A 1074227-nucleotide genomic window follows, 5' to 3' on the forward strand; every position below is an offset into this window, starting at 1 on the left:
AAAAAAATCATGTTTTATGACAGTAGTTGAAAAACGGCAGCTGTTCAGAAAGCAGAGAATGTGGCGATATAGGGTGGTCTGGTCCCCAGCAGCCACAGAGAAGAGAAGCAGAGAGAACCCAGTGCTCCCTCTCCTCCCCCCTGCATCTCTCATCCTCACGCCTGAGCAGAGGTGCAGGAAGCCACGGACTAAAGTGGCACAAGTGACGCAGTTCACAGGCAGAGCGTGCAGTTCTTCAACTCAGCTGTTCCCAGTGGCGAGATACAAGTTTGCGATTATAACAGGACCCCCCACTTCTAGTTTCTGCAGTTTTGGTAAAAATCAGAGCATTATATTCAGGTAAGTACGGTAGTTCCTTAATGTAGTTTTCTGGCTGATATATTGGTGTACTTTTGCTTACATCCATTAAAAGCAAGGTTTGAAAAAAAATTTTTTTTTTTTAAATCGAACACAGTATTTTGGTTTGAACCAGGTTTTTTTTTAATTACGTTAGTTATTTTGGTTCACAGCGTGTTAAAATTTCACTAGCCTGAAAATACAATAAAAACTGATTACAAAACTCCACTCCCGCGGGAAAAGAACCATCCCAGCACTTGCTTGCAAGAAAAACTGATTCAGAATGTATGGACCAGACTTAAGCCCGGGAACTCGTTAAGTGCCTGATGTTTTATGGTTGCAACACCTCTGTGGGTGAGCTGCCTTCATCAGATCTCTTCAATAAACATTTACAGACTACATTGACATGAAAACATTGCAACTACAATTTTTCAATGTGTAACATCTTGGCTCTCGGTAGACTGCATTTGGTAGGAATGATTTAGTACATGGAACAGAAGTGTGTAACCATGGTGCTGCCATCTGTGGCGGATGGCACCAACCAAAGTTCACAAAGCCAAAGGGAAACTTTAAAAGTTTAGCTGTTAATGAATTTTATTAAGATGGTTAGTATTTTAATAAAATTCCTTGTAAAAAAAACAGGACCATTTTCAGGGTTCCCCCCCCTCCCCCCTTTACTCGTCTTTTTCACTTGTATCGGAGCCGTTTCATTATGTAGTTTAACACTTAGCTCTGCAAACTGAATGTTTCGATAATCGCCATAGGTGCTTCAGCTGTGAATTCTATTGGCAAGTGTAGAAACTACGGAGAGAACAAATGAATTTGCTCAATACCGAGGTTAGATGTTACATCACTGGTGCGTACAGTCAAACTTTTTTTTTTTTTTTTTTTTTTTTTTTTTTTTTTTTTTTTTTTTTTTTTTTTAAATATCTGAAAGGTGTTTAACCCAGGAATCTATGGTTTGGCACGTTCTGCTAATAGGGCACCAAACAAGCCGCTCCGGTTAAGATTTTATGGGTTAATTGTGTCAACCTTTGTTGCCAGGTTGCTCACTGTGCTATCCTGCATTTTTCGTTCGCACAGCGTTCATCGTTACTGTCAGTTTTAATTTCAGTACAGTGTTTCCTGTTTTCTGTGAAAGATTTGGTAGACATATACCGGTTGTTTGACAACTCACCCCAAATATTTTGGGAGGTGATTTCTTGTAGAAATTGGAATAGAGTTTTCATATTCCACTTAACAGCCTAGCTCAGTTCCTAAGAATGATATTCACGCTTAAAAAATTCAGGTGAGAAAGAAACAGTATTTGTGCGAAATATAGAAAACTATTTGAAATTAAACATCATTTCTAGAAACTGTGTTTTATGGTGTAGAATTCTTCACTGTATTACCTGACTTCATAAAATAATAAGAGGGTGGTACTTAGGCCTGTGTGAATGCTAGTTTATTGATGTATAGCGAATATCAAATCGAAAATGTTTAAATATTTGCAAAGTCAAATCAAATTGCAAATTTTGTTCTCGGCGATGCTGTACTAAACTTAATTTATAAAAAAACAGGATTGAAGAAAAAAAATTATTTAACATTTGTTATGTTTGAATTGATTAAGTGATTAAACAATTGGGCCATATACATATATAAAATTTAATAAAAAATTAAAAATAACCATGCATATTATTAATATTGAGCATATAAAAAGCAAATGGAGTGCCCCTTTCGATTTCTACAAGTAACGAATCTTATTCAAGCACAGTATATACAACAACAACAACAACAACCAAAACAACAACAACAACAAAAAACTAAATATTTTCATGAGCGAATGTCAGGCGTCCAGTATTTTAAAGCTTTGCAGAAAATGCAAAGTTTCACAAGCTTTGCATCACAACCAAAATTCAAATAAAACAAATAGCAAATTTCTTTGCGAAGTCAAACTGAATGTTAAAAAGAGCTTCAACTGATTAGCATAGTCGAAGTACCCTTGTTTTTTCGTAACTTTTTTTTGCCCGACAATGTTATAGAATCTTGATGCAGTTTTATAGAGGTTTGTGACTCGACCTTCATAGCAGTCGGTCACACACGTACTGTCAATGTGAGGGGTTATGGGTTTGAGTCTCAGGTAAGGCAGGTGTAAAATTTGTACCCTAGAAGATATTCTTGATATAAAGATAGTGGTGAAATGAAAAGTAAAAAATGTTGTCTGATTGTTGGGTGAAAGCTGTAAGACTATTAATTTATTAATTATTTAAAAAAAAAAAAACTTTTGTGACCTAATTTGCAACTCATAGGATGCACACTTCGTGCGTATCAGGCATGAAAAAGTTCTCTGTGCACGCAGAGGTAAAGAATGGTATTTGGTGTGGGGAAACACACTGATTGTCACCAGGAAATATTTTTTTATTCTTGTAGATCGATAAGACAGGGCAATGATAAAAAAACTTTTACCTAATTCTTATAGTTCTGGGTGTGCTGAGACAAAAAAAAAGTATAATCTACCAGTGAGTCTCATTTTAATATTCAAAATACGAAAAGTTAATTTTTTACATATAATATTTGTGCATTTTATTACATTTATACACACAAATAAAATGTTATTAGGTTGGCAGATCTGAAAAATGAGACAGCTGTTTTCAGTGTTTGGCCCATGTGCTCTTAAGTGTGGCTAACAGGGGGTATAAAAATTGTCCAAACACTTTTCGTTTGTTGTATATGTGGTGAGTTGGTAGTTCAAAAGCATCAAGGGAAAAGAAAAAAGAAAAAAAAGAAAAAAAAGAAAAAAAAAGCTTATTTGGGCGTAAAAATCGGTTATCAAGAAAAATGTTGGGCTCCTCGCATGGTATAGTAATGTTTGTGTCCAGGATTTTAGCAAATAGAAAGCTTTTCGATTAGCATTACCCATTGTATGGAGAAAGCAAAATAATAATTCAAATGATTTGTTATTTTTGCAGAGTTGATATTTCTGGGTACAACTACAAAAATAAGAATGTAATTGTCTATGCAACCTTCCTTCAGCTGATCGGCTAGTAGAACATGGACCGGGACTTACTGTCCCTGAGCCAACTCATTATGTTGATGGTTTATATTTTTTTGTTTTGCCTTTTTGGGGTGATGCCGATTGAGGTGTCTGTCTCTCGCCCCTCACCATGGAGATTCGGGTTTGATTCCCGGCAGCGTAGAACCGGGGTTTTTCGCTTGGTGGACGTTGCCACGAGCCGGAGGGTTTTCTCTGAGTGTTCCCATTTTATCCACTCATTCATTCCATCAATACCCCACATAAATTCACCCCTCATTATACATTAATGACCACAGTGTCAGTTGGACATAATGCCTTTAAGTGACTCGCCAAGATAGGTGTGTATCTGTGTTGGTGAGGCGGGATGATAAGTGCGACACTTACTGGTGCTTTTAAGTGCGGTATCACCTCTAAGCCCAAGGCGTAGTCGTATCGTAGTGCATAGGGTAACTGTGAGGTTTGAGAGGTAACTGTAACATTATATGGCAGGTAAATGAAGATAAAGATGTCATGCAAGACCCTTGAGTGTTTTCAAGAATCTACCTGGCATTCCGTGTCTACAAATTGTTCTGAAACAGACCCCGCTTGCATATCGTGAACTGTTTTGAAATCGCTTGATTTCTTCTGAAGATCTGTACACTGTATGTATGTGTACCCATTAGGCAGGAGCCTTAATAATATTCATTCATTACTCAGTTGTTTATTAGAAGAGAAGAAACTTCATGATCTACAAATCAAGGCTCTAGTTTGGTTAACATAGAAATGTACAGTTAATACCGAAAAATTCTGTTTACGCTCCTGCCCAAATGTTAATGTTAAACTAAATTTGCAACATCAATGTGCAAACTAGTATTTTGTGTTAAATTAAAATGAACAGCTTGCAATTGAGAAGTTCCTTTCACTGTCGTTGCCCTCTCTACTCCCACCCGGTTATCACCAAAAATTGGTAATTTTCCCCTTTCTGTTCTCTACAACCCTTTTTATCTTCCACTTGTGATCTCTTCTCCCTTTGTACAGGGGCGTACAAAAATTTAACCAAGGTTTAACTTGTTCAAAAAGTTAAAAAAATAAATTTGGACAAATTGGATAATGTGCATAGTAAGGAAGTTACTACATTTTTTTTTAACCCCTGTTTTTTTTTTTTGTTTCTCTCATCAATAATTGTTCTAGCAAAAAGTTTTGGATAACATTTCTTAAAATAATTATAACATAATTGATACTAATCCTACTAAAGGTGTTACATCTTTTATTTTTTTTTTGGTCCTTCGACCTATTATTTCCACCCCTTACAGAAATGATTGGTTGTATCAAAATTGACTTTAAACAAAACTTTAGATAGTATTTACAATGTTCCCCAGATTTCCCCAGCCACCCCACTCTCACAGCAGGGGTGACTTGAGTCGGGCAAACACCCCACACCCAGCGACTAGCGAGGCCCAGCGCTATCTGTTTCCATTTTCATTTTCCTCGTTTGTCTAGTTTTCTGATAAAAATTACTTGATTGACAGTAAAGGCAGAATTTAATTGTTACTAGCACGTAATTTAAAGTGCTAGTCAATACTTTACGATTACAATTGAGTTTTCATGCAAAATGAAATATCCCAGGGCCCCGCCAAGTCTAGGGCCGCCCGTATCGAACAGTCTTAACCAGGCTTCCTACCCACCTGTCCTGTATCAATCCCTACACCAGATTACCACATCTCTCAGTTATTCAACTATTCAACTACATATGCAACACTCAACATTCCACAAACTAAATTGAGCTTGGCTAGAACTACGGGGTGCTAATGTTTCAAACACACCCTCTACCTTTAAGTTTATATACACAAATACACGTATAAATAGGAAAAATATTACTTCTGAACATAAATATTTATTGTCAAAATGAATTATAATTAAAAAGTTTCAAAGTTAAAAAAAAAAAAACAATAAATTTCTCTTAAAACTTAAAGAACCATTCCATTTACTGATGGTCATGGGCGTACATCCCGCAGGGGGAGGGGGCAGGGGGCCTAGCCTCCCCCCTCCGGGAATTAAGAAGCCCACTTGTGCTTGCAAAATCGTGACTGTGAAATGGGGTTGATAAACGTAAACGTTTAAAACTATGTTTCATGGAAAACTTTCTGTATATTTTAAAGTTTTCTGCTTATTGCATGCATATAGGCCGGCGTACGACTTGTTTCGATTAGAACCCATGGCGTGCAAAACTCTTGGGGCTACAGACCCCCTCCTGCAAATTTCTCCCCCCCCCCCTCCTTTCAAAATCCTACAGATTTGTGCCCTTGCCAATGATACTTCCTAATGCTTAAAATGTTGGTTCCCCTACTTTGAAAATCCCCGTTAGCCACTGCCTTCCATTGCAAATGCAGGTAAAAGGATTCAAATGTCGTCGGTCGAATAATTTTTTTTTCCAAATCCAAATTATCCCCCCTCCTCTACCACTTCTTCAATAATGGTTGTGGAGTGTTCACTGCACCATTCTATGATTTCTGTGCTGCGTGAGACTATTAGCAAGAAACCCAATGCTTAGAATCAAGATTAAAATCAGTAAGTTAACAAAACTCTTGTTAATGAAAAAAACAAACATAAAGAAAATTTTAATGTTTCATTTGAATGAGATTTTTTTACAGCAAAAATCTGCTAAGACTTGTGGTGACCAAATGCCAGCGCGGGTAACATAGCACGACTGTTGTGTGGTATAGGATGTAAAAGAAAAGCGGGGGGAAAAGGTGGCGTGAAGGCAAAGTAATATTTGAGAAAAATTAGCAAAATTTAGAACTGATGCAGAGTTGAAATTTCCTGGGGAGATGGGTTCGGTGTTGGGGGTGGGGGGGGGGGGGGGGGGGGTGGGGGGGTTTTGCAGAGGCCTGATAGCTAAAAAAAAATTTTAAAAAATAAAATTATATTTTTTAGGAAAACGGGAGAAAACAGTTTCTGAACATGATCTTCTGATGCCAGTGTGTACGCCATTTGTATATTGTACTTCGTTCAGTACTTGATCTTATAATTTCCACTTGCAATTAGACTTCCATCCGATGGCAAGGTGTCGTCCTCAATACTTCACTCTCCCTTTTACCTTAGACTCTTGCAGTGGCGTAGCCAGGTTTTGTGTATGGGGGGTGTTAAGAAGCATAGCCCCCCCCCCCCCCCCCCCCCCCTCGTATTAAAGCGGGGGATCCGAGGGTCCTCCCCCGGGAAAATTTGAATTTAAAGGTGTAAAATAGTGCTATTTTAGCTGTTTTCAGTTCTTAAATTTAAATATTGTAAGGGTAAAAATTTTATTTATCTTAATATGAAATTTGTTTGAGTGATGAATAAGAAATTAATTAAAGATTTGGTGCTAGGGGGGGGGGTTTGAATACCTAACCCCCCCCCCCCCCTCCCGGGCTCTTGACATCTTTCACTTCCAATATTTCTCCCTAATGCCCATTCCACTCCCTCCCTGTCCTCATAAGGAATGAGCGCCTCCCTCTTTGCGTTCCCCTCCACTCCCTACGGAGCTTCCACTCTTTATTCCTTCTTCCACTATGCACCTTAGTATGCTTTCCCCAGCCTCCCTCCTCCCTTTATCTTCTTGCACATACTTACCAACCTTTACACCCTCCTCCTCTCCTGTAATACTTCCAGTGCTGCCAACTTACAGGCACATCTATTAGGAATCACATTTATGCAAACAATTCAAAACTTGCAAAACAAACGGTGTGAAGAGTTTACGCCAGATACTAGACTCTACAAAGTAATCAACAACACTTCTATACAGTAACAAGATAATACCTACATCTGCCATAATAAGCCAAAATAGCTTTCAGGTTTCATATTTATGTTAACTATTTTACAAGAGCTACATGACCGATATTTACTGTACAAAATGCTGATTTTTTGAGATATCCTTAAGTTTATCTATTTTCTTAATAAAGATATGCCACTCCTTAACTCCATAACTGGACGTCTAAATCTGTAATGACTACTGAAAATCCGTGATACATGGCAGTACTGCACTTCCTACCCCAGTTCCCTGCTTTTTTCTGATTGTCCATGCATCTCCCCCTCTTGCCTCTCCCTACTCCACCAGATACCCGTGACCCGACACGCTGCTCTGCGCTGCAATTTCTCCAGCTCCCTTATCTCCGTCACCGGGCGTGGGTCCCAAACCACTGTCGCCAGCTCCATCATTAGCCTGACTAAGCCACACCCAGAACATGTGTTCCTCCCTATAATTTACTACTTTCAGCACCGTAGAGTTTCCCTACAGAAGCATGTGACAGTAGCCCTTTAGGCAGGGGCGGCTCCAAGGCAGGGCAAGCGGGCAACTTGCCGGAGTCCCGCATCGACCTCTGTCACTACTGATAACCCGGGGCCCCGTTCACTGCACTGAGGGGAGGTGAGAAAGAACGTGTTTTGGAGGTGGAAATAGAGGGGAGCACCTTAGCCCACGGAAACGCCTGCCACGTTCCACCAGCGGGTGGCAAGGTCGCGACATGAACAAGGGTAGGGCGACGTACTCAAAAACAACTGCAAGACTTGATGGGGTTATTTAATTGGCTGCGGACGTTCATTCCTCACATTACCACCCCGCATGTCAGTAGCAGCTCTGGTGAGAAAAGCCAGAAGCTTTCGAAGCTGGTTTACTTCTCCCCCTCCCCCTCCCTCCCTCGACGGGCTGGCGAAGCCCGGTCTTACCCCACGATCAGACCCCCGTAGCGTGTTTGCACCCCTAGCGCTGGCAACGGGTCCACATTTGTTTTACTCATGTTTTATTGTAGGCATAAATGTGATTACTCTGGAAATTGATGAGAAAAAGAACAATTAAATTGTAACTACCATGCAATTTAAAGTGCAGGTCAATAACTTCCGATTTCAATTGGGTTTTCAGAATTGCATATAAGAAAATAATACTTTCAAACATTGTATTGCCTTATGTAATTACGTGATTTTTTGGCATTTTTTAAACCTAATCAGAGTTTAATTTATCAGGAAAAGAATTTGTAAATTTTTTAGTTTAATTTTAAATTTTTCCTTTGTGGAGCCCCGAATGCCCTTTTCTCTGGGAGCTATTTCTTCCCCCTTCCCAGGCCCCCAGTAATGTCCCTCCTGGCAGTGGCGTAGCCAGGATGTGTGTATGGGGGTGGTTAAGAAGCAAGCCCCCCCCCCCGTATTAAAGCGGGGGGTCCGGGGGTCCTCCCCCGGGGAAATTGGGATTTTAAGGTGTAAAATAGTGCTATTTTAGCAGTTATCGGTTCTTATATTTAAATATTGTAATGGTAAAAATTTTATTAATTTTAATATGAAATTTGTTTTGAGTGATGAATAAGAAATTAGTTAGTAAAGATTTGGTGATAGGGGGGGGGGGGGGAGTTTAAAACCCCTAACCCCCCCCCCCCTGGCTATGCCCCTGCCTCCTGGTAAGATATCAGGACCTCTTAAAAGTAAATGGCCCAGGGCCCCGCAAAGTTTAGGGCTGCCGTATCCTTTAGGGCTCCATAGTATGTCTAGGTTCTCACCTAAATTCACTGTCTGCATACATCACGACACGAGGACAACTTCAGAATCACCTTCTTGAGCGAACTTGAGATGTGTTGTGGTTTCTCTCATTGTGATGTTGGTTGGCTGGGGTTTACATGCTAATAATTGGGTGGAATTATTCATAGATAGATCAATACCTGATACACATTTGTTCAGGTGCTGGTCCAAAAAAAAAGAGAGTGGGGAGGTGCGGTTGAGGGGGGGGGGGGGGGATAGCCTCTTAAAAGCCCAAATTTTGTGTATTTTTTATTTTGAAAGGTATATTTATGTTTATCTAATTAGTACCGGTACTTAGTGTTACAGTTTTCTTTTATCAAAAGTTTTATTGAAGTACACAAAGAATTTGAGACCGAAAATTTTTAAATCTCGGCCAATCTCTGGATTATTTAATGTCATGGTTTGAAACTGCATCCTCCTTTGCAAGATAGCCCTATTATTACATCTGCTATTATTATAATCATACATATGCCTATACATAAAAATTATTTGCACACACATACAGAATTTTTTTAAATCTAACATTTAAAAAAAATAAGATTGTAAGCTTTATTTTATTTTTTTAGTTCTTCAGTGTTTCTGCTATACAGAACTTTATGAGAGTAAAAACGGCTCTGGGTATGAATCATCAATGAGGGGGTGGTAATGAGAAGTGAACAGGAGGGGGGGTGAGAATTAAAAAGCAGGGCGTGGCTCCCGGAGGGTGGCGCGGCTGTCTGTTGTAAATGAGGACAAAAAATTATTCTGGGGTCACCCATTTTTATTAAGTGTAAAGGAATATGGTAGCAGCCAATGAACATTGAGCAAGTTCGTGCAAATAGTCCTAGCCCACAAAAAAGAAAAGGAAAAAAAAAAGTGAGACCATATAAATACTTTAATAATTAGTAAAATATTACTGTGATATTTTCTTTTCATAGAATATTTCTCATTAGGTCTTGTTTGCACTACTTCAGTCTACTTGCAGTAAACTTAATTAAAAAATAAAAGGCTGAGAATGTATTAAAACATTAACAAAATTATATTTTTTTTTTTCAATACAGAACGAAATCATTTATTCTAAAGTAGATACAAAAAAACCACAAACATCAGCTGTGTGTCTAGTTTGAAAATTTAGAACCTTTTTTTGTGCATACCTTCTTTGATACATTCTTTCATGAGTTAAAATTCCACTTAAGCAACAAATACTGTCTGATATACTTCTTCGCGAATTAAACAAGTTACCTTAAGCAAAATTGAAAAGTTTAAAATTAACAGAAAGCCACTATTTATAGTAACTGAAAACGCGGGAAAGAACGGCTTGTGTCGGCTCATGCGCCCAAAGGTTTATGTTTGTGCATGTGCACAGTAGTGTGTGTGTGAGGTCGGTGGAATCTAACAAGCTGTCTAATGATTAGGCAAAGTTGTTTTATGATTGGGACTGTTGTTGATTACGCATCATTGACGTAAGTAATATTAATATTAGAATATTATTACAATGGTTATACTCACCACAGTAAAAAACTCAACAACTGCAACATAAAACAGTTGTGTAGATGCGAAAAAAAAATTAACACCTTCTGCTAGAATCTGAAAATTGTTTATTAATTTCGTTTTATTTTGTTATTTAATGCACCAGTGGGGTATGTATTGTTAACTTTTAAGAATTCTCCTATTTTAAGTATTTTTTAGGGCTTAATTTCCTTGAGATTTGAGTGTAAACGATTGAGATAGTGTTCATGCTTGAAAAATGATTGTGCCAGGCATGAGGAAGCACAATGAAAGCAAGTAGGTTCCGGAGAAATTGTGTTTTCTATATGTTTGTTCATAATATTCTGAATAATGATGGTACATCACCGCATAAAAACATTACAATCCTCTAATATGTATATATTTTCTTTTTCTTTGCAGGTGTGATTAAAAGTAACATGTAGGTGTTCATGAGTGTTTTTTTCGAATTTGAAACATGAGTGGTGAAATTGTTGATGCTGATTGTATAGGATTTAAATCCTCATTAATGATGAACTCTGATTCGGAATTGACAGACACTATAAAATTGGATTTGTGTGATGATTCCAATGATGAATTAGAACTCCAACCAGATGGCCTGATCGAAGATAACCTCAAAAAAGAGTATGACGAAACAGAAGTTATGGGAGTGTATGCGAGTGATATAACAACAGAATCAAAGTCTTCACCACTTTCAAAAAGCCGTTACGGGCGAATTCACAAACCAAAGATAGATGAGGACTTCTTTTCGACCGATAAGAAAGTTGGTGCAATACTTGGGCTGAGCATTTTCTGCACGCCGCAGAAAACCAGTGGCACCTCTAGCAAGACTTCTACACCCAGGAAGAACTTGCAGTCGCCCAGTGGATTGGCCAGTGACATCGCGACCACGGATCTGGACACGAGCGCGGAAAACCTATCCAGAACCTACAGGGAGCTATGCAACATCATATTCAGTCCTCAGACGGAGAACTTCAAAGGCTTCAGCAGGGACGTGAGTGGCGCCATTCTGTCGAGTTTTAACGACATGCCGGAGTGCAAGTGGATGCCGGGAGATCTGGCGTGGGCACGGGTGGGCAGTCACCCTTACTGGCCCTGCATTGTCACCGTGGACCCTGCGGTGCAGACATTCAAGAAGATAGGTTTGCGAGGTAAGTACCTATTGTACTCGCAGCACCATGACCTAAGTTTACATCTTGTGTTATGTGTGTGCCCAATCAAAGAAGGTTATATTATATTTAGTTTGTGTGTTTATCCAAAATCCATGATCTACCATGTACCTATACATAACTGTTTTATTACAGTGTGTTTCTACGTGATCTACTGCATCACATACAGTACCTACCATGAGTAAATAGTACATACCCATAGTAAAATGTCACATTACGAACTCAAATGTACTGCACACAATATTTATAATGTTGCATTCACGTCAATTTAGTGACATAAACTTTTCTTACCTCAAATTCCAACCATCTACAATTTGATTGTCTGTGGATTAGTTGCTGTTTTTTGGGAGACAAGAATTTATGAAAAGTTAAACAACTTGTCCAAAGCTGATCAGTTTTGTTATGTTTGCAAATCAATTTAAGGTATTGTTTGCTTGTCTAAGGCTAATGTAGATACTCCATTGTAACCATTTATATCAAAATTAGTGTATTTATAATATAGTCTGATAAACCTAAGTACCATACCTACGATTTTATGGAGTGGCACACTCATTTTTATAGTTGACTTAAATATAGCTTACCTTTGGTATTGATGACAATATTTCAAACATGATTAACCTTTTTTATGTTGGAATTGTTGGTGTAGGCACAATAAATAAAACAAAAAATAACTATAGAGAATGCAAAATTTCAAGAGAAAATGCAATAACAATGGACTAACTTATAACTTATTTGCTATTTATTTAACGTTTAGGTATTTTAATGGATGACTTTGTTTGACCTACTTGTTATCCTAGAAGTGGGATTAAAGAAATATGACAATGTGTTACAGTAGTGTGTCGACTAACCGAGCTTTTATCATCCACACCGACCTAAAGTGTCAATACCAGCAAATGACTTGAAACATTTGCTTTAGGACCTAGACAGTGAGTGCTCTGACTTGCTGAAAATTCAAAGAAAATTAACCTCAAAGATACCATTTACTTGTTAGGCAAATCATGGAGTTACTTATAGAATCTACAATGAAGAAAATCTGAGAAAATGTCACCTTGAAAACTGAGACCATTGTGCTAGTTGAAAAATCAAAATGATTTTCTTATTTTATCTGGGTCATCCAAGATTTTGCTTATTTTTTTACTGCAGTACACCTTAACTTTGTTAATCAAGGCACTACTGTAATAGCATACAACCTAGGATTCACAGCCTGGCTGTGACACAGTTGCTACAAACCCAAATAAATTATCTTGTTTATACTTAAACATAGACCCTAATCTAAACCTAACCTTTAATTTCATAATTAATCATTGTTATTGAATATGAATCAAAGAGATTGTATTAGATGGTTACCTACCTTGTTAACATTTTATTTTTGTTATTAACATTTGTTAATGATTTAAAACCATACAAACTCTTTTATTTTAAAATTCAATTTAAATTGTATTTAGTAAATTGTAATAGAATATAGGACTGTTTGATTGTTAGTTCTTAAAATTTAATATTTGTTAAATTCTTTGATCTTTAGTTGAATTGAAACATTTTTACATCTAAGTGAAGTGAATATTTTTTTTTTGCATTAATAGTAAGGTTATTCAATAATTTATTAAAATTAGCCAACCATGTGGTTACCTTTGTTCACATTCTGGAGAGACTGTGAAAAGTCAGAGAAGTCAAAATTGGTCAGGGAAAGTCAATGATTTTATTTTAAACCCTGGAAAAGTCATGAAAATTCCTTAGTGATAGTAATTTGAGGGGGAAATTGTCATGCTCTAGTTTGCCATCACCCATACTGTGAAATAATTTATTTTTAGATGGTGTTGTAGTGCATGGTCATACATAATATAAAATTGCATTTTCAAGGTGACTACCATATGTTTGGTTCACTGAAGTATGCATAAGGGGGGAAATATTTGAAGATGACGCTATGGCCGAACAGTTCATGCATAGTTGGCTACTGGGTTAACCATCTTTTTTTCATGATGGGATTTGAAAGCTTCCTATCCGATGGAGGAAATGTATTTCTGATTAAGGAAACTATGTAGAAAGATAAGGTATTTCATTTGTATTTTCGTATATCTTTATAAAAATATTCCTGTAAATATTTTAATGACAATCTATGTTACCTTGCAAGATTGATAATTGAGACTGGGGAAAAAGCCTGTATGGACAGGGGAAACTGAAAAATAAAGGAAGTTGTCTAGGGTAAGAGAGTGGGAATCCTGCTAACTTTAGTAAAACATACAAAATGACACAGTGAGCTGAAGCTTTGAATATATATACTGTATAGAAGTCGCCAGCCCAGGTTAAAATTTCTAATACGGTTTTGAGGTAGTTGGTTAATTCACCGCCGCAATCGCCACCATCTCTAGGGCATCGACTTGTGGTGGTCCCTAGCGGGCAAGTGTCGAACTCTTCAAACACCCCTTCCCCCTCCCGTTGAACGAACTCAAGCTGCAGTGAATGATAGGTGGGGGGTGCGGGGAATGACAGCGGGCGACAGTGCTGCGCTCTAACGTGTAAATAACAACTAAGACGATACAGGGCGTTACGGCAGCGCATTGCAGCGGTGAAGTTCCCAAGCTGCTCATCATACGCTTCTGAAAAACGTAGAGTAAATCCTATCCACTCGCGACTTCTATACAGTATATATATTCAAAGGCTGAAGTGAGTGAGGAAGATTGAAAGGAGGGTTGGCTTGGTCATGAAAAAAAAAAATGTGAGAAAGTCCTTCAGTCACCAGAAATGTGTAACTTCGAACCTTGGTAATGAGCAAATTCATGTCATCTCATGTTGCAGATACACTTGTGATACGAAAACTCTGACACAAAACTTACATATAATTCTCTAAAATAATGCCAAACATGATAACTGTGTGCAAATTGTGTTTCAACTAGATTTCTGAACGTGAATCACACACAGTTTTGGCACCCACCACCAGAATTCACTGCTGGAGCAGCTACGTCGACTACTGAGTCATTTCATTAGCATTAGCAGAGCGAAATTTTAAACTATATATATGAAAATGGCTCCCATAGAAGTGAATAAGACTAAACCCAGGCCTTGGGTCTTATTTTTTGACGAGCAGTTTTATTTAAATACTGCTTATCTTGTTAAAATTCACTGAATAGTAAATGCTACAAAATTTCCCTTGTCTTTGCGAACTTTGGTTCAAGTCATCTGCCACAGATGGCAGCACTGTAGTTTCTGTTCCATGCGACATTCAAAAACATTCCATTATCTATAGCACTGCAGTAAAATAATACTTTCGTAAGTTTGGTAAATTATGATTAGGAATTAGGAGAAAATACGAAAAATTATTCAAGGTTCATGATTCAAGGTTTGCCCTTGCCGCTATGCCCCCCGTTTTTTGTTTGTGTATCCACCAGTGCATTAAACCCGCAAATATTACTCCAGCCCATTGTTATAGGTTCACAAAATGACTTCCACCAAGTACCACATGCAGAGAGCTAAGATGAACCTGTGATGCTCCGGCAAGGCATGGCTCCTGCTCAGCAGTGCTACAGACGCCACATTTGTGCTGGGTTCTATGCGAGTCACGTGTCCGTTTGTTTGAGGAGGCGTGCTTGCCTCGTTCAGGACCGACTCAGCACGGCATCCTCTTTACAGGGTTTCCAGCGGGTCACAGAAACAAAAGTCCGGAAATAATTACATCAACTGTGTTAAAAGTTGCAAAAATATTCAAGTTGCCAGCAGCCTTTTTTCTAGCTGTCATTTTGTTTTGGACATCTTACTTACTACATTATGGTCACACGCGTAAAAATGGATGTTGGTAAATATGGCGTTAACTCCGACACTGTTTGACCGATCACCGTGAAAGTTGGCACGTCAAAAGTGTTTTTTTAATGAGAAGGTTTTTATGCTATATAGGTTTTTTGTAACCCTCCACTAGATGGTGCTGCAGCTCATCAGCTTATATACCGTTCAACCAATCGCCATGGGTAAATTAATTTTTTTATATCAGGAAATCATAGGTCATAGATATACAAAAAGAGTGATTGTGTGTCATTTCTCTATGTCCGCCACATGGTCGTATAGTAAGGTCTGGCAACTTCCTATCCTTCTCATTGGCGAGACCAGTCCCTCAGTGAAGCTCGCGGCAGCTAGCGAACTAAATGCGATAATAACAGTTTAGTTTTGAACTTCGTCAATAAATGGCCCGGGTACAATAGCTAGTTAAGTATAGATATTCAAAGACGCTTCTCTTTAATCATGTGAAAATTGCCCCTAAAACGTTTTGACTTTCTATCATGAAAAAAAAGTATGTTCCAAGGAATCTTAGATCTAATTTAATTTCATTTTGCTTCTGATATGCAAACACACTCTTGTTATATGGAGAGAGGAAAAAAGAAAGATGCGGAAAATGTCTTGAAATCAGTAAAAGGCACCGTAGTGGTGGAAAGCAGCCCTGATACTTTGCAGCTTGTTGGTCAGAGGGAGGGAATGCCACTCCTGCTACTGCTAGGTCTCGTAAATATCTCAAGAAAACATGCAACGCATCACACGCATGCATACTGAGATTGCAGCGCGGAAGGCTGCACCCTTCCTTTGCTGCAGTGTCGACCGTGTGTACCCCAGGGACACGCACGAGCACAGGGCGACGACAACACACGGATCTACATTTTCTCAGCCCCCTCTCAATTTTATCTTTTATTAGAGGAACGGGATGTCAACATTATCTGGAAAAAAATTCACAAAAAAAAAAAGTAATGAAATGAATGGTAGTGTTGGTGGAAATTATGGAAGTTTTAATTTTTAAGAAGCCATCCATCGTCATGTCGTCATCCTCAACTGCTTCCAGCCTGCGACCAGGTCGGCGAAGTAAAATGCCTCTTAACTCCCGGTCACTCCCACCATTCCTCCTACTTCTCTCAGTTCCATTTTTCTCCTCTCTCCTGCACTCCTGTAACTATCTGCTCTTCCCACCTCCTGGGTCTGCCTTGGTGTCTTCTTCCATCATTTTACTTGATTTATGTATTTATTTATGTTTTGTTACATACTTACCATCGGCTTATAGCCTTAGGTGGTAGACGCTGTTGCAACACAGGCCTCCCAGCTAGCTCGAAATTGGTCTGAATTGTACATACATCAAAAAACTTAAATTTGTTGAGTTTGTAAATACTATTTACATTTCGTAAAAATGTTGCTCTAGGTGATCATGATGAAAATAGTCTGTAGCGAACAAAGATGGATTTTTACTGCTTTTTATTATCCTTTACACAAAATTCACATCACAAAGGCCGTCATTTTCCGACCACAACACTGTTCCAGATCATTCACAAAACATAGTAAAAACAAAAACAAAAGTTAGTTGCTTCCAGAAAGACAATTTATGTTATAATGGAACCGAAATATCCAGTGAAAAGATTATTTAGTGCTGCTATTAAAGCTCGTGATTTCACACGAACTCATGGTACAATCCAAAGCACTTGCATACTTGGACAAGGACAAAACGTATCACGTTTGGCTCATTAAGGCCCTGCTACAATTGCCATGTCCCTTGGTCCCTTGGTCCATCATGGCAGTTTGGCCCATGCTCTCATGAAAATGTGCTGCCACAACAGTTATGTCCCAAGTTGTCCAAATGTAAACATTTCAAATACCACCACTAGAGTGCAGTAGTTTTGGGAGACATTTTAACGTTACTTTTTTATATTTCTGAAGTGTTGTGGCCGTTTATTATTTGAGAGGCCACAAAATCCCGAAAGAAATTAATGTTTTGTAAACAACGAGCATAATTATAGTTTTTAAAGTTTCTGTCTTTGATGTTGAACAATTCCGGGCGTAATTGAACAGCAATTATTAATATCTCGTCCACCTCGTCCTTAGTTACTTCCATTTTAGCTTCACAGTAGTCAATTCACAAACAATTCACTAAAATTACTTTGTTTATTTTTGTATACTACACCACTACTATTTTCCTGCACGCTTATGTATTTACATTTTTTTTTTTTTCATTTCATCGATATTTGTTTACTTCTTGTTCGCATGTTTTTAAAGTTCTTCCAGCATGGGACACATCAATAAGGGACAAAATTATGAAAGTTCGCCATCTGCATGGGATACGGTGGGATAGGGACGAAGGGACAAGAGACATGACATCACAGGGTCACGTGGACCAATCGGCGAGTAGTGTCCAACGGACATTTGCATGGGACAAGTCAATTGTAGCAGGGCCTTTACGGGCTTAACACAGATGACTGCAGTCAACTAATTCTAGATAAAAAGTCCAAAAATGTTTATCATTCGGCACCGCTCGGACAGCAGCCGCGAAATTTACTTTTCAACTACATAATTACATTTTTTTTTTTTTTGAGCCATAGCCTTTACTCGGCCATTCGGCACCATGATCACACCATGACTAACTAGTAGCTATCGACCTGACTACCTCCGTCCACGAAGGAGGGAAATGGTCACGTGTCACCCACAACCAATCACATTCAAGCCGTAAGACCCAATTTCAGACAATCAGCCAATCAAAGCACAAGTTACAAGAAATGAAACAACTCTGCATACACATATCCAGGGTCTTTCCCTTTTCTGTCTCTTTCCAGTTTTGATGGTACATTTGTCCCGGAACCACAGTTTCTGTCTCTCTTACACTTCAGGGTATATCTGCCTCACTCTTTCCCTCTCTAGCACTGGTTGGTGTAATTTTACAGTCACATTGCATCATCGTGCTTTCAAACAAAGGTAATAAAAAAACAAGTAACGGAAAATATATGACTACAATTAACCGATAAGCCAAATAGGTGATAACAAATTTTTGTGGCATTTAAAATAAGTAAATTTACATACTTAAAAACATGAACTAATGAGAAATAGAGCACTTTGCTAACATATGACTACCTCTGAAACATATAATCGGCTGTTATTTACACTGTTTAAACCGAGAACCTAACCAATTATTGAAAAATGATACAAAAATCATAATAAAATTATTTATGCCAAAGTTTTATATCTAGTGAAGGTAAGGGCTTTGTATGCGACATCACAATACAAATAGCATTAATACATAAAGAAAAAGAAAACAAAAACTAACAGACAATAAAAAAATATACCACTACAGAAAAAAAAAACATTGACACTAAACCAGTTAGTAGACAACAAAGAAAAAACCACATATATTGGACATTTGATAAAACTGAAAAATAACTATGGGATAGTAAGATTTTTTTTACATTTATTCTGTTATCTTATAAAGGGAAGTCCCTTCCATACCTATTGAAATTTGTGAAGTTTCTGTATAAAATTTCATTATTTCTGGTTAGTGAACGTATTAAAGTTTGACTTTTGAATGTAGGTACTCTAATTCCAGTATTATCATAATCTTGGTTATTTTTATTTTTGTAGCAATTATGTACAAATCGTGCATGTAATATTTCTCTTCTTAATGATGAAGACTGAAGTAGGGAGTGTAAATCTACATTTTCATTTAAATTCCTATTTAAATGTATAATTTTGATTAGTTTGTTTCGTACTTTATCTATTTTGTCACTGTCAGTTTTGAATAATGTTGTTTATTTAACCAAGAAAATGTGTAATTTTTGGTGCCCGCTTCACTGGGCCGGGGACGCACCACAACGCCGAATTACCACAATGCCGAAATACACTAACGCCGACAAATATCATTGCAGGACTGCCACAAAGGTTAGGTTATGTTAGACTAGGTTAAGTTAGACTAGGTTCGGTTAGGCTAGGATAGACTAGGTTAAGTTAGGTTATATTACGCTAGGTTAGGTTAGGTTAGGTAAGGTTAGGTTTGATTGTGGTATTTCGGCGTTAAGGTACATTTAAGAAACACACACAATTTCATTCAGTTGTTATTTCGGCGTTGTGGTACACAGCAGTTTTCTAGCTGTCGGTGTTGTGGTCAATTTTGACATTCAGCGTTATGGTATTTCGGCGTTGTGGTAACGACCCCACTGGGCCTCTAGTGTCCTATACCTGGCTGGTGGGGCCGGCACCTGTAGAAGGCACTTTTAAATTGCAGCGTGCTGATGTTGTTGCAAACTATTCGATTGAGCACCTTCGTACGAATCGCACTGCCAATATGGTTGCCATTCCTGTCGTACACTGAATCGACTCCACAGCGAGGAAGGTTATTGAATGACCAGAGACAATTAACACACAATGTAGTTTTTCAAGAAGTTATTCATTAATAACAATTCTTTTGTCAAATATTTTTTACCATTTTGCATAGTTATAAAATTTTTAATAAATATTTCATTTATATTAAAGTGTTTTTTATATTTATCATTTTTCAACGGGCGCCGTGGGGATCTTACAACTACCTAACTAGTAAATAAAATAATGGTCGTGGTTTCCAGCTGGCCCGGTAGTATAATTTTTAGGGGTGATGTTTTTCCAGCTTTTACATTTAATGTAAATTCCTAAACATCATTCCATGATTTGTACAATCGGTAGATGGCATCTTCAAGGTTAATTTTCACTAGGCTTTCAACAGCGGTTAGATCATTATCTAGGTCCTTAAGCAAATTATTCAATAGTGTTTACTGGTAATTTAACTTTAGGTTGGCATGATGAAACATTGGTTAATGGAAGTTCAGTTAATCGAGACACTACTGTTTTTTGTAACGAAAACTTATCAAGAGATCTTGAAATAATATTCGCAGGCTTTCACGGCCATTGTCTGAAGTAGCTTGGCTTCTGGGTTGTAGCCGTGTCCTTGGCGAATAATTCACCGACGTTTCGGTCGACATTGCAGTCGCCATCATCAGGGAGCAGTTACCTACAGTTACCATTACGTAACTGCTCCCTGGTAATGGCGACTGCAATGTCGGCCGAAACGTCGGTGAATTATTCGCCAAGGACACGGCTACAACCCAGAAGCCAAGCTACTTCAGGTCTTGAAATAGTCGTGAAATTGGTGAAGCAAAAAAAAAAACACTGTTTTGTTACGTTGGCCTGTAGTGACAAAGTGAGTGAATCAATAAATATTTCCAGGGTTGAGATGTCGCCTGCTGATCCACGTTCAGTTCTACGGCGACAAAGGTCGCCGGAGCTGGCTGTCGTCCAGCGCCATGCGTGCGTACGAAGGCCTCGACGCTTTCAACAAGCTCTGCGACGAGATGATCCACAAGGTTTGTCCCACTCACCTCGTCTTGGAACTCCCTACTGATATTATAAATGCGAGAGTGTGTTTGTCTTGTTTCTTTCACGCAGCAACTGAGCAACGGATCAACGTGATTTTTTTGAAGTTGTTTATGGTCTGGAGTGTGACATAGACTACATCTAATTATGAAATCCCTTTCCTAACGGAGTGTAAAAAGAGGTAAATTCAGTTTTATAATAGAAAATCATAGGAGGTAGGTCATAAGAGACACAAACAGTGAGTTTGTGTCATTTCTCTGTGTCCGCCACACGGTCGTATGGTAAGGTCTGGCAACTTCGTGTCCTTCTCCTTGGCGAAACCCATCCGCTTAGTGAAGCTTGCTGCTGCTAGCCAACCAAAGGCACTAATAACAGAACTTTGTCCTGCCTTTAATTTGTAACGTGCTATCGTTTGGTGCGTCCATCACGTCTTGTCCAGGGGTTACCTGCTTTCCCACAAAATGAAGCTGAAGATTGGTGTCCTGGTTTTGCTGACCGCATAGCCTTGATGCACTGAAATTGTGCAATCAATGGGACTTTAAATTCAAAATTTCCCTTTTTCAAATGTATGTATGTCCTACAGACTTAAAACTTGGTAGTGATGTTCCTTATATTATTGATGTGATTAGCCTGAGCAACGCCAGGTACTTCAGCTAGTATTGTATATAGCCTAAGTTATGAAAGGTACCTTACATGTATTTATCTACTAGCTGAGCTCGCTACTTCATTTGCTTGGAATTTGGGAATTTGGTTAAATGGGTGCAAAAACAAAGGTTTGCATCCTTTAACTCGTCGGGATCAGTGGCGGTAGTAACGGCGATCTCCCCCCCCCCCCCCCCAACCCTCTTCCATAACTCCTTTAACTAAAAATAAGTGGAGGTATGTAGAAACAATGACTTTTTAGCATGTCAGAAATATGTTTAAATGGCCTAAGTGGCTATTAATTTTCAAATATCCAACCCTCCATTTTACCACCCCAAACGTTTCGGTCATTCTCTTAACCACCCCCCCCCCCCTCCCCCCCTCCCCCCCTCCACCCTTCCTTTGCATTTCACTGCCCAAATTGTCTCTCCCAAAACTTGAACCTTGGTCTGTCCCCAATCTGAATTAAAATTATTGTAAATGGTACTCCATAGCATTTATTTATCTCTTCGTAAAAAAATTTTTCTCCCTCTTTCGTTTTCTATCTACTCTCGCCCACAAATTATTTTTGTCTCCCCGTACTGCCAATCGGTCTACGCTCGCTATGGCTACTGTGTACATGCATGAACGTAATGATAAACAAAAAAATTTCAGGTAAAGCATAATATATGTGTGAATGTAATAATTTGTGTGTGTGTGTGTTCTAGTTCAAATGCAAGTACCGGAAGCTGCGTGACCCTTACATAGTCAGGCCGTCGTCAAAACCAAAGTGGGACACTGCAGTGTGTGAGTCGGAAGCTGTGCACTCATTAACACGGTAAGAAATGTTCAAGGCGTGAGAAGTGTGATTAGATAATATAATTTTGTGTCACTCCGGATTTGTCTTTAACGGGGAAGGTCTGCCCATGTCACATGAATGTTACTTCTTAGTTTTAGAAGTATGCAGGTTGCAGGGTGAGCCTGAATTTGACTGTAAAAAAAACTTCATAAAGTACAAATTAAAATTGAAAAACTTGAAAAAAGTGCAAATGAAACTATCAAAATCGTAAATCAAAAATTTTTTTTTAAAAATGTAGATTTCCACTCCCTTCTTGGCTATTTGTCATCAAAAAGAGACATGTTTGATAAATATTATAAATGTAGTTATTTTCTAGAAAACACAGTCATAATGAACCAATGTTATATACTTAAAAAAATACATGTATATAATATAAACTTCAATAAATATAATAGCTTAATTCCCTCAATTAACAATAAATCTAATACAAAGAAAATATTAATAATACTTAAATTCTCTACTCTATATCATTTATCTCTAATCTATGATCAAATCAATGAGTCTTTACTTCATGTATTGTCCAGTTTTGTTTTTAGTGTTGTCTATTTTTGTGTACTTTATTATTATTATTATTATTATTATTATTATTATTTCATGTCTTTAAACCTGTGTGTTTTTGTAGTTTTGTGGATGGTATTTAAGGATTTGTTTTGTGCCTTTCATCTAAGGCATTCTTGCCTTTCGTAGGCATTTTAAAACTACAAAGAAACCAATAAATTAAAATAAATTTTGGCTGCATGCATGTTATTTATTTATTTTTAATTTGTCACAAGCCCACCACCAGTCGCTAGGGACTTTGGTGTTGGGCATGACTAAAAGATAAAACACATGACCACTTTAGTCAGTCCAAGAATGTGACCGCTGCCAGCCATTATGCACCAGACAGGCTGGCAATACCTGGAGGGGGGGAGGAACCCATCGCATAGGCACTACAGTAACTGGACAACTGGGCAACTGGGTACTTTCTTACAGGGACTGGTACCAGGGTTGGTTGATTTAAACCACAGTTTAAACCAAGTGAGTTTTATTTAAAAAAAAAAATTAAATTAAGTATTTTTAAATAGAATATCCTAATTTTTTTTTAATGAAAGGTATGATTCCATTCTAATAACAACAAAAGTTTGCTCATTTTTATTTCTTGTGATTTACAGGAACAAAAAAAAACTATGTACGAATCTAGATCTTATCGTTTAAATTGTCTGATTAAGATGTAAATTTTACCCAGCTAAATACTACTTTAAAATTAAATAAATTTATTATTTTTTTAAAAAAATATCCTCCTTTGTGAGAAATCCCCGACTGTACTGTAAATCCTTATTCAGTGGGAAACATTCATTCTATGGAGACTCCTCATCCTGTGGGGAAATACCTTTTCTGTGGTTTAGTCCCAGTCAGACGTGCAGATTTGCTGGACTTCTGTTCTTTGATGTTATAACTTTTCTGGTGCTCAACATGAGTGGCAGAAAGCAGGATGTTGTATGGCTTTCATCTGAACATGCTGAGAACTAAAATAAATAATGTAATAAAAAAAGCTGATTTAAATTTTAAAAAAAGATTTGTTTGGTTTTTTATTTAAAAAAAGGTGTTTTTTTTACCATGACTATTACAGGTACACACACGAAAACAAAAATACAATGAAAGGACAGAAAAATACTCACAACAAATGAAAAAAATAGAATAGTGACTTAACATTAACATAGCAGCAAAAAATATAGATAGTTGAGCACAAGCTAAGTATAAGTATTTTGATTCTAATAAAGACAATGGACAAGCAAAAACAACAGTTAAATATCACAACAACTAATAACAAATTAAGGATAAATAAAGTAATAGGGTTTGTAAAGCTAATCAGAAGGTTACAGGAATTATAGGTTTTGTTTTAACTAACGAAATTTCAAATCAACTTTGAGTTTGAAATTAATCTGTAGATACTATCATTATTATTGTGGACTGTACACAAGGAAACGACTAAGCAGCTGTTGAATTGGGGCACTCTAAGGCCAGGATTATCTAAAATATAGTTACATTTGATTCTAGTATTATAACAGTTAAAAGCAAAAAGTGTATCTTAATTCGCTCTACAATCTGAAACAGAAGTTAAAGAAGGTTGAGGAAGAAATATTTAGGGTTAAAAATTTGATAATTTTTTTTGAACATCTTTAATTTTATTATTATCGGATCTGTTAATGCTGTTTCAAATTAAAGGGCATTCTAATTTAATTCTAATTAACATAAAGTTAAAGAATGTAAGTGGAATTAGTAGCATGAAATGTGATGTATGTAATTAAGGCAAGTGTTCTTCAGGAACTATAAATTAAATATTCAACATGTTGGTGAAAGTATAATTTTGAGTCTGAAGTGATGCTAAGGGCTTTTATCAATGATGTTTTGGAAATAGAATCTTTGTCTAATTTGTAGTCATAAATAAGAGGTTTTATATTTCCTTTTAAAATAAATAATTTTGGTTTTTTTTTTTTTATTGTTAAGAGTAACTAAATTCCATTTGCATCACAAAAAAATTTAATTTATATCGTTTTGAATTCGTTGACGGTCTTGGAGTGTTGTGATTGTTCTATAAATTTTTAGATCATCAGTGGAAAGACAACTGTGGTGTGGTTTAAAACTCGGGAAATATCAAAATAAATATGTTACAAAGTAGAGGTGACAATGTATCTCCCTGAGGGACTCCTGAGCTCGCTTCAGACTGGGAGGAAATTTTGTTGTTAATTTGATACATAAAAAGGATCTGTTATTTAAATAGCTGGAGAACCATTTGACTTATTTTTTCACTAGTACCCAAGTGTGATAACTTTCCAAGAAAACTTGAATGATCGACTGTGTCAAAAGCTTTAGCAAGATCAAAATAGCATTAGGATTAAGGAAACAATTAAGTTGGTGGAAGTAGTCATTCCTGGTTTGAATCTATGTTGATTAGTGGACAATTTATTATTTACTTAAAAATTTGATTTTTTTTTTTTTTGTTTTGTGATTTTAGTGTATCCACTTAGTAAGGATATGGTTCGGTAATTGGAGACATTTAATTTAGAGCCGTTTTTATGAATAGGTTACTTTGGGTATTTTCCATTTATTTGGGGGGAAAAACTTAGGAATTTAAACTGGAATGAAATAAATGATTCAAAAGAGCTACTAGTATGTTAGAGTGAATTTTAAAATGAAATTGGGCGTGCCATCAGGATCTGTTGACCTTGAAGATTTGAGGTCCTAGGTACCCAGAGAACAAGGCTTTCTGAAATGAATGATTGATATATAGTGATAGTTATCTTTGGTGAAGGATACAGGGGGATTTTGCATAAACACTGGAAAAATACTGAGCGAAAATATTGTATATATTTATAATCAGTTTTAATGATAATATTTTTGTAAGTTAATTAGAAGTGATTTTATTCCTCTTTGCTTTACAACTTCAAGCCTCATTGCAGTTTTAAAAAAACAGCCTGTTTATAGTTTTGTTGTTGATAAAGGTTGAATCAAACCTTTCTTCCCTGCACTTTTGGTGTGTGGGTTAAAATTTCGGGTCTTGGTTGTTCATGGTGGTTCAGTTCTTGTATTGGTTTGTGTGTTCTTCGCTGTGCCAATCAGCATGGTTGTCAGTTGGCTATGGGCCTGAGTTTTTGAAGCAGTGAGGTAGATAACTCTCTACCCCCGCTCAGTGAATATGCCAGCATGTACTCATTTCATAGTAAATGCTTCAGCTTTTTTTTGAAATTACTAACTCTATAAAACAAGAACCTGTAGATTTATATTGGAACTGAGTAGCTTTAATTTTGTCTATTATTATTATTATTATTATTATTATTATTATTATTATTATAAGCTAGAATTATTCATTTGTTCTTTGATTTGAAATTGGTGTGAAACCATTTAATATTCTGCTTTGCTTTTCTAAAGGACTTAAATGTGTGTAGATGCTAAGTGATCACATTTTTGCATGCATGTTTTAGTTTCATGAATTTATTCTCCAACTTAATGTTTTAATATGGTGCACATATAACTCAGTCAAGATAATTTAAAAGAAAATTATTATTATTTTTTTGTGCAACAGTAGGATACTTGTTAGTGTGTTCCTGCGTGTAACACTGTTATATTATTTAAAAACCCAAAATTGTCCATAGTAGAAAGGCAAGAAAATTTTCCTATGTGAAACATTTTATTATTCTATGTTTTCATTATATTTGTAATGTGCACTTGTGCTTGTACTTAACACTATTTTTTTTAAATTGGTGACATATTACTAGAGACAAGATTTTATAGTTTTATTATCAAACCAATTTCGTTTTTAAAACAATAGTTTTAGATGGTGGTGTTTTTGTATTTTATGAACTCTTGTTCATTCATAAAGATAGAATTTTCAACAATTACGTTGCTTAATTGTTCAATGATTCTCACTTCACAAAAAAGGTGTCATTTTGACTGATACATAATGCACTTTAAGAATATAATAATTTGTAATAAGCATTTCTAACTACTAGGAACAATAAAAATAAATCAGCACATATATATATATGTACATTAGTCAAATGTTCTAATGTCATAATGTAAAAATAAGTTACTAATAATTGTAGCAATATAAAAAAAAATTTCCATCTATTTAGTACATCCATTTTGGTAAGTAGGTAATTATAGTATGTATGGGGACACCGGTGGGTGGTGGGGGAGCCGGGGAGCCACGGCGGCCATCTTGGTTTACGTCACTTCCGGCGACCATCTTGGATTACGTCATTTCCGGGGGCCATCTTGGATTACGTCATTTCCGGCGGCCATCTTGGATTACATCACTTCCTGCAGCCATCTTGGATTTGACCTTGACCTTTGAACCCGGAGGCCATTTTGTTTTTCTAGAACTTTCCTCCATTTTGTTTTCTAGATCATTCCGCCATTTTGAGTTTCGTCCGCCATCTTGAAAATCTTTATTTATTATCCGATTTTAATGAAAAAAATTTAAAATAATTAAATAATCAAAATTTTAAAATAAAATTAAAAACATTATTTAATAAAATTTTAATTAAAAACCTACGCATCGAACACCCCACTCCTCTAAATTACAAATACATCATCTAGCACCCCCACCCCTCTGTTACAATGACATCGTCATCGAACACCCCACTCATTCCTGTTACAATTTTTCGTTACATCCACCATCTTGGAAAATCATAATTATTGACTTAGAAAATCAGGAAAAAAAATATACCATCGTTGTCTGCTGGAGGCAGCCATCTTATTTAGTGGAGACTACCATCTTGATTTCATCTGGTGGGTGTCGTCATCGGTTGTAGGTTTCTAAAGTATGTTAGTGTATGTAAGGTCGAGTTACAATTCTCTACCAACATTGTTATGAACCTTATAGACCAAAATCCACAGAATCCACAAGATCCACAAAATCCACAGTCACTTTGTTGTTGTAACCGACATTTTTTCTTAAAGTCTTATCACTTATAGGTTTTAACTAAAATATATGTTATCAATACTGTCGTTGTGGATGCGTTAGTTAAAGTAATGATAATTTAAAAAACATTTATTACTCCATCTTAGCTGACCAGAAATTTTTCATAGTCCTATCATACATGTAAACATACTAAATAAATTAATGTTTGTGTATTCGTGTTTAAAACTGCATGGAAGCAGATATTTAGGTGTTTGTGTATAATATCATTTCTTAGTGTTCGTGTTTGCGTTCCTGTGTTTAAAAGCTGCATGGAAACAGATATTTTAGGTGTTTGTGTCTAATTACATGATCATTTTACGATATCAAATTAAGTATAAGTACCTTGAGGAATATAGGGCATTAATTAAAAAAAATAATAAGCGATATGTAGGTAAAATTATATTTACTGAATCAAAGAAATATATTGTACAAAACAAAACCCTCAAGGAGAGAAAAATATACTTGTCAAACAAAGCTATAAAAAAACAGAAACTATATACAAAAACGAAAACTGTTTACAACAAAAAGACTGGAACTATACAACAGATAATTCATCTCCAACATAGCCGTGGGGAACCGTATGGATGCCATCCTCACATATTTGGCGCTTATCATCCTCCCATGTTATGGCCAGCTTATTTGTGCTCTCGCTATAGAGCACCTGCTGCCTCGAGCGTATGGCCCTAACTGCTACTCGTCGTGTGTGGTGATCGTGCAGGGCATCCAGGTAGTCACTGAATGTTATGCGGTTTTTGACCACACACCGCTGGATACCCTTGGCCTTCTTCTCAACTTTGTCACCACACTTGTATGCATACAGTTTGGCCCGCAGACCGACAAACTCACTCATCACTTTCCCCCCACACTCATCCTTAAACTTTCCGACAACCTTTTTGTTGATGGGGGAGAAGCAAGGGTGGTCGGAAGGGTAGCAGCTGGTGTCGAACTTCTCCATGAGTGTAGGATCGGCTTTGAGGTCATGGTAGAAATCATCGGTTTGTATCTCGTATACGAAACTATCGGTGTCCATGTATGCCAGATGAATGTTTTCTGCATATCTGGGTTTCATTGTGCTGTAATGGAAGTCGTACATGAGTGTTTTTGAGAGATCAAGTACTGCGAGTCCGGCATAGATTGGCTTATCGAAAATTATGGTCTCATGGTTCAGATGGACTAGAGTCAAGTTCGGTTCATACATTGTGCGGTCCTTGAAGGATGGACGACACACCAGTTTCTTGAACCGCTTCTCGGAACATACCAACTCAATTTTGAGCCTCCGCCTCTTGTTCTCCATCAGTTTCCCGAAAGTACTGTTTACAACGAGCTTAAAGAACTCCTTCTCGAATTCGTTGGCTGCAGCCTTGCGCTTATTGGTGTTGAGCTTAATGTATGGCTCCAACCACGCCGACTGCTCAAACTGGAGGACTCTGTGTACCTTAGTAACTATCAACCCATGTGATACTGCTTGCTGGAGGTTTCTGTAGTGTACAATGTAATGTTCCTTAATTTCTAGTGTTGTCATGAGCTTTGATTGTTTGGAGCCGGGCGGACATTGATTGATGGGGAGAAACGGAAGGTCTTTGTGACTTTCGTGGAGTTCAGTAGGGTACTCCACGTCACATTCGATAATGTACCCGATAGGAGAATTTTCTGGAATAGTCATGACATCAATAGATGTGTCTGACCATTTGAAATGTCGAATCGGAAGCGACAGCGACATCGCCCACCCGTACAAATTATTTGCATCAATGTACTGTAGATATGTGGATGGCTTGGACACATCATGTGTCTCAGGAACGTATTTGTTGTTACCCACACAATGACGTTTGATGCTTTGCGCTACACCCCCACGAATACCTGCTTCCACAAACATATACATATCGTAATCTGTCAGAAGCTCGAGTTGTACTCCTGTGGTGCGAAGCATCGCATCGAAAGCGAACCCAGGACAGGAAATGTAGTGTGACGGGTCTAGACTGTACGTCTCCAAGCAAAGACTGCGAAAATTCTCGAATACGTCCGCCAAAATCAGGACATCCGTCTTTAGGTACAAGTCAGCGTACTCCCCCAAAGTAGCACACTGAAACTTGTCCCAGACATTTTGTGCGTGAGAGTAATCCGCCTCGGAAATACCAGAATCAGTCAGAATATTAAAGAACTCATCGATAGATGGAAGACTAGTATCGTCTAGTCGAGCAAAAGAATCAACGAAGTCGTAGGGGAAGACTCCCTTGCGAGTAACCAACTCCAACTCATCAGGAGCGAAAAACTCAGCAGTACTGACAAACTTGTCTGCAGGCAAGAACTCTGCGAGCGAAGCAAGACCCCGACTCATGAAACGGAACGTATCGACAAACTGAATGCTGAACTTATCATGCAACTTCTTGGAAAAAGTTATCAACTTCTCTTCCGAATTAGGAATGATGAAGATGTCTTTAGTGTCGTACCCCAACTTCCTGATAATGAAGTTCTGGTCGTACGCCAGGTTGTGGAAGAACACAATCATCTTTTTTGGTCTGCGCCTGAGAAGGTTGCAGTCATTACATGCAGGTCCAATAAATTCGCCGGTGAAGTGATTATGATCACGAACTTTCTTTACGACCCCTCCAAACTTTCCTCCACAGTAGCAACAACACCTTGCTTGCAGAAAAGCAGTGTTTTGTGCATGTGTGAGCGGAGTCATAGGAACAGACATAGAAAATATTTTCTGCACGTCATGTCCAATCTCCACAATGCGGGATATGAATTTATCTTCTGCGTCACAACCGCGATACACTTCAGGCTGTGAAGGAAGTGAAGAAGTGAGGTGTACTGGAATCACGGAGTTATCTGCTTTCACGTAAATGCAGTAGCTGTACGCTTTATGCTTTTGATACTGCAGTGTGTATGCTTCATCAGGATTCGGGTGACATGTATGGATTTTCTCCAGAATAGCTTCAAAGTCGCAATATACCACGATGGGAATTTTATCACTGTGATGGAAGTTTTTGAACTTCAAAACAGGAGGCAAACCATTTTCATCAACCTGGGGCATTTCCATCCTAACAGCAGCATGCTGTTTACAGAGCTCACTGTGTTTTTCCAAACACTGAAGACCAGTAAGCCCGCTAACCCTATCCTGATCATCATAATGCTTGAAGCATCTTTTTCAAACATGAATAGCCTCAGTGTGTGTAGTGATTTGGGACCGAACCAGAGCAGAAAAATTATTGATGTAGGCGAAATGGGACGAATTGTCATTGACCAAGAGCAGAAGATCGAAATGATGTTCTTTTTCTTCAGGAGCGACTCGTGCAGGAACAACATTCAGATTCTCGTCGATACTGTAAATGTTGATGGAGACTCCGGGGTTCTATTTTTCAAACAGCGGTATTTGCTTGATTGGAGTAGGGGAGTCAATGTTGTTGAAGTTGAACTTCCCCTCCAAGTCATGGTAGCGCTGGTTGACACGTTCAGGATGCTCACCTTCCACGTACTTAACAAGAATTGACCACTTGAAGCACATGTGGTCTTCGAGGTTTTGCGGATTGATCACAGCGTATTTGTCTTTGATGGAAGTAGGTAATTCAATGTAGGAGCTGGCACGGAGTGGATCAAGCTTGTTTATTCGGAGTTGAAGTCGCTTAACGGCCGACAAAGTCCATCCGGACCCCTTACCCATGTAATCTTCCTCCTCCTTGCAGATCTTGGAGATGGACTCGGTAACTGCCTCCTCCACCTCATGAACTGCGTAGAGGGGAACATTCATGGTTTTGAAGGCCCTCTTGTCTTCACAGGCATCTACTGGTTTTTCGTAGTCGCACTCAAGAACGACATTAAACTTCAGCAGTCCATTCTCTTCAATCTCCTCCTCAAGTTGGCTTATTATTTTTGCCTTGATGGAGTCCAGGTACGTACAAATGTCCTTGGCAGAACTTGACGTATTTACAGCAGCATAAGTCTTCAAGTTACCCTTGAATCCCACTTCGGCGGTGATGAAGCCATGGGTATTGGCCAAACCCGCGCCGGTCACCACCTTTGTTCGGCTGGTCGATGGTTTAGGCAGTACTGCTGGCTTAACTGCTGCCATTCTCTGCTTCTTTGTTGGAGGCGGAGCAGGCCCCTTGCACACCTTAATGTGGTTGCGAAGAGTGTCAGCCCTGACGAACTCTTTAGCACAGTTCGTGCAGGAATGTGCTATGCGGTTAGGGTTAAGACCGCAAGCCGACTTCTCATGTAGTCTGGCGACATCAGCACGGGCGAAGGCCTTATAGCAGAAGCTACACCGGGTGCCTGATGTCGTGGCGACAGCACCAGTACATGTTGACAGGTGCTGCTGCATCTTGTCGCTGCGTGCGACCATCTTGCCACATAGGTGGCACTGCTGGTAGTCACGATGCTGGTTCTCGGCACACTGTCGCTCGTGCCGGTAGCGGTTCTTAGCTGCCGTGAAGGTAGCAGAGCAGAAACGGCATTTCTGCGCGGTAAATGCCATCTCGACAATCGGTAGACTGGTCTCAACGTACGGAACACGCGAAGGAAGCTCGACGTACGGAGAACTATAACATAAGAATAAAGAAAACAATGTAGCTAGATGTTACATGAAAACAAACATATCCTCAAAACTCTAGCCTCAAGCTTTCTAACCTAAACTACTAGCAATGTTACTAAATAAAAAAGTTGCAAACATAACCTCAAAACTCTAGCCCTCAAGCTTTCTAACCTAACTTGATAGCAATGTAATAAATAAAAAAGTTACAAACATAACCTCAAAACTCTAGCCATCAAGCTTAATAACCTAACTTGATAGCAATGTTACTAAATAAAAAAAGTTGCAAACATAACCTTAAAACTCTAGCCCTCAAGCTTACTAACCTAAACTGTTAGCAATGTTACTAAATAAAAAAAAGTTACAAACATAACCTCAAAGCTACTCCTTCATTCATGTACAATCCTAAAAATGGTAGAATATTTAAAGTACTGATAAAAGTCAAAGCTGAAAAATATTCAATGTTAACTAAAAATGATTGATTACATAACCTCAAAACTACTCTAATGCACAACCCAAAAATGCTAGAATTTTAAAGTACTGTTAAAAGTTTAAGCTAAACAATTCCTGGTTACCCACACATAAGTGTACAGAGAAAAAAACTAGTTAGCTGATAACCTACGAAAAAGCTGAGAAACATTCAATGTTAACGAAACATGTAGCATACCTCAGAAAAAGATGAAGTGGAGCTGTAGAACACAAAGTAGCGTTGGCGGTAGAAATCGTGGTAGCAGCTAAACTCACACACGAACTAGCTCACTCAAACTCCAAGATTACAATGAAGCTCCGACAGCTAATCCCGGCCTTTTATAGCCGCGGACCTGCTTGTTCTTGGAAAAACCATTAGGAACATAGTATTTTTACCGAACCTACCAATAGGAACATAGTATGTGGAGGGGAAGTACCATTGTCTTCGGAAAAACCCAGCATGACTCATGCGCAGGTCGTAGCAGGTCTGTGAGGGGTGGGAGGTAGAAATGTAGGTAATAACTTAACATAGGAAACCACTCTCGGGTAAAACCACTAATGACCTAGGTGATGAGAGATTAGGTCGCGAGGCACTTCATGCATCGTGACTCATCACTCAGAAATGTCGTCTCGCAGTGCCGAGGGGACCCGAACAATAGACTTGACCGTGCATGTCACAACAGATCCATTAGTCGCCCGACTTTGTGGCGCCATGAGGCGCTCAGGTAGCAGTCATGGTCTACGGCAACAGACTCGTTAAAGTGTCATTACGAAGCACTCAAGCTGAGTTCGAGGAAAATACAGCTAAATATTCATTATAGATATGTAAGGAAATAAATAAAAAATAAATCGGGTAAGTTTAATACATTTGTTAAAAGTAAGAACACATTACAAAACTACAACATTAAAAATTTAACCTACATTTATTATGACCAACATTCGTTTAAAATTTTTTAGCATTTCATTGCGAACAATCAGTTGAACATCCACAGAATGACACATTTTGCTGATGTTCCAGGAACAAACCCTTTTCACAACCATTTAAGGAGACTTTCCTTAAGCTCTCTTTTCATTGGTCAAATAAAACATCTCCCTCTCTTCCCCTCATACAATGATGCTGCTTCACCATCACGCTAAAATTCTGTAAGACCAAACAAAATATACTTCCCTTAAACCTTATGGTAGAAATTTCATCCTAGGATGCTGTTACTGCATCTAGAAATTAAAAATTATATTATCTCATACAGGTTTTATTTACATGTTAGACTTAACCATCATACCACACACTGGCTCACACTTACACACACATGCGTGCGCATGCGTGCACTGAGATTAAATACATACTTGCCCACATAATGTACTTTTATTTACAAAGGCAACATATTAAAACACATAATATTTAAATTTTGTGTAGATTGGATGGTACCAGGAAACCATACTGCAAAACGAGCGGACAACACTTGAGTCTTTACTATGATTGGGCTGACGGATTGCCTCTGAACGCCCTTACCTTCAACGACTTAGAATTAATACTTTTATCCATCAAAAAACAAAACAGTTTTACTAAGCAAACATACACCCCACACCCCTCAAAAAATTGTTATTACACAGGGCATTATTTACATGGCAGGAGACCGCACATACGAAGTGCGCAGCTTCAGGTTAGAAATATTGATTAAAATAACTGCTAAAGATGATAATTTGTTTATGAAAAAACTGCACATGAAATACAGACACTTGGTTATTTACACACACATACATACATACATACATACATACATACATACATACATACATACATACACCCTGCATCGCTTCAGATGGAAGTACGATATTTTGAAAACCACTCAAGACTTACATCTGTTTATGAAAAGGAGCTAAAAATTAAAAATTTTCAAAGTTAATTTTAGAGATGAAACATCATGTGCAAGTCCTTGCATGCGAGAACATTTTATTACGCAATTATCTTCATTTTTCCCAAACCATAGGTCTGATGTCTGGATACCACACAAATCTCATACTTAACATATGCACTACGAGATGACTGCGCGCCAGTCCAAGCCCCCTGCGCTTAGAGACGAAACTGCACTAGAAGCATTAGCAAGCATTGCAATTATCTCGCTTCAGTAATGCAGATTCACCTCTGACTAGGTGGACCTCCTGAAACACTAAACATAGGACAGTGAAACACATTAAAATAATGCATTTCAAAATAATTGAATAATATAAAACACTGCATATTTCTCTAGAATCACCACGCAACTGACAGCCCTTTCAATCACAATTCTGCGAATGCTATCACAGAATGCTATATTAAGAAAGAAAGGATCATTCATTCCTTCATTATGGAACACAGTAATACATCACATGAAGAGAAACAAAAAAGGAACACACTTCGTTCTTAGACTCGTGCCGCCTCCTTGACAGAGAGAAAAGTTTTTACACATAAAATAGTATATATTTCTTTTCCAGCGATGAAGCTGTACTAATATCACCTTGACAAGCTTAGATGATCTAGGGAGAGACAAAGTAAATTAATTAACAATAAAAAAGTCGACTAAAATCATTTACAAACAATATACTTAATATTTCTTCGATTACATATTTTTCTCAATTTAATAAATGTGTGAAGACAAAAATTTCCTTAAATCACTATTTATCAATTTTTAACTCTCATGTACATCAGGAAAAAATATATAGTTTCAGGCATTATTAGTTGTAATGTAAAAAATTCAAAACAGTTTCTTTGTGGGATGTGGAATGCTCACTCACGATCGAAAAAAGGAGGTGCTTCGCTGTAACACAAGGGGAGGGGGAAACCATCTTTAAAGTTGTCGTTGCTCATATATTTGGATATATAGTAATCAAGCAAGTAATAACATTTGGTGGTATAATCTCCGGCTGATTAAAGTTTATTTGCTAACATGAATTCACAAATTAAACGAATCTCTAAGTACATTTGCTTATCTTTTATAGAAAAAAAATGCACAGATTGATTTTTTATCATAAATAACCAGGAGCACACTAAAAAAACCAACGAAATTCTCGCCAATAATAACCAACAGCACGCGAACAATAGAAAAAAAAACATTTTCTCAGTAATCATATACAGCATGCGGAGAAAATCACCAAAATATTGTCAAGAATATCCATTAATACATGTAGAATACCAATAAAGTCTTGACATAAAAAAGGCTGAAGTGCACAGACAAAAATCATCAAATTCTTGTCAGGTAAAAAAAGCAGAAGCACATGAAAAAAAAAACCCAACAAAATTCTAACACAGTAAAGTTGAAGCACACGTAGAAATCTATCGAAATTTCATGTGAAAAAATAGGAGCACTCAGAGAAAACCATCAGGGAGAAGATGTTTAAAAACATCATAAATTATCAATTGTTTAAGCAAAGAGTTCACAAGCTGACTTGTGCTAGAACTCTCATGTTACTTAAGCAAAGAGTTCACAAGCTGACTTGTGCTAGAACTCTCATGTTGCTTAAGCAAAGAGTTCACAAGCTGACTTGTGCTAGAACTCTCATGTAGCTTAAGCAATGAGTTCACAAGCTGACTTGTGCTAGAACTCTCATGTTGCTTAAGCAAAGAGATCTGGCACAAGTCAGCTTGTGAACTCTTTGCTTAAACAATTGATAATTTATGATGTTTTTAAACATCTTCTCCCTGATGGTTTTCTCTGAGTGCTCCTATTTTTTCACATGAAATTTCGATAGATTTCTACGTGTGCTTCAACTTTACTGTGTTAGAATTTTGTTGGGTTTTTTTTTTCATGTGCTTCTGCTTTTTTTACCTGACAAGAATTTGATGATTTTTGTCTGTGCACTTCAGCCTTTTTTATGTCAAGACTTTATTGGTATTCTACATGTATTAATGGATATTCTTGACAATATTTTGGTGATTTTCTCCGCATGCTGTATATGATTACTGAGAAAATGTTTTTTTTTCTATTGTTCGCGTGCTGTTGGTTATTATTGGCGAGAATTTCGTTGGTTTTTTTAGTGTGCTCCTGGTTATTTATGATAAAAAATCAATCTGTGCATTTTTTTTCTATAAAAGATAAGCAAATGTACTTAGAGATTCGTTTAATTTGTGAATTCATGTTAGCAAATAAACTTTAATCAGCCGGAGATTATACCACCAAATGTTATTACTTGCTTGATTACTATATATCCAAATATATGAGCAACGACAACTTTAAAGATGGTTTCCCCCTCCCCTTGTGTTACAGCGAAGCACCTCCTTTTTTCGATCGTGAGTGAGCATTCCACATCCCACAAAGAAACTGTTTTGAATTTTTTACATTACAACTAATAATGCCTGAAACTATATATTTTTTCCTGATGTACATGAGAGTTAAAAATTGATAAATAGTGATTTAAGGAAATTTTTGTCTTCACACATTTATTAAATTGAGAAAAATATGTAATCGAAGAAATATTAAGTATATTGTTTGTAAATGATTTTAGTCGACTTTTTTATTGTTAATTAATTTACTTTGTCTCTCCCTAGATCATCTAAGCTTGTCAAGGTGATATTAGTACAGCTTCATCGCTGGAAAAGAAATATATACTATTTTATGTGTAAAAACTTTTCTCTCTGTCAAGGAGGCGGCACGAGTCTAAGAACGAAGTGTGTTCCTTTTTTGTTTCTCTTCATGTGATGTATTACTGTGTTCCATAATGAAGGAATGAATGATCCTTTCTTTCTTAATATAGCATTCTGTGATAGCATTCGCAGAATTGTGATTGAAAGGGCTGTCAGTTGCGTGGTGATTCTAGAGAAATATGCAGTGTTTTATATTATTCAATTATTTTGAAATGCATTATTTTAATGTGTTTCACTGTCCTATGTTTAGTGTTTCAGGAGGTCCACCTAGTCAGAGGTGAATCTGCATTACTGAAGCGAGATAATTGCAATGCTTGCTAATGCTTCTAGTGCAGTTTCGTCTCTAAGCGCAGGGGGCTTGGACTGGCGCGCAGTCATCTCGTAGTGCATATGTTAAGTATGAGATTTGTGTGGTATCCAGACATCAGACCTATGGTTTGGGAAAAATGAAGATAATTGCGTAATAAAATGTTCTCGCATGCAAGGACTTGCACATGATGTTTCATCTCTAAAATTAACTTTGAAAATTTTTAATTTTTAGCTCCTTTTCATAAACAGATGTAAGTCTTGAGTGGTTTTCAAAATATCGTACTTCCATCTGAAGCGATGCAGGGTGTATGTATGTATGTATGTATGTATGTATGTATGTATGTATGTATGTATGTATGTGTGTGTAAATAACCAAGTGTCTGTATTTCATGTGCAGTTTTTTCATAAACAAATTATCATCTTTAGCAGTTATTTTAATCAATATTTCTAACCTGAAGCTGCGCACTTCGTATGTGCGGTCTCCTGCCATGTAAATAATGCCCTGTGTAATAACAATTTTTTGAGGGGTGTGGGGTGTATGTTTGCTTAGTAAAACTGTTTTGTTTTTTGATGGATAAAAGTATTAATTCTAAGTCGTTGAAGGTAAGGGCGTTCAGAGGCAATCCGTCAGCCCAATCATAGTAAAGACTCAAGTGTTGTCCGCTCGTTTTGCAGTATGGTTTCCTGGTACCATCCAATCTACACAAAATTTAAATATTATGTGTTTTAATATGTTGCCTTTGTAAATAAAAGTACATTATGTGGGCAAGTATGTATTTAATCTCAGTGCACGCATGCGCACGCATGTGTGTGTAAGTGTGAGCCAGTGTGTGGTATGATGGTTAAGTCTAACATGTAAATAAAACCTGTATGAGATAATATAATTTTTAATTTCTAGATGCAGTAACAGCATCCTAGGATGAAATTTCTACCATAAGGTTTAAGGGAAGTATATTTTGTTTGGTCTTACAGAATTTTAGCGTGATGGTGAAGCAGCATCATTGTATGAGGGGAAGAGAGGGAGATGTTTTATTTGACCAATGAAAAGAGAGCTTAAGGAAAGTCTCCTTAAATGGTTGTGAAAAGGGTTTGTTCCTGGAACATCAGCAAAATGTGTCATTCTGTGGATGTTCAACTGATTGTTCGCAATGAAATGCTAAAAAATTTTAAACGAATGTTGGTCATAATAAATGTAGGTTAAATTTTTAATGTTGTAGTTTTGTAATGTGTTCTTACTTTTAACAAATGTATTAAACTTACCCGATTTATTTTTTATTTATTTCCTTACATATCTATAATGAATATTTAGCTGTATTTTCCTCGAACTCAGCTTGAGTGCTTCGTAATGACACTTTAACGAGTCTGTTGCCGTAGACCATGACTGCTACCTGAGCGCCTCATGGCGCCACAAAGTCGGGCGACTAATGGATCTGTTGTGACATGCACGGTCAAGTCTATTGTTCGGGTCCCCTCGGCACTGCGAGACGACATTTCTGAGTGATGAGTCACGATGCATGAAGTGCCTCGCGACCTAATCTCTCATCACCTAGGTCATTAGTGGTTTTACCCGAGAGTGGTTTCCTATGTTAAGTTATTACCTACATTTCTACCTCCCACCCCTCACAGACCTGCTACGACCTGCGCATGAGTCATGCTGGGTTTTTCCGAAGACAATGGTACTTCCCCTCCACATACTATGTTCCTATTGGTAGGTTCGGTAAAAATACTATGTTCCTAATGGTTTTTCCAAGAACAAGCAGGTCCGCGGCTATAAAAGGCCGGGATTAGCTGTCGGAGCTTCATTGTAATCTTGGAGTTTGAGTGAGCTAGTTCGTGTGTGAGTTTAGCTGCTACCACGATTTCTACCGCCAACGCTACTTTGTGTTCTACAGCTCCACTTCATCTTTTTCTGAGGTATGCTACATGTTTCGTTAACATTGAATGTTTCTCAGCTTTTTCGTAGGTTATCAGCTAACTAGTTTTTTTCTCTGTACACTTATGTGTGGGTAACCAGGAATTGTTTAGCTTAAACTTTTAACAGTACTTTAAAATTCTAGCATTTTTGGGTTGTGCATTAGAGTAGTTTTGAGGTTATGTAATCAATCATTTTTAGTTAACATTGAATATTTTTCAGCTTTGACTTTTATCAGTACTTTAAATATTCTACCATTTTTAGGATTGTACATGAATGAAGGAGTAGCTTTGAGGTTATGTTTGTAACTTTTTTTTATTTAGTAACATTGCTAACAGTTTAGGTTAGTAAGCTTGAGGGCTAGAGTTTTAAGGTTATGTTTGCAACTTTTTTTATTTAGTAACATTGCTATCAAGTTAGGTTATTAAGCTTGATGGCTAGAGTTTTGAGGTTATGTTTGTAACTTTTTTATTTATTACATTGCTATCAAGTTAGGTTAGAAAGCTTGAGGGCTAGAGTTTTGAGGTTATGTTTGCAACTTTTTTATTTAGTAACATTGCTAGTAGTTTAGGTTAGAAAGCTTGAGGCTAGAGTTTTGAGGATATGTTTGTTTTCATGTAACATCTAGCTACATTGTTTTCTTTATTCTTATGTTATAGTTCTCCGTACGTCGAGCTTCCTTCGCGTGTTCCGTACGTTGAGACCAGTCTACCGATTGTCGAGATGGCATTTACCGCGCAGAAATGCCGTTTCTGCTCTGCTACCTTCACGGCAGCTAAGAACCGCTACCGGCACGAGCGACAGTGTGCCGAGAACCAGCATCGTGACTACCAGCAGTGCCACCTATGTGGCAAGATGGTCGCACGCAGCGACAAGATGCAGCAGCACCTGTCAACATGTACTGGTGCTGTCGCCACGACATCAGGCACCCGGTGTAGCTTCTGCTATAAGGCCTTCGCCCGTGCTGATGTCGCCAGACTACATGAGAAGTCGGCTTGCGGTCTTAACCCTAACCGCATAGCACATTCCTGCACGAACTGTGCTAAAGAGTTCGTCAGGGCTGACACTCTTCGCAACCACATTAAGGTGTGCAAGGGGCCTGCTCCGCCTCCAACAAAGAAGCAGAGAATGGCAGCAGTTAAGCCAGCAGTACTGCCTAAACCATCGACCAGCCGAACAAAGGTGGTGACCGGCGCGGGTTTGGCCAATACCCATGGCTTCATCACCGCCGAAGTGGGATTCAAGGGCAACTTGAAGACTTATGCTGCTGTAAATACATCAAGTTCTGCCAAGGACATTTGTACGTACCTGGACTCCATCAAGGCAAAAATAATAAGCCAACTTGAGGAGGAGATTGAAGAGAATGGACTGCTGAAGTTTAATGTCGTTCTTGAGTGCGACTACGAAAAACCAGTAGATGCCTGTGAAGACAAGAGGGCCTTCAAAACCATGAATGTTCCCCTCTACGCAGTTCATGAGGTGGAGGAGGCAGTTACCGAGTCCATCTCCAAGATCTGCAAGGAGGAGGAAGATTACATGGGTAAGGGGTCCGGATGGACTTTGTCGGCCGTTAAGCGACTTCAACTCCGAATAAACAAGCTTGATCCACTCCGTGCCAGCTCCTACATTGAATTACCTACTTCCATCAAAGACAAATACGCTGTGATCAATCCGCAAAACCTCGAAGACCACATGTGCTTCAAGTGGTCAATTCTTGTTAAGTACGTGGAAGGTGAGCATCCTGAACGTGTCAACCAGCGCTACCATGACTTGGAGGGGAAGTTCAACTTCAACAACATTGACTCCCCTACTCCAATCAAGCAAATACCGCTGTTTGAAAAATAGAACCCCGGAGTCTCCATCAACATTTACAGTATCGACGAGAATCTGAATGTTGTTCCTGCACGAGTCGCTCCTGAAGAAAAAGAACATCATTTCGATCTTCTGCTCTTGGTCAATGACAATTCGTCCCATTTCGCCTACATCAATAATTTTTCTGCTCTGGTTCGGTCCCAAATCACTACACACACTGAGGCTATTCATGTTTGCAAAAGATGCTTCAAGCATTATGATGATCAGGATAGGGTTAGCGGGCTTACTGGTCTTCAGTGTTTGGAAAAACACAGTGAGCTCTGTAAACAGCATGCTGCTGTTAGGATGGAAATGCCCCAGGTTGATGAAAATGGTTTGCCTCCTGTTTTGAAGTTCAAAAACTTCCATCACAGTGATAAAATTCCCATCGTGGTATATTGCGACTTTGAAGCTATTCTGGAGAAAATCCATACATGTCACCCGAATCCTGATGAAGCATACACACTGCAGTATCAAAAGCATAAAGCGTACAGCTACTGCATTTACGTGAAAGCAGATAACTCCGTGATTCCAGTACACCTCACTTCTTCACTTCCTTCACAGCCTGAAGTGTATCGCGGTTGTGACGCAGAAGATAAATTCATATCCCGCATTGTGGAGATTGGACATGACGTGCAGAAAATATTTTCTATGTCTGTTCCTATGACTCCGCTCACACATGCACAAAACACTGCTTTTCTGCAAGCAAGGTGTTGTTGCTACTGTGGAGGAAAGTTTGGAGGGGTCGTAAAGAAAGTTCGTGATCATAATCACTTCACCGGCGAATTTATTGGACCTGCATGTAATGACTGCAACCTTCTCAGGCGCAGACCAAAAAAGATGATTGTGTTCTTCCACAACCTGGCGTACGACCAGAACTTCATTATCAGGAAGTTGGGGTACGACACTAAAGACATCTTCATCATTCCTAATTCGGAAGAGAAGTTGATAACTTTTTCCAAGAAGTTGCATGATAAGTTCAGCATTCAGTTTGTCGATACGTTCCGTTTCATGAGTCGGGGTCTTGCTTCGCTCGCAGAGTTCTTGCCTGCAGACAAGTTTGTCAGTACTGCTGAGTTTTTCGCTCCTGATGAGTTGGAGTTGGTTACTCGCAAGGGAGTCTTCCCCTACGACTTCGTTGATTCTTTTGCTCGACTAGACGATACTAGTCTTCCATCTATCGATGAGTTCTTTAATATTCTGACTGATTCTGGTATTTCCGAGGCGGATTACTCTCACGCACAAAATGTCTGGGACAAGTTTCAGTGTGCTACTTTGGGGGAGTACGCTGACTTGTACCTAAAGACGGATGTCCTGATTTTGGCGGACGTATTCGAGAATTTTCGCAGTCTTTGCTTGGAGACGTACAGTCTAGACCCGTCACACTACATTTCCTGTCCTGGGTTCGCTTTCGATGCGATGCTTCGCACCACAGGAGTACAACTCGAGCTTCTGACAGATTACGATATGTATATGTTTGTGGAAGCAGGTATTCGTGGGGGTGTAGCGCAAAGCATCAAACGTCATTGTGTGGGTAACAACAAATACGTTCCTGAGACACATGATGTGTCCAAGCCATCCACATATCTACAGTACATTGATGCAAATAATTTGTACGGGTGGGCGATGTCGCTGTCGCTTCCGATTCGACATTTCAAATGGTCAGACACATCTATTGATGTCATGACTATTCCAGAAAATTCTCCTATCGGGTACATTATCGAATGTGACGTGGAGTACCCTACTGAACTCCACGAAAGTCACAAAGACCTTCCGTTTCTCCCCATCAATCAATGTCCGCCCGGCTCCAAACAATCAAAGCTCATGACAACACTAGAAATTAAGGAACATTACATTGTACACTACAGAAACCTCCAGCAAGCAGTATCACATGGGTTGATAGTTACTAAGGTACACAGAGTCCTCCAGTTTGAGCAGTCGGCGTGGTTGGAGCCATACATTAAGCTCAACACCAATAAGCGCAAGGCTGCAGCCAACGAATTCGAGAAGGAGTTCTTTAAGCTCGTTGTAAACAGTACTTTCGGGAAACTGATGGAGAACAAGAGGCGGAGGCTCAAAATTGAGTTGGTATGTTCCGAGAAGCGGTTCAAGAAACTGGTGTGTCGTCCATCCTTCAAGGACCGCACAATGTATGAACCGAACTTGACTCTAGTCCATCTGAACCATGAGACCATAATTTTCGATAAGCCAATCTATGCCGGACTCGCAGTACTTGATCTCTCAAAAACACTCATGTACGACTTCCATTACAGCACAATGAAACCCAGATATGCAGAAAACATTCATCTGGCATACATGGACACCGATAGTTTCGTATACGAGATACAAACCGATGATTTCTACCATGACCTCAAAGCCGATCCTACACTCATGGAGAAGTTCGACACCAGCTGCTACCCTTCCGACCACCCTTGCTTCTCCCCCATCAACAAAAAGGTTGTCGGAAAGTTTAAGGATGAGTGTGGGGGGAAAGTGATGAGTGAGATTGTCGGTCTGCGGGCCAAACTGTATGCATACAAGTGTGGTGACAAAGTTGAGAAGAAGGCCAAGGGTATCCAGCGGTGTGTGGTCAAAAACCGCATAACATTCAGTGACTACCTGGATGCCCTGCACGATCACCACACACGACGAGTAGCAGTTAGGGCCATACGCTCGAGGCAGCAGGTGCTCTATAGCGAGAGCACAAATAAGCTGGCCATAACATGGGAGGATGATAAGCGCCAAATATGTGAGGATGGCATCCATACGGTTCCCCACGGCTATGTTGGAGATGAATTATCTGTTGTATAGTTCCAGTCTTTTTGTTGTAAACAGTTTTCGTTTTTGTATATAGTTTCTGTTTTTTTTATAGCTTCGTTTGACAAGTATATTTTTCTCTCCTTGAGGGTTTTGTTTTGTACAATATATTTCTTTGATTCAGTAAATATAATTTTACCTACATATCGCTTATTATTTTTTTTAATTAATGCCCTATATTCCTCAAGGTACTTATACTTAATTTGATATCGTAAAATGATCATGTAATTAGACACAAACACCTAAAATATCTGTTTCCATGCAGCTTTTAAACACAGGAACGCAAACACGAACACTAAGAAATGATATTATACACAAACACCTAAATATCTGCTTCCATGCAGTTTTAAACACGAATACACAAACATTAATTTATTTAGTATGTTTACATGTATGATAGGACTATGAAAAATTTCTGGTCAGCTAAGATGGAGTAATAAATGTTTTTTAAATTATCATTACTTTAACTAACGCATCCACAACGACAGTATTGATAACATATATTTTAGTTAAAACCTATAAGTGATAAGACTTTAAGAAAAAATGTCGGTTACAACAACAAAGTGACTGTGGATTTTGTGGATCTTGTGGATTCTGTGGATTTTGGTCTATAAGGTTCATAACAATGTTGGTAGAGAATTGTAACTCGACCTTACATACACTAACATACTTTAGAAACCTACAACCGATGACGACACCCACCAGATGAAATCAAGATGGTAGTCTCCACTAAATAAGATGGCTGCCTCCAGCAGACAACGATGGTATATTTTTTTTCCTGATTTTCTAAGTCAATAATTATGATTTTCCAAGATGGTGGATGTAACGAAAAATTGTAACAGGAATGAGTGGGGTGTTCGATGACGATGTCATTGTAACAGAGGGGTGGGGGTGCTAGATGATGTATTTGTAATTTAGAGGAGTGGGGTGTTCGATGCGTAGGTTTTTAATTAAAATTTTATTAAATAATGTTTTTAATTTTATTTTAAAATTTTGATTATTTAATTATTTTAAATTTTTTTCATTAAAATCGGATAATAAATAAAGATTTTCAAGATGGCGGACGAAACTCAAAATGGCGGAATGATCTAGAAAACAAAATGGAGGAAAGTTCTAGAAAAACAAAATGGCCTCCGGGTTCAAAGGTCAAGGTCAAATCCAAGATGGCTGCAGGAAGTGATGTAATCCAAGATGGCCGCCGGAAATGACGTAATCCAAGATGGCCCCCGGAAATGACGTAATCCAAGATGGTCGCCGGAAGTGACGTAAACCAAGATGGCCGCCGTGGCTCCCCGGCTCCCCCACCACCCACCGGTGTCCCCATACATACTATAATTACCTACTTTGGTACTAACTCCATGTTAAATAATTTACATTCATTGAATTGAAGACATTAAAAGATTACATTTCTGTAATCTGAGATGAGTTTTGATAAAATATGCTGATTAATTTAATGATTTTTTGTTGCATTTCGGTGCTTTATAATGTGTTATCTTCCATTTTGGTTTTATAATGGTGTGTGGTCATGTATTTCAGTGTTATTTTGGCTTGATTGTAATTCACTATATAATCTTGTCCCCTAAATATGATCCAGATTTTGCAGATACCGAATGCATCACATATTAAAAAGGCAGAATTTCATTAACTCCTGTTCTAAAGAATTATTTGTAATTGCTCCTTGTCTTGTAAGATTTAATAAATATCATTTTAGTGCTCTGATAAGAGATTGTATTTTCAGGGAAATGAGACTGCTGGACTTCATTTCGAGGTACCCCAAAGTCCAAGGAGACGAGGTTATTGTACTCAGTCCGGAGCAGGAAAGAAACGTTCAAGTGAAACGTAAAGCAGTTGTTTCGCCTGGGTTTCCTGTCTGGAAGAAGGTAATGATGAGCCAGTTCAATTATTTTTTTTTAAAATGTCATATTTAAATTGTTGAAAATGTTTTAAACATGTTTACCTGATTCCGTTTAGACTTGTCATAATTACATTGTGCTGTTAAGTACGTGAAGGTGGATAGACTTCAGAGTTTGTAATGATTCTGGATATTTTTTTTTTTTTTTTTTTAGTAATTCTGTCCTGCTCCTTAATTAGCTTTACAGTTGTTTCTACTTTAGCTGAAAACAACAACTGTGCATCATATTTTTTTAAATATTTGTGTCACTTGTCATGGAAATTTTGTGCACGGTTTCAAAATTTATGTATGAAAGTGGGTCATTGAAAGCCAGCCATTTTAAAGCAACTAGGGTTTGGACATCTCGATTAAAGTCATTAAATTCCTGCGATTTTTTAGCTTTTGTTTGCAACGTTTACTTACCATGTTCTGTAATTTGGATTTAACTTAAGGAGTTTCAGTGCTAAGTTCCAGTCCAATGCTCCTGATTTTAATAATCCACAGTTTTCCAAAGTTACTTCAAGCAAATACCAGGTTGGTTCAGAACCAAAGATTATGGCCAAATTGTTATTACCCCTTTTTTTTTCAGTTGTGTAGTATGTCTGCATTTGATGGTCTCGCTGTTAATGTAATGTTAAACCACATAACATGTATACATCAAGGGGTGGCAGAAGGTGTTCATCATTAGAAAGTAAAATTTTAAAAATATAAATTTTTTTGTATATTTTATGTTTGTTTTAAATTAAAAATATAAAAGAACATACAACAAGTTCAACCTAACCTGTTAACATTGCCATACACAAAATTTGCATCGTATATATACATTAAATTTTTTTTAACAAGGAAACTGATACTGTTTATATACAGAAGTCAGTTCATATTAAGTCTTGAAACACTGTTGCAGATTGCGGTTTGGTTTTCCCCCTGACGATCTGACTCTTAAAGTGCTAGATTATTAGAGGGTTTATGACTCCCTCTGACCCACTGGTCCTGCCATCCCTGGATGAATCAATAAATCAACCAGTTTTATCACATGTTGTATTCGTCTAGGCACGAACTGCCCGAGAGAGCGAAGGAGGTCGCTCCGTGCTGGTGAAGAAGAAGCTGTCGCTCTCCGACGACGCTGCCTCTCCGGAGAAGAAGAACAGGGTGCAGTCGTCCCGCGAGGACGTGAAGCCGCCGTCGTCTCCCGAGGTGCGGACCGTGTCGTCGTCGGAGTCCCCACCGGGGAGGAAGAAAGTCCAAGCCACTCTCGACCAGTTCTTCTCCGTCTCCCGGCCGGCCGCCGCCGACAGAAAGACCGACGATCCTCCCAGGAATGAGGCGCCGCCAACCGAAGAAACGCAGTCGGAGGATGAGACGGTGCCCGGGGCTGAACCCTCGGGACAGGACGAACTTCCGCAGACCAGCATCGCTCTGCCTGGCGTCGAGGAGGTACCGAGGCGAGAAGAAGATGTGCTTGTGGTCGAGGAAACATCCAAAGGAGAAACGGACGAACAGCTGGTGAAGGAAGTACCGAAGCATGAACCGGACGACGTGGCACCCAGGGGCGACGTTCCCGACGGGCTGACTCCGAAAACCAGAAAATCCCGCAGGCTCAATTTGAATTCGTCCGTGGGTGACGAAATCCGTGTGAAGACCGAAGCTCTTCCCGTGGACGATAGCTCGGCCGTCCCCAGCTCGCCGGCGGAGGCGTCCCGGAGGTCCGGGGACGACTCGGACGACGACGAGTGGCAGCCGAGCAGGCTCCGGGAGCGGGCGGGGCCCGGCGAGAAGCCCCAGGCCCCCGCGTCGCAGGGGGGGGAGGAGGCGTTCTACCAGTTCAGCCTGGTGCACACGCAGATCGTGCTGGACGACAACCCGGGCTGGGGGCGGGACAAGGTGGACTCGTACGTGCGCATGCTGTGGAACAACCTGGACGACGGGGACAAGACCAAGTAAGCACCGTGCAGTCTGGTTGTGTGTAGCGTAGTGGCCGTAGTGGTAGGACACCTGACTCGCGTTTCAGATCCCCTGCCCGGCAGACGGCATTCAAGTTTTTCCGTGGTCTCGTGAATGAAACTGCAGGATGTCCATATTCTGGGAAGTCAGACAATAGTCAGGGAAGTTGAAATTTATTATGGTATTGATTTTAAAATCTGGAAAAGCCACAATTTAAATTTGAGGGGTAAATGTCATGCTCCAGTTTGCCATCACCCAGATATTGCATACATTTTTTTTTTTTTTTTTTTTGATGGTGGTTTTAGTGCATAGTCATAGTTCTGTGTGAACTAGTAAAATTATATGGATGGTGGAAGCTGGGTTATCTTTATGTCTTTCAGAAAATTGCAAAATAGCTAAATTATTTTTTAGAAAATCATTAGTTAAATTTGTAATTTAGGTCATGGAAAAGTCAGGGATATTTTTCTACTGATTTGTGTGGACACACTGAAACCAATATTTTAAAAGGGGGAAAGTTTTTGTTCTGACAGTTATTTCCAGAATTGATTAATTGAACAATTATGCTTTCACCAGGCTAGATTTTTTTCTCTGACTGCTTACCCTTAATTCACTTTGGTAGTGTTAACATAATGAGTCCACTCCTCTCACAACAACAATATTGTGAAGATGTTGATCTCGCAGCTTTGACAAGAAAAATATTCAAATGTCTTTTTACGCAGTTGAATTTTGAGCCCCACACTGTTCACCGCGTGAACCTGCTGTGTTTTAAGTAGTCGGATCACACGCCTCCCACCGAAGCGATCTGGACTCAAGTTCCAGCTGGGCTGAACTCGAATGTTTCACGAGTGGGTAACATAACGCATGTTTATGTGAACCGTGGGCTTTCACGAGGTACTCCTGTTTGCCCCATGTGTTCATTCCGCCAATCCTCCATTCTAATCTAATTCAACACCATCTCAATTAAGCCATTCAAGATCGCCAACAACACATGCCAGCAACACCACCTTCCGAACTTGGCAACTGTCTGCCACATCGTCCGACAACTCACTACCGTTACCTACCTCTCAAACGTATGAAATGTGTTCAGGAGGGGCGAGAGAGAGATAGAGTGATTGGGGGGATCAGAGAGGGGGTAGGTTTAGGTATTTGGGGGAGGGGAAAAAGATTGAAGTCACCTTCTAGATACAAACATTCAATTTAAACTGAGTATTTGATTTTAAAAATTAATAAGTTATTATAAAATGTTTTGCCCAAGGGGGGTAAGAGGGAAAGCAAATGTTACTTCCTGTGTTAGGGGAGAGGAGGGAGAGCAATGGAAAAAAATGGAGGGTTGGAGCAGAACCACCTTCTTTCCCATACTTATCTACAGTTGTTTTGCCCTATACTTTCCCAGTGTTCATGCACCACTGATTCTAATAACCAGCTCACTTCAGGACCAAATACTGTGTCTGATAAAATTCAATTTCACTTCATGTCATAGGATGGTACTTTTGGGGCATTAAATATCTAAAATCCACAACGTCAACTGGGCCAGATGGAGTAGCTAACACATATCTTGGAAGGGATGTTCGCAACAACTCGTGCCTTTGCTGCAACATATACTTAACAATAGCATCAAAACTTAAGTTTTCCTTGCCAATTTGGTAAATGGCTAACGTTAAGTCTTGATTCATTCATTTTGTCCTACGTATTACTGATTTAAATTTTTACTCTGGGTGGCAATTATGTTTGCGTATGAGTGTTAGTTTTCATGTTTCTCCTGTTGTTGAAGGTACGGGAAGAGGACGGACGCGGAGAACAAGAAGAGCGAAGGCGTGAGGGCGGAGAAGCCGCCGAAGCGGCCGCACGCGCGGAAGAAGAAGGAGGTGGAGGCGAGCGATGACGAGAGCAGCTCGTCCGCGAGCAGCGAGGACCAGGACTTCGCCAAGGGGGACGCCCCGAGCGCGCTGGCGTTCCGCGAGCGCAAGCCGGCCAGCCTGTTCCGCGGCATGAAGAAGGAGAAGGTGTGCCAGGTGTGCGAGGTGGCCGGGGGCACGGTGAGGTGCAAGGGGCCGTGCCTGGGCGTGTACCACGCGGCGTGCCTGCCGGGGGCGGGCGTGGTCGCCGAGGCGGCCGTGTCCAGCGACAGCGGCGTGGAGGAGAGTGACTCCGACTCGGGGCCGTCCAGGGGCGACGCCGGGGCCAGCTCTGTCGCGGGGGCAGGGTCCCTGGGGAGGTCTTCGCACAGGGCGAGTCGAGAAGCCCCGCTCCTGGCCGCCGACGGCGAGTGGGTCAAGAGACCTGTCAAGAAGAAGTCGAGGGACGAGGACTCGGAAGAGGACAAGTCCGGTCTGAACTTCTTGTGTCCTAAATGCGCGCAGGGCGTAACGCCACCTTGCTTCGCGTGCGGCAGGGAAGTCAGCGAATCGGGAGAGGAGAAGAAGCAGCGCTGTATCATAGGTAAAGGCAATCATGTTTTAAAAAATTATGTTTTGGCCTTAATGAAGAACGTAGTAATTTTTTCGAGCGTGACAACCATTCAGTTAATTTGTACCTATCGTTTTATTGGTTTTAAGCCAATCTGTATGTACGTAGGCATAATTTTCACTTGTATAATGTTGATAGCTTTTATTCCTGACAAAATATTTTAATAAGGTTCCGTTAGGCTAAAAAAAAATTTTTTCCTTGATTCCAGACAATCAACATCTTTGGCATCTGAAATGTTTTTTGCTGCTAGCGTAATATAGGAAAAGATGATAACCCATCTTAGGATTTCTGGGTTAAGTAAGCACCGATTGGACGGGGCGTTAGAATATGAAAACCTAATGGTAGGAATGTTTTTTGCTTCAATTTGTATTTCTTTTTGTGGCTTAGGACACTTTGGAAGAGATAATTAGTGGCACATGTGAATTAATCCATTGTGAAATAATCCATCAGTGCAAGTGGTGTGTGTCATCTAGAATTAATTATTAATTTGGAAGAAAGCTATAGATTATGTTATACCTGCTCTGACATGCCAAAAATCCTGCAAAAATTATGCATGAAGTATAAAATTCTAAGATGGCAAATTCTTTGCTTTGGACATCAGCCACTAATGTACTGCTTAAGTGGAGGTCTCCAAAGTCATGCTTACCATAAATATTATTTTTAAAAAATAATTTAACCCTTAATTTTTACACTTAATGGACGAATTTAAATTGGACGGAGCCAAGCCGTTCAAGTAACGGCCGGTTGAAGCGTCACTGGCAACTGTGGAATACAAAATGTAAAGAAACAGTCACTGTTAGTGGAATAGGCTATATTGAAATAGTTGTCGTCAATATCACTATTAATTTGAATTCTTTCGAAGTTTATTTAAGGATTTAGCGTTTTCTATGATTTGGGAAGCAAGAGGTTTTAACGTAGAGCATAGTTTTCATGTTTCCAAGTATTAAAACTATCTGAATGGCGAAAGGCTGTCAGGACTTGTTTGGGAAGTAATGTAGTTATCCACATCATAGAAAATAAAAAGGCCGAATTTATTTATTTTTGTGGAGAGGAAAAAGCCAATGGTATGGAAATGCCTACCTTCATCCCGTCTTTACCTACGTATGGGTCACACATTTTATGCCGATTTTTAGTTTAAAAAAAAATGTAGTGAGATTTATGAGAATTTATAACTTTTGATATTATATATGTATGTATATATACAGGGCTAGATTTTAAGGAATATTTTAACCTGCCCAACGGACAGGTGTAATCGAAATTTTGCCTGTCCGCCATCCAATTTGCCTGTCCGCTGTTTTACCCAAATAAAAAAAAATTCAAAGTCGCTGAAAAAGTGAGAAAAAAGGATTTTTGCTATATTTTGCACCTATTTTTATCACACACTTAACATTCTTATTTAATAATCATTTTCAGACGAGTCACTGTCTGAGTCACTGCACGAATTACTTGGCTGATTCTGTATTGAACATCTTCGATAAGGAGGCTGAAAGGGTCGACGTTTTCTCTGAACATTATGATACCAGAGATTTATTGCTGGTGCTGGATCAAACTCACTTTCAGAAGGTGACTGTATTTGAACACGCATGAGGGCAGACAGTGTATCATCATTTAGACAGTTTCGCCAGTCTGTCTTTATAGACTTCATGAGCGAGAACCCTCGCTCACAATCTGCAGTGTGAGCTGGCAGTGATAGCACAAGATCGATGAGAGAGAGTACATTTTCATACTCAGTGTGGTATTTGAGATTGATATCACTCCAATTTGCTTTGGTTACTGGATTATACAGCTGGTAAACTGTGGTCTTTAGACTATTCCATTCCAACTCAATCATTTCACACTTTACTCCATTATTCACAAGGGAGGGAGAAAAAAAGTGTATCAACCTAACGATGCAAGTGTCACCAAACTCTGGCTGAATGCTTGTAGGCCACGTTTTAAAACTACACACATTTGTAGCAGTCAGTAATTCACAGAGTCCAGTTTTCTTATCTCCAAGGCGAGATTCTAAATTTTCAACAATTGCATTTATAACAGCTGTTTTCTTGGGTGTCTGCAAAGGAGCTCCTTTCAACTGCTTAGCTTCATCTTCAATTAATTTGTTGCATGCACGGAGATGAAAGCCATCTTTGTCACAGAGCTTCTGCAACATGGTGATAGTATCACACAGTGACTTTTGTGTTTCTGCTACAGTCAAATAAGGATGTTGCAAAAGTTGTGAAAAGTAACTCAAAATGGAGGTTACATCGCAAAAGAAGTGAATATACTGAAAAAATTCCAAATTGTTCAGTGCATCTTCAATAAATTTGCATGAACCAGCAGTTGATGCATTACACGTTGATTCCTGGCGTAAATTTTCTGCAGTGAGGATAAGTGCAGGAACAATCTTGAGCACATTTGTCAAGGCTCGTTTGGTGTGAGAAACCCAACGAGTGCCTCCAACTCTGGTAGGTACGCAGAACTTGATTCTCAGAGTTTCACAATATTTTTTCAAGATCGCTCGGTGCACTGGACTGTGGTGGAAGAATGCATATAATTTCTTCAAGAAATTTTCCACTTTGAGATTCAATGGTATTTCAGAAAGTGCAGCCTTCAATGCGAGTTCAAGACGGTGTGCTAGACAATGTATAGCAACCAAATTGGGCTGAATTGATTGTTTCAATTTGGTACTAACTCCATTATGCAATCCTCGCATCACTGCTGCACCATCACTTGCAAAGCCTACCAAATGCAGCTTTAAATCTGAAATGGTGAACCCACAATACTCATTTAAAACACACAATATGCAGTCATAAATCAGGGCTGCATTAGGCCTTTCTACATGTTTAACACCTACAAACTTACAATGTATTACCCCTTTAACAGCAAACCTTACATAAACAATGACCTGTTCTTGTACAGCACTGTCTGTAGACTCATCACACATTACTGAAATATATGGTGCACTTCTTAAGTTACTTTCCAATTCCTGGCGTTCTATTTCTGCAATGGAACCCAGAAATTCTTTGCACTTCTTGTCAGTGCGGTAAGTATTACCAACATCCAGGCCTTTCTTTGTGTCAAGTATACACTGCCAAACAAAGTCTGTGAAAGGTCGCCCATGTTTAGCCAGGGCATGAGACGTACGAAACAATATTTCCAGTTTAGTGAAAACATCCTTTTGAATACTTTGTAAGGTCATCTCTGCTTTGGATTGTCCAGGTTTTGTCAGTATTGCATCTTCCATATCTTGAGACTTGTTGTGGGCACTGCTTGTAGCATGCGACGTTAGGTTTTCCTTGCGAAAACTTGAGCAGCCCGTAACAAAAACTGATCCAGATGATTTTGAATGCGTTTCGCAGACTTTGCAAAACATTTGTTTTGTTTCTGTGTCGTAACGAAGCCAAAGAAACTCGGAACACCAAGACGTTAAAAAGGTACGGGACCGGGCGATTTTGTCATATTTAACATTATATTCTGACTTGTCCTCGTCCGTTTTTCTTTTCTTTTCTGGTGGTTTTGAAGCACCAGTAATGAATTTCCACATTGTGTAACGCAGTTAATTAAATACTTAAACAATCGCCGTGACAAGATAAACTGTAAAAGATTACCGTGTCCTCTGTAAACAAGTAATGTTTTTTTTTGATGCAACAGTTGACAGGCGAATTTTCAAGCAGTCGTAGTCACTGCGGCCACTGTCAGCTGCATCTGGAGTACGCCGTGAAATGTTAACCACGCGAAAACGCTTTTCTGTTAACAAACTATGTTAAAGTAGAGCAAGGAATTAGTAAAGTCGCGATTTATAAAGACAATAAATTTAAAAAATTATATTTTGAAAGTATACAACGGTAAATTACGTAATTGTTGGCTTAACTGCAACGAAATTAATATTAAAACATGGCAACAAAAACAAACATCATTGGTGTGAGACGTTTTGCATCTCTAGCATACGAATACGACTATGTTACGTGAATCATGACGTGAACGTAAGATTTTAAGAATTATGATTCAGAAGATTTCATCACGGTTTGTACATAACCTACTTTTTTTTTTTTTTTTTTTCCCGCGGTGTACAATAGCCAGAGTCGTCCGTCACAAAAGAGCAGCCATTGTTTATTTATAGATATTGTCAAAGACGTTTTATTTGCGGTCGCGGTCGCATAAATGTTATTAATCACCTCTGCTGCATTAGTGCGTGCGAATAACCTCGGCGTCACAAGTTGCACCTGTCCACCGGACAGTTGCCTTTTTTATTTTGCCTGCCCGGACGAGATTTTGCCTGTCCCGGGCAGGCGGACAGGCGCTAAAATCGAGCCCTGTATATATATATATATATATATATATATATAAAATTGTGGTGTCTCTTGAGTAAATAGCTCTCCTATGTTGGTTTTTAATAGTATGTTACGAGTAAGTATAAATTGTTTAGTTAAAATATTGGAACAGTTCATGAAGAGTACTATGCATGGTGCCATGTGCTTGTCTGATTCGGCTGGAGGAGTGGAATCTAACAATAAACCAGTTAGTTTGTGGTGTGTTTTTCATTTTGGGTGTGTTTTTGTTTTTTGTGTGTTTTTCATTTTGTGTTTTTTTTTTATTTGTGTGTGCATGTGGGGGGGGGGGGGGGGAAGCATGTAATGGTCTTGACAGTTTTCCCTCCCTCCCTTGTAGTTGTAAATTTCCGTGAACTGGCACAATCGCCACATGTATATTTCGACAGGTTTTTTAAGGATGCGACTGTGACCCAACATAATTGTTTTCTTGCGTGAGATACCTCAGCTTTAAAATGGAACATTCCGTGAGCCATCGTTGGTGCTTTGAAAGCCGCACTTCAAAGTACTAGCTTTTTACATTATTTAGCACCCTCATGAATTTTTTGAACTTTTAATTGACCTGCGCGCTAGTTTTCATAAAAGAAAATGACAAGAAAAGGTAGCTTGCTGCTTTTTTTTTATTATTGTTTACATGCGTTTTTTGACGTGACAACGTCTAATAAATCAATGAACGCCGGCTGCACGACGAAAAAGTTTCCTACTACGGATGCGTGGCATCTCTCTTCATGCTCATTGTACGCATGCGTGGCATCTCTCTTCCACTCGATTGGAACAACCATAGATTTGACTTTTCAATCATATTTTCGTCGTTTGAATTATTAATTTTTTACGTAATTTAACGATCGTCCACCGATTTTTAGCACAATCGGTAAGGTTATTTAACAGTAATGTTGAATATTCAAATACGTTTTGAACCAACAATGGTGTTTTACAGTTACACATAATAATTCAAATTACACCCGGGATCTTTTGCACAATGTTTTAAAAAATATTGTAACACATTATAAATAAGTTTGGTGTATTTGGGATGCGTATTTGTTATGAAATTGTGTTATAAAACGAAATAATATTATTCCCCTACCGTGAACAAATTTTTTTTTACTAGTATATACCATCTAAAACTATCAATTTTCAAGATTGGCCTCGTGGTCATGCGGTTAGCGTGGCTAATTTCTAATCCGAAGGTTGTCAGCTACGAAATTTTTTTTTGTTCTTGTAAAAATAAATACGACGTACGCAACATTTCAAAAGTAGTAAATATATTTGAATTAATGAATGCAAATAAAAGTAAATTTATTAATTAAATTTTACATTTCATTTCACTCCTTCTTTGTATCCATACAAAATAGTGATAATTCAATAAAAATGATTCGATTTTTTTCGTAAATATATGCAGAGGTAGATTTTATCATTCAAAAGATAGAAAAATTAAAAAAAAAATTTTCCTCAAACAATATAACATTTTTAATGCCTAAATGGTTTGGTTGAAAAACCTATTACGGCTCAGTGTCAGGCCGAATATGATATTTCCTTTTCTTCTGGATCAATCATTTCATCAATGTTTTGTTATGACGTTGTCAAGTTAAACTATCGTCCGTAAACCTACTTTACATACAACCATTTTTTTTTTTTTAAAGGGAATTGGAAACTCGAATATCGTGAGTGTTTTGTTGTTATATACTACCAAAGGACACAGATTGGGAACAAAAATTTTAGGTTGACTAATGTATTCCTACTAGGGAGCTTCAGACCATCACCCACACAATGCATGACGTCAGAGGGTCACGTGAACCAATCAGTGATAAGTGCCCGTCTGACACAGTTTACGACATTGCAGTTGTAGACAGGCATATAATGGCTTGAAGAAATTTCATCCACATAGGTAATTTGAATGTAATTTTAATTAGCATATCTTGGACATAGGTATTTCCTTCTTCACTTCTATAGCGTAAAATTCTGGTAACTCAAAAACGTTGCCTGTTCTAATTTTTTTTTTACTGAGAAGCACTTGTTACTACAAAATACATATTTCTTTTACCCTCTGTTCATTAGGAATTTCCAGGTATTCACATAATTTGATAATGTAATTCAGGAGTGTCACAATTTTTCGATGGAAAAAAATGCAAAAAAAAGGGGGGGGGGGATGATTTTTTATGTAATTCTAATGTTTTTTTTTTTTATTTTCCCCCAACTAATGGCATTACTACTGGATTCTGAAATACTTGATTGTGTGGAGGGCAATAAATTCCAGGGAAATGGTTAGATAAAAACTTTAAAATCTAGGAAAATATTGAAAAGAATATAATAATTGTAATCGTAAACAGTGAACCCAGAAATACCATTTTATGACTTTTATCATTTTTGCGGAAAAGCCGCTGCCCTCGATAATTACCACTTCTAGGCCCTGCTGCAGGTCTTGACGTGTACAGTTTTCACCTTTTAGCTGTGTTTTTAAATGTTGTCTGCACTGATAATTATAGGCTAGGAAAATGAATACGTGCAAACTTTGCAAACTTATTTTCTACACTTGTTTTGTCTATTACCCAGTTGTGTTATATCTAATATAGTAGTCACAGACACAACTGCGCGAATGTGGCAGGCTCTTTATGCTGTCCGTATAAACGCATGGTTTTAATCTTACTTGTAGTGTTTGATTTTCAGTGATCTAAACATTTGACCTGGAAACAAAGTTTTCTGCGTGGTGAATGGGAATTTAAAATACTGGGAACGGTATACTTCTTTAAAAATTTAACGGCGCAAACAACGTTTCTGTAGTCTGCAGCAACGAAGTGATTAGAGCACACATGCATGTGCGCGGAGAATTGTACTTGAGTGATCGCCCCTGCAAACTTTTATTTTCATTGTTAAAAATATTGTTTTTTTTTTTTAAGGTGTGAAAAGCTAATTTTAGGCTTAAAACATGAACTTTATAATGAGGGTGCGAAACAATACTGTACCATTATTTAAACGCGTGAACAGAAAAATATTAAATGTTTCTTTGCGGCCATACACAGCATTAGGGAGCTAAGTGACTGCTTTGTTTCCCGCAAATTTTTCCCTCTCCTAGTGTGTCATGTGACAGTGTGACGTTAGAGGCGGGTACCTCGAGTTGTCCATTGCATTTTATCCACATAGTGGTATTTCATTAATGCTAAAGTAATACAATATTTGTTTGAATCTAAGAACTATTGATTCTAAGTTGCATAACATTGTTGATCTTTAGTTTCTCTATTAATGGAGATAGATTGCCAAAAAAAAATTTACACACTTTAGCTAAAGTAACATATTTATTCGTCAAAAATAATTGATAATACTGGTGCATTAATTTTTTTTTAAATAGTGAACTAAACCCTTAGTACTGCGCAACAGGTTTTTTTGCACTGGCTGTATTGGTTCGGCTGTTTACTGAACTAATTGTTTCAGTTTTAAATGAGAAAGGGTTCTTCCTTAACATGTAAATTGCTAGTGTCTTTCTCATCATCAAAATTTTATCCGAGTGTGACGGTTGATTAGCCACTGCTGTTTCTTGTTCCATGTCCTGAATTACCATCCCACTAAATGACCTGCCGTGTTTATTATCCCACAAATGCTAATGAGTTTGCTTATAAAATGTTTCAACGTGCACCTCATTTGAAGATATAAAAAAAAATTCAATGATTAGTTGCATCTTATAAATAAAATAATTTCGTTGAATTCCTCAGTGATGGTAATTTTTAGGGGGAAATGTCATGCTGCTACAATATGCCATCCCAAGCTGAACACATTATTTTTTTTTTCTTTCCAGATAGTATTTTAGTGTATGGTCATGCAAACTGTAAAATGGAGTTTTGCAATGTTTTGTTTGAGTTAGTACAGATGTAGTGATGTTGGAGACTGGAGTGTCCTTATTTCTTTCAGAAAATTCTGGATTATTATGTACACCACCATAGTGCGAGATAAATATCGATGGTTCATGTAGCTCACGTAGTGAGAAGGTTAACATTTTGAAAATTACTTTCAATAAATAAAATTCCTGAAACTTTTTTAGCTATAAAAAAATGTAGTTTTTTCGAAACATGTGTAATTTTTAATTTATTTATTGGATACTTGTAATTTGGGTTACGGAATGCGCCGTGGAAACGTCAGGGAAATGTTTCCACAGACATGTGTGGACACTGGTAGAGCCTGAGTGCGGGAGGTTGGGGTTTGGTTCTGGCCCACAGCGCAGTGCGGCAAGTTCTACCACCCGGGCTGCCTGAACCTGTGGCCCCAGGCCTTCAACAGCTGCATCTCCCGCAGCGGGCGGCCGGACGACACCAACCTCACCTGCCCGCAGCACACCTGCCACACCTGCGCCTCCGACGATCCCCGCAACTTCAACTCCCGCTTCACCAACGAGCGGCTGGTGCGCTGCGTCCGCTGCCCCACCGCCTACCACTTCGGTGAGTCCTTTCCCCCGATTGAGCGATGCTAGTCATCACCGGTTCCAGACATATTCATTCATCACCCGAACAGAGAAGCATGACTCTTTTATCCACTGCCCCACTGCCTACCACTTGGTGAGTCCTTTCCCCGCGTTCTGTCATCACCGGTTCCAGATGTATTTATTTATCACCCGAACAGAGAAGCATGACACTTCTATCCGCTGCCCCACCGCCTACCACTTCGGTGAGTCCTCTTCCCCCCACGTACGCGATGCCAGTCATTTTTAACATGTTGCCATCCGGGGCAGTGAGCGTGGGCGAGGCCAGAAACCGAAGTTTCTATAACTCGCCAAGTGCATTGTAATTCAGGTGCACCCCCGCACTGGTGGAGAATCATTTGAACCGACAGCCGGGGTGGCGTGTTTTGTGGGATAGATTTGGCACACGGGTGCTGGTCATTACCGGTTCCAGACACATTCCTTCATCACCCGAACAGAGAAGCATGACATGTCTGGATAATTGTGTACACCGCCATAGTGCAAGATAAATATCAATGGTTCGTGTAGCTTACGTAGTGATAACGTTAACATTTTGAAAATTACTTTTAATACCTAAATACAATTCCTGAAACTTATTTCAGCTATAAAAAGAAATGTAGTTGTTGCCAAACATGTGTGATTTTTTAATTTATTTATTGGATAATCTTTATTTACTTTTTTTTTTTTTATTATCTCGCTTTGGGAAATTTCTGTTCGGGTGGATTTTTGTAATTAAATTTTAATTGAGTTCCTGGTGAGTTTTAGGCTGGAGATTTTGAACATAGCTTAGGTTTGAATGAAAATGCAAGAACATGAAGAGAAAGAAAACATGGAGACCATAAATATAAATTAAAATGAAAAACATAACCTAAATCATTAATGAAAGCATGGAGTGAATGATTGGTAAACTTGAATACGGTGGTAGCATGAAGGATGGCAGATGTGACGTAATTGAAGTCACCATTTTTACCCCGCCATCGCCGTATTGTTTCGCCCAAGGATTATCCATTCTGCCGAAAACGTTGTGGAAATGGTGCTTTGTGACGTCTGATGATGGCTGTAAGTATGAATTAGTAACTCAGTTGTAAAAACAGTCTCTGTCATCAGAAAATATCTTTTAAAACTGTTAACACAATGCAAACAGCAAACACTACACTTCAGGCCAATGTTCGGTACAGATTTTATAATCGATTTGAAAGTAACTTCTTGATGAGCGAGAGACTTGAATACCGCTTACTTCTTGTTGACAGATAAACATAAGAAAGCAAATTTTTTTTATCTAGTTCGTTTTATTTTTCTTATTACATGTAATAAATACATTTTAAAAAAAATTATAAATTTTTCTCAAAAAGTTCTAAAATTGGTTTACCAGTCGTTTGTTGACACCTTGATATGTGGAGAGGGTTGTCGAGCAAAGAATTTTAATTGGGATTAGGATGGGGATTTCTTAAATTTAACTACCTATTAGCTATTAGTACAGTAGATTCCCGCTAACACAGACCAGATAGGACCATACCCTTTCCAAATCACCGAAAGCTTGTATTGAATATAATTTTTGCCTTCAAAATGTATGTAGTACATGTTTTCGATAAGTGAAACTGTAAAAAAAATATCTCATAATTAGCACTTTTCCAACAGCTTAATTTTAGTACTGCATTATATGAAGAAATAAGACATTAACCTACAAAATTTGTCAATTTACCTTTTTTTAAATCCAATCCAGATTAACAGGATGAGCAGGGTCCCGATTAGCGAGACACTATTTAGACAAATTTTTTCGCTCACAGTATCATTCAAGAACTATATTCTTAACTAAAGCAATGTCACCCTTGCAATTCCGGAATTTTACTGACTATTCTACAAAAGCTTGCTATTTTTAACTTCTCTTAACTCTTAAGCTATTTATTTCTTATTATTAAAATATTCAAATCATGTTCAATTTTTAATGAATTCATTTTTCAAGAAGATCATTTGTCATCGTTAAAAGTGTCACAAAAACTGCCATCTTTTTGCATGTGGTATTAAATAGTGGTGCACCGATATGACTTTACCGATTACCGATTATGAGAGCAATAATCGGCAGATACCGATTCAGTTACCGATTATAATGAAGAAATTTTTTTAAGTGTAATAATGCACACAAAAATTTTTATTCCCATGTGAATTTAATAACAAGAATAGGTAAAGTCGAGAATACAGTTATAGGTAATAACAGTATAAAAATATATAAAATACACTATTAAGTCATTGCAAAGTGTAAATTAAATTAACTTCTATTTATATTTGTTATTGTAAACAACATGAACTACAGTCTAATAATTGTAATTTACAATGGGTAAGTTTTTGTTGCGGAAAACTAGCATTATTATTGACTATCACATAAGGTTGCATCAAGAAATTACCGTTTAACAATGTAAACATGCTGCTTTATTTTGTTCACTTGAGTTTATAGAAAAATGTTTCCACACTTCACTTTTTTTCTCCCTACTCGCCATCTCACTATAATTACATAAAAATGACTAAAAACCAATACTAGCACATGTGATTTTATTAATGTTGACTGAATATATAAAATTATAAATACTTTTTCACTTATCATGTTGCAGCGTGGGGGTATCCAGTTAAGCATACCACCAGGGTGCATCCATGCGCCACCAAACACTCCTACTGATTATCCTACTCATGCAAGCGAAGTGTATGGGGGCACAAGAAAATCGTGTGTGGGGTCTTTGCTAGAAAAGACAGTTAAGCAGAAAGTGATAAATCATAAATACAAATAAAGAACATGAGTCGCACTCAACAACGTTATAATTTCGCAAACTTAACACATATACATACACTGTCAACGGATTCGATGCCAGCTAGAGGCATGTGCGTAGCAAATACAAATTAGCATACATTTACTGAAGTTTATTCCCTTCACAATGATTTTCACTCCTTATGTCTTTACTGAGTCCTTACTTATGGAAAAAACTAGGGTGAACCTTGTGCCCAATGTACTCTGATTCAACAAACAAACTACTACTGCGTATCTCTTACAGTCGTACGAAACAACAAGCAACAAGCAACAAGTTAATATTCTTTCTCTCTCTCCGTTACAAGTTGAATTTCCTAGGCATGCCCTGGATCATGCAGTATAAAACAGTCGCCTCTGACAATGGGGATAGACATTTGCTCAATTTCTGTGCGAAATTATGACTCAGTTACCACACACTATAAGAGAGGAGAGAAACCAATATTCAAGTATACGTGCGTACGCATTACGTTACGGCCCGGAGGCGAGCGAAGACCAAAATCATAGTGAACATTATGTCATTACACACGTGATTCACAAGACGTACGTTGCTGTTAACAACTTTAGGAACTGACTCAATATACATACAGACTATACGAGCGGTCCAAACACGTGTAGGGGCAAGGAATTATGTACTACAAAATAAACCAACACCTAATATAACGTTAATTGTGCACTCCTCGAAAAAAACATATTAAATATCTATTACTCATAGAGAGCGTAGTCCCGCGGACAGAAATGCAAGCCCAAGAGAGAAGCGAGGGATCGGTTACATGGTTTGTTACAGCTACAATTTTCAGTGGGTCTCGTCATGATGACATTCACTGCCAAGCCTAGGTAAGCGTAATACAGAGAAGTGCTCAAACAAAATATGCTAGATCACGGGGGGTATGCCTTAACCAAATGGCTCCGGTCGGGGGTACAGCTGGGAGGAAAAGAAAGAGGGCAAAATCGAGGCAAAACGATGCGTAAAATTACGTCATACGGAGCTGAAAGCTCTTATGAAAAAAAAATACAAGGGCGGCATCGGGCACTTAACGTGCTTACTTCTAAACCAAAAGCAATCAAAGCGTGGTCTGGATGCCGTTGAAATAAGTTAAGAGTCCACTGCCGACAATGCAAGTCGCGCAGCAACTAAAATCAAAACCACATGCAGGAGGGAGTAAGCAAATGCTTCCAGCAGAAAGAAGAAACAAAAGAAAATATTACACAGAAAATAAATTAAGTGAAGGTCAAAGTCAAAAGGGATGGCTACATGAAAATCAAGGCTGGCAAGCATATTTAATATTTACGTTACTCGCACGGCCATCGTGTGCACACACTAACTCCATCTCCTGAAGAATTTTACCTAGACGAGCTGCCCCTCGACCGGGCCAGAGACGACCTGCTTCCACCAAGAGAGACCCACGAAAATGGACAATTAAAAGTTATACGCGCTCATTTATACTATTCGCTAGATGGCGTTGCAGTCGCTACAATTGAGGAGAGGCTAGGGGGAAAGAAAGGGAAGGGGAAATTGGCACCTTGAGGCGGAGAGGGGTTAAGAGGGGAGAAGGAAAGGAAGGCTGCGGCACGGAGATGACGTCACAGAAGCGCGGCGGGCGCTTCAACGTCATACAAATAACAAACGGATAATGTTACCAAAGACGCCCATAACGAGTTTGTAAAACGCAGTGATAAAAACTAGAAGGCATCGGGACCACGATTTTGAACCGCTACTACGACTCGAAAAGATCGATTGTCATAGAATCCACTGCAACTGTATGTGGTATTTTGATTGCGTGCCATATATTTTACGTCTCTGGCTATAGGTAATGTACAAGGCCACTAAACAAAAGACGAAACGTAAATAAACGTGTAGGAAAAATGTCTTTTTTATTGTTCGAGGCAATGAGATTTATTAAACTTAACGAAATATCTGTAATTATATGACGGGGTTAGATGAATTTTGTAATATATACAAATATTACCGTATTTCATCCTAAAATGTGTAACAAAATATTACACAGTAAAAACCTACTTAATTACGCCGGGACGTAAATAATCGGCAAAGTAATCGTTAAGATAATCGCCGATTACGATTAATCGGTAAGTACCCATAATCGCCGATTACGATTCATCGGTATCCGCATCGTTGCACCACTAGTATTAAATGTACGTGCTGTTTCCAGTTAAAAATTTACTATTTATCAAGTTCTAAAATTTCTTGAATGAAATTTTTCAGTTTTATTTTATAAATACTTAGTACTGTGTATGTCAAATTAAATCAAATAAAAAAAATTAAAAAAAAAAATGTTTTTTAATATAATGTGTTTACTAAAATATTTCTGATAATTGAGTAGTGTGTGAATATCTATTTCATTACATATTTACAGTTTTCATTTAATTCAGTCTTCAAAGACAATCCTCACATATTTTTTAAGCTTTAATTCACTCCGTTGAATGCAATGGATTGCATTTAATAAATGTTATAATGATTGGTCAAATCCTAATCTTCCCAAATCAAAATCTCAGATTTGGATCAACAAAAAGGACATCTAATATAGCTCTCGAATCCTAATCTGGGTTTCAAGGTTAAATAAAATCATGCACGAAAATAAAAAAAAAAACAAAATGTTTATAATGGTACGTTACTGAAATATTCAACGCTTACAATTTTTGTTTTGCATTTAGTAGTATTCCCAGACCTGCCAACTCTCATGATTTTGGTGTGAGGCTCACGATTTTAAGGTCCATCTCATGCCCTCACACCAAAATAGTGTTTCCTCACGATTTTTCGGGGCCCCGAGATTTTGTTTGTAAAAGTTACAAAAAAAGTTTTACGTAAGCTTACAGTAACGAGTTTCCATCAATACTCGAGTCACGTAAAGGAAGAAATTTTGCGTTTTGTAGCGTGTGCCATGCTGATTTTTCTATCTCGAATAGTGGAAGAGGAGACATTGTGAAACATGTCGCTAAAAAAAAAATCCAACTAACACGTGAAGTGTATTGCTTCCAATAAAAAATTTAATTTTGCTGTGAACAGTGATAATAGTGTTACACTAGCAGAATGTTATTTTACATCTTTTTTAGTTGTGGCCTTGCATGATCATTACACGACAGCTCTAAATTATGTTCAACTAAATTAAATCTGCAACTTATAATTTGTTGAAATAAATTTTGAAGCAGAGACCATGTAAATTTATGTACAGGTATGTCACTTAAATTTAAAGATTCTCATTTGTTGTTTTTTATATCTAACATGTATTTATGGGCCAGAAAATTTTTATCGAGGACCTCATGATTTTTTAAATTTGATGTTGGCAGGTCTGTATTCCAAATCAATAAACATAGTAGTTTTATACATATGTATTTAATTACATACTAAAAGTACAATATCATGAGGAACGATAGTAGGATATGTACAGGGAAAAATACAATTAAAGCTAGTAATTTTCAGAGTTGACAGTGTGGAATTTTTTTTAAAATTTACTATATTACGTCTAATATTTTTTTAATATTTTGCCCTCAAATCTCAAATAACCTGTAGATCCAAGGGTGTTAGATTCAACTGCTCGTTCCTAATAAATATTTTCTTGTGTGTGAAGTGTATGTCTCCCAGCCAGGGATGTAATAAATGCGTTGGTGTCTTGCAGGCAACCACTGCGTGCCGGCCGGCTCCATCGTCCTCAACATGACGCAGATCATCTGCTCGCGACACTGCAACCCGCAGCGCAAGGGCAGCCACCACGTCAACGCCGCCTGGTGCTTCATCTGCGCCATGGGTAGGTCCGGTCGAGGCGAACGCTTGCCTTGGCTTCTTGACCTGTGGCTACGCTTCCCCCTCCTCCGTTCATCTCCGGGTGCGCCCTCCCTCCCTCCGTGTTGTAGAACAGTGTTCGCACATTCCATTTCTCATACGGGTTTATGTCTCGTGTTACTGAATTCGGTACTCTGTTTAGAAGATACGCCGCAGTATTAACTGCTTCTGCCCATAAGTACTGTGGGATATCTTTTGAGTAGAGCATTGACCTTGCACTCTCCATAACAGTGCGGTTTTCTCTCTCTCTGCTCGCCCGTTTTGTTCGGGCGAGTATGGTGAAGTTGTTTCCATCACTATTCCTTGTGAACACTGGTATTCTTTGAACTGGTTATTAACAAACTCACTTCCATTGTCAACTCTCAATCTCTGTAGAATTTGCCAAATTTAGTCTTGCAGAAGTGTTTTTTTGGTCAGGGGACACCGGGAGCTTTTTTCCTGAAATCCCAGAAAAGCCTTGGAATTCTGTAGTGATATTATTTTAAGGGGAAAAATTTCTTGCTTCAGTCCGTTTTCACTGTGAAAGCATTTTTTCCCAGTGGTTTACAGTTTTTTTTATTTATTTATTTATAGACGTTAATATGGTGTTTGCAAGGTTCTGATTGAACTAGGTCAGCTATATGAATGGTAGATGCTGTATTTTCTTTTTATTTCTTTTAGAAATTTGCAAAATAGTTAAAAAAAAAAAATTTATAAATTTCAGATCGAGTCTTTCGGTACTTGCCAGTGATGTGTAACATCTAAACTCCTGAACTGTTACATTCATATATAAATTTATCACAAAATATTGTGTCTAATATTTGCCTGTTGACAATTTAGTTCCCTCTGCATACAACAATTTGCTGTTTAAGTGTCTCGGGAAGTCACAAAAAAAAAGTAACAAAAATAACTAAAAATGTCTTTAAATAAATCTTAATGTGCTGGATTTCGTGGAACTTAAAATCGAGCAGCCTTTTGCTATCTTGCATGTTGTTTTTTTTTGACACCTCACCTCAATTAATTACATTACTGAAAAAGTTTTAGCTTTTTTGACATAAAAAATTGGCACGTACCTTCAAATGGTAGATTTGTTTTTGTGTTGTATTTATTATTTAAAAAAAAAATTAAAAACCATGTTATAAAGTAAAATAAAGTCATAAGAAATTTTTTTTAAAGATATTGAAGTCCTGTAATTGGTTCATCATGTGTGTGTGGTCTTTGTGGCAGGCGGGTCCCTGATCTGCTGTGACCTGTGTCCCACTTCCTTCCACGCGGAGTGCCTCAACATCTCGCCCCCGGAGGGAGGCTACATCTGCGAGGACTGTGGCACAGGCAGGTTCCCGCTGTACGGGGAGATCATCTGGGCCAAGCTCGGCAACTACAGGTCAGTGCGCCCTTCCGTGTCGTGCGTGCACTTATCAGCCAAGGAGCACAATCAAGCATAACATAAAGTATCTGATGAGTAGAGGCAATACTAGATGATGATATTATTAGGACTAGTGGTGCACCGATATGACTTTACCGATTACCGATTCGATTACCGATTATGAGAGCAATAATCGGCAGATACCGATTCAGTTACCGATTATAATGAACAATTTTTTTCAAGTGTAATAATGCACACAAAATTTTTTATTCCCATGTGAATTTAATAACAAAGTTAGGTAAAATCGAGAATACAGTTATAATAGCAGTATAAAAATATATAAAATACACTATTAAGTCATTGCAAAGTGTAAATTAAATTAACTTCTATTTATATTTGTTATTGTAAACAACTTGAACTACAGTCTAATAATTGTAATTTACAGTGGGTAAGTTTTTGTTGCGGAAAACTAGCATTATTATTGACTATCACATAAGGTTGCATCGAGAAATTACCGTTTAACAATGTAAACATGTTGCTATATTTTGTTCACTTGAGTTTATAGAAAAATGTTTCCACACTTCACTTTTTTTCTCCCTAGTCGCCATCTCACTATTATTATATAAAAATGACTCAAAACCAATTGTAGCACATGTGATTTTATTAATGTTGACTGAATGTATAAAATTATAAATACTTTTTCATTTTTCACGTCACATACAAATAACACAACAACGGATAATGTTACCAAAGACGACGAAGACAAAGAAGACGACCATAACGAGTTTGTAAAACGCAGTGATAAACTCTGAAAGGTATCGGGACCACGATTATGAACCGCTACTATCGACTCGAAAAGATCGATTCTCATAGAATGCACTGCAACTGCTTGTGGTATTTTGATTGCGTGCCATCTATTTTACATCTCTGGCTATAGGTAATGTACAAGGCCACTAAACAAAAGACAGAACAAAAGACGAAACGTAAATAAACGTGTGGGAAAATTGCATTTTTTATTGTTCGAGGCAATGAGATTTATTAAACTTAACGAAATATCTCTAATCTTGATATGACGGAGTTAGATGAATTTTGTAATATATACAAATATTACCGTATTTCGTCCTAAAATGTGTGACAAAATATTACACGGTAAAAACCTACTTAATTACGCCGGGACGTAGATAATCGGCAAAGTAATCGTTAAGATAATCGCCGATTACGATTAATCGGTAAGTACCCATAATCGCTGATTACGATTCATCGGTATCCGCATCGGTGCACCACTAATTAGGACAGTTTAACTTTAAATGAAGGTTTTTTTTTTAATTTTTTGACGTGACGTCTAATAAATCGACGAACGCCGGCTGCACACACGGAAAAGTGTCCCGTTACACACATTGTCACGTTACGCTGTGTCCCGTTACGCTCATTTTACGCTTGCGCCGCATCTATCTCTCTTCCACTCGATGGGAACAACCATCGATTTGACTTTTTCGAGGCACATTAAACTGGAAACACTCCCATTCTTTTCCTACTTTTCCTATCATCGTCCTATCCTTAACAGAATAACACAGATTGGAAGAAGTTAAATAGCAAACATGTATAAAAGTTATAGTTAAAATAATCTCTTCGTTAAAGTAATAAACGTATTTGAATTAATGAGTGCAAATAAAAGTAAATTCATCAGTTAAATTGTATATTTAATTTCACTCCTTCTTTGTATCCATACAAAATAGTGATAATTCAATAAAAATGATTCAATTTTATTCATAAAAGTATGCAATCATCTCATCAATATTTTGTTATGACGTCACGTTAAACTATCGTCCGCAAACCGACTTTACAGACAACCAATTTTTTTTATGTATAAAAAAAGTGGAGGTATGATAAATTACTCATTTTAAATTTTTACAAAATATCATTTGTAATAAATAAGCTTCTCTGAGAAAAATTTGTGCCAAAAAAAAACAAACTATATGAGCGAGTCTTTCAGTTCTCCCCATAGATATGTTACATCTAACCTTGTTAACAAGCAAATTTGAAAATACGATATAATAAGAAACTTGGCCACAAACTTAACGTGTCCATAGTGTCTGGAAAGCGTAGGAAAATTCAGGGAAGTCAGGCCACGTGGCAGGGTAGACTGTTCTCCCTCCCTCTCATTGTTGTAATGCCCCGTGTACTGGCAACGTGTCTACCTCGACAGGTGGATGCATGGCACAACTCTCCCCAAACATTGTTGTTTTCGCGAGAGATTTCCCCATGCTTGCATCTGAACACTCCGTGATAAAAAAACTGCAGCCATCGTTGGTGTTTAAAAGTGCACCTTATGTATTCCTCCAGCCCCGCTTAAGTTTGCAGGTAACGTGAGTGCTAGTTTTTATAGAAGGAACCGCTAAAGAGTAGCTTGCCACCAAAAACCAGGCACACTATATAATATCAAAATGCACACTATACAACAAAGCAAAGCAAAGCAAAGGAAAAAAAAGAACATATTTTTTAAGATCTTATCTTTGAAATCAAACTTTCATAGTAAGGACAGTTTGATTCCACATTTATTCTTTGATTCCACATTTATTCTTATCCAATTTTGATTACACAATGTTCCTTGATTCCAGGTTCAATTCAGATTCTAATTTACAATTATTCCTAATAAAATTAAAATAAACTTCCGGGAAGCAAGGGTATAAAAAAAATAGCTTATCCTTTGTCTTTCTGTTAGGTAGTGCGGGAACTGGAAGGGTTAATATTTAAGTGGAGGGGGAGGGGAGTGGGTCGTCGCACACCCACCCGTAGTAAGCTGAGACGCACAACACAAAGACTCTCCACTTGTATCCGTGGAACTTTAGTGAAGACTGAGATATGGTACGACCATTATTCGAGGGCAACCCTTACAGACAGACAGAGAGAGTGATTGAGAGAGAGAGAGAGAGAGAGAGAGAGAGAGTGAGCGTAAGAGAGAGAGAGAGTGCGAGAGAGCGGATAGAAGTTCGAGAGAGCGGATAGAAGTGCGAGAGAGAGAGAGAGAGAGAGAGCGGATAGAGAGTGAGAGAGAGAGAGAGAGAGAGAGCGGATAGAGAGTGCGAGAGAGAGAGAAAGAGCGAGAGAGAGCAAGAGAGAGCAAGAGTGTGTGTGTGTGTGGTTTTTTTTTAATCAGATGCATCAGGGGTTTACCTTCTGTGGGTAGAGATGGTCTTGTGAACACCCGCGGAGACGTGTCGTGGGACTGGGAGGCAGGTGTAGAGACCGACCGCGCCGTGTGCCGTGCGCAGGTGGTGGCCGGCGCAGATCGTGTTCCCGGACCAGGTGCCGGAGAACATCGACAACCTGCAGCACAGCGAGGGGGAGTTCGTGGTGCGCTTCTTCGGCTCGCACGACTACAACTGGGTCAACCGGAGCCGGGTGTTCCTCTACCAGGAGGGGGTGAGTCCCGGCGCCTCCCACCGTCGGGGTATCTGCGGGCATGTTGCGGAGCCAGGGGGGGGGGGGGGGTATTAGGGGTTCAACCCCCCCCCCCCCCCTGCCCCTTAGCACCAAATCTGTAATTAATCTCTTATTCATCACTCAAACAAATTTCATATTAAAATTATCAAAATTTTTATCCATTACAATATTTAAATTTAAGTACCGAAAACTGCTAAAATAGCACTATTTTTAGAGGCACTGGAAAATAGCGTTTATAATGGCTGTTCGTAGCATTTATATTTTGCCATATAGCATTTATATCGCTTTAATTTTAATGCTTCTCCCAGTTTAAGCGGATGTTGCAAGCTTTGCACATAAGTATGTTAGTGTCACTAACATAGAAATGGTGCGACTTGTATTCTCTGCACGTGAATGCACTGTAACACATTTTGTTTGTCTCATAATGGTAAAAAAAAAAAAAAATAAGTATAGTTCTAACTGCATTGCACGCGAACGCGATACAGAAAACCGACTTTAATAACATTAATTTTATTGTGAATAGCAGCGCAATATTTTAGTTTCACAGATTACCGTTTGTTTTTCGGGTTAGGAAATTAGGAAAACGCTAGGTACGTTCAACAAATGAGCGAAAAAAGCATAGTTCTACATTGTTGCCATCTTTTTTTTTCCCCCCGTTAAAGTGCTAACGATTTTGACTGAAGTAGATTTTCGTAAAAATATTTTTGTAGTTGCCAAATATAAGCTGTGTGTGTTGTAAACTTAAATAATGCATTTTTATATTTTAGTTGTTGTTATTGAACAGTAAATAATTTGATTGCTTGTGTTAATATCACGCACGCACACGTTGGCAAACATGGCCGCTTCAATGTTTTCACTTTCTCATGCGCGTAAATAAAGGTCTTTTTTTTAATCGTTTACATTTGTTTGGGTCGTACGTTACGTTTGCCGTTAACCAAGTTTCCTTGCGAGCCTATGCGTATTTAAGTTGGGTTTCGTGTTATTTACAAGATTCATAGATCGTGTTGATTGTTTACATGGCTCGCCATCGTCACCGTTTATTAGGTAATCTTCAAACACGGTAAGAAGATGCATAAAATAAAGAATGTTCTTTATTGTATGAGGTTAGGCCGTTAATAATAAGAAATGGTTTGTTTAAAAATATTAGGTAAACCTAAAATTTACTGGAAATTTTAATATTACTTGAAATTTTAATAATTACTTCTAAAAACAGGATTGTAGCGTTTATTCGTCGGTAAACCATTTTGTCGCTTTTATTCGCGCCTATATCGTTTTTACGATTTTCCAGTGCCTCTAACTATTTTACACCTTAAAATCCAAAATTTTCCCAGGGGATGACCCCCGGACCCCCCGCATTTTAATACGGGGGAAGGGATGACTGTAGAGGGCACATTGAATTAAAGAAACATGCGGAACATTTTATAGTCATTACGAGTAATAATTCCATATCGTAGTTTTTTCGCTACATCTGAAGAAACGAAAGTAAAGAATGCAGAGTTATTCTTTACAAGTTCTTTTATTTGTCTTCTGTTTGTTTATAAGACAGTTCTTATCCGACCAGGATAAAAGAAGCAAATAAAAAGACAATTGTTCAAAAGTATAACTTTGAATACTTTGAATTGAAGGTTGAAAATTTCCTGTAAAGTTATTGAAATTTCTGACATATTCAGATGATTGTATTGTTCAAATATAGTTTTTTTTTTTTAATTCATTAATTTTTATTGTATTAATATACATAGGCCTACATTTTTCATTTTTTTTTGCATATTATTGTCCTTGTTTTATCTTGTGTGTGTCATAATTCCTCAGGAAAAATTTATCGTGCATGATTTACACGTACTTTTTTCATATAATTGTCATTACTGATGGGTGTGATTTGAGGTTGGCAGCTCTGCCTACAATGTGTCTCCTGACCATAGACAAAGCATCAGCAGAGAGTATGTGAACAGGTTCTTCAAGCGGCTATAGACTAATGACTGAGATACTGAACCTTAGTACACTTAAGGTGTTTCATGTGTTTATCGGTATACATATTTATAATAGTGATGGGTCGATTCCGATTCCGGAATCGGTCGGTTCCACCGATTCCAGTATAATCGTGGGATTCAGAATACAATGGTTTTGGAATCGACCATGACCGATTCCTGCATTGTTTTTAAGTTTGCAAAATACATCTCCTACGCAACGTAAGAAAATATTAAAATGCATGCAAATATAATTTTTAAACTACATAATACAATCTTTTTTTACGGAACTGATTTACGAATTACGGTGATTAATGTATTTATTTACTTGCACCGCTATTTTCCCAACAGTACAAATCTACAAATGCAGTATCTACTTTCCCGCTTTAAGCGAAAGCATTTTTCGGAAATTACGTTGTAACAGCACTGCATTTAATAGTAAACCTTCAAAAATAATTAGACAAAACCATAAATGTTTAAAGAAAATTATGTAAATGTAAACGGCAAGTAAAATAATGTAAACGTTAACTATTTGATCATGGCAACTACATTTGCCATTGTAAACAACCTGATTTTTTGTTTGTGCTACCTGCCATGGTAAACCATACGGCCATTAACCAAATCTTTGGTGACGTGAACGTGAAAATTAAGTTGTTTCACATCTCCGCACTTTAAACTTTAAATAATTAAAATTAAATAATTTTTTAATGAGATTTTACCCAAACTCACAGTGAATTACTGCGACCATATTAAAAAAAGTTTAAAACAACATAACCAAATTGCTGTACATCGGCGTTCTTGTGCGTGTTCAGCGATGCTCGTTTTACATTAGATATATTTTGGAAAGGCAGTTGGCTAATCTGAATTTCCAAACATTGCTGCTGAAACGTTCGTAAATTTTTATTACCAAACATAAACAATCTTTTGAAAGTAGTTGTGTTAATTTAACAGAATTGTTTCCGATAAATTTCTAAAATGAATTAAATTTTAACACGCGATTATTTGAAGAGTTTAAATATTTTGTGTAAGAAAATCTCACCATAAAATGTGGAAATTTTGAGATGCTAAAACATGCACAGAACTTTCTTACTCAAGAACCAAAATTTATTTTCTCTTTACGGTTGTGAAGAACTGCAAGACTGGATGGATTTATTTTCACCAAGTGAGATAATTAAGTTCTAGGTAATATATTAAAACGTAAGCATCTCTGACATTTTATTTTTTAGTGTGATGCATATTTGTTTCTTGTAATTTCCATCATAATGAGATAATAAAGTTTTATTTTTACATTTACCTCTTATTATTTTTTTTCGCCCTGGTCCCTTTAAATAGGTATGTATAAACGAGGTTACATTGTCATTTTATTTGGATCATTATTTAGTTGTGCTTGAAAATAAAATTCTTAACCTAACCGTACAAACCTCTTTTTTTTTCTTTTTTTTTTTTTTTCAATTAATTAATTGAGTTGATAATGTAAGGTATTTAAAGTTGGTTAAGTTATAACATTATTTACAATTTACGTCATAAGACATCTTTGATTATTGGCAGTGTTTGAACACGTGTTTTGTCTAACTATATGCAAGGTTAAAAGGCCAAATTGTGCTAGAAATTCAAGGTAGCATAACTTGATGGTAATGAACTATGAACATACTTTTTAACATTATATAAGCTGTATATAATGTTAATTTATGCACAGAAAATGAAACACAACACAATTACATTTTTAAAATCATAAACAACCTTTTTTTTCTGAGTATATTACTCTTTTGAACATTGTCAGATAAAAATTAAGGAATCGGAATCGGAATCGGATTCAATGAATCGACCCTTTAATTTAAGAATCGAAAATGGAATCGGAATCGGTATATTTTAGGAATCGGCCCAACACTAATTTATAACAATGCTTATGTTTCAGTATAAAGAACTTCAGTGTAACAAACTCAACTATTTTTTGGTCCTTTCATGTTCTTTATAGTGAAGCTTTCCTGTACTATAGTGAATACTTTTTGTGTCTGTTTATTGTATGAACAGCAGTAATGATACAGTTTGTTCCTGCCATACTTCTTTGCTCTGGATTCAAAAAAAAATCTCTTGTTAATAGTTAATATTTTTGAGTACAGGTATTTTGCAGTGGAAACTGTTAAGGTGACAAAATACTCAAGAAACTATGTAAAAACCTGTTTTTTTTTTTTTTTTCCATGAAAAAATTGGACTTAATTACTTTATTAGAATGCAGTATGGTATGCCTGTGCCAGTGGTTTTGTCCTTGTTATTTAGAGCTGGGCCGATCACCTATTTTGCCGATCATGCCGATGCCGATCATCTGCTGCCGATCTTGCAGATCTTCTGAGCCGATTAGAGCTATGATAATTTTATTGCCCTTCGTTCCCCCAGTGCCGCCAACAAACTTTCAATAATTCCCGATTGTAAGTTAATTTGTGAATACGAAATACAGTAGAACCTCGTTAATTCGTGATGGTCGGGACCCCGAGATAATCACGGATTACTGAATTTCACGGACTAGCGATTATAAGCCCAGAAGGTCTTGTCAAGCTTCTCAGGCACCGGCGTGCAGCTGGGTTAAGGCCAAGGTCATGTGACGTAACATCTCCTGAGGCTTACTGCGCCTTGGCAGCAGATGGATAAAAATAGTACACTCCCCATTATTCGTGTTAATTGGAACCCGCCAATGCCCGGATAATTGAAATTCTGTATAAAAAAAACGGATAATCCGTTAACGGTAAGGGCCACCTTCGAATTAGTGTCTCTGCTTAAAAAAATATGGCACTGCCTAGCCATTAGTTCACTGTCATTTTTACAACAGCCGAAGAGAGAAAGATAAGATCGTGCTGACCTTTCACACATAAATTTTGTGTGTGCCCCCAGGACTCGGCGTACAAGAAGACGGGCAGGACGTCGGTGGACACGGTCTTCCAGCGCGCCGTGCTGGAGGCGCAGGACGCTCACAGGGAGCTGAACCTGGCCAAGGCCACCCGCGAGGCGGAGCCCCGCCAGGCCCTGGTGAGTCCCGCCCGTCTTCTCGCTTCAGTTCTTGGCTCTTGGGGGTCGTCCATTAATCACGTGATGTTTTTTTTATTTAGCAAATTTTTAACACACACACCCCCCTCCCGCTTAGTGATTTGTGGTGAGGTTTCACAGTCATAAACACCCCCCCCCCCCCCCCCCCCCCCCCCCCCCCCCCCCCCCCCCAATAAATCACATGTAGTTATTTTTTGGTACAAAATATTTTTCAAAAATTCAGAATATTTATCTTTAAATATAGGTATAATATAATTTAATTCTGGAAAATTAAGCACGGTGATAAAAATGTCCAGACACACATTAAGGTGTTGCAGGTTCATTCTCACTGGCATAAATATAATAAAGGAAAGGCTTGTATGTGATTCACGCATGCATTCGGCGCCAAAATCGCAGTCTTAAACTGGCGACTGGCAAGCCAGGCCGGGCGGCTCATGTTGCGGCGGGCGGGGATAGATATTGTTGCCTGGCTACGGCGAGTCAAGGTCACGCGTCGCTTTTCGGTTTAGTAGAAATCGCGCGAAAAAATAAATACACGTGATATCTCTCTACACCCCCACTCCCCCATTGTGATATTTCGTGATTTTCCCGACACCCCCCCCCCCCCTCCCCCCTTTCGAGCCTCACGTGATTAATGGACGATCCCTTGTCTGATGGCTGTCCATACCAGTTTTGCATTCTTTGTTCTTGCCGTAAGAGTGCTGTTAAAATGTCGCAACCTGAGTAAAAGACTATCGTAACTCAAAGATCAGTACTTTACTATCAAAACTCAAGGTGCCATAGTCTTGCACATATTCTTATATAATTTTTTTCCAGAGTGCAACACTACATTATTTGCCATAAGTCCCATAAAAGTAAATATAATATTGCGATAGTCTTGCAGTGCCTAGATAATGATATTTTCCTGCTTATGGTAAAAATATCTCATAAACTCAATTTTTTGAGTTACGATAGTCTTGTACTCAGGGTGCGATGTTTCAATGCATCCATGAAAACTCTTTATGTAAATACTAGACCTGTGCAATTATTTGAATTTTGGAATGTGAATACGAATTAATAAACTACTGTATTTACCCGCATACAGGCAGTACATTTTACGCTGATTTTTAGTTAAAAAAAAAAAAAAAAAAAAAAAATAGTGTGATTCTCAAGCGTATTTATAACTTTAGGTAAAAAATAAAATTAATTGCAGTGTATCTTTGAGTATGTGTGTTAATAAAAATACCTACTGTGTGGGTTTTTTAATAAGTTTGTTACAAGTAAGTATAAATTGATGAGTTAAAACACCAGAGCAGTGCATGAGAAGCACCATTGTGTTTGTCTGCCCCGCCGCCGTGAGAGTCGCCCAGCCGACGCCAGCAAGTGACGAAACTTGCTGGGCTGCCATTCAGTCGGAGGAAGGGAAATGTTAAAAATCCCTCCCTCACACTTGTAAGCTCCACGTGTCTATTTCGACAGGTTTTTAAAATGCAGCTGTGACCCAACATTATTGTTTTTTTGTGGGAGATTTCTCAGCTTTCAAATGCAATAATTCATGACAAAACTGCAGCCATCGTTGTGCTTTGAAAGCTTCACTTCTAATCTTTGTTTTATACTTTCCTTCAGCTTGCACGAAAATTTCTGGCACAAATTTCTCCCTAACTGTAACATGCGTGCCAGTTTTTATAAAAGAAACTGAGGAATGAAGGATAGCCTGCTGCCTTTTTTTCTCTATTCTGAAGAGGACTCGATAAAAAAAGAAGGGATACTGGAGTGTCTTTTTGGCACCAATAAGCTGAGACGCGGCACAAAGTCTTCACTTATATCCTTCTGTGACTCACATTCAAAGGCGACCCTTGGCGAAAAATTTAGATTTAAATATTGCTTAACCAGAAAGAAGCCAGTGTTGAATTGTTCACTATCGCTGTCTTTTGATAACTACACTTAACGTTGATAAATAATGATTTTTCGGTACGTTAAGTATTAAATGCAGTAAAGACAAGACAATTAAGAAATATAATTTCTATGAAGTTATTTATATGCAGTAGATGATGATTTCATTTATTTTATAATTCTGATTAAACAAAAGCCCACATAAAATAAAATAAACTTTTCTTTTTGTTGTGAATGTTGTAAACAATAACAATGCTTTTAAGGAAAAATAACCTTCCCCTTTTCAGGTTTTATAATAAGTAAGGAATTTAATTTTTTTTTATTTTGTGCATGTTAATAAATAAATGATCATCTACCACTTATGTTTTGTTTTCGGATATTACCTGGTAAGTTTTCATATTTAGTTCTTGAGATTGCTCTTTGTTAATGGGTGTTCATTTTCTTCTTATATTTGTACTGTTCTGAACTTAAGGTAACAAACTATTCTGCGCTTTTGAACATATTTAATAAAATTTACATTAATGAGCACGTAAATGTGTCATAAAAATTCTAAAAGCAACATGCGGAAATGTTACGTCGTCAGCCAGTCAGTAAATGCGAGCAGTTCGCACCTCGTGCTTGTGAGGAGACTGGGGCAGTGGTTTAGATCACATCGCAAGTGCAAGGCAGGTATTTCTGGCTGCCGTCTGCCCTCCGCTCCAATCTTCTCAAGTATTCATCTATTCACAGCATTCCACGTCTCGCCCGCTTGTGTGAGCGATGAACAAGCGATGTTACTGCGCTTGATATTCTTGACCTCTCTGGCGTGGTGCGTAGTTACGACCCACATCTAGGAAATTTACATTTTAATGAAAATTCCTTTCATTTTCCTTATGGCAACAATGTCGAATAGACTTGGCACTCGTCTTGTAAATTTTGTGCCAGAGACAGCTGAACATGACTTGGTACAAAAATGGCATATTTTGTGTACAGGTGTTAGGGGAGGGTTAATAATAGGTCCAAAATATGTTTTTACCCCTCCTCCTCCTCCCCCTTTTTCTTCCAATCTATTATGACTATTACCATTTTTTCAAATCATAACATGAACTTGTTGTTTTGTTGTAGTGATAATAAAAGAACATTTAAAATTTGTAAATTTTTTTAAGAAGATTAATTATATGGATATGTTTGAGTTTTTTTTTTATTAGAATACTACATAGCACAATTTTAAATTTTATTTTATGCATAGATGGATTCTACTTAATTAATACACTTAACATATTTACACAATTATACTACTACAAGAAAATCGTAAATTTGAGCCTTAAAATTGTTTTGTATCTTTTTTTCTGGGATTGATATTTTGATTCAAATGGCCTTTTTATGAAGTTGGAAGCAGAGTTAAACAGGATGATCTAATTAGAATCACATTATCCAACCCATTTGTGGAGACAAGATTTTTATGGTGAATTGCATCAAAACAGAATAAACTAAATCATGAAATAAAATAAAAAATTTTAACAAAATTTTATTAGTCAGCATTGTTAGCGTTCAAAACTCGATGAAAGCAATCATGCCGATAATCTGAGACGTGGAAAACACAAACTTCATGTGCATCTATGGGACTCTACTGCGGTGCACCCCATGTTCGAGGATAATCTTTATGGTGAAAATGTTGAGTTTTTAATGGCTAAAATTGTAGGTGCACCTTGTATGGAGGGGGCAAGTAGTCACGGTGTGATCTTTGCGATGCTCGGGGTTTGCAGAAGCCGCCCCAGTACGTGAAGATCAAGAGCAACAAGCCCGTGGGCGGCGTGCGTGTGATGGAGTGCGACCCGTCCAGCCTCGTGCCGTGCTACTGCGACCCTGACAAGGAAAGTCCCTGCGGTCCGGACAGCGACTGCCTCAACAGGTGGGCCTTCCGCCTTCCCCCTCTTCAGCCCGGCCCAGCATCTTTGGGTCATGGCACCCTTAACCGTGAAATGCTAATGTTTGGTGCTTAGTGTGAACTCTTGTACATAGAACTGTGTTGTGAAGTTAACTTTGTGGCTCTTGTACCGGGCCAAGTGATAGACACATTTTAAATCACCCCGCGCCACAACTTTCTACAGTTGGCACCATGTTGGAACACTGCAAGTGTTGGCGTCCATAAACCGTGAGAGTGGCATCCCTGCAGTGAGAAACAAAAGACAAGTCTTCGTTTGGTTCGGCATGAAGGCGGTACGTCGCAATGGTGCGGGCGATTGCCATCGTGTAATTTATGTGGCATCGTCGGTTAAAAATTTTTCGATACAGTCCACATATGTTTATCAACATTAACTGCTAAAATAGGTTGACACTTCCTTTTTAACGCACAGCAATGCTGCCAAGTATTACAGCTTTCCCGTGATCATCACCGACTTAGAAGTCCACCTACGGACTTAACGTCATGTTATTAATTTTTTTAACGAAAACAGAATACTGGACGATGTGTGAAATTAAGTGTGTATCAGTGTTAAGTACGATAAATAGGCTTATACAAATACATTTTTTTTTCCATTTGAATCAAATTTTGAATCGAATATCAAGTTATTCAAGAATAACGAATATTTTTTTAAATAGAGAATGCAAAAATTCAGTTAAATCTTCTCAGGAGTCCAAGAAAAAATTAATGCCAAACACAATAAAAAGAAAGATTGATAAATATGTACTGAAATAATTAAAACACACTCTTAGGCCTAATTTTTGTATAGGAAAACACAATAAAAGTAAATTCTGTTGTAACTAATCTTGCCCATAGCACAGGCTTGTAAAAAGACAACAAATTCATTATATTTTATGTGGGCCGAATGAGCTAATTTTTATTTGAATAGGTCGTAAAATTTCTTAAATATAAATATTACTGATGGAATTAACATAAATAAATTATAATTTCAGGTTAAATTAAAGTGTACGTACTAACCTATTGGTGTTTTTAGTTTCTGTGAACAATACAAACATTTTGGATAACCGTCCCCTTCGTAATATTCTAAAACAAACTGCACTTTCTCTAATATTTTTTTAATTTGGTCATAATGATAACTTTAGGTCATGTATTTAAAAACTCTTTTGACAATGAAACGAACATTTTCAAACATGCATGACGATGCCATATTCAAAGGATTTGGTATGTTAGTTTAAAACTTCTTTTAACAGTGCATAGTATTCCACAGTTTATTTATGTAAAAAAGATATATATATATATATATATATATATATATATATATATACATATACACACACACACACACACAATATACAACTTTATTTTAATGCATTATCTTGAGGCATTGCTTGGGAAACCACAGTCCTGCCCCTTGGAACATAGTCATTTCTCTTGAGTTGTGTGCTATTAGCATTCTCTGATTACTGATAGTGAAAACAATACACTGCAGATAACTGTTGCATCTGCTAACTGTCTCCTACCTTAGATAAATATCTAAGCAGTCTCACATGTAGTTTTTGCATTGGCTGCTAGAATTTGCTGCCAGAGCAGCTAAAATATTGACTAATGAATCATTTGATTAGCAGATCGAAATTTTGAACTATGGAATGGCTCCAATAAAAGCGAAAAGATTTGAAAAAATACCAAACCCAGCTTTGAATATGATTTTCAACAAGAAATTTTAATAAAATACGGGCCATCTTGATAAAATTTGTTCAACAGTTCGTACTATAGTTTTCCTTTGGCTTTATGAACTTCGGTTTGCGCCATCCACCAGAGATGGCAGCACCGTGGTTACACATTTCCGTTCCATTCACTCAAGTGCTCCTACCAAATTCAGTAGACAGAGAGCTGAGATGTTACGTATCAAAAATCCATGTTGGAGTCACTTTGTTGTCAGGGCACGAAGTTGATGATAGTAACCAAATAAAAATGACGATGTTGGAAGTCATGAAACCTAATCATCAGCAGCTTTTCGTAAGCTTAAATTTAGTGTATTGATGCCTCATTTTAATGTTTTGTTACACATTTAATATAAATTGTTGGAGACAGTCCACTCGTGGAAATTATTTCTAAAAAAAATTGTTTTGGACGCGATGTGAATGGGAATTGTGAGGAAATATTATTTAAAGGTTCTGAAATAATCAGTCACTGGTGTACATCCTGCCTGGTGGTGTGTTCGAACCCCAGGATCCTGATGGTGGAGTGCAGCCCGTCCGTGTGCCGTGCCGGGGACAAGTGCAGGAACCAGCGCTTCGAGAAGCGCGAGTACCCGCCCCTGGTCCCCTACAAGACCGACGGCCGCGGCTGGGGCCTCAAGACGCTCGCCGACATCAAGAAAGGTACTAGCTGGCAGCTCGCAGTCTCCACGCAACTGAAACTTACTGTCTAGGCTTCTGCGGATACTTTAATTCAAATATCTAATATTTTTGTATTCAAATTTCGACATAGTGTTTGTGGTGGCTTTTTTTTTTCCCCCCAAAGAAGAAATTGATTGAAAATACTGTAAAATAAAAAAAAGAGGGATGTACATGAAACCATAACAAAGAGGTTTGTAATGTAGTGAAAATAAATAAAAAAATCTGGCACAAGTTAAATTTTAAGTTTGAAAATAGTTTCCTTCATATAACTCATTACCTATTTGTTAAATTATCACAAAGTGTGAATAATGTTACATAAAAACAAATATAATTTTCTAAATAAATTATCGTAGCCTCATACATATTATTATTATTTTCTTTCTTTCTTTGAATGAATCCCATGTGGTGTAAGGATATCGAATAGTAACAAATAATTAAAAAAATATATAGATATATGCAATTTGAAATGTCACATCGAATACCAATTTATTCAGAAATATAGAATATTTTTGAAATACTAATACACCTCTGCTAACCTCTTAGCAACACATTTTGGTACTATCACTGCGTTATGTATGTCGATTTAAGTTTGCAGCAGTTCAGGAGAAGTAGTTCCATGCAATGACATCTCTTAGAACTTGTATTTTTTTAAAGTCAAAGCCCAATAAAGTGTTTTTTTTTTTTAAATTGTATATTATACAGTAATATTTCTTTCATTTAGCATGTTTGAGACCACTGCTATGCTGAATTAGAGATTTTGCTGTTTTAATGAATGTCATATATTCAGTTAAATAGTGATGGGTGATCTGATAGGGATTAAAACCAAACCAGATCCAATTACCGGTAAATTTCTTTAACAGATCATAAAACTACCTTAATCCTTTTAGTTAACTGTCACAGTGCAAGTCTCGCGAAGTTCAGTACTTTTAAGTAATAAATCAGGACCTTAATATAATTATATATATATTATACGGATTTTCGGTAAATAAAATTTGTGCATAGCATAAAATACACATTATGGTTTTGACTAATTAACAAAACATAACATTCTAGTTTTTTTTTCCAACCCTGGTATGTACAAAGTTCTAGGTATAAATCTGAATAATTACAGTCAAAATTTGGCATATTATAAATTCTTGTTTCGAATATTCGCACACCCCTACCCCTAACCTATTCAGTCACAAAAAAATGTTCGGTGAAAAGAGTATTGAGTAAATTCTCTTAAATGAAATTTTGTTTGAAATATTATAGAATAGAATTGTATGTTATTGAGTGCAACTCAGAATAGCAACCTCACATCACTTGCCAGTGCTAATGTGTTTCGTGATTTTGTTTCACAGGTGACTTTGTCATAGAATATGTTGGTGAGATGATAGACGAAACGGAATACAAGCGCCGTTTGGAGAGGAAGCACTTGGAGAAGGATGAGAACTACTATTTCCTCACAATCGACAAGGATCGTATGCTAGATGCCGGGCCCAAAGGCAATGTATCCAGGTGTGTTACTTTGTATTTTTAGAATTGTTTGTAATGCGCCAGGTTAAATAGTATTGCCATTATTGAATGCCCCCGTTAGTGGTGAGTAGGATTCCGGGCTTTTAAACCTAATACAAATATTTGACTAATTTAAATGAAATACTTTCTGGTCTCCATTTGGAAAGGCCAAAATTTTCTTCCCTCTTAATATTTCTCTTCCTATTACCTATTACAGTAAAACCATATTAAGAATATCTCACTAAAAAAAAAAAATTCTGGTTCATGCAATAAATAATTTTACCTTTTTAATCCAATTTTCTTGTTAATAAGTCTAAATTTTCAAGTTCCTTTAGAAACTTCATAACAGGGATTTGTGTCAAATTGTGATAAATTCAAAATAAAACCAAAATGGTTAATACTCCCAAAAAAAAATTCAGAATGCAAGTAATCGTTGCATAGTGCCGAATTGCAACTCAAATCATTAAATGAATCTGAAATTTAACAGAACATTCCTCACATTTATTAGTTAATGTAGTATCTGAAAACCTAATATTTGGGATTAATGAAGTATTTTATTTCTTGACACCTGGACTGATGTGGTGTTTGATGTTACTTTACAAGTTTTTCTCCATTTCCTTCCACATTCAGAAATGACTTGAAAAACAGCATGTCCATAAAATGATGTCCCAGTTTCAATTATATATTATAACAGTTTAATGAAGACTAGTTATAACAAATCATACATCAAATTGAAGGTAAACTAACCTAGTTTTTTTTACAAATGTTCAATATATGCACCATTAGTAGGGCCACGATTATATGGTGAATCGCGAAATCGCGAAATTTTCCACGAATTGATATGAAAAATGCGAAAAAAGCGATTTTTAAGAAAAACCGCTAAGTAACACCGAAATTACACAATACAAGTCTCTTATAATTTAAAGTGAAAAGCTTGATAGTCAAGACTTGCCTGGGTCCTGGTTGATATGCTGGAAGAATGTCCTGCCTTGCATTTCTACATGCTTCCTCTAATCAGCTTTAGGGCGCCGTCTGGTCAGCGTGTGTGTTAGTGAAGCGGGATGATAAGAGCGACGCTCAATGGTAGTTCTAGCGCGGTAAAACCTCTAAGTGCAAGGCTCTGAACTGGCGTGCAGTCATCTCGTTCCCGTCAGATAACTGTGAAATTTGAGGGGTGACCGTAACATTATATGGCGGAAAAATAAAGATAAAGGTGTAATGCATTTCCCTCTGATACTTTCAATAAATTTGTAACAGGTTTTTTACACCTAAAACTTCGAAAACATGCCTTTTAGCCATTTTATCTCAATAGAACCAGTTAGGCATTAACAAATTCTTAAATGCTTTTCGTAAACAGACTCCAGTCGGATATCTAGTGTAGTTTGGAAATCGCGTAGGTATTTTCGTGGCTGTGCGCGGCACACGACCGTAGTTGCCATGCGTCACGCGCCGAGAATGTTTTCCGGCAGGAAGGGCGAGTATAGTTAATTAGCGGTAAAAATGAATACTTTTACGGCCCTGCTAAATTTTTCCATTAAAGAAATTTTGTTCAGTGATTTTCCAGCAGAAATAATGTGTAACTAACAAATTGTATCAAAATAATTAACGGTTAATGGCTGTCGCGGGAGCCCTTAAAATTTTTTCATTTTACCAGAAATGGACTATACAAACCTGGCTTTCGTCGCACGCAGTTTGGAGAAGGGGAGGAAGGATGTTAACAGTTTCACATGCCAAAGGACGTTCGTGGTGAGGAGGGGGAGAGAGACAGGATTGTTTGTTTGCCTGGGAGGGATGAACCTTGAAGTCTTGACAAGGGAAGGAGAGGTAAGCCGTATGACGTCATGCATAGAGTAAATAAAGTACTAGTACAGAGTGGACACTCAATGCTATTGCAGTTCTACGTTTTTTTTATTCAGAAATGCGCTAGTTGCTATACAAAAACGCAAACTTGACAAACATTAAAACGAAGTTGCAATAGCTTAAAACCGAGATAAAGTACCTTCTGGAGTAAGACTTACGTTTCAAATTATAAGTAAATTTTAATTTAAATACAACATTGATCCTAGAAAGTACAATTTGCAGTTAATATGCTTAAAACACTAATTTGAATAGTAGGGAAATTTGCAGCTTCAACTGAATGTTGGCAAGCTTGTGACTTGTTTCGTGCATGCATTAATATTTATAAAAATATTGATTTTATTTTTTTTTTTCCTTATAAGCAAATCATTTAACTAAATATCGGTAAACGTAACATATAATGATTTAGGAGAGCAATATTTTTAAAACAATAAGTAAATTTCTTACCTTCGGGACAGTGTTTGACTTAACCTCATTTCGGTTAAAAATGTTTTCTTTACGTAGCATAACATTTGTTAAAATGCATAACATGTAACATATTTTCGGATTATAATAAATTGCTGCCTTTTTTTATGTCCAAGAAATAATTTCTGTTCTAGTAGAATCACGTTGATTGAAGTTAAGGTTAGGATTTTCGTAGGTACCTACCGAATTGCATTACAAATCGCAAACAAAATGCATAAAAAAACGTGCAGAAGTATATAATCAGTAACACAGACAATGTGTATTTCTGGCAAATTTAACTGCCTATGATGTACAATTTTTCCACAAAAACTGAAATGAAGCTGTTACCAATGGCATCTAATTCTTTATGGATTAGGTGAAAGTACAAATCTTTATCGTATCTTCACTTCTTGAAGACACGTGTGTAGCAATAAATTAAGAAAAAAAAACCTTGTTTTCAACATAAAAATTTAAGACACTTCATTTTTTCGCAACCCTCACCTCGGTAATTGTTCCGTATCACGTATCCAAGTTTATTCCTTGATCCTGTTGGCATGATCATGTATGATTTATCCGGTGGCACATGATGCTTGCTGTTTTAATTAATGTTAAAACAGCAAGCATCATTACCACAGGATCAATGTATTCAGGATCATGCCATTTATTAGTATCAAGGGATAGACTTGGATACGCAATACAAAATTTTTACCCACACCTCCCTCTCGACCTAAAAATAAAATTCATACAAAACATTTAGACTAATTAAAGTACATAAGCAGCAAGTTTGAGCAGAATTTGAGACTCATTGACATTTAGAACAGTACCTAAGTATTTATGTATTGTGTGCTTGTCCTCAATGTGCGACTACACACTACCTAAAAAGAGGAAATTCTGTAGGGCATGAAAACAAAATGCTCATCACTATTTTAATTACACAAAACTTTTATTTTGTTTCGTTTTAATAATTTACACATATGTACCTAGTTTCGTCAAGCGGAAACTTAAAGTAAAGTTAATTATTATTATCTCTTCTCTTGTTGTAGCAGTAGTTAACACAACACGTAGCCGAATCAGGCATGTTTCATAACAGTGATTTATAAAGCAGTTCATGAAATCATTGATATTATTTAACGAGATTACTATTTCAACATGATTGAAACAAAATTTCCTTAGAAATTTTTTATTAACCTAATATCACTTAATTCAACGCCGACGCCATTAATTATGGTGTTGGATAAACAAGTGGTTCAACGTGCCAACGAAAACTCGTTTATTTTCTTTTACGTAAATATATTATTTTCATTTCAACAATATCAATTTATGCCATAAATTTGATAAAATGTTAAAACAAATGTAATAATTATTTAATCAACGTGGTATTTTGATTATAATTTTTGTGCTCAGATGTTCGATAAAGCTGTATAGCAACTAGAAAAATGTGTTTGCTATACACTATGAAGTGTCCCCCCTGACGTCATGCATCCGCCGCCTGTGCTGCCGCCAGCCTGTCTAGACGATATTCCCGCGCTCCCACTTACGTTGCACAAGCTACTGCTGCCGTATTTTTAAGCAGAATGTCCAATTTTTTTTTCTCTTCTTATACGAACATTAGTACGATTATTATAAACCCACACAAAATATGTGCTGCGTGTTAAATAATGGCTTTTTATAAGCTTTTATTGTGAGTTTTACAATTTTTTCCCCAATTATTTTTTTTTTGCCAAAATATCAGATTTTTTTGAAGGTTCCTGAGAATGTATGGTACTTTTTAGGAGAAAATGTTTAACCATAACCATAACATTAAAATGTTGATTACATGTGATTCTAAACAACGCAATAGGCCCAACTGCTATTTTTTATGTCACAATCATGAAATATATTGTGTAAGTACCACGAATAGCTTAAAAAAGTCATATTTTTTTAAAAGACGAAATAACGACGAAATGTGTGATTTTAAATGACGAAATCAGGTTCAAAATAAAACTATATAATCTTGGCTCTAACCATTAGTTATACAGCACACATCCAACCTAAAGTCCAATTCTTCCCACACTTTGGCTTACAAGTCTGGAGTAATGGAAGCAATAGCTTCTTCAATTCTGTCTCAATTCTTACAAATCATTAGGTAGCGGCGGAATATAGACACGTATCTTTTATAAAGCTCGAAAGGAAAAAAGCACAATGTGTTACCCTCTTTTATCGCATAATCGTCACACTTGCATAATCGCGCACCAATATTTTAGGCCGTCAAAATTGGGATAAAAAAAATTCTCGCGTAAACTCGCTGATGTTTTTGGTTCCACTAGTAGATGGCTTTGCTTTGCTAAGGTATATTTTCCGTATAAATCAATGTATTTTAAAGTATAAATCTAATATTTATTTGGTCATTACCACTTACTTATTTTATTAATGGAAATACGAAGTTGTCTGACGTGTAAATTTTATTTTAAAGACATTTTTAAACATTTCCTTTATATGATCTTCTGCGTCCCCGCGGTGTACCGCTTATAAAAATGTAGCCAGCGGCCCAGCGCATCATTCATGGTTGGTTATGTTGCTTCCCGCATAGAGCGCGCGCACGTAGTCGAATATCGATATCTCGCCGATTGCATACAACGCGCGCTCTCTGTCAGGTGCCGAGTTAACTACATTTGATGGCCCGCATTCTTTCGTGGCAAGTGTGTACTTCGACACGTTAGTTCACGTCAGATTCAAGTGGCGTTAGAGTTTTGGTTATTCTATTTAAAGTTAAAGAAAGGTTTTTGTTTAATGAATTATTAATACAAATTGTTTGGCGTGCTCTTGTATACTCCACCTTTTTTTTTTTAAATACAGTAGAATCCCGCTGATGCAACCTCTCACGGTTCCCGGATAAACGGACTTATAAACGGAATGGTCGCAACAGAGAATTCGGGCCAATTTCCCCCCCCCCCCCCCCCCCCACCAAAAAAAAAATGATTTCGCGTCACGCGAGTTTGGCTATGCTAGCCGGCTGGTTGTTATTTTCATTCAAAACGTGGCGAAGGATCTTGTGTGGATCAGGTAGAAAACATTCGGCTATAAACGAAAGATATAAGAACAATGCTATCCTGAAATGCTGTGACATGTTTTTGGAGTAGATAATCACAGCGACCGACCGACAGGATGCGCTCCCGCCCTGCTGTCAGTGATGTTTATTTTGACAGCTCAAGCAATTATCTTTTCCACGTCCCTTCGCAGCGTAAAAAAAAAAGAAAAGAAAAAAACACGCTGACAGTTTCTCACGCAGAAGGTTGAAATAAGGGAGGGAATGTGTTGAAATGTTAGTTGGAAAAGGAGGGGGGGGGGGGGGGGGGTTGTTTTTACATGGTTTGTGGCTCTGGGAGGGATGAGCCTTGAAGAATTAGCAAGGGATGGGAGAGGCAAGCGTCACGTCACGTATGACGTCAAGCCGCCGGGCGGGTAAGATAACATGACAGCTGAGACGGCTTTTCGTGCGATAGTGGAAGCGCCGAGCTCGGCTAGACACTGCCGCGTGGACAGTCTAGAGGGGTGGTATCTATTTTTAGCCGTCTTTTGTATGCCTGCCTTCTTACAGTACATCTCCCGCCAAGATAAACGTGAACACATAGCGCCCAACAAAGTGTAACAGACTTGTTTTTCAGCCGATTTTACTCAAATATTAGACTTTCTCTGCTTAAATTTTTCACGGTTTCTCAAAAAAAGGTTGTATAAACGGAATGGACGCATCAGAGGGGGGTCGCATCGGCGGGATTCTACTGTAAATGTACTTTCTATGAACGGGTTTTGTTTTTATGAATAATTTTACCTAACAAAATTTTTTTTTCCGCATAATCGTTGCAACCATACTTTTCAAACTTCATTTTAGAATAAAATGTGCGACGATTATGCGAGAAAACACGGTATGTCAGGTGAACGTGGAAACCAGCGGAAAAGAGCTCTTGTCGTCTCGAATCGGCCATCGGCAGAGGTTTTTTTGCCACGTGGGGGATCACAATTAGCTTACTGTGATGCGTGGCGGGCCCGCAGGTTCATGAACCACTCGTGCCGCCCCAACTGCGAGACCCAGAAGTGGACGGTGAACGGGGACACCCGCGTGGGGCTGTTTGCGCTGGAGGACATCCCGGCCAACACGGAGGTCACCTTCAACTACAACCTGCAGTGCGCCAGCACGGACAAGAAGCAGTGCATGTGCGGCGCGCCCAACTGCAGCGGCTTCATCGGCTCCAAGGCCAGCAAGGTAGCCCCCCTCCTCCTCTTTCTATTTATTTATTTGTCTTTTGTTTGGCACGGTTAAGGCTTGTACACCTTCTCTTACACTAAACCCATGAGACATAAACTACATATAATAAGTTATAGCTAGGAATCATACCTGAAAATCACAAAATACAACATTACAGCAGTTACTGATGAATCATATACCAATTTAACATCCAATTTAAAATACTAACATAAACCGTATGAAATGAATGTATTAAAAATATACATATATATTAAAATGTAATGAAAAACTAACCTAAAACTTATTAAATATGGTTTTAAATAGAAAAACATTAAAATATAATTATGTAATTCTCCAACACACACACACACACACACACACACACAAAATTCTGTATTCCTTTGGTTATGTGTTTATGAATTCAGAGAGCCAGGTGTCTAGCATCCTGGTTGACCACAGATGCAACATACCCTCTGTTATCGCATAATCTTCGCACCCATATTTTAGGGCGTCAAAATTTTGATTAAAAAAATCCTCTCGCTTAAACGTCATATGATGTTTTTGGTCCCGCTATTAGAATCCGAGCGCTTTGTGTGGGTATTTTTTCCGTATAGAACGATGTATTTTAAAATAGAAATCTAATATTTATTCATAAATTACCTCTTACTTATTTAATTAACGGAAATACGAAGTTGTCTGATGTGTAAATTTTCCTTTAAAGACTTTTTCAACGTTATAACCTCCATCTATTCGTCTGCGTCGCCGCGGTGTACCGCTTACAAAATTTTAGCCAGCGCTCGTTTCAATTATTAATGTTTGGTTATGTTTCTTTCCATATAGAGCGCGCACATGTAGCCGAATATCAATATCTCGCCAAGTGCATGCAGCGCGCGCTCTCTGTCTAGTGCCGAGTTAACTACATCTGATGGCCTGCTCCCTTTCATGAGTGTGTTTTTACTGCGGCGATTGTTACGTGTTCGTTCGGCTTGCGTTTGGATCACAGATTTTGTTTTTCTATTTAAAGTTGAAAGGTTTATGTTGCACAACTTATTAATTTAAATTGTTTGGCGTGCTCTTTTATACTTCACGTTAAAAAAAAATTTCCGCATAATCGTTGCACCCCTTCTTTTCAAACTTGGTTTTAGAATAAAATGTGCGACGATTATGTGAGAAAACACAGTAATCTCGGAGATGTACTTTGAATGATTTTTGCAATGGAAAAGATTGATTTGAAACATTTTGTAAAGTTCAATATCTTTTACTCAATAGTTTCAGGAGAATCGTTACTAATGTGTAATTTTGTATTATGTTGCAGAAGACAAATTCAATTTTTCTCAGTACTAGTTACATTTTTTTAAAAAAATTTTATTGATTATAAGTAGAGACATGCAGTTTTGGGGTTTATTTTATAGCAAAATTCGTTGTTATTTACCCTTAAAAGTGGTGTTATCATACATCAAAAGCGGTGTTATTTTTTAAATAGTTTTAGCACTATAAATTAAAAAAATTAAGCTAAGCATACCTTGAAATTTTGGACACATTCTTGCATTGTACAGTTGCACTAGCAGCAGTAATTTACAATCGAATTTACACATCACTTTTTACATACAGTAATTGAAAATATTTTAGTACCTAAACCAGCAAGAATAAATATGAAGTCTCTAAAATAGTGACATAAACACATGGAACAAAATCCTCAAACTTTAGCTCTCGAAAGCAAAAGTAGCCATGATACACAAATTAGCCTCACTTAAATTTGTCCTGCGGTCTGTTAAGACTGTGTTATATGAGGACAAAAATCGTTCACAGTCAACGTTTGCAGAAGGCATCCAGATGGCTTCAAGGCAGCTGGAAGCAAACAATGGCTGTGACAGCTTTACTACATTCAATGACTTCACTACGTCCACTGAATTGTCTGTTTCCATTTGTTTTGTAACAATGTCCTGAAGCTGACCAAAACCAGCTGTTAATTCTTCAGTGCTTATGGAGTAGAGACTATGGACAGTTTTCAGTTTCTGCACCATTTCTGGGTTTAATTTAGCAAGCAACAAACTTTCCTGACTAAAAATTTGAATTGCTTCAAATCTCTTTCTACTTGGGTCAGTTGTCATGAGAGAGTTCAGTTTGGAAAGGGCTTGTGTTGCTGTTCTTGTGATGGACACTTTAGCTTCAGCAGCTTTAGCGGGGGGCATGTTAGACAAAGCTCTACTGGTTGCCTCAAAATAAATGCCACGAGTGATGTTTTCAAATTTTTTTTTTATACCTTGCAAGTCCCCATATAGTGAATGGGCAGTTGGATACAAAGAACCTTCAAGTTTCTGTATTAGCTCTACAAGGCTCTTGGCATGCTCTTTCACAAAGACAGCTTGACAAAGAATGAGAGAAATGTCATTTTCTGTGAGTGAACACAGAAACTCAACCCCTGAATTTTGTGTTGCCTTTAGTTCATCTGTTTTGCAGAAATCAACAATGTCATGTATGTAGTCTGCTACATAAAAAACGCTGTTGAACCAGGAATTCCATCTAGTAACAACAGGAAGTGGGAACAATGGACGTTTCTCTCCATGCTTTTCTTCAAGAAAGCTAGCATACAGGTGCCTTCTTTTCCTGGTGTTGTTGAACACATTTTTTATTTTGCTCATAGCATTGTTCAACTCAGGCAACTCTTTCACCCAGACATTGCCAACTAGATTTAACTTATGTGCCCAGCACTGGACATGCGTTAACTGGTCTCCAAGGATTACTTCGAGAGTACTAACAGCCTTGGTCATATAACGAGCAGCATCGGTTACTACTGAGAGCACATCACCATACTGTACATTGTACATTTTGAGTGAATCTAAAATTGCCCTCACACAGTTTGTGGCATTAGCAGCTTCAAGAAAGTGAACTCCTGCAACAAATATTTCTGGTTTATCCTGTTGAAGATTCAGAATTCTAAATAAAACAACAAATACACACCTACCCATTTTATCTGTTGTTTCGTCGCACAGTATGTCAATTTTTTTGTCCTTTAATGCAGTTTTGGCATCTTCAATTCTGCATTTGGCTATGTCCCCTACATATTTCTCACGGACTGTTCTCGCAAGTGGCATGTCTCCAGCACCTTCGATGTATTTGTTCAGCCATGCCCTGATATTAGGATCATCAAGCTTTTCAAGGGGTATATTTGCCTTTATAAAGGTCTCTGCTGTTTCCTTTATAAATTCCAACTTTTTGTCTTTTTGGACATTATTTTTTGCTGTCTGAAACGCTGAAGATATTGACGACTGGCGTTCAGACGCACTAGATGAGCCTTGCAATGAAGAGAGACGCTTCTTGTGTTTTTCACTGCCTACATGTTTTTCACATGAGTCTTTCCTATCCCAAGAGACGGTGACATTACAGTGACGACAAAAAAGTGTGGTTGAATCACTAGCATAAAGTCCGTGTTGAGAAAATTCAGAGGCTCGCTGTTTTGCAGTTACCGGCACTTTAGGCATTTTAATAGGCCTAATGTTTTAGCCGACCTTTAAATTGTACACCTTTAATTTATTTCACAGACGTTGAAAACTATCTGTAACAAAATTCGACCCGTTAAACTTTAACTTGCGCACAACAGAATGTTACGAATCGTCACCGTGTTTGCATTTTAAATTTGGTATTTGGTTAATAAAAATGGACGCAATGGACAAACAACGCTAAAGACTATATAAGAGAACAACGCTTCGAGAAACAACCTGCTGTAAACACCGTGATAATCGACTGTCCAGGCGAGCCGAATATCAAAATACAGCAAAACCCCTTATTTGCACTTTTCATGGGGACAAAGTAAAAAAGTGTAAAAAGCGGGAAAGTGTAAATAAAGGGAAAAGTAAGAAATACGTTAAAGTTAATTAAAATACAGTCGCATCCTGCCGCGTTCAGAACGGGCTACATTACACAGTAAAAATAAATAAAAAAGGGGCGCAAATTGATGAAAATTTACCGTCAATTGCGCGCCTTGCGCGGAGAAAGGTCATTGTACTCGATCATCTGTTGTTACAGTGCGGCCCAGTGCGGCGTCTGTTCTCTGAGCTGCGCATGCGCAGTATAACTCATTCAATGCTCCGCCCAGACTCGTGACCTTCCATCAGCAGCCAGCCAATAGAAGCGAGCCTAGCGGAAAAAAATATAAGCTCCACCTCCCGTGTACCAGTTTTGTCCAGTTCTAATACCAGTTTATTGGTATACGCACCCGCTTACTCGCTGCCGTGACATGTTCAAGTTTACGTTCATCTTGATGTCTTGATACCAATAATTAATAATTTACGATCCCCACAAATAAATGGTTAGTTTAAAAAATATGCGTCAACAGTATAATACTTCCGAAATTATATAATACGTATAAAACAGTTACCAAGATTCCACTCATTTTATCTTGTGAAGTTCATGTCTCGTACCAGTATTTCGGCTAAGTTGTGACATAAATACAGTATCAGCACTTACAATGTTACGATCAGCCACGTAATATTTCCGACATTTCCGTTACGTTTCTATATTCGTGAGTTTACGTTTTTCCCTAGTACATTAGTACATTAGATTGTCTCCTGCTGTAATTACTCGGACTTTTACACGCCTAGGCTTAAATTGTTACATGTTTAGAAATAAAAGCAACTTTTCATGTTATAAAATACACTGTGTGGGTAGTTATCTTTGGTTTTTTGTTGTTTCACGTTTGTTACTGTATTTACAAATTGAATTGCCGTGTTCGAATGAGGAAAATGTTCTGACTGTTCGCCGAAAATTCAAGGATTTCGCGTTATTATCCAAAATGTGAGAAATTCGCGTTATTCTTAAAAATGTACTCAAATTCGCGTAAAAATTCGTTTTATCGCAATCGCGAAATATGCATGTCTCTAATTATAAGTCCCACTATCTGTATCCATCATCAAAGAATAAATAAATAAATAAATAAATCTTATTTGAAATATTGAATTGATTGCAAAATGGTTGAGAGTGTAGTACTCAGGACAGGGAAAGTATGTAACGGGACTCGCCCGGCCGGTGCTCGAAGGTCGTGGGCGAGGAGAGGAAGCCGCGCGCGCCCCCCAAGGGCAGGAAGAAGGTCCGGAACAGCGCGGCCAAGCAGAGCGGGGAGTGCTTCCGGTGCGGGGAGAGCGGGCAGGTGATTGCCTGCGACAACAAGACCTGCCCCAAGAAGTACCACCGCAAGTGTGTGGCCCTGTCCGAGCCTCCCGGAGGTGAGACCACCTCGCCTCGCCGGGTCCTGTCGGCGCTGTATAGAGCAGCGCGGCTTGCCTAGCTTTAGGCCCCTTTTATGCACGCGTTTTGTGTCGCGCGACAGGCGACGGCAAAGGCCGCAAGATTGGTATATACGGCGTTTCGTGTCGCGCGTTCATCCGACGGCAGGTTTGCGCAAAGTGGTTGTAATCAATGCTGCCACTAACAGCCATTCGCGAGTGAAAGATGGATCCGTGTGTAATATATTTAGCGTATAAACATATTGTAAAGAAAAGACGTAAGAGAAGATGGGCTGTCCATTCTATCAACGCTCCGTATTGAACCCCATTATACTACTGAACTAACACGTCACTCATGCACAACTGTGAACTGAATGTTTATGTCAGAGCGATAGGCAGCAATTCCTAGATCGCAGTCGGCAACAATGTTGCGCGTCTGCATAAACACATCTACTGGGAGCAATACATTTAGAACTCGTCAGGCATTTTGCCAGCAGCTTTTTGCGGCGGCGTTCTCTAGATCACGACGGCATGTTTTTCAGAACGCGACCGCACAAATGCGGTCGTCAAAACGTGCGACACTGTATAAACAGGCCCATTATCTCCCATGCAGTTACAAGACGCGCGACATAAAACGCGTGCATAAAAGGGGCCTTACACTGCAACTCCCGTATCCCTGCAGACAAGATTCTGTGGTTTTTATTGTTAGTCTGATTTAGTTTTTAAAACAAAAGATTTTGTTGTTTTTGTTTTTATATAAGCTGTTTTGTAATACTTACTCCACCAAAATAATTGTAAAATTAATATGCTGCATTTTTACAACAAAATAATTTGTAAAAAATTGGTTCTAAACAGATATTCAGAACAATAAATTTAAATTTGCGAGCACTGATTTACAGTTTTGGATATGTGTCACAGTGAGTCTACAATAAAATAAAATGCTTGAAAATATAATAACTTCCTCAAAAAATTTTAGTTTTAACCTTCATAAAAAAAAGGCCTATCTAGCTCTGGCAGAAGTAAGAAATTGGGTATACTGCTTGACAAAAATGGTACAATCAACTCACATAATGCATGCCATCGGACTAGCACGAAGCAACACTGCCCCTGGACCTGATCTCATACTAGCAGAAGTTCTGAGGCTTATTGAAGAAGATCAAATAATGATGTTAGTTGACTTGTAAAACTCAGTATACATAACTGGTGTCATTCCTAATGAATGGTTACAATCCATCCTTATTACAATACCCAAGAAGGCAAGTGCACTTACGTAACTGCAGTGACCACAGATCGATCAACCTGATAAACCATACGCTCAAAACATTTCTAAAGATCATCCACCTCCGGGTCTTCAGGAAGCTTGAAAAAAAGACATTGGTGAATCAAAGTTCGATCTTTGGTTTGCTTTAGGGACGAGAGAATATTTGTTTCCTGTCAATGTGTCACACAGATGTTTGGATGTCTACCAACCTCTTGAAAAATTGTTTAATTTTATGCTGGTATTTATTTTTTGTGTAATTCAAACAAAATATTATACTTTCGACTTCAAAAATTTTCTAACAAGGTGAAAATGGTTTTGTCTTCACGTTTTATGGCTTTAAAATAAGACCTAACTGCTGGGATTGTATGACTGCGCTACGTTAATTTTAAGATGACACCTGCCTCTGCAGTTAAAATGAAAATATTGCTAACGTTAAAATTTTTCCTATGCTAACCAGCCAAACCTTGTTCTTGATTGAGAAATATGTTGTCTGTAATTGGCATTTAAAGTGAAGTTAAAAATACCTCTCGATAACAAACCCATAATGAATATAGGTCTTGAAAGTCACCAAAAAGTAATGGAACTAAGCACAAAAATCAAAAAAATTTCCAAAATAAACAGAAGTGCTGGAAGTAGCCTTTGGTAACTTTTTGATGCCTCACTTCAGTGTATAGTGGTATATAAATATTAATATTTGAAGACTATCCAATGTGGAAGTAATCTCTGAAAAGGTTTCAGCTATACATATAAAATTAACACATTCTTACGAATAGTTTGTATTGTGTTTAATTTAACTCATATATATATATATATATATATATAAAAAACAATATTGTATGATACATCGTCACTTAAGAGAGACCACCACCAATGTGACAAAATGCAATAACTTTATGTGCCATGCTGGAACTGAATGATAGCCTGTGTTAGAAAAAAGACCATAGCAGCGCATTCTGTAGGATTTTCGGTGAATTGACTTGGTGAGAAGATGCTAAATGCTTAAGTTTCCATTGGGAATTTTTAAAAAAAATGTCACTTAGGTGGCGTTGTTCCTTAAATGATGATGATATGAAAAGTTGTGAGAAAATTTTTTTCTAGTGGTCCTGAATATAAATTGTATGACCCCGTGTTTTGGTTGCTGTGGTTGAGCCGCGCTTGTGCGTGTGTGCACACAGGCAAGTGGACGTGCCCCTGGCACCAGTGTAGCGTGTGCAAGAAGCATCGCACGAGCAAGCGCTGCTCGCTGTGCCCCAACGCGTACTGCGCACAGCACGAGGAGGGGAACATCCGGTCGACAGCCAAGGGGGCGTACTGCAAGGAGCACCAACAGGTACGCTGGGGATTCCCTCGGACGTCGCCTACCTGCCGCAAAGCAGGGGTGCCTCCAGCCATGTGTTAACGGACTCCGCTCTTCGTCCTCTTCCCGTGTGTCTGTCCGTTAGCATGTGCCGTGTTTCATCACGTAATCGTCGCACCGTCATTTTAGAGCATCAAAATCTAGCTTCGTGTTTTGGGTCCTGCTGTTACATTCCGAGCACTGTATCTGGATAGTAAACATGACACGATAAAGCGCCATGGCATAGCATTTTGAACGGCATTCGGTTTTCAAGTTGCAGTCAGGCAGTTTGGTAGTTATAGTGGGTAAAATACAGTACAGTACAACCCTGTTATAACATTCTCCAAGGGACCAAATTAAAAAAATGTTATAAGCAGGAAAATGTTATAAGCAGGAAATCATAAAATTACATTTTCACTTAGTATAAATTACGCGTGGATTGATTAAATTAAAGAGTATAGGTAAAACAACACAAAGTACAGGAGTAATGCACTAAGTATAGCAATAGAGTGGAAAATTGGTTAATTTTATTTATAGATAATACCTAATAATATGCTAAAGAAAAAAATGTTTTGTACGATACAGTTCAGAGTCGAAACAGAAATATTTAACTCTTTTGTAATCGCAACACGCGTTTTGTTGGGGTTCCTGTCCACTTGGTTAATAAACTGAATTTTTTCAGCTACAAAATATGATTTTCGCGTATATTTATCGGCCATCATAGGCGTACAATAACCTGAATAAAATTTCAATACGGCGTATTTTAATTAAATACGACCGTGACTACAATAAGTAAGTGAAAAAAAATTACGGTTAAGGTTAACCACAAACAAAAGCCGTGAATATATCCATAGAACATTTAACCATCTCAAGGTGTTAAACTTTAAAACAAAAAACCAGCACTATAGAGTACAGTAGCACTGTTTCCGACCATGTATCAGTGCACAAAATGCGCATCATAAGTATAACGGAACAAGTCATAGGCTAACGAGCGCGAACAGGACGCCATATTGATAGTGGATCCGGTGCAAGTTGTGGAGTGCGTGTGTATCACGTCTATGGTGAACTACACAAATGTAAACATCTGATGTTTGTATATGCGTGCTGTATTTTCTAGCTATGGTTTCGCTCTAAATTATGACTTTGAAGGAGGGATACTAAAAATTGTGGCCGTTATCAAAGCAAATTTGAACGTTAAAGGCGGGAATGTAGAAATTTTAATATTGTTACAGGCGGGAAATTAAAGCATTGTGATAAATGGAGAAATGACGGGACCATGAAATTGTGGTATTATAGGCGGGAAAATGTTAAAAACGGGAATGTTATAACCGGGTTGTACTGTATTACAATTTAAGTAAAACTTTTTTTATTATGTACCCACAGAATACAATTTCCCATCCAATATGGCCAATTGTTTTAGTCCCACCATTTTCTCAATAAGATAGTATATATTGCACCCAGTACATGTTTAGTCGTTTCTGGCACGAAACTGACAAGTTTTAAAAATTAAATATAAATTTATATAAATAGCAGACGTCTTCCGAAAAGAAAAAAACAATTTGGACCACCTATCAAAATGAGCATAAACATGGTGCAATATGCGGCACAAACTTATCTTTTAATGAACGCTAAGTCCACGTGACACTCATTTCATAACGAAAATTTTGATTTATTAGATGCGGGCTGCAATTGTATTCCATGCCAGAGAGGTCAAGAAGGTTAAACACCGTGACATCGCTCGAATGAGCTGGCTTTTTTTGTTGCCTACTTACAACTGGTGACGTCGATGGCGGCGTGCCTACGAACTGCGTCACTAATGCCTGTTTACTTGCTGCCCCAGGATTATTTAGCGTTTGCCATTTTTTCAGCCGGAGTGTGTGGACTTTAGTACCGTCCTTACCGGAGGTTGTGTAGGGCGAGATGCAGCGGAGAAGGGACGAAGGGCTTCAGCGACGGTCGGTGCACTTCGGGTAGACTCTGCTTCCCTTCTCTCCCAGGGCTTCGGAAAGGTGACATCACCCGATTGCGTAGCGGGTTGCCAGCCTCCAGGCACCGGCAAGGTCTCGTGCGCACGTGGGGCATTACAGTTTGATAGTGGTGCAGACGTGCGACAAGTTTTGACATTTCTAATATCCAGAATTCAATACATTTTCAATTTAGCAGCCACATCTGTAGCTTTTTTAAGTCATATTTTTCGGCAAATCTTCCAGAAAATGCATTTATTTACAAAATTAGTAGAATCAAACTGTGTTTGTGTTCGCGCAGGCAGCGTCAGCAGACGTAGGCTCGCCGCACTGCACGTCAAGAATGTCTGCGGAAGGATCCGAGGGCAGGAGCAAGCACAGGACGCCCGCGGAACAGAAGGCGGCGGCGGGCGTGGGGAGAGCCCCGCCCTTCGGCCGGACGAGCGAGACCCCGAGCCGGCGCAGCAAGGAGGTGGTCATCATAACCGAACTGAGAAGTGACGGGAGAAGCCCCGGCGCCGTCAGGAAGTCCGCGAGGAAGTCTCTGTCTTTGCACCAGGGTCCGTTCCAGGCAGAGCTCCTGAAGAGAGGAATGAGTCGTGCAGACGCTGTTGCCGACGGGAAGGACAGCGGCGAGAGCGAGCGGGCATCGTCCTCCGGCCCGGACGAGTTCCCCGACGAAGCGACGTACGCGTTGTCGTCGGACGCTTGCCTCGCGTTCCCGTCCGACGACGAAGCGTCCGGCCAGGGCGCCGTGGCCAGGGACGAGTTCTGCGAGTTCCAGGAATCTCGGAGGAAAGATTTGATCGAGATGCGCAGGGCCCAGTACAAGAGAATCGGCCAGAATGCCCCCGGATTGTGTCACGCCGCAAGTCCGGGGACAGACACGAAAAGCCTGGATGTCGCTTTAAGTCCAGTGCTTAGTTAATTGTTTGTTATTTGATCTTTGTACCAAACTATAATATATTTCGCTGCATATTTTTGTGTGATTTGTATATATTTGGTAGCTGTTGCGCTATTGTTGTTTTACCTCTCCCGTGAATTGATCGTTTGAAATATCAAATAGTAGTTGTAACTTATTTTGCGCTCTCATGCAATCGTGAATATCCATTAGATTGATCAATTACATGTGTTGAGGAAAAACAAGATCAAATTAATCTACTCAATTATACATTATGTATATTTCCATAAATTTAATTAAATAAGTTCATTTGGATAGAGAGCCAGTACCAAGATAGGGATTTACAGGATTGAATATTATTTGGTGCAATTTCTCTGTTTTTTTACACAATCACTTCCAAACAGAAACAGCACTGCATTGCAAAGAGAACATGAAATAAAAACAAAATATTAAAAGCTTTACTTGGTTTGTTTTTCTACCAATATTTGTATTTTTCTTTTCTCTTGTTCTTTTATTTCTTCTCTTTGTAAAGCACAATGCTGTTTAGGTTTGAAAGTGATATTGTTAATAAAATGTGTCGTGCCTTATAATAGTTCACCCTGTGAAAGCTATCCCAGTGTATGGCTGAGTCTAGGTATACAACACAGGTTTTCTTCATTTTACGCATGAGAGACTACATTAAAATTTTAGACAAAACCAATCAACGTAAATCAACAGTAGCCCCCCTACCCCCTACCCCCCCATGGATAATATTTCACCAGTGATGATAATGAAACACATTCTGTATATTTGTATGGCTTTAGCCTGATTAGTTTGTAATTGACTTTATGCAATTATGTTTTTATTGCAAAGAACACTATCACAATACTTTCTGTATGTGTAATTTATTGCGGATTTTTTCTTCTTCATTGAATCAGAATGTGATTAAACATTGATTACATTTAGGCATAAATGTGAAAAATTATAAATTATTTGTGATGGGTTTTGTGCTATGTTTATAAAAGTAAAAGATTTTTAAGTTTAAATAAAGTTTTTACTCTTATCATCTGGACTTACAGTGAAGCATCTATTTGTACTCTTAAGGACCAGGAAGTTACATTGCCAAAAAAAAAAGGAAAAGGAAATTAATGATGCTGTTACATTTTTTCAAGCCACAGAAAACTGTTGTATAGAATGTTCAATTCTGAGGGTGAAAGGTGTTCCACTGTATAAGATTTTTTTTTTAAGTGCACTTTCTTAAAAAACTTGCACTGGTTTTACTTTTTATACATTATTGTACTGGAACTTGCAACATATACTGCCAAGATTTTTTTTTTTTCCATATAATATATATGTGTTGCAATTATTGTAGGGTTATAGTTATTAGAGAACTGAAGTCTAAGTAAGTAGTACAGATATTTTCTCATAGTGTGATTTTAGGAAGTTTTTTATTGTGTTCATTTGGAATTTTTACATGAAACATGTAAACATGATAAGTGGAATTCTGTCTTTTTTTTCCTCCTAAATTGGCAAATTTAAAATTAGATTTTTTTAGAAAAAACTACGAGTGTGCTATTTAATTTCTTTATGTACAGTTATTATAAAATACATATATATAAAAGTTGGATTCTGCATCATGGTTACGTTCAGATATAAATCAGCCATTTTGAAGTGCCGTTAATGAACAGTAAGGTTAGGGTATTTCTAAACATTATCAATTCAGTTTTATACTTTTGTAATCAATTAGTTCTTAACTAATTATTTAGCACATGGTTTTTGTGTAGCGTATATGTGTGTTACGACATCAAGAGTAATCTTGTGTACCATGAGAGCTGTCGTCTAATTGAACAGAGGGTTATTCCTGCGATAACTGATAAATGTGTAGTATGCCATAGTTGTATCTGTAGGGCCCCCCCTCCCAAATGCACAATTTTGTTTTCATATAAATTCAGTGCAGTTTCCATACAAGGAAAATGTATTATTTTATTCGAGGCACGCCTTGGGGCTCTCTCTACTATGGAGTAGGGTGTGTTTGAATGTCTGAAGGATGATAAATTTGTGATAAATATTGTCTGGTAGCCTGAAATACAAAGAGTCTTTCATTCTCCACATGAGGTTAAATGTGTACACGCAGTAGATTTGTCATAGATGTGACATTTTTATCTGTGTAGTAAATTGAGGATGTGTAGGACGGTGTCACTAATGATGATGGTTTGTTGGTGACTAGGACTTGGGATTAATTTATAAATTACAGGCTTTAGGTGACTAGAAGCCCTGTGCGGAATGCATCTTGACGTCAGGCTTCCATAAAACAGTGTGGATGTTACCAAGCCAACTAAGGATGAGTTGGTTCAATCAGAGTTCACTTTTGCCAAGTTATTGTTTAGAATATCTGATGGACTAAGCCCCAAAATAAATTTATTTGCAGCTGTGTTACACTTTGTTCAAAAGCTTTTAAGTTCAGCTAAATTGTTTAAGTTATCACGTTTCATATCTACTGAGTGGCCTTAACTGAGACGAAAGCACTCAAAAGATAGTCTTCTGTTGCCAAACCACAGTAAGAGAAACAAGACTGTTGTTTTTTTTTCCAGAGAAATAATATTTATAGGTATAAATTTTAGAATCTATGATGGCCTGAGAAATAGTTGGTTTAGGAAAATTCAAAATTTAATATTAGATTGTTTCAAGGATCCTGTTGGATCTAGGTAATGATTTTGTCTTTCTATTTTACAAGGTTTAGAATACATAAAAATGGCAAAATATTTTTTAATTAAAAAAAAAATATCACTAAGGAGCATCAAAATATTAACTCATTAGACTGCTATAAAGTGTGCTTGTGCTAGCGATTCTTCCCTTGTAATTGGTGGCCGTCTGCAAGAGGGCAAGATCTGGCTGTAATTGAGAACTTCACATTAATGTTGCTTTGCTTGCGAAACTACTGGTGACGTGTGAGGGCATAATGAAGAATGCTAAGTACATGACTGAATCGACTATGATTTCAATGGCTTGAAGGGAATTTAGGATTTGATTTTTTTTGCTTAATTTTTCAATAAGTTTTAAGAAATTGTAATAACCCTATTGTACAAAGTCTCCAATAATTGAAAATAAGTTACAGTATGTAGTTGTAACTTTTACAAAATAATGTTTGCTTAAAACCCACGTCTAGGATTTGATTTTCCCAGTGATGAGCGGAGACTGGGCTAGACTTCTTAGGGTTGGCAATAGTTATTGGGAAACTATTGAAGGACATTTGAAGTGCAGTTAAAACGTTTGTTTACATGAGACTTGAGTTCGTATGCTTTATTCTGTCAACACCTGTATATGCCAGGTACTAATTATATTTAGCTAGTATTCAACATGCTAATTTACCTGTGTCATAGCAATTAGTGATGTACCAATGTAACTTTTAGTTTCAACATCAGCAGATATGCTGAATTTTTTTATTTCCTATATGATTGTTTCCAAACGATACTTAAAAAATTGATACACATGAAAAAAGTACATATTCATCCATTCAGAAGTCATCCATTTTTTTTCTGTTTACCTGCTAATAGTTTGGTAGGCATATTTTTCTACTATATTTCTGTAATATAATACTATATTTTAATGTTGTGTTTGTTAGTCACAGGCATAATGTGTATTGCACTATGCACTAATTATATGTGGTTAAGTATTTTTTTATCTACCAAAAATCATTTTAATAAAGAATTATGTTCAAGTACTACCATGTTACTTACAAATCTTGAATTTCTGGAAACTTGGCAAAGTGATTATTTACTATAAAAGTACTGAACTGTGTTGGTTATTGGATCTGTATCAGTTTTTATCTGTATCGTCGATCACTAATAGCAACTGCATCTGTTATTTTGACACACATTACACTCCTACGTTACGTTAATTTTAATTGGTACACATCTACACATACTAATATTTTTATGGGGTTCCTATGTTAATTGAAAAATGCATATTTGTATGCCTTAGTACCTAGAAACAACTGTTTGCTGGAATGTAAATTGAGTAAGAATATAAGCTAGGAATGTTGGATACTGAATGAACTTTTGGGTGTAACTTTTGAAATCTTGTTCAATAGAGAAAAATAATTATGGAGCATAATGCAAATACATGTGAAACCATTGTCCATTAGTTATATAAAAAATTATTAATGTGAAAATGAAACTGTACAGTATTAGTGAATAATATGCTTTTGGGATGTAGTAGAGCATTTATTGTAAATCCTGATTGTGATTTTTAATGAATTTTTTTTCTCTATAAAATAAAAGTTTGTAATTTGTACATACTGCAAAGTATAATATTTGTAAGAGCATGAATTTAAAAAAAAAAATTTAAAAAAAAAAGATATAGGAAAACGTGTACTACTTCAAATGGTGGAACAAATTATTTTTACACTGACTTGATGTTCAGCTTTCGAAACAAGTAACGGTATTACGTAGTTCACAAACTGTTGTTTGATTGGCTGTGTTCGTCACTTGTGATCCTAGCAGCCATACAGTGTACTGCAAGGAGGCGGGTAGTTTTGAACTCTCGACTCAGCAATACAACCATGGGAAATGTGCTTCTAAAGATGGGACGAAAGCGTACTAGTGTTTAATTTGAGGCAGAGATAGCTAAGAACCACGGGTAACCAACTACTGTTGTCCTATTGAAGACACGGGTTAAGCCAGTAAAATATTGAAAGAGCACATCCACTAAACAGTACTAATATTTCCCGTCTTGTGTGCGTGCAGTTTCAAGTCGAAAAACGTACCTACTGTTTTCCGTATCTTTTTTTAACTTGTGTCGTCGATAGCTTGTGGCCGGTTTTGTGACTTCTCTTTTGTCAGTTTGAGTAATGCCTTCAAACCCTTTGCATGGGCATTTTAAGGGTCAAAGTGGAGAGATGCTTAGTTGGATCAATGAAAGTAAATAGTTCATTAACTTCACACTATTATTTGGTTGTGTGATATATTTAGGTGAAAAGAAAATGCATGGGATACCACAGTGTAGTTTGTGTTAGTTTTTTTTTTTTTTTTTTTTTTTTAGAAATGGGCAATGATTATGTACAAGCTTCAAGCAATTTTGTGCAATTGACCTTGTGAGCATCCAGATTGATTTCAGAATAAATGTAACAAAGGCATCTGATGACAAGTGAACCGTTTCAGTTATTGACTGTGGCCCTAATTTCCTGTAATAAAAGAAAGTTGATTGTTTTTTCATAAATGAAAATTCTGTGATCTTAACTTGTTATTGCAATGATGCATTAAAAATTTTGTATAGAAACTGTGAAACTGATTGCTTGTGCAAGCAGTATAACATGATTGTGGTTAATTTATAAGCTCAAATAATGGGATAATCTTGAATGGCGAATTAAAAAGAAATTGGGAGACTGCCTGGTGAAGTTATTTCGAGAACAGTTATAGAAGCTTGTAAAATGATAGTACACGCAAGAATTTTGCCAGCACTGACTTGTGAAAAAGTGATACAATGCTATATTACTATTCTGATTTTGTTACCATGAACACCAATAAAATGAATTTTGTCCAAGTATTTAAGTACAATGTATTGAATTAGTGTTACTTTTCTTTTACAGAGTGATGTGATTTTACCTTGACGACCTTAACTTATACTGACTGTACTGTAGACACAAGATCTTATGGTATGTTTCATACCACATATTTTGACCAAAAAAATTGTGTTGTCAACCATTAGAAATTACACATTTGTATTTTCAAATAAAATATACATGTTAGGATGTATTTTTATATTACATTCAACAAAACAAGTAAGTTTGCATTTTATGAAAGTACCATCATGTTCGAGTAAAATAAAAATGAATTATTCAGCAGTGCGTGATATCCATGATACCTAGGGACAAGATTTTATGGTTTTACTTTTAGGTCAGTTTTTAAAACAAGATTTTGGTGTTACTGTTTTTTCATACATAGTATTTGTTAAAAAAAAAAAAAAAAAAAAACACATTATTCAACTAACGTGAAACTCTATTATTTCTTAGTGTGAACTTATTTAATCAAAATAGTCTCATTTTGACTGACTTATCCCATCAAATCATTAGTAAAAACTAAGTATGTATAGAAGAGAATAAAATCTTTGTGATTGAAAAATGTGCCAATGTCAGGAATGCACGATCAAACGCTGCAGTATTAATTTTTTTCCAATCTATTTAGTTCATATATTTTTTAAGAAAAAATAATGTTTAATAATAAATTATATTCATTGTATTTACAATATTAAGAGGTAAAATTTTTGAAATTTGAGTTGCGGTGTGCAGGAAAGGAAATTGAGCTTCAGGAAAAATTAAGGAGGTAAAATCAGATTTCACTCGGGGAATCGGGAAAATACATAGTTATAGAGCGTGAGAGCAAACTTATAATTTTTTAATGTTTAAAAAACATTAAGTTCTAAAAAAAAATACCGCACTGGTGAGTTAAAAATTTCATGAACTGAACCTCAAGAAACTAAACAATATACATCATCTTTCAAGGAAATGTTTCTGAGCAGAAGTTAGCACTATCCGACTGCTCGGGACAACAGCCTAAGTCATTCCACACAAATACAGCAATTTCCAACCAAGTTTCAATATTTTTACATGAGAATGAGCAGTTATAGAACATTAGAGAAGTTACATGGTGACCTTCATACGTGTGTTTACTATCAATAAAAATTAAATTTAGAGTGTAAACCATTGTACAGCTTGCACTAGGGCCTCTGAAAGCCTCCAAAGAGTTGTTTTCATGGAGTATAGCCCAAAAATTTTTTCCCGCCCTCTTTGACCATTGGTACCGATATAGTTGATACATAAGGTTTTGTACAGAGGAGATATGCTCTAGTGTTAAGACCTATCTGCTAAATGTATCTCTTGTGGCACAGAACAACAAATCACACCTTTATTATGTATATTATTTATTTTTGGTTTATAGATATTTACATTTTTCTCAAGCACCTTTTTACTGTGCATAAATTAAATATCCACCTACAGAAAAAAAGCTAATACACATAACTAGATATTGTCATGCTGCAGTATTTATGTACTGTGCTCCTGTAGCCAATGAGATGAAAGAACCTGTGCTACCTTCGTACTAGGTGACTTGTTTGTAGTCGGATCACGATAAATTGAGTGCTGATACATAATTTTGAACAAATAAAGATGCCATATATCAGGACTAAACTATATCTTTGGTGTGGCAGGAAATTGAGTGGACCACTAAGAACTAAGAAGGGGGGCGGAGGGGGGGGGGGGGGGGGAAGTAGAGCCAAAACATCACTACTTTAAATAATATTTTACTCACAAACTCCTGGAGGTGATATGATGTTTTCATGCTCTTCATCATTGGTTTCCATCAGAGTGGCAAATGTTTTCAAATGAAAAGTTTTGAAAACAATGCTTACACAGCAAGATGTTCAAAATACAAAAATAGTTTTCAATTTTAAAAAAAATATTTTGCTCTCAACCTGGTGGCGTGCAGTCTCTTATGCCGTCCTGAAGTATCTGTAAGGAAAAACAGTATTTGTTACAAGAAGGAAAACAGGCAGCCAAGCAACTAATTTAAAAAGGAAAAATCTGCAGGAACACGATGCAAACAAAGTAACCAAACATACATTTTATTTGTGCCTGGGTGTTTGCACCAACTTACGAGTACTTGGGTTCTCTGTGTTTCTCCAAAAATAAAAGTTCTCAGTTTTTCCCTCCAAGAACGCACGCACAGTACGACAAACAGGAACTAAATCTGTAGGGGAAAATCGACCCTCCAATTTCCAAACACACTTTGGGGCAAAGTGTAAAATAAAAAAATTTGAGTAAGATTACCGCACCACTGCACAGTTGTCGACTGGGTGATGAAAGAAGTCCAGTGATATAACAAGCCCTGCAAGAGACGTGGGAAACATTTTGCTTCATTGAACATGAATATAATTTTTTTTTTGGACAGTGAACGGTGGCATCTTCCGAGTGATTTTTGGGAAAGCTCGGAAAACCAAAACTAAGATGACCTGACCGAGACATGAACCAGGGACCTCTAGAGCAGCTATAGCCAATAGGTGGCCTGCATCATTACTTCGTACAACGCACTTAACCCATTGCTCAACAAAGAAATATCAGGTACACTGTCACGTATTATCTGCCTTTGGTTTCATTTGCAGAATACGTTGTTAGCAGAAACACTTAAGAGGCCATCATATTCTCACACAAATTTGTGTGTATGAACTTGCATATCGGCTTTGAATATATATACTGTATAGAAGTCGCGAGTGGATAGAATTTACTCTACGTTTTTCAGGAGCGTATGATGAGCAGCTTGGGAACTTCACCGCTGCAGTGCGCTGCCGTAACGCCCTGTATCATCTTAGGTTGTTATTTACACATTAGAGCGCAGCGCTGTCACCTGCTGTCATTCCCCGCACCCCCCACCTATCATTCACTGCAGCTCAAGGTCGTTCAACGGGAGGGGGAAGGGGTGTTTGAAGAGTTCGGCACTTGTCCGCTAGGGACCACCACAAGTCGATGCCCTAGAGATGGTGGCGATTGCGGTGGTGAATTAACCAACTACCTCAAAACCGTATTAGAAATTTTAACCTGGGCTGGCGACTTCTATACAGTATATATATATTCAAAGATATCGGTGTTACCTCATGTTATTTCGGTTTTATCACAATTCACCATGCAATCTTGTCCCAAGTTACAACATAGAGAATAAAATGACTAGGTATATAATATATTATATTATTTATATAATGTAATAAATGTCTTTTTTAATGGTTATTCTTATTTAAGTTTTTTTTATGAGAATAATTTTATTTTTATTTTTTATTTCACAGACCATATAGTTCTCACACTCCAGACTAGCTCAAAACTTATCTGAATTGCACCTACATAAAGCCACCATTTTCAGAATAGAACACTTTTCCCATCTGCTACACAGAACCAAGTTATTAAATTCTCAAACTGCCTCTCAGCCTTGACTTAACGGGTTGCCATCCGACCACAACCTTTCAGCCCTACGACCACATGACTAACCTGAGGAAAGAGCAGAGATGCTCATATTATATGATTTCTGACCAATCACAATTTAGACAGAAAAAATATCCAATATTGGCGCATGGCAACAGCATTTCAACCACATCACGAGTCTTTCCCACGCTTGCCAATCTCTTGTCTGTTTTAACTCTTACATGACGCAAACTCAGACCTCAGACAAAAACCACAGCAAAAAATATTTAAAGAAAATTATGTGAACACACAAATTTAACCAAGAAAAAATTAGGTAAAAATACCTCCTAAAACTTTTTCACAATAAAGAAAAACAAATAATCAAAACATTTTTAAAAAAAATTTAATATATGTAAACTAAGTTCATAAAAATTATGCAAATATACTACTCTTAAAAGAACAATGCACTATTATTTAAATAATGATATTAAACCTAAATATTATTTCTGATTATAAAAACATTATAAACTTTTAGTAAACTCATCTACATAGTGGGAAGGGCAGTGACCTGAAGTGCCATTACTAGGGACCCTTTTATTTCGCGAATGGTTTATTCACGAAATTTTTATACAAGCATATAGGGTCAACATACCAACAATTTATGTTATTTTTATTGTGTTACAAACCGTTTATGCGTCGCGAAATTCCGCGAAATTTCACGAAATTTGCCATTTTTCTCGCTTTGCGCGAAATAGGGTTAAATTCCTCTATTTCACGAAATTTCGCACGAAATAGTCCATTTAAAATCACTATTTTTAAGATTTGCGCAAGAATATGTTTACAAGTCAAAGATAAAACTCCACACTACACGAAAATATTTTACAGAACGACGCCTAGGCAAATAATTTTTTCACTTTATAATTTAATAATATAAGTAACTTCATATTTTAACGCCCTCGGGTTCAAGAAACGGGTTTAATACGTTTATTAACCTAACAATAACACAACTGTTTTGTTTTCTTTCGTTGGCCAACGGGTTTCCTAACGGCCATAACAAGCCATAGAAAACAAATTACATAAACACTTTATCATTGCGACGCCATGTTGAATTTTTTAATTTTTCGCTGTGAATCTATACTTTTTTCTTTCAAACCCCATTTATACGGAAAAAAGTCTTAATTTTCTAGAACATTCACAATATATCTGAAGTCAAAACCGAATTACGGTAATTTACAAAAAAAAAAAAAAAAAAAAAAAAACAATAATTTTACCAACATGGCGTCCTTCCATACAAAATGACGTCCTTGATGTATTGTGAAGAAAACTTACACACTTTATCTCGTCTTCTCTGAGACGTTCGGAGAAACATTTATCTTTGGCTCAGAAACTCCGGGCTTTGTTTTGATGCTGCTTATTATTGAATACACACTTTTTATATATTTTTTTAGATTGAAAAGTGGATTTAAGTGTTACTCTTGAATTTACATATTCATACATTTATCTGAAACAGTAATTTAGCTAGTACTTTGCCCTCGAATGAAGCATGTAATTTAAACAACAGTTATACAATTGCAATTCGCCATATCTAAACGTGTTACAAGCGTTTAAATCATGCCGAAAATTGTATCAATTTGCAACTGACGGATTTTATGTATTTGATGCAAATAATCAAATATTGATGTGCAAATTTTGCAACTTCCCAACAAGGGTTTATATTAATATTACAATTTTAAATGTGTAAATGTTCAAGTGTTTAAAATAGCAAGATGTTTTCAATATTATCTCATAATGAAAGTTAAAATTTAACAGTTAAGTTATTTTCACTTTTCCTGTATTCTCTCCCCCCCCCCCCCCCTTACATTAATGTACTACGTGTTAAGCGAAACAAATTTTATTTACCGCTTTATTAAAAATTTTGACTTTTTACACCGCTTCTACTGGTTTTTTTATACCGCTCTTACCAGGGGTTTTTACACCGCTTTCACTAGTTTTTTTGCACCGCTATTGGTAGTTTTTATTTACCATTTTTCAGGGTCCCTAGCCATTACTAGTTTTCTGAAGCAAAGTGAATATCAAATCAAATTTTTTTAAATATTTGCAAAGTCAAATCGAATTGCAGATATTGTTCTGAATATAGCTTTATTACACTTATATTATAAAATACATTTTTTTTAGTACAGTAACCAACTTTATTGAAATAAATACACATAACAAAAAAACTAAATATTTTCATACGCGAATCTTACGCGCCTAGTGTTTTAAAGCTTTGCAATACATGTGAAATGTGACACAACTGAAGCTTCAAATAAACCAAAAAGCAAATTTCCTGGCGAAGTCAAAACAAATTTTAAATAGAGCTTCAATTAATTTGATAGTTTAAGCTTCGCACAGGCCTAGTTGCTGCATAGTGTCTTTTAGTTTACGCTAAAAAATAATAGGACATTAAAACGTTGTATTATTTTGTATTCATAATAATGTGTATAGCCCTAGGATTTACTTCAAAAATGTTATCTGATTCCTGAAAAGTTTAAGTTGACCATCACTGCTCTAGAGTGAGAGTTTACTTTTATCACTATGCACCTTCGCGCTACATTGTCAAGTTGTCTACAAATACCTGGTGGACAAAATTCATAATAAATTTTGAAGCCCCAGGGTAATTTAACATGTTATAAACAGAATTAAACAAAAAAAAGAAAAAAAAACAAGCAACGCACACAGAATCAGATGCGGCGCGACGCCACAAAACTGTTGCGCCAGGCATGGAGCAACAACATCGAGTGACTGCTCCAACTTTTGTCGTGAGCAGACCCTCTCTAATGTTCTGTGCATGCGCGAGTGTACAGAATTCGTTAACAAAGGCATGCCGTAGTGTGTTTATAGCTGAGTAGTCAAAGACTATTTTTTATTGTTACTTTAATTTGAGTAAGTATGCACTTGTGAAGTATTTAGTTGATTTTCCCTCAGCATGGAGCTGGATGCAGATGATGTTTGTAACATATTTGATTGTGTGTGCGGTGAGTAAGAAGTTTATACGAGTGTGAAGAATTTATTTCCGGCATGTTGGTAGTGAGTCAGAAACAGTAACAATGGCTCCGTAAGCATGCGTGTGCGGGATGAGAGTTCTGAATACTGGGTCGCAAGTGGGCATGGTCCTCCGAAGAAATGACGGTATCTAATTCTAAGAAATGGCGAGACAAGACAGGGGTAAGATAACGACTGGAAACAACAGGAAAGACCTAATTTATACAATCCATGTTATGGAGTATCAGAAAAACAGCAATTTGATTCCAAGAACGTAGTGATGTGGCCGGTAGGTATCGTTAGCGGATAGATAGAATTAACAGTCGCCAGAGTGCACGACCCGGTAGGCGGTAGGGACTCGACTCGGGGTCGTGACGTCACCCGTGTTGAGGTCCTCTGGACCCAGCCCGCTCTCAGCGTCGGGCGTGCTATGCCGACCGCAGCACTTGGGCTCTTACTGCGTCCCACGTGCCGATGGGCACTCTCAAAACACTCGTCACGTGAACGAGGCGCAAACACGAGATAGGTGAAATAAGAGATTTATTGCACGGCGCTATATACACATCACTTGTACAACGCTTATAATATGAAAGTTAAAACTGTAAAAAAAAAGCTTGAGGATGGTTCGAACCACCTCACGGCTAAACGATAGAATCGCGTTGGTGACAGAAAAGTCCATCGAGCAGTTACAAAGCAGTCGTGCCACCGAGGTAAGATGGCTCGACGGCGCCCTCTTGCGGTTGTTCGGGCACACTCGCACATCGCTTGCGGGGAGTTCCAATGCCATAAGGTGCGGTCTAGGGAGGGTGGCGACATATCGGGCTCTGTGAGAAGAAATAATTGAACAAGAACGAGGTGTCAAGTCGTCGCAAGGCACCGTGTGGTGTCGTGTCACGCCCAGCCTCGCTGTGAGAGGGAGGGTGGCGACGTGGCACAGTGTGGTGTCGTGTCACGAGAGAGGGGGGGAGGGGGCGGAGTCACCTGGAAGGCGGCGGAGACGCGCGGCCCCGCGACGCCCTTGAGCAGCACGGCGGCGTGCCGGCCCCCGGGAGGTCGTCCCAGCAGGAGGCGCTGGTTGACGCGGTGCGCGAAGCTCTCCCCCTGCGCGGGTACCAGCCGGCTGTCTCTGCCCGGCACCACGCGCGTGTTCAGCTGGTTCGTCACCACCACCTGAGCACGGCCAGCCGCCACGCCGTGCCTGGGGGCTCCGCTCCACCCGTCTCCAGCAAGCCCACTGTGCTCGCCCATGTCATCACCCACATGCTGTTCAGCTTACCTACGTACAGGGATAGATTTTAAGGATTTAACTGGACTGTCCAACGGACAGGTATAATTGGACACTTACCTGTCCGTAACTAATTCCACCTGTCCAGCTTACGTTAAAAAAATTACTGGTTATTAACTTGATATATGCTTAAGAACATCACTGTACTCAAAACAAGTCAGTTTTACACTATTTTAAGATTAATAATGAAGTTTTAAATATTGATTTAAGTGTTTTGCACTAAATCACTGGTTTAATGTGTCTGAACTACTATCAGATGAACTGTCATCAGATGCATCTTCCTCATCTTGCTGCAGCCTAGCTAAGCACTTTCTGTATGGGGGCTGAAATGGTCTGCACTTTCTCTTACCACGATTAAACCAAAGTTCAATAGCCGGGTGGGTAGGATCAAAATCACAGACACTACTTCATTTCATCTGGATATGCATCAGTGATGATAATGTATCTTCAAGTTTTTTGCGCCAGTCCGTTTTGGTAGACTTCATCAAAGAAAATTCTCTTTCACAATCTGTGGTATGAGCAGGCAGAGACAACACAAGATCCACGAGTGAAAGAATATTAACAAATTTGTTCTTGTGTCTTGTGTTTATTTCCCTCCAACTGGCTTTGTACACAGGAGTACAATCCTGGTGAACAACAATTTTCAGAGCTATCCATTCTGGCTCCACCATTTCACACTGAACATTATTGTTCACAAGGGATCTTGAAAAATTCTAATAAATCGATGAACGCCGGCTGCACGCACGAAAAAGGATGACTCATTGTGCCGTTATGCTTTGTCCCATTACGCTCATTATACGCTTGCGCCGCATCTATCTCTCTTCCACTCGATTGGAACAACCATCGATTTGACTTTTTCGAGGCACATTAAACTTGAAACACTCCCATTCGTTTCTACTTTACCTATCATCGTCCTATCCTTAACAGAATAACACAGATTGGAAGAAGTTAAATAGCAAACATGTATAAAAGTCATAGTTAAAATAATATCTTCGTTAAAGTAATAAACATATTTGAATTAATGAGTGCAAATAAAAGTAAATTTATCAATTAAATTGAAGATTTTATTTCACTCCTTCTTTGTATCCATACAAAATAGTGATAATTCAATAAAAATGATTCAATTTTATTCATAAAAGTATGCAATCATTTCATCAATGTTTTGCTATGACGTTGTCACGTTAAAATATCGTCCGTAAACCGACTTTACAGACAACCAATTTTTTTTTTCGGCGGCTTTGAAGCGCCACTTGCATATCGCCACATTGCTGCACAAAAAACTCTAATGTATAATATTAAAATATTGAGCGCCTTTGCGTCATAAACACCTGTCAAGATAGACACGTTAATTGTTTAGGGTGCCAGTTACCACGTGAAACGAATGAGAAGGAAGGAATGTGAAGAATTTGTGTCGGGGGAGAATGTAGAAGGGGGGAGGGAGGGAAAACCGGTTATCACTGTCATATGGCCGCGCACGCACACAAACACACTCTCCCCTCTCTGGCTGGTTTATTTTTAGATTTCCCCATCACTCCCTTCTACAACAGCCTTGCTAGCGCCGGGCCGGTGGAAGTCGTTGAAGAGAAAGGGAGGGGTCAAGAACGCGGAGTAGAATAACTGCGCTGTAAAAAACTCCCGGAAGGGTCGCACCATATTTTATTACTCAATAAATCGGCATAAAATGTGCGATACTTGACCCTTATGCGGGTAAATACGGTACTCCTGACGGACTTGTGTGGACTACTGAATGTTACGTTGAAATTTAATAGTAACCTGTCCCCCCGGACAGGCACGTTTCGTTATATACCTGTCCGAACGGAAATTTGCCTGTCTCGGACAGGCGTTAAAGTCGAACCCTGCCTACGTATGTATGTTCCGGTAACTTTTCTTTATCTATAAATCAGGTTTACTAGGTTAGAAGTTTATAAATATAAAGACCTATTATAGCTAAGATGGTGAATAATCAAGATGTGAAACCCAATCGAAAAACTTATATCTGTACATATATATATAACAAGAGCGAACTATCAGGCTGCAGCGAAAGCAAACACATAGATGTCCTCGAAAGTGCGATGCCTGTTATTTTTTTGTTCTACTATTAATTTTCAACGCTGGGTTCACATGTGCGTCGCTGGGTTGTCATCGTGGTTTCCACGTTATCTGATTGTCATCATTGTTGGGTTCATCTGTATCTCACTGTGTTGTCCGAGGTTAGCATCGGAAGCTCCTGTTTTTAAAAGAACGAAAGTGACCTGAAAATAAAACCATAAAATCTATAACTTACAGTGAAAACGCATCAGGGTACTAACAGCACGCCAAAACCGAGGATTATCTACAAGACTCCGTTATCCGACGTCTTTCAGTTCTCACCATAACACGTGAGGTGTGTTGGTAGAATTTTAGCATTTGTATCATTACTTAATCTTATACACGTTTACATTTGTTTGCTTATGTCAATTGTTGATCGCTTTGAAATTTAATTTTATCCAACCAATTTCATAAATATTTAAATTGTAAAGAATGGCTAGAAGAATTATTTATTTGATATACTCTACAGTCCAGTGTTATGAGTTAAATGCTAAGAGCTAGTTTGATCATTAATTTGTTTTAATGAAAAGATATTGATTATCATTTCATTGTGATTGCTTGAACTGATACAAAACTTGACGTAAAACTATAACATTGTTGATTTCAAGAAAATATTAATTACTTTTTATCATGTTTGATAGTTTATAGAATCAGGTAATAATTTATATTTTACTCATATGTTGTACTTTTCCTGGTTGTGACTTATTGTCATTCTGAAGAATGTATACTTGTATGCAATTAAGTATGGCATCCTAAGGGTTTATATTTATTATATGGATATCCAAGTGAGCAAAAATAGATTAAATTTAAAATGCAGAATGAAATATCTGATGACTAGTGAAATTTTATTGTTTGAATTACGATAGACACTAGGCCTGTGCGAATACTAGTTTTTTTTTTATCCAAAGCGAATATCAAATTGAATGTTTAAAACATTCACAAAGACTATTCGAATTGCGAATACTGTTCTCAGCGAAGCTATATTACACTTATTTTATAAAATACAGGATTGAAGTAAAAAAAAAATAATCCTTAAATATTTGTAATGTTTGAGCTGATTAAGATAATAACCAATTGGGCTATATATATAACATCAATAAAATTACAAAATAACCATGCATAATATCAAATTAAGCATTCATAAAAGCAAATGGAGTGCCTTCTTTTATTTTAAGTAACCAACTTTATTCAAGCAATACATATAGAACACAAAAATAAGAACTATAAATATTTTTACGAGTAAATGTTGTTGAGCTTTGCATCACAACCAAATCTTCATATAAAACGAATAGCAAATTTCCTGGTGAAGTCAAATCAAATATTAAAAAGTGTTTTGATTGATTTGCTTAGTCAAAGCTTCGCACAGGCCTAGTGAACACGTTCAATCAACCAACCTTCACACAACTGTAATATTGATTACCTATATAAATGTTTACGAAAAAATGACTTAATATTAAAATCGCGTCTCAAAATCACGTTAAGTAATTAGTTTTGTGCCGGAAATTAGGCATTTCGTCACCTTTTTTAATTTTTTCTATAATTTTAAAATTTTTTGGGGTTTCTTATTTTTTTAATTTATCTGGTTGTTAATGGGGGTGTTTACTTTTTGTTAGGCTGGTGTACGCCACGGATTTAAACTTTGTGCCAGTGGACCGAAGCCCCTTCCCAGGGGGCCAATCTGATATTTTGCTGTCTAATGTGGACATGGTCAGCCCGGTTGAAATTTCTCTCGCTTGCAGTCACGTCCCGAGTTTGTAATTTTAATTCCCTGCATGACCAAAACTGCATAGAGCATCTCCTGGGCTGCAAGCTGCTACCTTGTAGAGACCTGCTGAGAATAGCATGTCTCGTCACGCATGGGGATCCAGTGGTGCTGTGTTCCCAGCGGAGTGGTGTTTTCTGTAACCCCCCCCCCCCCCCTACACTCTCCACATCACTTTAGTTCTGAGAAATCAAGCTAGGAGCAGTGACCGGACGGGACGATGGCCTAGTTCAAAAACCTTCTCCCTGGTCCGACAGACACATCCCCGACATCTAGCGGAGGAAAATGTAACCGCGGGCCTGGTCGCCAGCGTGCAGAGCTTACCCTCATGACACCTGGTGGCAAGTCAGCTCACCACCTCAAGTAGTTCACCCTTACGCCGCTAGAAAGCAGCGTCGCGGCGCCATAAGGCACTATGCTTTCTTCTCGCGGCCTGTAGAAGTCGATTGTTCGTTGCCTTCGTTTCTGTCCGGTAGAGAGCGCGCATGTCGTGTTCTTGTCACGCCCGCCTCGGACTCCTTCGGAAATTTTCGGCTTAGAACCGAACCTTCCCCCCTCCTCCCTAGGGCTTTAGCGCCTGTTTTAATTAGGAGTTTTATCCGCCATCGGGGCACTCAGTCCTGATCGCGGCTACTGACCACGTCTTCTCGACGTCCTCTGCGCTAGGAGGTTTTTCGCGGGAATTTCGAATTCGGGTGCAGAAGAGATGTAGTCAGTTGCTCTATGGGATGTGATCCCATTTGTTCAGTAGTCGGTCAGTAGTAGTAATTAGTTCAAGTCATGTCTCTAATTTTTAAGTTTTAGTATTTTTTTTATTTTTTTTTCTAAATTTTCGACTTTGTTCGCGCATCCGCGTCTTCTCGGTCCGCGGCATCCTGATGTCGGCGCGAGACACCTAGTGAGCTCCGAACTCTACACCCTGTTTGGTGAGTAATCTGGCCTTTTCCCCCACATTCCCGTTTGTTGGCCTTTTGCGCCGACGGTGTATGACTGTCTGGAAGCAGGTCTAATTCGTTTTGAATTTGGCTTGGTTTTCAGACAGGGTCGAAGTGCTGGAGAGACAAATTGCTCCCAGCTCGTGGTCCTGCACCTCCACTGCGGGTAGGCATGTGCGAAGCTTCGATAGTACAAACGAATTTGAAGTTTTTTTAATATTCTATAATACTTCGAAACAATATGAACTATTCGCATTAAACGAAGCTTCGTATCATTCAAGTCTTAACGTCGCACGTACGATTTATTTTCTGTTAACTTTGGAAGATCGACCTCTCGCACAAGTGTGACTTCATAATCGATTAATCTAAAGAGTTACATAACCTATTGCAGCACTGTGTCGCCTACTGGGCTTATTAATTTCGTCTAACGAAATTATAAATGGATAAAGGCGCAGAGGGATGATCACAATCTAGAGAAATACCGTCAAAAGGAAAAAACCTAGTGCAATATGGAATTCTTTTCACATATGTTGGAGATTGTTCCGCACAATTCGATAAATGCAAACAATTGTTCAAATGCCCGCGTGGTAGGTTATGTTACAATGATAATTGTATTGTTTTTATAAATTTGTGGGTTGTACACAGCGATATAAAATATTATATGCGTGGTAATAACTGTTCTCCGATTGTAATGCAATATCCAGCGGTAAAAAAGACAAAGTAAAACGCAATTATGTCACGTTGCAACCACTCTTGAAATGTATTTTTTTATTAGTTTTCTTATGCCTTCAACCTAATAACTTTTCATGTTGACTACTTTTAGACAAGATTTTCGTCGTAACGTTCATAATAACGGTTTTGCGGGGACGTTTGAAGCCATGATGAAGTAATTTGCTATAAAAAAGTGTTTGTGTAATAGATTGATATTGTTTAGATAGCGAATTTGGAAATTTTACTATCTTTCTACAATATGAATTTTCCCTAAAACACGTATCACAATTATCGCTAGTTTTTCTTTTTTCGTGTAGTTTTTCGATGTGGATGAAAAAATAGCAAATATTATTAGACTTTAGTGATCTGTGAAATTACTAATTATTCTAATTTTGGTGTTTTTCTAATACGGTTAGAGCTAATCCAAAAAGTTAAAAAATACAGAAAATGGTATTTTTGAGTAGACTACTACTTGTCTTGAAAACCACAAATAAGTATTTTTAATGTTGCTAACCTAATCTAACAATCAATAGATGCCAACTGGCAGTATTTTAATTTGTAGTTAAGCTTACCTAACCAATGGTTCAAGCATTTAAACAATAGGGCCTATTTTATATGTAGTTAACACCCTAACCACCCATTTAAATGATTTAGAATAACTTAAATGTAGCTAAGCTAGCCTAGCCTAACCTAACCTAATAAACTGTTAAAACTGCAAACGATTGATTAACAACTTGAAATACTGCAATGCAGTTGACCATAGTCATCAACTGAAATGAGAGAAACTCAAAAATAAAATTTCTATAATGTTGTTTTTCAGAAGAATAACTATTTTAGAGTATTGCACTATTTTTAATTGCCATATGAGGGCAGTTTCATTATTACAGATAATTTCCATTTAAAACGTGAGAACTGTTGAATGCCCCGTGTTTAAATATTTAAAATATCACTTTATTTTTTAAAAACACATCTAGTACATTTTATGTTATACTGATTGTACAAAATAAATAATTTTCTCAAGAAAATGAGTAAGACATACAAAAAAAATATTTCTTGCAGGCACTACAACGACACTCCAGAACCATTTGGGGGCCAAACACACTTTCAGAAACTTCTGCAAATAAAAACCACAATTTCTACAGTCTACTTTATCGACTATGTTCAGAAGTACACAGAAGATGTCACCAACCGATCCTAAAGCACAAAGTATTACAAAACAAAATGCCAAAATGTTGGCAACAGAACTTTTGCCTTATGAGTTTGCAGAAGGGCGTGGGTTTCAAGATTTAATGGGACACAAAAATGTTGCACCTACATGTACAGTACCATGCAAAACTACTTTCTCTGAACATTACATCGCAGCACTTTATGAGAAAAAAAACCTCAAGGAAATGCTTGTACAAGATTTACATCTGATAGCTGGACTTCATGTTCATCGTACAGTTACATCAGACTTACCTGCAATTATCTCCGACACCCGACTTTACTTCTGTGTCATTTACAATGATCAAAACTGTTGTAAATGAATCCCATACAAGTGTTCATGGGGCTGCTACCCTACAAAATGTTCTCATTGACTGGGGAATCGACCCAGCAGTGTCGCCTATACCATTATTCTGTATCACTGACGATGCTCATAATTCCAGACAGGCTTCAGCATAATTATTTAAAGATGGATCAAGATCATATTTAGCTCATACCCTTCAAATTCCAATTGAAAACAGCAAGAATGATTGCCCAGGTACAAACACACTTCTTAGTAAGGCCAGGAGTATAGTTGGTCATTACCGAAGAAGCACTCGTGCTAGGAAAAAAACTAAACACACTCCAGGAGCAGTTGAACATGCCTAAACTAGAGGTAATTCAGCATGTTGATACACGTTGGTGCTCAGAGTACCAAATGCTGAAGAGACTGCTGGAAATGAAACCTGCTCTTGTTCCCGACAACGTGAACTCTGGTGATACAAACATGCTGATCGCAGTGGAATGGAAACTTGCTGAGAACTTTGTTCAAGTTTTACCACCACTTGCAGAGGCCACAGAAGAAATGAGTGGTAACACTTACCCAACATTGTCTATGATCATTCCAGTACTTCACTGTCTTCTTTGTAACCTCGAATCGCACATCGCTACCAAAAAAGATGGAGTGACACTTGCAAGAGCGTTGCATAAAAACGTAAGTCGAGGTTTCCAAACTACATGCAAGAGCCCCTACAGCGTGCTGCAATGTTGGTAGATCCCAGATTTAAAGGTGTTCTTCTATCAACAATGGAATCACAAGCCATTGTTGTGTCGGAAATTAAAAGTATAAAAACGAATTCCATTCATGCAGTTAAAGAAGTTAAATCTAACATTTTTAACTCTGCACCAACGTCTTCTTTATGGGCTATCTTGGACAGTATTCCAACGCAAGACAATAAAGATTATGATGAAGGAGAAGAAGAGGTACGACAGTACTTAAAAGAACCCCACATCAGCAGACATTGGATTCCATTGTAATGGTGGCAAAATGAAGGCACAAAGTACCGATATTTATCCTAAGTAGCGCTAAAGTATCTGGAGGTTCCTGCCACACAAGTAAATTCAGAGCGTCTCTTTTCAGCAGCTGGGAATGCTGTTTCAGCACGAAGAGAAAACTTGCTTCCTCAGCATGTAGAGCAATTGGTGTTTTTACATGCCAACTTAAAATAAAAGCTAAACTGCTGAGATGCTATAACTATAAATTGTGTTTAAATATTTTATTTACTAAAAGATTTAAATGGGGTTTTGTGTGTATATTTTTAAATAGTTTTAGTTTTTTCTTTTTTGTTCTTGCCCCAAATGGACATGGGAGTTCAATAATTTTCCCCGGTTTAGAAAAAGTTCATTATACTTAACAATGGACATTTTTTGAAGGCTCAAAAGAACAGTAGTTCAATTTATGTTGTGTTTATAAAACTATAATTAAATTTTACATATAAGAATTTTTTTTCAAAATAAATGGTTTCATGTTTTTAAATAAAACAGATTAAAACTGCAATTTTTTTTATGTGGGAAACTTTATTAATGGGTTTGGGAAGTTGAGATAAAAAAAAATGCAACTATTCGCATTCGATTCGACTTCGCACAAATAGTTACTATTTGCTTCGCAATTCGATTCGCAACGAAAATTTAACATTCGCACATGCCTAACTGCGGGTCACGTTAGAAGAGATGTTTCCGCGACCCGACGTTATCTTTTGAAGACCCGGGTGGTAATGTAAAATCAACATCCCCCCTTTCTAGCTACGAACTACATTAATCGAATGAATAGCCTACCAGCGAACAGTGCTTTCCTCAAGAATATGTAGAATCAATAAAACTAATCATCGATGGAATAATTGGACAAATCAAATTTTGGTGTGATACTTATAAATTTTTTGTTTATGTAATTGTTTGTTGTTAAAGTTGAGTATGTGTTGTTATACTAATATAGGGCCGGCCCGTTCTCGAAAAACTTAAGTATATAATTAATATATTAATTGGGAAACTTATAAATGCCAAATCAAATGAAAACAGAATTCATTATTTACATTTTTAAATAAAACAGGGAACCTATAGACCAAGCTACTTGTGTACTGTTAATTTATTTATGATATACCTTCTTCCCTTAAACGATCCACCAGCTCCCCAGTTGCTTGTGTCAGGGAGTTCCAAATTGTCTTGTTCTCCACCTCGTGCCACCTCTGGTCAATAAACTTATTTTTCTTATTATTCTTACCCAGCAAGTTTCCAAGGCTCTTTTTAATTAATTTAAAATAATTTAATTTTGAGGCACGAGAGGCGTTACAGTTTAAAGTTCGTTTTTATACGCATGCCAGACTTTCTTTTTGTAAGTTTTATATTTTGCACATAATGTACTGTCTTCAGCTTCAAAATCTATGCATCTCTCACCAACCTCAACGTTATGAAACACCTGGTAATAATGCACAGCGTAAAATCCCACATCATAATCGTCCTACCCAGTTAATAATACAATTAGACGATGACCTTGCCACAACTCATATCCTAATAATTCTAACTGACACGGTGCGCTCACCGCTATCTTGTGGGCGGAGGCCATGGCGTGCAACTTGTCCATCGCAACGCTGAGCAGCCGCGTCTTGCCCAGCGAGTTGGCGGCACTGTACTGGAAGGGGAACGTCAGGCTGTCCACCACCAGCAGCTTCACCTGCGGAGCACCACGCTCGCGTTCAGCCACAGTTCAACCGTTCCAGCATTCCCGACGCCCAGCATTCCCGACTGGAAGTCAGTGGGCCACTTACAGGGTTCCCAATCTCTGACTTCACGCAATTTCTCCGAGTTTTTCATGTTTTCCCATAAAATATTATCCCTATTCCATCCATCTGGCAAAAGAACAGATTTATCATAATACAAATCATTATCAAAACACATTTAAAAAAAAAACATAATCAGCAGAATAAACTATAAAATGTTTTCCTGTACAATTCAGTCTACACTTTTTTTTTTATTTCCATCAACACAACATAACAAACAGCTAGTATGAAACAGTAATATTTATTTATTTATTTAGTCGAATTTTGAAAAAAAATATATTTTTGATTGCCATCAGTCAAAATACTATTGATATAATAATTTGATAGTACTTCAAATAAAGACCTAATGGTTTCCATCCCTTAAGTTAGTTGGTAAATATCAGATAAGAATTATTAACAGCATAAACACACGACAGTTTTAAGACATACCTACCTCAAATCATGCACTCTGAGTGCACCAGGATGTGTTAAGGGGGAGAGGCACTCTTGGTTTAATATTGACTATTTGGCTTCCTAAAGGCATAGAATATAATTAAGTTGAATGTCTGAAGTTCATAGTGACTGGTTGCTACAAATAGTTTTCTTATGACATCACTGGTGTTAAGTATTGTTTATCCAATTTTTTTTGCAACACTAATAAAACTATTAATATACCTCATATTGTGGGCTTAGTGGAAAAAGTTGGTAAGTCCACTTTTTTTTGTGAAAAAGAGTTAACTTCACAGATGAAGTTGTAAGGGCAATATCTTTGCCAAGAAAACGTTTGGAAGTCCAAATAATGAATGATTGTGGACGTTTTCTTCTAGCTTTATTTCGGAAAGTCCATTACAACGCTATTCTAGGCAAGCAAAACTTGGTAAGTGAATTAACAGTCTTTTTTCCAGAAATTGGACTTACCGACTTTTTCCACTAAGCCCACAATATGCTGAAGTGCGATAAAACCGAAATAACACTGCAAAGCATGTAACAGGTAACTCTGAATTGCAAGTTAATGCACCATTCAGCACCAAAATGTAACTAAAAACATGAAATCAATAAGTAATATGACAAAATTTAACTCAAACCACAAATGTGTTATCTTTTATTATCTTAAATTCATGGAATGTAAGTATTTAGCTTGACTTTTGTACCAAAATGTATGAAGTAAATGAATTAGAATAAAATTTAAATCATGTCTGATCTTAAACCTCTTATTAGTTACAAACTTTACATTATTCACATTGGCACATTTTTCAAAAAACTCAATAATATGTTAATTTAATTTTAATTTTCTGAGTAGTTCTTTTCGATAGGTACATGCTTATTGCTTATTACAAATTGTTTTACTGTATAAGTGCATCACACGTCAGTTAAAATGAGACTGTTTTGGTGAAATAAGTATTTAGAAAAGTTTAAGTTTAATATTTGTTAAATAATACACTATTATTATGAAAATGTATAAAAATATATTAAAAACAATAACACCGAAATCTCCAGTTTTAAAATAGAAATTGACATAAAAATAAAACCACAAAATCTTGTCCCTAGTAATGTTAGCTGTTAACTAGTTAAGTGATTGTAATTGCCTATAAACCGTTGGAACAAAGGTGACATTGTTCTGTTCCTGTCACTTTCTCTTGGGTCTCTCTCTCTCTCTCTCGTGCTGGCAATGAAAGCGAAATGAAATTATTACTTCCTCAGTTTTAAGATGTATCAGGTTCAGGCTTCTGCATCTTGCAATTTCAAGTATATTGATACCACTTGCAATAAAGCTCCAGTACTTACTAATAGTTGTGGTCGCCAATGTGAAATAATATATTATTTACTTCCAGCGCTTACAGACTAGAGGCTGTTAGTAAATATGTGGTCGCAACAAGGTACAGAAGGTCTGGGAGGTATAGGTAATTTATGCCTCGACATGCCAAAAACTGAGATAAACACAGTAGACTCTCGATTATCCGAGGTAATGACTGGCAAAGGGGCCATGGATAACCAAAAACACATACACATACACACACACATTCCTTGAACTGTGTTTTTGCCAGTCATTACCTCGGATAATCGAGAGTCTACTGTATTTATCTCAGTTTTTGGCATGTCGAGGCATAAATTATACCTCCCAGACCTTTTGTACCTTGTTGCGACCACATATTTACTAACAGCATCTAGTCTGTAAGCGCTGGAAGTAAATAACATATTATTTCACATTGGCGACCACAACTATCAGTATTTTTTTTTTCTTCAAAATAATTTGTTCTCCAAATAGGTAGGTAGGTGCGTGTGATTGCTGGCTATCATTTTAATCAAGACGCTACTCCCGTTAAAATTCATTTACAGTACTAATATGTACCTGGATACATTTGAAATACATTTAAATAAACGTTGAATAACATTCAGAGCAAAAAGATGGAAAAATCCAAGATGGCTGGACCTACGCTCCCTTATGGGCCATATGGCTGTCTTTGATGCGACAACACTGTGCAGTGGGCTGGAATCTAGGCGTGGAGCTCACGAGGGAGCTTCTGCAAGCAGGAATGCGCCGGAACATGTTCCACACACGAGACGGCAGTGCATGCAAGCAATGTTGCGTCGAGCCAACCGGGGAAGAACCTCATTCCACCCAACAACTTCATCCCAAGGGATTGTCGTCCCAAAAAAGACAACTTGATGTCATTCATGTGAAACTTGAAAGGAAGTGGTCATTATCTATTTTTTATATGATGGTTTGCTTTAGAGACTGTAATACGCAAATGTAATACAAACGACTAAATGAAAATACTACATATAATGCAGAATATAAATAAATGCATATTAAATGTTTTTGTGGAATTTTCAAATTTTGAAATATCAAAATGAATTATTAATTTTTTGTTTTACATTTGATTTCAAATATTTATAGACTTCAAAATAATGAATAAAATTATTTTTTAAAGTGTTAGTCACTGTTGTATAATATTAATATGTACATAAACAGTCCAATTTAGTAATGGTGATAGGTCTAATACAACTAACACTTAGAGTTTATATCATCAGGGCCTGATAAACAGTAGACAGGGAGGATACAATGTAATCCAGAAATTATTTTTTACGTTAAAAACAAGGTAAGCAAACAATAAGCTGTTTGCAGCACTACAAAAAAAAATAGCTGAGAATTCTAAAGTATCTTATCTTATAGTAGATTTTTTAAGTATTTATAACCATTAACTTGAAAAACTACATGTAAGTATGTTAAATTATTACTTTAAAAATATCATAAAGTTGGATGGAAAGAATTTTTCCAATCGTTATTCAATTCAAATTCGTTTTTAAGATTATATTTGTATTTGAATAAAATATTAACTGAAAAAAAATATTTGGACAGGCCTAACATTAACATATCAGAATAGACAGGCCGGAGACTGCGGGCTTTACAGGAAGAAGATACTACCTGAGTACTACTGCTGAAACCTGCCGTTCAGAAAGGTGAAAGTGTACGATTTTATTTTTTTAATTTCTTGTTGATGATAAGGTCATTCCAATGAGTAAACAAATGAACGAACTCAGTATTCACATTCAGGTGATCACAGCTGACGAGAAGTGGTGAGACGATAGTGGACCATTTGAAGGAATGCTAGGACAGGGGAGAGGGGAAGGTGGATCGGAAGCACCCAGAGAGAACCCACCGACTCTCGCTGCAATGTCTTGTCACATCTACATGGTCACGATGAAACCCCTGTCAGACTCGCGTTGAGTCAGGGGCATTGGGGTGGACTTGCCCACGGCACATTGTAAGAAACCATTCAAAGCACGATGGTCGGACTGGGAAACAAACTCGGATCCTTACACAGGGTAAATCGGACATTTTCGAACCACAAACAAAATGTAATAAACGCTTCAATTATTCTAAATGTATTAAAATTGTATTCGAAAATTTAATTTGGCCCTCCCCTGACCCTTACTGATCTGCCCTTGCGGTTGCAGCGTTCTCCGCTGCAGTTAAATCCCGCGCATGTTCCGATTTCCCCCCCCCCCCCCAACTCTCCTTTGTCTGTCCCTCCTTACCCCTCCTTTCGCTTGCTGTCTTCCCCTCACTTTCCCTCACCCGCCGTGCGCTTGAGCACTGTCTGTCTGCGATGCCTTAAACTTGCGGAGGACCTGGTTTGACCCGGCTTCTCTGTCCACCGCTTGTCTGACGTAATATAACAGGAAGCACCGTAGCACTTTAGGTGGTTCATTTGCGAAGAAAAAACTATGCACTTTACGTCTAATAACCGTCTTCACAAAATCATCACAAGTTTTTATAACAGGATACTCACGTTTCCTTTTCTTCCCGGAAGATGTTAATGTCCCGGTGTCCTGTAATTCTTTCCTTGCACGAAGCACACTGCTCTTCGAAACACCCATAAATTCCGCAGTTAAACTCGCGATATCGTGCAAACAACAATCCGGATATTTGTCTGAAAATGTTTTAACATTCAACACAATAGTTTTCTGTGCACTTTTCAAAGGCTTTCCCGTTCTATGTTTTACAAAACTCGGTCCGACGTCAGCCATAACAAACCGTGCGCGCGCGAATCCGAAATGCAACTGTTGCGCCGGGCATCAACTGTACACTGTACGGTACCTTTTGTCTATGCCACCGTACACACGGCGTCTGCTAACATAATTGTAAGTAAATACTTGCTAACACATTAAACTGTATTGGAAATTAATGGTGAAACGCTATAATGCTATATATCAACAATTGTTATAAAAAAGTCAGTGTAAAAATACTTACAAATGGTACGTAACCAAGGGACTATTTCTTGCGCACGATTAATGTGCGTGGCGCCCGGCAGCCAATGAGAATGTTTGTTTACAAGAGGCTTTGTTTATTCCAAAACTGAGGTAAGAGTGAACGGAGAATAGTGTTTGGTAGCTTCGGCTTGGGCTGATATATGTAGCGAGTGGACTGCCATTGGGTGCAACGAGAGTTCCGACATGGCCTGAGTGAGTTTGATTTGCATTGGTTCTGTTGAGCGCATGGCAGCTGCGCCGTAACGTAGATTTAGTCAGTGTCCTTCATTTTGTATTCTGTTTCGGCTCGCTGTCTCTAAATTTAGTTTATTTTATTATGTTCGTATTGCTTGAAGGTCACTGCGAGAATGTGTGATCCACCCCCGGCCATGTCGGCTTCCAGTATCTCGGATCCCTAAATTGTTTTGTAAATTTCAAAAAAAAAATTTTTTTTTTGGGTAAGTTGTTTTCGCCTTTGTGCAATTTACTTTCTTGGCGCGGTTAGCGTCTTGCGCGATCTATACTGTGACTGTTTATGATGAAACCTGTTTGAGCCGTTTTCTTGTTAATTGGTGATTTGAGTCACTTCTTACTGTTACTTTCCTATTAGATTAGGGTTCGCGTGACGTTTCTGCCCTCGTTTTCTTGCTTTGTGCAGACTATTGGACAAACTAACGCTTCCTGTAACATAACTTTGTACATTTCGAACCTATGTTAATCATGTTCTATGAAGCTTTTTCTATGGAAACGTGTGTAATGGAATACACTTATGCCCTTTTTAATTTTTTTTTTTTTTTAGCTTTGGCACCACTGTGCCCTGTTCCAAATTTGACAGTAATTTGGACGGATGATTCAAAACTTTAAAACACGACAGATGGCAGCACCTGCGGATCGTCGCGGAGACGGCGATGGGCCAGGTGCAGGGCGGCCATCAGCTGCGTCACGTCGTGCGTGGCGACGTAGGAGACACCACGTAGCAGCTCGTCCACGGTCACCTCCCGCGAGTACGCCGCGCGGCAGTGCTCCGCCCACGCCGTCGCCATGTCTGCGCCACACACCACCACCGGGGACACTACATGGCCGGTGCAAGGTAAATTGGCGCCCTAGGTGAAAAATATTAATGCCCGCCCCCCCCCCCCCCCCCTCGCCAAGGACACCCCCAAAAAAATTTTCCTTGCCTCAAAATACATCACGTAAGCCTAATATTCTGTCGACAATCGAATGTAAACAGGCTTTTTTTTTTTACTTTTTTTACTTATTACAAATCATAAACAGGTCACCGTGGACTTTAAATAATTACTTACACCAATCAATATAAGCATTCCAAACTGTTACAAATATTCCATTTTCATCTAGTTTCGATAATCGTCAAACGTGTTGTATCAGCTGTTGTGTGTGGTGCTGCGCCGCCCCCAGCTACTTGGCGCCCTAGGCGGATGCCTAGTTCGCCTGTGTGGACGTGCCGGCCCTGCCTACGTGGTAGATCATGAGAAAACAGGTATTCATTCATGACTTGATGTAAGCTTTTGGACATACGCCACTGCTTAGCACAATTTCTTCCACAGACACGCATGTGCTAAGCAATGGCGTGTGTCCAAAAGCTTACATCAAGTCATGCACTCCCATTGCACAAATCTTTCAAAGACAATAGGTATTTATTTATTTATTTGTTTAATATTTGTCGCATGCCTACCTACAGCTTATGGCCTTGGGGTGGCAGGCACGATACAAACAAACCCAGATACATGCATGCAGACAGAACAAAACAATACATAAATACAAGACAACAAAACAAAAAAAACAATACACACAACATGCAACATTAAAAAAATTAGTAAATAATTTCTTTACAAATGTACAATGTAGGAAATAAGAATAACAAAAAAATAAATAAATAACACCGGAAAGCATGTCATGACACCGAAATGCGCGTTAAAACACCACAAAGCACTGCAATGCAAGCTATTATCATGGAATTAAGTTGAATTCAAGCAAAAATTAATTCAAATCATAAGAAAAAAAAAAAAAAATGAATCTTTTAAATTTTTGAAATTCAAGGACCGTCGTTATTTCCGGACAAAAAAGCTGTACCAAAGTGCATGGATCAGAAAAGTTATTCAATTTGTTGTATTGTGCATCTATAATAATTGTATTAATTTTAAACTATAAATGCTCGCTAATTTATTTTTATTGTTCTGAATGTATCTGTTTTAAACAAATTTACTCAAAAAAATATTTTTTTTTGCCATAACAATACAATATATAAATTTTACCACTATTATGGTAAGTATTACACAACAGCTTCAATAAAAATAAAAACAATAACACCAAAATCCTCTATTAAAAAAAAAAAATTGGACTACAAATCAAATCATTAAATCTTGTCTCTCATCACTACTTGTTCCTTGCGGCAGGGACAGATGGTGTGTCACACTCACGTGGCGAGTCGTGGGTTCAATTCCAACATGATTCCCTGAGTGCGGTTCAACGCCCTCTGCGATCTCGGGAACTCCCGTCGCGCTTCTCGCGCTGTATCCCTGAGAGCTAGGCTGCCTTCTCGTCGCGCATGGGGCGACTATGATATCTGAGCGGTAATTGTAACGTTATTTGGGGAGAAATGAAGATTAAGGTGTAATGCAAGTCCCTTATGTGCTTTCATGAAACTGTACCAAGCCTTTCAGTTATAAAAGTTACTCTGAAAAATATTCTTTTTAGCCATTTTCACTCTTCTAAAAATGTAGTTTACAACAAAATACGGTAACAGAACAACTCATTCGCCCACAGCGGAATTCTAAAATTCGTTTCGTGAACAGGTCCCACTCAGATATCTTGTGTTGTTTCATCGGAAGCTCCGCACACACACGTGCTCTTAGAGAGGATACCGGACTAGAAGCACCCGCGAGCGTAGCACTTATCGCCCCGCCTTGCTAACAAAGGTACACCCTTAATTAGGTGTGCCCCTTTAAGGGGGAGGGAGAGTTATCAAAAGACAACATTTTGGTTTCAAAATTTTCACATAATAATAATTTTTTATAATGTATGTAATTTTAAAAAATTTGGCTTCATTGAAGCACAGTACATAATTTGGTTCTTTTGTCACCAAGAACCATGAGAACATGAGATACAAAATTTATGGAAAACTACAATAAAAATAGCTTGATTTTTAATTATCTTCTTGACAACACTAGGATTAAAGTACCTTCTTTCAACAGTCATCAGAAAACTTCAATATATACCTTAACCAAGATAAATTATATTTTGTACAGAATCATCACAAGTTTCAACCATTATGAAAATGATGATTCGCATTCAGCTGATTCAGTCTTGTTAAATTTTATTTCCTATTTTGTTGGTTTAATCTCGAACGTGTCACTTTTATGAAAATTTTTAATTAAGTTAACTTTATTTGTATTGATCAAGGAACGAACGAAACACCATTATCGTTTGAATCAATCAGTAAATTAAGAAGTGATTTTTTGATGAATTTTGAAATTTTTTTCCTGTAGGTACTTCCAGTTTAATAATTACAGAATTTCAAGATGGTTGCCAAAACGGGCTAAAATATGGTGGCCAAAATGGCCGACAAAATAGTGTTTTTTAATGTAATAAAACATACTGCACTCTACAGGCTAAAAATGAAACTAACATGACGGCAACACACTCTAATAGGTGATGCTTTACTACCTTCAAATTAAAAAAATTACAAATACGAATATGTGTGTTCTTTTTTAATACCTTTTTAATTCTCGGTCTGGTAAATGTCTTCATGGCCATGCGATCAAAGGCGTACATATGTTTTCCAACCCAGAGGTCCAAATTAATTCGGTTACAATGTATTTTATATAAAAAAATTAATTTTAATATGTCAATAAGTACCACAATAATATTAACACGTAATGGAACATCGACCTTACGTGCATGACAGTGTCATACTGGTGCTCTCTAAGAAAAAACAGAAACAAAATGTCGGTATCGAAGATGGCGGCTTCCAGCAGAACAGAAAAACCAATATGGTGCCCGTGATGTCATCCAAGATAGCTGCCTCTAGCAGACAACAAGATGGCGCCTGTGTCGCCAGAATCAAAAAATGTGGCTGTGATGTGAGATCCAAGATGGTGGGTGTGATATTAGAATTCAATATTCTGGCCGTAGCGAAAAGTGCAATGTTAGGGGATTGGGGCTCTCGATGCCAATATGGTGACCATACCAAAAATTGCAACGTAACTGGGAGTGGGTTGTTCGATTTGAAGATGGCCGAACTCAAGATGGCGACTGAGGTCAGGGTCAAGGTCCAAGGTTAAGGTAAAGATTATCCAAGATGGCTGCCATGACATCAGGGCGGTAAGTCATTAAACCCATCCACATCATCCACAACCTGGAACCTGTTTCCGGATAAACATTTATAAACTACTTTTAAGCAACAATTCTTTCTTACGACGCTTCACCGAAAGTCATATTTTCCATAGCGTATAATCAGTATTTGGCAGTGTGATAGGCTCATTAGTCCTACTATTACTACTAAACGATGCTGATACTTCCTTATTGCTAAGATAAGTATGACGTATTTCGGAAACATTCAGACAACTTCTAATTTATGACCTTTGGGAAAGTTAAGTTTGTGTGTGGCATCGTCACATTCAGTAATCTTGGCTGTTTCTTGATTTTCAAAGTTTTCCTTTGAACTAGTATTGTGCATATTCCGAACTGCAAAAAAGTTCAAACAGTTCTTCAGTATATTTTTGAATTTTCTGTATTAAAATGATCAGCACATATTACATAATGTATTAATGAACAAATTGAAAGTTCTGAAAGCTTATCGTTTCCACTCCTCAAAATCAATTTGAGACATCTAAAATGAGAACACATTTTTCTTAAATTTTAATCTGTTTGTGCCACATACAATTTTCCATTTTAATTTTTATACACAAAGGACAGTGTTGCCTTGCAACATGTTTTGGTAATAAAATTAAATATAAACTTTATTACCAAAAATTTTAGAATACTGCATTGTAAACATATTTGTTTATACTAATGTATTTTATAAGTAAAAAAAAATCATTTTATTATAAGGTACTCTTTTTTGAACATTAGCTATTGTAAAATATTCCATTGTAAAACTTAAACAAACAACTGATACACATGCATTCACTGACATGTAGAGAGGTTTACAAATCAGTGACTCGTTCAAAAATTTAAGTGTTGTTTTAGCATGTGTGAAATGTGTAAAAATATGATCGTGTAAAACACAAAAAAATAATCTAACGTCAAATGTTAGGACTAAATTAATTTACCAGAAACATTTATTGAAAGCTTTCAAACTAACAATAGTTATAAGGAAGGAAGTGTTTAGTACCTACTGTTTAGAATCTCAAAATAAGTTTTAAGTCTTCCGTTTTAATTTTTTTTAGATTAATAGTTTAATATTTTTGAATATAAATAAATATTGTTTATGAATAGAGGTAAACAAAAACAGTATTCAATGAATTTTAAACTGTTAAATCTACTTTAATTATTTACAAAAATTAATACTTACTGTGATGGTTTTTTTAGGCTAGTCTATCCACTAGATTTTTATTTTTTTATTTTTGTACAAGACAAAATTTTGAACTTGTTTGTCTTACACTGATGCACTAACAAAGTATGTTCTCTGTTTGGTAAATAAATTCACTCTATTTCACATAAATGTTTCTGACAGTGACTCATAGCTATTGACATCTTAATATTGTAAAAATACTCATTTAGCTCCATTATAGATAATCAAAAATCATTCATTATTTAGTAGATTTCTTAAGCACATTTAATGGTAGAATTCTAGATTTTTGTTGAAACACTTACCAATGAAATATAACTTATGTGAAACATATAAAGTGGGTAATAATTATTAAAATTTTAAAATTTAACTTTTAAATTATTAAAATTTACAATAAAAATTAACTAGTGTTCACACAGTTACTCGGTTGTAGTCAAAACGAAGAAATTTAAATTATGTGATTGTTGTAATCTAATTAAATGATATTTTAAAGTAAAATGTGGAGATATTTAATAAAAAAAACTAAAGGATTACATACATTGATAATTTACATTAAATAGTTTAGGACTTACATCGCATACTCGCGTCAATTTTTTTTTACACTGCATCTATCCGATAAATAATGTAAAACGAAAATACGCAAGTAATAATCCACAACCTAATTGACCTTGTTTCTACCTTACAAAAAAAATGGAATATTGATGTGCCTTGTGAACTGTTCCTCACATTCAGACAAAACATCTATGGACATTTATTATCCTATATAATGTATAAAACTATCAATGTGAATTAAAGTTTTAAATAAGAAAGTATGTATATTTAACTTTTCATAGTAAAACCATAACTTAGAGCAAGATTGACTGTAGGCCCGATACAAAGTTTGTAGGAGCTAATTTTCACGTTAAAAGTAAACGTTAAAAAGGGTACAAAATCCCAGCCGAAGATCTCAGTGGCTGGCTTCCCTTGGGGTTTCATCGTTCTCAAGGCAGAGGTAAGGAAAGCTTCTCTTCAAGGTCGCCTAACGGTGCTGATAGCAGCTGCTGAGATATTAGAACCAGCAAGACTTGGGATAGGGGAGGAGGGTGGTGGCATGACTGGGCTGGTTAACCTAGTACGGCTTAAGACCGCTAGGGGTGCGCACTGCCGATACCCAGCGATTGAAGCAATCGCTGCGACGGAGCTTGCTACTACAACAATTCTTCTTCGAAACAGGCCAGAAAATCTAACCTGGACTCACGTCTTCTATACATCATATATATTCAATGACAGTAGTGACTGGCCGCTACAAGTATTTTTCTCCTAGAAGTCACTGGCATTTAGTATGGAATTCCTTTTTAAGACTGACTACAACTTTAATAATACTGTGAAATATACACTGTGTTATGGCCTTCGAAAATCCCTTGTTTTGTGATCTCGGCCTTGAAAGATGAAAAATTTTAAGTATCAAATGTTAATAACATTTTAATGGGACAAAAATTGTTGAAACCAATATGGTGTCTTTCGAATCCTCTCCTCCCCTCCCCCCCCCCCCCCCCCCACCACCCTTCCAACCCAAGCCTCTGTGCACTGTGCCAAACCATACAACATAAAAACATATAAACTCCAAATATGTTGCAGGTATTTGCCCAAATATAATGAATGAAGCAATGTATCAATAAATGTATCAATGAACTAGCTGCCTGACCCGGCTTCGCACGGCTATACTAATGGAAAAAAATTAAGCCACATCACCCATTTACAGTAATGGTAAATTAAAAAAAATTCAGTGAAAATTTATTACAATGCTGTATAATGTACAGGAGAGAAAATGAATAGCACCGATGGTTTCCCGACTCGTGCACGCAACGTACAACTGATGTACCCGTACTTCGCTACGGCAGTCTACAGGCAGATCACTCTTGCACCGCTCATTATACATGCCCCTCCTTGTGGGCACGCCACTGCCGCGCGATGCCCGTTGCCATGGAGACGCAGAAGGCATGAACAATGCAAAATCCTGTTCTCATGCAGACAAAGTACCCACTGTTGCCTGGTTTTAACCATCCATGGGATCCCATTTTCGGAAAATGTCATCCTGCGTAACATAAGGTACATTACTGTGAAGTTTCAAGTCTGTAAAATATATATACATGAAAAAAAGGGAAATTTTTGATATTTAAAGTACCCGCAAAATTTCAACGATGATGAGGACTGCACTAACAAAGCCGTTGCCATAGTGATTTCCTACCAAAAACTGGAAATTTTGATATATTACGCCCCCGAAACTCCCCTTGGGATCGGATTTCCGCAGAATCCGTTCTTAGTGAGCGTCTACATCACAAAATGAGTAACTATGCTAAATTTCAAGTCAATCGGGTGTATAGTTTTAGAGATCTCGTGATGAGTGAGTCAGTGAGTGGTATTTCGCTTATATATATATATATATATATATATATATATATATATATATATATATATATATATATATATATATATATATATATATATATATATACATATATAAGACTTCTAGTGCCTGCGGCATTGTCAACACACACTTCGTACGTGTACTGCATGTTGTATCTAACCCCCTCCAACACATTTGATTCTAAATTGGACTTTTAGTAAGGATCCATAATGTTATTGATAATATAATATAGCCTATAGCCTTCCTCGATAAATGTACTATCTTTGAATATATATACTGTATAGAAGTCGCCAGCCCAGGTTAAAATTTCTAATACGGTTTTGAGGTAGTTGGTTAATTCACCGCCGCAATCGCCACCATCTCTAGGGCATCGACTTGTGGTGGTCCCTAGCGGACAAGTGTCAAACTCTTCAAACACCCCTTCCCCCTCTTGTTGAACGACATTGAGCTACAGTGAATGATAGGAGGGGGTGCGGGGAATGACAGCGGGCAACAGTGCTGCTCTCTAACGTGTAAATAACAACTAAGACGATACAGGGCGTTACGGCAGCGCACTGCAGCGGTGAAGTTCCCAAGCTGCTCATCATACGCTTCTGAAAAACGTAGAGTAAATCCTATCCACTCGCGACTTCTATACAGTATATATATTCAAAGGTACTATCCAACACTGAAAGAATTTTTCAAATCGGACCAGTGGTTCCTGAGATTAGCGCGTTCAAACAAACAAACAAACAAACAAACAAACAAACAAACAAACTCTTCAGCTTTATAATATTAGTATAGATAAATCAATGAATGAATCAATGTATCAATGAATAAATCATAAATCAATGAATGAATAAGAGCTCAAAATCTCGCCGACAGCGAGGTCACTGGAGAAGACGAGGAGGGAAACAGGAGCAGTGATCCCAACTTCCACGCACACCCATCAGTAATTGCATTCATGTACACAATATAAAACAAAAGCAACCAAAAATGACACAATTAAATAACACTCATTAATATACTGTAATGAGCAAATCAGTCCATTAATTTATTTGAAAATCGGTTGTTTGCAAAAAAAAAAAGCTAAGCTAGGTTTCAGAATTTATATTCATGTTTAGTTCAACTTTATGCTGTATGGGCTACATAGGTTTCTCTGTTCCCGTTAAAAATAAATAACGCTACGTAATTTCATAACTGGACTTCTAGTTCGTAAATAACTACGGAAAATCAGTGATGCTTGGCAGCACAGCATTCGTGAAATGCATGGAAGGAGGAAACGGAAATACCCCGAGGAAACTCTGTGGCTCGCGGAAACCACTGCCAAGTTTCTTGCTTGCGAAACAGGAGACGACATTGACAACTGTGGCCTTGGAACAGTAACCGAACTCACGTTGTTTAGAAGACAAGTACCGTATTTACTCGCACATAGGTCGCCATCGCACATAGGTCGCCATCGCATATAAGTCGCACCCATAATTTGAGGTCTTGAATTTGGTATTTAAGATTCCCCCCATATAGATCGCACCGGTAATTTAATGACGCGAACGGCCGGCGCGCCGTGCACGAAAGAGTTAACGGGTACTGTAAAACTCCGCTACTACGAGAGCTGATAATGGCGTGATAAATTGTTGTAACAAGTACTCGTAATAACCGAATATAGAAAATTGAAGTCAAGTTAGATTCCTGACTTCTTAAAATGTCTTAATTGCAGACTATAACTCGAAAACAGTGCTTTGTATTGAAAAAATGCACAGAATAAAAGATGTAGTAAATTTAATTACGAATAAAACAGGCCTGTCATGATTTTTTATATCTACAGCGGTTTTCGTTTTAAAAGTGAGATTGGTCTGACGCGTGAGGAAGTTCCCGACATAGATAAGATAGTGGCTGGGGAAACCATTGCTTCTCCCCTTCCCTTTTTCTACTTGTTTGCCATCCAGGTGCAACATCGCCCTTCGTTTACCATTTTTTTTGTGTGTTTGATTTCTTGATATGAAAATTCGCTTGGTTAATTAACTATGCGTACATTGTAAATAAATTTGCCTATACAGTACACTCCCTATTTAACGCGGTTGTCGGGGGACATAACTTTTACCCGCGTTGTTGCATAACCGCGATGTTTCGATGTGACCAAGGTCAAAAGGCATAAAACACCGCCTGTGTTCTAATAGGTCGGCAAGCACGCACAGTATAGATAGACGGCCCACCGTTGTGCGGACTTTGCATCCGCAGTTTTCACTAAACGCGGGTGAAAAAATAAAAATAATAAATTTTAAAGATAAATATTAAATGTTGAATTGTTTTTATTTTTCCGCGTGCCGCGCACAGTTTGTCGCACGGCCTACGAGCGCGCCACACGCCGCCATACACACGTGCGGCACACAAGCTGCTGCCATTCTCGTGGTGTCAGCCACAGTATCTGCTTCGTCAGTGTCCGTAACAAAGTAAGTGCAGTGTGTGCGGTTACACACGATTCTGTGGTCGAAGTCTTCTAAAAAGAAAGGCCGTAGTGATACTTCAAACCGAATATGAATCGCAAAGTACCGAGTTTGATTGACAAAATAAAAATTCTATATTTACTTACAGATAGCTTGTCTTTTGCAGAAGTAGGCCGCAGATACAGGAAAAAACTATTCTAGCATTCGTACAATAAAAAATAAAGAATCGTCTATCGTGTCAAGTGGTTAAACTTTATTATCCATGCTTACAGTAAATTATAAATGGTCACGTGTGGGAAACAAAAATTGCGCCAATTTAATTTTAGCGCAATCAGTGACGCCGTATTAAAAACCGTGTTAAACCATGTCTTTACTTATTTCACCAAACACTGTGTCGAGTTGCTGAGTGTGTGTTGCTCGGATCGGCAAGTATTATATTCCCCAGCCTCTGGTTAAAGGTCGGGAGACCGCTACACATAAACATTTCCGGGAATTGTTTACTACCTCACGGCAAACGTGGTACAGTATGGTTCACGTAAGTATTGGACCACTGGGAATTCCTGGGCAAAGATTAAAAATACGCTAGCTGATTTACTTTACCATTTAATGTTAAAACATTATACCAAAGTAAAAAGATGAACGTGTATAATACAATGAATTACCCAATAATATAACGTCTGTAGGTTTAAGTTGTAACAAAACATTTATATACAGATGTACCAATTATGATTCTGGAGTGGAATTTTAAACACCGGACTACCTGATTTTGCCTTGTACGCAGGGACGCTGCTCAGTCAAGTGACTCATGCTCTGCCTGTGTGCTGCGTGAACACATTCCCTCCCCCACTCCCCCTCGACCTGTTTCTGCCCGCTCTAATCTCTACCTCTCTCCATATTCTCGGCTCGCCTCTCCCTACCCAGCGCTTGCCGACAACCAAGCCTATCCAACATCAATCCCCAGCCTAGTCACGCTGGATAATGTTGCTGAACGGTGGGCTTTATCAGATCCCCTGCTTCATTTGTGAGATAAAGCGACGTTAAGAACTAGTCTTTCAGAAAATATCACTGGGCTGGATTGGACCATAATTTGAAAACACTACAAGATAGAGGAATAATGTACGGAGATATCTTGTTTAGAATTTCACTGCGGACATTTTCTACGCCTAGGCTTTTTTCTGCCCGATGCTTAGTTTGTTAGTTACAATGCAAAATTATCCTAATCGGCTATCAACCATTTATTCCATTATTATTCATTTCTGACTGGGGGACATGGTTTGACCCGCGATATACCCGATTCCGCGATCAATCGGGGCGCGATATACCGGGAGTTTACTGTATCTATATACTGTAAACTTCTTTTTCGCATTTTAAAGCAAAATATTGCAAAAAAAAATTCCTCAAAAATTTAAAAAAAATTTTCTTCACATATGGGTCGCACTTCATTTTCCCCCCATAAAATCTGGTAAAATTGCCGCGACCTATATGCGAGTAAATACGGTAATGAAATCACTGCAAGTCTCGACAACCAGCATGCAAAAGGCGGCGAGGTCTGTCGTGTTGGCGAGGTGGCTCACCCGCGAGCCTGGACGGCGTGAAGCCACTCTTTGTGTCGATGTACATTGCTGTGCCCTCCACGCCGCCGCAGCAGCGCGGGATCTGCACGTCCACACACAGCTGCAGGCTGGAATCATTTCAACACACAGCTGCAGGCTGGAATCATTTCAACACACAGCTGCAGGCTGGAATCATTTCAACACACAGCTGCAGGCTGGAATCATTTCAACACACAGCTGCAGGCTGGAATCATTTCAACACACAGCTGCAGGCTGGAATCATTTCAACACACAGCTGCAGGCTGGAATCATTTCAACACACAGCTGCAGGCTGGAATCATTTCAACACACAGCTGCAGGCTGGAATCATTTCAAACTTCGTATTTCATTCGCATCAAGTCACAGCTCTATCAACAAACTTTTCTCAAGTGTTACATACATTGTATGTGGCGATCATAATAATGTGAGGCACATTTACAAATAAGTTTCAACTGGTTTCCTAATTTGTAAGTTTTCACTGCCAGTGTAGTAAATCTTTCTAGAATATAATTTAAAAATATAGGTATGAAAGAATGAAAATATTATGATTATTATCACTACAATCATCACAAAAATTACCATGCAGGGCCAACACAAAAAATTGTTCTTAAAAATCATAATTATTATCTAAAAAATCAGTTAACAATGCTTGGCTTTATAATTTTTACAGTATTCCAAGTCTTTAATAATTAAAAAAACCAAAGAATTACCAATCCTGTTAAAATTAAATAATTAATAGTAAAAATATTTGTCAAAGAATTTTTATCTTACTTTCTCATTAAATGTTGACACCATTCTTGTTTCCATATTTGTAAGATTGCAAGCTGATGTTCATACAGTCAAACCTATATAACAAAAACCTGAAGGGACCATAATTTATCACTTTGCAATAACGAGATTTCAATGATTACAAAATTTTATCATAATTTTTATATTATTTCTAAATCAAATTAAAACAAAGGTAGATTTTTTTTTCCATCTATTACACAGATAACACAACTTAAAAAAAATTGAATAGGCCTATGCTTAAAAAAAATTGCGCACAGTTTTATACAGCACCAAATGTCATTTTTTTTTTTTTTTTTTTTTGTATTGTAAAATACAATTTCAGGATGGCTACACCTGCGAGCTACACCTGTAACTCAAAAACATATTGTCCTTGGCAACTTTTAGAGGATTTGTGACAGAAAAATAAAGAAAAGGTTTATAAACTGACCTACCAAAAATCATACTATAATTTTGGAAAAATATGTAATTTCCAAATTTCTTTCCCTAACCTACACTGAACTAAACAATGGTATCAATATTATTCAAGTTAAAACTTCACATTGTTTCCTTAAATTATCCTGGGATATTTGTATTAACCATCCTTTACTACATTAATTGTTTACCTTTAGAAGAAAAACTATTTTGAAATAAATAATAACATACTTTTGTATTAAAAAATTAATTTGCACTGTAACTCCTATGTAATTTCTAGGGACTGTGAAAAATACATTGTATTAATGATGATAATTTTGTATCAACATGGTTTTTATTAATGATGTTTCACTGTACCTACAGGCAGTGTTATGAACGCATGTGTAATCCGCAGCTCATTCTGTTGCTTTCCGATCACACTGACGGTAACACTCCTTTCTTTACTGTGAATCACTGTTGATTTCTGTACGCTTACCGCTTGGCTACATCGCTCACCAAGCTCTAAGGTGTCGACATACCTCATTGGTCACGCCCCAATGATACACATTCCCTTCCCCTACTTGTCATCCGTCTCGCCTACCCCTCTCACTGACAGATCACAAGATGTCTAGCCAGCACTACGAACAAGGTATTTACATCCAGCATTGCTTTTCATGCGACTATAGACCATAAACACGTTCAAGAAAGAACAAGCGGAGCTGGACTTCAGAACCAGAGCCAGGGACAGTGTCCAAGAGTTCATGACATCCCCCATCCCCCACACTTTTTTTTTTCCCCTTTTTCGCCCAAATCCTAACTCAGCATTACATAGACTACTATTTAATTAATGTGATCGAATAATTTTTTTTGCAAGTTGCATGTTTTGACAAGGTCAGAATTTATTTTATTTTTGCTTCATAAAGTCACAGCTTTTAAATACAAAAAATCTTCGGTTTTGGAACTTTGTAATCCACTCTAGCTTCTTACCTACTATTTTGTTTTTCCGGGTGGATTGGGACTTCAGCCAATCTCCAACACCAGCTAATACTGTCGTGTATATTTTTTTCTTGCCATAGAGTAGCTTGTTACAACTTGTTCTAAATACCACTTTAAAACTATGCTGACATTCAATCCGGCACGACAGTTCGCCGCCTGAGTATTGGAGTGTTCTTTGTCCACTTTTTAGGTTTTTTATGCTATGGACACTAAATTAATATTAGTATTCATTTTTACTATATCCACACACGTCTACGCACATAAAAATGTTTGTTCTCAATTTAAGGACCAATATTATTTTGCTCAATGTCACGCTATTCATAGTTATTTGAACTATCAAATGCTTATATCTTAGTTCCTACTCCGATTCTCAGGCGACGGAGTCGTCCCGAAGCTCACCACATCTGGGTCTTGCCCGAGCCGGGCGCCCCGCACAGCTCCGTGACGCTCTGCAGGGGGACTCCGCCCCCCAGGGCGTCGTCCAGCTCCTTGCAGAAGGTCACGACGCTCCCCAGGGAGCACTCCTCCTGCGGACCCAGCGGACACACCTCTTCCTCCAGGGCAGACGCGCTCACCACAGAATACATGAGTGATTAGTAGGGACCGGAAAAATATCGCGGATTCAATGACCTCTAGGATAGCCTCCATTATCCTCTGCACTTCTCAAGTATGGGTTCGTCCATTTAATCACGTGAGGCTCGAAAGGGGGGGGGGTCGGAAAAAATCACGAAATATCAAAATGGTGGAGGGGGGGGGGGGGGGGGTGTAGAGAGATATCACGTGTATTTATTTTTTCGCCCGATTCCTACTAAACCGAAAAGCGACGCGTGACCTTGACTCGCCGTAGCCAGGCAACAATATCCCCGCCCGCAGCAACATGAACCACCCGGCTCGGCTTGCCAGTCGCTAGTAAGACTGTGATTTTGGCGCCGAATACATGTGTAAATCACATATAAGGCTTTCCTTTATTATTTTTATGCCAGTGAGAATAAACCTGCAACCTTAATGTGTGTCTGGACATTTTTATCACTGTGCTTAATTTTCCAGAATTAAATTAAATTATACCTATATTTAAAAATATTTTGTACCAAAAAAATACACGTGATTTATTAGGGGGGGGGGGGGGGGGGGTAGTCTAAAACTTCACCACAAATCACTAGGGGGGAGGGGGGGGGGGGTAAAAATTTGCTTAAAAAACATCACGTGATTAATGGACGACCCCTAAACACGCGTGTTCATTGGTTACTAAATTGTGAGTCATCTCTACTGGGTAGCTTGTGATTCGAGACGTTTCTTTGTTCGATAGTCTCTCATTGGCCCAGAGAGCTCCAGTTAAACCGCAAGCCAATAGCAGAACCAGCAGAATTGTACACATGTTTGAATTTCAGCCTATCACGAAATGAATCCGCGAATTTTTCCGGTCTCTAGTGATTAGGAGCAGCGACAAAATGAACGGACGAAAACACCCTGCGAAAATCCAACAGTTCACGGCAACTTCTGCCAAGTTTCCCAATAGCACAAAATCATGGTCTGACCACCACAGTAAATCGAAACTTGGATTGACTTGGTGGGCCGTGAGTGATCTTACCGCTCAATCGCCATGGCTCCAAATAAACAATATTGATGATGATCTATATGTACTTGTTGCTCGATTCTGTGCATTGTGACCCAATGTCCCTGTGTGGTGGTTTTGTCAATGCCTTCTGCAATACAGGGATAGATTTCATCTACTTTACCGGTGTGTCCACACAAACCTGTAAAAAAATTTTCCCTGACTTTTCCATCACTTTCCATTATCAAAATTACAAATTCCCCTAACAAAGTTGTAAAAATAATTTACCTATTTTGCAATTTTCTGAAGGAAATAAAGATACTCAAGCCTCCACCATCCTATATTTGTACACCATATTTATTTCTGAAAACTGTGTTTTAATTATAAAACTTAAGAAATATATCAATTGTATTTCATTTGTTAGCCTACATTGCTGCTGTGATGTCATGCCCAATCTGAAATCTGAGAGGAGAGGAAATATAAAAACCCGAACTTACCCGAGTGACTTAACGATTACCTACTTAGAATACACTTGACTCGCTTTAGATATTTTCTATCATTAGAAACCCTATCGAGGCAATTCGATGTTGCGATGATTCAATAGATATAACAATATACATACAATAAGCACCTTGAGCATGAATAGAGTACTAAGTCTATTCCTTACACTTAAAATATATTATACAGGTACATATTATATTTAGTTAACAGTAAAAAAAATGTTACCTACAAATCAACAAAATTGGCGTGAACGTTGATAAAAAGTTTTATAATATATTACAGTCTTCTTACTAAATAATACAAGATTACCTATGTAATAAAATAGGGAATGTGTAATTATTTTAATTTTTTATATTAAAAAGAAAGAAGTATGTATTTTAACATTTTTTTGCCAAATATCCTTTAATGATTAGAGCAAAAACAATTTGCTGTATTTAACCCCTTCATTGATCGTTTCTCTTAAGATTTTATTGATGACGAGAACAGATGGGTTTTCAACTATATGTGAGTTTGTGATCAAAATATCGAACTTTTTAAGAGAGTACAAAACCACAATATGATTTAAAAATTACAAATACAGTTTGATTTAAAAATATTTGTCAATTTCGCTGTGTTTTCGCAGGTTTTGAAATCATCTTTAGAATTCCTCAAGTTTTCAACGATTCCCAGATTTTTTCCTTTCTTCAGGAATCCTGCACTTGTTTTAAGTTCCCAGGGCCTTTCGAGCCCGCGACGGGAGCCGCAACTTGCCTGCCAGATGTCCAGAGCCGAGCGCGTGACGACTGACGATGCCTGCAGCTTCATCTGCTCGCACGCGTCCGAGCCCCACGGCCTCAGCAGCTCGTTGGCATCTCGCGTACTCGCTGCGCTTGACAGAAAAAAGGGTGTGCGTGGAGTCCACGTGCGACTGAAGTGAAACTTCTTGCTTATTGTATTATTAGGTACAGGAAACATAATGCTCTTTGGCTGAGGTCGCAGATCAAAAAAATATATATATGTAATGTATGTGCGCGCTAAATTATGCTATTGGGCAAGTCTATTCAAGTGTTCAAGTATGCAAGTATACAAGTGAGCAAGTATGCAATTGTGCAAGTATGCTTAGTCATTTCTACCTTTTCCCTTCCATTTCTTCCTCTACCATTTCCATTATTCCTCTCAAGCGATCAGAATTCTTCGTAACGCTCGACAATTGTAACCTCCTTAGCAAAGAAGTTTCACTTTAAAAAAAAAGCATCACAACAATGCATTCCCAGCGGGATCTAAACCCGGATAGTTCGTAGTCGAGGGAAATACGGCAAAGTTTCCAAGGGCCTGTGGGTTTTCGCAGGGTACCTACTGCTGTTACCTCTGTTCCTCCCCCAAATTTCATTCCATCGCTACTCCACACCCACCTCATCTCACATCATGCATTCTTCAGCCCGGCCGTAACGACCGGTCTGTCCCTGGGATACGAGTCACCGGCTCCTGTGAGTGTCAGCCCCATTCCAGGCATGTGGACCCTGGTTCAGGTGGGAAACTACATGTCAATTTTCATTTTTATCACCTCTGTGGCTGGAAATGATGCCGCTCTGTAGGAATAATTACCTTTCCACCTAATAGTTCTCAGGTGAATCCTCAACCCTGAAGATGCCTACTGCAATGCAAAGCGAAACGTGTATTCTATCTGCAACTTTGATGCATCTCAGCCTGGAAATCCAAGATAGTTAATTGTTTGTCCCCATGGCTTATAATAAAATTAATAATGAAATAAAGGCGAATCATTTTGTAATTTCAACCAACATTGTCCTTGAGAGAAGTTTTAAATATAAATTAGAAAATGTAATTAATAGTATTTTTAAAGAGATAAAAATATTGGCTCGAGGTCGGATGGCATAGAGAATTATGTCAATCCAGTCTAGGAACAAAAGATAATACCCCACATTTACCATCAGTCGTTCTTTCCTGTACAGCGTCTCTCAAATTTAGGCTGCATTCAAAACAATGTTTTGAAGGGTAAAAAGACTTAAAATAAGGTAACACATTTAATTTAACGTAGGTACTATAATCAACTACAAATATAATAATGCTACTGTTCAATAAAAACGTTTTACCTTCGTTACACCAAAGATCTTCACAGTACAAAAATCCTATTTCCAGTAATTTAGACAGAGCAAAACCTGGAAAAGGCAAAGTTTGTATAGGCTGGAACATTTTAATATTAAATCACAAAATATACTAACGCAGCTAAGTAAAACAATGCACAAAAACCGACCAACGACTGAACCGACATTCCAATGTGTATTTATTTATAAACAACTACACAGTACACATTCAAATTAGAACAAAAAAATTTAAATCGACTTCACGTCCAAAGATTTAGGTATAGAAATAAATTAATTTATAGAGTGATTAAGTCGCAACAAAAATATTTCCGTTTCAAGACACTTAAGACATTACTAATAATATGAAAACTAAATGAAAATACTAATCGTACTAATAGTAAAGATCAATTAAAACAAACATGGGCTAAATATTAAAAATATTTTTTTCTCATCAAAACAATTTTTTTTATAATTAACTAAATATATTGACTATCTAATTGACCAAAGAAATATATTATTATTTTTAGGTGGGAACCTAAATGTGTTAAAGCAAATATTGTAATAGGTAAAACTGATAAGCTCATAAAAAAAATAAAAGGAATAATAATTATTCAGTGTATTCTAGCAGCAGCGCCTGATCGTACAGAGTAATCTCATTTGTCATAAATTTATTTTAACTATTTTAAATGTCCTTTTTTCCAAGTGTTTTTGCAGTTGTAGTTATTTAATATGACTAGCGGGGACACTTACATCCAAAACTTGGGGTCCGGTTCATCATCAGGCTACTATTTTTGGAATGTTCATATCAGACGAGCTCCTATTCCAGGAAAATAACTATTTTATCATACCTTAAAAACTGTTTTCGAAACAATTTTTCATCAAAAATTAATATCAAGGACAAGAATATCACAAACCACTTACTGTTCTTCATTTTAATTAAAAATTTATTTTACAAAAATAACTTTATTTTCATGTTGAAACCAAGATGGACACTATGTGTACCAGGAGTTACAAAGCAATTACTTTTACTACTTCTAGTTGTTTATTATTGTTTTGAATGGGGATGTCAATAGGAAATATTTGTGAAGTACAGGATAATGTCCGAACATGTGCCTACTGGAAACCCGTACGATATTGATGGTCAACATTTTAACCCTGATATGTACATGCAGAAGCTTCTCAAGGTAAATGCAGTATATTTACAATTATTGTCATACGCGTTTTGAATAGTGGAAATCAATTTTATATTTCTGAAGTAATTCGTGTAAAAGCTGTTACAATTTAACATAAAAAGGGGCAATCCCTAAGGAAAGTTACTTTTCTGAATAAAACTTCAACAATTTTTTCCTTCTTGACATGTTTAACAGTTATTTTCTAAAAAGGGCAGTGTGATACTTCAAATACTTAACCAATTGTTTACGTTTTCAATGAGTAGTGAGGTTAATTTACCTATTACCAAAATACTGCGATATTGTGAGAACATTGATTAGGTTAGAGGCTGCTTACATGAAAAATACTTATTAATTGTGTGGGCTGTTGGTTAGGTTAAAATAGTGACCTTTTAATACTTAGAAATAGTGGGCAGATGGTAATGTCAGGTTAGGTACATTAAAAACACTATAAAATCGTTTGAACAAATGGTTAGGGATTACCAATATACTTAAAATTTAACTAACGTAACATCCTCACATTTTATGCCATGTTACCTAACCAACCATACACTTCTTAATTATTTTAAATGTCACTTAGAAAACCTAACCTATCATTGTCACAATTTTACGTTATTTTTAATGGACCTAAGCTATCAACTCTGTGAAATGGTATATTACTGGTTAACTTCACAGTATCAAAATTCCCTCTCAGTTAATGATTGGAAAACATATCAAGAAGTAAAATATTTTTGGGGTTATGATTATTATTATTATTATTATTTTATTTCGTATAGAAAAGTGGCATTTCTTCAGAATTACCTAAACAAATTTATTTGTTGATACACCAAGCTGAGTTAGTCAAAAGAACCTTGAAATATTTTCATGATTAGTTACTTAATGCAGCCTTGACATTTAAGATTATGATCACTAAAGTTAAGGCTACTTCTAATGAATGATTAATCATAATAGCACTTGAAAATGGATCCACCGACATGATATTTGTGTTTCACAATCCATCTGCCACTTCCACAATGCATGAAAATGTAACAAATCGCAACCAATGAGATTAAGTTACTTGATTATAAAATTAATATAACTAAACAAAATTTATATACAAGAGAAAAACACAGTCAGGATTTACACATACGAGGTGTGTGTTCAATAAAAGAAACTGAACTTTTGCTGTAACAACTTTATTGCTCATTGTGAAACATGTTAAGCACTGTACCCCTCAAAGTAGCCCCCTCCACTTTCAATGCGCCGTTCTCAATGTTTCTTCCATTTTTGAGAAGCCTCCTTGTATGCACTTTCTGGGATGGCACGCATGTGGTCACACGCACACGCACACATTCTAAAAGCTCTTTCATTGTCTCTTTGGCACTAATCCGATGAACGACGTGTGTATGTGCTCACTTCAGCGGCTGTAGCTCGCCAACGAACGATCTTGTAGCGGAGCGTAGCAAATAGCACTTTGTGACTAAACCTGCCACTAGATAAGCTCAGTAGCTGCAGCATGATTCCTCTCCCGGTTGGTGCGCTATTGTAAAAGTTTGGTTTTATTCTGTACACACCTCAAATAATTAAAATAAACCACAAAGAATGATAAAACAACAAGGTATTCTTGTACTTAAAAAACAATTTGTAACATTTTTAACACCTGAACAAACATGGCTGGATACTCTACTTCTGTCGGTCACGTGGAGAAACGTAAACTGTAAAGCTGGTATTTGCCAAGCTTATTCGTTCGGTTTCTTGCCTGCGTGCTTGCCATTGTAGATTCTCTGTTCTTTGAGCTCTGTCTCCATATCGGTGTTATTGTAGAGTAAGCCTTTCACAATTACCACTTCGTATTTTTCAATGTGGGCTGTATTATAATTAAATGTTTTCTGTTTTTTTTTATTATTGTTCTCATTTGCAGGAATTTCCCCTGAAGCAGATAATGGACAAGGAGAATGAAATTGTACGTGAAACCCAGGCACTACATTCTGACATGCAGACATTGGTTTATGAGAACTACAATAAGTTCATTGCAGGAACTGATACTATACGAAAGGTATGTTTTCCTTTTTCTTTTCCTGTTGATTTTCTTATGCCATGCTGGTTTGCCAGATTCAATTTGGGTCCAGTCACCTCTAACATTGTCAAAATCTTGAAGAAAAAAAATGGACTTAATTTCAAGAAAGATTAATAAAAGAAATCGAGGGCTGGCTTATTCAAGGGTTTATTTGTGTTAAGCGGGATAAGTGCGGCGCTCTCTGTTGCTTCTAGCACGGTATCACCTCCCAGCATAAGGCTATGAACTACTAAATTTGAGCGGTAACCATATCATTATATGGCAGAGAAATTAAGATAAATGTGTACTGTAAGTCTGCATTACTCTCAAGAATCAGAACCGGGAGTTTCATTCCTAAAATTTACTATGAAAACAAATTTTTTTATACATTTTCACTTTTATGAAAATACAGTTTAAAAATAAAATGTGTACCTACCTAAATGTAATCCTCTTTCAGTGTATTAAATGCTTTTTGTAAACTAACACTACTTGGTTGTCTTGACCAGTTTTTAAATTCTGTTTTTTTTTTTTTTTTCTGAAGCTTTGCACACATTATCTTGAGTTCAGGTAGGCGGCCCCTTATTTACGTCATACAGATTTAATGAAATTAAATATGAATTTTAATTTCCATAAGAAAAGAAGGTGTAATTGAAGTACTATTTACAATATTAAAATTGTATTTACTAAGTTAAATGCTTAGTGAATGATAAACAATGAACGTTCGCCTTTAAAAAAGTTGTCTCCAGCAAAATCTAAAGATACTCTTGCCAGATAAAAGAATCTAAACTGTATAAAGTTCATCAAAACTGCCAAAATAAGATATTACAGAGTACAAATTATTATTATTTTTTATCCATATATCTAATTAGTTTAGTATTAAATGCCAGGATTCCAGTTATCTCATTAAATGATTATGATAGAGCCAGAATTTAAGAAGGAGTAATTTATCTGGCTGGTTATGGAGAAATGTTTAAAGAAACTTATAAACACTTGAGGTGTTACAAGAAAGATTATGAGTAATTTTGGTACCACATTATTGTGATGTAGTTTATTCCCCAGCATTAACTGAATTTACTTAAATGGTCAAATCAGAAGAAGAAAAAACGTTCAAACATGTTTATAACTGGACCAGATGTAGAGCAAAAAAAAGAGAGAGCCGTGGCGGTCGAGTGGTTAGAACACTCGCCTCCCACGAGGGTGATCGGGGTTCAGTGCTTGGCGAGTTCTAACCCGGATTTTCGCAAGTGGGAAAACGTGGCGGACATTGCAGTGGCCTGCGGGATTTTTCTCGGGGTCCTACTCCTGTTTCCCCCAGCAGTTCATTTGTCGCTGCTCCATCTCCCATCTCACCTCAACTCACTCATTCTCCAGGTCTGTCCCTCGGGTAGGGCAGCCGGCTACTGTGAGTGTCAGCCCCGTTCCATCCATGTCGATTCCTGCCCCCGGCGGGAAACTGAATGTCGGTTTTCATTTCATGTAGAGGATAAAGTCTGTACTATAGTGATAGGTCTTCAACCCAGCATTCTGTGGTGAATATCCTGCAATCCGGCACTAATTGAGCTACTCTATTTCAGTTTATTTTGCGCGGATTCCAGCCTCTGATCTTGACCGCCAGGTCAATCACTGCTCTGGCATCGTTAAGTCTATTCTGGGTGGTGTCAAAGATGCTCACCCTTTTTATCCTTTCTAATTATTCTCCTCTTCCCCTTCAGCCACCTAGCTGCACTCGACTGTACCTATTCGCAGAACTTAATGTTGTTATTAGTTAGTCAAAATTAGTATCAGGGAGAACAGAAAAAACCTGGATTAGTTTGGGAATATTGAATTTCTGGAAAAGTGAGGGGAAACAATAGAAATATGTCATGCCAGGGAATTTAAATTAAATGGTTAGACCAATTCTAATCTACTATCATTAACCCATTAACTGTGTCATTCACATAGTATTTTGGGTTCTGGCTTTGATTCTATGTGGTGTGCCACCAAGTAAAATTGGACAGGGTTGTAGTTTTTGGCACATGAAGTCGAGTTCCGTGTGCGTTTGTGCTTCAGAGTGTGATGTGAGAAACATTAATTTGTGCATAGTGTCTTGTTTTTTCCCTGTTTTTACTATAAACATATTACATGTTTTAGTTAAAAAAAAGTTATAAAAGACCCAAAAGTCAGTTGGAATTCTGTTCGTGGGTTGTTTTTTTTTTATGACACCATATATTTAATGTACATTCTTGCTATTTCAGATGAAAAACGACTTCAAGAAGATGGAAGATGAGATGGATCTGCTTGCCAAAAACATGGAGTCAATAACATCTTTTTCGGATCAAATATCTTCCACTCTCCAGGTGAAGTAGTGCTTGGTTGTCCGCAAACGTGCGCGGATTCCTGGTGAAGGTTCATACTTTGGTCCATTTTTTATGACATATATTTGACACCATGCCCATGATGTACATTTTTTTTAACTCTGTGCATTGGTATAGAGCACTCATACCATTATGTTTGAATTGCAATTTTTACATACAAAGGCCTACAGCACCATTCCCCAAAAGTAATATTTTTTTTATCACAACATGAAATTATTATTTTGAAATATAATTTTTCTCTAATGAAACAGTTTAAGGATAATGTGTTAAATTTTTAGAAAGCAAATTTCTTTATGGTGAAGAAATCTTAAAATAATACCAGTTGAAACAAATGGAGAACTTGGTCTCCTTAAAAGTTACCAGTGTGTGACATGATGTCCTTTTACCTCCAGGGTATGGATACCATATTTACCTGAATATAATGCTATGAGTTTTACCAACGCTGTGGAAGCTGAAAGTGAGGATCACATCACTCGTGTCACTTTTGTTTTGGGGCATCCTGCACCTCTGCACAGGCATGAGGATGAGAGATGCTCCGTGGCTGCTGGGGACCAGACCACCCTATATCGCCACAGTCTCTGCTTTCTGAACAGCTGCCGTTTTTGAACTAGTCGTAAAACACGATTTTTCTTTCCGACTGCAGCTTGGTGTTTGAAAAGTGACATATTGTAAACCACTTTAACTGACGAAAGTGGGCACCAGAAAGGGTCAAGTACATAGGGAACAAATTCAATAATTTAAATAAAATTTTCAAGTGCTGTGTACTTTGATTACGATTTCCAATCCATATAAAAAGTCTTTTTCCACAAACTCACCATCAAAAATAATTTTGGGGTGGCGTTATTTTCGGGCGAACGCAGTTGTGTGTGTTTGCGCGAGCGTGTGTTGAGAGCAAACTAAAGGGAGAGAGTGGTCGGCGAACAGGACACGAGGCAGAAGATCACGAAGCTGTCGGGCGTGCACTCGCTGCTCAAGCGGCTGCAGTTCCTCTTCAAGCTGCCGGGCAACCTGAAGGAGCGGATCCAAGAGGGCCAGTACACACAGGTGAGGCGCGCCGCCCCCCCCGCGGGCCACGGCGGGGAGTCTGGGGAAGTAACCTCCGTTCCGTTCCGTTCCGTCGCCGGCGAGGTCGCGGGTACTGCATCCACCCATGTATGACGGGGTTGCACTTTTCATGCCAAATTTTTTTTGTTTGATAAAATGTACTGCGGTCCATATTTATTTATTTATTTAATATTTTTCGCATGCCTACCTACAGCTTATGGCCTTGGGGTGGTAGGCACGATACAAACAACACAGATACATAAACTTGAAACAATATGATTATTAACCACAAAAATGAAAGAAAAATATGTTAGGAATAGTTATATTTTTTTAAATTTTATTTTGCTATCTAATTCAGGAAATAACCTTGCATATTTATTGTAATTTTTAGTTATTCTGTTTAATAGATAATTTGTTTTACTTAAAGTACAAATTAAAGATTGATTACGACTATTGAAAGTAGGTATGCTAATTCCAGTATTGTGAAGAAAATAGTTACAATTAATGCAATTTTTTTTTGTTACAAAAAATATGCGTAAATAACTAGTCTGTGTTAGTTTTTAATAAATATGTTACGAGTAAGTATAAATGTTTTTAATAAAAATATCTTAGCAGTGTGTGTAAAGCATCGTGAACTGCGCCATTAGACTACTTCTGTCAGGCCGCTACAAATATAATGATGCTACTGTTAAATAAAAACGTTTTACCTTCGCTGCACCAAAGATCTTCACAGTACAAAAATCCTATTCCCAGTAATTTAGACAGAGCAAAACCTGGAAAAGGCAAAGTTTGTATAGGCTGGAACATTTTCATATTAAATCACAAAATATACCTACTAACGCAAGCGACGTGGCTGTCTGCCGCTGGGCTGGTGGCGCGGCGCTCGGAGAGAGGGGAGGATCTAAAAAGAAACCGGCCGAAGAGTGAAGTAGGAGGGGGAAGGAAGGTGTGTGTGTGTGGGTGGCCACGCTGCATTGTTTATGGTTCTCCCTCCCTCTCTCATTGTTTTAAATGTCCGTGAACTTGACACCGTACACAATCATCACAGCTGTCTTGACAGGTTCTTGTGACGCAACTGTTTCCAAACGTGGTTTTGGCATGAGATTCCCCATGCCTTTTTACTGCAACATTTCATTCATGAAAAAAGAAACAAACAAAAAACAACAGCAATTATTTGCTTAATTTGTGTTTATTGTCATTTGTTTTTTGTTGTTTTCTTCTACAGACATACATGAGCATAGCAATGGCATATGTCCAAAAGCCTGCATCAAGTCAAACAAAAAACAATCACAAAACAAACACAAACAAACAAAAACAAATTATAATACACATTTAATTTATTTTAAGAAGTATGTTATTTAAAATTTTTATTTAAAATCAAATATATCTATTAAAAATTTTATTTAAAATATCCTAAGTACTTAGCAACTAATTGAAACCAAGTTATCTATTATTTATTGTTTTCCACAACCTTGTACTCATGTTATTGTGTATAACAGTTCTGGCACTGGCTTTGTTGAAATCGATGAATGTACTGCTCGGTGAGTTTTCCTCAATTCCATGTAATGTTTTTTTTATACACTAGAGATCCGCTAATCCAGACCCTGCTCAACTGGGCATCTGTTTAATGCGGACAAAATAGATGTTATTTTTTTTTTAAATCCTACATGAGTTAGTAGGTTGAAAACTTAAATCTGTAGTAGTATTAGAACTAAAATTAAGTTGTAGGAAAGGTTGTAATCATGAAAAAAGAAGGAAAAAACTGTGTTTGTTATTGTTGTTTCCATCTAAAAAAAAAATTTTAATGCGTGCATTTTAAGGCAAATTCCATTTAATCTGGACTTGTGGTGATCCGGACAGGACCAGGTACCATCCAGTCCAGATTAGCGAGACTCGATTTTGGTGTGTGCTGTTTCAGTATAATTTATTTGATAAATGAGTGATCTTTTTTTTTAACACTACAATAATTTTTTATTGAAAACTATCCTTCGTTAAGGAAGAGATGTCTTTCCTTCTAGTACATTTGATTACATGTTAAGAGATTTTCAAAGATAATTACAGAGTGTCTGTCAGTAGTATTATTACTGTATTACCAAAAGAATGAATCCAAAACTAAATGGCAATGACTGACAGGAAACACTATTTGTAGCTACCAGTCTCTGTTGACTTCAGGCTTGCCACTAAATTATGTTATGTCTGTGTGTAGGTACTATGTTCAGCAAAGCAAATTTTGAATTATATAAATAAAAATCTAAATGTTCGTTCAAAATCTTAAAATTCCCGAAAGTTTTTCATAGTTTGCTTTGAAATTTTGACGCAACGTTGCATTCGAATATGTGCATGTTTTTATATACCTGTGTATGTTCACACCTGTGACAGGTAAAAAAAAAAAAAGATAAAAATAAAGATAGGTGAAAGTATATATAAATTAATGTTTGTGTGTTCAACATCTGTTATACAAAGATAAAGATAGGAATATATAGATAGATGTATAGAGAGATATATAGATGTATTATATAGAGAGCTATAGGGAACGTGATGTACAGGAACATAAAGAGATATAATCAGGGATATAATATATAGATATCTAGAGATGTAGAGATATAGGCTGTATCCGAATACTGGCCTAATAGCCACTAAAAGTGCATCGTAGTGGATGCGGCCATCTTTGTGTTGAATCCGAATTATCACAAGGGATGCCGATGCATCCCTTCACGCATCCACTAATTCGAGATTTCTAGGGATGCGACACTCGCATCCACTAACGCGTCCCTACATCCATTAACTTCGTAATCGGGTTTTATTTTGTTTGTGTATAATATTACTTCAGATTTTCAGCATAAGATTTGTTTAAAACATTATAAGTGAAAGTGATAACTTAAGCAGAAACAAATGAAGACGTTAATAAATATAATAAAAATACGAATTTAAACTTAAAGGATAATTCAAAACTCATAAGTATTTTTAAAGTTTACAATTTATAAAATGTATATTATTTGGATCGCTAACATGTATAACATACACGTTACGTTATTTTTTAATTGGTAGGTATTTATTATTTATGTTTTTCTAGAATATTCGTAGATATCCCTACACAAAATGGCAGCGTGAACATTAGTACGACCGACAGTCCACAGGTGGTGCTAGCAGTAAAAGTATTCGGGTACTATCCATCCATTAGAAATGCGTCCTCTACGTTGTGGCCGCATTTGCTAAGGGATGTAGGGATGTGTGTGCTAAGGACACATCGCTATGTATTCGGATACAGCCATAGATTAGGGAGCTATAGATGGATTTATATATATATACAGAGTAATATAACCAGTATGGCATCATTGTTCTCCTAACTCGGTCGTTGAACTAGGATATTCGTGCAGTGCTGGCGGGACGGAGATGCGAGGCGGGGACGGGTGTTGCAGGCAGTGCAGGACTACATGCACGCGCAGCGGGTGCTGCGCAGGTACAGCGACATGCCGTCCTTCCAGGGCATCCAGCAGGACTGCGAGGCCATCGTGGCGGAGCTCAAGGCCCGGCTGTACCGCCAGTTCCAGGGCGAGGAGGTGCGTGCGTCGTCGTCCCCCCTCCCACTCCCCGGGCGAGACGCCGTCACCGGTAGCGGATCCAGAGGGCACGGGGGGCTAAGGGTCTCAAGGGCCCCCTCCGAAAGCATCTGGGTCCAGGGGCGTAGCCCGGAGGGGGGGGGGGGGGGGGGGATAGGTGTTCAACCCCCCCCCCCCCCCCCCCTAGCATCAAATCTTTAATTAATTTCTTATTCATCACTCAAATAAAATTTCATATTAAAATTAATAAAATTTTTACCATTACAATATTTAAGTTTAAGTACCGAAAACTGCTAAAATAGAACTAATTTACACCTTAAAATCTAAATTTTTACTGGGGGAGGATGCCCGGACCCCCCTACCCTCTTTAATACGGGGAAAAGGGGGGGGGGGAACTTGCTTCTTAACACCCCCCATACACAAATCCTGGCTACGCCACTGTCTGGGTCCACTATTGTTTTAGTGTTTGCCTTGATAAAGCCTAGCCTCAGCTGGGTCAAGGCCCCTCCTCCCGAACCAAAATCATGGATCCGCCACCGTCCGTCACCGGACGTTCCATGTTTATTTTCTGCATTTAAAAAATTATTTAAGGACACGAGAGAAACACCTAACACGGCAAGGGCTGTCAGTGAATCGGGTGAGTCGATCCTGAAAAAGTTGAACCACGGGCTCTGAGGTAATGTTAAGTGTTTCTCTCGTGTCCTTAAATAATTTTTTAAATGCAGAAAATAAACATCCAAACGTCTGGTGACCGAATGCACGCGGTCACAGTGTTTTGTCAGTATCGCACAGAAAAGATATTTAACAATCTCGGGAGGATGTTACGGTATTGACCTAAATGTAATGCTATGGTTTCTATCAAAACTGTGGAAACTAGAAATGGGGTCCTGTTATAATCGCAAACTTGTATCTTGCCACTGGTAATAGCTGAGTTGAAGAACTACCCGCTCTGCCTGTGAACTGCGTTACTTGTGCCACTTTAGTCCGGGGCTTCCTGCACCTCTGCACAGGCGTGAGGATGAGAGATGCAGGGGGGAGGAGAGGGAGCACTGGGTTCTCTCTGCTCTTCTCTGTGGCTGCTGGGGACCAGACCACCCTATATCGCCACAGTCTCTGCTTTCTGAACAGCTGCCGTTTTTGAACTAATGTCATAAAAAAACTTTTATTTCTAACTGCAGCTAGGTGTTCAAAAGAGACTTTACTGATGAAAGTAGCACCAGAAAGGGTCTAGGAAATACCAAATTCAATAATTTAAGTAACTTTCATGTGCTATGTACTTGAATTGCAATTTCCAATCCATAGTCTTTTTTATAAACTCATAATCAAAATGTTTGGCGTCTCGTTATATTCAGAGTCGCATTATTTTCTTGTTGATATGGCATTTACCTCCAGCCTGCCGATTCAAATATTTGGATAAATAATTTAAAATTTGAGTTTTAGCGAAGTAAATTGAACACTCAAGGTTGATAAGACTAATCACCGTCTGATGCTAAATCATTAGCAGCCAATGGTTGCTTGGGAGCCATATTTGTTTTTTCGCACTGGAAGGAAATAACTGCATGACGGCTAAATAAATTAGAATCAAAGTTTCATTTTGCAAATCATACTTTTCAACTTGATTAGATGTGAACTCTGATTATGTGGTTGATTGCGATGGAACTGAAATAACACCGCGAAGCACGATATCAATACACAATATAACACAGAAATGCAAGTTAATAGACAGTAACAAAAAAAAATTTGAAATCAGTCAGCAGTTTGACAAAACGTAACTCAAATTGCAAGAATTTTATCTTTTGTGATGCTAAATACATTGCATGTACATAATTTATTCAGCGTGATTTTCGTACGAAAGTGTATGAGCTAAATGGATTGGAAAAAATATTAATATTACATTGTTTGATCTTACATCTGTTATTATTTTCACATTAATGACATTGGCACATTTATCAAACACACACAAAATTTGTTGATTTATTTTTTATTTTACTGGGTGGTTCCATTCTAGATATGCAAGTGTGCAAATAATGCTGCGTCATTTCTACCTCTCCCCTGTTGTTTCTTCCTCTACCCTTTCCCCACCATGTACCTAACTATTCCCTCCTCTCTCGGTTCCCCCACCACGTACCTAACTATTCCCCTCATGCGATCGGAATTTTCGTAAAGCTCGAAAATTGTGGCCCCCCCCCCTCAGCAAAGAAGTTTCTTTTTTAAAAAAAAAAATTCAGGCAGAAAGATTTTTTTTAAATTTGTAGTCGTAGTGGTAGTCAGGCCATGGGCGTCGCAAGGATATATTTGTTGGGGGGGACTGTAATTGATTTAGTTGTAAAAAAAAAATGGGGGGTCCAGGGGTCCTCCCCCGGGAAAATTTGGGGTTTGAAGTTGCAAAAAGGTGGTTTTTAGGCATTTTTCTAGGCATTTTTCTTTCCTAAATATTCTAATTATAGTTGGTTGCAATATATGATTTATTTTTCAATAAAAAATATTTTCAGAGAACAAATTTGTAAAAACACAGTGCCCACACATTACCACGATTGGACTAAATGCACCATGCGCAACATATGGGTTATATCACATAAATCATATTTTTAATATAACTACGAAATTAAATATATTATTGGAGGGGACGAAATGGTTAGACTCTTATTATTTGGGGGGGGGGGGTATGCCCCCCCCCCTCCTTGGTTGCGACGCCCGTGGTCGCGGGCTGAGAGAGGGGGAATGGTGTGTTTGCAGGCGACGCCCGCGGAACTGGCCCAGGCGGTGGACCTCTTGCTGCAGCTGCGGGAGCCTGCGCCCGAGCTGTGCTCCCGGTTCCTGCTGCACGCCGACGGCCGCCTCGCGGGGCAGCTGTCCCTGCTGGGCGCGGCCGAGGACCAGGTGGGTTGGCCCTCATGAGCAGGGGCGTAGCCAGGGGGTTAGGTGTTCAACCCCCACCCCCCACCCGCTAGCACCAAATCATTAATTAATTTCTTATTAATCACTCAAACAAATTTCATATTAAAAAATTAATAAAAAAATTTACCATTACAATATTTTAATTTAAGTACCGAAAACTGCTAAAATAGCACTATTTTACACCTTAAAATCCAAATTTTCCCGGGGGGAGGGGGGGGGACCCCTAGACCCCGCCACCGCTTCAATACGGGGTGGGGGGGGGACCATGCTTCTTAACACACACCCCCATACACAAATCCTGGCTACACCACTGCTCATGAGTACCTCGAATGTACAGATTAGGTCTCCCTAGGGTCAACGAAACAATGCACAAGGAACAAACGATATCAAAGTATGGCGTGGAAACGTTTAAAACTTAAAATGTTTGTTTCACAAGCCCAGTTTCTTGAATCAGTACGTACTTTTACGGTTTTTTACTTAGGTAATTTGTACGGAAAATAATCTACATTTCGGTTGTACGGAAATTCTGAATATCTTACGGTTTTCAGGCTCACAATTTATTTCGGCCCTTTTAAGAGACGAGAATGAAAGGGTGAGGGAAATGGGAGTACTCCGAGGAAACGCACAGAATCGCTGCGACATCCGCCACGTTTCCCGCTTGCAAAACTGATCCGGGGAATCGAACCCGGGATTCTCCGCGTCAGGAGGCGAGTGGTGTGGCCGCTCAGCCACCAGTCCTACGTCTGTAGTTGATGTAGTCTGAACAGCGGGGCGGAATTATTTTCTCCGGACCGACCGACGTTTCGTGTCGCCCGTTGCGTTGGCTGCTCGCAGGACATCATGGAGTTTGTGGACCGGGGCAGCAACGGCTTCCTCAGCGACCTGTGCCTGGTCGTGGCCTCCTACACGGACATGTTCGTGAACCGCCCTCGCGACGGGGACTCGGAGGAAAGGTCAGAGCACGCATGAAAAAAAAAACTACAGGCTGTTTACATGCCACAGTTTCACGTCACACGATCATCCACCGAGATTTAAGTAGCATGGAGACAGGAACCGAAGGATGTATTGGCTTTGACTTTGTGTAATTTTGATTTTCAAAAATTTGGCTCCGTTAATTCATAATGTGTTGGAATGCTGAAATTTAATAGTGACTTGACTGCTACAAACGGTTTCCTCCAGTGAAGTTATCGGCGTTTTTTAATCGCATTCATTCCTTTGGAATCGCTCCAACTGTAACTGAATAAACATTATTAATTTAGCTAAATCTCTTTTTTATTAAATATCTCGGTGTCGTTCTAGACTCCAAATTATTTTTTTTCAAGGACAAGGTTCTGTCAGTAAACTTAACATTTTAAACAAGACAATAAAATATTTGCATATTGTAACATGCATGCAGAATGGGGAAAGAAAAAAAAATGGGGAGGGGAGGGGTAGGAAAGAAATAATTTAATAATACAGTATCCTGTGTGACTGTGTGTGTGTTTGCGCCCCTCCGGCAGCGACGAGGCAGCGTCGGCCGCCGTCTCGCAGCTGGGCCCGTTCGTGCTGGCCAACATGGAGCGGTACCTGGAGCTGGTGCAGGCGCGGGTCGACGGGGAGCCAGAGGGGGGGGACACGGCCGTGCTGGTCCGCGCCCTCGACCGCTTCCACCGCCGCCTGCAGGCCATGAGCACCCTGTTCTCCGACGCCGACTTCGCCAGGTGCGCGATCGGGGGCCCGTGTCGGGTCGGCGCTGCTCAGTTCCTTGGGGCTCCCTCTGCCTTCTGTTTGACTGTGCTGGTCCATCCAAAAAAAAAAAAAAAAAAAGTCTTCCAGCTTTCCGAGTTGTTCGAACAACATTTTTATCATTCCCGGTTTATTTGATGTAAGCTTTTGGACATACGCCATTGCTAGTTCTTAGCAATGGCGTATGTCCAAAAGCTTACATCAAGTCATGCACTCCCATTTCACAAATCTATCAAAGATAATATTCCTGGTTTATGAGAGAAGTGATTTATTTTTTTCCATCGATGTTTAGTTCCGCGAACGTCCGTGTCAGTCGAGGACGGGCGGTAGGTGGTTGGTCGATGCCTCGGTGTGCAGGACGGGGACGGAAGTGGTGCTCCGCGCGGGCCGGCGCCAGTGCCGCGGCCGCCTGCAGGCGCTGAAGCTGCACTTCGCCGGGACCCTGGCGCGGGCGAGGCAGGCGCTGGCCGCCCCCCGCCCCCCCGCCACCCAAGCCGGCCGGGAGGGCGACGGCTCCGGGGGCGGCCAGCTGCTGCCGGAGCTGCTCGCCTCGCTGGTGCTGTCCACCGTCGAGAAGGTCAAGGGCGTGCTGCAGGACCTGCTGGTGAGCGCTCGCTCCTTCCCCTCTCTCTCGATCTCTCTCTCCCGCTGTCTGTCTCTGCGTCTTGTTCTCTCTCCCGCTGTCTATCTCAGCACTCGCTCCTTCCTCTCTCCCTTCTCTTTCTCTTGTTCTCTCTCTCCCACTCTCTGTCTCAGTGCTCGCTCCTTCCTCTCTCTCTCTCCCACTGTCTGTCTCTGTGTCTTGTCCTCTCTCTCCCGCTGTCTGTCTCAGCACTCGCTCCTTCCTCTCTCCCTTCTCTTTCTCTTGTTCTCTCTCTCCCACTCTCTGTCTCAGTGCTCGCTCCTTCCTCTCTCTCTCTCCCACTGTCTGTCTCTGTGTCTTGTCCTCTCTCTCCCGCTGTCTATCTCAGCACTCGCTCCTTCCTCTCTCCCTTCTCTTTCTCTTGTTCTCTCTCTCCCACTCTCTGTCTCAGTGCTCGCTCCTTCCTCTCTCTCTCTCCCACTGTCTGTCTCTGTGTCTTGTCCTCTCTCTCCCGCTGTCTATCTCAGCACTCGCTCCTTCCTCTCTCCCTTCTCTTTCTCTTGTTCTCTCTCTCCCACTCTCTGTCTCAGTGCTCGCTCCTTCCTCTCTCTCTCTCCCACTGTCTGTCTCTGTGTCTTGTCCTCTCTCTCCCGCTGTCTATCTCAGCACTCGCTCCTTCCTCTCTCCCTTCTCTTTCTCTTGTTCTCTCTCTCCCACTCTCTGTCTCAGTGCTCGCTCCTTCCTCTCTCTCTCTCCCACTGTCTGTCTCTGTGTCTTGTCCTCTCTCTCCCGCTGTCTGTCTCAGCACTCGCTCCTTCCTCTCTCCCTTCTCTTTCTCTCTCTCTCCCACTCTCTGTCTCAGTGCTCGCTCCTTCCTCTCTCTCTCTCCCACTGTCTGTCTCTGTGTCTTGTCCTCTCTCTCCCGCTGTCTGTCTCAGCACTCGCTCCTTCCTCTCTCCCTTCTCTTTCTCTTGTTCTCTCTCTCCCACTCTCTGTCTCAGTGCTCGCTCCTTCCTCTCTCTCTCTCCCACTGTCTGTCTCTGTGTCTTGTCCTCTCTCTCCCGCTGTCTGTCTCAGCACTCGCTCCTTCCTCTCTCCCTTCTCTTTCTCTTGTTCTCTCTCTCCCACTCTCTGTCTCAGCACTCGCTCCTTCCTCTCTCTCGTTCTCTCTCTCCCGCTGTCTGTCTCTGCGTCTTGTTCACTCTCCCAAGGTCTATCTCTGTTTCTCATGTTCGTCCAGTCTCTCTCATTCTCTAGTTCTCTCTCTTTCTCTCAATATCTTTCTTTTCTCTCCCTGGTAGGCTTCTGCAAAATCTGTTTTTTTTTTTTTTTTAATTTAAATTTTATTTAAAATTAAATATCAAATTATTCACGAATAGCTAATATTTTACGAATCAAATTAAAAAAAAAAACAGCTTAACAATTCTTTACGCTTTACGGACGCATAATATAGTACGATAATATATATGTGTGTGTGTCTGTAACCACAATGTGGTGCAAAATGAGGAATGGGAAAAAAAAAAGGGTATGTGTTCGTATGTACGCACATTCATACTTATACACTCTTGGAATAATAAAAAAATAACTTTAATTTTACATGTAAATAATTAATGTAATTAAGATAATAAAATCACTGTAGTGATAGTATAAATATGATAAAGTATTAATTCAGCAAATTAAAAGTTTTCAGTATTAATATTGTGGTATAACTTGTTTTATAAAATGCAATATTGAAGAAAAAAAAAATTGTTTAATGTTTGTAATGTTTGAACTTATTAAGTAATTAACTGATTGGGCCCTATGTATAACATATATCAGTAAGAATTTTAAAATAACTATGCATAAAATTAATACTGAGCATTTATAAAAGCACACAAAATGCCTTCTACTGATAATGTCAAGTAAAAAACTTTGTTCAAATAACACACAACACAAACAAGAATTTAAAATATTTTAATGATCGATCCTTAGATTTCCAATGTTTTAAAGATTTGCAACAAACGCAAAGCTTCACATCAGATGTAAAGCTTTGCAACACATCCAAAGGTTCAAATAAAACAAATATAATAATTTTGTGGTGAAGTCAAATCAAATATTAAAAAAAGAGATTCATTCAATTCACTTAGTCGAAGCTTTGCACAGGTCTTCTTAAGAATCATCCAACAGCTTAAAAATGTGTTTTAAAATATTATATTTTTAAAAAAAATTATTCTGGGAGAGGATTTTTGGACCCCTTGTGTTCCTTCGGGTTGTTCGTTTCACCCTGTACACCCTAGAAGCATGCCTATCCGAAGTACAGTCAAACCTCTCTGAAACGACCCCTCACGGTTCCCAGGAATAGGGTCGGAATAGAGGGGGGGTCGTAATAGATGTTTTCCGAAATTTTCAGTTGATTTCAACCCCCCCCCCCCCCCCCCCAACCCCTTTTCCCAAACCGCTACTCGCTAAGAAACCAGCCATACAATGGCAGGATGCTGTCACTCACAATGCTAGACGGCTGTGCTTTAAACCTTCATGACAAGTCCGTCGCCCTACAGGCCACCTCTAAAGAAAATATGTCAATAGACAGTTTATTTTTACTGGTTAGATTACATGTACGATTTCTTGCTTGCCGTAGTTAAATACACTAGAACCCCGATGTCACGAACCCCGGATTTAACGAAGCAGTGATTTTACGAATACATTCTCGAGAACCGTCAAAAAATTGGACATTTTGACCAAAATGTGAAAATCAGAAGAAAAAAAATTTAAAACAAAACAAAATGAAAGATTATTAAAATCTGTTAACTTTAACACACAGCGTATTTTTTGTGTCGGCTTTAATATTTCCAATAATGTTCATGTGAGAATAACAAAAAAATAATGGGACATTTCCTTTAAAAATACGGCAGCAGTAGCTTGTGCAACGTAAGTGGGAGCGCGGGAATATCGTCTAGACAGGCTGGCGGCAGCACAGGCGGCGGATGCATGACGTCATACGGCTTACCTCTCCTTCCCTTGTCTAGACTTCAAGGTTCATCCCTCCCAGGCATACAAACCATCGTGTCTCTCTCCCCCTCCTACTTCAACGTCCTTTGGCATGTGAAACTGTCAACATCCTTCCTCACCTTCACCAAACTGTGTGCGACTAAAGCCAGGTTTGTATAGTCCAGTTCTGGTAAAATGAAAAATTTTTAAGGGCCCCCGCGACAGCCATTTACCGTTAATTGTTTTGATACAAATTGTTTGTTAGTTACACAACATTATTTCTGAAGGAAAATCACTGAAACTTCAAAATTTATTTAATGGAAAAATTTAGCAGGGCCGTAAAAGTATTCATTTTTGCCGCAAATGAACTTTACTCGCCCTTCCTGCCGGACAACATTCTCGGCGCGTGACGCATGGCAACTACAGTCGTGTGCCGCGCACAGCCACGAAAAACCTACGCAATTTCCAAACTATACTATATATCCGACTGGAGTCTGTTTACGAAAAGCATTTAAGAATTTGTTAATGGTTCTTTTGAGATAAAATGGCTAAAAGACATGTTTTCGAAGTTTTAGGTGTAAAAAACCCGTTACAAATTTCTTGAAAGTATCATAGGGAAATGCATTACACCTTTATCTTTATTTTTCCGCCATATAATGTTATGGTCACCGCTCAAATTTCACTGTTATCTGACGGGAACGAGATGACTGCGCGCCAGTTCAGAAGCCTTGCACTTAGAGGTTTTACCGCGCTAGAACTACCATTGAGCGTTGATCTTATCATCCCGCTTCACTAACACACACGCTGACCAGACGGCGCCCTAAAGCTGATTAGAGGAAGCATGTAGAAATGCAAGGCAGGAAATTTTTCCAGCTTATCAACCAGGACCCGGGCAAGTCTTGACTATTAAGCTTTTCACATTAAAATATAAGAGACTTGTATTGTGTAATTTCGGTGTTATTTAGCGGTTTTTCTTAAAAATCGCTTTTTTCGCATTTTCCATATAAATTCGCGGAAAATTTCGCGATTTCGCGATTCACCATATAATCGTGGCCCTAGTTATTGCTCGCGCGAGAGGAGAACGTGGAATGTTAGAAGAAAGATAAATGCGGGGTAGACAGACGGCAGCCAGTGTGTTTCCTGCGCGGGGAATAAGTGGCGTAGCCTTTTTTTTTATGCTGGGTGAAGCGACCTTTTTCTATCAACCCACGGGAAAAATTAATTGCTTGAGCTGTCAAAATAAACATCGCTGCGGCAGTTAAAACAAGTCGAGGCGGGCGTGCATCCAGTCGGTCGCTGTGTATTGTCAACCGATAGTAATCAAAATCAAGAGAAATCCAGCAGGTAGCTTTGCCTTAACTGCGTACCACACTAGACACTCGCAATAAGCTAAACGTAAACACGTTGCCACAAAAACCTTTATCTGCACCCTGCCGACAAAGGGACGTGGAATGGGGGTTGTTAAGCGCTGACAGCGGTCGACAGGAAGCACTCGGCAAGAGAAACGCAACAACACGTTACTCACCACAAGAAACTTATTTTCTGTCTGTTTATCTTCGGATTTTCGGCAATTTTTTCACGGTTCCTCGAAATCGGGTTGTAATAGAGAGGTGGTCGCAATAAATGGGGTCGCAACAAAAAGGTTTTACTGTATATTCTGAAAGTAGTTCCCTTCAACCCAACATCTTTCACAAATCCTGGCTATGTCAAAGACGCCAAGCCCTAATGTGTTCATTCACTATTGCTAGAGACCTGAAAAATTCGCTGGTTCATTTCGTGTTATGCTAAAATTCAAATAATTATACCTTAGTGCTGCTTCTGTCATTGGTTCACTGTTAATCTGGAGGACTGAGTGCCAATTAGAGACCCCTCACTCATAGAAGTGTCGAATCACAGGCCGCCCAGTCGAGACGACTCACAAGTCAGCAGCCGACGAACAGTTGGTATTTGCCCGAGTGGTGTAGAGGATATTGGAGTCTGTCCTGGAGGTCACTGAACCCCGCAAATTTTTCTGGTCTCTAACTACTGGTTGTCGGGGTGCGCAGCTGTTTGCGCAGCCAGACCTGACGTTCGGGCTGAAGCCGCACTTCCGGGAGAGGTTCTGCGTGGAGCACGTGCGGGAGGAGCTGGTGGTGGGGTTCCTGCACCACCTGACGGCGACGGCCCGGGGCTTCTGTGGCGCGGGCGACAGCAAGGTGCCGCCCATCCTGCTGCTGCTGCTGTCCAAGGTGTGCCTCGAGCTGCAGGCCTCCAGCGTCCAGTACCTGGTGAGTCCTCCGGCTGTCAGTACCTGACGAGTCTTGCACCCTGTTCCTGGTGAGTTCTTGAGAGATGTTGTCTTCGACATCCAGTACCTGGTGAGACCTCCAGCAGTACAAGTCTTGCACTCTGTTCCTGGTGAGTTCTTGAGAGATGTTGCCTTCAACATCCAGTACCTGGTGAGTCCTCCAGCATCGAAGGACAAGTCTTTCAAAATATTGCATACACATCCAGCACCTGGTGATTCCTTTGACATAGTTTCTCAAGTGTTCTTTAGCAGATTATTTATAATAAGGAGTGTTCAATTTTTTCCTCTTGATACCTTCAGAATTAATTAATTGGTGATTCCTCTAGCATTGTTCATCCAGCATCCAACAACTGATGAGTCTGTCACCACTTGGTGAGTTTTTGTATTCCAATGCATTATCATACTTCTGCTAACTTCCCTATCCAGCAGTTCGTGAATCGTCAAGCGCAGTACTTCCATTATCCAGTACCTGATGCCAGCAGGATTGCATTTTAATTTGCCTTGCTTGTGCTGATGATCAGAGACTTAAAAATAATAATAATTTTTAAAATTAACAGCACATTTCTCACTTTTGAAAAGTCCAGTTTTACCCCATCAAGAAATGGGACCTGGATCATTATGGTAGGAGGTGAGATCTGACTACTTGGACATTGTGGTCATCCGCATTACATTAAAGATCCAGAGCTCTTCCTACGTAGGCACACACACGGTGTGCGGTGTTTCAGAAAAACCATGCAACTTGAAAATTGCTCATGATATCTGAGTGGTATCTGTTTACGAAAACCATGTAAACATACCCTGAGGGGGATGGGTAGTTCTGTTTCCGTATTTCACTTTTACTTCAGAAGAGTGAAAATGGCTAAGAAATGTTTTTTCAGGATAATATTTAGGCATGAAACACCTGTTACAGATTCTCGAAAGCACTCAAGGGATTTGCATTACATCTTGACTTGATCTTCATTTCTCTGTCATATAATGTAATGGTTACCATTCAGATCTCAATAGTCCACAGCCTTGCGCCTGGAGGCGATACTGCGTTAAAAGCACCAGCGAGCATTGCACTTATCATCCACCTCGCTAAACGTTCGTGTCGTGATATTCATACAAGAAAATTTCTCCAGATGTTAAACTGTTCAAGCATTGTATTTTGTAATTTTGTGTTCCGTAGAAATTTTTTTCCCGCCATGCTAATTTTTACTTGTTTTTAAAAAAGTTACGAAAATTTTTGTAATCACAATTTCTGCCTAGCTACGTATATCACAGCCACACGAGTTCGTGTTCGGTGGATTCCTGCAGCATTTTCGAAATATTTCTTCACGTGCAGTGAAGGGGTGGGGGGGGGAGGGTGTTTGTTCACCAACAATATGGCGCGCATAATTCCAAACACCACCAATGATTGCACTCTTTTACTCGGATTGCACTGCAACGACATGACAAACTTTTTTTTACTAACATTAGGTATAACAACGACAAAACGACTGATTTTAGATAGAAAACACGTCACTTCCGGGGCGCCAGGTGGACCACCTGTTAAAAACCGAAAAGTCCCCAACTTTCGGGCAGGCTGGCCAATGTGACAGTTTTGTTTATTTCTTCAGGCACTGCACTGTTTGCACTGAACAGGGGTGGGGGGTGATGAGCCTCGGCGAGTGAGCGCGCGGTGCCGGTGTGTTTGGCGCAGCTGCGGCAGACGGACGAGTGGTTCGGCATTGAGGACCAGCACGGCACGGGCGTGCTGACCGGAGAGGAGGAGATCTGCGCCGGCATGCGCGCCGCCGCGCAGGAGCTGCTCAACTGCTACGTCCGGACGCAGGGACTCGGCGTGTCCCAGGTGAGGGCCCCACTTTCCCCGCCCGTGCCAGCACTTTCGAAATTCGCCCTTGGGGAAATAAATCGATGCTCACGAATTGGGACCGAAATAACTTTTTCGCACTCTGGTTTAAAACCCGTTTAGGTTATCAGCTTAATTAAAGTCAAGTTCAGTATTGTCGCTCTTCTCCTTGATGGTTGGGCCTGAAGCTGAAAATACCTGTGTGCACTCAACATGTGTCCCGGCTGAATCAATTATTAAAAGTAATAATTAGCGTCTTTCACGTGTGAGGGGGGGATGAGAAGAAAGTAAACATTAAAAATAAATTGAATAAAATCAAGTGTAGTGTATAAGTGTGTTGATTGCTGCCAAACACGAAAGGCTATGTGTTATTATGATTTATCAATTTAAACTGTTTGACAGGCCTGAAATAAAGACACAACTTAATGCTCATTGAATTATTTGTTTCGTTAACTAAGGCCCTTTGACTGTTGCCAAATTTTCTTCATAAAGTTACTTATATTTAAGCACACTGACTGGTGTATCTTTATTGTAATTTTACTCTTGCATTAGGACATCAGATATAGGATCTGATTGTAGCAACACCAGATTCAATGTGTACGATCCTGTGTTGGATAATACACCAAACTATAATAATGTGAAATCAATATGATGATTCACTACACTAGGTTGGAATTTCAGACTCTCAGGTAATCGGCAAGGTAGGAATTCAGTGGCTCAGGACCTCCAGGTTGTAAGCACAGTCTGGTGCTGGCTGAAAAGACACCATTCGGAAGCTACGATGGTAGCTATCGTATGTGTTGATTCATCTGCTTTTGTTAGTCCTCGGGAGCTGTAAAGTTTTAAGACTTTAATGCTCTCACCAAAGATGACAAAATCGGCATCAGCAACTGAAGAATATTGGCACCTCGACCAATTATGCGGGCTATACGAACGAATCTCGCGTGACGCGGAAGCTTAGTCACTGCACGGTGTTCAGGCCTGTGTCTAGCAAGAGAAATATTGCCAACATCCTGAAAAAAAGATTCTTTCAGATGACAAAACTACCACTTGTGGTCATCATGGAAGTCTTCCTCTGATCCATGCAGGTTTCCAGGGACCCAGAATTGCCCCACATGCAGATGACGCCATCAAGGATGAATTTGCTGCTCATCATTCTCATACTCCCTAATGCTTCCCTTTAAATTTCGTTCCAACACCAAAGAGCAAGCATGCCGAGACAAATACCGGATGACGTGCAAACCAACTGTAGTAGATATTATATTCCTATATGTATCAAGGAAAAATAGATTATGTGTATTAACGTAGGTTAATATAAAAATTTAATCATAAGAATAAATATATGAAATAACTGTGCATAAGGAAATCAATAGAAGAGCAAAAATTAAATGAACTAACTGTGATGTGATGTATTGTTACTCCTGATCTGACTGTCCCAATATACCGTATTGGCCCGAATATAAGGCGACCCCGAATATAAGGCGACCCCGAATATAAGGCGACCCCGAATATAAGGCGACCCCGAATATAAGGCGACCTGCAGTTTCAGGAGGCCAAACAAATGTAAAAGTAATTTTTGGTAGAAATTAATGTGAAAATTCATTAGACATACATTTTGTGTTGATAAATCGTTTTTGAATTTATGTATAACAATTAATTTATATTTATCACATTACTTATTTAAAATAAGTTTGAATGGCCTACCCTAAAAGTCAAAAGAAAACAATTAGAAAATATTTACATTTTTAAGTATTACACTATAAATTTTTTCGTATGTTTACTCTAATGAAGCTGCATAATTGTCATCTTCAGAGCTGTTTATTTGTCTAGACCTCGTTCCCCGCCATTCCACTGATGTGTGATTGTTCATTTTTCACAGTTTACTGTATCTACGAATTTAAAATTTTTACAATGGCTATTAATCACTCTTAAAATACAGCAATTAACTTTCCGTTTGACTTAAGCTACGTATTACCACAGAACAAGGCGTATTACTATTTTGTAGTGTGTTAAACGTAAAAAAAGCAAACAAAGAATGCATCTTGCCGGAACAAAACAAGTGGCTAGCTGACATGATGAAGCATACGGCCAAGAATAACTTCGGTTACGTGACCGCGTATATTTGTCCATATTACTCTCTGACAGAGAGAGTCTGTTCTATGAATTTGAAAGAATAATCTATTATAATTATGAAAGGTTTTTACATAAATAAGGAGTGGATTATTAAAATAGCTTTTGAAGCAACGTACCAAATTCCTGTTAATATGGCGTCTTCGTGCGTGTTCGGCAATGTTCGTTTTACAACAAAGAAATATTGTGGAAAGACAGTTGGCAGCCGTGAATTTCCAAACATTACATCCGAAATGTTTGTAAACGTAAACAATCGTTCTGAAAATAACTGTGATATTTTAGTACAAATATTTCCGTTAAAAATCTGAAGATAAATTACCGTAAATATTAACACGCGGTTGTACACAAAGTACAAATATGAATTGTGAAATAAAAGGTTGCCATTTTGAGATGCTTCAACTTCAAACAATTGTGAATTACTGCAATATTAGGTGGATTTATCGTTTTTCTCCGTGTGAGGTAACAAAGTTTTAGTTAATATAAAAAATCGTGAACGTTTTGTTAAACAATGTTTCTACTGTAGCTTTCAGCTTGGAACTAATGTTTGCGGTTCTGGCGTCTTGGGTGCGAAAATAAGGCGACTTCCAATTTTTGCATCTCTCGTTTATGTAAAAATGGTCGCCTTATATTCGGACCAATACGGTATCTGATTTTACATAATTTTCTCAATAAAACAATCGATACATTTTTAACTTTAAACAAATACAAACAAGTACAGCATGTAGGGTAGATACCACTTTATGGGGAGTTGTGATAGCACCGGACTGTGTGTCAGTAACCAGTGGCGTAGCCAGGGGGGGAGGGGGGGGTTAGGGGTTCAAACCCCCCCTTTCCCCCCTTAGCACCAAATCTTTAATTAATTTCTTATTCATCACTCAAACAAATTTCATATTAAAAAATTAATAAAAATTTTACCATTGCAATATTTAAATTGAAGTACCGAAAACTGCTAAAATAGCCCTTTTCTACACCTTAAAATCCAAATTTTCCCGGGGGAAAACCCCTCAGACCCTCCCGCTTTAATGCCGTGGGGGGGGGGGGGAGGGGGAGGCCGGCCATGCTTCTTAACACCCCCCATACACAAATCTTGGTTACACCACTGTCAGTAACCCATACATAACTGGCACGTCAGTAAAGGAAACGTAATCGTGTGAGTGCGTGAGCGTGTGTGCGGGGGCCCAGATGCTCCGCAAGTCGGTGGAGACGCGGGACTGGCTGCACAGCATCGAGCCGCGCACGGTGCGCGCGGTGATGAAGCGGGTGGTGGAGGACGTGGCGGCCCTCGACGGCCAGGTGGGGGCGCTGTACGAGGAGGGGCAGCGCACCGAGCACAGCTCCGACTCAAGCCGGCGCACGCACAGGTACGCACCGGTCCCTCGGGCGTTAGCGACCTTCCGGGAGTTTCTTGGCTTCTCGCCAGGGCCGGCGCGTCCACACAGACGAACTGGGCAACCGCCTAGGGGCGCCAAGTAGCTGGGGGCGGCGCAGCACGACACATAAAACAGCTGATACAATATGTTTAACAATTATTGAAACTACGTAGATGAAAATGGATTTTTGTAACAGTTTGGAATGTTCATATTGATATAAGTAATTATTTAAAGTCCACGCTGACCTGTTTATGATTTGTAATAAGTAAAAAAGTAACAAAATAAAATCACAAGCCTGCTTTACATTTGATTGTTAACAAAATCTTAGGCTTACGTGATGTATTTTGAGGCAGGGAAATTATTTTTTTTGGGAGTCCGGGGGGGAGGGGGGGGGGGAATTAAGGTTTTTCGCCTAGGGCGCCAATTTACCTTGCACCGGCCCTGGCTTTTCGTTATAGGTCTTGCGACGTTCCGGCAGTCATTGCAGCTGCCATCATCGGGCAACGACTGCCGGAACGTCGCAAGACAATTAGCTGACGCGGCCTGCGCCCAGAAGTCAAGAAAATGCAGACAATGACCGTGAAAGCCTGCCAATCCTTCCGAGAGTTTGCGGCGCCTCTCTCTGTCTCGTCTGGAGGATTCTGGGAACTCCCGGAGGCCTGACTGGGTGAAGCGGCATGACTTGGACATCATTGTTATCGCAGCTTCACGTTAAGTGGGGGATTCTGATTACCAGAGCCATCAATATAAACCAAGGATCGGAAAAATACCTTTTTTTTTAATGTACAATTTTTGAAACCCTACAATAAAAAAAACTAAAGACTGAAACATAACCATAGCCATTAATTAAACAATAATTTTTTTAACTACAATCATGTATTTTACAAGTGTATTTCAGCTTTGCTGAGAACAATATTCACAATTTGATTCGACTTCCCGAATATCTTAAAAATCTGGTTGTCATATTCGCTTTTGTTCAAAAAAACTGGTATTCCCACAGGCCTACCACTGCACACTCGAATAATTTACCAGGTGATAACATACCACACAAAGAATTTTTAGACGTCATGTTGATTTGCAAGATTGAGCTACTTCCATTCTGAACAGTGATAATAGTGTTACATGAGTAGAATGTTATTTTACATCTTTTTTAGTTGCGGCCCTGCATGATCACTACACGACAGCACTAAATTATGTTCAACTGAAATCTGCAACCTATAATTTGTTGAAATAAATTTTGAAGCAGAGACCATGTAACATATGTACAGGTATGTCACTTAAATTTAAAGATTCTCATTGGTTGTTTTTTTTATCTAACCTGTATTTATGGGCCTGAAAATTTTTATCGAGGACCTTATGATTTTTTAAATTTGAATGTTGGCAGGTCTGGATGTGTATTTTGTAATTTCCGTCAGTTGAACTGTGTCACCTGTCTTGCGTGCCGCGCCCTGTCGCGTGATTGGAACCTCGGTGACCCTCGCAGCGTGAGTGCGTCGCGCCACGCCTACCGCTCCAACTGGTCGTCGTACACGCCCAACCAGCTCAACGCCAGCCTGGCCACCAACATCCAGCGGCTGTTCTCCGAGCGCATCGAGATCTTCTCCGCCGTCGACTTCTCCAAGGTGTCCATCCTCACAGGCATCATCAAGATCAGTCTCAAGGCGAGTTTCTGTTCGTCTCTGTTCCAGGTCTTCATAGACGGATGCACCTTGCGAGAAAGTGTCATGAAGCTGGAGGACTGGTCAGGAAACAAACGGAAAAATTCCCGGGAAAAAAAAACAAAACAGTTACAGTTCTGGAAGTGACGAAACATCAATTCCCGGCAGCCATCTGCAAAAATTGCATTATTTTCTTGGCGCCTCACCTAAGTTCATAGTTACACATTAAATTTAAATATTTGGAGATTGTCTCCGTAATAAGTCATGTGTAAATTATGTCTTACAATGTTTAGGTTTCTACTTTCTAACATGAAAATCGGAAGATTCCTTTGAATGATAGATCTGTTTTGTACTAATCTATGATTTTTGTGCTCTCTTTCTCTCTCTCTCTCGCTCTTCTCTCTCTCTCTTCTCACTCCTCTCTCTTCTCTCTCCTCTCTCTTCTCTCTCCTCTCTCTTCTCTCTCCTCTCTCTTCTCTCTCCTCTCTCTATCCTCTCTCTCTCTCTCTCTCTGTGTGTGTGTGTGTATATATATATATATATATATATATACACTCCCACATATTCACCAACACACACACACACACAGCATTACATTATGTGCAGCCCACTACGTAGTTGAAAATAAATAGATTTTTTTTTTATCCTTCTGTAAAGTTACATGTTAATTAAGGCAGTATTGTTAGCTAAGCAGCAACGAAATCTTGCTTGTTGATCGAGAATGAGCGACAGTTGTCACGTTGCAGCACGCTGTTATGTTCTAGTTACCACCCAGGGTTCTCGTGGTTTACTTAACCTGAATGCAGAGTAATTGTCCCGCGTTGCGGTGGGAGTGTGTACCGAGTCTGGCTGTTGCAGGGGGGAGTCAACTCATGATTGGACAGCTGCCTTCGTACAGACTTCACATTGCGAGCTTAAGCGATGGTATCACTAGAGTCTGCGTTATTTTCACGCTAGTGTTTACCATGAAGTTTTCTATCCAGTAATATATTTAAAAAATAATGCAACATCAATACAGAACTTCTGTTTTATTTTTGTAGTCTCTTAAAATTGAAGTAGCAGTTGTGTTTAGCATTCAAAGTTGATATAGAAGTACTAGCTAGTATAGAACATATTTAATACTGACGTGTGTGGAAATAAATAAGAAAATAATGAGTAATTACTTTATTCCATTTCTATTTTACTGTCACAATACATATGTTGTTTTTTTCAAGTAATTAAGTTTTTTATTCTATAAGTGTGCAAACAAAAACTTTAATATTTCAAACCACAATTTTCTAAGCAAACACAAAGAAAATCATCTTGAAAACTTTCTGAATATGTAAAGTAGTTTTCGTATTCATCCATAATTAAAACCAAAAAAAATGGACTATATTCATAAAAAATTGACAGTTTAAGTAGTGTGTGGTGTGTGGCACTTAAATAGCATCTTGTGGGTGTACCTTTCAGTAATTTTTCCTATTTGCAGACTGTCTACTGACCACGAAAGTCATGGAACCGTTCCGAAATAAAAAGTAACAGTGCTGGAAATCATGAAACTAAAATTTGTAGCAACCTTTTGCTAACTTGCATTTTTTTTTTTTTTTTAAATTCCTTACTTCAGCTTATAGTTAATCACTAAATATAAATAGTTGGAAGACACAATGGCGGCGGCTTCAGGATGACTTTTCGTGAGGGGCTATATCGCACAAAGAAAGGTCGTAGTTGCAAAAAATGAAAGTGGTCAGATATTGGCCTTGGAATATTATAAACAAATTACAGGTTTACCTTAGTAGCTCCATGCAACTTTCAATGAGATAAAAGTTTAACATATGAAATTAAATATTTAAGTAAACATAAATATACACTAATCAATAAAATTGGTCTCGGGAGGGGCTATCGCCCCCCCCCCCCCCCCCCCCCCCTCTGGAGCCGCGCTGGGGAAGACATTACACTTTGTCAAATGTAAATTTGCTCTGCAAATAGTAGATCTATTTGGTATTATGTTTAATTGTGCTTGTGATATATAATAGTTTTGAAAAATTACTGAAATTGGTTCACCAGACACACTGATATAATCTTGCGTAACGAACGATACCAACCATTGCTGTGCCTAGCCGTTACAACGTAAGTAAAGCCTTCAGGCCTGAACGTGTGCCCTGCAGACATTCCTGGAGTGCGTGCGGCTGCGCACGTTCAGCAGGTACGGTCTGCAGCAGATACAAGTGGACACCCACTACCTGCAGCTCTACCTGTGGAGGTTCGTGGAGGATGAGAAGTGAGTACAGGGACGTTGCCCCTCCTTCTGCGGCCTCCATGCTTACTAGGAATGTTCTTGTTCTGATGCGGGAGGAGGGGGGGGGGGGAATTATTGTCTGGATATGCATTCTGAATATACCATATTCACCTGAAAATAAGACGAGAGTTTTTCATCGAAAGACCACCCAAAGTATCGGGGGGTCATCTTATAACTGGAGCAAACTACGTTTAAAAAAAATTTGTTTAATTGCAAAAATTGTTTTTGCTTTTTTTAATTTGCATTGAATAGAAGCATTACTAATGACGTTAAATATTTTTAATCCTCACAGAGATTCGGACAAGATTATAAAAAAAAAATTTTTGGACTAATTTTTTTCTCGGAGATTTAGTGCAGCGACGTGCTACTGAGGAAGGAAAGGAAAAAGGTAGGTACGTTAATAATTTTTCTTGGAACCTTCACTTGCATAATTGGGGGTCGATTACATTCAGGGTAGACTTATTTTCGGGTGAATACAGTACATTATTCGACATTCAGCCTGTTATCTCAACTAACAAATAGAAATTAAATAAAATTACGTTACTCAAAAAAAACTATTTCTCAAAAATTTAAGATTTTTTTTAAAATTTAATACGTTTAAGTATTACCAACTATTAGTAGCATTTTTTTACATTGTTAATTTTATCTGTGATGCTTATTTTGTGAGTGATAATTTCTTAACCCTGATTAAAATTTGTGTGTATTCAGATCAGTACATCACAAGTGTACGGCTTGATTTTTATTTTATTTTAAAAATCAAAGTAGAAGTGTAAAGAAGTCAGCAGAAAAGAGTTAAGCCTGCATTATGATGAAAACACTGTTATAGCGGCTTGGGAACGCAGTAAACAGACGAGGCGCGTGGACCCAAGCTGGTGGCTGCAGGGAAGCGGGAGCGGGATCTACACATAACTTAGAAACACACAACTTGGAACACTCGTATCTTAGAATTCTCTAAAAAAAAAAAAAATCCACGTAACTTAGAACTGTCATAAGTTATAACGATCATAACTCAGAAAAATACAACTTAGAATTTTTGTAACTTAGAAAATGATAACTTAGAACATACACAACTTAGAAATAACTTAGAAACATGCAATGCCAAACCACATAGCTTAGAAAACATACTTTAGAACTATAATAACTTAAAAACACAAAACTTAGATGCATACAATGCCAAACCACATAACTTAGAAAACACACTTTAGAACTATAATAACTTAAAAAAACAAAACTCAGAAACATACAATGCCAAACCACATAACTTAGAAAACACGATTTAGAACTACAATAACTTAAAAAAACACAAAACTTAGATACATACAATGCCAAACCACATGACTTAGAAAACACATCTTACAACTATCGCAACTTGGAAACGTGCATGACTTGGAAGACTGCATGCTGTGTGTTTGCGAGTTACGCCGGCAAGAGGGATGGAGGAATGGGGCGGCCTGACCTGGTGGCCGTGGTTGGTTCGCAGCCTGGTGCACTTCCTGCTGGACGAGATCCTGGGCAGCGCGGTGCACCGCTGCCTGGACCCCGTGCTCATGGAGCCCGGCGTCGTCGAGATCATCTGCGAGCGCGGCTGAGCCTCTCTCTCAATAAACACCTGTTTGAGAATACACGCTCGTCTGTCTTCTGTTCATTTCACTTCGCCCCGCTTCTAGTGGTTGTAGCACGTGCATGGTCGGGAGGGATTTGTCGGGACGTTCAGTAAAGCCAGTTGCAGTGTCGTTGCGAGAGAATAAGCAGAGAAGTATTCAGAGGGGGCAGACAGGGCTTATGGCCCAGGTGCCACACTGGGGGGGGGGGGGGGGGGGGGGCAAAACTGGCAGAGCAGAGGAATGTTTATGTACATATATATTTACTTTAATTTTGTATTGTTAGAACACACACAAAAAAGTTGGAGGGCAGATGAACTCAATTATTTGTATTGAAAGCTACATACATGTATGTATATCTTAAAAATATTTTAAAACTGGTATTTTTTGCGTACTATTTAACTTGCGATGTATTAAAAATTAAATAAATGGAAATAAGTTCAATAAAATTTACAACCCATGCATAACATTGATATTGAGCATTCTTGAAAACAAACCTGAGTGGCATTGATTTTTTTTTTTTTTTTTAACCAAACACTTTATTTTAGCAGAACATACAACACAAAAAAAAAATACGTATTTCATGAGTTACTCTTAGGCTTTATTGTTTTAAAGCTTCATAACAAACGCCTAGCTTCACATCAGATGCAAAGCTTTGCAATACAACCGAAGCTTCGAATTAAACGAATTGCAAATTTCATGGTGAAGTCAAATCAAATATTAAAAAGAGCTTCAATAGATTTTCTTAGTAGATGCTTTGCACAGGCTGGAGGCCCCAATGTCTTGAGCAACTATGCATAAGTGTGCATAAGTTCTTCCCTCCAATCCTTTTCTGGTGTTAAGCCTTTCGGAATAATATTTTTAATTTAGTGCTGGGATAGCTTCGGGAGAAGTATTAAAGATCAAACAAAGTACTTCAATTGGATTGCTGATATATTACGAACACTGCTGTTTCTTGGTTTTTTAAAATAAAAAGAAGGTTAAGTCTTGTCAGTTACTTGGGAAAGGAAGCCATATGGAACGTAGTGAAGCCCCTCCCAACTCCCCCCTGTGAAACTTAATCAGCATCTCAAGGGTCAAAAATAAAATAATGTACAAGAAATAAATGATGTTAACTGTGGTAATGAAACATTTAAACACTTAAAATGTTCACTTCATGAACTAAGTATCCCGAATCAATACAGTAATGGATCTTTTAGAGTTTCGAATGTTGAATTTTCTACGTTTATTCCTGGTAATTATCGTCGAATCTTTTTTTCCTCGTTCCAACTATTAAAGATTTGATGGTGTTGCAGGATTTGAGAATATTATTGAGCCAATAATAAACTTTTTTTTTCCCCTTCTTTTTTTAAGAAGCTCAGGAGAGTGCTATGCTGCATCGCCATGACGGGGGGTCATGCTGTGACCTTGTGTGTTGGTCGGCCTCAGTTAGAGAGGAGCTGTGTGGCGGTGCAGAAGCTGCAAACAGGATCCGACAGATGCCAGGGTCCCTGCCCGAGAGCCTTCCGCCGCCGCCGTCGTCGTTGACACACTTGTGGGGCACAATGGGCGACATGTGGCCGAGTGTGTTCGGAAGGAAACGTGGCGGAAAAACAGCGGCATTGTCGCCCCCGTGTGTTGTCCTCCCCCCTTCCCTCTGTCGGCGCCGTTCACTTGCGGAGGCACGTAGCAGATACCGCCTGCGTGCAGAGGCAGCAGCAAGTTTTGATCACGCAGGAGGAAAAAAAAAATTTTTTTGCAGAGATATTTTTGCATTCTCAGGGGGGGATTATTTATGCCGTGACTTGCCAACAATTGGGATAGATAGTTAAAGATTAGAATTATATCAAAAATATGGACCTAACCATGATGGCAGAGCCTAATCCCCAATGCATTGAAAAGTGATATATTTTAATTTTTTGATCATTAATTAATTTAGTAAAAATTTTCTACTACTGAATATATCTATCTCTTGAATAATGTAACATTATAAGAGCAGATTACTTTACTCCTGTAACACATTGAAATCTATACCTTGGAGTCATATGAGTCTAAGTCCAATTTTGGAAAAATATTTTGTTTTTATTGTAAGTTTTGTCTTGAAAACTCATTATTATCAAGCATATAATTGTAACTCAAAAATTTTTATAAATCATTTTGCAAGCGTTATAGTAAGACCCTAAGTCTTAGCCAAATTAACGTAAGTCCAGTTACAGTGGTATGCACATATGGCTGTTTAAGGAAGTACCCAATTCTGAAGAAAGTAATCTTAAGTACGTACCTTCTTGCCAACCATATGCATATGGTGGTTGATGGTAAAAACAGAATCATTGAAAGAGTAGTTTTTTTTAATAAACATTCTGGTAAGTCAATTGTGACATAGACTTAGTTTTCTCTAAATGATGTAACAAGGTATAATATCCTGCTGAAATTTCTAGGAACATTATTTCTCGATAGTGGTGCAAGACTTTGGTTGGTTAATAACACACAACAAAATTGGTTATAACATGATCTTTAGCTGACGTTCATTGGAACAATGCATAAAAATGAACTGTCCCTAAAATCTCAAACCTTGAAATTATATCAAACAAATATAAGTCCATTCTACCCAACTAAAAAATTGTCCAAACTATAATGAGCATAATTTTTAATATTTTCACATGTCATGAACTTATTAGTTTTATCTGAACTCTTGTATAATTAAAAAAAAAAGTATGTATATAAAATAACTTTAAAATACCGTGTTTACCTAGCTATAAAGCTATGATTTTGACCCGAAACTGTGGGAACTGTAGGGGTCGCATTGTGATCGCAAACTTGTATCTTGCCACTGGGAACAGCTGAGTTGAAGAACTACCCGCTCTGCCTGTGAACTGCGTCACTTGTGCCACTTTAGTCCGTGGCTTCCTGCACCTCCGCACAGGCGTGAGGATGAGAGATGCAGGGGGGAGGAGAGGGAGCACTGGGTTCTCTCTGCTCTTCTCTGTGGCTGCTGGGGACCAGACCACCCTATATCGCCACAGTCTCTGCTTTCTGAACAGCTGCCGTTTTTCAACTACTGTCATAAAACACTTTTTTTTCTAACTGCAGCTTGGTGTTTCAAAAGAGACTTTGCTGATGAAAGTGTCACCAGAAACGATCTAGTAAATATGGAATAAATTCAGTAATTCAAATAATTTTCAAATGCTACGTATGTACTTCAATTGCAATTTCCAGTCTATAGAGTCTTCTTCATAAACTCAATCAAAAAGTTTGGGGTCGCATTATTTTTAGATTCACTTTATTTTTTTGGGTAAATACGGTAATTCTTGATCAGAAATAAATAGAGCAGTGATGAAGAAAGCATGGATTGTATAGCTTGTTGCTATTAAAAAAAAAAACATTATTCTTGTAGTAAGAATTGATCATGTAGAATAAGCTTTAAACTTTTAATTTTACCATACAGAAGACATCAATTCTATCGCAGCTAAAATATCTGTGCAGAAGTTTCAGCGAAAATATTTTCCTGCTGGTTATAAATTACGTAAATGTCATTAATGGGCTTGGTATTTTTTGTTTTTATTTTTACGTTGGCTGGCTAGCTTGCTTACGTTCCGCACGTTTAAACTTGCCAACTTTTGAGTGGCTGTTCATTCACGAAATGAAAAAAATAAATTCAGTATGACCTAATTTATCCGTGACCCGATTAACTGGGCATTCGGTTAACTGGGTTCTCAATTAAAATTAAACACATTTCTTTGGAGGGTTATTCATTAAACTGCACGTACCTATGCATATCAAATTGTAAATAAAATTCATATTTTTCATTGAAACTTGTCTTTTAGGTCATGACAAATAATTTCATTCATACATATTTTTAAAAGTTAATAATTAATGTCCGTATTGTGTGTACATTTGTTTTGTATAAATTACTTATGAAATTTTTCTGCAATGTATAACCTAAATAAATTTTAATTCAATTATTGTTGATTTTTGCTTATCCGTGCTGACCTTCCCCCCATTATTCTGGTTAATCAAGGTTCTACCATATATGTATTGCATACTTTTTGCATAATTTATTAGCTGCCAAAGTTGCATTTTTTACATTTTTGTGCATTATTGATAAGGAGAATGAAATGAAATAGGAAACTGGAACATTTTTAGGTTTAATGTAAATTTTACTATCTACTATGTGATATAATTTAATTTATTGCATAAACAATATTTCACTTTAGCTAACTTTTTAAAATCCTCAGACTTTTTATGACTTATAAATTTAAATAATAATAGTAAAAAATTTATTAAAGAAATTTGAAACATACCACTCAGTAGCCACCGCTATTGCCTTTAAAACCAAAATTTTCAGTTTTTTTATTCCATTTGTTTTTCATTATCCATACTGCACAAAAATGTTAAAAATTAAACTATACCAGCTAATAATGTAAAAAGTATGTACTGCATATATATATTTTTTTGTTCAAATTCTGCCACTAATTCTGTCTACAAGTTTAACAATGTTAAATGTAAAAAAAATAATTGGAATGTGGATGTACCTCCCTTAAAGATCACAAACTATGAACTTTTTTTCAATTAGACTAATTTAAAGTATTCAGGCATATCACTAGTTCTTTAAATATATTTGACACAAGCAGTTTTTTCCTATATTTTACTGCTTGAATAACGTTAATTCAGACACACACACACACACACACACACATGAAAATATTTTCTATTATTTCAAAAAAATTGTGACAGTGTTGTAAAATAGAAATTTTTCCACTTTAATTGTGTTAGAAATTTGTGTATGATGTGCTTCTAAACCCTTCTTTGGTGGAACTGTGATGATAAAACTATGATGTATTCACACTCCAAAAATAACATATTTGTATCAGTAATACACGTGTACATTGTCGGTACACAAATTAGAGGATTTGCATTTCAAGCAGCTGTCATTTCTGTTTAGAAGTGGTTTTTAACAACCTTCTAGTTCTTGTGAAACAGCTTGTCACTCTTACGTTGTCATGACTTCAGATTGTAGAATTTACTTATTCCAAGGTTAGTGATGAGGGTGGGGAGGGGTGTGTGTGTGTGACGTAAATCGTGACTAATGACCCACACAAGTAGAATCCTAGCGATGGGTTGAATTCTCTTTTTCTCATATCCAAAATTCAAATGAGATTCTTACAAGTGGCCCCTGTTTCTCAATCAAGCTCTCAATAGTCAGCGCAATAATATGTGAGCTAATGTTCTAAACTAATATTCTTCCCACTCAGAATTATTTTATTAAAGAAATAATTCATATTGACATGTTCAGGACACAAAATATTTCTTTTCTTTGAGTCAAATATGTTCCCTGAAGAGCTTAACAAACATTCCCAGAGCATTGTAGCTGGTGGCACATACAAACATTTCTCTGATAGCTTCTGTAGGGATAAATATGTAGTCATCATCAACTACGCAGGTGTTAGTGTTGTGAAAACACAAATTTTCATTTCCTCAAACATTTTTCTTCAAATCTTTTCCCTCAAAAATAAAATTTTTCAAATACTTAATATTTGATGGTACTCATTTGAGGATTTGGCTGACCCACTTGTACAAAATACCACTCCATCTTTCTGGTCGACGTGACAGTGCTGCTACTAGCCTACATAGTATTTATTTACATAATTATATACATATAATTTTTAGGGACAATACACAATATAACACCAAAATACAACTAAAATCATATTAATCAGCATTTTTAATCAAAATGTAACTAAAATGACAAAAACCTATCTTATAGAATAATATATTATAATAATTTAATTTATTTATCAGAAAATTTGTACCAAAATGTATGTAGTAAATAGATTGGAATATTTTTTTCTCTTGCAACTGTTTTTGGAAATTAATTTTTACATTATGGCAGCGATACATTTTCAAAAACACAAATACTTGCAAATTTAATTTTATACAATAGCCGAAATTTTGTGTCATAGTTGTTTAGTAATATGCTACATTTGCAAATCAACAGAATTTTGAAAAAAATAATAAATATAGTAGCATGTAAATCTCCTGTTTTAAAAATAAAATTAGCATGGTAACAATAAAACCACATAATCTTGTCCCTAATTATTTGTGATCACCTTTATCCAGGGATGTCGCAAGGATTAGGAAAGACGAGCAACCGAACGGGCCCCTTTTATGTAAATATAATTTCTTTTAATTACATGAGAATATATTGAAGAGATTATTTTTCAAATATTCCAGGAGCTATTCCATACCCCTTCCTACCCAGCCCCCTCCCCCCCCCCCTTCCACCCACTGTAAGTACCTTCTTCGAAATATTAGTGCTCCGCAAAAGTAAATGGCCCATGGCCATTGAAATTGTAGGGCCGCCACACTGCCTTCACTGGATATAGATTGGTAGATGAATGAATATCATATCTAAGATGTATGTAATCAATAGACACAAGATTTTTATGGTTTTATTTTCAGACCAGTTTTGTTTTTAAAACAAAGAGATTTCAGTGTTACTGTTTTTTTTTTTTTCTGTTTATAGATAAGGAAAAAAGAACCATTTCCAACAAATACAGCACTTAATTGTTCAATGATACTTGCTTACTTCACCAAAACAGTGTCATTTTGACTGCTGCGTGAGGCACTTTTGCCACTATGATAATTTGTAATACTACTGGGAACAATAAAAATAAAACAGCAAGTATGTGCATTTGAAAAATGAACTAATGTAGTAATGTAAAAATTAATTACTAATAACAGTTGCAAAATAAAAAAAAAAGTAAAGATTTTTCTAACCTATTTAGCACATACATGCTAAACAATTTACATTAATTTAATTGAATGTATTAAAAGGTTAGGTTTTTGTAATTTCAGATGAGTTTTGATTAAATATACTGATTAATTACATTTTTTTTTTTTGTTTAATTCCTGTACTTTATGTAGGGTAGGCCAAAAGTCTCGAAGGGGTTAAAATTGTGAATAACATTTCTATTTATCATTATTTTCCATTGATTAACACTAATTGTATTCTACACAAACGTGTAGTAATCAGTCTGCCATTCTTGGTCTTTTAAGTCATTGAAAAATCAAGGGAAACTAATATTAAATTTAAAAAAAGTTACTTAATTGGCCCACCATGTCGGGTATTAAGTTGCATTTCGTTGTTACATGGTGTACTGACATGCTATTCGAAGTTATTTCTGCTTAATCGCAATTCACCATATGTAATCTCGTCCCTAGTAATGAACCATCTGTAACCCACTGTGATGGCACGGTGGGAGGGGGGACTCCTCTGATGAAAGCTTGCTGCAGGCAGTGTGCAGGCACCTGCGGCCGCGGCGTGGCAAGGTGGGGAGGGGGGGCGGGGCAGGTGCAGGCAGTCACCGCCTGCGAAGATAACAAACGAGGAGGTGAGGTAGGGAGGGAGGGAACTGGCGAGCGGACATGTGGCACTGTGCGCGAAGGCAGCGAGGACGTTGCAAGCTACCTGAGGAGCACCTGGGCCGCCGCCCCCCCCTTCGTCACGGTAACGACCCTGCTGTGGCCATGTTCACAGCTCGGTCCAGTAAAACCACCATCAGAGCATTGTATTTTTAATTTACGGCATGTGGTCAGGAGCATAAAGCAGAATTTCATTTCTGGTTGGAATTGAACCTCTTTGCCTGCTGTTTGCTTTCAGGTTCTTTCCTCGTGTTGGTTGGGAGATGATAGATTTTTTTTATTTTTAAAAAAAGGATATCGGGGCAGGGAGGGATATATGCCCCTGCACGTGGTTTACGACTGGTGCGTAATAATTCACGCGGAAAACAAGTACCGCAAACTTCCTTCTTGACTTTAAAGACTTAGTCACGCTTGATTGTTCATTTAGTTTCCTTTTGATCACTAACGTAAATTCAACGCTGTAGCTCTCTTGCGTTCGTCGTTCGGTTCGCAAATTTTCGCCGCCAGATGATTTGTTGGTCCGCGTCTGCACGCCGTAAAATATTTTCACAAGAGAGATTGTAATTATTAACACTTGCACAATATTTTTTACAGCTGTTGGCTATCAGTTGGTAAACATCTGGTGACAAAATTTGTGAGAGAAACATAAAATGCAAGAGGCCTATCGTTTGGTGTTTTCAGGAAACTTACTTATGTAATGGTAACGTTGAAAACTAAACAACCAACGTACGTAGCGTATGAAACTTGAGTCTTTGGTAACAATTGAAAGCCTTTTCTTTTATCTTACTCCATAAACATTAATAGCTTTCAGCCACTTGCTATCTCCTGTTTTTGCCTCGGTAGGTAGTGCTTCAGCATTTATGTACTAATTTCCTTTTCATTTCAAAACAGTAAGTTATTTTTTATCATCTTATTTTTCTATTTTATTTTCTGTTTCATTATTTTAAAAAAAATCTTCACCCTTTAAGACTTTAAAACTGGATAGTTATTACACAAGTTTAGCATTTGTTGGTTTTATTCATGATTTGTAGGAGTTATTTGCAATTTTTTTTTTGTAAAGAGAGTAAGTATCTGAGCTAATCCCTTAAATATGCTACAGCTCCTATCAAATTGCATGTCACTATTTGTACTACTTACAGAAGTAACTAGTTCAAAGGTTTAGCAACTAAACATTGTGCAAACACAAATAGATAGGTACTTTTATTTGTGCTATAGTAATAAGGTACAGAAAAAAAAACTTTCAAAGTAACAAATGGTCAGGTTACTAAGATAATTTATTGCTGGCAGCAGCAGTAGGGTATCTTCGGAAGAAAAAAAATTTGTAGTTTATATTATTAAATTCCAAAACAAAACTAGAGTAGAAGAATATTAGTAAGAGTAATTTTAATGAACTGGATATTGGTGAGACTGAAAACAAGTATACAGTTTTAATATGTTTTTAGAATTTTTGGGAAACTGTAATTGAGTTCTATTAAAATTGCTTTAATAAATTGGTGGAAAACTGTAAAATAAATGAATTTGAATATTGACTCATGTAAATAAGATAAACAGTTACCTACTTTCCATTGCTGGTATTAAAAAAAATTAAATTAAAATTCTCTCAGGAGTTAAGAAGAAATATTGCGCTTGCAAGTCATTTGGAGTTTGGCTGAATCTAAGTAAGTTTAACATTTACAGTAATACTGTGCGAGACTGTAAGGCAATTATTTTATCCAATTGCATCAATGAAGGGAAGAGAAACGGGGGAGGCATTCAGGTTGTGTGCCACATACATTAGATTTGGCCTGATTATCGAGCATCAGTTTATTATTGTTGAAGGAAATACCGAAGAATAATTAATATAAGGTGAAATTATATTTAATCAATGGCAAAATGAAAATGAGTATTATTGAAGGGGGGGAAAAAAAGCCTGTGATATTATGGTCAACAAGGCCGAAAAATATTTTCATTTATGGGGGCAGCTCAATCAGTAGTGGATTACAGAATAAGCCAAAACAAAGAGTGCCGACTGAACTATAAAATAATTAAGCGGAAGGTTTACACTTTGGTGAGTCCTTTCCCTGGGTGAAATTCGAAAAAGATCCAGGTCTAGCATTAATATGAAAAAAAAAATTACAACCCAAGTTTGATGAGTTTCACTATTTTGTACTTAGTACCTAGCATAAATTCACAAGCCAGGATAAAGAGGGTGACAAATTTTGTATGTTTTACATATGTTTTAGATATGATTCTTTACTCAAAAGAATTTTGCTATTCATAAATTCAGAATCATATTTTGGACTTCCATTTGAACCTTAATGTTGATTAACGGAATATGCCGATTGCAGAACTTATTTTTAAATGTTCAGTTCTTCAGTTTCAAAATATTTTTTTTTCTAGGTGATGATCTACCCAATGCACCTCCCTTTAATCTTTGCCTAATTAAAGAGTTCAAAAATGGTTTTTAGATGCAGAGATCGTAGCACGAAAATTCAACATTTAGGGCACTGCTTTGTGTGTGGTCACATTTTGAAAAAAAAAATACCTTTCTGTTTCATGTAGTTGAGAAATAAGTACTATATGCAGAGATTAAGGGCGCTGTCTTCCCAAACACAGATATAGTAAGCATTTAAAAAAAACAATGCAATTTCAAAACTACTCAAAATATCTGAGTAAGGTCTGTTTACGAAAAGCGTTTAAGAATTCGCTGAGGGCCAAAAAGTACTTTTGATTTCCGATTAAGTTTTCAATTTAAATGTGTTTTCAGAAGAATGAAAATGGCTAAAAGGCGTGTTTTTGGAGTAATTTTTTAGGTGTAAAACAACCGGTACAGATTCTTGAAAACACCTTTATCTTAATTTCTCCTCCATATAAAATTACGGTCACTGCTCAAGTTTCACAGTTTTCCTGTGACGACGAGAAGACTGCGCGCCGGTCCAGAGCCTTGCGCTTAAAGGCGATACCACGCTAGAAGCACCAGCGAGCGTCGCTCTTATCATCCCGACTCACTGACACACATACACCCCTGACGAGGCGGGCTCCTTAACAGTTTCCATAACGTCAATGAAATGTCTTAATTTATAATTTGTAAATTTAATTATAAGTAAGAATCAGAAATGAAAATTAATAGAAAAAAATATTACACATGACTGAATGACTTGTGATTCAAAATTTAACGTGGCTTGATTCAAAATATAAGTAGTTAATTTATAAAAAAAATTTCTTCTTAAAACATTTTTGTTCATAGCTTGTAAATTTCAGAGCAGGTTTACAAGAGATGTAATAAAGGAATGTTTACTAAACTTTTCACTAGTTTTTCGAGCACTGCATTGTATTTTAGTGTGGCTAAAGAGAAAAATGCATAAATTTTTTATTTGGATTTAGTCTTTCTCGTTTGGCGAATTTTGTTAAAATTACTCATCAAAATTTGCTTCATATAAAGTACTCTAATTCACAGAATCAGCATTTTTATTGGTCAAGTCCATTGGCTTCAGACTAATGATATTGCCCAACATCTTTTCATGTAGATTGTCTATTATTCTGACAAAGTCGCTGCTTTCGTAGGTCAATTTGTGAGTGTTGAATCAGCAATGATTGCAATGCTGCGTCAGCTTGTAAAATATTGCTGCTGAGATATCATTAATAGTTATAGAGATATTCTATCTACGAGTTACAGTCAAAGTGTATCAGCACTTTTCCTGTGCCTTTTAATGATTTATTTCATTCTAATTCCTCATAATGCACTCATATTAAAAAAAAATTAATCAAGGTAGGGCCTAAAGATTTTTAACAACTTATTGGAGTCACTGCACTTACATTTGGTATAAATTTTACATTCTCCTTCTAGATGTGATGATTTTAACAAGGAAACTTCTACTTACTATTCCGAATATGGCAGAGATTCCAGAAGTCATATAAATAATTTTAAAAAAAACTGGATTATACGAAAGTTGTATTTTGGAAGTTTTTATTTTTAAACCATTTTATATTTTAACTCTTTTCACTCACACTTTGTCAGTTTGTACGATGAACATTTATTAAAATAACTTTATCATAACTAAACTATATTTTGGTTGGCATTTTTTGTTTGGTGATAACGTACACTATAATATTAATGTATAATTAAGTATGGTAATACTAATAAAAGTAAAATAATGTTTTTATCATTCAAGGTTTGATAAACTCCATGTATCATTGAGGTATAAATTGGCTACATTTCATCAGGAGCATACCTATGCAGGGGAGGATATGAGGGGGTGGATGGCAATATCACCCTCTGAAATCCTAAAAAAAAAAAACTGTCATTCACATTAACAAATGGAAACATATTGAAAGAAAACAGCAGGAAAAGTGGTTCTATCCACCCCACCCATCCTCCAACGAAATGAAATTCTGCATTTTATGTTCAAAATTTAAGACATGGCAAATTGATTAAAATACTTAAAAACCCATAGGGTCAATTAGTATCTTCTACCAGTTTCACAGTATTCGTCGCCCCTTCCACTATTTTATTTTAATTTTAGTTTTTAATACATCAATTTAGAAATTTTAATAAAACATCAACTTAAACCATGTATTATATTCAATGTGATCATAATATTTCAATTTTATTTAAAATCTTTAAAATAAAGTTTTTTAAGTCTCTTGATGCATGTGCATGACTAATCACTCGCTCATCCTCCTAGGCTGAGCTAACACTTTCGCACAAATACCTGTGAGTAATTATTTTAATTAAAATTCTGCCTGACTGCTTCATGCTAGTATCTAATATTAGTTGCCTCATATTAGCGTGGCTGGCAATGTGTTGTGCGAAACTGTCATGCAGTGTAACTGCACTCATGATTGAGATACTTCCACATGTGTGGTGGGAATGTATTAGATGGTGGGACATGTACCTTTTCCCCTCCCTTCCCCACTATATGTATAATATATAATATTATATATATAATATATTATATATATAACACCCACAGCCAGTGTAATCAGGGCATTTATTTCTTCAAAAATTAAGTAAAATGCTAAAAGTTGTAATTTAAAGCTAACTTTCGTTAGTAAATTGTAAAATTGTACCTAACAGTGAGGGATAAATATTTCTGAAGTGTAATTTAACATTGTTATTGAGTTGGGCACGTTTCTTGGTTGAGTCAAGGTTTGTGAGAGAGAGACCAAGGAAAAATAGTTTGATAAATTTTTTTGGATGCTGTATTTTGAACATACTGTGTTCTTTTAATGTGCAAATCATCATTTTATTTTTACTAAACCTGATGCTAAAATAAGTTCAATACAGTTTCTGTTCAGAGTTACTTATGCTTTAGTCAGGGATGAAGTTGACCGCAAGGAACTTGCGACAACGCCGACACGAAGAGGACCAACGGAAGGACAGACGACAGGAGGGATTTCACTTTGTGACCGTTCTGATGGGCATGTTTGCAACACTCTCGTGGTCGACACTTGAAATTGCTCATTGTGACGTTCACATTTTGAACACCCTTGAGTTACAACAGGCTGCAGTGATGTCCTCGTCAGGAATCTGCCTGCTGCTTTCAACACTGTGCTTACTGTTAACTGGTTTGTAAGTTTGTTTTTTTAATTTGTGTTTCACTTTGGTTGCACTGATGAACATTAGCTGTTAAGGTGGGTTACGGAACAAAGCGACACGAAATGAAAAATTAATTTGATTGTAAAAAAAAAAAATTCTCTCTGATACAAAACCACTTGTTATGTCTTAAGTTCAACTAGCAAAAAAAAAAAAAAATTAAAATATATACTTATCTAAATGTGTAGTACTCAGGTGTACTTTTATGTCAGACTGAATTTTTTTTTTGTATTTGTCAAAGGCATGTTAATTTAAAATTAACAGTAGTTTTTTTTCTAGCGTTTAAATTCTATGTTTGAAAACAGCTTAACTGTTTAAAATTTTATGAACATCACGAGCACTCTCTCTCTTACTGCAGTGAAGGTCAGATATAACAATAAGGTTATAACTCGTTCTTGTATTTACGTCTCTGTTTGAATAAGGTTCATGTAAAGGCTAGTTGATTTCATGTATGGCACAGCGATCAACATAGCGAACATGACAAGGCAGAACCGTACTATAGTACCTAATAATTTATTTATTTATTTATTTTCTGAGCACCCAATAGACTCAGTTGACGAGCTGTGGCTCTCTGAATATAGGGCTTGTCAACATGGTTAAAATTTTTTTGAAATACATGTATATGATTACATACACTATTTCTAATATATGTACAATATACACATTAGCTAGCGTAAAAGTTATATTAAAAATTTATAATAATGGATATTATGTTAAACAATTGAAACTATTGATGTGTAACATCTTAGCTCTTGGTATACGACATTTTAGTAGGAATAATTTCATGAATGGAACGGGAAGTCGAATGAACAGAAATGTGTAACAAATTGCCTAAGTAATCAAGATGGCTGACTCACGTGTAGCTTCATAAACCTGTATAGAGTCACTTTTGTAAAAAAATTAGGGGACATACCAAACGTTGGTGTGCCAAATGAAACTTTATGATAGTGAAACTACCTTGAAATATATTTGGTAAACTAAAATAGCCATAGTAAATAGTAATTATAAGTTTTAAAATACATAAAAAAAACTGGCATTACAATGATTATAATACATATTCTCCCTGCAAAATTCCAATAGGTTCAGTAGCACAGTGATAGAGTACGCACTTGTAAAGCTCAAAGATGAATTATTTGCATGTTTGAAACCTCTTCACTGGAAAAAATTTTTACTTGTTTTAATAACTTAATAAGAAAATTATACGTAATAATAATGATGGATCAGCTCAAGGTTTGGTTTTATGAAGTATTTACAGACTGATTTCAGTCATTTAAGCAAAAACAACTAAATAAAAGTATACTTAGTGTAATTATATGTGTTTTAAAATGTTTCAGGTTAATATTTTAGTAATGCCATAGAAGTATAAATTTTTTTACGTTTGCAGAAACTTTATAGTATTAACTGTTTAGTGAAATTTAACAAGATGGGTAGTATTTTACTAAAATTCCTTGTCAAAAATCAGGTCAAAATCCATGGTTTAGGAATTTTTCAAGTCTTTTTTAACTTTTATCAGAGCAGTTTCTAAAAGTTTACAATTTCCGTCTGTTTCGTGCTGCCATCTGCGCGAGACGGTGGCAAGCAACGTTTACGATTCAGGCAGCGAATTCTAGCGGCGAGCGCAGAAAGTATGTGCGTGGTTAGCATCCAGAAATGTTGGTATTTGAAAAGACAATATATTTTATTTATCAGTATATTTATAATGCTAAAAATTATTTTTTTAAAAAAAATTCTACATTAAATTTTGATTCAGAATTGCGTATTATAAGTTGTTTTGCAACACGAAAAACATGAGAACACGTGAAGTTGTTTGTTACTGATGTTTAAACATCACTGGCAAATACTGAAAGACTCACAATTTTTTTTTTCTTTCACAGACTCTTGGTGAGGAAGAAAGTTAGCATCTAAACACTGCTCACTCCTTCACCCAGGGTCTAAAACAGAAGGGGACAGATCAAGGTGGAAAGAATCGGGAAAGGGGGGGGGGAGGAGGCCCAAATCTTTGGGGGCCTGGTTGAGTTTGATTACTTTTAGGTAAATAACTTCGAAGAAATACTACCCATTGTAGCCATTACCGTGGTGTGACTTCCGGAAAAAATTTATATAGTTTTTTTCGTTTCGTGGTCCCTAGAACCCCAAAACCATCGTCAACTCAAAAAAAACTCCAAAATTTATCCATAGGCTATATGTAAATGAAATTCAGACAAAAAAAATTCATTACTCAGACGATTCTATACTACCTAAATCTGAGAATCACTGCCCCGCTAGATGATTCCCTTTATCTTTGAGGTATAGCGAAGCCCTCCTTCTCTTGCCACTGTGAGTGAGCATCCTGCATCCCGCATAGAAAATAAATAATATTTACTTCAACACAGCACGTGGCGATATCTGTTGGTAAAAAAATGCAGAATTACTTGGCCATGAATCTTTCAAAATAAAAAAATTAGTTAGGAGAATTCACAATATTTAAATCAGAGCTAAATGCAGTTGTAGCCAAAAGCTGTCGTAGTCAAATTTGCAACAGTTATCGTGTCCACAATAAAGTTCTTTTGACGTGACAACATCTAATAAATCGATGAACGCCGGCTGCACGCACGAAAAAGTGTCCCGGTACGCTAATTGTCCCGTTACGCTAATTGTCCCGTTACGCTCGTTTTACGCTTGCGCCGCATCTATCATTTTATCAGTGTTTTGTTATGATGTTGTCACGTTGAACTATCGTCCGTAAACCGACTTTACAGACAAACAATTTATATATATATATATATATATATATATATATATATATATATATATATATATATATATATATATATATATACACACACATATATATATGTGTGTGTGTGTGTTTTTGTGTGTGTGTGTGTGTGTGTGTGTGTGTGTGTGTGTGTGTGTGTGTGTGTGTGTATAAAATCTAGTAGTGGAAACATGTGGAATGCCTTACCTCAATGAAGGGCGTGTGACGTCAACGGGCGCGTGACGTCAGTGGCCGTGCAGGGCTGCCAACCCGCTCCGGATATTGCGCGCGTCGCGGTCTTATCTCCTGCGTGTTCGCAACAATATGAAATTAGTTCCAAGCTATTCAATGCTGGATCCCACTGAGTTGTGAACATTCAAAACATTTTCGCTGCATGGAATATGAGAAATTTCTAGGGACAGGAAAAATTCGCGGGTTCAATGACCTCTAGGATGAACTCTATAGTTCTACGTACACTCGGTCAAATGTCACCCTCTCATTGGCTGCTGTCTTGTGAAGGTGTCCCCAATGTAGCAGCCTGTGATTCGATACAGCTTCGGTTGAGTGTTTCTCACTGGCCCAGAGTCATCCAGGTGAGTTGTGAGCCAATAGCAGAGGCAGCACTGAGGTATAACTATGTGAATTTTAAGCTGTCGTGAAATGAATGCGCGAATTTTTCCGGTCACTAGAAATTGTTTTATCAATAATTTTGGAACATTGGATAACACGTGGGATGTCACGTACATTAAGTTCTTAAATTGTTCCTGAAGTTTATAGAAGTTCCCAGAACGTTTTCAGAAGAAATAGGTACTTCGAATATACCTACCTACCTACCTACACCTGTAGGTTTTGCCAAAAGGGATAATTTTTTTTTTATGTTTGAGTTTACCCTGATAGTAGGAGAAAAATTTCAAGTCTATTTCCCGTAGAATTAATCTGATACATTACAAGTCATGCGATATGTGCAGACCACGAATACAGTTGCGGCCATTGTAACGTTTTAAAGTCTTAAGATATTTTTTTTTAAAAGCTTGAAGGTTTGGAAAATTATACATTTAGGTTTGGTCTCACACTCAGTGTTTTTTTCCTTCCCCCAGCCCTTACCATTGTATTGTCATTACTGCTATTTAAGGTCACTTTCTGAATTCTAAAACAATACCTCACTTGCATTTGTTGTTCTGCCACAAATATTTTCAACTGATATTTACAAAGTATAATTTAATGGTTGCGAAAAATCGTGCAAGTGACGATAATTACGAATACTTGCAAATATTTTTACACCCATTGTATTACACTAACGAATATCTGCAGAATATATTAGTGACAGAACAAAAAAAAAAAAGGGTGGTCTCGTGTAAAATTTCAGCAATAGCTAGCAGGGGCGTAACTAGAAAAAAAAAGGGGGGGCAGACGGGACTTTAGCTCCGGGCACCGCATTTGTAAGTGTGGTGGGGGGGGGGGGGAGGATAGGCCCTAAACTGGCAGAGTAATTTTTACTATAGATATTTACTTGAATATCGTAGTGTTAGAACACAAAAAAAATGTTAGAAGGCAGATGAACTTAATTATGTCTATTGAAAGATACATACACGTATATTGTCAAATATTTAACAGCCGTAATTTTTTTTTCACGAATACTATCCGCTATTGTTGTCAGGTATTTAAAAACTAAATGACTGCAAATAAAATATATTTATATCCATCTAAGTAGAATCACAAATACGTTTATAATAGTATAGTGGAACTAATGTGTGGTGTCATTATGAGGTATTGCGGGAATGGTTTTGGTTTGGTTGGTTTGAGAGGGGGAAAAATGGGTGGGGGGGCGGTGAGATGAGTTTTTGCCCCGGGGTGGGGGGGGGGGTGGGGGGGGAATAGTCTAGTTACGTCTCTGATAGCTAGCCCTTTGATAATAGTAATGTCGGAAAACTTAAAATTAAAATAAAAAATTGGTTGTCTGTAAAGTCGGTTTACGGACGATAATTTAACGTGACAACGTAATAACAAAACATTGATGAAATGATTGCATACTTTTATGAATAAAATCGAATAATTTTTATTGAATTATCACTATTTGGTATGGATACAAGAAGGAGTGAAATGAAATCTACAATTTAATATATAAATTTACTTTTATTTGCACTCATTATTTCAAATAGGTTTATTACTTTAACGAAGAGATTATTTTAACTATAACTTTTATACAAATTTGCTATTTAACTTCTTCCAAAATCTGTGTTATTCTGTTAAGGATAGGACGATGATAGGAAAAGTAGGAAACGAATGGGAGTGTTTCAAGTTTAATGTGCCTCGAAAAAGTCAAATCGATGGTTGTTCCAATCGAGTGGAAGAGAGATAGATGCGGGGCAAGCGTACAATGAGCGTAACGGGGCACTTTTTCGTGCGTGCAGCCGGCGTTCATCGATTTATTAGACGTTGTCACGTCAAAAATAAAAATCCACATGCCATTAGACCGAGCATCAAGTTGCTGTTCCAATGTCGAGCTCGATGGACAGTTTACCGTCGACATCGGGAACCGTGACATCAACACCGTCTACGACGACAACCGCGAAGAACTCGACGGAATGTGTACCATCGTCACCGATAACTAGAGACCTGCAAAATTCGCGGATCCATTGACCTCTAGGATAGACTCCGCAGTCCTTTAAATACTCGCGGAAATGACGCCTGTCCATTGGCTACTGACGCGTGAGACGTCTCAACTAGGCTGTCCGTAATTCGGCCACTTTCTTGGTTTAGTGTTTCCCATTGGCTCACAGTTACGCGGATAAAATGTGGGCCAATCGCAGAAGCGGTACGAAGGTATAGTTGTTTTGATGCTAGCCTATCGCGAAATGAATACGCGAATTTTGCATGTCTCTACCGATAACATTAAAGGAGACTTCAACAGGCACCAGAAGAAGAGATTTTATTTTTTTTAAATTCCTGCAATACTGGCTGCGGAGGAAACCTCGATGGATGAATGAATGACGTTTCGCCGTCGATGGAGATGTCAATGGCTGCAGTAGTACCAATATAGCATCAACGATGTCCCCGGACCCTTTAAGTCGTGCCCTCACCCTAGGTGCAGACTACTAGCTCTCTGTAGGAAAGGTTTTGATGGAGATTAAAAACTGACGAAAACTAGCTTCTACCTTTGAATATATATACTGTATAGAAGTCACGAGTGGATAGGATTTACTCTACGTTTTTCAGAAGCGTATGATGAGCAGCTTGGGAACTTCACCGCTGCAGTGCGCTGCCGTAACGCCCTGTATTGTCTTAGTTATTTACACGTTAGAGCGCAGCGCTGTCGCCCGCTGTCATTCCCCGGGGGGGGGGGGGGGGGGGGGGGGGCTGAAATGTATCCAATCGGAATGGTTACCATTCCGTAAATTATACATCCTCATGTGCCCAGAGCAATCCGGAATGGTTACCATTCAGGATTTACTGGCAAATATCGTATAATTGCAAATCCTGAAAAGTATCCACTGTATGAATGGTTACCATTCCGGCTTTTACTGCAAACGTGCTGCTAGAAAAAATCCGGAAAAGTGTCCGCAGTGTGAATGGTTACCATTCCGGATTGGATAGTTTTCCGTGTTCGTCTGCAAAATACGGAAAAGTATCCGCTGTCAGAATGGTAACCATTCCAGTTTTGTGTGCGCAGATATAAAAGTAGCTCCTAAAATCCTGAATGGTTACCATTCCGGTTTTCCTTGCCAATGCACTTAATTTAAAAATACTGAAAAGTTCCCGCAGTGTGAATGGTTACCATTCCGGGTTTATTTGACAATGCACTTACTTTAAAAATCCTGAAAAATGCCCGCAGCCTGAATGGTTACCATTCCCGTTTTCGCCGCTGTTGCACATCTCATAATAATCCTGAAAACTATCCATTAGGAAAAGTATCCGCTAAGGGCGTGCAGTCGACTCATTTACCTGTTGCTAGATGGCAGCAGTGTTATCTGTACACGAGATATGGCGTGCACAAAACATTTGTATATGTATTTATGATAAATTATAATATATTTTCTTTTAGAAAGATTTACTACCTACCCATATCTGTGTTGCGAATAACTTGATAATATCAACTGAAAAATATTTAGTGTGAACAATATGTTTTGTAAAATATCTCTAAAAATGTATTTTGATTTACGGGACTGGATTTGTCTTTATCCTAAAAACACGCAATTAAAAACATTGTACGTATTTTAAATTTAATTTTTTTATATTTCAGAAATAATATGCCTACTGCCAAATTATACTTGAGTGTTCATGAATACAAAAATATCTACACTAATGGAGTTCTTAAAAAAATTTTTGTTTGGGCAAAGGCAGAATGTTAGTGATAATATTTCTGTCATCGATCAAGGTCTATATAACCAGGTAATTTCATCCCGCTATTTTGTTGTTATTGGTTAATCCTGTATGACGTACATGCCAGACCACATTACCACGGGAATTCAAAATTTACATGTGACTAAAAGGCCCGTGCTCAAATGTTCGTACTTCTTGTATAATGTTGTCAGACATGATGTATGTGCGCCCTGCTTTTCTTGTAATACCTACTTTTAACAGCACTGCGTAATTTAATGCTAATCTGTTAATTTTTTTAATTGCCTTCGAAATAAATAATTAACATTGCTGAAAAATCATATTCAGTGTTATATTTTTACCACAAATGCTACAGTGTCAATAAGCAATAACCATTTGTAGTAAGTAGTAAACAAAGCTGCTCTGTGTATCAATGAGATTTTTTTAGCATAGCAGTTTGTATGATAGCAATTATTCTTGAAGATTAGTTGAGCAATAATTGGCTCTGTAAATCTTAAATATCATGTTTCTGTGCGGCAAAATTATCACACTTTTGGCTCGACTTCAGTATAAGCATTAGCTTTTTTTTTCAAATATGCACATTTCCTTTAGCCGAGTATCTTGTTTATTGCGTTTTTAAAGTGAAAATGTACCTAATTTGATATATCTAATCCCAAATACACCAAACTTATTTATAATTTGTTACAATATCTTTTAAAACATTGTGCAAAAGATCCCGGATGTAATTTGAATTACTATGTGTAACTGTAAAACACCATTGTTCGTTAAAAATGTATTTGAATATTTAACATTACTTTTAAATAACCGTACTTACCGATTGTGCTGAAAATCGGTGGACGATCGTTAAATTACATAATATTAATAATTCAAACGACGAAAACTTGATCAAATCGATGGTTGTTCCCATGGGCGTAGATCCCGGGGGGGCCAGGGGGGCCCGGGCCCCCCTGGAATTAATGGGCCCCTCCTTGGGGGGGCCCACTTCGTGATTTTAAAGTTAATGGTGTACACATCATATATATCAGATTATTATTTACAACGATGACAGACACTTTGACATGCTTTACATTCCTACCTTCGAGTTCCGTAGTTATTTTCCCCTACCCCTTCTGCGAAAGCCATGGTATGGAGTTTTCCAGTGAGAACTTTGAAACCCTTAATTCCTAGAAACCGTTCATTCCAAAGGACGAAGCTAGGGTAGGGTTCCGTTAGCATTTCCTCCCCATTGTTACCCACACTACCTTGTCCTCTGAAACGACAGTATTATAGGTTTCAGGTAGTCTGTTTTTAAAGTGGTTTTGCTCTCGTGTGCGCCAGTCTTCTGCTTTCTTGGCAAACATCAACATGGATAATTTCGTGACGCGGAAGAAACGGAAAACAGAATCTGATTCTCACCTGGTAAGCTTGATTGTTTTATAAGTAGTGACTATTATTTAGGTAATATATTTTATTTAAGTGATTATGTAACGTTATTTTTTCCAGTAAATAAACAACTTAATACTTTAACAGTAATTATAGCAGAATTTAGTTTATTTACGAACTTAAACTTATATACCATTTTCTGGAATTTTTTTAGCTCATCTCCATTCTGTAAGGCTAGCTGCTCTGTACGTTACATGTGAATATACAGGGAATAATTTTTTTCCTCGTCAATATGGAATTTAAAATCACTCCCCTTTTATTATCAAACGATAATTTTCACAATTCATGGCCGATAATCACTTTATAACATTTGTTATTTGATAACTGTAACACTGCACGAGTAAACAGAAGTAAGATTGAGAAAGAAGTATTTAAACGTTACACATCCGTAGTTAAGTTAATAAGGAAGCAAACGCGTCTCTTTAATAACTAATCAAGCGGTATATTTTAACTAAATAATATTCACTGCCAAAATACTGATTATACTAAAAATAAGCCGAGAAATGTATGTGGTTCAATTAGCTGTAGGATAAATTTCATAGTTCTATCACCGAGATTTTTCATTTGTGTCATTAAGTTTTTTTCTTTTTTACCTGGTTGATGCCTTTACTAAATAAAATAGTCTTTAAGTGTTTTAATATGATTCGTTCATTTGATGTTTATCCGTTTATTAGCTTTGGAGCTTTGGGTTTTTAGGGCGCATCAAAAACTGTGAACAAAGAATTTCACGAACAGCATTTGAATCGCAGTAATTATGTGATGCGAATCAAACTCGCGCACAAAGGGTTCTGTACCATTATCTATAAAAACGGCAAAAAAAAATCATGTCTGTTGTATGGGATTGGTAGCCCCACTTAAATATTTATTTTATTCTGTTTTAGAATTTCTTGTTATAGCGGCAACAGAAATACATCATTTGTGAAATTTTATTCTGTTTTCACGTTTGTTGTATTTTAATTTAATCATTTATTTTAAAGTGAATATATAACTAAATATTCTGTGAATATTTCAAGCGTCTACCTGTTGCCGTTTTCAATATCGAGCAAAAACGAACAAAAAAATCACGTTGGTTGCATGGGAACCTCCTTAAATATTTATTTTACTATGTTTTTAGTATTTGTGTCTAACTATCGCGGTTCATGAGATACAGCCTGGTGGCAGACGGACATACAGACGGAAGGACAGCGTTATATTCACGTATATTATTTTAATAGATTTTTTCATGGATATTTTATGTATTTAGGTTAGCAAATTATTCAAACATGTTTGAGAGATCATTTCTTATAGTCATTAATTAATAATTACTAAAACATATGTTGCTCTGCTTTATTGTTAATATCACTTACGTAAAAATTAAGTGTATAACATACGAGCTTATCATCCAGAGAAGACTTGTTTCGGTTGACCTCTAGCGCAAAATTTTTAAACCACAGAATTCACGGGCCCCCCCTGGAAATCCTACAGATTTGCGCCCATGGTTGTTCCAATCGAGTGGAAGAGAGATGCCACGAATGCGTACAATGAGCATAACAGGACACATCCGTAGTGGGACATCCGTAGTGGGACAATGTGCGTTACGGGACACTTTTTCGTGCGTGCAGCCGGCGTTTATCGATTTATTAGACGTTGTCACGTCAAAAAGAGTGATTAAATGACGCCACGTGTGTTTCAAGATAATTCCCGCTGGGAATATAATAGTTTGGCGGACTATTATTAAGTGATTTTACTACGAATTATACGTTTTTTCCGAAGGGAAAAATGTGAGTTACCACAACTATTGAAGGCAAGTTGCGGTACGCATTTTACCGTGAGTTACGACGGTAATATAACTGGCAACTTTCTACTATCAACCAGGTATGGCTGTCGTGGTTAATCACTAGGGACGCCAACGTATTTTTGCAATAATCGTAATGCCGAGACAGTAAACTTTGACTATCCGACGGTAAATAAGTGATGTGCATTGAGTAAACATTAAATTTAATAATTTTTTTTTCTACAACACAAACAATCTTAATCACACATGTCCAGAGGTCCTGAGTGCTAGGAGCTTGAGCTAACCGGAAAATTTATAATTAACAATCAGACGCTGACATATTTAAATAAATTAAACAATTAATTTAATTTTTTTTGTTGGTTTTCTGAAATATCTGGACTTTCTACAAACTGTTCTATAGATTGTGATCAACATTAGTTAGTTAATATTTGAGTTTAATTTTTCCTATTTATTAACTGGAGACTGATTGTACTTTTGATTTGTTTAATCAATAAAATAAACCTTTCATATTTATTAGTGAATTAACATTTGTTGTATGTCATTTCTATTGTTTTCTCAGCTCAGTATTATATTTGAACAAGCGACCACGGTATTTAATTACTTGTTTATGTTCAGTCCTTTTAATTTTCTTTTTTTAAGTACGTTTGTGTACAGAAATGTGTACGAAATACACGTTTTCTTTACGAGACCATTCTACCTATTGTCAACAACTTGTGTACTTCAGACGAGAACGAGTATGTAGACCTACTTTCAAGACATCACGCTTATTATAAATAAAGTTTTGGAGTCCTCAAACAGTCAAAAACTGTGTTCAGACAGCCATATTTCAAAATATAACAATATTGTCTTGCATTGAACTTTTATACATATTACGAGAAGGCTATGCCTTAACATCGCCATTCCAAAGACAAATAAATATTTTATTATTTGGTTGCTACTGAAAGTCACATATTAGGCAAGAACAACACATCGAAAAAACACTAAGTTCAGAGCCTTGCGTGTTGAGGCGAAGGTACACTTGGTGCGTATAACCGTGTCGCCTTATCGCTCCCTCGTCCCAATACCTCGCACGCAAAAAATAACCACATTAACCTCAATTGTGCCGTTTTTCCTCAAATTAAATAATTTACATTCAGCATTTCTTACACATTACTATCATTAACAGTGGGTCTATAATAATGATACTATAATTAGGCGCTTAGAATTACTTAATTTTGAAACACAAACGGTCATACCGTTCACTTTATTGCAAAAAAAAAAAACTGGAGTGCGATTAACTTTTGGGTCACTCCCGACTTTCCTTTTTAGCAAAAGTAGTATAGGCTGCTGTTAACTAGTGTATAGATTCGGTTCTTCCATTCCGCCATCTCTTCATTACTACATCAGGTGTGACGATACTGATGTGGCCGTAAATGCCACGTAGATGAGCATACATGTTAAAATACGAAACACGTGGCGTAGCCCGACTCGTTCTTAGGCGTTTTCTACAATGACACAGACACGTAAAAGCTCCGACACGGAACACGTAAGCGGAGCAAACTAGACGGCTAGGACAAAAAATTGTTTTCTACAACACAAAATTAATGAATGGCAACCTTTGAAAAACCAAAGATAATTGTTTTGAAAACAACCAAAATCCTACGTTTTATAAAATATTCAACGTGCTTCTGATATTTGTTTATTGTTTTATAATTATAAATAATATTTAAATAAATGTTAATGCTTTTACGGTTACAAAATACATCAAAAACCATGCATATTACTTTATGTTTTTAATGTATCTATCAAATACTATAACTCTTTGTTTACCTTATTAATATTTTAAAAAAAAGATAAAGTGCCGAAAACCTATTTTGTTCAGTTGTTTATCTCCACCGTTTTCTTCTACACCAAAATGGTGCCGAAACACTTGCTTCCTATTGGCTATATACGTATTCACGGGCACGCAATAGTTGGGAGTTGACGAGCTTTCTTCCGCGAATACGTATTTTTCCGTGACCGGATACCTCCCACTGTGGAATGAACACAGACTACTTAACGTTTCGGCTTACGTGATCCGTGTTCCGCATCCGTGGAATTGTAGAACGGGCCTTGCAGAGACCGAGATAAGATAACGGCAGCCATAACAAAGAAGTCACCCTAACAGATAATTAAAAATGTACAATAAACCATTATATTATTAACTTAGCCATTTCTAAGCTATAAGCTAATCATTTTAAATCGATATAATACTATTACATACACAGTTACTTCACGTGTTAAGTAATTCACATTGTGATTTATTGAAGTTTTATGTTATTGTGATGTTGGTATACGAGGATGTGTTAATGCTAAATATGAACATTGTAGATTGAGTCCTAGCAGCTGGTTTGCAAACACTAAACAGTCATTTTGTGCTAGCCAGCAAGTTCACCCCACTTTGTTTTCACTCCCCCCTCCCAATCCCCTTATTCGCCAACACTTTAAACACGAGGCTGGCAGCGAATTAGTGCAACAATTACGTGACTCATCCCCATTCAGGTATCTCCGAAATGCAAACAATGTTCGTGTGAAATCACAGGTCTGTGTGAGATGCTGACTTCTTGTTTATCTAAGACCCATTGGGGAGGGGGTTTGAGGTAGGGAGAGAAAAAGTCATGCAACGGTTTTGATACTTCAATGGATTATGGATCTCTAAAAGCAAATAAATTACATTTGATTATAAATTCATATGCAACTGACTTGTGCAAGCGATCTCTCGTGTACAGTTAACACTGCTGCCATCTAGCGACGGGTAAATGAGTCAACTGCACGCCATCACAGGATAGTTTTCAGGATTATTAAGAGATGTGCACCAGCGGCGAAAACGGGAATTTGTTCACCCCACATAATTTTTTTTTTAAAAAAATGGGCTTGTTGTATCTTCAAAGAACTTGTATGGTTAAAAGAACAACAAGCCCCTATAACAAGGCGCAACAGCTTAATCTGAACATTAAATGTAATCTTTAATTCCATTGATCGGAATAAGTGCGAAACCGATGATATTTCGGCATTTTGCAAGTGGAAATGCCATTGAATAAGAAGAGTTGGTTGGTGGTTGAGGTTGCTGCTGAGGGGTGCGACTGGCCTTCGGTTGGCTGCTACAAATAACTGAGGCGTGGTTTAAATTCGTATGGTCGAACGTCGCTGGCAACTCCTTCCAACAGCCGGAAATGACAATTCGCAAGGTGGGGTCTAGGCAACTAGTCGCACTGTAGAAACTGGCAATATAGTAAGGATGGTAGAAGTAACTAACAGCGACGTTGCCATAATCCCTGGGTGGACATATTGACGAAAGGAAACATGTCTCATCTAACCACAAGTTACAGATTTATTTCAGGTCATTTTAAATTTCCAAATGTTTTTAAGGGAACGACACTAACGAACTGTCTATATTAATTTACCATACGCCTAAAATATTATGAACTAGCGGAAGTCAAGCCAGTTTTCAAAACGCGTTCATATTTTTATCGTTTTCGTGGCATTATTATATTCAACTTTCGTGAAAGAATTTTAACTGTTCCGTTGTGTGCCACAAACTTTGAACTCTTTTCAGAAACTTACCGGTAAACAAAAAAAATCAAGCAAGTGGATTGATTGTGAAAACACGCTGAAATATAGTAATAACGAAATTAGAAGACATCCGCCAAAGGTTTGAGAATATTTTATTAAACGTTAAGAAATTAGTGTTATAAGATAAAACAAAGATTAAAAAAAAACCACTGATATTAATCTATATTGTTTATTTTCACATTACTTCTTGAAAATGAAATTTAGACAAAGATCTAATTGCCATATTAAACTGTTTATTATGTTTATTATGACAAGTAACCATTCCCCACATTCACCTATTAAAGCAAACGTAAGTTAAGTGAAACGTCAGTTAAGTTACCAATTTCATTGTGATCATTTGTAGAAGTATTTAATTTTTTTTTTAATTTTAATGAAATAAGTAATTGATCATACTAATAAGATGGTACATTTTAAAAGTTTGCAAAGGAATACATACACAAGAAGGATAAAAAAAGTAATATTATATTGATGTAGTTTTCCGAAAACATATTTACGAAAATAAACACCAGAGGAGGTGAAAGTTGGGCGCGGGTGTATCGAAAATTAAAACAATAATAATTTTTTTAACTAATCCTGAAGACTTGTTTGACCTACCAATATCAGGCAATAAGTATTAGTAATTAAGGCTACTTTCCAAGATTGTACACACAGAAATCTGATGACAGTTAATTTGGAAGCAGTGCTAACGTCAAAAGCACATTAAAATATGTAGTGCTATTGAATTTTTTTCATTACGCAACGTGAAAATATAAACTAAAAAAGAATAACTACGTCCAGCGATATATTTGTTAGATTTGCTGTTAAAGTTCTTTTTGTTTTTTAAACTATAATTTATTTCTTGATTACAGGTATCCTATGTCATTTTCTGCACCTCTGACAACGTGTAAGATAAATTGATGTTTATCGGTTGAGTAGTTAAAGCGTAAAAGCATAACAAACAAACAAACTCACATTTGCATTTATAGTATTAGTGGGCTAGTAGGATTCTCAGTGTTAATGGCAAGCTTTAAACCCAGATTCCACAGCACAGACAACCTTGGTGACAAGACTGCCGATTAACTCATTCCAGACCCAGGTTCAGACCGGTTCGAAGTGTTACAATGTAGGAAGTAATGGTTTTAACGAAAAAAAATTGGTTGTCTGTAAAGTCGATTTACGGACGATAGTTAAACGTGACAACGTCATAACAAAACATTAATGAAATGATTGCATACTTTTATGAATAAAATTGAATTATCACTATTTTGTATGGATACAAAGAAGGAATGAAATGAAATCTACAATTTAATTGATAAATTTACTTTTATGTGCACTCATTTATTCAAATATGTTATTACTTTAACGAACAGATTATTTTAACTATAACTTTTATACATATTTGCTATTTAACTTCTTCCAATCTGTGTTATTCAGTTAAGGATAGGACGATGATAGGAATAGTAGGAAACAAATGGGAGTGTTTCAAGTTTAATGTGCCTCGAAAAAGTCAAATCGATGGTTGTTCCAATCGAGTGGAAGAGAGATAGATGCGGTGCAAGCGTACAATGAAAGTAACGGGACAATGTGCGTAACGGGACAATGAGTCATACTTTTACATGCGTGCAGCCGGCGTTCATCGATTTTTAAGACGTTGTCACGTCAAAAATATATTAATGTTGATGAGCAAGTTTTTATTGAATTCTTTCTGTTACCTAGCCTTCAAATGAAATTTTAAAAAATTCGTTGTTAAGTAAACAATAGTTTACATGCTCAGATTTGTGTGTGCTAGCACTGTTATTACATTGATGACCGAAATATTGGCTGTATCCGAATACCTAGGGATGCGTACATTAAGTTCACGTCCCTACATCCCTAAACAAATGCACCCACAATTTAAAGGTACATTCTAAAGTATGTACGATATCCGAATAGTTATACAGCTAGCACTGCCTGTTGGTTTGTCATTGTACTAATGTGGATTGGCCTTTTATATTCATGACATCTAAAGGTGGGCAAGTAAAACGTAAATTAACATTCAAATTTCTAAACAATTTCAGATGATTTAAATTATTGTTGGGAATTAAAATATAGAATAAAATTTGAATCGGGCACTTGTTATTCCTACAAATAAAATTAATTTACTGTTTATGTGAATTATGTAACATATACTTATAGTATAAGTATTTATAAGTACCATAGTTGCATTTTGTGTGATTATCTTCAAGTTCAAGATCCATTTTTATTAAATATCTCGTATCACACTCTCGTTTTCAAAGGGTTATAGTCACAATAACAAAGCTAAGGGATGTATGGCCATATCAGTGGATGTGAGAGTCGCGTCCCTTTAAAATCTCGAACTAGTGGACGCATGAGAGAATGCATCGACATCCCTTGTGAGAATTCGGATACAACTCAAAGATGGCCACGTCCATTACGATGCACTATCTATGGATCCCTTAGCTAAAGGATCCATTAGGCCACTATTAGGATACAGCTATTATCACTTATGTACTTTCTGCCTTTGCCCAACAAAATTGATTTTAAGAACTCCATTAGTGTGGATATTTTTGTATTCATCAACAATCAAGTATAATTTGACAGTAGGCATATTATTTCTGAAGTATAAAAAATTAAATTTAAAATACGTACAATGTTTTTAATTGCGTGTTTTTAGGATAAAGACAAGTCCAGTACCGTAAATCAAAAGAGATTTTCAGAGATATTTTAAAAACATATTGTTCACACTAAATATTTATTTTCAGTTGACATTATCAAGTTATTCGCAACACAGATATGGGTAGTAAATCTTTCTAAAAGAAAATATATTATATTTGATCATAAATTCATATACAAATGTTTTGTGCACGCCATATCTCGTGTACAGATAACACTGCTGCCATCTAGCAACGGGTAAATGAGTCAACTGCACGCCCTTAGCGGATACTTTTCCGAATGGATAGTTTTCAGGATTATTATGAGATGTGCAACAGCGGCGAAAACGGGAATGGTAACCATTCAGGCTGCGGGCATTTTTCAGGATTTTTAAAGTAAGTGCATTGTCAAATAAACCCGGAATGGTAACCATTCACACTGCGGGAACTTTTCAGTATTTTTAAATTAAGTGCATTGGTAAGGAAAACCGGAATGGTAACCATTCAGGATTTTAGGAGCTACTTTTATATCTGCGCACACATAACTGGAATGGTTACCATTCCGACAACGGATACTTTTCCATATTTTGCAGACGAACACGGAAAACTATCCAATCCGGAATGGTAACCATTCACACTGCGGACACTTTTCCGGATTTTTTCTAGCAGCACGTTTGCAGTAAAAGCCGGAATGGTAACCATTCATACAGTGGATACTTTTCAGGATTTGCAATTATACGATATTTGCCAGTAAATCCTGAATGGTAACCTTTCCGGATTGCTCTGAGCACATGAGGATGTATAATTTACGGAATGGTAACCATTCCGATTGGATACTTTTCAGTCGCCCCCTTTTATATCTGCGCACACAAAACTGGAATGGTTACCATTCCGACAGCGGATACTTTTCCGTATTTTGCAGACGAACACGGAAAACTATCCAATCCGGAATGGTAACCATTCACACTGCGGACACTTTTCCGGATTTTTTCTAGCAGCACGTTTGCAGTAAAAGCCGGAATGGTAACCATTCATACAGTGGATACTTTTCAGGATTTGCAATTATACGATATTTGGCAGTAAATCCTGAATGGTAACCATTCCGGTTTGCTCTGGGCACATGAGGATGTATAATTTACGGAATGGTAACCATTCCGATTGGATACTTTTCAGTCGCCCCATTCCCCGCACCCCTCATCTATCATTCACTGCAGCTCAACGTCGTTCATCTGGAGGGGGAAGGGGTGTTTGAAGAGTTCGACACTTGTCCGCTAGGGACCACCCACAAGTCGATGCCCTAGAGATGGTGGCGATTGCGGTGGTGAATTAACCAACTACCTCAAAACCGTATTAGAAATTTTAACCTGGGCTGGCGACTTCTATACAGTATATATAGCTATTCAAAGCTTCTACTGCGCAGCTTAGGTTCCCCCCTCCCTTCTTTTTGCGACAGAGAATTTCCATCACTCCCCTCTCTGTCGCAAAGAAGGGAGGGGGGAACCTAAGCTGCGCAGTAGAAGCTAGTTTTCGTCAGTTTTTAATCTCCGTCAAAACCTTTCCTACAGCGAGACATTAGTACCTGTCTGGCTCAGGCCTACTCCACAGCGATACGGGAACAGAGAGGCAGTTCACGAAAAAAAGAGTGTCCACAACAGAGCACACAGAGAGACGGACCCCGCACGCATTAGCTCAACAATGCTGAGGCTCTTGCGTTTACGTCGCTCCGTGCGACCAATAGAAGCCGAGTATTTATCTAAATGCGCTAAAAAATTGTTTTTAAGTGCAAGAATATCTAGTGTTCTGTTATTACTATTTTTTTGTTTATTTCCATTATTTAATGTAAATTCTGACCGTGCTATGATTTCGAAGCATTTTATATGTATAATGTGTGTGTGTGTGTATGTGTGTGTAGTAAATATTACTCTGTCAGTTTAGCCCCCGTTTGCCGCACCCCCCCCCCCCCCCCCCCCCCACAACACCCCGCATTTTTTTCCTTTAGTTCCGTCCTTGACGCGAAGAGTTGACTTGCGTTATGCTTCAGAAGCAGGCAGGGAGTGGTCTCATCTGCAGGATTACATTTAGACGGGTAAAATGCCCCCCCCCCCTTTTTTTATTTTTTTTTTTATTTTGGTCTCCTCTATGTTGGTTAGACGTCCGAAAGAAAGAAAAATTGGCTGAAGTGTAGTGTTTGCGTTGCGGGAAAAATGTTTTTTAAATGACTGTGTTTGACGAAGGAGGTTAGAAATCCCTAGAGACATGCAAAATTCGCGGATTCATTTCGCGATAGGCTAGCATCAAAACAACTATACCTTCGTACCGCTTCTGCGATTGGCCCACATTTTATCCGGGGGAACTGTGAGCCAATGGGAAACAACTAAACCAAGAAAGTGGCCTAATTACGGACAGCCTAGTTGAGACGTCTCACGCGACAGTAGCCAATGAACAAGGTGTCATTTCCGCGAGTATTTTTAGGTTACTGTGGAGTCTATCCTAGAGGTCAATGAATCCGCGAATTTTGCAGGTCTCTAGAAATCCCTATATAAGTTGAATTAAAATTTCTGTAACCTTGAAATGCTTGACGTGTTCCCGCACAAATGGTGGAAAATGGTGGAAGCAGCAGAAGCGACGGGAGAAATGTCGTCCCGGGAGGTTGCAGCTCGGAGCGCTAGTGTAATCGCTCCTCCGGGCATTGTTCCCTCCCCTGGGAGCGCTGAGGGGGGTGGAGGGGGGCCCGTGTCAACACGGCAGGAGAATGTTGTTGCGAGATAACGGCAAGACTGGCGGTCGGCACGGCGACCTCCGGAGCAAAGTCCTGGGTTCTTTCTGCCCTCCCTTTATGGAGGGGGGGGGGGGGAGGGTAGGGGTTTCCCACATGCAAGCGAAGCAGGGACGTAATACCGGCTCGCTGTAGGAAAGGTTTCGATGGAGATTAAAAACTGACGAAAACTCTAGCTTCAACTGCGCAGCTCAGGGTTCCCCCCTCCCTTCTTTGCGACAGAGAATTTCCGTCACTCCCCTCTCTGACGCAAAGAAGGAAGGGGGGGAACCTAAGCTGCTCTGGTAAAAAAAAAAAAAAAAAAAATTGGTTGTCTGTAAAGTCGGTTTACGGACGATAGTTTAACGTGACAACGTCATAACAAAACATTGATGAAATGATTGCTTTTATGAATAAAATTGAATAATTTTTATTGAATTATCACTATTTTGTATGGATACAAAGAAGGAGTGAAATTAAATCTACAATTTAATTGATAAATTTACTTTTATTTGCACTCATTAATTCAAATAAGTTTATTACTTTAACGAACAGATTATTTTAACTATAACTTTTATACATGTTTGCTATTTAACTTCTTCCAATCTGTATCATTCTGTTAAGGATAGGACGATGATAGGAAAAGTAGGAAACGAATGGGAGTGTTTCAAGTTTAATGTGCCTCGAAAAAGTCAAATCGATGGTTGTTCCAATCGAGTGGAAGAGAGATAGATGCGGCGCAAGCGTACAATGAGCGTAACGGGACACAGCGTAACGGGACAATATGCGTAACGGGACACTTTTTTGTGCTTGCAGCCGGCGTTCATCGATTTATTAGACGTTGTCACGTCAAAAGTGACTTGAAATACTTCTGACAGTTCCTAACTCCATGTTCAGAAGCCTCTGTGTGTGAGCCTATTGAATTCAGTTGTGCGTGGAGTATGGCGGGCAGCTGTGGTGAAGACATTACAAGGGAGTCTACATAATACCCAATGAACCCAATTCACGACTTTTTCATCACATTTAAATAAAGTTTTCTTACAACTCCTCCCATATCACTAGGCCTATTTATATATAATAATAGAATGAAAGAGAGAGAGAAAAAAACAATACGAAACAGGTCTACCATTCGCAGGAAAGCTAAAACATTATCAGAAATAATAGCCATCGTATTTGTGTTAGCGAGGCGAGATGATAGGGGCGACGCTCGGTGGTGCTTCCAGCGCGGTGTCGCCTCTAAGGTCGTTCCTGCAGTGGCACGGAAACGTAACAAATGGCAACCAATGATATTGCATTTCAAGGTTACGAAATAATTTTAATTTAAAAAATATATAATGCTTCTATATAATAGCAAGGGCTAAATTTACATACGTAATAAAATTAAACCACAAAGTAATTATTAGAGACCTGCAAAATTCGCGGGTTCAGTGCCCTCCAGGATAGACTCTACTACACTCTACACACTCGGGCAAATGCCACCTGTTCATTGGCTGCTGACTTGTGAGTCGTCTCGACTGAGTGTCTGTGATTCGACACTTCTATGAGTGAGGGTCTCTAATTGGCCCTCATTAATCCAGATTAACAGTGAACCAGTGGCAGAAGCAGCGCTAAGGTATGATTATTTGAGTTGTAGCATATCACGAAATGAATCCGCGAATTTTGCAGGTCTCTAGTAATTATAGAACACTAAATGCTATTGTACTTGAAACTATTTCTAACGTATTTGGAACATAAACATAGCTACCGTCGCAGCCAAGCACTCGGCTTCTATTGGTCGCACAGAAGAGCTCACAGTATTGTCTTCGTCATAAGGGGGCCCGCCTGGTCAGGGGTATGTGTGTTTCTCGTCGTGCCGTAGGACAACTATGAAAAATGATCGGTGACCGTAACATTAAATGGCGGAGAAATAAAGATAAAGGTGTAAAGAAATGTTCCCTAAAGGCTTCGAAGACTCTGTACCAGCTGTTTTGTGCCCACAAATTACATACTCTGAAACCGCGCCTTTCAGCCATTTTCACTCTTCTAAAAATACAGTTTAAAAACTTAATCCGAAAAACAAACTACTTATCGGCCCTCGGCGAATTCTTAAATGCTTTTCGTAAACAGACCCCGGCTCGGATATCTCAAGTAGTTTTGGAATCGCGTTGTTTTTTTCCTGAAGCTCTGCGCACCGTGTGCGTGCCCGGGCAGACGGGGGCATTGTCGGTCTCTTCTACTAACGATGCAAAACTTCCATCTTCTTCGCGCTGAAGTTGGGCTTTTAAACAAGTGCAAAAACATGGAAACAGAAAAAAAATAATAATTCGCGGGTTCGTGGGGCCCGCCTCGTCAGGGGTGTGTGTGTGTCAGTGAGGCGGGATGATAAGCGCGACGCTCGCTGGTGCTTCTAGCGCGGTGTCTCCTCTGGACCGGCGCGCAGTCTTCTCGTCGTCACAGGACAACTGTGAAATTTTAGCGGTGACCGTAACATTATATTGCGGAGAAATGAAGATAAAGGGGTAATGCAAGTCCCTTTAGTGCTTTCAAGGGTCTGTGTGGGTTGTTTCATGCCTAAAAATTACTCTGAAAACATGGGTTGTAGCCATTTTAACTCTTCTAAAAATACAGTTTAAAACTTAAATCCGAAATCAAAAGTACTTTTCGGTCCTCGGCGAACTCTTAAATGCTTTTCGTAAGCAGACTCCACCCGGATATCTCGAGTAGTTTTGAAATCGCGTTGTTTTACACGAAGCTCTGCACACTGTGTGTGTGCCCGGGTAGGCGGAGCCCTTAAGGCGGGAAACAAAATACTCTCCTCGGCTAGCGATGCGCATCTATCGCGATGTCGACTCCACGACTGGAAGCATCTCCGGAAGGTCTTCAGCTGCTCTGTGGAGTCCTTCTCTGTGTCGGGAATGGCGTCAGAACATTTTCCTTTCAGCTCTACCCATTTTTCTGGTTTCGCAAACTAAACTTAACGTTAACGTGTTGTTCCAAATCTATGATTAGACACACGGTAATTTCGCTCATGTTTAGGGGCAGGCATTTTTCGCGAAAAGATCTGAACACTTATTAGACTGCAACAAGGTATACCCTCACCTATGGTTTCTTCCTTGTGATTGGAAGAGACAGGAAAAATTCGCTGATTCATTTCACGACAGCTTAAAATTCATATAGTTATACCTCAGTGCGGCCTCTGCTATTGGCTCACAACTCACCTGGATGACTCTGGGCCAGTGAGAAACACTCAACCAAAGCTGTATCGAATCACAGGCTGCTACATTGGGACACCTTCACAAGACAGCAGCCAATGAGAGGGTGATATTTGACCGAGTGTACGTAGAACTATAGAGTTCATCCTAGAAGTCATTGAACCCGCGAATTTTTCCTGTCCCTAATGATTAGACACACGGAAATTTCGCTCATGTTTCATTTAGTCGCAAGCTAGAATGAAAACCTTCACTCTCTCGCCATGATTGGACCGCAGTTGTTTGGATACGCCCCACTACGACCGTGAGCCAACGATGCTCAGCTAGGAGAGAAGTGAGCGAATCAGGCGGTGACAATTAACAACGATGAAAACATTCTCATAAAAAAATTCAACCAATGGGAAAGGAAACATGGGTTGAGCACACCTATGACTTAGAATTAAACTCCGAGGCCAGACGAATCCGCGGAATGTCCGGGTCTCCATCCATGACGCGCGACAGACACGGTAAACACGACCTCACTCTTCCGGCTCTGGAAGCCGACTGACAAGTCACGACTTGTTCAAACTTGACACTGACTGTCTCAACTGGATCAGGCTGTCGGGATTATTACTTCAAATAGGTGAAGAGTCAGCAGTTGTTGCTATACAAATTCAGTCACCGTATTTTTTTCATCACAGAACCGTGTGTGATTGGCCTTTCAACTATTCTCGGCTCGACATTGAGTTCTGGAAATTTCCCGGAAATTTCGCGGATTCCTCTGGCCTCAGGATAGAATTAAAAGTTATAGGTGTGCTCGACCCATGTTTACTTTCCCATTGGTTGATTTCTTAGCGAGAACATTTTTATCCTTGTTATTTGGCACTACCTGATTCGCTTACTTCTCTTCTAGCTGGACATCGTTGGCTCACGGTCGTAGAGGGGCGTGTTCAGATAACTGCGGTCCAATCATGAACACAGTGCGACAGTGTGGAGGTTTGCATTCTAACTTGCGACTAAATGAATCCGCGAAATTTCCGTGGCTCTATCTATATGTACTTGTCTCAGATAGTGAAATCAGGAGATCTGGCCAAACTGAAAATGATTACTAAGTAAACGAATCTTTGTATTTCTTACGTACTCCCACTTAAGGCCTGTTCCACAATGACACGGAAACGGAACAGATGGAAACGGAGACGAAAACGGAGTATTGTTCCGTTCCGTCCGTATTTTTCTCGTTCTACAATACACGGACCCGTAAGAAATCTTGGCCAATAAGAAAGAGCGAGCGTGACGTAACTGAAAACTACGAGTATCAAGTGAACTACCTGTTAAATCGAAATGTATGGTTGTTAACTTGGTAATGTAGTAAGTCGATTTGTTATTTTTTTTTTTTTTGCATTGTGGCGGTGGTAAAGTAGTCCTTCTCCGTCTTGTCATATATAGCAGGTATATCTTTAACCATGAAAATTAAAAGTTCATCAAAATTCGTCATGATGAAACCCACGTGCACAATTCAAATTTCAAAACAAATCTTGTTTTGTTGTTCACGCATAAAAAAATTAGTCGAGAAATACGGAAACCAACATTAGTCAAAACTAATATCTTAATTAACATGAACGCGCAACTGTAGCTTGACAACTGCAGTGAATAAATAACGTGCTCCTATTGGTCTAACGGAGTAACGTAAACGGAAGACTTCAGCACTGCTGAGCAGGTCCATACGGGTCCGTCTCCGTTTGCGTGCTATTGTAGAGGCTCTGTTCCGTGAAATCCGTCTTATTTTCCGTGTTCCGTCTTCGTTTCCGTGTCATTGTGGAATGGGCCTTAAAGAAACGTCGCCATATTGAAAAAAAATGTTTTGCATGTTATATTTGACAAAACATTCCTGAAAACTCATTTAAGGACGGACATAAAATGTGCCTAGTTCATAAAGGGCCTGCCACATTCGCGCAGTCGCGCGACAGAGCTGATGACGCGGGTGCGGAATTGGTATTTGATTGGTTCACGCGACCTGTGACGTCAGGTGCCGATGGTACAGTCGCGTTAGAGCGGACACGTCTGACCAGAACTGGCATCTGACGTCATCAACAATAATCGCCAATGAGAATCATGACGAGTATAAACAAACTGTAAAATCGTGTGAAAATAATACTTTACAAAACGAAAGTTTTAAGTCTATGTTTATATAATTTCGTCTTGGGCACCAATTTGTTTATCGTTCAGTCGCTATGTAACAGGAAAACGAAGTACCCGAAAAAAGTAAATCAAATGAAAGCGTTTGTATGCATGAAAATAACAGGTTTGGTCCAAATATAGGCTATATTAAACAGTTAGTTAAATTTTTTAAAATAATTCGAAATTTCGTTCATACATATTTACATTAATCTCTCTTCTGTATAAAGCTCTCGAGTAAAGTCAAAACAAATATCTACAGCGTTCTACCGTGCTGCCCTCTATGTATGATCAAGTGAATGTGGCACGTTGCTACAGAAAATTCATCTGACAGCATGGTCGGACAATTTGGGCAGTCAGGACGGGCAGGCCGATGCGGGAATGTTGCAGGGCCTTAAAAACAATTAAATAAACCCTTCTTTAGTAAAAATAATTATTTTTATAAATAATCCAGTGTTTTTATATAATTTATTTAAAAATAATGTGCAAAAACACGAAATTTTAAAGGGAAAACAATTTAGAGAACTGCCCCTTGAGTGCAGGACAAGAGGAAGCTTTGGAACAAAGTTTGGGCTGGCATAAAAGTTTCCACCACAAAGAAAAAACATTTTTTTGTACTTTTACAAACGATTCCTTTGCCGTGAAACAGTTTTTTAACGCTACAAGAAATATATCTTAATTTTGTACAACATGTGGCTATAGTTAATTTTTGCATATATGAAATACGTTTTTTTTTCTCGAGATAACACTGAGTATTTTTAGGAAAGAATTTGCGCATAATTTTATATTTTCAATCATTTTTTTAAAAAACCACGAAGAAGGTAATCGAATATTCAACAATTGGACTTTATTTTGTTGCATCGTGCTTATTACGTGCATAGTTAATACTGGAAAGTTATTCAGGGAACAGTTGAAGGTACTGGGGATAACACAACACAAAAATCCCCGAGTAAGAATCCAAACATAGTGCTACCGCGAACGCTATTTTATAGTGATAAAGTTGTTTTCACGTAAATGTACAAATTTCTGCAAATTTTCATGAATATTTCTGTTACATTCACAAAAAAAACTAACTTGCATGCATGGGTCGGGTGTTTGGATTTGAACGCCAGCATTGAACTTTTGGACGGACCAGGTTTTGGTATTCAGTATCACGTGGCGTTTTAGGGCGCGGTTACACGGGAGTCTGAACTACTTCAGGTGAACATGTTCAGCTGTTGAGTGCGGTTACACACAGTCTGAACATGTTTCGTTCGAGGCCATTTCCCATTTAACTTAAACAGGTTGGCAAAGTAGTTCAGATCGACATATCTTCTACATTAGCCTCTGATTGGCTGTTTAGAATATAAACAGTCTCTTGCAGAAATTCGAGATGGAAAGTGTTTCTGGCACAAGTTCGAGTAATATTTTACCGAATGCAACAAAAAAAAATCAACAGAATATTATATATATATATATTTAATTGATCCTGACCTTAATTTTCTTAAAAATGAGATAGGTACTCTCGCTCAAAAATAATAATAAATAAGTTTAAAAATTTTACTGTGCATGTTGTTTGAATTCCCGATTTGTAAAAAAAAATATTGAGCAATATGAAAACACATTCCATTTCTGCTGATAATGCTGTATAAACAAGTGAGAAAATCCCGCGTTTTCTGGATACAATTACAAAATAGAGATCAACAACACAGTCATTCGTTGACAGTAGACAGTCGGTTTTAGAGCTAAACACACTTTTCAGCAACGACCGTGTAACCGTACACTTTCGCGTTTGTAAACGTTTTTACTTAAACATGTTCACCTGAAGTAGTTCAGGGTCCCGTGTAACCGCGCCCTAAGTCATCCTTCCCGTCCCCCCCCCCCCCCTAACCCTGCGGGCAGTCAGCTCCTGGAACTCTGGCAACCGCGGAACAGTCCGGCAACACCGCAGCTACGTGTCGCGAACCTACTGGCTGCGCGCCGGTGCGGAAAAACTTGACAATCGCGCCGCTATCAGCGCTCTTCGTGTGCGGTTGCGCGACAACGTGAAGTAACGTTCGTCCGCTGGAATCCTTCCGCGGATATAGTGCGTGTGCAGAGACCTGAAAAAAATATTAGCGTTATTTGCTGTTATGTGCTAGTTTGTAGTCCGCACAGGGCCGGATTTAGAGGTCTGGAGGCCTCGGGGCAACAGAGGAGCGGAGGCCCCCTGGCCCCAAATTATTTTCCAAATAAAATGAACAATTTTTTTCAGTCGAGTTTTCCAATAAATAATTTATTGTGAAATCAAGTAGATTCTCTTAGTATTTAAAAAAAAACATACATAAATATAATCGGAGACAAGAATTATATGAAATTAAATTTTAGTATTAATGAATATTTCTGTTAATACTTAACAATAATATAATTATGTATGTACAAAGTACTGTAGGTAAAGGTAAAACAGCGTAAAAAGAATATCAAAGGATTTGTGGGGACCCTCCGTTTGTGGAGGCCCCGGGGCTTTCGCCCCTGTTGCCCTCCCCTAAATCCGGCCCTGACTTCGCTAGCATTTACAGTCACTTCTGCGCCGTTTATTCATTGGTTGTCTGTGCCTTCTGTCACAGTGCCAGTAGTAGCCCCTGCGGCACCTTAATATTTCGGAGAGCGGTCTTATTTGGGGGGCCTGGGGGTACAGAATTACCCCTCCCCACCCAAACCAGAGAATAATGGTATTAGTAGAGACCTGCAAATTTCGCGGATTCATTCGGTGATATGCTAGAATTCAAACACATTTACCTCTTAGATAATTTTACTATTGGCTTGCTGTTCATCTGGAAGAATCTCAACCAGTTATAAACCCTCAACCAAAGAAGGATCGAATCACAGACAAACCAGCTGAGACGACTCACAAGTCGGCAGCCAATGAACTTGCGTTATTTGCCCGAGTTTACAAGGGTATGTGAAGTCTATCCTGAAGGCCATCGAAACCGCGAATTTTGCAGGTCTCTAGGTATTAGGAGTACCGCCCCCGGAAGATAGGAAAAAATAAACTCTTAAAAGAAAGATTTTTTTTAAAAACAACCTGGAACTTAAATTTCGACAATGATTTCGCTTAATATTTTTTTTTATATTCTTTCCTGATAAATAATTAATATTTTTTTTTTATAAATACTAATGGTCAAAATCTGTGAAATTGCATCATTATATGAGGCAGTCAAATCTTTAAAAGTTTTTTTTATATATAATTCGAAACCACGGAAACTTAATTGAAATCGAAATTATCGAACATTACTTTGAATTGCATAGTAATTAACAGTTTAATACTTCCTATTCCAATTAATGTCAATATTTTTTTTCACATATGAGCTAGAGAAACAAGGAAAACAAAAACAAACAAAAAAAACTGAAAATGGGTTGAGAGGTGCCGGATCAGACCACGGATAAACACGACAGAATTTATGTCCACGTTTCCCATAAATTGAGCATGTGATCAAGTTATTATTAGTCATTGGTTTCCTATATTGTGGGGCGTGCCAAATATCGTACCAACAAATCATGGGTGTCAGACAAATGCAAAGGATTAAACAATCTAGCCCGTTGCCAAAAAAAAAGTCAATTTTAATTATTAGAAAATTCCAAAACACGCGTTATTTTCTTGTGTCAGGCTAGAACACACACCTGTCCATAGTCAAGTCGATGCCATGTATTCGCTGGATGATGCCACATCTCACATTCTCACCTGGTTGCACGTGATTACGAGGCGTGATAAAAAAAACGGTGAATAATTTGATTACGAAGAAAGTAATAAGCTTACATCAGATTTGAATTAATATTTTTCAAAATACTCTCCTTGGCTAGCGATACGCACTTTTAACATGACTGGAAGCATCTCCGGAAGGCCTTCAGCTGCTCCATGGAGACCCTGTCTGTGTCGGGGATGGCGTCAGAAAGTTTTCCTTTCATCTCGACCCATTTTTCTGGTTTTACGTTTCGCAAACTAAACTTAATGTTAACGCGTTGTTCGTAATCTATGATTAGACACACGGCAATTTCGCTCATATTTAGTTGCAAGTTAGAATGCAAACCTTCATACTCTCACTCACACTGTGCTCATGATTAGAGACCTGTAAAATTCGCGGATTCATTTCGCGATAGGATAGAATCCAAATACTTTTGACATTATTTTGCTTCAGTGATTGGTAGAGACCGGAAACCAATCAGCATATGTAATTTGCACGAGTGCGTAGAGGATCATGGAGTCTATCCTTTAGGGATTTGAAATCGCGAATTTTACAGGTCTCTACTCATGATTGGCCCGCAGTTATTTGGACACGCCCCTCTACGACCGAGAGCCAACAATGCACAGCTAGAAGAGAAGAAGTGAATCATGTAGTGCCAATTAACAAGGATAAAAATATGCTCGCTAAGAAATCAACCAACGGGAAAGCGAACATGGGTTGAGCACACCTAAGACTTTGAACTCTACCCTGAGGCCAGACGAATCCGCGGAATGTCCGGGTCTCCATCCATGACGCGCGACAGACACGGCTGTGGAAGCCGACTGACATGTCACGACTTGTTCCGACATGTCACGACTTGTTCCAACATGTCACTGTCTATCTCAACGGATCAGGCTATCGGGCTTGTTACTTAAAATAGATGTAGCATCAGCAGTTGCTGCTATAAAAATTCAGTCGCCGTATTTTTTTTATTACACTTATGTTCTCCTACACTGTGAATTTTTTTTTCCATTGTAAATGGAACAGAAATATTCATATAAAATTACAGAAATTTATAAATTTTTGTACTTACATGAAAACCACTGCATCATTTTCAAATAGTGTTCGCAGTAATACTGGGTTTGTATTCTTACCCGGTCATGTATGCTTTGTGTTGTCCCAGTACCTCCAATTGTTAAAGTTATCTGTATACAGTTCGCCTGAATAGCTTTCCAGTATTACCTGCGCATATAATAAGCATGATTCGACGAATAAAGTAAAATTGCTGAATATTAGAAATATTTTCCATGGTTTAAAATAATTACGCTTGAATGGAACATTGATTAAAATATAATATATTGCGCCAATTTTCGTACGAAATACTCATTATTATCTCGAAAAACGTATTTCATATATGCAAAAATTACCATAGCCACATGATGTACAATGTTGCAATACATTTCTAGTAGTATTACAAACTATTTCTTGGCAACTGGTTTTCAAAGAAATCTTTTGCGAAAGTACGTGATTTTTTTCACCTTCTGATTTTAAGGTTTACATTGATTCTAGCCCGTCAGGGCGTGTCTAAATGATGGGTAGAGATAGGAAAAATTCGTGGTTTAATTTCGTGATATGCTAGAATCCAAATGTGTTTAACCTTTAGCTGCTTCAGTGATTGGACCACAGGTTGTCTGAAGGAATCAGAGCCAATGAATAATCCTCAACAAAAGAAGTATCGAATCAAAAGCATTCTAGTTAATAGTTGTCACGAGTCAGTAGCCAATGAGCAGATGTAATTTGTCCGAGTGCATAGAGGATCTTGGATTCTATCCCGTAGGTCATTGAATTTGCGAATTTTTCCGGTCCCTAATGATGGGCAATCCAATGAGTGGAATGAACAGTGGTGTCATTCAAGCAATCTACATTGTGGCCAAATAACAATGCTCATTTTACGGGTCTGTCTTAATGAGGATTTATTTCATTACATTTTCTCAAAAAAAAAGAATAATTATACCTTTTGTACTTCTTTTGATATTGGATTACAGTTGATATGTAGGACTCTAGGGCCAGCTAAGGCACCCTCAGTCAAAGAAGCATTTGTATATTATTCATGTCATATACTGCAAGAAGAGACGATGAATTAGCGTCTGGAATTGCAGCTGTGTGTAAGTGTAGTGTTTATTTATTTATTTACTCTATTATCATAATATCAGGGGCAGGTATTTTCCGCGAATAAATCTAAATGCCTATTAGACTGCAACAAGGTATACCAGCACCAGATGTTTCACCCTTGTGATTGGCGGCCGTCTGCGAGAGAAGTCGAAGCCTTGTTTGACCGAGCCACTCATAGACGCGCTCACTTTCGCAATGAATTACCGTGATTGGTGTTGTAGCAATCGACATGTGCCTGAAAGTAATTCACCCAATCACGAAACACAGACGATGCTACCGTGTTTTAACTTATAACTAGTCTCGGAATCTTTTCGCAAAATATGCATGGCCCTAGTTATTGTTAGAGACTTGAAAAATTCGCGGGTTCATTTCGTGTTATGCTGAAATTCAAATAATTATACCTCAGTGCTGCTTCTGTCATTGGTTCACTGTTAATCTGGAGGACTGAGGGCCAATTAGAGACCCCTCACTCATAGAGTGTCGAATCACAGGCCACCCAGTCGAGACGAATCACAAGTCAGCAGCCAATAAACAGTTGGCATTTGCCCGAGTGTGTAGAGGATATTGGAGTTTATCTTGAAGGTCACTGAAACCGAGAATTTTTCCGGTCCCTAGTTATTGTGTATTTCTCGGCTTATGCCATCTGTACTCTCTTTCCGCTAAATAAAACAGTTTATAAAACCAAGCCAATCAAGCCTTCACAAGCCAGCGGCCAATGACCATGTGGAATTTCGCCCGAGTGGATGCATAAGAGGCTTGTGGGAGTCGTTGTAACAGCAAAAAAATTTTTTCCCCGGTTCTTTTTTTTTTCCCTTGACGTGTGACAGACCGCCAGCCGTGGCGCAGGTGGATTGTCGTCGACGACTTCCCGCCGCGATAAGCAGCTATCGCCCGCCGACACTCGGCGCTATCGCCCCGCTTCTTCCGCGTTGGGGCGGGGACGCACCACAACGCCGAACGTACAATAACGTCGAAAACCATAACGCCGAATGCCAAATTGACTACAACGCCGACAGCTAGAAAACTGCTGTGTACCACAACGCCGAAATACATTAACTCCGAAAAATGTCATTGCTAGAGACCTGCAAAATTCGCGGATTCATTTCGTGACATGCTAAAATTCAAATAATTATACCTTAGTGCTGCTTCTGCAATTGGTTCACTGTTAATCTGGAGGACTGAGGGCCAATTAGAGACCCTCACTCAATATAAGTGTCGAATCACAGACACTCGGTCGAGACGACTCACAAGTCAGCAGCCAATGAACAGGTGGCATTTGCCAGAGTGTGTAGAGTGTAGTAGAGTATATCGTATATCCTGGAGGTCATTGAATCCGCGAATTTTGCAGGTCTCTAGTCATTGCAGAACTGCCACAAAGGTTAGGTTAGGTAAGGTTAGCACACAAATTTATTCAGTTGTTTTTCATTTTGCTCCTGTGGTCCCCCCACCCCGCAGCAACATTTTTCGGCGTTACTGTATTTTGGCGTTGTGGTACACAGCAGTTTTCTAGCTGTCGGCGTTGCGGTCAATTTGGCATTCGGCGTTATGGTATTCGGCGTTATTGTACGTTCGGCGTTGTGGTAAACGACCCCGTAGAGGCCGTAGAGGCGGAAGGAAGGAGGGTGTTTAAGGGGGTGCCTCCCATTTCAGGTCAAGATATTATATTTACAGTAATTACAGATAAACTTTTAGAATTTTTCGATGGTTTAACTTTCACGAAATGAAAAATATATCCAGCGCATACTTTTTGCATTATTAGTAGAGACCGGAAAAATTTGCGGGTTCAATGACCTCCAGGATAGACTCCAATATCCTCTACACACTCGGGCAAATGCCAACTGTTCATTGGCTGCTGACTTGTGAGTCGTCTCGACTGGGTGGCCTGTGATTCGACACTTCTATGGGCAAGGGTCTCTAATTGGCCCTCAGTCCTCCAGATTAACAGTGAACCAACGACAGAAGCAGCACTAAGGTATAATTATTTGAATTTTAGCATAACACGAAATGAACCCACGAATTTTTCAGGTCTCTAGATATTATATTTACAGTAATTAATTACAGATAAACTTGTAGACATTTTCAATTGTTCAACTTTCACGAAATGAAAAATACAAACAGCGCATACTTTTTTTGCATTATTAGCTACCAAAGTTACATTTTTAACGTTTTTTGGGTTGTACAAATAATGATAATTTAATTTATTGAAGAACTGAATTTTTTTTAAGGTTTAACTGCAATGCCACTGGCTACTTCGTGATGTCGTTTGCATTTATATTACAAAAGCTCATTTCATGTTTCTTGGCTGTCAAAATCGTAACAAAATTTGAGAATTTTTAAATGCCAGGTAAAATTAATTAATATTTTCTGAAAGAAATTCAAACATCGATGAGTCCAACTCATCAGTCGGACCTGAACAGTCGGAACTGTCACGTGTGCGCAAGGACGGTGGACTTGTGGGTCGGAACTGATGGACTGACGAACGGAACATCAAATAGGACTAGTCACTAGTGGGCTCGAGAGCCCTGAGTCCAAACTGCCGTGTGTGGAATCAGCGTCTTGTAGTAACAAACTGTCAGTCCATCAGCTGAGTGTCGGGGTAGACATCTTTTGTTTATACTCTTTGCTAAGTACATTTTTTTTTTGACGTGACAACGTCTAATAAATCGATGAACGCCGGCTGCACGCACGAAAAAGGGTCCCGTTACGCACATTGTTCCGTTACGCTGTGTCCCGTTACGCACATTGTTCCGTTACTCTGTGTCCCGATACTCTGTGTCCCGTTACGCTCATTGTACGCTTGCGCCGCATCTATCTCTCTTCCACTCGTCTGTCTATAAAGTGAAGTGAAAAGTTAATATGGTTTTCATTGCTTATTACAACAATATCGACAATAAAGGTTAATTATACTTGGATTTAAATAAATCTGATTACTAGTATAATTTCAAGTATTTATTATTTTATTATTAAAATAAAAATGATTCAATTTTATTCATAAAAGTATGCAATCATTTCATCAATGTTTTGTTATGACGTTGTCACGTTAAACTATCGTCCGTAAACCGACTTTACAGACAACCAATTTTTTTTCTTTTACTTGTTCTGACTAAAAGTGCAACTGCAACATCCAAAGAGTTTCTTCCATTTTCCACGTTGAAACGATACACCCAACAGTAACAGCAACCACAAGACTGATCACTGTGTGTGTGTGTGTGTTAGGGGGGGGGGGGGGCCTTAAAAGCGCGGGGGAAGCTAAGGGCGACACTGGCTGGCGCATCACACGCCCCTTCGCCTCTACGCGCCCCTTGTAGGCCTGTTTGAGAATTATTTTTATTTATTTTATTTTTTTAATTTTGAGTTTACTCTGTTAGTAAGACGAAAATCGCGCATATCACGTTTACAGTTATAGCCACAGTAAGGTTTTAATTCCTTAGCTTGTTGATACGTAACATATTAAATCTCGGTGTACGGCATTTGCTAGGAGTAATTTCATGGATGGAACGGATGTCGCATGGAACGGAAACGTGTAACCACGGTGCTGCCTTCTATGGCGGATGGCGCAAAAAAAAAGTTTACAAAGCCGAAGATAAACACTATAGCATTTACTTTTTAATGAATTTTAACAAGATGTGCATTTACTTTTTAATGAATTTTAACAAGATGTGCAGTATGTTAATAAAATTTCTTGTGAAAAATCAGGTTCAAAGCCGGGGTATTTTTTAAAAATATTTTTTCAAGTCTGTTTCGCTTTTATCGGAGCCTTTTCATTATATTGTTAAAAATTTCGCTCTTCAAATGGAATGATTCGGATAATCGACGTCACTGCTCGAGCAGCGAATTCTGGCGGCGGGTGCGGTAACTACGCATGTTTCGCGTTCAGAAATGTAGTTGAAAACACAATAAGTGTATATTTATCATGCTCGGCAATATTTTTTAAGAATCCTACGTACAATTCAGTGTCCGAGTTTCGTATTACAAGTGTATATGAACGCTCGAATTCGCTCGTTACCGAGGTTAAATGTTTACACGTCACTGGATAGTACTAAAAGACTCGCTAACATTGTTGCTTTTTTTTGACGTGACGTCTAATAAATAGATGAACGCCGACTGCACGCACGAAAGTGTTTCGTTACGCTGTGTCCCGTTACGCTGTCGGCGAGTGCAGTAATAATAGGTTATGTTACAATTGACTAAAAAATTATGGTGATTCATATAATTGATGATATATATTTGATTACAGTTCATTTATATGAAAACTTGTTCATAATTTTATTTAAACTTTATAGCTAAACGCCAGTTTTTAAAATTAATTACAAGTCATCAACACGTGAACTGTTTTGTCGACTATTTATAAAGTGAAGTGAAAAGCTAATGTGGTTTTCATTGCTTATTACAACAACAATTTCTGCAATAAAGGTTAATTATTCTTGCATTTTAAAAATCTGATTACTAGTATAATTTCAAGTATTTATTCTTTTATTATTAAAATAAAAATGATTAAATTTTATTCATAAAAGTATGCAATCAATTCATCAACGTTTTGTTATGACGTCACGTTAAACTATCGTCCGTAAACCGACTTTACAGACAACCAATTTTTTTTTCTTCACGTTTCTAAAGGCAAATGCGAGAGGCGCCAAGCTAGAGCCGAGCATTTTTATCACACTCGGCCAGACGCGTGATACACTTTCGTATCGTGACGTCATCGAGTTCCAGTCACGATACCAAGAACAGCGATTAAGACTGACTACTTTGTCAGGGAGGTTTAGTCAGGAAGTAGAGACACGACAATTTCGCTCATATTTAGTCGCAAGTCAGAATGCAAACCTTCATACTCCCGCACTGGCTCATGATTAGACCGCAGTTATTCGGACACGCCCCTCTACGACCGAGAGCCAACGATGCTCAGCTAGGGAGAGAAGTGAGCGAATCAGGTAGTGCCAATTAAGAAGGATTAAAATTTTCTCGCTAAGAAATCAACCAATGGGAAAGCGAACATGGGTTGAGCACACCTAAGACTTTGAACTCTACCCTGAGGCCAGACGAATCCGCGAAATGTCCGGGTCTCTAGTCAGGAAGGAATCCGTACACTTGATTTTTTTTTTTTAATGGAACAGAAATATTCACGCAAAATTACATATTTTTGTAAATTTGTACATTTACATGAAAACAACGGTATCACTAATAAATAGAGACCTGAAAAATTCGCGGGTTCATTTCGTGTTATGCTAAAATTCAAATAATTATACCTCAGTGCTGCTTCTGTCATTGGTTCACAGTTAATCTGGAGGACTGAGGGCCAATTAGAGACCCTTGCCCATAGAAGTGTCGAATCACAGGCCACCCAGTCGAGACGACTCACAAGTCAGCAGCAGCCAATGAACAGTTGGCATTTGCCCGAGTGTGTAGAGGATATTGGAGTCTATCCTGGAGGTCATTGAACCCGCGAATTTTTCCGGTCTCAACTAATAAATAGAGTTCGCAGTAATACTGGGTTCGGATTCTTACCAGGGAATTTATGCTTTGTGTTGTCCCAGTAGTCTATCTCCAAAAGTTAAAATTATTTGTAAACCGTTCCACGAAAAGCTTAACAGTATCAACTGCGCACATATTAAGCATAATAAAACAACATAATGTCCTATTCTTGTTCGTTTGGTTTGTAGGAAAACAAAACAAAATTTGTAAGCGAGTGTTTCAGTACTCACCAGAGATGTGTAACATCTAACCTGAGTAACGAGCAAATTCATGTGTTCCCGTGTTGCAAATACAATTTTAATACAAAACTCATGACACAAAACTAAACAATGCCGAGCGTGATATTTCGCTTTTTTCCAGATAAATTACTTTACATGTGACATTCGTAACAACATTATATTACCTAATGACCTTTATATTATCCAACATATATCTAGCCATTTTAAAGATTTGTCTGGACGACTGGAAACGCAAGCCACTACCGTTTTCGCTTGGCAAGGTCCTGAGTGGCTGATTTCCGTCAAAAATCTATCACGTTTTAGAACCAGTTCCGTGAAAGAAAATTTTTGACGGAAATTTGGGGTCATCCAACTTGCCAAACAAACATGGCTACGGTAGTGAAATTTTTCAGCCACGTCAAAACTCTCCAACGTAACTCGACCAACTTTATTGGAAGGTGTTGGTTGCGACAGTTGGACAGCGTGATACGGGCCTTAAACAAAGCGTGTTGAAGCCAAAGGCCGGGTTTGTGAACCACGCGCGGGTCACAAAGTCGCGACAACGCATCACACAAACAATGCTAATAAATCACGAACCAGAAGCTTTACGTTTTAAAATTTTAAGGGATTTAATCCCCGGCGAACAAAATTAGGCCTCTCTGAGGAAAATTACGCTTTCGGGTTTTTTTTTAAATAAAAATATGTCAAATCTCCCCTCAAAAAGAGAATTTTCCCCTCTAAACAGGGAAATTTTTTAGTCATTTTGAGAATTATTTGGGTGGGGGGGAGGGAATGGGAATTTTTGCCACCGAAATGGCTGCCATGACGTCACAATCCAAATTGGCGGCAGGCATCTCGGCTCCTCAGTGTGAAGGCTTTCCTCGGATCGGACAAAACATACAAAACATATGACGACAGTCAATGTTCAGCGCCACTTCAATGCTCAGCGCCACTTCAATGCTTTGAGCGTAAGGCGATACCGAGGCGGCATTAAAATTGCGTTTACGTAGGGGCCTTAACCCAGCACCGCCTGAAGTGTTTTGTACATAGGGTAGACCCCGGTTGAGGGGGGGGGGGGGGTAAATAACAGGCTAACTTAGGCTACACTTCACGGTTTCTGCACAATCGCGAAGACCTTTTTCCGGAGTCTCATTTATGCTGTACTCACCGGAGCTTATCAGCGTGAACTCTTATCCAGCTCATTTCCGCTACCTTTTTTTTTTTTAATGGAAGGTAGAATAGGTTGTAACGGGTTACCTGTACCGTTGCAGAGACAGGAAATTTCGTGAATTCATTTGACTTCAGGCTAAAAGTAAAAGGCTTATGTTCGCTCCGCCAACGTTTGCTTTTCAGTTAGCTCATTTCTAGAGACCGGCAAAATTCGCGGGTTCAATGACCTCCATGATAGACTCCAATATCCTCTACACACTCGGGCAAATGCCAACTGTTCATTGGCTGCTGACTTGTGAGTCGTCTCGACTGGGTGGCCTGTGATTCGACACTTCTATGAGTGAGGGTCTCTAATTGGCCCTCAGTATTCCAGATTAACAGTGAACCAATGACAGAAGCAGCACTAAGGTATAATTATTTGAATTTTAGCATAACACGAAGTGAACCCGCAAATTTTTCAGGTCTATACTCATTTATAACAGAGAACGTTTTTTTGTTCTCATTAATTGTCATTAAATTATCTGGTATCAAACTATTAACTTATTATTTACGACGTTTGAAGCACCGGAGGTTTTTTCTCTCATACACTTGTATAATTTTTAAATAACATTTCCAAGAGATAAGAAAGTTATTTTTGTTGTTATAATGTTGGTTGTACCGATTCACAAAAGTTTGCCGATTTGCCGATTCAACTGTTGTCATTTCACCGTTTTCGGACCCATACGGTGGGGAAATACATTTTGGTTGAAAAAAAAATTAAAAATTAATTAAATTTACTCATTCTACACTAATTTAAAAAGCCATACACTGGCTCACTACAGATAAAAAAATTAAGCTAAACTATCACCAATTACAGAATTCTTAGATTTTTATTAAGAAAACAATTGTAATTTTTCCGAAGAATGTCTTTTGATGCCATATAAATTTTACAAGTGCTGAAAGGTCTCTCAGATGTAACACTAGTAGCAGGTAGCTATACACAGGTACTTTGCAGCAAATAATACATACTAATTTCTACTTAACAGAAATTACTTATTTAATTGTATTAACTACTCTCAAGCTGATACCCGCAACTGCATAATTAATTGTGTTTAGTCTATTCACAAAACAAACATTCTCCGTTTTCAGTTTATAAACGGAAAATGACGCCTCTTTTTTTTTTAACACGCTTTTATTAGCTTCATACGTATGTATGTTAGTATGTAACGGAAACTTTGAACATGATTTTGACCCCCTTCAAAACGTCGGATTAACTCGAAATTTGGCATATGCAGCCTACTTATCAAGGACCGATGACAATTCAATATTTTAAACAGTTAGACCCGTTATACTAACTAGGATAATCAGGATTAGCGATTTTTTGTTTTACTAAACTGGCAGTGTCTCTGCGCCAAGACCAAGAAGGGAAACTACCAGACAAGCCGATCACCTATTTCTCGGATAAGTTACCGACTTAGAATGAACATAAATGACTTCCCGATTTTATTGAAAATCATTGATTTTCATAGTAGGATATTGAAAATATTGTGTATTATAGTTCTTCAACACGCTATATCGAATATATGTTTTAAAAGCAGACAATATATAGTCAAAATCACTTTAATAGTAAATTGGTGTAATAAATAAACAATAGTTTTAAAAAACTAAAAAAACGCGCTTTTATTAAATCCAACTAAAAAATGAAAAATAAATAATAGTTTTCAAAAACTACAAAACACGCTTTTATAGAAAATCCAACTAAAAAATAGAAAATAAATTTTAATAAATTTGAAATAAGAATAGTGTAAAATTTTTTAATAAATATAAATTAGGAATAGTGTAAATAAGAAAAAAGTATTTTATTGTAAAAAAAAAGCGTAGGGTGCTTTTAAAGATATTATCAAAATGATAATACTAGGGCCTACTCATATCTGTCCATTAAATATTTATTACTATTGAGACCAAGCACCCCACGCTTTTTTTTACAATAAAATACTTTTTTTTCTTATTTACACCATTCTTAATTTATATTTATCAAAAAAATTTACTCTATTCTTAATTCAAATTTATTAAAATTTATTTTCTATTTTTGAGTTGGATTTTCTATGAAAGCGTGTTTTGTAGTTTTTTAAAACTATTATTTATTTAACTCGTATTTTAGGCTTGTTTTCATTTGTTTGTTGCCGACCCGTTAGTTGCTTAGTTAAAAATGAAGTTACAAATGGAGGCTGGAAAGCTAATTTCCGAAACTTTGTACATTATTACAATTATTCAAGAACGGGAATATTAATACCAAACTAACGCGTGCACTGCACGCGTTAATTGTGCAGTGGCGGCGAACATTTACGGTACCTACCAAACATTTATACGGAAATGCGTTTCATGTGGTCACTTTGCACGGGAAACAGTAAACTAAAGTTATGTTATGTGAAGCCTTATAATATTCCGTTATTTTTTAAAAACAAATTTTAAAAACTGACTTAAGTTAATTTAAAAAATGTCTTTGTCACTTTATTACGAACATTTATTTGCAGACAAGCTATTCATTGGCCAACTGGTTTCCAAAGGATTATTTTGTAAAAGTGCAGATTATATATATACACACACACACACTGACACACACACACACACACACACACACAAACTTCGGCCAATGTTTTGGGTGTCTAGCCAACATGGAGGAGATCACAAGCAAAAAAAAATGGGGTTGCGGCTGTGTCATGGACACGGCCGTGTGTTGTACGTGAATACGTGTACGTAACAGGTAGTATTTTCTATACAAAATATAAAATACGCTATTTTATGTATGTTATAATCAAGTCTGAACACTAAGAAGTCGCGTATAGGCCGACAATATATAATTTTGATTATGTATTTTTATTTTATTTTAACACCATATACTTATAAACACTGTAACTATTTTAAATTAATGTTTTATGTACGCAATCGATAGATTTTGACAAGAGCTGACGATTGAAACCCAAAACGAACGTCGTAGCTTCTCCGAGTCAAAAGTTATGCTAAATGGAAATCTCTAGTCGCAGTAAAAATGACCTCAAAATGGCGGCGCTTCCCCCTCCACCGCGCGCGATGCGTAACAGTCCTCACTTAGCGTAACGAATTCTTTGATCCTCTAGCTATCCAGGGGTGTAATTGATTTTGGACGGAGATGAAAGATGTGTCGCTGCAACACGAAACTGTATCCCCCGATTTTGTTATCATTGTTTTTTTTTAATTGCCTCCCACCGTGGAATCAATATTTTAAAAACGTATTCACGACAAGGCAGACGTGAACATGCTCGAAACTATACCGAGTTAAATGACGTCATCCGACGAGCAGTCCGTGAGCCACGAGCACAACATATGGGAAGCCTTCTTTTCACAGACGAGAGAGCCAAACGTCCGATCGTGCATCTTCGGTTTTTTTTTTTTTTTGGGTTCATTGTAACTCATGATAACTAATGGTCAATTAGGTTAGGTTAGCTACATTATAAATACTTTAAAACATTGTGGACGGTTGATTTGGTTAGGATAGCTACATTAAAGATACTGTGAAATCATGTTAACGGTTTCCTAGCCCTCTATAGCTACATATTAAAAAGTTATTTTCTAAGCAACCATAAAATGATTTTACAGTATTTTTTAATGTAGCTATACTTACCTAATATAACCAACCATCCACAATGTTTTAAAGTATTTATAATGCAGCTAACCTATCCTAATCGACCGCAAAATTTAATGCCACACCGGTTTATACAATGAGATAGAACGAGGGGGAAAAAAGCGAGCATGAACTTCGGGGAACTTCGGGTGTGGCTCTCTCGTCTGTGAAATGAAGGCTTCCCGCAACCTATGGCCGCGACAACCGGAATTATTTGCTCTCCATTGTTTACGCCGAGGGGGAGCTGTTTGTCTGCCCCCGGGGGCGGTCGGCAAACAAAAACAAGATGCTTCCGAAATGATAGTCTCCCCCCCCCCTTCCCACCAGAGGAGCTGTCGACATCCGACGCGACGAACGGCGAAGTCGTCCGTCCAGGCCCGGCCCGAGAATACGCGCGGGACCCGTTCACTCAGGTACAGGGAGACGGATCTCCCAGGAACCGTTCCACCGTAAAAATTCAATCACGAAATTATTTTACTTAACATGGCTTCATATATATGTAATCTAACAATTTATTGTGTTTCTACAGTATAGCGACCACTGCGCTATCTCTACATGTCAATGTTGACTAAGTATTTCAAAATTATAATAAGTATTTTTTAAAGTTGTCACCCATTCTTTTTCTGACTATAAATTATATCAAAGTTTTAAAATATGGTTGTACTATTATAAAGTTAGTTTGGCACACCAATACGCTTAATACATTTCCCGATTTTCGCAAATTTAATATATATGTACGGATGAATCAGGTCCAAAGATGGGGTTTTATCGTAGCCGTTTCTAATATTTTAAATTTTTATGGTTTGTTTTGAGCTGATTGGTACTTACGATAACCGGCATGATTGTTTTATTTTTCGTAGATCAAATTTCTTACTAAGAGTGAGACCTCTCGACTGTATGTCCATTGCATGTCTGGTGACTGACCACTGCGTGCATTGCGTGACCATTGTGTGTCCAGTGTGTCCATTTTGTGTACAGAGTGTGCACTGAGTGTTCTTTTCTTTTGCTGATTGTGTGTCGTTTCGTTTAAAAATTTTCGTATTCAAGTCTGCAATAAGTACTGAATATTTACTGGTTCAAAACCACTTGGTCTTGATAAAACATTTTTTTCAGGGATTCTTTTAGTAAGTGAAAAGTTTTCTTCGTTAGTCTATTTGCTTGTAATTAATTTTGTCGATACTGTAGGCCTGACAGTTCAGACACTATGTCTTATCTGCTTGAAATATGTTATACTAGCTGCAGTACCCAGCGTTTCCCGGGCTGAACACAGGGTGAAGGGGAACTGTTTATAGATCAGATGTAGTTAGTAATTGTCTTCTTAATTTGAATGTCAAGTGTGCAAAATAATTTATATCACTTTCAGATCCCGACAGACGTTGTTCTGCCAGTTTATAGTTATTTACCTGGTCTGTATGTAATCTAGACTCTATAAAGCAATATAAAAAAAAATTAAAATATGAGGGATTACTAATATTGAAAAGATTCCATTATCTTGCTAATGCTCGGCATGCATTGCAATGCCTCATTCAGTTTTGTTTTGTAATATGTTTGAAGTAGTTACACATATACAAATAATATATCCATGTCTCTAAATATATATTTATCTCTATCTACATCTATAGTCCTATATATCTATGTACCTCTCTATCTGTATTTATCTCTTTATATCTACATATATACCTCACACTATCTCTATGTATTCTATATGAGGGTACTGATTGCTTCGTTGTTAATATCACACTGGTGTTTTTTACTTGTATGGGAAAATTAAGAATGATAAGGCATCTAGTGCGTGGCAACTTCTAGCGCCTGCGGCATTGTCAACACACATACCGTACGTGTACTGCATGTTGTATCTAACCCCCTCCAACGCATTTGATTCTAAATTGGACTTTTAGTAAGGATCCCTAATGTTATTTATAATATAATATAGCCTATAGCCTTCCTCGATAAATGTACTATCCAACACTGAAAGAATTTTTAAAATCGGACCAGTGGTTCCTGAGATTAGCGCGTTCAAACAAACAAACAAACAAACTCTTCAGCTTTATAATATTAGTATATATTTGCTAGATATACATAAGGTATCTTGGTCCGAACACTCTTGGAGCTTAGGCCTTGTAATCAGCCTACATGTTTGTTGTTGGAATTATATTTAAAACAGTTCACAGAAGACAGTCTCCATTGCACGCGTAGTGAATTCGAGTAACATATTTATTCAGCCAATATGAGTGCTTGCTTGCTGTGAGGATGATTAATTAAATAAATATTTAAGAGTATAAATTATCTTTTGAAACGACCAAGGATAGAACCAAGCCATGAATAGATCGAATCAATAAGTACATTAATAAGTGATTCTTTTTATAAATTTCAGAACTTTTCCCGAATTTCTGGCTAAATAATTACCAATTTCCAAGATGGTGGCTCAGATGGCCGACAATATATCGGGCACCTTGGCAATAAATACTACTGCACTCTATCGGGTAAAAATTAAACCAATATAATGGCAGTGGACTCTGGCTGACGACGTGTGTGCTATGTGAAACTAGCACTCCTTGTATCGAGTACTGAAAATAAGATGGCGGCTACGCTCTCTAGCAAGCGACGTGTGTACTACTTGACAATAGAACTCCTGGAATCAAGTACTAAAAATAAATATGGCAGCCTCCAGCAGACAAAAACAAGATGGTGGATCCAAGATGGCAGACGCGACTTCATACTGGCTGGTGATATATCTACCTTGGCATGGTGGGAGGTCAGTCTGTCGATGACTTCCATGGAGGGAGAATCCATCGCCATATTTTTTTATTTTTTTTCTCTAGCTGAGTTCGAACGAGGACTGCATGACATAAGTTTCACTATCATAAAGTTTCATTTGGCAACACCAATACGTTTGTTAAGCACATTACACATTTACCAAAGCGACGATTTACGTGCGTGCGTACGCCATCTTTTCGATGTTTCGCAGACGCAGCACCGTTGTCTCTCATTTCCGTTCCATTTTCATGAAATATACTCCTACCAAATGCCGTGTGGCGAGAGCTAAGATGCTTATAAAAAATTGGTTGTCTGTAAAGTCGGTTTACGGACGATAGTTTAACGTGACAACGTCATAACAAAACATTGATGAAATCATTGCATACTTTTATGAATAAAATTGAATCATTTTAATCGAATTATCACTATTTTGTATGGATACAAAGAAGGAATGAAATTTAATCTACAATTTAATTGATAAATTCACTTTTATTTGCACTGAATAATTCAAATATGTTTATTAATTTAACGAAGAGATTATTTTAACTATAACTTTTATACATGTTTGCTATTTAACTTCTTCCAATCTGTGTTATTCTGTTAAGGATAGGACGATGATAGGAAAAGTAGGAAACTAATGGGAGTGTTTCAAGTTTAATGTGCCTCGAAAAAGTCAAATCGATGGTTGTTCCAATCGAGTGGAAGAGAGATAGATGCGGCGCAAGCGTACAATGAGCGTAACGGGACAAGGCGTAACGGGACAATGTGCGTAACGGGACAATGTGCGTAACGGGACACTTTTTCGTGCGTGCAGCCGGCGTTCATCGATTTATTAGACGTTGTCACGTCAAAAACATATGAATAGTTTGTTTCTGTTTTTCGTGCAACAAAATATTTCACGTTCACGGTAATTCAATATTTGCTGTCGCGTCGCGTTCGTCGCGTCGCGTTGATGTGCCTCATCCAATCCGATGACAAATCGGAGCTGATGGTGCAGATACGGAAATGGCATTCGACAGATTCACGTGACCAGTGACGTCAGATGCATTCGCGGGTAGATAATTGAGTCAGACTGCGCCGTTGCGTATTGTGTCGTTGCGTTCGTTGCGTAGTATACGTATGAACCCGGACTAAGGACTACGATTGAGAATGAATTAGGGAGCGAAGGAAACGAAAAAAAGGTGGGGGGGGGGGTGAAGCATGTACTCCTGCCCTTAGGGCCGTGTCCGAATTCAAGTACGCAACTGCGTACTTGCGACCTTGCGTACTCCACTTGTGTACTTGACACTAATCGGGACGGGATTAATGTTTGGCCTCTTCAAACGGTTTTAGCCAGCCGAAAAGGTTGCTTACTTTATTTTTTTTCAACAAATAAATTTTGTTGCAAAAAAAATGTTTAACTAAAAAGAAAAATTTCTTGGTTTTTTTTTAAACATATCATTCAAATTCACGCATATTTCACAAAAAAATTTCGATCACTGAATGAGTTTCCTTGCAGCCATGTTGTCTTCTACGTATCATAAATTTACAAGTGCAACAAGCTGCGAAAGTAGCTATATGAAAGTTACATTTCTCATGTTTAAAAGGAATAAAAATTTGAGATTTTTATGAAGTCGAAAATAAAATTCCCAGTGTCTTAAATTTGAGCAGAATACGATGGTTTGGAAAATTTAATTTATTTTTCCAATGTTCAATTTAGCGTTGAGCTGTTAAGGGAAACTGACACACTGTAAAAATTTGTAAATGGAACTGAAATAATCATGTAAAATTTACAGATATTTATGAACTTGTACATTTAGACGAGAGCAAACGCATCGCTGCGAAGAAATATTCGCAGTACAGCTGGGTTTCGGATTCTTTGCATTGTCGCAGTACCCACACTAGCTAAAAGATGGGTACATTTGTGAACCGTTCACCTGAATAGCTTTCCAGTGTTAACTGTGCACATTTTATATAGCCCAACTGTTGAATATATTCGATTACATTTCCAAGGTTAAAAAAAATATATCCTTGAACGAAACATCAATTAAAATATAAAATAATGCGCCAATTCCCAAATAAATATTTAGTATTAACTCGTATAGACATGTTTTTGTACAAAATTTACAATATCTTTCTTGTAGTATTACAAACTATTTCTAGAAAGGTTGGTTTCCAAAAAAAATTAAAAAAAAATTATGGTGTGTGTAAGTTGTCGAGTTATTTTTTTTTTTCCCCCGTTTGGAATCTGCAGCCGAGAGTTGGTCGGTGGAATTCGGACCTACGCTGTGTACACTGTTGGCGAAGGGGGGGTTGCGTGTCGCAACACGAGCAGGGGGTGTAGTGGTGTAGAGAGGGGGGATAAGCAAGGAGGGAGACTCGTGTGTGTGTGTGCTCAGTGATATCGGCTGTGACTCAGGGAGAGACAGAGAGAGAGAGAGAGGTTGGTGACTTTCTTCCACGGGAGATCCGAGCGGACGCGCGGCAGTCCTCGCTGGAAGGAGATCGCGCGAGAGTTGGGTCCCTAGGGCGCTAAGTAGTAGTGCCGTAGGTAGTAGGGTGTCGACTACCTGCGCACGCCTGCTTACCGCCCTGGGTAGCTCCCCCCGGCTCGCCCGCATACCGCACACCGCATCCAGACACCGTCCTCGAGTGCAGAGTGGAAACGGTGCAGTATCCAGCATGTGATCACGTAGTGAATATTGCTACAGAAACGTAACACCAACACATCTGCAAGAAATTAAAGGTAAACTTCATTATAACCAAAAAATGATTTGCTATACAGACACTAAAAAAAAAAAAAAAAAAGATTATAGGACGGGGACGCAGGGCCGGATTTAGGGGAGGGCAACCGGGGCGAAAGCCCCGGGGCCCCCACAAACTGACTCATACAAAAAGGACTATGGAAAAGACCAATCTCCGGAACTATTTTACTGCCAAATTCTCGCAGATCAAAATTTCAGAGCTACATCTCCAAACCTTGAAATTGCATTGAGAATGTATTTGGTTTTGATGGTTTCAAATTGCACTGGAGAGCGCTCATTTTCAAAAATTAAAATTATAAAAAATAGGCTCCGAACGACGATGGGACAAAGCCGTTTATCGAAGCTTTCTCTCCTGAGCATTGAAAGCGGTTTACTCCGGGAATTGGATTTCAGCGAAATCATCAACGATTTTTCGGCGAAAAAGCTCGGAAGGTTCCGTTCATTAACACTAAAATTTAATTTCATATAATTCTTGTCTCCGATTATATTTATGTATGTTTTTTAAATATTAAGAGAATCTACTTGATTTCACAATAAATTATTTATTGGAAAACTCTACTGTTAAAAATTGTTCATTTTGTTTGTAAAATAATTTGGGGCCAGCGGGCCTCCGCTCCTCTGTTGCCCCGAAGCCTCCAGACCTCTGAATCCGGCCCTGTGGGGACGCATCAGTGGATGAGATTGTCGCATCCCTCCCTAAAATCCTTGCTTTTAATTGACGGATTAAGAGATCCATCGGCATCCCTTGTGAGGATTCGGAAGCAACGCAACGATGGCCGCTTCTACTACGATGCACTTTTAGTGGATCCCTTAGCTCAGCTATTTCCAATTTTTTTTCCGGCCAGTGAACCCTATGATTAGAGACCCGGAAAATTCACGGATTCCTCTGGCCTCAGGATAGAATTCAAAGTTATAGGTGTGCTCGACCCATGTTTACTTTCCTATTGGTTGATTTCTTAGCGAGAACATTTTTATCCTTGTTATTTGGCACTACCTGATTCGCTTACTTCTCTCCTAGCTGGGCATCATTGGCTCACGGTCGTAGAGGGGCGTGTCCAAACAACTGCGGTCCAATAATGAACACAGTGCGACAGTGTGAAAGTTTGCATTATAGCTTACGACTAAATGAATCCGCGAAATTTCCGGGTATCTCTACCTATGATAGATTTTTCTTTTGGCGGAACCCCAACTACTTCAAAGGAAGTTATTTGATAATGATTTTTGCCTGCTTTAGATAACATTCGTCCTTACTCACGTAACACCTCTTGGGAGCCGCTGCCTTAGCTAAGGGATCCATTAGGCTAGTATTCGGATACAGCTTGTATCACCACACAATATTCTTACCCGTGCATTCATGCTTTGTGTTCTCCCATGACCTCCAACTGTTAAAGTCTATTTGTGCCTGATGTCGGGAACAGATGCCAGTTTTCGAAACTGTTTCTTTTTGTTGTTGTTTTTTTCCATAGGAAAACTACTGTGTTCGTCTGTGTTACGTCGTTGTAGTGCTCATAATATCTGTTTATCTTCATCGTTATGTTCGTATATTTTCTGCATTGTCCAGGTTTTGCTGTCTCTCCGCATTTATTGTTATTGTTGAAACTGTCTCGTCGTTGTGTTCATATGTGCTGTTCGATCTTAAATACTTTCTCTATTATTTACGATATAAATGTTGTTCAGCTCCAACTTCAACGACACGTACCAGTCTTTGAAAAACACTTTATACCAAAATAAGTGGTAATACGTAGAGACCTGTAAAATTCGCGATTTCAAATCCCTAAAGAATAGACTCCATGATCCTCTATGCACTCGTGCAAATTACATCTGCTGATTGGTTACCGACTCGTAACACCTGTTGACTGGAATGATCGTGATACGCTAATTCTTCTGTTATAAAGATTTTTCATTGGCCCAGAGTCCTTCAGATAAACTGTGGCCCAATCACTGAAGCAAAATAATGTCAAAAGTATTTGGACTCTATCCTATCGCGAAATGAATCCGCGAATTTTACAGGTCTCTAGTAATACGTTTTCAACTTGTATTTTCGTGATGAAACTGTAACAGAAATTTGTCGGTCTAATTCAGACTCATCCCGTATGTTAGGTATTTTTAAGCTGTAAAGGGCCAACACACAATTATTAGAGACCGGGAAAAAAAAATCGCGGATACATTACGTGAAAGGCTAAAAATTAAATAATTATAACTGCGTGATGCTTCCGCTATTGGTTCACTGTTCAACCTGAAAGGACAGTAAGCCAATTAGAGACACTCGATCAAAGAAGTATCGAGATCACCCAGTTTAGACGCCTCACAAGTTAGCAACCAATGAACAGGCGACGTTTGCCCGAGTATGCAGATCGTGGAGTCTATCCTGAAGGTCAATGCCAACAGATGGGGACTGGAGAAATTCGCGGGTTCAGTGACCTCCAGGATGAACTCCACGATCCTCTGCACAATCGGGAGAAAATCACCTGTGCATTTGCTGCTGACTTGCGAGGCGTCTCTACTGGTTGATTCGATACTTCTTTGATTGAGGGTCTCTGATTGGGCCACAATCCTCCATTGTATTAGTAAACCAATAATTAGGGACCGGAAAAAATCGCGAATTCAATGACCCACAGGATAGACTCAAAGATCCTCTATGCACTCGGACAAATTACATCCGCTCATTGGCCACTGACTCGTTAAAACTATTAACTAGGATGCTTTTGATTCGATACTCCTTTAGTTGAGGATTATTCATTGGCTCAAGAGTCCTTCAGACAACCTGTGGTCCAATCACTGAAGCAGAAAAAGGTTAATCACATTTGGATTCTAACATATCGCGAAATGAAACCGCTAATTTTTCCGGTCTCTACCAATAATGGAATCAGCACAAGATATATTTATTTGAATTTCGGCATATCACAAAATGAATCCGCGAACTTTTCCGGTCTAAACCCATTTAAACATCATCCAGTGGCTTTTAAAATTATTTTTTTTTTTTTCCAAGATTAAAATTAGCTAATAACAAATCGGAAAACATGTTAGCTGCAGTTTTCTGAAGCAATCACAGTCGCTTAAAAGCACCGGGAGTCGCCACGTAAAAGCAGTGCTAAGTGGACGTCCGTTGGAGCTGTCCCAGAGCTGAGAGCTAGCTGTACCAGATCTGCGAGGGAGCTGTCACAAAGCTGAGAGGAAGCTGACCCAGAGCTACGATGTAGCTGTCACAGAGCTGCGAGGGAGCTGCCCAGAGCTACAAGGAGCTGTCCCAGAACTGCGAGAGTTGCGAGCGAGCTGCGAGGGAGCTATAGCGTGAGAGCTGACACATTTTTGCGGGACAGATGTCCCCGACCTGTGAATGAGCTTTCCCAAAGCTGAGTGGTAGCTGTACCAGAGCTGCGAGGTAGCTATACCAGAGCTGCGAGGTAGCTGTATCAGAGTAGCGAAGTAACTGTACCAGATCTACAAGGTAAATGTTCCAGAGCTGCGAGGTAGCTGTCCCAGTATTGCGAAGGAGCTGTTCCTGAATTGCTATATAGCTGTCCCAGAGCTGAGAGGTAGCTGTACCAGAGCTGCGAGGTAGCTGTCCCAATATTGCGAAGGAGCTGTCCCTGAATTGCGATGTAGCTGTCCTAGAGCTGAGAGGTAATTATCCTAGAGTTTCGAGGAGCTGTCCCAGATCGGCGAGGTGCTGTCCCAGATCTGCGAGGTGCTGTTCCAGATCTGCGAGAGAGCTGTCCCACATCTGCGAGGGAGCTGTCCCAGAGCTGAGAGGTAGCTGTCCCTGAGTTGCGAGGTAGCTGTCCCAGAGCTGCAAGGGAGCTGTCCCAGAGTTGAGAGGGAGCTGCCTAGAGCTACAAGGAGCTGTCCCACAGCTGCGAGGGAGCTGTCCCAGCACGTTTTAGCACTACCCTTATCAGAAGCGAACACGAATATTCCGGTGCTACTTTGTGCACAGGGAAAGTATCAGTAATCTGTTTGACGAAACAGCTATTATTATTTATTTTACTTAAAAGACCATGAAAAGCTTCAAGTTTATTTATTCATCACGTTGAAAAATCAGTAAAGCATTATAATTTAATCTCTGAACCTATTTTTATGTTATTTACATTTTCGGTCTGTATCTGAATTTTGTAGAACATCAAATATAGCAACAGAAAGTTTTGTGTTACGGTTTTAATGTAAAATATTGTAAAGTTTTTTTAAAACCCTGAGAATAGAAGCCACAAAGTAATGGAAAAAAACCAAATATTTATTCCCAAAGTTCATAAAATAATAGCACCTATTATGGTCATACATACATATCAAACAATAAAATATTAAAAAATATTTAACTTTAATAGTAAAATATCAGACATTTTTAAAAAAAAATTGAAAAGTCTTGTGTAAATAATTATAAATCTGACAAACAAAGAAAAAACAGAATGTTATTTTTTTTTATTTCCTGTTGAAGTTTTGGGTTTTTCTATAAATGTTGTGTCCTTTTAAGATAAAAAATAAAACAATACTGCAGGGTTTTAAGAAAACAATACATCATCTTACTTCGTTATATTGAAGTACCTGAAGTCAAAACATCTGATTAAAAAATCTCATAAGAAAAAAAAAGAGTTTATTTGTACGTTTAACTGAACAGCCATTGTAGGGAAAACTAAGAGCTAGTCATGCCCCTTAAAGGAATATTTTCTTAAATTATTTTGCATCTACAATTTGGTGCTGTTTTTTTCTTAAGATTTTAAAAAATAAAATAACCATTTAAATAGTTTAAATGTTTTCTATAAATATATAATGTGTTTATTTAATGTTTTGGATAAGCTTAAAGATCAATACATATTTTAATACTGTCATTAATGAAGAGCGTGAAATCGTGTGATTTATAGTTTACAATTGTGTGCTGGTAAGTAGTTATTTATTTTTAGTATATCATCCGTGACTCAATAGAAATTTTATTTTACAAAAAACCTATAAATGATCTCATTTCTAGGATTTTGGTTTAAAATTATCAATTAAAATTAAAGTGTTTTGCTGTGAATCTTACATGCAATAGATAATTCTAAGCAAAGCAATACACAACACGATTACATGCCTATAAAGTCCATGGAAGGATTGATCTATAAATTGTTCTTAACATTTCTCAAAACTATGAACAAATCTTTTTGAATGGATATAACCTTTTTTATAATTAACTATTGTTAGGGACCGGAAAAATTCGCGGGTCCAATGACCTCTAGGAAGAACTTCATAGTTCTACGTACACTCGGTCGAATGTCACCCTCTCATTGGCTGTTGTCTTGTGAAGGTGTCCCAATGTAGCGGCCTGTGATTCGGTTGAGTGTTTCTCACTGGCCCAGAGTCATCCGGGTGAGTTGTGAGCCAATAGCAGAGGCAGCGCTGAGGTATAACTATATGAACTTTAGGCTGTCGTGAAAAGAATCCGCGAATTTTTCCGGTCTCTAACTATTGCTATGTTTGAATTTCTATAAAATCAATAAAAATACAAAATTACTGAAGCAGAATAATTTAGGAGACCGATCCTTTAAGAGGCCGCTTTATCTGCAGTTGTTTGTTATGCCCGTTATGCAATGGTACGGTAACAAGACGGATCACGTAAACTGATACGGATTTCCCTATCGCGTCTGCTGCTTCCACAATGCACGGAAACATTACAAATGGAAACCAGTGAGATTGCATTTAAAGGTTAAAAAATATTAATTTAATCTATATATATTATTTCTCAAATTGTGTTTTTGTCAATACGCCATATCTTCCTATAGTTGAAGATAACGTTCACCGCTAATAACGAAAAAACTAAAACTAATTTGAATTTTTTCGTTTAAGAAAAATTATTCTTCAAACGCCATATTTATCTTTATTTTCATCAAATTTATTTATGCTAATGACAAAAAATAAACAAATGGTTGGAAGTCAATGTTTTCGTTTAAAAAACTATTTCAAAAATATTTTTACAAATACCCCTTTATTTGTCATAAATGCAGCGCCATTTGCAGAGGGCGCCATCTACTGACAAACTATTTTTTTAACTAACATGCACGACAGGTGTTGGATTTGTTTTTAGATTCTTTACGAAAGCGCAAATAAACCGAATTTAATCAACGTTTCTTATCTCAAGTAAGTACCACATACTTTTATAACTTAATTTGTACCTTAATTTATTTAACTTTATTTGTCATCAACTTACAGCGTTTTCGACGTTACGTTATATTTATCCTAACCTCAATAACTTTGATATGCCGTTTTATATTTTTCCTAAAAATTTGTGAGATCTGAGTCACTAAATAGATGCTTTCGAAAAATGCTAAAATTATGTTAATTAGAAATATTAATGCTAATCTGGCGCAAGATTAGTGGTAACTCATTTTGGCGAGTACATCATCACTCTAAATTCATTCACTCTGATAGAACTGTGATTACACCCCGCATTATCTTCACACCTGCTGATCCAACCATGTCTTTCCAAATGATGAGAAAACAATTCCCAAAAAAAAAGGTAGTCTTCGCTACGACCATTAACAAAGCACAAGGTCGGACTCTTCAAATGGCAGAATTATATTTATCAGAACCTGGTTTTTTCTCTCACATGGACGGTTATACGTGGCTTTTTCACGAATTCGTAGATTCAGTGACATTTACGTTTCTGTTAAACACGCGTACAGCCAAAAAGTAAAGGATGATCACATTATAACTTCTAACATTAAAAAAAAAAGTTTTGTATAAAGTAACAAATATTAAAATGAATATCTAATAAACCCAATATCTATTTTTTATTGATTTATCATACCCTTTAATTAAAAATTATTTGCAATTACTTATTTCCCCATTATTATAATACCATTCGGTGACTGATAAAGATAAAATGTCAATTATTATTCGCACGGGTCAACTAGTTATAAAATATGTTAGGCTTCGATATCATAACACGGGCAGAATTTACTTGTATAACACAAACTACAAAGTTATAAAATAACACATGATATTCTTGCCTTTGAAAAAAAATTTAAACGTATTTAGAACATAAACAAACATGGCTACCACCGCAGCCAAGTACTCGGGTTTCTATTGGTCGCACGGAGCAACGTAAACGGAAGAGGCCAGCATTGCCGAGCTAATACGTACGGGTCCGTCTGCGTGTTATTGTAGACAGACACCCTGTTCCATGAGATGTCTCCGTTTACGTGATCCGTCTACGTTTGCGTGTTATTGTACACACCCTGTTCCATGAGATCTGTCTCCGTTTACGTGATCCGTCTCCGTCTGCGTGTTATTGTAGACACCCTGTTCCATGAGATCTGTCTCCGTTTACGTGATCCGACTCCGTTTGCGTGTTCGACCACATCAGAAGAGGTGAAAAGGCGGTCAGCTTCGTTTTATTATAAAAGTGTAAGAGTAAACGCTGGCATATTCTTATTGAGAATGAAACTGGGGCATGGTTCTCAATTTTGTTTTTAATCGGCTACCTCATAATATGGGAAGACGTTAAGTGTGATTTCGCAAGGTAAAACACATTCGAATACACTAAAAAATTAAAGAGGTTTTGTGCATTACCTCTTTATAAAATATCATTCTTAAATGTTTTGTTATGAATTAAATCTTATACATCCTGATTATTTATTGTCTGCTTCTTTAGTAAACACGTTTGGAATTAATCACAATGTTATTGCATACAATGGTTAAATATCTACAGTACGTACCCTGGAATTGAGTGAGCGAACTCATGCGGGTTATTAGCTAAGTTTACAATAAACTCATGTCCAACTTCAAAGGTGTTATACCAGGCTATAATTCGTAATTATATGTTTTCATTTATATTTTTCGTGAAAGATCTGCAGCTCAGATTGTCAGACTCATACTGGTGTATAAGTGCGCTTGTACTTACAATTTTGGTAGATATATCTTCCATCAGAGGAAGTTTTGAAAGTGACTCAGTGTTTTGGTGTTTCAGTGCCTTATCTGCTGCAGTGTTTGGAAGGCGTCTTCAGTCTACAGTACATCGATCCCTGAAAGGAACAATGCCACATCTCCGATACGAAAACTATACTTCGGTCAACGAGATAAGTATTTGTTTGCCTCAACGAAATATTTGCTTGTACGGGTCAGAAGTAAGAAGTCCAGAAATGAATATTTCAATGGAGGGATGATTTAAACACAAAAATTGGGTTTCATCGAATGTATAAACAATTTTTTTCTCATAATTTTTTTTATTTATTTTAGCCACTAATATATCCTGAATATATTTCGTAATATACGATCCTAATTGACTCAAACAAACCTTCTTCACTACGATACATAAATTTATTTCAACTTTTCATCTCGCTGGCTCAACAAACGTGTCCACACACACACACACACCTATACACACACATATACACAAACACGTTTAATTATGTTTCACACTCACCACAGATACGCCCTTGTCTTTAAGGACCTCTCACAGGGTCAAAATTTCGCTTCCAACACCTTCCAATATGTTGTCTCAATTAAAGTTGGAGGATTATGACGTCACCGAAAACATCACTAACGCAGCCATGTTTGTTTGACAAACTTGGATGACTTGAGTTTCCGTAAAACATTTTGCGTATAGGGCAGGTTTCTAAAATATGTTGTATGTTGGATGCAATTAGACAATAATAAAAGCTTGTCCTAGAGAAAACGGAAATGACATCCGTTTCCGTCTCAACGGATCTTTGAAAATGGCGAAGAACGATTGAGTAAGGGTAATATTTTACTACAGGTTGGTTAGATCAATGTTCAAAGTTTGGCACACTAAATCTAATAGCTTTAAGAATTATATATATATGTATAACAAAAACTAAAACTAAATAAAAATACTATTAATAAGATATATTATCTGTAGAATATTTTAAGGCGTGCACTCCCGGCCCCTGCAAAGCGTACACATAGTGAAACACGTGTCTTATGTTATATATATATATATATATATATATATACACATATACATAAGTATATATAGTCTGTATTTTTTTTTTTGTTTTTTTGGTTTTAGGTGCTGCCTGGAGCCAGAGTGCCTAGTGTATCCACTCACCAGCAGGGGCGCTTGCGTCCCTGGACACATCATAAATCCAGTCCTGGATGAAAATATAAAGCGGACCACGAGTCCAAGCTCCCATCCCTCCTCACGATAGACTCTTTTCTACTCTGTCCAACACTTCATCCACATCATCATCCTCCTTGTCTCCTGTATTCTCCCCACACACCGGTGCATGCAAACTTGCACCCCGCATGACAGACAGTCCCCCTGTGTCTGCGCAGGTTTCACCTGGGCCCAAACCTATCTCTAGGGATATATAGCCTATGAGTTAAGAGTGAGGGACATAAATCGCTGTCATGGCTGGCCAATCCCCTCCTAGCACACAGGCCCCTCACACCATTCGGGGTGCCCCGTTTCTAGAAGTCATTATGCCCTTTTATAACAGAGATAAAAAAAATGTTTTTTCCTTTATGTACATTGTTTTAGTTGTATATATTTTTTAACCTTTTCACAATTATTTTAAGAACACATTAAAACTAGTTTTAAGTCAGTGTTTCGATTGTCAACGTAAATTTATTTTGAATAATGGCAAATAAATGAGTGTAAGTGTTCTGCACTGTCAACACGGTGTCACGTCAATTGGTGGTGGTTTTGTTACTCACAGTTGTAGATTCAAGACACGTTCTGTACGCACAGCATATTCCGAATAATATTACAATGGTGTGTAATATTTCATCGGTAACTAAATTTAGGCCTTACTGTTTAATTGTTTTCTATGATTTATTTAAAATTGTCTACTTTTTTTTTGTTTTTGACCCACGGGCCCCGTTGCCATAGCAAGGTAGCACCGGCCCTGCTAGCACACCATGCACCACGGCGATCCTCTCCAGGGGCGTAGCCAGGGGGGGGGGGGGTTTAGGGGTTCAAACCCCCCCCCCTTAGCACCAAATCTTTAATTAATTTCTTATTCATCACTCAAACAAATTTCATATTAAAATTAATAAAAATTTTACCATTAAAATATTTAAATTTAAGTACCGAAAACTGCTAAAATAGCACTATTTTACACCTTAAAATCCAAATTTTCCCGGGGGAGGACCCCCCCACCCCCCGCTTTAATACGGGGGGGGGGAGGGGGGGCATGCTTCTTAACACCCCCCATACACAAATCCTGGCTACGCCACTGATCCTCTCCCTGCGTGGCTGATCCCAGCATGACCAGGCATGCGGGATTCATGCGGCTGTTTTCGTGGGACTTCACGGCTCTACAACTCAATTCGCTGCCACAACACAAACAAAAAAAAAAAGTAATGCCGAACAAAATCACACGGCCCAATCGCAACACGTCCTCAACCTGCGTGCTCGCAATCTACCATTGCACAGCTCCGTGCTTTTTTTTTTTCAATAATCAATTAACTAAAATAATTTTGATCTGTTTTATCAGTAGAGCTCTACTAATGACTACCGTATTTTTTTTTTAAACACGTGTTTTTACCCCCATAAGTTGCCTTTATTTTTAAAGACGTCATGGTGAATATGTGAATAAAATATTTTGATTTTATCTCGGTTTTTTTATTATCGTCTTATAATTCCACGTAGATACAGATTGTTCCGACCTACTGCCGGCATTCTCACGGTCCCATCCAACATGTGCGCCCTATCAGGGTAGGGTGGGAGTAACATTCCAGTTCGTTTATACATTCCAGAGCTATATAAATTCAAAAAAACACTGCTAGGGATCGCTCCCTGTTTGATCGGGAAGGTGTTAGGGCTTCGGCAATGACCAGCGACTAGGGTCCACGAAGATACAGAGAAAATACATGTTGCGGCTCTCTCAAAAAAAATTATTTGGAGATTCTGTCTACTTAATATTGAACTTTTCTCGTTTGAAAGTCCGCCGACCCCTGGTCTAGGAGGCCCGCCCACCAGGAAAATAATATTTCGTACCAACTTAGGCGAGAAAAAAAGTACTAGATTTAAAAAAAAAAGTACTAGATTATTATTTGTTATGGTTTTAACAATTTAGGAAGTTATTATGACATTGCAATGCTCTAACTTAAATATATCACACCAAGCACACACATACCTACATTCCATAGTTTTTAAAAATAATTACGCTTAATAATAAAACATATTGGAGTTACTGTAATAATATTATATTAAAGAAAAAAGTACTAGATCTGTACTTGACCACTAAAAAACTTATAAAAGTACTAGATCTAGTACGAAAGTACTAACTGTGGACACCCTGCCGCCCACTTGGGAAAGTCGGCCTCCGTAGCGGTAGTCAGCATCGCACCCTTGTCCCGGTGCGGGGGCCTTGGGTTCGAATCCCGGGTGACACATGGACGTCATTTGTGTCGTCCTCATTGTCCCTGAGGCGCTCACCCATACACCACAGCAACTACAAGAACAACTACACAAACGACTAGGGGGTTTCCTGAATAAATACAACACCAATGGAATTGATTTGGCCACACTGGGGACTGTCAAACTTGCCAGTATGCCACCCATCTTAAAAAAAAAAAAAATAAATAAAATACTTGGTCTAGTGACAGCCGACGTCCGTAGCGTAGTCGGGCGCGCACCGGCCCACGCTTGCGAGGGGCCCTTGGGTTCGAGTCCTGGTTAACGCATGGGGTGTTAATTTGTAAACGTTTAAATTTGTCATCGATTTGTCAAAGTCGATCAAACTGCCACACTAAACTGGTGAACTATAAAATAAATAATAAGTAGATAAAGTGGTGATGATTGGCTAGTTGCTGACGAATATCACCAGCCAGCCAAACATTTTATATTATATAAATTAAAAATAAAATTTAAAAAATATATATATAAAAAAAGTGACTAGTGTGTCAGAACGGAGGGTCAAGGGATCCTGGTTCGATTCCCGGACAGGGAACGGATTTTTACGACCTCCTCGCTGGGTTAAGGCCTGAGGGGGAGGGGGGGTTTATATGTCCCTTCATCCCGCAGAAGGCAACGGCAAACCACCGCAGGAGTCACCCTGCCTCGGCAAGCATAGTGACGTCACCACCGTCACTCACGACACACCAGCAATGGGTCAAACGACTCATTAATCATCTAAATCTTTTTTTATATGTCGGGGCCATTTAAAAACCTGCAAATAATTGTTTAAGACGCACCATATACAAATTCTCTAAAAAAAAAAAAAAGGGGGGGTGGGGGTGTTTGTCTGTAAAGTCGGTTTACGGACGATAATTTTACGTGATAACTAGAGACCTGAAAAATTCGCGGGTTCATTTCGTGTTATGCTAAAATTCAAATAATCATACCTTAGTGATGCTTCTGTCATTGGTTCACTGTTAATCTGGAGTAATGAGGGCCAATTAGAGACCCTCACTCATAGAAGTGTCGAATCACAGGCCACCCAGTCGAGACGACTCACAAGTCAGCAGCCAATGAACAGTTGGCATTTGCCAGAGTGTGTAGAGGATATTGGAGTATATCCTGGAGGTTATTGAACCCGCGAATTTTTCCGGTCTCTAGTGATAACGTCATAAGAAAACATTGATGAAAAATTGCATACTTTTTAATTTTCAAATATTATTTACAGTTTTTTACAAATTTAATTTAAATAATTTGTTTAAATATAATCACGAACAATTAGTTAAAAAGCCCTACCTTAACCTGTTTGATATTATAGAAGATATTTTCTCGCACGGTGTTTCGGCCGGTTCTTGCACGCTCGGCTCAGGCGGAACGTGACAAATAAGTCATGCCTTTTTCGTGCGTGCAGCCGGCGTTCATCGATTTATTCGACGTTATCACGTCAAAAAAAATTGGTTGTCTGTAAATTTGGTTTACGGACGATAGTTTAACGTGACAAAGTCATAACAAAACATTGATGAAATGGTTGCATACTTTTATGAATAAAATTGAATCATTTTTATTTTAATAATAAAATTATAAATACTTGAAATTATACTAGTAATCAGATTTTTAAAATGCAAGAATAATTAACCTTTATTGCCGAAATTGTTGTAATAAGCAATGAAAACCACATTAACTTTTCACTTCACTTTATAAACAGTCGACAAAACAGTTCACGTGTAGATGATTTGTGATTAATTTTAAAAACTGGCGTTTAGCTATAAAGTTTAAATATATATTTATGAACAAGTTTTCATATAAATAAACTGTAATCAAATCTCTATCATCAATTACCTATATGAATCACAATAATTTTTTAGTCAATTGTAACGTAACCTATTATTACACTCACCGACAGCGTAATGGAACAATGAGCGTAACGGGACACAGCGTAACGGAACAATGTGCGTAACGGGACACATTTTCGTGCGTGCAGCCAGCGTTCATCGATTTATTAGACGTTGTCACGTCAAAAAAGCTTAGTTACATAACGTAAAAATCAACGACAGCACCGTACTGAACTAAATCACTATGTCTATTTAGAGCAAAAACCTGCAGTCATTCAAATAACAGGTAATAATGATGTGTTAGCAAAAAGAGCGGTTTAACCGTAATGAAATGGTGTGACGGAGTAACTCATGGCCCACACATTCGATTACGGGCCCCTGGACCCAGGATCGGAGACAGACAAACCCCCCCCCCCCCCCCCCAATTTACAGTCACGTGCTACATTATAATTGCATGTTTATTTCTTCCTTACACTCTTTTTAGAATGTTATTTAACCTAAAAATACAGGGTATAATTATGGTTACTAGTTTATAGGTAGAGACCGGAAAAATTCGCTGTTTCATTTCGCGGTAGGCTAGAATCCAAATGTGTTTAACTTTTTGCTGCTTCAGTGATTGGACCACATCAGGTTGTCTGAAAGAATCAGAGCCAACGGAATAATCCTCAACGAAAGAAGTGTCGAATCAAAAAAAAGCATTCTAGTTAATAGGTGTCACGAGTCAGTAGCCAATGAGCAGAATGTAATTTGTCCGAGTGCATAGAGTATCTTGTATTCTATCCTGTAGGTCATTGAATTCGCGAATTTTTCCGGTCCCTATTTATAGGTACAAATTAAGATTTATCCATAAAATTATTTTTCTTTAAAATAACCACAGCGGGTATGTACCTGTATTTATTTCACAAACTGAGATAAGTCCCGGGACCCAGGGGTCTACCCAGCCCCACCCTTGTGAGGGCCATGGAGTACGTAATTATCTTTATTCATTTATTATCTGGACACGTATTTCTAGGGACCGGAAAAATTAGCTGTTTCAATGGCCTTCAGGATAGACTGCACATTCTCCTGTACACTCGGGCAAATAACGCGCAAGTTCATTGGCTGCTGACTTGTAAGTCGTCTCAGCTGATGGTTTGTCCGTGATTCGATCCGTCTTTGATTGAGGGTTTAATAACTGGTTGAGATTCGTCCAGATGAACAGTTAAGCCAATAGCAAAATCATATAAAGGGTATATTATGTGTTTGAATTCTAGGCTATCGCCGAATGAATCTGCGAATTTTTCCGGTCTATAAGTATTTCTCATGATCACCACATGCAGGTAGTGGTCACGACTTCATGGTTACACGGTGACCCAGTTTTTTTTTCTTTCTTTCTTCAGCTCATGGTCTGCGCGATGTTCGCTAGACGCCCGAAAATAATTGGCTGAAGTGTGGTGTTCGCATTATGAAAACAGTTTCAGTAGGATTTTTATTTCATGAAAGGGGCTGTTCAACGACGGGAATTCTAGTTCACAACTTATCAACCACCATAATGCGTCGTCAAGCACTATTTTTGTAATGTTTTGAGCGTTTTTGATACGGCGATGGCAGGACCGTGCGCTAAATTTTGTTCCTCTCAAAGAACACAAATAATGTTGAAAAAAAAAGTAGTTTCATAGTTAGTGAAACAATAGCATAAGTAGCAAAGAGGCATAACTATCTGAATTTCAGCATATCACGAAATGAATCAGAGAATATTTTTCGGTTATTACCTTTAACCGTTATTAGAAGTAACTACAGCAAAACGGTAAGGTGCTTGAAAATTTATACTTATTAACCAATAAAACATATTTAAAATGGTAAAGTTCCATGTATTTATATCTGAAGTGTTAGATTTTTTAAAACTTACCGTGCAATAAAACTTCCTTAGTAGGAACTTCTTAACTGAGATTTTCTTTAATTATCTTCTTTCTCTTTTTTTTTTTACGAATTATTGTTATAATGGGTATGTCTCAATATGATTAAGCAATAAATAAAATCCTAAGAAATTCTGCATACCAGGATGAATTCCATATTTGTAATAATTTATTTTAGGGACTGGAAAGATTCGCGGGTTCATTGACCTCCAGGTTAGACTCCACGATTCTCTGCTACTCGGGCAAACGTCACTTGTTCACTGGCTGCCGACCTTTTTGCTGCGTGGGAATTTAAGATTTGCTAGGGCTCGATCAGCCCTTGGTGCAGTCTTAGTTGCTTATTAATAATAATAATAATAAAAAATACTGTAATTCACCTGTAGTAATATAAAGTATTAATTCCCATAGATATCTTAGAACATATGTATTTTGTATGCAAATTTAATAGCAAAATTCTTTGTGTTAATTTTTTTAGAAGTATTTTTTATTTTGTCTGTATTCACTTTTCAGTGTCTTGTGTATGATTGCTTGAATATCCGCGTCTGCACTACACTTTCGTTTTTTTTTCTCCCCTTATTTATTTCCTATATTTATGTTTATTCTGTTTTTTTTACTTGTATATTGCCAGCCTGTTTTGGATTATTTTCTGTTGGCCGGCGCTTGGTAGATGTATTAATAAAATGAAATAAACTTCGGCGTTTGTGGTCCTGCTACGGCCCTGGGCGCAGCTAGGAGAGAAGAGTGACTTCAAATTGGTCACAGCATGCAGTGACCATGCTTGGGATCCTTCCATGGAGATACCAAGTGTCAGGAGACGGGATGCTGCGACGCAGTTAACAATATTGTCTCGCCAGAAACAGACTGTCTGCATAGGGAGTTCTCCCCTTTTGGTTTGTTAACCCAGCCCTCTTGGCATAAGCGCTACCGGCCTGGGGCCCCATACGGGCGTGGATACGGAATACGCCGTATACGCGAGACAGGAGAGGTGTTGGAGACCCAGCTATGTCCAGAGGCTGAGGCTACCCATCCCAGTTTAGACACCACCTTCAACCCCTGATAACGTCCAAGAGTTTAGGACGCAGTCAACTGTCTGGTCAGCTGAGTCAGGCGGGGGGTTGAAGGTGGTGTCTAAACTGGGATGGGTAGCCTCAGCCTCTGGACATAGCTGGGTCTCCAACACCTCTCCTGTCTCCTAGAATGCTTTTGATTCGATACTTCTTTCGTTGAGGATTATTCATTGGCTCTGATTCATTCAGACAACCTGTGGTCCAATCAATGAAGCAGCAAAAGGTTAATCACATTTGGATTCTAGCATATCGCGAAATGAAACCGCGAATTTTTCCGGTCTCTGCGCATCGGGCTAGAGAACCCTTTGGAGAAGGGCCGGTGCAAGGTAAATTGGCGCCCTAGGCGAAAAACCTTAATTGCCCCCCCCCCCCCCCAACCTGACACCCCAAAAAAAAAAATTTCCTTGCCTCAAAATACATCACGTAAGCCTAAGATTTTGTCAACAATCAAATGTAAGCTGGCTTGTGTTTTTTTTTTCTTATTACAAATCATAAACAGGTGACCGTGGACTTTAAATAATTACTTATATCAATATAAACATTCCAAACTGTTACATAAATCCATTTTCATCTAGTTTCAATAATCGTTAAACATATTATATGAGCTGTTATGTGTCGTGCTGCGCCGCCCCCGGCTATTTGGCGCCCCTAGGCGGTCGCCTAGTTCGCCCATATGGACGCGCCGGCCCTGCTTTGGAGTTTGCTCCAAGCGATCGGAGCACCACTACCAAGTACGAGTCCTACCCAATCTGAATCCTGGGCCATGGAGAAAACCATCTTCCCGCCCGAAACAGGGCGTAAATGTGATAACGTCTGATGATTGTTAGTAAACGTGTATTAGACTCTTTTCGTCGTTAAACAAACGTCACCTTCAGTACTCGCCAGAGATGAGTTAACATCCACACCTCGGTAACGAGCGAATTCACGTGTTCTCCCGTCACAAATACACTTAACAATACGAAACTCGGACATTAAATTTAACGTAGAATTCTTTAAAATAATACCGAGCTTGACAAATATACGCAAATTATTATTTTTTTTCCAACAACATTTCTGGACGCGAATCACGCGTAGTTCCCACACCCAACCGCTAGAATTCGTTGCCGGAGCAGCTACGTCGACTATCGAATCATTCCGTTCGCGGAACGAAATTTCAAACCATGTAATAATGAAACAGTTCCGTTTAAAGCTGAAAAAAAAAACCTTGAAAAAAATACTGAAACCCGACTTCGGACCTGATTTAAGAAGAAAAAAAGTAATTTTATTAAAATACCGCCAATCTTGTTCAAATTCATTTAAATTAATACTAGAGACCCGGACATTTCGCGGATTCGTCTGGCCTCAGGGTAGAGTTCAAAGTCTTAGGTGTGCTCGACCCATGTTCGCTTTCCCATGGGTTGATTTCTTAGCGAGAAAATTGTTATCCTTGTTAATTGGGCGTCGTTGGCTCACGGTCGTAGAGGGGCGTGTCCAAAATAACTGCGGTCCAATCACGAGCACAGTGCGAGAGTGTGGAGGTTTGCATTCTAACTTGCGACTACATACGAACGAAATTTCCGTGTGTCTAATTAATACTTAAAAGTTTCCCTTCAGCTTTCTGAACTTTGGTTCGCGCCATCTCCTGCAGACAGCGGCACCGTCTGTTTCACATTTCCGTTACTTGGCTTCCGTCGCATTCACGAAATCAACCCCCCACCAAATGCCGAGCACCGAGAGCACAACATGGGCGTCGCAACCGGTGGGGGGGGGGGGGGGGGACGACGACGACGACGGGAGGGACACGTCCTCCCCAATAATAAAAGTCTTCAATTTCGTCCCCTCCAATAATATCTTTAGTTTCGTAGTTATATTAAAAATATGATTTGTGTGATACAACCCATATGTTGCGCATGGTGCATTTAGTCCGATCGTGGTAATTGTGAGCACTTTTTAATTCGATCTTCGTGTAAAAATCAAAATCAGGTCCGATATCGAAGCGCGCCGATAGCAGAAAGCCGAGACGAGTCGAGCCGATCTGATCAAATAAATTATGTATTGAAACTGACTATAATTAGAATATTTAGGAAAGAAAAATGCCTAAAAACCACCTTTTTGCACCGTCAAACCCCAAATTTTCCCGGGGGAGGACCCTCGGACCCCCCCCCCCCCCCCCCCCCCCCGATTTTTTTTTTTTCCCCCAGGGGATGGATATTCTTCAACAACTTAATCAATTGAAGTCGTCCCCCCGCAAAAAATATATATATATATATATATATCCTTGCGACGCCCATGAGCACAAGATGCTGCACAGAGGCTTCACCCAGTCGTCACGTGATCGCCCAGGACGCTGCCACCGGGCTGTATCCTCCCAGGTCCGAGCGAGACGTCACGTGATGCGCCGCCGAGAGAGGGTGGGAGAGGGAAGGGGGGGCAATTACCCTCCTCGGGACACGTGGGACGGCATCATCATCGCCGCCGCTGCCGTCGTCGCCTGGGAGGAGAGTGAGAGGGGGGGGAAGGGTCGAGGGGCGAACACCTACACTGCCCGGAGGTACAGTCCCTGGGCCGCGGAGGAGACCTCGTGCTCGTCCTCGGAAGGAGAAGCCGGGGACCCGGTGTTTGCTTGGGCGGCGGACTGTACGGGAAGCGCGGACTTGAGACACTTGTCGGGTCGGAGGCGCACCACGTGCAGTTTCCGTGGGGCGGGGCCAACGGCCTTCGCTTGGAACTGCCCCGAATAATACCAGCAAGCTAGACTTAAAACATGTATGTGTACATCCTCCAAGAGCTAAACATGTACACATCCTCCAAGAGCTACACATGTATACTTCCTCCAAGAGCTGAACAGGTACCTATTCATCCTTTACGAGATAAACATGTATACACCCTCCAAGAGCTAAAAATGTAGGCCTATACATCCTTCACGAGCTAAACATGTATACATCCTTCACGAGCTAAACATGTACAGCTACATCCTCCAAGAGCTACACACTTACACATCCTCCAAGAGCTACACACTTACACATCCTCCAAGAGCTAAACACGTTTACACCCTCCAAGAGCTAAACATGTACACATCCTCCAAGAGCTAAACATGTAGGCATCCTCCAAGAGCTAAACATGTATACATCCTCCAAGAGCTAAACATGTAGGCATCCTCCAAGAGCTACACATGTATACATCCTCCAAGAGTGTATGTAGAATTTATCAGGAAAAAAAGGGGGGGGGGGGAAGAGAGAAGAACCACTTTTCTGCTGTTTTTCACTTAAAATTATTATTTTTTATTATTTTTTAGAGAATTAGGGCGGGAAGGGAGGGAGGAGACGTAAGTCCCTGAAATCATCTTCACGTTGATGACTGTTGCTAGTTGTAAATAGGTAGAAATCGGGAAATTCGCGGATTAATTTTGGAATAGGCCTGAAATCAAATACACGCATCTTTAAGCTGCTTTTGCCATTGGCTCACTGTTAATCTGGGCTAATTTGAGACAGTAAGAAACCCTCAAACAAAGAAGTATCGAATCATTGGTAAACCTTCACAATATATTTCTCGCAGCATTACAAACTATTTTTTGGCAACTATTTTTTCCAAAGGAATCTTCTTTAAAAGTACAATTTTTTTTCTGTGTACAAGTGTTTGTATACATATTAATATGGCGGCCTATATGACATCAGCATCTTACTAAAGGCTGGTAGATTCTGAATTTAAGCCTCTTTTAGGTTATTTCATAATCTGTTTTAGCAAAAATAAGTATTTTTAACCTAAAATTATTTCATCGTACAGGGATTCTAACCAAGGAGTTAAATTGAAAAAAAAAATCAATCGGTATATCAAAGAACAATTTTTTGATGAATTTTGGAAATTTTTCCAAATTTTAAATTAATATTTACAGAATTTAAAGATGGCGGCCAAGACAGCCTACAAGCTGGCGGATGCTACGCCAGTCTGGTAATAAATACTACTGCACTCTAACGGGTAAAAAATAATCTAATATGGCGGTAGTGCCCCTAAAAGATGTGTCTAGCACTCCTGGTATCGAGTATCGAAAACAAGATGGCGGCAGCTCCCTCTAGCAGATGATGTGTGCACTACGTGCAAGTACTGAAAATAAAGATGATGGCAATGTCCTGTTGCAGGTGCTGCTATTATTCCTTCAAATTAAAAAAAATAACAAGTCCGAATATGTGTGTGTTATTTTTTATGCTTTATTTAATTATTGGTATAGTGACTTGGTCTAGCCGTTGGTCCAAGGCGTATGTTTTCCAACCCAGGGATCCGATCTTCCAATGTATTTTGCATAAAATAGAATATTATATTTCGATAAGGGTCACAACAACACTGTCAGGTAATGGAACATTGACCTTATGTGCATGAGACAGAGCGATGTTGGCACACTCTAGGAAAATATAGCAGAAACAAGGATGGCGGTATCCAAGATGGCGGTCTCTAATAGAAATAAATGATGGTTTAAAAAAACTAAAAAAAACACGCTTTATATAGAAAACCAAACTAAAAAATAGAAAATAAATTTCAATCAATTTTAATTAAGAATAGCGTAAAAAAATTATAAATATAAATTAATAATAGTGTAAATAAGAAAATAATGTATTTTATTATAAAAAAAAGCGTGGGGTGCATGGTGTCAATACATATAAATATTTTATTGACAGATATGAGTAGAAGGATTATCATTTCAATAATATCTTAAAAAGCACCCCACACCTTTTTTAAATAAAATACATTATTTTCTTATTTACACTATTATTAATTTATATTTATAAATTTTTTTACACTATTCTTAATTCAAATTTATTAAAATTTATTTTCTATTTTTTAGTTTGGTTTTCTATATAAACCTTTTTTTTAGTTTTTTAAACTTTTATTTATTTTCTACTTTTTAGTTTGGTTTATTTATAAAAGTTTTTTTCCCCTCAATTTCTTCCAGGTAAAAATCCTTAAACTATAAGTTTTTCTCTCTATCCAAATATGTTTTTTGATATATCATCTGTCAAACTTATCCATATTTTCCGTGTTTGATGTCTTTTATTTAATTATTTACTGACGGCATAGTTTGGAGTATTTGTAACTGCTTGGTGTAGATTTGCAGGTTGGTGATCGATTGGAATTTCAAAATTCTGCTTATCAGGTGTAGCTATTGAGGTTATGCATATGGTGTTTGATTTCCCATCTGCTGTTGGTTTCACAGCAAAATCAAACCTCAATTTTTCCATGTTTCGTGAAATATTTGCATAAAATGTTGTTTTATAAAAATGTTTCACTCTTGGTTAATTGGTAAAATGAAACAAAGACGTAATTGTGTTTCTCTATTTAACGAAAGAAACAACATTTAAAGCCCTTATTTTAGGTTGTTTTTTTTTTCATATTTTTACAAATTTAGATAATATTCTCTTCAAGAAAGTATATATTGTTCACAATAATCATAACCACTCTCACTTTTCATTTAATTAAATGTCACAATATTTAGTAGGCTTTGTTTATATCGCGCCAAAGACAAACTGAAAGAAAAGAGTTCGCACATGAGCGAAATGGTTTTCTTAACATATATGTCTTTGTTTCATTTTACCAATTATATAAATTGACAAAAATCTTATTTTGCAAATTGATTAATGGAATAATCTTATCAAATTAGTGTATTGTCATCGGTCCTCGATAAATCTACAAAGTTTCAATGAAATCTGGCCGTTTAAAGTGGGTCAAAATCGCTCCCAAAGGAGTCGGTTACAAACATACAAACAAACATACAAACAAACATACAGGTGAAGCTAATATAAAGCGTGTAAAAATCAAGATAGCGGATGTGACATCATCAAATATGGCGGCCTCCTGCAGACTAAAACAATATGATGGCTGTGATGTCATCCAATATGGCGGCCTGCAGAAGGCGAAAACAAGACGGTGGTCGAGACATAATGAAATAAACGATTGTGATAAGATGGCGGAAACCAAGATGGCTACTGAGGTCAGGTAAAAGGTCAAAGGCAAAGGTAAATGTCAAGGCCAACATCAAGGTCAAAGTTCGAGATCTGTTATCAATGTCAAGGTTAAAGGTCATCCAAGATGGCCGCCGTGTCATCACAATCCAAGATGGCGGACACCGGCAACTGCACATCACTCCGACTCCAGTTTCCGGAAATACTTTTATATAATACTAACATTATCCCTTATAAATTAACTTTCGTAACATCGGGAGATGTACGAAGCATATTGGTGTGTAAAGTAAACATTATGGTAGTGAAATTATTCTGGAATACATTTTGCAAACTTAAATAGTCATAACACGATATATTCGCAAATGTAAGAATATCTCTAATTATTAGACAGGAAAATTGTTTTGGAACATGGCTTTAAAATGATTTAACATTTTGTTGGTAAATCAGGGGCGCAACAACAGGGGGGGGGGGGCAAGAGTATTTTGCCCCCCCTCTGAAACCTTGAAGTGGGGGCAAACGGGGGCAAAGAAAGTGCTGTGTAATCAATTTTTAGATTATAAAACTGCTTAAATAGCACCATTTTCCACCTTGAAATACAAATTTTCCCGGACCCCCCGCTTCAATAGGGGGGATCGATCATTCTTTATAAAAAGGTATATTGCCCCCCCTTTGGAAATTTTGTTGTTGCGACCCTGGTTAGGAATAACCATTGCGGCAAGGGGTTCTACTATACTGCTGCTAAACTTCTTCGGTGTGTTCTTACTGCTAGTGCCAGTACCATTAATAGTACTCGTTTATTTATATATAGACCCTTTTGTTGTGTGTGTGTTGTCGGGACGATATACACTGGCTGTCACTATTTTTCAAAATATATATATACATATATATATATGTGTCAATGGTACTGTTATGCTCTTGTACTCTGACCATTAGAAACATGCAAAAAAAATGTTATTTATCATAAAACCCACACTCTTGGACACAGGCAGCTAGGTAACATGTATCAACACATAGGGATAGAATTCAGGTTTTTATTGATAATAAAAAAATTGCTATTCATCAGGGACAACTAACCTAGGTGTAGAGATAAAAATCAATATTGATATAATTAGATAAAAATCACAGAAAAACAATCCTAACGATACTGAACATGACTCGTGGATATGCGCTTATATAAATTAAACATCAGGAAAATACGTAGCACACATGAATCGTTCACAAAAGTTCGTTAGTGTAAGTTCAGAAAATCAATCAAATGATATTTTTACGGACGCATTCTTACATAACAGAAAAATGTTTGAAATCATAGCACAATTAATTTGTATGATTACTATTTATGTTTATATTTGGGTTCGTATTTGCCTTGGCTTAACTCAGTTTATATGGTAGAGACACGAAACTTGTACTCCCATTTCACCTCTGGGTATCACAAAATAAAATAATAATTTAAATCTTGGAAATAACAATTCATGACGTAGTTCAGGATAATTGACACCTTTTACGTGAAAACTAATCAGTTTGTAGTCAAATCGAAGTGATTCACGAAGAAATTACATACAGCAGGGTATGTCTATGGGCGATACAAAATGCAAGATCTTTACTTACAGATTTTCACTCCTAATAACATATCCGTCAGAATATGCCCTTATAAACTTACATATTATTTATTTATACGTCGTTTAAGCTCATCCTGAGTGTCGGATGGCATAATCTAGCTAGCTATATTTCAAATTTAAAATAGGCCTCGCGCCTTTGCGTCGGCATCAGACGCCTTCATACAACCATTCTTATTAATTAAGACGTTCTAGACGCCTCACATCTAAAACACGGCCTCTCATTGGCCGAAACCAAAATCGGTTAGCGTAATTTACAATATAAATACCGTAAATAACACTCATTAATACAATTAAAAACACAAAAATGCGGTAAATTTAAAACGAAAATTTCCAACAATGAAAATTTCTTTAAGTAATACCCCGAATAAAATCATCGTTCATTCGTTAAGTTCATTAGTCCTTAGAGGGGTATACTCAATTGACTGTCCATATAAGTCCATTTCAGGTCATAGAGCATAGCTCTCGTAGATATACATAATTAATAAAAATATATTTAAATAACTTTTGCGGGCGAACAATACACAAATTAAATAATAAAATTTCATAATAATAATAATAACAATCAAAATAATAAGACTTTATAAATAATAGTATCATTAAAATAAGTCATAACTTTCTGTGCATTATGAAAATAGTAACAGCACAGGGTTTTAAAAAATGGGATGGAAATTTAAAAAAAAAAAAAACCTTATAAAGTCAGTACCTATTACACAATTAAATCCATTCATTTTTATTGTAAAACCTAAAAATATTATCTACAACTTTCGTCCGAAATTATTTTTTATATGACCAACTATTAATGCAAGGGGTGGAAAATAACAGGGGTTGAAGATAAAAAATCATAACTCCTTTAATATTCACAATATTAAATCCGTTAGAGTTGTTTGTAAAGCTTATAAATATTATCTAAAACTTTCTGCTAAAATACGTTTCCATACGACCAACCATAACTGGAAGGGGCGGAAAAAACAAGTGTTGGGAGTCAAAAAAATATATAACTCCCTTAGTAAGGACACAATCGAGTCCGTTCAAATTGTTTGTTAATCTTATATTTTTTATCTAATACTTTTGTCTGAAACAATTGTTGATGGTACAAACCATTATTGCAAGTGGTTGAAAAAACCTGGGGTTGGAATGAAAAAATTAATGAAAGTTCTCTACCCGGTACACTATCGAATCCATTCTTATTTTTGTTTAACTGTTTAAATTATTGACTAATACTATTCTTGAATGAGATTTTGTTAACCCAGCCATTACTGCAAGGGGTGGAAATAAGGTTTTAAAGTAAAAAATAATAAACATAACTTTTTAAAATAGATATACTATCATATCCGTCATAATTTAATGTATCAGTCCTAAACTTAATCTAAAGCTTTGGCTGAAACAGTATTTGATGAAACGAATTATTACTAGAGACATGCAAAATTCGCGGATTCATTTCGCGATAGGCTCGCATCAAAACAACTATACCTTCGTACCGCTTCTGCGATTGGCCCACATTTTATCCGGGGAACTGTGAGCCAATGGTAAACACTAAACCAAGAAAGTGGCCGAATTACGGACAGCCTAGTTGAGACGTCTCACGCGTCAGTAGCCAATGAACAGGTGTCATTTCCGCGAGTATTTAAAGGACTGTGGAGTCTATCCTAGAGGTCAATCAATCCGCGAATTTTGCAGGTCTCTAATTATTACTGCTCAGTAGGTAACTGTTCCCTGATGATGGCGACTGTAATGTCGACCGAAACGTCGGTGAATTATTTGCCAAGGACACGGCTACAACCCAGAAGCCAAGCTACTTTATATCACGAAATATCCCCGTATTTCCGGTCTCTAGCTATAGCTTTTAAGAATAGTTTGTGTTATAAGTAGAGCCATGCAAATTTCGCGAAAAGATTCCGTTCCGAGGCAAGCTGAAAGTTAAAACACTGTAGCATCGTCTGTGTTTCGTGATTGGGCGAGTTTCTTTCATGTACATGACATGTTAAAACACCAATCACAGTAATTCGTTGCGGAAGCAAATGCGTCCTGAGTGGCTCAGCCGAACAAGGCAGCCACTCACTTCTCTCTCAGACGGCCGCCAATCACAAGGAAGAAACCGCTGGTGCGCGGATACCTCGTTGCGGTCTAACAGGCGTTCAGCTTTATTCGCGAAAAATGACTGCCCCTAGTTATAAGTAGAGACCGGAAAAATTCGCGATTTCAATGACCTGTAGGATAGACTCCATGATCCTCTATGCACGCGGGAAAATTACTTTTGCTCATTGGCTACTGACTCGCGACACATGTTAACTGGGACGCTCGTGATTTGATACTTCTTTTGTTGGAAGTTTTTCATTGGCCGAGTGTCATTCAGATAAACTATGACCCAATCACTGATGCAGTAAAAAGGCAAACGTATTAGGATTCTAGTATATCACGAAATGAATCCGCGAATTTTTCAGGTCTCTAGTTATAAGCCAAATTTCAATTAACTAAACGCAAATTTTATGTCTGAATTAATTAAACAAAAAATTAATGTGTTTCTAGCAATAATCATATTATTATTTTTATTATAATCTTAAGTTTTTGTTATATATATTTATTTTTTATTTTGACCAAGATTTCTGTTTGTTTTACCGTGAACCTTGAATCCATCGCACCACGCCACAGAGGTTACTGAGGTTACGGCTTCCAGGCGGGAATGTGCCGCAGCCAGTTGCGACCAGCGACCTCTCCAGCGACAGTTCCTCCGAGGTTCGGAATTGCTCGTCACAAAAGAAACAAAAACCGACAACAAGTGTGTCTCCCCTCGTAATTCGCCTATTTAAGAGTCTTTCTCCTCCCCTCCCACCTCAACCAACTTTCTCGCTCTCTCTCTCTCACCGCCCCTCCTCGGCCACTGTTGAAAGCTTCCTTCCCCTTCCAATTCAGGTCGTCAGATTTGTCATTTCCTCTTTAAATGCGACTTCAAAGATGACGCTTCGGTCTCCCCTCCGCTGCGGGCGCGACGGGCGGCCATTTTGCAAATGGCGACACTCTGTGGCCTTCCCCCCCCCCCCCCCCCCGGCGGACGAGCCATCAGTAGAGACCTGCAAAATTCGCGGATTCATTGACCTCTAGGATAGACTCCACAGTCCTTTAAATACTCGCGGAAATGACACCTTGTTCATTGGATACTGACGCGTGAGACGTCTCAACTAGGCTGTCCTTAATTCGGCACTTTATTGGTTTACTGTTTCCCATTGGCTCACAGTTCCCCGGATAAAATGTGGGCCAATCGCAGAAGCGGTACGAAGGTATAGTTGAATTGATGCTAGCCTATCGCGAAATGAATCCGCGAATTTTACATGTCTCTAGCCATCAGCAGGTGCACAAGGGGGGGGGGGGGAGGATACTGATAGCTAGGGGCATGCATATTTCGCGAAAAGATTCCGATACTAGCTGAAAGTCAAAACAATGTAGCACCGTCTGTGATACCGTGATTGGATGAGTTTCTTTCAGGTACATGTCGAGTGTTGCAGCACCAATCACATCAAGTCAGTGCGGAATCAAACGCGTCCTGAGTGGCTCCGTTGAACAAGGCGACGACTTCTCTCGCAGAAGGCCGCCAATCGCAAGGAAGAAACCGCTGGATGCGGGTATACCTTGTTGCATTCTAGTAGGCGTTCATATCTTTTCGCGAAAAACGCATGCCCGTACTGATAGCATCGTGCTGCGTCTGCTATCGGCTCACAGTTTGCGCAGAGTACTGTGAGAAACCCTTGCCCAGAGAAGTGTCGAATCAGAGTCCAACCAGTGGTGACGTCTCAGAAGTGACATTTGTGGGAGGTCATTGAACCCGCTAATTTTTGCACTCCCAAATGTACTAAGAAAAAAAAAATGAAATCATGTGGCAGCCTATATAGTTTTGGATTAACGATTCGTATGTATGTAGCCTTCCTTTTTCAAATTAATTGTGTTTAGCATATCAATAATTAAAGAATTAAAATTAGGTTTCCCGAAAACCACAGAAACCTGAGTAAGCATAAATGCCAGGGAAAGAATCCGAACCCAGTATTACTGCGAACACTATTTTGAAGTAATGCCGTTGTTTTCACGTAAATGTACAAATCTACAGACATCTGTAATTTTACATGAATAATTCTGTCCCATTTACAAAAAAAAATAATTAAAGTGCAGTGTGCGATGTAATACAAAGTGACAAACATTATTGTAAAACACAAAAACCAAGAAAGAAAGAAGATTCCGGTGTAATTACATATGAATAGAATGTGTAAAATTGTAGAATAAAGTTTTTGAAATGAAGTTTGAATTAGATATTTCATATTTTCAAAATGCTTTCTTTTTTTATTTACGTCTCTTCTTTGAGATCATTATAATCGTACATACTTCACACAAGCCTGGGAAATCAGGGTGGGGGGGGGGGGGATGCGGTCATAACCTACAGGAACCATTCCAGCATTTGCCTGGAGCATCGGGTTACATCCCCCCCCCCCAAATGATTATAGCGCATTCCTTCCATCCCTTAAACCAAAAACACCCCACAACCCCCCACCACCACCAGTTACCTGGAACTTTGAGTTTGATAGTTCCAAACAAGCGGTCTATAGATCGTAACACAAAACATGTTTTTGAAAATTAGTTCGTAAAAATAGTTTTTAATGCAAATATAACACTAAAATATTAAGTGAAATATTGCACTTACGGTTAATTATTGTCAAATAATAAGAAAAAAAAATTTGGTGAATTTATTTATTGTTTCTTAACCCTCCATTTCCCAAATGTTGAAATTCCACTCCCACCACAATAATAAATTTCTCAATGTCGCAACTCGCACCATACACTTTCTCTCTCTCTCTCTCTCTCTCTCTCTCTTTCTCTCTCTCTCTCTCTCTCTTGTGGGCAGACCTGGTCTGGAGTGATTACGGGAAGACATGGATTACCGAGATCAGGATGGATGATCCGGGATTCGAAGGACTGTATTCGGAGCGCGGGTACATCGTTCAACCATCGCACCAACTCGCACTGATCCACAATATCAAATACTAGCTAATACCCAGAATACGTTGAAATACCTCATTCAATTTTGTTTGTAATTTGTTTGAAGTAGGTAGGCTACACATCTACAAATCATCTGCATATATATTTATATATATATATATATATATATATCCATCCCTCTCTCTCTAATTCTATACATCTATACGTATATCTTCATATCTCTTTCTACTTATAGCTCTCTAACTCTCTTTATCACTCTGTGTATCTACATCTCCTTAGTATGTAGTATGATTTTGAGACTTCTGGCGCAATGTTGTTCTCGTGGGCCTGTGGCTTGATGGCTTACTCAAGTTGTCGTTTGGCAATCGTGAGGAATCGGCCATGTTCGGGCGTATCCGCCACTCGTCGACTATGTGATCAGGACCTCGGCGGCCATTTTTGACGACTCCACAACCACCATCTTTGAATACACAATTTTTAAAATAAAAAAAAATTGTAATTATTTAGCTAGAAATTCGAAATAAATTCCAAAAATCATCAAAAAAATTAGCTTATTAAAATAATTATTTATTCGACTGATTTCTGTCCTTGGTTCGATCCTTTCTCGATGCAAAAATTGTAATTTCGAGTTAAAATAAATAGGGTATACATTTCTCATCAACCAGCATCCATTTAATAAGATCGAGTCTTCTCCTTGGTTCGATCCTTGCTTTATACAAAAAAATCATTTAATGTAAACAAAACACATATTTAAAAAAATCTGGAAAAATCCTAAAATAGGTTAAATTCGTCAACCATAAACCGCCAGTAAACTGACGATGCCATCTTGAAAATTCGTAAATATTAAACTATAAATTCGGGAAAAATTCATGTATTCGTTTGAAAATACGTTGTTTGTTAAAATAATGATTGATTAGATCGATTCCTGCCCTTGGTTTGGTCCTTGCACGATGAAAAAAAAATACATAAAATAAGGCAAAAATAATCAATTAATTTTAATTTGACATTTAAGTGTCAGGTTCGAATAAATAAAACAAAAAAAATACAAATAAAAAATTATGTAATTTCTACAAGAACAACATAAAAACAAGCAAATTACTACCGTTTTTCGATTCATGCAATCTTCTAATAGTACGAAGCAAGTTCTTTGCATGCCTTGACATGTGTTTTCAAGGCAGATAGATCTACATGGCAGTCGATTTAACAGGCACGTCCAATCAGTGGCCAGCATCATCCAGCTGCTTGTCTGAAACGTCACCCAGGTTTGAGAGAAACATCAGTCGGTTGATCAGGCCCAGTAGCGGATCCAGTGATTCAGCGAAAGGTTAAACACATTATTTGGATTCAAGCATATCGCGAAATGAAACCGCGAATTTTTCCGGTCTCTAACCATAAGTAGGGCCACGCATATTTCACTTAAAAAGATTCCGAGATTATTCACAAGTTAAAACACGGTAGCATCGTCTGTTTTTCGTGATTGGGCGAGTTTCTTTCAGGTACGTGTCGATTGCTACAAGACCAATCACAGCAATTCATTGCGAAAGTAGGCGCGTCTATGAGTGGCTCGGTCAAACAAGGCTTCGACTTCTCTCGCAGACGGCCGCCAATGACAAGGAGTTAAAACCTCTGGTGTGTGGTATACCTCGTTGCAGTCTTAATAGGCATTCATATTTATTCGCGAAAAATGCCTGCCCCTAACCAGAAGTCTTTTTTTACATGTACATATTTTTTTGTCTCGATGAGAAGGGACAGGAAAAATTGGCGGGTTCAATGACCTCTATAGGATGAACTCTATAGTTCTACGTACACTCGGTCAAATGCCACCCTCTCATTGGCTGCTGTCTTGTGAAGGTGTCCCAATGTAGCGGCCTGTGCTCCGATACAACTTCGGTTGAGTGTTTCACACTGGCCCAGAGTAATCCAGGTGAGTTGTGAGCCAATAGCTAGAGACCCGGAAATTTCGCGGATTCATTTAGTCGCAAGCTAGACTGCAAACCTTCACACTCTCATTCTGTGTTCATGATTGGACCGCAGTTGTTTGGACACGCCCCTATACGACCGTCAGCCAACGACGCCCAGCTAGGAGAGAAGTAAGCGAATCAGGTAGTGCCATATTAACAAGGAAAAAAACGTTCTCGCTAAGAAATCAACCAATGGGAAAGTAAACATGGGTCGAGGACACCTATAACTTGGAAGTCTATCCTGAGGCCAGAAGAATCCGCGAAATTTCCGGGTCTCTACCAATAGCAGAGGCAGCACTGAGGTATAAATATATGGATTTTAAGCTGTCGTGAAATGAATCCGCGAATTTTTCCGGTCTCTAGCGATGAGTAGAGACCCGTGTATTTCGCAGAATCAATGACCTCCAGGATAGACTCCAATTTCTTCTACACGCTCGGGCAAATGCCAACTGTTCATTGGCTGCTGACTTGTGAGTCGTCTCGACTGTGTGGGCCTGTGATTCGACACTTCTATGAGTGAGGGTCCTCTAATTGGCCCTCAGTCCTCCAGATTAACAGTGAAACCAATGACAGAAGCAACACTAAGGTATAATTGTTTGAATTTTAGCATAACACGAAATGAACCCCGCGAATTTTTCCGGGTCTCTAGCGATGAGGCTGGAGCCGCAGCTTGTCGGCGGCAGCACCGGGACACACGGGTTTTGGGGGGGAGGGGAGAGAGGGAGGGAGGGAGAGAAGGGGGAGTGGGGGAAGAGCAGTCGGGATCGTCAATGAGGCCCGCGCGCGATTGGTCGCGTCCGGTGCTATATGAGGCCAATCGGCGGCGGCGGCCGGCCGCAGTGGTGCCGTCTCCGCGCGCGCCGACAGGGGCGTCGTCTCGCGACGGAGAGAGAGAGGGATTCGTCCGTGGCTTCCCGCCGCCTTCCGCGCTCCGACCCCGCAGCCGGGCGGACCCTCAGGTAAGAGACCCCGCGCGGACGAACCCCGGAAGAAACAACGGCGGTAGGGACCGGAAAAAAATTTCGCGGTTTCGATGGCCTTCAGGACATGACTGCGCACTCGGGAAAAAATAACGCAATTTCATTGGCTGCCGACTTGTAAGTCGTCTCAGCTGGTTCGTCTGTGATTCGATACATCTTCGGTTGAGGGTTTATAACTAAGAGACCTGAAAAATTCGCGGGTTCATTTCGTGTGATGCTAAAATTCAATTAATTATACCTCAGTGCTGCTTCTGTCATTGGTTCACAGTTAATCTGGAGGACTGAGGGGCAATTAGAGACCCTCGCTCATAGAAGTGTCGAATCACAGGCCACCCAGTGGACACGACTCACGAGTCAGCAGCCAATGAACAGTTGGCATTTGCCCGAGTGTGTAGAGGATATTGGAGTCTATCCTGGAGGTCATTGAACCCGCGAATTTTTACGGTTTCTATTTATAACTGGTTGAGATTCGCCCAGATGAGCAGTAAGCCAATAGCAAAAATCATATAAAAGGTATACGTATTTGAATTCTAGCCTATCGCCGAATGAATACGCGAATTTTTCCGGTCTCTACAAGGAGGTTATCTCCAGAGGCACGGGGAATACGGTCGCAAGCTAGATGCGAACCTTCACACTCTCGCAACTGTGTTACCCGTGATTGGTCCGCAGCAGGGACCGGAAAAATTCGCGAATTCATAGAGACCCGGACATTTCGCGGATTCGTCTGGCCTCAGGGTAGAGTTCAAAGTCTTCGGTGTGCTCGACCCATGTTCGCTTTCCCATTGGTTGATTTCTTAGCGAGAAAATTTTTATTCTTGTTAATATGGCACTACCTGATTCACTTATTCTCCCCTATCTGTGCATCGTTGGCTCTCGGTCTTGGAGGGGCGTGTCCGAATAAATGCGGTCCAATCATGAGCACCAGTGCGGGAGTATGAAGGTTTGCATTCTGACTTGCGACTAAATATGAGCGAAATTTCCGTGTCTCTACGAATTCAATTACCTACAGGATAGACTCCCAGATCCTCTATGCACTCGGACAAATTACATTCTGCTCATTGGCTACTGACTCGTGACACCTATTAACGAGAATACTCTTTTTGATTCGATACTTCTTTCGTTGGCTCTGATTCCTTCAGACAACCTGTGGTCCAATCACTGAAGCATCAGAAGGTTAAACACATTTGGATTCTAGCATATCGCGAAATGAAACCGCGAATTTTTCCGGTCTCTAGTCGGCAGCTATCTGTACACGCCCCAACGTGACCGTGAGCTACACTGTTAAAAAAAAATTCTTCAGCCTTAAATTTACGAAGAAATCTGGTTACAAATTATGAATATTTCGCGAAAAAAAATTCCGAGTCTAGCTGAAAGTTAAAACCCTATAGCATCGTCTGTGTTTAGTGATCGGGCAAGTTTCCTTCCGGTAAACGTGGAGTGTTACAACATCAATCAAAATTATTCAGTGCGGAAGGAAGTTCATCCTGAGTGACCCCGGTCGAATAAGGCAATGGCTTCTATCGCAGTTAGCAACTAATCACAAATCACAAGGAAGAAACCACTGGTTTGCGTATACCTCGTTGCAGTCTAATAGGCGTTCAGATTTTGTTTTCGCGAAAAATACCTGCCCCTAATTATTAGGAACTGGAAAATTCCGCGGTTTCATTACCTCTTGTATAATACCTATGTATAGAGATCTGAAAAATTCGCGGGTTCATTTCGTGTTATGCTAAAATTCAAACAATTATACCTTAGTGTTGCTTCTGTCATTGGTTCACTGTTAATCTGGATGACTGAGGGCCAATTAGAGACCCTCACTCATAGAAGTGTCGAATCACAGGCCACACAGTCGAGACGACTCACAAGTCAGCAGCCAATGAACAGTTGGCATTTGCCCGAGTGTGTAGAGGATATTGGAGTCTATCCTGGAGGTCAATGAACCCGCAAATTTTTCCGGTCTCTACCTATGTAGTGCACAGTCCTGTGGATACTCGAGCAAATGCCTCCTGCCTATTGGCTGCTGACTTGTAACACGTCTCCACTTGGGTTCCTGTGATTCGACACTCCTTTGGCTGGGGATCTCTCGTTGGCCCGGACTTCTCCAGATGAACCCAGAGCCAATGGTAGAAGGACCACAAAGATGTGTTGTTTTTTTCCGGTCCTTACAAATTATCCAGGGATCTTCGTTAATTTAAGGACTAAGTTTACTTACTTTTGACATGGATCCAAAAGAATATTCTTGGTATATATTAACAAAACATTCAAAAACTTGTTGAGTTGTTAAGTATACATAGAGACCAGAAAAATTCGCGAGTTCATTTCGCGATAGGCTAAAATACAAATAGTTATACCTCAGTGCTGCCTCTTCTATTGGCTCACAACTCACCTGAATGACTCTGAGCCAATGAGAAACACCCAACCAAAGCTGTATCGAATCACAGGCTGCTACGTTGGGACGTCTCACAAGACAGCAACCAATGAGTGGGTGACATTTGACAGGGTGTACGTAGAACTACGGAGTTCATCCTACAGGTCATTGAACCCGCGAATTTTTCCGGTCCCTAAGTATACAGCAAGAACACTCTTCTTTTGTCCACGTGTGTGTCTGCCATTCTTCAGAGCGAAACATACAACTCGGGAGTCCGAATACGACGTGGTTCTTAAGAAGATTCAGTTATTTAAAATTACAAAGACCTCTTCGTTTATTAGAGGTTAATTCTTCGTTTGAAATTCCGTAAAATTTACTGTAATATAACAGCGTAGGAAGGAAGTAAGCGAATCAGGTAGTGTTAATTAACAAGTACAAGAAGATTCTCGCTGAGAAAATCAGCCAATGTAGAAGCAAACGTTGGTAGAGCAAACATATGGCTTTGAATTTTAGCCTGACGCCAAATGAACTAGAGAAAATTTCTGGAGAATCTAGTTATTTCGAAACAGGCTGAAAAAACAAACAGTTGGCGTATTTATGCTTCTTCTGATATCGGCTGTTTATTTACATGTAGAGACCGGAAAAATTCGCGGATTCATTTCGTGATAGGCTGAAATTCAAACATGTGTATAATTCTGCTGGTTCTGCTTTTGGCTCGCGGTTCAACTGGAGCTCTCTGAGCCAATGAGAGACTATCGACCAAAGAAGCGTCGAATAACAAGCTACCCAGTGGAGACGACTCGCAATTTAATAACCAATTAACACGCGTGTTTACTTGAGAAGTGCAGAGGATAATGGAGGCTATCTTAGAGGTCATTGAATCCGCGAATTTTTCCGGTCCCTATTTATATGGCGACCTCTGAGCTAGAGAAATGCTGAATTCAAGTTATTTTCTGGCGCAAGGCTAGAATCCATGAACGTGTGCATAATCAAGACAGTATTAGTAGGAACAGAAAAAATTCGCGGGTTGAATGACCAGCAGGGTCGTAACCAAAAAGGGGGGGGGGGGGTCCCTAGGGTCCGGACCCCTCCCTTCCAGGTTTAAAAAAAACCGTAGACAGAGTAAGACAATTTTAGCAACCTAGATATGCTACATAAAGTTACAGATATAGTATTTCGGAAGGATTAATTACAGTAATCCTTCGAGGGCTACAGTAATATCTTTCCTCCCAGTTATATCTCGATTCGCCGCATACGCAAAAGCGTCAGGTATCGTTTTTCCAAGTAGTCTACGTCCAAAGCCGGTTTGCATGCGTGTTTTTGCAAGCCTGTCTTTCATTAAAAAAAATGGCATGTGCAGAGACCGGAAAAATTCGCGGATTCATTTCGTGATAGGCTAGAATCAAAAAACGTTTGCATTTTTACTGCATCGGTAGAGACCTGCAAAATTCGCGGATTCATTTCGTGATATGCTACAATTCAAATAATTATACATTAGCGCTGCTTCTACCACTGGTTCACTGTTAATCTGGAGGACTGAGGGCCAATTAGAGACCCTCACTCATAGAAGTGTCGAATCACAGGCCACCCAGTCGAGACGACTCACAAGTCAGCAGCCAATGAACAGGTGGCATTTGCCCGAGTGTGTAGAGTGTAGTAGAGTCTATCCTGCAGGTCATTGAATCCGCGAATTTTGCAGGTCTCTATGCATCAGTGATTGGGCCACAGTTTAGCTGAATGATACTCGGCCAATGAGAAAAACTTTAACAAAAGAAGTATCGAATCACTAGCGTCCCAGTTAACAGGTGTTACGAGTCAGTAGCCAATGAACAAATTTAATTTTCCCGCGTGCATAGAGGATCATTAGTATATCCTACAGGTCATTGAAATAGCGAATTTTTCCGGTCTTTAGGCATGTGTGTTTCGTGTATTTAATAACACCATGTAACTTATTCATGAAGTGTTTTAACGAAATTACATAAAAATTTACTTAAGAACAGAGTATTAGAAACAATTAAGCAAAAAATTAAAATTTTAAAAATACTCTTTTTTTTCCCCCCAAGCCAAATCATAACACAAAGTTATGTGTTTAAACCGGTGGCGTTCTAAAAGTCCACTGTTCCATGAAAATTTAATGTAACCATTAAATTTCTTTTAAATAAAATCAAATATAAAAATAACTTACTCATAAAAAATAATATAATGGTTATACCTACGGAAAGGAAACATTCGCGGGTTCAATGACCTCTAGGATGAACTCTATAGTTCTACGTACACTCGGTCAAATGTCACCCTCTCATTGGCTGCTGTCTTGCGAAGGTGTCCCAATGTAGCGGCCTGTGATTCGATAGCTTCGGTTGAGTGTTTCTCACTGGTCCAGAGTCATCCAGGTGAGTTGTGAGCCAATAGCAGAGGCAGCATTGAGGTATAACTATATGAATTTTAAGCTGTCGTGAAATGAATCCACGATTTTTTCATGTCTCTAATAATATGATAATAGGAACATAATGTGTTGCAATCTGGACAAAGGTAATACGTGGCTGTAGCCAATAAACAACAGTAAATGATTTGCTTATATACATGTTTGTGGAATCTAGTGTGTTTCTGGAGAGAAATTAAAAGAATGCATCGCTTAATAATTCATTCATAGAGATACAGAAAAATCGCTGATTCTTTTCGTCCCAAAGTAGACTGCACACATGCATACCTTCGCATTGCTTTGATGATTGGACTGCGTACCGGTTATCCCCCCAGCTTGCAGTCGAGTTCACTCGTTTAAAGATGGAGGGAAAAACCAATTGTGGGCATGGCATATAGATAGGACTGTGACTTTTACCCTGAAGCCAAATGAATACGCGAAATATCAGGGTACCTACAATATAAATTACAAAAAAAAAAAAAAAAAAAAAAAATGGTTGTCTGTAAAGTCGGTTTACGGACGATAGTTTAACGTGACAACGTCATAACAAAACATTGATGAAATGATTGATCCAGAAGAAAAGGAAATATCATATTCGGCCTGAGACTGAGCCGTAATAGGTTTTTATTTAGGCATTAAAAATATTCTATTCTTTGAGGAATATATTTTTTTTAATTTTCTATCTTTTGTATGATAAAATCTACCTCTGCATACTTTTATGAATAAAAATGAATCATTTTTATTGAATTATCACTATTTTGTATGGATACAAAGGAGTGAAATGAAATTGTACAATTTAATTGATAAATTTACTTTTATTTGCATTCATTATTCAAATATATTTATTACTTTTGAAATGTTACGTGAGCCGTATTTATTTTTACAAGCTAAAAAAAAAAATTCGCACTTGCCGGGATTCGAACCGAAATTTACGACTAGTAATTAGCGCCGCTGACCACTCAGCCACGAGGCCCCATTTGATAAATGGTAGTTTCAGATGTTATATAAACCTGTATAAAAATTTTGTTCACGGTAGGGGAATATTATTTCGTTTTAATAACTCTATTTTATAACAAATACGCATCCCAAATACACCAAACTTATTTATAAGGTGTTACAATATTTTATAAAACATTGTGCAAAAGATCCCGGTTGTAATTTGAATTATTATGTGTAACTGTAAAACACCATTGTTGGTTCAAAACGTATTTGAATATTCAACATTACTTTTAAATAACCGTACCGATTGTGCTGAAAATCGGTGGACGATCGTTAAATTACATAATATTAATAATTCAAACGACGAAAATATGATTGAAAAGTCAAATCGATGGTCGTTCCAATCGAGTGGAAGAGAGATGCCACGCATGCGTACAATGAGCAAATAGGACACATCCGTAGTGGGACATCCGTAGTGGGACACTTTTTCGTGCGTGCAGCCGGCGTTCATCGATTTATTAGACGTTGTCATGTCAAAAAAAGATTCACAGACAAACAAAGAGTAATTCGTAATTTCAAATAACTGGTTCCTCGTAGAAACTAGCCAGGATTCAGACTTCAGAGTTTCATGTAAGTAGGCACGTTGAAGAAGGAAGTGTATTTTTTTTTTATTTTGCCGCAGCGTTAACAAGTTACTGAAAGTTCGGCAAATTTAACAATTTATCCTTGTGGGTGAACGAATTAAATTAACGAAGATGTAGGGGCATGCATATTTCGCGAAAAGATTCCGATACTAGCTGGAAGTCAAAACAATGTAGCACCGTCTGTGATACCGTGATCGGATGAGTTTCTTCCAGGTACATGTCGAGTGTTACAAAACACCAATCACATCAAGTCAGTGCGGAATCAAAACGCGTCCCTGAGTGGCTCCGTAAAACAAGGCGACGACTTCTCTCGCAAGAAGGCCGCCAATCACAAGGAAGAAACCGCTGGTGCGAGTATACCTTGTTGCATTCTAGTAGACGTTCATGTCTTTTTCGCGAAAAAAAAACGCATGCCCATACGAAAATGTAAAAAAAAAAAAACGTTTAAGAATATCCCTGTATAATTTGTAACAAGTGTTCGTAAAATTTACTGAGAAAAAAATTTTTTTTTTGTAACAGTGTGTTCGTACGTTCACGGTCCGAGGAGATGGTCCGCTCTTTCCCCCCGGGCGCCTGGAGAAGGGGGACTCGTAACTGCCGTCTATTGCCTCGACCTCTGACTCCCCGCGAGACGCGAGCCCCTGGCGTCGGCGCGACTAGGGGGAGGGGGAGGGGGAGGGGGAGCAGGGGGGAGACGGTCTCTTGGACCGACGCGGGATGACGGGATGTGGAGCCGGCTTCTGTCGAACAAGGCTCCGGGCTAGAGCTTCCGGTGCTTACCCCCCCCCCCCCCCCCCCCCCCGCGCCCTCACGAACCACGAAGACCCTGTCGCGCTGTCGAACTTAAATAAATATAATTCATATAATTAATTTAAATATAAATTAAACTTCTTTAATCTTGTAGAAAGCCCTTTGTGCCCGCAGTATGTGCGGAAGAAGACACACGGCAGAGCATGTTTTATGATGACTGTATCGAAACAGAAGATATTCGAGACCTATATATACTTGGAATATGGCCCTGCTGGAAGATGTGGTCATCAAGAACATTATTCAAATAGTAAGAAATAAGACCTATGACTAGAGACATGCAAAATTCGCGGATTCATTTCGCGATAGGCTAGCATCAAAACAACTATAACTTCGTACCGCTTCTGCGATTGGCCCACATTTTATCCGGGGAACTGTGAGCCAATGGGAATCACTAAAAAAAGAAAGTGTCGAATTACGGCCAGCCTAGTTGAGAAATCTCACGCGTCAGTATCCAATGAACAGGTGTCATTTCCGCGAGTATTTAAAGGACTGTGGAGTCTATCCTAGAGGTCAATGAATCCGCGAATTTTGCAGGTCTCTACCTATGACATATGGCGAAGCTACATTTCTGAATTATCAAAGAGGCTTGAACGTTTTAACAGCTGGATACACAAACAATCATTGATGGAAGATTTACTTTCCGATACGGAATAACTACGAAAATTTATCTGCGAATTCCTACACAAGTTTCTTGGCTGTTCTTCTTGTGTATGCGTAATCGAACAGTCGGATTGAATTTAATTCTTGTATTTGAAAGGAAATGTATAAGGAGTATTAAACAAACAATACAAACCAGATCTCTCTAAAAAAGGAATAAAATGATGATGGAAAAGCTATACCCTGGAAACTTGAATAAGCCAGATTAAAGGAACTGATTTATTATATAATATAAACTGTATTATATTATATATGATATATAATCTTGTGTGTGTCTATTATAATTTGTGTACTACAATACTACTCTTGCAAACCTTGAAAAAGGATTATATCCAGAGTAGTTTTAAGTAATATATATAACCCATAATAAATTTTTCTGTAAGCTATAAGATAATCTGTCGAACTATCTGCCCCACAGCAACCTTCAAGAACGTTGTGTCAAATAAAGACAGAGAGTTATGACGTCGCCGAAAACGCAGCCACGCTGGATCTACTTTTGACTTTCCATCAAATGTTTTGCACAAAGGCCGGATTCTAAAATACAGCAAGAATGCCCCAGCTATGAAATTTTAATAGTATCAACTGTCAGCGTTGTTCGGTTCACGGTGACGATAAAAGAGTATACTCAAACAGTTTTACACAGGAGCTTTGTTGTTTTCTCGCGTGCAGCACGAAGGAATGGTTCGTTCCCCAATTAGCAGACGGTGAACCTGTAGACTTTATTTGGCAGCAGGATGGAGCCCCTCCCCATTGGAATATCTTTCGTACGAGAGTGGTTGAACTCCCAAGTCCCTGACCGTTGGATTGGTCGTAAATAGTCGAGACGACAGAGGTGTTTTTCGCTGGCCTCCAGGTTCATCTTACATAACGCCATGCGATTTTTTTTCCTCCCCTTTTGGGCTTTATAAAAGATCGTGTCTACGTTCCTCCGCTACCTTATGATTTGCCAGAGTTGAGCCCCAGAAATTAAGAGACTATTGCTTCCATTAATCCGGACGCGTTAACCGTGTGAAGAATTTGAATTTAGATTGGATGTGTGCCGTATAACTAAAAGTTCACATATTGAACATTTGTAAAAAAAAAAAAAAAAAAAAAACTAGGTTATTTTAACTTCAATCTGATGTATGATTTGTAGAAAATAGTCTAAATTTAACTGTTATAATATTCTATTGAAACTGGAACATTCCTTTTATGGACATGTTGGTTGCGATCAGCCAATCAAAATCGTGCCTAGTGGATACGGAAGGAAAAAAAAATCCACCCGTTTTCCGTCATTACGAATCTTTAAAACTACGAAAAACGCATGGGGCCTTAGAGGTTACAAAAGTGAAATAAATAAAATAATGTTAATATGAATTTCGTATATGAAATATTTTTATGTGTAAAAAGGAATTAACGTTTCTATTACTTCAAAAAATAACTGAACCATTATTTTATTATGTAACGAATATTATCATGCAAAAATTCCTTCCGGAACAGTGATATATTATTTAATTTACAAATGGGATTAGAATAGAAAAGTTTGAGATAGTTAAAAATTAAAATAAAATTTGATAGCGTGACATGACTAAAAACATTTTTGAGGTTATATGTCCAAATTTATTCGGTAGAGAAAATTGACAATCCAATACTACCCCTCTAACTCTTACTGTCAAATAAGCCTATAATTGGAGACAAATATTTAACAATGTGACAGGGCCTTATGGTATGAAATATACTACGCAAGAACACAACCACGCAAAAGGCAAAATTTTCAGCAACCATATTATTATAAATTACGCAAGGCGCAATAACACAACGCAAGGATTGCTCAACATCCAACTTTCTTGCGTTTCGGCTTGCGTTTCCGACGTACATAAGGGTTCCGATAACTTTTTATGGCGCAGACATGTGTATAGAAGCTCACTGTGTTTTTTTTTTATTATGTACGAGGTGTTATAAAAAAATATGGTAAATGAATATTTATAGCTGCAACTACTGACGCTACATCTATTTGAAGTAATAAGCCAGATAGTCTGGCCAGTTCTGATAGTCAGTGTCAAGTTCGAACAAGTCGTGACTTGTCAGTCGGCTTCCAGAGACGGAATAGTGAGGTCGTGTTTACCGTGTCTGTCGCACATCATGGACGGAGACACGGGAATTTCAAGGATTTCAGTTGATGTCGGTCTAAATTTCACAGTACGATGCGTACTCTACCTACAAAGGCTTTCCTATTGGCTGATTCCTTACTCTAGAACATCCCCTCGTTTTGAATGGATCGAAGTGATTCGGTCACTCTACTGCTGGCTGGTAGTGAGTGGTACACAGTCGTAGAGATCAAATTATTAGGGACTGTCGACTCTCCGATAAGTAGAGACAGGAAAAATTCGCGGATTCCTTTCGAGACAGGCTGGAATCCAAACTCGTTTAGCTTAATGCTGCGTCAGTGATTGGACCGCAATTTACCTGAAGGACTCTGAGCCAATGGCAAACACTCAACAAAAGAAGTATCGAATCATAAGAATCGCAGTAAACAGGTGTCCCGAGACGGTAGCCAATGACCAGGTGATAGTTGCCAGAGTACATAGAGAATCGTGGAGTCTATCCTAGTGGTCATTGAAACCGCGAATTTTTCCAGTCCCTGCCGATAAGACTCCACAGTTCTCTGCACACTCGGGCAAAAGTCGCCTGTTCGTTGGCTGCCGACTGGTGAGATGTGTAAACCTGGCAGCCTGTTATTCATTAGTTGAGGGTTTCTCTTTGGCCAAGAATATTCCCTGCAAAGCGTGTGCCGATGGCGGAAGCAGTTTAGAGGTTCACACACGTTTGTATTTTATCCTATTACAAAATAACCCACGAATTTTTCCGATCAATACCAATCATTAGGGGCATGCAAATTTCGCTAAAAGATTCCGATACTAGCTGAAAGTTAAAACACTGTAGCATCATCTGTGTTTCTTCATTGGGTGAGTTTCTTTCAGGTCAATGTAGATTTTTACAACACCAATCACCGTGAGTCAGTGCGGAAGCAAACAAGTCCTGATTGGCCCGGTCAAATAAGACAATAACTAGAGACCGGAAAAATTCGCGGTTTCATTTCGCGATAGGCTAGAATCCAAATGTGTTTAACCTTTTGAGGCTTCAGTGATTGGACCACAGGTTGTCTGAAGGGCTCTGTGCCAATGAATAGGGAACGGAAAAATTCGCGGGTTCAATGACCTCTAGGATGAACTCCATAGTTCTACGTACACTCGGTCAAATGTCACTCACTCATTGGCTGTTGTCTTGTGAGACGTCCCAGCGTAGCAGCCTGTGATTAGATACAGCTTTGGTTGAGTGTTTCTCACTGGCCCAGAGTCATCCAGGTGAGTTGTGAGCCAATACCTGAGGTAGCACTGAGGTATAACTATTTGTATTTTAGCCTATCGCGAAATGAATTCGCGGATTTTTCCGGTCTCTACCAATGAATAATCCTCAAGGAAAGAAGTATCGAATCAAAAGCATTCTAGTTGATAGTTGTCACGAGTCAGTAGCCAATGAGCAGATGTAATTTGTCCGAGTGCATAGAGTATATTGGATTCTATCCTGTAGGTCGTTGAATCAGCGAATTTTTCCGGCCCTAATAATTCAATAAAAATGATTCAATTGTATTCATAAAAGTATGCAATCATTTCATCAATGTTTTGTTTAGACGTTGTCACGTTAAACTATTGTCCGTAAACCGACTTTACAGACAACAATTTTTTTTTAATTTAAATTATTATTTCGTAAATTTGAAATGCAGTCTCACTGGTCGCCATTCGTTAAGTTTCCGTGAACCGTGGAAGCAGCATAGACGCGACAGTGAAATGTTCAAGGGGGGATCCGTCTCAGCAGCACGGGCCTAAAGGGGAAGACTTCGAGCGGGGGGTGAGGGGTGGGAGATAGGCCACGGGGTCGAAGCGAGGGGTCGCGGGGTCAACAGCGATAGCCGCCCTCCCGTCCTCCCCCCCTCCCCTCATCATTTCCTTCACCGCCAGACCGTTCGTCAACTGTTGCCGGGCGGCTGAGAGCCCGAGAGACCGCCCGGACTAACAATGGACTGCTGAGGGATATCTGGGGTCGTTACCACAACGCCGAAATACCACGACGCCGAACGTACAATAACGCCGAATACCATAACGCCGAATGCCAAATTGACCGCAACACCGACAGCTAGAAAGAAAACTGCTGCGGGGCAGGGGGGGGGGGGGGGCACAGGAGCAAAATGAAAAACAACTGAATGAATTTGTGTGCTAACCTTACCTAACCTAACCTTTGTGGCAGTCCTGCAATGACATTTTTCGGCGTTAATGTATTTCGGCGTTGTGGTAATTTGGCGTTGTGGTACACAGCAGTTTTCTAGCTGTCGGCGTTGTAGTCAATTGGGCATTCGGCGTTATGGTTTTCGGCGTTATTGTACGTTCGGCGTTGTGGTATTTCGGCGTTGTGGTGCGTCCCCGATATCTGTCGCGAAAACATCCGACCGCTATGGTCAGTCATTTTTCGCGCGGGGGTATGTCTGGGGGGAATCGGAATTTTTCATCAATTTTACTTAATTTTGTTGTGAAATGCTTATCGTGTGCTCTGCCTAACCGGGCACACACACACACACACACACACACACACGGTACGCAGAGCCCCAGGAAAAAACAAAACGCGATTTCAAAATGACTCAAGATATCCGAGGTTACGAAAAGCATTTAAAAATTTGCTGAAGGCCGAAAAAGTAACTTTTGATTTCTGATTAAGTTATTTTTTAAACTTCGTTTTTATAGAAGAGTGAAAATGGCTAAAAAAAAAATGCGTGTTTTCGGAGTAGGTAATTTTTTAGGCGTTAAAACAGCCGGAACAGATTCTTGAAAGCACTTAAAGGGACTTGTATCACACCTTTATCTTAATTTCTCCGCCATGTAATGTTACGGTCACCGATAAAATTTCACAGTTGTGCTGTGACGACGAGAAGACTGCGCGCCAGTCCAGCCCATCGCGCTTAGAGGCGACACCGCGCTAGAAGCTCTCATCATCCCGCCTCACCAAGCACACACACACACACACACACACACACACACACACACTCATCGACTAGACGGGCCTCTTTATACTGGAAAGATTCAGGGAACGGATTACACATATTTACAAATATCTTTCTGTAATACTTATTACTAGGGACCGGAAAAATTCGCGGGTTCAATGACCTCTAGGATGAACTCTATAGTTCCACGTACACTCGGTCAAATGTCACCCTCTCATCGGCTGCTGTCTTGTGAAGGTGTCCCAATGTAGCGGCCTGTGATTCGACACACAACTTCGGTTGAGTGTTTCTCAGGCCCATGAGTCATCCGGGTGAGTTGTGAGCCAATAGCAGAGGCAGCACTGAGGTATAACTATATGAATTTTAGGCTGTCGTGAAATGAATCCGCGAATTTTTCCTGTCTCTACTTGTTACATAAATATTCATCTTCACTTTGCAAAAAAAAAATTTCCGACTGCAATATTGCAGCAGTTTCTTCCTTGAAATTAATTGGCGACCGTCTGCGAGAGAAGACAGTGCCTAATTTGACCGGGCCATTTGGGACGGGTTTTTTTTTCCCCTTCCAACAGTGAATCAAATGTGATTCAAATGAACCTGAAGCGAACTCGACCAATCGCAAAAAAACACAGACGCAGCTAACAGTGTCTTCAACTCTAAGCAAGTCTCGAAATTTTTTCCGCGAAAAATTACATGCCGAGGCCCGGAAATCGGTTGCTTCAGAGCCTGAAATGGCGGTTCCGAGCAGATAAGTTGGCCTGTCCGACGGAGACGACACACAGCCAGAAACACGGTTCCAAAGCAGGGCAAGCCGGGGCAATCGTCCAGGGCTCCGCGCCGATATTTTCCGTTTTTACTTTACTTGTTTGGCTATTGTTCTTTCTAAAAACATACAAATTAAAGGATATAAAAATTTTTTTTTGCTCGTCAATTAAAAAGCTGGTCAGTACGAATATATATTTCATGATTTCGTATTAGAAAAAAAAATTCAAATATATTATTACCACGCATAATTCCGCAATTCCACAAGAATTTGATCTTCAAGCACCTATAAAACTGAACCGAAAATAATAATTTACCAGGAAAGATTATAAATTTTTTTTTGAGTTAGATTAGCCAAACCATCGTCCAAAATTAGTTCCAGGTAGGCCCAAAATTTTGTTTTAAAGGGTCAACCTTTTAAATTTTCCGGGGGGGGGGGGGGGGGAGAGAGAGAGAGAGAGCTTCTATAAAAGCAAAAAGTAAAAAATATATATCCCAGGTCCCAGCAAAGCCTAGAGCCGCCACTGATCACGGAAATCGTAGATTTATTACTAATTATCTTAATCCCAGTTCAAAACGTAAAGAGAGAAGGGGGGGGGGGGGGGGAGGCATTTTTCGGAATTGAAACCTCTTCCCTGGAGAATGAGTAGAGGTCCTTGAAATCTCACTGATTCATTTGATGTCAGTCTTGAATTCGAAGTCCCACGCATAACATGCCTTCACATGATATCCTATTGGCTGATTGCTAGAGACCTGAAAAATTCGCGGGTTCATTTCGTGTCATGCTAAAATTCAAATAATTATACTTTAGTGCGGCTTCTGCCATTGGTTCACTGTTAATCTGGAGGACTGAGGGCCAATTAGAGACCCTCACTCAAAGAAGTATCGAATCACAGGCCACCCAGTCGAGACGACTCACAAGACAGCAGCCAATGTATAGTTGGCATTTGCCCGAGTGTGTAGAGGATATTGGAGTCTATCCTGAAGTTCATTGAACCCGCGAATTTTTCCGGTCTCTACTGATTGCTAGAGACCTGCAAAATTCGCGGTTTCGATGGCCTTCAGGATAGACTTCACATACCCTTGTAAACTCGGGCAAATAACGCAAGTTCATTGGCTGCCGACTTGTAAGTCGTCTCAGCTGGTTTGTCTGTGATTCGATCCTTCTTTGGTTGAGGGTTTATAACTGGTTGAGATTCGTCCAGATGAACAGTAAGCCAATAGCAAAATTATCTAAGAGGTAAATGTGTTTGAATTCTAGCATATCACCGAATGAATCCGCGAAATTTGCAGGTCTCTACTGATTGCTCATGCAGACACTCCCTTGCTTTTGGAATGGGTCGGTATGATTCTGTATCACTAGAGACCTGAAAAATTCGCGGGTTCATTTCGTGTTATGCTAAAATTCAAATAATTATACCTTAGTGCTGCTTCTGTCATTGGTTCAATGTTAATCTGGAGTAATGAGGGCCAATCAGAGACCCTCACTCATAGAAGTGTCGAATCACAGGCCACCCAGTCGAGACGACTCACAAGTCAGCAGCCAATGAACAGTTGGCATTTGCCCGAGTGTGTAGAGGTAATTGGAGTCTATCCTGGAGGTCATTGAACCCGCGAATTTTTCCTGTCTCTATGTATCACCGCTGCTGGCTGGTAGCTGACTGGCTCTTCATCCATAGAAGGGCGTGGCGGAACAGTAATTGTGAACCATGCAACGGAAAGAAACACAACCAATCACGGAACACAGACGATGCTACAGTGTTTTAACACAAAGCTGGTCTATAAATCTTTTCGCGAAAACTGCATGGCCCTAGTAATAAATAATATAATGTTAGCAAGCTCAACGCTTACACTCTTATGAAAAATAAAGTTTAGAAACGTAATACGGAAACAAAACTACTCATCGCCTTCAGATATCTTGAGCAGTTTTACAATCCCTTGGGATTTTCCTGAAGTTCTGCACACAGTGTGTGTACCCGGGTAGGCAAGGGCCTTAAGGCATAGATCAAGCATTAAGAAATGTACAATGACCACAAAATAGTGTGTATTTACGGTGCTATTACAGATGTAGTCATTCACAAAAAAATATCCTCAGTCATGGGTAGGGACCGGAAAAATTCGCGGATTCAATGACCTCTATGATAGCCTCCATTATCCTCTGCATTTCTCAAGTAAACACGCGTGTTCATTGGGTACTAAATTGTGAGGCGTCTCCACTGGGTAGCTTGTGATTCGACGCTTCTAGGTCGATAGTCTCTCATTGGCCCAGAGAGCTCCAGTTAAACTGCGAGCCAATAGCAGAGCCAGCAGAATTGTACATATGTTTGAATTTCAGCCTATCGCGAAATGAATCCACGAATTTTTCCGGTCTCTAGTCATGGGGACTGCCGACAGAAGAGAAAACTTAAAATTTTGTTTTTAAATGTGTAATATGAAATCATTTCTGCGTCAAATGTACGCAGGAAAATTATTTTGGTATTATATCACTAGCATTTCGGTGACGCGAACCCATAAGTATTGCCCCTACCAATAATAACTTTAAAACTAGAAGAAATAAAGTTTTTTCATTGAAAGAATAAACAATTATTAACTTAAATCTACAAATAATCAACATTATCTCTAATAAATTAATAAATTTGAAGAAATTCAAATCGTAAATAAATATACAAAAGAAAAAAAACATAACCTCAACTTAACTACCTACCTACTAAAAAATATCCAATACTCGCAATCTGTACCACACAATAAAGTTAAAATTTCCTTGGAAAATAAAGATACAATTAAAAACTTGTATCTTTAAAAATATAATAAATTAAGTTTCATCCTTGAAATATAAAAAAATTAACACGTCATGTGACCATGTCGATGACGACTTACATGAATTTACTCCCTATCCAAAGCATCCTATAGAAGTTTTCACTTCAAAAAATTGAACACTGCATACGTGTGTGTGTGTGTGTGTGTGTGTGTGTGTGTGTGTGTGTGTGCAGAAAACACACAGAAATGTTAAATTTATCCTGACACCGGAAGAATCCCCGAAATTTCCTGGATTTTTCGAGAGTCAATGTGAGTACTCGGCATATTTCCGCATGGCGTGACCTCATCTTCATGTTATCTCTTGTTATTGTATTTTGACTCAGCGGTCGTATCCTTGTTGTCCTTGATAGTCGCGCGCACGCTTACTTCAATAACTTCGAGTCTGCCAGTGAAAGCTATTTCAGTCCAAACGACTTCCGACAAATATAACCTAATCTACTTTCATCATTGCGACTGTTCGGAAAATCGCATTCCTACTGGAAAAATTCTCGATGGGATAGAAACCAAACTCGTTCACCTTCATGCTGCTTCTGTGATTGTTAGGGACCGGAAAAATTCGCGAATTCTATGACCTACAGGATAGAATCCAAGATCCTCTATGCACTCCGACAAATTACATCTGCTCATATGGCTACTGACTCGTGACAACTATCAACTAGAAAGCTTTTGATTCGATGCTTCTTTCGTTGAGGATTATTCATTGGTTCTGATTCTTTCAGACAACCTGTGGTCCAATCACTGAAGCAGCAAAAGGTTAAACACATTTGCATTCTAGCATATCGCGAAATGAAACCGCGAATTTTTCCGGTCTCTAGTGATTGTACCACAGTTTACATGAATGAATCTGAGCCATTAAAAAAAAAAAAGAAGTATCAAATCACAAGCCTCCCAATTAGCAGGTCTCACGAGTGAGTAGCCAATGAGCAGGTGTGAATTTCCCCGAGAACATATAGGATCGTGGAGTCTACCCTAGAGGTATTTGAAATCGCTAATTATTCTCGTCTATACCTATAGGTAGAGACCGGAAAAATTCGCGTATTCAATTCACGATATGCTAGAATCCAAATAACTGTACCTTTATATTGCTTCTGCGATTGGCTTACAGTTTATCTGAAGGACTTTGAACCAATGGAAAACCTTCAACCAAAAGAGTATCGAATCGCAAGCGTCCCAGTTGACAGGTGTCACGAGTCAGTAGCCAATGAGCAGATGTAATTTGTCCGAGTGCATAGAGGATGTTGGAGTCAATCCTGTAGGCCATTGTATTCGCGAATTTTTCCGGTCCCTACCTATAGGTAATAATTAGGGATCGGAAAAATCGGTGGGTTCAGTGACCTGCAGGATAGACTCCACTAACAGCTGCACACTCGGGCAAATGTCACCTGTTCATAGGCTACTGACTTGTGAGGTGTCTCAATAATAAAAAAAAATCAATCTTGGTCACATAACCTCTACGTCTTTAAAAGTTTTCAGAACACTTATCAACAAGTATGACCGTTCGTTAAAATGCAAGAAATTTATCAGTTTAACAATACTTGCGTTGTGCTATTGCGTCTTGCGTAGTTTAAAAACCGGTACTCTAAAAATTCTGATAATTTTGCGTCTTGTGTTTCTTGCGTAGTTCATAAACCCGGCATTTAGGCCCGTTCTACGATGGGACGGAAACGGAGACGGATCACGTAAACGGAGCAGGATCAACCGGAACATTTCACCACCGCATCTGCTGCTTCCGCAATGCACGGAAACGTAACAAATGGCAACCAAAGAGATTGCATTTTAAATTTACGAGATATTAAGTTTATTTAAAAAAATATATATTATGCTTCGAGATCATAATAGCAAGGGCAGAATTTACGTACATGATAAAAATAAACGACAAAGTAATAATAGAATCTTACATATTCTTGTATTTGAAACAATTTTTTTAACGTACTTAGGACATAAACAAACATGGCTACGAGCGCAGCCAAGTACTCGGCTTCCATTTGGTCGCACGGAGCGACGTAAGCGGAAGAGTTCAGCACTGCCGAACTAATAATTAATTGAAGGTCCGTCTCCGTCTGCGTGCTATTACTCTGTTCCGTGGTATCCGTCTGGGGTCGTTACCACCACGCCGAAATACCACAAATGATTTTGCGGGGAATGGGGGGCCGCCACAGGAGCAAAATGAAAAAAACAACTGAATGAAATTGTGTGCTAACCTTACCCAACGTAACCTTTGTGGCAGTCCTGCAATGACATTTTTCGGCGTTAATGTATTTCGGCGTTGCGGTAATTCGGCGTTGTGGTACACAGCAGTTTTCTAGCTGTCGGCGTTGTGGTCAATTTTGACATTCGGCGTTATGCTATTCGGCGTTATTGTACGTTCGGCGTTGTGGTGCGTCCCCATCCGTCTCCGTTTACGTGGCACTGACGCACTCGCACGCGCCTTCTCGAGAGTAACGGAACGCGAACCCCGCAGGAGCCCGCGGCCACGTGATCACATGACGTCACAGCCGGCGATGACGCGGCGTCCCCGGGATTCGCGGAACCGCCTCATGTTTAGTCGAGCAGAGCTGGCGACGTGTTTCTTCTCTGCGGGATGTCTCTCGTGGGTAGGGTTACCAGACACTGATAACAAAAAATGAGGACATTCACCTCGCAAAAGGAGGACATTTCACTAAAAAGGAGGACAATATATTTTCTTAAAAAGCCATGAATTTATTACAATGGAGTACGATAATTTACAATGTTTTGGCATTTAATACAGTTTCAGTATAAAGAATCAAACAAACTACGCATATACAAAAATTAAAAACACGTGCTTCTGCATGTGCTGCTACCTGTCAAGCTGTCATAGAACTACTTACTAGTGGGGTGACTCTGCGGACAGCGCATTAGCGCGCACCGCGCGTTTTACTCAGAGTATAACTGCAGGAATTATCTCACTTTATAAAAAAGCCGGACATTTTGGAGCATTAAGGAAAATCCGGCCGGACGCAAAAAAAAAAACATAAAAAGGAGGACATGTCCTCCTTTTGCCGGACGTCTGGTAACCCTACTCGTGGGTGGACCCTGATGACGGACTCGCAACAGCGCGACGTGAGGTTGGCGTCGGTCACTGAAAGAAATTTTGGTATATTTTACAAGGAAAATCTTTGGAAACCCTGTTGCCAAGGATATTACTTGTAAAACTACAAGGCAGAGCTTTGTACCATGTGCGATTTTGCAAGGCTCTGCCTTGTAGTTTTGCAAGAAATATCCTTGGCAACAGGGTTTCCAAGAATTTCCCCTTGTAAAAGTACAAATTTTCGCTATAGCGAAACATCGCGTCTGTTGTGAAACATCCGGTTTTCGGTGTTAAATTACTAGAGACAGGAAAAAATTCGCTGTTTCATTTCGAGATATGCTAGAATCCAAAAGTGTTTTAACCTTTTGCTGCTTCAGTGATTAGACCACATCAGGTTGTCTGAAGGAATCAGAGCCAATGAATAATCCTCAACTAAAGAAGTATCGAATCAAAAGCATTCTAGTTAATAGTTGTCACGAGTCAGTAGCCAATGAGCAGATGTAATTTGTCCGAGTGCATAGAGGATCTTGGATTCTATCCTGTAGGTCATTGAATTCGCGAATTTTTCCGGTCCCTATTAATTACCCACCTAAAACACGAGCATTAGAGACCGGAAAAATTCGCGGATTCATTTCACGACAGCCTAAAATTCATATAGTTATACCTCAGTGCTGCCTCTGCTATTGGCTCACAACTCACTTGGATTACTCTGGGCCAGTGAGAAACACTCAACCGAAGCTGTGTCGAATCACAGGCCGCTACATTGGGACACCTTCACAAGACAGCAGCCAATGAGAGGGTGACATTTGACCGAGTGTACGTAGAACTATAGAGTTCATCCTAGAAGTCTTTGAACCCGCGAATTTTTCCTGTCCCTAACGACCACCATCAACGTTCACATATTTTTGATGTGGTAACATCTTAGCCCTCGGTATACGGCGTTTGCTAGGGAGTTGTTTTTCGCGAATGGAACGAAAGTCTCGTGAAACGGAAATGTGTAACAACCACGGTGCTGCCATCTGTGGCGCGTGGCGACCGAGCCAAAGTTCACAAAGGCCCAACGGAAACTTCATAGTGTTTACTAACGGTTTAACCAAACTCGGGGTTTAATGGGTTTTTTTTTTCAAATATTTTTTTTTTTCTGTTCCATCGGAGCCGTTTCATCACAAAGTTTAAAATTTCAGCCTGCTAATTTAATTGTACAATAGTCGACGTAGCTGCTCCGGCAGCGAAATCTGGCGGCAAGTGCGGGAACTACGTGTGATTCGCGTCCATAAATTTAGCTGAAAACACATTGTGCATATATTTATTGCGGCATTATTTTTAAAGAGTTCTGCGTTAAATTTCGCGTCCGAATTTCATCTTATAATTGTATTTGCAACATGAGAACTCGTGAATTTTCTCGTTACCGGAGGTAGATTTTACACATCACTGGCGAGTACTATAGACTCGCTTACATGGTGTTTTTTTTTTTTAATTTCTATATGATTTAGATCATTTTTTAAATGTAAAGTCATTATACGTTGACATATTTTAAGTATATCAAAGCTAAATGTAGTAAACAAAACCTTTAAAATACGATAATAATATCAGAACCACCGATGCACCGGTTTTACCGCCTTTCGAAAAATAAATTCTGACAATCATTTCAGTAATGCCGAGCCCGCGACGTAATGGAAATACAAAATATTTCTAATCGGAAATTCTGTCGCGTCCGCCATTTTTGGATCGCGTTTACGTCATGGATAGAGACCGGAAAAATTCGCGGGTTCAATGACCTCCAGGATAGACTCCAGTATCCTCTACACACTCGGGCAAATGCCAACTGTTCATTGGCTGCTGACTTGTGAGTCGTCTGGACTAGGTGGTCTGTGATTCGACACTTCTATGAGTGAGGGTCTCTAATTGGCCCTCAGTCCTCCAGATTAACAGTGGACCAATGGCAGAAGCAGCTATAAGGTATAATTATTTGAATTTTAGCATAACACGAAATTAATCCACGAATTTTTCATGTCTCTAGTCATGGATGTGTCGAACGTGACTGGTTAATCCCGTCACAATGCCAAATATTTGCCTCCAGCTATAGACCTGTTGGACAATAGAGTTGGAGGGGTAGTATTGATTGGTAAATGGTTTTCAATTTTTTTCTATCGAATAAATTTGGACATATAACCTCAAATATATTTTTAATCATGTACACTTACAAAGTTTTTTTTTTTGGTCACAGGTAAATACCTAAAAATTTTCATTTTTAATTTAATCTTTGAGATTAAATAATGCATCACAGTGCTGGATGAAATTGTTCAATTCTTATTGCTATTTTGTATTTTTTTATTGAAAATGTATGAATTAAATTTACAGTAATATTCGTTTCATAATGAAATAAATGTTATGTTATTTTTTACTTCAAAACGTAATTTACTTTTCACACATAGGTATATTCTTTTTCGCACACATTGTACGTCAACATTATATTTGTTATTTCACTTTTAAAACCTCTTAAATCGCCCCTGTGTTCATCGCCATTTTGAAGATTCGTTGTGTACGGAAACGGGACAGCATTTCCGTTTTCGCTACACGCGATGCCGACCGGCCGATTGCGTCCAACATCCAAGATATTTTTTTTTTAGGACACTTTCCCCATTAGCAAAATATCTTATTGTATTCTTACTTCATCCAACTTGTCAAAAAAAAAAGCTGCGCCAGTGGAGTTTTTCGGTGACGTCATGAAACCTCCCGGCTTTAAATGACACAACGTGTTGGAAGGTTTTGGAAGGGAAAATTTGATTGTGCGCGACAGGGTGTTCAGAAAGGTCCGCGCTACTTCGACCCCATCACGAGGCCGAGGGTTACACGTCCGCAGAAAGTATTATTAGTAGAGACCGGAAAATTTCGTGGTTTCATTTCGCGATATGCTAGAATGCAAATGTGTTTAACCTTTTACTGCTTCAGTGATTGGACCACAGGTTGTCTGAATGAATCACAGCCAATGAATAGTCATCAACGAAAGAAGTATCGAATCAAAAGCATTCTAGTTAATAGTTGTCACGAGTCACTAGCCAATGAGCAGATGTAATTTGTCCGAGTGCATAGAGGATCTTGGAGTCAATCCTGCAGGTCATTGAATTCGCGAATTTTTCCGGTCCCTAATCATTAGGGACCGGAAAAATTCGCGGGTTCAATGACCTGCAGGATGAACTCCATAGTTCTACGTACACTCGGTCAAATGTCACCCACTCATTGGCTGCTGTCGTGTGAGACGTCCCAGCGTAGCAGCCTGTGATTCGATAAAAGCTTTGGTCGGGTGTTTCTCATTGGCCCAGCGTCGTCCAGGTGAGTTGTGAGCCAATAGCAGAGGCAGCACTGAGGTATAACTATTTGTATTTTAGCATATCGCGAAATGAATTCGCGAATTTTTTCCGGTCTCTGAATATTATCTTTGAAAGATTTGTGCAATGGGAGTGCATGACTTGATGTACGCTTTTCTTCTGTTTTTGAAAACTATTGTGTTGTTTCGTCTTTTCGTTTTGTCGTGTTTTTGTCTCGTTTCAACTGTTGTGCTGAATTTTTTTGGGTTCAATAATTTTGTGCTGTCATCATTTGTGTTTTTTTTTTTTTTCGTTCTCTTAGTCCATTTTTCTTTGTTTTTCTTTGTTTGGTGACCATATTCCTGTTATGGAATATTATGTGGTGTTTATACCCTTTTTGACAACAGCAATTATTTTGCTTAATTTTGTGTTTTTGTCTTTTGGATTTTTTTTTGTAGTTTTCTTCTACAGACATACATGTGCTTAGCAATGGCTTATGTCCAAAAGCTTACATCAACTAAAAATGTAGTTCCAAGCGAAGCTCAGCGGAGAATCACAGGAGAAACTATTCGTAGCAATCGATCGCTATTAATAATAAAAGTATTCCATCAATTATGTATTATGGTCAAATAGAGCCGACGTACTGAATGTAAAAAAAATATATTTTAAATAAATTGATGGCAAAAATTGTTCAAACCAAGATGGCGCATTTCATTTATGTTTTTCTTGAAAGTAAGAATTGAATATCATCAGATGATTCTCTTGATGAAAGAGAACAATAAATTGTATTTCCGATATCTTACACCAAATTTTCTTTTTAAAAATAGTTTTTTTTTATGAATGTTAATTTTTTTTCGTTAATTTAAAGGTTGTTTCTACAACTTTACGTTCTATGGCGTGTATCTAGCAACAGAGTACGCCGAAACAAGGACAGCGATAACGGCAGAAATGGTGTATTGGAAAGAGAGAGTCCATAACGCATGTCATCCCTAGATTGCAGTGTGCATTTAAATGAGTTTATTACTCTCTATATCCAATGCAGGATATCTCCTATTAGCGCTGTCCTTGTTACGGTCTCCTCTGTTGCCAGATGCACGCCATAGAGCGCAAAAGTTTCAGACACAGCTTTGTAATGTAATGAAAATTTGTTAACTGTGTCTGAAAAAAAAAATTGTATTTTGTAAGGTAAATTTGGAATGGGAATTGTAGAAATGCATTTTACTGGTGTATTTCATCAAGACCATCATTTGATAATTTCCATTATTATTTTTTATTTCTAATAAGATGCGATTAAATGACGTAATCTTGGCTTCAACAGTTTTTGTCAACATTTCGTTTATATAATTTAATTTTTAAGAAGTATGGCTTTTTTTTCAGCATTGCACGTAGTTAAATTGAATGCCTTGTTATAACTAGCGACTGACTGTTAGAAAATAGTTTCTCCTGTGAACTAACAACTGGTGTCTAGCTTTTAAGTACTTTTTTCCCCCTTTCAGAATAACTACAGCTGAAATAATTCTGCCAGTAGACACTATTTTGTGGTCTTAGAAATAGTATAGTTGATATACATATATATATATATAAACTTATTACAATTAACGATGGTTAGAGACCTGCAAAATTCGCGGTTTAGATGACCTTCAGGATAGACTGCACATACCCCTGTACACTCGGGCAATAACGCAAGTTCATTGGCTGCCGACTTGTAAGTCGTCTCAGCTGGTTTGTCTGTTATTCGATCCTTCTTTGGTTGAGGGTTTATAACTGGTTGAGATTCGTCCAGATGAACAGTAAGCCAATAGCAAAATTATCTAAGAGGTATATGTGTTTGAATTCTAGCCTATCACCGAATGAATCCGCGAATTTTGCAGGTCTCTAAAGATGGTACATAGAAAATACGACTTTTAGTTTTAACTCTGCACTACAATCCAAGCTTGAACCAGACTATAGAAAACACGACTTTTTAGTTTTTTACTCTGCGCTGCAATCCAAGCGTGAACCAGACTATAGAAAACACGACTAGCGCTGCAATCCAAGCGTGGACCCGACTGTAGGACGAGACGCGCTGCAGTTTCCCGCCCAACGAGACGACGCGACGCGACGCGGGGCTGATACGGCGGCAGCTGGCCGCCAGAGAGCATCATCAAGACCCGCGGTTGAGGGGATACGTCTAACCCCCTCCCCTTCCCCATCCCCCACCCTCACACACGAGAGTAACGTCCCTCCCTCCCTAACCACCCCCCCCCCCCCCTTCATGAACCATCTCGCAATCCTCCTAGATCCGACTGACAGCGAAGACGTTCTCCGCTCAGTTCGTCTCCGGCGACCATGGACCAAGCTCTGCGCAGACCGCCCCGGCATCCATCAAATCCGCGTGACGATCCGTTCGAAAAATATCCGTTCGTTTCGTTCTTCTTCTTTTTTTTAGTTCCGCCACGCTGACGACAGGGATCCGGCACATCTCGACAGTCAAATCTCGTTCACTCCTTCACGTGTCCGTTAGGTCTGGCCTTGTCGCCTGTGGCTGGTTATCGCTATATCTGGTCGGGCTCGGAAAGCTGAAAATTTCAAATGTACGTAGTCAGGGGGAAGAAAACAAAAGTTGTACGTGAACACGTTTCAAGGCTCTCGCAGATATAAATCTAGTAAACAAAAACCGAGAGAATCACACGTTTTCGATTCCCGATTTACTCTCGTCCTCTCTCTCTCTCTCTACGCTCTGTATTTCCTCACACGAATCGTGTCCAGAATCTCGAGTGATCTCGACTCTCGGAAGATCCGATTCGTCAGGCAGCGAGCGAATCTCGTTTTGCTTTTTTCGTTCGCTCGAAGAATCGGTTTCATGCGTCGAACGAATCGTTCGTGAAAGACGGCGTTCGCCGGCGCTGGAGGTTCGCAGGCTCCTTCCTTCCTTCGCGGCCGTCCGTGGTCCGAGAGGCTTCTTCTCTGCATCGCAGCAAGTCATCTTAAAGGGTCGAGAAACCAAAATTGTGATTCCTGCCTGTTGATGCCCGCTGCAAACGCGGGACGAAACTTCCGGACAAACGATGCCACTCCGACGCGGCTCGGTCACGAGAATCAAAACAGGTAGAGACAGGAAAAATTCGTGGTTTCATTTCGCGATATGTTAGAATCCAAATGTGTTTAACCTTTTGCTGCTTCAGTGATTGGACCACAGGTTTTCTGAAGGAATCAGACCCAATGAATAATCCTGAACGAAAGAAGTATCGAATCAAAAGCATTCTAGTTAATAGTTGTCACGAGTCAGTAGCCAATGAGCAGATGTAATTTATCCGGGTGCATAGAGGATCTTGGAGTCCATCGTGTAGGTCATTGAATTCGCGAATTTTTCCGGTCCCTAAAAATAGGTGTATTCATTAAACAGCTCGTTTGTAGGGACTCGAAAAAAAAATGCGCGGTTTCGATGACCTTCAGGGTGGACTGCAATGTACGTTCGGGCAGATAACGCCAGTTCATTGGTCGCTGACTTGTGAGTCACTTGCTGGGTTTCTCGCCGGCCCAGAGTCGTCCAGATTAAAAAGCGAGCCAATAGCAAAAGTAGGTTAAAGGTATATACGTATTTGAATTATAGCCTGTCGCGAAATGAATCCGAGGAGTTTTCTCGTCTCTACTTATTTGAATGGAGTTGTTTTCTGGAGCCAGGATGAAATCCACGAACTCGTGTTTGCTCGCTGGCTGCTGCCACAGTCCACTTCCACGTGATTCGATAATACGAATTATTTTTAAGACGTTCATCATTGGCTTGTATATATATTTAGTCCTTCAGAGTGTGTCAACCCGTGATCCAATGACAACAGCTATTCATTCAATAAACAAATGTATTCGCAGGGATCTACTAACTGTGCGTGGTATTTTCACGTGTTTCAATGCTAGGTTCTGGTTCAAAATCAAAAACGTCTATATATATTTTTTGGGCCGTGGTTTTGTTGACATCGGGTGATTTGGACAGTTCTTCGGGCGAATTCGTAAGTTGATTCGATGTTAGCCTCGAGCGCGTAAGTAAAGAATCGGTCTGTGCCGAGTGCTTAGTCCATGAGCCGGAGGGTCCAAGGGATAGCGGTGTCCGTCCGTCCATTATTCCGCGAGAGGAAGAACAAGATAAAGAAGAAGAATGGGACGACTACGGAAGCAGAGAAATGAAAGGTAAGACCGTTTTATTTCACTCGACGAACCCACGTAGAGATACGGCTTGATTATCGATAAAGATCGGAACATTTCGCTGATTCATTTCGTGATATGCTAAAATTCGAGTAGTTATACCTTTGTTTTGCTTCTGCTATTGGTTTCTCTGTTAATCTGTACGATTCTTGGCCAATTAAAGATCCTTAATCGCAGTTGTAAAGAATCACAAGTTGGGGTGGGGGGGAGGGGGGGGAGTTTGTCCATTAATTACTTACGTGAGGCGATTTTGACAATATTTCGACCCCCACCCCCCTCGTCAAACTTAAGATTTTTCAAAATGCGTATTTTTAGTGTAAATACGTTAATCTGTGCTTGCTTGCATTGGATTAAAAAAAAACAATATAATTTGCTTAATTATTTTTATTTAAGACAGAACGTAGTCTAGAATCACAGTAAGAAATTCGAACAGTAAAATACTTAATAATAGGAACACCTAAAATTCGTAAAATAAACATTCGTTCTAATTCAGTCCACGGGGACTCGAGTGTGGTCTCAAAAAGAGTGACTTTGTGGCGTTCGCATGACCGCGATAAATATTATTGTGTGGGATTTAGCCATGTTTTAGTGGATATTTACTTAATTTAACCCAGTTTTCTCGCAATTTTACACTGTTTCTTGCGGGAAAAAAATTATGTAAAATTTCCCCACGTGAGATAGGGTAAGGTTCGGCTCTACCTCCTCCCCTCACCAAAAACGCATCACGTAACTTATGGACGCTCCTATACCCAGTAGAGACGCCTCAGAAGTCATCAGCCAATGAACAGGTACGTTTGTATAAGCAGTTTGTTGATTGGCTGCAGGTGCTCGAAGGGGCCACATCCTCGTCTTGAACGACCCCGCATGTGATTCGATCCCCCAAATTGCTGTTTTTGCTTTGTCATCCGGTTGGCCTACCTCAAGGGCGTGTTAAATCCACTGTATCCCAATTTGAAGACGTCGCAAAGAAGTATTATTTTAAGGCGTTTAATCCGTAGGTGAATTAATCCGCGAAATTCTCGGAGCTCTCATCGATAGGGGAATGATTTTTTTTTGCTAGAGAAAAAAAAATTCTGATGTTCATTAGACTACAATAAGTTTAGCGATTGTAACCTTGTAATCGGCGGGCTTTCTGCAAGAGAAGCCGTTTATCCTTTTTGGTAGAGCCATTCAGGACGCGTTTGCTTATAGATAATTCCAAAGCAAGTAACTAAATAGAGTAAAATTAATTATTTAAACGAAGAGTTCACCTAAAAAATAAACCAAGGTTAGGAAATTCGCAGTTACATATAACTATAGACGTGAAAAATTTGCGGATTCATTCGGCGTTACGCTAGAATTAAAATACATTCGCATTTTTTTTCTGCTTCAGTGCTTGGGCCACGCAGTTTTTCTGAAGGACAGTTGAGCCAATGAAAAACCTTCCAACAAAAGAAGTATCGAAAAAAAAACGAGCATCCCAGTTAACAGGTGTCACAAGTCAGTAGCCAATGAGCAGGTGTAATTTTCCCGAGTGCATAGAGAATCATGGAGTCTATCGTATAAATCACTGAAATCGCGAATTTTTCCGGTCTTACCGTATAGCTGGATCTTCGATAGAAACTACCATGTATTCCGCCTTACTAGTTCTATGTCCGTCATAAAAGAGGGAAAACATGCTCGTGTAAGAAACAAGAGTGTGTTTACTCTAATTAAGTTTTTTGAAATGGTTTATTTAGTGATGGGTAGAGACCGGAAAAATTCGCGGATTCATTTCGTGATAGGCTAGAATCCAAAAACTTTTTACTGCATCAGTGATTGGGCCACAGTTTAGCTGAATGATACTCGGCCAATGAGAAAACCTTTAACAAAAGAAGTATCGAATCACTAGCGTCCCAGTTAACAGGTGTTACGAGTCAGTAACCAATGAGCAAATGTAATTTTCCCGCGTGCATAAAGGATCATTAGTATATCTAGGGACCGGAAAAATTCGCGAATTCAATGACCTACAGGATAGAATCCAAGATCCTCTATGCACTCCGACAAATTACATTTGCTCATTGGCTACTGACTCGTGACAACTATCAACTAGAAAGCTTTTGATTCGATACTTCTTTCGTTGAGGATTATTCATTGGCTCTGATTCTTTCAGACAACCTGTGGTCCAATCACTGAAGCAGCAAAAGGTTAAACACATTTGCATTCTAGCATATCGCGAAATGAAATCACGAATTTTTCCGGTCTCTAAGTATATCCTACAGGTCATTGAAATAGCGAATTTTTCCGGTCTCTAGTGATGGGTAGAGACAGAAACAATCCCGAGATTCGTTTCTTGATATGAAAGAATTCAAATGATTATGCCTATGTGCCGCATCTGCTATTCGTTCAATTTTAATCTGTAGGACTCTGGGCCAGTTAGAAAAGCCTCAACCAAAGAAGTGTCGAAACCACGAGTCACCGAGTAGAGACATCTCGCGAGTCAGCAACCAATGAACAGACGACGTTTTGCCCGAGTGTGCAGAGAGGATCTTGGAGTCTATCCTGGAGGATCGCACTGAACCCGCGAATGTTTTTTTTCCGGCACCTAGTTGAATAGGGACCGGAAAAATTCGCGAATTCAATGACCTACAGGATAGACTCCAAGATCCTCTATGCACTCCGACCAATTACATCTGCTCATTGGCTACTGACTCGTGACAACTATTAACTAGAATGATTTTGATTCGTTACTTCTTATTTGAGGATTATTAATTGGCTCTGATTCCTTCAGACAACCTGTGGTCCAATCACTGAAGCAGCAAAAGGTTAAACACATTTGGATTCTAGCCTATCGCGAAATTAAACCACGAATTTTTCCGGTCTCTGTAAATGAATTCTGTTAGCAATTTTGCGCCCGGGGCGCAAGCACCTTCTACCCCCTCCCCCCTCCTCCCACCACATAAATCCCCTCCTTGGATGTTAATAATCGTTGGATCGAAACATCACGTTCCCAAAGCCTGGACCGTTGTTCCCAGAGATTCTCGGGGGAAGCCTTCTTTCCACAGACGAGAGAGCCAAACTCCCGATCGGGCATCTTCAGTTTTTTTTTTTGTTCATTGTAAATAAATAAATAAATACAACTTGCGGATATACGAAATTCCAACACGTTTACGAGAAATCGCCCGTTTATTCATTAACATACATCTGTACATTGGTGCGGCCGCCGCCATATTTTTTTTCGTTTGCCGTGTGTCCGTGAATGTTTATACACCTGTTGTGTGGTACCTTTGAATATATATACTGTATAGAAGTCGCCAGCCCAGATTAAAATTTCTAATACGGTTTTGAGGTAGTTGGTTAATTCACCGCCGCAATCGCCACCATCTCTAAGGCATCGACTTGTGGTGGTCCCTAGCGGACAAGTGTCGAACTCTTCAGACACCCCTTCCCCCTCCCGTTGAACGACGTTGAGCTGCAGTGAATGATGGGTGGGGGGTGCGGGGAATGACAGCGGGCGACTGTGCTGCTCTCTAACGTGTAAATAACAACTAAGACGGTACAGGGCGTTACGGCAGCGCACTGCAGCGGTGAAGCTCCCAAGCTGCTCATCATACGCTCCTGAAAAAATGTAGAGTAAATCCTATCCACTCGCGACTTCTATACAGTATATATATTCAAAGGTGGTACGGAAGAAAAAAAAAAGCGAGCATGAACTTCGGGGAACTTCGGGTGTGGCCTCTCTCGTCTGTGAAATATAAGGCTTCCCGATTCTCGGTCCTGACACCGACGACTGAGATCGCCTTCTCCCGGACAGGGTGTCTCTCCCCCCTCCCCTCCCACAACTGCTCGTCAGTACTGGGAGCGTGTATTTACTGCCGGCTGTAACTCAGCACGCAAACAGACCCGCAGACTCACGCCGGCGCTCCGGAATGCAAAGAGAGTCAGCGTGTGTGTGTGTGTGTGTGTCGCGGAAGACATCCCAAAGAATCTGGGCGGCACAGACGAGCCACTTCGCCGCCGCCAGCAGTCCTTCGCGACCACGGTCTACGCCGGGTTTCCGCAGATGTTATCGCGAAAGTGGCGCTATTTCATTCGGTAGCGCACAGAAAATAATAATTTCCAGTACTTAACACAAAAGATTCCTTTTTGGAAACCAGTCCCCTAGAAATAGATTGTAATACTACAAGAAATATATATATTTTAACTCCGTGCAACAGATTGGGGTATATTTTTTTTTTGTTTGCATGGAAAAGATAATCGAAGTAGCTCGGCTTCTGGGTTGTAGCAGCGTCCTTGGCGAATAATTCACAGTAGGTGTAACGGCTCCCTGATGATAGCGACTGCTGCAATGTCGACCGAAACGTCGGTGAATTATTCGCCAAGGACGCGGCTACAACCCAGAAGCCAAGCTACTTCAGACAATGGCCGTGAAAGCCTGCGAACACCATTTAAAGATAATCGAATACCTACATGCAGATTTTTACAGATTACGTGAACACAGATCGAGTGGCTGTGTCATGACCGCTCATCGAATTCTGTTGCAGATTCGCCGTTTGATTTTGATTTAGTTTTTACGGGCTCATTACCAGTGATCATGTTTTCAAAGTACATCTTTACTGCTCAGTTTCTGGTGTGTTGGCGCGGCATACCTGCGTAAAGGCGTGAGAGAGAGAGAGAGAGAGAGAGAGAGAGAGAGAGAGAGAGAGAGGTAAACAGTTCAGTGGAAAGTTGGGAAATCGCACAGCCGTACGCCGCACGTGCGTTACCGGAATTGCAACTCGAAATTTCGTCCGATTTTTAACTTTGTTTTATCATCACAAGCATGTAAAATAAAATAAAAAAATCCACCAGGAGCTGTAAACAGGAAGATAGCTCGAGCAAGGGGAAAAGCACAGCTTATTTCGTCGTTAATATTTACAGATAATGTAAATGGATTCAAAACAAATTATGCCCGGTACGTTTATTGTTGTTAGAAACGTAGCGAAAGCGAGAGAGAGAGAGAGAGAGAGAGAGAGAGAGAGAGAGAGAGAGAGAGAGTGTGTGTGTATGTGTGTGTGAGGGCTAGTTGGAGTTGGGTGGGGGGTGAAGAATAGCTTATCACTAGGGGCAGGCATTTTTCGCGAATAAAGCTGAACGCCTGTTAGACTGCAACGAGGTATACGCGCACCAGCGGTTTCTTCCTTGTGATTGACGGCCGTCTGAGAGAGAAGTGGCTGCCTTGTTCGGCTGAGCCACTCAGGACGCATTTGCTTCCGCAATGAATTACTGTGATTGGTGTTTTAACAATCGACATGTACCTGGAAGAAACTCGCCCGGTCACGAAACACAGACGATGCTACAGTGTTTTAACTTTCAGCTTGCCTCGGAATCTTTTCGAGAAATTTGCATGGCCCTACTTATCACAATTTCTTCCTTGGCCGAAGGAAAGCCTAAATCCGTCCCTGACTAACGATCCACAAATCACACAGCATTTAAAACCAAAGAAAATTTAAAAAAATTTCCGCAAAAAATAACAGGAACTAGATTATCTGTATATACAGAAGTGAATATTGTTTGCTTGTTTGTTTACTTGTTTGTGGCCCTTATGCGTTCCATAAACCATTCATCCGATTGCGATGGGACTTTGCACACTTGAACTTTGGAACACGAGGAAGGTCACTATCTAGGTGATATTTCGATAAAGCTTATCCTTAAAGCATAATTTAATTATTCGTGAAGATATTACGCCATTTCATTGTTTACGCATCGTTCATCCAATCTCTATATGTAGAGACCCGGAAATTTCGCGGATTCATTTAGTCGCAAGCTAGAATGCAAACCTCCACACTGTCGCACTGTGTTCATGATTGGCACGCAGTTGTTTGGACACGCCCGTCTACGACCATGAGCCAATGATTCCCAGCTAGGAGAGAAGTAAGCGAATCAGGTAGTGACAAATAACAAGGATAAAAATGTTCTCGCTAAGAAATCAACCAATGGGAAAGTAAACATGGGTCGAGCACACCTATAACTTTGAATTCTATCCTGAGGCCAGAAGAATCCGCGGAATTTCCGTGTCTCTATTTATATGAAATTTTGCTTACTTGACTTTTGAAACACGAAGAAGGTTACTGTCTAGGTGAAATAACGTACAATAGGTGGTGCGCAAGTCTTGACGGATAATACCCAGTAAATATTTTATGACAGTTCTCTAATAGTAATGGTGGTGCGCGAGTCGTATCCATGGAGGTCTTAGTCTATGGATTAGGTATCTGTTCTGAAGCTGAAGTCAACTGGTTAGCAAATAGATAGCAAAACAACAGCAGCTGTATAAACGCTAAACTATAAATATAGAAATGAATGTTTATTTGTTTGTTTGTTTTTGTCCCGTATACGATCCTATACCAATCATTCGATTGCGATGACACTTTGGTGAGTTTTTGTGCGTATGCCCGCGAAGGTTTCTGAATGAATACAACAATTTTACAATAGGTGACGCGTAAATCGTTTCAACAAATTAATGTGTGTGTTACATATAGTTTGGCGGCAGTTCGTGTGTTTTTGGTGTATGAGTGCACACGCATTACAGAACTGAACTGAATAAAATATAAAAGAGAAATAGAGAGATTAAGTGATAGAGATATAGAGAGATATAAAGACAGTGATAGAGATATGCGAAGATAGATAGCGAGATAAAGAGAGATTTAGGCATAGAGAATGAGATATAGATAGATAACGAGAATTATATATGTATAGAGATATAGGTTTACAGAGGAGAGGGTAGAGAGATACTATATATAATTATGTAGACTGAGATATAGAGGGATAGAAATATACTTTGTATATGTGTACCTACATAAAAAAAATAGAAAAGAAATTGAATGAGGCATTGCAACGAATGCCGGTCATTAACTAGTGTTGAAAAATTCTAATGCCACATAAAACATTTTTCACGTTTTAATAACATATTCATCAATTTGTATTTTCATCGCAATCATGCTCATCTAATATACACATAAATTAGTTTATTTTAAATTGGTGGCAATACATGCACTAGTTAGTTTACTAAAGAATCAAATGTTACATCCAAACACACATTGGCAGACAGAAATAAACAGGAATATATGCATTTTAACATAAACTTATACCGAGGTCTATCCGATACCTTCACATGTAATGCTATTATACTATTTTTAATCGATATGTACCATAGTTATAATTTTATGTATCCTACTTATAATTTTAAGTAGATCAGACATACACGTGCGAACCCCAACGATATTTTACGGACGTGACTTAAAAAAACAAGGATACCATCTGAAGGTTTATAATTTGCTACTTGTACAATCTTATCCTCAAATCTAAAACTTTCTACGAATCAAAATAATTGGATTTAGAAAATAAAATATGCGAGCAAGTCTTTCAGTACTGGCCAGGGATGTGTAATCATTAGAGACCTGTAAAATTCGCGGATTCATTTCGCGATAGGATAGATTCCAAATATTTTTGACATTATTTTGCTTCAGTGATTGGGCCACAGTTTATCTGAATGACTCTGGGCCAATGAAAAATCTTTAACAGAAGAATTAGCGAATCACGATCATTCCATTCAACAGGTGTTACGAGTCGGTAACCAATCAGCAGATGTAATTTGCACGAGTGCATAGAGGATCATGGAGTCTATCCTTTAGGGATTTGAAATCGCGAATTTTACAGGTCTCTAGTAATCATCAAACCTCAGTAACAAGCAAATCGATGTGATTTCATGAAGCATATATATATATAATACGAAACTCGGACACGAAATTTGACGTAGAATTATTAAAAAATAATGCCGAGCGTGATAAATATAATTTTGTTTGACACCACATTTCTTGACGCGAATCGCACGCAGTTTCTGCATCGGCCGTTGTAATTCGCTCCCGAGGCAGCCATGTTGTATATTGAATCATTCGATTTACAGAGCAAAAGGTTCAAACTACAAAATGAAACGGCTCCGATACAAGCGAAAAATTAATTGAAAAATTCTAAACCCCGTGTATTGATCCTGATTTTCGACTAGCAATCTTAATAAAAAATACTGTCCATCTTGTTCAAATTCACTAAACAGTTAATACTATAAAGTTTCCCTTTGGCATTTTGTGAACTTTGGTTCGCGCCAGCCGCCACGGATGGCAGCACCGTGGTTACACATTTCCGTTCCGTGCGACTTCTGTTACATTCACTAAATCTCTCCCCACCAAACTGCCGTAAACCGAGCGCTGAGCTGTCACACGTCTCGCAGAAGTAAAGGGCCCTACGCCCCGCAGAGTTTTAACACGGCCACTGCGAAAGTCTACTTTGATATCCACGCGGAATGCACAAAAGATTCTCGGCTCTAACTATAACTAGCGACCGGAAAAATTCGCGGATTATTTTTGTGATAGACTAGAATCCAAAAAAAGTTTGCCTTTTTTTACTGCATCAGTGATTGGGCCACAGTTTATCTGAATGACACTTGGCCATTTAAAAACCTTCAACAAAAGAAGTATCGAATCACTAGCGTCCCAGTTAGCAGGTGTCACGAATCAGTAGGGACCGGAAAAATTCGCGGGTTCAATGACCTCTAGGATGAACTTTATAGTTCTACGTACACTCGGTCAAATGTCGCCCTATCAATGGCTGCTGTCTTGTGAAGGTGTCCCAATGTAGCGGCCTGTGATTCGACACAGCTTCGGTTGAGTGTTTCTCACTGGCCCAAAGTCATCCAGGTGAGTTGTGAGCCAATAGCAGGAGGCAGCACTGAGGTATAACTATATGAATTTTAAGTTGTCGTGAAATGAATCCGCTAATTTTTCCGGTCTCTACCTATAACTAGCGACCGGAAAAATTCGCGGATTCATTTCGTGATAGACTAGAATCCAAAAACGTTTTCCTTTATACTGCATCAGTGATTGGGCCACAGTTTATCTGGATGACACTTGGCCAATGAAGAACCTTAAACAAAAGAAGTATCGAATCACTAGCGTCCCAGTTAACAGGTGTCACGAGTCAGTAACCAATGAGCAGGTGTAATTTTCCCGCGTGCATAGTGGATCATGAGTATATCCTACAGGTAATAGATATCGCGAATTTTTCCGGTCTCTACCTATAACTAGAAACCGGAAAAATCATTTCGTAAATAAACTTCTGCCATTGGTTCGCTTTTGGTCCGGAGAACGTTGGGTCCAGTTACAGACGCTCAGATCAAAGATGTATCGAATCACGAGTCACCCAGTAGAGACGCCTCACGAGTCAGCAGCCAATGAACAGGCGACGTTTTCGCCCGGGTGTGCAGAGAGGATCGTGGAGTCTATCCTGGAGGTCACTAAAACCCCGAGAATTTTTTTCCAGTCCTTGTGTACAACGACCAGTGTGACTCCTCAGCAATGGCACACGTCGACGAGATTATTTTTTAAAATCAATATTCCCCATCGCGAGAAAACGTTCAAAAGGAGGCGATGATTTGTTCCCCGTGTTTAGTTTACCGAGCCCGAACGAGTTGTTTTTTTCTCTTTTTTTTTTCCAGCGCTCCAGTCGTTTTCATGAATGAGGAAATACGTTCGCCCGTGTTTTTTTTTTCGTTTTTTTTTCTCGAAGTGAGGTCGTCGCCAGGCTTACCAACGACTGGACGACAGAGACGAATGACTCATGCGCACGGAGGCCTCATGACTCATGCATGATCGGGAAGACGGACGCACGAAAAACTCCTTGTCCGATGGCGGATGGAGATAGTGGTTCTGTTACGTACGATCGTTTTTCTTCAACTTCCTAGCCAATCCCAACTCCCAACCACTGCTTCTTTTTTTTTTTTTTTTTTAAGTGGCGCATGCAGTAATATTTTCGGTTGTGAAGAGGGGGGGGGGATGTGAGCGGGTCTTTCAGTACTTGCCAGTGAAGTGTTAACTTCTATGCTCGATAACTAGAGACCGGAAAAATTCGCGGGTTCAGGATAGACTCTAATATCCTCTACACATTCGGGCAAATGCCAACTGTTCATTGGCCGCTGACTTGTGAGTCGTGTCCACTGGTGTGGCCTGTGATTCGTCACTTCTATGAGTGAGGATCTCTAATTGGTAGAGACCGGAAAAATTCGCGGGTTCGATGACCTCCAATAGACACTCCAATATCCTCTACACACTCGGGCAAATGCCAACTGTTCATTGGCCGCTGACTTGTGAGTCGTGTCCACTGGGTGGCCTGTGATTCGACACTTCTATGAGCGAGGGTCTCTAATTGGCCCTCAGTCCTCCAGATTAACTGTGAACCAATGACAAGAAGAAGCACTAAGGTATAATTATTTGAATTTTAGCATAACACGAAATGAACCCGCGAATTTTTCAGGTCTCTAATTATAAGGATTATTGTAATGCTTATTGGGCCACAATAATGCATTTCCTCCCAATTACAGCGCGACGTGCCTCGTACACAGAATAACAGGAACTGTGTTATATGTTTCCATAAACACGTCTTTCATACATTGCCATGTGCGTTTCATGTATTTAATAACATTAGTGAATGTGTATTTAAGACTTGTTTTAAATAAATCATTTAAAAAAATTACTTATAAACGAAGTATTATAATGAATTAAATAAAAACCAAAATACGAAATGCCCAGTTTCTTAAAGCAAAATCAATACTTAAATGTCTACTTGTAAGTAAAGGTTGGAGTTGGAAAATTTGCTATGCACTAGGATTTTATTCTAGTGTGAAATAAATTTTCTTTGCTGAACGCCTGTTAGACTGCAACGAGGTATACGCGCACCAGCGGTTTCTTCCTTGTGATTGGCGGCCGTCTGGGAGAGAAGTGGCTGCCTTGTTCGGCTGAGCCACTCAGGACGCATTTGCTTCCGCGACGAACTACTGTGATTGGTGTTTTAACAATCGTCATGTACCTGAAAGAAACTCGCCCAATCACGAAACGCAGACGATGCTACAGTGTTTTAACAATTTCAGCTTGCCTCGGAATCTTTTCGCGAAATTTGCATGGCCCTAGAATGTTCTAACGTAATCTTCACCATTGCAAGAATCGGCCAAGGAACGTCCCAACATGGCGTCCCATGTGCTTCCGAAGTGCGACCACCAGGGAGTCCCATGTCAGCGGCGCAGCTCGGGATAAAGTATTTCTGTCCGCAGCGATAAGTACGGTTCAAGCGTGCGGGCCTTTTATCGGCGATGACTTTCGTCCAGTCCAAGGTCAAGCGAGGTCAGCGGGGGTCCGCCGCACAGCCGCGGCCAGAGAGAGAGACCCCAACAGCCCGGCTCCCGTGTTGAAGGATCACGCAAGTCCGAGCCTCGTCAGGGGTGTGTGTGTGTCAGCGAGGCGGGATGATAAGCGCGACGCTCGCTGGTGCTTCTAGCGCGGTGTCTCCTCTGGACCTTTGAATATATATACTGTATAGAAGTCGCCAGCCCAGGTTAAAATTTCTAATACGGTTTTGAGGTAGTTGGTTAATTCACCGCCGCAATCGCCACCATCTCTAGGGCATCGACTTTTGGTGGTCCCTAGCGGACAAGTGTCGAACTCTTCAAACACCCCTTCCCCCAACGAACTTGAGCTGCAGTGAATGATAGGTGGGGGGTGCGGGGAATGACAGCGGGCGACAGTGCTGCGCTCTAACGTGTAAACAACAACTAAGACAATACAGGGCGTTACGGCAGCGCACTGCAGCGCACCCAAGCTGCTCATCATACGCTTCTGAAAAACGTAGAGTAAATCCTATCCACTCGCGACTTCTATACAGTATATATATTCAAAGTCTGGACTGACGCGCAGTCTTCTCGTCGTCACAGGATAACTGTGAAATTTGAGCGGTGACCGTAACATTATATTGCGGAGAAATTAAGATAAAGGTGCAATGCAAGTCCCTTAAGTGCTTTCAAGAATCTGTACCGGTTGTTTTACGCCTAAATTTTACTCTGAAAACATGCGTTTTAGCCATTTTTAACTCTTATGAAACTACATTTTAAAAACTTAATCCGAAATCAAAAGTATGTACTTTTCGGCTCTCAGCGAACTCTTAAATTCTTTTCGTGAACAGACTTCACTCGGATATCTCGAGTTGTTTTGAAATCGCGTTGTTTTTCCCTGGAGCTCTGCGCACCGTGTGTGTGCCCGGGTGGGCGGGGGCCTTAACATCGCAGCGCTGCCTGAACGTGGATCACAGACGGCCGTCTCGCCTCGCCGCCGGAACCGCTAACGTCCCCCTGATTCCGTAGACTTGAAACACGTGTACATGCATCAGCTTCGCTTTGCTGACTTGATGTAAGCTTTTGGACATACGCCATTGCTAGAGACCGGAAAAATTCGCAGGTTCAATGACCTCCAGGATAGACTCCAATATCCTCTACACACTCGGGGCAAATGCCAACTGTTCATTGGCTGCTGACTTGTGAGTCGTCTCGACTGGGCGGGCCTGTGATTCGACACTTCTATGAGTGAGGGTCTCTAATTGGCCCTCATTACTCCAGATTAACATTGAACCAATGACAGAAGCAGCACTAAGGTATAATTTTTTTGAATTTTAGCATAACACGAAATGAACCCGCGAATTTTTCAGGTCTTTAGCCATTGCTAAGCACATGTATGTCTGTAGAAGAAAACTACAAAAAACCAAAATACAAAAAACACAAATTAAGCAAAAATTCCTGTTGTCAACAGGATATATACACCACATAATATTCCATAACAGGAATATGGTCAACAAAGAAAGAAAAACAAAGAAAATGGACTAAGAGAACGGGAAAAAAAACCACAAATGATGAATTGAACCCCAAAAATTCAGCACAACAGTTGAAACGAGACAAAACACAACAAAACGAAAAGACGAAACAAACACAATAGTTTTCCAAAAACAGAAACAAGCCAGCACAACAGTTTAAACGAGACAAAAACACGACAAAACGAAAAGAAACAAACACAATAGTTTTCCAAAACAGAAACAAGCGACGTTTCGGGAACTGCTATCTGCTGCCGTCCTCAGGCAGAGACAGACGCACATGGTACGAAAACACAGGTGCGACTGAGTAGGGGGCGCTTTGCTGTTTCCGCCATTGGTTCACTTTCGGTCCTGGAGGACTGCGGTCCGATTTGAGACCTCTCAATTGAAGTATCGAATCACGAGTCACCCAGCAGAGACGCCTCACAACTCAGCAGCCAATGAACAGGCGACCCGAGCTTGCCCGAGTGTGCAGAGGTTAGTGGAGTCCATCCTGGAGGTCACTGAACCCTGGCCATGAGAGCATTCACGTATAGGCATGTTGAGTCTGGCCTGGACTGAGAAGAAAAAAAAATTCTCTGTACTTTTAAAATAAGATTCCTTTGGAAACCACTTGCCAAGAAACAGTCTGTGATACTGCGAGAAAGACATTGTATCGCCGTACAATACATGGCTATTTTTTTTAATGTATGAAATACGTTGTTTTTTTTTCCGGAGATAATACAGAGCATTTATTACGAAAATCGGGGCATAATTTTATATAATAATTTATGTTTCACTCAAGCACAATTTCATTTAAGTAACGGAATATATAAAATTAGTATTCAATAACCGGACTTTATTTTGTTTTAATACGCCTATTAACGTGCGCAGTTAATACTTAAAAAGGATATTCAATTAACGGTTTTACATAATAAACGACACGAAATCACGAATGCCCAGGGTTAGAATCCGAACCCGTATCCCTGCGAACACTGTATTGACTTGACGTCTAATAAATCGATGAACGCCGGCTGCACGCACGAAAAAGGATGACTCGTTGTCCCGTTACGCTCATTGTCCCTTTATGCACATTGTACGCTTGCGCCGCATCTATCTCTCTTCCACTCGATTGGAACATCCATCGATTTGACTTTTTCGAGGCACATTAAACTTGAAATTCGTTTCCTACTTTTCCTATCATCGTCCTATCCTTAACAGAATAACACAGATTGAAAGAAGTTAAATAGCAAACATTTATAAAAGTTATAGTTAAAATAATCTGTTCGTTAAAGAGGTAATAAACATATTTGAATTAATGAATGCAAATAAAAGTAAAATTATCAATTAAATTGTAGATTTAATTTCACTCCTTCTTTGTATCTATACAAAATAGTGATAATTCAATAAAAATTATTCAATTTTATTCATAAAAGTATGCAATCATTTCATCAGTGTTTTGTTATGACGTTGTCACGTTAAACTATCGTCCGCAACCCGACTTTACAGACAACCAATTTTTTTTTTTGTGGTGGTACAGTTGTTTTCGTGTCAACGCACAGACATCTGTAAGTACAGCGCAGACAGCGAAGGAACCACGGAAGCAGTAAGCGTGACGCAGGCGGAGACAGGGTTCCCCCCGGGTCCGGGAGAGCCGTAAGGGCGAGAGTCGCGCGGCGCGCACATCTGCCCCGCACGTGTGCCGCGGGACGAGGCGGCCATAAGGCGCCGCGCCGACTGCTCTCACAGTAAACACTTGCACGTGCTCCGGGGCCCTTGTCCGCGCTATCGGATTTCTGTCCCCAACCACGTCAGGTGGATCCACCTACCGTGGCCGTCACCATGGTGGGACTCCCAGACATTTTTTAAATATAGTTTTTCGTTTCATGGTCCATAAATAGGGACAGGAAAAATTCGCGGGTTCAATGACCTCTAGGACGAACTCTATAGTTCTACGTACACACTCGGTCAAATGTCACCCTCTCATTGGCTGCTGTCTTGTGAAGGTGTCCCAATGTAGCAGCATGTGCTTCGATATAGCTAGGGCACCTGTATTTCGCGAATACATTTCGTGTCAAGGTATTTCACAAAATACTGTAGCTTTTCTCCTGTGGTTATTGGCTGAGGTCGGTGAGAGGTGTCGTCCCGCTCTTGACGGGGCCAATGAGAATGTGGTCGCCGTACTGCTGCACCCTCACAATTTGCCATGACTAGAGACCCGAAAAATTCGCGGGTTCAATGACCTCCAGGATAGACTCCAATAGCCTCTACACACTCGGGAAAATGCCAACTGTTCATTGGCTGCTGACTTGTGAGTCGTCTCGACTGGGTGGCCTGTGATTCGACACTTCTATGGGCAAGGGTCTCTAATTGGTCCTCAGTCCTCCAGATTAACTGTGAACCAATGGCAGAAGCAGCACTAAGGTATAATTATTTGAATTTTAGCATAACACGAAATGAACCCGCGAATTTTTCAGGTCTCTAGCCATGACTCTTAGAAAAAGCTACAGTGTTTTGTGAAATACCTTGACATGAAATGAAATCGCGAAATACAGGTGTCCCTAGATATAGCTTCGGTTGAGTGTTTCTCACTGGCCCAGAGTAATCCAGGTGAGCTGTGAGCCAATAGCAGAGGCAGCACTGAAGTATAACTATATGAATTTTAAGCTGTCGTGAAATGAATCCGCGCATTTTTCCGGTCTCTATCAATAAACCATCGTCAAATCAAAAGTTATCCATTTTTTTTAAGGAAACGATAACTGCTTTAATTTTACACGAATCAATTCCAAACTGATACTTAAAATACAGTAATGGAGAAAAAAAATCGGTCGAGTTCGTGAATGGGCAAAGTCAGACCAAAAGGGTGGACATGGTTAAGGTTTACTGAAAATGGAAAAACCGTTTAGTTATTGGAAGCCTTATTTCTTCCGATATCACCCAAGCCACATCTATTGTAAAAAAAAAAAGTACGTAATCCCTTTCGACACTACCTACAGGCGTAGGTAGATGTTGAAGTACCTATAAGTAGGACCATGTCTGTTTTTGCGAAAAGATTTCGAGGCTAGCTGAACGTCAAAACAACATAGCATAGTCTGAGTTTCGTCTCTGTGCCAATTAAAAAGACCTTCAACAAAAGAAGTATCGAATCACGAGCATACCAGTTTGCAGGTGTCAAGAGTTAGGGCAGATTAAATTTGCTCGAGTGCATACAGGATCATGAAGTCTATCCTATAGGTCACTGAAACCGTTAATTTTTACGGTCTTTACATCCAACCGAACGCTAACTGGGGCACCAGCCAACGAAAACTTTGGAATAACTTGCAATGCCTTATGTTTGTGGTTAAGCACCAGAACGCGGGGTTTTCCAGGTTGTACGCATAAGAAGAGACAGGAAAAATTCGCGGTTTCATTTCGCGATAGGCTGGAATCCAAATTGCGTTTAACCTTTTTGCTGCTTCCATAGTGGACCGCAGTTTACCTGAATGACTCTTGAGCCAATGAAAAACCCTTAACGAAAGAAGTATCGAATCACGAGCATTCCAATTAACAGGTCTCACGAGTGAATAGCCAATGAGCAGGTGCAATTTTCCCGAGTACATATAGGATCTTGTAGTCTATCCTAGAGGTCTTTGAACAGCGAATTTTTCCAGTCCCTACGCATAAATCAATGTTTAGGGACTGGAAAAATTCGCGGATTAATTCCAAAGAAACTTGAAATTAAACTATTTGATAGCTTGGCTTCTGGGTTGTAGCCGCGTCCTTGGCGAATAATTCACCGACGTTTCGGTCGACATTGCATTCGCCAGCATCCGGGATCAGTTACCTACTGTATGTACCTACATACAGAGTTGTTTTCGTGTAAATGTAGCAAACACACAAATATCTGCTCCGTTTACAAAAAAAAATACAGCGTGTGGGCAGTGGTGTGACGTCACCGCCAGTTGCCCCTGGAGGCCAGATCTGTGGGCCCCACTGTGGGGGGGGGAGGAGGGGAGGGGATAAAGGAGCCCACATGTCGCAATTAACGCCGCCGGATTAAATGAGACGTGTTCTGCGACGGTCGAGATGGGGGTCACAGAACAGGGCGAGCGTACAGAAGCGAACATCAAGGCGTTCGCGGGTGACCGGTTGGAGACCGCCGAAAATTCGCGAATCCCTATCCGCGGCGGGCTAGGATCCAAGTGCCTGCACCGTTTGTTGTTTCACTTTTGGTCCGGAGGACTGACTGTAGGGTCAATTAGAGGACCCCTCAGTCGAAGAAGTATCGAATCACGAGTCACCCAGTAGACGCCTCACGAGTCAGCAGCCAATGAACAGGCGACGTTTGCCCGAGCGTGCAGAGGATCTTGGAGTCTATCCTGGAGGTCACTGAACTCGTGAAATTTTTCCACCCCCACTTACACGTACCTGCCCCCCCCCCCTTCCTACCTTTTCCTTTATGCTCATAGCTAGGGCCATGCAGATTCCGCGAAAAGATTTTGAGACTAGATGATAGTTAAAACACTGTAGCTTAGCCTGTGTTTCGTGATTGGGTGAGTTTCTCCAAGGTACAACTCGATTGTAACAACACCAATCACAGTGATTCAGAGCGGAAGTAAACACATCCTGAGTGGCTCGGTCAAATAAGGCAACGACTTCTCTCGCAGACGGCCGCCAATTACAAGGAAGAAACCCGAGGCGCGGGTATAACTTGTTGCAGTCGAATAAGTGTTCAGATCTTTTCGCGAAAAATGCCTGCCCCTACTCATAGCTATAGGTAGAGATCGGATGGATATGATAGACTCCAAGATCCTCTATGCACTCGGACAAATCACGCCTGCTCATTGGCTCCTAACTCGTGACTACTATTAACCAGAATGCTTTTTTGATTAGATACTTCTAACGTTGAGGATTATTCATTGGCTCAGAGTCCTTCAGACAACCAGTGGTCCAATCACTGAAGCAGCAAAAAGTTAAACACATTTGGATTCTAGCCTATCGCGAAATGAAAACGCGAATTTTTACGGTCTCTAGCTATAGGGCCGATGTGGTTTTCCGCGTGTCTTAAAACACTGCAGTGTCGACTGTGTTTCGTGATTGGTCGAGTTTATTTCGGAACAACGAAGTCACGTTTTTTTCCCCCCCGAAAGCAAACGCATCCCTAGAGACCTGCAAAATTCGCGGATTCATTGACCTCTAGGATAGACTCCACAGTCCTTTAAATACTCGCGGAAATGACACCTGTTCATTGGCTACTGACGCGTGAGACGTCTCAACTAGGCTGTCAGTAATTCGGCACTTTCTTGTTTTAGTGTTTCCCATTGGCTCACAGTACCCCGGATAAAATGTGGGCCAATCGCAGAAGCGGTACGAAGGTATAGTTGTTTTGATGCTAGCCTATCGCGAAATGAATCCGCGAATTTTGCATGTCTCTACGGCATCCCAAATATCACTAGGCCAAATCAGGAAGTGACCTCTATTGCAGACGGCCGCCAGTCACAAGTAAGAAACCGATGTCGCGGCCATATCTCCCTGCAGTCTAACAATAACCGTTCAGATATTTCGCGAAAATTACCTGACCCTATATTTAGATATACCTATACATAGAGACCTGAAGAATTCGCGGGTTCATTTCGTGTTATGCTAAAATTCAAATAATTATACCTTAGTGCTGCTTCTGTCATTGGTTCACTGTTAATCTGGAGGACTGAGGGCCAATTAGAGACCTTCACTCATTGAAGTGTCGAATCACAGGCCCACACAGTCGAGACGATTCACAAGTCAGCAGCGAATGAACAGTTGGCATTCGCCAGTGTGTGTAGAGGATATTGGAGTCTATCCTGGAGGTAATTGAACCCGCGAATTTTTCCGGTCTCTACCTATACAGAATGAGTCTGCATTCGACCTATAAACTTCGACTGCAGATTTACCACGACAAAATAAGTTGCAAACATCTATAAGACTTATGGTCTTAAGTGATTTCCAAGGATGATGTACGCCTTTGAATTTGCAGCTGAGCAGCATTCTTTAAATATAAAAATAAAGACAGTTTTTAAATATAGAACACTAAGAATCCGAATTATATTTTAATGAACCAAGTTCTACAACCACAGCTAATTTTTTTTCTTCTGCTGTATCAAAATGTATTTTCATTGAAATAATTCGGTGTAATGACGTGTCACAAAATATATGTGGAAAACTAAAATGTCAACCCCAGTTTTTTCAATGAAATTATTTTGCTACAGCCACAAAATTTGCAGTCCTCGGTGTCCCCCGCCTACCTGGGCACACACGCGGTGCGCAGAGCTTCAGGAAAAACAACGCGATTTAAAAACTACTCAAGATATCCGAGTGGGGTCTGCTTACGGAAAGTATTTATGAGTTCGCTGAGGGCCGAAAAGTACTTCTGATTTCGGATAAAGTTTTTAAACTGTATTTTTTGAAGAGTAAAAATGTCTAAAACACATGTTTTCAGAGTAACTTTTAGGCGTAAAACAACCAGTGCAGATTTTTGAAAGCACTTAAAGGACTTGAGTTACACCTTTATCTTCATTTCTCTGCCGTATAATGTTAGGGTCACCGCTCAAATTTCACAGTTATCCTGTGACGACGAGAAGACTACGCGCCAGTCCAGAGGAGACACCGCGCTAGAAGCACCAGCGAGCGTCGCGCTTATCCTCCCGCCTCACTGACACACACACACACACACACACACCTGACGAGGCGGGCTCCTTAAATACGGTCTCTATTATTTACATGATTTTTTTTTCGGATCTAACTTCTAAAGCGTCGCACTCTTGGTTGCGCTGTGAGGAGTCGTCTCCACGATCCACCCGATTTTTCTTTCCTAACCTAAATTAAAACTAAGTGCGTTGGGGAGGGTTCCGGGTTAGGGAGGGAGACTAAGTGCGTCTCAGGCCGAAGCCCATAAGCTCTAATCACGCAGGGTGTAAGCCATGCAGGGAGAGGATCGCATGCATAATGTGCTAGGAGGGGGATTGGCCAACCATGGCAGCGATTAGCGCCATGATTAACTCTCCTTAATGACTATACTGGACTAAAACTAGATAAATTGAGCCCAGGTAAAACCTGCATATACACAGGGAAAACCCTGCGCTCTGACATGCGGGATGCAAAATTTCATGCATTAATGTCAAGCAGGAGGCTTACGGGAAAACAGAAGGATGGAACTGGAAGAAGAGTTGTGGACAGAGTAGAAAAGAGTCTACCATGCGGGGGGTTTGGGGGCTTGGACATTGCTGTCCGCATTGGTTTGGGCTTTGAATATATATACTGTATAGAAGTCGCGAGTGGATAGGATTTACTCTACGTTTTTCAGAAGCGTATGATGAGCAGCTTGGGAACTTCACCGCTGCAGGGCGCTGCCGTAACGCCCTGTATCGTCTTAGTTGTTATTTAGACGTTAGAGCGCAGCACTGTCGCCCGCTGTCATTCCCCGCACCACCCACCCATCATTCACTGCAGCTCAAGGTCGTTCAACAGGAGGGGGAAGGGGTGTTTGAAGAGTTCGACACTTGTACGCTGGGGACCACCACCAAGTCGATGCCCTAGCGATGGTGGCGATTGCGGCGGTGAATTAACCAACTACCTCAAAACCGTATTAGAAATTTTAACCTGGGCTGGCGACTTCTATACAGTATATATATTCAAAGGTTTGGGTGGCACTGGTTGTTTCGGGGGCGACTTTAGTCGTTTCCCGCCAGGCTGCCAGCCAGCCCGATCCACCCTGACGCCCGAGTAGACGGGTTGACGGGTGAGATCCCTCTGGGGCGGAAGTGCAGATAAGCTCCGCCCCCCTTGCAGGATGCGCTCCGCCAGCAAAAGGCAGCACTTGGCAGTTGGCCTCTCGGGTCAAGACCGCTGCGTACCGCGGGGAGAGGGGATGTTAATTCGTCAATTGGAGGCTCTGCCCCTCCCCTCCTCATCCTCCTCCTCCACCCCCCCCCCCTCCCTGCTGCAGGAGAATGACTCACTACAGCAGGGCTGCCAACACTCGTTAATCTGAAAACCCCCATTCCGGAACTCCCCACCATTATTCATGGATAGGGGCAGACAGTTTGCACGGAAAAAGAAAAATAAATATATGTGAATTAGTCTTTCAGTTCTCGCCAGAGATGCGTACACTCTAAAAAAAAATTTGTACTTTTACAAGGGAAATTCTTGGAAACCATGTTGCCAAGGATATTTCTTGCAAAACTACAAGGCAGAGCCTTGCAAAATCGCACATGGTACAAAGCTCTGCCTTGTAGTTTTACAAGTAATATCCTTGGCAACAGGGTTTCCAAGGATTTTCCTTGTAAAATATACAAAAATTTCTTTCAGTGTAATATCTAATAGATAGGGACCGGAAAAATTCGCGGATTCAATGACATCTAGGATGAACTTTATAGTTCTACGTACACTCGGTCAAATGTCGCCTTCTCGTTGGCTGCTGTCTTGTGAAGGTGTCCCAATAAAGCGGCCTGTGATTCGACACAGCTTCGGTTGAGTGTTTCTCATCGGCCCAGAGTCGTCCAGGTGCGTTGTGAGCCAATAGAAGAGGCAGCAAGGAGGTATAACTATATGAATTTTAGGCTGTCGTGAAATGAATCCGCGACTTTTTCCGGTCTCTACTAATAGATACTGAAAATTCGCGCTAGTTAAAAATGCAAACCTTCACACTCTCGCAATGTGTTCACGATTGGACCGCAGTTAACTTGAACACGCCGCTCCACTTAATAGCACTTCAAAACCGATTGCCACCTTTTGTTCCATCCTGTACCTTGAGGACCCATGAATGATCCGTTTACTTTTAAGGGGGCGTCCATTAATTACGTGAGGCGTTTAAAAGGGGGGAGCGGGTTGAGACGATTCTCACCCAATCTCACGTGGTGAAGAAAAAAAAAAAGGGGGGGGGGGGGTGATCTCGGCAAATATCACGAATTTTTTCCCCACAAGAAACAGAGTAAAATTGCGAAATTAAGTAAAACATGTTTCTTCGCTAAAATAGTACCTAAAACCTACACAACAATATTTATCGCGGTCGTGCGAACGCCACAAAGTCACTCCTAAAACCACACATGAGTCCCCGTGGACTGAATTAAATGAGCAAATATTCTTTTACGAATTTTAGTAGGCCCTATGTAAGTATTTTACTGTTCGAATTTCTCACTGTGATTCTAGACTACGTTCTTTCTTAAATACACTAGTCTTAAATAAAAATAATTCAGCAAATTATGATTTTTTAATCCAACGCAATTAAGTACAGATTAAAGTATGGATTTTGAAAAAAAATCTCACGTGAGATTAGGGAAGGGGAGATGTCGTAAAATCGCCAAGATCGCCTCACGTAATTGATGGACATTCCCTGATACGTTCCCGCGTCATTGCGAACGCTAAGCGTCCTTAGACGCTTCCCCTCCCCCCCCCCCCCTTCACGGGAACAACTCATATGGAGGATGATAAGCGCGACGCTCGCTAGTGCTTCTAGTGCGGTGTCGCCTCTAAGCGCAAGGCTCTGAACTGGCGCGCAGTCTTCTAGTCGTCACAGGATAACTGTGAAATTTTATCGGTGATCGTAACATTATATGGCTGAGAAATGAAGATAAAGGTGTAACACAAGTCCCTTAAGTGCTTTCAAGAATCTGTACTGGTTGTTTAACACCTAAAAATTACTCTGAAAACATGGGTTTTAGCCATTTTAACTCTTCTAAAAACACAGTTTAAAAACTTAATCCGAAATAAAAAAAAGTACTTTTCGGCCCTCGGCGAACTCTTAAATGCTTTTCGTCAGCAGACCCCACTCGGGTATCTATAGCAGTTTGGAAATCGCGCTGTTTTTCCTGAAGCTCTGTGCACCGTGTGTGTGCCCGAGTAGGCGGAGCCCCTAACAGGGTGTTGGTATTTCGTCAGGGCGTCGGGGGGGGGGGGGGGGAGGGGGGGCCTCCCAAACGGAGGCACGGCGTCGTCAGCTAGCGACGAGGTCACGACCTGCCCGTAATTCTCGGAAAGAAGAACGGGCAGCGGAAAAAAAAAAAGTATGAGTCACGTCGCGAAAACCCTTCGCAGACGCGCATGCGCGCTCCGTGTGCGAGAAAAAAAAAAAAAAAGAAGATATTTCGCAAGGAGACGCGTGTTCCGAAATACGTCGTAGGCCCCGACTACCGGGCAAACATACGGCGCGGCCGGCGTGTAAAGCTTCAGAAGAAACCACGCCCCATTTGGAAACTGTTGAAGATATCAGAGTGGTGTCGGTTAACGATGCGCTGTGGGAGATGAGTTGATCTGTTTCCGTATTTAGTTTTTAAACTGTATTTTTAGAATAGTGAAAATTGGCTAAAATGTGTTTATACAGAATTTTTTTTTAAGCTTTAAACACGCGGTTTTGGAAGCATTCCTAGGACTTACACCCGGTGTTTGGTCTTGAAAGCATTTCTAGAACTTACACCACAATTTTATCTTCTCTTTTTTTTTCCCCCACCATTTAACTTTACCTCACTACTCAAATCTTATAATTGTTCTATGCAGGACGAGAAGACACACACACACGGTGTTATGGTGTTCGGCGTTATTGTACGTTCGGCGTTGTGGTATTTCGGCGTTATGGTAACGACCCCTCCGGTACTAGCCTGGACAGCTAGCAGAGGTTGCATAGACCTCTACCGGACCACGGGTTCACTGATGGATGATTGACGGGTCCCAGCGTGGTGTGACAGATCGGGGAAGGCGCCAGCAGTGCTGATAAAGGCCAAGGGCCAAGAACACAGCCAACTGCCTGGTTAGCTGAGTGAGGCAGGGGGCCACGGTGGTGACTATGCTGGGATGGGTATCCCTAGCCTCTGGTCATAGCTGATGCTCTTAACACCTTTCCTGATCAAAAAAATGGGAAGCTATCCCCTATACAGTTCTGGCTTTATTTATCGGCTCTGGAATGTTTAAACACGGATCTGTAGGCTGACTGTCAAACTACCCTATAAGGTTGCAGATTTGGGAGGGGAGGTAGAGGATAATCCGGCCTTCGGGTTGGAAAACACTGTTTACTAAAAAAAAAAAAAAATTTAGAATGCGCTTAGGGTATCCGGGTGGTTCTGATTCCGTATTTAGTTTTTAAAAAATATTTTTAAGAGGGTGAAAAGGGCTAAAACGCGCGTTTTCAGATAAATTTTTGGACATGAAACGCCCTTTAAAGATTCTTGAAAACACCCATGGGCGTTTTTTTTTTCTGAGGCGGAACGATAAGTGCGACGCTCGCAGGTGTTTCTAGTACTGTATCACCTCTAAGCGCACTGCTGTGGTCGAGAACGCAATCTTTGCGTCGTGCATAGGACAACTATGACATTAGATGGCGGAGGAATTAATGAAATGGTGTTACGCAAGGCCCTTGGGTGCTTTCAAGAATCTTTACTGGGGATTTCATGTCTTAAAATTTATTCTGCAAAAACATAAGTTTCAAAACCACGTGGTTTCTTTTGAAGCTCTGCAGACTGTATGTGTGCCCAGGTAGGCGGGATCCTTTAGGCTATATAATTTCAATTAGCAGTTTTTTTTTTCTGAAGTCAAAATTTGACCGCTTATTATACTGCAACAAGGTTATGCCCTCGGCAGCGGGTTTCTTCCTTGTTCTTTAAACGTCGCATCTGTTGTCATTGGAAATCTTCTGTGTTCGTCAGTGCTATCGTCGTAGCGTTGTCCATAGTACTTGTTTATATCCATCGTTGTGTTCATATGTTTGCTGCGTTCTCCAGGTTTGTTTTCGGCTTGCTTTTTAATCTGTCTCATCGTTGTTAGCCCGCTGTGTTCGTCTGTGTTGTTATAATTATTTTTAATGACTAAGTTCCTATAGCGGGATTCTTGTGCTGTATAATATTTAGAGGTTTGACATTTTTTTGTCCGTGCTGTCATCGTGTTGTCCGTAATACTTGTTTAGTTTCATCGTTGATTTCGTTTGTCCGAAATCAGGTTATTCAGTCTTGTTTTCTGTGAATTTTTTATCTTTATATATATTTAATTTTTTTTTCGGTGTTTTTTTTTTACATGACCAACAGCGCAAAACTGCAATGTCGTATGTCCAAAAAAATAATGCATTAAATCATTTTCTTCCTTGTGTTCGACGACCGTCTGCAAGAGAAGCCATTTTGGCCGGGCCATTCAGCATGCGAGTAGCTGAGGTTCGTGACAACACAGTTGACATGCGCTTGAAAGAAGCTACACCCTCCAGTCACGGAAAAAGACAACACTGTACGCCTATACATAGAGCAAATATTAGGGACAGGAAAAATTCGCGTTTTCAATTACCTCTAGGATAGACTCCATGATCCTCTATGAACTTGTGCAGATTACACCTGCTGATTGGCTACTAACTCGAGACACGTGTTAACTGGGAAGCTTGTGATTCGATACTACTTTTGTCGAACGTTTTCCATTGGTCCAGAGTCCTTCAGATAAACTGTGGCCCAATCACTGAAGCAGCAAGGAAGGCAAATGTATTTGGATTCTACCCTATCGCGAAATGAACCCGCGAATTTTTCAGGTCTCTAGCAAATATTATTTCGCGGATTCATTTCAATCCCGGGTAGACTCGGCTTACCTGTACAAACAAAGACGGAACTAGCGGGGACAAAAAAGGGGCTTGTGCCCTGAGGGGGGGGGGGGGGAGAGGAGAAGCGTTAAACCGGCAGAGTAATTTTTACAATAGGTAAAATATTTACTAGAATATCGTAGTGTTAGAACACAAAAAAAAAAAACTATTTTGGAGGGCAGATGAGCTGAATTATTTGTATTGGAAGACGCAAACGTGTACTTATATCGTCAAATATTTTAAAACTGGCATTTTCCGCGTACTATCCGACTTGCGATGTATTAAAAACGAAACTACTGCAAAAATAAATCTATTTATTTACCAAAAAAAAAAAAATTGAATCAAAAACATTTGGAATAGTGGAATTAATATGTGGGGGCTATATGAGGTGTTGTCGGGAAAAGTTAAGGTTCGATTGGTTTGAAAAAAATGGGGGAGGGGCGGGGGAGGGTGAAGCGCATGATATGAGTTCTTGCCCCGGGTTGAAACTATCACTCTAAAAAAAATTTGTACTTTTACAAGGGAAATTCTTGGAAAACCTGTTGCCAAGGATATTTCTTGCAAAACTGCAAGGCAGAGCCTTGCAAAATCGCACATGGTACAAAGCTCTGCCTCGTAGATTAACAAGTAATATCCTTGGCAACAGGGTTTCCAAGGATTTTCCTTGTAAAATATACAACAATTTCTTTCAGTGTAGTCTAGTTACGTCCCTGTACACAAAAATCAAGTTGTTTTTTTTATGCTCATTGGTGGGGTTGCACTTGTTTGGGTGACCACGCCTTTTATCTGTTTTTAACTGGCGCAGGGAGTCGAGAGCACTGCAGCCCAATCAACGTGAAGCAGATTTGTACGTGTATCATTTCTATTTTTCTGCCTACGGAATCCGCGAAATAAACATGGCTCCAGCTATACAATGTTAGTTTTTTTTAACACGCATCAATTTATCTCGAAATATTTTTCGCAAAAATAATTGCCCCTAAGCAGTGGCGGGAACATGAAATTTTTTGGGGCTGGAAAAGGGGAGGGGGTGGATTTTGGAAAAAAAATAGAAAAATATTAAAATTTGAACACGTGTATTCAAAAAGACTTAAATTACTGTCGAGTCTGACATATAGGCTTGCAGTAGTAGCCGTAGACGACGAAAAAAATCTTCTCTCTTCGCTATGCTGTCTTCACTGATATTTTGCAGATTTGTTTAGTAAATTGTGGGCCGGGGGGGGGGGAAATTCTCATCCATATCCTCCCCCTTCTTTGCCCCTACGAATTTCACCGGAACGGACAGCGGCGAAATTCTTAGTGTGTTGAACGTTAGATAGAAACTGTTCTTCCCGACATGTGGCGAAAATAACATCACCCCGTTGTCGACGTGGATGTTTATTAGGCCCAGTCTTAAAAGTCATTTTCGTTTCTCATGTTCTCATCATTAGCTGGGGACCGGAAAAATTCGCGAATTCAATGACCTACAGGATAGACTCCAAGATCCTCCATGCACTCGGATAAATTTACATCTCCTCATTGGCTACTGACTCGTGACAACTATTAACTAGAATGCTTTCGATTCGATACTTCTTTCGTTGAGGATTATTCATTGGCTCTGATTCCTTCAGACAACCTGTGGTCCAATCACTGAAGCAGCAAAAGGTTAAACACATTAGGATTCTAGCCTATCGCGAAATTAAACCACGAATTTTTCCTGTCTCTACATATGGAGTTACATAAGAATAGACGCATATATTTATAACAACAATAATGAATCCTAAAAAAAAAAAGAATCCCATTTCTTTTAAAATCTATTAACACCCCCTTCGTAATATAAATGACGAGAAAATGAAATGAATTAAACGAGTGGCCTGCGAGACTGATTCTTAAGCTCCAATTCATTCATTCATTCGTCCATTCATTCATTCATCCATTCATTACGCGTGCAGTAGGGAGGCATGACTTCCGTTCGTTTCTCACGCCCGGCCTGGAGTCAGCGGTATAGATGCTGATGGAAGAGAGAGTGAGGGGGGGAGGGGAAGAGAGGAAACCACCCCGGATGGTTGAAACACCCACGGCATTCCGGCGAGGCTGTTGGGTCATGATGGGGGGGGGTGGGGGGGGGAGAGATGGTGGGGGTTAAGAGGCCGAAGCGCTGGAGAAATGTGTTCTCAATTGGCATGAGGGCGTACTGTGAGCCTCCCTGCCCCCTCCTCCCGCCGTCACCGACAGAAGTCTCTTGTTCGACGGACAGAGCAGCGGCCGCCCACAATGGCCTCGTTATTGCCGCCTCCTCGCGGGTCGCATGTCTCCGGGTCACGTGACCGCTCCGGCACCGGGGGCCTATGTGCACCAATTTTCTTTTTTCCTAACCTCCGCGGGGGAGACCAGCTGTGTGTTGACATAACAGGAGGCAGCGGAAATGTGCCATCGTGGAATAAAAAAATAAAAAATAAAAAACCAATTTCGCCCCCCCCCCCCCCCCCCCCCCCCAAATCCTAACTAAAACCTTTGAATATATATACTGTATAGAAGTCGCCAGCCCAGGTTAAAATTTCTAATACGGTTTTGAGGTAGTTGGTTTAATTCATCACCGCAATCGCCACCATCTCTAGGGCATCGACTTGTGGTGGTCCCTAGCGGACAAGTGTCGAACTCTTCAAACACCCCTTCCCGCACCCCCCCTCAAACACTAGTTGTCCTCCACCCACCCTCTGCCCCACCTCATCATCCCTACAGTTTTGTGACTGCACAAACTCCTGTTGAACGACCTTGAGCTGCAGTGAATGTTGGGTGGGGGGGTGCGGGGAATGACAGCGGGCGACAGTGCTGCGCTCTAACGTGCAAATAACAACCTAAGACGATACAGGGCGTTACGGCAGCGCCCTGCAGCGGTGAAGTTCCCAAGCTGCTCATCATACGCTCCTGAAAAACGTAGAGTAAATCTTATCCACTCGCGACTTCTATACAGTGTGTGTGTGTATATGTGTGTGTGTATATGTGTGTGTGTGTATATATATATATATATATATATATATATGTATGTATATATATATATATATATATATATAATTCAAAGCTAAAACTAAGTGTGTTTGTTTGGGAGTGGACCGGTATGGACTAGGTAAGACCCTTCTGAGTTTGTCTCAGACCGATGATTTTCAAGCTTCATTTTTTTTTTTTTTTTTTTTTTTTTTTTAGTTCTTTAAATGATCCGTGCAATGGGAAACATTGATCTGATACAAATTTCTTGGGCATAACGCCACTGCAGTTTTGCACATTTTTTTGTGATGGAAACACAATTCAAGCAAGCACTGAATCAGTCTTTCCGTGCCTTGACGACGGGGAAAAAGATGATGCCAGTTCCCGAAACGCGTCGCAACTTGTTTTTGTCATAAGGAAACCTACCGTGATCGTAGGTGTTGTCGTCTTTTGTGTTGTCCATAATATCTGCTCGTCTGCATGTGGTTGTGTTCGTATTTTTGACGCGTTGTCCCGGGTTTCGTTGTCTGCCTGAATTTAATGTTATTGTTGAAACTGTCTCGTCGTTGTTAGCCCAATCTGTTCATTCGTGCTGTTTCTATTTTTTTTTATAACTAAATTCCTTCCATAGAATTCTTGTGGTGTTTGATATTTAACTTTTATATGTGTTCATCTGTGCTGTCTTGTTGTCCACAATACCTGTTTAGGTACATCGTTCGGTTTAACTGTTTGAAATAGCTGATTTAGGCGTGTTCTATGTAGGCTTATGTTTTAATTTTAATTTCTTAATTGGTGGATCTTGAATTTTTTCTATGACAAGCAGTGCAAAACTACAATGGCTCTTAGATTCTCTCAACGGCCCAAGCAAAAGATGCTCCCCCCCCCCCCCTCCTTTACATCGTTAAGAAACTTGGGGGAAAAACTAACCAGCATGTAAAACTACCAACATTCCTCATACAATCCACGAGATTAGTATGAACAACAGTTTCAATCTCAGAGTGTTCAGAAAGTAGTTTACGAAATACGTTCGGTCGATGTCGCTGTAAACGTCCAGCAGTTTTCTCGGGTTACTTAAAAATAAACTACTTATAGAATAGCACTTTTGACGGCGTCTAGACGTAGTTTGGAAATACAAATCAACTTAAAAGGATGCATGGCCCAAAAAAAACCGACATTCAAACGCAAAAAAAAAAAAAACACAGCCTCAAGAAACTTTTCTTTAAAAGTAAAAGTAAAATTCTGTAAATTTTACATAATATAAATGGGTGAAATACATAAGAAATTCTGCTTCTGTACAAATGTGGTTGCATCATTTCAGTAACTGTTATCACTCAGAACTGGAACAGTGTGGAACAAGTTGCTCTAGATTACCTGTTTCGCCCACCGCTAGTTCGTGAGATCTGCATGCAATGTCTTGTAACGTCGCAAGTAGAGATACGGAAAATATCGCGCATTCGTTTAGTCGCAAGTTAGAGTTAAAACCTTCATGTTCGGACCGCAGTTATTTGGACAGACCTATCTAAGACCGTGAGCAGTGCCAATTAACAAGGATAAAAACGTTCTCACTAAGAAATAAACCAATGGGGAAGCAAACGAGGGCTAAGCACACATATAACTTTTGAATTCTACCCCGAGGTTAGAAGAATCGGCAAAATTTCCGGGTCTCTAGTCACTAGAGACCTGCAAAATTCGCGGATTCATTGACCTCTAGGATAGACTCCACAGTCCTTTAAATACTCGCGGAAATGACACCTGTTCATTGGCTACTGACGCGTGAGACGTCTCAACTAGGCTGTCCGTAATTCGGCACGTTCATGGTTTAGTGTTTCCCTTTGGCTTACAGTTCCCCGGATAAAATGTGGGCCAATCGCATAAGCGGTACGAAGGTATAGTTGTTTTGATGCTAGCCTATCGCGAAATGAATCCGCGAATTTTGCACGTCTCTACTAGTCACTAAACCTAGGGGGGTCGCTCCCTATCTCAGGTACCGCGAACATACATAGTAATTTTGGTACGCGTGCCCGAATTTGGGGTACGTGCGGCAGCACTGATGGGAAGGGTCGACGGTTGCTGCAGACGCACCTTGCGATCCGTCATGGCTGCACCGGACGGTGATTCGCCGCCAAGGTCGGCAGATTAGTCCTGATTGGCTGTGGTATTCTTCGCCCCGACAACCGTCCGCGCAATAGCAGCCCATCTCCCTGACTTCAGCGCGGCGGTCACAGAGTACTCGGGTTTGGCGAACAGCACTATTGATGTTTTGCTTTCTTTTAGGACAGATGCCTTTTCCACTCAACTGTTCAATCACTGCACTGAGGTAGCCGAACAGTATGGTTTCCAGCCAGCACAGTTACCAAGAAAAGGCAGAATACCACGAAAAATATAGATGGTGGTAGTAAAACTCCCTTTGAAACTGTGGAACAGTTTTACAAAATTACGATACATTTCCCTCTTCTTGACATTCTTGTCCAAGAAATGCGAGACCGGCTGGATGAAAACAATTTATATGTCCTAAATCACCTGAGTAACATTCTAGGTGAAAATAAAATTAACGCCTCTAGTGTAAATGTTGTTTGTAACTACTACAACCTATACAAGGAATGCCTCGTGGCAGAACTGCAGTGTTTTTATAAAATGGAAATTATTAAGAACAAGTGCATTGAAGAAAGAGTGGTTGCATCTGCATGTGTAGGAAATAATTTGAAACATATTTTTCCATTAATTTTCGAGTTGTTTAGTTTGTATCTTACCATACCTATGAACTCGGCTTCTTGTGAACGATCCTTTTCATGTTTGAGACGGTTAAAAACATGTTGCAGGAATTCTTTAGGACAAGAAAGGCTCTCTTCTTTGTCTCTGTTAGCCATTGAAAGAAACATAAAAATTTACATATCGGATGTGATTACTGCTTTTAATTCAAGTCGAAAGCTAAGATTACATTTTCAGTGAATGAGAAAAAGTAGAAAAACTTAACTGAAATAATTGTGTGTTATTTACAGTAAAATGACTACATTTTTTGTTACTTATGTTACTATACTATATTTTCTGTAAGAAAAAACCTTCGCATTAATAAGGCTACATATATTAGAATGGGAGTCAGTGTTGAAATCATGGTTATTTCATTGAGATAAAATCCCTCTTTTTTTCCCCCACAGTAACTTCTACATTAACGCGGCCGAAAACTGCTTAAATAGCACCATTTTGCACCTTGAATTCAAAATTTTTCCGGGGAATGCCACTGGCTACTTCATAATATGGTTTGCATTTCGATCACAAAAACTCATTTCATGTGTCTTGGCTGTCAAAATCGTAAAAAATTAGAGAATTAAAAAATGCCAGGTAAAATTAATTAATATTTTCTGAAAGAAATTCAAACCATTTCTTGAAGTAGCCAGTGGCATTGCAGTTAAACCTAAAACGTTTCAGTGCTGTAATAAATTAAATTCTTCTTATTTTTACAACCCAAAAACGTTAAAAATATAACTTTGGCAGCTAATTATGCAAATGTATGTATGCGCTGTATAAAATTTTCATTTCGTGAAAGTTAAACAATTGAAAAAGTCTAAAAGTTGTTCAGTGATTAATATAGGCCTAAATATAAAATCATGACCTGAAATGGGAGGCACCCCCTTAAGAGGTCTCTGAGCCAATGAGAAACCTTCAACAATAAAGTATAGAATCAGGAGCAACCAATACAGGTATCCTAAGTGAGCAGGGAATTTCCCCAGATACGTACTAAAGTATTGTGAAGTCTGTCTTGGAGGTTATATAACACACGACATTCTTCCAATCATTATCATTTTCACACGGGCGCATATATATTATATTATAGCCCATGTGTTAATTCCCTGAAATGGTCGGACACCGTCTATCGTGTTTAACAGATCGTTTTCTTTTTTTTCCTCTGCCAATAAGCATGCGAAAATACATAAAGCTTTAATAAGAAAACTATAAAAGTTGGATCAAACAAACTTTAAATAATATGTTAGCCCTGTGTCATTTACGACATATTTACTGTACACCTTGTTACTGAAATTCAACCACTGCCAGTGGGAAATCAAACTAGCTTCCAAATCAAAATCGATAAAAACATCGAAAGCCAGATCAAGTGACGCAAAATAGAATGTTTTGTTCCAGTACATTACATAAACAATTTCAAATAGGTACGGTATAGTATATAAACACAAAGTGGGTTGCAATTGCAGTTAAATTTGTTTTATAGTCTGTTTGCAACAACAGTCTAATCATGTACGGTATACAGCATTTGAAAACAATATTAACGAAACAAATTCAAAACAAATTGGCAAAAAAAACTGGCGGCTAAAAGAACTGGAAAAGCATGTATCAAACAGTACTTGTATAAATTAACTGTAGTAATGCTTTGCAAAATCCTACCTTCATATTTCTTCAAAGTTGATAATAAAAATACATACGCGTTTGACGTTTTAAAGTATAAAACACTTTGCCTAGGTACTCTTTTGCAGTCTTGCAATAGGTGACTTTGAGCGGCAAATGTAGAAGATATTGTACAAATGCTACATCAGCACCATCTAGCGGCGGCGGGAGAAACTAGAACGCGGAATGCTACGCGTCACGTGATCGTTCGCCGCGACAGGAAGGACAAATAATTGAAATTACCACTTGTGAAGACGACCGTTGCAGCCGCGCGGGCGACGAGAGGGTTCACGAGATAATCGCGCCGGGATTGGACAGTGCCAACAATAGTTTGATTACAGCTGAGGATAGAGGCTGATTGTCGCCTGATTGTCGTCGCTTCAGCTTGTATGTGAGTCCGTGAGCTGGCGGCGAACGCACAGTCTACGTCATTATTCTCCTAGGTTGGGTTTGTAAACTTCGCGAGAAACACAAGAGCGCAAGGACGTTAAACGCAACAAAACTACGGTCGTTTAAAAAACAAGCTAGTCGCAAGATATCACCAACCGTTCAACTTAAAACTGTAGCAAATTTTTTTCCCCCCTTCATCTGGTTTTTTTTCACGAATTATGTTTATGACGAAAACGTGTGAAATTCTTAATAATCTGATTTGAAAGCGCAAGTTGCTTTCAGTGTGCACGAGTTAAATAAAAGTGATACGTGTAATAAAAAGAAAACCTATCCTTCTATACACACTATAGGCAAGCATCATTAAGAATTGAAAGTTGGCCGATATTTGCGTTGCGTTTTTGTGTCGTACATAATTAACAAACGGATGTTTGAAAAGAAAAAGTCGTATTTTAACTTTTTGCGTTTCTAGCGTATAGTTGATAAACCCAGCACGTCATTTTTTTTTCCTTTCAACATTAAATTGTTTCTAAGGTGTGTGCAGTATTTTACTCGTCTCCTTAATCGATTGGTTAATTGCCAGTTTAGATTACGGTAATGTTCAAGTCATCGTCCATCTATATGTACAGCCTAGCGTACAATGAATTATGCAGTTGTAAACCACGACATTAAATATGTCAGAGTTTGGCCTTACAATATTGACAACTTCATGGTCCCTAATACAAAGCTTCAGTACTTTACACTGTTAGAAATTACAGTAAATCTACGAAAACGAAAAATTAATCTGAGATAAACGAAGAGTTTTTCGTTATCTCTTATAACTAGATCGTAGAAACTACGCCTGATTTCAACTTCCAAATTCAGTGATTGTTTGCAGGTGGCGTGATTTACGGAAGGACGAAGGTATCGTGCTATCTCGCTTTCGAGAAATAAAACGAATGAATAATATTTCGAAAGAAAAAAAAAAGTAATTAGAGAAACACATTCTACCCCAAAATGTTTTCCATATTGCCATATTTCTGTATTGAACTTGTCTATACTATTCTCAACCAGTAAACATGCTGAAGATTTTTGTTTCTGATTTGTTAACATTTGAAAAATACGCAGTGGTACTCAAACAAAAACCTTTAATAACTGTTTTAACTTTTTCCTCGATATTGTTTCCGCTGAGAAAGGTGTGATCTGACCCAGAGCACTTGACCCTATTTGTAACGCGCGAATTTTTTTTTTCTTCTCTTGCGTGGAACAAAAATGTATATTTTCTTGCTTTTCACAACATATTTAATTTGTTGACTTACTAAAAATTTAGTGACATCTGCGAAATAAACGTGGCTCTAGTTATGTACCTAGAGAACAAACTTTGTACTTACACAATGTAGCTTTGACTAAGCTTCTTACAGTACAGCAATATTGTTACGAGTTAGAAAAACCAGAAATTAGAGAAAGTTACAGATGGAGCATAAACACAGTTTGTACTGTAGGGCCGCGACGTCTTGGCGTGTCGTTTTGCGGGGAAGCGGGGAAGAGTAAATGAGAGGGGAAGCAGCTGCGCGCGCACATCAGCCGCTATGCGATTCATAGCAAAAACATCAGGCGCCACGCTCTCAGTCTGAAGTGAGCAATGGAGCCTGACGCAGGACGTTCAAGATACAATAAAGTAATACATAGTGGGGAAAGGGGAATTATAAGTAGTGTAATCCAGTGTTGTAATGAAGAAGCTTCCAACAAATGTCTGCTAGTTCCTCTTGCAAAAGCAACCGAAAGAGCTGTGCGATACACACGTATAAGCCAAAGATCAGTTTCGCGCATCCGAAAACACAACTGAGAGACGCCAAATAAAAAACAAACAAACCAGGCAATAAAAGATAATTATAACTTTAAATAATAATACTTACATTATAAGTTTTTCAACGCATTCCCCGTATTTTCACCCGCGGTTTGTTTGTTTTGCATTTGGCAATTTTCCAGACTTTCTGCACCGCTTGTTAGAATATTTGTTAGCTACAAGTGTAGCCGATATTGCTACCCGAGGATGGTTTGCTAGAAATATGGTTTTCGGCCTCCTCAAAATGACTAAATTTTTTCTTTCAGACTGCTATTCTGGAAAAAATACCAACCCGAGTGCATAAAAGTGGTAAGGTTCTTGACGTGCGTGAAAGTGTCATGTCGATCGTCTTCACGTTTCAGCCAAACTAAATGGAAAAGAAAGCATCAACGAGGGAGTTAGCTGCAAGTCTTAATTAATTGTGTTTCCTACAGCAACCCACAATTACAAATTTAGTTATTAACTTTTAAAGTATTGTATATCTATGTTTAACTATGTTTAACTAAGCTGCCCAGTCGAGCAAATAGTGCACTACCTTTAAATAATAAATTACCGTAAAGCATTATCGCATCTTTGTATCATTAAGATCTGCGCTGTTTTGCACCGTACGTGAGATTGTTCTCGACCAATGTTATCGGAACGGCATGAAGACTTCCAGGCCGTTGCTATCAGCGGAGTAGGCAAGGCGGGACGTGTCGATTACAAGGTCGCTGAGCTCTAGGGAGTCGACCCGCCAAGACGTCGCGGCCCTACAGTAGGTATCTCTGCTGAAGCCATATTGTTCCATGAAGAAAACCGCATTTTCTCATAAGTGATGTATGTATGGTGGTGGAAAAGTGCATGAATATTAAACAAATAACAAATAAAAACTGTTGACTCGAGAAAAATGGTTGTGTACAAGAGTATGTCGTAAACTACATTTCTATATACTATATAAACAAATGGCCGCCATCTTCTTATGTGAACAAACTGGCCACAGTGCTGAGAGCTTATGCTCCATCTGTAACTTTCTCTAATCTCTGAGAAAAACAGGCCCGGAAAGGATAGCCCAATTCATTAAATTCAGTTTTATTTATTACTTAATATTTATAGTGTTATTTAAATGCAACAATTTTAAATGTCTGTCGACAAATTAATCACTCTCTCATTAAGTTCACAGTTTACTCTCCGCACTGGAGCTCGGCTCGACAGTGGCTGTACCTACTGCTTGCACCTCTGTCCCAACACACTGCCTCGCACTGCACTACTCACTCGTCCGCCGCGCACACAACACAGTTCCGACTGCTTCAGTCAGGGCCGGATTTAGGGGAGAGCAACCGGGGCGAAAGCCCCCGGGCCCCCACAAACGGAGGGCCCCCACAATAGAGACTTCGGGGGGAAAAAATCTTTCAAATTCCGACAAGTAAACACTAGTAAACATATTTTCCTTTGATATTGTTTTTTCGCTGTTTTACCTTTACCGACAGTACTTTGTACATACATGATTATATTATTGTTAGATATTAACAGAAATATTCATTAACACTAAAAATTTAATTTCACATAATTCTTGTCTCCGAATTATATTTATGTATGTTTTTTTAAATACTAAGAGCATCTACTTGATTTCACAATAAATTATTTATTGGAAAACTCGACTGAAAAAAAAAATTGTTCATTTTATTTGTAAAATAATTTGGGGCCAGGGGGCCTCCGCTCCTCTGTTGCCCCGAGGCCTCCAGACCTCTAAATCCGGCCCTGGCTCCAGTCCCCAATGCAACAATCTTCTCGCCGTATCGCTGTTCAACGGGGTCACTTCACTGCCCTCACCAGTCTGGCACCAGCTCTGTCACTCTCACACTACTCCGCCCCAAACACCTGCCAAGTTCCGCCCTGGAAAAGTCTCGTAGCCTTCTAGAGTTTCGCCGTCATCAGAATCCCCGACTTGAACACTTGTGAAGCTTCTAGAACAACGACGGGGCCATGGAAATTTGCCGAAACCCTCGAGAGACGCAGAGAATCCCCGGGCAAAGGCTGGGGAAGGTGAAGATGGTAGCGAGGCGCCGCTGCCAATTGAATTAGGCGTGTAGCGGTAATAGATCGCGCGCCACCCGCAGGCAGGCGCGCGGGCTGGCTGACCAGCCTCGTCGCTAGAGTTCTCATAACAATATATTGTGTGTGTATCTAAAATCTATTTTTCTTCATTTTTGTTATAGAAATGTAACACGCACGTAAGTATTTTGATGCTCCATTGATTTTTTTTTTCATGTGATGTGTAATAGGCTCTACAACATTTTCTATTTTTTTTTTCAGATCTTTCGTGGCAATCCGTGAGATGGCTGTCGGTTGGTGGTTTGACAGCCAGCAACGGCCAGTATCATACCATGTGTGATGATCTCGATTAGTAAAACTCGCAGCCTGCAACAAGGTAATCGCATGATGGGCATAACTCAGAAACCTGATTACCGGAAACGAATACTATCTGCCCGCGGGACAACCATCGGCTATAGTGCGTCTCATCCTTAGTTTGCAGTGTGCAGTTTAAGCTCTCTCTCTCTCTCTCTCTCTCTCTCTCTCTCTCTCTCTCTCTCTCTCTCTCTCTCTCTCTCTCTCTTCCAATGCGAGGTTTCTGCCATCAGCACCTTTTTGGTTTGTTTCGGCGTGCTCTATGGCCAGATATAAGCCATTAAGAACAATAGTTTTAGACGCAACTTTGTAATGTACAGTAAATAATTTTTTTTTAATGTATCAGAAACATTGTATTTTCTAAAGGAAGAGTTGTAATGAGAATTTTGGAAATTTATTTTCTTGTAGCATTTCATTAAGAGCACCATCTGATAATATTGCTTATTTTTTTTTTACTTCTAACGATATTAACTGAAAGACGCCATTTTGGTTTCAATCATTTTTGTCTCCAAAGCGTTTAACAAATTTAGTTCTTTTGAGCATAGCACATAGTTTAATGGACAAACAGTTCCCCTTGTGAAATAATATTTGGTGTTCAGCATTGACTTATTTTATTTTTTATAATGACTGCAGTTGTAATAATACTATCAATGGACACTATTTTATGGCTATAGTAAATATTGTTTAAAAAATATTAAAACTTATGATAATTAACGATGTTTTACAAAATAAAAAAAAAAATTATGGCAAGCCAGGTAGCATTAATATGGCAACAGTGGGCGATATTTACTCTGCAACTGAGAGTGAGAAACTGTGACAACCATGGAGTTAGCGGCATTCTGTAACGTATTTGAAGTCGCTTTTCAACTTCGCCAACGCCATATTGTTCCGCCCAAAACATTGAAGAAATGGTGCTTGATAACTTCTGATGGTGGTTAGTAGCTAAGTTTGAATTAGAGTCGTTAAGAACAGACACATTCGTAAGAAAAAAAGTCAGTTAAAACTGTTTTCACAGTGGAAACACAACACTTCAGCCAATGTTTTGGGCGTCAGACCAATATGGCGCAACAATTGACGGGATATCAATGAGAAGGAAAATAAGGGCTTCACACGCCATGTGCTCATGCAGACGTGGCCACACCCCCTGGTGGCACCGACAGGAAGACCTCGGATCACGTGACAACCACCGGCCAGCAGCGACAACTGTCCCGTTACTAAGTACTAGTGCCGCAGGAGTGTGTACTTGCCAGTTCTCCTGCTGCTCAAGTGCTTATCAATGGGGAGGGATGCACGGACGGGCAGCGACGACATATCTTCTGTGACGATCGATCTTCAACAACGACCGATCTTCAACAACGAACGATCTTCAACAACGATCGATCTTCAACAACGATCGATCTTCAACAACGATCGATCTTCAACAACGATCTATGTTCTGCAACGACCGATCTTCAACAATGACCGATCTTCAAAAACGATCGATCTTCAACAACGACCTATCTTCAGCAACGTTCGATCTTCAGCGACGACCACAATATAACCACGTTTCTAAATACCTGTTTATAAATCACGCAAGACGCAAAAAAAAAAAACGCAACTCTATCATAGCCCTGATCTCAACTTCTCGCGTTACTCAGCTTGCGTTGCCGCCATCCCGTTTTGAAGTGAAGCGTTCAGCAGAAAACTTCTAAAAGACGCAAAAGTTTTTTCTTCTTTTTATCGCATACATTACGTTTTCTCTTTTCAAATTCTGTCCGTAACGTTTAAAGCCCAAAAAATTGTATTACCATTATATAAAATTAGTGAAAGTTTCACAATTTAAATGTTTTAATGATAAAACATGAATTTGTCAAAATGATCCCGGAGGAGAAATTAGTTTTCTACTGTTTTACAATTTCAAGTTGAAAGGTTGGTGACGTCTTGCTATTTCCGTGCTTCCATAAAAGACCGTTGTTTTCTTGCTTTGTTTACGTGTTGCGTCTTTTTTTTAATTTTTTTTACGTTCTTTGCGTTGTTTTTAAAAACAGGTCTTAAGGCCCATGCAAAACACAAGGTCGCAAAGAGCCCCAGATTTAAGGGGATAATACACCAACAATACCTGCTATTAAGTGGTTCCAGGTTTCGTCTTGCCAAACAAAAAAAGAATAATTATATTCAATATACTTTGTCTTATTTTCAGTGACGCTGTACTTCACATAACATTTAACTCCCCTAGGGCGCTGAAATAAAGTTTATAAGATATATGCTATAAATACTTAAATATAGTTAAAATGTATATAAGTGTTAAAAATTTTTAACAGTAGTTTGTTAACTTTTAACTACATTTGAATGATTGGACCTAAAAGTATATTTTTGCACGTAGTCTACAGAAGCTAAAATGTCTGTAATGAAACTTGTCTCGGATTTGCTTTTTTGAGCTATTGTGACCAATGTGACAATTTATAAACTAAAATGAAAGCTTCCATTGTTAATATGTATCACCATGTGATGATTTTTCCCAGGAACGATTTTCCTATGTTGGCGTTGGGTACATGAATATAGTTCCAAACATCTAAATTCGAGAAATATAAAAATTAAAATACGTTATTTCTTGACACAACCTATATATTGCATTGGATGTCAAAGTGCAAGCACATGAGGTATTTATATAAATCCAGTAAACTTTTTAGTCTACTCAATTACAGTGGACCTATACTATGAGTAAGAATATTAGCAAGCGTGAATATAGAAAAAAGAAAGAAAAAAGAGAGCAATGTTGTAAATAACTTAAAAATTATTTTTTTGTCCCTTAAGGTCAAGGCAGATTTTATCTTATCAAGCCTGCTCCAATAAGAAAAAGAATTTAAAAAAGACTGTTTCGTAAGAGTAAGTATATTTTACCGAATTTTAACGAGCTAGGCAAGTGACCGTTAGACTTTTTTTTTAATCCAAGGATACACGGTATTCTGAACCACTTTAATTAAACTGGTTAACTTAGCAGCTCGCTACATGTAATCTGAACATGTTCCATTCGGGTATACATATTTCTGATCCAAAAAAAAAAAGCTTTACCAGGTAGGCTTACTTCATAACGACATATCTTATATTCTTGTTATTGACTGTAGCTAAAAATATAGCTGAATGCGAGTCGTATAGCTACAGAAAATTCGACAGGTAAATAAAATATACAACGAATCGTTATCAAACTGTGTATTTTTTTCCGCATTCGTTCTGCTACAGTGCTGGCATAGATACATTTTTTGCGGTGTATTTTTATATTCATATATACATACACATATATATGAATTACAGTCTATCCTGGAAGTCACTGAACCAGCGAATTTTTCCAGTATCCTGGTATCTGAGTAACCAGACGTGGTCTGTGATTGTTGCAAGGTCTTACGGTGTATAGATAGGAACTGAAAGACGCCATATTGACTTGAACGGTTTTTAGGCCATTACTATTTTCTATCGTATAGTTTTCATAACTTTTATTCGTTAAAGAATAATTCATAGTTTAGTGGAATGTCTGAAGTGACTAGAGATTTACTTCTTCAAATAGTTTCCCTTGTGAAGTTTCCTTTGTTTAGTATTTAATTAATTTTCGGTCATGGATGCAACTGTAAGAATACTGTCACTAGACGCTATGCAAAAGTCTTTGATAATATATTATTATTGCGTTGAAGCGGCAACTTTTAAAAGTATAGAATTGTTAGAACATTAAAAGTGTTGGAACCAATATGGCGTCTTTCGGTTCGTATCTGTACGGGAAGCGGGAACCAGGGCTGCAAGGAACACGCCCCGCCGTGCACTGCGCATGTGCAGCTGGAAGGATGTCGCTCATTACATCATCCCGGCATGCCCTTGATTACCCACTATACAGTAGCCGCTGTTCCTCCCACCACTTTTCACCCCTCCTTCCCCCTTCCGCCATCACTCTCCCTCCCTCACGCGGCAGCTACATTCACAACGGTCTACGATGCTCTACGTGCAGGGAATGTGACAAGCGGTGGGCAGACGGGGTTTCTGCTTCCCCCCCCCCCCTGGTCCCACTTTTTTTTTTGGGGGGGGGGGGGGGGTTACGCTAAACTGGCAGAGTAATTTTACTTTAGATATTTACTTGAATATCGTAGTGTCAGAACACACTGCACACACCGCACACACTGTACACACACACACACACACATATGCATATATTTATTGGAGAACAGATGAACTGAATTATTCGTATTGAAAAAACATACATACGTACATGTATATCGTCAAAAATTTAAAAACCGGCATTATTAGCTTAAAAAGACACGTCAGAACTTGTAAAATCAAGCCCCCTTAGAAGATACAGTAGAACAATGGAGCCTGTTCATTGGTTATTTTTTCAGTTCCAAATGTAATGCGAAGATGCAGTGAAACTTTCCAAGGGTTTAGAAGTAAAACTACCCAAGTCCACTTTCAGTATCCTTCGGAAAATATAAAAAGGAGATTTGAATGCCTTACTTAAAATTTCAAAATAATTATACAAAAGTATACAACAATATTTACTATATAATGTAATATCTAAACTAAAATATTTGGCATAAATGTATTATACTAAATCATACAAATTAATTAAAGTCATGTACGATTTATGCGCATGATAAGTAACAAATATGTACAGGATATATAAGTTTTTGTTGCGATATGGAGTTGGGTGGTTATGCTTCCAAACCCTCGCTGTGTTGTCTGTTCTCTAGTATATTCCTCAGTGCCACTGAGAGCGTGTTTGTCCACTGACAAGTCGTGGGAACGGAGACACAAGCGACAACTGCTCGTAAAAAATTTGAAATCAGACGTCAAGTCACTTTACTCACATCGAAAAAAAAAAGGGAAAAAAAAAGGGGGGGGGGCGTAAGATTATATGGACAAACATTTCCCAACAAGTTACATATTTCAATAAATTATCTGTCATTCAAAACTCGTGTGAGACTTCTACATCTTTAATAAATGATGATCGCATAGAAAAAAAAATGTGAAGGAGTGTTTCAGTACTCGCCAGGGATGTGTAGCATCTAACCTGGATAACGAGCAAATTCATGTGTTCTCGTGTTGCGAATACACTTGTAATACGAAACAGTATACTTTTGTTTAGTAAATGGAACTTAAATTATTATGAAAAATTACAATTATTTGTAAATTTCTACATTTAAATGAAAGCAAATCCATCGCTTCAAAAAAAAATCCCATTCGGCACAGCCTACAGGCGTAGGTAAATTTCGAAGAACCTTTTATCCTGGAAAATTTTTTAAAACTTCTATAAACTTCTGGAACATTTATGTTCTCCAATATTACAAAATGATCGATTAGATATTTGCTCATTTTCCATTCAGTGAAAATATTACGAATATTTTTAACTCAATGTATCCAGCATTCAATAGTTTACAACGCAGAATTGAATAGCTTAGAACGAATTTCATACTATAGGTATGCCAACTAAGATGATTATTTAATTTTTTGTTATTTTGTATAACACGTGGCTATGGTCATTTTTGCATATATGAAATAAGTTTTTCAAGATAATACTGGGTATTTCTTCTGAAAATTGGCACATAATTTTATATTTTATCGAGGTTTCATTCAAGAATATATATTTTTAAACCATGGAAAATATAGTCGAATATTAAAATGTTTGACTTTATTTCGTTGTACTGTGCTTATTGTGTGCGCAGTTAATACTCGGAAGCTAATCAGGGAACGGTTTACAAATAACTTTAACTATTGGAGGGCACTGGGACAATACAGAGCATAAATGCCCGGGAAAGGATGCGAACCCAGTATTACTGAGAACTCTATTTAGTAGTGATATAGTTTTTTTTTTCATGTGAATGTACAAATTTACTAATATATGTAACTTTACATGAATATTTCCATTCCATTTACAAAAAAAAATACTGTTCAGATCTGTTATTCTGAGAAATCACATGAATGATGGTTTGAATATTTAAAAAAAAATACAAGCCGTTATGTAAACACACGGGGCTACGAATCAATACCTGATAGTGTTTGTTCGTCGGCCACGACGGAAAATATCGGCGGACAGACGGTACTCGACTTTAGACACCACAAGAACTCGGGATAATAATTGTCATTCGCAAATAATAGGATATTTTTTTTTCAAATATTTTATGAAATATTTGGCAATCTCGCGTTTCTGCTCAACATCCTCACCAGAACAGCTGTTGAAGAGGTCAGAAGAGCCTGAACAATGAACATGTTCACGTGGCTGTTTGTCGCGACGTTGTCTTCTTCACAAGCTGTGGAACAGTTAAGCCAAAGGGTTTTGCCTCTGGTTTTGAAATATTTCGAGTCGAAAAAAGTCTCGCAAGTTACAGTATTTTCGTGCCAAAGAGATGGTAAGTAGCTACTTATTTTATTTAAAAATTCTCTTTTCTCACTTAAAAATATCATAAATTATAGAATTAGTGTTAAATTTCTCCCGAGATGATATGGATATTAATTGAATTAAAATTAACAAGGATTTTCATAATTGTGTTTATTATATTTTAGCAACTCTTACAATTATGAAATGCTTCTTGTAATGGCTGTTAATAGATCAATCGCTAAATGGTAACTTACTTATTATTAATTTCAATTAATTCGACGAAAATTCTGTTTGACATTGACCTGTGATATAATAAATGAGATACCGAAGGCACAATATCAAAATTAATGGGTGAACGTACAATATGTATTGCCCAATGTTGTCAGTTCTCTATACACAATCACACGAATCACCGCGCTATCACATCTGAATCGTGAGCTACACTGAACAGAAATTTTTTCCGAACCTAAATTAAAACTAAGTGTATTTGGGAGGTCTAGGTAAGGAAGAATTAAGTGCGTCTCAGGCTGAAGCCTATATAGTTAGAAAAATGTTAAAGCAAGTTGATACAGATCTTTTCGTCAGACTTTTTCTGGTACCCATATGTTTCGCTGTGATTTTTTAGACAATGATATGACAATTACCAGTCGGGATTTGAACCTATGTTCTCTGGAATACGAATATAGTGTCTTACGACTCGGTCCATAAACTTCGATAGTGAATCTTTTCTCATCATCAGATTGCCTTGTAGTGATTCCTTATGCTACAGGTGTGAGTGTACGATTATTGCATAACAGTACAAATACATAGTTTCAGACTATAGTACCCCATGTAGGCTATCATCATATGTCTTGAAAAATTATTGACATCTAATATTACAAGTACAGCTATCAAATATTACGGTCTCCTAAATTTTTAATTCACGTCTTTTGAGTATATCCTGTACTAGTACGCGTAACTACATGTGATTTTGTTTACACATTTACCATGGGTGTCGACAGTATTTGTGGAAGGGGAGGGCAGAAGCCAGTCCCTCCTCCGGAAACTCTTTTACAAAGATAATGCTTGAAAATACATTTTTAGGTTCGTTAACGATCCCTTAAGTACTTTTTGAAATTCCTGCCATTGTAATTTTTATAAAATAAAATTCTTTGTCTAAATAAATCTGGCAACCCTACGTTCGCCCTTTTTTTTACTACGCTCTTGACACTTGTTACAGAAACAGGTTTCTCTTTTGAATAAGCTTCTCTGCATTTTTTAACAGAAGTGTAAACAAATATACACATAAAACAAACAAAACACAAATCTGTTTAAAGAATGTCAGTATCTATGTGAATATCAACAAATTCAGTAAAGTTCATGAAATAAAATTTCCACTGACAAACAACATTTTAAATAGTAGGTAAATTAATTCAAGATGTAGTTTCGGACAAACGCCATTACTAATTAAAATGTATGTCATGACAAACATCAGTCTGTTTGTGCCTTAAGATCTCTTTCCCGAAACGTCGCAAATGTTCTCTTAGGAATCATATACTTTGTTAGTCTGCGCTATCATCGTTGTAGTTTTCAAAATATCTGGTTTTTTTTTTTAGCTCAACTGTTGCTTACGGTGTTTTTCTGTGCTGTCATCACTGTTTCTTCACATCTCTGTATAGCCGTTGGTTTTTTTTTCTTTTCAATTTTTATCTGTTAAGTTTCATCGTTGATTTATTCTGTTTGTTGTTGTGCACCGTAAATTTGCTTTGTAAATTGAACAGAAATATTCACGTAACCTTAACTATTTGTTCATTTGCATGAAAATAACTAAAATCACTACAAAATAGTGTTACCATTTATTCTTCGTGTTGCCCCAGTACCACCAATATTTAGTTATTTGCAAACAGTTGTTTGAATAGCTTTCCAGAGATTAGCTGTGCAAGTTAAGCACGGTAAAACAAAAGAAAACCAAAAGTAATATAAAATAGTTAACTTTTCTGTGGTTTTAAAACCTAAATAAATAAAATGTTTAAACAATAACTTTATGCTTGTAAGCACACGCATATTTAAACTAAACACACTCTTTTAATATCTAACATATATTTCAAACTAACTTTACCATCGACAGCGCAAGCTCTTACATACCTATGTGTTTACTAGTCTATATTATTATTGTACAGCGGAATTGTAAGTTTGTTTGCAGGAAAGTAACTAAAAAATCGCCAGACTAGTTACACAAATTATATTTCACTGTTATGAAATTACATAATTCATTCTGAACGAACAACATAAGAACACATAAATTTGTTCGTTACCGAGGTTGTATGTTACTTCACGTACTGCACGTGTTAATGACACGAAACTACAGTAAACTCGTGGAATAACATCATGTCAGTGTTAAGAAGACTGTAAGTAACCGCTCTACCGTTCTGGTTCTGGGGTAGAGCGCCTGCCTTGTGACTTTTAGGACCCAGGTTCGCGCCCCGGCTCCTCCAAGGCGGATTGTCCAGACAAAATGGTGGCATTTTCTCTGGTAGGAATACAATCCCTTGTAACAAGTCAGGCTACCAAAGAAACGGTGGGTGGAACAGAAAAAAACCTTCCAGGTGGCTTCCAAATAGGGAGCCCGTTTCTTTTCTTGGGCTCCCCATGCGGTGGCCATTCCGGGGGTTTCTCCGGGGGAACGGAGTTTTGCAAAAATAATTTTTGTAGTTCTGTAGCGTTTTAGTTTTTTAGTAACTGTAGCATTATCATGCCAACATGTTATAAATAAAGGTCAAACAAACATTTAAAACATTAGAAAAATATTTCTTTTGTACAAAAATATTTTAATTAAGTGTGCATCAGTCAGTGAGTGGTTGTGTGCAGGGCGCAGCCAGGGGGGGGGGGTTAGGGATTATAACCCCCCCCCCCCCTTAACCACAATTTTTTTTTCTTATCTAAAAGCCTGGGTGTCTTACTGCTAACACCGGCCACTGCACTGGAGGGGAAGAGTAAGCGAGCCCTACCGATTCTCCTTCCCTTCCCCTACCCCTGTCGCGAGCAGAAGCTATGAGGTTGTGACGCCGTGACGGGTCCCAAGCTTTCAAATATCTTACACCTACTGTATTTAACCAGCACGGTAATTATAAGCAGGTGGTGACTGGGTAACTCTTCAAGATAAAGCTAATTGTTTCCAGGAATAGGCCAGTTCTGCCGAAACCCAACCATTTTTATTCCTTTTTTTTTTGGTATTGAGCTTCGAGCATGATTTATGATTTTGAGTGGACGTGAACAAGGCACTTGGATTGATTAAAATATCTTTAATTAATTTCTTACTGCATCACTCAAAAAAAAATTTATTAAAAAATTAATAATAATTTTACCATTACAATATTTATAGTTAAGTACCGAAAACTGCTCAAATAGCACTATTTTACACCTTAAAATACAAAATTTTACGGGGGAGGACCCCCAGACCCCCCCCCCCCGCTTTAATGGGGAGGGGGGGGGACCATGCTTCTTAACCCCCCCCCCCCCCCAAACACAAATCCTAGCTACGCTACTTTGTGTGTTCAATCATTTATCGGTATATATTTTCTTGAAGTTTTATTGACGGTTAAATTCTAGTCAAAAAACTTTGTTTTGTAGTATTTTAGCAGTATATAAAAAATACTTAAATTTCAGCAGAGTTTATTTTTTAAAGACTGCAAGCCTGTGCAAAGCCCATCAACATTTGAAATGTACGAGCCTATGTCTCCCCTAGAGTGCCTGTGCTGATGGCCCAGTGCCAACAAACTACACTACACAAAAATATTTCCCTCGCATTTCAGCATCTTAAAAACACATTTTGTAGGATTTATACAATTTATTATAGACATTAAAAACCTTAACATCTGAGTTTTTTGTGTTCAGTCATAGAAAACATTACATTAGAAAATCCTTGAATATATGCGTTGGATTTACACTCATTAAATAATGATCTTCAATTATTTCAATGTGCAAAAATGTTAATTCTATGAAGCTGGTTACATTATAATTTTACGAGTAAGGTCGTTTTCCTCATTCCGTAGAATGTATAAGAAATTTAGGCAGAATGGAATACTAGGTAACACATGTTTTTTTTTTAATCGTCGTAATAAGAATACAGTGCTACCTATATAACATTTTTGGAAACATTTCGTTCTTCTCGTCCACGATCTGGATATGATTTGTTATTGCTACTATCACTGTCTGAAGCGCTATCTGTATGCTTTAAAGTTAACCTGAGACACAGCTAGAGGGTTGGTTGACAGCGCTACCTACCGAGTATTCTATACACTACTTCGAGGACAATGCTGCTGTACTTATTCCATGGAGGGTGTAAGAAAATATGGCAGAATTCAATCTCGTCCTTTGGACTTATGGCAGATTTCCGTTATGGTACTTTTCCGCCAGGCGGAATACTGTTATTATGGTAGTCTTCCGATATGGTAGTCTTCCGTCACCCCTAGAGATACAGGGCTAGCGCCTGTCATCTCCATCTCCCTCATGACGCTGCTGTGAGGCGGGTGGACTAACAGCGTGGTGCATTCTGCCCCACTTTTCGCATCTCTTGCGATAATTTTTGATGCGGTAGCCAGAGATGAGAAACATCAAAACTCAATGACGAGCAAATTCGCGTGTTTCCATGTTGCAAATACACTTATAATACGTACGAAACTCGGACACGAAATTTAACGTAGATTTCTTTAAAATAATGCGGAGCGTGATATATATAAGCAAACTGTGTTTATAACAACATTTCTGGACGCGAATCACACGTAGTTTCCGCACCCGCCGCTATAACTCGCTGCCGGAGCAGCTACGTCGGCTATCTAATCATTCAATTCGTAGACCGGAATTCCAAACTATTTAATTAAAGGGCTCAGATAAATACGAAAAATATTTTAAAAAACTGCTTTGGACCTAATTTTCGACAAGGAATTTTTGTTAAAATGCTGTTCATCTTAATACAATTAATTAAGCAATTAATACTATAAAAGTTCCCTTTGGCTTAGTGAACATCCACCACAAGATGGCAGCATCGTGGTTACGCATTTCCGTTCCATGCGGCCTTGCGTCGCATTCGCGAAATGGCTCCTGCCAAACGCGGTCTAAGGACTCAGCCAACTGCCTGGCCAGCTGAGTGACGTAAAGGGGCCGAGGTGGTGACTATGCTGGGATGGGTAGCCCTAGCCTATGGTCACAGCTGAAGCTCTAACACCTTTCCCGATTCGCGTATACGAAGTTTTCCGTATCTTCGCCCATGGAGGCCCCAGGGCGATAGGGCTGATGCCAAGAGGGCTGGGTCAAAAAACCAAAAGGGGGAGCAATCCCTTACAGTGGCGTAGCCAGGATTTGTGTATGGGGGGGTGTTAGGAAGCATGGCCTCCCCCCCCCCCCCCCCCGCCCCGTATTAAAGCGGGAAAATTTGGATTTTAAGGTGTAAAATACTGCTATTTTATCCTTTTTCGGTACTTAAACTTAAATATTGTAATGGTAAAAATTTTATTAATTTTAATATGAAATTTGTTTGAGTGATGAATTAGAAATTAATTAAAGATATTTGGTGCTAAGGGGGAGGGGGGTTTGAACCCCTAAATCCCCCCCCCCTGGCTGCGCCCCAAATCCCTTATGAAGTACTTCTGCCAAAAGTGGTACGCCGAGAGCTGTCGGCGCGGAGTTCAGGCCCCGCGGCTCGGTTCGCAGAACAAGTCCGCCTGGCGAAGCTGCTGATGGCCGCCGGCCTGCGCGCGCAGGCCCGCTCTCCCCTCGCGGCGGCCGGCAGACTGCCAGCGCTCCTGGCGGCGGACTACCGCAAGCTGGGCGTCCTCCTGGACCTGGACTGCCCGCGCGCGGCCGAGCTCCTGCGCGAGGTGCATTTTTTTTTTCCTAACCTAACTAAAACCTTTGAATATATATACTGTATAGAAGTCGCCAGCCCAGGTTAAAATTTCTAATACGGTTTTGAGGTAGTTGGTTAATTCACCGCCGCAATCGCCACCATCTCTAGGGCATCGACTTGTGGTGGTCCCTAGCGGACAAGTGTCTAACTCTTCAAACACCCCTTCCCCCTTCTCTAGAACGACGTTGAGCTGCAGTGAATGATAGATGAAGGGTGCGGGGAATGACAACGGGCGACAGCGCTGCGCTCTAACGTGTAAATAACAACTAAGACGATACAAGGCGTTACGGCAGCGCACTGCAGCGGTGAAGTTCCCAAGCTGCTCATCATACGATTCTGAAAAACGTAGAGTAAATCTTATCCACTCACGACTTCTATACAGTATATATATTCAAAGCTAAAACTAAGTGTATTTTGGAGGGGTCCGGGTTAGGGAGGGACCTAGGTGAGTCTCAGGCCGAAGCCTATACGCCTAGTCATGCTGGGATTAGCCATGCAGGGAGAGGGTCGCATGCATCATGTGCTAGGAGGGGGATTGGCCAGCCATGGCAGCGATTGGCGCCATGACTAACTCCCCTCACTCTTAAATCTAGACTATAACTAGAGATAGGTTGGGCCCAGGTAAAACCCTGCATAGACACAGGGAAAACCCTGGGCACATTCATGCGGGATTCAAATTGGCATGCATTACGTGTAGGAATTTACAGGAGACAGAGGATGGTCTGGATGAAGTGTTGGACAGAGTAGAAAAGAGTCTACCATGCGGGGGTTGGGCACTTGGACTCGTGGACCGCTTTGCAATTGTCCAGTACTGGATTTAGTGACCAGGGACGCAAGCGCCCCTGGTGGTGAGTGGTTGCACTGACCACTCACTCCGCCGCCAGTCAGAACTGCGCGCGGGGAAGGGGGGGGGGGGGGAACCGCACAGCCACGACCAAGACCCGAACAGTTCCGAGCTTCACCGAAGTTAAATGTTAGGTTATGTTCGGCCAGTGCCGCACAGATACTAGGATTAAAAAAAGAGGGTGTGGCTGTGTAATGGATTCGGTCGTGTGTTGTACGTGAATACGTGTAGGTACGTAACAGGTAATATTTTTTAAACAAAATATAATATACGCTATTTAATGTATGTTATAATCAAGTTTGAACACTAGGAAGTCCTTCGGGTTTCCATGTCTTTATTTAAACACCATATCTATTCACTGTAACTATTTTAAACTAATGTTTTATGTATGCAATCGATAGATTTGGACGAGAGCTCACGATTGAAACTCAAACGAACGTCGTAGCTTCTCCGAGTCAAAAGTTATACTAAATGGAAATCTCTAGTCGCAGCAAAATGACCTCAAAATGGCGGCGATTCCCATTCCACCGCGCGTGATGCGTCACAGTTCTCACTTAGCGTAACGAATTCTTTGATCCTTTAGCTATCTAATGGTGTAATTAAATTTTGGATGGAGATGATATACATGTAGCTGCAACACCAAACTGTATCCTCCGATTTTGTTATTCGTATTTTATTTTTAATTGCCTCCCACTATGGAAGCAATTTTAAAGGCGTACTCAGAAAAAAAATAACAGTAACAGTAACAGTAGGTCGTGAGCTCATGAAAAGACCGCCATGTTCTGGAACTTACTGATTCACAATGGACCATATGACGGCCGTGTGCATGTGAGACAGGTCGTCCTTCTTAAGGCACGTCTACAACAGTCCAAAACCCGTAGGCTGTCCTAGTCCATAACCTAACGTGAACGACAGCACATTGTTGCGCGGGAAACTTCTCAGTCTACAATTGTGATGTCCGAATCTCCAGAATTCCAAAGTAGCCAAAAATAACGCTTTTTTTTTTTTTTTTTTTTTTTTTTTTTAAGTGTTTTCATGCATGTTTTTCGAACGGGCACTGGATACTCAAATATCGCGAGTGTTCTGTTGTTGTTCTGTGATATCAAAGGACATAGATTGGGAAAAAAAATGTTCAAGTTGTATCAATGTATTCGGACCATCGCCCACGCCACGCATGACGTCAGAGGATCACGTGGACCAATCAGCCATCAGTGTCCGTCGCGTCGGACACAGTTTAGGACATGGCAACTGTAGACGGAACTTTAAAGATAAATTAATATATTTTACTTATATTACGGACACCATGGTGAAACAGCCGATGAGAGTAGAGTGGGAGGCCACTTTGGCGGGACTAGAGAACTGTTTATATTCATCAGTCACATTGTGGCAAGAAATTGTCGAGATATTACAATGCTCAGGTTCAATTCCTGCTTTAAAAATTAATTAATGCTATTATTTATGAGTCACTGGCAAAAAATTGTTGATAAAAATGTGTATTGTGTACAATGGCTAAATAAGTATTTTATATAACATTTATTTTTTTTGTTTTAAAACTCTGCTCACGAATTGCTCGTCACATGTAAAGGGATAATCATTGGGTAGTTAATACAGTTATTTCCTAACACTGCCAACAGATTTAGGATACATCGCGAAATTTCATTGGCTCAAATTAACAGTAAGATTTAAATTGTGAACCTATTTCGCAAAGGTCGTGTGCATGGCCTGCTATGCACTCGCTTACGTTTTTTAATTGTTATCGCAGTCTTAACCATCAGACAGGAACCAGTTTTTTCCCCAATATTTTTTTTCTGATCTTCAAATATGACGGACGTTTGTTTATATTTGTATCAGCTGTTCTCGCCTGCTTTTATTAATGACTGTAGTTAAGCTTTTCTGAAGATAATTAGATCGAATTATTTTTGTTTATATATATAAAAAATACGAAACGAGTCTTCATAATACAAATGTAATGATATAAGTTGACACGTGTAGTAGTAGTTGGTACGTGTAGTAAACACTGATATCACTTCCCCTTTGGCTTCACTCCACTCGTCTAGAATCGGACCTAATGCTCCATTGGATATTTTCCCAATCTCTGGTGTCATAAATAATAGTTCATTATATTTTTTTTTCCGGGAGGGTATGTTGGGTTATCGTAACTAAAATGAAAGGTTGGTAAGGTTAGGTAAGCGCTATTTGAAATACTCTATGACCGTTAAACATATAAACACCAATATGGTGTTTATACTAGCGATCGACAAACTTCGGAGAACTTCGGAACTGTTCGGGTGTGGCTCTCATCCATGTGAACTGTAGGCTTCCCCAGGAGGTAGGAATGGCAAAAATCCTAAATCTGTGGCAAAAATGTTCCACATATAGGTTTATTGGTATTTCGATACATCGTATAAATGATATCGATGCTGACAAAATATCGGCTCGAAAATATAGATTTTTTCGATACATCGGTTAATTTGAAATATCAACACTTTTTCCCATATTTTTCTTGCTATAAAATTATTATTTAAGTACATGTAATATTGAGTTCTTGATACAGAAAATCTTCAATAATGAAATTATGTAAAACAAGTTTGGCTCTTACTATCAAAGGTATACTGCTGAGTAATTTTTCAATATTTTTTATTCACTTATCTCATTCCCTATTATGGAGTATTCATATGTAAGGGTGTATAATGGACCTGTGTCAGGTCCTGTGGAAATGTTCTTTCAAATTCAGCTTAGAATCATAATTCATTGTTATATTACAATTTTTTGTTATTTCTAGAATCTTTCGATGTAGGTACTAAATTAAAAGAGCAAGTATCATGGATACGTGATACATAATTTTTAACCTTCTTTCCTGTATAAAATGTTTTATATTTGTTAGTGTAATACTAGCATTTCGGTAGATATTTCAAAAGTTCATGACTTTTTAACGATCTTATCAACAGAGTTTATTTATGTGATTTTATGTTACGAAAGTTCCAAGTATTACATCAGAGCAGTTAATCTTGCCACGGTTAAATTGTTGGAAATACTTCAAAGTGAGTAATTTATCTTCCATTCCCAATTGTAATCCCACTGGCCGGTATCTCTAATTCAGTCAAAATTTGGGAATTGAATATTTCTTTGCTGACAGTTTAGTGTGTTTCAGTATTCCACCAAGGACTTGTTGGTTGTAACTAAGACAAGGTAGGTCTGACCAAAATCATTCACAGAAATTAATTTTGAGAGGGATAAAATGGTGGGAGGGGTTGGGGGTAGCACAAATTTGACAACTGTTTTGCTTTCAATTTCTTTCCTTTTGTTGGTGGAAATGATAGATTTTTATAGTTAGTTCTCTTCTCAGAATCTACACCCATGTTTCCAACATTCACAAACTACACAAGCTACTAAGTAATTGTGTTAGTGCATATTAAAACGGAAATTTAAAATAATAGTAACTAGATCTTACAACTTAAAAAAGAAACTATATTACTTAGTTGTTCAAATTTTTCAAACAGCTATTGTAGAGCACAACGTACAGTTATGTGTAGAAAAATAAAGTTTACTGCACGTTTGCGTGAACAAATAACCTCTCGACCATCCAACACTAACACTTGTCATATCATTCATGATACAATTCCCTAATTTTCAACACATAAAAGTATTTTAATAAAGCTAAACTACGAATATGAAGCCGAAATCAATCATTGTTGTTTCGATTGCTGTTGGCGTATTGTTGTTCTTAAAGAGCTTTAATACATTCGTAGATTCTTAACGTAAACAAATATCTGAAAAATAATATAACAAGAAATCCTGAAAGAATCCACTTAATTCTGTTATTTTGCAGATAAACTATATAAGTATGTGCTTACAGCTGTAATTGCGGAAAATTATTCAAGAAGTCCAATGCCACGTGAACCTCTGTTCATGCAAATGTATGCCACATTAGAAATGGACATTTTCTTAAAGTTTTTAACTGACCCTAAACAAAAGTGTCACGTAACCCAATTCATCGATCATTTCAAAACATCGTCTGTTCATTTATCCCGTCAAATTTCTATAATTGACATTCACACAAGGCGTAATCTGCTCGGGCAAATCTCTTTTATGCGGGCAACGATAGCTATTAAAACATTGTTTTGCCCACCAAACTGTCAAACTGCGTCTTCAACACGTCTGCCGGCGATGGTTCAGTTTGAATATCAAAGATAGCCTCCCACCAGCAGTCTATGTATATCCAGGTCGTTGGTACATGATGGAGCCCCTCCCCGCTGGAATATCTTTGCACGAGAGTGGTTGAACGTCCAAGTCCCTGACCGTTGGATTGGTCGTAACAGTCGAGACGACAGAGCTGTTTTCCGCTGACCTAAAACGTTCACCTGGCGTAACGCCACGCGAATTTCATTTTTTTTCCCCCTTCGACGTAACTCCGGGACTTGTTAACCGAAAACGTGTGGGAAGAATCGGACTTTCACGTATTACCTACGTGTGCCGTGCAACTGAAGGTGCACATATTGAACAGGTTTTATCATGGCCTCCACATTAGATTACGGGCCCATTGACCCAGGATCGGAGAAAACTTTCACCCCCTCCCCCCCCCAAAAAAAAAACACAATTTTACAGTCACCTGCTACATTATAATTGCACGGTTTATTCTTACCTACACTCTTTTTTCAGAATGATATTTAACCTGAAAATACAGGGTAAAATATTATGGTTACTATTTTATATATGTCCAAACTAAGCTTTATTTATAAAATTATTTTACTAGTATGTATATTTATTTGACACACTGAGATAATGACCCAGGGATCCACCCAGCCCCACTCTTGTGGGGGGCCATGGGTTTGATGTATACGGTTTTGTTGTTACAAACTGCTTGAATCTGTGTGTGAATGTGCGAGTGACTTGTTTTAATGTAGTCGCACTTTTTTTTATTTTTTTTTACCTGGTTTTGATAGATACTATTTGCTGTATGTTTAAAAACTTTCCTTTTTTATGTATCTCTATGCTTAAATTTCTAATGACTTTAAAATTATTAGTTATGGTTGAATCTTTCGTAATAGTTAATATTAGAACATTAAGTTACAAATTTTAAATTTTTTTTTCGCTTATATCATGCTTAATTTTTTTAATATTCCACTATTTGATGTAATTGCAGAAAAATGGTTAAGTGTAATAAAAGGCATATCGCCTTAACCCTTTCAGTCACACTTTGTCAATTCCTAAGGCGTTATTATAATTTTTTTATTGTAACCAAATTTTTTTGTGTAGTAATAATAATCTTACACTTTAATTGTAATGTTAATGTATGATTATAATTTTAAAATAATTAAAGCGAAATAAAGGCCACTCCAGTGTTTCAGGGTCACTACGCAACCCACGTTAACCTCATAAGATTCAATGCTATTTTCATTTTGCTTATAAATTATTAACTAATATAGATTTCGAAATGATGCTTGCTTGATATGTAAGACAACGATGCTCTTATCAAAGCCCCTTACTTCAAAAACGTGCATAAATTATGGTTCAAACCTAGACAATACACTTATGCATATTAGTAAAGATTAGTACAAGACCATAATTTATGCACGTTTTTGAAGACAAGGGGCTTTGATAAGAGCATCGTTGTCTAACATATAAAGCAAGCATCATTTCGAAATCTATATTAGTTAATAAGTTATAAGCAAAATGAAAATAGCATTGAATCTTATGAGGTTAACGCGGGTTGCGTAGTGACCCTGAAACACTGGAGTGGCCTCTTAAGGTGGGTTTACGATTGAAAATTAAGAATTAAGACTTAAGACTTAGTCGTGTACTTACCATATGACTCTATGTAAACTAGTGGAATGGTTTATGATTGTCGTGTGTGAATTTTGACGGGTCGTGTGCGAACCATATGATGACTTAAGACTTAACATAAATGGTTATATTTTATATTTTTCGTTAAACTTAAGGGAAGCGACCAATCACAACAAACTGGAACCTTTCAACCGGAAGTTTATGTCTTATTATTGGACCGAGCGAGGCAGTATTTTGGGTTATAATTCGTATATTTGTCATTTGTAATCATCATCCATTTCGAAAAATAGATATCCTATTTGTCAATAACCTATTTCAAACCTGCTTCTCCGTTTCGAACAATGGCCGACCATGTTTTTTTTGTGCTGTGATTGGTTAGAATTAACGACTTCTATGTCAATCATAAACTGGAAAACGTAGTTTTGACTTGATCGTGTGCTCGATGTTAAGTTATAATTCTTAAGGAAATCAATCGTAAACCCAGCTTTAAAGGTACTCCACGTATCGATGCGATTTAAATAGTCCACTCCAGTGGACGAATGGACTGAAAGGGTTTTAACTTCGCCGCCAATAAAGACGATAAATAAATGAGCTGGGACGTATGTTTCGTTGGCAACGGGGGGCTGAAGGCGAGGAGCCGGTGTGTGGCAGGCCTCCGCCGCACGGCTGTTCAGCAGGCTGCACTGGTGGCTGGTGGTCGCCGGGGAAGGGGCCTCGCGCCTCGGGGGGGTGCTACCCCCGCTGGACAGCCACGTGACCCGCGCCTGGCCCGGGGCTGGCGGCGCCTGGCGCCTGGCAGAGGAGTTCCCCCGGCCCGGTGGGCGGTCCCCCGAAGACAGAGCCTGGCTGCCCGGGCGGCAGCTGCCGTCGCCCGAGCCTAGAGACGACCTGGGGGGAGCCGTGCTCCGCACCGGCATCGTGGTCAGTCCCCCCTCTTCCTCCCCTATTCCCCTCGTCAACCCGCAATGTGCAATGGACCTGGTACTCTATGACCGTTAAACACATACCATTTAGAATTTTAAATTGTTGATGTTTCAAATTACCAGATGTATCGAAAAAATCTAAAATCTATATATTCGCGGTAGCCTACAACTCGCGTAGTTTCGGTTCCCTACCACGTTCGTGCAACTACGGACTTCTCTCAAAAATTGAAATTAAAAAAAAATCGAAGGGTTGGGTTAGGTTAGGTCAGTCACAACATGCTTGTTTTCATTGGAAACTTCTGATTTAGCGGCTGAAGTGGCGTTAGTACCAAAACGCGAAACTTCGGAAATCTTCGGAAATTCTTTCAGGGAACCGAAACTACGTGAGTTGTAGGCTTCCCATATATTTGAAACGATATTTTGTCAGCATCGATATCATTTATACGATGTATCAAAATACCAATAAACCGATATGTGGAACATTTTTGCCACATAGGCCTATTTAGGATTTTTGCCATTCCTACCTCCTGGGGAAGCCTACAGTTCACATGGATGAGAGCCACACCCGAACAGTTCCGAAGTTCTCCGAAGTTTGTCGATCGTTAGTATGAACACCATAATATTGGTGTTTATATGTTTAACGGTCATAGAGTACCAGTCATAGAGTACGGCACGAAAAAACTCCAATTGCCGAGACTGAGACCTAGTAATTTGAAGTAGTTCCGAGCCCACCCGCTAGAGTGCAGCTTTCATAATATATTACAAAAAATAGCTTCACTTATTGTGAGATGTAATGCATGAGGTATTATCAGGCAAACAAGCCAGTGAAACTTAATTCACTAAAATTTGTTAACCACATTATTGTGTGGTGTAGCATACTAGAAAATTTTAATCTCCTACTAATTTATATAGTACATGATTTTTTTAAATTACAAAACAGCATTAAGTATTTCTAGCACTGTTTAAATCTCTGTTATCAAGTAGTTAAATTAATATTGCAAACCTAAAAGATTTGAATTAACCCGTCCGTGCGGTTTTTTTTGCTAGTAGTTATGGGCCCACCCAACAGTAATCGTGCAAAACGCGGTTTTAATTTCCACTGTATCTATATCTCCCTCCTTGTTATGTGCGCGGCAAACGAAGCCCGCCCGGCGGGAAACGACGAAAATCGCCCCCCAAACAACCAAAAACAACGTAGACAGCAATGTCCTACTCCGCCCCCCATCCACACCCCCCCCCCCCCCCCCCCCCCGCATGGTACACTCATTTATACTCTGTCCAACTCTCCTTCCAGAACCATCTTTCTGTTTCCCCTTAACCAACCTGCTTGCATAATGCATGATTTTTGCACCCCGCGTGTAAGTTCCCAGTGTTTTCCCTGTGTCCATGCAGGATTTTCCTGGGCTCAACTTATTATCTAGTTTATAGTCAGTGAGGGGAGTTAATTATGGCGCCAATCGCTGCCACGGCTGGCCAAATCCCCCTCCTAGCACATGATGCATGCGACCCTTTCCCTGTGTGGCTAACGGGAAGCCTAAGATGCACATAAAGTTCTGCCATTCCCAATTACACCCGAACAATTCACCTTCGGCCAACCTCGGGTTTATTGATATATATTTATATTTCGCTGTTTATTTTAATGTAACTATATTAACCTAACTAACCATCCATAGTGTTTTAAGTGTTTTAATGAAGCAAACCTAACCGACCACTTTTAATATTTGAATTCATTTTTCCTGCGCAAAAATAAAACAAATCCCGAAGTTGGCCGAAGGTGAATTGTTCGGGTGTAATAGGGGATGGCAGAACTTGATGTGCATCTTAGGTCTCCCGTGGCTAACACCCTGCGTGATTAGAGCTCATAGGCTTCGGCCTGAGACGCACTTAAGTCTCCCTCCCTAACCCTGACCCCTCCCAAACACACTTAGTTTTCAGTTAGGTCAGGAAAAAAAGAAATCCAAGCCCCGGGCCACAGCGGCACGGAGACGTAACTACCGCACCTGATGCTTCCACAAGCGCGCGGAACCCACACTAAGGGCCGGTTTCACAAAGTCTGGTTATCGTCCGGTTATCTTCTGATTAAAATTTAAGTGCTGGTTAGCAGAATTACCTGTTTCTCAATATAGGGTTAACAGTAATCGGCCGATTAACTGATGGTAACCATTGGTTAAGTTAAACACAAGAAGAGGTTCTGATTAGTTGGCTACTGCTGATAGTTTTGAGGTTATGTATATTTTTGAAGCTGTTCGAAACCACATAGTGTGCAAAACAGAGATAATTGATTGAAGTGCCGCAGTGATGATGGCGAATGAATTGAACATTTTGTTTGAAGATGATGATGAAGAAATTGTTGATTATTTAAATAGACCACGAATATTTCGAGTAAGGCCAAATCACTTTCAAATGAATGACAGTGAATTTGCAATGAGGTTTCGGCTTAGCAAAAATACGGTCCTAGCACTGTTGCTTTGTGCCATATTTTTTGTATATTAAGCGCCCCATGCTTTTTTCTCATTTATACTAGTATTGCTTATATACTATTGTCATAAATTAAATTTTAAAATTATTTTTTACTTTTTAGTTTGATAATCTTTAAAAGCATGTTTCTTTAGTTTTTTAAACTATATTTATTTTTAACTTTTTAGTTTGATATTCTTTAAAAGCATGTTTTTTTAGTTTTTTAAACTATGTTTATTTTTAACTTTTTAGTTTGATATTCTTTAAAAGCATGTTTTTTTTTAGTTTTTTAAACTATATTTATGTATAATTATCATAGGGAAATGAGTTACCGACACTACCTATTACCATCTGAGATAACTATTTGGAGTTGCAACGTCACAAAGAAATGGTAAAGTCTCTCCGAATCATTTACAGTTAGATGTATGGATATAATCTTAGAATTTACCGGAAAAAAAAAATTTTTTTTCGGCGTGGCGGGGAATAGAACCCACGATCGTTGAATCCGAAAGCTGACGTCACAGAAGTCGCGCGCCTTAGACCACTTTTTTTTTTTTTTAGACCACTCGGCTAACGAACGTAATGAAATTTGAGGGACATTTACTTTAATGTCCTGTTTAAATTAATCGTTCGATTAGATAACCGAAACTTTAAACAGACTTTGTGAAACCGGCCCTAAGTATGTTCCGGAAAGAAAAGGAAAAAAAAAAAAAAAGGAATTTCATGCATGCAAACGTAACCGTAGCCACGTGAGTTGTGAAGAGTGACTACACATTATTCCGACCTTCAGGCCGGCATTCTCACATTTCCCTCCCACATTATGCGCCCTATGAAGGTAGGGTGGTAGAAACTTCCAGTTGGTTTTATAAATACATTCCAGAGCTTATTATTTAAAACAGGACTGTTAGGGATCGCTCCCTGTTGTTTTATCGGGAGGGTGTTAGAGCTTCGGCAATGACCAGCGGCTGGGGCCACCAACCCAGCATAGTCACCGCCTCAACCCCTCTACCGCACTCAGCTGACCAGACAGTTGGCTGTGTCCTAAGCCCTAAGACTTTATCAGCACTGCTGGCGCCTTTCCCAATCTCTGACTACAGACTGTTTCCAAAGGGGTGTTCCGTGAAAGTGCCAGGGCGTCAGCACGTGGGTTCGAGTCCCTCCCGCGATCCCCGCCAGAGGAACACCTTAGAAGTAAACCCAGTGTCATCTTTTTTTTTTCCACAAGACATCCACACATGAACAAGAGGTGGCGGGCGGCATTCCGTGGCCTGGGACTCTTCGCGGGTCCTTGGTTCGATGCTCGGGTCTGGCACACGGACCACGAGGCCCGCAGTGCTTGTGGTGACAGAACAGTCTGCGGCACACTGTGTCACGGTGTTGTCTGATTAGGCAAACAGTCTGAGCAGCAGGGCGAGTGAGGGCGAGTGAGGGCGCATGAGGGCGAGTGAGGCCCAGTGTGGGCGAGTGAGAGCGAGTGTGGGCGAATGAGAGGGAGTGAGGGCGAGTGTGGGCGAGTGAGGGCGAGTGTGGGTGAGTGAGAGCGAGTGAGGGCGATTGAGGGCCAGTGTGGGCGAGTGAGGGCGAGTGAGGGCGAGTGTGGGCGAGTGAGGGCGACTGAGGGCGTGTGGGCGAGTGAGGGCGACTGAGGGCGAGTGAGGGCGAGTGAGGGCCAGTGTTGGCTAGTGAGGGCGAGTGAGGGCCAGTGTAAGCGAGTGAGGGCGAGTGAGGGCGAGTGAGGTAGAGTGTGGGCGAGTGAGGGCGAGTGAGGGCGAGTGAGGGCGAGTGAGGGCGAGTGAGGGCCAGTGTGGGCGAGTGAGGTCCAGTGTGAGCGAGTGAGGACGAGTGAGGTCCAGTGTGAGCGAGTGAGAGCCAGTGAGGGCGAGTGAGGGCCAGTGAGGGCCAGTGTGGGCGAGTGAGGGCGGGTGAGGGCGAGTGAGAGCAAGTGAGGGCGATTGAGGGCCAGTGTGGGCGAGTGAGGGCGAGTGAGGGCGAGTGAGGGCGAGTGAGGGCGAGTGTGAGCGAGTGAGGGCGAGTGAGGGCGAGTGAGGGCGAGTGAGGGCGAGTGAGAGCGAGTGAGAGCAAGTGAGGGCCAGTGAGGGCGAGTGAGGGCGAGTGAGGGCGAGTGAGCGTGTCTCTGCGCGCAGGTGGTGGAGGACTCGTGGGACCACCACGCCGACCTGAGTCGCAAGCACCTCGACACGTGGAACAAGTTCAGCCACGCCCTGGCCGTGCACGTGGCCGACATGCTCAACTACAGGTCAGAGGACAACCCCCCCCCCCTCACCACCGAGCAGGGAACCCATCTTTGGGATTCTTTGCTGGGCGGTGGGGCTACAATATTAGTTAGCTACGTGGTGGGCAGGGACGTCGGAACGTTTACAGGAGTGGGGGGGGGGGGGCGAAAAGATGTATCACACTTACCTCAGTCCTAGAGCGGGGGGTCCGGGGGCCCACCCCCGGAAAAATTCGGAATTTTAGATTCAAAATTGTGCTATTTAATGAGTTTCCGAACCAAAATATTAAATATACCATTCCAAGAAATTGATGACGTAGTATGTATTAAATACTACTCTGACAGCAGATGTAGTACAATTTAAATAAAATACCATCTAGGAATTTGCAATCATTTTACAGTATATTGATAATCATAAATTTGATTTTCTAATCAATGTGATCACCAATGCAACTTTTGTAACTACTGGTTGAGAAAAATTCTACTAGGACAAAACATTTATTCTGGGAAAAGGAGGGGGGCGAAATGCTACTCTGCCCCCCCCCCCCCATGCATAACAGCACGGGGGCGACTCGCCCCTGCTGCCCCCCCTTTTCCGACGTCCCTGGTGGTGGGGAAATTGGTAGAGGAGGAGAGTGCGTCAGCGGCGACGCCACTCCAACAGCATGCGCTAGCGGTCGAATGGGAAGACGGCAAAGGGGAAGAGATATAGGTAAGTAGCGTAGCATGCTGTATGCTAGTCGTAACGGCCGAATTGCATTTACCCGACAAACCCTCTAACACTCTTTGTTCCAATACAATCAGTCCTGACAATGCTTTAATACTGACAAAATCTATAATTACTCTACATACAGTATGCGACAAAAGACTAAATTTATCAACATGAACCATTGGACCAAGGGTAAACAATATTACAAAGGAGGAGGAAGATGAGACGGCAGGGGGGAGGTAGAAATTGACGCAGCAGTGATGCTACGGAATTCTCTCTTGATGCTGCTTGTGTTTGTCTACTCCTTCATTTGAGATCATACCCTCAAGTGGTATACAATAGTCGGAGCTGGCGCAGGAGAAGGAGTGTTGTGTTTGTTAACGACAGCCTTGCTGCCAGAAATGTGCTATAAAATCTGCTCTTTGTAAAACTTCAGGCAGGTATTTGTAGATAGAATATCCTGTTTGTAAAATTTCTAAATGGTTACTTACCATAAATCATTTTCTATTTCCCCCCTCCCCCCACACAGCTTAAAGAGCCTGCCACACTGTAAAACTTTCGCTTCCAACATCATCCGATATGTTTTGTCAAATAATGTTGGGGATTATGTCGCCACTGGTGCAGCCATGTTCGTTTGATAATTTTGATGACTCGAGATTCCATAAAATATTTTGCATATATGTTGGATGATGTTGGATGGAATCAGATAATCAGAATCGTGCCTAAGGAAACAGGAAATGACATCCATTTACATCACAACGAACACTTAAAATGTTTAAGAATACCTGGATGGTTAAAGGGTTTACAAAACATTAATTTTAAATGTAACTAGTAGTAATCTGAAATAAATAAAAACTTCAAAAAATGCAAAAAAAAATCATAACAAGTCTAGAAATGCCAACCAGTGCTGTGATGCATTATTTAAATTCAAATCAAGATTAAAATTGAAAAGTTTTAGATAGTTCAGACCATGTTTTAAAACACATTTGAGGTAATCTGTCTAACTTTTACTCGATGGAGAAAATTTTAAGATATTTTCCTTCCAATGTCAATTATAGTTGGAGACAAAAATTTGACAGTATGACAGGGCCTTATGACAGATAGGCCATCACTTTGAGAGATTTGTTTTTAAAATTGCACAACATAGAGTTTATTGAGAGTATCATTACAGTAGTAGTCATAAAAATTATATTTCTGTATAAAATGCCAGTGACGTCGCTAGGAAACTATTTGTAGCAGAAAGTCTATATTAACTTAATTCATTCCATTTAATTGTACAACGGTATTTGCTTAACGAAGACAAATAAAAATAAAACTTCCATATACTCTATCCCTTCCCCTTAAGCGACACACTTATAAAGCAAAAAATTTACATCATGTAAATATACTGTAACTCTCGTATTCATGTGAAGCGATTTCACCAAAATTTAAAATAAAAATTCTTCGATTAAATCTAATGGTTGTCATCCATACTGCAACAGAAAAAAAACCGTTACAGAATTCGGTCTCTAATTATTACTTTCAATCTTTAAAAGTTTTATCTGCAAACTAATTTACAAAAAGAACAAAAATATCCTAATTGGAGGGTATTCCTTCATGTTAATGACCCTGGCTACCTGGTGATGTTTTATCTATGACTTTCAACTCGAAATCTAGTTACTTTTTTAACATTATTATGACTGAACTAAATTTCATCTACTTTTCGAAGACAACAACACTAGTGCTGGAGAAAAAAAAATTGTTTCTGTAGGTTTGTGTTCGAGTTCTTTTGAGTTGTTTTCTAACGTCAATTCAATTCAGGAAATACAAATCTTCCAAATGTTTACTGGTGTTCCCCTTGCAGAAGGGACTCAAAAGAGGTACCTACTAGGCCAGGTTACGTCCACGAAAGAACGCGCTCTCTGAAACCAAGTGTTAAGGTGGGTTTACGATTGAAAATTAAGAATTAAGACTTAAGACCAAGTCGTGTACTTACCATATGACTCTATGTAAACTAGTGGAATGGTTTATGATTGTCGTGTGTGAATTTTGACGGGTCATGTGCGAACCATATGATGACTTAAGACTTAACAGAAATGGTTATATTTTATATTTTTCGTTAAGACTTCAGGGAAGCGACCAATCACAACAAACCGGAACCTTTCAAACGGAAGTTTATGTCTTATTATTGGACCGAGCGAGGCAGTATTTTTGGTTAGAATTTTATATTTGTAATTATGAATTTAATTTAGACATGAATGAACGTTCTTATACAACAGGAAAATAGATATCCCATTTGTCAATAACCTATTTTCAAACCTGCTTCTCCATTTCGAACAATGGCCGACCATGTGTTTTGTGCTGTGATCAGTGGCGTAGCCAGGATTTGTGTATGGGGGGTGTTAAGGAGCATGTCGCCCCCCCCCCCCCCCCGTATTAAAGCGGTGGGTCCAGGGGTTCTCCCCCGGGAAAATTTAGATTTTAAGGTGTAAAATAGTGCTATTTTAGCAGTTTTTCGGTACTTAAATTTAAATATTGTAATGGTAAAATTTTTATTAATTTTAATATGAAATTTGTTTGAGTGATGAATAAGAAATTAATTAAAGATTTGGTGCTAAGGGGGGGGGGGGGGTTTCAACCCCTAAACCCCCCTTCCCCCCCTGGCTACGCCCCTGGCTGTGATTGGTTGGAACTAACGACTTATATGTCAATCATAAACTGGAAAAAATGTTGTTTTGACTTAATCGTGTGCTCGATTGTTAAGTTATAACTCTTAAAGGAAATCGATCGTAAACCCAAGTGTTATACGTAGAGACATGCAAAATTCGCGGATTCATTTCGCGATAGGCTAGCATCAAAACAACTATACCTTCGTACCACTTCTACGATTGGCCCACATTTTATCCGCGGGAACTGTGAGCCAATGGGAAACACTAAACCAAGAAAGTGGACGAATTACGGACAGCCTAGTTTGAGACGTCTCACGCGTCAGTAGCCAATGAACAGGCGTCATTTCCGCGAGTATTTAAAGGACTGTGGAGTCTATCCTAGAGGTCAATGAATCCGCGAATTTTGCAGGTCTCTAGTTATACGGTGTTTTTTTTTTTTTTTTTTTTTTTTTTTTTCCCAGCATGGACGAGAGGTTCGTGGACTCGTGGGGCTACAAGGGCGCGGACGGCAAATTCACGGGGTTGGTGGGACTGCTGCAGAGGGGGCAGGTGGACGTGGGCGGAGTCGTGTCCGTCATGACGACCGAGCGCCTCGACGTCATCGACTTCACCACGGACACGACGGCCTTCCGGTGAGCGCCACGCGTTTCCGTTCCCCGAGAGAGATCCGGTTTTGGCGGGGTGTGTACTCGTCATAGTCCCAGGCTCCCCCACATCATTCTGTGGGCCCCGTTGCTAGAAGCTTTGAATATATATACTGTATAGAAGTCGCCAGCCCAGGTTAAAATTTCTAATACGGTTTTGAGGTAGTTGGTTAATTCACCGCCGCAATCGCCACCATCTCTAGGGCATCGACTTGTGGTGGTCCCTAGCGGACAAGTGTCCAACTCTTCAAACACCCCTTCCCCCTCCCGTTGAACGACGTTGAGCTGCAGTGAATGATGGATGAGGGGTGCGGGGTATGACAGCAGGCGACAGCGCTGCGCTCTAACGTGTAAATAACAACTAAGACGATACAGGGCGTTACGGCAGCGCACTGCAGCGGTGAAGTTCCCAAGCTGCTCATCATTCGCTTCTGAAAAACGTAGAGTAAATCCTATCCACTCGCAACTTCTATACAGTATATATATTCAAAGCTAGAAGTCATGATGCGCCCCGCTCCACCCCCCCCCCCCCCCCCATTTTTTTCTAACAGAGATAAAAAAATGTTTTTTTTTTCCTTTATGTACATTTTTTTAGTTATTTTTTTTAACCTTTTCGCAATTATTTTTAAAACACATTAAAACCAGTTTTAAGTCAGTGTTTCGATTGTCAACGTAAATTTATTTTGAATAATGGCAAATAAATGAGTGTAAGTGTCCTGCACTGTCAACAATGGTGTCACGTCAATATTGGTGGTGGTTTTGTTACTCACAGTTGTGGATTCAGACACGTTCTGTGCGCACAGCATATTCCGAATAATATTTCATCGGTAACTAAATTTAGGCCTTACTGTTTAATTGTTTTCTATGATTTATTTCAAATGTCTAATTTTTTGTTTTAAGTTTTTTTTTTCTTTCCTTCGCAGGCCCCCTAGACCCATGGGCCCCGTTGCAACGGTAGCACCGGCCATGTGGGGCAGGGGCGCAACAACATAATTTCCAAAGGGGGGGAAATATATCTTTTTATAAAGAATCATCGATCCCCCTTATTGAAGCGGGGGGTCCGGGGGTTCTCCTCCGGGAAAATTTATATTTCAACGAGGGAAAATGGTGCTATTTAAGCAGTTTTATTATCTTAAAAATTGATTAAACAGCACTTTCTTTGCCCCCGTTTGCCCCCATTTCAAGGTTTATGAAGGGGGGGGGGGCAAAATACCCTTGCCCCCCTCCCTTGTTGTTGCGCCCCTGTTTGGCGGGGTGTATGCTCGTCATAGTCTAGTCACTTTAGCATAAAAAAAAAGAGGTCAACATTCGGAATGAGAGATAACAAGCTGAATTTTCGTATAAACCTTCATTTTGGCGTTCTAAAAGTTGTCTCAAAATAATCATGAAATCTCGCGTCTGCGTCCGTAAGTTATTCAAGGTCAAAGGTAAACACAAAAAACAACAGTTTTTCGCGATTATCTAGGTTTCTATTGCTCCAGTGATGTTAACATATATTTATAAAAATTGTAAAGCATAAAACTTGCGGCCAATTTTATTTGATTTTTTTTTTTTTTCATGCGCTCAACGTTTTTTTGCGATAGAGGGCGGTGAGCGCGCAGCGCTCGGCCATACGTACTGTAATGCAAGGTCAATCGTGAATATCTGTGGATACTACCTTGAATTATTGAATTATTGGTATTATTTATCAGTTAATACATTGTAGTTAATAACATTTTACATATTTTTAATATATTCATTTAATAATACTTAACTACTTTGTGTAATTGAAAACTCATTAAATGAGATACTTATTGTATATCTTAATTTATTGAAAGTAGATTTTAGAGAGGGGCGTGATCAAGATCTCGGAGGTAAGCTGTGTGATGGTGATGACGATGATAATGATGAAGCTGATCATAAACATTTTAATTTGACTGCCATCTCAGGTCTGAGATCGACAGTGGGCTTAGTGCTTTTTACTGGATGAATTTGTGTTGGAAATTGTCCGGGGTTGCTAGGCTAGCCCTGGGTGTAACCAATTCCTCCTACCGTGAGACGTCAGCCCTAGCGGGTTTCACTAGGCTTGTAGACTTTGTAATCTAACACATTAAAAGTCTTCTGCTACACTTCGGCGCAATTTCAAAATTAATAAAAATTTAATTAATACAATTAGGAGTCATCAGTTCGAATCCGAGGAGGTCGTCTGATTAAAAATGATGACAGATCCTTCCTCCACCAGCACACTGACCTTCCACCACTAATGCCAAGGCAGCTATTACGCCAGCCAGTATGACATCATGGCAGCCATCTTGGGTCCGCCATCTTGTTGTCATTTGGTGGAGGTAACCAACATATTTGCGTCTGCTAGAGGGCACTGTCACCATATTAGCTTAATTTTTGCCGGACAGAGTGCAGTAGTTTTTTTTATTACTGTGGTGTCCGCCATCTTGTCAGCCGTATTGGCCGCCATTTTGAAATTCTGTACATTTTAAACTATAAATTTGGGAAAAATTCCCAAAATCATTTTAAAAAAAATCGCTTGTTAGAATAATTATTGTTTCGATCGATATACGTCATTTGTTCGATCCTTGCTTCATGAAAGAAAATATAATTTAATTAAAAATTACCTAAAATGAAAGGTTCAATAAACAAAACAACTAAATTACAAATATCAAAACTATTTGCCGATATTATACACATACAAAAATAAGGCAAATTACAAACATTTCTCGATGCATACAGTCTTCTTGGAAACGAAGCAAGTCCTTTGCATGCCTTGACAAGTGTTTTCAGGGCATCTCCACACGACAGTCGATGAACCAGCCACGTCCAGTCGGTTGGTCAGTCAAGTTGGTGGCAAGGTACTCCCAGTCGGTGGCCAGACACGTCTGTTCAGTGGCCAGGAACGCATGTCCAGTAGGTGGCCGGCCATGTCCAGTAGGTGGCCGGCCATGTCCAGTTGGTGGCCGGCCATGTCCAGTTGGTGGCCGGCCATGTCCAGTTGGTGGCCGGCCATGTCCAGTTGGTGGCCGGCCATGTCCAGTTGGTGGCCGGGCATGTCCAGTTGGTGGCCGGCCATGTCCAGTTGGTGGCCGGCCATGTCCAGTTGGTGGCCGGCCATGTCCAGTAGGTGGCCGGCCATGTCCAGTAGGTGGCCGGCCATGTCCACTTGGTGGCCGGCCATGTCCAGTAGGTGGCCGGCCATGTCCAGTTGGTGGCCGGCCATGTCCAGTAGGTGGCCGGCCATGTCCAGTTGGTGGCCGGCCATGTCCAGTTGGTGGCCGGCCATGTCCAGTTGGTGGCCGGCCATGTCCAGTTGGTGGCCGGCCATGTCCAGTTGGTGGCCGGCCATGTCCAGTTGGTGGCCGGCCATGTCCAGTTGGTGGCCGGCCATGTCCAGTTGGTGGCCGGCCATGTCCAGTTGGTGGCCGGCCATGTCCAGTTGGTGGCCGGCCATGTCCACTTGGTGGCCGGCCATGTCCAGTTGGTGGCCGGCCATGTCCAGTAGGTGGCCGGCCATGTCCAGTTGGTGGCCAGGCTCATCCAGTAGGTGGTCAGGCACATCAAGTCAGTAGCCAACACGTATTCTTCGTCGATACTCGGCAAACATTTTAAACAGTTCATGAACAAATCGTGCACATAGGCCAAGCGTCTCCGAACTAAGAGATAATTCTCGTCGATACTCGAACAACAATCTTAACAGGCCATGTTCAATGTTAGGCGTTTAGACCAGGCCTCTCCAAACCACGAGGTCAATATTACCTGACTACAGACTTATCGATGTACAGTGAAAAAAAAAAAGGTAGCACATTTAAATCAGAAGCACAATCAACGAAAAAGAAAGAAAAATTGGAAGCACAATCAACGATAAGGAAGCACAAATGGAAGAACAATATAAAAGGAAGCACAGTTGGAAGCACAATCAACGAAAAAAAAGCACTATCAGCAAAAAGGAAGCACAGCCAACGAAAAGGAAGCACAATCAAAGTAAAGGAAGCAAGTCCGAATATGTTTTTTTTATATACCGTACCTTATTTAATTCTCGGTCTGGTAAATGTCTCGCTGTCCGTGCGGTCAAAGGTGTATGTTTTCCAACACAGATGTCCGAACAGTCATGTTTCGAATCATCGCATATTCAATGTATTTTGTTCAAATAATTAAATTTAATATGTCGATAAGGAAAAAATTTCATTGGAAGGTAATGGAACATCGACCTTACAATCCTGAGACCGAGCGATGCTGGTGCTCTCTAGAAACAAAAAGTAGATTTAAAAATTTCGGTATCCAAGATGGCAGCTTCCAGCTAAACAGAAAAAAAAGATGGCGGCCTCCAACAGACGACAACTATTTGGTGGTTATGACATTAGAATCGAAAAATGTGAATGTGACATCAGACACAAGATGGCGGCCATGACATTAGGATTCAATTTGGCGGCCATTACGAAAGTTGCAACTTTCTAAAATCCAAGATGGTCGCCGTAACGATGTTGATGGTCAAAACGAAAATTGCAATGTTCGGGGAGTGGGACATTTTATTTCAAGATGGCAGGATTCAAGATGTCGGAATATTAGATGGCGGATCCAAGATGGCTTTGGGGTCAAGTGCAAAGGTCAAGGCCAAGGTCAATGAAATTCAATATGGCCGCAGTGATGTCACAATCTAAGATGGCGGACACACAGTCACAATCTTCACCCTGAACCCTGCCACAGGAGCCTCTATGATATACTACTTACATTGTGTTTTGCAATCCACTCGTGTTGCAGGGCTCGCTTCTTCTTCAGGCAGCCGTCCCTGTCCTCGGTGGCCAACATATACGTGATGCCGTTCAGCATTGAGGTGTGGGCCACGCACTTCTTCGTCGTAGTCGCACTCACCGCAGTCATGTTCATGATGCAGTGGGTAAAATGGCGGCCGGCGGGCACAGAGCCGTACTCCCGGGACTGGAGCGAGATCTTCCTCAGCTCGCTGGGAACCACGTGTCAGCAAGGTGCTGTAGGGACTGCATGGTCCTCTGGGGGAGAGTCGAGAAACTGGAGGCCCCGTCCAAAACTGCGGTGTCCCAGACTGTGTCCGACGGGGTTGCTGTCATAACTTATAAACACACAACTTAGAAACTCACAAATTAGAAGTATACAACTTAGAAACACACTTATAGAATGTTCTAAGTTATGCCTGTTCTATTTTGTAGTTTTCTCAGTTATGATAGTTCTTAGTCGTGTGTTTCTAAGTTATTTGTTTCGGCGTTGTGTGTTTACAAGATGTGACAGTTCCCAGTCGTGTGTTTCTAAGTTATGATGTTTCTAATTTATTTGAATCGGTGTTGTGTATTTATAAGTTGTGACAGTTCTAAGTTGCGTGTTTATAAGTTAATGTTTGGATCCCTGTCCGACGGGCACTGATCGCTGATTGGTCCATGTGACATTCTGATGTCATGGGTGCTTGTGATGATGGTACGAATCTCCCTGGCCCGAATACATTGGTCAACTTTAACACTTTGTCCCAATCTGTGTCCTTTGGTAGCGTAGATGAACACTCGCCAGTGATGAGCGAAATTATATACACTATTGTGATAACACATGATGGTTTTACAGGTTGGCAGAAAACCCCTCAAGACATTCCTGCCAGGATACTGTTCATCTGCTTGAACATTCTCTCCATATTCTTCTTCACGTCCTACTCGGCTATTGTGGTGTCTCTGCTACAGACGCCCAGTTCCTCTATAAACAACTTGGAGGAGCTTATCAATAGTCCTATGAAGATTGCCATGCATGACATCATCTACAACCACAATATCGACAACTATATGAACGTGAGTAATGATTCCATTACTACTTCTTCTTCACGTCCTACTCAGGTATGGTGGTGCCTCGGCTACATTCGCCTTGTTCCTTTATGAACAACCTTGGATATCGCCCGCCAGTTAGGTTACGGTTGTACACCCAAAAAAGACAGCGCTTATTCGCTAACTTAACCGAAGCCTTGAACTGTTATTATATATTTTTTTAATGTGCACCCAGCTGCAGTGGCGTGCCCAGGATTTTGCTCTGGGGGAGGGGGGGGGGGGTCAGGCAGAAGGCTAGGGCCTTTCCGGGGGGCCTGGGGGGTATGGAATACCCCCCAGCTAGATGAGGGTTCCGGGGGTCCTCCCCCGGGAAAATTTTGAAAAATATGTGTTCAATATTGCTGATTTAGGCTATCTAAAAATACTGGCCGTAACTTCATAATAGTCAGTTTTATGAATTTAATATTAAAATATTTTTAGCCCTGGGGGGGGGGGGGGTCCGGTCCCGCTCGTCCCTCCCCCCCTAGGCACGCCCCTGCCCAGCTGTACTGCTGTCGGGGAACACGGCTGTCTGAACGGGTGGATGGTGTCGCAGGTGTCGGCCTCGGCCGTGGTGCGGCGGCTGTTCGCGGAGCGCGTGTCGGGGCGGCCGGCGCGGGAGACGTACCTGCCGCTGGACGAGGGCATGGAGCTGGTGCGGCGCGGCCAGTTCGCCTTCCACGTGGACGTCGGCGCCTACAAGCAGGTGAAGGACACGTGGCGCGAGGCGGAGAAGTGCGACCTGGCGGAGCTCTACATGCTGCCGCCCTGCGTCACCAGCGTCGTGCCCGTGAGGAAGGGCTCGCCCTACAAGAAGCTCATCACCGTCAAGTGAGTCGCCGACCTCGCGCCGTATTTGTAAAGGGGCCTACCTGCGCATGGCCCAGGGTCGTAACTAGACCAGTTTACACCCAGAGCAAGAAACCAAAACAGACCTTTCCCGACAACGCCTGATATCGCCACCACACGTTAATTCCACTACTCGAAATATTTTTATGTGAATACGTCTTTAAAATTACTTCCATAGTGGGAGGCAATTTAAAAAAAAAAAACGAATGATAACAAAATCGGGGGATACAGTTTTTGTATTGCATCTACATATCTATCATCTCCATACAAAATTTAATAACACCGCGGGATAGCTAAAGGATCAAAGAATTCGTTACGCTAAGTGAGGACTGTGATGCATTGCGCGCGGTGAAGGGAGAATGCCGCCATTTTGAGGTCATTTTTCTGCATTTCAAGATTTCCATTTAGTATATATAACTTTTGACTCGGAGAAGCTACGACTTTCGTTTGAGTTTCAATCGTCAGCTCTCGTCAAAATCTATCGATTGCACATATAGAACATTAGTGTAAAATTGTTACAGTAAATATATATGGTGTTAAAAATAAAAATAAAACATGATTATAACATACATAAAATAGCATATTTTATATTTTGTATAGAAAATATTACCTGTTACGTACACATCTTTACGTACAACTCACGGCCGTGTCCATGACACAGCCACGTCCCATTTTTTTTATTCAACTTAGATGGTTATTTGCAGTAATTTCATTTTATTTATCGCTACCACCTGTTTTGTTTTTCATCACTGCCTGTTCTTGTGTGCGCAGTGGGTTACTCCATCTTTTCCGAGTCCTCTGGAGATGCACCACTACCAGGAGAATGTGGTTATCACTATCAGTGATTTTCTCACTGATTAGCGCTCAACTTCCAGTACCAAACCCCTTTCCCCCCACATAAAATTACTTTTAGTGTACAGTGCCAGATATGATCTATAAAATGTGACAACCGGTTATAGTTTGATATCAGCTTATGTTCGGTTAAATTACTATAGCTTTTCGGACAATGAATAGATCTCAAATAACTCTAACTATTGAATCTTTTTTTTAAACTGTAATCAATAAAATTATGTATTCTTAATTACGGAAATAATGTGCAAATAACGATTTTTTCTTTCAAATTTTTTTTTGGAGAATTATACTCCACTGTTGGTTTTTTTTACAGCTTTTCTGTTTGTTTAACCAATCAGTCAAAAATGCCTATTAATCATTAAAAGGGGAACAAACCAAAATTAATTACTAGTTTTTATCTCTTACTGATATCAATGTTATTTTTATATTAACTTTAGGATCCACTAAAATGTAGGTAGGTAATGTGTGTCTGCATATGCAATTTTAATTTATTTTGGAAAATTTGTTTTTCCATTTAAACATGCTTTCCACTGTTACTTTTTCCCCTCTTAATGCTGGTTCAACAGCCTATATAATTGACCTTGGGGGAAGTCATCATTTCAAATAGTGGTAGCAGAGCATGGTTATTTTTATTATAATCACTGATTAAAAATGCAACTAAGCTGGCTTATTTTCAATAGTACCCGGGTATGTAGCTGAATAACTCTTAAAGGCTTATTTTGTGCTACATATTTGCTTAGCAGCAGCCATGTTTCTTTAACGAATTATATGTAAAACCAGTTTCTGCTTAGACTTTTTACCCGTATACCAACTTAGGTTTATCTAAGTGCCACACAAGTAATGCAATAGCGATCTATAGATGTTTTTAATTTGTGTAAGCTGCATGCCACATGCAGTTTTTTTCAAATCAGAGGCAATGAAGCATGATAGATATTAAAATAATATTTTAAAAAGATTCAGTAAGTAGTATTTCGCCGATGAAAATTAGTAATTTGTCATTCCTGCACCAGGATGCGCAGGGTGCGAGAGGTGGGGCTGCTGGCGAGGGAGAAGGCACGCTGGGGCACGGACAAGCAGCGCTGCCAGGACCGCGGCGCCGTCTTCGTCAGCGTCGGCCTGCAGGACTTCCGGCCGGCCCTGCTAGTGCTCGCCTACGGCATGCTCCTGTCCGCCGCCATCCTGCTGCTGGAGTGCGCGCACCACCGGTGGTCCCGCGACACCCACGCTCCACACCGGCCGCGATGTCGGGCGGAGGTCCCTCCCGTCCTCCTGATTGATACACCTCCGCGCAAGTAGTTGTGCGGCTGTATCTCGCAAACTTCACAAACACTCATCCTCAATTATATATTATTTCCACCAACGTCTTCGCACAAGCACTCCACCACGCAACTCGCCAGCATCGCTCCTCGACACGATTTATATTTTTAAGTTTCTCCCGTACAGAGGCCCTTCATCACATGCACAGCAAGGTTTTGGTAGAAGTCAAGCTTAAAAATTTTGATGGTTGCCACTGTTTGATTTAATTAACAAGCTTTGCTCATGAAAGCAATTAATGGTAAGTCACTTTTAGACTGCTTGTCGATGGTCTTCAACAGAGTAACTTCTTAATGTCACTCACCAGCCTAGCTTCAGCTAGTAAGTTCTGGTTAAAGTCACTACAAGCCTCCAGAAAAAATTCATTTTTCAATATATATTAACTTATTTGCTTCCATCGTTGTTATGATAGAGTTATTATGCCAGAATCACCTTTATTGCAAATTTTCTTAGACAGAACATGGCAAGCTCGACCGCTTTACACAATTTCTGATAGAAGTCTCTTATGTTTCCTGGCTGTGTATCTTTCTTACTGAAAAAAAAAATCCAGCTCGATATCCCTCATCAGCATCAGTCCTTGCTTATAGTATGGTGTTATGTCCCAGAACATCTTAGATTCTTGTCTCGATTCTTTCTGTTATAAGTACCATATCACCCCACTTACCTATAGCACATCATACTAGACCTTCTCCGCAAGTTTCATTCTTTGTCAAATTTCTTTGTTAAGTCCCTTACAAGTAACCTCAATGATTTTCACATGTCTATTTGATATGTTTGATATCTACCATACTCACTTCCTGCTGCAAGTGCTTTTGAATCTATCTTATTAACCTCACTTCTTATTGTTTATTAATCATGTCCCCTATTAGATCTTTTAGTGATGTTGGGGCACCAAACAAACTTAATATGGTATATCTGTGAGCTAGTTCACCTGTAGGGCACAATCACTTTCTCGGGACATAACGTCACCAAGTGGTCGGCAGACGGCAGATGGTGGCCTGACAGATATACCCCTGGCTTTCATAGCCATTAGAGATGCTATACTTGTAATGCCTATTGATTAATGAAATAGTAATGGGGTATTTCTGGTAAGATTGATTTTATTCTACATTTGACCACATACATGGAGCTTTTTGTTACATGCCCTGTTTATTCCTGGAGCCATTTTAATTATTAATCACATGTTTGTGATTGCGAGAGCGAAGTTGAGCTGGAAAATAACTGAAGGCCCTCTGGCCTTAGTTCAATGCTAAATGAACAGGAGTCACTGACGCACTGCATTTAATTGAAGTTGGCGAATGATTACACGAGGTAGGCATAATACACAACGAGACTAATATTCATGAATTACAATACACTTAACATAATGGCTATCCCCCCAAATAGCTACACTACAAAACAAAGACTAATTCGCATGTGTGCGAATACATAAACAAAACGACTTGGCAAAGAGATGAATCTTTACATAGTACACTAAGCTAGACCATAGCTAATTAATATTCCATGTGGGCTAAAATGAAAGCGTGTCCCGATAGTCCTTGGGCCGTATTAACACACAAATTAAAAAAAAAAGTCCATTGCACATTTCACCCTGTGCGAGCGAAGCTAAAAAGTCTTTCGACTGAGTCCAGTTACACGAACCCTGGACCGCATCCTGCGAACAGGCTAAAATCCTTAATTCAAATGAAAAACATCCCACGGGAAGGCACAAATAATTACGTTATGTGACTGGGAATTCGAGCCAGCCATAGGAGGCTAGGAACGGAAATTATAAAAAAGGATTACGAAAAACAAAGGGTATTGCAGCTACTTCAATTATGATACTAGCCCGGGTGATGAAAGAAGTAAAACTGAGGGAGCCCATGGTCTCCACGCACCACTAGAGGCCAACTTCCCGCGAAAACCTGCCATGCACAACAGAGTAATTCAGAGAAAGATTTGAGCATAGTCGTGTTAAGTCATAATTTTTTATTTATTAATTTAAGTCTGTCCCTGAAGAAATCATTGCCTTACAATTAATATAACAATTAACTATAAAGGAAAAAAACTCTGACCGATTTCCACTGAAGTGACAATAGATACACAGGCCGTGGCGGTCGTTCGCAGATTTGCACTCGTTGCATTGCATTGTCCTGAAGGCACATTCCGATCACACACTATGACGCACACTCTCTAGCGAGGCTCCGATGTGCCTAAGTGGTGTTTTTGGATCGAAAGAGCCCCGACGGGTGTCGTAACTATCATTGTCTGCTAGACATCCCTCTGATCAGTTTTTCAATAACTCAAAGTTTTCGAAAACCTTTTGCTATCTCTTTAGTGCACTGTCCTCACCAATGACCTAAAGTAATATAGACTGCTTACCGTCCTGCTTTCAGCATCATTTACTGCTATCGATGGCAGACTGGGGAACTACTATCCAAGCGGGAGAAACGGAGAGCTGTTTTGACAGCTTGGTGGGCAAATTACAGTTGTAAAAGCATTGGTCCTTATTGGAGAAATATGTAGGTTGCTATTAAATCCCCTCGAAATTCAGGTTTTTCGCAATTTCACAGTTGTTGAAGGTATCACATAAAGATAGAACGAATGAAAAATAAGGTTAAAGACGTTTTCATTGTAGTGCGATGTGTAAGTACGATGTTTATTGCACTTGAAAATTAGCTAATCCTTCTTCGACACAATGCTTGTCACCAACTTGTAGAGTGGTTGATGTAGTCTGGGCTGTCTCAAGATAAGAATAAGTGAATCTGTTACCCTATGAGATCTCCAGCAAGGGGGGGGGGGGGTGTTCCTGGCCATGTGGCTGGAGACAGCACTTTAATTAAAACAAGATAGATGATAAAATGGTATGGATTTATTACATAACAGTCACTCATACATGGTGCTTCCACAGCACCAAGCTACCGGAGCATGGCCCTGCGTACTGAGGGAACAAGTATTGCGGTTACGACGGCAACTAGTATGAAGGTGTCTGGTGGTTATGTGGCATGAAGGTCTGCGAATGGCAATGCGCGGCTACAGATTTAGTGACGCTTAGAAATTTGTGATGTGGCACACGAAAATCACTAGATGGTTAATATGTATAGAATACTTAACACTACAAAAACACTAAACTTACAGATGACCTGATTTAGACCACATGCGCGAAGTATAGTCATTCAGCACACTTCGCGAATATTAGAGTTCAGTTAAATTATGTTCCGATATTTTTTCAGGACAACTATATACCTAATACTGTGCATTCAGCTGTAATTGCGAAAAATTCCATAAGTCCAGTGCCACGCGATGCTCTATACAACTTTATGCCACATTAAAAATTTGCGTTTTCTTAAAGTTTTTAACTGACCCTGAACAAAAATGTCACATGACCCAAATTATCAATCACTTCAAAACCTCAACAGATTCTCTTATTCCATCAACTTTCTACAATTGACAATAATACAAGGGTAATATCTTCGGGGCACCCTCTTTTATGCTGGCAACGATAGCTATGAAAATAGTGTTTTATTCACCAAACTGTCAAACTGAATCATCAACATGGCTGCCGGCTATGGTTCAATTGGAATCAAAGATGGCTCCCACTAGCAGTTTATATATCTGTATGTTGTTAGTCCTCTCCCTTTCAACCCCTTACCCATCAATGCAAACAATTTTTCCACTCAACCAAGATTTAAGTGGACAAACTTCATTAAATCTGATGTATAAATAATATATATCTTGTGCTTTGTATTTGTGAATCTGTATTGCATTTGTGAAAAATTTTATATAAATAAATAATAGATGATCTCATCTTACAACACTTGTTTCATTGAATACCTATGTGACCAGTGACAGATCTAGAAGATACAAAATTATTTTATGAAAAAAAATAAATAAATTCAATGTTCAGAAACTACATAGTTTTTTTTTTACCCTAAAAATATTTCTGTATATAATACATACCATATACAGTAGGGCCCCGGTTATCCGAGCCCCGACTAACCGAGTTCCGGTTTAACCGAGGCGCAAAAAAAAAAAATTAAAAAATATATTTATTTAAGACGGCGCCATGGATGCCGGGCGCCCGGCGACAGTGTTTGTACTCTGTACAGTACCGTAGCGAGCGAGCGGTGGAGTGGGGTGACCGCTGCTACTGTGCCAAGGTCATTGCCACCCCCCTCGCTCTCCCACCACACTGCACGTACGTAGTCTAAAGCGCTTTGGCTGAGTCAGTGTCTTCTCACAGTCTTGGTTGGTGTTAGTCCCGCTGTTACTCGAACGGTATTCTGACATTTTGTGCTGTGTTACTGTGGTGTTTTCATTATGAGCTCTTCACGTAAAAGAACTGTTGTGAGTTTAGAGACTAAACTAAAGGCTATTAAAAGACTAGACAAAGGGGAAACGATAAAAAGAGTGGCTGCAGATTTAGGTGTTGGTGAGGTAATGGTTGGTGATTGGAGAAGAAAACGGGCTGATATTGAAAAGTGGTGTTCGCAAAAGGACAACGAAAATGACAGCAAACGAAAAACAATGAAAACTGGTGAGTTTGAAAAAACATCAAGTGCCCTTTTTATGTGGTTTACCCAATTACGGAGCAAAGGAAGTCCCGTCAGTGGGCCTTTGTTACAAGAAAAAGCTATTGAATTCCACAACAAGTTTAAAGATGGAGAAGAGGAGTTTACTGCAAGCAGAGGATGGCTGCATCGCTGGAAAACCAGGTATGGAATTAGAGAGCTTAATATTTCAGGCGAAAAACTATCATCCGATCATGAAATTGTTGTATCGTTCAAGGACCAGTTTAAAGCTTTGATTGACCAGGAAAATTTGTCGCTTCAGCAGATTTTTATTGTGATGAAACGGGATTAAATTACCGTATGCTTCCAACAAAAACACTTGCCTCCAAACAAGAAGCTTCTGCTCCGGGGTTCAAGAAATCAAAAGACAGAGTTACACTTTTGGCTTGTTCAAATGCTACCGGAGACTGCAAACTAAAGTTATTGCTCATAGGGAAATCTGCTAAGCCTAGAGCGTTTAAAAACATTTCCATTTCTAGCCTCCCCGTTTTGTACAAAAACCAAAAAAGTACTTGGATGGATTCCAAAATTTTCAAAGAGTGGTTTTTTGATAGCTTTGTGCCTCAAGTCGAAAAATATTTGGCAGAAAACAATCTCCCTCGCAAAGCTCTTATGCTTATGGACAATTGTCCTGCTCATCCCGACACGGAAGAAATGGTTTCTGGCGAAATCAAGACAATGTTTTTGCCCCCTAACGTAACCCCACTTCTCCATCCCATGGACCAAGGGGTGTTGGGAAACCTTAAGAGAAATTATAAAAGAAGACTTTTAAAACTGCTCATAAAGGAAATTGATGAAGGAAACGAAGTTTTGCATACTCTAAAAGCCATCACAATGAAAGATGTTGTATACATGACAGCCGAGTCCTGGGAGGAAGTTAAAAGCTCTACCCTTGAAAGATCCTGGAGAAAGCTGTATAGTGTTGATGTTCAAGAAGCCGCAACCTCGGAAAATGAAAATGCTGATGACTCTATCGTAAGCCTGGTGCAAAGAATCCCATCTGACAAGGCTATTACTACAGACGACGTGGAAGAATGGATTAATGCGGACGAACAATATGAAGTCACAGATGACATGATTGTCGAGACAGTCAATGATGAGGCACAAAACGCCGAAGAGGTGAGTGATGAAGATGAGCCGATGGAACAGACTGAAAATAAAATAAGTCACGCCGAGGGCTTCAAAGCCATACAAAGTGCTATAGACTATTTGGAGCAACAGGCAGAAACAACTTCGACGGATCTTCTGCTGCTTCGTCGACTTCGAGAAACAGCTGCAAAGAAGCGGGCCAGTTCAGTAAAGCAGAGAACTCTGATGAACGTTTTCAAGAAGTAGGCTTAGTTTTAAAGTTAAATTTTTATTGATAAAGTACTGTACAGTACCAGTACAAAACTGTTTTTAATACTGTTATTAAGTGTGTTATTCTTAAGTGTATATTTTCATATTTACCATTGACCTTGTTTTATATTTATAGGCTGGATTTTATTAACTAAAACTGTATTTTTAGTGGGTTTCATAATAAAGTGAACTTAATATGTTACTGTAATTCAATTTTACGTCTTTATTTATTACTGTATCAACCCCAAAATGTCTTTGTAACGCCCGTAACACAGACCTGCAGCCCAAAACGCACACGCTATCATTGATTTCAATGGCGGCACGGGACGCTCTCGTTCGCCGCTCTGTCTGCCCGTGTTATCCGAGTTTCTGGTTATCCGAGGGTCCTCTGGTCCACATTAGCTCGGATAATCGGGGCTCTACTGTACCTGTTTCGGCATTCAAGGATTTGAAATTACCTGATTATATTTACCTGCTGTTTATTCACTTGTGATCTGCTTATTATGTAAGACTAGTGAGTTTCTAACATATTAACAGAAAAAAACCTATTTATGGAATAAAATTGTGGTCTCGGAGTTCTACAGTTTCATTAAAGTCGAAGAGAACCAATTACATACAATGTTTTACATTAATTACCCAAATTCCTACATCGTTATATGTTAGAAAATGAAATAAAACTATAGTAACACATGGCTTTGTGCTTTTGTGGTTTGTGGTCTTCCTGTTTCCTCACCTGTCCCATGTTTTTTCTGTCTCTTTCAATAATTGCAATGATGGTGGCACATATTTGATGGTAACATACCAGAATTAACTTATATCTGGTGTAGGGAGAGAAGAAATCTAGATACGAGATGAATACATTTAAGTCAACTAAAATAAATAATTAGAAAGTAAAAATTCTTACACACATTGTGTTAAAACTACTCTGCATAGACCAAATATTTATTTAAATAACAGGTGTTTGTATAATATGGAGGTGTCAGATTAGATTAAGGGAGAACTAAGGAATTAATTATATTTTAGCACCACATATCTGTTATAATGAAATTGTCAAGAACTCGTAGGTACATGTTTGAACACTCATCAAAGTTCCCAAAGTAGACCCACGACAATATTAAGTTAGCTTTCTCGCCAATTTCCACCAAATTCATACCAGAAAGGACACAAGTTAACTGTGATAGAAATTTCTGCAATATTTCTAGTGTTTGTGGAAAAATTAAAAATTATATTACACTATGACATGTGACAATGTAAAATAAGTTGGTAAACTGCCTCTTACTCAAGTAAAGGCAGTGTCACAGGTTTAAAACTCTATTGTTCAAGTTAAGCCCAGATAGACCATAGCAAATTGTCTAACATAATGCATCAGAATTTTAACTACCATAACCTAAAAAAATATGATGCAATAAGGGGGGGGGGGTTTAGGGGTTCTAACCCCCCCCCCCCTTAGACCCAATTATTTTTTCTTATCTGAAAACAGGTTAGCTAAAAGCCTGGGTGTCTTACTGCTATCTCCGGCCACTGCACTGGAAGGGAAGAATAAGCGAGCCCTACCGATTCTCCTTCCCTTCCCCTACCCCTGTCGCGAGCAGAAGCTATAAGGTTATGACGCTGTGACGGGTCCCAAGCTTTCAAATATCTTACACCTACTGTATTTAACCATCGCGGTAATTATAAGCAGGTGTTGACTGGGGTTCCAAAAGTGTAATGATCGCTTTGTGTGTATAGAATTGAGACAACGACATGGTGTCATGTAACTCTTCAAGATAAAGATAATTGTTTCCAGGAATAGATCAGTTCTGCCGAAACCCAACCCTTTTTATTCCTTTTTTTTTGTATTGTCGATCTTCGAGCATGATTTATGATTTTGAGTGGACATAAACAAGGCACTTGGATTGATAAAAATATCTTTAATTAATTTCTTACTTCATCACTCAAACAATTTTTTTATTAAAATATTAATAATATTTTTACCATTACAATATTTAAAGTTAATTACCGAAAACAGCTAAAATAGCACTATTTTACACCTTAAAATCCAAATTTTTTCCAGGGGTGGACCCCCGAACTCCCCTGTTTTAATAGGGGGGGACCATGCTTCTTAACACCTCCCCCCCATACACAAATCCTGATGGCTACGCCACTGATAGAGAGTACACAAATTTAATCATTGTCTGTGATTAACAGTAAAGCTCTTCATCTCTCCCCAGATGGTAATCTAGTGCAATAAGTCTTGAAAAATATCAGAATAATAAAAAGGCCCACTCAACATTTTCTCAGAGCCTGGAACTAACGACAACAAATTAACACACTATTTTATTTTAAATTATAAATAAAATTTGTAAAACACATTTTTATAAAAATTTGAAAATATAAGTTTAATCTATATTATTTTGGCTATTCCTCCCACCGATAGCGAGGTCGTTAGAGATGGCAACACACAGTAACATCGGCGTTGATCCAGGGGGTGGGGGAAGCCCCCAAGAATCAAAAAACCTATCACTGAAGAGACACGCTTGCGCTTGCAAAATCGTGACTGTGAAACATGGTTGACAAACGTAAACGTCAAAAATATGTTTAGTGGGAAATTTTCTGTAGATTTAATGTTTTCTGTTTATTGCATTAATATAGACCAACATATGGGCAGAATACAACATAGAAGCACATTATCCAGAGATATCTTGTATCGGTTTCAACCCTAAGAAAACCTCCAGGCTGCGCAGGATCCCCCTGCGAATTTTCGTGGGTCCTCTTTGCAAATCCTACAGATTTTTGCGCCTGCAGAATGTCATTAACCACGGATTTTGATGAATACATTGGCCATGACCTATAGAAAAGAACTATCCCAGCATATACCTGGAGTAATTTCGGGAAACTACGAAAGACACATTTCAGAATTTTCTAGTCAGAAATTCAAATTTGGGTCCTCTGGAAGAGAGTCAAGAGTGTTACCACTGTGCCATCTCGCTCCATGGACAGTAGGTGTGTGGGATTTATACATCTCACATCTACTTAAGCTTGTTTACACAGAATACTTAAAAGGATGGTCCACATCATTTGCTGCACTATGGTTCTATGGATCCAGACTTTTGGTTTGCTCAGAAATATTCTGTGTTACCTTTTTAATAATTCTCAGATTGTCTGTAAATATGTATGACAGATTAACAAATATTTTATGGAATTTTAGAAAATGAAATGTTATTTTATAGGATGTTTTTGCCATCATTTACTGGTGCTCGTTGTAAAGTGCATCTACCTGACCCTCTCTCTGGGAAGACATGGTAATAAACATATTGGCATTTCCAAGATATACAGACCAATCTTCACCATGACCTAGGGTAATATGGACAATAGCTGTCACATTTTTGAGAGGGCTAACATTAGTAGAGATGCTCAAATTTCCACACTTGTACAGAGCTAAAACAATCCTATATTTCTTGCACTGATTGTCAATCCGACTGCCTTATTCTACAATTTTTCTTGAACCTTTATCCTACACATTGAGGCTGATGTACTACAGCCTGCCTGCTGCTTGATGTTTTGCTCGAATTTGCCAGGGCACCAGTTGGTGTGCCTTTTACATGCATGCCAACTCACAGAACATTGAGACTAAATGTTCAGAACATGTTGTCGCCATGTGTCCAGTAGATGGCAGGTTCGTGACATGGCAGAGATACTTCCAGGATGGTGCTAATGATGATTAAAGGAAATATGGTTCTGATAATACTGGCTTTATTCTGACATGTCACTCATACACATGCTACTCTAGACAGTGACTATCTGTGAAGTGGCGTTACGAAATTAAGGGCCACCGGGCGTTAGATACAACCTCTATATAGTACAAAGAATGTTAGTCGTCAGCGAAATGCTGCATTTAATCTACAAGGTACATAAATAAAAACAAAACAAAAAACACTTAAGTGCTGTGGTCACCACTCATGCAATGCGATCATACATTACAGAGGAAATCCTAAATCAAGAATAAAAACCATTTCTAATCGGCTAGCTCATACTCGGCACTCCACGATAAAGCAGGGCCGCAACTAAGGGGGGGCAAGCGGGGCATACGCCCCGGGCGCAAAGCTGTGGGGGCGCCGAAATCGCTTGCACGGACAGCCCGGCTAGTCAACCTGAGTTTACCGATAGCCTTACTTAATTTGTGCTCATCACCGGAACTCCCCGTGTTACGTGGATCCTTGTACTGTGTGTAACTTCAATGTAGTGTTACTTAAATTCCGGAACTGTTTAAGATTAGCATAGTGTGAAGTGTGCACGGAACATTAGGGTAGCGCGGCACAAGTCCATCGGAAACGTGGCATGTAGAGCCCCGCTCCCAGTAAGCGGGCCATGCACGACGCAGCGCATGTATAGCGTGCCTTGTAATAAAACACTCTAAATTGAGCCTCCGCGTATCTGTTACAACGCCTGTAGCATAGCGTCCCAGTGGCTAAAACAGCCGGGGGTAACTCTGGCGGAACGACCCTTACTGCATGCCAGCCACGTGGCGACGTCACGCCCTGAGCCAAGAGTCTCGGCTACGCACTAGTACGTAGTTAATATTGCTAGTTGGCGCCCAAAAGTCACACCACACCCTTAATATCACCTCGGCAGAAGGCAGAAGGCATCACATAAAAAATATTTTAAGATAGTGTGGATGGTTAGTTAAGTTAGGTTACCAATATTTAAAACCAGTGTGGATGTGATGACGACCGCTGGTGCTCCTTCTTGCTGCACAGGCCACAATGCATCATTTCGCTTCAGAAATGCATATGCAAGCGCGAAGCAGCACAGCGAGTTGTAGTCCTGTGAACAACCCATGGCATCAATATATTGATAGCCATCTGCGCGGCTATCTTTGATTGCCAAGTGTATGTGTTCGTCTGTCGAGCGTAATTTGTATGTATCCCTCTGCAGATTAAAATTGGTAAATCACAAAAGATTTAATTAAAAAAAACAGTTTTATGTAACCATACCTTTCTATAAAGAAAGAAGTATTGTTCACCTTGCGATTAGGTATAGAAACCTAGCCTGAATCGTCTCCTGCTTTCTGCATACTTTACGCGTGAAACAGGGCCCTGGCAGCACAGTGCCTCCCAGGACCGCAGGAGTCGTTCACCCCATGCCGAGGTCGGTTCTTTCAGAATGCGTTATCGTTTTATGTAAGTTTTTTTTGTGTTCATATAAGTCATGAAGCGTGGACCCACTTTCATGTAAAGTGGTCCAGCCGAGAGGGGCATTTTAGTTTCACCCACACAGAGATGTCTGTGGACTAACACTGTAAACTAATTTCATAACGCATCGAACTGAAACATTAAGTGTAACTTTGTGTAGCCATAGAAACCCAGCAATATCTTGTAGTTGGTGTGTTTAGCGTCACTTCTTAAACTGTAAACTTGTCGTCGTGTGGGGGACTAGTCCTAAAGTTGCTACAGTGTTGCCGGCTACTCAGGGGTTCGCTAGAGGAGGTTCGTGCCGCGTGTCCGAGGGATCTTGTCTCACCAGAAATAAAGATGTCCAAATAAAGTTTCCGGGTCCTTTATACACATCAAGGTTGACACTTTACATGGGGCTGCCGCGGATCCACCTGTGACAATCTCGATATGGCGTAGCCCGGTTCCGCGCGCTTTTGCTATATTAAATACGGGTTGTCCCGCCTGTACCGATATAGACTCTAGGATAAAACAAAGCAGCAATGACTCAAAAACAATGACTTGCATCCAGTCCGTTGACTGACAAACTATGCTAAACAGTGACTAGGGAGACGTGTATGAAAAACTATGCCAGTGATGGCTAACTTCCAGGTAAATAGTTCACGACTCACAATACTCGCATTGAAACTTGAACGAAAAATGGCTGTGTCTAAACGCTGCTGAAAACTATGGTTAACACACACATGGTACAACTCAAGACTACTGTAGACACCGCGCACAGTCAAGTCCTCCCTCACCAGCGCGGAGCGGCGCCTCTCCCGCGACCGCTGCCTCTCGTGCCAGGATGACGACTGACTCTCCCACTCCGCCCGGTGCGCACGAGTGCCCGCGTCTCCCCCCTCCTCCATGAGCCCATGGAACACGTGGATTGGCTACAGGCGGAAACCACGGCCTAGTCGCCCGGTGAACAAATACAACAATGAAAATTAAGTAAAAAATTCAAATGAAAAATTATTTACAATTAATTTAGAACAAAATATATACAATAACATAACACTCAAGTCCCTGAAAGAAAAGCACGTCGCACAGCACTACACTCTCGTTGCACCAATTATGCAGGAGAGGGCGCTGACGAGGCATAACGGCCTGAAGGAGCCGGGCAGACACTTGGGTCGACGTCAAACTTTGTCCTAACTTCGAACATCAGCTATCCCATACTGCATCTTTTGTGCATTGTCTTCTTTGTGTCAAATCATGGCGTGGCCCCGCATCAAGAGGTGTTTCACTTATGTTCATAGTCACGTTATGCCTGAAGCCATCGAGCAGTGAGGTGAGTTGCCGCGAAAATACAGTGAATTATTAAAAATAAATTTTGTTTTAGGTGCAGGATTATATGTTTAGGTAGTGTTTTTAAACAGTTATTCTTAAAGATTACCTTAAATTAGACTTTTAAATAAATTATACAGTATGTGAATATAGTTTATTTTGTTTTAGTTTGAAATGAAATTATAATTTTTTTTTTTTTTAATTTTAAATCATAGCCATTTTTGCGCAAGCTACTGCAAGTTTTCGATCCATACCAATCGCTTGGTGTTGTTATAATGTGTGCACAATAATTAGTGTCGTGAATATTTAAAAAAATTATTATTTTTTTTTTGGGCTGCAGAAGTATTTATTAAAGTAGTGGTTTTGAAGCAGTTTACTTAAAGGTCATTATAAACATTGTTTTAAAATAATTAGTATATTAATTAAGATGGTTTATTTTTGTTTGAAATAAAACCAGAAAATTTTAAATATTGTTGAAATCATAGACGTTTTCGTTTGGGCAGTTGCTAAATGCATATTCGTAAAATCTGTTGAGCTAACTAGAATAAGTGGACGGTAAGTTCGGTTAAGAAAGCTTACAACAATGGCTGGGTGTAGTTATTATGGCTGTGTTCCAAATAATCCGCACTCGCACTTGCACTCGTGCTCATACTCACACCCACAATTCCTTGCGTGCAAAGTGCATGCTCCATGCGTGCTCGCCATTTGGAACACAACCATATTCCAAAGTAAACACACCCATGTGTATGAGGCTTCCTACAACAATGTACAATGCTAACAGCTTCATTTAGACATGTACGTTGGTTTATCCATCACCTAAATGCATGTATGTATATGTTTATGTTTCATCATGTTAAAATTAACTATCCTAACCTGTACCTCCGGGTCAATTTCCGTGCTATTACCGGTATCATACTTGTTCATCTTTGTTGCATATTTGTTCCAAGTCTTACAGATCACATGAAGACATCGCGTGTTGTTTAATTACGAACAGGTACTTACAATGAAACCTGCATTGTTCATTTGCCTTTGTTTTAGATCAATAGTCCAGACGTAAACGTAAACAAACAATGGTTACGAGAGTACGCAACGAGCATGCATTCAAAAACACTCGATATGCGCACTCGTTCTCGTGCTCGCACTCGACTATATGGAACAACACTCTCGTGACGTCACTTCCGAGAGCGAGTACGTGAGCACGCATGTTTACCTATTTGGAACACAGCCTGTGTGTGCGCAATAATTGGTTTGATTGCAGTGAATTTTTAAAAAAATGTAGTTTTTTCGGGATGCAATGTATTATAAATAAGTGATTTTAATTATTTTTATTTAGAGAACACTATAAACATGTTTATTTGAATTAGTGATGCCATTAGTGAATCTGGAATTTATTTGAGATTGTTGACATGACACTAGAATAACATTTTAAAAATAATTTTCTTAGTTTGGGTTTATGTTTTTATATTGTGGAATATTGTGAGAAGCCATCTTGGATGAGTACATATATGTGTTCTGTTTCTGTTTCCGAGTTAAATTTGCCGCGCATTTAGCAAATTGAAAAAGTTTGTTGTTTGGTGTATTCACATTAAGATTTGGATTTTCGACTATCTGTGTTATTAGTGTTTACTAATGTATGTCTCATGAATAACGTTTGGTTAGTACTACTGAACTGTCTTTTAGTTGGTCGTATTTAAAGTGTTCATTTAGATTATCAGTAGAAATGGAAACTTGCACAATGAACAAAAGTGCAGTCACGCTTGAAGGTTCGGCGACGATAATCAGGGAGTACTTGTATTTCGCCATCAACAGCGTTCTTTACCAGCGAGGCGTGTACTCGCCCAAGACTTTCAAACTGGGCAAAGAGTTCGGCCTTCCCTTGTTGGTCACCATCGACGAACCGCTGAAGCAGTACCTGTCCAAAGTGCTGGACACGATGAGGGACTGGATAACGGACAGGAAGTTGCGCGTCGTCTGCCTGTTCATCAAGGACAAGGCGAGCGACGAGACGTTGGAGTCGTGGGAGTTCTTCGTGCGCTACCGCGAGGGCCCGTGCGACGGGGAAGAAGGCGGGGAGGACGTGGCGGTGGTGCAGAGGGAGATACGCAAGGTGCTGCGCCAGATCTCGTGCTCCATCACGTACCTGCCCCTGCTGGACACCGCGGTCTCCTTCGAGCTCAAGGCCTACACGAGCCACGACGTCGTGCCCCAAGTCTGCAAGGAGTCCCAGCCGAACGAGATCAAGAACGTCCAGAGGGTGCAACTGAGCAACATCGCCACCGGCTACCATAACGTGGACACCGTGGTCTCGTACAAAGTCATGTGATCTGGCGTATCTTGCGCGCGTGTGGAATCGTTTGCCGCTCGCCGGCAAGTTAAAATGTACCTGCATCCTTCATAAGTTCTTTGCATAACACTGTTTTGTTTTGTGTGAACAGACCCGTAGAGAGAAACCAGGGGCCCGGTGGCAAATAATTACTTAAAAAAAAAAAAACAAAAAAAAAAACAATTTTTCTGTAATATTCTTACAGCACAGCTTTCCAGTGAAGTACCTAATAATAAAATTCTGATAATACTTTTATTGGATTCCAGAAATGTTCCTATATTCTGCCTGAAAACAGCATTTCTATATTCTGTAATTATCGGACAGCGCGGCTTTTTTAGAGCGGAAAGAAAAAATCCGAAAACATGGTTTGTGAATAAAATTAAAATTTTGCATCTCACATTAGAATACCTGTCAGTGCTTTTACGCTGCTGTCGCCATTCATTTTTTATCCACGATAAATAGAAATATATGTTTTCCAAATACTAGAGATCTTCCTGAATTAGACTGAAAAAATGTTTCTTAATTCCTACTGGTTTGTTAGAAGGAAAAAAATAAAACAGTTTACAGCTTAAATTATCATACCTATGTATTCACGATATCACCGACACTCATTGTTTACCTGTGTGGATTTTTTTTGGAGAACTTAATATAATGTAGATGTTAGTGTAATAATGAAAGTCGTTTAAATAACGACTATTGCAATTATAAGGAATTTTTAATGCTTATATTTAATGCTTGTTGTTTTATTAGAATAAGTAATTGTATTACAAAATGTTTCTTTTGTTACATTGCATTTAAAGCACATACTATTTTGAGTAATATTGTAATGAACTAGTCTAATGGGAATTGAATTGTTAACATAGTTCATTTTCTGTCAGGAATACATGCTGTGCAATGAATATCTGGCACATTTTATTTTGCAGTCTTTCCAGGAAATTCTTTGATTACAGCCGTCATATATTCTGTGTTTGATATGGGTGGTGTTTCATGTATCCAAGTTTATCCCTGGATCCTGAAGGCTTGATCCTGATGGCATAATCCTGTGTACATGATGCTTGCTGTTTTACTTTAGTATGTCAGAAGATTGTGCACATGAAAGAAATTGCTAAATAAGAGAGAATTATGATTGTAGGGTTAAAGAAATCCTTTTTATTCGACTTACATTATAATTATTTATTATATGCATATCCATTTTCTTTATGTACTGGATCTTCCGACATACTGAATTAAAACAGCAAGTATCATGTACCACAGGTTCAAGCCAACAGGATCATAACATCACGATCAAGCCTTCATAATCCAGGGATAAACTTTAATATATGAAATGTAATAATTAGCATATTTTTAATTCTCCACAGTTGGCTGCAGTTGTACTAATCAAGGACACATGATCGCGGGTAAACAATGACTGGCGATGGCAGTGTAAACACAGGTATTGTAATGTAAGATTTGAACTGTAATTTTTCACGAACCAGTAGGAATTAAAAAACCATGTTTTGAGGATAAATTTAGGGTGGTCTCTAGTACTTTAAAAACATTTTTTCAGTTTTTATACACTTTTCGTTCCACAAAGCAGTGACGTCCGATGCTGGTATAGTAATGTAAGCTATAACTATTATTTTTCATAAACTGCTAGGAATTAAGAAACCAATCCTTCAAGGTAAATTTAGGGAAGTGTATAGTGTGTGAAAACCATATTCTCCAATTTTTTTTCTTTCCGTTCTATAAAGCCGCTACGTCCTATACTAGTTACAGAGAATTCAACGTTAATAGATTTACCTTCAATACCTGTGCATTGATGTGGCCGTAGCCATTTTTTCCTTTCCCGTGTTGGTCTGTGTGTATATATATATGATTTGGAGAACTTTAAATTGTGAAAATGGTTGAATATGTTCAGTTAGCAACATTAAAAAATACTTCAGAACAATGTGAATGATTGGTGGGGTTAGTATAGCTACATATTAAATTTCTAATTCCTAAGAAACCATTCAAAATATTTTAACAATATTTTTAATGAAGCTATACCAACCCAACCAACTGTCCACAATGTTTTGAAGTATTTTTAATTTAGTTAATCTAATGTAATCAGCCATTCTCAAAATTTTACTCAAGTTCTCTAGACATATACACACACAGACCCACACGGGAAAGCGAAAAATGGCGTTGGCCACGTCAATGCGCGAGCATTGTAAGGTAAGTTGTAAACAGTAATTTCACAGAAACCAGTTAGAATTCAGAAATGCTATTTTCAGGGTAAATGCAGGAAAACGTATCTAGGGTTTGAAAAAAGTATTCTCCGAATTTTATTATTACCTACTTCACGGAAAAGCGGCGCTGTTAGAACATTACGAACTTTTCAAACTCTGTAGTTTAAAAAAAATAAGTTAAGACTAAACCGTATCAAGGCTGTAACTGTAAACATGATCTGTACGTATCACATAACTTGTAAGTTTTTGATCCTGTAATTTTTTTCCTTCTAGCAAAGTAAACTAGTGCATGAATAAATCTCGAAAATCAAGTGGGGAGGCTCTGGTGCCATAGTCCCAGGGATTTTGTACCCCTCATCTTCCTTCCTATGACCCTGTATGTTAACATAGATTTTAACTTACTAGTAGTTTTTTATATTTTTGTATTGAATGTTCCAATTGTGTACCAAGACATCACTCAAAAATTGTGAAGTGCATTTATATTTGTATTAACTAAAGTTTTTTTTTGACATAGATTAGAAGAATTTGTCTTGCATATACTCTGTACAAATCTTGAGGTTTTTTTTTAAATTGTAGTATGTATGTATGTTTTTTACTTTTTGGCTGGAATTTTTCCATGTGTAATCATACATGGCAGTAGCCACACATGTGTGAACTGCAGTTGTAAGTGAAATTTAGTTAGTTTGTTAATTATCTAATGTGCCTTAAGTGAATCCTTAGCTGTGTTAAAATGTATCAGTTATATTGATACTAATAAACACAACTGTATCCACAAAGACAAGTGAAGTCCCAAGTCTTGTTTGTTCAATCTTAAGGTTCTGAGAAATAATTCTAATAATAACTACTAAGTAAAAAGTTGGTTAGTTTAGGTCAGCCACATTAATAGTACGTCAATTATCTATAATTTTATCAAATATTGTAAGTATTTTTAATGTATCTGAGCTAACATAACCAATCCATTATTCAACTATTTGCCTTATCTCCCAGAAATTTCTACTCTACATATTTCATGTAATAATGAGTTTATGGCCAAATAAACTGACTAGTCAAATTTTTATACAACTTCTTGCTAATATGAATGCATTGTTAAAGTGGTTGCTACTAACCTGGGAATTGTATACTATGTGATTACATGACAATAAAGGTAATGCCATAAACATAATTTGTGATTACATCATTAGCAACATTATATTATTTCAGAAAAAGCACAGGAAAATAGGGTTTTGTATTGTTAAATATTGGAACTGAATATTAGCATTCTATTTTACTATATGTAACTGAATATGTAATGCTAATTGAAGTTACGATGCCAAAAAATTAGTTAAATTTGTTATTGGAAAATTTACCAGAAAGGTTGGTCATAATGTACTGTACTACCTGCATCCAAATTATTCTATTTTAGTGTTGTAAAGTACAAAATAATCTAGAATATTGTAGTCTGTATTCCAATGTCTTTGTCATTGGTGCCTCATAAAAAATGTGTTAGGTATTAAAGACATAATGCAAATATATACAGCCACCAATTTACTGTAGGCTACATGGTTAAATATCTGCATGTTTAAATGTTCATGTATTCTCATAGGAGCCTGCCTTTATTTGTGATACCCACTCAGATAATTTATTAAAACACTCATGCTTATAAATTTTCCATTTTTCTTGTCATTCACTGTATCTTAAGAATTGCATGTAAATCAGTATGTTTTCTAATATTGTCGTACACATTTCCTGACCCAGATTACCAAATGCACAAACATGATTTCTCATCATTCTTCCTTACCTTTACAGTTTATTTTCCTAACCATTTCCGACTCTTCTCACCAACTGAATATATATAATTTTATTTATATAATTACTAATTACATATCAGATGTACAATATCTAGGAGAATTGTAATACATACAACAGAGGTGAAGAAAATAATAGACCTTTTTTTAGCTTCAAACTAGTCCGGGTTGAATTTTTTGTTTTACTATAAATTTCTCCAGTGTTTTTCCTCAAATCTTAAATCTTTAAAATACCAAGAGAGCCGAAGGTTAATGGATTTGACCTGGTCCATTGCTAATATTTTAATGTAGAGGATGACTAACAATTTTCTTTTATGAAAAATTTTTTTCCTCAAGTTCTAAATGCACATCTGCAGTGCATTGCAGCTTCTTTAGGGATTAATTTCCCTTCCTCAAATATTTTTAGTATTTTTTTTTCTTTGGATATTGAATCTTTTGAATATGGAGGATTTGACTGGCCCTTCCACGTGAATATGAATGAAATGTTTATCAGCTTCTTAAGGCCCTGTCACACTGTCAAATATATTGTATCCAATAAATTGGACAACAAAATTTGAAGGGTGATTTTGGATGAAATACGTCTTCAAATATATTGTATTCAATATTATTTGACGAGCAATGTAAAATATATTTGAAGTCATTTCACACTATCAATTTTCTTTGAGTGAGTTCGTTTTACCAAACATTCTGTAGAGAACTGTAAATGACAGATTTAGAATCAAAAACAAATTTTGGGTCAAGGAACACGGGCTTGTTTAAGTAGGTTATATTCCAATTTAGGTATATTGTGATCATACACAGTTTAAAATTTACGTTTTCCAGGTGTTTGCAATGCCTGCATTAAGAGCATCAAAGTGTTTCAAAAGCTGTAGCTGTAATTGCAATTGTAGCAAGTCTCAGTAAACTAGAAGAGAAATCTAAGAAAAGGAAACACAGATGGTGGACGAGACAGTGGATACTTTCCCGGCAAACAAATGGTGTTTTACCCCTTTTTGTCATGAACTTCGATACGAAGATGCCGATTCATTTCCGAACTATGTAATAATGGATTCTGAAATTTTTGATCTTCTTCTTTCAATTGTGGAGTCTCGCATTGCAAAGAAGGATACTCATTTTTATGTTCTCTACAAGTATTCCACACAACACCATCTCAAAATTTTTACCTGAAATTTGTAGTGCAATTTATATTGCTCTTCAAAAACAATATTTAAAGGTATGTTTAGTAAGAATAAAACATATAATTAAATGTAAATCTGCAAGTAGGCATATCCCTTCTCATTCCCGCTTATTTTCTCACCCAACTAGCTGCTGTTGTATGGACACTTTCACTTGTATTTCATCAAAATTGTTCCTATACTTTAAAGTGAATGTGTTAATTTTTGCTGTGTTTAGAAATTGGCAATTTTGTTTTATTTTGAAATTAAGTGTATTTACTGTTACAAACCTCAACCTGAGCCTTTAAGCTAACTTCACCTCAGACACATTATCTCTTTAAAATAATTTTTTAACGAGATGTTAGACCAGGGGCCCGTTTCACAATGTTTACAATCTACAAGTTTACAAATGACAAGCTACAAGAAAAAGTTCACAAGTACTTGTAGATTTCGTTTCACAATAAAATCATATTTGCTTGTAGGTTTTGGGGAGTTTTACAAGTCAGCTGATGAAAGTTTACTAGTAGCCGTTTCACAATGTGTACAAATTACAAGCTACAAGAGAAAGTTCACAAGCTACAAGAAAAAGCTCACAAGTGCTTGTAAATTTCGTTTCACAATAAAATCATATTTACTTGTAGGTTTTGGGGAGTTTTACAAGTAAGCTGATAAAAGTTTACTAGTAGCTGTTTTGGCTAAAGTTGTCGAAAGTTCTGTTTATTTTAATTTGTTATGTAAATGGCGCCAATTGTAGTAGTTAATGAGAAAAAGCTCATATTATTGCAGAAAATAAGGGATGAAAAAGAAATCATATTTGGTGCCTTTTCCAAGAAACTTGATAAAACCATGAAAATAGAGAAATGGAAGGAAATTCATAATTTGGCACAGTCTATTGGCTTAGTTAAAGGTGACAAGGAATGGTCCTACACACGGGATGTGGTGTGGCCCAACATGAGAAAGGGTACAATGGTAAGTATACAAAGTATACATTTAACATGTATTGGAAGTTAGCTTTAATTACGTACCTCGAAATCTAATGAACCTTATGAGAATAGTTTAGGTTATGTTTGTGATGTCGCATAACTGAGTTAATAATTAATTTTATTATTAATAAAAAGAAACAAAATTTGTGTAAAGAAAACACCGCTGAATAAGTTCCCTAATAGTAATTATTTATTTTGCACAACGAATTCAATACTAGTACCCTTACTGTATATATTTTGTTCCAGACAAAAGTGGACAATTCAAAACGAACTGGTACTGCAGGAGGATTGAAATTTAAACAAAACGAAGTGGATGCAATGATCTTGGATATAATTGGACGTGATTCAGAAGTAGTTAGTGGACTAGGAGTGTCAGAAACATGGGCACCTGAAGTAGAAGTATGTAGCTGTAGTGACGCGGTTGAAGAGCCAGTCACGAATGGCACACTGTTAAATGAACCAAATGTTGCACAGTCAAATGAACAGGATCACAATGCCACAGAAAATACTCCATCACCATCAATATGTTATAAAGGAAAGATGCCAAAACGAAAAGTAAAACAAGGTAATTGTATAGCATAACCACATAATTTGACATTTATTTTGTATCCAAACTTCTACCAGATTATTAAAGAGTACCTATTAATAGTTTTATGTCTAATTCCCACATTAAACATGATAGGCCTGGTCTATGACATATAAATGCACTACAACAACAACATATATTTTGACAGATTTTGTAATACAAGTTTACAGTTGTAGTCTGTTCCATAGGAAATTATTACAAAACATAACATTTCATGCTTTTATATAATTTTTAGAAACTTATATATAATTTCAAAAAATAACAATTATTTATTACAATGTGATCTGCTGAATATAAACATAATGAAACAAATATAGGCTTATATTTTCAACAAGAAAAAGTGTAAGTTAAAAACTTTATTGTATATTTTCAGGTAACCAAATTCCATTGTGTGAAGATGCTACTGAAATTGCCGCACTCAAGAAACGTAAACTACATTTGCAAATCGAATACCTTGAGCTTCTCAATGAAAAAACCAGATTAGAGTTAGAAAATCTGAAAAGTGGACACATTCAATACATTGTTAACAATGTAGGACAACCATCACAAATGTTAGTAGTAGAAGATGATTTTAGTGCAGTCAATGAATAATGTAATTAATGTATTGTGGTATTTGAGATAATTATGGGATGGAGCAATATGAATGTTAGTTATCTCTTTTATTAAAGTAATAAATACACTTTCAAGTAAAAAAAATTGTGTGTCTGTTTAGTTACGCCTAGCTCTTCTTTGCTCAAAAAAATTCATTATTTCCAGTTGTGCATGCACCATATCATTTTCTATGTATCCTTCCTCATCTCCATGTTCAGCCTCGGGCTCCACTTCTTCTTCATGGTGTAATTCACGATGCAAGTCATCAGGGTTTCGAGATATATTGCACAAAGTGGCACAGCATTTTATGACATTTGCTGCAAAAACTGGATTCAACCGTAGATAATTTAAACAGGGGAATTTTTCTTTCATTATGCCAAGGGCATTTTCAATAATTCTTCTAGTACTCTTATGCCTTCTGTTGAACTCTGCCTGTACGTCATCAAATGCATTTCCACGATAAGGGGGAATCAACCAGTTTTTCAGTGGATATGCACTGTCACCCAGTATGATTGCTTGAGGAAATGGTCTCCATCCATTTTCCATTCTTGTAGCCAACATGCTGTTTCTTAAGACGCGGGCATCATGTACACTGCCAGGCCAATTTGCGCTTACATAGTAAAATGTGTAATCTGGTCCACACACAAACATGCAATTAATAGAATGTTTTCCATGCCTGTCAACAAAATCTGCTTCATTTTTCATTGGTGCATCAATGCATATCAATGTTCCATCTACTATTCCACAAACGTTGGGAAAACCAGCAACAGCATAAAAATCTTGTGCTACTCGAACCATATTCATCGGCCAATTTACTATTTGCCTGAATTTAATCAAGTTAACTGCATCAACAACACTATGAACACTCCTGAACACGGATGATTTTGAAACTCCATGCATATCACCGACAGCATGGAACTGACACCCACTACCAAACCAATGCAAAGCAATACAAAGTTGCTGTTTTGCTGTTAGAGCTCCACTTTTGCCTGTAGGATGTTGCAGTTGATGTCCAATATCTTCTAAAAGAGATTCCATAGCTTGAGAAGTCATTCTAAATCTTTCATTATATTCATAGATTGATGAAAATGTATAATTGCATCTGATCCGAAATATCTTACGCCTGCGTTGAATTATATCATAATTTTCTTCATCTGAATCACTGGAACTGCTGCTAAACATTATTTAAAGTTTACCCATTCTGAAAGACTTGTAGCCAATTAACTAACTTTACAAGTTAATTTTACAAATTTGTAAAGCTGTGTCTATATTGTGAAACAAAACACTTGTGAATCATCCTAAAATCACTTGTAAACTGTTTAAATTTCCCTTGTAACATTTTACTTTACTATTTTCATTGTGAAACCAAAATTTAGATGCAACAACAAAACCTTACAATTTACAAGCCTTGTAAAGTTTTAGTTTACAAGTTTCTTTGTGAAACCAGAATTAAGATGCTACAAGGAAATTTTACAATTTACAAGACTTGTAAACATTGTGAAACGGGCCCCATGCTTGTTTCGTACAGCCTGGGAAGTATAGGCTTACTGACAAGGATCTGCTACACAAATATTTACATTCACGAAAAATGGTATTACTTTCAAAACTTAAATAATAATAATTGAACACGTAGGCAGAATTTTAATATTTCTAGGCCTTTCTTGCAAATCACCAGAGCTACTTGCTTACTCAGAGATGCTGCTTTAACATAAGTCAGTACCATCTATTGTCAGGAAATTATGAGTCTATATTCCAGAAAATTACAGACAATACTTACAGAGTAGCAGCTATTGTGAAATAAGGAGAACAATGACTTATAAGAAAGATTGATTGGGTAAGCCAAAATAATTTTAGTTACCTACATTAAGTCTCTGAATTGAAATATTTTAAAATTTATTTTAGGTGTTATTAATTTGGATTTGTAGGTAAAAGTTCCGAAATGCATATCCTAGTTTTGATACCTCATTCCTGATGGCATATTTTGTACGCAATGCTTGCTGTTTTAATTTAGTGTATCAACAATACCTGAACATAAGCAAAACTGGTATAGCATAATAATATTCCAAAACTACAGTAACTCTTTTAGTCAAATATATTAACCTGCACTTCCGTACATACAGATTCAATTGGAGGAAAATGTACAATAACAATTATATATTCCAGCAGGAAATAAAATAGTATTAATTCAATTACTGCATTTATTTCCCATTCGCCATTGCTGATATTTAAACTATTACACTTCGGAAACGAAAACAAAAGCGGCCGCTTTATTTTAGATAACTCTGATTGGCTGATCCCATCCAACATCCAACATATTTTAGAACCAGTCCTATACGTAAAATATTTGAAGGAAACTCTAGACATTCAATCTCTCAAATAAACATGGCTGCGATAGTGACGTTTAACGTGACGTCACAACCCTCAAAGATATTGGATCCAACATATTGGAAGGTGTTGGAAGCTAAAATTTGACAGTGTGACAGGGCCTTTACTGATACTGGTAAAATTTTTAGTCTTAAAAAAATAAATATATGAATTCAAAAGTCTACTCACGTTTAAAGTATAGTTTTTTAAGTAATTGTTCTAGGTAAGAAACACGTGGAATAATTAATTCTCTAGACATGTCTTCCCTAACATATCGAGATACTGCATTTTCACGTGATTTTTGTTTTATAGCAATTCCTACAGGTAACTCACTAGATGAGCATTGCATATTTAAACTGTGGTGCTGTTTGCACAAAGTGTGAACAAACACTACAAGTTGTCTGCTTTCTGCCGTATGTCAAAAATTAAGGAAATGCTCAAAATAAATGTTTTCCCCCGAGCAACTTAAAAAGCAACACTTCTAGGACAAACAATTCCTCGTTTGAACCAGCATTTTTCAGATACACCTTTCAACTTATAGGAAGTTAGCTTAAGGGGTTTGCCTGATCAGTGAGGCGGGATGATAAGTGCGACGCTCGCTGGAGCTTCTAGCGCGGTGTTTTCATTAAGCGCAGGGCTGCCGACTGGCACGCCATCTTCCTGCCACGCATGGGGTGTTTGAATGGTGTCCCGCTGAGGTTTCCTCCAAGGCCCAGGATTCTTGCTGGGTAGGACTCGTACTTGGTAGTGGTGCCCCGTGTGCTTTAGGGGCAAGCACGAGGGTTCCCTAGCCCTATGACATGCTGACGCAGTGAGAGACGGAGACAGCTCCGGTTCACCGGCCTAGATAGCCGGGAGAGGTTGGGTAGGCCTCCACCGGACCGCGGGTTCGCTGGGTGATTGAGGAGTCCCAGTGTGAGAGCGGGAGACTGGGGCAGGCGCCAGAAGTGATGGCAACTCCGGAGGGCTAAGGGAGCATCCAAGCATCAACCGAGTGGGGTAGGGGGCCGATGGTGGTACACGTGCTGGGATGGATAGCCTCAGCCCCTGTGTATAGCCGAAGCTCTAACGCCCTTCCTGGTTTGCGTATGCGGCGTGATCCGCATCCACGCCCGTGGGGGCCACGGGGCGGCAGGGCCATTAGGCTAAGAGCGCCAGGTAATAAAAGAAAAGGGGGGAAACCCCTGTCTCATGAAATAAAATCATGTCACGCATGGGGCAACTATGAGATATGAGTGGTAACCATAACATTAAATGGCAATGAAATGAAGATAAAGGTGAAATGCAAGTCCCCTGGAATTTTTTAAAGGACCTGTACCCGGTATGTCAGCCTAAATAAACAAGCGTTTTAGCCATTTACACTCGTCTAAAATTACAGTTTAAAAACGAAATACAGAAACAGTCCTACTCAATGTATTCTTAAATGCTTTTCGTAAACTGACACCTCCACTTAGACATCTTGAGCAGTTTTTAAATTGCATGTTTTTTTTTTTGTGAAGCTAGGCACACTGCGTGTGAGGCCGGGAGGCCTAGTTGCCTGTCCTCACAACACAAAATCATTCCGCTGTTGACTCCTGTCAAGGAAGGAAAAAAAAAGCCGCAGTGACAATGCAATAATATTGCATGTTTATTTTTTTTTCCACAACAATTGTACAGTCGTACAATCTCTGCTAATTATTTGCATACCATCATTTAAGCCATAAAAAAAGAACTAACTGAAATACACACATATAAAAAAAATTCACAATTAAATTAGGTAAGTCAAAACAATGTTCAAGATGTCAATCACAAATACTGTGTACAGACAATACTGCGACCATGTCCAACTTAAAACAGTTTATAAAAAACATTACAAATTTGTTATGCAGATAGTTAAACATTTCAAACAAAAGGAGTTTTCCAGAAGGAAGATCAATATCGCTTCACACTCGCAACAAATATCCCCTCCACACTGCTCCACCATGTTGCTCCACCGAGTGTCTGCAGCACGCCTGCGCTGCAATACATAACTTGAACATTTTCAATGTATCCTCACGCAGTGGCGGTTACAGGAATTTATCTCAGAAGGGGTTCTAAAAAAACATAAATAACTTTCGTATTAAAAAAAAACCACGTCAACAACACGGGGTTTCGGCCACAATGGGAAAGACACATTTCTGAATCCAAATAATTTTTCTGCTGATCCACCTATTGTCAGTTGGTTGTAATAATGTGCATGCAGCCATTTTGAAATTTATAGATATTCTGCGAAATTTAAACAACCACCACCACTGTCCTCAAAGTTGAAGTGGAGAGTTAGTAACCATTTTGAAATCGTCAATAATTATTTCCAATACAAGGGCTGTCATTTGAAAATGTGCTTATGTTTAGGCATGGCCCATGCATTAGATTTCCCACGATTTTCGTAAACTGACTACCATTAATTATTGCAATTCAGATCCTTAAGGTCGGAATTAAAATAGTAGTCTGCTGCCTCCGCACATCTATCCGTCAATCACTTGGCCTGGAGGCAATCAGAGGGCTCGAAAAAACTCATCCGTCCATTTGTCAAAAGTTTTAACTCATTCTTTTGACAGATGAACAGACAGATTATATACCGTGCAGAAGACAAAATTTAAATAATTAAATTGACGACAAATAGTTATGGGTTAACTAACTGATACATCCAAGATGATTTCAATCTCTCCGCCTTCGTGACAGTTTTTTGAAGCGCAAGAATAGTTTTAGAAAAATATCTGAAAAACTAAATCTAGGGATAAGAAATTCTTTTAAAAAAATATGTGGAACAAATCAGTGCAGTTTGGTTCCAAAAATAAAACTTTCTAGCATATATTTGGCTGTAGTTGAAGTAAAGTTTGGCATGACATGCCAAACGCACTGATTGAGTGATTATGCACAGTTGGACAATAACTGTCAGTCATACAGCAAAGATAAATGAATTTTTGTTAACTTCCAACTGCTGCATTACAATGTCACTTTGCCAGAAGCATAAATCAAAAATAATTATTGAAGATTTTTCCACTCAAAAAAAAATAATTTAATTAACATCATGTACAAAAAGAAAACACTGAACCAAGATTACTAGCAAGCAAAGTTAACAGGCTTTCTAACAAAGTGCATTACAATTTTTTTCTGGTGCTCGACCAACCACTAAGCTGGCAGTCCACGCTTGAGCCATTCAGTATTCATATACACAAAAGAGACTGAGATTTACAACTATTACACTCAACATTCAACATATTAAATATTTTGTTCATATTCCTTAACTCTCAGATTCCAAACAAATAACACTAACAGAAAAATATATCCCTCTTTTTGGTAACTACCCCCCCCCCCCCCCCCCCCCCCCAAACACACACCTACCCTTCAAAGTGTATGTATTAAAGCAACTACTTTCAAGTCAATTTAAATTTGGAAGACTGAGGCAGAAGTACTTTTTTTTTTTTTTGCATTCATGGGGAATGCAGATCAAGTGTCTGAAGCGATGAGGGATGGTAGTTCTCTCGAATGGGAAAAGGCACAGAATGCAAGTTAGCACCTTCCATTTCACAGTGACGGCAGCTTTGAAAGATTCCTTCTCTTTGAACGCCGTCACTGACCACACAAAGTTGCCCGTCCTGATCTTGCCACACTCGTGGTTGTGCTGCCGTCGCACTTGTCTCGGCAGTTTAACTTACTGAGCGCGGAAGCGACTAGAAGTTAGAGATGACACTCACGCTGTTGGAGAGGTTCACTTCGCCTTTCAGGACTTTGGTCTGCAGTTTCTGGGGAAGCAGAACAGAACAATCACGCAATTTCCACAGACTGCGAAGATATACAGGAGACTGCAGAAAGTATGAAGCACTGTTGATAGACACTACACCTTTTCTAAAGATACTGCTCTGTATCAGGAACGACTTTTAGGACTTCAATATGCTTCACCCACAATAACAATTCCACTTGAGAAAAAAAATAATCACATTTTACAGTGTACAAGATGAGAACTTTATAAAGGTTTAAGATCAAAAAATTCGCTAATTTGAACTAATTTAATATTAAATTCTGTGTAACTTCAAATCTTCCTTATGACCCAAGAGTGAGAATAGGGTTTTTACATGTTTTTGAGTTTGGTTTATTTATTTGAATTTTTCACAGATCTGTAATCCAAAGAAAAATTTATTCCAAAAAATTTATTTAGTGTTTAACTAATTCGTAAATACACCAGTAATTGTAATCTAACTGTAAGATGAAATTATGTGCAGTACTATAGTTCGTTTCATGTTTATATTACAGTACAGAGCTTATGGCACCCACTGTTGACTGATTAATACTAAGTTTTTAAAATTAAAACTGATTTATATACTATTCATAATTATATCATGTTTTAATTTTTTTTTTAATTTTACCGTTTGTTGATTTTTCTAAAATACCTAATTCCTATTAGCGATATTAGAACATTTGCATACATTCTGTAAGAAAAAAAAATCAAATATAAATACCAATTAGTATTATTTCACAGAAGAAACCCTTTATAGCAATCTTGTCACTATCAATAATGAATAATGAGGCATTTTATTAATTATATATTATGGTTAAACAAAGCCAAAATTTTAAGTATTAAATGGTATCAAATAATTTGATAACAAAAATAGTTAAAACCAATATGGCATCTTTCAGTTACATTTCCTTAGAAGTAAGAATTGAATATTATCAGATGATGCTTTTAAAGTAATAAAACAAGATGAAGCATTACAAATTTTTGTTTACAAAATAAATCTTTTTAATTACTAAATAAATAAATCTTTTTAATTACTAAATAAATTTTTTTTTGTATTATAAAGATGTTACATTTTTAATAATCTTTAGTTTTATTGTGTACTTCTAACTTTAATATCCACACTGTGTTTTAATTTTTGTATTGCCAGTAACTAGAGGCAAGATTATGCTGTGAATAGTGATAAAATTGAAATAATAAAGATAGCACGTATTCACAGCCATTGTCTGGAGTTGGCTAGCACGTATTCACAGCCATTGTCTGGAGTTGGCTTGACTTCTGGTCGAAGATGGCGACTGCAACGTCTGTGATATCTTTGCCTTCACTACAAGTGTTTTAGCGTCGAGGACGTTACCCGTGTGAATATTTCCGCCATGAGCCTGTTGGTGCGGTAGTCCTCCTTGCGTTTCCGCTCGGTCTTCTTGTTCCGCACCTCCGGCAGCCTCCGGTACTTCTCCTCCGTCTGGCGACGCATGGAGCGCTGGTCGAAAATCCTCTTCACGGCTGGCAACACAAAAAAAAGAAGTTTCACTTGACATTCCGAATGCATTATGGAAACTGGAACGAGAGGGAAAAAAAAAACTTGCACAATGTTCATGTAAATCAGACCCTCTTAGGAAAATATCCTGCAAAATAAAGTTTAAAAAATTTAACCACAGAGCATGTCAATACATATATAAAATTTTACCTTTTCAACAATATTTCCTCGTTAATAAGGCTGTAATTCAAAGCACTTTGAAAAACTTCTTAACAGGGATTTACTATACTTTGAAGTTCCCTGGCGCATTTACAGGTTATTTCCTAACCGCTTTCAAATATTGTTGAGTTTACAGGTTATTTCCTAACCGCTTTCAAATATTGTTGAGTTTACAGGTTATTTCCTAACCGCTTTCAAATATTGTTGAGTTTACAGGTTATTTCCTAACCGCTTTCAAATATTGTTGAGTTTACAGGTTATTTCCTAACCGCTTTCAAATATTGTTGTGTTTACAGGTTATTTCCTAACCGCTTTCAAATATTGTTGAGTTTACGGGTGTTCCCTGACCACTTCTAGTTCCTTGACTTTCCCAGGTTTTCGCTGGCCGCTTCCGACGCCCTGACGCTTCCCTGGCGGCGGAGCCGCGCGCTCACCGAGGGGCGGGGGAGGGAGAGCGTCCGGGCCGCGCGCCCCCGAGACCAGGGCTTGCTGCAGGCCGAGCCCGCGCGCCTCCCTCAGCTCCGCCAGCTCGCGTAGCAGCCGCCGCCGCGTCTCCGCCACCGCCACGAAGTCCGGGCGGTTCATGGCCAGCCACTCCTGCCGGCCCGCAAGGAGACAAGGTGAGCAATAGACACAAATGTGTCGGAAACCTAATACATAGAGACCGGAAAAATTTCGCGGGTTCAACGACCTCCAGGATATAGACTCCAATATCCTCTACACAATCGCGCAAATGCCAACACTGTTCATCGGCTGCTGACTCGCGGGTCGTCTCGACTGGGTGGCCTGTGATTCGACACTTCTATGAGTGAGGGTCTCTAATTGGCCCTCAGTCCTCCAGATTAACAGTGAACCAATGACAGAGAAGCAGCACTAAAGGTATAATTATTTGAATTTTAGCATAACACGAAATGAAGCCGCGAATTTTTCAGGTCTCTACTAATACATCAAACAAAATCACTAGATACAATTGAAATGTATTAATTTGTACCCAAATGTACTCAGATAAATAGAATGAAGTAAAATTACATGAAAAAGCATCAAAAGAACACATTTTTAACGAAATAAGTGTACTTAAATGGATATGAATTTCAATGATTAAATGCATGAATTGTATCGAAATAAACCAAAGGAAAGGTTACATAAGGTCTAGATAACTCTAAAGTACAGAAAGTGAGATAACAAATTAAGGAGAATAGTAAGCCCTATGTTTGAGTTTTAAGTCGCTCACGAGTTGGAGGTCATGTGGTTATCATTAAAAATTGGAACGCTATTTTGAAAAACTCGAACCATTTCAGACGGGCCGTGTGCGACTTAAGTTTCCGTAATGTAAGTCGACTGGTCTGCACCCTTCGGCTTAGTGGGATTGTGAAAAGTGCTTCTCAATAAAGAGAGCTGTTTAACAAATGAAAAGTACACATGTAACTCAGTACACGTGATAAAAGTGAAACTTTTTTTTGGCAATTCAAACCTCGAATCGTCAGGGGGTAAAAAGCCGAGACGAGAGACAGAAGATAAAGAAAATAAACATCGCAGGGTTTTTAGACATTAGTTTATTTTTCAGTTTATTTTTCAAGTATTTAAGAATTCTAACTTTTTTGTATTTATATATATAATATATAATAAATAAATGTATTATATATTATATACTAAATATATACATATTATATAATATATAAATATAAATACACCATAAAGATAAAATGTGCATGGTACTGTTTCTTCAAACAACTAAATATTGTAGTGAAGCGTCAGGATCGCAGCTTCATTTGAAAACCGCGCGTCAGTGCGGGTATCGGCACGCCGTCCCCTCCTTCCTTCCCCCTCCTAGTGTGTGCTTGCTTGCTCCTCGTCTCCCCTCCTCCGGTCGGTGCATGCGCACTGCACTGAACCTATGCCTTATATACGGCTGTAAAGCCTAAATTCGGTCTTGTTTGTCTTGTCTCATCTAGCTTGTCTGGTATCGTTTTAGTCTCTTTCGAGAGCTCGAGTAGTTTTGTAAACCAGCATGTAGTCAATCAGTTAGGCTTAAAATTGTACGACGTGCGCGACCTCGGGGGAAAGAAAATGTAAGTTGGAGTGAGGCGGTGGCCCTTGCCATAATGTAAGCGTTTGTAAATTTTTGTCTATTTTGGTTAAATTCCCTTTCGACCGCCACCTTGAAAATCACGTTTGGCTTTCATTTAACTTAACTTAATTTAGCTTCACTTTGTTGGTAACCGTTCTCCCGAGACGTCGACGCACATAAAACGTAATTTGATTAATTTGTTTCACAATGTAACTTACGTCTGTAACGCAATGTAACTTGCTTTTTGTAGTAGGTTTTCCCTACATATTGACAAGGTTGTAATTTTGCTGCTTTCAATGCGTCTACCTTGTGACGCCCCCTTTTGACGGGACCGCGCAATGTTTCGCCGGCATAACCAGTGGCGGATTCATAGGGGGGGCGCAGGGGGCGCGCCCCCCCCCCCCCCCCTTGACCAGGGCAGCCCAGCACCAAGCATGGTTCTTGGCAAGGGGAGGGCGCGCACCCGGCCGCCGATGTTATACAATACACATTCATACACTTACCTTTAACGACTTCATGTCTTGGAAACAGTTTGAATAAAGTTTTATTAAGCTTTGCATGTGATTAGAATCTTTAGTTTTTCTGTAGTGATTTTGACATTTGTATACTGCACAATTGGCCATTTTAACTACATATAGCACACAATTATGCACCAACAACAGCAAATATTCGGGAGAGACGTAAATGAAACGGATGGAGCTTGGAAAAAGATCTCTGGCTACATCCAAGCAACCAAGGTGACGTAACAAGGGAGTGTGTGGATGAGGTAGACCTGCGCCCCCCCCTTGAGATTTTTCTGTATCCGCCACTGGGCGTAACTAGTTAAACTTAAAACGTAAATGGAAATCTTTTTCTTTAACTTTTTGTGGCCTTGATTATGGCTCCTTCACTTAAAATGTTTGCTGTGTGTTAAGCACTTTAATAGATTTTGTGGACCACATTGGTTGATGTTAATTAAGTAATCAATTTTGTTGTTTTGTTTGGCCTAATTAATAATTTATTAATGTTGAATACTGTTGTGTAACAAATACCTATCCGCAATCCTTGCCATGCTATGGCCTCCCACCTCGCCCTTGTGCTTATAGGCATTACAGTAGTATGTGTATTCTGGAATGCCTGTGTTCTGTTTTAGATGATTTTTATTTCCTTTAGCTTTCCATAGTGTAGTGTATCAATTAAGGAAGCAAATTTGTCACTGGAGGCCAGAGAATATATTTTTAATATTTTTGCCACTATTATTTTTTATTTTTTTTTGCCTTGTGATATTTAAAATATATTGAATTTCTTACGTGTAATTGTGTGAACGTTTGGTCACAAATCGTAAATTAAGAGTTTTTTTTACTATATTGAGTCATTTATATTTTATCTATTTCAATTTATTTTTGCTTAACAATTTAAAGTGTACTAACCTGCAACGTTCGTTTCTTGCCGTAAGCATTTTCTCTGGTGCTTGCATCACGCTTGCCTCCAGTGTCGGGGTCACTCTTGGTCTTCTTCCGTGCTGCGCGCCTCCTGCTCGGCACTTTGACCTTGACCTCGGACAGCGACCTCCTCCTCGCACGCCCGTCTTCCAGCTGGACGCCAGAGTCCATGCTCGGGGACGACTCCAGCGTCAGGATGTACCCCACCGGCGGGGGTGGGTCGCTGCCCGGGGAGGGGGTCCGTGGTAGTATGGGCCCATCTCGGGGCCGCAAGTCGTGTTCCCCCTCCCCACGAGCCCCGCATACCTCCGGGGTGCTGGGCCCGGACACTCCCCCTGGCTTCCGACGCCTCGATGACCTGACGGCACTGACACTCTCCTCCACACTGCTCGTGGAACACGAGGACTCTTCCTCGATCGAGAAGCAACAGGGGCACCTTCTGCCGCGCCCGGCAGCGCTCCCTTCCTGGGCCGGGACGGAGCCCCCGATCGACTGCGGCTTCCCGAGGAGGGCCCCCGTTATCCCATCCGCACACTCGTTCAGCCACATCCCGCACATACGGCACTTCGGCAGGACGCTGCCGCCAGAGTGGGCTTCACTTCCGTCCGCATCTCTGCCTTTGAAAATTGTCCTGTTCTCGGAAGTTAGCCTCCTGAGGGCCCGCCTGCACTCGCAGCAGCACATCGGTCTGCTGGTTTCGTTTCGGGACGTTCCTTGGACCTGCGACGATGCGATGTCTGGACGGTTTTTATTTCTGTCACTTACGTTAACATTGCCGTAGCTGACGCGATTGCTGTCCAATATCCCCTCGGAAATACCTTCTAATGTGCCGCTGTTCATCGGAGTGGCATCATGGCTCGAGATGTCGGCTTGTGCGGCAATCTCTTTACTTCTCTTGCCGTGTGACTCATTTATGTACAGTTTGCGGAGCGATTTCTTACTCCTTTCTGTATCATCCTGGGCACTTGGTACTTGAGTGCAGATATTACGTGTTCTTCCAACCTCTCTCCAAGAGATTCTTTCATCACCTTTTTGTGTAATATCCTGGACACTTGGGACCCGAGTACACATGTTACCCAATTTTTCATCGTTTTTCTGAGATTCAACAGGGTCATGCTTGTCAAGACTTCTTCCAGCAAAGTTTCCAGAGCTTGGAATCTGAGTGCATACATTGTGCGACTTAACAATGTCTCTCTGAGATGTTACGTATTCATGCCTACTGACACCTTTTCCTGTAATCTTGTCAGAGCTTGGATGCTGGGTACACACATCATGTGATTTTTCATAATTTTTTTCAGTTGTTACATAACTATGCCTACTGGCACTACTTCTTGTATTTTTCTCGAAGCTTGGGACCTGGGTACATACATTAGACCTATCACCACCTCTCTGAGAGGTTACATTAGCATGAGCTTCACAACTTTTATCCGTAATGTTATCAGCATTTGTAAGCTTAGTACATGCATCACATATTTTTTCATTGATTTTTCGAGACATTACACTACCGTGCCCGTTGCCACTTCTTTGTGTAACATTCTCGGAGCTTGGAACCTGGGTACATGCATCTGACTTTTCATCAACCCTTCGAGAGATTACATGTTCACGCTTATCATCGCGTTTTCCGGAGAAGCTTTGGCTTTCAGGCACTTGGGTGGATGCTTCACATAATCTAACGATGTTTCTCCGAGAGGTTACACAACTTCTTTCTGTAACACTCCCACTGCTCGGCACTTGTGCGCAAGTGTTACGTAAATCTTCGCGATCTCTGGGATAGGACATAAAAACACGGGCATTTGCCTTTTCTCCTGTACAATCCTCCGCGCTTGGGACCTGCGTGGAAACATCGAGTAACCCGGCATAACCTCTCTTTGAGCTTGGACACTCATGCTCAACACGTACACCATGAGGGTCGTGACAGTTGAAGGCCGCGGCGCCACCGACATCCCGCACGGATGCGCTGCGCTCGCAACGACAAGCAGCCGCCTGCACGCCGGCATCCACCCCGACGCTCCGAGTCCGCGCGCGAGCTTCGCGTCCGGCCCAGAGGCTCTCCCCACTGCCGTCCGCTCGCGCGGGAGAGGCGGGCGGGAGCCGGGCGGCCGAGCGCCTCGACACGATCTGCCGCACCCCCGCGCGACACTCGACCTCGCGGACGCTTCCCCAGTCGTGCGTGACGCTGATGCTTCGCTCGCACTCTGTCGTCGTCGACGTCTCGGATCTGAAACGTGCGGCAAAGTCTGCGGTTAAGTACGTTCATTCAATTTAACAGAAAAAGCTACAGACAATATTTAAAACAAATAAATAAATAAAATTTGAGCGAGTCCATCAGTATTCACCGGTGATGTGAAAACTTATAACCTCGGTAACGATGAAGCAAATAAACTTATAATATTGAACTCGGACACCAAATTTAATGAAGAATATTTATTAATAACGCCAAGCATGATAAATATACGAAAATTATTCATTTTAAGGAAAAATCAATAAAAATTATTCCCCTTTTTAAAACCATTCTGTAACTCTGTTAAACAAGACGGTACTATTAACTTCTAAGGGCTAGCCAAACACCAGGAGTACCAAAAATGTCACATGTAAATGCCTTAACACTGAACAGCTGACGTTCACCCTAGACCGGAATTATCATTACCTGGGTGTTTGAAGCTATACTTCTTTAAAAGTGCTGAGGATGAAATATTAGTATGCTCCAGAAATGCAATGAAATAAGCACACATTACACTATGGAAATTTGACAAGTTGAAAGTCCAATGTGCAGAAACTGCTGTAGCCATGATCCAAAGTCAACAAGATTGGGGACCCACGTGGGAGATGTGTGTGCCTAAGAAAATGTTATGGTAGTGAAACTATCCTGGAATACATTTTGGAAATTTGCAGTCATAACAAAATATAATAGCTACTTTAAAAATACCTATAATTTATGAGCCAGTAAAATTGTGTTGGAACAAACATGGTGCAAAAAGATGTGTAACATTTTGTTGGTTCTCTAAAAGTTTAGGAACGTCGTGATATCTTTCAGGTATTTTTCAAATTAAAAGTTGCAGACCTTTGGAATTGATTTTCAACAAGGAATTTTATTAAAACATCTTGTTGAAATACATTAAACAGTTAAAACTATAACGTTTCTGCACATGATAAAAGTTATAGTACTTCTATGGCATTACTAAAATATAAACCTGAAAATTTTTTAAACAAATATTGTAACACTAAGTCAATGTAAATTTTTTTTTTGCTTGAACGACTGAAATCAGTTTGTAAATATGTACATCCTAAAAATAAAAATTAACCTTACTGAGTATTATTATTATTATTATACAATATTATATTATAATGTTATTAAAAAAAATCCCAGTGGCGAGATTTGGAGCCCGTCCCTTCAGGTTAACAAACGCACGATCTAATACTAAAACTATCGGGACAATTTAAATTTATGTATTATCGACAGTGAAATGCCATTTTCCTAATGTACGTACTTGGGATTACTTTTTACTATGACTATTTTACTTTACCAACTATATTCCAGGGTAGTTTCACTAGCACACCAAAACATTTGGTTATGTACCCTAATTTTTATGAAATTGACTACATGCGGGTTCATGTAGCTACACATGGGTCCATTGTCTTTGTTCCAAATTTCCGTTCATAGACTTCCAATCCATTTCCGCGAAACTACTCCTACCTAATGACGTATACAGAGAGCCAAGATATTTACACATCGAAATGAAACTCAAAAGAATAGTGAGAGAGTATATACAGAAGTATTAAAGGAAAGAGGTCTTAGAGAATGCAAAGAATGAGGTAAAAAAAAGAACAGAAGAGTCCTATGCATTCCAACTTGAGAGTGATGTCTAGAGAAAAGGATTTATTGTTGCATTATCAAAGGTTGGTGGTTTGGGTATTCAGATCACGGTTTTCATACCTGGAAGCTTGTAATGTATTTCTGGTGATCTTCATCAGCGTGCAAGTTGGTGCTGCAGATGTCTGACGTGGTCCATCTGACGTCCCTCCCTTCTCACGACGACTCAATACGTTCTGCCCTGCCAGCAACCTGAAATGAAACACAATCTCACAAAATACTTGCTGAATCAATTCAAGAACTTTTTCAGGACCTTCTGATAAAAATTTTTTTCTCTAACTGTTTTTTTTTTATATTTCAGGGCTATTTTTTATATCAAACTAAATATAATGCAAAACAGATACACTAAATGCAGCAATGTGCAAATTTTTTATGTTAGGAAGCTATAACCTTTTTCTGAGATAGTTTCCATGTAATTTAAGCGAATTATCTTCCACATTTACATTTAATACATGACTGTGGTGCATTCAAAATAACAAAAAAAATTAATACAAGTTAGTAATATAAGGCTGCTGAAAATTAAAGTTTGGTAACTTTCAGCACAATTACTATGTATTTTTTTTTTTGGGAGCAGTACAGCAGAAACACTAAACCACTCAACTGTTTCAAGTTCTGCAGGTGGTCTATTTCCATCTGGATCCACGACAGCTGGCTGGCTCGCTCGCCTTCGCAGAACTCCAACAAGGGGGCAAGACTCTTGCCCGCTATCCCCGCACCTGCGGACGCAATGTGAACGCAGAGTTCCCCCACTCTTACGTCGGCCAGCCTCCCTGGTTTTCCTGTCCAACCGATCCATCTCGCAAGATAACATTAAAATACTGTACATGGTTCGCACCCTATTGTGCAATCAAAACTTAATGAGTTTTTTAAGGACCCGTCTTCACCACCATCAAGAGGCAAAAAACTATTATTTTGTACATCACAAAATTCCTATAAAAAAAAGTTTGAGTTTGTGCACAAAAAATAATTTTGTTGGTTAGTTCAATTCTTACAGATAAATAAGCCCCTACTGTCCAGAATTAACTCTGGAAATATCTAAAAATTTGCATCCCCAACATTTAAATTTGATAACCAATTAAATTACGTTATTAAGTTCAAAGTAAGCCAGTAAAAATACAGATTTTTAGTTCAAAAGGTGAGACACAAAATACGCACTCAGTGAATTCAACACATGTTTTACACACAACTTCTAATCACGTGGTCTGAAATTTGCCAGTTGCACTGTGCATCGTGCAAAAATTGTTTGCTAACAAATCACAAACAAAAGAACGTAAAAAATGCCTGAATTCATCCATTACTTGCAAACCGTCTTCATTAGGAGATTTTAAGGATTTTTGATTAAATTTAAGAACTTTTAAGGGATCTTATTCAATTGAAGACAAAATAAGGAATTTTTTTTAAGGATATTAAGGAGGCGTGAGAACACTGTTGAAATTATAAAAACACATTTCAACCACAAATAACACGTCGAACAGACCATCAAAATCTTTTCTCACACAAAACACAGTTTGCAGCGTTATTTCCATCAATGTCATTTAGCAGATGCTGTCAATAAGTGATTAAAATATACAGACATATTTTAAGGCATTAAAGGAATCTATTCCAGCTTGTTAACTAATTATTTTGCCAATCTCCCCGTTTTTCTCACAGGTTTAGGATTCCCCCGAGTTTCCTTGTCTGTGAGAGCCCTGGAAAATCAACAGTTTCGAAATTTGCAGAACCTTTTTGGAGTCGTTGAGGAAAACTTACATTTTGAACGTGGCGAAACTCACATTTCGTTGCTCGCAACACTGTCCACTCACCCGCAGGCTGGTCCTGGGACCAGCGGTGCTTGAAGGCTCGCTCGGAGCGGGTCGCGGGACTCCCCCAATCTCGTCCCGTGCTGTCCGAGGGGCCTCGACTCTCCGCTGCCGAGCTCGACACCTCACCAGCTGCAAGTCAGTGAGAACCCTTGCTTGTGGAACTCTCGCACAGTTACATAAACTCATCACAGAGTTGGCTGATTTAATCCACAATGTTTTAAGCCAAGTAGTTGTTATATATATATAAAAAAAAACTAAATATAGAATATCTTAATTATTTTAAACGAAAGATTTATTAATGTTTCCTGTGACCTACAGGAACAAAAAAATTTCCGCAAAACTACTCCTACCAAACGACGTACACCGAGAGCCAAGATATTTACACATCGAAATGAAATTCAAAAGAATAGTGAGAGTATATACAGAAATATTAAAGGAAAGAGGACTTAGCGAATGCATAGAATGAGGTAAAAAAAGAACAGAAGAGTATCCATTCCAACTTGAGAGCGATGTTTGGAGAAAAGGATTTATTGTTACATTATCAAAGGTTGGTGGTTTGGGTATTCAGATCACGGTTTCATACCTGGAACAAAAAAATGTATTTTAATCATATTCTTATTATTTAAATTATCTGAATAAGTTGTAAAATATACTTAGGTAAAACCTTCTCTAAAAATAAATAAATTATCAAATTGTATTCAAAGTGTAGAAAGAAGGAAATATACAAATTTATTATTTTTTTAAAATGTTCTTTTCTGTGGGATATTCCAGACTATAGGTACTGTAAATCCCCATTCTGTGGGAAACACCCATTTTATGGAGAATCCTCCTCCTGTGGGGAAATACACTTTCTGCGGTCAAGTCGCAGTTAGATGTGCAGATTTTCTGGTCTTCAGTTCTTTGATGTTATAACTTTTCTGGTTCTTCAACATGAGTGGCAGGAAGTGGGATGTTGTATGGCTTTCATTTGAACATGCGGAGAACAAAAATAACTATACCAAAGAAAACTAGTTTAATATAAAAAATGACATAGGTGTTTCATTTTTTTAAAACACATTTTTTCCCAACCTTTTCATTTTATATTTACTCTAATAATCAAAAATGTTGGTTTTTCTTAAAGTGAACATGTTTTAAGACTGAGCAAGGTGACGCATTGGGTAAGCATGGCAACAAACATCTGATGAACCGATTGCCAGAACTACTTCAGGACCTATAAATAAAATGTGCACAAGATTTCCTGCCATGTTTTCGAACCCACTGATTCACAAGAGCGCATAGGACGGTCATGTGCATGAGAGATAGCTCATGCGCACAGAAGGGAAATGAATACATTTTATTTCTGTTACAGACGAATGGCGCAACAACCAATGAGAGGAGAGTAGGAAGCCATTTTAGCGAAACCAGAGAACACTTTAGGCTATATTGGTCATATTGTGGCAAGAAATTGTCCATATATTAAAATGCTCAGGTATGATTCCTGATTTAAAAATTAATTAATGCTATACTTACGAGTCACTGACAAAAACTGTAAATAAAATAACGTGTTGTGGTTGACTAGAATCAGAAAGAGGATGAAAAAGACCCATTATATGTTGATAAACTGTGCTAACAAAATGCTCATCAGACGTCACTGGATAATCATTTGGTAGTTAATGTAGTTATTTACTACTAACACTGCTATCAGATATTGGATACATCGTGAAATTTCAGTGGCCGAAATTAACAGGAGGATTTTAATTGTGAACTGACTTCGCACAAGGTGTGTGCACGGTCATGCACGTGGCCAGCTAAGCACTCGCTCCTGATTTTTAATTAGAACCAACCAACACAACACAGGAACATTCCCTGTATCCTACAGTGAGGGACAAGTCCAGCACTTGCCTGGAATGTTTTCTGGAAACAAATCAAGACTGAAATTGGGATTGCTGGGTGGATCTGAACTCAGATGCTTTCGAGAGCGATAGAGATGGCAGTTTTCCGGCAAAGTATTTTCAAGTAAATTTTCTACGAAACCGTAACAAATTTTTCAATGAGTTATTCTTTCGCAGAAACACACAAATAAATTTAATTATGGTGTATAAGGTATGGGCATACTCCACGGTTAAATATTTACTTCTTAACTTAAAATTGTTTTATCTGTATTGTAGTACAATGGTAATGTAAAATTTTCACAAATAGTGCCAAACATTCTTAATAGAGGAGAAATAGCAAACAATATGCATACACGACTACAGCATAGAAAGATTGTACTAGTATTATCTCAGTAGGTATATCACACTATCTTAAATCATGTAAATCTATGTTGGTATTCGAAACTAAGAAAAATTACCCAGAGAAATATGTGGTTATTATTACTGGAAAATGTTCCCACTCACATCGCTAGAATAGGTTTTACAATTGCGCCACCTCACTAGGACTTTACAAACCCGCGTCCAAACTTACAACCAATCCTACCAGCGGTCAACGTCCTCTCACAAGCCAAGCGATGCGGCTTGAAAACGGTGGAGGAAACATCGCTGCTGTCGGCTTCCGGAATCCGCGACGCTCCGACGGCCGCGGCGGGTACCTCGCGCGGCGTCGGCAAGTCAGGCAGGTCCAAGAACTTCCGACAGACGTGCTGCATCAGCAGCTGGCTCACGCCGGACCCATCGGGGTCCACGCCTTGCAGGAGCTTCTCGACACAACCCACGGCCCCATCAGACAGCGAGCCCGAGGTCTTTCCGTCTGTCAGCGCGGCCTCATCGTACCCGGGGCCGGGCAGGTACTCGAAGCTGTTCGCGCTGCCCACCGGGGCAGAGGACTCCCCGAGCGGCGTGCCCCCGGTCTGGGCACTGCTCCCGATGCTGCCTGCCGTGCCACATCGTTCCTCCGCGCCACTCTGCTGCGGCAACACGCCACTCATGTCCGCGACTTCTTTCCCACTGGGAGGATGATTCTCTGAGAGGTGGTCTACATGGTATTCCTCCCTCGTGCATGACTTGCTGTAAGTACCTGTATTTAGTGGCTTTGTAGGGTTTTTAGACCCCTCCTCAGCTAGCTCGCCGACTTGCTGCCGCACACCTATTGTTAAACTTGAAACTTCTTTACTGGCAACAACACAGACAGGGTCAGAAGGCAACAACTTCTGTTGGCAGACAACTGTAGCCACCGAGGACGATGAAGCAGAATGATGAGTGTTCTTGTTGATTCTGTCCACCAGATATCTGTCCATGGATGGGTGCGCTATTTTGTCATGGCTTCGGGGAAGAGAATTTGTGCGGTTATCCGCGGATGTGTTTCTGTCACACTTCGGAAGATCTGTCAAAGAATTGCTGTGCTTTGCTCCTAGACCTGCAAAACATTCTGTTTTACCAATAGGTTCGCTGGCAGGAACATTATTTCGACAATTTGAATGCTTAGTTATGTGTTGGCCAAATGACTCTGCACCCTGTTGTATTTGTCGACAGACAGAAACATGACCACCTGGTTTGGTTGCTGGTCGCAGGATCGGCGTGATTTCACTTTCACAATCCGTTCCTGTTGCCGAACTGGCCAGTTCCGTTTGTGCGACATTGCGTTCAACTGGAGTTGAATGAGCAATCGGTTCATTATCTCTGGCACATGGGTCCTGCGCAGAAACATGTGGATTTCCAGATGCTGGTGTCTTCCCAGGATCCATTCTGGAGCACAGGACAGCTGTGCAACCCCTGGCGAGGGCAATTCTCTCAATCGTGCTCATCTCAATGCGATTCCCAGCCACGAGTCCTTGTGACATGTAGCCAACGTCTGCTCCACTGTCCCACTCTAGACGTCTACTAGATGTCACACTCGACACGGAAGAAGGCGATGGTGCTTGTGGAACGTGGTCACTTGTCAACAAATTCTTACAATCATTTTCCTGTGATCTGTTCAATAACAGAGGTGTGTCACTCAAATCCAGGTTTCCCATTCTGCTTGCTTCATATCTATCGATAACATTCACTCCACCACATTTGCGGATGTCATCGCCCTGGTGTGCAAGATTATCCATTACTGAACTTTTGATGGGCAATCCAGCTACATTGTGCCAACTAACATCTAGACTTTCTTTATGGTGATTACCAGAAGCTGATGCTGGCACTGCCCAACGTTTTCTCTCTTTGGGACAAATAGTAACGTTACCACCCTTGGAGCACAGATTATCTTTAGAGCATTCTTGAGGCTTCCAAAATAAATGACTCTCAATATACACAGATCTTTCATCGTGTGTACTGGGATCAACATGTGATCTAAACGGACTATTTTTTAAAATCATACTATTTCCGGCTGCTAAATTCTTCCCTAAATCATTTGTAATATCATCTATAAATTGAGAAGTAGTCAATAAATTACATGCTCTGAAATTTTCATTGGAATTAGTTATTTTTGTTAAAGATACATCGTCAAATTTATACGTTTCACTACAATGTACGCTAGTACTTTCACGTGTTTGTGTATCATTAACATTTTCTGAGACTTCTACGTGTTCCAAATCTTTAAACCCCAGATCAATCGCAGCAAAACCGATTCCCTCAAAGCTGAAAGTTCTTTCGTTGCAACCAAGATCGGATTCCATGGCAGAGAATATAAAACTATACGCACACTACACTCATTTCTTCTACAAATATAATATATATATAAAAATTTCAAAAGATATAAACTGTTATGAAAGTACAAAAATCCCGCGTCTTAACAACGGAAATATCAAGGAAACTGCGTTTGTTGATGTATGTACGTTGTAAATTAAAAAAAAAAAAAATTATCAATATCAAACCAAAGAGCATGGAATCTCTGAAAGATATGCGAATTAATACAAATTTGAACAGAGAGAAAATTTACTTGAAAAAATAGCATATACTATTAATTAATTTAATTGTTAATAAATATGGTTGTAGACAGCTATAAAAAGAAGACACAAATAAAAACCCAAGAAAAATACCATGTGTGACTTGTACATACAAATTAGTGAGTAACGGTTATCTTTGATATTTTCAATGTGTGTGTTCACCTAGAATTTTGTTTGGTAAGTTTTATATTTGTCATTCGCGTAAGTGTGCCCACTGCACATTAAACTTTGTAGAGAAATAGTTTATTATTATTATTTATTCAGTTCTACTGATCACAACAAAGAAAAGGTCTGCAAATCCATTTAATTGATTAAATAATAATTTAATGTACGTTTAAGTTATAATGTATAAAAAATTTGTAATAAGCCCATCGACTTGGAAAACTTTTGAGAATTCGTACTTTCGAAATGAAATATATTTTTTTAAGTGTAATTATTGCAGCCAAACATTGCCCAAGCATTTCCAACAATAGTATTTAACAACTGTAGAAAACCTATAAAAATAAATTCTAAATGGCCAAAATACCCTAACGAAAATTGCGATAACGCCGTTATTCATTAGCTGGTTTTTAGAATGGGTTGCTCAACGTATATATTTCGATTATTTTTTTTACACTTTTCCACTTGTTCAAATATAATGTTTGCCATCAACTTAAAATATAATTATCTATGAACAAGGTGAAGTTTTATTGGTATCGCTAGATGGCAGAAAGATTTTAATATAAAATAAAATAAAAAACGTATTATTTAGCCAATATTTATATTCATAATCTCTATTGTTATAATTTCAAATTTGTTTGTTTATTTTTTTTGTAAACTCCAAAGTATTATCCTTTTAATAATTATAAATGGTCCATTGTTGTGGCTTTATTCTCACAAAAATATATTTAAATTATTACTGTATTTATTTTTATATAGTTAAGGGTCCTTACAACATTTATGTATATATAAATACATCCTTTTCTGACTTTTGGAGGCGGGCTCTTTGAATCCCGACATTATGTAGGATCTCTTATACCTACCTGATTGGTGACTTCAATCGCGGCCCCGAGAAGCGATAAGGTAATTGCATAGGGATGTGTATGCTGAAAATACATCGTAATGTAGCATCGATGTTTTCCGATGTATCAAACCAAACGAAAACATCGATGTTTTCGATGCATCGTAAAGAAACATTGGCATAAATAAGTTATATATTTATAAACTATCTAGTAAACATTTTGCTAAGACATATTAAAAATCTTCAGATAATATTCTACTCTACCAGATGACTTAAAAATTTCAGCTAGAGATAATTATAATAATGTTATTAACATACCTGTGCCACCGATTACGGAGAGTTTGATTAGGTGGGTCATTAAGAAACTGAAGTCAAATAAAGCTACTGGATCTGACGGTATCCTTAATTTGATAATAATTAAAGAATGTATAGAGACATATACACAATTATTAACACTAGTCTCAGTAATGCCTCTTTTCCCTATACCTACATGGAAAAACACAGTTGTGATATCAGTATTTAAAAATGGGGGAAAAATCATATCTTAACAAATTACAGACCTACCTATTTCTTTATTATGTAGTTTTTAAAAAAATTTCGAAAAAATTATTTAGACACATCAATTTTCATTTGAAAAATAAGATTACTGAAAATCAACATGGATTTCAATCTGGAAGTTCCACTCTCACAAATTTATTTAGTTATGTAAATGATCTTTATAGTAAAATAACATCCAGATCCAGACAGCAAACTGATGCTGTCTTTTTTTGATATGAGCAAAGCATTTAATACATACATGCCAACATAATCTTATTCTTAAAACAATTATGCATTTTAGGTATTGACAAACAGTACTTAGACTGGTTGCCGAACTATCTGTAATAGAAATTATCAGTCAGAGTTGCTAATGCATTATCATCATACTTTAACATTACGTCGGGTGTCCCTCAAGACACTGTCTTAAAGACAGTAATCTATCTCCACTACTATTTAATGTCTTTATGAATTACATTACAAGATCAATAAAAACTGAAAGATTCTACTATATGCTCATGACATTAAATTGTACAAAAAGATAAACATAATGGGTAAACGATATAATATCCTGTACTTGTAAAATAACAAAACACGTTATAAAAATCGAACCTTTTCACACTTCGTACAGAAAATACAGTTACCTACGAGAAATAAACATTATCAAGCCCAATGAACACTCAAAAATTTTATAGGGTGCATATTAATTTAAATGTAGTCAATTATTTAAAGCTCTTATGTTCATACCATGGAAACAAATAAGTTTTAGTTTCTATGGCCTATGAGCTAACCTACGTCAAATCGCGTGATTTTAATCTAAATATAGGACTCTTGAAGTCTTGACACATTATTTCTCTATATTCACAATGGTCCAGCGAGGTTGAATAACCTTATTTAGCCTACATTCAAACAACGATCGAAAATGGTCTAGTACAAAACCAGTGATCAAAACATCTTAATCACTTAATCCCTCCAATTTAGCAACGAAACTTGCATCATGCGATAGGGCCATTAATTAATACTACAAAACATCACCTGCACTTAGAGGTGGGTTGGGACAGCAATTTTCGGTATCAGTCCCAACCTGATACTGATACAGTAATGTACCTAGGTACGAATCTCTGATACTTCTGTATCAGACGGTCCCAGGAGGCAACAAAGCTCCGCGTACGCAGACCGTGCGACCGGAAGGAGAATCTGATACATTATTTATCACGCCTGGTAATTCTCTACCTCTGATACTCTCATGCCCGCCTGATACAACCAGTATCAATCAGTTCAACATTCTGCAGTTCGTCCTGGCCGTGTATCACCATGTTGCTGGCTGTCATGCTTTATAGTTAGTATCTTTATAGTGAAATAAGGAATGGATAAGTGCACGAAAAAGACTTCATTTGTGTGGAATTTTTTCACAGAAAATAATGAGTTTGCTAATTGTAATTTGTGTAAACAAAAACTGAGTTATAAATCATCGACTAATCTGAAGAAACATTTGAAAAAACATTGATATAGTATGCTCACTAATGTACCTATCTGTTTTTTTATTTTTTATTTTTGATAAAATCGTGAATTTTTAATGTATAAAAACACTAGTTACTAATTGTTTTCGAAAAAAGAAAGTCCATATGTTGATTACATCTGTTATTAGTGTCAACTGAGAATTTATTTGCATTTTCATAGCTGTTAGGTGCACAAATATAAATATTATATCTTGTATTAATGTACTTTTTAATATTAAAATTTCATTAGTTTTATTATTGAACGAGACGGTGCACGCACTGCGCACTGAGCGTACTTTGAAGTAGTACAATAAACAAAACGACTTGTAACCAGGGCTGCCACTCTGATATTCATGAAAAACCTAGATAACCTACAAAAAAAACCCAGACACATGGGTAAAAAACCCAGATGCGTCTAAAATGCTATCGTTGCGTACTAATTCAAAAATATAAACATAACTGGTTTTAATATAAAACAATTAATTACCTTACAAGACTGAAAACGGTTAAATACAACCAATACAAGAAAATTACACTGCAGCAAAATGGCTGTATAAGTAATTCTTGGACCAGCACATATCATAAAAAAAACCTACAAATATATACATAACAAAACAAACACCATCACTGCATTCTTTAAACCGGTAATTGTTTTTATAAAACTGCATCATGTACGTTAGTCTTTATTCAGAGTCTGATTCTACAAGATTGGTTTGAAGGTTAATTGTTGCATTGGTTTTGTGTTCTGCAAGCCTCTTTGAAGAATGTGTCTAATTTAATATTCGACTTAGCTTCTTGAAAACTAGTTTTGTGTTTATATGTATTTTTGTGTGTGAAACACATAGACTTGTTTGCATTTATCAAACAGATATTGCAACAGATACAGTAGCTACTACCTTTATTATTGTTTTAGGTATAAAAATAATTAAAATTATAAAAAACCTAGAATTGTTGGAATTCATTATTTAATAACCCAGAAACCCAAACACCATTGGAAAAATCCAGATCTGGGTGGAAAAACCCATGAGTGGCAGCCCTGCTTGTAACAATATCGCTTTGCGCCTCTCCTTCAAGGCTTCAACGCCTTCCCCTGCGCTTCCTCCCCTACATTCTTTCCCTTCTTTATCCCTTATTCGTCGTTCCTGCTCCCTCCCCTTTCACAAGCTCCGCCCAAGTGACCGTCATCTGCGATCGGGTACTGCGCTCATTGGCCGTGGTGTTGTTCCAGGTGAATTCTGAACTGATACTAAAGTCTCTGATACTTTTCAAGTGTACTCGTTTGCCGTTCCTGATACAGGCGCGTATCAGTGACAAAGTATCAGGTTGATACTTTTCGACCCACCTCTACCTGCACTCAGGTTTGGTTTGTAATTTATTTACATAATTCGCAGTTGAAGTAATAGAATCGTAACTATTGCTTGTATTTGATCTATTACAGAGAGACAAATATAAACAAACTTCATAGAATATTCCTTCCTTCCTAGTACGAAACCGTTCTTTTAATGTAAAAAAAAAAAAAAAAAAAAAAACGTATTTTTCGATGTATCGACAGAAATACATCGATGCATCGTTAAACATCGAAAGTCATCGATGCATCGGATGGGTTCGATGCATCAAATAGAAAACATCGATGTTTTCGATGCATCGATGTATATCGAACATCCCTATAATAGCATTCTCGTAACTAGTGGTGGGCTTGCCTGTTACTTTTGAGTATCAGTGAAATCGGTTCCTGTGAAATTAAACGGTGAACGGTAGAGGTGGGTTGTTCAGAGACAATATAGTACGGGTTGTTACAGCAATTTTCGGTATCTGTTCCAACCTACTACTGATATGTACCTAGTTCCAAGTCTCTGATATTTCTGTATCAGACGGTCCCAGGAAGCAACAAAGCTCCGCGTACGCAGACCGCAGACCGTGCGACCGGAAGGAGAATCTGATACATTATTTATCACGCCCGGTAATTCTCTATCTCTGTTACTCTCATGCCCGCCTGATACAGCCAGTATCAATCAGTTCAACATTCACTGCAGTTCGTCCTGGCCGTGTATTAATTACCACCATGTACATTGTTGCGGGCTGTCATGCTTTGTAGTTAGTATCTTTATAGTGAAATAAGGAATGGATAAGTGCACGAAAAAGACTTCATTTGTGTGGAATTTTTTTACGGAAAATAATGAGTTTGCTAATTGTAATTTGTGTAAACAAAAATTGAGTTATAAATCATCATCGACTAATCTGAAGAAACATTTGAAACGTAAACATTGATATAGTATGTTCACTAATGTACGTATCTGTTTTTTTTTTAATTTTTAATTTTTTATAAAATCGTAATCTTTTAATGTATGAAAACACTAGTTACTAATTGTTTTCGGAAAAAAAAGTCCTAATGTTGATTACATCTGTTATTAGTGTCAACTGAGAATTTATTTGCATTTTCATAGCTGTTAGGTGCACAAATATAAATATTATATCTTGTATTAATGTACTTTTTAATATTAAAATTTCATTAGTTTTATTATTGAACGAGATTGTGCACGCACTGCGCACTGAGCGTACTTTGATGTGGGACAATAACCAAACGACTCATAACAATTTCGCTTTGCGCCTCTCCTTCAACGCCTTCCCCTGTGCTTCCTCCCCTACATTATTTCCCTTCTTTATCCCTTATTCGTCGTTCCTGCTCCCTCCCCTTTCACAAACTCCGCCCAAGTGACCGTCATCTGCGATCGGGTTCTGCGCACATTGGCCGTGGTGTTGTTCCAGGCGAATTCTGAACTGATACTAAAGTACTTGATACTTTTCAAGTGTACTCGTTTGCCGTTCCTGATACAGGCGCGTATCAGTGCCAAAGTATCAGGTTGATAATTTTCGACCCACCTCTAGCTTGAATTAAGCGACAGAGCTTTGACCGTCCAGAGGTAGATAGGGCACTGAAAGTAACTAGCAGCTTAGGGAATCGCACAGGATCCGCACTTAGGGATGCAACATCGATATCACGAACATCGATGTTCAAACGAAAAAGCATCGATGTAAAAAAAACATCGTTCTGACAACCGATACATCGATGTTTTAACCGATGTTTTTAAATATCAGAAAAAACATGCCAAAATGATTTAAATTATAGTATGTAGCGAAAAACCATACCTACTACAGGTTCCTGACCACAATATCCACAAGATAGCTGTGAAAGTTGAGCGGTGACCGTAACATTATATAGCGGAGAAATAAAGATAAAGGTGTACTGCACTGCCCTTAAGTGGTTTCAAGATTCTGTATCGGTTGTTTTATGCCTAAAAATTACTCCAAAAACACGCCTTTTAGCCATTTTCACTCTACTAAAAACACAGTTTAAAAACTTAATCCGCATTAAAAAGTACCTTTCGGCATTCAGCGAACACTTAAGGGGATTGGTGCACCAGCATCGTATTAAAAAAAACAATATATTTGTTAATGATTCAGCTGCTAGAGAAGATTTGAACCATTCTGGTGTAAAATTTATTTTTTTAATTTTTTATTTTAATTAAGTTTTGCTGATTTTCGGGAATTTTTTTAATTCAAGCTCTATTAAAAAACTATAAAGAATTCAGTGGTAAAACTTTCGCAGATAAATTTTCAGACATGGGAGATATGACTGTGACCATTATTTTATCTGTAATCATTATTAATTTAACGTATTTACAGTTTGAATTTTAATAAATGAGCTGCTACGAAATTGCGTGATATTCATTTGCGAATTTAATAACATTCGCGTTTTCATTTGTAATTCAAACGCCAACATATCTGTCGGCTGAATGATTGACTTTATTTTAGTCTTTAGCTTATTGCAGTCGGACCTAAAGTAAAAATGTAGCTGTAGAAGTTTGAGCAGCGTGCAAGCTCGGATACGAGAAATTATGGAGCGCGCTGGACAGTAGTGACACCTTGCGACAGTTTCCCCAACTTTTTGCAGCCAGTGCTTTCTCTAGTTCCCACCCTGCCACAGCTGTCTGCTGTTTACGAAGGGGAGACGGGATTTCGCGCGAAACTGATATGAAGGTCAACGTATTCATTTTCAGTAGATAAGAGAATGTGTTTGGTCTAGCTCGGCGTATAATTGAATGGTTATTCTCTGTTATTATTTAGCACAGTGATTTAGCTAGATGTTTTTTGTTGTAAGCGTGAGATTTATTCAGGAATAAAATGCCGAAGAAACCTCCACCTTTGAATATATATACTGTATAGAAGTCGCGAGTGGATAGGATTTACTCTACGTTTTTCAGAAGCTTATGATGAGCAGCTTGGGAACTTCACCGCTGCAGTGCGCTGCCGTAACGCCCTGTATCGTCTTAGTTGTTATTTACACGTTAGAGCGCAGCGCTGTCGCCCGCTGTCATTCCCCGCTCCCCTCTTCCATCATTCACTGCAGCTCAACGTCGTTCAACGGGAGGGGGAAGGGGTGTTTGAAGAGTTCGAGACTTGTCCGCTAGGGACCACCACAAGTCGATGCCCTAGAGATGGTGGCGATTGCGGCGGTGAATTAACCAACTACCTCACAACCGTATTAGAAGTTTTAACCTGGGCTGGCGACTTCTATACAGTATATATATTCAAAGCCTCCACCAAGCAGAGTACACAAAAGAACAAAACTATCGAAAGCCATTAGAGCGCTTAGAAAAAAGAATAAAGAAAGATAAGAGATTATTTTATTATAGCTTTTTTTACCATACATTTATTTTTCAGAGTTGCGTATGTACAACGCGATGGACGCGATGCGACAACAAAAAGATGTGTAAAATTGTAAACATGTTTTTTTTTTTTCAGCAATGCGTGAACCATTCATAAACTATACTCAACATGTATCCGTATAATTACGTTTGAATTTTTTTTATGACAGGCATCAATGTTAACAAGTTTATTAAGCCACAATAGATTTTTTTCAGAAAAATAAGTGTAGCAGAAAACACTCAGTCTCACACAAAATCAGTTTACATGAATGCAGTTTTAAGAAGTAAGCTACGTAAATAATAGTTAAACATTATTTAATATCTGCTGGTAACGTTTCCAAAGTATCAGCTTCGCCTTCATTCACGAACAATATTCGCGAGCTTATTTATTTATTTTGCTGGCGTTTCGTTGGTGACTGTTAGGACTGCAAAATTAGTAAACATTTTTCACCCTATCCTGAGTTAAATCTAAGTGTGCGCGGTTAGATGAGGACCTAGATGTGTCTCAGGCTTACGCCTTTACACTCTACTCATGCGGGGTATTAACCATGCGCGTAAGGGCGCGTTGCCATTGACCTGTAGGATAGTCTCAACAATCCTCTACGGACTCGAAAAATGTCACCTGCTCATTGGCTACTTGACTTGTGACAACTGTTTGTTGTAATGCCTGTGATTCATTGTTGATTTTGTTGAGGCGTTTCAGTGATTCAGAGCCTCCCATTTAACTGTGGCCGAATTGAAGAAGCAGTACACATTTTACATGCTTGAATTCATAGCGAATGGAAACCACAAATATTTACTGATGTAGTGGTTGGTAAAAATAAATATTATTCGTATCGCGTCCATCGCTTCGAGCCATGTTGGCTCCTATATTATATGGATTTGCAAAATATAACGATTCATTTACGACACTTAAGATAAGGTGTGTAGGATTTTAAGAATTCACTTGAATTAATATTTAAGAACATATTTCAGGATAACTTGTGAAGACGCTCGTACAGACGGCACCGGTTGTGATGACTCATTGTTACCAGAGCAGGGGCCAGATCGTGTACACGAAGTGGCATGTGAAACCTCAACACAACTCGAAAATCAGTAAGTGTTACATTGAAATGTGTCCGCTACAAATGTTCAGGAATTATAATTTTGAAATCGAGTAGAAATATTCCTGCAATTAGCATTAGGTATATTTTAATAGACATTGAAAGCGAATCATTAAGTAGCTTCAAAATCCAAATACCAGAATACAGATAGTCTGTAACAATACAGACCTCACCGACTAGATATGGTCCAGATTGTTAATACTAACACATTTGAAAAAACTGACTAGTTACTGAATATGTTGAAATTTTGTAAACCTGTTACTTTAGATGATTGGTGATGTAATAATGTCTCTTGGAAACTACATAAGATTTTAACTGCTTTTATTTCTCCAAAAATTCGCAAATCACCATGGCGGCCATTTTACGATCACGATTTAGTTCTTAAATTTTAAATTAGTTTATTTGTTGAGAGCCTGGTACAATGTGTCTGACCACTAAAGCGATCCGAGCCACGTAGTGTTTACTACTGCGAGGTTGCCGAAGTAGGCTCGGGTCGGGACGAATTTCGCTGTGAAGAAACAAAGGTTTTTAATACATGGAAAATTATCCCAAAGCCGAAAATTTGTACAGTAGTAGAATGAACATTTCTTAGTAACGCGTCAAAAGTTTAAGTACTGCCGCAAACCTTGTGCGTCACACCAAAAACGAGCAGTTAAGTCCAAAATGACAATTTTTTGCAACGATCCACAATAATGGATATTGCAAATGCAGTTTATGGAGTAGACCGTCAGTATGGAACCCAAAATAATCTAGAAACATTACCCTATCTGAGGATAGTGATAAAAAGCACAAAGTTTAAACATGTTTCTATAAAATATACCTTTTAAATCATTAAAGTTAACGAATTCACTTTCATTCAATTTTAAGGAAATATAAATACATCTTACATAAACTTAAAGAGCCCAACTTGGAAATCGCTTAAAGTAAACGTTGTTGCACATTTATTCATCTTTAAATTGGTATATTTTTTAAGTGTCTCATACAATTAGTCTGACCACTAAAGCAATCCGAGCCGCGTAGTGTATACTACTGCGAGGTTGTCGAAGTAGGCTCGGGTCGAGACGAATTTCGCTGTTAAGAAACAAAAATTTTTAATACATGGAAAATTATCCCAAAGCAAAATTTTGTACAGTAGTAGAATGAACATTTCTTAGTAACACGTCAAAAGTTTACCGATGAAACCTTGTGATCACACCAATAATGAGCAGTTGAGTCCTTAATGATAATTTCTACAATGATCCACAAAAATGTTTCGTAAATTTAATAACTTTAATACTTTTTTAAGTCGGTTCTCATTATGGCACCAAAGTAATATAAAATAATGTCCTACATGGTAACTGTGATAAACACCTCAAAGTTTAAACGTCCTATTATTAAATTGGTAATTTTAATCATAAAAGGTAAGAAAAAAAATTTTTTTTTATAGAATTTTGACTACATGTTACATAAATATGTTGAGCGTAACGTAAAAATCACTTCATAAATATTGTATGTTTTTTTTTTAAAGGTTTAAATGTGTATATTTTGAGTGTCTGGTACAATAGTCTGACCACTGATGTATTTCAAGCTGCTTAGTGTGTGTGCAGCAGTGTTAAAGTCGCTCGTGCTGGGACGTTTTTTGCTCCAGAAAACTAAGGTTTTTAATGTATGATAATTCCAGACTGAATTTTACTCTGAAAGAATAAAAGCTTCCTAACTGCAAGTGATTTTTGCTGCAAACGTAGATAAAAATCTTCCAGGATGCGATTTGCTTTGGTAAAAATGTTAGTATGATCGACTCTTTAATTTATAAATTATAAATAAATAACAATAGAACTTCCAGGAAAGTTGTGATAAACTGACTATATTACGCGAGTAGCAGACCCGTACGTGACTACAGAGAAAGGCTATTTTCCTTGACCGTTAGGATTTCTAGGACGAACACCCTCTCACAGCTGGGGTCATAAAATACGGTCAAACTCTTGCAAAAACATCCACCACCGCTCTTTGCCAATTCAACGAAGTAAGCTAGGCGCAGCACTCCAATGAATTAACTTAGAAAAGAAATACTAAATATGTAATTCTATCAATACATTTTACAACACAACTTATGTTTTATTTATTTTCAGGAAAAAAATAATATTATCATACGAATTATGTTATAGAAGTGACAAAACTCAATAAGCACATTTACGGTGTATCGTTTTCTTCAATTGTTATGTAGTAAACTAATTTCATACAATTAAATATATATATAATATAGGCTACATTAAAATTTTGCACAGCTCTGATCTAAAATAATATAATGTATTAGAAATAAAAAATAATAATATTTTTTTTGGTATTAAAATAATTTTTAATAATAAAATTTTTGTAACAAAATACGAGCACACATATATAAAACCAGAGGTCCTCTATAATTTTGATTTACAAGTTCCAAGCAGAAATTGTTTATTGTTAATTTTATTGCATCAAAAATCATTCATATAAGAAAAAAGAATATGTATATCTCAGTAGATGTAACATGAATACACCCTATCATATGCATTAAATATATTTTAAGTAATCCCTAAATAAGACCAAGTTTATTGAGTGTCGCAGTACGCAGCGTGTTTCAAAGCCCGCCGGCCGTGAAAGATCAGTACGGCCGCAGTACACTGCAACGCTCAGGCAGCTTTAATGAGGCAACTAATTATGCTAGACTCTTTATAAATATACTATCTTGAAGCTAAAAGTATAATTAAAAACATTTATTTAGACATTTTTTTTGCATTGGGCTCTTCAAATCGGTGTAAAACGTATTTTTATCTGGGTGGCAAAGATAAAAAAATATATATGTCGTGAATTAATCGCTTTATATCATATATTAAATATTAAAAATTTAAATTTTTTCTAACATTAATGGATGTATTACAGTTTCTAGATTATTTTGGTAAGTTTACGGACAGTCAAAATTAAAAACTGTATAAATGGGTAGCATTTTAATGGACTGATGCAAGTTTCCGTCACCTAGGATTTAAATGCAAATTTTCGGTGATAACGCACAAGGTCTACAGCGGTAAACTTTCGGTATGTTATTAAGCATAGTCAACTCTACCACAGTACAAAAATTCAGCTTTGGACAAAATTTTCACATGTTGTCTTGGTTTCCTGGAGTAACACGAAAGTCTACGCGGGGAAGGGCGGCTACCTGATCCGAGAATGAAGGATAGGGCGAGATGGGAAGCGAAGATAAGAGCTGGTTGGGTGTCCGTGTTGGAGAGAGAGAGAGAGAGAGAGAGAGAGAGAGAGAGAGAGAGAGAGAGAGAGAGAGAGAGAAAGGCGATATTGTGGAAGACCTTCGAAAGATTCCCGCTAGATGGCAGGCCTCAGAGCTGCAACCTTCGACAACCTCCCCTCACGGAACCTCTTGCCAAATCTCACCCGCTAGCTTATATACGTGCTGGCTGTCCGTACAGTAGTAATAAACAAGCATTTATGAAACACTTAAGCTCATTTCCAACAAATTCTGACGAATGACGGTTTTTTGTCCTGCACCAATCCCCTTAAATGCTTTTCGTAAACATACCCCACTCGGATATCTTGAGTAGTTTTCAAATCACGTTTTTCCTGAAGCTCTGTGCACCGTATGCTGGGGCGAACCCAGGGGGGGGGGGGGTTAGGGGTTCAACCCCCCCCCCCCCCATAGCACCAAATCTTTAATTAAATTTCTTATTCATCACACAAACAAATCTCATATTAAAAAATAATAAAAATTTTACCATTACAATATTTAAATTTAAGTACCGAAAACTGCTGAAATAGCACAATTTTACACCTTAAAATCCAAATTTTCCCGGGGAGGACCACCGGACCACCCACGTTAATACGGGGGGGGGGGGGGGGGGTGTTAGCTTCTTAACACCCCCCATACACAAATCCTGGCTACGCCATTGACCGTATGTGTGCCCGGGCAGCCTGCAGCCTTAAGACACAGGCTTAATTAAAATAAAATTACCCTTGTTTTTTTATGTTTTTAGTTATCATTTCGTGAATATATTGTAAATAGTACAGATCATGAGAGATCTATCTATCCAAAAACCATTGCGATACGACATTTAGTTTTCAAGAAACGTTTTTTATATTTTCGATACTTATAAAACTTACATTTTTAAGTATAAATAAATGTTGTAAACACTAAACCATTTTGATTGGTATCGTTTTTTTTTTTACAGTATTTGAAGATGTCTATATTCATTTAAAAAATAACTATTTTTTTACACAATTTATTTTTAATTGGAAAAAAAATTAGGGAAAAAGCATGAAGTGTATGTGCAGGTTTAAAATGTAACATTAATTTTCTCGATAGAGCTAGCGAGACCGTATCGGTACCAATTAATAGCTTGTATGTACAACAAGCTATGAAATTGTCCATAAAGTCTCGCTGCTTTTTTCGTTATATTTTTCAAAATTTAAAAAAAATTCTTGTGTAAACAAATTTTTTTAACAGTACCTATTTATTTTTTCCAAATGATTTTACACATCTTAAAGTACTGGAAAAAAAATTGATACTGAAATCAACCAAATAGTTCAGTAGATACCGTAGGTATTTACAACATTTTTGATACCTACTTAAAATGTAGGTTTTTATAGTAAGTTGACGTCGTCTGGCCGACGACCACCCCAGAGCCCGACCTGCACCCGCCAGTATACGCTCCCGCTAACGGAACACACCCCTGGCCATGGCCCACCCGAGTCAGGCGACCCGAACAGCAATCAAAGACAAAGCCGCGGAAACCTGAGTAGACAAGAGAAGAACCGTACCCATTCCTCCTAAAACATTAAATTAGGATTTTAGCGACAATAAAATCTCTTCCAGACACACCCGTTTGGAGTCTAGCGTAATGAGGTCACGCCTGGCGCGAGAGAGGCCGAGCCTCCCTCGGACGCCATGCCAGTTCGGCAGTTCAGCGCAGCTCACGGACCGGGGCGGACCTACGTCCCACGGAGAGGCAACATCCTTTGTCTACATCGAAAGTAACGTCCGGTAAATATAGTCACTAATTAACAGAACCCCTTTTATTACTTAACCTCTCCGTGAGTACCCGGTCCCTTTTTTCGGTCCAGGACCTAATCCGGCCGCATCAATTTAAAGACACCCCGCACCACACTTGGTCAGCGGGGCTGCTCTTCAGTATACGGCACGGGCCGCCTCCCGCAACTTACAGAACTTTATTTAAGGTCACGCGCACGGCGCTGACCACAAACCCGCAAGGGAACTTGGACAAACTTAATTGCGGTGCGTGTTTTACCACAGTGGGCACAACACCCGCGCCGAGACATTTGCATACGGGATTGGCCGTCTCCAATCGTCCACCCCCTTAATTCAGTGTATTTTTGTATCCCGTATTTTGTATTGCTAACTTACGTTACCCGAGTAACGAGTGCCACGTAATTTGTGCGCGCCCCCTTAATTCAGTGTATTTTTGTGTCCCGTACTTTGTATTGCTAACTTACGTTACCCGAGTAACGAGTGCAACGTAACTTGTGCGCACCCCCTTAATTCAGTGTATTTTGTGTCCCGCCTTTGTGTTACGAAATTACGTTACCTGTGTAACCAGTGAGACGTATGAGACGTAGCAGCGTCCGAGGCCACGTAACGCGGAACACAAACCATACGGCGCCACGGAATAACGAGTAAACCCCCCCCGGGGACCTCTGTAGAGTGTTGTATTGTGTACGACTCGTTCCTATGAATAAAAGGTACGACACCACCACCTCAACTCCACGCCTCTTATTTAAAATCATCTCACGCAACACCGCCGCTGGCCCTAGTGGGCCACGCAGGGGCACATACATCCACGACCCCCAAACTCACGACTAGAACCGAGCTAGTCTGGCGCCCACCCGGACAATACGTAGCAAGAACCGCCTTTTCCCACTAGGAGCCACACCGGGACTCGAGCCCGAGACCCCGGACGACGGCATTTGGCGCCCGCTGCGTGGGGCAGAAAATAACGTGAAAATTTTTTTTTCTCCACCTCCTGGACATTTTCGAGATAAATTCACCAACAGGCGACAGCGGAGACACGAAACGGCCATTTTGGACACAGGAAGGGTCGAAGGCCAGACAGACCGGCGCGACGAGGCGAGCGGACAAAGGACACTCCAACCACCCCCACCTCCACACGTCATCACGGCGAGGCGAGCAACGGAGCGACGTCACCACCCCCACCCCGCGCGGACCGTTTTCGCCTCCTCTTTGTGCGGCTGTCCGGGCGCTCTCGGCCATCGCCTCACACGCCCATCCGCACCCCCGCCCATGCCGCGGCCATTCTCGGCCTCTGTTTTGTGCGGCTGTCCGGGCACCTGCCTAGCCGGCGAGCGCGACCCTGCGCGCAGACTTGCACAGCGCGCACAGAGCCACGAGTGAAAAACACGACTCGACACAGCTGAACACGCACGATAACAAGAGATGGATGCAGACGAATGCAGTGGGTGTTACCACCTCTACCCGAGATGGTACTTAAACGGCAGGATCGCCGCGGGGTACGAGTGTGGCTATTGTCAAGAGTATCGCACATACGGGATGACGATGTGTGGAAGCCGGTCGTGTCCTGGAGGAAGTAGCATGGGCTACCACTGCGACGAGTGTACCGACCTATGGCATCGTGACTGCACCAACGAGCGTGAAGGTACTTTGAGGCGCGAGTCCTTCACGTTCACGTGCGCGCGATGTACCGCAGGACGAGCCACCCAAGTGCAGTATTCGGGAGCAGCGCTACTAATTCCTCCCCTACGATACGCCGCGACAATTCACGACATCGAGACGCCACTCACGCAGACGCAAGACGTATCACGAACTCACGCCCCGACGACATCCGCACCGTCACGTACAACCGTCCCGACGCCGACACTCACGCAGACGCAAGACGTATCACGAACTCATGCCCCGACGACATCCGCACCGTCACGTACAACCGTCCCGACACCGACGACCTTCATCATGCCGCCAACAATCCCGCTCCCATCGCCTCCTGTCCCGGAGCCACCAACCTCGGCATCCCTCGTAGACAGACGCCTCCCGACCCAAGTCCGGAAACACCGTCACCAGCGAGACCACGCTACATCAACCTGACGCCACTCACGCCGACGCACTACGCCTCACCAAGGACGCCTTCCGTCCCGACGCCGACGCTCGTCACCCTCTCGCCGCCAATCCTGCTCCCTCCGCCTCCGGGCCCAACGCCACCAGCCTCAACACCCCTCGCAGACCTGACGCCACTCAACATGACTGCGACGACGCTTGACCCGCCAAAGCCGACCGAACGACGCACGACGCCGACCGTCCCACCGCAGTCTGCCACGACGACCCGAATCCGCAGCGTGTCGGAGACACCTCACGACGCCGGGATGGCCTCGCCACCGCACCTGACCACTGTCACAGTGCCGCGAAGGACCGTTCCGACGCAACCCGCGTCGTCTACGACACACGCCTCATCCGGGACGCCACCAGACTCGGCACCGACACGTCGCGCCACACCGTCGCCACCGCCTAGCTTCAATTACATGCAACCGTCGTCACTGCCACATGAGCGCGCGGTCTCAAAAGGGACGCTGGAAAACGGAATGCCCAGGGCCACGACGCCGAGACGCCTGTGCGAGGCCCCGCCACCGGGACTCGCCCCGCGGTGCCCGCCTGGCTTCGAGGCACAGGGGATGGAGCCCACCAAAACGAGACAGACGCGCACGACATCGACGTCGACGCCGTCTTCGGCACCGCCTGAAACATCAAAAACGCTAGAGGCGCCACGACGCCGCCCCTCGGCCGGCCTGCCACAGCAGCCACCGAGGCGACGCGCAATCTGCCCTCAAGAGGCGCCACGACGCCGCCCCTCGGACAGCCTGCCACAGCAGCTGCCGAGGCGACGCGCACACTGCCCTCAAAAGGCGCCACGACGCCGCCCCTCGGCCAGCCTGCCACAGCAGCCACCGAGGCGACGCGCAATCTGCCCTCAAGAGGCGCCACGACGCTGCCCCTCGGCCGGCCTGCCACAGCAGCTGCCGAGGCGACGCGCACTCTGCCCTCAGGAGGCGCCACGACGCCGCCCCTCGGCCGGCCTGCCACAGCAGCTGCCGAGGCGACGCGCACTCTGCCCTCAAGAGGCGCCACGACGCCGCCCCTCGGACCGCCTGCCACAGCAGCTGCCGAGGCGACGCGCACACTGCCCTCAAGAGGCGCCACGACGCCGCCCCTCGGACAGCCTGCCACAGCAGCCACCGAGGCGACGCGCAATCTGCCCTCAAGAGGTGCCACGACGCCGCCCCTCGGACAGCCTGCCACAGCAGCTGCCGAGGCGACGCGCACACTGCCCTCAAGAGGCGCCACGACGCCGCCCCTCGGACAGCCTGCCACAGCAACTACCGAGGCGACGCGCACTCTGCCCTCAAGAGGCGCCACGACGCCGCCCCTCGGACAGCCTGCCACAGCAGCCACCGAGGCGACGCGCACTCTGCCCTCAAGAGGCGCCAGGACACCGCCCCTCGGACAGTCTGCCACAGCAGCCACCGAGGCGACGCGCACTCTGCCCTCAAGAGGCGCCACGACGCCGCCCCTCGGCCGGCCTGGCACAGCAGCTGCCGAGGCGACGCGCGCTCCGCCCTCAAGAGGCGCCACGACGCCACACCGTGACGTCACCGCGGCTACCGGGTCGCCTGAGCTCCCTGCATCTGCCTGACGCAATGCAGGTCGACGCCACGGCACCTGGACGCCCGACCGCCCCCCCACCGCACGTGACCGCCACTCGGCCGATGACACCTGTCATCCGTCTGGCACGACGGGCCGCGAAACGCCCGCATGTCGGCAAGGCTGAGCCGGGCCGTGCCGAGCGCCGCCCGCGCTTGCAGCCCGCCTACCGAGAGCCACCTGACCTTGGTCGCCGCCGCCCCTGCCGGCCGGCACCCTGGCCACCACCGCACCGCTGCACGCTGCGAGACACCGCAGCCACACTCGGAACCACTGTCACCCCCCGAGAACGAGTCCGGGGAGGTGCTTAGGGCACAACCGCACAACGACCACGCCGACACCACCCTCATGATGATGGAACTGGACGACGGGGACGAGGAGGCCTCTACTCCAAACCCGCCCGGTACACCGGAACGGGAGAGGAGGCTGTACCCATCCACGCCGTACCAGACGCTGAGGGCCAATGTCAACAGGCCAGCACCCGGATGTTCGGCGTGGGACGACCCGGGACAGGTGCTCGGGCCCTACCAACTGCGGCCACCGAGAGCGCCACCCGGGTGGAGCTGTTGCCGGAGCTAGGAGGCGCCACGACGCCGCCCCCGGCACGCCTGCCACGACGGCAACCGGGGCGGCGCGCACGCTGGCCCAGTCGGCCACGTTCACCAGGTCCAGTGCGCTGACCCTATCAGCCGCTGACCCCGCCCAGGCGCCACGACGCCGCCCCCGGCACGTCTGCCACGACGGCAACCGGGGCGGCGCGCACGTTGGCCCAGTCGGCCACGTTCACCAGGTCCAGTGCGCTGACCCTATCAGCCGCTGACCCCACCCAGGCGCCACGACGCCGCCCCCGGCACGCCTGCCACGACGGCAACCGGGGCGGCGCGCACGTTGGCCCAGTCGGCCACGTTCACCAGGTCCAGTGCGCTGACCCTATCAGCCGCTGACCCCGCACAGGCGCCACGACGCCGCCCCCGGCACGTCTGCCACGACGGCAACCGGGGCGGCGCAAACGTTGGCCCAGTCGGCCACGTTCACCAGGTCCAGTGCGCTGACCCTATCAGCCGCTGACCCCACCCAGGCGCCACGACGCCGCCCCCGGCACGCCTGCCACGACGGCAACCGGGGCGGCGCGCACGCTGGCCCAGTCGGCCTTGATCACCAGGTCCAGTACGCGGAGCCAACCAGCTGCTGAGCCGCGAACCACGCCGGGATGGAGTGGCCGGAGCTAGGGGTGGCCCCATGTTAGCGGGACCATAAGCGGCGCAAGGTCGGGCTTCACAGGGGGGGGGGGGCGTTTGACGTCGTCTGGCCGACGACCACCCCAGAGCCCGACCTGCACCCGCCAGTATACGCTCCCGCTAACGGAACACACCCCTGGCCATGGCCCACCCGAGTCAGGCGACCCGAACAGCAATCAAAGACAAAGCCGCGGAAACCTGAGTAGACAAGAGAAGAACCGTACCCATTCCTCCTAAAACATTAAATTAGGATTTTAGCGACAATAAAATCTCTTCCAGACACACCCGTTTGGAGTCTAGCGTAATGAGGTCACGCCTGGCGCGAGAGAGGCCGAGCCTCCCTCGGACGCCATGCCAGTTCGGCAGTTCAGCGCAGCTCACGGACCGGGGCGGACCTACGTCCCACGGAGAGGCAACATCCTTTGTCTACATCGAAAGTAACGTCCGGTAAATATAGTCACTAATTAACAGAACCCCTTTTATTACTTAACCTCTCCGTGAGTGCCCGGTCCCTTTTTTCGGTCCAGGACCTAATCCGGCCGCATCAATTTAAAGACACCCCGCACCACACTTGGTCAGCGGGGCTGCTCTTCAGTATACGGCACGGGCCGCCTCCCGCAACTTACCGAACTTTATTTAAGGTCACGCGCACGGCGCTGACCACAAACCCGCAAGGGAACTTGGACAAACTTAATTGCGGTGCGTGTTTTACCACAGTGGGCACAACACCCGCGCCGAGACATTTGCATACGGGATTGGCCGTCTCCAATCGTCCACCCCCTTAATTCAGTGTATTTTTGTATCCCGTATTTTGTATTGCTAACTTACGTTACCCGAGTAACGAGTGCCACGTAATTTGTGCGCGCCCCCTTAATTCAGTGTATTTTTGTGTCCCGTACTTTGTATTGCTAACTTACGTTACCCGAGTAACGAGTGCAACGTAACTTGTGCGCACCCCCTTAATTCAGTGTATTTTGTGTCCCGCCTTTGTGTTACGAAATTACGTTACCTGTGTAACCAGTGAGACGTATGAGACGTAGCAGCGTCCGAGGCCACGTAACGCGGAACACAAACCATACGGCGCCACGGAATAACGAGTAAACCCCCCCCGGGGACCTCTGTAGAGTGTTGTATTGTGTACGACTCGTTCCTATGAATAAAAGGTACGACACCACCACCTCAACTCCACGCCTCTTATTTAAAATCATCTCACGCAACACCGCCGCCGGCCCTAGTGGGCCACGCAGGGGCACATACATCCACGACCCCCAAACTCACGACTAGAACCGAGCTAGTCTGGCGCCCACCCGGACAATACGTAGCAAGAACCGCCTTTTCCCACTAGGAGCCACACCGGGACTCGAGCCCGAGACCCCGGACGACGGCAAAGTATAGATAGTTAAAAAATTGTATCTTAAAAACTAAATGTATCGTAATGTTTTTTTATATATATTCAATAAATACTCATGAAATGATAGCCAAAATATTATACAAAAACCAGGGTAATTTTAATGATGAACGATGTCGATGTTTTGGACTTTTTCGTCGATGCATCGGCGATATATCGCTCTTCAAAACATCGATGCTAACATCGATGTTTCATGAACGATACATCGATGTTTTGAAAACATCGATGTATCGTTTGCATCCCTATCCGCACTCGCCGATTCCAGTTATTTTACACCGAGTTCCGCCCTCCACCACCGCGCAGCAGCACTGTCTCCGTACCGTGCTGCCACCTAGAAACTCTTCGCGGAACTTCAAGCTCTACTCCTGCTGATTGCCATGCGTCAATTTCGCCGCATTCTGGACTTAATGCGCGTTGCTCCTTAGCTTCGTCACTTTACAATTTTTGCTGTTATTTTTCCTCCGTCATGCTGCATGTCTGCGCGCGGCCTGCTCTTTCTGCTGCCTGCCGCCTCGTGACGTTCAATTCCATCGCCTGCTTTCCTGTCTGTTTGGCAGCGTTGTTTGCCTGCGCGTGCCCAAGTATTTTTACTGCCTGCTACCTGGTGGCGAACTTTGAAACTGCACGAGGTTTAACGCTTTCACGCAAATGTGTGTAAAGTGGCACACTTTCGTTTTCCTGTTAGAGTTACCTATATAGAAACTCTATTCCTGTTGTTGCTGTCTGCCGCCTGGTGGTGAAATTCGGAACTGCTCGAGGTTTAACTCTTGCTGCTCTGGTGTGTAAAATCGAACATTTTCGCATTTTTCTCGTCGCTGTCTGCCGTCTGGTGGCGCCTTTCGGAACTGCTTGCTATTTTACTCTTGCTGATTTTGTGTGTACAACTGCATTTTTTCGTCCTTTTCTTGTTGCTGTCTGCCACCTGGTAGCGATTTTGTGTACTTCTTGTGGTTTTGCTGTTGACTGTTTTGTGCGTAAATCTGACTTTTTCCTTTTTGTTCTTGTTGCTGTCTGCCCTTTCGTGGTTAGTGTTTTTGGTGTTTGCTGTTCTGCCTTGTTGTGTTTTTCTTGTCTTGTTGTCTTTTTTGCTGTTATTTGTCACTGTTTTTCATGGTGTGCTGTTCTCCGTCGCTGCTCGTTAATTCATTATGGCTGATCGTTCACACCGCCGACATCCTGCTGCACAGTCGCCTGCGTCGATCCCCGACTCAGCGCCTTCCTTCCTGCTGCCCACCAGCAACTGCTATGCCGTTCTGTCTGACGAGGATTCTCTCTCGCAGCCTAGTTCTCAGCGCTCCCAGACCGCGCGCCGGAGCCGAGGGCTGTCGCGCTCCAGGGAGGTGTCCTCTGTTCCTGTCTCTGCCTCTGATGCGGGGCACGGCCGCTGCCCCACCCGTCCTCATCTGGTGCCGCCGCCGCGTCACTCACTGAGTCAGGCCTCTGGCAGCTCTCCTGACCGCTGCCTCGCCGGGTCCTCTTCCTCTCTGGATGACTCTGAGGGCGCGCTGTCTTCTGCCGTGCTGGAAGGGGATGCGGCGTTCTTCATGGCAGCATCGTCGCCCACCGTCACTCTGACCACTAACACGACCACTACTACTGTCTGTTCGTCGCGGATGTCTGCTGCTGCGATGTCCTCCCGTGTGGCTCCGCCGTTTGCGAGTGGCCCCGCCTCCACAGCTTCGGACCTGCCTGGTTCTCAGATCCTGCCTGCCTCGAACTCGCCTTATGCTGCTTCTCGGGACCTGGTTGAGTCTCACGGCCTTCCTGGTCCCGACCTTTCTTTGCCTCTGGTCATGGTCCACTCTGCCGTGCCGACTCTTCTGCCGCATATGACGATGCCGCCACCTGCTGTGCCTTCTCCTGCTCCGTCAGATGCTGCTCCTGCTGTGGTGGCGCCATCTCTGTCGGCCCCACCGCCATCTCTGCCGTCTGTGCCTGGTGTTGTGATGGCACCGCCGCCTGCGCCCGCGTACCCGTACACGAACGCCCTGCTTGCGCCGCCTGCTGGTCCGATGGACGTCGTCGAGGGACGCCTGGGAAAGCGCACTGGTGCCGATGCCTGGTGTGACGACTCGGACGAGTGGACCCGTGTGGCTCGCCCGAAACAACAGCGGGTCAAGTTTTTTGGAGTCTCCCGGTCCTCTTCCGCTCGTTCTGGTGCCTCCTCCAGGGAATGCAGTGCTGTTGCCTCCTCACGGTCACGTGGCATGGCGCGCCGGTCCCGGCCGCCCGCCTATCGCAGTGGCAGCTGTCCTTCTGCTCCTGCTGCCGGCCCCTCGCACATGCCTCTGTGTTCGGCGCAGTCTCAGGATCAGCCTTCGGCGCCGCGGCGCCCTCTTTGGCTTGTTCTCAGAAGCCACCGCTGATCGTGTGCAAGGGTGGTCTCTCCCCCTCTGCGATCAAGGACATGGCTGATCTGCGCTCCATGTTCAAGGCGTAGTTTAAGGCCACGCACTACAGCAACATGTCCACCTATCAGATGGCCAACAGGGAGGACCACTTCCGCATGACGCAGCACCTCCGTGCGACGGGTGTCAGCTTCCACACGTGGACTTGTGCTGAGGACAGCAATTCCCGGGTCATTCTTCGCCATCTCCACATTGACACGCCCACTGAGGACATTTCCGAAGCTCTCACCGAGAAGGGTATTTTGCATAACTCAGTGGTGCGTCTGCAGACCCGTCAGGATTTCCCGGAACCGCTGCCGTTGTTTCTGGTCGTGCTTCAGGGCACCTCGTCCCTCCATGCTGCGCTTCAAACTGACCAACCTCTGCGGTGTCGGTGTTCTGGTGGAGCCGTTCCGCGGCGGCGGTCGCCTTGTTCAGTGCTTCCGTTGTCAGGAGTACTGACACACCACTCACAATTGTGACGAAGCCCCCCGCTGTGTCCGCTGCGGTGGGGCGCACAATGCTCCTGACTGCCCTCGGCCTACCACCGACTCTGCCACTAGTTGCAATTGTGGGGGGCCCATCCTGCCAACTTCTCACGGTGCCCCTCTCGTGTCCAGAAGCTGGCCTCCTTGGAGAAGCGTCGTGAGGTGGCCGCTCGCCGTGCCCCGGCGGCGCCTCCGCCCGCCTCCTTCACGTGCGGTCTGCGCGTCCCTGGCACCTCCTTTGCTGCTGCCCTGTCTGGTGCTCCTGCTGCGTCCGCCGGACGACGTGCCGCCCCGGAGGCCGAGGCGTCTATTGGTGATACTGTTCGCGAGGTCCTGGAGTTTCATAGAGCACACAATCGTCCGCAAACAACCGTAGCCTACTTTTCAACCCCTCCCCTACATCATTCATCATGATCAGGAAGAGCAGGGCATGACACTTCCCTGTGGTACCCCTGACGTCACATTTCCCTCTTCTGACCATTCCTTACCCACTCTTACTCGCTGGATCCTGTCCCTCAAGAAGTCCCCTGTCCAATTTACCACCCTCCTGTCCTCTATCAACCCCTCCACCTTTTCCATCACCCTCCTGTGTGGCACCCTGTCGAACGCCTTCTCAAAATCTATAAAAATAGCGTCTACCTGCTTTCCCTCATCCACTGCCTCCATCAAGTCCTCCAGCAGCCCCGCCATCTGCATTTCACAGGAGTAACCCCTCTGGAAGCCATGCTGCCTTTCATCCATCCAGTCCCGTTCCTCCACCCTTTCTACTATATACCTCACTACCAGCCTCTCCATCACCTTGCCTACATTTGACGTCAAGCTGACTGGCCTATAGTTTGCCAGGTGTGCCTTATTTCCACTCCCTTTATAGAGCCTTTATAGATGGGCACTACCACAGCCTCTTTCCACTGCCTCAGCAGATGTCCCTCATCCAGTGACTGTGCATACAGTACTTGCAGGTACTTCCCGATCACCTTCCCTCCCAGCTTGAGGTGCATGTTTCCTATCCCATCTGGCCCAACCACCTTCCTCACATTCAGTCTCCTCAACTACCTTAATACATCATCCATCTTTATTTCCAACCCTCCCTCTCCCCCTGACTTCTCCCCTTGTGCTCCACACCATACTCCTCCGTTTACAAAAACCGATAAGTATTGCTCCTGCAACAAACGAGCCTTTTCCAGGTCACTCACACACTCTTGCTCTTCTCTCCCCTTTAATACTGGTAGTCCCTTCTCCCCCTTTACGCTCGTAACATATCTGTACAGATCCGCCTAGTTTCCCCGCCCCCCTTTCTCCATCAACCTTTCGATGTACACATCCCTTGCTTCCCTAGTTTTCTTTCCCAGTTCCTTCGCCAGCTCCTTCATTTCTGTGTTTAGCCCCTCCCCACCTCGCTTCTTGGCTCTTGCGTGGAGCCTCCTGCACTTTCTCTGTAACACCTTTACCTCCCGTCCATAGTAGGGCGGGTCGCCTCCCCTTCCTACCCTCCTTTGGGGTACGAAGCACTCCAACATTCACTCCAATATGCCCCTCAAAGCCTCCCACTTCCCTTCCAGTTCTGCAATCCCTTCCCACCTACAGAACTCCATTTTAAGGAATGCCTCCGCCCCCACTCTATCCGCCCTGCTCCACTGTCTTACCGCTTCCTGCCTACTTTCCTTCACCTCCCTCCATCCCATATCTATCTCCACCACCGGGATTTTGTGGTCGCTGATGCCCTCCATTACCGTAGCGCCTACTACTATCTCTACGGGCCTCACCAGGACCACATCTAGCAGGTTCCCAGATTCCCCTTGTTCTCCACCATTCCTCATCCTGGTGTTCTCCCCCACCACCTGCTCCAGTCCACTATTTACCAGTTGGGTTGCCCATCTTTGCTCCCTCACCCCCATTTCCTCTGGTCCTTGCTCCCACACCACCCCTGGCATGGTTAGGTCCCCTGCCACTATCACCCACCTATCCTCCCTCAACAATGACAGCCTGTCCTGACATTTTTCTATCAAGCTGCTTCAGAAACCCGATATATATATATATATTTCTATATGAAATTTCCAACGAAGAGCAGATGGAATTAGATGAAATAAGAAAGGAGACGGAATAAATGGTTAAAGCCAAACTAACGTATGAATATAAACAGTACATTTTGATTTTGATTACACTTTATTCCAAGGCCTAAAGTTACGATATATATATATATATATATATATTCAGTAATTATTGTTAAGATGTGGAATTATCTATGGTAAAGTTGTATATACTGTTGACGTTTTTTTTTATGGAACAGTTGGTTATGCTGGTGTGTTGTGTTAGGATGTGTATGTAAACATTCTTTGTATCCGACAAAGAATATAATAAATCTAACAGGTTATGGGCCCAGAAGAAGTGCCACTGTGTTCAGGCAAATATGTGTACAGTGAAATAACGAGATAGTAACATACAGGAATGAAATAGTGTACCATGGTAGGAAGATAATCTTGGCAAGTTTGATTTGTGCAATCATGGCTACGAGTTTGTCGACACAGTATCCACAATTATCAGATACAAACTTTAAAAATTGGAAATTTCGTGTGTTGCTGCTACTAGACGAAAAAGAGGTTCGACGGGTCGTGGATGGAAGAGAGAAGCTAGAAGATTTGACAGGAGAAGAGTTGAAAAAGGCGAAACTAGAAGATAGGAAAGCAAGAAACATTATTATCAATTGTATTACAGACCGCCACATAGAATATGTGCGGGAAGCAGTGTCGGCTAGGGATATGCTCAAAGCTTTGAGCAGTGTTTTTGAAAGGAAGAGTGCGATTTCAAAGTTACTAGTGCGAAAGAAACTACTGACTCTGAAGTGCACAACAACTTTACAGGAACACTTCAATAAATTTGATGACCTGGTATACGATCTCGAGGCAATGGGATCGAAAATGGAACAGGATGATAAAGTTTGCCATTTGCTCCTAACCCTACCTGAACGCTATGACAACATAATCACAGTGTTAGAAACATTAGACACAGATCTAACCTTGGACTTTGTCAAGTCAAGACTTTTGGATGCAGAATTGAAACAAAATCACATACAAACAGATGTGGATCGTGTGGAAAACACTTCATTTGTTGCAGGAAACAGACCAACCAGAAAATGTTATGGGTGTGGTGATCCTAGGCATCTGATTGCAGACTGTCCTAAGGTAAGAAATAATCACTCAGGTAGAGAAGGGAACAATGACTGGTCTGGCAGGAGCTCGAGAGGGCAAGGCAAAAAAACTTTCGTGCTTCTGGATATGGAAATAACTCAAGTTACACCTGCAATGACCAAAGTGAGGTTACATTTATCGCAACTGCAGGAACAGAAGAGTCAGTGTGTGTTGGTCAAGGAGGTGAGCTACAAGAGATAAGGTTTGTTCTTGACTCTGGGTGTTTAGACCATTTGGTCACTTGTGATATAAAAGACTTTATGACAGATGTGGAAGACCTGGAGCTACCTGTCAGAATAAGGGTGGCAAATGGTGAAGAGTTAATAGCAAAACAGAAAGGGATAGTTAGGCTCTGGAATGATGAACAGAAAATAAAATTAGAAGCACTCATTGTACCCAACCTTAAGCTAAATCTATTGTCTGTCAAGAGGTTGGTATGTTCTGGTAAGCAAGTAATTTTCAAGGCTAATAGGGCAGAGATAATGGACAACAATGGGCTTATATTGGAGTGTGGTACACTGGGAAAACTATATGTTGCTAAGTTCTCACCGTGTAGGCCTATAGAGGGTGTGTGCTCAGTAGCAGAGGAAGGTGATTTGTGGCATAAGAGACTTGGACATTTAAACCATAAGGGTTTGAAACAAATGGGATTACCCACATCAAGTAAGGTTTGTGATGCATGTAGGCAAGGAAAGGCTAATAGACAACCTTTCCATAAGAGCTTTTCACCAAAATCCTCCCACATTGGAGAGCTTCTGCACACAGATATTGGAGGGCCAATGTCCACACAAACTATAAACGGTGAACAGTATTATCAGACCATAACTGATGATTTCTCACATTTTTGTGTAGTTTATTTACTCAAGACAAAGGCAGAAGCTGCAGAAAATGTGATAAGTTACGTTAGACACCTAGAATCTCGCTTTGGAACAAACTGCACTGCTAGAGTGAGATGTGACAATGGAGGAGAATTTATGTCTGGGAAACTGAAGGCATTCTGTGCTGAGAAGGGTGTTACATTAGAATATACCGCACCGTACTCACCACAGATGAACGGCACTAGTGAAAGAATGAACAGGACCTTGATGGATAAGGTTAGGACCATGTTTGCTGAAACAGGATTGCCAAAGCTCTTGTGGGGTGAAGCGATTCGCACAGCTGCGTATCAGCTGAATCGGTCACCCACAGCTGCTCTAGGAGGAAATATTCCAGCAGACATATACTTGGGTAAAAATGATCTGTCAAAACTGAAGGTCTTCGGAGCCAAAGCCTGGATGATCAAACTGCCAAAAAGAGATAAATTGGATACCAAGGCTACTCCAAGCAGAATGGTAGGATATGCGCCTAATGGGTACAGAGTGTGGGACCAGGAATTAAATAAGATACACATATCAAGAGATGTGACCTTTGATGAAACCGACATAGTATTCAAAGATGAGCAAAAAGCAGATACCCAACATTTGAGATTAGATGAAGAGAACGTAAAAAAGAAGAATATGTGCAGTAACCAAGAGACAACATCAGATGAAGTAGAAAACGAAATGTTCCGAGGGTTTGAAGAGAAAGAAGAACCAACATTGGAATTGAAGAGGAAAGTGAGGAAACCTAAACATCTAGAAAACTATGAACTATATGTGGCATACTGCTTGATGTCAGACAATGATCCTCAGAGTTATGATGAAGCAGTGCACAGGAGTGATGAGTGGAGAAAGGCAATAGAGAAAGAATTGGATGCACATAAAAAGTTCCAGACTTGGGTTGAAGCAGAGCTACCAGTAAACGTTAATCCAATCGAGACAAGATGGGTTTTCACTACAAAACCAGACGGAACAAAGAAGGCTCGACTAGTGGCAAAAGGTTTCCAAAGGGACTTACAGGGAGACAGCAAAGGACTTTTGTATGCACCAGTTGCAAAAATGCCTACAATTAGACTTGCAATTTCGTACGCTCTACAGAAGGATTGGACATTTAAACAAATGGATATACCAACTGCATTCCTAAATGGTACGCTCGATGAAGATGTGTATATCGTACAACCAGAGGGAGTAGAAGGAGAAAGTAAGGTACTGAAACTCCAACGTGCCCTATACGGACTTAAAGAAGCACCGCGTTGTTGGAACCAGAGATTTAATCAGTTTACAGAAGAGAATAGTTTAAGGAGATCCAAAGTAGATGTGTGTTTATATATTGGAAAGAGTGTATGGTTGGTAATATGGGTAGACGACATTCTACTCATAGGTGAGGGATCAACAACAGAAGGACTGGCAAAACGGCTCATAGACGAGTTTGGTGCAAAAGACATGGGGAGTATGCAATGTTTTGTAGGAACAGAAGTAAAGTGGGTCGGTACCAGAGTTGAATTGTGTCAGCGTAAACTTATCAAGAAGATGCTAGAGAGATTTAATATTGAAGAATGCAAGACCTGTCCTACGCCAATAGAAGAAAGAATTGAAGTCAGAGACACAACTGTAGTTGTAAATGTTCCATTCAGAGAACTGGTAGGTAGCTTAACATACCTCTCCCAAACCACTAGACCAGACATAACATTCGCAACATCATATCTAAGCCGGTTTTTGGACTGTCCAACAAGACCTGTATGGAATGCTGCAAAGAGGGTGCTTCGCTACTTAAAAGGAACAATGGATATCAGCTTGGTGTACGGAAAACATCCAGAAGAGCATAACAAGGTTATAGTCTATGCAGATGCAGATTGGGGAGGTGACAGGATGGATCGAAAGAGCATGAGTGGGATGGCTTCGTTTCACTGCGGAAATCTAGTGTCCTGGAGTGCAAAAAAACAGCAGGCAGTAGCGTTGAGCTCGGCTGAAGCAGAATATGCAGCAGGAAGTACAGCAGCTGCTGAACTCCTCTACTTAAAGGGACTCTTGTCCGAGTTTGTCGGTCATGAAAACAAGGGGCAATACATATGATGCGAAACTATGATAACACTAAAAGGTCAAAACATATTGACATCAAATTTCATTTCATTAAGGACATTGTTGCTAAGAAGGTTTTGAATGTTGTGTATGTAGATTCAAACTCAAATATTGCAGATATGTTTACCAAGCCACTGAGACCAACCAAGTTCTGTGAGGTTAGGAACAAACTGTGCTTGAAGATAAATAATACATAATCCAATTACAAGTCCGTTTTATAGTCATTCACTACTGAATAGATAAGACTTGTAATTGAGAGGGAGTGTTAAGATGTGGAATTATCTTTGGTAAAGTTGTATATACTGTTGACGTTTTTTTTTATGGAACAGTTGGTTATGCTGGTGTGTTGTGTTAGGATGTGTATGTAAACATTCTTTGTATCCGACAAAGAATATAATAAATCTAACAATTATCGGACATTGCAACTGTTTAGAATGGAAAGATAAAAATCGGAAAATTATTGTGGTTTTCACACACTACACACATTCCTAAATTTACCCAGAAAGGTTGGTTTCTTAATTCCTACTGATTTGTGAAAAATAACAGTTTAAAGTTTACAATACCTGTGGGGACTAGTGCATTTTACGATTCCATAATACTAATGACGTCTAGATGGTGGCACGTTATTATCACCCTTACATTCTTACGGAACAAGCGCGAGAATATGGGGGGGGGGGGGGGGGGGGGGGGGGGAGAGGTTCGAGAAACTATAAACACACTATAGCTCACATATTACGTTTTTCGAATATGTTTTATCAATATCGTAAACTACACTATAATCCCCCTCCCCCACACTAGTCTATTTTGCGATACCAAAATTTCATTATCAAAGACACTAATTCTGTACATGATACAAATTACATTGGTTTCATGAATCATATCAACATGTCCTATTTATGAGAAAACTCGATGATGCTGTAAAATAAAAGTTACAAGAACCGTGACCGTGAATTATATAGAATTACAAATGGTATCGCAAAATACATCAGACCGGGTAGAACTGTAGTCTACTGCAGGATACCGTGATCATTTTTTCTATAATTTATTACTGTCAATGAATTATTAATTGGTATTGCAAAATGCAAGAGACCAGTCGGGACTTTAATCTTTTTCACAATACCGCGAATACATTTCCTATAAATTCGAAAATGGCTCTCTCTTTCACCACATTAAATACCAGTATCCCTAAAGAACCCAGTTCGAAATTAAATCTACTTTATGATTACCTAAATCAATATTTCACCTAAATTAAATATGCAACTGTCACATAACACAACATTCCTACTAAACAACTACAAATCACAAAAACTTCACATCCACTCAACCTCACCTTTCTTGTTTTTACTGCAGTGATTCTGTACCATCAGTTTTTCTCTTACAGTTGCATCATTAAGGCTACTCTAAATCCAATTGCCATTTCTCCATTTAGGTAGTTTTTGTATCTTGCGAAACGCTAACCGTCACTTGTGCATTTACGAATACAATCTCAATCGACATGTTCTTTCTCTCCACTGCACCTTTAAAACAATCTGGTACAAATAAACATCATCTTGATCTTCACTAGATATAAGTACACTTACTTGCACACATATTCACTACGATTCTTTTAATATTCTTAGTACCTATAGCGTGGATAAAAAAATGTAGGTACATAACACCAATCCCACGTAAACGTCGTATACTACCACTAAAATCGCAAACAAATGAGCACAAAAACATTAAAACACTTACCTCCAGTACTTCCAACACCTTTTCTTCCATACTCTGTTCCAATACTATAATCCAACTGCTTTTGCCTACTAAAATGATGTCATCTTTTCATCATCTTTTTCCACTGTTATTTTCACCCAACAGGAATCCGGTATCTTAAAATGCACTTGAACCTACCTGTGTTTTAGGTAATTGTTCCATATCATGTATCCAAGTTTATTTCTTGATCCTGAGGGAATGATCCTGTACAATTAATCCTGTTGAACATGATGCTTTGCTGTTTTATTTTAGCACATCAAAATATTCTGGACATAACAATAATATTACAATACAAACAATGTTAGGAAGTAAAAAATAATAATTTTAAAATTTTTATTTGATCTGCTTATACGATCATAATTCATTGTTACATCACAGTTTTTGTTGTATCCAGGATCTTTCAATGTATTAGGATCAAGGATATACAATATGAAACTTTTATATGTCATTTGAACGATATTCAGTCTCTGAATGATTGTCTGTTTTCTTTTCTTTGGGATGAAACAACACAGTTTCTGGAGTTTTGGTTAAAAACTTCAGGCTTGGCGCACCACTTTGGAGCAAATTAGAAACAAAAAAGGGAAAATTAACTTCTATCCCGTGGAACAGAGATGGCCAACTTGTATCTTTTTGAGAACCAGATTTCATTTTGTTACTTATGCGAGGTCAGATATAATTTTTGAATGTATTTCGAGGGCCAGACAGAAATCAATACTTATTAGACTTCTTTTAACAATCTTTTTTGTGTTCTTATTATGCAAAAAAAAAAAAACTTAATACAAATTGTGGCATGAGATTGGGAAACAAAAAATAAATAATTCTCTTAAAAATTTTCTTTATAAAAACATTAAAAACCTTAAAATGTAAGAGGAATTATCATGAAACAGTACATAGACTATAAAAAAAATTTAAGTAATATTTCGCAATTGTTCTGTTAAAATATTATGGCTTCCGAACAATGTCTGCTTACAATGTATTCAACATTATGTAAACAAAGACTGCTAATCCTTACGATCTGTGATGAGAAGGTAACACGTAGATGGAGGGATTGAAAATGCCCAGAGGTTAACAGTCAAGTCTGCCATTTTTTTTCTCCACAAGTGAAAACAGATATTTATTGACAACGGAATCGAAGCGGGATTACCATGGCAGAAGGTGAGTAGTCTTACTGGTACACAACCATGGCAATTTGTTGTAGGTCGAATGCGTTGTGCGTTTCAGTGTTTGGAGAAAAAAGTGATCTACACTGAAATTAAATTTTGTTTGTCTAAATATGAGTTTAATAGACAGCTGCTGAGAGTAATTGTTCTGAAAAGAATGGGCTTTACATTTTTAGATGGAAGTGTTATTAATTTATTGATACTATTGTTTTGTTTTTTTTCAAATGAAGGTTAACTTTCAGTACCTGCAAGATGTTTGTACAAAGTTGTGTTTATAATATCTAAGAAAAATAAGTTCTTGAAGCGCCCTTGTCACAAATGTTAGTACCAACAACAAACACAATACATTGCAAAATGCCATATTTTGTGGATAAGGCAGTAGCGTAAAAAAAAAAAATATATATTTTAGGGCAAGAATCAGTTTAGCATTCAGAGTGATTGCCTGTAGCAGTGGCTGATGATAAGTTAGATCTGAATGTGTACATTCTGTGTTTCGTTTGTGCGACCTTGTTCGGGAGTTTTAGCACGTTTGTTGTCATTGTATTGGTATTTTGGATTCAAATCTACTCATCTTCAGTTAAGAAGTGATAGGGATTATAGATATATGGAGGAAAAATCAATAAATCATAAAAAAGTATGTTTTTTTTAAATAAATTTAATAAAATATATAAAATACATCAATTTAAACAATTATTAAATGCAGTACATTTCTCTGGCGTTAAAGTGCTCAGTTATATACTGGAAACACATTTATAGCAAGTCTCATAACATTAAAGTATCAGTTAGCATCACGGAAAGGTAACTCACACACAAAAGAAAAGAACGAAGAAAGAGTACACATAAAATAATGTTTTAACGTACTTCATTTCAACATCAAGAATGCTTAGAAAATGCAGAATTTCTATCATTTGTGGTAACCAAATAAAATTTGTAGAGAGCTGTTCACAATCTATTTTATTTTTAGCAATAACATAAGGAACTCATAATATAATTGTCCTCCCCTCCCCATAGCCCAAGATTTGTCAACACTGTAAGACAATATAAGGTAATCCAGTAATATGATAAAAAAATAATAATTTGTACAGTTTTGGCCCCATCTCTTATAAAAATCTAATATTGGATGAAAAGTATATTGAACAGACAGAAGAAAAACCACTTTAAAAGTACTATGAACCATATTTTCTTGATTCAGAGAAACAAAAGGCATACAATGGCAAGTAAGAAACCTATTTTCAAATGAACATTACTATGTAAAAATACCTAGTACTAGTTCAAATCATGGAATGTTAAAATAGTTTCATCTGGATATGTATGAAGATCTTTACATCCAGTAACGGCTTACTTTACACAGTAAAGTTTTTGCAAGGAATGGTAAGTTCACTACCAACACACAAAGTTATTTTGTGTATTTTATAATTTTTAACAAACATCTCACTGTGTGTAGCAAAGGTAAGGAATGCATGTTACATTTAATTTTGAATCTATAATAAATAAACCCCTAATCTTTGATAAATAAACCCCTATTCTTCAGAATGATTAAATAAAACCTAGAAACATCTGAACTAAAATCACACCTAATAAAATAGTTAAGAAAAGCACCATTTCAGCAGGGACAAAATTATATTGTGAATTGCGATAAAACCGCAAATAACACAACAAAGCACGCCGATACATCATATAACACCCATTTGCAAATTAATACATCATTTAGCACGAAAATGTAACTAAATAACATGAATCAACAAGCAATTTAACAAAATTAACTGAAATTACAAAAATAAATAAAATAAACATTTATTATGGTTAATTCATTGCATGTAATTTATCTAACATTAATTTTGTACCAGAATGTATGCCCTAAATGGACTGGAAAGAAATTAATGTTATATTGTTTGATCTTGCATGTCTTACATTAGTAACACATTTTTACATTAATGACGGCACATGTTTCAAACACACAAAATATTGATGAGTTTTTATTTTTCAGAGTAGTTCTATCTAGACATGCTTATTATTATCATCACTGATCATTTTACTATATATGTGCATCGGGTGTCAATCAAAATAAGGCCATTTTGGTGAAATAACTAGTTAAGAAACCTTTTAGTTTCATATTTGTTGAATAATACAACTTTTTTTTTTTTTTTTAATGAATAAAGACAATATGTAAAACTAAAAACTATAACACTGAAAATCTCCTGTTTTAAAATTGAAATTGTCGTAAAAATAAAACCCTAAGAATCTTGCCCCTATGTATAAGCTGTAACCAACCAGCAGAACATTGGAATGCAACACCATAAAATGAGAAAAATCCAGCTCTTAGAAGAAGAAAGGATAAAAAAAAAATTTAAAAAAAAGTACCGCTAGTACCAGAATTAAGACTACCGCCACGGCTAGTTTCTCGAAGGCTTTTTGTCTCAGCCATTGTGTGCTATCGTCTTAAATGGTGAAGGATTACTATTGGAGAAAGGTGATCATCCCACAAAAAAAAAATTTCCTGGCGCTCCCTTCCATGTTGGACTCTGCACGGGCACATTTGGTAATGTTCTTTGCAAGAACGAGTATTGCTTTGTATTTTTTTTTTGTCTTCTCTCAGCTTCCCGTTTGACGGCAAGGGGGGGGGGGGGGGGGGGGGGGGGGGGAAACTGCGAGCCCCATCCGAGAGACGGGGAAACGCACACATACAGACACTGGCAGGACACGGCGAGAGATGGGATGCTCGCCCGACAAGGTCTTCAAGCGCGAGGGCGTGCCGGCGCGGACTACTTGGCGCTGGTCTCCGACAGCATGGCGTAGAACAGGATGTAGACGCACGCGCACACCGTGCAGAGTGCAGCCACCATGATCGCTACGTCCTGCAAGAACAATCATTGCCGAACACACGATCCTCACTCCTTTGTTTCAGCGACGCAGACGCAGCAAGGTGTTGCAGCATCTTCCGAAGATCTGTACCAGGCGTTACCGGGAGGATAGAGGTTGAGTATTTTTTTTTTATAGGGCGGTACAAAGGACATATAAGTCTTATACGATGACCAAGTTGAGTTGTGTCCGTTATTTATCAGTTTTCTACTTGCTTACCACCAACAATATAATAATTTACACCGCTCACTAGATTTATCTATGCGTATTTACCATCTAACCCTTGCTCCTGGTTAAATTATGGTTTTTTTAAAAAAATTTCATTATCTAGTATTATTTTTTTTGTCCCTAAATAACCTTCTGATAACTTAATTTACAGCATACATTTACTGTTAAAGTGATAAGAATAAATTTTAAAAATATACCTACATAAATATCCAGAAGTGAAAAACAAAATTGACATTTTTAATTTATTAACCTCTGCCAAAATTTTATAAGTACTATTTCAATCCATTAGTAATTAACAGATTGCCATGAATATATGACATACATATATTAATTAGTTTATGGGGAACTCGTGTGTTAGCAGATCGACAGTCACTTTACACATGAATGAATTAATTAATTGTGCATTCTTTGAAAGATTCTTCCAGCAAAAAGAAATTTTTTTAAAAAATATTTTGAACATGTGCCATTTCATGTTTACATTGTATTTCATAGAAAAACGAAACCTCAGAAATGAATGACAAAGATAACCTTGGGGAACGAACCTAACTCAGCTGATATCACATGTTTACACAGAACACAAATTTCAGTACAAGGAATTTAGTCAGAAATAAAATAAAATACTTTTTTTTAATATGCCACTTTTTTTTAATATGACTAAAAAATAAAATAATTTCTCCTAGCCCCATACAGATTTATAACCCCAAGCATATTCCTAAACAACATTACAGTTTGTCCTGACAATTTGTGATTTTGAATTTTTTACAGCTATGAAAATACATACATACTTGTAAGATTAAATGGAAAGAAAAAAAAAACATGGAGAGCATGCAATATTAAGGATATTAAGGAGGTATATGAAGCCTGGGTAACATTGTTATTGCTGACAATAAATGCTGATTCTTTTGGTTTCTTTTCGGCTTGTTCTCCACTTTTTTATGTAGGTATTCATCTTTTCTCTCCATTCCTGAGATTTTTCCAAGACATACACTGTAAACAAACAATGGGTTATGTCCATAAAATGTGTTTCAACATTTCAATGACATCTCGGTCATCGGAGACTTGAGATGAGAATGGAGAATTCCGGAATGGAAGGGTGGGGGAAATAAACTGAACACACCGAGGAAAACCCCACCACATTATTAACAATTCAGGCTAGACCCCACCAGGAACAAGGAAAGAAACTCGTTGGGACGTGACACGAGTTATTTTATTTGTTTTATTTTTTTTATTTTATTAATTCTTATAATTTCACGTAATCAATGTTATGATTTTATTTTTAAGTGTAAGCATAATGTAACATTGTATTTCATGTTCCTTATTATACTTTTTATGTATCACATAAATATATATTTGATATGTATCATATCCTAGAAATGGGGTCTACCGATAGTTAATATAAAATAAATAAGTACGTTTGTTTCTTACAGAAATGACTAGATGCTAGGGTAGTGCATTTGATATGTCATTGTGTCTTTGTATGTATGTAAGAGCTGTGTGGTGATTGGTCCGTGAGGTCATGCAGCTGCCTCTTCCGTACGTGGTTGTAGGCAGGGAGTGGCATAGCCTTGGCAGTAATTTTTCTCAAGAAATGCAGTACCGGTAATTACCACCATTGTTTACGAGAGTCGTGTTGCATAGCTACCTACGTAAACGTGTACTGGAAATTTCAGTCATATTTTTACAAAGTTTAATATTTATATTTATTTTCATTTACATATATTTATTTATATTTTGCGTGTGTCGGAGATGGGAAAAGACAGAGCTAGTTACAAGGCTAACTTCAAACTGAAAGTGGTACAGTATGCACAGGAGCACGGTAAGAGAGAGGCGGGAAGGAGATTTGGAGTGGACGAGAAGAACGTGAGAAGATGGGTGATACAGAAAGAGAAGTTGCAAGGCATAAAAAAAAAAAAATGTACCTTACGAGAACAGAAGCCGAAATATCCGGAGGTGGAAGATGAATTGTACCAGTTTGTCCTCAGCACAAGGCAAAATGGTTTCGCTGTTACTACTGAAATGTTGCTGTTCGAAGGCAGCAGAATCGCAAGAAGACATGGCATACCCGTCACCGAATTCAAGGTTAGTTATGGGTGGGCGAGGCGTTTTATGGACAGAAAAGAACTCAGTTTAAGGAGACGGACATCCATTGCTCAGAAACTTCCAGAAAGCTATGAAGAGAAGTTGATAAGTTTTCAGAGGTTTATTATAAATTTGAGAAAGCAACACAACTACCAACTAGGGCAAATTGGAAACGCTGATCAGACGCCGGTATATTTTGATATGCTGGAAGCCACGACAGTCACGCCTTTGGGTTCTCGCTCGGTGAAGATACTTGGTACTGGAGCAGACAAGCAAAGATGTACTGTCATGTTGTGTGTGACGGCAGATGGCAGAAAACTAACACCATATGTAGTATTCAAGCGCAAAGCCTTGCCAAGGGAGAAATTTCCACCGGGAGTTATAGTGCGGGTCCAGGAAAAAGGGTGGATGTCTGAAGATTTGGTCAAGGACTGGCTCTCGTGTGTGTGGTGTCGACGGCCAGGGGGACTTTTGCGTATGAAATCATTGCTTGTTCTGGACAGCTACAAAGGCCATCTCACGGAGGGTGTAAAGAAGCAGATCCAGGAAGGAAAAACAGATTTGGCCGTTATACCAGGCGGTATGACAAGCATGCTGCAGCCGCTCGACGTGGTCATTAACCACCCCTTCAAAGTGCACATGCGTCGTTTGTACAACGAATGGATCCGGTCCCATCACGAGACAACAAAATCAGGCCGTCCGAAACGAGCTTCGCTGGCAGAAGTGTGTCGGTGGATCCTTGCAGCCTGGCGATCCATTTCTGAAGACTTAGTGAAGAAGAGTTTCAAGGTTACAGGTATCTCGTCGGAAATGGACGGCTCAGAAGATGACGCATTGTGGGATGCGCGAGAAGACGAAGCAGGCGACCCAAATGAACCAGAAGAAGACAATGATGAGGAAAGTGACAGCGAGAGTGCGTAAATTGGATTTTTTTAACAAAGAGATGTACGTACGGTATATGTAAAGTGTTTTTTTTTCCCCTAAGATTTACGGTATATGTAGTGTGTTCTTTTTACGGTAAGTAAATTTCATCAGTGTTTGTAGTGTCAGCTTTTTGATTTACTGTTATACATACAGAAAGAAAAGCATGTGCACTGTGCTTTATAGTAGGTATTGTAGTTATTCAACAACTGCAGATTTTAAAAATTATTTACGGCAACACTCACTTGGCAACATCGCAATCACCACCTTACCCCACACTCCGCCTGTTAGAGCCTAGATGCTACCTAGGTAGTTGCGCGCGCACCAGACGCTGGCAACAACATTCGCCTGGCACTCAGTAGCGCACTATGCAGGGCACTTGTAAACAAAGCGGACTTGCAGGTCTGCTTCTATAGCTTATTTACTTTACTTCCAAGTAAGTTTATAACGTTTAATGGTTTCTTTCATAAACTCACAGTAGTAATGCATCTCTAGTCAAAATATTTGCATAAAAAAAAAAAACACACGCAAATAATGACGTCTACGTGTAAACACCTGGACCTACTTTATTTTCAGCTCCAAACTTTGTTAAAAAAAAAGGTGGGGTATTTACAATTGTAAATACTACTTTACCTAATGCTCAAGAAAACTATTTTGTGAGCGGCAGTTGCCAGCCCGCTGCTATGGTGCATCACGAGAGGTTAGCAACGATCGGCAGCGGCCCATTCTTTGTTTACATTGTAGGTGAGTCGTGTCTTTATTTTTTATTACATGTAAGTACTTATTTGTTTATACTTTAGACTTTCATGCATTGAAAATTAGTTTAATCAATTGTATATTGACAAATTTAAAATTTTTTTTGGGATCATAATTTTGGAAAAAAGGTGCGGCCTATATCTGCATAAATACTGTAAACTTAAAAACTAAAGATATCCTAGTGGGGTCTGTTTATGAAAAGCATTTAAAATCTAAGGTCCAAAAAGTACTTTTGATTTCTGATTAAGTTTTGAAACTGTATTTTTAGAAGAGTTAAAATGGCTAAAAAGTGTGTTTTTACAGTCATTTTTAAGCATAAAACAATCGGTACAGAATCTTGAAAGCTCTTAAGGGAGTTGCGCTTATAATCCCGCCTCACTAACACATTTACACCTGACTGGACGGGCCCATTAATTATAAATTTAGGCCCCAGACATGCAGCTGAGGCCTAGGATGGCCAATACGTTCCCCAGGATGTTGCCTTTGTTCGCACAGAAACCGTGATATTTTGAATAAAATTTTTTTTGTTAACATGTATTTATTTAATAACTAAGTACGGGTTATGTGGAGTATATTCTTATTGACAATTTTACATTAAAACACAAGACAGCATAACTTGATTAAGCTCTCATCATTTGTGGCACGACATTATGTATTGCCTAAGCATTATCATCTTCAGGCAAATTCTTAATTCAAAATTGTATTTTTCAAGACATCTGCTTTTGTGCCAGGTAAAAAAAAAAAAAAAAAAAAAAAAAAAAAAAAAAAAAAACTTTTTTTTTGACTTAGGTTCATTTGCTCCTGTCTCTTACAACTCTTAGAGAGAAAAAGATAAGGTTACTAAACAAACCTCACGTCGTCCTAAGCAGCCTTGTGCTTTCAGATCTCAAGCGTGGAAAATAGCTCTCGGCAGATGACACCCTTAAACTGAGCCAGTCTTTGTCACTTTCGCAGTAAACGCGAGTCATTACCTTGTACGTGGACGGCGCATTCTCTTTCTTCTGTGCTTTTGTGAGTGTTTCTTTCAAGCTGCTTTTGCTTTTCTTGGTGTCGTGTTTTGCTGCGCCATGAAAGAACAAATTTACAATTCATTTCAACACATTTAGATATGCAAATAAAATATACGTTAAATACGTTTTCTTTTCTTTATTTAACTAATAGTACCTTAAAAATACTATAAGTGTTGGGTCTTGGTCTGGCTACTTAGTTTTTCCTTGATTTACACAAAATCACTCAATGCACCAGATGGTGAATTAATTGAACAAAGATATATACCACAAAAATTAATATGATAGTTTGCTGTACTTTGAAATATAAATTTAACTATAAATATTACTTGAAATCAAATTATAATTTATTAATGATAAAAATTATACATAGTCAAATTAATGGTCCGTCATTCTCGGCAAATAAAAATATATATTTTTATAGGATTTTTAGGGTCCTCTAACTTGACTTGTAAATATATCTCAAAAATGACATTTTTACAGCAGTGTAACTATAGAGGGTCTATCTAAAAAAACTTCCGATTTTATACTTTATTCCAAAAATGAAAGGTGTTGAATTTTACATTTTTTTAAAAATTTCCAAACCTCTTTAAAGAAAGCAAATCTCAGATTTCTTTTGGGAATGATATGCCTTTGAATACTTAAAATTTGTTACTTTTTAAGTCAAAACTTTAGGTTGATTTTTACTATTTGGGATGCAATTTTCTTAAATGTGTACAGGAGATAATAAAGGCTGTATGTTCCTGAATAGACTGGTTTTTGTTTCATCACCCTTGGTTTCCGAGTATAATAAGTTTACGCAAACCCTCACAAATGAAAAAAAAAAATGTTCAAGACAGTTGACGAACGAACTGACCTCAGACATAGATACAAAAAAATTACTGTATTGGCCTGGAATCCCCTGGTATAATATTCTTACAGTGCAGCTTTTACGAAAAGTAATAATAAATATCATAAAATATATTTATTCAAACACTAGAGACGTTCCTGTATTTGCCCTGAAAACAGTGTAATTTCTCAGTAACTATTAGTAATTTTGAAATGATGTGTTCAGGTTAAATAGAGGAATGCCTTTAGTATTCCAAAAAAGTACTTTCGTAATTTTATTTTTTTTTATTATGGAAAAGCTGCTATGTAAGAATATTACCTCACTATTTATTTTAGACTGCCTACTTTTCAGTCACATGGCAGCTTGTTTCACAAATGTGTAACACAGTGTTACAATATAGCCTTGAAATCAATCAACAAAATTCATTTTGAAGACTTAAAATTAAAATAAAAAATCTTAGTTACTTTAATTTTTTTTGAGACACCCATGTATCAGAGAAAATTATAAAATATTTACAAGTGTATGCCAAATCACGTAGTTTAACAAAATCAAGGAGATTTTATTTTTCAAGTAAAATTCTCTTTACAACTCATCCTCGTATACCAACAAAACTACATTTTGTTTTGATGTTAATAATTATAGTCTTGCTCTCAGAAGCTATACATTCCGTTGCCTGGTTTTGTGAGTACATACTTTCTATGTGTGCTTTTCAAGTATACAATTACAGAGTATTCCCTTTTTTTATATACAAATAAGATTTTTTTTTTTTTTTTTGTAAAATGAAATTACAAACCTTTGAATATGTTGATAGATATATATTTATAAAAGAAAGCTAAATCGATTTTTTGTATCGACATTAGGCTCCTTACCTATTTGTTTGCGGTATCGTTCTACATTAGCACCAGTATTTTCCTTACGACTTTTCGTAGACCCAGTGCTTTCAGTTCGATTTCTCGCCATTATTGATATTGCAATCGTTACACGTTCTGCCACGTTGTTTGAACCGCAGAAGCAACCAAAGACATCATAATAGAGTATACACAGCAATAATTTATTGTAATTGATTATTAAGAAAATAAGGTCAAATCGACAGCCTGTCACTAAAAATGCAGTGGGCGTGAAGTTACAGTGATGCAGTGGACTGCAAAACGCTTTCACTATGTTTTTCCCCCTCAGATAAATTGACAAATTTTAAGTCGGTGAGAATTAGCACAAACTTCCTGAATTTTATTGATTAGCTCTGTAAACATGTTTTGATTTCGAAGTTTTGTAAAACCTCCCGGAAAAAAAACTGATATTTTATTTGAATTTTGTTTGTCTTATGTTAAAATTATAAAATAAAATTTCTCAATTTGTATACCTACACAAGGAATGTACTGGGTATTTCATGTTGTTAGTTATGATTTATTTTTCAAAGGTTTGTTTAAAATGATACCATAGAATAAATAAGTAGTACTACAATATCTTATAACATATTCAGCATGTGAAAAACGTTAACACGTTAAAAAATATTTCCCTCAAATTTAAAGTAATAACAATTTGAGAGTTAAATGAAATTCAATTAAAATTGTATAAAGAATGTGGCTTGTAAAGTTTTATCAAGGTTCCGTTGCTAACTTATAGCAAACTCTGACAGCAACAGGTAAAACGAACAAATTGACACTATGTGTTGTAAGCTGTCTTCGAGTGTATATGTGATAGAAGTATGCTGCGCCCATTCAATATCTTTGGATTAAAGAGAAGTTGTGAACAAACGTTGGAACAAAGCTAAGCTTGTTTCGATTATAAAAATTTAATATTAATGCCGACTAATCAAACTTTTAACGCGTGTCCAACAAACTAAAGAATTTCTACAAAGGTACCTATTTCATAATATTACGGTAGGCTGTAGTAAGTAAATTTTTAAATAAAATATTTTTTGACGTCAAGCGCACCCGGCAAACTATAGGCCGGTCAGCTTGACGTCAAACGTAGGCAAGTTGATGGAGAGGCTGGTAGTGAGGTGCATAGTAGAAAGGGTGGAGGAAAGGGACTGGATTGATGAGAGGCAGCATGGGTTCCGGAGGGGTTACTCCTGTGAAACGCAGATGGCGGGGCTGCTGGAGGACTTGGTGGAGGCAGTGGATGAGGGAAAGCAGGTAGACGCTATTTTTATAGATTTTGAGAAGGCGTTCGACAGGGTGCCGCCCAGGAGGGTGATGGAAAAGGTGGAGGGGTTGATAGAGGACAGGAGGGTGGTAAATTGGACAGGGGACTTCTTAAGGGACAGGATCCAGCGAGTGAGAGTGGGTAAGGAATGGTCAGAAGAGGGAAATGTGACGTCAGGGGTACCACAGGGAAGTGTCATGGGACCCCTGTTCTTCCTGATCATGATGAATGATGTAGGGGAGGGGTTGAAAAGTAGGCTTCGGTTGTTTGCGGACAATTGTGTGCTCTATGAAACTGTGGGGGAAGGGGCGCACCTGGCAGAGGACTTGAAGAAACTGGAGTGCTGGTCGAGGGAAAATGAAATGGGTATAAACATAGGAAAAACAAAGGTGGTGAGGTTCACGAGGAAGAGAAGGGTGGGTAAATATGTAGTTGGGCGGTATTTGCGAAAAAAAAATGTTAAAAATCCGAAAATACCTTTATTATATGCTCTTCAACTTCCTTTTTTCATTAAAAGCGGCGGAGATAAGAAATTCCAAATACTTTAGGAGATATCGATTTTTTAAATTTCATCACAATACCAGTGCATTGATGTGGCGATTATCATTGTTTCTTGTTAACGTACGAGTATCTACTTTTTTTATTGGATAATGATGTCACGTGATTGTTCGTGATAGGCCAGAATTCAAACAAACCAATACGTGATTATTTAGTTCATTTATTGTTTAAAACGGTGTTTAATTACCGCCTCCAACCTAGGTGAGTTTTTAACGTTTCTAATTTTAAAGTTTTATTTCTTATTTTGATATTGTTGCGCAAGTAATAAGTAACAAAAAAAATTTACGTGAGTTGTTACTGTGCATCCTTTGTTACGGGTTTGTTAGGTAAGGTCAGTTACATTATTAATAATTTAAAACTAAAGAATAATTTAAATTAATTCACATTATTTTTGTCGGCTTAGTTTGAAAGTATTAATAATGTAACTGACCTGACCTAATCAACCATTTTATTAATTACGCATTGACGAGTCACGTATTCATGAACACACGGCAAAATAACAAAAATGGCGTCGCTCGAATGGTTCCACAGGTCTTGTATTGCAAAATTAAAAAATTCGATATCTCCTAAAGTATTTGGAATTTCTTATCTCCGCCGCTTTTAGTGAAAAGAGGAAGTTGAAGAGCATATAATAAAGGTATTTTCGGATTTTTAACATTTTTTTTTTTTGCAAATACCGCTCAACTACATATTTACCGAAGGGTGGAGGGAAAAGTGTACTGCTGGAAGGGACAGGTGATCCAGGAAGCTGAGGAGTATAAGTACCTGGGAGTGATCCTGCAGAGCGACTTGGGGTGGGGAAAGCAGGTCAAGAAGGTGGTGAAGAAGGGCAGGAGGGGGTTGGGGCTGCTTAGCAGGACACTGAAAGGGACAGAGGGACAGGTAGGAATGTAAAGGAAAAGGCGTACGCGACATTGGTAAGGCCAGTGTTGGAGTATGCCGCGGCGGTGTGGGACCCCTATGTGGAGAAAGAGACTGAGGAGTTGGAGAGGGTGCAACGCAGGGCAGCGAGATGGGTGACAGATATGTGTAGGAGAAGGGAAGGCGAAGGCAGGAATGGGGGAAACACACAGACCATCGGTGATGATGGAGCTGGGGTGGGACACACTGCATAAAAGGAGGAAAGTAGTAATGCTAGTGAGAATGCATAAAGTAATTCGAGGGGGGGGGGGGAGGGGGGCTGGGGAAAGCTGGGAGCTAGGTTGAACAAAGGGCTGTATCGAGGAAGGAGGGATCACGAGTGGGCAGAGGGAGTGTAGACGGACAGAGAGAGGCAGGCAGGTATTCCTTGTGAGGACGGGGCGAGAGTGGAACGAGCTTGAGGGGAGGACACTGGATCTGGGAGGAGGGAAGGACTTGCGAAGGAGGCTTCAGAGGGGGGGGGGGGGAGTGAGGGTGGTTGGGGGGTGGGAACTCCTTGCCACCGGGCGGATGCCCATTTGCAAGTGAAATATATATTTATTCAAGGCCCCTAAATTTAAGCATGTGAATAATTTTGTCATGCCACTGAGCACCTGTTCCTTTTTAAGGTTCCTGTCATTGCGGCAGCTTTTTGCAAGCACAGCTACAGCAGGGATTTGCTTATAGTGACGATCACATTTCTGTATGAGCAAATAATGTAAAAAAAAGTTTAATTACATATGTGAAGTTATTTAAATATAATACCCCATACACAGAATGATTAGAAAAATAAAACAAGGAACTGAATATATCCATTTTTAGGTGTTTAACTGTATTTTAGTGGCATTCTTACAGTAAACTATTACCTATGATGAAAATAGTCACAAGTTTTCCTTGAAGAAATAAAATCTTGTAATGGTAATTTTTTTTAAAGTACTAATGTTACTTTATTATTCTGCAAAATGGCTTCTTAAATTCCTACTAGATTCTGAAATATTCTAATATCACTTATTTGTACCAAACCAACATTTACCATAATTGTATGGTAGTTTGAGTGTTTACTGCGTAACCTAACCAATTTTTAAAATCTGAAACATTCACTATTATGTGCAGAAAACACAAAATTTCACTAGGGTAAAATTAATGAATTAATACGTTCCCTTGGATGGCAAAAAAATTTTTCTCAATGGGTAATCAGACAGACATCAGTAATGGTAATCAGCATAATGGAAGTAGGATACAAAAATAAAAATATTTTTATACATGTTTTTGAATAATTTATTTAAAGGGTTTTGTGATTCAAGCATTTTACCAGTATTTAGATTCGTCCTGGCAATTACAGACAACCTTTTGAATTAATACTTTTTGAGTTATTTATTACCTTGGGGCAGGTTTATTCTCCATACTGAATGCAGTGTTTCACACTTTCCAGGCAGTTGTGCCAACTGGGGGCGAATATTCCATGTAAGCATTGTAAGCAGTGCTTACAGTTTGAAAATATTATACATGTCTGCTGAACTAATAGCATTCTGAAGTGGCTAGTTTCAATAATACATGCTTGAATGATGAGCACATTGTCAGTCCCATACCATGTCTCTCTCTTCCATTCTAACTCTTTGCGATTTTTTATTGTAACTGTTTGACACCACTCTCTGTAACCGCATGTCATCACTGCAGCCGGCCGAGCTGCCTATTTGCTCTCTTGCCCTGCGTTGTAGCGTCAGTCCCTCATGGACACCCCTCTGAAAGCACTTCTTATCCTTAATACAGACATGTGTTCCAACACTTTTTCGGTACTCTTAATACCCTCCCAAATATGCACCCTTTAGGGTGGGTTGGGAGACGGCTTACAGATTGATTTTTTTTTAACATTCCAGTACAAGTAATATTGAGACAGACGTCAAGGGATTACTCCCTCCCTTTGATCAGGAAGGTGTTAGAGCTTCAGCCATGACCAGGGGCTAGGACTACCCATCCCATCATAGTCACCAACCACCTTAGCCCCCTGCCTCACTCAGCTAACCAGGCAGTTGGCTGTGTCCTTGGCCCCTTAGACTTTTGTCAGCATACGGACAGCTGTGAATTCGGATTGGCCAGGCCGCTACCCCCCACTCTTCGAGTGCGCGTGCCAGAGGAACGTGAGCCTGGACGTAGACAACCGAGCTGTGCATGCTGTTCCTTGCTCGCTGCCAGTATCGGCCGACTGGGAACTGAGACACCACGACAGGTGTGACTCCCTTGCACGAAGAGGGGGGGAAGGGGAAACAGAAACGTTATCTCCCACACGGAACTTAGTGCGTCGTTGGCCTGACAACGGTTTATTTATGAAACGTACAGCAATATCATTGGACGTGTGGTTTAAGTGCAAGAACTATAAAAAAAAAAACCTTATTTTCATATAGTTTTAGAAGACGTGTGCAGCACATTTCTTGCCTGTGTAGTGGTTTTCTGACCTTGTTATATGCTAGTAGTGAATTTGTAATTTTTAAGTAATTTATGTAAGGACGGGTTGATTCATTGCTTACACATGCTGTGAAACCACGCCTCGCCATTTGTTCCAAGTGTTGGAAAAATAATTATTTATTTTACCGCAATAATAGAAAAGTGTTATTGGTGGTCTTTATTTTTTAATTTGGTGATAAATATAATGAAAGTTTGACGACAACTTCATTGTTTTTAAAATGCTAAACTTTTAAGTAATTTTTAAAATAATTTGTAGGCCTTTATGATATTTTGTCAGTTCAAGTAGCAAAGAAAGGGTTAATTCTTCTTTGTTATGGCACAATAGGGATTATCCCAGGCAATTGTCGAAACTGTTAATTACTTGTGAATTTCTTGAAATATTGCATTGCACCTCCACGGAATGATTAGAAAAAAAAGAGAACTAAATAAAGCAATTTAGACCTTTCTTACAATATGACAGCATTTGTAATGTAGATATAACCAAATTTCTGGTAAACTACTTGAAGTATTACAACACCCTCTTAGAAAAAAAATTTTAAAAAAAATTTGGAAATGTTTTAATAGAAAAGAGGTTTCCTTTCATAATTACTGTGAATAAAACCACACAATGCGGATTTACCATATCATCACATTAATTAACAGTGCTAAAAAATAGTCTTCTGAATGTTAATTATTTTTTCACATGAAAAGAATTTGCTTTACCAAAGAACCAAAATATAAAAATTTACAAAAATATAATTTTTTGAATTTTTGTAATTTACATTGGTATTTATGCTAAATGCAATTACCGTAGGTTTTTGGTAGTTTTAGTTTACCATTTTAATGGTTGGTTAGGATATGTATGTATATATATTAAAAAAAGTTTTTATTGTATGTAATGTATATAATGTGTACATGTTTATATAAACACACACACACACACACACACACACACACACACAAATGCTGGCTTTCTTAAAAGTGGCTTTAGCATATTTGTTTATATCCAAAGAATAATTGTTTACTAAAGTGAGAAATTAATTTACTTAGATCTCAACTCTAGAAAAAAAATGGGTGTGTGTACTTATGTACGCGCGTGAGAAGTTATAGTTTTTAATTGCATGCAAATAATTAATTACAATAAAATAATATAATACGGCTGGAAAAAGATAGTCAACACAGTCAATAAAGTTCCGTTTAAATTTGAAAAATAAAATAAATAAAATTTAGAGAATAATAAATATATATAACATAATTTGTACCAAATATTATAAGATTCTTAATTTTAAATATTTATCATTGATTATTTAATATTAAAAAAAATTTAATAATAATTTCAAAAATTTAATTTAAGTTTATTCATTTTTTAAATATTTGTTATTTTCTTAATTTAATATTCACTTTTCATTTTTATCAAAAAGTTTTTATTAAATTTGTTCATTTATTTTTATAAATATTTATTCAATTTAATAATAAATATTAAAAATTAATATTTTAATTTGATGTTTGATTTTGATTTTCATCACAAATTTTTTATTAAGTGTTTTATTGAATTTATATCTTTATTTTGTAAATATTAAATAACCAATAATAAATATTTAACATTAATGTTTTAATAATTGGTATTAATAATATTAAATAATAATATGTTAATTTATATCAATAAATAATACATACAGATAGTTAACCTCAATTATATAGGAGCACTTGGAAAAGTATATAAGCACAATTTTTTTTTGCTAATATTTACGAATAGTAAATAATATTAATAAAAATATTCAATTTAAATCACTACTGAATATAATTTATTAGCACATATATAATTCGCACTTGTATGAAACTATAAAACTAGAAACATGTGGATAAATATTTTAAATATGAAAACAGTGATCAGAGGTGACGAGCGTACCAACATGCGCGACTAATAGAGGTTCTATTTCTATTTTGTTGGTAGCTTTTTTTTTTAGACTTAATGAGCGGTTTAGTGGGCAGCTACAACCTGTTAATTTTGTGTTACAGTGATGCGCGCACATCTTAAAATTTCACTCTCATCATTTTTTCATAACGCGCCTAAAGAAGTACATATAACTTTAAAAAAGGTAAAAAAAAAAAATACCTACCGCAGAGTTTTGAACCACAGGCCTTTAGCATATTGACCGCGCAGTATAACCACTGCTCTAAGCCTGACTGAAGGTTACGAGGAAAATGTGTATTATATTTTATGTAATACTAAGAACGGATTCTGCGGAAATCCGATCCCAAGGGGAGTTTCGGGGGCGTAATATATCAAAATTTCCAGTTTTTGGTAGGAAATCACTATGGCAACAGCTGTTGCTTTGGTGATGCTTCATTCGTCTCTATGGCAACGACTATTTCATTGTTAGTGCAGTCCTCATCACCGTTGAAATTTTGGCGGGTACTTTAAATTTTCAAAAATTGCCCTTTTTTTAAAGTAATGTACCTTATGTTACGCAGGATGACATTTTCCGAAAATTAGATCCCATGGGTGGTTAAAACCAGGCAACAGTGGGTACTTTGTCTGCATGAGAACAGGATTTTGCATTGTTCATGCCTTCTGCATCTCCATGGCAACGGGCATCGCGCGGCAGTGGCGTACCCACAAGGAGGGGCATGTATAATGAGCGGCGCAAGAGTGATCTGCCTGTGGACTGCCATAGCGAAGTACGGGTACATCAGTTGTACGTTGCGTGCACGAGTCGGGAAACCATCGGTGCTATTCATTATCTCTCCGGTACCTTATACAGCATTGTAATAAATTTTCACTGAATTTTTTTTATTTACCATTACTGTAAATGTGGCTTAATTTTTTTTTTTTTCCATTAGTATAGCCGTGCGAAGCCAGGTCGGGCAGCTAGTATAATTATACAGTGCATAAGTCGTATAATAACTGAGCTACGCCGACACACGTCAACACCTGCAGCGCAGCTGAGGAGTGGTAATTATGTGCAAATGGTATTTCTGAGTTCAGTGTTACAACAATTATAATTATTAGGCCCCTATTTATGTTTTTTAATGTTTTTACCTCACCATTTTCCTGAACTTTATTGGTCTCCCCACTATGAAGTATTTCAGAATCCAGTAGGAATTTCAAAATGCTTTTGTTGTTGTTGTGAAATTCAAAGAACTGCATGAATCTCCTGAATTATGTTATCAAATTATGTGTTCCTGAAAATACACAATGGACAGGGAATAAAAAAAAAACGCATTTTGTAGTACATGTGCTTCTCAGAAAACAAAGGTAGAGCTTGCAGCTTTTTGAGTAATTTTTTATTTTAATTTATCAGAAGTTATTGCTATAGAACTGAAAGAAATACCTGTATCTAAGATATATATGAGTTAAAATTACTTCCAAATACTTACACGAGATGTTCTTCAAGCTATTATGAATTGATTTCAGCAATAATATGTACTTTAGAATAAAATATAATATATTTTAGTTTTAAGGATAACTTCATTGTAGAAGGAGAACAAGTTATCTGAGTTATGTACTAGTGATTTATTTTGCACAGATATTTTTTTTAGTTATCAGCCAATAGTTTCCATATAATCAACGTAAAAATTTTAATATTTACACAATACGTAAATCAAATTTATGTGCCCTGTTTTAACACACAGTATGAATGAAGGCTTTCAAAACCATTAGGTTTTTCCTGTCCATAAAACAAATATATCTGGCCTTTTTGTTTTCTCTGCAGTGGATAACAATAGGCTTTCACAAACATGTTCTTACCGCATGTCACTATCCACGTATCGTTATAAAGCTAAATCCATAATTAACTTATTTCATTATCAGTGGCTGTTTACATCCTGTGTCCCACAGTTGACAGTGGCACTTGCATCTGCCGTTACTTGAACTGCTTGGCTCCTTCCGCCCCATTTAAATATGTCCAATAGATTGTAAAATGCATTAGTTTTTAATTCATTCAATGTGAATGGGGTTGTAATATTTAGACTTATTTCTTTCTAAAAGGAGTCCTTCATGTGGTTTTTTTAATTTTGTTTCTATAGACTTGTATAATGATATTCAAATTATTACTTAGAGTTTGTTGCAGTTTCAGGAACTTTGCTGACCATGGCATCGACCAGGGAGAGACGGGTCAATGCTGGCAATCGAATGTCAAAACTGCTGAACGAGGAGGAAGAGGATGAAGTATACAAAACGCTCTATGGAGGTTTCAACGACGTTGAAAACGACATAGACTATCAAGCCGAGGAAGAGGGTGAGGACGAAGTGGATTCGGATTTCAGCATAGAAGAAAATGATGAACCGGTTTCGGATGTTGAAGACGAAGGCCCGAAACGGCAGCGTCGACTCATCACCAAAGCATACAAAGAACCCGTTGTCGTTTTGCGCAAGATGGAAAAGCCGTCAGAACCTAAGCCAAAGAAACAGAAAAAGGTGAAAATCCGTGGTTTTGATGCTTTTGAAAGAAAGTCAATTCGGAGATCAACTGCAGCCAAGTCTGCTGCGACGCAGCAGCGCCTGAAGGAACGAACAGAGGAAGGAAGGAGACGTAAAAGCAGAAGAAAGAAAGCAGAAGATGTTTGGAAGCCAACCCAAGAAGAACTTCTGGAAGAGGCAAAAGTCACGGAGAAAGAAAACTTGAAGTCTTTAGAAAAGTATCAGAAGCTGGAAATGGAAAAGAAAAAGACACGGCCGGTGAAGAAAGCGTTTGAGGGTCCCGTCATTCGCTACCACTCGACCACGATGCCCCTGATATCGGAGTTGCAGGAGCAACAGCAAGACGAGGCCGACATCAACGTCGACGGAGGAGAGGAGGTGACCATGAGTGGCAGGAAAGACGATGCTGGCGATTTGGGGGAGCCACTTTCGATCGCCAAACAAGAGGAAGATGTGAAAGACGGTGTGAAAGACGGTGCCGGTAAGTACGAGAGGACGTTCATCACGTTCTTGGATGAGAAGACGTTCGATAGGGCGTTCCCCTGCAGGCGACCGAAGGTGCCCGAGAGGAGAAGGTGTGCCCTGTCGGGACTGGACGCTCACTTCGTGGACCCGGTGACGAGCCTCCCGTACTACAACATCCAGGCGTTCCGCGTGATCCGGCAGTCGTACTGCTACCAGCTGGAGCGGCACGGGGACCGCGGCAACCCGGCCGTGGCCCGCTGGCTCGACTGGCGGGCGAGGACCAAGGACAGGCCGCGGGCCGTGGCGATTGACGCCGGCACCGAGGACAGCTTTCTTCCGCCGGTGCCCGTGTCGCAGATCAAGCGAGAGGTCCTCTGAACTGGGCACCTCGTATTACAAGGTAAGAAGAGCAAGAGTTATGCGGGCTAGATAGGGAACAAGAAAGGGAAGGAGTTTGAAGGTGCTGTACCTGTTAGAAATATGCTGTCCGTATAGTGCCTATCGAGTGATACGTAGATGCACACACCAGCATCATTACGATTATTGATATTTCTAGAACCTCTGAATTGTAACTGGGCCATGCTGATTCAGCACTATTTGGCTCTGCCTGTCCGTTCTGAGCAACACTTTTCTGTCCAATTGTGAAGCTAAACTCATGACATGTTTGACGTGCTCTATAGTTTCTGTCTTAATGTAGGGTGTCTGATGGGTTTGAGAAATAAAAAAAATTAACCACTTTCTGTACCAGAGGATGCCAACCTTTAAAAAGTGAGAGCCAATCACAAAAGCTTAATAATCCATCAGGCGAGGCAGTATATTTGTATGATTTTAAATAAACATCTTTCATTTTTTTCTTGATTTTATGCCAATTTGGTTTGTGACATATTTATGAGAAAATTAGTATTGTATCAACAAAAGCCTCTCACACATTCATTCAGAACTCTCATGTGTGTGCAAGGATGGTTGACTGATAAGTTGGAACTGGACTGACGGACTGTTGGCTTTCCATCAGATAGAATTGCAGTGTGTAGGAACAGCATTTCGCCAGTCCAAACTGTCAGTCCGAACAATCGGTTTATTAGCCGAGCGTCATAGCAGACATCTTTGTATATACTTTTTTGGTTGCTTTGCCAGTTTTTTATTTTTTCCATCTTAAAGTGTAACTGCGACTGCAACATCAAAAGTATCTTCCATATTCTATTCTATAATGAAACAATACAGGCAACAGCGACCACAAGACTGATAGTAGTGTGTGGGCAAGACATAAATTTAGAATAAAATTGTAGGCGCAGTATTTTTTTATAATGTAGTTTTTTTACAGTATTTTGTTACCATTCGTAATGCGATCAGGCAATCCCACAGCTTCAATTTATGAAGATTGAGAAGAATAAATTTTATATTACAATTTATTTAGCACTTAGGGATTTCCTCGCATAAACTTTTTTTTTTTATGGATTAGTATGATTGTAAAACCAGCTGTCATAGCTATGCATTATTATTGTTTTAATTAATTGAATTATTTTCAACATGCCAAGCTAAATGCAAAACCTGAAAGAAAAAAAAATCCCATTCAGCACAGCCTACATGCATAGGTAGATTTCGAAGTACCTATTTCTTTTGAGAATATTTAGGAAACTATAAACTCCGGGAACATTTTAAGAACTTATTATAGCCTACATAACATCCTATATGTTCACCAATATTCAAAAAAGATGGATTAACATTTTCTCGTATACCATGCAGCAAAAATATTTTGAAATTTTTTAACTTGATGCATCCAGCATTGAATTTATTAACAAATTTCATATTATACTTACTAAGGTAGTTATGCAATTATTTTTGATTATCAGACACTATTTGATGATGATGATGATGATGATGATGATTAAAAAAAATTGACATTTTGTCTTTCTACCCTTGTTATTTCCACCCATTGAAGTAATGGTTAATCTAATCAAAAATTGTTTCAAACAAAAGTTTTAGATACAAATTCTATAAAATAAAAAAATTTTTGTTCAAATTCAATGTTGTGCCTATGAAGAGAGATGATTTTTTTTTTTGTTGTGTTTTCCTCTAACCCTTGTTTATTCAACCACTGCAGTAACGGTTGGTTGTATAAAAAATTATAGGTATCAGGCAAAAAGTATTGATAGTAAATTAAGGTTTTACAATATAACAGAATGGATTTAACAGTGTACGTGGTACGTATTATGAATTTTTTAAAGTTCTCCACCTGTATTTTTTCAACCCCCTACAACAATGGTTTATCTTTTCAAAACTTGTTTTTGACAAATTTTAAAATAAAAATTATAAGATTTACAAACAATTTGAACAGATTTCATAGTGTACCTGCTAAGGGAGTTATGTATTTTTTTTTTTTAATTCTATACCTTATTTTTCAACCCCTTGCAGCAATGGTTTGTCCAATCAAAAATTCTTTTAGACAAAAGTTTTAGATAAAAATTATAAGATTAATACAACATCTATACGAATTAGATGTTGTGCCTATGAAGAGAGATATGATTTTTTTGTCCTCGAACCCTTGTTTTTTCAACCCCTTGCAGTTACGGTTGGTTGTATGAAAAATTTATTCAGACAAAAGATTTTGGTATTACTCCGAGTTACAATATATTCAAATGGATGTGATATTTTCCATATTATGGAAGCTATAGCAATTTTTTTGTTTTTTAAGAATAAGAAATCTTCCCCATTTCTATCCCTTAGGTCTGATATTGCCCATTAACAAACTCGACCCCGATTTTCCACACTTATATTTCATTTATTAGTTTGGGAGTGATTTGTGAAAACTTGTGACATTTATCGTGTCCACACATTTTCAAGTGGGGAAAAAATTGGAAATAGGTATTCCCAATCTAAATGTTGCTGTCACAAATTGTGAGACAGTTTTACAGAAATTTGGCTGTATATATTAAGACAAGTAAAATAGAAATTTTGAAAAATTGATTGCCTGGTTAGGCAAGTTCAAGCATTGAATGTACCCATGTACCCATCAGTAGTTTTACCTTTAAATTTGTTTACATAGTGAGGACTTATGTTATGTTTTTTTTCCTTATGCTCCCTCAAAAACAGTTATAACAGGGTTTTATTGAGCATACAAATGTAAATTCAACATGGAATTAGTTTACTTATATTCATACGTCAAGGGGGGAGGGAGGGAGGGAGTGGTAAAGGGAGAAAGGGAGAGAAAGAGAGAGCGTGAGCACATGTGTTTGAAATTATCAATACTATTATTCTTCCCATTGTTTTGAAAGTTAGCTTTGATTACTTGTGTGTTCAAATGCTGAGTACAGTTTAGGTATATGTTTAATTTTGCTTATAAATGGTTTCACTCCACCATTATTCATGTTGCTGAAAATTGTGATAACTTGACGGACACTTGAGCAATTAATCAAGAATTTTTGATAATAATTTTTTTGTGTCATTTTGTGTTAATTTGGTGCTTTAAACATCAAAATTTATTAACCCCAAGCTTAATGGTATAGGTAACTATTGGTGGTATATTATTCTGTTTTAGGTGTGAAAACTTTGTTCTTATACTTTTACTGTAATATCAGAAGTTATTTCAATTTAAAAAGATGTTTGTTGTATTCATTGTAGTTCGAAAAATTTTTTGGTTCAGTGTACAGTCCCAGAAAACATTAAAAACTTAATTTTCAAACTGTTTTTGCCACTGGTGTATATGAAAAAGGTATTTGGTTTTGACTTTGTTTATTCAGAGTATTTTGATTATAGGTAGTCTCGAATGAGATCAGTGAAAAAGTTAAAATGTATGGATGCCAAATGATTTAAAATTGCTTTAATGATTTTTTTTTTACTTATAGTTAAAACAAATTGGTTTTACATGAGTTCATGGGATAATGCTTGTGCTGGACAAAATAAAAAAAAAACTTATCGTATTAAATGATTTTATTTATTATTTACAAAATCTTTTACGCAAGTCCAGAGAAGAAGTCCTGGGCGTTTTTTGCCTTCGAGGAAGGCAGATTGTGCCTCATTTCCACTTGTTTCTTCGACTTCTCCTTGGGGTTGACCTCGATGTCCTCGAAGTACTTGATGTTCCAGAACTTGATGAGCTGGTCGTGGGAGCTGGAGGCCACGTAGGTGCCGTCCCCGCTGATGTCCAGGCACTCGACCGAGAACTGGTGCTGCCCGACGACCCCCAGGTGGCGGTGGGGGAACATGTGAGTCGCCCTGCGAGCAAGACGGTTGCCGTAGCTTTGCAGACGGGGATTGTGCAGTGAACTTGTGCATTACAACCAGAATAAAAAACCAGTTAAGCTTTCTTATATTAGAATAATAGTAACAGTAGTATAGGAATGCATGTTCGGCACCAGGCTTCAGGCTGTGGAGCCTACGAGCCTATCACCATCTTGGATGACTTGGACCTTAAAAATTTGCAAAAAAAAAATTGCAAAAAAAAATCGGCAAGAAATTTTAGGTTTTTTTTTTTTAATTCAATAAAACATTTGGGGGGAGGGGGGAAACCAACTCTTATTTCAAGGGAAAAATTCCCGTATGTTTTCGAAAATACCATTGGATTAAAATCCCTAAAAGCAAGCCACCATAAGCTGCTGAGGTCATAACCTTGAAAATTAGGTTGATATGGCCGCAATTTTGAATTATAATTTAAAAACCCATATTTTTTATGCTAGAAAAACAATAAAAATAAAATTCATAAAAATTTTCAAATATTAAAAATGTGATCTTGATAAAGACATTCTTGTTGCACATTTTGTTAGTCACTACCTTGGATTAAAAAAAAATGCACTTTTTCATTATGCCTGCAATCTTTGTGTGTGTATAATAACATAGTTGCGTGTTTAGTTATGGCTGCCATCTCCAATTACGAAGTAACCGTTGCCATTATCCTTACGCCCTTAGAGCAACATAATCGGGAAAAATTTTTTAAAAATTATAAAAAAAATTAATAAAAATTTAAATAAATCATTCCACCATGGTTAAGACCGCCATCTTGAAAATCTGTAATTATCAGAAAATTTTGGGGAAAAATTATATTTATAAAAAAAATTATTAATTAATCAAATATTAGTATAGTAATATTTTTAAAAAAGGAAAACGTCCTCACGTTCTTGGTTAAAAATCAGTGAGGGATAAAAAAATTGACAGATCCTTTCTCCACAGAAGCCACCGAAAGACTGACCCACCCCTAATGACAAGGAACATTATATTGCTAGCTAGTATGATGTCATGACCGCCTGCTTGTTTTTGTCTACTAGAGTGTACTAACACCATGTTAGTTTAATTTTGACCTGCTAGATTGCAGTGATAATTTATTTCTGTGATATCTGCCATCTTGACATTTGGGCACCATCTGAGAAAATTGTAATTATTGAGTTATAATTTCAAGAAAAATCTGCAATCAATATACTAATTAATTTGCATCGATTCATGTCCTTTGATCGATACAAAAATATTATTTTATTGTAAAAAAAACAAACAATGATTTCAATAAATATGGTGGAGTGTCCTACCAGCCTCTAGTAAGCAGATGATAACTTGAAAATTCATAATAATTAACCTATAAATATGGGAAAAATTCACTTATTGATTTACGGATGGATTCCTGTTCTTGCTTCGATCCTTATTCAGTGCCAAGTTTTTTATTTATTGGTAAACATCCCTTATTTAATCAAAAATGGTGAAAAATCCTTAAAGAGGCATAAATTCATCTATTACCAGCCTCTAGTAAGCAGATGATTATATATTGGTCGCCATATTGGAAATTCGGAAAACATTCTAAAAACCAATGTAAGATAGACTTGATAAATTACCGACCTTGGTTTGATTCTTGACCGGTGATAAGAGTAACCAAAGCTTAAAATCAATTTTAAATTCTGTTTCCCATTACCTTTCGTTGTGTTTATAAATTATTCATGATGAAAAACGACTTTATACATGATATACGTGTCTGATGAAATAAATACGTAGTCACTGTGCCTACCATGGAAGTCTTAATTATTTTATATTTGGAATACATTCCAATCAGGAAATGTTCAGTGTTAGGCGTATAGACCAAGCATCTCTGAACCGAGATATATTTTTTTATGATACTCGAAAAACCTTTTTAAACAGAAATTTCCAATGTTAGGTGTTTAGACTAGACATCTCCGAACCATGAGACCAGACTTGTCCAGAGTAGAGACTTTCGGAAGCACAATCAAAAAAAGAAAACTGTATTACGAGAACACAGTCTTAGTTAGACATCAGATTAAAAGGAATAAGACATTAAATTTTATAAATCTAGTTATTTCATGAATTTTATTATTATAAAAAACATGCAAGTTAAACAAGTGATTATTGTATGTAGCCAGCTTTCCTCAGTTTTTTAAGTATGAAGGCTACTTTTTCCATGCGAAAGTGTTTCCTTTACGAACCAATGCCACCAAACGGTTTCAGGCAATCAACAAATATGTTAGTATGTTCCCATGACATATAATCGATCTCGTCTGCTATCGTCATCTTCCTGGAATGTCCGTTATTAATATTTTTAAGATATATCATCCCAGTGTTCATATCATAAGCTTGATCAGAATTATTTATTTTATCACATTGTTTCCATCTTTATGATCTAGGGGCTTCATCACAGTCTTTGGTTTTGTCATCAGCCTTTGAGTCACTGTCCCCATCATCGTAGAAGTCAGCGTCGTCTTCTAGATTACTGTAAGAATTCAAAATCGTTAACATCGAAGCTTCATCTTCTTCAAGCTTCCTTTTAAGAGTCTCTCATTTTTACAAAGTTCAGATAACCTACTTGAATACGGCTTGAATGTATTCTCACTACTTACATTGTCTTCATTCTTCCATAAATCATCAAATTCCTTGAATTTAAGTTCTTTGTTGAGATCAGAAGAGCTATGAACATAATTTCTTTCATGACAGGGAAAATTATTGTTGTAATGCAGAACACTCAAGTAAAGTAGCTCCATCGTTGTCCTCTAGCCTGTAAGCAGGCTTGGCGTTACAGGTTCTTTGGTGTCTTTTTAAGCTCTCTCTTCACATTAATGACTTCCTATAATGAACACATCTTATGATTTTGCGTAGCAGATTTTTAACACACGTCATTCATTCTTCTCGTGATGTCTACCATTCTTTCTCAAGATAAATTCCTCGCTGCAATACTTACACCTGTGTCCTTTTGACATCGAATGAAGATACATATTATTTACCAAGACTAATAGCAGATGTTTACTGAGAGTTTTAAATTGGAACTATTACTTAAATAGAATATTTTTAGTATTTCGTTAGTGAGAGTTAATTTATCTCATACAAGTAACTTGTTGCAAGTAGTTCCTATTCTCGACAAAAGATAGTCACGTGTTGTGTTGAGGAATTAATTTTTTTATGCTGGATGCGGGATGCTCTCTCACGGTCTCGGGAGAAGGCATTTAATGCAGCTCTTTGGACATACACCATTACAGTTTTTCACTGTTTGTCATAAAAATTATGAAATTCAAAAAATAAATATTAAAATAAAGAAAAAATTCATAGAAAAAAGACCGAATCAGCTGTTGTCAGACATACAGAACCAAAGATGAGACTGAACAAGCACAAGAGCATGGGCAAAAAATGTTTAGCATATAAATATCTTACCGCACAAGAATTCTGTTGAAGAAACTAAGTCATGGAAAAATTAATATAACAACACAGACGAATAGTGGGGTAACAACGAGGAGACAGATTAAATGCAGGCTGACAACAAACCCGAACAATGCAGCAAAACCATAGTACTTGTTTATCTTTTGTTATATGTTTGCTGCATTGTCCAGGTTTGTTGTCTGTCTGCATTAAATCTGTCTCGTCATTGCTACCCCACTGTGTCCATCTGTGTTGTTGTATTATCTTTTACATGACTTTTCCTTCAGTGGAATTCTTGAGCTGTATGATATTTATATATTTAAATTTTTTTGCCCATGCTATTGTGCTTGTTCAGTCTCATCATTGGTTCCGTATGTCCAACAACAGCTGATTCAGTCTTTTTTTCTGTGAATTTTTTATCTTCACATTAATATTTATTTTTTGATTTTTGGAATTTTTCAATGACAAACAGTGCAAAACTGCAATGGTGTATGTTCAAAAAGCTGCATTAAATTCTTTTTCCTTAATGTCTAGCGTAGTCTTCCTTCTCTTGAGACCGTGAGTGAGCATCCCGCATCCGCATAAGAAAAAAAATATTTACCTCAACACAACACGTATCTATCTCTTTTGTCGAGAATAGGAACTACTTGCAACAAGTTACTTGTATGAGATAAATTAACTCTCACTAACGAAATACTAAAAATATTCTATTTAAGTAATAGTTCCAATTTAAAACTCTCAGTAAACAATTGCTATTAGTCTTGGTAAATAATATGTATCTTCATTCGATGTCTGTAGCTATATCAAAAGGACACAGGTATTGCAGCGAGGAATTTATCTTGAGAAAGAATGGTAGACATCATGAGAAGAATGAATGAAGTGTGTTAAAAATCTGCTACGCAAGATGAAAAGATGTGTTCATAGTAGAAAGACATTTATGCGAGGAGAGAGCTTAAAAAGACATCAAAGAACCTGTAACGCCAAGCCTGCTTACAGGCTAGAGGACAACGATGGAGCTACTTTACTTGAGTGTTCTGCATTACATCAATAATTTTCCCTGTCATGAAAGAGATTATGTTCATAGCTCTTCTGATCTCAACAAAGAACTTAAATTCAAGGAATTTGATGATTTATGGAAGAATGAAGACAATGTAAGTAGTGAGAATACATTCAAGCCGTATTCAAGTAGGTTATCTGAACTTTGTAAAAATGAGAGACTCTTAAAAGGAAGCTTTAAAAAGATGAAGCTTCGATGTTAACGATTTTGAATTCTTACAGTAATCTAGAAGACCACGCTGACTTCTACAATGATGGGGACAGTGACTCAAAGGCTGATGACAAAACCAAAGACTGTGATGAAGCCCCTAGATCATAAAGATGGAAACAATGTGATAAAATAAATAATTCTGATCAAGCTTATGATGAACACTGGGATGATATATCTTGAAAATATTAATAACGGACATTCCAGGAAGATGACGATAGCAGACGAGATCGATTATACGTCATGGGAAGATACTAACAAATTTGTTGATTGCCTGAAACCGTTTAGTGGCATTGGTTCGTAAAGGAAACACTTTCGCATGGAAAAAGTAGCCTTCATACTTAAAAAACTGAGGATAGCTGGCTACATACAATAATCACTTGTTTAACTTGCATGTGTATTATAATATTGAAAAATTCTTGTAATAACTAGATTTTCAAAATTTAATGTCTTATTCCTTTTAATCTGATGTCTAACTAAGACTGTGTTCTTGTAATACAGTTTTCTTTTTTTGATTGTGCTTCCGAAGGTCTCTACTCTGGACAAGTCTGGTCTCATGGTTCGGAGATGTCTAGTCTAAACACCTAACATTGGAAATTTCTGTTAAAAAAGGTATTTTGAGTATCATAAACAAATACATCTCGGTTCAGAGATGCTTGGTCTATACGCCTAACACTGAACATTTCCTGATTGGAATATATTCCAAATATCAAAAAATTAGACTTCCATGGTAGGCACAGATACTACGTATTTATTTCATCAGACACGTATCTTGTATAAAGTTTTTTTTTCATTATGAATCATTTATAAACACAACGTAAGGTAATAGGAAACAGAATTTAAAATTGATTTTAAGATTTTGTCTTATCACCGGTCAAGAATCAAACCAAGGTCAGTAATTTATCAAGTCAATCTTACATTGGTTTTTAGAATGTTTTCCAAATTTCCAATATGGCGACCAATATGTAATCATCGGCTTACTAGAGGCTGGTAATAAATGAATTTATGCCTCTTTCAGGACTTTCCACCATATCTGATTAAATAAGGGATGTTTATCTATAATAAAAAAAAATTGGCATTGAATAAGAATCGGAGCAAGAACAGAATTCATAGGTATATCAATAAGTGAATTTTTCCCAAATTTATAGGTTAATTATTACGAATTTTCAAGTTATCATCGGCTTACTAGAGGCTGGTAGGACACTCCACCATATTTATTGAAATCATTGTTTGTTTTTTTTTTACAATAAAATAATATTTTTGTATCAATCAAAGGACATGAATGGATACAAATTAATCAGTATATTGATTTCAGATTTTTCTTGAATTTATAGCTCAATAATTACAAATTTCCCAGATGGTGCCCAAATGTCAAGATGGCAGATATCACAGAAATAAATTATCACTGCAATCTAGCAGGTCAAAATTAAACTAACATGGTGTTAGTACACTCTAGTAGACAAAAACAATATGGCAGTCATGACGACATACTAGCTAGCAATATAATGTAGGCTACCTTGTCATTAGTGGTGGGAGCTCAGTCTGTCGGTGGCTTCTGTGGAGGAAGGATCTGTCTTTTTTCTTTTTGTCCTCGCTGTGTTTTAACCAAAAAAATTAGTACTTTGTACTAATATTTGATTAATTACTAATTTATTTTTATAAATATAATTTTTTCCCCAAAATTTTCTGATAATAATTACAGATTTTCAAGTTGGCGGTCTTGACCATGGTGGAATGATTTATTTAAATTTTTATGAATTTTTTATAAATTTTAAAACTTTTCCTGATTATCTTGCTCAAAGGGAGTAACAATAATGGCAACGATTACTTCATAATAGGAGATGGTAGCCATAACTAAACTTGCAGCAATGTTATCATCATACATGTACATACAAATTTTCAGGTGTAATGAAAAAGTGCATTTTTCTTGAATTTATTGCTCAAAAATTACAAATTACCAAATTGGTGCCCAAATATTTCAATAATAAGTATACAAGCACAATTTTGCAATCTTATCAACTTACCTAGGCACTAAATGAGGGTGGGACTTATTTCTCATGAATTATTTAACATTTTGGAAGATTTTAACATTGGTCAACAGGTAAAGACTTTTACATGTGCAGGAAACTATTTACACATCAAAGATGTATCCTTCATACTTAAAGAACTGAGGGAAGCTGGCTATATACAATTATGAATTGTATTACAGTAGAACCTCGATGATACGTTCCCGTTTCATACATTTTCCCGTGTCATACGCCGAATAATTTTGGTCCCGCCAAAAGTACTATATTTACAATGGTTTACTTTCCCGGAACATACACTTATAAAATTATTAATTCCCGTTTCATACGTTTTTACGAAGTGGAAAAGTCCTAAAATTCAAATTTTTTTAGCTATATTCCTCCTGATAAACTACGTTTTAATGCTTTTATTTTGAAAAACGTTCATTGTTTACCTTTGCAAACGTAAGAAAATAACTTTATCGCACCATAGATATGAATAGTATCAGGAAGACTGTGCACTTCGCTAGTAGCATCTAAGGCCAGCACCAAGCGAGACTAGTGGCGCAAACTAGCAATAATTATGAAAATGGTGAACGCGCTTTACCAAGGCACGGATCTCATATTTTGTACATTCATTAATCTTTGAACTGAATATACCCGTTTGTTATTGTTTTCTTACGATCGGATTGTTTTGTATTTTACGTTTCTCAAGTTAAAATTTAATTGAAAATTGTTCTGTTGCATAAAGTTGTTCGTAAAATGAAACAAACACAGCAAAAATTTCTGATTTTCTTCTTAACAATAGCCTAATTTTTTTAAATTTCTAATTTAGGCTTGGTGACTTCCCCCCCCCCCCCCCCCCCCCACGACCTCTTCCAAGAAAGGACTCCATAACATTTTGTAAGGCCAAAGTTTCTCATGTTAGCTTTACTTGATTATGGACTGTATTTTACATTTCTTGTGGTTTTATTATGTGTATATATAATGATGAATTAATATCTTTCATTAATATAATGCAATATTTACACATTATGTATTTAAGTTTAATCAGACATTGTGCTGGTGTATGCTAGATTGAAAAAAAAATTTATTATTGCCATTCCCTTTTCATACACTTTCCCGCATCATACACCATTTTTGTGCCCTCCGTTGAAAAGTGTATGATGGGGGTTCTACTACTTACTTGCATGTGTATAAAATTGAATATATATATATAAATTTGAGAAATATAAAAATAACTTTTGAAATCCAAATAATATATTCATGTATATTTATGTCTAATGCTGAGTTTTCATAATACAACTTCTAGCTTAAAGATGTAAAAGTCACCACCACTAACAGACAAAATGGAGAGTAATAATAGTCATACCAGCAAGTAGGCCGAATTCAATCATTTGGAGCATTGGCGGCTAAGACATTGGTACTTTTCTTGACGAGATCAAGCAGAAAATTATAAAAAAAAAAAGCTTACTGATGAAGTATCAATGTACGGATCATTAAAAAAAAACTTGTGGTTGGACTGCGTATATGGTCAATCATATCCGTTCGAGGAAGTAAAGTGCACATTCAAGACAGTGAATACTCCCATTTACAATTCTGACGATGTGAAGCAGTCTGTTAAACACAGTACACACTTAAAGTTTTTAAATCTTAGTATGTATTAATACAGTATGATAAATTGATCCATTTTAAAAAAAATAGTGCAAAAAATTTTTTTTAGTTATGGTAAGTGTTGTACCATTTTAAAATCTTGCTGAAAAGAACCATCTTTTCTAATAACTTTCTACTTAACATAGTATTTTTTTTTGGTACAAAGATTCAAATTAACCAGATAAAAAGTTTTTTGCAGCATTAATTGTGCAAATTAATTTTTTCCTTCAAAATTTTAGGATTTTTTTTAAAACTCAGAATTGTAGTAGTTTACTTCACTATCAACATAACAATATGCGACTAAAAAGATGAATAAACATTAACATAAATTAAAGTGCCAGAATCAAGGGTTAATTTACTGCAAATGATTTTGTAATATTGCCAAATGGGTATGCAGCCATAATGAATCAAGTGTAAATATGAACTAAATTTTTTACTAATTGATAAAAAAAGGCTTTTGATTTTGCCTGTATAATAAAATAAAAACTAACCTTATTTCATGGTATTTTGCAGTTTGTGAAAATTACCTACCTGTTTTGATTTATTATCACAAGATTTGGGCCTACATAATAATTTTACTCCTTTGTAAATTTCCTGATCCCATCCCGCTTGCTGGACCAAAATCAATACCCCCCCCCTTTTTTTTCCATCCCATCCCCCTCTAAAAAAAATGATGTTTGCAGATCACCAACACCCTGAAATTGGTTCTCGCGGTTTGTATTTGTACACAACCTAGTTGACCTGATCAAGACTTCAAACACAAGTAAACAATCTCAGTTGGGTTATTGATAGAAACAGGAAAAATTCGCGGGTTCAATGACCTCTAGGATGTGAACTCCATAGTTCTACGTACACTCGGTCAAATGTCACCCTCCCATTGGCTGCTGTCTTGCGAAGGTGTCCCAATGCAGCGGCCTGTGATTCGACACAGCTTCGGTCGAGTGTTTCTCACCGGCCCGGAGTCGTCCAGGTGAGTTGTGAGCCAATAGCAGAGGCAGCACTGAGGTATATCTATATGAATTTTAAGCTGTCGTGAAATGAATCAGCGAATTTTTCCGGTCTCCAGTTATCGAACGGGTTCGAGTTGAACTGTCACCCTGGCCTGGAGCACCTGAAGGCACGAGGGGCCGGAGACAGTTACGGTACCTCAGGACGCCGTCCTCGCAGGCCTCCACCACGATGTTGTCGGAGATGGGGATGAGGGCGTTGATGGACCTCTTGTTGCCGGGGAACTCGTCGTTGTGCAGGCCGAACTCCCCCCAGTTGAAGAGGAACAGCGTGCCCTTGCTGGAGGACACGACCACCTTGGTGTCGCTGCGAAGCAGCGCCAGGCTCGTCAGCTCCGCGTCGTACATCTCCGACTGCCGGCAGCCGACAAGACACATCGCTCTCGTCGGCCGCTTCGACCGGGTGCCACGATGAAATCCTTCTTTTAAAATTTCTAGGGGGGTCGTTATTAAGGTGGCTGCCAAGTGGGGTACAGTGCACAGGTGTTAAAAATTTGGTAGATGGTAATTAAAGATGGATGAGTGTGCACCTCCACACCTGAGTATTTCTTAGTTGAGTTAAGTCCTTAAAAAACGAACTGAGTTCATTACAAGCATTTTTGGGAACCATTATATATGTGTGTAGTCCATATGACAGTTACTTGCATGGACTAAGTGACATACACCTATCAATCGTAGAAATTTATATGAACAAGTATTTTACTACCACTACATTCTGTAAAAATCTGAAGTTTAAGGAAAATGTTGTGGTTTAGTTCTCCTTGGACGATAATTCCAAAAGAGACTTATTTTGGAGGGGAGGGAGGGGGGGGAAATATTAAATTAAATTAAATATTAAAACTTACCAAAATGCTTTTCAATCATTATTATAAAGTAGTTTACCATTTTAAAGTTATTTTATATATACTAAATATACAGTGATATTGTAAGAATGATCGAACGGGTTAGGTTAGCTACAATATTACAAATAATATAATGTGATACAGGATGGTCAATTGGGTAAGGTAAGCTACTTTTTAAAATTCTCAGTTCCTAACCACAAGATTTCACAGTATTTTTAACATAGCTACCTTACCTATTAAACATTTCTATAATGTGCCGCTAATTTGTAAATTCGACACAATATATTTTAAATTTTTATTATGATTTTAAATTTTTGTGTGGAAATTTTATTTGCCCTACTATAGTGTAATTTTAATTTGTTAGTCCGGTGTACTCCTCTGAGTTAAACTTTGTCTCAGTGCTCTGGAGCCCCTTTCCCATCGGCGTATCGGATATTCTGCTGGCCTAATCACTGACTGGCAGACCGGTTACCATTTCCCCCGCCTTCAGTCACGCCTCAAGCCTGTAATATTATTTCCCTTCGTGACTCTAACTGCAAAGGCAAGCCTGTAGCTTGCAGGCGACCAGTTCGCAGAGACGAGCTGAGATTGGCTGTTTTCATCACGTATTGGTATTGTGTTCGCTCCTCTGCAGCCACGAAGTGACGCTTGTTCTCAGCGTCGTTGCATTTTCACCCTCCCCCCCCCTTTCTCTGTTCCAAGTAAGACCAATGACCGGTCGTAACCCCCTGGACACCGGTGACCATTCTCAAGGTCTACCCGCAAAAACGAAGGCGCCAGAACTGACAGCAAACACTACCTAGCGACTAAGTCGCGAACTTCTCCGCTTGCCTACCCTCTAAGGCACCAGAGAGCAGCACCGCTCTCCCTTGAGTTATATGGACGCCAGGCGCGAGTCGATTCTTTTCAACTCAGCCTCCTCCGACAGAGTTCTCTATGGTCGCCCAGTGTGGCCAACTTCAAGACTCCTGCTAGAGTTTTTTTTTCCGCCCGTATTCGGGCAAGTTCGGTATTTCTCGGCGGCCCAGACACCCCCCCTTTCCACCTGTTAGCGCCGGCTGCACTTTTAATTACGAAACGCGGACGGCCGCGACACAGATCAACTCGCGTCGCGTCCGCAGACAGACATCCATCGAGTATCGGCGAATCGACAAGACTTCATCCGACCGCTATGTAGTCGCTTTATATAAGGGATGCTATCCCTCAAGTCATTTCTAGTAGATTAGTCTGTCTGCATAGTTTAGTTATTTGCCTTAGAAATTGTTTCTCTTTTAAATTTTTTAATCATGAAGAAATCATCCGTGTCCTGCCGCGCTATTCGCGAGCTCCAGACCCTGGCTGACTCCACGATGGCAGCGTGCTGGGCAACTCCCCTGTTTTGACAGGGTTCGATGACGGGGAGAGATTGATTGGTCTCATCTCGTGACCACCCCCCCCCCCCCCCCCCCCCCTTTTCTGTTCCGTGGGTCACATTCGAAGAAACGCTTCTACTACCCGACGTGATTGTTTGAAGACCCCGGGTGGTAATGTAATTTCAACATTTCCCCTTTACCTAGCGACGAACTATCTCAACCGGATGACCAACCCACCAGCGACCAGTGTTTTTCTCAAGAAAATGTAAAACGAATAGAACTAATTATCAATGTAATCATCGGATCCATCCACTCATAATGCAAATGTTTATATTTCAAACTAAGAATGTAAATTAGTTTAAGTAAGCGCTGGCCAGCCCCAATTTCGTTTTCCTTTTGTTAATCTTGGACAATTGTTAAAACCGTTTGTATGTATGTTAAAATAATGGAAACGTGATAATTCTTCAGGGCAAATAAAACAGGGAAACTATAGATCAAGTTAATCGTGTAGTTTTTATTTATTGATTTTATCGATCCACACCAACTTCCTCCTTGCTTGTTACAGGAAGTTCCTAAATTGTGTTTGTTCCCACCTCGTGTCGCCTCTGGTAAATCAATTTATTTAACGTATTTTTTTTTTATCCAGCTTGTTTCCAAGGCTCTTTTTAATTTATTCCAAATAATTCTATTTTGAGGCACGAGGGGTGTTACAACTTGGTAGCAGAGCATGGTTTGGTCTATAGGCATACCTAAGTCAAGTAGGCATACCTAAAATAAAATATAATAGATATATTTAAAATAAAAAAATTATATACTTTTTGGATTTAAATTTTGTATTATTAACATTGTGAACTGATCGCTGGTACACCCTGTAGTTATATTGCGGTTAAAATTTTAAAATTATATTTGAGTTTTAACGTCCCGCTGTGACTGTGTTTGCGCGCGGCCCCGTAGGCGCTACGTCCCGTGCAGGCAGCGCGCCTTATCTCCCGCGCGTGTCATTCTCCCTGTCTACCACTTCACCCCTCCCCTTCAGCCTCACCGGCTGTTGGAGGCAAGGTCATTCCGTTGCCCACCACGTCCGGCAGCGTAGACAATGCGTTGCAATCTAGTTTGATCCTCACGGCCGACAGTGCCCTGAGTGTGTCTAAATTCCTCCTTTTATCATCCGTGTTTTTTTTTATAACACATCCGCCTGCAAACCAGGCCATCTTTGTGAAAAACATATACATAGAAGTCCTTTAGGACATTGTGGTATTTTTTGTCTCTCTGCGCTTACGCGCGGTATCATGTTACTCTCATGTTCAGGACTGCCAACCTGACGGCTACCTTTTCCTCCCTGTTGTCCACATACCTTGTGTCGTTAATAAGGCAAACCAGTTTTCGTACCTACCACGGACTTCAGTTAGCACATTACATATTGCATTTTTGCTTCCTATTTTAAATTTAAGCAGCCTATAATTTCCTTTTTTGAAATATAAAATATGTTATATAAATATTAAAATTAAATTTAAGTATAACTTCATTTTGTTTTGAGCACATAATATTTAAATGTTGTGTTATAGCTATATATCTATACATAATTATATTTAACATTTTAAGAATAATCTCAAGTTAAGATTCATAACATCTAAATGGGGTCTAGAAATTACTTTTATAAACATTCTTAATTCAATAATCATAATATAACTTTACATCAATTATTTAATATTACAACTAATGTAAGCATAATAATGCTATTTACTATTGTCCCAAGTACTTAATATTTACTAGATGCAATCCATAAATTCTACAAGAAGTTTATTTTGCAAATTTATCTAAGGTTAGAGATAATAATTATAATGACTACAATAAGAAATAGGATTTCATCGTAAGCTATACATACATATTTACAGTCAATTTAATTCTAACATTAATGTATGCCTTGATGCATTTGATTATTGTTTATTACTTTTCCAATATTTGTATCCATCAAGTAACTAGCACTTTTGTTCTGATGATATTTTTGATCACCTAGTGAGAGGTGTATTCATTTTAGCCTTCGCCGAAAGGTTCCTAAATTAAGTTGTTGTGGTGTAGGTAAATTAACCACATTTTTTTATAAGCTAGTACGGAGATGATGATTGACTAGGACGTCAAGTGCATTTATTTACGTTGACGATATTAACCAGTAACTGAACTGTATATTCATAGTTTCTCAGACTGTATTGAGTGTTAACTAATTTTGTATTATTTTTTCAATAAGATTTCTAATTTGTTTTATTTTCATTAAGAATTAAATTTTTTTTCACTGTACAGCTACGTAAACAATTTGAGCACAGTAGCTGATACCTTTGTGCATCTAGATATTTAAAGTTTTTTTTTTTGATTCTATTAAGGCTAAGATCCTTAGTTTTGCAGCCTCCAAGAAAATTATTTCTCCCATGAATATCGTAGTAGATAAAAAAATTAATAAACAGTAGAATTGTAAATAAAACTTTGAATTTTGTAAATATGATGAAAATTTTCTCAAAAAATTCTTTATTTAATTTTAATTTAGAAATTTTCAAAACTAAATATTAGGTATATATTTAAACGGTACACGGCTGTTACTTTGCACACAACTTAAAGGAGGTACAATGAACAATTCTTCGGTTTAATTTTTTTAATACAACGTACAGAATTTAAATAATCTGAGTACAAAATATTGTGATTTAACTGTCACTTGCCGCTGATGAAAGGAACGAGTTCAACAGTTTGCCGCTAGAGCTCCGGTTAGTTCCGAGTTTACTCACTAGATGCCTCGAATATCGCAGGAGTTCAGGCGGGAATATTATCGCTTCGAAACGGTCAAAACACAACACTAGTATCAGCAATAGTAAGTGGACGTGTATTTAAAATGAAGCACAGCAGGAAATGGAAAGAAGCCCATCGACGCCAACTTGAGTAAGTATTTTTATGTACTTGTTCTACATTGTAATCACATATTGTATTTTTTTTTCCCCGGAAAAGTAATTCCAGTCCATTCATATGTATATATTTATGTTATATATATTTATATTATTAGCCGTTTTATTGGTTTAGAGTTTAAAGAATTTATTAATTTATAACTAGCGGTAATTTTTTTTTAAATAATTACATTACCCTTTTCTTGTACATACTGTGTTGGTGTTAAAATCAATGGCATTATATTAAAAATCCCTTTCGCCCGTATATTTTGTAGTATTTATTTATTTGATAAAGGTTTGAGATAGTATTTCGAATTTTTATAAAAAATTAAGACGTATATATTATATAGCGTAGTTACTCAAACAATGATTTTTTTTTGTTATTTCACCCATTGCAGTGATGCTTGGTTATATAAAAATTTAAAAATATGAATATTCTTTTAATGTGATACATGTTTCCTAGTAACTGCAACACCTCAAATTAAATAACAAATTGATATAGCAATGAAAGAGATTGTGTTTATTCAATATTTCCCCATAGTTTTTTGCTATAGCGAAAATTAAGGATAACTCTGCAATGATTGGGTGTATCTAAAATTGTTTCAGACAAAATTTTTTGATAACGTTTATAAGATTTACAAACAGTTAGAACATATTCGATGGTGTGCCTACTAAGGGAGCAATGATTTTTTTTTTGTCAATTCCTGTTTAACCCCTGCAAAAATGGTTCGTCTAATCAAAAATTGTTTCCGACAAAAGATTTAGTTAAAAAATTACAAGGTTTTTGAAGAATTATAACGGATTCGATAGTATGCATAATAAGAGAGTTACGATTTTTTTGGTCCGAAACACTTTAATTTTTACACCCCTTGCAGTTATGGTTGGTCGTATCAAAAACTTATTCAGACAAAAGTTCTTCCTATTTTTTCCTTTAAGCTTTATGTTCACACGGATGCGATATGCATCATATTATGGAAGTTGTTGCGATTTTTCTGTTAAAAAAAACCTTCCCCATTTCTACCCCTATGGACTGATTTTGTCCATTGACGAACTCGATCGAGATTTTCCATTACTTGATTTTATGTATCAGTTTGGAATTGATGTGCGAAAAATTACGGCAGTTATCGTGTTCATAAAATTGTGATATATATATATATATATATATATATACACACACACACATACATACATACATACATATACATATAACTTTAGAACTGATGATGGTTATGGGTTTCTTGGACTATGAAACGTAAAACTACATAAAATCTTTCAGGAAGTCGCACCGCTGGTACGTTGAAAATTCTATATTTTTTTTAATGATTTTTCCTTACGTATTTGAAATTTTCTAAAGAAAGTAATGTAAAGAATAAGAATTAGATACAAAATGCACGTTTTATATGCCATAAAAAAACATTGGTGTGCTAAAACAAAATGAATGCAAACAAAACAAATATCGTAGCAGGACTGTATTTGATACGGGGGAGTTTAGACTAGGAAATCAAATTTGTATAAATGAGTGCATACGTATTAGTCCGCGGCAATTATTATATAGTTATCGATGGTTTTCATGCATTCTACGCGGCACAAACATATTATGAATTTTTAAACTTAAGTACTTACTTAAAAATTCCATTTGAGTTGTAACTGTTCGTTCTAACCTGGGAAATACAACCTAAATGACAAGACAAATCATATTACATGTCGTACATCGTTCCATTAAGTCAAAGTTTATAGTATATTCCTATAACAAATGCGTATATAAAATACAGTATATAATGCACTAAAAACAAGCAGGCCATTTAGAAAAATTTTATTTTCTGTTGACAGTTTACGTGCACAAAAACATAACATTTAATCGTCTCTGGCACGTTATGAGATTAAGTTTATTTTAGATACTTCCTCTTTCGAAAAAAACAAACAAACAATTTCGTCACATACTGTTTTTTTCTTCTGATTCCAGCAATCCTTCAACTCATTGTCTTACAGAATACCAACATTTCATTACAAGTTTTTCGCTGAAATGGCCCATTATTAAATTAAATCTTGACTAATTTTATAAAAAAAATATTTAACCATAATCATGATGATATCCGTGTATGTAAACAGTTACGTAACACTACAAATGTGAAAATGTACCCACACACAAACGAAATTTCGTTTTGTAGCATAAAGATTAATACAGTAGATAAATATTTTTCAAGTTTAGTTTTGTAATATTTACTTTTTATTTCCGAAGGTACAACTACTGTTTGCAAAAATAATGAAAAAAAATTAAGTACTATTAAAGAGCATCTACAGGTTTAAAATTTGCCAAATGTAATACTATATGAATTCTGAGCAACATATTAAGTTATTGACAACATCTTTTATAGTTACGTAAAATTCAGTAACATGCTAAAGGTGGTTCAGAATAGAATTCAAAATTCCAAAGACAGTTTAAGCATTTTTAAATACAAATGCGTAATTAATCACATAAAAAACATGTTAGACATTTTACCGTGCCACCTATTGGTCGAAACTTATGCTATAATGTGTAGTAAATAAATCAAAATTTCCGCAAAAATTGCTATAAGTGCACCCAGAAAAAACCTTAAACAATTCGAGAGTAAAATCAACAAACAAAAACCACTTAACTCAGAAATATTTTAAAAAATATTACAGATGAAAATAGACAACAGAGAGATTAATGATTAATGGACTAAATCTAGGCAAACAGCAGATGAATCACAAAAAAAAGAAGGGGGGGGGGGACAGGCTATTTTTAATTAAATAGTTTCCTTTAAATAAATTTTTAATAAATCTTAAACTAGCAAACTTAATGAATATTAAAGCAAAGGCAAATTAAAATTCTTTAACTACTCTAATGAATTATATTATTTCACTTAGGCTTGCAACATTAGCGAGAAAAAAGAAGAAGCTGGGGTTGACACAGAACCCTCTGCCTGCTGGTGATGGTCCTGCAACACCAACCTTGCCAGAGAGCCCAGGCGGTGAAAGTTCGGTCCCCACAGTGCCAGATGTAACCACCATGGCGTCTTCAGTGGCGGCGTGTACATCACGCAACACTGATGACAGTACACATACTCTGTCCGATGACTATCAAGGGTAAGCTTTACACTTACATATCTTGTTTGTGATATGACAGGTAAATTTAGAATTCATGTGATAATACTCATATGAATAAAAATTATTGTATGGGCTATGTTTCTTAAAAGGGAATAACTCTTCTAGGAATGATGACCTTCCTCCGCTGATAGTGGTTTACGAGCCTCCATTGCCACAGACAGATCCGGGACTCAGTATGTTAGAGGGTCGAATGATGGTTGACGTTCGTCACTTCATGGTGCAATGCCGTCTTCTGGAGAGACACAGGTAAAAATTGTTTTATGTAAAATTGAGTTATTTAGATTTTTTTCCACTACTGTTTACCGCCTTCTGAACGTTTAACCGGCTGGAAGGTTGAAAATTCTTCTACAAACTTATTGACTTCATTAGTTAGTAAGTAAATAGGATAGATATGTAACAATACCGATTTAAATTAATAAATGTTGAAAATAAAAGGAAAATATATTTGAGCCATATTGACGAGGAGAGATAAATAGCCAATGTAATCACAGCTAACGCATATATCGAGTGAACTGTGGTGGAGCTACTTACTAACGTAGTAAGCCTTTATTCGATAAGAGGTTAAACACTATAGTGGAAAAAAAATTGCACACCATATAAAATTTTCATCGGGGAAAGATGGACTTTTGCCCCAACAAACAAAAAAAATAATTACTATGCTAAAAAATTACAGGGTTCCATTTTTATCGTATAGTTTTACACTAAGCAATGCAAAGTTGAATTGCAGTACGAACAATATTATGTTTTTCTTTTAATTTCATACTTTTGGCAGCCGCGCAAAGGAACCCCCCTGCGCGCCGAGCGGACCAGCCGCCTACGGCCACTTCCTCCCGTAATTATTTAGTTATGTATATAACGATACAAAAATAAGGGCCAATCTCTCGATGCTGTCGTTCAACAATGGATTTTTCACTACCCAAGCATTTATTGTATCACTAACCCCTAGCAGTTACACATTTTCGTTAGTTATACAAGTTCGTTAGAAACACAATTACAAGGCAGTGGCGATTCTTTTTTTTTTTTTTTTTTTGCTTTTGGGGTCTGTAAAATTTTGTTTGTAAACAAATATTGGCCAGAAAGAATTATATATTTTTCAATTTAACTTCCGCTACATTATTTGCAACTATAAATGATCATAGAAACATAAGTTCCACGTGCGCGCACACACAACAAGTGAAATGAGGAGTTTTAGCAAATAAACATTGAGGTAATTTTCCAAAATACAATTTTAAAGACCTTTATACTGTGTTCTTACATTTGCAGTTAGATTTATTTAAATTCTTTGGCAAATGTTACAATTTAAAAACTTTGTTTAAGTATGTCCAGTTATTTTTTTAGGTAATTTTATTTGTTACAAGAAACCGAAGACCTTGCTGAAGTAAAATTATTATGTATAGAAATTGTGTTTAAATGGGTGTGTAATACTTAGATGAAATTGATACAGAATTATATGAAATAAAATTCTATTGTTTTACCAGCCTTTGAGCTTTCTGGCTGACGTGAAATTGTTATAATTAAACTTAGGGCCTAAATTTAGAATTGCTCGAATATGCAAAAAGTAATTCACTCGCTCACACAATGGCCTATACAAATTCCAACCCACTGTCAAAAGGGCTGGAAACTTTAAATTTGGGTCGCAGCCTCAATGATGAAAGTGGGAAAAGTACCAATTTTTATTTTCTAATTACTAAAAAAATAAAATTAAAAAGTAGGCACGCACCTTTAAAATCGGTGTATACCTTCTTTCGGAAGAACGTTGTTGCAGAAATTTTTTAAGAAACATAGTAAAAGGAACAAGATAAATATATTTTTTAATAATTTAAAAACGTAATATTCTAATTGTGCATATTCTTGTTACTTATAAGAAGATAGCATCATAACATTTGCACGCTTGGCTTACGACAGTTGGACGTGCCAACGTGTCTGCCGATATGGCGATAGTACCTATCTGTTCTACGAGTAAGTAACATTTTAATACCTCAACGTAAATATCCAATTTATTTTTTATTAATTTTTTATTATTAATTTTTTGGAGGTGAAGACGATGACGATCGAAATAGTGTTTTACTATACCATGATGTGTAAGAGGGCAAATGCGCGAATAAATGTGGCCATGGCCATATGGCTTCTTGCAGCACAGTGAAATGCAAATGAAAATTGTATCCTTTTCTTGAACAACATTTCAGACTTACATTAAAATAGCATAATTTTTAAGCATGTAAAATGTATATCTGTTCGAGCCATGTCACAATTATTTTTTTATTTAATTGTGACATGCACATCAACAGTTTGGGAAAACTGTAGTGGTGTGCATGTTATTATATTGATAAGTACAAAGATAAAGAAGCTTCTGTTCATATTCAAAAATTAGCGAACCTATTGGCATGTAAGTTTATCTCTTTCATTTTATTCTGTTCACATGTCACTCGACAGAGCTCAGGAGCTGCTAAGATTATTGTGTATGGTGAAACGAGGTAACACCCGTACTGATAACTTGACCACCTTACCTCAGTGCACTTCAACGTACATTTACGTATATATAGAATAATCTTTTATCACAAAGAGTCGGGCAGATCTTTCAGGATTCACTGCAAGCTATTTATGTTCGATTTTAACGACAGTAGTTTGGATGTATGCAATATTATGCTGTTAGAGCAGTTGTATGAAATTAATAAAATCACAACCTAACAGCTTGAGTACCAATGTATAGCAATAGTTATAGCTAAATTGCCGATGCTAGTAAAAAATTGTCTTGTTTATTGTGTGAAAGCCAAACGGGTAACAAATGTTTTTGGGAGATGTTACCAGAAATTATTATTATGTTGGTTTTACAGGTGTCCCATTTCATCTTCAGGAACATATTTTCTGGAAAGTGTCAACAGGTACGGTCTGCTGACAAATTTTAAATTTAAGTGCACTCACTGCAATCAAGAGCAGCAGTTCAAATCTGAGCCTGTGGAATGCCTTCCAGTGGGAAGAAAAAGAAAATGCAAAATCGATACCAACTTAGATATCAACGATAAGATTGTTTGGGGCGCAATTTCGGTTGGTCTAGGCTACGGACCATTGTATGAACTATTGTCACTAATTGATATGCATCCTATGAGCCCGGGTTGCTTTTCTTATCACGAGAACAGAATCGGAGAGCACTGGAAGGCAATGTTGCAGAAGGAAATGGAAGATGCTGCACTGGAAGAGTTCTCTATGGCGAAAGATGATGGACGCATCTGTATGGTTGGAAATGAGGAATATGCTTGGACCATAGGAATTTTGGATGGAGGTTGGAGCCAAAGATCCTATGGTCATAGGTATTCTGCTAAGTCTGGATGTGCTATAATAATTGGCTTCTACACTAAGAAATTGTTATTCCTTGGTGTGAGAAACAAATATTGTACCGCATGCATTCGGAGCGAACGGATGGAAAAGGAACCCACGCCTCACCTGTGTTTCCGGAACTGGACTGATTCTTCCACTGCAATGGAGGCAGACATTATAGTGGAAGGTTTCCGGTTCTGTGAAGCCAAGTACAAACTTCAATTTAAGAAGTTTGTTGGTGATGGGGATTCAAGTGTGCATGCAGCCATAGTTGCAAATGTTTCGTACGGAAGAGATGTTGAAAAGATTGAATGTGCTAACCATGTCGTGAAGAATCTCAAAAAGAATCTTTATGCCATAGCCAAGGGCATCCATATGCGGCATCTCAGCCAGTCGAAAATCAAAGCCCTCTGTCGCTGTGCAAGAGGTTGTATCAGCAACTGTGGGGGTGATGCTATGCTACTTCAATCAACACTTCTAAATGTGCCCAACCATGTGTTTGGAGACCATAAGTTATGCAATTTAGATGTGTGTGAGAGAGCTGGTAAAACAGCAAATCCCTGCAGTTATGACGCATTGCCTTGTGAATTGATTGTGGGAATCAAACAAGCTTTTGACCGAGTGAGAGCAAAGTCACAAGCACTTGTAATGGATCTCACAACCAACCAAGCAGAAATGTACATGTCATTAGTTGCAAGGATGGCTGGCGGTAAGCAGATAAACCGTTCACAGCAGGGGTCTTACAGCCGTAGGGCTACTGCTGCTGGTTTGTCTTTCCAACTTCGCTACAAATGGCATGGACAAACTATGAAGGCGATCACAGGTCACAGCCCTGGAGTGACTGTGAAGCGATTAATGGCAAAAAGACAGAAACAGCAGGCGAACTGTAGGCGAAGGTTGGATATGAATCCGCATGTACCACGGAAATCGGAATCATTTAAACCACAGGGTGATAAGAGCTATGGTCCTCATGCAACTCAGCCTCCAGCTTCTGGTCTTGAACTAGAAATTCTGACTGAGTCTGTGATGAGAAGCATAGAGCTTACAGTGCAAGAAAGGAATGATCTGGAGGTGCAGACACGAGATCAAGGAAGCAGTCAGTTGTGGATGAAGGAGCGGAGAAAACGAGTCACTGCTTCCTTTTTCGGACGTGTCTGTAAAATGAGGGAAAATACTTCGTGTAAAGTGACAGTGGAAGCGATTGTGTACAGTCGTGTATTGGAGAATGCTGCCACAATACATGGTCTAGCAAACGAGCGCATAGCTGTCGCTTTATACGAAGAACAAACAGGCCATACTGTTAAACAATGTGGTCTCTTCGTTGACCTTCAGCATTGCTTTCTTGCAGCTTCTCCTGATGGTTTAGTTGATGAAGATGGTTTGGTGGAGGTGAAATGTCCATACTCTGCAAGGGAACTTAACCCTTTAGATGCAGCAATGCAGCTGAAAACGTTCTTTTGCAGAGTTGTCGACGGCGAGCTTTGCTTGAATCGCTCTCACAATTACTACTATCAAGTGCAAGGGCAATTACACATCACACGAAGAAAGTGGTGTGATTTTGTCGTTTGGACAACGAAAGGCATTTCAATAGAAAGAATTGTGAGAGATGATTGTTTCTGGCTTGAGAAAATGGAGTCAAAATTGTTGCGATTTTTTAACAACTGCTTGTTGCCAGAGCTTGCTGATCCATGTCGTCCCAGGGGACAACCGATTCGTGAGCCAGAATATATTATACAGGCACAAGAAAGTCGTTCAAAGAAACGCAAAATTTCAGATGTGTGAATTTTGAGAGACAGAAATTGTGTGGCTGACGAGAACTCTTTTTTTTAATTTGATACAGTGATGCTTTATATCTGATAAAAAAATTCTAATTATTGTTTACTTCTCATGCTTGTACAAATTGAACAGTACTGTAAATGTATTTGATGACATAAGCAATAGTAAGTTATTAGCTGATATTGAATACAAACATTTTTTTTTCATGACTACAAAAAATAAGGTTCTCTGGTTGGCGAGTGATTATATTATACTAATGTCAAAAAGATGTTATCGGGAAAAAATAAATGAAGTTATTTTATACCACTGATTCACTACCCATAAAATCAAACTGTAACGTCTTTGCAACTAGTATCTCATACAAGAAATATATAACATATTAGTGCTTCATTTTGTATAAAAATAAAACACATATATAATATCGGGAGACAGCCTTGAAAATCGTGCATATCACCAACATGGCCAATCAGACTCACAGTCATGTTTACGATAGCAAGACAGCTAGCAAACCAGTTCAGTTTATATGCAGCTTAACTGAAAAATTTATTCAATATTTTCGGGGTGGTTTTACGCTCAAAATTTATACAAAACCAAATCAGCAATCCTTGTATTATCATTTATAATACTACAAAATATCTTCCATTTCCTTCGAATTGTATTGAGCACTAAAATATTGATTTACTTTTGGCCCAGATTTTATTCGACGATACTCTGTAGAGTTTAGCTTGTTTGCATTCTTTATTTATTAGGTTTAAATCATGGCCAAATTTATTGAAGTGTAACACAAATTATATATTTGTGTGTGCCTGGTTAGGAATTTGTATGATGTACTTACTAGAAAAACTATGTCATATCAGTGTAATAGTTGTACCCTTACAAGCGTTGAATATTTATGAAACATTTTATTTCTTTTGTTTTTAAAGCCGCAGACTTGTATTTTATTTATTGCATTTAGACAACAACATGCGTCCGTGTTTTCTACATTGCACGCTCTGTAATATTTTGAATGTTATAGTAATTTTTGCTTTTTAAAATCTGTGATTTATGTGCAGTAGAATGATTTGTAATTTATGATTATTTCTTTTCATATTTTTAATGAGCCATTTGCTAATATTATATACACTTCTCCATTTATTATAATAAACACATATTCCATTATTGGAATTATTTCAGAATGGGAATCACAAGACTACAAAAACTATTCTCCTGCATAAGAAAGGTGATAATACCAGTAAAGAAAATTATCGTCCGAGAGCAATTACGTCTTATATTTAGGGACACCTGTATTTCGCTAATACATTTCGTGTCAAGGTATTTAACAAAACACTGTAGATTTTTCTTGTAATTATTGGCTGTGGTCGGTGAAGGCTGTTTTCCCGCACTTGACGGGGCCAATGAGGACGTAGTTACCGTACTGCTGCACGCCCGCAATTCGCCAAACCTCTAAGAAAAAAAAGCTACAGTTATGTGTGAAATAGCCTGACACGAGATGTATTCACGAAATACAGGTGTCCTTAATTATATCGAAAAATATTTGAACATTGTATGATAATTTTAAGTATGAAAAGTACAAAATACTTTCAAATTTAATACATGGTTTTACATCAACTCTAAGCACTAAAACCCATACTGCTTATTATCTACAAAATAAATCTATACACGGCAACTGATTATGAATCAGTTGAGTTTTTTTTATAAAGCATCTAAGGCCTTGATTGTATAAATATATTGTTGGATAAATTAACTAAACTAGGAATACTATAAAATGCACAAAAATAGAAGAGTTTGATCTCAATGACATAAAGCATAATTTATCTATTTAGCACAGCCTGTATAATTGCTTCCCCATTGTCAAGACTAAAATTAAAAAAACTGCGAAAGAAGCAGTATAAAATATCTATCTCATTATCTTTGCGGGTGACTCAAATATCATACAAACAAAACGAAACGCAAGAAAGCATATTTTAAACACTGTAAATAACTTAGATTTTAAATAAAAGGATAATAATCAGTTTGTAAAATTTAGTTTTAACGATGAGTTGTAAACAGAACATCAAACATATATCATAGGTGTTACTGCGAACAGAGAACTCTCACAAACAATACAATTCCTTTCTGCGCAACCTGCAAGCTCCGGTACCTTCTGTAAAAAAAAATATATAAATGTAAAACTTTTCCGGAAGTCGTACCATGGTAATGACTAAAATATGTAGCCTTACTTCTAAATCTAATTATCTAGAGAACAAATTGTATTACATTATTTTCATGATTTAAACGGTAGCAAAATTAACACCTACATACGAACAGAAGTTTGCTCTTTTATTCATTTTTTTAGTTACGTGATAATTTTTTTGAGTTATAAAGAAATCCAACTTAAACAGTAAAAAAGAAAGGCTTTTAATGAAAAAACCTACTCAGTCATTATAGATAACTGTTCAAACCATTTAAGATTCATCCTGTTACATAAATTTTTATATTCATATACATCTAATGTATACACATATCAGAAAAAAGGCAATAAATTCATATTAACTTCATTATCAAACTATAATAAAACACAAAATACACTTGCAGAGAACCACCAAATATATTGCGTAAGTGTTTCTGCAATGAGTTAAACTTTAAAATTGACTTTATTATTTCCAAAAAATAATTTAAAACTCCAAGCAAATGTAAGAACACGTCTTCTAGATATAATGTAAGATTATAATGCCGTGTCCGAATTCGCCTGAAGAATATACTTGTAGATACTTTGGAAGTGACTTTGCAAGACTGTCAGAAATGGACGTGAAGTATGTATGCTATGCAATACGCAAGTAAATGAGTCTGTGTAATTCTCGCGTACTTGAAGTTGAAAATACTTCTTCATTTGAAATATTTTTGGTCATATTTTATATATCATTTAAATAATTTAAGAGGACGTAAAATAAATATAATTTATTTTGTATTTTACTGGTATCTATAAATAAATTGACAAAATTAATTTATGTATATGGATGTTTACAACGAAGTTTCAACAAACACATGTACATATTTAGCCTACAGATCGTTACTACAAAACAAAAGTACAATAATAATGTATGTTGCCGTAAATTCACGTGACAGCGATGAAGTGTTAAAAAAAAAAGTACTAATTTCACATGCGTTTTCGGCTGGCTAAACATTGAACTTATCCGGATTCGTTAAAGGCAAGTGAAGTACGTAAGGTTGCAAACATGTAACTGCATTACTTTCTGATTAATTTTAATAAAATTATGCATATATCCAAAAAATGTTCAGTTAAAATTAGTATTGTATTGTATTGTATTTTATTGTATTGGTGTTTGTATCTGGGTATATTTTTATTGTGTGTTTAAGATTTATTGACTTTTGTGCCTCATGTACTTTTGGTGAAAAATGAAAATGTAATTATGTATTATTATCAGGGCCCAAAGCAAAACTATTTGTTCGTTGGCCGAAAATGAAATGTAGTTATACTTGTATATCTAAGAAAAATATTTGTATTTTGTATGAATGTAAGTATTTTATTATGTAAATTTTTATTACTTACAAATATTTCGTACTCATAATATCTAGTTTCCATTTGTCTTAAGACATAATAAAATGATATACTAAGCAAAAAATGTTTATTGGTTCGCAATTTTTCATTGTTACAATATTTTAAAATGAAAAATTTGCTATTCAGCAATATCAACTTCTAAAACGTGAGTAAAAATTATCATTAAATTATATCAATGGAATATTTATTGCATTAGTATTCCTTGCTCCTAATCACTTACTCTGGTTGATTACCTTCCTTATAACCTCAGTGATCTCGTAATTTATGTACACCTTTTTCCCACTAAGACGATTCAGGTGCAGATTCTGGAGCAGTGTTTTTTTTTTTATGTACGGATGTGCCAATAAATCCATCAGTTTGGTGGTGGTGTTGGGGGGGGGGGGGATAATACTACTCTTAAAATATCACTTTATCTGTATGCACGATAAAATATCCTTGGTTAGCTCCCTCCGAAATATTCTTATACAACCTATGACGTGTAGCCTACTCCTTAGATATTTTAAAACACGTTTGATTGCGTAGAGAAGGCGATTCTTCGAGTATGTGGCCCTTTCATAATTAAATTATTATTATTATTATTAGTTACAACTGATGTTTATTTCGAGCCTCTTTGACATCCAGTTCATACATAAAAAACGAACTACCAGTGATGCTTGACGTCACCAGTAGGGATAGCGTGAAGGAGCTCCTCATTTCGCCAGACGCGACTGGCATACACAAGTATTTATATTGCAATAATAAATTACTAAATGATAGTTTAATTTTCGAAAATATGATTATATTTTTTACAAGAAGTACGAATGCCAGGACATTTACTAATAACGTTTTTAAACATCACATATAAAAAAAAAGTGTAATCAAAAGCCACAGGTCAGCTAAAAAAGCAAACAAAAACTTTTTTCTAGCTCTAGCCTCATGTATACATACATAAAAACATAATACATTTAAAACACTAAAATTAATGCAATAACCTGCAATATTTTGAAGACAGATATTCAGCTACAAAAAATTATCCGATAGTATAAAAAGTTCGCCTATATATATATATATATATATATATATATATATATATATATATATATATATATATATAGTTGCACAGAAAAATACAGTTCTAATCAGATATCAATATAGCAAATAATACCGTTTTGCAACATAAAGTCATGCTATTAGATGGTCAACGTTCAACTGTTTGTATAATACACATACGCACACACCTGTGACAAAATGTGGAAAAAAAAAATAATTTTGTAGAAGCGCAAAACCTTTGTAGTACTCAGTTAAAAATTATTATTTTTTTTACAGGGGCAGGAAAACTACATTACTGGCCAGTTTATTTGAATGTAGTGGTTAGCTGTGAACGAGCGTTCTTGCAAAAGAGACCAAATCTGACAGTTTTGGCCACATAATCACCGCAGTAAAACATACAATTTGTATATCGTATATGTGTAGTGCACCAAATTAATATTTATTATAATTACCTTGGGTTGCACTCGGTTACGTACAGGTTTCTAACTGAAATGTACCAAAAATAGTAATATTTATTCCCTTGCGCTTTGTTGAGGATCGAGTAGTCTTGAGTGGGTGTGGTGGAAAGGGACAGAATGGCAAAGGGATTGGAAATCTAAATGCTCGCCGAGGCAGAGTACACTCTTCCCCCACCCCCCTCTTCCAGACCTGTCGTAAACATGACACCCCGCTGGGAGATAAGAATTCTGAGAACAGCGTCCTCTTTCCCCCCCCCCCCCCCCAATCCTTTTTCAGCGCGTCGCTACATCGTTCAGCCGTACTACTAGTGCGCTCTGTTGAGGACAAAGATAACTACGCGTGTCTTTGCCAGCTCGCGAGAAACTCAGGATCTTAGCCTTAATTGTCTTACACACTCTCCCTAAAATTAGTAGCTATTTTACATCATTATGATAATATTATTATACTTTGTTTTTGCAATTGTGACTTCCAAGGTGGCATTAAGGTTTAAATTTTGTGTTTTTCTAAAGTCGAACTAGGTCACGCTCGCCACAGTGCAGCACTATATTCAGGCGTTAAATCGCGAGAGGTCCTCTGAGCCAATGAGCCAAGACCTGGTCCTCTGAGTGAAACATCTCATGACCGTTTTCGAGTGTTCTTTGGGTTCCATTCCCACCACTCATCTTTGGACGGCCTATGTTCAAACCCCCTCTCAGGCAGTGTAAACTTTTGTGCCCGCCATGGAAGATCCGACGGCGAAATTAATTAATTTAAATTTAGTTATGTTTATTAGGATTATAATATTAAATGTTATGATAATATATATATATTAATTAAATTTGAGTGCGAGGACTAATATTAATTAATATTTAATTATAATTACAATTAATAATTAGATAACTTAACTTTTAAAATATAGTTGACCAAATAAAATATTTTTCATAATATAAATATTATGGTTTTTACACAATCGGTGTTTGTTTTAATCTTTTTCTAAATTCATTTAAATTCGTTGATCTTTCGGGTTTCGAACCCGAACTAACTCAGGGTGAAATTCCCTCGTGGGTATCTTTGGTTCAGCCTGTTGGTCTGATCAACCATCAGAGCTTGAACATATTGATCCTATGTAAGTTAACAAATGTAGTTTTCGGGACTGAGGTGTACTTCGCTTTTGAGCAAGTATAAAATTATATAATTTAGTTTGATCCATCGTCAGAGTGTGCAGGGCTTGGACCCATGCCTTCGACTTCTTATGGAAAGACTATTGTACAGGGGTTTTCATTCCCATTTAGTTTGTAAGTTACGGGTCACCATACCCATATACAGGGGTTCCAATCCCCATATATCGCTGAGTGCTCAAGGACGCATTTCCCTTGTTTTGGCCTCAGTAATTTCGGCTTTCCCTCACAGTGCCCACTTTTGAAGCTACATGATGTCCAACATCTGAGATCAACGTGATTCAATATTTACTTTATTAACTAATTATGTGTGATCATTATATATAATTTTAGATTGATCAATGCTAAATATTAAGATTTTATTTTGAGTCTCTTGACCTAAAAGTATTTTATTCTTATTTAATTAATATTGCACCCATAATAATTATCTATAATTATAAATTTTCTTTAAGAATAAGAATTATTCTAATAAAATATTTTTAAGTGACCCAACTTAGTAATTGAGATTATCTGTAAGGTATGACCACCTACATTAACCAATAAGTTTATTCATTTGCCTTTATCTCAACCCTACTCCCTCTCTTAACTCAACGCGACTGGAGGTGCCAACGCGCCACAGCCGTACGTCAAATGTTAGTAGTAGTATACAGGCGAACCTGGTAACTCGCCGAACTGAAATGTTATTTTGTTGCATTTGTTTTCCCCTGTGCTCCGCATTCAAGCGGGGGAGTATGTGCCGTTTATTGGTATGATTGGCACAGTTTTTAATTTTTAGGCTCAAATTTTCATTTTTAAATTTTTTTGCATTTTTATTCTTATTTAATTTTTGTCAGACTTCTGTACACTCATATCAAACCTTTTTTTATCCTAGTTCTCTTTCCCTGGTTTTCGGCGCACTCTAGTGGCCGTGTCTTTAAGTCTCTCCCTCTCTCTTTTCTTTGGCCGCCAGAGAGCACACTTGTCCCCCACCCCTTTAGCCCCATGCTGGTTGCAAGTCACCTAGCGCGAGATTTGCGAGTCGAAGTTAAACGTAGTTCAACTGCGCCTCCATAGAGCGCGCGGCGCTTGACGGCTATAGAGGTTTTTACCAAGCAACAGACCTTCGTTTTACCTTGCCTCGGACGTCTTCGGCTCCTTTCGGCGCTGAGCCATATCTCCCCCCCCCCCCCCCCCCCCCCCTTTTTCGGCCTACCGGGTCCCAGCATCCTTTTTTTTTTAGACGATCTAGCTGCCATGATGGATTAATGCGCGGGCTGTTGGGCTGACTACATCGGCGTCTCTGTCGATCTGCTTCTTGAATAATAAATCGCGTGCAGATCTGCCTTCTTCTGCGCTATAGGATGTAATCGTCTTGGCCGAGGGAATTTTTCCCTAAAACTTTTCTTTGTCTTCTGTTAGTTAGTCAGCCAACCCGAATAGCTACGTTTTAGTATCATTTTTTTAAATTCTTTTCTTTGTGCTTCCGCGACATCTCCGCGATGCGCGTCCTAACTGGCGATCGCGCAACATGAATGGAATCATCTGTCATCACCCTGCTTCGGTGAGTCTTTTGCATTCAATATTTCCCCCAATTCGCTCCCTTTTAGCGGGCTTTTGCCTGATTGATGGTCTGTCTGCTACTTGGTCTAATCTCTGTCGATATTGGACCTTGTTGCAGGCAGGGTGCAAGAGATACCTACCGATTGAAGAAACACCCCCGTCATCCGAGAGTCACCCCTCCACAAATGGTCATGATTGAAAGTCAATTGAGTGAACCCCAACAAAATTTATTCTGCTCTTCCCGCCGAATTTTACCTGGTCGTGAGTTCTGAACGACAAAATTTCATCAATCTTGGTGTGCCAGTGTACAGGGGAGAAGTTTTTGTGAACTATGTAAAGTTATATCTTCAGTAATTATGACTCAAGAAGAATTAACCCTTATTGGACATGGTGATATTGTAATTTTTTTGCATAAGATTCAAAACCAAGGCAATATATTCTAACTATTTTTGTAAACATTTCACTATGGCTAGAACCTTGTTAAATTTTCGCTAGATTCGCGGTCCGGACTCGCTAGCACTATAAATTGTGTTCATGTTTTCTTCATTAATGATTGCTAAGATGTTAAAATGCTAATTTGTGGATCGATGGTTAATCTGCCTTGATCTTTTCTGGTAAAATCTATTTAAAGAAAGATTATGCACTACATAAAAGAATATTAATATAAATAAACCAGGAAGCCTATAGATCACATGACTTATTTTGTTGTTTTTATTTAATTCAGTACCTATATATATCTACCGATCCAATAACTCCCAAATGGATTGTTTGTAGGGAGTTTCTAAATTGTTTTGTTCCCCGCCTCGTGCCACCTCTGGTGATGTTCGAATTTATGTGAATTTTGTAGCTTGTTGCTCAGCTGTTTCCTAGGACTTTTAAGAGGTGTTATAACACTAAAAATCAAGGGCACGAGGGGCGTTACAATAATTATATGCTATTTTTTATTTACCTACTAGTTAACCATTTTAACTTGTGATGATCTACATTAAATATCTGAACACCCTCTTTGAGAATAATTCAAAAACATCAAGAGGGAATGTAATTTTTTAATGGAAATAAAGGCTTTCCTTCAGAATTAAGAGTTTTTTTTAGTAAACGATTGGTTTACAAAACCTGCTCTTTACAATAATCTAGCAACACAAGAACTCAAAAATACAATTTATGGAAATTATTATATTTTTCTTCAAAATATTAGATATCAAAATTATATAATTTTTTGACGTCATTTAACTGACGTGCTAACTCTCAAAAACAAAATTTACTTAAGATACATTTACTATAAAAAATGGCATATGGTTGAGTTTATGTTGTAAACAAAACTATACCAATCCATCATTTTGATTAGCAAGTCAAAGAAAAAAAGGTACATGGTATATCACTTTAGCTAGCTTGCTGTGTTCCAAATTTATGATGTACAGCACGCCATTACAAAATGGTATCTTTTCTAGTTTTCCCATATGCACGTTTTCCAAGCAGTGTAATGTTAAATTAGCCATACATTAAGAAAAACTGTGAGTACGTAAACAAGAGATCACGCTCTGAAATATTTTCAATATAATGGTACATGAATTTAATGCTTGTTGTACATGTCAAATACATATTGTGCTATAAGAAAAAGACAGCACAGTCTTGGACTTTTTCAAGTCGAGATTTAGCTAATTGCTTGAATCGACTTGCGTTTTCGAGTCTCTGCCCATATCTAATAGTAAATGTAAGAAGAATACCCAACAACATCTAATGTCCAGGTAAAAAACACAAGTAAAAACAAAAGGTGCTACTAAATGTAATAAATTAGATTAAAACAAGCAAAAAATTAAAATACACAGTACAATACAGTTCAATTTAAATATATTTACCACAATATCTATTATCTATTAAACATCTAACCATGTTTATAATTAATGGTAAATATGTACAGTCGCGGTAGATGCCAAAAAAAATGCTAAAAATCTGAAAGTACTTTTATTCTGTGCTCTTTCACTTCCTCTTTTCAAATCAACTGGCGGAGGTAAGAAATTCCAAATACTTTCGGAGATATCGAATTTTTAAATTTCATCATATGTAGAGTCGCGGTAGATGCCAAAAAAAATGCTAAAAATCTGAAAATACTTTTATTCTGTGCTCTTTCACTTCCTATTTTCAAATCAACCGGCAGAGGTAAGAAATTACAAATACTTTAGGAGATATCGAATTTTTTAATTTTCATCACAATACCTGCGTAGTATGCGGCGATCACCATTGTTTCTTGTCATAGATAATAAGGTTTCTTGTTTACGAGTATCATGTTTCTTATTGGACAATTTTGTCACGTGACTGTTCCGTGATTGGCCAGTATTCAAATGAACCAATAGGTGATTATTTATTCCGTGATTGGTCAGTATTCAAAAGAACCAATACGTGATTATTTATTCATTTATTGTTCAATACGATGTTTAATTAATCGGTCAACTTCTGCTGTGAACGACTACATCATTTCCTTATAGTGGCAAAGGAAATGTACCCGCCTCCAACTTAGTTGAGTTTTTAACGTTTCTAATTTTAAAGTATTATTTTTTTATTTGGATATTGTTGCGCAAGTATTAAGTAAAAAAAAATTACGTGAGTTGTTAATGTTCATCATTTGTCCGGGTTTTGTTAGGTCAGGTCAGTTACATTATAAATAATTTAAAACTAAAGAACCATTAAATTAAATTCACATTATTTTTAATGTCCGCTTAGTTTGAAAGTATTTATAATGTAACTGACCTGACCTAATCGACCATTTTATTTATTACACATTCACTAACACACGTCAAAATAAAAAATGGCGACGTTCGAAGGGTTAAACGGGCGTTGTATTGCTAAATTAAAAAATTTGATATCTCCGAAAGTAGTTTGAATTTCTTACCTCCGCCGGTTGATTTGAAAAGAGGAAGTGAAAGAGCACAGAATAAAAGTGTTTTCGGATTTTTAGCATTTTTTTTTGGCATCTACCGCGACTGTACATATTTACCAAATTAATAACTATTGATAAATATGAAGTAGATTAATGTTTGCAAGGATTTTAGGAACACTTGACTTCTTTTTCTAATATGGGACAAATATCATCCATTTTACCTGTGTTTATTAGAAGTAGGAACTTTAATGGCAATATTATCCAACACGTAATTACAATCTAATTTGTTTTTCAAGCAGTCACTTACAAACTTTGCATCTTGAATTATCCTTCTTGTTCTTAAGGAACCAAGTATAGAGATTAATTCTAGTTAGTGATTCAGAAATTTGTTATTGATAATATTAATTTTGATTTAATCAATGCACGTGTTCTGTTAGCACTGCCTGTAATGGATTCAATGCAAAAATTAAAAAGTAATTTAGAATTAATCTCTTACTAGTTTACTTTTGGTTAATGTATGATTTACTGAAATGTAATCAAAATTAATAGGGAGGATTTTGCTAATATAACTTGATGATAGTAGCTTTCCTCCATAGTTAAGATTAACAAGATTTATCTTACACGAAACATCGATCTTGTTGTGAAGATATGTATTATAGTCTACAGTTTTTTAAATCATCTGCAAATAGTACACCATAGGAATATTTTAATTAGGGATGGGGCGACCGAATCCAATATCCGCCGAATCCGCCGAATCCTAGGGATTCGAAGGTTCGGCGGGTCTGATATAGGATTCGTCAAAGGATTCGGTTTTTACTATTTACGGGAAAAAAAATACATTAAAACTCGCTTACGAAGTCCCGCATGGTAGGTTTTTCCGTATAAAGCGTTTAAATTGCCCGAGGTCTCGTCATTTACGCCATTAAATGTGTGATATATGTCCGTTAAAACTTTTTCTGAAACTTCCTGTCTCAAATAATGGCGGCACACGTAAATATGAAGAAAAGACAAATGAACAACAACATACGAAGAAATATGGATGATGTACCATAACTACAGTACAAACCCAATTGTTATCCTAAGATAATTACCATAAAAAGAACTAAATTACCATAAAAAGAACTAACGATTCTTTGTCGATACCATAATTACTACAGAAGCACGATAGCTACCACATTTGCACTATAGTTACCGTAACAACCGAGATGTATATTTACCGTGACGGTAATGTATTTATTTATGACATATTAAAAATAAAGAACATTATTGAAAAATAGGATGTTAAATTTTTATATGTACATTTGGCACATGTTGCGAAGAAATAATGCGATATGAAAAAATGCAGTACTACTACGAAAAGTGAAAATGGTTCTCGTGGATTTTTAGGTTATGGCAGTCTCTTTCGTTTTTCAGTAATATCGGCCGAAAATTAACGAGCGTACTGTATCGGAAGTCGGCAGAAATGCCGATTCAACTAAATATTGGCAAAATCGGCTTCTTCAATACAGCACAGCTCTACATTTAATGACATGAGTAAACATATTTCAGACTTCAGGATATTGAAAAAGACTTTAATTTCCATGTAGGTTTATTGTGTGTATGTTTTTTTGCAAGTGTAAATTGAATGAAGTAAAATGTTTTTATTTTTATTACTTTCAATTGATTAAACTTTAATGACCAGTTACAGATATTTATGACACTAATTTTGAGGTTAAGCAATTTTACTAAAGCATTCCAGCCAAGCAGGTTGCCAGCGAGAGACGCTTCTCTTTTGCTGGAAACACTATCTCCAATTGTAGAGCTAATTCAACTCCTGAACGTGCAGAACAAATTATTGTTCTGCATGATAGATTAAAGAACAGAATTTAATACTCTGTGACAATCTCTCTCAGAATTATTGTGCTGAAAAGTGGAAATGTTGAAACAATGTGAATGTCCTTTTCAAACAACATGATTTTTGGTGCTAAGTTTGTTGAAGCTCAGTAAGGACTCCAGAAAAATTGACAAGGGTGAAATTTTTCCAAAGATATGTTACATTTACACAAACATATACTTGGTTATGTTAGTTGGATGATATCAGTTACTAATGAACCAATGGAAACAGGTAAGATTCAATGAAAAAAAATGTTATTTTTTTTTCTAGCAGTGCAAAATGTAAACACACTCTGCAAATAGTTACCCAAAATTAATAAGCCCACTTCATTTTAATACTTTATTCAAACATGATATTAAGTTTAAGATAAAAATAATTTCCCAAAAGTGTAACTGTACCACAAAAGCTCGAGCTCGGCTCGAAGTAAAATTCTTAGGCTCGCAGACCTCTAGCTTATTTATAGAAAAAATCCTAACCGCTAATCTGTACTAAAACTGAAATTTCTCAAGAAAAAATTGTTGTCTTTATATACACTTATACCAGAAATGTACCAAACTACATGTGATAAAGTCAAGGGACTTTTAGTGCAAGCAGAATACATCTCACTTACATTAGATATGTGGACATCATCTATTAAAAGATTCGGGTTTGGGTTCGAGATTCGGCAATTCCAGTCGAGGATTCGAGTTAGGATTCGGATTCGAGGAAATCAGGATTCGCCCCATCCCTAATTTTAATATATTTGTAATATCAATAAAGATATTGAATAATATAGGTGATTAAGTGCCTCCTTGAGGAACACCAGAAGCTTTCTGTAAATCAGAATTAGCATTATTTATGGATACATAAAATTTACGATCATTCAGATAGCTGGTAAACCATTTTAGGTAATTGTCAAGAGTCCTATATTGGATAATCTTTCCAGTAATTTTTTATGATTAATTGTATCTAAAATAATTTCGAGGTCAAAATAACAGGCATCGACCTGACCTCTAGAAATAATTTCTGCATAATTAGGATTAAGAAAAGAAAAAAGGTGGTGGTGGTTTCACTATTATGGAAACCATAATGAATGACTGAGAGTTTGTTTTTTAAATTGAAGCTAAGATTCTTAAAAATAATATGTCAAAAACTTTAGAAAAGCCATTCAAAAGTGAAATGGGTCTAATTAGATACAGATATGTTCCCAGGTAGTGTTTGAAATCGGCACAATACATTGCACTACTACAAGAAAATAGTTATTTCATAAATTCATAGAAACCGTTTGTATTCATGATTAAATATCAACTGAAATTTTTACAGTGGAACTATATATATACACATAATGATGTTACCTAATACAAAATTTAATTTTTTTTTAAATTTGAGTTTTTTCCCCCAATACGGAGGAAAATTAATTTAAGAGGTGAAATTAAGTCCATAAATCAATAGCCACTAAGAGAACATTTGTTCGACAGTTAAGGATCACTTTGAGCATCCTGCACATAAAGAATTTGGCATTAAGTAATTCCATAGGCATTTATTAGTTAATACTACAGTAAAACCTCCATTAACGAATATTCTATTAAACGAAAAACCCCATGCAACAAAATAAAATTTTTGTGCCGCTGAACCTCCATAAGATCAATGCTGTTTTAACCTCTAAATACCGAATTCTATTTGTTCCGAAATAGTGAAATTCCCTTTACAACGAACTGATGCTTTTGAAAAACACGCAAAAATAAACATCTCCTACAAGACATCCACTAATTTTTTTGCATTCACTGCTTAAAAATATGTGCGTATAACCTTAAAATAATATGCACCATCGCGGAAGACAAATAAACAAAGCATCATGGATAACACACGTCGTGTATACATGCCACACTTTGTTCAAAATGGCGGGTACATTTAGCGCTAGTGGCGGAAACCTCCCGTACCATCGCTCTGGCAAGACGAACAACTAGTATATTTTGCGTTTCTATGGTTAAAGATGCGCACACGCAAATATTTTTAACTATGGTGTGTTACAATTTCCATTTTTTCAGTTTTCACTGTTGTTTATTTATTTACACGCGTAGTTACGGAAATCAACACGGTACTACTGTAAAATGAACTCTAATCCTACAAAGCGGCGACAGATTGACATTAAAATAAAATAAGAAATTTTAAATGCAGTTGATGAAGGTGGGAAAAAAAGTGATATAGCTAAACGTTTCGACATCCCGGCGTCTAGACTTTCGACCATATAATCCAACCGGGAACAGATCGAAAACAACGCTTCTCTGGTAGGAAAAAATCTAAAATGTGTAAAAGTAAGAAAAAATGATGAATTGGACAAGATACTTTTTGACTGGCTAATGGAGGCTAGGGCATCAAACAACAATGCCTCTGGGCCGATTTTACAAGAAAAGGATCCCAGGAAGCACTGGGGATAGGAATTGATGATTTCCAAGCTTCAAATGGTTGGCCATTAAACAAGTGTATTCTATGTACTTTTTCATGTTCAATTCCTCATATCATATTAAACAGTCAGAAAGACAGTTCTAGCCATTTATGTGAAGCTTTATGAAGACTAGAAATATATCGTGCGAAACCTCCATTTAACAAACCCCTTTACAACAAGCACGACAAATTTTGGTCCCTTGAGATTTGTTAAATAGAGGTTTTCACTGCATTACTAACATACTACATAACGATAGCCTCCACTCCAGCTGGAATTAGTTGATGGGTCACCTCAGAGACGGCAGTGCGTGGTCGCGTCCACTCACCTGCATGTGCAGCTTGCGGCTGGACAGGTTGATGGAGGTGAGCGTGCCCTCCCCGCTGCTGCACACCACGTGCCGCCTGGAGTCCGTGGTCACCATCTTGCTGACGTAGTCGTCCATCTCCTTCAGCGAGAACACGGCCCCCGGCTTGCGCAGGTCCCACACTGTGGGCAGGCAACGCCCACCACTCTAATGATGTTCCACAGTAAAACCCTGTTGTGACGTTTTTTCAAGGGAGCGTAACATAAGCTGGAAATACCACTTTAGCACCTATCGGCGCACGAACCTTTTTACCGATGAACTCATCAAGCTACGTAACATATTTGAAGTTAAAACCACTGACGGGTACACTCGAAGCTCGAATTTTGCTTAAAAAAAGCCAACAATTTTTTGAACTTCGTAATGCTTCCCAGCTTTTATTTTATTTGTCTTTAAATACCGTATTTACTCGCGTAAAGGCCCCGCCCGCTTATAAGCCCCCCTCCTTGTTTTGTAAACATTTTTTAGAAAAAATTTAAAAACGTGTTTTTCTGGGTTTATCTGAGGGCAGGGCAGCTTGGCATACATCAAACAACAAGCCATGTATTGTGAGCGGCGGGAGGTGATTTTGTAAGCGGCAGTGATACAGAGACTGGTATTATAGTTTGTCCGCTCTCAGTAGGACCGTCGTGAGGCGTGACAGACGTAAGCAGTTAGTCCTATCTCAAACGACATAAAGATAAAGAAAGCTGGACTCGCGGGCATGTGTTGATGTGCAGTGTTGTCGGAGTAGAAGAGGGGAGGAATTGGGGAAGTGAAGGAGGAAGGGAAGTGGGTGGAGCAGGTACCTACACTCCTTTGTCTGGTTGGCTGGCTAGCTGACAGGAGGAAGGTTAAGCCACGCCTCTGCCTCTCCCCCCCCCTGCCGCAGCGCTGCCTCCCCTCCCTCCGGACTAGCTGCCTCTCTCTCCCTCCTGCCGCGTCGCTGTCTCACCCACCCTCCCTCATTAGAACAAAGACGCACGACTTGAAAAGAAAAATATATTTTTTCCTCCAAATTCGCGTAAAGGCCCCCTCCCCTTTTTTGGAGTCGAAAAATTGGGAAAAAAGGGGGGCCTTTACGCGAGTAAATACGGTACCCGGTAACATAGTTCTGTAAAATTGTATCACGGTTTATGACGTGTGAGAATGCCTATTTCTAGGGGTGAGCCGATCACCACATTTGCCGATCATGCCGATGCCAGAAATGTGGTACCGATCATGCCGATTTTTTTGACCGATTAGTGCTTTTTTAAGTTGGTTGTAAAATATGCTCCAAATTACTTAAGTTAAATAATTTTACTTGAAACTACTCATTACTGAATACCCTAAACAAATAGGTTACATATATTTATATGACAAACTTTTGATTTAGACACTGATTATTAGTTGTTTTTCCCATAAACTAATCTGTAAATCTATTAATCCCTTTAAAAAAATCTATAACACACTGTTGACCAACTAATCATCATCGTCACACAATTCAAAAATGAATGTTTGTCTATTAATCCGTTTAACAAAACCTATAACACACTGTTGACCAACTAATCATCGTCACACAATTTGAAAATTAATGTTTGTTTACATTTTTCCGCTTTTTGCCGAGATTTAAAATGCTTTCTGCTTGATATTAAGACGCAGTTCGAACTATATGCCAGCGCCCCCGGCTGACGTGGTATGGCCACTCACGTAAGGCTGTTCCAAACACCGCCACCGTTCGCCCAATCATCTGCTTGCTTTTGTATTTATCGGGTGTCGCTGTGCCAAGCTGACGTCAGTGCCCCGAGCGGTGTGTGTAGGCTTTAAAACTTCCCCTGTTTGTCTTATCTATCCAAACATTATGCCGGAAAGGAGAATAAACGCCGTAGTTTTACGTATTTTTACAGTATATTTTTGAATTTAACATTATAACGTGAACGTGTGTAAGCTTTTGTTTGCTTTAGTGCATTTATGACTAATGTTCAGTGGCGGCCATGTTGCGGTGTTTGTTTACCAGTGACGAGTAAAAACACTGTGATTTCGTGTTTTAATACTAAATTTCGTGTTTAAACCCTGTGTTATGGCGATCTCGCGTAAAAACTGTATTTTACGGTGATTTTGCGTTTATCGTCGATTAATCGCAATCGCGAAAAGAACAGGCCCCTATGCATGACTTATTAAATGGTTTGGTGTGCTTTTGTTTACTCTTTTTTAACAAATGTACTTTTCATGAATATGTTTATTTTTTAAGAATAACTTTACTTAATTTTTTTTCTGCAGAAAAGATTAAAACACGTAAGTAACGTAAATATTACTTAAAAACGTCAAGCAACAGTTCTGAAGCAAAATATATGTCGGCGCTTTTGTGTTACGTAGAGATTTTTTTTGTCTTCAGAAAGCGGTAATCAGCAAAAAGGATCGGCATGCATGAAGCCGATCATGCAAATGACAAAAATGACCAAAATCGGCCAATCTTAATAATCGGCAATCGGCATCGGCTCACCCCTACCTATTTCCAATTCCTTCGCCATGAGAAAATGTGTAATTTTAGGATTCCTACCAATGAAAGAAATTAATTAAACTCTATATCAGGTATCAGGAAGAGAAAACACTTTTCTTTTGCCATGGCGGAATAGTTGGAAGACTAAAATATTTTTAGGACTACGTACGTACATCTGAAAACACACTAGAATACCAAGGCACTGAAAGATTTTTGAAGTGAAACTACAATTTCCGAGCACTACGAAAATTCTGATTGCATGAGGGAAATAGTTAGGTGCAGGGTGGGGGCACTAGTAGAGCAGGATAGTGCATCAGCAGCAATGCCACTCCAATGGATGCGCTAGCGGTCGAATAGAAAGACGGCAAAAAAGGGAGGGGGGGAATAAGTACATATGGAGCATGCTACATGCTAGTTGTAAAGGTCGGAAGGGGATACGGCACGGGAGGGGTAGAAATGACGCAGCAGTGATGCTACGGAATTCTCGTAACGCTGCTTTCTGTTTGTCCACTCCTCAGTTTTCGTAACGGCTGACGATTGATGCTGCCATATTTATTTTAATTTATTTAAAGTATCTACAATTTAGTTGTTCATGTGGAAATGAGTTATTGATTTGTGCAATTGAGTTTACAATTATCATTCAATTAATAGCGTACAATTTGATGGAGAATGAAAACAATTTATCTCTATCTTTACCTAAAAAGCAAGAAGTTTCACTTCTGTCGTACATGGACTCCACGCGCACAATTTTTTTTCAAGACAAGGGTGCCAACAGATACTTAACTGTGAACATTATGTACATTTGATGCATCCAATACACAGCATTAGCCAGCACTAACGTGTAGGAGCTAGTGTTCTGGCACACTTACATTTTGTTTTTGCATACAATCATATTTGAACATCTACATCTATGGTATTACAGTGATTGTAAACAAAAACACATGTAACCATAAAGTAAAATAGCACTTTAAACTTAACAGACGAGACAATTTAGGTCAATTTTCTTTTTTGCATTTATTGAAATTTAGTACGGAGACGTTATAAGCAGGAAATGCAAACGTGAAACATTATATGCAGGGAATAAATATATTGAGCTTATAGGGAAAACCTAGGAACTTACAAAAAAAATATGATAAGCAGAAAAATGATATAAGAAGGAACATTATAACAGGGTTCTACCGTACTTTGATTCAGATTTGAATATTCCAGTTGTTAACTCACATTTCACAGTTCCAGCCTCATCTCCCGACGTGAACATGTTTCTGTCGACCACCAGCAGGCTGTACACTCCGGCCCTGCAACATCATCTTCAGCTGTGACAGACTGCAGATGCTTCAGATGCGGAAATGTCCATCTCCAAACCCGCCTTATTCAATTTCACGTACTTTGGCTACAAGCTATAAATTTACCCTTAATAGTAGCAAAGAATGATAAGTAAGGACTTTTAAGTAGCTTTCTAATAGAAAAACAATTTTTTAAAACTTTTTAACACTTTCCAAAACCCCATTTTTTTTAAAAATTAATTTTGTAGAACTTCCGATAATGTGGCACTTTCAGGACTTCGCAGATACAGGATTACTGAAAATTTCCCATAATCTGGCGGTATTTCCTACAATTGCTAAACACTTAAGTTGTAGAGCAAATACACATATTAAAGATGGTGTTTGGTAGTACATACTGTTTAGCAGGAAGGAACATAAGGACAAACATTTCAAATGCAAATTCAGGCCAAAATTATATTTGCTGTCCATGACCACAGAATTCTGCTAATGAAACATGAGGCCCGTCTATCACTTTTGGGTGATCAAAAACCATGTCGAACACTCCTGACTAATCCTAAGATGCACAGAGTGCTTTCAACTGCCACTTAAGTGTGTATTTTAAAAGCTAAAAATTATAGTTATTTTTGTTGAATTTAGCTTATTTGACTTAAGTCCATACATTCCTTGGTGGTTCTGGCCCATCGGCAATTCCCGACTGTTGAATGCCGAACCATCAGAAGTCTACTGTGACAGCATGATACATGATTAGAATGCTTGAAATTTGTTATTTTCAGTCAAATAACTCAGAATACATTTTAAAAACCTAGCAATCATGCAAACAAACATTCAAGTTACAGGATAGTTGCTATTTGTATAACATGCAAGTGCTAATGATAGTGGTAGGCTTAGATACAGCACTCATATCACGCTAAAGAAAATTCCTGAAAGTATCATCAAATACACACACACCATATATAAATTTATATAAACACACTCAAGAATAAATATGGTGTCCAATTTCCTCCCTCAAATAAAGATGGACAGAACACCACAAAACATTTATAACTTAATATTAATATATTTTAAAATTAAACAAAAATTTTGAAAAATACCACACAACAGATGTAAACGTTGTAAACAGAAAAGGATTAAGTAAATTCTTGAAAAATCCCTGCCTAAAAGGAATTAAGTAACAAAAGATAAAAATAAAAAGCATTTTAAAAAGAGTTGATTTGTCACATCCATCTGTCATATAAACAAATAATTATGACTTTTCTTAGTGCTTCCTACCTTTAGGTATCTATTTGTTTCTCGTAGATATAGACACAGCTATAATATCAAATATAGGTACTGCACATATTCACCTACCTATTAACATAATGACAAACCCAAGAAAATCCGTCGGGCTGCCATTTCCTGCCCCGAAATGAACTAAAATTTTGCAGTTTTATGAGTTTGTGACTACTTGAAATTACGTTGGGTACATAAATAAATGTAGTCTTTATTTGATATAAATTGCTGCATCTCTACGAGACACATTATAGCTTTTCTATAGTGGTACATTTTAATTGAAATTGGGAACAGATATGGCAATGGCAAACCTAACGGATTTTCTTGGGTTTGTAATTATAATAATAGGTAGGTGATACCTGATGGCATACAAGGCTGAATCAGATGATTCTGACTGTGATGAACTGTCTGTGGTAGAAATGGGAGTTATTCAGAGTTTAGAAAAAAAAAATTTATGTATCGAAAAATGTTCCAGAAGTGATCAGGAAATCTTTGTCACACAGAAAATTTTGTTCAACAGAGCATTATTTAATCTCAATAACAAACTAAAATATCAGATATATTTTTATAAATAAATAATTTTCAGATATCAACAGTGACCATAACATTATACAGCAGAGAAAATGAAGATAAAGGCTTAATGCAAGTCCCTCGAGTGTTTTCAAGAATTTGTCTTAACGTTTCATGCCTAAAAATTATTCTGAAGACTTGCATTTTAGCCATTTACACTCTCCTAAAAAAAAAGTTAACAAACAAAATACAGAAACCGAACTACTCGTCTGCCCTCACCACTCGAATATCTTCAGCAGTTTTAAAATCGTGTGGTTTTTTCTAGCACTGTTCTAACAATACTCAATACTGATATCGGCCAGTATTCAGCACTGGTCAGATACCAAGGGAAACCGCACTTATTACGGAGGTATAGAAAAGAATATATAATCAAAACTCTGATACTAAAAATAAAAAAAATTAAAAAAAAAATGAAACTAAAATGTTTTGAAAATTTGTTGTTGTTTAAATTATATTTTTATCTCAATTAAATTATTTTAACTACATTTTAAAGGCAAATCATATAACTAATTAAGGCACTGCTATCCAAGTAAATACTACTGATATTAAATAAGTGATGCACAATTTTAAATAACTTGCTTTCAATTTAGATTTAGAAAAAAAATTACATTAAATCCTATTTATGAAAATGACATGTCAATCATTGATTCCTAAAGTGTGGCCGGTAATCATGAACGCTGATTGCGGGACGAGGTATCGGAACAGCCCGTACGTCTGCCCAGGTAGACAGAGTGTAGTCCTCGCCAGGGTGTCCACAGTTAGTACTTTCGTAATAGATCTAGTACTTTTATAACTTTTTTTAGTGGTCAAGTACAGATCTAGTACTTTTTTCTTTAATATAATAATATTATTACAGTAACTCCGATATGTTTTATTACTAAGCGTAATTATTTTAAAAAAAAACTTTGGAATGTATGTGTGTGTGTTTGGTGTGATATATTTAAGTTCGAGCATTGCAGTGTCATAATAACTTCCTAAATTGTTAAAAATCATAAATTATAATTTAGTACTTTTTTTTTTCCAAATCTAGTACTTTTTTCTTGCCTAAGTTGGTACGAAATTTTTTTTTTCCTTGCGGGCACCCTGGTCCTCGCTCCGTCGACGCCACAACCTCGCGACCCATCGCCCCCCCCCCCCCCCCCCCCCAAGAGCTGCAAGGAGAGCCTGAACCTACTCGTGGGCGTCATCGTAGGCGCGTACCAGCTTCCCCGTGCTGGCGTCTGTCACCATGACGCTCCGGTCCTTGGACGAGGAGAAGAGCAGCGAGCCGTCAGCGCTGAACTCTATGTCCCGGCAGGACTTGGTGTGCAGCTCCCACGTGGCCGTCAGCTCCGTGCTGTCCACCGCGTACTTGTACCTGAGCGGGGGAACACTCGAGCTGAACCACACACACTCTTTCTTACTTGTCTACGTGACGCAGCTGGAGACCGGACAAATTCGCGGGATTCGTTTCGCGACATGCCAGAATCCAAGCAACTGTACATTTATATTGCCTCCGTGATCGCTTACAGTTCATCTGAAGGACTTTGAGCCGACGGGAAACCTTCAACCCAAAAAAAGTACCGAATCGCAAGCGTCCCGGTTGACAAGTGTCACGAGTCGATAGCCAATGAGCAAGTGGCATTTGCCTGAGTGTGTAGAGGGTTGTGGAGTCCATCCTAGAGGTCACTGAAAGCGCGAATTTTTCCAGTCTCTAGATGTAGCTAGTAGGCACTATACAAACAACATAGACATTCACACGAGAACAAACACAAATCATACACAAGGACATGACTGTTCGACAACACACATTTATTAGAGCGGGTAAACTATATATAATTGAACTAAGGGGTAGAATTAAGATTTTTTTTACAGTTATTTAATTTTTTATCATTTGTCTTTTTTTTTATATGTACATAATAAAGGTTGGTATTGATTCTCGAAAGAGGGAATTTCAATTACACTGTTTTCCACAAGAAACTAACTGTTGGGGTCGCATTATAATCGCAAACTTGTAACTTGCCTTTGGTAACAGCTTATTTGAAAAACTACAGGATCAGCCTGGAAACTGCATCACTTGTGCCACTTTAGTACAGGGCTTCCTGAATCTCTGCACAGCTGACGTATGAGAGATTCAGCATGAACTCACTTTTTTACTTTCTCCCCCTTGCTTAATAGAAGTCACTGTACTGAATCACACAAAAAAAAAAAAACATTTTTTTAAAAATATTTTGGCCCAAATCTCTGTGAGAATTAAAAATTCTTAATATTAAATGTCATTAACAATGCTTCTTTTAAATATTTGAAAAATTTGATATTCCATATTTTAAATATTTTTCTACTTTTTTTAAAAATATTGTGCTCTTGATTATAAGACAACCCCTAATTTTTTGGGTGGCCTTTCTTTCAATGAACAAACCCTCTTCTTATTTTCGGGAGAATACGGTAAATTTGTTGTAATAGTTTTGCCACTCCTAAAGCCATGTTGACTGTTGTTTGATAATCTTTTTTTCACTGAAATCCAGATCTTTGAATATGATTTTATCAAAGACATTAGCGAACTCATTGAAAAGTATATGGGTCTATAATTCATAACATGTAGCCAATTTCCCTAAATTTTCTGTTTTTCCTGTCCAAACAAACATTTTTTTTTTTGTTTAATTAATCAATTTTACAAAATTACACAAACATATTGCATTAAAATTTGTATTGAAATTTTGACAAAACATATCATGTCAAATTGACCATAAAATCTTTTCCCACAGTTCGTAATACAAAACTAATTACTATGTTTATCAAACTTTGAAGCAATACATTATTATGGCTAAGGTGAATAACTATTGCCATTTGATTGTGCTTTAAATCATTAAATTTATGAAAACTGATTAATTAGTTGTTTTTACTTTTAATTATGTAATGATGGTAACAGATGTGTATCTAAACATGTATTTGTGATTCAAGTACAGACTGGTTTAAAGAAAGTAAAGAGAATCACACTAATATTAAAAATTTATGAATCCAGTTTGGTAATTTAACATTTTGTCAATTTTACAATGTTTTCTAGGTTTCGAAGAAACCTTCTCAATTCCCTGAGTTGATTATAAAGCTGTACTGAAGTGGGTGACCACACAGGAAGCAATTAAACAATTTTCCAATTCATAAAAAAATTAATAAAATTCTAACAAATCACCTCTAGCATTTAAATTTTTTGAGTTATAACATTCAAAATTTATCAAAATATTCCCACACATGGGAAATAAATAATAGTTTCGGGCAGTGGATCTCAAAGAGTACACCAAAGCGTGCTGGTGTGTCCTAGAATAACTCCCAGGTAGGTCCTGTGGGTATACCAAATAAAAATGTATATGCATCCAGTTATACTGCTCTTTTTTTTGTTCCCACATCATCATTATGTTACTTGAACGACTCTACCAATAATGTTTCTCGTAAACACGAGAATGAGTAAACTTGAGGTGTTTCATTTAATTTTTTTTTTTAATTCATTAATTTTTTCTGTTATATTTGACTTAATTATCACAACATATTTCTCAGAAATATGTATATAATTTACAGTATTATAAATGTGCCCCGACTTAAAAAAAAAAATCTGGCGACCACTGGAAGTCGGCAAGACGGAGTCTTACACCAGAACATCTCCCATGACGGTCGCAGCGGCTATCAGGTCCTGTTCCGGGTGGAAGCTGATATCTACGACGAACTCCTCGCACCGGATGTCCGGAGGGTGCTCTCGCGGCTTCTCCTTCTCCCTCCGGATGGCCTTCACTAGCTCGTCTTCTTCTTCATCTCCTTCTTCTTCCTCCTCCTCATCCCGCCGTGCCGCGGGCGCCCCCTGCTCGCCACCCGACTCGGAGTCCGACTCGCTGACGGACACCCCATCGTCGTCTTCAGAGTCGGAGTCACGCGAGGACGAATCGTGCCGTTCCTTGTCTATCATTTCTGCAACTGCATTCCACCAGACAAACTGCAAGCACAGAAATAATTCCTCGGAAAAAAAAAAATTAAGATAAACTAGAAATTTTTTTTTTTTAGATATCCTGAATCAGGGAGACTTGATACAGTGTTATCATTTCTCCCAAAAAAAAAAAAATACCATTTTTGTATTTTGTTTTGATAGCCTGTTTGAAGAAGCTGTTTGCAGAATTGCTTAGTATTATTTTATTTAACTCCTGTAGGCCTTTAAACTGTGTGGATTAGAAGTTTTTATATATATATAAGAAAAACATAATTCGGATAAAATAAGCTTAACACAAAGTGTAGGTAAAATAAAAAAAACCTAATAAATGAAACAGAATCTCTCTCTCTCTCTCTCTCTCTCATATACACACACTTTGAACCGCCATAACATTTGGAACATTGATAAGACATGTGCGACAACACGCAAACCAAAATAGTGTTAGCTCAGAAGAGTGTACGGCAAGTTGGCCAAACCAACTTCACAGGAGAGGCACGCTTGTGACAGTGTGTTGCGTCATAAGTGCAGCTGGAAATCACATTCCTCCATTTATAAATTTTACCCCAAGTACATAAATCCAAAAGATTACATATGCAAAGGCGTTCCTCCAGGTACACAAATAGTTGGGCAATTCAAATTACAGAGGATAGATGACTAGGGAAAATTTCATCCCATTTTTAGAACATTTGGTAAAGTATGTTAAATGTTCACAAAATCAAAAAGGTCCTTCTTATAACCTAAACCATTCAAGACATACCTTTGGAATCTGTAACTTTGCTAAAGTCAATGGAATAGTTTTGCTCGCAATTCCACCACACACCAGCAATCATCTAACCTAACGCTAAAGCTAAGGACAATTACCATAGCACCACTAGGAGACCAAGAAAGAGAGACAAAACAAAAGTGTTGCCAGACATGCCAGTGAAAAATCAACTAGATGAGGAATATTCTGATACACAGAAGTCACAAAAAAAAAAAAAAAAAGCTCTATTTCCTATTTGTTTATTGGGTATAGATAGAGATAAATTATCATAATTTTTTTACTGAACCATATGTAATAATTAAGATTAGTAAGGAAGTGGGTATGATCTCAAATGGAAAAAAATAAAAGCAATATGGTAGCGTCAATTGTTAGCAAGTTACGAAAACTGAGTAGACAAACACAAGCAGCGTTGCCAGAATTCCATAGGATCACTGCTGCATCATTTCTACCTCTCCCCTGCCGTCTACCCTTCCGGCCGTTACAACTAGCATATACATAGCATGCTTCGCTACATACCCATAACCTCCCCGGGCCTTGCTTTTCCCCTTTCGACCACTAGTGCATGCGTTAGGAGTTGCGTCGCCTCTGACACACCCTCCTCTTCTACCGATTCCCCCATCACTTACTAAACTATTCCCCTCATGCAATCAAAATTTTCGTAAAGCTCGAATATTGTAGCGCCCTCAGCAAAGAAGTTTCACTATCTAAACCTCTCCCCTACCTCCCCTAATGACTCACAAAAATGTTTATCATACTATTATTAATACGCACAACTTCAATCAGAAGTTGTTCTGTTAAGGTTCATTCCATGTTGCCACACATGTATCCAACCAGCAACCCGGAAAAAGCGCGGAGTGAAAGGAGTGGGGGAGGACTTGAGTCTGGTTCGTTTCCATCCGAGACCAGAGCCCATTAAGAATCCTGTCTGGTTGCAGTGGCGCTGCTCCCATAGAGAACAAGCACGTGGAATTTCTTAACGGACTGAAGTCAGGTCAAGTCAACTCATTATCTGTGATGCCTTAAACTGGACTCACTATGATCCGTCTCGTTCGTCCCTCACCCGTCCGAACGATCAACGATAATCCGCATGGCCATCAAATACTTTTCCATTTTAATGCAGACTATAAATCTTAAATACTATGGTAAATATTTATACTGTATAGCTATATTAAATTGACGATCATGACAGTTAAGCAATTAATAAATCATTAAATTCAATGGTTTTTTCTTTTTGATATTTTCTAAAAATTTTCGGTTAAAAACATTTAATGCACGCAGCTAGACATAAAAAATTGCTCAAAAACCTTATTGGATAGTAAAGGTTGCTGGCAATAGGTATCTTGATAACATTTTGGAGGTTATTTCATACATGCGTCCGTCCATCGAAAGTTGAAGCTTGGTAAGTTTTTAACGGACGCATGGAAATTTCCGGGCCATCTGATTGATGCAGGTCACGTGATTTTCGGACGGCCTGGTAACGGACGTATGAAATTGATGATTGTGAGTCCAGCTTTAAATTTACAATAAGTACCTGACAACGTAAAAAACAAAATAAGATTAAAATATAACCATTGCATAATCCATACAAAAATTAACTGAATAGTAACTATTCTTACCCAATATACAATTTCAACAACACTACTTCATTAAAACTCTCAGTAATAACAAATCCTTTCAGCATCCTTCTTTCGCTAAACTTGTCTTTTAAATCACCATTTTTTATCATATCATAGATTAGATATACAAAGACAACAGTTCCATATTGTCGGATTGATACGAGTGTACTAACGGCCATAACGGAATTAGGCAGGGGCAGTTTATAATCCCTGTCGGCACAGCCTACATGCGTAGGTAGATTTTGAAGTACCTATTTCTTCTGCGAATATTGTGGAAACTATAAACTCTAGAAACATTTTAAGAACTTAATGCAGCCGACATAACATCCTACCCTACTATATGTTCGTCAATATTTAAAAAAAAAAATTCATATTCCATGCAGCGAAAAAAAAAATATATATTATTATGACGACAGTCGTCGTACCCTCCCAGATGCAGAGGCCGTACCTGGCCACCGACGTGGGCCTGAGGGAGTCTGTCCCCCCAGTGCACCATCGGTGAAGTGCGACGGCCAGGGACGCACCCGCGTGCGCCCTAGCATGCCAGTGAGCTTCTTTTGTGTGATAAATAATTATGTGTTTTATATATTTTTTCAAATGGTCACGAGCCTCGATAACTGTGGATATTTTGTAATCATAACTAATTAACTGATGTGTAAATTCGCTGTTTGATTAATGTCTCGCTAAGTTGTGTAAATAATTTTGTAACTTTTCTCAAATGTTTCGCAGTGTTAGTCATGTAATCGCAGCCTGGCGCGTCGCGGAGTGGGGCCTCTCCCACGCCGGCCGATTTCTCCTCCCCTCCTCCGCGGCCCGCTGGCGGGCGGGGAAGGGCAGTGGTGTTCAGGGCTCGAGCAGAGACAGAGGTGCACGCCGCTCCGCGCTGCTCGCGAGGCGCGTCTTCTGAGCTCGTGGTCCGACGACAGGGTAACTTCACGGGTTGTCGCGGCAGCTGAGCTGCATCCGTCGAGTCGCTCACTCTGTTGATTTTATGAGTCTTACGAGTTATGTCACCAGTCGAACGTCCTAGGACGCGTAAGCGTAGTTACGAACCGCCGAACCTTCGCCGTCATTACGAGACTTTTTACGTAACGGACCGCGCACGTGTGGCGCATCTTTGCGGAGCAACTTTAATCGGGGACATTATTACGTGGGAAAATTTCCAGTTTGTGTCGGGACGTGTTAACGAACGGGACGGTCTTCCGGGAGTCCGGGTCGTCGCGGGAAGGGCGCCCGTTCAGCGACGGGTCCGCCAGGCTGCGGCAGGCTCTCAAAACTACAATAAAAGTATCTCGTGGAACTGTTAACACCGAGTTATCCTTGGAACCGCCTACCATTCTTCCTCCTCACCTCACTCTCCCTCCAGGTCCCGTATTTCCCGGTCCCGGCCACGTTGGCCTGGACCCACACCTCACCGACGAGAGCAGTACGGGCACAACAGGACAATTACGTAAACGGGGAATCAGGGACCAGAAGCCGAGGGACGTCAATTATTTAAGTTAACACACCCAACATTTAATTTTTTAACGAATTTCATAATATGTCTAGTAAGGTATTCGTACGAATATTTTTGATCTTCAAACACAATGTTTTATCCCTTGCACTAATATGTGGGCATATAAATTGTCGTCGCCTGGCCGACTAGCCCCTGAATGATAGTATTTTGACGGCTATTCAGTGTTCGGTAGAGAGGGGTTCGGGCCGCGTGGCCAAGGGACTCAGTCACCAGGATAGCAATTGACACACTCAAAGACCGTTTCCAGGTTCTTTATATACGGTAAATCAAACCCTTTACAAGGGGCTACCGCGTTCCCGCCTGTGACCGATCCTGTAGGGCGAAGCCCGGTTCTGCGCACTGTTACTGTATGGGAAAAAATATGTGACGTCCCATTCATGACGAGCAATACCCGCGTCGCTAAGACTTGAACTCTATATGACTCGCCCCTAAGCTGAACGACTGACCAGACAACACGGTGCCCGGGAGAGCCCGTAAATTACCGTGGAAACGATGGCGAACATCCAGTCCGCAAACAGAACTCCGTGACTCGTAGACCACCAGAGAAAACACGCACGCGAGAGAAGTGACTGACTGCACGCCGCGACTAAATGACAACACGACTGAAAGGTAGGAATTACTTCCTCTCGGCAAGGCCTGACTCCAGCGAGACACCGCGCCCGTTCTCACCGTCCTGGAGCGATGCCGCAAACACGTCCGCTGTCTCCAGCGCCCAGCTGCCGACTGGCTCCCTCCCCGCTTCGCGCGACCGAGCGCTCACGTCCCTCCCCTCCCCGCGAGCCCGCAGAACACGCTGATTGGTCACAGGCGGAAGCCACGGCCTTGGCTCCCGGTGAACACGTGAGAACTTATTCTACATAACATTTCATACAATATAATAAACTATTTACAATAAAGAAAACACGACCCTTCAAATAATAAAATACACCAGTTACAATAAGTAATGTTAAAAAATATATACAACTATTCGTCCCGTCCGGTTATTAAGTATTTACATTAATTTTCACTGGCGCGTAAACCTCCCCCTGCCCTAGCCGCACTGCACATCGGCGCACACGCAACACAGGGCAGGAGAAGGCGTTGGCGTGGCATAACGGGCTGTGCGAGCTGGTTCGACACTTGGGTCGACGTCAAAATTTATTTGGATAAATGGTTCAGGTAATATTAAGATATTAATTCCGACGAATTTGATACCATACTAAAAAAAGTAATTTTTTAAACTTTAAACAGATTTTACGGTAATAGTTCGTTTCATCAAAAATTGTTTCAGCCAAATGTTTTCGACGAAGATTAGGCACTGACGCCGTCCCCGCTACCTCTATTAAAAGTTTCGTGATTTTAGTATTGTTTGAAATCTCAGGGTAGGTTCGGCCTTGGGGCTAGAGGTAGTGGTTAGACACAGTAGGGCCCCCCGAGCTGTTTAGGCTACTCGGGACGCCTGAAAATAACAAGAAAAGACCAACTGATGTCTGGTTAATTTATTATGGCACAGCCCTATACATAGTGCTGCCCGTCCTGGCCGTAACGGTTGTCCCGAATTGAATTGTCACACGCGCAACCACTTTCTCAGTGGCGGCTCACGATTTTATTCCCCGGTAAGGTCATACACTTGGACACGATGCAGTGATTACAAAACAAACCCTAACATGACATACTATAATCCTGATTAAAAATTACACTGCACAACTACAAATTACGTAATTCACTGGGCTAAGAACACGTAGGCCCGTAACTACGGCGATGCTACCTGAATATTACGACTGTCCCAGAAATTGACTTGTTAGTATGTTTGAATGTACGTTTTGCCTGCTGGCTGCCCCGTGCGGACTGAAACTAGTTAGCCGGTTGGCTAGATTATCGCGTGAAGCGCCAAAGTAACATCTCTTAGTTCACACACAGTACTTACGTAGCACAACGAACACTTGTCTTGGAGCACTGAATAATTAAGTTAAATACCACTTGGTAAGTCGAGGCCGACCACAGAACTGAAAGAAAAAGGTTTGCGGTAAATTACAACTATTGAAACTACATATCAGTGAAAATAAGAATTGCTGGTCCCGTGTTGCACGGAGGCTGCCGGCCTCTATGAGCTCCGGAAGGATACTGCCGCTCTCACCGCGCGCGACCCCCCTCCCCCGCCAGCCCTCCCGTGGAAACGTGTGATTTTAGCGGGAAACTGAACCGGCCAGGTTCGGGACAAGTCGCACAGTGAAACATAATTTTGGAGAAAATAAAGTGTTAAATAATGAAAATAATTTCTAATAATATCCTGTGGAAAAAAATACATACATTACATTTGTTGTAGTTCGGCGGAGGGATATGCCACACCCGGCCGGATCCTTCCGCCGACGTAGCACTTGTTACTTGGCGTTCGCCCCGTTGCACTTTCTACACGCCGGTGCACGCACGAGCGCATTCGATGCACACGCCTTCGTGAGACGTTGATGAGGCATAGCAGTCTATGCGACATAGAGGAGCATTGGTGGTCGGCATCAGCACTTTACATTAAATCATAATGTAATTTATAGTATATCTATTAAAAAGTAATATTATTTAGTTTTTTCACCCTTTGCAGTAATGTTTTGTATTTTCAAAAATTGTTTCAAACCATAGTTTTAGGTAAAAGTTATATATTTTTCAAACAATTTGAATGGATTCAATAATATACCTACCTTGTAGCTGAGAGAATGGCAAACAAAGGTTGAGTGGCCAAGCGGTGCAGAAAGTGTCTAGCCCCAGCGAAGATGAAAGTCGAACAGCGAGAGGCTTGGAGGTCTCCACATACTACCTGAGGCTGTCTTCCCACCAAAAAAAGTGCCGAGTGCAGCGGAGTAATTTAAGCCAAGTACTTTTGCTGAGTAATAAATTAATTGCATAATTAAATAATGCACATTCTCGAGATAAAAAAACTTTTACACTTTTGTATTTATTAATATAACAATTAATTACAAAGGAAAAAGCCCTGATCGATTGCCACTCGGTTGACAAAAAATACACTGGCCTTGGTGACCGTTCGTAGAGTTGAACTTGTTGCACTGAGCTGTGTTGAAGGTGCGTTCCGTTTGCACACCATGTCGAACACAATCTGTCGAGACGGAGATGTGCCATAGTGACCTGTGTGGATCTAAGGAGCAACGATGGTTATTATCAACTTGTTTTTTTTAAAAAAAAGCTTGTACTATTTTACTGCTCCATTTGTGGTATCAAGCAATTACGATGTATAAGAAACCCATACATTCATATGTCACAGCAACCTTCCATTTCTTAGCGACGCCTTCAAGTTCCCAATAGAAGTTGCAATTTGAAAAAGTAAGTCAGATTTTTAAACAGACAATAATTTACCATATTGTTTAAAGTAATTTACCCAAGTTACTAAAAACAAGAATGAATATTAAGTACATATTTAATACTGTAAAACAGAACTGAAATTATAACCGAATTGTAACATCTTACCAACTGAAGTTACTAGGTAAAATAATAATTACAAAAAATTTAATGGGCCACTGGACCACAATAGGTATAGATAATAAAATATGTTTTACCTAGTATAACATTTCGCTGTATAATAAATAGTGATATTATTGGTCAATAGAATATTTTAAAATCAACATTGGTAAAATAACACTCCTAGAATTATTGCGAATAGAATAGAGGAATACAACAGTGAACAAGTGTGTTATTTAGAATGGGTGGACACATCTCACAAAAAAATAGTTTTCCAGTTTCTTCTAGTGAAATTTTTTGATCATATGCTCGCTCGCTCTCTCTCTCTCTCTCTCTCTCTTTCTCTATCCATATATATACATACATACACACACACACACACACACACACACACACACATATATATATATATATATATATATATATAGTTACGAACGACACGTGCAGGTGCAGCGCTAGCTGGCTGACAGGCTGCCGCCGCAACATGAGATGTGCCATGCGCACCTGGGTCGCCGCTTCCCCTCCCTCCAGCCCTCCACTCCCCGCGCGGCGCTGATAGCTAGACATCTGACACCTTGCAACTGGCAGCCGCCAACACGTGTTTCGAGAGATTTCTGCCGTCGGGTCGGCGCGGAACGACGCGACTGGCCCCAGGCGCACTCGGGAGTTCTGGAAGGTGTCTGGGCCTAAATATACGTGCCTGGGACGCCGGCCTGGAGTCAGTGAGCAGTGAGAGTTCAGTCGGGAGTTCTCCCGCGGCGGAGTTTCCAGGGCGATAGTGCCGCGGGTGCGGCAGAGTGGCGAAGTCCTTGGAAGAAGGTTCCAGGGCAGGGAGTGAGTGAGTGATTGGAGTCGGGATTTTCCTGCGGCGGATTTTCCGGGCGATAGAGCGGTGAAGTCCCTAGACGAAGGTTCCAGGGCAGAGAGTTCAGTTTCGGGCGATAGTGTCGCGGGCGCGGTGGAGTCCCGAGCGAGGCGTCGAGCGGATCCTCGGCGAAGGCAAGTGCGTCGGTGGCGGCGGAGTGTGGCGACGGAGTCCCGCGGCGGAGACCCACGAGGGGTGCTGCGGCAAGAGTTGCGCCAGAGGTGCGGCCCAGCGAGGTGTGTGGTGTGTGAAAACGAGTGGCTGGGGAAGCAACATTTTTAAGTACAATTGATTAATTGACATTTTTAGATTATTTGCTAGTAATGTAAATAGTGGCAATAAATAAAACAGTGTGTGTAATAAAATCTTTAATTGGGCTATCCTTTACGAACCCGGTAAATCGTAACTATATATATATATACACACACACATACACACACACATACATATAAAAAACTATTGTGCCTCTTTTTCACCATATTTACTCTGCTTGTAGTTCCCTTAACTAATTTATCAACTCCATTGCAACTGTTGTTTTTTGGATAAGAGAAGACATAGTCATAGTATCATTTCGCGTGGGATCTAGTGTTTCTTGTGTCAGTTTAATGCTAAGATTTTTGCAAAACATAGTATGGTTTTTGTAGAGTAAAAATAATTTTTAAGCATACCCCTTCTTGAGTTGCCTTTGTGAAAAGTTAATGTGAAATACTAAATAATTACATATTACATACACTTCGATTTATATGACCACAGTTTGTATTAAAACTCATACATTAATAATTATTAACTTACAATTTAACAGTTTATAACACTAGTAAATGCCATTTTTAATTTATTTATATTAATTTTATCCCTAGGAAATTGTAATAATTACTGTGTCTTCTAGGACTCTATAAATTGTGTAGGATGAAGAATAAAGATAATGAAAACAAGACAAACAAAGCAGGTTGTAGTTGAAACCCCAACCTATCCCTTCCAGTTATAAAGTGTACCACAAGAATGAAAAAGAGGTTCGTCTCCAATGGATCAGTATTATATATGTATATCTCTACTTATTTATAGTTTTTTTCTTCCCCACAGCAAATGTACAGTGCAGAACCATATTATCACCCATATTCAGCGCAACTGAAATATTTGGTGGGTAAGAAATTTTAAAATAATTTACTGTTTTTGTATTGGTCGATATTCAGGTCCAAAGCCGTTTTTTTTAAGTCTCTTTTGCTTTAATGAAGCAGTTTCATTGTATAATTATAATTTTCGGTCTGCGAATAGAATGATTCATTTGTCTTAGCTGCTCCGGTAGCGAGATCTAGCGGTGGGTACAGAAACTACATGTGATTCGCGTCTGCGCACAGGTCCAAGAGTAAAAAGCGAAACATAACTTTTTAGAGAATTTTGACAATGTTACAAGTATTTAAATAAATTCTTTGTAGAAAATCATGTCCAAAGCCTTGGTTTGGTATTTACTCAAGTCTCTTTAATTTGTCTCAATCTTTTTTATTATATGGTTTAACACTTCGGCGTGCTTATCAAATTATTAAATAGTCGATGTAGCTGCTCCAGCAGTGAAACTTAACGGCGGGTGTACGGAAACAACTACATGTGATTTGCGCCCAGAATTGTATTTAAAAACAAAATATGCTTGTATTTATCACGCTCGTCATGTTTTTAAAGAAATATATAATCATTTTGTGTCCGAGTTTCGTATTATTGGTGCATTTGTGAACACATACATTTGCTCTTTACCGAAGTTAGATGTTATACATCACTACAGAGTACTGAAGCTCACATTTTTTTTTCCTTCTTTTAAATCATGACTTCAGTGTATTGTCACGTTCTTAAATAATGGCGAAACTATCACTGAAAACATTTTTAACTTAGTACCATAACTACAAAATCGGTACTATCCTACGAATAGTACATTTATTTCGTGTTACATTTTCTCAGGTTTTGAACTTACTTATCATAAGGGAAAATTCAAACTGTGGTAGAATAAAATTGTAGGAAAATTTTATAAAAAACTATCCTGAAAGAGTCCAGACCTTGGTTCACCACGATGTTCGTAGGCACCCTGTTAGCGCCACGAGAGAAGGCGAGACAGAATCACGGTCGGCGCACGGCATGTTACGTGCAGTATCGCAGCGGGAAGCAAGCAGTTGTTTGCCAAGGCTACTTACTACCAGCGCCCGCGGCTGTGCCACAGCGAGCGACCTTGAACAACGACTCAATTCCCCCCTCACCGTCGTTCACCTTCATCACGCCGCGCAACCCATACACAGTCGAGTTCTCGTCACAGCTAAGACGCAAGTAGACGCTCGCTTCTGCAGACAACCCAAGAATCTGACCCAGGTACCGGCATGGGGGAGAAATTGAAACCCAGGTTTCTGAAGCAGTTTTGGGCCCGTCCGCTAGGTGGTGGCTTTCATAATATATACGTATTGCTAACATAGCTACATTGATTGTGAGATGTAATGCATAAGCAATTATCAGGCAAACAAACTAGTAAAGATTTATTCACTCTATTTTGGTAGCTACATATTTTTGTGGTGTGGCAAACCAGAAATGTTTGCATCTCCTACTCATTTATACCTTTCCATTACAAAACAGTACTAAGTGTTCTTCGCACAGTTGAAATCACTTTTCCCAAGTAATTAGTCATCAATCAGATAAATTAACTTTACTAACAGCCAATCTTCAGGCCAGACCCGAGCCAAAGGGGCCTGGCCTCGCCTGCATTTCATCATCTTCAGCACCACCAACAATCAACTAGACACCACACATCACCACCAGCCCCCAAGGACTCTTTTGTTGGAAGGGGTCCAGTGCCATGTAATTGATTGTAAATATCTTTTGTTTTTCTTTGTATTGTATTCAGATTTTTCCCTCCATGTAAATATTTTGTACACTCTCTTTTTCAAATAAAGAGGCATTTTTGGCGGGGTGGACCCCCTGGGGGGTCCCCCATTAAAAAAAAACTAACATAAAACTTTGCTAGAACCTCTATCTAGAGTGTTTTTGCTAGTAGTTACGGGCCCACCCAACAGATAGCGTCACATGTCGCGCGAAACATCGTTTCAGTTTCCACTGTCGCAATTCTTTATCTCCCTCCTTGTTCTGTAGATGCAATGCACTTTCCGCTTTGCCGCTTTAAAGTACCTTTCCCGGCAAGGAATTGTCGGAACATTCAAACAGGACCTAGAATATGAACTAACCATTGTCTAACGCTTTAATAAAACTAACCCCAATGTTGCATTTTATTTGCTAAGTGAATCAATGTGACGTGAAATAATTCACTCCGAAGAAAAGTTTGGAAAATATTACCTCGAAAAATGATACCACTGGACCAATTGAAACCCATGTCGATTTTCAAATTCTTGAGTTATTCAAGATTTTGCTTATCCGAGGATTCCGTGGTCCACATTTCTCGGTTAAGCAAGACTCTACTTATACATACTTGTCCTGCGGTAACATCATAAGCACAATCCGAACTGGAAGTGAACTATGCGAGTACACTAATCTATTTACATTTCACTTACTTCAAGGTAAGTCACCATAAATTTTTTTTAAAGTGAAACTTCTGGGCTGAATGGAGCTACAATTTTCGAGAGTTACGAAAATTCCGATCGCATGAGGGGAATAGTTGTGTACGCGGTGGGGGAACCGGTAGAGGAGGAGAGATAGAAGTGATGCGGCATACTTTCATGCTCGCATACTTGAACACTTGCATAAATGTACACATCGCATACTTGTTTCTTCCACACTTTCATTTTGGCACACTTACATACTTGAAAACATGCATATTTACACACTTGTTCCCAGCACAATTTTTATACTTTACTCTTGCACACTTTCAGACTTGCATACTTGCGCAATTGCATAATTTAGTGCTCACATACATGATAATTATGTTTCCTATACCTTATAATTTAAAGAGCAAAAAGTTTTATTTCTGTAGCTCATGGAATCCAGCACACTTTTTATTTATTTAGGTTATTTCATTAAGTAATTTTATAATTTAAGTACTTCACTTTGTGTGCCATTTTGGAGCTATTTTAAGAAAAAAAGTTGCTTAAAAACATCATCTCAACAGCAAGGGGTTTTAACAGTTATATTATCAACCTTAACATGCATCATTGTCTTTGAAGTTTGTGTTTCAGCGTGTTCCAACAGCTCACCTTTAATCACAAAATAACATACTACCTTTACCGAGATCTCGTATATGTTATTCACATTTTTTTTTGGGGGGGGGGGGGGGGGGGGTTATCACATATGAACCCCCTCCCTTTTACATGACCAAGGGCAAAACATTTTGTCGGGTCCATTCCTGTAGGTATTACTTCACGTAGATTTTTTTTTTTTTAAAGCAGAGATAAAAAAAAATATCAAGACCAAATGTTACAATGTCCAAACTGTAATCGTAATCTACATGTACCTATTTCATAACTTGAAAGGTTCCAAATTATTTTATTCGCAATTTACTTGTAATTTCGTCCTACTATCAAGATAAATTCATGAATATGTCTTTATATTTTTGAAAATATTAAAATTAAAATAAAAATTTTTCATTTCTTTATGACATTCCACATATTGCAATTATTGCTTACTCTACAAAATAAAACATCGTTAAATAATCGCTTAGGGAAATTTAATATTTATTAATGTGTGTCTGGCCCTCATTAGTTTGAAGAATGCATCGAAAAGAATGAAATATGTTTTAAGGAACATAAATAAAAATGTCGCGGTCCTGTCTGCGTTCGAAACAATATATTACTTTCAAAACATCACAAATTAAAAAAAAAGGTAAACATTGTGGCCGTAACTATAAACATAGTCCGTCGAATTATTTCTTATTAGAGTAAACCAAAGTAGAAAAAATTGTGAGCAAGTCTTTTAGTACTGCCTAAGAGATGTGTAACATTTAACTTTGGTAACGAGCAAATTCATGTGTTCTGGTGTTGCAAATAACACTTATAACACTAAACTAGGAAAGGAAAATTAACGCAGAATTCTTAAAAAATAAAGCCGAGCATAAAACAATTATGCAAATTGTTTTTTTTTTTTTTTTTTTCGACATTTCTTGACGCGAATCACAAGAGTTTCCTCACGCGCCACTACATTTCGCTGCCATAGCATCTACGTCTGCCGTCCGCCGCGGTCTCGTGTTCGAGGTCGGGTGCAGGTCCTAGCGGGGTGGCTGGCTTTCTTAGAGATTTCTGTTCCGGGAGGGCGCCAGGCTAGCTCGGTGTCTAACCGTGTGGTGGTCGTGGGTTCGTTGCCCCAGCGTGGTCCGCTAGAACCGTCGGCGGTGATGGAATTTGTTTCCTGATTAGGTTGGGTTGTTTAGGTTAATTTACATACACTGTTCTGGTTGTTCTACGGGTCGCACGTCGCGCACGGGAGGTGCGGGGTGGACGTTTTATTGCTCACGATTTACACTGGTTCATTACATTGGGCGCCAGGTCTACTCGGCGGTACATGACTGCCAGTGAGGCGTCGGAACACGTAGAAGTTTTGGTTACACTATTATTACAATTACACTTGACAACACGACACCCTGTGGTGCTCTTACGTACACGATTACACTCCACACGTTATCTGAGAGGGACACCTGCGTGCCTCTACGTGTGTTTACTTATTAAGCCCTCACGCCAGTAGCAGTTGAGGGAGAGTGTTCGATTAGCGTCGGCTAATCCCGTAATTGGTAAATTGCGATGCGCGGGCCCACCTGTGTGGACCGCGGCTCGCTACTAAATTAAAAAACACGTTTAATGCTTGAATGTAGCCTGTGCCTGTGCACTGGGCGATTAACTAAAGTTCTGGGGTGGCGGGAGACGGCCCGTACCGTATAATGCACGGCCCCACGTAATGCTTTGTGTGGGGCGTGTTAAATTGACGCGGCTGGGATAGGCCCTACACCGGGAATGGACCGGGCGCACACGGGGAGTATTTAAAAAAAAAAAGGGTTTCGGTTGTGACTACAATTACCAGATGGACGTTCGATGAACACAAAGAAATGCTGGCTCCCCGTGGGACGTGCGTCCGTTCCGGTCCGCGAGTCGCGCTGTACTGGCGTCTGGCCTTGGCGCGAGGGGAGGGGTGAGCTCCCTGTCACGCCACAGTTTCTAAAATTCCGTTATTCGTGAAAATAATTAACTAAATTTAAGTGGCTCTAAATTCACATAGTAAAACATAATGATTAATTTAATATCTATATATGTTTTAGAAATGACATTTAATAAGTTTGTTTAAAATAAGTTTGAATATTAGAGTCAAGCTGGAGACTGTCTGTTTCTTGATAACTACTCCAGTGGCGAATGATAATGCTAATTTGGGGCGGTTTGCGTTACGTCACACGTTTCACTACTGAATTTAGGCTGAAGGCCGCAAGGGTTGCACTCACAGCTGTTTTAGTAGGAAGCTACACGTGAGTGACCCGGGCACTCCTACGTCGCACTCTATTAATTAGGGGCTATTGTTTGTTTCTGATTAATTAATTATTGTGTGGGGAATTTTGTAGGCACGGGGAGTGCGTTGCATGCGTAATTAAAATGGTTCGCTATTCTCTACCTTGGGCTGCGGTCCGCTCACTTGACTCAGGTGGGCCATGGCTAGGGGTGCTTTCCGTTAGCGGAGCCGAGTACTGGCGGGTGCAGGTCGGGCTTTGGGGTGGCCTTCGGCCGTACGATGTCACGTCGACTATCGAATCATTCCACTAGTAAGCTGAAATTTAATGTACACAATGAAACGGTTCTGATAAATGCGAAAAAGAATGGAGAAATACTAAACCCCGCAGCTTTCGACCTGATTTTTAACGAGGAATTTTATTAAAATACTACCCATTTTGTGAAAAATTCATTACACAGTTAATGATTTTAAGTTTCGTTTTGGCTTAGTGAGCTTTGGTTTCGCGCCAACTGCCATAGATGACAGCACCGTCTGTTACATGTTTCCGTTCGTTTACTTCCGTCGGATCTACGAAATAATTCCAACAAAATGCTGTGCACCGAGAACTTTAACATTACACATTAAAAAATTGGTTGTATGTAAAGTCAGTTTACGGACGATAGTTTAACGTGACAACGTCATTGATGAAATGATTGCATACTTTTATGAATAAAATTGAATCATTTTAATTTTAATAATAAAAGAATAAATACTTGAAATTATACTAGTAATCAGATTTTTAAAATGCAAGATTAATTAACATTTATTGCCGAAATTGTAGTTGCAATAAGCAATGAAAACCACATTAACTTTTCACTTCACTTTATAAACAGTCGACGAAACAGTTCACGCGTAGATGACTTGTAATTAATTTTAAAAAACTGACGTTTAGCTGTAAAGTTTAAATATAATTATGAACAAGTTTTCATATAAATAAATTGTGATCAAATATCTATCATCAATTATATGAATCACCATAATTTTTTAGTCAATTGTAACATAACCTATTATTACTGCACTCGCCGACAGCGTAACGGGACACAGCGTAACGGAACAATGAGCGTAACGGGACACATCGTAACGGAACAATTTGCGTAACGGGACACGTTTTCGTGCGTGCAGCCGGCGTTCATCGATTTATTAGACGTTGTCACGTAAAAAAATATTGAAACTCAACTGTAGTCCCTTATTTTCCTTCCTTCCTTGTCCTTGCATTATCGCAGCTCTGGATACAAATCTACGCTCATTCCTTAACCGAGACTCGAAACCCAGAACTCCCCCGTACTCCGTTAAGCACCTACGCGCCACGTCGGCTATGGTTCTTGGATGTCAAAGGATGTATTCCGGAATTGTCAGTTTACTACTCGCCTGAGTATCTGGGGAGGTGTTGCCTCCAAGCACAAGGGTCTGAATCGGCACGAAGTCTTTTCGCACATAATCCATAGAGCGACTACGAGATAGTATTGGCAATAATAAAAGTTCTATTCCCTAAATAATATATACAAGAAGTTACCAACACAAAAATTTAAAAAAAAATCTGTAAATATAACTTCGGCTCCCCGAAAATATGCGGATAGAATACGTAATTTAAAAAAAAGTTCTAAAATTCCGATCTCAACATCTTCTCAGGTTCTTTTCGTAAATAAATAAAAACCTCGGACGTCTGAAAGGTAATTTAAAAAAAATTCCAAAAATCAAAGAGGATCCTCGTTTCACTAATGACGAAATTTCAGAAGAGACAGAAGTGAGTTTAAGTTCGTGCCAGCGTATTTTGACTCAGGATTTGCAAATGAGACATGCTGGCGCTAAATTTGTTCCTCGCTTTCTCAAACAGGATTTAAAAAAAAACATTTGATTTTATTTGAGCCAGGACTTGAAAGAGAGAGATTGAAAGTGATGCGAACGTTTTGACCAAAGCCCGACGCTCGAAAAGTCAAGAAAGGCGGTGCCCATTCACGCTACTCCACACGGCGGCTAGCGGAATTCCCAAGGCCGCTCAGCGATAGATAACAGTTCAGAGGAAGGACGATGTGGTGGCAGCGAAGGGGGGAGGGGGTAGCGACGACCCTTGTAATCCTGCCAGGCACGCGTGACATGCCTTACGTCACTGGACGGCGCGTGACGTCATTGGCCGTGCGGGGCCGCCAGCCAGCTCCGAACCTGGCATTGTGGTTTGGTCTCTCGCGTTTACAACAATATTTAAGAATTACTATAGCGTGTATTAGGATTTATAGTTTTATTTGTTTGTATTCATGAATCTCTCTTGAAGACAAATGTGTTTTAATATCACACTCAATAAAATGAACTGGATTAAAAAAAAAAACATCTCTATATTACAAAAAAATGTTATGCAGGATATGCATAAATCAGCCAAAAGGTACCTAATATAACTGGATTTATCGCACGAAACACTGGACACAATATTTCTGACATGTCATTACATTCATCTGTTTCAGCAGTAAATAAATAAAGTTCCTTGATTGCACAACTAGGTGTAATACTTACGTAAAAACCATATAACTTGTCAGAACTGTTGTCACAGTCCCCGACATGAAATCCAGTTGAAAGGAGCTAAAATATGAATTCACGTGATCAATACTTTTAATGATAAGATATTTTATCATGCACAATTTAAAATTACAGTTAAAATTTCTAATCGTTTAAACCAGTATGTCATAATGTAATGCTTCGTACAGGCTAACCATAAAATCTTCTAGTAGAACTGCTGACCGAGTTTCCATGGAAGCTGGTATGGATGTTTACCACGATATGGCATCTTTAATACGAATCTTGAACTGATTATTACTAATATTATATTTAATGGGTAAGTACATTTCAGAAACCTATTGTTTCTTGATAACACTTTTTTTTACGTCTATCCAATGACACATAAAGGGTCTAGACCAGTTGTTCTAGATGAATGAAGTCTCACATTAGGGTTGCCAACCGTCCCGTATTGTACGGGATTTCCCGTATTCTGTGACTAAAAGAATTATCCCGTACGTAGGCAGAACGGGACGTGATATTTCCCGTATCTTGTTTAAAGTTCAATTCACACACCTGCATAAAATTGAAAAAGTATTTTCCCGCCTGCGTCGCACCACCTGTTATATGTATTGCGACACTGCGAGACTCCGTTTACTACGCAGTTCACTGGCCACCAAATAGTTCATGTTGACGCCGACAGGTGGCATCACTCGTCCGCGCTTAGTTTGTTATGTTTATGTTGTTATTGTGTTGAGTTGAAAACGGATAAAGTTGTCTTTATGTATTAAATTCATCACTCAAAAAATTATTAGGCCAATACAAAAAGAAATTAATATTTCAACCAGGTGCATAATTTATTTTCAGATACAAAAAGTGCTAAAATAGCACCAATTTGCATCTTAAAATTCAAATTTTTCCGGGGGAGGGCCCCCGGACCCCCCGCTCTATTAGGTGGGGTTCAGTGTCCCTTATTGTCAGGGTGAAATAGTTGGTAACCCTATCTCACATGTACATGTCTGTTCCTGGAGGATGTTGGGCCGCGACTGGAGACGGCCGGTGTCGGCGCCCTACCCGAGCGTGTGGCGGCGGCTGGAGGGCAGGCGACCCGTGGGTGGCAAGGTCCCGTCCTTCGTGATACAGGCAAGATTGATCGACATATCACCACTACCTAAGATGTACATAAAGTTCTGCCATTCCCGATTACACCCGAACAATTCACCTTCGGCCAACTTCGGGATTTGTTATATTTTTGCGCAGGAAAATCTACTCTGTCCAACACTTCATCCAGACCATCCTCTGTCTCCTGTAAATTCCTACACGTAATGCATGCCAATTTGCATCCCGCATGAATGTGCCCAGGGTTTTCCCTGTGTCTATGCAGGTTTTACCTGGGCCCAACCTATCTCAAGTTATACTCTAGATTTAAGAGTGAGGGGAGTTAGTCATGGCGCCAATCGCTGCCATGGCTGGCCAATCCCCTCCTAGCACATGAAGCATGCGACCCTCTCCCTGCATGGCTAATCCCAGCATGACTAGGCGTATAGGCTTCGGCCTGAGACGCACCTAGGTCCCTCCCTAACCCGGACCCCTCCAAAATACACTTAGTTTTAGTTAGGTTAGAAAAAAAAAGAAAAAAAATTAATCGCGCAGGAAAAATGAATTCAAATATTAAAAGTGGTCGGTTAGGTTAGCTACATCAAAACACTTTAAAACACTATGGACGGTTAGTTAGGTTAGTATAGCTACATTAAAATAAACAGAGAAATATAAATATATATAAATAAACCCGAGGTTGGCCGAAGGTGAATATTCGGGCGTGTTCGGGCAGGGACAGAACATGATGGACATCTTAGGCTTCCCGTGCTTGTACATTTTTCTGGCCCGCCAACTAGGTATCAGTATTTTGTCGTCCCGATGTGCAAAATACCCGAACTTTCACTGTTGCAAAGAGTTTCGTTAACACCACAGAAGTAGTGAAAATTATCGCTACTATACCTAATCTTGTACAGACCATGTTTTTTTTTTGTGCTTGCAAAATAAATAACAGTGTAGTCTTATATTATAATAAATTGTTAAAACAATTTTATTGTTGATTCACAACAAAGTGCAAATTGTTATACATGTTTCATTTTTTCTTCTTTTTTTTAATGGTTGCATTAAGAACTGTACTGAGTGAGAAACTTTCTAAAGATACCTATGAACAAGTGCGAACATTACCAATTGAGATTGAAATACTATTTTACTAAAAAATATATATTATTACAGAGGTTTGCTGATTATAAATAGTAAAAATCTAAAAATCAGAATAGTATGCAATACGTTGGGGATACAAAAAAACATCCTGAGAGCACGCTGCCATTCGTAGATATGCTCTCAGTCTGGTTTTTTCTTTGGTATCCCTATCGTATTGCATAATATTCTGATTTTTTAGATTTTTACTATTTTTAATTAGCATACCTCTATATTATTATTTTTATAGAGAGTCAGAAAGACAACTATAAAACTCTTTACAGGTTCTTCTTTGCCATAATTTAGCACAGTTTATTGTGAAACCCACTTACCTACCTTTGTGTACTTTATTGTTAAGTAGTTTTATCGATCAAGTGAATAATTAAACATTCGATTTTAATTTACAACCTAACAAGGGCGTCGCCAGCCGATGGCCTAGGAGGGGGGGGGGGGGGGTGCAATTTGTGGGAAAAGTATGTATTTTTTCGCATTTGAATACATTTTTTTTTAATCTCTAGGGCTCTAAAGGGGGGGGGGCAACTGCCCCCCTACTCCCCCTGGCGTCGCCCTTGCAACCTAATTAGGTAAATATGTAGTGTACGGATTATCGTCAAAACATTTTTTAAAAATCTGAAATAACTTTAATTATATGCTCTATTACGTCCTCTTTTCAAAACAGCCTGCGGAGATAAGAAATTCCAATTACTTTAGGAGATATCAAATTTTTTAATTTTCATATTGCTTATGGAAAATTTCTGTTATTTAGGCATTCACGCACACACGGCAAAATATAAAATTGCGCCGGTCGAATGATTACATAGGTCTTGTATTGCAAAATAAGAATGGCTATATCTCCAAAAGTAATTGGAATTTCTTATCTCCGCAGACTGTTTTGAAAAGAGGACGTAAAAGAGCATATATAATGAAAGTTATTTCAGAGTTTTAAATTTTTTTTGACGACAATCCGTCCACTACATATTTACCCCTAATTATTATTGTAGTGTAAATTTTCACTCTTTTAACACGTGAGGTGCATTGCACCGACGTTTTGTAATTGTAAACCTGCAATTTTTACGGAGGATTAAGTGGTTGAACGAATCCGAAACAAGTGTTTGATGTCACCCCGTTGGTCCAGGACGTGCCCGAGGGCCGCGAGGAGGAGCTGCTGGACTTCATGGAGTCGGAGCTGCTGGTCCGGGAGCCCACGTGCCGCAGCAGCGGGGTTCCAGGGGACCCGGAGTCGCGGGCCGAGTTCCGCGCCGTGTGGCGAGACATGCTGCGCAGCAGGATCTCTGTGGTCGCGCTGCTGGACGAAGGGAACGGCGCCGCGGGGCCGAGGATCGTGGGCGCCAACATGCTGGGAGTGGCCACGCGCGCCGACAAGAGCGCCAAGCAACAGGTAGCGCCAAGCAACAGGTAGCGCCGACGAGGACACGGACCAAGTTTTTCGTTGTTTGTGCAGCCAATGTCCAGTATCAGAGCATACTCTGATCATTAAAGAAATTGAACCCCCAGAGGCATTAACCTGGACGTTGCAATCTTATAAATTATTAACTAGCTGCCCGACCCGGCTTCGCACAGTTGTATTAATGGGGGGAAAAATGAGACCAAATCTCTTATTTACAGTTATAATAAATAAAATAAAATGAAAATTAATTAATTTTGACAAAAAACTAATACAATGCTTTGAAATGTACCGAAGAAACAACGAATAGCACCGATGGTTTCCCCGACTCTCGAGCACGCAACGTTGCCATGTAGACGAAGAACACACTGTTTACCGGGCTTAAACACCAATCAACATTGATAATCAGTTTATTATTAATTATAAATTATTAAGACCATTAATCGAAATAAAAACTATCCTATCTGTCAATGTGGAAAAAAATTACACATAAATGCCAATTTTCATCGAAATCGGTTGACTTGGCGAAGAGTTCACTGGAAACAAACACCAGGACACTGGATTTTTATATATTAAGATATTCACGAAAGCTCTTCCTTGATTGGCGTACACCCGAGTCAATACAAAGAAGCCTAAATTTATATATGTTAGTGTATGCCTTTATAAAAATTAATGAAATACATGTAGAGTAAAGTGCACAGTTTTTTAAAAATCTAATATAGTAATTATGTGTAATGTCATTGCCTTACTGACATTTGAGAACTCCATGTAGCATCGCCACCCAATGTTTATGTCTGTAATAGGAGAAAGAGACATGGACTATAGAATTTAAGAGTGTATCTGCATATTTGTAAGTTTATTAGGGTGTATGTATGTTTATAAAAGTATTTGTATTATGAAGCACCGTATTATTGTACAGAGATAGAGAGAGAGAGGGCGCTGACCGAGGTAGGTGTCGGCAGCATTCTAGTGCGATCGGCGGCGGCACGGCTGAGGGGAGCAGAGGAGTAATGGCGTGACAGTTGGCAGCTGACCTTGGTGCTGTGTGGATGGAGCTCGCCACTGGAGTGGCGAGACTGCGAGATTGGGCCCTTCCTTCAGCTCTGCAGTATATCTAACCAGTTGTCAGATGCGGACATTTGAACTGAAGTAGCATTGTTGAGAACGGGTAGTTGCGCGGTGCTTTTACAAGTGGTCTTTGCAGTTTTTATAGTGAGGTAAGAGTCTCCGCTTGTGTTATTTGCCAGTGTGGCGTTACGGAGGTCAGAACAGTCGTAGTTAACCCGTCGTGGATCATACCTCCAGAACATCCGTAACTTGGCGTTTAGGGTATCGAACCCCTGAACCTGAGTAGTCTCGTGCCCCTGCTGTGTGCTGGAGCACAGTCACTTGTATATTATTCTCTAGCTGGTGCCATGTAAATAGTAATTTAGCTTTAGGAACTTTAAATAAGTTCGTGGAGGTAACGACAGTAACTATAAAAGACTTACAGTATTTTAAGTTGGACAATCAGTAAGGACTATATGATTATATAACCACAACATTTTAAATTGGCAAAACATACACAACAGTTACCCCTATAGTTTGTGAGGTCACTGAGAGGGTGGAAGTAAACAACCATATAACTTACGCAATAACTTTACAAGGGTATGCTGCAAACTACATTGTCATCATTGCAAACTGGGCCCCAATGGTTCAGGAGACACTCAGAGCTCTCGCGCTACGCAGTTCCAAATAGTGAAATGACGACCACTACTAATAAAATTCATACTTTGGTTGAGATTGTTATTATTCATTTGAAATTTAAAAAATATATAAAACAGTGCTGTCAACTGTAATATTTTTAACATAGTATATAATAATTCAAATCAGGTTGAAGGAACTGTGATATTTCTCAACAAAGCTCACTCCATGTCATTCTAGTTCTCCGGCGGGCCAACCAGGAAGATCGTCGGGCTCCTGGACCGCCTCGACTCCATGGCCGACCCGTTCCAGAAGTACGGCGTGCAGGAGTACATGTCAGCCTTCGGGCTGTCCGTGGCAGAGGAGTTCAAAGGCCAGGGGCTCGGCCAGGAGCTGCTGAGGGCGCGGTTCGACGTCGGGCGGGCAGTGGGGCTGAAGCTGACGGTGACCGCCTTCACCGCCATCGAGTCGCAGGTGCTCGCCACGAGGCTAGGCTTCGAGGTGCTGTCCGAGGTCGCCTACCAGGACTACAAGGTCGACGGGCAGGTAGTCTTTCCCGACATTGCGACCAGAAGCGCGAAGCTCATGGCGAAGAGGATAGAGTGACGTACGCTGCGAGCGGCATGGTACCATAAAAGTAGCAGACCGATTTTCAACTGTGCATATGTGCAGAAAGCACTCAACATTTCTGAGGCTACATTACCTTTTCACTGCTGACATCACTGAAGAGCGTTCTTTATCCCAGGGCTACAAATTGCAAGCTTATTGATAATGCTCTGGTGTCAGGGTATGATGACATATTTCCGGCAAAGTGCAAGCCATAGAAAGGAATGAACACAAACATGTGCATTTTACACAGTGAAAACCTTCTATCCATCATTGATGAGTTATTTGCCAATTTAGCTGTCTGAAACATGTACACTGGTGCGTTTTTGAAGCAATGTATAATTGTTTATCTTTATGTATACAATTTTATAAATGGAAAATTCTAATATGTTCTGCTCAAATAATTACTATTATAAATTAGAATTTTGAAACAAACATTAAAGTACTTCATGTAAACCAAAATATGTCACATTATATAAATATGTATAATTGTTTTAACGAAAAATATGGTTTTTAAATGAACTTCTTTACTGAGGGGGCAACAATTTTCGAGCATCAGGAAAATTCCGACTGCATGAGGAAAATAGTAAGGTATGTAGTAAGGGAACCGGTAGAGCAGGAGACATCACTCCAACACATGCGCCAGCTGTCGAATGGGAAAACTTCAAAGGGGGAAGACAGGTGCGTAGCGGAGCGTACTATAAGCTAGTTGTAATGGCCAGAAGGGGTGACGGCCAGAGGTAGAAATAAGGCAGCAGTGATGCTACAAAATTCTCGTAATGCTGCTTGTGTTTGTCTACTCCTGTTTTCGTAACGGCTGACGATGGATACAGCCATATTTCTTGTATTTTATTTAAAGAATCTATGTTTTATTTATTCGCGTGGAAAAGAGTTATCGATTTGAGCAACTGAGGTTATTATTATCGTTCATTTTTATGTGGATAGTTTGATAATAGCGAGGCCACTTACAACGACGGCCCAAACAACGGCGCACGACCAACAGAGTGCCACATGACAACAGCCTCGCCAACGCACGACAATGCAACACAGCGATGTCAACAACCACCAAGTCTAGGGAAACTGTCGCAACCACCCGACCAAATGTTCCGCATACCTGTCGAAGTCAATGGCCGTCCAGCTATCGCTCTCGTCGACACCAGAGCGAACCAGGTGTTTACACACCCATCGCTAGTGCCTCCTGGCACCCTCCACCCACACCATAGCGATCTTCGACTGGCGACCACCACCCATGCCAGCCAGATGTTGGGATACGCGGATATCAAGGTGAGCCTAAGGGAATTGACTACTAAAGTGACTGCTGTCGTCATAGATTTGGGAGAGGAACTTGTGCTGGGGCAACCCTGGCTGGCTGAGCATGATGCCGTGCTGGAGATGGGCCCTGCCAAAATCAATTTAGTACGAACCGAGAGGTTCGCGGTGTACGCAGTGGGCCGAGCAACCATGCCGACAGGCACGACCGTGACCCTCAATGACCTACGTCACAACGTACCCCCAAAATTCAATGACACAATTAACAAAATCCTCCACGAATGGGAGGTTTTCACCACCACCGAGCTCTTATGGCGCACAACAGTAGCGGAACACTCCATATCAACCACCACAGACCAACCTATTTATGAGGCACCATGAGGTTATGGTTTCAAAGAGCAGCGAATCATACACGAACAGGTCACAGAGATGTTGCACAGTGGAGTAATCGAACCTTCAAATAGTCCGTACAATGTGTGCATTGTACAGGCCTCAAAAAAGGTGGCACATTGCATTTCTGTATGGATTTTCGCCCGCTCAATGCCGTAACAGTTAGCTCACCACCCCCGCAGATTAGCGTAGAGACAGCCGTGGCCGACCTCGGGAGAGCCCGTGTATTCAGCACACTCGACCTAAAGTCGGGATACTGGCCAGTACCAATCAAACCCCAGGATAGGGAGAAAACAGCTTTCACGGTCCCGGACGGCAGGCGATTTCAGTATCGCACCATGCCCTTCAGCCTAAAATGTGCACCGGCAACATTCCAGGCCATGATGATGAGAGTTTTGAAGGGGTACTTAGGCCAGTTCGCCCTCGCTTACCTAGACGACGTAATCGTCTTCTCCGAGACATGGGAAGACCACTGCCGATACCTCGCGCTCGTACTCGACAGTTTCGCCACACACCACCTAACAGTTAATCCGGCGAAGTGCCACCTGGGCACAGAGGAAGTCGAGTTCCTAGGGCACCTCGTCAATGCAGAGGGGAACCAACACCAGGCAGGCCACCTGCAAATATCGCGACCGCCGAAGCCCCACATATGAGGAAACAACTACAACGATTCATTGGGCTAATTAACTGGTTTAGAGTATACATAATCAATTTCTCCCAAATAATTGTACCGCTCACAGATCTGCTGTCCCCGCAAAAATGCTACCAATGGAACACCGAAGCCCAACGGGCATTCGAAGAGGTGAAGAGAATGTTCACTAGGTGTCACATGCTGGCACGCATTGACCCCGAATGCCCTCTAATTATTCAGAAGGATGCCAGCGCCCTAGGGGTAGAAGCCATACTTTTCCAAGTAGACGACCTCGGAGAGAAGCGTGTCGTAGAGTACACCAGCGCGAAGTTCGGGCCAGCAGAACGCAAGTACCATAGCATGTATATGGGATCACGCCCTCAGGATGTCTGGTACAATATTAAACAATAATTAAACTAAAATAGTGCAGATGTTCTTGCTCGTCGGGAAACTCTGTAAAAATCCGCGAATATCACGAATTATGGAATCCACCGCCCATACCATAATATATATCACAAATCAAAGAGTAAAAACCAATCTTCAATTATTCCGATGAATACACAAATACAGAACCACCACTAAAAACATAATTGTAACTCACTGAACATCCCGAAACACAAACCATTCCATTAAGATAGGTAATTACGTGGTAACAAAATCAGTCACCACACGCTCATATATGAACATGTTTTGCTAATAATATGCAATAATTGTTTAGAATGAAATCCAAATTACTTACCCCATTTAGCTATGCGTAGTTTACAACCAATATATTCACTGATACGCACTCCCGAAAAAAAATATTTTCAATTTACTACCCTGTTGAACCAGGAAACAATATATGTCAGATAATCCATTACTTTAAATATTCCAGTGTCATTCTACTAAAACATCCGTGCCAAGTATAGAAAGCATATACAAAGTAAGTACTTTTTTTTCTTCATATTTTTAGAATCTTTTATGCTGAAGCTGTACTTGGGAATTATTACCTTTACTTTCAACACTACCCACCAAAGCATACCCTCTAATAAAATTTTAACATAATCGATGGAAATGTGGCATACAACATATAAAAATACTCACTTAAGCTACTGCTAACTCAGTAAGATTTTTCCCTGTCACAGCAATTATTTTCACCTAATTGAGATAATGAGGTACGATTTTTAGCTAATGGCGGTCAGTGTCAATTATTCACTCAGTTAACAAGAGAGTTGCTTATGTCACATTTACAGATAACCACGCCAAACTTTTATTTGTAAGGATGACATCATCAAGGTGGGTTTACAAAAAAAAATTATAAATTTAACCTGGACACCAATGAGTACACGTTTAAGTAACACCATGAATAACCATTGCCTACGTTATTATTCAAGGCCGGGAAGGAGAGGGGGTTTTCAGCTCCGAAATCCGTGCCGCTGCGTTTCACGCAATGGCCGCTAGATGTCTCTCTCATGTGCAGTAAAAGCGGCAATTCAACACGGAGTTGTATGCGCAGTGTGGTCGATTTGTAATGTATTACGAGTGTTCGGTATACTGTGTATGTTATTTTGCATTAAAAATGTGTTTTTTAAAAATTATATTAGGTGTTGAAAATGTGTAAGTAACAAAATTATGTATGTAGGACATTGTAAATATGATATAATTATTCAGAAACTTGTAGGGCGATTGTACAATATTCAAATATAATTTCACATGTGTGTTAATTCCCGCCATTCGAAATGGTTTACTGTTGCGTGCCAAACTGCACGTCTGAGTCTTCAAAATGTGATAAAACAGTGACTTTCCATACATTTCCTATACAGACTGAACTAAAGGATAGGTGGCGAACAGCGATTTCAAGGCAGGGTAAAACAGCTGGATCTCTCTGGTCTCCGTCTTCGAGTTCACGAGTTTGTAGTTTACACTTCAGGACATCTGATTTCAGCATAAGTACAACAAGAAAAAGATTACTTCCAAATGTGGTCCCTACATTGTTCCAAGGGTATCCTCTGCACAAACAGAGCAAATTACCGAAACGAAGTCCAGCTTCTAGATCCGATGTAAGCCCGCAAATTAAACGAAAAAAAGTGTGTATACAAAATGAAAACAAGGAGCTTGCATTCTTGTCTGAAGATAAGATTGAAGTCAAAGAAGTAGGAATTCAAGTATCATCGTTTTTTCCATGCAGACCTAAACTCACAGCCATAAAACACAAGTACAAACTCGTCAAACAGTCTAATGGCCGACTCATTCAAACTGTCAGTAGATTGAGGAAACAAATTAAGGAACTGAAAAAAGAAAATAACGGCAAAAATAATAAACACCTGGAGAAAATTGAAAAAATAGAAAAAGATGGAAAAAATGGAAACTTAAAAGCACTATTCTTGTTAGAGCAAATTGATAGCTATGGAAAACAGCATGTTGTTTATGGTGAAACAACTCTCAAAATTTGTGTACTTTGGCACAGGAAAGCAGCAGCTGGGTATCGTTTCATAAGATCAATGAACTGTTTGAAACTTCCTCATGAAAAAACGTTGAGGGGTTATATTGGATGTGCGAGTGGTGAAACTGGTATAACTTCAGTAATTAAAGAACGCCTTATTTATGAGGTCAGCAATTTGAATCACTCAGAAGAAAAGTTAGGTTCGCTGATATTAGATGAGATGGCGATCAAGGCAAAAGTAAGTTATGATCGCAACCTTGACCAGTTCCTTGGATATTCAGAGGCAGAAATTGAGGAGATGGGTGTAAGTGATAAAATAGCCAACAGACTATTGTGCTTCATGTTTCGCGGCCTCTCCACTCCCATCCGAATTCCCGTCGCGTTTTATTTTACTCGTCAATTAACAGGACCTCAGCTGTGTAAATTAACCAAAAAGGTGATCGAAGAAGTAGAAGAAACAGGTTTTGAAATTCTGCGAATAGTTACTGATAACTCTTCGGTAAATGTTAGCATGATGAAGGAGGTGTGTGGCGGCCAATTACTACCTGAAATACAACACCCAAATGATGAAAACAGAGTAATCTTTTTGAGTTTTGACTCGAGCCACATTTTGAAAAATATTCGCACTCAGTTTCTTCAGAAGAATTTTTTCTACAGGGGTATAATGATCTCAAGCAAGCCCTTGAAAAAATTGTACGATGCACAGAAGCACTGTACAGTGAAACCTGTTCGATGTCTGAACAGAAAAGTTGTTTACCCTTCGAACATCGAAAAAATGAATGTGCAACGAGCCAAGTATGTTTTTTCCCTTCCTCTGACAGCTGCATTGAAGACTCTTCCTACAATAGCACCTGAGTTAGTCGAAAACCACGAAAGCCTTGCTGAAACCATACGGTTTTTGGAATATGTCAGAAAATGGCACGATATTCACGATGTTTGTAACACAAAGCAGGCATATATGTCAAGAAACACCGACAAACTAGTGTTCACAGAACTTGACGATGACAGACTGTCTTGGTTGCTAGATACATTCCTGCCTTACATGGAAAATATCCAAAAGTCGAGCAGCAAACAAAATAAACTAAGTGAAGAGACATACGAAGCTCTAGTCGTGACAACTCAGGCAACTGTAAAATGTATACAACATTTAATATCAGTTGGATTTCATTTCGTTTTAAGCAGGAACCTGAGCAGCGATGACATCGAACTTCTCTTCAGTCACTTGCGAAGAAAAGGTGGTTTCAACGATATGATGGACGCAAGAGCATGCATGTATGCAATCGACACAACGCTAAAAACGGGTTTAATAAATCCTTCAGCTACATCAAATGTAGAAAGACAAACTTTCAAGACATTGGATGCAATTGCACATCACAAACGAATAAGTGAGCTGAACACAGTAATTTGTGATGTTCCAGTTGAAGCAACAGGAATTCTTGACGAAAATCTTGAAGGTAAGATAAATTGAACGGGAAATTTTTTATTATAATTTTAATTTAAGGCTATGCCCCACTCGCTGTCCAGTTATTACATTACTATAATTGTAGCATATTCAAATTGCATGCGAAGATACATTTTGAAAATGCGACTATAGGTAGTTGACAACATGCACTCCAATACAGTGCAAACATTTATTAAATTATGACGCCTTTTGTCATACCACCTACTTTTTAAAATAAATTATTAATGCATTCCTGCTTTTTTTAAGTGTTAGATATAATATTTTGTCGAAGATATTTTATTTGTTAGAAACTAATATCATAGGTAGGTCTACTTGTGATCTATAAGGTCTATAATGTATATCTAATTTTGAAGACAATAATGGAACATTAAAAGTTATGTGATGCCGAGCCTTAATTTAATGAGTTACGTAATTTCATGTTGTTTTTGTTTTTGTGTTTTGCAGAAACTCCAGTAACGCTGCAAATCGCGTCCTTAGCTATGATTGCTGGGTACTTGGTACGGGTTGCAGAAGAAAATTTTAACTGTGCCTATTGCCTAGAACAAATATCAACTCCCGATTGTGACAGCCCGTTGCTCCGATTGATTAAAATGCAAGATCGCGGTGGTCTGTGGTACCCATCTAGAAAATTCGTTTTTTTCCTGAGCAAGATACTAAAATTTACTTGTGTCACTCTTAAACACTTAGGACGTAAACAGCTCATCAAGAAGCTTAAAGTGTTTCTAGTGCCAAAGTTTCTTCAATATTTTAAGTGTTCACTGTGCAGTCAAGAAAAGCTTGCAAATACCATAATAACCAAATTTCTGAAGCCTATTTTGGACAACGAAGCACGTTCGGTGACAGACAAAATTGACAAACCATCAAAAATATACAGAAAACTATTGAGCCGCAAAATTTTAAAACTGTAAGCGTAGTTCCAGGTGAGTAGCAATTAACACTTTATTTGGTGTTACAACTGTTACATTCATTTTGTTTACGACTGCTTTATCTTTTAGAAGTATTTGAACATAGGGCTTCATTGTATTTATCATAACAGTTAGTTCTAAACACCAATTTCATGAGTTATAGGACCAACGGTAATTTAAACAGATGTTTCGCGCGGTTCCGTGTACTGCACATGAGAGAGCTACCTAGCGGCGATCTCTGGAACTGAATCGTCTCGCGTTTTACATCCTCTCCTTCCCGGCCTTGAATAATAACGTAGGCAACGGAATAACACCAGTTTATAATTGAATTAGTCATTGTTAATTACAGCCAATGAAAACGGGCGACAATGCAGCCATGTTATTTAACCTGAATTATTGTAATAGTAGGTATCGTGTGTATTTTGAAGAGCATTTTGGTTTATTATTAGAATCACAAATATTTTAACTTTCAGTATCATTTCCTGTAATGCTAATATTATCGATTACATCATAAAATGGCTTTACAGTTAAAGAATATTTCAAACATTTTTTTCCTAGCCTAAATTATTCTAAGTGTGTAAGGGAAGGGTCCAAGTTAGGGGAGGACCTAAGTGTGTCTCAGGCCGAAGCCTATAACCTCTACCATGCGAGTTCTTAACCATGCAGGACAAGGGCGCGTGCATCATGTGCTAATTGGGGTTTACTGGCCAGCCATGGCCGCGATTGGCGCCATGGCTGACACCCCATTGAACGTCTAGCTTAAAAGCTAACTAATGTGACCCACGTAGAAACCTTCATAGACACAGGGAAAACCCTGGGCCGGGTCATGCATTAAGCAAGCAGGTAACTACTGGACAAGAGGGAAGAGGGTCCAGGTAAGAAGAGTTGAGCGGGGCTGAAAAATCAACCATGCAGGGGTTGGGTGCTTGGGCCTTGCGGCCCGCATTTAATTGTTGGGTACTTCTGGGTTATTATTAGCCAGGGGCGCATGCGCCCCCAGGGGCGGGCGACTTCACTCGTCAGCCCAGCCTAGCTGCCAAGGCATCCACAGCAGTGAAGAAAGATGGCCGAGAGCACAAGTGCTCTCGACGGTGGGCAGACGAGCCAGTAGACCGGCTCGAACTGCGGGTGCACGGGGCGCAAGGCAGCCTGGTGTTGTGCCATCTTCATCTTCCTTCTTTAAGTCGACAGCAGTGCACCTTTCAAGCCAGGGTGGGGGAGGGTCACAACCTCGCTGCCCAAAATCCCCGAGACGGTTGAAGGTCGCGCCGCTCGAGGCTACTACTGCCACACCATACAGTAGCCCCAGCTAAAGGTCCATGAAGTCTTCCTACGGAGTTCCGATGCGTTTCAGTTCCGTTGCGCGCACAGCAGTTCACAGCTCCGCAAGTTCCAGTCCACAGTTCGTCTACACTTCGCATCCAGGGCATATCGAGCTCCCCTGCGGTGCCTTCGCCGACGAAACTGCTTCCTGCCATGCGCCGAGCAGCATACAGGCTACCTTCCACCCCGATAGCCATAATAACAAATCCACCAGGCCGGCCAGTGGTCCGCGGCATGTTATTGGTTATTCACAGTCACTCCAGCAAGATTGCAGCTCTCAAGGTGGGATCCTGTATCCGCCACCCGCGGGACGCAGTCGGTAGCAGATGGTGCTGATAGGCTGCCCCCAGGCAGCCACAAATCCCCTGCGCACTGCCAGCCTTCGGTTACCCAATAGGTCACAGGGAACTCCCAGCCAACAGCCCGCGAGAGATATGCGCACGCCCCGAGAGACGACTGCCGACTATTTCAAACATTGTAACTATAATTTATAGATCTAAATCAACCGAAAACACCTCTGAATTATTTATTTTCGAAATCATATCTGCTTCCATCTGAGTTGTTTTTTAATACCTATTTTGTGCAATTTTATTTTATCGTTTTTTGATATAATGCTAATAATTCCGCATTTCCTACTCTTTGGTACAATATCATAGCCTGCTTTACTCAAAGGAACATTATTCTGCCCCAACACACAACACGCTCTATTGGTGTTTCATATAATTACTAAGGAAAAATGACATCTTCTTTACAATTGTAAACCACGAAATTTAATCCTAATTAATATTCAATTGTAAAGAGACGAGAAAAAAAATGGTACATACGAAGTACTTTGTTGAAACAAATTCATTTATAAACTGTGCCGTCACCCGCGGTCTCGGGATCGAGACCCAGGGTGGTTCTAGTGGTTTCCAGTGGCTCTAAAGGAAATCTCCGGCAGGCGCCAGGTTAATTTGAGGATTAATCGAGGTGGTCGTGGGTTTTTGCCCCTGCGTGTTCCACTAGGATCGACGACTGTTGATGGTGGGAAGGAGTCCCTACTTCTAATAAGCACTGGCCCTAAACAGTATAGAGGACTGTTTCCTAATTATTCAGGAGGCGTTTGCGAAATAAAGAAATGGTATTTAAGTGCTTGTTTTTTAATCTCGCATCTCACATAGTGTGGATGGAGGCACAAGTTACACAATTACACTGGACAAAAAAACACTGACGACAGTCGTCGTGCCTCCCGGGTTCAGAGGCCGTACCTGGCCACCGACGTGGGCCTGAGGTAGCGTGTTTCCCCTGTGAAGTGCGATGGCCAGGGACGCACCCGCGTGCGCCCTAGCATGCCAGTGAGGGTTTTCTCTGTGTGACTTTATCACTTTATCTCTGTGTGTATATATTTGCAAACGATCAAGGGTCTTAAAAGTATGTAAATAACTTAATTTATTTATTAATTCTTGTGTAAATTCGCTGTTTAATTAATGTCTCGTTTAAGTCTTTATAAATAATTCTGTAACTTTTCTGAAGGGTTTCGCCGTGTTAATATGTAACCACAGCTTGGCGCGCCGCGGGACGGGACCTCTCCCACGCCGGCCGATTTCCCCTCCCTCCCCGCGGCCCGCGGGCGGGCGGGGAGAGGCAGTCGTGTCCTGGTCTCGAGCGGAGACAGACGTGTTCACCGCTCCGCGAGGCGCGTACCTTGCGCTCGTGGCTAGTCGTTCGTTCAGTTCACAGATTGCCGCTGCAGCTGAGCTGCCACTGCGAACCAGCAACGTGCTTAATTTACGAGTTTTCGGGAGACGTGTCCAGCTGAGTTTCTGGAACGCGAACGTGTTGTTACAGGTTTCTGAACATTCGCCGCCTTAAGGGACATTACGTAACAGGCCGCGTACGCACAGCGCTTCGTCGCCGAGTCATCTCTAACGGGGTCAGTTTTGCATTGAGAACTTTTCGATTCGTGTTGAAACGTATTCGCGAACAGTACGGTCTTCAGGGAGTCCGGGTCGCCGCGGTAGGGCACTTGTTCCGCGACGGTTCCGCCAGGCTGCGGCAGGTCTTTAGACGTTAATAAAAATAGGCTCGTGAAATCGTCAATGCCGTGTTCTCCTTGCGACAGCCTACCAACATTCCCCACCACCTCACTCTCCCTCCAGGTCCCGCATTTCCCGGTCCCGGCCACGTTGGCCTGGACCCACACCTCTCCGACGAGAGCAGTACGGGCATAACAGGACAATTACATCAACGGGAAAACAGGGACCAGAAGCCGAGGGACGTCAACACGTTGGCACTACATACACTCGCACTGATAATTAATTACGTATTACATGGATGTTACGTTGCGGCACTAGCAAACAAGGTCCCTACATCGCTTTGTGGGTCGACGAAGAGTTTGGGTGGATTAACGGCCACTACCGTGATAATCTGTAGATAGATTCGTGCCCGGGCTCATCTGTGTGAGTCGTGGGACCACGAAGATAAGATTAAATGGCAAAGTCTTTAAGATTGCAGTCGGCAGGCGTATGCTCGACCAATTACGTGAAGTTCTGTTCGCGGGAATCGGCCCGTACTGTAAGATGACTGCATCGCGAACCTTTGTTCCGCGACGAGCAAAAATTAAAGCGGCCGGGAAAAGCCCTGCACTGGAAAAGGGCCCACGGGCACGCGGGGAAGGAAAGGAGGAAAAAGGTTTTAGCGAATTATAATAGTTACCAGAATGACGAATCAGAAGCACAAAAAGTGTAAGTCTTCCCGCGGGATCACACGTCCTGCCCGGCCCGTGAATAAAACTCTACTGCCGCTTTGTGCCGGCTTGGGAGGGGAGGAAGCGTCATGACGCGCCAAACTTTCTAATGTGCCATTATTCCAACTTTATAATCATAATTAGTCATTATTATTTATAGAAAAATCGTATCTTAATGACATCTGTCTGAATTAGTTGGCGGAAGGCCTATAATAATACATAACAAAATTTAGATTAATTATATTTGAAAATAAAAAGTCAAGCTAGAGACTGTCACTTGTTGACTACTCCAGTGGCTATTTGCAAGTAAAAACAGGGATGTATATTAGGTTGGTTAACACTGTGGTTAATTATTGGCGAAAGGCCTCAAGGGATGTTCCGGATGTTTATTAATTGCGGTTTCCCATGACGCACTTTCACTATTAAGTGTTGTTCTGCTAATTAAAAATCACTTACTTAATCACAGCAATTTATGATACATGAGAACTGTTTGGTGATGTTGGCATGTGGACGTATCTGGGAAGGCATTCACCGGCGTCGACGGCTCACTTGACTCACGTGAAATATGCTAGGGGTGTGTTCCGTTAGCGGGATTTAATACTGGCGGGTGGTGGCTGGGCATTATGGCCTTCGGAGGGACGACAACTGTATTGATAAAATTTTAAAATGGTTCTTAGTTGCAGTAATATCTCATATTTCCGACTCAATCAGTCTAAAACCTATACATTATAATTATTTATTGGTTCAAGACAATAACTTCTACAATTTTCAAATCAGGGGCAATGAAAATTGTTCGTCATAACAGGATCGAGTGTCAAAATTATTTTTTTTGCATATTGTTTACTCTTTCTTAAATTAAAAATTAATACTATTAAGTACCTATCAGATGACCACAAAAAATACATTTTACTAAATCGTTTAAAAATTAAGGCCTATTTATAACCAACCTACCTACCTACATACAGGGATAGCCTTAATGATTAATCGGGTTTTAAAACTCTGTTTATCAACAAGTTTTTTTTTTTTTAATGAGGGACCCCCCCCAGGGGGTCAACCCCGCCAAAAAATTCGCTCAAAAATTTATTTTCAGTCAATAAAAAGTACAATTACATGGAGGGGAACAACTAATACATATTTACAAGAGAACAATTAAATATTTACAATACATTACATTACCCTGCACTGGGTCCCTCCCAACAATTGAGTCCTTGGGGGCCGGTTATTTGTGCATGGTGACGTTGATTAGATTGGTGGTGATGATGGTGATGAGGTGGTTGTGTGACCAGGCCCGTTTAGCTCGGGTCTGGTCTGAAGATCGGTGGCTGGGTCTCATGGTCAGCAGTACATGTGGGGGTGGGCGGCAGTGTTGATGTTTTGTCCCGCAGTGTTGTCTTGTAGATGTGCGGGCCATCGATGTTATCCGCTGGCCCCTCCATCATCGGCGGCTGCATCTTCGTCGGCGGCATCGCCGAGGAGGAGGTGGTCAGTGGTGAAAAGAGGGCGTCGGGGATGTGGGGTTATGGGAGGGGGGTTCTGCAAGAAGTCGGATGAGTGGGTTGAGGTTGGAGGAGCATTTGTGGATGAAATTTTGTGTGGTGTGGGAGATGATGTGGTGGAAGTGGGGGAGGCCGGTTTGATCAAGGAGGTGTTGACGAAGGGTGGCGCGTTGTAGACCTAGGATGAGGCGCGTGCCGAGGAAGAATGTGCGGGTGATCGGGCGGAGGTTGAAGAGGGAAAAGTGTGCCCAGGTCGGGCAGGCATAGGTGAGGTGTGAGATGACGTGGGAGCGGTAGACGGTGATGCAGTTGGGGAGTGAGGTGCCTGATGTGGGACGGAGGACGTGTGCCAGTTGCCCCATGGCAGTGTGGGTTTTTGTTCGGATGGAGTTTAGGTGAGGTAGGAAGGTGAAGTCGGAGTCGAGGGTTACCCCAAGGTAGCGAGTGGTGGGGTCCAGGGGATGATGTGATTGCGGATTCTGGGTGGGTGGTCGAAGATTGGGTGGTATCAGGAGAAGAGGGTGGAGGAGGTTTTGGTGGGGTTTAGGGCGATGCCGTGCACGAGGAATTGGGTCTGGAGGGAGTTTAGGCCGCTGCTCAGGCGGTCACCAAGCATCTGCTCTGAGACAGGGGAGGCCAGTATGCAGGTGTCATCTGCATACTGGACCAAGTAGGTGCCTGGGGGAGGGGTGAGGTCTGCGATGTGAAGGGTGAAAAGAAGGGGGCTGAGGATGGCTCCTTGGGGGACACCGGCGTGGATGGATAATGGTTGGGAGAGTTGGCCCTCTACTCGGACTTGGAAGGAGCGGTCCTCCAGGAACAAGCAGAGGAGTCGGATCAGGTGGGGAGGGGTGTTGGTGGCAGAGAGTCGGTGAATCAACTGGGCGTGTGGGACCGAGTTGAAGGCTTTGGCGAGGTCCAGGAGCACCATGCCCATGTGTTGCCACCTGGAGAATCCTTGGACCACCAGGAGCTCCACCCGGGCGATGGTGTGGGAGGTGGAATGGTGTGGGTGGAAGCCAAACTGGTGGTTTGGGAGGAGGTGGTGGTCGTTGATGATGGAGAGGAGGCGTTAGAGTATGGCCTTCTCTGCCACTTTGGAGAAGATGGGTAGGAGGGAGATGGGTCGGTAGGACAGGGGAGGGTGGGTGGCTTGGCTTGTTTTGGAGATGGGTCAGATGATGGCGTTCTTCCATGAGGATGGGAAGTGGCAGAGGAGAAACATGGCATTAGTGATTTTAGTGAGGAGAACTAGGGCTTTGCGAGGTAGGTAGCGCAGGAGTGGGGTCGGAATGGAGTCAGAGCCCGGGGCTGCGTGGAGTCGGAAGTGGGAGATAATGGACTGCAGCTCCTTTGGAGTGACCAGGGGGAATAGTGGAGTCTCTGGTAGGATGTGGAGTGTGGTGTGGCGGGATAGGTGGGGAGCCTCATCGTCTGAGGAGTCAGAGGACAGAGAGGTGTTGGTAGCGGGTGTGAAGGTGGTTTGGAGGTAGGCGGCCACTGCCTCAGATCTCTCTTGGGCAGTTTCCGCCACTCCTGTGGGAGTGGTAATGGGTGGGATGGTAGTGGGGGTGGCTTTCAGTCATCTGAGGTAAGCCCAGAGAGAGCCAGTGTAGGAGGAGAGTGCTCTGAGGCGCTTTGTCTCCTGTTGGGCTTTCCACTCCGCTGTCAACCGACGGCACCAGCCCCGCAGCAGGATGTAGATTCTCCTGCCGATTGGGGATCTGGTGGCCTGCCAGCGCACGCGGAAGCAGTTCCTCAGGGACATGGCCTCTCGTATGTGTGGGGGAAAGGGGATGATGCGGAATCAGGGGGGGGGGGGGGGAGCCATGGGGATGTGGGAGTGGGCAGATGCCGATATGGCCTGTGTAAGAGTGGTGGTGTGGGTGTCAATGTAGGCAGGGGAGTTGAAGGAGACTGTTAGGTTGAGAGAGTGGGAGAGGGTGGTGCGAAAGGCTCGCCAGTCAGCCTTTGGGAAGTCGAATCAGGGGAGGTGGGGGTCAGTGTGGGGGAGGTAGTGTAGAGAGCCAATGACTGGGATGTGGTCTGAGGTGCCAGAGGTGATGGTGCGGAGATCGGTGATGACGGGGAGGTGTGATGAGAGGGCGAAGTCTATGATGCTTGAGTGCCAGTTCTGTTGAGCTGGGTAAAGGGTGGGAGTGGGTGGGCCGTGGAGGGAGAGTTGGGAGGTCCGGTGACGCAGCCCCAGAAGGGGTGGTGTTGAAGTCCCCAGCCAGCACGACGTGGGCATCTAGCCGATGAGGGCAACCACATCTGCGGTGGGGAAAGGGTGTTGTGGGGGAAGGTAGAGGGAGACGAGGGTGAGGGCATAGGGGCCACCGTATAGTCACACGGTGACCGCCTCAGTCGCAGGGGAGGTGTGGATGTGTCGGTGGTGGTGAGAAATGCAGGAGTGGAGCAGGAGTGCCACTCCACCGCCCCTCCCGTCACGGTCGGAGTGGTGGGCGGTGTACCCTGGTATGTGGAGCTGGTCTGTGGGGGTGAGCCAGGTTTCGGAAAGGAACATTGCATCTGGGGAGTGGGTTTTAATTAGGAATAGGAGGTCAGGGAGCTTGGGAAGGAAGGATAAGGAGTTCCAGATGAGGAATTTAAGGGGAGGGTTTAGAGTCATCAAAGAGGGACAGGACAGCTTGTATAATGACTTCAATTTTGGCAGCTGGGGTGCGGGCGTGGGAGAGGACTGTCATGGTGCAGCGGATGATGGGTAGGTATGTGTGGAAAAGGTTGAGGATGTCTCGGATGGTGTCGGCGAGGGAGGTGGGTTCAGGGTCGGTGGTGGGTGGTGAGTAGGTTGTGGTGTTTGGTGGGGCATTGGATGTGGTGTTGGGTGGGGCACTGGGTTGGGTGATGGGGAGTGGTCTTGCCCACGCGTTGCCCTTCATGGCAGGGAAGGTGCTCTGGGAGGTGGTGTCTGGTGGCGGAGCAGTGGTGGTGGTAGGGGTGGTGTTGGGTGTGCATGGGGGGTGACGGCATTGGAATGCAATGAGATTGGGGCAGTCAGGGGAGGTGGCGATGTGGGGGCCGCCGCAGAGGCAGCACTTCCTCGCCTCGGGGCCGGCGGTGCAGTCGCATGACCAATGCTTCCCTGCGCACTTGAAGCAGCGGAGGGCACGGTCGCATATGACGGAGTTGTGGCCAGGCGTCTGGCAGCGGTAGCCCTGCGGGACTCTGCTGGACCCGAAGTACTGCTCGACCTTCACAACCCAGCCACCAAGGTTGCAGATGGCGAGGAGCTGGTTGGCCTCTCCCTGGTGGTTGGTGGCAACCAGGAAGGGCTTGGTGTCGGCATCATGGGGCATTCGCAGAGGGAGCACAGACGATACAGGATATCCATCATCTTGCAGCTGTTGGAGTAGTTCGTCAGGGGTGGTGGAGAGGGGTAGTCTTTTTTTGACCACTCTGTCTTGTCGTTTGTCGGGGCGGAGGGAGGTGAACGGTTGGTAGCCTGCTGCAGCGAGTTTCTTGTACAGGAAGTCGTGGTCTCGTGGGTTTGTCGTGAAGAACGAGGTTCTGTCACGGATGTTGGAGATGGTGAGGGTGCCGGTGAGTTTTTTTTGCAGCTTGGCTGCAGTCAGGAAGGGTTTTCTGGTGGTGGAGACAATGCAGGAGATGGGAGGCATTTTGGTGGTGGTCTGGTTGGAGGGGGGGGGGGGGGCGAGGTGCAGTGGGAGCTCGGGTGGATGGATGTTGTTGGTCAAGGGGTAGAGGGGGGTCCATTGGGTCTTCGGTTTGGGTGTTGGTTTCGTTGGTGGCGGGATGGCATCGTCGCCCATGTCGCCCAGGCTGAGGGTGGAGGCGAACCTGTTGCTGGTGGGGAGTCACATGTCAGATGCGGTGGAGTTGGTTCGGCGGCATTTGCTAGTCTTCTTCGGAATCCTGAACCCCGTCGTGGCCATGTCGATGTGGTGAGGAGGAAGGGGATGGTGGCGATTGGGAAAGGTCCATCAGGGCAGAAATTTGTTGTTGCTGTTGTTGCTGTTGTTGTTGTTGTTATTGTAGGTTGTCATTAATCGGGGTGGTGCATATGTAATTGAAAATCGGCACACTGGTTGTTGTCGAGGTCGTAATTGTGGTCGTTGTCAGGGTACAGGGGAGACATGATGTGGGCATAAGTCCATCAAGTCAGCAGAGTTCAGACACCTTAACACATGCCGTTTGTGGTTTCAGGGAAGCCTCGGTGGGCGCCACTGAGCGAGAGGATGTGTCGGTATGGTCGGCGTTACAGTGTAAAACAGTGGCATGAACGTTTTTCGTTTCGGAGCTGTTATTCGCTTTTTGACGGGTGTCTTATTTAGGGGTGAGTCGGCCAGGTTGGGCAGTGATGGGAACTCCTCCTCATGTGCACTGCTGGTTTCCATCTTTTGATCCGGTTATTAGTTTGAGAAAAAATTAAAACTCAGATTTTGAAGGATTGTTCTTGTTCTATCCGCACGGAGCAGAGCAGGGCTCTCGCCTTAATGCGGCTGCGCGCTCGCAGCGCACCTGCAGTGATGCCACTGAACCTTGTTTGTTTTTGACAGTGATTTTTTCGCGACAAAAACCAATAAACTGCCAGACGAAGCACCAGGAAAATTTGGAGGAACAGAACATAAAAATAAATTGGTCGGACACAGGCAGTAATTGATTTTGAAACCAGAGTTTAGGAAAATAAAAAGTTCGGAACTGTTATTAGTAATTAAGTTTACAGGAACTCTACAAGAAACAACACAGGGGTTAATATTTAGATATTAATTAAATTATAATGAAAGTTTTCGGTACTTAGACACAGTAGGTTTGTTTGACTCGAGGTCTCTCGTGCTCCTCGGGAGTTGAAAGAGTTGGGAACAAGTTGACCTGAGGGCAAAAAGAGTCGGTAACTTTTAATACACGAAGAAAACGCGATTTGTTGTAAAACAATGATGGCGGAAAATATAGCAGACATCGTGAGAAATTTGTTTGGAAATGAAGATTCATCTGAAGATGAAGTAGCTATTGATTTACCATATATTGGACTACAAATTATGAGAGAGCTTGATGAAGGTAAAAAAAATATATAAATATTGCTTTCTGACTTTAAACCGCCTGTGGTATGCATAAGCTAACCTGTACTAGGAAACTATTGCAAATCTTTTGATTGTTAAATAAAGGACGCCAAATAAGTTATATTGTAATGTTTTTCCACTTCAATGTCGTCATCTATTATAATATTACCGTCATCACCAAATGTAGCATGATAACATATTGACTCCATCGTCAAAGTCGCGCCAAAACAACCAGCAGACGACTTGCCCTCGCAACTCTTCCTCGAGAGGAGGAGCATCGAGAGCATGACCTGAGTGACCTGAGAGCAACTTGCCCCCGCGAATAAAACGACCATCCGCCATACTGCTTCCGGAAAAGGGCGCCCCGAGATTTGACAGGTCAAAAAGAGACCTCGAGTCAAACAAACCTAATAGTTCGTAGCTCAGGTCGCGAAAAGTATTTATTTAGTAGAAAACACTTGGCTGTTAGTGGGAGCAGGACATACCTCCGCGGAATGGCCGCCGCGGCAGTTGGCCACACTGGTTCACACAAAACTACCCCATGTTGGTTTTCTTAATGCGAGCGCATAATAAGCATTTTTAAAAGGCAGTTTCTGTACGAATTAAAGTATAGAAAAACTCACATTCATTTGTGCAGTTGTAGAGGCGGCTGTAGTATCACTGGGCACACGAATCACACCGAATGGCAGCCGAATTAAGCCATTTTTAACGATCCGCGCACGAACGAGAAAACACCATAGATATTTAGTAAAAGGCGAAAAGTATACGACGTACAAACATGGGTGATACATGAAAATATACATATACTCACCAAGCTTCTGGTACATTAAACAAATGTTTAATGCGTGTGTCACGTCGTGTGCTGAGCGATACATTAAGATAGATATACTCACCAAGTTAAAAAAGCCCACGCTAGATGGCAGGCCTGTGACGACATACTACAAGATGGCGGCAATGTGGCGTTAGAGTTTTTGTGTTTCAGAATATGCGAAGTGTCTGTTACGCGCATTCAGAGTGCATTCGTAGGTAAATATGGAAAAATTTGCGTCTGCTCACCACAGCATTTTGCGTTGGTTTCGCCAGTTTCATGATCCTGGCTGTCTGTGTTAAGGAAAAGCCACTGGACGACTGCGTGTCTGAGAGGAAATCGTTGAGCGCGGCAGTTTATAAGGGAGCGCGTGAGACGTAGTTTTGTGCAGACTATGCGCTTGATCAGTGCGCCACGGCCCTGATTCGATTGACATTATTTCTTTAGTCTTTAGTTTAAGGTGCTGATTGGCAGCAGAGCTAGTGGTCAGTGTAGCCACTCACTCTGCTGCTACAAAAAATCCCGAAGAGGGGATAAATTAAAGCGGACCACGAGTCCTAGTGTTCAATTTCCCCCCCCCCCCCCCCATGGTAGACTCTTTCTACTCTGTCCAACTCTTCATACAGACAAACCTCTGTCTCCTGTATTCTCCTACACTTAATGTATGCAAATTTGCACCCCGCATCACTGTGCCCAGGGTTTCCCCAGTGTCTATGGAGGTTTTACCCGGGCCCAACCTATCTCTAATTATAGTCTTAGATTTAAGAGTGAGGGGAGTTCGTCATGGCATCAATCGCTGCCATGGCTGGCCAATCTCCCCTCCTAGCACATGATGCATGCGACCCTCTCCCTGCATGGTTGATCCCAGCATGACCAGGTGTATAGGCTTCGGTCTGAGACGCACCTAGGGCCCTCCCCTAACCCGGACCTTTCCCAAATGCACTTAGTTTTAATTAAGTTAGGAAAACTTGGGAGGAGGGGGGGGGGGGGATTGGAGTTTTGGGCGCAGCTTTAAAAAATCATTTGCTTGTGCAAGCCATGAACTGGGTATTCTGCAAAAAACAATGTGGAATGTTTTGCGGTGGCGTGTGAATTTTAAACCCTACTGTTTGCAACTGTTACAAAACATGACTAAATGATTATGCCCGCCGATTGGAATTTTGTACCTGAATGCAGCAAGCTATGGAAGACAATGAAGGACTTTGTGGGGACATTGATATTCAGCGACGAGGCAATTTTCAATATTTCAGGAAAGGTTAACCGTCACAACATGAGAGTGTGGGGTACTGAATTACCACGAGTCTTCGTGGAGCTGTAAAGAAATTTGCCACACGTGATTGTCTTCTGTGCCATATCCAAGAATAAAGGTGTATGGCCCCCTTTTACTTCATCGAGAAGACGGTGACAGGTTCTGCGTACCTGGATGTGTTGCAGTTGTGTTTATTGCCACAACTGACTGCTGACTCCTTGACTTTCATCTTTCAACAGGATGGGGCTCCAACTCACTGGAGCACAAATGTCTGCACCTTTCTCAAGAGCGAGTTGCCTCATTGCTGGATAGGGTGCGCGGGTCCGGGTGATGTTCCTCTTTTGACATGGCCCCGCAGGTCGTCAGATTTCACACCATGTTATTTCTTCCTGTGGGGTTACGTTAAAGGACAAAAGTTTATTTACCCCCAATGCCAACAATGCTACAAGAACTTAAGGAACGCATCACTGCAGCTGAAACATGCCAGAGAACCATAGGTGTGCCCAGACATTTCCATTAGGGGGGGGCCCTGCTAATTTTTTTAATCAGAAGCTGAATTTAGAATTTTAAATAGCCTAAATACATTCACTCATTGACTTGTTGATATTTTTGTGCAGTATCAACGAGATATGTTTACTAGTTAATATTTATATCCGTATAATTTTAACAATCTTGAAAATATGTTTTTTTTTTCCATAGACAATGTTTAAAGTGTACTTACACATTTTCCCCCCTCGAATTTCGAATAGCTTGGTCCAGATCTTCCTTGAAATGAACTTCTTTTTAGTGAATGCAAACACAGCAATTCAGACAACAGAACTTTAACAAACCTCTTAAAATATTTATTTTTTGCTTGACCATTTAAAGGGACCTCATGTTTTAAATAAACTAAGGCGGCTGTATTTCCAGAACGATAAAATGTTTAAAAATATTGTTAATTAGTATGCTGCAACACTGAAACACAGTTTGTGTCACAGTGCCAGGAATATACGAATACTAACGAACGCATTAGAGAAAATGCCGATCTGAGTGATTACATTAGGGGGGGCCATGGCCCACCTGGCCCCCCCTATAGGCACGCCTATGCAGAGAACGTATGGAGGGAACTGGATTACCGTCTGAATGTGTGCCGGCTGACCAAGAGCGCACACTTGGAACATTTGTATGGTGTACCAGAAACTTGGTGGGTGTATGTAGCTTTTCATGTATCACCCACGTTTGTATATTGTGTACTTGTCGATAAACAGTGCTTTAAACCCCGATCAATCATTTAGGCTAACCCTGTAATATAACTATATACAATCCTATTTACTTTTCAGCCTTATAAATTAAAACGCTTATAGCAAAAATTGAATCATTAATTAAGTCTACAAATACTATTGTGGACTGCAGGTTTATTATTCCTTCTTATAATCTGACCATATATTTGAAGTGAAATGCATCATGGTTTCACTTACTAAATTATCTTACTGCAAAAGTGAAATACATTTTCAAATCATACTCATCCTTTGTATACTCCTTGGAGCAAGGTGTGGCCACATAATCCTGATTGAAGCCCCTATGCCATGATGGAACATACCTTCGAAGGCCTTCCATGGCAGCTGGCATGGATGGTTTTGTGGAAGAATAAGCCGAGCGCTGGCTGTTTTCATCAAAGTTTCGGTAATCGGTTGTGTTTGAATTTCTCTCTGCCAACATGTTGTCCTGGTTTTTTGTTCGTCGCAATACAGGGAAAGGTCGACACAATAACATTGGAGCCGGCACTGGGTCTGTAAAATAAGATCATTTTTGTGCCCAACATCGACAGTGCTTTGAAACACGCGACACATTCAGTTGATCAACCAGCACCAAGGGTACGTTCCAAATACGGAAGCTGCTTTGTAAACACATTTCATCTTAGATACACCAGAAAATATACTTACAAATATGTAACCTAGAAATTAAAATAAAATTTCTCATAATCTGGCTTAAATTTTAATATAACCAAAATAAGGTAATCCAATATTATGCTTACACAGTGACAAAATTTTGGTACGGTGCGCAAAGGCTTAAAATTTCACTTTATAATAATTTTTATTCTCTCTTCGCACCATGAACATATCACAGACACGTAAACGTAGCGGCTAACTTTACAGTGTGCAGCCTTGCCCAGAACTTGTCAAGAGAGTAATCGTTGGTCATTGTACGTGTATTCCATCGGCTCACACTGAAATGTCTAGGAATTTTAAGTTTATTACAGGTCGAGATAAAATTCAGGCAAATTTTTCCAAGGATCACTGAACACTGCTTTATTATCATTAAAATTTCAAGAGAAGATACAATAGTAACAAAATAATAATTACAATAAAATATACCAATAAATACAGGAGCTAGAAGTTCAGCTGACATAAAAAATACATACAATAAGTTACACTTTCGTAACTTCTCAAACATGAGATTTTACATTTTTATACACACCTACATACATTTACCAAAATTGACAATCTTCATATTCACATTTTTTTTTATCACCAAGCATAATCTCTTGCATTATAATTATTTATTTAATTTTTTTTTCCTCTTTTGTATAATTGGTCCAAGGCCTTCACAACCAGAATAAATAATGTATCATTGTGGTTCATTTCGTTATTGTACAGCCACTTGTAAAATTTGCATTCATATGTACACTTTGCGCCATCAGCACCTGAGCATTTCTCTCAAAAGTTTCTACACTACGAGAGTTCTCCTCGTGGCATAGGAAAACACATCCACCTCATACAGCTCACGCGGGATGCAGGTTTAAGTCTTCATGGGAGTGAACAAAGTTCTTACACGGACATGCTACAGATTACAATTGAATTGAAACAAATAAAACTATACCAGGTTAGTTGAATATATCCTCTCCTTTTTATTGACCTGTGCTTGTTAGATTGGGGCTCTATTTTTAGCTCCTCGGGAGTAGAGAAAATCATAACAAAATTATCATAATTTAAAAGAGTTGTATACCCTTTTAATGTCAAACAAATACTTTAAAAAAACTTTCATTAAAAAAGAACAAAATAATACATAACAGACATCTTTAGAATTATATCATCTTGAAAATATTTCATATTAATAAAATTACATTTATATACCTGAACATTATCATACTTTGCCGTATAATTTGTGCTGTCAATAAAGTTCTGTTAGCAAGCTCTCTAAATACCTACTAGATTAGGTGTTCTTGGCTCTTTGCGAACAATTCAGATGGTGACGATTTGTCTCGAAACATTTTTATCAGGACGAAGGGCATTGAGTGCATGAAATAAAAGACGCGTCAGCATTGTGCTCATCTAATCGAATGCTTGCTGCAGTATTACTTCCGGAAAAAAGAATGCAAAGTATCACAAAAAAAAAAACGCACTTAAATTAATTTTTTATTTGTTTAGCGTTCCATCTAACTGAAGCAGTGTGGAGGTGGACGTTCAAACCGCAAGAGCAAAAAAAAAGTAACTTTGGTCATGCCCTCGGCACTCCTACCGCAAGCAGGAGCTGTGAGGATCAGGAGCAGATGCAACAACAAAATGGACTCTCATTCTGGTGCACCCGGGTCCAACCCTGGCGCTTCACGTCCCGATCTTTGTTTTCCCCGCTGTTTCGCCCCAGGCAAGTGCTGGCTTGGTTCTTTAATAGAAGCCATCGGCGTCGCAAGGATATATTTTTTTGAGGGGGGGGGACTTCAATTGATTTAGTTGTTGAGGAATATCTATCCCCTGGAAAAAAAGCGGGCGATCCGGGGGTACTCCCCCGGGAAAATTTGGGGTTTGAAGGTGCAAAAAAGTGGTTTTTAGGCATTTTTCTTTCCTAAATATTCTAATTATAGTTGGTTGTAATGGAAGGCTCGACTCGTCTCGGCTTTCTGCTATCGGTGCACTTTGGTATCGGACCTGATTTTGATTTTACACAAAGATCAAATTAAAAAGTGCTCACATTAACACGATTGGACTAAATTCACCATGCGCAACATATGGGTTGTATCACAGAAATCATATTTTTAATATAACTACGAAACTAAATATATTATTGGAGGGGACAAAATTGAAGACTTTTATTATTGGGGGGGACGTATGCCCCCCGTCCCCCCCGGTTGCGACGCCCATGATAGAAGCCACAGTCGATACCTTCCTGAGTTTTCCCTGTCTAAAACAGTGCACTGAAGTCCCTCCAATCGGCACCCCCCTCGTCCGAACAGGATAAAAAAAAATTATCAGTATTTTGTAATTTAAACTTCTTTAACAGTCACATACTGTGGTATTTAATTTTTACTCTACAATCAAAAAAAAAAAAAAAAAAAATCAATTTTTATGGTTTTACCCATCTAATACTTGTATTATGTGAATTTTAAGGCAAATTTTGTTTAGTATACACTTTTGGTGATCTCGGCAGGAGCCGGACTGGCCGGGCACTACCGTAACATCACAGTACCTCCCTGCTTACCTCGTGACTGCAAACAGTTTAAATGGCAAAGCTGAAAAATGTTTTGAAGTGCTTTACTGTTCTCCCTGATGTGCTATCTTTCTTGTTTGCAAAGAAACAAAACTACCTCAACTTCATTAAATCAGATGTACATTCACAAACAACTTTTTAATAAGCAGACACATAAATAACAAAAAATATGAACATTACTGTAGGAACGTGAATATATAATAAAAATATGACTACAGGGTTTGTCCGTACAGTAATGAGACTGGCCGCCGCGTGGTTCTCCAGTCGCCCGGAGGACGGTCCCTGGTTTGGGGGGGGGGGGGGGGGGGGTGTCTAAACTAAGCCATGGCCCTGGTGGCAGTCAAGCCTGAGATCTGACTCAGTGAGGATCACGCGTGGCGCTAAAGCTGTTTTTGAGTTTTTGTTATGGCGGAAAACATCCAAAATGGAGGGTTCGCTGGAGCAATGTAACGCGATAAAATTTTGCCTTCTCCTGGAAAAAACCGCTTCCGAAACACTTGCCTTGGTTAAGAAGGCTTACAGAAGCGATGTCCTGTCAAGGGCCCAGGTTTTCCGGTGGTTCAGTGAGTTCAAGAACGGACGGGAGACCGCCGAAGACACGTTACGATCCGGACGCACTTCAATGAGTGGTTTGGACGAAAATTCTGACCCGTCGTTTGAGTGCAAGAATAATCGCCCAAGACCTCAACATGCGCAAAATAACGGTTCACAAAATTATTTCTAAAAATTTGTACACGCGGAAGGTTTGTGCAAAATTGGTGCCAAAATGGCGACAAACAAAAACGAGTTGACGTTTTCCCGTGAGATGTTGGAGCAATTAGAAAGTGAACTGGTCTTTTTAGAAGACATAATAACATGCGTTGAATCATGGGTATTCCAGCATAACCCCAAAACCAAGCGCCAAAGTTCAGAGTGGCACACCTCCATCTCCCCGCGCCCCAAAAATGGCGAGAATTTTGAGGTAAAAACAACGTTCGTTGTCTTTTTGACAAGCATGGGGTGGTCCCCACAGAATTTTTTATCCCTGGGACAAACCGTCAACGCCATTTTCTACAATGAAGTCCTTGTGTGCCTGCACAGAGCAGTCACTGGAAATTGCCGATTGCTGGAAGCTTCATCACGACAATGCTCCAGCCCACACTGCCTTCTTTGTGAGCACCTACCTGGCCTGGATAGGGGTCGCAACCTTGCCACAGCCACCATACAGCCTGCATGTGAGTCCACTCGACTTTTTCCTGTTCCCACAGCCCAAGAGAATCCTGAAAGGTCACTGCTTTGAAGATGTTCCCACCATACAAATAGCTGTAACAGTGTCTCTGAAAGAGGTTACGATAGCTGACTTCCAGGGAGTCTTTGCAGCGTTGTAATCGCATTGGCAGCAGTGTATCGATGCTCAAGGAGACTTAAGAATTTTATCAATCTGTACCGATCAGATCAGTAAGTTCTTTTTACCAGACCCAGTCTCATTACTGTACGAACAAAACCTGTGTTATTGTGAAAAAAAAAATTTTTTGATCATTAACGTAGGTATGTGAATATATTAATTATTATTTTAAATAAGGGACATATTGAGATAAATTATTTGAGTGTCTCTTGCTATACTCATGTGATGTCAGCCAAAATTAGTATTTGTAGAGTAGAGTGCCAGATTGCTAGGTCAACTCGTAGAATTGCAATGAGCAAAGAGAGAGAATGATTTGAACAAATCTACAATTTAGTTAAGGGAAAAAAACACCTTTCGCACATATGGAATAACAACATTAGATGCTTACTGTGAGATCTGTACCTAACTTGAAGATGATTATAATCCATAACTGTTTAAAAGCTGTTTAACACCATCAATAAAAGACAAATGAACTTTGTGGTAATTTATACACACCTTCCACACCAGCTGTGAAAATCAGATGTAGTTGTAATTACATATTTCCACAATATTTCTTGTTAGAAGAAATTAATTGGCTATGGGTTCTCTGGGGCTTTTAGTATGTATGTCAATTGTACAAATACATTGCATGATTTGAACTTTCACTTATACATATTAATAATGTAGCTTCCGTCAATTTTGTAAGCACTCCCAGCACCGTAACATTGATTTGTGAACAAGAATGTGACGTCTCATAATTACTAAAACCTTCTTGCATAAAGTCCTGAGTTGAGCCAATATCATGAATAAGAGTAGTTTTCATATCATGTGGAAAAGCCTCAACTAATAAACTAGTGAATAGCTTAAATTGAGTAAGTTTTGATAAATTGAGGATGATGATATATTTGACTGGCCGCTGCAAATTAACAGATATATTTGCATTTTATAATTCCAGATTACAAATTAGGCTTTCAAATTAAAGTGATATGCATGTTAATCTGCGGTTATTTTTTAACTTAAACTTTTGGCTTAGCACAGTACTTTTAACTATGATTTAAAATTCTGAAATAGAAACTATTGCTTCATTTAAGAAACTAAAATTGTGCGCAAACTGCAATTGCAGTGTCCAAAAAAACTCTTAAGCAAACAGCAATGGCTATGAATTATTTTTCCTTCAAATATATATACTGCAGCAGGTATGTTAGAAACTTCTTATTGTATGCAAACTGCAGTGGCTATGTCAGAAAAATACTGTTGCAGGTAAACCGTTTTTAATTCAGTTCCCTGAAGTGTATTTTTCTAAATAAGTGATTTTAATGTCAGATTACTGGGATTAGGAATGTGTCAATGGATTTATTTACACACTCATTTGTTTCTTTATACAGTAGAACCCCGATTATCTGTGTTAATGAAGGGGACGAGTGAGTCGGATAATCGAAAAACGCGGTTAGCCGAGTTATGCTTGCCTCAAAGGTCATTAGCCCACAGACAGCCATCTGTGGACATTCGGAGATTACATATATACACATGCTTTGTGTGCGTTGTTGACATAGAAGCGGACTGCTTAGTGCTGGGCAGCAGTGGTTTTTAAGTCTTTCGTGTGCGGAGACGTGGGCACGCGAGTTGTTGTTGCACCGAGGTGTGTGACTAGCCGCCCGCCAGTCCGAGGGCCCAAGACAGCTGATAGCTGCCAAGGTCACGCATTCTTTTCATTGCCCGTAAGCGACGCTGCCACACTTAGCTCATTGCTCTGTTGTCAGTAACACCATCGGGCTGGTTATTGTTTTACATAACGACTGCCTTCAAAATTCTTTTCGAGATAAGATTTTTCATACCAGTGCATTGAGACTTGATTTGATGGTTTTGAAACGGTGTCTCTGTCTCGTATAATTCACGGTGTATTTATCCCCCTTTATTTATATGAATTTAAAATGTTAGATTTTTTATTTTTAGCTTGCTGAACGTGGAATTAGTGCAAAAACGGCCTAGACTTAGTGTTGCAGATGGGTCGGAAATCTTATAACGACCACCTCTTTATAACGACCCTAATCTCGGGAACCGTGAGGGGTCGTTATATCTATTCTCCGTTCACTCTTAGCTGAGTTTTGAAATAAACAAACACCGTCGTATCACTGCGCCGCGTCAGAAAGTGATAAGCTGAATTTATCTTGCGTGCCAAGCACTAGTTGCAACACACACACTTCAGTACAGTCGGTGCTAATAAAATAACGGAGAAGTAATATAACAGGAAAATGGTTCTTCTGTCAAACCTAGTTTTTTTTTAAAAAATTACGTCTGCTGTGATAAAATTACGCCACTTAATGCTACACCCTCCGACATTTTCTGTTGAAACCATTCAAACAAACAAGTGTCCAAGCTGCTAAATGTGGATTCGTTCATCGTCTTGCGTTTATTTAATCCACTTGAAGTGTCAGCCTGTGAAGCAAACTGAAGGATTTTTTCGCGATTTTTTATGATGTCGCGCACTGTTGTGTTACCGACATTAAACTCAGTCGCATATTTGCAATCGTTTCTCCACTCTGAAATCTTTCTATAATTTTTGTTTTGCTGTCGATGGACAGTACCACTCGCTTTCTTTTCTGTTCATTTGATGACATTATGAAATGTTGCGCTCAACACTTCCGCACAACACAACGGTATAATCCGTCGGAATGCAGATCACTGTTACAATACATAAAATTATCACCACCTTCACGCTTCAACAACGTACACTAATGGAATGGACTGTCTCCATGCGCCGGGTAATCTCTGTGGCACGGCGCCGTGCTGCGCGCGGGAGTGTACAGTCCGGTCATGCGGACGTGGAATCGCGCACCAGTGTATAATCTATTCACGTAACACGGAACACAAAAAATATTATGTACATACGTATGTATGTACAAGTTTTTTTTTTAAACTTTCTGTGTATATAAACATAACTGAGTCAAAGTACTTTGACCAACATACATTTTGCAAAGTATTTTAACATTTACATACATTTTGAATCATTGGTTATATGTAACTAAAAAATTGGACTTGATGGACATAAATCGCGGTTAATCCGCGAATCGGATGATCGAGTCGCGGATAATCGGGGTTCTACTGTATTTGTCTTCCATTTTGATTTTGAAACTACTTTACGATAAACTGGACATATTTTATCCGTTCATCATGGCAGTCAAGTTAATTTCTGTTAGTCTCTACTGTTAAGCTAATTGTAATACAACTTGGCAGAATAGTTCTAATTTAAAAAAGTGTCACAGCAGTTTCCATTTAGAGAATGTGACACAGAAGTTTTTCATTTACAAAATGAGACACTATAGTTTTCATTTATAAGACGTGGCACAATAGTTTCCATTTTGAAAATGACACAATAAATTTCCATTTTCAGAATGTGACACAATAGTTCTCATTTAGGAAATGTGGGAGAAAAAAAAAAGTTTTCATTTTGAAAATGTGACATATTAGTTTCCATTTGTCATTATTTTCACATTATGAGCTAACATGGCTGTTATTTTTGAGCAAACTCACATATAGTGAAAATTATAGTGGATACCAAACAAAACAAAAACTAACCCATGTTCATTTCACAAATATTTGTCTAACAAATAGTAATAATAATAATAATAATATTGTTTTTACTTCAGTTTTAGTGTTATAAAAAAATAAAAATCCATATGTCAACCTTAATTTATATCTCTGCGAACGGTACCAACAAAAATAATACATGTGCTTAAGTACAAACAAAAAATTGTAATTTTATATGTTTGTACTTTCAGATCTGATACTTTCAACATAACATCCCCAGATTTATAATTAGTTGTCACATAATCCAGGTTGATTGACGAGGTTAGAATAAATTATCGGCATGTTCATACATACAAATAACAAACATATCTACATTTTTTTCCCCATAAAGAGTTCTTTAAATTTAACCACATTCTTGTGTTTTTATTGCAAATGTGTAGAACAATTTATTTATTTATTTATTTATTTATTGTTGTGGTTACGAAACAGCTTTATTTTACAGAGAAAATTACTAGCTGTTTGTTATTCATGCCCTGTTCTTAATGTTTTCACTGTTTTCCGGCAAATACACCATACTGTTACTTTTCTACTAATAAGTTTTTTTTTCTGCATTTTTGAATTTTGAAATTTTGTCTCACTCCTATTCAGATAAATGTAACTTTGCCTTACATTGTGGGTATGGCATGCTGTTTTGTTAATGATTCGCTATTTTGTATCACAACCAACACTATGAATTTTTGCACAAAGTCAAACAGCGGTAGCGTTCAATCAGAATAGTTGAGAAACAAGCAGTGCACATTATGCAGACATTATTAATTTTTTAATGACAGTTCAAAAATGAAATTTATAATAATTCTTTAATATCGTAACATTTTTTATGAATATTTTCCTCAAGTATTACTATATTTACAAGTAGCATTTGTGAAATGCTGTCAAAAGAAATAATTTATCATTTTCTGTACACATATTTTTTGATATGTTATTTAATTAAAGTTAATACGCTATTTATTTTTCTCATTTTGAAATAAGTCCAGTGTTCGTGAAACCAATATGAGTCTTATTTTGTTGATATTTCCCCAAGTGTTTGGATTGAGAAAAATCACAACATTTATAGCAGATTATTTTTACACAAGGGCAGCAGCATTTACATACTCTCTCAAAACTCATTTGCGAAGATTCATCAGCTGGGTGACGAATCAGAAGCCTCCGCGTCTTCTGTTGGTGACGTGTCTAACATTAAGTTGATGCCAAGCAGGCTACGACACTGGGAAACAAAAGAAAGAAATTAAAAGCTCCAACTGAACATCAGAAAACTGAAAAAAAAAAATAAATAAATAAAAAAAATATATATAATTTTTTTTCTTTGCAAAATCATCTAGATGATAATCAACAGTTTTAAAGTTAAATTTATTTTACTTCAAACTCCAGCTAGAACATCACAACAAGAAGATTCGCTTTGTAACGGACGTGATGTTTATACTGCGCGCCACATATGTGCGACCGTAAGCGCTATCATCGCTGTCAAAGTTTGTTTAGTTTTGCTTGAGACGGTGCGGCAGTGTCCGAACGGCTTGCGTTGTGCGGTCTTGGATCCAACAGCGACGCGTCCTTCCCTCGGCGCGGCCAGGCTAGACGGGGGTCCGAGGCGTCGCCACGTCAATGTCTCCGATGGACTTTGCCCTGCGGTGGTGGTGGTGGTTGTGGGCGGGACGCCTCCGGGGCGCCGCGGCCGGGGGCGGCGGCGGGGGGGAGCCCCGGGAGCCGTTCTCCGACGATGACGACGGTGAGGCGACGTGGTTGGAGCCCGGCCGCCCGTCCCGCCGCTTGCCTGGGTCGGGCCCCAGCTTGAGGCCGAGGGCACGGCTTATAGAGCCCTGGGAAACCATCGTCACCCGGCTCAACAAGCGCTGGGGGGCGCAAACAGAGAGAAAAAAAGAAAAACACTTGTGTCGGCAAAGACGTGAGCCCTCAATCATTCCTGCTCTCTACCTTACCCACACACTTTATCACATTGCTGATGCTGGAAGAGAACAATACAATTTATAATAAAAATCATCAGGGAGTCCACACAATTCTCGAGAAAAATTGCAGCGATATTTCCATTACCAAAATTACAAATAACCTGACAACTTTTTTTTTTGAGTATTTAACTATTGTGCAATTTTCTGAATGAAATAAAGGGCACTCCAGTTGTACTAGTTCAGACAGAACCTTGCATACAACATACTATATTGCATATGACAGTGCAATAAAATACCATCTGGGGAAAAAAAAAAGGTGATGACATACCGGAACATGACATTTCCCCCCCCCCCCCCCCTCCCCCCCAAAGTACTATCACTGAGGAATTTCCAAGACTTTCCCAGGTTGTGAAGTGAATTCTCTGACTTTCCGGAATGTGGACATCCTGATTATACATCATCAGTATTATGCTATATCCAAGTTGTATCTAAAATACACACAAAAACTGTGGGTACGAATCCATTGTAAGGGCGCATCTGGGGGAAAGGGAATGGTGGCAAGGGGAACAGCTTAACCCCCCCCCCCCCACCCCAAAAAAAAAAACCCTTTTTTCCTTTTTCCCAAATGGACAAAAACAATCTTACAGGATGCAAATAGCTGTGGATACAGACAATTTTAACTAATCCTTTCAAAATTTTGTTATTTTTTTTTTTTTTTTTAATAATTTTCTACCCTCCTCACCCGTGAAAGAGGATGAATTCCTAAACATTCATTTATTCCCCCTTCAGTGGACTTCCAAAAAAAATTACTCCCCTTATGTTTTGATCTGAATAGGCCCTTGGTGCGGTACATGCAAAGAACTTAACATCTCATAATGCTTCTGTTTGTCTCTGTAAAACACACCATGCGCATGGTAAGCTATGTGTCTTGAAGCTGGAGCGTTCCACACAGCAGAAGACCAGTGTACATTTAGCTTTTAGTGAAGAACAGAAGCACTAACCGATCAGTGACTACACTGGTAATTTCTGCTTCCTCTGCTCAAGTACCCACAGTTTTGTAGTGTATTTTACAGATAACAACTGTCCCGTGTTCGTCCGTCTACAATCCAACGATTCACAACGATCCACATGTCAATCACTTTTCCTTTTTGATGCTGCCACCAGACTAGAAGGCTTAAATAGTGGTGAAAATATATCTTTTATAGGTATTATAGATTGACAATCATTTACCATCACTTACACTAAAAATTCAAATTAATTTTTTTCTGGTCTGGCTCGCTCAGTTTTATCATACACAATTAATTTCTCTTCTATGCCTTGGTCAATTTTGATAATAATAATAAAAAAAAACTTTAAAATGTGTCTAGACGTAAGATGAAACATTGATGGAATCGGCTAAACAAGAAAACAAATTTCAAAACCTTTTAAGAAAGTAAAGGTTACCGGCAATACATTGCTGACATTCTGGAGGTTATGATTTCGACCGTCCGTCCGTCGAAAGGAGCTATCGGTGGACGGATGGTAAATGGAAGGACGCGCAAAAATCATTGCGAGTTCGAATATACACAGCCTGTGCGTTGTATCAAATAGTACAATATATGTTGTGAGAGGGTGTCTACGGAGGAAGTGAGGTCAGCGGTTACGTTTACCATGGATGCCCTCCATGTAAGAGGGCACATGGACCCCACTGAAAGCTCTTGCTCAGGGTGTGGAAAACCACCCCCCTTCCCCCTCCCCCCTCCTCCTCCTTACACTACAGGATGTACTCTCAGTGTGGGGTTCACTTAAGAAAGTAAACACATGAGGAACTCTTCTTCACTCTTTTGCTGCAGAAAAAAAAGTAAAATGTAGAATAATGGAAAAAAAAAAAAAAAAATTAATGTTAACCAAAATTTGTATTGCTGACAAAATTCAATGACTCAAAGAATTTCAGGAGTATTTACAAGATTTTACATGCACAGCTAGTACAGTGATTCTTACATAAAGGTAAAATGTAAAAAAGATAACTAGTTTGACCACAGACATGCATCGCAGCGTAGGAATACACCCCATTCAACGAAAGACACATGCCACAAGTAAATAACATTCAATGCATTCTAGATAAGTCAGATGACGTAGTTAAAGAGTTCAAAGCTCTGTCTCACACAAAATGTTAGTTTTTTTAAAATTTCTTTTCATTACTGCTCCCTGTTTGAGGGAATTTCCTGTGAATTCACCATGAGAGCGCCGCTGAATTTTATGTTCCAGCTCAAGTTTTCTCAACAGATATTTGTTTATACTAAACACGATCTAATAGTGGCTAGAAGTCATGCGAGCGGTAATAAATATAATCATCTGCGTGACCTACAGCTCAAAAATAAAATCAAGTAGATATCTGATGAGAAAACCTGCAATCCAACAACAAATGCGAGAGATGTTCTAGGAATGAGTCCAACAATGATTGATTTAAAACAATATTTTGGGCATATGCCATTGCTGGTTTTCACTGCATGTCAGAAAAAAATCCTCTCATGTGTATTTTTTTTCTTGCCCTAGAGCAGATTATAATAACATATTTTAAATATCATTGAACTCTAAATTCATTTTCTTCTGGTATTCCCATTTGACAAGCTACATATCAGTAATTCCTAAAAAAAAAAAAAAAAAAAAAAATCAGTCCCACAAACAAATGGAAATAATTTATAAGAAAACAACAGGCAAAATGGTTCTAGTCCCCCCTTCCCAGGGAAAGAAATTCTGCATTTGCTCCTGGTTACTTCTGTAAGTAAAGTAGCTCAAATTAATCTAAAAAAAAAAAGTCACACGACCAAATGTTCACACAATTTCGGCTACCAGACCGTAACTGCGTGTGTCAACTTCTATAAAATAAATTCATAGCAAATGGCTTAGAAAAAAAAAGATTTTTTTTTTTTGAGCAGAGCAAACAACAAACAAGATGAACAAGCATTTTCATATACTGCACCTTACAATAGCAAGCGTGGGAAGGGCGCTCCCCTGCCGCCCATGTTATACAATGCACATTCCAACACGTTCATACACTTACCCAGAACAACTTAATTATTATAGATAAGAACTAAATATTTTGCTCGAAATGACTTGGATGATTTGTTATTACACCCACAGCTCAAGATATCGTTTAGCAACCCCCCTCCACCCTTTCTTTTTTTTAAGTTTATTTCTGTATCCGCCACTAATTCTAGCAGACATGCATTAGCTACAGTTAATCTAGAATAGGAAATAAGAAATACGAAAACCGAAGGGAAAACTAATCTAATGATTTAAGAAAAATACTGTAGAGCCGGATCTTGGAATAAAATTAATCTGCCGAGAGAGACACTTAAAAGCGAGGGTGCAAAAGGGAAAGGAGATTGGTGGAGGAGGTGTTGTTCAATTCAGAAAAAAAAATTTAAAATTCAGTTTGTTACATACAAAAACTCTGTTTATTAAATGATCCAGTCGAACTTACGAGAATATATTTAAATAAATTCAAAATAACATTGGCAGGAATTAAATACCCCAAGAACAAAATTTAAATATGTCACTAAAGGTTCGAAACCCTATAGGTTTCGTACCCTTCTTTCCCCCCTTTCCAAGATGCACCCCATGCTTTAAAAAAATTAGCAATCACTTATTCAAATTCTTCCCGTTTACGTTTTGAGAAACACAATTGTATTTCACTCCACCCCCTAGCTGTTTTTTTATTATTACTTTTTTCGGAGCTGCGTGTAAATTTGCGAGCTTACTTGAGAATCCAGGTACACACGTAAGAGCTCGTCAAAGCAGCCGTGGGAGAGAGGGATCGCAAACAGAGAAGAAGCAGAGCGGCTAGCGACAATCAGCAGGTAGCGAACAAAAAGTAACACATAATTCTTTCCTACCTTTGGATAACTCCGTGGTGATGTCAGGGAATAATAATTTTTTTTTTATTTGATTACAGCTGTCTGTAAAAGATTCATTGGTTTGTTAATTATCATGTGGAAATTCGGAAAAGTTATCACTATTTACATTAAGTTGCGATAATGGTTATAGTTGTTAATAAAATTGATCTTAGCCTATTGAAGCTGCAATAGTTGTTGATACAGAGTGTGGTTATTTACAACTGATAAACTATCATTCCCTTGTTTTACCTGGAGACTCATGTTAAGTTACATCAAAAACTACATATTTCTAATAAATATTTTGAAATGATTTCCAAGTTTATATTTTGTGCTTTTCTTAAACTATAAAGGTATGTAACCAAAAAAATTTAATAGTAATAAATAATAGCTAAAAATTTTTCTAAATTATGCTAGTCTAGAAAATGAATTTAAAAAAAAAATACATGGGGCATGAAATTTAACTTACCATAACTCATCAATGAAAAGCTAAAATTCTAATACAAGAAAGTAATTAATTTACATTTCATGGTATGGTATGTGTTAAAAGTTTGTCATGCACTGTATTTAATAGCTACCGACACAAGAAAACAAGTGTACCTATGTTCTTTAGGGCACAGCTTTTGAATAACAATTATAACTCGTGAATTCATTCCCAACCATTCCACACGTAACACAGCACTTTTTGTTCTGTGCAACGTAAAACCTTTCACACTTATGACTAGCATTCTCTCCAGTTGCAAATACATCACAACGTAGCGTTTTCAAGCCAGGATTGTAGTTAATCATTATTTTCCACGATTTATTGAAACAAACCTCATTACATTAGATTTATCGTCTACAACCAGTATCATTCCTTTAAAAAGAAATATTTTAATTTTTATTCTTGAATTGACGGACCAAGAACAAAAAAACAGCAGAGATAGGTTAATTGTCATGAAAACCTACAGTCTGCAAAAGAATCCTCTAGGCATTTTTTCAGTTGATGAATGATTACTAAAAAATTACATGAATACTCCATGCCTACTGTGTTTTATTGTGATAGGATTTGCATTCAAGCCATACTGGACATTACTAATTATAAAATGTTTCAAAATAAACTACGCATAGAATCATTAACAATAGTTGACACTCTGCAGTTAATTACGGATTTGATGTCTCGCAGCAGTCTTGACTGTGCGAACAATCTGGTCAGCATTCTAATTTTCCCTCTGTCTTTTTTCCCAAAAGTATCTGTTTGATTTCGTCACCTGATTTTCTGCACTATCATTTCACGAGAGAGATATAGCAACACCTATAATATACATCTTAGTGATCAAAATTCAATTGAAATAAAAATAAAAATTTGAATATGAAGCAATATAATAGCCAACTATATACTTTATACTTTTTACAAATTACTATACTTTGTAATTTTTAAGGCTCTATGTATAACTGGGCTTAATTTTACACAATGTATGTTTTTGAAAAATTTGTCAGGAGAAATTTGGAAAACATTTAAAACTCAGGAAATTGAAAAGGTGACTTAGAAACCTCAAAAACACAGGGAAATAGTAAATTTATAAGTACAAAACAGTATGAGTAAATTTTTCATATTATGTACTATGTAGTAACTAAATGTTTGTATATATTTAATCATATATTTGTATGCTGTTAAAAAAAAATATTTTTCTGATTTTCACTAAAATTAATAAAACAAATGGGATACAAAAAACTGTAATAATTTGAAGCACAACAGTCAAAATGTATAGTTTTTTTGCCTTATCATATTCAATAAACTTTGTTTCAGCACACAAATGTAATAATTTACTTTTTCAAACTGGGTTGATTATTTTTTTTGTAGGCTATAAAAAATGTGTGAAATAAAGAATTCTGGGTACGCTGTTTTTTTGGGCTACAGCCACCAGAAGTTTGTTTTATGAATTTCCATCACGCTGAATAGGAGTTGCAATCCCCGTCACTTTTCGCAAGGTAGAGGAGTGAGGCTCGCTCAAGTGCAAATTTCGGGTCTCGTTCGGAATCTCGTATTGCCCCACTGGCTCATTTCTCTCGGCTGAATTTTTGCCTCATTGAACACCTACAACACTTCTCATCATTTTTAATTTCTTCTGCTCGGGTGATCCTGCTTGTTTACTTTCTTTTCTACAAAATAACCCGTTTTTGCTTAGGCGTTTTGCAATTAATGGCTCCAAAACCAACGTTAGTAACATTATAGTTATTCCCCTCAACTAGCACTCAGTCACGCAAATCTGTCTGTTACTCTCGGAGTCACAGCTCCTACTGACTTCAATTCGGCGCTCCACACCAACGCTCATGTCGTCACCGCAAAATGCTAACCGGGTTGAGTCACATGTGGTGACCACGAGCAAAGTCTGCTCTACTAAGATAAATTTACTTCAACTCTGTAGCTTACAAAGTTTAACGAGTTTTAAAAACGGTGTTGAATCCTCGGCCAAAGTGACACCCAATCCTAGATCAAAGACACTCGCATTCCTGTCGGTAAATTCACGTCGAAACGTCACGCACCCTGTACATCTGCCTACCCAGTGGTTTGGCTCCGTGTCACGTCCGCCCGTGAGACCGGGTATGAGAGCCGCCAGGCGAGGTAACAATACCCATGGAGCCAGTGGACTCCGAGCACGCACGTCGGGAACGTCCCGACGCACCGTGAACCTGTCACGCCCTGAGACGTCCGTGCTCTCTGCGCCCCTGTCCGTGGCATCAGGGGCGTAGCCAGGGGGGGGGGGGGTGTTTTGGGTGTTCAAACACCCCCCGAAATATTAAAAATATATATATATGTACTTATGACAAAATTTACACTTGTCTAGCTGTTGCAAATGCACTTACATAGATGAAACTAAGAAAGAACCCTTGAGCCGATAACCCTTAATATTCAGCAATGAGTTTTCAACAGTGTCTCGTTAAAAATATCATAAAGTCGGGACACAAATTTATGATATTTAAATCCAATATTTTAATTACGAAAGTGCTTAAATAGCACCATATTGCACATTAATATAAAAAATTTTCCGTGGGAGGGCCCCCGACCCCCCTCCCTAGTACGGGGGCAGGGTGTAAGTAAACACCCCCCGAAAATAAATCCTGGCTACGCCCCTGGTGGCATCCAGGACACAGCTTTGAATTCCAGAGCATGTCCAAAAAGGTGAATATAAAAAAAATAATTATACATTAACTACTAATATTTCGAGTTTACTCATTAATAATGGATGGGCCAATCAATACCGCAAATACATATATTCTAAGATTTCAATATTCAAAGGAAAAAAATTTGAAAAAACAAAAAAATATTAGAGGAAATAAAGTAAGTAAACTAAAACATTCATCATTGATAACCACTGACGTTAACTAGGTCAATTTTTTTTTCCTTCGTACCTATCATGTTACCATTCACCAATATATTATACTTTCAACATTTAATTTTTATAAATATAGTACAATACACATTGTTTCTGGACATTAAGTTTGTTAAACTAACATTTCAATGGTTAAATGTATCAACACCATAGTCAATATTTGTATTTTTTGTAGTTTTTTTCTTCACCCTTGACCTAGAATCGGATTGAAGGGGAATATTCGAGATACTCTATGGGATTTGGATTCGAGAATATGGAGTTTCGACCCATCATTATACTCATTACCAATGATCATATGGGGTTCGATAAAATTAAAATAAAATGTTCCATATAATGTAAACAGATGCAAAAATTGTAGGCACGGTACATTTATTACTGTTGGGAATGGAGTGTTGTAGGAGGGTAAATGGAAATGAGGAGGGGGGTGGGGGTGGGGGCTAAACAAAATTTCTGCCTCGGGTGAAAGAAAGCCTAGTTTCATCCTGTGTGGCTGGTGTGTAGCTGAAATAACTTGTCCGTGAGCATTCCACACAAAATTACACACAAAGGAAACACCTACCGCATAACAAACATCCTGTGCTGCAAAATTCAACTGCACATGTTCAGACTGGCATTGCAAAAGAAGGAATCCCGACATCACTTCATGCGAAGGTAAAGCCTTCAGAAACATTTCAAACTTTACACGTAACAAAAATAATACTGAGCAATAACCAAGACCCACACACCATCAAAACTATGTGCAGCCAATATTAAGTGGTTTCGACAACTTCGTAAACAATCATGCAGGTGACACATTTTTTTTTGAAGTGAAACTTCCTTGGGCGTGATGAGAGTAAAATTTTGTGGCCAAATTTTTAATGAAACGTTTTCGAGAAACACTGTTGCAAAACATTTCTGATGCGAAAAGGACAGAGAATAGGTACTTGGCCAATGAGATACAGAGAGAGAACTATACTGTATACGTTGTTGGGCTCCTTTGCATTACCTCTCTTTTTGAGATAAATAATGCCCCACCAAAAAAAAAAAAAGAGAGAGAGGGGGGGGAGAGAGGGAGAGAAGGGGGGGGGGGAGAGAGAGAACGGGGGGGGGGGGGGGGGAGAGAGAGATATTAACGAAAGAATAAAATATGTTGTTAATGCACTTGTTTCAGAAAATAGATGTAGGTATCCCAAACAGCCAGCTGTGAGTGCTGACACCCTCTGCTTGCACAGGGCCTATATAAGCGCTACCTGTTATGAATTTCATGTTTTGTTCAGAGATTTGGTGTGTTTGAAATGCGGGAATTGTTTGAAGAAACAGTAAATTGCACCGTTTTTCTTTATGGTGTATTTCAACAGTGAGTAATATTTATTGTTAATCAATCATTATTGATTGATCAAAAATTATTGATATCCTGAGCAGTTATTTTTTAATGAGTAATAATTCTATTAATTCACGTTTATTTAGAGAATTGTCTTCTCTCTCTTTTTCTCTCTCTCTGCCGTTTTACCTCTTACAATATACTCATGAGTCGAGGTTTGAATTGCCAAAGGAAGTTTCACCTCTATCACATGTACCAAGTTACACGCGTGCTTTGTTTTTTTCCAACTACAAATTTTGTTTTCTCTGAAATAATGGAGCAGTGCACTCAGAGCTATTCTGGAAGTCTACGAGCTCCTAGTAATATTAAAACAACAATTTAAAACCCAATTTTTTTCTCTCTTGCAAGCACAGATTTTTCTCTGTGTTCGCACGAGCAGTCTAGGATTGCACAACAGTAGTGTAAAATTCGTCTATGAACTCGAGAACATAAACTCAGCAGCCACTAAATCTATCACCTGAGAGACAGCTGCAAAGAGTGATGATTCAAACATGTGCACAGATTCTTTCTAATTGATTTGATTACGAGTAAGTAGGGGGTAAATTGGCTGCAATTTGCTTAGCAATTTTTTTTTTTAATTTGCTTGTAATGCATTTTAGAGCTGTAACAAATGCATAAGTGTATGTATTGGTTCTTAAACTTTATGGCAAAAATATATTTCCCATTTATATTAACAAAAAAAATTTGTTATACTAGTGTGAAGAAATATTTTAAAGTTTTTTTCTTTAATACCCATTTTCCCACTAGTTTCAAATTGAATTCTTTACAAGTAATGGAGGTTGGCCAATTGTTCCCCTTTTTTCACATTCAAAAGCAATAGTAAAAATTTGAATACATCATAAATGAGCAAATTCGGAGTTCAAAATCAAGTGGGTTCCAAATTTTCAATTTTTAAGAATATTTTTATCTTGAATGTCTGATTTACAAAAACCAACCATACATTTTCCATCACTTAATTCTATTTCACTAAACATTAAATCCTCCATTATTTGAAGTACAACTTTTCAAATCACCTAAAGTTAAAAAAAAAAAACCTTTAAAGACTGTAAATATTACTGTGGCCATAACGTCAACAAGAACGGTGCATATTGCATAACAAGTAAGAATGTGTCCAGTTGATTCTGTAACTATTAGCAATAGATTTGTAATTTTTGTGGTACTCACACGCATAAAAATTAATTTTGAAATACAACTGGAGCATTCCTCAACCATTAGTACAGAAATATGAAAATTGCAGTTCCTGCCAGTTTGTGGTGCCTACTTGTAGGTGCTACCTACTTTCAGGCAGTGCCCACTTTGTGGATGGTGCCTACTTTCAGGTGGTGCCTACTTTATGGATGGTGCCTATTTGGGGGTGATGCATACTTGTGGGAGGTGCCTACTTTCAGGTGGTGCTTACTTTACGGATGGTGCCAACTTCAGGTGGTGCCTACTTTGTGGATGGTGCCTATTTGTGGGTGATGCCTACTTGTGGGAGGTGTCTATACATGGGTGGTGCCTATACATGGGTGGTGTTTACTTGCAGGAGGTGCCTACTTTGTGGATGGTGCCTACTTTTGGGTGCTGTTTACTTTGCAGATGGTGCCTATTTGCAGGTAATGCCTACTTATGGGACGTGCCTATACGTGGGTGATGCCTGTAATATTAGAGAAATACATGGATCGCCAGGAGGAAGTTGTGTAGCTAAGGTTGGCAAGAAAGGACAGTGATAAAGATGGAAGCCAACAAGGAAGTGTGTTTTATATCATCGTATCTAATCGTGTAATCGAAATAAAGAAGTAGTGAACAAAGAATATGAGGTCTCTTTTTAATTACCGTAAATTGGAAGTACAATTGTAAATATAACAATGCCTACTTGCAGAAGGTGCCTGCTTTTGTGAGGTGCCTACTTTCAGGCGGTGCCTACTTGTGGGAGCTGCCTATATGTGGGTGGTGACTACTTGTGGGAGGTACCTGCATGCAGGTGATGCTTACATGCAGGTGGTGCCTAAATGTGGCTGGTGGTGTCTATAGCGGGTAGTGCCTACACGCAGGTGGTTCTCCCCTGAGTGTAGTGCTCCCCTGAGCATGGTGTCTCCCTCCAGGTGGAGCATACCAACATGAAGTGCTTGCCTGTTTGTCCTTTGTATATTGTTTTTTTCTGTATATTCATGTATTGTTTTTTCTTTGTTGCTTTGTTGTACGCATCTTGAAAGTCCCTCAATTGTCGGTGGGTATGGGACAAACAGTAAATAAATAAATAAATAAAATAAAATATCAATGCGGAGGGGAAGGAGGGGCACTAAGGAACCAAACGTCCTGGATCAGAGTTGGAACTTGAACGTGAGTCTGGTGCTAGATCGGCTTCCGAGGAGTTTCTGTGCAATAGGAAATAGTCGTGACAATCATCTCACGCCCTGTAACAACAGGGATTTACTTGTTTCAGCAAGTATACGTAGTTTACTAGAAGTTAGATTTTGATTAGTTACCATTTTTATTTCTTTTGCATTATTTTTGTTTTTAACCCTTAAAACTTAAGATTCGGATTCAAAAGGGGTTCATTCAAGACACTCTTTGGGATTCGAATTCGAGATTCAAATTCAAGTAAATTGTGATCTGGCCCATCACTAAATACATCTATATACAGCCACAACCTGATCCAAGCACTCAGTTGGTTCTCTACCCTGAAGATGCCTACTGCAATGCAGAGCAAAACGTCAGTACACACTGCCACTGCGACGCAGCCAAACCTCGAAAGTCACTGTAGTTTATCACACAATGGCCAAAAAAAAAAAGGGCAATCTATTTCAATGCATGCTCATATTATCATTGGAAACACACAGTTTGTAAACTAGCCTAAATAAAAACTTCCATAGTAGTATATCTTTGCAACACAACTAAAACTGAACATACTAAAAATACCTCAAACCATCCACATCAGTTATACAACTAAAAGTTAAATGATTTTGAAACAGCATTAAGATACAAAATCCTTTATCTGATTTTTCTAAAATCCAAGTTATGTATTTAATAAAATAAGCTAGAGAACAATACCAGAGAGCTCTGTGCTATGAACACAAGCAAAAGGTGTTACTATAATTTTTGATAAATAAATACTAGTTACATTATATATTTCATCTGATTATCTGGTGAAAAAAAATTTAGTCATTTCTATTAATAAATTTCTAACAGAGAAGGTTTTATTATAACATAAATTTGTAAGACAGTCAAAAAAAAATTTACAATGAAAATAGAGAATTTAATTTTTGTTGTGATAATGTTGGCAACATATATTTTAAACAGTTATACCGTTCACGATAGGCATACCTTCTGCCATCTATCGGACTGAAGTGATGACAATGCCGGAATCACACTCTTAACGTATTTGTTTCAGCTTTCGTAGCAGTGTTTGGTGTTTGTCGTGTTCAACCCAAACTGTGTTAAACTAACTTACTACATTTGTACGTATAGCCTTACATTACAAGTGGTGGATACAGTTGATTATTCTATACCACAAATTCTTCCTTTAACTCTTTCAAGGCAAGAAAATTATACCTGAATAAAACATTTTATTGCCATCTTTTAAATTTAATATTTATAAATTTTGGAATATTTTTTATAAGTATGTTTGTTACATGGTCATAAAGCTTGAATTACTTTCTTTTTAGTGACATATTACAAAATAATCTCAGAACTGTCTGCAATTGTATGCAAAGTGAACAATAAAGGAAAGTTCTAGCACGTATAGTGTAAAATAGCCGTCTGACAGACTCAACTCCTGTGCTCATAGCACGGACGAGGATTTGTCCCATAAAAAATCTAAATTTTAAATCAGTGTTTTTCTGTCACTCCAATGCTAAGTAACATGTAATATATGTATATATATAAATATGGATGTTGGTATATATGACGTTTACAAACTCCAACATTGTTTGACCGATCACCATGAAAGTTGGCATGTCAAAGTTTTTTTATCACGGAGAAGGATATTTATGCCCTCCATTTATTTGTAACCCTCCACTAGATGGCGCATCAGTGCATAAATTTCTGTACCGTTCAATCAATCGCCATGGGTAAATTCACTTTTGTAACAGGAAATAATAGGTCGTAAGACATAAAAACAGTGAGAGTGTGTCATTTCTCTATGTCCGCCACACTGTCATTTAGTAAGGTCTGGCAACTTCCTATCCTCATTGACAAGACCCGTCAGCTTAGTGGAGCTCACGGCGACCAGCGAACTAACTGCTCTAATAACAGTTTAGTTTGGCCTTGCAATGCCGGGTACTGCATCTAGTCAAATCTAATAATTCTTTGAATATAAGACTACATGACACCTAATATAAGCAGACCTCAAATATGATACAATACTGGAACCAACTCGTCACTAACAGCTATAATTCTTCTTTTTTTAAAAAAAATCTGCACTTTTTAATCCAGCATTTTTCTGTGATTCAGCACCGATAGAGCTGGTTGTGTTTGAAATTTTTTCAGGTTGATTCTGGCATTGTTGAGCTTGACCACCAGACGTTTTCAGACAAGAAACGCTCATGTGTATTTTTTCTTGCCATATAGCAGGTAACGGTAGAAGTTCCGTACTACGCACTCAAGTTTACGAACCTGATCCCGATGGCATGGCCATGTATATATTTATTCTGTGGTACATGATGCTTGCTGTTTAAAATTAGTATGTCAAATGATCCTATACATAACAGAAACTTGTGATTAAACTATGAAATATGATTGAATACGAAAGAATAAATTTCCACAAGAACCTGACGTAACTGTTTTCTATATAGTGATATTCAAACTTTGGTTGTATCCAGAATCTTCCCACATACTAAATTAAAACAGCAAGAATCACTTACCACAGATTACTTTTTTTTAACATAATTAAGTGGTTTAATTGATCCCCCCCCCCCCCCCCCACCACCACCATCAAAACTATAATGACGTTTGATAATCCGGCAAAATCGCTAATGTGGTATGGCCATATTCCCAAACGAGCTGAAGTGAAGAGACTTTCACTGAACTTCAAAATCAGAAAATGGAACGTTCCAACGTTTTCAGATAAAAGGTTTGAGAACACGTATTTCAAAATATTCATCCCAATATAAGTCATGGCAAAAATGTTTTGTTTTACAAAATTATCACAAAAAACACACTAACCACCACTTCATGTGCAGGACATTACATGAGCTACGATGAAGAGGAAATGTGAGGTGAAATCAAAACAACATTCAGTTTTTTGATAGCTGTGATTTGTAATGCCAAATTCATCTTGACAATACACATATGTACATGATAGTATATAAAATTAACATATTTAATAATTGCACGTCAAGTAACACATACTTATCTAGGTAGAGTGTCCAGTTTCATGAGAAAAATGTTTGTGGCTACTGAGTTTGCTAAGATTCGAGAGGTCAGACATTAAAAATCATGAACCAGTTTGATCTTAGGAGTGGCCATGTTAAGTCTCTCAACAACTTTTGTCTTAGCTAATGCCATAATATCTAAACAGACTGACCTACTCCTTAGTTAACAGTTCTAATTTCACGAGTTATCTAGGAGAATATTGGTACCTGCCCATAATTTTAACAAGTATAATGTTACATGTATTTATTTTACAAAATGTCTAATATTACAGTTTTTTTTTTGGTGTTCTACTGTTTTGATGAAGAATAATATAACTATTCTGAGAATTAAAATCTTATAACACCGATTAAAATATTAATTGAATATGAATGCTAATGATTGGTAAAGTACTGTCGTAAAAACTCTTGGTAAAAATTTCAAAGAAAAAGAGAAGAAGAAAAAAATTTGTTCAGAGATACAAATTTTATTTGTATGTCCATAAAATGCTTATTAAGAAACCCACTCACTAGCAATCACTGAAACAGTTATTCAAAGTAATTTTTTTTAGTTTCAAGTCAGAATATTTTTTCAGTGTAACAATAACTGTTTGAATATTTACAACATCCTATTAGTTTTTACATACTGATAGTTCTACTTGTCTTCAAATCCTTTTAGAAGCAACAATGTCACCCAAGGGTGTGAATACATGGATAGAGAGAGCAATTTCGCATCAGACAACAGAGTTAATTTATGATATAAAAATATATACAAATTCTAATACCAACCAGTGATTAGGGCACTCAACAACACATGCATGACATAAACCATGCGACACACAATATAACATTTATTATACATTTATAAGTTATGCGTAAACACTCTAATGGGAAGCAACAGTATAGAACTTCAGCAACTACATCATTCTTAAACATCCTTAGATATTGTTGCCTACAAACACACACATATGCAAACCCAAAATTATCAAGAATCGTAATGGAAAATAGTTTAAGAAGGATTTTTTTTTTGTTGTTTTGCGGCAAAAAAAAAAGTTGAGACATGCTTGCTGATCACAAATCAAGAGATAATTTTTTCAGTATGGAAGTACCGAATATATCTTTGTTATACATGTAAATTAGCACTGCATTGATTATTAAAAGTGGAAAATCTAAATTTTAAGTAAGTATACACTTTCATTTAAGTGATGATGTCAAAAGGTGATTCAGGTAGTTCTGAAGCGGTTCTGGGTTGGAAGCTAGGTCCAGCTAAAAAATCTCTTACATTAGAAAATCCATTAAAATTCTTTCCCTCCACCAAAACTTTTTAAAATTTTTTTTTTCAAATGTTCAACATGTAGAAAGCATTATTATGTAATATTAAGAGAAGAGAAAAATTGTCATATAAGTTTTTTTTTAAATTTCCAACCCTGTGATTTCTGGACCCAAAGCCATGACCAATTGAATTGTTTTTTTTAGAGTGGCGGTTAAAATTTACCCCTACCTGCCCTCCACAAAATCCTTACATTTCCAAATATCTCCCAGCAAAGGTGAGCACGTAGGCTGCATAAATTTGAACTGATGTATAACACTGCATGTATGTGCCTGTGAGTAATCAAAATATTTTTGCTATTTGTGAATTATTTGAAATTAGATATTTATGAATAATTTTATTTTTGAATCAACATTTCAAAAATATTTTTTTTTCCCCTTCAAATTATTTGTTACCAATAGATAGGCCTACACTTGTCTGACACATTCAGAAAAAAAAAATGTTTTGTATGATGATTAATTGAGAAATTTAGATTTGTACTGATACATTATTCACACATTGTGTTATATTTAACAAATAATTAATGATTTATATTTAAAATTATCAATAATATTCTATATGATGTATGTAACCAGATCAACAAAATAACTTTCAAATATAAGAAAATGCCTTGTCTCTTTTATTTTTTTTATTTTTTATTTTCTTTATTGAACACATCTTTGTAATGGTATCATGAGTACTGTATTTTGAATTTATTTTTCTTGGAATCCTGTGAATTGTGGGAAAAAATAATTCACTGTATGTTAAAATTCAATTAGAATAATATTATATATTCGTGAATATTATGATATTCAATTCAAAATTTGATTTAAATGAAAAAGGAGTATTTTCAGAAGCCTAACCGCTGGTATGTGTTCTATCTGTAAGTTGCAAATAGTCTTCAAACAATTAAGGAATCATGAAAATCTTTTTAGGGAGCCTTTTAAGAATATTAATGACATCTGATACATACAACTACTAATAAATTTATATTGTCCTTGTAGTTCATAACACAAAACCTGAAAAATTAAGTTAAAAAAATTGTCCCGCTCAACCATTGACAAAATAAACGCAAGCACTAAGAGTATTTTAAACGCTACGCATACAGCATTGTGAAACACTTGCATGAGTGAAACATTTGGTTACAACCAGTCCAAAACAACTTATGCATCCGGAATCAAACGTTTACTAAGCGGTTTTAGCCGGGCCCCTATTTACATATGGCATTTGCCCAGAGGGCCAGTTTCTGAGGGGAAAGAATTCTATGTGCGAAAAACATAGAAGGACAAAAATGAGGGATGGGAAAAATAGTTTTTTAACGTACAGTAATGATTTGATTTTCAAATATACATATCAAGGGGAAATGTGCGTTTGTACTAACTACTGCAATGTGCTAAAATATTAGGCCTTTAAACCAAATACTTTAGGAATATATTTAAAACTTGTTCAACAATACACAGTATACACAAACCCATGTTATATTTCGGTAGTTAACAGCCGTATTAAACTGCAACAACAATTTTTAAATTTGAATAAGATAAAAAGACAAACAGCATATGTCTTTGAAAAAATTAGTATTTAGTTGCATCATATTCTGTTTTAAAACTGTTAATAAATGTTGTTTTGGGGGAACTGGTAAAGGAATGAAAATTAATTAATAAATTCATAAATTAAAACACCAGCATTGGAGTATTTGAAAAGGACTACATTATTTATCTCTAACAAAAGCTATGAAAGAAATTTTTATGTTTTAAATTCTCTGTGAATGTTTTTGTTTAGCACGTCAGGAAACGTCTGCTACAAAAAAAAATTAATTTGAACCTGTAACTATAATTCTTTTAATTTAAAAATAAAAATTTAATGAACTGATTTTTTTTTTACAACTTAAGTTATCAAATTTTTTTGCTAAATATATCATTTTATTCTGGAATCTTGAGATCTATATTTCGATTCCAGGCACTATTTCAAGAATCGTATTTGAGATTTGAATTTGGGGAAAACTGGATACGACACATCAGCGATACAAAAAAGTAGTTAAAAAATTGCTTATACATGGTGTTAATTTTCTCTGCACACAATTATTACTATACTCGTCACATAATCGGCAGTAATCCTGTAGATTGTGAACTTTCAATGGCTAGATGTGAAAATGTGCACCCAGGTAAAAACATTTTCTTTGTGTCCAAATTACAGAGACCACTTTTTTCTTCTTCTTCAGTTTTTGTGGAAGGTGGGTAGTTACATTGGTTATGTATGCTTATTAAGGATTCAACTTAAACTTCACCAAACAGTGCTTTGCTTTAAGTGCAGCATTTTCCCTTCTGGGCAGGACAGATAAAATTATAGCAAGGAAAGTACTTATTTCCGTGTGTGATTTGAGACAACAAGAATTCACTGCGCACAAAAAAAAAAAAAAAAAAAATGGTCCACATAATGACGGCCACTCCCGCCGGTAAATTATGCCCTCGCTTGCATCACTTCGGCCCCAGCTACGACGACATGAAGACTGTACGCGTGTGCGTAAGCGTGACGTGAACACTTGTGTCGTGCCAAACTGCTGCCGAGGCACGCCGAACACAAACTGGACCGAACGTGAAACGAGTCCCTCCCCAAGACAAGCAGAAGTCGTCTGACAACACGACTGGACCGAGGCTTACGCGAGTAAAGTTACGTCGGTCGTCGACTACCCGTAAGCATCTGCCGAAATCATTCTTCATTACGAACATGACTCCCAGACTTGAGACCTAACACTTACCATCAAAATGGCACAGGAAATATTGGCATATAATTATCAGCTTAAAAAAAAAATGGTAGTTACTTTTAATGTCTATCATAAAAATTTTGCAAAACATAAATTATTCATGTAAAAATAACTAAAGCTTAGGCTTAAAAGATTCTACTATGACAAGTTTTTAATATAATAGTTCACACTAAATGAAGCTTGTTTATTAGCAACAGGGATGTGCCAGTGCATAGGCGGGAGATATCGGAATTTGAAGATTTTTCACTGAACTAGGAGATTACAAAAACGAGGAAACAATTACCAACCCATTTCAATTGTAATTTTTTATAAATATTCAATATTCTTCCTTGTTTCCATACAGTAAGTAATCTCTCACCAAATGTATCAGAAATGAGACTTTTTTTTTTCGATACCGAATTAGACCTGTCCAACCTCACCTGCAGCAAAACATTTACTGGACATAAAAGTTACTACATTGATGGCACCACATTTCCATAAATGCCGACTTACCCTTTACCCTTTCATCAATTTTTGGACTAAACGTGTCATTTTTATGTTGGAGCAGTAAGTTGAAATATATCGTAACGAACTGGAATTTTCAACTGTTAAATTTCTAGACAAATTTCAAGTTTTTAAGTGACCAGGCACATCCCTGACTGGCAGGTACAAAATAAAAAGAAATACTCTAGAGACAGGTTACACACAAAAGCAGTAGGCACAACTGTCGAAAACTGTAAATACGCTCTACTACGACCGACCACTGCAACTGCTTACGGGCCGGGAGGTGCGCCGGCCTTAGCACTACCACACCTCTCTGACGAGACAAAGAGGACAACACACACAAGAACAGGAAGAACAGGAAGAACAGGCGCTCAGAGCCTCGGCGCGAGCCGCGACCAGCGCGACGAGGGCTTGAGGGGGTGGCTTACTCTGAGGCTAGCGCGTCGCCGCTCCTTGTCGGGGTCGGGCGGCGGACCGGCGCTACGTTCCGACAACCCTCCCGCGTACGAGCGAGAGAAACTCCGCCCCAAACTGCCCCCACCGACCAACTTGTCCGAGCGCCTACGAGTCTCCGTCTGCGCACTGCCTACACGCGCAAAGTGCTCAAACGCAGCTCTGAGACATGGAAAAAAAGAAAGAAAAGAAAACAAATGAACCAAAACATAAATGTAACAAGCAGGAATAATAATAAAAATAAAGATTTAACTAAATATAGTCAATGCACACACAAATGAACTGCCCACATAGGCTTGGTTCACGATCCACAGTACCTGTACTTACTGAAAGAAAATCAATAAATAAAGTGTATTTTTTTGTCACAGCAACAAATATTTTAAAACAAATTGCATCAGGTTATATTTGCCATGGGATGCCGTTTGACGTAACTATAGACTATGTGGGCAATATTTTCTATACACTATAGGAGCAACCATGCGATGTTTCCACTGCCGTCGACCTTGGTTTGCTGTGAGTACGCAACAATTTACCTCAGGTGCGAGACTCATTCCGTGGATTCATAAAAAAAAAGTAATTTGAGTTATTTGGGAACTTCCGAGCGTTACGTTTTAGTTTCCGTAAAACCAACTGGAGACAACCAAGTTGTTGTTAGATCTGTTCTCAAAACACGTGAACTGCAAGACACTCAGTTGCAAATCTTTCGTACAGCAAGAAAGTTAGGAAAAGCGATATCATGTATGCCAGATGGAAGCTAACGTGCAACTTAAATTTGAAGGAACAATAAATGAGTTTCTATATCTAAGTGAACGTTAGTTGTTTGAATAGCATTGTTTGAAATCATTTTATATAATCATGTATTTACATTGTTTTCCATTCCGGTGATGAATAAAGTATGTAGGTATGTAAAGGATTCCATTATTATCTTTGCTAGTGCTAATATAGTTCTCATTACGTATATACTTTAATTACGAAATAAGCAACTTAGTTCACTAAAGTTATTTTGTAAATATCTGTCAGACAAGTTTACTTACATTAACATTTCACTTCAGTATTTCTATACATCTCTGCATCAGGACGATATAATAACGATAGGACGATTCTTTACATTATATTTTGTTTAGTAATACCGGTATTTATTTCGAGAGCCTATCTCGACTCATGAGTTTTATTTCTACTCTCAATGTTCGCACAGTTTCCTGACAGTATTATCTAACTCATTTATTTGACACAGAAACTTTTAACTAGTTTGTAATAACATTATGAATGATAAAGCATGTATATGTACATAATTCCTTTAGTGATATTGTTGGTAAACGCGTTTCATTGAGTTTCTGAATGTTCAGTTTGTCGCCGGGCATGAAGGCGAGCGAGGCGAGAGACGAGCGTAGACGCAGGGGTCTAGCCGCGTGGAAACATCGCACGGTCGCACACGACGGTACATTCCCCGTGCGACACACACATCAGCAGGTGGAGGGGCCGTGCGTGCCAGTGTGAACACGCACACAAGACAAACACACGGGACGTGCAGAGCTACACTGGCAGGGGGTGGTGTGTGCTCTACAGTGCTGTGACTACGACCAGCAGGAATGGATCTAGTCTCGAGGGAAGTCGGGGCTCAGTGGCGGATCCAAGGGGGGGGGGGGGGGCACCAGGGGCAAGTGTCCCCCCCCCCCCCCCGGCCCCGAAAAACCAGTTGTCTGCTACATTAATATTGCCGACCAAAATGATTGTTTCCGAAACCGATAAAATATTTCAATATAATTAATGAATTTCTTGTCGAATCATCAAATCTGGTGCTTGGATGTATTGCGTAGTGTGAGTAGATTAAATACAAATTTAGTAATTTTAAGACATTTTTTTTCCTCCGGCTATTCTGAAATCCTAGAGTGCCCCCCCTCCGAGGTGAACCTCTGGATCCGCCACTGTCGGGGCTATGGCTCACGCCCAGCCGTCTGGGCGGGGAAAGCCGTCACCGGTACGTGAATGTCGTTTGTACAGACAAGACTCAGTGGTTTATTTATTTTTTTTTTTTTTAGCACTACTTAGTTTTTGAACAGTAGGATTTCAGTGCTCTTGGTTTGATTTTTATAAATGATGCTTACTTGATGATGACAGTGTAATATTCAATAAAAAAAGAAGGTTAAGCTGTTACTTAATACTTTTGAAACAAAACAGTGTCATTTCAACAGTGGTACAAGCCACATTTTACTTGGAAAAAAAAAATTGCTAACATATTTGTATGTCAAGTTATTATCAGAAGGGAAAAATGAGGTAACGAGAGGTGGATAATCAATTGAGGAACAATATTCATTTTTACTACACATGAATAAAATTTTGGTATTATAAATTAAATTTTTTTTTAGATTTCAATTAATATTTGTTTAAATTCTATTTCGTTTCACAAATTGACTGACTAAATGGTGCTTTAACTTGCATTTATGTGTCATATCATGGTGTACTGAGAAACAATTTAAGTGTCACCTCAGTTTCATTGCAATTCACCATTAAATCTTGCCCCTGACAATTTGTGAAATCAATTTATGATCAGTTAATAATATTGGGTACATTATAATCAATAATCAATGTTAAATATAAAATCACATCATTGTTCTAATTTTTTTTAAAATTTTTAAAATTGAAAAAAAAGAAAAAAAATTAAAACTTTAGAACAACATTCTTTACTTGATGAACTCCACAAGAATATTTTGTGATATGTTTTACACCATGAAATGAATCATTTTCATAATTCCCAGATTCAAAGGCTTTGCAGTTCTACATTTACAAGATCTCATGGACCGCGCAGCTCCTAACGTACCGTGATATCACGGAAATAAGGCCTGCTAGTGCCCCGCTATAATGCTGGATCCAATAAAAATAATAATTTATGATTAAATAATTGGTTTTATTTAGTGATGGATCAGGTTTCAATTTTCTCGAATCCGAATCTACGTGTCAAGGGTCAAATATAAAATAATATAGTATAACAAATGAAATATATCAACTATGATGTTGAAACATTCTACCCTTTAAATAGTTGTTTCAAAATGAAATTTCAGAATCTATACATACTGTAATGTTATTTCGACGTCGACCGGGGCTGAGCCCTCCTTACGCCCGATGTGCCTCACGTCTCGCCGGGCCCCTCCCCTCCACCTCCCTGTTTCAAACCGCCCGCCAACGAGTGTGAGTGTGCGTGCATGTTTGCCCGCCCTGCAAGAGGCGACGGGAGACTGCGCCACGCATCCCTCAGATAATACTTTACTAAAATAGTTTCTAATTTCACTTACATTTTATCCCCTGAGTGTTTTTGTTTTCTTCCAGCTTAAGCAAGGATGGAGCAGCTCAAATGCGCAAACACTTTCAGAACTCACCCAGACGCGGGCAGTTTATGTTTTGAACTTAATTAATAAATTGCCAATTCCAGACTTTCACACTTTCTTAATGCATTATGCAAACCTATTTAAAAAAAAAATTTATGCTGCGATTCCAATCCACAAATAAAGAAACCATGGTTTTCAAAGAGTCGTACAACTTAATCAGACCCATAATTTTGGTGTCATTATTTATTTATTACGTAGGTTACATTACTTTATCTCCTTTTTGATAAGTGTAAATGCTATACACACAACAATAACACACATAAAATTAAGACAATATCACAGGATGTCGAGCAGAAGTTATTCCCTGAGTTTTCTCTGACTTCTCCTCTTTCAAAATTTTTCACTGATCAAACTCATAAAAACCACTATAAAATTTTTTGCACTACTTCGTAAAAATGTGTATTCATAAGTTACTTACAGATTTGATTCTTATAAATCGTAAGACAAAACTGTTTCACACAGTAACAAACAGCCCGGAAACTACGAACAAACAGACGTTTCTTACATCTCACTCCGAGAGACCCTCACACTGCTCAAAAAAAAAAAAAAAAAAAAAAAAAACTTGGCACACCAGCATTGCAACCGTAACATAGACTAAGACTAAACCCAAATTACAACGTGAACGTCACAGTTAATGGGTTAGCGATACAGCATCAGTCTTAGTCTAACAATTTAATTTAAGTTCCCCGACTATTCACTGTTTTTTTTCTCTCTCCAGAAATTAAAAATTTCCTGACAATTCTAGGTTTTCCTTATTTTCAACAATGCCAGGCATCCTGCAATAAGCAATTTAGTTAGAAGAATAAAAACATTCTTGTTCTGTCACCATTAAGGCGTAATTACAATAACCCATCTCCTCTGTCCATACGTCCATATGTCCGTTGGTGACATGTTCTGCAGCCAATCGGATGGCCCAAAAATATCTATCCATCCATCTGTCAAATGGTTGGCAAGCTCTAACTTTTGACAGATGAACGGATGGATTATATCTATGGTTTTGCCCGCGGCAGTCAATTGTTACCAGAATACAGACCTGTGGTGTTTATATAGGTCGTTCAGATGCTTTTTACAATAACATCGCAGTTCTTAAAACTCATATCCAAACAATTCAATCACAACTGAATTTTTTTCAAGAAAATGCTCATACAATACGTCCATAAACACGACATAAATAGCAAACTTATCTATTAAAATCTCCCAGAGAAAACATGTATTGTTGGCAGCTCTTATCTAGGAAAATACATATTCTGATGGATAAATTAAGTCAAGTTGTAAATAAAATTACAATAGCCCGTTGCGTCCGTCCGTTATCCGTTCATCCATAAGCTGCCGAGTGATTTACAACACTCCGCTTGTCCATCGTAATATTTTTCTATTTTAATGCAAACAACTTAAATTTTGGAAAGAAAATTCTCTTATGAAATCATGTAAACTGAGCACTTATAACTCATTAAACTTTTTTTTTTCACTTTAGTATTTATTTTCACATTTACAGAGTTACCATGCGTAATTAATACACTTCTGTGCCTCGGACTGTTTAAAAAAAAAATTGAAATGTGTTCTAACGTAAGTTACGGAATAATTTTGGAAGCAGCTAAACAATTAAACAAAATTTAATAGCTTCTAATACAATAAGATTTGACACGCAAACACCTACATTTGGAGGTTGTAATTACACACGTCCGTCCGTCAAAAGCATGAAGTTACCGAGCTTTTGACAGACGGTAAGATGACATTTTTCGGACCATCTTATTGGGTGCAGGTCACGTGATTGCTGGACAAATGGAGGCCGACGGGCTATTGTAATTCCGGCTCAACTTGGCTAAGTGCGTAACATCGACGGATGAAAGTGCCGGATGGACAGACGGAGGCGACGGACTATTGTAATTCCAACTTTACAGAGGAGGGAAAAAATAATTGTGTCGTTGTTGTTGTGCATTAGCAACATGCAGTGGCGGTTTGCCAAGGCAGCTAACACACATGCACTATCGAATGGAATGGTTTGCAGGCGTCATGCAAACTATGAAAAGTAGTGAAGCAGTGAGATACTAAATATTGGTTGTCAGGCATCGCACGGCGAAGTTATGCACTGCCATCGATATCCAAAAGAATTCTGTAGACTTGACACGGTCGCTCTCGACAAAGGACGACAAAGAGCAGAGACTACGCAAGGTCTTGAAAAATCTATAAACATTTTTGCTGCTGCAGGCATAAAGAACCCCCCTGCACAGTAAATTCTGCAGAGGCATTTGCAAATGCTTGAATCTGGGCGAAAATATTTTTTTATTTTATTTAGAATTAAATTAGAATACATACAAACATCAAAATAGTCAAAACAGTAAGCGTAGGAAAAATGTTTCCGACAAATGATTTTAAATTATAGTTTGAATGTCAGATTTTAAAAATGACTTGTACGTGCTTTCATGCAACGACAGTAGTAAATTTCATGTAACGGTCATCGATACTGAAACACAACTATTTACGTATGCACACTTCAGAAATTTTAGGTTTTTTTCCCTGGGTATGTTTGCAAAATACTTACTATTCAGTTGTCTTCAACTTAATAACTTTTTTCGGATTAAAACACAGCCCCGCTGTCTAAACTTTATCTACTGTGCTGTACACTGTAAACATGTAGAAATAAACTATGGCTAATTACATTTGCTCATAATATATTTAAAACAGGTATGTGCACATTTAAATTGAATAGTGTTGATACCTACACAAGGTGATAACAACAGCTTCAATATACTTGGAATAAAATGAACTAAGTAAGTATTTGTTGCTTCGAAGTAGTATGAATTTTAAGGGTCTCCAAGTATTAAAAAATGATTCAATATTCGTGAATAATTTGACATTTCATTCAACATTTAAAATGTAAGTTTTTTTTATTACCTGTTCCCTATACATATAGCAAGTAAGACTCATTCACAAAAAAAAATTAATAAAATAATTTTAACATATATGAAGCCAGTGAGATTTATTAATAAATTAGGATTTTTTTAAAATGTAACATAAAAGGTTTTGATATGTACGAAAAATTGGGTGATTTTGGTTGAAAATTAATAAAAATACTTTACTTTCATGTTTACAATCCATTTAGGAAAATGCATAGCCATGTTTTGTTTGTTTTCTTACATTTTACACCACTCTATTATGGTTCTATGTGCAGCATTTTCTTTTTCATTTTACAAATTATTGCAGCCGATTTTCGTTGAATCCTGTGGGGTATTGAGAAAAAATTCCACTTTATGCTTCAATTATATTTGAAGAAAAAAAATTACACTCCTAAAAAATTTGACATTAAATTAAAAAAATTCTTCATATAAAAAAATATGATTCGCAGAAGCCTAATGAGTTTTTGAAATGAATCGAATATGACAAATAAATAAATTTGTACACTTTCAAATAATCATAAAACTAAATGGTGCGGTGAATTTACTTTCAGTCAATACAGTATCATCTCCGAAAGTTATTTTTACAAGTTGAAGTGACTCAATATGCGTTCCTTGAGTTACGCAGCAAACATCAATGTGGTATTCAAACTCGTCCCACGCTTTGTGCAATGTGTCGGCCGTGATGGGCTAAACGGCCACTGTGATTCGCTGTAGCACCGCTTACCGCACAGCAGAAGAGTTGGTGCGTGCTTCAGTCAGCGAAAAGGGAGACACGTCTTTGTGACATACCTGCTCGTACTTCCCCACAACTATTGTTTTTTTTTATTATTTCAATCATGCACACATTTGGGTGGAATTTAAAGCTGTGATGTATTTCTCGATTTCTCTCAAATGCTGGCATTTCACTAGAGATATACCGACGTAAACCGTTTAGTTATTATACACATTATCAAAGGAATATAAAATAACAGGGCACCTGAAAAATATATTTAACAAAAGTGAGGCACGAAGAAGTAATTTATATATATATAAAACTTATATATATTAACTTAAAGAAACCTCGAAAAGCTGTTTTTTTCATTTTGTTACCAAACAATTTATGTTTTCGCATTAGTTTTTAATTTCACAAAACATTTACCAATTCAGCCATGTTGAAAGATTCAAATGAAAGCATATTCGAATGAGCACAACCCTAAAATTTATGAAAGAACTCAGAATTTCCTGATATGTCTTTTTTTTTGTTGAGTACCCACTTAAGTCTAAGTAATTGAATTAACAACAGGAGAATTAATAGCATTGAAAAGGTTTTTACTTATAAATGATAACCAATCATTCATTTTGTAAACAGTGATTCGAAAAATAAATTTGGGTTTTCATGTTTGCCATTAACGGAACGACTTGAATTGTTAAGACTTTAAGAAATGAGTGATCTGCAAACCACTGGAAAACTGACACAGTGCTCTTATTTTTATTCACTTACGAAAACGACCAAGCTACCTAATTATTTTTGTTGCTGCCGTCACCATAAATTGATGTACATGTATACTTAGTGTCAAGATGCTCAGTGTTTCCCACAAAAGCAAAATGAAAAAAATAAAAAGACACAAAGTTTCCTATATCATCAACAGTTAGCACAATCTGTCCAGTTGTATAATGTAATTTTGCATTGCACTCTCTGTAAGAGAAGGAAGGAGTACAGAATAAAAAAAAAATAAACTGCAACTTTATGATGTACAACAATAATCACTATCTTGCAACTTTCACGTATGTGTAAATTTATAAATAAATCACCAGAAGTAAATAATTTTATATGGCCTAAATATTTAATGCTTCTTTTTTATATTTGTGTCTGATATCTAGTAGCGTCAGATGAACTCACACATTGTACCTATGTTATTTTCATAGGATGCTGCATTTATTATTTATTATATACTAAATAAGTTTTTAATAAATATATGTTAAATTAAAACCTGGTTTATTACGAAACTGTCTTCCTATAGTTTCAATCAGGATCCTTATTTTACAGTGAGTGAAAAATAACAGTAGGTAGGTTTTTTAATATATTGATTTAAAATCTTGGCTAGAGAATTATTTAAAAACAATGTAGACAATATTTATATTCCCTGCTAAGAAATCTACGGTGAAAGTAACATTCCTGAATGTCTGCAAAACTACCATGGATCGAGGTCTTAAGCGTTTCATAAAGGCCTTGTCACACCGTCAAATATTTGTCTCCAACTATATTTGACAATAGAGTTGGATGGTAAAGTGCTTCCAATTTTCTCCATCAAATAAATTTGGACAGATAACCTCAAATACGTTTTAAATCATGTCACACTACCTACCAAAGATTATTTTTGGTTGGAGCCATCTCAAACTTTACAGTTTTAATCTCATTTTGAAACTAAATAATGCATCACAGTGCTTGCTGCATGGAATTTTTGAACTTCTTAAGCTATTTGTGCATTTATAAATTTTTTAAACATACATAAATTTAACTCACTTACAATAATATTCATTACATAATAATAATAAATGTACAGTGATTTTTTTTAAGTTATAGAAACATAATTTCCTTTTAAAACATAAAATTAATTTGCATATAGCATTTATATTATCATTATTTAAGTTATTTCCCTTTCATAACCTCTTTGATCACCAATGCGTATTGCCCTTTTAACGATTCATTGTGATGGATGATCGGTTTCGATAGGCATAACTTCTGATTGGCTGATCGCACCCAACATCAAACATACTTTAGAACCTGTCCTGTACGCAAAATATTTTATAGAAACTCAAGTCATCCAACCTGTCAAAAAAAAAATAATGGCTGCGTTGGTGACTTTTTGGCGACGTCATAACCTTACAACTTTTAAACAACATATTGGAAGGCGTTGGAAGCAAAAATTTGACAGTTTGACATTACCTTAGGCGTACTTCTTTCGTGGACACGTGAAAGAACATTAAAATGTGACCGCCACTAGCATAATTTATTGCTTGGAACGTCGGAACCAACACAATGCCCCCCCGACATACTGCGTAGCGTTCTGGCTGAAAAGCATGCTTTACCATGCAAGGACCTGCTCATTTTCCTCGACTCTAAAGCATGCTTCGTCATGCATGCTAGTTACCACGACGCAGTCTCCGACCCTGATTAAATTCCACTTTTAGTGGGATCTGGATGCTAATGCTAACTGGATTGCACACTTAAGCCACTGGAAGGGGATTAGTTTTGAAATTCTTTAAGTACTACTGACCATTTATTAAGTTCACATCATTGCTTCTAAGGTTTGATGCTTCAACAAGTAGCAATCAGTATCTTTGATAAGTTTTTTCAAAATACATTTTAGTATAAATCTAAGAGAATAGCCATAGATGAAATCATTCGAAACAAGCAATTTTTTTGTTTTGTTTTGAATAAAATTTTCACTTGTATTGTATTTCTGTAAGTGTTGTAAAGACAATTTCAAAGTAAATGACACAAATACAATAATTTTTAGTTGCATAATAGTTTTATGTAAACAAATCCAAGCATAATTTGTTAAATTTTTTTTCCCACAAAAAATTAATTTTTAAGCTTATACACCATGAACACACAAGTTCAGTAAACAGTTCAGGAAATAATTTTATTTTACTGATTTCAGACGAAAGAGGTTTTTAACCTATCCCTTCTTTGCGAGCCTCAATTCACAAACCTGCTGACAAAGAGACAGGCAGATGAAACAAATGAACGTGAATAAAAAGGGTCGGCTCCCTGACGCAACTCAGTATAAGTAACAGCCACTGTTCACGCTCGGAAAACAACTGACCTTGGTCACGCCTCTGAACACTGAACACACACACATGTATTTGTTTTATTACTATGTTCAACACTCGGAAGATGCGTGCTATTATCGTAACAGTTGCAACATTTCTCTTTAAATACAACAGTATGCCGTTTTTACATTTTGCAAAAATCAACACGTCAACAGCACAGGGCTCACAATACGTTTGCAATAAATGTTCATCAGACACAAAAAAAAAAAAAATTACAGCATTTTAAAGACAACGCAGATTTAACACACTATTTCCGCTATCAACAAGAGTTTTAAAATTTGTAGAAATATATTGTCTGTCACTCACACAGGTCGATTAAAGTGCACACTAGTGCATTCCAGCTGATCCAAACATTTTTCTTATCAACTTCCAACAATCATCTCTGACGACAAATACAAAATAATAGGGACAAGATTTTATGGTTTTATTTTTAGGTTAATATCGTTTTTAAAACAGGAGATTTCAATGTTAGTGTTTTAAATTATTTTATGCACTCTGTTTATTCTTAAATTTAATGTATTACTAAACAAATATGACACTTAAATGTTTCATTGTACTTAATTCACCAAAACTGTTTACTGCGACTGATACATGTGGCTCTTTTACGATATAATAATTTGTAATAAGCATTTCTAACTACTCGGAACAATAAAAATAAATCTGAAAGGGTTTGTTTGTTTGAAAAATGTGCCAATGCCCTAATGTTCAAATGAGTTACTAATAACAGTTAAAAGATAAATAAAGAAAAAAATATATATATATATATTCGGTAAATATTCATGCTAAATATATTACATTCCTTGAGTTTAATAAATTAAAATAAATAAGTTTTTGTGATCTGAGTTAAAATTTTTGATTAAAAAGGCTGATTATTTTCTGATTTCAGTTGCATTTCAGTGCTTTATATTGTACACCTATCCCTCACTTAGCACGGCTTCAGATTGTGAGAATTCATTTAGCGCAATTTTAATTTTACTGCTCCAGTCTCAAATAGCACATCTGTAAACTTCAGTTAGCATGAAATCTCTGCAGGCAAAAAAAAGTCGCGCACGATGCCACAAAGTCTGTTTCAACTTCTGTGAACATGTGCTGTGGATACATTTAGCCACACAAGGGAGGGAAGAGAATCGCACACAGGTCTGTCTACGCTATTGGCTGTTGTACAAACATCAGCTGTAGCAAGTTAAATTAAGGCTATGGAGTGTAAAGAACTAAATGTTTTTTTACATCCGCGCGTATGCCGCCATGCCGTACCGTGGTCGCCTGGCCACAGACCGGGCCGTGAACTCAGTCTAGCCAGTGGCAGGGAATTCACTCAAAAAAATGCAACATCTGCCCATTCAGCTGCCGGTAACTCTACGTGCTTGATCACTCATAATGCATCGTGTTCAAGTATTTGAGACAAAACTAAAAGTATTACGGAGCGCAGATTGTCATGAAGGCTGCGCTTATGTTGGTCGCACTTTAGTTTTAAGCATATCAACTGTGCGCACAATCTTACGAAATAAGCACTCTTATCAAAAGTTTATATAAGTCTGATGCTGTTGTTTGTACTAGCGGGAATATATTTGACATTAGATACCGGAACAGAAATGAACAGATGATTCACGTGGTAAAGGTTGTTAAATGAATGTTGCAATGGAAAAAAAAAATCATTGGCCCGACAGGATTGGTGTGAACCAGGTGGTGATACGCGAATAAGCACTTTAATTTTTGAAAAATTAAAATGTAATTATTAGGACAGTAATATCGGATTCACTGTCAGTGAAGAATGGTTTGGAAAGGTACGCGACGTGAGTTGAAGGTCAAGCCCGGGCGGGCAAGTCAGCCAGCTGACTGTGATAAAGTACATAACCAAGTACTTCCCGTTACGCGGTGTCGTATTTGTCATACATAGTGGGATTGGAGGCATATAAAGATAAATGGTGTGACATATTTATAGTTAGGTGTTATTCAACGCATTTTTATTACGTAAAGTATATTTTCCGACACAATTTTTGAACACATTAAATAAATCAGCCTTGCTATTTATGGAAACTAATGCTTCAGAATACGTGATTTCGAATAACAAGAGCATTTTTAGGAACGAATTAGTCGTGCTAATTGAGGGATAGGTGTATTAAATTGCATTTCAGTGTTATATATATGGTGTATTGACATGCTTTTTGGTGATATTTCAGCTTTATCACAATCCACCATATAATCTTGTCCCTGAAACTTCTATCGCGCCCTGCACCTGATCCAAATGATAACAATCAGAGAGGGCGGCTACCGAGATTAGCAAGCTGGGCAACCGTCCAATGTCTTCGACTAACTGGGACCTGCGCAAGTCCTTTTTCATTTTCATTTTCCTCGTTCATCTAGTTTTCTGCGAAAAATATGGACGTTAAAGTGAATTGGAAATTTTTAAATTGTTGTTTGCATGTAATCCAAAGTGCTGGTCAATAAATTTTGATTTAAAATGAGCTTTTGCGATTTCATAATACAGAAAACTTTCAAAGATTTTATTTTGTCACATAAGAAAAGGTTATTTTACCCTGGATTTGATCTTTAGCATTTATGAAACTATTCTGAAAATAATTTTTTCATGAAAACGAATCAAAAAATTCCACAACATAAATCAGCAACCCATCATCCTAATTTAGGTCCCAAATTGGCTTAAAAATGTTGTTCAAAGAGTTTATTTTAAAATTTTTAGGGGGTGGTTCTACCAAACCATCCTTTCCACTGGGGGCTATTCCATACTCCCAGCCCTTTTCCCCCCTTGGTAAGACGCTTCTCCAAAATATTACAACCCTGCAGAAGTAAATGGTCCAGTCTAAGGCTACCAATGCATATCAAAAAATATATATATTTCAAACGCCTTCTCAAATGAAAGAAAAACCTTAGCAACCATCGAAAAAAAAAAAAAAAAAAAAACTAAGGATTACAGTGAAACCTCCATACAGTAAAATCTTGGTAAAAAGTTCTGTAGATGCACAACTATGACTAACACGTGTTTTCACTGTTTCTAGAAATGACATAGGCGTTTGAATGCCAAGCAATTTGTATAGTACAAAATATGGATGTTTATTTACTGTGTTTAATCGCATAATCGTTTTACATTTTATACTAAAATCAAGTTTGAAAAGTAGAGGTGCAATATTTATGGAAAAAAAGGTTTTTTGTTAGGTAAATTTATTCATAAAAACAAAACCTATTCTTGCAAAGTACGTTTATTTAAAAAGAAGTGTATACAAAAGAACACCAAAGAATTTAAATTAATAAGTCATGCAACAAAACCATTTTGTTCAACTTTAAATAGAAAAATTAAAACAGTGACCCAAAAGTGAGCCGGAACTAACACACTTAACCACGGAACAGTGCGAGCTATCAAATTTAGTTAACTGGCCACGAGACCAAGCGCGTGCGTTGCATGCAATCGGCGGGATATCGATATTCGACTAAGTTCGTGCGCTCTATACGGAAATCAACATAACCAAACATGAATGATGCTAAATTGCTAACCATTGCTGGCTACATTTTTATAAGCAGTACACAGTGACGGAGATGACAAAGATGAACAGATAAAGGTTATAAATTTTGAAATGTCTTTAAAAGAAAATTTACAAATCAGACCACTTTGTATTTTTGTTAAATAAATAAGTAAGCGGTAGTATCCGAATAAATATTAGATTTTAACTTTAAAATACATAGTTTTTTTTACGGGAAAACTGCCTACAGAAAGCACTTAGAATCTTATAGCGGGACCAAAAAAATCACGCGACATCAATGCGAGAATTTTTTTCTACGAATTTTGACGCCCTAAAATAACTGTGCAACGATTATGTGCAAGTGACGACTATACGCTAAAACATGGTATGCAAAATTTTTGTCCCATTGGAAAGCATTTGCATGTGTTAGAAATTGGTTGGTACAAACATTAAAGGATTATGAAAAGAAATAAAGGTAAATTTTTCATTTTTGAGAAATTATGAATTTAAAAAAATATTTGTGTTAGAATCCACTGTATCTTAGATTCAAACGTAACTTGGTGCGTATTGCATACCGTTAAGACTGTCACATATAAAACTGAAGATTTCTGATAAAGAATTAAAACAGTAATAATAAATAATCATCTAATTTCTTGTAATGCCTTATTAATGCTTAAAGTAGACTGTGAGAATACCAGTTTTTTGATGTGAAGCAAATATCAAATTGAATGTTTAAAACATTTGCAAAGTATAATCAAATTGAGAATAATGTTCTTGGTAAAGCTGTACCGGTACTATTACACTTACTTATAAAATACAAAACTGAAGTACAAAAATAACTGTTCAACGTTTTTAAGGTTGAACTGATTAAGTGATTAACTAATTGGGCCCTATTTATGAAATCATTCAATAATAATTATAACCATGCATAATATTAAAATTGAGCATTAATAAAAGCAAACTGAGTGCAAGTTTTTTTTAAGTAGGTAACCTAATTTATTAAAGAAAACATTTAAATAAAAAAAAATAAAAATTTCATGAGGAAATCTTAGGCTTTTAATGTTTTAAAGCTTTGCAACAAATGTGAAGCTTCACATCAGATGCAAATTTTTCTGTCACAACTAAAGCTTCAAATTAAACTAACAGCAAATTTCCTGGCAAAGTAAAATCGAATAATAAAAAGAGCTTCGACTGATTTTCTTAGTCAAAGCTTCACAAAGTCTGACTTCGGTTAAATTTCTTAAGAAAAAAAATATATTTTTTTTACAGCAAATTATGTGCTGAGAGACAGAATTCCATGGCATTTGGAAAACTGGCACATTTTTAGTACGATTGCTATAAGAAATACACTGCAGTTTTTGTGATACCCACACTTAAAATTCTACCTGTTGTGTCCAGATACACAGAAATCTGATATTGTTGAATAAATGACCTTGTTCTACACTGTTTACTCATACACTCATAATACACCAATCCCTCACTTAGAAGGTCTTCAGATAGCGCGAATTCATTTAGCACGATGTTAATTTTACTGTCCCAGTATTGGATAGCTCGCCTGTAAATTTCAGTTACCACAAAATCGCCACAGACAAAAAAATTGGTTGTCTGTAAAGTCGGTTTAGGGACGATAGTTTAACGTGACGTCATAACAAAACATTGATGAAATGATTGCATACTTTTATGAATAAAATTTCAATATTTTTATTGAATTATGAATTCAATATTTTTATTGAATTATGAATCCAATATTTTTATTGAATTATGACTATTTTGTATGGAAACAAAGAAGGAGTGAAATGAAATCTACAATTTAATTGATATATTTACTTTCATTTGCACTCATTAATTCAAACATGTTTATTACTTTAACGAACAGATTATTTTAACTATAACTTTTATACATGTTTGCTATTTAACTTCTTCCAATCTGTGTTATTCTGTTAAGGATAGGACGATGATAGGAAAAGTAGGAAACGAATGAGAGTGTTTCAAGTTTAAAGTGCCTCGAAAAAGTCAAATTGTTGGTTGTTCCAATCGAGTGGAAGAGAGATAGATGCGGCGCAAGCGTACAATGAGCGTAACGGGACACAGAGTAAGGGGACAATGTGCGTAACGGGACACTTTTTTGTGCGTGCAGCCGGCGTTCATCGATTTATTATACGTTGTCACGTCAATAACGACACATTTATGATAGACCACTAGATATTCTTGTATTTGAAATTTTTTTTTAACGTATTCAGAACAGAAACAAACATGGCTACCATCGGAGCCAAGTACTCGTCTTCTATTGGTCGCACGAAGCAACGTACACGGAAGAGCTCAGCACTGCCGTGCTAATCCGTACGGGCCCGTCTCCGTTTTCGGGCCATTATAGAACTGGCCTAACGGACGCAAACGGCGGCGATCGTGCCGAGATGGTGTTTAACGTGGCGACGGAACGGTATATTGATTATTATCGACCCGACGGCGTCAGCTACACCGCCTATTCGAACGACCGTTACGTTGGAAGAGCGGCCGTGCGTAACGGCAACTGCGCCTCGCCGACGAACACCAATCCCTCACTTAGAAGGTCTTCAGATAGCGAGAATTCATTTAGCACGATGTTAATTTTACTGTCCCAGTATTGGATAGCTCGCCTGTAAATTTCAGTTACCACAAAATCGCCACAGACAAAAAAATTGGTTGTCTGTAAAGTCGGTTTAGGGACGATAGTATAACGTGACGTCATAACAAAAATTTGATGAAATTATTGCATACTTTTATGAATAAAATTGATTCATTTTTATTGAATTATCTCTATTTTGTATGGATACAAAGAAGGAGTGAAATGAAATCCACAATTTAATTGGTAAATTTAGTTTTATTTGCACTCATTATTCAAATATGTTTATTACTTTAACGAAGAGATTATTTTAACTATAACTTTTGTACATGTTTGCTATTTAACTTCTTCCAATCTGTGTTATTCTGTTAAGGATAGGATGATGATAGGAAAAGTAGGAAACGAATGGGAATGTTTCAAGTTTAATGTGCCTCGAAAAAGTCAAATCGATGGTTGTTCTAATCGAATGGAAGAGAGATAGATGCGGCGCAAGTGTACAGTGAGTATAACGGGACAAAGAGTCATCCTTTTTCGTGCGTGCAGCCGGCGTTCATCGATTTATTAGACGTTGACACGTCAAAAAATATAAGGGGATGACGTCACGCAGTCTGCTTCAACTCGGTAAACAACTGATGTACCGTGGCATAAAGTTAGCCATACGAGAGGGGAAGAGTTGCACGTGCACGTCTGACTACGCTATCGGCAGTTGTACAAACATCAACTAGGGCAAGTTCAGTTGCGGCTATGGAGTTTAAAGGACCAAATATTGATATGTCCGTGCCTAAGCGGCCGTACCGTACCGTTGTCGCCTGGCCACAGACCGGGCCGTGATGAACTCAGTCTAGCCAGTGGCAGGGAACTCACACACACACAAACACAAAGCGTCTGCCCACTCGTTTGCCGGTAACTGTACGTGCCCAAGCACCTGCAGTTGGAATCGCATTGGATACATGACTTCCAAGTGAGAGCGTAATGCATCGTGTTCAAGTATTTGAGACAAAACTAGCAGTATTACGGCATGCAGAATGCCATGAAGGCCACCCTTATATTGTAGTTTTAAGCAAGTCAACTGTGCGCACAATTGTACGAAATAAGGACTCTATCAAACGTTTATATAAGTCTGATGCTGTTGGTTGTACTAGCGGGAATATATCTGACATTAGATACCGGAACAGATAATGAATAGATGATTCACATGAAAAAGGTTGCAATGAAAAAACATCACGGGCCTGACGGGATTGGTGTGAACCAAGTGTTGATATGCGAACAAGCATCTTTAATTTCAGAAAAATTAAAATGTAAATATCCGGACAGTAATATCAGTTACAATGCCAGTAAGGATGGTTTGAAAAATTCGCTGAAAGGTACGTGACGTGAGTTTAAGGTCACTCCGCGACGGGCAATTCAATCAGCAGACTGACGATAGATATATCCCGTTTCGTGGTGTCGTATTTGTCATACAAAGTGTTTGATGGTAGGCTTACAAAGATATGTGGTGTGCCATATTTATTGTTGAGTGTTATTCTACACATTTATATTACGTAAAGAATATTTCCCTACACATTTCGGAACACATTAAGTAAATTAGCCTTGCTATTTATGGAGATCAATGCTTTAGAATACACTATTTCGGGTAATACGAACATTTTTAGTAAGGCATTAGTTGGGGAATGCATTGGTGTACAGCAAACTCCGCTAGTGTTTCCCATATTTTTCCTTGCCCCACTGTAACATTTTTTTCCTTACCTTATCATTTAGACATATTACAATATACAGGTTGGATTGGAATCATTTTCATCAATACTACATAACAAGCACTGCCAGTCTGAACAAGAAAATTTTTTTATAGATCTACTTTGCAACACTACATTACTGATTGTGATCATTAAAAGAATATGACTATACCAATTGCAGGGTGTCTACCAGATCTAGTAAATGAAATTCCCTGATTTTTTCAGGTTTTCCAGGTCTAAAACTTATTTTTCCAGGTTTTCTTTAACACAATTACGACATTCCACGAAACTGAAAAAACTGCATAACAGTACATTGACGGGTTTCAAAGTAAGTATTTCAACTCACTTAAATTAGTAAAAAAATTACCTTCTTCCAGATGTGGTCAAAGTGAGTCAATTGATGGCAAATAAAACATGCTGCTACAAATATTTCACACACTTACTTTTGCAAAAACATTAGAAAAAGGAAGCTTACATCAATTTCGCAGTGACTCAACTTTTGCGTCTATTGCACTTGCTTCAGAATGAGCCAAATCCAACACTCGAGCCTTCTTCAACTGAAATGCCTTGATCTCCTCTTCAACTATTATTTTTTCTGCCTTATTCTTGTCCGTAGCTTCCTTTTCTTTTTGTTTTGTTTGCAGGGCTTCCTTATGCCTACAACTAGCATTTCTTACATACTGAACATGGACTTGGTGATATCAACATGCTCTACACCTCCAGAACGTTCAACAAAGTCGTACACTTGTATTTCTGCAATCAATGTTTCTTCCTGCAAGTTTTCAGTCAGCAGATTAGAATTCACTGAAAATCCTATTTCCAATGATGCATTTCCATGAGAAAGTACCAACATCAGCCTCACAAACTTTATAAGGTCTGTTTTGGCAGCTACTGTAAGTGCCTTACGAATGAGCATCCACAAGTGATCAAGGTGCCTGTCTTCTCGAGAAAAAGACGAGAACAGTGCTTCAGAATCAAGCGAGGAACATACCAACTCATATGATTGCTCAATGTTATCAGCTTCTTGTCCTGATAGCCACCTGTTTTGAAGACAACATTCTAAACTGTACTTCACACGCTGTTTCCTCACACCCGAATTTAAAGCCACAGACGGACATAATCAGGAAATTCCCATTGTAAGTTTGTACTTCAGGGGACTTTTGTCTTGAAGTTTTTTTACCATAACCTTTAGACAAGTCCTAACATCATTTTTCAGTAACAGGACAGACTTTTCTGGTACTTTCTCTTTCTTGATGGCATGGCGTACTGCATAACCCAACTTTCCTGGTTATCTACATCCAATCAAGATACATTGTGTTTCTACCTAAAGCTCTTCAGTACCTCTAGTTTCACAAACTTTCCTGCCAAAGCTAATAAACTGTCTACCAGTGAATCATAGAGAAAAGGTGCCATGGGTGCTTCACTTTGGAACATTGTAAGAAACAATTCCAGCTCTGATGTCAAAGAGTGGAAGAATGTCAATTTTACTTCTAGAAGATTATCTTCAAGAGCACTTTTCACTACATTGAAAGAGACAGATAAAATATAAACTTTACTAATAAATTTCTTTAGATGGGGTAACGTTTTCATGGCACGCTCAGCAACTGCAGTATTTTCTAACCATCTGATTGCACAAAATTTATTGGGAAAAAGCTCTGATCCAGTTATTATAATGTAATCTGCCCTCCTTGCAGGTACGTGCTTAAACAAATAGTAACTGTGCCTCTAAAAACTAACAACGTCCCATTGTGTAGCAGAAAATCCAGTTTTGAAAGCACCATGGACCGTATGAAGCTCACAGCTACCAATTTCTAGCAATGATGGCGAATCTTCACAAAAAGTGTCTGTGATATGTATTTTCAAAGCTAACAAAAATGCCCAGTTTACGTTGGGGCTATCCATAGATACCTGCAGAATATTTTGAATGTCAACAGAGGAGAGAGCTCCCAAAAATGCTTGCAGTAAACACTGAGATGCCCCAAGAACATTGATGTTAAGTAAGCTGAAACAACTTGGTCTTATCAGAGCGCGGTAAGGACATGCCACAGCACGTCACGTCAGCACGTTAACAAACCAGCTTGAACCAGTTTGTATCACGTGATTTGATGCCACTTCCGAATCCGATGGTAAACAAAAGAAAATGGACGTGGGAACTGTTCGTTATTTGCCATTCAAAAATAAAAACGGGAGGGGATATACACTTGATGCTACGTCAATGCAAAATGATCAATAAACAAAAAAATATTGCCAACTACAACCTACCAAACGAAAATTCCCTGATTTTTCCCTGATTATTCCCTGATTACAATATTCCCTGATTTTTCCAGGTTTTCCAGGTTTTCCAGGGTCAGTAGACACCCTGCAATTGGTTTTAAGACATTACGATACTGTATAGGTAGTATGAAAAAAAAACTAATCCTGTTTTTTGACCAAGATTTTTTTTTTTAGATTTCCCTGTATTTTTGAGGGTTTTTTTTAAGACAGCTATCCAATCCCCTGAGTGTTCACTCTTTTCCAAGTATTTCGAGCATGGAAAAACTTTATAAATAGGGACAAGATTACACAGGAATTGCGACAAAATAAAAGCATGTCAATAGACAGAATAATACCGAAATGTAAGTTATAACACCAAATAGCACCAAATTGCAAGTTAAACCATGATATTAAGCAGCATTTAATAAAAACTTGATTCAAATAACAAAAAAAGTAATCTTTTAATGTTTGAAATTCAAGGAATTTCTTTCTTTCCATACAAAGTTTGTATCAAATTGCATAGATCAAGAAAAATTAATTTGTTGGGTTTGATCCTGAATCTCTTATTGAATCACTTTCAAACTACAAAATCTTAACCAAGTTATTTTTATTGTTATGAATGTATCTGTTTTAAACTAACTTATTACAAATTATTTTCTCGTAAAAATGCAGCATGTCAAAATTACACTGTTTTGGTGAAATAAGTATTAAAAAAAAGAATTTATAAAAATCAAAACAAACCAAACTCGTTTTGTCTTAAAAATGGAACTGGAAAAAATAAAAAGAGCATGTGTAATTCAGTACACATAATAGAAGTGAAAGTTGTTTGGCAATTTAAACCTCGACTTGTTATTATATCGTAAAGGCTAAAAAAAACAGAGAGAGAGAGAGAGAGAGAGAGAGAGAGAGAGAGAGAGAGAGAGAGAGAGAGAAGAAAGAAGACAATTTGCTAAAAAATAACACAGTGTTGGCTTTTTGGATTTTTTTCCCTCCCAAGTATTTAAGAATCATAATTTTTTTTTCTGTAATTCTTAGAAATATGATTAAAATAAAAATAAATTAATAAACATGAGTTAAAATTATTACTCACTTAAAAATAACTTATCAGGATATAAATAACTATTGATCAATCAATAATGATTAATTGACAATAAACATTACTCACTGTTGAAATACACCATAAAGAAAAACTGTACGTGTTACTGTTTCTTCAAAAATTCTGCCATTTCGAACACACCAAATCTCTGAACAAAACATGAAATTCATAACGAGTAGCGCTTATATAGGCCCTGTGCAAGCAGAGGGTGTCAACACTCACAGCCGGCTGTACAGGATACCTATACCAATTTTCCCGAAACAAGCTCATACGCACAATCTCCGTCTTATTCTTTCTTTCATCAATCTCTCTCGTTCCATTTTTATTTTGTTTTTTGGGCGCGGGGGGGAAATGAATGAATCATCGCACATGAGGAGAACGAAAACAAGCCCAGCAACGTATACAGCTTAACGCTCTGTTCATATCTCTTTGGCCAAATAACGTATTCCCTATCCTTCTCGCGTCAGAAATGTTTCACGGAAAAGTCGCACTGAAAATTCGGCCCTCAAACTTTTACTCTCTTTGTCCCCAAAGAAGATTTACTTCGAAAAAATAAAACCATTGGCTCTTGCCTCCACCCGGTAAGGAACTCCTCCGTGAGAACTACGCTAGGAGGTTCCCCCTGCAGCTGGAATGCACCGGGGCGGATGCTACCCACCCGGGGGTCCCCTATCTGGAGACCTGCTTGGCGTTGCCGACGGCCCGGGCCACCTCCGCCTGGTACTCCTCCATCTGGCAGAAGATGACGTACCTGGCCGGCAGGACGAGCGCCTCCAGCTCTGCGCTCAGGTGCCGCCGGATGATGTTCTTGGACGGCGGGATGCCGAGCGCCGTGGCCATCGTGTCGCCGTTGAACGACGGCTCCAGCACCACCAGCGCGCCGTGCACTCCGCTGTCTGCAACACGGCGCGTTCCCCCCCGCCCACCTCAGTCTCTCCGTCACGCGCCCTTGAGGGAGACGACGCCCCGTCATCATCCTTCCGTCTTCGGCAGGAGTTCCGTGTCGCACATCCAAGCCATCCCTTGATCCTATCAAAACCTTTAATGTGTGTGTTAGAACCCTCTTTGAGGCGCACAGAAATATATTAAAAATAAATATTAGAATCTATCGTGTAACTTTTAAAAAAAAAAATTAAAGCAGCCAATGATGCTTGCTCTTGTTAGGATCGCCAGATAGCAGCACAAGGCTTGCTCACGCGAGGTATTTCGGCAATAACGCTGAAACATTGCGAATAGTAACATATTTATAAAGTGGTATCATAGAAATACCACTATGAAACAAAGGGTAATGTGTACCTACGTTTTAGTGTACACTATACTTAAAAGTTTATGGAGCAAATAAATGTTTATTTTTACTTCTATTTATTACCATAAAACAATTGCATTTAATGTTATAATTATGGCATAAGATTATTACTACACAAAAATCTTTTAAAAAAAGTTCAGTTACATTAAAAATATAACATTGGGTGTGTGTAAGGGGTGATGGAAAATGTGGATTGATTTTTTGAGGTGTCGTGTTGTTAATATGTTTCAATGTGAATATAAATGCGAGTGAATAAGGTCGCCCTGGTCGCCCCTGTAGCAGACTCTGCGGTCCCCACTGATCCTGCGGTACATGACGCTTGCTGTTTTAATTTGGTACATCGGAAGATCCTGAATATAACAAAAATCGCGACGCAACAATCAACTATGATCGTACTATCAGATCAAATAAAAAATCCGAAAATGATTTTTTTTTACTTCCTAACATTGTTTGTATTGTAAATTTTTTTTTGTTACGTCCAGGATCTTTCGATGTACCAAATTAAAACAGCAAGCATCATGTACCACAGGATCATGCCATCAGGATCAAAGGATAAACTTGGATACGTGATAAGAAACAGTTACGAAACTTATCAAACGATGGCCACGGCAGGAAATACCAATTTAGCACCTGACAGTGTTTGAACTTTTTACCGATGAACTCATCAACATACATCAACGTAACATGTTTTAAGTTAAAACCACTGATGGGTTCACACTCGAAGCTCGAATTTGAATTTGAATTTAAACAAGCCAACTATTTTTAAACTTCGTAGTGCTTCCAGCTTCTACTATTTTATTTGTCTTTAAATACCCACTACCATATTTCTGTAAAACTGTATCACGATTCATGACAACAATGTTTAGTACTCTATAGCAGGAAGAGAAAAGACTTTTCTTTTGCCACTGCGGAATAGTAGTTGGCAGACTAAAATATTGTAGGACTATGTACGTATGTACATTTGAAAACACACTAGAATACCAAGGAACAGAAAGATTTTTGAAGTGAAACTTCTTTACTGAAGGGGCAACAATTTTTGAGCGTTATGAAAATTGTGATGGTAGGGGAACCAGTAGAGTAGGGTAGTGCGTCATCGGCGACGCCACTCCAGAGTATGGTATTCAAAGTAGTCATGTAATTTAAGGTAAAGTTAAAGGTCATCATCTTTTTCAAGTTATTTAAGGTCAAAGCAGTCAAATAAGTTTAATGTTGACTTGCTGTAGCCTCTACACGAAACCCGCTGGGAAGCGTTGTGGGGTCAGCAAACAGGGTTCCCACATTCTTACTTCAGACAATTTCCCGGAGGTTTTCCAGTTTTCCCTGTCCCACATAAAAAAATATTTTCCCTGCCAGGCAAGGTTCAAGATAGAAAACAGTACAAATTATAATTAAAAAAAATTTAGACCATTCATACATACATGGAGAATATACTAAAAAAATTATGTCCGTGAACATTTCTGTTTACAGTTTGTACTGATACCATTCGGCAAATAACTGGAAATATATTGGAAATATATTGTTTTGCTGGAAATATATTGTTTTGATCAAACTTTGAAATGATACATTACTGACTGGTACTAGGCTTAAGAATATAGATGTTTGATTGTGCTTCAAATTGATACACAGTTCTCGGCATCCCTTACGTTAATCATATAGATACATATTGTTAACAACACACAAATTTGTGATTAAATTACTAAAGTCTGAAGATATTAAGAAATTACATAATATGAAATATAACTGATGATATTTAAACTAATACATACATTGTCACCTTCCCTGCATTTTCCAGTTTTTATGACATATTTCCCCAATTCTGAGGTTATCCTGTTTTCAATATTATCCTTGTCTGCAGAAACCCTGGTAAATAACTAATTCACCAATACTACCATTACAACATAAAGAAATGCATCTTATACTCAAATGTAAACTTTTCATTTAAGATAAATTCAGTGCTGCCAATTGCCAAGCACACCAATCAGTAATAAAACTGTGCCATAAAAAAAAGTGATTTAGTTAATGCCAAATACTACTCTAAAAAAAATTAGCACTCACTCCTTTACTGTAACTAGCCAATCCCATTCATTTAATAATAAAAAAAAATTATGTAAATTTGAAAGTAACTTAGTGTTTAATAAGCTAAATTAAGTTTAAGGATTTATATTTATGTTAATTAGGCTTCTTTCAAAATTTTACCTTCTATTTACATGAAACGGTGGTGTACATACATTTCAGAAGTGTCATTAAGTTTTTCTATTTCGGAAATGTGTAAATAACAAACAGTAATTTTGGAATTGGATGACTAAATCAGTAATTATCACATAACATCCGTAAAACTTGGCAGCACTGGAATTAAGGATTTAAATTGGGATTACAGTGAAATCTCATTTCGTTACTTGAAAAAAAAAAAAAAAAAAAAAAACCTTCTAAGTGCTTAATAATGCAAGTACTTTATACCGAACTGTTACTAAATTTGAAAACGTCTTGTTGGGACCCCTTAAAATATGCACATTCAAGAGATAAATTCTGTAGATGGAGGTATGTATTTTGTAATGAGGTTTCACTGTATCTTATTCTGAGAATAAACTGCGTCCGTCTCGGGTTCGAGCGAACGCCGCTCTCGACGCCCACCTTTCAGATTGTCTGCGTACTCGCCGAGGTCAATGTTCCTGGCCCATCTGATGAATCTCTGATTGGTCCACACCAGAGGGTCGGCGTCGAGGTTCTCACACTGGTGCCGCCTGACTGCTAACGCCTGCGCACACACACACCCCCACACATTCGTTTCCAAGGAAATAATAATTCATACAGATTATTCAGACAGAATAAATGGACTATTTTTTTTATTAGTTCTCACACTAAAGTTCTCATATTAAAGTACTGTAAATTAAAGGCCATTTAGTTCCATTTAGTTATTTACCATTTAGTTCAGGAATGAGCACAAACAAGCAGTGGAATCATTAACTCGAAACATATTTAGTCATAAGTTGACAACAACATTGAACTAATTAAAAAAATATACTTGAAACTTTGTTATGGTAGGAAAACCTACCTAACGAGAATTCCCCAAAAGGCAGGACAACTGCAATACACGGGAGTCTAAGAGGTTGCATAACTCCTAGGCCCCAGGAAAACCGAGACTCACAGGCGAACGAGTCCTTAGCAACAAGGCAGTGAGCTCTGATTGGCTCTAGATGATGTCACTTCAGGTCTGTGCTAATTGGCTCTAGATGATGTCACTTCAAGTCTGTGCTGATTGGCACTTGATGATGTCATGCTGGGTTCGCCGGGTATAAATACGGGTTTGTTAGCAAGCAGCAAGCAGAAGCAGAAGGTGCCTGGCTGACAGCCAGAGGCTTCGGCTTAACATCGCTCCGAAGAAGACAACAGATCGTCACGCTGCCGCCATCGCCCACGACGCCCGGAACTTCACTACACCACGACACTGGCGGCTTAGACAAATCGGCACCAGGGGCAGAAGGGAATTGCTGCTCCGCCACGAGAGACAGTCACCAACCGGACTCTACCTGTGGCGGCCGCGCCGTGACCTCCGGAGTCTATCACCTCCATCAGCAGCTGAGGTGGGACTTATCCGAATTTCAACAAGCAGTAAGTGGAACTTTAACTTTTCACACTGGACCAGGACTTAGCTGCAGACGACATAATTAGAAGAAACGGACTTAACCTCAGACGCCACGACTCACCACCAATACTCGCCAGGAGCGAGTAGGAACTCGCTCGGCAAGTAATTTTGTGAAAAGCTGCTAGTCAAATTTGAAGTCCTCAGGGGTGGGCGAATACCCCCTGAAGGAAAATAGTGAAGGGAGCAGACTTTTGATTAGGGACACTCGCTCAGCGAGTGGCGAAGGAGCGAGTCGGCGTAACGAGAGTGGAAGTCGACATCTACATCGTCCGCATACGGCGAAGAGGGGTTTATAGGCAGCGTTGGCGAACTTACCCGGAATTGACTTAGTCCATAGAGTAGTAAATTGATAGAGACAGGACTAAGACGACAGATAACCGGAAATAGAAAGACGACGAGTTGGCCGCACCTCAATAGTGTGTAGGTGAAAGCGCCACTAGGGATCTGACTTAAATGTTTATTATATAAATGGAGGGCGGACCCAAACTCGCGGCGTAGGTCTAAGTCTAATGCAAGTGTATGTTTTGAATGGTGTGTCAGATAAAGATTGTGTGTAACTGAGTAAAGTTAATTATAGTTTCTAACTTTGGAAGTAACAGTAAATTAATTAAAAGAAAATAGAATACTAAAATTATATTGTTTGTTGCCATAGCTAATATAATCGCTAAATGTCAGGATTATTATATGTTATTATTACGAGATTATTGCATCAAATTAAAAGTGTGTAATTTGTGTTCACAGAGATCGTCAGCCATTTGCAGTTAACCTGTTTCAGCTATTGAAGCAAACGGCGACGTATCAGTACCAAGTTTGCATGTTTGTCGTGTGCTATATGTTAACCAATAAAAGCGTTATAAAGGCAATATTTACCCTTCATAGAAAGTAAATATTTAATTTCCTTAGTATTTATTTTGTTTAATTACACTTTATTCCGTATGTTTACATTTGTAATCTATGATTATTTCAGATTTAAATTTCTTTGGTTAGCGTTTTGTCTATGTACGTATTACTCTATGTTAATTTTTATTTTAAATTATTGTCAAAGCTAGTATAGCAGTATTTTTGAAACCAATATTAATTTAAAGATGAACAACGACAGTAATAGGTAGTAATTTTAATAGTTTTGTTTTATCAACAACCTTAAGAAAGTCGTTTATTAGTAACGGGGAAAAAGATTCTTTAGAACGAATTGAGACTCGATGAAGGCAACATCTAAAAACGCAACGACTTCGACATTAATTGATAATTGAATACTTATAGAAGAATTGGAAATGTTTATTAATGCTAATATTGAATGAGATTTCGAAGGAACTACTAATTTGAATCAACAAAGATAAGATTCAGACGTCAAGAATTTAAACAATATTTAAGAAGAGAAGTCGACGAATATCCAGATTCAAGAGATCGTCCAATTAATATAAATTGCTTTGAAACTATGAAGAATAGTTGCCGTTGATTATCCTGAAGAAAGAAGAATCCAGTCAAAGAACGAAAAGTCGCAGTTCGAGCCCGGGAAGGATGACCGTCGTGCAGTCCAGCCCAGTTGCAGCCCACAGCCCGAAGGATGGAGTCGTGACGGCGCATATTCCTGCCGCCCGCTGAGACCGGAGGAGCAACACCGAGTTCGCAGTACTGATTGTGGCGAACCAAGGATTCTTCGAGCACCTACACGTCTCGTGGGTATCCTGCAGCAAGGTTTGGTCCCTTACCCCATCACCCGAAGAATCGCTGATTAAAGAAGTATCCTCACGAGTTACGATTTAAACAAGACGAACAATTTTCACCGAACTAGAATCTTTTAAGTTATTGAACGTATTCTTTGTATGTAAAGACCGTGTAATTGTTCATCTTTAGATTTAGCATTTAAATTCCGGAATCGCGATCCCGAACTAAATAATATTAAATAGTATAGATGGAACATATATAATGAGTTATATAAACAAAACTATTTTCAAACATAATAAATTAATGGTTTAAGAAAATACATTGCCAAGGTTTTTTTTTTTTTTTTAATTTTTTTTTTACAACTTTTTGTTATTGATCCATGAATATTTCTCTCTAGATTTTACTGTATTTTAGACCTCATTTTCTTGGACTCCTGTATGAAAACTGGGAAACGGGGGGGGGGGGGATTTAAACTGTAGGTTAAAATTCAATTGGAAAAATATTTGATATTCGTGAACATTGTGATATTGAATTCGGAATTCAATTGGAATTTAAAAAAAAGTTTATGCTTTGCAGGCCTACCAGCATGTGACAAAAATATATCCTTACCTGCCGATTCTACTTCATCACCCTCACCTGTCTATCGTACTTCATCATCCGCAGCAGGTGGATCCCGTGCACGATCGAAGCCTGGTGGAACTTTCTCGTGACGCCGAGAAACTTCTCAAGCTCCTTCTTGCTCAAATGGTCCAGCATCCTTGCGTCGACCATGTTCGTGGCGAAGTTCTCAGAATACTGGGAAAGTTAAACCACAGCCATTCAGCAGCGAATTGTTTAAGGTTTCTCAGCAGTCTCTCATCAGATAATAACAACAGATAATAACAAGGTCCCAGTTACACAGAATTAGTCAAGACATAATGAATTCATTTTGTGAAATGATTCTTGATAGTAAATCAAGTCAAACTTATAAAAATATATATTTTTTAAATTAAAACTATTTTAATGATGCTGGGGACACCTGAAATGGCAATTTGTGTTTTTATTGATTTAAAAAGTCATAAAATGAATTTTGAAAGTAAACTACACATGGTTACCCCAAATAAGATGTAGTGCATGAAATTATGTATTTACTCAAATATATTTTATTTAAATTTTTTTTCTTAAGAAATGCTTTAAGATTCTAAAAGTTAGCAATATACTAATCAAATTAAAAAGTAATTCTCACTCAAACTGCTCTCATGTATAAGACAATCTTTTGTTTTCATGTGTAACATCTTGGCACTCAATATATGGAATTTTGCAAGAGTAATTTTGCAATTGGAACAGAAATGTATTACTACGGTGCTGCCATCTGTGGCGGATGGCACGAACCAAAGTTCACAAAGACACAGGAAATCTTTATAGTATTAACTGTTTAACGAATTTTAAAAAAGATGCGGAGTACTTTAACAGAATTCACTGTAAAAAATCTGGTACAAAGCTGGGGTTTAGTATTTTTTTAAAGTCTTTTTCACTTTTATTGGAGGAGTTTCATTATAAAGTTTAAAATTTTGGCCTGCTGACCAGATCATTCAATAACAGACGTAGCTGCAACTCTAGTGACGGGTGCAGAAACTGCGTGTGATTTGTGTCCAGAAAGGTAGTCGAAAACACAGTTCGTGCACACTTATCAAACTCAGCGTCATTCTGAATAATTGTGTGTCCCGAGCCTAATAAGGATTGCGAGTCAAACGCACTGCCGTATCTGTCAGAAGGTACTGGCCAGGCAGATGGTGCTCGATCACTAGAGACAGGTGTTTTTCGCGAAATCGTGAAATATTAACGAAATTAATATACATAAACTTAAAAAAACGCGAAATCATCAATTACTTAGAGAAATCACGAAAAAATATTTAAGAAAAAAAAAACACAACTGAAAATAGCTGAACGTCCGTATTTTGACATTACTCGATAACAGCAGTCCATTATAATCAATTGTTAACGACTTTCGATATGTCCGGGAAGTCGCTTTCGTGTCGCGCCGTCGCCACTCGCCCACAGTTTGTCGAAACGTCGCGGACGTAATCAAACGTTTTTTATCTGCACGACAGCCACGTCGACCGTTGTTTAATGTTCGCCCCGGCGGTGTAATTTGCATGCATTATTTTAAAGAATGTTGAAATACAAGAGTACAAGCCTGTCATGACTGAAACGGTAGGTAATCGAAACTCAACATCCTCTGTGTCCCTGTAATTGTCCTCCAGGCAGAGTCCCTGATGGCACGTGATCCCACTCCGGGGTAGGGGGCGACGGCAGTGAGGTACCTGCGCCAGGCCGAGGTCCGGCAGCCACTCGCTGGACACCCAGGTGTGCCCCAGCTGGGCGATGCAGGGGTAGCGCACCAGCGAGGGGTGGCGGTGCTCCTCGATGGCCAGCCGCAGCTTCTTGCGGTGCATGGGGTGCGCGATGCCCAGCCCCACCTCCAGTTCCACGTCGCTCAGCTCCAGCAGCACCTGGGGCAGCCACCCCGGGGGGTACTCGCACCGCTGACACGCAGGTCTCCCACCTCCCAGGGGCGCAACAACTAAATTTCCAGGGGGAGGGGGGGCATTATACCTTTCTATAAAGAATCATCGATCCCCCCCTATTGAAGCGGGCAGGGGGTCCGGGGGTCCTCCCCCGGGAAAAATTTGTCTTTCAAGGTGAAAAATGGTGCTATTTAAGCAGTTTTACTATCTAAAAATTGATTACACAGCACTTTCTCTGCCCCCGTTTGCCCCCATTTCAAGGTTTCAGGAGGGGGGGGGGGGGCAAAATACCCTTGCCCCCCCCCCCCCCCTCTGTTGTTGTTGCGCCCCTGTGACACACCTCCGAAATCATTTTTAAATTTTTAAAGCTGGTCAGTTATAAGTAGAGACCGGAAAAAATTCGCGGATTCATTTTGTGATAGGCTGAAATTAAACATGTGCTGGTTCTGCTATTGGCTCGCAGTTAAACTGGAGCCCTCTGGGCCAATGAGAGACCATCGACCAAAGAAGCGTCGAATCACAAGCTACCCAGTGGAGACGCCTCACAATTTAGTACCCGGTGAACACGAGTGTTTACTTGAGAAGTGCAGAGGATAATGGAGGCTATCCTAGAGGTCATTGAATCTGCGAATTTTTCCGGTATCTAATTATAAGGATACGTCACCCAATAAAACTCATAATGGTGACCGCTACACACTCGTCACGTACTCAATTTCACCGCCAATGTTTATCTAGAAATCTGGCCAATTGTCAAAGCACCCAAGACCATTCCAATATTTAGTGAAGTGACTAGTATTTATGACTAAACTAAATGTAGTTGAAAGTTGTACATTAGTTTGGACTCACTACGCTGATCGCGTAAGATTTAAACTTTTACTATTAGGCACATTCTAAAAGTTAATTCACAACAATGAACAAAAAAAAATTAACAGTTAAGTTACACAGAACAAAGGTCGTGTGCACATTATATTATCAACATGATTTCGAATATACTGATTCACAACTATATTGATTACGATCGTGTGCATGTGCATGTGCATTCCAAGTGAAACTTCCTCGCCGAGGTGGCTACAATTCCGATCGCACGAGGGGAATTGTTAGGTACACGGTGGGGGAAACCGGCAGAGGAGAGCGCGTCAGCGGCGACGCCACTCCGATGCTTGCCCGAGCGATCGGAAGGGAAGTCGGCAAAGGAAGAGGGGGGAATGAGTATGTAGCGGAGCATGCTGTATGCTATTTGTAACGGCAGGAAGGGCCGGCGCGTCCACACAGGCAAACTAGGCGACCGCCTAGGGCGCCAAGTAGCTGGGGGCGGCGCAGCACGACACATAACAGCTGATATAATATGTTTAACGATTATTGTAACTAGATGAAAATGGATTTTTGTAACAGTTTGGAATGTTTATATTGATATAAGTAATTATTTAAAGTCCACGGTGACCTGTTTATGATTTGTAATAAGTAAAAAAAAAAAAAAAAAAAAAAAAAAAAAAAAACACAAGCCTGCTTACATTTGATTGTTGACAAAATCTTAGGCTTACATGATGTATTTTGAGGCAAGGAAATTTTTTTTTCGGGTGTCCGGGTGGGTGGGGGGCAATAAGGTTTTTCGCCTAGGGCGCCAATTTACCTTGCACCGGCCCTGATGGCAGGAAGGGGAGACGGCAGGGGAGAGGCAGCAGTGATGCTACGGAATACCCGTAACACTGCTCGTGTCTGTCTACACCTCAGTTTTTCGTAACGGCCAACCATTGGCACTACCATATTTCTTTTATTTATTTATTTATTTATTTATTTTTTTCATTTGAGATGATCCCAGCATCAATACTAGTCTTAATTATTATCTCTTGTTCAGTAAAAAAAAAAATTACTAATAATTCATCTTCAACTTTACCTAATAAGCAAGAAGTTTTAATTCTTTCGTGCGTGGACTCCACGTACTCACATTTTTAATATTTTAAAAGACGAATGACGACCTGTGAGTAGCCATAAGAAAACGTCGCAGTTCCGACCCTGTTAAAACCTTTTATTGTTGAACCACTTCAACGTAGTACCTACTTTTATGTCATTTTCTTGAAAGAAAAATGCCTGACTATGCTATATTTTTTCCCTTTCCCCCGGGCATGGGCGCCCTTGCCTGACGAGGGGAGGGACTTGAAACAGCTGTGCAACTCGCTGGCTCCAACTGCTGCAAATACTACAAAGCGAGTATCAAGTCGAATGTTTAAAATATTTGAAGTCAAATCAGATTGCGAATATTGTTCTCGGTGAAGCTATATTACAATCATATTTTAAAATACAGGATTGAAATAAAAACAATAACTGTTTAACATTTGTAACGTTTAACCAATTGGGCCCTATGTATAATATAATTCAGTAAAAAATTACAAAATAACCATCATCTTATTAATATTAAACATTTGTAAAAGCAAACAGAGTGCCAACCTTTTGGTTTTTTTTAAGTAACCAACCTTATACAAGCAAAACATTAACAAAAAAAAAAAACAAAAAAAACTAATTATCTTCATGATTGAATCTTAAGCTTCTAATAGCAAACTTCCTGGCTAAGTCAAAACAAATATTAAAAAGAGCTTCGACTTATTCGCTTAGTCGATGCTTTGCACAGGCCTACTATTATTTGAATTCTATGTAAATTTTAAACTCATGACCACTGAGAAAGCTAAAGATACTCCCTTTTCTGGGAAATACAGGGAAGTGGTCGTTCCATGGGCTGTGACAATCAGCCCCTTAGGACTAACGATCTAACTCTACAAAAAAAAAAAAATGAGGGATGGTAAAAATAATCCATTCCGATCTGCACCAGACTTTCAAAGTTGGTTCAAATTTTTAAATATATTATTGACCGTTTTCCGTACTACTGTATTGTGTGTAAAGATTTTAAAAGCCTGTACTCTGGAAAAAAAAAAAAAAAAAAAAACAAACAGAAAAAGGCTTAGAACTTATTTTTGATGATTTTTCAAGACGTCAGGAATGTGTTAAAACGGACTTTTAAGGAACCACTATTACTCAAAAATTTTGGCCTCTCATTTAACAGGAAGACGTTTTTAAGCAAAGGTAAAACCTAGAGCTACTCTATTTAATACTCATACCGAGCTCGTGCAGAGCTTGCCAAACAATACAACTGTAACTAGCAAGATTGAATTACATGGAGTTCAACTATTACATACAGTGAAACCCTGCTATAATGTTTCTGCCTAAAATGTTTTCCTGCTTATAAACACTTTCCCCATAAGGACCCGGTATTTATTTCCTGTATATAATGTTCCACGAATTATGCATTTCCTGCTCATAATGTTTATTTTTTAAAATTTCAGAAATGCAAAAATTTTTTTTCAAAATATGTGTATTTTATACATCAAAGGTACCTACAAGAGGAGAACAAAACCAAGTTTTTGTAATAAATGTATTTTATACCTTTGTTTACAAAATTTTTTGTCACCTTCAAAGTACTCTCCATTACATGTGATGCACTTGACAAGTCTTTTTTCCAACTGTTTGAAGCACCTCTGGATCTATACAAACTTTGATATCTTCAAGAGCCCTTTAAACATATTTGACTTAATGAGTGCAAATAAAAGTAAATTTATCCATTAAATTGTAGATTTCATTTCACTCCTTCTTTGTATCCATACAAAATAGTGATAATTCAATAAAAATGATTCAATTTTATTCATAAGAGTATGCAATCATTTCATCAATGTTTTGTTATTGTTGTATCAGTTAGTCTATGGCGAGTGTGTAAGGAGGAGGTTGTCTTGTACTGAATGTAAACAAGTTGAAATACAAGATTATACAGAAGAATGTACGGCTGTATTAAATAGCAATTAGTTTAGACGAACCCACACAACATGGTGTCAGAAGTGGGATCTCGCGTGTTCGCCGGTAGAAGATTGTGATGGAAAAAAAAACCTGAAGTGTAACTTGCGCCCGAGATGATAAACGTCAACATGGCAGACGGCGGCGAGGAAAAAAAAAAGTTGCGAATCATCACTAGTAATTGGGAAACAGCTTAAACCACCGGGGCCTCTGGATTTTACTGACCCTAACGCCTGGTTCAAGTGGAAAGTCCGATTCGATCGTTATCTAAATCTCAGTGGTCAGAACAAATGCAAGGATGAAGAGAAGATCGACTTATTAATGTATGTGTTAGGGGAGAAAGCGGATGAAGTGATAGTCACGTTCGAGAAACCAACGAGTGGGTGGACTTACAAAGAATTAGTGCAGGCCTTTGATAGACACTTCAAGCCTCGAGTAAATATAATTTTTGAAAGATTCAAGTTCAACTCGCGAATTCAACAAAAAGGGGAAACTGCGGAACAGTTCATTACGGCCCTGCATAACCTCGCCGATCACTGTGATTACGGCCCCTTGAAAGACGAGCTTATTCGCGACAGAATAGTGGTCGGGATGCAAGACGTCTCGCTAAGTGAAAAAATGCAGCTCCAGTGTACCCTGACCTTGCAAGATGCCATTAATATGTGCCGCCAGGGAGAGTTGCAAACATCACAGTCACAGCAGTTGCGTGGAAATCAAGAGCAGATAAATTACATACAGAAGAAGGGACCTTCCAGTAAATCAGACACAGGTCAGAATCGTAGGTTCAGTGCCCGTTTTGAGTCAAAAAATCTACGTCGAAGCTTCGATTCCGGGGAACATCAGGGAAGTGGTCAATCATCTATGCAGAACACTGGAAGTTGTGGGAAGTGTGGACGGACGCACAGCAGAAATAACTGTCCTGCCCAGAACATTACATGCTACACGTGTGAACGCCAAGGGCATTTTGCTAGGATGTGCAGGACCAAGAAAAATCTTCATCACATCTGTGAACTCTCGGATCCAGATGGAGAACCAGACTATGTGATAGGAGTTATAAGGGACACTCAACAATCTAACCCATTTAAAGTACACCTACAAGTGGTGGAGCTGGAAAGATCGGTGGAATTTTTGATTGATACGGGAGCCGATGTCACCTGCATGCCAAGCGAGATGATGGACCCAAAAGACTTACAACAAGGAACCAACATTAGTAATGTATGCGGGCCAGATGGGCGTAGTCTGGATGTAGTCGGTTACAGGAATCTCACATTGCAGTATCGAGGGCGTAGGCAATTAGTTAAAGTGTATTTTATTGGAAAATTGCTCCATCCGTTATTGGGTAAACATGCCATTCAAGCATTAGACGTGGTTCAAGTGGTTCACCGAGTGAATGTAGAAGCAGAGTTTCCAAATCTATTCTCTGGTCTAGGTAAATGGGAAAGTGACATGAAAATTCACCTTCAACCAGAAGCTAAACCGTACGCATTGACAAGTCCAAGAATGGTGCCCCTGCCGTTGTTAAAGAAAGTGAAACAGGAACTAGAGAGGATGGTCCGACTGGACGTTATCACACCAGTGGAGGTTCCGACCGAGTACTGCGCTCCTATGGTGGTAACCGCCAAAGGCGATGGAGTAAGGATTTGTGGTGACTTCACTAAACTAAACAGGTACGTCCACCGACCAGTGTTCCCTATTCCAAAGATCCACTATACCTTGGCACAACTGAAAGGGGCTAAGATCTTCAGCAAATTGGATGCTAACTCTGGATTTTACCAGGTGCCCCTGAGTAAGGAAAGTCAACCCTTAACAACATTCATCACACCATTTGGGCGGTTTATGTATAAAAGGCTCCCATTTGGGTTGAACTGTGCACCTGAGTATTTCAGTTCAAAAATAGCACAAGTACTTGAAGGTATCCCTAATGTGGTATATCACGTTGATGATGTACTGGTGTTCGGGGACACGGTTGAAGACCATGACAGAACATTGCGCCAGGTATTGGAAAGGTACAGTGCAACGGGCATTACTATAAACACAGAAAAAAGTGTGTTTGGAGTGAGTAAAGTTACCTTTTTAGGTCATGAAATATCAGCTGAAGGTATTAGGGTGGAGCCCAGTAGAATACAAGCCATTGAAAAATTTGCAGCACCTGAGGGTAAGCAAGCACTGTTGCGGTTTTTGGGAATGGTCAACTTTGTGGGTAGGTTCATCCCAAATCGTTCCGAAGTATTGCAACCACTGACCGATCTGCTGAAGGAGGGTCAGCCATTTGTTTGGGGTAGGGACCAACAGGCAGCGTTCATGAAAGCAAAAGACCTTATTACTCAATCACCTTGCTTATCACACTTTGACGCGGAGAAGGAGCTTATTGTGAGTGCTGACAGCTCATCATTTGGGCTAGGATTTGCACTGTTCCAGCAAAACACAGACGGAACACGAGATACTGTCTGTTATGGCTCGAGAGTTTTATCTAAAGTTGAATGTCGGTATGCTCAAATTGAGAAAGAGGCACTAGCGCTGACGTGGGCATGTGAAAAACTACAAGAATACATACTAGGCCAGCAAAATGTTACCCTAGAGACAGATCATAAACCACTCATACAGATTTTGATGTCCAAAAGTATTGATGAGCTTTCTCCACGACTTCAACGGTTTAGAATAAGACTCATGAAATACAACTATGTGGTTGTGTATACACCAGGGAAGCAGTTAGTAGTAGCGGACTGCCTGTCCAGAAGTCCGTGGCAGGAGGTGAACGTTGAGGACGAGTTGTTGACAGACACGCAGGCACAGATCAATATGATTATTAATCACCTGTCAGTGGCTCAGACTATAATGGACCAGATAAAACAAAACCAACAACAGGACTCAGTGTGCATCAAGTTAAGACAGTATACAAAAGGCCAGTGGCCAAGGAAAAATCAAGTTCCGGTTGAGCTCCAACCATACTATCAGTATCGATGGGATATATCAGTGGGTAAAGGTTTTCTGTTGAAGGGTAGTAGATTAATTATTCCAGAGAAACTGCAAACTTATGTTTTACAGCAACTACACAAAGGTCATCTAGGTATAACACGATGTAGGGCCCGAGCTCAGGAATCAGTCTGGTGGTTGGGGCTAAGCACGCAGTTACAAAATCTCATCCAGACATGCCCAGTTTGTGTGGAAAACCGGGCTAATGGAGTAGAGCCTTTTGTGGCAGAAAAGGTTCCTGACTACCCTTGGCAAAAAGTAGGGGTCGATTTGCTGAAATGTCAAGGGAAGTGGTACCTGGTGGTTGCAGACTATTATTCAAAGTACTTTGAGCTAACCGAGTTGAACAAGTTAACTGAAGCAGTTGTTGTGCAGGAGTGCAAAAACATCTTTTCTCGATTCGGCATCCCAGAGATAGTGAGGACTGACAATGGTCCTCAATTCAAAAGTGCATTTTTGCAGTTTGGTCAGTCATATGGTTTTCAGCACGTCACCAGTAGTCCCCTGTACAGCCAATCTAATGGGTGTGCGGAGGCAGCAGTAAAGACTGCAAAAAGACTTCTGACGAAAGGAGGGGACATTTACGAGGCCTTACTAGCTCATCGCAGCACACCTTTGGCTGGGGGCATGTCGCCCCTGGAAATTATGCTAGGGCGAAAGGTCCGAACATCAGTACCGTCGTTGAACTTACACAATGATACAGTCTTCAAGGGAGTGAAGAACCACTTACAAAAAGAAAAGGAATACCAACGGCAGTGGTACAACCGGCGACACAGGACACGGGACCTGGCCCCCTTACAAAATAAGGACAGGGTATGGGTAATAGACAAAAAAAAATATGGAGTGGTGGTGAGCACACCCGCAGAGCTACGAGTTCCCAGAGCATACGTCGTGGAAGCAGAAGGAGGCAGGTACAGACGTAACAGATGTCATCTGGTTCCCGCCCCTCTGAAGTGGCCACGAGACAGACCAGGGTGCCAAAGTAGCGACTACGAAGAAACTGTATCAGGAGGAGATAGTCTAGGAACCAGTGAAGTTGTCAGTGGACCTAATAGTAGGCATGGGCAAATGGGAAAAGAAGTGGCAACAGATAGTGTCCAGGCAGGAGAGCCAGCCGTGAGCCAGGAATCGGGGGGACTGGAGTCTGACGATGAACCGGAATGGTTGGGCTGGGACAATCGATCCCAGCAGAATGTCGGGGTAAATGTACCGAATTCGAGAAAATCTAGTAGAGTAAAGACCACTCCCGGGTGGATGAAAGACTATTACTAAACTGGGGGGAAACCAGAACAGCACAATGGTGAATGCAATAATGTAGCAGGTATTAGACGAACATAGGTTATATTGTGAAAGGAAGAACTGGGGACTCTCAGCTGTGGGGTGTACATAGTAGTGTGAACTTGACTAGTACGTTAGCATGTAGCAGTGATAGGAATGTATAGTAGTAGGTGAAAGGTAACTGGTGTTTCTGTATAAGGGTTACCTAGTCAAGAGTATTAGTAGACTGTGAAACTTAACAAAAAGGGAAAGATGTTGTATCAGTTAGTCTATGGCGAGTGTGTAAGGAGGAGGTTGTCTTGTACTGAATGTAAACAAGTTGAAATACAAGATTATACAGAAGAATGTACGGCTGTATTAAATAGCAATTAGTTTAGACGAACCCACACAACAGTTATGACGTCACATTAAACTATATAGCCCAGGAATTTTAGTGTTTTACCTAAAAAAAAAATGTAGTTTTGAAATTTGGCACAGACGTTCCTTTGGGTGTTAAAAATTGATCCTAAAAAGTCCCCATCTCTCAGATGCCGGCTTCATACTTTTTTAAGGCAATAAGGGCGTAAGTGCCGAAATATGCATATCACGACTGTTGCGCGAAAAATATACATTCTAATATATCAAAATTTGGTCAAAATTTTAAAGTTAAGGGCCCTTAGTCCTTAATCATTCGTTTTTATTACTTTATACACCGCAAAAATTATCTTATAACCTAATTTATACTCAACTAATGGAAGTAAAATGTATCACTGCTCTATACAATCACCAGTTACATCAAATCCACCACTGATAGGCACAAATATACCTTTATAAAAGTTTTCCGTTATTTTATTATCTTTACATTGGTGGGTCAAAAATGTGTATGCGATAATAATTGACTGACATATTAAGGATAAAAGGAACTACTGCACAACAATGGGTTTTTTGAGCAATTTAGGTTAATATTGACTATAACATTTTACCAGAAATAAAAATAATGTAGGTTTCAAATTTGGCACAGACGTTCCTTTGGGTGTTAATAATTGATCCTAAAAAGTCCCCATCTCTCAGATGCCGGCTTCATACCTTTTTAAGGCAATAAGGGCGTAAGTGCCGAAATATGCAAATCACGACTGTTGCGCGAAAAATATCATTTGTTGTATCGTAACTTGTATAAGATGTGAAGTAAAAGGCACTTAGTTGTTTAACATCCATTATTGTTGCATAATACATAGCAAAAAAATGAAACCTGATCATAAATCAATTAATGGAAGTACACAATAAAAAAATTAACCAGTCCATTAAAGGTCCTCTTCATCTGAACCATCATTGATAACAACGTTATTGCATGTTGCCCCACGACATTTGGCACACATAATACCACACTACAGTCCAGCCCGCACACACTCGCATTTGTAGCTGCATTCACTTTTACAGTTACATGATATCAAATTCAGGAGCTGTTCTGGAGCTGGATGAAAGGATGTTGTTATAGGAACAAGTGTGCCACTCACACTTTTCCATCCCCACTCAACAGGATCTAATGAATGGCCCAGCCACTCTTGCACCTGTAGGTAAACCTGAAGAGAATGCTGTTCACATGCGGCACTGGTTGCTGGAAGAGAGGCTAGCTGGAAAGAAGCACTAACAGGCATCTTTGCTATCTTGCAGGTATACATGTATACTATAATTTCATCCAGAGTGGAATAGTTATCATGTCCCTGATACATTGCAATTGCAAACTTTTCTCCAGCTGCAATAACGATCTTCTTGTCCGCATGTGGACATGTAAAAACATATACTGTTCTCCGAATGGAAACATCGGTCTTGATGATGTTCCATGCTTGCTTCTTTCCCTTCCCGAAGAAAGCACTGGTTGTATCTGATCCGGTAATAGCATGACTAAACAAAATATAGTTTTTCATTTCACCAATGTCCTGCTGAGTAGCTGATATACTGTAAATCTTTCCTGTTGTCTTGCTTGAGGGTGGATGGACAATTTCAATGTGTGCATCTTCTTCTGACCTCGCAGTCAACATCGCAAGTATGTCTGTATCAGTAGCTATTACTTTTACACAACAGCTTGTTGAATACTGAAGAGCAATAGCTGCTATAGTGGTATCAGCATCTCCTGAGCACTGAATGGCGTGATGACATGAAGTTCGAAAATAAGTTACTAATCATTTTATTAGCCCATTTTTGTTATGGCCATTCCTCAGAAAGTCCATTTGCGTCGATGTAACAACATTGTTAGCAGCTATTGAAATATCGGTGGAAGACCTCCCTGCAGAACGCCACCTTCACTCTTCCTCTTTAGTGGTTAACTCGTCATAACCATCAAACACTACAGTTGCTGTCACAGAAAAATGTTTTTGGACGAATGTAACATAAGCCTCACATATTTGACCAAATGTAGCAGGTCTTGGCTACACAACCACATGCAAGAGGTATCCTCCATCGATTGTTGTACCGTAGTTCCTTGTAATCCTTAATATGTCAGTCAATTATTATCCCATACACATATTTGACCCACCAATTTAAAGCTAATAAAATAGCGGAAAACTTTTATAAAGGTATATTTTTGCCTATCAGTGGTGGATTTGATGTAACTGGTGATTGTATAGAGCAGTGATACATTTTACTTCCATTAGTTGAGTATAAATTAGGTTATAAGATAATTTTTGCGGTGTATAAAGTAATAAAAACGAATGATTAAGGACTAAGGGCCCTTAACTTTAAAATTTTTACCAAATTTTGATATATTAGAATGAATATTTTTCGCGCAACAGTCGTGATATGCATATTTCGGCACTTATGCCCTTATTGCCTTAAAAAGGTATGAAGCCGGCATCTGAGAGATGGGGACTTTTTAGGATCAATTATTAACACCCAAAGGAACGTCTGTGCCGAATTTGAAACCTACATTATTTTTATTTCTGGTAAAATGCTATAGTCAATATTAAGCTAAATTGCTCCAAAACCCATTGTTGTGCAGTAGTTCCTTGTAAACCTTAATATGTCAGTCAATTATTATCGCATACACACGTTTGACCCACCAATGTAAAGATAATAAAATAACGGAAAACTTTTATAAAGGTATATTTTTGCCTATCAGTGGTGGATTTGATGTAACTGGTGATTGTATAGAATAGTGATACATTTTACTTCCATTAGTTGAGTATAAATTAGGTTATAAGATAATTTTTGCGGTGTATAAAGTAATAAAAACGAATGATTAAGGACTAAGGGCCCTTAACTTTAAAATTTTGACCATATTTTGATATATTAGAATGAATATTTTTCGCGCAACAGTCGTGATATGCATATTTCGGCACTTCCGCCCTTAATGTCTTAAAAAAGTATGAAGCCGGCATCTGAGAGGTGGGGACTTTTTAGGATCAATTTTTAACAACCATAGGAATGTCTGTGCCAAATTTCAAAACTACATTATTTTTTTTAGGTTTGCTCGATTTTTCCCTTAAAATGCCTAGGCGTCCATGAACCGACTTTACAGACAACCAATTTTTCTTTTCTTCGTTTTCTGGAACAGGTAAACGTTGCACGGGGCTAGGTCTGGTGAATACGGAGGGTGGGGACCGACAGTCCACCCCTGAGAGGCCAAATAGTGGTCCACTCGTAAGGTCGTTATGTGGGGGCTTTGTCGTGATGAAGAAACAAGTCACCTCACCTGATCACCAAGGTTCCTGGCGTTTCCTCTGCACATCCTTTCACAAACGTCTTAAATCTTCCATATAAAAGTGCAGTTTAACAGTCTGACCAGGGAAAAAAAATTCCCATTGCACCATTCTATGAACTTCAAAAAAGACAATGATCATCGCCTTAACATTCCAGCTCATTTGTATTGATTTTTTTTCTTCTGGGTGAGTTGGGAGTCTTCCACTGGCTTGATGCTTGCTTGGTTTCTGGGTCATACCCGTAACACCAACTCTCATCACCTGTAATGACTTCGGTCAAAAAGTTTGGATCACTTTCAATCTCTATTTTCAAGCCTTGGCTCAAATTCAATTGAATGTTCTTTCGATCCTGTTTGAGAAAGCGAGGAACAAATTTAGTGGCAACACGTCTCATTTGCAAGTCCTCAGTCAAAATACGCTGGCAAGAGCTCCAACTCACTCCTGGCTCTTCTGAAATGTTATCTATCGTGAAACGACGATTCTCATTGATTTTTTGGTGGATTTTTTCAATGTTTACATTGTTGAGGGATGTTGAAGGGCGCCCAAAACGAGCATGGTCTTCAACACTCATCCCACCATGTTTAAAGCGCCCTAACCACTTGAAAACTTTGTGTGCAACTTATAGCATCCTCCCTGAAAGCCTGTTGAAGCATTTGGTAAGCTTTAATTGCCAATTTTTAAAGCAGGAAACAAAATTTCAAACACACTTTTTGTTCTTTGCCATAACGACTTCAAAGGTGGAACATGATAACAGTAAGAGAAAAACAATACTATGAATCTATGATCAAACGTAACCTACAAATGATGCAGTCTGGGCAGCTGTTTAGTGAAGGCATCTAACCCCATCTAGCGAGAGAACTCTCTACTTCTACTAAATCTACGAATGGCAGCGCGCTCTCAGTCTAGATTTTTTTTTGGGTCCCCCCCTTGTATATTCGCAGCTAAGTATCTGTTGGCACCTTCATCTTGGAAAACAAAATAACAAATCCTTTCATTCCTTGCCATTCTGGTGTGTTTTCAGATGTACATACATAGTTCTACAATATTTTAGTTAGTGAACCGTTCCACGATGACACAAAAAAAAATAATGCCTTTTATATTGCTAATAGAGTTGAATTATTTTTTCATTCGTGGATCTAAATCCACGAGAAACACATGTTCAAGTGGCGAAGGAAACGGGCACAGGCATTTCCACTCCAACTCTGGCGTCGTGAATTGCGAAAAACCATTTTACAGAAATGTGGCAGTGTATCTGTAAAGACAAAAGAAAATGTGTGTGCTGAACGGTTCATGAAGTTAAAAGAAAATTGTTGGCTTGGTTTTAAATTAAATACACACGTGATTTTTTTAATACATAGGCCTATGTAATTTTTTAAAAATAAATGTGTGATTTTTTTTTTTTTTTTTTTAAATAACATGTGGTGAAGTTTAGTGTGGGACTGGGATTCAAGATTCGATGACAAACACTGAGGATTCGAACAAAGGATTCGGATTCGACCAAAATGTGGATTCGTCCCATCCCTAGTTTTTAACAAAATTCGAGCATCGAGCGAAAACCCACCGGTGGTTGTTGTTTTTTCGCACTGACAAGTGAAGTCTTTGCATCATCTGTTCTGCCGGATATTATGTAGTTTAAATCGATAAGTCCGACTGCTTCACCTGTTCTACCCGCTTAATTGATATTCCCTGCTTATGATGTTTTTCTTTTTGCTCCCTTTGAAGAACGTTGTAACAGGGTTCTGCTGCATGGTACTGTGTTGTGCTCGTGTCCCGGGAGGGAACGGGGGGAGAGGGCGGTCGGGCTCACCTTCCCGCTCTTGACGTTCTCGGCGCAGCGCGGGCCGTACTGCGGCATGCCCAGCGCGATCTCGAGCCAGGCGAGCACCGTGGGGGCGCGCCACCGCTCCATGGGCACGGAGGCCGCCTCGCGCAGCAGGCGCAGCTTCTCCGCGTAGCCCTCCTCGGTGAGCGGGGACCAGCTGCGGTACGGGTCCCCCGGGTCTAAGGCAACCGGGTCCCAGTCCACTCCAGCGATCCTCCCCTTCCCGCACGACTCCACTCACGACCCTCCCGGAGGGGAAGCCTACAACTCACGTAGCTTCGGTTCCCCGCCACGTTCGCGCAAACTTCGGACTTCTCTCGAAAATTGAAATTAAAAAAAAAACGAAGGGTTTGGGTTTAGGTTCAGGTCAGGTCGGTCACAACACGCTCGTTTTCCCATCGGAAACTTCCGATTTAGCGGCTGAAGTTGCGTCAGTACCCTGAAACAACGCAAAACTTCGGAAATTCTTCTCGAAAAAATTCTTGCAGGGATACCGAAGCTACGCGAGTTGTAGGCTTACCCCTCCTGGAGCTGGAGCGAGTCTTAAGAGTACTCGCCAGAGACGTGCAACATATCTGTTACCTCGGCAACGAGCAAATTCCACGTGTTCTCCTGTAGCAAATGAACTTGGACACAAACTTTAAACGGAGAATTCTTCAAAAACAGTTGGCATGTCCCTAGAGTTATTCAAATTTTACATATTGAAACATTTTGTACATTACTAATTTAAAAAAAAAAAAAAGATTGAAAATATGTGTCTCGAAAATATGGTGGAACTTCGTGATTCATCCTGATATATTGCTTTTGTGAACATCACAGTATTTGTGCCGTGCATAGGCATTAAATAATGAAATTTTATAATTATGCAACTGTCCTTTAATTCTTTTGTTTTATAATTTATAGTCATAAAAAATGACTTAAAAAAAACAAACATTAAAATGGTGGCATTACAATTTTGACAACCCTTAGTTACTTGATGTAAGTTTTTGGACATACGCCATTGCTAAGAACTTTTTCTGTTGAAGAAAAACTAATAAATAAAATAAATAAATAAAAATAAAAATACTCAAAAAAAGATACAAAAAACACACAAAATTAAGCAAACAATTGCTGTTGTCAACAAGGATATGAACACCACAAAATATTCCGAAACAGGAATATGGTCAGCTAACAAAGAAAAAACAAAGAAAAATGTACTAAGAGAACGAAAAAATCCCCACAAATGATGACAACACAAAAAATAAATATGGACTTCAAACAGCATTCCGTTCTAAATCTACTATTAAAAGTATTGTTACCAAGGTGAAACCAGCCACAGAAAAATTACAAACTCACAACTGTGTGTATCAAATCCCCTGTGAATGTGGCCACATGTACATAGGTGAAACTGGCAGAGCTCTATCCACCCGAATCAAAGAACACAAAAACAACTGCAAGAAGGGTGAAACCCTAAAATCCAGACTTGCTGAACATACATGGGAAAATAGCCACAAAATTCTCTGGGAAGACTCCACACCACTCATACAGGAATCCGATAAAATAAAAAGGAAAATCAAAGAATCAGCCTTCATTATTAGCAATAAAAATATTTTCAGCCAGCAGAGCATTGAATTAAAAAATATGTGGATCCCTTTGATAAAGAGAGAAACATCCCTGCAGCACAAAACAATAGCCAATACTCAACCCACCATAACCAATCTGCTTTAACTACATGGTGCACAGCCAATGGGGAGACAGCTCGTCTGTCATTGGCTGAGCAAGATGTAGCCCTTTCTCTGATAAATACCCTCATTTTCCAGCCCCTTCTCAGTCGCACCTGTGTTTCCGTACCATGTGCGTCTCTGCCTGAGGACGGGAGCAGATAGCAGTTCCCGAAACGTCGCTTGTTTCTGTTTAGGTAAAACTATTGTATTTGTTTGTTTTTTCGTTTTGTCATGTTTTTTGTCTCGCTTCAACTGTTGTGCTGAATTATTTTGGGTTTCAACATTTTTGTGTTGTCATCATTTGTGGGGATTTTTTCGTTCTCTTAGTACATTTTTCTTTGTTTTTTCTTTGTTAGCTGACCATATTCCTGTTTCGGAATATTTTGTGGTGTTCATATCCTTGTTGACAACAGCAATTGTTTGCTTAATTTTGTGTTTTTTTTGTATCTTTTTTTGAGTATTTTTATTTTTATTTATTTATTTTATTTATTAGTTTTTCTTCAACAGAAAAAGTTCTTAGCAATGGCGTATGTCCAAAAACTTACATCAAGTCATGCACTCCCATTGCACAAATCTTTTAAAGATAAAACCCTTAGTTAACATTGAAATGTAGATATTGTGCAGCATTTGTCACGCTGTAGAGATGCAACAAATTGTTAGCTTACATATATTCAACGCCATGTTGAATACAAGAAATTCATGATGAAATTTTAACTTTTAAATCTTAAATGTCGAATCAGCTCAATAAGGATAAGGGGTTTGTTTGTAGAAAGTACTGATTTCCATCGTTTGAGCAAAAAAATTAAAATAGACATACATATACTTAGAGCTGTAATAAGAGTGTTAAAATTTTTCAGGTAAATTTTATTTCAATGTACCTACTGGACTGCAATTTTTAGTTTAAAAAATTCTTAAAAGGATAGCGCTGCATTCGTAATGCTTTAGAGAACCAACAAATTGTTAAATATCTTTGATGTAATGTTTGTTCCAACACAATTTCCCTGGCTCATTAAATTATCGTTATTATAAGCATGATTTTAAAGATTTCTTTTCTATGTTAAACTTTGTATCAGAGTTTCGTATTATAAGTGTATTTGCAACATGAGAACACACATATTTGCTCATTTCCAAGGTTATAATGTTACAGGTTACACATTTCCGGTGATTACTGGAAGACTTGCTTACATTTTTCTTTTTAAATCCTGGGAGGGAGGGGTCTGGACCCCTAGGACATCCCCCCCCCCCCCCCCCATTCTGGCTGCGTACCTGGCCATCAGGAGCCACATGTAGTTAACCCTGTGAGGTGACACGACAAGTCATATGTATGGGTGTGCGAGTATCCAAAAAATTTGTATTCAAACTGAATAATTTAGTATTCAGTTCATAATAATATAAAATAGAATAATTATTTTTTTTAAATAATTCATTACCGACAGATGCAGAAAGTGGACCTAATCACAAAAAAAATTTAATGAAAAAAAGTGTGCATAGCATGTATGTATAAGCCCAACAATATTTTTTCAGAAATTTAGATATATTTTCTGCAAAATAATACACACATGATTTTTATACATAAAAATCAATAAAATTGATTATAATTTAAAATTATTAAAAGTATTATTTTTAAATGTTGCAATCAGGTGAATCACCGAAACAAATTAAAAACCTTAAGACTTTGCTGGTTTAAGTAGTATTTACCCGAAAATAATCTGACTGGATATAATGCGACCCTAAAATTTATATAATGAAAATTATATGAATTATTAAATTTATTCCACATTTAAATAGACCCTTTCTAGTGCCACTTTCGTCAGTAGAGTAATTTATTTGCGTGGTCTTTTTTGAAACACCAAGCTGCAGTTAGAAAAAAAAGTGTTTTATGACATTAGTTCAAAAACGGCAGCTGTTCAGAAAGCAGAGAATGTGGCGATATAGGGTGGTCTGGTCCCCAGCAGCCACAGAGAAGAGCAGAGAGAACCCAGTGCTCCCTCTCCTCCCCCCTGCATCTCTCATCCTCACGCCTGTGCAGAGGTGCAGGAAGCCCCGGACTAAAGTGGCACAAGTAACGCAGTTCACAGGCAGAGCGGGTAGTTCTTCAACTCAGCTATTACCAGTGGCAAGATACAAGTTTGTGATTATAACAGGACCTCCACTTTTAATTTACACAGTTTTGGTAAAAATCAGAGCATTATAATCACGTAAATACTCTACATGTTTGCAATGTTACAAAAGTATGTAAGCTACTGTTAATTACATTGTTAATTAAAACTATTAATTATTTAACTGCGAGTTGTATCAAATTGGGATCCAATATCCAAGATCACTGCCATTATGCCGTACTGCATAGTGATATATATATATTACTTGGTATTAGTAGGGACACCTGTATTTCGCGATTTCATTTCATGCCAAGGTATTTCACAAAAAACACTGTAGCTTTTTCTAGGAGTCGTGGCAAATTGTGAGGATGCAGCAGTACGGTGACCACATTCGATTCTCATTGGCCCCGTCAAGAGCGGGACGACACCTCTCGCCGACCTCGGCCGATAACCCGCAGGAGAAAAGCTGCAGTATTTTGTGAAATACCTCGACACGAGATGCGTTCGCGAAATACAGGTGTCCCTGGGTATTAGTGGCAGGGTGACGTAGCTAACACACATTTCTGACACTTGTTCTTGTTCATGGGGGGACTCCGTGATTCGCCGAGCTTTCTGATGCACGGCGCCTTTCCGTGCCCTCGTTCCCGGCGCGTGTCGGGACGGTGTCGGGACCACTGGTCCGATTTGAACAATTCTTTCAGTGTTGGATAGTACATTTATCGAGGAAGGCTATAGGCTATATTATATTATCAATAACATTAGGGATCCTTACTAAAAGTCCAATTTAGAATCAAATGCGTTGGAGGGGGTAAGATACAACATGCAGTACACGTACGCAGTGTGTGTCGACAATGCCGCAGGCGCTAGAAGTTTATTTCCTATTGCCTATTAATATTGTTGCCACGCACTAGATGCCTTATCATTCTTAATTTTCCCATACAAGTAAAAAAAAACACCCGTGTGATATTAACAACGAAGCAATCAGTACCCTCATAAGAGTTCAATTAATATTTAAATACTTTTTTATCACTTTAAATCGCAAACCTAAACTATTGTTTTTTTTCCCTCTCTCTGTGTTTAATTTGTTTTTTTATTGCCCTTTTTTTCAAGTATATATCGCGGGTGCGCGGGGAATAAGGGGATATGTCAAAATGTCATTATAAATGACTTATCCCCTTTTTTCATGCACGAAAACTATCAGTTCGTGATGTAACTCCGAAATGTTCAGTGACATGGAATAACACACAAGGGTGCTAGACTTAACCCATTTGGACCATTTTGTAGAGCTTTTTCTCCTTTTATTCCATACCATTAAAAAATTTTTTTTTTCGCCAACATCTGACTTATCCCCCCTTATTCCCGCGCACCCGCGATATATTTTACAGACTTGAAATCCTGATGGGCTGCCCATCCAAGGGGCAAGTTTTCAGGATTATTTAAATTCTTAAAAGGAGCGTGTTTTCAGAAATTGGATGGGCTGCTTTTCCAGTCTCTGTACAAATAAACCACCGTCAGAAAAATCCTGAATGGCTGCCCTTCCAATGGGCAACAATTCAGTCGCCCCGTAGGGTGACATAGCTAACACACGTTCCTGACACTTTGTTCTTGTTCGCGGGGCGACTCCGTGATTCCGCCGAGCTTTCCGACGCACGGCGCCTTTTCCGTGCCCTCGTTTCCAGGGATGGTGTCGGGAGACGGAACCAACCTTCCTGGCTGCTGGGGCTGGCGGCCTTCCTGTGCCGGCTGCGCGCGAACACCCGGGAGATGCTGCCCCACGTCCCGCCGCGGCTCCCGCCGCTACTGCGCGCCTGCTGGGCCTTTCCCGCGCGGCGTGGCTCCGTGTCTCCCACGGCCGGCGCGTTGCTCAGCTGCTCCACTGACCTGCGGGGGCCCCCGACACACTCCGGCCGTGCCACTCCGCGCAGGTAACCAACCACCACCCGAGGAGCCTCGCCAAGTCAACCCTGTGAGGCGACGTGCACGGGTGTGCGAGTGTCCAAAAATTTTTTATTCAAACTAAATTTTATTTGTAGCAGAATAATACATTCGTTATAGTCACGCAATACATATCTGTATTCAAACTGAATTTTATTTGTAGCAGAATAATACATTCGTTATAGTCACGCAATACATATCGGTATTCAAACTGAATTTTATTTGTAGCAGAATAATACATTTGTTATAGTCACACAACACATATCTGTATTCAAACTGAATTTTATTTGTAGCAGAATAATACATTCGTTATAGTCACGCAATACATATCGGTATTCAAACTGAATTTATTTGTAGCAGAATAATACATTCGTTATAGTCACGCAACACATATCTGTATTCAAACTGAATTTTATTTGTAGCAGAATAATACATTTGTTATAGTCACGCAACACATATCGGTATTCAAACTGAATTTTATTCGTAGCAGAATAATACATTTGTTATAGTAATGCAACACACATCTGACTTCCAATTAGTTCATACAATTTTTTCGTAAATTGTTACGAGTGTTTTCAATAATTGCTGATTTCCAGTGTTTTTTTAAATATTATAGCACTTAAGATATGAAATATAATATTATAATTTATTTCTGTTCTAATTTTTTTTTATCAAGTATGAAATTACTATGAAATTTATTGCGTTTGAATACAATTTTTTTTGGATACTCGCACACCCATGTATGTGACTGTTGTGTCACCTCACAGGGTTAACTTTGTGTGGCTCCTGATGGCCAGGTTCGTTGACACGGGGGGGGGGGGGGGAAGCGGGGGATTTCCAGGGATCCAACCCCTACCTCCCAGGATTAAAAAAAATTCAACAAAAAATTAGGGGAAGACTTTAGGACTCCCCAGGAATGTGCAACATCTAACATCCAAGAAACATTTTACACACAAACATTTCTCCAACACCTGTGACAAGTGTGTGAGTACACAAGAACACAGGCGTACGAATGTACAGGAATGTGCTGGGCCGTCACGGGAGGAAAAGCAAGGCCTGTGCTATGGAGAGGGAGGGGGGAAGTTGAGGTTCGAGACTGTAAATAGAATTCATAAAAATAAAAAAACCTTTTATTAGAGACAAGATTTTATGCTTTTATTTTTAGAGCCAATTTCATTTTTAAAACAAGAGATTTCGGTTTTAATGTTTTTTTTTTTTAATATTTTTTTATGAACTCTGTTTATTCATAGAGATAGCCCAATTTTCAAACAAATACGAAACTTGCTTGTTTGATGATACTTCACCAAAACAGTGCCATTCTGATTGAGACATGATGCACTTTTACAATATGATTATTTTTAGTAAGCATGTCTAACTACTGGGAACAAAAAATAAATCAGCAGGTATATGTGCGTTTGAAAAAGGACCAATGGTGTTATGTGAAAATTAGTTACTAATAGCAGTTGCAATATAAAAAAAAAATTCCACTCTATTTAGTAAGTTACATACATTTTGGTACTAATTCCATGCTAAATAATTTACATTGAATTTAATGTACTAACAGATTTATGTAATCTGAGTTGATTCATGATTAAGTATGCTGATTAATTTCATGATTGTTTTGTTTCATTTTTGAGCTTTATGGTGAATTAACTAGCATTTTGGCATTGTATGGTGTACTGAAAATTGAAATGGTGTATTTACAACGTTTTTTTGCTTAATCCCAATCCACCATACAATCTCGTCCCTACTTATAAGTTGTGCAAATAACTCAGATATCACATTTACAGTAATAGCCACAGTAACATGTTTTTAGATTTTTTTTTTTAAATAATGGATATTGAAATTATTTCAATCCTTATATAATCTAAAATTCAAAAATAAACCGGCTCGAGCGAGAAAGTGTTCCCAATTAGGCGCGCCATAGCGCAGCTCTCTCCTTAAATTTACCTGAAATACATAAATACTTAGGGGTGTGAAATAAAAAAAATTGGTTGTCTGTAAAGTCGGTTTACGGACGATAGTTTAACGTGACGCCATAACAAAACATTGATGAAATGACTGCATACTTTTATGAATAAAATTGAATAAGTTTTATTGAATTATCACTATTTTGTATGGATACAAAGGAGTGAAATGAAATCTACAATTTAATTAATAAATTTACTTTTATTTAAACTCTTTAATTCAAATATTTTTATTACTTTAACGAAGAGATTATTTTAACTATAACTTTTATACATGTTTGCTATTTAACTTCTTCCAATCTGTGTTATTCTGTTAAGGATAGGACGATGATAGGAAAAGTAGGAAACGAATGGGAGTGTTTCAAGTTTAATGTGCCTCGAAAAAGTCAAATCGATGGTGGTTCCATCAATCGAGTGGAAGATAGATAGATGCGGCGCAAGCGTACAATGAGTGTAACGGGACACAGCGTAACGGGACAATGTGCGCAACGGGACATTTTTTTGTGCATGCAGCCGGCGTTCATCAATTTATTAGACGTTGTCTCGTCAAAAAGTAAAAATTTTAAAAAAATTCTGCTATTGGCACATGCCTCTTGTGGTGATGGTGGAGTGAGACACACACACACATGCACACACTCTCACTCACTCACACCAATACTCTCACACACACTCTCTCACACACATACTCTCACTCACTCTCTAACTCACTTTCTCTCACTCACTCTCTCTCACTCTCACACTACTGGCAGGAGTATTGAAATAACGTGGCTGTCACACAATGTTTCAGTGGGCAGTGATGGGGGAAGGACGGGGAAGGGTGAACGAAGCAAGGCACATCAGGCTTAAAGGAGAGTGCAGCCTTGGTCGACGTCACACCCAACACAAAACTGTTGATATTATATCTGATTATCTTGTGTTATAAATAAAGCTGGTGCTTTCACAGTTTACTGTAGAAAAAACAAAATCACCACAACGAATGTTCCACTGACCCAACCTTGAATGCCACTCACCTCGATAAAACACTGTTGTCGATCGACTTTGAGAAAGTGTTGGCGTTGAGCGGCGACAAGGAGGGGCTGCAGTCCTTGGGGGTCGTGGCTGCGGAGGGAGAAACACGACAGTGAGGCGTGAGCAACTCGCTGGATCCACCGTCAATGTCTGCACTAACTCACAGCCAATTACATGTAGCGAAGAGGTACAGCATGTCAAAAGGACAAACCAGGCATGCTATGGCCCAGCCACAATCAACACAGTGTTAGCACAAGGATTACAACGGACCTAATCTTAACTCCGTTCCTTTTGTTCATTATGGTCGTTTTAGCCTTCGACAAATTCACGTTGGCTATAGTTGGTAGTGTATAATTATAAGGAAAAAAAAAAATACTACTAACAGAATAATATACATAACTGCATACAAATTGCAAAATTAAATGCAGAAAATATTTTATTTTTATCTTTCCGAAAATGGACTGTAATGTTTATAGCCTAACTCCATTGTGTGAACGTAATAAAAAAAATAAAAAAAATATTCGGCACAATATGGTCAATACACACATTTTCTTATTTATTACAAGAGTACAACTGTTATGTATTACGCTGTTTCATGATTGCGAAAAGCTGATCTTGACTGTGGCCCCGTCTTTACCCAAGTGTTGCCAACATTATCATAACTACTTTATAGTTCAGCCCACATCACACATCATTAATATCGAGATGTCTGCGCTTTGCTCCGAAGTGTACTTTGTAAACAATAATAAGTAGGTTCAACAAAAATAGATGTTATTAATTTGACACTTTCATGATATTTTGTACCAAAAAAATTTTTCCTATGCATAGTTATATTTTAAGTCGGTGGATTATTCTCCGGCCCGAAAAAATTTGTATTCCATTAATTTAATCAGAGTGATTAGAGCCAATTTCGAAAAATATTGTACATACATGCTGTTAAACTACTGCTTGTTTTGAACAATAAAATAAAAAAAATTAGAATTTTTTTTTGCACTTCACAATTGCGGTAATCGAAAGTGACATGTAAATTATTTAATGTTTAGAACAGTCAGTTGTAGGAATTGTGCCAAGGATATCTTGAAACACGAGATGTGGAAGAAATTAATTCAACTTGGGACAATGAGGGTGGTCACACCAGGTTCGCTGGGCGCTAAAGGACTAAAGCAATTTGCAATGCTGGGAGCTAGGTTGAACAGAGGGCTGTATCGGGGAAGGGGGGATCACGAGTGGAAGATTCAGAGGGAGTGTAGACGGACAGAGAGAGGCAGGCAGGTATTCCTTGTGAGGACGGGGCGAGAGTGGAACGAGCTTGAGGGGAGGACACTGGATCTGGGAGGAGGGAAGGACATGCGAAGGAGGCTTCAGAGGGGGGAGGAGTGAGGGTGGTTGGGGGGTGGGAACTCCTTGCCACCGGGCGGATGCCCAATTGCAGGTGTAAATTATTATTATTATTATTATAATGCTGCTCACGAGTCGAGACCAGCGAACCCTGGGAGTGGGACAGTGGAAGCCCAAACATGTTTACCAAGTATTTACAAACACCAGACCACACTTTACTTTGAATTAACTGCCAAGCAAGCGCGTGGCAAGGGGGTGGGCGGAAAAACAAACAAACAAACAAACAAACAGATCTGAAGATCTATTAAGAGGTTGGATGATGATATTTAAACACTAATTACGAAATAGAGACACTGTGTTATCTGTGAAAGGTCATACACTAAAACCTGTAGGATTTCCTATGGGGTTAGCACATGCAACTTGAAACTCTTACTGTTACATGTCATCTATCATTACAAACTATGGTTGAAATTTTTTTTTATATTTTTAATTTTTCCTTTTGTTATTGTTTAATATTGTATGGCCATAATTGAAAAGGTTGAATCACAAGAAAGTGCAATATCTTTCACTTTGAGCTTGATACGCCTTGCCGCCTATGTTTTCCTATCCTTGGTTGGTGCTGTATGTGTAACACACTGCCTTCAGCAGTCACTGTTATGTCTAATGCCTGGAATGCTGAATTTTGTATTTATTTTCTTCGCGTGCTCTTGGCAAAACACAGCCTCTTCATAAAAAAAAAAAAAAAACTACACCTGCCACTAAGCCACACAAGCTTCCAATAATAATTTCTAGTGAAGGGTCGAACCCACTTTTGCTCCAATCCGAATCACGATTTGAATCTTAAAATAGTGGCTCTAATCAAGATCTCAATAGTCGGGAAGAAAATAATGCATGAAATAATGTGTTTACATTTTTAGAAAACAAACAATTTTTTTTGTCAAAAATGTTCCCTGATTATTGTAGCTGATGGAATATACAACAAATCCTTTGATAGCTTTTGTAGGGATAGATAATGTAGTTCTCATCGACTACACAGGTTCTAGTTTTTTGTATTTCTTAATTTTGCTTCCTCAAATCTTTTGCCTCAAATATAAAATCTTCTAAATACTAAAAATTTGATGTATTTGAAAATTAGATAGGGGTATTCCTAATTTTTTACTATACCACCGTCACCAAATAACTTAAAGTATTGCATATTGCTTTTCCTACCACTGTAAAAAAAAACATTATTATTAATCTAATAATAAAGTTTTCAATATTTTAATTACCATTGTCCGCCTATTTTTTAACAACACTAAAACCAAAATTTCATTGCTGTTGTGTTTTTCACACCACACTTTATCATCTGCATGAATAGAACCACGGGAAGTACTGTGCCCGTGTTTTTAATTGTATTTCATTCTAATACTCGTATAATTAACTGTTTGATAAAAAAATAATTAGTGTCATGGGTTGGAGGATTAAAAATAAAACACGAAACTAAGCATGTGGCCACTAAAATGTGTAACACACTCCGAATTGACTCTCGATTTGTACGTTGCAATTTTTAGTTTTTGGAGAAACAAAACAAACTGGCCCTGTTGAAATTGTACGTTCCTGTTGGGTACACCAAATGTGAGATATTTCAGGTAAATACTTAGATAAAGCTTTTGCCACTGAGCAACACTAGCTAAAATAAACAAACTCTCAAACCAAATAAGCCATCCGTGATCAATGGGTCGATGCCAACATTTTTTTTTCAAATTTTTGAACCTGTGTTTATGAGCTCACTGATTTCCAATACTGTAACTATACATTTATTTGAAGACAATTAACATACACAACTTTATGAATACACACTTCAGTAATGCAACATTAACAAACAATTAATAAGTTGTATGGAAACTTCAGAAAAGTATGTTTTGTCATTTTCCCTTACTTAGATTGTATGCTAAAAAGTACACAATATTTTAAAACAAAAATCATAGAAAATTTAAAATATAAATTTTGGTTAGTAACTTTTAAGTTGTCTTTCACTAAGGTTCGTCTCTATTCATGTCATATTATATTATGATTGTCTGAGTCTTGATATATGCTATGTCATGTACTCATGTGGTATCGTAGGTCATATTGTATTTTATCTCATCTTGTATGGTAAATCATCTGGTATTTAATGTCAACATGTGTTAAATGTATTCTTGTACTTAATATTGTCTTGAATTTGAGTTTTTATTACATTTGTAGTTGTTTAACAATCTACATCTTACTTATATCTTATATGTTAGTCTTATAATATACAATGTCATCTTATTAAGGTAATTTTATTATGTATTTAATTCAGATTTATTTCTTGATCTTAGTTAATTCTATATGTCTAACTTATTTTATATTTTTATCTAATTTTTAGTTCAACTTATTTTTAGGGTAAGGTGTGATGGTCTTATGTTCAAATTAATTAATAATGTGATTTTAGAAATGGAATCAAAATTTTAAACTTTGATTTTGTTTCTAGTTAGAAATGAAAGAATTAAAAAGTGAAACTAACCCATCATTATTTTTTATTACGGTTATGCACAGACGCTTAAGCCGAGCTTAGACACTACGCAAGAAATCCAAGATGCACAATGTTCAGTAATCATATTTTAGAGTACTGGTTTAGGCACAACCCCCCCCCCCCCCCCCCTCCAATACAAGATCAATAATATTGCACAATCGTTAATAACTGCACAACATTATTGACTGTGTTTTTGAAGATTGCACAGTGATTGAACAAAAGTTTGAGCGAGCTTAAATTTTATTGCGAAATAGTTGTTAATTGTATCGTGTTTAGGGTATATTGCGCAATGTATTTAGTCTACTGTTCGGAGCAGTCTTGTACACTATAGCTGATGCTAAATCTTGATCAGACATGTGGCTCCCGGAAATTCTGATGCAAATGGTTCGCGAATTTTACTGACTAAATATGATTGTTCTGTGTGTACGTAGGGTCGATTCGAATAAAATTGTGCAATAACATTATTGCCCAAGTATATTGCAGGTGTATCGGACACGTTATAAACTACGCAGAATGCAATAACCCAAAGCAAGTATTGTTCAATTTTCAACTTTCTTGTGTTTTGGCTTGCGTTTTCGACAGCCATGTTTTAAGAGAAGTGTTCTGAAACTTTTAAAGTCGCAGGCGTTTCGTGCACAGAAGCCCATAATGTTCTTTATGTTTACACTTTTTTAAACTTTTAAATAGTGTAGAAAATAACCGTTTGAAAACAAATTATTTATCATTTCTTTTGTTTTCACAATAAATATGAATTATTAATAGAAGCATGAGGTTAGAAATATGTTTTCTATAGTTTAAATATTTTAAGTTATAGGATTGGTGACGTACCGCAACTCGCGCGCATCATAAACGACTGTGATTCTCTTGCGTTGGTTGCGTGTTGCGCTGTTGCATTGCTGCGTTCCTTGCTAGTTTATAAAACCAGCATTACAGCAACGGGACGTCCAAGGTTATAGTGGGCTCTGAACTGACGTCGTCCCGCAGAGCCCGATATGCCACCACCCCTCCTCACCGCTATCCTCCTGGCATTTGGACTCCCCGCCGGCGACATCCTATGTGTGCGTGTGAGCGCGCTTTCACAAAAGGGCGCGGTTGAGCCAGTGCTATACACAGTAATAAATATTGCAAGGTTTTTCTTAAACGATAAAGTGTTCATGTCCTTTCAGGTCTCATGAGTAATCAGACTTTATTATATTTTAAGTTGCCACTTAACAGCGATGGACCCGGACTACCGAAGGCATTCTTACATTTTATTAACTTTTTTTTACGTAAATTGTTAAAGCGTTTTTTAAACATGAATTAATTGGATTATAGTTTTAAAGGGAAATATCCTGTTTTCAATAGATTGTAGCATTGCAAAATGGGTCATAAGAATATTAAGAATAAGTTTGAAGTGAAGGATATTTTTTTTGTTGATATAGAGAAAAGTTCAGATATGTTAAAAATTGTTATTAATTACTCTTTTTAAATTTCATGTAAAGTCTTAAAATACTTATTTTCCCGAGATATTTAATTATTAATTTGTGGGTGAACTCCAGCTCATAACTAATTTTGATATATGATTTCATTAATTGTTTTATTTAAGGCAATGGAGAATATAATTTTACAGGACATAATTTTTAAACTAAAATTTTGAATGTGAATTTCAACTTCAATTGCTAAAATTTGAATATTATATTTAAATTAGTTGGGTAAATTTTGAATTCTATTGAGATTATAGTGGAATAATTCGAGAACAGTCTGGAAAGCCCAGAAGGAAGAGCGGACAGGCGCGACATACTGGCGCCAGCAAGTTATTTTCCTCGTTGTAAATGCGTTGTTGGGGATTTACGCGTCACGTGGACGCATAGCTTTCGCGACAGTCTGGAAGGTTCTCTGGAGGCTACCACTAGCCAACCAATCAGGGCGAGTCCTGGCGTGGTGTGATGCGCTCGGCCGAAATTCCTTATTTGGGCATGTTGATGAATGCTGTACTGTGATTGGTCGGTTGGCCCACGGGGTTGCTTCCCTTGTCTTCACCTATACAAGGGAGGTAATCTCGTCTACCAACACAGTTGTCGCTCGATTGTCGTCCAGTCCGGTCGCGTCGTCGGCAACTCGCACAATATTATGGAGTTGCACTAAGGGAAAATTTCACGCCTAGGGGCTGGGACCAGGCCGTAAATTTTAACCTAAAGATTTTTTCGGAATAATGTAACTAGAAATTTAGGCCCTAGGCGTCGGCAACGGCCCAACTCCGCGCGACTTCGGTCAGTGCGCGACCGTACCTTGAGTTACATCGCTAACCAAGGGACAGTAATAAATTCTATTTTTTTGTGAGCGACAAGACTCAACGACCATCAACAGAAAAATGTCTGGTATGGTATGTATTTGGACCTCATCCTATCAAAATTCAAGGACTTCGAAAAAATTTGTAGAACAAAAACTGTGCAAGTAACAAAGCTTTAGAACTAAATTTGTCTGAATTGTGTTGTCATGTAACTGAAAAAACTATCGTTTCTTTGGTTTGAAACGAAATAAACAAAAAGTAATGCAATAAACTCTTTCATTTCCAATTTAAAACATATTTTGATGTAACTAAAAATTATCTGAATCGACCATCGTAATCATAAATTCTTAAAGAACATTGTTTGTATTGTTACATTTCTATGTGTTAGCCGGGCCGCATGGAATGTAACAAGATGCACATCAGCTGAACGACTTGGGTTTGCCTAACGGTACTTTCAGTTCTGCGCCGCCGCACTGACGAAAAACGCCGTAAGAGCCCACATGAGAAGTTATTGTAGCGTGCCCGATGCTGAGAGCGGGCCAGGTTCCGGTATTCAAGGAAGGGAAACGAGTCACGTCCCCACAAGGGGGCGACATCATGCCTCGAGAGTATAGAGTCTCCGCTGAGTCCGTGCCCCCTCGACACGGTGGCGCCCGACTAACCTAATCAAGACTCACGCTAACGAACCTCCCCCCCCCCCCCCCCCACACACACACACACACACACATCAGAACCACCTGAATCCCGACTCGGCGCTCACAAAACTATGAGTCACGTCGGGGACGTCGGAGGTCGAACCCACGACCCTCGCCACATGAGCGTGACACGTCAGCGATCGTTGCCTCACATGTTGTAAATACACATGTTTACTACTAGGCTTCTGCGAATGCTCTTTTTTTTTATTTTAATCAAATTTTTAATTGATAGGGGGCAAGATTATATGGTGAAATGCAATAAAACCAAAATAACGCCGAAAAGCATGTCAGAACACCATGAAGCACTGAAATGCAACTATCATCATGAAATTAATCAGCATTTTTAATCAAGACTTAACTCAAATAACGAAAATTTAATATTAATATATCAAATTAAATGAACGTAGTTTATTCGGCATGAAGTGTTTACAAAAATGTAAGTACGTACATACTGAGTAGATTATAAAAATTTATTTACTCTTTTATGATCTTACTGTTACTCACTTTTACATTATGACGTTGGGTACATTTTTCTAAAATATTCTTGCAGATCAATTTTATTGTTCCGAGTGCATCATCTATCAGTCAAAATGACTCTGTTGTGTGAAATAAGTATCATAAAACATTTGTGTGTCATGTGTTCTACAATATGCTATGTTTATGAATAAACAGAATAAATAAAAACAATAACACTGATAAAAAATGAAATTTGCCTAAAAATAAAACCGTAAAATCTTGTCTCTAAGAATCAAATATCACAGTATTCACAAACACCTAATATTTTTTCCAAATTTCAGCATACAGTGAAATTTTTTTTCACACTTCATAGGAGTCCAAGAAAAATTGAAAAATTGATTCAAATTACAGTAAAATAAAATAATATACACGGAACCTTTACAAAGATGTGTAAAAAAAAAAATTAAAAAAAATTGCAATGCATTTTCTTAAAACCAGTAAAATTTAAGTTTGAAAGCTGTTTTATTGACCTGTTTAAGTACATAAAATAGATTATCATTGATAATTCTAAATCACTGGCATTGATTATATGTTGAATATAAAACAATGTGTGAATAATGTTGCAATGCAACAATACAAATCTAAATTTCTCAATAAATCATCTTAACATATATGTTTTTTTTAAATTAAAAAAATCTGTCTGACATAGTGTAGGCCTATCAGTTAGTAACAAATAATTTGAAGGAAAAAAAAATCAATTTGAAATGTAGAATCTATTAATATTGAATATCAAATTATTCACAAACATCAAATATTTTTTGGGTACTCGCGCTGAACCCTATTTACTACATCTACTCCAGATTTTCAGACATCGTAAAATACAGCAACAAGAACTACACACCAAAACTGTTATTTACACAGATGCTACACACTTGTGGATTGTACTGGTGAGTGTAGGAACCTCTCCTAGTGGCGTGTTCAGAAATCATCTCCGGACGTATGTGTCAACTGTCCGTCAGTAGTCTGACACACAGACTAAAAGATGCGTATGAGGCCAACATAGGCTTAATGATTTGCCAAAAGAACCATCAACTTCAGCTGATATAAACATTACCATTTGGGTTAATTTACTAATATTACACTAACAGAGACACATATTTCTGTTTAAATTTTTAAAATGTAAAGTAGTAATTAAACTTGAATTTATGACATAAAATCAAAATGTTACACTAGATTTTATAACCTCAAAAACAAAACCAACTGCCATTTTCCATGACACACAAATTTGCACCGTGTACATGCATATTTAGTCTTCGGTCTAATGTACGGGAATGTAGTTTGAGTTTGTTTTCGCAAGCACTTTCTGACAACTTCACTCGAGTGTTTGTGTAAGATAATAGACTAGCCTTACTATCAGAGTTCCCCAGGTTATAATTTCAATACTACTAACATTTTCTCCTTTTACACTGGAATTAAAATTTGTTCACGTATTTATATACCAAACAAAACCAGTCAAATGTTACATCACCTTACGCATGAATTTTGAACAGAAACTTTAAATAGTTTGTGTAATCTTTGGTGCCTAAAACAATATAAAAATGTAGCTTGCTATACTACTAAGGTGTATTTAACATAAATAAACATTTCTTAGGGATAGTTTTTCCTAACTCTTTAGTAAAGACTACTATGATCACAATTCTGATACTTTTAAAGTTATCTCTTCTTACAATGGACTCAGGATTGGTTTTTAAGTTTATTCATAGTAGATGAACATAATTTTTAGTAATAATGCCTTCTTTATTTATGTACGTAACAGCAAAACACATTTCCTTAAGGTCATGGAGAGTTAGTTTTTACAATAACACATAACTTATTATTAAAAGGCCATTGTAAAACAAACAGAATATTATATTCACTGATGTATGATATGATATGCTGTGAAAAATCTTCAGACCAATATTATTGCATAATGTACATTAGTGGACTAACTTCAGATGTATTTATATTTTAGTTGTGTTTGATATGCTCTTTTATTCGAAGTCACGTAACACATTGATATTCAAAGTTGTGGTACATTTTTAAAGCCACCTTACAACTTTTGTCATCTTAAAATTCTGGTTGCGTTATATATTTCCGGATGTCCTATACTCTAGGTCGTCTTATATTCCAAGTCGTCTTTAACGCAATACAATGTCCCTTATTATTGAAGATGGTCGTCAAACTTAAAAAAAAAAAAAAGAAGAAGAAAAAACATGGTGCTTAATTTTTTATAGTTAAAATGCTGGGTTTACAATTCTGAATCTTTAACTCTGGTCCCTAATGGAACAGAAGTTAGCATCGACCCATCAAACGAAACTTTTTTTTTTAATAAGAGAAAATTATTTTAAACTTTGTATACAAAAAAATGTGTGCATAAAGAGAACTATATTATGGTTTCTCAAAATTTTAAAGTTTTTATAAATGTGTTCATGTGTGTCTTTGCTGGTAAAGTTCTGTTGAATACTTGGGGTATATTTCTTAGTAATGTTCTTTCAATATCAGACTAGGCTAGGCATTCTGCTGAGAGCGGAAACCCGCCATCGGCGAACCAGACGAGGCTTCATTCACGGACGGAGAGTGACGCGTTCCCCCGGGGAGAGTGTTTCCAAACACGCCGCCAGGGAGAGGCTGCAAAGGCTCGACTTACGTTGGTACGCGTGAGGAGCCGCTATCGACGAGACTACAGATATCGCGTCCATGTCTGCATTGTTCCCCTCCACTGCGATTGTCGACGTGCCTGCCAATAGAGAAACCCCCAGAGTGTGGGATCTGGCCGCGACTGTCACGCCCACCACGGCGTGGCAAAAAAAAAAAAAAAAATGGTTGTCTGTAAAGTCGGTTTATGGACGATAGTTTAACGTGACAACGTCATAACAAAACATTGATGAAATGATTGCATACTTTTATTAATAAAATTGAATCATTTTTATTGAATTATCGCTATCTTGTATGGATACAAAGAAGGAGTGAAATGAAATCTACCATTTAATTGATAAATTTACTTTAATTTGCACTCATTAATTCAAATATGTTTATTGCTTTAACGAAGAGATTATTTTAACTATAACTTTTATACATGTTTGCTATTTAACTTCTTCCAATCTGTGTTATTGTGTTAAGAATAGGACGATGATAGGAAAAGTAGGAAACGAATGAGAGTGTTTCAAGTTTAATGTGCCTCGAAAAAGTCAAATCGATGGTTGTTCCAATCGACTGGAAGAGAGACAGATGCGACGCAAGCGTACAATGAGCGTAACGGGACACAGCGTAATGGGACAATGTACGTAACGGGACACTTTTTCGTGCGTGCAGCCGGCGTTCATCGATTTATTAGACGTTGTCACGTCAAAAAAAAAAAAAAAAACAATTACTCAACACAGACAAGTTTTTTTTCACACCCAGGCATTGTCAATTTTGCATTGTCAACCAAATACATTCTGAACCCAATGTTCATACGTTTCACCTACTCAAATGCTTAATCTAGAGTTTCACAACAGTAACAACAAATTTCTCATCCGTATTCTTATAAACAGAAAACATGTTTTGCGAACACAATTACAAATAAAATAATTTAAAATTATGATTTTGTAGTTATTATCAACAGCAAATGTAATGTTAGAATGTAAGCTATACATATAAATAAAAACAGAAAGAGTTGTTAAAAAAAAACTTGGTTAAAGAATGTAGAGCGTAATAAAAGCTGCAAAGTTAATAATTGTGGACAATACATATTCAAAAACAAAATACAGTATGATTTAATGTGTTCACATCCATACCACATCATTATGTGTTCCCTCATTACACAAAACAAATCCAAAGGGCAAGTAGGCAAATGGTGGAGTCATATGGTCCATACCATCACCCTTCTGCTATTATTTGTATGTGTTTCATTATAATTAAATTTTAGTGGCATGTTTGTTTCAGTAATGGAAAATTGCACATTAATATGAATGTTCGAAATATGTATTATCTAAACGTAGTTTTTTCTTTGTGTTTCCTCCTGCTTATAAAAAAATTCAAAATTAAGACTCTCAAAGAAAAAAATTAGAGTGTATATTCTCCAAGCACTTTAAAAGTGAAACTTTAACTTTAATAAACTATGTACTTGAATTATGAAAAAAATTAAATATTTAATTTGGATGTAAAAACTAAACAATAATATATAAACTTGCTAACACTACTGGAAATTACTATATAAATATTGACAATCATAATTGTTAATAGTTATAATTTTAAAGCGAAAACTCATTTTGTTTCCAGCGTAATGATGCTTGTCTGAGTGTGAAGAGTGCGGCACTCAATATTCTCCCATCTTCTCTTTGTCACTGAGTGCTCCAGTTCTGAACGCTGTACTGTTCGTTACGCTCTGATGAGTCATTGCCTTGACTTACCCTACCACTGTTGAGAAGTTTCACAGAAGAAAATAAACTGAATGAGTCTTCTAATACTCGCAAGTGATGCTTAACATCTAACCTCGGTAACGAGCAAATTCATGCGTTCTCATGTTGCAAATACACATATGTATTACAAAACTCAAAAAAAAAAAAATAAATAAATTTAAAGTAGAATCCTTAAAATAATGCAAAGCACGATAAATATATGCAAATTGTGTTTTCAACTACAATTTCCGGACGAGAATCTCACATAATTTCCGCACCTGCCGCTAGCATTCGCTACCGGAGCAGCTTCGTCAACTATCGAATAATTCCATTTGCAGAGCGAAATTTTAAACTGTGTAATGAAACAGCTCCGATAACAGTGAAATATACTTAAAAAAAAAATACTAAACCCCGTTTTCGAACTTGATTTTCGACAAGTACTGTTCATCTTGATAAAATTCATTACACAGTTAATACTAGGCATAAAGTTTCCCTTTGGCTTTGTGAACTTCGGTCCAATAGAGGAAGAGACGGCAGGGGAGAGGTAGACATGATGCAGCAAACTTGCACACTCGCATACTTTAACTTTCACATACTTGCATACTTGCACTCTCACATACATAGTATAGTATAGTATAGTAGTTTTATTGTCCAAGTCGACTACAAAAATATACAATTATATTGTACAAGTAGTATAGGACTCGTGAAGAATATTAAACATTATAAATACACATTTAAGTACAATCATATACACATAAACAAAAATAATAGTAAAAATGCACACTTTCATACTCTATAACACTTTCATACTTTCATACTTTCATACTTGTACATGTGCATTCTTGCACACTTTCATACTTTACAATTTAAGACTTGCATACTTGATTACTTCACACTTGCAATCTTGCATACTTTCACACTCGCATACTTGGGCAATAATAGCATAATTTAGTGCTCACATGATTACAAATGGTTTTTTTTTATCTGCCACCTCAGCCAAAGAGAATATTGTTTCCGATACCTAATAATATAATCAGGGTGTCCACAAGGAATTAATATTTTGTACCAATTTAGGCGAGAAAAAAGTACTAGATTTGAAAAAAAATGTACTAAATTATAATTTGTTATGATCTTAACAATTTAGGAAGTTATCATGACATTGCAACGCTCTAGCTTAAATATCTCACCACACACACACATACATTCCATAGTTTTTAAAAATAATTACGCTTAATAATAAAACATATTGGAGTTAGGTAGGTACTGTAATATTATTATATTAAAGAAAAAAAGTACTAGATCTGACCGTAAATATACTAGACCACTATAAAAACTTATGAAAGTACTAGATCTAGTACGAAAGTACAAACTGTGGACACCCTGAATATAATAAGGAAGAAGTTTCACTTCTGCCGCACGTGGCCTCTATGCACACATTTTTTTCCCCCTTAGTATTGACTTATTCTAAATGTAGGCCTACTGGGACGGGAGAGATCTGGGCGAGATAAGACTGTTAGTGCATCTCAGGCCGAAGCCTAGATGCATAATCACACAGGGTTTCGTCCATGCCGAAAGGGTAGCTGCATCATGATCTCAGTGGGAATCGGCCAACCATGGCAGCGATTGAAGCCATTTTTCTTTTGTGCTATGTGGCTTAAAGCTTGTGCCAATGGCCATAGGTCAATTTCTCCTTATTCGAATCTGTTTATCATATTATTATCAATGAAACATCTGCATCCAAGTTTACGTCCATCCCTTAACCGGGTCTGAAACCCAGAGTCCTTCGCACCTCACACCTTAAGCCGGTGTGCATCCAACTACACTACGGAGGTCGGCAAATTGAAGCCACAACTAACTCCCCTATCTTAAAAAACCAGATTACAACTGATTTAAGATGGGCCCAGGTAGAAAAGGGTCTCCACACAAAATGATATCAAATTTCCCTGAAATTTTCATGACTTTCCATGGTCAAAATTAAATTACAAATTTCTAGTAAACTGTTTACCTATTTTCAATTTTCTGACAGCTGTACTAATAGTTGAAAACGGAATTTTGCAGTTGCCATTTTATAGTGTGTATGACAATGCACTAAAACACAATCGGAAAAAAAAATATGCTTTTATAGTTTGAGTGATAGCCAGGAATGTAAGCAGAATTTCTTTTTGGGTTTAATTAGGGGGTGGTGGTAGTAAAGGACCACTTGCAAATTCTTTACTTTTGTAGGTGGGCATCATAAACTTTTATATATTTATTTTAGGATTTTGTTGGGGGGAGGGTTATCCCCCCCTTCATTCTGTATAGCCACTGGTGAATGGCAGACTGGAGCATGACATGTCTGCCTTAAATTATTATGACTGGGGAATTCAAATGACGCATCCTGAGTTTCAAGTATATTCCCTGACTTTCCCTGGCAAATACACAATGTCCACACATATGTTTAGAAAACTTTCCACAACTTTCTATGACCAAAATTACCAATTTTCCTGGCAAATTTTTAAAAATAATGTACCTCTTTTGCAATTTTTTATTTTAAAGAAGTAAAGATGATCCTGCCTTCATCATACCTTTAGCTGTACTAGTTTAATTAGAACCTCTCATACGTCGTTTTACAGAATGTATGGCTGTGCACTTAAAAAAACCATCTGGAAAAAAAATATGTTCAAAGTGTGGGTGATAGCATACCGGTGCATGACATTTCACACTTAAAATTACGATCACTGAGGAATTTCCACGACTTTCCCAGATTTAAAGTGAATTCCTCGACTTCCCCTGACTCGAGAGGGGTAAACAGTGGGACAGTGGCGGATCCAGAGGTTCACCTCGGAGGGGGGCACTCTAGGATTTCAGAACAGCCAGAGAAAAAAATGTCTTATAATTACTAAATTTTTATTTAATCTACTTGCACTACCAGGGATGCAACAACAGGAAGGGGGGGGCAAGGGTATTTTGCCCCCCCCCCCCCCCTCTGAAACCTTGAAGTGGGGGCTTAAACAGCAACATTTTCCACCTTGAAATACAAATTTTCCTGGGGGAGGACATCCCCCCACCCCTGCTTCAACAGAGGGGATTGATGATTCTTTATAAAAAGGTATATTGCTCCCCCTTTGGAAATGTAGTTGTTGCGCCCCTGCACACTACACATAACATCCAACCACCAGATTGTATGATTATACAAGAAATTCATTAATTATATTAAAATTTTTTATTGGTTTCAGAAACAATAATTTTGTCGGCAATATTAATGTAGCAGACAACTGGTTTTTCGGGGGGGGGGGGGGGGGGGGAGTGCACTTGCCCCTGGTGCCCCTTCCCCCCCTTGGATCCGCCACTGCAATGGACACTAGTCGATAGTCTATGGAGGAGGGGAGGAGGAGGAGGAGAGAAAAGTTAATTGCCTCCACGAGGGGGCGCCACGAGATTTTATTTATTTTTATTTTCCCTAACCTAACTTAAAACCAGGGGCGACTACAGGGGGGGGGGAAGGGTATTTTGCACCCCCCCCCCTCTGAAACCTTGATGTGGGGGCAAACGGGGGCATAGAAAGTTCTGTGTAATCAATTTTTAGATAATAAAACTGCTTAAATAGCTTCATTTTCCACCTTGAAATACAAATTTTCCCGGGGGAGGACCCCTATCCCCCCACACCACCCGCTTCAATAGGGGGGGATAGATGATTCATAATAAAAAAAGGTATATTGCCCCCCCCCCCCCCCCCTTCGGAAATTTAGTTGTTGCGCCCCTGCTTAAAACTAAGTGTACATGGGAGGGGTCCGGTTTTTCGGGGGGGGGGGGGGGGGGGGAGGGCACTGGCCCCTAATGCCCCCCCTCCCCTTGGATCCGCCGCTGCAGCGGTGGGATACGCACCGTCAGTGGTGGAGTCGGAGAGGTTGCCGCCCCCCGACGTGGCGCCCCCGGACTCGCGGTCGGAGCTGCCCCGGACCCCGGAGTCGGCGCTGCAGGACCCCCGGTCCCCCGGCTGCAGCCCGCCCCCGCCCCCGCCGCCGCCGCCGCCACCGAGCAGCAGGTGGTGGCCCGGGGGCAGGCCCGCGGCGGCCGTGGGCGTGGTCAGCCCGCCCGACGAGCCGTTCACCCGGGACACCGAGATAGACATGGAGGCGAGGCTCTCCTGGTCCGAGAGGCAGCCCCCGCCGCTCGCCAGCTGCCGGCGCGCCTGCGGCCGGAACCACAACCAGTCCGTCGAGGCCGATCATATAGAGTTGTAAAAGTTACGGAAAAAAAAAAGCGTACCCGTATTTGTATTCGTTACTATAAAGGCCGGGTTTATAGAAAACGCAAGAACGCAGGACGCGACAACCGCAAGAAAATCACAGTCGTTTATAAAAAAAAAACGCAAGGACGCCGGCCATCGCCAACGTCAAAAAATAAAATTTTCAGGAATAAGTCATGATTATTTTTAAAATCTTTGTTGTACTTATCGTACAGGCAGGGAAATTTTTTTCGATAAGCTGAACAAGAAATTCATCAGCTTCCTCCATTGCGCTGCATTCACTAGAAGAATGCCAGCCCAAAACATAAATAAAGAAACACAAGCGTAACGAATTATTACAATCGCAGAGCCTTCTATATGCATTACATGACAGTTTCAGTTTCCACATACTAAAGCAACCAGTATAGAAGGCCGAAACGCAAGGAGAAAACGCAAGAAGTAGAAAGTGGAACTTCTGCGCTGCGTTCTTGCGTTCTTGCGTGTCTTGCGTTTTTTTATAAACGTGCTGGTAGAAGAGTTAAGGTTGGACTTTTACCGTAGTTGCGTTTCTTGCGTTTCTGCGTTCTTGCGTTTTCTATAAACCCGGCCTAACATGTCCTTATTTATTCTGTGATGCTATGTTATGTTGCAGCAACGAATCGAGTCGTATTGCGTACGCGTACAGTATGACGTCGCGTAAATAATAATAAATAGAATATAAACAATTAACAATGGTTGATAATTAACAGTTTTTGTTAACCAAGAAACAATTAAATCTCATTAGAGCGGCTTTATTATATTAACTATTTTAAGACAAGAACAAAAAAACGTGAAAATACGCGATAATAAAAAACAAAAACATACATATTTCTAATTTGTAAAAAATACTTACATACGTTGTTTCTGTTCCAATCTCAAGCTTTGTCTACACACACAATACCTTTCATAAACAGTAAAAAACTTGGACGACGAATTTCCAAATTATACTTTACTTAATAAACAAACATCGTTCTTTGTAACGTAAATTCATCGAATATGCGCGCGCATGCGTAAAACATACGAAAAATGCGAGTAACGAAATGCAGCCGTGTGTAATGTTTCGTTACTCGTTACTAGATGGCGCACCCGTTACTCAGTACGGAATACATACGGTTTGCTACTAGTGATGGGCAGAACGGTTCTTTTGACCGAACCGGTACTTTCGGATCAGTTCCGAGAAAGAATCGTTCAGAACGATTCGTTCATCTCGGTCATTTCGTTCTTTTCTGTGAATAGGATCTGGCTCTTTTATCAGGTGTCGTAACTCGTTCATCCTTTAGAGTATTGGCTACGTGTTTGCTTCCAGCCTCCCCTCGTTATCGCGTGACCCGATAACGAGAGGAGGCTGGATCGCGTGGGTGGTTATCTTTATCTACTCTGCATGGGTAAATGAAATTTCAAACGTCTAGTTGTATACTGACTGTTATAAAATTATTGACTGTTGATCGCTGCAAATGCTTCATGCAGTGATTCTATATAATACGGGAGCATTAAATCTAAGAATGTTAGGTACGAAAGTGATCTTTCTTAACTTTAATTTGTAATCGCACTATTATAGCTAGTACTTGAACATTGCTTTTCGTAGCCAGTGAATCACAGTTGCGTATATGAAACAAGATTATTTATATTGTATTACTTTTTAAGTTACAAATATTAATATACAGGCTATTTACACTCTAGAGAGAGTAAAGTGTTTACATGTAGACCAACACATTTAGAGAAAAAAAGACAAAAATTGAATACTAATACTGCGATTCAGTATGAAGAGAGAAAAATTAAGTAGGTACATTAATTAACACCTAAATGGTAAGTGTGAACATTTGTAGTTACTTTCCCTGTTATTTTTAATTCATGTTTTTTTTCCCCCAAATTTGTGTATGTGAATGTGAAAACGCAATTTTAAACCACTACTTAACAGTTGACATTTTCAGGTATAGATACTTTTCATGTTACCCTATTTTATTTGATCAGTTATCGTTTGCTCTTATGAACATGCTCACGCTGTGATTACTAATTCTTCAGACTCCTGACGTCATCAATCATTTCACGAACGAATCAGACCGGGCGCGTGGCCGGTTCTCTCATCTCGTTCTCTCGTTCTCTCCGCGTTTTCGTTCTTCCGAATCTTTCAAGGTACCGGCTCTCAAAGAGCCGGTTGGTTCTCTCGTTCTCTCCGCATTTACGTTCTACCGAATCTTTCAAGGTACCGGCTCTCAAAGAGCCGGTTCTTTACATCGCGAACGAATCGCAAGATTTCGTTCTCTCAAAGATTCGTTCTTTTTGAACGAATCGTTAACGAACGACCCATCACTATTTGCTACAGCTCTACAATCATATGGCCCGGTGAATTCCATCCGTCCGTTTGACCGTCAAAACCTAGCTGAGCTTTACATTCACTGCATTCACAGTTGTGTATAACATCCGTCCGTCAACAATCATCCACACGTCCGTCAAATACTTTTTCTTTTTCATTTTAATGCTGCCAACATACCAAAAATCTCAAATAAACCCCCTCTTCAACCACCAAAAACAAACTCTGTAAACTCCTGAATATCACTAGACTGTAAAAGCATAATTTTGGTGAAAATTTAACTTGTATATATATTATATAGATGGTCATGAATGTTAAGCACTTAATAAATAAATAAGTTTTTCTTTTTGATATTTTTTAAAATATTTTCAGTTGTTGAAGATATATTCAAACAAATAAATATACGTAGGTACTTAAAAACCTTTTAAGACAGTAATGGTCGCCGGCAATAGGTATCTTGCTAACATTTTCGAGGTTATTTCATCCGTCCATTCGTCGAAAGTTAAAGCTTGGTAAGGTTTCAATGTACGCGTGACGGTAAATGCACAGCAAGCCATGTGCACGACTTCTTCTTCGAAATCAGTTCGCGTTTGAAATCCTTCCGTTAATTTCAGCCAATGAAATTTCGCGATGTATCCGACATCTGTTGGCAGTGTAAGTTACTATATTATCTACCAAATTACTCTCGTGAAATCTGACCAGCAATTTGTGGGAAAAGTTTTTCTACATATAAATAAATAAGGGTCATATAAAATTTTTAGTTAACTATTCTAACCATGACACATTTTTTCTACAATTTTTGCTAGTGACTTATACGTAATAGCATTAACTTTTTTTTAAAGCATGAATTAGGTACACCTGAGCATTGTAATATCTCGACAATTTCCTGCCACAGTATGATAGATAAATGTAAGTCGTTCTCTAGTCCTGCAAAAATGGCTTTCTACTCTACTGTCATTGGTTGTTGGGTTGTTGCGTCATGCGTCCGTAAATAAAATAATTTCATTCCCCGCCTATACGCACGACATGTTTGCTATGCACACGACCGTATTCTGCGCTATTGTGAATCGAAAACATGGCGGTCAAATCTTGTGCGCACGACCTACTGTTACTGTTACTGTTATTTTTTTGAATTGTACACCCACTTCATACTTTTGACCCATGGATAAATGAAATCATAATCTCCAAATGTTTGCAAGAAGTTTATTGTCAAAATTTATTATATTAGAAGTTTTTGAAATTTCCTTTATTTTTTAGATACCTACTTAATTAATTTTTAATAATTTTGAACATATTTAAAAGTTTGTGTTTAAAACAAAAATCGTCCGTCTTACAGAAGAGTAATTAAATACGCATACTAACTCTGAAAGTGCTTCAATAAATACCAGAATGAAAAAATATTGATTTTAATGAGCTATAAATGCATATAAGTGAATTTTAAACTGAAGGCATGTATGCAGCAATTGGCAGCATGTATAAGGGAAAATAGTATGATGGGCGAATTGTGTGTTGTATGAACGGCTGACGGACGAACGGACCTGACCAGCTATTGTAATTCCCGCTTCAGTAAGTTAATTTTACTCGCAGTCTCTGTTTGACCTTTTACCTCCAGGACATTCTTGCCGTTTTACTTGTCGGCAGTGTTGCCAGTCATAGTACACACGATTAGAATACTACATTCAGGTACTTACAGGTATAAGTCATTCTCAGTTCGTGTGCCATTCAGGTACATACAAAAAACACTGTTAAATTAAAAACAAAACAAAAACACAATAGCGTGTGTGTGTAAGATTTTAAAATGCGTCTTTGGTTGTCTGTGGACGGTGGGGAAATAATGTAATCGATTAATTCGACTATTACAGCCACATGTGAAAAATTGTATTTTCAAGTTAAAGATTGGTATACTTCAGAACCAACACTTACACAAAATATTCGATGTCATCACAGCATACCAACATTATTCAACCAACTTTATTGGAAGGATTTTAAGTGGAATTTCCACAGTGAGATGGGGCCTTAAGGACAAACAATTGAAACACAAAGACGCCATAATAAATGATTTTAGGCTGTAACAATGTTCAGTCCTATACTTTTCAAAAATTTGGCTTCCTCAATGAAGAGTATAAAATTAGTAAAATTTATGAAGTCAATAGTAACTGATTGCATCAAAAAATTTCCCTCAGAAGACATTGACGTTTTGTATTGAATTAATTTTGGGGACTGGCCACACCTGTTCTAATACTGTTAACATACAGTATGTTGTGACCATTGAAAATCACTTAATTATTGATCTCTGCTTTCATGAAGTCCAAATTTTTATTTTAAAAATAAAAAATTATAGTACCTATAAGCCTGAAAAATTGTTGAAACAAATATGGCGTGTTTATTCCTTAATTGCACTTCAACCAAAGTTTTGGATAACCCATGAATAAGATGCAGACCATCAGCTCGACGGAAAAAGCTTCATGCAAGAATCCACACAGTTATGTGTCCAACAACGAGTTACGTTAATAAGTTGTTGTAAATGATGTGTTATCAGATGCTGTTGGTGAAATCATGTTTGATAGAACACGTTCCCAGGCAATTCACACACATGCTTGTACAGGCTGACTGCAGATCACGAAAATCGTGGATGTTTTGAAAAAGTAACGAAACTGAAGGATTTGTCACGAAAATCTAAAATAAATAAATAAATAAATAAATAAATAAATAAACAGCACTAGTGCTGGAAATCACGGATATTAAATTTCCCTAAACCTTTTGCTAACTGAAAGTTTTTTTTTGGCACTTCACTTTATTTTATAGTTGGAGAGTGTCTACTTAAATCATGCGAAAAGAGTTATCATTCTAATACATTCTAAGCATTCAAAATCGGAACATTCCAGAGAGTAGCATATATCAGTTTCCTATTTAGTTTGTTTTTTCATCATGTAGCTTATACAAAAATTACCCTGATTTATAACATTTTAAGAAAAAAATATCTAAAGATGCTTTAGTTATATAGGTACTAGCTGAAGTACCCGGCGTTGCTCGGGCTAAACACATCATAAAATAAGGAACACCACTATCGAGTTTCAAGAACAGTAGGATAAACACTTGAAAACTGGGGAAATTTGATTTTAAAGTACCATTGATTGCAATGACTCAGTGTAATCAAGGCTATGCATCAGGAAAATCGGAATGCCAATCTTCAGCTTTATTTTGTGGAAAGGCAGGCAACCCCATAGGCAAGATGCGACGGAGGCGCATCAAACAATAGTGTATTACAAATTCAAGGCAACACCATCTATTGGCGAAGATCTAAACTAGCAGCCGCGGGCTTCACTAAACGGATGGGTTTCGCCGAGGAGAAGGATAGGAATGTGAGGCTGACATAGAGAATGACACAAAATCACTGGGGATGTCATTTCATAATTATATGTAGGACCATGCATATTTCGCGAAAAGATTCCGAGATTAGTTATAGGTTAAAACACGGTAGAATCGTCTGTGTTTCGTGATTGGGTGAATTTCTTTCAGGTACATGTCCATTGCTACAACACCAATCACAGTAATTCATTGCGAAAGTAAGCGCGTATTGAGTGGCTCAGTCAAACAAGGCTTCAACTTCTCTCGCAAACGACCGCCAATCACAAGGGTGAAACCTCTGGTGCTGGTATACCTTGTTGCAGTCTAATAGGCAATCAGATATATTCGCGAAAAATGCCTGCCCCCCAAACAACTAGGTAACTATATGCAAAAAAAAATCATGTCGATCCGTTGCTGCGTTTCTGCGCGGAAGAAGCGGGCGCGAGAGAGCCCGGCGGACGTGAGGGTACCTCGTACAGCTGCTCCTGCAGCTGCTGCATCTGCTGCTCCTTGACCTCGAGCTGGGCGGCCAGCGTGAGGCTGCGCTCCGCCTCGTCGCGCGCGTGCCTCAGCAGGCTCCAGCGCTCGCGCTCGCGCTCCTCGCGCTCCGTCGACAGCTGCTGCAGAGACGCCTCGTTTTCCCTCATCCGCTGGCGCACACAGACACAACCCCGCCGGTAGTCCGGGCCGCGGGCGCCACCGCCAGCGCAGCGCTACCCCCGGTTCCCCCGGTGGCACGGATGTACCTTTGAATATATACACTGTATAGAAGTCGCGAGTGGATAGGATTTACTCTACGTTTTTCAGGAGCGTATGATGAGCAGCTTGGGAACTTCACCGCTGCAGTGCGCTGCCGTTACTCCCTGTATCGTCTTAGGTTGTTATTTACACGTTAGAGCGCAGCACTGTCGCCCGCTGTCATTCCCCCGCACCGCGCCACCCATCATTCACTGCAGCTCAAGGTCGTTCAACGGGAGGGGGAAGGGGTGTTTGAAGAGTTCGACGCTTGTCCGCTAGGGACCACCACAAGTCGATGCCCTAAAGATGGTGGCGATTGCGGCGGTGAATTAACCAACTACCTCAAAACCGCATTAGAAATTTTAACCTGGGCTGGCGACTTCTATACAGTATATATATTCAAAGGATGTACCCAGGGCCGGTGCAAGGTAAATTGGCGCCCTAGGCGAAAAACCTTAATGCCCCCTCCCCCCCCCCCCCCCCCTGCCGGGCCGGACACCACCAAAAAATTTTTTTTCCGTGCCTCAAAATACATCACGTAAGCCTAAGTTTTTGTCAACAATCAAATGTAAGAAGGCTTGTGTTTTTTTTTTTAATTTTTTACATATTACAAATCATAAACAGGTCACCGTGGACTTTAAATAATTATTTATATAAATATAAAACATTCCAAACTGTTACCAAAAATCCATTTTCATCTAGTTTCAATAATCGTTAAACATATTGTATGAGCTGTTACGTGTCGTGCTGCGCCGCCCCCGGCTACTTGGCGCCCTGGGCGGTCGCCTAGTTCGCCTATACGGATGCGTCGGCCCTGGATGTACCCGCTCCCACGTGCGACCAGCAGAAGCCAGAGCGCTTGGCTGCGGTGGTAGCAATGCTTGTTTATGTCCTAAATACTATACCTTAAACATCGAGTGTTCTATTATCGCTTTGTGGTTAATTTTTATTGCATATTAGCCATTGGCGTAGCTGTGTTCATAAAGTTGGAAGGGGGGGGGGGGGGGAGGGGACAAATAATGATTTTGATGTCATGTAAACCCATTCCCCTCTTACTAAGACGGGGGGTCCGGGGGTCTTCCACCGGAAAATTTTGATTTTAAAAGTACAAAATAGCACTTTTTAGTCAGATTTTGTATCTAACCATTGGATACATCAATGTTAAAATTATTATTGTTTCCATAAGATAAAATTTGATGAGTGAAGAAATTACAAATAAAGTTGGGCAGAATAATATTATAAAATAAAAATATCACGGTCTAGAAAGTTGGGGGGGACATTCCCCTCCACCCAAAAAGTTCAGGGGGACACGTACCCCATGTCCCCCCCCCCCCCCCCCCCGGTTCCTACGCCCCTGATATTAGCTAGAGACCGGAAAAAAATTCGCTGGTTTAGTGACCTCCAGGATAGACTCCAATATCCTCTACACACTCGGGAAAATGCCAACTGTTCATTGGCTGCTGACTTGTGAGTCGTCTCCGACTGGGTGGCCTGTGATTCGACACTTCTATGAGTGAGGGTCTCTAATTGGCCCTCAGTACTCCAGATTAACAGTGAACCAATGGCAGAAGCCGCACTAAGGTATAATAATTTTGAATTTTAGCATAACACGAAATTCACCCCGCGAATTTTTTCAGGTCTCTAATACTAGTAATGCCCGGGATACGTTGCAATGCCTCAATCAATTTTTATATTAAATTTAACATTTTTGCAATGAATGTTACAAGTCTCGTCACATTTTAAGGTAGAGATATCTCTGCAAAGTTCACATTTTTTTTTCTGTTTTCTTTCATATATTTCTTTACAGGTATGAATTCAAATATAAATAAAAGTTCATCGAGCATACAGAAATCTTTATACATTTTTCTGGTACTGATGTATGTTCAATGGCCGTCCTTAGTTCTCGTGTTTAGTAAAAAAAAAAAAAAGTTACCTAATTAAATTTTACTATGTTAAAAAAATTGAATAAACTAGCTGCATATTAATATAATAAAATTTAAATAACAGTTGCAATATTATTTAACATGACAAAAGGAGTACTTTTAAATTTCATTAGTAGGTATGAAATTTTGAAAAATCTAAAATACAGCCATTCAATACCTCTAAATTCTTTATAGCTTGCGATAAGGTGTATTCAATGTGAAATATGAGTGGAATTATAATTATCTACGTCGTGTGCCATTCGGAGATGACATACTTACCTGTTCATAATTCCTGATGAAATCCCGGAGCTCCTTTTCTTTGTCTTCCAGAGTTCCGTACAGCTGCTTCATCTGGTTCAGGAGATCAAACTTTTCAGCCTTAAGTCGTTTTCTATCTGCTTTCAGGGCTGAGAAAAAAAAAGTAGGTGTTTTTATATTACTTCAAATATATTCATAAGGGTACAAGACTGTGCAATGTTTCCAAGCGACATAAAATCATTCCAGATCAAACATGATAAAGTGAACCACTAACAAGTTGGATCATACGTAACATCTTATTTTTATATTAATAAAGTTTTAACAGCCTTAATTTAGAGCTAAATTATGCTTCCTGGGCATAATGACATAATATTAATATAAATGGTAAAACATTTCAAATATAAATATCAGTAAATCAAAAATAGCTGATAGTTAGTGTAGCTCTTAATTGTTAGGGACTGGAAAAATTCGCGGTTTCAAAGACCTCTATGATAGACTCCACAATCCTATATGTACTCGGAAAATTACACCTGCTCATTGGCTATTCACTCGTGAGACCTGTTAATTGGAATGCTCGTGATTCGATAATTCTTTCGTTAAGGGTTTTTCATTGGCTCAAGAGTCTTTCAGGTAAACTGCGGTCCAATATGGAAGCAGCAAAAAGGTTAAACGCATTTGGATTCTAGCCTATCGCGAAATGAAACAGCGAATTTTTCCTGTCTCTATAAATTGGGTAGGTACTGCAAGTATAGAATACCCAAGCTGAGTGCTAACTACAGAAGCTCATAGTTGAGCACCGACTACAGGGGTCCTATGTTGGGTTATAGATATGCCGTAACCTTGATTTGAAGGCCAGCTAAATAAAAACATTTGAAAATTAACTGATATATTGTTAAATTGGTGTGCCAATATACAGTCCTATGCTAGATTCCAACTAGAGCAGCTACAAAAACTACACTGAGTGTTAAGTAGAGAATCCTCATGTTGGGCATCAACTATAGAAGTAGCTTCATGTTGGTAACAATTAATGCATTACAAATGCTTGTCACCAACTACAACATTTGGCATTGTTGAGCAACAAATACTGCAGCCCCACACTGAGAGCCAATTACAAAAGTCCCATTTTGGGTACTAATTACAGAAGTCCCATATTAAGAACAAACTAAAGGAACTCCATGTTAGTTATCAACTACAGGAACCTCACATTGGATATTAACTAAAAGAGCCCCAAAATTAGTACCAACAACAAGAGCTACATTTTGGGCACCAATTAGGTACAAGAACCTCGCATTAGGCTCCAATTACAAGAGGCACACATAGGGTGCCAACTAAAGGACCCGCACCAAGGACATATCCAGAGGACAAAGGGGGAGGGGTGGGGGTGAGCGCCCCCTTCCAAGGCAAAATAAATCACTGTAAAAAAAGTTTTTTAGTAAATAAGCAAGGATCTGAAAGTAAGAATATGTAACAAATGCTCACAAAATATTGTTAAAAAATATTTTTACACATAAATAAATTCTTCCTTTTATTATTGCTTAGCTATTGATTAGCTAAATACAGGAGCCCCATGTTGGTGCTAATTACAGGTGTCCCATGTTGGACACAAATTACAAGAGCCCCACATTTAGCACCAAATACAGGATACCCATGCTGAGTTCCGACTATAAGCACCCTACATTGAGTAAGAGATGTCCAAGTTGAGTCCAAATTACAAGAGTCCTATGTTAGGTGCCAGTTACAGGAGCCCCACATTGAGAACCAACAACAGGAGCCCCATTTTGGATTTCAATAATTGAAATGTTGATATCCAACTTCGTGCTCCAGTAGTTGGTGCCAAGTATGGAACTTTTAGTTGGTTTCCAATGCTAGGCTCTGATAATTGTAGTACAAATTGGATCTCTTGTAGTTGGTAATAAATATGGGGATCCTGGAGTTGCTTCTCAACGTGGGGCTCCTGTAGTTGACAGCCAATGTGGGACTCTTTAAATCTGCACCCAACTTGAGCATCCTGAAGCAACACTGTACAACTACAGTATCCCAATGTTAGGTATAAACCATAGGAGCCCCGCATTGGGTACCACCTTCAAAATGTCCAATATGGTGCAAGTTACAAGAGTCCCACATCGGGCTCCAACTGCAGTAGCCCCACGTTGGGCACCAACTGTGGGAGTGCCACATTTGGTGCCAACTATAGTAGCCCCATGTTGGGCACCAACTGTGGCAGCCCCACACTGGGCGCCAACTGCGGCACTGTGGCAGCCCCACGTTGGGCGCCAACTACGGCAGCCCCGCGTTGGGCGCCAACTGCGGCAGCCCCACACCAGACGCCCACGTACCCGCCAGCGCCTCCCTGGCGTGCTGAAGCTCCATCTCGAGGGCGCGTATCTGCTCCCCCGCGTCGCCCTCGCGCAGGGCAGCACCCGACCCCACCAGCTTGCGCAGCTCGGCCACCTCCGCCTGCAGCCGCTCGTTCTCCATCCGCAGGCGTATCGCCGTCGCTGGGTTGTTGTTCTCCAGCACCGCTTTGCTCTTGCCGCGCGCGCCGCCCATCACGCCTGCCAACAATACGGTGCATCCTCCAGTGACACGGGAGCGGAGACATAATTCATGAAACAGAGGTCTACAACAGCACGTATGACCCGGACCTGAACCCAGAGAGGCAAAATAGGCTTGAATAAAGCTTCAATCAAGCTTGCCATGGTAGGCGTGTAGCTTGAATCACGCTTGATTCAAGGTATCTATTTGCTAGAGACACCTGTATTTCGCGATTTCATTTCATGTCAAGGTATTTCACGAAACACTGTAGCTTTTTCTAAGTCATGGCAAATTGTGAGGGTGCAGCAGTACGGTGACCACATTCTCATTGGCCCCGTCAAGAGCGGGACGACACCTCTCACCGACATCAGCCAATAACCCGCAGGAGAAAAGCTGCAGTATTTTGTGAAATACCTTGACAATAAATGTATCCGCGAAATACAGGTGTCCCTACTATTTGCCCATGACTAGGTTGCATCAAGCCTGCCTCGACAAGCTTGCAGAAATTGGTTCATTGTTAAAAGAAGGCTTGAATCAAGCTTGTACCAAGCTTCACGTTTCAAGCTCGCACTGCAAGCCTAATTCAAGTCATATGACAAGTTTGTCGTAAACTTTACATGCTACGTGGAGTACTGATTACCTCGGAAATGCTCAGATTTTCCGTTTTCATTACTCCATGTTACCAATAGAAGCGAGTATTTTACTGAAGAGGTAGCCATGTTTGTATCTGTGGTGGTCCTACATAATTCCTAGTATTAAAAAAAAACCTAGAGATATAACAAATAAATCCATTCCAGTCCGCAAATAACGTTTTTTTTGAACATGTATTACTTAATTTTTTTTAACACAACTCTAATCAGTGTAAATTTGTTAAAATTTATATTCTTCAGAATCAGGTAGAATAATAGTTTCAGTAACTCATTAAAGGCGTTTTTTGAAAAGTTATTATTTATTTACTTATTTTTATTATCCAAAATTAATGAGCCATCCTTTACCAGGGAGTTACATATTTCACACAATCCAAAACACTTAGGTCAACCACCCTCCCCAAAATTCGGAATTGTGTGTACTACTGTAACTTCAGAACAAATACCCAATCCAAACAGACTAATACCTCCATGTAAATATGTGTTTTTTTATATTTACAATATTATTAAAAACATAAAAAAATTATGGAAACATGTACCCATCCAGAGGTAAATGCAGTGATGTATCATCACACCTTTCAGAATGAACAATGTTCCTGTCTACTCCCACACATTTCACCGCAGGGATGACTACGATTCATAAACTCTTTCATAACACTCGAATACTTGCCTTCATGTCACTTGGGGAAACCTTTTTGAAGTAAGACTTCTTTGGACGCGATGAGAGTAAAATTTCAAGGCCGAATTTTCACGCAACGTTTTCTGACGCGAAAAGGGCAAAGAATATGTACTTGCCTAAAGTGATATAAAGAGAGCACTACGCTATATACATTTATGTGCTCGTTTCCGTTCTCCTCTTTGGGAGATGATTCGTCCCCGACACACAAAAAAAAAAAAAGAAACGGTAGAAATAGAGGAACGAAACGCTGAGACAGAGAGTGTGCGAATGCGCTTGTTTCAGAAAATAGATATAGGTATCCTATACATTCAGCTGTGAGTGCCTTGAATTTGATATTTGCTACCGGCGTGCTCGCGTTCCTCCTTGTTCAACCAGCAGCGTAGAGAGCGCTGTTGAGACAGTCCCTGCATTTCCCGGATAGATAGCGTTAACTGTATGAAATGAATTTAATTTTCGTTCAGTGATACGGGAATTGTTTTAAGAAACAGTAACACGCGCAGTTTTTTTCTTTATGGCGTGAGTAGTTTAACAGTGAGTAATATTTATTGATTATTGATAATTCCTGAGAAGGAATTTTGAAGTGAGTAATAATTTTGTTATTTCATGTTTATTTATAAAAATTGTTATCTGTCTTTGTTTCTCCCTCTTGTTATTTTACTCCTTACGTAATGCTTACGAGTCGAGGTAAAGTAAAAGTAAACTGTATAAGGGATTGCTCCCCCTTTTGGTTTGTTAACCCAGCCCTCTTGGCATAAGCGCTACCGGCCTGGGACCCCACACGGGCGTGGATACGGAATACGCCGTATACGCGAAACAGGAGAGGTGTTAGAGATCCGGCTATGTCCAGAGGCTGAGGATACCCATCCCAGCATAGTCGCCACCACCTTCAACCCCTCGCTCCGCTCAGCTGACCAGACAATTGTACTTTAATAGAAACGAATTTCAATGATTAAATGCATGAATTGTAACGAAATAAATCAAAGGAAAGAACTGAAATGTGTGGAAATGTCATTTACTTGAACATATTAATGTGAAATAACCGAAATAATCTCAAACGATACAAATGGAATTGAAATAAATCCACGTTATACCGAAATGAGTCGGAAACCTAATATAACAAATAAAATCACTTAATACAATACAAATTGAATTATTTGTACCTAAATGTATCTTAATAAATAAAATGAAGTAAAATTACATGAAAAAAGCATCAAAAGAACCCATTTATAACGAAATAAATGTACTTTAGTAGAAACGAATTTCAATGATTAAGGGCGGTATTCCAAGACGTTTCAGTAAGGTAGCGAATATGCACTGCCGTACCCTAACTCTCGGGTCATATTCCAAAACGTGCCCTAGCTGAACCCCTGTAAGGTATCAGATCGGCAGCCGTTTTAATAAACGAGGACTTGTGCGAGGCTATAAACAGTTGTACTTCGTGGAATCCATCGTAATTTGAGCTTATTTTTTAAAACTATGGAATTATAATGTGAAATAAAATATTTAATCTTGGTTGTACAAGAATAAACGATGAATTGTTGGGCCGTATTTGTGTTTGCTGTTTTTGAAGATATTAGGGGGGGAAATTGTAATCGTAAAAGTTCCGTTAAAGTTCATTAAAAAGGAAAAAAATATATATACAGTTAAGGATGAAATCGGCAACAGAATGGACACCAAAAATCAGTGCCCTAAAAATAAGGGACTGGCCGTGTCCTATCGTGCACTTGGAAGATGGTTAGGGTGCAGGTATTGCATATTCAACACCTAAACCCTTATTTTTGTGTCTTGGAATACGGCCCTAAATGCATGAATTGTAACGAAATAAATCCTGAGCTGTTAGTGGCGCCCACCCCGTTCTCCCACCATCTCACTGGGACCCGTGGTCCGGCGGAGAGGTCCTATCCGAGCCTCTGCCAGCTGTCCGGGCTGGTACATGGCGTGTGATGACGTCACGTTTTTTTTCCTAACCTAAGTTAAAACTAAGTGTGTAAGGGAGGGGTCTAGGTAGGGAAGACTCTAAGTGCGTCTCAGGGCAAGCCCTATACGCTTTAAACATGCGGGTTTTTAACCATGCAGAAAAGGTCACGTGCATCATGTGCTAGGAGGGGATTGGCCAGCCATGGCAGACGTTTTAGCCATGACTAACTCCCCTCACTCTTAATTCTAGACTAAAACTAGATAAGTTGGGCCCAGGTGAAACCTCCATAGACAGAGGGGGGAAAATCCCTGGGCACACACATGCGGGATGCAAAGGTCATGCATTATTACAAGCAAGTGGATTACAGGAATAGAAGGATGGTCCTGGAAGAAGAGTGGGGCGTGGTGGAAGTTCTACTATGCAATGGTTGGTGGGGCACTTGGACTTTTAGTCCGCATTGGTTTGGTCAGGTCTGGTCTTTTTTGGGGGGCGGCTTACGCCGTTTCCCACCGTGCTGCCAGTTACTGACGTCCACTCACCGTCAGGGGCGTGCCTACGGGGGAGGGGGGACGAGCGGGACCACCCCCCCCCCAGGGCTAAAAATATTTTAATATTAAATTCATAAAATTAAAAAATAAATAAATATTTAGTATGATATTAAAATAAAATTCAATGACACAAGCATAAATGTTTAAAAAACTTAGTTCACTTTCCATTTTAGATAGCCTAAATCAGCAATATTGAACACGTATTTTTTCAAAAAATTTCCCGGGGGAGGAACCCCCGGGACCCCCCGGCCTAGCTGGGGGGGGAGGGGGTGTATTTCATACCCCCCCAGGCCCCCCGGAAAGGCCCTAGCCTTCTGGCCTGACCCCCCCCCCCCCCCACCCAGAGCACAATCCTGGGCACGCCACTGCTCACCGTCCAGCGACGCGCAGCCCGCCGCAGCCGCCGCTAGGGGCGAAGGCGGCAGGAAGTCCTTGTTGTCGCAGTCGCGCGACGACGCCTGTTCGCTCCCGCCGCCGGACGCCACCATGTCCCCGGCGTCCTCTTCTTCCTCGTCGTCCTCCTCGTCGTCCAAGATGGCGCTCTCTCGCACCGGAGCCGTCACCACGTCGAACTGGAGGCCCGCCGCAACTCCGCCGCCGCTCCTCGCGCTGCGACAAGGGGTCAGATTCAAAGATTCACATCTCAAAATTACATCATAACTCCCCCAGGTAGATAATCCCGTTAGGGCTTGATCCCGGTTAGGAGAAAGATGGATCTTTTACATGCCAGACACTGTTTCCAGAGTCTGACATGGGTTCCTAGAACCGAGAAATAGATACGCCATTTCCGATCGCGGCATGTTACTGGGGAGTGCCCAGCTGGGTCGAGAGGTTGAGGAGACCAACTGCGAGGGGGTCAACGCGACAAGGTCTCAATCCCGGGGGACAGCAACAGCAACAGCAACAGGAACAACAGGTCGAGCGCGCCGTGCTTTCGTGTGCGTGGCAGACAGGTCGGTGCGCGCACCAGGGAAACGAACACATTTTGTTTATGTTTAGGTTAGGGCCCATGCATCAGTTATAAGTAGGGACCGGAAAAATTCGCGGGATCAATGACCTCTAGGATGAACTCTATAGTTCTACGTACACTCGGTCAAATGTCACCCTCTCATCGGCTGCTTTCTTGTGAAGGTGTCCCAATGTAGCGGCCTGTGATTCGACACACAACTTCGGTTGAGTGTTTCTCACTGGCCCAGAGTCATCCGGGTGAGTTGTGAGCCAATAGCAGAGGCGGCACTGAGGTATAACTATATGAATTTTAGGCTGTCGTGAAATGAATCCGCGAATTTTTCCGGTCTGTAGTTATAGGTTAAAACACTGTAGCATCGTCTGTGTTTCGTGATTGGGTGAATTCCTTTCAGGCGCATGTCGATTGTTAAAACACCAATCACGGTCATTCAGTGCGGAAGCAAACGCGTCCTGAGTGGCCCGGTCAAATAGGGCAACCACTTCTCTCGCAGACGGCCGCCAATCACAAGGGAGAAACCACTGTTGCGGGTGTACCTTGTTGCAGTCTAATAGGCGTTAAAATTTATTCGCGAAAAATGCCTGCCCCTAGTTTTTAGGTCTTTTCCACAATCACAACGTCCTAAACTGTCTCCGACGCGAACTGATCGCTGATTGGCCCACGTTGACCCTCTGACGTCACGCATGGTGTGCGCGACGGTCCAAACACACTAGTCAACTTGAACTTTTTTTTGTCCCGATTTTAAACACTAGAGGAAGCCCGATTAAGAACAGATTTTTTTTTTTTTGGATGTGTGACATCTCAGCCCTCAGTATACGGCATTTTGGTGGCAGTAATTTCGCGAATGCAACGGAAATGTGTAACAACCACGGTGCTGCCATCTGTGGCGGATCGCGTGAACCAAAGTTCATGAAGACAATTGGAAACGTTATTGTATTAACTATTTGATAATATTTTTTTTTAACAAGATGGGCAGTATTATAATAACATTCTTTGACGAAAATGAGGTCCAAAGCAGCGGTTTAGTATTTTTGTTTTTTCAAATATTTTTCGCTTTCATCGAGGTCATTTCATTATAAATTTTAAATATTCGGTCTGCAAATGGAATGAGGTCAACGTCGACGTAGCAGCTCCGGGAGCGTATTTTAGTGGCGGGTGTGGAAAATACGTGTGATTCTAGTACAGAAATGTGGTTAAAAAAAATTACGTATATTTATTAAGCTCGTAATTATTTTAAAGAATTCTGTGTTAAATTTCATATGAGAACAATGTTAATTTTTCGTTACTGAGGAAAGATGTTACGCATCACTAGCGAGTACTAAAATAATATTTTTTTTATCGTAGGGTATGAAAAGTTGTGAATTAAATAATCGGGAGGGGCTCGAAAAAATTATTTGCCGCCGGGATCTTATTTTCTCTCGACGGCCCTGGTATGAGCCAGATGACGGCGGCAGATGTCAGATCCACGAAAGAAAAGTTCAAGCCATGAATTTAAGACTCGTTCTGCCTCGTCATGTTGATTGTTTTTTTTTTTTTGTTTTAATTGAATCTTCTTTGGGCGCGATAAGAGTAAAATTTCAAGGCCGAAATTTAATGCAACATTTTCGCGAAACATTGTTGTGAAACGTTTCTGACGCGAAAAGGACAGAGAACAGGCACTTGGCCAGAGAGATATGAAGAGAGCACAGGCACTTGGCCAAAGAGATATGAAGAGAGCACAGGCACTTGGCCAAAGAGATATGAAGAAAACACAGGCACTTGGCTAAAGAGATATGAAGAGAGCACAGGCACTTGGCCAAAGAGATATGAAGAGAGCACAGACACTTGGCCAAAGAGATATGAAGAAAGCACAGGCACTTGGCCAAAGAGATATGAAGAGAGCACAGGCACTTGGCCAAAGAGATATGAAGAGAGCACAGGCACTTGGCCAAAGAGATATGAAGAGAACACAGGCACTTGGCCAAATAGATATGAAGAGAGCACAGTCACTTGGCCAAAGAGATATGAAGAGAACACAGGCACTTGGCCAAATAGATATGAAGAGAGCACAGTCACTTGGCCAAAGAGATATGAAGAGAACACAGGCACTTGGCCAAATAGATATGAAGAGAGCACAGTAACTTGGCCAAAGAGATATGAAGAGAACACAGGCACTTGGCCAAATAGATATGAAGAGAGCACAGTCACTTGGCCAAAGAGATATGAAGAGAACACAGGCACTTGGCCAAATAGATATGAAGAGAGCACAGTCACTTGGCCAAAGAGATATGAAGAGAGCACAGGCACTTTGCCAAAGAGATATGAAGAGAGCACAGGCACTTGGCCAAAGAGATATGAAGAGAACACAGGCACTTGGCCAAATAGATATGAAGAGAGCACAGTCACTTGGCCAAAGAGATATGAAGAGAGCACAGTCACTTGGCCAAAGAGATATGAAGAGAACACAGGCACTTGGCCAAAGAGATATGAAGAGAACACAGGCACTTGGCCAAATAGATATGAAGAGAGCACAGTCACTTGGCCAAAGAGATATGAAGAGAGCACAGTCACTTGGCCAAAGAGATATGAAGAGAACACAGGCACTTGGCCAAAGCGATATGAAGAGAGCACAGGCACTTGGCCAAAGAGATATGAAGAGAACACAGGCACTTGGCCAAATAGATATGAAGAGAGCACAGCCACTTGGCCAAAGAGATATGAAGAGAGCACAGTCACTTGGCCAAAGAGATATGAAGAGAACACAGGCACTTGGCCAAAGCGATATGAAGAGAGCACAGTCACTTGGCCAAAGAGATATGAAGAGAGCACAGGCACTTTGCCAAAGAGATATGAAGAGAGCACAGGCACTTGGCCAAAGAGATATGAAGAGAACACAGGCACTTGGCCAAATAGATATGAAGAGAGCACAGTCACTTGGCCAAAGAGATATGAAGAGAGCACAGTCACTTGGCCAAAGAGATATGAAGAGAACACAGGCACTTGGCCAAAGCGATATGAAGAGAGCACAGACACTTGGCCAAAGAGATGAAGAGAACACAGGCACTTGGCCAAATAGATATGAAGAGAGCACAGCCACTTGGCCAAAGAGATATGAAGAGAGCACAGTCACTTGGCCAAAGAGATATGAAGAGAACACAGGCACTTGGCCAAAGCGATATGAAGAGAGCACAGGCACTTGGCCAAAGAGATATGAAGAGAGCACAGTCACTTGGCCAAAGAGATATGAAGAGAACACAGGCACTTGGCCAAATAGATATGAAGAGAGCACAGCCACTTGGCCAAAGAGATATGAAGAGAGCACAGTCACTTGGCCAAAGAGATATGAAGAGAGCACAGTCACTTGGCCAAAGAGATATGAAGAGAACACAGGCACTTGGCCAAATAGATATGAAGAGAGCACAGTCACTTGGACAAAGCGATATGAAGAGAGCACAGTCACTTGGCCAAAGCGATATGAAGAGAGCACAGGCACTTGGCCAAAGCGATATGAAGAGAGCACAGGCACTTGGCCAAAGAGATATGAAGAGAGCACAGTCACTTGGCCAAAGAGATATGAAGAGAGCACAGTCACTTGGCCAAAGAGATATGAAGAGAGCACAGTCACTTGGCCAAAGAGATATGAAGAGAACACAGGCACTTGGCCAAATAGATATGAAGAGAGCACAGTCACTTGGCCAAAGAGATATGAAGAGAACACAGGCACTTGGCCAAAGCGATATGAAGAGAGCACAGGCACTTGGCCAAAGAGATATGAAGAGAGCACAGTCACTTGGCCAAAGAGATATGAAGAGAACACAGGCACTTGGCCAAATAGATATGAAGAGAGCACAGCCACTTGGCCAAAGAGATATGAAGAGAGCACAGTCACTTGGCCAAAGAGATATGAAGAGAGCACAGTCACTTGGCCAAAGAGATATGAAGAGAACACAGGCACTTGGCCAAATAGATATGAAGAGAGCACAGTCACTTGGCCAAAGAGATATGAAGAGAACACAGGCACTTGGCCAAATAGATATGAAGAGAGCACAGCCACTTGGCCAAAGAGATATGAAAAGAGCACAGTCACTTGGCCAAAGAGATATGAAGAGAACACAGGCACTTGGCCAAAGAGATATGAAGAGAGCACAGCCACTTGGCCAAAGAGATATGAAGAGAGCACAGTCACTTGGCCAAAGAGATATGAAGAGAGCACAGTCACTTGGCCAAATAGATATGAAGAGAGCACAGCCACTTGGCCAAAGAGATATGAAGAGAGCACAGGCACTTGGCCAAAGAGATATGAAGAGAACACAGGCACTTGGCCAAAGAGATATGAAGAGAACACAGGCACTTGGCCAAAGAGATATGAAGAGAGCACAGGCACTTGGCCAAAGAGATATGAAGAGAACACAGGCACTTGGCCAAATAGATATGAAGAGAGCACAGCCACTTGGCCAAAGAGATATGAAGAGAGCACAGTCACTTGGCCAAAGAGATATGAAGAGAGCACAGTCACTTGGCCAAAGAGATATGAAGAGAACACAGGCACTTGTTTAAAAAAAATAGATATAAGTATCATATACAGTCGGCTGTGAGTGCCTTGCATTTCATATTTAGTACCAGCGCGCTCGCGTTCCTCCTTGTTCAACCAGCAGCGTAGAGAGCGCTGTTGAGATAGTCACTGCATTTCCCGCATAGATAGCGCTACCTGATATGAATTTCATATTTCGTTAAGAGATTTTGTGTGTTACAAATTGCAGAAATGTTTGAAGAAACAGTAACACGCACAGTTTGAATTGCCAAAGAATTTTTACTTGTCCCGTGTACTGAGTTACACGCGCTCTTTTTTTTTGTCATACCTTTTTAAGGCATATTTATAATATTTCAACGCGGTACCACCCTTGCATTAGTTATTCTACCATAAGTATTTCAAACAAATATTCACTTAGTGTGATATCATGGGTGTATGGAAGTGCTCAAGTCTTCTTGTGCGACATTTTACGCCCACGATATTACCTTTAAAATCAATGAATATGTGTTGAAATGGCAGAACAAAAAAAAATGCAAGGTAGGTATCAAGCTACAATTTTAGAAATAGCCCTTGGATAAAAAGAATGACCAAAAAAGGGTTCGTGTACTTATGTAGGCTATGCGCGTTAGAAGTTCAACTTACTTGGCATACTAAAAACTAACTTTAATGTTGCATGCAAATAATTACTAGCAATAAAATAACCAAAGGACTGGAGTGATATAAATAAGGTTGGTAAAGTGTAAATTTAACCAAAATATTTTTTTCAATAAATACTGGCTATTTAATAATAATAATTTCACGTGTATAAATTTAATTATTAAATTTAGTTAAATAATAGATCAAAATTATAATTAATAATGAAAATGAGTATATATGCTGTGCATCTATTCTAATTAATTAATTTTAATTATATATTAAATAGCAGTGTTAAAAGGTTTATAGTCAAATAAATTATACATATGCAAACGTAGCCTCACTTATATAAATACACTTGAAAAAGTTTATAAGCACCATTTATATCACTAATATTCTCAACAAATAAATGTTTTAATTATATAAACCAAAATTTAATATCAATCACTAAAGTAAAATATTTAAAAGCACACGCATATATTTTTATTTGTATGTAGCCTTTTTTTCATCCTGTGGAAATCTCGTTGCATGGTGCGCGTGCATCGTAAAAATTCACTCTCAACATTTGTTTTCATAACGCGCCTAAATAAGTATACACACACACACACACACACACACACACACATATATATATATATATATATATATATATATATATATATATAAATTAACATGGTGTATGAGACGGAGCTTCAAGTATCAAAGTTAACATAAATATACCCTCTTAAAACTCGGTATCGGGAGGGGATATTAGAAATGTGTTGAAGTCTTTTAAGGGATATTATTTTATTAATTTAGCCTCTCCCCTCCGTCCAAACCAAAATTCAAATATGAAGTTATCATTCAATTGTTGGTCAATATAATACTGATTAAAAACCAATTATGGCCCAAAGTCAAAGGAGTAGGTATCTAGAGAGGGAAAGAGGGTGACATAAGTGGGGATGGGGGAAAAGAGGGAATTGTAAAAAGGTTACCAACAAGTTGGTTGTTTGTTTGCCAATAATATTTAAGAAACGAATTACGAACTATAGTCCTTGTATCTATAAAAAGTCAATAAGAACGTCAACCTGTGGGATTTTTTATTAAAATTGTATGGTACCACGAAAGGGAATGGAAATACGATAAATGTCCCCCCCCTTCCCACTCATTTTTTTGTCCTTACACATTCTGAACCAGATACGCCCTTATGCGACGAGCTGAACAGGAGAGCTGTGAAGTTCCGACCTGAAGGAGGCACTTCTCCAATGGTATTTGTGTCAGCGCGACTTTTCGCGAGAGAGAGGATAAAAAAAAACATATACAGATAGAGAGAGAAAGAGAGAAAGAAAATAAAAGAAAAGCTCTGTAATATGAGCCTGTGTTGCCGTCGTGGATCCCAATACGCGCTGTGAGAGACTCTTAGTTTATGAGCTCCGAGTCGAGCCAGATGCCCAGAGAGGCGAACAGCAGTGAGAACCACTGTCGAGCGAAGCTCCGGCAGGGAGAATAAAAAATAGTGCAATATTGTTATAAATGTGCTTCTTTCACCTGGAACTTCTTCCTTGGCTTCTTTTTTTTCAATCCTCACTTTCCTGCAGAGTACTCTTCCCAGTGCCCCACAAACTCTCTCTCTCTCTCTCTCTCTCTCTCTCTCTCTCTCTCTCTCTCTCTTCCACTGTGAAAGTGCGTCTGTGGTTTAGTGTCGCTAATTAATCAAAAAGTGGCATCGAAATTCAGAGACGTTTATCCGAGTCATTTCCTAACAGCTCATTTCGACAAATCATTGTCACTTATTTCTTACTTCCTGTGCCAATCAGATTCAGACTCGGCGCAATGGAATTCCCGTTTCTTGTCCATTTATCTTTATCAGTCTTTCTTCTTACCATTGTACATTTGAATAGGTAGGGTTTTTTGTTTGTAATAATGTTCCCTGCGTTCTACAGCTTCCGAATAGTGGGACATAAGATGATTGGTCACCGATTGGACTAGAAACAACATAATCCATTACGAAGAAAGAAACAGTAATGCTTGGCACTCTTCACTGTGTGTGTGTGTGTGTGTGTGTTATGTTGTGCATTGTGTGATGGTGTTACCACCTCGTGTGACAAGAATTGTACCAAATATAAATAAAGATATTTTAAAATCAAAGCAAGTGGGGAGTAGCATAAGGTGTGTTTGGGGTGTGGAAGAGAGAGAGAGAGAGAGAGAGAGAGAGAGGAAGGGGTGTTAGAAGAAGTGCAAGACAAGAGGGGAATTGATATTTTTTCCCTAACCTAACTTATTCTAAGTGCATTGGTAGAGACCGGAAAAATTTGCGGGTTCAATGATCTCCAGGATAAACTCCAATATCCTCTACACACTCGGGCGAATGCCAACTGTTCATTGGCTGCTGACTTGTGAGTCGTCTCGACTGGGTGGCCTGTGATTCGACACTTATATTGAGTGAGGGTCTCTAATTGGCCCTCAGTCCTCCAGATTAACAGTGAACCAATGACAGAAGCAGCACTAAGGTATAATTATTTGAATTTTAGCATAACACGAAATGAACCCGCGAATTTTTCAGGTCTCTATGTATTGGGTTGGAAGGGGTCCGGGTTAGGGGTGATATTATGGCCAGCTTGCACAGTTATGACTTGAGCAAAGTAAAATATTTCTCAATTTGATTAACCTGTAAAGATTTTGAAGTGAAACTTCTTTGCTGAGGGGGGATACAATTTTTCGAGCGTTACGAAATTTCCGATCGCATGAGGGGAAGACTTAGGTGCCTACATGGTGGGCCACTCCACTCCAACGCATGCTCTGGCCTTCTAACGGGAATACGGCAAAGGAAAAGGGGGATAGGTAAGTAGAGTAGCATGCTATATGCCGGTTGTAACGGCCGGAAAGTGAGACTTCAGGGGAGAGGTAGAAATGACGCAGCAGTGATGCCACGGAATTCTCGTAACGCTGCTTGTGTTTGTCCACTCCTCCGATTTTTTAATTTTTTTTTTAGGAATACCCAGGCCTTTTCCGCACACTCAAGTAAGGTTAAGGGGAAAAAAGCTGTTGGCCAGGGCAGTGGCGGATTCATAGGGGGGGGGCGCAGGGGGCGCCCCCCCCCCCTTGACCAGGGCAGCCCAGCACCAAGCATGGTTCTTGGCAAGGGGAGGGCGCGCACCCGGCCGCCGATGTTATACAATACACATTCATACACTTACCTTTAACGACTTCATGTCTTGGGAACAGTTTCAATAAAGTTTTATCAAGCTTTGCATGTGTCTAGAATCTTTAGTTTTTTTCTGTAGTGATTTTGACATTTGTATACTGCGCAATTGGCCATTTAAACTAAATATAGCACACAATTGCGCACCAACAACAGCAAATATTCGGGCGAGACGTAAATGAAACGGATGGAGCTTGGAAAAAGATCTCTGGCTGCATCCAAGCAACCAAGGTGACGTAACAAGGAAGTGTGTGGAAGAAGTAGACCTGCGCCCCCCCCCCCCCCCCCCCTTGAGATTTTTCTGTATCCGCCACTGGGCCAGGGAGGGGGTCTCGGTGCGCCAGGAGGTGCGAGGAAGTGGTCGTGTGGTGAGTGCGAGTGGTTGGTTCACCTGGAGCTGATGTGTTCCTCGAGGCGTCGACTGGTGTCGGCCAGCTCCCCGCGCAGGGCCGCCACTCCGTCCTGGGCGCACTGGATGTCGCAGTCTATGCGAGCCGCCAGCTGCTTGTTGTCCTCTACCATCCTGCGGAACTTGGCCTGCGGAGCACACACACGCCGCGCGCGCACGTTCCAACACACGAAAGTTCTCAGAACACCCACTCGATAAAACTATACGCCGAAAAGCAATAACCAGAGACCATGTAAAATCCGCGGATTCATTTCGCGATAGAATAGAGTCCACATTGACATTTGACATTTATTTTGCTTCGGTGATTGGGGCCCACAGTTCATCTGAAGGACTCTGGGCCAATGAAAAAAAAAACCTTTTAGCAGAAGAATTAGCGAATCACCATCATTCCAGTCAACAGGTGAGTTACGGAGTAGGTAGGTAACCGATCAGCAGATGTAATTCGCGCGAGTGCGTAGAGGATCATGGAGTCTATCCTTTAGGGATTTGAAATCGCGAATTTTACAGGTCTCTAGCAATAACGCAACTCGAGCACCACCGGGACTTTTCAAAATTGTTGTGTTTCAACCTGCGCTTACCGCCGTCCCATGCTTTAAGGGGCCCGCCTACCCGGACACACATACGGTGTGCAGAGCTTAAGGAAAAACAACGCGATTTCAAAACTACTCATGATATCCGAGTGGGGTCTGCTGACGAAAAGCATTTAAGGGTTCACTGAGGGCCGAAAAGTATTTTTGATTTTTGATTAAGTTTTTAAACTGTATTTCTGGAAGAGTTAAAATTGCTTAAACGCATGTTTTCAGAGTAATTTTTAGGCGTAAAACAACCGGTACAGATTCTTTAAAGCACTTAAGGGACTTGCATTACACCTTTATCTTCATTTCTCCGCCATATAATGTTACGGTCACCGCTCAAATTTCACAGTTATCCTGTGACGACGAGAAGATTGCGCGCCAGTTCAGAGCCTTGCGCTTAGAGGCGACACAGCGCTAGAAGCACCGGCGAGCGTCGCTCTTATCATCCCGCCTCACTAACACACACACACCCCTGACGAGGCGGGCCCCTTAAAGTGGAGTGTTCCGAAAAAAAAAAAACTATTTAAAACACTCGAGAAAGTAATGCGAAGAGACAGGGGAAAATTCGCGAATTCATTTCGCGTTATGCTACACTGTAAGAAAAAAACATCGTTTCAATAGTTTTTACGACTCAGTTTGCCGAACGATATCGTTCGTAAAATGACGAGCCGACACACACTGCTCCAGGGCCACTCGCTCGTCCGACGCACACAATGCACCGGTCTCCGCACACGAGGCCAGTCCCTTGTCCACCCCAGGGGGTCGCTACCCTCTTCGCGCCACCGCCTCGGTGGCTAGCGTCGCCCTTCTTATACCTCTCAGCCGGGTCGTTACCACAACGCCGAACGTACAATAACGCCGAATACCATAACTCCCAATGCCAAAATTGACCGCAACGCCGACAGCTAGAAAACTGCTGTGTACCACAACGCAGAAATACAGTAACGCCGAAAAATGTTGCTGCGGGGAGGGGGGGGGGGGGGGGGCGGGCACAAGAGCAAAATTAAAAAAAAAAGAAAACAACTGAACGAATTTGTGTGCTAACCTTACCTAACCTAACCTAACATTTTGTGGCAGTCCTGCAATGGACATTTTTCGGGGTTGATGTATTTCGGCGTTGTGGTAATTCGGCGTTGTGGTACACACAGCAGGTTTTTCTAGCTGTCGGCGTTGTGGTCAAATTTGGCATTCGGCGTTATTGTACGTTCGGCGTTGTGGTGCGTCCCCCCTCTCAGCCTCCTTCTGGAAGGGTCTGGCACGCCTCTTGAAGTGTGCAGCCGGCACGCCAGCAGGAACGGCCATGGCGCCCACAAGGCCCCGGCTGGGTGGACCCCTGGGTCCAGGGCCCGGACCCGTTCATTTTTCAAATGTTTAACTATTATATACATTTTTTTACAAACTAAAAACAAAATGAATATATTTTTTTTTTCCATCCAATGAAATTTTAGAAAGATTTTTACACACCTACAGCTAATTTTCATTTTTTCTGTGACTATTTTTCAATTTTTTTTTATCTCAGTGTGTGAAATAAATATAATTACTTGCTGCGGTTATTCCAAAAAGTAAAATAATTTTATAAACAAAAGCTTAGTTTTGGACTTATGTAAAACAGCAACGAAAATTTTTTATATCCTGTATTTTTCAGGTTAAATAACATTCTAAAAAAAAGAGTGTTACGTAAGAAAAACCACGCAATTATAATGTAGCGCGTTAACTGTAAAATTGTGTATTGGTGGGGGGAGGGGTCCAGTGCCCGTAATCGAATGTGGAGGTCATGGGCACGGCATTCCCACAACCAGCGATGTCTCTGATTATTCACAAAGTGCAACGAAATTCATTGTCATTTATCCGTGCCACTTTTCCAAACAGCTCACGCCGACAATCATTGTCACCCGTGCTAACCAGATTCATAGATTCAATGGTACCGGAAGTTCCATGTACGTGCCTTTATTAATCCCTTGTGGCGGAACATTCTTCCCCCCCCCCCCCCCCCCCCCACGGACGTCCCGGGCGGACCGTTCTGGTCGGTAACTCCTGGAACATGGGTCATGGGTCGACCTCTCCCATCTAGCCCCGATTCCTTGCCCCCACTCTTCCCTCCTCATCAAGCCCCACCCCCCACCAAAACCACATTACATCGCACAACCACATCTCATCACGAGAGACCGGAAAAATTCGCGGGTTTAATGACCTCCAGGATAGACTCCAATATCCTCTACACACTCGGGCAAATGCCAACTGTTCATTGGCTGCTGACTTGTGAGTCGTCTCGACTGGGTGGCCTGTGATTCGACACTTCTATGAGTGAGGGTCTCTAATTGGCCCTCAGTCCTCCAGACTAACAGTGAACCAATGACAGAAGCGGCACTAAGGTATAATTATTTGAAATTTAGCATAACATGAAATGAACCCGCAAATTTTTCAGGTCTCTACTCATCACACCATAACAATTACTCCAAATCTTCTACCCCACCTCCATGAGTAGGGCACCCCCCAAAAATCACCACACGGCCACTCGGCCTGCGCCAAACCCCGCCACCCCTCCATCCCTTAAACGCCCCCCCCCCCCCCCGAGTCATTTCTTACAACCCCAAGGCCAAGTGCCACAGCTAGTAATAAAATGGAATGTAAAAAAAAAATGTAACGTATAGAACACGGGTTGTGTGCACAAGAATATTGACCAAACATGTTTTCAAAACCTACTGATTCACAATAGCGCATAGGAGGGATATTAATATATATATATATATATATATATATATATATTGTTTTTTCTGTTGCGGATGACTGGCGCAAAAGCCAGTGATAAGAGTAACGTGGGCATTTCGACGGGAGTTGAAAGTTCTTAATGTTTATCGATCATACTGGTGACAAAACTTTTTTTAGAGATATTTCAGTGCTCGGGTAATTCCTGCTTAGGAAGTAAACCATTGCAATCATCTGCAAATTGTAACTATCAAGAAACGAAAATTAAAATTAAAAAAAACACCAAACGAAAAAAAAAATAGTGCGTGTAACTCAGTACCTACATGTGATATAAGTGAAACTTCTTTTGCAATTCAAACCTCGACTCGTCAGTATATCGTAAGGGGTAAAATGGCAGAGAGAGAGAGAGAGAGAGAGAGAGAGAGAGAGAGAGAGAGAGAGAGAGAGAGAGAGAGAAAGAGATTAATAAGACAATTTTCTAAATAAACATTAATAAACAAAATTATTACTCACTTCAAAATAACTGCTCAGGATATCAATAAATATTGATCAATCAATAATAATGAATTAAACATAAATATACCTCACTGTTGAAATACTTACACCATAAAGAAAAAAACCTGTTCATGTTACTGTTTCTTCGAACAATTAACTCATTTGGAACATGCAAAAACTCTAAACGAAATATGAAATTCTTAACGGTAGCGATATCAAAGCGGGAAATGCAGGGACTGTCTCTAACAGCGCTCTCTACGCTGCTGGTTGAACAAGGAGGAACGTGAGTGCGCTGGTAACAAATATAAAAATTCAAGGCAATCACAGCCGACTGTATAAGATACCTATATCTATTTTCTGAAGCAAGCTCATGAGGACACACTCTGTATTATTCTTTTGTCATCTATCTCTCTCGGTTGTATTTTTTTTTGGGGAGGAGGAGGGCTGGGGACGAATCATTGCACAAAGAGGAGAACGATAACGAGCCCAGCAACGTATATAGCATAGTGCTCTCTTTTTATCTCTTTGGCCAAGTACCTACTCTTTGTCATGTCGCGTCAGAAACATTTCACAACGATTTTCAATGAAGACGTTGCAAATAAATTTGGCCTTGAAATTTCACTCTCATCACGCCCGAAGAAGCTTCACTTCAAATTAAAAAAATACACAGGTTGCTGCCTAGCTATCACAGAACGATTACCGTTTATTAAGATATTTATTGACGTGACAACGTCTAATAAATCGATGAACGCCGGCTGCACGCACGAAAAAGTGTCCCGTTACGCGCATTGTCCCGTTACGCGCATTGTCCCGTTGCGCTGTGTCTAGATACGCTGTGTCCCGTTACGCTCATTGTACGCTTACGCCGCATCTATCTCTCTTCCACTCGATTGGGACAACCATCGATTTGACTTTTTCGAGGCACATTAAACTTGAAACACTCCCATTCGTTTCCTACTTTTCCTATCATCGTCCTTTCCTTAACAGAATAACACAGATTGGAAGAAGTTAAATAGCAAACATGTATAAAAGTTATAGTAAAAATAATCTGTTCCTTAAAGTAATAAATATATTTGAATTAACGAATGCAAATAAAAGTACATTTATCAATTAAATTGTAGATTTCATTTCACTCCTTCTTTGTATCCATACAAAATAGTGATAATTCAATAAAAATGATTCAAATTTATTCATAAAAGTATGCAATTATTTCATCAATGTTTTGTCATGACGTTGTCACGTTAAACTATCGTCCGTAAACCGACTTTACAGACAACGATATATGTCGAGTTCTTTTCGAAATATCATTTGTTTAAATTAACGCTTGACAATTCGGCTGTGAACCTTATTTCACATGTGCATAGTCGTGTGCACAGCCTGCTATGCACTCGCCTATGTTTTTTAATGTATAACATCTCAGCTCTCGGTGTAAGGTATTCGGTGGGAGTAATTTCGTGAATGGAACAAAAAATCGCATGGAACTGGAAAGTGTAACCAGGGTGCTGCTATCTGTGGCGAATGGCGCAAACCAAAGTTCACAATGGCACTGGAAAGATTTACAGTATTAACTGTTTAGTGAAATTTAACTAGATGGGCAGTATTTTAATAAATGTCCTTGTCGAAAATCAGCTTCAAAGCTGGAGCTTTGTATTTTCTAAACTTTTTTTTTAGTTTTTTTTATCGGAACTGTTTCATTATATAACTGTTTATCATTATATAACTGTAGTAATACTGTTTAAAATTTCGGTCTGCTAATCAAATGACTCAATATTTGACGTAGATGCACCGACAGCGAATTCTAGCGGCAGGTGTAGAAGTTACATGTGTTTCGCGTCCAGAAATGTAGTTGAAAACACGCTCGGCATTATATTAAAAAAAACGTTAAATTTCGTGTCAATATTGCGTACTATAAGTAACATCAGGACACGTGAATTTGCTCGTTACACATCTATAGCGAACAGTATCTACTGAAAGACTCTCAGACTTTATTTTTTTAATTGTGAATCTGACTTAAATTTATATATATGTGTATATATATATATATATATATATATATATATATATATATATATATATATATATATATAACTTTGTCGCAGTCTGGTTCAGTTTTAAGTTACAGCCCCCAGAATGTAGCCGCTGGTAGTATTCAAAGTGAACAACTGCAGTTGACGTTATAATTACAAGAGGCTAGAGGCGGATCTTAGGGAAAAGGAGAGATTGAAAGGCTGAAACCTCTTCCTACTTTAATTCCCCTGATTGTACCGGAGGCCGAATTTACAAACCACGCGAGAAACGCTACAATGCAGGAGACGAGAGACGCAAAAAAAAAAAAAATATTGGTTGTCTGTAAAGTCGGTTTACGGACGATAGTTTAACGTGACGTCATAACAAAACATTGATGAAATGATTGCATACTTTTATGAATAAAATTGAATCATTTTTATTGAATTATCACTATTTTGTATGGATAAAAATAAGGAGAGAAATGAAATCTACAATTTAATTGATAAATTTACTTTTATTTGCACTCATTAATTCAAATATGTTTATTAGTTTAACGAACAGATTATTTTAACTATAACTTTTATACATGTTTGCTATTTAACTTCTTCCAATTTGTGTTATTCTGTTAAGGATAGGACGATGAATTGAAAAGTAGGAAACAAATGGGAGTGTTTCAAGTTTAATGTGCCTCGAAAAAGTCAAATCGATGGTTGTTCCAATCGAGTGGAAGAGAGATAGATGCGGCGCAAGCGTACAATGAGCATAACGGGACACAGCGTAACGGAACAATGTGCATAACGGGACACTTTTTCGTGCGTGCAGCCGGCGTTCATCGATTTATTAGACGTTGTAACGTCAAAAAAAAAGTTCAAATAACAAAGTTTACAAATACCCGTTTAATAACACTACGCAAGAAGCAATAACGCAACTCGAGCATCACCGGACCTTCAAATTTTGTTTTTCGACTTGTGTTTCCGCCGTCCATACTTAAAGTGGAGTGTTCCTAAAACTTTTAAAACAAGAAAAAAGTTATGTGATAAGATCGGGAAGATTCGCGGATACATTTCGCGTTGTGCTACACTGTTAATTATTTTAAAATAACTAATTTTACATGGAAAGCCATTGTAAACTCAGTTGCCAACGATATATCGCTTGTAAAATTACAAGAAATTCGTTTTCCTACTGTTTGAAAATTTCAAGTTGCAAAGTTGGTGACGTCTTGCGACTTTACGTGCTTCTTAAACGACCGCGATTTCCTTGCGTTGGCTACGTGTTGCGTTGTTGCGTCGTTGCGTTCATTGCGTTCATTGCGTGGATTATAAACCCGCCTTATACTACATAAAGTTACATCCTATGAAAGAAAAACATGATTAAAGAAAAGATAAAAATAGATTCTGAAAATCACTGGGATGGAAATTATAAAAATTAACAATCTTTAAAAAAAAAAGTTTTTTTGTTTTGCTCAGGATATATATGTATATATGTATATATGTATATATGTATATATATATATATATATATATATATATATATATATATATATATATATATATATATATATATATATATATATTCAACAGACAGTGTGATCAGAATTGTTTCGTGTTCAAGAAGAAATTGGAAAGTGCAAAACAATATTTCTTATGGATGTTTTAAATCATTTACAATTTTTAGCAAGTACAATTTCGTCTTAGTGTTGACGATAATATACTATAACTATTTTTGTTAGCTCCAGCATCTTTTTTTTCAATAACGCCACACAATCTACAATAGTGTCCACGGTATTACAATTTGGGAAAGGTCAAAAAAAAAAAGGGAGGGGGTGAACAGTGTCTCTCATTTTTGAGCTGCGACCATAGAACACTCTCACAAGGGTATGTTCATACCAATCATACGTCATGCTAGATATTTCCTTTTCTTGAGATTGTAATTACCTAATGGTTTTTTTTTTCTGTAGATTTATTCCGTTTGCACCAATGCACAGAAATAAACTTTCTGTACTTTCACAAAATATTCCTTTGACAACCAATTGCCAAGAAATAGTTTGTAATACTGCAACAAAGATAATGTAACTTTGTACAACACATGGATGTGGTTATTGTTGCATATTATTAGGGACAGGAAAAATTCGCGGATTCAATGACCTCTAGGATGAACTCTATAGTTCTACGTACACTCGGTCAAATGTCACCCTCTCATTGGCTGCTGTCTTGTGAAGGTGTCCCAATGTAGCGGCCTGTGATTCGACACAGCTTCGGTTGAGTGTTTCTCACTGGCCCAGAGTCATCCAGGTGAGTTGTGAGCCAATAGCAGAGGCAGCACTGAGGTATAACTATATGAATTTTAAGTTGTCGTGAAATGAATCCGCGAATTTTTCCGGTCTCTACATATTAAATAAAATACGTTTTTCGAGATTATACTGATCATTCCTTACGAAAAGTGGTGCCTAAATTTATACTTTAAATAATGTTTCATTGAAGCATTTTTTTTAACCATGGAAAATATAATCGACTAATTGATGATTTAACTTTATTTTGTTTTATCATAATGTGCGCAGTTAATACTGGAAAGCTATGTACTGGGAACGGTTTACAAATAACTTTATATATTGGAGGTACTGGGACAACACAAAGACTAAATGCCCTGGAAAGAATCCGAACCCAGTATTTCTGCGAACACTATTTTGTAGTGACACAGTTGTTTTCACGTAAATATACAAATTTACAAATATCTGTAAGTTTACACGAATATTTCTGTTCCACATACAAAAGAAAAAATTGCAGTGTGCATTTGGATTTTTTGGGTCACAAATAGTCTCATAAGATTTTTTCAAAAGGTTATTTTCGAGCTGTTAAATGCCGCGTAAAAGATCACAATATTACGAACTCCCGGGTGACATTTTACCTCTATTCGATAATATTTAGTAAATATGTGTTGAGAAAATTTGAGACGAAACAAAAAAAAATGCAAGAAAGCTATCATGACGAATTTCCATACGATAAAATCAATGATAGACTTTTTTTTTTAAATACTGGCACAGTTTTTTTAAACAGGAGTTATTCACAATTTCTTGCTGATGCAAGTCAATTGTGTTTTATTTGAAAAGTTTCACACATTCAGCTTACTTACTGCAACATTTCAAGTCACTCAACCAGGGACGTATGTAACTAGACTAGTTTCCACCTGTGGCAAGAATTCATCTTGGCGTTCACTTTTTGTTCGAATCAACCAAAACCAAAACCTTTCCCGACAGCATCTCATATCGCAACCAACTATTAATACCACTTTTCCAAACATAGTTTTTAGTCAAATTAAATGGTAAAGAAATAGACTTATTTTCAGTCATTAAATTTTGAATGGATAGCAATTTGGATGGTACGCAAAATAATTGCCAGTTTTTAAATAATTATTTGACGATATGCATGAAAGTATCTTTCGTACAAAAAAATTCAGTTCATCCGCCCTCCAACATTTTTTTTGTGTGTTATAACACTACGATATGCAAGTAAATATCTGTAGTAAATATTACTTTGCCAGTTTAGTGCGCCCCCCCCCCCCCTATTTGTGCTGCTCCCGGGGCGAAAATGGGGGGGGGGGGGGGGGGGGAGTACCGCAGAATTCATAGAACACGGCATGGCGTCTATAACAGTATTATCACAGTTGTACCAGTAATTACTAGAGACATGCAAAATTCGCGGATTCATTTCGCGATAGGCTAGCATCAAAACAACTATACCTTCGTACCACTTCTGCGATTGGCCCACATTTTATACAGGGAACTGTGAGCCAATGGGAAACACTAAACCAAAAAAGTGCCGAATTACGGACAGCCTAGTTGAGACGTCTCACGCGTCAGTAGCCAATGAACAGGTGTCATTTCCGCGAGTATTTTAAGGACTGTGGAGTCTATGCTAGAGGTCAATGAATCCGCGAATTTTGCAGGTCTCTAGTCATTACCAAACAATTGTATTTAATACTAAAAGTCAAGTGACTTCACATTGGCAACTGTTCGTAGCAGCGACTTCGGCATTTTGCTGAAATTACACACCATGCTTTAACGAAACTATTTTTTTTTTAATAGACGACAAATTTGGTTTTCCTGATGAAAACCTGATGAAATAAATATGGTGTATTTTTGTTTTTTTGTTTATCAAACGTCATGCTAGAATTTCCGCCACTCCTTTCAATTAAAAACTCTGTGACCCACCAAATGAATTAAATTGAAGGAGTACCAATATTTAACTAAGGTCTTCAAAAATGGCAATGTCAATAAAATAAAAATAACCAGCATTACGTTTTATAAAAAAAAAGGCACCATCTCGGTTTCATTAGGTTCTCATCAGGGAAAAAATAAATTCTGACGTTTATTTAAAAAAAAAAATATTAGTTTCGTTAAAGCATGGTATATAATTTCAGCAAAAATGCCGGAGTTGTGCTATAAAAAGTTGCTACAAAGAGTCACTTGACTTTAAGTATTAGGCCTAAATACAATTGTTTGGTAATGGCTGGTAGGCCTACAACTGTGATAATACTTTTATAGACGCCATGCTGCGGTCTTTATTAAATCTCTTAATGTGTGATTCTTTGTCCAAACTAAGGCAAATTATCAATACTTAAAGTTAAAATATATACGGCATAAGAACGGTTGAATAAATATCGCAGGATTTCACGGCCGTTGATGAAGTTACTTGAATTCTGGGTTCTAACCGCTTCGAAAGGCAAAGATTTCACCCGACGTTTCGTTCGACCTTTGCAGTCGCCATCTTCAGGACTCGAAACTTTCGCCTTCGACGCGGTCGGAACTCGGAAGAAAGTGAGACGGAAAAAAAAATACAACTCCTTCTCGGCTTCTAGGCCAATGAAAATAATGATATGCCCGACGATTTGGCATGCCTCGTTACAGGCATGCTCAAGGGCAAACAACGAGAAGAAACGTCAATGACATCATAGCTAGAGACAGGAAAAATTCGTGGTTTCATTTCGCGATAGGCTAGAATCCAAATGTGTTTAACCTTTTGCTGTTTAAGTGATTGGACCTCAGGTTGTCTGAAGGAATCAGAGCCAATGAATAATCCTCAACGAAAGAAGTATCGAATCAAAAGCATTCTAGTTAATAGTTGTCACGAGTCAGTAGCCAATGAGCAGATGTAATTTGTCCGAGTGCATAGAGTATCTTGGATTCTATCCTGTAGGTCATTGAATTCGCGAATTTTTCCGGTCCCTAATCATAGCCACATGCGTTGCCCACGAACGCTTACGTTATAGATTCGAGAATATTCCTTAAGACATATTTTTTTATTTATAATTTTTTAAATTTTATTTGTAAATTATAAATTATTATAAAATATGATATATATTTAATTATATTACACATATTATATTATTACATATTGTTTTATTATATATGATTTAAATCATTTCATTATTATAAATATTATAAATTGTAATAATTAATTTTTATAAATAATATATTTATATTATTTAATATTATTATAATATAAATATATTTAGAGTTATAAAATATATTTATATGGTAATACAAATAAATAAATATTAAAATTTATAATAATTTAATTTATAATACTAATTAAATTTTAGTTTATAATTTATATTTATTCACACTAGATAAAGTTTTAAATCATTGATATATTTTAGTAGTTTTTTTTTTTAAAATAAAGTCCTGATGAAACTTCATAAAATCATAAGTAAATGTGTCATGTGTAGCATCAGCATGTTTCACCCTTAGATTGCAGTGTGCAATTTAATGAGCATTTATTGTCTGTTTCCAACGCACGATATCTGTTATAAGCGTTGTCCTTGTTTCAGTATGCTCTGTTGCCAGATATATCCAAAGAGCACAAAAGTGTACTCATAAAATTAATTTTAAAAATAAATTTTATAATGAGAACTTTGGAAAAATATTTTCTTGTTGTATTTCATCAAGCTCATTTTTAATTCATGCTTAAAAGGAAATGTAACAGAAAAATGCCATATTCTTTCAAATTGTTTTTTAATTTCTTATACCGTTTAAAATAAAACTAATTGTTCTGTTAATCTTAGGACACAAATAATGGATTTCTTAATTTTTTAAGTAGTGACTGCTACAAATAGTTTCTCCCATGAAATAATGGCTAGGGTTTAGAATGGATTCTTTCCTTCAGAATGTATGCTAATGTAAAAATAGTGTTAAAAGGCACTATTTTATAGTCTTAGAAAGGTAGAAAAACTGTAAAATTTAAAATACTGCCATAACTTTTAACAGCATATAATATAATAATTTTACTTTTAACAAGCTATGTGGTGTCAATATGAGCCAATTTGCTGTGCACTGAAATTTTTTCCTCCTCTTTTGTAAATGTAACAGAAAAAAAAAATTCATGTAAAATTACAGATATCTTTAAATTTGTACATTCACCTACGATAGTTAAAAGTTATTTGCAAAAAAAAATCCTGGGTAGCTTTCCAGTATTGAATGCGCTCATTAATAAGCATTAAAAAAAAAGATTTCCAAGTATTGAATAATCGATTACCTTTCCATGCTTGATTTAAACTTCAATTGAAATACTAAAAATAAAAATATATGCGTCAATTTTCGTAAAAAAAATACTCCGTACTATTTTGAAAAAAAAAAAAAACAGCCATTTGTTGTAAAAAATTTCTAGTTAGAGACCTAAAAAATTCGCGGGTTCATTTCATGTTATGCTAAAATTCAAATAATTATACCTTAGTGCTGCTTCTTTCATTGGTTCTCTGTTAATCTGGAATACTGAGGGCCAATTAGAGACCCTCACTCATAGAAGTGTCGAATCTCAGGCCACCCAGTCGAGACGACTCACAAGTAAGCAGCCAATGAACAGTTGGCATTTGCCCGAGTGTGTAGAGGATATTGGAGTCTATCCTGGAGGTCATCGAACCCGCGAATTTTTCCGGTCTCTATTTCTAGTGTTATTAACAAACTATTTCTCGGCAGCTGGTTTCCAAAGGAGTCTATTGAGATAATATTTAAATACCATGTCTCTTAAATCCTGAGGTAGGGCTATTCTGTAAGTTTCACACTATGGTGTTCGTCGATACAGGATACCTTTTTAAATCTTGCAATATTTTGGCGGTGCACCTGATTTCATTTGCTGAATGATATCTAGAGACCTGTAAAATTCGCGGATTAATTTCGCGATAGGATAGAGTCCAAATACTTTTGACATTATTTTGCTTCAGTGATTGGGCCACAGTTTATCTGAAGGACTCTGGGCCAATGAAAAATCTTTAACAGAAGATTTAGCGAATCGCGATCATTCCAGTCAACAGGTATTACGGTTCGGTAAACCAATCAGCAGATGTAATTTGCACGAGTGCGTAGAGAATCATGGAGTCTATCCTTTAAGGAGTTGAAATCGCGAATTTTACAGGTCTCTAATGATATCTGAAATGTAATGATCTGAATTTTGTGGTGACACTGTAAGTCTGAAAAAAAAAATAAAGGGAAGTCTGTGAGTAGAGCATGGCATGCAACTGGGGGTTCTTCCTGGTGATTAGGTTTGGAGGGATTCTCGAACATTCGAGAAAGAGCATCTGCTACGATATTCTGCGTACCTCTGATAAAATACGTACAGACATTTTTTTTTCTGGTTCTGTGTGCGTGTACTGCAGTGCGAGGGACGGTGGTAAAGGAACGCACCTGGGCGTCCACCAGCAGACGTCTCATCAGGGCCATGGAGGCGTGGACGGCAGGGCGCCGGTCTCGCGCCAGCACGCCGCCATCTTGGTCGACGTCGAAGGACGCCTGCACCGTCTCATTCAAGGACGCTAGCGCCTGCACCGCTGCAACACGGACACACACACCCGACACGTCACTCCTAGCGAAGGTGCGATCAGAAACACAAAAAAAAAAAAAACCCAACAAAAAACAAACGAAGTCATGAATTGCCAGGAGACGGCGTGCTGTGACGTAGTTAAAGGCAGAGATAAGTAAATGGACCAGATGGAACATAACCGATACTTCTTGAAGCTGGCATTCACTAAGCAATATGGCGCCTATGTAGCTGAGAAATTGTTTACATGAACAGCTGTTTTAAACAACAAACAGACACACACGTGTTTTTATACTTCTAACACCATTGGTTGTCTGTAAAGTCGGTTTACGGACGATAGTTTAACGTGACAACGTCATAACAAAACATTGATGAAGCGATTGCATACTTTTATGAATGAAATTTAATCATTTTTATTGAATTATCACTATTTTTTAAGGATACAAAAAAGGAGTGAAATGAAATCTACAATTTAATTGATAAATTTACTTTTATTTGCACTCATTAATTCAAATATGTTTATTACTTTAACGAAGAGATTATTTTAACTATAACTTTTGTACATGTTTGCTATTTAACTCCTTCCAATCTGTGTTATTCTGTTAGGGATAGGACGATGATAGGAAAAGTAGGAAGCGAATGGGAGTGTTTCAAGTTTAATGTGCCTCGAAAAAGTCAAATCGATGGTTGTTCCAATCGAGTGGAAGAGAGATAGATGCGGCGCAAGCGTACAATGAGCGTAACGGGACACAACGTAACGGGACAATGAGCGTAACGGGACACTTTTTCGTGCGTGCAGCCAGCGTTCATCGATTTATTAGACGTTGTCACGTCAAAAAAATGAAAAAAAAAAAAAATGAAGTCTGGAATTGCCAGGAGATGGCGTGCTGTGACGTAGTTGAAATCACTATTTTTTTTTAACCTCCGCCAGTGCCATATTGTACACGCCCGAATCATTGCGTAAACGGTGCTCGATAACGTCTGTTGGTGGTTAGTTAGTACGAATAAGAATCCCCGTCGTTAAAAACAGCCACTTTCATAAAAGTAAAAGAAGTAATTTAAAACTTTTTCCACGCTGCGAACACTACACTTGAGCCAATGTTTCGGGCGTTTAACCAATATGGCGCAACAATCAGCTGAAAAAAAAATGGCTTCATAGAGTTAGCATGTAATGATGCAGACATGACCGCTCCCAATTTCCATAAAATAATAAAATGACTGGAATGATACTATAACAAACGGTCGGTAAAGTATGAATTCGATCAAAATAAAATAAAATAAAAACTCAGTATTCAATATTAATATAAACATGTGTATAAAATTATTAAATATTTAATTATGTAAAATTAGCGAGATAAATTTTAATTAATAATGTAACTCAATAATAGGGTTAAGTTTTAATTATAATAAATTATTTTTATTTATTAAATATTAATGTAATAATGTATACATACGGGAACATAACCTCACTTATATAAATACACTTGAAAAGGTTTATAAACACAATTTCTATCACTGATATTCATAAAAAATAAGAGTTCTTTTTTTAAATTATATGGACCAGTGTTCAGTATCATTCACTAAAGTATATGATTTAAAATAATATAAATAATTTTTATTTGTGTGTAGCCGTTTTTTTCATTCTGTGAATTTTGTTGCTTGTTGCTTGGTGGCGCGCATCGTAAAAATTCATTCTCAACATATTTTTTTTATTACTAAAGAAGACTTAAAAAATACGGCAACGAATTTTTATAGCAAACACTGCTGACTCTACATTCAGGGTAGAGCAGGTAGGAGCCAAGGCATTCCTTCAAAGAATCTCATTAACCAACATAAAAAAAAACTAATAAGTCTCTCTATTTATGGCCACTGAACGTGTAAACAAAATGTAGAGTAAGAAGCCTCTTCATCGAACAATAATACTAGGGTCCGTAAAAAAATTCGGGAATAAATTTGTTTCATATGTCAAAATTTAAATAATTACGTATACTTTTGTGATGCTTCTCTGTTGGCTCACCAATGAGAAACGCTCAATCGAAGAAGTGTCGAATTACCAGTCCACCCGGTTGAGACATCACACAATTTGGCAACCAATAAACAGGTGAAATTTTCCGTAATATGAAGAGAACTGTGGTGTATATTCCGGAGGTCGCTAAAACAGAATTTTCCCAGACCCTACTTATTAGGAAATAATCATAAGCAGTGGTACATAGTGTAAGGATCTACTGTTCATAAGTTTAAAAATTACACGTATTTTAAAAGGAATAAATCGTTTGAAGGTCATCCATAGCCAAAAATGCGTATTAGAGCATTATCTTTTGAAGACTTTTCTGGGACAGGAACATCGGGGGTTGAGGAGGTTTTAATTCCACTCCCTTCAAACCCCATAAAAACAGACCACGTCTACATCCATTTGAAGTAATAAGTACGAGCGCCTGATCCGTTGAGATAGTCGGTGTCAAGTTTGAACAAGTCGTGACTTGTCAGTCGACTTCCAGAGCCGGAAGAGTGAGGTCGTGTTTACCGTGTATTGTCGCGCGTCGTGGATGGAGACCTGGGAATTTTTTCACGGATTCGCCTGACCACGGGTGTGCTCAACCTATGTTTGCTTTCCCATTGGTTGATTCCTTATTCTTATTAATTATCACTACCTGATTCACTCGCTTCTCTCCTAGCTGGGCATCGTTGGCTCACGGTTGGCTCCTCAAGAAAGTTTTTGAATTACATTTCCGGAGGAGGGGAGAGACAGATAGAACCATTTTGCCCACTTTCAAATTTTCTCCTCCCTCCTGTAACGTACGCCCCAGGCCTACGTATAAATAAAGGATGCATTTGCAAAAAAAAACAAAAATAATAACATTAAAAATGCATAGATTGGCCTCGGAATATTTAGAAATTTATAGTCTTAAATAAAGATGTTTAATAGTTTCATTCAAAGTTTGATGGAACACGTGAATTAGGGCATTTCAGTAAACATATTTATGGGCAAGCATTTTTCTGGGGGGGGGGGGGAATTCTGAATGCCTATTAGACTGCAACAAGGTATACCCGCACCAGCGGTTTCTTCTTCGTGATTGGCGGCCGTTTGCGAGAGACGTCGTTGCCTTTATTTGATCGGGCCATTCAGGACGACTTTACTTCCGCCACTGAATTACTGTGATTGGTAGAGACCAGAAAAATTCGCGGATTCATTCGGCGATAGGCTCGAATTCAAATACATATACCTTTTATGTGATTTTGCTATTGGCTTACTGTTTATCTAGGCGAATCTCAACCAGTTGTAAACCCTTTAACCAAAGATGTATGGAATCACAGACAAACCAGCTGAGACGACTTACAAGTCGGCAGCCAATGAACTTGCGTTATTTACCCAAGTGTGCAGTCCATCCTGAAGGCCATCGAAACCGCGAATTTTTCCGGTCTCTAGTGATTGGTGTTGTGACAATCGACGTGTGCCTGAAAGAAACTCACCCACATTACGCTACAGTGTTTAACTTACAGCTAGTATTGGAATCTTTCCGCGAAATATGCATGCCTAGGGGCAGGCATTTTTCGCGAATAAATCCGAATGCCTATTAGACTGCAACAAGGTATACCAGCACCAGAGGTTTCACCCTTGTGATTGGCGGCCGTCTGCGAGAGAAGTCGAAGCCTTGTTTGACCGAGCCACTCAAGACGCGCTTACTTTCGCAATGAATTACCGTGATTGGTGTTGTAGCAATCGTCATGTACCTGAAAGAAATTCACCCGATCACGAAACACAGACGATGCTACCGTGTTTCAACCTATAACTAGAGACAGGAAAAATTCGCGGATTCATTTCACGACAGCCTAAAATTCATATGGTTACACCTCAGTGCTGCCTCTGCTATTGGCTCACAACTCACCCGGATGACTCTGGGCCAGTGAGAAACACTCAACCGAAGCTGTGTCGAATCACAGGCCGCTACATTGGGACACCTTCACAAGACAGCAGCCAATGAGAGGGTGACATTTGACCGAGTGTACGTAGAACTATAAAGTTCATCCTAGAGGTCATTGAACCCGCGAATTTTTTCCTGTCCCTACCTATAACTAGTCTCGGAATCTTTTCGCGAAATATGCTTGGTACTATGCATGCCCCTAGAAATATTCCCTCAAAAACAATGTTGTGCTCCAGAAGGGTTAGCGCTCCCACATCACCCCCCTTTCACCCTCCCAATGCTACAACAGTAGCAACGTCTGGAGTGAAATTAGCGCTAAATAAAACTATGTCTGGCATACACAAACCGTTCTGTGATGAAACCGAAATGTTATCCAAGTGCGCAGCTCGGGCTAGGTTCCCCGCATAACTCAGAAAGTCACAACTTAGAACAGCCATAACTTAGAATTCTTGGATGAAACCACATAACTTAGAACCATCGTAAGATAGAACCATCATAACTTAGAAACACACGACACAGAAACACAAAAAATTAGAACTGTCATAACATAGAAATTCATTACTTATAACTAGAGACCGGAAAAATTCGCGTATTCATTTCACGCACGATATGATAGAATCCAAACAACTGTACCTTTATTTTGCTCATCTGATTGGCTCACAGTTTATCTGAAGGACTTTGAGCCAATGAAAAACCTTCAACCAAAAAAGTATCGACTCGCAAGCGTCCTAGTTGACAGGTGTCACGAGTCAGTAGCCAATGAGCGGGTGGCATTTGCCCGAGTGTGTAGGGGATTGTGGATTCTATCCTAGAGGTCATCCAAAGCACGAATTTTTCCAGTCTCTACTTATAACTCTCATAACTTAGAAAATTATAACGTGTGTGTTTCTAAGTTCTGTGTAACTAAGTTGCGTGTTTCTAAGTTGCGTGTTTGTAAGTTCTGGTTTGTAAGTTGTGTATTTGTAAGTAGTGTATTTCTAAGTTGTGTGTTTGTAAGTTGCGTGTTTCTAAGTTGCGTGTTTCTAAGTTGAGTGTTTCTAAGTTGTGTATTTCTAACTTGTGTGTTTCTAAGTTGCGTGTTTGTAAGTTGTGTGTATCCGAGTGGAGTGTTTCTAAGTTACGGCAGCTCCACACATGTGCATGTGCAGTCCATGGTCTAGTGCCTCGCCGTCGCCGGCAGGGGGCAGCAGTCCGGGCAGGGGTGAGGGGGGAGGGGGCGGGCAGGAAGAGCGTCGTTAGCAGCGGCGTCGATGTCGACCACATCCAGGCGGGAGGGCGCCCCAGTTTGAGGTCACGCCTTCCCCCCTTTCTCCTTCCCCGCCCTACCTTCACACGGGTCGCGAACACGTAAGGCCATGAATAGAGACCGGACAAATTCGCGAATTCAATGACCTACAGGATAGACTCCAAGATCATCTATGCACTCGGACAAATTACATTCTGCTCATTGGTAGAGACCGGAAAAATTCGCGGTTTCATTTCGTGATATGCTAGAATCCAAATGTGTTTAACCTTTTTGCTGCTTCAGTGATTGGACCACAGGTTGTCTGAAGGACTCTTGAGCCAATGAATAATCCTCAACGAAATAAGTATCGAATCAAAAGCATTCTAGTTAATAGGTGTCACGAGTCAGTAGCCAATGAGCAGATGTAATTTTCCCGAGTGCATGGAGGATCTTGGAGTCTATCCTGTAGGTCACTGAATTCGCGAATTTTTCCGGTCCCTAATCATTGGCTACTGACTCGTGACAACTATTAACTAGAATGCTTTTTTGATTCGATACTTCTTTCGTTGAGGATTATTCATTGGCTCATAGTCCTTCAGACAACCTGTGGTCCAATCACTGAAGCAGAAAAAGGTTAAACACATTTGGATTCTAGCCTATCGTGAAATGAAACCGCGAATTTTTCCGGTCTCTAGCCATGAACATTTCGCGAAAAGATTCCGAGACAAGCTGAAAGTTAAAACAATGTAGTATCGTCTGTGTTTCGTTATTGGGTGAGTTTCTTTTAACGATTGTTAAAACACCAATCACAGTAATCCATTGCGGAAGCAGACGCGTCCTGGGTGGCTCAGCCGAACAAGGCAGCTACTTTTCTCTCAGACGGCCGCCAATCACAAGGAAAGAAACCCGCTGGTGCGCATATACCTTGTTGCAGTCTAACAGGCGTTCAGCTTTATTCGCGAAAAAATGCCCTTCCCTAAGGAATACGTCTGCCACATGGCACTAGGAATTGCCTGCTAGCGGAAGGATCATTCGCAGAGACCGGAATAATTCACGGTTTAAATTCGTGATGGGCTAAGATTCAAATCTGTATACCTCTGTACTGCTTCTGCCACTGGTTCGCTGCTAGTCTGGAGGACTCTGGGACGATTAAAGATCCTCGATCATAGAAGTAACGAATCACAAGTCACCCAGTTGGGACAAACTGGAAATTCAGTGGCCAATGAGCAGGTGAGGTGTGCTCGAATGTGTAGAGGACCTTTCAAAAACTTGTTTAAGACCACGTGTTGGTTAATCTTAGTTCCGAACAAAAAAAAACACAACTCGGGGGAATCGGAATAACGTCGTAGTTTCAAAGAAGATTCAGCTATTTAAAATCACGAAGAACAGCTATTCGTTTATTTGAGTTTGGATCTTCGTCTGAAAAAAAAATTGGTTGTCTGTAAAGTCGGTTTACGGACGATAGTTTAACGTGACAACGTCATAACAAAATATTGATGAAATGATTGCATACTTTTATGAATAAAATTGAATCATTTTTATTGAATTATTACTATTTTTATGGATACAAAGAAGGAGTGAAATGAAATCTGCAATTTAATTGATTTATATATTTACTTTTATTGGCACTCATTAATTGAAATATGTTTATTACATTAACGAACAGATTATTTCATCTATAACTTTTATACATGTTTGCTATTTAACTTCTTCCAAACTGTGTTATTCTGTTAAGGATAGGACGATGATAGGAAAAGTAGGAATCGAATGCGAGTGTTTCAAGTTTAATGTGCCTCGAAAAAGTCAAATCGATGGTTGTTCCAATCGAGTGTAAGAGAGATAGATGCGGCGCAAGCGTACAATGAGCGTAACGGGACACAGCGTAAAGGGACAATGTGCGTTACGGGACACTTTTTTCCGTGCGTGCAGCCGGCGTTCATTTGATTTATTAGACATTGTCACGTCAAAAAAAAAAATAATCCGTGGATTTACTGTAATTTCTAACAATTTGTGGGTCGGGACTCCGCATGCGAAAGTCCAGGGCTGCCGCTGTGATACATTAGCGGTAGTCGGATCTTCGGTACATTTGTTTCCAGTCGGTTGCCAGAACTGCAAACATTTGCTCCTGGCGAGTGGCTGAGCAAACGAGGAGCAGCCGCCCGGCGGATGTCAACAGCCACTCGACACAGGCGGGGAAACATGACAAGAGGCGCCAATCAATTAACACGAGGGACGTCCCTAAAAAAAAAAAAAAATATATATATATTTTTTTTTTCACCTTCAATTTACAAATAACACTGCTTACAAATTATCCACGTATCCCCGTAAATGTACGGCTATCTTCGTAAATTTACGGACAGCGAGATCACTTTCTCCGAAAATGGCACCGAAAGTCCTTTTATTATTTTATTTCTATTAATTATTTCCTTACAAAATTAAAGTTGTTTTTATCACGCCAAGTTAAGCATAACTTCTACCGCGCGTACATAAGTACACGAAACCAATTTTTTTTTCCCCTTACGTCGAAGCTTCGAAATGCCCCCGGCGGATAGAAATCGGCGGGGAAGTCGGGGAGATTCTGATGAGCACGTGATGAGCCGTCATACGTGGCATCGCATATCCACCCTTCCGCGCGCACATACACGCAAGCCTTGATGGGGAATCGATGGTAATGCGTTGCCGGCTTTCGTGACACGAGGTTCCCCCACCCCTTCTCTCCCCCCCTTTTTTTTCCCACTCCAATCCGTTCGCGCATGCGCGTTGTTGTGCAGCGTCACGAATCAAAAACAATGGCGAATCGCTCTTCGTCAACGTGGAACAGGAGAAGAGCCTATGATGTACATTCTGTATTGCACAGACCCGAACGAGCCCGAATGTCTACCTTCGGCCAACTTCGTCAGTTTTTTTGTTCATTACTTTACAAAATTGTGGATGGTTGGTTATGTTAGGTTAGTATAGCGACATTAAAAATACTGTCAAATCATTTTAATGCCGACGTTGGCCGAAGGTAGATATTCGGGCTTGTTCGGGTCTGTGCAATACAGAATGTACATCGTAGGCTTCCCCGTCCATGCACGTTCTGACTTGCGCGCCAATTCGGAGGAGGTTCTTTGTCGGAGCAACTCAATCGTTGCTTTGGCGAGCATTCCATTTGAAAGAGGGATTACGCGCGGATTCACTTAACTCCAGGGAGAGTGCTCATGCAGCATGGTGCGTGTGCAGATCATTTCATTTCCAGCGCATTCTAAAAAAGAAAAGGACACATAACCTCAATCGCATTCTAAAATCTCACCCTCAACGCGCTTAAAAAAAAAAATTGGTTGTCTGTAAAGTCGGTTTACGGACGATAGTTTAACGTGACAACGTCATATCAAAACATTGATGAAATGATTGCATACTGTTATGAATAAAATTGAATCATGTTTATTTTAATAATAAAAGAACAAATACTTGAAATTATACTAGTAATCAGATTTTTAAAATGCAAGAATAATTAACCTTTATTGCCGAAATTGTTGTTGTAATAAGCAATGAAAACCACATTAACTTTTACTTCACTTTATAAACAGTCGACGAAACAGTTCACGTGTAGATGACTTGTAATTATTTTTAAAAGCTGGCGTTTAGCTATAAAGTTTAAATATAATTACTAACAAGTTTTCATATAAAAAAACTATAATCAAATATATAACATGACCTATTATTACTGCACTCGCCAACAGATGCTACTTTTTTAATAATAAAATAATAAATACTTGAAATTATACTAGTATTCAGATTCATTTTCTTAAGTACATTTGACGTAGAAATGATTTCATATTACACATTTATAAACAAAGTTTTAAGTTTTAACTTCTGTCGGTGTGGCGCAAGCGTACAATTAGCGTAACGGGACACAGCGTAACGGAACAATAAGCGTAACGGGACACATCGTAACGGGACACTATTTCGTGCGTGCAGCCGGCGTTCATCGATTTATTAGACGTTGTCACGTCAAAAGGGAACTTAACCTCAATACGGCCCGTTACACAACGACGTGGGAACTTTACAACGGAAACGGATGAGGTTCCCGCAAGATATTTACGGGAACTTATCAAATGACAACCAATTAGATTGAATTTCAAGGATACGAGAAAAATATATATATTAATTGAAAACCCATTTTGAGTTACGAGAACAAAACCACGGTCAAGATTTACATACATAATAAAAAAAAATCCATAAACACTATATATTATTGTACTTGAAACATTTTTTTAACGTATTTAAAACGTGAGTCTATTCAAAGCAATTACGAAAACACATTGAAACGTGAAATACAGTCAAAATAAAATAATTTAAAAAAATGAAAATACTAAAAAAAAAAAAAAAAAAAAATTAAAACAAAGGAATTCAATATTAAATTCATTTTCAAACTACATGTACTCATAATGTATGATTTATGAAAATTATTTATTTTTATTAATAAAAGTGAATTACAACATATTTTTATTATTAATAAGCAACTAAGGCTGCACTAAGGACTCAGCAGCGATATATGTGTGTGTATGTATGTAAATATATGTGTGTATGTATATGTATATGCATATGTATATATATATATATAGTGAAAGTTTAGCCACTCAAAAACTCAACAAGTTTAACAGTGTTCAAAGTAAATTCAAAATAACAAATTTTAACTGCTCTCAAATGGCGCTTTACTGACGCGAATACTGCACGCTAGTTCGGTGCCCAAACTACTCATAGGTAGGGACAGGAAAAATTCGCGGGGTCAATGACCTCTAGGATGAACTCTACAATTCTACGTACACTCGGTCAAATGTCACCCTCTCATTGGCTGCTGTCTTGTGAAGGTGTCCCAATGTAGCGGCTTGTGATTCGACACAGCTTCTGTTGAGTGTTTCTCACTGGCCCAGAGTCATCCAGGTGAGTTGTGAGCCAATAGCAGAGGCAGCACTGAGGTATAGCTATATGAATTTTAAGCTGTCGTGAAATGAATCCGCGAATTTTTCCGGTCTCTACTCATAGGGGCGAAGAGACATGTGACGCGCCTGCCAGTGTCGACCTTAAAGCGATCCCCGACAGCAGCCGGGCGGATCTGCACCTATCAACGGCGCGTGTAACTGCACGTTTGGCGTGCCCGACCCTTCTGCGCGATTTTTTTTTTTTTTTTGTAAAACACGACGGGTGGAGGGGAGTAAGGTAGTAAGCTGCCCCTGCACGAATGGCGCGTATGCAACTCGCACGTCTTGGCCGCTTTGCGTGTTGCTGTTCTCTATTTTTACCACCACCACCACCACCACCCCTCCTCGTAAAAAGCGGTTACCCAGCCGCTGTTAACACTAGATGCGAGCGAGATACACGTACATGCAAATGCAAACCGTAAGCGCGCTGAAGGAGCGCATGCAAAACAAAATTTAAAAAAAAAATAAAATAAAGTGAAACTTATTTGCTGAGAGGGGGCTACAATCTTCGAGCGTTACGAAAATTCCGACCGCACGAGGGGAATAGTTAGTTTGCGTGGTGGGGGAACAAGCAGAAGAGGAGATTGCGTCAGCGGCGACGCCACTCCAACGCATGCTCTAGCGGTCGAATGGGAAGACAGGTACGTAGCGGAGCATGCTGTATGCTAGTTGTAACGGCCGGAAGGTGAGACGGTTAGGGGAGAGGTATAAATGACGCAGCAGTGATGCTACGGAATTCTCGTAACGCTGCTTGTGTTTGGATACTTCCTCAGTAGACGCTGACGATTGACGCTGACATATTTCTTCAATTTTATTTTAAAAAATCTATCATTTATTATTCATGAGGGAAAAGAGTTATTAATTATTGCAACGGAGTTTATGATTATCATTCATTTTTATGTGGATAGTTTGATCGAAAATGAAAATAATTTATCTCTATCTGTTCCCAAAAAGCAAGAAGTTTCACTTTTGTCACACATGGACTCCGCGCGCAAGCGTTCTACACAAATGTAAACATACACGTGGACACGTGTTCTTATTGCGAACATTTATTGAAATTTTTGCCAATATACCGGCAATATTTATTTGGGATCACGTTGAAAGTTCATTTTGAATTTTTAACGCGGTTTGTAATCCATCCACTGCGAGTTCTAGAATACAAGATCTGCTAAACAATACCGCATCGTCCGCGTAGCAGCCGAACTGAACTGATCGGTGTGTGGGCTCAGGCATATCATGGATATAAATAGTGAATATAACCGGCCCCAAAATGCTGCCTTGTGGGACTCCTGTTTTTTAATTTTTTTTTTTTAATCGGACTGTGCTCCTTCTGTCGTGACTCTAAACGATCGATTTTCTAAATACGAGGCCAGTAATTTTATATAACAATCGGGGAACAATGTTAAAAAGTAAGTGAACTCAAGTGTCAGTAAATTTACGAAGATCCCTGGATAATTTGTAAACAGCGGTCTTCTTAAATCGGAGGTGAAGAATTTTTAACAGCGTACTAATGAACATTGAACGGTTTGAAATAGCACATCGACCGTCATTTTTTTTTTGCCTGCCAGTTGTCCGGCGGTTCAGCCAGGACTGCCACCTTAAGACCTTAAGAAGCGGCCACTTGGCCGGCCGCCAGACGGCTTGTAGTTGTTCCCGGTGTTCCAACACGCCGTTTAAAAAACCGTTCAATATTTATTAGAGGTGAATCTGAATACGAACAGCATTTAAGAGTCATCGCACTTGTCTACACAAGTTTCGTTTCATGGTTTGGTCTGTAACAAGTACCTACTTTTGGGACGGTGGAAAAAAAAAGCTAAAACAAGTGTTTTGACAGATTTTTTTATGTTCGAAAAAATTCTACACAAAGTGTTGTAAATGGTATAGGGGAGTGCAGAGAGCCAATGTCTTTAATATCCCACCGTAGATTCACAGGCTTAACGCCTTAATGTCCCATATGGACGCGTTACCAAAACGGAATACTTTGCGTCAGTTACGTCCCCGGTGCATAGAGGCGAAGATGCGTGTGATTCGTTAGCCAGTGTCGTCCTTAACACGGTATTTTTTTGTAAACTTAACAGAAATATTCACGTAAACTTACAGATATTTGTAAATTTGTACAACTATATCACCAAAAAAAATAGTGTTCGCAGTATCACTGGGTCGAATTCTCAATTAGGCACTTATGCTTTGTACCTCTAAACCGTTCTCTGAAAAGATTCCCAGTGTTTACTGCGTACATAATAAGCATGATTAAACAAACTGAAGACAAATCGTTTAAAATTCAATTATATTTTCCATGGTTTAAAAAAAAATTATGCTTGAATGAAACATATATTAAAATATAAAACCATGCGTCAATTTTCGTGAATAAATACTCATAATTATATCGAAAACTCGTATTTGATACACGCAAAAATAACCATACTTTTATACACTTTTTTTCCGTAATGTGAATGATTTCACTTGCTCTTACATAGGCTTACTTAAAAAAAATATTTCGCCCACTCACATAATTTTAGCATGCTTTCGCAACTCCCAACTGTGTACTTGGATCCTATGAAGTAGGTATCTAAAAAAAATGATGCAGTTTGAATCTCTGAGGAATCCTCATTTATTTGAGGTGTATTCATAGTTTTTAAGTCTGTCAAGTTCCCACAGGTGTTGAATTTGAATACCAAGCTGGAGTCCCGAACGCCGCGACGAACACACGACACGACAGGCACGACAGTATCGCCACGACTTCAGCACGACGAAACACGCGCCCAAACGGCCGCCACCAAGTAGTACAGTCTGTTGTAAAAGTACAGAACATTTTGACGTGACAACGTCTAATAAATCGATGAACGCCGGCTGCACGCACGAAAAAGTGTCCTGTTACGCACATTGTCCCGTTACGCTGTGTCCCGTTACGCTCATTGTACGCTTGCGCCGCATCTACCTCTCTTCCATTCGATTGGAACAACTATCGATTTGACTTTTTCGAGGCACATTAAACTTGAAACACTCCCATTCGTTTTCTAATTTTCCTATCATCGTCCCTTCTTTAACAGAATAACACAGATTAGAAGAAGTTAAATAGCAAACATGTATAAAAGTTATAGATAAAATAATCTCTTCGTTAGAGTAATAAACATATTTGAATTAATGCTGGGTGCAAATAAAAGTAAATTTATCAATTAAATTGTAGATTTCATTTCACTCCTTCTTTTTATCCATACAAAATAGTGATAATTCAATAAAAATGATTCAATTTTATTCATAAAAGTATGCAATCATTTCATCAATGTTTTGTTATGACGTTGTCACGTTAAACTATCGTCCGTAAACCGACTTTACAGACAACCAATTTTTTGAAGTGAATACTTCTTTAGCCGCGTTTAGCGATTTTTGGTGGGGTCAAAACTTATGGGTTCGCGTCACCGACATGCTAGTGACGTGTTGCGCCAGACTGGCGAATCGCAGCGGCCTGTGTACATCTATACGCATATATACACTAATACATTGTATACACTCGACTGTATCATGTGCGTGTTGGACTCTTTTTTTGGATGGGTAAAATATTGTGAGTTCGCGTCACAGACATGCTGTAGTAGCAGTAAGTGAAGTTAATTTGACCACGTGAATACATGACCTCGGTCTGACCACTGGCCTAAATGAATTTTTACGTAATTTTTACATACCACTGACATCTGTTGTGACGAAAATAATGATGTAAGGATAAATTATATCATGCTGACATCGTACTGATATAGTACCAAAATCATTTTTCTTGCGTACATTTGACGTAGAAATAATGTCATATTACACATTAAAAAAAAACAAAGTTTTAAGTTTTCACTTCTGTTGACAGTCCCCATGACTAGAGACCGGAAAAATTCGCGGATTTATTTCGTGTTGTGCTAGAATCCAAACACATATACTTCCCTATTGATACTGTTATTGGCTCGGATTTTACATAAAGGAATTTTAGCCAATGAAAAACCTTCAACCAATGAGTATCGAATGGGAAGCATCCCCAGTTGACAAGTCTCACAAGCCAGTAGCCAATGACCGTGTGGTATTTGCCCGAGTATGTATGGGATCGTGGAGTCTATCCTAGAGGTCATTGAAACCGCGAATATTTCCAGTCCCTACCCATGACCGGCTATATATATTTTTTTTCTATGTGCGGCGTCCCTGCGATTTCGGGAGCCGGGTGCGTCTGGCCATCAGGGCGGCCAATCTTAGCGGAGCGAAACCAAGCTCGTGTGTTGGTCGGTTGGCGAGCCTGCGGCAGGGCAGGTGCGGGGCGGAAAGAGAGGGCAGTCCGACTGCGCGCCGCGGCACGTAAACTAACCCCTCCCCCCACAAACCTACGAAGATACTTTTATATTTATTTTTTTTATCCACCCTCGTGAACTTTTCCGTGAGCTCCTCAAGGGAGGGGTGACCCGCGGCAGGGAACAGGGAAAAAGGAAGTGCAGGAGGGTAAGGGGGGGAGGGGTATTGATCGGGCGGTGGCGAGTTCCTAAACACACCTGCCCTGGGGTGGCGGCGGTTGTTTCTCCACCCCCCCCCTACACCCCCTCCCGCGCGGGGCTACACGTCAGTGCCCCTGGGGAGAATGACGTGCCCGAACAAGGGATGAGCCCCCCCCCCCCCCCCTCAAACAACCCAGCTCACGCTACACTGTCAAAAAAAAATCCATCCTTCACCTCCAATTTACATAACAAACACTGGTTACAGATCATCCGGAGACTTTCGTAAGTTTTACGGCTATCTTCGCAAGTCTTCCGACACCGACGTCGCTCTTCTTCGAACAAGAATCCAAAAGAATACTTACTCTTGGTATATTATCGAACCTTTCAAATAATTGGTTGTCTGCAAAGTCGGTTTACGGACGATAGTTTAACGTGACAACATCATAACAAAACATTAATGAAATGATTGCATACTTTAATGAATAAAATTGAATAATTTTTATTGAATTATCATTATTTTGTATGGATACAAAGGAGTGAAATGAAAACTACAATTTAATTGATAAATTACCTTTTATTTGCACTCATTAATTCAAATATGTTTATTACATTAACGAACAGATTATTTCATCTATAACTTTTATACATGTTTGCTATTTAACTTCTTCCAATCTGTGTTATTCTGTTAAGGATAGAACAATGATAGGAAAAGTAGGAAACGAATGGGAGTGTTTCAAGTTTAATATGCCTCGAAAAAGTCAAATCGATGGTTGTTCCAATCGAGTGGAAGAGAGATAGATGCGGCGCAAGCGTACAATGAGCGTAACGGGACTATGTGCGTAACGGGACAATGAGTCATCCTTTTTCGTGCGTGCAGCCGGCGTTCATCGATTTATTAGACGTTGTCACGTCAAAAACGGTTTATTTTATTTTTTTGTTTAGAACGAAACATACAACACAGAATTTAAAATACCGTGCAGTTTCTAAGAAGATTCAGTTATTTGAAAATACGAAGCACCCTTCGTTTATTTGAGCTCCAATTCCTCGTCGAAAAGTCCGCAAATTTGCTGTAATTCCTAACAGTGTGCAATGTCAGATGTAAGAAGTAAACTAACGGAATTTTTTAAAATGAGTTATTCAACTCATGTAAATGAAGAGTTCTTCGTTAATTTCAAATAACTGAATCTTAGTGGAAATTACACCGTATTTCAATTTCCGAGTTGAATGCATCGTTATAAACAAAATAAGAGTGGTCTCGTTGTAGACTTAACCAGTTTTTGTATGTTTTGTTAATGTACCAAGTTAAGTGAATTAAGTGAATGCAGTGTCTGTAAATTTACGAAGATCTCTGGATAATTTGTAACCAGCGTTTTTAGTAAATTTAAGGTGAACATTTTGTAACAGTGTATAGTGGGAGACACAAGGCTAAACTAGAAAGGTGATGCGAGACTTACTTCCTGTGCTATTATACAGTTTTTTTCTTTTTCTACGAATGTTTAAATATAATTGTGTAAATTGTTATTTATGAACAGCATCATACCGAAGACATTGAGTCCGAAAAAAGACTCCAAAAGACAAAGCAAAAGGTTTTTAAAATTTTCCTTTTATTTAAATCATGTTTTTTCCCAACTATTCAAATAGAAACTGTAAATAAATTAAAAATTATATTAAGGCAAAAGAGCACTGAGTGCTGGAGTGTCCTGTTGTATGTACCAAAACTGTACAGTGCAAAATATGTATTAATAAAAAACTTTTAAATTGTCAAAACAGTGATATTATACTGATGAAAATTACAGGAAATCCACGGATTGTTTTAAATTTATTTATTTTATTTTTTTTACGAAAAATGGAACTCAAAGACAAGCTAGGAGTTCTTCGTAATTTGAGACAGTTGAATCTCCATAGAAACTACACTATGTTCTGATCTGACTGTCAAGTTTCGCGTACAATCACATTCATGTTAAACATTCACATGGAAGGATAAGAGTTATTTTCCGCTGAAAACTTAACAAGTTTTTGAATGTTTAGCTAGTTTTCCAAAATTATTCTTTTTGATTCCTGTGCAAAGTAAATAATCCAATAACTCGTAAATAAACGAAGATCGCTGGATGATTTGTAAAATATATTCTTCGTAAATTAACGGTGAAATTGTTTTACAATGTACCAACCTCGAAATAATGCAACAAACCTGTATGATATAGTGGTATGCTTTGTATTCAAGCGATGTCAATTGTTTTACAACTCAGCCATAGCTATTTTAAATCTTTAATCATGGAATTGTTACAAAGCTATTTAATTTTAGTGTATCAAGATTTACACCTTTATTTTGAACACATATAAAACTGTTATTGGGAAGAGTGGTCAAAATGGTGAAATAGATTATTTTTTTTTTTTGTGGTCAATTTTTATAGTTAGGGGCTGGAAAAATTCGTGGTTTCACTTCCCTCTAGGATAGACTTCACGATCATATATGTACTTGGGGAAATTACACCTGCTCATTGGCTACTCACTCGAGATACCTGTTTTCTGGGAGGCTTGTGATTCGATACTTATTTTGTTGAGGGTTTCTCATTGGCTCAGCGTCCTTCAAGGGAACTGTGGTGCTTCAACCACTGTGAATTTTGTTGCTGACGAAAAATTATTTAATTTTAATAATTACGTGTAACACCTTTATTTAAAAAAAAAAAATTGGCGTGTTATTACCCCTAATCGTTTCAATGAAATAATTTTGCTACAGCTAAACAATTTCCGGTGGTCGTAGGATTTTGTTTAATTAAATACAAATCAGATGCTCAGTGTACAAGCGTGAGTGCTTTCTCTGTTATTAGAGACCGGAAACATTCGCGTTTTATATTACCTATAGGATAGACGTCAAGGTCTGTATGCACTCGGGCAAATTAGTTCTGCTCATTGGCTACTCACTTGTGACTCGATACTCCTTTCGTTGAAGGTTTTTCCATTGGCCCGGAGTCTTTCAGGTAAACTGTGGTCTAATCGCGGTAGCAGCCAAAAGGGCATAAGTATTTGGATTCTAGCCCATAGCAAAATGAATCCGTGAATTTTTCAGGGCTATATCTATTATTTACAAAAATATTGTTGTTAAGCACCAACTTAAAAAAAAAATTTAAACTTGTACCAACCTTGGGACGCACATTAGCTCATGAGTAGTGTAGAAGTTTTTCAACTTTTTTTAGGGTCTGGAAAAATTCGCGACTCCAAAGACCTCTAGGATAGACTCCACGATCCTATATGTACTCGGGAAAATTACACCTGCCCATTGGCTATTCACTCGTGAGACATGCTAACTAGGAGGCTCGTGATTCGACGATACTTCTTTCGTTAAGGGTTATTCATTGGCTCAAGAGTCCTTCAGGTAAGCCGCGGCTCAATTACGGAAGCAGCAAAAAGTTTAACTAATTTGGATCCTAGCCTGTCGCGAAATGAAACCGCGAAATTATTCCGGGATTCTACTTATTTTTAGAAACCAGAAAAATTCGCGGTTTCCTTTCGCGATATGCTAGAATCCAAATGTGTTTAACCTTTTGCTGCTTCAGTGATTGGACCACAGGTTGTCTGGAGGACTCTGAGCCAATGAATAGTCCTCAACGAAAGAAGTATCGAATCAAAAAAAACATTCTAGTTATCGGTGTCACGAGTCAGTAGCCAATGAGCAGAATGTAATTTGTCCGAGTGCATAGATGATCTTGGAGTCCATCCTGTAGGTCATTGAATTCGCGAATTTTTCCGGTCTCTACTTATTATGTCGTGAAGAACTTGTCGGTCGAATTCAGAACCCTAGCCTGTGTACCACCATCACTAGCGATGCAGCGCAGGGCACAAGTTGCAACCCCCGTAACCACGTGGAAACCAGCCCCCCCCCCCCACCACCATCAAGACACCCCCCCACCTCCCCTTCGCCTATCTGCGCAGAGAGGGTGTCCCAGGGTGGCGCGGTGAGTCATCAATCAATACGAGAGGGGAGAAGGACTCCTACACTCCTGCAGTCTTCCTGCCCGGGAGGAGGGGAGGTGGGGATGATAAAGGGGGGGGGAGGGGGAAGAGGGGCCGTCTATCGCCGCGAGGAACTATGGGTGTGGCCTGGCCCGACGAGAGACAGACAACTCCAGTTCATACCAGAGATTAGAGAAAGTTACAGATGGAGCATAAGCTCTGAGCACTGTGGCCAGTTTGTTCACGTAAGAAGATGGCGGCCATTTGTTTATATAGTATATAGAAATGTAGTTTACTACATACTCTTGTACACAATCGTTTCTCTCGAGTCAACAGTCTTTATCTGTTTAATATCCATGCACTTTTCCACCACCATACATACATCACTTATGAGAAAATGCGATTTTCTTCATGGAACAATATGGCGGCGACCTTCTTCCCCCTTATGTCCCCTGGCTTCAGCAGAGATACCTACAAACTGTGTTTATGCTCCATATGTAACTTTCTCTAATCTCTTGTTCACATCCGACGGATAAACTGACCCGCAAACGTCGGCGGAATTCATCCAACGAAAAGACATTTGTTGCACCTTGAGACAGTCTTTCACTGCTATTGATTAGATAAATAAAGGGCACGTATTAATATTTTTCGAGAAAAAAATTGGTTGTCTGTAAAGTCGGTTTACGGACGATAGTTTAACGTGACAAAGTCATAATAAAACATTGATGAAGTGATTGCATACTTTATGAATAAAATTGAATCATTTTTATTGAATTATCACTATTTTGTATGGATACAAAGAAGGAGTGAAATGAAATCTACAATTTAATTGATATATTGATAAATTGATAAATTTACTTTTATTTGCACTCATTAATTCAAATACGTTTATTACTTTAACGAAAAGATTATTTTAACTATAACTTTTATACATGTTTGTTATTTAACTTCTTCCAATCTGTGTTATTCTGTTAAGGATAGGACGATGATAGGAAAAGTAGGAAACGAATGAGAGTGTTTCAAGTTTAATGTGCCTCGAAAAAGTCAAATCGATGGTTGTTTCAATCGAGTGGAAGAGAGATAGATGCGGCGCAAGGGTACAATGAGCGTAACGGGATACTGCGTAACGGGACACAGCGTAACGGGACAATGTGCGTAACGGGACACTTTTTTGTGCGTGCAGCCGGCGTTCATCGATTTGTTAGACGTTGTCACGTCAAAAAATATTACAGTGTTATAAGCAATTGTTCTCTTCTGGGTAGCGTCAACTGCGAGAGACTTATATTCGACCGAGCTATTCAGGACGCGTTTGCTTCCGCCCTGGACGACTGTGATTGGTGCGCTGACAGTAGACACGTACCTGAAATAAACCCAGCCAACAACAGAAACACAGACAGTGCTACAATGTTTAAACACACATCTGGTCTGGAAATCTTTACGCAAAAAATACACTTAACTTTCGAATTTCTGCCGCAACAAAGTGGTGGACTGTACCGACGTTTCGCTCTGGATTATAACAGACATCTTCAGGGCTGACACCTTAGACAGTAATAAGAGGCCTAGAATGATTGGCCATCTGTATAATAGAGGAGGACCCTGGCAGTATATATATTTGACAGACAAACTTCGACTACTTGGTTGAAAACCTATATACAACTTATTTGGTGTTAAGTGCATCCGAAGGCTGGTATAGGCCTAGGTCTTTGAAAATAGCACTGAATCGTTACTGACTGTCTCATCGGATCATGTTATCGAGCTTATTGTTTAAAACAGAAGTAATGTCAGCATTTGCTGTAATAAAAATTAATTTGCCGTATATAAATTTTTAACACACCTCGTGTGTGTAGGTGTGTGTGTGTATGCTAACAGTATTCTGCAGTGTGTTAATGGCAGGCAAATATTAGTAAAATAATGTTTCATTAGCGTATATTTGTCATGGTTCCGCTCTGCAAATTTGTTTAGAGGACGTCCATAACTGGTTAGCACATACAAAATTGTATTATATTATAATTTTCAACATTTATTACTTCTTAAACTGCCGCAACTAGCTACACACACAAAAAAAAAAATCGAGAACTGTCATTGAGACGAGTGACATGAATAGAGGCAGGAAAAATTCGTGGTTTCATTTCGAGATATGCTAGAATCCAAATGTGTTTAACCTTTTGCTGCTTCAGTGATCGGTAGTGACAGGAAAAATTCGCGGATTCATTTCACGACAGCTTTAATTCATATAGTTATACCTCAGAGCTGCCTCTGCTATTGGCTCACAACTCACCTGGATGACTCCGGGCCAGTGAGAAACACTCAACCGAAGCTGTATCGAATCACAGGCCGCTACATTGGGACACCTTCAGTGGCGGATCTAGGATTTTGGTTTGGGAGGGGCTTGACCCAGCTGAGGCTAGACTTAATCAAGGCAAACACTAAAACAATAGTGGACCCAGATTCTTTTGGAGGGGGCTTGAGCCCCTTAGCCCCCCCTCTGGATCCGCTACTGGACACCTTCAAAAGACAGCAGCCAATGAGAGGGTGACATTTGACCGAGTGTACGTAGGACTACAGAGTTCATCCTAGAGGTCATTGAGCGAATGTTTCCTGTCCATAGTGATTATACCACAGGTTGTCCGAAGGAATCAGAGCCAATGAATAATCCTCAACTAAAGAAGTATCGAATCAAAAGCATTCTAGTAAATAGTTGTCACGAGTCAGTAGCCAACGAACAGAATGTAATTTGTCCGAGTGCATGGAGGATCTTGGATTCTATCCTGTAGGTCATTGAATTCGCGAATTTTTCCGGTCCCTAGACATGAAACAGGACGTTACAAACGATCCTCCAACCCAGGGCGCGCAATGTCTACCGAGTGGCCGGTTATGCTCGCTGCGGGGCCCGGCGCGAATCCATCACCCGCTCGGAAGTGTCGGGGACAGGAGAGTCCTTCATTTGCATCACAATGCCCCAGTCGTCGCCGCCCGCTTGCAAGCGCTGCCACTCCTTGTTCATGCAATTAGCTTGGAAAAAAAAATACCTCTATGGGAGAGAAGGAGAAAGGTTTCGTTTCTGCTTTTGTTTCACCAAGCCGTTATTTTTTTTTTTTTTTTTGTAAATGTAACAGATATAATCATGTAAAATTTCAGACATCTGTATATTTGTACATTTACATGGAAGCGACTGTATCACTATAAAAAAAAGTTCCCAGTAATACTGGGTTCGGATTTCGGATTCTTAGCCGGGCATTTATGCTTTGTGTTGTTCCAATACCTCCGATAAAAACTTATATGTAAACCCTTTCCTAAATAGCTTTCCAGAATCATCTGTAACGATACAAAAAAATAAAGTCAAATTGTTGAATATACCATTAACTTATCCATGGTTAAAAAAATATAATGTTTCAATAAAACATCTATTAAAATACAAAATTATGCGCCAATTTTCGTAATAGATACGTATTTCATATACCTATTGTAAAATAACCATAGCCATGTGCTGTACAAAGTTACAATATCTTTCTTGTAGTAGTATTACAAAACAATTTCTTGGCAACTGGTTGCCAAAGGAATCTTTTGTGAATTTAGTTTGTAAGAAACACTACAGTGTGCACCAAGAATCTATTGTCTTTGAATAGGGATGGAAGATGCAAAAAACCAATAAAACCATTAGATAGAGCGATAAATTTCCCCGAATTCACTGTGTGGCAAAGTCGACTTGAAACACATGTGTATCTGCTTCACGTTGGTGATTGGACTGTAAGTGCTCTTGACGTGCTATTGACGATTATGGACCAGTTATGAACAAGGAGAAGAAGTGGTTATTCAGTCACGTGGGACTAGTCAAAGATGTGACCACGTCATCGACCAATGAGCATTCTTGTGATATCTCATTATGTGTAGGAACTTTAGTCTAGCCTGGAGTGAAAATAATCAACTAAATAATGATGACCTTTCTTATAGACCTTAGACAGTAGTACTTTTATTCGCCCACTATGTTGATTTTTGTTATTTCATGGCATTATTTTTTTATATAAGATCTTTTCAGCGGATATACCTACCTACTGCGGATTGCATTTTGTGTTGTGTAAAAAATTTTCTTTCGAAATATACGAGGTGTGATAAATAAATTCGGTGAATGAATTTTCATAGCAGCAACTGCTGACGCTACATCCATTTGAAGTAATAAGCCTGGTAGCGTGATCCGTTGAAATAGGCAGTGTCAAGTTTGAACAAGTCTTGACTTGTCAGTCGGCATCCAGAGCCGGAAGAGTGAGGTCGTGTTTACCGTGTCTGTCACTCGTCATGGTTAGCATAGAGACCCGGACATTTCGCGGATTCGTCTGGCCTCGAGGTAGAATTAAAAGTCATATGTGTGCTCAACCCATGTTTGCTTTTCCATTGGTTGATTTCATAGCGATAAAATATTTTATCTTTGTTGATTGACACTAACTGATTCACTTACTTATCTCCTAGCAGGGCATAATTTTCTCAGAAGCATCCAATCATGAACACAGTTCGAGAGTGTGAAGGTTTACATTCTAATTTTCGACTTCGTGATGTGCGAAATTCCCATATACCATGTCATTAATTTCCAACAACGCGTTTGTTTGCGAAATGGAAACCAGAAAAAATGGGTCAATGGCTTCCTCCTTCATCATGATAATGTGCCGTGCCACATATCGCTTTTGGTTTTCGAGTTTTTGGGCGAACAAAAGGTTCCTCCTGATCGTCTACATCCAGCTTTGCTTCCAACCATGGAATCAACAGTGTGATATGTGCGCACCACTAGCCAAGGAGAGTATTTTGAAGGAGATCAGTAGAGATACGAAAAATTCGTGGTTTCATTTCGCGATATGCTAGAATCCAAATGTGTTTAACCTTTCGCTGCTTCAGTGATTGGACCACAGGTTGTCTGAAGGAATCAGAGCCAATGAATAATCCTCAACGAAAGAAGTATCGAATCAAAAGCATTCTAGTTAATAGTTGTCACGAGTCAGTAGCCAATGGGCAGATGTAATTTGTCAGAGTGCATAGAGGATCTTGGATTCCATCCTGTAGGTCATTGAATTCGAGAATTTTTCCGGTCCCTAGAGATCAGCAATCTTAGCTCATTACTTTGTTCATAATAAAAATATGCACTGTATTTTTTTATATAATCTCGTAAATTAGTAGAGGGTTACCTTCCCTACGTTAAAACTTCCCACCTTCCCACCCAACAGACATCTCTGATGCCACTGGGAAAGAAATATTGGCGAGATTGTTGTACTCACGCAGACAAGATGCCCCGCCTATGTTGGACACCAGAGCTCTAAAAGCGTGGGGGTCGCTAAGGGCGAGAATGGCTCGCGCTTCAAACGCCTCTTAGCCTCTACGTGCGAGATACCAAACTGGCTTGTAGTCCCTTGCGTCGATAACACTAACTCTGTGTAGAGGCACAAGGATTTCAAGTAATTTTTTTTTCCGTAGAGACCACTTGAATTCGCATTATTTTCTGTTACCAAGATGAAATCTAAATAATTGCGTACAACTTAGTCGGCGTCTGTAGTACATTGAATGCTGCCACATTTTACCATCTTGCAGAATATTATGTGATTCGTTCTTTGGAATTGTGTGATGTAACTGGTTTCTTGGCGTCCAGAACGGGCTAAATTAACCTACGTCCCAACGGGTATGCAATTAAACTATATAATAGTATGCAGTCCAGCATATCGCCAAATAAAAAAAATCCCTTTCGGCATAGCCTACAGGTGTAGGTAGATTTCAATGTACCTATTTCTTCTGGAAATGTTCTGGAAACTGCTATAATTTTCTGTTACATTTTAAGATCTTAATGAACACGACACCCTCTATGCTCTCCAAGATAACAAATTGATTGATTCAACATTTTATCATTTTCCATTCAGCGAAAATATTATGAATGTTTTTAAACCAATGCATCCAGCATTGAATAGCTTATAACAAATGTAATATTATGCCAACTAAGGTAGTTATTCTATTTTTTGACCTTAAAACAATATTTTAAATCCCTTTCATTAATAATGTGGTTGTATAAAAAATTTTCTTTGCACCAATGTTCACGATATTATTAAAATGGATTGAAATAATTCGAACAAATTTGATACTAAAGAAGTTTTGAATTTTTGTTTTGGATTTCAACCCCTTTTTTAAGGTAATAAGTAGTTTCATCAAAAATTGTTACAGCCTAAGTTTTAGATAAAGCTAAGGATCCATACAATAAATTATAATGAATTTGATAGTACATCTATTAAAAAATAGACTCTAGGTAATTTCACTTTTTTTTCTTTTGCCAGGTTAGAAACCACAAACGAGTGCAGAATCAAGTCAATAGCAAATTGTCATTGGCTGCTGCCACAGTTTACTTTCTCTCCTGGTAGCACATAGTTGGGTAAATTATAAAGGTCACTGCATATCCATAAAAAAACATTATTAAATTCCAAATGCTGTTTTTTTAATACTACATACATTCCTCTATTTACTCAAAAAACTTTATTTCAACATTCCTACTAGTTTCTAAGAAATGACTGTTTATAGATTATTTATAGGCCACTGCCAATGTGCTCTTAGCATAGCCAAGATGTTTTTCCACAAGATATTGGCCTCATTGTTGTCGCTGCACACTGTTAACTTGATACTAGCTGTAACTTTCTCCAGAGATCCTAGCATAGCGGAGACCGTTTTTTTAAAAGACAGGGATGTTTAATGTTAGTACATTAAAGTCAGGGCCAAGGGTGTTTTCCACCTGTATTGGGACTTTATAGCATAGAAAAGAGTACTGATAAGTAGAGACCGGAAAAATTCGCGAATTCATTTCGTGGTAGGCTAAAATACAAATCGTTATACCTCAGTGCTGCCTCTGCTATTGGCTCACAACTCACCTGGATGACTCTGGGCCAATGAGAAACACCCAACCAAAGCTTTATCGAATCACAGGCTGCTACGCTGGAACGTCTCACAAGACAGCAGCCAATCAGTGGGTGGCATTTGACTGAGTGTACGTAGAACTACGGAGTTCATCCTACTGGTCATTGAACACGCGAATTTTTCCGGTCCCTACTGATAAGTAGTATATAAATAATGTATGTCCGAAAACTGGCTTCATGGCTCAGGTTCATGAGGTGCTGACCGCCATCTTGGATTGTGATGTAATGGCAGCCATCTTGTATGACCTTTACCTTCAATATCGACCTTAACCTTGAACTTTGACCTTGACCTTAAACTTCTACCTTTTCCTTGAACTTTGACCTCGGTCGCCATTTTGATTCTGCCAGCTTGTCATGGAGCACCCAATCCTGAATGTTTCAATTATCGGTATGGCTGTCATCTCGAATTCTAATAACATGGCTGCCATTATGGAAAACCTTTTTTTTCCAGATTCTGACGACATAGCTGCAATCTTGTTATTGTCTGCTGGAGGCTGCAATCTTGGATTATGTCATACCGACATCTTGTTTTTTTATGCTCTGCTGGAGGCCGCCATATTGGATACCATCATATATGTTTTTGGTGTTTGTTCTGAGGGAGTGCCAGTATAGCTCTGTTTCATACACGTAAGGTCGATTTTCCATTACCTGCTAATGTTGTGGTCCTTATCGACATATTAAATTTTATTTTGATGCAAAGTACATTGGAAGCGCTGTGATTCGAACCATGGTAGCACTAAACTCTGGGTTGGAAAACATACGCCTTTAACCGCACGGCCATCGAGACATTTACCAGACTGATTTGCTTACTTCCCTCCTATGTGGGAAATGTTGGCTCACGGTCGTGGAGAAGCGTGTACATATAACTGAAACCCAATCATGAACACGGTGTAGGAGTATGAAGGTTGGCATTATAGCTTGCAACCAACTGTATACGCGAGATTCCTGTACCTCTAACCATGTGATGATGATAAGTCGTTGTGCCCGTCACTGGGTGTCGTGAGCGCACAAGAAACGTCGCGGTGATGACAGCTCGTACGCCCCTACGCTTGCTGAGGCAGGGTGATTCAGCGGTGGGCTTGCCATTGCCGCGATGAAGGTGAAAGTGATATCGCAATCACCCGGTCATCAACCCCAGGGGAGAAGTTTTGAAAAAAAATCCACCTCCCCGGTCGTGAATCGAACCCGGAACCCTCGGACCCCGCCAGCCAGACACGCTAGCAACTAGACCTAGTGGGCGCGGTGGTCTGTTAGGTGACGCTATTTACCCTGGGAGTAGTAGCAGAACCCGAACTTGCGCTTTGGTGAATCAGCTAGTTTCCATGCCTTGCCGAGTGGGGGGGGGGGGATGGGAGGGGGGAACACATCTAGCTCTCACTCACTCACCCATCCCCCCTTCCCCTCTTCACCGTCGTAAATGTCCCTTGCCGTATTTGCAGCTGAGCTCTCCCCCTCCCCGTGTGGCGTGAGGGTTACGTGATGGGCAGGGGTAACCCGCGATGCCTCCTTACCCGCTTGCTCCCCCTACTGGCGGAGCGCAGATAGTTACAGCCTGAGTCGCAGTGCAAACACAGAGTTAACCAATGGAAGAGGGGGAGAAAGTAGAGGGGGTGAGGAAATGGAGGAGGGGTGTCACGGAAGGAAAAAGGGAGGGGGGGAGTCAATTACAGCGCGGGACTGCGGGAACCAAACAAACTAACTCCCGCGATGACGCTGCAGGGCAAACAAAAACGCAGCGTTTTCGACGCGCGTTCTCTCGAGCTGTCGACTCGCGCATTACTGCTCGTCCCCGGTCCGCCATGTTGGATGTCTTTTTTTTTAAATAAATTTTTTACATCCGTTTGGGGTCATCGCGTCATCAGAACGTAACGAAGAGTAGCACATTTTTTGAATGATTCATGCAATCGGGAATTTTGAAATAATACAATTGGCGGAATCTGTGAGTACAATAAAATGTATTGTTGTCAGAACTGAAGAAGTGCGTAAATTTTCAGCTATTCTAGTTCAAGCTGAAGAAGTGGTTTGAATTTTAACTTGCAAAGATATGAACTAAACAGACAAACAAAAATTGTTAAGTTAAATGATTGCTCGTAATAACAGAGAGCTATCGGAACGAATCTAGAGTAAAAGCCCTCAAATAACAGTGAGGACAATAAATTCAAATAATTGACATGGCGCGTGCATTAGCCGGGTCGAACTTCTGCAGAGCTCCGGGTGTTCACGCGCCATTTACAAACCGCTGAAGAATTGTTATACGGGTCTGATTACGAAAAACGTTCAAGGGGTTTTGCTAGAGACCGGAAAAATTCGCGGGTTCAATGACCTCCAGGATAGACTCCAATATCCTCTACACACTCGGGCAAATGCCAACTGTTCATTGGCTGTTGACTTGTGAGTCGTCTCGACTGGGTGGCCTGTGATTCGACACTTATATGAGTGAGGGTTTCTAAAATTGGCCCTCAGTCCTCCAGATGAACAGTGAACCAATGACAGAAGCAGCACTAAGGTATAATTATTTGAATTTTAGCATAACACGAAATAAACCCGCGAATTTTTCAGGTCTCTAGGTATTGCACTTGCAATACAAGTTTCTTTTCATGGTTTCGCCCTTAAAGTGTTTTTATTTTTTTTGCCAGTCAAAAAGGATAAAACGGATTTTTTTTTCACTTACTTTTTTTGGTGTGAACAATTAAAAACCTACCAAGGAATTTTTTTTTTGTAAATGGAATAGAAATTTTCATTTAAAATTACAGACATTATATGTAATTTTGTACATTTACATGAAAACAACTGTATCACTACAAAAAAAATGTTCGCAGTAATACTGGGTTCGGATTCATACCTGGGCACTCATGCTTTGTGTTGTCCCAGTACCTCCAATATTGTAAACCGTTCTAGGGATAGCTATCCAGTCATAAATGAGCACATAGAAAGCAGGATACAAAAAAAAATACATTCAAGCATTGAATATTCAATTAACATTTACATGGTTTGAATAAAATTATGTTTGATGAAACATCAATTATAATACAAAATCATGCGACGATTTTCTGAAGAAATAGTATTATTTCTAAGGGGGGTAAAAAACGTATTTCATACATGGAAAATACATAAAACCTTTAAATTTCTTGGTGTAATTTATAGTCATAAAAATAATAATGACAATTTAAAAATAATATGTTAGAATCCTGGTATTAAAATTTTGACAACCCTTAGTTAACATTAAAATGTATAGTTAGTGCAGCCATCCACCACAGAGGACAGCACCTTTCGACTTCAGATCTAGTGACTTAATTACTACTACCGAATGCTGTACACCGAGGGAGACCTAAGATGTACATAAAGTAAGTTCTGCCATTCCCGATTACACCCGAACAATTCACCTTCGGCCAACTTCGGGATTTGTTCTATATTTGCGCAGGAAAAATGAATTTAAAATATTAAAAGTGGTCGGTTAGGTTAGCTACATTAAAACACTTTAAAACACTATGGAAAGTTAGTTAGGTTAGTATAGCTACATTAAAATAAACATAGAAATATATATATATAAACCCGAGGTTGGCCGAAGGTGAATTGTTCGGGTGTAATCGGGAATGGCAGAATTTTATGTGCATCTTAGGCTTCCCGTACACCGAGGGCTAAGCTGTTGCACATCAAAAAAAAAAAAAAAAAAAATTGCGGTCGCGAGGGTTTGTTGGTTACGTAGGCGGCGCGTCGGTGCCTTCGCGCGCAGTAACGGAACGCTGGCTCTCGGATGCGGGGGGCTCGGTGCGGCCCGTGCAGCGTTCCGGATCTCCCCCCTCGCTGGCCGGGACGTGCATCTTTAATGTTCCAGCAAAAAAAAAAAAGTACAGGGTCGCTGCTTAAAGCGCGACAGAGGCGCGTTACCGACCGACGCAAAGACCGCACGGTAGTTGCGTGCGAGGACGCACCACAACGCCGAAATACCACAACGCCGAAATACCACAAAGCCGAAATACCACAACGCTGAAATGCCAAATTGACCACAACGCCGACAGCTATAAAACTGCTGTGTACCACAACGCCGAATTACCACAACACCGAAATACACTAACGCCGAAAAATTTCATTGCAGGACTGCCACAAATGTTAGGTTAGGTTAGACTAGGTTAGGTTAGACTAGGTTAGGTTAGGTTAGGTTAGGCTAGGCTAGGATAGGCTAGGTTAAGTTAGGTTAGGTTATATTACGCTAGGTTAGGTTAGGTAAGGTTAGATTTGATTGTGGTACTTCGGCGTTAAGGTACATTTAAGAAACACACACAAATTCATTCAGTTGTTATTTCGGCGTTGTGGTACACAGCAGTTTTCTAGCTGTCGGCGTTGTGGTCAATTTTGACCTTCGGCGTTATGGTATTTCGGCGTTGTGGTAACGACCCGTTGCGTGCTTGATGCATAGAGACGAAAACGCGCACGATGCACAAGCCCGTGTCGCCCTAATAAAAAAACTGATCTACACTATATATATCCCAGTTAGGATCAGTTTGTGACAAACATTTAATAACACGCTGAGGGCATATGTGTAAACCTGTTTCCATTAATTTGTTTTTTGAACTGTATTTTTTATGAGTGAAATTGGCTAAAACGACGTTTATTTTTTTCGGGATACCTTTTAGGCATGAATAATCCTGGTACAGATTCGTCAAAGCACTCAAGAGTCTTGCATTACACCTTTAAACTTCATTTCTCTGCCATATAATTGTATTATTATTGCTTAAATGCCATATTTTCCCTATGCACGACGAGAAGACTGCGCGCCAGTACACAGCCTTGCTCTTAGAGGCGATACAGCGCTAGAAGCACCACACCGTACATTTGGATTATTATTTTTGACGTGACAACGTCTAATAAATCGATGAACGCCGGCTGCACGCACGAAAAAGTGTTCCGTAACGCACACTGTCCCGTTACGCTGTGTCCCGTTACGCTCATTGTACACTTGCGCCGCATCTGTCTCACTTCCACTCGATTGGAACAGCCCTCGATTTGACTTTTTCGAGGCACAATAAATTTTAAACACTCCCATTCGTTTCCTATTTTTTCTATCATCGTCCTATCCTTAAGGGGCCCGCCTACCTGGTCACACACACGGTGTGCAGAGCTTCAGGAAAAACAACGCGATTTCAAAACTACTCACGATATCCGAGTGGGGTATGTTTACGAAAAGCATTTAAGAGTTCGCTGAGGCCCAAAAAGTACTTTTAATTTTGGATCATGTTTTTAAACTGTATTTCTAGAAGAGTTAAAATGGCTAAAACACATGTTTTCAGAGTAATTTTTAGGTGTAAAACAAGTGTTACAGATTCTTGAAAGCACTTAAGGGACTTGCATTACACCTTTATCTTCATTTCCCCGTAATATAAAAATACGGTCACCGCACAAATTTCACAGTTATCAATTGACGACGAGAAGACTGCGCGCCAGTTCAGAGCCTTGCGCTTAGAGGCTATACCGCGCTAGAAATACCATCGAGCGTCGCGCTTATCATCCCGCCTCACTAACTCACATACACCCCTGACGAGGCGGGCCCCTTAACAGAATAACACAGATTGGAAGAAGTTAAATAGCAAACATGTATAAAAGTTATAGTTAAAATAATATCTTCGTTAGTAATAAACATATTTGAATTAATGAGGGCAAATAAAAGTAAATTTATCAATTAAATTGTAGATTTCATTTCACTCCTTCATTGTATCCATACAAAATAGTGATAATTCGATAAAAATTATTCAATTTTATTCATAAAAGTATGCAATCATTTCATCAATGTTTTGTTATGACGTTGTTACGTTAAACTATCGTCCGTAATCCGACTTTACAGACAACCAATTTTTTTTTTTTGTAAATGGAACATGTAAAATTACAGATAATTGTACATCTGTAAACTCACACGAAAACAACTCTGTATCACTACAAAATAGTGTTCGCATTTATTACTGGGTTCGGATTCACACCTGGACATTCACGCTGTGTGTTGTCCCAGAACTTCCAATGACCTAAGTCGTTTTGCAAACCGTTCTCTGAAAAGCTTACCAGTGGGCTATTTAACTGCAAAGTCCAGTTATTGAATATTCGATTAAATTTTCCGTTATTTAAAAAAAAAATGCGTGAATTTAACATCAATTAACATATAAATTTATTCTTCAACAATTTTCTTAAGAAATACATTCACGAATAACCATAGTCATGTGTTGTACAAAGTTATATCTTTCTTCTATTTATTGGTAAATGGTTCCAAAGAAATCTTTAGTGGAACTGTAGGAAAATCTTTTCTGTGAAGCGATCGTCGTACTTTATCATCCCTATAGGGTCCGGACCCTGGATAGGCGTGTCCCTTCAAGAGGCGGACCTCACTTCGTCGCTAGAGCAAGGGCACTGCAGAGATCGATTACTCGTTAGTGTCGACCACATCTCACGGGCAGAGTCGCTCCGTTGGCGAGCGGGCAAAAAAATAAACAGTGTTCTCGCGTTGCAAATACACTTATAATACTAAACTCTGACACCAAATTAAATGCTGAATTATTTTTTAAAAAATTCTGAGCCTGATAAGTATACGAAAATAGTATTTTCAACTACATTTCTGGACGCGAAATCACACGTAGTTTCCGCGCCCGCCGCTAGAAATTGCTGCCTGAGCAGCTACGTCGACTATCGGATTTGCAGAACATTTGAAAAAAAAATTACCAAACCCCGGCTTTGATCCTAATTTACGACAGGAAATTTTATTGAAATTCTGTTTTTATTGTTATAATTCATTAAACAGTCAATACAAAAAAATGTTACCCTTTTGGTTTTTGTGAACTTTGGTTCGCGCCCTCCGCCATAGATAGCAGCACCGTATGTTAAACATTTCCATTCCTTTACTTCCGTCACATTCACGACGCAGTGATACGGTTATTTTCGTGCAAAAATAAAAAAAAAAGTGAAAAGTATTCGCAGTATTACTGGGTTCAGATTCTTACCTGGGCACTCATGATTTGTGTTGTCCCAGTACCTCCAATATTGTAATCCGTTCCATAGATAGCAATACAATTTAAGGACGAAACCATGATAAGATTTCCAGTAATAACTGCGCACATAACAAGCATGAAACAAGAAAAAATTATAAAAAAATAAAGTCGAACTATTGAATACTCAATGAACTTAATTCTTTAAAAAAATTCCGAGCGTGATAAGTATACGAAAATTGCACTTAAGTGACCTGCATTACACCTTTATCTACATTTCTCCGCCATATAATGTTACGGTCACCGCTCAAATTTCACAGTTGTCCTGTGACGACGAGAAGACTGCGCGCCAGTCCAGAGGAGACACCGCGCTAGAAACACCAGCGAGCGTCGCGCTTATCATCCCGCCACACTAACACATATACGCCCCTTAAGGGGCCCCGCCTCGTCAGGGGTGTGTGTGTGTGTTAGTGAGGCGGGATGATAAGCGCGACGCTCGCCGGTGCTTCTAGCGCTGTGTCGCCTCTAAGGGCAGGCTCGGAACTGGCGCGCAGTCTTCTCGTCGTCACGGGATAACTGTGAAATTTGAGCGGTGACCGTAACATTATATGGCGGATAAATGAAGATACAGGTGTAATGCAAGTCCCTTAAGTGCTTTCAAGAATCTATACCAGTTGTTTTACGCCTAAAATTTACTCTGAAAACATGCGCTTTAGCCATTTTGACTCTTCTAAAAATACTGTTTAAAAACTTGATCCGGAATCAAAAGTACTTTTTCGGCCCTCGGCTTTTCGTAAGCGGACCCCCAGTCGGATATCTCGAGTAGTTTTGTAATCGCGTTGTTTTTCCTGAAGCTCTGCACACCGTATGTGTGCCCGGGTAGGCGGAGCTCTTAAGGCGGTCGCAAACGGCGCCGACCGGCCGCTAACAGGTGTGCTTTGCGGGAGTGCCGACGTCCAAGGGATCGATGCGGCAATCTCGCCGAGTGGCGCCCGGCCAGCGAGGGCGGGGATCCGGAACGCTGCACGGGCCGCACCGAGCCCCCCCGCATCCGAGAGCCAGCGTTCCGTTACTGCGCGCGAGGGCACCGGCGCGCCGTTCGCGTTACAAACAAAACGCTCGCGATGTATTGTATGTATATAGATAAGCGCATGCGTAATGTTTAACTAAACAAAGTTTAACGACCACCTGAAATATTTGTCGCCGGGATAAAATGATTTCATTATTAAACACATTTTTCTTCCGCATTACTTAAATGTATGAAAAATAGGGTTTATATAAAAGAATTTGACGTGCAAAATCTTAGCACTTGAAGTAGTTTGGCTTCTGGGTTTGTAGCCGCGTCCTCGGCGAATAATTCACCGACGTTTCGGTCGAACATTGCAGTCGCCATCATCAGGGAGCAGTAGGTAACTGCTTATTTCATTCCCATTGGTATCGTTCAAGATTATTTCGGTTATTTCACATTAATTTGTTCAAGAAGATAACATTTCAACACATTTCAGTCCTATCCTTTGATTTATTTCGTTACAATTCATGCATTTAATCATTGAAATTCGTTTCTATTAAAGCGCACTTATTTCGTTATAAAAGGGTTCTTTTGATGCTTTTGATGTTTTTGTAATTTGGATACAAATCATTTTATTTCTATTGGGTCGATAGATTTTGTTTGATTAATTAGGTAACTGTAGGTAACTACAGTAGTATACGAATGTATGTTCTGCGTCCGGCTTCTGGCTGTGGAGCCTGTGGAGCCGACCGCCATCTTGGATTTGTGACGTCACGGCGGCAAAAATTCCTCAAAATTCCTCAAAAATGACTCAAAATGACTCAAAAATTCCCGTTTTGAGGAAAAAATTCCCGTTTCGAGGGAAAATTTCCCGTTTTATTCCGTAAAAATCCCAGAGGCTAGAAATGTCCTAGAAGAGGCTTAAGAATCCTTAACTCAAGCCTCAGTTAAGCCTCTATCAGGATGTGACCTTGACCTTTGACCTTGACCTTGACCCCGACGGCCATTTTGGATCCGCCATCTTGGATGACGTAATTTTGTTCTCTCGAACTTTCCGCCATTTTTTTCCACCATTTTGAATTATGTCGTCACCGTTGCAATTTTCGTTACAGTCACCATCTTTAACTTTTTTATTATCCGATTTTAATGAAATTTTTTTTAAAAATTATAAAAAAAATTCAAATAATAAAATTTTAATAAATTATTTTAAAAAAATATACTTTTACGACACGGAGTTCGGAGTCCTCGGTTCGAACCCGGTGAGGGCAAAAAAAAAATGACGACCGATCCTTCCCACGCGGTGGCTGCTGGCATACTGACTCCCAACACTTCTTTTTTTCAAAGCATATATATCGTCACCTAGTATGACATCATGTACGCCATCTTGAAATTTGGACGCCATTTTGAATCCGCCATCTTGGATCAGCCATTTTGGATGACGTCATTGAGCACACGGAGAAAACCGCCATAATATTGACAAGAATAATCGGAAGCACACGGAGAAAACCGCCACAAGTTTTCTTTGATATAAAATTTCAGGAAAAAAAAAATAAAAAATAAAAATAAATTATTAATAAAATATAAAAAAATTAAATAAAAAAATACATAAAATTCTGGCTTGTACTAGAACTATATCTTTGGTCAAAAATGAGAAGTTCACAAGCTAGCAGAATCTGTTTATGTATTTTTTTATTTTATTTTTTTAAATTTTTTTATAATTTATTTTTATTTTTTATTATTATTTTTTCCTGAAATTTTATGATATCAAAGAAAACTTGTGGCGGTTTTCTCCGTGTGCTTCCGATTATTCTTGTCAATATTATGGCGGTTTTCTCCGTGTGCTCCCGTTTATTCTTGACAGTATTATGGTGGATTTCTCCGTGTGCTCCTGATTATTCTTGACAATATTTTGATGGTTTTCTCTGGGTGCTTCTGATTATTCCTGACTAGACATCTGATGGTTTTCTCCGAGTGCTTCTGGTTACTGATGAGGAATTTATCTCTGCATGAAGTATTTTTTTACTTAATGAAGCATGTCATTTTTTATTCAAGGTTGCATATAATTAGTGAACTTCTGCTACTTAATCATCACTTGTAATAGTAATATTTTTATCAGGTGGAAATTAAAAAATATATATATATATCATTACTCAGTCAAATTATCTCTGAGAAATCTAAGAAGCACTAACAGGATGGACGAACTTCCTTCTCCTTGGAGTCTAGCGAAGCCATCGTTCTATTGCGATCGTTAGTGAGCATCCCGCATCCCGCATAAAAGAACTAAATATTATTTACCTGCAAGTAACATGTGGCGACATCTGTTGTTGAAAAGCAGAACTACTTGCATCAAGTACCTTTGAATGAGATAAATTAATTCTCGCTGATGAAATAATTAAAAAATTCTATTTAAGTAATATATCTAATTTAAAACTCTTAGTTTGCATCTGGCATTAGTCTCAGTAACTAATATGAATCCTGATTCGGGATTTGTTGCTGTATCGAAACGTCATCACTGTAGATACTGTAGCAAGGTGTTTACCTTGAGAAAGAATGCTAAACGACATGAGAGAAGCGAGTGTAATTTGGGTCCTTGTCAAAAACCATTTCATTGCAGTCAGTGTCAGAAATCTTTTGGTAGAAGATATTACTTGGATAGACATTACAAGACCTGTACAATTAAGATGAATAAAGATAACGAAGACTGGGCTACAACATCGCGGAAGAGGAACGAAGGTGAAAAAGCTAATGCTAAAATTACTGATCTAGATCAAGATAATAATTTAAAATTTAAAACAAACGAAGGAAGTTGTAACCACATTAGAAATGAAAATATATTTACTCCAATATCTAGTCGTCTCCATGAAAATGAGAAAGATGGAGAACCATCTGAAGCTTACAAGATCGAAGACTTTGATGAATCATCTGAAGCGGGCATGATTGAAGATTGTGGTGACACATCTGAGGCTGACATGATTGAGTACTGTACTGAAGCACCTAAAGCAGGCGAGATCGAAGATTTTGATGGCGGTCTGAGACAAAAACGATGGAAACGACGTAATAAAATAAATTATCCTGATCAAGTTTGTGGTGCTGACATGATTGAAGACTGTGGTGACACATCAGAAGCTGGCATGAACGAAGACTGTGCTGACACATCTAAGTCTGACATGATTGAGTACTGTACTGAAGCACCAAAAGCATGCAAGAGCGAAGACTGTGATGGTGGTTTGAGACCAAAACGATGGAAACGTCGTAATAAAATAAATTATCCTGATTAAGCTTGTGATAATCACTGGCACGATGACGAAAGTGACCTTGAGGTTGGTGTTAAAACGAAAGACACCAGAGATAATAATATTTATTATAAACATGCAAGGATGATGAACGCAGCAGAAGAGATTGATTATACCTCATGGGAAGATCCTAACATATTGGTTGACAGGCTACGACTACTACATGGATCGCTTTGTGCAGGAAACTATTCGAACATTAAAGAAATATCCTTCATACTCAAAGAACTGAGGGAAGCTGGCTACATACAATAATGGCTTAAATTAAATGTATGTGTATAAACTTGAAGATAAATTAATATATTTTCTTTCCAAATGGTATCTACCATTTATCGAAATCTGATTTCTAAATAAAACTTATAACTTAAAGGTGCAAAATACGTTACCACTGCCAGTCAAAATGTATACTAATAAAGACATGTTAGTAATCATGCCAAGTTAGATAAGAAAAGTAATTGGAATCAGTTGGAACCAATTGAAGATGGAGCTCTTGGAACAATTGGAGCCTTTTGAAGCATTTGGAGTCTTTTGGAGCTGTTGTAGCCATTTGGTGCATTTGGAGCCATTTGGAGCATTTGGAGCTGTCAAGCATTTGGAGGCCGTTTGGAGCATTTGGAGCCTTTTGAAGCATTTGGAGCCTTTTGAAGCATTTGGAGCCTTTTGGAGACATTTGGAGCATTTGGAGCATTTGGAGCCATTTGGAGACATTTGGAGCATTTGGAGCCGTTTGGAGCATTTGGAGCCATTTGGTGCTGTGTTAAGCATTTGGGCCTTTTTTTGGAGCTGTTGGAGCATTTGGAGCCTTTTGAAGCATTTGGAGCTATTTGGAGCTGTCTAGCATTTGGAGGTTGTTGGAGCTGTTGGAGCCATTTGAAAGCTGTTTGGAGCATTTGGAGCCATTTGGAGCTAAGAAATATTCGTTGCACGTCTATGCAGGGCTAAATGTTTATAAGATTGCTGGCTTTCGCAAGTGATTCTGTAGTAGGATAGAAATTGTGTAATAAATATTATGTTTGTAAAAGACTTTGAGGTGTTTTATTTCTCGAACCTTACACTTTTCTGGTACTTTTTTAAAATTAAAGTTGATTTGTATCGGCCAGGGATCGAACCAAGGACCTTAGTCGATCTAATCAATCAGTATATAGATTACAAATTTATTTAATGAATTTTGAACTTTTTCCGGAATCTCTAGCATTACAATTACGAATTTCCAATATGGTGGTCTTGATGTCTGATAGTATGATGGTAGCAGAGGATTTAAAGTCTCTTTAAGAGTTTTGAACATGGTTTATTGAAATTATTATTTTTTATATAAAATTAAATGTTTTGCATCATTCAGGGATCGAACCAAGGACTGGAACGGATCGAATCAATATGTAAGTTAATGAGTGATTTATTTAATGAATTTTGGATTTTTTCCCGCTTTTCTAGCTACATTATTACATGATTTCAAGATGGCGGTCGAATTTCAAGATGGCGGGGGCACCTCGGTAATAAATGATTACTGCGCTGTAGCCGGATAGAATAAAATTATCCAGATGGAAATGTACTCCATAATACAAGTACACACACAAGATGGTGTACTCCGGCAGGTGGTAGCTCCTGGTAGCATGTACTGAACATAAAATGTCGGATCCATGATGGTCGACAAGGACAAAATCAAATTTCAAGGACAAAGTCAAATTTCAATGACAAGGTCAAATTTCAAGGTCAAGGTCAAATTTCAAGTTCAAGGTCAAATTTCAAGGTAAAGGTCAAATTTCAAGGTCAAAGTTCAAGGTCAAGGTCATGATCAAATTGCAAGGTCAAGGTCAAAGTTCAAGGTCAAAGTTCAAGTTCAAGGTCAAAGTTCAAGGTCAAAGTTCAAGGTCAAGGTCAAAGTTCAATGTCAACAGTTGAGGACAAAGGTATGGTGACCAGATAATTATACCAACATGGTATCAGCACTCTAGCGGACGAAAACAAGATGGTGACCTCCAGCGGGTGATATCAAGATGGCGGCCGTCACGAAAACGTGCAACGGTGGTTTTAAGGATTTTTTATTATTTAATTCGATTAGTTAATTTTTTTAATGATTTTTAAATTTTTTCCCGAATCTCTAGCATTAAAATTACGGATTTTCAAGATGGCGTCTAAATTTTAAGATGGCGACCATAACGATAATTGCAACATTAATAGGATCCAATATGGTGGTCGTAACATAAAGTGTAACAATGATATAGTACTCAACCAAGATGGCGGGTGTAACGAAATATGCAACATTTATATAATCCAAGATGGCGACCGTAACGATAAATGCAACAGTGGTTTTTAAGATTTTTATTATTTATTCGATTAAATAATTTTTTTAATGATTTTTAAAATTTTTCCCGATTTTCTAACATAAAAATTGCGGATTTTCAAGATGGCGGACGTAACGAAAATTGCAACTGTGACGTCATCATCCAATATGGCGGAAAACAACGCCGGAATGTTCGAGAAAACACAATGACGTCATCTAAAATGGCTGATCCAAGATGGCGGATTCAAAATGGCGTCCAAATTTCAAGATGGCGTACATGATGTCATACTAGGTGACGATATATATGCTTTGAAAAAAGAAGTGTTGGGAGTCAGTATGCCAGCAGCCACAGCGTGGGAAGGATCGTTCGTCATTTTTATTTTTTTTTGCCCTCACCGGGTTCGAACCAAGGACTCCGAACTCCGTGTCGTAAAAGTATATTTTTTTAATAATTTATTAAAATTTTATTATTTGAATTTTTTTATAATTTTTAAAAAAAATTTCATTAAAATCGGATAGTAAAAAAGTTAAAGATGGTGACTGTAACGAAAATTGCAACGGTGACGACATAATTCAAAATGGCGGGGAAAAAAATGGCGGCAAGTTCGAGAAAACAAAATTACGTCATCCAAGATGGCGGATCCAAAATGGCCGTCGGGGTCAAGGTCAAGGTCAAAGGTCAAGGTCACATCCTGATAGAGGCTTAACTGAGGCTTGAGTTAAGGATTCTTAAGCCTCTTCTAGGACATTTCTAGCCTCTGGGATTTTTACGGAATAAAACGGGAAATTTTCCCTCGAAACGGGAATTTTTCCCTCGAAAACGGGAATTTTTTCCTCAAAACGGGAATTTTTGAGTCATTTTGAGTCATTTTTGAGGAATTTTGAGGAATTTTTGCCGCCGTGACGTCACAAATCCAAGATGGCGGTCGGCTCCACAGGCTCCACAGCCAGAAGCCGGACGCAGAACATACATTCGTATACTACTAACTACTACCTGATGATGGCGACTACAATGTTGACCGAAACGTCGGTAAATTATTCGCCAAGGACGCGGCTACAACCCAGAAGCCAAGCTACTTCAGACAATGGCCGTGAAAGCCTGAGAACATTATTAATCTCAGCCCTTGGTATACGGCATTCGGTAACAGTGATTTCGTGAATGGATCTGAAGTAGCGAGGTGCTGTCCTCTGTGGCTAATTGCATTGCTTTCGTCGACATCGTGATTTTTCTGTGTCTCAACTCTGACGAAAGCCTCAAAGTAAAAAAAAAATTGGTTGTCTGTAAAGTCGGTTTACGGACGATAGTTTAACGTGACAACGTCATAAAAAAACATTGATGAAATGATTGCATACTTTTATGAATAAAATTGAATCATTTTTATTGATTTATCACTATTTTGTATGGATACAAAGAAGGAGTGAAATGAAATCTACAATTTAATTGATAAATTTACTTTTATTTGTACTCATTAATTCAAATATGTTCATTACTTTAACGAAGAGATTATTTTAACTATAACTTTTATACATGTTTGCTATTTAACTTCTTCCAATCTGTGTTATTCTGTTAAGGATGGGACGATGATAGGAAAAGTAGGAAACGAATGGGAGTGTTTCAAGTTTAATGTGCCTCGAAAAAGTCAAATCTATGGTTGTTCCAATCGAGTGGAAGAGAGATAGATGCGGCACAAACGTACAATGAGCGTAACGGGACACAGCGTAACTGGACAATGTGCGTAACGGGACAATGAGTCATTCTTTTTTTTTGTGCGTGCAGCCTGCGTTCATCGATTTATTAGACGTTGTCATGTCAAAAAAAAAATATCACATCGTGTTATGTCAAGTGAACGTGGAGGCCAGCGAAAAATACCTCTGTCGTCTCGACCAATACGGCCAATCCAACGGTCAGGGACTTCAGCGTTCAACCGCTCTCGCACAAAGAGATTCCAATGGGGAGGGGCTCCATCCTGTTGCCAATTGAAGTTTACAGGTTCATCTTCTACTAATCGCCATTTTGTGTAGGTGGCGCGGCAAGCAAGAAAACAAAGCAGTACTCGCGCATTAGCTTATCAAAAACTGTTTGAGTTACTCTTTAATTGTGACCTTGAACCAACATTATATAACGCTTACAGTTGAGACTATTAAAATTTATAATTGTGAAATTCTCAAAATGGACACCCTATACTTTCGAGAACTACCTTCATTTCATACACTAATTTTTTTTTTTTTTTGTAAATGGAACAGAAATATTCATGCAAACTGTGAAACCAGCGATGAAGCCCTCGCGACGCTAGTTTCATACAAGGCAAGCAACTGTATAACCCTGCATGATCTGATAGAAAGATTCAAAGTATTTCTAAACATGCTTGTTTATTTTAAGATAACATGGTTTTTATCTCTTTAGCACCTTCAATGACATTTTCACATTTATTACAGGAACTTGGTTACATATATTTTTACAAAAAAACAATAAGAAAGTTACATGTTAATATCACTACAAAATATTATTCGCAGTGATACTAAGTCCGGATTGTGACCCGAGCCTGTATCTGAACTGTACCTGGCAATAGTTAAAGTTATTTGTAAGTCGTTACCTAAATTCCAGTAAAAACTGAGCACGTAATACGCATAAAACAACAAAATAACGTACAATTATTTAATATTCATTAGCTTTTCCTTGGTTGAAATAAGCTATAATTGATTGAAACATCAATTAAGATATAAAATTATGTGCCAATTTTCGCAAGGAATACTCAGTATTGTATCGAAAAACTTATTTCTAGGGGCAGGCATTTTTCGCGAATAAAGCTGATCGCCTGTTAGACCGCAACGAGGTATACGCGCACCAGCGGTTTCTTCCTTGTGATTGGCGGCCGTCTGGGAGAGAAGTGGCTGCCTTGTTCGGCTGAGCCACTCAGGACGCATTTGCTTCCGCAACGAACTACTGTGATTGGTGTTTTAACAATCGTCATGTACCTGAAAGAAACTAGCCCAATCACGAAACACAGACGATGCTACAGTGTTTTAACTTTCAGCTTGCCTCGGGATCTTTTCGCGAAATTTGCATGGCCCTACTTATTTCATATACCTACGCAAAAATAACCATAGTAATGTGTTGTATCTCAAACCATTTCTTGGCAACTTTTTTTCCAGAGGAATCTTTTGTAAAAGTACAGAAACTTTTAACTTTTCCGTGCATGAGTTGGTCGCGGTGAAGCAGGCGGTGTTTTTTTTTCGAAAGCTGCTTTGCGCGGCGGAGAACTCTGGGATGAAATGACACCCGGCAGTCAGTGGCGCGTGAAATTCAAAGAAACGCCCAGGTCTGACTGGTTTCACTGTGGCTTTTAACGGATATGTGTGGCTGCGGCTGCTGTCGAGATGACATTTCCTCGTGGCGACACCCGTGCGGCGACAGGAAGATTATCTAGAGCAGCGGTCCCCATAAAAGGTGTTCCGCGAATCGGTGGGGGTTCCGTTGAGACAGGACGAACGTCATATAAAGCAGGCACAAATACTGTCGAATAACTTCCTTTGAAGGAGCTGGGGGTTCCGCCAAAAAAAAAAAAAAAAAAAAAAAAAAAAAAAAAAAAAAAAAAAAAAAAAAAAAAAAAAAACTGGTTGTCTGTAAAGTTGGTTTACGGACGATAGTTTAACGTGACAACGTCATAACAAAACATTGATGAGATGATTGCATACTTTTATGAATAAAATTGAATCATTTTTATTGAATCATCACTATTTTGTATGGATACAAAGAATGAGTGAAATGAAATCTACAATTTAATTGATAAATTTACTTTTATTTGCACTCATTATGTCAAATATGTTTATTACTTTGACGAAGAGATTATTTTAACTATAACTTTTATACACGTTTGCTATTCAACTTCTTCCAATCTGTGTTATTCTGTTAAGGATAGGACGATGATAGGAAAAGTAGGAAACGAATGAGAGTGTTTCAAGTTTAAAGTGCCTCGAAAAAGTCAAATCGATGATTGTTCCAATTGAGTGGAAGAGAGATAGATGCGGCGCAAGCGCACAATGAGCGCAACGGGACACAGCGCAACGGGGAATGTGCGTTACGGGACACTTTTTCGTGCGTGCAGCCGGCCTTGATCGATTTATTAGACGTTGTCACGTCAAAAAAAACGATCATGAGGTTCCCTGGCCGAAAAAAAAAAAAATATTGGGAACCGCTGATCCAGAACATAGGGGTTACGTACCAAGAAACACTGAATATCATGAAGAGCAACTCAATAAAGGCCTAACGGGTAACGCAAACAGTGCGCAGATCTTCAGAAACGGTTAGTGTCTGTTTACATGAAACGCTTGGGAGGGTTAAAAAAAAAAGGGCTAAAAACGCATGTTTCAGAATAATTTTCAGGCATGAAACATCCGGTACAGAGTCTTGAAAGCACTCAATGTGACTTCCATTACACTTTCGTCATCGTTTCTCCACCGCATAGTGTTATGGTCACCGATAAATTTTTATAGTTGTCCTATTCACGACGAGAATACTGCGCTCCGATCCATAGCCTTACACATAGAGGCGATACCACGCTATAATCACCAGCGAGCGTCGCACTTATCATCTTTTGCCTAACAAACACAAAACACAACCCTTACCACTCACCAAAGATTCATAATGATCCTGATTTTTCTCAAACGTTCAGACATAAATTAATAAATAGGTACCCTTAAATGTTATCGATTAAATTCCAACCTCTGCCTTTTCCATAACTAGTTTAACTTTCTCTCTCTCTCTTAAAAAAAGTTCTCAACGAACCAAATTTAAACAACTTTCAATAAAACTGTACAGAATAAGTATAACAATTGAATATATTGCAGGAAATAAATAGATCCTCGTTTGTTTTGCTGATTCCTTTTTTACTCCAGGTTGGACTCAGCTTGCCTATATATTTAATCTAACCTTGGCGTGGTACACGTATTGGTAGGGACCGGAAAAATTCGCGTATTCATTTCACGATATGATAGAATCCAAACAACTGTACCTTTATTTTGCTCCTCTGATTGGCTCACAGTTTATCTGAAGGACTTTGAGCATTATGAAAAACCTTCAACCAAAAAAGTTTCGACTCGCAAGCGTCCCAGTTGACAGGTGTCACGAGTCAGTAGCCAATGAGCGGGTGGCATTTGCCCGATTGTGTAGGGGATTGTGGATTCTATCCTAGAGGTCATGCAAAGCGCGAATTTTTCCAGTCTCTACGTATTGGGCAACACCTTCTTCTCCTTGTTTATAACTGTCTCAAGGTCATTAAGGGTGTGTCAAGAGCGCTGCAGTGCAGTCATCAACGTTAATACAAATGTCCGTATTTTTTTTAAGTCATTTTAGTTGCCTACGGAATCCACTAAATAATCATAGTTAAAAAAATAGTATTGTATTATACAAATATTGTTTCTGTGTTGCGGGAAATAACTAGGGACCGGGAAAAAAATCGCGAATTCGTTACATGATATGATAAAAATTCAAATAATTATACCTTTATCGGTTCACTGTTAATCTGTAGGACTGTACGCCAATGAGAGACCCTCAGTCATCGAATCACGAGTCACCCAGTAGAGACGCCTCGCAAGTCAGCGGCCAATGAATAGGCGACGTTTGCCCGAATGTGCAAGAGTCTATCATGGAGGTCAACGAACCCGCGAATTTTTTCCAGTCGCCATAAATAACTGGTTATTAGAGACATTTTTATTTCTTAGATTCCTTGGGTAGTAAAGAAGACTCGAATCACATATACATCTGCTACACGTTGACGATTGGTAGAGACCTGCAAAATTCGCGGATTCATTTCGTGATATGCTACAATTCAAATAATTATACCTTAGCGCTGCTTCTGTCATTGGTTCACTGTTAATCTGGAGGACTGAGGGCCAATTAGAGACCCTCACTCATAGAAGTGTCGAATCACAGACACTCGGTCGAGACGACTCACAAGTCAGCAGCCAATGAACAGATGGCATTTACCCGAGTGTGTAGAGTGTAGTAGAGTCTATCCTGCAGGTCGTTGAACCCGCGAATTTTGCAGGTCTCTAATGATTGGACTATAGTGTTCTTGACACTTCTTATAAACAAGGAGAAGAAGTGGTCACCCAATATTGTGTAACCAACCAAATGATCAAGTTGAGTCTAACCCAGCAGTGGAATGGATACCAGAAATACTCGTGGCACTGTTGATTATGTCACGTTGACGACTATAGACGTCACTGGGCAAATTTTGACTTAACCAAATTTCAGTCATATAGTGTGTCTAACTATTAGCTTGCAGTAGCCAATGTTGCCAGATTGATAGTGCTCGGTTTGTGTACTTTATTAATCCCAATTTGAATATCATAGATAATTATATTAATTTTTAATATATTTTAAATTTGTACTATTTTTTTATTTTTCTAAAACCATAAAATAGTGTCTATGAACTCTAATTTACTGGTGTATTTATTCTGAAGGAAAAAAAAAACATGCCAATACTAAATGATAATTATTACACACAAGAAAATATTTGTACCAGTCAGTCATTATCAATTACAAGGAATATACATTAAATACGGTGCTGTAATGAAATAGAGCCAAAATTATGTAATATTAGATAGTATAAAGAAAAATGTTGACAATAACGGACGAAGGCAAGATGTCGTCTTTCAGTCCCATTTCCATAAAAAGTAAAAGCAAAATATTATCTGATTCTCCTCTCGAAAGAATACAAGAAGTAAATTTAGTTCCAAAATTACATTTTAGAATTTTCATTTAATTAATATAAACATTGCATTATAAAGTTGTGCACACAAATTTAATGTTTTATGGTCTAAATCTGGCAACAGAACACTCTCGAAATAAGGACAGTTCTTATGGCTAGAGACTGGAAAAATTCGCGGGTTCGATGACCTCCAGGATAGACTCCAATATCCTCTACACACTCGGGCAAATGCCAACTGTTCATTGGCTGCTGACTTGTGAGTCGTCTCCTCTGGGTGGCCTGTGATTCGACACTTCTATGAGTGAGGGTCTCTAATTGGCCCTCAGTCCTCCAGATTAACAGTGAACCAATGGCAGAAGCAGCACTAAGGTATAATTATTTGAATTTTAGCATAACACGAAATGAACCCGCGAATTTTTCAGGTCTCTACTAATGGCAGATATCGTGCTTTGGAAAGAGAGAGTAAATGCTAGCTAAGGTTGAAACAAGCAATTGCATGTGGTTTGTTAAACCATAAAATTAAATAATACATCCCCCACCGTTAAGTTGTGTTCAATTTGTTTTAATCCGAGATGGTGCGATGCAACCCTTCTTAGATGCGTCGTGTATTTTTTTTTTTGTAACAAAGGCACCGGCTCCGGTCGACGCAGGGTGGAAACGAATTACTCCCAGGTCTCGAGTCACGAACCCTCGTATTTCATTCCACCGAGCTATCCTGCTCGGGGCAGGCGATTTACAGCCCTACGTACCCCTCTGGTCTGATGACTCCACGACCGCCAGCCGCCCCGGGGTGCAGTGACCAGGAGGTGTGCTCACGTCGACTCGGTTCCCGACGCCCATCGGCTTGGTACAAGAAGAAGAAGCAGGCTCATAGCCAGCGAGGAAAAGGAAGAGTGGATCCGAGGGGTTGAAAAACCAACTTCCCCCAAACTGTAATATCACGAAAATACAAGGGGCGAGCCAATAAAATCCTCGAATCCTCAAATAGGCCTACAATAAAATTTTACAATCCAACATTTTTTTTATATTCGAAAAAAAAAAAATATATATATAAATTTATTCCAGGAAGAGAAATGCAGGTAAATTCAAACACTTACGCCTGCGTACGAGTTGCGATAAAAAAACTAAAGGTGGATTAATTTGTATAGCAGCAACTGTTGACGCTATATCGGTTTGAAGTACCTACTAAGCTCGTTAGCCTGACTCGTCGAGACAGTCAGTGTCAAGTTTGAACAAGTTGTGACTTGTCAGTCGGCTTCCAGAGTGACTGTCGCGCGATATGGATAGAGATCCTTTTTCATTGGTTTGAAACAAACCCGAACCATTACAGACTAACGACCCAAGGTACCTTTATATTCAGTCCACAAAGATTAATACTAAAATGCATGGACATCTTTATGAGTTGAATATCTCGTTTGTCTCTAACGTATTTAATTACTACAAATAAAGAGCTAAATATTTATTAAAAACATAATTGCACAAATTAACCTAAACAAGAAAGTTCAAAGACTAAAGATTATATTTAATATATTACCGTATTTATCAGTTGCATCTAAATTTTACATGCACATTTAAACACATAGTTAAGACATTTTCATAGTTTTTTTTACAGCTAGGTACCTATACGATTTCATCTAACAGAAATAACCTAACCTAATATTAACATTTGATGTGCTTTAAAAAATAACTTGTTTGTAAACTTAACACAACGAATGTTTAAGTAATTAAAATATTTATCATTATTTATTAATGTGTATTTGTTTACAAACCTTCAGTTGATATGACCCAAAAAACGAACCAAATAAAAGGCTACTGTTTGTCATTGAATTTCTAACGATCTTTAATAAAATTAAAACTTTGTTTGGCTGCTTGATGTTAGGTAACTGTGTGGTAAAGTGAAAAAGCTTAACAGTTGTTAAAAAAAAGTTTAGGTAAATTTAAACTACCCCTAGTTAAACGACTGTGAACGACAGTGTGGTAGAATCGGCCCTTATATTTACTTATGATCTTAAACTTTTGGAGGGACCTATGCAGCCTGTCTCACGCTTAAAATTCAGTATAGAGAAAATTGTGTCCAATGCTGCCTAATTTACACTACCCGGTTGTTAACGTTTTAATTCTTATTTTGTAAACCATTTATAATTATAACAATATTTAGTAATTTAAAAAAAAATTAGTTGTTTTTTTCTAAGCCCATAAAAAAGTGACTTTTGACAGTATCATTAAAAAAAATAATAACAATTCTAAACACTAATTATTATTATTTCACAAGAGAAACTATTTTTGAAATGAAACTTCTAATGCGACTTCCAACAAGTTTGCGTTAAACGTTTAACGCTCCTGGGGAGGGGGAATAGAAAGAGACAGAGCGAGAGTGAATGCGTGGCACTCGAACGCATGCGCGAGCGTTAGCAACGAGTAGCGTCCAATATTCCAACGCAAGAGGGAGAGAGAAAGAAAGATACACAAAGGTAAAAAGTAGGAGAGAGAAAGAGAGTGAGTCGGTAGATCCCAAGCACATGCGCGTGGTATTCTTGCTATGCAGCGAACTAAACAGTGAAGTTTCACTTCTTCCGCGCGGAGGGACTCCACGCACTATTTTTTTTTTCACAAGAGAAACTATTTGTAGCATTCGGTCACTGATAATGACATGTATTTAATTCATTATATGCTATGGCCAAACAGAGTCAAAATATTATAATTTAATTATATAAAAATACTGATAAAACAAATGGTTGAAACCAATATGGCGTCTTTCAGTTACGTTTCTAGAGACGCAATAATTTAATATTATCAGATGATGCTCCTGATGAAATACAAGAAAATAAGTTTACAATTTTTTTCCATATTTTACATTACATAATAATTTTTTTTAAGTAGTCTAACTCTACAAAAATGTATTACATTATAATGCGTGTATAAAACGTTTGTGTGCAGTTCGGGCGTGTCTGGAAAAAGAGACCGTTGACACAAAGACAGCGCTAATGGCAAGAAATAGTGCTTTGTAATTAGAGAGTAAATGCTTATTTAAATGCACACTGCGATCTAAGGATGAGATGCGCCATAGCTAGAGACCTGCAAAATTCGCGGATTCATTGACCTCTAGGATAGACTCCACAGTCCTTTAAATACTCGCGGAAATGAAACCTGTTCATTGGCTACAGACGCGTGAGACGTCTCAAATAGGCTGTCCGTAATTCGGCACTTTCTTGGTTTAGTTTTTCCCATTGGCTCACAGTTCCCCGGATAAAATGTGGGCCAATCGCAGAAGCGGTACGAAGGTATAGTTGTTTTGATGCTAGCCTATCGCGAAATGAATCCGCGAATTTTGCATGTCTCCATAGCATAATAACTAGAGTCCCGGAAATTTCGCGGATTCCTCTGGCCTCAGGATAAAATTCAAACTTATAGGTGTGCTCGAACCATGTTTACTTTCCCATTGGTTGATTTCTTAGCGGGAACATTTTTATCCTTGTTATTTGGCACTACCTGATTCGCTTAATTCTCTCCTAGCTGAACATCGTTGGCTCACGGTCGTAGAGGGGTGTGTCCAGATAACTGCGGGCCAATCACGAGCACAGTGCGAGAGTGTGGAGGTTTGCATTCTAGCTTGCGACTAAATGAATGCGCGAAAATTCCGTGGCTCTAATAATAACCTGAAGAGATTTCAGAGAAACCACGTGTCCGGATGATGGCCGGAACTCGAACCTAGGTTCCCCTCGAGTGCAATTCCAATTTTTTTTTAAAATTTTATTTTACAAATTCGTCACGACGCTCAGTATTAACTGTTAAATGATTCCAATCCTGTTGGGATTTTCATCGCACGCGTTCTCCTGCAATAATCGGTGTTGCTTTCTCTTTTTTATTCTTTTTCTTTTTTAATGACCGTGATCAGCGAGGTTCGGCGTGTACCCTGGTATTTCTTCCCCTCCTCCCGCCCCCCTTCCTACAAACCACAACAGCTTTACCTCTCCCTCCCCCCTACACAGCCGGCCCACGCTTTGTAGCAATCACCAGCACCGCGCGAGTATCGATTCACTATCCATCCACGTGTTACAGATAGCCAAGCGTCCAGGGTGGAAGAACCAGGAGGTCAGCTCACCCCTCCCCCCGACTCAACTTCCACTTCTTTCTTCTTCTTTTTTTTAAAGGTGATACGTCTTTGAAATCACACCGAATAACACGATTACCAGGATATAAATTTTGGACCATAACGAAAGCATTATCTGTCGTTAAGCTTTAATAAGTTCTTAACTGTTAAGTTTCGGAGACGTAAGTGCGGTGTAGTTTCTTGACATACACATTGAATTCGCTTATACGATCTTGAGCTTGTTACGGGAATCGGTATCATTAATGGACATAATCGGATTAAGGGAGTCTAAATGTAAGATATGTTGGAGAACCAAAAAATCATTACAACTCCCTTTATATAGGTCTATATATATATACACATATATATATATATATATATACATACATACACATACACATACACTAGAAGGTTGTAAGGTGCATAAGGCGCCTGTTGAATGAAAAATGATGAATATAACAAACACTTATATTTGTGCTATTAACCGATAATTTTAGCAGCAAGAAATTAAGTGACCACAGAAGAAGAATATAATAAAAAAATCGAGAGTGCGTATCTATAAAATAGCAAATTTGCCAAAAAAAAGATTTTCTGGTATACAACCATATATATAGGTACATAAAATACAAAAAAAAAAAGGTTTTTATAATAAAATTATAAAACACAAATATAAAAGCATTAAAAAAATAAAAACAAAGATTTTTAAAAGTGCGTAAGTACAAAATTCCAAACCTCATCAATATATTCCCAGTGACTCGAAACTTAAATTTCCAATAAGGGAAATGTTTTTGCATTTTTTCATTTGGAGCTAATAGTTTTGAGATATAAGGCTTTTTAGTAATTATAAGCATAGTTATTCGTTAGGCATCTAAGGCAACCACTGAAAAATGATGAATGCAACAAACACTTTAATTTAATAACCAAGGTGCGTTCCAATTATGTAGCTGTATTTCAAATGTTACTCTAATGTTACACTTTCATTTTCTACTTTATATAGCGTAGGCTAATATTTGTACTTGATGAAAAGCTTGTCTCTAAGGAATACATATCTGTTTGGCGTTACAGAGCCTGTGAGTAAGTGGTGAGCGTAACTATTAAATATTCAGCAGGTAGTGTTCCAGATACCTTCAACTATTTTTAAACCACTAAATGTTAATTATTTTATTAAAGTAATGCTTATATACAGCTGGTAGGTAAGTTGATGCACTGGATCATCAGGGCGTTAAAAGGAAAGTGTTACACTCAGGAGTGGGGCACTCGATGGTGGAGTGGGAAATGAAGCAGAGAGACATACAAATGCGAGACTCTTTTGCGGGTTTCAAATTGCCATGTCATTTGCAATTGAAAATCTCCAGAGTGAACCTCCAGAGAGAACATCCACAGTTTACATTTTTCGTTGTTTAATTGTTCAAGTGAGTTTAGCAGGTGTGATCAGAAAATACGGTGGATAATTATATTACCAACAAAGTAATAGGCTTACATCAGTTGTGAACGAATCTCCTTCAAAATAATCTCCTTGGTCAACGATGCGCACTTGTCGCAATCTAGATTCCATGATTGAAAGCATTTCTGAACGTGGATTTGTCTGGCCAAAAAACTCTCGGATCAGAAGCGAGTAATGGCACGGCGCGTTGTCGTGACCAAGGAGGAAGCCATCGTCCCATTTTTTCTGGTCTCCGCTTCGCAAACAAATCTTAACTCTAACACGTTGTTCGAAATCCATGATTACAGATGCGGAAATTTCGCTCATTCATTTAGTCGTTTGGTCTCAAGCTAAGATGCAAACAATCACAATCTCGCACTGGTGCTCATGATTGGATTACAGTTATTTGGACACGCCCCCCTACGACCGTGAGCCAAAGATGCTCAGCTAGGAGAGAAGCAAGAGGATCAGGCAGTGCCAATTAACAAGGATACAAATATAATCGCTAAGAAATCAACCATTGGGAAAGCAAACATAGGTTGAGCACACCTATGGCCATACGAATCCCCGAAATTTCCGGGGTTTCCATCCATGACGCGCGACAGACACGGTAAACACGACCTCACTCTTCCGGCTCTGGAAGCCGCCTGACAAGTCACGACTTGTTCAAACTTGACACTGAATATCTTCAACCGGATCAGGCTACCAGGATTATTTCTTCAAATGGATGTAGCCTCAGCAGTTGATGCTATTAAAATTCATTCGCAGTATTTTTTTTTTATCACACCGGTATTGGAAGTCCGTTGTTTCCACTTTTTTTAGGCGCGCGTGGCAGCCACGCTGTTGTCCCATGCGATCCCTCTTTTATCGTTCTACGTTTCGCTACGTCGTTTCTCTTCAAGGGCTGAAGGAAGCTGGAAGTCGTCTCGCGTTTCCTGTTCCTTTCCCCCTCCCCCCTTCACCACCCAAAACTGGACCGGGTGGCCTTGGGATAGCTGCTTGTAACTCGACCGAAGCAACGAGAGGATGGGTTACACAAGCCAGTATGGTCAACCGACCGCTTGGTGGTGTCCCGTTTCGCTGCAGACCCCATTTCATTCTATGGCGATTTTTTTTAGATCCCATCTAACTGTAGGTCTCGCCAAAATATTAATGCCTGGTTTATAAACTACACAAAAATGCAAGACGCAAAATTATAGAGTAACGGTTTATATTCTTCGCAAGGCGCAATAAAGCAATAAAGCCATTGTTTAACATCCAGATTTCTTAGGTTTTGGCCTCCGCTTCCGACGCGTACATCTGAAGTGGAGTGTTACGAAAACCTTTTAAGGTGCATAGTTTATGTGCTTATTAAGCCCACGATGTTATTTTTATTACATTTGTAGCTACATCATGCTATCACTTGTTTATCTTTCACGCTATGCAAGAAAATAAAACTTTCCTTTTGATTATCAAAAGAAGCATGGTGTATAAATTTGTTATCTACTGATTCACAAATTTTAAGTTATAAGGTTTGTGACGTCTTGCAACATGTACGCTTTATAAACGACAGAGATTTTCTTACATTGTTTGCGTGTTGTTGCAACGTTACATTTCTTGCGTACTTTAAACACCCAGCCTAAGAGCTGAAGAATATAATATAATAATATCTGATTCTACAGTTTAGGTAGTATTTGCTTCTCAACTGAAATAATTATTTTAATTTATTTTAACACTTGTTAGAAAATAATATAAAAAGTAAATTCAAGGCCATAACATTTTTTCTGTACTGCTATTCATAAATGTATCTAACTCTCTTTGAATATAAGAATTTTTAAAGCAAACCACCATATTCTTGATATATATATATATATATATATATACACACACACACATATATATGTATATATATACTAGCTGCCCGACCCGGCTTCGCACGGCTATACTAATGAAAAAAAATTAAGCCACATCTCCCATTTACAGTAATGGTAAATAAAAAAATTCAGTGAAAATTTATTACAATGCTGTATAATGTACCGGAGAGAAAATGAATAGCACCGATGGTTTCCCGACTCGTGCACGCAACGTACAACTGATGTACCCGTACTTCGCTACGGCAGTCCACAGGCAGATCACTCTTGCGTCGCTCATTATACATGCCCCTCCTTGTGGGTACGCCACTGCCGCGCGATGCCCGTTGCCATGGAGACGTAGAAGGCATGAACAATGCAAAATCCGGTTCTCATGCAGACAAAGTACCCACTGTTGCCTGGTTTTAATCACCCATGGGATCTAATTTTCGGAAAATGTCATCCTGCGTAGTGACTGTGAAGTTTCAAGTCTGTAAAATATATATACTTGAAAAAAAGAGCAATAAAAAACAAATTAAACACAGAGAGAGGAAAAAAACAATAGCTTAGGTTTGCGATTTAAAGTGATAAAAAGTATTTAAATACTAATTGAACTCTAATGAGGGTACTGATTGCTTCGTTGTTAATATCACACGGGTGTTTTTTACTTGTATGGGAAAATTAAGACTGATAAGGCATCTAGTGTGTGGCAACAATGTTAATAGGCAATAGGAAATAAACTTCTAGCGCCTGCGGCATTTTCAACACACACTTCGTACGTGTACTGCATGTTGTATCTAACCCCCTCCAACGCATTTGATTCTAAATTGGACTTTTAGTAAGGATCCCTAATGTTAGTGATAATATAATATAGCCTATAGCCTTCCTCGATAAATGTACTATCCAACACTGGAAGAATTTTTCAAATCGGACCAGTGGTTCCTGAGATTAGCGCGTTCAAACAAACAAACAAACTCTTCAGCTTTATTATATATATATATATATATATATATATATATATATATATATATATATATATATATATATATATAAGATACAAGTCAGTTTATATTTATGTATATATAAATTCATACATACTCCATTAATTCAAAAAATTTATATATATATATATTTTTTAAAGAGGTTATCTGTAACTCGAAATTTAGTATTATTTAACAAATAAATACTCAAATAAGGAATGGTCTTTGAGTTATTTAATAACACAAAAATCTAGAAATTAATTTTTTTTAAATTAAAAAGTAATATTCACCAGATGATTATAATCAGAATATTATCATCTGAAATCCACCTGATGGTCTTAATCTTTTCGTGGGACCTATATATTTAGAGACTGGAAAATTTCGCTGATATTTCGTGATATGGTAAAATTTAAATAAGTATACCTTTGTTCTGCTTCTTCTTTTCGTTCGCTGTTAATCTTCAGGACTATGGGCCAATTATATACTCTAAATCATAGAATTATCGAATCACAAGCTACCCAGAAGAGACGTCTCACAAGTCAACAGGCAATGAACAGGTGACTTTGCCCGAATATGCAGAGGATTGTGAATTATATCCTGGAGGTCAATGAACTGACTAATGTTTCCACTTCCTATCTATATTAGGAGAGGCAAAAAGGGAAGGGAATAAAATACAAATATTTGTTTCAAAAAACGAGTTAAATGCCTAATTTGCCTCTTCAACATTGATTTCTGACACCATTATAAAGTTTCATTTTATTAACTTCGTTGGTTTTATTTTGTTATTTATTTTACAGAGCATTGAAAATGGTTTTATAATAAAGTGAAATCTAGCTCTGCTTGAATAAGTTATTTGGTAAAGACATCTTGTTTTACTCACATTTCTTTAAAACATAACCATAACATCGAATTCCAATTCATTTGAAAAAATATATATATCCGTCTCTCTTCGTCACTGTGTTTTTAATTTCGTAGACATTTATTTGAAAACTTTATCGTAAGTGGGGGTATTTATTTGTATGAGAGAGTGTGCCATTTGTTTTTATCTAGTGTCCGCTAATTAAAATTCGCAAAGGTGGTCACCTCAGTTATGGGAGGGGTGGCAAATGTGACTTTTTCCTATAGGGTGGCAGACATGCTTGCGACGGCCTTGACTTCGCCATACGTAAAAATAAAGCGATAAATAAATAAATGAATAATAGTCATCCCCATGGACTAAATACACTTTGGCCGTGAAAGGCTCTATATGAATACTGTGCTATCAGAACACCTACTATTCAGTTGTTAGTCGCCCTTGCAGATAGCTGCAATAAGTAGAGATAAGGAAATTTCGCGCATTCATTTAGTCACAAGATAGAATGCAAACCTTCACACTCTCGCACTGTGTTCATGATTCGACCGCAGTTATCTGGACACGCCCCTCTGTGACGGTGAGCCAACGATGTCCAGCTAGGAGAGAAGTAAGCGAATCAGCTAGTGCCAATTAACAAGTATAAAACTGTTCTCACTAAGAAATCAACCAATGGATAAGCAAACATCGGTTTAACACACCTATGACTTTGAATTCTACCCTGAGGCCAGACGAATTCGCGAAATTTCCGGGTCTCTAGCAATAAGGCAAGCTGAAACGTCAAGTACCCCAAAATTTCCACAGACCAGGCCTTTACCCCAAAAGCCTTGAAGTAGTTAGTACTTTGGCCACAAATCCTACCAACCGGATTTAACTTTATCATATTTTACACGGAAAAATAAATGTCTGTACTTTTACATAAGATTCCTTTGGAAACCAGTTGCCAAGAAATAGTTTGTAATGCTACAAGAAAGATATTATAGATTTGTACAACACGTGGCTATAGTTATTTTTGCACACATGAAATACATTTTTCGAGATAATAATGAGTATTTCTTACAAAAATTGGCGCATATTTTTATATTTTAATTGATATTTCATTCAAACATAATTTTTGTTAAATCAGAAAAAAAGATAATAACTTTATATTATTGCATCATTCGTATTAATGGGCGCAGTTATTACTGGAAATCTATTCAGAGAACTGTTTCCAAATAACTTGAACTATGGGAGGCACCGGTACAACACAAAGTATAAATGCCCGGTTAAGAACCCGAACCCAGTATTTCTGCGAAAAATTTTTGTAGTGATACACATGACGTCCAGTTGGTAGCTAGGAATGTCTATTCGGTAGCCAGGCATGTAATCGGCGGCCAGGGACATTCAGTCTGTGGCTGAAATGTCCATTTATCAGCTAGGTATGTTCAGTAAGCGAACAGGCATGACCAGTTGTTTGCTAGACACATCAAGTTAGTAGCTAGGCTTGTCTATTCATAGGGACACCTGTATTTCGAGATTTCATTTCATGTCAAGGTATTTCACAAAACACTGTAGCTTTTTCTAAGAGTCATGGCAAATTGTGAGGGTGCAGCAGTACGGTGACCACATTCTCATTGGCCCCGTCAAGAGCGGGACGACACCTCTCACTGACCTCAGCCAATAACCACAGGAGAAAAGCTACATTATTTTGTGAAATACCTTGGCACGAAATGTATTCGCGAAATACAGGTGTCCCTATCTATTCAGTAGCCAGCCACGCAATTGGCTGCCAGGTACATCCAGTTTGCGGTCGACCCTCGAGTCATTATCTAGTCATCTCCAGTCAGCGACCAGGCATGACCAGTTGTTGGCTAGATACTTTAAGTTGGTGGCAAGGTACGTCTAGTCGATGCCAGGCACATATATTCAGTTGTCACGCACATTCAGTTTGTCGGCTGGACACATCCAGTTGGTTGTTAGGTACTTCCAGCCTGTGTTCAGGCAAACCACCAACAATCCGTTGGTGGCCAGGCACATGTATTCAGTGGCCAGGCACATCCAGTAGTTTTTGGCCAGACACCTCCATTCTGTGGCTAGCCACGTCAGAATGTTTGGACTGAAAGGTCCTTTTGGTGGTCAGGCATACATTCAGTAGCCAAGAGATGTTACATTTCAATACATAATATACCTTTCAAAACAAGTCATGTACAATGTTTTCCTAAATCAACAGCAGTCGATCACAAAAAAAAATACAAAAATTAAAAATTAACAAAAACAGCTTCTTTCAGCTTGTGCTAGAACAATGAGCCAATCGCCTCAAGCCATACATCATCACATCTGTGAACTGCCACCAATCAGATGGCACAAAAAAAATCCTTATGTTAAATATTTGGCGAATTTATAGTTTTGATGGACCGACTGTTGGAATTATATGTATGGTTGGTTGCATCAGTCAATGGTTTTCACAGTAAAACCCTGTACAGTTTTTTATATGTTCTTTCAACTATTCGGAATTTACATTTATCATAGTAAAGTGTGACTGTTGAAACCCACATCCAAAAATTAAATAATTAAGTTAAATTTCTTCCGATGATATTCTTATGTACATCTGTGCACAACATAAATAGAGAAAAACACTGAGATAAATCCCTGAGAGAGAAATAACAGGTTGCAGGCTGCAATAATAAGGGAAAAAGTATTGACAGGCGGATGAATTGGTGTTGTAAATTCCTTGGATAGCTAATGCATAGCACAAATGGACGAAAGTGTAATGGTTGGCTGTTGGACGAACGCGACATGCTATTATAATTCTGCCTTAAATGACTAAAGTTAGGTCCTACGACCTGCTGAGCCAAAGAATGCGCGATGTGCTCTGAACCGCAAGAAGTGCGTATAATATCTGGAAAATTCCAAGATGGCGGAGAGACCAAAACGCCTTTAAAAATTGTCCAACAGCTTTCACGGGTGGTTAAAAAGCAATTATTACTGCGACGAACATCCAGTGTAGGCTGTTTTCTCATCTAGCCACAACCACGCCTTCTTCCTAAACGATGCGCAACTCGGTAATCTTGTCGGTAATTTCATTGTCTCTGAGCCGAAAATACTGCCGCTTCCCCCCCCCCCCCCCCAATCTACCGACGACCCGCACACGCTAATCACCATCGTCCCATCCCTCTACTCCTCGATCAACCAATTTCTAAACCTCTTCTCACTCCACTCCCCCTTACCAAACCCCCTCTCCCCTTTTCCACCCTTGTTCGCTTTGCTCCAGAATCGGCACGCTACCCCTACTTCTCTACCTGGAACTGGGAAATTAGCTCGGAGCCCAGGAGCGACAACGCTTTATTTCGGCCCCGCCGTGAATTGCCCGCATTACGTAATTGATTATCGATCCGCGGGCTTACTGGTCGTGGGAAGAGGATAGGGGTGTTGGGGGGGGGGGGGGGGGTGAAACTTTGCGAGTTTCTTTTGTTTTGCTTTTTTTCCGTCGGTTCCGGCGGACTGTCGCTAGAGAAGGGAGGGGAGGGGGGAGCCTTCTAGTATTCGCTTCCACCGTGCGAACTGAATAGGCCCAAAGCTCGGGCTTATTCAGCCGGGATATTATTTTTGCTGAGGAGCGGCCCGAATTTTAGAAATTCAGGAAAAAACAAAAACCACAAAAGAAAACAAAGAGCTCTACGATTACCAAATAAAATTCAATATAAAATACCTTTTTCTAGCAGCTGTTTGAACTGACAATGCAATTGGACAAGCAATGTTCAAATTGTTACGAGGATAGTAACGTGTTCATAAATTAATGTCCCAGTTATAACAGTTTAATTTAGACTATTTATAACAAATCACACATCAGATTGAAGGAAAATTAACATAGGTTTTTCTTACAAATGTCTAATATGTGCACCTTAAGTTATTCGGGACACATCCAACTTAAAACTTCAATTGTACCCACTCTTCGGTTAACACGACCGGAGTAATTGTGTCTCAACTCTGGCAAATAATTTGGTAGCGGCAGAACGTATACACGATCTTTTATAAAGCCCTAAAGGAAAATAATCTCATGGCGTTATGTCAGGTAAACGTGGAGGCCAGTGAAAAAATAGCTCTGTCGTCTCGACCATTACAACCAATCCAAGGTTCAGGAACTTCGACGATCAATCTCTCTCGTGCAAAGAGATTCCAATGGGGAGGGGCTCCATCCTGTTGCCAATTGAAGTTTACAGGTTCATCTTCTACTAATCGCCATTTTGTGTATGTGGCGCTGCAAGCAAGAAAACAACAAAGCAGTACTAGCGCATGCGCTTATCTAAAACTGTTTGAGTTACTCTTTAATTGTGACCTTGAACCAACACTCTGCAATGTTTACCTTCGATACTATTAAATTTTATAACTGGGACATTTCTTTTATGAACCAGACTGTACGTGCAAGGCAACGAGGCATGTCAGCTCACCAGCCAGACCGCGCTGTCACATTACGGATGGGGCGCGGTCCATTATCATCACACGCCTAATCAAATTAGCAGCGGCGCCTGGCCAAACCCCCTCCCCCTCCATCTCCCGCCAGGGGGAGAAGAACTCTCTGCGGCTCTGGAGGGTTCAGCGTGTTACCCAGAGCCCAGCCTGAGTGAAGTACCGTAACTAGGCCGCCACTGTTCTGGGGGCTTCGGGAGCCGAGTCGACCCTGATGACTCGAACACTTGGAAGGGGTGCGAGACCGTTCCAGAAGGATGTAGAGGTTCATGAAAACAGCGGCTACGGCGAAAGCGAACGACGGGCGACGGGGCCTCTGTGGGGAGACTGGTGTATCCGGGACTGCGTGCTGTGTGCGACGCATGAGTCAGCGGTGCGAGGCAGTGTATCGAGACGGAGGTGTGAGGTACAAGAGACGAGTGGTAGGGAGAGCCACTGCCGACCCGAGCCCCGGAAGGTAGAGTAAACTATGGACCAAATAAAATAGTGATTAATTTGTGCACAGGAATTTTAAGTGTCGCAAATTCATTAGTAGTTTAAATATAGGTTAAGTAATGAAACTGTAGTTAATTAATTGTTCTATCCTTTTCTAAATTATTTTTCCACTCGTAACAAAATTTTAACAGCTTATCAAAAATTAAATATCAAGTATTATTATTTAAAATAAAAGAAAAAGGAAAAAAAAATAAAAGAGCTTTCCGATTATATTTCGAAGACTAAAATTCGTGTTTAATTTTCCGGAACTATCACAAGCTAGTAAAATAATTTGAATGTGTCACACGTAACACATACACACACACAACACTCATGTTCGGAGATTAATGGGTACATATTTATAGCTTGGCAAGGAATGCCAAAAACAAGCTAATTTTTGTTCAGGCACATACGTCCGGAACAGTAGCGCATAAATTTGGATTTCACGCGCAACAAGGCGCCACTCTCGATTGTCTGAGAGGACACTAGATCGCAGCACCGTGGCGTTCACACACACCACGGGAAGCAAAGCTACGTGTGCGGTGTAGATGTTTAGAGTTTGTCACCCACAGCTTGGTGTATATCACCCTTCGTGGTGCACAGAAATAAAATTTCTGTACTATTACAAAAGATTCCTTTGGAAACCAGTTGCCAAGAAATATCTTGTAATACTACAAGAAATATATTGTAAATTTTGTGCCGGAAATTAGGTATTTCGGCACGTTGTTTTTAATTTTTATTGCAATTTTAAATTATTTTTGGAAATTTTATTTTCCATATAATTTGGTTACAATTGGGTGATTTACACTTTGTTAGGCTGGTGTACTCTACTTAGTTAAACTTTGCTGCAGTGACCCGAGGCACCTTTTCTCAGGGGCCAATCTGATCTTTTGCAAGTCTAAGACGACGTTAGCAGCCCGGATGACATTTCTCCCGCTTGCAGTCACGCCCGGGGCCTGTAACATTATTTACCTACACTGCCCAAACGTAACAAAAATGGTAGCATTTAGCATGATTAACTTTCTATCTGCTTTGGTTTGATTTATGAGCAGTGCTGTAACCGTTTACAACTCTTGTCTTTGGTAATTTTTGCTTGTATCAAATACGTAGATAGTACTGAGTATTTATTACGAAAATGAAAGCATAATTTTACATTTTAATTGATGTTTCTTTAAAGCACTTTAAAAAAACGGGGATTTTGATCAAAATTTCAACAATTGGACATCATTTTCTTTAATTATGCTTATCAATGTATGCAGTTAATACTGAAAATATATTCAGGGAACGATTACCAAATAACTAAGTAGGTATTAGAGGTATTGGAACAACACAAAGCAAAAATGGCTGGGTAAGAATCCGAACCCAATATTACTGTGAAAACTATTTATGTAGTGATACAGTTGTTTTCATATAAGTGTACAAATTTGCATATATATATATATATAGAGAGAGAGAGAGAGAGAGAGAGAGAAGGGGGGGGGGGGGAGAGTTAGGCAGTAATGATTTTTAAAAAAAAAAATTGTGTATTCGAAATTAAACAACAGCGTTAAAAGACAATATTGGTGTACGTACTTCAGATCTGCTGATGAAATTATTTCCGCGATGTGGCAATGAATGAAGCTTTAAAACAATATACTGAACCACACAAAACCGGCAGCCACTTGTGTTTGACAGTCTTGCATGTTGTTCGTCACATTTTAATTATTTTATGTTGTATTGTAGTCATTGATTCCTTTACACAGAACGTGCAAAGCACGGAGGCACGTTTACCCCCCCCCCCCCCCCCCCCCCCCATTTTTTCTCCTTTTCCGGATATTAATTTGCCGTTTGGATTCGTTGTAGGCTATTGATCTCCGTTGCTCCGTGTTAATTGAAACAGTAACGGAGTACGCCTAGTCTCTGTGGTTGTAGGTTATCGTTATTTTTTAATCGCTTCATTAGGGTGGAACGCGTGTGATATACAGGGTGAGTCAGAAAGTTCTAAACAACTTTTGGTCGTGTAAAAAGCTTCCCAGGGCTAGTATACGTCTTCTAAGCTGCAGCTGAACATCTGGTTTACAAAAAAAATTGGTTGTCTGTAAAGTCGGTTTACGGACGATAATTTAACGTGACAACGTCATAACAAAACATTGATGAAATGATTGATCCAGAAGAAAAGTAAATATCATATTCGGCCTGAGACTGAGCCGTAATAGGTTTTTGCAACCAAACCAGTTAGGCATTAAAAATATTATATTCTTTGAGAAAGAAATTTTTTTTAAATTTCTCTATCTTTTGTATGATAAAATCTACCTCTGCATACTTTTATGAATAACATTGAATCATTTTTATTGAATTATCACTATTTTGTATGTATACAAAGAAGTGAAATGAAATATACAATTTAATTAATAAATATACTTTTACTTGCATTCATTAATTCAAATATATTTAATACTTTTGAAATGTTGCGTGAGCCGTATTTATTTTTACAAGTACAAAAAAGATTTCGCAGCTGCCGGAATTCGAACCGATTACCTTTGAATTAATAGCTGGCGATGCTGACCGCACGGCTACGAAGCCGTTCTTAAAAATAATAGTTTCAGATGTTATTTACATATTTACAACAATTTTGTTCACGGTAGGGGAATAGTATTATTTCGTTTTTATAACACGATTTTATAACAAATACGCATCCCAAATACACCAAACTTATTTATAATGTGTTACAATATTTTTAAAACATTGTGCAAAAGATCCCGGGTGTAATTTGAATTATTATGTGTAACTGTAAAACACCATTATTCGTTCAAAACGTATTTTAATATTCAACATTACTTTTAAATATGTAACCGTACCGATTGTGCTGAAAATCGGTGGACGATCGTTAAATTATATAATATTAATAATTCAAACGAAGAAAATATGATTGAAAAGTCAAATCGATGGTTGTTTCAATCGAGTGGAAGAGAGATGCCACGCATGCGTACAATGAGCAAACAGGACACATCCGTAGTGGGACATCCGTAGTGGGACACTTTTTCGTGCGTGCAGCCGGCGTTCATCGATTTATTAGACGTTGTCACGTCAAAAATATTTAAAGTCCTGATAATACTTAATTAAACAAAGCATTAGAACCACCTTTTTGTGATTGTCATCACATGCGTTTTTTTTACACCCGTTAGATTAAATTTAGGAAATATCTGTGGAAAATATTTGAGACGGAACCACAAATGAAAACTAGTTATAGTGTTAAAATTTATAGAAACAGCCCATAACTAGCAGTAATGACCATGTGTGACCCCACCTTAAGTCTAATAATAGCTACTCGTAAGTATGTGTTCGTGTACAACGAAGCACACAAAAAAAAACTCTGAATTCTGAAACCGGCTTACTTTCTACGAAGTTTCATTTACCTGAAATTACGAAGAAGGTTTATTTATTTCAGGTGCTTTTTGTTGTTGTTGTTGTTGTTGTTGTTGTTGTTGTTGTTGTAGAAAAGTCTTCAAATTTATTGCAATTTCTAACAGTGCATGATCCATTCCTCCCTTAACCTACACAGCATTTTTATGAGTAACATCTTAGCTCTCGGTATACCGTATTTGGTAGGAGTAATTTCGAGAATGGAACGTAAGTAGTATGGAACGGAAATGTGTAACGAAGATGCTGACATCTGTCGCTGATGGCGAGAAACAAAGTTCACAAAGTCAAATGAAATTTTTTTAGTATTAACTATTTAATGCATTTTTAACAAAAATGGACAGTACTTTAATCAAATTCCTTGTCGAAAATCAATTCAAAAGCCGGTATTTAGTATTTTTTTCAAGTATCTTTTTTTTTCACATTTACTGGAGCAGTTTCGTTATATAGTTTAACTTTTGCTCTGAAAATCGAATGATTCGATATTCAATGAAGCTGCACCGGCCACGAATTATAGCGGCGGGTGCGGAAACTACTTATGATTCGCGTCAATAATTGTGGTTGAAAACACAATTTGCTTACGTATAATTTAACTCGTATATTTATCACGGTCGGCCTTTAAAAAAATATATATTCTAAGTGTAAATAGTGCAGCAAAATCAACTATATAAAAATTTCGTAGATAATACGTCAGAACCAACCAATGTAAATAGTGTATTAAAGCAGCCAAAGTAAATAAAGAACGTCCATTAAAGAATGTCACAGTTAAAAATTTTATCAACTGTAAGAGTTGTAGAATTTTTGTTCAAGGTTACAATTAAGGAGTAACTTAAACAGTTTTAGACAAGCGCATGAGAGAGTACTGCTATGTTTTTTTTTTGTCGCTTGCAGTGCCACCTACGCAAAATGGCGACTCCTGAGCGTAAAGTGTTTTGTGTTTGCAATTTGCTAAGAGTGACTCTGTAAAGTCAGTTCAACGTGCATTTCACTTACGGTGTAATTGTGATACACCATGTGGCGAAAATATCCACCGTGGTCGCGATGTCAGAGCTCTTTTCCGTTGGCCTCCACTTTAGCCTGACATAACGCCCTACGTTAATTTTTATTTCCTTTTGGAGCCTTTATAACTAGAACTGGAAAAATTTGCGGATTCAATGACCTCCAGGATAGACTCCACGATCCTGTGCATACTCGGGCAAACTTCACCTGTTCATTGGCTACTGACTTGTGAGGCGTCTCAATTGGGGGACTCGTGATTCGATACTGCTTTGACTGAGGGTCTATAATTGGTGCACAGTCCTCCATATTAACAGTGAACCAATAGCAGAAGTTGCATAAAAGTATAATTATTTGCATTTTAGCATATCACGAAATGAATCCGCGAATTTTTCCGGTCTCTATTTATAACATATTGTGTCTACGTTCCGCCGCTACCTAATGAATAATGATTTGCCAGAGTTGAGACACAAGATTGAAGAGGCTGTTGCTTCCATTACTCCGGACAAAGTTAACCAAAGTGCGGGAAGAATTGGATTTTAGGTTGGATGTGAGCCGTTTAACTAAAAATACACATAAATATAGAACATTTGTAAGGAAAACAAGGTGTATGATTAGTTGAAAAATAATCTAAATTAAACGGTTATAATATGCCTTTGAAACTGGGGTACTCTTTTATAGACATCCCGTATATTGGAATAAAAAAAAACTGACAACCAACTGAAAAAAGATTGAGTCCAAATCTTCAAAACCCAGTGCAAAAACATTTAAAATAAGTTTATTTTCATTGTGTGTAAGTACCCATGATGTTATCTTTAAAAGATTTGTGCAATGGGAGTGCATGACTTGATGTAAGTTTTTGGACATACGCCATTGCTAAGAACTTTTTCTGTTGAAGAAAAACTAATAAATAAAATAAATAAATAAAAATAAAAATACTCAAAAAAAGATACAAAAAACACACAAAATTAAGCAAACAATTGCTGTTGTCAACAAGGATATGAACACCACAAAATATTCCGAAACAGGAATATGGTCAGCAAGCAAAGAAAAAAACAAAGAAAAAAGTACTAAGAGAACGAAAAAATCCCCACAAATGATGACAACACAAAAATATTGAAACCCAAAATAATTCAGCACAACAGTTGAAGCGAGACAAAAAACATGACAAAGCGAAAAAACAAACAAATACAATAGTTTTACCTAAACAGAAACAAGCGACGTTTCGGGAACTGCTATCTGCTCCCGTCCTCAGGCAGAGACGCACATGGTACGGAAACACAGGTGCGACCCATGATAATTAGCCCCTTGCGTATTTCTTGTTGTAATTCAGTGGCACTCTAGATTGCAAATATCCGTACACTGAATGACCTTTGTCTTTTGAGCACAGTTTATTTGACATGCCTTGAATGACTAATGAAATGCACATAAATATCGTCTTGTACAATCATACTGTTAGAAATTACAGTAAACTTACGAACTTTTCAACGAATAATTTAACTCAAATAAACGAATTGTTCAACGTAATTTCAAATAACCGAATCTTTGTAAAAACTATACCTTATTTCGACTTTCGAGTTTTAAGTTCCGTTCCAAACAAAGGTGAATGTTTTGTTAACATAAAGATAATATCTAAATCAAACAACATGTAGCAGTTTTAGGTTTCATTTTTAAATTAAATAAATAAACTAGTAAACTAATAAAAAGTATATAAAAATAAAAACAATTCTAACAGTAAAAATAATAATTTACTAATATTAAACATTGTTTAAGTACTAGACTTGTTTACTAGTATTTATAAGTGAAACGTCAAAACTAACAGTAAAAAAAGTTTTATAAATATATACTAATTCAAATTAGGACATTTTTCCAAATATAAATACCCATAAATAAATATTAAATAATTTTAAAGGTCTCGATGAGACTAATAGGAGTTAACCGTCTATGTTAGTTATCAGTACTAGCGTATCATCTAGTTACTTTTGTTACCTCATAATATGATGTGTTATGTAATAACAACGAAGTGAGTCGTATTGCGTACGCGTACAGTTTGACGTCGAGGTGTAGCCACACTCAGTACCGAATACATGAGGTTTGCTACAGCTCTAGTTGATGGCCACCATAAGTACCCAATCTTAAAATTCCAAGTAAGGTAAGTCCGTGTCCGTAAATTTACGAAGATAACCGTACATTTACGAAGATTCCCGGATAATTTGTAACCAGCGTTCTTCGTAAATTGAAGATGAAATATTTAACATTGCATTTGCAACCATATAGGTAGGGACAGGAAAAATTCGCGGCATTAATGACCTCTAGGATGAACTCCATAGTTCTACGTACACTCGGTCAAATGCCACCCACTTTTGGCTGCTTTCTTGTGAGGCGTCCCAGCGTAGCAGCCTGTGATTCGATAAAGCTTTGGTCGGGCGTTTCTCATTGGCCCAGAGTTATCCAGGTGAGTTGTGAGCCAATAGCAGAGCAGCACTGAGGTATAACTATTTGTATTTTAGCATATCGCGAAATGAATTCGCGAATTTTTCAGGTCCCTACATATAGGAGAAGAAGTGAACTAGCATCGACACAGAAAAATAATTTATGTCCTTTTACAAAGGATCCCTTTGGTAACCAGTTGCCAAGAAACAGTTTGTATTACTACAATAAAGATTCTTTTAACTTTGTGCAACTTATATGAACTTATATTAAATACGTGTTTCGAGATAATACTGAGTTATTTCTTACGATCATTGGCACATAATTACCTATACATTTCAATTGATGTACCATTCAAGCACAGTTTTTCAAACCATGCAATAGATAATCCAGTATTTAATAATTTGACTTTATACTGTTTTATTATGCTTATTAAAATGGGCAGTTAATAATGGAATGCTATTGAGGGAACTGTTTACAAATAACATTTTTACTATTGCAGGTACAGCGAATATTATTTTGTAGAGATACAGTTGTTTTCATTAAAGTGCCCATATTTACAAATATCTGTAATTTTGCATGAATAATTCTGTTCCATTTAAAAAATCAATTACAGTGTTCTCATTAAATTACCATTGCAAGGTGCACGCGTGTTTCGTTACGAACTAAAACTTCACCCTCATGGCGGCTTGAAAAAAGAATAATTTAAAAAAATACAATAGAGATTGCTCTTAGTTATGTTCCGCTCCCTCTCTCCTCTCCCTTGATCATTCTCATCCTTTCCTTCCCTATCTTCATCTGTATCCATTATATCTCTCCCCCTTTCTCTCTCTTTTAATTTTCCTCTATCGTCTTTCTCTCTCAATTTCTCCCATTCTCTCCCTTATCCTATCTCTTCCACTCCTTCCCCTTTATCTCTCTACATCTCTATAACTCCTCCCTCTCTCTCTCTCCTTCTATCGCTCTTCTTCTTCTTCTCTCTCTCTCTCTCTCTCTCTCTGTCTCTCGCTGTTACAGGCGCCAGCACGCGCCAACGCAGTTCGATAACCAGCCATTCCTCATCAGTCAAACCGACGCAAATATTATCTTTCAACTCGATCGCGCGTAGCGAACGGATGGGAGCGGGCCGACCGCTGTGTGCGAGAAATTAATTTCTTTTTAATTAATATCGAATGTCGCACATCATCAGTGGCGCATGCTCGGGCAAACGTTACGTACATTAATTTGGGTTGAAACATCGAGGTGGTTAGGGCCAGGAGAAAATTGAAGCGCTGCCAAAGAGATTATAAGCGCTCGTGCTCGTGGAACACTTGTCATTTTTCTTCTTCATTTTTTTTTGTAAATAGAACATAAATATTCACGTAAATTTGTACATTCACATGAAAACAAACCTTGCATCACTAAAAAAATACTGGGTTCGGATTCTTACCCGGACGTTTGTGCTTTGTGCTGCCACAGTACATCCAATGGTTAAAGTTATATTTGTAAACCGTTCCCTGAATAACTTTCCAGTATTGACTGCGCACATAGTTAAGCATGATCAAACAAACTAAAGTATAATTATTGAATATTCGAATATCCCTTCATAAATTAAAAAATATATATGCTTGAATGAAACATAAATTAAAATATAAATAAGGCTGGTTAGATCAAGCGTGTGCCTTTTTTTATAAACAACGGTACGTAAGAACGCAAGATGCAGAATATTTAGCAACCACATTACAGAACAACGGTTTAAAAACTACGCAAGGCGCAGTAACGCATTGCAAGTATCGTTATACTTCCTTTTTTTTTTTTTTTTGCGTTCCCCACGGCAATATTTGAAGATACGTTTTCAGAAATTCACTAAAGACGCAGACGTTATGTACATAGAATTACACCGTGTTCTTTTAATAGTACACGTCATATTTTCATTTCTTTAACTTTCACACAATGAGAGAAACTAAACACTTTTTAAATCTAATTATTGGCAATTTATTTGTTTGTAGTATTCATGATAAATGTGAATTATCACAAGAAGTCCGCGGTATTCATTAGTTTTCTACTGGTTTAACAAATTTACGTTATAGAGTTTGTGACGTCATGAGACTTGCGTGCTTTATGAACGACCGTGATTTTCCTCTTCGTTGGTTGGGTGTTGCTTTATTTTTTGCGTGGTTGCGGTGTTCCTCGTGTCAGGCAGGATAATTGATAAGTGCCACGCTCGCTGGTGCTTCTAGTGCGGTATCGCCTCTAAGCGCAAGGCTTCTCGTCGTGCTTAGGGCGGGTATGAGATTTGAGCGGACACCGTAAAAATTATGTGGCTGAGAAACGATGACAAAGGTGTGTAAATGCAAGTACCTTGAGTGCTTTCAAATAATCTGTAGAGACCGGAAAAAATCGCGGATTCATTTCACGACATCTTAAAATTCATATAGTTATACCTCAGTGCTGCCCCTGCTATTGGCTCACGACTCACCTGGATGACTCTGGGCCAGTGAGAGACACTCGACCGAAGCTGTATCGAAATCACAGGCCGCTACATTGGGACACCCTCACAAGACAACAGCCAATGAGAGGGTGACATTTGACCGAGTGTACGTAGAACTATGGAGTTCATCCTAGAGGTCATTGAACCCGCGATTTTTTCCTGTCCCTAGTAATCTGGAAGGGGAAAAAAATGTTGTGTTTTAGCGCGTTTTAGTGTCGTAAAAAAAAAGGGCAGTTTAAAAAAAAAAGACACACAACCTGGAAACGGAACTATTTAAATGCTTTGAAAAGGCGTGGCTTATTCTGAAGCCCTGCAAAAAACCGTATGTGTGAGCCCAGATAGGCGGGGGGCATTAAACTTGCCTTTAGCCTCGGGTGGGCATCTCCCTTCTGATGGAAGTTCACGCAGGTTTGGCGTGGCGAAGGAGGGTCTAAAGAAAACGTGTGTTTGTTGGGGGGGGGGGGGGGAAGGGGGGGAGGGGCAGTTATAACGCGGGTCGCTCCTTCAGACACAATGGCCACCCACTCCTCTATCTATCCCTTTCGCCATTCTCAACACCTCTCTTTGCATCTCCAACTGTGGCCTTATCTCCCGGGAACTTTAACATATCGGCGCGCACCTTCGCGCGTTCCGGAATTCCTCTCTCTCTCTCTCTCTCTCTCTACCTCCCCCTTTTCCTTTCCTTTACGTCATTTACGCCTCTCGGGGCCAACTCTGGCCCTTCCCGCACCCCCCGGAAGTTGGGCCGAACTTGTGTGGGCCCGTGGTTCCGTTACTTACTTCCGTGCGCCCCGTGGTTCCGTTACTTACTTCCGTGCGCCGGTGCGCGAAACGGGTCAAGAGTTCCGTGACCAAAAAAACCCCGGGAGCGTTCAATGCTCCACCAGGTTCGGGCTTTCTCTACCCCCCCCCCCCCCCCCCCCACAAACCAAAAAAAAAAAATCGGCGTTCGCGTGTGCGGAAATTTCCCCGGCTTCTCCGCACACCCGATCGCTGAGTTTCCTCCCGTAATGTTTGGGAAGTTCTTGAAGACGAGGAAGTGTCTCCTTCCGAGTTCCAACGATCCACATTTCCCGTCCAGGTTCGCCCACCTGGTCGCGCGCAGCACCGAGGTATTGTTTGGCAACTTCCTCCATCCCGAACACGCACAGAGAAAAAAGGTTTGTTTGAATCAAACGAATATCTTTATAATTATATATATATATATATATATATATATATATAAAATCCAGTGTCCTGATGTTTTGTTTTCCAGTGAACTCTTCACCAAGTCAACCGATTTCGATGGAAATTTGGCATTTTAGTGTAATTATTTTTCCAACTTGAGAGATATGATGGTTTTTATTTCGATTAATGGTCTTAATAATTTATAATCTATATATAAAAATGAAACCCGTTTTCCTTGGTCACGGCATCACGCGTGAACGGCTGGACCGATTTCACTAATTTTTTTTGGTTGTGTTTGCTATGGTCAGGAGAAGGTTCTTATGAAAGAAAAAATTAAGAAAATTGTGCGGAAAATTAGAAAATTTAAGAATAATGAATTCCTATTTCCCTTGGTCATGCCATCACGCGTAAATGACTGAACCGATTTCACTAATTCTTTTTTTGTTGTGTTTGTTATTGTCACGAGAAGGTTCTTATGAAAGAAAAAATTTCACGGAAAATTAGAAAATTTAAGAATACTGAACCACCATATATAAAATTATTTCCAAACTAACCCAACACTTTGTACAATATAAATATTTTTAAAGTAACCTTATGACGTTTGACATAGAATTGACAGAATGTTTGCTGCAAATATCTTCAAAGAGGGTGTAAATAAACTGTATCGTTTAGGAAATATTTATCAACATTAACGTTTTACTACATATTGTACCGGTACATTCGGTACAGAGCTGCTGGCGCAGGCTATTCTGGCTGTGTACATTCTGCCAAGGCCATTGTCATGCCATAATTCGTTATTACTGTGTTGCAGTTTAAAAATAGAAAAACAAATCAATACATTATGTAAACATTTTCTATGTTTGTTTTTGTGTGATATACTTGCTTATAAAGAAGAATACAACCGTTTTCTTTAATTTACAGTTGAATTTTCATTTTTGAACTTTTTTAATGTAACTTTATGTCGTTTGACATATAATTGTTTTAAAGAGCGGCTTGCATTTGCAATGTCAATAAATAAATCGCAAGGGCAGTCGCTAAGTGTATGTGGCATCAACCTAGAAAATCCATGTTTTTCACATGGCCAATTATATGTCGTCTGTTCCCGTGTCGGAAAACCATCAACATTATTTATTTACGCGCCAGAACATAAAACTAAAAATATAGTTTATCAAAAAGCATTAGAGAGAAGCAGTGAGGGGTACAGAGACTATCAGTTGATTTATAGAGCGCGCGTGGTATTGAGCTCATTGTTTACTTAAAAATGCCAAGTTGTTCAATAGCAATTTGTAAAAACATTAGTGGAATTATTGAATCCTATGGAATAAACACTATTTTGGCAATATATATTTTGTTTTTTATTTAATTAAATTAGTAAGGTCCTTTTCAGTTATAGTGATACCAGGGAATTATGGATTCATTTTTATATGGAGGATATTATAGATTCCAGTTCAAATTGAATAGGTACTCATACCTAAGATAGGTCAGCTATACAAAATAAAGTAGTGCATCATTGCTACGCTAAGGCGGTACGAAGTTCGCCGGGTCAGCTAGTTAATAATAAACTGATTATCAATGTTGATTGGTGTTTAAGCCCAGGAAACAGTGGGCACTTCGTCTCCATGACAACGTTGCGTGCTCGAGAGTCGGGAAACCATCGGTGCTATTCGTTTTTTCTTCGGTACATTACAAAGCATTGTATTAAGTTTTTGTCAAAATTAATTAATTTTCATTTTATTTCATTTATTATAACTGTAAATAAGAGATTTGGTCTCGTTCCCCCCCCCCCCCCCAACCCAATTAATACAACCGTGCACAGCCGGGTCGGGCAGCTAATTTGTTTATATATGGCAAAATAAATATTTACTTGGTGGAACAAAATATTTTGTTAGTTTACCCAAACTTGGTAAGTGACAAAAATGATTTGTTTCAACCTAACCAAATATACATTTGAGTTGACAAAAAAAAATTTTTGTTGGGTCAACAGAAATCTTTCCTACTACAACAAAATATGTGTTTGAATCAACAAAATACATTTATATCGCCCATATGCAAACAAATATTTTGTTGAGGCAAAAAAACCTTTCTCTCAGTGGCGGACGTACAGGCGGACATAGGACTTTATTAAGAGAAAGGGGATTTGATAAATGAAATAAAATAAGAATTTTCGTATTCGAAAATCTTACCTCAAGAACACGTTTTTTTTTTTGGACCGTAGCATCATCATGCATCACTTGCCTTTGTGGTTTGCGTTTCCAGGTGTTGTAACAGATCTCCTTGCATCACCTAAAATAACATACTGGCTTCACCGCGATTTTGCATTTTTGACGTGACAGCGTCTAATAAATCGATGAACGCCGGCTGCACGCACGAAAAAGTGTCCCGTAACGCACATTGTCCCGTTACGCTGTGTCCCGTCACGCTCATTGTACGCTTGCGCCGCATCTATCTCTCTTCCACTCGATTGGAACAACCCTCGATTTGACTTTTTCGAGGCACATTAAACTTGAAACACTCCCATTCGTTTCCTACGTTTCCTATCATCGTCCTATCCTTAACACAATAACACAGATTGGAAGAAGTTAAATAGCAAACATGTATAAAAATTATAGTTAAAATAATCTCTTCGTTAAAGTAATAAACATAGTTAAATTAATGAGTGCAAATAAAAGTAAATTTATCAATTAAATTGTAGATTTCATTTCACTCATTCTTTGTATCCATACAAAATAGTGATAATACAATAAAAATGATTCTATTTTATTTATAAAAGTATGCAATCATTTCATCAATGTTTTGTTATGACTTTGTCACGTTAAACTATCGTCCGTAAACCGACTTTACAGACAACCAATTTTTTTTTTCTTTCGTAACTTCAGGGAGGAAGGGGTATGTACCTATCCTGCATAATTCCCCTTTCCCCAACTTGCGACCAACACTTGGTAGTGGAACAGGGTTACGCAACATGTCGACATACTGTGGAGATTTTTATTTTTCGTAAATGGAACAGAAATATTCATGTAAAATCACATATATTTGCACATTTACTTGAAAACAACTGTTATCACTACAGGACAGTGTTCTCAGCAGGAGCGCAACAACTAAATTTTCAAAGGGGAGGGCAATATACCTTTTTTTAAAGAATCGTCGATACCCCCTATTGAAATGGGGGGTCCGGGTGTTCTCCCCCGGGAAAATTTGTATTTCAAGGTGAAAAATGGTGCTATTTAAGCAGTTTTATAATCTAAAAATTGATTACACAGCTAGTGGAAATAACGAAATTATTTATCCGAATTGTACAGCACTTTCTTTGCTCCCGTTTTCCCCCACTTCAAGAATTCAGAAGGGAGGGGGGGCAAATACCCTTGCCCCCCCCCCCCCCTGTTGATGTGCCCCTGGTTCTCAGCAATTCTGGGTTCGAAATCTCATCCAGGCATTTATGCTTAGTGTTGTCCCAGTACCTCCAACTATGGGCGTAGATCACGGGACGGGCCGGGGGGGGGGGGGGAGAGCGGGCTGGGAAGGGGGGGGGGGGGCTGCCTGCACTTGCAAAGGCGTGACTGTGAAAACTTTCTGTATATTTTATAGTCTTTCTGCTTATTGCATGCAGTGCATATGGGCAGTGTGCAACAAACGAGCACCGTATCCGAAAATGAATTGTGTCGGTTAACCCCGCGTGCAAAAAACCTGTCTGACTGCGCGTGACACCCCCTCCCCTCCAACCGCTGGAAATTAAATGTATTCTTTTTATTTATATTTAGAACCTAATTTCTGATTTTTTTTTCCTTGGCTTCTGGGTTTGTAGGCCGTGTGTCAAGTAATTGTCTTGCGACATTTCGGCAGTCATTGCAGCGGCCATCATCAGGTAGACTTAAGTCTATCTGATGATGGCAGCTTTAAGTCTACCTGATGATGGCAGCTGCAATGACTGCCGAAAAGTCGCAAGACAATAATTACTTGACACACGGCCTCCAACCCAGAAGCCAAGAAAATGCAGGCAATGGTCGCGAAAGCCTGCGATCTTTACTAATTTCTGATGTGGGCATTTCTCGACCACACAGTTTTTATTTTTTTTGACGTGATAACGTCTCATAAATTGATGAACGTCGGCTCCACGCACGAAAATATTGTCATTTTTCGCCTGAGCCGAGCGTGCAAGAACCGGCCAACCACCGTGCGAGGAAAATCTTCTATAATATCAAACAGGTTAAGGCGGGCTTTTTTAAAATAATTGTTCGTGATTATATTTAAAGAAATTATTTAAATTTAAATTTTAAAAAAAACTTTAAATAATATTTGAAAAATTAAAAAGTATGCAATTTTTTCATCTATGTTTTCTTATGACGTTATCACGTAAAATTATCGTCCGTAAAAAGACTTTACAGAAACCCCCCCCCCCCCTTTTTTTTTTAGCTGCGTTTCCCTCGGACACGCAAGAATTTCATCTTTGAATATATATACTGTATAGAAGTCGCGAGTGGATAGGATTTACTCGACGTTTTTCAGAAGCGTATGATGAGCAGCTTGGGAACTTCACCACTGCAGTGCGCTGCCGTAACGCCCTGTATCGTCTTAGTTGTTATTTACACGTTAGAGCGCAGCACTGTCGTCCGCTGTCATTCCCCCGCACCCACCATCCATCATTCACTGCAGCTCAAGGTCGTTCAACGGGAGGGGGAAGGGGTGTTTGAAGAGTTCGACACTTGTCCGCTAGGGACCACCACAAGTCGATGCCCTAGAGATGGTGGCGATTGCGGCGGTGAATTAACCAACTACCTCAAAACCGTATTAGAAATTTTAACCTGGGCTGGAGACTTCTATACAGTATATATATTCAAAGATTTCACCGAGGGTTTTTTGTTGTTGTTTACGGTGTAAGAACGAGGCCGGTGGTGCGGGCAGTTGGCTGGTGACGGAAGGTGGAGGGGGGATAGTAAGAGAGAGGGGTGGGGGTTGGGAGGGGGGAACGGGTGGAATGTGGTCCTCAGGTAGACAGAGGCTGCGCTCTGCACCCGAAGGCGAAAGGCAGTCCGTCCCAGAAGTCCCCTCTCCCGAAACACCGATGAGATGGAGCTAGCTTCCAGCGGGTCGTTACCACAACGCCGAAATACCATAACGCCGAATGTCAAATTTGACCACAACGCCGACAGCTAGAAAACTGCTGTGTACCACAACGTCGAAATAACAACTGAATGAATTTGTGTGTGTTTCTAAATGTACCTTAACGCCGAAATACCACAATCAAACCTAACCTTACCTAACCTAATCTAACCTAGCGTAATATAACCTAACCTAACTTAACCTAGCCTATCCTAGCCTAGCCTAACCTTACCTAGTCCAACCTAACCTAGTCTAACCTAACCTAGTCTAACCTAACCTAGTCTAACATAACCTAGTCTAACCTAACCTAGTCTAACCTAACCTAACCTTTGTGGCAGTCCTGGAATGACATTTTTCGGCGTTGTGGTAATTCGGCGTTGTGGTATTTTGGCGTTGTGGTGCGTCCCCGCTTCCATACTCCACAAAGACAAAAACCGAAAAAAAATTTAAATTTTTTTTCCTGTTACGTATGTTAGTATAAAGTTTTGTTGCGTAAATTAAATTTTTGTAACGACATGTAAATTTTGGCAGAAGAGCACTCGAGTGCTGGGATGCCCGTACAAGCAAAACCAAATTGCAAAGTGCAAACGTGTATGATAAAAGCTTTTGAATTTGAATTTGTCGACGACGGGGATCACACACACACCAACGAAGGGCGGAAACACAACAGCCCGTCGCTTCCGTACGTTGTACGTCGTACGTCCGTCCGTCAACGCCAACGCATCCGACCAAGCGATCCACGACATGACTCCATCCGGCCGTCAGAATATTTCCCCGACAAAGTGCTACCAACAATCAAGCGTTTCTCTCCCCCCCCCCCCCCCCCCCCCCCATCACCCCCTCTCACTCAACTTGTTCAGAAATTTTCTTACTGTTTATATCGTGTTTTTTTTGTACGTATCGTATTAGCATATCCTCGGAAAAAAATTCCAGAAACGTGATAAAATTTTTTTTTAAATAACCGAAATATTATCATACGAAACATCTGAACAAAGACCTGCACAAACACCGCAGGCCTTGGTGTTCTGGTATCAAGTGACTGTAGCAGCTAAAAAAAAAATTGCTTGTCTGTAAAGTCGGTTTACGGACGATAGTTTAACCTGACGTCATAACAAAACATTGATGAAATGATTGCATACGTTTATGAATAAAATTGAATCATTTTTATTGAATTGTCACTATTTTGTATGGATGCAAAGAAGGAGTGAAATGAAATCTACAAAAATTTAAATGATAAATTTACTTTTATTTGCACTCATTAATTCAAATATGTTTATTACTTTAACGAAGAGATTATTTTAACTATAACTTTTATACATGTTTGTTATTTAACTTCTTCCAATCTGTGTTATTCTGTTAAGGATAGGACGATGATAGGAAAAGTAGGAAACGAATGGGAGTGTTTCAAGTTGAATGTGCCTCGAAAAAGTCAAATCGATGGTTGTTCCAATCGAGTGGAAGAGAGGTAGATGCGGCGCAAGCGTACAATGAGCGTAACGGGACAATGTGTGTAACGGGACAAAAGTCATCCTTTTTTCGTGCATGCAGCTGGCGTTCATCGATTTATTAGACGTTGTCACGTCAAAAACACAGATATAATCCAAACGTTTTGACGGTCAGATGGATGAAAATTTTTCGGGCCCTCCGATTGGCCGCAGGTCACGTGACCCAACGGACGGAGGCGACGGGCTGGGGTGATTCCGCCTTAACTTACTTAGAAACACAAGACTTAAAATTCTCTAAAATGAAAACCACTTAACTTATAACAGTAACACGCATCGCCGAACCATAAAACTTAGAAACACAATTTAGAACAGGCATAACTAAGAAAATTCTATATTTTGTGTTTCTAAGGTGTGTGTTTCTACGTTATATGTAGAGACCTGCAAAATTCGCGGATTCATTCGGCGATAGGCTCGAATTCAAATACATATACCTTTTATGTGATTTTGCTATTTGCTTAATGTTCACCTGGGCGAATCTCAACTAGTTATAAATAGAGACCAGGAAAATTCGCGGGTTCATTTCGTGTTATGCTAAAATTCAAATAATTATTCCTTAGTGCTGCTTCTGCCATTGGTTCACTGTTAATCTGGAGGACTGAGGGCCAATTAGAGACCCTCACTCATAGAAGTGTCGAATCACAGGCCACCCAGTCGAGACGACTAATAAGTCAGCAGCCAATGAACAGTTTGCATTTGCCCGAGTGCGTAGTGGATATTGGAGTCTATCCTGGAGGTCATTGAACCCGCGAATTTTCCGGGTCTCTAGTTATAAACCCTTTAACCAAAGATGTATCGAATCACAGACAAACCAGCTGAGACGACTCAAAAGTCGGCAGCCAATGAGCTTGCGTTATTTGCCCAAGTGTGCAGTCCATCCTGAAGGCCATCGAAACCGCGAATTTTTTCCGGCCCCTAGTTATATGACAGCAACCCATCGACGATGACATATTCGTACATACATATACATATATGTATTCAGGGCGTACGCAGGAGGGAAGATAGAACCAATTTGACCGCTGTTTGCTTTCCAATACTTTTCATTTCGTTGGTGGGGATGATAAGATTTATTTTTAGGATTTTGGATGTGGAAGGGGGGAGGGCAGTGGAGCACTCTCCAACCCCCTTCCAGGAAATTAAATTAACTTCACTGTAGAAACGATTGACAATCGAAAATGTGAAACGGGAGTGATAAACGTAATAATAATGCGCAAACTCCAGCCTCCGTGTCTTTGCAAATCCTACAGATTTACGCCCTTGCGTAAATATAGTCATTGTTTTCAGTTCAAATGCGCAGTTTCCAAACCAGTAAAATTAAAATGACGTATGCCTAACAAATCTTTACACAATTTTGTCTAATATAATTTTTTAACCTAAAATAAGTAAGTACACGCTTGTCACGTCATGGACTCGAACCCACGACCCCCTCTCACTGTTCGACTCATTGGTAACTTTCCACTTCAGTTTTAGACCCCCTCCTATTTATTTTTAATTACTTATAATTTTATTAAAAATCACATCATTTTAACACACTCAATAACATTTTTGAGAATCTTCTGACTGATCTAGACACGTACAGGTACACATTCAGTTCATATTCATTATTTTATTCTTCACGTGCATCCAACAACTTCCGTGCCGGATTAGCAATATTTCCGGATTATCTAACGACAATGCAGTTTGCAAGCGGGGAACACCAAAAGAACACCAAAAGCATGTGAGCTAGTCTTTCAGTATTTTGAACGAGAAAATTCGTGTCAAACTGTGATTTCAAATGGGTCGTTACCACAACGCCGAATTACCACAACGCCGAACGTACAATAACGCCGAATACCATAACGCCGAATTCCAAATTGACCACAACGCCGACGACCCGAAAACTGCTGTGTACCACAACGCAGAATGACCACAACGCCGAATGACCATAACCCCGAAAAATGTTGCTGCGGGAGTGCCAAATGAGCAAACTGAAAACTACTAAATGAATTTATGTGTGTTTCTCAAAAGTACCTTAACGCCGAAATACCACAACGCCGAATGCCATAACGCCGAATCGGTAATTGACAATAACGCAGAATTAAATGTTGACGATAACGCCGAAATACAAATTGACCATAACGCCGAATCCATACTTGACCACAACGCCGAATCCGTATTTGACCACAGCGCCGAATCCCTAGCGTGTTGCCTACCAGCCAGGAACCTAAACGCAGTATTTGGAAACTTATTTTCTTTATAACGAAAGCAGCAAAGTTTAGAATCTTATCTGTAGTTGTAAAGTGGCACAATTAATTAAAGTAAGTTATAATTGTCAGTTATTATATGAATTGTTAGCGATGATTAGTAGCCCCGGATACTTGGTGAACGGAATAGTTATTTATAAAATCATTCCTCTCGAGCTGTCTCCTCAGTTAATGCTTCGTTATCATTTCATGATAGCATTTAAACTCACTTCCATGTATCATTATTAACCCGCATGCCTAAGTTTCATTGTGCACTGTGGAGGTACATATAGCTGAAGTAGCTATTCAAATGCTTGGAAAACATTTAAGTCTTGCAAGATGACTACATAACATAATTATGCATTATATTAAGGTGGTTTGGACGCAATAATAGTTGTAGTTTTATATTTGTACCAAACAATGTCCAACTTTTAACCATTGATTCCGGTTTTCAATGGTTTCCCGAAAGGATAATGCTGAAATGGCGCGGTTGAGATATTCGGGCGTTTTTAGGGTCTTGAAAATTACATTTCATAAATTCCTTACATATCGTAGGGGTTTGTGAATTTTTTCATGTTAAGAATAAATCTTGTTCTAGCCGCAAATGCGTTCTTAAATGCGATATAAATGTGTTTAACAAAAAAAATAAGCATAGTACACCTAATAATTTTTTCTTGAACCATTCGTATTTATGTTACAGATTTTATGAAAGTATAATTAGCGAACATATTTGCTGTTTTTTTTTATTCCCAGGGGCTTTATCTTGAGCCTAGCATAGATAGAAATTAGTGTGATGCAATAAATAATAAATTAAATATTATTTACTTGGATACTGTAAATTGTATGCACCTAATTATAAATTTATCTTATTAAAGCGTAGCGACGAATTAGTAAAATAGCATGTATGTAAACTGATAGAGCTAGAGTTAGGTCCCGTTCGTAAGTTTACTGCGTTCAAGAAAGGTAATTGGTTTGTGCAGGAGCGCAAGAACTAACTATTCTCTATACCGCGAGGGTAAACGTTGCTTCCGAAGAGCCCGCTAGAATGCGTGGAGTGCTCTGCTAGAGGTGCTTGGCGCGGCCATTGTGCTAAGGAAGGCGCGCTGTTGTCACTTACTCGTCTGTTCTTTTCCAAGTGAACGAAGTGCGCCGGAAAGTCCAGAACACAAAACGTGACAACTTCGTAGTCGACAGTGTGAATATTTATGTAAACTAAATATATGTATGTTCAGTTCGAAAGCGTAGGTCAGATATTTTATTGGGTTTGCCATAAATTTACGTTGCCGTGATGCAGTAGGTACTGTGCGTATAGTGAAAAATCGTTACGTTTTTCTAGTAAGGCCTGTTCTAAAATACAACGGTAACGGAACAGACGGAACCGAAAACGAAAACGGATCGTTGTTCCGTTCCGTCCGTATTTTTCTCTTTCTACAACTACACAGACCCGTAAGAAAAACAGCCGGTAAATAGCAAGCGTGGCGTCACATAAAACTAAGAGTATCAAATTAATTACTTTTTAAATCTTTGTATATGTACGGTAGTATATCTGGAAATATATTAAATAGACATTTGGAAAGGAATTCAGAAATAATGGAAGGCATAAATCTCCTCGTCTTACGTTTAAACATTTCATTTTAAAGTTTTTCTCCAACTTGTCATATATATAGTAAATATTTTACCATGAAAATCAGCAGTTCGTTAAAATTCATCACGACGAAAAACACACGAACAATTAAATCACAAAACTTGTTTACATTTTGTTTCTGTAAAATAAAAATAAAAAAATAAAAATTTTACAAAAATAAATCAAAACAAATTGCGGGAGGTTATGCCGTCCACCCTGGATAGTCAAGGTCACTGTGCGGAATGAGCGTTTTGTAGTAGGAGTGTGGGGGTGGTGGTGGAGGGTTAAACCAAATATTTTAGAATGACAATATAGGAAATTCGAGCCTTTTAACATGGTGAAAGCTGGCGACACCCGACAGCAGCGACCCTGGTGGCTTTGCCTAAAGGAACGCCCGCGAAATTAAAATTCCCATGCATTACAATGGGAGATACCAGCACAGATTTACTCTCGTCTCTTGAAATATTGTTGTTATCGTGAAATAAATTTACGGTCAATATATTTTTACTGAAACAGAGTATTCATATTTCAAAACAGTTACCCAATTTACAGAGCTATATTGATTTTTAAGACCATTAAATATAGTGTTACTGTAAACATAACAGACAACCAAATGACGCAAATCAGACAGTTTTTAATAATGAAACATACTTAACTCTAAACCTGAAATTTTATAAATCACATATTTTATAAATATTCCGTGAAAGTTGAAAAAAATTTCCTCGAGGAACTGCTTACAGTGAAAAAAACAACTTAAAAATTGAATATGAATTGTCCCGAACCAAAATTAAGTATTTTTAATGTTGCTAATTTGAAGTCAACCAACCAAACACTTATAAAATTGAGATTAATTTAATTTATTTAACATAACCAAACACTTAAAACTAATTTACATTATTTTTATGTTGAAAACCAAACATAAAACCTTTGAAATCAATAATTTAGGTAAACTGCTTGAAATACTACAGTGACAACTAAGTCATTCAGCATAATGAGTGGAGCGCAAAAATACAAATTTGAGGATATTTAAATTATTTTTTAGGTAATGCTCTGGTTTAAAAATATACAATAAAAATTTAAAAACAAAATTATATTAAAAATAGATTAAAAAATATTTTAAAACATTGAATTTTGAAATATGCATCATTGTTTCCAATAAGACACTATCATTTTTAAACAGTGGAAAAGGAATATTTGATTTAAACTATACACAAGTAAACATGGCTATAGCAAATATTGTAGTTCCTATTAAGATATTTGGCTATAGTTTCAGCCTTCGGAAAACTAAAAAACGACTTCTAAAAGCTAGATACATCGTAATTATTGCAACCAAACATTGCACAAACTTTTCCAGTCATTATAAATAACTTAAACAGGAGAAAACAAAGAAAAAACGTCCATTCAAAATTATCAAAATAACATTGTCTCAAATGCGCTTACAACGTATGTCCAGGCTAGGCCGCCAGAATGCGCTAATGAAAGTGTCGCCCGTTTTTTCGACGACTTTCCTATATTGTCCTAAAATATTTGGTTGAACCATCCTCACACTACCATAAACCTGTTTAGGGACTTAAGTGGGGGGAAGGGGCGGGGTGGTACATATCCCACATTGTAAACAAACAACGTCTACCATCAACTACTAAGTACTATAACTACTATTATAAACGTTCATTTAGTAGTGTGTCAACAATGTGAGGGATATAATAGACTAAAGATGATGATAATACTTACAGATTTACGCAAATACTGAATGCTGGTTGTGATCTGCCATACCACTGGCGCTAAAATACTAAATTCTTCCACGCTTGATAACTTAAAAAAAAAAATATTTTCATATTTGAATTATTTTCACCTTGTAAACACCGCTCTTAAAGTGACAATAGATGGTAAACAACTCTGCAAGACTAATTTATATTCAAAGTCATCCACCAATGCCTTGTCATAAGCTTGGAACAGTTTACCGACATCAGATTAGTCATCCCATGGCTGAGGGGATGACACTGACATCACGCAAAATGTTTATTCAGATCTGTATAATTGTGGGTGTGAGTGTTCATGAACGTAATAGAATTGTAATTTTTTATATTAGTACTTAGTCTGCCACTTAGGAGTGTTTTTGTGTATTTGTAACATTTATGTAATTGTATCGTTTGAGCATTGATTTTTAAATAACATATCAATAAAAAGAAAGTGTATTTTAAATGTGTCCAGTGTAAGGAACGTTAGCATGCCCTCTGCGCTTTTAAAGACGTTCATAAATGAGAATGAATCACTGGAATATCAGGTGTAGGAATAGCGATATATATATACACAAAAGCATAAAAGTGACTGCCTTAGACTTTCTCATGCCAGGTAGGCATGAATACTTATCAGCAGAAGTACGTCATAAGCACAGGGATATTGCCGTAAGGGTCCTGTACAAGCAAAAAAAAAAATAATATGTAGGTATATTCCATATACTAATTAAACTGAAGACTGTTCATGGTAAATTTAACACTTCTGAGCACCTGGTTACTTTTTTCTCTCGATAAATTTGTATCCTTTCACTACTTATTTATGCTAAATATTTATATTTTTCTATTCAGGATAGTCTGTTTTTTCAACCCAACAAAAATTATATGTCCGAAACCTCTACGAAATATAATATTGGTTGTTAGGTTATTCAAATAGTAGTGATTTTCAAAGTGTCCACTTTACCGTGAACGGCCTACCTTGAAAATGAATTATTTAACATGTTAGAAAAATATGAAGATATAATCTTATTAGATGATTTCAACATAAATATGTTAAAACTTTCCGCTGTGAAACAGTTCTACGCAGGAATCCTAAATATTGCGCAACGATTTAAGGTGGCCATCTGATAGCGGGTATGTTTTTAATGTTCGAGGCGTGGGAAGGGCGGGAGAGCTAAGAGCGATACAGACACGCGCATCAAGGTCCTAACGCCTATATCCGCCAGGCGGTCTTCTGACATGCAGCAACATTGTCGAAGACTCCCCTCTAAGGCAATTTCAGTGGGGATCCTATCATTTTATGACGAAATATTAAATGTGAAGGTTTTTTGCACGTTCCTAGACCATTTTAAAGTCAGTGAAACTTTATTTTCAAACCTAAAATTGACGGTGAAAATAACCATTTTAGCCATTTTCAGCTTCCAAAAGAGGTTATTTATATAGAGGATTGTATAAGCTGGCAATGGTCTAGGAACACGTGTAACATATGTTAAGTGGTATTGGTAGCAAGTGCCGAGCTCACACGCGGTACACTTGTGTGATACGTGAACTGCTGAAGCTCTGCACAGTATTTATAGTGGCCGGTCTAAACAACCTCCTTAAATAATTTCACGTAACTGGATATAATAACCCAAAGATATCACATGAATACCAGAAGAACCTCGTATTTTACAAAAAAATTCGAAAACTCAGCAATTATAAAAAAAGAAGAAATTATTTCGTTATGGGTATATTTCAGCATATTGCCTATCGCATGTAATTTCATTCTGAATAATTTAATATTGGTTTTTACTTATTGTATGCTCGTGTAACATGCATATTTTGTCTTTAACAAGCTGTTTTGAGAAAAATATGCAAACTTTGCTTACAACTAATGTATACAGAATTAACGATATTTATAATAAACATCAAATACTTTATGTGTAAATTACGAACAACAAACTACTACACTTATTGAGACAAATGTTTTAAGACGCTCGTCCACTCACAGGTGACTTGTGTGAATGAGACACTAAATCGATATACCGCCCTTATCCTCGGTGCCTCCAACTCTGAGTCGCCCTTCACGCACAAGCAATTGAACGAGCATGCAGCGTTTTCATTGTGCAGCGTGTACCTACGGGACTTTAAGCGGTAACCTTATCATTTTTGCTATAACTACGTAAGTCTGAATCGAATAATATATTAGTAACTGCAAGAGTGGAGGTTAGCTGCAGTATTAGCCTCCCACCTAGGCGATCCGGGTCCAATTGTAAAAAAAAAAAAATTATTCTTTCAAAACTATATTTCATTTCGATCAATGTTCCATTTGCCCTATAAAAAATAATAAAGTGTTATGTTTTAACTAGGGGAAAAATCAGTACTGATATTGAATGTGCAAAAAGATAAACATGTTGGCTGTATGTTTAGCTTCACAGTTGCAAAAGAGTGCGCTTATCTTACGAATACAGCATTTCAATGCCTGGCAGGTAGGCAACAAGTTATGGTTTCGGCGTTATGGTCATATTAGAATTTCGGCGTTATGGTCATATAATGGTTTCGGCCTTATGGTCATATAATGGTTTCGGCGTTATGGTCATATTGTAGATTCGTTGTTGTGGCATTCGGCGTTATGGTATTTCGGCGTTGTTGTACATTTGAATTCTCTTTCAGTATATTTAGTGACTTTCTTCTGAGTTTGTTTTTGTGGCAGTACTGCAATGACATTTTTCGGCGTTAATGTATTTCGGCGTTGTGGTACACGGCAGTTTTCGGGTCGTCGGCGTTGTGGTCAATTTGGAATTCGGCGTTATGGTATTCGGCGTTATTGTACGTTCGGCGTTGTGGTATTTCGGCGTTGTGGTGCGTCCCCATTTCAAATACATTTCTTGACTAGAATCACACGTACTTTCTGCACCTGCCACTAGAATTCTCTGCCGGAGATACTAAGCCGACTATTTAATAATTTAATTAGCAACCAAGATTTTAATCTTTACAAAAAAAAAGGCTCCGATAAAAGCGCAAAAAAATATTTGAAAAAATACTACGCCCCAGCTTTGTACCTGATCTTCGACTAGGAATTTTACTGACATACTGCCCAGCTTGTTAAAATTCACTCAAAATGTTAATACTATGTAGTTTTCCTGTGTCTTTGTGAACTTCGGTTCGCGCCATCCTCCACAGATGGCAGCACCGTGGTTTGTTGTTACACATTTACGTTCCATTCACGAAATTACTCCCACCGAACACCGTGAACCGAGCGCCAAGATGTTACACATCGGGAAATTGTATTGAACAGAGTACAATAAAACGTGGAACGTTGTGCCGACTGGAATGAAAGCTAACGGTAACGATGAACGCGAGGAGCAGAGTGAAGCGACCTGGCGATCAAAGGAAAAAAAAAAAAAATATCTCGAATCCATCGAGTGAAAGAAATTCCGAAAATTGAGTGGACTCTGACGATTCCGGGCAACAAAACGTGCCTAACCGAAGAATGCTGAGTTAAAGAGCGCCAACTTTACGTTGTTTTTTTTTTTTTTTTCGTGTTGAGAATGATTGAATAAAAGTTCAACAATCAAAGATATATCCATTTTTTTTATCGGAAACATGTTTTACTGGGCTTTGGGATAATTTATACTCTGATGAGTACACGGAAGAAAAACATTACCTATGTACTTTCACAAAAGCTTCCTTTGGAAACCAGTTGCCTAGAAATAGTTTGTAAAACTACAAGAAAGTAAATGTAACTTTATATTACACATGACTATGGTTATTTTTACATATATGAAACACGTTTCTATAAATAATACTGAGTTTAGTCTTAAGAAAAATAGGCACATAATTTTATTTTTTAAATTATGTTTCATTCAAGCATAAGTTTTTTTGTAACCATGTAAAGAAAATAGTCGGATATTCAATAACTGGATTATATTTTATTATTTTTAATATTATTGTGAGCAGTTAATACTGATAATTGTTTCAGGGAACGGTTTACAGATAAATTTAACCATTGGAGGTTCTGGGGCAGCACAAAGCATAAAATGTCCGAGTAAAAGGCCCGTCTACAATAGTCCGAACCTGTGCGTGGTCCGTGTCATTATCCGAATGTGAGTGACGTCACATTGTCTCACCGAAAACTGCCCTGTCCACAATTGCGATGTCCGATGTCCGAATGTATTGATTTCTAAAGTTGCTACCAGAGCGCAGTAAATGTGCCAAACAAAATGTTTTTGTTTATTGTTTTGATGCTTTGTAGTTTGAGATTGAACTTTTGAAAGTTGTGGGAGTTCAATTTTATATATTTATTCAGTAAGGCAAAGTGTCAAATAAAAATGCTAAAAAATGAACTCATATCACAGAAATCGAACAGCACTAATTTAAATGTCGTCTTGTTCTTCTTGAATTACAACAACTTCCATTTCCTTCAATAACAAAAACAAACACCACGTTTTCAAACGGGAACCGGAAATTCAAATATCGTGAGTGTTCTGTTCTTTTTTCTGTGTCCGAAGTACACAGTTTGGGACAAAAAGTTCAAATTGACGAATGTCTTCGGACCAGGTAGGTTCGGACCTTCGCCCACTTGACGCATGACGTCAGAGGGGTCACGTGGACCAATCAGCGACGAGTGTCCTTCGGATACGGTTTAGGACATTGCTATTGTAGACGGGCCATAAGAATCCGAACCCGGCATCACTGAGAACTCCATTTTTTAGATGTACAGCTGTTTTCGTGTGAATATCAGTAAGTTTGCATAAACATTTATGTAACGTTTACTAAAAAAAAAAAAAAAAAAAAAATATGGTGAAGTAACCAGGTACGAACTCAGCCATGACCCATAGTTTTAAATAATCCCAGAATTTGTCTGAGTGGTTCGAAGGAAACCACGGAAGACCTATGTCAATATGGCGACACTCGAGTCCTGTGAAATCCGAGTCCAGTGTTTTCCCAACGCGCCAACTGGCTCCCTGCATATCTTACATGTACGGATGGCCGTATCTATTTTTTTTTGTGTAAACGTGTTGAAAACTGGGTGCGTGTACCTACCTACGTACGCGCGTTAGAAGTTAATACTCACTTGGTGTAATGAAATTATAACTTTAAATTTGCATCAAAATAATCAATAGAACTAAAATAATGAAATGACTGGAGTGAATGTCATAAATACGGTTGGTAAAGTATAAATTCAATTAAAAGAAATATATATTAATATAATCACGTCTATAAAATTAATTATTTAATCTTGTAAAATAATCAAGATTAATTTAAATTAATAATGGAAATCAATAAATATGTTGATAATTTATTCTGATTTTTATTAACATTGCGTAATGACGCCCCCACCCCCTCCCCAAGGAACATTGAATAATTTATGATTCACCTAACCATAGGTTTCCAAAGTTACTAAAGTATTATTTTACTGCAGTGTTATAAATAATAGGACGTTTTTGAATCAGAAATCAAATGCACACGACTACTGCTCAACAATTGTGTTCGTAACAAATTCAATGCAACTAGTTAGTTAGACAAAGAGTGTGATGTAAATCCGTTGTAAAATGTACACGCTCTAATGCCTGTCAGAGAAAATAAGGTACTATAGTCATCTAGCGGCGGACAAAAGCACCACCTACCAAGAACTACAATGCCAGCGCTCTTCTGGCGTATGATAGTATTACTATGGCTATCAAGTCTGTATTATTTACATTATGAGAACACTGTGGGCTGTTGAAAAATCGTAAAATGAAAGTAAATCAGTGGTTTCTCGTAGTTATTAGTTGCGGGTGTCCATTGTTAGTAAATTCTTCTTAAGCGCAAACAATGGTGAGTACAGAATATACTCTGCAACTATGGTCGGGTTTGAAATGCCTAATTCGCAATTTGGTTATTGGTTATGTATAAACATAGTGATTTAACCCGGAAAGTATCATTATTTGTCAATCTTCGAAATAAATTTTTATGACCGTAACTTTCTCTAATTATTAGCTCTGATTGGCCTATGAAAATCAGCTAACTTGACATCCGTGATTTACCTGAAAATAATTACAATTACTACCTACGCCATGTTCAAAAAATTTTTTTTACAACAATGCGTACGAAAAGAAGTAGCAATGATTTGGATACTATCCTGGCGCATCTTTTGAGACGTTGCATATAATACGCACAGTTGTTTCACTAAATTGTGGTTAATTACAAAAAAAATGAGGTAATGATGAGTTTACAAGTGGATTTTATCCTTAGTTTTGTTGCATTAGTCAATTATTATCGCAATACAAGCCTTTGAAGTTTTAATTTCATTTGTTCAGAGTATTCACAATGCCATTTAAAACGTTCAATAATTTAATGATGTAATATTATTAAATAGACACCGTCTTCGTAATTCATTTGTTTAATAATTTTACGTTCTAATTTTACTGGCAAGTCTGTAGTTTGTTTCAGACTCCGATTGTCAGAAATTGCGGCAATTTCTTCGAGACACGTATGCAAGAGGAACAAAACGTCACATGTTATTAACCGCCAGGCAAAAATGCGGTATTTTGACTCAGTGTATTGCTTTTGAGGTCGTTATAATTTGTATAGTTGTAAAGGTAAATTTGTAGTTTAAAGGCTTTTCCATAAAAATCTGTTGTATGTAAAGTCGGTTTACGGACGATAGTTTAACGTGACAACGTCAGAACAAAACATAAAATGAAATGATTGAATAATTTTATGAATAAAATTGAATCATTTTTATTGAATTATCACTATTTTGTATGGATACAAAGAAGGAGTGAAATGAAATCTACAATTTAATTGGTAAATTTACTTTTATTTGCACTCATTATTCAAATATGTTTTTTACTTTAACGAAGAGATTATTTTAACTATAACTTTTATACATGTTTGCTATTTAACTTCTTCCAATATGTGTTATTCTGTTAAGGATAGGACGATGATAGGAAATGTTGGAAACGAATGGGAGTGTTTCAAGTTTAATGTGCCTCGAAAAAGTCAAATCGATGGTTGTTCCAATCGATTGGAAGAGAGATAGATGCGGCGCAAGCGTACAATGAGCGTAACGGGACACAGCGTACCGGGACAATGTGCGTTACGGAACACTTTTTCGTGCATGCAGCCAACGTTCATTGATTTATTAGACGTCATGTCAAAAATTATTTTATTTTATTATACGAATGCTACATATGTGGTAAAATATCGTTACGTACGTAAATCAAACACTATATCCATACATGTATTATAAATCTGAAAGTGTGTTTGTTGGTTTATTGGTTTGTTGGGTTATTTAACCGTCTTTCACGCTTCAACGTTGTGACCGATCGACCTGATTTTTGGTATGCAGACAGTTTAGAGGCACGGAAAAATGCACGGTTCCTGTGGGATGGCTCTGGAGCTTAATTATGTAATTACCTCTTCATGCTGAAATGGCTGAAAGATCCTGCTTATATCAAAATGTAAAAAAAAAAAAAATGAGTTTATCCAAAAACATGCGTGTCCACCTACACAATCATACAAGCGCAGGTCTATATGCCGAAATTTTGTTACGAATTGGCGATGGGCGGCTACAACTAGACAGCGAAGGTTTTTTGTTAAACTGACAAATAATTTTTTGCAATCTGGTGAATGGTGATGCTAAACTCATCAGCAAAGTGAACCAAGACTTAACAATCGAATATGAACGAATTGTAAGAGTTCCCTATATGGCGTAAAATAACTTTAAAAAGAAACTAAATAAGAACTACAAAATTATTCTTCAGCTTCCAACCCACTGTTAAATAGAGCAGCAAGCTAATTAAGACCATACTAAACTTACTATTCGATACTTCAATTCTAAATATACTAAAATTTAGTAGAAAAATTAATTTGACCCCATCCCTGAGCCTCATTCTGAATCCGCCCTTGCCTGTTCGCTGGCTGTTAATTTGTTTAGGTGTTCTAACTGTGTAGCCTGTGATTCAACCCTTTTCCTTGGTTCGTTTCTCATTGGTCATAGAGTCCTCCAGATGAACTGTAAGCCAATAGCACACGCAACATAATGGTTTAAGTATTTTAATGTCATCCTATGTTATCTTTAGATCTATATCGCATTGACTGGAATAATTCGCCGATTCAATTCATGACAGGCTGAGATTAAAGCAATTATATTAACTATGCTGTGTCATCGACTGACCTGTATCCATGTAAATATAAAATAGAGATGTTGTCTGTCTATAATGGTTCGCTTATCATGGAGACAATAAAGCATAGAAACGTGAAATTTGGTGTGTAGATTCTCCAAGTGGTCTGTTTGCACCTTGATCCTGATATATCCACAAATACACGTGTTTTTTTATACTTAGTTTTATAAATTTAATTCTTTGTGTTTCTTTACAGATATAACTAGGAACCGGAAATATTCGCGAATTCAATGACCTACAGGATAGAATCCAAGATCCTCTATGCACTCGAACAAATTACATCTGCTCATTGGCTACCGACTCGTGACAACTATTAACTAGAATGCTTTTGATTCGATACTTCTTTCGTTGAGGATTATTCATTAGCTCTGATTCCTTCAGACAACCTGTGGTCCAATCACCGAAGCAGCAAAAGATTAAACACATTTGGATTCTAGCATATCGCGAAATGAAACCACGAATTTTTCCTGTCTCTAGATTTAACGTATCACGATGCTAGCACTAATCAAATTTAATTTCTGCAGACGCTATGACGATATCAAAACAAGCGTCTCTCAGCTGTACGAGTTTTGGCCTCAAAAAACCTGAAAATTTTGGCAGCACTGACGAAGCTCTAGACCCGTGACTTCTGCGAAGTTGGCAGCGCCCTCTTCGGAAGTCGGCGAGGTGCAGTTGCCGTTACGCGCGGCCGCTCTTCCAACGTAACGGTCGTTCGAATAGGCGGTGTAGCTGACACCGTCGGGTCGATAATAATCGATATACCGTTCCGTCGCCACGTTAAACACCATCTCGGCACGACCGCCGCCGTTTGCGTCCGTTAGGCCAGTTCTACAATGGCCCGAAAACGGAGACGGACCCGTACGGATTAGCCCGGCAGTGCTGAGCTCTTCCGTGTACGTTGCTTCGTGCGACCAATAGAAGACGAGTACTTGGCTCCGATGGTAGCCATGTTTGTTTCTGTTCTAAATACGTTAAAAAAAAAATTTCATGTACAAGAATATCTAGTGGTCTATCATAAATGTGTCGTTATTTTTATTATGATACATTAATTCTGCCCGTGCTACGATCTCGAAGCATAATATATTTTATAATAAAATTAATATCTCGAAACTTTGAAATGCAGTCTCATTGCTTGCTATGTGTCACGTTTCCATCCTTTGTTGAAGCACGCGTCTTTTTCCGTGCCATTGTGTAACGGGCCTTAGAACCGTTTTAAAATCATGGGCGTACCTCCGAAACCACCATAAAATTAATTTAATGGATTAAGATAAGTAACCAACAACTCATCAGTCGCCCAATGAGTTAGATGCAAATTCCAATGATTAAATACGTAACATTAGTTCTGCACGCAAATTGTGAATTCATCTGAAGAATTGTACAATATCCAATCATCCATAAGACAGTTGGTACTAGCTAGAACATTAATTAGCCTGTGTACCAAATTGTACAGTTCCCTAACAATTTTTTTTTGAAAATAAGGAACATTGATTAATTTGTAGCTACTGGTATTAGCGAGATTAATAACCAACTCATAATCTGATAAGTAATAAATATTGAATTCAAGGAATTTAACCAAAATAATGTTACTTTAATATCTGATATAAAGTTGAAAACTAACTAAAAAACACATTCTACATAACGCCATGTCTACAATGACATGGAAGTGGAGACGGATCTCACAGAACGAAGTTATCTACAGCATCACGCATGTGGACATGAACCATTACGTATTAGATCGGCAATGCCCAGATCTTCCGTTTATGTTACTCCGTGCGACTAATAGAAGCCAAGTATTAGACCTCGTGTGGTAGCCATGTTTGTTTACGTTTTATATACGGTAAAAATTGTTTCAAATACTTTTGTGTTTGATTTTTATTATACATATAAATCCTGACCATGTTATGTTCTCAGATATTAATATATTCAGTTAAATTAAAATTTCGTAAACATTAAAATCAGTATCATTGGTTGCCATTTGTTTCGTTTACTTTCATTTAAGGAACGCCAGACGGATAGTGAAACAGACATATCTTGCATGTCCGTAATCCGTTTTCGTTTTTACGTTTCCGTGCCATTGTTGAACGGTTCACAATATTGGTTTATAAACCACACAAGAATCCAAGAACGCTAGACACCAACAGTTTTAAGTACCGGTTAATAAACTACGCAAAGCGCAGAAGCGAAACGCAATTTTTTTTTCTTCAACTTCCAGCTATCGGCCATATGTGAAGAAAACTTGTCCGGAAATTTTAAAAGAAGCTGAAGTTAAGCGCAAAGAACACTGTGTTATTTTTGCTATACACATCATGTTTACAATTATTAAACATTCACCCGTTAAAAAAGAAATAAAACTTAAAAAAAAGGCAATTTAATTTTTTTATGATAAAAAAAAGGGTGTACATTTTTTCTACTGTTTTAATATTTTAAGTTGTAAGGTTGGCAAGGTCTTGCGACTTGTGCGCTTTGCGAAAGACTGTGAATTTCTTGCGTTGGTGGCATAGTTACGTTCTTTTGCGTAGTTTATACTGTAAACATTTTTGTAAGTGGAACAGAAATATTCATGTAAAATTACAAATATTAGTAAGAGTGTACATTAACCCGACTACAACTGTATCGCTTAAAAAAACTGTGTTCACAATAATACTGGACTTGGATTCTTGCTCGGGTATTTATGATTTGTATTGTCCCTGTACCTTCAGTAGTTAAAAGTTTTTTTTCGTAAACCGTTACCTGAACAGCCACTTAGTATTAACTGCGCACATAATAACATAAGAAAATAAAGTACAATAGTTGGATATTCGCTTATTTTTTGCATTAATTTTTTTAGTGAAATATCAATATGAAATATAAAAAAATCATGCGCAAAATTTCGTAAGAACTACTCAGTATTTTCTCTAAAAACTGTATTTCATGTATGCGAAAATAACCGTAGCCATGTGGTGTTGTACAAAGATATAATTAGAGACCTGCAAAATTCCCGGGTTCGATGGCCTTCAGGATAGTCTGCACATACCCCTATACACTCGGGCAAATAACGCAAGTTCATTGGCTGCCGACTTGAAAGTCGTCTCAGCTGGTTTGTCTGTGATTAGATCCTTCTTTGGTTGAGGGTTTATAACTAGAGACCGGAAAAATTCGCGGATTCAATTACCTCTAGGATAGCCTCCATTATTCTCTGCATTTTTCAAGCAAACACGTGTGTTCATTGGGTGCTAACTTGTGAGGCGTCTCCACAAGGTAGCTTGTGATTCGATGATTATTTGGTCGATAATCTCTCATTGACCCAGAGAGCTCAAGTTAAACTTCGAGCCAATAGCGAAACCAGCAGAATTGTACACGTGTTTGAATTTCAGCCTATCACGAAATTAATCCGCGAATTTTTCCGATCACTATTTATAACTGGTTGAGATCCGTCCAGATGAACATTAATCCAATAGCAAAATTATCTAAGAGGTATATGTTTTTTAATTCTAGCCCATCACCGAATGAATCCGCGAATTTTACAGGTCTCTAGTTATAATATATATATTTTTTATCTTGAAGTATTACAATCCATTTCTTGGCAACTGGTTTCCTAAGGAATCTTTTGTAAGAGTACAGGGGAAAAAAATTTTTTTTTATGAACCCGACCTTATGTCGTCATGAAACGTGTTATTGTAAGCGTCACGCTCCAGAGCATACGAAATGCGAGAACGTCCCACAACGTTGTTTTGTCAGCGGGCGGACGTGAATGCATAACTACGTGGATACTGTGTGAAGTCCTACCTCCATCCCCCCCCCCCCCCCCCAAAAAAAAACAGCTGTATCGCTATGTTTGCGGTACGCCCGAAAAAAAAATCGTTTGAAGTGTTGAGTTTGCGTTGTGGAAACAGGTCCGAATGACTGTATTTCATGCGGGCAAGTGGCTGAGTTTTAACGAAAGAAATTACAATTATTCTCGCTTTTCGACCGTTATCGGGAGTGGTCAAACGCACCATCCACGAAATGTTTCGGATGTTTGAAGTGACTTCAGTGATGTTACGGCGTGTTATCTCCTGAAAATTCCAAATGCAAAAAAAAATTGGTTGTCTGTAAAGTCTGTTTACGGACGATAGTTTAAAGTGAAAACGTCATAACAAAACATTGATGAAATGATTGCATACTTTTATGAATAAAATTGAATCAGTTTTATTGAATTATCACTATTTTGTATGGATACAAAGAAGGAGTGAAATGAAATCTACAATTTAATTGATAAATTTACTTTTATTTGCACTCAATTCAAATATGTTTATTACTTTAACGAAGAGATTATTTTAACTATAATTTTTATACATGTTTGCTATTTAACTTCTTCCAATCTGTGTTTTTCTGTTAAGTATAGGACGATGATAGGAAAAGTAGGAAACGAATGGGAGTGTTTCAAGTTGAATGTGCCTCGAAAAAATCAAATCGATGGTTGTTCCAATCGAGTGGAAGAGAGATTAATGCGGCGCAAGCGTACAATGAGCGTAACGGGACAATTTGCGTAACGGGACACTTTTTTCGTGCGTGCAGCTGGCGTTCATCGATTTATTAGACGTTGTCACGTCAAACAATAGTAAAACCCGACTTTGAACCTGATTTTCGACAAGGAAACTTTATTCAAATACTGATCTTGTTAAAATTCTTCAAACAGTCAATAGGCCTACTGTAATGTCTGTTTTGAATTTGTTATCTTTGGTTCGCGTCATCCGCCACAGATGGCAACACACATCTCGACTTCCATCGCATTCAAGAAATTAGTCCGACCAAACGCTGTATCCCGAGAGCTAAGATGTTACACATCAATAAATGCGTGCAAAATTTCAACACATTCCGACGTCGACAAATGGGTAAAAATTGAATGGAAAGATTTTATTACATAGTCCCATTTACATAACTTGATGTAGGCTTTTGGACATACGCCATTGCTAAGCACCAGTGCTTAGCAATGGCGTATGTCCAAAAGCCTACATCAAGTCATGCACTCCCATTGCACAAATCTTTCAAAGATAATACCCATTTACATAGTCCATTCATCCATAAAGGTCGAGATAATAAAAGCGTGGTAAAAAAAGGGAGGGAAACTATAAACATAACATTTATATTTAATCCTTTATTGTCATCATAATCACCCTTTGGTAAAAACAATAGAGTGGCAAACGCACCTCCGATGAAGAAATTCCAAAGCTAAATATCGCGAATCAAAATAAAAAATAAAATAATAACAAATGTGTACCTATATTAAATGTTTCTAGGTATAACACTGGCACCACATATTAAGACATCCATCAATATTCACAGTATTGGTTTTTAATCAACACATTTGAAAGAAATTTATTTTTTTGAATCAAATTTGGTTTTTCTTTCATACTGTACATGAACGCATTTAACATATTTCACGGACGAAATTTCGGTACACAAAACCCGAACAAATTTCGCGAATAATAACAGCAATTACAATATCCAATATTCCATAGGATTGTTGGTATTAGCTAGGGAATTAATTAGCATGTGTACCAAATATTACAAATCCGTAACAATTTTTTTTTGAAAATAGGGAATCTTGATTAATTTTTGTAGCTACTGGTATTAGCGAGATTAATAATCATGTTATTAATAACCAACTCAAAATCTAATAGGCGATAAATATTGAATACAAGGAATTTAACCAAAATAATGTTACTTTAATATCTGTTGTAAAGTTGGAAATAACCCCTCCCCCCAACAAAGCTCCTAAAAAACATTCTACACACCGCCATGTCTACAATGACACGGAAGTGGAGAAGTATATCACGGAACAGAGTATCTACAGAAACACGCATGCGGACATTAATCGTTACGTATTAGCTCGGCAATGCCCAGCTCTTCCGTTTATGTTACTCCATGCGACCAATAGAAGCCAAGTATTAGGCCTCGCGTGGTAGCCATGTTTGTTTACGATTTAAATATATTTGCGCCAGACTGACCATCATTCTAAAACCAAATTCTGAGGCTCGTTACTTCGTAACGTCAATACCTGCGACGCGATTTCCAATCGGTAGAGACTGGAAAAATCCGCTAATTCATTTCGCGATAGGCTAAAATACAAATGGTTATGCCTCAGTGCTGCCTCTGCCATTGGCTCAAAACTCACCTGGATGACTCTGGGCCAATGAGAAACGCCCGAACAAAGCTTTATCGAATCACAGGCTGCTACGTTGGGACGTCTCACAAGACAGCAGCCAATGAGTGGGTGGCATTTGACCGAGTGTACGTAGAACTATGGAGTTCATCCTGCAGGTCATTGAACCTGCGAATTTTTCCGGTCCCTACGTATAAGTTTAGTAGTGATTTGTGAAAAATTGCGGCAGTTATCGCGCCGATGGGTTTGGGGTCTATGGACCATGAAACGGAAAATTACATAAAAAGTTTCCGGAAGTTGCACCATGATAACGGCTACAATAGATAGTACATATTCTAAATGTACCTAAAAACGTGTGCGTCGCTGCTTCGCGCGTTAGGCCTGGCGCATAAACTACGCAAGAACGCGAGGACGCAAGACGCAAAATGTTCACCAATCTCATTTTAAGAATACTCCGTTTATAAACTATGCAAGTTGCTATAACGCTGCGCAAGTATTTTTCAACTTCCAACTTGCTTGGCAGCTTGCGTTTTACACAGCCATATTTGAAGAGAAGCGTTCCGAATATGCTTGGAAAAACACGATTTTATCTTTATTATTATTAGAGAACGGTAAAATTCGTGGATTCATTTCATGACAGCCTAAAATTCATAAAGTTATACCTCAGTTCTGGCTCTGCTATTGGCTCACAACTTACCTGGACGACTCTGGGCCAGTGAGAAACACTCAACCGAAGCACAGGCCGCTACATTGGGACACCTTCACAAGACAGCAGCCAATGAGAGGGTGACATTTGACCGAGTGTACGTATAACTATAAAGTTCATCCTAGAGGTTATTGAATCCGCGAATTTTTCCGGTCCCTAATTATTACACCATGTTTGCTCTTGTTAAACTTTCACACTGTGAAAGAAGAAGTTACTTTTAAATTAATTTATTGACAAATATCTCTGCATTCGATTTTCTAATTCATGTTCAAATACTAAACTTCTCCGTAACATTAACACGCCACCAACTACAGCAGCATTAATTTTTCGAAGGCTAAAAATAAACCAAAATTAACAATGAAATGAAGTTGAAGTTTATGTACTTTGTAGCCGGGCTGTGCTGTGTACATGCTTATCGTTATAACTTCACCCACGTGTTCAATACTACGTTGGTTGTGTCCGGGGTCTTAGAACTATTTGAAATGTCTGCATGAATGTTAACAATTCTAACTGTGGTTTACAGCGTAACTAAAACATGCAGGACATGGTATAGCGTCCCTTTACTAACGGGAACATGAGTTAAGGCCCCTCCACAAACAGACAAACACACACACGATCAGTCCGAACGGTCAGGTGGACCTATCAGTCGGAACTGAACACTCCGAACTGCCTTGTGTGAGCAAGGAAGGTTGATTGTTGATTGATAAGTCGGAACTGATGGACTGACGAATCAAATAGGCCTGTGTGCTCGAGAGGACCTCAGTTCGAACTGCCGTGTGTAGGAACAGCTGAGTGTCGTGGCAGACATGTTTGTTTACACGCTTGAGATTGCTTTTCTGTCCCCCCCCCCCTTTCCCCCCCTTTTTTTACTAACTAAAATTACAACTCCAACTGCATCATCCAAAGTTTATTCCGTGTTCTAACAGCAACGACAACCACAAGACTGGTCGTGTGTGCAGAGGGCCTAAATTCAATCCGAACTGGGAGCTGGACTGGGGCCCCTCCACCATCGAACGTCCCACTCCTAAACGTTGCACTTTTAATTACGCCTAGTCTTGAAATTTGGCACGTATTTTCCTTTTGTTACATAAGCATCCACATTCGAAAATCAGCGCCTACTAATTGGGGGAGGGGGAGGGAGGGTTGCGGAGGCGTTAAAGATAAAAAAATTCCCGTTTTTCAAGTACCTAACGTCCCGCAGTCTTGAAACTCGGCAGTAATTTTCCTTATATTACGATGTGTTTAGCTCAGGCAACGTTGAGTACTGCAGCCAGTTACCTATTTTTTTTTTTTTAAGTGAAACTTCTAATGCGACTTTCAACAAGGTTGCGTTAAACGTTTAACGCTACCATGGAGGGGGTATGAAAGCACTGTGGCGTTAAACGTTCAACGCTCCTGGGGAGGGGGAATAGAAAGAGACAGAGCGAGAGTGAATGCAGCGAAGTAAACAGTGTGGGCGTCGTGAAAACCAAAGGGAGAACTACCATTGATGCAGTTTTTGCAAGAAATATTGAAAAAATAGAACTCAAACATTTCGTATCTTACTTTAGTTATCACAATCCCATTGTAAATGTTATAGATTTGGATATTTCTCCACTCGAAAATGATAGTTAAAAGATGCGATCAATTGTGAATTGTAAGCAATGTTAATAAAGTTTGTCTTAAAGAAACAATATTTCACTAAAAATCTATTTCTACCCCTTCCTATTTTCATTTCCACATTACGAAGTTTCACTTCTTCCGCGCGGAGGGACTCCACGGACTATTTTTTTTTTTATGTGTAACATCTTAGCTCTCAGCATACGGCATTTGGTGGGAATAATCTCGCGACGTAAGTCAAGGAACGGAAATGTGTAACAACCACGGTACTGACATCCGTGGCGGGCGGCGCCAATCCAAGTTCACAAAAGACAAAGAGAAACTTTAAAAAGTTTTATGAGTTTTGATAAGCTGGACAGTATTTAAATAAAGTTCCTTGTCGAAAAAACCAGGTCCAAAGCCAGGATTTAATATTTTTTTCGTATTTTTTTTTTTAAGCTTTTATCGAAGCCGTTTCATTGTAGGTATAGTTTAAAATTTCGGTCCACTAACCGAATTCTAGCGGAAGGTGCGGAAACTGCTTGTGATTCCCGAAACAGAAATGTAGTATAAAGCATAATTTGCGCTTATTTATCACTCTAGGCAAAAATTTTTTAAAGAATTCTACGTAAAAAATTTTGTCAGAGAGTCGTAGGTATTTGCAACATGAGAACACGTGGATTTGCTCGTTACCTAGGTTGGATGTTTACACATCTCTGGCGGGTACTGAAAGACTCGGGTCACACATTAATTTTTTTTGACGTGACAACGTCTAATAAATCGATGAACGCCGGCTGCACGCACGAAAAAGTGTCCCGTAACGCACATTGTCCCGTTACGCTGTGTCCCGTTACGCTGATTGTACGCTTGCGCCGCATCTATCTCTCTTCCACTCGACTGTTTATAAAGTGAAGCGAAAAGTTAATGTGGTTTCCATTGATTATTACAACAACAATTTCGGCAATAAAGGTTAATTATTCTTGCATTTTAAAAATCTGATTACTAGTATGATTTCAAGTATTTATTCTTTTATTATTTAAAAATAAAAATGATTCAATTTTATTCATAAAAGTATGCAATCATTTCATCAATGTTTTGTTATGACGTTGTCACGTTAAACTATCGTCCGTAAACCGACTTTACAGACAACCAATATATATATATATATATATATATTTGTTTTACCTGAGTAGTTTTTGGCTTGTCCCTGCTGGTGGTAGTGCATAGCGCGGAGGAAGAGGTGGCGTATCCCCGGGTTCCTTAGAGACACACAAGCGCGCACACACGCACACGTGCGCTGGCACACGGGAAAACAAACACACACGCACGGGCGAGCGAGTCTTTGCCGTCGTAAACACAAGCGCCGCCGTGCGCGCCCCTGGCGGCCTCACGAGGCAAGCATGTCCGCTCGTCGCCGCGTTCCGTAACCGACACAGGCAGAGACTTCGCTCTCCCCCCCCCTCATCAACACTACGCTAGAAATACGGTACGCGTGCCTGTGTACTTGGCGCGAAACTACGGTACAAACGATATTTTTGACGTGACAACGTCTGATAAATCGATGAACGCCGGCTGCACGCACGGAAAAAGTGTCCCCGTTACGCACATGGTCCCGTTACGCTCATTGTACGCTTGCGCCGCATCTATCTCTCTCCCACTCGATTGGAACAACCATCGATCTGACTTTTCCGAGGCACATTAAACTTGAAACACTCCCATTCGTTTCCTACTTTTCCTATCATCGTCCTATCCTTAACAGAATAACACAGATTGGAAGAAGTTAAATAGCAAACAAGTATAAAAGTTATAGTTAAAATAATCTTTTCGTTGAAGTAATAAACATATTTGAATTAATGAGTGGAAATAAAAGTAAATTCATCAATTAAATTGTAGATTTCAATTCAATCCTTCTTTGTATCCATACGAAATAGTGATAATTCAATAAAGATGATTCAATTTTATTCATAAAATTTTGGAATCTTTTCATCAAAATGTTTTGTTGTGACGTTGTCACGTTAAACTATCGTCCGTAAACCGACTTTACAGCCAACCAATTTTTTAAAATATACATTTACAACTTTTAATTTCTCTTTTTTTATTTTTTTATTTTTAAACCGGGCTGCATTCACAAACAGCACAGACGAGAAAGTCGACGAACTTGTGAATTCTCTCCGTTTTGCAGCCAATCAAAAGTACCTACGTCACGTCAGCGGCATAGAATAAACTCACTTGTATAAACAATTCGAACACGTATTTATTTACGAGGAAATTTTTTTGTAGTTTATCATCCGAAAACACAGTTTAACGTTAAAAAAAAAAAATTGGTTGTCTGTAAAGTCGGTTTACGGACGATAGTTTAACGTGACAACGTCATAACAAAACATTGATGAAATGTTTGCATACTTTTATGAATAATATTGAATCTTTTTATTGAATTATCACTATTTTGTATGGATACAAAGAAGGAGTGAAATGAAATCTACAATTTAATTGATAAATTTACTTTTATTTGCACTCATTAATTCAAATATGTTTATTACCTCTTTAACGAACAGATTATTTTAACTATAACTTTTATACATGTTTGCTATTTAACTTCTTCCAATCTGTGTTATTCTGTTAAGGATAGGACGTTGATAGGAAAAGTAGGAAACGAATGGGAGTGTTTCAAGTTTAATGTGCCTCGAAAAAGTCAAATTGATGGTTGTTCCAATCGAGTGGAAGAGAGATAGATGCGGCGCAAGCGTACAATGAGCGTAACGGGACAATGAGTCATCCTTTTTCGTGCGTGCAGCCTGCGTTCATCGATTTATTAGACGTTGTCACGTCAACAAAACATTTACACCAAGGCCCCTTTCTACGATGACACAGAAACGGAGACGTATCTCACGCAAACGGAGTTAATGCAACGGCACGCGAACGGAGATGGATCCTGGCGGATTAGCACGGCAATGCTGAGCTCTTCCGTTTACGTCGCTCCGTGCGGCCAATGAATAGAAGCCGAGTACTTGTTTGCGGTGGTAGCCGTGATAGTTTATGTTGTAAATATTTTGAAAATTGTTTTAAGTTCAAGAATATCTAGTGTTATATTATTACTTTGTCGTTCATATTTTTATACATGTAAATTTTTCCCTTTGCTATGATTAGAGACACGGAAATTTCGCTCATATTTAGTCGCAAGTTAAAATGCAAGCCTTCACACTCCCGCATTGTGCTCATGATTGGACCGCAGATGTTTGGACACGCCCCTCTACGACCGTGAGCCAACGATGCTCAGCTAGGACAGAAGAAGTGAATCAAGCAGTGCCAATTAACAAGGATAAAAATTTTCTCGCTAAGAAATTAACCAATGGGAAAGCGAATATGGGTTGAGCACAACTAAGACTTTGAACTCTACCGTGAGGCCAGACAGACGAATCTGCGAAATGTCCGGGTCTCTAGCTATGATCTTGAAGCATTATATACATTTTAAATCAAATTAATATTTCGTAACATTGAAATGCTACTTCATAGGTGGCCATTTGTTACGTTTCCGTGCGTTGCGGAAGCAGCAGACGCAAACGTGAAATGTTCCGCGAGATATACGTCTCCGTTTCCGTGCCATTTTCAGAACGAACCTATCTGCTTCTGTAAATACAAGCTGACAAAATACCAAAATTTAAAACTGAATATTTTGAAGGGAGGGAAAAAATCGTTTGGAATGATTCGAACGGCTGTGTTGTGCGCGAATGTGTTGTTGCAACTTCTGTGCTGTGCGTGTGCTAGATGTTAGAAATCACTGGCGAGTATACTAAAAGACTAGCTCGAAATTTTAATTTTATATAAGAATAATAACACTATTTAGAAATTACTGTTTGTGGGTTTTTGCTATGAATTTATTTTTTTTGACGAGTTTCGTGTTGTTTCGCATTTGGGGTACCTACCGCGGCGGGGGTTAAAAAAAAAAATTGTAAGACCCTGGCGGGCGTCGCACAAAGCTGCATTTTACAGCACAGCATACCATAGTTATGGTACGGTGTCATCCTTGTCGCGCAGCGCTCCAAGCGGCGGGTCCTCGAAGCAAAGGGGCCGCGGCTCGGAAGAAATTAAAAAAAAAGCGAGGCAAGAGTGAAGTAAAAAAAAAAAAAAAGACTCTCCCGCCGCCCGCCGCTCCTTTGTTGCCGCAACGCCGAACACACGCCATATGTTCGTTCCGCAGGACGCCGCATGCCAGTTGGCGGGTCCGAAGACGTGACGCGCCCCACGGTGTAATTAGGTTACAACAAAGGGGGGGAGGATCGTGAGCGGTTAGGATTTTGATCGTGTATAGTGCGGGTGAAAAGTCTTGCGAGACGGGCCTCTCTCCGCGGTACGATGAAAACGCGTTGTTTGGAACGGACAAATAGTAGACGGAACCAAACATCAACTATTCTAAAAAAAATTTAATCATCGTAATGACGCTGGTTGCTACGTATCGCTTGCTAGATGGCCAGTTACGCCATTCTGCTCTTGTACATAACCGGCAATATTTTTATCGTCTACAGTCGTTAATAAAAGCAGGCTAGAACAGATGATAAAAATACAAACAAATGTCCGCCATATTGGTATGTGAAAATTAAAAAAAAATGGGGGGACGAACGGATTTACGTGTAACGGTTAATGCTCCATCTGTATGTACCCTTTCCTAATCATTGGTACCGGGACCTACAGTTCACAAGGATGAGAGCCACGCTCGAACAATTCCGAAGTTCTCCGAAGTTTGCCGATGGCTCTTGAAAAAAACACCATATTGCAAGGAATCAGTATATTTTCCGGTCTTAAATTATTAAAATTAACACCAGCAACCTAACCATCCGTTTCATTTTAATAACGATAACCTATCCTAACCCAACCTACCCTGCAAGAAAAAATAAAATAACTATTATTTATTATACTGACCGAAACTAACTTAACCTGACATTTTACTTCGTTAAACTTTGGAAATGTTTGGGTTGTGATTGTGGCTTTCGTCCCTGTGAAATGTAGGCTATCCGATACGTATTCTCTTACCCTACCTCCCCTCACGTCCTGCTTACCCCTCTCGCTCCCCCCCTCCCACAAAGCTAACGGCTCACAGGACTTCTAGCCCGCACTATACAAGCACTTCGTGTCCTTCAGCGATATGTGTACCGAGTCACTATTTTCGGATAGATTAATGGCGTTCTCAGCCCATTTGTTTTATACATCACTGGCTGTCGTGCCAGTTTTTGCTGGCTAAAATTTCGGGTGTGGTTCGATGTTTCAAAGCGTTGATTGTCAGGAGACGGCGTGCTATGACGTAGTTGAAGTCACTTTTTTTTTAACCCCCCCCCCCCCTATCACCATGTTGTTCCACCCAAAACATTGCGGAGATGTTTTCTGACCACGTCTGATGGTGGTTAGTAAGTATGAATTCGAATTAATTTTGCCTTTCAGTATTAAAATGTCAAAGATTGTACACACCAACTCTCTTACTTCTTACCTATATGCTAATATCGTGGAAGTGTATTAGTTACGCAATTTTTTTTTGCTTTTAAGGATCGGCTATATATTTTTTAGTTTCTTTGTCATTGCCTTTTTTTTAAAGGCTTTTATAAAAAATTTAACTCGATACCTCCTTTGCATCTGTAATCCTGCCACAAATACGTTCAACAGATATTGCACTTTATGAATAAGATAGATTTATTTTAACCTAACTAAAACTAAGTGTATTTTGGAGGGGTCCGGGTTAGGGAGGGACCTAGGTGCGTCTCAGGCCAAAGCCTATACGCCTAGTCATGCTGGGATTAGCCATGCAGGGAGAGGGTCGCATGCATCATGTGCTAGGAGGGGATTGGCCAGCCATGGCAGCGATTGGCGCCATGACTAACTCCCCTCACTCTTAAATCTAGAATATAACTAGAGATAGGTTGGGCCCAGGTAAAACCTGCATAGACACAGGGAAAACCCTGGGCACATTCATGCGGGATGCAAATTGGCATGCATTACGTGTAGGAATTTACAGGAGACAGAGGATGGTCTGGATGAAGAGTTGGACAGAGTAGAAAAGTGTCTACCATGCGGGATGAATAAGATAGCCTTCAGTTCATAGGAACGAAAGCCACAATCGCAACGCGAACAGATCCGAAGTTTACCGAAGTAAAATGTTAAGTTATGTTCGGTCAGTGTCGTAAATAATATTTCTTTATTCCCCCTCCCCCCCCCCCTGGATGGGTGGGTTGGGTTAGGTTGGTTAGGTTAGCACTATTTAAAATTTTCTGTGGCCGTAAATATTACGGTTGGCTCAGATCAGTCGCTTCATGAAGCAGTCCCAGGCAGTCACTTCTTCCGTCCGTCAGAAGTACTAAGTTAACGAGCTTTTGACGGAGGGAAGCCTATGATGTACCTACATTCTGTATTGCACAGACCCGAACAAGCCCGAATAATCTACCTTCGGCCAATTCCTAAACAACCATTAAAATGATTTGACAGTATTTTTAATGTAGCTATACTAACCTAACATAACCAAACATCCACAATTTTGTAAAGTAATAAAAAATTATCCCGTAGTTGGCCGAAGGTAGATATCCGGGCTTGTTCGGGTCTATGTGCAATACAGAATGTATGCACATCATAGGCTTCTCTTTGATGACGGATGGACGGAATTTTTTTCGTGCCACGTGATTGGTTGCAGGTCACGTGATTGACGGACGAAAGAAGGCGACGGGCTATTGTTAATTCCGGCTCAAGGCTTCCCACTTTCAAATATTTTGTGTTATCTTTTTTATGATGTGATGGCACGCGATGGCTTTGTTCGCGCGGGCTGTAGGTAAGTTTTTTTTACGACTTCTACACTGAAGCAGTAAATTGCCATTGTTAGTAGCGGAAGCATCGCCCGCGTTGATTCAGCCAAATCGCTCTGCTTTGTTACGTTGGAAGGTGTTGACAACGTCATCAGCACCTCGAAGCGTGCTACACATAGTGTGTTAAAAGCGCATTGATTATACGTTCTTTTGGACACAAATTTAAATACCAAGTTGCGTTTGTGCTGGCTTCTACCCCGCACTTGATATGCCAATTCCGTATTTCCACTCAAATATCATGCTCGTTTCGAACACAGGATTTATTACACATTAAATATTTTAAATACACGTTATCACTTTATCAGTCTACAAAGCTCATATTCAGCTTAACTTTGACGTGCAGACGCTATAGCGTATAATTCAAATACTGCCCATCTTGTTCAAATTCACTAAACAGTTAATACTATAAAGTGTCTGCACACGTTATAAGTTATGCGTTTATAGATTACTAAAATGTTTACCGGAAACTAGAGACCGGGAAAATTCGCGGATTCATTTCACGACAGCTTAAAATTCATATAGTTATACCTCAGTGCTGCCTCTGCTATTGGCTCAAAACTCTCCTGGATGACTCTGGGCCAATGAGAAACACTTAACCGAAGCTGTATCGAATCACAGGCCGCTACATTGGGACACCTTCACAAGACAGCAGCCAATGAGAGGGTGACATTTGACCGAACTATAGAGTTCATCCTAGAGGTCATTGGACCCACGAATTTTTCCTGTCCCTACCGGAAACATTTAAAAACGTGTATTAATAACACTAAGTATATTGTTATAACCTGTAATATGGGGAGAACTGGGTTCGTAAGGGATAGCCCAATTATTATCATTACAGTTTTATTAATTACTAAAATTTACATTATCGATGAATAATTTTATTTAAAAATGTCCGATCACAAATCACTGGCACTTAAAAATGTTTATTCGCAAGTCACACTCAATGTCTGTCTAGTTCCACAGTTCGCACTCCTCGCTGGAGCTGGGCTCGACAGTGGTTCGCCCCTTACCTCGCGCCTGTCCACACACACAGTCTCGCACCACTCAGTCGCACTCACACGATCCCGTCACTCCGCGTCACGCCACTCTCTAGGGAGGGTCTCTCACCCTCTTCGCCGATGTCGCGCTTCCCTTCACTCGCGGAACTCTCCCGGACTCGCTCGTAACTCCCGCGGAGGCCGGCGTCGCTGCTTATATACTTGTGTCGCCCTTCTCGAACCGACGAGAGCAGCTGTGACGAGTCGCGTCATCCCGGGCCGACCCGAACAGTCCAGAAAAGGAGGCCGTCAATTCCGTACGGAGGTCCGCGAAATTCCCAAGGCCGCTCAGCGATGGATAACAATGCCGAGGCAGGAGTATACAGGGTGAAGCGGAGGGGAAGGAGGGTAGGTAGCAACGACCCTTGTAAGAGCCCTTGCTACAATTGTCCGAACCTGTGCGTGGTCCGTGTCCTTATCCGAATGTGAGTGACGTCACATTGTCTCACCGAAAACTGCCCTGTCCACAATTGCGATGTCCGATGTCCGAATGTATTGATTTCTAAAGTTGTCACCAGAGCGCAGTAAATGTGCTAAACCAAATGTTTTTGTTTATTGTTTTGATTTTTTTGTAGTTTTAGATTGAACTTATGAAAGTTGTGGGAGTTCAATATTATATATTTATTCAGATATTTAACAAAAACAAAACACCACGTTTTCAAACGGGAACCGGAAATTCAAATATAGCGAGTGTTCTGTTCTTTTTCTGTGTCCGAAGCACACAGTTTGGGACAAAAAGTTCAAATTGACGAATGTCTTCGGACCAGGTGGGTTCGGACCTTCGCCCACTTGACGCATGACGTCAGAGGGTCACGTGGACCAATCAGCGACGAGTGTCCTTCGGACACAGTTTAGGACATTGCTATTGTAGACGGGCCATGATCCGGCCAGTCGCGCGTGGCATGCCTTACGTCAATGAACAGCGCATGACGTCATTGGCCGTGCGAGGCCGCCAGCCAGCTCCGAACCTGGCGCGCGTCGCAGTCCTGCCTGCGTTCGTAACAATATGTTTTGTATATTTTTGTTTTTGCTTAAACGACTGAAATCATTCAGTAATTTTTTCATACAGACAAACTTTAATCTCATTCAACTTATTCAAACATTTTTATTATATAATACCTATTATAATGTTATTAAACAAGTTAAAAAAAATCCAGTGACGAGATTTTACCCGCGCCCCTTGAGATAACATAGCGCGCGCTCTACCGCTGTGCTAGTAAACTTCTTGGGAACATAGAAGGAGATTGTGTACTATTATTCAATGTAATGTCAATATTATTAGGTATTTTAAAACTTGCGATTACTGTTTATTATGACTATTTTATTTTACCAAATACATCCCAGGGAAATTTCACTACCATAAAGTTTCATTTGGCACACCAATACCTAGGGCCATGCAGATTTCGCGAAAAGATCTGAACACTTACTGGACTGCAGCAAGGTATACCCGCACCTGTGGTTTCTTCCTTGTGAGTGGCAGCCGTCTGCGAGAGAAGTCGTTGCCTTGTTTGACAGAGCCATTCAGGACGCGTTTACTTCCGCACTGAATCACTGTGATTGGTGTTCGTAACAATCTATATGTACCTGGGAGCAACTCACCCAATCACGAAACACAGACGGTGTTACAGTGTTTTAACTTTCATCTAGTCTCGAAATCTTTTCGCGAAATCTGCATGCCCCTAACAATACCTTTTTATGGGTTTATGCTGCTACACGGGAGGCCCGCCATCTTTGTGACACATTTCCGTTCATAGGCTTCCGTTCCATTTTCACGACATTACTCCCACCAAATTCAGTATACAAAGACTGATATATTTTAACACATCGACAAGAAAATTCAGCTGGATTCACACTCGTTGCTGATCATGCCGAAACTAGATATGTGAGTAAAAACAAATTATCCTAGAAAAAATATTTTTATTTAAATCAATTATTTTTAACATTTCATTGCTAGGACCATGCACTTTTCTCGAAAATATTTCCAGATAAGATGTGCGTTGAAACTTTGTAGCAGGGTCGCTGTGTTTCGTTATTGGCTGGGTTTATTTCAGGCACCTGTCTTCAGCCAACCCACCAATCACAGCCATCCAGTGCGGAAGCAAACGCGTCCTGAATGGCTCGGCCAAACAGGGCAATGGTTTCTTTTGCAGACGGCCGCCAATCACAAGAGAACAATCGCTAGCCCAGGCATACCTTACTTCAGTCTAATGAACATTCAGATTTTTTTTTTTAGCGAATAATACATGCACCTAGCCATTGATTGTTTGAACTGTTTGTTTATAGAGAATCCTCAACAACGTACACAGAAAGATGAATGCACAAACAAACAGAAAAAAAGCGAAAGAAAAGCCGATGTCAAATGTTAAATGCATATACAGCACAAGGAATTTCGTGGAAGGGATTATAACAATATCACTGCACCTACGAACGAAGTAGACTGACAGTTGCAGCAAAAAAACAGTAAACGCAGGCTAACAAAAACTCGGGGCAACACAATGACAGACAGAGGAACCCAACAAACATAATAAACAGATAATCTGGGCAAAAAAAAACCGACTGTTTTGGTCTTGTGACTCTGTGCTGTTTTTAGATTTAACATTTGACATCTATGGATTTTTTTTCTGTGTATTCGTATTGCTGTGTACGTGCGTTGGGTATTTCTCTATGACATACAGTTCAAACTAGCAATGATTTAATTATATTCTCCCCATTGCGGTAATCCTTTAAAGAACGAAAATCTTTTGTTCTGTGATTTTTTTTGGAAAAATATAACCACTTATTTTTTTTGAAAATTTTCAACTTTTTCATTACCAACATAGATTTAAATAATTTATGGTAGGTTGATATACGTTATATAATCATTTATTTTCGGCAGATTTGTAGGTACTATTAAAAAAAAAACTTTTTTTCCTATCAGTTAATAGAGGGTAGCATATGTAGGTTCTACGAAAACTCCCAAATGTAAAGTGAGCCATTAGGAAGAAAATACAAACTAAATATTTTTTCGGTTTGGTTCTGTTTGTATTCAAAAAGTTGATAAAATTAATTTGTATGTTCCTGTGAAAGTACAGCTCGTTAATTAAAACCATTATTTTGGACATACGACATTGCTAGTTTGCACAGTGTGTCATAGAGAAAACCCGAAGAAAAGACAAAGATGAATACGCAAACGAACAGAACGCAAAGACAGAACAGAGAATTGTATTGTATTTTGTTGTGAAGAGCGTTGGGTTCGCCTGTGCTGTCGTCGTTGTGTTGTCAAAATGCCTGTTTAATTTCTCATCACTTGAGTTCGCGTGCGCGTCGTTTTATTGCTGCTGTGTTGTTCAGATCATCTGTTTAGTGTCGTCGTTGCGTTCCTCTGTCTGTCGCTGCGTTGCGCAAGGTTGTTGTTTGTCTGTATTTTTACTGTTTTTCTTGCAACTACGGCTCGTCGTTGCCAGTCTGCTGTGTTCGTCTGTGCTGTGGTATTGTTCTAATTCCTTCTCTGTGCTTTCTTTTCATTTAACGTTTGACATTCTGTTGATTTTGGCTTGTTTTCTGTGTGTTTGCATAGTCATTATTATTTTTTTTTTTTCGTTATTGAAGTTTCTAATGACATGCAGTGTAATCAGTAGAGACCTCCCAAATTCGCGGTTTCGATGGCCTTCAGGATAGACTGCACATACCCCTGTACACTCGGGCAAATAACGCAAGTTCATTGGCTGCCGACTTGTAAGTCGTTTCAGCTGATTTGTCCGTGATTCGATCCTTCTTTGGTTGAGGGTTTATAACTGGTTGAGATTCGTTCAGATGAACAGTAAGCCAATAGCAAAATCATCTAAAGGGTATATGTGTTTGAAGTCTAGCCTATCGCCGAATGAATCCGCGAATTTTTCCTGTCTCTAGCAATGGCGTATGTTTGAAAAAATAAAATTTAAACCAATCTTCCCCAATTCAAAAAAAAAAACCATTCAAAAAACATTGAACCTTGACTTTTATCACTGGCCTTCTTCCGTGCCCAGCTCAAGGCGACTTTGAACTCGGCATTTGGCGGATTCCTTCCTTTTACTCTGCGATCGGGCAAATGTTTGACAAGCAATCGAGTTCCGTAATATTTTTTTTATCTTCTAATCCTCTGTTTGCTCCCACACGTACCGACGACCTCGGGAATCATCTTCCGGAAAAATACCGGAGGTATATCGAGGTGAAGGAGGGCTTTCAACTTCGAGTTACAACAGACTGCTGCTACCCAAAGTACATACACACGCAGGATGAGTCTGAATTTCACTGGCAAACTTAAGCTGCAGGTTCATCGCGACAAGATAAGTTGCATACCTCTATACGACTTGCGGTCTAAAGAGCTTCCCAAGGTAGGTGTACGCCTTGAAATTAAACCGATATTTTTATTGTAAACTAGCTAATTCCTAAGGACCGGAAAAAATTCGCGAATTCAATGACCTACAGGTTAGACTCCAATATCTTCTATGCACTCGGACAAATTACATCTACTCATTGGCTACTGACTCGTGACACCTATTAACTAAAATGCTTTTGATTCGATACTTCTTTCGTTGAGGATTATTCATTGGCTCTGAGTCCTTCAGACAACCTGTGGTCCAACCACTGAAGCCGCAAAAGTTTAAACACATTTGGATTCTAGCATATCGCGAAATGAAACCGCGAATTTGTTCGGTCTCTACTAATGCCTCATTCGTCTTCTTTGTAATTTGTTTGAAGTATGTACACATATACAAATTATCTCTCTATATCTCTCTATCATTCTCTAACTCTCTATCTATATATTAACATTGCTCTATCTCTCCTTTGTCTACCTATATCTCTCTCTATGTCTCTTTATCTATATATACATAAATCTCCTTCTATATCTCGCTATATATCTCCTCTAAATAACTGTATCGATATAGCTGTATCTCTCTATATACATGTATATATATCCTTATCTATCTCTATATATAATTATTTATTTCTCTCACTATCTCTAATCTCTCTATTTTTTTTATATTAAATTCCGTCAATTATGTCACGCGTATGGACTCATGCACCGAAAACACACAAACTGACGCTACAGTTTATGAAATACACACATTTGTTGTAAAGACTCGCGCGCCGCCTAATGGTTACGTTATCTCACCTGGACAGTGATATTCATCGTGTTTCCAAGGTCAAGTGCGCAAAGTTTCATCGCAATCGCATGAGTGGTTTGGGAACGCAAAAGGACAAACAAGCATTAATTTACATACATAGATATGTATATAATAGGAAGATTATTTAAGATATAACACGGAGCGTCTGAATTATGTTTAATTGAATGAAGTTCTACAACAACCGCGAATTTTTTCGCTGTAGCAATTAATTCATTGAGATAATTGAGGGCAACGCCTTTATTTTATACATGTTTTTTTTTTTTGGAAAGTGTTTCTACTCCAAATTATGTAAATGAAATAATTTTGCTGTAGAACTTCATTCAATTAAACAAACATAATCCAGACGATCAGTGTTCCATATTAAAAACTTTCTCTAATATTTGCAATAAAAATGCTCTTCAGATCGAACCTCAAAAAACGTACACCAGCCTTGAAAATCACTTTAGACCATTAGCCGCACAGATGTTTATGGTACACCGCCAGAAGTGATCTAGTCAAAAAATTTAGCAAAACTGAATAAGTTAACTTCATTCATTTTTTTAAAACAGTATTTTAGTTATTGAGACGTGGTCAGAACACTGACATCTAAGTTAGGTACTTGTTTGCTGATTGAGATGCTGTCTTCGGTATTTCTTCAAGTGCTACGTTATCCTCTTACTATACAGATAGTAATTTAATCTTTTTCCCTCCTTTTACTTGGTCACTTTTGGCACTATACCGATATATGTACAAAAACAAAACATACGCAAACAACACAAACACATAAGGAAAATAAAATTCAACAAGACGTGGGTAACCTATCTATTAGCCACAAACAAATTTACAAAATAGATATAGATAAAGTAAACAATTAGTTACTTAGGTTGTAGGTAAATATGATATATTATATAGGTCTATATTATATATATAGATTTATCATAATATACATGTGGATAGTATGAATCAGAATTATATCCACAACCTAAGTAACTTAATAATGAATTATTTATAAAAATTTATTTCTTGTTTAATTTTTTCTACATCTATTTTGTTATTTGTTTGTGCCTAATAACTAGGATGCCCGCAGGTCATGTTGTATTTTAATTTCCTTCTGTGTCTGTGTTGTTTGCCTATGTTTTGTTGTTTTTTGACGTGACAACGTCTAATAAATCGATGAACGCCGGCTGCACGCACGAAAAAATGTCCCATAACGCACATTATTCCGTTACGCTGTGTCCCGTTACGCTCATTGTACGCTTGCGCCGCAACTGTCTCTCTTCCACTCGATTGGAACAACCAACGATTTGACTTTTTCGAGGCACATTAAACTTGAAACACTCCCATTCGTTTCCTACTTTTCCTATCATCGTCCTATCCTTAACAGAATAACATAAATTGGAAGAAGTTAAATAGCAAACATGTATAAAAGTTATAGTTAAAATAATCTCTTCGTTAAAGTAATAAACATATTTGAATTGATGAATGCAAATAAAAGTAAATTTATCAATTAAATTGTTGATTTCATTTCACTCCTTTTTTGTATCCATACAAAATAGTGATAATTCAATAAAAATGATTCAATTTTATTCATAAAAGTATGCAATCATTTCATCAGGTTTTTTTTTTTACGTTGTCACGTTAAACTATCGTCCGTATACCGACTTTACAGACAACCAATTTTTTTTGTACGGACTATGATGGTCTGGCGATAAATAAATGGAATTAGGGAAGGATATTTTCGTCGTTCTTTAGCGAGCACGACCAACGGGTAACACAATTACGTAAGTGGCTTAACGAGTGGTGACCGGTGACAAATAAGGTCAGCCGGTCGCACGCTAGACGTTTCCCTAACACGTCCACTCTGTCCGAAATTACCGCCGTCTTCACCGTCGACTGTTTCTTGTTCAGCTCTCCTACGGAGAGCCGGTTAGTTCGAAACATCCTTACATGGCTGCTACGTTGGGACGTATCATAAGACAGCAGCCAATGAGTAGGTCACATTTGACCGAGTGTAAGTAAAACTATGGAGTTCATCCTAAAGGTCATTGAACCCGCGAATTTTTCCGGTCCTTACTCATTAAGGATTAAGCTACGTTTATTTCGCGTCAAAGTATTTCGCATCAAAGCAGTAGACATGAAACTCAAATACATATTATTCAAGTTGATTGTTGGACTGCAGTGCTCTTTGACACGCCCTTTACGGCTCTGAGACATGAGACAGTGAAACATACCACGATGTACGTTTACTAAAGCAAGTATCCCAGACCCCTCCCATATAGTCGTGATATTTTCCAACCTGCCGGGGAGGAGCATACGGCTATCAATCAGCATAAATAGAGTATATCTTGGTGTAAGGGTAACTGTGCATTAAGGGATGACCACTAGTCTACTCATATACAAGAAAGATTTCAAGAATCTTTTTAATAGATCCCAACTCATCAAAATTAAGATATACATAAGTATTCCATGTGTCGTCGAGCGGGCTGATCCCCTTATTGGTTGTGTAGGTTCTTGGGCTAGCTCAGTTGGGGGTGGGTTTCGGGCCGCGTGGCAGTTAAGAGGATCTAGCCTGCTAATAATGAAACTACATAGGGTTTCGTGGCACTCACTCTTTTTATTGGCCACTATTTGCACTGGCACGGGGCTATCGCAGTTCCCGCCTACGACCGTTCTTAGGTGAGGCCTGACTACACGAGAATTTCCCCTTACACGGCCGCCTATGGGAAGTAGTAGGCGCCGGCGTCGCGGCGCTAACCGATGGCGTTTGTCCCAAACCGGCAGGGCTTTGATTTCCTGTCCTATAGCGAATTCAGGCAAGCACTACCTGCGGACACAGTTTCTGAAATGTCCCATTAAAATGGCGAGGTCTCGTCCATGACACAATGGTACTATTTTATCCTAGGCAATGCATGACTATACAAGCGAATAAAGATATATATATATATATACATACAAGAGGAAAGGAAAAAATTATGAAACACTAATAAAAAGAAAACTAAACTATTTACAATAAGGCGACCCCTTGGCAATAGTTTACATACTAATCTCCATAGTTTCGAACTGCCTGACACGACTCGAAGACTGTTGCTGATCTATTCCCCGCGTCACTGACGTTAAGCCCGGAGGCCTCTATGCTCACCCGTTTCACTCGTCTTGGCGAGAGCTCGCGGCCGACACGTCTCTCCTCCGCGGTTCTCCAGACGCGACTGCCTCCTCTGCTCGCGCCGACCCCCTCCCCGCGCGCGTCTCGTGCAGCATCTGACGTCCTCGTGGACGGGAACCCGCGACTTGTTCACCCCGTGCATATTAAAATACATGTTATTTACCCTTCTAATTTAAATTATACATGATGGATGATATTATAGTTTTTACAATAAAAATTATGTCCTGCTGAAAGAAAAGAAAATATACATAAAAAAAACTACGTCGGAGGGACACTGATTTATTGAAGGTGGCACCACTGGCTCCCGCACACGCCCGCGCACAGAAGAAGGCGGTGACGCGCCATAACGGCCTGTAGGAGCTAGGGTGGCCTCTGGGTCGACGTCACATGAATACAAAAGTTTACAACACGTTAAGCTAAACAGTACAATATAGAGTAGAGCGTGACCGTAGTCGTCAAACCGTGTCTCTTACAATATGTGTTCGCTACACGGGCGAGAAGTCTTATATGTCAAACAGTACTACCTTAAGGTTAACATTGAATACTTAATTCTACTCCTAAGTTCGTACACGCGCGTGTGGGGCGTATAATTTAGTTCGGTTATACAACAGTGGTTACAGACTTTAAAATTACATACGTAAACATTACTAGTGTCACAGAAACGTGTCTTTAATTACTTCTAACAACGTATATATTGGAACAGCGTTTCTGCAAGGGTTGGGCGCATCGCGCATATTTTCATAGTGAGCCTAAGCAGACAATATAAGGAAGCGAGGTACGTTCTACGATAAGTATACGAGAGACGCAACAGAAGGAAACCCGATAGTGCAAAATGTACATATCCTCCTAAGACGGGAGCGGGCCGGATTCCCGGCCATGGGCGGCGCCGAGGACAAGAACTAGTATAAATGAAAAAAGAAAAAATTTAGAATTTTGAAAGTGGCGGCCAAACGTAAGCGAAGGGGAATTCAAGCCACTACACACCAACACTCACCCACCCATGACCGGTAACCGGACGCACCACCCGCGACAAACTATTCGCACTAGAACTATGTACTATCTAAGAACGAGGCGAGCGCGCCCAGCCCCTTTATACTCTAAGGAAATTAGTCCGGCGTAAGAACACACACATGCATAGTTACAAGCGACAAGCAAAATCCTTCCGCGCACCACAAGTGCCTAGAGAGGGGACACGTTGACGTCAACACTGGAGGGAGAAAAGGAGGGGTAATACTCCGCTCAAGGGACGGCGCACTCACAGGTGAAAGAAAACAAAAAAAAACATCACGTAATTAATAAGATGTGACGGAAGCAGTGCGCCTCAGCACACTGCAACAGTTTGGGAAGAAGTGGTCGCCCAATCACGTGCCCGCCAGAGCACGTGACTTTGTTATCGACCAAAGGGCGTATCAAGCTTAAAACGCAAAAGGACGTGGGGAAAGTTGGGGGACATTTTTCAGAATTCATAATAAGCCTCATTCAAAAATAAACGTTTAAGAAAACCAGGACACAATTCACTAAAAAAACAAAATTAACAAAAACGTAATTTATTATCAAAAATCAATTACGGTAGTTCATTAAGAAAAGAACGTAATTCATTAACAAAAATTCATAATAAACATAATTAAATAATGAACGTTAAAAAAGGAATGACTTTATTCATTAACAAAAATTAACCAAAACGTAATTCATAGATACCGGAAAAATCGCGGGTTCAATGACCTTCAGGATAGACTCCAATATTCTCTAGACTCTCGGGCAAATGCCAACTGTTCATTGGCTGCTGACTTGTGAGTCGTCTCGACTGGGTGGCATGTGATTCGACACTTCTATGAGTGAGGGTCTCTAATTGGCCCTCAGTCCTCCAGATTAACAGTGAACCAATGGCAGAAGCAGCACTAAGGTATAATTATTTGAATTTTAGCAAAACACGAAATGAACCCGCGAAATTTTCAGGTCTCAAGTAATTCATTATCAAAAATTCATAATAAAATCTCATTCATAAATAAACGACGTTAACAAAAGGAAGAAGGTAATTCTAATTCATCATCAGCAAATTTTGAACAACATTTTGTAAGGATTAGCTGCGAATTTTTTTCTAACTACAGCGCCTTCTTCGCGTAAGTCAATGATGGAGAATGCTTAGCATGGGTGGGCCTTTCAGCTCGTTGTCGCCAGTGGTTGGAAAGACCGGGTCCAGTTGCCCACATACAGAAACATTTTCTTTGCGTTTATAAACTTTGTGGACCACATGGCTATGGTTCATTTCGCAAATATGAGGTATTGTTTTGACGTGATAACGTCTTATAAATCGACGAACGCCGACTGCACGCACGAAAAATTGTCACGTTCCGCCTGAGCCGAGAGTGCAAGAACCGGCCAACCACCGTGCGAAAAAATCTTAAATAATATCAACCAGGTTAAGGCGAGCTTTTTAACTAATTGTTCATGATTTTATTTAAACAAATTATTTAAATTAAATTTGCAAAAACTGTAAATAATATTTGAAAATTTTAAAAGTATACTATTTTTCATCAACGTTTTCTTATGACGTTATCACGTAATATTGTCGTCCGTAAACCGACTTTACAGACAACCCCCTTTTTTTTTCGAGATAATAATGAGTATTTCTATATTTTAATTAATGTTTCATTCCAGCATATTGTTTTTAACCACGGAAAAACATAATCTAATATTAAAACATTTGGCTTTATTTTGTCTTACAGTACTCATTTATATGTGCAGTTCATAATGGAAAGCTATTCAGGGAACATTTTTACAAATAATTATTGTTGCTATTGGAGGTACTGGGAAAACACAAATAAAAAAAATTCCCGGGTATGAATCCGGACCCAGTATTTCTGCAAACACTATTTTGAAGTGATACAATTTTTTACACGTAAATTTACAAATTCACAAATATCTGTAATTTTACAGTAATATTTGTGTTATATTCTCAAAATAATTACAGTACATGCCTCGGCCTCTCATTTAAGCAATTTCTCCGCGTTTTTTTTTAATTGCTGTTAATATCTGAGCAAAAATACGTATACATATATACATACAAGCATACATACATTAAGGTTCCACCAAAAATTTATGCCTATCAGTAGATTTACGTTGATTATTGTTTTGGTTACAAACGTCTCGTAGAAATCGCTCATTAATTATATTCACGCGAAAAATTCTGAATCTAACTAATTAATCATTCATTATTTTGGTATTATTTTTTTAAATAATATTGAGCAGATAAAAATTTTTTTCTACAGTATAAGTTACGTTATTTAAAGTTGTTTTAGATAACTAAGTATTTATAATCTTTTGTGTACCTGAACAAAACCGTGCCAGGTAAAAGTAATAACTTTCGCTAGAATATGATTTGTTATAATAATCGCAATAAGTGAAAAAAAAAAAAGTCTCGTAAACGTATAGCTTTTTATAAAAAGATTGCTTAACTCCTTTATTTCGCTTTTCATGAAGGTTGCTAATTAGGCCTTTAAGGCCATTGCGTGACTTTTTACACGAAATATGGGGCCTATTATTACACTTAGAGCATCTGTTGAAAATATTTATGACTGAATAATTAATTTAAGAGTGGTATAATGTTACAATGTACAGAAATACCTTGGAGGAAAGCAACGCCATAAAGAAAATACATGCGAGCACTCACCAGAGATGTGTCACATCTACCCTCGGTAACGACCGAATGAATATTTTCTAAAGCTGCAAATATATAAACATGAAAATAGGATACGAAATTAACGTTAGAATTCTTCAAAACACTGCCGAGCGTGATGATAAACATACGTAGCTAAATTTAGTTTTCAACTGCATTTCTGGACGCGCATCACACGTTAGTTTCCGCACCCGCCGCTAGAATTCGCCACCGGAGCAGGTACGTCGACCGTAGATTCATTTCAATTTGCGGAGGGAAATTTTTTAACTATGTAATGAAACGACTCCCTTGAAAGCGGGAAAAAAAAACTCGGGAAAAAAATTTAAAAAAAATTAAACCCCGGCCTGTGGACCTGGTTTTAACAAGGAAATTTATTTGAAATTTGCTCAGTTTTTGTTGAAATTCGTTTAAAATTTTATTCGCGCCATCCTCCACAGGTGGTTACACATTCCCAAGTTCCACGCGACGTCCGTCAAATTCACGATGCCAAAATGCCGTTGCACGCCTAGAGCTCTCAAACACAGCGATAGATTAATTAAATTATCAACCTGGCGCGATTGCATCCCGAAATAAAGCGGAAAAAATAAAAATTCCTGTTCAGTAGGGGCGGTTTCGGAGCAGCGTTTGCCCCGGGCGTCGACTGCAGTTCCAGTTGAAACCCGCAAGCTGTAGGGGTTGTTGGGGGGTGGGGGAGGGGGGGAGTGGAAGCTACGCCCTTCTGAGATCGATGACGTCGCCAGAGAAGAGCGTGCGAGACTAGACGGGGACGCGCCACAACGCCGACAGCTAGAAAACTGCTGTGTACCACAACGCCGAATTACCACAACGCCGAAATACACTAACACCGAAAAATGTCATTGCAAGACTGCCACAAATGTTAGGTTAGGTTAGACTAGGTTACGTTAGACTAGGTTAGGTTAGACTAGGTTAGGCTAGGTAAGGTTAGGCTAGGCTAGGATAGGCTAGGTTAAGTTAGGTTAGGTTATATTACGCTAGGTTAGGTTAGGTTAGGTAAGGTTAGGTTTGATTGTGGTATTTCGGCGTTAAGGTACATTCAAGAAACACACACAAATTCATTCAGTTGTTATTTCGGCGTTGTGGTACACAGCAGTTTTCTAGCTGTCGGCGTTGTGGTCAATTTTGACATTCGGCGTTATGGTATTTCAGCGTTGTGGTAACGACCCAGACCAGACGTGTTTCATAAATGCGAAAAGAAAAAAAAACCATAGACATGTGTTGTTCAAAGTTGCAATATCTTTCTCGTAGAATTACAAACTATTTTTTTGGAAACTGGTTTCCAAAGTAATATTTTGTAAAAGTAGAGAACGATTTTTTTTTCCTGTGCGCATGATTAATGCTATCGGAAAGATTGATTCCAATCATTATTTTGGACATACGCCGTTGCTAGTTTGAACTGTATGTCATAGAAGAACCCGAAGGACGAACATCAATACACAAAACATACAGAGAAAAAAACCAAAAATCATCGGATGTCAAAATTTTTGTGAAGACCAGGGGCGTAGCCAGGGGGGGGTTTTAGGGGTTCAAACCCCCCCCTTAGCACCAAATCTTTAATTAATTTCTTATTCATCACTCAAACAAATTTCATATTAAATTAATAAAAAAAAATTACCATTACAATATTTAAATTTAAGTACCGAAAACTGCTAAAATAGCACTATTTTACACCTTAAAATCCAAATTTTCCCGGTGGAGGACCCCCGGACCCCCCGCTTTGATACGGGGGGGGGGGGGTGAGGCCATGCTTCTTAACACCCCCCATACACAAATCCTGGCTACGCCACTGGTGAAGACAACACAGAGAATTCCGCGTGAAGGAGTTATTCAGAAGAATTATCAAAGCACCAATGAAAACAGTGGACTGACAATATGAGACAGCTGCAGTAAAAAACCGCAAGTAAAAAAGAAACTTTGGACATTCTAGCGACAGACAGACAACGGCGATAATAAACAAATAATCTGAAGGAGGGGGGGGGGGGGCACCGATAAAACGCGACGCATTTACAAACTTAACTGGTTTAGGCTTTATTTTCTGTGTATTTGTGTATAAGTCTTCGTTTTTTTTTTTAATTTCCGGGTTTCTGTATGACATGAAGTTCAAACTACAATGAAACGTGTTGAAATAAAAAAAGTTGGTTAAAATTCATTAAAAAAGTTAATTCTATAGAGTTTCCCTTTGGCTTTGTGAACTTTGGTTCGTGCCATCCGCCACAGATGGCAGCACCGTGGTTACGTATCTCCGTTCCGTGTAACTTCCATTCCGTTCACGAAATTTTTTTCCCTACAGAAATGCCGCACACCGAGAGCTAAGATGGCACACGTAAATTATTATTTGAATAAAACGGTACTAGGGCATATTTTAAAGCAAATCGTGTGGGTATTGTCTTTCTTGTCCGAAATCAGGTCCGGTAATTTCGTATCGTGTTTGGCTCTGTAGGAAATAACGGACTGGGTTATATGGGCCCTTATACACTCACAGCTTTTTTTTTCTCGGGACCGACTCGGAAAAAGTTTCGCAGCTGTCGTCAGCGTCGAAGTAACACGTGATACAGTTTTCTCGTGAAGATTTCCCAGGAATGATGGACTAAGTTACCAAACAAAAAACAACAACAAAGTCCGCGAGCGAAACTTTTCGACACACGAAGACCACGGGTCGCGCGGTCTGTTTGCGGGAAAAGGAAGACAGATAAAAAGATTGGTTGCGACTCAATATTGCAGGAAGTAACAAAATGTTTTTTTGAAGTTATACTTCTTTATGTGCGTTATGAAAAAAATATTACTTTGAATTATTACCATGCGCGCACACCATGCAAATAAATTTTTACAGGATGAAAAAAACAGGCTAAATTAAAAAAAAAAGCTACATGAAAATAACAATGATGTATATGTTTAATTCTTATAGTTTAGTGATTGATATTGAATACTGCTTCATATAATGAAAAAAATATTTATTGTGAATATTAGTGATAGAAATTGTGTTTATAAACATTTTCATGTGTATTTATGTGAGTTTATTTTACCGTATGTATAATTTATTGGCATTATAAATTTAACAAATAAATATATTTAATAAATTAGAATAAACATTCAGCATATTTATTTATCATCATTACTAAATAAAATTTATCGAAATTATTTTACTAAATTAAAAAAAAATTATACACGTGAATATATTAATATTTAATGAAAAATTAATTTGATTGAAATTATACCTTACCAGACGTATTCATAATATCGCTCCAGTCCTTTTATTATTTTATTTCTATTAGTTATTCGCATGCATAATTTAAGTTAATTTTTTTATTACAGCTGGTAATTATAACTTATAACGCGCGTACATAAGTACGTGAACAAACTTATTTTTTTTAACTTTGCGGGGAAGAAGTGGTTGTAAGAAAAGACCCTGAAAAAGATAACAATATATATTTCAGAGATTCGTACCCAAATAACCCAACGGAACTCAAGTTATCGTTTGTCTTCGTGTCTGTTGGAGAGGTTTTTTTTTTATCTAGTCTAAGAAATGGCTTAACATAAAAATATTCACACATCATTTTTTCCCTCGACAAGGGGGAAAAAAAATTCGCGTATTCTTTTTTTCAGCGTTATGTTAAGATTCAAATATGTGCTTACTTGAGTTTGTGTTGCGTTTTTCTATTGGCTAATAGTTTATCTGGAGTATGCCTGCTCTGGACCACTGAGAAACATCCAGCCAAAGAAATATCGAATAACAAATAACAAACCAATTTTAACAATTATGGTACGGGGGGGGGGGGGGGGGAGGGAGGTTAGAATCCGAACCCAGTATTGCTGCGAAAATCATTTTGTATGTGATGCAGTTGTATCCAGGTAAATGTACAAATTTTTTTACAAATTTATCTGTAGTTTTACATGAATAATTCTGTTCCATTTACAAAATAAAATTGGTTGTCTGTAAAGTCGGTTTACGGACGATAGTTTAAAGTGACAACGTCATAACAAATCATTGATGGAATGATTGCATACTTTTATGAATAAAATTGAATCATATTTATTGAATTATCACTATTTTGTGTGGATACAAAGAAGGAGTGAAATTAAATCTACAATTTAATTGATAAATTTACTTTTATTTGCACTCATTAATTCAAATATGTTTATTACTTTAACGCAGAGATTATTTTAACTATAACTTTTATACATGTTTGCTATTTAACTTCTTCCAATCTGTGTTGTTCTGTTAAGGATAGGACGATGATAGGAACAGTAGGAAACCAATGGGAGTGTTTCAAGTTTAATGTGCCTCGAAAAAGTCAAATCGATGGTTGTTCCAATCGAGTGGAAGAGAGATAGTTGCGGCGCAAGCGTAAAATGAGCGTAACGGGACAATGTGCGTAACTGGACACTTTTTCGTGCGTGCAGCCGGCGTTCATCGATTTATTAGACGTCACGTCAAAAAAAATCTACGGTGCAGGCCGTGCCGGCTATAATTGGAATTAATGTACACGCTCGTGCTCAAGATTCCCGCGTTTACTAGCATCAAAAAAAAAAAGTAGAGAGGGTGATGATATCGATGTCAGCTTGCTCACAGCTGTTCCGAACCGCATCCGTCGCCCCCTTCCCCATTATTAAATTTTATTTTCCTTTTTTCGTTGTTTCACACAGCTCGCACGAATCGAAGGGAGAAATACGACAGAAATAAAAAAAAACCACCGTGTAATCCTATAATCACATTGGCGTGGGATGAACGCAGGGACGTACCCAGGGTTTTGATGGAAGAGAAAAAAAAAGGGGGGGGGGGGTGGGGGGCGAAGCGAGTTTTAAGAATATATTTTTTTTTGGATCCTACCTGTTTCTTTCGGGGAGGAGGGCTTTCTAGTGGGCATGGAATACCCACTAAGGGAAGCGTAAAAAAGATAATCTTTGTGAAGAAAAATTTTTTTTTGTAGTGCTTCTTCAAAATCCGAAATTCTCAAATAAAAGTGTTAACTTATGAAAGGTACCACTGCTTAGAGATTTTAATTTAATATAATTTCCTTGGACTCACGCCATTGCAGTTTCACAAATGCAAAATCAATACTAATATTATTAATGCGAAATAACTCTGTCTGTCTGTATGTCTGTTTGTTTGTTACATTTTCCCGGCTGAACGGCTGAACGGATCGTAATAAAATTTGGCAAGGAGATAGATTATATCCTGGGGATGGACATAGGCTATCTTTTGTCTAAAAAAAAATCTTTAAACGGGTTAAAAAATACATCTTAATTTTATGTAATGTGTGTCATAGATATACAAACGGTTTAGTGTCATTCCTTTATGTCTGCCGAGCAATAGCTTTAAAGCCATTACGTTACGTTTTGCTATTGTAAGGAATTGAGTAGAGAGTAAGAAACATTAAAGCTCTGCATCGTAGTACCTCAATACACCAGTAGATGTCACTGTTAGTTTTTTTTATTAATCGTAAGAAAAAAAATATAAACCCACAGAAAATAAGCCTAAAACAGCTGATGTCAATCAGACAAACCACAGACGATGAACCTGAACAGCTATTGTGGTCAACACAACGACGACAGCACAGACGAACACAAATCAAACCTAAACATCAGACAGCACAGACATTCCGTGGAAGGAATTTAGCCATAAAAAAATTAAGTGACAACAGCACAGGCCAACACAGTGGGATAACAACGACGAAACAGATTCAACAAGAACAGCAAATGCAAAAAAAAATTGGTTGTCTGTAAAGTCGGTTTACGGACGATAGTTTAAGGTGAAAACGTCATAACAAAACATCATTGAAATGATTGCATACTTTTATGAATAAAATTGAATAATTTTTTATTTAATTATCACTATTTTGTATGGATACAAAGAAGGAGTGAAATGAAATCTACAATTTAATTGATAAATTTACTTTTATTTGCACTCATTAATTCAAATATGTTTATTACTTTAACGAAGAGATTATTTTAACTATAACTTTTATACATGTTTGCTATTTAACTTCTTCCAATCTGTGTTATTCTGTTAAGGATAGGACGATGATAGGAACAGTAGGAAACGAATGGGAGTGTTTCAAGTTTAATGTGCCTCGAAAAAGTCATATGGATGGTTGTTCCAATCGAGTGGAAGAGAGATAGATGCGGTGCAAGCGTACAATGAGCGTAACGGGATACAGCGTAACGGGACAATGTAACGAGACACTTTTTTGTGCGTGCAGCCGGCGTTCATCGATTTATTAGACGTTGTCACGTCAAAAAAAAACCTTGTACAATTTTTTTCGCACAAACTCACAAACTCGCCTTATGTATGAAGAACTATATCATATTTCTTGTATTAGTCTGTAAAAATATGCCAATTTTTTCATTTCAGTTTTCAATTTCTTGCACATCAAATTAGGTTTTGTATCTTACATGTTTTCAAACTTACTATTAATTTTATTAGTTTGTTGGTATTGTTGGTAATGTGACTTTTAATATTTTCAGTGGTTTTTAATTAGTTTTGATTGAATAAAGTAGGCTAAGTTTGTTTATCTTTAAATAAATCGTAAATATCTGCGTGGTCAAGTGGAATACAAATTCAAAAAACCTCAAAATAAATAATAATATACAAAAGAAGATATTCGTCGTGTTTGGTTTCTCCGCGTAAACGACATTAACACATTATGTGTAACGATCGAAATAAATATAAATTGTAGTTATCCACGATACCTGTCTTAAATATCTTTATGCATATTTAATAAAAACAGTAGTGTTCAATTAATGATTTTTATTTTAAACAAAATACGTTTAAGGCATTAAGAGATAATTTATTACTTTTTAAGAACGCTCTTCTGCGCTTCCTATATATATATATATATATACATACATACATATATACATATACATATATACATATACATACATATAAGAGAAATTAAACATAATACCAAATAGATTTGCTCTTTTGCTTTTGACAGTAACGTGTCGATTTTTATTAAGAAGCTTAAAATTAATTTTGTAAAACAATCTACTTGATTTATATGGACAGACTCCTACTATTTATGTTTAACGCATGTCAAAAAAATTGCAAGTAAAAAAAAGGCGGAAGGAAATTAAAGTTTAGTTGACTTCTGGCAGCGTTATAGCTTGTTTCGAGACTCCTGACTTTTCTTACCAGTCCTACAGTTTCTTGCATTTTTTCGTAAACAGCACTGTACATTTGTTTTTTGTAAATGGAGATTAAATATTTCCCGTAAAATTAAATATATTTGTAAATTTTTTACATTTACATAAAACAATTTATCACTACAAAATAGTGTTCGCATTAATGAATGGTTCGGATTCCTACCTGGGCGTTTATACCTTTGTGTTGTCTCGGTACCTCCAATAGTTAATTTTTTTTTTGTAAACCGTTCCTTGAATAGATTTCCAGTATTAAATGCGCACATTAATAAGCATACTAAAACAAAAGAAAATTTCAATTATTGAAAAATCTACTTTCTTTTCCAAGGTTTACAAAAAAATTATGCTTGAATGAAGTTATAAAATCACCTCGAATTTTGTTGTAGCAAAAATATTTCATTGAAATAATTTGGGAAGTAACAAATACTCAGCAAGATATACTCAGTACTATCTCGAAAAAACGTATTTCATATATGAAATAATAACCATAGTCGTGTGTTGTACAAAGTTACAATAACTTATTGCGTAGACCGTCTCACTCTTAGATTGCAGCACACGTCTTATGGCGCGCGCTGTTGCCAGATCTCTACTGCGTCATGAAGAAGAACTCTTTGGAGTTATGAGTGCACGGGAAGCATTTTAAGATAGGCCTATACCTATTACCACGCTCATAGATCTGTAGGGACCGGAAAAATTCGCGAATTCAGTGACCTACAGGATAGACTCCAAGATCCTCTATGCACTCGGACAAATTGCATCTGCTCATTGGCTACTGACTTGTGACAACTATTAACTATAATGCTTTCGATTCGATACTTCTTTCGTTGAGGATTATTCATTGGCTCTGATTCCTTCAGACAACCTGATGTGGTCCAATCACTGAAGCAGCAAAAAGTTAAGCACATTTGGATTCTAGCCTATCGCGAAATAAAACCGCGAATTTTTCCGGTCTCTATAGATCTGTAATCAATCGTCTCTTTTTAACTGAAAAAACAAAAACAATTCACACACATTCATTGATACGAATTCATACGAAAATTGTAATGTTCGCTTGATAAATAAACAGCAATATTATCAGTATCTCCAACTTGAAATTTTCGACAAATTTGTCAAGAGCGCGCGTAGAAACAAGAACAGCGCTTACGGCAGTCGGCATGTGTTAGGAAGAGAGAGAAAGCGCCCATTTACTTCTACACGGCAAACTAAGTGGGACGCTTTATAGTTTTACAAACTATTTCTTTGCAACTAGCTTCTAAGAAATAATTTGTTAAAGAGCACAATTTTTTGACGTGGCAACGTCTAATAAATCGATGAACACCGGTTGCACGCACGAAAAAGTGTTCCGTTACGCACATTGTCCCGTTACGCTGTGTCCCGTTACGCTCATTGTTCCGTTACGCTGTGTTCCGTTACGCTGTCGGCGATTGCAGTAATAATAGGTCATGTTACAATTGACTAAAAAATTATGGTGATTCATATAATTGATGACAGATATTTTATTACAGTTTATTTATATGAAAACTTGTTCATAATTATATTTAAACTTTATAGCTAAACGCCAGTTTTTAAAATTAATTACAAGTCATCTACACGTGAACTGTTTATAAAGTGAAGTGAATAGTTAATGTGGTTTTCATTGCTTACTACAACAATTTAGGCAATAAAGATTAATAATTCTTGCTTTTAAAAAATCTGATTACTAGTATAATTTCAAGTATTTATTCTTTTATTATTAAAATAAAAATGATTCAATTTTATTCATAAAAGTATGCAATCATTTCATGAATGTTTTGTTATGACGTCACGTTAAACTTATCGTCCGTAAACCGACTTTACAGACAACCAATTTTTTTTGTTACATAGATTGTTGCGAACAGCCTCTTCATGATCAGAGCTCCTATTACTACGAGTCATTTTTTACGTTCCAGGTTAGTCTCCAATTTCATATACGAGAACTTTTTTTTTCAACCTCCGATGGTCTACAAAAAAAAAGATAAATTTACATAACATAATAATTTTATCACCAAAAGTATGTGTCTTACTTATGTGTCTACATAATCGCCTAAACTATCGAGGCATTTGTATTATCGTGACACAAGCTTCTCTATGCCCTCTTCGAAGAAGTTAACCGCCAATGAGGAGAGATACAGATCCAGCGCCTGTATCTCCATCTCCCTCTCGACGCCGCTGTGAGGCGGGTGGACTAATAGTGCGGCGCATTCTGCCCCACTATTCGAATCTCTTGCTATAAGTAGGGACCGGAAAAATTCGCGAATTCAATGACCTACAGGATAGACTACAAGATCCTCTATGCACTCGGACAAATTAAATGTGCTCATTGGCTACTGACTCGTGACAACTATTAACTAGAATGATTTTGATTCGATACTTCTTATTTGAGGATTATTAATTGGCTCTGATTCCTTCAGACAACCTGTGGTCCAATCACTGAAGCAGCAAGAGGTTAAACACATTTGGATTCTAGCATATCGCGAAATAAAACCGCGAATTTTTCAGATCTCTAGCTATAAGTAGAGACCGGAAAAATTCGCGGGTTCAATGACCTCCAGGATAAACTCCAATATCCTCTACACACTCGGGCAAATGCCAACTGTTCATTGGCTGCTGACTTGTGAGTCGTCTCGACCGAGTGTCTGTGATTCGACACTTATATTGAGTGAGGGTCTCTAATTGGCCCTCAGTCCTCCAGATTAACAGTGAACCAATGACAGTAGCAGCACTAAGGTATAATTATTTGAATTTTAGCATAACACGAAATGAACCCGCGAATTGTTCAGGTCTCTAGCGATAAGTCTTGAAGTTGGAACCAGTGCGCCTCGCTATTAGTCCACCCGCCTCACAGAGCCGTTGTGAGGGAGAGGGAGATCCAGGCGCTGGCCCTGTATCCCTATTCACTGGCGCATAACTTCTTCGAAGAAGGCATCGAGAAGCTTGTGTCACGATATGACAAATGCCTCTATAGTTTTGGCGATTATGTATAAAAATAAGCAAGGCCCTGCTGTTATGTATTTTTGGTGTTGAAATTATTACGTTACGTAAATTTGTCTTTTTTTTTTACAACACCCCGGAGGTTGAAAAAAAACCAGCCCTAGTACATAATGAAGCATTTTTTCTTCTTCTATGAATGCTCATCGGCAGACAACATGATGCGTGATGGGTAGAGAAGGGAAAAATTCGCGGGTTCAATGACCTCCAGGATAGACTCCAATATCATCTACACACTCGGGCAAATGCCAACTGTTCATTGGCTGCTGACTTGTGAGTCGTTTCGATTGGGTGGCCTGTGATTCGACACTTTTTTGAGTGAGGGTCTCTAATTGGCCCTCAGTCCTCCAGATTAACAGTGAACCAATGACAGAAGCAGCACTAAGGTATAATTATTTGAATTTTAGCATAACACGAAATGAACCCGCGAATTTTTCAGCCCTCTAGCGATAAGTCTTGAAGTTGGAGCCAGTGCGCCACACTATTAGTCCACCCGCCTCACAGAGCCGTTGTGAGGGAGAGGGAGATCCAGGCGCTGGCCCTGTATCCCTATTCACTGGCGCATAACTTCTTCGAAGAAGGCATCGAGAAGCTTGTGTCACGATGTGACAAATGCCTCGATCGTTTGGAAGATTATGCAGAAAAATAAGCAAGACCGTGCTGTATTTTTGGTGTTGAAATTATTACGTTAAGTAAATTTGTATTTTTTTTAAAAAAACACCCCGGAGTTTGAAAAAACCAGCCCTAGTACATAATGAAGCATTTTTTTCTTCTTCTATGAATGCTCATCGGCAGACAATATGATGCGTGATGGGTAGAGACAGGAAAAATTCGCGGATTCATTTCACGACAGCCTAAAATTCATATAGTTATACCTCAGTGCTGCCTCTGCTATTGGCTCGCAACTCACCTGGATGACTCTGAGCCAGTGAGAAACACTCAACCGAAGCTGTATCGAATCACAGGCCGCTACACTGGGACACCTTCAAAAGACAGCAGCCAATGAGAGGGTGTCATTTGACCGAGTGTACGAAGAACTATAAAGTTCATCCTGGAGGTCGTTGAACCCGCGAATTTTTACGGTTCGTAGTGATGGGCTAAAATTCTAATAACTAATACATTTTTTCTGCTTCTGCCACTGGTTCACAGTAGTTGATGATTGTGGACCAGATCGAGACCATCAATCAAAGAAGTATCGAATCATGAGTCATCCAGAGTTGAGACGTCTCACAAGAGTCGGCAGCCATAATGAACAGGCGACGTTTGCCCCCGAGTGTGCAGAGGATCATTGAGTCCATCCTAGAGGTCAATGAACCCGCGAAAGTTTCTTTTTTTTTCCTAGTCACAAGTCGTCGATCGATATCAAGGTCGCGTACTTTCCGCGGTTCACACGTGATTATTGGAGACCTGTAAAATTCGTGATTTCAAATCCCTAAAGGATAAACTCCATGATCCTCTATGCACTCGTGCAAATTACATCTGCTGATTGGTTACCGACTCGTAACACCTGTTGACTGGAATGTTCGTGATTCGCCCATTCTTCTGTTAAAGATTTTTCATTGGCCCAGAGTCCTTCAGATAAATTGTGGCCCAATCACTGAAGCAAAATAATGTCAACAGTATTTGGACTCTATCCTATCGCGAAATGAATCCGCGAATTTTACAGTTCTCTAGTGATTATTGTGACTACTTCTCCTCCTTGTTTATAACTAGCTTAGGCGTGGTCCAATCCAGCGCGAAGAAGTAGGGGCTGGAAAAATTCGCGAGTTCAATGACCTCCAGGATAGACTCCAATATCCTCTGCACAGTCGGGCAAACGTCACCTGTCCATTGGCTGCTGACTTGTGAGTCACTGGGTGACTAGTGATTCGATATTTCTTTGATTGAGCATCTCTAATTGGCCCACAGTCCTCTAGATTTAACTGTGAACCTATAGCAGAAGCATCACGAAGGAATAATTATTTGAATTTTAGCATACCTCGAAATAGATCCGCGAATTTTTCCGGTTTCTACGAAGAAGGCGTACATGTGATTCGATTGCTTGAATATGACCACAGGCAAAAATGAATTGGGGAAGCTTAGAACAAGATAATGCATACGATAATTAAAAAAAGAAGGGATGACGAATATTAAAGAAACTAAAATACAAAAAATGATCAACAATGAGAGATGCAAAAAGAAGGGAATAATACGAGATATATACTCTCAGGACTTTATTTCAATATCATTATCTGTGAACCATTATACAAGAAGATTGTTTGTTTAAAACATTATTATTCAAGTTGTTATATCTATAACAGATATTTAGTTACTAACAGAAATAAATCTTTTTTTGTTTATTTTCAATGAAAAGAGGAACATTTGATAAAGTACGGCAGATTGAGAATGACAGGGCGGAAAACCTGACAGGAAGATAATCAATGACCAACAGAAGAAAGAGTACAAGAATCAGGAACACTCAAAATCCCCTAGCATACCCTATACTGAATGAGTCTGAATACTGCCAACTGCCGACAAACGTTGGCTGCAGATTATTCACGACAAAATAATTAAGCACACACACACACTCATACGCACACACACACATATATATATCTATACACACAACTTATGGTATAAAGTGCTGTCCCAGGCTGGTATACGTCTTTTGAAGTTACGGCTGGGCAAATTTTTTATTGTATTTAATAAAGAAAGTATTAAAAATGTAACACCGAGAGTCTTGATTATGTTTAATTAAACGAAGTTATACAACCATCGAGATTTCTGTCGCTGTAGCAAAAATATTTCAATGAAATAATTGAGGTAGTAACAAAAAATATGTGGAAAATAAAAAGGGTTCTCTCCAAATATTTCAATGAAAATATTTTGATTCAGCGTCATCAAAATTCGCGGTGGTTATAGAACTTCTTTCAGTTAAACATGATTCAGTAACTCATTGTTCTATCTAAAATAATTTCTATTACATGTACGTATACCAACCTAGGAAAGCGCTTTATACCGCAAGCTTTATATATGTTTTCAAACTATTTTGTCACGATGAAACTGCAGCCGAAGTTTTTGGTCGAATTCAGATTCTTTTTGTAAAAGTATGGACTGGAAAAATTCACGGGTTCAATGACCTCCAGAATGGACTCCAAGATCCTCTGCACACTCGGGCAGACGTCGCCTGTTCATTGGCTGCTGACTTGTGAGACGTCTCAACTGGGTGACTCGTGATTCGATATTTTTTTTTTGAATGAGGGTGTCTCACCGACCCAGAGTCATCCTGTTTGACAGTGTACCAATAGCTAGGGACAGGAAAATTCGCGGGTTCAATGACCTCTAGGATGAACTCTATAGTTCTACGTACACTCGGTCAAATGTCACCCTCTCATTGGCTGCTGTCTTGTGAAGGTGTCCCAATGTAGTGGCTTTTGATCCGATACAGCTTCGGTTAAGTGTTTCTCACTGGCCCAGAGTCATCCAGGTGAGTTGTGAGCCAATAGCAGAGGCAGCACTGAATGAATTTTAAGCTGTCGTGAAATGAATCCGCGAATTTTTCCGGTCTCTACCAATAGCAGAAGCAGAAAAAAAAGTAAAATATGCCAATTCACGCCATGAATCCGCGTATTTTTCCGTTCCCTGTGAACATGGTTTACATGTAGGAGGAAAATTTCGTGGATTAATAGGCCGTCAGGCTGAAAATTTACAGTCCAATGTAACGTTGTGCCCGCGATAGACTTTCCATTGGCGTATTTCTCACTCCTTCTTCAAAAGGGTTGACTTTATTCGGGCTCTCTCTACTCCCACAGTCGTGGAGGGAGGTTCCGGAAGCATTTTAGTCCAATCATCAAAGCAATCCCTAATGCACGCATGCTTGCTTCTGTCGCTGTAGCAAAAATATTTCAATGAAATAATTCAGGTAGTAACAAAAAATATGTGGAAATTAAAAAGGTTCTCTCCAATTATTTTAATGAAAATATTTTGCTTCAGCATCAAAATCCGCGGTGGTTATAGAACTTCTTTCAGTTAACATGATTCAGTAGCTCATTGTTCTATCTAAAACAATTTATATTACATGTACGTTTACCAACTTAGGAAAGCGCTTTACCGCAAGCTGTTCGGTACGAAAAGCATCCGAGAAATTATCAGTATCTCTAGTAACAAGTTGGGACCGAAAGGGGGAATAAAATTGCTGATAAATTTCGTGATATATGTTGAAATCAGATTGAGCACACATTTGTAGAGACCGGAAAAATTCGCGGTTTCATTTCGCGACAGGCTAGAATTCAAATGCGTTTAACTTTTTGCTGCTTCCGTATCGGACCGCAGTTTACGTGAAAGGACTCTTGAGCCAATGAATGAACCCTCAACGAAGTATCGAACGCAAGCCTCCCAGAAAGCAGGTCTCACGAGTGAGTAATCAATGAGCAGGTGTAATTTTCCCCGAGTACATATAGGATCGTGGAGTTTATCCTAGAGGTTTTTGGAACCGCGAATTTTTTTAAGTCCCAACACATTTCTGCTGCTCCTGCTATTGAATGAGACCGGAAAAATTCGCGAATTCATTTCGCGACAGGCTAAAATACAAATAGTTATAGCTCAGTGCTGCCTCTGCTATTGGCTCACAACTCACCTGGATGACTCTGGGCCAATGAGAAACACCCCACCAAAGCTTTATCGAATCACAGGCCGCTACGTTGGAACGCCTCACAAGACAGCAGCCAATGAGTGGGTGACATTTGACCGAGTGTACGCAGAACTATGGAGTTCATCCTAGAGGTAAGTGAACCCGCGAATTTTTCCTGTCCCTAGCTATTGAATCCCGAGGACTGCGGGACGATCAGAGATAGTCACCAGGCGCATGCGTATTTCGCGAAAAGATTCCGAGACGAGATGAAAGTCCAAACATTGCATCATCGTCTGAGCTTCGCGATCGGGCGAGTAGTTTCTCTCAGGTGCATGTCGATTGTTACAACACCAGTCCCGAGTGGCTCGGTCAGACAAGGCAACGACTTCTCTCGCGCAGGGTACGGGTAAACCTTGTTGCAGTCTAGCAGGCGGTCAGTTTTTTTCGCTAAAAATGTCATGCGTAGGGACAGAGAAAAAATTCGCGGGTTCAATGACCTCTAGGATGAACTCTATAGTTCCGCGTACACTCGGTCAAATGTCACCCTCTCATCGGCTGCTGTCTTGTGAAGGTGTCCCAACGTAGCGGCCTGTGATTCCGACACAGCTTCGGTCGAGTGTTTCTCACCGGCCCAGAGTCATCCAGGTGAGTTGCGAGCCAATGGCAGAGGGCAGCACCGAGGTGTAACTATATGAACTTTAGAGCTGTCGTGAAATGAATCCGCGAATTTTTTCCCGGTCTCCGTAGCCGTGCGCACGGTGTAGACGCCTCGCGATTCAGCGGCCAATGGACAGGCGTGCAGAGAGGGTCGTGACCGCAGGCCCTGTCGATAAGTGCGGGAATCGCCTGACTCGGGAGTTGCAGGGCCGCAGAGCCGCGGTGCCGTCGCTTCGCCCAGGGGCTCCTAGCGGGGCGTTATCGACCCGCCGGCCGAGAGCGAACAGCTGTGGCAGGCGCGGCGGCGGCGATGGTGGTGGTGGTGGGGGTGGGGGTGGGAACACTAGCGCTCACTCACCATGGAGTCCCGACCGGGTCCCTGGGACGCGATGGAGGACTACGAAGGACCCTCCTGCTCCCCCCCTGCGATGCACGCAAGCGCACACGCACACGGCCACGCGTGGAGGACACGGAGACACGCCCGCACCCACGCACACTCACTGCAGAGAAGGTGACTGACTACTTGGTCGACAACGGCGTCTCGCCGACTGCCGATGACCGGCTCCCCACTACCGAACCTCCCCTCCTCCCCCGCAACTACCCCGAGGGAGTAAAAAAAGGGGTGGGGATAGGGGACGATGTTTTCAGCGCGCATGCGCGTAACCCCGCCGGAGTTACGGACCGGCCGGAAAACATCCGGTTAGCGCCGGAGAGAGGGGGGAAAAGGGAGGGGATAGGGTTTTCGGACTCTTGTGTCGATCAATAGCGCAAGGCCCCACACACACACTCTCTCTCTCTGCGATCCAGCCCCTGGGTTCCCTGACACAATCAATAGGCGTCCTTCGGCCGTCCCTGGGATCGTCCTAGCCCTCCCCAAGGTCGCGCGGCGTCGCAGGGGAAGGAGGGGAAGTGGGGGGGGGGGGGTGCGTTATCTCCGGGTCTACCCCTCAAACGCTTCTCTCCGAAACTGGTGCCGATGTTCTACTTATTCATTCATTCTTTTCTTTATTTCTCGTCTTTATTGATAACTAGAGACCCGGAAAAAATTCGCGGGGTTCAATGACCTCCAGGATGGACTACCAATATCCTCTACGCACTCGGGAAAATGCCAACTGTTCATTGGCTGCTGACTCGTGAGTCGTCTCGACCGGGTGGCCTGTGATTCGACACTTCTATGAGCGAGGGTCTCTCTAATTGGCCCTCAGTCCTCCAGATTAACAGTGAACCAATGACAGAAGCAGCACTAAGTTTGAATTTTAACATAAAACGAAATGAACCCGCGAATTTTTCAGGTCTCTATTGGACTATTGATAACCATACTTACGGGCTCCGCCTACCCGGGCGCGCACGTAAGTACGGCGCGCAGAGCTTCAGGAAAAAAACAACGTGATTTGATAACCATTCAATATATCCGAGTGGGGTCTGTTTACGAAAAGCATTTAAGAGTTCGCTGAGGGCCGTAAAAGTACTTTTGATTCCGGATCAAGTTTTTAAACTGTATTTATAGAAGAGTTAAAATGGCTAAAACGCATGTTTTCAGAGTAATTTTTAGGCGTAAAAAAAGGCGGAATATATTCTTGAAAGCACTTTAAGGGACATGCATTACACCTTTATCTTCATTTCGAAGCCATATAATGTTACGGTTACCGCTCAAGTTTCACAGTTATCCTGTGATTACGAGAATACTGCGCGCCAGTTCAGAGCCTTGCGCTTAAAGGCTGGCTATACCGCTCCAGAAATACCAGAGGGCGTCGCGCTTATCATCCCGCCTCACTAACACACATACACCTTTGACGAGGTGGGCCCCTTAAGGCGATACACATTTAATTGCAATTAACCACATTTTCCGCTTTTACACCATACATTAAAATGTATGATAAAAACAGGCAAATAGATAGAAAGCAGAGTTAAGCTCTAGCTAAATGTTCAAAGATAATATGTAACCATTAAAAAATTTAACCAAAAAACTAACAAACTAAGCATAGTCATACACTTGCTGTAAAAACTGTTGAAAATAAAAACACGTTGCCAAAATAAGATGATAATAAATAGTACTACTTTGAAACCAGTCACTCACGCAATTACCTAGAGATGTTCCAGAGAGCATTATTTCAGTCTGTGTTTGAAATTAGCTAGGGGTTTTTTTTTTACTGCATTGTCACCTGATCCAGTTACTTCAAAACGTAAGGTGTATTTCCCCCTCCCCTTTTTCTCACCGGAAAAAAGTCTCATTCATGGGGGAGGAGGGTCTAAGGTGCTATACGAAATGTGATAAAAAAATAGGGTGAATGAAATTTTATAGCAGCAACTGCCGGGACTTCATTTATTTAAAAAGCCTGATAGCCTGATCCGAAGAGATGGTGTCGAGTTTGAACAAATTGTGACTTGTCAGTCGGCTTCCAGAGATGTAAGAGAGAGGTCGTGAGTAGTATCGAAAAAAAGCTACTGGCACAAGCGCCAGGCGGTGGTTTGTGGCGGTTTTTGCTGCCTTGGAACCTACATCTCCGATGACGTCACGGCGGCCATCTTGTATGACAGTGAGATTGACTTTTGACCTTGACATTTGACCTTCAAAATTAGCCAAAATTAGCCAAAATTTACCCCAAATTCGCCCAAAATTGCCAAAATTTCCATTCTTTTTGGAAAAAGTTCCCGCCAAAAATTTTCAAAAAATTCCACCATTCAAAAATTAGGATTTCGAAAACCTCAAAAGTCATTTTGCCTTAGAAAGAACACACAGTCCTAAAAGAGGCTTAAGCATTCATGTCTAAAGCCTCTGATAAGCCTCTGACATCATCTATAATTATGACCGTCATCTTGGATTATGACGTCACCGTTGCAATTTCTGTTATGGCCGCCATCTTGAAATTCTTTATTTATTATCTGATTTTAATGAAAAATATCTAAAATCATAAAAAAATAATTAAAAAAATTTTAATAAAAATATTTAAAAAAAACATACATTTACGACAGGGAGTTCGGAGTCCTCGGTTCGAACCCGATGAGGGAAAAAAATAAATAAAAATGGTGACTGATCCTTCCCTCAAGGTGGCTGCTGGCAGACTGACCCCCAAAACTTTTTTCATAGCATATATTATCAGGTAGTATGACGGCATGTCCGCCATCTTGAAAATCCGTAATTTTAATGCTAGAGATTCGGGAAAAATTCCAAAATTCATTAAATAAAATTTTAATCAATATACTGATTGATTGGATCGATTTCTGTCCTTCGTTCGATCCCTGGACGATGCAAAAAATTGTAATTTTATGTAAATATAATAATTTCAATAAATCATGTTCAAAAAATTTAAAAAGGCTTAAAATCCTATACTACCAGCCTCCAGTAAGCCATTAGGACCGCCATATTGTAAATTTGTATTTATTTCCCATAAAATTATAAAAAAAATTATTAAATTCATAAAAAAAATCAATCATTAATCTACCTATAGAAGGCAGCAGAAACCGCCACAAACCACCGCCTGGCGCCTGTGCCAGTAGCCCCTTTTCTATACTAGTGTCGTTTTTATCACGTCTGAATAGAGACCCGGGAATTTCGCTGGTTCGTCTGGCCTCAGGGTAGAGTTCAGAGATCATAGATGTGCTCAACCCATGTTTTGCTTTCCCACTGGTTGATTTCTTAGCGATTATATTTGTATCCTTGTTAATTGGCACTGCCTGATCCTCTTGCTTCTCTCCTAGCTGAGCATCTTTGGCTCTCGGTCGTAGAGGGGCGTGTCCGAATAACTTCGGTCCAATCATGAGCACCAGTGCGGGAGTGTGAAGTTTTGCATTCTAAGTTGCGACTAAATGATTGCGACGAAATGATTCCGTATCTCTGATCATGTATTTGAAACGACGCTCTTTAAAATTAAGTTTTGTTTACGAAACGGAGACGAGAAATACGGATCGTGCTAAAAGGACAATTTTTTGACACCATTCGTCAACATTGCGATGAAAGAGCATCGTTAGCTAAGGAGATTATTTTAAAGTATATTAGTTAAAATTTGAAGTAAGCTTATTACTTTGTCCGTAATGAAAATTTTTCAACTAATTTTTTTTGATCACACATCGTACAAAGAGACCAGGACATTTCGTGGAATCTTAAGGTCATCGGTTGGATTGCAAAAAAATAAAAAGCATACTTTATTTAGTATTGCTTAGTTGATTGGATCACAACTGTTCCTCCACTCCCTTCTAAGACTTGGCGCCAATAAGCTTCCAGCTAGCAATGGAGGGACCGAATAACACCGACCCACTGAAAACAAAGACAGTGTATACACTACATAAGAACATAAAGGAATCAGCCAGAAGGAAAGAAAATATCCATAATTCTGTGAATTATATTCTGGTGCCAAATGCGAAATTTACAGGTATCTAGCCATGCAATAATAAACAATTACAAAAGGAAAAACATAATGTTTTAAGAAAAGTTTTTTTTGACGATAGGGTATGAGGATTAGTAGGGACATGCGTATTTCGCGACAAAAAAACGAGTGCATCTGTAACATCGTCTGTGTTTCGTGATTGGGCGAGTTTCTTTGAGGTAAATGACTATTGTTAGAACACCAATCACAGCTATTCAGTGCGGAAGCAAACGCGTCCTGAGTGGTTCGATCAAATAAGGCAACGGCTTCTCTCGCAGACGGCAGCCAATCACAAGGAAGAAACAGCTTGTGCGGATGTACCTTGTTGCAGTTTAATAGACGTTCAGAATTTTTTTTATCGCGAGAAATGCCTGCCCCTAACGTTTAGTTAAAAATTCGCCATCTGCAATTCCCCACTCACTGTTTGCTAATATAAACTGAGGCCGAAAGATTGGCATGACTAGACCATTTAACTTTATTTTAACCCTTGACGCAAACAGAGGAGTGCTATAAGTTTAACGTGTGTATCTGTGCGTCTATATATCTGTCTGATGCATCTTAGCTCCCAAACGAACGAACCTATTTTAATTTTTATTTTAAATTTAAAAGTGACTTTTTCGAGAGTGATTTTAGCTATGATTCAAGAACATCTGTTCAGCCTTTTGAAGATCATCAGCTCTTTTCTATTTGATGAAAATATTGTGAGCAACTTCCACAGGAAAAATCGAAATTTGGTATCCTGTTACGTCAATGATATTGCAAGAACATGGTACACTTGACCTGATGCAGTATGGTATGGATGTTATAGTACGGTACACACTACAAAAACCAAACAACGGTAAAATACGATGATAATGTTTAATGCATTTTAATTACTAAGAGTAACTTCAAGTGAGAATTGCAAAGTCGTGGGGTATTTTAAATTTAAATTTTAAGTTTTCAACAAAAGTTTTTCGTAGTCATGTACAGTATATAACACTAGCTGCAGTACCCGGCGTTGCCCGGGCTGAACACAGGGTGATATATTGTCCGCGAGTTAAAGCAAAATGGATAGCGCCATGTGACAGCGTGGTGGACGCACAGAAATGACACAATAAATTGTTGTTTGTATGTATATGACCAATGATTTTCTGTTTACCCTTGGCGAACGGTTGCAACGGTTTAGAAGTTGATGGCGCTGCAGCGCCATCTAGCGGCGAGTTATATCAAAATGGATACCGCGAAAATGTTCTCCGTGTTCAAATATATATATATATATATAATATATATTTGTACCAAAATTCATGGCGATCGGCTGAACTTTTTAGAAAAACTGATGCGCTGCAGCGTCATCTAGCGGTGACTTACAAAAATAAAATGGATGGCATGAAAACCTTCTCCGTGAAAAAAAAAACCCTTCGATGTGCCAACCTTCATAGCGATCAGTCAAACAGCGTCAGAGTTTACCAACGTCATACATACCAACATCCTTATGTGTGTGTGTGTGTGTGTGTGTGTGTGTATATATATATATATATATATATATATATATATATATATATGGAAGAACGCAATTTTGTTCCCACATCGGAAGGGAGGCAGATGTCCCCTTTAATACCTCCTTCCCTGGATTTGTCCTTGTGTCTAGTTGAGCGGTTCCCAAGAGGTGTTAGCGGAACCCTGTAGTTCCTTAGCAGGGTCACAAGGGTTCCGTGAGTCAAGACGTATGTCGTGTAAAGCAGACAGCCGACGGACATAAAACCTCATATTTGGGGCTATAATAAATCAAAATATGAAAAAACAATCATTCATCACATTATATACATGCAATAAAGGATTTTAATTCGAAATTACAGTTCCTTTTTTTTAATTCGGACATTAAAACATGCAAAAAATTCGGTATCATGGTGTGAATGAAATAAATATGGTTTGAATCTTTGAATGTTTCACTTAAGACGGCCGCCAATCACAAGGAAGAAAGCACCGGTGCGAGTATACCTTGTTACAGTTAAATATTTTCGTTCATATTTTTTGGTGTTTTCTTTAAAACAAGTCATAAATACTTATAGAACTTCCTTTGAAGTAGTTATGGCTCCGCTTAAAAGAAAGTCGATCTTAGGGTTTCCTAACTGCAAAAAAAATAATTGTAAAACGCTGGTCTAGATTGTTTGTAAACAACTGTTCATGCAGTCACGTAGCCAGGGGGAAGACAGAATAAGAAAATCGTAGCAAATTAGCTACTTAGAGATTATTTTATAAGGATTATTGTAATACTTATTGGGCTACAATAATGTATTTCCTCCCAATTACAGCCAGAAATGTCTATACATATATACTCTATAATTAAAATTAAAAGGAAATTTACCGTTACACGTAAATAAAATCTCATGGAAAAGCAAACTTTTAGAACTCCAACCTTTACAAGTAAAAATTTAAGTAATGATTTTATTTGAAGAAACTGAAAATCTCATTTATTGGGTTTTATTTAATTAATTTTAATACTTTGTTCATAAGTTGATTTTTTGATAATTTGTTTAAAACAAGTCGTAAATACACATATAACTAATAATGATAGATACATGAAACACAGATGTAAATGTATGAAATACATACTTACAATAACAGGAAACACAATTCCTGTTCCTTCTTGTGTAAGAGACATGTATGGCTATAATTGGGAGGAAATACATTATTGTAGCCCAATAAGCATTACAATAATCCTTATAAAATAGTCTCTAAGTAGCTAATTTGCTACGATTTTCTTATTCTGTCTTCCCCCTGGCTACGCGACTGCATACATGCATTTACAAACAATCTAGACCAGCGATTTTAATTTTTTTTTCAGTTAGGGAACCCTAAGATCGACTTTATTTTAAGCGGAGCCATAACTACTAAAAATGAAGTTTTATCAGTATTTATGACTTGTTTTAAAGAAATCATAAACAAATACGAACGTCTATTAAACTGCAACAAGGTATACTCGCACCGGTGCTTTCTTCATTGTGATTGGCGACCGTCGAAGTAATATATCATGATTGTACTGGACAACCTCCTTCACAAAATCCTGTCCACGGCACTGCTTCATGTGATCGTAATTGTTCGTAAGAGAAATTAAACAGCGCGTTTGCTCTGCGAGCGTGCTGTTGTGGAAATGACTGTACCGCTGGTAAACTAATTTTGTGGAACTGTTAAAAAATTTAAGGCAAGTTGCAAGAGGCCAGACTGTGCCTTTCCCCTGTTCCTCCGAGGTTGATACCCCTGGCCGGAAGAAGGGTTGAGGGGAAAAGTAGTAGGGGGGGAGGGTGACCCTATGCCGCAGAATTCCTCACCCCCTTCCCCACTCTGTCTAACATCGTCAGCCGCAAAAAAAAGTGCTTAAACCTCAATTATATTTTGAGCGAAACTTTGACGAAATATTCCCCCCCCACCACCACTCCCCTGAGAAAAAATACGGGAAAACATTCATTAATGAACATAAATGCGACCCCCCTCATATTTTCCACCCATTTTTTCCTTACGAAAGAATAGCTGTTGCAATCGTCACAATACACGAGCGCATGCAGAAAATCATTTGGCGGAAGTGGGGGTGACGGGGGTGGTTATAGAATAAATTTGCGATTTTTTTTTGGTAGGAATGCCTGCACCCTTTGTTACCTGGTTTTACGTATCAATGTCCCTAAAAACAACAAAAAATCGTTAACTAGAACACTATTTTCCTTAATAGGTAACTGCTGTAATTTTGCAAACATTACTTCCAAACTGATGCGTGTGGAATATAGCGTCGGAAAATCTCGGCCGAGTTCTTAAATAAGCAAAGTAAAAATTAATAATAACAAAAATTATTATGACTCAAATAATTTGAAAGAATTTGCATCCTAAGTACAGTCATCTGTGCCCGGAATGCTCATTGTTCGTACTGTAACACCGACTGACATCATGGATCCTGATAAGTGGTTGTTAATGTCGATGGAACTTGAATAATGAACTTAAAATCAATTAATTGTATCGATTATATTTCCTTACAAAATATCAGTCTCAGCTGCTTCGTGTGATCCCTGCTGACAGGACTAAACCCAAGGAAAAAAATTGGTTGTCTGTAAAGTCGGTTTACGGACGATAGTTTATCGTGACAACATCATAACAAAACATTTTGATGAACTTATTGCATACTTTTATGAATAAAATTGAATCATTTTTATTGAATTATCACTATATTGTATGGATTCAAAGGGCTGAAATGAAATCTACAATTTAATTGATAAATTTACTTTTATTTGCACTCATTAATTCAAATATGTTTATAACTTTAACTAGCAGATTATTTTAACTATAACTTGTATAGATGTTTGCTATTTAACTTCTTCCAATCTGTGTTATTCTGTTAAGGATAGGACGATGATAGGAAAAGTAGGAAACTAATGGGAGTGTTTCATGTTTAATGTGCCTCGAAAAAGTCAAATCGATGGTTGTTCCAATCGAGTGTAAGAGAGATAGATGCGGCGCAAGCGTACAATGAGCGTAACGGGACCATGTGCGTAACGGGACAAAGAGTCATCCTTTTTCGTGCGTGCAGCCGGCGTTCATCGATTTATTAGACGTTGTCATGTCAAAAATTAATGATATTGCCGCAGAACTGCCTCAACCCACACTGGTTTTCCCTCGCACAGACTCTGTGTCGCCCTGGTGTCTTGGAGAGGGCACGGAACTGGTGGCCTGGTTATGTGTGGGACAGCCCCCAATGAGGGCTGCTTCCAATGGAATACAGTATGTCCATTTAAAAAATGCCCCTGGTACAAATTTTAATAGTATCAACTGTAGAGTGTAGGTGCAACATCACAATTACAGAGTAACCTCAAACAGCTTTAGATAAGAATATGCGCGTGTTACTGCTTTGTCGTTTTCTCGCCCGCAGCGCCACCTACGTAAAAAAAAATGGTGACTCCTGAGCGTAATTAGTAGAGGTTTATTTGGCAACAGGATGGAGCCCCTCCCCATTGGAAACTCTGTGTACGAGAGCGGTTGAACGCTGAAGTCCCAAACTGTTGGACTGGTCGTAATGGTCGAGATGACAAGAGTTCTTTTTCGCTGACCTCCACGTTCACATGATATAATGCCGTGCGATTTTTTTTTCCCCTTTGGGGCTTTATAAAAGATCGTGTCCAAGTTTTCCGCTGCTACCTGATGATTTGCCAGAGTTGATATACAGGACTGAAGAGGCTATTGCATTTATTTCTCTGGACTTGTTAACCAAAGTGTGGGATGAATTGTACTTTAGGTGGGATGTGTGCCATATATCTAGAGGTGCACATATTTAACATTTTAAAGAAAAACTAGGTTAGTTTACCTTCAATTTGATGTATAAATTAGTCTAAATTAAACTGTTATAATATACTATTGAAACAAATACATTCATTTATGGACACTTTGTATTTGAAAAACTTTTATAAAATGTTTTGAGTGAAACTTCTTAATTGGTTTAAAAATTTCAGGCATTACGAAAATTCTAATTGCACCAGGGGAATAGTTAGATTTGTGTTGGGGGAACCTGTAGAGGAGGAGAGTGCGTCAGCGGCGACGCCACTCCAACGCATGCACTAGCGGTCGAATGGGAAGAAGTGAGTTGGTAAGAGTTGGTGCTTGCAGCGAATGTTTGGAACCAGATAGGAACAGCCTCAAACTTGCCTGAATAGTTATCAAGTATGTGCATCATCATCATCATCATCATCATGGGGCATCTTGCAGGTCGAAGGGAATGGCTCGAATTGGAAGCAGCACCCATCTGGGATCGTAAATAAGTTTTTTGGTGGTCCTCGGGTCATATGGGCACCTGCCAATAACCAGACTTCAAATCGAGTGACGAGAATAGTTTTGCATTCCCTAGTTCCGCTATGGTGTCGACAATATTCAACTAGGGTTTGGGGGGATTAAATGTCACTTCATTGATTTGCTTAAAATTCATGCAGAAATACAATGTGCCATCCTTCTTCTCTGCTAACACTATCTGGAAGTTATAGGAACTTTCGCTTGGTTCGATGATCCCGTTCCTTAGCGTCTCCTCAACCTGTGTCAAGAGAGTTTGTTTACCTTTGTACCCACAGCTATCTGGCAGGATAAACATAGACTCAAGAGGTGGTTAGAATGACTTTCTCTGTTACAGTAGTATGTTTTAAGGGGTCAGCACTTTCGTACATGGAATATTGTTGGTTAAGTACACTTTGGATCATGGTACAGAGCTAAGGGAACTCCGTGCTTGAATTTGACCTTTTAATCCAATGATGGCAGTGTCCTCCCGAGCCTGTAGACAGTACGGTGGCCATGGATGCATCCATATTTATGTTCATCTCTACATCTTGTATGTAGTTCCGTGAATCCTGCTTTTAGAGCCTGGGCTGGACCAAGAAGATGTCACACAGCCCGGTGATCACCACTGCAGTTGTGGTCAACCGTTGGGCACACACGTCTTCATGTAGCATCGCGACGTTCTGCATCTGGCCGGTGTCTTCAGTGGTGGCCAGCTGGAGTTGGCCAGGTTGGGACTCATACTGCGTCCCCTCGACACAGTTGTGGCTGGTGGCCATGTCGAACAGTGCATTCATGGCATGCCCATTGACCAAGACAGGGATGTGTAGAAGTTGGCTTTCCACGGCACTGATGTGACCCATTAGGAGCTGTGTCTGTGCTCGCCTAGAGCCTGCAATTGTTGTGTTGGGGGGAAGGCGATGGAGCTACTGTGCTACCCCCCTCTCCAAAGCAGTTTCCCAGCTGTTGTGGTACCTCATTGTCAGTCCATAATTGGTTGTGTACTGGGAAGATGTGTTTCCAATGATAGGTGCCGAATAAGCACATTTGGCTCTGCGACAGTGGCCCTTCTTCGATAGCATGCCGACACCAGGTCGGCGGCAGGCAGTTTTCGGGGCATGTGTATTCGCAGTGGCTTCTCTCCTGCAGTGAGGCATATGGTACCACTGCCTGCTTGTTGACTGTGGTTGTCTCGCTTCTCTTCGGCATCGGGGTGCTGGTCATGGTAGGTCTTAGAGCTTTCAGGTTTTGCTCTACCATTCGGGTGAGCTGCACGAAGTCCTCGGCAGAATGACGCATCGCATTGCGCAAATGCTAGCGCATCTCAGGGCGCATGCGTGCTATGATATGCTCCATAATCTTCTCCGGCATTTGTGTTGGGAACAGGCATCTATGCAGACGAATATTCTTTACCACGAACACGTCGGCCCCCTCCATGTGTTCTTGTCCGAGGAAATACAGCTCGGTTCGCACCTTTAACTCCACCAAGGCATCCGCGAACCGGGATTCTGAATGCCTGTCAAACTCTTCCCACAGCATGTCGAACTCGTGTATGATTGTCCACCACATCTTTGCATCGGCTCATAAAGCTTTACCTATGCGCCCAGCTCACTCCACCTCCGGGATTCCATAGCCACCTGCGACACATGTCGATAAATTTTCTCGGGTCGTCGCTGGTCTTGCCTGCGATCTCAGGGAGTTCGACATGACCTACCAGGATCGTGTACCCGCGGTTCTACGCTATGTTGTTCTGTTCTCGATCGGCTGCGCACCTTGGCAACCCACACAGAGGTAACAGTTGTTCTTGGTACTGTCTGCTTTGGCCTTAGCAGGACATTTCTGTGTTTGAATGCACAACACTGTTTGAACCAAGTACCCTTGCATGCCTGCCCATCACACATCATGCTCGTACACTTAACATTATCCAGTATAATCATTTTTACCCTGAGCGGTAAATCGCCCATCCGTGGTTCCAAACAAAAGCACATGTCCACCCACGACACTCGTAATCTTCCGCCCATGTGTCTGAGTCAAGCACACATCGCACAATAAATTTCTTTCAGGTTGTACAGAACTTCAACCTTCACTGCACTAGCGTTAACATTCATCCGCATACCATCTGACATGGTTGTGTGAGGTGTAAGGCGTGTGTACCGCCTTGCTTCTCCTCGCCATACATCCTATAATACTGTCCAACACACACACTAACCTTGCGAACTGGCTAAGTACAGTCGTCTGTGCCCGGAATGGTCATTGTCTCTACTGTGGCTGGATTCCTAGAAGCGCATGTACCACGAGGTGGTCACATGGTGGGCCAGTCCCATTACTGGTGCGCTCGCTCCCAGCATGCCATGGTGCACAACCACACAACTCACATGCTCGCACAGGTTCTTGGTAATTATGATGCCTTCTTGTCGCTCCCCACACTATTGGGAACCAATTGATTTGGCTAGGGTGGAGGGGGAGTTAGTCAGTTAGTGAATGTTTTTAAGCAATTTCGTGGGCACCACCCAGTCTAGGGGCCACGGACCTGGTGGAAACTCTCCTCTCAAGGGATGACCTCTTTGCATTTAATTATTGTTAACATTGTCACATGCCCACCAACAGCCTAGAGCTCGTTCGTGTAGGGATATGACTAGTTTCCCAAAATTTCGTTTCTGAGGCCTCTTTTGTAGAAATTTATTTTAGAACGAACAAAACATGTAAGGCAAGACGATAGATTTCAATTAACATCTAGCTTCCAACATTGTACTCATATATACATAAATTATTATCATTTGCATTAGAAGAGTTGTCACCACATTGTATAGATTCTCAATGTTATTACTAGGACAAAGAACGACTTTAGCCTATGTAAACACTTTTAGTGGCCCATTTATTATATATTGTAATCATAATACATATTGATAGTTTATGTGACTAATTGATCAAAGAAAACCTCATTAAAGCTTATTTTTGCCAACTTTATTTTGAGATTTAAATCATAAGGGTAGCATATTCATACTTCATGACCCAAGTTCTTCCGGCTATATAACTTATCAGTCGGAACTATCTGTGAAAGGACGGTGGACTGACGAAGTGATGGCTTTATATCAAATCGGACTGATGGCTTGAGAACCCTCAGTCAGACCTACCATGTGTGGGAACAGCATCTCACCAGTTCCAACCATCAGTCCAATAGCTGTTGCTTTGCCATTTTCTTTTCAATTTCTAACTAAAAGTGCAACTGCAATTGCAATATCTAAGTTTCTTCCATAACCTACGATGAAACGATACATCCACCAGCAACAGTAACCACAAGACTGATCGAATGTGGGGAAGGCTTCATTTCAGTCCAAACTGTCAGTTTGGACTGTGCAGTCTGAACTGGGAGCTGCGAATCGATTGATTTCTTCCATAACCTACGATGAAACGATACATCCACCAGCAACAACAACCACAAGACTGATCGAATGTGGGGAAGTCTTCATTTCAGTCCAAACTGTCAGTTTGGACTGTGCAGTCTGAACTGGGAGCTGCGAATCGATTGATTCAATAGTCAAAATAGCTGTTCTGGTAGCGAACACTAGGGCTGGTATTAATAGTCGTGTCTTGAGCAATCTCTTGAGTCCATCTTGGCGAAGACTGTCTTGTTTCTCAAGGCGGCGATTTCAATATCCATATTTCATAGTCCGTGAACAAGATAAGCTTCATGAAGTCTCCGTGCTCGGGAACACCACATAACTTAGAAAGTCACAACTTAGAACTATCACAACTTAGAAACACACAACTTAGAACTGTCATAACTTAGAAACATGTAACTTAGAAACATGCAACGCAGAACCACACAACATAGAAACGTCATAACGTAGAAAGTCATAACTTAAAACTGTCATAACTTAGAGAATTCTAAGTTATGTGTTTCTAAGTTGTGTGTTTCTAAGTTATGACAGCACCCCTCCGTGCTCAAGCAACAACTTGTTTGACGTGCTTCCGGCTTGACGAAGCGATCGCTTAAGACAGCCGAAAAGACACGAGCATATACGAATATTGCCGACTTGACTCGTTCGTTAAATATTCTGCTACTTTTCACACAGAGCACTGAAACCCCAAAATTTGAGGTGTGTTTGTACGTTGAGGTATAATTTGAAGGGAAGATGTATACTCCATGCTGCCAACAACCAAACGTTTGTAGTGGATCTGGATAGTTATACACGCCATTAAATTGCGTATGCAAGTTTCTGTTTGAACTAGGACAGCAATGGACTTTTTGGAGGATGGATTTTCTTGATTTTTTATCTTTTCAGAAAATTGCTAAATACTAAAAATTACTTCAAAATGATAGTCAGGAAAATTTTATGACAGATTTGTGTTGACATCTTATTATAATATTATTGTATGTTTTCTTAAACATAAAACAATGAGACTATCACCTGTAGTGTATTCTTTCATTTGACAACCCTACACAATTACTTCTAAAAACTAATTCTTGCGAAGGATAATAGAGTATAGGGTCCAGTTTAAGACATATTTTTGAAAATTTTTAATGTGGATTTATTGTTTTACCATTCGCCCCCCCCCCCCCTCAAATAGCTAATGTTTTGTAAATTTATGCATTACAGTTACACACTTTAATAATGGCAAATAGGTAAGTACAAAGTAAATACGTAGAATGTTATACTATAACCTGTGTATTAAATTTATCCATACATTTAAATGGATGAGCATTCACAGTTTTAAGTTAACTTGTATGGATTTTTTTTTATCTTTTCAACTTAAAACAATATATATATATATATATATAGTAAATGCTGAAATACAGATATATGAAATTATAGTTGGACCCTATATTTAAATTTAAGATTATTTATATATTAGTAATTTAGGGGGGGGGGGGGATGTAATTCCACTTTTTTATTTTATCTAATAGAATTATATTTGAACTACCAGCCAAGCCACCGATATTGCGTTTCAGCTGGAAGAGGTTCTGTCGCCATCCGCTAGATGGCATCACAGTAGCCGGTAAAGATAGTAATGTTATACTTTCCGGCGTGAGAGTCGCGCTTCTATACTAATCTCCGTTTTCTATGCCTGTAACTAACACAGGTTTATGCGCCTCCTTAAGTATCCTTAAAAAGCCCTTAATTTGTCTTTAATTAAACAAGTGCCCTTAAAAGTAAGTAAATTTCACCAAGACTCCTGAAAAACTCCTTAATGAAGACTGTTAGCACTTAGCATGCATGTAATGGATAAAAGCGGGAATTTTAACATTCTTTTGTTTCAGACCAGCTATAACCGGAAGCCTACAACTCACGTAGTTTCGGTTGCCTGCAAGAATTTCCGAAGATTTCCGAAGTTTTGCGTTTTGGTATTAACGCCACTTCAGCGTTCAGCCCCCAAATCAGAAGTTTCCAATGAAAACAAGCATGTTGTGACTGACCTAACCTAACGAATGTTCAATTTTTGAGAGAAATCTAAAGTTGCACGAACGTGGTAGGGAACCGAAACTACGTGAGTTGTAGGCTACCGCAGTTATAACACAATGCTTTGTACATGTACAGTCAAATTGGCAAATTTCGTCCCATGTGATTAGATTTGATAAATAACAAAACATTTTGATTTAATTTTTTTTTATTTTGTATCTCACCTTTAACCTGAAAACATGTGTTTTACTGCCTTTCTTTTAACGTATAAAGTAAATGTGTCATCAAATGAAATTTTTGGGCTTCAAATTTCAGATAGATACTATGCTTGGGTTAGATATGTGTTCCAGAGAAATTTATTGACAATAGGTGCGTATATGACATTACAAATAGTTTTTTTTTTTTTACCTTATGATCGTGGTGAAACTATTAGGAAACCTTTTCACCGGTGATTAAACACACTTCATTAAGATAAGTCTCAGGACTGGCAGTAAAGAAACACCTTGAGATAGTACATATGGATATGAAAACTGCTTATTTACATGGCCACTTGGATGAAGTCACATACGTGCAACCTCCAGAATATCTCAAGAGAAGGCCTCCTGGCAAGGTTTGGCAGCTCAAAAAGGCTATGAATGGACCTAAACAAAGTGGAAGGTGCTGGAATCACCGTCTGAACCAAGTTATTACAGGGATGGGGCTAAAACAGTCCAATGCAAACCTTTGTGTCAATTTTGAACATACTAACAAAGGTTTCTTAATATATGCCATATATGTTGACGACCTTATAATCTTAGAATGAACCGCAAATTCAGGGGCAAGTCCTGAGGAAATTAGAATCGGAATTCGAGATGAAATTGTCTAGGTATGAAAATCAACGGGGACCAAGACAATGGAAAACTCTTCATTGACCAGAAGAACTATATAGACAGCATGCTTCATAAGTTTGGATTGTCGAACTGCAACCACGGCTCAACCACAATGGAGGCTGGGACCAACCTTTAGGGACCATTTCCAAAATGGAATGGAACATGATAGTGACAATGTGAATGATGGTAAGACAGTACCATGCCAGCAAGCTATTGGCAGACTCCTGTACCTCTCCCAAGTTTCTCGCCCAGACATATTGTTGTGTATGCTCTCGCACTACTTACACGATGACGTCTCCGTGGTCTCTAACCGCGCGCCCGATGCTACCCGGCCAACAGGAATTGTCGCGCGCCGCGCTCCAAGCGTCGGAGCCGCTCGTAAATGCTCGGCGGAGTTCGTGTGGCGGGCTTTGAACACTCTTTTCTACTCTGTCCAACACTTCATCCAGACCATCCTCTGTCTCCTGTAAATTCCTACACGTAATGCATGCCAATTTGCATCCCGCATGAATGTGCCCAGGGTTTTCCCTGTGTCTATGCAGGTTTTACCTGGGCCCAACCTATCTCTAGTTATAGTCTAGATTTAAGAGTGAGGGGAGTTAGTCATGGCGCCAATCGCTGCCATGGCTGGCCAATCCCCTCCTAGCACATGATGCATGCGACCCTCTCCCTGCATGGCTAATCCCAGCATGACTAGGCGTATAGGCTTCGGCCTGAGACGCACCTAGGTCCCTCCCTAACCCGGACCCCTCCAAAATACACTTAGTTTTAGTTAGGTTAGGAAAAAAACAATTGGACGTCGCCTACGCGGCGTTTCCGGTCCTGTAAGGCCCAGAAAAATCTCCGATGTTTTCTACCTCAAGTTCCAGGGTATAAAGGGTCCCCAATTTGCCCTGGGACAGAGAGACAGCTCCGAGGCGGGCAGTTGCTGCCGCCCAGAAGCTACACCGTCAGAATCTCGCCTGCCTGCCGTCACGCGGCCCGACTAAACTCCACTCGACTTGGTAAGACACTTCATCGGAAAACTGTTTGACACCGTTAAGGCAGCGAGACCAGTTGGAGTATAACTTGCGAAGGGGCTAGCTGTGACGGAGACAGGGTTTCGAGCTGACGGTGTGTTGCGGGGGAAGAGCCAGGGGGGGGGGGGGTAAGGGTTCTAAACACCCCCCCCCCCCACCATTAAGCAAACATTTTTTTTTCTTATCTGAAAGCAGGTTAGCTAAAAGCCTGGGTGTCTTACTGCTATCACCGGCCACTGCACTGGAGGGGAAGAGTAAGCGAGCCCTACCGATTCTCCTTCCCTTCCCCTACACCTGTCTGCGAGCAGAAGCTATAAGGTTGTGACGCCGTGACGGGTCCCAAGCTTTCAAATATCTTACACCTACTGTATTTAACCAGCACGGTAATTATAAGCAGGTGGTGACTGGGTAACTCTTCAAGATAAAGCTAATTGTTTCCAGGAATAGGCCAGTTCTGCCGAAACCCAACCATTTTTATTCCTTTTTTTTTTGGTATTGAGCTTCGAGCATGATTTATGATTTTGAGTGGACGTGGACCAGGCACTTGGATTGATTAAAATATCTTTAATTAATTTCTTACTTCATCACTCAAACAATTTTTTTATTAAAAAATTAATATTTTTACCATTACAATATTTAAAGTTTAGTACCGAAAACTGCTCAAATAGCACTATTTTACACCTTAAAATACAAATTTTTCCGGGGGAGGACCCCCGGACCCCCCGCTTTAATAGGGGAGGGGGCGACCATGCTTATTAACCCCCCCCCCCCCAATCCATCATACACATATCCTGGCTACGCCACTGGGGGTGTGAGCATAAAACCCACCGATAAGAGACATGTATCTTTTGTTTCGACTAGAAACAGTAAATCCCGGAAGGAACTGTAACTACATTTTGAAGAAATAACTGGAAGTTCAATATTTGTGGGAAAACTGATTGAGTCGTTCCTGTTGCGGACCTAAGATACTTGTAAATGTCAAACAAGGACTTGCATCATTTGCAGCGATAGCCACATCAGCACAGCATACATATTCGCCTTTGAACGACGCCTTTTGAACTTATAAATAAAATAACTCGTAAATTGAAAAGATTCGAACTGTAAGCATATCAATTGCTGTTCAACTTATCTGTCACTTGTTTACCTGTTCAGTAATGTGTCATAATTACGTTATGGAAAGTAATATCAGTCTTAAGTGTTTTAACGTAAATAATTAGAATTTTTATAGTTGTGTCTTAATCGAGTTTCCAAGTCAGAAAACTTGTTTACTATTCTTTGTTACATAGAGAAACGGCAGATTGCCTTGAAGAATATTTCATTAATGTGTGTAAATGTTCTGGCTCGAGCAGTAAAGAATGGTTTATTTTTGCTGTCACGTTGTTTTGACAGTGTAAGCCGACGCTTCCCCGCAGGGTAGTTGACGAGCCGCCAAAACAAGGGCTCTGCTAATCATTTGTTCTGTTTGTTTGTTCGCAGTTACTTTCGACTTCTGTTACGAGCCAAGGCTCTGAAATCATATGTACTTCGTTATAATATTATGTATTTAATCTGATGTCATTGCGGGTACCTATGTGTTTCTGGATGAATAAATGTCTAACACACTGCACACCTCTGTTTTCCATTTCATCCCTTTAGCCCCTCGCGTTAGACACGAGAGGTTGCAATTTCTTGTGCTGTTAATATAATTGCTCAAGTCTATTTAACAATCATCCACAAAATTGCCATTGGCTTGCTGTAAAGAGGGTGTTAAGATACCTGAAATGAACTAAAGACTTGGAATTAGTGTTTGATAAAAAAAAGGGAACAATGAGATATTTAGCTGCAGCGACGCAGAAGATTGGGGAAGTGACGATAAAAACAGACACTCAGTTACTGTCTGCAGCGTAAAGTTCATGGGCGGACTGGTTTCATGGGCCAGTAAGCAAAGAATGGTTGCCTTGAGCACAGTCGACGCTGAATACATGGCGCTCAGCTTCACTGTTCAGGAAGTATTGTGGTTTAGAACGTTTTGTGGGGTGAAATGCAACCCCGACATGAACGCAAGCAATCCATTGTGTATTTTGAAAAAAAAAGGGACAACACATCCAGCTAAAAACAATGTAACCAGCCAAAGAATATCCACACTTACAGCTATCAGGAATTATTTTGTTAGGGAGCATGTCATAGACAATACTATTGATGTTAATTATTTATCAACAGATTACATACTGACAAAGCCCCTAACGAAGGAAAGACATAACCACTTCATTTATATATTTGGTCTTAATTATGTCTGTTAATATGTTAGGTCATAAATGATGTCTTGTGTTTACTATCAAAGCTTGTTTATTGTTTACTTGTCCCTAATTGAATGTGTTTTTTTTAAATGTCATGAATTGAAAGTTTTTTTGTACGTACTTTAAAAATATTTAGAGGGAAGTGTTGGTTTGTAAATTGTTTGAACATTAACTTGACTCTAGTGGTGTATCCCCTGAATCCCCTGTATTCAGTTAGTGTGTGTATATCGCGGCCAATGTGTGATGTTTATCATTGTGTAGTAAAAGATAATCAGTACTTATTGTCCAATGTATTATTATATAAACTGCATATACCCAACACATTCACTGCATAGTTAATATGTAAACAAAATAAATATTTTTTCAGTGATATGTAAATATTAATTTCTAGATTTAACTTGTGTTTCAATCATTTGAAACTATACGTGATTTGTTCAAAAATTGTTTCATTTAAAAATGGAGTAAAATTAATTTGTGTCGTCAATTTTGCACAGAAAACAAAAAAAACGTAGGTATAAATACTGCGGATGCAGTTCTTTACCCCAAATATTGTTTATCTTAAACTTAATTCCAAATATATTCAATTCCTAACACACCCATTTATGTCAAAAGTTAAAACATGCCATTTAAAATTGCACATTATTATATTTAAATTACTTTGGTAACATTATAATTAGTTTCGGACCACCAGCTGTTTTGTAACGTCGCAGTGTGTGTTCATACACAACGTCATCAATAGTCGGAGCTTACCGGAACGTACACACTCACCCCGCAGGGCCGAGCTGCTAGACACTCGCCGCGCCGAAGAGACGTCATTAGAGACAACAGCCACCCAGGACTGGCGTGAGGCTGGGTGCAAGAAACCGAGGTAAGTAAACAAGCAACAAACACTAGACGTTGCATCGGCCAGGTTTTAAATTCCCGTGTTTAGGCTTGAGGTGAAGTGTTCCGAAAACATTTAATAGTTTCGTGAGCAGAAGGCCACGATGTTATTATTTATTACTACCTAAAAATATAGATAATATTTACACTTTTTAAAATTTCTTACAATAAACGAACATAATACTTCAAAATAATTTTTTTTCACTTATACCACTTTAAGGTTTAATTGTGGTGATGTTTTGCAAATCCCGTGCTTTATAACCGACAGTCATTTTATTTCGTTGGTTGCTTGTTGCGTCTTTGCGTCGTTGAGTTGCTCGCGTGGTCTGTGAACCCGGCATGAAGGTCGAGATGACTATGTTCGTGGACCAAGAGCGCTTGTGGATCATGACTCTCACTTTCCTTACTCCTTTCATTGCGGCTCAAACAAGTGAAACCAACAGCAAGCACCCAACAATGACTTCGGAAAGTATAAAAGGGCAGTAACCCAGCAAATCTGTTTATTGGTTACCGAGCTTTTCGAAAGTGAGGAAACGTTTTGACGATGAGCAACGCTAATAGGTGAGTGAAATAATATTTTAATGATGACTATGCTATTAGTTAGAAGTTGCGGTGGTCGAGTGTACCCTCCAGGTGTGTTCCTCTGGCAAGGCAGCCGGCTCCTGTGAGAGTCAGCCCCGCTCCATCCATGCCGACCCTGCCTGGGGCTCGAAACATTCATGTCGACTATCAGTTTCACAAAGAAACCTTTCTGTCAACTGACACCTGATCAAAAATTTACATTTTATAACGCTAACGTTTTTTGAATATATTTGTGTGCATGTTCTTGGAACATGCTAGAAGTCAGAAAATATAGACTATTCTATCCTAAAACCATTACGATTAAATCTATGATCAGCTAAAAAAATAATTTATGACATTTTTGTCTAAAATTTGGTTCCTGACTGGTGATAATTTTTCACAGGCCTGCTTAAATTGTTTTACTTCCCCGAAGAAAATATAACGTTATTTTAAATTAATTGCCAGTTTTACCTTTTTTCTTTTATATTTTTTGTTAAATAGTTAATAGGTATATATAATAGGATGTTTTTATGTATGACGTTAATAAACTCCGATACCGTATGACCGATCGCCATGGAAATCGGTAAACATAATTTTTTTTCCGATATTCATTTTGCTATAACTCGCCGCTAGATGGCGCTGCAGCGCATCAACTTCTAAACCGTTCAACCGATCGCCATGGGTAAGCAGAAAATAATAGGTCATTGAAATAAAACAGTAATTAAGTTTTATTTCTGTACGTCCACCACACTGTCAAATAGCAGGATTGCGGATGAAAGAGACGAATGTTATCGAAGATGTCGAGTAACTAGCGATCATAGGCATCGAGAGGCAGTAACACCCGAACTTTGCCGAATACTCATGATTGGCAAGCCACCAAGCCATAGGCCCGTAAGAAATAAGCTGTGCCAGAAGGAACTATCATATACTACTTACCTCGCATTGTGTGCGACATTATGGTTCACTGAAAAGAGTTTCTAGCTGTTAAACTAGGTCCGGTTTTTTTTGTATTAGCTATGGAATAACTTTCACGAATTTCGCCAGACGTGGAATATTACTGAATGTGGACTTACCGATTTTTTTTTTAAAGCTTTATTCTCCTACAAAAATTTCGATATAAAGTACACCTTGATTAAACATTTTTTTAACACACTGCAAAAAACACCATATAAATAATATGTAATTCCGTAACGTCTCTAGTCCGCCGTGTAACAAAAAAGCATGTATTGACAAAGAGATCGGTAAATATGTAGTTGGGCGGTACTTGGTAAAAAAAAATGTTAAAAATCTGAAAATACTTTTATTCTATGCTCTTTAGCTTCTTCTTTTCATAAAACCCGGCTGAGGTAAGAAATTCCAAATGCTTTAGGATATATCGAATTTTTTAATTTTCATCACAATACCTGTGCATTCATACGGCGTTCATAATTGTTTCTTGTTTACGAGTACAATTTTTTTTTTTTTCCGCAACGTAGGTGAACAACTACATAATTTTCTATTAATGGCAATTGTACCCGCCTCTAACTTAGGTGAGTTTTTAACGTTTCAAATTTTAATGTTTTATTTGTAACTAGCAGCGAAACCCGGCGTTGCTCGGGTTAAGATACATCGCATGTTTAATGGTACAAAAAAAGCCCGAAATTTCTAGTATTAGAACAGTCCAGAACATTCAATTAGTTTGTTCTTTTTCACTTGTGAAAATCACTTGAATTTTTTCTGTAACTGTTTACTCTTGATTATAATTAATCTTTACTCGACTGCAAACACGATTGAACTGACGAACATTCACTGAATTTCAGTTTATATACCATCAGACACCGAAATTTCCAGTACCAGGTCACTCTAGAATATTTGGATGTACATCACTTCGATTTGGTTCTTTTAGACCAATAATAACACTCGTACACATTGATTGCATGATTGCACAGGTCTTGTATTGCAAAGTAAGAACGGCGATATCTCCTAAAGTATTTGGAATTTCTTATCTCCGCCGGGTTTAATTAAAAGAGGAAGTTAAAGAGCACAGAATAAAAGTATTTTCGGATTTATAACTTTTTTTTTTTTTAACGAATACCGCCCAACTACATATTTACCAAGAGATCTTGGAAATGAGATACAACGGATTCCAACAAAGTAGTTTGTTTCTACAGTAACTAATTACTGCTGCTTTTACGTTTTCTGAGTTTTACGTTTACACGCGCTGAGGAAAAATATTGATAAAAATGTCTGACGATGCATATGCGTATGGGTAAGTTCAGTTTGTGTTTGCGCTGGATACTGAATTTTATGTTTTATAAATATATAAACGGGTACGGAAATTAAAAATATATTTTAAACAGTAACCTCGCCACAATAATAAATTGTGAAACTTACAACCTCTCCTCCCAGCCCCAATTCGTGACACGGAATAAAATAATTTGAATAAGCATAAAATTCATGGTACCAACATTTTACCTCGCTATTTTAAACTTCAAAAAAATATACATAATCGAGTGCGCAATAGACTACGCACACGTCCTGTGCGATATCTTTTCACAATTAAATTCTTATGTATTAATTTTACCCAATTAAATATTGCGATATGTCCAACATATGTTCGTAAATAAAATATTTTAACTATCAGGTAATTATTTTGGGGACAGATAATCAACAGCTTACATATTCATTTTTACAATTTATAGCTTATTATTGTGCGTAAACGTTTTTGGACAACACCGCATTACTTTTTAAATTATAATTATAATTATAATTATAATTATATGTGCAAACTATTGTTAATGTTATTAATTTTTTTTTAGTACATTATATTTTTTTTGTTAATTATTGGGGAGTGTCACTTCTGCTGCATGATTGTGTGGTGTGAGTAGTTTATTCTGATAATTATTGCACGATATTATTTATTATTTATCTACTTTATTGATGGTGATGTTAATGCGATACACATTTTCTTACACTCAACAACTTTATAAATTTACATTTCTCTACATTAACATGCCATATTAAAAATAAAATAGTAAAGCACAAAAAATAATTTTTGATATTACAATAAACTTAAATTTAAATGAAATATACTAAGATAAAGGATAAACAAAACTAAATTAATTTGTTTTAACCCTAAATTGGCATGTACACCTGCATTAACAGTCATTATTTTCCGGTATAGCATTACATGAAGACCATACTTCCACACATTCACGCAGTAGTGATGATGCTGGGATGGGAGGTGATCCAGATATGTTGCTTCAGCCTGTGTTTGAACGTGGCTTGGTTATTAGATTACCTTGTCGCCTGGTACAGTTGGTTACAGAGCCTGCTGCTTGTGGCTACAAAATATCCTGAATAACATTTGGATGGACGCAGAGGGATTGCCAGCATAGAGTTGCATGTGGATCGTGTCGCATGGACTATTAGATGAACGCCTTATTCTTTGTATTAATGTAGTGTAATGTAGGCGGAGATTCTAATTCGAACCAACCGTCATCAGACGTCATCAGACGTCATCAAGTACCATTTTGGGCGGAACAATATGGCGATGGCGAGGTTAAAAAAAAAGTGACTTCAACTATGTCACAGCGATCCGTCTCCTGAAAATTCCTAACTCCACGATTGTGTGACATCAGACACTCTACTCCCCCATGAACGATGTTGAATTCCGTAAAATTCCTCCCTACAATCATTATATTGTTTTGAACAACACACAGCCTCGGCGTGACCACAGTATCTACGAGTGCTCTGACCTTGAGGAACTGTTGCAGGAGCAGGAGAGAGGGGAGAGACGGGGAGGAGGAGAGAGCAGCGCGGGTGAGTGACAAGTGTGTTGTCAAAATAAACATTATGTGTGTGTGTGTGTGTATATACACAGTGAAATCTATTCCCTAAAGCAGTGGCGTAGCTAGGATTTGTGTATGGGGGGTGTTACGAAGCGTGGCACCCCCGTATCAAAGCGGGAGGTCCGGGGGTCCTCCCCCGGGAAAATTTGGATTTTAAGGTGTAAAATAGTGCTATTTTAGCAGTTTTCGGTACTTAAATTTAAATATTGTAATGGTAAAATTTTTATTAATTTTAATATGAAATTTGTTTGAGTGATGAATAAAAAATTAATTAAAGATTTGGTGCTAAGAGGGGGGGGGGGGGGGAGTTCCAACCCCTAAAAACCCCCCTGGCTACGCCCCTGCCCTAAAGATTATATAGTTTTTTGTCACGCTTTTATTGATTTTTACTCCTTACGTACTTAAACACAACTTTTTTCTTGAGCAAACTTATTTCGCACCAAGAATACATTACAACTGTGTTCTGATTGGTGCGTCCACGTGGTTCTTACGAAGAAGAAAAAATACGAACTACAACCATTCCTGTTATTCATTACGTTAGCAGCTGATTCGCACACGACGAGTCAAAACAACTACAGCCAATAAAGATCCATTTCACCAGTGAGCATTGAGCCACATCTTAAGGCCGGGACTGATCCCTAATGTTAATACCCAAGATGGCCGCCTGCCCGGGCAGAGCTCCCGGGGTCGACGCGCCGTTTGCGAACAGCTCGAGATTTATTAAAAAGTGTCCTGATCACGAATAGCATCTAGCTACATGCCTATTCCCCCTTATTTTTTATTCCCATTCGACCGCTAGCGCATGCGTTGGGTTGGCGTCGCAGCTGACGCACTCTCCTCCTCTACCGGTTCCCCCACCACGTATGTACCTAAATACTCACCTCATGCAATCGGAATTTTCGTAACGCACGAAAATTGTAGCCCCACAGCAAAGAAGTTTCACTTCATAAACTCCTGTGCTAGGTGTAAAATGTCATTGCTTACATTCGGCCACACTGCATTGCAGCACAGAAAATCAACTTTATCTCAAATTGTTACACGCTTGGACTTGTCTACTATTACCTGGTTAAGTTTGAAAATAAGCCCGTGAAATATTTAGTTACTGTTCACATGCAGAATAACACTTCTTTACGAGCTGAAGTGCCACGGGGGAACATAGGTACATCCAAGTGCAAGAGGAGGGAAATGAAGCCAAGAAAGGAGTGGGAGACAGGTGTTGCGACGTGTTAATTTTAAAATACTGCCTTATTTTGTCCGTTAGAAAGTAATTAGGTGATTATACGGCCACCATGTTGGCAAGAGAAAATGTGTTGCCTTCACTATGTTTGGCTTAACGTCTCCTAGAAAATGAACCAACTGGACTCATCCAATATCAAAGGCAATAGCTCACTGTTTTCTAATGAAAGTGAACAAGTATATTATGGACATAACCCTCTCTGGCTACAATAAAGACTGGGTAGGAACAGTCGCCATTTCTATCGCGCGCTAGGAAGGGCGTAGACGTACGCGGCGGTGAGATGAACTCGTCATTGTGAAGAAACATACCAACCAAACTATGTGAAACATTAAGTTTCTGTTCCTTAATGCTCATAGTCTCAAATAATTAAGTTTTTAATTAGTTCATTAAAAATAATACAACAGCCAAATGGTTTTTTTGTTTGTTTTCTTAATCACTCTAGGTAGGTCATGTAAGCACACGAAATGTGCCGTAAGAATCAAATGTAAAATATACGTTTACCAAACTTTGATATATACATTCGTTGCCTCACTAGCTTCTTTTGTGTTTCAATGTTTTTTTGGGTTTTTGCGCGCTCTCGCAAACGGTACAATGAAAATAGTTTTCTGACCCTTTTTTTTGTTTAAAAAAAAAAATTGTTACATTACTGTAAAATCTTCGGGCATTCATATGAGTCACTTTGTTTACTTAGGTATTTAGTTTATGTTATTACGATTAATGTGGGGAGAACTAGTGGGTTCGTAAGGGAAAGCACAATTAACTAATACAGTTTTATTTATTATTAATTTATACACTATTTATTTTCATTACTGCACTCAAGATCTCTGTCCAAAACAACTAGTCTTACACTGATAGTTGAACAAATGACCCTATAAAAAAAAATATCGAAAACTATTCGGTTTCTTTTTGCTCCCATGTTGTAGCGACTATTGGAACATAACCTTTTTGCTGTGTTGGACTCGGTCTGTCAATTATGTACCTCACAGCGAGGAGGTTTATTTTACTGCTTGACGGAAGTCGGAGCTCCATCTCGCGTAAGACCAAGAAAACCTAGTCTTTGTCGTGCCCTGATTCAAAGCATTGCTCAAATAAGGTGACGTTTTATGTTAACAAAATAAAAATAAATATTTCGTTACTTTCGAAGACTGATGAATTACCCCACCAAATTAAAAAAAAAAAAAAACACGTGTAATATGTTGCTTGGTAATTTCAACCTGCAGTCCACCCGCCACAATAACAAACACGCACTATGAGCAGCAGGTACACAGTGTGTTGTGCGGGTTGCAGGCCGGCTGCTGGGGGGCAGCGAGGCAGCTGTGCAGGGCCGCTGTCCGCCCGCTCCGGCGACTGCTGCGAGGGTAAGACTACCACACACTAGCTGTCAGCGCTGGTTCAAGTGTTTGGTTCCATCAAGTCCATGAGAACCAAGAGAAACAAAACTAACCAGTAGTTGTGTAAACACGCATTTAATACAACACCCATACATACATACATGAAGTGAAGTATTCAAAAAAAAAATTAGAGATTAAGCTGTCAATTGTATGGAGAGCATCAGGATATCCTTATAATACTGGTATCACTTATGAGGGGAGAACTGGGTTCGTAAGGGATAGCATAATTAAATTTCATTACAGTTTTATTGATTACTAATATTTACATTGATTATAAATAATTGTACTTAAAAACGGTCCGGTCTCAAATCACTAGTAATTAAAAATGTTAAATTTCAAAACACTCAATGTCTGTCAAGTTCCGTAGTTCACACTCCTCACTGGAGCTGGGCTCAACAGTGGTTCGCCCCTCCCCTCGCGCCACTCAGTCGCCGCACTCTCACGATCAGGTCGCACTCCGCGTCACGCCACACTCAGGGGGGTCTCTCATCCTCACTTCCCTTCGCTCGGAATCCGCTCGTAACTCGCCACTCACGCAACACTCCCCGCAGAACTATCGCCGCACTCACGGCACTCACAGTCTCCACCGTCGCGCGGGACTCTGGTCATCAAAAACTGTCGTTGAGACCGCGCGTCGCTGCTCAAGTGGTCTGTGGTGCCCTTCTCGAACCGACGAGAGCAGCGGTGAAGAATCACGTCATTCTGCGCCGGACCCGACTCGCGAAGAGTCGACAGTGGCGTCGCTCGATCGCGACGGCCGCGGAATTCCCAAGGCCGCTCAGCGGTAGATAACGGCGCCGAGGCAGGACGGCGCGCAGGTGAGGGAAGAGACGACCCTTGCAATCCGGCCAGGCACGGGTGGCATGCCTCACGTCAATGAACAGCACATGACGTCAGTGGCGGTGCGGGGCCACCAGCCAGCTCCTAACCTTGTGCGCGTTGCGGTCCGGTCTCTCGTGTTCGCAACAATACTATCTCACAGTGAAGGCTAATGGTGCTTTTAAATCAAACTATTAAAACTACTACAATTTTACATGAAATAAATATTTCGCTGGTGCGCGGGAATAAGGGAATAAGTCAAATGTTGGCAAAAATGGTTTTTTTATGGTATGGAATAAAGGAGAACAAGCTCTACAAAATTGTCCAAATGGGTTAAGTCTAGCACCCTTGTGTGTTATTCTATGGCACTGAACTTTTGGAGTTACATCACAAACTGACAGTTTTCGTGCGTGAAAAAGGGGATAAGTCATTTACAATGACATTTTGACATATCCCCCTTTTCCCGCGCACCCGCGATTCATCATCGGAAGTGGTCAGGTATAGAAATTTGTTTTTTGCTGTGTTACAATTTAAAGCCGTAGGATTGATAATGTCTTGCGACTTTCGTGGTTCATAGACGACCGAGATTCTCCTGTGCTAGTTACGTGTTGTGTGCTTGCACTCTTATGTCCCTTGCGTAGTTTGTAAACACTGCCAAGTCTTCTTGAACTATATAACAAAATGCTGTCATACAAGCTGACCCTGAGGAACTGTTGCAGGCGCAGAGTCGAGGCAGAGCCAGCCTCCTCGGCGCACCGCCGTGTCAGCGAGGCAGAGAGAGCGCCACGGGTGAGTGACAAGCCTGTTGTCCTTGAGGTGCCAGTGCTCCTGCCTGGTCGCTGACCGGCCAGCCCACAGCTCACAGCGACCACCACGACCCGAACAGGCCCGGAGTTTACCGAAGTGAAGGGTTGGCTGGACCCAACAATGATCAGTCACATCCGTCCGTCAATCACGTGACATTCAGCCAATCAGATGGCCCTAAAAAATTCCGCCCGCCCGTCCGTCCGTCTGTCAAAACCTTTCCACGGACGAACGGATGAAATTATAACCACAAAAGTATCTTAAAGGCATTGCATTTATTTTAAAAGAATTTTTAGTTTGTTTATTGGCTAAGCTGCTTATGTATTATGTATTTAACTTGTCAATGAACACGTTTTGAGTTTGATATCTAAAACAAAAATTGTCAGGCACAAAAGTAATTTTTAGTGGATGGTTAGTAGAAAATATATAAGTTCTTAGCGTAGATAATCGACAAACTGTAAAAAAACAATTACAAGTTAATTTTTCCTCAAAAATATAAGCTTCAATAATTGTTGGCAGCATCCAAGCAGAAAAAATATTAAGACGGACACGTGGATCATTGTGAATCACTCGGCTTGTTGACAGATGGGTGATGAACAGAATCGAATTTTACTGAGAGTCCACATTAATAAATAATTTTTTTTATTATTCCAGGAGGTTAGGTGATAGTTACTAAAATTGAAGGTTGGAAGGGTTAGGTTGGAGCTTTCCACGAGTGATCGGCCACTTCGGAGAACTTCGGAACTGTTCGGGCAAGGCTACCACGCCTGTGGGCTGTATGCTTCCCTTGCCAACCAGACAGGCTACTGAAAAAGTCACGCACACCTCGGACCAGGTTGTTGTACGAACAGCCAGGAGCACCGCGGTAAACACCAACACACACACTGCCTCGGACTCAGGATCCTCGCATGCTGAGGGTTCCAGTCTTAAAATTTCATAAATAAATCATGAGTGGTGTTTGTAATAAACTAGTCAATATAACCCTTTTTTTTATTTTGCTGTAACTGGTATGTTTCCTCAAAAATTATTTATCTTCCTGTGAACTAGATAAACAATATACTATTCGCAAAGAAAATACTGTTTCTTTCTTCAGTTATGAAAGCAGAGTATTCTCTGTTACATGACTTCACTTCTTACATTCGACCACTAGCATTGCCAACCAGGCATAAAGACTTATGCACATTTATGTAACTCGCCCAAATTAAACCAGTTCAGTTTAAAAAGCCGGAATGTTGAAGCATAAGAGTGGATTGGAAGGCTTGGCTAGAGTAGGAGGGAGGGGGGAAGCCGAGGGAGAAGTGAGGTACAATTGTTGCAGTTATGTTATCGTAAATAAAACACTATCATTGAACTCAAAGATCGCTACTTTTTATAGCAATAGCTCGATTTGTTTAGCTTTAGCTTTGCTAATAAGTGCTACGACTGTACTCTTCGAATAATTTCACATAGATTTCTATCTTTCTAAATCTACAAAATATTTACCCCGAATATATTATTATTTCTAGTATTGCATATAAAGGAGGAATAACAGAACAATAGAATATTGGTTTTTCGTTACAAAAAAATAAAATACAGCTTCCATAAAAATTTGGGCCAATAAAAATTAAAAGTACATTATATATAGTGGTTAATTATGATTTATAGGTCGAAATTTAGTTGTGCATTACTACCAGTAATACCCACCGTGGGTAAAAAAAAAAAAATTCTGTTTCACTTGCACCTAACCAAACACCACTGCACGAGGCAGTACAGAAGCTCGAGGTCACTGCAGTGCCGTGTGTGTGGCTCGTGTTGCAGGGCTGCCTGGCGGGCCTCAGGGCTGCCGTGGGGAGTCTCGGCCGGCTGCGGCCAGCTCGGCGCAGCACCACGCCCCAGGTGGATGTGCAGGAATCCGCCGACAGCCCGCCGACGTCCACCCTGCAGGTATTTCCCGACGTCCCTCAGGATGTTTACATCTACACCGTGGTACTGGGGGACCCGGAGAGCACCGGAGAAGACATCGAGGAGGACGGCACTGACGTACCTCAGACCGGGGCGGCGGTGGACAGCGTCGACGCCCCCCAGCCCGGAGAAGATGAGGTGGAGCAGCATAACACCACCGCTCCTGTGAACGATGGTGGAGTAGAGGAAGTACCTGACCAGCCCATCGAGGTCGGACTGGACGATGTCGACCCGGATGTGGTGGATGAGGAACCACCCGAGCCCACTGGAGAGGTCGAGATGGAGCCGCCGAGTTTCGCCCTGCGCCGTGGTAATGCCCGGGTGTTTGACCCCGTAAATCCATCCAGCAACTTCTTCGAGCTGCCTGTGATCGTTGAGAACCCCGCGCTCGTGGGGGATCAAGTCGACACTCCCTTGCTTGGAGGACTTGTGGAAGTGAGGCAGGGCATCGTTGAGCCTCCGCAGTATGACGAGGAGCTGTTGGAAGAGGTGTTTGTACGCAGGTGGGTACCTGTGGAGCCACCTGAGAACGAGGCCCCGAGCATCCACGGCGATGACCCGGAACCGTCTGCCAGCTTCCCCGAGGAGCCTCAGCCCCAAGACCAGGCCGCGGAGGAGGCGGGCGACAGTGACCCACCGCAGACCGTCGGCGGTGCCGCGACCGAGGACGACAACATGGAACTACCATAGCCTCCTCTTGGCTATGGTATTTTGATGTTGTCGTAATCATCGCTAGTAGGTCACTGTGGTCCTCCTGTTCCGCGGCATCGAGGAAGTTGGCAGACGGAGCAACGCAGTTAAAGCCGAAGCCATCACTATTGTCACGGTCCAGTGTCGTCGCCGTGGATGTTCGGGTGCAGGTTGAAGCTCAATGTTACGTTCACTATGTCCCCGCTAGGCTCGGGTGGCTCCACATGGTCCGTTACCAGAAAATCTGTATCGATCTTATTTGGTTCGAACTGGATGCGCTAAACAGGTACGATCCTGCATACAAAGACATCTTATTCGTCATAGTGTAGAGGATCGACGATTTGGGCCTAATCCTACACTTTGACATCTTCTCCAGGCTGGGAAGCAGCTCATGGAAGTTGGTGGATTGGGCAATGCAGTTTAGGACAAAGTCGTCATAGGGGTCCGGATCATCACCACAGGTGCAGGACGGAGCTTGGCTCGATTCACTCGATTCATCCGATGGGCTCGAAATATGGATGTGGTCCGTCTCCAGCACATCAGGGACGATGTTCGGTTCGTCCGAAATGGCCTGGAGAGGTACTACCCGAACACCAGGACCTCTACTACATCACTGTGAGGTGAATCGATGGTGTGGATGATGTTCCATCTACCATGATGTCCACTCCAGGCTGGGGAGCATCGATGCCCACTCTAAACCATCCATCATCGACAGGCTGAGGTACGCAGTTGGAGTATTCCTCCACCTCGACATGGTTATCATACCTAGGAGCGTCGACACTGTACACCACTACCCCAGCATCATCGACGGTTTGAGGTGCGGCTGTGGTGTCCTCTCCTACAGCTGGTCTTCTACGGTGGTGTCCAGCTTAGAAGTGGGGGCTCTTCCTGTAGCACGGTGTAGATGCGTATGTCGTGCAGGACGTCGGGAAATACCTTCAGGGGGACGTTACCGAACACCAAGCGCGGCTCCAGAGGAAGGGCGCAGGGGGCGACAGCCCCTTCCGAGCCCAAATTTTACTTCTTATTTCTCTGTTGGGAATATTAATGTTAACTTAAATACTTTCGTTAATGTGCTAAACTCTTCTTTCAATCAAAATTTGTACAAAAACACTAATTTCAGTATTTGAGACCATATTTTTTGTGAATATCCCAAGGGCAATGTCATCATTATTAACAGCATCCTCCCGTGTGTGAGAGCCCTGCACGAGAGGTCTTCCTGGAGCCGCCATTACCGAACACCTTGATTTTAACATCGACGTCGGCATTGTCTGGCTGAACATCGGCAATTCCTTCCCGTGGCCAGTGGCGTAGCCAGGATTTGTTATGGGGGGTGTTAAGAAGCATGGCCCCCCTGTATTAAAGCGGGGGGTCCGGGGGTCCTCCCAGGGAAAATTTGGATTTTAAGGTGTAAAATAGTGCTTTTTAAGCAGTTTTCGGTAATTAAATTTAAATATCGTAATGGTAAAAATTTTAAGAATTTTAATATGAAATTTGTTTGAGTGACGAATAAGAATTATTTAAATATTTGGTGCTAAGGGGGGGGGGGGGGGGTTTGAACCCCTAAACCCCCCCCCCCCCCCTGGCTACGCCCCTGCCCGTGGCATATCTACTGCATCCAACTGGGACATGGTGCTGCGTCAACTCCGATGGAGTTGGCGAAACAAAGGATGCAGCCACATGCCGAGACCCACGGTCGCTGACCTCACCGATCAATACGATCATATAAATTCAAAAATTATCGACAGCAGGTTAGAGGTATCGACGGGCGGAAATATTTCACCCAACACTGATACTTCACCATTGATTTGGATCGTACAACAGCCATAGACGAGCCAATCAAAATCCTGTCTTACTGCTACATTGGAGAGATTTGTTTATTTACGACCGAGCATTCCTTGCATCAAGATATACTACAACCTGCAAGTTTTCCAGAGCCAAAATGAATGCACTTTCTGGCCTCTGTATGCCTGGAAACTACTGGACGAAAAAATTAAACACTCAAATGATTGGCTAACCACATAATACCATGTCCTGCAGTGGGACGAAGGTAAAATTCCACAACACCATGAGAAAAAAATTTAGTGATTTAATACTGAAGTATCTGCGTGGTATTACCTAAGTCGCCGGAAATGAGCAGAAGAGATTTCTGAGCATGTTTTGCGACGGAGCTGTCGAAATTGTAGACCTGCATTCCGACCATGGCTGTCCCTCCTTGCAAAAGCTTAGTGTAATGTATGTCAAGCAACCACACGTCAAGTTTAAAGAGTATGTAGCTGTACAAACTTGCAGCTAATGTGGAAATGGTACTCGCAGTGTGAGAAGAGCCTGCATATATAAAAAATCATGCAGCGGTGTAAGTTTTCAATTGTCGTCTGACCTACAAGATGTTTTGTTTAATTCTGCAAACATGTACATGAGTGTACAACCTAGCTTCAGCAGTGTTGAGTACAACTACTGGGATGCCGGATGTCTGCGCACATAAACGGAAACCTGTGATGGAAACGTTCAGCACAAGTTGTTTACGCACTTTCCTGTGGCCTACGAATAGAATCAGGAGCTGCTAAATTGCTGCGATCCTTGAAACTGTGGCGTATATCACATGAGATCGCACACAATCGTTCCGGCCAGCATCTAAAAGTTGTCTCCTAGTCTGCATGTGCCAAACTAAACTTGGACGTGTTGCAACCTTTTGCGACCTGCGATGCATCTACATAGACATCCATTCTAAATGAGTCTCATCGTAGCTCTCTCTCAGTGATCCTGCCTCAACAAGCAATGAGTCAAAGTTATGGTGCGGCCGCAATCGCAGACATCGTCGTCCACGTTTCACCAATGTTGTCATCGCTGAAGAAGATAACCAGTCGGAGACTTGTGTTCTTGTGCCTGAGACCATCGAACCAGTTGGAACCTGAGTCACCGAGACAGTGCAGTCTTAAAGACTTTGCTTACGAAAATGGTTAATGCCTTAATCTAAATGGTATGAGTATTTTTTTTTTAAATAAATCTGCAAATTTTAAGCTTTGTGTTCTTTTATTTATAGGATTTTAACCTGATAATGAATCCTGTATTTGACTAGTAACTTTGGGTATATAAATGAGTTCCAGGTGACTGCACCCTCAGTCCACCTTTGGCAGTGGCGCAGTGCGGATCAACTCTGTCATATTTTGAGATAATGATATTTAGTCGGTGTCTGAATGTTGACCTTCATGGACAGTTTACCTTCGACGGTGCAGAAGTAGGGGATGGTGAGGGGTTCTAGGACTTTGCCATTGCGGTGGGACGAGGTAGGGAACAGTGTAGGTAAACAAAGCCCCCCAGTAATGGGGATCAGTAACATAAGTGAACATGAATCATGTGGGTATGCAAACACTTGTGAAGTGAAGTGGAGTGGATAATAATGACAATCTGCTGGAAATGGCCATCTTGGTTCCAAAGTTTGAAGTTAGGTTGCGTTAGTGGTACTTATTTTCATACAAAAATCTTGCAGTAGGTGAGACCCAAACCAGAAGATGCAAACATGTCAAGGTGGACAGGCAGAGACCTTAGCCAATAGGCTACGAGATCTGTTAGAGAACAATGAAAGAAATAAAGTATATATGCTTTCAAAATATGTATTATACTTGTAATATAAGGATGATAAAATTGCATTTAAAATTTCAAAAACAGTGTCGCAGAGAGCACAATCTTGAATTCCAGCACAGGCATCCAGAGGGCACCACATAACGAGCGTGTCACCTGCTAGTGTGTGCAACATTCATAAGTTCAAAAACAATTTCCCAGGAGGAAATTCGTTGGCAGAGCGCCACTACCATTATTTCAAGTGTCATCTGCCAGGAAGTTCTATCTTGGACATACTTTTCGTCTACTATTATAAATTCCTTTACACACAAAGAGTGCACAAGGACTGCGCTGTATCCCCTGCCATCTTTGATTCAAATCGTCCTCATCTCATTGCAGCTTATTACGTAGAGTTCATTTTCACAACTGTGTTCGCTCGTGTTCGTCTCAACCTTCGAACCAGATCTGCGAGAACTTAATTGTAGGACCACGTGTGCTCCCTGCATAGGGGACCGGGGCGTGTGGGACACCCTGAGAGCCCACAGACAACCACAACTCGGCAGTGCGAGAGTGTACCCGCAACTCAGAGCGGATTGGTTGGGTAGACTGTAACACCATATAAAAGGGATTGAGCCTAGCACCCACACGGGCCACGTCACGACCCCTACATGAAGTTGCAAGCCGGGTCCACGTGCCGGCGCCCATGTTCGCAGTCCATAATGCGCCTAATTAGTTATGAATCCCCCACGATGTCAAGTATGCGTTAACTAACGACTACAATTTTGCAAAATTCAACCTATGAGAGGTGAAAAAGTGGTAAATATGGTTTGAAGATAAATTATATTTAATGACAACCAAAAATGGAAACTACCATCCACAAAATTACTATTTTGCGAAAGTCAATATCAGCTTACCTTCGTAAATTTCATTTCAATTCTTCTGAACGAGCCTCACTTGCTGTATCTATTAGTAACGAGTAGTTTCAAAATGACTCGACTTGACAATTTGCATCAAGTATCAAATTATTCAACCAATTATAAGTGACCAGTAAGTGTTCTTCGTGCTGCTAGCCAGCAAATATCAAATCTGGTAGCTAACAGCTACTCCAAATTTCACGCTTGAAAAGAAAATGCACACGTCATACACATTTTATGTTTTTAAAGTTTAACGAATATATATATATATATATATATATATATATATATATATATATATATATATATATATTAATGATGGCCCGATATTCAATATCGGAGATCGGTAGAGGTGGGACGATACCACATTTTCGATACTCGATTATATATTGTTTTTTCAGTTCAATACTTTCGATACTCCAGGGGAAAATATTTTCCCATTAAGTAACAATTATTACAAATAACATAAATTAGTTTCAAACTATATAAATTCCCTCTTTATTACAAAAATACAAACTGCAAACAACTTTAAAGACTTGAGTATAAAAATCAATATAAAAAATAGAAGTGAAATACAAATTGAGAAACAGTGGCCTTACAAAATGTTATGAAGTCCTTTCTTGGAGGGGAGGAAAAGTCACCAAGCCTAAATTAGAAATTTAAAAAAATTAGGTTATTGTAAAAAGAAAATCAGAAATTTTTGCTTGTTTGTTTTATTTTACAAACAACTTTATGCAACAGAACAATTTTCAATAAAATTTTAACTTGAGAAACGTAAATTACAAAACAATCCGATCGTAAGAAAACAATAACAAACGGGTATATTTAGTTCAAAGATTAATGAATGCACAAAATATGAGATCCGTGCCTTGGTAAAGCGCGTGCACCATTTTCAAAATCATTGCTATAGAGCATCCCACTCTTAGATTGCAGTGTGGAAGTAAATGGGCGCATTCTCTCTCTCTCTCTCTCTCTCTCTCTAATACACGCCGATTGCCGTTAGCACTGTCCTTGTTTCTTCGTGCGTTGTTGCCAAACATCAAACGAAACTAAAATTTTAATTTTTGAACCAAGCTTTTTTTCAAATTGTATAGCATCGAAATACGCACCAGGCAATTGCTTATTTTGAATACTTAACAATATTTTAAGTGTCCGAAAAAAAAAAAAAACATAAATTATTCACTGCGAATTGTTTTGAAGTATTCCGAGATGTTTCACATTAAAAAAAACAACCTAAATGTATATTTCATTCATTTTTTTTTAATAATAAATTAATGCCTTAGGACGCCACCGAACAAATGTTAAGACAAAAAATGTACAGGTTTCACTTAAATATTTTTTTTAATATATTGAAATGCATTTTCTCACAAACTGACACATCAAAAAGTTGACCAGCGGAAAACGTTTTTTCTATTGAAGATAGATGGGGGACGAAAGCGTGAAAAATGTTCACAATGAATTGAATTAGTTTTTAAAAGCAGCTCCATCTCAATTGCTTCTACAGTTTCCGCGGAAATAGCTGTTAAAGATGTGTCTTATCAGTATAAGAGCGCGCTGCAATAGAGGTTTCTCTCACAAGCTGCCGTCGTAAGAGGAAACAGGGTCGTGTGTTTAGATAAGTGCGGTTCTGTCCTGCAAGCAATTTAAAATACATGGCTTCCTTAGTCAACCATGTATTTCCTTATACACGCATTTCTGAAAACCAGCCTGCGACGAAGCAACGTGTTGTGTCCGGTGACTCGTTACAGTTATAATTTTGACAAATTATATATTAACATACCTGATTTTATTTTCTACATTTATTTTTATTACTTACATATAAAATATGGAAGATAGAACATCAAAAATTAACTATATACGCAGAAGGGAGCGCAAGATTGTGTTGAATGTATTTGAGTATTTTTAAAAAAATATGAGTGTGTGCAATGCAATTAAGGAAGCTTCCAAAGCAACCGGCTGTTCCGAACGAACCATTTACAACATAAGGACGGAACTGCAGCGACATGGTGCCCTAAGTACGCCTGGTAAGGTAAAATCAAAAAGGAAAGACAAACAGAAAAATTGCCGAAAACAAACTTACGATGGCATTGTGCAGAGTGGGCTACGGCGGATCGTTCACACTTTCTTGTTTGCTAACATTCCTCCAACTTTAAATGTCATTTTAGCAAAGGTGAATAGTGACGAATCACTGCCAGATTTCTCTCGTACCACCCTGCATAGGTTCCTTCACGACATTGGGTTTGAGTATTTAAGAAGACAGAGGTGCCCCCCCCCCATCCCCCGAAATTTTTTATGCCATTCTCTCAATGATTTACTCAATTATTTTATAATATTATACTTTTTTAGTATTATATTTTATCACATTTTGCATTAATTAAAACTGATTTTCTAATAATAATTTTGGTCATATCAGGTAATATTTCCATCCTGAACCGACAGATGCCAAACTGCTTTTGTTGAGGAAAGTGCTGGGTTGCCAATTTGATTTACAAGATCCCGTTCAATTATCAAAGCACCAGAAACGTATATTCACATTAGAAGCTATAAATATGTAAATAATATATATATTTTTCTCGTCTTTTAACCACCCCCCCTGAAATTTTAATGACGCAGTCTGCGTCGTTACCCCCCCCCCCCCGCCTTGTGGGCACCCCTGAAGAAGAGGAAACAAGGCAGCATTTATAGAACATGACATAATTCGGTGGTGGCATACCTACTTGAGAGAAGTAAAAAGTTTAAGGGATATGGGAAAACCAGTTATCTATACAGATGAATCTTGGGTAAATGTGGGGCTCAGTGTGGAAAAGGTATGGAAAGATACAACAGTGAGAGCGCTCGGCAGGCAGCCATTGAAGGCCTTAAACCTCCTACAGGACGATGTGCACATTTTGCATTAGTGCATGCAGGTAATGACGGTTTTGTTCAAAATGCTTTCTTGTGCAAAAAGAACAGCTGACGCTCATGATGAAATGACTGCAGATGGGTATGAAAAGTGGTTTGCCGAACAACTTTTGCCAAACACTCCATAGGGATCTGTTATTGTTTTGGATAATGCGTCATACACCATAGCAGGATGTGTGAACCGATTCCCGTGTAACGTTGCCGTGTAGGGGATATAAGACAGTGGCTCACGGAGAAAAGCATTCCTTATGATGCCAGTATGATTAAGCGGGAATTGCTACACATAGTAGGACGAGAAAGGCACAAGTACAAGAAATACAAACTTGAAATAGCCAAATGCGTAGGTCGAACTGTACTTCGCTTGCCCCCGTATCATTGCGAGCTAAACCCTATTGAAATGGTATGGGCACAAGTGAAATCATTCGTAAGACTGCATAACACAACTTTCAAGGCACATGATATAGAGTCCTTAATAACAAAGGGTTATAACCAAGTATCAAAAGAAAACTGGAAAAATTATGTACAAACTGTGAAAAACATGGAAGAAGAGCTGTGGAGAGCTGACGAACTTCAAGATGACGAGGAAAGATTTTTGATAAGTTAAGCCTCGTCCAATTCATCCCAGTCATCTCCATCGCCCCAACCCCATTCTTCTGGTCAGCTCTGTGCTACTCCTATGGAAGGGGTATCAACATTGGTCAGCAGTAGCGATAGTGATTAAAAGGTATGTTATGTTATTAATTTCTTAATCAAGTTAACGTTACATTTATCGTATAAATTCCTATGAATGAAATGTGTGTGAACAGATTATTGTTGTACGTTAAAGTTAAAAAAAATTCCTTATCGGCACAGCCTAAAGGCGCAGGAAGATTTTGATGATTATATTTCTTTACATTAGAACAAAAAGGGATTTTTATATCCTTAATACCATATTATTTTCTTCCCCTTGCAGTAATGGTTGCTACAAAAATATTTTAATCAAATCTTGAACATAATATGTAAAATGTATTAAATAAATACGAAGGAATTTAATAGCGATCATGGTACAAAATTTGAATTATTTTTCTATCCTTCTCAACACCAAGCATCTTATCAAACATTGTTTAAGACAAAGTTTTGGAAAATAATTATGATATGTACAAACAATTTAAACAGATTTGATAAGGTGTCTACTAAGGCAGTTACGTTTTTTTTTTGTCCAGTGACAATTTTTTTCGAACCCATGCAGTTATGGCTGGTCGTATAAAAAATTTATTTAGAAAACATTACTTGGCATTAGGTACTCCCGAGTTATTGTACGTTAAAACGGATGCGATATTATTCATATTATGGGAGTTGCAATTTTTCTGTTTTTCAAAAACTCTTCCCCATTTCGACCCAATTGTTCGGATTTTCCCATAACTTACTCGACCGAGAATTTCAATTACCGTATTTTATTTATCATTTTGGACATGACTTGTCCAAAAATACGGCATTTATCGGGCCCATGAAAATGTGATATATATATATATATGGGATTTTTAGAACATAAAAGAAAATTATACGAAATTTTCATCTACTATAGGTAATTTTTATTTGAAATTTACATAAAAGTGGCATTATTACAAATTTAATTGTGTAATAGTATAAAATATTATAAATTACAATATTATTTCTTAAAATGCTTCTTGTTCAATCCGAATTGCAAAGACACACATCTACTGAAATTCGTAAAGTGTTAGAGATTTGGCAACAGCGCGCGCCATAAGCCGTGTACTGCAATCTAAGAGTGGGACGGGCTATAGTTTGCGCCACTAGTCTCGCTTGGTGCTGGCCATATATGCTACTAGCGAAGTGCACAGTCTTCCTAATACTATCCATATCTTCTATGGTGCGATAAAGTTATTTTCTTACTTTTGCAAAGGTAAACAATGAACGATTTTCAAAATAAAAGCATTAAATTAAAACGTAGTTATCAGGAGGAATATAACAAATAATTTGTGCATTTTAGGATTTTTTTGCTTCGTAAAAACGTATGAAATGGGAAATTAATGATTTTATAAGTGTATGTTTCGGGAAAGTAAACCATTGTAAATATAGTACTTTCGGCGGGACCAAAATTAATCGGCGTATGACACGGGAAAATGTATGAAACGGGAACGTATCATCGAGGTTCTACTGTAGTTGTATTTTGTACGATGGCGACTCAAAACTTAATTCAATACAAATGAACAAGCATTCCGGTATCGAAAAAATTTATCGAACTTACAGTTTCGATACTCGATACTATGCGATACCGTTAAGTATCGAAGGTATCGAGGTATCGAAGTATCGAAAATCCCATCACTAGAGATAGGTAATATCGGCACATTTTTCAACATTGGACATCGATAAATACTTGCGATATTTTGATAACTGATGTTTGCTCTCACCAATTATACTTCTCGCATAACCTTAACCTAGGGTGACCAAACGACCCGTAAAAACGGGATTGTCCCGTTTTTTAACAATCGTACACGGGGTCCCGAAAAAGTCTCCCGGGATGCCTAAATGCCCCGTATTTACGTTGGGTTGATGATACACTTTTGTCGCGCCTCTCCTCGGGCTGTCTTCCCCTCTCCTCGACAGTTAAACTCGCACCAATAAATGGAGTGATACACTTGAACAATGGTCACGAAATTTGCTCACTGAAGACCTTCCTTTCTAGCATATCGTTTACAGTGATGAAATTTTACAAAGGGTACAAAAGTTGGATGTTTTTCGGACGGTATTTTTCGTAGATTATAGTTGAGACACTGGACTAAGTACATGCAGGAACTCGTGAATTTGAATTTAGAGAGCTTACTTGTAGGCCATTATGATAATTTCATTATTAGCTTTCATTTAATGTGAATTTACAATATTTTACAATTAATAAAAATAATATACATTCACATAAGTATGTTTTATTAATATTTAACATTTTTCATTATTGTCTCTAACAATACTCCAGAACCACAATTTTATAGAATCAGTGTTAGAAATGAGATAGGCCTATTATCGGAATATCGAGTATCGGGTATCGGATCGGTGAATTTGGAAATATCGGAATCAGTATCGGTATCGGATTTTTGGATATAGAGCCATCACTAATAGGTATATATATATTTTTAACACTTGGAGAAAATGATGTGTAATTGAAACAAGGACATACATAAATTCTTTATGAACACACACAACACATTTTAGATTTTTACCTGAATTAAAATTTAATATATAATTCCATAACTTGGTAAATGTATCAAACACTTCCAGATGATATTTTCAAAACTTTGCAATAATAATAAGAGCTATGCACTAAAGTAATAATAATAAAAAAACAAAACAAATTGTTACGATTTTAAAAATACATTTTATTTTAATTTTGTAAAGTACAAAAATATGCAACAAAAAAAAATGCCATACAGTATGTGATGTGAGGTCAGATCACAATACACGAACCACCGAATTTGGGGGTGCCATTCATTAACTTCACAAAAGAAAACTTTTTCTTACAAGCAATAGCCATACCTACACGACAAGAATGTTAATCCTAATGCTAATACATACTTACAAACCAAGTGTATAATGTCACAGCGATTAAAATATTACATCAAACGTACCCAAGATATGATCTTCAAAAGTGCATTTAACTGGGAAATATTTCTAGTAAGTTTTCACTTTTGACCAATGACATTGTGCGAAATCACAGAAAGAAAATGATGCTACATAACTTACAAAATGGCCTCAAGTTATTGAAATACAGTTACAAACGCAAAATTTCGATTGAATTTTTTACACACAATATCATTCAATGCTACCAAAAAAAAAATTATTTGAACATTGAACTAAATGATAAGACTAAAAAGTTACAGCTTTCCTTCCACTAAACATCTATGCACTAGTACAAAAAAAGTTCTTATAGACGTGATGAAATCAGTCTCCACATACAATAATTCTGCAAGAAATTTCTCATTGGCTACAATTGCAGCAAAATAAATTTTGCTACCTTCACAAAAAAAATATATATACAGCCTACCCTGCAAAAATATTTGTATTATTAAAGAAAAAGTCAAATGTAGACATGAATAAAAGTAGTGTATAAAAGTATGATGTTTTTATAGAGAGCTTTATCTCCTCCACTAAACACTAAGCTTACTAACTATTCTACGAATGTCATGGACCACAGATTATACATAAATAAATGCAGTGTTGTACATCAAGGATTAAAAAGATTTGACACTAGGGATAAAAATACAAAAAATAGAGAGCAGCAAAAATCACCAGATTTGTACGTGTAAGTCCCTAGGGACTCGTGGATTCACCCTTATACCAATGGTTAGCAAATTTACGTTGAGAGGTTTTTAAAGAGAGCTTTCTGCGACTAGTCGTGCTTCTAGATGACTGGCGGGGTGTCGAACAGCTTGTTGTGCCTGTTGTACGCCGGCCTGGAGGCAAACAGGTACACAGTCCGCATCATTTGCCGACAGAAATAGCAGACATATACTGTGTTTTATTGCATAATCGTCACACCGTCATTTTAGCGCAACAATTTTGAAGAGGGGGGAGGGGGGAAACGTATCCACCAGCATAATTAGTTTCATGATGTTTATGGTCCTGCTGTTAAGATTCCGAGGGCTTTGTGTAGGTAGTAAACACGACAGGATAAAGCAGCGTGAAACAGCAATCTGTTTTAAAGTTGCTGTCAGGCAGTTTGGTAGTTATGATGGGAAAATACAGTAATTACAGTTACAGTACAGTAGAACTCAAGATGTACCTGCACAATGCAATATCCAGTCCGATATGGTCAAATGTTTCGGACCCGCCATTTTCTAAATAAGATATACGTTCTGATATTACGGCCACTATTTAATTTTAAAAAAATAAATAAATAAAAAAAAACAACTTGTCGAAAGTGTAAATTGTCTGAAAACATTTTCAAACATTACTGTAATTGATAGCCCGCACTCTTTCATGGATAGTGTATACTACGACGATAGTTATGCTATAGTTCCGGCTCATGTTCAGGTCATGGCTTTCGTCTTTCTATTTAAAATTGTATGAAATGTGTTTAGCGTGGTTTTGTGCATCTACTTTTTAATCAAACGTACTTTTCATGCATAGGTTTTGTTTTTAAGAATCACTTTACCTCAACATAAAATTTGCACACCTACTTTTTAAACTTGATTTTAGTTTAAAACGTAAGACGATTATGTGATAAAACACGGTAGTTTATACCTTAACATAAATACTAATACAGATATATTTTTTAACATTTATAGAAAAAAAATTTAAATTATTTTAAACTCATATTTCACACAACAAGCGAAATCATAACTGTCTGAAAAAATTAAGCTTGTGAGAGACACTACATACTAGTGGCCAGAGTTTAAAACAAAATAACAGGCCTGTGCGAATCTCAGTTTCTAGGTTTGAATCAACACAAATACTGTAGCAACCCAGGATACAGCCCTCCTCACTTCCTACATGACTTTACATAAGATTTACTAATCAGAAATTATTCGTGGTTAGGTTTTCTGGTAGGTCATAAATAACTTTATTGTTTCCAGAGGTATTTATTCAATTGCAATGTGTTTTATGATTAGAGAGAAGATTATGTGGTTTTATTTATAGTTCAATTTCATTTTTAAAATAGAGGTTTTATTTTTATAACTGCTGTTTTGTAATACTCCACCAAAATAAAGATAAAATTTATATGCTGCATTGTTACGGTAATTTTTTTTTTAACGAACAGATACATTCAAAACAATAAAAATTAATTAGCAAACATTTATACCCTCTTTTATCACATAATGGTCACACTCGCATAATCGTTGCACCCACATTTCACATTTTGAGGGCATCAAAATTTGGAGGGGGGGAAAAAAAACTTCTGGCGTAAATGTTGCATAATGTTTTTGTTCCCGCTATTAAATGCGGAGCACTTTGTGTAGGTACCCTCTATTATCGCGTAATCGTCGCACCTATATTTTAGGACGTCATAACTAGGATAAAAAAACTTCTCGCTTAAACGTCGAATGATGTTTTTGGTCCCGCTAGTAGATGCCGAGCGCCTTGTATAGGTATCTTCTCCGCATAAAACGATGTATTTTAAAGTAGAAATCTAATATTTATTCGGTCATTACCACTTACTTAGTAAATTAATGGAAAAATACAAAGTTGTTTGACGTGTAAATTTTCTTATAAAGACGTTTTTAAACGTTATTTCCTTTATCTGATCGTCTTATCATTCATGTTTGGTTATGTTGCTTCCCGTATAGAGCGCGCGCACCTAGTCAAATATCGATATAAATAAACGTACTTTCCATGAACGGGTTTTGTTTTTTATAAATAAGTTTACCTAACACAAAATTTTTTTTTCCGCACATTCGTCGCACCCCTACTTTTCAAACGTGATTTTAGAATAAAATGTGCGACAATTATACGAGAAAACACGGTATAAACATGACAAAAGAGGTGAAATATCACGGAAAATAATAAAATAAAACCAGGGAAAGCATTTTCTTAAAGCTGAATAATTTCAAATTTGAAAATTGTTTAGTCACTAACAAATCATATATGTATACAATATAAGAGTATCATAAATAATTTAAAATTATATAACTGATTATTTGTTAAAAATTAAAAATAAAAAGTGTGAATAATGTTACTGGAACCAAATCTAAAATCCTCAATAAATCATCTTAACCCCACACGTGTAATAATTTTATTTTTGTGCAATTGAGTTCCACATGTATGCTGATCTATTGGTAATAAAAATAGGAATAATAAAAATGATGATAATGATAATAATATAAATAGATTTAATTTTAAATACTGAATCTAATATAAAATTATTCATGAATTATGAATACCAAATTACAGCGGCGACCCACTAATTCAAACCTCACTAAACAGAAAATCTAGCTATTCCGAATAAATTAAGAATGGAGGTAAAATTAAAACATGAATTTTTTGTACTTTTAAAAATTGTTTTTAATGTCTTTACCCAATTATCAACACGTTTAGAGATTTTGTACTTGTAAAAGTATCGTAGACTGTGTTAAGAAATAACAAGGAATGAGCATTTCGATTATTCGGTGCTTCGATTTCACAGATTCTGCCTGGAATCAGAACCATCGATTCACAATATGTAAGGAAATGTACCATCATAAAGAAAGGTGTTCTAGTTAGAATGGTAAGTCATAAGAATCATTGATAATTTGGATGCAAAATAGATCCAAATAAATTAAGTAATTCTTGCCATACCTAATTGCCATATTTTCAGGCCAATAAGATGACAAATGTTTACGCAATTCGCCTAGCACTTACATACAAAAGACATGGTACAATTATTTGAAGGTTAGACAACAACCGCAATCACGTGTAATAGGTAACACTGTACTAACCAAAGTTAGATTAACGTACACTTGCAGGGAAAACATGAATACCTCATTTCAATATAATAACTTTATTTCATAACTACAAAATTATCATAACTTTTCTCATCACTCGTAAAAATAATATGTATAACTTACAACGTTGACAAGCAATAATAACGCCACGTTGAAATAAATAATTTAGTTCAGGCTGGCCAACAGTGTTGTCATTAATATTTTAGTTCTATATTTTCCCTTGACTTTCTTATACTAAAGCTAATTTATCTTTATATTTTCAATATTTTTACGTAAATATTTTTCGCTTTAGAGAAGTTAGTTTAAAAATGGATTGATGTGTATACAAAGCCATTGAATTAAATGTCTAAAATTTATTGTTAGTGCACATGTTGCTGCCTGTATGTAAACAAATTTTGTACAATTTGCACTGTTTTTACGTTTGTGTTGATTTTTCATTTGCCCTAACCCAATAACTTGCGTTATTAAATCTATTGTGAATTTGAATCACGACGAACAGGAAATATACCTCATGATCGGACAGTGTTTTAATGTCAGTGTGAATGTTCACGGATGAAATTCTAGTGAAAACACACAAACAGGACATTTAAATAGCATGGCAGGAGAGAGGAATTTCACAGAGAAAACAAAATCATGGATTTGTAAAATTGAGAATTAGGACCGGAATCGGACCTGGAATTGAAGAGAAATCGTGGAATCGGAAGAGAAGAAAAGTGGAATCGACCCGTCCCTGGTAATAACCTAATGCTTGCAGAGATGTACATTGTTACGGCCAACCACAACAGGTCTCTGCTCCGATCAGTTCGGACATCGTGGAATCGGAATAGAAGAAAAGTGGAATCAACCCGTCCCTAGTGATAACCTAATGCTTGCAGAGATGTACATTACTACGGCCAACCCCGAACAGGTCTCTGCTCCGATCAGTTCGGACTCCACCGTATCCACGAATATATACAGTACTGACCCGAATGCGAAAACAAGGCAAACTTCCAATTCTCGGATCTCTCGTTTTATGTAAAAAATGGTCGCCTTATATTCGGACCAAAACGGTATTAAACATTTGGGAATATGTTAATTTTTAAAATTAACCTTAAAAATTGTTCAAAAGCTTAAAGATAAACGTTATTATTTTATTCCCCCCCCCCCCCCCCCCCCCCCCCACCCACAAACGCTGAACGTTATATGCGGGAAGCATGTATAAACACAAACGTTATGAAAGGGAAATATTAACATAGGGATGTATGGAAGTGATCAAGGGAATAATTCTTCGAACCTGATAAACGGGAAAACGTGTTACGCGGGAACGTCTTAAGCAACTGTTACTGTAATGTTTATTTTGGACACACTCTCTCAAGACAGCCACACGCCCTGCCTCGGTGCCCCGGGACGCGTCCTCGGCGACGTGCCTTACATGGTCGCCCCGGGCGTGGAGGCGAAGTAGCCGCGGCAGACGCTGCTGCTGCTGGAGCGGGCGGCCAGGGAGCGGGCGGAGGGCGTGTGGCGCAGCGCCTGTGCGTCGGGGTCCGTCTTCAGGAGCCGCGCCCAGTACTCCGAGGGCAGGCTCATCAGCAGCTGCATCACCTGCGGGAGGCACCCGGCACGCTCGTCACCCAGCGCTCCGACCAACACCCACCACCGTCCACCCAGAGTCCACAGACGTCCGGACTTTAGGTTTTATACACACAGCAAATAAACCCCTTTTAAGAAGTTTTTTCACGAGGACTGGATGCTAAAAAAAACTTATTAACAGGGAAAACGTCTTACTGGCAAAATGGTTGTAAATCAGTTCCTTCATAAAAAAAATTTTACTCACTCACCCAAAATTTTTTTGAAATGTCACCCACCAACACGGATTTCCACAAAATTTTGTGTACTTGCTGCCTCGATGAAGTTATGAAGCCATATGAATTTTTTCTTCATTGGTCCTTATAGTTTGTTTTTTTTAACAGAAGGTCAAAGTTATATGCATTTGCTTTCAGGAGTGCAGCACATAGCTAAAAAATAATATTTCAGCATGTATACTTGTTTAATGTATGAAATTATTCGTGTAAGTGAAACAAGGTTTACAGATTCCAAGAAAAATTGCCTGAAAGCATTTTTATGATTTCTTATTACTTAAAAAAATTATTTAAAATGAAAAGAGCATGTTTTTACAGCATAACACATGAAATTTCAGATGAGAAAATTTAGCAAGAGGCAATAAAGAAAACACATCTGTATTGGTTTTACATTAATCCTGTAACTATATTTTATGATATAACGAAAGAAAAACAGTGGGGGTTTGAAGGTTTATGTATGTAAGTGCATGTATAACCCTATCTTTTGTTTTCACTTTGGTAACCACATGGCTACCTATATCACCTTCTTGCACTGAAGGTCTAGTCATGTCAGCATTACACAAGTGTGTAGTCATCACTGGGCTTATCTGCAGAGGCAGCTGCAGTAACCTCCACTGATGTAGCAGGATAGCCAGTCGGTGAAGCAGAGTTGGAATGTTCTTCAGTGCTTTCTGGTATAAGGTTAATAAACAAGCATGTGGAACGAACTACAAACTTTTGTTTAGTTATTCTTTTAATTTTTTCATTGTGTTGTTATTGGGATCGCACAACAACTTTATGATTTGGTTTTTGAACCAGTGACATTATGTGAAAGTGTTGTGAAGTTGATGAAGCAGTAATGGAACTTCAGCAGTCAGGAATTAGTGAACCATGTAGTGTTGGTAAGGAGACTGGAACTGAGTGTCATAAAACAAGTTATACCCATTTGAAGAGGTTGAACCACATTGAAACACTAAGTGATACTGACAAAGAACTTTTATCCTTTAGGAGTGGCATAAAAAGTGATAGGTTAGTGAGTGTCTGTGAGCACCATAGGATTTTTTATACAAAAAAATATGAACTGTATCAAACTAAATGTTGTGATCCACTTAAAAAACATTAGAAAACCATTTACAAATCAATACGATGTGTAAATAAAGACATTTCAAGGGAAATATATGACAAAATAAATTTGAAAATACCACAAGGACAGAAGATTTGTTCATCTTGCAGAAAATGCATACAAGCACTTCCTATTAATACAACAGACCAGGAATCATCAGAAATATTTGATACAGCCAGGTGATCTTGATGCATCATCAAGCAAGGAAGCTGCTTCGAAGACCATCAGTACTACATTTGATGAACTAGGAATATCCCCTTTAAAGTTACATGCTGTACCAGCACACAGCAAGCTAGTTTATGGGAAAAGGAAATTGAAATCGGCATGTGACAGCTTAAGAAGTAAAGTGTGCAAAGTGCTTGGCCAGGGCTTTCCCACTGAGAAAAATGACAATGAACAGATTTCAAAGGACATCAAACAGAAAGCAGAAGATCTAGATACACTCTTATCTTTAATTAAGGAAAAAGTAAGAATGACACAGAATACACCAGAAAAGATTAGACTTTTAACTTTAGTTCCAATTTCTTGGAGCAGACAAAGGATCATGGAAGAATTTGAAGTTAGTGAGTATGCTGTTAGGCAGTCAAGACATCTTCTTAAGGAAAAAGGAATTTTATCTACTCCACAATCTAAGAGAGGGAAATCCTTAAGCTTAGAAACTGTTGAACGGGTGCACAATTTTTATGAAAATGATGATTATTCTAGAATAATGCCTGGAAAGAAGGATGAAGTTAGTGTTGCTAGGAATGTCCACAAGCAAAAACATCTTATTCTTTCTAATTTACGAGAATTGTATGCTGCTTTCATATTCCAATTTCCCGAATCTGCTGTTCGGTTCTCTAAGTTCTGTATGCTAAGACCTAAGTGGTGTGTTTTGCCAGGATCATCAGGAACCCATTCTGTATGTGTATGTAGCATACACCAGAATGTGAAACTTCTCCTTCATGCAGTTGGTGAAATCAATGAATCCTATCATGACCATATAACTTACCTAGTTTGTTCCAAGGAAAACAAGAGATTTCATGGTGCGTCACTGCTCTCATTGCCCACCAAGTGAGAATTTAAGGAGAATTCTTCGAGAAAAACTGAATTATAATCCTTCAGATGAGATAGAATATAGTCAGTGGGTAAGTACTGATCGAACAGAACTCATATGGTGAACTGCAAGTTTTGAAGACTATTTGAACAAATTGATTGAAAAGCTATAAAAACTTATTCCACACTCATATATTGCACAAGCCCAATCCAACTACATACTTGAAAGAAACTAAAGTTAATTTGAAGTCAGACACAGCAGTTGTTCTAGATTTCAGTGAGAATTCCTCATATGTTATCCAAGATGAAGCACAAGGTTATCACTGGACAAGTGGTGCTTGTACTCTACATACTGTAGTCATTCATGTCCGCTTGCCTGGCTCAGTGGATTTGTCTGTTTGTAATCTTTGTGTGTTGTCTGATGATCTGGACCACGATGTGGCCTTCGCACATGCAACACAAAAAGAAATTGCCAAGCTAATTTGTGAAAAATTTTTGTTTGTGCGAAAGGTGTGTTACTTCAGTGACGGCTGTGCTGGCCAATATAAAAACTGCAAAAACTTTAAAAATTTGTGCTATCATGCTAAGGATTTTTCTCTCGAAGCATCTTGGTCATTTTTTGCTACCAGCCATGGGAAGTCCCCATGTGATGGCATTGGTGGCACAGAGAAACGCTTAGTTACTAAAGAGAGCCTTGGAAGACGTCTTGATAACCAGATAACAACAGTAGATGAAGTATTCAAATTCTGTACATCACGCATTGAACATATTCATTTCAGGCTTGTCAAAAAGGAGCTGATTCAACAGGAGCGACATGAGTTGTCAGGACGGTTTACGAAAGTAAAGACAATCCCTGGAACACGCGGATTTCATCAATTTATACTACTGTCGCAAGATGTTGTAGCAACGAAACGCATAAGTTTTGATGAAAACTACACCTCTGTGTTCCATTTCGGAGAAAGCAATCATACGCTTGTCACCATGTCACAGCTTTCTATAAACTCATTTATTTCATGTGTATATGACTCTCACTGGTTCTTTGGAACAATTGAAAAGCTAAATCACGAAGAAGATGTGGTAGCTAAATTCTTACATCCGCATGGACCAGCAAGGTCATTCCACTGGCCTTCCGTTGACAGAGACGACAGGTGTGATGTTCCACTGTATAATATCCTAAGTGTTGTTAGTGTACCAGTCACAAAAGGAAGTGGTAGGATGTGGTACTTCCCAGAAAAAGAGGTAGAGTTTGCTGAAATTCTGTTCAACGAACATTTTGGCTCATAACACTAACTGTATACAGTATATTGGTAGTTTTGGACTAATATTCATTTATTATGAATTGATATGGAAGGGGAAAATATTTGTATTTATATACCTGCAACAAGGGAAATTAGTTAATGTGAGATAGAAGTTTTCATCCTGCATCCTGACTTTAGGAACATCAACCACCAGAAATACTGCACAAGGTAATTATGCTCCATCACTTACTTGAAGGATAAGGCCGTTGGTTTAAAGCATAACCAGGTTTCAGATTATGTATGTGTGTGGGTACACACACATGTGTAGCAAATGGAAAATCAACCCAAATACTGCCAAAATATTAAATAGCAACTTGCAATGAATTGTGATAGTACATATGTTTGAGTTAAAATATCTTAAAAAGGTATGAATACACTGATAATTAATCATAATCACTGACACTATCACCAGTTCATAAATATATGCAGTGTTATTCTTTAGTAGCAGCTACAACAAATTAAGAAAATATTTGTAATGAGTGTTGTGGTCGGTTTCCAATTAATCTATAATATAAAAATGAATCGCAAAATGTGTTGGTAAGCGCATAACTCAACAACGCCTGGACCAATTTGGCCAATTTTTTTTTAAATGTTCGTTGAAGTTCAAAGATGGTTTTTAGCTTTTCACAGCGAGAAAAATTCGAATAATTGCCGGAAAAACCCTAAAACCAGCCCTTTTCTTTTTCCCATACAAACGTTTTCTAACTAAAACGAGCACTCGTTGTTTAAACAATGTAGGTATGTTCCTAACGTCAAAGAGTCAATTTGCACTTTATTACCTCTGTACAACGTTCAATCATATTAAAACAGTGTGCGTTGGAGCACAGATAAATAAAAAAATAAAAAAAATAAACCGAAATCGAATAGTTCAATTTGGTCGGCTTCGCAGTATTATTTCATTTGTTTTACTTTAAAATGCATCAGTTTTCAAGTCATTACATCAGTCAAATAAAACCAGCGTTACCAAAAGTATTTCATAAGTTTAAGTTTTTATTATTTCTTTTCCCTATTTTAAATACGGCTTGAAGATTTGACTACAAGTCATATCAAATTTAAAAAAAGTTGAAACAACAACAAAATGTCAATGTCAGTGTTTTTTTTCCCTTGGATTTTAGGTTACCTACCCTAATGAGTTTGCTTTAGTGAACTTATACACGAAACAAATTCTTACCTATATAGTGATTTGTGCAGTGTTTATTTACCTGTGATCGCTAATTATTTAATGTGACAAAATAATCTATAATATAGATATGCCTCCTATTAGACGAATCAATTTAGGTAGAAGAACCCGAATTGCTACAAACCAAGCTAATTACCGATCTAATCATGCACTACAATGAAAATTATTATGTTTCACATGATTAACAATAAAGAGATTACTTTTTTTTTATTTATCTTTTTATTTATATGTTTTATTTAATTATATTTCTTATTCACAACACCCTATCACCAGGGTGACAGTTCTGTTCAGGAGAATTTTTTGCCCCGACTATAAAATATGTAGGAAAAAAAAATGTCACATTACAAATCATTTTGACAGGACTTTATTGCAATTTAATTAGGCAGTACGAAGTCTGCCGGGTCAGCTAGTGTCTTATATAAATCTGTATAAATTTTATATCAAAGCCTTCAAAACCCCACTGTTTTTCTTTAGTTATATGTATCATAAAATGTAGTTACAGAATTAATGTAAAACCAATAGAGATGAGTTTTCTTTATTGCCTCTTGCTAAATTTTCTCATCTGCAATTTCATGTGTTATGCTGTAAAAACATGCTCTTTTCATTTTAAATAATTTTTTTAAGCAATAAGAAAACATAAAAATGCTTTCAGGCAATTTTTCTTGGAATCTGTAAACCTTGTTTTACTTACACGAATAATTTCATACATTAAACAAGTATACACGCTGAAATATTATTTTTTAGCAATGCGCTGCACTCCTGAAAAGGAGTATCAAGAGTGACACATTCAAGCAAATGCATATAACTTTGACCTTCTGTTAAAAAAAAACTATAAGGACCAATGAAGAAAAAATTCATATGGCTTCATAACTTCATCAAGGCAACAAGTACACAAAATTTTGTGGAAATCCGTGTTGGTGGGTGACATGGTCTGGGTGATTAGACATGGAATGACCCTCAAGTGACATACCGAAAAAACTACAAAATTTCACTTACCTGTTCTCATTATTGTCTGCGTGCTATAAAAAAAATAATGAAAATAATAAAAAATAAAAAAAAATTAGGGATGTATCGAAATTGAAAAACCGGTTACCGATTACGATTCACTAAAAAAATTCAAATTCAGCCGATGTTCCAAACCGATTAAGAATACAGATTATATTTGCCCGATTATTACATACATAAATTAAAAAAGAAAGCAAAGAGAACAAAATTGTGATTAAAATTGATGTAATGGAGGCATGGACCATAAGTGTACATACATATGTATAGAATGCAGACAAAACATTTTTATTTACATAAATATTTAAGATTTTGGTAAGCTAGCTAAGGCATTGCACATAACATTAATAGCTATAGTTAATAAATAGCTTTTAGATTTTTGTGAAGAAATACAAGCTGATTGACTTTGTGTGGCTCCACATATTACTTGTAGTGTAAGACATTTTGTTTCCATGTACGCCACCACGCGATATTTTTTGAGAACAATATTTACACGCTGCATATTTATTGTCCGGCCCGGATCCTAAAAAAAATATTTCCACACAGCACTGCGACTAGCGTACCCATGATTATTATGCAACATTAAATAGTGAATGCAATGTATAACAGCTCTTAACAAATATTTATTTTGGTAAATGCCAACAAATAGAAAACTTAGCAAAATATACTGTAATATTTGATCAAAGAATTTGTCACTCCGTTTACGTAATGTATGGACGTGCATTAGTTAAACAATAAAAAAATCTAGTCGCCGAGTCGTCTTCGTTTAACACAGACATTACCAATATTAGAAAAATTAATTTCGGTCGCAAACAGAAATATTCCTACAACCGACCACCAACTATCTATCGCAATCGTGAACTTTTATTCCTGGTTAAATATTTATTGTTAATATACGGTAAAAATAAAAAGTAAAGAAGACTTTCCCGTTATTAAAGTGACTTCAATAATAATAAAAAATAATAGATAAAGGTTCACGTATACAACGGAAATTCCGGTGAAGTGAGATAAGTTGGCCAAATTGTTTTTGTTTATCACATGACGTGCGTAACCTAAACGTAAAATGGAGATCTTGTGATGATGCTGTTCAAACAATATTATTGTGTTTTATGCTGTTTTATGTGTTGTATTTTATTACAAGCGGCACTCAAAGCAGTTGTTTGATACATGGAGCTAACAATAATGGAAATACTAGCCATACATGCTAGAAGAAAATCGTCAATATAATAAAATAAGAGTAATTTAATTTATTAGACGACTAAGTTTCTGAAACTTTCAGCGCGTGTGTAGGCCTACAGTCTGAACGGTGTTTCATGAATTAATCTTAAAAGAGTTTACTATTTACCGTTAAAAGAATATATTAATATCATTGGCATGTTTTTCTTATAATGCTAAGCGATAACTATGATAAATATAATGAGAAAATGTTGACAATTTTGTCTAAATAATCGGTTGAAATATCACAGATTAAGATTAATTACCGATTCTCTAGTATCGGGCGATTACAGTTAATCGGGATTCGAATCGGTACATCCCTAAAATTTATACATCACAGCGTTATTCTTATACATACACCCTGTCAAGACGTATGGCTAGTGGTTTGCTGACGTTGATGCCTCAAATGAGGGAAAAAGGTGTACAGATGGAAAAGCCTCACAAAGTCGATATGAACGCAAGCAGATGAGCGGTCGAAAAATACAACGTAACAGCGTGCTGAAAATATTTTGCAGGTTATGTATGTTATTGTTTAGAAATAAATGTTTTAAAATTTAACAATAAATATACTGTAGTTTAAAAGTTTCAAGAGAAACAGTATTTAATTTGTTTCTCCACAAATGCTGAATATCATGCGGAAAGCATCTATAAACGCAACCTTTTTAAAAAGGAAGAATTATAATAGGGACACATATATGGAAGTGGTGAAGCGAATACTTTTGTGAATGTAATATGTGGGAAATATGTGGGAACCTGGGAACGTCTTAAGCGAATTTTACTGTAATTAGTAGAGATGGGCAGAGATTCAAAAACTTCAGCCGAGTCGAGTGAGTAACTTAAGCTCGACTCGACAGTCAAGTTTTTTATACTCTATAGGACGAGAGCAGACAAACTTTTTATATAAGCCGTTACATTGTTGCGTGTGCTCCGCACACGCACATCAAGATATGTCGCGCGGCGCCTAACCGCACGCCGATGCAACCCGCACGCGCGCGAAGTTCGGAGCCGCTCGGGAGCCCTCGGGGAGGCTCGTTTTGGCGAGCTTGCCAACCGGACATCGCCGCAGCCGCCGGTTCCGGTTGCCCCGACCGAGAACATTCTGCCATGTTTGATACGAGCAGTTCGCAGAGTATAAAAGGGGGCCCACATTGCGGTGAAGGAGGAGACTCGTCGCGACCGCCAGCGACACCAGCCGAAGGCCCTGCTGGCCTTCGCTGCGGAAGGCAGCTACACCGTCAACACGTCTCGCCGGCCTGCCGTCACGCTGCCCGTTGGAAGAAGCTACCACTTGGTAATGTACTGTTTCGTCGTAGACACTTATAAACCGAGTGGGTAGAAAACTTAGACTGAGAAGAGGGGCAGTGGTGACGGAGGCAAGGCTTGGAGACGGCGGTGTGAGCTGTGAGTCCCGAGGAAAGACTTGACTACCGACTGGACATACAGCACTTAGGTGCGAAACCCGGCAGTGACGCCCGAAGAATGATCCCAGTGCCCACACCGACGAGCATTTCTCGCGCTAAGATAGTTTGCGCAGATAGTCACTGGTAATCCATGCATCGAGTTGCCCGCAGAAATACGTGTCGACAAGAGTCGACGAGGTGTTAGAGTAATTATTAGAGGTCTGCGTGCCTACGTAAATACATGGTATATGTATTAGTCATCTTGTGTACACATGGTATTATTTTAGTTACTGATGTTTTACAGTCTGGGAATTTAAGTACGTTGTAACTTAGCTTTTCTTTGACGGTGTACCCAGCGCCAAGCGGCGTGCCAAGTATGAGAGCACGGGCAATTGTAATGTTGATGTGTTAAGCTGCATTCACGTGTCTCATAATTGTTAAATGTTTCTGTTCGCAGACTTTCGAATCAGAGCCACGCCGCAAATAGGAACTGTTTTCGTCATTAATGTTGCAATGAATAATTTCTTGTATGATCAGTAATAAATGTATTCAGTTGTAATAGCTTTCGATGACTTTTCGCCACACACTGTTTCCTTCCTACTCCTTGTTCCCCTCGTGTGTTTAACACGAGAGGCTACAACATATTTGATATGTGCAATGAGCATAAACTCACATGACGTTTTCCCACAAACACTTCCCACCATAGTCTAATATTTATATTTATATATGTTCAATTTTTTTTAAGTACTGTTAATTTTACATTATTACAATACCAGAAACCGGTAAAATGTTCCTTCTGCTATTTACGTTTCAAAACACTGCAAACTATGCCATTTTAGAATGTAATTTCATTAAAAACTTCGCTCTTATATAAAGTACTGTCTCCGCTGTGTTAGTATTTCTGAGAGCCATACAGCATTAGCAATGCCAATAGGCGACAAAATTACTGACATTTTGAATGAGTGAAAATTCATAAATAATGTTACGATTTATAATGTGGGGAGAGCTGGGTACGTAAGGGATAGCCCACATGAGTTTTATTACAGTTTTATTGATTACCAATATTTAAATTAATAATAAATAATTATACTTAAAAATGCCCAGTTTCAAATCACTAGCACTTAAAAAAATGTTTATCCTCAAGTCAAGCAACGTCTGTCAAGTTCCGCAGTTCGCACATCTCACCGGAGCTAGGCTCAACATGGTTCGCTAGTGACCCCGTGCCTGACCACACACAACAGTCTCACGCCACTCGGTCGTCGCGCTTTTACGATCCAGTCAAACTTAGCATCCCGCCACTCTCTCTCTTTCTCTCTCTCTGTGTGAGTGTATAACTGTGTGTCTGTCCACCCTCTTCGCAGATGTCCCACTTCCCTTTGCTCTGAATCCGCTCGGAACTCGGCACTCACGGAACTCTTGCGGAACTCACTCGGACCACCACGCGAAACTCTGCCGCCAAAAACTGCCGCAGATGCCGGCACCCTTCTCGAACCAATGAGAATGAGAGCAGCTGTGACAATTCGCGTCATCCCGGACTGACCGTATGCCCGCGGAATTCCCAAGGCCGCTCAGCGATAGATAACCGCGCCAAGGCAGGACGATGCGTGGGGAGCAGAGTTTTTTTTTTTGGGGGGGGCGGGGGGGTTGTGTTTTTTTTAGCAATAACCCTTGTAATCTGGACAGGCACGCGTGGCACGCATTACATCAATGGACAGCGCATGACGTCAAGTGGCCGGGGCCGCCAGCCAGCTCCAAACCTGACACGCGTCGTGGTCCTGTCTGCGTTCGTAACAATAACAATAACATCAGTTACACGTACATAGTCCACTGTTTATTATTACTGACAATGCGAGAAACATCAAACTGGGGTCTAGTCTTTACAAGGCACCTGACACACTTGCAATGTTTTGCTCGTAACTTAATGCTTGTTCTTAGCGATGCTACAAAATCTCACAAAGGAATGGGAGGTATGATAAAAGAAAGGATCATGGCATTGTTAAGTCATTACAAGCACAGCGCATCGGCAACGTCTGCATTTCACAAAATTCAAAAAGAAATGGGACTAGACAGTTTAGAATTAATTCAAGACTGTGTAACTAGATGGAATTCGGAGTACCTCATGCTTGACAGGATACTTAAAAACAAACTTGTTCTCACGAGACATCTGGCAGAGATAAATATTGACAATCTCAGTGTGAATGGCGACTTGTTTTAACATTTTAAGGTTACAAAAAATTCTTAAACCACTGCATGAAGCCACAGAAGAACTTTCTGGGGAAGGATACCTACAGCTAAATTGGTTATTCCAGTTTTGTTTTTAATTGAGACATTTTTGAATAACTACACTGAAACTCATTCTAGTGAAGTTGGATCTGGTGCCACATGTTTGTAGGGCATTACATTTTGGACTGAAGGCACGCTTTCCTTTATATCAAAGGCAAGAGCCATATTTTACAGCAATGTTGTTTGACCCACGTTTCAAGGCTGTTGTGCCTGCCAATGAAAAACATTTTGCTGTTAACCCTTTACACCTTTACAGTTTTATAAACGAAGACACTGAATCAGGTAAAGTGCTTTTTTAATACTAACACATCAACTTAATCATAATTTGTAAACAACTTACATCTCACAGAGACTTAAAGGTGGTAACTTCTTACTGTGGGCAGCTTTATATAGATTTAATAGTTTTGGATGAAAAAATTTATTGGGTGGTATTCTACAATCCATAGCAGTATATCTGTTAATAGGCTAACAGTACGGCTTTTATTATTATCTGCAATAAATAGACTAACAACCTGGTTTCTTACATCTCAGATGTTTGTTAAAGGTTTACGATATTTCTATTTTTATTTTGCAGGAACTCAAAAAACTGACTCAGCAAATGACTCTAGCCACTCCTTGTGAAATGAATTTGATAATTTAGCTGCAAAGTCTCTATTAGGTGCTATTCAAAACACAGAGGTGACGACATATTTAAATATGCCGCTACTAGAGAGAACTGGAGACCCACTGAAGTGGTGGGAACAAAATGAGATGATACTGCCAAATTTATGCAAGTTAACAGTGGCATATCTGGGAATACCACCAACTGAAACTGCCTGCGAAAGGGTTTTCTCATCCGCTGGAAATATAGTGTCTTCAAAGCGAGAATCTTTAGCCAACCAACATATAGATAAACTGGTTTTGCTGGCATGAAAACAGAACATTATAAAGCATGTCTTCCAAAGAGATCACAAACATTTACTCGAAAGATGATGCAACTCATAAGTGTAAAGAATGTCACGTACATATGTTGTTTAGTTTCTTTAGGTTTAGTTCATGAAATTTATGACTCACATGTGAGGTATTTTTTTTAAACTTAATGTTGTAAAAAATTACAAACATTATTAAGTTTGCTCTCATGCTCTATAGCTAGGGGCCGGAAAAATTCGCAATTTGCGATAGATGCGATTTTTTTGCGAATTTTGAGGTTAGATGCGATTTTTTACTAATTGTTGTTATAAATGCTATATTTGCGAAATCGCGGTAAAATTGCCATTATCGGGCGAAAAACCACTATAGAATGCAACAAAATGGCTTGAACACACATTCCTCAAAGTATTTTTTTTGAAAATAGCCACCATAACACAATTACCGTAAACAATAGCTTCTGACAAGGCTTGTTGAAGGAATAAAATCCGAATCCTAACCTTTATTTATAAAACATTCCTTAACCAAATATCACGCATGATAGTATAGAATAAGTAATTTTGTAAATTTATTCTTTACGATTTACTCAAGATACCGTTGAATGTTGTTTAGAAAAGAATGTTCACACTACTTATCGACGCAGTTATTTTGTTTTGTTAGATCACATCACGTTCGCCTACGTTCGCCATTGCATCGTGTGTTGCCTGTTCATGAAGAGTATCTAACCTAACAAAACAAAATTTCCCGGGAAGCGCATCACGGAAACCAACAACCTAGAAAATATCTAGGTCGTTGACGGGATCGTAGTGAACTTGCAAAGATAAAAATGAAAATATTTTAAATGCTGAAAACTACTACAAATATTTTAGTACGCGGTTTTTTACATTCGTTGATAATCACTTTAGTCTTCAAATTTTTTTTCTGATCAATATTTTACATAGGGACAAATCATACATTTTGTGGTGCACATTTAGCGTACTGAAGTTGGTCAACTCGAATCGTCAGTTTGTTTCCATCTGAAATTACTAGTGGTCAAACGTTTGTTTACAAATACCGTTTAATGATTTTGGTTTGTGTTAAAATTCGTCATAATGGGTATAAACACTATTACAACTTCTTGTATTGTTATGTAACTTTAATATCTTATGCAAATTTCTCAAAAATAGATGCTAATTTCTGGAAAATAGATGCTAATTTTCAACATCATAAATGCTAATTATGTAATAAATAGATGCTAATTTTTCCAGGCCCTATCTATAGCTTATAATTTATTTTCCAGTTTACTCCCAGATTTCCAGTGAAATCTGATTTTCCCTCCAGAATTTTTCCCGAAGCTCAATTTCCTTTCCCGCACACCCCTAAATTGTTAATTTTATGTTGGTTTACATTTTTTTTGTTTTTGTTTCAGGCGCATGAATTTCACACATCCTTTTAGTACAACATACAAAAAATACTTGATAAGACAGCCTTTTGTGGAGAAAAATATGAGAAGATTCCAATTTCAGTACACACGTTGCTTAATTATGCTGCATGGCAAATAAAAAAAAACCTTTATAGCCAAAAAGGTATGAAGTTTGAGAGATAACCCTGAAGAAAAGCCAATATAAATTTAATTTTTTTTTTTTACATATTTTTGATTACTTCTCTAAGAGGGTGCTGTGATACTTTAGTTTATCAGCAGTTCAGCATTTTAACGACAGGTTCGGTTAGGTACATGAAAAATAGTGTGAAATTATGAGAACAATCGGTTAAGTTGCGATAGATACAATAAGAATACTGTGTGATATGAATTTAAATTTTCACCCATTACTATTTTATGTAATTTTAATATAGCTAACCGTTCATACAATTTTAAGTAATTTAATGTAGCTAGTTATTTTATTTATTCGTAATATACCTACCAACAGTTTAGAACTTTAGGGGTAGACACAACATAATGACACAAAAAAAAGAACAAACAAAAAATAAAATGACATTACACAAATGACACAAAATACACAAATATAAATGAATACAACAGAGACAAAATCAGCCACACAAACAGAGTGACCGACTACAAAAACAAAAGTGAGAATAACAACATTGCAAAAGGAATTTGACCAATACTGATGTGTATATAACCTAACATTGAAGATTTTTTAATGTAGCTAATCCAGCCAACCATTATCGCCATTTGTAATGTAGCTAACCTAACCTAACTACTCTTTAAAAAGGTGAACAAAAAGTAAACTACAACATACATCATAAAGCTCTCTCAGAAAACATGTCAGGAAGTTACAAAAAAAGAAGTTTGGATTTTAGACAAGGCAACCTCCTTCAGAATTCTGAACTAGGGAGATTGTAGGGTGAAAATAATTTAATTGCAGAAAAACACTGTTTGATGCTATTGTTGATATTTTCTCATATTTAATTCACTTAGCCAAACAAGGCATTCACATCTAGCCCAGAATACAGTGGGAATAAATAAATCAATTAAAAAAAAATTATCAATATGTACGATTGATGGTTATATTTTACTAAGTTAGGTACTCAACACAAATGACTCACTTTTTTAAGACATTTATGAACTTTAATAAAATGCTAGTGGCAAATTGAGATAAGTTTACCCTCTAAACTTTCTGCTGTCACTTGACCTCGGATCGACTTTTAATATTTTAAGAACTTGACTGTTATAAAAGCATGGACTTGACTCGACGGCGTTATTACTGAACACTCGGCTCGTCCGGACCCAGAAATTTAACAGATGGCCAAATCACCACTTGCACGCATGCCTAGAAGCAGGGGGGGGATACTCACGGCAACCTGCTTCTTGGTCTCGCGCACCAGAGCCGCTCCGTCGATCTCGCTGGAGGAGTACCCCACCACGGTCGGCCCAAACACCTTCGCCAGGTTCTCCATCGGCATCTTGCACTCCGGCCACTCCGCCACTCTGCAACACGGTCCGACACGCCCGTACCGTTGCAGCTAGCACGCGACTGTGTGTGGTGTAGAGCTACTTCTATGTTTCGATGCAAATATGGCCCCACTTGGGTTGCCACTAATCTCTGTGGGGTAACTTTTATAATCTCGTGTAAATGGCCCCACCTCTATGGAGACAAATTTAATTACGTTGGGCTTACTTTCACTGTGTAAAACTATCTTGCTTGTGTGACCCTCAGTTGGCATGTGTTTGAAGTATCTAAGCCACCTTTGGGTATTGACTTAGCAAAATAGACATAAATATACACTAGGACAGATGAGAAAATAAATAACATTAAAATACAACACACAATTCAAATATATACTTATTTATTTAAAATGAAAATATTTCAAAATTTACCCTTATTATTATTAGTTACTTATAGGCTCAAATTCCCTAACTGTTCTTTGGCATCGCATTACACATAATTTTTCCAACTGTCAGGAGTGACGATGCGCACATTTAATTATCAAGCAAAAGTCTTTGATTCTGGTTCTACGATATTTTACACAGTTTTATTTCGTAGAATTAGGGTTCTTAATTGTTTTTACCCCGGCTAGATAGGTTCAAGTTAAGTCGGTAGAGCTCAGAGTCTCTTGCTCGTCAGACCTCTGAGTTACGTTAGATGTGTGTAAAAATAAAATAATTTGTATCAAAAACAGTCAATTCCTCGTAGACAATATTAATTAGCTTCAAATTTCAATGTTTATAATTCGTTTAGGCCGCGATGTGACATTAAATGTTGCAGTACAGTGAGAAGTGGATGTTACAGGGTCCCACTACTGCCAGCCCTTCTCATTTGCTTTGTTTGTCTAATTTCCTGTCAAATATATGGTCAATAGAGAAAGGAATAGTTAAATTGTTACCAGCACTTTTTTTTTAAATTGCTAATCGAAACCTCTCAACTTGAATTTAAAAAAAAAACATTTTATTTTATTGTCTCCTATAATGATACAAATCATCAGAATTTGACATAAGCATTTATAAAACTAACACAAGAGTATAATTTATTAGGAAAGTATGTGAATATTCCTTAAAATAAATTAGCAAAACTATATTCAAAATTTATTTTCTATATTGACTAGGCATGGTCGGGCAGAGAAATTTGACTTCGGGCGGGCTCGGGCGGGTAATTGTCCAAAATTTTCGGGCTCGGGCAATCTCGGTCGGGCATCAAAATCAGTTAATGAAATAAATTTTGAACATAAAATAGTCGTACTTAAGTTTGCATTGACAAACCTGAACTGTTTTTATTTATTTACTATACCGCACTGATATGAAAGTTAAACATTAAACTAAAAAATAGAGTGCATATTAATCTTGGAAATAAAGTGCTTATTAACTAAATTGTGTTTGGGTAGCTGCTTGAAGGTTCATTGTCACTGCTGATTGACCTACACTTCCACTGGTATCCATTTTGGTAAAATAATGACATTAATTAAATAGAAACAATTCACAACCACTTTCTGCAAATGCCACGCAACTACAATGTGTGTAATTAAAGTCAGCTTATAATCCTTCTCGCGCACAGCAAGCAGCTCCACCGGCCTTGAACACTACTTTGTGACTATTGAGCAGTGAGCATCCGCCGTGCGTGCGCGCGCGCGTGTGTGTGTGTGTGAGAGAGAGAGAGAGAGAGGCGGGCGACCAGCTGCATCGTTAGTCAGCCAGCGAGATTAACGGTAAATGCTGACCTTGACCACTTCCGCTTGCTGCAGGGCTCACTCTCTTATATCTGTCTCCCCCTCCCACAAACACACTTGCTGACCGGGCACCTTCTTTATCTTATCTCTCACGCACACTCACTTCACCGGCTGGTGCCGGGACGGCGGCGGCGTGGCATGTTCCTGCAGCTGCCGCGCGTTCCAAAAAAAAGAAGCTTTGTTTACTTGCGCCGTGCGGTATTGCCGTTTTCCAAGGTGCCCGATATTTTCGGGCACTGAAATACCCACCCGGAATTTCGGGTATACTTGATACCCGAAACACTGCCCGAAATTTCGGGTACCCAACCATCCCTAATATTGACTTAAAAACATAATTAAAAAAAAATTATTATTATCTCAAACACCTTTTCTCCTGGGAACTATTCCATACCCCTAAGCAAATCCCCCACCCCCTACCTCAAGTGATGCGTCTGTCACCAAGATATTAGACCCCCACAAAGTCTACGGCTGCAACGGAAACCAATAATTCTATTTTTTAATCACAGAATTGACTATATATATAGTGTTAAATATGTACTGTGTACGTGTATAATGTGCACCATATTTTACACGTGATTAAAGTGGACAGACACCAACAATTTATACTTAATGTGCGACTATTAACAGAGGCAAGGTTCTGTCTTAAAAAACTCATACTATTTATTTTGGGCCCTTTGACGTGACAAACGCCAGCTGCATGCACGAAAAAGTGTCCCGTTACGCACATTGTTCCATTACGATGTGTCCCGTCACGCTCATTGTTCCATTACACTGTGTCCCATTACGCTCATTGTTCAGTTACGCTGTCGGCGAGTGCAGTAATAATAGGTTATGTTACAATTGACTAAAAACTTATGGTAATTCATAAATTGATGACAGATATTTGATTACAGTTTATTTATATGAAAACTTGTTCATAATTATATTTAAACTTTATAGCTAAACACCAGTTTTTAAAATTAATTACAAGTCATCTACACGTGAACTGTTTCGTCGACTGTTTTATAAAGTGAAGTGAAAAGTTAATGTGGTTTTCATTGCTTTATTACAACAACAATTTCTGCAATAAAGGCTTGCATTTTAAAAATCTGATTACTAGTATAATTTCAAGTATTTATTCTTTTATTATTAAAATTAAAATGATTCAATTTTATTCATAAAAGTATGCAATCATTTCATCAACGTTTTGTCATGACGTCACGTTAAACCATCGTCCGTAAACCGACTTTACAGACAACCAATTTTTTTTTTAGACTTTAGTGATCAGTCCTCCAGCCTCCAGTCAAACTGGATATAATGTTGCGGTCACCGCTCAAATTTCACTTTTATCCTGTGACGACGAGAAGACTGCGCGTCAATTCGGAGCCTTGGGATTAAGAGGCGACACCGCGCTAGAAGCACCAGCGAGCGTCGCACTTATCATCCCGCCTCACTAACACACATACACCCCTGGCGAGACGGGCCCCTTAAGAGACCACGAAGCACCCAGCCCAGGTGCCGGCGAGAGCAAGCAGGCGGCTTATCAGTAGAGACACGGAAATTTCGAGAATCGCGATATCGCGAAATAACACCGCAATTTACCTTAATTCGCGACAAAACACCGAAATCGCACAGCATCGAGAAATAAAACTGATATTAATATTTTGAGTATTTTGTGCCAAGATAATAATTAGACTCTGGCTAATGAATTAGACCACCCATGCAAGACATTTCGAAAAACAAGTAAACACGACGTTAACGGCACATCGCCATTTTTCCCAAGTTCCAACATGGCCGCTTTGTAGTAATGAAAGTAAATAATGATTTACAGTATTCCCGTCACGTAACCATGACAATTTGAAACGAAAGCAGTAACTGCAATCATAAACAAATTAAAAAGAGAAAAACGTACCTGAGCATCAACACACAGTTAATAAAAAATACCGGCAATGTTTTCAACACAATATAGCTGCCATGATTTTCAACCCACTTCTTTGCTGCAAACTGTCGCCTTACAGCTGTATTTACACATTAATCTTGTAGAGAAATATAAATTTTTAATTCTTCCTTTCATGTTGAACGGTTAACAACCTCATGCTTTCAACTACGTTTGACTGGCTTGGCAACCTACTCGTAAACATGAACACATGGCACTACGCCGATTGATAAGCAAAATCAGTGACCTTTAACTTCCGTAACTACACTTCACAGCAAATGCAACACGGCCGCAGAGCAAGTGAATACGGCGTCAACGGGACAAAGAACAGCAGCAAGAAATATTACAAAAATACTAAGTTGAGACATGCCGTGCCAAGGCACCGGGCGAAGCGGCACAGGGCCGTGCCTTGTCAGCGACAAGAGTCTAGCGGCAGCAATGCTACTTCCTGCAACTGGCTGCAAATGCCGCGCCACTCATGCTCGTTCCGGGGCCGGCGGCGCGATCCCGCAACGGGAAGCCTGGAAGCCTTCTTTTCATTGACGCGAAAGCAAAACGGTCGATCGTCATCTTCGTTTTTTTTTTGTTCATTGTAAATAAATATGGAGGTGTTGTTAAAAGCAAATACCATAAACAAAGCAACGATATTTGTAATTGTTTTTAGAGGAAAATACCTAATTGAAGAAACGTACTTAGTGGATTTGTGTATTTTTCATACCGTATAAAATCTAGGAAGTCTTTGTCTTCCACAAATATTCTCGGGAAGCCCCATATTCCCTTGCAATTTTACGCAACTTGTAATTTTCAGGTAAGGACATGATAACTAATGGTCAATTAGGTTAGGTTAGCTACATTATAAATACTTTAAAACATTGTGGACGGTTGATTTGGTTAGGATAGCTACATTAAAGATACTGTGAAATCATGTAAACGGTTTCCTAGCGCTGGATAGCTACATATTAAAAAGTTATTTGCTAAGCAACCATAAAATTATTTTACAGTATTTTTAATGTAGCTATACTTACTAGTGATGGTTCGAATCCCATTTTTCTCGAATCCGAATCCCAAAAAGTACCTCGAATCCAACCCTCGAATCCGAATCCAGTTCTCAAGGGTTAATTATAAAATAATTTATAAGTTAAGAGAAAAAAATTAAACATTATGCAGAATTATTTAATCCTTTAAATTTTTATTTAAAAAAACAAGTATTTTGACACGGTCTGGATCAAGACGATTCCGTTTTCGGTCACATATGTTTCCTGCAGTGCTGAACAAACGTTCAGAGAAGACTGTCTCTGGTCACTTCATCAATTGCTGTAGAATCCGACTAGGTGGATTTAAGGCATTCAGGTATTATCTGTGAGTACAGTGATTCATGTATCCACGGAAATCGGAAAACGAAATTCAACATCCGACGGAACAATATTTTGTAGTTACCAACTTGACATTTGTTTAAAGTCCCAAATGAAGGTAAACGCTTTCCTGAAATATTTAATGGAAAATGAAAGGCACCATCTTGGCTTCAATGGTTTTAGGCCATAAGAAATATTGTTGTGTGTCTTTTAAAATTAAGCCTCACTAAAGCATAGTGATTAATATGCCCGAAGTTAAAAGTAACGGGGTGTTTTCTCTAGTTTACCCATTAAAATTCTTTATATTAAAATAAGTTATTTTTTATGTTGCTCAAAATGATTGGCTAACAAATTCATTGGTTGGCCATCATGGAATTCTCAGATAATACATATTTTAACGTTGGTAATCTACACAAACCAAACTTGGTCCTAACAAAATTCATTAATAGAACGTGTATCAGAATATTTAAAATTGAATTGTGATTAAAATAATAATTGTATAATGTATTAATTTTTGTCATTCATTATTTCATTGTTATTACTACATGTGCGACCGTAACTTGTGATGAAAGTCGGCATTATTGTTGTATTACTAAGTAACAGATTTCTCGGTTAAGTTATTAAAAAAAAAAAAAAAAAACAAGATTCATATTTAGTCTAGATCCTAAATGTGCTTTATTTTATTTTTTAGCATATTCTGAGAATACATATGTGATTTATGCCTTATTTAATGCCAATGTAGCGACAATGCATCCATGTTCATGAATATGAAGTAAGTTTCCCAAATCAGTACATGCTTCATAATTTTTTTTTATATAATAACGAATTAAAAGTACAATACAGTAGAACCTCGTTAATCCGTGATGCGCTAATTCGGGAATCGGATAATCCGGGACGATTTAAAAGAGAAGAAAAAAAAAGAGAAGTAAAAATTGTCAGCGCTTAAAATTAACGTCACGCAGGCCGGCAGCCGGCAAACACTACAAGCCACCGCTGTTTGTACCGACCCTTTGTGTCGCCCCCCTTTCAGCTGTCACATTTGTCACTCTTTAAACTTGAGGGGGATGTCCTGACTTCTGCTTCCCGTCTCCCTTTGTTTGTTTCCAACGCACGGCAGGCGCCTGGCGAGTGACTTGTCTGGCTGGCATTCGGCTGTATGAGGTGAAGGGAGGGGGGCGTGCAAGGTCAGCACGATCTTATCTTTCTCTCTTCGGCTGTTGTAAATGACCGTGAACTAATGGCTAGGCAGTGCTGTATTTTTTTAAGCCGAGACACTAATTCGAAGACGGCCGGCCTTTACCGTGAACGGCCTTAACCCAGCTGCACGCCGGTGTCTGAGAAGCTTGACAAGACCTTCCGTGAAATTCGGTAATCCGTGATTATCTCTGTCCTGACCATCACGTATTAACGAGGTTCTACTGTACCTCAATAGGATGTGTTCCAAGGAAAACGTAAACAGGCCAAGTAAATTGTAAGCATTTAAGTTTTTAAAGTACTACATTTACATCAATATTTTTCCTCGAATCCCGAATCTTTCCCCTCGAATTTCGAATCTTTCGAATACTAGAGATTCGGTGGGATTCGAGGATTCGACCTTCCGTGAAATTCGGTAATCCGTGATTATCTCTGTCCTGACCATCACGTATTAACGAGGTTCTACTGTACCTCAATAGGATGTGTTCCAAGGAAAACGTAAACAGGCCAAGTAAATTGTAAGCATTTAAGTTTTTAAAGTACTACATTTACATCAATATTTTTCCTCGAATCCCGAATCTTTCCCCTCGAATTTCGAATCTTTCGAATACTAGAGATTCGGTGGGATTCGAGGATTCGAGGATTCGACCGGCCCATCCCTAATACTTACCTAATATAACCAACCATCCACTAAACAGTCTGTGTGGCTTTTTTAAACTGAAGAGAAAAAACGCGTGCTTAAAAATAAAAAACATCCAGGGGATAGGCGCTCCCGATCGGCCAACTTCGGAAAGGCTCGGCATTTGCAGCCAGTTGCAGGAAGTAGCATTGCTGCCGCTTGAATCTTGTGAGGCAGCGCGCTAGGCGACACCGGGCCGTGCCGAGCTGTTTCAAGCCTAAAATTTTTATTTGCCAACAGTGTTGACTTTAAAGTGCAGTATATGCCGTGCCACTATTATTTAGCCAAGCAAAACTTGTAGTTAATAAAACCATTCTCAAAAGTTAAACATGAAAAACCAAAACAGTGCAATAAAACCGAAATTTGATTTTTTCAAAACGAAATTTAAGGAAAAATAAAACCACTTTTACGGGACTCTACTTATCATCGACGAGCGTAGCGGGGAAGTGATGTACCGGGCGCTGATACCACGAGGGCAAGCTCCGACGATAAGGCCTTTTTAATAACTTTCTTTTTCAGAATACCCAAGGAAAATGAATTTAAACGTTTTGCGTTAAGGCTGGGTTTCACACGCCGCGTTAATTTCTTTAATTTTCTGGTACTTGATATTATTATTAGTGACCATGTCTGTGATTTCAACATTATATCTCTCCTGTATACGTTGTTCTGTCACACACTGACTACAAACACATGCACAACTTTTAAAACTCATATTATGTAATTCTCGGGAGCAAATGCACGATTTCATTTGGGGAAGGAGGGGGAGTGTTATAGCTACTATGTCTGCTGTTTGCTTTCAAATTGTTTCCTTTTGTTGGGAAGAATTATAGATTTTTATAAATGTATTTCAGGATTATTGAGGGAGGGGGTTACAAATGCCTAAATCCCTCCCACTTTCTCTTGCATTCGCCCATGGTAAACATGGTAAATATCCGTCGAACATATTTGTGACAGAAGAAAAGTGCAAGAGAGGTGTTAATGTTTATAAATATATGTGGACTTTATCGAAAAGTTTTTAACCGACGATGCAACATAAATTACACGATAGCAATCGCCCACACCATTGCGACGTACCGCCATCATGCCGAACCAAACGAAGACTCTTTTGTTTCTCACTGCAGGGATGCCACTCTTACAGTTTATGGACGCCAACACTTTCAGTGTTCCAACATGGTGCCAACTGTAGAAAGTTGTGGCGCGGGGTGATTTAAACTGTGTCCTATCACTTGGCCCGGTACAAGTGCCACAAAGGTAACTCACAACACAGTTATATATACAAGAGTTCACACTGAGTACCAAACAAGAGGTGTGGTGGTAAAATTATGAAAAGAGTGCTTAAGAGGCCACTCCAGTGTTTCAGGGGCACTACGCAACCTGCGTTAACCTCATAAGATTCAATGCTATTTTCATTTTGCTTATAACTAATTAACTAATATAGATTTCGAAATGATGCTTGCTTGATATGTAAGAGAACGATGCTCTTATCAAAGCCCCTTTCTTCAAAAATGTTCATAAATTATGGTTCAAACCTAGACAATACACTTATGCATATTAGTAAAGATTAGAATAAAACCATAATTTATGCACGTTTTTGAAGAAAGGGGCTTTGATAAGAGAATCGTTGTCTTGCGTATCAAGCAAGCATCATTTCGAAATCTATATTAGTTAATTAGTTATAAGCAAAATGAAAATAGCATTGAATCTTATGAGGTTAACGCGGGTTGCGTAGTGCCCCTGAAACACTGGAGTGGCCTCTTAACTAATAATAATGTGAGAAAATCAGCGTGACACTTGAAACCCGGATCAGTCCTCCCGTACAGGGGCGCCGGCTCACCTCTGCAGGTGCAGCACCAGGAAGGCCAGGGTGTCTCGGTTGGGCTGCGGCAGGCTGGACACCACCTGGTACATGGCCGCCCGCGAGTCGTCGGGGTCCGCCGTGTCGGCGGCGCGCACAAAGTCCTGCCAGCGCACGTGGGTCACCAGCGGCTCCTTCAAGGAGCGCAGGAAGTCCTTGACGCAGCCGCACACCACGTGGATGTCCGCGCCCGAGATGTTGGGCACGCCCTTGCCCCGCAGGAACTTCTCCTGGGACACACACCCCAAGGTCTCGCGTTCCAGCAGTTCCCGCTCTCTTACCTCAGCTAAGTCACCCGAGTTCTCCCTGATCCACTTGCCAAAATAGGCTATCTTTGTAGTTGTGCTAGATATTTATTTATGTGGTTGTTAATAATTAATATGTGCATTATTTAATGCTTTTTAAAAATATACTTTCCTTCAGTAATGTAAAATGAGAGAATTGGCAAAATCTTGTTTTTAAAAATGCTACAAAATGCTAAATTTCAAATTCAAATTGCTAAATGTTATTATTTTAAATGCTAAAAATCACCATCTCTAAATATATAACACCAAAACGCAAGTTTTAACACCATTTAGCACAGAAATGTAATGAAAACATGAAATCAATCAGCAATTAACAAAACTTAACTAAAATTAAATGACTGTATCTTTTACTATGGTAAATTTATCTATAGTATGAATTTTGCACCATGAATTTGAAAACAATATTTTGACGCTACGTGGTGTATTAACTTGCATTTCGGTGTTATGCTGTGTTTCGACACGCTGTAATTTCTGTTTCATCGTACTGAACCAGGTACCGTATTCACTCGAAAATAAGATTTTAGTTTTTTCCTTCTAGAGGATTCAAAAAATTGGGGATCGTCTAACAACCGAGATAAAACTTTTTTTTGAAGATTGTTTTGTTGTATAACCTACCTATAGTAACAAAGGCTGTTTATTTATTTATTTATTTATTTATTAATAGCCTCCAATATAACCAAAACAATGGGTTTCTCATACGCCAAATATTGCAGCACTTCATGTTTTCCATAACTTCCTCATTTAAAATGCCGTAATGTTACACCAGCTAAGCAATGAGCATATAAGCAGCTAAGTAAACAATAGCCGTGCTCATAGATAACACAATACGGATGTGTATACGACACTTTCTCTGCTGCATGCCATAGCCATGTTCCAGGCTGCCAACATCGCAAAGCGAAAGATCAGTAGTCCCGTCAATATGGAACATACTTCGTGAACTTTTATCTCTGAAGCGGCATATGTTAACGATACATATTTATCTACGGTGAACGGAAATTGCATTGTTTATTTGTGACAAAGTTGTTTTTACATTCGGTAATCGTTATGGCTGTCCACGTGGACGAAGACAGTGAAAGTGATGATCATCGTGGTGACAACGGAGAAGAGGAAAATGTGTAATGTAATTAACTGAAACTGGAAAGAAAAAAGAAAAAAAAAGCAGTTGAAATAACTTAATTCAGTGTTTTAAATGTGTGATGTTATTTGCAGAAGACAATTTTAGAAATATTTGTAGATACAGCAAAACCCCTTATTTGCACTTTTCATGGGGACAAAGTAAAAAAGTGTAAAAAGCGGGAAAGTGTAAATAAAGGGAAAAGTATAAAAAGGAGTACAGTTTACCTTATTTAGAATTTTTTTTCCTTTTGTTTAATAGCACATACTACAATGCAGGTACAAACACACTAACAGCAAATTTTACTTTAGTATTTAATCAATTATTAATTTACCACATTTGACAAAAATAAAAAAAGAATGAAAGCCAAAATGTTTTTCTGATTACTTCCTAAAAAATAAATTTGAAATTTTCTTCTGCTTGCTTTTTTAGCTGTTCAAGGAGATTATTTGCCTCTCCAAATTATAAATACAGTTGCAACCGGCAGGGTTTATAACAAATACGGGCTACATACACATTGCTCACAGTAAAAAAATTTTTAAGAAAAGGCCGCAAATTGATGAATATTTACCGTCAATAGCGCGCCAAAAGCGGAGAAAGGTCATTGTACTTGGTCAGCTGCTGTAACGACGCGGCGGCGCATGCGCACTCTATGCTCCGCCCAGACTCATGACGCCATCAGCCGCCAACCAATAGATGCGAGCTTAGCGGAAAAAAATATAAGCTCCACCTCCCGTGTACCAATTTTATCCAGTTCTAATACCAATTTATTGGTATACGCACCAGTTTTCTCGCTGCCGTGACATGTTCAAGTTTACGTTTATCATGATGTCTTGATACCAATAATTAATTATTTACGATCCCCAGAAATAAATGGTTAGTTTAAAAAATATGGCGTCAACTGTACAATACTTCCCAAATTATAAAATACGTATAAAACAGTTACCAAGACACCGCTCATTTTATCTTGTGAAGTTTATGTCTCGTACCAGTATTTCGGCTAAGTTGTGACATAAATACAGTATCAGAACTTACAAGCAGCCATGTTTGTACATTCATGAGTTTACGTTTTTCCCTCGTGCATTTTAGATTGTCTCCTGCTATAATTACTCGTACTTTTACACGCCTAGGCTTAAATTATTACATGTTTAGAAATAAAAGCAACTTTTCATGTTATAAAATATGTATATTTTGCTATTTAAAATGTTCATTGCCTACTAGCTCCACGGTATTTTCTGGTTGTTTATGGTTGTTACGTGACGTAAATAGCGGGATTGATTCGATTTTTGAGACGTAATTCGCGGGAAAGTATTGTATTGGACTATATGGGAACCAAACGGGACCTGAAGAATATAGTGCAAATAACGGGAAAACGTAAATAACGGTAACGTAAATAAGGGGTTTCGCTGTATTGCTTATATCAATGTTTTCTTGTGACTCCAGGCAATGGCACCGAAAGAAAGAAGCTAAGATTGTGAGTTTATAATTTTTTTTCCTGAAACATGTTTTCATGATTGGGGGGTCGTCTTATTTTCGGGTGAACACGGTAACCTCATCCCCCCCGGACCGGCGCTCGCTCACCTTGAGGGCCTTGACGTCGCGGTCCGAGCCGGACACCCGGTAGACGCCCACCTCGCCCAGCCCGCGCCGCTCCACCTCCTGCACGCAGTGCACCACCACGGCCGGCACCATGGGCGGCAGCGGCGGGGTGAAGTCCGCTATCGTGCCCTGCAGGGGGGCGCACACACACTGTCCAGCCCTTCCCCCGTCTCGCCTGCCCGCCAAGTGCTCGCGACGATCCTCCAGGTGAGACCCATTCGGGCCGCGATGACAGTTGGATTCATGCAACGCTTTCGTTAAAATATGTTTTGTGAAAATTTTCTGCCCGAGAAGGAAAGAGAACAGGCACACACACAAAGAGATTATAAAAAGAGCCCTTATGATATTGTAACGTGCACCTAGCCGGTGCCACCGCCATTTCTGTCACGATCCACCTTCAGAGGGGGGAGAGAATCGTAGCTCTTTACATAGAAACAACTCGCTTGGCATCAACTAGTCTTAACTTCATAAAATACTTTACTGTACCTAGGATCATAGGTTCGTCATCCCGTACAGGATGTCTGGTGAGAGCTGAACTAAGGAGATTTTGCAAAATAACATAATACTTAATTAAAATTATTTTATTCTTAAAGTCAAATACTCAACATCATTTTAAAGAACATTTAAATAGCAGGATTACAATTTAAAACAATAATCTCTTTACTTCCTTAACGATTGAACGACCTTACAAGAGAGAGAATGAGAGAACTTCACTAAACACTTCCCTAGTCCTTCCGAATACCTCAAATCATAATTAATACTTAAAATTAAAACAAAGATAAGTCCATACTCACATTTTCCGAAAAGCCTTTCTTGATCGATTACTTTAAAAAAATAACGTAGGGGCCTCTCCTGCCCTTGAAATCCCGAACGAACATTACATTTTAAAAACTATGACGCGTGACCCCTGACGAGGGCCATAGCCTCCGCCCGAAAGCTTGACGACTACATTATGACCTAACTTAAATTAAACGACTCGTGGCCTCTGGCGTCGACCATAGCTTCCGCCTGAGTGAGCCTGAATTCCTACATCACGAACGAACTAACAACTCGTGACCACAGGTGAGACGCATAGCCTCCGCCTGAGTGAGCCCCGAGTCACCACTCACTTGCGCTTAAATTCGCGCGCCCTGCCGCGCCTACCATAACAAAAGCTCGTTATTGAAGTCAAATTTACTAAACAACTAACTAGAACATCTGGGAAGACTCCCCCCCCTCTACCACAATGTGCAGGCCACACCGCGCGGCTTGTTACGACAGCGCGCCCCAGTAACTGCGGCCCGTGGCTGCGCCAGCGCGCGGCCAAACAAACAAACAAAATTCTGCAAGCCCGCAGCGCGCCGCGCCGGCCCCGTGCCCCAATTACATGGTCACGCCACTTGCGCTGACGAGTGAACAGAGCAGCCAGCCCAGAGTCCCGTCAGTAAAGTCCCTAAATTTGATTTCAACAACCCTGCAAAATTTCAACCCGCGACATAACCCTCCCCTCACAGAGCTCGAGCCCCATCGAGCTACCTCAAAATTACAAATTGTCTTTTTCCATTAAACCATAACTATAAATTCCTCATTTCACAAAAATAATAATTTTCTTAGTTCCTTGCTGTCTGAACATACATCTAGATTCTGCATAAGATTTATTTTAAAACAACAAGTATTCATAAAATTAAATGTAAAACTTTTATCTGGTTTGTTCTCACAGGAACCTTCAGAGGCTCGAGTTCTCAATTCTAAAAAAATTGTTCTGTTAGTGAAGCTCTCTTTACAAATTAAATTACTGTTCTTAGTTTCTCAGTATTCGTTAAACAATGTGCAAATTCTTGATAATTATTATTTTTTTTTTTTTTTCGGTTTCCGTTTATTACCATACTTCTTTCGTTCTTCAAAAAAAATTAAGTGTCCTTACAGTGTTTCAATTAATTAAACTCTTATCTCGTGAAGGTTGGTGCAACTCCTCGAAGTCAGTGTTGTCGAGAAGAGTAGCTCCCTGGGCTGGCCATCAGCAAACACCACTCAACTCCAACAGCTACTGGACTGGCTTCCAGGGCAGCTCACAACTTCTCCCCACATCTGCTTCGGAGTTGTGCCATCCTCATCACGAACAGATTACAATTCTGAAACATCATCAACAGGCATTACCATCACGCCTGACAAATACAAAACTAACTACTAAACTGCAATCGATGGGCAAGGATGCAAACACACAAAAAAATAAAATTAATTAATTCAACTGCTAACATAAAGTATCCCACCCTTAGCATAATCTAATCAGGCAAATAATTTGATAGGAAAAACTTAAGGAAGGGAAACATGACCTCCAATGATTTTCCCTAACTCTTGAGTCTTGATCTTCTCTATACAGCAAATAGTCCCCACGAAGTAACTGGGTTGAAGGTCAGTTCACATGGCCCACCCATAACCTCTTCTACTCTTCTTTTCTTCTGGGGGCAACCACAATGCCCACCAATCTCTCTCCATGGTGCCGAACCAGCTATCCCATGAGAGTAAACAACGTAGTCAATAGAAGCGCAGAGGGGAAACACCAATCTCTGGCTTGTCGAGTCATAAAACTGCTTTATCTTCTTCTTCTTCTGAGTAAAAATATCTGACTAACCTTGCTTCTATTCTTCCAAACAGTAAAAGTTCATCAGGTATCTTCATGAAAGAAACATTCTAACTAATAATTCTTCATTTTTCTTCTTCTTTATTTCTGTTAGTTGTAATAGAAGGCCATGTTAGGGAGGTTATAGGGAAAAAGAGTGGCCAATTCCCACCCCATCACCCACCTAGATCATGACTAATTAACTTTTAAACTTTCTATTTCAAACAAATTTAAAAAAAAAAAAAAAAAAAAACATTTTATTTAAACTTTTAAATTATAGCAACTTTTCCTTCATAACCTCAAAAGCAAATCAATAATTCTAACTGAAATTGTGATTTACTGCATCCTTGTTCCATCCGATCTGTTTGTTTATAACCTTTCTTGTAAAGTATAAAATTTTCAAACATTACTAATTCAAAAAAAAGTAAATTCTGGTGTCCTTCGAGTTACAATTAAATTTACTATTTCTTAGCTTGAAATAATTTAAGTTTTCAGAACTATTTCATTGTCTAATTCACAACACTTAAAAATCAACTCAAAACAACAAATCATCAAAATCAATAAGATCATCTGACCTACCTATCAGTACTGTGAACTTGAACTGTTCGTACACATTTATAATAAGCTATTGTATTTAAATTCCAACCTAAATAAGGTTTTAAAAAAAACTACTAATCCCTCTGTAAATTAAGAAAATTAACTTTAAAAATTAAACTTAAGGTATTAGTTCTTTTTGACAGCTACCACAACTCACTAGTTCCATTACATTACTATAACCTAAAAAGTTCTGTAAATAATGTTTATAACAAAAAAAAACTCCAGTTACTGTCTTCCATAAAAAAAAATAAAACTTTACATGACCTTATTAATCTCCACTTGTAAGTCCATGGCTGCCAGCTTTCTCTTCTCTTGAATCTTCAGTCTTGGCTCTTGTTTCAGTGATCTTGTATCTTGTCTCTCGAACTCTTGTCATCTTGTAAACTGGACTGCTGCTCAGCTCATCTTAAGGAATCTGTAACAGTTTCAAAAATACATGTTAATTTAAATTACATAATTCCTGTTCTTTGGTCCTAAAAAAAAAATTGTATTATTAGTACACATTACCCTGAAACAACATTATTATTCATTGTTTATTACTTAAAAAAAATGCTTTACCATAAAATCCTTTTTTGTTCTTTTCATTAGGCCTATTTATTTTCCTTCTTCTTAATTAAATTCTGCTTCAAATGTTAATCCTAACTTAAGACCTACCATCTATTTATTATTCATTACCTACATTATTTATGTTACCCTAAAATTCCCATAAGTTTCTAATACTTCCTATCAAAGACATTCTCTCTAAAAAAAAATTTACTTGTGACTCTTAACTTAACAAACTTAAAAAAAACTTTTACACTAGACTTAACTTATTATTCATTCTTAGTTACTAAATTTCTATATGTAAACTTTAGTACAGCGAAACCCCTTATTTACGTTACCGTTATTTACGTTTTCCCGTTATTTGCACTATATTCTTCAGGTCCCGTTTGGTTCCCATATAGTCCAATACAATACTTTCCCGCGAATTACGTCTCAAAAATCGAATCAATCCCGCTATTTACGTCACGTAACAACCATAAACAACCAGAAAATACCGTGGAGCTAGTAGGCAATGAACATTTTAAATAGCAAAATATACATATTTTATAACATGAAAAGTTGCTTTTATTTCTAAACATGTAATAATTTAAGCCTAGGCGTGTAAAAGTACGAGTAATTATAGCAGGAGACAATCTAAAATGCACGAGGGAAAAACGTAAACTCATGAATGTACAAACATGGCTGCTTGTAAGTTCTGATACTGTATTTATGTCACAACTTAGCCGAAATACTGGTACGAGACATAAACTTCACAAGATAAAATGAGCGGTGTCTTGGTAACTGTTTTATACGTCTTTTATAATTTGGGAAGTGTTGTACAGTTGACGCCATATTTTTTAAACTAACCATTTATTTCTGGGGATCGTAAATAATTAATTATTGGTATCAAGACATCATGATAAACGTAAACTTGAACATGTCACGGCAGCGAGAAAACTGGTGCGTATACCAATAAACTGGTATTAGAACTGGATAAAATTGGTACACGGGAGGTGGAGCTTATATTTTTTTCCGCTAAGCTCGCATCTATTGGTTGGCGGCTGATGGCGTCATGAGTCTGGGCGGAGCATAGAGTGCGCATGCGCCGCCGCGTCGTTACAGCAGCTGACCGAGTACAATGACCTTTCTCCGCGTTTGGCGCGCTATTGACGGTAAATATTCAACAATTTGCGGCCTTTTCTTAAAAAATTTTTTACTGTGAGCAATGTGTATGTAGCCCGTATTTGTTATAAACCCTGCCGGTTGCAACTGTATTTATAATTTGGAGAGGCAAATAATCTTGAACAGCCAAAAAAGCAAGCAGAAGAAAATTTCAAATTTATTTTTAGGAAGTAATCAGAAAAACATTTTGGCTTTCATTCTTTTTTTTATTTTTGTCAAATGTGGTAAATTAATAATGGATTAAATACTAAAGTAAAATTTGTTGTTAGTGTGTTTGTACCTGCATTGTAGTATGTGCTATTAAACAAAAGGAAAAAAATTCTAAATAAGGTAAACTGTACTCCTTTTTATACTTTTCCCTTTATTTACACTTTCCCGCTTTTTACACTTTTTTACTTTGTCCCCATGAAAAGTGCAAATAAGGGGTTTTGCTGTACTTACAAACAAAAACTGCCTATTTCTCTCTACCTCTTAATCTCTTTCAATTATTACAATAATAATGTTACCTTGCATCTTTAAACTTTCTTCTTTTCAATTAAATTAGACATCTCATAACAATAAAAATTCTGCCTATACTCTTCTTATGGGTGTCCAACCCAACAACAAAATTTCAAATTCTCAAGTTTCCTTATATTTAAATTATGCAATGCACATAACCTCTGTGGTGCCTGTACCCTTTTAGGCCTACCACCTTCTCCTCTCACAGCATGACAACTCTTATTCCTCGGGGTCTGTATTCACTGTTCCAAATCAAATATCTCAAATAAATTAAAAACAAATTTATTATTTTAAGAAAACAAAAATTTACATTGAATTTACTATGGAGCCTGGAAATCTTAATGTCTCACAGCAGCTAACATGACTAAATCCCATGGAACCCCAGGTTTACATAACCTGTGCCCAAAAATTTAAGCATACCAGGCTTTCCCTGCACTGGTTTTACAGCATCACACACTATTTAGGGCCCCTGATCTGCCATCAGTCCCAAGGAGTTTTCCCACAACCCCTCTCTACACAAGCGCCTACCGCATTCCTCTCAATTGGCTATCGGTTTTACGGCATTCTTTTGGGATCCGACCATCAAGTTAGGGCTAATCGAACATTAAACCTCCATACTTCCAAACTAATGTAAATCAATTAAATTTTCTCTGTAAATTCTAAAAATCAAAAAAAATTATTCCAACATGCCAAAGAAACTTCCAAAAAAAATTCATAATCTTATCTTCAAACCATTAAAATAAAAATAAATAGATTACTCTGTTTTCTCCTTAATAACTGTAAACTGTCAACAAATATCATGTCGTAAATTTTAACTATGCTTACTGACTCTTAATCATAAAATCTCATTTGTCCTAATTAATAAACAACCGATTTCCTTAAAATCTCACTGTATCTCTCACACTCAAACTTCACTGGCTGAATATCTCAATAAATTCAAAAACAATTATCTAAACTCTTAAAGAAACTCCTCCCCAATTATTCAAATTACTTCACCTTATTTTATTTCATTACTTAAAACACCTTACTCAAAAAAAAATTAATTAATTATCTAGCTATCTTCCATTATTATTTATTTACCGAACAAAACTTTCTCATTAATTAATTTATTAAAATTCAATTTCACATTAGGCAAGTACACTAACTCTCTACAGCAATGTTTCTCATTTCCCTCCTTCCTAACTGAATCCAATCTTACTTAACCTCCAGGGAATTTACCTCACAAAATAACCAAATTCACTGTAGTGCCTATCTGCTATAGGCCCACTACACAGGGGGCTCTAACCCCACCAACAAACTTCATTGAAATGGTACCCTATCCCATACAGGATAGCCACTTCGGTACTACCATGGGGAACTCCTGCCCCAAACTACTCACAACTCTCAGGATTCTCCTGACCCTTAATTCCGTAGTCAGCCCATCTCCTATGGTCTGCGCTACAATTCCCTTTCTTCCCAGGGACACAACGCCTCACCTTAGGGTCCCTCGCCCTAATGAAAACATTAATTTTGTCTCTCTGTTCTTTTGGAGTAAATTCCCTCTACACACAAAATCTAGCCTTCCCAGTTTTCTCAATGCTTATCGATTTTATAGTGTACCTCCTTAATAATGTTTACAAATCCCAAAAAAATATTTTTAAAACCGAGGTAGAATTTAACTAACAAAAACATAAACAACTTACAACGAAACACTTCTAGCCTATACATCATACACTTCTTAAAATAAATTACTTACATACTGAAAGTTCCTCTTCTTCTAAAACACACTTAAATTTAAATTTATTTAACCAATAGTCTATTTTCTTATCGCTAAGTTACCGTACAGCTGATCAAAACAAGGTCACGGCCGTCCACGGTCCACGTCTCTGTACGTGCTCGTGACGTCACCGAATTCCATCAGGTGCGCCAACCCTCGCTTGCGGTTCCTCCGTTCTCCGCTAGGTCTCAGCACCTCCCCGTCACGTGTTCACTCTGCCACGTCCACTGACGTGTCGTTCTGAAACAACTCTCAACATTTTTCTAATTAAAACAAAACATCACTATAAATTCTATAACTCTCTTTTACATAAACTCTCGTTTTCTTTTTAATTCCTTTCTAACGTTTATCCTTCCCTCGACTGATTTAATTCGTACGTCTCGTCTCCTACGCGCACGACAACAAAACAAACTTCACTTGAAAATAATTCCTATTTACGACAAAAAATTTTTATTTTAAATTATAATTCTCTTAACCTACAATCTTAAATTAACTTTAATAAAACTAAACCACTTGCATTATCTTTATTAAGTATTTAAATTATAACGTATTCTCCTCACGTAAAAATCCCCGATAAACTCAACGACTTAAAACAACTTATCACTATAAACTTTATCCTTACAAGTATACTCAAATAATCATCTGTTACGTCAAAAAAAAAATCTCAAAGACTTCCTCCACTATAGACTAAAATTCCGTAATCCTCTCCTCAAGTAAACTCTTAATAACCTGCTATCAGAAGCTGAAACTAACTTAATAATAAACATAAAAATCTACCTCTCTCTCTCTCCAGAAATAGAACTTACCCGGCGCCTCCACCATTTCTTGTAACGTGCACCTAGCCGGTGCCACCGCCATTTCTGTCACGATCCACCTTCAGAGGGGGGAGAGAATCGTAGCTCTTTACATAGAAACAACTCGCTTGGCATCAACTAGTCTTAACTTCATAAAATACTTTACTGTACCTAGGATCATAGGTTCGTCATCCCGTACAGGATGTCTGGTGAGAGCTGAACTAAGGAGATTTTGCAAAATAACATAATACTTAATTAAAATTATTTTATTCTTAAAGTCAAATACTCAACATCATTTTAAAGAACATTTAAATAGCAGGATTACAATTTAAAACAATAATCTCTTTACTTCCTTAACGATTGAACGACCTTACAAGAGAGAGAATGAGAGAACTTCACTAAACACTTCCCTAGTCCTTCCGAATACCTCAAATCATAATTAATACTTAAAATTAAAACAAAGATAAGTCCATACTCACATTTTCCGAAAAGCCTTTCTTGATCGATTACTTTAAAAAAATAACGTAGGGGCCTCTCCTGCCCTTGAAATCCCGAACGAACATTACATTTTAAAAACTATGACGCGTGACCCCTGACGAGGGCCATAGCCTCCGCCCGAAAGCTTGACGACTACATTATGACCTAACTTAAATTAAACGACTCGTGGCCTCTGGCGTCGACCATAGCTTCCGCCTGAGTGAGCCTGAATTCCTACATCACGAACGAACTAACAACTCGTGACCACAGGTGAGACGCATAGCCTCCGCCTGAGTGAGCCCCGAGTCACCACTCACTTGCGCTTAAATTCGCGCGCCCTGCCGCGCCTACCATAACAAAAGCTCGTTATTGAAGTCAAATTTACTAAACAACTAACTAGAACATCTGGGAAGACTCCCCCCCCTCTACCACAATGTGCAGGCCACACCGCGCGGCTTGTTACGACAGCGCGCCCCAGTAACTGCGGCCCGTGGCTGCGCCAGCGCGCGGCCAAACAAACAAACAAAATTCTGCAAGCCCGCAGCGCGCCGCGCCGGCCCCGTGCCCCAATTACATGGTCACGCCACTTGCGCTGACGAGTGAACAGAGCAGCCAGCCCAGAGTCCCGTCAGTAAAGTCCCTAAATTTGATTTCAACAACCCTGCAAAATTTCAACCCGCGACAATATATACATTGCTGGGCTCGTTTTCGTTCTCCTCTCTCTCTCTGCAATTATTCGTCCCGCACACACACAAACAAAAAAGAGAGAGAGAACTGATAAAGAGATAGATTAAATGCGAGTTGAATTTCAAGGTGGCATTTATGCAACGTTTACGTGAAAACTTGTGAAAATTTTCTGACACGAGGACGACAGAGAACGGGCACTCGGCCGAAGAGATTATATAAAGAGAGCACTATGGCTATATACATTGCCGGGGCTCGTTTTGAGTTCTCCTCTCTCTCTGCAATGATTTGTCCCGCACACACACACACAAAAAAAAAGAGAGAGACAGATAACTTATAAGAGATAGATTAAATGCGAGTTGAATTTCAAGGTGGCATTTATGCAACGCTTACGTGAAAATTTGTCGTGAAACTTTTCCGACCGGAGAAGGAAAGAAAACAGGCACTTGGCCGAAGAGATTATAAAGAGAGCACTATGCTATATACATTGCCGGGCTCGTTTTCGTTATCCTCTCTCTACAATGATTCGTCCCGAAGGGGAAAAAAAAAAAAAAGGAACACGCAGAGATAAATGAAAATAAAAATAAGACAGGAGGTGCGCACATGAGCTTGTTCCAGTAAATAGGTAGATACAGGTATGATCCTATACAGTCAGATGTGAATGCTTTGAATTTTATATTCGCTACCAGCATGCTTTTATTCCTCCTTGTTCAACCAGACAGTCCATGCATTTCCTGCATAGCTAGCGCTACCTGTTATGACTTTTATATTTTGTTCAGGGATTTGGCGTTTTCCAAATGGCAGAATTGTTTGAAGAAACAGTAACATGCACAGTTTTTCTTTATGGTGTGAGTAATTCAACAGTGAGTAATATCTATTGTTCATTAATCATTATTGATTGATAAATAATTATTGATATCCTGAACAATTATCTTGAAGTAATAATTTTGTTGTTATTTTTATTAAATTATTTTAATTTTAATCAAATTTCTAATAAAAACAAAAAAAAATAACTATGATATTTCAATACTTAAAAGAACTAAAACCCAATATATGACTAATATTAATTATTCTATTTAGATATTCTTCATACACTCTTTAATAATTATGTGTACATCAGAGTATAGTTTACCTACGTTAAGGTCCAATATCACTGCTCTTTGAGGAGAAAATTATTTTCCTACAATTCCCTTATTATACTCTCCCGCAATTTACACTTTCAGACATCCCCCTGAATAGTGTAAAAGAAAAAAGGGATTCTACTGTATACTCACTAAAACACCATCTGGAAAAAAGATGTGTTTATAGAGTCTGGGTGAATACAAACTGGAGCATGTTATTTATTTAATCCCTTTACATTACTATCACTGAAGAATTTCCGTGACATTTCCAGGTTTTAAAGGTAAATTCCCCGACTTTCCAAGATGTGCATTCACCCATATGTATTCCACTTGAGGAACCTCTCCATGCTCGGACGACCGGGCGATGATTGATACTCACGATGAAGCCCTTCTTGGTGGGGGTGTTGCCGACCGGGATGCAGGGGAGGGGGGCCTGGTTCTTGCACTCCATGTGGCACGTGATGCGGCACTCCTTGCAACGCACCACCACCTTCGCGAACTTGATCCTGCGCACACACCGCAAGGCACAAAGCATGTTTGTCGTTAGAGCTTGCAGATCTCAGGCGAAACAGAGAGAGAGAGAGAGAGAGAGAGAGAGAGAGAGAGAGAGAGAGAGAGAGAGAGAGAGAGAGAGTGTGTGTGTGTGTGTATGTATGTATATATATATATATATATATATATATATATATATTAGGCTTCTGCGAGCAGAAGATTTTCACTTCGAGTCGAGCTCGAGCGAGTTTGCTAAAATACTCGCGAGTATCGAGTCGAGTTCGAGTTTTTTTTTAAAGTTTATTGCACATAAATTTACTGTGATGGAGTAATAAAATGTGAGAACTTTTGAGAAAAATATGGAAATAAAAAAAGAAACCATTATCATTGTTAGCCTACTAAATAGATAGACCTACATTAGAGGTCTGCAAGCCTAAGAATTTTACTTTGAGCCAAGCTCGAGCGAGCTTACTTGAAAGTTCTCGAAGCTTGAGCTTTTGTGATACAGTTACACTTTTGGGAAATTATTTTTACCTTAAACTTAGTAGGTATAATGTTTGAATAAAGTATTAAAATGAAGTGGGCTTATTAATTTTGGGTAACTATTTACAGAGTGCTTTTATAATTTGCACTGCTAGGAAAAAAAACATGTTTTCCATTGAATCTAACCTGTTTCCATTGGTTCATTAGCAACTGATATCATCCAACTAACATAACCACAGTTTACAAGTACGTATATGTTTGTGTAAATGTAACATATCTTTGGAATAATTTCATCTTTGTCAATTTTTCTGGAGTCCTTACTGAGCTTCAACTAACTGGGCACCAAAAATCATGTTGTTTGAAAAGTACATTCACATTGTTTCAACATTTCCACTTTTCGGCACAAAAATTCTGAGAGAGATTGTCACAGAGTATTAAATTCTGTTCTTCAATCTATCATGCAGAAAAATAATTTGTTCTGCACGTTCAGGAGTTAAATTAGCTCTACGATTGGAGATGGTGTTTACAGCAGATGAGAAGCATTTCTCGCTGGCAACCTGTGTGGCTGGAATGCTTTAGTAAAATTGTTGGTAAATATGTAGAGTCGCGGTATATGCGGAAAAAAAAATGCTAAAATTCCGAAAATACTTTTATTCTATGCTCTTTCACTTCCTCTTTTCAAATCAACCGGCGGAGATAAGAAATTCCAAATACTTTAGGAATATCGAATTTTTTAATTTTCATCACAATACCTGGGTATTCATGTGGCGATCACCATTGTTTCTGGTTTACGAGTATCTATTATGTTTCTTATTGGACAATTTTGTCACGTGACAGTTCCGTGATTGGCCAGTATTCAAATGAACCAATACGTGATTATTTATTTATTTATTAATGTTCCGTCGGAGGTATCGCGACGTAGGTGAACGACTACATCATTTCCTTCTAATGGCAAAGGAAATGTACCCGCCTCCAACTTAGGTGGGTTTTTAACGTTTCTAATTTTAAAGTCTTATTTTTTATTTGGATATTGTTGCGCAAGTAATAAGTAACAAAAATATTTTACGTGAGTTGTTAATGTTCATCATTTGTCCGGGTTTGTTAGGTCAGGTCAGTTACATTATAAATACTTTAAAACTAAAGAACCATTGAAATTAATTCACATTATTTTTTATGTCCGCTTAGTTTGAAAGTATTAATAATGTAACTGACCTGACCTAATCGACCATTTTATTTATTAAGCATTCACGAACATACGGCAAAATAACAAAAATGGCGTCGGTCTAATGGTTGTACAGGTGTTGTATTGCAAAATTAAAAAATTCTATATCTCCTAAAGTATTTGGAATTTCTTATCTCCGCCGGTTGATTTGAAAAGAGGAAGTGAAAGAGCATAGATTTTTAGCATTTTTTTTCGCATATACCGTTACTCTACATATTTACCAAATTGTTTAACCTCAAAATTAGTGTCAAATATCTGTAACTTGTCATTAAGTTTAATCAATTTAAAGTAATAAAAATAGAAGCATTTTACTTAATTCAATTTACACTTGCAAAAAAAACTTACGCACAATAAACCTACATGGAAATTAAAGTCTGAAATATGTTTACTCATGTCATCAAATGTAGAGCTGTACTGAAGAAGCCGATTTTGCCAATATTTAGTTGAATCGGCATTTCTGCCAACTTCCAATACTCTTGTTAATTTTCGGCCGATATTACTGAAAAACGAAAGAGAGACTGCCATAACCTAAAAATCCACGAGTACCCTTTTCACTTTTCGTAGTAGTACTGCATTCTTTCAGATCACATTATTTCTTAGCAACATGTGCCAACCGTACATATCAAGATTTAACATCCTTTTTTTTTCAATAATGTTCTTTAATTTTAATATGTCCTAAATAAATACATTACCATCACGGTAAATACACATCTCGGTTATTACGGCAACTATAGTGCAAATGTGGTAACTATCATGCTTCTGCAGTAGTTATGGTATCTACAAAGAATCTTTAGTTCTTTTTATGGTAATTATCTTAAGATAACTATTGGAATTGTACTGTAGTTATGGTACATCATCCATATTTCTTCGTAAGTTGTTGTTCATTTGTCTTTTCTTCATATTTATATTTACGTGCGCCATTACTGGCAGGAACTTTCATAAAAATTTTAAACGGGACTTTATATCACACATTTAATGGCGTAAATGATGAGACCCCGGACAATTTAAACACTTTTTACAGTAAAATGCGGGAAATGTTTCCGCATAAAGCGGGAAATACTTCCGCATAAAGCAGGAAAGTGATACATTAATGCTATGCGGAAAATTATAGAAGTAAAAAAAATTAATCACGGAAATTCGTAAATCCCGGGTACGTAAAAATGATGTGTTCATGTATACGGTCGATCATGTTACATTATAAAGTAAAGGATAATAGTGTTGTAAGACTTTTATTCCGATATAATGAGAGTTTTTTTTTCTATAGGTAGAGTGCAAGAAAAGCTCGCTCGAATTTCGAGTTGTTGAAAAGCCACGAGCTCGAGTTCGAGTATTACTAAAAAACTCGACTCGAAACTCGAATTTCGAGTACTCGCAGGTGTCTAATATATATATATATATATATATATATATATATATATATATATATATATATATATATATATATATATATATATATATATAAACAGAAAAGGAAAGAATAATCAAAGTGTCTACAAACACCTGGTGGAAAAATTTTGGGTATCTTCCAAGTTATTCAAATAAATTTTTACTAGTGACGAGTCAAGATTCCCATTTTCTTGAATCCGAATCTCAAATTTGTCGTACCTCGAATTTAACCCTTGAATTTAAATCCTCAAATCTGAATCTCGGAGTCAAGGGTCAAAAACAACATAATATTATATGAGGAATGAAAAATATGATTTGTGATGTTGAAACATTCTTCCTTTTAAATGGTTGTTTTATAAAATAAAGTTTCTAGAATCAATGCCATACTGTAAATTTATTTATATAATTACATGTTAAAAGTACATCATCTTGCAGAATGGTAACAAAACAAGGAAGAAAAATAAAAAAAAATTGGCCTATTAAACTTGAAATTAGCAATGTTTAAATTTTTTTTATTTTTATTTTCATTTTTTCCTTTAAAATTTCCTTAAATTTTTTTTCTTCTCAAACATTGAATACTAATAATTTTATGGCATTCAAGGTGTTTAGTGTAAATAGTGCAGTGCCTGAAGAAAAGAACAAAACTATCACGTTAGCCAGCCTGCCTGAAAGTTGAGGACTTTTCGGTTTTGACAGGTGGTCCACCTGGCGCCCGGAAGTGACGTGTTTTCTACAATCAGTTTTTTTTTTTGTTGTTGTTGTTACCTAATGTTAGTAAAAAAAAAAGTGTCTGTCGTTGCAGTGCAATCCAAGTAAAAAGAGTGCAATCATTGGTGGTGTTTGGAATAATGCGCGCCATATTGTTGGTGAACAAACACAAGGATTTGATTAACACATCCCTAAATTTCACTATAGCATTTTTTTTTTCCTTCTACAAGCAAAAAAACTACACAAGACTCAGAGAGGCGCACAGGAGCGGGCAAGAGAGAACGTACTTGCTGCCGCAGACACCACACGTGTCTGGCGTGAGCATGGTCCGGTTGGTGAAGGCGTGCGGCCTGTTGTTGAACTTGTTGGGAGGGTAGTTGATCACAACCGGGCTGGTCGTTGGAGACGACCGCTGCGAGAGGGTCCCCGGGAACTGCAAGTTCTCGATAAGCACGCTGGACACCCCTGGAAATACAGCACACACAAAATAATAATAATAATAATACAGTAGAACCCTGTTATAATGTCCCTGCATATACAGTATAACCCCGACCTAACGAACACCGTTATAACGACAAACTCTTTATTACGAACACGCAATATGGTCCCGCCAAAACTGTATTATTTTTTACGTGTATTAACCTCTAATTAACGAGCATTTTTTCTTCGCCACATGACGTAACTCCGTTATTACGAATTACTTTTACCATAGGACGAGAACTAAAATAACTTTAAACACGATATAGTGTTTGCAAGCTACATATTTCCTTGTATGTATTATGCTTTCGCGTAATATGTATACATTCGACTTCACAACGTAAATATTGGCTTAGCTTCATAGATAACCATAGTACAGGCTACATACCACATCTATTGAAAAAAGTAAACATCTATGAAAACCTATTCCATAGCTGCGACAATACATTTTAGAAAAACCTCGACAGTAACTATCGATTATAGCCACAGTTGCAGTCTCATCTCTGTTTTGCCAGGTGACGATTACTGCATTTAAGTATGACATCTCTGACTGTTATGAGTTTTTTTTACCGCCCGCTAGTTACATTCGTGTGATGTTTGTGTGCGCGATACACTGCAACGAAATTAACGAAGTGAAATATTAATTTGTTTTGATCGATGGAGGGTAAAAGAAAACGCAATGCAATTTCGCTAGCCACAAAAATGGAAATTCTGCATGCTGTGGATAGTGGTGAAAAAAAAATCTGACGTCGCTAAGAAGTATGGAATACCATCATCAACTCTCTCGACTATACTTTCGAACAGAAGTAAAATAGACAGTGCAGTTCTTCTTGGGACAGATAAAAAGAAATATCGACCATGCCAAGATGAAGCGTTAGATACGAAAATGTTCGATTTTTTGATGGAGTCACGATCAGCAAACATACCTATTTCAGGGCCGATTCTGCAGGAGAAGGCACGGTATGAAGCACTGAGAATGGGGATAGAAGGCTTTCAGGCATCTAATGGATGGTTGCACCGATTTAAAAGTCGATGGAGCCTGACAACTTTAAAGGTTTCTGGCGAAGAAGGCTCTGTTGACCCTGCAGTAGAAGAAGCATGGACTTCAAAACTCAATGGAATTACAGCCGGTTATGCACCAAACAACATCTTTAATGCAGATGAGGCTGGTGTGTTCTTTAACCTCCTTCCAGATAAAACCTTGGCACTGAAAGGGGAAACATGTCACGGGGGAAAGAAAAGCAAGGACAGGTTTACAGTTCTTTTGTGTTCAAATTCAGATGGAACAGAAAAGTTGGCACCACTTGTCATTGGTAAATTTGCAAGACCCCGCTGCTTTAAAAATGTGAAGAACCTGCCATGTCCTTACAAATTCAACAAGAAATCATGGATGACCTCATCTATATTTTGTGAGTGGCTTGGAAGCGTAGATGCACGAATGGGTTGTAAGAACAGGAAAGTATTAATGTTTCTTGACAACTGCTCTGCACACAGAGTGGAAGGAATACAACTGAGAAATGTAAAAGTGGTTTACTTCCCACCAAACACCACTAGCAAGCTCCAGCCAATGGATCAAGGTGTGATATCGCAGGTAAAGAGGATTTTCCGTCGCCAACTTGTGCAGTACCTCATCAGAAAAATGGAATGTCAAGATACAGAAAACATGAAGTGGAACATACTACAGGCAATGCAACACATATGTATGGCATGGAGCAGCATTGAAGCAACTTCCACTGCCAAATGCTTCCAGAGAGCAGGCTTTCAAGTTAGCCCTAACGAAATAGATGATGAAACACTTGAACATGTTGATGAGGATGAGTGGAAGCATGTTACCAACAATGCAGCAGGTGCTACATTTGAAGATTTTGTTGAGGTTGACAGTGCAGTCATCACAAGCTCATCTTCCACAGATGAAACTCAACCAACAAGCAAGGATAATGAACAAGATGAAGAAGGTGAAGAGATTGAAGCTGAAGTGACCAGACCATCAAGAAAAGATGTGTATTCTGCTCTTGACGTACTCGAAAGATTCCTTTTGACGTCAGATTGTTCGAACAATCAGTCAAGCTTGAAATCACTACGCCAGGTAGAGTGTGCAGTTGTACAAGAAATGAAAATCAGCAGCTGTAAGCAAACTTCAATTCGGGACTACTTTTCAGAAAAGTAGATGTATATTTTCTGCATTGTACAGTAACCTGTACAGAATTACATATTAATGGGTCAGTGCCGATTGTCCTTATTAATCAAATCAATTAATTTTCTTTTTTTTATTGTGAAATGTTGATATTATTTGCTAGGGCCTAATTGTAAGTTATTCTCTTGCAATTGTGCCATGTTATTATTTTTTATGATTGATGTGTACAGTATGTAGGCTATGTTTGTCTTGGATCATTTACTGTATTTCAAAATTCCTATTATCGATACCTTATTAAATTTGTCAAAAAACAAACTTTTTCGAGATTTTGGATAAAAAAAATGACCCCTTTATAAAGAACTCCTTTATAACAAACATGCCAAAATTTAATCCCTTCAATTTTGTTATAAAGAGGTTTTACTGTTTTCCTGCTTATAATGTCATATTTTTTAAGTCCCAATATTTCCCCCATAAGGACAATGTATTTATTTCCTGCATATAACGTTCATAAATAGTGTAATTTCCTACTTATAATGTTTGCTTTCTAACATTCAATAAATGGGGAAAAAAATGTTTTAAAACCAAATTATTCCTACACTTACGATAAAAAGTTTCCTTTATGTATGTTTATGTTTACAATCACTGCCCTACAATACAAGAAGTTTGTTAAAATACAATTTTATGCAATATACTGAATGTACGCAATGTTCATAGTTACGTGTCAGTTGGCACCTTTAGTCAACTCTTCTCTTCCTTGCCATTCCAGTGGGTATTCAGATGCAAGTACATAGTCCTACGATATTTAAGTTGCCAACCATTGAGCGAGGGCATAACTAAAAGTGTTTTCTATTGTTTACAAATAATTTTTTTTTTTATTCATACGTAGGAATCCCAAAATTAAACATTTTCAGGTGGCGAAGGAGTAGACGTTCTCACTCTTGATGTTGTCATCATTAGGGGCCTGTTCTTTTCGCGATCGCGATTAAATGACGATAAACGCGAAATCACCTTTAAATACAGTTTTTATGCGAAATCGCCATAACACAGTGTTTTTACACGAAATTTTGTATTAAAACGTGAAATCGCAGTGTTTTTACGCGAAATTTAAATACTGGTTAAAAGACTTGTCTCGTCAATGGTAAACAAACACCGCAACATGGCCGCCAAACAAACATAAATGCACTAAAGCAAACAAAAGCTTACACACGCTCACGTTATAATGTTAAACCCAAAAATATACTGTAAAAATACGCAAAACTACGGCGTTTATTTTCCTTTCCGGCATAATGTTTGGATAGATAAGACAAACAGGCGAAGTTTTAAAGTGTACGCACACCGCTCGGGGCACTGACGTCAGCTTGGAACAGCGACACCGGATAAATACAAAAGCAAGCAGATGATTGGGCGAACGGTGTTTGTAACAGCCTTATGTGAGTGGCCATATCACGTCAGCCGGGGGCGCTGCCATATAGTTGGAACAGCGTCGTAGTATCAAGCAGATTAAATCGCGCCAAAAAGCGGGAAAATGTAAACAAACATTAATTTTCAAATGGTGTGACGATGATGATTAGTTGGCCAACAGTTTTTATAGATTTTGTTGGGTCCTTACAACAACGCGGAAATACCATAACGCCGAATGTCAAAATTGACCACAAAGCCAAAATAACAACTGAATGAATATGTGTGTGTTTCTTAAATGTACCTTAACGCCGAAATACCACAATCAAACCTAACCTTACCTTACTTACCTACCTTACCTTACCTAACCTAGCTTAGCCTAACCTAACCTAACCTAGCCTAACCTAGTCTAACCTAACCCAACCTTTGTGGCAGCCCTGTAATGACATCTTTTGGCGTTGTGGTACACAGCAGTTTTCTAGCTGTCGTCGTGATCAATTTGGAATTTCGCATTGTGGTGCGTCCTCGATTTTGTTAAAGGGATTAATAGTTTTCCAGATTAGTTTATGGGAACGAACTAATAATCAGTGTCTAAATCAAAAGTATTGTCATATAAATATATGTAACCTATTTGTTTAGGGTATTCAGTAATGAGTAGGTTAAAGTAAAATTATTTAACTTAAATAATTTTAGATGTATTTACAGAAACACGTTTTTTTTTTTTTTTTTTTTTTTTGGGTTTTTAGCACCGCTTTTGTGTTTTTAAGTGAATTTTAGCACCGCTTTTGTGTTTTAAAGTGAATTTTAACACCGCATGTGGTAATTTTTAATGACGAAATCTGAAAATTTTATTTACCACTTTCAGGGGGCCCTAGTCATCATGAATCGTGAGACAATTTTACAAAAAATGTGGCAGTGTATCATTAAAGACAAACAAAATTTAACCAGGGAACAAGACGAAGTTGAAAAATTGTTGGCTTGTTTCAGAAAATTCATGTATCAAGTATAATATCTTTGGTTTTAACTAGTGGTGCACCGATATGACTTTACCGATTACCGATTCGATTACCGATTATGAGAGCAATAATCGGCAGATACCGATTCAGTTACCGATTATAATGAAGAAATTTTTTAAAGTGTAATAATGCACACAGAAATTATTCCCATGTGAATTTAATAACAAGATTAGGTAAAATTGAGAATACGGTTATAATAACAGTATAAAAATATATAAAATAAACTATTAAGTCATTGCAAAGTGTAAATTAAATTAACTTCTATTTATATTGGATATTGTAAACAACTTGAACTACAGTCTAATAATTGTAATTTACAATGGGTAAGTTTTTGTTGCGGAAAACTAGCATTATTATCAACTATCACATAAGGTTGCATCAAGAAATTACCGTTTAACAATGTAAACATGCTGCTTTATTTTGTTCACTTGAGTTTATAGAAACATGATTCCACACTTCACTTTTTTTTTCTCCCTACTCGCCATCTCACTATTATAAAAATGACTAAAAACCAATTCTAGCACATGTGATTTTATTTATGTTGACTGAATATATAAAATTATTAATACTTTTTCACTTTTCACGTCACATACAAATAACAAACGGATAATGTTACCAAAGACGCCCATAACGAGTTTGTAAAACGCAGTGATAAAAACTAGAAGGTATTGGGACCACGATTTTTAACCGCTACTACGACTCGAAATGATTGATTGTCATAGAATCCACTGCAACTGTTTGTGGTATTTTGATTGCGTGCCATCTATTTTACGTCTCTGGCTATAGGTAGTGTACAAGGCCACTAAACAAAAGACAGAACAAAAGACAAAACGTAAATAAACGTGTAGGAAAAATTTATTTTGTATTGTTAGAGGCAATGAGATTTATTAAACTTAACGAAATATCTGTAATTATGATATGACAGAGTTAGATGAATTTTGTAATATATACAAATATTACCGTATTTCGTCCTAAAATGTGTAACAAAATATTACACGGTAAAAACCTACTTTACGCCGGGACGTAAATAATCGGCAAAGTAATCGTTAAGATAATCGCCGATTACGATTAATCGGTAAGTACCCATAATCGCCGATTACGATTCATTGGTATCCGCATCGGTGCACCACTAGTTTTAACATTAAAGTTGTTTACATAGCTTGGTGAGTCCATTGGTACAAAGCTCAAACATTGTTAAGTGCTAAATTGAGATTTCCTGCTTATAACGTTTTCCTGCTTATGTTTTTTTCTTGTGCTCATTTGAAAAACATTATAACAGGGTTCTACTGTAATAATTAGGATACCGTACATACGAGATGCATGCTTGGCTTGCAACAAGACCCACTGATTATTACCGTTAATTACACTATCAGACCCATGGAATAAGTCTGTACAATCATTAACCCACAATTTATTAGTCCTGAACTAAGTCAAAACGAGAATATATGTATCGTATATTAGCTATCAAATTACTTGCAGGACACACGCACAGTAGCACAGCTAAATGGCAATCTTGCATTAGGGCTCACTTGCATACTTTCTCATTACAGCACTCTGATACTTGCACACATTCTTATACACTCACATACCAGTACACTTGCACACTCAAACGTGTGTTTGAAATACAACCGCCCCTCGAAGTAACCCTGTTTGAATTGTGCAGCTTTGAAATAATGATACTGGGCCTGTGCAAATACCAGTCTTTTGAAATTAAATATTCACGAAGTCGAACGAATCATGAATATTATTCTCGGTGAAGCTGTAATACACTTATCTTATAAAATATAGAAGTAAAAAAAAAAAAAAAAAATGTGTAATGTTTTAACTAATTAAGTAACTAACAAATTGGGCCCTATATATGACATCATTCATTAAAAATAATAAATTAACCACATATAAAAGTAATATTCAGAATTCATAAATGCAAACAAGAGTTCCACCTTATTTTTTTTTCTTTTTAAATAACCAACTTTATTCAAGAAAAACATTTACAAAAAAAAAAAAACAGTTGGATATTTACTCTATTGATTATACAAGAATTTTTTTTCGTATATTATTTCCCATACGTGGACATCCTGATTATTAATTATCATAACAAAGAACTTTATATGGACGTAGTTACGCAAAAAAGGAACCAACCCACATGAAACCTATTCCGAGTATTTTGAAGTTAAAGTTAATCATAAATTGTAATTCTCATATTGATAATATAACGTGGGTATAAGTATAAATACTGATATAACATAATTTGGGTATAATTTTAATGGGTCTAGTACAAAAACTGATATAACAATAGCGACGACGGTATGATCAACCTTGTGCTTTTTTTTTTTTTTTTAAATTTAGTTTCAAATAAAATATGATAAAATTGTGGGGGTTGGTTCCTTTTTTTGCATAACTACGTCCTTATAAAAAAAAAAAGAAGATGGACTGAACGCTGAGATGAACGAACGAGAAAGCGCGCAGGCAGTGTACCGTTGCCGTTGTGGTTGCGACCGTGGTTCTCCTTGTCGTCCCCGCGGTCAGGGCCGGCGTCGATGGTGGAGCGGGCGGTGATGGGGCCGTCCCGCTCCACCGTCACCGTCGTGGTGGCCACCAGGTGCTCCCCGGCAGACGCTCGCAGCTCCGCCACCTGGCCGCCGCACAAACACCGCGTCGCACGTTCAGAAAAAACAGCAATATTTCCCGTAACAGACACTTCGAAATCGTTGAAAAATTCAAACTAGAACAATAAATAAAATACAACATGTAACATCGCAGTATTGTGATTATTTCGTGCCTGAAACCTGACACAAACTGTAACCATCAATGAGTAGAGACCGGAAAATTCATATGTAGTTATACCTCAGTGCTGCCCTCTGCTATTGGCTCGCAACTCACCCGGATGACTCCGGGCCGGTGAGAAACACTCAGCCGAAGCTGTGTGTCGAATCACAGGCTGCTACATTGGGACACCTTCACAAGACAGAAGCCAATGAGAGGGTGGCATTTGACCGAGTGTACGTAGAACTATAGAGTTCATCCTAGAGGTCATTGAACCCGCGAATTTTTTCCTGTCCCTATCAATGAGTACCTAAGTTGTCATCTCTGCAGTTTTTTTTCAAGCTTACTATGCTGGTTAAAAAAAATAATTTAAAACCTTTTCAAATAATTTTTCTAATAACTTATCTTAAACAATTTTTCAACAATTAAAACTAGGCCAGAAAAGCATTACCGGTAAAACCATTGTCCACAGAAAAACTATATTAAAAAAAAAAAAAACTGACAAAACAACACTTTGGTAATTTTATGGCACATTTAAATTTTTATATTTTCAAGGAGTTTAAATTTGATAAATTGTAATTTTTTGTTGAGGTTTTTTTTTTTTTTTTTTTGTATTTCACTTTTCATATTTCAAGCCTTTCAGCCTGAAAGGTAGCATGATACACTCGGGCACTCTCGCTAGGTGTCGGTAGCTTTGTTTCTCATTTCGTCAGTGCATTGCATTTACACTTCCTGTCATCCTGGGCCCAGCATCAAGCCACTTTCCCGCCAACTTACTGCAAGCGCAGTTTGCACTCTGCCCGATCCATCCTTTCCCGCGCTCTCCGTGTCTACACGGCTCCGCAGTTCTGCAGCGTTCCTGGTCAGGCACTAGCATTGCTCCACTTAATTATTTTTTTTTCCAGCGCAGTTACTGTACATGTGCCGTGTCCGCCACCCGACCAGTCGCAGTACCGGAGCGTGACGCGCCTGCTGCGCTTCTAGGGCGAGCAGAGGAGAGGAAAATTTGAGTGTGCATGTGCGTGAGGACATATGGCAGTGTTGACTGTTTTCCCTCCCTCTCTTCTTTGTAAATGTCCTGTAAACTGGCAACCACATAATTAAAGTGTCTACCTTGACAGGTCTTCATGATTAAACTGTGGCCAATCAATATTGTTTTTGAACAAGATTTCCCCACGCTTTCAAGTGAACATACCACGACAAAACTGCAGCCATCGTTGGTGTTTATTAGAGCACCTTTTATATTTCTCCAGCATTGCGGTAAACTGCATGCTAGTGTTTCATAGACAAAACTGCCAAATAGTAGCTTACCGCCTTTTCTCTCTTCTTGGCAAAGGGACGGGTAAAAAGTAAAATACAATGGAGGAAAGGGAACGAAAACAAGGGTATAAAAAATAGCAGTGTCCTCATCTTGTTAGGAAGTGAAGAAATTAAATGGTTTGTAATTAGGGGGGGGGGGGGGGGGGGGGAAGTAAACAGACAAAGAAGAACTGTATCTTGTCATATTACTTTTGTGCCAATAAGTGAGAAAAGGAATACATAATTTACTTCTATCCAGGGAACTCTAGTGAAGACAGATATATGGTGTTGCGACCCATACGAAAGGTTGAACCTTCTATAGATAAATATGATATTATACTTGTATGTTCCATGATACCAATTCTCCAAGAGGAGTCATTTTAACTGATACATAGGGACAAAATTTTATGGTTTTATTTATAGAATAATTTTTTTTAAAACAGGCAATTTTGGTTTTATTGTTTTAATTTTATATATTGACTTAATTGATTTAAAAAATATTTTTTTTTTCAACAAATATGAAACTAAAATATATCTTGACACTTATTTCAACAAAATTTTAACATTTTGATTGACACATGATGACATACAGTAAAATAATTTCTAATAAGAATGTCTAGAACAGAACTACTCAGAAAAATAAAAATGAATCAGCAGATTTTTTGTATGTTTGAAACACGTGCTGTCATTTAAGTAACAACATGTTACTAATGCAAGAAATGCAATATCAAATAAAATAACATAAATTTTTTCCAATCCATTTAGGTAATATAATCTGGTACGAAATTCATGCTAAATAAATTAAAATCCATGAATTTACCATCATGAAAAGATTACACTTTTTTAATTTGAGTTAAATCTTGTCAAACTGCAGATTGGTTTCATGTTTTTTTAGTTATATTTCGGTGCTATTAAGAGTATTATATTCCATTCCGGTGTTATAAGGTGTATAGACATGCTTTGCAGCGTTATTTCGGTTTTATCACTTTTTTTTTTTTGAAATTTGAATTTTGTTACATGCGCACCAACAGTCCGGGGACTTTAGCGGTGGGCACGACGTATACAAAATATACATAAATACAGAAAGAAACAAGAAACAAAGACAAGACATTCATACAAACAGACAACACAAGGACAAATACAAATATAATACTTAAAATAATAATTATTACAAAGCAGTAAGGTAGTAAGCAGCAAGACATAAATTTAATAGACTACAATAATGTAAACGTGGAAGAGAAAAAATACTAACTATAATTAGTATGAGGATATAAATTACAATAAATACTTTAAAACATAAGGATCGTCCATTAATCACGTGAGGCTTGAGGAGGTGGAGGGGGGGGGGGGAAATCACGAAATATCACAAGGGTGGAGGGGGGGTGTACAGATATCACGTTTATTTTTATTCGGCCCGATTTCTACTAAACCGAAAAGCGAAGCGTGACCTTGACTCGCCGTAGCCAGGCAAGAATATCTCCGCCCGCCGCAACATGAACCACCCGGCTCGGCTTGCCAGTCGCCAGTAAGACTTGTGATTTTGGCGCCGAATAAATGCGTAAATCACATATAAGCCTTTCCTTTATTTTTATGCCAGTGAGAATAAACCTGCAACCTAAATGTGTGTCTGGACATTTTTATCACTGTGCTTAATTTTCCAGAGTAAAATTAGATTATACCTATATTTAAAGATAATATTCCGAAATTTTTAAAAATATTTTTCACCAAAAAATACACGTGATTTATTGGTGGGAGGGGGGGAGGGGGGGGGGGGTTGTTTGTCTGAAACCTCACCACAAATCACTAGCGGGGAGGGGGGAGTTGTTAAAAATTTGCTTAAAAAAAAAATCACGTGATTAATGGACGACCCCATAGCTAAGTTCACAATTAATTCGAATTGGTGTTGTGTCTATTATAGTTTGTGACGAGTCTATAAATAAGATCATTCTTGTTACAAATACTAGTACATAAAACTAGAAATGAGGCAAGAACTGAATTGGGGGATTCTCAATCCGGTGTTCTCAAGAATATGTTCACGGTGTATGATCCTCGCCCCCCACTAACGGGGTGCAGCGGGGAATGCTTACCTCAAAGGAGCCCTTCTTGTCGGCGGAGCGGCGGACGCGCTTGATGCTCGGGCCCTCCTCGGCCTTGGGGGCGCGGAAGTTCTTCCACGGCCGCCGGCTGCAGAGGAGCGACGTGTCCAGCTCGTCCTCCGAGTGCGTGCAGCCGAGGTCCGACAGGATGGAGCCTGGGGGACATCACCCAGGGGACAGGTCAAGGCCCCGCGCCCTCGTGTGCACCGAGGGGGTGGGTGGCGAGATGACACCGGAGATAGTGGGAGAACCCCCCCGAAGGAAAAAAAAAATTTACCGGCTTTTCGCAACGTCTACATGGTGGCCACTCATTTGGCAAAATCAAATTGCACGTTTTCCCTCCAAGATTTTTTTTCTTTCAAATCTTCATTCAATGTTTCTATAGAAATAAAAATATAGCTAACCATTTCAATTACATCAAAGCTAAACAAACCAAATCCAACACACGTCAGAGAACTTCGTATTTCCGTTAATTAAATTAGCGGTAATGTCCGATAAAATATTAGATTTCTATTTTAAAATACATCGTTTTATACGGAAAAAATACCCACACAAAGCGCTGGGAATATAATAGCGGGACCAAAAACATCATGCGACGTTTACGTAAGAGGTTCTTTTTTTTTTTTAATCCAAATTTTGATGCCCTAAAATATGGGTGCGACGATTATGCAATAAAAGAGGGTAACAAACAGAAAATTTTTTAAGTTAAGACAGCAATGGTACAAAATAAAAAGCAAAGCATAAGGGCACCACTATAATTACTTCAACTGCTAGGGATAGAAATAGTTTATAAATAACAATAACAATTAACGTAAAAAGTTAGCATTATCACCAGTATTTCTGTTAACTGAGCATGGAAAATCATGTTCCTAGCTTTATATTCCTCTTAGAGAAACCTAATCAGTTATCTGCACATTATGAATTTTAAGTTGTAAAAGTATCTCCCTATTTTTTTTTTTTTTTTTTTTTTAACTTTTTACTATCAGAAAACCATTAATACTTGCTTCACACAAATTAACAAAAAAAAAATATTTAAAAACTAATTACATACCTGCCAACTTTGGCCAGTCAAAAAGCGGGGAGGTTTTTTAGTGAAATTGGGGGGGGGGGGGGGGGGGGAATTTTGTTTATTTTGTAAATTTTGAAAATAGTTTTTAAGAGTAAACCAGCATGATTAGCACAAGCAATGGGAAAATTGTGTTCTAAAATAAAATACGTTAACAAACACTCTGCTTTTGTCACACTATCTTCTTTCCGACTTGTCACGAAAAACGTCTAATTTCTGGTTTGATGTCATAGCATTGACGGCATGTTTCTTCGTATTTATATGCTTCACAATGTCGCCCTTTCCGGCATGCGAAACGGAAAAATCACAACGACACAAAGAACAAAATGCAGCATGTTTACCTTTCCTCGATTGCAAAATACACGGAAATTCGTCACTAAATGTCTTCTTGTACACAGCAAGATACTTCACTGTAGGCTTACTTAGCGCCATTTCTATTAAATCCCTATTGCGGAGTAGGCCTACAACTAAACAACGCATACAAAATACTCATCACGCAACTGCTTGCACAAAATAATATTTTGATGAATACACCGTTGAATAAATTCGAAGACTGTACTATAATGCTACCTCTACACTTCGTCTGTGAGCACAGATGCGAACAAAGGCGAATTTGTTCGGGGACGAACAAACAATTCACACATAGCCGGCTGACAAACCGAAGCGAATTTGGGCACGAATGTAAACAGTGGTATAATAAACTCATAATTAATCCACTCCGTCTTTATTTCAAACCAACACCACCGAAAATACAGTTTACAATGTTGACAAAACACGCCATCTTGGAAAACAAAGGAAACCTTTTTGTGGGTGGCTAATAAACACCAATGACGAACGTGTACCAATACAGCTCCCATAATTATCGTAAATAACTACGTTTCCTTCTTAAAAGTACGCTTAACCAAGCGTTTTAGCCGACAATTGTGGGCATTTAGGTTATTAAAATAACTACACGTTATGGTACAAACCGTAGTTACTATACGATTGTACGGAATAATGGTACAAATATTTTAATTCTATAAATTTATTGCATTAAAAACTTCAAGAGAAACAGAACCAAAAAACGGGAGATTTGAATGAAAAATCGGGAGGGTGGGAGAAAGGGTACAAAATCGGGAGTCTCCCGCCTAAAGCGGGAGGGTTGGCAGGTCTGTAATTATAATGGTAAAATCTTTGTAATCATATAAATTATATTCTTTACTGTGTAAGCTGTATTGGGTATATATAGAGAAACAAGTATATTGACACCATTTGCTAGTCCAGATTCTTCAATGTTAATAATAAAAGTTTCTTTTTTGTGAGGAGTGAGAGGAGGTAGAGGGAGGTAAAGGAGAAGAGAGAGAGGGAGGTAAAGGAGAGGAGAGAGAGGGAGGTAAAGGAGAAGAGAGAGAGGGGGAAAGGAGAGGAGAGAGAGGGGGAAAGGAGAGGAAAGAGAGGGAGGTAAAGGAGAGGAAAGAGAGGGAGGTAAAGGAGAGGAAAGAGAGGGAGGTAAAGGAGAGGAAAGATAGGGAGGTAAAGGAGTGGAAAGAGAGGGAGGTAAAGGAGAGGAAAGAGAGGGAGGTAAAGGAGTGGAAAGAGAGGGAGGTAAAGGAGTGGAAAGAGAGGGAGGTAAAGGAGAGGAAAGAGAGGGAGGTAAAGGAGAGGAAAGAGAGGGAGGTAAAGGAGAGGAAAGAGAGGGAGGTAAAGGAGAGGAAAGAGAGGGAGGTAAAGGAGAGGAAAGAGAGGGAGGTAAAGGAGTGGAAAGAGAGGGAGGTAAAGGAGAGGAGAGAGAGGGGGAAAGGAGAGGAGAGAGAGGGGGAAAGGAGAGGAGAGAGAGGGGAAAGGAGAGGAGAGAGAGGGGAAAGTAGAGGAGAGAGAGGGGACGGAGAGGAAAGAGAGGGAGGTAAAGGAGAGGAGAGAGAGGGGGAAAGGAGAGGAGAGAGAGGGGGAAAGGAGAGGAGAGAGAGGAAAGGAGAGAGATAGAGAGAGAGGAAAGGAGAGGAGAGAGGGGAAAGTAGAGGAGAGAGAGGGAGGTAAAGGAGAGGAGAGAGGGAGGTAAAGGAGAGGAGAGAGAGGGAGGTAAAGGAGAGGAGAGGGGGAAAGGAGAGGAGAGAGAGGAAAGGAGATAGATAGAGAGAGAGAGGAAAGGAGAGGAGAGAGGGGGGAAAGGAGAGGAGAGAGAGGTAAAGGAGAGGAGAGAGATAGGGGGAAAGGAGAAGAGAGTTAGGGGGACAGGAGAGGAGAGAGAGGGGGAAAGGAGAGGAAAGGAGAGGAGAGATAGAGGAAAGGAGAGAAGAGAGGATAGAGCCAGGATAGAGAGGGATAAAGAGAGGGGAGAGAGATTGGAGAGAGAGGGGAGAGAGATTGCAGAGAGGGGAGAGTGGAAAGAGAGAGGAGAGATGATAGAGCAGGGTTAGAGAGAGGGAAGAGAGAGGGAAGTGAGCAGGGATAGAGGAGAGTGGAGAGAGAGAGTCCACGTCGGGACGAGCGAAGCGCGCCGCACGCGCACGACGCCGCTCACCGGTGGAGTCCAGGGCCTCGCTGATGGTGTTCAGGCGCTGGGTGTCGCAGCGGCCGAGGCTGCGCCGGCTCCTCACCGACGTGTTGTTGAGGAAGGCCAGCTTCTCCCTGGTCTCGTCGTTGCCCTTCCCTTGGAACACCGCGTCCCGCACCACCTCCAGCTGCTTCTCCTGTCACCGCGTCACGAGCACCGTTCACGGGCTGTCCGCACAAACAGTATGTGCAATACAACTCTCTCGACTTCCCATGCCCATAATCATAAATTCCACCTACCTAACTTAAAAAAATAATAATAATAATAATAATCTACTTGTTTTGTAACTTTCGTAAATAAGTATAGCAAATCCAGTCCTTCATCGTCCCCATAGCTAGCCCAGTTTAAACAGAACAATGCATATGCCATTTTATGGTGGGCATGGTTACGCATTGCAATACCATCAGGGGGGGGGGGAGGGGGGGGAGAAAATGCTTTTTTGAAACATTTGTATAAATGATCTAACTAGAAAACTAGAAAAATTTTTTAATGTGGCAAAAAACTAAAGAAAATTAGAAAATTAACCTCAAAGATGACATTTACTTGTTAGGCGAATCATGGAGTGACATTAAAGAATCTAAACTTGTTGGTGGGTGGTGATTTGAGAGGCCAGAAAAACATATCCCCGAAAAATATTACCACTGGGCCAATTGAAAACCAGAATGATTTTATTATTAGATATGTATGTCCAACTCTGTTAATGAAGACACTACTGTATAATGGAGAGATTCTAAGCACACCAAGAGAGTATACATTCACAAATAAAGTGAGTAAGTACACAATACATACATGTTAAGAAAACTTAATAATCACACACAAATGATGACAGTAACAGAGGAAAATGTGCAAAAATTAAGACTAAAAATAAACAGAATGTTTTTGACATGTCTTCATTTATAGACATGAAATATGACCTTGAAACAGACATTTTGTTAATTTTCAACTGCTCCTACTTTCTTTCGAAATTCAAAAAATCACAATGAAACCTTGAAGCAACTAAGTCTACGTGGAGTACTTGGCAATGATATATTGTCAAAAAATTGTACTCATTCCCTTCTTGGTGAAAAAAAAAAAATTCCTAAAATTGTGATTTCAGGAAAAATCAATTTTTGAGGAGCTGTAGAAAAAAAAGGGTAAGCGTAAATATTCTGTAAACTTGGCAAAACACTGCACTGACAAACCCTTAACACGCTACTAAAATATCTAGGCGTCATGTGCGTTGAATAACATGCTATCTTATTAGTTCATGTTTCATAGATGAAGCCATCCAGTCTTGTCCCTGGCTAACATGCCACTAAAATATCTAGGAGTCATGTGCGTTGAATAACATGCTATCTTATTAGTTCATGTTTCAAAGATGAAACCATGAAGTCTTGTCCCTAGCTAACATGCCACTAAAATATCTAGCAGTCGTGTGCGTTGAATAACATGCTAGTTCATGTTTCAAAGATGAAGCCATCAATTCTTGTCCCTAGCTAACATGCAACTAAAATATCTAGGAGTCGTGTGCGTTGAATAACATGCTGTCTTATTAGTTCATGTTTCAAAGATGAATCCATCAAGTCTCGTCCCTGGCTAACATGCAACTAAAATATCTAGGAGTCGTGTGCGTTGAATAACATGCTGTCTTATTAGTTTATGTTTCAAAGATGAAGCCATCAAGTCTCGTCCCTAGCTAACATGCCACTAAAATATCTAGGAGTCGTGTGCGTTGAATAACATGATGTCTTATTAGTTCATGTTTCAAAGATGAAGCCATCAAGTCTCGTCCCTAGCTAACATGCCACTAAAATATCTAGGAGTCGTGTGCGTTGAATAACATGCTGTCTTATTAGTTTATGTTTCAAAGATGAAGCCATCAAGTCTCGTCCCTAGCTTACATGCCACTAAAATATCTAGGAGTCGTGTGCGTTGAATAACATGCTGTCTTATTAGTTCATGTTTCAAAGATGAAACCATGAAGTCTTGTCCCTAGCTAACATGCCACTAAAATATCTAGGAGTCGTGTGCGTTTAATAACATGCTGTCTTATTAGTTTATGTTTCAAAGATGAAGCCATCAAGTCTCGTCCCTAGCTAACATGCCACTAAAATATCTAGGAGTCGTGTGCGTTGAATAACATGCTGTCTTATTAGTTTATGTTTCAAAGATGAAGCCATCAATTCTTGTCCCTGGCTAACATGCAACTAAAATATCTAGGAGTCGTGTGCGTTGAATAACATGCTGTCTTATTAGTTCATGTTTCAAAGATGAAGCCATCAAGTCTTGTCCCTAGCTAACATGCCACTAAAATGTCTAGGAGTCGTGTGCGTTGAATAACATGCTATCTTATTGTCCCTAGCTGACATGCCACTGTTGAACAATATGCTGTCTTTACGAGTTCACATTTCAAAGACGAAGCCACCAGGTCTCGTCCCCCAGTGGAGAGCGGAAGGAGGGGGGACGGGGGTGGGGGTAAACGGGGTCGACCAACCAGCTTGAGGCTCTCCTGCTCGACGGCGCGCCGCTTGTTCTGCTCCTCCTCCAGCAGCTTGCGGGCCACGCTCAGCTTCTTCTCAGAGTCCTGCAGCTTGGCCTTGTACTCGTCCGCCAGCAGCTTCAGGCGGTCGTACTGCTCCAGCAGGTGCACCCACTCCAGCCGCCACTTCTCCTGGCTGCGCGCAAACTCCAGGAACTCTGCGGGCCCAGAGCGTCCCGTCCACGCCGTCACGACTCGCCCCTGAGCACCCTGGCGAGCAGCCTCGAGTGCTCGCCCCGAGCCAAACACTAGGTGCCGGCAATTCCGACACCGCCGGTGAAACAGCAGACCGCCGCAACGAGAGGAAAAGGGGACGACACGGAACATCAACACGGACGCGGACAGAAGGATGAAAACGACGGCCACCGTCGAGAAAGGGGCTTCTTCTGGTCACCGACGACTGGACGGCTTAAGTCGCGACATAGGAACCACGGAGCGCCGTGGTCCTCTAGAACCTGCCGCGAGCGCGACCCAGCGCAGCGTGGGTGAGGAACCTGCCGAGGTGTGGTCGCGAGGCCCCCCGATCATTGTCGGAATTAGGTGACAGCCGACACTTGCAATGGTACGTGACAGTAAATCGAGTCTCTATATTGAATTGTCTTTCATTCTTAAGTCTTGAGCCTCCTATCACCCTGTCTTAGAATAGTCAAAGAGTTGAGATCATCTTATAGTTGAAATCATAACAACGCGCACTTGCCCTCAGTTTCACGCTCGCATCGCAACATCTACACTCTAGTGTCTGCCGGCACATTTCAGCGATTTTACAATTCTGCGTGAAACAAGTCATATGACTCATCACTACCAATTCCGCAATATTTTAAAAAAAATTTTTGTCTGTCTGTAGGGTTGCAACTCAAAAATGGCTTGACGGATCATCCTGAAATTTGGAATACAGTAGTTGGCCAGTATGGGAACATTCAAAAAATTAATTTTCGCAAGTAACACGAGTTTTCATTTGTTTCTTAATGAAATTTTGAATAAACAACAGTTTGTCAACTGTATACGTAACAAAAGACCTCCACAAATGTTCCTCAGAATTATAAAAACTCACCAGCTACTATTTTTTTTTCTCTCAAAAACCAACTCACAGGGAAGTTATGACCGGTTCCAAGCTAAAAATACTCCCTTTTTTAACTATTAAGACTTGCAGACTTGAACTTTGGCAGAAATGTTTCTTGCTTATCCTTAGTATTCGTCATTACTGATTTTTTTAAAAATAAACTCTCATGAAAATTGTGGTACGTTAAAAGATAAAAATACTCAGTTTCTAATCATTATATGGCAGACTTGTTACGTAATGTCAGTTATAAATTTAATGAAAAAATTACAATCGTATAATATAATCGTTATCACGAAAACAAAATATAATCACAAAACAAAACAAGTTGAAAAAACAAAAATCGCAAGCTGCCAGCGCAGGGGTGAGGAACGTATAAGTTATATAAAATGGAAGGGGAAATAGGGGCAGGGCACGAGTTACGGATGTTGAAAAATTTTCATTAGGAGCGGCATTTTATTTCTAGTGGAATACCCTACTCATTAAAAAATATCATCATGCACCACTTTAATCACGATAATTGATGTTTTTAGAACACTTGTGTGTACCTGATTATGCGGAGTCAGCACTATTTCATTCCTAGATCTTTAACTATTTACTCGGCTCAGCCGATCTGTTCCGAGCAACACTTAACCATTGAACCATGGATCTCAACAACACAACTTCTGACTCGCACTATACTTCCACTACAACTTCCAACTGTCTACACTCCACACATCAGGGTGCTAACTGGGTAATAGTAATTAAAAATGTTAAAGAGATATTTTCTTAACCTTTACAGTTACTGTTGATTTGTAAACACACACAAACTGGCGCAACCTTAAAAAATATCTGCCACTGATCTAGCGTAGCTCCTTTCACAAACTAATAAGTTTTTCTTAAAACATCACATTAACATCCAAACCATTTATTTTAAGGTGATCTCACAGAGACTGTAAAAAAAAGTTTCAGCTTACTACTTTTAAATATTTTATTACTAAAATAATGAAAGAAAAAAAAAGTATTTATCCTAATAGTCAAATATCTAATAAAGACAGCAGTGTCCACACAACTCCGTATTAAAATTTCCTCGACTATTTCCTGACCAAAAGTTCCCATTTCTCTGAATTTTTTATAATGATTTATCTGTTGCATTTTTATGGAAGAAATTAAGAAAATCCAGCCTCCATCAGCCCCATCTGGTTCTCTCTCCACTTTTTTTTTTTTAAACAGAACATTGCGTATGCCATTTTATAAATTATTTTTGCAGTCTGAGTGGTGATGGCAGATTACAGAATGGTTTTTCCCCTCAACTTATTACTGCTAGAGGCAAGATTATGTGGTGAATAGCGATAAATCTGAATTAACAGCACCAAACACCGAACACCAAACACCGAAATGGAAGTCAATAACTGAAATGAAGCGAAATTCACCTCCATTATGTCATAATACCTATTAAAATAATCAATTCATTTCATAAATCTCTAGTTTAGATTTTTATTTAAAAACGTAAAATGTTATGTAAGAAAAAAAAAATATTTAGTTTCAGTCTAAGGTTTTTCAAAGTAAAGAAGTAAACAAAAACGATCTCTAGCTATTACCATGAAGTCATGGGTAAAGGTCTATAGAGAAACATTGCAAGAAACTGTAACCATTTTGTGGTTTTAACATAGCATTTTTTTTAAATTATTAAATGATTTCGTTGCAGATTTTTGTTTAACTTAGTCTCATAAATATATATGTAGTATTATTGATTAATGTACAATTTTGAAGTGTCTGACCACAAATTGGTGAAGCAGTTGATCAATGTAATTTTGCTTGATACATATGTACTTATGACATTTTCAATGATGGTAAGGACGAAATCCACTACTTTTAATGATGAAATCTGCTTTTTTATAACACCATAAAATCTTGGCTCAAATTACTGCTTTAGAATTTCCAATACTTTTCCAGTACACAATACTTTTCCAGTGCATGAGTAAAATCCCCGACTTTCCCCGACCAATTCCAACTCCCCCGACTTTTCTCCGTTTTTCCAGACTTTCGAGAATGCGGACACTCTTCTTGTCTGCACTCTTGTTAAGTTGCGAAAATTCTTGCACACATTAAAAGATGCACGCTGCAACTCACCGCGCTCGCATGGTTCCGCGAGGACGCGTATCTGCCGCGTCAGCTCGTCAAGCTGCGGCAGCAACTTCAAGTTCACCGACATGTCGCTGGCCGGCCTGTAAAAACATCCACGAGATGTTACGGACGCACTACCAACCACCACGTTTAATGACAAAAGTGCATCACACCCGAATCACATTCGGAGAATGTATACACAAATTTTCAAAACTAATCAAGCAACTTAGGTACAATTACTACAATTTTTTTTTTCTTCCTTGTAATCATTGAACGAGGTTCACACATTGTTTAAGATTTAGTGTGGCTATATTCTTTAATTTTTTTTCTCAAGTAAAGAAAAAATTTGGTTGAAAAGAATCTCTTAACAACCAAGACAACTACCGTTACAATTATAAGTATTGCCAATCTTCCAAATTTAAAAAAAAAAAATTATCAAATTGTAATTGTGTAATAGAAGTACATTAAATAAGCACTGTTAAAAATTAAATGAGTATCAAAAAAAAAACCCTAAAAATGGATCAACAATTTTCTAACTACATATATACATAGTCATTTCATAACCAATTAATAATAAAAATCAAATTAAAAATGCCCTGTAAAAAATTATGTGTGTACTTAAAAATAACCCCAAAAAATTATCTAATTACATAGACATTTCGTAATCAATTATTAATAATGATGAAAAAGTTAATTGTTTCACATTTGTATCTCAACAGCCTATTAATGAATGACCTTTCTCTGGTTGAAATAAAATACCGGCGTAAAAATAATGGAAATTTAAAAGCTACACAACCACCAAAAAAAAAAAGTTCTAGAAATTTTTCAAAACTCACACACATTGTTATTTCATTATAAATATTAAAAAAATAGTATACAAACTGAACACTTAAATACCTTTTACCAGCTGAAAGAAATAAAAGTTGTCTAAAAAATGCACCTCAAAGCCATCTTCAGAGACATTTTAAAAGATCACCACCTCATTGTCCCATGCACCGGTCATGATTTCAAAAATATTTTGATTCGGCTGGTCCAGAACAGCACTTGCCTCAGGCCAGCTTCGCTCATTTTTACGATGCGTCGCTTAAAAGGCGGCAACACACTAAGCACACATGCATTATCAGCTTCAGGAACTCAACTTTGGCTCCTGGTTGTTTGCAGTGCATGACTAACACCAGCGCGTTAACATCACACGCCGCGGCCGAGTGTCTACGCCTGTGTTGCGCAACTTCCGATTCTTTTCGAGGGCCAGTTTTGAAAACTAATCCCAGATCCAAATTCATAATAATTCATATTAAAATTATTGAAAACAATTTTTTCATATCTTACTCACGATGTCTACACAAATCTGTAAAAAAATTTCCCTGATTTTCTATCACCAAAATTATATATTACCCTGATTAATTTTTAAAAAATAATTTATCTATTTTTTAATTTTCTGGAATTCCTATAGCTGTACTAATGCAAATAGAACCTGTGTATGCCATTTTACAGGTGTACACCAATGTGAATGATTCCTGCCCTATCTTGTACATTTTTTGGTAAATATGTACAGTCGCGGTAGATGCCAAAAAAAATGCTAAAAATCTGAAAATACTTTTATTCTGTGCCCTTTCACTACCTCTTTTCAAATCAACCGGCGGAGGTAAGAAATTCCAAATACTTTAGGAGATATCGAATTTTTTAATTTTCATCACAATACCTGCGTAGTATGCGGCGATCACCATTGTTTCTTGTCATAGATAATAAGGTTTCTTGTTTACGAGTATCATTTTCTTATTGGACAATTTTGTCACGTGACTGTTCCGTGATTGGCCAGTATTCAAATGAACCAATAGGTGATTATTTATTCAGTGATTGGTCAGTATTCAAATGAACCAATACGTGATTATTTATTCATTTATTGTTCAATACGATGTTTAATTAATCGGTCAACTTCTGCCGTGAACGACATCATTTCCTTATAGTGGCAAAGGAAATGTACCCGCCTCCAACTTAGGTGAGTTTTTAACGTTTCTAATTTTAAAGTATTATTTTTTTATTTGGATATTGTTGCGCAAGTAATAAGTAAAAAAAAATTACGTGAGTTGTTAATGTTCATCATTTGTCCGGGTTTTGTTAGGTCAGGTCAGTTACATTATAAATAATTTAAAACTAAAGAACCATTAAATTAAATTCACATTATTTTTAATGTCCGCTTTGTTTGAAAGTATTTATAATGTAACTGACCTGACCTAATCGACCATTTTATTTATTACACATTCACTAACACACGTCAAAATAAAAAATGGCGACGTTCGAAGGGTTAAACGGGCGTTGTATTGCTAATTTAAAAAATTCGATATCTCATAAAGTATTTGGAATTTCTTATCTCCGCCGGTTGATTTGAAAAGAGGAAGTGAAAGAGCATAGAATAAAAGTATTTTCGGATTGTTAGCTTTTTTTTCCGCATGAATACGCAGGTATTGTGATGAAAATTAAAAAATTCGATATCTCCGAAAGTAGTTTGAATTTCTTATCTCCGCCGGTTGATTTGAAAAGAGGAAGTGAAAGAGCACAACATAAAAGTGTTTTCGGATTTTTAGCATTTTTTTTGGCATCTACCGCGACTGTACATATTTACCCATTTTTTTTACAGTATTAATAGTCAAATATTTTTAGTAGCATAAGTTGTGTAAAGAAATATTTTTTTTTCCAAAAGTATAATATGGAGGTCTGCTGTCACAGAATCTAGCCTAATAATTTGGTGCATGGTGGAAAGTTGAATTTTTTTTTAATAACAACTTCGAAAACTATAATTTTTTTTTTTATCAGAACAACCCTTAATTGGCCTATCCGTCAACTGTTCTTGGCTTGACATTGAGATCTGGGCGACAGTGTGTACAAATAAATTGAGCAAAATCAAACATGAGAAACATTTAAACACAATACAAGTACTATTTGCAGAACCATTCCAATGTTCATGTTAGAGAAAGCTAAAACTTTTCCAATAGATAATTTCCACGCGCTTTTAGTAGAAAATCCCCAAATATTTATGAATTATGAATAATGTTGAACTAAAAACAGAAATGAGATGACAAAAAAAACAAAATGCAAGATAGCAAAGAGCTATTGGAAATTAACATTTTGTAACTTTCAGCACAGTTACTGTTTATTTAGTGATTTTCTCATTACTTTTGTTACCAGTCCTTAAGGGGCCCGCCTCGTCAGGGGTGTATGTGTGTTAGCGAGGCGGGATAATAAGTGCAACGCTCGCTGGTATTTCTAGCGCGGTGTCGCCTCTGGACTGGCGTGCAGTCTTCTCGTCGTAACAGGATAACTGTGAAATTTGAGAGGTGAATGTAACATTATATGGTGGAGAAATGAATGTAAAGGTGTAATGCAAGTCTCTTAAGTGCTTTCAAGAATCTGTACCGGTTGTTTTACACCTAAAGATTACTCTGAAAACATGCGTTTTAGCCATTTTAACTCTTCTAAAAATACAGTTTAAAAACTTAATCCAAAATCAAAAGTACTTTTCGGCCCTCAGCGAACTCTTTAATGCTTTTCGTAAGCAGACCCCACTCGGATATCTTGAGTTGTTTTGAAATTGCGTTGGGTCAATATGTAGTTGAGCGGTATTTGCGAAAAAAAATGTTTAAAATCCGAAAATACCTTTATTAGATGCTCTTTAACTTCCTCTTTTCATTAAAAGCAGCGGAGATTAGAAATTCCAAATACTTTAGGAGATATTGCCGTTCTTATTTTGCTATACAAGACCTGTGTAATCATTCGACCGTCACATTTTTTTATTGCCATGTGTTTGTGAATGCCTAATTAATGAAAATGGTCGATTAGGTCAGGTCAGTTACATTATAAATACTTTGAAACTAAGCGTACATTAAAAATAATATGAATTAATTTCAATGGTTCTTTAGTTTTAAAGTATTTATAATGTAACTGACCTGACCTAACAAACCAGGACAAAGGAGGAACAGTAACAACTCACGTAAATTTTTTTTGTATCACGAACAATCACGTGATGACATTATCCAATAAAAAAATAGATACTCGTAAACAAGAAACAATGGTAATCGCCACATGAATGCACTGGTAGTGTGATGAAATTTAAAAATTCAATATCTCCTAAAGTATTTGGAATTTCTTATCTCTGCCGCTTTTAATGAAAAGAAGAAGTTGAAGAGCATATAATAAAGGTATTTTCGGATTTTTAACATTTTTTTTTCTCGCAAATACCGCTGAACTACAGATGATGAAATTTAAAAATTCAATATCTCCTCAAGTATTTGGAATTTCTTACCTCCGCCGCTTTTAATGAAAAGAGGAAGTTAAAGAGCATAGAATAAAAGTATTTTCGGATTTTTAATTTTTTTTTTCCGCAAATACCGCCCAACTACATATTTACCTTGCGTTGTTTTTCCTGAAGCTCTGCACACCGTATGTGTGCCCCAGTAGGCGGAGCCCTTAAGTTTTATTATGTTTTCCTGACTTTCTGTAGACACCCTGGGAATGGGACAGACATTCGTAGGAGCTGGCTATGAGATGGTTTGATAATGGTACAGAGCAGCAACAAAATAAGCTGGTGAGGAAAACACGGGTACCTCAAGAAAAGCCACCAGACAGTGGTGCCAACTACTAAGCACATCCTTCAGTAAACACAATCGTGCAGTAAAAAAAAAATCCATCAAACAAACGTGATTAAGTTAACACCAAATACTACTCAAAGAAACCATTAGCACTCACACCTTACCATAACTAGCCAACCCCATCCATAAAATAATAATAATTTATACAATTTTGCAAATATTCAAAAAGCTAATATAAGTTTAAGTATATTCATTTATGCTCTGTGCAAGTTCAGAAGATAAAATTGGATGAACCGTGGAGTAAATATTGTTACAATCCTTTTCATAAAGAAAGGCATTGGGTAAAATAACACCCTAAGTGGTGTCACATTACAGATGACAAAGCTAAATGAAAATTTGCACTTCTTGCCTCTTAGAGTTGAGTAAGAAACAATAATACTAAAGTTCTGAAAGGGATGCAAATATTCATGATGAACCAACCATTGGCTGAAAATGTAAATACAAAACCAGGCTGCAGCAAAGATGATCCTGAGTACTATATGAATATAAAATCAGGAATAGATTTTATTAAATGCATCATTGACATCAATAAGAGAATCGCCTGTTGTTAAAGTAAAATGTAAAACAAATAAGAGATGCTGCAAATAAAAACGTGAAAAAATTAAATTCAGATTAAATGGAACTTTTTTTCCAAGCTGGCAACATATTAAAGGATAACAAGAATCCACCGGACCACTCAGACAGAAATTCTTAATCAGCTAAAAGAAAAATTTGCAACAGCAAGCAACAGTGAAAAACTTCATATTTTAATAATTTTACCAACCAGTTGGTCTTGAGCAATAATGGAACATGAATTTGGTATTAGTAACTACAGTATATGGTGAGAAAAGCAAAAAACTCACTGAAGAAAAGGGAGTGCTATTGACACCTGATCAAAAACCTGGGAAAACTCTACTTCGCGAGTGTGTTGGTAACGGAATTTTATAATGACAAAGTGAGTAAAAAAAATAATTAATTTCTACATGGGTAAGGACACTAAAAATAAACCAAAGTAAATATGTAGTTGAGCTGTATTTGCGAAAAAAAAAATGTTAAAAATCCGCAAATACCTTTATTAGATGCTCTTAAACTTACTCTTTTCATTAAAAGCGGCGGAGGTAAGAAATTCCAAATACTTTAGGAGATATCGAATTTTTAAATAAACCACAGCTAATTCACTAGAAATTTATATTTATAACAGACTGCCTAACACACAATACTGTCATTGTTCATGCTTTCATGGAAAAACTTATTCCTATTCCTGAGAAATTATTAGCCAAATTTGAAAAAGTTGTACTATTTTTCAGATGATTCCACTGCACAGAACAAAATTTTTTTTCTGAACCTTTGCTATCACAGAAGAGGACTTCGATGGACTTCAAGCTGAGTGGCACTTTTATGCTACAACTCATGGGAGGGACATTCCATGTCAGATCAACACACTTTGAATTAAAATTTTACCTCACCATTTTAGAACTTCTTCAAATTTTGTATAGTGGTAGTATGTACTAAGAATAAGAAAAATATTAAATTTTAATTTTTTATCTCTAACGGTTTCCAAAATACAGCTATGTAAAGTTTTCAAAAAAGCGCTCAAAAATGCTGGACGAGCGTTTTTGAAATTGCTCTAGAAGCTGTTCTAATTAAGCTAGAAAGGTGGGAGTGGTGTCATTTTACTCCATTTTTAATGGGCTTTCTTATGAAATATAACACACCATAGGTTGTCATAAAAATTTTTTTTCTAAACTTAAAATCAAAATTTTGATTTTGAATAAAACAAAAAGTGCATCCCAAAAAATTTTGAAAATATTCTTAAAAGTAGGTTGTACTTATGGGAAAACTGTGTCAAAATTTCAAAATGGGAATGCAATGGGTTCAATAGGTAAAAAATATTTGAAATGAGAGTTGATTTCTAAAATCAGTATGGTTTATGTAGTGTATGGTAGTATTAATTGTTTGTACATGAACAAATAGGCATTCCATTTACTTACTGAGTACAAATTCACTTGTTACTTGACATTGCCTGAGTTATTTTTAGTGTCTCTTCAGCTGTAAGTGTATAAATCCTTCCAGTAGGAGTTGTAGGATCAACTTTGCAGAGGACGTCCGTTACTGATATCCACAACACATCAGGCTTCCTTGGATATGAAAATGAAGCTGCCGGTCCAGGAGGGTGTAAAAATGTTACTTTTAATTCATCATCTTCTTCCTTCTTCTCCAAAACATAAGATAAGCAACCCACCACTTTTCATCATACACTGCCGTTATGTAGCCATTTACATCACTTATTTGCAGTTTATCTGGTGATTTTTGAACAGCTACAGTGTCTTCAGTTTGACTTTCCGAAAAAACTTTAACTCTTAGTTTTGAGAGACTCAATGGTTCAGGTATAAAACAGTGGAATTTTTGAGTACCCTTAATAGTAATAGCCTGGTTGAAACGCTCCTCGAGAAACTTTTCAGATTCAATATGATCTTCTTGGGTTGAAAAGGTAAAATGTATTCCATTGATATTTTGTTTTGCCCATTCATAAAGTTGAATGGCTGTCAGGATTTGACTGTCATATGGCCGCTGTAGACTAGCTTTAGCGGCTAGTCTCTTGACCGTGCCACCAATCCCATCACAAGGGCCCTTTCCATGAACCGTAGCTGAGAAATGCCATTCAGCTTCAACATCAAAATCCTCTTTATGGTAGCACAAGTTTATGAAGTTTTTTTTGTTTTTATATTGCCCAGCACACCCGTCAGAGTAATAGACAATCTTCTTTGGTAATGCCTGGAAATGTTTTGTCAAGAATTCAATAAGTTTCTTTTGAAACGTATAAACAGCCACGGTATTGTGCTCCAAGCAATCTGATACCACAACAAAACTGACATGTTTGAGTTTGTCTTCACTTTTGTAATAAATTACAAAAGGGTGAAGAGTTACATGTTCATTAGCCCAGTGGTAGCTCTGAGCCTCGTCTTGTACCACAATTGTGTAGTTTTCGGAAAAGTCTAGGTTTATCACAAACTCTGATTCATTTAAATTTTCTTTTTTATCATTGATGAAAGCAGACTGCATTTTAGCAATAAAATCATGTTTTATTAGAGGTGAAAGTTTTTCCAAAAAGAAAGTGATAAAGTCTTCTGAAGATTTGTTTAAAGTCTCAAGAGTGCAACGATCTACAGACACCCATTGACGAAAGGTGACATTTTCTATCAAATTTTCTTCAAAGGCATCTTCAAGAATTGTTTGTATAGGTGTAACCCCAGGACAATCGGCACATTCACCCATGACACATGTTATTGCTGGTGGATTGCATTGCATTTTGACCATACACTGCTTGTACGACTTCAATTCACCATTAGTTAGAGTTCCTAATCGGGCATTTTCTATAATCAACTTCACATTTTGGTGGATAGTACATACGCACACTGCATGCGTGCCACTTTTGCCTGCTAAAATACATTGTTTTGGTCTTAGTTCAGCACATTTAGAGAATCCTACTTTAATGTGGGGGGATTTCTCCTTGAACAGAGTATAAGCTTCCTTCAGATTACACAAGATAAGACGTTTTGATATTTTGGTTTTATTTCCATTTGCCTCAACAACTGATACACAATCTTTTATGCTGGGCATTTCTCTGCTGATTTCATCATTTAGATAAAAGGAATGAATAGTATTTACAACATCTTATGAGAGCGTCTTACCAGGCTTGGGATTGGGAGTGTCTAATATACCTTTCTCTTTTAAAAATTTTTTTGCTTGTCTTACCATATAGTTTGGCGCATTAAATTCCCTCATAATCTTCCTTATCCCCCAACCCTCTGGGAGGCAAGTAAGTATCATTAATTTCTTAACACGATTGTTTGAAACGGAAAATTTATCTTTGAGGTTTTGTAAAACTGATTGGTCAAGATTGTCCTCTTGACTGGACGATGATGGATCTGCTGCTACAAAAAGTTTTCGTTTCATTGCAGAGTGAATTTTTCTTGCTTTGGTTGTTGCATTCTGCTTGGATTGGATTTTCCTTTTGTCAATAGGAGACTCTTCTAGCTCCAAAAGAGAAGTATTCATTTGATCTACTATTATTTTCGAAATAGAAAAGTTAGGGTCCCTGTCTGAATCCGAACTGGACATTTCATCATTCAATGCCACTAAGCAAGGCTTAGCTGAAGGGCCAGGTTGATTGGCATTTAAGTTTGTCTTCAAAGCTGTAATTTCTTTCCTACATTTATTGCAAATTTTAGCTTCCTTTGGAATTTCAGGATATAAACTGCACATCCATGATGTGACATTTCTTAATGTCTTTTTATCCCTGACTGTATGATTTTCTTTTTTTAAGGGATTAAAACATTGTAATCTAATAAACACAACTTTTTTCTCCATTTTTTAAAGTCTAAAATTTAAAATTGATTAAAACCGTTTTGCAATTTACAAGTTTCAACAAAAAATTGTCTTTAAATAATAATTAATTTAATAAAAATATTGACATGTATAATGTACATTACATAACTGTATTATCATTAGTACTCACTACTGTCACACATTACTAGTAGTTACACTCACTAATACTTTATCACATCACTGTTTTCAGCATAACTACTGATTCTACTGACAAGAGCACCAGACTCAGACGAACTGCTATGTGAGCTATTCTTGTGAGGTGCAGGTCTCAACTTGTCAGCAAAGCTTGCCCCCTCCCCCCTCAGGCCCTCTCCTTCCTGCCTGCTGGAGCAGATTGATTACAGTCTGAATGTTAGTCTTAAAACTTTCTAGCTTATTCTTTACTGTTTTTTAAAAATTACTTGAATGATACCTACATATTTTAAAATCCACTTATATAAAGACATTAACTAATAAACAGTCACCTCAATAATAAATTAATATCAATACGAACTTTCCCGAAAGTATGCGATGTTGTTGTCGGGATAAATACGACCATACTGGACCATACCATCATGGCGACCCTCGATTATCGCTACATTGCCGCGTAAACAAAGTTTATTAATTTTTCAACTAATTCTAGTTTCCAGTTTACAGTTTTCATGTGCGAAGTGAAAGAAAACTTCTGAAACGTTTTATTATAACCATAACCATAGCCATAACTACCAACACCTATGTTTGTGTAGATTTATTATAGATAGTAAAATTATTAGCATTACTGATGTTGGTAAAATAGAACATAGTAAAATATCTTTACCAAATTAAAATTCCCAAAATCTCACCTTTTTGCATATAATATTTAACCATGAAGCCATAATCTGCCCATTTTGAAATTTTAACTTATGCTTACCATTAATATAGCCTACTTGTAGGAATTTTTTCAAAATTTTTTGGGACGCACTTTTTGATACATTCAAAATCAAAATTTTGATTTTGAATTTAGAAAAAAAAACTTTATTACAACCTATGGTGTGTTATATGTCAAAAGAAAGCCCATAAAAAATGGAGTAAAATGACACCACTCCCACCTTTCTAGCTTAATTAGAACAGCTTCTAGAGCAATTTGAAAAACGCTCGTCCAGCGTTTTTGGGCGCTTTTTTGAAAACTTTACATAGCTGTATTTTGGAAACCGTTTGAGATAAAAAATTAAAATTAAATATTTTTTTTATTTTTAGTACCTACTACCACTATACAAAATTTGAGGAGATTCCAAAGTGGTCATGTAAAATGGGTGTGTTGATTTGACATGGAATGACCCGGGAAGGGAGTTTGTGACAGAGTTGGGGGTACGGTATAAAGGCTTGCTGCCAAAGCCAGCCTCCAAAATCTGTTAAAAAACTAAATTCTAACATCTTTTCAGATTTTTCAGTGGGGTGCGAAAACTTTTCCTTCCATTACATCTTTTTATGTAACCAATAAAGAGCATATAAATGAAGAAAAGATTCTAAAACCACGTTTGAAAAAGCTGTGGCAGTCCCTAGGACCCATAAATTCCATGCCTTCATCCCTCTAGATCTAAATAGGGTCAAAACCCAAAATTTACTCATTTTCTAATTATTCATAAACACACATGGTACAGATCAGCTATGGTGATGAAAACATTCAATTTGAAGAAATTGTGGGTTTTGTTGCTTGTGCTTATGATAAGAAGGGGTGGTTGGTCACATGTTGACTCAAACGATGACATTAAAAAAGAAGATTGTGTTTCCTTTCTTAACCCAAAAGGACATCACCATCATTCACACATCCTAGGAGAGCACATACGTTAGCACTGCCAATAAACTATATTTTGTGCAAATTACATCCAATAACAGCAACACGAACAGGTAGAACCTACCGAGTTCCAGCAGATGAGATTGCTGAAGCAGAACAAGTTTTTGCAAAGAAGAGAACTCACTCTTACTAATTTGAAGTGCTATGAAGGGGAAAAAAAATTGTTCAAGTGTAAAGTTGAATTTTTTTTTGTTTAAAAGATTAATTTTTATTTAAGCTAACAAGTAACGAATTAACAGAATTTCCATACACATTAATTTACATAAACATTCATTTCAATATACCATTGGAATACCATATGAAACTTTGTACACAACTTACTAGAGGTTTGGTATACAATATATATTTTTTTCATCAAAATTAAGAATTCAGTTTTTTTAAAAAAACCATTAATGAGGTTTTTTGGGGAAAAAAAATGAAGTATGTGATACACTCAAGTAAATAAAAAAAACTATTTGCTGAAGATAATTTTCGAGAGTATGTGCACTTTTAAAAGCTAATATTATTCTATAAATGGCATTTATGAGTTCCTCTCATGGTACTTGATTCTAATAAAAATAAATTCTATATTTCTTGTAATTTTGAAGCTACAATTGGTTAGGTAAGAAACATTTTAAAAAATATAACGGACGGTTCTCGAAGCAATAAGAATTGGCATAACTGAAAACTTTATGCAAAAGAAATGACTAGATCATATAACAAAATGTTTTGAAAATTATTTCAGAAAATTAGCCTCGAAAGAAAAAATTAAAAGTTTACTTTTTATGTTAAGAGAACAATCCGTACATGAAACGTGGGGCCTAAAAGTTATGAATACCTTCCACAATCTAACCTACACTACAAACATCCTAAACTATAATCCTTTCAACTGTAATTACCTCAATGAATTCTACAACACTTAAGACTGCAATACATAAGCATTTAACATACACCATTCAAACAAACACGAAATACACACCGAGACAATGGGATACGTGTAATCACAATATAAATTTCTCGTAAAATAATTTACTTACTGAAAAACTTCTATAAAGTTGTGTCTATTCGTACGTTTATACTGTGTCGACCGTAGTTTATCTGTTTAAGTCAAATTTACCTGACCACCATTCGAATGACATGATTCTATCAACGTTTTCCAACTGACATTTTGAGTTTTGGATAATTTGATAAACTTGAAAACTGAACGCACTCATCCCGCCAAAAACAGGAACACGTTTAAGAATCTATTTTGTTTCAAAGACCTTAAATATTATATATTTAAAAGGATTTTAATTTAATTTATCCTTTAGATAATACATTATACCGACAAAAAATAAACTAAAAACGAAGCATGATAAAATAATTAGTTTCTGATCCCGTTATAAATTTGTACAGCTTGGCTGCCTTCCAGAATACTATTAAAATCGCTGTATGATTTCAAGCATGATCATTGATAATTAAAAGGAAAATGCATTCATTACATATAAACAAATTTTATCCACAAAAATTCAATATTGGCTTTTTTGACCAACTAAAGTTGGACAGATAAGTGTTTTAAGTCATTTAACTTTATCAAAGTTTATTTTTAGCCTAAGATATCTCAAATTGTTCGATTTAATCTAATTTAAAAATTAAATAATGCAACCCAGTGCTAATTTTTAAACTTTGCATTTATGAATTTCCTAAATTTTAAAACATCTATATATTGACATCGTACCTTATGTGGCACAAAAGCCAGGTCCCCACTCCACCAGTACCAGACCCCGTGGCGAAAAACATCCCTGCCCTCACCCCAAGTCAAGACGCAACTGCGCCGATGCCTCGACATAGCGACGTCTGGTATCCCTCCATGGCCGTGCCGAACCACACCTATGACAGGGTCCGACCCGGGCTTGTCCAGAAGGGAGGGGGGGGGGCCATCTGATGTGCCTCCTTGCATCTTGGTTACTACCCATGTCCCAGCCCTGTCCGCGGCATGCCGTGGCAGTGTTTGTGATGTCACTTCCGCTCCGTGCGCGCGGGAGTGGCATCCCGGCATTCTAGTCTCCAGTCCCGTCTGGGCCACCACCAAAGCCAGACACAGTTGTGAGACACTTTGTCATTATCTTTTTATTTGTGTTTTACTGTTTGTTCCCTTCATTAGTTGTTAGTGTTTTGTCTCTACCTTTGTGTCATTGACTGCAAGCAAGTGACACGTAAATAACCATTTTGCCAGGGTAATGAGTAAGTATTTTGTAGCAATACTTCTTAGTGCCTTGTGTATATTAAAAGGTACTAACAGCAGTGTCTCTGAACTGTGCGTAGTCTTTACGACTCAAACTGCCTGTCATCCTAGTGGCCGTGCACTCTAAAATGTGTGCGGGAGATGTGCGTATGGGTGTGTCCACGAGCCATTACATGTGGACTAACTCAGGTAGGCCTGCGCCAAACTGTTTTCCAGCGCGGGCGACGTCCCTCGGCAAGCTACATGGGCCGGATGGACCACGACTTTCCTCCCTGCATGAGGCTGCTCTTCTCGAGAGAGCTGGCACCGGGCAACACCATAAAACAGTAGCACTGCCGAGAAACATCCACCGTGTCTCCACACTCCCTGCGTAGATGGGCCTGCGACATTATTTATCTTACTTTGATACATAATTAAATTGTTTTTTATACAATTAGTTTGCATATTCATTTCTATTAACATTATTTAAAGTTATTCCGCCCATATAGCCTCTTTAAACACCCATGTGTTCTCCATTATTTTAAAGAATTGTTGTGATGAAAAAGGATGTATTGTGGTTCGCCGACTCCAGTATGGTTCACTAAGCTCGGTGGCTGCACCTGTTGGTGGAGACCCTACTAACCAACGACATCCTTGAGTGCTCCCTTCTCTGCATAGGTATTTGATTCCTAAGTATTGTTACAATTTATTATGGGGAGAACTGGGTTCATAAGGGATAGCCCAATTAAGTTTTATTACAGTTTTATTGATTACTAATATTTACATTAAAAATAAATAATTGTACTTAAAATGTCCGAATCACTGGCACTTAAAAAAGTTTATTCTCAAATCACTCAATGTCTGTCAAATTCCACAGTTCACACTCCTCACTGGAGCTAGCTCAACAGCGGTTTGCCCCTTACCTCGCACCTGTCCACACACACAGTCTGGCACCACTCAGTCACCGCACTTTCACGATCCAGTCGAACTCCGCATCGCACCCCTCACAGGGGCCGGGGGGGTTGTTTATCTCATCCTCTTCGCCGATGTCACACTTCCCTTCGCTCGAAATCCACATCGGTACTGTCATAGCAACCAATCGCGGAACTCACCGCAGAACTGCCGCGGAGGGTGGCGTCGCTGCTTAAGTATACTCGAACCGACGAGAGCAACAATGACGAGTCGCGTCATTCCGAGCCGACCCAACGCCCGAACAGTCCAGAAGGACGGCATCAAGACTGCTCTGCGATAGATAAGAGCACCGAGGCAGGATAATACGCGGAATGTGGCAGGGACAGAGGATAGTTATGACCCTTGTAATCTGGCCTGGCATGTATGGCATGCCTTATGTCAGTGGACTGCATGTGACATGGCGCAATACGCCAAAGGTTGTAAAGGACCGCCAGCCAGATTAGTACCTGGCGCGTGTTGCAGTCCTCGTGTTTGTAACAGTATTTTGAGTGGAGAACTACTGAATAAAACAAACATTTTGACGGGCGTGGTTTTATTCACACAAGCCGATGGGCAGGTACCAAGCCTGAGTTGGTATGCAACAAATTACACTGGAAACACTGGTTAACACATGTTGCACTTCATGTTACTCGTCTACGCCCTCTGGCAGCCATCCTGCTATAGAAAGATTGGAATCCGAATTAGTCGGCCCTGTACTCTTCTTAAAACTTCATGGTGCGGTCGCGCGGCGAAGGAGAAGTTACGTCAGGGGGGGGGGGGGGGGGGGGGTCACGATTTACTGGCATACAGAACTCAGTGATGTAAGCATTATAGCTTCCACACGTGATGGTCACATCCGCTTTTTTTGCAAACTCCTGAAGATTTTGCAAGAGTGGTGCAGAGGAAGAGGGGAGGGGCAGCGTCCTCGCGCACCACCCATAAATCGCTAATAAATGCTTTATGTAAAATTTTAAGTCTAAACATCTTACAATTTACTTAGTTAAATTAGCCATGTGGAAAACAATTGACAGAAGGTCTAAATATGTGTTTATTATCTATATCGTAATTTTTTATTTGAAAAATACTAGTCAAACCAGAGACTGTTCGTCACTTGTGGGCTAAACTGATACCTGGAGCAAGACTTTTTATATATTATTAAATATGCTCAGTGAGCACTATGTATTAAATCTGGCCTGGGGTCGCAAACGATATTAAGCTGTCTGTCAAACCAGGTAATATTAAGGGGTCACATGCATGCTTAACAATGCATTTAATTTTGGGAATATTATGACTTTAGATAAATTCTTATGGGAATTAAATACACTGGTACTCATACTGGGCCTAACACATGGCATGGAGCACTTTTAGATAAATTCTTATGGGAATTAAATACACTGGTACTCATACTGGGCCTAACACATGGCATGGAGCACTTACTTAGTTGTGGACACAATCACTAACTTGACTCGTGCGGACATTATACAAGGGTGTGTTCCGCCAGCGGGGACTAGTACTGATGAGGTGGAGACAAGGCTTTATTGTCATATGAAGTACGACACAGTAGTTTGCAACATAATATAAGCAGGAATCAGCCCTATATGCTGCTTAGGATTGTGTACCTGTTTCATCTGACAACTGTGAGCTTATTGGAACACGCTGGGGCAGACGACCTATGCAACCACAATTGGCTAGTTTGCAAAATAGCCTGATGCCCTCTCGGATATCTTCAACCATTTAGCACCAGTCATTCCACCTGTTCAAGCCTTGTGTTTAATAGTTTTATTGCTGCTATGCATGATCCTAATGACCCTAGTACATTGCACTACCTTCTACCACCATACAATGGTCTTCCTTCACCTTTAAATCTTGGCCGTAGGCCTTTAAAGCCATGAAAGCCTACGATCAAGGTGTAATAGTCTCTTTAGGGAGATGATAATTGCTGATACAAGACAAAATGATAAACTGAGCAATTAATCCTGACTGGTCGTGTCATCTCACTCATGTCCACAAGAAATCGCCCACATCGGTTGCAGATAGCTCAAGAAAAAGAAGTGACTTCTATCTTTATTCATCGCAATGCCCACGGCAGCATATGGGTTCGAGTCCCTACTGCGATCCCGCTAGAGAAACAAATTTGAACACTGCCTTATAAGTAACTCAGTATCATCCTTTTCACAAACATCCACACATAAACTCTAATTCACAACAAGAGGTAATGGGCAGCACTCTGCAGCCTGGAACTCTTCGCGGGCCCTTGGTTCGATGCTGGATTCTGGCATCCGTACCACGAGGCCCGCAATAGCTATGATGACAATACAGTTTGCGGCACACTGTGTCGCAGTGTTGTCTGATTAAGCAAACCGTCTCAGCAATCTGGACTGGTCAGAATCTCTCTAATTATGGTTACCCACTTGGGCCACCAATCACATCTCCGCTGAGTAATGTTCCTACATGCACCACCAGAACTTCAGAACTTCAGTTGTTATTGGCCTTCGAAGATTGATGTAACATGGCCTAAATGTCGGGTGCATTATAATTTCGTTGAGCTCAAACAAAAAATGTAAGAAATTTCTACAACTTCTGTAAGTACCGAATCTATCGACTACAATACTGTTCCACTGTCTCCTGACAGTCCATGTTTTGTAAACAATGCAACTCATTCTTTACCTCTCTTACCATCTTCCTACTCTCCTTCCATTTATTAGCCTTTACCTCTAATCTTCACATCAACAAACAATATTTTTTTTCATAGCCTAAGTTGATCCAAAAGTGTCCAGGAAAGGTCCAAGTAAGGTGAGAACCTAGATGTGTCACAGGGTTAAAGCTTATACACCCTATCGTGCTAAAATTTAACCATGCTGGAAAGGTCATATGTTTATTTTGCTACCTTTTTTTCTGGCCAGTCATGCAGCGATTGATCCCATGGCTGGTACCCCTTTGATAGCTATAACCAAGGCTAGCTGCTATGGCCCGGGTGAAACCTGCATAGACACAGAGAAAACCCAGGGTCGGGCCATATGGGGAGCAATTAACATGCATTGAAGGAAGCAGGATAACTGGATATGGGGAGAAAGGTCCTGGTGAGAAGAGTTGGTTGGGGCAGGAAAAGCTGCCATGCATGAATTGGGAACTTGGGCCTTGCGGCCTGCATTAATTTTGTTGAGCAATCTTGGGTTGCGATACCAGGGGCACACGCCCCTGGGGGTCGGGCGGCCGTTTTCGGCGACCTGCCCAGCGGTCAGCCAGCCAGCTGTGAAACGGGAACGTGCCAGTGCAGATGTTCCCTTCGCCCGAGCTCGAGCAACATCCACGACAGCGGGAGGGCACCAGTGCAAGAGTCAGCACGCCGACTCGAACCGCTGGCTCGCGAGGGTCCAGGCAGCCTGGCGTCGCTCCAGCTTGATCCTATCCCCTCAGAGTCGTCATCAGCCACCATTCATTGCCAGGGTCGGGCCACGGATAACAAGTTCCCTCAGTTCTCCCCCCCCCCCCCCCAAATCTACAACGAGTTGGTTGAAGTTCGTGCCAATCGGAGTCCACCCTTTCAATAGACAAACCACTTTCAAAACCCCCTTGTACATTACTCACCCTCCTGCAGATATTATTTTTAAATTATTTGAAAATAAATGATTGAAATAATCTAAATGAGCAGGTTTTCAATTGAACATTCGTTTTAAATTTCTTTACATAAATTCAATTTTTTTTTAAATTCAAAACACTTTTAACATTAGCCATTTCAAGCATGATACAGTGTACAGATAAAGTTTTTACCGGGAATACCAGTCACTAGCAAACAAACCTAATGATAATCTTTTTCTCCCTTAACAGCCTGTACGTGTACGGGCTACATCTCGACTCTGTCAGTAAATTTGGTGCTCTGGTGACATAAGGCGTGTGTACAGTCTGTTCAGGCTTGCCTGAACACTTGTAGAGCCACCTTCATAAATAAAACATGACCGAGTCTTTCAGTAATCGCCAGAGATCCATAAACACTCGGTAACGAGAAAGTTCATGTGTCCTCGTTTTACAAATAAACTTATAATATGAAACTCGGACACGAAATTTTAGGTATAATTCTTAAAAATAATGCCACGCGTGATAAACATATGAAAATTGTTTTCAGCTAAATTTCTTGACGCGAATCACATAATTTGTACATCCGCCACTATTATTCGCTGCCGGAGCAGTTACATCGACTATCGAATCATTCGATTCGGAAAAAAAAGTTAAACTATATTATGAAATGGGGTCGACAGAAGTGATAAATACTTGAAAAAAATACAACATCCCGGCTTTGGAATTGATTTTCAACAAGGAAAATATACTTCATAGAGCAAGTTCAATAATTTGACTTTATTTTGTTTACTGTGCTTATTAATGTAGGTACGCAGTTAATACTGGAAAGCTATTCAGGGAACATTTTACAAATAAACTTAACCTATTATATATAGGTACTGTGACAACACAAAGCATTAATTTCCGTGTAAGAATCCGAACCCAGTATTACTGCGAACAATAGTTTGTATTGATACAGTTGTTTTCATTTCGTAAATTTTCAAATTTACAAATATCTGCGGTTTTACATTAAACATTCTGTTCCATTGCAAAAACAATTTACTGTGCAGTGATCGCAGCTTACTAACCGGACTAACACCTTTGAATATATATACTGTATAGAAGTCGCGAGTGGATAGGATTTACTCTATCTTTTTCAGGAGCGTATGATGAGCAGCTTGGGAACTTCACAGCTGCAGGGCGCTGCCGTAACGCACTGTATCGTCTTAGGTTGTTATTTGCACGTTAGAGCGCAGCACTGTCGCCCGCTGTCATTCCCCCCGCACCCCCCATACATCATTCACTGCAGCTCAAGGTCGTTCAACGTGAGGGGGAAGGGGTGTTTGAAGAGTTCGACACTTGTCCGCTAGGGACCACCACAAGTCGATGCCCTAGAGATGGTGGCGATTGCGGCGGTGAATTAACCAACTACCTCAAACCGTATTAGAAATTTTAACCTGGGCTGGCGACTTCTATACAGTATATATATTAATTAGCTAACACCAACCTCTACAGCTGACTTATACAAGCAATCTGATTATAGCCTACTTCACCAGATACTAAAACTGCATCACTCACATTAGAAGACACTACATCTAGAAATAAAATATATTATGGGAACTTTTGTGTTTTTAATAAATTTAAAATGAAATATAATTAATAATGCTGAAAAATTAGAATTAAAAAGTGAAATATTTTTAAAATGAATTTTCATTCAGTTTTAAGGCAAATTGAGGAGGAAAATTAACTGATTATTTTGTTTGTTTCGGATATCGAAGGAAAACGAAAGAAACTTAAATTAATATATATATATATATATATATATGATAGGTTGGAAATATAAACTTCAACAAATGCTCTCTTAAAGCACCATCGTTTTAAATATAAGTATTTATTAAAATCATAAAAAATATACAACTCAACAGTATTTTATGAGTATTTTTAAAGTGCTACAAGAGAGGTTTGTCAAAAATTCTGGAATTTCCTGAAAATAAAACCCTTTTATGTATAAAGTTTTTTTTTTCAACAACTGTGATAACTTTCAGTTCATATCCATTCACTCGATAGAGAATAAAATTCAAAGGAAAACTCGACAACCTTTGGGATATCTTTATATGAAAAGAATAAAAAATTATAATTAAGATTTTTTTTTTTTTCGTTACGGCGCTTACATACTAGGGTACAAGTTCGGTTCGGTACAAGCTATATGAATCATCATTCAGTTTGTAAGGCAGGAATGTGTGAGGTTTTCGCTGGTCGGATCCCGTGTTTCGGAACGTTGCCTGTAAACTTGGATTTCGGAAGCCAGCCTTCCTCCCATCACCATGACGTCACTGCTTGGCTGGTTTCCATCGTCTCCAGGCTTCCGCGCCTTGCTGTTTCGGGCTAGGAGCTCGCCAGTTGGAAACTATTCCACTCTGTGAATACAAACAAGAAGAGACAATACGTAAATTATTTTCAGACACGCCATCCATACCTATGAAAAATAAATTGAGTTATTAGTTAGTCTATGAGGTTGGTGCCTGTTCTGAAGTTGAAGTCAACAATCACTGCCAACACTACTCATTTAAGTTGTCCAATTAATGTTAGACAGCTATGACGTCACAGAGAAAGTAGCCTGTTCAAAAAAAAAAACATGTTTGTTTGAAGAGTTAGATAACTTGAGATTCAATATATTATTATTTTTTTAATCGGCCTGGTTCTAAAGATGTTGAACGTTTGATGGAGTCAACCTATCAGGTTCGTGCCCAGCGAAAACAGAAATGATGGAGAGGTTTTCTTTTACTCAACGAATTTTTAGAAAGTCGGTAGCCCTATCGGCAAAAAAAAAAAAAAAAAAAAAAAACAAAGAAGTTATAAAAGTTAAATAATGTCAGTATGAATGTTGCGTGTAAATATCTGGTGAAAAAAAAGGGGGAATGGTATATATGAATTATTATGGTCCCAAAATTTCATTTTAATTTTTATTTTGCAGTTGTTTTATTTGTGTGATCCAGAACCGCAATTGTTTTAAATGTTAAGAAATGCATAAATATCTTATAATTATTTAATTCAATAAATATTCAACGTAAAATAAATAGCCATCTATATATAAAAAATAGGATGTTGGTGTGCAAGCAAAGAAGTTTCATTACAAAAATATTTGTAGATGGAAAGGAAATGATCATGTAAAATTACAGATATTTGTAAATTTGTACCTGCCCGGGCGCTTATGTGTTGTGTTGTTCCCCGCACCTACGTTAAGCCCACCGCACACGGTACAATATTTTCTACTACTTTGCTCACTAGAATGATAACTGGTTTCTGTACTGTGTAGGCTACAAGCTGAAACATTAGGCGCGCTACAAGTTTCTGCTGCACACGATTCTAGCTGCCTTACTAGTTTTGTTAAGAGGATATTCTCCACAACAAATTTTTATTATGATAATTCACATTTTTTTTTACTGGATACAAAAAAGGCTCTTCTTTGTATGCATTTATTAAAACGAGAAGTTGGTCATAGTCCACTTATTTCCGTCCATGTTTATCACGACATGCGCGCTTAAAAGTGTAAACAACCCATAGTGCTGTTTTCGTGAGTTCTGATTGGCCACTCCTTAAATATTGGAACACACCAAGCAACGAAAATAGGACGCTGTCTATTACGCAAAACCAGTAGCCCAGCTCGTACAGCTACTAGTATCCAGTTTGAATTTGAGTGAAGAAACTAGTAGTAGAGCCAGTACGACTCCTAGCTTACAATATTGTAAGGAATATTGAACCGTGTGCGGCGGGCTGTAGTTGAAGTTATTTGTCAACCGTTCCCCGAATAGCTTTCCAGTATTGACTGCGCACATTAATAAGCAGAATGAAACAAAATAAAATCAAATTGTTGTCAAATTTATGCTTGTTAAATTTATTCGCCATGCAAAAATAACCATAGCAATATGTTGCAAACATTTACAATTTTTTTTTCTTGTTGTATTACTAGAGACCTGTAAAATTCGCGATTTCAAATCCCTAAAGGATAGACTCCATGATCCTCTATATGCACTCGTGCAAATTACATCTGCTGATTGGTTACCGACTCGTAACACCTGTTGACTGGAATGATCGTGATTATTCGCCAATTATTCTGTTAAAGATTTTTCATTGGCCCAGAGTCCTTCAGATAAACTGTGGCCCAATCACTGAAGCAAAATAATGTGAAAAGTATTTGGACTCTATCCTATCGCGAAATGAATCCGCGAATTTTACAGGTCTCCATGTATTACAGATTATTTATGGGCAACTGGTTTCCAGAGGAAACTTTTGAAAAATAAAAAATAATAATTCCTGTGAACTTGTCCATATTCTTGTACCTCTGTCTGTGAAGTTTCACTTTTAACGAGCGCTGGGATGGCATTTCTAAGTTGAAGAATTCAGTGAGTTTTCATTTGGTGCTCCAAGGACGGATCTAGGATTTCCTTCGCCCACGGCAGAAATTGTGATAAGGCGTACCCCCCTCCCCCCTTTGAAATTTTATTTAAAGCAGCTATAAACGTACTTCAAGCATAACTTGTTTTCGCTTCCGTGTACATTATACACCAAATTTTAGATTTCAAAATTGTTCATACCATTTGTACTTACCAGTGTCTGAGTGTTCATTTAAAAAAAAAAAAAAAAAAAAGTGTGCTTGGAATCCACGTGCGACAGAAGTGAAACTTGTTGCTTATTATATTGTTAACAATAGGAAATGTAATTTTCTTTGGCTGAGATCGCAGATTAAAAAAAAAATGCAAGTACGCGAGCGCTAAATTATGCGCAAATGTGCAACTGTAAAGCATAAAAGGTTGCAAGTGTGCAAGTATGCAAGTATGCTCCGTCATTTCTACCCTCTCCCCCCCTTGCCGTCTCCTTCCCTCCTCGGTTCCCCCACCAGATACCTAACTACATATTACCCTCGTGCTGCGATCGAAATTTTCGTGCACATTTGCACATTTGCGTACTCGCATACTTGCGTACTTGCACACTTGCTATTGCACACTTGCGTACTTGCCCACTTCCGTACTTACACACTTGCGTACTTGCATACTTGCACACTTGTGCACTTGCGTACTTGCATACTTGCATACTTACTCACTTCCGTATATGCACACATGCGTACTTGAATACTTGTACACTTGCATATTTGCGCAACAGCATAATTTAGCGTTCGCATACTCGCGTATATATATACTCAGCCAAAAAAAATTGTGTTTCCTACAATAAGCCGCGCACACAGTGTAACCGCGCAAGGACTCCGCGCGCACACGCACACACACAGTGTAACCGTCGCTGACCTTTGACCTCGTCCTCCAGGCTGACGAGCACCGGGTACCAGTCCTTGCTGCTGTAGTCGATGGCGGGCTTGGAGCCGCCGAAGTCTGCCGGCAGGAAGGCAGGGTCCATGTGCTTGTGCAGGCTCGCCATCTTGTTGCCGTGGAAGAACATCTGCGACAAGCCGTCAACCACCACCCCTTTTACACGTGACAACGTCTAATAAATCGATGAACGCTCGGCTGCACGCACGAAAAAAGTGTCCCATAACGCACATTGTCCCGTTACGCACACTGTCCCGTTACGCTCATTGTACGCTTGCGCCGCATCCATATCTCTTCCACTCGATTGGAACAACCATCGACTTGACTTTTTCGAGGCACATCAACCTTGAAACACTACCATTCGTTTCCTACTTTTCCTATCGTCATCCTATCCTTAACAGAATAACACAGATTGGAAGAAGTTAAATAGCAAACACGTATAAAAGTTATAGTTAATATTATTATCTCTTCGTTAAAGTAATAAACATATTTGAATTAACGAGTGCAAATAAAAGTAAATTTATCAATTAAATTGTAGCTTTCATTTCACACCTTCTTTGTATCCATACAAAATAGTGATAATTCAATAAAAAATGATTCAATTTTATTCATAAAAGTATGCAATCATTTCATCAATGTTTTGTTATGACGTCACGTTTAACTATCCTCCGTAAACCGACTTTACAGACAACCAATTTTTTTTTTATTCACGTGCATTCCCGACAGGAATGCAAATAACTTTAGTGCCGGGTGTTGGGCGCGAAGTAATGTCATTCCAGAAAGATACTAAAACGAAGCGTATGAAAAAAAAACAACTATATGATATAAATAATGCGCTTTTTTTTCTTTCTTATTTATGTGGACAGTTCTATGTCACGTCTGTGCTTTCTAATTTATCACACAATTTGATTCTATATTTTAGGTATTGATGCTAAAATGAGTCTTTTTTTTTTTTCACCTCAGTTATTGTGCCTAATCTTGGCCCAGTTGAAGTGAATATTAACTAAGTAGGGCAGAATTTTCTCGTGGTTGTTACGTAAGACTCGCCCGATCAGCGTTTGCGGTGATGACGTAAACGAGTGTTGGAGGGGAGCGTCGAATTGAAGTCGGTTACAGCTGTGACTCCGAGTGTAAAATACCGATTTTCGTTGAGTGGAATAACTACAAAGTTACTAACTTTGGATTTTTGGAGCCATTAATCGCTAATTGCCTAACCGAAATCGGGTTATGTTGGAGAAAAGAAAGAAAACAAGTCAAATCGCCCCAGCAGAAGCAATTAAAAATGCAGAAGTGTGGTGGGTGTGGAACGAGGCAGAAAGTAGCCGAGAGAAATGAGGCAGTGGCAAGACGAGCCCCCAGAAGAGGCGCGGAATCTGCGCTCGAGCGAGCCTCAGCCTTGCACCTCGCGAGAAGCGACGGGGAATGCAGGGAATTGTCTGGTGATGGACGTGGGATGTGCTCTCTGGTGATTCTGGTGCTGATGTGGAGTCAGTGGAGCCGGTGGTCGTGAACGATGGGCCGAGTTTGTCGCGGGTTTTTTTGTGTTGCAAATTTTCTGGCGTGACAGCCCGATTGTAGAGTAAGACATTCATAGAATTCACATTAAAAAAAAAATTCAACTTTGTTAAATAATTTTATTTATTTCATACACAACGTTTCAGTTTCGTGTGATGGAAATTCTTGAAACAAACCCCTGGCGGCAGTAATCCGAAATACAGTCTACTCAGAATGTAAAATAGTAGTTAAAAAAAACTAAAAAAAAAAAACAAAAAAACACGCTTTTATAGAAAATCCAACTAAAAATAGAAAATAAATATTAATAAGTTTGAATTAAGAATAGCGTAAATAAGAAACTAAAAGAATTTTACTGTAAAAAAAAAAGCGTGTTGGGTGCTTTTTAAAATATTATCAAAATGATAATCCTTATACTCATATCTGTCAATAAAATATTTATAACGACACCATGCACCCCACACTTTTTTTTACAATAAAATATTTTTTTTTCTTATTTACACTATTTTTAATTCAAATTTATCAAAATTATTTTCTATTTTTTTAGTTGGATTTTCTATAAAAGCCTGTTTTTTTTTTTAATTTTTTTAAAAACTATTAACCTGATAGTTTCCCTTCTTGGTCTTGGCGCAAAGACACTGCCAGTTTAGGAAAACAAAAAATCGCTAATCCTGATAATCCTAGTAAGGATAACGGGTCTAACTTTTTAAAATATTGAATTATTGCCATCGGTCCTTGATAAGTATGTCAAATTTCGAGTTAATCCGACGTTTTTAAGGGGGTCAAAATCATGTTCAAAGTTTCCATTACATACTAACATACATACGTATGAAGCTAATAAAAGCGAATTAAAAATGAAGAGAGTTTAATTTTTACGATGAGCGTGTACCACGTAACGAAATTTTCATACGAAATAGAAATACTCATTGTCGTCCGTAAGGTGTTATGGCCCGTTCCAGATCATTATTGTATATTTACGTGAATCGGTGCATCGAAAAATAACAAAAATACATACTTTTCGCATAAATATCTGCCAAAGATATATTTCTAACACTTTTGTGCAGCCTGGATAAGGAGAATCGAATTGAATATTAGACTCTAACTTAAAAAAAAAAAAAATAAGGTAATGATACTGGTTACTTTTAAATACAGTTCAAAATATCTTTCAGAACCATTTAATTTAATTTTACCCAGCCTATTAAATGATCAAAATTGTAAAGAAGCTATTATAATTGTCTTTGAACCTGAAAATATTCAGTTCTTTATTCCAGTTGATTATCCTTACCGGTAGGCGACCACACAAAAGAGAGAAAAAAAAACTTTGGGAGATAATTATGCAAAAATTTATGTTATATATATGTGTATATATATATGTATATATATATATATATATATATATATATATATTTCATTAGGTTAAAATTCATCAACTCAAAAAAATTACACGGTGTTCAGATTAAAAGTAAAATAATAATTTGGAGCGGTAGATACCACAGACGTAAATCGGTTGGATTGTTTTAGTAAAAGGGTGTGGGGGAGGGGGGGAGTTTGCACGCGACCCGAGAATTTTTGCGTGTGGGTTTTAACCGATGCAAATCATATCTCGATAGAGCGCTCATATGTGGTATACTGCCCATATTGTGGCCTATATGCACACAGTAAGCAGAGAAAACTTAAAAACATACAGAAAACTTTCCATAAAACATTTACGTTTATAAACCCCGTTAAAGAGTTACTATTTTTGCCAAAGCAAGCTCAGTGAGAGGATTCATAATTCCAGGGGGAAAGGGGGTGCCTACCCCCCCTCCCCTCGGGATCTACGCCAATGGTAATACCCCATGGGCGTCGCAACCGGGAGGGACGGTGGGGGGGGGGGGACACGTTACCCCCCCCCCCCTCCAATAATAAAATTCTTCAATTTCGTCCCCTCCAATAATATATTTAGTTACGTAGTTATATTAAAAATATGATTTCTGTGATACAGCCCATATGTTGCGCATGGTGCATTTAGTTCCAATCGTGGTAATGTGAGCACTTTTTTTTAATTCGATCTTCGTGTAAAATCAAAATCAGGTCCGATACCGAATACAGATAGCCTATGTTAACTATGTTTTTACAAATTTTTTCTCTGAAAATATTAAAAAAAAATTATATATTGCAACCAACTATAATTAGAGTATTTAGAAAAGAAAAATGTCTAAAAAACACCTTTTTGCACCTTCAAACCCCAAATTTTCCCGGGGGAGGACCCCCGGCCCCTCCCCCCCCGCTTTTTTTTTTTTTTTCAGGGGATGGATATTCCTCAACAACTAAATCAATTGAAGTCCCCCCCCCCCCCCCCCCCCAAAAAAAATATATATATCCTTGCGACGCCCATGCGAGTACCCCTTTAGTTCAGTCTCTTGCACGCGAGATCCGAGAAAAAGGAAAAACAACTCGAAGGGCTAGCGCTCACCCTAGCCTTGAGCTTGTCCTTGATCAAGGGCTTGAAGATCTGGAACACCATGTTGAAGATGTACGGCTCGTTCACGATGTGGACCTGCTTCAGCCGGAGCGGCATCGCCTCCTGCAACAAGCACAACCCTCGTAAGCTGGGCGCGTCGACAAATGGGACGCACCACAACGCCGAACGTACAATAACGCCGAATGCCAAGTTGACTACAACGCCGACAGCTAGAAAACTGCTGTGTACCACAACGCCGAAATACGTTAACGCCGAAAAATGTCTTTGCAGGACTGCCACAAAGGTTAGGTTAGGTTAGGTTAGGTTAGGTTGTGGTATTTTGGCGTTAATATACATTTAAGAAACACACACATTCATTCAGTTGTTTTTCATTTTGCTCCTGTGGCTTCCCCCCCCCCCCCTCTCCGCAGCAACATTTTTCGGCGTTACTGTATTTCGGCGTTGTGGTACACAGCAGTTTTCTAGCTGTCGGCGTTGCGGTCAATTTGGCATTCGGCGTTATGGTATTTGGCGTTATTGTATGTTCGGCGTTGTGGTATTTCGGCGTTGTGTTAACGACCCGTCGACAACCTCCCTCGACCTTGCCCGGCTCGTGGAGAGGCGAAGATTGCACCCCTCGTTTCCATCGTCACTGCGGTAACCATCTTCAGGTTAACTGTAGGTGACTCAGTTGACCTTGGGTAGGTAACTGGTAGTCCTGAATGTACGTTGGCTACTGCAATGTCAACCAAAGGCGAACATTCCACCGACGTTTCGATCGTCATTGCAGTTGTCATCTTAACCAACCACCCGCGTGATTTAAAGTATTTCAGAACCAAAACAGCGCGTCCATTTTGAACAAATATGAGTTCCAAAGAACAAAAAACTCTCAAATCTCTATCAGAATTGTGATTCCGCCAGCAAAGGAGGTGGCGGATTTGTTCCGACAGTTTGTGACGTAATTACGATACATAATACCGCTAGATAGTCTTCAGGAATAGGCTTTAGCAAATCTCTGTCGGAACCAAACAATTCCACTAGCGGAATTATTCCGACAGTGTCAAGAATAGGGCCCATGATCGCTTCTATCATAACAGAAAGCAATTAAATTAAAAGGTCCATAATGTAAACTCCTAAAATGAACAAAAAAAATCTTTCATAGTTCTTAAATTTTATGAGGGTATCCTGGAAATAAACAGATTTTGAGGCATTTATTGTTAATAATTATTAATACACTAGTATGTGAGACCTATCGATATCAAATGTCTCCTATCAAACATAAAAAAAAAACTGTTGACAATCAATTTCTTTAATATATTCCATCGACACGCACTTTCGATCATGTTTTTTTCATTTTTAAAATCATAGATGGCAGTGCAGTCCGTGCTTTTATGCGGATACAGAAAATAAACCGCTGAGTTTACAGTCTTTCAGATGTGTGGTCGTTGATGTGGTGTCCACAGAACAAGGAGGGAGGTGTAGAAGTGCGACAATTACAGTGGAAAGAGAATCCATGTTTCTCTCAACATGTGTCGCTATCTGTTGGGTAAACCCATAACTACCATCAACATAAATCGGGATAGAGAGTCCAGTACATTTTTCTAAATTAGTAATGTTAAATTATCTAATGAACGACTAATAGTGAACCTGTGCGAAGAACACTTAACGCTGTTTTGTAATACATAGGCCATGTTATATATAAATATGTAGGAGATGCAAACATTTCTGGTTTGCCAAACCACAAAATATGTAGCTACCAAAACAGAGTGAATTAATTTTCACCAGTTTGTTTGCCTGATAATACCTTAAGGCTGGGTTCACAATTTAAAAAATTAAGCGAGTGCATAGCAAGCCATTTACACGACCTGTGCACACGACCTGTGCGAACTGCGAAATCGGTTCACAATTGAATTCTTACTGTTAATTTCAGCCAGTGAAATTTCGCGAACTATGCGGCATCTGTTTGCAGTGTTAGTAAATAAACATATTAACTTTCAAAATAACGATAATACTATTATTATCTCGACATTTTCTTACCACGATATGGTTAGTAAATATAAACATATTTCTAGTCCCGCCAAAAAAAGCACCCTGCTCTTCTCTCATTGGCTGTTGTGCCATGCGAACGCGACCGAAACAAAATAGTATATTCATTTCACTCCTATGCGCACGACCTCGCTCCCATGCACACGACCAACTTTCTGCTATTGTGAATCGTTAGGTTAGGAAACATGGCGTTCATATCCTATGCACACGACCTGCTGTTACTGTTATTTTTTTTCAATTGTGAATCCATCTTAAGCATCGCTTCTCACAATCAACGTAGCTATGTTAGCAGGGCCGGCGCGTCCTTATAGACTAACTAGGCAACCGCCTAGGGCGCCAAGTAGCTGGGGGCGGCGCAGCACGACACATAACAGCTCATATAATATGTTTAACGATTATTGAAACTAGATGAAATTGGATTTTTGTAACAGTTTGGAATGTTTGTATTTATATAAGTAATTATGTATTTAAAGTCCACGGTGACCTGTTTATGATTTGTAATAAGTAAAAAAGTAAAAAAAAAAAATAAGCCTACTTACATTTGATTGTTGACAAAATCTTAGGCTTACGTGATGTATTTCGAGGCAAGGGAAATTTTTTTTGGGGTGTCCGGCCCCCCCGGGAGGGGGGGGGGCAATTAAGTTTTTTCGCCTAGGGCGCCAATTTAACTTGCACCGGCCCTGTATGTTAGCGATATATTGTGAAAGCTGCTATCTAGCGGACGGGCCTGAAACTACTTGGAAGCGCGCGCGCCAGCCCGGGCGTCCCCACCTGGATGAAGGACAGCAGCAGCTTGCTGAAGGAGGGCGTGAAGGACGTGACCTGCCGCATGCCCAGCCCGCTGAAGTCCATGATGACCACGGCGCCTTTGACCTGCGTCTCGGGCTCCAGGCAGGCGCCGATGTGCGTCAGGTACAGGCACCGGAAGATCTGGTTGGTCGTCACCTTGGACGGGTCCCACTTCTCTGCGGAAAAACCGAGAGAGCCGGCTGCCTTTGGAGGTGTGGAGAGAACGGCAAACCGAAAGACGCCATATTGGTTTCAACAGTTTTTATTTTACAGTTTAGTTTTCAAATTTTTTTCCTTCTCGGATAGCGAGAGAAATAAAACAAAAGACGCCATCTTTGTTTCAAAATTAAAAAAAAAATGTTTTACTATTGTCTTTAGTGGTGGTTAAGTTAAGGCTATACACGTTTTCTGGATATATTCCCACCTGAAAAATATATCGATACTTTGGCATATCAATATTCCCTCCCATTCGATTATCGCCATTGTTGATCGATTGCCCTCGCCGGGTTAGAACTGAGGTCATAAGTGTGTATTTAATTAAATTTTAATTAATTTTGTTATGAATTTTATTTTTCCCGAATTTATAAGTTAAAAATTACAGATTTTCAAGATGGTGGCCATAACGAAAATTGAAATGCTAGGGAGCGTAGCATGTAGCATGTAGCATAGCATGTAGAATGTTCTAGAATTCAAAATGGCCGAATATTATAGAATTCAAGATAGCGGATCCAAGATAGAGGAAAACAAAATGGCGGATTCAATATTTTTGCCAGCGTTAAGATAAAGATCAAAGGTCAAGGTCATCCAATATTGCCGCCTTGAAATCACAATCCAAGATGGTGGTCGGCCCCAAAGGCAACACAGCCTGAAGCCTGTGCCCGGACATACATTTACATACCACTGTAGTAAACTTAAACTGCTAATAAAAACCTTTTATTCACGAGTTTATTATTTTTTTAATGACCAAACGGAGCTTACTTTAAGAATGTCCCTCGTATATTAATGACATCCAAGAGTTTTTTTTTCGAGGTGTTCGGCCACCAGGAGGATAGTGGGAAGCCTACGATTCACTCGTCCTTCTGGACATACCCGAATACTCACGTTGGCAAGCTTTCTTTCAACAGACGAGAGAGCCAAACGCCCGATCGTGCATCTTCGGGGTTTTTTTTTTGGTTCATTGTAAATAAATATACAACTCATGAATCATGATAACTAATGGTCAATTAGGTTAGGTTAGCTACATTATAAATACTTTAAAACATTGTGGACGGTTGATTTGGTTAGGATAGCTACATTAAAGATACTGTGAAATCATGTAAACGGTTTCCCCCAAATAAATAGTTACCTACACCTGTAGTGGTACGGAAAAAAAAATCGAGCATGCACTTCGGGGAACTTCGGGTTTGGCTCTCTCGTCTGTGAAAAGAAGGCTTGCCAACGTGAGTATTCGGGTATTTCCTGAAGGACGAGTGAATCGTAGGCTTCCCGAGGATTAGGACCGCTACTGCGCTTCACTCGCTCGGTAGCCTACAGCTCACGTAGTTTCGGTTCCCTACCACGTTCGTGCAACTTCGGATTTCTCTCAAAAATTGAAATTTTAAAAAAATCGAAGGGTTGGGTTAGGTTAGGTCAGTCACAACATGCTTGTTTTCATTGGAAACTTCTGATTTAGCGGCTGAAGTGGCGTTAGTACCAAAACGCAAAACTTCGGAAATCTTCGGAAATTCTTGCAGGGAACCTGAAACTACGTGAAGTCATTTATCTGTTTTCATCCTTAGTTTCTTAGTTTTTTAGGTGCTGACTGGCGGCGGAGTGAGTGGTCAGTGCAACCACTCACCACCAGGGGCGCTTGCGTCCCTGGTCACTAAATCCAGTACTGGACAATTAGCAAAGCGGACCACGAGTCCAAGTACCCAACCCCCGCATGGTAGACTCTTTTCTACTCTGTCCAACACTTCATCCAGACAATCCTCTGTCTCCTGTATTCTCCTACACGTAATGCATGCCAATTTGCATCCCGCATGAATGTGCCCAGGGTTTTCCCTGTGTCTATGCAGGTTTTACCTGGGCCCAACCTATCTCTAGTTCTAGTCTAGATTTAAGAGTGAGGGGAGTTAGTCATGGCGCCAATCGCTGCCATGGCTGGCCAATCCCCTCCTAGCACATGATGCATGTGACCCTCTCCCTGCATGGCTAATCCCAGCATGACCAGGCGTGATAGGCTTCGGCCTGAGACGCACCTAGGTCCCTCCCTAACCCGGACCCCTCCAAAATACACTTAGTTTTAGTTAGGTTAGGGGAAAAAAACGAAATTAAAAAAATCTAAGGGTTAGGTTAGGTTAGGTCAGTCACAACATGCTTGTTTTCATTGGAAACCTTCTGATTTAGCGGCTGAAGTGGCGTCAATACCAAAACGCAAAACTTCGGATATCTTCGGAAATCCTTGCAGGGAACCTGAAACTACGCGGGTTGTAGGGTTCCCTTCACTCACTGCCGAGGTTCATGATGAGGATGCGGCGGCCATCTTGGTCCCTGTCGACGACCACGTTAACGACGTCGTTGTCTGTCAGCGTGGACTGCTCGTCCTCCGGCTTCAGGCCTTGCACGACCGAGGCGTTCTTGTTTTTGAACTCCGCCGCGCGCACCATCTGCCGGACGGGGAAAAACAAACAACGGTCACAGCAAGAGACGTGGCCAGACCTCTCCTTTCAAATCTTAAAACAAAAACAAAAATTGGTTGTCTGTAAAGTCGGTTTACGGACGATAGTTTAACGTGACAACGTCATAACAAAACATTGATGAAATGATTGCATACTTTTATGAATAAAATTGAATCATTTTTACTGAATTATCACTATTTTGTATGGATACAAAGAAGGGGTGAAATGAACTCTACAATTTAATTGATAAATTTTATTTTATTTGCACTCATTAATTCAAATATGTTTATTACTTTAACGAACAGATTATTTTAACTATAACTTTTATACATGTTTGCTATTTAACTTCTTCCAATATGTGTTATTGTGTTAAGGATAGGACGATGATAGGAAAAGTAGGAAACGAATGGGAGTGTTTCAAGTTTAATGTGCCTCGAAAAAGTCAAATCGATGGTTGTTCCTATCGAGTGGAAGAGAGATAGATGCGGCGCAAGCATACAATGAGCGTAACGGGACACAGCGTAGCGGGACAATGTGCGTAACGGGACACTTTTTCTTGCGTGCAGCCGGCTTTCATCGATTTATTAGACGTTGTCACGTCAAAAAAGCTTTATAACGTTACAGAATGATCTCACATCAACTATCTTACGTGTCGAGTTTAAGACAGGGAAATTATATGTGGCGTCGAAACGCTCTCATGACTGGGCAAGAAACATAAAGAGCACACTAAATTTTACTGTAAATTTGTTTGGTAAGTGGACTAGAAATTTTTATGTACAATTAGAGATATTTGTACTCTTAAATGAAAACAACTGAACCACTACAAAATATACATAGTTCGCAGTAATACTGGGTTCGGATTCTTACCCAGGCATTTTTGCTTTGTGTTGTCCCAGAACTTCCCATAGTTAAAGTTATCTGTAGACCGTTCCCTGTGGTTTATTTTGAATGAAACATCAACTAAAAAATTAATGAGGGGAACAGTAAGGTACCGGTGTAGATCAGTAGAGTGCGTCAGCGGCGACGCCACTCACAACGCATGCGCTAGTGGTCGAATGGGAAGACAGGTACGTAGCGGAGCATGCTGTATGCCAGTTGTAGCGGCCGGGTGGTGAGACGGCAGGGGAGAGGTAACTGTTGACGATTGACGTTACCATTTTTTTTTTGTTTTGACGTGACAACGTCTAATAAATCGATGAACGCCGGCTGCACGCACGAAAAAGTGTCCCGTAACACACATTGTCCCGTTACACTGTGTCCCGTAACGCACATTGTCCCGTTACACTGTGTCCCGTTACACACATTGTTCCGTTACGCTGTGTCCCGTTACGCTCATTGTACGCTTATGCCGCATCTATCTCTCTTACACTAGACTGTTTATAAAGTGAAGTGAAAAGTTAATGTGGTTTTCATTGTTTATTACAACAACAATTTCGGCAATAAAGGTTAATTATTCTTTCATTTTAAAAATCTGATTACTAGTATAATTTCAAGTATTTATTATTTTATTATTAAAATCAAAATGATTCAATTTTATTCATAAAAGTAAACAATCATTTCATCGATGTTTTGTTATGACGTTGTCACATTAAACTATCGTCCGTAAACCGACTTTACAGACAACCAATTTTTTAATTTGAGATTATACCAGAATCTTTCCTATTCTCAATCATTATCTCTTGTTCAACAAACAAATACTAATAAATTTTCTCTATCTATACCTAATATGCAAGAAGTTTCACTTCTGACGCGTGAGGACTCCTCGCACACATTTTTTTCTTCTATATAGCCACCTTTCCTGCGTTGTGCGAAACCCGCGTAGTTAGACGTGAAGACTGGGAACGCACCACAACGCCGAAATGCCAAATTGACCACAACGCCGAAATACCACAACGCCGAAATGCCAAATTGACCACACGCCGACAGCTAGAAAACTGCTGTGTACCACAACGCCGAAATACACTAACGCCGAAAAATGTCATTGCAGGACTGTCACAAATGTTAGGTTATACTAGGTTAGGTTAGACTAGGTTAGGTTAGACTAGGTTAGGTTAGACTAGGTTAGGTTAGACTAGGTTAGGTTAGACTAGGTTAGGCTAGGTTAGGTTAGGCTAGGCTAGGATAGGCTAGGTTAAGTTAGGTTAGGTTAGGTTAGGTTTGATTGTGGTATTTCGGCGTTAAGGTACATTTAAGAAGTACACACAAATTCATTTAGTTGTTATTTCGGCGTTGTGGTACACAGCAATTTTCTATTTGTCAGCGTTGTGGTCAATTTTGACATTCGGTGTTATGGTATTTCGGCGTTGTGGTAATTCGGCGTTGTGGTACAGTCGGCGTTGTGGTCAATTTTGACATTCGGCGTTATGGTATTTCGGCGTTGTGGTAACGACCCGTGAAGACTTGGTCTGAGATGCAATCAGGTCTCTACCTGACCCAGACCTTTCCCAAGCTTCACTACTGATTTGATTTTGCTTAACTAATCTCCATTTATCTTCAACACTTACTCTAAAGTATTTCATCTTTAAATTGATTTATTATAAATTAAAAATACAGGAACGTAACAGTACGGATGTACTTTGTGACATAACTTAGAAGAAAACGTCATTGTACTGAATGCTTCGTTTGAATATTAGTTTACGTGTCGTAAAAACGATATTTCTTTAACTCCAAAGCTGTTTCGTAAAAAAAAATAAAGATGACGTAAACACACATCTTAGATGGATAGTCATTTATGCTGGTAAAAGAGAAATGTAGACTCGAAGTTCACCCAAGATACCAAGAACTTATATTTTCTAGACTTTATAAAAAAAAAAAAGCTACTCAGTCATCTTACATGGGGCTTAGGTTATCACGGACAGACACCACGTAGAACCAGAGTCAAGGTCATGTAACTGGTTATCTTAAATATCTTCCACCCGTAGTTTATCGAGACATATCTTCGTACAGATTATTCCAAGATCCACCTAAACAAGATTTCTTTGCGATAGTTGCACACCTCAGTGTAAAAGTTTCCTTTGGAAACCAGTTGCCAGGAAATAGTTTGTAATACTTCAAGAAATATGTTGTAACTAACACATGGGTATGTTTATTTTTGCATATATGAAAAAAAAAAGATTTATAAAAAGATTTTATTTGATGGTTTATTCAAACATAATTTTTCTTAAACCAATGCCAAGATAATCGAATATTTAATAATATTTCTTTATTTTGTTTTACAATGCCTATTATCGTGCCCTGTTAATACATATTAGCTATTCGAGTAACTGTTTACATATACATATTATCAATCGGAGGTAATTGGGACAACACAAAGAATAAATGCCTGGGTAAATATAACTGCAATCCCGTTTTTTTAGAGTCATAGATACAGATAATTTTACATAAGTGTACAAATGTACAAATATCTGCGATTTACATGAATATTTGTGTTCCATTTATATAAAAATAATTGGTTGTCTGTAAAGTCGGTTTACGGACGATAGTTTAACGTGACAACGTCATATCAAAACATTGATGAAATTATTGCATACGTTATGAATAAAATTGAATAATTTTTATTTTAATAATAAAAGAATAAAAACTTGAAATTATACTAGTAATAATGAACCTTTATTGCCGAAATTGTTGTTGTAATAAGCAATGAAAAACCATATTAACTTTTCACTTCACTTTTTAAACAATCGAGTGGAAGAGAGATAGATGCAGCGCAAGCGTACAATGAGCGTAACGGGACACAGCATAACGGGACAATGTGCGTAACGGGACACTTTTTTCGTGCGTGCAGCTGGCGTTCATCAATTTATTAGACGTTGTCACGTCAAAAAAAAAATTACTAAGTATTCATACATCTCGTCAGGCGGCGGATACAGGATTGACTCCAGTGACTGACGTAGATGTAAGGGTGAACTGGATTCTAGAAATGATCGTGACTGCAGCATGGCCGCGCGAGTGGTCTCCAAGGGGCCCCGACCGGCCGGAAGGTAAAGTCCTGTGCTCGCTAGCGTTTCTGGAGTGGTGTCGCCTCTAGGCGCAAGGCTGTGAGATTCGAGTGGTGACCGTGACATTGTACGGCAGAGAAATTAAGATAAAATTTTGAACCTCTTAAAAAGATATATTCTGAAAATAAAAATTTAAAAAAAAACATGTGTTCAAGCAATTTTCACTCTCCTAAGAATAAGACTTTAAGGGGGTGCCTCCCATGTCAGGCCAACATTTTATATTTCCAGTAATTACAGATACACTTGTAGACTTTTTCAATTGTTTAACTTTCACGAAATGAAAAATATATACAGCGCATACTTTTTGGATAATGAGCTGCCAAAGTTACATTTTTAACGTTTTTGGGTTGTACAAATAAGGAGAAATTATTTTATTGCAGAACTGAAAGTTTTTAGGCTTAATTGCAATGCAACTGGCTACTACAAGAAATGGTCAGAATTTCTTTCAGAAATTATTAATAAATTTTTCCTGGCTTTTCAAAATTCTCAAATTTGTTACGATTTTGACAACCAAGAAACATGAAACGAGTTTTTTTTTTTTATAGAAAAGCAAACCATATTATGAAGTAGCCAGTGGCATTGCAGTTAAACCTAAAAAGTTTCAGTTCCGCAATAAATTAAATTATCCTTATTTGTACAACCAGAAAACGTTAAAAATGTAACTTTGGCAGCTCATTATCCAAAAAGTATGCGCTGAGTATATTTTTAATTTCGTGAAAGTTTAACAATTGAAAAAGGTCTAAAAGTTTATCAGTGATTAACATGAATATAAAGTCATGACCTGAAATGGAAGGCACCCCCTTAAACGAAATCCGGAAACACGCCCTCAGCATATTTTTAGATTTTTTTTTTTTCCGTGAGCAGACATTCGTTCAGATATCTTGAGCAGTTTTTAAATCGCATGTTCCCCCCTGCCCTCTCAAGCTCTGCGCATCGTGCGTGTGCCCGTATAGGCTGAGGCCTTAAGGGCCCCGCCTCGTCAGGGGTGTATCTGTGCCAGCGAGGCGGGATGATAAGCGCGACGCTCGCTGGTGCTTCTAGCGCGGTGTCTCCTCTGGACTGGCGCGCAGTCTTCTCGTCGTGCATCGAGCGGCGACCGTGACATTACATGGCGGAGAAACGAAGATAAAGATGTAATGCAAGTCCCTTAAGTGCTTTCAAGAATCTGTACCGGTTGTTTCACGCATAAAAAATACTCTGAAAACATGCTTTTTAGCCATTTTAACTCGTCTAAAAAGTACAGTTTAAAAAACTTAATCCGAAATCAAAAGTAGTTTTCGGCCCTCGGCGAACTCTTAAATGCTTTTCCGTAAACAGACCCCAGTCGGATGTGTTGAGTAGTTTTGAAATCGCGTTGTTTTTCCCTGAAGCTCTGCGCACCGTGTGTGTGCCCGGGTGGGCGGGGGCCTTCAAAGGTTTGGTTGGGGCCTGCGGTGCGTTTCCTTGGGGTGCTGTCAACTTAGAAACACACAACTTAGAAACACATAACTTAGAAATTTCTAAGTTATGACGGTTCTAAGTTATGACTTTCTACGTTATGACGTTTCTAAGTTGTGTGGTTCTGCGTTGCGTGTTTCTAAGTTATGTGTTTCTAAGTTATGACAGTTCTAAGTTGTGTGTTTCTAAGTTGTGATAGTTCTAAGTTGTGACTTTCTACGTTATGACGTTTCTAAGTTGTGTGGTTCTGCGTTGCGTGTTTCTAAGTTACGTGTTTCTAAGTCATGACAGTTCTAAGTTGTGTGTTTCTAAGTTATGATAGTTCTGAGTTGTTACTTTCTACGTTAGGACGTTTATAAGTTGTGTGGTTCTGCGTTGTGTGTTTCTAAGTTGTATGTTTCTAAGTTATGATTTTTCTAAGTTGTGTGTTTCTAAGTTACGTGGATTTTTCCAAGATTTCTAAGTTGTGACAGTTCTAAGTTGTGACTTTCTAAGTTATGTGTGGTTCCCCGTGTCCTTACCAGACCAAGGGCGCTCTCCGGATAGTACTTGGTCGGCCGGAGGAAGCGGATGAGGAACTCGTCTGTGTCAGGATACACGAGGTCCTTCCGGCCTGCGGATGCACAGAAAAAAACACACACGCATGCAGTAGCATGCCCTTCGAAAACACACAAAGTCGGGTCTAATTAGCAAACATCCCTAACTCCACCTCGTTGACGCGTGAACGTCTTGGATCTCGTGCGGTTTTTTATTATTTTTGTTCGAGTATAAATTCAATCAAATTCATTTTTTTTAAATAAATACTCAACATTCAATATTAACATAAAAACCAGTACACAAATTAATAATTTAATTTTGTAAAATATACATATGAATTTTAATGGATAATGGAAATCAATAAATATGCAGAATGTTTATTATAATTTATCAATTTTAACTATATATTAAATAATAATGTAGTAAATTATACATACGGGAACATAATCTCACTTTTTAAATACACTTGAAAAAGTTTATAAATACTGTACCACTTCTATCGCTTATATTCATACGGACTTGTATTCAATATCAAGCACTAAAGTACATGATCTAAAAGCACACACGCACACACACATATATAATTTTTATTTTGTATGTAGCCCTGTTTTTCTTCGTCCTTTCAAATTTTGTCACATGCTGCGCGCGTATCGTAAAAATTTCATTTTCATAAAAAAAAAAAAAGGATTTTTATTCATAACGTGCCCAAAGAAGTGTAACCTAACCTCACTTACATAAAAACACTTGAAAAACTTTTATAGACACAATTTATATATTCACCAAAAAAAATATGACATGGACACTTAATTATATGATTTGAAAGCACATATGTATAGGTAGGCCTATATACATATATTAATTTGTAAGATGTAGTTTTTTTTCCATCTTGTGAAAATTTCGTTGCATGGTACGCGCACATCGTAAAAAAAAAAATTCAGTCTCGTTATTATTTTTTCCATAACGCGCCTAAAGAAGTGTAACCTAACCTCACTTACATAAATCCTTTTGAAAAAAAGTTTATGGACACAATTTCTATAGCTAATATTCACAATAAATATATAAATCCAGTGTTCTGATGTTTGTTTCCAGTGAAATCTTCACCAAGTCAACCGATTTCGATGAAAATTGGCATTTATGTGTAATTTTTTCCAACTTGAGAGATAGGATAGTTTTTATTTCGATTAATGGTCTTAATAATTTATAATTAATAATAAATAATAAATAACCGATCACCATGGGTAAACAAAAAAATCATAGATCATAAACATACAAACAGTAATTGTGTGACATTTCTCTATGTCCAACACACTGTCATATAGAGCTATCCAGTTTGCTTTAACTCGCAGACAATAAAGCTCCGTGTGTTTAGCCCGGGCAACGCCGGGTACTGCAACTAGTTCACAATAAATAATTATTTCTTTTATAATATGGACCTGTATTCAGTATCAATTAGTAAAGCATAAGACTTAAAAAGCACATGTACCTATGTGTATTGTTTTCATCCCGTCTGAAGAAGTGTAGGTTTTAAAAAACAAAAGACGTTCGGGGAGCGGCGGTTGGCCCTGTACCCAGGGCCGGTGCAAGGTAAATTGGCGCCCTAGGCGAAAAATCTTAATGCTCCCCCCCCCCCCCGGGCCCAACACCCCAAAAAAAATTGTCCTTGCCTCAAAATACATCACGTAAGCCTAAGATTTTGTCAACAATCAAATGTAAGCAGGCTTGTGTTTTTTTTTACTTTTTTTACTTATTACAAATCATAAACAAGTCGCCGTGGACTTTAAATAAATACTTATATCAATATAAACATTCCAAACAGTTACAAAAATCCATTCTCATCTAGTTTCAATGATCGTTAAACATATTAGGTATATGAGCTGTTGTGTGTCGTGCTGCGCCACCCCCAGCCACTTGGCGCCCTAGGCGGTTGCCTGGTTCGCCTGTGTGGACGCGCCGGCCCTGCCTGTACCTGCCAGCAGCTCCCGGAGCGCGGCCAGCGCCTCTGCAGCCCGCTCCGGGATCTCCCGGAGCTCCTTCTCGGCCACCAGCGCCGACTCCGGGCTGAGCGGGTCCCGCCAGATCCTCACGCGGTCCCGCGACGACATGGCGTCTCGGCGCTAGATCCTGCGGGAACCACCGTGGGTCGTTACCACAGCGCCGAAATACCTACCATAACGCCGAATGTCAAAATTGACCACAACGCCAACAGCTAGAAAACTGCTGTGTACCACAACGCACGAAATAACAACTGAATGAATTTGTGTGTGTTTCTTAAATGTACCTTAACGCCGAAATACCACAATCAAACCTAACCTTACCTAAACCTAACCTAGCCTAACCCAACCTAGACTAACCTAACCTAGTCTAATCTAACCTAGTCTAATCTAACCTAACCTTTGTGGCAGTCCTGCAATGACATTTTTCGGCGTTAGTGTATTTCGGCGTTGTGGTGCGTCCCCAACCACCATCACACGAGAACTGAGGCGCTCCGCGCGGCCGCGCTCCGCAACACGACACGCGCTGAAACTTCATGCTTCATGTGCAACATCTTTGAATGAAACTTCCTTGGACATTGCGGCGCACGGAAACGCATACTTCATGTGCAATATATTTGAATGAAATTTCCTTAGACATTGCAGTTTTGCTCTCTTTGTCATGCGGGAGAATGAATATATATATATATATATATATATATATATATATATATATTTAAGAATGCAAATTTTAAAAAAAAATTGAAAGCAAAGAACAAGTCCAAATCAGCTTACGCCAAAACAGATAAACCCAACGACGAACCTAAACGGGTGTTATGGACAACACAAAACGCGACGGCGCAGACGAACACGTTCTAACTTAAATATCAGACACCGCAAGAATTACGTGGAATAAATTTAGTAACGAGGAAAAAATAAATAAATAACAGAACAGAGGAACGAGAGAGTTTTAAAAAATTTAGGCAGACGACAGAACCTTGAAAACGCAGAAAAATATACGAACATAATGAAGAAGAAGAAGAAAAAAAAAGATATGAACGACGAACTTCCTATGAAAAAAAAAATTCAGAAACGTCGCAACTGTTGCTATTTTTTATAGTGTTCGTTGATATTGTCGTCGTTGTGCTGTTCATAAATACCTTTTAAGGTTCAATATTGGGTTTATCTGTTTGATATTGGCTGATTTTGGCTTGTTCAACGTGTTTTTATGTATTAATTAAGACTTAAATTGCATTCTGAATTTTTTCCATGTCAAACGGTGCAAAATTGCAATGGCGTGTGTCCAAGAATTTGTATTAAATATAAATTTACCATTGCATCATTAATTTAAAGTACGTGTAACATCTTAGCTTTCGGTTCACGGCGTTTGGTGGGAATAATTTTATGAATGGAACGAAGATGTGTAACAACCACGGTGCTGCCATCTGTGGCGAATGGCGCGAACCAATGTCCACAAAGACAAAGAAAAACGTTATAGTATTAACTGTTTAATGAATTTTACCCAAATGGTCAGTATTTAATTAAAATTCCTTGTCGATAATCAGGTCCAAATCCGAGGTTTACCCGGCAGCGAATTCTAGTGGCGGGTGCTGAAACTACGTGTGATTCGCGTCAAGAAATGTAGTTGAAAACGGAATTTTTCGTACATTTATCACGCTCGGCACTATTTCAAAGAATTCTACTTTGAATTCCGTGTCAAAGTTTCGTGTTATAATTTTATTTTCAACATGAGAACACATGAATTTGCATTTTACCGAGGTTATATGTCACACATCTCTGGAAATTACTAAAAACTCGCTAATTTTTTTTGTACTCTTAAAAAAGTTACATTTGCCAAGAAAAAAGTTTTTTTTATCAGGGGCAGACGGAAAAAGATTGTGGGGGGGGGGGGGGGGGAGAGGGTGGTATATATACCTCCATCCCGAAGTTATGAAAAAATTCGCGAAAAAAAAGCAGAACAGACAGCATGTTACTGTGTACATGTGATTAAATTTAATTTTTCTTTATTTATACCCCCTTCCCCCTCATTCCTGGCTTCAGAAAAATATTCCTTTACTCGCTACTATTTGTAACACTACAAGTAAAGTTTTGTTACGAGGCGGCCAGAGATGGCTGGAACGGCACGCCGGTTGTGCTCATCTCTGGGAAAACCCGCTGCAACCCAGGTATTGCCCGTCATCCCCCCCCCCTCCCCTCTCCGTCACCCAGCGCCTTTCCAAATAGTCTTAGTGCCTTAAGCTGATTGAACAATTGAAAAAAAAAAAAAAAAAACATTAGCAGGAACAGTAGGTCATGTGCACAAGATTTTACCGCCATGTTTTCCAACCAACTGATTCACAATAGCGCATAGGACAGTCATGTACATGGGAGACAGGTCATGCGTATAAAAGGGGAATCAATATGTTTTATTTCTGTGACGGACGCAAGGCGCAACAATCGATGAGAGTAGAGGAGGATTCATTTTCGGCGGAACTAGAGAACTGTTCATACTTAGAAATAAGAAACTGTCGAGATGTTACAATGTTCAGGTGCATGTATTTCCTGCTTTAAAAATGAATTATTGCTATTACCGGTACCTACTTCTTATCCAAAGCCACTATCAATTAATGTAAATAAAACAAAAACTATATATATATATATATATATATATATATATATAGTTCTTAGGTAGTATGGTAAACCAAAAATTTTACAGAACTGAAATTAATTTGTGTGTTGAAACAACTGTATTAACTAATAGTGGGTCGGAAAATCGCTTGGTGGTCAATATAGTTATTTCGGGCACACATACGGTGTGCAGAGCTTCAGGAAAAACAACGCGATTTCAAAACTACTCAAGATATCCGAGTGGGGTTTGCTTACGAAAAGCATTTAAGAGTTCGCTGAGGGCCTTTTGAATTTGGGTAAAGTTTTTAAACAGTATTTTTAGAAGAGTCAAAATGGCTAAAACGCATGATTTCAGAGTAAATTTTAGGAGTAAAACAACTGGTATAGATTCTTGAAAACACTTAAGGGACTTGCATTACACCTGTATCTTCATTTATCCACCATATAATGTTGCGGTCATCACTCAAATTTCACAGTTATCCTGTGACGACGAGAAAACTGCGCGCCAGTTCAGAGCCTTGCGCTTAGAGGCGACACAGCGCTAGAAGCACCGGCGAGCGTGGTTCTTATCATCCCGCCTCACTAACACAGATACAGCCCTGACGAGGCGGGCCCCTTAACAGATGTCAGATACGCGAAATTTCATCGGCTGAACTAAACGGAAAGATTTAAACTGTGAACCGACTTCGCACAGGCGTGGCCTGCTGTGCGCTCGCTCATGACTATTAACTGTAAACCCAGCTTTACCGTCTCGTCTGGCACGTTGTGCGTATCCTGGCAGCATAGTCGACTGTATTACACGCGAATCTTTCCATATGCTGACCACCGTCCGTTTGATAAACTCAGTTAAACTCATAGAAATCCTCTTCTTCAACAATGACGATTCCCAGTTTCAATGGTGTCATATATAACAGTTTAATTTTGACTACATATTTACAACAAATCATACATTAAGATGAAGGTAAACTAGCCTATAGTTCTTTTTACACATGTCCAATATGTGCACCTTTACTTATACGGCACACATTAAAACCTAAAGTCCAATTCTTCCCACACTTTGATTAACAATTCCGAAGTAATGGAAGCAATAGCCTCTTAAATTCTGTGTCTCAACCCTGGCAGATCATTTGGCAGCGGCGGAACGTAGACACGATCTTTTATAAAGCCACAAAGGAAAAAAAAAACAATCGCTTGGCGTTGGAAGCCGGCGAAAAAAGACATATGTTCATCTGGGATTGCCTATACCACAGGCTGATGTTTTTTTTGACACACGGGGGGGGGGGGGGGGGGGGGTTTATAATTAAACTTCAAACGAAACGTACATTGAATTGAAATTACAGATTTACTCTTAGCAAATTGTAGAGCACACAACGCTTTAAGCTCAGGAGTCACCATTTTGCGTAGGTGGCGCTGCAAGCGATAAAACAACAAAGCAGTATTCACGCACGTGCTTATCTAAAACTGTTCGAGTTACTCTTTAATTGTGACCTTGAACCAACACTCTACAGCGCTTACAGATTATACTATTAACATTTATAACTGGGACATTATTTTATGATGTGTTTTAGGAGCTAGACAGCATTGTGAAATACAAGAAAAATGCACGTGAGAAATATCGGATTCATTTTATTTCAGTGTAAAAATTAACCTTTATATGTACGCGCTACGAACGTATGTTTTTCTATTATCTGATTTCTTACTGTAGAACTTCCCCTTCTTTTGATTGGGTGGATGTTATTCGGTCGATCTACTGCTGGCTGGTATAGTTTACTGGTCCAAAGACGTACTGGGGAGTGTCCAAAAACTGTGATTAAATCATCGAAGCAACAGAGGTGTATACATGGTTGCAGCTTGCCAAAAGAATACGCGACGTTTCCGCAGCTCTAGAAATACGCAAGCAATTTCTCATAAAATGCGGCCTTCGCGATACATTGTCGTTACAGCATGAATATAACCAAAAAACGCTAAAGGTTGGCATGCCTGCTATTATCATTTGCAGCCTCGCCATGCAGTAGGCCTATGCTACGAAACCGCACCTACACACAACATAACCTCCACTAACCTCATCATGAGACAGTAAATAACTCACAACGGTGAAATTTTGTCATCAAGCTGGTATTTCCTCCTGCTGATTTTTTTAAAGAACTTATAGCAATCGATATTTACGTTTCCATTAATTCAACCGAGAATTTGTTTTAAATAAAAGTATATAAATACTCAACCCGAATAACACGCCATCTTTGTGTAAGGTTTTGTTTATGTTTACAATGAAGTCCATGAACTGACACTCTTTTCTTGCAAGCTTTCTAACCATGAGAAGCCTACGATGTACAATCCGTATTGCACAGACCCGAATACTCACGTTGGCAAGCCTTCTTTCAACAGACGAGAGAGCCAAACGTCCGATCGTGCATCTTCGGTTTTTTTTTTGTTCATTGTAAATGAATAAATATACAATTCATGATAACTAATGGTCAATTAGGTTAGGTTAGCTACATTATAAATACTTTAAAACATTGTGGACGGTTGATTTGGTTAGGATAGCTACATTAAAGATACTGTGAAATCATGTAAACGGTTTCCTAGCCCTGGATAGCTACATATTAAAATGTTATTTTCTAAGCAACCATAAAATGATTTTACAGTATTTTTAATGTAGCTATACTTACCTAATATAACCAACCATCCACAATGTTTTAAAGTAGCCTATTTATAATGTAGACAACCTATCCTAATCGACCGCAAAATTTAATGCCACACCGGTTTATACAATGAGATAGAACGGGGAAAAAAACGAGCATGAACTTCGGGGAACTTCGGGTGCGCCTCTCTCGTCAGTGAAAAGAAGGCTTTCCAACGTGAGTATTCGGGTCTGTTCAATACAGAATGTACATCGTAGGCTTCCCATCTAACCATTACCATGGGTCCCATAATGGATAGCCTACAGTTCACAGGGATGAAAGCCACAACCACAACACGAACCGTTCCGAAGTTTACCGAAGTGAATGTAAGATTAGGTTTGCTCAGTGTTTAATAGTTCTTTATTCGATTTCCAGGAAGCTAGGTTATGAACGGATACAATACTCGGATAGTCAGACTTGAGTAAAATATTGTTCAGACACCTTTCCACTAGAAAGCAGCGTTATCGCTCAAATCATCCGGAAACACAAAATAAATGGTAAACAACCGTCGGTACTTGGATAATGGTTGTAATTTGTGGGCAAATTTTGTAATATTTCATATAAGTGCGAATAATTTTTTGGGAGTGAGTTACATACCGCACACATACCGTGTATATTCGGCAGTGTCTGGATTAGCCTGCTGCGTTCGAGGAAGTGGGTTGAAAATTGGGACTGGCGACCGTAACGAAAAGTGCAGCGTTCGAGGATTGGGGCACTCGATGCCAGTATGGTTGAATATCAGATGGCGACTGAGGTCAAAGGTCAAGGTCAAAGATAAGTTTAAGGTCAAAGGTCAAGGTCAACGATAAATTTCAAGGTCAAAGGTCAAGGTCAAATGTAAAAATTCAGGGTAATCCAATATGGCTGCCGTCACGTCACAATCCAAGATGGCGACCATCGACTCCAGCTCCTGACCCTGGACCCTGTTTCAGGATATACTTTACTATACTACTACGGTTGTTAATGGTTCTTGAAGATGACTTTAACAACGCTTGCCGAAAGGTAGGGCACGCTAATTAGGTGGTCAATAGTTAGTGACACTAACAACGAAAGTCTACGATCTAAATTGAACTAACGTAAAAACAAGCATACAATAATTCCTGCCTCCGCTGCAAGTTATGTTTACAAGAATAACTCATGGTTCGTCAGGTCAATTATGTTATCTGGATCAAGTGGTCGAGTCTGTTTGCGTGCTGTTGTGTACTGTTGACTCGTATCTTATCTGACTTCGAGGGTAACAATGTTTGTCGGGACGAAGATAAAGTTAAGGCGTACTGCAAGCATCGGACCTCCGTATACGAAAAAATAATTCAAGGCAGTTTTTCTTGGGGAGTTTCTTTGTTTGCGTAGTTCGCGGTAGAGAGTGAAGATAGGAAGAAATTAACGACAGAAAATAACGATGGGTGTGATGGAAGCGTTTATTTAATTTATTCAGAAGAATTGTCGAAGTCCATAACCATAAAGAAATGAAATGGCATGCTTTGACGTAGTTGAAGTCAGTTTGGTACTTACAGAGGGTGGACACTTTCGAATGATTTCATGGTAGGTGTGTGAGGCCGTTTACTTCATTTAATTACTGCGCGTTATTGGGTAGACGCCCAAAATATTGTAGAGTCCGCATCGTGGAAACAGTTCTGAATGACTGTTTTGACGAGACAACGTCTAATAAATCGATGAACGCCGGCTGCACGCAAGAAAAAGTGTCCCGTTACGCACATTGTCCCGGTACGCTGTGTCCCGGTACGCTCATTGTACGCTTGCGCCGCATCTCTCTTCCACTCGATTGGAACAACCATCGATTTGACTTTTTCGAGGCAAATTAAACTTGAAACACTCCAATTCGTTTCCTACTTTATTCCTATCATCGTCCTATCCTTAACAGAATAACACAGATTGGAAGAAGTTAAATAGCAAGCATATATAAAAGTTATAGTTAAAATAATCTGTTCGTTAAAGTAATAAACATATTTGAATCAATGAGTGCAAATAAAAGTAAATTTATCAATTAAATTGTAGATTTAATTTCACTCCTTCTTTGTATCCATAAAAAATAGTGATAATTCCTTAAAAAAAGATTCAATTTTATTCATAAAAGTATGCAATCATTTCATCAATGTTTTGTTATGACGTTGTCACGTTAAACTATCGTCCGTAAACCGACTTTACAGACAACCATTTTTTTTTTTAACGAGGGAGATCCTAATACGTGCTTGCTAACCATTTTCCGACGTTACCAAGCACCATTTTCGCAATTTATTGGGTGGAACCATGTGGCGATGGTGAGGTTAAAATGTGACTTCACCTGCGTCACAGAATGTCTCCCGATAATGCCTAACTACATGTTTACCTCATCTTCGCCATAATTACCCAAAAAAAAAAATACGCCTTGTGAGAGTTAGTGAGCACGGAGTTGGGAACTGTCCGGAGACGTCATGCTTGAGGTGTTAGCCTGACCAACCAACTGATGTCTGCCCAATCTATCTGATATTTCTGGCAACAGGTTATAAGTGCCTAGCCAACTGGATGTGCCTGCCCACCGACTGATCGTGTTATCCTCGGATACCCCACATCATCCTGTGGTCCCCGTTGCTAGAAGTAATGATGCCCCCCCTTTTTTATAAAAGAGATAAAAAAATGATTTTCCTTTATGTATATTGTTTTAGTTACATTTTTTTTAACCTTTTTACAATTATTTTTAAAACACATTAAAAGTAGTTTTAAGTCTGTGTTTCGATTGTCAAAATCAATTGATTTTGAATAATGCCAAATAAATGAGTGTAAGTGTTCTGCACTGTCAACATGGTGTCACGTCAATTGGTGGTGGTTTTTTTTTACTCACAGTTGTCGATTCAGACACGTTCTGTACGCACAGCATATTCCGAATAATATTACTCTTGTGTGATATTTCATCGGTAACTAAATACAGGCCTTACTGTTTAATTGTTTTCTATGATTTATTTAAAATTGTCTCCTTTTTTGTTTTAAGTTTTTTTTTCTTTCCTTCGCAGGCCCCTTAGACCCATGGGCCCCGTTGCCATAGCAACGGTAGCACCGACCATGTGGGGGCCCTGGTTATCCTAACCACAAACTGGAAGTGCCTAACCACCAACTGAATGTGTCTGTCTGCTAAATACATTCCTGGCCACCAACTGTGCGCACCTCTCGGATATCGATAGAATCAATCATCTTTATTTTAATAAATTATTTTCTTGTTAAATTTAGAAAAAAAATTCCCGAATTCATAGCTTAATAACTATGGATTTGTAATATGTAGAGACCGGAAAAATTCGCGAATTCATTTCACGACAGCTTAAAATTCATATAGTTATACCTCAGGGCTGCCTCTGCTATTGGCTCACAACTCACCTGGATGACTCTGGGCCAGTGAGAAACACTCAACCGAAGCTGTATCGAATCACAGGCCGCTACATTAGGACACCTTCACAAGACAGCAGCCAATGAGAGGGGTGACATTTGACCGAGTGTACGTAGAACTATGGAGTTCATCCTAGAGGTCATTGAACCCGCGAATTTTTCCTGCCCCTAGTAATATGGCGGCCACGACGGCCGACAAGATGGCGGACTCCACGGTGATAAATACTACTGCACTCTAGTGGGTAAAAATGAAACTAATATGGCGGAAAATCACTCTAGCAGACGTTGTGTGTACTACATGAAGCTAGTGCTCCTGGTATCAATTACTGAAAACAATATGGCGGCCAAGATAGCATCGGCAGCTTATTGGTGGCAGGTGCGGATGAGAAATTTAAGTCACTTTTAGGATTTTTCACGACTTTATTAAATAAGTGTTTTTTTTACATAAATTTACATTTTTTACAATGAGCAAGGAGCGAACCATGGATAGAAGTCAATCAAATCAATGATTATATTATTATTTTTAATGTTAATGATTTGCGAATTTTTCCCGAATTTCTAGCTAAACAATTACATATTTTCGAAATTTGTGGATTACAAGACAGCGGATGTGAAGTCCTCTACAATAGCAGTTGAGATCCTGATCATAACCTAAGAGCGTCGAAAACGCCCGAACATGACCGAATCCTTACGATTTGACAAGCCACCACAGGAGTCCACCAAAAAAAAAATCGTAGTCCTATAATAATTACGTTGCGTCTGAACATACCAAATAATACTACTCATACAAACCATCCGTTTGAGATATGTTGAGGTAAATAAATAAATAAAACACTGGAAAGACAACGTCTGCCGGGTTCTGCTAATATTTGGTAAAAGAACATAACATTTTGTTGTGTTTAGAGCGAGGTGACGTAGAGTGAAGATACAGGCCTCGCATTCAAGAGGACCCTGTCTCCAACACTTGTCTGGCACCCTTGATTTTCAGTGTTCCATCGTTTACCAGAAACCACTACAGGCAAATGTGCTGGGATGGGTCCTTACTGTACGAGGCGTGATCAAAAATATTAGTGAATAATTTTATCACGAACAAAGTAATAAGCTTACGTGTACATTTTAACTAATCTCCTTCAAAATACTCTACTTGGCCATGACTGGAAGAGTTTTTTGGAAGGACTTATCAATGTCGGAAATGTTTTCAAAACCTTTTTTTTTCTCTTAGCATGACTCTTTTTTTTTATTGTTGTTCCGTTTCGCAAACATAACGTAATGTCGTGGGGTTTTTTTTTCCCTCGATATTACGCGCATTTGTTTAGTCGCAATTTAGAATGCATAAATCGCACTCACTCTCGCACTCGTGTTCGTGATTGGGCCGCAGTTATCTGGACACGCCCCTTCGCGACCGTGAGCCAACGATGTCCAACTAGGAGAGAAGTAGGCGTAGTAAGAAGGAGAAAGTCTGTTTGTGCCTGACCAGGCGAACAGATTTCATTTCCCGAAACGTCGGAACCGTTTTTTTTGTTTGTTTTACAAGCTGTCGTTCTGTTGTCCACAATACCTGGTTACTAGGGACCGGAAAAATTCTCGAATTCAATGACCTACAGGATGGACTCCAACATCCTCTATGCACTCGTACAAATTGCATCTGCTCATTGGCCACTGACTCGTGACAACTATTAACTAGAATGATTTTGATTCGCTACTTCTTTCGTTGAGTATTATTCATTGGCTCTGAGTCCTTCAGACAACCTGTGGTCCAATCACTGAAAGCAGCAAAAGTTTAAACACATTTGGATTCTAGCCTATCGCGAAATGAAACCGCGAATTTTTCCGGTCTCTGCTGGTTAGTATCATCCTTAGGGCCATGCTTTTTCCGCTAAAAGATCTCGAGAGTAGCTGGATGTTGAAACACTGTAGCATCGTCTGTGTTCCGTGATTGGGCGAGCTTCTTTCAGGTGCATGCCCACTGTTAGAACCCCAATCACAGTAATTCTCTGTGTGAGCAAACGCGACCTGATTGGCACGGTCAAATAAGGCAACGACTTCTCTCGCAGACGGCCGCCAATCACAAGGAAGGAACCGCTGGTGCGGGTACAGTTAGTTGCAGTCTAACTGGAGTTCAGATCTTTTCGCCCAAAAATGCTTGGCCCTAATCATCGTTAGTTTAGTCTGTTCGTTGTGCTGTCTGTCTACATTTAATGTTTTTTTTTTGTCGAAACTGTCTCGTCGTGATATCCCCCTGTGTTTGTCTGTGCTCTTATTTTTTTTTTCATGACTAAATTCCTCCCGCGGAATATTCTGTTCTGTCTGATATTTAAAAGTTACACAATCTGATAGGTATAACCTTGACCCTGTGGGTTTAAGTTTCCATTTTTTTAATACTTTTTTTGCAAAACATCTGCAGTGGTGTTTGTCGAAAGAATTCTATTGAATCAAAAATTCTCCGTTGCGAGAGTCATTCTAAAGAACGTATAATTTATCAATACCCACGTTTATTATGTATGGTTTGCCGTGGGGTCGTTACCACAACGCCGAACGTACAATAACGCCGAATACCATAACGCCGAATGCCAAATTGACCGCAACGCCGACAGCTAGAAAACTGCTGTGTACCACAACGCGGAAATACAGTAACGCCAAAAAATGTATTGCGGGGAGGGGGGTGGGCACTGGAGCAAAATAAAAAAAACAACTGAATGAATTTGAGTGCTAACCTTACCTAACCTAACCTTTGTGGCAGTCCTGCAATGTCATTTTTCGGCGTTAATGTATTTCGGCGTTGTGGTACACAGCAGTTTTCTTGCTGTCGGCGTTGTAGTCAATTTGGCATTCGGCGTTATGGTTTTCGGCGTTGTGGTGCGTCCACGTTTGCCGTGTTGTATACTTTGATGATCTGTAACTGGTATCTTTGAATATATATACTGTATAGAAGTCGCGAGTGGATAGGATTTACTCTACGTTTTTCAGGAGCGTATGATGAGCAGCTTGGGAACTTCACCGCTGCAGTGCGCTGCCGTTAACGCCCCTGTATCGTCTTAGGTTGTTATTTACACGTTAGAGCGCAGCACCTGTCACCCGCTGTCATTCCCCGCACCCCCCCCCCCCCCATCCATCATTCACTGCAGCTCAAGTTCGTTCAACGAGAGGGGGAAGGGGTGTTTGAAGAGTTCGACACTTGTCCGCTAGGGGACCACCACAAGTCGATGCCCTAGAGATGGTGGCGATTGCGGCGGTGAATTAACCAACTACCTCAAAACCCGTATTAGAATTTTTAACCTGGGCTGGCGACTTCTATACAGTATATATATTCAAAGATAGAAGCAAGGTTTTCGACGAGTCACGCCCGGGGGCTCGGTTACACTGGACCTTGCACAGTTCAACGGGCCTCGAGTCCCCCCCCCCCCCATACACCAGTTGGTCTAAGTCCATTTCGGTGATAGGGCAGGCCTGTCAAAGGTCAATCCACCGGGCGAGACACGTAGCCCTCTCCCACGTCCACGTGCGTCGAGTCAAACACAAGCCAGCGAGTGTTTCATTACCTACTACAGTCTTTATCAGAGACCGGAAAAAATTCGCGAATCCATTTCGCGACAGGCTAAAATACAAATATATAGTTATACCTCAGTGCTGCCTCCGCTATTGGCTCACAACTCACCTGGATGACTCTGGGGCCAATTAGAAACACTTAACCAACGCTTTATCGAATCACAGGCTGCTACGTTGGGACGTCTCACAAGACAGCAGCCAATGGGTGGGTGACATTTGACAGAGAGTACGTATAACTATGGAGTTTATCCTACAGGGCATTGAACCCGCGAATTTTTCCGGTCCCTAGTCTATATATATACATATATATATGTGTGTGTAGGTGTGTGTTGGTGTGTGTAGGTGTGTGTGTGTGTGTGTGTAAAGAAAACCATTTCGCTAATGTGCGAACTTTTTTTTTCAGTTTGTCTTTGGCGCGATATAAATAAAGCCTACTAAAGATTGTGACATTTAATTAAATGAAAAGTGAGAGTGGGTTATGATTATTTTGAACAATATACTTACTTACTTGAAGATAATATTATCTATATTTGTAAAAATATGAAGAAAAAAAAACCTGAAATAAGGGCTTTAAATGTTGTTTCTTTCGTTAAATAGAGAAACACAATTACGTCTTTATTTCATTTTACCAATTAACCAAGAGTGAAACATTATATGTATATTCAATGCTACAATTCCGGCTTTCGTGGTGAAGACGAAGCGAGTTTAGCACCATGAAAGAATTGTGTCAATTATCCATGCACAGAAAAATATACAAAAAATTTTTTTTTGCGTACTACAAGAAACATATTGTAACTTAGTACAACGGATGGCTATGGCTTTTTCTGCATATAAGAAATACGATTTTTTTTTCATTTCGAAATAATACTGAGCATTTATCACGAAAATTGGCACAAAATTTTACATCTTAATTGATGTTTCATTCAGGCTTTTTTTTAAATATGGAAAAGATAATCGAATATTCAATAAATGTTTATTTTTTTATTTTTATGTTTCACAAATAACTGTAACTATTGGAGGTACTGAGACTACACAAAGCATAAATAAATGTGCGGGAAAGGATCCGAACCCAGTATTACTGCGAACGCTTATTTCGTGGTGATACAGTTGTTCTCGTGTAAATGTATCACATTTACAAATATCTGTAATATATCATGAATATTTTTGTTCAGTTTAAAAAAAAAATATTTACAGTACAGGGAGTTAACAGCCGATTAAGGCCCGTGTGCACCTAATCGCACCCGCGCACGCCCAGACCTCTCATTTACTTCTTTCACCACTGGTCTTTGGATCCTCACGATGAACCAGGGTCGTTACCACAACGCCGAACGTACAATAACGCCGAATACCATAACGCCGAATGCCAAATTGACCGCAACGCCGACAGCTAGAAAACTGCTGTGTACCACACCGCCGAAATACAGTAACGCCGAAAAATGTTGCTGCGAGGAGGGGGGGGGGGGGGGGTTGCACAGGAACAAAATAAAAAACAACTGAATGAATTTGTGTGCTAACCTTACCTTACCTAACCTTTGTGGCCGTCCTGCAATGACATTTTTTCGGCGTTAATGTATTTCGGCGTTGTGGTAATTCAGCGTTGTGGTACACAGCAGTTTTCTAGCTGTCGGCGTTGTAGTAAATTTGGCATTCGGCGTTATGGTTTTCGGCGTTATTGTACGTTCGGCGTTGTGGTGCGTCCCCGATGAACCAAGGTTTTCGGTCCTGAAGGCCACGGAGGACCTATTGTCGAATCCCACGGTAAATGTTTCAATCGCATCAACTGTTGTCTGCAGATTCAGCCCCTTTTTTCAATTTGCAGTTAGAAAGTCTGACGTTCAAGATTGCCAATGGTTTCAACAATAAATAGGGACCGGAAAAATTCGCGAATTCAATGACCTACAGGATAGACCCCAAGATCATATATGCACTCGGACAAATTACATCTGCTCATTGGCTACTGACTCGTGATTTTGATTCGATACTTCTTTCGTTAAGGATTATTCATTGGCTCTGATTCCTTCAGAAAACCTGCGGTCCAATCACTGAAGCAGCAAAAAGTTAAATGCATTTGGATTCTAGCCTATCGTGAAATGAAACTGCGATTTTTTTCCGGTCTCTAACAATAACATAGCTACGGATTGCTTCGTGGATCATTCAGGCCGGATAATCAGATATGTGTATTGCGTAGTTACGTGCGGCAACGTAAAAACATCTTACTGAAAGTGCATCAACGCATATTCTGCTTATGAAAAAGGCATTAATTCAAATTAATATTCAACTACATAAACTTGATGTAAGCCTTTGGAATAAAAAACCCACAAATGATGACAGCACAAAAATACCGAACTGTCGAACTTGTGCTGTCATCATTTGTGTTTTTTTTTTTCGTTTTGTTAGTCCATTTTTCTTTGTTTTTCTTTGTTTATTGACCATATTCCGGTTGTGGAGTATTGTGTGGTGTTTACATCATGACAACAGCAATTTTTTGCTTACTTTATGTTTTTGTCATTTTTTTTTTTTTTTGTAGTTTTATTTTACAGACATACATGTGCATAGCAATGGCGTATGTCCAAAAGCTTACATCAAGTCATGCACTCCCATTGCACAAATCTTTCAAAGATAACGACTACATAAAGTTATAGGATACATTACTTCTCATTAACACTGTGAATTTTTTTTTTTTTTGTAAATGGAAAAAGAATATTCATGTGAAATCACAGATGTTTGCATGGAAACAACTGTATCACTACGAAATAGTGTTCGCTGTTATACTGCGTTCGGATTCTTACCCCGGCATTTATTTATGCTTTGTGTTGTCCCAGTACCTCCAATAGTTGAAGTCATTTGTAAACCGTTTACTGAATAGCTTTATGTTATTAATTGCGCATATTAATAAGCATAGTTTAGATAAAATTCTGCCCCAATTTCCGTAATAAATACTCAGAATTATATCGAAAGTAGTATTTCAGTGCCATGTGTTGTACAAAGCTACAGTATATTTTGGAAGTGTTAACGAAATATTTATTGGAACTGGTTTCCAAAGGAATCTTTTATAAAAGTACATGACATATTTTTTTCTGTGCACTAAAAAAAAATTATAAAATATTTTAAGGCGTCGTATCTGCCTAAATGAAGACAAATTTAATATACTAAACGATGCAATATCGAATTGTCGTGAAAACTGACGAAAAACCATAATCACGTCTTTGGGTTACTATATCTCACGACAGGGCCCGTTCTATAATGACTCGGAAGCGGAGATGGATCACGTAAGCGGAGACAGATTTTTCAACTAATTTGGCTGGCTGGCAGCCTGGCGGGAAACGACGATAGTCGCCCCCTAACAACCAGTTATGCCCAAAACTCCCAATGCGGACAAAAATGTCCAAGTGCCCGCCCTGGCTTAGTAGATATTTTCTTCTCTTCCAACTCTTCTTCCTGAGCCATCCTTCTATTCCCGTAGCCAACCCGCATGTAATTAATGCATGAAATTTTGCATCCCGCATTTAAGTGCCCAGGGTTTTCCCTGTGTCTACGCAGGTTTTTACCTGGGCCCAACTTATCTAGTTTTTAACCTAGAATAGTCAGTGAGGGGAGTAAGTCATGGCTAAAACGTTGCCATGGCTGGCCAATCCCCTCCTAGCACATGATGCATGCTTCCTCTCCTGCATGGTTCATAACCTGCATGCTTAGAGCGTATAGGCTTCGGCCTGAGACGCACTTAGAGTCTTCCCTACCCCGACCCCTCCCAAATACACTTAGTTATTAGTTAGGTTAGGAAAATAAAATAAAAACAGAGACATATCTCACTGAACGGACACTGACCCCAGTACGGATTAGCTCGGTAATGTACAGATATTCTGATTACGTTTCCCCGTGCAACCAATGGGAGTTGTTGGAAAGTACAGAATAATTTACTGACTTTTCAACGAAGAATTAAACTCATGTAAACGAAGAGTTCTACGTAATTTCAAAATAACCGTTACTTCTTAGAAAACTACGCCATATTTTGAATTTATTGAGAGTTGTGCGTTTCATTTTAACCAAAGGTACACACACACACACACACACACACACAAGTGGATAAAATAAGATTGTTCTTGCTGTAGTCTCAACCTGATTGCGAATGGCTTTGTCAATACCCCGAGAACATTCTTTTGGATTCGCGTTCAAAATAATGAACTCAATGTCCGTAAATTTTTACGAAGATAGCCGTAGCTTTGAGAAGAACAATATGTTCTTCGTAAGTCGAATATGGAGATTTTGACGTGACAACGTCTAATAAATCGATGAACGCCGGCTGCACGCACAAAAAAGTGTCCCGTTACGCACATTTTTCCGTTACGCTGTGTCCCGTTACGCTGTCGGCGAGTGCAGTAATAATAGGTTATGTTACAATTGACTAAAAAATTATGGTGATTCATATAATTGATGATAGATATTTGATTACAGATTATTTATATGAAAACTTGTTCATAATTATATTTAAACTTTATAGCTAAACGCCAGTTTTTAAAATTAATTACAAGTCATCTACACGTGAACTGTTTCGTGATTCAATTTTATTCATAAAAGTATGCAATCATTTCATCAATGTTTTGTTATGACGTTGTCACGTTAAACTATCGTCTGTTAACCACTTTACAGACAACCAATTTTTTTTTAACAGTGTTGATGTTTGCGTAGCAACAGGCGCCCCTCGACCTGTGTACTTCATTGATAACCCCTCTGACTTGGTGGAGGGGGGAGGGGAAGAGGTTGCAGAGGCCGATGCATGCCGGAAGGGCTTCCAAGCGTCGACTACACTAGGCGATGTTATTAGCCTCGTTTATCTCGCTCGAGTTAACTGCTTTGAATAAACGTTCCAACAGACACGAAGCTTTAAATATTTTTGACGTGACAACGTCTAATAAATCGAATAAAGCCGGCTGCACGCAAAAAGTGTCCCGTTACGCACATTGTTCCGTTACGCTATGTCCCGTTACGCTCATTGTTCCGTTGCGCGGTGTCCCGTTACGCTCATTGTTCCGTTACGCTGTGTTCCGTTACGCTGTCGGCGAGTGCAGTAATAATAGGTTATTTTATAATTGACTAAAAAGTTATGGTGATTCATATAATTGATGATAGATATTTGATTACAGTTTATTTATATGAAAACTTGTTCATAATTATATTTAAACTTTATAGCTTAACGCCAGTTTTTAAAATTAGTTACAAGTCATCTACACGTGAACTGTTTCGTCGACTGTTTATAAAGTGAAGTGAAAAGTTAATTTGGTTTTCATTGCTTATTACAACAATTTCGGCAATAAAGGTTAATTATTCTTGCATTTAAAAAATCTGATTACTACTATAATATCAAGTATTTATTCTTTTATTATTAAAATAAAAATGATTCAATTTTATTCATAAAAGTATGCAATCATTTCATCAATGTTTTGTTATGACGTTGTCACGTTAAACTATCGTCCGTAAACCGACATTACAGACAACCAATTTTTTTGAAATGAAAACTTATACAGGAAGGTGTGGATAGGGAGTAAATTCATGTAAGTCGTCATCGACATGATCACTTGACGTGTTAATTTTTTTATATTTCAAGGATAAAACTTAATTTATTCTATTTTTAAAGATACAAGTTTTTGATTTTATCTTTATTTTCTAAGGAAATTTTAAGGTTATTGTGTGCTACATATTGTGAGTATTGGATATTTTTTAGTAGGTACCCGAGTTAAGTTGAAGTATATTTTTCTTTTGTTTATTTATTTACTAAGTGAATTTCTTCAAATGTCAGGTTATTGATTTATTAGAGATAATGTTGATTATTTGTAGATTTAATTTATTAATTTTTTTATTCTTTCAATGAAAAAAACTTACTTTCTTCTAGATTTTAAAGTTGTTATTGGTAGGGGAAAAACCTATGGGTTCGCGTCACCGACATGCTAGTGATATAATACCAAACTAATTTTCTTGCGTACATTTAACGTAGAAATTATTTCATATTACACTTTATAAAAAACAAAATTTTAAGTTTTGACTTCTGTCGACAGTCGCCATGACTGACTTTTAATTGTTTTTTTTTTATGTGTAACTGCTTAGCTCTCCTCGTGACTGCGACGTAAATAAACAATCGGTAATGTGTAACAAACCAAGTGCTGCCATCTGCACCGGATGGCGCGAACCAAAGTTCACGAAGACAAAGGGAAATTTTATCGTATTAACTGTTTGATGAATGTTAGCAAGATGGGCAGTATTTTAATAAAAATTCACTGTCGAAAATCAAAATAATACATGGCAGGGGTTGACAATTTTTAGACGTGACAACGTCTAATAAATCGATGAACGCCGGCTGCACGCACGAAAAAGTGTCCCGTTGCGCACATTGCCCCGTTACGCTGTGTCCCGTTACGCTCATTGTACGCTTGCGCCGCATCTATCTCTCTGCCACTCGATTGAAACAAACATCTATTTGACTTTTTCGAGGCACATTAAACTTGAAACACTCCCATTCGTTTCCTACTTTTCCTATCAACGTCCTATCCTTAATAAAATAACACAGATTGGAAGAAGTTAAATAGCAAACATGTATAAAAGTTTTACTTAAAATAATATGTTCGTTAAAGTAATAAACATATTTGAATTAATGAGTGAAAATAAAAGTTAATTTATCAATTAAATTGTAGATTTCATTTCACTCCTTCTTTGTATCCATACAAAATAGTGATAATTCAATAAAAATGATTCAATTTTATTCATAAAAGTATGCAATCATTTCATCAATGTTTTGTTATGACGTTGTCACGTTAAACTATCATCTGTAAACCGACTTTACAGACAACCAATTTTTTTTTATTCGAGTCTTTTACGCTTTAATCGGAGCCGTTCCATTATACAGTTTAAAATTTCGCTCGGCATCTCGAATGATTCGGTAGTCGACGTAGCTGCTCCGGCGGCAGCGATTTCTAGCGGCGGGTGCGGAAACTACGTGTGATTCGCGTCCAGAAATGCAGTTTAAAACAAAATGTTCGTATGTTCTTTTCACGCCTGGCATTATTTTGAATAATTCTCAGTTAAATTTCGTGTCCCAGTTTCGTACGTATTATAAGTGTATTTGCAACATGAGAACACTAATTTTCTCGTTACCGAGTTTAGATGTTAGTTATCTCTGGTGAGAACTGAAAGACTCGCCCCCATTAAAGAAAGAAAAAAAAAAAGCGGAACTTCTTGAAAAAAGCCAGTTAGGGTTGGTCGAGGTAATGATGTCATACAGAGCGTAACGAAAATTGCAACGTTCAGCAGTTGGGCCCTCGATGGTGTAGATTGGGAAGTGTGTTAGGGGGGGGGGTGTAGGAGAGAGAGTGAGGAATAAAGTAGAGTCAGACAATTGTAAGACTCATAGCAGTATTCCTTTTCATCCCCATGTTTGCTACAGCTGCTAACCTCCAATGCGAACAACCATTCATGTTTGGTTTCTCTTTCAAGTGGCTAAATTAAAGTATGAACTTTCATTTACATATAACGCAATCGGCCGTCACGCTTATATATATTTTTTATTTTCATGCGAAAATAATGCAAATATTGGGGTTACTATGACAATAAGTTGGTAAATAACAGAAAAAGGTGCGCAGCGGCCTGTGCACGTGTATACGCATAAGTATATGCATTAATACATTGTACATACTCGACTGTATCATTATGCGTGTTGGACTCTTTTAGAATGGGTAAAATCTTGTGAGTTCACGTCACCGACATGCTGTAGTAGCAATAAGTGAAGTTAAATTAACCGTGTTGAGCGATTTTCTTTTGTTTATTTATTTAAGTAGTGAATGTTGATTTTTTGTGGATTTAAGTTCATATTTTTGATTTTCAAGGATAAAACTTCATTTATTCTAATTTTAAGGTTATAATTTCTTAATTTAATTTTTATTTTCCAACGATTTTTTTAACGTTATTGTGTGGTACATATTGCAAGTATTGGCTATATTTTAGTAGGTAGTTAAGTTGAGGTTATGTTTTTTTTCTTTTGTTTGTCTATTTACTAAGTGAATTTCTTCAAATACCAGGCTATCGATTTATGAGAGGTAATGTTGATTATTTGTGGATTTAAGTTCTTTTTTTTTTTTCTTCATAGTTAGAACTTCATTTCTTCTGATTTTAAAGTTATTATTTGGTAGGGGCAAAACTTATGGGCTCGCGTCACCGTCATGCCAGTGATATAATACAAAAAAAAAATCATTTTCTTACGCACGTTTGACGTAGAAATGATGCCATATCACACATTTAACACACATAAAAAAAAAAACATTTAAAAACAAAGTTTTTTTCTAAGTTGTCACTTCTGTCGACAGTCCCCACAACTGCCTTTTTTTTTGTTTTTTAATTCTGGAAGCGAGGGGTTTGTACCCCCGGGACATCCTGGCCGTGACCTTGAGCTTTGGCCGGGGAACGTGTGGCGGGTCATCGATCTGCGAGGGGTTAGCCTTGACCACGTGGCGGAGAGACAGACGTGTTAGCCCAGGGAAACCTAAGATGTACATCGAGCTCTGTCCCTGCCCGAATATTCACCTTCGGCCAACCTCTGGGATTTGTTTTATTTTTTTTTGCGCAGGTAAAAAATGAATTCAAATATTTAAAAGTGGTCGGTTAGGTTAGCTACATTAAAAAACACTTTTAAAACACCATGGACGGTTAGTTAGGTTAGTATAGCTACATTAAAATAAACAGAGAAATATAAATAAACCCGAGGTTGGCCGAAGGTGAATATTCGGGCGTGTTCGGGCAGGGACAGAACTTGATGTACATCTTAGGCTTCCCGTTAGCCCATACACAAAAAGGGGGGGGGGGGGGGGGGGGGTGAGAATATGAGCGAGTCTTCTAGTGCTCGTCAGAGATGTGTAACATCTAACCTCGACACCGAGAAAAAAATTAAATCTGTGTTCTCTTGTTTTCAAATAAACTCTTAACAATACGAAAAAATTCGGCCACGAAATGTAACGTTGATTTCTTTAAATTAACGTCGAGCGTGAAAACTTTAGGAAAATTTGTGTTTTCAAACTGCATTTCTGGACGAGAATTACACGTAGTTTCTGCTCCCGCCGCTAGAATTCGCTGCCGGAGCAGCTGCGTCGACTATCGAATCATTCCGTTTACAGTCCGAAATTTTTAAACTAGACCTGTATAATGTAACGGTTTCGATAAAAGCAAAAAAAAAAATAGACTTAAAATAATTTCTTAACCCTGGCTCTATAACTGATTCGCGACAAGGAATTACATTAAAATACTGCCCATCTTGTTAAAATTCAGTGAAAATTTAATTATATGAAGTTTCCCTTTGGATTTGTGAACCATCATTCGCGCCTTCCGACAAACCACTTTGGTATGACAATTTTCGCTTAGTCTATATGAAATATATATTTTTTTTAAAACAATACTGCATACTTTCTGACGCACTTACAAAAACAAGCAAATAATTTTAAATTTTGATTGATATGTTATACAAGCTAGATTTTAACTTTATTTTGTTTTATTATGCATGTAAAGGTACACAGTTATTACTGGAAAGTTATTCAACACAATGTGTACAAAATAACTTCAGAACGTAGATACTGGGACGACACAAAACAATAAATTCCCGAGCAAGAATCAAAACTCAGTATTACTGAGAACATTTTTTTTGCAGCTATAAGTATACAGTTTGCTTTCATGTACAAGCGTAGGCTATCCGAAGAACAAGGCCTTCTTTTCCGACACCTGTCATACCTTTGAAACAAGCCACGTTATATTTCATGCAGACAAAACCAGAGTCTCCGAACAGCCCGACTTAAGGGGATGCCTTCCATTTAAGGTCATGATTTTATATTTATATTAATCACTGATCAACTTTTAGACTTTTACAATTTTTTAACTTTCACGAAATGAAAAATATATTCAGCGCATAATTTTTGCATAATTAGCTGTCAAAGTTTCATTTTTAACGTTTTTGGGTTGTACAAATAAGGAGAATTAAATTTATTGCAGAACTGAAAATTTTTAGGTTTAACTGAAATGCCACTGGTTACTTCATGATATGGTTTGCATTTCTATCACAAAAAAAAAATCATTTCATGTTTCTTGGCTGTCAAAATCGTAACACATTTTAGAATTTTAAAATGCCAGGTAAAATTAATTAATATTTTCTGAAAGAATTTCAAACCATTTCTTGAAGTAGCCAGTGGTATTGCAGTCGAACATAAAAAGTTTCAGTTCTGCGATGAATTGAATTCTCTTTATTTGTACAACCCAAAAACGTTAAAAATGTAACTTTGGCAGCTAGTTATGTAAAAAGTATGCCCTATATCTATATATATATATTAAAAGAAATAGTTTCGTATTTCATATATATATATATATAAATTTCGTGAAAGTTAAACAACTGAAAAAGTCTACAAGTGTATCTATAATTACTGTAAATATAAAATTTTGACCTGAAATGGGAGGCACCCCCTTAACAGCATTTATATTGCCTATCAATAACACATTATACAAAATAACGAATGTTTTATTTGTTGCAGTATGACCAAGCAATCTAGAAAATTTGTTTTATCCTTGCCACAAGTTAAAGTGTTCTGAACCATCAAACATGGTCCCATGACTCTGACGCAACAGGTGAAAAAACCCAATGCTTGCCAAGTAACGTCAAACCAATCACGGAGCGTTCTAGGCCCGTTTGAAAAATTACTATACATCTTGACATTTTAAAAAACGTGTTTGTTTATTTATTTATTTTCTGTGTTTGTGTGAAGGCCTATTTTAAAGTCTCTATGGCACACGTAAAGTTTACGTACCAATTGACAAAAAAATATAAATGTACCGTTCGCGCGTACGAACCTGATGGTGTCGCGACGGTAGAAGTTGGCGGTCGACGAGAGAAGAGATCTGTCTTCTTCTCGGACGAACCTTCTTCCAGTCTTGGCTGCCGTTCTTCGACTGGGCTGCTCTTTTCCTCTGGTCTTTGCCCGAGAGGTCGCCCTCCCGCGATAGAGACTTCGACGTCTCCACTACCACCCCCCCTCCCCTCTTTAATATCATATCTCCCCCCCCCCCTCTAGCCTTCTACCTATCTTCGACGTCCAACGACGGCTGCCGGCCGGCCGAAGAGGAGTCGCAATCTTTGGACGTTGGACGCCGCGTCGCGTGGACGACGGTCGAGGCCCGTGGCTTTTGTCTTCCCCCCCTACTCCTCCTCCTCGGCCAATCAGCATCGCGCTGATAGCGGGCTGTGGACGCGCGCCGCGCCGGACACGTGCGGCTACAGGACAAAGGGGGGCGAATACCACGGGAGCATTTCCTCTGTGTCGTTCGGACTCAACCCCGTGGGAGAGGGATGATGCGGGTCGTTACCACAACGCCGAAATACCACAACGCCGAACGTACAATAACGCCGAATACCATAACGCCGAAATGCCAAATTGACCGCAACGCCGACAGCTAGAAAACTGCTGTGTACCACAACGCCGAAATACAGTAACACCGAACGTACAATAACGCCGAATACCATAACTCCGAAATGCCAAATTTACCGCAACGCCGACAGTTAGAAAACTGCTGTGTACCACAACGCCGAAATACAGTAACGCCGAACGTACAATAACGCCGAATACCATAACGCCGAAATGCCAAATTGACCGCAACGCCGAAAGCTAGAAAAATTCTGTGTACCACAACGCCGAAATACAGTAACGCCGAAAAATGTTGCTGCGGGGAGGGGGACGGAGGGCCACAGGAGCAAAATGAAAAAAAAAAAAAAAAAAAACAACTGAATGAAATTGTGTGCTAACCTTACCTAACCTAAACCTTTGTGGCAGTCCTGAAATGACATTTTTCGGGGTTAATGTATTTCGGCGTTATTGTACGTTCGGCGTTGTCGTATTTCGGCGTTGTGGTGCGTCCCCGGATAATGCTCGATGCTCGTCAGGTGTTGTTCTCATGATGCAAACACGAAACTCAAGACACAAAATTTTAATGTGGAATTCTTTGAAAAAAAAAATGCCGAGCGTGATAAACATGTTCAAGTTGTTTTCAACTGCATTTATGGACGCGAACCACACGTAGTTTCTTCACCCACCGCTAGGATTCGCTGCCGGATCGGCTGTTTTGACTAATGAATCATTCGATTAACAGACCGCAATTTAATTTTTGAACAAACATAATGAAAGCTCTGATAAAAGCGGAAAAAAAAAACTGAAAAAAAAAAACCCACTAAACTCCCGAAACTATTTATTTTAAAATTAGATTATATCATCTTTTAAACGTACATTTAATTTATTTTGATTATAGCTATAGTTAATTTAACTAAATAATTTCACCTTACTACATGTACCGACATTGTCTTAAAATGTTTGAAACAATCACATCTTCATTTGAAATGTTTAGTATCTACAGGTACCAAATTTCTTATTCAACGTATGAGTTAATTCTCAGTTATGCTTAGAATTATTTAAACAAAATTCCCTATGTTTTCAGCCATCTATTCTTTTCCCACAGGTATGCCTATGTGTGAATTCAAAAATATGTATTGATTATTTATGGCAATATATGTTAACCAAATAAAACTAAACTCGTCCAGTTTTTATAGCAAATTTAAACTCCTAAATATTTATAATACACTTTTATTTACTTTGAATGTAAATTTATCTTGCCAATACTAATCTAATGTATTATATATTTTTATTTTATTTTTAATAATAATATTCACCTCTGATACAACTTAAGAAGTGATGTCTCGGAAAGCGTTAAATAAGATAAGGCAAAATAAAGTCTTTTTTATTATGGTCAATATCTTATATTAAATTTAATTGGATCAGAAGATTATATATTTTTTTTTATTGTAAACCATATTTAAAATATTTCACCCTTTTAGAAGCATGTAGAATTTCAGCAAGCATTACGAAAACGTTGTTAAATTTTGCATGTTTATAAAAAAAAAGCATAACTTACATCCCACTTGATTAGCTTCAGACATTTTATAATTTAAAAAAAACTGACCACTTTTTTACCTCTTTCGAGGTAGAATATAGAATAACGGCAAAGTAGACAAAAAATAGGCCTACTATGAAATCTTATAACTTAGTTATACTTTTGCTCAGTATCTTAACTCCAGTTAAATTTGCTTGAAAACATGAGTTATTGCCATTGAAACTAACTTACCACCGTTTCACTGCCTTAGAGGTAGAGTTTCGAAAAATGGTAAAGGAATCTAAGTAACTAATCATTTAAGTTAATCATTCTCAGCTTCTTGCATTCAGATTTATTTGCAATGGAGATAAGATTTTTTTTACCCCTTTTCAGCTCCCTTAAGGTTTAAGTCCGTAAAACTGACAAAACATATTTCGTAACTCTTTTTGCTTACTGTTCGTTCTTTGTTTCTTACCCTTGGATCTAGTAGATTCCGAAGTATAATTTTGTTTCCGAAAACCAAACTTAACCCTTTACATATCCTGGAATCTCGTAAAGTGGTAAAGTAATAATGCGTGGTATACTAATTTTATTTTCATTACTTAATAATATTCATCTTACATTATTTGTTTGAGGGATATATTTTAAAAATAAATAGAAATTCATCCTCTATTCAGCCCCTGAAGGGACGAATTTCAATAAACATAAAAAAAACTTAAATTCTCTACATGCACGTTGTTCTGCCTTAGTTTCTTATCTTTAGTTCACTTCTCTCCTTAAAACAATATTTTATGAAGAAATTTAACCATATCACTTTTAAACGAAAATATTCCAGATTTATTTTCCATTTCATTCTCATAGTCCATAATGCACGAAAATTTAAAAAAAATGTAACTTCGCCAGCTTATTACGAAAAAAAGTATGATAAATATTTTTTTTTTAAATTTTGAGAAACAAAAACAAAATTAAACACACATAACAAAATTGGCTATAAAATTACTAAAATAACTCTATAAGTATCTCTAAAGTAACCAAAACTTGGAACGGAAAATGTATTAAAACATTAAGCTAATTTTAACTTATTTAAACATTCTACTATGAAACTGTAAAAGAAAATCATTGAATAATATATCTTTTTTAAGATTTGGCTATCATAGAGTGTTTTTTTATATGATTTTAATATTATTTTTTATCTTTAATATTATCTTTTAATATTATCGTTTCAACCGTTGTGGTTTTTTTTTTCCGTTTTCTTAGTACATTATTCTTTGTTTTTCTTTGTTTGTTGACCATATTTCTGTTAACGGAATATTTTTTGGTGTTTATATCCTGTTGACAACAGCAATTTTTTGCTTAATTTGTGTTTTTTGTCTTTTGGGTATTTTTATTTATTTTTATTTTTTAGTTTTATTCAACAGAAAAAGTTCTTAGCAATGGCGTATGTCCAAAAACTTACATCAAGTCATGATTTTAATAATATGACAGCCAAAGTTTTTGTACATATTTATTATTTTTTAAACCATTCCAATATTTACTTTTAATTACACACTGAACTGACTATTTCTGTATATTCAGATCTCAGTAGAGAAAATATGTAGCCGACACAAAACAAACATTAGAATTCTGTCGTTCAGATTATATTACAGTTATTACATTCTCTTCATTCGTGCACTATGCAATCTTTCCTATGCTCACGTTTCTTCAAGGGCAAGTAATCGCCAAGTGCTCTTTTAATTTTTATTTTTTTTTATCTATTTTTATGTAAAAAAATTTAATGGATATTAATAGGAAACGGAAAAATCAAATTATTACTATCAAATTATTTAAAGTGCTGGTCAATAAATTTCGCTTTCAATCGACTTTTAATGGTTTACATTAGATTTTTTTTTCAACTTTATATTCTCTTTTATGACGTGATTTCAAGGGAATTCGATCGTTAGAATTTATAAAATCAATCCAAGTGTAATTTACAGGAAAAGGACATCAAACATTTTTAAGACATTTTATTATTTTTTTTTGTCATAGGAAACCTAATCTGTTCGTCAGTGTTGTCCATATCGTTATTGTTATAACTTTCTTGTGGTTGTCAGACCGCTGTGTTCGCCTGTGCTGTTATTATTTTTTTGAAGTTATAATTCTAATGCGACTTCCAACAATGTTGCGTTAAACGTTTAACGCTCCTGGGGAGGGGTAATAGAAAGAGAGAGAGAGAGCGAGAGTGAATGCTAATGTAAGGAACTAAGCAGAGAGTAAGAAAAAAAAATAAAGATCCTAATAGTTTATAGTGTCGCCATATTTGTTTCAATTTTCAATACCCTTTTTGTATATTACAATTTAAATCGCAGAAAAAAAAATCATGTTTCATAGACACATAAATAGTGAGTGTGTGTCATTCAATAGGTGTCTCTCTCTCTATTTCTGAAAATCAATCTATGAATCGTTACAAATTTATTTCCTTTATTTTTTAGTTTGATTTTATACAATATTATTTTACTAAAAATCAACTTCTACCCCTTCCTATTTTCATTTCCACATTACGAAGTTTCACTTCTTCCGCGCGGAGGGACTCCACGCACTATTTTTGCATGCAATTAAAAACGATTTTTTAATGATGCCAAAGAAGTAGGTATAACTTCTCACGCGCGTACATAAGTACACGCACCCATTTTTTTATTACTAAATTTCTTCCACGGAATTTTTGTGCTGTCTGATATTTAAGTTTAAATGTATTGTCCATAATACTTGTTTAGGATCATCGTTGGGTTTATCTGTTTGACATCAGCTGAATAACGCTTGTCATTTGTTTCTTAGTTTTGCGTTTATGAAAAAAAAATTTTCCCGTGACAAAACATTGCAAAGCTGCAATGACGTATGTTTAAAAAAAAATTGTACTAAATCGAAAAATTACCCACCAACGTATGACTCATTCGAGGAACTTATTTCTAAGATAAACTGGGGAAAATAGTCGTCGAAATTTAAGATAAGGGCTGGCTTTTAAATGTTGTTTTCAATATCTTATTTGTCAAAATTTCCTAGGGAGAGCCCCGGGAAAATAAACCCACCCCCTTCATCAAAGAGTGGTTATTCCATACATCCCTCCAGGTCAACACCCCGTTAGGCCTGTCTCAAAAACATTAGGGTCCCCGCAATATATATATATATATACACACACACTTTTTCATTTAGGCTAACAAGGTGTGGGTTTCTATGAAGTTTTTGTTTATTTATTAATAAGTTATAGACAGTCGTTTCCTAGTAAACGTTGAAGTTTAAATTAGGGAATTAATTTTTGTTTAAATTACTTGTGAATATGTAATTTTATTTTATTTTAAATTCATTTAGTATTAAATAATCAAACCAATTGACTGAGCCATGAATTTAATAATATTATAGCAATAAGATAAACAAAATATAAACCTAAATACTTATTTGCTTACAGTGCAATATGTATAAATCATATATATATATATATATATATATATATATATATATATCTTAGGGGGGGGGGGGGGGGGCATGAAGTCTAGGGCAGGGAAATTCATCACTCCATCTCGGGCACGGCAGCCAGACTGTGACGGCAAGGAGACAAGACGTCTGAGTTCAAGGCCACGTAAACAACGTCGGGGATCATCCCATCCCCCACCCCCCCTCACCCGTCACAAGTCCGTCTGTTTGCCTTCCTTCTTTCTTTGGCTCGTATCGCATGTTTCCCCCCCCCCCCCCCCCCCAACCTTCTGCTCCTGCTCACCCAGGTCTTCCGATACTGGAACTCATTCACTTTATCTCTGTCCGATGAAGTCCGCGGCGACCTGACGACGCGGTTGTCGGCTGTTGTTTGAAGTGAAACTTCGTCGCGTCCGTCAGCCGACGTCGTCATCAGAGCGCGTGACGGAGGGGGAAAAAAAAAAAAAGGCGCGTCACGGCAAAACGGTAACGAAGAGTTGATAATATTTAAAAAAAAAATTGGTTGTCTGTAAAGTCGGTTTACGGACGATAGTTTAACGTGACAACGTCATAACAAAAAATTGATGAAATGATTGCATAATTTACTTTATGAATAAAATTGAATCATTTTAATTTTAATAATAAAATAATAAATACTTAATATTATACTAGTAATCACATTTTTAAATGCAAGTATAAAAACCTTTGTTGCCGAAATTGTTGTAATAAGCAAAGAAAACCACATTAACTTTTCACTTCACTTTATAAACAGTCGAGTGGAAGCAAGCGTACAATGAGCGCAACGGGACACAGCGTAACGAAAAACTGTGCGTAACGGGACACTTTTTCGTGCGTGCAGCCGGCGTTCATCGATTTATTAGACGTTGTCACCTCAAAAATAATAATACTGATGCGTTAATCAAATCCTAAAATACCGTCAAATCCTTAGTATTTGAAGGATTCGAGAGAAAATTTACGGGGGGGGGGGGGGGGGGGGGAGGAATAGAGGAAATAAAATAAATTTTAATAAAATTCAACAACTCTGATAACATTCTGAATTTTATCTGTCCTGTTTACCTATCCTGTTAGAATTCCCCCAATATTTTATTCTTTTGATGTGTGATCATAAAAATTAAAAAATCATAGCTGATTTTTTTTTTTTTTCATTCCTTGTGTATCATTTTATTTTGGATTCTGGAGAATATTCAAGAATACGCTGAGGCAAATGAGCAAATCTGTTTTCGTATTTAGTTTTTAAAAGTGTGTTTTATAAGTGTCAAAATGGCAAAAAAAAAAAAAATATATATGTGTTTTTCAGAATAATTGATGCCCTTAAACATCTAGTACAGATTCTTGAAAGTACTCGAGGGACTTGCATTGCGCCTTTATCTTCATTCTTCCAAATTTGAAATAATACTGTCAGCATTGTAACCTCTTGGGGACATCGACCCTTATTATTCCACGCCACTAACTTCAAACATTGAATATATATATATATATATATATATATATATATATATATATATATATATGTGTGTGTGTGTGTGTGTGTGTGTGTGTGTGTGTGTGTGTGTATGTATAGGCCTATAGGTATTCTCTTAGATTCAAAATTTTACTTTCATCACCACGTGGATAATTTAATTGCAAGTGCAAACAAAATAATAGGGCTTATAAAATATTTAACTTATTTGGCTAGCTCTCTTGATTCTGTAAATTAGTCTTTATTTTACCTTAGGAAGATCGAGATTAGAGCACGGCTCTGTCATCTGGAACTCTATAACTACCGCTGACTCAAATAGACTTGAAAATATACAAAATAAATTGTTTGGATACATTTTTTAACAAACATTTAATAGATTATATTTCAGAGAATTTTAACTACGACTTAACCCTTGAAACCCTGAACACGCATAAACTGCAGTTAAGAAGGAAAGTTTCTGATACTGATTTTGTAATAAATTATTTTATAAATGTTTACCACAGAACCGAAATATTAAAAAAAATTGGTCTTCGAGTTCCTTCATTCAATCATATAACAATGCAACCCTTTCAAACGTATCACATAAAAAATGAGCTATTAAAACGGTGTACTGATAATTGTAATGATATTTTGAAAGATTTAGACCCTTTCCAAAGGGCAAAAATCTCAATGAAAGACATTTTGAAGTCATAATTTTCTTGCAGTTAAGATAACTTTTGATGTAAATAATGTATTATTGTTATTTCATTGATAAGAATTAATTTAAAATTGAAAAATTTAGTTATTATAATTTTTATGTGTCTTTTGTCATGTGTTTATGTTTGTGTTGTCCCACTTTTATTGTTGTGTTTATCATTGTGTTTTGTGTATGTTATTGTTATTTCTTTACCTATGTAATATTTGTTAAGTGCCCACCTGTTAAAGGCTTTGACTGTTGGTAGGCACTCAAATAATAATAAATATATACATATATACACACACAATGTTTTACATACATCCTTGACTAGGCGAAACCCGTCATATATCAAGTCCAGTCGATACATAGCACGAGTGACGTAATCTCAGGGTCATTGAATACAGTCGCACCCGTTGGACGCCGATCATACAATATTACTACAAACCGGAAGAATTTGCGGATTCAGTTTGTGATATGCTCAAATTCAGATTATTACACCTTTGTGTTGCTTTTGATATTGGTTGACCGTTAATCTGAAGGACTGCGGGCCAATCCGAGACCACCCATCTTCCTTGCTCTGTGGTCTAGCTGAAGTCAGCTGATACTGGCTTGTACTTCGTGTGTTTATGTATTCATATTTGTCTCCCATCACGGAAGTTTCTCTATGATAACCAAATGAACAAATTTCATAGTAAAAGTAAAAAAATTAGTTGTCTGTAAAGTCGGTTTACGGACGATAGTTTAAAGTGACAACGTCATAACAAAACATTGATGAAATGATCGCATACTTTTATGAATAAAATTGAATCATATTTATTAAATTATCTCTATTTTGTATGGATACAAAGAAGGAGTGAAATGAAATCTTCAATTTAATTGATAAATTTACTTTTATTTGCTCTTATTAATTCAAATATGTTTATTACTTTAACGAAGAGATTATTTAAACTATAACTTTTATACATGTTTGCTATTTAACTTCTTCCAATCTGTGTTATTCTGTTAAGGATAGAACGATGATAGGAAAAGTAGGAAACGAATGGGAGTGTTTCAAGTTTAATGTGCCTCGAAAAAGTCAAATCGATGGTTGTTCCAATAGATGCGGTGCAAGCGTACAATGAGCGTAACGGGACACAGAGTAACGGGATAACGTGCGTAACGGGACACTTTTTCGTGCGTGCAGCCGGCGTTCATCGATTTATTAGACGTTGTCACGTCAAAATGCTACCGATATATATATATATTTTATATGTGTTACTTGATTACTAACTTATTTTATTACTGACGTTGAAAATTGTAACTAACAATTTTTGTAACCCAGTGAGACAAAGATACCGGCCCAGTTAGCATAATAAACGTAAATCTAACGTGAAGGAAAATCTTTTCACATTTTCATTTAGGCTAACAAGGTGTGGGTTTCTATGAAGTGTTTGTTTATTTATTAATAATTTATAGACAGTCGTTTCCTAGTAAACGTTGAAGTTTTGAATTAGGGAATTAATTTTTGTTTAAATTACTTGTATACATGTAATTTTATTGTATTTTAAGTAAAAATAAATCCACCTAGTATCAAATAATCAAACCAATTGACTGAGCCATGAATATAATAATATTATAGCAATAAGATAAACAAAATATATACCTAAATACTTATTTGCTTACAGTGCAATATGTATAAACCAGTAATATTTTATTTAAATAAAAGTATAAAAAAATTCTGAAGTGACGAGGTCTTAAAACCACATCAAAAATTACCCCTTGGACGTAACTACCGCGCCCTCTACCACTATGCTACCGAAACTTAAAAACCTTCAAATGGAGATTCATACTTATTACAGCTGTAATGCACTTTCAGTACGTATTTTAAAACTTACGATTACTTTTTGACGTGACAACGTGTAATAAATCGATGAACGCCGGCTGCACGCACAAAAAGGGATACTCAAGGTCCCGTTACGCACATTGTCCCGTTGCGCTCATTGTACGCTTGCGCCGCATCTATCTCTCTTCCACTCGATTGGAACAACCATCGATTTGACTTTTTTGAGGCACATTAAACTTGAAACACTCCCATTCGTTTCCTACTTTTCCTATCATCGTCCTATCCTTAACAGAATAACACAGATTGGAAGAAGTTAAATAGCAAACATGTATAAAAGTTATACTTAAAATAATCTCTTCGTAAAGTAATAAACATATTTGAATTAATGAGTGCAAATAAAAGTAAATTTATCAATTAAATTGTAGATTTCATTTCACTCCTTCTTTGTATCCAATCGAAATAGTGATAATTCAATGAAAAAGATTCAATTTTATTCATAAAAGTATGCAATCATTTCATCAATGTTTTGTTATGACGTTGCCACGTTAAACTATCGTCTGTAAACCGACTTTACAGACAACCAATTTTTTTTATGACTACATTTCTCCCACGGAATTATCCTGCGGGGTCTAAACGGCCATGTGAACATATAATTTTGTCTTGTTCTCCACGTGTTTACGTATTCATATTTGCTGTCCGTTGTTGACGTAAACGTAAGGTAACAAGTGTCAACCTGCAATGGCTTATGTGCAGTAAACTAACTCCCTATTATCCGCGGGCGGATAATCCGTGGTGCGGATTATCCGCGCATGCTACGAAAAAATACAGCACATATGTAAATCTGCATTTTATTACAAGTGAGCAAATTTGAACTCTACTGACGAGTGTATTGTGTGCAGTATACAGTAAAACGCCACAGGCCTTCTCGGAACTCACGCAGTAGGCTGGCATGAGTTGCTATTTTTGTCTCTTTTGCGCTTTGTTTCTAGTCTAACGGTTGAGTACTTTTATGTTTATTACTGAAATGTATTGTATGTTAATTATTCAGTAAAATACTAAAATTTTAGCATCATTAAAAATATTTACTGTTAATTGTAACTTCTACTATACATAAATTTTTAGATTTTTAAGTTGAAATTAATGTTTCCGTTTTTGTTTCCCATTTTCAGCTCTTTTGCGGATTATTCGCGATTTTCACTATCCGCGGTGGCCCTGCCACTTAATTTAGCGGATAATCGGGAATGTACTGTATATGAATTTATTTTAAGTCCGTCTTCTCCATTGCAAAGAATCGCACAGAGAACGTACGTACCTAAACGCTGATTGTGAGGACCCCGTTGGACGTGGCAACACCGCAGAGGACTTCGAGACGAGGCTTCATCGCGAGGAGCGAAGTCTGAATTCACCGTTAATCCAGTGTTGCACAATCTGGAGATTCATCACGGACTTGCGGCAACCTTTGTCCGAGCTTACGAGTCATGCTGTCGCGATCCGGGATTAAGTGCAGCAGACGGTACAAATCTTCTGGAAATTGTGACTTTTATTTTCGCAAGAGTTTAACAGGGACGCACCACAACGCCGAACGTACAATAACACCGATAACCATAACGCCGAATGCCAAATTGACTACAACGCCGACAGCTAGAAAACTGCTGTGTACCACAACGCCGAATTACCACAACGCCGAAATACATTAACGCCGAAAAATATCATTGCAGGATTGCCACAAAGGTTAGTTTAGGTAAGGTAAGGTTAGGTTAGGCTAGGTTAGGTTAGGTTAGGCTAGCCTAGGTTAGGTTAGGTTGTGGTATTTCGGCGTTGTGGTAACGACCCCAGTTTAAGAGGGTGTATTATCCTAAATTATCATGATTTTTATAACATCGTGTTCATACTCGTGTATTAAAATAATTATCTGATGTGTTCACATCTTAGCTCTCAGTATACGGCATTTGGTAAGAATAATTTCGTGACTGAAACGGAAGTCGATTGAAAATAAATGTGTAACCACGGTGCTGCCATCTGTGGGTGTCTCAGAAATCACAACAAAGAAATATGGCGAAGCCGCGTGATTCATCCGTATATATTGCTTTTGTGAACATCGCAGAATTTACACCGCGCATTTCTAGTAAAAAAAATAAAACTTTATAATAGTACAACTATCATTTAATACTCTAATAAAGTAATTTATAGTCACAAAAGAAATAATGACAACTTAAAAAAAAATGTGTCGTAATCCTGGCATTAAAACTCTTAGTTAACATTGAAATGTAGAGATAGTGCTGCATTCATCATATTGTAGAGGCACAGGATTTTTAGCCTACACATATTCGACGCCATGTTGAATAAAATAATTTCATGATGAGATTTTTTTGTTAAATATTAAATGTTGAAGCAGCTCAGTAAGGTTAAGGTTTGTTCGTAAAAAGTATTTACAGACTGATTTTTAATCGATTAAAAAAACAAAAAAACAAATATTCAAACATATACTTAGTGTTATAATATGTTTTATATATTTTTTATGGTTAATATTTTATTTGTTAGTGTTCTACCTTAGTAATTAGGGGTGGAAAACACAAGGGTTGGAGGACAAAAAATATCATAACTCTGTTCTTAGGCACACCATTAAATACATTAAAATTGATTACTGAGGTAGTTATGAACTTAATTTTGTATTTTAACCCCTCTTTATCCACCCTTAGCAACAATGGTTGGTTGTATCAAAATTGTTTCAGATAAAAGTTCTAGATAATAATTATAAGATTTGAAAACAATCTGAACGTATTCGTTGGTGTACCTACTAAGGTAGATATGAATTTTTTGGTCCTCGAACCCTTTTTTTACAACCATTTGCAGTTATGGTTGGTGGTATCAAAAATTTATTTAGCTTCTGGTATTACCTACTATTACGAATTAAAAAAACTATCAAACGGATGTGATATTATTTAAATTTATAGGGGTTATAACGATTTTTTTAACAAAAAACCTTCCCCATTTTCACACATTAGGACGGGTGTTGCCCATTAACGAACTCGACCGAAATTTTCCATTATACTAGATTTTATGTATCAGTTTGGAAGTGATTTGTAAAACATTACTGTAGTTATCGTGTCCACAAAATTGTCCACAAACTTTTGAGATGACGATTGTTTTGGGAGCTATGGACCATTAAACGAAAAAAAACTATATAAAAACTTTCCAGGATTCGCATCGTGGTAACGGCTACAATAGGTAGTATTTCTTCAAAATCTTCTCAAAAAAAAAACTTTAATCAGGAAATGTATCACCCGCCGATCTTGTGCCGCTGGGCAGTTTTGCCGCGCTGACGACACAGAAGTTATGTTTGAAAGATTTGTGCAATGGGAGTGCATGACTTGATGTAAGCTTTTTGACATACGCCATTGCTAAGCACTTTTTCTGTAGAAGAAAACTAAAAAATATCCAAAGACAAAAAACACAAATTAAGCAAAAAGATTGCTGTTTTGTCTCGTTTCAACTGTTCTGCTGAATTTTTTTGGGTTCAATATTTTTGTGCTGTCATCATTTGTGTGTTTTTTTTTTTTTTCGTTCTCTTAGTCCATTTTTCTTTGTTTTTCTTTGTTTGTTGACCATATTCCTGTTATGGAATATTATGTGGTGTTTATATCCTGTTGACAACAGCAATTTTTTGCTTAATTTGTTTTTTTGTCTTTGGGTATTTTTTTAGTTTTCTTCTACAGAAAAAGTGCTTAGCAATGGCGTATGTCCAAAAGCTTACATCAAGTGACACATAAGTATTTGTCGTGATTGGTCGAGGAACATTCTATTCGCACCGCGTCCATTGCGTGGCGTCTGTCGCGCGCGCTATCTGAGATTCCAGCCTAAGAAAAGTGCACTAAATTAATCACGCTTCAAACAGATACGTGCCGGGTCCTCGGCTCGACGAATTACCGTTTGACGAAGCGAAGCGATAAACAGATTTGTTGCAGGACATCAGAAAAACCTCTTTAGCGGGTTCGATATCCCGGCGGCGTTGCTAGGAAATTTTAAAAAAGAGAAAATTGTAATCGTAAGATACACACACAAAAAAAATTGGTTGTCTGTAAAGTCGGTTTACGGACGATAGTTTAACGTGAAAACGTCATAACAAAACATTGATGAAATGATTGCATACTTTATGAATAAAATTGAATCATTTTTATTTTAATAATAAAAGAATAAATACTTGAATTATACTAGTAATCAGATTTTTAAAATGCAAGAATAATTAACCTTTATTGCCGAAATTTTTTGTTGTAATAAGCAATGAAAACCACATTAAATTTTCACTTCACTTTATAAACAGTCGAGTGGAAGAGAGATAGATGCGGCGTAAGCGTACAATGAGCGTAACGGGACACAGCGTAACGGAACAATGTGCGTAACGGGACACTTTATCGTGCGTGCAGCCGGCGTTCATCTATTTATTAGACGTTGTCACGTCAAAAATTAGCATTTTATTCTAGAAGTATTTCGGAAACAAACGTTTCGAAGTGGGCAAACTAAACGTGCAAATTGAGGCACAATAAGATACAGTCAATACGACGAAGATTATTTCTCGTTATTTCGCACACGTACATCTGCTTCGCGTTTATGATTGTACTGCAGTGCTCTCGGCACGAGTACACTCCACTTTACCTAAAGTCATTCGTCCTAAAATAAATTTCGGCTGAATGCCTGTTAGGTCGAATGACTTTTAGGGCAAATGACTTTTAGGCCAAGTGACTTTTAGGCCAAGTGACGTTTAGGAGATATGACTTTTAGGGCAAATGACTTTTAGGGCAAATGACTTTTAGGTCAAATTACTGAAGGATTTTTTTAAATTTTAGGTCAAGTGACGTTTAGGAGATATGAATTTTAGGTCAAGTGACGTTTAGGAGATATGAATTTTAGGTCAAATGACGCTCACCGCTCGACACGACCCAGACAAGGAGAATAAGTGGTTACCCGATCGCACGCGAAACCAGCGAAGGACGTTAGCTTGTCATCTACCAGTGCGTGTTCTTGAAAGGTTTAAGTACCTACATAAAGAGAAAGTTGAGTCTAGATCGGAGTTAAATTTATCCGCGTAATAATCGTGGCTCCTCAGTAGATACCCAAACATTGCCAAGGAAGACTCAACAATTTAAAATTATTCAGTAGATACCCTAATATTGCCAAGATAGACTCAACAATTAAAAAAAAACAAAAAAAAAAACACACATACTTATTCTCGAGAAGAGGCAAACTCTTCACTGGATGATGCTTGAGTTAAACTCAAATCATAATACCAAGAGTGATAAAAAAAAAATACGGTGACTAATTTGATTACGAAGTAAAAAAAGCTTACATAAAATTTGGAACTATATTCTCCTTCAAAACACTCTCCTTGGCTAGCGATACGCACTCAATCGAATGTTGATTCCATGATTGGAAGCATTTCTGGAAGCGCCTTCAGCTGCTTATTCGAGGCCCTCTAAATGTCCGGAATTTGGTGTAAGAACGTTTTCCTTTCAGCACGGCCCATTTTTTTTTTCTGGTCTCCGTTTCGCGAACAAAGCTTAATGTTAACGCGTTATTCAAAATCCACTATTAGTAGAGACCGGAAAAATTCGCGATTTCAATTACCTGTAGGATAGACTCCATGATCCTCTATGCAAGCGGGAAAATTACTTTTGCTCATTGGCTACTGACTCGCGACACATGTTAACTGGGACGCTCGTGATTTGATACTTCTTTTGTTGGAAGTTTTTCATTGGCCGAGTGTCATTCAGATAAACTGTGACCCAATCACTGATGCAGTAAAAAGGCAAACGTATTAGGATTCTAGCATATCACGAAATGAATCCGCGAATTTTTCAGGTCTCTAACGATTAGAGATGCGGAATTTTCGCGCAATCATTAAGTCGCAAGTTAGAATGCAAACCTTCACAGTCTCGCACTGTGTTCCTGATTGGACCGAAGTTATTTGGACACGCCCCTCTACGACCGTGAGCCAGCGATGCTCAGTTAGGACAGAAGTAAGCGGATCAGGTAGTGCCAATTAACGAGGATAAAAATGTTCTCGCTAAGCAATAAATCAATGGGAAAGCAAATATGTAGGGCCATGCATATTTCGCGCAAAGATTCCGAGACTAGTTATAATTTAAAACACTGTAGCACCGTCTGTGTTTCGTGATTGGGTGAATTTCTTTCAGGCACATGTCGATTGTTACAACACCAATCAGAGTAATTCAGTGCGAAAGCAAACGCGTCCTGAGTGGCTCAGTCAAAAAAGGCAACGACTTCTCTCGCTAGATGGTCGCTAATCAGAAGGAAGAAACCGCTGGTGCGGGTATACCTTGTTGCAGTCTAATGGGTGTTCAGATTTATTCGCGAAAAATGCCTGCCCCTACAAATATGTGTCGAGCACACCTATTACTTTGAATTCTACCCTGAGGCAGGGTGAATCTGCGAAATTCCCGGGTCTCCATCCATGACGCGCGACAGACACGGTAAACACGACCTCACTCTTCCGGCTCTGGAAGCCGACTGACCAGTCACGACTTGTTCAAACTTGTCACTGTCTATCTCAGCGGATCAGGCTATCGGATTTATTAGTTAAAATATATGTAGCATTTAGCAGTTGCTGCTAAAAAAAAATTAATTCACTGTATTTTTTAATCACACCTCATAAGTTAGAAGGGTTCTAAGGCATATCACCAAGAAAATAATAATAATGTTTGACTGATAGTTCAACCATCTAGTGAAAGATGGCTGCGGTGAGTTTGATACTTTTGACACACAACTTATAACCATGTAAATCTATTTTGTGAAATATTTTATATTGTTTTCCATACACTGAGGAATGCTTCCGTTATCTCCAAGATACGAAAGTAGCGATAAAAATATATTTATTCTTCAGCGTGCCACGTAGACACGTGAATAAAAGAGATAACAAAATATGTTTTTTCTTAAAAGTGGGTTCTTTTTTTTTTAACCCGCGTGACCTAACTTTGACCATGAGCTGTAAAAGGCGCGTTATAATTTTCCGAAGAGTGCGTTGAAATCATGAGTAACTAAGTAGAGCCGCAATTATTATTCTGTGGCTTCTTTTCACTCCGGGCTAGATTCAACTTGCCCATGCATGATCAATAGAGACCGGAAAAATTCGCGGATTCCTTTCGAGACAGGCTGGAATCCAAACTCGTTTAGCTTAATGCTGCGTCAGTGATTGGACCGCAATTTACCTGAATGACTCTGAGACAATGGCAAACATTCAACAAAAGACGTATCGAATCATAAGAATCGCAGTAAACAGGTGTCCCGAGTCGGTAGCCAATGACCAGGTAATAGTTGCCCGAGTACATAGAGAATAGTGGAGTCTATCCTAGTGGTCATTGAAACCGCGAATTTTTCCAGTCCCTAATGATCAAGCTTTATGATTAGAGACCTGAAAAATTCGCGGGTTCATTTCGTGTTATGCTAAAATTCAAATAATTATACTTTAGTGCTGCTTCTGTCATTGGTTCACTGTTAATCTGGAGGAATGAGGGCCAATTAGAGACCCTCACTCATAGAAGTGTCGAATCTCAGGCCACCCGGTCGAGACGACTCACAAGTCAGCAGCCAATGAACATTTGGCATTTGCCCGAGTGTGTAGAGGAAATTGGAGTCTATCCTGGGGGTCATTGAACCCGCGAATTTTTCCGGTCTCTATTTATGATGTGTAAACATCTTGGATCTCGGTATACGACCTTTGGCAGGAATAATTTCGAGAATACGGAACGGATGTCGCATGGAACGTAAATGTGTAACCACGGTGCTGCCACCTTTGGTGGGTGGTGCGAACCAAAGCTCACAAAGACAAAGGGGAAACTTTGAAGTAATACCGTAGAGACCGGAAAAATTCGCGGTTTCATTTCACGACAGCTTAAAAATCATATAGTTATACCTCAGTGCTGCCTCTATTGGCTCAAAACTCACCTGGATGACTCTGGGCCAGTGAGAAACACTCAACCGAAGCTGTGTCGAATCACAGGCCGCTACATTGGGACACCTTCACAAGACCGAAACCAATGAGAGGGTGACATTTGACCAAGTGTACGTAGAACTATAGAGTTCATCCTAGAGGTCATTGAACACGCGAATTTTTCCTGTCCCTAGTAATACGTATCTGTTTGATGAATTATAATATTTATTGTTTCTATATATTTTTTTATGTTTTGTCGGAGCCGTTTCATTAATGTATTTTAAAATTTCGGTCTGCAAATGAAATGATTCGATAGTCGACGTAGCTGCTCAAAAAGTGAATTCTAGCGGCGGGTGCGGAAACTACGTGTGATTCGCGTTCAGAAATGTAGTTTGAAAACACAATATTCGTATATATTTACCACGCCAGGGAATCATTTAAAAGAATTCTACGTTACATATTGTGTTCGAGTTTCGTACTGTAAGTGTATTTCCAACATGAGAACACACGAATTTGCTCGTTACCCGGGTTATATGTTACACATCTCTAGTGATTACTGAGACACTCGCTCACATGGTTTATTTTTGAAGTGAAAACTTCTTTAGCCGCGTTGAGCGATTTTTGGTAGGGGCAAAACTTATGGGTTCGCGTCACCGACATGTTCGTGACGTGTTGCGCCAGACTGGCGAATCGCAGCGGCCCGTGTACATGTATACGCATATATACACTAATACATACATTGTTTATACTCGACTGTATCATGCGCGTGTTGGACTCTCTGGATGGGTAAAATCTTGTGAGTTCGCGTCACCGACATGCTGTAGTAACAGTAAGTGAAGTTAATTTGACCACGTGAATACATTACCTAGGTCTGACATCACTGGTAAAAAATGATGTAAGGATAAATTATATCATGCTGACATCGTACAGATATAATACCAAAATCATTTTTTAACGTACATTTGACGTAGAAATGATGTCATATTACACATTTAAAAACTAAGTTTTAAGTTTTCACTTCTGTTGACAGTCCCCATGACTGGCCATTTTTTAAATTTTATTTTTAGTATATACATTGGTCGATGAAAAGACCACATCCTTTGGCAGGGTACACGTGGTTGGGTGACCACTTCTCTTCGGGATGGTCAAGGATGTGTCAAAAGAGCAATGCAGTCCAATTATCAACGTGTAGCAGATGTGCATGTGCTTCAAGCCTAATTTGTTATCCAGTGAATGCGCCAAATAACCGTTTCTCCAATAAAATAAATTGGTTGTCTGTAAAGTCGGTTTATGGACGATAGTTTAATGTGACGTCATAACAAAACATTGATGACATGATTGCATACTTATATGAATAAAATTGAATCATTTTTATTGAATTATCACTATTTTGTATGGATACAAATAAGGAGTGAAATGAAATTTACAATTTAATTGATAAATTTACTTTTATTTGCACTCATTAATTCAAATATGTTTATTACTTTAACGAAGAGATTATTTTAACTATAACTTTTATACATGTTTGCTATTTAACTTCTTCCAATCTGTGTTATTCTCTTAAGGATAGGATGATGATAGGAAAAGTAGGAAACGAATGGGAGTGAGAGTGTTTCAAGGATGGTGTGAAGGAATATGGCTTACCCAACACCAAGATACAGTCAAAAATAATATATTTGCGCCACGGACTCTGCAGCAATGCTAGGAGGAACGGGTTAGCAAAGAGCAATGAAAATGTTACATTTAAATGCATGAAAACAGAATTACGCCACGGACTCGGTCGCAATGCTAGGAGGTTCAGGTTAGCAAAGAGCAATATAAAATGAGCGTAACAGGACAGCGAAACGGGACAATGTGCGTAACGGGACACTATTTCGTGCGTGCAGCCGGCGTTCATCGATTTATTAGACGTTGTCACGTCAAAAAAATATCCGAATTTTCTGTTACTAACATTGACATAAATTTAAATAGTGTCTTATTAATTTTGATTCAAGATTTTTAAAGATTATATATTTTGATTTTAAACCGAAGTATGAAAAAAATATTTTCTGTGCATTATTGTTTCGCAATCATTACGCGCTGTTCACAAATATTTCATTTGAATTTTACTGTAAAATTGGATGTTTTTCAAATTGGTTTTTTATCAGATTTTCCAACAGTTAAAACCCTGGTATATTCTCTAAACATGCTTCGAGCATGATCTCACCAGAAGGTTAAACATCGCATTAGTTAGTTGATTAGTGCCAAGAATTCTTGAATCGGTAAATGTCATATTAGTAGTTGCAACATACATAAGTGAGCCAATGAGTTGACGATACTTTAGCTTTTGTCAAAAGGTGCTTTCATGTCAACATGGAAGTCACTTATCATAGGAGTGTTGGCTCGTTTGCAGAGTATCATGTTGAAATTGGTAAGAATCTTGGTAATAAAACTACTCTGTGAAATTTTCACTTGATCCCTTTCCCTTATAATCGTAATGTCTAAAAACCGGAGAAAAGGAAAGAGAAGGGAGGAGGAGAGCTAACAGCAGAGAATATGCTCTAAAATAAAATACAGTAGAGTCCCGCTAATCCGAACCCCGCTTATCCGAAAATCCGCCTAATCCGAACAGGGCTAGGACGAAAAAAGAAATATTTTATAACAATTATGAACCTTGAAAAGCAAAGAAAAACAAGTTCTTTTTCAAGTAATGTCACGCGGTTATTAATACGTACATAAGAAAATTATGATTTATCTATTTCTCCTTCAACTAAAAAGAAAAAAAAATATGATTACGTACATAGTACTTAAATATTTACGTATTTATATTATGCTAAATACGCTAAATAATAAAGGTGTGTTCTGTGTCTGATCTTTAATATTTGACACATCAGATGTTAAATAGCCCACGCCTCATAAACACCATAAATGGCTTTATATAAGAAAATTCCGCCTAATCCGAATTTTCGCTAATCCGAACAGGGTTCGGTCCCAATTAGTTCGGATTAGCGGGACTCTCTCAAAATTCTCCATCATATAATGTAAAAAATAATAATAATAATTTTAATGTTCGAACTTTTTATGACACTTTGTCACTCAATTTATATTTTTATCTTTAGAGCAATACGTTTAGCAGAATATTGATTGTTATAAAATAAGTTTCAGAAAAACTACACCAATCCCAAGTAGGTGTTGTTTGCTACGACTATCGCTAAAGATGGCCTCGGTTCCTTGAGTGGAAAATTTGGGCAGATTAGGCCACTTTAAAGATAATTCAGAGCAAGTGAGCAACACGTGAGAGAGAGAGAGAGAGAGAGAGAGAGAGAGAGAGAGAGAGAGAGAAAATATATTTAATAACAAAAAAAAACTTTAAAATTGTTCTAGATTAAAAAATAAACATACACTACTGGCAGAAAATATTCACTTTTGAGGACAAGAAATCGTTAAGAAAATTAACATTAAAATATCGTTAAATTTGCTCACTTTGTACTTGTACGATGTGGCAAAGGTACAGAAGCTATTAACCTATAAAAAATGTTCTATTCACTGCACTTTAATCACATTAAATTTAAGTTTATTCTATGAATTCACCATGGATGCACTGTTACGCCCCTGCCAGAAGCTGGGCTCGTAGCGGGGGCGTGTACACCAGGCCACACCGTCTATTGACGTCAGGCATGACACGTGTGCCTGGCCGGATTACAAGGGTACATGCTACCCCCCTCCCCCTCCCCCTCCCGCCCCCCGCACACCCACACCCACTGGGCTATTGTCTTCTTTAGCGGCATGCGAATTTCCGGGCTCGCAGAGGCCACCGCGTGGAGTGGCGTGAATAAGCGTCACTGTTCTGGATGTTTCGGGCGCAGGGTCGGCCCGGGACTACGCGACACGTCACAACCCGCTCTCGTCCGTTCGAGAAGGACGCCACGGGTATATAAGCGACCACGCCGGCCTCCGCGGGAGTGCCGACAGTTCGGGAGAGATATCCGCGAGTGAAAGGAAGCGCGACATCGGCGAAGAGGGGTGTGAGAACCTCCCTCTAGAGTTGCGTGACGAGGAGCGACGGGACCGTGAGAGTGCGACTGAGTGGCGCGAGACTGTGTGTGTGGACAGGCGCGAGGCGAGGGGCGAACCACTGTCGAGCCCAGCTCCAGTGAGGAGTGTGAACTGCGGGACTTGACAGACATTCAGTGACTTGCGAATAAAATTTGTAAGTGCCAGTGATTGTTGATAGGACGTTTTTTAAGTGCAATTATTTATTATTAATGCCAGAATGCAGCGCACCCTCCAGGAGTCCCGTTAGCCCGGATGCCAAGGGGATTATCACCCCTCCTCCGCGCTGGCTAGCAGGCTGGCGAGGAGGAAAGGAGAGACAGTTCCAGTCTGTCTCTTAGCACGAGTAGGCTGTTGCGCACTGTAAACACGTGTAAATTTGCTAGCGCACTCTACGGCGCAAATAAATAGTGTGCAACTGTAGACCTATTGTTTATTCTAGCATGGCCTACCTGCCCCTCCGGAATAATCAGTAGCCTCCCGGCTACATAATATAAATATTAGTGTTTATAAAAACTGTAAACAAAACATAATTGGGCTGTCCCTTTCAAACTCCTTTCCTCCCCACATATGTTGTAACAGTATTAAATTGACAGCGGCCATACTGGTGACACTTTACTAATTATTTGTGGATATACAAGCTGTTTCAATACTCACAGGGCATATTACTTAAGTCATTTGCAGAAAAATTATGTCATAATTATGAAGACCATATTATCATTATAAACTGAGTTATTCGAAGAACTGTAAACGTATTACAATAAACAGGACTCCACAAACAATTGTAATTTTTTTTAATGGAATAGAACTATTAATGTAAAATTACAGACATATGCAAATTTGTACATTCAAACAAAAACAACTGTATCACTACAAAATAGTGTTCGTAGTAATACTGTGTTCGGATTCTTACCCGGGAATTTATAATTTGTTTGATTTCAGTCCCTCCAATAGTTACATCTGCATGTAAGTAAACCGTTCCCGGAATAGCTTTCCAGTATTAACTGCGCAATTAGTACTAGGCTTAATAAAACAAAATATTCAAATTATTGAATATTCAATTATATTTTTCGTGGTTTAAAAAATTATGTTAAATGAAACTTCAAATAAATGATTAAACTATGCACCAAATGTTTTGTAAAATATACAGTTTATTATCTCGAAAAATGTATTTCATACATGCAAAAAAAATCCATAGCCAAGTGATGTACATAGAAGTTACAATATCTTTCTTGCAGCATTACAAACTATTTCTTGGCAACTGGTTTCCAAAAGATTCTTTTGTAAAAGTACAGAAAATGTGGTTTTTTCGGCGTACCATTTATTAGTAAAAATGTTTTAATCGAAGGCAGTCACTACTCATGCAAATGGATGTGGCATTAGACACAAAGTGTGTGCGATTGAAGCGACGTGCTTAACAGGACAGAATTACGTTAATTTCAAATTCGCTGGACATGGGGGATTGTGCAAATTGCAACCGGCGAATACTGTCACGAAACCGCGACGAGCGAAGCGATAACTAAAGTATCCGTGATTGTGAAACCGTACCAACAGTAGGTGGATGCCCGCAAGTTCGGTGCAGCTAATATGCTGAAGCTGTTATCTCTACGTTACGAATCAGGGAGTTTCCAATCAGGATGAGAGTAATCTTTTGCCACTCTAACTACTGCACAGAAGAAAAAAAAATTGTTGTCTGTAAAGTCGGTTTACGGACGATAGTTTAACGTGACAACGTCATAACAAAACATTGATGCAATGTTTGCATACTTTTATGAATAAAATTGAATAATTTTTATTGAATTATCACTATTTTCGATGGATACAAAGAAGGAGTGAAATGAAATCTACAATTTAATTGATAAATTTACTTTTATTTGCACTCATTAATTCAAATATGTTTATTACTTTAACGAACAGATTATTTTAACTATAACTTTTATACATGTTTGCTATTTAACTTATTCCAATCTGTGTTATTCTGTTAAGGATTAGGACAATGACTGGAAAAGTAGGAAACGAATGGGAGTGTTTCAAGTTTAATGTGCCTCGAAAAAGTCAAATCGATGGTTGTTCCAATCGAGTGGAAGAGAGATAGATGCGGCACAAGCGTACAATGAGCGTAACGGGACACAGCGAAACGGGACAATGTGCGTAACGGGACACTTTTTCGTGCGTGCAGCCGGCGTTCATCGATTTATTAGACGTTGTCACGTCAAAAGATTTGTACTTTTACAAAAGATTAATTTGTAAACCAGTTGCCAGAAAATAGCTTGTAATACTACAAGAAAGATGTAACTTTGTACAACAAAGTACGTTTTTCGAGACAAATAATGAGCATTTCTTACCAAAATTGGCGAATAATTTTATATTTCAACTAATGTTTCATTCAAGCACATTTTTTTTAAACCATGGAAAATATAATCGAATATTCAATTATGTGTCTTTATTTTGTTTTATTATGCCTAGTAATTGCGCAGATAATACTGGAAATCTATACAGTGAACGGTTTACTTACAAATAACTGTAACTTTTAGAGGTACCCTGCATAAATAAATGCCCGGGTAAGAATCCAAACCTATTATAACTGTGAACACCATTTTGTAATAATACATTTGTTTTCATGTAAATGTAAAAATGTACAAATATCTGGAATTTTACGTGAGCTTTTCTGTCCCATTTAACAAACAAAAAAAAAACAGTGTGTGTGCCGAAATTCTGTGCGCTATCAATAAACATAAAATACTTTAGAATAGATAAATACAATGTCAACAGCATGGATTAGCTAGCTATTGTTTTGTTACGCGCATTTGAAAGATAAGATGTGAAACTAATTTAAACGTGGTATTTATTTGCGAGAAAAATAATCGTAGTTAAACATTACTAGTAGTTCAAAACTAAAAGACGTAATCAACTGCTTCATATAATATATTATACGTCGAAATTCGAACATTTGAAAATGACAAGTTCCACAAGAATGAAGGAAGGGTGCAAAATTTGGAGTTTTCGAACCGCTGTGCTGTTGTGTGCGAATGTAGCTTAGACTTCTGTGCTGGGCGCGTTTGACCACGCTATTTTCATGATGCTTGTGCGTGCTGTCGCGAATATATCACGCAGGCCTAAGCGATCACGACCGCCGAGGACTTATCGCGCACTACTTTCAATGCTCTGTTCGCGGTTGTCCGTCATTCGTCCGTCCGTCAACAAGCAGCACTCCACACTTTCTTCATTATATATATATATATATATATATATATATATATATATATATATATATTCATTCGAATGTTGCCAACCAGACCAGAAGACTCCTTCGTCTGTGTTCACTTTTGTCCTGAATTACAACAATCTAGATGACCCTCCACGAATTATGACTAGTGACCGGAAAAATTCGCGAATTCAATTACCTACAGGATGGAATCCGAGATACTCTATGCACTCGGACAAATTACATTCTGCTGATTGCCTACTGACTCATGACAACTATTTACTAGAATGCTTTTGATTCGATACTTATTTCGTTGAGGATTATTCACTGGCTCTGATTCCTTCAAGACAACCTGTGGTACAATCACTGAAGCAGCGAAAGGTTAAAAACACATTTTGATTCTAGCCTGTCGCGAAATGAAACCGCGAATATTTTTCCTGTCTCTAATTATGACACACTATTTAAGTCCACTGTTTGCTCTCCCCACTGGAGCTCGTATCAACAGAGGCAGTCTCTACTGCTCGTCTCGTACCGCACATCTCGGTCCCAACACACTGCCTCGCACCACTCGCTCGTTCGCCGTTCACGCGGCTCCGTATTACCCCCCCCCCCTTCGCGCCCGAAAGACGTCTCTCGTCGCCCGCCATCGCTCGCCAAGGGATCACTCACCCAGGGCCGGCGCGTCCGTACAGGAGAACTAGGCGACCGCCTACGGCGCCAAGTAGCTGGGGGCGGCGCAGCACGACACACAACAGCTGATACAACATGTTTAACGATTATTGAAACTAGACGAAAATGGATTTTTGTAACAGTTTGGAATGTTCATATTGATATAAGTAATTATTTAAAGTCCACGGTGACCTGTTTATGATTTGTAATAAGTAAAAAAAAAAGTAAAAAAAAAAACAAGCCTGCTTACATTTGATTGTTGACAAAATAATAGGCTTGCGCGATGTATTTTGAGGCAAGGAAATTTTTTTTTGGGGTGTACGGCCCGGGGGGGTTGGGGGCGCGGCATTAGGGTTTTTAGCCTAGGGCGCCAATTTACCTTGCACCGGCCCTGCACTCACCCTCTCTTGCATCACTCCGAAGTTACGACAGTATCGCCGCCAGCCTCTCTCTCTCTCTCTAACTCACTCCCGATGCAGGTCGGAGTCGCACCTCCGTACACCTGCCGGCGTCGCCCGTGGGAGAGGTCTCGCAAGGGTCGTTACCACAACGCCGAAATACCACAACGCCGAAATACCACAACGCCGAAATACCACAACGCCGAACGTACAATAACGCCGAATACCATAACGCGCGAATGCCAAATTGACCGCAACGCTGACAGGGTAGAAAACTGCTGTGTACCACAACGCCGAAATACAGTAACGCCGAAAAAAAATGTTTCTCCGGGGAAGAGAAGGGGGGGGGGGCACAGGAGAAAAATGAAAAAACAACTGAATGAATTTGTGTGTGTTTCTTAAATGTATCTTAACGCCGAAATACCACAACCTAACCTAACCTAGGCTAGCCTTACCTAGCCTAACCTAACCTTACCTAACCTAACCTTTGTGGCAGTCCTGCAATGACATTTTTTCGGCGTTGTGGTACACAGCAGTTTTCTAGCTGTCGGCGTTGTAGTCAATTTGGCATTTCGGCGTTATGGTTTTTTGGCGTTATTGTACGTTCGGCGTTTTGGTATTTCGGTTTTGTGGTGCGTCCCCGTCTCGAAACATCCCAGAAGTGCTGCGTCATCAAAGTCTCCACAACACTCGAAGCTGCGAGAACAATTTATTGCGTCCTAGAGTGGGAACCCGCCAGACCCTCCGGAGAGACAAGACTCGGTGGGATAGAGAAGAGAGGCCCACTAATTGGTAGGCGAGGGGGTACTGGTAGGGGGAGGAGAAGGGGGAGGGACATGCGTTACGGGAACTACACATAACTTAGAAACACACAACTTAGAATAGTCATAACTTAGAAATCAAGAAAAAAAATCAATGTAACTTAGAACTGTCATAAGTAGAGATAGGGAAAATTCGCGGGTTCAATGACCTCCAGGATAGACTCCAATATCCTCTACACACTCGGGCAAATGCCAACTGTTCATTGGCTGCTGACTTGGTGAGTCGTCTCGACTGGGTGGCCTGAGATTTGACACTTCTATGAGTGAGGGTCTCTAATTGGCCCTCAGTCCTCCAGACTAACAGTGAACCAATGACATAAGCAGCACTAAGATATAATTATTTGAATTTTAGCATGACACGAAATGAACCCGCGAATTTTCCGGGTCTCTAGTCGTAAGTTAGAACGAGCATAAGTTAGAAACACGTAACTTATAAACACACACAACGCAGAAATCACACAACTTAGAGAAACGTCGTAACGTAGAAAGTCATAACTTAGAACTATCACAACTTAGAACTGTCATAACTTGGAAACACACAACACCGAACCACATAACTTATAACTATCGAAACTTACAAACACACAACTTAGAACAGGCATAACCCAGAAGATTACTATATTGTGTGTTTCTAAGTTATGTGTTTCTGAGTTGTGTGTTTCTAAGTTGTGACAGCGCCCCAGGCGTTACCCGTGTTTCGCCCGCTCGGAGGCGGGGCTTCCCCGGAAAAAAAATGCGGCCAGCGCACATAACATCTCTGGCCGCCTCGTAACAATATTTATATATTAGTAGAATAGGGCGTGTTAATCTAAAATGTCTATCTACGTATTCCACCCAAACCCGTTCAAAAGTAAAGATGAGACTAAGCAGCAAACATTCAAACTTAAAATTGGTTGTCTGTAAAGTCGGTTTACGGACGATAGTTTAACGTGACAACGTCATAGCAAAACATTGATGAAATGATTGCATACTTTTATGAATAAAATTGAATCATTTTTATCGAATTATCACTATTTTGTATGGATACAAAGAAGGAGTGAAATGAAATATACAATTTAATTGATAAATTTACTTTTATTTGCACTCATTAATTCAAATATGTTTATTACTTTAACGAAGAGATTATTTTAACTATAACTTTTATACATGTTTGCTATTTAACTTCTTCCAATCTGTGTTATTCTGTTAAGGATAGGACGATGATAGGAAAAGTAGGAAACGAATGGGAGTGTTTCAAGTTTAATGTGCCTCGAAAAAGTTAAATCGATGGTTGTTCCAATCGAGTGGACGAGAGATAGATGCGGCGCAAGCGTACAATGAGCGCAACGGGACACAGCGTAACGGGACAATGTGCGTGACGGGACACTTTTTCGTGCTTGCAGCCGGCGTTCATCGATTTATTAGACGTTGTCCCGTTAAAAAACATTCACATTAGTACACAGAGTATGAAATACAGGATGGGGCAAAAAAAGTGCGTGTATCGGTTTTGAAGGGCTATTAAATAAAACACACTAAACCTTACAGAAATGAAGTTTATTTTATTGGAATCAGTATGCATCCACATTTTTTTTTTAATCAAGTTCTGAATATCACATCAGGAAGATGTTGGCCATCAGCAGCGATGCTTTGATGAAGTAGATTTCGAAACTCTTTACCGATTTTCGGCACATTTCGATAGGTATAGCTGTGATTTCCTCCAGAATTCACATCTTCAGTTCTTCCAAGGCGTGAGGACGATGTCTGATAACCTTTTCGCATGCGGTAACCCCACAGGAAGAATTCACAAACGCTCAAATTATTATGCTTGAATGGAACATAAGTTAATATATAAAATTTATGCGGCAATTTCAGTAACAAATACTCAGTATTATCTCGATAAACGTATTTCATAAATGAAAAAAACAAATCGTAGCCATAATATGTAGAGACTGGAAAAATTTGCGGATTCCTTTCGAGACAGGCTGGAATCCAAACTCTTTTAGCTTAATGCTGCGTCAGTGATTGGACCGCAATTTACCTGAAGGACTCTGAGCCAATGGCAAACACTCAACAAAAGAAGTATCGAATCATAAGAATCGCAGTAAACAGGTGTCCCGAGACGGTAGCCAATGACCAGGTGATAGTTGCCCGAGTACATAGAGAATTGTGGAGTCTATCCTAGTGGTCATTGAAACCGCGAATTTTTACAGTCCCTAGCCATATGTTATACAAAATTACAATATATTTCTTGTAGTGTTAGGAATTATTTCTTGGCAACTGGTTTGCAAAGGAATCTTTTGTAAAAGTACAGAAATTTGAAAACAAAAAAAATATTGCAAATAAGAATAACAAAGCAAGTATTTGATAGGTAACACTACATACCTGGACAATGCTGTTATCTAATCATAGCTATAAAACTACCGCTTATTTGATTGCGGTCGTAAAAAGGTTTATTTTGAATATTTAGAGCATAAATTTGTCTGACTAATTTTTATTCACAAATATTTAAAACAAATTATTTTACCACAACGGTAAGTTTTGCTGCGGTTGTAGAACCTTTATCAGTAAAACATTATCCATTGTTCCTGTGTAATTTGTTACAAAATCTTTGTTCAGCTCGAACTTCAAAGTCGTAGGAGAATAACGTTACCACCATAAGACGCGTTATGTATTCAATCTTATTGTTACGTGAGGACGAACCTTCAGTTAAATTTTGTCGGTATGATTATGACTCATTCTGTATAATAACCTGTCTACTATGCATAAAGCCCCGTAGAAAAAAAATCGTTTTAGAAATTACAGTAAAATCACGGACTTTACAACGAAGAATTTGACTCATGAAAATGAAGAGTACTAAGAAATTTCAAATAACCGAAACGTCGTACAAACTACGCCTGTATTCTACTTTCGAGTTACACGTTTCGTTAAAAACAGAGGTATGTCCACATATGGAACAAAATAATAGTGTTCACCAGTTTTTGAAAAAATTTTTGGTAGTACGCCAAGGATATTGTTTTAGATTCATGTTCAAAGTAGATGAACTCGGTTTCCGTAAGTTTACGAAGATAGCAGTAAATTGACGAAGATCCCTGAATAATTTGTTACCATCTTCGTAGATTGAAGGTAAATATTTTTAACAGTGTATATGGTGAGTTACGCAATATTCACAGTTGAAAGGTCAGCCACATCAACTGAAACTTGTGTACCGCCGCAAAACCAAGCAAGTCACTGCGTGTAAAGCATGTTTTAAGCCCACTTAAAAATTACATTGTTTTAACAGAGTCGATAGCCTTTATCAGGTGAAAACTTATCGCAATGTGATGCAAACATTTTTTATTGAATTTATCGCTTCTTTCACGTTTATTGACGTTAGACTTTTTGTTGTGTCCTTGACATCTTGCAGTGTACTAACATATATATATATATATATATATATATATATATGCTGCTGCTAACAGGTGATTATCGATATTTTACATACATATATTACACTAGGGAATACTTTAACTTAATTATTCGAGTAGATTTAATATAAATTATATCTCCAAGATCAAGAGAAAATTACCTTTTTTCTTACTGTAGTAACTATATCATACTAACAAGTCACACACCTACACAAACACACAAATGCATATATACTTTTTTTTTCCACCGGAAGCCTTAGATTTACAGCTTTTCAGTTTCATGCCCGAAAAATCCTCGTTCGAACAAATTAGGATTTTTTTTCCTGGTAAGCCTTACAGAATTTTCGGAAAATGCGGGGGCGTAAATTAAAACTTTGGCTTGGAATTAAGAGAAAAAGAAATAAATGTTAAGGGTTAATAATTGATACTTGCAGTATCATAACCATAAGGAGATAGGGGAAAAATAAAATATTAACGATTTACATATTTAAACTCAACATTATGGAAGCGAAAACATAAGATTGCCAGGACCACCCATGTCTGGTGCGAGTTGGTCCATTGAGATTTTATTTTTTTTTTTAGGTTGGAAGGGGGTTAAGAAAAAAAATATATCAACGTAAGTTCTAAAATATTTTATCAAATGACATTTATTGCCCATAAAGTGCCATACTTGGCTGATTTTTTTTTTTTTTTTTGTTTAAAACACGATTTTGATAAACTAATTCTCAAACATTTCCTAGATTAGGATCCTGGACCACCTCCTTGGTAAGGAAGAGGGGGGAGGGAGGGAAATAGTTTCCTTGAGGCCATATTACCTGTCCGTACATCTGGTGCATGGCCGGCTACAATGTTCTAGGGGCGACTGTAGTGTCGCAAATGTCTCTCCCCCCAACCTCTTCCATGCTTCGCAGACACACCCTTTCACCGCAGTAATATCTGCAGTGTTTCCCCGGAACTGAGGGACATCTGAGACCCCAAAGCGGACTTAAGCGAAGCACGAGTATTAAAGAACACAAATAATATGAAATGTCGCACGAAGGCGAAAACCGACGTGAAGATAACTGGGGACAAAAAGGTTAACAATAAAAGACTGGGAGAAATTATTGTTTGATGCCCTGCAGACCATGTGTAGTAAACAATATCTCCATGCACCGGAGCTGTCACTTGCATGATGTATGACCTACCACAAGGGGTGGACTTGATCATGTGCGTGTTGGGACACGTGTTTTTGTGCCCCGTAGCGGAAATTGAGGAGGAGAGAAGGAAGTGACAGACGGAGTCTGATAAGGGACCTCAGAATGATGAAGAGTGAAGTGAAGTAGTATGTGACACAAACTGCAACTGGACCAAACCGAAGTGACTTACCGATCATGAAAAGTAGGTGTGGACCCAAGGGAGAGGAAATGTGACATGTATATGAACTGCACAGGCAACCGCATTGGACTGTGCTGCAGGACCGGAAGCCACCATCACCAGACCTTGTGAGCTGGGACACGCTACCACCAAAAAAAAAAAGACATACAGTTAGCACATGTAGTGCAGGTTTCTGCCAGAACAGGGACATCTGGTACTGACCGAGAACTGACTGCAAGAATGAATTTCTGCGGAGGTGTGAAGCACATCTAACGCATAATGGTATGCTGTCAGAGGAATGGACACAGCACACGAGAACTTGGCTGCACGGGAAGGTATAAGAGTGTTGGACTCTATGGGAAAGGTACGATAGGCAGTAGCATGAGTTCACACAACGACTCACACAATGCTCCTCTGACAGCAAAACCATCCTGAGCTGCAAAACTAGGTTCTATGGTGAGGTGCAGCGGGAGTAAAAGGCGGTTGTAAAGTTCCTGGAGTGTAAGCTGCAACTATGCCGATGTATTGCCCCTGAGGAACCTGCAGAGAGCAAATTACTGGATGTGACTGCGTTGGTGTGGAAATGCAACCCTTCCCACACAGGAGGGAGTATGTGCGACAGATGGTCGTGACAGAATGGAGCTTGCAGCATATGCTGGGGAGATGCACCCTGACAGCCTCAGGCAGGAAGGAGATGCAACAATAGGACCAGGTAACAGCACTGCCTGCCCTGGAGTCATTGCCTGACCAACCATTGTGAATGAGGTACAGTGCTGGTGAAGGACCACAAGCAGTGCAATTGCAGCCAGTTGTCCCAGAAAGGCGATACATACAAGACCGATGCAAAGGTTGGCCACTGCAGTATCAGCAGCATCTGTTGGCAAATACCATTGGTACAGAAATGCCCCAAGCAGCCACCACATCCAGTGGGAAATGGGCGACAGGGGATGCAAGATATGCAATTTTGCCCACCATGTCACTTGTCCCCTCCCCCACTACAATCTGATAATGATCCAGGAAGGAGGCACGATGACTCTGGGATAGCTGGCTACTTCAGATAACTACCTCCTGCACATACCAGTCTGTCTAAACAGCAGGCCAACAGCTGCCCCCATCGACATGGGAGCGAAACACATTTTTGTGTCCTAGCACCTGGTGTCTCTGGTGGACATCAAGCCTGGGCATTTTGCATTGCAGCTGGCCATGAACATTGGCGAGGAGATAGCCATTGGCTATGTTGAGGTTGAGGAGAGTGTTTGGGAGTAAGTATCACACACATCTGTAGTTGTAGTCGAAGGCTTGAGGGAGGACCTAGTGCTGGGAATGACATTGCTGGTAGCACACAATCCAAATATAGAAATGGACCCAGGTCGCTTCAACATTGGCCAGCACGAGCACTTGGGAGTGTATGCTATCAGCAGGATACCCTGTCTATCTAGTGAGTCCATTGTACTTGGGAACGTAGACAATGATGTGCCTGTAACCTATCAGGATGCACTGCAGTGATTTATAAAGAAGGGGGAAGGCATCTTCGCCAAGGTTTTATGATGATGGCCAAACACTGTATCCCATGTATGCTTGTGTATAAGTACCCCATAGACTATGGCTTCTATGAGCAAAAAATAAATAGAGTATGTGAAAGAAAATGTTACATGATGGCATAATTTAGCCCTTCTCTAATGCTTACAACACCTGGAATGTGCTGGCTTCTAAAAATGATGTGATGATGTGGTTTTGTGTTGACTTCCGGCCACTGAATATTGTGACCATCGGCTTGCCACCCTCAGATTAGTGTAGAGGAAACCTTGGAAGACTGAGTAACGCCACTGCACTACAGCTATTGGTAGGATCTGATCTACTCAGAAGACTGGGAAAAAAGACTACATACACAGTCCCAGATGGAAGATTATTTGGGCTCAAGTGTGTGATGGTCATTGTTCAATCAATGATGGTCAGTGTGTTCAAAGAGTATTTTAGCTATTTTGTGACAACTAAACTGAATTATGTAATTGTATACTAGGAAGGCTGGCAGGACCATATGCACTTCCTATTGATGGTGCTGGAAGAGACTGTAGATGCATAATCTGACTTGTGCCACCTGGAAATGTCTCATTGGCCTGGGCGAAGTAGATGTCTTGCACTACATTGTGGATATGGACAAAATTCGTCCACACCCGACACATTGCAAAATCCTGAAAACACAAAAACCACTTCCAAAAGTTCATGGACTGGCCAACCGTCTTCAAAACTACACACCTAATTTCTCAACCATAACCACATTCCTGATAGATACTTTCTGTCAACTCGACAGAGATACAAATATACCTTGGCCATGCAGGAGGTGCTGGAAGCATTGAAAACAGCTTCCACCAATTGCCACCCTCTGTCTCAAATCAATCATGATCGGATGATCTATGTGCAGACGGATGCGAGCATCGAGAACATGGGTTCGGTACTCTACCCGGTGGGTAACGATGATTACGACAGTGCAAAATTCAGCCAAGCAGGAAAAAAAACGATCATAATAATAAGTAAGAATGCCTGGCAGTAGTCTATGCATTGAAGTACACTTGGAGGGCCAGCCATTCGTGCTCCGAACTGATAACCAGTGTTTTATGTGGTTTCAAGTGATCCAGGTGTTTAAGAGTAACCTAGTCAGGTTGGGATGTCCCGGGTGTGGAAAATCAGTTCTCTCCCGAGAACCGAAAGAGAACATGGATTTGGAGAATGATGACACGTGGGAAGAAATTCTGCTGCCGAGCCTTGTTCACTATCCTAACCAACTAGGTGATCCGCAGAATGCCTACACTGTACATGGACAACTACCTGCACCTGGAATATCTCGTCGAAAACAAACAGCATGTGCAGCATGCACAGAATACATCGTGGGATACATAAAACTTTTGGGCCCAATGCATAAATGCACCAAGTGACACCAGATGTAAAGTGGTGGCGAAATCTACCACTGGGAACTAGGAAAGGTGCAAGAGTGGCACAAGTATGTCTCACCAGAGGCACGAGAGCAGTGTTGAGGCACATACATGACAACGGCTTGGGGGCGACCAAATACAAAGAGATATCACTGGCCAGGACTGACTCGCGATGTGCGGAAGTACATGCACATGAACGAGATGTGCCAGGTGCTCAATGCCCGAAGCCCGACGAGGTGATGGGATGGAGCAGCAGCAACCCTGCCTTCTTATCACTCCGTTCAGTCTATCACCCTGGACATTGCATACCCAAAGGGAAGCTCTTCGTCTTGGTGGTAATGGACCTGTTTACATGTTGGGTGGAGGCCTACCCTATTAGCAATGTGCATACCAGTACCATCGCCAACATACTTCAACAAGATGGAACAAACAGCTGACCAAAACACTCTTCTGCATCCAATGATGGACGAATTTGGCTACTGCTATGATCTCGGTAGAGATGGTCCAGGGACACAAACTGCCCAAGCTAGGAGAGTGGGCGGTGTACAGTATGACAGATAAGGATGGGGACCTAGAGGAAAGGCAGAGGAGGTGCACAGCAGAAATGGCAGTCGCAGGCGACCATCAGCAGAATGTATGCGCAACAAATCACACTGCAAACAATCTTGCCACCATCGGAGCTGCAACCCACCATCTATGTGTGTGTGAGGACACACCCCATCTCAAATACACAGTGAAATTATTGTACTGGACTGAGCACATTATGGACAGAACTGCATGTCATACTTCATCAGCTGAGTCACAGTATGTACATGGTATGTACAGGCTCACAGCGATTCCAGACGATCTAGGACCAGTCCACAACCCGTAGAGGAGCTGACTGTGACACTACACAACATGTGCAACTTTTTCGATGCGACTCTCAGCCAATGGACATCAACACACTAGCGGGATGTGGCTGACAACTCAGTAGCTATTCATTGGAGGTGCAGGCGTGGTAGACCAGCAGTACCACATCAACAGGACATGGCAACAAACCCAGAAGCAAGTGTACCAGAAGCAGCACTGGAAGGCGACACGGGCGCAGCACCACAGACAAGATGGCAGGAAACTGGACTCTTTCATATTTACCTATATTGTTATTTTCCCTTTTGTTTAGTTCTTTTTTTTTTTTTTTTTACATTTTCTAGTTTGCAAATTGTATTTTGGAATGATGCTCGAATGCTTCGTATGGCCTCGAGTACAAGTGGAACGAATCGAACAATCATTAAGTTTAATTGCAGACCTCAAGTCTTAAAGATAACTATATGTCTGTGCCTTTCTCCCCCCCCCCCCCCCCTGAAAGAATAATAAAAAAATTATTTTGAAGTTAATGAGCAGGTGTTAGTAATTGTGCGAAATCATGGCGAAAGAGCCCTATCAGTTTGATGATATAGATGGATTTTGGGCAATTATTCTTAGCGTACGTTTTGTTTTTTAAATTTATGTGGAGTAAATTGTGTTTACTATCATCTATTTAAGTTTTGCTTTCTTGTTGGCTTCTTATATGGATTCAAACTCTACCGCAATAGTGATAAATTTTTGTTTTTATTCAATATAATTTTTTTTAATTACCTTTTGAACATACTATAGAGATTGATGATACAATATGCACTTTTTAGTGCAGTAATATTAGTTATTACTTAACATTTTACTTTTTATTTCTCATGTTTATGTTAACTTAACCTTACACTTATTCTGTTTGTAATTTTAACTCTACAAATAGTTACGTAAGAAGTCTTTATTTTTATTAAATTTGTGCGTTAATTTCTGCTTTATCTGTGAGATGCTTTTAAGTTAACTGAAAAGCATTACCAGTAGATGGGTCCAAAAATAACAATTCCGAAAATAGATTGTTTACTGGAGTTTACAGTCGAAACCATAACTGGATTTTGTGTTAAGGGTAATTTTTCCGTATTACATATCCAAGCTTATTCCCTGATCCTAATGGCATTATCCTGCATACATGGATCCTATGGTACATGATGCTTGCTATTTCAATTTAGTATGTTGAAATATCCTGACCATTACAAAAATTTGTAATGTAAAATGAATATGAAAGAAAAACTTCCATAGAATCTGACAAAATTATTTTTTATTGTGATATTTGAGTTTTTGTTTGGCCAGGAACTTTTGACGAATTAAATTAAAACGGCAATAAAAACAGGATCATTGTTGACAGGCTCTTGCCATCAGGATTAAGGGCTATACTAGGATAGGTGATATGGAACTTTTACCCAAAAGTGCAAGATCTTAATGTTATGCTATTCATTCACAGATTCGTCGGTACATGGAAATATAATTTTTGTAACTTCAGAGCCATACAGACTGGAAATGTGACCAACATAAACATATTAATTGAAGTCGCAGCTTATTGTAACTAATTAATTGACAAAATAAATTTTATCCACGTGCAGTCTTGATACCACGTTTTAAGGCCTACAATTTTTATGTCTCAATACAACTTTTTTTCATATATTAATCTAACTTAGTTCCAAAAGCAGCGACTTTAAACATTTACCACCGTCTCTCATCTTAATGCGTGATGCGGAAGAGATGTTCAGCTATAATCAGTCATGTCCATATTTAGCTGTGTGTAACCTTGCAAGTTTCACCCAAATATTTTAAACATTACAGTCGTGAGTTTTCCAAAATTATCTAAATGTAAACTTTTCTTTTTCTTTGCAGATAGAGTGGAGGGACCCCTGGCTTATTGGCTTAATATTTTTCCACGTTTTCATAACATTGACTGCTTTGCTGACGAGAAATTACAGCAATTTTCAGGTGGTTCTATTTCTCGTCTTGCGTAAGTATGCAATTGGCTACACCGCGGAACTTTACCATGAAATGAAATGTAACGTACATTATTATTTTTGCATTATATGATTTCTTTACAGCCTAGAAGGTAATTATCTATTTTCTATGATCTAATTATTAGGACAGGGGTACATATAAAGAAAAAAAATTACAAAAAAGTTATATTTTAATTTACTGACATTTTTCGAATTATTCTGTAAAAGTCAAAGCTTTAAATATATATATTGGTGGGGGGGGGGGGGGGGGAAACTAACTAAAAACAGGTCTTTTGAGGTTAATTCTTTGTAATTAAACACACTGAACAGATTCTTGAACGCTCTGTAGATACATGCATTTCTCCTTTATACCTATTAATTTCTACGCCATATTATGTTAATGTCACCTTTCAAAATCTCATAACTTCCCTGTGGACAGTCAAGACTACTCGCAAGTTCGGAGCCTTGGGTTGTAGGCAACACCGCACTAGATGCTCCAGCGAGCGTCGCACCTACGACTCTGTCTCACTGATACAGATACATCCCTGGATAGCAGGCCTATGGAGATACTAGTTTCTTTAATGTGAAGCGAGTATCAAATTTAATGTTTAAAATATTCGCAAAGTCGAATCGAATTGTGAATATTGAGATTGGCAAAGCTGTATTATACTTTATTTTTCCATAAAATACAGGATTGAAGTTAAAAAAAAATTGTCCTTTAATGTTTGAAACTAAGTGATTAACTAATTGGTCCCTATGTATAACATTATTCAATAAAGTTTATAAAACATATATGCGTAATATTAATGCTGAGCATTCATAAAAACAAACAGTCTCCTACCTTTTAATTTTTATAAGTACCTAACCACATTTATTCAAGCACAGCATATACAAAAAAAAAACTAAATTTTTTAACGAGTGAATCTTGGGCCCCCAAAGAAATAAAGCTTTGCAACAAATGCAGAGCTTCACAACGGAAGCTTCAAATAAAACAAATAGCAGATACCCTGGTGAAGTCAAATGAAATATTAAAAAGAGCTTATATTGATTCGCCTAAGTCAGAGTATTGCTCAGGCCTACTGAATAGGTAGACCCCCTAAAGCATGTAGATGCCAGATGCTGTACAAGATTGGGTAAATATGTAGTGTAGCGGTATTTGCGGAAAAAAAAAGTTAAAAATCCGAAAATACTTTTATTATATGCTCTTTAACTTCCTCTTTTCATTAAACCTGGCGGAGATAAGAAATTTTTTAATACTTTAGGAGATATCGCCGTTATTTTGCAATACAAGACCTGTGCAATCATTCGACTGCCACAATTTTTTTATTTTGCTGTGTGTTCGTGAAAGCCTAATTAATTAAAATAGTTGATTAGGTCAGGTCAGTTACATTATAAATACTTTCAAACTAGGCGGACATTAAAAATAATGTGAATTAATTTTAATGGTTGGTTAGTTTTAAAGTATTTATAATGTAACTGACCTGACCAAACAAACCGGGACAAAGGATGAACAGTAGGGAACTCACATAAATTTTTTTTTACTTATTACTTGTGCAACAATATCCAAATAACAAATAAAACATTAAAATTTGAAACGTTTAAAAACACTCCTAAGTTAGAGGCGGGTACAATTCCTTTGCCGTTAGTAGAAAATGATGTAGTCGTTCACCTACGTCGCGAATAAACAAAAAAAATTCATACTCGTAAACAAGAAACAATTGTGTATGCCGCATGAATGCACAGGTATTGTGATGAAAATTAAAAAATTTGATATCTCCTAAAGTACTATTTGGAATTTCTTATCTCTCCACCGGGTTTAATGAAAAGAGGAAGTTGAAGAGCATATAATAAAAGTATTTTCGGATTTTTGACATTTTTTTTCTTCGCAAATACCGCTACACTACATATTTACCCAGGATTGAGTCCTTGATCTTCATGGATTTTTTTTTTTTTTTGAAATTGCTTGCAGTGCTGCTGGTCTACTTCTCGGAGAGCATCAATGAAATTGCCGCCAACAACTGGAAGTGAGTTTCTTGTTCGCGAGTGTGAGGACTTTGCGTGATGCGACCGTGCCTCTATACAAAATCTCTAACTTGTAACCCCGGCCTTCAGCAATCTCAATGACCTTGATCGCTATAGTGTACCAACTTAACACTTGCTAGCTCGACAGTGCAATCTCAAAATAGTTCAAGGAATTAAATTTACCAATTAAGTACCAAAAGGAAAATAAAAATTAATTAAATATAAAACCATTAGATATAGCGACCGGCAAGTAATAACGCACGGTTGAGGCAGTTACCAACATGGTAACAGACTGAAGCGCAGTCAAATATCAGTAGACTTTCACCTGATCACAATCAATAATTGCACCATATCAAATTCTGATCAAAAATAATATACCTACCTATTTGTTTTCTTCTTTGGACCGGCAAGCATTGTTTGTGTATTGTCGATGGAAATGAAAACATTGCAGATAGACCGTGTACTGTGTAGGAAAACATTTTTTTACAGTCAATTCTGTATGTTGTGTGTGTTCGTTAAACTGTGTTTTAATGCAGCTTTTTTTGGACTTAGGCCATTGCAGGTTTGTCACTGTTTATCGAGGAAAAATTCCGAAAATCAAAAAATATTTTTGATTTTCAGAATTTTTTAATGACAAAGAGTGCAAAACTGCAATAGCGTATGACCAAAAAACTGCATTAAATCAAAATTTCCCATCGCATGAATAATTTAAAGAACGAAACTGTGTTTTAATAATTAAGGGTAGGTATTGAAATTCAATGGTGTTCAGCTAATCCGAACAATTTTAGGTTAAAAACAAATATTTAAAGAAACTTGAATATTTTTATTTAAAAAATAATTTATGATGTCTTGATCCTGCTATCAGCATGTGTAGTGATTTTGTGCATGTAAAAGTGTTGAAGGCTGTGTTATGTGATAACTTTAAGCTGATGGTGATTTGACATAATGCGCTTCCATTACTGCGATTCTTCAGCTAATCCGAAAATATGGTAATACGAATAGGTTTCCGCCCCAATTACAGCAAATCCGTCTTAAGATTTGTAGAAATTTGATTAAAAGGCAATAATTTTTATGTATTTATGGGTCCAGTGCTAATTTTTAAAAAAAAAATTATGATAGAGGAAGTTTTTATAAATTGGGATTTTCTTAGGAGGGTTTTCTGTAGTTCAGATTAGCAGGCAGTGACATAACTAGACTAGTTTCCACCCGGAGCAATAACTCATCTTGACACCCCTTTTGTTTCAAACCAATCCAACCAAAACCTTTCTCCACAAAAAAACCTCAATTCGCCACATTCCAAATATTTTCGACTCAACTGATATGCTAAATAAGTAGATTTATTTGCAGTTATTTCATTTTTGATGCATGAAAAGTAGGATTGTACGTGAAAAGTAACAGTTTTTAAATATTTTCTATATATAATAATGTATCTTTTACAAATAGTACAGTTCATCTGCTCTGCCATCCAACTTTTTTTTTTGTGTTCTAATACTACGATATTCAAGTAAATATCTATAATAAAAAATTAACTCTGCCAGTTTAGCACCCCTCCAAGTGTAGTGCCCGGGGCACAAGTCCCGTCTGCCCCCCCCCCCCCTCACCCTTTCCTCTTATACTTATGTCCCTGTTAGCGAGATTCCACTGTATGTTAATGGACCGAGCTCAACGGGAGGGACAGTAAAAGGTCAGACAGGGAACCCGGAGATGCCCAGGGAAACTGGCTGAACTAAGCGTGCGGGAAGCGCGCTGTGAAACACTGGCGGGCACGGAGTGTGTTGTGTGTTGCAGCGTGTTCTCGAACCAGCAGTACTTCGACAGCAAGGGGATGTTCATCTCGCTGGTGTTCGCCGTGCCGATTCTCCTCAACTGCATGGTCATGGTGGTGAGTGCTTTTCCGTCGGTTTGGAAATGATTCGAAAATGGAGATAACGGATTCAGTTATGTTCATATTTCACAAGGGGAGGTAGGTAGGCTACTCGTCTTCATCGATTTTGTCCTGATTCACAGTATGTGTTGGGCTTGACTATAATTGAAAGTGTCGCTAGTGGAAACTCCGTATGGCCAAGCTGTTAGGAATTTTAAAAAAAAAAATTGTCATGGATTGGTTAGTACATAAGCCTTTATGTAAGCGTAATTTCCAAGCAGTGGTTGGCGTAGCGGCAAGACTTCAGGTTCGTAATGCGAGGGTCGTGGTTTTGAGACCACGTACAGATACCTTTTTTTTCTTTGGCTTCTTTATAATTTGTTGTATTCATTGTATTTATGCATATAGTCTGGCACGATTGCTGCTTCTGCTGTTTTTCTGATGAATATCACTCTAGCACATGAAATTCATGAAATATATATTAATAAAAGTATCTTATTTTTTATACAGAGACCTTGTGTATGCTTTAATTATAATTCCTTCTTGGAAAGTTAATTCGTAATCCCAAATTTTTCCACAATTAAGTGCCTGTTGAAGTGATGATGCCATTTGTCTTATGTGAAAATACGTATAAATAAATACAAAACATCATGCATTATTTTGGTTCATTTGTGGCGTGGGTATCGTAAAAATTGGAAAGAAGCCAAAGAAAAATGTTTCCGCATGGGGACTCTAACCCGCAAACCTCACATCACGATTCTAAACTCTTGCCGCTGCTGATGAATACTGAAAATTGTCATGGTTTTCGGTCAACTCAAAAATAAAATTTTCCAAGGAAACATTTGTCCAGATTTTCTTCAGTGTACATTTTAAGTCACTTTTTGGTTTGCAGAACCAGTGAATTGCATCATTTCGGTTAATTTTTTTGAGGCTTTTAAAAAAGGGTGAGATTCTTTTCTAGGTTCCATAGCAAATATTTCAGCAGAATTTGCCAGGAATGGCACTTAAGGATCAAACAGAACCTAGGTTAACCTAGGTTACTTGAAGCTGTGTTTATCGAGGCACTACTGTATTTATTGTTTTGCTTTGCATTTCAGTTTATTGGTGTTATTTTTGTTTTGTTGCTATTCACCGTAGTCTTGCCTCTGACGATGATGACGACGACGACAAATGATATTGACGCGTGTTGCAGGCCAACTGGCTGTGGCAGTCGAGCCAGCTGATGACGCGTCTCAGGTTGGCGCAACTGAGGCAGGCGCAGTCCCGCCAACAGCAGAAGCAACAGCAGCAGCGTGCCGACACGCTCGCGGCCCGTCCGAAGCTCGACTGAGTCCGAGGCGAAGGCTCTCGGAGAACCCGCGGGGTCGCGCGGAGGCTAGTCAGTCGTTGACGGTGGTTTGCCATGCCCGAGGTTCCGTGTGTTCGTCTTGGCGAACCGGCGTCCTCTCATGTTTTTTTTTTCTTCCTCTCACGTGCCTGGCCGTGCGGCAAACATATATTTTCTCTCCGCCACTTAGTTTCTCTCCGAGCACCTCCCGGCCTGGGCCAAACAGTTTGCAGAGCTCCGGGTGTTATCGCTAGGGACCGGAAAAATTTGCGGGTTCAATGACCTCTAGGATGATCTTCATAGTTCTACATACACTCCGTCAAATGTCACCCTCCCATTGGCTGCTGTCTTGTGAAGGTGTCCCAATGTAGCGGCCTGTGCTTTGGTTGAGTGTTCCTCACTGGCCCAGAGTCATCTGGGTGAGTTGTGAGCCAATAGCAGAGGCAGCACTGAGGTATAACTATATGAATTTTAGGCTGTCGTGAAATGAATCCGCTGATTTTTCCAGTCTGTAGTTATCGCGCAGTTTGCAAACCTCTCAACAGTTCATGAAAGAGTCTGATTACGAATAGCATTTAAGGGGCTCGTCTAGTCGGTAGCTGATAAGCGCGACGCTCGCTAGTGCTTCTAGCGCTGTGTCGCCTCTAAGCGCGAGGCTGTGAACTGGCGTGCAGTCTTCTCGTCGTCACAGGACAACTGCGAAATTTGAGCGGTGACCGTAAAATTATATGGCATAGAAATGAAGGTAAAGTTGCTTTCAAGAATATGCACCAGTTGTTTTACGCCTAAAAATTACTCTGAAAACACACCTTTTCGCCATTTTAACTCTTCTGAAAATACAGTTAAAAAAACAATCAGGAAAAAAAAAAAAAAGAACATTTCGGCCCTCAGCGATATCGGATATCTTGGCGGTTTCGAAATAGCGTTGTTTTTCCTGAAGCTCTGAGCACATTGTGTGTGTCCGGGCAGACAGCCCTTAAGAGCCATTTCAGTTGTCTGCACAAGTTTCGTTTCAAGTTTGAATGCTTAATTTTTTTTTTATTTTTTTTTATTTATTTATTTAGAGACTGGTAATAATGCTGTTCCCACTATGGCTGTGGGTGTGAAGAATTCTAAACATGGTATTTATTGCAAGTGTTATAGGGAAGTGCTGAAAGGTTCATCTTTAATATTCAATCATAAAATAGTAACGTCAGTGCTTAAAGTCTCATATGGAGGCGATGTTACCGACGAGAAAGCAGCACTTCAAACCCAGTGTCTGGCGCGTAGAGGGTGTGAGACGTGAGGTGCGATGGCCAGTGTTGTACCTAGCACCTCTACGCTTCTAAAAGCTCGTGCGCCCGGTCAGGTGTACCCCTTAAGTTGTTCACCGGGCATAGTCTGCTAATTAAGGTGCAGGTGTGTGACTCCTTTTAGTTTCTCTATCCCGGCTGTAACGTTGTAACACATGCAACCGTTCAACTGTTCTTGCCTGTCTGTGGAGACGATCGTAGTGCAGTTGTGTTAATAATTGTTAGTACTTTTAGAGTGTAATTCGTAGAGTTTTTTTTTCCAGTGTCAGTATTTAGCAGCGCCTCTGTTTATGATAAATAGTTTTAAACTTGGTTTGGCTGGGAATATGAAATGTGGTAAAATGGTGCACTAATGTTTTCTCCCGTAGGTGCATCCTTGCTGGCATTTGATATTGGTACAGTTTTAGATGAACTAAACTTCTTCACATTTCGTTTTCCGGATGTATTGCATTTTGAAGTTGTTTTTTAATACATTTGTTTAATGCATGATTTTAGGCTGTATTACCGTATTGTCCTGAATATGAGTCAGAAATTTCGCCCTAAATTTTTTAAAGAAAAATGCATACCCGACTTGTATGCCGACATTTCAGAAATTGCAAGACAAAAATTTGCATAATTTTAAACATGTTGTAATGTACAAATTGATGAGTTGCAAATTGTAAAATATTTTGTATATAAACTATGTTTTAATATGTATATCATGTAACTAGCAAGTTCCCAAGAAGTGCATTAAGTTTTTTTTTTTTTTTTTTTTTTATGTTTTCAAATTATCTAATTTTTTTTGTCCTATATATTAAACTGAATATGCAAGCTGACCATATTCGGGACAGTATGTATTTTACAGTATTGCTCATATTAATAAGATGGTACAAGCTTTTGCAAATTTTATTTACAAATATGATTTAATATGATTAATTTTGTGTGTATAATATTTGCATCTTTTATTCGAGATATATAGACCCAAAGTACTTGATGATTTTTGTGTGAATTTATTAGTGTTTGTTAAGTACAAAATTGTATGTATCACTTAATAATTATTGATAGGCTAGATCATGTGTTCAAAAAATCCCATTTTATTTTTGTTTGTGTTCAACTTCATAGTCACTCTATTTTTTTTTTGTATATGAGATTAAGTTACCAGTGTCCATGTATGGAGTTAAAAGTTTTACTGAATGTACTTAAATGCTAGAAAAGATTTTAATTGAAAAAAATAAATAAATTTGAAAAGTTATCATTGATGAATTAAGTTCAATTAAAAAATATTTTTTTATGTTATCTTGTATTTTGTTTAATATTGGCAATAGTACCAAAGCTAGAAATTATTTTCTTCCTAGGAATATTTTGTGTCAAAAATCAAACCATCATCATATTTTTGTAATCATAAATTTGGAATCTGCTTTCTATGTGTATGGTTAAATTTGTATACATAGTGTGCAAGTTTCGTGATGTGAGTAGTATATCTTATTAGTAGGGACAAGATATTATGGTTTTATTTTATAGTGAAATTTCATTTTTAAAACATTAGATTTCGGCATTTTTATTTTTATAAGTGCTTTTTATAATACATACTCCACCAGAATAGTGGTGGTATTTTTGTGATACATTTTTTATGATAAAATAGTTTGTAATAAATTGGTCTATAACAGATGCATTCAAAACAATAAAAATTAATTTGTGATTTAAAAGTTTTGTAAAAGGAGCTGCATAGTGAAACAAATTTAATTCATTTTTTTTTTGGATCTATGAAATTAAAAAAAAAACATTAAAAGATTACTTTTTTGTGATTTGAATTAAGTTTTTGTTAAATTTTGTTTAATTCCATGATATAACCTGCACTTTGGTGTTATCGTGGTGTGTTGGCATGCTTTTCTGTGTTTCAGTTTTATCGCAATTCGCCGTTATAATCTTGTCTCTATTGATCAGTTTATGCATGTAACCCTTTGATGTCCATAGAGTTGTGATGTGAAATTTGACTTAAACTGCTGGTTCCTAACAGTATCGTGAATGTTTCTCCCGTGCTGCAAGAAGTGGAACCGGATCAATGTTTATATCTGTTCTTTTGAGTTTTAGGTGTTCTGAAAATAAGACTGATAAACGTGATAACACATTTTCAAATCATTGAGTGGAGCATTATTAAAGTAAGTACTGCTGTCTGTAATCATAAACGTTTTTTCAAATACTAAACGTATTTACTATTTAGTTTTTTTTTTTGTGCCTTAAAAATTGTTACAGTAGGTTGTGAAAAAGAAATGAAAAAAAAAAAATTGACAGTATATAGTACCATGGTACTACTGCATTCTCATTTACTGGAAAATTGCATTGATTTGATTTTCCTGGGACCAGAAATTTATTTGTTCAATAAACAGAAAAATTCTTCTATTATTTTTGTGTCTGTTTATATTTAGTGTTATGATATGTTATTTAATTCATTCAAAAACAATTTAACACTAAATGGTGCTTATCTCATTATGACAGGTTTTCTCACACATATTGGAAGAAAAATTTATATGATTCTCGTACAAAAGGCAAGGGTTAAATTTATATATTGAGAGTTAAAAAATATATATATATATTTTTGTTTAATTGAAAATTTCAGACACATTAACTACCTACATTAAATTGAAAAAGGGTTAAAAATTTTGGAAAACAAAAAGACTCCTGTAAAGAGTGCATTTATGCTACAATACAAGGAATAAAAAAATATATTCGCGTGCTATGAGCAAATTTTGCGAGAGAAGAAATATTTTTGATCCTTCAGACAACTTTGTTAGATTTTACGAAGCCTTCTACATTAAAATAACGTCGGTTTACATTTTTACAATTCATAATACATAATATAATTTGATGTAATATCTTAAGATTTTATTACACATTTTTTTTTCTAAATTATTGTTCTATATACTATTATAATTTATTACCTGAATTATTGTTTTCTTTAGTTCCTGATCCTAACTAAAGATAAATTGTATGTATGTATTTATATACCAAATTGTACCCTGACTTACGCAAATTTGACTTACACGGTTATCGCTTGGTCCCACCTATTGTGTAAGTTCAGGGTATTACTGTATTACATTTCCAACTAAAAAAATCTTTTGAAAGCTTATGTTGGAATGAAAATAGCGGGACAGACCCAACATGAAATATGTTATGTGACAGTAAAAATTTACTTTATTGTGAACAAGCCATTTTTAACTGTGGGACAAACAGAAACAAACATTTAAGTATAATACATTTTTTTGACGTGACGTCTAATAAATCGATGAACGCCGGCTGCACGCACGAAAAAGTGTCCCACTACGGATGTTCCTGTTTGCTCATTGTACGCATGCGTGGCATCTCTCTTCCACTCGATTGGAACGACCATCGATTTTACTTTTCAATCATATTTTCGTCGTTTGAATTATTAATATTATGTAATTTAATGATCGTCCACCGATTTTCAGCACAATCGGTACGGTTATTTATAAGTAATGTTGAATTATCAAATACGTTTTTAACCAACAATGGTGTTTTACAGTTACACATAATAATTCAAATTACAACCGGGATCTTTTGCACAATGTTTTAAAAAATATTGTAACACTTTATAAATAAGTTTGGTGTATTAGGGATGCGTATTTGTTATAAAATCTAGTTATTAAAACGAAATAATATTATTCCCCTACCGTGAACAAAATTTTTATAAATGTATATATAACCTCTGAAACTATCAATTATCAAATATGGCCTCGTGGCTGAGCGGTCAGCGGGGCTGTTTTTTAATTGTAAGGTTGTCGGTTCGAATCCCGGCAGGTGCAAAATTTTTTTTTTTGAAATTGTAAAAATAAATACGGCGCACGTAACATTTCAAAAGTAATAAATATATTTGAATAATAAATGCTAATAAAAGTAAATTTATTAATTAAATTGTACATTTCATTTCACTCCTTTGTATCCATACAAAATAGTGATAATTCAATAAAAATGATTCAATTTTATTCATAAAAGTATGCAGAGGTAGATTTTATCATACAAAAGATAGAAAAATTAAAAAAAAAATCTTCCTCAAAGAATATAATATTTTAATGCCTAAATGGTTTGGTTGTCAAAAACCTATTACGGCTCAGTCTCAGGCCGAATATGATATTTCCTTTTCTTCTGGATCAATCATTTCATCAATGTTTTGTTATGACGTCACGTTAAACTATCGTCCGTAAACCGACTTTACAAACAACCAATTTTTTTTTTTAGTTACATTTATACTATATTATATACAACCACCATCACTGTTTACATGTTTCTTAGATTTGATGTGTTTACAAAAAAATTTGTTTAGTACTAATTTAATATTTATTTTTTAGAAAACCATTTAATGTTAACATACATATATTAATTGTTCCCAAACCAAATAGATTAAAATAAACCTTTAAAATATACGAGCGTCCACGAAAAAGCCTTGCACCCTTAATATTTACACCATACCATAAAATATATGTTTTTTAGAATAAACCTAACTTTTAAAAAACAGAACTTGGGACCATATTTCAAGTAGGTACTTAGTAAATTTTATTCTGGACCTACGTATGTAATTACAGTAGAACCTCATTTTTACGTACCCGCGATATACGAATTCCCGCGGTTAACATATTTTTTTACATGCACTGTCAATTTCCCTATACTAATAATGCATTCTTTTCCCGCCTTGTGCAAATGCATTTCCCACTGTTTACATAGAATTAGTGCTGTATTTCGTGGCGAACCATCGGAAAATTTAGAGAAAACAATAAATTCTCAAAATGAATAGCGTGAAGTTTAATTATTAAGCATTACTGCATGAGTGTATGGTCACCACAGCTTCGTTTGCCATTGTAAACAACTTCCTTTTTTTTTGTGCCACGTTGTATTGTACACCATACGGCCATAAACCAAACGTATGGTGACATAAACATGAAAATTAATGTTCTTTTCTTAGCGTTCCCCTTTAATCTTAAATGTATTATGCATGAAAATAAAGGTGAAAACTCACATTTTAAATAATACACAAAAGAGTGGATTACTGTTCCATTATTAAAATACGTTTTAAGCAACGTACAAGTTTCCTATAAATATGGCATCTTCGGCGATGTTCATTTTAAACATTAGAAACATTCTGAAAAGTCAAATGGCTGCAATGAATATCCAAACAATGCAATGGCAATTTAACTTCTATTCCTCAATGTAAACAATTATATTGATGGTGGTAGCTATCGTTTTATAGTATTATTTCTCAAAAAATCTGAAGAAAAAAAAACTTTAACACGTAATTAAATACAAAGTTCAAAAATCAATTGTGTTACAAAATTTCAGCACCAAGTGGCTATATCAAGATGCTTCAACATTCTCATCTCTTACACAGCAAATTTCATGTTTAACTTTCGGCAATAATGAAGAACGGTGATATTGGATATATTTATAATTTTAATCATGTGAGATAGTGAAGTTCTAGTTAATATATAAAAACGTAACCGTCTCTGACATAATATTTAGTGTGGTGTATATTTTCTAGGGATGGGATTTTCGAATCTTGGATTCGTTGAATATACCGAATCCTATGGATTCGAGGATTCGTAGGATCCGAGGTGGGATTCGAGGTTGGATTCGAGGTGGGTTTTTAAGAGTTTTAGGTAGTAATAAAAAATTGTAGTGCTGGGCGAAGTTCGAAAATTTCGAACCGATTCGAACCCTTACGTTCGGTTCGTTTCGGTTCGAAACCTCTTTAAATATATTCGAAAAACCAAACGTTCGTTTAAAAAAAATTAAGTACGTTTTTCTAATTTTCTAACCCCCATTTGAGACCATTCACAAAACAGCACAACAAAATTCCATTACTTGTAATATTACGACTTTTATCGCATAATCGTCGCCTCAACAGTTTCAAGCGCAGACAAAATAAAAACAAAAATTATTAATCGTCGCATAACTCGCATAGCATTTTTTCATATAGGCGTGCTTTGTTTTTTGTTTACTTTAGAGAATTTTGTATGCATTTCTCGTACTACGTAATATAAACTATCGTACAAATGCCAAAGGTATTGTATATTATACCTTTAACTATAGTGCGTGTACGAGAAGTGTTGTAAAATCACCAAAGATTGCGTACCCCATACGTTAAACTAAAGCGCATGTACGAGAATTTTCGTATTTCGGCAAAACTAACGTGATTAAGTTAACACAAGACAAATGCGGTAGGAAATGATTACACAAATTACGTATTTTAAATTACTGGGATGTATTTATTTTCTTTGGCCATTTTGGTTATAACAGTCAGGTACTGAAAATATTAATTTAATCTTGTGTATTAAAAGTACTGGTACAGTAAATTTTACAGTACGGTACTAAGTTGACTAGCATAGTCACGGCAGCCATCATTATTTCTCGTGTTTTCTTTTTTCCGACGGAAATTTCTATAACCACACTTCTTACATTACGTTTACAATATTATTGTTCTTGAGGTGATTTGCGATGAGCAGGCTAACGTCGTTTAAGTTTTCCAAATGGAGAAAAGATAATGACGACCCAGATGACCCAGAACCACCCCAAAAAATGTCAAGTTTCTTCTGACGAGCAGCATTCTTCCAAGAAAACAGCAACTGCAGTCAGCGGGTTTTGTAATGCAGATAGGTAACTTAATTCACATTCGACTTGTTTTTTAATGTCCTATTAAAAAGTTTTACTTATTAAAAATGTTTCGTTATGTCTACCACAAAAATATGTTATGTGGCCTTATGCTGAATGTTCGTCATCTTTATAATATTATATTTTTTTTAATGTAGGTTAGTGTACACTGAGAAAGGAAGATAGTCTTTTTGAAATTTAGATGGAACTTCTTCATGAATTAAAAGTTGGTATGGTAAATATGTAGAGTCGCGGTATATGCGAAAAAAAAATGCTAAAAATTCGAAAATACTTTTATTCTATGCTCTTTCACTTTCTCTTTTCAATAAACGCGGCGGAAATAAGAAATTCTTAATACTTTAGGAGATATCGAATTTTTATTTTCCATCACAATACCGACCATTGTTGCTTGTTTACGTTTATGATTTTTTTATTTTCGCGACGTAGGTAGAACGACTACATCATTTTCTACTAATGGCAAAGGAATTGTACCCGCCTCTAACGTAGGTGAATTTTTAACGTTTCAAATTTTAATGTTTTATTTGTTGCGCAAGTAATAAGTAAAAAACAAAAATTACGTGAGTTCCTACCGTTCATCCTTTGTCCCGGTTTGTTAGGTCAGGTCGGTCAGCTACATTATAAATACTTTAAAACTAAACAACCATTAAAATTAATTTATATTATTTTTAATGTCTGCTTAGTTTGAAAGTATTAATAATGTAACACCTGACCTAATCGACCATTTTAATTAATTAGGCATTCACGAACGGTAAATCAAGATGCACATAAAGTTCTGCAATTCCCGATTACACCCGAACAATTTACCTTCGGCCAACCTCGGGTTTATTTATTAATATTTATATTTCTCTATTTTAATGTAGCTATACTAACCTAACTAACCCTTCATAGTGTTTTAAAGTGTTTTAATGTAGCTAACCTAACATAACATAACTATAATAAAATTATTTTCAGATTTTAATAGATACTCCTAAACAAGCAACAATGTAGTCGTTCAGCTACGTCGCGAGAAAAAAAAATCATACTCGTCTCGTAAACAAGAAACAATGGTGGCCGCCTGAATTCACAGGTATTGTGATGAAAATTTAAAAATTCGATATCTCCTAAAGTATTTGGAATTTCTTATCTCCGTCGGTTTTAATGAAAAGAGGAAGTGAAAGAGCATATAATAAAAGTAATTTCAGATTTTTAGAATTTTTTTTTTCGCAAATACCGCTACTCTACATGTTCAAAATTAAAAAATTCCATATCTCCTAAAGTATTTTGAATTTCTTATCTCCGCCGGTTGATTTGAAAAGAGGAAGTGAAAGAGCATAGAATAAAAGTATTTTCGGATTTTTAGCATTTTTTTTCGCATATACCGTTACCCTACATATTTACCGTTGGTATATATATAAGCTAAGCTATATAATGTTTTAATTTTACATATGGCTGGAGAACCTTTCTTTCTCACCACTCAATTAAAGACCAAAATGCTGGTCATCGGTTCATTTAATTCAAAACAATTATTTCTGTATGAAATTCGGTTCGGCTCGTTTCGAAACCAGAGAACTGAGGTTCGTCCAGCTCTAGAAAATTGTATACCTAAACTATATTATAAAGGTAACGGAAATAGCACGAACATAAGATAAACTACGCTGCATTTTGTCAATTAGCATAACTACTCAATCATTTCCAGCCTTCAATAATATAATATTGCAGAAAAAAACGTTACTTTTTTAAAATGGTGTCTGTTATACAAACGTATTTTATTGAAAACATAGGAAGGATTAATTTAACAGAATTAGACCGATGCAAACTTACGTGTGTGGTTTTTGAGGTTATTTGCCTCTATTTTATATCAGTTGTATACACTATGTACTTATTTTATAATTTTAAAAATACACATGTGATTTTTTTTTAATACATAGGCCTATGTAATTTTTTAAAATAAATGTGTGATTTTTTTTTTAATAACATGTGGTGAAGTTTAGTGTGGGACTGGGGTTCGAGATTCAATGACAAACACTGAGGATTCGAACAAGGATTCGGATTCGACCAAAATGTGGATTCGTCCCATCCCTAATATTTTCTTATCATTTCCCATATAGTGAGATGATAAAAAAAATTTGAACATTTCCCTCATTTTGCATTTTCCCGGTTTTTACATATTTTTTCCTTGGTCCCTTGAAATATGTAAAAATGAGGTTCTACTGTATACAAAATTATAAATTGCCTTTAGGGTTTTCTGTAAACATAATCAGAATTCTCAGTACCGGTTTTGACGTGTGCCATTTATTTTATTCATCACTTAATTCTTGCCACAAGAGAACTATTAATTTATCAATATTTAATGTAAATACACATCTCTAAAAATATTGGGCATTAAATAATTTTTTTAAGAATTAACTGTTGATGATAACATATTTACCGTGATGCACTGGAAAAAGCGTCAGAAATGTAAAATGGCTGCTCATTGCATCTGTTTAGTTTACTGCGGTGAAGTCCCATTAACATCTCTGCCAGGAATTACCAAAATCAATTATATGTTACACAGATCGTTACCTATATTCATTAGTGTTGGACTGATTCATAAAATGCACCGATTACGATTCCATTTTCGATTCTTTAATTAAAAGTTTGATTCTTCAAATCCCATTTTGATTCCTTAAGAAATTTTTATGATGACGTTCAGTAGAATAATATACTCGGAAAAAAGGATTTTTATGTTTTCAAAATTTTAATTTCATTACGTTTCATTTTCTGTGCACAAATTAACATTAATATTATAGTACATCTTATATCATTTTCAAAAGCATGTTCATTACTCTGAATTACTGGTACTTTGAATTTTTAGCACAAATTTGGCTTTTAAACCTTGCATACAGTTAGACGAAGCATGTGTTCAAACAATGCCAGCAGTCAAAGATGTCTGAAGACACAAATTAGAAATCATGATATAACTTACAAACTTTACATTATCACATCAATTGTAAAGGCGAAAAAAAAAGCTTGTATGGTTAGGTTAAAAATTTTATTTTCTATCTTAACTAAATACTAATCCAAAATATCTACGTGTTTTAAAAATTATAAATTAAAAGTCCAATTTCTGTATGTTTTCTTACATTGTGTAGAAAATGTATTTTGCGGGCTTACAAAAACATAAAACATTGATAGAATTGGTCAGGGTCGATTACAAAACCATTGTATTCTGAATCCTTCGATTCTAGTGGAATCTATGCAACCGACCGATTTCGGTACCGGAATCGACTCATCACTAAAATACATTAGATTGGGAAATTACTGAAGCAAACATCACCATAACTCAAAAACAAATTTAATTTTTTTTCTTCAGTCACATATTATGTGGCTTTTCACGATGACATACAAACTTTCTTCCCGTAGTACGATTTCCCATTTCCTTATCATTTTTAATCATTTTAGGTGATTTCAGCAACCGCAGATGATTGCAACCGCAAACTTCCGGTAATCATTACAATGGTGTTCTTACATAGAAAAGCACTTTCAAACCACAATCAAGTGTCCACCGTCCATTACAAAACAACTTAACTAACCGTGGAAATTATTGGAACTTTGTAATGCAGCGTTACCTAGTTTTGTTTAAGCCTTTCACATGTTTTATGAATAAATTATGTGTGGGTTATTTGTGGTAAATATAGTTACGTATTATTTTATTTTACCAATACACTGGTTTTACTATCATTTGAAAACAACATTCTCGTGCTAATTTCAGTAACTTCCCATCTGTGATGCAATGGAAATACTTTCTATTCAGGAAGTACCCCAAACTTTTTGATTGTGAATTTATGTAAAAGACTTTATGGTATATGGATTATAAATCACAATTCAAGTACATAGCACTTGAAAATTATTTAAATTATTAAATTTATTCCAGATTTACTAGACCCTTTCTGGTGTTATTTTCCTCAGTAAAGTTATTTACATGCTCTCTTTTGAAACACCAAGCTGCAGTTAGAAAACAAATTGCTTTTACGACTGCAAGAATCCCTGGACCAAAGTGGCATTTATTGCATTGGCATCACAGATGTGTGAAATGTAATTGTCAGGAAATTATTTTACTAGTGGAGACAAGATTTTATGATTTTATTTTTAGGCCAATTTTGTTTATAAAAGAGGAGATATTGGTGTTATTTTTTATTTTTGTGAACTATGTTCATTAGTAAAGAGAGCACATTTTTCAACAAATGTGACACTTAAATGTTAAATGACCACTAACTTCACCAAAACAGTGTCATTTTGACTGATAAATGATGCACATTTACAATATAATAATTTGTAATAAGCACGTCTGACTACTGGGAGCAATAAAAATAAATCTGTAATTAATTGTTTGTTTGAAAAATGTACCAAAGTCATCGTAAAATGAAAATTAAGTTATTAATAACAGTTGCAGTATCAATGAAAGTCAATTTTTTTTTTTTCCCAATCTAGTTAGTGAATACATTTTAGTACTAACTCCATGCTAAATAATTTACATTCATTGAATTTCATATATTTAAAGATATAATCTATGTAATCTGAATTGAGTTTAGGTTAAATATGCTGATTAATTTAATGATTTTTGGTTGCATTTCAGTGCTTTACGGTGTAATAACATGCACGTCTGTGCTATATGGTGCATCAACATGCTTTTCAGTGTTATTTCGGCTTTATCGCAATTTACCATATAGTCTTGTCCTTGTTTATTAGTGTCGCGTTCATCCAGTAGCGTAGCCAGGATTTGTGTTAAGAAGCATGTTCCCCCCCCCTATTAAAGCGGGGGTCCTCCCCCGGAAAAATTTGGATTTTGAGGTGTAAAATAGTGCTATTTGAGCAGTTTTCGGTACTTAACTTTAAATATTGTAATGGTAAAAATATTATTAATTTTTTAATAAAAAAATTGCTTGAGTGATGAAGTAAGAAATTAATTAAAGATATTTTAATCAATCCAAGTGCCTTGTCCACATCACTCAAAATCATAAATCATGCTCGAAGCTCGACAATACAAAAAAAAATAAAAATGGTTGGGTTTCGGCAGAACTGGCCTATTCCTGGAAACAATTAGCTTTATCTTGAAGAGTTACCCAGTCAACACCTGCTTATAATTACCGCGCTGGTTAAATACAGTAGGTGTTAAGATATTTGAAAACTTGGGACCCGTCACGGCGTCACAACCTTATAGCTTCTGCTCGTGACAGGGGTGGAGGAAGGGAAGGAGAATCGGTAGGGCTCGCTTACTCTTCCCCTCCAGTGCAGCGGCCGGTGATAGCAGTAAGACACCCAGGCTTTTAGCTAACCTGCTTTCAGATAAGAAAAAAAATGTTGGCTAAGGGGGGGAGGGGTTAGAACCTCTAACCTCCCCCCCCCCCCCCCCCGGCTACGCCCCTGCATTCATCATGCGCTCATCGGGATGTTGTGATTCTAGCATTACACTAAGAGTATGATAATGAGTTAAATTTTGGTTTTATATTATTCAAATAAATTGAGTTGCAAATCAACAAGATTTTACTATTGGTTTCCCAACATTTCATCGTGCACATTTCCATCTGAACTTAAATGTCTTTACAAAGTACAGGAATAGGGGTACTTTTTTGTTTTTGTGTTAATCCTCGAGATACTTTTTTTTTTGTAATATTAAAGTTCTTTGTACTGGATTATGCATGAAACAACTCTTTTTAAGCTTCCTTTTTTTTAAAAAAAAAATAGTCTAACGAACTATTAGGTGCTATAGGCTAAATCGATTTGCAGACAAGGATTTTAAAAACAAATACACCTTATCCCTAGCTTCACGTCTGCATTTCCTCTTGGACCCCATAACAGTACCAGCTGTCTCCCTTTTTCTTCTGAAGTGGGAGAAAATAAATAAAACTATAAACAAGGCCCAGTGTTTAAGAAAATTTGTAATTAAACTAAACTATTGTTCAAAATAGTTGATTTTTGGTAAATTATATTTTTCCTTTTTTTTTTTATTGTTTATAATGGTATGGCTAGATGGTCTGTCCACCTTTTTCTGTTTCATGCTGAATACGCCCGTGGACAGTATGTTACGTTAATGGTATTCACTTCCCATCAACTCCAGGAATTATATTTTTCAAGGTATTCTCCTAACGTAGAATTCGAGATGAGGTCATGGATTGTTAGTTTTTTATTCGTGTGGCCACACACCTCCCCCCCCCCCTCCCTCCCCGCCCATTTGCAATTTTATCAGCTTTTTCCAACCTTATTAAAGGCTCTTCAATTTGGCACGCCCAGGACAACCGCCGTGACAGTCAGTCTACTCTGCCGGATTATCGTACACCAGTATAGTTTTAAAAGGAGATACCAAAGAAAAATGAATGGACTGCACAATGTTATCCAAAACAAGTTGTGTTCAGCTCGTCTTAAGTCAAGAAAGAATACACATGAGCGTTAGACTCTGATATCACTAGGGACACCTGTATTTCGCTAATACATTTCGTGTCAAAGTATTTCACAAAATACTGTAGCTTTTCTCATGTGGTTTTATTGGCTGAGGTCGGTGAGAGATGTTGTCCCGCTCTTGACGGGGCCAACGAGAATGTGGTCACCGTACTGCTGCACCCTCACAATTTACCATGAGCCCATGACTCTTAGAAAAAGCTACAGTGTTTTGTGAAATACCTTGACATGAAATGAAATCGCGAAATACAGATGTCCCTAGATATCACATTGCGTCTCTGAAAAAAAAAAAAAAAATTGTGTGCGAGTCTTTCAGTAATTGCCAGAGATGTGTAACATCTAACCTCGGTAAGGAGCAAGTTAATGTGTTCTAATGTTGCAAATACACTTATAATATGAAACTCAAGCACAAAATTTAATATAGAATTGTTTAAAATAATGCAGAGCATGATTAATATATGCAAATTGTGTTTTCGACTACATTTCATGTGACTCGCACAGTTTCCGGACCCGCCGCTAAAATTCGCTGTCGGAGAAGCTACTTCAATTACTGAATCACTTCACTGGCATATCAAAATTTTAAACTAAAAGCAAAAAATGCCTGAAAATCTTTTTTTGTCATTACGGTGAAGTTTCACTGCGTAACATTATTTGTAAAGCATTTTGAAAGTTTTATTTGTGAGAACAAATTTAAAACCATTGCCGCACTCTGTAAAGGTAGCTTTAAAAACATATTTATGAATTTTTTGAGGTATGTACGTGATATGGTTTATTTATGTGCATTTTCACATTTTTTGTTTGTTTTTTATAAATTATAACCCTTAATTTAAAAAAAAATTATTATGCTTCAATATTAATAAACTTGTAATTTTTTTTTTACTAGGCACAATTCAGAATTTTTCATTTTAATGTGAACATCTTTGTTAAATTTACAATTTTTTTTTTCATTGATATTCATAGTTTTACATTTACGAGTTATACGTGAAAAAATATTTTTGATTGTACCACATTTCAAATAATTCCATGATTGTGTGGTTGTAAATAACTATTATCTGTACTGTTTTATAGTGTAATGTTAAAGTGAATGTTACATGGATGTGTGTACTGAAATAATAATGCAGAAAATGTATTTTAATAAAGGCTTTTCAGTGTAAACATGAGTTTTCGTTCAGATTTCATGGTGAACTATGCCAAACTAAACATGCCAAAACATTATTTTGTGTGGAAACCTTTAATTAACCATGAAAGAAATGATTACTTCAAACTAATATAAAATGGCATTTCTTTCTTTTTTTTTATAAGAAAAATATATTAAAAATTCTAATATGACCTATTAAAAAAATTCGAAAACAATGCTCTCTTTGAATTTTTAGGATCTTTTTATTGTTTACAGTCATTAATTTCGGCTTGTTTGTTTTTAATGTTTTTTGGCAGTGTCAGCATCTTAGCTGTAACTAGGTTTTTTCGTCTTTACTTAGCCATTTAACAATTTTTCATGTTTAAATTATATTTTCGTCAGTACCATATCACTCTGCGTCTCAATTAATAATGTATGTGATATAAAACAAGTGTACTGTGCCAACGATAATAGGCCTAGTATTTATGAATGACATAGAAATTCTTTGTAGTTATTAGATGAAGAGACGAAAGAAATAATTATAAATAATTCTTGTCAAATTTTAATTGTTATATATGTTTACTTAAATTTTTGACTTCAGGTTTTCCCAAATTTTGAAGAACAAAAGAACCTAGTGAGCTGCAAGAAATTGCTAGTGAGAAAATATTTTTTTTTTGTTTTTATTTTTAAAAATTGAAATAAACACTGGAATAATGTGGAGGTTTAAGCAGTAAAATATTCACAAAATTTAAGAATAATTTTTTTTTTGTATTGTGATTCATAAAATAAGTTCACCAGATTTTCAATCACTGCCGGTCATTTCATATAGTACACTTTTAACTTTTTGCCAGCTTCTTTTACAACAGTGTAACTTCCCTGAAAAACAAGGGTGCAAGTCCATATTTGTAGGATTTGCAGCCGTGGAATAGAGGGTGGGGGTGGGGGGCTCATTATTTCTGGTCCGAGTGTTTTTCCTGTGAGGTCAGGGGCGTTTACAGAATTTCATTACAGTGGGGGGGATAGAACCACATTGCCCACTGCTTGCTTCCAAATTTTTTTTTCTTACTCTCTTTGGGATGGTAGATTTTGATAGAGATATTTTGGACTTTCAGGTGTGGTATATCACTTCCCCCCCCTCCCCCATATGAGGGTTAGGCAACACAAGACTTATAGACATATCTGCACATAATATACATATTTTTTTTTTGAAACCTTAAAAAATTACTAGGGATTTTAGGAGTTTATTTTGAAATATCTTAGGTTAATATAGAGAAAAACTTACGAGCATGATACAGATGCTGAGAAATTGCATAGAAGTCAACAGGTTTATTCACATAGTAGTGAAGTGGTTCATAACCTACTATGATCACAAGATTGGTGTTGCATTTTGTTTCTTCCCAAGTTGAAATTTACGCATTTTACCTATGCATTTATTAAAAACTTTAAAAAAAATATATATTTACATTGGAATTTGGTGACGTGCGGTGAAACTTGGTTGACATTGTGGGGGCAAATAATAAAGTTTCATGTTAATGTTGGTATTTTGTCTTTTTTTTCCCCTCCCGAACTGGTTATGTTTGTATCATAGGCATGTGGTTTGTAAATCCAATTTTCATGGTTATTTTCTGTTAAAAGTTTTTTTTTTTTGTTTGTCACAATTTATAAGAAAATGAAAAGTGGAAAACAAGAGTGACTCTTATCTTGTGATGACATAATTGGCTGGAAGATGTTATCAGTGACTGTGATAAGCTCCAGCAGTCAGAAAGTGTATCTGTGCTCCATGTTCATAATTACCGCTCTTACGTCTGCAACAGCCTGAGGTTATCTACGAAGTGGCCTGGCTCGAAGTCAAAGCTCTGACCCAGCTTTGTCCCCGATCGGGATCACGCTGGACTCGAACCCGCGGAGGAATGGACTCAAGGCTTCTAAGTAACTTGACCCATAAAGAAGACTTTATTAAAGCTTTAACCGGGTGCTATGTAAAAATTTTTTTCAAAGTTTGGAGTTTTGGTTAATTAATTTCAATATCTTAATTTCTGAGTAATACAGAAACCAAATGTGCTAAGTGGGGGTTTCCTGATAATGTACGTAAGTGTGACTGCAAAATTTCTGCTTATGCTAATATACCTTGCAACTAAAGCATGTTCCAGCTCAACACAAGAAAGTTTGAAACTGCCTAGAAATTAAAATTTTTGTATTCCCGTCAAAGTTGAGATATATCTAAAAACAAAATTCCAAATATTAGGTAAATGGTGATTAAATATTTCAAATATAGCTTTGTTCTGCGTTAAGTGAACTTAAAATATTCTTTTTTTGAAACAGTTTAAATATAATTATCATTAATAATTAAATAAACAGCTAATTTCCACATAATGAGTCATTGTGGAAAATATTTTGCCCACCCCCCACCCCCTTCCCGCCTTTTCCTTTCCAGGCTCAGATTGTTACATTCTAGATAGTGTGAATAGTGTGTACTTTTGTTGTGGTTTATTATTTTCTTAAAATTTTTTAAATATTATATTGTGTCTCAATTTTGCAACGGAAACACGATTATTCTGTCTCCTTAAGGCACTTCCAAAGTGTATCGTATGTAGTTCGTTTTGCCTGCTGGCCAGACATTGACAATCACAGTGGCTTATCTGAGTGTGTCCCGACAAGAACATTGTTTATTTCAATGTACTGTTATATAATTCCACTAAAAATAATTTATATCAAATTTTTATCAAGTAACATGTGAAAAAAAAAAATGTTTGCCACTTTTATTTTATTACAGGTTTTTTCACTTGTGTAATATGCCTGCTATAAAAAAACATTTGCTGGTTAGTTGCTTGGTTGCAAGTAATGATATATTTATAATTTTCTGAAATTTAACGTCACTCCCTTCCTAATCACTTTTAAGAAAAAAGTAGCTAATGTTCCTTCATCTTATTTTTTCATTAGATAATCACAGATATCTTCAATGTGCTGAATATTTTGAATATATATTTTTTCAAATTCAGTGCATAAATTTGTGCCAAAAAGCTAAATAATCAATTATGCTAGTGCATGGACATAATTTTTTAGAACATCACAATCCATGAAAACTACAGAATTGTAAATTTTGAGCTTATAAAAATTGATCTACCTTGCTTGAGCAAGGCCCTGAAAATTTTAAATAATTCTCACAAAGTATTGTTCAAAAAAATCTCTTTTAGTAAATAATGTTTTTAGTTTTTGTTATTATGTATTATATAGCCTCATGGAAACCCCTCTTCCTTTACCTGTTTGTCAGATTCTGAAAAATTCTCCCCTCCCATTCCTTTTCTGTTTTGAGCTAGATACACCCTTACAGGGGCCATCTTTTCATTATTTTTTTTGTCAATTTTTCGGTGAAAAATAATGGTAATTATTGAGAAAAGGGAAAATTAAATTGTAATTTAAAGTTCTGGTTAATACCTTTCAATTTCATTTGGGTTTTCACAATTGCATATTCAAAAAAAAACTTTCAAAGATTTTATTGTCTCGTTTAAAGAAGTGATTTCCACAGAGTTTGATTGTTAGCAATTTTTTTAAAAACCAACCTGAGTGTAATTTATCAGAAAAATTTTTCAATTAGCAAAGACCGTAATAAAAATTTTTAAGTTCCAGCTAGGCTTAAATAATTGTTTCTTAAAGTTTAATTTTTAAATTTTCCAAGGTGGAGGCACCTCGAACGACCTTTTCTTTGGGGGGCTAACCCTTTACCAGGCTCCCGGTAAGATATCAGGGCCCCCCTCAAACAACAGATTGCTGCTTGGAATTCACAGTCCTGGCCAACTCCATTTCAGACTTTTATTTTGTCGCATCCACATATCTCTCTCTTAATGGTCTTTTCCTCTCTCTTTCTATAATTATCTAAATTTCTTTTTCTATTTTTATTTCTTTTTCATTCTCTCTCTTGTTCACTCTTTATCTCTTGTTCTCACTTTTTCTCTTGTTCTCACTTTTTCTATTGATCTCCCTTTTTCTCTTGATCTCCCTTTTTTCTCTTGTTCCCACTTTTTCTCTTGATCTCCCTTTTTCTCTTGATCTCCCTTTTTCTCTTGATCTCCCTTTTTCTCTTGATCTCCCTTTTTTCTCTTGTTCCCACTTTTTCTCTTGATCTCCCTTTTTCTCTTGATCTCCCTTTTTCTCTTGTTCTCACTTTTTCTCTTGTTCTCTTTTTTTCTCTTGTTCTCACTTTTTCTATTGATCTCCCTTTTTCTCTTGATCTCCCTTTTTTCTCTTGATCTCCCTTTTTCTCTTGTTCTCACTTTTTCTCTTGATCTCCCTTTTTCTATTGATCTCCCTTTTTCTCTTGATCTCCCTTTTTTCTCTTGTTCCCACTTTTTCTCTTGATCTCCCTTTTTCTCTTGATCTCCCTTTTTCTCTTGATCTCCCTTTTTCTCTTGATCTCCCTTTTTTCTCTTGTTCCCACTTTTTCTCTTGATCTCCCTTTTTCTCTTGATCTCCCTTTTTCTCTTGATCTCCCTTTTTCTCTTGATCTCCATTTTTCTCTTGATCTCCCTTTTTCTCTTGTTCTCACTTTTTCTCTTGTTCTCTTTTTTCTCTTGTTCTCTTTTTTTCTCTTGTTCTCTTTTTTCCTCTTCTCGCTCTCTCTTTTCTATCTTCTTCCCCTCGCTCCCCCCTCCAGGGACACAGCGGTTCCGGCTGACGACAGCTAGGACACTCGGGGTATCACCGCGGCACTTCACCCGCCGAGGGAGGGAGGGGGACAGAGGGTCGCACGTGCGACCCCGCGCACGTGACTAGTCCCCCGGGTAGGCGGGGACTCCTGCACTCGAGGCGAGCCCGTCCGAAGTTCTCCGATCGCTTCGTGTTTGTTCGCCCTCGCGCGCCGTCTTCGACGATCATGTAATCAGTGTATATAATGCAAAGATGTTTTCTCTGTATTATTAATGCTTCGATACTTGAAAGAAAAAAATAATAATTGTCTTCTTATTTTCAGCTACAACCAACAATTATTTTAACATAAGTGTTATGTAAAGTGACCCTAATGCTCTAGCTTTGTCTGGGAAGATCACCGCAGGCAGAATGTTTTTGTGAGAACTATATGACCAGTAGGCTTTTATGTAGAACTGGAAAGGGTATGTATTTCCTTTTAAATTGTCAATTTTAGTGACAAACACGGATGGAAAAAAATTAAAATATGCTAGGCTAAGTTGAGAATGCTATTGATATGTTGATTCTAGACTTTTATTTTATGAATGAAAAAGATGAAACTGTGTTCATATAATTCTTTTACTATTGTTTTCGGGTGAAAATTTACCCAGTGAAGTCTTTATAAGTGATCTGCTAGTGCCCATTAGTCAATCGACGATCATGTAGGCTCCGCACAACAATCTCCTGTGCACCGTCAGCACCAAGGTTGTACACAAGGAAAAAAATGTTTCGTACCAACTTAGGCGAGAAAAAAAAGTACTAGATTTGAAGAAAAAAAAATACTAAATTATAATTTGTTATGGTTTTAACAATTAAGTATTTAGGAATTTATAATGAAATTGCAATGCTCTAGCTTAAATATCACACCACATACACAATCATTCCATAGTTTTTAAAAATAATTACGTTTAATAATAAAAAAATATTGGAGTTACTGAAATATTATTATATTAAAGAAAAAAATGTACTAGACCACTAAAAAACTTATGAAAGTTCTAGATCTAGTACGAAAGTACTAACTGTGGACACCCTGGCCAGTACACGAGCCCCCCCCCCCCCCCCCTCATGTATTCACACATCTTGAATCGAAAATGACGTGGGCGTGTCTCTCAGCACGCACTCGCAAGAGATGTTGTAACACCTGACCTCGGTCCTCGGTAGCGAGAGCAAATTCACGTGTTCTCGTGTTGCAAACACCTGCACTTATAATACGAAACTCGGACGCGAAATCCAACGAAGAATTATTTTAAAATAATAATACCAAGCGTAAATGTACGAAAATCGACCACATTTCGTAACGCGAATCACGCGTAGTTTCCGCACCCGCCGCTAGAATTCGTTTCCGGAGCAGCCACGTCAACTATCGAATCAGTCGATTTGCAGACCGAAAGGTGAAACTATAGATATAATAAAACGGCTCCGAGAAGAGCGTAAAAGACATGAAAAATTACTAAGCCACAGCTTTGGCCTTGATTTTCGTCAAGGAATATTATTTAAAATACTGTCCATCTTGATAAACTTCATTAAACAGTTAATATTATAAAGTTCGTTTTGGCTTTGTGAACTTTGGTTCGCGCCACCCGCCACAGATGGCAGCACCGTGGTGGTTGTACGTTTCCGTTACTTGTGACTTCACGCAAGAATTTCTACAACACCACGCAAGCGTTTCTACAACTCCACGCAAGAGTTTCTACACCACACAAGTGTTTCTACAACACCACGCAAGAATTTCTACAACACCACGCAAGTGTTTCTGCAACTCCACGCAAGAGTTTCTGCAACACCACGCAAGAGTTTCAGCAACACCACACAAGATTTTCTACAACACCACGCAAGAGTTTCTGCAACTCCAAGCAAGATTTTCTACAACACCACGCAAGTGTTTCTGCAACTCCACGCAAGAGTTTCTGCAACACCACGCAAGAGTTTCAGCAACACCACACAAGATTTTCTACAACACCACGCAAGAGTTTCTGCAACTCCACGCAAGATTTTCTACAACACCACGCAAGAGTTTCTGCAACACCACGCAAGAGTTTCAGCAACACCACACAAGATTTTCTACAACACCACGCAAGAGTTTCTGCAACTCCACGCAAGAGTTTCTGCAACATCACGCAAGCGTTTCTACAACACCACGCAAGTGTTTCTACAACACCACGCAAGTGTTTCTGCAACTCCACGCAAGAGTTTCTGCAACACCACGCAAGAGTTTCAGCAACACCACACAAGATTTTCTACAACACCACGCAAGAGTTTCTGCAACTCCACGCAAGAGTTCCTACAACACCACGCCAGTGGCGGATTCATAAGGGGGGCGCAGGGGGCGCCCCCCGCCCCCCTTGACCGGGGCAGCCCAGCACCAAGCATGGTTCCTGGCAAGGGGAGGGCGCGAACCCGGCCGCCGATGTTATACAATACACATTCATACACTTACCTTTAACGACTTCATGTCTTGGAAACAGTTTGAATAAAGTTTTATTAAGCTTTGCGTGTGACTAGAATCTTTAGTTTTTCTGTAGTGATTTTTACATTTGTATACTGCACAATTGGCCATTTTAACTACATATAGCACACAATTATGCACCAACAACAGCAAATATTCGGGCGAGACGTAAATGAAACGGATAGAGCTTGGAAAAAGATCTCTGGCCGCATCCAAGCAACCAAGGTGACGTAACAAGGAAGTGTGTGGAACAGGTAGACCTGCGCCCCCCCCCCCCCCCTTGAGATTTTTCTGTATCCGCCACTGCACCACGCAAGAGTTTCTACAACACCACGCAAGTGTTTCTGCATCTCCACGCAAGAGTTTCTACAACACCACGCAAGAGTTTCAGCAACACCACGCAAGAGTTTCTATAACACGACGCAATAGTTTCAGCAACACCACACGAGATTTTCTACAACACCACGCAAGAGTTTCTGCAACTCCACGCAAGAGTTTCTGCAACATCACGCAAGCGTTTCTACAACACCACGCAAGTGTTTCTACAACACCACGCAAGAATTTCTACAACACCACGCAAGTGTTTCTACAACACCACACATGAGTTTCTACAACACCACGCAAGTGTTTCTACAACACCACACAAGAGTTTCTACAACACCAAGCAAAAGTTGTTACATCATGCAAGAGTTTCTACAACACCATGCAAGTGTTTCTGCAACACCACACAAGAGTGTCTACAACACCACGCAAGTGTTTCTACAACACCACGCAAGAGTTTCTACAACACCAAGCAAAAGTTGTTACATCATGCAAGAGTTTCTACAACACCATGCAAGTGTTTCTGCAACACAAATGAAGAATTTACACAATGCCACGTAAGAGTTTCCATAACACCACGCAAGAGTTTCCACAGCACCACGCAAGAGTTTCTACAACACCACGCAAGTGTTTCTGCAACACCACGCAAGAGTTTCTACAACACCACGCAAGAGTTTCTGTAACACCACGCAAGAGTTTCTGTAACATCACGCAAGAGTTTCTACAACACCACACAAGAGTTTCTACAACACCACGCAAGAGTTTCTGCAACACCACGCAAGAGTTTCTGTAACATCACGCAAGAGTTGCTACAACACCACGCAAGAGTTTCTACAACACCACGCAAGAGATTCTACACCACGCAAGTGTTTCTACAGCACTACGCAATAATTTCTACACTACCACGCAAGAGTTTCTGCAACTCCACGCAAGAATTTCTATAACACCACGCAAGAGTTTCTACAACATCACGCAAGAGTTTATTACAACACCACGCAAGAGTTTCTACAACACCACGCAAGAGTTTCTGCAACACCACGCATGTGTTTCTAAAACACCACGCAAGTGTTTCTGTAACTCCACGCAAGAATTTCTACAACATCACACAAGCGTTTCTACAACACTACGCAAGTGTTTCTACAACACCACGCAAGTGTTTCTAAAACACCACGCAAGTGTTTCTGCAACACCACGCAAGTGTTTCTACAACGTCACGCAAGCGTTTCTACAACTCCCCTCAAGAGTTTCTACACCACGCAAGTGTTTCTACAACACCACGCAACAGTGTCTACAACACCACTCAAGTGTGTCTACAACTCCACGCAAGAGTTTCCACAACACCACGCAATTGTTTCTACTACACCTAGTAAGTGTTTCTACAACACCACGCAAGAGTTTCCACAACACCACGCAATTGTTTCTACTACACCTAGCAAGTGTTTCTACAACACCACGCAAGTGTTTCTATTCCCCACGCAGACGGAGACGGATCATATCGGCAATGCTGCTTAGACTGACTGTTCGCTTGATCAGACAACACCGCGACACAGTGTGCTGCAAACTGCATTGTCGTCATGTGTTCTGTCATTATTGGCCGTTCATTTTGTTTTTATATGTGTAAATTCTGCCTGTGCCATGATTTCAAAGCATAAAATATTTTTTTTTAAATATATTTTTATTGAATTAATATATTTTTTTAACCTTGGAATGCTATCTCGTTGGTTGCCATTTGTCACGTTTCTGTGCATTGCGGAAGCAGCAGACGCGGTAGTGAAATGTTCCGGAGAGATCCGTCTTTGTTTACGTGATCCGTCTCCGTTTACGTGCCATCGTGGTACGGGCCTTGGGGTGTGTTCTGTTGTCAGCCAACTGTCGCCTGTCTGTGCGTGCGAAGAAACGCCCCTCCCCCCTCCCCTTTTCCCTCAGAGGCGTCACAAACTTATCGTCACTCGACCTCTGTGCCCCAGACGCGATCTCGTGACGTTCGCAACGACTTACGTTCCCTCTCGTGTGGTCGCTGTCGCAAGACACATTTTGCGTAACACGCGCAATTTTCTTCGTTTGCGTCATCCGCCGTTGCCAATGATTTCGGCCTGGCGTCAACAGAACCTTCCACAAAAATATATATATATAGCTAGCATAATATGTTTTGAACGAATGTTTACACGTGAGAAGTTCGCGGGTTTTGTCCGAGAAATTAAACTTACGTCACGATTACTACTGCTGATCGTCGGTGCTGTCCGTGTCCAGAATAAGTAAATACCAAACACGGGGTATAGATTTCGACAAATTGGAAACTACGGAATCACAGGAACAGGACAGTCAGAATTTTTAAACACCCAAACAAGCCGAGTAGAACTTGGAGTACCACTGGGGTAAAAAAAAAAAAAAAAACACACACACACACACACACACAAGCAGAAAGAAAGAGTGAAGCCACTCAGGGTCTGACTTCTATAATTGGCCAACGACAACAGCCAACACCATAAGAGGCCAATATGTACCTAAATGATTGGCCGATACAGTTGCCAATGGAAGGAAAGACTTCATCTGACTGGCTGGCACTATAGCCAATTGGAGGGGAGGTCTCTAGAGATTGACCGTCTGAAGATAAAAATAAGTTCATTAACCCGCACCTAAAATAATATAAAAACACAAAATTCCCGATTATAAATTTCAAAAACTGTAAACTGTGTGGGTGTGTGAACAAGTCTGATGTGTAACATCTAACCTTGATAACGAGCAAATCCATGTGTTCCCATGTTGCAAGTACACTTAAAAATGCGAAAATCAGACACGAAATTTAACGTTAAATTCTTTAAAAATAATGCCAAGCGTGATAAATATACGAAAATTGTTTTTTTTTTTTTCAACTAAATTTCTGGACGCAAAGCCACTCGTAGTTTCCGCATCCGCCGCTAGAATTCGCTGCCGGAGCAACCATCGTCGACTATCAAATCATTCCATTTGCGGACCGAAATTTGCGAAATCGCATAAAGAAACGGCTCCGATAGAAGAAAAATAAAACACTCGAAGAAATACTAAATAAACTCCAGCTCTTCGGACTTGATTTTCAAGGAATTTCATTAAAATACTGCACATCTTGTTGAAAAAAAAAATTCATTTGACGGTTAATGCTATAATGTTTCCATTTTTGGTTATGTGGAACTTTGGCTCGCGCCGTGGTTGTCACAAATTTTCCGTTCCTCGAATCCCGTCGCATTTTAAGAAATTGCTCCTGCCAACTGTCGCATGCCGAGAACTGAGAGGTTAAAATAAATAAATATATTAATGCGAAATGAAGTCGACTGGTCCAAATCATTAGGGTATATGACTCAGGGGTCGGGCAGCTACGTGCTGGAAAGATGAGGGCCACCTCGCTCGCTGCGCACTTGAATCCAATTGAGCACTTCTGGCCTCATCAGGACGACACTTTGCAACCGGACCAGCGCCTCCCACGAGTCACGCAGATATGGGAGGTGCCCTCGCGTCAGCCCTCACGTCAGCCCTTACGTGAGCCCTTACGTGGAACCTCACGTGAGCCCTCACGTGCGCCCGTACATGCGCCCTCGCGTGAGCCCTTACATGAGCCCTTACGTGACACGTGAGGCCTCGCGTGAGCCCTCACGTGAAACCTCACGTGAGCCCTTACGTCAGCCCTTACTTGAAACATCACGTGAACCCTTACGTGAGCCCTTACGTGAGCCCTTACATGAGTCCTTACGTGACACGTGAGCCCTCACGTGCGCCCTTACGTGAACCATTACATGAGCCCTTACGTCAGCCCTCACGTGAGCCCTTACGTGAAACCTCACGTGAGCCCTTACGTGAGTTCAAAATGGATCAGAAGTGGGTGGGGTTTTCCAGCAAAATCTCATCAAATCTTTTTTAAAAGGAGCTGGGGGGGGGGGGAAGAAGGGGTGGTTCCGCCCATTAAGAATCTCACGTTAACTTTTTCAATTCAAAAACATATGTTTTAATCATTAAATTTATTATGTTGCCTTGGGAAGGGGGGGGGGGGGTTGAAATCTATTTTGCCCGTATTTTTTAAAATTTTTAATTCAATATTAAGTAAAAAAAAGTTTACTTTCTTTGTAGTGTTACGAACTATTTCTTGGCGACTGGTTTCCAAAGGAATCTTTTGTAAAAGTACAGAATTTTTTTTTTCTGTGCAGCAATATTGTCCTTTCGTGAAGACCACGCGCCGTGCAAGAGGACTGTAGCTGCCTGTAAAGTTCGGGTCTGTTTCGTGTGCCGTCGCACTGACGAGCATTTCCTTCTCTCAAGAGTCGTAGCCAAGTTTATGTGGATGGTCCAGTATATCATCATTTATGAGTCAGTTTTTTTTTCTACTAATGAATTTTAAAATAAAATTGACTGTCATGCTAAAATCTCTGGGAATAGCAGACTTTTAGAACTCCGCCGTTTACACGTAGAAAATAAAACTAACGATTTTGCTCGAG

The 1074227-nt window shown here is 38.7% G+C and overlaps 17 protein-coding genes and 1 long non-coding RNA gene across 34 annotated transcripts; 10 read left to right on the forward strand and 8 right to left on the reverse strand.

Moving 5' to 3' along the window:
- Positions 1–10034: 10034 nt before the first annotated feature.
- Positions 10035–105910, forward strand: LOC134540852 (histone-lysine N-methyltransferase NSD2). The gene is made up of 19 exons (XM_063383849.1): positions 10035–10311; positions 10757–11505; positions 20506–20642; positions 22002–22111; positions 45817–45958; positions 47020–47906; positions 49682–50349; positions 58889–59107; positions 65557–65685; positions 66927–67083; positions 70338–70488; positions 75360–75494; positions 79130–79275; positions 81517–81668; positions 83027–83183; positions 89511–89721; positions 94739–94925; positions 97362–97516; positions 99788–105910. The coding sequence occupies exons 2-19, from the start codon at positions 10812–10814 to the stop codon at positions 100412–100414; spliced, it is 5064 nt and encodes a 1687-aa protein (XP_063239919.1). The 5' UTR covers positions 10035–10311; positions 10757–10811; the 3' UTR covers positions 100415–105910.
- Positions 47315–146670, reverse strand: LOC134540853 (DNA repair protein RAD51 homolog 3-like). 4 transcript variants are annotated; one of them, XR_010076523.1, is made up of 10 exons: positions 146409–146659; positions 145069–145181; positions 142665–142792; positions 140073–140179; positions 129023–129183; positions 123167–123298; positions 113310–113562; positions 107671–107870; positions 70240–70392; positions 47315–48048 (listed from the first exon to the last, which is right to left on the reverse strand). XR_010076523.1 is itself a non-coding variant. In XM_063383851.1 (8 exons), the coding sequence occupies exons 1-8, from the start codon at positions 146506–146508 to the stop codon at positions 107829–107831; spliced, it is 972 nt and encodes a 323-aa protein (XP_063239921.1). In that variant the 5' UTR covers positions 146509–146670; the 3' UTR covers positions 107647–107828. The 4 variants fall into 4 exon arrangements, 3 of the variants coding, with proteins under 3 accessions (XP_063239921.1, XP_063239920.1, XP_063239923.1); XM_063383851.1 differs by lacking the exons at positions 47315–48048; positions 70240–70392 and having other exon boundaries at positions 107647–107870; positions 113310–113498; positions 146409–146670; XM_063383850.1 differs by lacking the exons at positions 47315–48048; positions 70240–70392 and having other exon boundaries at positions 107647–107870.
- Positions 146671–147381: 711 nt separating this feature from the next.
- Positions 147382–177907, forward strand: LOC134540979 (vacuolar protein sorting-associated protein 51 homolog). Its single transcript, XM_063384087.1, has 15 exons — positions 147382–147583; positions 149469–149603; positions 151838–151939; positions 152882–153001; positions 156421–156561; positions 159298–159441; positions 160294–160412; positions 160959–161159; positions 161542–161788; positions 166780–167001; positions 168703–168852; positions 172165–172343; positions 173836–174013; positions 176155–176267; positions 177766–177907. Exons 1-15 carry the CDS (start codon positions 147497–147499, stop codon positions 177872–177874), a joined length of 2247 nt encoding a protein of 748 aa, XP_063240157.1. The 5' UTR covers positions 147382–147496; the 3' UTR covers positions 177875–177907.
- LOC134540980 (uncharacterized) lies at positions 176261–328600 on the reverse strand. Its single transcript, XR_010076534.1, has 3 exons — positions 328445–328600; positions 193807–193905; positions 176261–177894 (listed from the first exon to the last, which is right to left on the reverse strand). It is a non-coding gene; the product is annotated as an uncharacterized LOC134540980 (long non-coding RNA).
- A 31242-nt stretch (positions 328601–359842) lies between these two features.
- LOC134540805 (glutamate receptor ionotropic, kainate glr-3-like) lies at positions 359843–374111 on the forward strand. The gene is made up of 6 exons (XM_063383737.1): positions 359843–360128; positions 361319–361489; positions 366248–366471; positions 367076–367293; positions 367862–368136; positions 370017–374111. Exons 2-6 carry the CDS (start codon positions 361320–361322, stop codon positions 370300–370302), a joined length of 1173 nt encoding a protein of 390 aa, XP_063239807.1. The 5' UTR covers positions 359843–360128; position 361319; the 3' UTR covers positions 370303–374111.
- A 9591-nt stretch (positions 374112–383702) lies between these two features.
- LOC134540676 (mitotic spindle assembly checkpoint protein MAD2A-like) lies at positions 383703–388857 on the forward strand. Its single transcript, XM_063383549.1, has one exon. It carries the CDS (start codon positions 384405–384407, stop codon positions 385005–385007), a length of 603 nt encoding a protein of 200 aa, XP_063239619.1. The 5' UTR covers positions 383703–384404; the 3' UTR covers positions 385008–388857.
- A 7422-nt stretch (positions 388858–396279) lies between these two features.
- Positions 396280–414025, reverse strand: LOC134540616 (uncharacterized). 2 transcript variants are annotated; one of them, XM_063383455.1, is made up of 8 exons: positions 411731–414025; positions 409289–409417; positions 408088–408202; positions 407550–407678; positions 403604–405833; positions 400561–400723; positions 399785–399933; positions 396280–398440 (listed from the first exon to the last, which is right to left on the reverse strand). In XM_063383455.1, the coding sequence occupies exons 1-8, from the start codon at positions 413859–413861 to the stop codon at positions 398369–398371; spliced, it is 5118 nt and encodes a 1705-aa protein (XP_063239525.1). In that variant the 5' UTR covers positions 413862–414025; the 3' UTR covers positions 396280–398368. The 2 variants fall into 2 exon arrangements, with proteins under 2 accessions (XP_063239525.1, XP_063239526.1); XM_063383456.1 differs by having other exon boundaries at positions 411743–414019.
- A 21446-nt stretch (positions 414026–435471) lies between these two features.
- LOC134540960 (angiomotin-like) lies at positions 435472–436763 on the forward strand. The gene is made up of 2 exons (XM_063384050.1): positions 435472–436411; positions 436627–436763. The coding sequence occupies exons 1-2, from the start codon at positions 435472–435474 to the stop codon at positions 436761–436763; spliced, it is 1077 nt and encodes a 358-aa protein (XP_063240120.1).
- Positions 436764–440639: 3876 nt separating this feature from the next.
- On the forward strand, positions 440640–470146 carry LOC134540793 (vacuolar protein sorting-associated protein 72 homolog). 5 transcript variants are annotated; one of them, XM_063383711.1, is made up of 5 exons: positions 440640–443825; positions 449134–449203; positions 452892–453059; positions 465029–466243; positions 469927–470146. In XM_063383711.1, exons 3-4 carry the CDS (start codon positions 452999–453001, stop codon positions 466219–466221), a joined length of 1254 nt encoding a protein of 417 aa, XP_063239781.1. In that variant the 5' UTR covers positions 440640–443825; positions 449134–449203; positions 452892–452998; the 3' UTR covers positions 466222–466243; positions 469927–470146. The 5 variants fall into 5 exon arrangements, with proteins under 5 accessions (XP_063239781.1, XP_063239783.1, XP_063239782.1 ...); XM_063383712.1 differs by lacking the exon at positions 440640–443825 and adding an exon at positions 445998–446223; XM_063383713.1 differs by lacking the exon at positions 452892–453059.
- LOC134540794 (WD repeat-containing protein 55 homolog) lies at positions 469753–559025 on the reverse strand. 3 transcript variants are annotated; one of them, XM_063383718.1, is made up of 7 exons: positions 558884–559025; positions 517209–517527; positions 514760–514942; positions 511685–511758; positions 507970–508130; positions 479527–479741; positions 469753–470055 (listed from the first exon to the last, which is right to left on the reverse strand). In XM_063383718.1, the coding sequence occupies exons 2-7, from the start codon at positions 517517–517519 to the stop codon at positions 469794–469796; spliced, it is 1206 nt and encodes a 401-aa protein (XP_063239788.1). In that variant the 5' UTR covers positions 517520–517527; positions 558884–559025; the 3' UTR covers positions 469753–469793. The 3 variants fall into 3 exon arrangements, with proteins under 3 accessions (XP_063239788.1, XP_063239786.1, XP_063239787.1); XM_063383716.1 differs by lacking the exon at positions 558884–559025 and adding an exon at positions 519917–520040; XM_063383717.1 differs by lacking the exon at positions 558884–559025 and adding an exon at positions 519917–520039 and having other exon boundaries at positions 517209–517546.
- On the forward strand, positions 483336–496459 carry LOC134540791 (uncharacterized). The gene is made up of 3 exons (XM_063383710.1): positions 483336–487616; positions 487743–487883; positions 490472–496459. The coding sequence occupies exons 1-3, from the start codon at positions 487375–487377 to the stop codon at positions 492732–492734; spliced, it is 2646 nt and encodes an 881-aa protein (XP_063239780.1). The 5' UTR covers positions 483336–487374; the 3' UTR covers positions 492735–496459.
- LOC134540563 (uncharacterized) lies at positions 528002–541057 on the forward strand. The gene is made up of 4 exons (XM_063383380.1): positions 528002–528090; positions 535701–535812; positions 538037–538300; positions 540230–541057. The coding sequence occupies exons 2-4, from the start codon at positions 535702–535704 to the stop codon at positions 540593–540595; spliced, it is 741 nt and encodes a 246-aa protein (XP_063239450.1). The 5' UTR covers positions 528002–528090; position 535701; the 3' UTR covers positions 540596–541057.
- Positions 541149–549258, forward strand: LOC134540562 (uncharacterized). The gene is made up of 2 exons (XM_063383379.1): positions 541149–546761; positions 547214–549258. The coding sequence occupies exons 1-2, from the start codon at positions 544604–544606 to the stop codon at positions 547675–547677; spliced, it is 2622 nt and encodes an 873-aa protein (XP_063239449.1). The 5' UTR covers positions 541149–544603; the 3' UTR covers positions 547678–549258.
- Positions 559026–562877: 3852 nt separating the features above from the next.
- Positions 562878–915575, reverse strand: LOC134540822 (kazrin). 7 transcript variants are annotated; one of them, XM_063383782.1, is made up of 22 exons: positions 913394–915575; positions 906747–909871; positions 906243–906389; positions 903222–903472; positions 894382–894514; positions 697266–697408; positions 683790–683935; positions 674481–674716; positions 670117–670335; positions 667802–667929; positions 665333–665509; positions 658822–659128; positions 653226–653315; positions 643251–643338; positions 640044–640219; positions 634522–634715; positions 620749–620937; positions 619082–619240; positions 615769–615892; positions 612583–612727; positions 590554–590740; positions 562878–571579 (listed from the first exon to the last, which is right to left on the reverse strand). In XM_063383782.1, the coding sequence occupies exons 2-22, from the start codon at positions 906754–906756 to the stop codon at positions 571301–571303; spliced, it is 3528 nt and encodes a 1175-aa protein (XP_063239852.1). In that variant the 5' UTR covers positions 906757–909871; positions 913394–915575; the 3' UTR covers positions 562878–571300. The 7 variants fall into 7 exon arrangements, with proteins under 7 accessions (XP_063239852.1, XP_063239850.1, XP_063239853.1 ...); XM_063383780.1 differs by having other exon boundaries at positions 665333–665512; XM_063383783.1 differs by having other exon boundaries at positions 665333–665482; positions 913394–915574.
- A 1067-nt stretch (positions 915576–916642) lies between these two features.
- On the reverse strand, positions 916643–941332 carry LOC134540961 (rac GTPase-activating protein 1). The gene is made up of 8 exons (XM_063384052.1): positions 941251–941332; positions 938037–938239; positions 935531–935699; positions 931956–932119; positions 928282–928438; positions 921069–921246; positions 916870–916996; positions 916643–916654 (listed from the first exon to the last, which is right to left on the reverse strand). Exons 1-8 carry the CDS (start codon positions 941330–941332, stop codon positions 916643–916645), a joined length of 1092 nt encoding a protein of 363 aa, XP_063240122.1.
- Positions 941333–960634: 19302 nt separating this feature from the next.
- Positions 960635–1004767, reverse strand: LOC134540801 (clavesin-1). The gene is made up of 8 exons (XM_063383731.1): positions 1004569–1004767; positions 981469–981623; positions 979487–979578; positions 973362–973518; positions 970853–971046; positions 968048–968158; positions 964060–964210; positions 960635–961176 (listed from the first exon to the last, which is right to left on the reverse strand). Exons 2-8 carry the CDS (start codon positions 981602–981604, stop codon positions 961145–961147), a joined length of 873 nt encoding a protein of 290 aa, XP_063239801.1. The 5' UTR covers positions 981605–981623; positions 1004569–1004767; the 3' UTR covers positions 960635–961144.
- Positions 1004768–1040133: 35366 nt separating this feature from the next.
- LOC134540988 (transmembrane protein 18) lies at positions 1040134–1062355 on the forward strand. Its single transcript, XM_063384098.1, has 5 exons — positions 1040134–1040255; positions 1041521–1041638; positions 1043594–1043648; positions 1045435–1045528; positions 1046703–1062355. The coding sequence occupies exons 1-5, from the start codon at positions 1040196–1040198 to the stop codon at positions 1046838–1046840; spliced, it is 465 nt and encodes a 154-aa protein (XP_063240168.1). The 5' UTR covers positions 1040134–1040195; the 3' UTR covers positions 1046841–1062355.
- Positions 1062356–1066237: 3882 nt separating this feature from the next.
- LOC134540962 (octapeptide-repeat protein T2-like) lies at positions 1066238–1066825 on the reverse strand. The gene has a single exon (XM_063384053.1). The coding sequence runs from the start codon at positions 1066823–1066825 to the stop codon at positions 1066238–1066240; it is 588 nt and encodes a 195-aa protein (XP_063240123.1).
- Positions 1066826–1074227: the final 7402 nt, after the last annotated feature.

The sequence above is a fragment of the Bacillus rossius genome, chromosome 17 (genome assembly GCF_032445375.1).
Source record: "Bacillus rossius redtenbacheri isolate Brsri chromosome 17, Brsri_v3, whole genome shotgun sequence".
Classification (NCBI taxonomy): domain Eukaryota; kingdom Metazoa; phylum Arthropoda; class Insecta; order Phasmatodea; family Bacillidae; genus Bacillus; species Bacillus rossius.

Excerpts from the sequence above, each read along its gene's own strand:
- LOC134540852 (XM_063383849.1), top strand. The coding sequence starts at position 10,812 with ATGAGTGGTGAAATTGTTGATGCTGATTGTATAGGATTTAAATCCTCA. Across the intron at positions 89,722-94,738 it reads TCGGCTCCAAGGCCAGCAAG|GTCGTGGGCGAGGAGAGGAA; the intron begins GTAGCCCCCCTC and ends CGGTGCTCGAAG. Across the intron at positions 94,926-97,361 it reads CCTGTCCGAGCCTCCCGGAG|GCAAGTGGACGTGCCCCTGG; the intron begins GTGAGACCACCT and ends GTGTGCACACAG.
- LOC134540853 (XM_063383850.1), bottom strand. The coding sequence starts at position 146,508 with ATGTTCCAGCCTATACAAACTTTGCCTTTTCCAGGTTTTGCTCTGTCT. Across the intron at positions 145,182-146,408 it reads AGATCTTTGGTGTAACGAAG|CGAGTACGCGAGATGCCAAC; the intron begins GTAAAACGTTTT and ends TGTCAAGCGCAG. Across the intron at positions 142,793-145,068 it reads CGGCTCTGGACATCTGGCAG|GAGGAGTGCTCCCTGGGGAG; the intron begins GCAAGTTGCGGC and ends CTGGGTCCGCAG.
- LOC134540979 (XM_063384087.1), top strand. The coding sequence starts at position 147,497 with ATGTCCGAACATGTGCCTACTGGAAACCCGTACGATATTGATGGTCAA. Across the intron at positions 159,442-160,293 it reads TGGGCGCGGCCGAGGACCAG|GACATCATGGAGTTTGTGGA; the intron begins GTGGGTTGGCCC and ends GGCTGCTCGCAG. Across the intron at positions 172,344-173,835 it reads TCAAGCCGGCGCACGCACAG|CGTGAGTGCGTCGCGCCACG; the intron begins GTACGCACCGGT and ends TGACCCTCGCAG.
- LOC134540805 (XM_063383737.1), top strand. The coding sequence starts at position 361,320 with ATGGACGAGAGGTTCGTGGACTCGTGGGGCTACAAGGGCGCGGACGGC. Across the intron at positions 361,490-366,247 it reads ACGGACACGACGGCCTTCCG|GGCTCGCTTCTTCTTCAGGC; the intron begins GTGAGCGCCACG and ends CTCGTGTTGCAG. Across the intron at positions 368,137-370,016 it reads AAGAAGCTCATCACCGTCAA|GATGCGCAGGGTGCGAGAGG; the intron begins GTGAGTCGCCGA and ends TTCCTGCACCAG.
- LOC134540676 (XM_063383549.1), top strand. The coding sequence starts at position 384,405 with ATGGAAACTTGCACAATGAACAAAAGTGCAGTCACGCTTGAAGGTTCG.
- LOC134540616 (XM_063383455.1), bottom strand. The coding sequence starts at position 413,861 with ATGGAATCCGATCTTGGTTGCAACGAAAGAACTTTCAGCTTTGAGGGA. Across the intron at positions 409,418-411,730 it reads GACCGCTGGTAGGATTGGTT|CTGGTGAGGTGTCGAGCTCG; the intron begins GTAAGTTTGGAC and ends ACTGACTTGCAG. Across the intron at positions 405,834-407,549 it reads AATACATTACAAGCTTCCAG|ATCCGAGACGTCGACGACGA; the intron begins GTATGAAAACCG and ends CGCACGTTTCAG.
- LOC134540960 (XM_063384050.1), top strand. The coding sequence starts at position 435,472 with ATGGCTGATCGTTCACACCGCCGACATCCTGCTGCACAGTCGCCTGCG. Across the intron at positions 436,412-436,626 it reads CGACTCGGACGAGTGGACCC|TCTCAGGATCAGCCTTCGGC; the intron begins GTGTGGCTCGCC and ends TGTTCGGCGCAG.
- LOC134540793 (XM_063383711.1), top strand. The coding sequence starts at position 452,999 with ATGGTGCATCACGAGAGGTTAGCAACGATCGGCAGCGGCCCATTCTTT. Across the intron at positions 453,060-465,028 it reads ATTCTTTGTTTACATTGTAG|TTTCAGGAACTTTGCTGACC; the intron begins GTGAGTCGTGTC and ends AGTTTGTTGCAG.
- LOC134540791 (XM_063383710.1), top strand. The coding sequence starts at position 487,375 with ATGAATTATATTATTTCACTTAGGCTTGCAACATTAGCGAGAAAAAAG. Across the intron at positions 487,617-487,742 it reads CTGTCCGATGACTATCAAGG|GAATGATGACCTTCCTCCGC; the intron begins GTAAGCTTTACA and ends TAACTCTTCTAG. Across the intron at positions 487,884-490,471 it reads CGTCTTCTGGAGAGACACAG|GTGTCCCATTTCATCTTCAG; the intron begins GTAAAAATTGTT and ends TTGGTTTTACAG.
- LOC134540794 (XM_063383718.1), bottom strand. The coding sequence starts at position 517,519 with ATGATAGACAAGGAACGGCACGATTCGTCCTCGCGTGACTCCGACTCT. Across the intron at positions 514,943-517,208 it reads GTCATGGGAGATGTTCTGGT|GTACAAGTACGCGGTGGACA; the intron begins GTAAGACTCCGT and ends TCCCCCGCTCAG. Across the intron at positions 508,131-511,684 it reads TGAGGCTGGAACTGTGAAAT|TGTGGGACCTGCGCAAGCCG; the intron begins GTGAGTTAACAA and ends GCCTGCCCACAG.
- LOC134540563 (XM_063383380.1), top strand. The coding sequence starts at position 535,702 with ATGTTGGGCCGCGACTGGAGACGGCCGGTGTCGGCGCCCTACCCGAGC. Across the intron at positions 535,813-538,036 it reads TCCCGTCCTTCGTGATACAG|GACGTGCCCGAGGGCCGCGA; the intron begins GCAAGATTGATC and ends CCGTTGGTCCAG. Across the intron at positions 538,301-540,229 it reads ACAAGAGCGCCAAGCAACAG|TTCTCCGGCGGGCCAACCAG; the intron begins GTAGCGCCAAGC and ends ATGTCATTCTAG.
- LOC134540562 (XM_063383379.1), top strand. The coding sequence starts at position 544,604 with ATGGTTTACTGTTGCGTGCCAAACTGCACGTCTGAGTCTTCAAAATGT. Across the intron at positions 546,762-547,213 it reads TCTTGACGAAAATCTTGAAG|AAACTCCAGTAACGCTGCAA; the intron begins GTAAGATAAATT and ends TGTGTTTTGCAG.
- LOC134540822 (XM_063383780.1), bottom strand. Across the intron at positions 697,409-894,381 it reads AGACCAAGAAGCAGGTTGCC|CGGTGCAGGCGCTAGCGTCC; the intron begins GTGAGTATCCCC and ends TCCGTGTTGCAG. Across the intron at positions 674,717-683,789 it reads GAGGAACACATCAGCTCCAG|CGCGAGGAGCGGCGGCGGAG; the intron begins GTGAACCAACCA and ends CCCTTGTCGCAG.
- LOC134540961 (XM_063384052.1), bottom strand. The coding sequence starts at position 941,332 with ATGTCGGTGAACTTGAAGTTGCTGCCGCAGCTTGACGAGCTGACGCGG. Across the intron at positions 938,240-941,250 it reads CGCGGAACCATGCGAGCGCG|AGTTCCTGGAGTTTGCGCGC; the intron begins GTGAGTTGCAGC and ends CTGGGCCCGCAG. Across the intron at positions 928,439-931,955 it reads ACAAGAAGGGCTCCTTTGAG|GTGGCGGAGCTGCGAGCGTC; the intron begins GTAAGCATTCCC and ends TGCGGCGGCCAG.
- LOC134540801 (XM_063383731.1), bottom strand. The coding sequence starts at position 981,604 with ATGTCGTCGCGGGACCGCGTGAGGATCTGGCGGGACCCGCTCAGCCCG. Across the intron at positions 973,519-979,486 it reads CGGAGAGCGCCCTTGGTCTG|ATGGTGCGCGCGGCGGAGTT; the intron begins GTAAGGACACGG and ends CCCGTCCGGCAG. Across the intron at positions 968,159-970,852 it reads TGCTGCTGTCCTTCATCCAG|GAGGCGATGCCGCTCCGGCT; the intron begins GTGGGGACGCCC and ends TGCTTGTTGCAG.
- LOC134540988 (XM_063384098.1), top strand. The coding sequence starts at position 1,040,196 with ATGGCGAAAGAGCCCTATCAGTTTGATGATATAGATGGATTTTGGGCA. Across the intron at positions 1,040,256-1,041,520 it reads TTTGGGCAATTATTCTTAGC|ATAGAGTGGAGGGACCCCTG; the intron begins GTACGTTTTGTT and ends TTTTCTTTGCAG. Across the intron at positions 1,041,639-1,043,593 it reads GGTTCTATTTCTCGTCTTGC|TGCTGCTGGTCTACTTCTCG; the intron begins GTAAGTATGCAA and ends AATTGCTTGCAG.
- LOC134540962 (XM_063384053.1), bottom strand. The coding sequence starts at position 1,066,825 with ATGGAGATCAAGAGAAAAAGGGAGATCAAGAGAAAAAGGGAGATCAAG.